The 1,039,317-nt window shown below is 39.0% G+C and overlaps 3 protein-coding genes and 1 long non-coding RNA gene across 6 annotated transcripts; 2 read left to right on the top strand and 2 right to left on the bottom strand.

Annotated features, from left to right (window-relative positions):
* Nucleotides 1-20,630: 20,630 nt before the first annotated feature.
* On the bottom strand, nucleotides 20,631-45,005 carry OPN4 (opsin 4). The gene is made up of 12 exons (XM_050899397.1): nucleotides 44,979-45,005; nucleotides 37,290-37,432; nucleotides 35,216-35,349; nucleotides 33,855-34,058; nucleotides 31,835-32,006; nucleotides 30,767-30,931; nucleotides 27,345-27,452; nucleotides 26,014-26,194; nucleotides 22,747-22,899; nucleotides 22,163-22,231; nucleotides 21,670-21,705; nucleotides 20,631-20,822 (listed from the first exon to the last, which is right to left on the bottom strand). Exons 1-12 carry the CDS (start codon nucleotides 45,003-45,005, stop codon nucleotides 20,631-20,633), a joined length of 1,584 nt encoding a protein of 527 aa, XP_050755354.1.
* Nucleotides 45,006-92,256: 47,251 nt separating this feature from the next.
* WAPL (WAPL cohesin release factor) lies at nucleotides 92,257-168,031 on the top strand. The gene is made up of 19 exons (XM_050899458.1): nucleotides 92,257-92,488; nucleotides 95,879-96,402; nucleotides 116,339-117,388; nucleotides 124,477-124,595; nucleotides 138,717-138,812; nucleotides 141,980-142,132; nucleotides 142,377-142,513; nucleotides 144,546-144,657; nucleotides 150,481-150,708; nucleotides 155,683-155,794; nucleotides 156,795-156,892; nucleotides 158,513-158,589; nucleotides 159,770-159,945; nucleotides 160,259-160,374; nucleotides 161,095-161,256; nucleotides 162,550-162,757; nucleotides 163,958-164,046; nucleotides 165,109-165,204; nucleotides 165,584-168,031. Exons 2-19 carry the CDS (start codon nucleotides 95,901-95,903, stop codon nucleotides 165,647-165,649), a joined length of 3,597 nt encoding a protein of 1,198 aa, XP_050755415.1. The 5' UTR covers nucleotides 92,257-92,488; nucleotides 95,879-95,900; the 3' UTR covers nucleotides 165,650-168,031.
* An 80,032-nt stretch (nucleotides 168,032-248,063) lies between these two features.
* On the top strand, nucleotides 248,064-804,823 carry GRID1 (glutamate ionotropic receptor delta type subunit 1). Of its 3 annotated transcripts, none has more exons than XM_050898995.1 (16): nucleotides 248,064-248,142; nucleotides 250,371-250,526; nucleotides 475,049-475,333; nucleotides 558,601-558,806; nucleotides 676,587-676,640; nucleotides 690,807-690,980; nucleotides 701,553-701,714; nucleotides 703,014-703,133; nucleotides 748,682-748,783; nucleotides 750,349-750,546; nucleotides 752,560-752,884; nucleotides 754,246-754,384; nucleotides 775,425-775,620; nucleotides 784,202-784,368; nucleotides 785,713-785,953; nucleotides 804,163-804,823. In XM_050898995.1, exons 1-16 carry the CDS (start codon nucleotides 248,064-248,066, stop codon nucleotides 804,589-804,591), a joined length of 3,033 nt encoding a protein of 1,010 aa, XP_050754952.1. In that variant the 3' UTR covers nucleotides 804,592-804,823. The 3 variants fall into 3 exon arrangements, with proteins under 3 accessions (XP_050754952.1, XP_050754954.1, XP_050754953.1); XM_050898997.1 differs by lacking the exons at nucleotides 248,064-248,142; nucleotides 250,371-250,526 and adding exons at nucleotides 368,197-368,267; nucleotides 786,207-786,298 and having other exon boundaries at nucleotides 804,163-804,217; XM_050898996.1 differs by lacking the exons at nucleotides 248,064-248,142; nucleotides 250,371-250,526 and adding an exon at nucleotides 368,197-368,267.
* Nucleotides 804,824-941,245: 136,422 nt separating this feature from the next.
* On the bottom strand, nucleotides 941,246-949,312 carry LOC127018016 (uncharacterized). Its single transcript, XR_007766679.1, has 3 exons — nucleotides 949,076-949,312; nucleotides 947,868-947,891; nucleotides 941,246-941,490 (listed from the first exon to the last, which is right to left on the bottom strand). It is a non-coding gene; the product is annotated as an uncharacterized LOC127018016 (long non-coding RNA).
* Between the last annotated feature and the right edge of the window lie 90,005 nt (nucleotides 949,313-1,039,317).

Genomic DNA, 1,039,317 nt, shown 5'->3' on the forward strand with positions numbered 1-1,039,317 from the left:
AGCCTTGAATTACTGTTACTGCAACAACAAGGCTGTATCATTTTTATCATTAAGCATTTCAGAAGTAGATTGCTTGAGAGTTTGACTTCTGATCTGCAATAGACTATGCATCTTTGGCATATAAAAAGACACATGCAAGGTCATGGTTTCAACAACTTTTTATGTTTTTCTTTAGGCAAGTGAAAGACTTGCCCTGCAAAGGAATAAACTATCATTTTTTCTTTGATAAAAAGATCTTCAACAAGTTGGACAGACATTCCTTTTAAAAAAAAAAAATCAGACAAAAATATTGGCTGCCCTTGTTTCAGTCTCCCTCAACTGAGGGACTGGCAGTATGAGAAGGCAGCATTGAGCTTTATGACAAAAATGTCCTTTTTGTCCCATGGATTACTGCACTGTCCCCAGTAAGATTATCTACACTCTTTCAGAAGATTGGAAAGGCAAGGAGAATGGATCGGGAGCATGTGAAGAAACTACTCACCTAGACGCATGCATGAAGAAAACCCAAGCTTTGATCCAGATGTCTGATATATGCAATCCTAGAGTTTTCCACAATTTTGAATTAACCCAATGTTAATTATATTCCACATGGAAAAAAGAGAAAACAACAGCTGTATTTGAGGACTGATCTTCATTGCAATCCACAGGACAAAATAGCACATATATATTGGCTAATCAGTGCTAGAGAATTTGAAACTGACACATTAGAGATGTAAAAGCTTTTTAGCTCTGAATTCCTACCTTGCCAATGTCTAATTGAATATAAGAGTAACTACCAAGAGCAAAGATTTTTCCAAGTTCAGCACAAGTTCAATATTGCTTCCAAAGCAAGACTATTCTACGATGCAAAACAGCTCATTGCCATCTTCTTTCCTTCACTGCTGAGCTCTGAATTAAGTTGAGCTAATCCTACTTGTACTTCCAGGTACAGCTTTGTTTCACCCGTTTAATCAAAATCCTTCAATTCTCACAGAACTTTGTATTTCTGAGTTCCTCTCAGTCCCTTTATCAAGTTGTCTTAAGTCCTGTATTTTGATCTTTCTTAAGAAGCTAAATTTTCTATCACACTTGGCTTCACCAAATTCGATACCTTTCTAGTAATGTGGTTTGTGGGTCCCAACAGAATATAGTATTGCTGGGGAGATATGCTAGAGCAATATAATGATGGAATATTATCTCCCTTCTCTGTAATACCATGCCCTCAGAAATGCAGCTCAAACTGTTTTCTGTTTGGCTGTTTGCTGCTGCCAGTATCACCTTACCGATTAACCGAATTTGCTGTTTACCCTCCCCTCTAGATCTTTCACCATGACTACTTTCACCATTACAAAAAATGACATTTCACACTTTTTTCCCTGCTAGGTGGCCTTTTTTTTCCTGCCACGATCTCTTTTCACTACCACAAAAGACTGGGTATACACCATAGTGTAGTCAGACTTGATCTTTAAAAGATTTGAAGATCTGGTAACTGTTAAACTGAAAACCATACCTGTGGAGAGACAAGCTACGCAGGGAAGGGAAAAGGAAAAGATACCTGTCCAGACTGTTTACAAAGACTTTTTTGCCCCTGTATTACAAAAAGACTTAAGTGTGTTACTAAGTTCTCACCTTACCAGCATTTCAGTCATTGTTTTTAAAGGCACCCACTACAGCATGTAATACTTAACACTTCTACAGCACCTACCTTGCCAAGATATCAAATTTCTTTTTTTAAGGTAAAGAACACCTAAACACCTGTTGTTGCTACCATGTCCTTTTTACTTATGTAGCCATAGTGCTTAGGTTACCAGCTTTAGGTCACAAAATGAGTCAACAGCAGCAACTGGATTAAAATGCAGGGCTCAGTTTCTAATATAGGTACTTGAACCAGAAAGAGAAGGTTGCAAAATGCATTGCCGTTCTGTCTTTACCATTCTTCCCCAACTCTGGGCTGAAACCAGGAAAGTTTATAGCAACCCTGTGACTACTGTAATTTGTGCCTTGCTGCAGGAGATCCTAATTGACTGGTTTGGCTTACAGGAAAAAACAGTGAAAGAGAAAAACCAAACAAACCCAAACACACACACAAAAATGGCTGAAGAGGCTATGTGCAGATCACTGTCAGCTCCACATAGACCAGGGACTGAGCTATGACATCAATGTTACAGGACCTCTACGGTGTTGGCTTGCCTCCAGAGAGCCTGAGGTTTGGCACAGCGCAATGAACGTACAAGGCTTAGAAAAGGGATCCTGTGCCGTCAGTGTAATTTGTCCATTGCACAGATTCCTCAAGGATCACTACACCACAGTGATGTAGCAGTGTGCCCTATGCATATGGCCAAGGATGCAAGATTTAATCTTAAATTGAGCCGACTCCCAAAAGCTAGATTTCACCCAAATGACTCACCTACTCATTTCTGCCTTCCCAGTGAAGGCTTTACTGGGTAACATTTTCCACTAGAGAAACTCTTTAAAACTGCAGGGAGACTTTTAAAGACAGCAAGTGGCTCCCACTCTATAGTCATCGCTTGCAAGCCACCTTTGGGTAGCACAGCGCCTGCGTTTTCCTGCCCGTTAGGCTTTCTGCTGACCTCTTAACCGCAGAGCACTTGCAGCCTGCTCTCTCTACGCAGACGCGGACCGTTGGAGGCTGCGGGACTCGGGCGGCCCTCGCCGCCCCCAGCCCCGCTCTGCGTGACAGAGCTCGTCCCCTCGCTCTGGCGCCGGCGCTCCTCCTTCCCTCAGCGCCGCGGCGCGACCCACCTTGCCCGCCTGCAGTATCTCGAGTAGCGCAACCGGTAACTCTAGGCCGACCGGGAGCCCACCGCTACCTCCGGCCACGCACCGCTTCACCGTGTCGCGCCGCAGGCGCGGTGGGTGGGTGGGTGGGTGAGCGGGTGAGCGTCGGCAGGCGTGGGACGGCCGCTCCGCCGCGGCCAAGCCCCCGAACGGACCGGCGGGCGGAGGCTCCCGCCCCCGCAGGAGCCGCAGCTGCCCTCAGCGGGCGGTGCTTGCGGTCACACGCACCCACAGACATTCCCCCCCCCCCCCCCCGCGCCAGGCCGCCACCGCGGCCCCGGGCGGGAGAGAGGGCCGAGAGGAGCGGGAGAGGCGGCAGCGCCACTGACGCCACCCGCTCCCGAGGCAAGGGAAGCGCTATTACCGCCAAGGCGGAGCTTTTAAAGCGCCCGCGGCCCTTCCGGGCACCTCCGCCGCGCGTGGGCGTGGCGTGTCCGGGGCGCCGGTGCCCACCGGGCGCCGCCAGCTGAGGGGAGGCCGCCAGTCAGCGGGGCGGCGGCTTCCCCGGGGCCGCCGCGAGTGGGCGCTGGGCGGGCGAGGAGGAGCGTGAGGGGATTTGCCGCCGCGGGCGGTTGCGGAGTGACCGTTAACTGAGAAACCGTTATCTGCGGTGCCCGAACACGTTTTTAAAAATCCGTTTTTGAACGGAGATCACCTCTTGGCCTTGGTGGCAGAGCAGGAAGGTGACACCAAGCTGTGGGGAACGGTTCGGCTGAGCGCCGGGGGAGCAGGTATCCAGGGGGGCCGGGAGTTACCCGGCTGGGTGCCCTCAGGGCCGCGGCGAGGGAAGAAATGGCGGCGGCGGCGGGGGGGGGGGGGAGACACACGGACACGACGGGGGACGGGGACGGACGACACGACCCGGAACGTTCTGGAAGGCGGCGCGGGAGGCGGGTGCTGCCCCGGCTTCCCGCCACTCCCCGCAAGGGGCACTGGGCTCCTCGTCTGCCAACGGTCTGCAGGGCCAGGCGGGAAACGGGTGTCCTGCCCGAGCTCGGCCAAAGCTCTTCAGCGTGTGCTTTAATGCTTTGCGACCTTGGAGCCTGCAGCCTTCGCCCGCCGTTTACTCACCGCCGGAACACGTGTGAAATCGGTGATTTCCCCTTAGGAAAAGTGGAAGCGAGTTTTTTTTTCCCCCAGTGGTTCACTGGTGTCGATAGGTAATGGTCGTTTTAACTGGGTGGAAAAGTTAAAACGCCAGCCCAAGAGGAGACAAAGGGTTTGGAAGACAATTTTCAAAAAATACGGAATGAACAACGTAATTGCCCGCCTGAATTGAAGATACTTAGCCTTGTGGTAACTTCGCATGGCTGCGGAGTTGTGTCAAGATCCAAGCGACCCAGTACATGCATCCCTCTCTTCAGCAGTGCTAAGCGTCGAAACACTCGAACCCGTGCGGTGCCCCGGCTGAGTCGCCTGGGGTTTGCACGGGAGGGAAAATACGCTGGGCTGGGGAAGCTCCCGGCCAAGGCGGGAGCGGCACTGAGCTCGGCTCCTCCACAAATCACGCCTGCCTTCACGGGGCGCAGGGAGAGGGCCGAGGAGAGTAGGGGCGGTGTGCTGGGGCCGTGCTTGCGGGTGCCCGGCGGGCGGTTCTCCCGCGGCGGGTGCGGCGGCCCCGTCAGCACCAGGGACAGGCGCCTCGCCCCGCAGCGCGCCTCGGCGGGCGGTGGCTGCGGCAGCCGGCGGGCGGTGGCTGCGGCAGCCGGCAGCCGCCGGCGCTCCGCGGGGCGCGCAGCTGCCAGCGCCCCGAGACCTGCGCGGAGCGCGAAGGCAGGGCCGCCTCCCCGTGCGCGGGGTCTCGAGTGGCAGCGGTTAACGAAACGTTTGGAATGAAAGAGTCCGAAAGTGCCTCACAGGTCGTGTACGGGAATAAATCCAGCAATGGCCTCGCTGAAATACGCAACAACCATTTTGAACACTTCTGCAGCGCAGCTCTAGCCTGCTTAAAAGAATTGCACTTGAGGTTTAGCATTTATCGTCTTATGGAACCTACGGTCTCTTTATTCCACATGTGCACTGTGCCCAAGTACTGACTGATGCACGCTAAGTGGGCTCTTTTGGTCCAGTACATAGGATGCACAGACCAGGCCAGGAAATCATGATCTAAATTATTTCCGTATTTATAGTTGGCCAAAGTTCATATTCATATGGATTGTGACTTAATGGTAGTTGCAAAAATATTCCACTGACAAGTCGGCTTACATGCCCAAAGGAAACGTTTTGCATCTTGTCAAATGCCTGAATACATTGCTCTTCACTGACCATTAAAGTTATCAATAATTACCACACGACAATGCAGTTTATATGAAAGGTTTGTCAGATCTAAGGCAATGTGCAAATAGAGCAGATCAGTTCTACCGTGAATTATAAAACCAAAATCCTTGCAACATTTTTTTTCCAAAAAAATATGACAAAACAGAAGATAATGGGATGGTTGCTGTGGAAGGAAAAAAAGCATACCATAGCGTTGTGCACAGTCAAATTTTATGGATCACTTACTTTTCAACAGCGTGTTAGATACCACTTTTTCCAAAATTCATTCATAGCTAAAATTATACATCTCATTAGGGAAAAAAGTGATTATGCTGACAGCAGTCTATTCAACTTGTCTTTTAATAAAGAAAGCAATCAGAAAATCGATTTTCAAATGGTTGTTTGTGGCTACTGATGCCTTGAACCATGGAAATACCAAAGTATTTTTTTAGAATTGCTTCTTATTACACAGTTATCAGAACTGTGAACCATTGCCTGTTAGATTAGTGTTGAGGCAGCAGTGAGATTGTATGATAAATGTAAGAAATGTACTCAAATCAATTTATTTAAACTTTGTGTATCTTTATTTACAAATGGTGATGCTAACCAACTCTGATGATGATAGATACTTCTGTATCTACCAATTAATGAAAAAAATGGATATTTGCAGGGGGTAACTGTGCAATGAGGTGTTTTTCAAGTAAGTGATTATTTGATCCTGAAGTTGGTATAACGAAATACCTAAATATCTTTTCCTCTTCTGCCAGAAAGCTTCAGAACTTCAAGAGATATTTCATTTTTCAGCTTTGAATAATACTTTTACCAGGATGTAAGCCTCCCTCTTGTGCAAGTTCATACCCTGTTTGCACCAAGGCTATTTGTTTCGCTTTAGGAAAATTAGATGGGAATAAATGAGGGCAGAATCTGATTTGACTTTGTGTGGCACATGGCTAGGCACTTCTGCGTGCTCTGTACTAGTTTCATCATACGCTGTATGCACGTGCATTTAAAACCCTCCTCAGACCCTCAGTAGTGTGTTCAAGGGGTAGGAATTTTGATTGTCAGAGGCTTTTTGCAGTGGGATCTGTGTTAATGAATATCAGGATGAAAATACATGCTTTGTTATCCTTGGAGTTAGCTGTAGCTCTTTGTCATCCTTTGAATTCCTCATCGACTCTGCTGTCTCTTAGAAGCCCTCTTTAAACCAAAAGCTGCAAAGTGACCACAAGTAGTTCTCCTGCAGATGAGCAAGCCTTGCAAAGTAGCATAATTGATGACTTAGGCTGGAAAACATGATCCAGATGGAGGGAAATTATCTTTATTTTATTATGAATAGGGTGATGACCTGTTAGATTATTCCATTCTACATGTGATAGAAAAAATAATATTTAGATTTAAAGGCTTATACCTGAACCTTTACAAGGCCTTTAGCAACCTGATTTTCTGCTCCCTGGTAAACACATCAGCAAGGATGACTGCAAATTGGCCCATAATCCTGTTCTGATAAGTGGCTGATCAGTTTTGCTTCAGAATTTGTTTCTGTTTGAAACAGGGTGGAATCCACTAGCTTGTGTGTTGCTCATTAAGTCACTCAAGGCCAGGGAATTTGAAAGTACGGGAGCTCTACCTGCTCAGCACTCTCTAAAAGAGCCTACAAACTTGTTCCCAGAAACTTGTGCCTGTCTTTTGGAGGGACAAAATCCTCTGTCCTCTTTTTCTAGCAAGCACTAGTCCCAGTATTAAACTTGCATTTTAAATAACGTTTCAAAAATATATTGCTGGCCTACCAATGGCCTTGGAATAGTTCTGTGAAACACCTTCAAGATCACCACTTAGTACGAAAAGCTGAAGAATGAGACTGCTCTGGCCAGGCCATCCTGTGCAAACAATCCTATTTGCTTTCTGGAAAGTAGCTTACTGGTAGATTTAGCTGTCCATTTTTCTCTGTGACTCACTCAGTGTGATTTGCTTTTGACCCATGACTTTCATTCCAGCCTGGGCAATTTCCTTTCTTGGGAAATTCGGATAGTTCTCTCAAGGGCTGATTCTGGGTTTTCCACAAGTCTTTCTCCAAGTCTTTTGTCCTTTCTTCTAATCACAATCTGATCTCCCCAACTGTTGCATTAGCTGTTCAGCCTCAGATCAGTCACAGAAAGATTGTTTTCCTCATGAATAAGCCCCTCATTTTTCATAAATTTCTGCAGTATGTTTTTTTAGGGTTATGAGGCATTTTAGTAAACTGTCTGCACAGTTTAGTTGCAGTAGCTGTAAACTGAAGGTACAACCATCATGGATGGAAACATGAAAGAATGATTACTGCCCAACAAGGCTGGCCTCCTCAGCTACTGAGGGGTTTCTCACCAATGATCGTGTTAGGAAAATTAGCATCTAAAGTAAATACACTACAGCACAAAATATGGACGTGCTTTCTCCTGGGATAATGCTTTTGACATCTGATCTCATTCCCTGCCCAGCTGAAGGGGTTAAGTTCTGAGTTCAGAAATAAACTAGTGATGAGTGTGGCTTTCTGGGAGCCTCTACTTGATTACAACCGATAACAAGATATTACCTTTGGTTCTGATGGGCTGTGTAGCTGTTATTTCTCTGTGGTGACTTTGATGTGACTGTTCAGACAGAAGTGCTAACTTTTAGAGGAGTGCAGATCTGGGGTGCCTTTGCACTGTCATTTACCCAAACTATAACAGCTCCAGTAAATGAGGCCTTCTATTTGTGATTGCTTATTGCTCAGCAGTTCTGACTTTCACTGTCCTTTGCACATGCCATTTAAGGGGGCAGGAGATTCAGTGGTCTGTTCCTTCTGTCATTAGCAAATGAATGAGCAATTTGCAAAACAATTTTCACAATTTTCACTTCCCTTCTGATAAAAGACTGGAAGGAGTTTCTTTAAAATTAGGACTATAGATATGTCCAATTAACAGTTTGATTCACATGGGGTTGTAGCTTAATTTCTGGCGTTGGCAAAAAAAGCTGCCAAAGGAATCTAATATTTTGGATTTTCAGAATGATTTTATTTTGCAGAAATTTTACAGAAAATCTTAGGAAAATGTAGCAAGCACAGCTTAGATGAGAATCATATTTTCAGAGTGACTCTACTTTGGTAATTTTACCCTTGTAAGACAGAGATTCGTCATTCCCATTTTCAGTCTTAGCAGTTTTGCAAAGTTCCTAATGTTGCCCGGATGCAAGAGCAAACAAACAAGCAAACAAAACAATCAAAGCTGTTACACAGAGTTCGATAAAACATTGTGAATTGCAACTCTAGAGTTTTGCTCAAACATAAAAAAGAAGGCTGTCCATGTGGTAACCTCCTTGGACTGTTCCTGTCATTTCCCTGAGCTACATTATTAGCATAACATTCCTAGTACAGGGTAAAAACAGAGTTATGGCAGTAGGTAATTCAAGATGGACTGTCAGCAGGATGAACCCCAGCAACGCAGCTTGACTCATAACCCAGGCTGCTTTCATACTTGGGGCCAATCCAGCCTCAAAATGTCAGTGTTGACTACAGAATATCCACAAATCTTGTGCTCTGATTTTAGACAGAACAAAAGCTGGAATTCTCTTTAAGTTTAAACTTGACGTATTTTCAGTTATTTTGTCCAAATAAATGTTGGCCTCTTAATTCTAGCTCACTGTTCAACTGTAAGTATTCAGTTGTAAATGCATGCTGTTTGTGTGAAGGGAAAGGTGAATCTCTTCCCACTTCTTTCACTCGATGTCTCTCTGCATCTCTCAGTTGAAGGCTGATTAATCCATCATTGCATCTTTCTTAAAACAGGCACTGCTAATCCTCTGAGTATGGAAAAAAGTTTACAGTTTGCAACCTTTATTCAAAACCTTCCTAATTTTGCCTTGCAGCACTCCAAGAGTGAACAATATGCCCATTTACAGATAAACTTGGGCACTGCAGTAAATTGAATTGTCAAGGTCACAGAGGGAGTTAATGCCATACTTTGGCTCAGAACTGATTATCTTTGATATTTACCACAAAGTAATGTCAGCTGAGTATCAGTCTTGTTCAGTTTGATTACTTGGTGCCTTGATCTGATGATTTGTTCAGTTGAGCCTATTGATTTATTGAAACAATTCTAATTGTAACGTCTGAAGACTAGGATAAACTTAGCTGAGAAAACTGTGAGCCAGTTGGCTCTTACAAATAAGGGCTTAATTCAAGCACCACTTTTCCTTGAGCACTAGAAAATTGTGTGAGCATTAAAATATACATTCCCAGCCTTTTAGAAGAGGTATTTACAAAGGAATATATGACCTCTAGGTTATCCAAATGAAGAAAGACTGCCCAGCTCACCTACTTTAACAAACCAGAATTAACAAATATTTTGCTCTGCTGCTGATACAGTCACTGCATCAAAGCAGTAAAGGAGGAGCAAAATGACCCACACTTTTCAGAGAAGTTTTCATTTAACTGTAAATAGAACATGTGAACTGGCTCAGCGGCTTTTCTCACAGTGGCCTACAAGTAATGCTTTGGCCACTTTGTAGTTGCAGGTAAAGATAATGATTTTAAAATAAACTTGGCAGCCACTGGAGAATGACTACTGATATATGTTTTTTTCAAAGGGTAGCATCTCGGTGCCCCACCTTTCAACATCCCACAGAATTTTTCCTGGCCCTTCAAGCGTGAAGTAAATTTGTTTAACACCATCACCTCAACAGATAACCTGGAGTAAGCTATTATTGTAGCAGTATGTCTGTTAAAAGGGAAATAGAACAAAGTAGACTGAAACCTAGCACAACAGTTTTCATTTAATACATTTATGCTAGCAATCTGTCTTGCCAGTTACATAAATCTACTCAAAAGAATATGTGCAAAAGCAAACATTTGCTACTCAACATCAGTTAGACTGTAGCGAAATGCTCCAACAAAATACAGTGACAGAACTGCTTCAGATGAGGACTTAGCTATTTAATAATGATTTAACCAAAGTCATCTCAATTTTCATTCACACATTCTTCCATTCCTTTCTTAGTGTTTTCGGTTGTGCTGGGAATAAGGGAGGAACTGAACTCACAGGAAGAAGAGCAGGGTGAGGGAGCGTGCTAGCTGACTTAGCTTGATTCTCCCAAGTGGTAATTTTTTTCCTATTTGAAAGGTGTGTAGGAAGATTGTTTCTCAGTTGAGAGGAAGAAAGATCAGGAATGTCTTGATGGTCAGATGCGAAATGTACAATGTGTGAGACAGGAACTGACAAATTGGCTATGTAATTTGCACTTGCACAATGTTTTCATGCAGTAAGCAGAATGAAGGACTGATAGAGAAAGGCACACCATGTCAAAAAATGTTCTTGACTACCTCCGTTCAATAACAATAAGTAAAATAAACAAATGCATTTAATATGTAGCTTTATTGGCAATTCTGATAATAGTTTGTTTAGGGTCAGCCAAGCTTTCCAACTGAGTTTCAGTGGCCTAGGGGAGGACAAGTGGATACAAATTCAGGATCCTATTGTATGAGTAACCTGATTCAGTTCCTCCATGTTTAAAGGAATGCATGAGTTGTTAACAAGAACAGAGCTCCCAGACAAGTCAACAGGAATGTCTTATTGCTTATTCCATTTATCTTATTTTGTTCCTCAGCCCTTTCCTTTACGTTTTGGGTATCAGTTGTAGAGGGACTGGAATGAAAGTTCCAATGAAATGTGTTCTCTGTGATGAGCTTTTTTCTTTTGATGAGATCTTTCAAATTGAGATCAGGTAAAATAGTAACAGTCAAATGATAACTGAAGTCAAACAATTCTGCTGGAACCAATGTTTCTTAAGTAGAAGCAAGCCACTAGCTTTTGGAGGGAGGAAGCAGAGAGAGACAAGTGCCTACAAGTTAGTCACATGTTGAAACAGAAGCATTATGGTGTCCTCTTGACTTGTCAAACCAACCGATATTTTGACTGTAATTTGCACTGAATACGTAATAGCTGGGACTGTTGCATTAGTACTTAGGCTGGGACTTCCAAAGAGTTTCAGTTGCTGAAGTTCAATTGAATATCCTTTGCACAAGCAGGATCCTTTTTCAAATCTCTGTCTCCAGTCCTGAGAGATCCAAAAGTGGAGAAGAAATACTAGTATTGTGAAAATCTTAAGCAAGTAATCACTAAGACACAAAGTGCTTAGTAGGGGATGTTGCTTTATTGCCATGGGACTTCTCGTTTTGTTTTGTTTTAACATTTTTAACTGACAAATTCAGAACTGATTTGAGATCTCTGTGAAGTGGTTTAACTGCCATGATTTTCTGTTCAGAGAATGCTCCTTAAATAGTGGATGAGAAATTACATCTTTCTGAAACCCAGTTTCCATCAGGATCCATCTCATGTGGCTGAATCATTATGCTGTAAGTCCTTACTGGTATCATGCCGTTCTTACCTGTATGGCTCTTCTGGTAAGGCATATGGCCCTGGCCGTCTTTTGGCAAAAGAAATGCACTGATCTTATCTAAACCCCAAATCCTAGGTTTCCCAGAAATGGCTTCCAATGATGTTGGACAGTCAGCTGTGTTATTTTGAAAACTCCTGCAGTAATTGTATTTTTAAAAGCTGGAATTCAGGCAGCTCACACTATTGCCGTGTTCATGACCTGCTCTAATAAGCAATTGCCTTTGTGCTGTGACCCAGTAAAAATGGAGCAGGTTCAGCTGTGATGGGGATTCTTTCTATTCCAGGAAACAGCACAATGAAGGAAAGCTGCAAGATGCAGCTCTCTAACGCATGCTGTGGCCTCCTTAGCCCTGTCTCTGAAATCACTATGGTCTGGCTCCTACACATAAGAAAAAATTAAGGAGGGTTGAGTCAGTGAAAGAAGCAAGGAGAAATCTGACACAAGATGGTAACTCTAAGTTCCTTTTCTGATAGCGGCCCACAATGGGGAAGAGAAGAGGCATGTTTCGTATGAAGTTATTGTGTTTTGAAACACTTCAGGATTCCCTAGCTTATTTACAGTCACTTTATTTTGATGCAGTGCTAATGGGTATCCTGAATTGTGTCTTCTTTATTGCTTCCTTTGCCTTTGGCCATCCTCTACTGTGACAATTTGGGGTAAAGCAAGAATTAAAGTGGGTGTGATTTATTGAAATGGAGTTTCACATGATGTTTCATGGAGCTTTCATGTTTTTAATTCCTTCAGTCAAAATAAATGGTCTCTGCAGTGCCCAAAGAGAACAGCTTTTACTGCATGAAACTTATTTCTCATCTGGCTGAACATAATGATCCAGGACCTGAAAGATTGGTGTGGTTTTTTCTTTTTCAGAGGAATGATTTTCAGAAGGAATCTATGCAGTGAATATGACCAACCACTGAGCTGCCTGATGCTACTACCTCAACTCTGTACTTCATCAAATTAAGTTCTCTTCTTACTTCACTGAGCAGCAGCAGAAAGTGAGTTTTAACCAGTGCATCTGGAAAACAGCACTTCGAATAAGATGTATCAATACACAGTAAGGGTTCTGCCATGTGCTTCTGTTACTCAGAGACTTCAGCTGAGGACAGCAGCATCAAAAGGATTCATATTTTTAAATAACAGTTGGAGGATTATTATAAACCCAGACTCCATCTGTTTATGTACTAAGGTGGAAGCATATATGATTTCTTTAAAAGCCAGGAGGGGACTGTGTTTACTTAATGCTGGCTTTGGCACCTGAGGGCATTGGGGACTGCTTGGAAAGGGGTACTAGAAGTGTGAACTAGTGAGAACTAGAAGAAGATGGTGATGCTGCTGGGAGGGCTTGAAAGCTGGACTGCTCCAGGACTGTCTCTGGGGTGAATGACAAGGAATGCTTGACTGCAGGATCTGCCTGAGAGAAGGGAGCTGAGACCTGGGCTTACGGGCACTCAAGAGACCAGGGTTACAAAGAGAAGTGAGGTGAGAAACAGCTGTTTCATGCCAGGTCCTTGGAAAGGGTAAGGCCTGCCCTCTGGCCCTGCGGATTAACTAGCAAAGAGTTGACTGGTCACTCATTAGTGGGAGTAGGGAAAATGAGAAGAATCTCTAGGAGATGTGGACTGAGCTGAGCAGGCTCTCTGCAGTCTGCACAACAGGATGAAGGTGAGCAATGGCATTGGGAAAGAACTTCTAAATTCAGATCTGAAACTTCTGGTTAAAAAAAGAGAAAAACAATTTTTCTTGGTTTGTTTTTAAACCTGTTTTTCTTATTTTCCTCTTTTTTTAAGTGAACTTGCATAGCATGTCTAATATAGACAAATAAGGGGAGAGGTATTACCCAAAACATTGAGGTATATTCTATTCTCTGGTTATGTCTTTACAAGTATGACCAGTCTAGTGTATATTAATACTGCTCAAAGTCTAATGGAGAACTGATTTCCTCGAAATCATGGCTCAGCACTGGGCAGTCACCTTAGAGAATCCAGTGCTCTGTGATGATACCCACATGCTCCAGGCACTAGAAATGCTTCTATAAGTTTTTAAGAATATATTCTTATTCTTTCCTTCATTCCTTCCTTTTGTGGCTGAGCCTCACTGTATTCTTCACACTTGTTGGAGTTCAAATTTTGATGAATTGCCCTACTTTAAATCCTTTGACATTAATGGGGCTCTTTTGTGCATGAAAGTAGAAGTTGGCCTTGAAAAGGGCAGCTCATGTCTGCAAAGGACAGAAGCAACTATCTGATGTTCAGAGCATGCTGCACTATGCAGTTTTCTCTGATTTTCATTCTAGGCAATATCCAGGGAAGGTTGTGAAAATCTTGTTGGTTTGATTTTGTAGTGCTTCATGCTGTTACTGTTGCCCTTGTTTCCTGGATGACATTGCTGGTCAATGACTCCCTTCCATTGACAATTTTTGCCCCACTAATAGAACAGAATACCCTAAAAATGATTCTACTATCTGTTTGACTTTGCTGACTTCAAGGGAGAAACCTTACCTATGAGGCCTCAGCCCTCTTTCAAGGATCCCTCTCTTAAATCAGCTCCTGTTAATTAGTTGTTTCTCCCCATAGATCTGTTTCAGCACCTTCTCCACAGATAGTTTTCCTTTTTGCTTATGTACCGTAGAGCAAAATTTGATCCAGTGATTTTTAATATTCAGCTTCCTCAAGGGAATACATTATTACGTATCGGGCTCTTTGATCAAAGAATGTACACAATTGCATGATACCTATTTTTATTAGTTACATTTTACCATTAAAATGCTTGATTCTACTTGACTCATGTTACAAAGTAAAATATACCTGTAAATGATAACTGAAGTCAGCATGGTGGGCGTCTGTAAATTATTTCTGTTGAGTAACTCCTGTTGAGAAAAAGAATTACTATGCATCCCTTATCCGCTTCAGTAACAATCTCTGAGTTCCATATGTAATAGTATAGTTTAGACTTTTTGATAACCATACAGTAAAGGAAGAAAATGTGAACAGTGGAAAAAAGAAATTATATTTCCAGTTGTGAATCTTGGAACAAACTGCAAAAGCTAGTTGAGAGTAGCCTCATGATGATGAAGAGCATATTATCTCTATTTTACAGGTAGAAATACTGAGATATGAGAAGATTAAATAATCTTCCCAAGGTCACCCAGAAAACATGGAAAAAAACAAATACAGAATCTTGAACTTCTGATTCCAACTTTTGTGCATTTTCTGAGGACTGTCCTTCCTCCTGCTTGTAAGGGTTTGCTGTACCAAAGTGCTTACTGCTTTCTACGTGAAATCACAGTAGGCCTAATAACAATACAGTTTGCAGCCCAGCTCATCTATCAGTATTAACCTTGGCTTTCAAAAATGTGAAACTTAGGAGATTTATTAATGTACAGTTCCATGGAGTTAGCAGCAAATACTAGACTGAAAAAATATTTTAAAAAGTCAGTAACTTTTAGTACTGAATTAACACACTCTTAACCACTTCATTTCAATTGTGTGTCCTGAGGAGTTGTGTAAATGTTTATGCACATGATTAACTTCAGGCATCTGAAAAACTTTATAAAAATCAATTATACCAATCCAAAGGGAGCATCTGGGCATATGTAATACATTGTTAAAGTACTGGGGCTTTTGAAGGAATTGCTGTTACATTAGAGGTACAGTCACTTTCTCTGTGACCCTTCAGGCACAGCACTGTGTGGAAGGGTATGGATTTTCCATTCTATTTTTCCAGTCAGTGGAAAACACGCAGCAATTGTAAGTACGCCCGTAAGTGTCCCACAGCCTATTCAGGAAATGTCCTTTATGAAAATTTGCATGGGAGAGCTTGTGCTATCCAATGATGTAGTCTCAGATTTTTATGTCTGTTTCTGAACCATCTTCTTGTACACTTGTGGAAGTTGCAGTGAAGTCTAAATGTTGAGGGAAATGAATAATGGCTTTGTTTTCACATTGTGGGTAAAACATGGTTCGCAAAAGTTCCCCTTAGCAACTTTTTTACATATGTGTCATTCATTTTTTTAGTGGCTGAAGCTAACTATTCATAACAAGGTAGAACGCTGAAGTTGGATGATAATACTGAGAGCAGATTCTTTGTGGGAAGAAAGAAACACGAATTCATATAATGCAACATATACTGCAACTGCGCTATCATAAAATTTCCCATTACTAATGTATGAGATAACTATCTCCAGGATAAACTGTATTATTAGAAAATCACATGTGACTCCATAAAAGAAAACGCCAAACAATAATAGGCTAAGAGGCACATGATGAGCTTTACTTTCAGGTTATGTCTGTGTTTGTGTGCTGAGACAGTTTAACCTGAGCTGCAGCTCATTCTGCTCTACAGCATACCTATGGCTTGACTCAAGCCTGATAAAGTTAAAAAGAGTGTTTCTACAAATTCGACTTATCTTTCAAGTTACAGTCATCATCAGGAGACCTACTTAGGCTGTTTTTGCTGTGAATTTCTGTGCTTCTGAGTCATAGATCTGATGGATTATGACTGAGTATGTATTGTAGCAGCCCAAATGAAAATGGGTCTTAAAAAGGTTCTCCCACGTAAAGTCTCCTTGGCAAGAGTTGGCTAAAATTTTCCTGAAAGTGATCAAAAAAATCTTTGGTACTAAATCTGCATCAATACTGCTGTTTGTGTAAGTTTAAAAAAAAACCCAAACCCCAGAAGAGCAGGGAGGAAAAGTTCACTGTAAAGAGGGATGAATCCCTTTCCATTCTTCCCAGCCACTGGTCCTACTCTTTACCCCCAGTTTCAGGTTAATCTTAACCTTGAGAGCCAATTTCATTGCCAAAAAGCGTTTGTAGGTAATATGCGAACCAACCACTGTGAGGCCAGCTTTGTAGTCTAATATCACAAGATCCTGACGTCTCTATACACAGTGAGGTGATATCAGTGTTTGGAAAATGTACTAGCATTTTCCTACACTGACGTGACTCTTGCAGCATTTGCTTTGCTCTGCAAGCCAGGTACATAGAATTGCTGAGCGGTGTCTCCAGCAGAATCCTGCTGCTTCCAGGACTGCTGTAACTAAAAGAAGTGTTTTCCTAAAAAAAAAAATCTTCTTACTACTGTTTGTGCTTTGTATTAGACTGTTAAGGCTAGATTTGCTCTAGAGAAACTTTTCTGGCTTTATTAAGCTTACACTGATGATCTACTCAGTCTGCTGTCCTTAGATGGGATGTAAATAGGACAACTTGTAAATCTTGACAACTGTGAACTTTGCACGAGTTTGAAAATGAGCATTTTAGGCTATAAATTTGATGGGGTAAGGAAGGTATAGTAATCTTTTTGTTCTTCATGAAACGTTTAATGTATGGGATTGTGACCCATGTCTAGGGTTGCTAGAAATAACAGTACTAATAATTTATTTCTTTGTTTTAAGACTGCTTTTTATAACATGGGACTCCTCACATTCCTATGATATTAACAACTGCAAGGCTACAAGCACAAGTGTTTGAGCTGAGATACCTGTTGCTCAGCCACTGAAATACCATTGTCTGATACTAACATTGCTGTGCAGGTAAGGGCCCTCTCTTAATGTGGAAAATATTTTCCCTGTGGAAATAGTGGTTTCAGAAGCAGAGACAGACAGATGCCCTGTCAGAGTTACTGAGATGGTAATTTCTTTCACTGAGGGATCAGAGGATGAGGGCTACATTGCAGCACTTCTTGGAATGGCCTAAGTAAAAAATGGCACCAGTCACCGTGAGGAAAATGGGAACACATGCGACTTACCCATGTTGTGCCCTAAAGAGCTGTAGAAACACCCAAAAAGCATTGGAGGTGCCTTTTTTTTTTCCTGAATGTCAAGCTTGCTGTTGGTTTTGCATATGACTTCAAGAAAAATACTCTTTGCTACTCTGTCTTACCTGAGAATCTGTGAAAATTTACTCAATGTCACATGCTATGATGACACTTTTTAGTCCAGTGGTAGATGCAAAACAGTTTCCGAAAGTATGGAAAATGAGGCTGGAACCTGCAAAACATAGGGACTAAGATCCCTGGCAGTATGGGAAAATTGGAAAGATTGGCAACTTGTGACTGCTGCCTTATCAGTACTTCAATCTTGACTTGCAACAGCCTTTTATTACACTGGCTCTTGGCACCTTCTTTGCAGGACCACCAACAGTGACCAATTGCTCAGCAGTTCTGCAGAATTGCTTGGATGATCAGACCAAACATTTTCATTTGTGACCCAAGTCTGAATTGGAGCTCGAGCCCATGGAGGTGAAGAGCTTGTCTGTTAACTCATAACACTGCTTGCTATTGCCTTTGCCAGCAGGCTGCTCTACGAACAGCTGCTGTAGTACAAAAGGCCAAAGGGAAGCGCCTCAGTTTTGCCCTAGTCCTTTCACACCTCCAAGTCACTGGAACATACCCCAGTGCATGGTAAACTATAGGCGGTCTCTCCAGTGCAGAACAGGCTGTACAGTTGACTTTAACTGAAACATGAATCATCTCAGTCCTAAATTATTTTAATCCAATCAGTCATCTGTGTTAAAGGGTGTAAAGAGACAGCAAAGCGGAAAGAATGGCTGCCAAGTAGAGGATACAGGACACAAATAAAGCTGCTAAGATGAGATGAAATATGAACTAATAATGATTTATTCCAAATGCCACTGGGGTTACAGTGTGAATCACGTGGAAAGATATTAAGGTGAAATGAATTCTGTAGGCTTTCCCCTGAATGATTTTTGTAGTCTCAGTAGAGGTGAAGGGAAGGCAAAGCTGTTAGTTACACAGGGAGTACACGCAAGAGTTTTGAAGTGCTCCTAAACAAATTCTCCCTAATTAATATATGCTTTTCAAGCCTCTTGTAAGTAGATGAGCACGAACAGCTGTAGTTCTTTTTATAGATACAAACTAATCTCTAGTACATGTTGGAGTTGAAGGATATAGAGAACAACGTGCTGTGGATTCGTAAGGACTTTCTAGCCATGGAAGTATTCTTTTTATACCCTCTAAAAGTGGAAGGGAATGCAGAGTGCAGGGTATAGTCTTCAAGAATACTACTTGGGAACAAAATCATGACAGGAGCAAAGGGTCTAGCTCTTAATGACACATACCATGCACTTCATATTAACACATGAAACAGCATGTGTGAGTTTTGACCTATTTTCTTGACAAGTTCAGCCTTTTGTGACCCGTATGAAATGAGCAGCATTCGCTAGCATTTCTTCCCAGTTTTCACTAGTGTGACTGGCCTTCATGACAAAGGATGGGAAGAATTACATGCTTCATGTTTTTAAATAATTTTAAAAGCCTAAACAATAAGTCATAATAAAATTCCTTAGACTTGATGAATATCTTTGAACATACTTGCTGTCTGAACACGATATGTTTTCTCTCTTCTTTCTCCTTATTGCTAGCTGTATATATTATCAGTTTAATATTGCCCTCTGCCTGGAGACAATATCCGGTTGTGGTAGGTGAAGGAGGAACTATAATAGCTCCTTTCCGTCTCTAATGCCTGCCATTTTATTTACATAAAAACATCCTGGATTTTGAACAGTTTGTTTCTTTTGGCAGTTTATTACCACCCTGAATGGCCTGTTTTTTCATGATCTAACATTTGGCTACTGCAGAAGTCATTATCAATCATCACCTCCATTTTTAGTTTTAATAACCTTCCTTTTAATAGACCTCAGTTTGAAGTAAGTTTCCAAAAGTTCGCTTCAAAACAATGTCCCAAATCTTCTGGAACCCACTGATTACTTTTTCCCCCTCAAAGGAATAAGCTGGTTACATTTTTATTGATTTTATGGCTTTTTCTGATGTGACATAAGGAAGAACTTGTTTACTTAGAACAAAATGACTTGCTGGGTTCCCTCCATTATTGCAACCAAAGGGAGAACTACTAGAGGGCCCATGGGGAAGAATTGTTTCAATAGCTCTTTGTGCCCTGTGCTTTTGAGCTCAGAAGGTATGTATCCCCACTGTGGACTGACCATACCTCATAATTCTTGTGATGTGGACTGCTATGGATTGCAAATGAATTTTGTCCATTTATTCTCATGTGCTAGAAGGAGCACCAGGGAAAAGCAGAAAATCACTATTTCATAGAACTCTTTTCCTTTCCTTTGGGGGGAAATAAGTACAATCTCATGGATTTAGTCACTGTGGAAAAAACCCTCAGCTATAAGAATGCTGCTGTTTAGAGAAGGGAAAAATTAAAATGCTAGAGTGGGGATGGTGTGGATTCCACACATCTCTAGAACAACTATTTTTGTTCTAGAACTAACTCTTTTCCTCCCAAGATTTACTTTAGAAAAACACATCTAAAGGTAAACCAACCACTTTGAAGTATTAGAAGGCAGATATATTGACTTACCCATAAAACATTTCAGTATAAACATTGCTTTGAATTCTGCATTCTTCTCATGAAACCTGCTAAAGGAAAGTGGGAAGGAGTTTCCTAATACTTTCCGATAGCTCTGGGGAGGTTAGCTAAGAGTGGGTTAAACTGGTCTCTTAAGTGACTTTTGGAAAAAGAAGCTAAGTGTGGAAAGGACCATAGCCTCATCCTCAGTGTTATTCCTTTCTCTTCCCCCAGAATCTCAGAAATTAAAATAAATATTTCAGGCTTCAAATTACTGCTCAAATGCATTGCTTTTCAATTGGATTGTAGAAGAAAATGAGGCAAAATGTGTCATTAATGAGAGAAGGGAGCACTGACTGTGTGATTAAGTTTTCATTTGGTTGAGGAACTTCACAATAATGAAGAAACCATCTTCAGGAAGTAATGTATGTTTTCCCCCAAATCTCTCAGCTTCAGCTCTGTAATAGCTTTGAAGTTAAACTACACTAAGTGAACAAAGGCCAGTTTTGAATCTCGTACTTCCCTTTCCTCTCAAGTTAATCCTAGGAGGCTTGTAGGTAAGATCCATGCAGTGGTGGAATATACCTGAGCGGAGTAAAATCCAAGTGAAAGAAATTGTTTCATGAGCTGCATAAAGAAGAAATAATAAAATTATGATGTGACTCAGATCAAGAATTGAACCACTGGAGAGAGCTCTGATGCTGAAAAGCTTACTCCTCTTGCTTTTATCCTTGCTTGTCTTGTGTTGTATCTTTGTAGGAGCATTTCAGAACAATGTAGGAAGGTATTCTGGATTCAGCTGGTCCATAGTTGTTCCAGAGGTATTGGCTAAGGTGACATTCTGGCTTGCACCACTCACTTAGGTGTTGGACTTCTTGTTCTGCTTGTGGCTGTTGATCTTAGGGTACAGGAAACCAGACTTGTATCCAGAAGGCAGCTCTACTCCTTGGACATTGCTGTATGTTATTGTAATGCTGGGTATCTGGGCTGCAGATGGTCCGTGGTGAGACTCTCCTTTTCTTTGTCCAATACCATTCAGGCTCTCACCTCTCTAAAGGATACAAGGATTTAAAAGAAATAGAAAACACAAACATCTACAAGGAGATCAGGTTGCATCATCTATGAAAAAGTGGCATATATTTAGATAAGCACTTTGCTGATCTCCACGACTAACTCAAAACCAAACTTAAAGGATGGAGGAAAAAGTAGATCTGAACACTTTTTAAATATTTCATTAATAACTTATGAGAAAAAAACTGTAAAGTTAATGTACTAAAGCACAGACTTTGCATTTGCTACTTAAGAGCTGGTCTACTTTGATGAAAGACCAGCCTAATGACAGCACATTTGACTATGAACAAAAGTGCTATGAATATGCTCAATCTATGAATTCAATCAAGTAAGGAGTCCCTCCATAAAGAGGGACTGTTGAGGTTCATTGGGGCAAGAGGTGATGTAAAATGTAGTGATAACAGCACAGATAGTTTGAAGGGGGAAGCAAACTAGAGAATGAAGTGAAAACGGGAATTGAGGGAAAGATTAATTAGCTTTTTTTGACAATAGCAATGTTAGCTGTCACTTGCACAGGACCAAAAAATGAGAGTGTTAGGACAAGGCTAGCAATAGCTCATAAGGATCACTGCTAACAATAACGAGATAATTTAAGATGTTTATATTACATTGGGGTTAATACTGCAAAGATAAAACTGGCTTGTTTTCACCTGTCAGGTCTTTTCTCTTATTTCCTTGTCTGTCAAGAATTAAAGCAAGTTGACTCACTTGTGGCAGATGTCAAAAAAATTTTATCAGTATGCTGTAGCTTTGTTACATGGAAGAAGAAATAGACACTAGCGCAACATCTTACTGAATAGGTGATATGGCATGCTTCAAAAACTTACCTTGATTTTCTCCAAGTTGCATTTTTTAGATGTTTGCTAACCCAAAACAGAAAACATTAAATAGTTAACAGTGTCACTGTGCAGCAGTACTTGCCACAAGACTATGGCTGTCTGAGAGGTACAGCCATCAGAATGGCTATCTCAGCTTACTGTGTATATTATTCATATAAAGATGGCACAAAATTAATGCTTTCATGCTCCACTAAGGAAATCACAGACCTCATCAGGGGACCTACTTAATTCAAGAAAATATTCAAGTTCCTTGAAGAAGTTGGACTTAAGGAGAACCCTGTAGTACATGTGTTCTCCTTCTGCTTAGTTTCAGCAATGATTTACCCTTTGTGGTCATGTTTTCTGTATTCTGCTGGGATTATCATGTGATTTTTGCATCTCAAAAAATAACTTAATTTGTGCTCGGAGACTGGGATTGTCATTAGTTTTTGTTCCCTCCATTAGTTAGACCCATGCCAAATATGAAAATATTAATTCTTACAGTAGGTGTAGCAGTGCACTCTGTGACATTCAGTTCCACCATGGATATGTCATCAGCATCTACAGCTGTCTGATAAATGAACACAGATAAGAAAGACAAAAATGACATATAGGTATGTCACAATATTTTACATACATGAAATGCAAAGTATAAGAAAAAGAAAAAAAGGGACAGCAGAGGACTGACTGAAAAGTAGTCATATGCTAAAGATAGCCTTGTTTTTTACCTCTCACTGTATGTGTTCATTTGATAGCAAATGGCTAGACAACAGAAAGATTGACCAAGTAATTTGGACAGTGAAGTACAAATATTACTGAATACACATTTAAAACCAAACACAGACAACATACCATTGAGATGCTTAGTTCACTAAAACAGCACCATTGCTTGTCAGAAATGCAACAAAGACAGCTGAATAATGAACCAGGGTGGAAATAAAAAGCCTCTAAGTCATTACTCATTGTGTTAACTCATAGGTTATCCCCATCTTCTTGGCAGGAACCTTCATGATTAATTACAGTAAAATGTGTAGATTTGTTAACCTACCAGTTGTCAGAGAATTTAGATATTACGCAGTCTATTACCTTCTCACAGATCCCAGAATCATGTCTCTTCAGTTTAGGTTTGGCTCTCATGTCACTAGTTTGAGTTGTGTCTTTACCCGTTTCATAGGAAATGTGTCTGCTAGCAAGTCTGGAGAACATACTGGGGGTATCAGTTTCTGTGTCAGTACAGCCCTAAAATGAATACAGCAAAAACAATCACTCTAGGTTCCTTAGACTTCCATCCAGTTTGCCCCATGAGAATCAGTTTTACCTAGACAGAAATTGTAAAAGAGACAGACATTGTGTAAAAGACATTTCACAAAAGTTAGGCCATGTATGACTTCATAAAATGTTTGCTTTTAAGAGGTACGAACAAAACTATCAAGTCTGTTGAGTCTAAAATTCGGCTTACTTTTTTTTTTCTCTCCACAGGATGCACTGCAAAATTTCAAATAAAATAGTGTTTCATTATAGTCTATTGTTGATGCACCTTGTAGCTCTGAGGAGACAGTGTTTCTGTAGTAGTACCCAATTAGGAAGCACAGGTGTTTGGAGGAATTAGGGCCAAAGTTTCCAAAGTGGCTTGGGTGGAAGCAGAAATAAATAGAAGGAAATGTCCAGGGACAGCAGAATCAGTGCTTTAGAAACATTTCGTTTCATGAAGGAGCCCTGATTTTATAAACTTTGTTCCAATTAATGGGAAAACAAAAAAATAAAAAGACAAAAAAAACCCAACCCACCAGAATTTCCTAGAAGTCAAAAATTCTGTTCCTTTTCCTCACTCTGTCAGCCTTTTCACTACAATGATGAAGAATCACAGAATTCCATAGGTCATAATAAAACAATGAAACAGCTAATGGGGTTGATGAGGAGCTCATGGCAAACCAGCCTATTTTCTGTTTGACAGTGTAATTTGCCTTAGAATGGGGGAACATAACAGTATGATATACTTCCTTAATTTTTTTCATGCAGCAAGGGTTTTTCGTAAGCAATATATGTGCCTTGGATGTAGCTTCCATCAGATGAGAGTATATAATTGCTTGAAAATACTCAAAGCAATTATTGATACGTTCAATATTTAATACTTTCAATTATTGATACTTTGATAAACTTTCCCCAGGGAAGAAAATAAAAATAAGAGGTGTAAAAAACCATGAAATTTGATGGAACTGGAGAAATCGGCCTGATGAGTCTGTTACTATTAAGAGAGAATCCCAATTGGTGACGCTATACCAGAATTTTAATATATAACAGAGGGATTGCTCTAAGGAGGATCAGGATCATTTTTTCTGTGTAACTGTGGGGAAGGGTAAGGGGATCACAGAAGAAGGGGAAGGAAAAATTAATTTAATTTGGAACAGTAACAATCAAGATTGTATTTTCAGAAGCAGCTTTCTAACTATTGGGGAAGCAATGATGAAGATGAGTCTACAGAGTGAAGAGTGTCCAGACTGAAATGTCTCTGTGGAAGATTTTTTAGAAGATCTTAACAAAATATCCAGGAGGACAATCTAAACATATGTTCTCCTGCTGAAGCACAAGAGGTTGGACTAGGCTATTTTCTGGATCCCAACATTTTAAAAAATGTATACTGTGCTTCCCATTCCATGCATAGAGTCTATTAGCACTAACAGCCCCATTTGGTTGAATTTTAGAATTGAAGCAACTTTCTGAGCATCTGTTCTGGAGCTTGGCTCCTTTTCATTGCAAAGAACCGACTGGAAATTGTTTCTTTAGGATTTTCCAAGGTGCAGAATATCTTTACATCCACAGGAGTACAAAACAATTGCATAAAGATAATTTGTCGGCTTACAGTTTGATGACCAGCCTTGACATAAAATACATGGCAGCATATGTACTGCCTTTTTGCATTGTGAGTGTATGTCTAGAAATCTTACAGCTTAATTGAGCCACATATGGTGCAAAAAAACCCCAAAATAAATTATCAGTGAGCATCAAAGCAATTTTGTTTGTTTGTTTTAAACTTGAGCCCTTCTTTCTGCTCTGTACTTCAGCTAAATAGATATTACTTACTAATAAATCGGAGTATTCCATGGTCAAATAGTTAAGGGAAACATATATTCTTGTCAGAAAATCTTGACTCTATCATTGTTCTGTACAAGATCTAGACTTACTCAAGGCTTATAGAAAATTCCAGACTGAAGCATGCCAATTGCTTGGAATTTTTTACTTCAGGTAATTTTCATTCTCCATTCCACTGTTTTACCTCGAGTATTAAGACTTGCTTTCCTAAGCAAAAAGAATTGTTGAATTTTTTGTATGGTTCCCCTTCCTCAGCGCTGGTAGCAGTACAAGAACACACAGTGTTACTGAAGGAGTCTGTTGGTCTTTTAAGAATCAGGATTCACAATCTACGAGATGCCATATAAAAGTGTTCCTTTTTTATTAGCCAGTTTTAAAACCTTCCACCTGAACGGTGGCTGCTAGCCAGAAGAATTTCATTTTGATTGGACTGAGAAGTCAAAAGAATATAGAGTGCAAAGAAATTGAAATGTCACTGTTAAAAACAACTGCCAGAATTCAGCGCTTGGCTGGATTAGATACAATTATTACCTTGACTATGAAAAAGAATCACGAAGAAAATTATGGCTTTTCATATATTTGGAAATTTCATTTAAAACAATTGCAATGAACTAACTAATATACTTAGTGACTTAGTAATGTAACTCTGGGTTGCAAGAGAGAGCCTAGGATGCCAAATATTTGCCCTGTTTTCAGCTGCTGTGCGAAACATTTGGTTTCACTTAGGCTGGCAGCAGCAAGCTGTTGAGGTCTTCTGTGAGAATGATTCTGTAATGGATTTCCAGATTTGTCTAAATCTGATGATTAATATGTTTCCAAATACATCCCACTTCACTTTCAGAAAGCATTTTCTGTTTCATTACAACCTTACTTTCACTAGAGAACTATTTAGTGATTAGCAGTTTCTTTTTTGTGTGTGTCCAGACTCCAAATCTGTGGTCAGACAAGTACATCCTAGAAGTATGATCAGACTTTCAAGGGTGCTCTGACTCTAAGCTTCCCTTACTTTCTAAAATCCCTGTTGTTCCATCTTTCCGCTCTTCCTTCAGTGTCGCCAACCATCAAGAGTACAAAGATCTACATTCTGCTTTTACACTTCAGCCTTCTGTCTTTTATTTCACTTTGTCCCTCTCCTTTCTCTGGAGCTCTTGTAATAAGCACCCTAATGCATTTCATCTAAAGAGTCTACCGCTTGGAAGGACTCTATATGAAGATGAATTACTTTGCAATTAAAAATGGGTGTATGGGAAGCGTCTCCCTTACTGATTCACTGTCAGAGAGAGAAGACAGTTGCCTTTTTCCTTTCTGCAGCCCACTTATCTCAGAAGACTGGCTGGTTACGGTCGCTCGTCTGGAGGAGGGATAACTGCTGAAAGACCGCGAGTCTTTAGGAGAAACTCTCAGCAGGGATCCAAGGCAAGGAACATATGTTGCAATGGCTGTTCTAATGGATGAGAGGTAGAACCAGTCAGATTTTTCCTGTTAGCACAAAAATTCAGTCATCATAAACAATGCATTTATTCAGAGAGATGAACTAATGCTGCATGGACTGGAAAATTACTGGGTACAAAAAGAGTTTTCCAGATATCCAATATCTCATATACAATCACCCTGCAAGATCACTTATTCACAGTGTTCTGCAGAACTCAAATTTATTGCTTGGCAGGGATAAGGGCATTAAAATGTAACTCTTCGAACTGGAGGGAGCTATTAAAATGATGTTTTGTCTGCTTTCAGCTTAATCAGGGCAAAAATAAAATTCTGTCCCTTTAAACTGAACCTCGCAGAAGTACCACATAATGAATTATTTTAATCTTCCCCTAAGCAGCTATTCTAGCTTCCTCTTATACATCTGTTTGCCAGCTATCTGTAGAGTTGTACAAAATGTGCACCTATATTACAGCATTTCTTTCCTCATGTGCAGCGTAAGGAAACTCTTTTGCCTAGCTTTCCTCTTCCTCCCAGCCTTCCCCACTTAGATGTTCATGCCCACCTCTTCTCTATCCAGTTCCCCAGCAGGTCTTTGTAAAGGGTGAAACAACAGCATATGGCTTTGCTGCTGTCCGTCAGATCTCACAGCCTGCATCTGAACTTGAGATGGTAATGACCCTAGATGTGTTACCACTCAGGAGAAATACTATCTGAAAAATGAAAGCTTGAAGAAAGGTGGGGAGGACACACAAAATAGGGAAGAGGTGGATTGACTTACTGAATTGCATCTCTCTCCGGCCTGGTTAATTTAACAAACTGGTATTTGCAACACTGACAAATGTCTGCATCTCTCATGAAGATAGTTAAAAAATTTATGGTGCTTTCCTTTGAGGTGGGAAGGTCTCTGTTTTATCATGTAATCTGTAAGTACAGATCAGTATCCATAAACATCTCTAACTCCCATCTGCATAGTAATTTGTTCCAAGTACAAATTCCACTGACATTTATATGGCCTTGAGAAGTTTTCTTGGGGAGGGCAAGGCTGTCTTGCAGAGGTAAAATGAGCAGGTGAAGCAGAGTTCAGGTACTAGTCCTAAAAGTGACGAAGTTAACTGTCTGATTTTCTTTGCTGTATTAAACATAGATTATAAGAGTGAACTTACCTGTATTTGGGGTGAGCGATGGCATAAATGATGGGGTTATGGATGACAGAAGCTTTGGCAATCACAGCTGGTATGGAGTTCATGAAGGGTGTTAGGACGTGGGAATACCTAGAGTAATGCAAATGCATTATATATTTAATATTGAGTTCTGTGTAGTCTATGCAGTTATACACTGACAAGACAATAAGTGCTCCAGAGAGAGTAAAAGGGGGAGTCCTGTACCCAAACAGTGAGATAACACATTTTACATCCTTTGCCTGTAAAGATCAACACCAGCCTGATTGCATTTCTGAGAAACATGATTTTCTTGGGGCTGCTCTTGCAGTACTTCACTACTATGACTCAGGATGGTGGTAATTGCCATGTTATTTACCCTAGGAACAAAGTCAGCCTTCAATAAGTGAATGTGCATTCATCAGAATATTTATCTGTTCCAAACTCAGCAGATATGCTTGCTGAGTAATATGTCACTAAATAGGTGTGCAGAATGAGGCATTATAGGGAAAGATAACTAATAAATCTATTTTCCTATTCAAACTTTATTTCTTGCCTGATCTGAAGTAAAAAGTGAAGGGGAAGTATTTTTCTGAACTGAACAGTGAAGGGAAAGTATTTTCAGGTATCATATGTTACGCTGATGTGTTACTGTGACCATGCATATATGCAGGTTATGTGACTCTAAAGGATACAAGAATTATGATTGATGTCTATCTGCCCTGCTGCTATCAGCCAGTTAATTGTTGAAGATAGCTTGAAGTAGCCCGGAAGGTCTTGGTCAGAAGAAAGTCAATAGAACAGCTCAGACCGAAATCACAATAACATTTCATAGGCAGTTTCTACCAGGCAAATTCTCCATAGACCTGCTTAGAGGCTATAAAGACCTCTTCCTGCATTGGTAGAAAGGGTTCTAAGTGAAATGGCCCAGTAAGTCAGTCTTTCCTCCCAAGGATAACATCCTTTCTTTATCACTGCTTTTCTTCCTGAGAAGACAGTCTAAGCTCCATCTTTCAATTAGCCTTGTATTCCTATAAACATTATGGGAAAAAACAGGTTTTCCTCTCAGTCCTCTCTCAGGAGAAGGTCTCTCATATGAGTGTTGCAAACAAACAACGGAGAGGATTGCTTAAGTAGGTGGCAGCTCATCTTCCTGGTGAAGAAATTTTTCATCATACTATGGGAATATTTATGCTCTGTGATGAGGTGGAAGTGGTTTGCTAATGGTAATACACGAATTATTTTGTCAGCTGCCTGAATGTTGAGATGCCATTTCACCTCTAATTTAAGGCTCTTCTCTGATAAGCATGTTCTCCATATACAATTTTCAACATGGTTTCTCCTAATCATACTTTTAAAGCATTGGTTAGAGGTGTAATTCTTCACGGATTCTGGAGAACACACAACAGTATGACCTTGCTGGAATGGAGTTTTTGACCCTGAGATGAGAGAGACTGCTTTGGTAAGACTGATGGGGAGTTCAGCTAACAGAAACAAACAGTGACAGCGGCTTTTGTTTAAGCTAACCATTCCCAGAAAATACAACCTGTAGAACAGCAATATTAGTGAGCATGACTGTGTGCTAGCTCAGTATTCCCCATCCGAAATATTTTCTAAAGGAATTAAGGTTCTTCCTTCATTTTGTGTATGTTGTTGCTCTGTCAGGTGAGTTGTCTTCAGTCCAAGACTATAGCCACAGACTCCATGTCTGCCTGTGACAGACATGTGGCAGGCAGTGATTTTATCTGAGTTCATTGTAATAGAAGTCCAGGGAAGGCCTCCAGGCTTGGTCTATTAATCTCTGAAAAATCCCAGAAGGATTGCCTAAAAGGCATAGGTCAGAAATGGAAAAAAAGCTGAATGAAGCTGTGTTGCTCACCAGATGTCTTCATGAGCAAAATTTGCAAATGCTCATTTGTCACATACTATAGAGTTATAAAATTGTTCATTTGTTCAGATTTCTGTCAGTGTGAGACATTGGCTAGAAGTCAAGTCAGCAGGCACTTGATCATCCTAAGGCAGAGGCTGAATCGTACAGGACAGCCTGACAGTTATGTATAGCTAAAATGGTTAGCTTAAAGCATCTCCTAATTTTTTTTTTTGAGGTATCTTGGAGCAAGTAGTGCTGCAAGGCAGCTGTGCTGCATTTCTTTGTCTTCTTGCTTTTACTCTGTCTCTAGCTGGTCACATATCAGCTGTGGTGGGTGCCCAGTACCTAAGTACCCCTGTGACGGGAAACGGGACACTGGGACACATCCTAAGGATTTGCATTTCTGAGTGAGAAACATGTTTACCTTCATGGAGAAAATGTTTGCTGCTGCTTGGAATTGCCCCTCTGGATACAAAGGGACAGAATCTTCTCTTAGCATTTTTTCTTCTTAACCGTAAGATTTTAGAAGTGCTATGTTTAGGAAGCTTCCTAAGCTATGTTTGAGAAGAGGCCCTGCAGTGGCCTCTTCCTTAGATGTGTAACAAAAATCACCCCTGCCTCCCAAAATGCTCCAGCATAAGTAAATTTATCCTGTGTGTCAATTTTAGGAAAACCTACTTTTTATTTCTGACTTGAAAAATACAAATAGAAGTGTTTTGTACTGTCGTAGGAGTCTTCCACTTGAGGATTTGCAGCTGACGACTTTCTAAAGCAGATAGTCACACCCATTTTATGAAGGCTAAGCTGAAGCGCAGGAAAATTCACGTTAACATGGGAGAGATATCCACATAGAGCCAAGGCATCCAGACTCCCAATCTGTTACTTGTACCTGGATTGTATCAACTATAGTCTGGTATCAAGCTATTTACAGATACTGTATTAATAGTATCATGCTTTTGTTGAAATTACTGTATAAAATGCTGACAATTAAATAGATGAAGAACATGTTTAGATGATTTATATTTTACGATCTTTTACATCCAGCATCAAAGAGCTCCCCAATGCAAGTATATACTAATTTTGAACTTGCTTATACATGTAAGGAATTTCAGCAGTTTGATGTAACACAAGAAAATGAATAGACTTTTGTAAGTAAAAGAAGTGGAGAAAGAAAAGAGAATCAAACCCTGGGTGTATCTTTTTGGGCCCCTTATTTAGCATTTTGGTGCTAAATAAAGTTCAGATAGTTCAAATATCCTGGCATAGAGAATCTGCATTCAGAAATCATCAGCACAGTAATGTTATGTTGCCAGTAATAACCTTCCTGTTTTATTTTTCTTTTTTCTTTTCTTTTACTTTTTTTTTTTTTAAGTCAAACTAAGAAAAAATCACAGTCAGCATGTGCCTCATTTGTTAAATGTCACTCCTAAATATGTGAATGTTTTGGATGCACTTCAGGCATTAAACTTGACAAGTAGCTTTGACTTTCATCTGTCTTTTACAATTTCACACCTTTTGCTTTCACTGAATATTCCTTTGCTGATGCATTCATAATTACCCAGCAAAAGCTACCAGAGCAACAACAGAGTATGGTGACCAGGAAATGACATAAAGCAAGATGACAATCAGTGCAATTTTGGCCATCTTCCACTCATTTTTCATCCTCTGATACTGTTTCTGGAACTCTTTATTTCCATGTTTACATCCAAATGTCTGAATAGACCTAGGGGAAATAAACATACAACAGCAAAAAAAGGAGGTAGGGAATTGAGCAAATAGCTTCATAAAATGGGGCAACAATTAGTCTTATGCTAGTTCATGCTAAAAGTGATGCACTTCTAATGTGTGTTAATGTACGTATGTGACCGGTCCTTCACAATTCAATGCACTTTTGTTCCACTAATCAATGGCAAAATTCACATGTGCTTCAGTGAGGAAAATAGTCCTGTACCAGAAAAATTTCCACATAAATCAGGTATTCAAGCCAATTGAACAACGCTATGTTAAATATAGTTAGAGAAGTCTTTGCTTCCCTAGGTCTGATTTTGCTACCTTACTCTCACTCTGTACTGCTGAGCTATGTGACTAGATATGCCGATATCTACAGGACAGGTATCTACAGATTACAAACATAGTGGCAGACACCGGCCTTTATTTTTACAACGATAGTTTTTGTTTCAGAGACCTGTGATTAAATGTTTTATCTTTTTTTCAACCTTTGTCAAACATGGAATTTGTAGTTCAATTCCATCTATTTTTCTGTGGAATAGTTGTTGATGCACTGTTGTTAGGTGTCTCTGATGTCCCTTTAGTATTTCTCTTGGTTGGATAATTTCTGTAGTCCTTTCTTATCCTTCAGATTTCTGTTGCTGCTACTCATACCCTTTTCTGCATCATTAGACAATATACTGAACAGCAGTGGCTGAAATTCAAGAATGGCCCTTCTAAGGATCATACTTCTTACCATGTTGACTATTGACAGAATTCTGGTTTGGTTTCCTGTCCCAGTCATGCATACAAATTAAAAGTGAAAAACGTCCCAATTTTCTTCTGTTAGTTTTTGTTTTAAGAAAATAAGCAGTCACTTAAACAGAAGGATAAAAACTTAAGACTGTTGGCTACTTACTTGTTGGCCTTCTTGATAGCCTCAAATATAAAGACATAGCTGTATATGATAGCAGTCAAAGGAATAAAAAAGACGAAGCAGAAAAGCAGCATCGTGTAGGCGCGGACTGATGGTGTGAAAGTCATGTAGTCCCAGGAACAGGAAGTCAGCAGACCCTCGGGAACATATGCACCTAGAAAGAAAGACAGGAGAAGGCATAAGCCATGACGTGATTCTTATTCTGAGTGCAGAAGTTAGAGAAAGATACTCAGAATAACATGGGATTTAGTCCTATTCTCTCAAAAGGGAAAAAGTTTAAAAGCATACACAATTCTTCGTTTGAAGCACCTCTTTTTATTTTCTTTTACTCTGTTGCCCTATTGTATTTATGTTTAGCAGTCTAAGGCTTCAGATCAGAAAACTGAATAATTTTGTTTCAGTTCCTGAATATTGTTTAAAGCTCAACATAGTCAAAGGGCATCTCTCCAAATACTTCAGTGGGTCTTGGATCAGACCCATATTGTTTTTAAATATCTCCATTTCCTGTCAAATTTCTGTCTTCCCAAGGAGTGAAATGAAACTGATTGCTATAGCTACCACTTTTTCAAGCTTGTGCAGATAAGACAAATTTACTGTGCAAAGGAGAAAGATTTATTGTGCAGATCAAATTAATTTTGTCGTGAAGTAAAGTTGAGTACAAGTAAAAAAAAATCACACATACATAATACTCTGCCTGAAATAAAACATAATCTCCTTAAAGGAACTGTGTCAAACTGTTAAGTAAAGAAATTGTCGACAGCAATGTCTTTTTACCTTTGTATTTAATTTTCACTGTTTACAGTGATATTTTCTGTTGAACTCTTAAAAATATTGCACCAGATGTGCTCAGATGCATCTAATTACCATATGAGAGTTACTACTATGTGTACTATTAGAATCTAATTACAAGATAACAACACCCTTCAAGCAATTATTCCACCTTCTCCAATTAAGAATCTAGAATCTAAGACTATATTATCATTTTGTTGTTCTAACAGCTCCTCATTCAACTAAAGGCTGCTTCTCCCAGTATTGCAGTTTGCCTGCTTAAACATACTTCATATTTATGGGGAACCAGAATGACAATAACAAGACAATAACAAAAATCTGCTGAAATTCTACTCAGTAACTGAGTTGGTTGCAGCATCCTTTGGGAAAATCAAACATTGCTATGTTCTCACCTCAGCTGAGCTGACACATTCTCTTCTGGAATTAGGGAGCACAATGATGGGCTGGGGTTTTGAATGATGAGTTCATTCTAACTTACTGACTGAAACTGGTGACTCATAGGAAACTAATGGTAGTGAGGCGGATGCAAATGAGGAAGAATAACAGAAACTCTCTTTGTTACAAGTTGCAAGGATCAAGATGCTGTATGTGTGTTCCAATTTGCAGGTGTAAAATTCACATTTACAAAAGCAAATTAGTTAGTTATTACTAAATGCCATCCTTATTGGAAGCCTTTGTGAAGATAGCAATGGCTGAATGGAGAATGTGACCAACACCTAGTGCAATCTGCCCATCTAGAACACAGTCAAGGCTTACTGAAGATGTACTTGCACAAAATGCTCAGACTGTCTAGATAGACACTATTATCTTACACAGCACCTTTGGGGAGGAAAAAAGTCATCAGAAAAACCACAAATAATACATTTATTTCACTTTTATGTTGTTGAATTTGGTTCATTGGAAGTAGGTATGGGATAATAGGCAGGCGCATCCTTCATAAATTTTGGCCTTGATTTTATCTACTGTTCTTTAATCAGTAAGTAATGAGCTTAAGGAAGAGTGCTGTTGTCATATAATATGCTGTAATACACACTGGATTTTTTTTTTCTTTTGATTAGAAATCTTCCGTTTCAATACGTATTTTATCAGTTTTCTTCAAATTAATTTAGTCAAGCCTAATATGCAAGCCATTAATTCAACCCTCTTCTATACCTGTAACTGGTCTTTAATCCAATGCTATGAGGGAAAAAAACTTTTATTCCATTTCACTTACTCCATCCAAAGAAGGGCGGGAGGCTCCAAGCCAAAGAGTACAGCCAGACTCCTACCAGGATTATTAAGGCCTTCTTCTTAGACATCACTCCAACAGAAGCCAGAGGTTTTGTGATGACAAAATATCTGTCCAAGGCAATCACCATCAAAGTGATCATAGATGTAATGCCAAAAAGAGCTCCGCAGAAGGCATACAGCTCACAGCCTTTCAATGAAGATGACAGAAGTAGCAGTGAAATTAATCTACCCATGCTAATTAATTTCTGGGAGAGTTCAAGTCTGTGTTTCTTGTGAACTAATGTCTTCTGGAATTTGTAAAGCAATGGAAATTCAGTTTTCCTGCAGTTGTAATGCTATTTCAAAGCTGCTGTCTGTCTTGCTAATTACATTATCCGTGGAGATAAACGTCAAAGATTTTGTTTGCTTGAATTGCTGGAGACAGTGATACTTAACATATTTTCACTCAATGATTTCTGATGTTTCTAGTGGGATCATTTCAGCAGTCCATTAATATCTTGTTTAACTCCAGTTTTACTGCAGCTCCCGTAGAAAAAGCTGTTTTGTTTAACAATGGGTTATAGCTATTTTGATATCATGGAACCATTTATATCTCAAGGTCAGCATAACTGAAGTAAATATGCAGACTATGAATATATTAATGAGTGATTTTAATTATTCAAACAACCTAATGATTAAAAGCAGGGGTTTGGTTTGGTTTGGTTTTTTATTTTAACATGTATACAATTGAACACTTCATGGAACTAAAAACAAATGTGCTTTTGGTCATCAGAGATCAAAATAGCAACATTACTTCCTTCTCTGTCAATACCTGTTCAAGAGGCAAAGACTAGTCTTCCTCTTACTACAGTTATAGAGGAAGAATGAAGGCACCTTCATTCCACATTTTCTTACTGCACAGGAAATGTTCAGTTAATATTTCTGTTGTGCAAACTCACTTTTGCCAGGCTTTCTCACCTCACTTTGCCAGGTGCAAGTTCCAGAGCAGGTTATTTAGAGGAGCTTTTAAGCTGGTGTGTTGAGGGGTGGTGCTTCTTTGTCATAGGACTCTGCCAGTAACTAAGTTATGAGATGATTGGGGAAGAATGCTGGCAAGAAGACTAGTCCTTACGTTGCCAATGTTGCCTTTATATCTATCTCGTGTATGTAATTTTCCTCTCCGTGCTGGGAATGTATTTATTGCACACAGACAGAAATGTTCAAAGAAACATTGCATCAACATTGAAACAATGTTGAGAATTGTTCTGAACATTGCAAGTGTACCTGAGGATAAGGAAGTAGTAGATTAACTGCCACTATGGTAAGAACATACTTAGTGATATCTGAGAAAGAATATATACAAACCTTTCTCACCAAAAATCCAGCGTTTGTGGAGGCTGTTGGTGAAAAAAACTGGAGACTGCGTAATGGACATCAGGAAGTCACTAACAGCTAGATTGACGATGAATATGTTGGCTGGAGTCTGAAGGCTCCTGCTCCTACAGAGATCAGAAGGAATGTTGCTAAACACTACTGCACTGTTAATTACGTTGTTAACTCTTTCCTGTGAGCCTTGGCAGCTTCACAAATACCAAGGCACACTACATAGCAAGCTACAGCAGAGTGCTTCTCATTTCCCTCGTGAGAGAACATAAGCAAGGCTCAGTTTTACACCCTTATACTCCTGTGCACTTCAGAGGATTGTTTTGATAAGCAGCTCAGTGACGGGGATAAATCATATTGTTCTTTAAATATTCTGACCCGGTGCATTGCATGTCCATGATTAACAGGAAATTAAAGTTGATGTACCCTATGGATTTCTGGATCTGGGTCATGTTAAGCAGGGAGAGGGGAGCGCATTTTCCATTGCTGATAAGATCAACAGTGACTTCCAAATACAGGGATTAAGCAAACTCACTATGTACCACATCAAGCATTTTGTTTTACATCAATTCTTCTCTGTGACACTCATTTCACTGGCCCAGACACTGACTTTAAAGAGAGCAATAGCCAGCCTTCAGTATATCCTGCCTGTATATGTTATTCATAGTATTATAGTACAGTGTTTTAAAGGGTACACATAAAAGCTCAACTGAGAGCTCCTCAGTTTGGGGCTCAGTATAACTTTTTAGCTCCTTTCTCAAATTTTCAGTCTTAGACACAGCTGAAAAATACCAGAATAAATGATGGATTCTTTGCACTGATCCAGAATCAATCACTAGGACTACTGTCCCCTATCTGTCAATTTAGGAGCAAGGAGATATTATTAGTAGATGCTTATGGGCCACTTGTATTTATTTGTTCAGTAGTCTGCAAAGTTACTGAACATATTTCTGTTTCAGGCAGCTGGCTGTCTTATAGTTTGCCATTACTTGAGACTGCTTTGTAGGCATCTGATGTGTTCTCCGAACTTCTGATATACTTGTTACTTCGCTGTCAGTATCCCTTTCTGTCTTCATAACATCTCCAAATGAAGACAAGCTGTGTCCTCCAGTGGAACTGCAACTGCCTCTGCCATGACTGGATTTCCTGTATGGGACCAGCCAAAGAGCTAAGCTAGCTCATGTACTTCATCCTCACATATCTGGTCTGCATGCCAACTCCTTTTCTGTTCTTAAGGCCATGTCACTCACACTAAAGTGTTGGTGTCTACTCTTAATGCACATACCGTTTAATGCGCCACATAAATATAGGCTTGAGACCCAGACTACTTTTGTCCATACTCCAGTGATTTAAGTTAACACAGCCAAATTATCATATAATTGCTATTATTTTGGTTTATTACATTAGTGCCTAAAGACCAATCATGAAGTAGAAGCTCACTGGCCTGGACATCATGCCAATGCTCTGCCCCAGTCTGACAAAACAGAAACAGGATGAGTGAACAGGAATGGTGAAAATATCACATTGTTGTCAGAAATCCAGTTTCCTTCAGATATAAAAGTTGGAATGTGGCTTTAGTTAAAAGGAAATAAGCCAAGTGTTAGAAAATGTGAAAACGAGACATGGCCAGTAAGGAACAGAGGGGGGAAAGAAACTGAGTAGTAAGCAGTAGGAGGAAGGAAGCATCTAAAATAGAGAAGATATGTGAGAGACACAGGTGCAAAACATCCCATCAGTCCAGTGCAGACACAGTTCAGCCAGCAGAAAAAAATTCACTGGAAGATTTCTACTTTGGCTGCTTTTCTATTGCTTGGCATATCTGGGTGATTCTTTGCAATTTTGCTAACAATTTTGCTATGGCTATGGTTAATGGGAGGAGGTCAGAGGGCAATGGCAGGTTGCCACTTTTTTCCCTACAGCAGTGTCTCTTCGTGCATTTTACTATGTCTGCGTAGTGGTCTGATAGTATGCCTGCTCTGCATTTGCAGAGCACAGTCAAGGTACTGTTAAAGTTCATAAATTTGAGTATTTAAAAAAACATCCAAAAGAAAGATACCTGCAGAAAGCATAGATGACCAGGAAATTACCCAGAGTTCCTGTGATCCCCACTATAAGAATGACTACTCCAATTGTATAATGGGCATGGTCTGGGACATCCACTGTAGGAAAGGCACCAGGAACATCTTGCACTGTCATCTTCTGTGGAGTAAACAAAAGGTCATAGGTATATTGTCAGACTTTACTGAATAAGCTGGCATGTACTTCTCTAGAAGAGGAAATGGTCAAGAATGCAAAAAGACAGCAAGCAAAAAAAGTCAGAATAAGCTAATTGCTTTCAAATTACATTTACTGTTGATCATCTTCAAGGGATAAATATGCCATCAGCAGTGCAAAGGTCAAAGGGCGGTTTATATGTTTACTGTTGATTTAAAATTTTGGTGAAGGAAAGCAATCTATTCTCTCCCAAAAGAAAGATAAGGATGTAGAGGAGAAAGAGAGAGACAGGAAGGGACCCTTTTCATTGCATCTGACATCAAGTAATGCAGTACTTAACAACAAGTAAGTTTTCTGTAGTTTTCATTTCAGGAAAGTTTCTGTACCTGTGAAGTAAGATTTCTGTTTTCCTCTGACATCACTGGCTAGACTTCCCTAACTAAGCAGAAGTGATCTTCTATGGATAAGCATGCATTTATTCCTTTAGTAGTATGGCTATTTCATTTCTCCCACTGAATAACACTGAATTGTGAGCTGCCCTCAAGACTTGGTTACCAAAAGCCTGGCAGCATTGAACAAGAGTCTTTTGGAAACTAAGTTAAGGATCAGAAAAACTGAAACACAAATCCTTTATACCTTATGCCTGGTTTCCATACCAGTTCTGTTTTCACTCTGCACTGAATGAAGGTATTTTGCTCTGTGTAAAGTATGTGATAAAGCACTTGATGAAAGCATTTGCGTCTTAATCAACTAATAACTCATAGCAAAATTCAGTAGCCAAGTCTGAAGACTACAGCATTTTAAATAATAATTTAAAACCATTTTTTAGTTAAGTATCAGGAGCCACAAACACATTTTAGGCCAAGTGACCCCAGATTAGTAATGATGCAAACAATAAGGCTGCACCCAGGAAGCAGGATGACCTGATAGAAACTGAAGAGGAGAGAACAGCTGTCCAAACCATCACTGTTCTGCTGCCTTTTGATATAAGGTCAGGCAAGGAGCCTTAAACACTCACCTTTGTGCAACTGCCTGTGTCCTAAACGTGTCTTGGCATCAGCTCCAACCAGCTAATGGAGTCACGAAAAATACCAAGCCCCATCCTCATTCATTTGCATGGACAGATCCTGTCTCTTCTTCATAGCCAGGCTTTTCTCGTCAAGGGTGGCACTCACTCTGGAATAGCATGCCATGAGCGCTGCTCATAGCTCAAGCCTGCAAGTTGCAGCTATGGCATTCCTCAGCTACTGAGCTACAAGAATCACACCAGGGTTGAGAAAAGCCCAGGAAATATTTTGAATTGTTTGTAGCCTGCCTACTGTGAATACTGTCAACTTGGCTGTGGCCTAGGATCCAGGACAAAGGAATTGCCTGTTCCAAGGTCTGTGCCTGTACCAAGCTCAGATAGTGCTATGAGGCTGGATATGTTCTTTCCAATCACAGGTACTGGCAGGTGGTGGTACAGTTGTCATATGCAGTCATTCCTTCCCAGGAAAGGGAAGGTTGCTGGTAGGAAAGGAGGAAAGTGCACAGAGGTAGGCATGAAGTTCTCCCTTTTATGCTACAGTTGTGTTAGTAGTTGGCATTCACTTAGAGCGCAACTCGGAAATGCCTTTGACAACACCCCAGTTATCAAAGGAAATGGGTATTTTCAGACAGTAGAGGCAAACATTACTTCTGAATACCTCTGTGAGATTGGGCTGAAGTTATTAGAGACAGTGTGTATTTAAAACCAATGTGCCAGTAGCAAGAGGTGAATCCCCAGAGTGTCTGGAGTTCTGGAAGAGATTGTCTTTGCTTGTGTGCTGAAGATCTGCCTGCAGCAATCCTCAACAACTAGCACGCGCTCCCTGGGTTTCTACATTAGTAGCAATGAAATGCTGGACAAATACTCTGATCTTAGAGAGAGAAAATGTAGCTCTGGCTGTTATTGTAATTGGAGCAAAATGTTAAGGTTGATACACTAACTGAATGACAGTATCACGGCATTTATTGTTCAGGTTCCTGCAGCAAAATGTAGGTTGGCGTCACATCATCAACATCAATGGGCATCTTGCCTAGGTAGAAATTGCTGTGCTTAACACACTGCCAGTAAAATAACAAAAAAAATCCCATACTAATAGCAAGTGGAGAGGGAGAGTTTGAGATAAAACTGTTTTAAATAAATGAGATCGGGTGTTCTTTGGTTCGTTTTGGTTTTTTTTTTTCCTCTCCTTAGCGTTGTGGCTAGAACATTTTTTAACTGCTGTTCTACAGAGAGTTAATGATGATTATTAATGGAATGGAGATTTCTGATGTTTTTCCCTGTAGCTATCCATTTAATCAGAACTGGATCAAGAGAACAGAAATGAAGCAACTAAAGGAGCTTGTTTTGGCTACAAAGAACAGATTAAAATGGCCTTAATTTGAATTAAATTTGTGGAGGACTAAGGACAAGGAAAAATTTAAAAGATAAATATAAATACACAGAGAAATCCCAAGAGAGGAAAGGTTATTTAAGGGACAGTAGAAGACTTTAAAATGATTTATTCAGGAATGAAACAAGTTCAGAGTCAATAAAAATGTCAAGTGTGAAAAAAATAAAGGAATAATATTTATACTGGAGCCGTGAGAGGACATAAATAATACTAAATATATGGTCAAAAAAAAGGTCTGTGGCAAAGAGGAATAAATTCACATTTTAGTGTGGACTTTCTGTAGGCCTGGGATTTTTACCACAGGGTCCAACTCTGGCTGTTCTCTAAGAGGAAAAAGTCAATTATTAAAAAAAGTAATTTCACTCTTTTTATTGGAAATATAGATCTGATTCAAAGCTTCTTTAAGTCAAAGAAAGGTACTAGTTGACCAACAAGGCATTAGATCAGGCCTAAGCACTTCAAATTCATTACGAAGTTGCATACGTACAGCTTCCTTACTAGAAGATGAAAACACGTGCCTGTATCAAGTTCAGCTCTAGATCTTCTATGGGAATTTTATGTCAAAAGAAAGGACAGGGAGAAAGAGATAGTGCTTGAGGAAATCAGGTCAGCAGGATCATCAAGAAATCAGACAATTCCCAAAGCTTTTCTCTATTCAGTTTCTCCAGCAGATTAGCGTTGTTTAGTCTCTGTCTTCTGTTATCACCCCACGGTATGAGTATTTGGTTGCCAGGGGAGAACAAAAATCCCACTGTTGCAATCCCCACTATAGCAATTGTTGTTTGAGAATACTCTGAACGACTATTTCAATTGCATTGATAATACATAGCATTGTTGCTTTGCATGTTTTTCTGTTCAGCCTTCTTTCTATAAACACCTCGTAATGAAGATAAGAAAAATGAACAGGCAAAACCAGCACTTCATTATTTCTCTTCCAAATGATGTGACAACACAGTTTGTTTAATGTAACATGGTTCAAAACATCACCAAATGCACAAAGAAACTGAACTGGAAGCTAAGAGGTTGGACATTTTCCAGAGGATGGACAATGGACTACAGCTTTCCTGAGTCAACAAGTAAAAGATGTTTGCACCTGAGGCTCTGGACCACTGGGTGCCAGTATACCCACAGACCACCTGTGCTGTGGGTGGCTTAGGTCAGTATTAATTCTGTAGGAAACAATTCATTGGGAAGCACCAACTTTCTGAGAGTCAGTCAATATAAATGTTGCGCGTTTCTCAAGCAAGCAAACAAAATGGTCACGGAAGCTGTGGAGGACATCAAGGTAGTAACTGTAACGTAACAAAATTTCTTCACAGTAAGTACGGAGGGTCAGTTGGAAAACATATCACTAGCCAAGGACGGCATTTTAGTCAACCTTAAAAGCAGGTTCCATAATATTGTTTGGGTGTATATGAAAACTAGCCTTTTGCTAGAACTGTAAAAGAATTTGGGTTTTTAATCTCCGGTAGGCATGTAATTTATTATTTATTATTTATTTACACTATAGTTTTGCAGAATCATGTGGATAATTTTGGTGTGGTAAGAAACTTGGGAAGTGCCACAGTGATTCAGACCAGCATTCCTGACAAAACACTAGCCTGCCTTTAGCCGTGACTGGGTGTTTCACAGAGCTGCGAAACGTGCATAATGAACAGTGATGTGGGAATTTCATTTTCAGTATAGAGTCTTAGCAGTTGGTTTGTACCCTAAAACAGGCTTATTATCCCTTTGAAAGGATAATCTTAGTGGAGGATACTTTTATCGTCCATATATATAAGTGTAATCCTTTTCTAAACCTTACTCTATATTTGCCTCAATAGAGTCAGTGGCAAGAAGTTATGAAGTTGCTCTATGTTAGTGTATTTCCTTCCAGCAGGTTTAAGGTTGTCCGTGTAGAAACACTAGAATAGAGGGAAACAGCTAGGTTTAATGCAGTCTGCCTTCTTAAAATGACCATTGTTCTCCCGAAAGGAATGCTTGTCTACTGCCTACAACAAAACAGCTAAAACTTGACTGAGACTTACAAACTTGAGATGCTTTTTGGGAGTTTGGAGAAAAGGAAATGTTTGATAGCTAAGTATGTCCAAATCCTTGTTCTGGCCTTGTCGGTGGAGGCTGCAGCACAACATGGAGCCTCGTGATTCTGTATTTATGGCCTGCTGCCACAGCTAGTTACAAGGGAGGCAGAATTCTTCCTGGAGGGCCGATTTGAGGAGCCAGCCTGCTTCTTCGGGAAGAGAGCAGCGCACAGTCCCTTCTGCTAAGACTTGGTGCAAGCAGAGAAGGGGTAAAAATGAATCAGCCACAGAGAACATCAGTGTAGGGCAGAACTTGTATTTCACCATGAAGTTTGTCAAGACCCTGCAAGACACTGGTCTGAAGAGAGTTAAAAGGATAAAGGAATTCCTTTGCAGTCCAGGACAAAATCACAATTCCTAAGTGATTTGCCCAGGTTAGAAAGAAGTCTAGACCAGATATAAAACACAGGAATATTTGATGCCTGCATCTATTCTGTCTTGGGAATCTGTTTATTATAGACATTTTCCTAAAGAGAAGGTTTTCTAAATAGTTATTTCATAACTGATTAAAAAAAACCCCAAGCCAACCAAACCAGCTCACCTCTGAATAACTTCTAGTAGAAGACATACCATTTTTGAAAGTCCAAACCCCCCACCAGCCATAGCATGAGAAAAATATTTGTTTATAAGTGAAAAAAGGACAACATGCAAAGAAAACAGTTCAACTATTATTGGGGAAAAAAATCTGTTCTTTTTCAGAGCAAGAAAAAAAATCATATCACATAATTACTGTTCACTTGGAGACGTTGATTACTGAACTCGTACTAAAGCTAACAGCGATGATGGTAGGAGCAAGGCCATGCATGTAAATACTTATACTGAATATAAATCATATTTTATATAGCCCACTCGTCACATTCTCCCAATAGCAAGAGTATAAAGCAAGGTTTAGTTTATATTTATAGGGAAAGAAGAAATCCTCATAAGGTCATTTGGGGATTTGAACATATTTCAGTGCTGGTTCTGACTGATTAATTGATTTATTTGTTTGTCTTATTTGAAAAGACCAGGACAAGGACATTTTTCAGCTACTTCTGCCTGGAGATCAGATGGATTATATCTAATTCGGTGTAAAACAAGACAAGGAAAGGGAAATAGGGACTGCTATGTTGTTGCTTTTATGAATTCATTTGGCTTCAAACTGTAGGCATTGGTTTTGCAGAATGAATGTTCTAATGGAATAGAGCCCAGTTCCAAAACATCGCAAGTTTTGGTGGTCCCCCATTGAGTTTGGCAATGTATCAGGTTTCTTTGTTCTTAATTTTCCTACAAATACAGGTAATGAAGCTGCTTATTTACACAGTATGACTTATACAACCAATGGTAGTGTTATGCCTTTTACATTACAACAAATCATATAGTTTAGAAAAATTATCAGAACAGAAATACTGTAATTTGCTAGGGTTTCTAGGTGCAATGTTTGTACTGCCTACCTACAAGAGGCCTCAAACAACTGATAGCACTTATTTTTCTTCACAGTTCCTTGCTCTGATTTCTGAGCTTGCCTCTGTAGGCCCTTGCTCTGTGATGACAGGCCGCACAAAGAGGAGTGTAATCCCACCCCAATTATGGTTTCAGCAGGGTGATGCCAACTGCTAAGCCCTCTTTCCAGTAGACACCAGGGCTTTCCATAGATGATGTTTGTCCTGTTGAGCAGTTTGGATAGCAGATTTTGTATCCTATGTTCTGGATTTAATCTCAACCACAAGCAGCACATATTGCTGTCAGTCCTGAAACTCTCTTAAACCAATCTTTGTGTCAAATTAAAATGCAAAAATTTGAAAGTCACTTGACCTAGGGAGAGGAAAGGGACAGCTAATTACCTCTTTCAGCAGAATAAGGAAAAAATCCATTTTTAATTTTCTGATGTAAATCACTCTGTCCCCAGAATCCTTTTCCATTTTGCTATGTGCTCTCCAGTCCTTCTCCCTCCCTGCTATGTTCTGCTATCCTCTTTCTTATGTTATCCATCTAATTTAGTTTGTAAACGCCTTGGCTCAGGACACTTCTCTGTTTATTTTTCTGTAATACACTGCACACATCCAGTTGTTTTTTTTTTTAAATAAATAGACTGCATTTTTCCTATGCAAATAATAAAATATTTACTGGTCCTTCATTATAGATTAGGATCAAACTGAAACACCCAATCCAACATTCTATATGCATAAAAACTTTTGGAATGTTTGAAACTTGCACACAGTCTTTAAGTGTCCACTGTGTTATGTGGGCCATGCCAAAATACCTGGTGTGACCACATCAAGATTTTAAGTTGAATTTCAGATTTTAAAAGCTTTAAAAATTAGCTTGAGTCATTTTTCTATTCTTTTAAACAGACTTTTATATAGACAGCAGGTGAACAAAACTTTGTAGTCCTAATAGTATACTGAGATACACAACCAGGAAGAGAACTTCTGAACTCCTTTGGTTCGGGCTTGTGGGGTGGGATGGAAAATATTGTCAGTGAGCCCAAAGAAATTCCATCCTGAAGTGTCATCACAACAGATTCTCACCTTCACACTTCTAAGGAAATTTTCTTTAGTATTTAGCAACTGAGAAAGAGCTTTGATAGGACTTACCTGGGATACCTTCTGAACAGCTCTCTTGGGTAACTGCAAATAACAACTCTTTAACATTTACATAAGCACTCCACTGCACTTACAGACTATTACAGAAATTCCATCTTGAATAATAACACAGGAGAGCATTGTGTTTGAACTGCTAAACAGCTGTTTAATGCACAAGAACATGTTGTTTTGATAGTTTGCAACATACTTGGTGTACTTTGCCATTAGACATTCCTCCCTGTCTTCTGCCCATGTAACTCTGCTGAAAAACACTGCTTCTACAGTCCTTTCTGCAGTAAATAAATAGTTAAAGGAATAAAAAGATTTTAAAGTTTTCATTATGTTGTTCATTATTGCATTACAGCATTAAATGTGTACATGCACCTTAAATGTCCATTTACAGTTCTATAAATGCCAGCTTTGCCAGCAGAACTACTTGCTACAGCTTTTAGTGACAGAAAACACTTACTGTTGGGGCTCTAAGAGGCAGGTCCATCAGTGTGTAGGCATTGGCTTCCGAGTCATTCCATGCATTGAAGGACTCCACAATTTTGGTGCCGTTGGGGTCCTCAGAGGGACAAGAGATCCCCCTTTGGATGGGCTGATTATTCAGGTGAACAAAATCTAAGCAAAAACAAAGAAAGAAAAGCTCTCCTCTGAATTTAAGTCAGCCAATTTACCTTTTTGTGTGTGTAAAGCAGATTGTTAGATTCTCTGGAATAATGTGAGATCCAGTGCAGAGTTTCTCACTAGAGCTGCAGATTGCTTCACTCCATCTTCAGCTTAGCAAAGGGCGGCAGTGACGGCTTCCATTTAAATACAGGAGACGGCAGGGTCTGCACATGCCCAGTTGGAAGCTTGTTCCATCCAGATTCCAGCTTCACTTTAACGACAGCATAAAACTGATGCTCACTTAAAAGTGCAGTTATCTTTTTTGGCTTTGACAGATTTATGTCTGAATTTTAATGCTATATCCACATTATCCCTGTATGAAGGCAAAGAAGTTAAAAGGTTGACTTCACTATCTGTCTTAAATATTAGACCTTACTGTTCATTTTCACTGTATTGGTGAATTAGTTTTTTGTAGTCTGCTTTTAAAGAAGATGTATGTGTACAGTTCTGCTGAAATTGTCTGAACTCAAATAGATTCTGATATTTAACAATGTGCTTGTGTGCACTTCTGTCTTGTAGAATTTAGGTCATGGGTATTTGTTGGTCCACTTCTAAAAATAAACCAAAAATAGGGATAAAACCCACTGACATCATCCTTTTCTGCTCTTCAGTTAAAAAAAAAAAAAGCACACAAATACCTTAGGCAGACAACAGCAAATAACCACTTGTTTCAAGAGTTGTCTGCTTTCTTTTTCCATTGTGTTTAGTTAGGACGTACACGAGCAGATTCTTAGTCACACAAATCTTCCTTTACATTGCACTGTGCAAAGAGGTATGAATTGCTGTATTCCCAGATGAAGGCCCATTACTGTGGTAAAGTGAAGTTTAATTGCAATAGAGAATTAGGCAGAGTGTGAAAAAGCTGTTCTAGCAGATACTGCAGCCTGAATATCACAGAGTTTAGGCCTTCCACCTACCGTCAAAATGACCCTAATGCAAGCTATTAGCTTCATTGCAGTTGGTAATAAAAATAGATGGTGTGAACTGTTTCTGGAAAGCCTTTGTGAGAAGGTTGTGATAGTGATGGTGGGAACTGTATTCCCTCAGCTCTGCACGGATTCCCCTTCTCACATACCTTTCCTTAAATTAGCACTTGCAGTACCTAACCTTAAATTGAGGGAAAAGAGATTGCATTTCTTTGCATGAACAGGAGCTGTGCCTCTGTATCAAAGTCAGTCACATATAGTGCTGCAGATTCCCTTTCCTTGATAGTCATTTAAGGAAGGTGGCGCTTACCTTGTGTCACCAGGCCACTGAACATTAACCAGAGGAGACGCTTCTTAGACTCTACAGGCTCTCAAACTGTGAGACCTTAAAAATAATTATTAGCAGATCTGTTGTGAAAGGCAGAGAGATTTCATCGAGTATCCCTGCCCTGCAGTGTTAGGTAGACACAACCAAGCCAGATTTAAACTAGCTGTGGCAGAACTGAGCCCAGAGGTGGCTCATCACCTGACAATTTTCAACTTTGTCACTGTCTGAGATTCTATGGTCATTTTCTAGGGTGTGCTCTTCCCTTCTTCTCTGTGTGTGACATCAGACACATAAATATTAGGGCAATGGTGGATGTGACATTAATGGTACGAACTTCAAAAGACACTGATGTGAACTCCAAATCCATCACTCTATGTTTCTGCATACACAGTGCTTGCATGCAGCACACTGTAGGTACGAGGCAGCAAACAATGGTGTTGGACATTTTGAGGGACAGGACCTTTTTGGAAGATAATTTTGCATTTTACTACTAAAAAGGCAGGAGATGTCGTTACAGAAAGCCACAATGAGAAACTCACAAAAGCTCATACTATCTTCAAATAAAGCTTATCAAGGGAGTAGTGCAGAAAGTACATTGTAATGATTGAAGTGCAGAGAAAGGAGGCAATGGAAGATCTCCCATTTGTGTAAACTTTATGTTCAAAGAAGTTGCGTACAGTTATATCCTGCTGTTATCAAACTGATAAGACATCAAGTTTGAGACATATAATCTTCAAGGACAGGCGTAAATACTAGATCAGAGGTGTTCTTTGACTCGGTATTCTAATTTTCTTTGCTCTAATCCTCTTAGTTTTCTGCTTTATGTCTTAGTTTTGCGCAATGCCAACACTCAATCTGTTTACATACAGCTTGTACATTAAGTTTTCCTTTTCCCTGGGTCACAGATTACATTTTTCTTCCTTCTTATTTGCTCTCATCTTAATAACAAGTCAATGCACTGAAAATATTTAATTTCCACTCAGCCTGGAAGCATCCAATTTTCAGCATTTTTAGGGGAGCCCATAATAGGTTTGGCAGAGTAATCGAATCATGGAATAAATGTAGTCTTCTTTAAAGTAGATCAGACATATCAGACATAGAAACTATGTCTTCTTGCTTCATTAGATTTGGCGTTGTTGTACATGCCTTTCCAGATAGATTAATTTGATTAGTTCAGCAGCTCCTGAGAGTATCTGATGAAAGAATATGCAGTATAAAGGAGAGAACGAAAGTTTTCCCAGTGAGAAGTGGATGCTAGTCCAAAGAGGGCTATTGATTTGTTATCTTTCCCTAGCCTCTGGGGCCTGCTTTTGTGAATGCTAAGCACTTGCAAGCTAGGTGAAATTATTTCTGAAAATTGGACCCTAACACTAAGATTCATGTCCAATGGAAATGTTCTCATATGATTGCAGTTGTCTGACCCTGTGTGATAGCCAGCTGCTAGAGGCAATTCAGCTGACCTATTTTACATGCGATGCCTCAGCTTCCATGGAAGGAGAGGAGTCATGTCCTAGAACTGCACAAGGTGTGAAAGTACGAGGCATCTCATTCCCTGTACCTAGGGCTTGGGAGGTCTGACAAAGACTTATAATAGCAAATCATTCATAAAACTTTTTTCTCTCAGATTTGCTTTTGGTTTATATGCAGCATTAAACCAGAGAGAACAATTCAAAGTATTTTACTGAGCGATAATTGGGGGTTTTTTATAGGTAAGGCTATTTCACTTAAAGTTATCAGAACGCTAGACTTATGGATCTGGAGGGAAATTTGCTCTCTGTCTCTCCCTTGTTTATTCTCCACCAAAAGCTTACCTCTGTTGTATCCCTGGGAAGCTTAATGGAGAAAATGTATCAGTTCATGACCCCCAGGTACTTTCTAAAGCCATCCGGCTCATCCTAAAGTTTTCAAACATTTCTGCCACAGTTTTGTGTGTGAAACATGCTGGAAGCCCACCTGGCTTATGGCCCAGGTCTGAATTGCCCTCCAGTCACTTCTAGAGAAAAGAAAATCTGCCCAGAATTCATCTCTCTCAATTCTGTCACATTGAAGGATGGTGAGAACATCCTTCCCAGTTTGAGAGTCCTGACTTTCACCTGCACGTCTTGCTACTGATAATTAACTTGTGTTCATAGCTTTTTACAAACTACAGGCAGAAATAGCAGAAAGACCATGGACCCTGGGGCCCTTCCATGAAACTGAGAAAATTGTTTAACAGGACAAGAGAAAGATAACGCATGGGTAAAATTTAATTAAAGTCCAAATGAGCATAGGAGTTCTTTCACAATGAGTGAAAGGGAACAGTGTCCTCTTCTTTGGCTGGGAGCTCTGTGTGGAATTAGGTTTTAGCTCACCTGCAGGAATAGAGAGTGCACTGAAAGAACAGGTAATCTGCTGCTTAGAAGATAAACAGATTGCTGTTGGGAAACGCCAGGAGAGTTAGAAGACCAGGGGTATAGTCAGCCAGGCATTAATGTCCCTGAGACATATTTACAAAAGCTCACCTGGGCTTCCTTAAATTTTCCAAAAGATCACCTAGGTTTCCAAGGCCAGCATGAGGAAAGAGGAAAAGACTACTCAGTAATGGGAAAGGTAAACTCCCACTCTTCTTTGAGTGCAGGTACAGCTCTGGGATTTGAGTTACCACAAATGAGGAATGCACAAAGCAAGAAGGTTGGGTGTTTCTAAGGCTTGCTAATAAGCTGTGTGATGTTTTTCCCATTACGATGGGGAGAATGATAGTGATAACCCCTGTAAAATGTCTTGGGGATAACAATGCTACCCTCAAAATGTCCTCTGCTTGCCCTCTAGACACACTAGGTCTTCCTGTAAGTGATGGGATAGAGGGAGGAATTATTGATTTTTCACTTGAAAAATCCTATCCATTTTCGGTATCTGCCTTTCAAAAGGCAATACTACACTATAAAATCTGAGTCCATAGCAGCCTTCCTTACACAGTCCCTCCGGTACAGAAGTTGTGAGACCTGGGTATCTGGTGTGGTATTGCTTGTCAGTGGCTGTAACATCTGAAAACACGTTTCTCTCAGAAGCGTTTTCAGAGGCTTACTTTTGTACTGGTACCTGCAACAAACTTATCTGCTTAGATATGCAGGTGAACACTGGTTGCTCATTATATACAGAAATCTGGTTTCAACCATCTGTATTCTTTTTGCTTTTTAACAGCTAAGATCTGTCAGGTGGGAACTCTCCCACTTCCTAGCTGTTCCCAGACAGCCTATTGCAATTTTGGCACCCCAAGTAACAAAGCAGGGAGGGAGTTGTGTAACATATATCTTCTTTGTGCTCTATTAATCAGAGAGATTAAATTTAGTTCTTCATGCCTGGAGTAACTTGGCAAGGGAACATGGAGTCAAGAACACCCTTTGTAAATAAAATTGTTAAACTGAGTACAAAGTTCTGTATGGCCTTTTATGGGAGCACACTCTTGGGACTACCCAAAAATCAATAGACAAAATAGAAAACAGTAAATCAAATCAACGTGTTTTTTGCTCAGCTGTAGAAGTGAATAATTCACCTCATAGGTACTTCTAATTTTATAGGGCAGCCAAGATCTACGGTGAACAACAAAAGCACAAACCACAGGGTGCAGCCAGCAAGCGTGTAACACTGTGGAGCTGTTTAGCCCCACAGCAGGAGAGGGAGAATCGCAGGGCTGGACTGAGTACAGAAGGGCCAGACCAGAAAGGATGGTTTAAAAAAGTCCATTCAAACACAAGTTTTTTCCTAAGACTTACCAAAAAAAAAAAAAAAAAAAAAGTACTTTCCAGTGACATGAAAAGATCAGTGATCTCTTCAACAGTATGAGTTTAGCTCTGTAACATGGCATTAGACTGCCACTCTATGGCAAGACACAATCCATTTCCAGCTTACTCTAGTGGCTTATGGCTTCAAGGCCAGGTAGCTTGAAAAGGTCAACCCACCTCTGTCCCTCTTGTCCTTCCTCACAGAGTCTGAAGACAAAGTAGTCACACAAAGAGCTCTCCAGACCAGCCAAGCTGGATTTGCAGTGCCTCCAAAAAAAGCTTCTTACCTTGTTTTCCGGGCTAAGCTCTCAGATTCATCCTTCCCTGTCACCTATGGCTTAACCTCTGTGCAAAGCCTACCCTTCTCCAGGGAACTCTGGTTAGCCAAACTCTTCTCAAATAATTTTGGCTGGAAGCTTCCCTACTTCCAGTTCCCGAATAAGAGCTCTCACCTTTCCAGCCCTTCTCACATGTGTGAAATAAAGCTGATTGTGCTGGTGCAGTTTAGTGCCTACTGTAGGCAGGGACAAATCATATTTTAAAAATGATAAATTACTGTATCATTGCAGAAAGAACAACCTCCCCATCTTTCAGGCAATAATTAGATACAAAACTAAAGGAAACTTCCCTTGCTGCTCTCTTGCCCATAATAAATCAGGTCTGTGCCACAGGCAGCTCAGTCTGCAGTGGGCTGAAACGTGGGGTCGGCACATGGTGGTCTCCAAGATGCCTTATCGTCTTTGCTGGAAGCAGGCATTATGAAAGATTTGCTTATGCAGAGATAGAGCAGAATAGTGTGTTTCCCAGCTAGGGTAGGACTCAGATAAAAAAAGGATTATTGGTAGAGAAGGGGTGAGGAATAAAATTGCGGAGAGATTCTATTTATCAAGCATTTTCCCGCAGTCAAGTACTGATTGCCATTAGAGGTGCACACAGTGGCCTGTGACACACAGCAGTGCCAGGTTTGGGTCAGCACTAATAGAGAGCTTGTACTGCTTACAGGAAGAACAATTGGTATCATTTATTTTTTGATTGTTTGTTTTTTAATCTCATCTGCTTATGCAGTACTTGCTTCTGAAATAGAAAGAACTCAGTGACTAGAGCCTATCATGGCGAGGGGCTGCAGAAATATTTTGATAGGTAAGATAGAGGACAGTAATGGAGACAGCCAGGTCTCTGATGATAAGACTAAGGGAAGAGGAACAATAAGAAGCAATTTGTACCCACACACAGCAATCAAAATGAAAACCCTGGGGTGTGAGAAATATTAGTTCGTGATAACTAGAAGGTAAACAAAGTGTGGTCTCATTTGATACTAAAGAATTATCATCTTTCTCCTTAGATAATAGCACTATTGTCTTCAAATGATCCGCAGAGAATACATATACTGCCCTGATGGTTATAGGACTGTTTTTCCTGGCACATACTGTCTTGTCTTACAACATCCCTGTGAAAGAAATCCTATCCTTTTTAGAAATACCATCAGTGATTCTGTAAAAAAAAAAAAAAAAAGACATGATTGTCAATTCACTGGTGGGAGAAAATTATGTTGCTGCACTAATAAGCAGACAGCTTTATCACTGACTGCAGCTTAAGTCTCAGCAGCTCACAGCTATTGCAGGTGCCCTGTGCTTTGTTGTTCTAGAGTGTGCTGTGCCCAGTGCTTTCAGGAATTTGGGCAGGATGAGGAGGGAGAAACAGACCACTCACTAACATCACTGAATTTTCAAAATCTTGCATTTGAATTGTTTCTGAAAACAGCCTGAAGAGTGAGTGCAAATTAAAAATACTAGAGGATATTTTAGCCAAGTCTGTAAGAGATTTCAGTGACAAGTGTCCTGCCCAAGACAAAACCGCTAGCAGCAGCTGAAGCAGAAGCAGGATTTGGCTCAGACTACAACACTGTTCAAGATTTGGGCAAGATTCTATCATGACCATTGAGAACAGAGATGTTATGAGGAGTTTCTCCTTGCTGCAACTTGAAACCTTTCACACAAAGTCCAAAATCAGACAGACCTAATGCTTAAGCCACGAGAGAATCCACTGCAGTTCTATAATCAGAGCTTCTCAATGTACAGCAATGTAAAGCCATATGCCCATTTCTTTATAAACTCTTCTGCTAGGGCTATCATCCAGCCTGTCATCACCTTGGACTCTGATTTCCCAAGTGTTCACAAGGCCTCTAAATGAACAGAGATTCTTCTTTGTTTAACTCTGCAGTGTTGCCTTTATTAATACCTACTCTGATAAATGCATCCTTTGGATCCTCACTGACTTCTGTTTCAGTTGCTATGACATCCTTTTTCTCCGACCTTAATTAATGGAATGTACAGGGCAATTATCACAAGGCTGCAGACAGGATGCAAGTGTGCCAATGCAGCAATATCCAGCTCAGTCTGAGCCCTTTTCATCTCGATCCTGTCCTCTCCCAGCCCATTGCTTTGACTGTTATTGCCATGCATCCCCTTCTTTGGCACCGATGCTTTTCTATTAAATCAGATCTGTACTGCTGGTCTTCACTTCCAAGGGCCTTGATGGATTATCTATCTCCAGCTTACCTATCATCTTTCAGGTAGCATTGGCTTGCCAGCTCTCACACCCTGTCAGCTGGTGATGCTCATTTCCATCATTCACTGAACACAGTTTCCAACATGCTTGTTTTCATGCAGTTCCTCATGCTGGTGGCAGTGGCAACAAGAGACATTGACAATAGCTAGGCTGCAGGCACACAAAGCCTGCTGGCCCTATTGTCAGCACTGACCTATATTGTCTTATTTTTACCTGCTACTTTCCTGCCAGCATGCCTCCATTTCTTGTCTCCCTATACTTTGATAACAAGCTCTTTGGAGCAGAGACTTTTTATTCTGTGCTGGTATAATGCTTTGACTTGCCTCATGTTTCTAGGCATGAGAGTAATGCAAACATGGTGGGCTTCTATTCTCTGGTAGTGTCATGAATTTCCTTAACAAATATACTCTGCTTAATTTTGTGGTGATTAATTGGTGAGGAGTTCAGTATGGTTACAGTAAAAAAAGTCAATTGAAGCTCAGGGTTTTGTTTTAATAAAAATGTGGACATCTGTTTGACGATTGTTTTCAGAGTTTAAAAAGCAAAAAAAGAAAGCCTTCTGAATAAACAAACATCTCAAAAGCAAACCTATATGAACTAAAGTGATAAAAAACACTGGCACTGATCCTCAGAAAGCCAAACGATTATTTCTCACTTTACTTTTGTAATGCTGCCTGCTCCCTACAGAACTGGCGTTCCTGTTCATGACTTGCAGATGATGTTGCAAATCATGAAAACATAGCTGGGTAGTAATTTTGCAGCACAGCAGACGAACATAGACAAACATGTCGCCTCTACTTACTGTAAGAATGTTTCACTGAAAGAATATCCTGAAATTCATATATGTGATTGGGAAAGCTGGGCACTGCATTCTTTCTGCTCTTTTAAGATGGTTACAAATATGCTTGAAACACCAAAACACATTAAAAACATGCATCCTTGAATATAGAGTTAATTTCTGGGCCTGATTCCCCAAAGCAGTTGAGCTATTTTGCACACCACCATACAGTTTCCTTGTACAAACGGAAACTTAAGAATGTCACCAGTAGGAAGTGACTGACCTCTCCCTGTATAATAAACAAGTGGATCCCATGATGAGGGACATCAGATTTAGACAGGCCTTATCTCACTTCTCAGTGAATGAGTCAGCTACTTCTTTTCCTAGTAATGAAATCAATGCGCTCTTTTCTAAGCAGAGTTTCAGTAATGGGACTTAAGACTGCAGAACACCTCGATAAAGAATGGACATTTAGAGGCATTTTTCCCTGACTACAAAAACATTTTCTTTGTGTGTTTTTACCCCTTTTTTTGCAGCTTTAGTAACAAAATGTCATTTACTAAAATTCTCATCCTCTCTTGCTCCCCCCCCAAAAACTCTACCCAGCCAAAAAGTTAAGCCTTTGCCCTTACTACACAAAGAATATTTTACTAAACAAATGCATTGCTGTTGTCTTTGACGTGAGAGGTGAAAATGCTACATTTTTTCAGTGTTTATTTATAGTAACTAATTGTTAGGGAGAAGAGGTAATTAGAAATACAGTCATTTCTGTCTTCACAAATTTAAGTGAAGATAAGTTCAAAAAATCCTAACCATGCAATCAGTACAAACTGTCGCTATTATATTCCTGACTATAGACATACTTAACAGTCTACTCAGTCTTTTTGTTTTCAAATTAATTGACTTGTGGTAGAGTTACTTTCTTGAATTTCTTTTAAAGTGAAAGAACAGGGCTGTTCATTTTGCAGTTCACAGAGAAACGTCCTTGTGCAGCAATCAGAACTAGTTACCATCATCAGATAACTGCCGTGATCTCAATGTGCTCTAGTGTCTTGCAGACAGCAAGTCAACAATGATCATGTTGGTTACTCCATAAAAACAACAGAAAAATAATCTCGTGGCAGCATTCTGAAGTTAGATACCAAAGAAACTCAAACCTATTTTCTGAGCATAAACATTTTGCATTTAAGGAACGGTGTACCTGTTAGGACTCAATTTTACAGTTCACCAAAACATACAATAAGCTTCCAGGTCTAATTGCCCTTACAGAATTAAGCAGTTTTGTAGTTTTATCATGGATCTACTCCTCAGATAGCATAAGTCAACATGGCTCTACTAAGTCGGCTCTTAACACTTGAGGATCTGGGCTCCCCATTACAAAGCAACTGCAAAGCTAGTATAAATTGCCCAAGGAAGATTCTGCCACAGAAGGAGTTTCCAAGCGCTGTACAGAAGCCAAAGCATGTTCCCTTCCTAGCAATGCTTGTTACCTGACAGACTCTAGTTTCTGGACAAGCCCTTCAGAGCTGCTTTACAGTGGGAAAACAATGGAGGTTTTTTTCCATTCACTCTGCTGATTTGAACACTACAGGACCTCATTCTCCAGAGGAACTTCTTGACGGTTTAACAAGTGACTTGGTTTTGCTGCAACTCCAGTTCAATACCTGTAGAGGAGAAAGAGTAGCATTTCTTTTCTTGGGGGGATGTTTTCAGATGGTCAAACAGTTAGGTGTTCAAACACTAAAGCAAACAAACAAAAATTGAACTAAGGATAAAGAAAAGCAAGATTTTAAGAATAGAATATGAGTGTTAGACTATGTCAGGGAACACCAAAGGCCAGCTGCTCTGCAGGGGCCAGGAAGATGATAATAAATCAGGAGGGCAGAAGCCTCAACAGCCAGGGCACCATCCCACAGCACGTGAGAGAGGTGAGCCACGCGCAAGGATGATAGCCAGGATCAGCTGAGAGTCTGGGCTATCAGGCAAGTCCATGCCAGCAAAGCAGGCCTGAGGCAAACCTGGGAGCAAAAGGCAGCAAGTCAGAGTCAGTGACTGTACCCAGGGCCAGATCAGTGAGGCCTATGGCTAGGCACAGGCATAGCTGCAATGAGCTCAAGCAGAGAGTGCGTGGCCAGGCCTAAGCTTAAATGCAGCCCCTGGCCCCATGGGTAGAGGTGGTTGATGGGGGTGTCAGGTGAGGCTGGTCAGGGCAGTTGAGACCTGTTAGTGCACTCAGGTCCCTGACAGACCCCGAGTCTCAAATTCTTATTAAATTCTGACTAGTGAATTCTTTCTGCTAAATGAAATTCTTAATAAATGAGCACATTTTCTCAAATACAGTCTTACTGCCTTGCACTGATGTCACCCTAAATACCTATTTACCATCTGGCCAGTTATTTAGGATCTTAAATTTGGATTTGGAATCTTCTGACATTTTGGAAGTTTAGAACAAGAGATCTCATGAGGGATTTTTTTTTATTATTTTAAATAATCTGTTGCTTTAGAGAAAGATGTTGGTATTTAGTAAGTACCTCTAAGAACAGAAGAGTACGAGTATGACCATTCTGAGTCAGTCCAAAGGTCTGTCTAACCCAACATCCAGTGGCTAAAAGCAGCATGCCAGGAAAGAGTGCAAGAATATGGTGAGATTTCCCTAGAATACTCTTTCAGCCTCCAACAGTATGCAGCTCAGCAAATCTGTGCATCTCAAACCATATTTCAGTGATCTACATCAAACATTGATGGGGCTTTTGTGGGTTTGTAAAAGGATTCTGAATGTAAGAAAGAATGTAGTTTCAAGTTGTCAACATAAAAGTCAGGGAAAAGAAAGGCTGCAGTCTGAACTGTGAAGTTATTTTGGTCCAAGCTAAATTACTCTTTAGCTTGAGCACAAGCACAGAAATCGGAACGCTAATGCAGCCTCTCTTGGAAAGCTTTGTATAATTTAAAACATAGTCGTACTACAAAACCAGTTTTCATCTCAGCTTAGCAACTCTCTTCATGATATGCAAGTGCCTTTCAAAAAAATTGCCAGAACAAACCAGCTGAGACACAAGCTCCCTTTCCCTCCTTTCTCCTAATGATTGGAAGAGAAATCATTCCTCTTAAAATGAATTTTTGGTTCGCAGATTTTAATGCAACACCTTTTTTTTTAAAAAACCCAAGATCCTAAATAGCCTTATTAAAAGCTCTGATTTTCAAGGTTTGATGATCAGAACTCTGAGATTCTCGTTCCAGAGAAGTGCCTGCAACTGAAGCACCCAGAATGACTAGCTGAAGATTTAGGAACATGTTTTTTGTGTAAGAATTAGGCTTTAAGAACTGAGAGGGTGACTAAAACCAGATAACTAACAGAGTAATGCAACATTAACATTCGCTATGTTGGGAATAGTTTCCAATCACTGCTATTTCTCAGGCTTTTCTTGTGGTACTTTGATGGTGCTTCTACTGAATTTCTTGCCTCTGCTCATTAGACATTACTGCAGTAAAAGGCTCTTCATGATTCACTGAGTGCAGAAAAATAATGGAGGGGAGACTTTAAAAAGAGCAACTATTTCGCATTCTCCAACCATTCCATTGGGGCCGAGTTCTTAATTTTTGGTAACCAGTAGAGTTATGAATATTTATTTTCCCAAACTGGAAGGTGCTTGCAACTTTTGCTTAATGATCAGTATTGAAAGGTCATATTAGAGATCATTCTATGAGAAATATTCACCCACATGGAGCTGGGTATTGTAGTCCTTTAATGATCATCTGTGCGTGTGCATTTTGGAGCACTGGTTCTGGAATTTCACCTATATACTTATTGTGAGGTCACTTGATGCACTTTTCTGAAAGCGCATACATAGGACTCAAAGATGCTGATGGTCTTTTGTGCAGGGTACTTATCTAAGTAAACTCTGAGGAATTATTTGCAATTTGTTTTTAGTTTTGAAAGCTGCTGCTTTTACCTGCCCCGCCAACTTGTTACCACACAGTAATTTGTGTGTGTCTGAAAACTATCTCATTTTTCCCATTATACCAGTTCATCTAATGAAAGATATTTACCTACAGAGCTTGCACAGCCTGTCTTCACACCATAACAGTTACAGCAAATACCAACAGAAATAATGGCATGTTTTCCTGACTTGACAGCATCCCTCCCCACAATTCATGAAACTACACCAGAAACACAAAACACAGGAGTACAATCATTAAAAACAAAGGGTGTGTCACGTGGAGAAACAAAGGAGAGGGGCAGCTGTAATCCAGCCCACAGATATAATTTGCAGCTGATTTTCCAGTGTCATAATGAATTGTTTCTCCATTGAACTTAGGCCAGCTTCTGTGGAAAGACATTAAAAACAATAGTAGGCAATGTGGGTGACAGGGAAAAGCACAAACCATTTGGCCCTCTATAAGAACAAAGGTTTGTGTTTCAACAAAAGAATTGGGAACTGGAAAGCAGGGCTTTAGGAGACTGGGGCAAAAATTTTGAAAGAGGAAAATTCCAGCTTTACTATGGAATGGCAGATACTCCATATCCCAGTGAATGTACATTTTGCTGTCTATCATCCGTTCTAGGTTTTACAAATACACAAGTACTTTGTTTCAGTTGAGTCTTACAAAAATTGTATCTGGAATTCAGCAACTGAGCTGGATTATTTAAGATTTCTACCATTTCTCTAGGAATAACATTTTTCAGTCACATGTAGCTAGCAACTTTTATGATGATGTATGAGGCAAGATGAAACTCAGCAGTTTCCCTTGATCATGCTGGCTCTGTATTGTTAAAAGGACTTCAAATATCAGTACTCCTGTTAGCAATTTACATTATGAAATGTAACGATGACTGTAGCATAAAAATGCTCTTTTAACAGAGTTTTTTATTTTTCCTAACTATAAATACGTTTGAAAAGTAAGTGTTGTAAAAGATTTTCCCTGTGACATACTAGTGACTGGGCAGGACTGAGTACCAAAAAAAGTCTGTAACTCATATTTCTAGCTGCTACTGGAAGTCAAAGGAACAAACACCTTTACCATATATCTGAATAAACATGCTATTTCCCCACAAGATTTCACCTGAATATTTGTGTTGAAAGTCACATTATTATAAACCTAAACTAACCTAATGCTTCTGAAGAACTAGATTTAAATTGAAGGCATTTGATTGTTTAGTGCAGCTGTTATTGAGATAAAGTCATTATCAGAACAAATACTGTACGATGAAAATCTTGTTTCAGACTTCGTGCTTTAATACGAAGAATGAGATAGACAGGACAAGAGGCAAAGGGCACAAATTTAAAACCAGTAATTTCCATCTGAACACAAGAAACACTTTTTTACTGTGAAGGTGGTCAAATGCTGGGACAGGTTGCCCAGAGAGGTTATGGCATCTCCATCATTAGAGATATTCAAAACCCAAATGGACACAGTCCTGAGCAACCTGCTGTAGCTGCCCTTGCTTGAGCAGGGGGGTGGACTAGGTGATCTAAAGAAGCACTGTCAAACCTCAGCTATCCTATGACTCTGACTGTAGGAAGGAAAGTTAATTCTTCCTTGTTGACTGGGATCTATTAGCCAGAACAGCAGCAGGAACATAGCAGGGGTCAAAAAGCCTGACATGGATAATATGAAAAAACCAGGTCCACACTCTGATGAGCTGAGAATGCAGCTTCAGGGAAAAAAATGTGTATCTTAGGAAGATGAAAGTCTGAAAAATCTCTCTGCTATCACAAAGAACCTAACCCAAAAGTGAATGCTGATGTGAGGAGTTAGCCATGTGGATATTCATTCACAGACTACAAACTCCTTTAATACTTTTGGAATAATATAACTCAGAATTTGATATGGTTTGGTTATAGCTTGTTGACTTTGTACACATGAGCAAATGGTAACTAAAGTATATTTTTCCCAGAATATTCCCATATACAAATACCTCCTTTGTTGAAATAAAAATATACTAAAAATCAAATTAAATCAATTGTTTTCTTTGCCCAGCCATTTGCAAGTTGTTCTCCTGTTCTGGTACTTGAGAAATCACAATGGAAGCACTTTTTTCCCTACACCTGTTAGTAAAATCCAGTTCTAAACTCATCAATTTTGTCTATCTGACAGCCATAAGATTTCACTAGTTAAAATAAACGCTCTTTGATAAAATATTCTGAGCTGAGTAGTGTCTTTATTGATGTTCTATAGTCAATAGCAATTCCTCTCCTCCTCTATAAAGAAATATATATGCATGTATTTTTATAGTTTTTATTATTAAGCAGTTCTACTAGAAATTTATTTGGTTGATGTTAGCAAAAATGTATGTGATTATTTTGGCTGTGGTGTGTTTTTATGGAACAAGAAGATTGTTGGCTGCCCAAGGAAACTCCTGTGATGCTAAGAAGATAGCCGTGAAACTTCTGTGTGCTTTCAGGGCATATGGGGCTCATTTACATGACTTATCAAAATAACCATGTCCGCTTTAACTGAAGCCTTTTGCCATTTGACACAAAGTGCAGATGTTCTTGGAAGCATGGGTGTCCCTCTTTAGCTGAAGACAAGACAATAATTATAGCATGATATTGATTTAAGATTTACTATTTTAAGACAAAAAGAGTAAAAGTATCCACATATTGGACTTGCATAGCAAGAGATGTAAAGATCAGTGTAATTATTCTTGTGACGATCTGTGTGCAGATCAGCACTTAAACTGTGTTCACTGTCAAACTGAACCTGAATTTCAGGCAGGTTTGTCCTCCTGCAGCGCCTGGGTTCCTGCAGGCGGGGACCACGTCAGCTTGGCAGTTTGGACTTCTCCGAACCAGGTCCGTACAACCCTGGCTGTGAAAGAAAGTGGTGATGACCTTCCCAGGCCTTTCATCCTTTCCTGAAATATTTCTTCTCTTCAGCATCTGATGCTTTTGTCTTGATTCAACAGGACAAAGAAGGAAAGTTCCCTCTTTGTCTTTTCTTTCTTCAGGAAAGAGTCACAGGTCTTCAATTACACAATAGTCCATCTGTTTAGAAACTTTTCTGCATTGGAGGGTTAAGGCAGAAACCTTTCTTCAAGCTAGACTGTAGTATCTAGAATTCTACCAAAGATTTTTGTTTACAACAGATGTTTGCTATGTTTTGCCAGAGGCTTGAACAGTTTACAGCTTTTCCTAAACATCGTTAGTACAAAAAGCAGATACAGAAAAGCTGACATTTCTTCTGTCCTTTTTCAACAAATTGGAGTAAAGAACATTATTTGTCAGCTATAATGTGAATTTCTCACTTCCCCTTTACTGACTTTCAGAAGCAAAATACTGTGTTGAAACTGAAGTGATCTCCAGGTAAAGTATCTTTTGAGAAAAATGGTGGTGCTCTAAATACAAATTTGGAATAATACTAGGTTTTCAACAGTGACTTGGGCAATTTCTCACCAAGCCTAGAGGATGGTTTATTTCTTTGCAATATGTTAAACAGTTTGTATTAAACAAAAGAGCAACAGGGAAAGTAATATATATTAGACAAGACAGTGCTTTCTCAATCTCTGAAGTTGTTGTGGTCAGATTTAAAGTTTTTTTTCCTCTGTCCTATTTTACTATTCTATTATTGTCAGCAAATTTGAAGTCTCCTGCAAATTAAATAATTAATGTCCTTTTGACATAACTGACCTCTGTATTGTAAGGAAGTATTGTCTGCCAAATACTACTTATTCAGTTTTAAGTTTGTCTGCAAGCTGTAAAGAGGCAAGCATTTGCCTAGCTCATAGGAAGCTTTCACATGGCTTCATTTTTGTCTGTCTTACTCCATGGAAGAGGAAATCTCCAGCTCAGACCAGCACAAATGCTAATATCTGATACTATGGAGCATACCCACTGGAAATTCTAGAAAAATCAGCTCTCAGGCCAAAAGAATCTGTATCCACATTAAGGATAAATGACACAAATGTTTGGACATCTCCTAGGGCTCCTGTAACAGCTTCCTGGCATTGTAAAAAGAATTATAATCACAAGGGATAAAATTCTTATGATTGACAGGAAGTTTTTATGCAGAGGTAATGTAGACCTTAGAAAAGTGGGAATTCATCTTAAACAGCCTCAGCCATTGAAAACTCAGTTGTCTCTTCTAAACTAGCTGTGTGCCCTCTTTAAGCACCTCCATCAAGTGTCTCATCCCATTCTGAGATAGTCTAAGATTAGCCAGAGCAAGCCCCCCTCTAGGGCTGCCTGTCTCCACACTACAGAGAGGGCATAGATGACTAGCAGAAACAAGGTGTAAAACTCTTGGTAAGGTTAGCTGAGTTGAATCCACCCTCAGGACATAGCTATAGGAGAAATATAGCACATGGGAAAAAATTTCATTATGCTGGGGTCTGGCTTTTTTTTTTTTTTGACACCTTTACTTTTTCTGTTCACTAGTACTAGTGGACCCAAGAAACAGGACTTTGAATCAGTCTTGAGCTTTCCATTATTATTTGGACTACTTTACATACCCCTTCAACAGGAGCCTCTATTACTTAAATGTTGTACATTCAATCCATACAGGAGACTGTGCTCTGTATATTGGAAGAGATTCCTTTTTAAGAAACAGTGTATTAGAATGCTACATTAAAAAACAAATCTCTCCTTAAATACCTAAAAACCTCAAAGTCTTCATGATGGGACAGTGCCAGCAAAAATAAATTGTAAGGGACTTACCACTGTAGTGATGGATAATGCAGGAAAATTACTGCATCTGTTCCTAAAGTAATCTTAAAGAATCTTCATGCCTGCAAGAAAAAGTAGTAAAAATCAGCAGTGCTGGAGCTAGTGAAATAATTTCCAAACAGTTCAAGTAAATAACAAGATTAATGCAAATACAGAGTCATTTCATTGTGTCATTTGAAAAAGTACCTTGCTTTCACTCCTCTGTTTTCATGTTTCTGTGATGACTTATTTCAGTTTTTGATCTATAGGAATGTGGCGTTACTGAGTCTAAAAACAAGAGCTTCTACTGCTGGAGCTAAAGAATGAGGTTGATTAACTTGCAGGCGTTAAGCCAGGCTAGATATTAGGGAGGGACAAAATGACCTGTCATAACTGGTAGTGCAGTTCTGACGTGGTGCATGTTATCAGTAGACAAATGTGCAACAAACCGATCATTTGTCATAGAAGCCCTTAAATCGCCATAGGTACTCCTGATTAACTGTATCTTTATATCTCCCATTCATGGTCAAAATCAGTCTATCTTTAGTAGGAGACAGGGGGGACAATTTCATATTTGAGTTTCCCAGAGGTCAGCAGAGGCAGTGGGGTACAGCTTTCCTGCTGTGGAAAAGGATGGTTCACCATGGGCTCTTCAAAAGAGCACCACAGCCCAGCATTTGAAATTTGAATTTGCCTGACTGTCTGACTTTCATTTATGGTGACACTCTGCCTCGTCATACAAGGGGACAAACCAGGTTTGAATGAGAACAGATCCTTGTATTTGGGCCATACTACAGAACCCCTCTGCTTGACCAGGGAGGACTACAATGAGACAGGGAGAAAAATCAGAAGTGATATTTCAAGTGGCGTTTCCTTTGTGGTTGCTAGGAGAGTGATAGAAAGAAATAGGATCTTTTGACTATTCCCTTTGGTTTGCTAATAAGTTGGTAGCTCAAAATCCTAAAGCTTAGGGCATATATTTTTCTACAGTTATTTACCTGGGAGAAAATAGATATTTTCCAAGTTAATATTGCTTATGTATTCATATTAATATAAATTAATAGCAACTGTATTTACCTTGAAATCAAAGGCTTGTTCTCATAGGTCTGGGGGATGGAGTTCAAAAGACTTTGCACTGATTATCCCTGACTTCTTGGTTTAGAATAGGCAAAGGAAAGCAAGAAAGAAGGAAAAAATATTCCTAAGGGAAAGTCCTTGTAGTATTTTAAGATTCTGTTGGAGTCCTGAGGTCCAAAATGTCTTGGGCAAGTGACAGTTGTATTTCTAACCATATACCTAGAAATATATTGCTTTGCAACCTTATAGCTCTGACAATACATGCTAAGTAGCTTGTATACTTAGAAAGTAGTTTTAGATGACAGTCTCCTCATGAGCTGCCACTTAGATGGGAACAGCGTGCCTAAATGTCCTCCTGTGTATTCTGAAATCTCTTGTAAGGTCCAGAAGCTGGGGAGATACCCAACAAGGGGAAAAAGTGAATGCTAACAGAAATCAGATAACAACTCTCCCCCTTCTGTTATGTAATGTACTATCATTAGGTGATGAGTGAAAAGAGAAGGTATTAGTGCCAAGGAAAGAATGGATTAGCATTGTATGAGGCAGGAGATTGACACTATTTAAATTCAGGAGACAACTTTACACTGACTGATTTATTTACCAAAAGATAGATACTAATCAGTTGATTTAAATTAATTTCAATCTTCTTCCTTCACAGTCATTACCAAGAAAACCTTTTTAACAACCTATTCCCACCTGAGGAACTTTCTGCTCCACTTCATACAGAGTGCTTGACTCTCAGTCTCCTTGCAGGAAAACAATGGCTATTAGGTGACAAGGTCTAACAGAAAAACACCACCCAGACATGTGAAACCAGGTACATTTAAAACTTCTATAACTCTTCTTTTACAACCACCTGCACTATCTTTTATATCAAAGTCCCAAGCCATGATTTACGTATGCATGTGATCTTTGTATCGCTCTGTCCCACATCTGATGGAGGTGGCACATTCTCATTTTTGAGAATTAACTTAGGTGACTAAATCTTACAGACATTTGATAACCTGGTATTGAGTAGGATTTCCGCAAAATACCATTTAAGTACCTAAAAAAACTGGCCTTGAAACATGGTGTAGATTATCAATGCTGACAACCTAATATGAAGTCTAATTATTATAGCTGTGCAACAAAAATAGTGAGGGACTTAAAAGTGCAGGTGATGAGTTAAATACTATATTAATGACCAAAATGTGTGTGGTCTATCAAAGACATAAGCTGTCAGACACCTGTAGAATAGCATGCAGAAAATAACCAAAGATATATAATCTGTACTGAACAGAGGTGCTGATGACTGAAGTGTATGTATTCAGCATATAAAGTAATTCGAAAGAGCAGAATAGGAGATAATAGCTGGAGGAACATGTACAATGTATAAGTTACTAGTTAAAAAGATAAAAGGAGCTTGAGTTTGTAGCCTTTGAATTCAAGAGATTGAAGAGCTGGATCTCGTTGTATGGAGCTTGGTCACAAACCCAGTGTGCACCGTACTGCCTTGAATGAAACATGAGAAGTCCAGCACTGAGTAAATCCACGTACCCAGGCACTGCAAAGAATCTAGAACCTGGATGTGGTGGGATGAGGAGCTGTCACAGTGACTGAGGAGCCTCCACAGTGCCAGCAGCAGACTGTGGTCCCTGGAGAGCAGTAGTAGCCAGGGACAGAGCAGCTTGTGGCCAGTAGCAGAGTCAGGCTCTGGAAGGAGCAATGAAAATGAAACACCACCCTGTTAACTTTGAAAAAACACTGCTGCACATGCATGAGTTTTCCATTTTTGTACTACCTTATACTTTCCAAAGTTGAGTGCAAATTCCTCTTACATAGAAGGTGGATGGAAAGCACCTAACCTTTAACCAAGCATTAGAAAAACATAGTAAAGGGGAGAACAGTACAGTGGCACAGGGGACAGACAAGAGCAGAGGAAGGGAAGGAGACATAGCAAGGAACTGACTAAAGCAAGCAGTACATACCATTCATGGAACAACAGTAACAAGAGGCGCCAGTCCTTTACGCTCAAGGAGCAGAAATAAATCTACTTACAGCATTAATCAGTAATGCTTGAAATCAATAATACGTAACAGACTAATGGATCTGAAAAGTCATTAGTGATGTGTAGGAAGCTTACTTCCTAGAAGTAGTCTGCATGAACATTAACATTAGAGCTAGTCAGAGAATGGATAATCTTGCCTGTGCAAAAACTGATATTATATCGTCAAGTGATGTGAAAAGCATAAATTCTGATTTTTTGCATGAAAAGAAATGTCAAAAAAAGTCTCTTGATAGGTCTCTTTCAATATTTTTGCATAAAGCTTCTAAACTAAAAATATGTTTATTTCAAAAATGTTGTGAAAGAATGCAGATATTCAGGTTTTTTTCAGAATGACATCAGTAAAATTACTGGAAAAATACCTAGTTGAACTGTCTTTTGCTAAGGGACAACTATTTAGAAATTCTTTAGTAAAGTTCTAACTAGCACCAGACGTTAATGATGTGGGAAATAATGAAATACAGTAACTATGCCATCTTGCTACCTTTCTCTTTAGCTAGATAAAAAGCCAAATAATTTTATCTACTGTATCTAGACAATAAAGGCTGTTCCATTACAGGAATATTTTGTTGCAGATTTTTTCTTATTGTTTAGACAGAAGGAAAAAAGCTGCAAGGGCTGTGATAAGACTAATAAGTCAAACCAAATGTATTTTTTATAAGGCATATCTACTGACACCAAATATGTTGATCTTGCTAATGGTTCTGGCATAACATTTATGTGAGAGGATTACAAATTTGCAAAGCGAGTCTGTCACAGCAATCATCTGTTCAAAGAAAGGGCTCCTCTGGAAGAGCAGCTGTACTTAGACAAGAATGGCCTTTGAATGTCCAAGGCAGATGAAAAAGGTCCCTTTACTCAGGCTTTACTCACCAAAAGACAGATACCCCAATTAATGAGTAGCATAGAAAGAATGGGAGGAGGTATCGTTCTCATTCCCACCACCCATGAAGGGGGAAAAATTTCCAAGATAGTTTTCTAGGAAAAAAAAATTTCTGAAATTCCGTATGAAATATTTTTAAAAGCAACCAGCAGACATTTGAGACCTCCAAAAGTTAACACAAATCCTGATCATATTACTTTCCTCCTCACTCTAAAGGAGATTTAGTAACTTCAGGCCCCACTACTACTTTGCTTTCCTTTGTTTTATCCCTTCAGTCCCTTTCTTTTCTTTCTGTTTGTGCCTAGAAGTTGCTGTTTCCTTGAAAGGCAGGTTAAAAACTGAGTGTGAGCTCTAACTGGAAATAACAAATGAGGTTAAATTCACTTCTAAAGCAAATTCTATTAATAAAACTGGTTTCTGAAAACTGAGCAAATTTCCAGAAGTGTTTAGAGATAAAAAGGTATAAAATAAGATTGCAGAAGGTCTGTAAGAACCAGTGTGATAACTTAATATAACTGGTATCACTTAACCTCTATCAAACCTGATAAGGACATGAAGCTTGTGGTAACTAAAACTAAAGCATATGCTAAGTCATATTGATTTTAATGGTGTTTATGTGTGTGGTAGATTAAGGCATGGTTAGCTTTAACAGGCCCTTTGTTGGTTAGGCAAGTAAATATTGATATGCCCATTTCACTGACTAACAGAGATCCTTGCTAAACAAGTGAATAATTTACAGCACTCAAACCCTAGAGGTCTGGCTGTAGTCCACTGAACTGGACTAAAGCATACCCTGGTAAAAGCAAAAACTCTCAGGTGAGTTCTCAGTCGTAAGAGCTCCGGCCACCCCCGAACACACGTGTTAAATCCCATAATGGTAGGCATTGGAGGGGGGTTGTGTTCTTTCAGGAGTTAGTATATGAAGAGAAGAATCACTTTATATAGTATTGTACATACCAATCTACCAGTTCAGAAGATGTCATCCTAAGGGTTGGAGTCCTGTTGAAAAGAAATTGTGAGTATAACTGGAAGAAATTAACAGAAGGATGGCCTCAAAAAATTACAGTCAGAATTATTTAAGTAGTGTTCTGTGAAAGCTTGAGAGTTCAAGCAACAGTTCATTCACCCAACTTATGCTGTTCTTGTTGCACTAGAAATATTGCCTTATGATGAAGTAATTTCTTGTCTCACCTTTTTCACCTTACTCAGTTCTTTCTCACCCCCACCCAACTTTCTGTTCATTTTCCTCCCACCCTTCATTTCTTCCTTCCTTTTTCCCCAAGTGGCATCTCTCATTCATTCCTTTCTCCATTTAGATATTTTTCAGTCTCTGTGGAAGAATAAATACTTAGTTTTGTAGGAAATTGGAAAAGCACAAAAGCAAGCTATTTTTCTTAACAGGGAAGTGGTGGACCATATCTGCAGCAAACTAATCTCTGGGAGTCTAAGTCATTGCTTGGAATAATTCAGAGTTTCATATCTTCCAGTCCCACTCTAATTTTGTGTTCAAGAGTTCTTTGCACATCCAGCTAGCTAACAAGTACACAAACTTTGTAACAAGACTTTTAAAAAGCTTTCACTGCAATATTTGGCACAGGCTTAGGGACTTTTTGTTAGGTAATGAAGGAAGCCTCCGTTGTAGAGGATGACATTACTTAATGATAAGATGAAAACAAGGAAACATGTTTTCCCCCACAGAGTAAAGGCATATTACTGCATGTTGCTGCATATAATGCACTAGTTGAATTACAATCATTTGGAAAAGCCTGCGCTTACTCTGAAAAACAAGCAACAGTTTAAAAAAGGTCCACGCCCAGTACTAGAAAAATATAACTATATAGAAGCTATTTCATAGATACAGCTATTTGTTAAATAGATATTGACCTGGTTATTTGTAAATTAGTCCTAAAATAGCATCATTCTGGTTTTAGAAACTAGATAAGGAGAACGGAGTTATTTTCTTTTAGTAAATAGCATTAAGTTAAGGGGAGCTTTGGTGGTGCTTAGTGAACTACTACAGAATCTGCTTTACAGTCTAATGCAGTCTACTGAACACTAAACAACGAAACTGGGTTTGTGCGCGTTGGTCCTTCATTTGGTTACATTGTTAAAGCAAATGCAATCACAGCAAGATTAACTACCTTCTGAGATAAGACACAAGGCTCAGCCAAAGGCAGCTGTTAAAGTTTCGTATCTGTTTCACAAGCAATTAACTGTTTTCAAATAAGCAGTATCTTTAAGGAAGAGGTGGGGGATAGCTTGTTCTGCATGAAATAAGAGGGCAAATTTTGATTTCTTTGAATACAGTTTCATTTGAACAGCTATTCATTTTTAATTTGAAAGTATTGACAAGGCACAATACCTTTACTCACAACCTATTTAATCACATGACAAAACTACAGTGCCTTGTCTCCATCTCTTCTGCAGCAGGATATCCAGTGTACATTTGTTACATTATAGAAATACCTTTTTTTAAGTGAAATGATAGCTCCAACTAAGAAAGACTTTCTGATATAGTACAGCAAAAAGTATTTTAGCAAAGAGCCCAAGTCTTTAGAAAGACTTCTTGACCACTTGTTCTTTTGTTCTGGATCTCATCCTCTGCAGTCACCTCTCTCCTTTCTTTGTTATCAGCTGTGATGAAAGACATACAAGAACCTTCTGTATCTATAGAAAATAAATGTTCTCCTGTTGGACCTGTCCTTTCCCTTAATGGAACCTGTGGAGGTCCATGTTTCTCAAACTTCTCTCCCTTGGTTCTACTTTGGAAGTAATGTTTGATATAATCTCAATTGTACACTTCTTTATCCCCCTACTATCACTTGGTCTGAGCAATTCTTAGTGCTTGAAAACCAAGTTACACCATGACTTATCTACCATTCATTAATACAATTAGATTATATTATCTGTTAGATTCTGATTAATCACTAAGTAGATCTCTAGGAAATTTAAGAGAAGCACATACTGTTTCTGTTACTTCAAGCCACTTGCTCTAGTGCAGCTGGAAATGGTTCAGTTATTATGAAACAATATCGTATGATCGCATATGTTTTTCCTAGCCAGCTTATCAGTTTGATTACAGCAAGAAGAAAAAAATAGCAGCAAAATAATTTTTTAATTGTTGGAGAAAAGATTGAATATTCTGACAGTACTGATCAGGAGAGCTGGGACATAAAATATCTGAAACATGAACCACCAGTGAGAAACACCGTCTCATAATCACTCACCCTTTAAGGAAGTTCCTCAGTTGGGAGTTGCAGCAAGATTCGTGACACCTTTATGGACAGTCTGGTTCAGCAGAGAAAGGCTGAGAACCATTGCTGTAATCTACAGTAAGTATCAACAATTGTTTCTATTCCTTCTCATAGTATACTACAATATTGTCCAATTTAAACTGTAAATTTTAATTAGCAAAGAGAGTGCCAGTTAGTCTGTTTCCCAAGGGTCCTGGGACACTGTCATGAGACTAGAGCTATAACAGGAGAGACCAATTCATGAAAAATTAAGTTTGAATATGAACAGGCTTTCCTAAACAGGACTTTATTGCAAGGGCTCTGACTTTAGCTCAAACAGAAGTAATTCTCAGTTGCATTTGCCAGAAGCAATTTTTAGATTTAATAAATCAACAGAGGATAACATACATCCGTGGTTCCTGCTCCATATTTGTCACTGAAGATTACAAGTTGAGAAGACTTGTACATACTTAGTGAGCCCCATTACCTTCATCTGAACCCTGAAAGTCAGGGCCAAGTGACTAACTCAGGGAGAGCTTGCTTCTTCCAGTCTTTGAAAGTCTAAGGATCACAGGGGATGCTGAGGATATTACTGTGGTGCATATAACAGGATGGATGAAAGTGTTTATTTACTCATCACTTAATAGTAGATACCCTTGTTTTAAGTTATTACAGAATTAATATTTTATATGTAGGAATAGGATTAACACCAATTTGAGTTTCATATAGGAATCAAGTGCAGTTCATACAGCAGTGATTTCTAATGTGAATAAGAGCTTCATAGATAGGAATGCTTTGCTAATGTATTATTAACAGAATTGAATGTGAGGCTTTAAATGAAAATGGAGTTAGTATTTTTAACAAAACTGACTGCAATAGTCTGAATTAGTCTTCAAAGGCCCCTAGAAAAATAGTGGAAGTGATAAGCAATCTCACAGGATCAAACTCATTTCACATATAGAACATTTTTAGGCATGAATCACCAGTAGAAATATTATTGAATTAAGCCTATTCATAAAAGTCTTATCAAATTAGTGCCATTCATTTACAAATGTAAGAGAACAGGAGAAGTACTTAACTCAAAGTATGATTTTCAGGAAGTGAAACTGGTGCAAAAAGCTTTGTGCCAGGAAACAGCAAGGGCCAGCAGCTCCCCAAGGGACTAGAAACTAGACATGGCAGCACAGCCAGAAGAACAGGGACCTCCACCAGCCAGGGCCCAGCCCTGCTATACCTGAGAAAAGCAAGCAGGACAGGCTGAGGGATAGCAACTAGGAGTCCAGATCCTGATGCATGCCCCTGAAGATGATGAGGCAGATCTGAAGTCAAGTTAAGAAGCCATATCAGGATCAGACTTACTAAGGATAATAAGAGCAAGACACCTCAGTGACCAGGTCTAAAGTCAAGCCAAGAAGCCAGAGCCAAGACCAGACAGACACAGACATAGCAGGGCTGGAGCTACAGACCAACAGCACACCTGCAGATAAGCTCAAGCAGGAAAAGAGTATCCGGGGCTGAGCTAAATAGAGCTCCTAGGCAGAAGGGGTGGGTGGAGGCAACAGGTGAGGCTGGTCAGGGGAATTAAGGCCTGTTAGTTCGCTCAAGGCTCTGACAGTTTGCAAGCACTCTTGCTTCCCCTGAGGGTAGCTGGTTTACTAATATCTACATAGCTATTCTTTTGCCTTTTCTTGCCAGACTTGCCAAGATAAAAAGTTAAAAAGAAAGCATCTCTTTCAAAATTGCAATTTGATCACACAAGCTTGAATTACATCCCCAAACATTCCTCATGTCACATTTAAGTTCATCATGGTTTCTCTTCAAGTTCCTGAAGTGAATGTGTGGTGGGTTGACCCTGGCTGGATGCCAGGTGCCCACCAAAGCCGCTCTATCACTCACCCTCCTCAACTGGACAGGGGAGAGAAAATATAATGAAAGGCTCATGGGTCAAGATAAGGACAGGGACATCACTCAGCAATTACTGTCATAGGCAAAACAGACTTGACTTGGGAAATTAGTTTAATTTGTTACCAATCAAATCAGAGTAGAGTAATGAGAAATAAAACCAAATCTTAAAAACACCTTCCCCCCACCCCTCCCTTCTTCCCGGGCTTAACTTTACTCCTGAATTCTCTACCTCCTCCCCCTCGAGCAGCACAGGGGGATGGGGAATGGGGGTTGCAGTCAGTTCATCACATTGTCTCTGCTGCTCCTTCCTCCTCAGGGGAAGGACTCCTCATACTCTTCCCCTGCTCTAGTGTGGGGTCCCTCCCACGGGAGACAGTCCTCCACGAACTTCTCCAACGTGAGTCCTTCCCACGGGCTGCAGTTCTTCACGAACTGCTCCAGCATGGGTCCCTTCCATGGGGTGCAGTCCTTCAGGAACAGACTGCTCCAGCCTGGGTCCCCTGCAGGGTCACAAGTCCTGCCAGCAAACCTGCTCCAGCGTGGGCTTCTCTCTCATGGGTCCACAGGTCCTGCCAGAAGCCTGCTCCAGCACGGGCTTCCCACGGGGTCACAGCCTCCTTCAGGCACATCCCCCTGTTCTGGCGTGGGGTCCTCCACGGGCTGCAGGTGGATATCTGCTCCACCGTGGACCTCCATGGGCTGCAGGGGGACAGCCTGCCTCACCATGGTCTTCACCAGGGGCTGCAGGGGAATCTCTGCTCTGGCGCCTGGAGCACCTCCTCCCCCTCCTTCTTCTCTGACCTTGGTGTCTGCAGAGTTGTTGCTCTCACATCTTCTCACTCCTCTCTCCAGCTGCAGTTGCTGCTGCGCAGTAACTTCTTCCCTTTCTTAACTGTGTTATCCCAGAGGTGCTACCACCGTCGCTGATGGACTCGGCCTTGGCCAGCAGCGGGTCCGTCTTGGAGCCGGCTGGCATTGGCTCTGTTGGACATAGGGGAAGCTTCTAGCAGCTTCTCATAGAAGCCACCCCTGTAGCCCCCCGCTACCAAAACCTTGCCATGCAAACCCAATACAGAATGATATTTTAAGTGATTTTCAGCTTCTCTTTTACTCTCTGTAAGATGGACTTTAACAAGCTGTCAGATCAAAGACATGAGGCTGTTCATGTTTCCACTCATTTTATCAACAGAGCAAGAGTACTGTGAATCAGGGAGAGAACAGAGGGCATTTCAACACCATACAATGAGCACCATGCAGAGACGCTAGTTGGGATTGTGGAAGCAGAATGGAGACATCAGTACAATGCTTCTTCCCACCTAATTACTCCTGCTGAGCATTGCTTTTCAGTAATGTTAACTATTCTAATCATAGTGCTGTGCTAACTTTGTTCTGTAACTTCTTTTGCTACTACTAGCTTTGCTGCACAGCACCATAGCACATGGTATAGGCACACTAAAAATAAAAAAATAAAAAAAAATAGATGGGGGTAATAGTCAAGAATCTGCACCACCTTGTGCTCTTGGATGTCCCTATGTTGGATACATAAAGATCCTTGATATGGGGAAGGTATATGTGTAGCATGTTCTGCAAGGCACTTTGGGATATTCTTTAAAATAGCAGTTGGAGGGAAAGAGAACTGGCCACATTGATTCAAGGCACATAGTGTGGGGCTTCTGCCATTTTCCAAACGGTAAACCCAATGGCTGCAAGTGAGCACAGGCAGGGAAAAATGTTTTGAGCTGTCACAAGGCTGTGAGGAATGTGATCACATGCTGTGCAGGCACAAGTCACGTGCAGAGCCAACTGTGCCAATAATCACTTGAAAATTAAATTGTAAGAGCAATGGGGACTGTGTAGTCCTGTGATACCTGTTTGAGACAGTACAATTCCTCCAAAATATCCTTAGTTTGTGCAAATACGGTGTTTGTGGAGCTGTGGATTCTCTGAAGAATTGTGTTGCTTTTTTTTTTTTTTGCTTAAGATAAATGAATTAAACGTGTCAGGGCCCTGAGTGACTAGGCCTTAACAACCCTAATCAACCTCATCTGGGACCCCCACCTACACCCTCTGCTCATGGGCCCAGGAGCTCTACTTAAACTCAGGTCTGAGCTTTCAGTATCTAAGCTCTGCTGTAGGAGTGCTGGTCTCTAGTTTAGTGGTAGTCTTATCTGGCTACTGATTGTGGTTGTGACCTACAGGATGCATTTTTAGCTTCACCTCAGGTTTGTCTTGTCTCTGTGGGGTCTGCTGAGTGCTTAATGAGCTGTGTCTGATCCTGGCTTTTCTCACTGGACCAGACCTGGTCTGTAGATCAATTTTCTGGTTTGACCTTAGATCAGCACTATGGCCACAACTTGCTGGATAACTTGGATACTTGATCAAACCTGGTTGCTCTCTCTGGGTCTGCCTTGCTCAGGTACTGTGGGTACTACCAGCCTTGTTACTGTGCCTGGCTTCTTGCCTATTAGGGAATAGCTGGTCCTTGCTGTGTCCTGACAAAATGAAGCTTAGTAGCTATAGAACTGATCTGTATGGCTTTCAGGCATCTTCAATGACTATATTTCTATTCAATGTAAACTTCTTAATGCTACTGTTAGCAATGCTTTACAGCTCACAGAAATCCCTCTGCTTGTTCTCCTCAACTGCCCTTCAGGCTGTCCTTACAGTTTGTCATTTATGTAATGTATTTTCATATTGCTTCCTAAAGGCATGGTTCTTCCTTCCTGTGAAATGAGCCAGTTCAGAGAACTGAAAACAAAGTGCAGCAGAAGTGAGTACAGAAAGCTGATGGAGGCTGAGCATGAGGGATGATACAGCTCTATTCTGGCTTCTTTAGATATGCCTATTAAATTACTTGTAGTCTTTTTCCTAGCTGTGCAGGAGTCAGAGGGTGGCTATGGCTGCTTTTATTACTCCTAAAAGCAATTACAGGGCAGTTGTTTTAGTCAAGATTTCTTTAGTTGGTGCTTGCAGTAGCCCCTGTTGTCAAATCCCAGGAGCAAAATAATGACAGGACAATCCGTATGGCACTGGATTACTATGTGAGCATTTTGACTTTGTTTGTCTTATCTTAAAAATGTGAGAAGGCAAAGGTTTGTTATGGAGCACCATGGGCCAAACTGCAACTCAAATGTGACACAACTCCTGATGTATCAGTCAGGTCCTACCACACTTTATGAGGGAGGCCTGCCAGGCCAGATGCTGTTCTCATAAAGCAGGCTACTGAGGAAAGGGAAGTAATAACATTCCCTTCTCCCTAGTGCAACATTTTTCACCACAGAATGAACTCTTTTTAGTGAGAAGCTGTAAAAGACTGCAAGGGTCAGCAGGTTTGCATTCTAGGAGTATCAAAAAAGGGGGTTTCTTCCCACCCCAAATCACACAGAATAAAGACAAAAAAGGCAGGAAGACAAAAGTAGTATCTTCATCTTGTAGTTCAAAAATGGAACATGAAGTGAGTAAGAGTTGTGTAAAGCCATTCAGGAAGTCCAGAGCAGAAATATAGACTGCCTGAGTCCCAGCTTTGTCTAGAAGACCTGTCTGTCCTTGCTTGCACAGAAGGCTATGTTCTTCTAGAAAGGAAAAAAGAAATTATTTTTGCCTCATGGCTACTACCAGAGGATGTTGGCTGTTCAGTAGCAGAGTCTGTATTTGTTGGTGTGAATTTGCTGAGGGGATGAAAAAACTGAAGGTAGAACTCTAGCTGCTGGTTATAACTGCCTGGTGGCCTGAGAGCAGTCCGATGTGGCAGCAGGTACAGCCTAGTCAGACGGGGACTGTGGCAGCAGAAGCTACCTCGGCAGCATAATTATGCAAAATAGACCAGATGCTGTTTACAGCATGTGAAAATTATTTATTAACATTCAGAGATACTAATGATAATATTCTTAGGTGTTGTTATAGGACATATTTAAAGTGATTTAGTCAACCCTGTCTGACTCTACCAGATACCCTAGAAAGGGCAAGAAAGGAAAATTATATACTCTTCTTTCCTTCTGGAGGTACAAGGATTTGTTTTCAGTTCAGGACTTGCATATCAAGTAAGTTTCTTTTGCATCAGTGTAGAGGGGGATCCTGCAATTAGGCAGGAAAATTACTTTTCCCCCCCTCACTTCTGCAGTTCTCACAGCCTTAACATTCTTCCACCTTCCTCCTCTTAGAGGCTGTCTGCGTTTCATTGTTAAATCACTTTTGCCCCACAAGGAACTACTTTTTTCACAATGTTCTGTATGCTATTTACATGGTAAGTAATTTGTCCTGGAACCATGGTCATAAGAATTAATGTTCAACCTAAATCATCAGTCTTTCTAGTATGTCAGGCTAGTGTATCTCAAAGGATACTGCTTTGCGCTTAGCCTTCATGCTGTTCTCTAGCTTCCTTAGAGCCTTTCTTCAACCCTTGCAACCTTTTAAAGGCAAGGGCCTCTGGGGCACCAGGGGCCCTTGGTGCTTCCCTTAGGGAGGCAGTACCACAGTCTGTAAATGATCTGTTCACCTGCACTCAGAAAGCTTTAAAGTCTTTTGCTTTGTGGGAAACACTTTTCCGGTCCTTTCTACCACAATGCCAACAGTCCTTGGCAGAGCAGGGCCCTGGCTTCTCTTCTCATGCTTTCAGGCTCCAATGCCCTGTGCATGGCGTCCAAACGTAGAGAGGCTGTGCAGACCCTAAATGGTGCATGGACATGACAGCCTTGTGAAGCTTTATGTGGAAATACTAGTTGAGGCAGGAGGCACTGTAGTGAGACAACTTTCAGGTCTTCCACTAGCATGCTCCATTGCACCAAATTAATGTATGTAGCTCTGTCATAACAGTATCAGAAGGAACAGTCCTGCACTGACAGAGAAAAAGATTATACATAGAGCTGTAACTTTTTATCTTGTAGAACTTTAGGTTACAGGTTGCCATGTTGATTTTTTTCCAAGGAAGGGTGACAAGAGTATAAAATAAAACCAATAAAATACCTGTTAAGGAATAACAAGTTGGGTATTAACTTTGGCTAATAGCTTTTATTTAAAGTGTGTAGGAAAACCTAAGCTAAAAGCATTTTATTTTGTCTTCATAGCTATTTTAACCTGAATTAAGATCATGTCTCTCTTTTTTTCCTAGTGTAGAAAAATCTCTATATTCATGTGTATCTTAAATGCTCTTTAATTACTGATGTATTGTGAGCTATCAAGTAAATGTTAAATATACATAGGCTTTTATATAAGGGCAGACCCTTGCAAACAGTGGAAGTGGTAATATTCCGGCATGTCGAGGCCTATTTACAGAGTAACTCTTAGGTACACTTGTCTAACAAACAGTTATTCAAACCTACTGAACAGAAGTAATTCCCACTGATCTTTGGAGCTGTTATGGTTTTATGTCAGGACCTACATGGACATTTTCCAAGCCACAAATTATATAACAGGAGAGGCTGGGAGCAAGCAGTGGTTTTAGATATTCAAAGTTATCATGGCACAATACACTGTTTATAAGGAGATGACTGTAAATGCAATTCTGTAGAAGAGGATTGACTGTGCTCCCTTTTGAAACATAATTAATTTAGTTAATGCCTCTCCTGAAAGAAATCAAATGTTTGTGGGAGTCTTTTGGAGGTGAAAGAGTTTTTTATTAACATAGAAACATATTGTTGTAAAATGCATATTTTTTTTTTAAAGTATAAAGTAATGTTTGACTAAGTTGCAGTTATCTGGTGATGAATACCTTCCCTGAGGGCTGTTGGTGGGAAGGTGTAAGCTTGATTTGAATTACTGGCTTGTATGAAGCCAAGCAATGTGGTGGTGGTGTGCACTGGGATAGTCTTTTGCTGCTGGAGACTTGCCTGTAAGGAAGGAGCAAAGCTCTTAGTCTAGTTCAGTTATTCACTTGGTTGTGCATGCTTCCCTTTAAAAGAACTGAACTCCAATGCCTTAGAAAAACCGAAACTGTTTCTACTGATTCAGCCAAAGAGCAAAGTTGTATCTAGCTGGATGGAGGCTACGTACAGTGATGGAGAAATAGGATAGTTGCATTATTGTGCCATCCTCTCTAGGTCCATCCATTCTTCTCTTAAACATGTCAGAGAAGCCAAGGTAGAAGATACAGGAGAAGCAGGAAAGGAAGGGAAGGAATGTGGTAAGGAGAGGTAGATGTGGATGTGAAATGCCAGAGGAACAGTGAGCAGATGAAATGGACTGAATGAAGAATGATGATGGGAAAGACTGCACACTTTCTTTTTGCCTAAGAGTAATGGAGAAGTGTCTGGTTTGCTAGTTTTCACTCCCTGTCTCCATGATGATTACAGCTATGACTGTGCAGAAGGACTGACTTTCTGCAAGATGCTGTATGACCTGTCTTCTATAGCTGCTACTTGGAAAAGATACATATGCTTGGCTGATCTGGGAGCCTGTAGACCATGTCTGTGCTTGCTGTATTTGATAACTGTTTGGTGCTCTTGAACCTGTGCAACTGCAGATGGACTTTGTCATGCAGCCTGAGGAATGTCTGTGCCAGCTGTACTCTGAAGCCTCAAGTGAGACCATCTAATGTCTCTGGCTATCCTACTCCAGCACATGTCCCTAGAGTCTCTGCTTGCTAGGTTCAAATTACATCTTCTCTAGCGAGTGACTGGCTATTAGACAGCCAGGTCTGACACACGGAAAAGTAGATCCCTTTTTGTTAAAGAACTGCATCTGCAGAATTTCCTCAAGTGGGCAAAATCAGGAGTATGTATTACACAGTTCTTTGCAGGGCTACATCACCTTTATGATGAAATCTTCAGAGTTTTGAAAAGACAAACTGTTGCATGTTAAAAGGTGAGCATAGGTGGCCAATCATCATGTGTTGCTCTGGACTTGCTGCTTTTACTGATTTTGTTTTTTTCCTGTCTCTGGTAGTCCTTTTGCTCTGTGTGAGAGCTGTGAGTTAACTGAGTGTCATGTTGTATTGAATTGTATTGTGTTGTGTGGTGTGTTGGCAAACTCTACAGTGGAGTGGGACCAATGGTGCCAATACAGCAGTTCCCAGTGAAGTTCTATTTGCATTCCTTGTAAAGTGCTACTGCTGCCTCTGCAGGATTCAATTTCCTTTCTATTTTTATATCATTTTCCAAGTCTGTAGTTAATATTAACTGACAGGGCCAGCTGAGAATCTTGGGATTTCCTATTACAGATAATTAAGGAAAATACTAATTCATGTACAGACAGATGCCTTGTGGTAAATTGCACTGCATGAATATCATTGCCTTCACTGCTAATTCTGTTTCCTACTGATTACTGAATCTGTCTTCTAGTATAAGGCGCTAGAGGCATGCAGCAGGTTTTCCAGCAAGCAGACATGTAAAGAAAGCTGCAGAGAAGCTCTTATTCTTATTTTTTTCTGAAGCGTTGCTTTTATGGGCCAGTTGTCCTAAATTGTTCTGTACCTAGAATATATGAGAGCTTGCATTTTATGCTTTCTTAATGGAGCTTGGAGAAGGACCTGGGAGCGGGACTTGCATTCCTCAAGGACTTTTCCAGGTCACCTTAGTTGTTGCCAAATTGGTTTATGGTTCCATATTAGGTTAGAATCGAGTTTCCTGTTCTGTTCAAAAGAGATATTGCCATCAGGGAGCAGCAAGAGTGGGCTGCTCTGCAAGGTAGGCAAGCCAGGAGCTGAGGATGACAGCAAGGCAGGCAGATGAAGCGGCCTCACCAATCCCACAAGACTTCTGCAGTAAGAGCAGAGGAGGGCCAGTGGCAGTAACCAGGGGTGGCCACAGTCATCGCTAGACAAGTCTATAGTGATGAGGCACGTCCAATGTCTAATGAGAAAGCTGAGTCAGGGTCCAGATCAGCAAGGCACATCACACATAGCAAGGCTTACCTACAACATAGCTCAGGATTAGAGGCTACACTTCAGACCTGCTCAGCCAGACCAATGTGAGGGTCTGAACTTGAATGCAGGCTTGAAGTGGAGGAAGCCCTGATGAGGCTTCTCACAGCTCTTGCACACAAGCCTGACCCAGTGTTGCAGCTGCGCTGTATCTGAGCTGGCCTTGAGCACGGGGCATTTGGAGGTAGGAGTGGCAGGTTGCAGAGCCTGTTGGTGCACTCATGCAGCAGTTGTAAACTACTACATGCTTGCCCTGTTCTTGAGCTATTTCCTAGACAGGAGGCAGGATATTGGGTTAGATGGATCTACAGTCTGATGTGGTGCAGCCATTGTTATGGTAACGTGTTAAACCTTTCTGGCCTCAGAATAATCTTAATTTGGACATAGAAGAACAGGACTTCAAAATTCAACTGAATGAACTGCCTCAGGTTGAACAGGTTTGAAGTAATACTTTTGTAAAATAGTATTTCCTTATTAGTTGTCAGCATAAACATATAAGCATGTATTTGAACAAGCAGGTAGCTGTGATCAGAAGTACAAAGCTGGCCTCTTTAACATCTTGTGGAATAGATCTGTTTCCTGGGAGACTAGCTGTTTATCTTGTCAGTGAAAAGATCTGATAGTTTAATCCCTGTTCTCTAGGAAGGAATGTGCTGGAGTCTCCTGACTCATAACTTACCAACAAGCAGAAGGGTAAATGTTGATTGTAACACATCAGAGTACAATGAAACATGAGCAGAGAGGAAGGAGATCTGTGCTAGCCTTTCACCTTCTCAAGTGTCTCCTGCAGAGGGATATGCAAGCAGCTTTACTGGAGTCACACCAGTTTCTTCTCATCTGCCCACACTGGGTACCAGCAGCAGGGATGCTATGGTAGGTCTGGCTTTTACAGTCCTCTACCTGGTGAAGAGCTAGTTTGGGTGTGCAGACTCAGGCCACAAACATCCTGCCTGCAGTACAGGTGTGGCCCCCAACTAAGTTGTAGAGTTGCTACTTTGTGGGGAAAAAAAGACTTTCCAGTCGTAAACAGATCAAACTTCACCTGGAATCAAGGAAACATGCAAGTATGGCCTGAAGGAGATTAGGGGTTACGCTTCAAACCTGCTTAACCAGAGGCAGTTCATTCAGTTGAATTTTGAAGTCCTGTTCTTTTATGTCCAAGTTACCAATTTGAGGGCACTTCAGATGAATCAAAGCTACTAGCAGGCATGCTTAACACTAACTTACTTGTGCTGTAGAGAAATACAGACTACATTCCTGGAGTTTAGCTGAAAGATGGGAAATCAGTACACATAAACAGGACATAAGTTTAATATAGCATGAATGTACTTGGCTGAAGTTATTGAGTGCCCTTTAAGACAAGGATATGGCAAAGCTCAGTACCTAGCTTTTGACAGACTCCATTACAACTGCTTGCTTTTCTAGCCCTGTTGTGCCTCTGCTTTTATCTAATTTAATAAATTCATATCTCAGCATGGTTAACCCTGATTATGGTCATTCTGATATCTATTAAATGAACTGCTTTTTACCAAGCTTTGTTTCGAAGACCCTTAAACAGCAAACACTAGGGTTTGCTATTAACTAGTAGCAGAACAAAGGCAATCCATGCACCTCCAAATTGCTATTAATTCTTTACCTTCTCTCCCTTGGAATACTGCAAAAACAATTTCTAACCACTCACACTTTTTCTATTGCTCTGAATAACCCAGTGAGTGCTGAGACTTGTACTTTCTATTCATGCACTGCAGCCATCTTAACCTACGGTGTTGGTGTTACAAGGAATGAGGTATACTGTGGGCTCTAATTTAAGCAGCTAATATTATAGACAGATGAAGTTAATATATTTTAATGTATAGGTATTAGTGCGTGTATATATAAGATGCCATTTTCAAAAAGCATATGGATCACTTGGCACTCACTTGAATATGTAGTTTATCATAGAATCATAAAATGGTCCTGGTGAGAAGGGATCTCAGGAGGCCTCTCATCCAACCTCCTGCTCAAAGCAGGGTCAGCTCTAAGGTCAGACCAATTGCTCAGGGCTTTATCCAGTTAGATCTTGAAAACCTTCAAGAATGGGAACTGCACAGCCTCTCTGGGCAACTTGTTCCCCTGCCTGCCTGAAAAAGTTTTTCTGTATCTGCAGTTGGAATTTCTCTTGTTATGACAACTAAATCCATATTGTAAAAAAAGTATGTTGGATTGTAGTTCAGCTGTTTAATTGGGAGTAATGTCAGATGCAGAACACAACGCTGAGAACCTATGTGGGCCATAGGTGAAGCGCAGAGACTGATGGCTGTAAAATCTATGCTCCAGTAGGGATACAGGGGCCCTACTCATGTGCTACTTAATAGCACATGGAGCTCGATGTCTGTAACTCAGCCAGAGTAGAGGCTGTTACAGAAGCAGTGCCATGACACCAAAAGTACCCCAAAGTAAAAGATGTGTTTGTAAAAGTTGTACTGACTGGGTCTTCCATACCTTGTTTTCCTAACAAGTTATACACATCTTCCTCCCCTGCAATCTAGGCATGATTCATGTCTGTGTCTGCTGCTGCTCATATCTTTGTAGAGCAGCAAAACCAGCATGAAATTGATGTGATCTTCTTTCATTGCTGCCCAAAAGGTTCTGAATAGCAGCCCTGGAACAGAGCAGGCTTGTTGACTTCATTCCGCAGCTGCATGACAAATCTGCCTCTAAGCCTGCAGCTTCAAGAAGACAGCGCAGCATCTGTTCACATAAAAGATAGCTTTTGGCTTGTCTTTTTTTTTTTGAAGAAATGAGAATTTTAAACTACTGGGTTTAAATGGAAACTTAGAAACAGGTGACTTGGGCTTCCCTCATTTGCCAAGAAAAGCTTCCCACTTATCTTTGACAAAGGACTGCATGGATTATCCTCAATTTCAATTAAATATTTTCACTTTGCATGTGGAGAAATTAACATCTATTTTACAAGAAGCTTTAATCCTAGTATAATAATTATATTCTATTATGTGAATCTCTGTTTAGTCAAGGTATGAATACAAAATTTCTTTGATTTTTATGGGCTGGTTCTTTCTATATGAATCTCTTTTTATATGCATTTGCTTGTCACCATGACAACTTCCTATCAGTTTGTCTGACGCTGTGCACTTCAGAGAAGTTACAGTTAACCCAGGGCCTGAATGCAGAGTACCAGGGAGTAACATATGAGCATCTGATTTCCATGGGCTCATGCATAGTTCTGCTCTGCTGAAGTCTGATGCATCCATGCATGTGAGTTTAAGAACAAAGAACTACATTCTTTCATGAGATCTTCAAGCTGCAACATACTGCAATTTCTCCAATATCTTTTCATTCTAATTATGTACACAGGTTTGCAAAGCCAATATTATGGACATGTTTGTAAAATCAATGTTTAACTATCACTTAACAGATTTATAGCCTGACTTATAAAAATGTCTCTACATTTCCTTTAGAAATTATTGTCTTTATAGTCTAGCTTAGAAGCTTTTATTATTGAGTACTGGGATCAGCACTTAATTGGCAAGTATTCTACCATAGAACTAAGCTGCCTTACACTTGTCTCTATGCTCCCCAGTAACCTAGAAAAATATTCCTGCCTGGGCAAACCTGGCTGATCTGCTCTGTCAGGAGCAATTTTTCAACTTAAACTTTGGCACTCAAAAGATCTGTGCATTCCTTGATCTGAGATGCCTGGGTTGATACTTTGTGAGCTGTGCTGACTTGTGTTGCTGGGTGGTGGTGGGTGCTCGTTGCCATGCTTCCTCACCACTCCATACAGCATTTTTGTTCTCTTGGGAGAGTTTGCACTGGAAACTGGCTGACTTTACCAAAACAGGCTTTTGGACAGGAAGCTTCAGTTCCTTGAAGGAAGGATTTGCAGGATGAAGAGTTGAAAAGTTTATTTGGGGCATGTGGCTTTGTTCAGCCATATCTGAAAGTGCCTCAACATTAGAGGTGAAACTGAGACAACTGTAAGCCTGCCAGAGGTGGTAAGGGCCAAGCTTCCTAATGAAATGTGAATGGCTGGACCTCTATCAGTGATGTTTATTGCCAACTGTTTGGCAAGACTGTGGTTTAAAAACCTTGCATATGTTACTTTCCTGTCAACCTCAGAAGAAAACCCTTGATCACAAATTGTCTTAAACAGAAATATTCATGCCCATACCCTGAACTAGCTTACATAATGGAGCCTAATGGTAGATGGAGAGATTAGTCTGCTGCACAGAGCAGTAGTGCTGCTTTTGCTTATTGCATTGACACTGCATGTTTCAGCTGGCAGCTGCTGTGTCTCTGAATGTACATCATGCATATTCCATCCATTTTCTGTGTGTAAAGCCTTGCATCATGTTTAGTTTTTGGAAGACTTGTAGTGGCTAACTTGACAGATGCTCAGGAATATTCTCTTTTCCTAAACAAAATATCTCAAGTATCTGAAAAGGAAATTGGTTACCCTTGGCTGCATTATCTGATCAGAAAGGCACGTAGAAATATGACAACTAGAAGTATTTCCACCATAGAAAGAGCTGCTTGTTCCAGTTTTTGCTAAAAGGCCACTGGAAATACCTTATTTGAATCACAGTCCTGGAGATGGGCTATTCCTTCTGTTTTGCCATTGAAATAAAGCCTTCCAGGAGGAGCTCTCTAGACCTCGTCATTATAAAATCTCACAGTAAGAGGATAAGAAAGTTGAGTTTTGTATTGCCTAACAGAAAAAGAAGGCACAAAACACTTAACAGAGGGAGGGGAAAAAATACTCCCAATTGTCTCTTAGGGAGTTTATTGGTGTTTGTTTATTCCTTTACAAGTGCTGGCTGAAGTTATGTTCAGAAATCTCTCTGACTTACAAGACTAATACAGCTGTGACAAACCAGTTCAGCACTACAAACAGCAGGGATTTGTCAGAAGCAAAACCATGATCTCAGCTGGTTGTGCTACTGATGAGATTTTAACTTTTGGAATCCATGCTAAAATGCATGCAATTGGAAGCAAATGAAGATGTATTAAATTATTTCCTTTTTGACTATAGTTATATTAATGAAATGACTAAGGAAATCGTTGGAGACATGTCCCAGTGTACTCTAAGCCAAAAGTCCACTGGACTATTTTAATGTACTGCTGCCAATAGCAAAATATATGACTTGACAATCTCTTTAAAGTGATAAAATGCAGTTCCAAGCAGTTAATAATTAGATAGTCAAAATCCTATTTTGAAAAATAAATACAAAATGTTTCATTAACTATAACACCCAATTGGAACATCGTTCTTAGCCTGAGCTGCCAAAAAAAATTTATTAGTGGTTTTAAGGGCAGGTGCATAAATTAATGCTTCTACATTTTCAAGAAATGTTTGGTAACTTCTTTATTTACCAGTAGGTGTCACTGGAGTCCAGCAGAGAGCTATTACTACTTTAAAACATCTTTTCTGCTTAATCAAACCTTTATTTCATAGGGAAACATTTGCTATTTGTACATGTTGACGTACATCCAATAAAAATGAAGAACTGCAATCAATGCTCTTTCAAATATGTTTTTTCCTGTCTCAGTTACTGATAACTGTTGGTGGATAATTCAATGGATTGAGAGAGAATTCTGAATTTTTTTTCTCTGCAGCATGCCTGAATCTGGTCCAAGCTGATAATGACCAAAGTGATTATTTGATGCAAAGGTGAAGCCAGTTAGCAGTGCCTGTATGATTACTCAGCCCTTGCCCAATCTTCTGTTTGGGTGGGGGGGTGGGAAGAAAATGGAAAATCAAGCCAAAAGACCGAAATCTTCAATTTTTCTGGCATCTGTGCTGAAAATTACGGAGAGTCTGGGAACTAAATGGGACAGGAAGGACCTGTCAGCCACAGAGCAGCTCTCTGCAAGACTGAGAAAGCATTTAGGGAGGAAAACTAGTGGAAGCTCCATTTTTGGTGCCTGTAGGTACCTGCCTCTGGAAATAAGCAGTACCATCTTCCTGATCTCAGTTGTGTTTTTCCTCCAGTCTTAAATGTAAATTATTTCCAAAGAATACAAAGAAACTATATAATCATGTGTCATTAGTTTTATGCACTCATACTTTATTATATGGATGTTTCTCTGAAGATCTGGATCTTGCTTCCTATACCTTGCATTAGAAGACACAGAACAAGACTGCTTAGGATTGAGCTGAAGTAGAGCATGGAATGATTTTTTTGTCTATTTTAATGAACTGTAGTTCTTGTCTGTTATGTGTTACCTTTGCTGATCACCTGTCTAGGTATTTGGGTTGAAACGCACTTTCAGGTATGCTCAGGTATTTGCTATCTGAAAGGCACAAAAAAGCAAGTAGACACCTGTGGTTACTACGTAATGTTCAAGCCACTTGATATCATACATCAAAAGATAAAAGGGGAGTTGGGTTTTGTTTTCCCCCAGGTATGATAAAAGGCTTATTCTTTATGAAAACCACCAGGGAGACATTTTGAGTTAGTTGAAGCAGTCTTAGTTTGAGCCTAAGCTCTTGCATCAATACATTCCTCCAATCTTTCAAATGTGTACCAAGAAATGACTGTGCTACACAGTAAACATCTCAAATTCAAGATTGCACATCCAGTAGAAAACTATAGCATAAGGAGGCTGCTGCAGGCCAATGTATTAGGATAATAATGTGCTTTTGGACGGTAAATGCACTGCCTGTTCTGTTGCCCTTACATGTGGCTAGATCCAGTAATGAGTCATTTGTTTGATAGGCTAAAGAACCAGTCAATACACGGGTTGTTTTTAGCCTTTTGTTATCTTCTTTAAATAAACTTCTGAAGTACTCTGCCACCACTCGTTAACGGGTTCTCTACTGCATGCTGTAGGATGATCTTTGACCGTTTCACAAAACATGGTTACGTTGTACGCAGTGAACCTTGTTAAATGCGGACAGGATTGCAGAACTGGCACAATATATGGCCCTGAATGTACCAGGGTCTTGTGCAACAAGCAGAAGACATTGCAGCTTTCTTCATGGTGCTGCATTGTAATTTGAATAAAGGTGAAAGCAATTTGTTCAGGGCTGTGTTCTGGCAGGAAACTAATGAAGTCACTAACTGATATTTTGTTGCCTGCTACCTTCCCATGAAGAAATCTTCATTTAATTTTTTTTTTTAGTTTTCATTTTATCAGCTTAATTTGCTAGGTAGTACATTAATTCTGCCATGATGTTCAGGGACACGTACATCCAGTCCTCTGTAGTCCCACAAGTTTTAATTCTCTGTGGACTTTCATTTCCAGTTGTAGTTTATGATGCTGTTCTCTGTATCATCGCACACAACCCTGAAAGGCTACGCATACCGGTCTCGGTGCAGTGGCTTAGTTGTTTGACTTGGTATTGCTATGATTTAACGTTTTGTAACTGCTGTAGAAGTGCCTAGTTACTGGCTAGGTTCTACTCTTTCTAAAAAGTAGAAACAAATACTTGGGAAATACAAAGTATTTGTATTTTCAAATGCAAAGTATTTGCAAACAAAAATCTTGTAAATAAAAACTCAGAAGGGAACCGAGTGATTATAGCATCTGCATATAAGAGCCACACACAAACATAATCAAAACTAAGAGGACAAAGGAACATCATGTGTAAGTGTTGGTCACGTACATGCCCTTTTTAGCTGGTGAAAGAAGCAAAATAAGCAACAGAAATGGCTGCTACCCTATTACTGGAGGAGGAATAGAATAGGACAATGACAGTCCCACCTATGAACTCTTTACAAGAACAATTTAAAACATCAGTTACTTCTTGTGTTCCCATGTTTTTCTTCCCCCAACAAGCACAATGTTGGTGCATTTTGGTAGCTTTCCTTAAGGGCTACTGCCATGAAGACAGACATAAATTCAATAATAATGTGAAACAATAAATTCTTAAACGAAGAATTAAAAAAAAAAAAAACTTCAGGGAGAGGATAAAGGTTGGTATTGAATCTGGTCCTCCTATAAGGCTGCAACAGATCTCAGACATTTGAGAGAGTCAGCCCCCTTTATTCCATAACAAAACAATGGAAACTTTACCTGACCAAAGAACCTAGGCTTTTAAAGTTAGGCTGCATCCTCACTGCAAATGAGGGTTTTTTTCCTGAAACACCTTGGCGTGTTGTAAAATCTTCATGGGAAACAGCACTGGTGGTTACTTTCTCAGCAGAGCTTGCTGAGATAAAATGCATGGCAGAATGAAGTTCTGACCTTGACAATTATAACAAGGTGAGAGCTACTTTGTGCTTTTCCCACTAGTATTTCACCACAGGTTTTTCCAGTAGACTTGCAGGCTGATCACCTAGGGAAAAAAACTGTACAGAACAACTGCTGAGAATTTAGCCGTAGGTGAATGACTACTGTTGGTTCATCGAGTAAAACTAGTCTTTCCAGAGGCTTTTACATTGCAGAGACGATGCTGCCTCTCACATGATTGCAACAGATGGGTGTGCAGGCCAGAGAGAAGGTGGAGTAGCACAACTTTTTCTGCTAGCTGCCTGGGTCTGATTCATTAGTGCCATGATCCAGGGAACTCTTTTTTTTTTTTTTTTTGTCACAGAGAACTGGCCCTTTGCTGCACTCCTATAAGTGTTCCTTTGTTCTGTCCAGTGGTGCTCGTTTTAACCTTTCAGTTACTAAATTTAAATGCCTTGTTTTGACCACCTCATACGAGGAGACAGCTACAATATGATGCAAATACTGAAAAATGTGATCCAAAACTGTATAAAGATCCCCTATTTGAATGCCTTTCAGTCTGTCTTCTCAGGGTTCAGCGTCAGAAATAAGCAGTACGCTATCCATTGGAAATACCTCACAAAGAAAAGCCATATTCTTGTCAGAAATCACACGTCCCTGTACACTGGGTTGCAGATCTCCCCACCCCTGTACGTTCTGCTTTACGGTCTGCTCTGATCCAGCCACTGCAGCTCTCAGTGCAACCCACCTGCTCTCGCCCACTCCAGTGCCGCTGGTGATGGTGTTGCTGAACTTCCTCCAGCACGCATTAGTAGCGATACTAATGTATAAATGACTATTTTCAGAGCCGTTTCAGAGAGGTTGACTAAATCATGGTAATTAGTTACTTAATGTGTCTCTTTACCCTCCCTTCATCTTTGCTATGCAAATAGCAAGGGGAAAGTTCTAGCCCCAGTGAAGCGAAATGGCAAAGCCCTGAGTGCTCTCACCCATGCGTGCTGTGTGACACTTGAAGGACAGGAACAGGAGGAGACTGACATTTTGCAAAGAAAAAGCAAAGCACACTGAAATGTTTAGCATTTTAAGTGGCACTAATTGGGACGTGAAAGCACTGCAGCAGCTGTGAGTGCAGCAAGAGCAGCAGGACATCCTCTTCTCCCCCATCCCTTCCCACCTGGACAAGAGGCAAGGAAGGAAGTACTATAGAAAGCTGGAGAGAACTTGGGAGGCAAACAGTGATTAGGCTGAGACGCAGAAGAACAGGGAAGAGGCAAAGGAGAAGATGCTGATGTGGACTGAGGGGCCACTGGCTTTCATGATTCTGAGGGCAGCAGTCTGGGCATGAGGAGTAATGGGGAGAGCCTTCTCGTGAGTTACAGTTTGCTTCTTGGGCAGTGCTTCGCGGGGAAGCAGGGCAATGGGTTATTGAGCTTATTCTCCTTTTGTGGGAAAAGGAGTGGAGCAAGGATGCATTATGCTGTTAATTCATGTACTTGATATGAAGGATACCTACTGCTATGGTCCTTCTAAAGTCTGTTTGTAGCCTCACTTTAAGCTGATATTACTGTCAAATGCTAGTTTTTGTCCATGAGGCAGCACTGAGAAACCTTCCTGACAGCTTCTGGAAGGATGTGACTGTCTTCATCTCCTCTCAGAGTATCTGCTGCATGGGAAACCTTCCATTTTCCTACTGCGTTGCCTCTGTTTTCTTTTGGAAGAAACTGAAACAGTTTAAAATGTTTTAAGGGCTGCCTCAAGACTGAATTATGCGAAAGGCTCCATACTAGGCTACAGCCCATTTTGAAAAGTCTGTGGTGTTCCTGCCACAGAGGTCTCAGCACAGAACCTCAAAAAGAGAACTGGGAGGGTTCTGGAGTGTATTAAGATGCCATGTATCCAAGTAACCGTCCTGTCCTTCTTAAATGTTCCTTCTACTGTTACACTTTTCTCTCTCTTATCTCCAGCTTTGATGTATTTGAGCTGTATTTTTCAGTGCTTTCTGACTTTATTATAAATAGCAAAGATGCTAGTTTCTCTTGCGGGGGGTAGTAATGGAATGCAATAGGAAGCTGTAGGACTCACTTTGGCTTTCCCAGAAAAGTTTTTAAGATGGAAAAGCTAATGTTGTAAGATGGCTGCTTACCTCCCACTGCTGTTCTCATGGAGGCAAATGCCAAACAGGAGTGTTTTGTGTGCTGCTTTTTGTGAAAGGTTTTGTGTGGTTGGGTTTTGTTTTGGTTTTTTTTGTGAAGGAAGATTGCAACTATCAATAACAGAATTCCACAAAAAGCATAAGATGCCTGTTGAATTCCACAATGTTTGTTTTCCGTCATCATCTAAGTAAAAGGTTTTATTAAACTTAACGGCTTCTGCTGATACCCAAGATAGGATAGGCAGCACATAAATTAGTTTAATTTATCCCGTTAGTCATGTGAAATTCCATCATGACCATGAATCTGCAGTGTTTTAGATTAGTCTGGATGGGGATTCTACTAAGACTGAAAATATTGTTGAAAATATGAAGCCAGCCCAGGGGGTACAGGGTGTATGAGAGCTTTCAAATGACATCCAATTACTATCACTGTACAGCAAAATTCTCTAAATTACTGTTTAAGTGACTTATGTGGCCCAGGCTTTATGTTAGAAACAGATTTAATTTCAACTCTTAACTTTATATCCAAATAGAAACTATTTCCAAATAATTTCTTGGTGTCACTTCCTTACTCTGGCCATATTCTTCACTTTTTCTGGTTCTCAGGACAAACTTTTTTTTTATCTTGTGAAGAACTCCACAGAGCCGCAACGTATTTTGAGCTTTCACAGTACTGTTTTTTCCTCTTTGTTTAACAAACAGATCAGTTAGTCACCAAATAAGACTTTTAGACTCATGCAATAGTATGCAAAACTCAAACTGGTTTAGCTATCCATTTTACTCTTGAAGTTTAAACAAGCTAATTAGTAGCTCTGATACAAGAATACTCACAGGAAAAAAAAATCTTCTCACTTTTTGTATTCAAATTACGTATTTTAAAATTTGTAACCTGTTTTCAGTAGCTCTTCAATAACTGAGTCAGGTGGTTAGATATAGAGAAACTTGTAAGCCTTCTTTGAAACGCAACACAAACCTCAGCTGTACTCAAATCAAGCTCGTACATCTCATCACAAGGGCCGGTCTATTTTATCTTCAGTTTCTCTAGCACCAGTTGTATGCTGGATTTAGAGAGCACATTCAGAGCGTGTTTGTTCTTCAGAAGCAATACCTAAAAGCTACCAACACATCAATAGGTACCAGGTAAAGGCCAAAAATCGTTTTACTTACAGGATCACTAAACAAAACCATAGTCTTGCATCTCTTTATTGAAAGCCAGTAATTTTGCATTGGGTAAAGTAAAGGTAACATTAAGAAAAGAGTAACGTTTCTTAACTAGAAGTATCGAGACAACTCTAACCTCTTCTGTGCAGGGAAATCAGCCTCTTTTTAGGTTTTTTTTTTTTAATTCACTCTGCATTTGGGACCTGTATTTTAAAACCTTTCCTCAAACAACAGATGGCTAGTATGATCACGTGTTGTGAAACCATTTTAGGTTCCAAGGTTGTAGAGGTTTTGTTGGTTTGCTTTTGCCTTTTTTTTTTCTTTTCTGAGCTCCTCACTCCTCTGAAAAATTACCAAACTACATCTGTGAGTATGACGTTCTTTTTTAATGCACTGCTTTTCTAGTAGCGTATCCTTAGTTTTCTATTCCACAAGTATTTTATGAAATACTGCTTACAGAATGTAAGGTAGTGGATTTGATGATTGTTTGATGCCTATATGTATTTGCTGCATGACAATCTCCATGGAATATATTTTCACTCTACACAGAGTGTATCATTGAAGTCTCAAAGGTGTGCATAAATATCATATATGTGGGTGGATGTAACTGCTTGGTATAAGCTAGCGCTTCTGGAGGTAGCAGCATGTGAAAGCCACTACTTCACAGTCTGCACTATGTTCGTTTCATGGGACTTCTCTGCAGAGCAAGTTTCCTCCCTGGAGCGGATGTAAAGGCTGGGGACCGTGCAACCACTGTGAGTACGAATAAAGTGCTGCCATGAGTGGAAGGGGCTCGTTTCCCCGGGTGAGGCTGCCTGCTGCTGCTTGGCGTAACAAACTTTTAATGGAGTCGACGTAGGGCTGGTTCAGTGCCCGCCGCGTTCCCAAACTCCCAAGGAGGGTTTTGACCTTAGCTCTGGCCGCCCCGGCTCCTTCCTGCCGCCAGGCCGGGCCGCAGCCCCGCCGGGCCGCCCCGCAGCGCGGGGCCGGGTCTGCCCCGAGAGACCCCGGGCCCCGCGGGGGACCCTCTCCTCGGGCCGGGGCCGGGCCGGGCCGCGCCGCCCGCGGCGGGCCCCGCTGTCGGCCCCGCTGCCCCCGCCTTCAGAACCTCAGCGGCGGCACGTTCCTCCCGGGGGCGCAGGCCCGAACGAAGGCCGCCGCGGGAAGGCGGCAGGTCCCGCCAGGCCTCGTCGTCCCGTCCTGGCCGCCTCAGGCCGCCCCCGAGCGGCTGAGCCCCCGCGGGCCCAACGCAGCGCGGGCCCGGCCGCTGGCTCCTTCGGGCCGCGCCGGGGCCTTGCGGAGCCCCGTGCCGGGAGGGGCGTCCCTCGCTCGCCCCCATCCCCCCGCCCGGCCCAGCCCGCGCCGGACTGCGAACTACAACTCCCAGCCGGCGCCGCGCGGGGCGGGCCGACGTCAGCGGGGCGGGCGCATGCGCGGCGGCGGCGCGGTCAGTTGAGTAAGGCGGGGTGCGATTGGCTGCGGGCGGTGGCCGGGCGTGGGACGCGCAGTGACGGAAGGAGCGGGGCAAATGGCGGAGAGATGGTCCCGGGCCCCGTCCCGAGAGCGGCGATAATCCCGGCGCGGAGGAAGCGGCGCCGGAGGAGGCGGCGCCGGGGGCCCTAACGCCCGCGCCACCCCGGGAGGGTGCCGCCACCGCCGCGGGAGGGGCGGAGGTGTCCCGTCGGCGAGCGCCTTTCGCAGGCGGCAGATCAGCGGCCAGAAACCGCGGCGAGAGCCACATCCGCGGCGCCGCCCGGAACGCGCCGGGCTCGCGCCCGGGACCCGCCCGCCCGCCCCTGTCGCCACGACCGACGCCGAGGTAGGTGCCGGGCGAGGCGGGGGGGGGGGGGGCGGCCGCCCGGCGCCCGAGGCCTGTGCGGGCCGCGGAGCAGGCCCGGCACCCCGGCGGGCAGGAGCCGCCGGCCGCTGCGCCCGGCGCTGTCCCGCTTCCGGGGCGGTGGCGGCGGCCGCTTGGCGGGGCGCGGGGGACAGCCGCGGCCGCCCCCGGCCTGCCGGGAAGTTTTCGGGGCGGGAGTCGCAGGACTTTGCTCGGGGGTGAAGTGCGGGCTGGGGCCGGGAGGGCGGGGGGGGGGGGGGGGGGTGTGGTGTGCGGCCTGCGAGGCCAGCGGCTGCCGGCGGGCTCTGCCGTTCGCCCCGGGCCGCGGGCTGCCCCGCGGCCCAGGGACTTGTGTAATGGGGGCTGGTTTTCCTGCGGGGCGGGGGGAGGGGGCCGGGGAGGAAGGGAAATGACATCAGAAATCGCCGGGCGTGCACGGTGGGGTGACCCGGTTCCGCTAGCACCCCCCTCCCCGCCCCCCCCGCCGCAGGGGGAGGGAGGAAAAAAGAAACTGTCACCGTGGGATTTCATCAGCTGCTTCTGCCTCCGTGCATTTAACCTATTTTTCTTTTCTTTGGTTATGTAAGAGGAACGGTGTAGAGAGGAGCAATGGGTAGGGATGCCTGATGGGCTTTTTGGGGAATTACCGTGGTTTTTATGTCTAGCTGGTCCACCGAGTTAGCTCTGGGAAATGCGGGACAATTGTGTTTCCGTTTTTTGCTTGTATTTACATTTCTTGCACTGCTCCAGATATTGCAGCGCAATGCAGGAGAGAGAGGCAGGGAGTGGAAACAGACTGAAATTGGCCAAGTTTTTTATTTCACAGTGAGTGAAAAGCAAGGGAGAATTGTAAGTAAGGAGTAAAAATCCTGTTCTGTTGATACTCTTATGTAAGGAGGTACATATGTATTTCCTTGTTTTTAGCCTCAGTTTAAGATACGAGTTTATAGCGTAGCATATTTATATTTTCCTGATACTCATCTTTTAACCTGTTTACATCATACTGTATATTTGTTTGAGTTTTGACATTTTGATTCCAAACTCCTTATGAGACTATCTTAATTTTTAAACTTACAAATAGGAAAATGTAGATTAAGGAGTTCTACTTTCTGAAAATGAAGTTCTCTTGACTACAGGAATCTTCTCTTCAAAACTGCAAGCCACAAGTCATAATTTAAATCTGCCGTTATTTTTGCAGATGCTAGAAATGTAGTGTTGGAAATACTTATTTGAGTCAGGGTTTAGGGGAGGAAAATGTGCTGGTGGCGAGTGAAATGATTTTATTTTTTTTCTGTAAGAGCTGTATAGAAACTGAGATGTTAATAAATATTTCAGTTTAGTTTCTATAGCTCTAAAAACTGGCCTTGCTGGTATAAAATATTTCGGTTACTGTTATAAGTGTTTTCAAGCATCAACAAAATAAAACTAGTAAGTTGAATTTGTTTTGCTGTTTGTTTTCTGAAGTATGTGGGGAAGTTTTAGTTTTGCTCTTGGATGGAAAATAGGAAATTAGAGCTATTTACAGCGGAGCAAAAAAAGAAAAAGCTTGGCAACGATGTGTTTGGAGCAGCACAGAGTTGGCTGATGACACTGTGGGGAAAAAGAGGATGGAGATGGGGTTAAAGAGTAACATCTACTAGGAGCAACCAGAAGCAGTCTGCAGAATGGTGTTTCACAGCAGAATTCTGGTCGGGAGATAAGCACATGCCTTTACCATCCGTCTGCTAAACTGCTGGGGAGTGTTTCCCAGAGTGGTTGTTCCTGCATCTCTTCTGCATTGCAATACCGTCTGGTAAACTTCTGAAGTTGAAATTTGATACTTTTAATTCACTTAAAATTTGCTCAAACAAAACACAGATGACCCGATGAATTGCTCACTTCATATGATAAGTGAAAGTTGGCCTGGTCTGATAAAGGGAGACTGTTATTAGTGAGACAGTCTTTGTAGAGCAAAGTGATAGAATGACATTTCTGGAAACCAGTCTGGCGATTTTGGCAGAAGCTAGTCTAGTGCTTCAGGTTGAGAAACTGAGTGTCGCGATGAAAATGAAAATATGGAAGAAAGACAGTATACCACATATTCAGGGGAATAATAATAAAAACAGTTGTCTTGAACAGATAGATCATGTGATAAGTTTATTAACGATGATTTTAAGCGCTATTTTCATATACTTTACTATATATGAAGGCAGCTGACACTTTGAAAGTTGGATTTCTTTGATTATGTAGCTTAAATAAGTGCCCCTCTTTTTAACAGACTTTTCTCTAGTATGGAGAGTAATTTCAGAGAGAAAGATGGACTTGATTGGATTCAGACTGACTATAAAGAATTCCAATTTCCTATTCATGTTTGGGCCAAAAAAAAAAGAGAGAGAAATACTGATTTACAAAACGGATATCATCATTTTGTTTTTATGTTGTCATTTGTCCAGTAGTTGAAGTATTTGTTTTGGGAAAAAGAAACAAAGTGGTCTGTCTTCCTTCTTGAGTTAAACAAAAGTAGGAATAGAACACATGCAGGGAACTGTTCAAATGTGTTCCTGTTTAATCTGTTCTTATTTAAACTTTATTCTTCTGAGAGAGCAAACTGTGAATTGGGCTACAGTAACAGCCAGTAAACAGTCATGGTTTATGCTGGCCTGCATAAGGTGTCCTCCACGTTCTTAGAAATGGATTGAGAAGTGTCTCTTTGTTCCTCTCCCTTGATCAATCAGATTTACTCATGGGCGATGGCTATGTACCGGTCTTGACCATGACTGTGCAGATGGCATAAACCACATCGTATTACCAAATAATATGCTTGCTAAGTAAGTCGGAGTGTGCGAGAAGAACATGGGGTGAAGTCATCGTTATTTGTGATTAATTAGTATTTAAAATATCTATAGCAACTTGAAATATTCTGACAGGTTTTTTTATTTAACTACAAAGAGTCTTTTTAAAGCCATACTGTGTTATTGGACTCTAGCAGAGAGCTGCATGTTCAGATGTGGTGAAAATATTGTTTAGTTTTCTGCTCATGTTTCATGAAAGCGGTGCCATCTATACTTGAAAATATAAAGTCAGAGCAAAGCAATACCAAAACCAGTGTATTCATAGCAGATTTTTCTTAAGGATCCATTGCGCCATTGTTTTATAAATGTGCAAGTAACTGAATTTCGAGTTAAGTTGGTAGATACATTACTTATTGCAGAAACTTCTGACATAATGACGTTCACATGTAAATGAGTTAGTCTGTAGAAAGAAGCAGATGATGTATCCGTTGCTCGTGTGAAACGGACATGCCTGGTGCTTGTAGGCCCAATAAAGGATGGAAGTACAATCATTTGTACCAAAAAGTTGGTGAATTTATGTTTCTTCTTTCTTTTCCAACAGAGAATATGAAACAGGAGCCAAAATGACATCCCGATTTGGAAAGACCTACAGCCGGAAAGGGGGAAACGGCAGTTCCAAGTTTGATGAAGTATTTTCCAACAAACGGACCACCCTTAGTACAAAATGGGGAGAAACCACCTTCATGGCCAAATTAGGACAGAAGAGGCCCAGTGTCAAACCAGATATTTCCGAAGTTCCTAAAAAACCCAAAGTTGAAGATGAGGTAACAGAGGATCCATTTGGATTTGACAGTGATGAAGAATCTCTTCCTGTGTCTTCAAAGAATGTGTCACAGGCTAAAAGCTCCTCTCAGCTGGAACCCGGTGAAGCTGCTCAGTCTGAGGACTTCACTCCTCTACTTGAAGCTAACAGCAGAATTAATCAGCCAGACAGCGGAGAAAACGTTGCATCCAGCAAGTGCGTATCTTTTGACAATACTGTTCCTCTCTTAAAAGAAAAGAGCACAAGCAAAAACGTGGAAGATGGAGAATGCAAAGGCAGCAGTGCTAAACTTGTGACTGCAGGTACGTTTACTCAACTGTCCAGATAGTTCTGTTATCCTCTGATTTTTACTAATCTACATTTAGACTTCGTGTTTTCAGGGGTTGGTTAAATGTTCTAATAAAATCGTGGGGCAATTAATTCTTAATTGTAAGAAATTGTAAAGGATACGCTATTTAGCTAAAAACACCCAGGAAGCATTCTGCGTTTTACACGTTGGTCTGAGATCCTTGGCACTGTAATCCTTATATCTGCAAATTGAGATACAGTGCTTTAGATTCAACGTACTAGGTTGAATTCTATTCCATCTTGAATAGAATGGAATAATAATCTTTCTTTTCTAAAATTTGTTCTGAGCTCAGTGCATTTGCGGTTTTTTAACATAGTATTTTGAAGAGTGATGATTTGGTAATAATAGAATGCTTTATTCTTAAGTTGCTGGCTTTAATTTAGTGCAGGTACATGGTTACTGGCATGCAGGTGCAGATACAGCTTACAACCTGCCTTATTTAATTATTTGGATGGAAAAAGTAGCTTGCTGAACTTTGGTTGCACAAAGGTATATATATTTTTTTTTTTTAATTAGCAAATCTTTATCAATGTGTACATAAAAAACTTCAGACCTATGAAACAGAATTCTGTCATACTTCTTTTAGGGGCTGTTTTAAGGCTCTGAAGTGTTTGTAAGATATCTTAATACTTTTGAGAGGGAATTCACAAACGCCATGGAGCTGAACATCACTAATTTTGTTCAAGTCATTCTTAGACAAGATCAGATGTTATTATATCTCATTAGAAGTTTTCATATAATGGGCTGATTAAACCGTAGCTTCTGAAATTGGGCAGAAGATCACATTCGATGAACCTTGATGAAGATGACACCTACTGACTTGCTCTGGGTTATCATAATCAACTTTAATGAGAAGAACTTATGTAAGTTTGAATTCTCAGATAGAGTTAACCCTAGGATCAGAAATTTGAGTGGAATTGTTTAGTTGTAATACAGTGGACAACAAGATACTGAATAGTGGAAGATATGCGTAGCTCTGTTATTTGCAAGATAATTTAATTAGTGATATAATACAAGAAAAACCAAGAAATGTTGATTTGAACCATAGTTTGACAGACACGTTGGTGGAACGTGTAGTTGTCTTTTGATCTTACTCTTATTTTTGCTGCTAAAATATTTCTCGTTTTCATACGGTTTTCTGCGGTTTATTTATCTGTAAGTACAATCCACCTTCAGTCTGGAAATACAATTTATGTCTTGCTAAGTTTGAATATGGTTTTCATAAGAGACTGAATAGATGCATCCCCCAGTATTTACAAGGAGAAGAAATAGTAATGAGTTTCCTTGGTTGTTAATGAGAGATTGTAGCAGAGCAGGTTTTACAGTGAAATGGTCTCCACGTAGAAAAGCTCTGTTAGAACAGTATTTTTCAGGTTGGAAAAGAAAATGTGAGAGCTGTGGGGAGAAAATGAGTTAGAGCTCTGAAAATTCGTAGTGCGTGAAAGGCCAAGAGGAACTGACTTCAGCAGTTTCGTTGGTGCTTCCTGGCTCCAGTATTGTAGAAAATAATAAAATACAGTATTTAGCGCAGAAAAACTTTTTAATTTGATGCTTATTTAAATTCTAGAACTCCTTGTTGGACAATACTATATATACCATAGATGCATACAGCTGTAAAAGGAAGGAAGCTGATGAATCTTGGTGGATAAGTCCATCAGTGGCTGTTGAGTGTGGTAGTGGTCTGGATGCAGAGGGGGAGGTTACTTAACAGTTTACTGAAGGAATTCTGTTCTTGCATGCTTTCCTGAAGTAGTTGTTACTCACTGCAGTTCAGCCAGAAGTAGTGAAGGACAAGGTGGATCTTGATCTGATGATACTGTTCTTTCAGAATCTATTACGTTTTGTTTACACCCAGTCAAATGAAGATAAAAACCCATTTCATAGCTTTCTTCAGAAATTAAATTCAACTGAGAATGGATCTTTGCAAAACATCCTAGGAGGGTCTTTAAATAAGGGTAAGGAAACAAAGACTGTAGTTCTGGTCATAGTGTTTATTTTGGACAGTTAGTGTAAATAAAACTTGTATGGTTTAAGCAGTTTTTATGCTTGTGTGTGGACTGATCCAAAATAAATAAAAATTGTCTCTGAGTACGTCACTCGGAACATTGAGCAATTAGAGATAGTGGTATAGTTAGCCAGTGTAAATGCAGGTACTTAAAAGGCTTGTTTGTTATGTTGACTATTATGTAAAGTTTGATGGTATGACGCTATCTTTCAGAACTGGAGAGAGTTGATTTTATTGATTTGGTGGTGGAGGTATGGGGGAAGAGGGAACCTGGTGGAGAAAAACTGAGTAACAATAAAAAGATTGTTTCTTGTTGTGTGGTCTCCTAAGGTATAGTGTATATACTTCTACTGCTTGTGTGTCCTCACCCTCCCCCTAATCATTTTGCCCTTCCTGGTGACTCCTGAACTCCACCAGGTTCAACCAGATTTGTTCAAAGGGCTTATAGATCCTTGAGACAGCAAGCTCTACTATTGCTGAAGAGGAAAGAAAGGAAAAAAAAAAAAAGGGCAAGCAGATAGAACAATATTAATATTCCCAGTGTGAGAGACACTGCAACGTGAGCTCAACCTTAACCCACATACAACAGTGTATCTCTAAGTATAGGAAACTAGGCTATTGGTACTGATGTTCATGAAAGTGCTTGTTGACTTGTTTTAAGTGCAATTTGCTAGTCCTTGTACTGATACTGACTAGACAGGGCATGAATTAAGATCTCCAGACTTCCTGCTAGCATGTGCCATTGTTGTATCTTAATTCTTAACCTAGGTGAAATAAGGTTAAGAATTAGAATCAGGTGAAAACTGTGGCTTAACATGGCTGTGGGCAAGCTGAGCACTACAGTTTAGCCTGCTAGTTCTGCTCCAAATTTATTATCCTGCCTCAATGTCCATTACTTTGGACATTAAAATGAAGGTGATGCAATGTCAGTTAATTTTAACTAATGTTTGGTATTAAAAAGAGTCCATTTTTGGGGTGGTTGTAATAGTTGTGCAACTGTGTAACACAGTTGAGGATCTGTATCTTTTAAAATGGTAAGATTTACTAGTCTTGTCGTCTTTTTTTTTTTTTTAATAGCCTTCAGCTAGTGCTTGTAACAATCTCATTTTAAAGGCTTTGAGAAGCTCTTAATGTGGAAAGCTTCTCATAATCTTACCCTAGTGTTGCTTGATCAAGACTTAGTACTGTCGGAAGAATGTTCATGAGTAATCCTGTACGTAACAGGTAATTTACAGATAGTAGGAGTTCAGGTAAATTAGAAATAGCAGAAGAATATTCAGTATTAATAGTAACTGTTAGGTCACTTTTGTTAAGGTAGGAGGACTTGGTAGCTAGGAAGTAAGTTGTGTCATTGGAAAAATATTATACTGGCAATTCATATCAAGCAAAAATGCAACAACTTAGTGATTAGAAGGTGAGCTTTTTTATGATAGTCTTATAGTAGGATAAGGTGAAAACCTGCAGAGCAATACTTACTCGGATTTCTGAAACACCTTGGTGGGGTTTTGTTTATTTGTTTTTTAAACTGTTAAGCTTACTCTGTAAGGCATAAACCCAAATAGTATTTCACACTAAATTCACCTGCACACAAGCTTTAATATAAAAACACTTACAGCCTTGCAGAGCAAATAGTGCGGTGCTAGTTTTAAAAAATTTTCTAATAACTTGGTTCTTAGAATATTTGTTAGCTCGTGTGTTGAAATTAACGTGGTACGCTTTTTCAGATGAAAATTAAAGTCAAAGCTTGATGAATTTTAGAAGATGGTATGGCATTTCATAATTATATTAGTGTATGAATACATTTCAAATTGGATAACTAGTTTCCCTACTCCGGCTATTTCAGTTTAGGGAAATACTACTTCTGGCGTTCTTGAGTGTGAGTTTGCGTTTTGACTCTGTATGTTGTGATCACCTGCTGTCTTTTGCTTGTGTGCCACAGTGCTGAGCTCTGTAACTCAAGCCTTTGGAGGGTCTAGTCCAAGATGTTGATGCTATTCATCAGAGAAGGCACTTGGGTTGAGAGATGTCTCAAGTGGCTGGATGATGTCTCTTATCTTTGCACACCTCGTATTCCTGTTTGTGGACTATGAACTAATACTACTTATTTACGTTAATTCTAAGTTAAAATATTAGGTATTTAATTATGCTTTTAACCGAGAAGTATTTTAATTGGGCATGGATTAAGTCTGATTTGTTTTAAAGCCTATGAGTTTATTTCTTGAAAATATATTTTGCTTGCTGTGGAGAAACAGAAAATAGAATGGCTTAAAATGTCTTTTCAGAATACAGGGCAGTGTAGGAATAGTATCCCTTTCTGCTGTGTTGTGATGCTAAGTACAGATTTTGTGGTTATTGTCTCAGCAGTGCCCTTTGAGGCTTTTTAAGATTAAAAGGACAAATTATTGCGTGTAAAGTGTTTGTGATACTTGCCTTTTTGTTTTTTTCTCCTAACTTTTAGAGTAATTATGAAAATAGCTATTCTGCATCTTGTCATTTGTTACTATGTACTGGTATTCAAACAAGTCTTTGTTCTGTAAGTAGTTTTGCTCTTCATGCTGTAAAGAAACATTTGCCTGTTGTCTGCTATTCAGTTCTTCTGTGTTTCTAGGTTGTTCTTAATGCCCTTGTTTTTCACCTGGGGCTCATGCACATATCGGTAGCAAATCAAAATGGCAAAAACAATCCTTCTTAGTAACTTGTGCTTATGGAATGCAGGAGTGAAGGGATACAACTGTGCTTAACTACTTCATGACCCAATATGCAGAATCTAGTTGTGTTCAGTTGCTTGAAAAGCATACTGAGTGAATAGAGTAATTTGCAGAAAATAGTTGCCCTGAAAAGAAGATAGTTCAAGTCATCAGGTCTGTTCCCGACAGACTATCCTGATAGTACCTTAGCGAATGTGTCTGCAAAGCCTCTGCATCCTGATTATGTGGGTGGGGGAGCCCTATCTTTAGAGTTAAGTTTCAACTTCTCAGATGCAAGTTTGTTACATAATGACATTTGACAACAAGATTTGCCAGGGTACTCCTTTCAAATTGTTTTAGAGCTTCTATTTTGTGTTTAATGGTGACATGGACATTTAAGATAATAGTTAGGTCTGAGTAATCTTATCTTTCTTCCTCTGCAGAGTTGTTGAGGGCAATTTATTTACCCCTTGAGGAAGACTTTCAGTTTAGTCAATTTCTGTCCAAAAATGGAGCAAAAAGTTGGGGGAAACTGAACGAAGTCTGAGCATTTGGCTGTCTTAGGAGACAGCTGGCAGCAACCATGATTAAAAAGAACTGCAGCTGTGTTCTGGCTGGCTCAAAGCATTACGAAACTGATAGCAGAGAAGGGGAAAGGTCTGCCAGAAAATATGTATGCCCATAGAATTTCAGTGTTAGGAGGTTTGTTTAGATGGTGGTAGTTATGCAGAATATATAGATAGCTGGGGTTTATCCACAAGTCCTCTCTTCTTCAATTGTTTTTGTTATGTTTCCCTCTTTTTAAGATATCCCTTCTCCCCTTACACACAGAATTTTCTTGCTGTGTCAGTAGTCCAAGTTCAAACTAGTGTTATAATTGTTCTCAATTTTTTTTGCTTTGGTATTACTCTGATACTTCTTTGACGATTTGGTGGTGGTTTTTTTCTTGGATTTTTTTCAAAAGTCTGAAATGACTGGAATTCTGTTTAAATTTCAGTGTTTATAGTGGTTTGCTAAAATAGCAATACAGGAAAAAGACCCCAGTATTTAGGAAGGAAGCTTCTGATTTCTGCAGCGTATTTTTCCTAATGACAGGGAAATGCATACTATGTATGTCCATGTACAGAGCACACGAAACTTTTTTCCCCTCAATCTGTAACTCCCCTTTCCCAAACAACAGTGAGATTCTCAATACCTTTTTGAGAATCCATACTTTTAAAATTCTTTCTTTATGGACATGTACAGTGAACAGTTAGTTTTTAAAAGGTCAAACTTTTGACTGCTTCTTAACTTCTTTCATGTTTAAAAAGTTGAAATAACTTTGCATTCAAAACAATTGGTCAGTGCTTGTAGAAGGAAAAAAACTGTTAACGTGCATACCTCTTAAGTGGGCCAAAGCATGCAGGAAGGCAGAAAACAGTTGTTAAGGAAGCCATTTCAGGTTCAAACTGCCGAGATCTTATTAACTGTAGGGAAAAAGTTTTTCAAGTTCAAACTTAACTCATATTTTCTTTTAAGAAGCTGCTACTGTATTCAGTAAAGGGTTTCAACATCTTTATGAGTAGTGTCTGAATTCAGACTGACTTAGCCTAAGGATACATTTGTTTTGACAGTTACTAGTGCTGCTATGTTATAATATGCTTTAATACTTTTTTCATAAGGGCTCACACTACAGAAGTCGGTGGAAACAAGCTTTTTTGGCATGTGCCAGCCCCTTGTGTTGCCCATGACACTTTGTCTTGTTTTCCCTGCAAGGGGGAAGTAGTTAGCTTCCTGGATCAGCTTTCTCCTGCTGCTCTGAGGAAGAGATGCCCTTCTGAGCTACCAGTGAGGAAGAATGTGTCTGTTTCATTGGACTTCCCATCAGAGGTGAACACATGATGCAGATAGTTCAGGCTCTGACAACTCTTGTATTACAGAGTGTAGCAGCTCTTCTGACCGTTGGATTTGATGTTGCACAATTTCTTGTCTCTTCAGGGCCATTTTATTTTTAGATTTCCGACCAAGTAGTCTTGCTTGCAGTGTTGTAGAGTTCTTCAAAGCTTAATTCTTTGCTGGAAGACAAAAAATAGTTTTCTTTCTGTAGGAAGGGGTTTTAGCATTGTTTACTAAAACTGCAATTTGTCCTTCATTTGAGAGAGTTGTGGACTTTGCATGCAAGTTGGGTGTGGGCATTGATAACGTGCTGTGTGGTATGTTGGGTTTTTGCATAATACCAGTGTCTGTAGAGTCACATTATAATTTATATTGTTATGAATGTGGACAGATACAGATGTGAGGCAATGTTAAAATAAAGTCACATTTGTCGTGTAAGTATATACTCACCAGAAGAAAAACAGACTTTAAATGAGGTTTTCAGAATGCTGTAGAAGAGTTTTAAACAATATTCGAAAGAAGAGTGAAGGAGGAATGATAGTTATTCCAGCTGTGAATGACAAGCTGTAAGACTGTAGGTGCAACTCGGACAAAAATACCTACCTGGGAAACCAAAAAGCAGCGAAGTGCAAGGGAATTTATAAGGCTTTAATTTGATAGAAATTGAGAGGCTGGATATAGCTGATGACAAGCAACCTAGGTTAATTTTTAGCTATATTTTAATTGGAGGAGGAAATACCTTTAGTAATGAAGGAGTAAATTAGTAATTTTGAGGTTTGGTGTTTTTCCCCCCGAATGTTTGCTGGGGAGGCAGTTGTGCTGAACACGGCACTATGCGTGGTTTGGCCAGGTACGTGGGTATAGATTGGTGTGAAGGTGGTAATGAGATATGCAGTGACTTAAGATACAATGAAAGATCAGTGATCAAGCAGAATATCTAATGATTGCTAGCTGAAGAAGTAGAAGAGGACGGGGAAAAAGCAGCTGGATTGTTACTTCAAAAACCAACATCTTCCCATACTGTTGAAAACTGTGCCTGAGATAAAGGCACGTGATTAGCTCTGTGAATATTTTCTGCACAAGAGGGAAAGTGGTCATGTCAGCCTGCACCCCTGTGAAAGGCTTCCATTTCCGTTGAAATACAAGGATTTAAAAAAAGCTATACACTGGCTGACAGGAGGTATCATTTTTGCACCAGCGTAAGGCAACCTTTCAGAATGCCTGCTAGTAGCATGTTTTCCCACTGGAAAAAAAGTCTGCGAGGAATTACTTCTTATAGCTTAAGCAGGGGTCCAAGTGAGGAGCAATAATGTGGTGGTTAGGGTTCAGCCTTTTACAGGGCTGAGCCAGAGCACGGTGGGGTGTTGTGCTAATGGCAGCAGCAGCAGCAGAACAGTTCATGTTCTGAAAATGTGAAAATCTGTCAGGTTCATGGAATGAAAATAATGGTTTATTAGAGATGCTGAACGCTGTGTTACCAAACTGAAAGGCTGCATCTGGGTTATTTGAAGGAAGAAAAGGTGTCTTCTATCTCACAAGCTGTATGTTTAGAAGAATAGCTACTCTGAGATGGAGATGTAATGTGATTGAGAATTTGTTTCGTACATAGTCTTAATAAATAAAAAATTCAAACTTTTCATGTAAATTGCCTTAGAATTTTGATATTCAGGGTGCTGGAAAGGAAACAAGAAAAGCAAACTATTCTTAAGGAAAATAGTTCTGTGATGGCAGTAAATTAAATCTCATCACTTTAGGTTTTTCTGTGGAATTCTTCTGCAAAAGAAGATGCCACTTAAAACATCTGCAAAGAGGCAAACAGTGTCTATCCAACCTGCATGCAAACTTGTTGGGAACTCATTTTGATTCAAAGAGAGTAAAGAACCAGAATTACTTAAGAATTTGTAATCATAGCTATGGATGTGGTGGTTCTATAATTTTAACTATTTTAGTGATTGTCAACCATGAAACTGGTCTTGAGAGTCTAATCTTCTGAGGCTCTTACACTTCTTATCCTCTGTTTATGCCTGCTAACAGGCACTGCTTTTCGAGATCCTACAGGCATCAATGGGTAATGACAGATCTAAGTAAATTTTGCCCATTTCTTAGAATTGTGTATTTTATATCCGTAAGCTTTTTTTTCTGTGTTTCCCAGCTGGTCAGTCATGGGCAGAAAATGGATCAAAGCAGTTTAGTCTGTAACCTTTTCTCCTTACCAACCAAAACATTTCATTTCTGATGTAGAGCAGAAGAGAGACACTGTAATGAAATTTGTTTTCTTATTTGGAGAAAAGCATGGCTTCTCTGCAGTTGCTGGTTTTCTGTCCAAACCAGAGAAGACACTGTGTGTATGTCTCGTTTGGGCTCTCTTCCCAGAAATGAGGAATGTGATACAAGCACCTGGTAAAGATTCGTCTTTTCCTTTAGCTTGGTCAGCTTCAAGTTGTAGAGTAAAGTGATGTAGCTTTATGCTTGGGAACATTGGTGATGGTGTAATGGAGCCGTAATAAATGTTTTTGAGTGTGCAGGAACATCAGGCAGAGCTGCAGCTCATAATGAGCTTAACAAACTGTTTCCTACATCCTGTGTCAGTGGTCTGTTCATGAGCTGTAGCCTGTTAATGTATGTGCCCTCAGCAGCTGGAGGGATCTGAAGGCCCTGGATACACCTTTCTTTTTTTCTTTCATCTTACTGCCGCCTTTTCCTTGGTGTTTGGTTTTCTTGTTTTTACATCTGGCTTGGTAGTCAGGTGTCTATTTGAAGAGAAGTAAAGAGGAATATAAAATTGGCATCATGCCACCTGCCTGCCCTTTTAAAGGTTTCACTGCTTCTAACTAACTTTAATGTTATCTATACATTCGCAATGAATTCTGTGAATTTGTGTGGCTAATACTAAAAGAAACCTAGTTTAAGTCTGTAGATTTGTTTCCTGTGTATAAAATCAATCATGCTCCTTTTGGTATTAAAATGAAGGCTTCTACTGCTAGTTACTTAGCAATGAAGGAGCATAAGGTCTCATGCTACAAAAGCTATAGAAGGCAATATGTCTTCTGTTTGTAGCTTGGAGCATGTTTTGGTTAGCATTCATCAAGAATTGCTAGAAATGAGAGAAAACTAACCTGTAGTTCAAGTTAATAGGGCTAACATTTAATACTGGCAAGTCTTCCATGAGTAAATAGAAGAAATAAGCATTTATGTTGCATATGTGATAATATGTTGACATCTTAGCATGTTTTCTTAGCATACCAAGGCTAATATTGACTGTCCTTTTGTTTTCTTCAATTTCCTAATAACATTTGTACTTGTTAACCAGTTTTGATCAAACTTTGAGTGGTAAGGAGAGATTTCAAAGATACAGTGCTATTTCATGTGTCATGAAAAACGGTGGAGTGAAAAACTGAGTAGAATTGATCCATCTGTTCCCTTACCTCTCTCTTGTCTGCATGCTGGTAAGGAAAATGTGATTATAACTGGGTCCCTAATCCATTTGAAAAGGCAGCAGCAAGCTGGCTAGCCAGCACATGTTGGTGCGCATGATCTGCAATGTGTGCTGTCTCCTGCCCAGTCAAACAGGTTGGTGTTGAGGAGGCTGTGGGTGGTGGCGGTTGAGTTGTGGGGCAACAAACTTTGTTTGTTCTGTGAGCCCCAAATCTGTTCAGGACAGAAATTTACCTTAAGAGACGTTGTTTTCACAGCCTAAGAGACTGCACTGTGCTCCAAGTAACTTAAAAATAGCAAATAAGACTCTGCAGCTCTATCACTGAATTGTTAACAAAAGCATATAGTGTTTGACTTTAGGCAATTAGTGTTAGACCGTTAATGATGATTTGATTTTTATGGAGCTGAAAATGATGTTTTCAGACTTAGAGCCCAGCAACTTAGTCTTGTAAGTTAAATGAAAATGAAATGACATTGAAATGGGGACTAGGCTGGAGGATATGTTTCTTGATGGTTGGTTTGGATTATGGTATTTTTTTTGCCAAGAAGAGCATTTGGTTTCTTAAAGGATTTTTTCCCTTCACTTTGTTTTGGATTCCATCTTGGTATATGCTGTACCCTAAGGATCAGGGTATGAAACTGGTAACTCTTGCAGCTTTGGTAGTTGATGGAGAGTGTGTTATCTTTTCTCCAAACTTCAGTGTTTCTTCTTCAAGTAAGAAGGCTCTGTCAAACTTTTAATCTCCTGTGAGAAATGATAAGAATTGTTTTTACAGCTTCCCCTTTCTGCTTTAACCTGCTTGCTGCTTTTAGGCCCTGTCTGGAGCAGGTTTTGACCAAGTTTGAATTAATGCAATGGTAAACACCATTGTGGTGAACCTTGAGCAGGAATGAGGGTGGTTCTTGTAATGTGTACCCAAATGCTAAAAGTGTAATGCTAGGTGATCAGTCAATCATATCAATATAGTTTCATTACTGTAAATATTCTAGTATGTCATCAGTGATGATATGAGAAAATACCAGTTTGAGCTGTCTAAAAAATTCTCTGAGGAATCTGTGAAGCTGTCCAGGCAAAAAGATAAGTAGCTCTAGTTTGACAAAACAGAGCAACTCTGGCAAGATGTATAACAAATCCTGGAAAAACACTTCAGGCTCCTGGGACCACTTGTGCAACCTCTTAAGCTCCTGTTCCCCCCACAGACATTTACTTTCTCCTCCCTTCTCCCCAGGTATTTTCAGGTAGTTTCTAGTATTCTCTACCTGTATCTCCTTTCAGAATCACCAGTAGGAAAACTTTGCATTAATTACTCATTGAACTGTTTCTCATACTAGGCATCTTTGCCTGGCCACTCTGGACTCTGCTGGCCTGTTGCAGCTATAGGTAATACAGCTAGTTTTTGCCTGTTCCTTTTCGTCTCTTGATGCTTATTTCTGGGTCCTGGGATCATGCTCACTTGTTTCACAGAAAGCTGCCTTGTACTTACAGATGATGTTGGTCAGTGGCTGTCACAGTGCTCTGTTGCTTGTACCAGTAACTTCCCCTTATGTGTACTTGTCATTACCAGAGGTCAGAAGTAATGAATGTGTTCCACACCACTCCAAGCAGTGGGGGACAGTCAAAGGTCAGGTTTAGAATTACTCCTATTTTTGCATTTTTAAAACCTTTGTGCATTTGTCTGTATGTTTCTTTGCCACTTTGTATACAATATAAAGTGACTGGAATCACTTAGCCAATTGTGGAGATAAATTGCCATGTGGTCTCTTTATTGGTTCTTCTGTCAATTTCTTTTTCTTATTTCATCATCAATACAGAATTGAAGTTTTTTGAGCCAGGTGAATAGAGATTCCTTAGAGTCCCCTTTTTATGTTCACTGCCTGCGCTAGAAGGCAGCTTGAATTAGTACCAGAGGTCCTGCTCGACTGGTCTAGTGTGGCTTTTCCTCTGGAAAAACTATTGGCCTTTACTTTTTTGTTCTTTAAGACAATATATAGCTAAAGATTGAAGGTAAGAAGCATATTGGAAGTTGTCTTTCTATCTTGAATTAGTACCTTACCTTGTTTTCTTTGTAACATTCAGTTTAAAACACTTATTTTATGGATGGCATACAAGTTAAAAAAAAAAAAAGGTGATTCTTTTCACTCTGGCAGTTTCTGAAAGCCTTACAATTTTTTTTAGGCCATTCACCATCTCAACAAGTCTGTAATTATATGGTATCTTTTATTATTACTGTGATCGAACAAAATGTTTTGTGGGTGGGGAGCTATTCCTTCCTTTTCTCATGTAGTACAATGAAGAAATAGTAATGCTTCTGAGGGCCATTTGGGAGCGCATTTTGAGGTAGACGTTAGTTTCTTAAGAAGAAAAACCTTTTAAAATAAGGGTGAGGTGTTATGGGTACTTAATGAAAAAATAAAGTTGAAATCTGAGACATCTTAATGTCAAAATTATCAGAGCTGTCCAGCTGAAGGATGTGGGTGTCTTATCTCTAAAGAAAATTCATTTCTCTTTAAAAAAAAAAAAGTCTTAAAAAAAAGATAGATTAACTCTAGAATTGCATTCTTCCATTTGTACATGATCTTAAAAATGAAAAGGCAAGAGGTAGTCCCACTGTGGCTACTCGTGGTAGCCACAAGGCATTTTCTGTTTTGTTGGATATAGAACAGCATTTCTTCCATCTCTAAGTGAGTGCTTATCTTAAATATGTATTTGTAAAAAGATATGAACAGAATGTTCTCTTTATATCCATCTAGTCTAAATGATATAATAAGTCTGGATGCACATTTGTTTAATGTTCAAACGTTTATTACTGAAAAAGCAAAGGTTTATTACTGAAAAAGTAGTGGGATTTTGAGAACTTGGTTACATTCCCACTGTTTGAATGTTTTCATATATCTAGAGGAGTATGAACTATTACCTTCTATAAATTGAATATCTTGCAGTGTTTGAACTTGAATTTGTGTCTCTAATGGTCATCTTACAAAGGTTACTTGGGACTATAATCATCATAAACAAATAGAGCTTTGTGAAGTTTGGTCCTGTGCATCTCTCTGTGTGTGAAAACATCTCAATGTGTTTGGTGGGAAAGAGTAGAAGTTTCACTCTTTTTTTTTTTTTTTTTAAATTCATCAGCAATACTTAGACATCTCTATCTTGCTAGTAACATAAACTAGAGCATAAAATAAAGCAAGAGGTATGTATAAATGTGTGGGTGTTTATCAGTTAACGTTTAATTTAGACCTGACAGTCATTTAGATTGGTTCTCTCATACTCTGGTAATTAAGTTCTAGAGATTTAAACAGAAAACAAATCATGATTGCTACAGAAGATTGTTATGGTTCTTAGAAATATTGTGCTAGTACCTGGGGAAAAAAAAAAAAAAAGACACTGGTGGATTATATAGTTACACGCTATTGCTGATCTGAAATTACTTGAGAGACTTATTCTGGTATTTGAGCCCCAAAAGAGACTAATTGCAGTTAAAATTGAGAGGAGAAATTACATGCCTCTTTTGAACTACAGAATATCTAATCATTCAAAATTAGTTCATTTTCTCATATTTTCTCTGTGCTTTCTGTATCTGTAAATAAAATTATATGTTACAAGTTTCCTACAGTCATGCTAGCTTCTGCTGTAATAGTTACTACAGATAAATATAGTAATTTTTAAAGTCAAGGTTATCGGAATTGCTGGTATTGTACACCTTTGGGCAATTAGCAAGTGATTTGCAGTAATTTCTGGTCTAGAAGCTTCAGTCTGACAGCTATTGACCCACTAGTGAGATGAAAACAGCGGCTTGACAAAGTATCCTCCGAGGAAGTATTCTTCTAAATGTCACTGCTTGGTTTTCCACTAATGCATTATCATGATACAGTTTTAAAGCCAAACTTTCTACCTGGTGTACAGTAAACGGTTTACTGGTTATGTTGTCCATCAGCCTTGCTTATTATTGGAGATGGAAAAACCTCCCTGCTGCAGTTACTAAGACTTATGAAATACTGGGTGGTTTTAGAATTTTGGTGTCTAGTAGGTGCAAAATGAAGGGGGAGATTAACTGCCACTTATTTGCTGTTTAAGAGTAACTTTGTATGCTGTTTTAAATTACTAGCTGAGAGTGAAAAATGAGATGTAACGTTTTGTTGATACTTGTGGAGTCTTTTCAGGGACAACTCAAAATTCTGAGTTGCTTATGCACGGACTTAAAATGATGCATAGCTTATACAAAGGCAACAGAAGTCCTACTGTGGTACTGAAGGAGCTGTCAATGAAGAGTGTTTGGCTTTTAAGATCATTTCTTGGAAGTGTAGTAAACCAAGCATCAATAAAGCTGTTTGACTGGGATAGGATGGATTTGTTATTTATTAGTCAGCTGAGCTGACTGGAGAAAGTGATTTCACTCGCATTTACAGATGAAGAGAAACAAGGAATTCAAGGCTGGAAGGACTAAATGTATGGTGCTACTGACTTAACCCAGTCTGATCAAATTTTACTAACATGCAGGTGTACTAATGCCGTGAAGTACCTGTGTGGTTTTGGTGTTTCTCTTAGAGGCGGTGGAGACTGGCATTGAGGAATTAATAGCTAGCTCAGTTTCCTCAGTTTTGTACTTGGGACTGTTGGGAACAAGCACAAGGAGAAGAGCAGGCAGGTTGGGTAAGTGTGAAATTGGAGATAAGAATAGGAGCCACTCTGGGAAGAAAAAAAGGAACAACCTCAGCGCAGCAAGTACAGAAAAGTTGAAATGGAGAAAATAGATGTGAAGAAGGATTGTTCTTGTCATGATGCATCTCTCAACTGATGCTTCAGTTTGTCCAAATGAGGCTGCTACAATAAGAGAGTAGAAGGGTTTGTTCCCTTAATAGGTCACAGATGACTAGATGGGACTGTGTTGCTTGCTCAGAGTCCTACAAATATGAGGCTAATCTTAGTGCAGTCTAAAACAATTTGTAGAATAGTTTTTCAGTGTATGTAACTACATCATAAAAATTAACTAAAATTAACTAAAATTCACTCTTAATGGAAATATTATCTGTTTGGCTTTATTATTACTTGGTGAAATATCTAATGCATGTTAGAAAAACTTTTAAATAAAAGCAGCACTGTATTTGATAGAAGTGTTATAAGGATTATCTTTCTTACAAGGACCTAGTAGATAATGGCTTTAGCTCTTGGTTACTGACAGAGTAACTTCATGGCAAGGGACTGAAAAAGTAAAGTGGTTTCAACTGCTAAACACTGCTTTAGAACTGATGAATGAACAGAAGAATTCAGGGAGTATGTTTTAGATGAAGTGATCTTAGGTGAAAGACTTAAATATGCACTCCCTGAATATCTTTGCTTTTTGTGTATTAAAAATCTGGAGTTTTAAGAGAACATATGTGAAAGTGTGTATTATAGGGTCGTCGTGATTTTTGTGATGTGCTAGTAGCAGAGTGAAAAAAAAACCCAACAAAAAACCAAAAACCCAAACAAAACCCCAAAACAAACAAACCAACAAAAAAACCCAAACCCCAGACTTTTTCAGAATAGTTGATTAACGTTTCTTTGGAGACAGATTCCTTGGTAGTTTTTTCCATCAATTTTTTGTCAGTGCTACTGATGTGTATGAGCTATATGTATTTTTATATATCTTTGGCCTCTTCAGTCTGTTTTCCAGGCTTGATGTGTTGATCATCTTTTCTGCTTGAGAGTACAGACTGTAGCTGAGATGATGATAATGATTCAAGCTAAGACAATGTGAAATTAAATTTCAGCTTTTTTCATCTCAAAACAGATTCCTGAATTATTTGACTCTTGGGTTATAATGTGCATACGCACGCATGTATTCTATTCCTTCCCTGGGAAGATGAGATTTGATTTGGTCCTGCTATGAAATGTGGCTATTTAAAATTCGAGACTTCCTTAGGATGGGAAAACCATTCCCTTTCCAGATATGCATACTGAAACTTCTTCCTAACAATTCAGTAAAATATTGTTTAGTAAGCCAAGACAGGCATATTTACAATATACTTATTTTAAATGTTGCTGAGACTTTATTAATTCAAGTAAATACGCACTCAGATATGGAGCAGTAGTGGTGAGGCTGCAAAATAGTGTATTTTAGTGAGAAAGTCTGAAAATTTTTTGAGTTTAATTTGCTGGTTTTCATGCCTAAGTATTATGGTAGTCTTCAGTTGCACAATAATATTAAACATATGGAGGGAAAAAGGAACATATTGTACACCGTCAAACTCTTTGATTACAGAAAGAATAATTTTGGTTGGCCTCTTAGATTACCACAAGCATGAGACTGAAATGGGAGTAACAAGTTTTCTTGTATAACATAGTGATACTGAAAAAGATGAAACAAGATTCCATCACTGAGATGGCTAGGACTGATGATCTCTGGGGAATTTAGTTTTGCGTTTGTGGTGGGTTGACCCGGGCTGGCTACCAGGTGCCCAAAGCCGCTCTATCACTCCCCTCCTCAACTGGACAGGGGAGAGAAAATATAACGAAAGGCTCATGGGTCGAGATAAGGACAGGGACATCACTCAGCAATTACTATCACGGGCAAAACAGACTCGACTTGGGGAAAAAATTAATTTAATTTATTACCAGTCAAATCAGAGTAGGATAATGACAAATAAAACCAAATCTTGAACACCTTCCCCCCACCCCTCCCTTCTTCCTGGGCTTAACTATACTCCCAATTTGCTCTACCTCCTCCCCCTCCAGCAGTGCAGGGGGATGGGGAATGGGGGTTGCAGTCAGTTCATCACACGTTGTTTCTGCCGCTCCTTCCTCCTCAGGGGGAGGACTCCTCATACTCTTCCCCTGCTCCAGCGTGGGGTCCCTCCCACAGGAGACAGTCCTCCATGAACTTCTCCAGCGTGAGTCCTTCCCACGGGCTGCAGTTCTTCACAAACTGCTCCAGCGTGGGTCCCTTCCATGGGGTGCAGTCCTTCAGGAACAGACTGCTCCAGCCTGGGTCCCCCGTGGGGTCACAAGCCCTGCCAGCAAACCTGCTCCAGCGTGGGCTCCTCTCTCTCCATGGGTCCACAGGTCCTGCCAGGAGCCTGCTCCAGCATGGGCTTCCCACGGGGTCACAGCCTCCTTCGGGCCTCCCCCTGCTCCAGCATGGGGTCCTCCATGGGCTGCAGGTGGATATCTGCTCCACCATGGACCTCCACGGGCTGCAGGGGGACAGCCTGCCTCACCATGGTCTTCACCACAGGCTGCAGGGGAATCTCTGCTCCGGCGCCTGGAGCACCTCCTCCACCTCCTTCTTCCCTGACCTTGGTGTCTGCAGAGTTGTTGCTCTCGCAATTACTACTGCCCCGTAACTTTTTTTTCCCTTTCTTAACTGTGTTATCCCAGAGGCGCTACCACAGTCGCTGATGGGCTCGGTCTTGGCCAGCGGCAGGTCCCTCTTGGAGCCGGCTGGCATTGGCTCTGTTGGACATAGGGGAAGCTTCTAGCAGCTTCTCACAGAAGCCACCCCTGTAGCCCCCCCACTACCTAAACCTTGCCACACAAACCCAATACAGCATTTTATATATGCTGTGAAGAGCTTTTTTTATTTCTAGCTGAGTATGTAAACTTCTGTGACAGACCTCAGCGGGACTCCCAGAAAACTTAGATGCAGTTTGTGACATATTACTTGTCCTATTGCCCTGAGGAATTTCAGCTAGGATTAAACCAATTTCCTGCAAAACTTGACTTGGTAGTCACTTCTTTTACTAGAATTTTCTGCTTGCACCTTAAAGTTCTTTTATAAGCCGTATGTGCAAGGATGGCATTTAGATGATGCTGTTTTAATCTGAAAACAAATGAACAGAAGTCCCTGGAACAGTACCAGTGCTCACTTTCCTCATCAGGAAGGTCGAAACCTTTTGGTCAGTGCTATGAAACTTCTGTGGCACTCGGGTAAGTGGTAGCTGATGAAGTTTAATGCAATCAGGACTAGTGCTAAAGGATGCTAAAGCCTTCATTTTATTGATGAGTTTAGGAAGCATTTGCTGCCTAATAGATTTGAACCTTAGGGGTTGCATTCTACCAGTGGAGCCTCTTTTATTACTTTAGCATTCTGCAGCTGTGTCTTCTAAGCATGTTCTCTTCTGGCATTTTTTTGTCTACTTGTCCCTGTCCTGGGTTGCTTCTGTTTTTCCAGTTTATCTCATCATGTGGTACTCTTCTATGCGTCAGGGTCTTCTGCATTCTTCTGCAGGGCTTCTTATCTTGCTTCTCCTGGCCCAGGCAGCCAGTACAGTGTGTGTTGATAGTAACAGTAGACACTTTTGGTTCCTGTGTTCGGTTATACTTGTCTCAGAAATTTCAAAGAAATTTCTGCTCATCTTGTTTCCGGGAAATAACACACTTGTATTTCTAGGTATCTTTGTGTGTGTGTGCGTGAGGTGCAACAACAGAGTATGGCAGATGCAGATGCAACCTACATGAAACTCTGGTACCAAGTCCACTGAGCTTTTGTTGGTATTCAGGGAAACCAAAGGGACTGGTTTTCCTACCAGTTTAGAGGACAAAAGGTGGAAGACTTAGTACTGTCTTTCCTGGCATTATTCTTGTGTGGATGCTGGTTGGCTGGCAAGAAAGCTTACAAAAACTGATTTATTACAGTGGACTTTGTTCTCTTTGACAGCATAAGATGCAAGTGTGGCTATGGGTTGGAGAAGTGCAAGACTAACTTTTGGCAGCAGCTCTTCTTCAGATCTGTAGGAGTTCATTGTAAAAACCTGCGTTTCAGAAGGGATTTAATTTAAAATTGTGATGAGAATTGCATTTTCTGTATTTCTTCTGGAAGTCAAATATTTTAATTTGAAGCAGCAAAATAAAATAACAGTTGCTGAAGTTGTGTGCCGTTCTGTTCAGGGTTGATCAAAACTTATGATGCGGTTTGTAACAGGGACTGTAGCATTTTTAGTACAGATATGTTAGTGGATTGCTTTCACTGGTTTTAGTAGCTGGACAGTTACTGTGTTAGGCAGTGAATTGTAGGATAATTTTCAGCAAATTCCCTTAACTTCATCGGTAGGTTCTGTGGCCCATGCTGATTTTCATTTCTACTGTGATGATGCCTCACTACTGTCTAGTTCTTAGACCAGGAATATCTGAAGGAGCAGCTGTAACTGGCTCATGCATCCCCTTTCCTGACTACAGTAGGCTACTATAATGCATCTTGTAATATTAAAAATGAATATGTGCAAACTTAGCTGATTCATACATGTTTTGTGTTTCTAATTATATTACCTGTTCTTTCCAAGTTCTATGCAAAAGCAAAAAGTACTTAAAGTAGGGCATCTGAAGCAAATCAGGCACTAAAATCTGTATCGCAAAATGTTCATTTGAAACACTAGCATAGTTGCAATAGCTTGATGTAAACAAGGATTGGGGGGGTATGTTTACATAAGAATAAAATACAACACTTAACGTATGTACAGGAAGGAAATTTTTTTCTTAGATAATTAGAAAATGCTTTATAATCGCTCTTTATCTCTATTCGCTGTAAGTCACTTGTGTATGAAACATTGAATAGTGATTGACTTCACTGAAAATTTCGCTGCAGACTTTCTCCTTTTTTGTGTAGGTTGTGTAGATAAGTGGTTGTATTTAGGGTTTACTACTGTTTTTTTCATGATGCATATGTTTTTAAAGTGACACTTATTTCAAGTTAGTGTGTATTTTTGCTAGAAATGGTGACAAGATTTTATTATAGCAAAAATTTTAAACTGGAAGGCTGAAAAAGTATAAACCAGGAGGATAAGGACCTCTTTAATGTTTTGTCATTGAACACTGAATATTTGCTGTTATATTGTGACTTTTCAAAGTTGCCCGCAAGGGTGATTATTTTTTTAATAATGCTTTTTAGTAATAAATTTATCTTTTCTTGTAGATAAAATACAGAATTTGAATGAAGATAATGAGAAGAACAGTCATTTCATCTATGAGAATGCTGAAGACAGTAACAAAACCAATGCTGAAACTACAGACACTTCTGGATACAACATTGAAGCCAAGGACTTGCCTGATTCTTGGGACTCCCACACTGGAAGAACAGCAGACTCTCCATCAGAAACATCTCAGACGAAGGGGCCATTAAGAACTCACTTGTATGAATGGGAGGATGAAACTGAAGACACCAGAACTGGAGAGTATGTATTAGATTTTGACAATGAACATCTCTCAGAGATGAAGAGCAAGGATGAGGAGTGTGATAAAGAAGATACTGAAAATCCAAAGGAAGCCATTAGTGAAGAACTTGTGCAAACTATTCCCAGGCCAAGCAACTGTAGGACATATTGTCGATCCAACAAAGCAAAACCGCAGGGCGCAACAAATTTTGACAAGCTAATGGATGGCACTAGTCAGTCTTTATCCAAAGCAAACAATGAGTCAAATAACGATGGTATGAACCCAGCAAGAAAAGTTTCTTTAAGTAGCGGGACCAGTTTTAGAGGGACAGTTGGACGGACTAGAGACTACACTGTTCTACATCCATCTTGCTTGTCAGTTTGTAATGTTACTATACAGGATACCATGGAACGAATCGATGAATTTACCACAGCAGCCCCTACTGACTTGGGAGAAGCTGGACGCTTGAGAAAAAAAGCAGACATTGCTACTACGAAAACTACAACCAGGTTTCGACCAAGCAATACCAAATCCAAAAAGGATGTCAAATTAGAGTTTTTTGGGTTTGATGATCAAGATGAGGGAGGGGGAGATGAAGGCGCCTCTAGAAGTTCTGGGAGTTCCAATTACAAAATCAAGTACTTTGGGTTTGATGACTTGAGTGAAAGCGAGGATGAAGATGAAGAGTGGCAGGTAGCGGAAAGGAAAGCTAACAAAAAACGAAGTAGAACTGCACCTTCTTCTTCGCTACAGTCAACCTCTGACGGCAATGAAAACTGTTCCCAGGATAGCCAGCTCAGTACTAATGCAGGTAAGCAGAACTCTTCTGGAATACATACTTAACATTTAAATTTAGTTGACCTTTATATTTTGTTCTTCTTGCAGTATACCTAGGAGCTGTTTGAACAGAACTACTGATTTGGAAATCTAAAAGTTAAATTTGCTTATTTCTGCTGTGGTCCTGTCTGGTTCATAGCTGTCTTGAAGTATGCTTTATACCCCTTGATCTCTTGCCAGAGGTAGAGTTTTTTCTTTTTGAACAGAAGATTCTTACCTTTTTGGTGTGTTGAGCATACAGTACCTATGCCTGGAAGGCAGATACCTTCCCACAGAAGCTCCCCATCAACCCAGAATTACAGAGCTGAGTGCAGAAATTTAAGTAGCTCTTAGAGATGTGGAATATCTTTTTCTTTTTTGTGCTTTTGAACGCGTTTGTAAACAGTTTGGACCTTTTTCAAGCTCCATCTTATCGGAGGATGCACAGCTTGAGGGAGAGGTGGTGGGGACCCATGGAGTGCCAGTCAGGTGGCTGGCTTTGGGTGTGCCTCTGCATATTGATGTATTTCTGCTTTTGCTTCCAGTTTTCAGATATCTCTGTCTTCTGCAGAGGTGGTACGTGTGTGTGTGTGTGTATGTATGTGTACGCACACACATGAATAACTGTCTGTCCTGGTTTTGGCTGGGACAGAGTTAACTCTCTTCTTAGTAGCTGGTACAGTGCTGTGTTTTGCATTTAGTGTGAGAATAATGTTGATAACACGCTGATGTTTTAGTTGTTGCTAAGTAGCGCTTATCCTAAGCCAAGGATTTTTCATTTCCCATGGTCTGCCAGCAAGCAGGTGTGCAAGAAGCTGGGAGGGAGCATGGCCAGGACAGCTGACCCCAACTAGCCAAAGGGGTATTCCATACCATGGAACGTCATGCCCAGTATATAAACAAGGGGCACTTGGCTGGGAGGGGCGGATTGCTGCTCAGGCATCAGTCAGCAGGTGGTGAGCAATTGCATTGTGCATCACCTGTCTTTTCTTGGGTGTTATTTCTTTTTGTTGTTATATTCCTTTTCATTACAATTATTATTATATTATTATTCTTAGTTAGTAGTGTATTTTATTTTACTTTATTTATTAAACTGTTCTCATCTCAACCCACGAGTTTTACCTTTTTTTCCTCCTCCCCGTCCCACTGGGAGGGGGGAGAGGGAAGCGGGTGCATGGTGTTTGGTTGCTGGCTGGGGTTAAACCACGACACTGTTCACGCAGAATTTCCTGAGCAAGTTCTGGTGTTTGAGTGCCTTTGAAAAATTAGACTTGCTTGGTGGTCGGTTGGGTCCTGCGTAATGACTTTGATCAAGGTTGACATGCGTTGCTGAAGAAGAAAAGGAGTAACTTTGGTGAGAGGTTTCTTTTAGCTTTTTCTTTTTGAAAAAGTCTGATGCCAAAGAATCATGCAAGTTGGAATAAGTATTTCAAAACACTGCCGCTGTTCTAGGGAACTTTTTGGTCCTCCATTTTGGAGCATGAAGCATGAGAAGTTTTTATCCGTTCACTGAAGTTATAACATTTTTATGACTTTGGCAAGATGTATTTCATTGTGATGGGGAGAGGGGAAGACTCAAGTCTAGCCTTGCAAATGTTGGAGAAGCTGTTTTTTCCTACAAATAGCTTCTGCTAATATAATCCAGAAATAAAATTTCATAGGAAAAAATGTTTGTTTCTCTGTTCAAATTATAGCGGTCTCTAAAACCAGAATTGTCTGCAAGCCTTTTACTCAAAGGTAAATGTAACTGCTAGGTTTTTTTGTAAATTCTTAAAGGGCCAAATTGATACAGATGTTATATAAGATTGTGTTTCCAAACAAAAAAACCCTTGACTTATTTTCATAAAATTTAATTATGATGAGACACTTGCATTCCAGCCTGTTTGGAAAATGGGTTTAACTTAGAGGGCCACTTATGAAACGCTCTATCTGAGTCCCTTTCTCTGACGAGTCTTTGTTCAGCCATTTATTCCAAGGAAAAAAATCGCTTATACAGTTAATGCAGCTGAGATGCTGACCCATCAAATAATCCTTTCAGCTGCTGTCCTCTGGAGTCTCAAAATATCTACAGTTTGCATTCAGCACTACGTGCACCAAGGAGGCCATTATACTCCGAGGTATCACAGATTATCTCTCTGAAATATTTTCCTAAGAGATTCGCATGGCACAGGAAGATGTAAATTTGTGTTTTGTTAGTTTCTTAATACACTTCTTCATTTCTCAGGTAAGAGCTACCTCTCAGTGCCTCTGCTGAGAGATGCTTCCCCTTTATTTTGCAACTCCTTTGCTCATTTGATTCCTGTTTTTTGCTGCTGTAGCCAGGTGAGATTTGACTCGCGTTTTTTCTTCTGAAAATTAAAAGGGTGATGTGAAGTTATTTCCCTAAGTTGCAGCATGTTCCCTCGTTCAATCCTGTAGTACAGATTATAAAAATAGGGAGTCTGATGTTGCCCTAAAATTTGTAGGACTCTTTGATATATTTCATGCTGTCTTCTCTCAGACCTTTGAAAATTTTGATCATAAGCATCATGATCACTCAGAACAGCCATATTAAGGTCATTAAATATAGTGATGCTGAGTCTCAGAATTTATCAAGGACTTCTGGATCTAAGCCTGAAGTTGTGGTAAAATATGTCACATTGCTGTGAGGTATTGTCTTTACATACTGGAAAAAAGTGACTTCTGTGTCCATGGAAAATGCCAGTTTTGAATCCAAGCCTCAGAAAAAGCTTTCAGAACATCTTGCACAAAAACACTTTTTCCTGAAGTTACAAACAGTACTGAGAGGTGCTAATGCTACCCGAGTTCTGCGCGTGCTGTTCTTTTTTGTACTAATGAATAAATCCCCAGATAAAAATCCAGTGTTCCTGTTCCAGGTTGACAGGTGAGATGCGAGATTGCCTCTCTGAATTCCAGCCCCGGAAATTCCTAAGACAGATTTTGACGTTCTGTGTGTAAAGAATGTTATATGGCATAGTCAGTTTTTCAACAGATTTGATGCTTTCTGATAGTCTTACAAAATGTTTGCCGTAATACTGATATGGTTACTTACCATAATCTAGGCCTATTTTTATGAAACATATTTTAGAATCTTGGTATAAAACATCATGCAAAGATTTTCTAACTGAACTGGAAATGGACTATTCCTTCCAGTCTAGTAGCCCACAGTTGAGGGAAAGTAAGTTTAATAATACATATTTAAATGTTTCTGCAAATGAAATTTAAGGAAGCACTAAAGACTAGATGGACAGTATTGTTAGTGCAGGAAAAAATGCAAAGTAGATAAATTCAATTTTAGTTAGACTGCCTTTTACTGAAGTGTCTTTGCTGCTGTTCACTTTCACGATAGGCTTGCCTGCTGAAATGGTTAAAAACCACCAAAGAACCCAAACAAAAGCCAAACAAATAAAAACCCAAACCACGAGATGCTCCAACTTTTAAATTCCTAGACACAGTTCACAGACTTTTCTTTTTAATGAAGGTACTTCATAACTTTATGAGCCTGAGATTTTTGGTGAAGCTTTGAGTACTAGTTAAAGTTGCCATTTTTTTTGCCATTGCAATCTAAAATTCTCTAATATTAGTCGGTGTAGAAGCCCAGTGAAGCAAAAGCCACTTGTACTCGTGAGCCTCCCAGCTGTAGTCTGCCAGAATGCCAGGGCCTAAAAGTAGTGATGAGACTTTACTAGATCCGAAACAGTACCTGTATCGTTTCACTAGCCAGAATACAGGATGACTCTAGTAAAGAGAAGCTTTTAATACCAGAGGAAAATGACTTAATTACTTGACTATATTAATCAATGGGGAGTTGTATCCAAGAGAAATATGAACTAATGACAAAGAAGAGTAAGGCTTAACCAAAAATAACTTTAAGCTTCAGTTTTGAACAGCAAACCAGTATCTTTGGGACGATGTTATACTTCTGGAAATAACTGTGCTATCAGTTTGATTCTGTCTTTTTCTAAAGATCCTGCCCTGGTTGTCAGTGGTTTGGGTGGTCACTAAGATTTCTAATATATTTAACTTCTGAACTTGTAGTCTCAGAATGCTTTATTTCCCACCTGTTCAACTGGGACACCTAGGACTATGTTAATGCTTGTTTTACTACATTTCATTTTGGCCAATGACAATAAAATTATTACAGAAAGTGACAGGCATAAAAAAAAAAAGGAAAAATGCTGACTAAAATTAAACATCTCCATATCTCTATGTAGATTGACATAAACAGGATAGAGCAGTTGCCCTGAAACCTTCTGCTAAAGGAAGGTATGAAGATCTATACTCTCTAACACGCTTATTTTTATTTGGTTCACCTCCTTCTTCACTATGTGTCTCATAAGCAGTATAATAATGATGAACTACAGTATTCTTGATTTAAATTATAGTAGCAGTTACCCTGTTATTGTAGTGTAAGTATTGCAGCTTAGCCTTTTGCTTTGTAAGTCAGTTCTGATATACAACTTAACCTTTGTGTCATGCATTCATTTCCCTTTCAGTGATCAAGATGAGACTCCTATAATCTTTTTGGATAATAAAATAGCTCTTGTATATCAGCATCTAGCATTCAGTTCATTTCTGGTGAGCAAACTTGCTTTTTTTTTTTTTCTTCCTTTGCATCTCCTCAAAAACTGAATCACCTTAATAGGGTAAATATTTGTAGCCAGTTAAGAGTACATCAAAGTCCTCAAAGGCAGAGTCCTGTTTGGACTTCAAAATCTTCTGCAGAATTACCCTCAGGCACTAAAACAAAACTGGGTTGTTTTTCCCCAGGAAATTTACTGTGGCGTTGCCTTCTAGTTGGTCTTTGAACATTATTCCAATTTTAGCCGAGACAGGCAAATTATCTCAAAGCTTATAAATACCTTGAAAATGGTTGGATAGAGGAGAAAAGGCCTTACATGCTCCCAATATTGAGAAAAAGGTCAATATGCTCATCTTTTCTGTGTGTGTGTGGGGGAACATCCATACAACAGAGAGGCAGTGGAAAACAAGCTTCACTAGTGTCACTGCTTAGCAAACTACTTGTGTCTTTGCCTGGCTCAGTTAATGTTAACAAAAGACTTCTCCCCCCACACCCTATTTAGTTTAGATTTGAAAATCTGGTAAGATATGTATGCAGAGTGCTTTTAGGATACCTAGAAGGCCTCAAAGAGCGTTGCTCAAATAAAAGCATTCCAAATAATCTTACAAAACTAATCATAAAAGTGTTTGATATGCCAGCAACATCAAAAAATGCAAAATTATCCTGTTGTAAGTAGGAGTTGAAACATTTTTATCAAGAAGTTTCTTTGAATTTAAAATTACCTAATTTAAATGGGGTAATTCAGGATCACATAGGAGTAGAATCCAAACAGAGAAACTTAGATGATTTTAAAATTGTGGCTTAGTTGATATATAGCACTATTAATCATTATTAACCACAATACCAGCTCCAAGTCTTAGCGCAAGGCACAAATTACTGTGCTGATTTGGTGGGTGAAAACACATCTTGCATTTCTGGAGTAACTTGCATGTTTGTAATTACTGGAGTCAAGTGAGTCACTTTTTAGCTTTTAATCTACAATAGGAGGGTCCAGTGCTGTTGGTTTGACTTTCTTTGGGAATTGCATTCAGGGCCTGGCTTCTTCAAAAGTATTTCAGGATTTGTAAGGATGTGTATCAAAGCAATTTGATTTGACTCCTTTAATTGGTAAGTTTCAGCAAAGGACTAAGTTGACTTTCACATAGATTTGGAAGTCGTTTTGCTTTGTTTAACTTAATGAGAATTGGTCTGTAATATTTTTTCCTCTGTTAGACTAATTTTATCAAAACATCTTTTAAAGTCGATTATTTTCAGAGGGATTGTTCATGTTGTGTTCTTAAGCTCTTGTGCTGACATCATACAACTAAACTGAAAACTGGTGGGCTGGGATGTGACAGGCTGGTTCCGGTAGGTGACTTGCAGTGGGCATCCTGCCTGCCCAGGTGCTGCCAAGCTCATGGAAATTTACTGCAATTTAAGAAACTTCTGAGTCTTATTTTAAGAATACTTATATCCCCCAGACGAGGTAAGTTTTATGTCCTTGAGAGTGCCGTTAGAAATTTGCGTGCCTGATTTGCTTTTGATTGCCTCCTTACCTAGGCACTTGGCTGGTCCTGTTTACTGAATGTGAGTGCACTTGGGATTAGAGTAACAGATCAAACCTGCTTTTATTTTTGCAGTGCAGTTTTCAAATACTGGCAGCTTCTCTGGAATAGGTTGGTTTTCTAAACTGTTCATCAGATGAAACAGTGCTTCTCTGTGCCTGTCTTTATTTCCGTCTTGAAGTTTATGGTAACTTCTGGTTTGTGCCAAGTAAAAAAACATAAGCTGGTCTCCAAAGGATGATGCTTCAAATACAACACAAGTTTAAAGGGGCGGGGGGGGGGGGGGGGAAGGACAAGAATTTAATTAGATCAGTGAATTGCAGATTTACAGTCCAGAACTGAGTACTGGAGCTACTGGTAAGGCAAGTATTGAATACATTGAAAGGCCATTTCAGTGGTTCCTTCTAGCTGACTCCTTTCTGAGCTGATGACCGTATTTTTTTTAATACTGTTTATAGCAGAAAATATAAATAGGCTGCCTTCATGAGAAGTGAAGTAGGATCAATTCTTTGGTCCTGTAATTGTAGTGGGAAGTATTCTTCTTCTAAATCTCTTATCTCACACTTTTGAAGAACTCCATCTACTGTTTAATTCATCTGCTAGTCAGAGTTGTAGCAGCAAGCCGTGAGTAAACACATAGAAAAGGTGACCTGTGATTCACAGGAGTATAAAATGGGAAATAATAACTTGAAGCTTACACAATGGGCAAGAGGTGCTATAATAATTGTGACCGTGTACCTTGTAGTGTATCTTCTATGTATTATGACAGTCCAGTCAGTAAACCTGAGCTCCATCCAGAACTGTGTTTGGCTTTAAAGCTGATTTTTCTGATGAAGATTGTTTGTTTATTGTATCATTTCAGAAGCTATACATGTGGAAATATCAGATGCAAGAAATGCTCTAGCAGTTCAACAGCTTTCAGTATGGTTGTTTCATGTCTATATTTACCTTTTACAGATCTTCTGGAGTTTTCGGAGGATGCATCTGGTGTGCCTGAAGGCAATAAGAAATCCACAAATAAACAAGGTGATAAATCTAAGGAAAACACCAGGAAGATTTTTAGTGGGCCAAAGCGGGTGAGTAATACTATTGAGACCAAGACAAAGTTCTTATTTTAATTAACTCTTCAGTATTGATTGTTTCTTCCTATATATGTAACAGGACTTCTGTCCCAGTTTATATCTGCACTTGAGATAATTTGTTGGCTTTTAAGATTATATCTGGAAAAGTAAAGCCTTCAAGTGCAAAATTTTTGTATCGATTACTGGGAATTTCACTTTTCAGGTGCAAGTCTGGGGTTGCACAATGGTAATGTGCAACCTAGATGCATTCCCTTCTAGATGATTGTTAAAGCAAAGCACCATTAAATGCGGTGTGGTTTTTTTTCTTTTTTTTCTTCGCTCTCCCAAGAAGTATCTATTGTATTATGGGATTGAACCTTTTTGAAAGCTTCAAATTTGGCATTGGTATAGTCTTTATAAGGACAAGTGCCTTTATAGCATGTGGAAAAGTGAGATTTTCTTTCAGTTAAAAAAAGAAAAGTAACCCCCAATCCCACCCCCGTATACCCAAACTGTGTAGTACTCAGTATGAATTTGCCCTTTCATACTGTGAATGGAGCTTATTCATTTTGTTGATGCTAGGTGTGGTTTATCGTACCTGTTATTGTAGGTTACTCAGTATTTTGAGGCTTTTAAATACGTGCATACAGCAAAAATTGTGTTTAGCTATTAGGTGAAAGTTTGCAATAGTGGGATCCATGTAATCTCCATTAAATGAAGTTTTTATGAGTTGATTGTCCAGGATACCCATTTCTAATGCTTAAGGCCTTTTCATATGCTTTTTGCATAACACGTCATGGTGTTATTGTCTGGTGAAGAGAGTAGCCATCTCACCATCGTTGCAATCCAGAATTGGTGTAATAAGAGAAAGAGGGAACTGGAGAGGGAAATGCACTTGTGTTTCTTCTTTCCCTTTCAGTTCCATAAGTTTTGCAAGACCTGGCAGTTGCATGTTATAGTAGAAAGTCTCTTTTAAATGTGTTCAGCAGTCTAACAGTTCTAAGAATTTTTCAAAAAATTATTTTCCTTGTTATTTTTCCTAAAGAATTCTAATAATTAAATCACACTAAAATTTCTCATAAAGGTAGCTAATTACTTGTGTTATATGATAGTTTCACTTGAAGTAATTTTTTAAGGGTTTTTTCGGTCTTCCAGAACCAGAAGATTCATTATCTCCCCAGCTGTGTTGATATATAATCATTTTCCATTTAAAAATGTGGATTTGTGGTTGGAGGAAGGAGGACAAATTTGTTTTACTTCTCAAAACATGCAAGGGAATATTTTCATTTGGGAGGACACATGACCAATAAGTACTGTCAGTTGTAATGCCCTTTTGAGAAGAAGTATCGCTTCTTGTTGCTTCATGACTTTGGACAGAATGGGGAGCTCTTGCCTCCAGAGTTTCAAGTCAGGCTATCAATAAGTGAGGAGGGTCTTTTCAGAACTGAAATAGTATTTCTTGAAGATCAGAGTTCCTCAGCTTCTGCTGATTAAATAATAATTTTTTAAAAATCAGCTTCCTCTCAGTGAACATGCTACAGTAGACGGAGAAACAGAAGTACAGGGAATGTAAACTTAACTGTACCTTTTTGCTGTATTTTTTAGCAGCATAAAACAGTTGTGGAGTGTTCTGGTAAATATGGAAATTTTTTTTCCTGTTTATTTATATGCTTCAGATACTATTCTATAATAGCATTTTATGTGTTTCTTGTTTAATTTTTGTACTCTAAATACTTGAGGGTTTATATGAAAACTGTTTTAATTAATTTTCAATGTCTATCATGAAATGATGTGGAAAAAACCCAGCAATATCATACTATATGAGAGAAAATGGTTTCAACTCTAGAAGATTCTCAGTTAGGAATAAACTTAATTCCAGTGAGAAAGGTGAGAATTAAACAGCCTTTTAACCCTGTAGTGATATAATGGACCTAGAAGCAGAAATTGCTGTAATTGCGGTTCAGATTTTAAACTTTAATGTTCTCTAATCATATGGCTGTTACATGAAGTTACTAAAAGAGCTTGTAAAGCTTGTTCTGATGGTAATTAGAGATGCTATAATTATCTTCCTAAACTATAGATGTAGGCTCTTAATCTGAGTTGCATCTTAAGGGAATTTTAATTCTGGGAATGAAAAAAATGAACTAAAAGTATTAACCTGACCGTAACTAAATGATCTAAAAAAAATAAAAAAATCTCTGGAACTTCTTCACTGTCTCATCACCTTTTTTTTTTTTTTTTCTTGTAGAAACTAGCAGATGTAGTATTAATTATTTTCTAGTAGGTGGTGATGTTAGAGGTATGGCACTTTGCATCGCACTGAGCTGTGGTGTTAAACTTCAGTAGATCCAGAAAGCTGAAGTATTTTTTCCAGTTCATAGTCAGCAGGACTCTCGCCCATGTTTGTGCTTTTGAAACCTGACCATTGTACTCTACTGTTAAAGTCCAGTTCTTGAAACTTTGAGCATATGTGTAATAAAAGATTACAGATATTATTGACTTAATGAATAACAGTGTTTTTAAAAACTGCTTTTAATGTAAGGAATCTCACTGAAATCAGTGACTATTCACACACATAATAATGAGCATAAAAGTTGCAGTAGCATGTACATTATGATAGGTATGTGAAGTCTCAACCAGAATTTTGCTGTTAAGTGAATTAAACCTCTTTATCCTGAGCCTGAGTTATAGGGGAAATATTATGTTCTGTAGCAACATTATTGTGTACTCACAGTACATAAATATTGGCATTACTTGACTTGCAAATTATGGGTGTGAAGCATACATGAGTAACATCTGCAAAAGTTTGTTTGCAGCTGTTTACAATTTTAATTCAACTGGTTCAGTAGCTCATGCTCTAGCACGTAAGTTTGGGAACTCTGTGGGGCTGTGATAAGCCCACCTGCTGGTCCCTTTGAACTTAGTTCCCCTTCTACAGATGAAACTAATTCTCAATTATCAGGCAAAAACCAGTAAGGTATACAAGAACTTTTTAGTTGCTATGGTCCAAATCTACTCAGACTAAAGGCTTGAAAATAGGGACCATAAAAATTCTTTCCTGAGATTTCTTGCTCCTGCCCCTCTCACCACAGATTTGGGCTAGAGTCAGCAAATGAGGAGAATCAGTTTTTGTAGGAAGACTCCAGAACAGTTCCCAATGGTCTTATGCAAACTATGTATGTCTCTAAATAGGAACCTGGGAAAAAAAAAAAAACCAAACCAAACCTTAGAAATGTAAGATAGAGACCTAGTCTATCCCCAAACTTAATCTTTTGATTGATCAGTCCTAGAAGTTGATGACTGTACCTGGTATCTTGTGCCAGAGCTATACTGTCAGTTCAGCATTTCTGTTGTCCAGCCTGTCATTAAGGACCATCAAATCGTCTGTACTGCAAACTTTCTGGGATGGCCCTCTGCTCTTAAACTCGAAATATATGATAGAATGACCTGCAGCTCTGTGCTGATGCTAGTTCTGCCTGTGGCCATAGGAAGCCAGCCTAGACAAGGTGAATACTGATTATCTTTGAATATTCCAAGGTAAGAATGTAAATAGAGTTGCAAATTGTGATTAAAAGGTATGGGAGCCTTTCAGCTTGAGGGGCCAGGGAGAGGGGGAAGACTATAATCCTTCTGTTAGTGCTCTTCAGCACTGCTAAGACATATGGGAAGACTTACTGTGTTGCATGAAGTGGGACAAAGGAGGTATAACAGAAAAAAACACTGACTCTTTCAAGTAGACATACCTAAAAGCAGTCTCAATGTTGTGTTTTTCAAAGTAGCATGAAATTTCAAGGTATTAGATGAGTGCTGTATTAGGATTTTTTTTTTCTGTGCCTTAGAATAGGTGAACTTTAGAAATGAGTCTTTTGGAATTAATTTCTTAGATGTTGATATTTTTTGCACTGAGTATATTTCATAAAGCTTCCATGCTAGTATCAACAGAATGCAATTTAGCACCTATAAAAGACTGACATTTTCTTGAGAGGATAAAACATGTACTTTTTATGATTGGTAACATGAGGAAGAAAGTACTCACCGCATGGACAGTCTACATTGGTGATTCATGGACTACTGTTCAAACTAAAAACTAACCTGAATGCTAGTTCATTGCTTAATGATTTCTGACTTCAGTTAAAATTTGTGTGTTTCCCTTAACTACTCACTTTTGCAATGAGAATTGAATGTTTATAAACAAATTTAAACTAGCTTCAATATTTTTTCTTATTCTCTTGTCTTGCTGTGCCTAGAGAAATTCCTCTGAACTCGCTTGTTGAGGTCTTAGCTCTAGAAAACCTGTCTGTTTTGTGACTCTATACATTTCCGCACATGTACACAGTGAATGGGAAGAAGAACATTACTTCAGTGTGCTCCCCCCTCCACCCCCCCCCTTGTTATGCACACATTGGATTGTACAGGACAAGGTATGGGAAAACCTCTTTGCCACTAACTTGATTATCATAGTGTTTTCTTTGGGCCACTCACTCAAATACTGGAACACGGAGTTCCCTGTGCAAAGCACTTTCCTTGTTTTTAAGAGTGGCGTTGCTTGAAAGTTATTCCACTAGTGTGGAATGCTTTTGTCAGGAAAAGCTGAGATCTTGTATTATGCATTAAAAAACATCAACAAGAAAAACCCTCCAAAACCAAGAAAACCCAACCTACTGTAAGGACTGGTTTTGCCTGAAAAAGACAAAAAAATAACTGACACAAGTATTTGATGAAGCTGCCTTTGCTCTCCTTTTGCTCCACCTGCTCACTCCTGTTCCCTTGCTCCTTCAGTTTCCCAAGGTTGTGTATTGGACTAAATTGAGGAACCTATCTGTGTTTAAAAAATAACCCACTAAAAGGAAACTTTTAACATAAATCTCCCTCTGGTTCACTGGGAGACTGTAAACAATTGTATCCACTCAGTTGAGGGAACTGAAGAGAGAGATTAAGTCGTCTTAACCTGGTTAAGTCAACATTGCAACTGAGAAATGCTCACTAAACACAGCCGGCGTTAGCAGGATTACATGCATTACTTTGATCAAGTGACATTAATAGAGTTAGTCATGACAGTAGTGTTGAATACATGAATGAAATTATTGCTGAATTCAGCCATGGCTTAGCTAACAGACTGCTTCTGAACTCTGTATCCAAGATAAAAACTTGATCCAGTCATAACCCTGTAACTGTTTATTACTTTTCATGTTTTATTCAAGTTTTATGAATAACTGCTGTGTTTTGTGCCCAACAAGGTACAGAAATGTGTGCAAGATTTCAAAGTGTGTTTTTTGGACATATCAATTGGAAGGATGTGTTAAATCACTACTGTGTGAAGAGCACTAATTTCCAGTTATGATGTGCTGAACCAGGAAAAAAAAAATACATGGTTTTTTTTTTTTTCTTCTGTGTGCCTTCAGTTTGATCTGCAACTAGTCCATAGTTCATTATTTAATTGCACCTTTCTTGTCCTGTAGGCAGGCTTTTTTCCATGATTAGGTTGTTTTCATTGAGTTGCCATATTCCTGTTACAAATTTTAGGCACTGTGAGAAACTGTCAATCCTTGAAAATAAAGCTTACATGTGATCCTGTTGTTCCTAATAGGATTTGCTGTAATACAAGTTTAAGGGTATAACCTATGAGATCTTTTGCAGGTTGATGTGAGCTTTTTCCACTGGTGCTTCATGCTGACTGGAAGAAGCTATAAATACCAGCTTGAAACAAATGCTGTGTCTAAGTTTACTTGAAGTCCAAGATGAAATACTTGTACCTGATCTTTGAAAGCGTTTTGAAATTAAAGAAGTACGAAACCATGCATGGCTCTTGGTTTGACTGAGTAATCTTACGGCTAATATGTCAATGACGTGTGCGTGGGAGGGGAAAGAAACTAGGCTGCCCTGTGATCTGTAGTTTTCCACTTAGCTTGTATTATACTTCACAGTAGATGTTTATCAAAGACATCCTGCAAGTAACATTTATTTTTGCTTGCCTGCAAATGAATCTCCATTTCTCCAAATTAAATTTTTAAAGATTTTTTTTTATTTTATTTTAGATTTAGTGTATGTGAAGATTAATCTATCTTAAGTGCGCAACCTCAGGTGGTTTTGGTTAATTATTTTTCCATAGCTTATTTTAAGTAAATAGTCTTGGAAAAGCAGCAGTGGAAGCATAATCCTAAAGTTTTGCTGTATCAGTCGTAGCCCTTTCCATACGTTTAATGGTAGGATCAGAGTACACTGGTCAGAACTAGTTTTAAAAAGAACTGCTTGTCTTTATTTTGCATAACCTTTAGGAAAAGAGTGTCCTACCAAAAGGATGAACAGTTATAACAAAGCATTTTTTCAGTGATATTAAACTGCTGATGCTACATGCATTGAGCTGCTATTTGCATCCTAATTTAGGATGTCAAAATTGCATTTTTTTTTTTTTTTAATAGGAAAGAGTATTAGATGACACTTGCTGTTTTGACTTTGTTGAGGAGTCGAGCTGAATTTTGACAATCAAAATATTCTGTGAAATCTCTGGCTTGTGTCAGTTTAGCGCTAAGCCAGCAGTCTGTTTCATCAGCAGTTGGACAAACAGTGGTGGTCAGATCTGACAACCTGTGACAGCATGTTGCTGCTTCTGCAGTACATTCCTTTCATTTACTGGTTGGTGCTTCTGGCAGATGGTCTGCCCGGTCCTGAACTGAAGTGGTTTTTGTGGGGTTTTTTGTCCAAAAACTATTTGTTGGAATGATGCACAAGAGACGAGCTGTTCTAAGTGCTAACCAATTATAAACAGCATGTGTATTTTAAGCAACTTTTATATTGCTGGAATAAAAATGAATTTTAAAAAAGATAAGGTAAGAATAAATCTGTTTCTTAAATAGTTGATTTGTTAAAAAACAAAGCTTCATATTGATAAGATTATTTCACTTAACCTTTGCAAAACCAGATTCTTTGGTAAGCATATTTATTTAATATTGGCTTCCTAGTGCTTACCATTTAGGGATTTTTTTTTTCTTCTATTATTAATGTATAATAGACCAAAACCAATTCTTAATTTTTAAGTTAGTAAACAGGATACTAATCAGGACTGGCAGGTTTTTAGATCAGTCACCTAATTTGAAGAGTGAAGTAGCCACTGTGATTTTCCTGAATTGAGTTGGGGCATAACACCTTGAAGCCATCTCACAGTGAAAGCAAATGCCAAGAGTTAGTCTGTTAACTTCAAGATAATCATTTGATGCTCATCAAAATTATTTTCTTCCCACTCCTTCATATTAAACCGTGGTGAAGAAGGGTGTGTTCCGGTAGATGCCGAGCTGAGATCCTTCTACCTGGCAAAACTGCTTCCTCATCTGTCCTCCATATGCAACTGTTAGGTAGAACTGTGGTAGCAACATTACTGGAACTGCGTTTCTTGTCCTATGCAGTGTCAAGAAAGATGTTATCAGTTGAGACGTAGCTTTGTTCTGAGAAAGGTAGGGATGCGAAGTGCAACATGAAGGTAACAGGCTAAGTCCTCATAGAGGCAAGAGGAACAAATGAAAAATAAGCATGGAAATCCTTCTCCCCTTGTGTGTACTTAGGCTTTTCAGGAAGTAGAGAAATCAAGTTGGATGGAAAATGTTTAATGTTGCAGTGGAAACTTTGTGTTTCATACTTCCAGCTCCTACTGGTATTAACTCTTAGGCAAGAAGCAAAGATGCATTAAAACATTTTTGAAACCAGATTCTCTCTTGCATCTTTGCATTCCTCCCCCCCACCAGTTGCGTAGTTCCCAGTAGTTAACTCAGTGTTTTAGTAATTAGGCAACGCAGGATGACTGTGTAGGATAAATGTTACATTGCACAAGGCCTCAGTCCTGTAGAAAGTTCTAAAACGGGAAAAACGCTCGAAGAGATTAAAATATACCAGTTTCATTTGCCAGTGGGAGCTTAATTTATATGCAGATGAATATGCAAAATTGTCTTCACAGCTCCCATGTACTATATGAGCGTGGTTGGTTCACTCAGCTCTGTCTGTGACTTTATGTACATTAGATAACAGTGCAATGCAACACAAGCACATCTTGAGAGTGAAACAGTTGGTGTTGAGGGCCCAGTGTCCCCATTATACACATCCAGAAGTTTTTACTTTGAATTAGCTTTATTCTGATCTGCTTTAGGGATTGCCCAATAACAGCTGGTGTGAGATAGGTGCTCTCTGGAAGAGCATCTTCAAGTTTGGTTTCATCGGAAAGGGATCAGGTAAGCGTACTCAGAGACTTGGTGATGCAAACCACAGTGTCCTAACTTGAGGACATCTGGGAGATTTATTTGAAAAATGTTTTACGGATCCAAATGGAAACGCTTATGTGGATGTGCACACATGCACACCCCAACCATGTGACCTCTGGAATTTCATTGCTATTGCAGTTTTATAAGGCTTTCCTGTTAGTAGATTGATACACTTTGAGTAGATTAGGATTAACAGGAGGGGGGTGTGCAGGGGTGTGGGGGGATGTGTGTGTCTCTGCCTTTATGTAGCAACAAAGAGGACAGGAATTTTGTCTAACAACTTTTACAAGGATGTGTTTGTGCCAGTACAGTTACTTGCAGGCAGATGCAGGTTTTCCTCTTCTCTTCTCTTGATTGAAGTGGTATGTTTTCAGTATTGTGGTGATATGTCTGAACTATTGTACCTTGTCCCTTTTAATTAGACTTAACATAGGTTTCAGGCCAAATTAGTAACCAAAACCATATGGCTTCTGCTTCTGAGCTGACCAGTTTTGAGTACACTCAGTGTAAGCAGCATACAGAACACCATTAGCTATTTCTGTTAAAGAATGAATCTCACATTTATCAAACTGTCCTGTTTTTTCAAGTTAAATTTTTGTTTCACATGGATGTTTGACCCATCATCTTGTTCTGCCCTGTAGGCCTCCTTTTGAGCTTTGAGGAAGGAAAAACTTTTTGCAGTTCTTCAGAAGTCTGATGCAAGAAAAGCTTCAGTGACATTTTTTCCTCCTGCTCATTGTGTTGTCTGCTGTTGATACTCTTCAACCTTGTCTGACTAACAACTTGTAGTTGTCTAGCTATGTGCATCCATAATGTTTTTTGTGTACTGCATTAAATGGTATAGCAGCTCACAATTAAGTGGTCCATGGCACCCAGAGGTGATTTATTGGCACTAATCTGCTACTGCGATCCAAACAACGGAGATTCAGTTCACATTTTGAACACTGAATAAGTGACTTGGTCTTGGTTTGCTTCTGTTTTGTAACTGCTGTTGGAAACTGCTATCTTATCTGGAGTCCAAATTAACTTTTTTTGTGTTATATACATATGGCTCAGCCTGTGCTGAATTCATATTCCATCTTCCTGTTTTGAAGCGTAATTTCTTTTTCTTTGCTTTGAATGGATGTTCATTCCTTTCCCTTTTCAAAAGAAACAGTCCATTATGAATAGTTCTGTGCTGCATAACATACTTGTTATCTTTTTCCTGTTCAAAGTGAGACATGCAGGACAGAGTAGTGCTCTTAATGATTATGAATACTGAGTGGTAAATAATCATATATTTTGGTTTATTGGGGTTTTTTGGAACTTACTTGTAGTTTTGACGAGCATCTGGCATACAGTCTTACTGAATGCCCTTCAGATATAAATAATGCATTTATCAGGATATCTGTTAAAAATGTTTTGGCGTTTTCTTTTGCTGTTGTCTTCTACCTTGGAAAGTGTTCTTGCCTGCAAATAGCTGCTGTCTGTCTTGTTTTGCTAGTATTTTCAGCATGACTCGTGTCCCTGGCTCTTATTTTCTGCTGTTCTTATATCTATGAATGGCAGGCAGTGCTGCATCAGTATGTGCAGAGTGCCAACTCTTGCAAATCTCAGCTTTGAGGCTTTCAGGGATGGGAGGCTAAGCAGGACCCATGGTTTATGCCGTTTGGAGATGGTCTTGTAAAACTGACAGCCCTGTGCATTTTGTAAAATCCTTGGCATTAGTTCTGGTTTTGCATCTCAGTTCACCCCCCAGAACCACATGCAGAGTCCCACAGTACGGTATGCTTTATACCCTCACTGGAATATTTGCACTGTTTCAGACATCTGTCTGTGTGTAAACAGCTGTCAGTTCTATACATATGAAAAAAGGAAACTCTTCTGCTATTCAGCAGAAGCTCTTACAGCTGATTAATATTGCAGAACTTATTTGCCTTAAGAACACAGAATTCAAAGGAGTGATGCACTTCCACTTGCATCTATTCTAAGTTAATCTTGAGAGGAAGCATTCTTAAAGAAAAGTCTGCATTATTTGAGTAATTGCAAAGTTGTCTTTAAGTCAGTTTCTTAAATTACTGCTGCTTAAATATCAGTGTTGCTTCTTCAGGGAAGCTTATCATCACAAGCACTTGAGTTACCTTAAAAAAAAAAAACAAAACACGGAAACCAACCAAACCAACCCCTTTGCTTTTATGATCAAGCCCTTCTGAAAAGTTTTTGTTCACTAGCATTCATTTGATCTTTGATACTTTTCCTGGCTTCAGTTATGTCACACAGTAACCTAAAGCAAGTCTTACACAGTGCTTACTGATTGATCAGTATTGGCGCAGTTTCTTTGCAGTTGTTTTGGAAATTCATCTTTGTTTTGTGTTGCAAGGGAAAACGTGAAGGTTGCTTTAAGAGGTGGTTGTAAAGGAGGGATGTATTTGCCATGTCCATGTCTGTGTGAGTTGTAAGAGAGGCTCCAAAGTCTGTGCGTAATGTGTTAAAACTGATTAGAACATATTACTTTGGAAAGCAGTGTTGGATTTTTGCAGGTGTGTTTGGTGGTTGAGCTGTGTGCAATCAGTGTGAGACAGGATACTGGATCAGACGGTAGGGATGCTGGGGAGCAAAGTCTACTGTCAAATAAAATATTACTGGGAAGACATGGAATCACAGGCAAAGTTACATTAATCTAAAAGTAGAAGATATTACAAGGGATAGTGGCTAAAACTAACCTTCCATAGGTATTTAAGGTTTTAAACAATTACCATTTTCAGTTACAGTTTAGGTTCTGTTACGAGAGAGGTATTAAATGAAGACGTCCTCATTTCTCAGAACAGGCATTTATTGGTGTCATTACTTGATTTCTTACATAAAATGCAGCTTTCTTCTATATTGCATTGGTAGTGCCTAAGCAAGCTGTGAAGTGCCTTGTGACAAAACACTTTGGGATGCCCTAGCTTTTGATTTAGTAAGAGATTAAGGAAAATAAGGGAAGAAAAGCCCATTTTTGACTGTTAAATAAAAAGGATGCCATCTTTGACTCGGGAAGCCTCTGAGCCCTGGGTGTTTAGAAGGAATTGTCTTTATCTGTTTGCCCTGTTGAACTCTTTCCTATGCATCAGCTGTTGCTCACTGCTGAAGAAAACACTAATGCTGTGTGGACCTTTTGATTATGCTGGCACAGCTGTTTGTATACTTTTTTCTTATTCCGTATTGACGCACTGAACTTGATCGTCTGTGCTTCCTTGCTGTATGCATGTGTGTGCAACAGAGGTGCTAAATTTTGAAGAGCCAAGACTGCAGACACTCCTATCGCATGGTCAGCAAGGGCCCATCCCAGCTGCTGCCTCACTGAGTGAGAAGAGCTTGAATGCCAGTGTGACTCTGCTCCTCCGGCGCCTGACAAGGGCTGTGTTTGGTTTGTCACGGAGTACAAGGCCTGAAGAAAAAGAAACATGCGGGTGGGGCACAGGCAGAGGCTTTAGGTACCGGGGCAGCACATATGGCATGCTCTTCCCTTGAACTTCATGAAAATGGGAGTCCTGCAGCACCGGCAGAGCCTGCCTTGGTCTGTGTCCCCCTTGTTTCTGCATCGAGCTAAGAGAACGGCATAAATCTAGGATCCTGTTGTGTGGGTTGCGTCTCCCTGCAGCATCTCCCCGCTGAGTGCACTGAGCCTGGTGCTGCTGCTGCAGAGACCTGAAAAGCTTCTGTGCAGCGTGTAGCTCCCAGACAGGAAATTCAGGAGTACTAACATATTAGTATCCTTTAAGCAGGGATAGAATAGTATTTGAGACTATAACTGAGATTTGGGACTATTAATAAAGAATATCCTATGTTAAAAGGACTTCCAGCAGCTGTAATGCAGTACACTGCTGTCAGAATTGTAGTAGTTAAGCTTCCCTGCAAGGTTAAGAAGAATTATGTATCAGCTGAAACTCATACTAAATATATGCTGTACTTCCATGCTGGTTACTTGATAGAGAGCGTTATTTCCTTGAATTATCCCGTACACCAGGATATGGCACCCAAAACTTACACCCTCTCTTCCCAATCTGAAGTATGCACTGAGATAATTTGTGGAACAGTTGTGAGTAATTCAAGGAAAAAAAGTGAGTATCTAGAAAATATTCAGTGGTTCTTTTCCATTGGAGATATTTGTGAAACATTGTATCTTTCATGATTAAAAAAGCATCTTTGTTACTAAGTTGTCCTTCCTTTGTTCATCACAAACCCTGAGTCACATGCTGGGTAAGAATTTGCTACTCAGAAATGTATAGGAGAAAAGAGAGTTAACATTTTAACCATTTTGTCAGCAGTTAATTTTTTTCAAATAAGGGTCTATAGGACACCATTTTCCTGTTTGTGGACAGAGATGTCCTCTCGTAATTGTAGCAGCATGAACTTAAAACTGGTTTCTGAGTTTAACTTTTTGAGCTTGGTGAGATTGTCAGGAAATTGGGCAAGATAGTGCTTCTATAACTTGGGAAAGTTAAAAATAGAAATTATCAAACACCTTATTTTGGTATTCCTACATGTGGTCATGGTGGCTACATGTGGCTGCTGAAGGACTTTGTATATCCATCACCTGAAAATGTATTGTTTAAAAGAGCTTCCTTAGAGAACAGATAAAACTGTTAAGATGATGGCCATTGTATACTTGTTGCTGAATGGTACACGGGCACTGCTTTAAAAAAATAATTAAAAAATCCAACTAAGTTAAGTTTCTTATGACCACATGAAAGCTCACTGTAGGAGGGAAAGAGGCTTTTCTTTTGTTTGGAAACTAAAATGATTTAGTGCTTGACAGGTCTTCTGGGCTCTGAAAACTCAATAGCTGAGACTTTCATTCTGCTAATATTCTTTGAAGTTTTGTTAGTCAGGGCTTTCTCTTCTTGTAAAGAATGGAAGGATGCAGCACAGTAGAGTTTTAACAGTAATACAGAAACTCTTGACTTACAAAATCTACTTTCTAGCTTGTGGCATGCCAAAACCTTGTTACACTTCATAGAATGGTATTCAATCCATAGCTGGTACTGCTAGCTTTGCTACACGTAGCCCCTCTCTGGGCTATACTTGAGCCAGTATCTGTTTTAAATAGTTGATACATTCTATTTTGACAGAAAATTATTTTTAATGCCCTTTTTTTTTAAATATATTTTTTCCACATTCAAAATGCTGTATAAGTGCATGTGAAGAGGTATGTAGATATACAGTTTACACGATATATGGCATGTTGGGAAATTTTGAAAATTGTAATGGTATATTAGTCTGGAATATTATTGTGCAATTAGATTGGTGAACTCAGACGCTAGAAATATAATTCTGTCTTTGCTTCCTCTAAGAATTATATTGTATTTCCCAAAAATTCAAGGACAGTAAATTTTGATGCATTTTGATTTGCCTTGACACATTTTTGAGCAGGAGGAAAAAAAAAGGCTTCTTAATTTATAAATATGGATTAAAGCATTTCATTTGAGTGTCTTCTATTCCTCCAGGCATCAAAGTCTATATCAATTTGACATTTTGATTCTAAACTAATCATATTTTCTACTGACATGGTGTTTGCTCACGTTTTTTTTCCCCATAGCTGTCTGTTTTTATCTATAGGAAGGTTGCAGACCTTTTGTCTTTGAATAAATTTAAACAGCAGAAAAACTGAAAAATTCCTGAAATACATACACATCGTGTTTTTTGCCATTTGAATGGGTCTGTATGTCTTTAAAACCATCAGATGCTTCAAAGTCATAGGTTTTCTGATACATATGATATTGAGAACTTGTGTTGCTGGGAATACAGAAGGGGGAAAAATGAAGCTCATTTTACTTGTTTGGCTACATTATTGCTATGGTAATTTTTGAAGTATATAGTGACTACTGGTAGATTTGCTTAAAAAATAACTTTTATTTTTATCTTTTAGTCTCCCACAAAAGCTGTATATAATGCTAGACACTGGAACCAGCCAGAATCAGAGGCTCTGCCAGCACCACCGGTTTTGAAAACTCCCAGTGTCCCAGTAAGTAGACTGTTGGGTGTTTTTCAGGTTTAGTAAATCTCCTTTTAAGATTCACTGATATTTTTTGAAACAGAAGTTCTTGATATCTGGTAATGTCACAGTAATTCAGAATGAAGTCCACTTTGTGATGTGAGCCATTGGGTATTTGATAAGAAAGAAATTGTCAGTGGAAATACTATAGAATAACATCTTCCATATCATTTCAATATACAGATACAAAAAAAATACTTCAATGGAGTTATGTTCCCTAATCTGCTGAAGTTAAGCTTTCTAACAATGGACTCCATTTTGTCTTCTGTGAGAACCCCTAGGATTAACTTGCTGATACCCACAGAAATCAGCAAGTTGCAGGTCAAAAAGGAAAAACTTAAAAAGAGATATTTCATTTCTTTTTCATTTCTAATGGAGTAAAGTATTGTGAATTGCTGACTGGAGTCTTTAGACACCATGAAAGAAAAAAAATTTTCTGTATACAGCCAAAAATGCTAATATGAACGTATCAAATAGAAGCATGTCTACAATAAGTAGACAAGAGGTGAAAACAGTTCTTAAAGTAAGTTGTTTGTTCAAAAATCATCGATTGTTCTGAGTCTTAAGGTAATTGTTTTTTAACTCTTTTGAGACCCTGAGAATCCAGGGTCTTGGGCTTATGTACGTGTAAAAGTAGTTACTGATCATGCTAAGAGAGTGTTGTACATTGTCAGTAAACTTCATTTCATTTGGTGCCTTGCTTACAATACTTGCCTAAGAACAGAAACTCAGAAAGCAGATATTTTTTCAGTGATAGGTCTTCAGCTTTTGTTGTTGCCACTAGTTTCAGGTTTTTTGGGTTTGGTTGTGGTTTTGTTTTTTTTTAATTCCACCTCTGTGTGTGTGTTGTTCTGATACTAGCTCCTCTTTGATTTGTGGTTGGTTTTGTTTGCATCCTCACGCTATTCGGAATAGCCTTTCTTCAATGTTAACTGCATTGCCTGGCAAATGCAGATGACTCGTTTTAAAATAACCATTACTACTAGTGTTTGAGAAGAGAGCAGAAATTTCAGTCCTGGGTTTCTCCTAAACCCCTTTCTCAATTTAAATCATGTGCATTTGAACTGAAGCTTTTGTTGCTTACTGAATCTTTGTATTGATACTGATTTTTGTGAAGTACTCTGATAGCTAACTTTAAGGCAGAGTATGTCTGAGTCTTCTCAGCCAGGCTTTGAATACGTCCTTTTCAGGCTAGGAAAACGTCTGGATCGTTCATATTCAAACAAGCCATTGTGTCTTCTGTCAAACTTCTGCTTTGTAACTGGAACCATCAAAATATTAATTCAGGAATATGGCAGAGGTTTGGCTGAACAAACCAGTTAGGGGAATTTGTTTGTATATGCTCCTCATGTTATGATGTACATCTGAAGTTACTTCAGTCACTTTTTTTAACCTTGATTTACGTGTGTATGATTAAGGTTTAAGAGTTACAAGATAAATGAGCCTTGATCCAAATGTTCAGCGGTAATCCCTGCGCAGATGATCCTGCCTCTTTAATTTCTGTAGAAATTTGTTACCTGAAGATCTGGATAAATTTGCCTTAGATTTACGGTGAGAAACCCGTAGCATGCAAACTGCATATGCCAAGTACTCTTATAGCCTCTCCAAGCTCCCTTGGAATTTGCTTTGAAGGGGAAGCCATTAACCAAGACTTGGATGAGATACTTCAGTGGATCTCCTGTGTTCACAGACTGATAAGATCAGAGTTCTCCAGTATGTGCTCTAAACCAGCTTTTCAGGGTGGTTTATTAGCATTTTGCCACTGGAGCCTACGTGAGCAAATACTGACGCGCTGCACAGTGATAGAGGCAGCATGCAAAGAATACTCCATTAGTATAGCAGGTTGTTTTGGCTTATATTTGAATTTTGACTGTCCATGTACAATGCACAAGAAGGCTTTCTTTCAAAATATCCCCTGGAGTGAGTAACAGTTAATGCATCCTCTATGCCTGCATATTAAATCTATTTTTTTCAGTCACACTTCAAAAAAATTATCATTTTTCTATGTGCAGAAGCTAAGTTTGAGGGTGAGTAAATGACCACTGGCATTGGCACTTGTACATTTAGAATTTGGCATTTTGAGGTCTTTTTCCTGTATGCCTTGTTTTCTGTAGTTTGTCTTCACATCTGAATTTGTGCCAAAGAAGTAATCTGAAGATAAGCTGACACTTAAACTTATAGTAGCCTCAAACTACAGAGGAGTAGGTTGAGGAGAAACCTGTAACACTTGCCTGAGATGGCTGGAAACTTGTCAGTGGTTATTCTAGACCTAACATAAGTTCTCTACTACCTGTTGTAAATTCAGAATAGGTTTTGCTGCATTTTGTGCTATAATATGTTGTTCCTAAAATATTAACAACACAAATACGAATAAGGCCAGCGTACAGAGAATACCATGAATTTACAAGAGCATACTCTACCTATTTGAGGCATGCACCATGCCTCTCTTCTCTGTGTGGCAATTTTTTATGGTTCTACAAAATTAATATTGGTAGTCTTCTACCTACAGGCAAAATACAGTTTGGAGTATCAGGTTGGAGAGGTCAGTTTTCCGATAGCTACAACCTGAGTACAGTAGTGCGGTAGCCTCCAGTAGTTAGAGACGAGAACAGTAGGCACAGAGTTTCTTCCGTTCAGGCTATGTTGAGACAGTGATTGCCCAATGCTGTGCTTGTATCCAGATCAGTGTGCTTAATGATAGCTCAGCATAGCAACCACCTTAGTCAATCCTGGAAGCTCCAGTGTAAGGGGGTAAGATACTTGTAAGTATCAACAAATAATTGTTTTTAAACACTGAACTTGGTTGGTTTACTTACCCTAAAGCTTAAGGAGCCAGTGTAAAGGATTCCATGCCCCCCCTTCTTTTTTTAGTGTCAGAATTCCACTGGAGCTTTGCTGACTACTGAGAACTGGTTTTTTTATTTAAAAATATAATTTCTGACATCTTAAATTATTTTTTTTTTTAAGAGTAGGTACATTATCACACAGCTTAGGTACATCTTGGTAGTGTAAGGCAAGGACTAAATAGCCCCAAAATGTGAGTTTGACAATTGCACACCTGTACTGTTTCCTGATGTATTTAGTGTATGTTTACATGCTCAAAACATCTGCCCATTTTAGCACTTTCTTATTAATAGGTAAGGCTATCTTCAAAGGAGGCAATTCATAAAGATGATGGAGTTTTTAAGGCTCCTGCACCACCTCCCAAAGTGATAAAAACTGTGACAATACCTACTCAGCCCTATCAAGAGATAGTAACTGCATTGAAATGTAGGAAAGAAGACAAAGAAGTAAGTATTCTTAACAAATTTTTAAGATAAAGAATTATTGGTAATCCTAAGTACCGAAGGAACAGTGTCAAAATGAAATTTGGCTTTCCTGTTAAAGATAATATTTTTATCTAAATATTTGAATGGCCTTCATTAACTTCTTAATGCTTGCACTCAAAACTGAATAGACTTTAAACTGTACTTGCTAAGGTTATAATCAATCCCAAGAGCAACTTACCTAGGTCAAAATATTTGTCTCTTCCAGTTATACACTGTTGTTCAGCATGTAAAGCACTTCAATGATGTAGTGGAATTTGGTGAAAATCAAGAGTTCACAGATGATATTGAGTACTTGCTAAGTGGATTGAAGAGCAATCAGCCCCTAAACACACGTTGCCTTAGGTAAGATATCTTAATATAAAACACTGAACTTATATTTAAAAGAGATAGTGAATTAAATATTCATCAGTGAAGTGACCATGCTTTAAAATGTTGCTTGGGTGGTTACCTGGCACTTCTGCTGTAAAGGATAAAAATTTGAAAATAATCATCAAGATGATATATTGTGAATAATCAAAAATAGTATGACTAGGAAGATGAAATAGAAAATTGTACAGTAAGAGACATCTTCAACACACTTGTTTTCCTTGCTATAAATTAAAAAAATATTTTCTGATAACTTTTCTTTGTTTAGCGCAATATTATGTGCGATGTCTATTCTGGTTTTTAATGCAAAATTCAATTCTAAAATAAAATCCCTAGGAGTGGAAAGTTTGCTGGCTATAATCTAGAACTAATGTAATATTGAGATACTGTTTAACCGCCTGTTCTTTATCTTCTGTTGAGAAATAACATAGCTAGCATCCACTGGAAGTATTGTGGCCTCAATATTAATTGGAAGTTTCCCTAAGTTGTATTGAACTACTCATTGCACTCTTAGTGTTCACATTACACATTATTGCCAAGTTACTATCAAAAACGTTAGTCTTGCTTTGAAAAAGTTTGTGACTTAATATTGGTGTCCATTCCCTGGGCATGAAAGTAATTAGAATGATGTTTTATAACCATGTAATAATCTTTTTTTTTTTTTTTTTAAAATACTTGTAAATTTTCCTCTCTGATTAGCAAAACTAAAATGGTAGAGAAGGAAAAAATTGAATCCACAGAGACAGGTGGTGAGGACACTTTACTTGAGATTTGACTGTGGATGAGAAAAAGCTTTATATGCTTTTAAGAGAGCTATTTTAAAAATTTATTCTTCATGTTCCTCAAAAACTAGCAATGGATATTGTTGCTGGCGTATAAATACAAGAAGTCTATTATCCAGTTTGTGTGTACATTATGATAAGAATAAATTAATACCATAATGACAGTTTAGGAGTGTTTTTCATATTGAGTGCACTTTAATTTGCTCGTATGGCAAGCTTCCTAAGATTTTAACTGACTTTTTTACTTTCCAAATTTATATCATGGAACGTAACTTGTATAAACACCATAAAAATTTTTTCTTTCAGTTAACAAATTAAAAGAAAAGTATTTTTCCAAAGGAAATCAATGTGTAAGGATAGGAATAAACGTAAAAGAATCAGAAACTGGTAGGTAAGCTCTAACTGGTGCTGTTGTGATTGGAGACAGAAAGACCATTTGTTCTTTAAACACCATACCGTATGAATCTTTTACAGTAAGATTCCTCAGTAGTCGTGGAAGACTTGATTGCAGAATCACTCCCACATTACTCCACATTTGAAAGCAATATATTTTTAATAGTCTGTATATTGCACTGTGCTAGAAATGGCAGACAGCTTGGTAATAAAACGAGGGGAAGACTTCCATTTTTAAAATAGAACTGTTAAGCTGATCACTGATTAGACTAATATATTTGTCAGATTTTTCCTGAAATCTATAATGTTTCCATCAACCATAAATGCAGCAATAAATACTAAAAATGTTTGGTTTTCTGTAAAAGTATTGTCAGGCATAAGCGGGACTAATCAGTCACTTAGATAACTTAGATAGCAATGGGAGCTCACATTTATAATTTCTGATAACGCCTTGATCCATAATAAGCTCTCCTGTGCCTCTAAATCAGAGCTTTGTGCTTAATCCATGAAGATTTTACTTTCAATTTAACTATTTGAAATTATTTCAACTTTTGTTTGAAAGAAGCAAGTTCAGGGTACCCTTTCAGATCCTGTTTTTAGCCAACCTTAAAATAAAGCAGACATAGTTTGGTGCTGGTAAGCAACTGTTGAATAAAATGCTGCTCTGTTCACCAATTACAAACTTGCCTTACACAAATTTTAGAAGAAACATCCCAACAGAGTTTGTCAGAGTCTGAGGTATATGGTCAGTCACGTTTTGTAGACTTGTTTATCTGCCGTTTTTGTAAATGTGTTCATTTTAGTTGTTCTAATCTAGAATTAATTTTCTCTAGTGTAATCAGCTTGGCGACAAAGTGCGCCATGCCCAGCTTCCGAATGCATCTGAGAGCACATGGGATGGTAGCCATGGTTTTCAAAACACTGGATGATTCCCAACACCATCAGGTATGGATACATTGTGTACTTCATTAAAGTTTGATGATACCTGTCTACTTTGTATGAATTTTGTGTACATGTAATTCAAGGTCAAGCATCCAGTGTAGTGTGCATCTGGGATCAGGGGCTCCGTTTTAGAAATCTGTAGTGAAATGAAAAGTAAGAGCACCTGCGTTCCAATGACAAATTCCCCTTCCACTGTTTATGTGCTTCTGGGTTTGGAAATTCTTTTAAAAAATCATTTAAGCTTTTTAAAAAAACCGACTGTGCTTTGGATTGCTGTTTTATATCTTTTCTTAAGCTTTTTTAAATATTTTTATCGTTGTATTTATAATTTCCTTCAAATAAAATACATTTGAAAGGAATCCTTTCTCCTTATGTTTAAAGATGGCTCTAAGTGCTCATCTCCAGACTTGCTTGTATGTGAATTACCACCTTTTCTGTAGCTGTTGTGGGGCGTTTTTCACGTCCTGTGCTTGTCTCCTTGAGCAGTGCTGTAATTGCAGTTGTAGGATGCCTTGAGTACGTGCAGTGTTCTGTGATAAATCTAGGAAAGGTAAATTTTAACTACTTATGGTAACATGACCCGAGAGTTAAAAACTGAAGGAGTTCAGGTTTTCCTTCTTATCAGCTTTACAAGTTCAATTCAGCTGTAATAGAACACGCTTCTTGCGGGTGATACTATTTTTCCAGCAGTTGGAAACCGTGCCTCTGTGGGGTATCCCTTGAGGTATTGTTACAAAAGCTGAACACAGGAAATGTTACTTGAAGTGGGTAGTAGATATGTATAACCAGTCAGGCTTATTGCTTTTATTTAATAGCTCTAGAAGAACAAGATACAATGCAGAAGGAAACTTTGCACCCACAGAAATAGACATTTAAGAGACTGTATTTGACGTCTTACTGTGGCTGGGGGAAAAAGCTGTAGAGCTTTAAGTAACTAATTTAGAATAATTGTTTATTTTCTGTCTCCCTCAAAAATTAGCAATGGCTAAGTGTAAAACATAGGAACCAGGTTCAGTGCATTCATTATTATGTGAGCTGTCAAAATGGTGTCAAGTGATACTAGAAATAAATAAAGTATAGTCACGCTATTTAGGACAGTTGCCACCACTGAGTTGCAGGAGATCTGCAGAGGACAGCTACAGTTCCTTGGAAAATGTACAAGCTTGCTCAGTGTATTTTTATCTGTCTTTTAACAGTTACCATTATTCCTTCATTTTCAAAAGAACTAGCACATACAGTTCAAAAGGAAATTGCATGCTATTATTAGTCTGCAGTAACAAAAAGCATTGATTATATTCACTATTTTCAGTATATTTGATGAAATGCTCCACTTTGTCAGGAAAAAAAATAATTGGTAGTTAATGTTTTAATATATACAGTGCATTCTTGGTACATGTTATACAGTATTATAAAATTACTGATCTATCAAACTACTATTAATAAATGCTAAAATATATGCTCTAACTACTGGCAGTATATGCTTCAACAGTGACCACCTCTGTATAAGCTTGCTGTCTTTATATACTACCCTTTCATTCACTAATTATTTCACTAAAATTTTAACTTGTTCGAAATGAATAGAAATTTCTCCACTAAATCTCAACGCAGAGTAGCTCAAGAATAATAAATCACACTAGGCTTTGCTTGCATGGCTCAAATGCATTTAAGATGAATAAGGACTGGGGGAAAAAAAATGCAATTATTTTGTTAATATTTTCTTTAAAGTATTTTGGAGATGGGAAAACTGCCACAATGACATTGCTAATGGAAACAAATATGAGGATATACTGCATTCATTGTACTGATACAGTGGAATAGACTGAGAAAGTAGGGGACTTTCGCATTTCCATAAAAATATAAAATAGCAGTTGCAGAGGTATTTTTTTAACCAGCAAGGAAAACAAAATAAGCAGTTATCTTACTGAGCTATGCCCCAAAATATTTACATGAAAGATACTTCTTCCACTGAACTTTTCTTGTAGATTTGTCTTTAAGCTACAGTTTCAGTTTTTAACTGACTTTGTCTCTTCAGCTATGCTCTAAAGGTTTTGGAGTATTATTAATTTTTAAAATAAAAACTATATTTTCATTATAGCTGTCAGTAGTTAAGCACAGAAATGTGGTTTTGTAATGTCTTCAGCATGTGAATAATTAAAAAAAAAAAGTGCATTAAATGTAGTGCTGAACCCTTGAAAATAACCATCTGTTCCCACAAGCTGGAGTATAAATAGAACAAGCAAGGGAAGACAAGGATGAAAGTGGGTGTAAATGGTCTGCCGTTTCTGGAGTATATGTTCAACTAGGATGTTTTCCTGAATTCTGCAGAAGTATGGAGTGCAACTCCATAGTTAGATATGCCATAAAATTTCTGTCTAGAGCAAATTCTATTTATTTTACTTTTTTCTCCTTTCCACATTTGTTTGGAAGCAAAATCTGTTTTAGGCATCTTGAGGAATAGAACAGGAAAAAAAAAAAGTCCACCCAAAACACCAGCTTCACTACTACAATCCATAAGGGTGGGATTTTGAGGGTTTGATTGGGTTCTTTGGTTGTTTTCTTTGGTTTTTGGGGGGATATTAATCAAAAATTAGTTGTACTAACAATTTTCCCCTCATTCTCAACTCAGAATTCTGTGTATGGTAGGGTATGAGAGAGCTTTCAGACAATGTGGTTAACTGTTTTTAACACATACAGAAGATCAGAGGAAAATGTAGAGTTGTTATATTCAAGATTAAACCAACTTGCCTATAGAGACTAAGAAAAATGAGTTTTAGAAAACCCGTATCACTGGCATGTAGCTGAAGCAGGTTTGTTCCACATTATAAGCACCATTCACATTTGAGGTCCTTACTTTTGCAACATCGCTATTTTCCTGTTGTACATCAGCATCTGGAGGCTTATTGGCCTGATGGCCTTCTGTATATATGCTGTTGCAGGAACCTAGTTCTTGTTACACATAGCTACTCCGCTCCTTTTTGCTTTTCTGGCAGTCCTCCTGCAGCCTGAAACCTTCTGTGTAATGTCTTAATCCCCTGCTGGGGTCCCTTCTGATCCCATTTAAGTATCTTAAAACCTGGGTGGAAGGTCTGAAGGGAAGTGTTGACAGAGCTTATGCGGAGGGAGAGACAGGCAAGGGCTTGGTACAGAGGCTTACAAAATGAGTGTGAGTGCCCTTAACAGACTTCGGAGTATCTGTAAAGCATTTCTGAGTAGTGATCTAAGAACAGTCTCTGACTTTTTGAAATGTCTAAATATTGGCAGCCCAGATTAAATTCAGCAGTTTCCCCTCTATTAACTGCTGCATAGTTTCTAGTTGATAGAAACTCCTTTGGGGGCTTAAGCATTGATGTTGCTTTATGAGGTCCCACATTGACTGAGCAACAGTTAGCGGAGTAACCTGTCGGTTCTCTGGAATGCATGTGCTCCTATGTCCTGTTTTAATAACTGCCGTTCTGGAGGAACAGAGTCTTCTTCCAGGAACCTGAAATTTCTTACGGATTAAACCAGTTGCAAGTAAATCCAGAGTAAACACTTTCTATAATTAAAATGATAAAATTGCAAGGTTTATTGGAGAAAGTTAATAGAAATTAAGGGAATACAATGTTGTCGTGGTTTGACCCCAGCCAGCAACTAAGCACCACGCAGCCGCTCCCCCCTCCCCCTTCCCAGTGGGATGGGGAGGAGGATTGGGAAAAAAAAGTAAGACTCGTGGGTTGCAATAAGAGCAGTTTAATAACTAAAGTAAAATAAAATATAATACTAACTAATAATAATAATAATTGTATTGAAAAGGAATGTTAAAAAAAAAGACACAAACCCCAAGAAAAGACAAGTGATGCACAAAGCAATTGCTCACCACCTGCTGACTGGTGCCGGAGCAGCGATCCGCCCCTCCCGGCCAACTCCCCCCTGTTTATATACTGGGCATGATGTTCTATGGCATGGAATACCCCTTTGGCTAGTAGGGGTCAGCTGTCCTGGCCATGCTCCCTCCCAGCTTCTTGCACACCTGCTTGCTGGCAGAGCATGGGAAACTGAAAAGTCCTTGGCTTAAGATAAGCGCTACTTAGCAACAACTAAAACCTCAGAGTGTTAGCAACATTATTCTCACACTAAATGCAAAACACAGCACTGTACCTGCTACTAAGAAGAGAGTTAACTCTGTCCCAGCCGAAACCAGGACAAATGTATACACTGTCTACATAGACAAGCTGCATAGATTGCTTTTTGCCTTACATCTGACAAGGCTGGAGTAGTGATAGTCACTGCTAAGATTTTTATTTATTTATTTATTTATTAAACAACCCTGTGTCTCGAGGTTGTATTCATGAAAGGAAATGTAGATTTGGAAACTCTTGCCTCTTTCCTTCAGTATTCCAAGTGCCTCTTTGGTAGTTAGTCAGATTAAAGTCTTTATTCACCTGAGGGTTTCCTTGACTCAGACAGGAATGAGTGTTAACATAGCTTTTGATAGACTGTCAGCTGCCTAATCCTGTTTTGGAAATGCCGATACTGCTTAGTATGACCAGGTATGATTATTACTTGCTTCTAAAATAAACAGAAGCAGCTAGTGATTGCTTTGGTGGTTGGCTGAACTCTAAACAAGATGTTAATCTGCTATGACACAGAAATTCTGCTCTTTCCTGTTGAGCTGTACGACATTCATGTCCCAGAATTAGTTTGTCTCCATTTTTAATTTACTTTATGCAGAAAAAATTGGAACAGATGCATGCAGCATACTGACTCTTGAGAGCTGAACTCAGTAAGACACACATACCCCACCCCCCCCAGCTCTTTTTTCCTCCAGATATCGTCAAAGGTTTCTGAAAGTATTGTGCCCAGCACAACTCAATTCTCCATGAACATTTCTCCTCTTCACTATAACTTGGAGCTCACCTGGATAGTTGAGTCTCTTGGTGCAAGTGCTGTACTTATCAGCACTAGGGACAGATAGCTTTGCTCTGATCTCTTCACTGTCATTTGTCCCTTCCTGACAGTCACCTTCTGCCCTTGCTTTTCTGGATCCTCATGAAGATGACATTTAATTCCTTCTTGAAGAAGGATTAAGTATTCTTTAGCCAGTAAGAGGTCCCTATACACCAATTCTGTGTAGGATAAGGATGGTCAAGATGATAACGTTAAGGACTGATGGGTACAGGGCAGGGGGGAAGCAGGTTTGTACTCTGGCAGCTTCCAAAAAAAACAGAATTCCCCTGGAAATTAAATGTGTTTATGCTGGAAAGGTTTGGGTAAACTACTGACTGACAGACCTGCTTGGCAGAATTGGAATGTATGTCACCAGGCTCTCTTTTTTTTTTTGGTTGGGTTTTTTTTGGGTTAGGTGGTTTTTTTTCCTCTTCATATGCAAACGCTGTCCCCATGATCTCTGTATTTTCTGGTGCTGTCACCAGCTTATCCCATCGAACCAGAATGTTCACCTACCTTGCCATGTACCCTGTGCTTTTTCACTTTGTTTCCCTGCCATCTGTCTCTTCTATAATACTGTGTTACTGGAGTTACTGTTTCTTATTCTGTCTGCAGCACTGAGTCCCTTAGAAGTAGAAAACCCTGCTTTTCTACTAGGGTTTTGTAAATGTATTAAGTGATTTATGTCTCAGTTGTATTGGTTAGGAGAATGCATTAGTAACTTGCTAGAAGGGATCTATGTACAACAGTAAGTACTCATGCAAGTGCTAGTGTAGATTGGGACTTGTCAGGCTTTTTCTTTCTTAAATCTTCAGCTTGTTTATTAAAAATTGTAAAAGGTCTGCCTAACAGGATTACTAAAAACTGGTTTTTTTTTTTTCTTTCCCCTCCCAACCCAAGAATTTGTCCCTTTGTACAGCAGCTCTAATGTACATCCTGAGTAGAGATCGTTTGAACATGGATTTAGACAGAGCTAGTCTAGATCTGATGATACGGCTTTTGGAATTGGAACAAGATGCTTCTTCTGCCAAGCTGCTGAATGAAAAAGACATGAATAAAATTAAGGAAAAAATTCGGAGACTGTGTGAAACTGTTCACAACAAACATCTTGATCTTGAAAACATCACGGTGGGTATCATGCTTTTATTTGAAAGCCTTGGCAGTAGTGGAATGCTTAATAAAATGGAACTTGTAAGCATCATCCTTAATCTCATATCTCCCAGCTAAGGAGTCATGACATCTTGTCTAACTCCTATGTGTATATGACTGCACTGCAAGTATTTTCTTCTTTAAATTTGAAATTTCCTTTCTAAAAGGCTGTTAATAGGATAAAGTTATGATGTTCTTCAGCTGTCTGATTCACCATTCACTCCTGCTAAGGGTAGATAGTTAAAGGTAGCAATTAAAAACAAGTAACACTTTAAATAACCATGTGTTTAAAGACCATGTTTAGATTATTTGACTCTGTTTCTTTGCCTAAATTTGATATATACGTTCACAAACAGTAGGGTTTTTTACATGGGAACAAGAGTATTGTGTGTTAAATTGAAAATGTGGTGCAGGTTATCCCGTTAAAAAAAAAAAAAAAAAAAAAAAATCTGTCTTACAGAAACTGATTTCTCTCTGCCCAAAGTGTGGTGGCAGATCTGTTGATTACCATAAATGTGGATGAATTTTTTTCCTTCCTTTCTCAAACATACTTGTTTTTTATGAGTGTATATTCAGCTGCAACAGTGTGAACTGTTTTGTTTTTTTTTTTTTTAATAAATTTGGCCATGGTATGATGCTAGCATCAAGCTAGCTTGAAAAATAAAGGGTACGTTGCAAGTCTTTTTAAAAGAGCGTATTTAAAGAATTGATGACAGATTGCCTAGATGAGTGGTCATAGATGGCAAAAATTAGTAATATGTTTTTGCTTTCACCATATTTCAGTGTAACAGATGTTAGTATGATCTTAATTTTTTAACATCTTGTGATACATTCTTTTAATGTTTTAAAGGTTCTTACTAGGTTTTTGCCATTTTTCATGTAATACTTATACCCAACAGGAGAAGCTTCTGATTTATTGTTTATGAAGTGAGCTTTTTAGAGCTTTATCTCTGCAAGTAATGTTTCAACTCCTGCCAGTAATCTGCAGTTAAAATTGAATTCCATCTTAGGTTGGATTAAAAGATGATATGCCTTGTTGAGCTGGCATTTTCTTTTGTAGTTTTTGTGACTCTCTTGTCGGTTTAGGAACAGTTTGGTTTAGTGTTTTTCCCGAAATTCTAGCTATGGAACAGATAGCTGAAATGGTATGAAAAGTCAGTATTATGTGGCAGTAGAAAGAGCTGAATTTTGGGGGAGGAAGATAATATTGATGATAATTCTTAACCTTGGTAATCAGTTTGTGGTGACAAAGGAGAATTGTTTCAGAGTTTCAGTTTTAGGCTTGTTTCCTACAAACCTATGAAACGTTCAGGTAGGGGGCTCGTATTAATTTTCTGGCCTTTGAAATCTGCAAAGGAAGACTGAATTTGAGGTTATTTTCTCTGCTTTCAGCTTACTTTCTGAATTCACATGATACAATCTGAAGATACCAATACAGAATGAAACTTGTTCTCTAGGTGGTGATCAGCTAGGAATTGGTATAATCAATGTCTTATTTCAGAGCTGTTTTGGCACCGCAGGCAGCTCACGTAGCTCGCAGTCTGTCAGTGCCAGGATATCTTTTGCACTATAAAATGTAAGACAGCTCCCTTCATTAAGCATGGAACAGCTGGTACAGGTTCCTCATTGCTAAAGCATCCAGCGGCACAGACCACTGTCTCCTGTTTGAGCTTTTCTCATATTCATAATCTGAGCTAGCTTGATGTTCTTTTATGAACTGTAATTCTGTTCTTGTGTTTTCTTAGGCATGGGTTTTAAAGGGAGAGGATGTATTAAAAGGGACTCTGTCTTCCAAGGAAGCTGTCCATGAGTAAAGAGTGATGTTATCACAGGCCATCAGTTTCAGCTGTTGTTGTTTGTTTTTTTTTTTCCTGAGGCATCTCTGTTTCTTAAAATTATGTTGAGCTGTTGTTGTAAATGTGTTGAATACTGTAGTACCTCACAGATGGAAACTGGTTCCCTCCCAGCTGCACCATCTAGAAGCAGAGACTATATAGTGTCTAAAGAATTTATGCAAGCCAAGTGAGATGATTAGGTTCTCTTCCAATTTATGATATTAGCAATGGTAAGTTGAGACAATAATAAACTTCATATGTAGAAGATAAAGTTGCTTTCACATAGATCTCTGTCATGAGATACAAGTAGTAATCTCTGTTTTGTACCAGATGACAGGCAGAAAATGCTAACAAAAATGCAAATCTTCTGGGGGTAAAGAAAAGATCTGTGCTTTTTCAGACTCAGACATATCCACTGAGAAACAGAAGGATTGCAGCAGATGTTTTGATAACTCCAGTTTGTGCCTAACCGGTTACACCTTTGTTTTTTTGAATCTTACACAGATCAAACGAAGATGATCAATACCGCCTGTCTCTTTCCACAGACAATGTTGTTTGTGTGGCTGTCTAGAGGTTAGATCGGACTAATTTTTGAGTACTCAAACAAGTATTCAAAGGGTTCCATTTTCTAGACTGCTATGAACATTAAAAATGGAAACCCAGAAATGGAAAAGGAGTTCTCTGTGGGTTGAATTTGTTCCAGTTTTTTTTGCTGGCTTAGAAGACGACAAAACCTGAAGAACTTAGTCATCATGTTAGCAAATGGCACTTGCCTGTCAGTCAGCATAGCCCTCTGTAGCTGATGCTTGCAGCTAGCTCCTCTCTGTTGCATCATAACGAAAACCTTCAGAAGTGACTTCTCTTTTCAGTTGGTGAAAGGGGTCATTCTGTTTTTCACTCTCAGCGTAAGGCTGAAAGCTTAAGGGAACCATGTTTTGAACCGTTGGTGTTAAAATTTCATAGTAATTGACATAAAAATTTGATAGAATGGATTACTTTCCTCAAAAGCCAAAAGGTTACAAGGTTTGATTCATTTTATTGGGGGGAAAAAAAAAAATTGAAAACTGTGGTGTTATGCCCAGTAGTATAAATATCAAATTATATTCTCCTGGAGTTTTTTGAAGTCTTATTGCCCTTCGGCAGAAAACTAAGCATCGTATTTTAAACATTGTGTGGCCTTTGAGCTTTCATGGTGAAGGTATTTAGGCAGTTAACTGAATCTTTTGGAGCTGTTAAGATCTCTAAGGAGAGTTTCTAATCAGCTTCTATCAGTCTGGTTTAGGTTATACATGATTTCAGATATCCATGTTACAATATTTTCAAACTCAGTCTATAAAAGTGAAAGGAATCATCTGAAGAGTACGGGAAAGCTTCAGAGAGCTAGGGGTCTGTCAAACTGCTGTCTTCAAGTTCTCTCCCCTCCTCCCTCACAACGCTTTCTCATTTGGTTGGCTTCAGAAGGGAAGTTCTCCATCCATTGCTGAAAATATCCTCATCTCCTTTAGCACTATGTTTTTAACTTACAATTTTTAAAAGTGTGAGGTTTTGGATCTTGTATCTCCCAGTGATGAGATGAGAACAGTCTGTAACCAAGTGTGTTTAGTTTCCCTCCCGGGAAGACTCGATGAGGGGCTGTTGGCAATTAAAGGTAGTTAGCTGTTTCCCGGGTGGTGAAACAGTTGCAGGAGTAATTGCAGCTTTGTCTTTGTTTCCTCTGTGGTGGGGGACTGAGATGCTGCTGACTGGAGGAGGAAGGACCTATTGTAGATTTGCTGCTGCTTGTGTTCTTTTGTCCCACAACACTTTCATGACCCAAGGACACTCCATTTACGTTGGAGAAATGCTGTTACTAACTGTATGCTCGTCAGTGACAGTGTGCTGCAGAGCTTGCTCCTAAAAAATGGAAATAACTGACTTTGGGTGGTAACTCTTCTTTATCAAGACTAATCTTCGACTTTCTTTTCCTCCTTGGAAATCAGTATTTTGAAAACAAGGAAAGCAACTGAAGATGGGGGGGGGGCTCATACAATTTATAACTTGGTTTTCCAAGACAATGAGGTGCTTACTCAAGCCTGATGAGTACTGTTATTCCCAGGAGGTGCTGAGGTTTGAACTGGTATCCTGGAACATGCTGCACAGCTCAGAATAAGCACAGCCCTCCTTGAAGCATTACAAATCAAATGTGTCAAGGAGGGAAGATAACTTGAGAGTGGTTGAATTCAGTTGGCTTTAATGAGATCTTATGGCTTTTTCTCTGACCTTTCATTGTTTTATTTATGTACCTTATATGACATTATTAAGCTTATAGTAGTCTAGATTTGCCTGTGCATTTTCCAGGTGTTACAGAAGTCTGTACTGGTCACTTTTGCGTAGGTGTAAATTTATATGTATGTATATGTTTTATTATCAACATTTGCCTTTTATTAGAGGCCTTTGGAAAAACAAGTTATAGACTTGACTTTATAAATGGTGTTAGTTTTGGTTAAAAACGTTGCAGGGTATTAACTAAGTTAATCACCTAAAATCTTATCAACTTCCATTTGCAGGGAGTAAACTTATCTTTGCTGTTGCTGAATTTTGATATGTATTCCTCTTCTTTTAAAAAAAATGAATCAGTAAATATAGTAAGATTTTCTACAGTGTTTTAGTTTAATTGCTATCTTCTGTGATGTTAAAATTAAAAACACAAAATACCTGCATTAGAATTGAATGTATTCTACAAGCAGCAGAGCCAATGTATCTGGGAGACAGAGAAGCAGTGTTCACTGTGGCTGTTCTTGGTTTTTTTCCCCTGCCTGGCTGATTTGTCCATTTCCTTCCTCCACTTGTTTCGTTTGATAACAAGAGAAACAGATGAAAGGAGGCTGCTTAGGTTTTCTAAGCTATTAATAAAATCAAGAGAAAGTTGAAAATGCAAAATACCTTTTTATCAGTACCCAGTCATTTTTTTAAGATATGCATATTTTTCAATCTGTTCTTGCTCCCTCTGGTGGTTCTTCTACTCAGAACCTATAACTTTGTTTTTATGGTTTTTATATGACGAGTATTTGTATGATTTGATATGTTTGCTACAGCTGCCTATGATGATTTCACTAATTCTGGAACCTAACTCTTTCAGACCGGGCATTTGGCAATGGAGACATTACTGTCTCTCACCTCAAAACGAGCTGGGGACTGGTTTAAAGAAGAACTGCGACTTCTAGGTGGTCTTGATCATATTGTAGATAAAGGTATATTGGAGATGCTGCTTTGACAGTGTGACAATTAGTGAATCTTACTAAGATGTTTGCTTTTTCTAATGTTCATTTTCTGGGGTTAGAAATAGAAACTATATGTTTTTCTCAGCAATGTTAAAAATAAAGTACACAGTTTGATACCAGGTCACTGGGAAATATTAGTGACTATAATCTGTTGCATGTGGGATTGAAAGTAGTTTTAAGGTTAAACAGAATGTGTATAATGTTGCATATAATGTGTGAGATTAAAAATGGCTTAAGCTTAGACAGAATACAGATTACTGTGTTACATATCTCTGTACAGCACACAAATACAGCACACTTATTCTAGAGTAAAATCTCCTTTACAGTCTTCTAGAATTATTTTCAGGCCTGATATTTTTTTCACTAAATATCCCAGAGGAAGTCAGCACTTCAAGAAGAAATGGTGCGGTTTTTGTTTCCTTATTTTTTTAAATATACGTCTTGGTTACGTTTTTTGGATCAGCATCTCACAGATAGGAAAAGGGACATTTCTAAAATGAATTCTTGAGCTGAATAAAGCTTGGTCTTAAGTAAGCAGAGGGATGGACAAAGGAAGGATTGAAGAGATGGAAAGCATTCAGCTTGCACACGGTTTCAGACTTGTAAAGTGTGGGGAGAGTGTGCGTGCTGTATCTTTTTTCTCTTCTACAAAACAGTGCGTTACAGTTAAGGAACATAGTCACGTGCTGTACAATCTCTTCATTGTCACTAGAAAATAAAATACACAGGTAATTTGTGGCAACAATCACAAACTTGTAAAGCAAAAATTGTAAGAGGGGTTTTTTTTATTTACTTGGAGAAATGAAAAATTTTGGAATGCTGATCATATCTTCGTGATTGTTTCCTAGTATTAGAGTTTTTTAAAGTGTAAAACAAGGTTGATAGCAACTCTCTGAGTAGCTAGTGAGTTTGTATACTTGGCTTTTGAAGACCTCTCACTGATAGTGGAAAACAACTTCTTTTTGTTTAGTTAAAGAATGTGTGGATCACCTAAGCAGTGATGAAAATGAAGAGAAATTGGTTGCTTCGTTATGGGGTGCAGAAAGGTGTTTACGGGTCTTAGAAAGCGTGAGTATGAGCAGATGCATTGCATTTCTGAAAACTGCTTTTTCTCAACCTGACCCCTTCAATTTTACATTCTTTGAATATATAGTTACATAATACTATGAAGTTGATTATTTTTTATAGAAGATACTAACTTTCTGATGTTTATCAGTGTTCCTGGAATGTTTGTTTGAAAATTTCTTTTACCATTCTGTGTGTATGTACAGTGTTGCAAGTTTATTTTTGGTAAGAATAACTGAATGTAACATGATGCTTTTTCTTAAGTTCCTACAAAAAGCTGCTGTTTATGGATGTTGTTTTTGAGGCATGAGTTTGACACTCTAGTGTGTGTCTCATAATAACGAATCATTATAGAAGCAGCATTTTCCTAGAAGCAATAAATCGATGTGTATTTTAAGAATTGCTACTTTCAAACATCAGCTGGCTAAGTGCTGAAAGAGAAAACTGCCCTGAAAGTCAAACTAGTCCTGTAATCAGTTGAGCGTGTATATTGAGATGGTAAATATTTGTTGATGAGAACTTTGAACAGAATTAAAATACATGGCACTTTTGTAGAGCTTAATTGACAGGAATTGTGAGCATATGCTTCTCTACAATGCCTTGTTTTTACTGAGTTTCATATTTGTTACTAGTGTTACTCTTTTTTTGTGTTGTGATACGGTAAGCAAGCAGAAGAGTGTTGTGATGTTTTAGCGATACATCTCCGCGCATCAGAAAGCGACATTTGGGTTCAGAGTACAGGTCAATGAATCTTAATGAACACCTTAAACCCAAGTTAGAGGGCAAATAGCTACAGCGGTGGCTTGTTTTCTTCACTAAAATAGAAGGAGAGACAGGAGATAGTATAAAAGCTAAAAACGGAGAAAGATGAACAATTGCTGAAGTACTAATTCAAGGGTGCCTGCTTAAAAATTAATGGCACCTAGCTCTTTACCTGCCTTCTGAACAGTGAGAGAAAAATTTTCAGATCCGATTTCTGCTTTTATATTTGATAGATGGAATTGCCAAGCAACAGTAGAAGAGCCTTGTTTAGTGGTAGAGTATTCAAATTTGAACTTAAGTGTGGTTTGTGTTGTAGTAAGATCCTTAGGAACTTGCGCGAGATGACAAAAATCAACACACCAAATCATGCAAATTTTAAGAGAAGAACTTTTACTGTTTCTGAAAATTGATCTGAATTTCAGTGAAGGGAATCAAGGAAAAACTTGATTTTTATGGTTGGATGCGTAATAAGCTCTCAGAAGTGGAGTTGATGTCAAGTCCTAAAACTAACATTACATATATGCTTGTATTTTGTGCTACATTTTTATATATATTTACGTACACATATATACATACACACTTGGGACACTGGGTTCTGCTGTGGCAGAATGTTCTGCCACACTGTTTCTGTAGTTACTGTGTCAGGGAAGATGGTTTTATCTTCAGTGCCACAATTTTGTGTGATTAATTACAAGGTGAAAACTCCAAGGAAATATTGGACAATGATAAGTGAAAGTTTGCACTGGATAATAACCAAGAAACGTGATACAGAATAAAGTGGAGTGGTAGTGGAAGGGAATGCTTCTCTTTCAAGGAAAAAAAAGTCCCATTTTTAATATTACTTTCTCCTCCTCTTTTTAGGTAACTGTGCATAATCCAGAAAATCAGAGCTATCTGATAGCATACAAAGACTCGCAACTCATAGTCTCCTCAGCTAAGTAAGTTGTAACAAAAAGACGTTTTTACAGAGCACTGCACATGATAGGGGGAAAAAAAAAAATTGTTATACCAGAAGATTCTAGGGGGCAAACCCCCACAATTTCTACTGTTGCTTTTCATTAAGTAATGCTAAAGTTAATTTAGGTGCTGCTGTTGGTTCTGTAGAAGCTGCAAACTGAATTCAGCTCCTTCTGTACCAAGTTAATATGAACACAGAAGAGGGCAGTTGGGAAGCTACACTTATTTATTGTGTTTTCATTATGCTTAAGTGTTTACTGAAATGAAGCATAACAGAATTGACAGTGTGACTAAGAATTAAAGTAGTGAAATTCTGTTCTTAGCTGTTCTCCCTGGCAAAGATGCTTGTACAAACACCTCTAACCCATTTATCAATCTGGGTGAGGTCTCAGTTGACTGGCAGAGATTGTATCCCTCTTGTACTGCTCTTCATAAGAGAACAAATTAAGCTGAAAACTTGACCCTGCAGACCTCATTGGAAACATAATTTCATGGTTGTAGGTTAGGTATTTTGAGTATTTCTTTAAATTAACAAAAACAAAAACCAAACCACAGTTTACTATTCTATTTAAGCCAATATATGTATCTTTGACATTTTTAGATTTGTTTGTAATTGAAATCAGTGTTGTTGGTTTAACATCAAACTAATGTCATGCAGTAGAATCATGCCTGTGGTCCAGTAGTGTTAACGAGGTTCAGATTTTACTGCTGGGAAGTCACGTGTCACTTATTTGTTTCTCACAGAATGGAAATAGCTCTGAGGACAGAACAAGAGAACATTTAGATAACGCTGTCAGAATAATGTTGTGCCTTCATGGTCAGAGGATATGAGAGGCTGGGTTTGTGGGGAAAGGAGATATCTTTTGTAAGACCATGTGATGAAGTTGGAAAGAAAAATTAACTTTTGCTCTTAAAATCTCAGGCTGATAAAGCTCGAAGCCACAAAGCTTTCCTGGTTTTTGTTTTCACAATTTCAGCTGAGCTCACAAAAGATTTTATAGGTGATAAGTTTATTATCTCTCCCTACAGACTGAGCATCTGGGCATCAGAAAAATTCTGCATAAGCTCTGTATTTGAGTTTTTTTCCTGGTGAAGCAAGTATAAAGGTGGAATGTCCTGTATGTTGTGGAGGTAATTTTGTTCTGCATCTTCTCCCTGCAGAGCACTGCAGCATTGTGAGGAGTTAATCCAGCGATATAATCGTGCTGAAGACAGTATCTGTTTACCAGACAATAAGCCTCTGCCTCACCAGAATGTAACTAACCATGTGGGTAAAGCAGTGGAGGACTGTATGAGGGCCATCATTGGCGTCTTGCTCAACCTGACAAATGATAACGGTAAAACAAACAAAATTCTGCATATTCTGTGTTAAAGCATCAAGTAAAACACTAATGTAAACCCTTTTCTTATACTGATTATGGGTTTTCCATGTACGGTGTAATAAAGCAGTTATGTATGGTAGATGCTTGCTTTACAGTAATCAGTAATTTATCTTTGCAAGTTGGATGAGTAGTTGCAAGTATTAAGTGTTAAGATGCGTGCTTTGGCTAAGAGTGTCCCATTTGTCTTTAGGGCCAAAAGGTTTTTAGCAATCTGCTTATGAAAATGAGTATTTTCGAAATTGAGCCTCTAAACTCCTTTTGTTTGCAGAATGGGGTAGTACAAAAACGGGTGAACAAGATGGTCTGATAGGCACAGCTATGAATTGTGTGCTTCAGGTTCCAAAGTTCCTACCTCAAGAACAGAGATTTGATATTCGGGTGCTGGTAAGCTATTGTATTTGTTACATTAACATAAAATGATTTGCCTCCTTCTTGTGCATTTAACTACTCTGGTTCCAAATGAAGGAGCAGCCTCTGCAGTTTTCATTGACCATATATATACTTAGTGAGGTACTTAAAGAAGCCTTCTGTAAGGATCTGGTGGTTTTGAGCTCTAACCGTTTTCCCTGTGTTTGGTGGGAAAAAGTGCACTGCTAGATGAACAAAGAGATTTAGCTAAAAAAGTCTGTGAATTATCTAATTTTCAAATGTCTTTTCAACTTTAGAAATACGGTGGATGTTATTGTTTGAGATAAAGACTTTGTCAAATTTACCTCAGCTTATGTAAAATGGGTCTGTGTGGCCTAAATAGCAACAGTGAAATTGCATATGTGAAGGGTCTTTTAAGAATATAAGCTGAAGGTTGGACACCTGAATCCCTAATCTATAAATGAAATCTCATCTTTAAAAATGTTTTCATGTTCAGAATTGGAAAAATGGAGATTCCTGCGTACAAGTTCTAGTATACAGGGATCTCAGTTTTGCCTCATATTTTTTTAAACCCTGATCTGTCTGTCTATCAAACTGTTTCATAAAGATGTGTGAGTAAGTTTTGTATCCTCAGAAAGATAAGGCCTAAGGAAGACTTTTATCTAGATAGATGTTTTTTGCTAAATTATCCTTTTGTAATGTGTGTAATCCTCTTTGACTCTCCAATTCTTGCAGGGGTTGGGTCTGTTGATCAATCTAGTAGAATACAGTGCTCGGAATAGGCACTGTCTTGTCAATATGGAAACATCATGTTCTTTTGACTCATTCTGTACTGGAGAAGGAGATGATAGCCTAAAGATAACTGGACAGATTGATGCTGTTCAGGCTTTAGTGCAGGTAAGAAATGTGTTTTTCCTGTAGTAGTTACCATTTCTCATTATCAAGACATGTCAAGGGGGAAGGGAGAATTCAGCAATGAAGATTTGTCAGAATTTTTTTCTGTTTAGTATTTTGAGTAATACAGCATAGTGGGGGAAGCGGGGTGCTGCTCACCATTTTGACTTTTTTAGTACTGTCCATTACAGAAACGGCTTTCCTGGTAAAAGACAATGGTATCGTTATTACAGACATCCAAAGGCTGCTCTCATGCTCCATAAAGCTTTCTTGTTCTTATACAGTTTATTTCTAGTTTTCTTGTTCCTAAATGGTTTAATTGTAGTTTTGTTTTAAACCAGCTGTAAAAATTGTAAGCTGCTCTTGTCTTACATACTTTGCTTCCATAGATTATTTTTTTCCAAGTACTGTCTTTCTGGGAGCTTGCAACTTTAAATTAAGAAGAAATTAAGTATCATGCTTTATAAGAGCAATAAAATATGGATGTAATGATTATGGATGTGAAACAGCATTCTTAAATGTTGTATTGACTAACTTGTTAAAAAAAAAAAGAAATCCACCAATAATTTTGGTGAATGAGTTCCACCATGCAAACTAAAATAAAAGAATTGAAAGGAAATTACAGCCTTTTTATTTCAATTGAGATAATTTTATGGACGCTTTTAGCAGTTCTTCTGTTTAACTATGTGAAATAACTCTCCAGCAGCAGACAAAAAATCAACAATAAAAATAATAATATTAAATATCTTAGTGTATACAGCTTGGCAAAGGAATATTTAAAACTGGCGGTTGTATGGTTTGGGAAATAATTCACAAGATGTAAGTGCACAATATGAGATTGCTGGTTCAGTCACATCCTTGATAAGTCGTTTTAAATTACTCTTTCAAATTTTTACTTTTTACATATCAAGGAAAAAGCTAAGAGAGCAAAGAGGGGATAGCTAGCATGAAAAGAAAATGACAATTGGTAGAGAACAAAAATGGACAGGAAAATACGGCAACTTTTAGTCTTCAAGCTGTGTCTCAAAGAAAACGATTAAACATTTACAATGCCCAAGAGGAGCCTGCCAACTGGTTCAACACTGGGGAGAGGGAGGCCTTTTCTGTAGAGCACAACGTTAGTGTTGGGATAAATTATATTTTCCGTTGAAGAAGAAAAGGCTATTGTTAAGAAAAGTATTGAAGACTAACTGTATTAAGGGGTGAATTGTGAAGGGGAAATAAACTTTCAAGTATTAATTCAGTGTGTTTAGGGTTTAATTTGTAATAGAAATTCTCTTGAAATTTTCCTGTTAGCTATTTCTTGAGCGTGAGCGAGCAGCACAGCTGGCTGAGAGCCAGACAGATGAATTGATTAAAGAAGCTCCTACTGCTCAGCATGATAAGAGTGGGGAATGGCAAGAGACAAGTGGGGAGATACAGTGGGTCTCCACAGAAAAGCCAGATAGTACTGAAGAGAAAGATAAGAAGGAAGAAGATGATGAAGAACTTGATCTTAATAAAGGTACGTTGTCTGGTTGTGATGAGCTCAGAAAAGGCAAAGAACTCTGTGATTGCATAAATTCCCACCTTGTCCTCTGCTTCCTATCTACATGCAGTCTCTTGGGCTGAGATTTCCTGAGCCTATCTCCCAGGTGAAACTGTTACAGATCACAAGTAGGAGCAGTTCAGAGCTGAAGCATGAGAAGTGGAAGAAGTTATGCTACTTCTTATTTTCTTAACAGTACCTGCTATCAGTTCCTTCAAAAAAACCGAACAAAAAACCCCAACCCAAACCTTTTTAGGGACATTCTGTGTAAGAAATATGCTGGAAGGGATGGCTTTTAGGCCTTTATTTTGTTCTTCTGAAAGAGTCCTTGAAAGTTACCTGCCTTAATTTTGTTTTCCAGAGTATCATGACCTATTCTTGTTACATGCTACTTTTAGGTTTGTTTGGTTTTTTTCCTCCCTGTTTGCATGTATGCTTCTTCTGTCCCCATCTTCTTTGTGTCTGAGGAGTTCTCACTCCATCAGTGGTATCTCAGGTACCTGGGTAATGCCTTGATGTGCGGCATCTGTGGTAGTTTGTTCCAGGAATTTGAGTCTCTCTAAGCTATGTAGTTTGTCTCTGGAAAATGTTATCAGGTCTGAAACGTTAGTCCTTCTTGTTTAATCTTCTAATAGTAGGTGCAATGTATTACTTCTAATAGTGTTTTAATCTTCTAATAGTAGGTGCGGTATATTGCTTTCTCCAACCTTGCTTTATATCCTTTCTCCTTTTTGTAGCTCCATCAACTGGAGTCTGCAGCTATTTGTGGTTTGCCCAAAAATTGCTGAGTCATTAGCAAAAAGTGCTGTATCTGTTATCATTAATACAATAAACCTCTTTTGGTGGAAGTCTTACTGGCTTATAGTATCACATGAAACACTTATATTTGTATTTTGGTGTGTTAAGCATACAGTTTGCACATCAAAATGGCAATTAATAAAATACAAGGTAATGAGTTGAAAGCAAGTGAACACCGTTTTTCTGTTCAAGAATGTGCTGCTGAGTTAGTAAGTACGGAGTTTGTCTGATTCTTGCCTCTGAAGTCTCAGTCCAAAAGCTCATTTTGTTCGAGAAAAAAGAATTCTGAAAAGTGATAATGAAAGATTGTATTTGAAACAGTAAGAGATACACCAGCTGCTTAGAGAATACAATACACTCAGTTGTCTCTCTTTACAGCTCTTCAGCATGCTGGGAAGCACATGGAAGACTGCATTGTGGCCTCATACACAGCATTGCTTCTAGGCTGTCTCTGCCAAGAGAGTCCAGTAAGGGAATAAGTCAATAACTTACTCTTAAGTCCAATACAATTTTTAGTGAAGTAATCATTTGCAGTATTGAAGTGGGTTTATTAAATTAGGGTTCGATGTGAGCTAGTACATCGATGAAGCTACGCTGATGTATATAGTATTGTGAAAAGTTGCCAGAAGTATTCCATCCAAAACAAATTTTGTGAACATCAGTGTGTTTATCAAAACCAGTTTGAATTAATATTTAACCTCTTCCGCCTCTCCCCTTTGCTGTTAGTCTTAGCCAACAAATGAACTTACTTCAGGAAGGCAAACGAAAATTGGCTCGCCTGTTCTATAATTATAAAAGCTTGCTTTATTTTTCAGTAGTTTCAATAAGCAAGTTAACATCAGACTTGTTTGTTCTTTTTTATCAGTCTGCTTTATTTTTTCCTCCATTGAAATTACGTGAAATTGTTTATGTCTGTATTAGTTGAAGATGATTGCCTCAGATTGGAAATACATAATAGAAGGCTGAAGTTAAAACTTAAAAATATAGAACTCTAACGGCTGGGAACTTCATAAATTCTCCTGTCAAATATATGCCCAAACGAAAATGAGGTTCAGAGCTGCCTTCAGGCTTGTCTAAATTTACCATGATGGCAGAAATGGTCTTTAACATGCTGTTCTGTACCTTTTGACTGATTAGCTTCCATACAATTTTAGTGTTTGGAGCGATACTGACAGTAAGTTCAATGATTCTCTACGCTTAACAATTATAAAGGGAGACTCTCTCCCTGTCAGGAGAGTAATCTGGTGGGGATTTTAGTTAGGTTCTGGGGAGGTCTGATGGTGGTAATGATCTTTAATGAAAAAACAAAACAAACAAAACAACAACAAAATTTTAGCAATTGTTTCCTAGAAACATAAACACCATAAACATGAGTATTGCTTGAGAGGCTTAAATCAGAGCGATGACAGCAAAAGCCATCTTAATAATGCTATGAATATACTTGTCCTATTGCATCTCACATGCAGAGTAATATAGTTCCGTGTCAGAAAAGTATTTCACAAATTAAAATAGATCGTTTTATTTCTTAGATCAATGTGACTACTGTGAGGGAGTACTTACCTGAAGGGGACTTCTCGATAATGACTGAAATGCTCAAAAAATTTCTCAGTTTTATGAATCTTACTGTAAGTAATACATATTTTAAATTGATGGATGTAGATATTTTTGTAATTGTGTTTTCTGTTAATAGCCCATACATTTTTAGCAGCTTTTTAACTTTTTTCAGTTTGTGTCTTTAGAAGAGCAGAGGATGACTTTCTGTTTTTAAATACTGAAAACCTTTTGTCTGTTGTCATTTTGGTAGTAAATGGAATGAAGCTACTTCCATTCCATTTGATTGTGACTGGTCAGGAAAATATTTTTGAATCCTCTGCCTGAACCTAATTGCTTTTGCTGATACATAATTCTAATACTAAAATTCTGAACTGAGCATAACTCTCAAGTATTTTAAAGAGGTATTACAAATGCTTGTTTGTTACTTCTGTTTTCTGTTACATTTTCCAGTGTGCTGTTGGAACAACAGGCCAGAAATCTATCTCTAGGGTGATTGAATACTTGGAACACTGCTAGATACTTAACTTCCGCTGCAGGCACTCTAATGCTGGAGCTACCCTTAGACAAAAGAAGAAGTCATGAAAGAAGTCCTTGAAGGATATACCAAGAGCATTCATCTGTGTCATTCGTGTTCGGATTTTTAAGGCTACCTGGTCTCTTAACCATGCATTCAGCATTTTCTAAAAGACAGTTACTACATCAATCTGCAACTATCAAAAATGAGGGGAAAAAGGTTCTGAGGAAAGTAAATAAAGAAACCATGCTGTTTATGATGCAGTGCAGTATTTAAATATTTTTTGGCAGGGTTTACCCTCCCTATCTTTTTTTCTTGCTTTGTTCGTGACAAGTTTCAAGGGGAAAAACTTGCTGCTGATAGTGCAACTGCTGTTTACTGTTGAGCCACTGTTTCATGCCAGCCAGGTGCAAAGGCAGCTTAGCTACTGAGGTATCAAACAAATGTTCTAATAAAGAAGTTCTGGACAGCAGCACCGCTCCTATTTGAGTTTAATTTGCTCTTGCTTTTTTATTACTAGATTATTCCAAAATCATAAAATATAAATTTTTAAATACTTTTGTGATTTTAACTACTGTCTATATTTAAAATTTGTTGGAATCCAAAGAGGCGAGGATTGGATAGTTTATTTTTTATACTGTTTTGATTGAAATTAGGTTGTTGAACTATCTCTCAGTTCTAAAACTATCACGGCCCATGTACTGTAAACTGATAGACCATAACACTTTGTAGTTCGGAGAAGCATGCAAACCCGTAAACACACAAAGCCATTTGAGGGTATGTTATCCACAAAAGAAATAGTAACTGTAAAAAGTTGTGCCCTGTTTAAAAAAAGAAAGGAAAAAAAAAATAAGATACTCAATCCCAGGGTAGTTTACACTTCTAATAAGCAAAAACTTTGAAATGCTGTTTTAATTTGTTTCAAGGAAGCACTCAAGATGTATTTTATAATGCTCAATACAAAGAATTTGGATGTTTTAGGGGGAAGAATTTTAAAGAAGCTAAAACACCAATGGGGATTAATGTTTCCAGCTGACATAATCTTTCTATTTCATTCTTCTGTAGTATGACAAAGTTTAAATGCATACAACACAAAGCCTTAAATTGCTGATATAGCTAAGATTTTGTTCAGTCTGAGGTCTAGTTCACAGCAAAGCATTGTGTTTGAAGACTTAAGTGGAACAAAGAATCCCAGAAAATACATGACTTTTTAAAAATATTTTTTTCTTGCACTCATTATTCAGACCAACAGAATTGGTAATTATTTTTATTAAGGTGGTCTTGAATATTTGCAGACTGTTCTGAGATCTGCTTCATCGACATTTTTAAATACCTGTATAGGTAGTTACATCATGTTATTCCATTGAATTTGTAAAACTTGAAGCCATAAAAATATTAGTTCTATGTATAATGAGGGGGAAATAACAGGAAATCTAACCTGCTTTTAGATCTTGTGTTATCTCCATGTATAAAGTTAAGAACTCGTGCTTTTGTATCAGTGCCAGCTGTAAATTTTTTACATACAGTGGCTGCCTTCTATGTCTTCCTATTTTTGATAATGCAGATTGTTGGGAATTCTGTAAGGAAGTAACTGATTAGTGGCAAAAATCCTATGTTGGTCATACTTTTTTGCGTTTTCTCTCATCACCTTCTAAAACTTAGTGTATCAGTGTAACTTAGAAAAGTTTTTGAGGTTGTATTCCCCTTTGTTTAAAAAAAAAAAAAATCAGTATTGAGAGAGAGAGAGAAGCGGTATGTAAATGATTAAGTCAGGAGGAAATTATTGAATATTTTGCCCATCTAGTTTTCTGATTTTAGAGATTTTCACTTATAATGGGATTTCAAATTGATTGTGTAGTTTTCTGTGGAGAGATGGCAAGAGAAAATAAAATACAGATGTGATGATGGGGGAAAGCAGGGACAACTACCTTTCTTTGTTACACTGGTAATTGTTTGGGAATTGATTTACCTCAGTGTTTAACAGTTTTTTTTAAATGTAACTAATTGTCAAGCACTGACATGCAGATTTTTTTTTTTTGAGGGTGGGGGGGAGAAATCACCCTGTGAACTGCAGTGCATTTTTGTGTGTTAGACCCTCAAATAACTCTGCATTAAAGGGTACTTGAGGCCAACTTGCAAATTAAAGTTTTAAAGTAACTTTTTTTCCATTGTAAATATTTGTGTAAATACTCTCAATTGGAAATTAGAACAGTAGAGTACTTTTCTGAATCCAATCCTATTTTTATTTTATACAGTATTTCTCAGCTGTGATCTTTGGAGCAAAAGCCAACGGCAGGAAAAATAGTTTGTACCAGTTTCATGAAGTATGTCTTTGGGTTTTTGTAAATAATTTTAACTCAAATAAAATTGCTACTTTCAATACATATCTTGTCTTTTAACATGCAATAAGACACTCCTCTGAGTGATTGCAGAAAGAAGGCAGTCTCAGGTAAATTGTTAAAAGGAAAAAAAAAAAAAAGGGAGGAGGAGAAAAATAATAGAGGAGCATCCTGAAGGTAGTGCTCTGTTTTTCACTGGTGTGTTGGGACAACAAAATTCAGTGCCTGGACCTGAGGCTGTGGTCAGTCAAACCAACTAAGCCTTGAAATTTTCTGATGTAGTCGATCTCGTGATGCATTGTGGAGTTCTCCACACAAGTTGCTATTGATCTTTTGGCCGAAGGGGCATGCAACAACTCTGAAGAGCTGTAGAGTAACAAAAATATGCTAAAGCATAGGGGAAATGAGGCAGTTCTTGCTATGGTGATACTTTCACATCATAGGGGATGTTAATGGCTGCTTTCTTCGGTGAAAAATGAGAAAATTACTGTAAGCATTGCTCTGTTTCTCTATTAATATGAATGATGCTTTAATTTCAGGATGGATTTTTTCCCATGGATTTTTTCTTAATTGATACAACTCGGTACAGGTACAATATGCAATAATTCATGAGCTGTAAAGCGAGTTGAATGTGATGTGTCATCTCATTGCCACTTTAACAAGCATCAGCATAATGTAACTTTATTTCTGTGCTGTAAAGGGATGTTACTGGAGTTTGAAATATGGAGCAGCATGTTATTAGTATGTGGGACTGTAGGAGGCAAATACAGCTTTGTGTAAGCAAATGTTTTCAAAACAAAAAAAAACATCCGGTAAAAGTATTTCCTCTTGGTTATTTTGTCAGTAGATGTGTAATGGAAGCATTATGTGTGGATGCTTTGAGATGACATCAGCATCTTCAGATTAATGGGACAGTTGTGAAGCTTCTATAGAAGATTTGGGAGTTGTAGCCTTTCACATAGATTATTTCACTTTCAGACTGTTTTGAAATGCATGATTTGCATAGTAACAAAGTGATCTGGCATGATGTGTACAGCACTGATTTATCAGAAGCTTAATGTAAAAGCAGGTAGTAGCGCTGGAGATGATTTCTCAAGCTGGCCTAATGGAGTTGTTCTTGTGCTGTCAGCAGATTGGGTCTCTCCGAGCAGAAGATTGGACAGTGATCACAAAGGTATAAAAGCTTCGTTCTTCCCCCTGAGCCAAGCATCTGTGCCAAGTGTGCAGCTGGAATAGTGCGGTTCTGCTAGGGAACTGAATAATCACTGCATGGCCACTTCTGGGTGGATGAGAAGATAGTGGGAATTCTCATACCAATTTTAGGGTGTTACATTTTTTAACTTTTTCTGTAACAGAGTATTCTAACAGAAGGTCTTGCTTTTAACCATGTTTTCAGGCTCAAGTACCTGACGGAATTGATAAAGATGTTTTTGGTGTCAGATGCACTAGCGAGTATTCGGTCTTCCCTCATTTTTCCTTTCTGGACATCAATAATTCCTCCTCTGAGTAAGCACAAGTCAAAGCATACTTGGGTTGCTGGGGCTATTACCAGGCAAGCCCACGTGGCTTTTTCAGTAAAGTTCTTTTTTCATTAATGTGGTACTCTTCGTGTTTAAAGGTCAAGGAAAACAAAAATGTGTATTTGGGTTCAAAGATGAAGAGGACTTGAGTAGCTGCCATTCTTCTGCATCAAGCCCTTCCTTATAGGATGGCTCGTGAATTGGGTTTTTGAAGATAATGAGGTTGGAATTTGCCCTGAATCCTTCTAGCCAAGTGTTTTCAAAACCAGGCCAATGTAATTCTTGGTGCTGCTGCTTCTCCTCCTCTGTGTAATATGTTAATTTCTCTTTGGGTAAAGAACACCACTGGATTCTTTCAGCTGTGTGGAACAGAAGCCATTCATACATATTCTTTTTTACCTGCCCTAAAAGGTCCCCTGTCTAAGGGACTGTAATTTATTAGGAAATTTGCAGCATCAGTAGGTGCAGATAGTCTTACTGTAAATAAAAGTGAAACCATCATAAATAAAACCATCATAAATAATGCAACTGCTTGAAGTCCTTATCCAAGGGTAGATTGATTTACTAATGCCACAAGGATCTTTATTCCAACTGTGAAAATTGAACTTAATTTGCAGCTATAGGTTAAGCCTCGGGTTGCCACGCTTAGTACGATCTGTCTGTTTGTGACAACAGGCACTCTGGTGATACAGAGAATGTTGCGAGGAGCCCTGGAAAAAGCAGTCCTCACTGGGAGGAAAGTGAACTACGCTGGAGACTACCTTAAATTTGACAGACAGACGTGTTCGTATCTTTCACCTCCTGTCTTCCAAACTGTATCTCTAAGTCTTCTAACCCCCAAGTTTTGCTACTACATGTTGAACTTCCATTTCATCAGCTTAGAGGAGTAAAGGTCAAAGAATTTCTTGAGATGTGTGGAAAACTAGATTACTAAATTATAAAAAGGGTTGTTCAACAGTAGTACCTATTTCCTTTTATGCCCACGGCATAGACTCAAAATTCTAGTCTGTCTTAGGAGGTCCAAAGTTATTTAGAGGAAGGTTCGTTGTTGGATAAATACTAATTTTAAAAAAGGTAAACTTTTGCAGAGTAAAATTAGGTGGTACGGAAAAGAGGACTCTCTTTGGAGTAAAGGAAAGAATAACAGGAATTTTATTTAGATTCACTGTTTAGTGTGGGAATTCTTTAAGTTTCCTGTATTATGACAGAAGATTTAGTTGTGTCTCTGCATTTAGTTTTTTAAAACTAGGGAGGAAGAGTGTTAACCTAGAGTGTGGAATGGATTAAATGATTTCCATTCCACCTGCAAAGCTGACCCTATGACTGTGCCCTAGAACAACAGTTCAGTGTTGGTCAGGTGAGTGAGTAATAACAGTTCGTGTGTGTGTGTTGCTCTTTTCCCTGAACTTTCTAGCTCTGTCACTTTACCCTCTTAAAGAGAATTAAATGTATTCTCACCGCTGAAAATAAGGAATAAAGACACTGAAAAGAGGATGTTCTACCAGGAGAAAGATTTGAGTCAAAGGTGCACCAAAGAGTTTATGTTTAATTGTGGAAATGAATGTTTACCACCTGGATAAATATTTCTGTTAAAGACCCAAACCAGACTTCTTCAACAGGTTCTTAACTTGCATTGTTTTCTCCTTCAGATTCACTGATGTTTAGTCAGTAGAAACCAAAACTTGAGAAAAGCTACAAGGGCTACAATTTGAAGGAAATAAAAAAAAAAAAAAAAAAAAAAAAACCAAAAAAACAAACAACCAACCCACAGATACTAGAAATAATTTTACTATTTTCCAGCCAGTAATTGACCAAAGAAAATGTATTTAGCCTGTTTGATGGGAGAAGGACTTGTGAATGTGGCTGTGATCTATGTCCTAGTGACAGTTGGTGCTGTTTGGTTTCCTTCTGCATTACAGTAGGCTACTTGGTGGAAAGCAAACCTTGATGAAAAATACGTGAGTATGTATGCGTGCGCGTGCACACACACACACATATATATCTCTGTATATATAGTTATTTTGTTTCTCTGCTGTTACCAGTACCTAATGCATGAAAATCAAGGTGAAGGGCATTACTGCAGAAATTTGAATGAGAAAGGAAAGAAAGGAGTTGCTTTTGCATCAAATGAGACCGTTCAGGAGCTATGCACACACCTCACTGCCTCTGGGAATGACGCCAAAGTTGTGGAACTTAGGGTTTTTTTCATGGATGTGGTGTTGGCCTCTTATTCCAAACATGTGGCTCTTGAAAGTGTTTCTGGGGCAAAAAGTTTTAAAATATCCAGCCTATGTTGTTTTCTGGTCTGCTGTTTAATTTATAGTCTCTGAATGGAATTTAAGTACAAACCATAAGGAAAACTTGCAGTAAGATGACTTGGTGTCACAGCTTTACTCCAAGGCACAAATTTAGGTTCAAAAGGTTGATATTCAGGTCAATGAGCCTCAAAAAATAGTTTAGTAATGTGTTATATAAACGGCTGTATAACATCTGATGTCGTTTTGCTGGCTCTCATTTTGAATTTTTGTCTTCATTCAACAAGGAATTTTAAGGCAAAGCTAGCTAATCCAAATTAAAACCGCCATTGTGTTTGTCTAGGTTAAAGTGCTATAATGAAATTATACTTTAGCAGCAGAAATGGAGCATTGTAAATTAAATAGAAGTGATGCAATTATTGTTTGTAGTCTCCTTTGCCCTAACTATTCTTAAAACCTGGCAATAAATTTTTAATAAGAAAAACTTAATCTTCCTAATGGAAAAATCCAATTGGAATTTGTGTGCTGAGTATATTCATGCATATCATACATCCAATTTTAAAATGGAGCTTCATCTTGCAAAACAACATTTTTTATTTGTCATACCTTAGATTACAAAGAGAATCTTATTGAGGATCTTGCAGGAACAAATTTGTAGCTATTTTATCCCAGGTAATAATAAAATTTCCTCCTTCCTTATTTGGTGTAGCTTATCGTGGTGCTTCAAGTATCATTTCAAATGTGAGACAAAACCGAGTGTCATGTAGGACTTGAAATGTCATTTATGTATTCCTGTAGAACATCGATTAAAATTGCTGGGACAAACCAGTACTCGAGAATGATTTGCTAGTCTATTACACAGCCAGTCTAAGACTGTAAATAAAAAAAATCATTCTGTTGAGAGAACTAAATCAATTTTTATGTTCCTCAAAATAAGACATAAATATATGGCTATCCTAGTGTTGTTGTACAGCGTTACGAGGTATATACAAAGATGAAATATACGACAACTGTAACTTTATGTAACACTTGTGATTAGCCTTCAGAAATTCTCAGAACTGGTTTGTGCTGTTTGATTAACATACATAATGTAGCTTCAGCTTTTTCAAATCTGCTGAAAATCACTTAGAATGTGCTTTGGTTTTTGAACTTTGCTAGCTGGAACCAAATGAAGTGGCTCTTTAACCACAGCTGTCTACACAGGCCTACCCTTCTATGTGAGGATTTTCACTGGACGCAGTTTTCAAAATGCTGAATTCAAAGCCTGAAGTTGTTAACCTTAGTCTGTTCTGCATTATGCTGATGTTCTTTAAAGCTGAGCTCAGTCTATATACCTTTTTCTGGGAGAAACCCTCAGCCAATGCTCAGTACATGCCTAGTTCTCAGCAAGACCAAAAGTTCTCCTACGTCAGTGTGAGCATGAGGTCAGACCTAGAGGAGGCTGGCTCGGGGAGGCCCATGTGGCCAAGCCTATGCACTTGAAGTCCATTGAGCAGGGGCACGGTGCCAAATACATCTAAAGAAGTTGGCATGTTTGTAGGGGTTTTGCTGAGGTCACTAGAAGTGGGCATCGCAGGCTCTGGCGCAGGAGCTCAAGCTGTTCACAAAGGAAAAGTGTAAGGTGAAGTGGGGGAGGGTACCTGCTTAGGCTGTTTCTGCTGAACACCAGGTTTTGCTGATACCAGAGCCCCACTGTGTGTTTCCTGGGCCCAACTTCAAAACCCACCTGGTTGCTGAGCCGTTGCTAGTCTCATTCCAGTGAGAGGAGCATGCAGCACCATTGGAATGTACTTTCTCTCCTGGGTCTAGCAAAAACCCCATGCATTAACGTGTTGGAAATGATACAACCAAAAGACCTGAAGGAGTTCTATGAACCCAGATTTCACTAACTACTGTCATACGCGAGATTCTACTTGGACTTCGTGAGTATGTGGCTTGACTTCCCAAACAGGAGTTGTACTCTTGGAGGGGTGGAGATCATCTCCCTTTCAAACAGGATTTTAGGCATATGTAAGACAAGGGTATCTGGAAGAGCAGGATTGTTCTGCACAGCCTTAGTCACTGTCTTAATTGATGATGTTTCCTTAACACCAGTAAATGTCAGATTATTTCAGGAGCGTGTGGAATTGTTGATGTCAAGGAGATTAAATAAGGTCTGAGATCTGCCCTGCTATGCATGTATGAGCAAAGGAGGTGAGTGCGTGTGCACTGGGCTCCAGAATGCCTCATTTCTGCCAGGAGCTCTCTAAAGGCACCTGGAGCCTTACGTGGGGGATGCAGCACAGGGAGAGCAGAGGAGTTCATTGCTACTCGGAAGCTGTCATACTGGTTTATGCTGTCCTAGTCACACTGGCTGGGAACTGCCCATGTTACAGCATAACAGGTACTGCGCTCTGGTCAGACTGCAGAAGTGTTCAAGGGAGATCTGAACATACAGATTGTTGGTAATAATGTGGGATCTGGGATGGGAATATGAGGTTTTATGAAAGGCAAGTGAAAATAAGGTGTTAAATTGTATCCTGAATAGGGTTAAATGGATTATGAAACATGAGAAAAGCCACCACAGCTGCTGGAGTTCACAGATGACTTTATGAAAGAGATTGTGCATCAATGTAGGAAGTCATTAGTTAGCTTCCTTGCAGCACTTCTACTTAAACACAAGATTTAGTAAAGAGACATCACTGCCAGTGTTCTGGCAGACACCCAATGCTCTAGTCTCTTACTGTTTGTCACTATTTGCAAAGGATTTGAAGACAGAGAGCACATTGATTAAAAATAGACTTCTTGGAAACTTAGTGGAGAGAAAAGTGTCAAGGAGGTGCCAGTGTCAAAGCATGAACTGTATAGGTATGAAAAGAGCTGATTATCAATGACTATCAGGCCCAACTGGTGTGGACCAAGAGCGCTAAAGCAACTCAACGAATGGCTGTGGTTTGTAACATGTCACTCACAGTTGGAACTAGAGGAAAGACTGTGACCACAAGCTTTCAAAAGAGCTTCAGAAATAGTCCTACTAACCACAGGCTCGCAAGTTTAACTTCATTCCAAAAGAAATTGCTAGAAGTTATGCGCTATAATAAAACATAGGCAGCTGATGAGGTACTTGGCTAAATACTGGGGGGAACCAGCTGCTGTAATATTAAGAGAAACCGTAAGTAAGGATTGCTCTTAAAACTCCCAAGGAGCTTATAAGTAAGCAGGCAGACGTGACACAGTTAATATGAAACCACGGAAGTGTTGGTTGAAAGGAACTCGGGAGATCATCTAGCCCAGACTAGGGCTTGAAGTGAGATGGGTGACCAAGCTAGTTCAGGTCAGCCCTGGCTTTGTCTAGCCAAGTCTTGAAAACCTCTAAGGATGGAGATTTCACAGCCTCTCTAAGTAATCCACACCAGTGCTGTACTACTCTCCTACTGGAAAAAAATAAGCTATACTTGTAAAATTTAAAAAATTTTTAAAAATCAGAAGTTTTCACTAAAGCCTCCTAGAGACCCTAAGCTACACATAGAGAGAAAAGTCCTCTATTGGACTGATAACCTTCATTCCAAGGGCTTAACAGAGAAGAGCTGAGCAGAAACAGCAATCCCATCCCTGCAGGAAAGGAGGACGCTGCTGAGTTAGCAATCAATGGATGTGGGCTGGGTGCCGCACTGTTGCATGGGTTCACGATTGACTTGACAAGAGGGGTGTGGTGGATGGGAAGGGTGATGGACTGCAGGTGTTTGGCAGTCTGCAGCTATTTGGTTATTCATGATAGTCAAATACAAAGCTGAATGCAAAGAGCTGCACAGGCTCTAATGAATGATGGCATGATGAAAAAAAGCCCAATGAAACTCGTCACTGATAAATGTAAAGTAATGCACATGAGGAAAAATAACTCTATACCTACATCATGTTAGACTACACATTAACTATTGCCAACAGAAAAAAAAAAAAGTCCTGACTATTCAATTTCAGCAGAGGGCAGAAAGACAATTGTAACATTAGGTGTTATTAGGAAACAAGTAGTAGTAAACAGGAACCATCTTCATTTCACAGGATGCATCCATGATGTTGCCTTGTTTTGAATACGGCATGGATTTTAGGAGAGAACAAGACAGGCAGACACAACCCCCAGCCTCTTTACCTTCCTTTCCTCTGCTTTTTACCCTGAATAACCAGCAATAGGGAATAGCCAGAAGAGGTTACATAGCCCAGAATTCTTCAGCTTGAAGAAGAAATAATGACTGGAGGTATACGACTGGGAACAAAAAACTCAAATATGAAGTGGAAAACATAAATAGGAAATGACTGTTTCTCCCAGAGCTCTCCTTTGTTCTTACAAGAGGGAGCCCAGTGCAATTACCAGATAACAGAATTTAAAATAAGCAAAAGGAAGTCCATTTTACAGAATTAAACTGTGGAACTCGCTGCCCCACTATACTGGGAACTGTTCACTCTGAATGTTTTGCTACTAAGCATTAGCCTTTGCATACCAGGCAGCTAAAATTCACAGCAATGCATGAGAGAGTAGTGGCAGGTCTCTCCAGCGTCTACAAGAACTGGTCTCTCCTTTCAAATTTTGCCTCAGTCCCCCCACTCATTACTGCGCCATTAGTCTGTGGCAGTGCATATGCTCTCCAGTGTGTACATGCAGCAGGAGCAGCTTTACTTGGAGCCTAATTCCTCAGTTACCCAGCAGCGCCTCAGTGTCGTGGTTTAACCCCAGCCAGCAGGTAAGCACTGCGCAGCTGCTCCCCCCTCACCCCTCCCAGTGGGATGGGGAGGAGGATTGGGGGGAAAAAAAGTAAAACTCATGGGTTGAGATAAGAGCAATTTAATAACTAAAGTAGAATAAAATATAATACTACCTAATTATAATAAAAATAATAATAATTGTAATGAAAAGGAATATTAAAAAAACACAAGAAGAGACAAGTGATGCACAATACAATTGCTTACCACCTGCTGACCGATCCGCCCCTCCCAGCCAACTGCCCCCTGTTTATATACTGGGCATGACATTCCATGGTATGGAATATCCCTTTGGCTCGTTGGGGTCAGCTGTCCTGGCCATGCTCCTTCACAGCTTCTTGTGCACCTGCTTGCTGGCAGAGCATGGGAAACTGAAAAATCTTGAACTTAGGATAAGCGCTACTTAGCAACAACTAAAACATCAGAGTGTTAGCAACATTATTCTCACACTAAATGCAAAACACAGCACTGTACCAGCTACTAAGAAGAGAGCTAACTCTGTCCCAGCTGAAACCAGGACACCCAGACACCACTATGCTTCAGGATTAGCTGGGCTTAGAGTCATGTCCCTGGCTGACAATCCTAGAGTGGCAGACTGGCCAGACCCTGGCCCCCCCGTGGGGCAGGGAGAGGGTTTCCACCCCCACCACCAAAGCACTCTCCTTCCTACAGAAGGATTTCCTTGCATCTGCTTGGATGGTAGCATGGGTCTATTCCCATTTCTTCCATACTTTTAGTAGGTATTTTCCAGAGCTTACTGTATACCCATTTATCTCCTTCCCACTTCTCTTGTAGCTCTAATTTCCCTTCACCTCCCTGCTTTCTTCCAGCCTCCACATGCCTACGAACTCCCCTATAAATAATTTGTATTCTTTTCAAAAATAGTTTGAGTCCCCTCTGAATAATCTGCCACACTCAGATTGCAATTCCAAAAATACTAAACAAATACCACAGCCAGACATGCCATGGCAGCAGATCTTGCTCACATTTTGACCCTGGGTAGAGTTCCAGCCTCTGATGGCTGGAGATGGCTTCAGTTCAGTTGTCATACGTATCCCCTTGAGCCGTTCAGGTCACATGAAACCAGACTGGCGAGACACCTCCTTAGCCAGCCTTTCTGCTGCTCACTGCTTGGCACATCACACATGCCTTTCAGGGGAGCTCAGCTCTTTCTTCAATGCTGTTCTCCCTGCGGCTTCCTCAGAGTGACAGGGAGGGAGCTGTGAGATGGATGTCCAGCCACGGAGATCAGTGAGGGGGCAGCCGGAGCTGCGGGCACGCTCCCACACACCCTATGAACTGCTGGTCTCAGGGCAGTCTGTATGCTGAGAACAGCAGTTTATATCCCCATAAAGTGGCAACACTGAGCTCAATCCCTGCATTGTCACACACCGCTTGTTCTGAGTCCGTCCAAGGATGCATGAGGGCTTTAGCACAGTTAGGAAAGTCAGCCTTTAAACAGGACTCCCTAAGCTTAATTGCATATGGAAGTGACGCAAATTCAGAGAGCAGCTCGCAGAAATATATACTGCTCTGGTGTAAGTCTAGCTCTGTGTTAATTATTAAGGAGTGGTATTTTTAGTCAGCATTTGCAATAGATTCCACATGTCTGAAACCTTGTTCCCATGAAAGTTCATTACAATGTCAAGTATTTAATTGATTTGAACCTTTATTTTAAAGGTGTTACTGCAATTAGTAGAAATGATTGTAAAAACCTCTTTGATTCTTCGACTGGGAAGGCTAAACAATCATGTGAGTTTTCGCCATGCTTTCTAACATCACAGAGTGCCAAGTTTGCCCAGGATATAAATATAAATCCACAGAAGGGGGGAGGCAGGAAGCGTTGGTTTACAAGAATATGGAGATTCTTTCAAAGAAATGTATAAATGTCTTAAGTTAAATTCAACAAATAATCTGCTCTTCTGCCAATAAGAAACGTATACTTTTTAAAACAAGGAAATGAAAAAAAAAAAAATTGCAACACTTGCAATCTTTCATATAAAAAAAAAATCCTTAAACTGTTGGCAGTTCTTAGTATCATTTGCCTAAATTCATAGACTAATTTACATGTAAGAGTACATTACCATGACAACTTTTAAATCTTGCTAAATTCTCTTCTCACTACCTAATTTTTTTTTTGCTGTACTTTCTTCAAGAAAATTGATCTGTAGTCTCGAACCTCCTCCACATGCAAGGACCTTCATCCTGCATCTCTAACTCTGAGTGCACTTGGAGTACTACTGCGAGAATGTAGAGTAGACTTAAAGCATGTTACCCTCAAGATCTTGTTTATGAAACAAATCATATATAGAAAGCCAAGAATTTATTGTTAGTATAATTGAAATCTTAAGTCTAATCTAAGAATCGTTATTAGTCCAGATCTAATTATTACAGAAAAAGAAAAAACACTTCTGTACAGAAAGAATTGCAATAATAATAAAAATAAGAATAGTTAAAACTGTTATACTCACACTTCCTAGCTTCTTCCCCCTTTCCTGGTATTACGTTCACCTTGCCGCTGCTTCTCAGGGTCCTCAGGTTAGTGGCTTCAGCCCGGTGGTAAGGGTGCTAAGGCTGGTCACCAGCACATGAGGTCTTTTGCTGGGAGGAATGCGATGTTGATGGCTGCATCTTTCTCGCTCCAGGATCCACTTGGGGTCTTTTTTATGTTTGCCAACAGGCTTTCACACCTCGCTGTTTCATCAGTGGTTTACAATTCCACATGCTACATTGTATATGCTAAATTTGGGTATCTCGTGTATGCTAGAAACTTGTTCTTTGTTCTGTTATCCATAAAAAGGTGGTTTTGTCTAACTCTAGGTCTGTATTTCTTTTTAATGGAAAACAATTGTTGATTTGTTTATAGCTGTGGGGTCTCCAGTGGCAAGCCTGTGCCTCATCTTTTGTCATCTTGTGCCTGTACTCCTCTCCACTGCATCCTGTGTCTTCACCTCTCAAGGCCTCTGCTATCATCCCAGGCCTGTATTTCTCCATACTACATCATTATGTTGGTTGTAAGTATCTTGTTCTGCACAGAACAACTACTTGTTACTCCTGTCTGTACACAACTATGGTGGTACCATGCAAGGATAAGCAAAAGTAAAAACAAATAATCTATAACTATGTGGTCAGAAGAAAAAAATGCTGTTACAGCTAAGCCAAGTTGAAAGAAAACTTGCAGGCAAGTCAGCAAATGTTCAGCCAAAGCAAGCCTGGCATGACTCAGTGCTGAGGCCTTGCAAACTCAGTGCAAAGCATGTGGCCTGTTGCTAACAGTGGCAATATCTGATACAGGGCTACAGGTTACAAGCAGGCAACTGTCGCATCAGCAGAATGTGGTCAGCAATGCAGTAAGTAATGCTGCTGTGTTACATTCCAGCTGCAGTTACAGCAGTGCCTGCCCTGCTGACAAAAATAAGGCTGTACAGGTGGAGAGCAGCAACATCTGGGATCTTAATTACTGCTCATACAATAAAAGAACCCAGCCTGGCATTATGGTCTCGCTCCAAGTTGGCTGGGCAGATGCTTGAGTGGAAAAATAGCTTACTGGTGAGATCAGCCTGTTCAATCCAGGGAAGTGAGAAGAGCAGCTCGTTATTAAAATAGAAGGCAAAATGAGGCAATTCCTCCACCTGTCAAATAACTGGGTAAGTCTTCTCAGAGTCTTTGCTCCATGTGCTTTGTTAGATTTGGTTACCTCTGTCCTATGAGAGTAAAAAGTTCTTGGCAGAGGAAACTCTGCTTTCACAAGTACCAAGTGAAATTTTAAAAATTTTTAATTTAAAAATTTTAAAAATTAATACTATGTAGAGAACATACTTTGTTTTTATAAAAATGTTGTTGAAACAGTCCAAGTTTCAGACAGATTTTAAATAATACTTTGCATATTTTCAGGAACAACACCTCGTTTTCACTGGAAGCACAATGAGGCTAGGTATCTCTCAGTAGCTACAAATCAACTTTTTCTCTGTAAACAGGGAAGGGAAGTGGTAGTCCCTGGTGTGCCTCCTGCCAGGAGGGTTTGAGGCATAGCTTGGTAGTTGGGAGATGGTGGTTTGTGCTCGGCCAGGGGCCTCTCAAGTGACTTCGACCAAGTATCCTTTGAAGTTCCCCACCCTGGGGCACTCCAGAAAATTCATCCAAGTTAATGAAAGGCAGGCTGCATCAGTTAAAACTTCATTAAATCTGCAGAAGGGATGCTAAGCCCATGCTTTAGTTTAATTCACAAATGGGATTGAGTAAAGCGTTTACCAGCTCTCCCTGACCCAAATCCCCAAAGGCTCACTGTGTTCGCCCACGAGTTGCGAGCTTAAACGTCTCTGCAATCCTGCTTCTAGGCCAGGCTGTAAAGCGAGGACGCACGTGTCTCCTTGTCGCAGGCGAAAGGTGTTCAGGTGGCAGCCTGCCTTTCACCGCTGCCTGCAGGCAGCCCGCGTACCCCTGCAAGCGCTGGCCTTGCGCCGTCCCCGCTGGCCTGCTCCCCGCGCTGGCTGAGCCCAGGCCCGCGGGCCCGGCCCCGCCGCTGGCACAGCGGCTCTCCGCCTTCCCCCAGCCGGGCGGAGCCGGCGACCGCAGGGGGGGACGGCATCCGTTCCCCTCAGCGCGGCGGCCATCTGCCGGGCCCCGCCGTGGGCGGTTTCCCCGCGCCGATGAGCGCCGGCTCCTGCCGCCCCGGGGCCGCGGCGTTGCTGCCGGGAGGCCGGAGCTGCTGCCGCCCGGCGGTGGCGGCGCTGCGCCGCGCTCGGCGGGGGCGGTTGGTTTCTGTGGCAGGTGGGGCGCGTGAGGCGCGCAGCGCTGACAGGAATCCCTCCCCTTCCCCCTCCCGCCGCGCCTCAGCCGCGAACGGCGCCTCAGGGAGAGATGAAAGGAAGCTGAATAACTCGTCAGGGAGAGATGGAAGGAAAAGGTTCGAATACATTCATTCAGTTTAGGCTAGTTTCTCGCTGCTGCTGCTGCTCCCCTGGATGCGACGCCAGGAGTTGGGGGGATGTTACGCCCTAGCCTGAGGTGCCACCCGAGCCCTGGGGGGTCCCCACCAGCTGCAGCCACCCCTCATCCCGAAACCCCTCCTGGATGGCTCCCCTCGGGGTTCCTCCGGCAGTCCAGGCTGCCACGTAAATGTGAAAATGGAGATGCGCCAAATGCCTCAGATGTCCATGGTGCCCCGAGGTGAGCGCCAAGCACCTGCAGGGTTTGAGGCTGTGGCCCCGGCATGGTGCCGAGGAATGGGGCCATGCCACCCAGAGAGGTTGAGGGCCAGCCCTGCACCACAACAACGTAGTGCCAAGTCCCGCCAACAGCCCTCAGGGCTATGCCCGCAGCCCTGCGTGGACCTGCTGCTCCCCAGCGGCAGCGGGGCAGCGGGAGCTGGAGGCTTCCAGAAAGTTCCTCAGGCGGGTGAGCAGGCAGGGCCCTCGCTGGCCCTGTGGCAGCACTGGTGCTTGCAGGTGCTGGCCAGTGGTTTCTTCCCCCTGGGTTTTGGGGAGAGGTGACAGCCCTATGCCAGCACACAAGGAGGAAGGGACTTCGCACTACCATGCTTGTGCACTCTGACAGGACGCATGGCCATTCCCCTGAGGAGGGCCTTGCAGTCAGCACTGCATGCCAGGCTCACCTTGTGGCCTGGAAGGCTTAAAAAAGTCCAGGTGTTTCACTGCTTTTAATTGCTTTTAGTAGCCACCAGAGGGTGACGTGCTGAAATTTTAACTTTGTAACTACAGAAGTGAGGCATTAAATTCTTTAAAGGTCAGAACTCACAATAAAATTCTGCAGGTAAAGAAGATGTTTTCTGTTGTGAGCTATCGATGAGCTAGCCACTCCTGCACTGCTCTCTTGGGCTGTGTTTGGGGCATACTAGCCACAACTAGTTGTGAATTTCCTGTGGAAACCTTTTTCCTCATGGAAAAATAGTGATCTGTTAAAGTTGAACCTGTGGGAAAATAATTGTGAATTCTGCATTTTCTGATGTGAAGAAAAAAAATTAATTAATTTTGAATATAGTTGGTGTATCCAGTTTCACTATATTTACAGGAATATATTTATTTAATTTAGTCTTCCATTTGGAAATTTACATTCTGCTTTTTCCTTAGAGGACCAGACAAAATGAGTAAAACACGTTTCTAAATGTTAACATCCACATTCTGAAGGTGTGTTGTATCTCCTCTGCCCCAGAGGGAGGCTGTGGTCCTCCATGCTGCTGTGTCATGCATCTCCCTTCAACCCTGCCTACTGAGCCATTATCTCCCCCGTGGCAGCAGCGTTCGATGCCACACAATTTACTTCTCCCCGCCGTGCACTACACAGTCCTGTCATCCCAGTCGCTGTCGTATATGCCAGCTCATGGTCTGCTTTCGTTCTATGCAAAGCCTGAGGCTGAAGCTTATGTGTATGCAGGAGTAGCCCGTGGTAGGACCAATATGACTGTGGAAAAGCTAGATATGGAAAGTTAAGCGTGAACAGTGCTGATGGTTTGCTATATGGTGGAAATTGCTGTAATTTATAGATGTATAGATGGTGCTGATGTGAAATAGATCAGATTTTGAGTGACCGATGTTGAAGACTCCTATTTCTGTAGAGATTAGAAAAGAACTTGTGTGGTTATTTTGGGCATAATTGGCTACCCATAGTAGACAGTTATGAAAGCTGCTTGGTGTCACACTTTACTTGGGAGCTTACCAACAAGTGGATCCATGCTTAATGACATGATCCATTCAGTTGCAGTTACTTCAATATCGAACACTGTTGTTCCTGTAGGTGTGGATTCTGTGTGAAAGGACATAAGCACCAAACTGCAAACTAAACATGAAATAGACCCTGGGCCCTAGGGATGCACCAAGGCTGAGGAAGGCACACTCTTCACCTTGATGAAAAGAAAACAATAAAATAACGGTTGAAATGTTATTATTTGGGCCTTTAAAAAAGATTCTTCATTGCTTGTGTGCAAATTAAATGATGGGGTAGTGAAAAAAACCCAATTAGTAAGTAGATATGACTAGTGATCAGCATGCCTATACCATTAAAGATCTTTGCATAAAACAGAAAATGGCCTAATTAACGCTGCAGGAACTAAGCAGGTGATGGCTGGAGCTTAAGCAATTAATAATTAAGAAGCAGGAGATAGAAGATACTACCTGAGAAGAAAACATGCTGTGTAATGTAGAAGTTACTGCTGAAGTGCATACATAGTGAAGATGTGACTTGGATACTTTGTTCCTGGGCAACATTTTGTCAAAATACCGCTGTGTTGCAGATTTAAGACTCCAACGGAATACAGATTAATAGAAAGGGATCACTCTTGCAACTGTATTCCTTACTCAGTTTTGGAAGCTTAGGAGGTTTTTGACTTCTTAAGGAGTTTTGCTGCCAAAAAAACTTTATAATTTCTATGGTTAGACAACAACTTAGATGGAATACCTACCTTGTTTTGTATTTTTTTTTTCCTGATCCTGTCCATTACACAGGAATGAAAAGGGCTGTAAGTGGTTCCTGGTTAAAATCCATGCATGCAGTTTCTATTTTAAAACTCAAGTGTATGTTTTTATGCTACAATACTGCTGACTTTGCTCTAGCTATACATAGTTCCTTGCACTCTCTCTAAGCCATTTTTAACTCCACTGTTCTGTTTTAAAGAAAACTGAATTGGAGAAGAAACATGCTTCTAATTCAGTCTCTTTTTTCAAACCTTAATGGAGATGGAAATAGAAGTTGCTCTTGAGGGAAAAGTAGTAGATGGACCAGAACTACTTAATATCAGAGTCATAATTCATGCTGCTCACGTCTTATCACAGAAGTACAACTTGTACTGTTCTTGAAATTTCAATGCTTTTTTTTTCCCCGTTTAAAACAGGGATTCGATCTCTTCATTTTGGAAAAAGAACTTGGTGTCTTCATTGACTTCACAGTACAAAGTCTTCAGGCAAAACCTGACTTCTGTAAGGACTATGAGGTAAATGTTAGCTTGATAGCAATAATTAAAAGCAGAGGTTTTGTTTCTGCTGAGTCACTTCTTATCTTATATGTTTCTAGGTAATTAAACAGTTTGTTACTAACTTTTTGTATATACTTACAAGTATAGGAAGGCTTGTGAGTAGGTTGCATTTGAGAAATTCAGTTGCAGTGGAGCCAAGTTCCTAATGATTGTATTTAATTGTTAGGATCATGAGCCCATCCCAGTTGCTGTGAACTTTAGATAGACCCTGCCCAGTGGCAGATCCTCAATAGCCTAGTGAATTCAGCAGGAGTTTCTCTTCTAGTGAAAATTATGAAGGTAAAAAAGGAGGAGGTCATCCTCTCGTGGATCCATGTATGCTAATTGTACTGCTTCCAATTGTTCATCATTGCTCCCCGGCTATACTTTCTTGCCTTCAGAGCTTGTTATCCATTGACAGCTGACTGAGCGGTCCCTGTACAACTCTAGTTCTGCTTCAGAAAAAAATATGCCAAATTCACTGTGACCTCAACAAGGCCAACAGCTGATTTTGTCAACTCTGCCCATCATAGCTAAGATGCTGGAGCTGCGCTCTTCCTGTTTTTAACTGACATCATTATGCTGTCAAAATGTTGTTGTGTAAACCAAGCTGCAGTGTGTTTGCAACATCAGTGCTAACATGGCTGGTCTAACACTTCCTTCTAATTACAGTTTGCATATTGGAATTCTTTAAGCTGAAGAGAATTAGTAGGGTAAGCAGAGTTGCTCCTGACCTTGGAGCTAAAGGACATGGCTTCACCTTCCACCCAGCTCCAGAGCTGTCTCAGAGGCTTTCTTCATGGTAGAAGAGCATATGTGAGCCTTGTTAGGATAGTGGCTGTCAGCCTGGATGGATGTGTATGTGGCTAGGAGGAGTGTGGTGGTGGTGGAGACAGTGGTTGGCAGAAGAATTGACACTATGTGCACCCCTGTAATAGAGGCAGTACAGTTTCTTAGCTGCTTTCTGACCCGGCTACAAAGATCCCGCAGAAAACTATAAAGGCCTCTAGAGCAGACTATATTAATGACTGTGTTCTGAAATCTATACTTCAGCACTTCCTGAAAATTTGATGCAGTACAATATATGAGGCAAATAATACTTCATCAGGCTTATAGCGGTCATCGAAGAGGTTCCTTGGGAGTGGTAGGGAAAGGAAGAGGTAAATACTTGCCCAGACAAGCTTTACAATTTCTTTTGTGACATGTAGTGCACAGCAGAAAGAGGAACCAGACGTTTTTCTGTGATAACCATAGATTCTGAAATGAGAAACAGCAGGCAGGAAAATTCAACCAATAAAAGATAGGAATATCTAGCCGCTGGAGCAAGCTTTTAAGCCTTTCAGTGCTGTGTCTTCTTAACTGAAGTGTTACCATGCATAGGTGTTGTTTAGGAGAGATGTAACTCAAACAATTTTTCACTTTGATGACCCGGACTGATGTTCTGCAACAGAGAACGCTGGAGTAGAGAGCACTGACTTTGATTCCTTTCTGCTTGGCTCAAAAATCTGCAAAAGCTTTACGTTGTTAAGTGACTCTCAAAATTGCAAGCATCTATTAGTATTAGGTTCCATAGCAGACTTGTTTCTCCCTTCCTAAGCCCCTCTGAATTTCCAGTGCATAATTTTTATAAATCCTTGGTCTAGATCTTTATCAAAAACTTAGTTGGAGAAGATGGTACATGACCATAAACTGCACCTCTAAATGCAGTTATTCTGTTGAAAACAAATGCCTCAGTCCTTCCACCCTGCCCCCCCAACCCAAAAAGGCAGTATCCAGCTTTTATGATTAGAATAAATGACAATGTCTGTCTTCAGAGCAAAGTCGCCGAGAAGTATCTGCAAACACATATTTCCTTTGGCATACATACAGTGTGGCCTAGAGTTCACAGAGCAGTGGTAGCTGCCTGCGCGCGTGTCCTCGAGGTTGGACAGCTCCTCGCCAGCTCACTTACCTTCTCACCTTCCCCGTACAGACCTGCTGCTGGGAAACTCAGGCAGATGTTCCCTAATGAGATCTATTGGAACAAGAGTAAGGGTCGTGCAGATGTATTTTTGTGTGTCTCTCCCTATCCTACCTTTCACCTCTTGTCTCTGAATTGCCAGCTCGAGAGCATAAAAACAAGTGATTGTTTTTATAGGGAAAACACGGTACAGAAATGATGCTAAATGAACAAGCTCATTCGTAACCTGTTTGTTTGGAGCAGACATTGCAAGACTAATTGGCAAAGAAGCATGAAGCAGAACTGGCTGGCAGGGAGCCCCATAATGCCCTGCACCATGCCCCTTTCTGCCTTGCTTGGAAGAAAACATGGTAACTCACATCCACAGCCTTGAAATTAATCCTGTTAGACACCCTTCTGAAAAAAACCCCGAGGCATACAGCTTTCCACTTTGATTAATCCAATGTGAATCTATTGTAAAGACACCCCCTCCTATTGTGGCTCACATTTCCACATGCTCTTAAATAGAAATGAGCTCAAGACTGTTGGGAGCTTCAACTGTTTCAGAAATCTAGGAAAATGGGAAGAGGTTGTGACAGCTTGGTCTACTTTGCTGATTCAATTAACAGACCATCCAAGGGATGGAAGAGTTACGAGAGATCGAAAAGCAGTTGTCACTGTCCTTGGTGTCCCCTGGTGGGTTTCAGGTTTTCAGAAGAACAAACCGTCCGCTCCTGGGGTGCAGGAAAGACTCTTTTGCATAACACCCCAGCTACTGTTTGTCCAGGCCTGTCCTCCTCTTCCTCAGACCCATCCTAAGGCAGGTGGGTATTCATGGGGATCTCTTCTCAAGTACAGATGTGTTATTACCACCCTTCAGGATGGACACCAGTCTTGCAGTGATTTACTTTTCTTCTCTGCATTAAAACAGAAAAGCAAAAGGTGAAGTGAAAAACTTCGGTGCCACTCAATGGACTGGGAAGAGTGGAGCTTTTTTTAGTGAACTTCCTGGTATTAACGGTTTTAGCTTGAGGAAATGATGTGTGTGCTATTGCACTATCTGTCTGCTCGATTCTTCTCTAATACCAATGAACCCCTTGATCGCATTGAGCTGAATTATCTCAAAGACAGAGTTTCTGTAAATGCCATGGAAGCTGGTGGCTGAATAAAGGGGAGAAATACCCCAATGGGTTCTCCCATGGAGGGCAATACTGACAGATTTCAGGTTGTCTGTGTTCTCTTTGGCATCAGCCAACTGTGCAGGCAGCACAGGCTTAGTCCTGCACTGGCTGTCCCTTCCTGTGAAGTTATCATAAAAAAAGATGGAGCTGCTGCTGCTGCTAAGAATGAGGACAGTGGTGGTGGCCTCAAGCCTGTAGGAAACAACATGTTGTTGATTCCACTATTCTTGTTTCTAAGGCAGCAATAACCTATTTTGGGCTACTTGATTTGAGAACTCACAGTACCTTTAAATCAGCCATGCTAACAACTTGTATGTTTTCACTGTCTAACTCTCCAACACTCAGCGCTTTTGTAAATTTTAGTTTGTTTTTTTCCCCAATTAATTTGTTTTGTCTGTTGCACATGGCTGTTGTATAAATAAGTCTTAGTGTTTTCAATTAAAAAAAAAAACGAGAATAATGTGAGTGAAACAAGCATCTTTGAAACACACTCCTAAGTTAGAGAAACCCCTGCAACAGGAGAAAATACTAAAGGGTAAAAGGAAAATAATCAGATTAGGAGGGGAAATGTTGCTTCAGTATTACCGCACTGAATATTAGTAGTGAGACTTGCAGAACCTATGTGTCATTGAAAAATAACACTTTTTTTAAAGGCAGAATTGTAGCAACCTCATAGACAAACTCCACATTTGCAAAGAAGTGAGAAGAAATTATTTCAGGTCAAGGAAAAGGATCACAGACCCTGCTACATCTGGGAGGTTTTCTGGCAGCAGAAAAATGGAGATTTTTTTACTTATGTATTCAGCAGAAGTGATAAGAAGTGGGTGTATCTGCTGGATTTCAATCCATCTTCATTAGCTCTGCTCCCATTACAGTCCCAGAAATGCAGGGCTTGGGAGGAGGCAGTGTTTGTGTTTCCTATTGCCCTCTACAGGGCAGGAAGTAAAACACCAGCTTAAGAATATGGAGATATGTTGTATTGAACATTAAGTAACAGCAATTTGCACACTATAAGGAAGAAAGCTGAAAAGATGTTAATAAGCATTATTTACTTCTGAAAAATACACTGCTGCCTTTCTACGGCTAAGCTGGAAAATTGCATATGTAAGTAACTTATTGATTACAACAGCTTTTAAATAACCACAAAACTCCACAGTGATCCGTGCTACTTTCTGTTACCACTGGATGCGTTGCAAACCCAGTGATACTCTGTGTTTTGTGAGGCTGGAACAGCCTTTGGGAGGCGCAGATTGCTAACATTCTACTCTCTCCCCTGGCCTGAAAACAGAGTTCTTTTCTTCATAACACCATTGCCATTTGAATCTACGCAATTTCTGGGAAATCAGCATATTCCTACCTGTCAAACAGTGCTTTTTAGTGTGAATTTAACCCCACTTCTGAAGAGCCAATAACATTTGAATGCATTCCAATTTCCATTGTAATTCATGCTTAGAAGTTTAGTCAGGCTGGAAATCTGCAGAATAGCTTGGGTCACATGAAAACAAACATTACAACCCTGAACAGGAGTCCCTTAAAATCAATGGGAGACTTTTTCTATTCACTTCCATAGATCTTGAGTTTGACCGTTATTTGCTGTCTCTTTGGACAAAAGGTTTCAGGCAACTACTTGCATGTTCACATTTGTGTAATGTTCAATATGTCTCTGCTAGGCAGTTATAAAGATGGGGCATGACTCAGCTCTGCCTCAGCATTCTTATAAACTGGATCTTTTTCCCTGTATAGGTAGGGCTGGTGTTACTTGGTATTACTTACACCAATTTCTGTTACAAGAGTATCTGTCTAGTGGTTTATAGCTCCAATAAAACATTTGGTCTGAAACTTTTCATACTAGTGATATTTTTTTCCTGGAACAAAGCCGTATATAGATATTTTTTTTTTTTGAGGGGGGGTAGTAATCTCTTATTTTGGAACAGAGACTTACTGTACAGTAGGAATGATGCTTTATATCAGGGGAAACTCTTTTACTCTGTACCCAACTGTGAATGAATTTTGAATTATCAAAACACTGGATTTTATACATGTCTCAGCAAAGACTGGCTAGAGCTTAACAGCTAAAATTTCTACCCACGTCAAGACTTAGTTTGTAAGGTAGCTAGTGAGCAATAAATTTACACCCCCCTCATTTTGTACTAATGTCCTGTGTAATCAAGCCCTGAATCTGCGGTAAATCATGATGCTTATGAAAAGAGAGGTCAGAAGATAAAAGTGTATTAAAAAGATAAACAAATGGGAAGCACTAAGCAGTATGATGAAATGTGACATGTCTGTTGGCACAGGACATTTTATTGCTAGATATTGCTATAACATCAGAAGACCATTGAAAATCAACACAGAAATCAGATGTGATTCCTAGCTATATGTTCTTTTATGTTTTGGACTTCAATAATATCTGGCCATTTTCTAAATGAAAATTGGTTGGTTGGTGGTTTTTGTAAGACAAGAGTTTTCCGTTCTCACATGGATGAGTAAGTACATTTGTGTGTGCTTGTTTTTAAATCTCTCTGGGCAACTTTGTAATACATTTTGTGTTTTGACAAAAGCTACTCTTGGCATACGGGAAAAAAGGAATACTACCCATCAAAATAACTGTATCTATCATGTTGCATCATTAAGAGAATAGGCTGATACAATGTGTCAGTCTTATACCAGACAGTTATGTAGATTAATTGCTGTTGACCTTCTATCACCTTCAGTGATCCATCCTTCTTTTAGAAAAATGGGTAGGTGCAATTTCTCTTTCAAGAAAGATTCATTGTCACGTAGACAAGGGGCATGGAAAATGTGAACCAGTCTGTTGCTGTTTATTCCCTGGCCAGTTTCAATCCTTAGGCCACTCCATATTGGCTTCATTATACCTGTTACTGCCAGATATTCACCACAGGATTTATCTTTCCATTGCAGTCTTCCTGAAACTGTGATAATGAGTTTATTTTACTACCTTAATGTCTTCAGAACACGCAAATTTAGAACTTGCAAGTATGTAATTCAGGATGATTTCAGAAGAGCAATTAAATTCACAATTGTATTTTGGAAGACAGGATCATTGTGTATCTTTTTCTTGTACTGTAATAAGTAAATCTGTGACACAAATCTTCATTTCCATGTCATAACTGTATTGAGAGTGACATTGGAGATACTGTTTAAATCAAATTAGTCTGTAATGCTGAAGTTCAAATCTTAGATGTCAGCTATGATGTTAGGCTCCTAGCATTACTTTGAGTATGCTGTGATAAATTAACCTGCAGGCTGAATTCCTGAATCTACCCCAATTTTGTCTTTTTTTTTGACTTTTAATGGTGGAACTGTCTATAGCTGCTAAACCATTATTTCTATGGAATAAGTGACTCTGCAAGTTCTGTTACATTTTGTTCCTTTTATTGACACACTAGTAACTGAAGCTAGCATATAGTGAGAGCCACACTCTGCTGCTGCTCTCATCTGCAATCAGGAAGAAAATAAGGTACCTTTAAACGCTTTTCTTTCTTTACCCCTCTTACAAGATGAAAGCAGATCAATAGAGAATTCTATAGCAAGCCAAGCTGGTTTTGTAGTCATAATGGCTACCAGTTGAATCAGGTAAAATTAATTCACTCCAATTGCTTATCTATTGTGGTTATTTTTAACAATTCTTCTTCACAAAATGTCTCTTCACATGAATACATTTTAAAGGAAGTCTCACAAAGCATTTGTAGCATAAAATGGGTTTCTTTGGCATGTGGGTGACAGCTGAATGCCATAATGAAACATTCAATAATTGCACACAACTGGGGAAACCCTGGTGGTCCCACTGGGATCAATTACAAAGTTCGGGTCATTTGCAGACGAGTGGCGGAGTAAGTAGTTAACTGGAATGTACACTAATAATAGGAGACCTCTGTCTCTTATAGGAGACTGAGGGCATATAGCGGGCCTTGTCCCACTTGAATAGTTCTTCCATTAAAATTACTGTATTACTGATTAGACTTCTCTAAGCTTATTTTCTCTTACATCAATATCCATTGTGTTTCCCTTGTCTTTTAATGACCTTACCATTGATCTGTTCTTTCTTTGATCATGGTTAGCTGACCAGGGGTGGGCCGGGGGGGGGGGGGGGGGGGGGGGGGGGGGGGGGGGGGGGGGGGGGGGGGGGGGGGGGCGGGGCAGTGTTCCATTGCAGTCACCTACTTGTTGGTTTTGCTTGCTGATAATTTCCTTACAGTCATTGTTACTAATTTCCATGGATTTATTTTAAGTTAGGAGATCAGAAACAGAGATGAATGTCAAATCTTTACCAGTAATTAGGGGGAAGATGGAAAAAAGAAAAAAGAAGTTGAGTTCATACGAGCTGTAAAAGGCAAAATACAAACTGTGACCCTAAATTAAGAAGTGATTTTATTTTTAAAAAGCTTACCAACACAAGTTGCCATTTCAGGCTTTGTATTATTTTTGATGCTGCCAGATGAATTTGTTTCCCAGACTACTCAGAGATGCCAAATCAGTTCTGTTTCGCCTACAGAAAATTTAGACTTTAAAAGAAAGCTACTAATGTGATCATCCAGTTAATCACTCCAAAGGGTAGGTAATGATGTAGGTATTCAGTGTGTATTCATGGTGATTCACTTTGTAATTATAGCCTCCTTAGGCTGAAGTACTGCAATACTTTTTTACCTGCAACCTTTTGTCATCTTTGCTTCTTTCACCTACTCTGCATACAATTTTTACTGGCATAGGGCATAATAATTCTTGAATAAAAAACCTCTTACAATATTTCTCTTGAAAACTAACTTACTTTAAGTTTGCATATTGTTCTATTGCCTAAAATATTACGGGAGAGGGTCAATGGGAGTTGTTTGCAATAGCTGAATTGCTTGCTGAGTCGTGATTTTCTAGGCTCAAATGACTGTTGCTTCAGCGGGTATATTTCTGTAACAGGTTTTTTTTATTTTAACCCTGTTGAGTTAACTTAGTAATTTGGACAGCTCATTCAATGTTTTTCTGATAAGTGACTTTCAAACATTCACAAATGTACAGACTGTGCTGGAGCATGTTGCTTTGCTGAAGAAAAACACAGTTATGTCTCAGGAGGGGGAAAAATTTTAATCCTCATAGACCCAGTCATGAGCCTGGATATGCCAGTCTAACTGAGTTCAGTGAGTCTGGGCTGAACTCTGTCAATCAATTTAATTTTTAAACTTGAGACACAAAGGAATGAAAAGCTTCATGTTCCACACTGGGCACGCTATGTGGATGATTCCCCTTGAGATCTCTCAGGTTTTCAACCCCACCACACCTGGTCACCATTTAGCCTTGTGCACTGATGTAACAGCCTTACTTGGTGAGCACTGTAACGTGGGAAAGCTGAAAGGTAAGTACAATGATTTGGCCTTTTTCAATCTTTTATGATTCACCTCACCTGCCTCCTCTGTATTACTATTCTGAAATGCTCAGTAGAGCTGAGGAATTCAATGTGTTCAGTGGGGTAAATTTGATCCAAAATACTGCCCCGCTGTGTGTCAGGGAATAAATTGAATGTGGCTAATACTCTATTCCAAACAGTTCAGCGTTTCCTCTGATTTATGAGTGGAGATTTAAAACTATCCAATGAAACATTTCTCCCACTCACTCTGGGCTTCTGCTGATCCTTCAGAGTCAGTTTCCTGAATTCTAATGTACTTACGTGTGAGCTGGGGCAGCACAAGATGCATAAACATTCTGTTGTGAGTGCTTATGATTACCTTACAGAAGACAATGAATTTTATGCGTATTCTCCAGGGTTCCTTAAAATGTGCTGATCAGCAAATATGCATGCCTGTAAGCCAGTTCAGTAGAACAATTGTGAAATAAAAACACAATAGAACACAAAGCAGACTTATTGTAGGACTGGGGGTTTAGAGTTTTCAAAAGCATCTAGAGAATTTTGGAAAACAAATCCCATTGAGAGTCAAAGGGACTTGTATGGTTAAATCCTTCAGCCATTTTGGAAAAACTTCTCCTAAATGAATAAATGTAGGGAAACTGTACAACAAATCAGTGTATTCACTCCCAAAGGAAGAAAACAAGTTCAGGAAATATATAGACTTCACATGACAGCAGGTAAAGCAACCTGAAAAATTGCAGATGATGGAAGAAAAAAAAAGACTCCCTAGTTCTTTTTTTATTTTTTTAAATATATTTTTTGCTGTTTGTTTTTTTTTAAGAATACCTATCCTAACCGATGGCTAATGGCTGGATTGACTCTAAGTGTAACTGCTGTGACTTCAGAGATTCAAATTTCACTCCTCATGTTTTAGGGAAACAGATTTGGGACTGGCTGGAGTATATAAATCTCCATTATCCTGCAGTGGATGTTGTCTCCTTCACTGCTGCCTTTCATTTAAAGACTATATAACACTGTGTTATATCCAGCATAACCATACAAATTGCTTACTTGGGAAGATGATGTTTGCAGAGGCTGTCAAGTAGAGTCTAACTCAGATCATGTGTAGTCTGATACATACGTACCTTAAATCCAAGTGTATAGCCAACCAAAAAAGCCCAGTGGAAGCCCAGTCAAATGACAGTTCGCTGTATGCACCAGGTATATTTGTCAAAAGTACTTTCTGCTGAGATGATGTTTCTGTTGCTGTGTTCAGTGCTGAAGAAATGGTATGCTCATCACTGAGTTCAAATGCTGATGGCAGTGTAGGTATGGATGTCCATCCTTTATATATTGTTACCACAGTGCTGGTAATTCTTCCCCAGTTCAGATGGGTAAACCAATGGAAGTATATTGTACATGTTCTTGGATTATTTTTAAAACAAAACAGCGATTTTTATTGTTTGTATTCCAAGAAAGGTCTGAAGAAAACCTGAGATTTAAACAGGTATCTTACCTTCTCTGTCCATGCTTTCTGAACCTGTACAATGTGATTGCTTCATATGTTCAAATTTTCTCTCAAATGCAAGGAGTTTAATTTATTTTTAAGTAAAGGGCAAGATTTCTAATGGATAAGGATGTAAGGGAAGAAAACTGTTAAAAAGATAAGAAATCAGGATAAACCTGTCATTCTCTCTGCATAGACTGGTGAAAGGAAATGTTTGGACCTATTTTTTGCCTTCTGCACAAACATTGTAGCTGTTGTGGTAAATAACCAGATGATGGTTAGTTTTGTTGGAAGCAAGTCCAGTCAAAATTACACTAAGAGTATATAGATCCCCAAGGTATAATTTTTTGCATGGGGTGTGATGTGGCAGCATAGGAGATCAAAAAACTGATTATCACGACAGCTAACTATTAGCAAAGTTTGAAGGATATTTTGTACTCTTCCCTCTTCCTCACTGGTGTTTGAATTATTTCTGCCATCTTTTGTTAGTAAGAGGGATTATTTTTTCTAGTGCTCTGATACATTCATAATTATTTAGATCTTTTAATAGAAAAATAAATAAGCACACAGCCCAATTAAATTAAACTATGCCCCCCAGCAGTCCCTGAATCCTAAATATCTACAGAGCCAGTTGAAGAAATACTGTGAAACAGAAGACGGCTTCTTCCACCCTTCCAGTCAATAAGCTAATAGAAGATATATCATACAGAACAGACCACTCATTTTAACAACAACAGCAACAGAATATTTTTTACAAATTAAAAATTTTTTATTCCTTACCTCCAGAATAAATAAAATCAATAGAATTGATTCCAAGATCAGTAACTCTAGCAGTGTACTGAATGGGGAGCTCTGACACTGTGCAGCCCTCCCATACTGACAAATAAAAGATGGTGACAGAGATGGAACAGGGTTACCTTGGTACCTTCCCAGGCATTTACTGCTGAGAAAGCTATCCACCCCCTCTTTTGAATTTTAAGACAGCATACCTGGCTGTAAAACATGAAATAAAATAGGGCAACTGCTGTCAGAACCCAGTAATAATGGGAAGAAAGGAATTTTTGAGAAAAAATGATGAAAGGAGAAGGGGAAGGCACTTTCAACTCTTGAAATGGGGAAATTGTAACAAGGCAGTGAAGCTCTTTAAGGCAAGTTGTAGTTACACCAGCCTGGAACTGGGATGTTCTGAGGCCTGGAGTTCGTAGAAGGTCTGTAGGAATTGCAGGCAACAAGAAAAATGGAGGGAAAAAAGCAGAGATGTAAATGCATTACCTCACCTATCTGAGAGAGGAAGCTGAGAAAAGATGAATGTTTTGAGTGAGGGAGAGAGACTACGACTGGGGAAGCATCTTTCAGTCTCTTTAGCTCAAAGGACTAATTTCACTTTGAGTGAGTGAATGAGGGACCAGAGAGAGGGCATGATGTTCTGATTTGAGAGATTGGTTACGAACTTTTAGAAAGTGAAAAGACAACAGGAACAGAAATAGTCAACTGGGAAAAGATAGTTTCTGTTTTGAAGGTCTATGAGCTTCCCGTGTGACTGGGAGAAACAATATAGTAGTTTCCATGCTAACTCAGAAGAGACGGAATTCATAGTTTGGGAAAAATGAAAACTGGTCAGTGATTAAAGCCACAGAACTGAGTCACTTGACTTTTACAGAAGTACCTCTGTATGTGCTCCACAATTTTTATTCTATCTGATTTTTCACTATGCAAGAAAAAAGTTTCTTTAGGACCTGCAGAAGTACAAGTCTGTACACTGAGACACTTATCAAGAGCAAGGAGATGAAAGGAAATGACTGATTTTGACATTACTGGGGACAGAGGAGCAAAATTCTGCATGTGCATGTGGCTGCCTAACTCCACTGTAGTACAAATTTAAAATACGGCTTTTCACTGAGGAGATGGACAGCTTTGAATTTGTGAGAGGGAAAGGCTTAAAAATGTGTTCTGGACAATTAATTTGGTGGCACTGTATCTTGAAATGAGCTGTTTATCCATGTGATAGAGACAGCAGAGGCATTAGCAGTACAAACTACCCTGTCTGCATCTACCAGTATGCCCTTATTACATTACTGTAGAAAGTGCGAACCTCTCTGGAGGCATGAGAGCAGTGAGTCTTCAGTCCACTCTGCCATTGGCAGCTTGTCTGAGACTGCCAGAAAGATGCTAACTAGTGCCAGCTGTTAGTCCTGAGAGGCTCTTCAGATCAGGCACCCTACAGCCAACATAAGGGAACTGCTTTATTTTCACAGTAGTAGTTCTCAATATATTTTCATTCATGCAGAGGGGATAAAACTCCATTAGTTATGCCAAGAAAAAAAGGTGCAAGGAGTTATTTATCTAAAATTCAAAGGGAATATTATCTGAATTACCATCTGATAATGTAGGCACATTATGTAGAATTAAAGATAAAGGCACATGCCTGTGTACATCAGACCTTTTACTTTCTAATCCTGCCCAATTGCTGCAGTCAGGATCATAGAGATTATTTTTGTGAGCTATTGCTCAGCAAAAGCAAAACAGATCAACCATAGTTTGTGGAATTAGATCAGCCTTGTCCTGAGGCATCAAGCACAAAATACAAAGCTCCTGGCAAAAATAGAGAGAAATATAACCAGCTTGTCCTCCTTAAATCTAAGTGAGGAAAGTGCATCTGGTGTAGCCATAAAATAAGAAGTGACTTGTTTTAAAAGGAAAAAAACCATCAATTTGTCATTCTGGAGCTACATTTTTTGCAGCGCAGAGTTGCTGTAGGGATCACAGCAGTCAGGGATAGAGAAGGACTATTAATTGAGTCCATTCCCCTGCACTCATGGACATAATCCCCTGGTGCAAATACATAGCTTATTAAGGTTGCAGTGTACTTACTATGGGAAACAGACCTCTAATAACATCATCCTTGGAGCTCTGGAGGAATAATGCTTCTTCTCTTTAGAAGTGTGCTGTGGATTGTTGTGCATCAATGCTATACATTGGTAAAAGGAGTAGACCACGGAAGTGAACACAGAGCAGTAAGAAAGGCTGTTTGAAAGAAACCATGAATGTTCAGGTTATCTGCAGACATTAAGTGCTTTTCAGATAGGTCAGTATTTGATGAGAAAACTGAGATACGCTGGCTTCAGACATGCTTAAATTATCCCAGCAGATCTTGAATTTCAGTTCCTATCCTAGTGCACTTCAGCCTAGAGAGGAAAGCTGTGTTGAATGCTGCAGAAAGTCTGAAGGACAAGTGTGAAAGAAGATAAAAAATTCTGGTGCTATTGGAATTTCCATCAAATAGCTAAATAAAAGACCAAAAGAATAGTTCTAGCAGCCCAGGCTGAATGCAGGGAAGAGACTTATAGAGCCAGGTAGCTTTATTGTATTTATTATGGAACATAATTCAGTAAAGACTTTTTTGAGTTCTCTGTCCTCCTCTCTTCTCTGTGGGACGTGGTTTTTGGTTGACAGCTTAGCTGCTAACAGCGGAGTTGGAAACACAGCCATGTCGTACAGATGTCTCTGGTTGTATCTGGCCCAGAATTTCCTTCCTCCTCCCCCTACTCCAAGCTTTGGCAGCTGCTATGACTGCCTCATCTATACTAGTAGTCACAATGGTAGGAGCACTAGGATACATAAAGTGATGGGTTTAACCCACTGTGTTTGTATATTGCAGTGCACATTGAGGACCTAAGCTCTGAAACCTGGAGACAGCATAATTGCATAAATATCTAACTTGCATCACAAGAGTGAGCTTGTGATACATGCCTTATTTGTAGCTCATCAACTGAGCTGATGTTTTTTATCACAAGAGATTCAGTTCATCACAATAAAATTAATTCATCCTTCACTTGCCTGCCAGATCCTCAGGGCTGCTTCACTTTTTTTCTATTGTAGGAGATGATGTCTTCACAAAGGCACAAGAAATGCAGCTGAGTATATTATTTTTGTTTACTACCTGTCGCTTTACAAGTTCAATGTAGCATAGAACAATACAGAAGAGAAGCCCTGAAATCGGAGCTCTTGGTTTTCCTAGGATTTTGGTTTAGGTTTCTGGAAACTGTAACTCACTCTGGGTTTCAGTTTGACTTGCTGCCAGGGTCCATAATCCAGGGAAGAAAGCCCTAGCCATCAGAAAACAGCTCCTGGTGAGGATGTTAAGTTGGTCATTCAAAAATCAAGGCACTTAATCACTAATGATTTTTTAAAATATCAGTCTTTGGTTTAAAGCCTGATGCTAATTGCTCATGCATGCATATACACACAGTGCTAGAAATCCAGGATCTGAAATAGTATCACTTCACAGCTTTGATGTTCACCTTTTAGAAAGTTACATTCATTTTTCCCCTTCCTAAAATAAATGTGAGAGGAAACATCAAATTAATCATAGATACAAAGGCTGCCTGTAGCGAGGTAGCTCATTAAGCTTCCTTTTCCCAAGCTCTGTGTTTCTTTCAGAATTTTAATCTCCATAGTTGGTTTTTTTTTTTGGTTGGAGTGTGTGTAGTATTCTGCAACAATGAAATGCTTTGCTGAGTCATTTATCAACCTTTGCCTTGAGGAAAATCTATACAATTATCTTTGTGCTTGTGTTACACTGAAGTTTTATAATCCAGGTGTCTGCAGGCTTCTGGAACTTGTGCAGTGGAAGATGCACATTAGAGAAAATACATCGTTGCTTCTGAAAGCCCATCCTTGGAAGTTACATAGTTACATCCCCTTACACAAAGAACACTTCATTTTTCCATTGCTGTTCTCTGGCTTATAGCACCACCTACAAGTTACTTTCAAATTGCAGATGCAGGCTGATGATCTTTGCATGTTTGTGTACCCTCTTCCATGACGTAGCTGCAATTGTCCACTCTTCCGTAGCCTCTTGAGAGCATCAGTGACTTCAGCCATAGCAATTTGCTCCTGTTAAGGATACTGTGGCTCAGTGATTTTGTCTGTGTCTTGGGAACCACTGAACTTCATCCAGTTCCGAAGGTCAGTACAAGTCCCTGCATCCCGTTTATTCCTCAGCTCTGGATTTTAATTAATGAGGGAAGAGGAGCAGCCATGGAAGGGAGTCTTTGTTGGCGCTAAGGATGGTCCATATGTCCAGACTTGGTAAACTAGTGTAAAAGGCAGTGATGGAAGATCAGGTCCAAAGACAGTTACAACAGGCAACCAAAAGCAAGCTTATTGTTCCTTCATCAAGTGGAGCTTCATGCTAAGCCATTGGGTTTTTTTACTTCCACTGCAAATTCTTGTCAATTTAACAAGTTTGATTACTTAGGGTTTGTGAGAGTGAAATTAGTTGCACTCTGACAGAGGGATAACTGAGCTGCACGCCCCAAATATCAGCAAATTATTGCAACGGCTGTAATGGCTTTGGTGGAGTTTTTTCTTCCCTGCCTTTCTCAGGGCACAATATTCCTCATGTACTTTCATGGCACTATGTGCAGTTCAGGAAATGTTTATCTGTAGCTCTGTTGTCAGTTAATCCCTCTCCCCAGTGTAGCTGACAAACTTTTACTCTGGTGGAAATTGTGGTGATACCCTTTATTCTTTCATGTCTGTTAAGAAAAGGATGTTGTTTGTACTCACAAAAATAAAAGGCACTTACCAATACGGATGCACTCTACAGCTATCCGAACAGCTCACACACTGCTATTGCAGCTGCTGTAACAATAGAAAATGAAGCCTGCATTCATACAGGTGGTTCTTGCTGTTGTTAAGCAGAAGAGGGAGGAGAATATTCTTTTCCATTTGAGGAAAATATTGTTTAAATTGAAAAACTTTCAGTATGCTCCTTAGTTAAACCTATGTTTACTAATTAATCCAATCTGAGAGTTAATTATGGCTTGTTTGATGTGTGTTCATCTAAAACTTCTTCCACAGTATCCATAATGCAATCCCATTCAAATTCTCACTGGTTTGATTTGGGTGACAAGGCTATGAGACAAAGAAAATACCTGGTGTAAATATTCCCAGACAAGCATAGGCAAAATAAAAAATAATAATAAAAAAGTGTTCCTAGCAAGAAAGCACATAATCTTTCAATGTAAAAGGAACCATTAATTTCCCAAGTGTATTACTATTAGCAGTGGGTAGCTTATCAAAAGGATTTTTCTGCCTGGGAGTAGTCCTACTTCATCACACAGACATGAACTTCCTGACAGAGTTACTGACTCCTGCTGGTAATCTTTGAAAAGCATATTGTTGAGCTGCAATTCTGCAGACACTTTTATTTTATTTCTCCTTCCCTCACTTCATTTTTTTTATTGCCAAATACTTCTGCATGAGGACGGGATTCAGTATTTGAGAATTCATAGGCTCCTGCTGCTTCTTCCCTGAGCGAAGTTATAATCAACTTGTGACATCAGAGGTGGCTGCTGTAGAGGTGGTTATGTCATAAGAATGTGGTTTCAGGTGGGAAGAATAAACAGCAGGAGCAGAAGAAATGTCAAGTAATTATACAGGCTTCATATTAGCTACCATAGTAATACAACCAAAAACCACACCTCCTAGTCTCAGCAAAGAGGCAAAATTGTTTCTAAACTGAGAATAGCTCAAAAGTTTTGCATATCACATCAGGTGCTCTTTTGGATTCTGTTAATTTGACAGCCAGATTACCAACTGGCAGACAAAAAAAGATTTGTTTTAGTAGTGTGTATTGCAGATTTTACTGAGCTTTTTATTATGCTACATATAAGGGAGAGGTAGATTTTTGCAACATAATAACAGATGACAACTCTAGTCCAATAATTTTAACAAAATCTGTTACCTGAGAAGAGTGCTTTAGATGTCTATGGGAACAGCTGTAATAATTACTTAGTTCTTTCTTTTAGCAGGATACCTTGGTGTCATGCAGAAAAGAGGGAAGGGCAAATGATAGCAGAATACCAGATGTGGAGGCTTTAATTACAAGGAAATCAAATGAGGGCTTTAATTCTGGGGTTTAAGATGCTGGCAAAGCTTTCTGCAGAGCCTCTGCTGAGTCAGTCATGTCAGGAGGAAGTCTTGTGCTGTCCTTGCACACATGATAGTTTGCTTGAACAGAACATGTTTTTCTGCCAAGACACTCTCCTTTCCTCCCCGCTCTCCTTATTCACTTCAAGAGCAGCAATGGAAGTAGTACTCTGAGGCCTCATTTAGGCCAGCATCTTCTACGTCCAATTAGCAAATATCCTGCATCACTGATTTTAAGAATTAATGTGACCATAGTCCTCTAACTAGTTACAACATATCGACTCCATCTTGAACAGTATTAATTTCCAGTTGTCAGGGAATAATATATGGAAATACTAACAAGAAAGATTTGCTTGTACTCTTCCCCAACTGCTCTTTAAATGAGGGCTCAGTGTTACAGGTTTTCTCCCACCTGATCCCATCTTATTGCTGATATTGATCTACTCATATTGCTTAAACTGAATTACTGCTTGTGCACCTTGCATGGACGTTGTGTTCCCAGCAGAGTTCTTGAGTTGGTTCCTTAGCCTGAGTTTGGGTACGTTGATCTGATCATAGCAGCTGGGAGCCTTCGTTTGCAGGTTAAGGAACTCCAATTAACCTGGATCCTGACACAGCTACCAAGCACCTCTGTCCCTTGAGGGACTGATGTACCCTGCTCCATGTCTCAGTTTTCCCTCTGTAAAATGAGGGTAGAATAAATCCACCTGTGAGGTGAGGAGGGCAAAGGTAATAAGTACTTCAGCAGATAGGAACAACATCCACTCTGATGGAGGAAGAAAATCTCCTTCCTTCATTTCCTTCATTCTCTGGGAAGAGTTAAGCTTGCAGGGAAGGTGGACTTTTGAATCTTGTCGGTCACTGACCTCATGTCTGTGTCACTTCACTGGCCTTTATACTAATTCCTATGAATCTTCTGATAAATCCATCCTTCCAGTTGGCTTTTTGTGTACTCTTCTAGAGAAACTATATGTACCAATTACAAATACCCTCTCCTGATATTTCCTTTTTTTAGTCTTAACGTAGCAAATGTTTAGCCCATTGGGAACTCAGCGAAATATCCAACTTTACCACGTGATACAATGGTCAGGATCAGACTATTGATCTTGATTTCACAGTCCCCCTAAGTACATTATGAGGACACTTACCCTTTTCTTTATGCAGCAGCATGTAGCTCTAGTGATGGATGTTTCACAGAATGCTATGTTCACATGCTATCTATTTAGTGATCCCACCTGCAGTACAAGGTCTTCAGTTCTATTGCTTTTATTCCTACCATTTCTTGTCTTTGCATATCATGATTAAGCATGGGATAGTCTTCCCTATTTAAATGTAGTAATAGTAATCTCATAAGCTTCTTGCAGTTAAGATAGGAGTTATTATCCTGCTAGAACAGATAAAATGTCCTGGGTATTGGGAGCAAGAAAAGTTGTACCATAACTTTATTTTATTCCTTAATAAGTAGAAGGTGAAATAGGATGATCTCAGAAAGGCTGAGTCCTCTCCAAGCTTATTGGACTACTGCATTTGAAATGGAGAATTATTTTATTTTTGTTTATTCTTGCTCTCCAATTTAATCCAAGCATTTGAAAAACTAGGGAGGTTTTTTTTTAAGTATTCAGTATCTTCACTTTGGATTTCAGGAAATAATTCCTACTGTGTATTTCTGGTTTATGCAAGTCATCTGTAAAAAGTATGAATAAATTATCCATTTGAGAGTCACCCTCCTGTACGTATCTGTGCCTTTTCCTTCCCTGTAGTTATGGGCTTTTTCATTTATTTGTGTTACCTTTTTTTCTCTGTACCCTCAATTGCTATAATTTCTCAACGTTGCTTAATAGTCGTACCTTTGTCTATCTGAGTGCATTACCCCTCTGACGGTGAGATCACCCACTAAGCTGACTCCATCCAAAAATTCCCAATAAGGTACAGATAAAAATTCCTAGTTTCAAATATACTTAAACAAAAAAACCTAAACAAACACACCTTTAGAGAGCCTATGAAAAGTCTTCGACTGCTTGCTTTCCTGCAGAGAGCAATGTGGCTCAAAAAATAATATAAATTTCACTATTTCTACTCTGCAGACCATGTGTGGGATGCACGCAAAATCTGAGAATCACCAAACGTATTCATAGCTCTCTGTGCACACAAAATCTGCAATCAAATTGGCTATCATCATGCCAACAGGTTCTCTTCTATGGTCATGGCTGACTCAAATGGATAGTAAATGCTGGCTTTGCAGCTGACTTCTCAATCACAAAAATACTGCTGTCCTTGCATCTAACTGTGCTCACATAATGCAGGCTCCCTCCTCCCAGAACTCAATTTCACTGCCACTGAACCAGTAATAAAACCTGAGCACTGACAGCATGAACAATTCGCATTCTTAAAGGTAAACTTGAAGCCTTATCACTTGGCTGCTGCTGCTGCAGATTGCGATAGGGACATGAGTGCTGGGTAGTGACAATTCAAGATGAGAGATTGCAACAAAGGGGGAAAGAAAAGTCTCTGCACTGATAATGAAACTACTTAATAGTTCTCACTTATACATAACTTTCAGCAAGTTACCTCCCAATCAAATTGTCATAATTAGATACATTTCCAAACTGCTCAAACATAAGAACTAACAATATTTTTCATTTTCACCTTATATTAGCTTGGATATTTTTGCCTAATGGGTATAAATGCTGTGAATTTGGCAAGAATGGGATGGGCAAGAATTCTAAATGATACTGTCTGAAAGGGTTCTGTTGAACTCTTCCAGCTGTTTTCTTTGCTTAGCAGGTCACAGGTGCTAAAACTTGAGTATTTGAGTGCGAGTTACCTTGCTTTCTAATGAGGTTGGCCTATCCTTTGCTCCATGATTTTTGTTCATGGTTTCTCCAGCCCTAGAGAATATATAATATTGATGCTGGGCTGCTGCTTAATCCTGTTCCTGCTTATGTTTCAGAACCGTTTGCAGCTCTGAGCTGTGCCACACATGAGCTGCATTAGAATTTAAAACTGAGGATTTTCTGCTTCTCTTGCCTGGGCAGGTCATCTGACAGGCAAGCCTGAACTCTACTGGGGGCTTCCCTTCTAGCCAATTCATTTGAGATGTTCATGTCTGTGGTATGAGTCAAAGCAAAGATGATGAACAGGGACATCCCCTTATTTCTGCAGGTGAGCGGTATTTTAGACATTTGGGATTGGGATGACAGAGTCATCCCCACTTTCTGGCCTCCTGAATGTTTGAATACTTTTATGGGGTGGACCAGCTGCTATATAAGCAATCGAGAACATATGTCAGCCCATGGCAAAGCAGAATTTCAGGATACAGCAGGTCTGGCCTCAACATAAGCAAAGGAAACATCTTAATTCAGGTTCTGGTACTGAATGGAGGTGAGGCATCTAATTTCTTTTTGGTATTCCCTAGAGGTCAACACCCTAAAACCTCCAAAATGTTTCTTTTGGTACCCACCTCCTGTGCAGTCACTGTAGAGTCATTTTGGAACTTGTGAATTCTAGTCAATCCAACGTTATCTAAAAGTTAATTTTTGTATTTTGTTGAATCTATGCTTAGTCTTTAACTTGTGAGGGAGAAGAAAAACAGAGAAGAGAGGTGTGAATGCAAGCCAACACAAGTAAATAATCCCTCCCTAGTACACTAGGAGTTCATAATGTAATTAGCTGGCAAGGTCCCCTCAAATTCTTACTGGTACAGGATTAAATATCCTGCCCAGTGACAGAGAAAGGAGATCACAGCTGTCTCCTAATAGTGCTGCCGCTCCCTATGAGACCTGCAGAGGGTAACTCTATCAAAGAAGGTAATTCAGAATTGCACTGTGTCTTCTAGATTTTACATTATGGAGCTCTTCATCATGAAGACCATTTATTCGCTGGCCAAGCAAGGATCAGGTGGATAAATGATTGGATATATGCTGCATATCCAGAGCTTAAAAATACCTCTGTGAAATTGGAAAAAGGCAGAGATACTCCTCATGAGGGAAGGGAGAGAGAGTGTTAATTGCATTTACATTCATCACTTCAGGAGCGTGAGTTGTTGATAAGGTGTTGATAGCTAAGATAACAAGCTGCATCCCCATGTAGCATCCCATTCCTACTTGTTGCCTTGCTTCCTAAAGCGTTTGTACAGTGCGTTCCTGAAGCAGGGTTTCTTTCTTGACCTGCTGTTTGTTTGTATGAAAAAGCTAAGGGCAAGTATAACATTAAAGCTGTTTCTTCCACTTTAATAAAATATCAAGTTTCTGTCAAGGGCAGTAGCATCATTAGCACAGGCTGTATCCTAGACTTGCTTTGCCATTGCTTGGGACGTCTGATGCCAGGATGTGCTCCATGTGGGATCCCTTAGAGCAGAGTTGCTATATTTGAGGCCCTCATGAGATATACCCAAAGGCTTCAGTCTTCCTTTGAAACATCTCAATATTGTCTTTGCTGTGAGGGGCTCCTGCTGCTGTTAATTAATGTGGGTTAAACCTTATTGTTTGCCAAGTAGAGACAGCAGTATGAAGAAGTCTTGCTGCAGGAATTACTAGATAATGCACTTTTGTTTATTGGTGCTGTTTGAGGGGAAAAGGACTTCTAACCTGTTCCCCTAAGAAGAGAAATAGCGTGCTAAGCTTGAAATTATGGAGGCTTATTTAGTATTCACCTTTAACCTATACTAACCCCTGGCACGGAGGGCCCTGATTCTTACTTTCGGGAATGTTTTACCTTGTAGAGGAAGTCCAGCATTGACCAAAGCTTCAGGTGCGTTTCAGTTACAATCTTTTGTTAATTGTACTCGGTCTGGGAGGATGGGACAGTTGGGATTGCTGTCCAGGGTTAAAAATCCAAAGCAGAATTTCTTAAACTGTTCCGGGGAAAATCTGTAATGGTTCCCCATCTTGGAATGGGACCCAGTATATGTAGGAACTCTGTGCTGCTTTAGTTAAATTCTTAAAAGGCTTGTTTACATTGATAAAGATATTTTTCAGGTAATAGCTGGCCAACTCATATCTGGAATATTGGGGCATCCATTTTCTCTCTCATTCTGTTTTTTGTGTCTCCTATATTAAAAAAGCACTATCTTATACCAACGTGAAATGAGCTTCTCACTGCATGGATTACAAGGTGCTAAAGAGTGAATGCATTGTCCGATTCTGCCCTTTTGAATGTTCTTTATGGTAGTCTTCAGGTTCATAATTACGTTACATTAAATAACTTCTTTTGTTTGTTTAAAATAATTATGCTTTCATGTACAGAGGGTGGCAGCAGAACAGACAATGAAAAAGAATAGACTTTTTTTTCATGTTTCTCTCTCTCTTTCATGGTGTATTTGTGTGCCTATCTGTACAAGCTTAATAATGCCTTAACCTAGTTTTTTGCATTCACTATGAAATAAGGTTCAAGGAGGCTCATGACAGCAATCTCTATTTTGAATCAGATGGGGAAGGGAAAACGCACCTTGAAAATACTGCTTTAGACAGTCAAATGCTAGGTTCTCTGGAGTTATGTGGACAAACCCTGTTTAGCTCTTCCCAATGTACATGAGTATTTCAGCAAATATAAGCATATGAAATAATCACTGACTATTTGAGACACCTGATCAGATTAAAATAACATCCAAGTTGCATTGTCACATTGTGAGCACAGTTGAAATGTTACCTGAGTGTGGTAGGGAGAAGAGTCCTGGAATACATGCTCAATTCAAAATTCTTTGGTGATATGTATTTCTTTACCTCAGGAGCAAGAGGTCTAGTTTTGAACTTTAGACATAGAGTGCACGAGGACCCTGAAGAAGATAAAAATGTAGCACTTTCATACCTGGCAGATCTGCTTTTGTGAGAGATGATAAATACAGATGTTTCAGTTCTGCAGTACAGACAGCAGGAACAAATAGCTGCCGGAGAGCAAAAAAGATTCTCCTTGGCTCTCTGCACAATCAAGGGGTCCGTTATCAGAAGCCCCATTGCCAAAGGATTGCCTGGAGAACAGTATGTACTGTGAAGAACTCCAGGAAGCCACATCTGCAGATAACCAATTATAATGAAGGAGTATATCTTAATTTTCGAGACCTCGGGTTGAATTTGCAGGGCCACAGCTAAGAAAAAATGCTTTTCTTTGCTTATAAACCAGACAAACCTGGTCAGTAAAACAGTGAGACAGAATAAATGTGTAATCTCACAATGTTTTATTGAGTCACTTTTCAGAGCAGAACACCACTTTGCATTCCCTTTTGACATTTATTTATCTCTGAGGGACTCAAAAAAATTAAGAAAATTAAAAAAAAAAAAGAGAAAAAAGTCTTGCGGAGCTCTCAGATGAGGTAATTTTCCACAAGATTGCAGAAACAAGAACAGAAACTGACCTCCGGGCATTCAAAAGCAGTAGTCAAAGCTGTTTTACTTAAGCAGTGGAGTTTATTAAAGTTAACTCTTGTATGGTTTTGTCACAGATCAGTTTTGTCAAAGTGGTAATGTGACACTTAGACCATTGAAAAACTGCTGCCAACAGAATGCAGCTCATTCTGAGCCTCATTTTCCTATCACATGATGGTTGAATTTGTATCCTAGGTGAATAATAACGTGCTCAAACCTCTGAAATTAATAAAATAGCTCCTAAGAGTATAATTCTTCTCCTTCAGTCTCCATGCAGATTATTGGGATATACTCACCAGCTGCTCTTGATGTGAGCAACTATATCCATATAACTTATTTTGCCTCTGCTCCTGAATGCAGACGATGATGATGAAAACCGCTTCTGAACAGCCCATATGTATGGAAGAAGTGTTGCTGAGTTAAGTCTTCAAATAAGTCCCAAATATGCCATGAATGTCTAAACTATTCTGTTGATTTCATGTTTTTTCTTGTCAAAGTCTCACTAAAAAAGTGCATCTGTGGAATAAGAAATTTGGGACAGCTTAGAAAAATATAAATTTGCAATAGTTCGTGGCCCCCTTCTTCCTTCCTCCCATCATTAAAAAGCGCTACCACTTAGAAAAAGTAATTTTATACTGAATATCAATGAACATAAAACACTGCCTGGCAAATAGCTCTCTAAACTTACAACATGCAAGAGACAGCTAGAAGGATACTATGCTGAATGCTGGTACAGACCTAGTCTCTCAGGAGGTTAATTTAATAAATACCTTAAAACTTTATTTTTTTAGTGAGGTTGAGATAATTGCTAATCAGGCTTTAAAATGTGCAATAATGAAAAAGTAAACTAGATTTTCTTTCCTTCCCCCTCCTTTTTGCTTGTGGGAGGAAAGAAATCTTCTTTATTTTAGAAGCTGCTAAAAATACCAATTCAGGATTTGTACCTGCAGACTCTGGGAAGTACATGTGAATGGTTAAATTTTCATACTCTTAAAGGCTGATTGACAGTAATTTTCTCAGCTCCTGAGCATAGGCTGAAACAGAAAACAGACTGAGCAGATGTTATGCAGTACTTTGTGTATATATTCTCAATTCTGAGACCCAAAGCGCTGATGAAAACCTCTTGAAGAGATGCACTGTCCTGAAGCAACTTTTATACGCAGGCCAAATGCCATCGCAATTAAGATGGCTAACTTAGTCACAGAATTACCTGGACTTGAGGTTGTCCTTGAACTGAGAGTACAAATCACTCTTAATTATTTGAGTGTTTTTCTGTTTGAATTATGGGGGATTGAGGTATGGGATAGGATCTGAGGAAAGAACAATGGCATTTTTGCATGTCATGTGAAGATTAATTATTTCCCCTCCTGGGTCTGAAGAGGAGTCTGAAATAACTGGTAGCACCACAAAAGACCATCACTGTTATGAATATTTACGAGAGGATCCATAGGCACCTAGACTGTCATACTTGAAATCCACTGTTATTTCCCACCCTCCAGCTGGAGCAAACACAATTTTTTTTCTGGATCCCTCTTTTAGCTGAGACATGATTTTTTTTTTTTTAAAATGAAAACCAAAAGTTATATTTATCATTATGAATTACACTCAGCAAAATTTTTTTGATTGTTTAAATAAAATTGAATCTCCTGTATGATTTCCTTCCAAGTTCAGAAGTCTTTGCTCTGAGGTTTTTTTTTTTTTCTCTTTTCTTTTTTCTCCTTCCTCTACAATCTTTAACATTTCCTGCACCTCATTTCAGTTTATCTCCTTGCCCAGATTATGAGCAACATTGGTTGGGAAACTGACTGGAAAGCATGTGAATATGGTGGCTGTGAGGTTTCTCCATCCTTCTGTTGAGGGCAGAGGCTTTAGAGGGTTTGGGATCACAGTATTGCTCCCACAGTACTGCTCCAGTCTTTGGCTCAGGTTGGTGTTCATCACTGTATCATCACTTTCTCAGGGAAGTGAGCCCTAAATTACCGAAGTGCTGACTACTGGTAGTGAGTTCTGTCCGACTGAGACTAATTATCCACTGTGCAGATGGGTACCAGATTTCAAAGTCTTAACTCCCAGCACAACAATTCTTATTTCTTCTTTCACCTAGGATGCCTTTTCTTCTGGGATGTTTCAGTGCAAGAAACAAAAGGCAGCTGGGAGAATCAAAGTATTTATGTGGACCCTAAGTGGGATTACCTGTGATTGGCCTGTCACCAAGGGGAATATTCCCAGGTGATAGACAAGCAACGGTGTCCCAGGTAGCATAGAACAATTCTGCTTCTCCTGGCCGCTTCTAGACCATCTTCTTCACCTTCATTCTCCACTTTTGGATTTGCAGAGGGATGAGAGTGAATAGGGTTTTTCTTGTTTTGTTTTCATTGTTTTGTTTTGTTTTTTTTTCCCCGCTCTCACTGGATTCCTAAACCCCTTCTGCATCCATACCCTGAATAACAGTGAAAATTAAGTCAAAACAGCCACTTGATCTTCTGCTGTTATGAACGGAAGTGTTTGAAAAAATTTCTTGTGTATGCATAGGATTTGTGCTCCACTTAAATTTCTTTTTGCCCCAAAAAAGGATAAAATTAAAGTTTGAAATTAAACTTCTCTGTTTTGCTAAATGGCAATTCAGCTTTTGCACTCACTGTCTAGTTAGTTAAGACCTTGGGAAATTATGCCATTCTCACTAATGGATTGTTTATTTTGAATAATTCGGAAAGGCACTCCGGCATTGTTGGAAATAAATGTTCTGCGTGGTGGTACATTTTGTGTAAAATACTTGACATTTTAAAATTTGCTTGGAAAGGTAAATGGATTAAAATGTTAATTTGTTGCAATGGGTTTCCATGATGAAAAATTCAAAAGGTGTCCTACTCACATTTTCAGGTCAGGAGAGAGTTTGACTTTTACAAGTCAAAATAAAAGGGATTTCTACATAATGCATGAATGATGTATAACTTCAAAGGGAACTTTGCTGGAGCAAAGTTGCAGTCTGTCCTTGCCTAACTTCTCTTTACTGCAGGGGGTAGGAGATAAGGGAATAGGCACTCTGGGTTGCTTGAAGGATTAGTAAAATAGTAGAGATACTTTCACTTCCACAGTAGATCATCAGTTTGAATCCAGCAGAACTCATCACTACTGACCAGCTGTTCAGTGGTCTTTTGGTGATTACTAGCCCTCTTTACCAAGAGGGTGATGACACTGCAGTGAACATCAACTTGAGGTTGAGACACAATGAAAAACTGAAGTCAGTTTACAAAACTTCTTGATCTGAAGACCTAGTAAGTTTGTGATATAAACTGTGGAGGGAAATATCTTTTTGGATCACCGGATTGAAGAGGCTGTTGAATTTCAGCAGCTATGTAGTACAGTCTTTGCAATAAACTGAGACTCCATTTTAGAATGAGTTAGGCTGGGTCTTTGCCCCCTCTGCTCCTGTTGGAAGGCTGCCCCAGGTTTCTGTAACGGCCTTCTCCTTTCCAGTCTGCTCTGGGCTGACTTTCGTGCTCTGGACCTAGGAGCATCTTTGTCCTGCAGGGCAGACCTGGGATGAGTGCACAACAGTTTGCCACGCTGTGTTTGAACAGAGCAGTCCAGTGTCGGCAGCAAATGCTGTGGTCACTGAAAGACATTGAACAGGCTATTGACCCTATGTGCATAAAAATAATCTATATGTGGTTCCAATACCTGAAGTTCTCTTCTGCTTTAGGAAAGCGGGGGAAAAAGTGCATGCTTGTTTGTTTGTTTGTTTTGTTTTTAAAAAGTTATGCCTTTGTAATAAGTGTGACCAAGTAATTAGTTTTGAATTGTTCAACCTCTGTTTAAATTCAAAATTAGAATCTGGACATGTCTCAAAAAACAAAACTAGCAAACAAAGAAAACCTTTAAGAAACCAGGAACCATTTAAGAAATCGTTTGATGGATCTTAAATTTTATTTTTCTGCTTTGACAGCTATTGTGTCAGTGATCATTCCAACTCTGTTTAAAAGAAATCCGGTTCTAAAGAATAGTTGTAAGATAGCTTCATGTTTCCCAGGGACTGGGAATCATGCATGTAATTTTTCAAATTAATGACAAGACTTGGATGGAGCATGTACTCTTAGAACAAAACTGTCTTGTTAAAAAGCACTGTGTTTAGACAGCTTGCAGCAACAGGAGATTAAATTGCTGGATTGGCCTTTTATATGGCTTGACTGATGAGAAAGCTATGCGGCAGTATTCATTGTTTATCAAATGCCACTCGGCCAGTGGCACTAACAAAACCAAATATTTATTTGATGCAAGATTAAAAAATGATATTGCAGAAATGTGTGACTAGTTTCAGTAAAGATTCCTATATCTCTGTAGAGGCAAAAAGTTAAGATGTGCTGAAACAGTAATGAGAGGCACTGTGCAATGTAACCAGGGAGACATCAGGCACTGCCTCCTTCATAGGAAAGAGGTTCTTGTTCGTGACCTCTTACTGAAGGGCATTGCAGGAATAACCTGCATGTGTTTATAAAAAAAAAGGCTTTCTCCAATTGTCTTCTCTTCTCCCTCTACTCCTTCCAAAAATAAACAACCCCAATCCTTGATGGATGTCCTTTTATTGTCACTCTTCAGATGTAGCTTTCTGTGTGCTGGGTTATACCTGTGCATTACAATTTATATCCACCTAGCTGCAGCACTTTTATCCACAAGTAGGAATGGGAGCTTATCCATACGATTATCTGGTTTAGGCATCATATATGTTGTTTTGATTAGGGCAGTGCTGTGGGCTATGTTATCAGAATGAGTGAGAACCTGAAAGGTGGATTATCACAATGTTAACCATTTAGCAAAAAAATAGTTGTCATATGGTGACACGTACATTGTGCACGTATTTGATATACTGTCTTTTCTCCCTGTCTGTAGAAGTGGATTTAGCAAACATTGGCTTTTTAGGATTTTTGTGTGTGTGCAGTAAGAACAGACTTGGGATCCCATTTCCCTGTAATTGCACACCAGGAATAATAAACAGGTGTTACCTGTTCATTTGCAGGGGATCCTCTGTGTGTTTGTTTTTTTGTTTTGTTTTTTTTTAACATGCTTATCTAAATATGGTGTTTGTAAAAATGAGTCTCATATTAGCTGTAGGTTAATGTAATGTGAAAGACATGCTGGGCAAACATCCTCTAGCTAGTCTGTCTGGAAACAGCTACGATCTGTGAAATGTTATCTTGGCTAGTTTACATCATTCCCCAGTGAGTCAGTTTGAATTCTGTTCTTTTATTGGATTATTATTTTTTGGAAGGTAATTGTCAGTGCATTTGTATTCATGAGGCCATGGACAGTAGGTAATTTAACACCTGCTATCTACAATCTCTGTCAGCAAATGGCCTTCTCCTAGTGGGATTTATAGTTACTTCATGTTTCAAAGGCGGAGAATTCAAATCCTATTTAGTTCGCTGTGCTGTGAGCAGAGTTATGGTATGTGCCTTCTTTCCCACCGCCTTTTAGTCTGGTTTTAAACTAACACTGCTTCTTTTATCCCAAAATGGAGAAAAGCTACAACTTGGAGGGGGTTAACAATTGTTTTATCCTGTCAAGGTCTTTTTCCTCTATAAAATAGGAAAAGGTGGGAGTGTGGGGAAGAAAACTAAGGAAAAGTTAACCCTAGTCCCACCTTATTTACTGTGAATATTTTGTAGGCTTATCGTCTTAGTTTCTGCATTGTGTTCTCCTATTGATTTTTGAGAAGGAAGAGTCTGCATAGGTGTGAGGTAAAACTGAGGTCTAAAGCTGTAATCCCCAGAGGTAAGGACTGTATATTTGTGTCTGCATAGTTACTGTTGGGAGGTTTGACTTAAGGTCCTTTGCATACCCCTTTAGCTCTGTTACAACTTACGGTTCTGGTTTCATTCAAAAAGTGTAGAGAAAGTGTAAAATGGGAGAGGAGAAGGAGATTTTAAGAGAGGCTGGTATATCTCTTATGCCTCTCATTTGAAATAAGGGAATGCAGTGTTTATGACTGATTTTTTTTTTTTTGCAGTACCTAGTCCGTAGAAAGACAGTATATGCTACTGTCGTGGCTTAACGCCAGTCAGCAGCCAAGCACCACACAGCCACTCCCTCACTCCCCGTTCCCTGCCCCCCTGCTCCCAGTGGGATGGGGAGGAGGACTGGGAAAGAAGGCAGAACTCGTGGGTTGAGATAAGAACAGTTTAATAACGAAAGTAAAATATAATATTAACAATAGTAATAATGAAATATAATAATAGTAATGAAAAGGAATATAACCAAAAAAAAGGGAGGGGGAGAAAGGAAAAAAACCCCAGTGATGCACAATGCAATTGCTCACCACCCGCTGACCGATGCCAGAGCCGTGAGCTGCCCCTCCTGGCCAACTCCCCCCTGTTTATATACTGGGCATGACGTTCCATGGTATGGAATATCCCTTTGGCTAGTTCAGGTCAGCTGCCCCGGCCATGCTCCCTCCCAGCTTCTTGCACACCTGCTTGCTGGCAGAGCATGGGAAACTGAAAAGTCCTTGGCTTAAGATAAGCGCTACTTAGCAACTACTAAAACATCAGTGTGTTATCAACATTATCCTCACTCTAAATCCAAACCGCAGCACTGTACCAGCTACTAAGAAGAAAATTAACTCTATCCCAGCTGAAACCAGGACAGCTACATCCACTCTGCTGCAAAAGCCCTGTGTTCGGGAGATCATTCATATCAGCAGTGGTTGATCTAATGTTAGCCAATAGGAATAAGCTAAACTCTACTACACCGTTTCAAAATGAGAAAACTGCCTTTTGATTAAAAAAGTAATCAGCATCACCTGATAGATAATAGACAATTATTGCCTTCTTACAGCAAAAGTCTGCATAGAAATGTTCATCCCAGCTGGCTGAGAGACTGTTAAACTAGATTGAGTATTCTCCGGTATCTTGGCCCACATGATCAGCAACCTATTGTTGATTTCAGTCTCTTGCTTAACCGGTTAAGAGTACTCAATGTTAAGATGAATTTTATCTCTTCAGAGAAGGGAAAAATGTTTTGGGGAGGAGGGGTACCTCTCTTCCCCCCCTTCCCCAGGAGGCTGTGATTATTTACAGTGCTTATCAGCTTTTCAAAGCTGTGTCGATGGAGTATGTTATAAAGCATATCCTTCTGATATCTCTCTCTTCTGACTATGCATCCTGTTTCCTTTTTCAATCTGTTGGACAGAGGGAACTCTCTCTGTGCTCTTTTTAGCATTAGAGTAAAAGCAACCTTTGCAATCTTACCCTAGATTTCTATCCACCTCCCTAGCCTGTGACTGGGCTGAGCTGAAGAATGGAAAGCCCGTGCTCCTGACTGCGTGTCCCCAGTTCAACAGGGACACATTTGAGATGCAAATGGCAGAGAGTATGCAAAATAGAGACTTCAAAGAGCCATACCAGAAACACTTTGGAAAGGCAGAGAAGGATGCTTTTTCAGATCAGGCTTTCTGCTTGAAAAGTACCGGAGAGAGTGGGAGTTTCTCAAAGAGCATGCTCAGTATGAGAGAGGTTGCTAGCTGCCTAAGGAGGAGCAGTCGTGCACAGTGCCTGGGTCAAACACTGACAGTACAGGAAGATTACTAGTGTTGGGGTGTTTCACACAGAAGCTGTAGATAACCTTGGAGGCTGGGGAGAACAGCTGCTTCTGCAGGAGAAAGCTTGTAGCCTCACAGATGCAGGAGGATGGAGCAGCTGAGGTGGTTGGACTGAGCTGTGGAGTCAGGTCGTGCATTGTTGGCAGGTCCAGTGGAAAAGAAGAGTTTAAAAGACCTCACAAAGAGCTGCATCTTGGAGAGATCATGCAGCCAGCCCATGACTACTCTATAAAAGCTCCATCTGGATGCTGGAGTACCCTATTCCTTTTAGCTGTGTTCCTTTGGTAAGGTAGGCCGTGTCAGGGAGCTAGTGTTACTTCTGTCCAGGTGAAGGCTGTCCCACAAACAGAAGGGGCATTGGTTTGGGGGCATGTCAGTCTGGCACCTCTGCAGTGTGCTAAAGCACACCCCCAAAAGGTAAAAACAAACCAACAAGCAAACCGCAAACAAACAGATTCTTGGATGATATATAAAATAGAGCTCCAGCTCTGCTTTACCTTTAGAGAAGCAAGTACAGTTGATGGCTGGTTAAGTAGGGGCTTTCTATTACCATCTGTTGAATCTTGCAATTTCTCTTCCCTCCTGCTATAGCATCTGTGAGTCTCAGTAGTAGAATTGTTGCTTGGAAACTCAATTGTCTTTTTGCATTTACTGGTAGAAGAGAGTGCTCAATTTCAGTAACTTGATTATCACGACTTCTGCATAGATCTAAAACTCCTTAGCAAAGGCAATTTCTTAAGTGGCAGGATAAATTCTGCAGGTATACAAGAAGTGTTTAATAGTGTTTTCAGCAGGGGTGGAGTTGTTCCAATGTGTACGTTTGTTGGTATCATAATTGAGGCATAGAATAAGTTGCATGGAAAAGAACTTATTGTATATGTGCCAGTATCGATGTGCCATTTCTACTTCTTTTTTTTTTTTCTGTGGAGTAGAAAACCACCTATGAGTATTCAGGTTGCCATCATCTGAGTGTGGGTAAATTTGGGTTTGTTTTTCTTAAATTTTTTTGTTTGTTAAAATTTAGTTCTGCAGTACCCTGACAATTTATTTTGTGTCTTCTGGAGAAGTCAAACTTCTAATACTTATCAACTTGCAGTAAGGATTCAGTCACAACATGTTTCTCTGGTGTTAGAAGACAACACAACAGTGTGTTGAATCTTTTTGTACAGATAGACTATTTGGAGTTAAGCTTGTCTGAAAGAAAAGAGTAAGTGTGTTTTGTGACTTGTATCTAATCTCTTGATTCAAGCTGCTTAGGAAACAGACACTCCCTCCTATTCCTTGAGATTCATATTCCTAAATTGAAAAACTGATGTCAGGAGGCTCACTCTATGATAGATTCACAAATAGTATGTTTGATGCTGACAACTGCTTTTTTTTCCCCCCCACCTTTAAATAGGTGTGTGCCTTGCTGAGTGTTTACCTTAAAGGATTCTATGGCACAAGAAGGATAGTGAGTTGAGGAGAGTTTAGGAAGCAGTCATAATATCAGGAAGCCTGACATGCACCCCCCTTTTTCATTTTCAGATTGGTCACTCTGACATTATCTCTTATATTTTGGGGGAACAGGTAGAGAGGAGAGATTCTGAATTGCTTCATAACACTCTTGGTCAAATTAATCTTCTGTCTTCTGTTTGAATCTGTTCTTTCTCCAGGGTCCTTGTTTCTCTATTCCCCCCCATCCTTCAGGAGCTTCTTAAAGGAGTATATTATGGATAGATATTCACAGCTTGGCAAGAAGATTTTTGTGGGGATTTTTGGTTTGACGGAACACTTCTTGAGTTTGGTTTCTTTCGGACTATTCATTTTGAGGGTTTGGTTTGAAGGGAGGGAGAAGGAAACAGTGATCATTGCCTTGTTTTCTGGCTTGGGTCCCCGTCCCCCCCCGCCCCATTGATGTAACATGAATTTCACAAACCGTGCAGAATCAATACTTAAACTGCACACTAATATGTTTTGGAGAACTACGGAGAAGATAGGTGGATGGAGAACATGGATTGACTCTGTCTTTGTTCATAGTGTGGTTTGAGAGAAAAATAACAGAGCTGCAGTTGCCATCTGCAGTTATGCTCAGGAATACCAGCATCTGAAGGGGGCTCTACCAATACAAAGAAAGCTTAAGAAGGCTTCTGTTTTTATTGCCATGTGAGTTTAACTATTGGATCCTATGTTGTGTGCTCTAAGGTCACAGCAAAGAGTTATTCTTCACTCAGTTTCCAGGAGGTATCACAAGGACTGAAAACTGAGCTAAACGCCAGAGTAGGCTATATGAAGTGTTAGATCAATACTTGAAATTGGCACATGTAATGACAGCTTTGAAACTGATGCGTATGTGAGCGTGATTGATAATTGCATTGAAAGCCTCTTAAGAGAAGCCTGGGGATTCATTTTGTTTAAAATGGAAGGAAAACAGTATCTATACAACACTATGTACTACACTTTATGGTAAGTGTTACAAATGAAGGCTTCAAAGAGTATTTAAGTGCTTTATGCTATTCATTATCCTTAAGAGTAGTATTAAAATCAACGTTCTAGATTACAGAGCTTGTGGGATGTGCTTTCGCTTAGGATGGAGAGGGATGGTAGCCTTTGTGGTTTGGCTAGTGCTTGGATTCTTTTTTTTTTTCCCCATCTGTGGGGGGATTTTCATTAGCAATTATATGCATCTGGACTTACGAAACATCTATTTAACATGACATGAACATAGGAATTCATACATTTGTGAGGTGTACTTCTTTTTAAAGGCTGGGTATGCACTAGCAAGTGTCACCACTTGATCAATATTTCCACATCACACCTCTTGTAAAGTTTAGTGGCTTCGACTTTATTCTGTGGACCATATAAGGGTCTGAAAGTATGGGATGAAACCAAGGTACTTAATTACCCCTGTTATTCTCGTGTAGTCAGAAGTCTAGGCTGTTTGCACTCCTGAGAAAGTGATTTGGCAGTGAACCGGGATTGTAAAGAGTAAAAGGAGAACAATGTGCTGCTTCAGTACTTTGCCATAAAGGGCTATTCTTCTTTTCTTGCAGAATATAACCACTGAAAAAGACTTATAGCTCCCCAGTTAGGGACAGCGCCTAGTTGGGGGCTAGGTTATTGTGTTCCATTTGCGGCTTGGATGTTTTCAGCCAAGAAGAGAGCAACCTCCTTTTTTATTTTCAGTATTTAGGGATCTTCAGTATTGGACCCTTAGGCTCTTTTACTGCCATCTGAAGTTATTTATTGTCAGGTAGGAGGTAGGACAACAGTTGTTCCTGCAGAAGGCTCTCACTAGACTTTGTTCTTAAAATTGACCTGCTAGAAAAGATTTTGTAAAGGACGTGTTCCCAAGTGCTTTTCTCTATGGAAACTGTTGTTCTAACTTCCCACTGATCACTTGGAAATTAATTCTTACAATTTAGTGTTGTGTTTGTTGTCTATAGATCTTCTGTTCTTTTAAAAATCACTGAAGTAGTAAGCTGAAAGTTTGCTTTGGCATAACATAAAAATGAAGATGACCTACTGTTTTCTGAAGCAGTTCTTCCTGGAGGCATTAATTCAGGTGTGGTTTTAACTACACCTGTTGTTTGGATCTGCTAATTCAGGTGTGGTTTTAATGACACCTGTTGTTTGGAACAGCTTAGCAGTCTGACTTCTTAATGTCTGAGCATGTAGCTAGGTTGAAATTGGCCTAAATGAGGTTAACTGGAAAGAAGAGAGCTGCTGTTGGCATGAAAGAGAGACTGCAGGGAGGTGAGTCAGCAGAGGTTTAATGTAAAACCATGACTTGCTGAGAAGTGCAAGCAGCAAACTGTGAAGTACATTAATTAAATGCTAGTAGTGAGCAAGTGGGCAAGACTACATGTAACAAGACAGGGAGTTGTGTAGGGTTTAAAAAAAAAATCTAAACAAAACCTTAGGAAATAAATTAGTTGCTTTTTTCATCTTTGTTCCCTTGCTTAGTTGTAATCAAGTTTAAAATAAAAAAATAATTAAACAAAAAAATCTTTCCCTCCAATCCAAAGGGCTTTTAGGCTCATCTGGAGTTTCCTAAATCTGAAGCAGCCCCACACTCCTGTTGTTGGCATAAGATGGGGAATGACAGTGCCACTGGCCAGGGCAGAAAGGTCACGCTTGGAAGCCTGGCTGAGACAGCGTAAGCACAGATGTAACTCTGTGCTAGTATTTTTAATGATACAAAATGGGAGCTCTTGCAAACATGATGTTTTCAGGATCTGTAAATATTTCCAGCTGGGGCCAACAGATACCAGACTCGAAATGTTGTGATGTTACAGGTTAACAAAAGGCTTTGAATGCCGTGTGGGGAGGATTGCATTATTTTTTCTACCTTTTTATACTGCACATTCATATCTGGAGAATGTGCAGTTAAGTCCTTGACCTTTCATATGAAGCCTTAAAAGATCCTGTGGCACTTTACATGGGAGTAATATGACTGCTGTGAGGGGGCTGGCGTTTGCTAATTGAATCTGAATTGGCTTACTCTGTGATGCACTTTTAAAAATTCTTTTACAAACTTCCTGGTAGCAGAGAACAGGCATTTTGTTCTTTTCTTTTTTTTCATGCTGCTAGTAGATTCTGGGGTAAGAACTCTTATTTTCTGTTTTCTGGAACAGAATCTGTGGCTGCTAGCACGATACAAGTATTTTAAAGATGGAACATGGAGAGGCACATGCTATACTCTTAGGATATTTTACTCTTCCTTCTTGCTGGCTTTATCTTGACATCTTTTGAAGGCAAAGTTCTCTGCCAGCAAGATTGCTTTAGCTTTGAAGGAAATCGTACTGTTTGAGAACTGGCTTAAAGTAGACCTCATTCTACCCAGCACAAAAATAACAGTATTCTACCCAGAATCAACTGAGTGTGGAAAAGAATTGCCCATATAAAACTCATATGAATGTCTCTAGGAAATACTTTCCTTCACTTTTCAAATAGCAGCAATGAATATATAACAGAGGATCTGCTGGAAGAGGTTCTGCATTTTACCTTTCTCTGCTGAAACATTTCTCCAGTTTGCTAAGGTTGTGGAATTCTTTAGGATTTACTTTTTTTAGTGGTGTCATATACAGTAAATTAACCACAGAACATACCAAAGAAGAATTTCCATTATCCTGGATCCAAATGTCACTTTCATACCACTCCAATTGTTTGAGGTTCTGTTTCTAGGGAGTAGAAAGAAAATCAGTTGCTTCAGAAAAAGTTGTTTCAAAGTATCCTAACTGGACAGAGATAAAGGCCTTCCATGCCTTTGCCAGCTTCTAGGGTAATTTTTTTAGGCACACCATGACTCACAATATTGAACTAAGAAAAGTTGTGGTTCCATATAGGCCTCAGTTTTCTATTTTCTTCAGTGAAGGTGATGATTAGGCTCCTTGTGGTCAGAACTGAAAAAGTAAAGGCCTTTTATAAGGGAAAAAATTCTTATCACATATCTCAAGAAATGGTCTCTCTTCTGTGTAATAACCACCAAGTATATATATTCTACAAAGGAACCCCACATGAAGAAGAAAGCTTTAGAACTAACCAGGTAATTCTGTTAACCTGGTGGAAATAGTCTGCTGTTTCTTGGGTCCAGGACATAGATTGGGCTTCATCCTGTTCCTTAGTTTTATCCTGTAGCTTGGGCTGCCTAAGTCAGTTTTCTGTATGTTAGAGGCAAATTCTGTGTATTTTCTTAGTATAAGGTACACAAGGCTTCCTATAAATTCAGGCTAGGAGTGGAGGTGCTCAGAAACATGACAAGAGGAAGTTTCTCAGGAAATTTGGTAGAAGTACTAAGGCTACTTCTTCCTAATGTAATCCTGGCCCAAGATTATATCTAAAACAGAGAGAGAACTTAACAAGACAGTATCTCTTCAAAGAATGGATGTAATTTCTCTAGTAAAATGAGCATTTTTAACAGCACCACCTGGTGACTCCCATAGCAATATTTCCTCGTTAAATCATAACTAATGAACCTGCCTCTTTGGGATAGGTGGCATAGCTAATTCTCAATCATATCAGTTTGTCTGTAGTTTTCTTGCTTGTGTATGACTGGTCGTTGATTTCTCTTTATTTGTGTAGGATGATCATAAATTCTTGCTAGTCTGAGACTTTCCACAAAGCCACTTGCTACTGTAAGCTTTTACAGCAATTAAAACCAGTTGTTAGCTAAAGATAGTTAACTCAAGGTAATTGTAATTGCAAAATGTTTGAGGAGCAAGAGATCACATCAGCCTTCACAAAAGGTAGAGATGACCAGTTACCTCTAAGGTAAAATTAACTACTATGTGCTAACTGGCAATTTATTAACTCTAGAGGTTAGATTTTATTTTGTTTTGTCCCATGCTTCCCCCTCCTTTCCACCGCCCCCCCCCCCCCCCCCCCCCCCCCCCCCCCCCCCCCCCCCCCCCCCCCCCCCCCCCCGTCCCCGACTTCTTTTGTGGAACAGCTCTAGCTGTTAGTTTTGATTATAATAACCTGTTCACAACAAAGTAGAAGCTGACTTGCTTAGTGCAAGCTCAGATATTAGATAGCTATCAGATGCTGCTTCTAATACAGATAGGATTCTAATAAAAATGACGGACACATTGCCTGAAATATTTTATTTCTTATTTTCATAAGCCTGAAATATTTTATCACATCCCTCATGGAGTCGCTTTATGAGCTTTGAGCTAATATCAGCTGCAGGTTGAAACAGGAGCATTAATAGCAAGTTGAACCTGGCATGCTGGCTGGTTATCTAGAATATCATTTTACTACAAGGACCCATAACCACAAAGAAGAAAGCTGAGGTTTCTTGGAAGTATTCTAGGGACAGCAATGAACGAAGAGTAAGGTTTCTTTTCTGCTTTTCCTGGTATGCTTTTCTTCTGTTGCCCTGAAGAGAGATGAAAAGGATATGTGCGACCTGGCTTGGCAGGGATGACCAGGCCCCAGTGAAGTCCCATCACTGGTCCCCACAAGGAGCAGCAGTGTGGGTGTAGATAAGCCAAGGGAGAAGCAGATCATTGACATTTCATTTATTCCTAATGAAGCAAGGGAATTACAGGGCAGCTGCATAAGAACTGCAAAATCTGCAGTTATGTTGCAGCAGCGGTTTCCCAAGACACTAATTGAAACAGGCAATACTTTGGACTCCACTGACTTAAAAGGCTGTAGTTCCCTGTACTTGTTCAGTGGAAATGACCATAATAAAGGTGATATGAAAACCACAACAAAACAGTTTTGCAGCTGCTTTAAAGATGATTTTGAACCTGTGGATCGAAACAGGGTAATCAGGGTAAACAGCCTCTGAGATCTAAGATTTAACATTCCCTTAAAGTAATCATGTGGTAGCCTGTACTAGAGGATCGATAGCATGTAAGAGATAAAAGACTTCCCTCTCTTTAGAAGATAGGCCTGCTCTTGGTTTTGCAGGACTGATTTAGTATTATACTGGAAGAAGAGATTAGAGGAGGTTATGCAAATGGCTTTGGCTTTACTTGCACTTAACTGAGATATGTTTAGGAAATCAGCACTAATAGTGCAATATACTAGTTGTGTGGCATGGGTATTTTGGGTTTTTTTGTTTGTTTGTTGTTTTTTTTTCTCCTTGCAAACATGGATATCAGCATAGGATTTTTTTTTTCAAATGGTAATTATATTTCTTTTTAAATTTTAATTTTATTTTTTTTAACCTTCAGAGGAGACACTTGTAGATGGCACTTAAGTTGTTCCTAACTCTAGCAAAGAATGATCAGCTTGAATTTCTACTGCCAAGTGGAGGGAATTGGTAACTGTGCATGACTAATTTCATGGTCAGCTTGTTGCTTAATTTCAGTTTCTTCTTGTCCTATTACCGTGGAAAGGATGAAAGTTAACACCTAAAATAGACAAAAAAGAAGGATTCAGAGCAAATGTGTCCTGCCTGTGCCCTTAACCCATGGAAGTCTTCTTGGGAGTCTTGTAAACGAAAAAATATTAATTGGGTATACAACAGCAACCAAAATTCTGGGGAGAAATACCTTTGGGCATACCTCTGACTGCTTACTCCTAAATTTCTTTGGACTCCTGGTTTGTGTTGCCATATTCCATTCTAATTCAGTTTTTAAACTATGTATGTTGAGCTGTGAGGTGTTATAGCGGGTACAGTGCTTGGACAGACATTCAATAATAAGTGCTTCTTGCTTCCAGTAGAAACAGGAGTGGACATACAAAACAGTAGTATAGATGAACAGATTTTCTTCAGGGATGTCTAGAAATGTGTGGGAATTTCCTCATTTCTGCTTACTACAAAAAGATGCAAATTGCTTTCCCTCCCTGTCGTGGTTTAACCCCAGCCGGCAACCAAGCACCACGCAGCCACTCATTCACTCCCCCCCCGGTGGGATGGGGGAGAGAATCGGAAGAGTAAAAGTGAGAAAACTCATGGGTTGAGATGAAGACAGTTCAATAGGTAAAGCAAAAGCCGCGCGCACAACCAAAGCGAAACAAGGAATTCATTCACCACTTCCCATGGGCAGGCAGGTGTTCAGCCATCTCCAGCAAAGCAGGGCTCCACCGTGTGTAATGGTTACTTGGGAAGACAAACGCCATCACTTCGAACGTCCTCCCTCTTCCTTCTTCTTCCCCCAGCTTTATATGCTGAGCATGACATCATATGGTATGGAATATCCCTTTGGTCAGCTGGGGTCAGCTGTCCCGGCTGTGTCCCCTCCCAGCTTCTTGTGCACCCCCAGCCTCCTCGCTGGTGGGGTGGGGTGAGAAGCAGCAAAGGCCTCGACTCTGTGTAAGCACTGCTCAGCAATAATGAAAACATCCCTGTGTTATTAACACTGTTTCCAGCACAAATCCAAAACATAGCCCCATACTAGCTACTCTGAAGAAAATTAACTCTATCCCAGCCAGAACCAGGACACTCCCCCAGACTGCATGCTGGATAATATCCTGAAAACTGAGTTTAAATGTAAAATTTCTGGAATCTCTTGCAATTTATTTTGACACAAAGTTGATGACACTAGCTAGAAAGAAACTTTTTCAGAACTTAGATTGTACAGTGAAGTTTCCCAGCAGCATTACTACGATGCAGCACACATGGCACTTGTTGCTGTTCTCTGGTAACCTTCCATGTAGATACAGCAGTCACTGGTGGAGCATTTTAGTCCTTGGCTATTCTGAAAGAGAGACAATGACTTTTGCAGACAGGGGATGGCACTGTTGCACTGTAGCTCCTCAGCCTTCCATCCAAAAATGTCTCTATTTATAAAAAGGGCTTGGTATTTACCAGGAAGGGAGCAGATGAACCAGATGCATTACTGCAAGATTTTCTTGAAATAGTTCTGCATAAAATAACAAATTTGTGTTACCGGGAATTTTATATTTTGATAAAACCCCAAAAGAAATGTGTTAGCATGCATCTAAATTGGATGTTAGCAGTAGACATAGTTTAAGGCACTCTTATTTATTTTAGATTTTAAATGAAACGCCTGTGTGAAGCTCTGAGAAATCATTAATAACACAATAAACTCTCAGCACCATGGCCTTAATCATTTCAACAAGAATTCAACCAGCGAGCACTTAAAGAAACTCCTTTCTACCTTTCTTTTATTCTGGAAAATGCAACTTACTTTCTCCGAAACCTTAATATATTGCTGTCTTCTGCAGTTCAGCCAGAAATTCCCCAGGGCAAGAGGCCAATTCTGAAGGATGCCCGGTCCACATGGGCAGGCACATGTGTGGTGAGTGTGGAGGCAGCATTCAGCTTGCTCGTCTTGGCTCACCACAGTCATAGGAATATGGCAGATGGACCAAAATTGTTTCTGTTAAAGGATGGGCTTTTGCCATGTAAGACAGTATAGATCTTGATCAGCACCTTCAACTTTAGCTGCTAGCTGAGTGCAATCAGAGCTGTTACTTGAGCACTGACATCAGCACATGACAGTGAGGTATCTAACTGCTTCAGTCATTCAATGATTCTCAGATGGAATCCTATCTGGGACGTGCTGTTAACAACCTCAGTCTTGAGGTGATGAAAGAATAGGTAACGATGGGAAAGTCTGCTTTCAAAATACAGATGGTAGGAAAAGCTGACCAGGCTGTTGCTGAAATGTGATGGCTGAAATTAACTCACTGATTCAGTCCCTTTTCTTGGAGGAGTACAGCTACCTCTGGCTGTCTTCCACTGGTCCACTGTGACTCCTTTAGTTATATCTGAAAGGCGTCTGTCTCATTTTCACTTGCATCTTTATTTCAGCAAGCATGGACACTAGTCCTGAGCTAAACTGTGCAAGTCAGATAAGGTAAAGCTGTAAAGCTGACTTGAGTCAGTACACAAAAAACACTGGTATTTGTGTTTCTTGCCTAGGCCCCTTGTCACCAACCAGCTACTTCAAACTGGTGGTGTGAAACCTCTAGTGGAAAAAAAAGGCCATGTCCATGACTGTCAGCAGAAACATCTGAAATGAAAAGAATGAAACCTCCCAAAAGAAAAGTTAAACTGCACCAAAGTCTTTATCTTTCTCTCTCTCCTTCCCCGCCCCCCCCCCCCCCCCCCCCCCCCCAAATTTTCCCCTCCCCTGAAAACACATGACTGAGTTAACCCAAACAATCTGTGTGATATGACTTCAAGTAGTTTTTTGGGTAGGGGAGAGGGAAAAGATACAGATAATTTTTGGTCAGACCATTTCATTTGGCACTGCACTTAAAAAAAAATAAAATTTGTTTCAACATGACATTTAGTTTCAAAAGTAAATAAAAAATGTTCACTATGCTTAGTTCTGGGATAAAACCATTTTTTATTCAACTTGAACTCACCTCTGCCCATCCTTCCTGCCAGCTGTGGGAAGAAATGAGAAAGTGAGCAGCTTTACTGCAACTTGATTTCTGACTTGAAGGGCAGGCCCTATTGCTGCCTGCTGAGGTGTGTAGGTGACTCAACTCTGAGGCCTTCCTACTCTAAGGAAGTCAATTTATTTTCTGGACAAGACAAAACAGATTAGAGATAACCTATATGCTTCTGTGACAGTATCAAAGGCAGCCAATCAAGCTAATAATGGCATTATTACAAGGCGTCTGATTCTCATCCATCACTAGAAAGAGATAATTAACTAAGAAGTCCTTTGGTTTATTCTAAGTCCATACCTAGGCTACAAGGGTCAAGTGCAAGGAAGGCATATGTATGCTAAGAGCGGTCTCACTGTCTGCCTTAAAAAGAGGAGATGAAATGGTGGTTAGTTATTTTACAACACTCTGGTGATGACTTCTGAAGTATTTTTCTTTCAAAACTATTCAACCTATCTTTCCTGAGTTGTTGATGATCATTGCTCACCAGCAGTTTGATAGTTGTCCTTAGGACTCCTTTAGAAAGAGATTACAGAGGTCTAGCGGAAAAGATAAACTGTTTTTTTTTTTTAATTTTTTTTTTTTTCTTCCCTCTAGCACTCCTTGAATTTTAGTGAGCCAGTAACTAGCTGGAACAGACTAAGGGCCAGCAGAGTAGCCAGGGAGCTGTCTCAGAAGATTTGTCATCTACCTACTGGCCATGCAGTGCCACAACAGTCATGTTCATGCGGTAGCCTGGAAAAAGCATGAATAGAAATACACTAAAAATGTCTCAGCTTTGTTTCATTTGAGGGCTTGCACAGTAAAGGTAGTATTCTTTCAGGTGCTGTTTTGGACAGAGGCCTTTTAATTCTGCATGTTGTTTTGGTTTGGTTTTTGAACTTAGAAGAATGTTCCTCAAAAAATATGTTAGAGCAAAGTGAATTTTTCACCTTTAAGCTTCACCTGATCATGCTATGTGTGTTTGTCTGTGTAGTTATGTGATGACTCCTCCCTGGGCATTAGGAATGGAAAAAGTGAACCTTTAAAGATAGAAGCACTATTGGAAAATTATTTCACTTGAGGTAAATTGCTGGTCACCAATGATGATGATTTAACTTGAAATAGGTAAAGCTAGACTGGAAAAATCATTAAAATTATATTGTAAACCTAATAAAACTGCAGTAATATAGGAATAAAGTGGAAGAATTTAGAGGACAAAACAGTTATCTGTATTTGTAATGCCAAACACTTTTTGATAGGTATTAACATAATTAAAAATAGAGGTATCGTTATTCCCGTTTCAGAAAGGGAAATGAATGCACAGATGCTGAATGATTTGTTCAAGTTTACTCACTGCATTCCTGTCAAGGCCAGGCCTCCTAACAATATTAGAACATAACATTACCTCAGGGAGTTAAGGAAGAGCTAAACTTTCCCACTTTTAGAAAATTATTATCTTAACCTAGAAATTCAAACTGACCATAAGTGTTAGAAAGCATTCTATGGAATGTCATGCACAACTCCAAGTGTTCTGCATGACGAGCAAGCCCAGGTACTTGATCATGGTGTTCCTCCTGCACTCCTTCTTTCTTTTTTTTTTTTTTTTTTTTTTTCCTCCTGACAACACTGAAATGTTCCTGGAACATCCTATCTGAGCCCCTACTGTCTTCAGCAAAGTTCTGCCTATTATTCATGATGAGGAATGTCCATGTGAAACTAATCTAGGATACGTGGCACTTATGCATTTAGTGCTGCTGAAACCGGGCTGTGAGTCAAAATGCTGATGACCTACCATGCACTGAAATGAGGCTGATGATGCGTAAAGTGGTGAAATGTTTATTTCAATACTTAGCTGATGATGATGCAGTATTTATTTTAAGACTATTGAACTGTGTAGTTGTAATAAGGTCTTGAAAGGCAGTTATGAAATGTCCTGATTGTATATCTGCCACACTAAAGATGAATCTGAACTCTGGCGGCAAATACTGCTGGATTCCAGTTGTTCAATATCTAAACTTGGTTCTGAATTGCTATAGCTTAGACATATACATCATTACATGGAGGCACGTATCTAATTACATAGAATATTCCATTACAAAGCATCCCAGTTTGGACTTCAAGATGTAAACTCTTGCAAAGCTCTGTTTGGACAGGGATTTTGGACATAGACCTCATAAAGTCACTGTTGGAAGGTTAACTCTGACTTATTTATTCCTTTACAGAGGGAGTATTCATACCAACAAGATTAGGTTGTGGATTTATGGATAAGTATTCAGAATTTTCTTTCCCAACATCCTTGTGTTAGTGTTGCCTCATCCATTTAAACTACAAGCCTGAAATCTTAATAATTTTTAATTTAATTTAATCTGGAAGTAAATTCCTTTAAATTACATAGCATTTCTATGCAGGAAAACAAAATAAAGGACACTTTCTTGGAAGGCATTAGGTTTTTAAGCTCTGCGTCTGCGACTATGAAACCTACGTTTTCATAGTTTCTCTAGGGCTCCACAGATCCCTTAGTGCAGAACTGATGTTTCCCTGGGGAATGCAAGGCTTCCCTGTGGGGCTTCCCTGGAGAAGTCCATTCTAGCTTTCTGCCTGGTAGGTAGTCCAGCACATGGGGTGGGTAAAGTCAAGCCTTTCTTTAAAGCATGTATTTGCTACACATGTCAGAAATCTAAGGATAGTTTTTTTAATGATGTTCATTGAATAACAGAGTTTAAACTGTACTTGCTAAAGAGTCTTAAAAAAGGCAAGTGAAAATCTACTGGCACTAAGTGCATAAGGAACAGAGCTGGTTTTGGATATGCTTTTTGGCTAGGAATAGTTATTTGAGACTATAACATATTTTTATTTTACTATTAGGAAACAATCTATCAGTTGCCCTCTTTTTTTTAATTAGGAAAGCTTTTGCGTTGTTTTCTGAAGTTTTGTTTTTTTTTTTTTTTTTTTTTTTTGCACCAGCTATATAATATGAAATTGGGGAATGAATTTAGAAATTCTCTGATGTGCTCCATGAACTGTTTCACAGTGGAGTCTAGTGTGGTCAAACACCGGTGGACCATAAGCCAACTTTCTGCGTCTAGATCCAAGAGCCACATAAAAGGTTCTCTGTGTTTCCTAGGATCTGTTTGACCACTGTTATGGAAATTGTGCTTCATAACCTCTTAAAGAATTTGTGTTGGTGCCTAAAGTACCTAACAGCATAAGGTATTTTACTTGTTAAATTATGTATCGTAAGTGAGAGATCTATTTCAAGGAACTGGTTGAGTGATCTTGTTTCCTTCTTCCATTCGGTGACTTGGTATGCCACGTTGTCTGAAGGTATCAACAGAAACAAATGTCTCCCTATGCAACTGTGATTTAAACTTGTGAAAATAAAGTGTGAGTGATGGCCACATTAGTACTGGTTTTCAGGAAGACTTTTTTTAAAAAACTGTTACAACTTGCAAATAAATGAGGGCTTTCTTTAAGCCACTTTACCATGATCGCTCATATTTTGAAAATAAGATATGCATTTTTCACTTCTTAGGATTGGAACTAAGTGCTTTAATTATCTTTTCATTCACCTTAGAGTGTTTGATCCACAGTTAATATTGCTTACACTAAAAGAAGGACTTGACTTGTACATTAAAGGTCATTGAATTATAGAGGCCCATAATGAAACAGTCTTTGGGGATGATTAAAGATGCCAAGCAATAGTGGCTGTCAGCGCTGCTTGGGCTGCTAGACCCCTGCATCCTTTCTGTTTAGAGCAACTGATCAAAGGGAAAATTTACAGCAAAGTCACGTTTTTCAAGCCGAGAGGTCTAAGGGATGGCAGGTTCCAAAGTGTAACGTGCAGGGGCTGAGGGAAAAGGATGTGTGGGAAGGAAGTGTGTTAACCAGATGGCTCCGCTTTACTGTTTTTGGGAGGCCTTGAAGGGAGTGAGGGAGAGATCAAGACAGCAAGTTTCTGCTTGAGCAGAGTTTCAGCCAAAGGGAGCTCTCTGTGTGCTCTTCACCTCACTGGTTCAACTCGACAAGGCTCAAAGTACACCCTGTAAATAAACTCCCTTTTACTTTACTTTTCATCTTTCCAAGCACGCTACTGTTGAATTGGACACTCTGTGTGGTACTAATGGGGATCTTCTTTCTTTCTGGAAATGCCTATTTGCCTTTCCATTTAGATCAATTAAAAAAAAATATCCAATTTTTATAACGGTTTAATTACAGGGCTCCTGTTCTTTAGAAGTTTCAGGCAATAGGAGCCACTCAGTATTTGGCTCATTGATGTCTGTGTGCCCCTTGGTGACCCTTAGAACAATTTAATTAAAATGACCCAAAATACCTCTAGAGACCTGTCTCTCCAGGCTAAGCATGGATAGTATTCTCCTCTGGGGCTCCATTTAGGGAACTCTGTCTTTTTAAAGATAAAGCTTATGGGGATTCTAGGCTACTGCAAAAGCACAAAGCAAAATATAGGAATGAAAAAATGTTGCATAAGCGGTAACATTGCTCTAACAAACATGCCATTAGTTACTACTAAAATTGTGGTAAATGATATAAGAGCAGCCTTTAATCTAACAAACAAGAGGAGGGGAAAAAGAGAAAGAGATATTATTAGCAAGCATAAGCTGAATTATGACTATATATTCTCCAAAGAGGTGAAAACAACATCTATTTGTGTTTCCACTTAAAGCAGATTTCAACATGAGGGTACATTGATTATTTATTTGTTGCATCTAGAGATAACCACCATTCATTTAAATGAGTTTGTTTAAGCTTTAAGTAGTGGCATTTAAGTAAATTACAGGCAATGTTTTTAAATTTCCGTTTTGGAATTATTTGTGCCATCTGAAAGCATTTTAGTTCCTCATCTCAGCTCTTCTTGATATTATTCATTGTTCCTTGGCTTGTTATTGCATCACATTTCATAAACTAAGTGAGGTTGCTATGATTCGTGCTGACATGGTTTACTGAATTTCCCTGATCTCCTGCTAAACTTGTCTGTCATTAGCTTAAGACTCTCTGAGTTTTGTAAGAATACCTCACTGACAGCAGATTGCCTGGAAAAACAATATGGTTTCCTTCATAAGGCATCTGTAGGACACAAATAGGAACTTTTCCATATCCACCCCAAAAGCCGCAGTCCATTTGCACTTAGTCTTGATCTTCTGACCAAATTCCAATATTTCCTGTAAACTGTGTCTCTGAGAGAAAGAAAAACACCAGTTTGCTTTTTGGGTGCATCACTGAAAAGATCGATATTAGAAGTTGTTTGGGTGCCCTTTCATGAAACAGGGGTTTTTTTATGTTATTTTTTTTGTTCTTGATGGCCTGCCTTAGACTGACTGAATCCAGACTATAAGCAGCACATGCTGCTCTTTGTGTATCAAAAATGCAAATGCAAAGTTATTGTCAAAACTTTTCAATTTCCCTCAAATATTTAGGTCAACCTGTCTTAACACTGAGAGCTGTGTTAACACAGCGACCTCATTTTTGGTAGAAATGCAGTGATTTCTACCATTTATCTAACCTCTGAGAGGGAAGTGAATCCTGTATTCTGGGATGGAAGGCATTATAATCCTGTTGGTTCAGACATCAGGCTGCTTTGTCATAGTGCTGTAGAGAAATAGCAAAGATGACAGCTCCTGTCCCAGGCAGCTGACGCTTCCAGTTATCTGACAGGCTATGATACAGGAACACAATGAAGAACTGTGGCAAGGCAGGGTTAGAAGACTGAGGCAACAACAGAGACTGCAGTCGAGGTGAAAGCAATTGAAAGTGGAAACAGAAATCATATGTTGATATCCCTAAGAAACTGCCAAAGTATAAATTGTCCCTGGCAGTGCTTAGCTATTTCTTCCTGTGTTTGCTTGCCCTACGAGCAGCTTAGTGTTTATGGTTCCTGTTGGAGTCAGTAGTCCTAATTAGACCTTTAGCCAGTGATATAACCCCCTCCAACTTTATCTGATATGAATACACAGTGACCCATTTCAAAAAAATCAATCACAATTTCATTAATTGCATTAAAACCAGTAGCTTATGCTCAAAGGTAAACTAAGCTCTGGATATTGGGCCATTTGATGACTTAATTAGGTATAGAAGTCAATGACAGTTAAACTTACCACAGCTGATATACACTCCAATATTAACCTTCATTATGAGTGCTTTATTTTCAAGGTTAATATGTAAGAAAAATGCATCCTTTAGGTACTGACAAATTTAACAGATATATCCGATTCTAACTCTCTGTGCTTTAAGAAAGATTTCTTTTTTAATGTCTGTGTTTTTGTTTTATTTTTTAGAGAAAAAGAGTAGTTGCCGTTTTGCCTATAATAGTTTTAGATCTCTGTGAACTCCTCTCATGGGACACCTCCTCTTGTGGATCAAAGAACAAAATCACTTCTCTCACATTTGTGGATCATTGCAATATATCATTTTGTGTGTGTTATGCTATTTGAATGACTGATCAAAATCAGTTACATGAAAGTGTAAATTGTTTTTTAAATAGACTAGAATAAGAAGATAGGAGATACGCTATTCACGATATATATCCAGCCTGCTTCTTGATGTTTAATGGCTCAAGTTCTCATAACCAAAGGCTTTAGTATTACATGTTGTAGTGTTATCAACACTGCTGAAACGCAGCTCCTGAAGTCAGAAATTCTATACATTAAAAAGAAACCAACAGATGGCATTTTATAAACCCCATGTTTCATTGTCCTATAAATAGAGATTACCAAATGCATAATGAGCATCCGGCAAGAATAATATTCCTTCTCTGTTAACAACTTTATTAATGATAAGGAAGCAACTAATACTTTTTTTTGCCTCTTGCTGTCAATTCTGTTCGTAATATACATGGTGTTATTATCGTAAGGCTATGCTCATCTGTGAATTAACATTTCAAGTTAGACACTGAGAACACAAGTGGTACCCACTTTTTTTTTGTCTTCTGCTAATCATATTCCTATAATGTGCATATACTGGCATTATGATTATATTGTAGTTTACAATAAGGATGAATTTCAAACAGTTGGAAATCAGGTTTTCTTTTTCTAGAAGGGAGGATGGTAACTGGCAATTAGGTTTAACATAAGTCTTAGTTGAAAGGAGGTGAAAGAAATTGATTTTAAAATAATAATAATGCCAGGTAGACAGAGATTTCCTATGGATGGTGTAACCAGCTGTGCAGGAGAAATGTCAAAAGATGGTTATGGGAGCATTTGGAATGTAGAAAAATCAGTCTAAAAGGGTGTTACATAAAACCTGTACATTTTATTATGATATTGCCTTAAGACTATTATCTTGTATCCTGTCATTATGAGATTCTTTCTGTTATAAAGTTACTCTACCTTCTCTCATATAACTCCCTTAATGTTATTTATTGTCTTTGGTAGAAGGAAAGGGATGTGCTGCTTTTAGTCATGTAAGAAGTAATGAACTAAACCATCTTGTTAAAAGAAAATAGATCAGCAAATCAAAAGTATGCTTTGGAACAGAGAAGGTATTAAAGAGAAAAGAATGCTTATTATTTGGTACACCTCTTTTCTTTGTGCATTCGAAGTCCTGTCAGCTTATTTAAGGCCTTGTTGATGCTACATCCATGTAAAGGTTTTGGTTTTGCATCAGCAGTTCCTAGTGATTCCTTGGCAAGGATTCATCTTTCGCCAAATAACAGGTCATCTGAGACTTCCTCAGCTCTCAAGAAGGAAGATGGTTCCTACCAGCATTTATTTTAGTTTGTGGCGTTCTGGGGTTGATTTTTACACATAGAGAGTGGTACTTATTTTGGATGTTGCTGTATTTTTATTCCAGAAAATACTTATTTTTGTAAGGAAAATTTCTTGCAAACATAGAAAGGGAAGCTTTGTTCTTTTGTGAATTATCTTGCACTGTTTCTCAGCAGACAATGTCATGAAAGGAATAAAACTGCCTCTTTGTCTCAAAGAGGAGTGAGACCAGTAGCCTGATAATAGTTTCATTAATAGCTATTTGTCTATTAGTCAGAATGCATAAGGAATGATTATGGAACTGGGACTTGGACCTGTGGCCATAAATGGCTATTTATGGGTGAAACTTGAGCTTCCACTAAGCCCGGGCTTAAAGCTCTCCCTGGGATGAGCCCACAGACTCAGTACTTGTGCAGTCAACCAGTTTGTTGCCCTTGTCTGTGAGGGTGATCATTAAATTGTAAACAAGGGATTGATTTTTATGTTCCGTTGTCTTTTTAGAGCAATGAGATACAGAAGGCTGGATTCTGTTCTAACTGATGCATCATTATCAAAGTACTAGAGGCAGTCACCCTTTTTGCAAGAGTATACTTGATAAACTTTTCACTGGTGGGACAATGAAAAAGAAATGGAGAGGTGAAAATGTGAGCTACTGCTAAGAAGTCAGCCTGGAGAAAGTTCATGCATTTCAAACTGGCCAAGATTTTCTGGCTATTGTGTGAGCTAGAGATCAAGAAATAAGGCATTAGAAGGGTGAGCTCTTAATTTTTATCATTTGTTTCTAAAGGGAGACCTCTGTATTTTAATTTCTGCATAGTTTTGTAAAAAGTGGGAAAGACTTGGGTGATTGCAGTGTATGTGTGTGTTTCAGTCACTTTCCTACCTCTTTTTCAAGAATTTAAAATATAAAAAAAGCAATCAAAAACTAAGTTCCATGACAATGGACATGCAGGTAGAGAAAAGAAGCCAAAATGAATAATCCTGCTGAGAGAAGGTTACACTGTAAGTTTATAAAACAGTCTTGTGAAGTTCTGTTGTGTATAGAACCACATATTGCGTTAGTGGGTGTGTGGAGAGATCACCTCAAAAAATTTCCTCAGAGGAAATGTAAACACTTCAGTGAATTAGTAGGTTTTGAGGACTAAGCAGTAAAGCTGAAAAGCTACTGTTAAAGGTCATCTTTTGGTTACTGTAAAAGAATAATGAACACTGTGCAGTAGTATATGATAACAATGAAGGATAAGTGGGAAGTGACATTGCTGTGAAGTCCAGTAAGCACAGCCGCACTGTTCAAGAACCAGGGGATACCACCCCAGTGTTAGGAAACTTCTCTTGGCTTGAGTTTCAGGTCAGACCTGTTGCTGGCCATTTGGCTTTGTTTCCTCATCTATATTTTATCGTCTCTTGAAATCTGAAACAGTATACTGAGCAGTTGCCTGTGCTCCTCACCAGCGTGGTTTAGGAGCTACATACAAGCTAGTGCTGGCTGTGGTCTTGTGTTGAAAGGGAGCTGGCTCTTCCTTTAAATCCTCTCTGTGCAGCATTAATCCAAAGCAATTCATTCTTTTTCCTGTGAGCTAGAAAGCTTATTCTTCTTGTGAGCTGTTGTGGTTATCTGTTGCTGTATTAATTTAGTGATCTGATCCTTTGAACCTATTGATTTAATTGTAACTGTTCACTCAATTTTGTTCATTGCATTATTCCATCTTTAATTAGTTTGGTAAAACTGTATAGTGAATCAGCTTAGTACAACTATGGTTATTTAAATGTTGTTTTTTTCTTGTTCAGCGTTGAAATGAAATCCATAAACGCATGAAACAGATTTATTCCACTACATTGCAACAAGATGAGCTCAAGGTTACAGAAACCAAAAGATGAGAAATTTGCTTGCCTCTTGGTTTTGTTTCCTCATCAGTGTTCAAGAGTCCCTTTTAGTCTCAGACAGTATCCTGAATCTGTTTCCCCTCTATAAGCAATATAAAGTTTGATTGTGTGCTAATGGAAAATCGTTTGAGCTGGTGTGTTGCTACCTTCATCAGTAGAAGGATGTTTTCATCCTGTGCACAGAAAATCACATGATTCACTCCTAACTGCAGATAGTGAGAACTTCTGCTCTGGCATTTAGAAGTCTGAATAGAAGAAATCATTCACTGTGTTTTTAAAATGCATGCTCTCAGGCCATATTGGCCAAAGCACAATAAAATATGGTGGCAACCACTGACGGAATTGAACAGATGGGCTACTGCCACTGAAAGTGGGAGAAGCTGTGGATTTGTGCCTGCGTACCTGGTTAGCAGGTGTCATACAGGGACCACTTTCACAACTTAACCTCGGTAGGGAGCAGGGCGGCTTGCACTTTCCATCTTTTTCACACTGTTAGGCAAATTTCTAGAGTTGTTCTCCATCTAGTGGCAGTTGGCCCTGTTGTTGGCCTGCACAACCAGGGTATGTATCCGCATAATGGAAACTTCTGATCCTGTGATTTTTACGAGTAATGATCTAGATCAATATAATATGAGTGCATGATCGGATGATGATCTGTGACTTTGAAGAACCTGATATAGATTTTATTTTTGCTCATGTTGTTTTGTAGTCAGGCAATGATGTGGGTGGGTGGGCAAAAAGAAAAGGAACGATGTCACTGATAGAGGGCTTCAGCTTCTGGGGCCAGAAATGCTGCTGCTGAAAACAATACTGAGCCCAGATTATAATGTGAAGTTACTCATCCCAGATTATTACACAAAATCCATGCACCCATATTCACTTTCACTTTGAACAGGGAAGATGAAAATTCTTTGTTACTGACATATATGAGGCACTGCCAAAAATTTGTTGAACTGGGTGTCTTGGGCATGCTGGTGTGAAAAGAAAAACACTTGGGGGAAAAAATGTCTGCCTGTTAAATCAAGTACTGCACCTCATCATTACATATGCTTGTCAGGTTTTAAGAAAACAAAGTTGTGAGGTTTGTTTTCTTAAATGGATGAGAGGATATAACTGTGAATTGATAAAATGTACCAAGAAGCATGGTTTTGCAGGGATATGTTTTGTTATAATTGTTCCTTACTATAATAGCATTCCTCTTCAATGTGGAATTAGAGGCAGGTAGAAGTTCACTAAAAGGTGTCTGTAATGTATTTATTAAGAGGTTTCTTTTATGTGTGTAATGCAAGGGTGGTTCATAGCTAGTTTGCAGTAAAAGGAACTTCTGAGCTTTCAAAAGAAATCCAAGTAGGTGGCAACAGAGCAGCAGGAGAAGATCGAGTGGCTGAAGCAAAACTGTCCAGCAGCTCTCCATGGTGTAACAGCGCTGAGAGCAATTACATTCTTCTGGGTGGGGTAAGGCTCTGAACAACGATGGCAGTGAAATGAGGGATCTGTAGAGAACTGACAATTTCACTGCGGTGATCCTAGACCAATCTGATTTTCTTCTCTTATTGTATGGAAATTTTGGTTTTGCCCCATGCTGAGGGCAGGGCAAGTCAGTCTGTTGTGTGGACTATTCCTAAATCAAATGCAGAAGGTTTTGAGGGTTCAGGAGGACTATGGCACTTGCTGCTGGTCCTCCTGTGCCCCCTCTGTAAGCCCTGTTAATTCAGTTGACATAGATGAAGGTGGTGGAGCAGCTATGGCTTTTATTCATTTCTTAGGACTTGTTTGACCTTAATTAAGGGGAAACCCATGAATGCAGGTTAGAAAGAGAGGCTTGGAGTAAACAATAGGGCTGAAGGGTGGCAAATGCTGCTGTGTCACCTATCTCTCCTAAATGCATTTTACTTGGTAACTTATAGGAACTACGTGGAGTGATTGAATAAGGGATGCATCTTCAGTTATTGTTTCTACTGGATTTCTTTGGACCCTGACTATAAATCTGCCCCTTGAGAGGGAAACCTGTCTTACTTAATAAGCCCGAGTCAGGTGGTGGAGTCAAAGCTCTCTGAACAAACCACTGAGGAAAGTAAAATGTAATTTATCCGTAATGGTAAGTCCATCAAAAGCGTAAGTGACTAATAACAACTGAGAGGTAATGCTCCAAACAAGGCTTAGAAACAGAATCTTGCTGTATTGTAACAAACACATGACATAAAGGTCACTCTGTACTTCACGTTTCTATATTCCTGATGTTTATAAGTCCTGAGAGTGAAACAAGGAGTTTGTGGTAAGAAGGGTAAAGACTGACTGTTCTTGGGTTTTTTCCACCTACTGTGTGAGGAAAAGGGTATTTAGGTACTTGGGTAATAGGTTTTGTGGATCTGCAGCTAGACCAGCACAGGTGAAGGCAGTGATGCACTCAACGGCCTTCCTGGCAAGAAGCAGCCAGAAGTGGAAAAGTATGGTCCTTGTGCGTTACTGCAAGAAACCCACTTTGCAAATTGGGATTAAGCTGGCAAAGCAGTAAGATAACTAGGAGATTTTTACCAACTTGGGAGCCATTGAAGATATGAGAACAAAAGCACAATCTGCATAGAGATCTTGGAGAGGTATTTAAAAGTTATTTTTGGAATGGAGTAAGCAGCACCCCAGGGAAACTGGTCAAATAATGATATGGTGGTGATAAATCCAGAGGACTGCTTGGGAGCATGAAAAATCTGTAATGATTTTATACCCTCAAGTATGTCATTTAAAATGTAGGTGCAAGGATATGCTTTGGGTTCAAGGTTGATTTTTTTTTTCTTCCCTTCCCCCTCCCCTCACCATGTATAATTTATTTAATGTAAAGTGTTCTTCCAAAAGTGGTTTGCTTACTTGCTTGTAGACTCTTACATGACTCAGAGCAGTATGTGAAGAATCTGCCTGTGTTTCCAGGGAGCAGAAATCCCTACCTAAGTATGCTCTAAAAGGTCAAATTCAATTTAATAAATTTATCTCTCAGGAAAACAGGCATCTTTTTCAGCTGGGGTGTGGGGGGGAAGGTTTTGCATTAAAAAAAAAATCTAAAGCATATTATAGTTGTGTAAGTGTGAAGTACTAAAAGCTCATATTACTGAAACCATACTGGTGTAAATCCTCAATATGTGTTGAAGTCAGTAGCATTACTCGTAATTCTATTATATAGTCTCTGTAAAGAAAGGAGAGCTGCTGGGAAATGCAATTCAAGTTTGGTCTTAAAGTACTTATCTAAGGGCTGTATCCTGCCAGCATTTTTAAAATAAGAGTTGTAATCAATGCCATTGCTTAAAAATCAATGTTGCCTGGCATAGTCATGTGTGATAATACAGCACTGCAGCAAACAAAGCTATTTCAGCTGCAGACTTGCATTCAGCTGGATAGTATATAGCTGTAGTATAATATATTGCTGTATAATGCAGCACAGTTTAGATTGGAAGCATGATAGAGTGTATTTAATGATATTATGAAGATATCGGAGAACTTGGGAGCCGTAGAAACCATTGGTCAGTGAAGTTTTACAAGGGTGCTGTGACAGGGACTGTGACTCATGGAGTGCCAGATGCTTAAAGTGGCGCCCATTTTTTATCCTCCCTGACCTTTGCATAAACCCTTTACCGCAATATCTGAGTTGTCAGAAGACCAGAAAAAATGTTTGGGCCTCTTTATATTCTTTCTTTCAGAACTGGTGAGTCAGGTGTGTAAAGTAATAGTTTTAAGTTCATTTCTAATAGGAATCAATAAAAAAGGTCATTGTTTCCAGTGCTTTCAGGTGTTGTGTAGCAGGAACTGAAGTGTTTTGGAGCTCTTAAACTAATTTGTATTTTTTCTGTGGCTTAAACATGTATACTATGGCAATAACAACCAAATGGTGCCATGTGGAATGCTATAAAGCCATGTGGTCCTGGGTTGCCTATTTCCACTGGCCACACTATAAAGACGTATCTGTGATATACACTTACGTTTTCAACTGAAGCTGTGTACGGATGAGGCACCACTAAGATGTGGCTTATGTGACTTAAACCATTGGAAAGGTTGTGAATGCCTAGGTGTGTTCATAGGCAGGAGTGTTCATGGAAGTAGCTACTTTTCAGGAAGCAGAATAAAATGCCCACAGAAAATCAACCTGATATGAACAAACTTCTTGACACAGGGAAACCTGGGTTAGAAAGCTACTACTCTGTTCATACGCACAAACACTCTCTGCAGCCTAGAAGTAGGAAGGAAGTGGTGTGCTCTTCTTTTTCTCTTCTCTCCCCCTTTCTCACCAGGCCATATGGAAATATTTCAAGGTGGTTTTTTTTTTCTCTCTTTTAAGAAAGAGGTGTATATTCTTCCCCCGCTCCTTCCCCAACACCTAGTCATCAGGACACCCCTTTTTCAGGCGGGAGACCTAGTTCAGGTGCCTACTCTAGCAGAACTGAAGAAGTGACTTGAATGTAACTAAGAGGTGAGTATAACCAGCTTGTAGTTCTGGGTGGGCTTGTTTCTAGAGCTTTTCCTATCTGTCTCAACATAAGGTGTCGTGTCTGTGTTCTCCCCCCCCCCCCCCCCCCCCCCCCCCCCCCCGGTTAAAAAAATTGAAAGAAAAAAAATCATTAGACAGCTGAAGTCCTGTCACTCAGGTCAGGAATGGAGCTTGGATACTCAACATTTGCATCCAGACTCAGCTACATGGAATGGGCTGGTCCCAAGGACGGCACGAAGCATTTTCTGTTTGAAATTATTTTAAATATGAGAAAACTGTTTCTAGTCTCTGTATTATTTACAAACTTGAAATTACTTAAAATTACCTGTTTGACCAGCCAAAAAGAAACGTACTGTGTTTCCCCTACCCCTCCTAGAGAAGTAGGACAGCTAACAGTGCAGTAACTGAGGAAAGGAACTTGATGTTCTTGTTCACCCTTAAATTGAGAACTGAATACAATGTTCATGCAACAGTCCACTCAATTAGTCATGAAATGAATCGGTGACTGTGGTGGGAATGGAGCCCAGGAATCATGGCCCCTCTGCTCCAATGGCTGGATTGCACTGCCTTTAAAAAAAGATCCCCTTTTTTGAGTAGGAAATTTAAGAAATACCATGACAGTTTACCATACTGGTTGGCTTGATTTTTTTTTTTTTCTTTTTTTTTTTTCCTTTCCTCTAAGAGACAAAAATACAATAAGCAAAGGCTTTGCTAGGAAAAATTTTGAAGTCAGGCATACCATGAGAGACAAGCTGATGTTTCTGTTCTAAAATCTTCATTTCATCCCTTCCTGGAAGCATGAGTATGAATTACAAACTCCATGACTGGCAACCTTTTCCTGAAGAGAACACAGATCCCTGGGAGAATATATTCTCTCCTGCTCTGTGTGTGTGACTGCCGTTAATGCTAATGGAGTCACTGAAAGGCAAATATGCCCTTGTTTGTACAAATAGCTGCAAAGTAGATGTTGCAAAACCATGCTGGGGAAAAAAAGAATACTCCATGACACAGCACTGCAAGTCAAAAGAGAGACCTTACCAGCTGGGAGAAGCGGCCCATTGTGAGACAGTCATTAAATATAATATGGTTTAGAACAGACTGTTGAGAAAGATCAGGTTTTCTTAAAGGTAAAATTACTTTCCACTTAGAGTACTTTCCATTATGAGGATTTTAAAGGACTCTGCACACACAAACTGCATCAGTATTTAGCGATGGCAAAGGACTGAGTTAGTGGAATTGAAAAGGTCCCTATTCTTTGCCTGAGATGCAGCAAAGGGCAGTGTTCAAGTTCCTGGCTTGTAGAAAAATCTTTCTGCTTACATCACTTCTCAGTGGAGTTTGCAGTGAAGTAGGAATAAAGAGAAGGTCAGTTACCGTGTCTTGGCTGGAGGGCAGAACTTTTCAAATGTAGGTGTTCAGACTTTTCTGGCTATCTGCTTCAGCATGCAGCAGCATCTACTTTACTGGTTTTGTTACTGTCTAGATGGGTAAAGTGAGAAGTAGCAAGAATATGACTTTTCCAGAGTCTTCAGCCAACTGAAGTGAACTGCAGGATACCTTCTAGTAACTTGCTTTTTCCTCTGGCTGACATACCCACCCTGCAGTTTCAATCAATTCTAACAAAGCAAGGGTATATTCTTATGGTCAAGTGTTGATAAGTTTATAACAGTGGGAGTACTGGGAAATGTGTTCACAATGAAGTATCTATACAACATAGGTGTCATTCTTGGCCTATTATTACCTGAGAAAGTGTGAGATCGGTCAGTATGTATTTATGGTGGCTACACAAGTAATGAGATCTGGAGGTTTTCTTCCTTTTTGGATTTGCCTGTCTCTTTGGGTTGCTGTGACGGCAGAGGACAGCTGTCCTAGCAATGTCTCATCACCTGTAATAGGCAGCTCATTGAACAGTTCATGAGACCAGACAGTGTGTACAATGTGGATCGTTCAATAAGAGGCGCACAAGATGTTTTGAATAACTTGTAACCAGTAGGATAACGGATGCAGTATCATTTCTACTCTGTCTGCCTTAACATCCAGGAGCAGGAGTTCCCCTCGAAAGGATTTTATCTGTTTGGTGAAGAATCTTGTAAATTCCTCCCCCCCCCCCCCCCCCCCCCCCCCCCCCTCCCCAGATGAGAGCCAGTGAAGTTAGTTCAGAGATTATCTTGATGTGGCTACTATTAAATTATGAATAATTGACAAACACTTTTACTTGGGGAGCTCGCATCCTTATGCATCTGTACTGTAACAAAGATGGCAACCATACCTACTTAGCTCCCATTTTTTTTTTAAAAAGGAAAGGATCCCTGCTCAGGAAAACAAGCTTACAGAGTTTAGCCTTTTCTAGTCAGTGTCCCGTGGATATAATGACAAGGAGCTTGCTTACCAGTGAAGGAGAAAGGGGTTTTCCTGTAACTATGAGTTACAGTCGCATCCCAAACATTAATGACAAAGGATTCTTTGGCCACCTGTGTGTTAGAGCTCTCCATAAAATACATATTGATGGTATCAAAATGTTGTGAATAAACAGATTCCTTTTGAGTTTCTTCTGAATCAACGTGTTTATTAAATACAAATGCCAAGATAGAGATTAAATTTACCAACACTCATACAGCTTGCCTTGGACTACATTAAGAGTGCATTTATACAACTACAAAAATGTGGGAAGCTGAAAAAGCCTATATAGGCCCTCATCTATTGTAAAGAAAACATCCGTTAAAGAAAAATAGGGCGTGAAAAGGCACAGTTGGAAGACAGTAGGGAGGTAAATATGAATCTTATCAAGATGCAACAGATACTGAACTGATGGAATTAAGCAAACATAAGTATGAATTAAATCAGATCTAGGCTGTGTGTACTCTGCTGAATTAAATCAGGTAAAAATGTGGAAATAATAGTGCTTGCCTTCTTTATGGCGTCTTAAAAGTCATGTCAATCCAAATAAAATGTTGACTGTAGCAAAGTTTCAGATTGTTAGTAGGCACACAACAAATTAATCAAGAATGTCAACCGTCCTGCAAAGAACTCTATAATTCAGCAGCCTCTTCTTGCAGAGAGACTCTAGTCCATTTACTCCTGGAAGATTATCATACTATGCTATCAACCATGAAAAGAGAAAAGAAGGTTTCAATAAGCTAAAGGAAGCTTCAATAAAGCAACTGAAACCTCGGGCTGTCACCACAGGAGAATGACAATCAAATGACTTTTTAAACATAAACATCCACAAAGTTAGGAATGTATAGTAGGTTTGAGTTTTTGCATTACTATTTCCAAAGAGAAGCAGAGCTGTTAAATTTCTTATTCTAAAATGCAATGAAATTTAATATTTTTGTGTGTGTGTTAACTGTAGACATCTTGGCTATTGGGGAAGGAGGGAAAGTGTTACCATGGTGTGTATTAGAATCTTTTTGATTATTTTTTTGTTTTCATTCTTCCAAGTCCATAGACTGAGCAGCTAACAATTGGAGATATTTGCTGCATCTTTATACCTGTGTAACGGATATAGAGAAGGAGTTCCATTCACTTTCAGAGGGAATAATAATCATTGCTACATGTACACACATAGGTATATACACATATATTTTAGGGGCTAGCTCTTACCTTAGCTAGGTGTAAATGCATGGGCCATTATGGATTTGCGCTGTCAGGGGGACTAGAGAATCACCACCACCACCCTTCGCCTGCTAGAGATAAAGACTCTTGAGAAAACGCTAGGGGTAGCTTTGGAGAAGATTATTTCCCCTGTCTAAACTACCCAGACTGTGAGCCTTTTTTCTCTTCTTCCCCTTCCCAAACAAGAATCATAATTTCCCTCCAATGCTTCTCACACTGTTTTAAGCACCTAACATTGTCCCAATTCTTATGTGGGAAAGCCTCAGCTTAGCTATAGTAAATGAGTGGAAGTGAGGAGAAGACAGGAGAAATGCTGAATCTTAAAGCACTCCATTCATTCTGAGCATAGGCTACGATATGATAAAAGTCTCAATGTTCTGGTCTTGCGGAGCTCCTGCTTATGAAGCAGCTTTGTAAATGCTCAGTAAACATGAGGGGATTTCCAGATCCAGGCATATCCTGCAGGCATGGTTCTGGTGATGTCTTTCAAAATGTGCCTCGTTCTTGTTGTGGCAGCACAGAGGGACAGAGCGCTGGGTGCAAGGCTCTGAGCGTGGCACTACACAAGCCTTTCAGTTTACCTTTCTAGGATATTCTGTTTCTAATTGCAATGTAGTTTTTGGAGCCTTACTCAAGCCATTCTCTTGTGGTAGCAAAACCCATTCGGTACAGGTTTCATACCATGTTTGTTCTGACAACAGAAATAAGCACAGCAATAGCTCATGTTAGGTTAGCTTAAAATCACCACAGTGGTTTGCAAAGGTAATAGAGCTTTTAGAGATGTGCATAGAATTGCATCTGTTGCCACGGAGTTGCACTTTGAATAGTGACTGTCATTTGAGTTGGGTATTTACCTTGCATGTTTGTAATGAGATGTCATTCTTCCACTGGTACTGTAAATCCAGTGGTACCTTATGTAATAATGTGTAATGAGTTATCCCCTACACAATGATGATGGAATATCATGGTGACTTATAACGTTCTTAATATGCAAAATGTTGGCAAATGGATTAGCCTTTTAGTGCTGACTGCTGCATCTAAACAATGTATACCGACCGCAAAATGTCAGTGCTCTTCCGATTGCAAACGATGAATGGCAGAATTGAAATGAGCTCTCTCATTTATACTGGGCTTAGAAATGCAACATTGATAGCTTTTTTGGAAGGAGGGAAATAATAGGGGAAGTAGTAAGTGTTATGAATAACATAATCCAAGCCAAAGTTTAAAAAAAAAAAAAAAAAAACAAAAAAAGTGGAGGGGGAAGAGAAAGAAAAGGTAATGGAGATAATGGAGATAATGCAGCCTGACTTAAACCAAGTTTAAAACCAGACACAATGAAGTTTTGATGCTGCAACTCTCCATCTTGCAGAGATGCTACTGAAGTTGCAGTTCTTCTCTTTGGTGTGGTGGATCCATTTAGGTCTCATTGTACTTTGCATGTTACAAATCAGGTTTTATGGCATTTGAGATTTCTTCTAGGCATTTTCCTTGTTTGTTGTTGTCCTCTGGCTGTGATAAATAGCCTTCTGCCCTTTTTTGGGGCCTGTTTCAGGTGGTCTGTTTTATAGTACTCTGGGCTCCTCTTCTTTTTTTTCCCCCCCTCTTGGCTGGGACTGGATCCTTTTCTGCATGCAGAGTGTTTGCTCATGGATTTCACAGGAAATTTTGTAACTTGTCCAATTCACTGGGTTTAGATTTTTAATATTTTATATTACGCTTTTACTATTATTAAAATAGCAGCCAGTGGCATCCCAGCTGAAGTCAAGACCTCACTGTACAAACTTAAGTAAGAGGCAAGCCTGCTCCCAAGTGCTTGGATTGTAACAGACTGGTGTTTGGATGCCTGCATAAATCACAGGGTTAATAGCTGCATATTTCTACAGGTTTCAGGCTAGGATGCCAAAGCACTTTTCAAATACAAATAAATTTAACCTCCTTTCCTCTATGGAAGGAGGTTTGTTCTGTGGTAACACTTCCCCCCTCTCTAATTCCCACACATGTACTTGTTACCGACATATATATGACTGTGGTCAATATAGGTGCTTAACTTTTTAAAGAGCCTGTGTAAGTCACTAAGTGCATATTGATTTGAAGCAAATGTAAATTAGAATTAATTTTGACTTGCTAACGTAGTCAAATAAGGAACATTTCTATTGATCTTTGTCCCAGAAGCCAATTATCTGGATTAAGTGTTTTTATTATATAAAATACAGCATATAGTATATATCATTCCGCATTGATCAGTGTGAAATTGCATATTTAAGACAAGGACTGTAAGTAAGAGTAGTTAACAAGTGATTTATTTTTAAAAAGTATATCCTGTTTTATTTACTCCCCGCTTTTCCGTGTTCAGAAGCTGTGCTTGTAACTGTCACTGAATAGGAAGGAGGCTGTTGACGCATGTGGATCAACAGGGATTCTTGTTCATATCATTTCCATTTCGGCTTCCTTCCTTTTCACTCTGCTCCATCTATACTGTGTTCCCTCCCCCTTCTGCCTCCCCAGCCATTGTAAATCTTATCTATATTTCCTGCTCCTTAGCATTAAGCAGTTTTTGCCATACTGTGCTCTGCATGAAAAAACGTTTTCTATATTAAATAAATACATTGCAGCAATCTCTCATGCAAGCAAGCAATGCTACGTATCTGGAGAATTTGGTAGCGCCTGTACAGGTGATGGTTACAAAAAGTGTGCTGAATTTACGTGACAGTGCTGGTGTAAGGACAGGGGGAAACGGAGCGTCCGCTCCTCTGTGGACAGGCTCCCGGGGTTAAGGAGGCGGTGATCCTTCCCCGCCGAGTCTCCGAGCTCTGGCGTTACCTCCCCGGGAGCAGGATGCGGCCGCAGCGCTCTGTTACTGGACTTGCGCTTGCAAGACGGCGACCTCCAGGAATCGCTCTGCCTCCTGCTATCCAAATGCTGACATTATCTATATGCATCGCTATAGCGGGCCGTGCCTCAGCCCCACAGCAACTTAATAATCTTGGTAACATCCTGCTCTCAACTCATTTTCTTGGCAGCAGTTTTAATTACGTTTCGGGCTCCTGAATGAATTTGTTTTCTCTGGATCCTTGGCATATTGAGACGCTTGTCACGTTTGGGTGCCTGCAATCACTGATGCGTTTGTTTTAGGGGATGAATTAGTCTTCTGAGCCTGAGCATGTCCAATTTATGAATTAGATTTCATTGAAAGCTAGAACAAAACAAAACAAGAAACGGTTTTGCTGTACCACTTTTCTCCTCCACCCCCTCGCCCCCAGCGCGGGGGTAAAAATCTCGCATTTCCATTTCGGTCGTCAAACGCGGATCGTGTCCCGGGCCCGAGCGTGTGGAAGGAGGAAGGGGCATCCCCCCCACCTCGGCGCGGTGCCCCCGCGCCGCCCCCGGTAGCCGAAGTTGGGCGAGCGGCAGCGGGCGCAGCCCCGCGCCCTTACCTCCGGGGGCGTCCCGCCGCGCCGCGTAGTGCCGAGCCGCGCCGCGCCGGCCTCGCCCCGGGCCGGGCGGGGGCTGCGGGAGGCCGCGCAATGCAGGGCGCTGGGCACCCTCCGGGCAGGGGCTGCAGCCCCACGGAAGAGCCTGCGCCCGGCAACCGAGGAGCTGCCGAGCCGCCTCGCCTCGCTCCCTCCTCTGCTCCCAGCGCTTGGAGCATCGGCCCCCTACCCCTTTCCCACTGGGAGATATACATACATTATATGTATATATAAAAGATATATATATATAATTCTGGATATATCTAAATATGTTTAATTGCAATTAATTTCCCTGTTCTTGCACAGCCATCCCGCTTCCTCGCGGAGCTGCAAACTCCCCTCCGTGCCGCCTGCCCGGGCGCCCCACTGCCCGCGCCCCGCCGCCGCGCCGTGCCCCGGCGGCACCGAGCGCCGAGGCTCCGCAGTCACGTGGCGCTGGGGGCGGGCGGCGGCGGCGGGGGGGCCGCTCCGCAGTTCGCGGTCTGCCGGCGCCCCGGCACACACCGAGCGCTGGAGGCTCCGCCGCGCCGCCTGCCAACCCGGGATCTACCTCCGTGGTTTTTTAGCCCCGGCTTTTTTTTTTTCCTCTCCCCATCGCCCGTTTTCCTCAATCTTGGAAAATTCTTGGGGTGCTGGGGGAATTTGGGATTTTTTTCTAAGGAGGGGTTTCTGGGCATCTCCCCCCCCGCGCCCGCTGCCTTGCTCCACCTGCCCTTGCGCCTTTTTTCTTCTTTTCCCCTGTCTGTCTCTCCACCAAACCCGGGCTGATGTGCTGTGCGAGAGGCTGGAAATGGAAGTGTTGATGCTCTGGCTTTTCCCCTGGATATTTCAGTGCGTTTCGGTGCGGGCGGACTCCATCATCCACATTGGTAAGAGAGGGAGCGGGAGGGTTGGAGAGGGACGCGGTAGATAAATAAATGAAGGGAGCGTCTCGTTTAACCGCGGTAATGTCACTGCCAGCGGTTGAACCCAACTCCGCGGAGAGACAGGAGAAGGGAAGGGAGAAAGGCAGCTGAATCCCCCCCCCGATTGCAAAGTTAGGGGCGAAATGCCTGCTGTGCGCCGGGCCGGGAGCGGGTGCGGGGCGAGGGAGCCGCCGGGGCCTCCGCTGCGGTCTCCCATGTGGCTGGGGAGCCTGTGCTTGGATCTGTTTGCGTGGAAAGGCTTTCTCCCCCCCTCCGCCGCCTCCTCGCCGCCGAAAACAAACAAACACCCCCCAACACCCGAGCAGGAGAGAGGCATAATCTAAACGTGCTCGTAGGGAAAACTTTCGGGGAGATAATTCCCTGGTTTCCATCCCCTGTCGTAGCAGGTGTCAGCCGAGCCGGAACGCGGGGGGGGGGGGGGGGGGGGGGGGGGAGGAACTTGGCTGGGAAAGGGTTAGAAAGGCGAGATTTGCGGCGGCTGTGCGTGTATGTGTGTGTGTGTGTCTATGCGCGCAACTGTTGTGGTTTGAATAAGATCTCATTAAAACCCCTGGGCAGCAAGAAGGCTGGATCAGCAGTGGGAGGAAGAGAGGGATGAATAAGAGGCAAAGGAAAGGCTGATGTGAACTTTTATGGCTTCTGGGAGCAAGGCATGGTGATGTCCGCGGGAAGCCTGGCAAGCAAAAGCGAGGCTCTGCAGTCACCTTTTGGCTGGTGTTGAAAGGTACCAGCAGGAACGAAAATGAGGATGTTCAGGGGCGGAGAGGGGGGAGAGAATCACTTGTGGAGGTTGATAGAGGAGGAGACGGGAGTACGGCCGGGAAATGAAAAGCCGTAATTCCCACCAGCCTTTTGGGGAGGATGGGAGATCAAAAAAAGGAGGGGGCTGGGGCGGGAGCGATCCTGGCGAGGGGAGGCTCCATGGACACGGGAGGAAAGTCTCTTGTCGACCCGGGGCGGGGAAGAGGAGAGGGGGACCAGCCCTGTAACAAGTTTCCCGGCAGGGGCGGCCCCGGGGCCGGCGGAGGAGGCTCCGGTCGGCGCCGCTCGCCTCCGGAGCCTGTGGGCGCAGCCAAGGCAGACAGCATTGCGGAGCCATTAAGGAGACGGGGTCAGCCCTGATCGCGGCGGGGGACTCCGGCCCAGAGGCGCTCCCCAGGGCAGGGCAGGGCAGACCCCGGCGGCACCGGGGCCAGCCCCGCGGGGAGGCAGGGAGGCGGTGGGGCCGCCTTGGGGAAGCGCCCTGGCCGGGGGCGGGGGTGGCTGGGCGAAACAGCCTCCGCGGCTCTCCCTCTCGGCCCCGCTTCTCCTGCGGGTGGACAGTGTCACCTCGGCTTACTCCCCGCACGAACTTCAGCCCGAGTGGTGTTTGCTAACTAACTCTCCGCAGAAATAGCGGTCCGGTGGGCAGGAGAGGAGGGCGGCTGTGTGCAGAGCTGTGATTTCACACGGGCAGTGCACGGAGGCTCCAGCCACAGGCACGCACAGGGTGAATCAGCAGGACTTTTCCAGGCTGGGGGATAACGTTTTTTTTGCTTGTTTTGTTGCCAGCACTAAAAGATCTCCCACCGCTGCGTCGAGCAGGGCAGTAAGCCTGGTGTGGGCACACACACGCTCCGTAGAGAGGGGATCTTATGTAAGACGCATCGCCAGATGTTTTCACGTTAACTGCATAAACAGGACAGTGAAATTAAAGCTTCCAGGTTACTGGACACAAATCCTGGCTTCACGTTCGTGTGTGCATGTGAGCCTCAATAAAACCGCTGCCCGAAAGGCAGCATCCTAGGGAGCGGCGAAGCAGTGAGCAAAAAGTTGGTCAAATTCCCCAGCCTGCTCCCTTTCCCGTCACTGGCGAAGCGAGTCCCTCGCCCCGGCGTGGCTCGCGTTCAGGGCTCCCTAAATGCTGGTGGAGCAGAAGTGGCCAGGAGGAGGGTTGCGCTTCCCCGTGCCCGGGACGAGGCCGCGCAGCCGGCAGCGGCCGCCCACGCGTGGGTCCCGGCCCCACAGGCGCCCGGTGCCCCCGGAGCTGCCCCGCCTGGCACCGTGCGAGCCGTCTCGAGCTTTGCACGGCCCAGAGGGGAGCGGGGGTTCAGGGGCGGCGAGCGGGCGGGCCGAGCCGGTGAGGAACGGGGTCGAGCCCTCCTCACCCTCTGCCGCCTTCCTCCCCTCAGGTGCCATTTTCGAAGGCAATGCTGCCAAGGACGACGAGGTGTTCAAGCAGGCGGTGTCGGATCTGAACCTCAATGACGACATCCTCCAGAGCGAGAAAATCACTTACTCCATCAAGCTCATAGAGGCCAACAACCCCTTCCATGCGGTGCAGGAAGGTGAGCGCCCCGGGGCGGCACCCACGGCGGGGGCGGGCTGGGCGCCGGGACGGGGCTGAGAGAGGACGGCCCTCTGGCCCGGCCCGGCCCGGCCCGGCCCGGCCCGGCCCGTAGGCGGGGAGGAGGTTTCAGCGCCGCTGACAGCCCGGACCTGTCCTGGCGCTCGTCTGGAAACTTTTCTTCGGTCGGGGGTTGGCGCTGTCTTACAAGGAAAGGGGAGGGACGGCGCGGTGCGGCGGCTGCGGCGCCGTGCCCGGCCCAGCCGTGCCCAGCCGCGCTGCGCAGGGCAGCGCAGGCTGGGGGTGGCAGCCGCGGGAGAGCCGGCGGGGCAGGGGGGCTCCAGGTCGCTCCTGGATCCGCAAACGCCTCCTCTCTACGCCTCTGCGGAGGGAAGGCCGGGCCCCACCGCCGCCCCCGTCCCCCCCAGCAGGGCCCACGCGTGGACGCGGCGGGGCAGGACAGACAAGGGGGTCCCGCCCGGAGGGGGGTTTCGTGCGGCGCCGAGGGGCCGGGCAGGAGGACTCGACGCTTGCTGGAACGGCTGCCGGAGGTGGCGGGACATAAGCCGGCACCTCTACTTGCGCATCTGCCCCCGCGCCCCCCAAGGGGAAGCAAAGCTGGGGCGGCCGGCGGCGACAGCGCGGCCCTCCGTGGGAGTGGAGCTCCCTCCCGGGTGGCTAGGGAGAGGGGAAGGTAGCCGAGTCGCAGGCTGAAAACCTTCCCAGAGTTTACAAGATCTGACAAGTAGCTCCGTAGGTAAATCATTTCAATTAGATTTTTGCAAAGGGAAACGTTTAAATTAATCAGCTTGCCTTTACAAATAAGACTTTAAAAAGATATTATTTGTGATTTAATGAAGCCAAGGTTAATTATGGCCTAGGTTATTTCAGAAGCTGTGTTTTTCAGTAGTAATTATTGTAGAAACAGAGAGCTATTTATATACCCAGACTAGAATATTTAAAAAAATGATTCATCACCAGCCTTACCCTTAGTTTTACAGAGCACAGAGTGAATCCTTCCCTTTATGAAAATTTGCATTAATCCATATGTATTTATGTCTAAGTTGTGTACATGCAAATTATGGCCACAAAATTACACCAAATGTTAATTTTCATGAACTCTGAACAATTTCTTCCGCTATATTTTTTCCTCAGAGTAGGTGCTAGTAAATATCATGCACATTCAGGAGAAACAGCAATATATACATTTTCAAGGGCCTGATCCCATTAACAATAGGATTCCTCCTCCTGCTCTGAAAGCTTAGCAAGGAGCTATGAAAAAAATCTTTATGAAAATGAGAAAAAGGGGGCTTTAAAACAAAACTCCACCCACGTAGTCAGACACCAGAGGAAAATAAAAATCTCTAAATAATGGTGGGTTGATTTATTGGCAAAGATTAACTCTGAACAATTGGATCTTCTTACATTTGCAAAAGTTCAGTGCCCTATATTGGAGCTTATTCATATTCATAGAAGTGACAGTAGTTGGCTGGCTGAACAATTGCTTTCAACATCTCTTCTCGGAAGTAAAACTTTATGAAACTATGCTGAATGCCCTGGGATCTGAGCTGACAGACTTGTGGACAGAGTCCCTTTGCTCAGTTTTGTTGAAAGCAGAAAAGCATGACCAACTGGAGGATTCTTCTTGATGTAGTGGATTTTTTTTTTTTTTTTAATTGGTTTATTTGCTAACCTTTAAGAATAGTATTGCATTTATGAAGACTACTATGAAAATGAAATTTCTCTGTTGAAAATCCATGCTGAAGCCACAGAAAAGACTCTGGTCAGATTTTTAATCTTTTTGATACAGAGTCTTTGTGCTGCTTGAATATATGTAAATAAAGATGTTTCCTCCTATCCCTTCCAAGATGCTCTTTCAGGGCTCATGTGCCCATTGCAATTAGAGTTGCTCTTTGATGAACTGATCCCACGCTGTAGAATTAAGGAAGTGGTTGACGAATGTTCACAATTCCAAAGAGAACTTGTTCTCTGTCACTGCTTCATTAAGGCATGTCAATGTGTCTTCTTTTGGGAGGACTATGAAATGATCCTATCTGTGAGTAAAACCTTGCCACAGTGGGAGAGCTAAGAGAAGAGCATCAGACTTTGCTCAATTTCCTGGCTTGCTTTGTTGGTTCAGGTCAGGTCTTTTTTTATTTAAGATTTAATTTCCTATTTTTGAAACTGTTACACAACATGCTGACAGAATGATCCACAGGACGTACAAGTTGCCGGGCTATTCTTACCGAGCAGTGTCTCTCTGCCCAGTGTTACTTGGTGTCATTCTGACTATTCAAAATCTCATTGTATCTTGCTGTACGGATGTCCTGCTCATTTTGGTAGAATATTGCGTATAGTAGTCAAAATAACCTCGAGCAAATCCGCTGCCCATACTGCTCGCAGAATCTTGCTGCTGCTACATGAAATACCCTGACATCCACATTATTCTTCTGCAGTGTCTTTCTAAGCAGTGCCATGGAAATCAATGTTGCAAGCATTGGTTTCATAGCGATAGAACTTTTTATAGTAAAAACCAATCTGGAGTAAAAATAGACCATTGTGATACTACCACCAGAATAGTTCAGGCAATCAAACCAACGACAAATATTGGTTTTAGTTGAAGCGTCTTTTGCACGGTCTTGTGAGATGACATTGTAAATTATTCCTTAAGTCCTTTTTTAAAAGAGTGCTGCAAGCAGGGACCTTCATTTCAATGATACTGTGCTGGTAAAATTATGGAAAGTCATCCCTCCAAGTAACAAGGTCTATTACACAGTAACAAGACTTTAATTACTGATGGAGATAGTTTTTAACATGTGTTTGACCTGGCATTTATTGTGCAGTTGGAGAACTTCTGCATGGGTACGAAGCACGGAAGAGTAGTAACTGTAGGGTTTTCTCAGTAGGAGCAGTGCGTTTGCAGAACTAAAGGCCAAACAGAAGATACCTTGCCTTTCATAAATGGAGTGGTTTTCAGTGCTGGAAGGTGCTGAGATGTGTCGTAAGATTTTGGAAAAAAGCTTTAGGGACTTTGTTTTCGAGAGAGAAGGGCACTATTGTGATAGTTTCTGGTGACTGAAATAGGTAAATAAAATTCAGAGATCCTTTTTCTTCAAAAACTTGATGGACACTCATGTTAATGGTTGTGTTGAGTGCCACAGAACAGTAATTAACAAAAAGTGTAAATTGTGTTCCGTCTCTGTCTTTCATTTTAATATATGTTGCAGAAACAAGATCCTATTGTGCTGGTAAGTAAAGAAATTGTTTTGGCCCCATCAAACTCATATTCTATACCAAAGTGTGGCAAGTGGGTGGAAGGAACTCCAGTGGCAAGGGATGTAACGATAAAGAATACACAGACCCTGGTGTGCGCATAAAATAGGACTTCGTTGTCTGTTTGCACTTGCAAGCAGTCGTTGCATTTTGTAGAATATTCCTTTATGTATGTGGCAACTACTTGAGGGAAAAATTGTTTTTTTCACTGACTGTCATGGGAAAAAATATACATGGGGAATCACTGTTCTTTTCATATGATTTTAAGGAAATGAGCTCAAATCACAAACATGATGTTAAATTATATCCTTGCTTCCAAAAGAGCTATGTGCTCAGTTTCTACTAAGTGATTGAGATGTGAGATAATAAGTGCTTGTTTGTGTGCGGTGTGTTTTTAAGCTAGTACTGTGGTAACCTTTTTGTGATTCAAGGATTCAAATAAGCTCAAAGGTATGAGAAACACTTCAAAGCTTTCAGTTCAAATTGGGATTTTTTAGCCTGCCATTGGTGTTGAAAAGGGACTGTGTGTATGACATATGGGTGGCAAACAAGTCTCCAGCTGGGCTTGAAAACGTGATGGCATGTTTAAACTAAAAAACAAACAAAACTAACGTGTAAGTTTTTAAAATGTTCCTTTTGGAGGGGGAATAGTTAGCTGCAGGTCAAAACTGGGGCATAGGAAAGCTAATACTCAACTTTTGTAGTGCTCTTTGGAGGAGGGATCCAAAGGAGATCGTTACTCAGAAACTGTGAAACTTTAAAACCCTGTTTCTCAGAGGATGATGCTTGCACATCTATGGAGCTTTCCTGGAGCTGAAACTTGCTGTTCTCTCTGCATAGCAATTTCAAAAGAATTGTTTCTAATTTGAGCAGCCTTGTATGTGTGCTTGTTGATGTTAAAATGCTGTCAGCTCTGGAAACCAGAACAAATTTGGAAAATCAGAATGTGATTTGAAAGCAAGAATGGTGTTCCATAAATGGATTTATTGTCAGTCCCATGTATGCTGCTGTGGTTTCAGAGCAACTCAGGGCTGCTGATTTTTTGGATGTCTGTGTTGTATACCACTGAGTGAATCTGATCTCTTATCATAGTCTGTAGGACTTGGTAATGATACATACTTGGCACAGAATAGAGTAGACAGAATAGACCATTTCAGTTGGAAGGGACCTACAACGATCATCTAGTCCAGCTGCCTGACCAATTCAGGGCTGACCAAAAGTTAAAGCATGTTGTTACGGTCATTGTCCAAATGCCTCTTAAATACTGATAGACCTGGGGCATCGATCACCTCTCTAGGAAGCCTGTTCCAGTGTTTGACCACCCTCTCGGTGAAGAAATGCTTCCTAATGTCCAGTCTAAACCTCCCCTGGCGCAGTTTTGAACCATTCCCACACGTCCTATCACTGGATACCAGGGAGAAGAGATCAGCACATAGTTCTTGAACTATCTTGGCTCAGCACATGTATTTCAAGTTACTACCACAGTTGTTTTGTAACAGTTTTGTTTGTTGAGAAGGTATAAACTGATCAATGTGTAGATACCTAAGATATCTAGACCTGGAGAATGGGACTCAGCAGCTCCATTGCTATTCTTACATTTATTTATCTGGCTAAAATCCCAAGCAGATCTATGCTTGTCATATGTGCATTGCCTAGTGGTAGGGAACTGCAGAGGAGCAGAGTGACTGCATGACTGTGTGTGTGCATGTGTCTTGGGATATTTGCACATAGCTCTTTTTGCAAACCTGGGACTCTATTTCAAGGTAGTGCAAGTGTCCCTGACTAGAAACCCACAGGTGGGCCAGAAGCTGCGTCCTGGTTTTGGTGAAATACAGACTTCAGGCTTTGGTTAAAGGACTGTTTTCTCTGTTGGGAGAATTTAAACTTAGGTGGCTATTAAATATAGAAGAGGAAGACCTAACAACAACCATGAAAAGACACCCCTGGGTCATGGTGATAACCCTCCCCTTGCCATTGGGTAAGCCCAGATCCAGCACCATATAAAGCTACGTCAAATAGGTGTTTGTGTAAATGCAGAGTAAGACATCTTGTTTTGTTAAGCTATGGTTTCACATGTCCCAGAAGTGAAGGCTGTTGTTTTTAGAGTTAGGAAGTTTTAATGTCAGAATGGAAGAGTAGAGAGAAAGGAAAGGGAAGCATAACAAATACAAACAAAAAATGAGATGAAAATTCATAAAATATTGCATATACAAATGATTAGTTTTTTAAAAAACAAAGCTTTATTGATTTGACTGCATTGGATTGGGGAATTTGGTGCCTAGCTAGAAATTGTAGGCAGTACCTAGATTTTTAATGTAAAACATTTAAAAAAAAAAAAAATTCTCATCTGCCAGAATTGCAAAGGATTGGTTTATATCAATATACTGTCAATTAATATTTCTCCAATGGTTTCTCTCGAGTCTTTCATTGTCACATAACTTTACCTTTATCTGCACTTCTTCCGTGGCTTGCTTGAACACAGATTTCACACTCTTTTCATCAGGGTACGGGGTCTTGTTTGGAAGTTTTTGACAGGTGAACTCTGAGCTCTCCAGAAAGAACATGTTGCTATGTACATTTTTTCTAGGTTTAATCCAAGCTTTCAACACTTTTTAAAAAACAGCAGCCAGAAAGATTGTAGGTAGGAGTTCCCTCCCATGGTCAGAGAGGCCTTGCTGTGCAACTACACATTTTTTCTACTAGTTTACTGCAGTTAAAAGCTGTTGCTCAGTGGGGCGAATGGGCTTAACAGTTTTACCTCCTTGTGCCCTCTGAGACCAGACCAAGGCTTGATAAGGACTGCCACAATGAAGATATCTGTGACACTGTCATCTCATTGTGCTTGTGTTTTTATGCGCTGTAGTTGCATGGCTCAGTGTGTTATAAACCAGAGTGTTTTGCAGAGCTAAAGAAAACAGCAAATTAAAATGCCCATCTCCTTCCATTCTTGTGGTTTTGTTATGCTGAAAGCAGGGACCTGCAGATGTCTTCAGTAGGAAGGAAAGGAGTCAATAGCCCTTAAGGAGTCAATTTCGTGCTGAGGATGAAGGCAGGCTACAGACTGTGGGCAAATATCCAAATACACCTTTGTTTTGTTGTTTCATTCCACTTGCGATTTGTTACTTTGTAGCCACAGCTATTCAGGTTCTGGTCACAGTTTAACTGCAGGTGCAAAATATTTTGTACTTTTGGGAGGCAGTCCCACTCAAACACATCCTTGCTACAGCTTGGGGTTTTTTTTCAGGGTGTACTGGGCTTAGTTCCACCCCAGCCGTGTTCTCTGCTTTTGCAGAGGCTCCCATCGTTTCAGGCTGGGGCTGAGCTGCCTGGGGAGTGAGCTCCAGACAGTGCCATGCATCAGGGTGCAGCAGGCAGTGAGGAGTCAGGGGAAGAAAGAGATGCTGCTGTGGACTCACAGCTTAGTATCCCAAGGTAGTAAGGTTTTTTTCGTGGAAACACCGACAGCGTGGATGGGACCTGTTTGGAGCAGAGAGTCCTGCCCCAGCTCGGCGGTCAGCGGAGGCTGGTGATGGGGAGGTGGCATGGTCAGCCTGCCACAGGAGGTGTCTCAGCCCCTGCTTGCTGTGGGATGATAGGGAACCCCTTGTTATTTTCATGTTTTGCAGTTAAAAGGTTTTTATTTTGTCTGAAAGATTTTTTTTTCACTACCTCCATCTGCATAACAGGTTAAGCTCATTTCTTCTCTCTCTTCGAATATGCAGACTTGCTAATACCTTTATTTCCATGCTGGGTGTGGGTCACCCGTCTGTTTTAAGGGTCTCACACACAAGAGGAGCTGCAGGTTAGGCTACAACTCTTTTTTTGGTACCTAATGGTCTTTCCCACTGATGCTGCTGCCAATCCTGCTCATTTATCAAGGAGCTGCAGTTGGATTTCTTATTCTAGGATTTCATTATAGAAAATATGCTACATCATTAACTAGCATGCTAGAAATTATCCCAAAAGATCAGAAATAAGCAGTGTTCATAAAAATATTAGTGATTGTGTTTCAGGGTTAAAGATTTTCTGTCTGTTTCTCTTTTTAATTTTTTTTTTTTCTTGAAGAAAATAGTTTTCTGAGTGCTTTGTTTGTCTGTGGCAGCTTTTCTCAGTCATTACTGTGGAGGACGATCTGTAAATGTGAAATGAGTATACAAAACCACATCAGCCTGATCTAGTTAAAATAATGGCTAAAGAAAATGATCCTAAATTGTGAAATACAATCTGTATATATGCATATACATATACATGCATGACCATATACCCCGTACAAATAATTTAAGTGCTAGACTTACTGTAATGTGTCCAGCAGGGAATATGCCTTGAGCTTTTCTGCGTTCAGAATCTTCTAGCTACAGATGATTAGAGGATTGACTATCTAAGTATTACATTTTAAATTATACCTTCATACTTGCAGAATGAGATGAATTCAATATTTTGATGTGATTTATCATGCTATGGTTGAGCCACACAGTGAAAGGAGTTAAAACCACACATTCTTTGAACAGAGGGGATATCATCGTGTTTATTAAAACTCTTTATGGCTTACCATAGTTATTTACTGGAAGGAAAACAAAACAAAGCCTCAAAGCCTAGTTATACAACTACAATAGTGCCTCACTGTAAGACTACAGCACACTAAGACTGTGTCTGAAATAGTTACTTCGGATTTAACTTTTTGCCATTTCAGAGGAACCATAGTCAAACTCCTCTTAATTTTTTAGGCAAAGATCAAAAATTTTTTCATACTTTTATTCATAATAAATTCCCTCTGAGGGGAATTCCTGCTGTGTCTTTATATGTCTCCATCATCTCATGCTTAGAGGTGGTTTTTCAATTTGCCCCTCAGAAAAGATTTACTTAGAATGCATTGTTGGAATCATACTGCTGTGTGAGTCTTATATGAAATTAAACTTTTTTTTTTTTAGCAGATGTCTTTGTTTATCTGAAAGTGCCCTCTAGAATGAAAATGGCCCACACAGCTATTGCTTTTCTGGCAAGAGATTTTTCCATAATTTACAGATATTTGAGTTGATGATTTTGAAAAATGGCTTACAAATGAAATTTTTCATTTTGACTTTTTTTTTTTTTTGATGTAATAGAACTTGCAGTGATTTTTCTTACATACAGAAGTGCTGTGTGGTTCTTTCAATTTGGAAACCTGTTGAAAGAGGCCAGGTTTCAGACCAAGGAATGCAACATTTTACGCACGGGGCACATACAAGTTATGCAGACTACCTTACACAAAAATGTGTCAGCTCTGAAGTTGAAATCTAGGTGCCATCCTGAGAATCCTTTCCATTTCACTCTTCACTGAGGAAAGGGAGCAGCTAATGCTGATCCTTAGTGTAACTCTTTGGTTATTAGGATTCTTGTCCATGAGAAAATTGAAGTGAGACCATTAAATAGCATGCAACATTTTGAGAACCTCATTTTATATCATATGTAGATCTGTAATCATTTCAAAGGCAGATAATAATGATATGCTAATATGCCAAGATTTCTTTCATTTATGTAACTTTAAGGCAATAAATATCTGAAATGAGAAATATGTTGAAAGGGTTTCTTTTATGTTTTTCCTAATAGCTTGCATTTAATTATAATTTGGAGACCTGATTGCTGTGCTTGAAACTGTGTTCAGGTTTGTGAGTTTGGAATGCTTTTTATAGCCTGAAAGGTTTGTCTTATCAGAAAGAGGCTGTCTGTACTAGCCCCGCTTTTGTGAAGTTCCATTCCTTTGAGCCTGTTGTGGCATCTTGGTGCCCGTCTATTTTTTTTTTTCCTTTTGCCTATTACATTATACAGTCAGATATGCGGTAAGAATTAATACTAGAAAGCACTAACAGCCAGTGCTTAACGGTAAAAAGAACCAAGAGGCATTAATTTCAAGTGGTGTTTGGCTGCATTAAAACACACAGTAGGGTTTCTACTGCTTGACCTTACTGAGAACCATTCCCTTAGCAACCTTTCATAGAGGGAGTAAAAGGACAGTAAGAAAACAATCATCCCCCCCCCCCCATATTCAACAGAATAATATCTAAGAAATTACTTTCTCTCTTAAAAAATACAACAAGCTCAAACCAAAAAACTCCCAGTGGGTCCAAGCTCTCATTATGTATCCTGTTTCTCAGTTCAGTCATTTAATCCTCTGCTTTTTAACTTCCTTATCTGAGTCTTTGAGATTTTAACTAGTAGCATTGCTGATGGAATACTTTCAATATCCTCAAAATCTCATTGACAATCTGGTTTGTTCTTGTTTAGAAAGTGAATAAAAGGATTTTCCGTATAAGCAAATGTTTGTAAAGTTAATGAGAATTGTCTTTGTCAGTGGGTAAATGACTCTATACCATTACTTGATATTTAGGAAATACCAATTATTGGCTGCTTGGTAGTACTCTCAGTGGAGAAACTGTGTAATGATCTAGAGCAGCATTTCCATAGCCCTTTGTTTTCTTAACCTCTCTGCTCCTGGATAAAGGTGAAACTTGAGATGGTGGACAGAGGAGTTGGTTTATGGGAGACAGAGCCTCTCAGTGTCTTTTCTTGCATTTGCAAACCCTTGACTTAATTTTACATTTACTTAAAAAATGCTTTAGAGCTCCAAAGAAAACTCTGGTATAAACTGAGCATTGTCTTGTGTGGAATATTAGCTGCATTTTAATCTAAAGGACTGATGTTTTGTTCATTTCCTATCCTACCTGAGGATATTTTTGGAATGAGAACAGTTATCTGAGAGGCTCAGAGAAAAGGAACTTAGGATGTGATGTCTGCAAGGGTCAAAACACAGAGGGCTAGGATATCGAAGTGCACAAAAAAATAAAAGGGAACAACCCAATTATCTGCTTTAAGTTTATTTTTACTGAAACTTTATTTTTCTTTTCTTTCAGCTTGCTTTTGTCCTCAAGTACTTCAGTTACTGTAGAAGTAACAGTGTTTTTGGTATAGGTAGGAATTAGTGACCCAAACAGATCCAGAGAAAGCTTGCGCTTCCTCTGGTCTGAGTGAGATGCTTGCATAGTATGGGTCTGGATTTTTAAAGAGGCTGGAGAAGAGCAGGGGTGCCACAGCGTTAGCGAGTAATCAGTCTGCAAATAATCAGCCTGTGGCAGGCATTTCCCTTCCTGAGGGAAGAAAAGGCATTTCCAAAGTGTGCTCACAGGACAAGATGGGGAAAGATATGGTCTAGCAGAAGTTGAGGTTGACTGAACCTCTGCTTGCAGAAAGTCACTTGTCCAGGGCAGCTTGAAATGAGTGTGCCTGTATCTGGATTAAAGCATTGTATAGTCCGCATGAAAAGTAATTTCACGTTTCAGCCCTACCTAGCTTTTTCTTTTCTGTAAAAAAACCCCAACAAATTGTAAGGGAGCTGATGGGCTGTGTGTGGTAACTCTTAGGGAACACTTGGGAGGAAGGTCTTGCAGCAAGGCTTCTAGACAAGCAGTATCCTCAGCCATGAGTCAGCGCACCCATTAAATGTGTTGCAGTGCTTTGGCAGCCAGTGGGGTCTTGCCTTGCCTCTGGATGGGTGCTCACAGAGTCAGCTGCACAGGCAAGCAGAAGTGCTGTTGTCAAGCGTGATTAGAGACAGCCTGCTTGAAGCAGGTGGCTGGAGTAATCTTTCCCGCCCTTCTCTGCCCGTGGCAGTGGCACTGGTGTGGCAAGATTGCTTCACAAATGGGTTTCTAAAGGCTTAATGCCTTGTCATGTGTTGAGGGCAGTTTACATTTTTGTGACCATGGTGTGTCCTCTTTGCTTTTACACTGTTGCTTAAAAATAAAACATAATATCAGCTAAAACTCAGAGTCAAGGGGCAATGCAATGACTAGTGATGCCTGATTCTTTTTGAATCAAATCTGCAATCCTGGTTCTCAAAAGGTAGTTTGCTGTCTTTCATTAGATTTTTTTTCAGTAACCTGATATTTATGACAGGAAGGGCTTCTTTCTGTTATCCAGTTGGTTTGTTCTTAGTGTCCTATTGCCAAGTTGGGGACCGTACAGTTGTAGCTGGTATCTTTATGCCTGGGGTTCTTCACCAAAACACCAGTTTCTCAAAGGCATCTAGCTAGCAAAACATATACTTTCCTGTCTGTGGTTGTCCTTTTCAGACCCACCTCCCCACTTCCAGCCATGCCCTATTTTATATGGACAGCAGATTCATCATTCTACTTCCCAGTGAGGTTTGTAAATGTAAATTATTTCTCTGCATTCTGATGTATTTTGCCTGCCTTCTCTTGTTTGGTAGCATGGTGCTCCCCCCGTACTTCCCTCTTCCCTGCCGCTGCTCAGTGCCATAGATTTTATGAACATGCTTTTTGTGATTTGCTGGATTATTCTATTTCCACTGTATTTTAATCATCACAATGACAACATCTGTTGGCAGCAATACACAGATGTTTTTTCAGAGCATATTCTAAGGTTTGTAAATGGTTACTATATCTGCATGAAAAAACTAAGGTTTTGTCTTTTCCATTTACACTAAAAGAAGTGGAACTGCATTAAGGAAATGAAATGTGTGTCTCTGGGAGACTTACCGCCTTTCAGTGACCGCCAGGAGAAACCTTTAAGTTTCACACAGCTTCCTCTATGTTACCTGCTGCAGTGAGCCTGAGGTTTGTATTACAGAATTAAGTCTCTCATCCTGCTTTCACTGATATGATGGGTAATCTTCCTCTCTTTTTTATTTTATTTTATATTTTAACCTTTAAAGCTGTGTATCTCTGACATTATAAGGAAATTGAGAACACACATGGACAAGAAGCCAGAGGTGCTCCTCGAGAGCATCACAGTAGCTCTAAAGAATGGCAAAATATCAGGAATGTAGAAAAGAAAGTACAACAGTGGTCAGTTATATTTGCTATAGGGCATTCTGGCAACGCTGGCAGTTAAATGCATTCAGACTAAAATGGTAATTTGGTCAAAACATACCTCATAAAATGTCCATGAACTAGAAGTCAGGTTATGTATTGTCATAATTTTGATGCCTTTTAATTTTCTTTCTTGTGCTAATTATCTTCAGAGAGACGTTGTCCTTTAGGCAGCTCAACATGCAGAAAAGCGCCTGATGAATGTGCAAGAAATAAAGTTTGTTGGTCAGGGATGGGAGTTCATGTCCTGCACTCACGGTGGCAATGGGGCTCTAAACTGGATTTTGGTAATCCTGCTAATTGGTCTTTTATTGTTGCTGGCCTGTAGGGAGGCTATTTGTAAACTGGAGTCTTGTCTCGTCCTGAGAAGCTATGGGTGGTTGTGTTGAGTCAGTGGAAGTGGCTAAAGGATGGTATAAGAGGAAGGCTTGGAGCAGGATGTGTGTGATGTTTTTGGCTCTGAAATTTATTTTCCCAGAAAAATAAATGAATAAGCTGTTATGTGGGGTAATTAATAGGGAAATAAATTATTTTGGATCTCTCATGTTTGTAAAAAGAGAAAATGTGCTTTAAAATGTTGATGTTCTTTTGGGCTTGCGGGGGAGAAAATCTTACAGTCTGTAACTTCTGACAGACTTATAACGTATAAAGTTGGGTTTATTTTATTTTTTTCAGAAATAGCACTGCTAGTTGCCCAAGGGTGTAGTTTACCTCTGTACAAAACCTGTGCATGGAGTGTAAGTTAACTGTAAAATTCGTACACTGTAAAATGCAGCGCATGAGACCAGAGAACTACTGTACAAGGCCCTAGAGAAAAATATGTATCATACATACACACGACACTTTACCTAGTTAAATTCAAGTTAAACTCAGTTACAAGATGATCAAGGGACAGGCAGAAAAAGGTGTGAACCTGCATCACTCAATTCACTTCCTGGGACAATTTGGTGAACTAATAAGGTAAGATTGTTCTCTCTGAGGTTGAAGAAGAAATAGGAGTTTCTTTGAATGCAGAAGAGCATAGTGACAGCCGGAAAGGCCCTGTTGGCTCCAGTGCCCCTGGAAAGTGCCTTAAGGCAAAATGAAGGCTTGTGTCAATTTGCTGTTTAAATCTGTTCCCAACTACTTTGTCGGTGAGGTGTATTGGACTTAGGAAATACAAATAAATACATGGATTTAGAGAGTTCTGTCTTTTAAAAATATGTCTCCATCTCTTCAGGGTTGCTTTGAATGTATGATTTGCAAATAGCTTGTCAGATTATCAGATTAACTGGAAAATAGTCATAGGTCCTAGGGCCTTTGGAAAATGCAGTTTGAAGCTGAGAATTTTAAGTGGGATCTTCAAGATTTATCATGTTATTACAATGTTAATAGACAGCTTGAGAATTGATAGAAAAATTTATGATACCGTTGACAAAATGCAAACCAGCTGGGGAAGCTGGTCTAAAGCTCAAATAAGCATGCATGAGGGAAAATGAAATCTCTCCTGAAAAAAGGTCTGTATGTATGCGAACTTTGCAATTCTTTTATTTTTTTTAATATTTCTAGTGATGTTATATTGATGTTTAAAAAAAAAAAAAACAACCCACATCAAATTATTTTAGCTTTTGACCAGAAAGTTTTCTAACAGATATGACAAAATCATTATCTGCATGAAACCATAGAGACAGACAAATGCAGATGTACTTTGGTCTTGATCTCATAAATCTAATTTTAAGAAGTCCTTTGAGTTTCTTAATGAGAGGTTGTTAGTATGAAGTGTGTCTGTGTTCTTTCCAAAAGATTACCAGCTACCTTTTTTCCCAGGGTATCCATATTTGCAAATAATGGCTCGCATGGGAAAAGTGTGGCCATCAATGTAATAGTGTGTTCACAGTGCTTTAAAAAAGTGTGCCTGCAATGCATTCATCTGGAATAATATTGAGATTTAAGCTGAAGATGGGAAATATTTGCTGACAGGACTGGCCTCAAGGCATTCTTTTTCCTTCCTAAATGCTGATAAAATTCTTGAAATGTTCTAAAGTATATTGAAGGTTGTCTCAAGATGGATATATTGGCTTAAAAAAGGATTATTCCATTCTCCCCATAATTATATTCTCTTTTTGATGAGATTTTACAGGAAACTTATTTTATCTCTTTTTCTATAGAGAAATATTAATATAGGAAGTAAACTTGTTGAGAGTATTAGTTATCTTGATACAGAGAAAGGTCAACTGATTTTCTGGATGCTGGTCCTGGATAAAGTTTTAAATTGTGGAAGTTTCACTCTAACTCTGGTTGCTGGTGAATGAGAATTACCAGGTGAAGAGAAATGAGAGTCCCAATGCAGTTTCGCATGTGCTTGCCAAGTTCTGATCTATATAGCACGGTAAGGAAGACAAAACTTTATGTTTATACAACTTTTATGTTGCATTTGCTTAAACCAGAAATGGGTTAAACTAGATGTGGACTTGTGAAGGAGTTTTTCTCCCTGGTGAGATAAGTGGGGACCTGCTACTTATTTCATTTTTACTTTCTGTGCTGTGTGGGTTGTGATCCATTTCTCGGGATTTTCTGAATTACTGGACATAACACATTTCTTGATATTGTTGGGGCCAGCATAACGGCCTGAATTTCCTCTGCTCTCCTCTTGAGTTGCATTGTGTTTCTGGCCTTTGGCCTCTTACTGTAGACTTTGGGATGGCAGTAGGCCAGTTGTTTTCAAGCTTTTTTATTTTTTATATCTCTATAAAAGTTCCTGAGAGGGGTGATAATTTAAATCTACTGACAACAGACTTGATTTTCTCTTTTTTCCTTTTTTTTTTTTTTTTAATTGCCTATATTGATCTGTGAACCACAGGTTGAAACCAGTGGTAGAACATTTAGGAAATAATGCTTGATGTTCACAGGACTGATGTGTTCTTGACCCCTTGACTGTATTTTCCTGTGATTGCAGAGAATTGGAGTCAGTGATCCAGATCATCCTTCCAGCTTTGTCCCCCAGACGCGGAGCATAAGTATAGAATCATAGAATTATTTAGGTTGGAAAAGACCCTTAAGATCACCGAGTCCAACCATAAAATGACAGTGTGCTCACTGTCATTGGCCTCATGCTTATGTTTATTTTCCTTAAAATGGTCTGTTAAATCTTTATTTGAAGTACTGAGGGTTTGTCCTATCATTAGCCAACTACAAAGACTAGAAAAATTGACTGATGTTGCTGAACGACAAGCCATTATCTAAGTGCTGACAAGCAGATGAACAACCACCTTGAATTTGCTAGTCTTGGTTGTTTTCTGTAGGGAAATACAATGTGAAGGAGGAGAACCCTAGGTCTTTGGAGGTATAAGACTCAGAGATATAAAATGAATGTGGGAACTTGGGACGTCTGACAACCATAAGCTCAGATATTGGCCTGTTTGCCAAGCATGACTGTGCCACTGTCATAATGCAGACTAGAAATCTTTAATAGCTGTACTTCAGTGCTTGCAAACTAGTGAGTGATTATTTAATCCTCTGTTTATACCATTCATCAAGGCAGTCTGGGCTGACAAGGCCTGGAAAATTCTCAAGGGTTTTGCTGCTGTTAATGCCGGGGCACTACAATGGGACCTCTCTTGTACAACAATGTTGCCGAGTACTTCTAATATCATATCGGCACTGAGTCACGGAATCATAGGAGTTGCATGTTCCTACCCATGTGCCTCATTTGAACTGGTTGCAGCAAATTTCTTGGAAGTTCTTCCTTCTGTAGATTGCATGTGAACTTTTGAAGTTGATTATGTTGTTGTCATTAATAGCACACAGTAGCTATTTGATGATTTTGTAAAAACTCAGACCATTTACTTAAAAAATAGAAAGGATTATTTCTGTGAGGATTTTGAGGAACTTAGCTTTTTTTCAGAAATATGAATAAATCTCTCCAGGAAATCAGTGTATGTGGTAATGTTTTTCTGCTCTAATTGATTAAATTTATTAAATACTTCTGTAGCCTTCTTCAGTTCATAGAAGCTTAGTATGAGGACCACAACCTGCTTGCTTTCTGTTCATAGAGATCTGAAAACATAACCTTATAACCATCAATAACCATGTGAACTTTTGCCTGGCTTGATACTCAGACACATTACAGCTGAGGTTCTAGACCACATGTAACCCCGTGGCAAATCTTTGATTTTAAATAGTGCAAATCACAGTTATTTTTTACAAGCAGGCTGAGAATTTGTGCATAGAATAGCTTTCCAGGCCCACATGCATTTAGACCTGACCTGTGACCAAAACAGTGTAAGTACTGTGAACATGAACCAGATCCAGTCCTAGGGATACCTATAGGTACAGGATGCAAGCTTTGCACCTGCACCTCTACCTTGCCACGTGTAGTAGAGCTTGGCATACACGTGAGAATCTGCTTTGGGATGCATTTCTTTTCTTCTTTCCTTCCAAGTTAGCTTGGCTCTTCAGCCTCAGTGAGTGGGCATCTTATACAACAAAGCAATTAAATTGGTACATTGCTTATGCTTATTGCAGTTGCTTGAAATCTTTTGCAGGTATTTCTGAAATATGATACTTGATTCTTCCCCAGTGTTACGGTTTAACCCCAGCCAGCAACTAAACACCACGCAGCTGCTTCCCTCTCCCCCTCCCAGTGGGACGGGGAGGAGGGGGGAAAAAAAAGGTAAAACTCGTGGGTTAAGAAGAGTTTAATAACTAAAGTAAAATAAGATACACTACTAACTAATAATAATATAATAATAATAATTGTAATGAAAAGGAATATAACAACAAAAAAGAAATAACACCCAAGAAAAGACAAGTGATGCACAATGCAATTGCTCAGCACCCACTGACTGATGCCCCAGCAGCAATCCCCGCCTCCTGGCCAACTCCCCCCTGTTTATATACTGGGTATGACATTCTATGGTATGGAATATCCCTTTGGCTAGTTGGGGTCAGCTGCCCCAGCCATGCTTCCTCCCAGCTTCTTGCACACCTGCTTGCTGGCAGAGCATGGGAAACTGAGAAATCCTTGAGTTAGGATAAGCACTACTTAGCAACAACTAAAACATCAGTGTGTTATCAATATTATTCTCACACTAAATGCAAAACACAGCACTATACCAGCTACTAAAAAGAAAATTAACTCTATCCCAGCCGAAACCAGTACACCCAGGCAGATCCTGCACATGGGAGGAACTTCTCACATGCATGGGCTCAAAGGCAGGATGGCTCAAGGCACATGCAAAGCAGGCAGCTCTGGGGCAAGTGACTGTAAGCGTAGCATCAGCTTTAGTTCTAGTGATGAATTTGGCTGCTCTGTGAGGCTTACCAGCATTGCTGCTGCCCCATGAGAAGGGCTGGGATTTGGGAAAGGCAGCTGTTGCTGGGGGCAGGGAAGGAGCACCACTCTTCATACTTTCCATTGTCTCCCAACTGACATCAGTAATAATAGGATCCGCTCACCTGAGTGCACCACTGGGACTTTACCTGTGGTTTGTCCCTTCATATTTATTTCCTATGGTAGAAGCAGCCCGAACTTGGCCAGAAACAACGTCTTATCCTTGTGGCATCAAAATTCAATTCTGCCTAAACTGCTGAGATTATGTGAGCTGTCTCTGCTTAACAGTCCATATGATTGATACATAGTCTGCTTTGCCTGTGTAGGAACTGAGTCCATATTTCCAAAATGCACAGCCAATGGAAAAATAATTTCAAAGGCAGAGCTGCATCATGAACGAAGTTGAAGGAATATTGAGTGTTCTCAAAGTTACACCCCTTTAGCTCAGACACAGGCGATCATCTCACAGGTGATGGCATGCTTAGCTGGCTAGAGAAAGACAGCCAGGACTGTGTCACTGGAGTGACTGCTTCTAGCTAAGTTGTAAGTCACAGCAGACTTGACTGATCTGTGAAGACTTGAAGTCTTTACAGTCTTTCTAAGAGAAAGAACTGCAGTGTGATATATGCTATTCAATAGAGGCACAAAAATAAAGTCTATACTGGAGGAAGTTATTTGTTGAAAATTATTCAGTCGCCTCTAGAAAGAAACAGGCAATAAATCTGCTTGACTGTCTTCATTAAACCCAAAAGCATCTGTTGCAACACTTGTTATGGTAACTGAAGTAGGTATTAAGTCTGACTGTAAAAGTTATAGAAAACATAGCTTTAAAAATTCATTGCCTGTTTTACTAGTGATTGGTAAATAATTCCTAAAAAGAGGCTTTAAAGTGTCTGATCTGCGGAGTTCAGAGTTCTCAAAGTCTTGATTTGAGTTTGAGAGTATCTAGCTCTTTCAAGGAGAGTCTGTTTGCAGATTTACAATCAGTATCAGCTGTTTTTCTAAGCTCATAGCCAACTATTACACAGAAGTGAGCAAGAGCTAGCCAAGTATGCACGATGGGAGAATGAAAACAGAAAATTCCCTACAAGGTTCTTCCAGGCCCTAGTGCCAGCCATGCAGATGGAGCTTGGTATCCCTTCTTAGGAATATCCTTGAACTATAACAAGAGAAAGGGTCTATTTACTCCAAAACGCCACACTGCATTTACTAATTTACCATAGCTTCAGAAAGTGAATCTAGAAACAGATATGGCAAGAGATATGGCAGAGCTGTAGCTGCTGTTACTGGATAGTACAAAACATACAGAAGATAAGAGTTCTGAGCCTATAATTTTTTAATACACAAAAATGGCTACATGTAGCACAGAATGCATTCCATAGTGGATTAGAGATCCATCATTTGTTTTTAAGCACTTTCAGCAGCAAAATGTGAGAATGGTTTTTTGAAAAGACATGTAGGCATCTTTGCTCCTTTATCATCCCTCTGAGAAAATGTAAAACAGAAAATGCAAAAAAAATTAAACTCCTGTTTTTTAAAAATTCATTCCATGAAATTTGAAAGAGCAGTTGGAAAAATCCTTTATTTCATCTTTGTTTTTTTGAAAGATGAATAGAATGCAGTTTTTCTGTTGCAGACTTCTTACTAAAAAAAATATTCCTGCCTCAGAATGTGTAATTTTTGGTGACAGTGATGTTTTCTGTTACCTCTACCCACTCTCCCAAATAAAATCCAAGGAAACCCTTGCTGTCAGTGCAGATTCTTCTTGTGGTAAGCAATATTTTTGGTCTGAAAAGTAAGCAGCTAATCAGGCTTGGGCAGTGGCAGTCTATAGACAGAACCACTGCTTTTTTTTACCCTCCATAGTTCCCTTTGTTTCATATTTTGAAAATATTTGGGAGAAACCCCTAACTAAAATAATCTCCAAGGAACTGTTTATTCTTTTAGTGTAACTGGATATCTGACAACAAAACGTCATTACATTTTAGAAGACTTAAAAACAAATGGAAAATATGTGACTTTTTAGGTAAAAGCTTTAGTGGGCTTTGCCTTCCCTATAGACAATGGTTGCTGGGTGCAGGGCTGGATGAGGCACACCCGGTGCTGTCCCACCACTGCAGAACTGCCTTACACCTGGCTGGTGTCCCTGCTTCGGTGCAGGCACTCCTTGTGGGAAGGAGGCAGGAGAAGAGCGGTGCGGCTGGGTCTGCTGCCTGGGCAGCCGGCCGGGGGCTCCTGAGGCTTGCAGACAGGCAGTCTTCAGAGGTCTCTGGTCTGACTCTGGGGGCCAGTCACAAAAAGTACCTAACAAACTGTCTTTGGGACTTTTTTGTCTAATGAAGGAGCAGGATATTTTGGGTTGCTCACGATTGATCGTCTGGTCTCTTTCTTGAGAATTGTTACTGAAGTCTGTGTATGTGGGCAAAATTTCCTTCTAACTTCAGCAAGGAAGGTACAAGCTGAGGCAAGGAAAGTCCCAAAAGCTGGAACTTGAACCAATCAATTGGCCTGTATTTCTCCCACTTCTGTGAAATTCATATATATATGTATGTGTGTGTATATTTTTATATAAAAAAGAGCTGCTCACCATTAGGCAGATTATGTACGTATTAGGGAACACTTCCTTTTCTTTCTGGGAGCCTTTTTCTGTGTTCCTAGCTGTTGTAAGCAATACACAGGGAAGGATGTTATTTTGTTATGACAGAGTCACTGTTCTTAGCACTAGTCTTTATTTTCTACTGTCTCTTATGAGATTTAAACCTGTTGTTTTCATGCAATTTTCTTTTTTTCAGTAAGAGTTTCCGAAAAGATATGTCTTGTTTTATGCTAAAACTGTCCTTCGTAGGAATTTCTTCACGAAATCCTTGCAGTTAGGACAGGCTGATTGCAGACCCTACAGGGCATTGAACAGTAGTTTCTTGACCACTCTGGTATCTCACCTGCAGGCCCAACTCCTGCCAGTCTGGTCTTGTGCTTTAGATGACCCTGCCGTCAGCTCCCAAGGCACAAGGTCCCTGCAGCACTTGCTGACACATAACCTTGTGTTTGCATTTGCACTGGAACTCTTCAATCAGGTACTTAAATGACCATCTCAGTGTCCTTATTTCTCACAGAATATTGAACCCTCCATTTAATATCTCCTTTCATGAGGAAGGACTCTACAGAAGCTTTAACACTACTTGAATCCCATTAAGAATTGCTGTGATGCCTAACAATGTATGTCTTGTAACTTGCTATAAAGACAGTTCCTGATGATTTGGTGCAACAGAAAGAAGGCATATTTCCATTGAAAGTACTTTTCTTCTTGCCATTTGTTCAGCCAAATTCTTCAGAAATAGCTATGGTGCTTGGGTTTACCTTTGCAAGCCTGAGTTTTTTGTTACTGAACATTTCCTGTTCAGAAATGACTAATTAGCCAGAGGCTCAGAATAAAATAAGGAGGTGTCAAATATGGTAAGGATATCTAGGGAGGTTGCTGTGTACCTGCACTGTGTGTTTGATTAGGGAACACTTTTAAAGCATGGGAAACAGAGAGGCTGTCATTCTTACGTCTAATGGGAGGCTTCAGAGATGGAGCTGTTAGCTGCTCTAGAGATGGCACTGTGGATTTCTCTTTCGAAGCAGTCTTGAGAGATAATACTCCTCACCCAGATCCCTGGTGACATGAAGGGCTCAGGAGTGTGTGTCTGACTTACAGCCCCTCAAAGCCTTCTTATCGAGGAGAAATCTTCCCAGAAGTCTCCATAAAGACACTTGAAAAGAACAGGAGATCACTGCTTGCACAGGGCCATAAGAACTCATAAAAAGGAAAAGCTTTGCAGAGTAGAGAATTTTTCTTTTTCTTCATATACCCCCTAATGACTGAAATCGGTAAAAACCCCCAAACTATAGCCTATCGCACAGCAAAGGAGGAGGACTTGGGTTAGACAAAGTTTTTAGCTTGATATAAACCTTCTTTGTGTTTTGTATAATAGCTGTGTGTCACTGTAAAGGACTCTAAAAGGGCTTTTGTCAAGAGGGATTTAGATGAACACTGAAAGGCAAGGTGATACTGGTACTGACTTGTTTCACATGTAGTCTTTGTCATTTTAGCAATGTCAAAGTTTCTTATAGCCTGGATGTTTCAAAGAGGCAGATAGGTACATGTAAATGCATTGATTGTTCAGGATGATTATAAGCTTCAGGCTTGTCAAGCAGAGTTTAAAAATCTCAGTCTTTATTCAAAGTAGGAAAAAAAGGCCGTCACTTTCCAGTAAATCTGTATTTTCTTAAACTGAAATATTTTAGCTATTCTAGACCATTTTATTGTCTATCGCTGTATAGATACTGATATGGTTGCTCTGTAATAATATAATCTTTCTGCTCTTCCTACTTGTGAGGAACATTGTGAGAATTAATTAACAAGTCCTGATAAGAATATTCAGCACACTTTTAAGTATTTTATTCAGAGATATCTTGCCTTCACTACAAGAACTTGAAATGCTTTTATTTTCTCCATTTGCATTAGAATAAAAGATCAGGAAACAGCATTGCAGCGTTTGACCTGAGGGATATGTTTTCAGATAGTGGGGGCGGGGTGGCTGGCTGCACTACTACGTGAGAGAGTCGTTGGAATTGCTGTTTTGATTGCTTTTCGATGAGTTTGCACCAAAAGTTTTCTGAGCTTAGCTGTCCCTTCACTACTGGTGTCAGACTTTGAATCTGAAAGAGAAGTTAATAGCAGGTCTTGTGAGTGACCAAATTAAATAGAAAACTGGTGAGGTCCTGTCAAAGCTTCAACCACTTGGCTGCACAGTGGTACCTATTTTGAGAATGTTTTCAACTTTGTCTGAGGTTTTATGCAGAGCAATCAGTAATACTTAATTAGTTGATTAATCACAAAAAATAGCAGGATTTCAGTGCATGTGGATCACTTTTACTTAAAATAACTCTCAGCTTTCCTATTAACTGTCCTTGGTTTTACCATTTTTTCCCTGGCTTTTCCTCAGTTCCCTGTGATCAGCTACAATGTTTAGAAGGTCTTTCTTCATTGAAAAACTTACTAAGTGCCAGAGGAGGCAGGGTCTTGCATGGAAGGGATTTATATGATATTGCTAAAGGTCTGTTGTTTTGTAAATCTTGAGAGTGGCGGTATTCTGCCATTTGATGAAAACTCCCTGGCCAAGTCCATCAAGCCTTTCAATTCTTTTCTATCACCTTTCCCAGTCCTTCCTGTTGTCCCTTTGTTTTACATTTGTCCTCAGAAAGCTATGTCAAGGCATGGTTTGGCCCTTGGTATCTGCCTGTAATTTTCTAAAGGAAAATAAATGAAGACTGCACCATTTCTGTTTACCTTTTAGACTGATCTTCATTTGCTACATATCTTTGATAGCTGCCAGAATGCATTTCCAGCTTCCTCGAAGGTTGAGTTTATCTCCCTTCAGATCTCATTATGTTCTGCAACTTTACTGCCCTAGGAAGCAAATATATATGTATCTTCATCATGTTATTGTTTTTTCCTTTACAAACATAATCTCTTCTATTTTCTCTCTTTTCTGATTGTGTGGATAACAGCAGTTTTCCAGAACACTTACTTTGTATTCTGTAAATCACTGTACCGCAACAAGTTCCCTTTTTGGAAGTATTGATGTCTCTTTGGCCCCTCTTAGTCTTGTCATCACACATTCCTGCATCATGAAGTGCTTTCTTCAGGCTCATCTATTTCCTTGCCCACCACTCCAGACTTCACTAATTTTTTTCTCATCTGTCCCTTTCCTTTTCCTTGTCTGCCTTTACTTTTGGACCTCCCTTCTCTTCTATTTCTTCTACCAGTGCAGCCAATGCTGCCACAGTCATCAAATGTTTGTGATGTAGGATGTCTGTTGCATTAGTACTTTCAGAAAGCTTATGTAAAAAGAAAAAGGAAGCAAAATGACACGTTGCTTAGAGGTGTGGGATGCCAAAGTGCAAGGGGTCCTTGTGCCAGAAGAAAATCCATGTGTTCCTCACTCAGGAGAAATCCGAGGACCTCACCAGAGTGAAAACACTTCCCCTACACCTTTCTATTTTGCCCATGTTCCTCAGACTGGAGGTACCTAAACGTGGTTATGCGGCAAGTCAAAGCAGGAGTCATTTAAACTGACTTGGACTGTCCAGATCTCAAAAGCATCGCATGTACATCTTTCCTACAGCAGTCATGCTTTCAGATTTTATATACCCTGGAATGCATATTTACTCCCTCTCTATCTAGGCTGTATTTCCTATTTACAGTGGAAGAACTGATACATCTCATCCTTCAAGATTTTTTTTTTTCCTCTCTGTGCATCAGCACAGCTGGAACTCTAAAGGATACACTTCAAATGAGTGCTGAATTCTTAGATTGTTTGCAGCAACAAACACTACAGTCACAAAAAGACTTCCATTATAGTGTCTAGCTTGGCTCTTGCCTCCCACCAGCGCCATGGATTCCCCTTTCATTTCTACTATTCATCTTTAAACAGCATATGTTATCTGCAGACACAACGGAGAGACGAGCTCTTCAGAAATGTATGCAATAATAACCCATTCTGCATGCTATTCAGCATGAGGTGGTAAGTACTTTGGAATCTGTCCTTCTGCAGGAAAATAGCAGCGTTTCAAGTGAACTTTATTTTGGAGAAGTAAGGTAGGGCTGCGCCCGTTTTCCAAAAAAGTAAGGAAAGTACTTCATGTTAACCGTCTTTGTGGATTTTATAAGTAAACATGAAATGCTCAGTTATTCTCCTGGATTGAGATTACTTGAATCTAGTATGTTGAATCAGAAAGAACGATGAATATTTGTGTTTATCTGGGCTGTACAGTGGTGAATATCAAACCAGCAGAGTGCTGTCCGTTCAAAATCTGTCAGTCTCCAGTTTGCTCATGAGCATGGCTCTTGAGCGGGATAGGGAGATACGGGATTTTGGTCTTCCTGAGATGAGTTCCCCTCTCTGAACAAGTGTGGGGATTTCACGTACTGTAGGAAGTACATTTTGGGCACAACGATCAGTAAGTGAAAGGAAACTTCTGTGTATGTTGGTAGGGAAAGCAGGAAAGCTTTAGTTTCACTTTTTGTTCCCTCCATTTATCTGTGCACATTTTGTTAAGTAGGATGAGTTTCCTTAGATGGGAGACCAAAATAGGCACAAATGCTTTCTTGTTAACTGTGTATTTGGTAGTTGCTGTTGATGAATTAACTATGAAATTTGGACGTTCACAGTAGGCTGTGGTTCAACTTGCCTAACCAAAAAGCTTTGGTTCTCTGTATGCGTGAGACAAGTTTCCAGCTTTATGTATTCCAGTGACTTCAAGACAGCTAATTTGGAGTCTTTGTTAGTCAAAATGCATGTTAAAGGAATTGTGCATCTGCAGACTAATGTTCTCAGTTTGGTTGAGGCTCTGGAGTCAATGTTTGTTGCCATTAAATGAGGGTTGTTTGCAAGGTCTGGAAAATAACAAGTCCAGACCCATGCAGTCATTGTCATGTAGCTGCATTATGATATGTGAAATTTATACTGTGGTTTCCAGTTTTCTGAAGATTTGTGTTGTTTCTGCAGGGAACAGTTTATACTATCCGGTAGATATAAAAGACCTGTGGGAAATTAGAGTCAAGGGGAGAGGCTTTGTTCCCCCCTCCTCTGGTTTGATTCTCCCTAGTTTTCTGTCTGAGAGGGAAAAATGTGTCCTACATTGCCATTACTATACAATAATTCCTGCTGTTAAACTGTGCAAGTTCGGTGTGACACAGTAAGTATCAGGAGGGTTATAATCTATATCGTACTCTCCCTGAGTGTGCTTCTTTGTATGTCTTTCTTGTTTGTTTTTGTTTTATAAATTTTTAGTGTCTTCTGTTTCTAGTCTGTCTTTCTAGCAAAAAGAATTTATTCTTATGCTTTTTGAGGAAGGTAGAGATAGGATGGACATAATGAAAGTTCGTTTTCAAATACTTTTAATAGACAGTGATCTCTATCCTTTTTTACAATTTAACTGAAATTTAAAGTTTCTGAAATAATATTAAAAAAATCTTCATGGCGCTAGTAGTAAGCAAGATAATCAAATAGACATCTCCTTTAACCCATGCCATTCTATTTGGTACGTCCTTTGGGTTTCCATCAGAGGTTCAAGATCTGGGACTCGGGGACAAAATAGAATGACAGCTTCTGACATTATGTCTTTTGGAAATATGGGCCTTAAATGACTGTCCATTCACTGTTTTTTTTGTAGGGTGTACAGAAGATCCAAAGTGCTGAACTTGCCTCTTCAATTTAATTTTCTTCCATTGTTACAATTAGAAATACAGAAATGCATAAGAATTCTGCATAATGTCAGAGTACATGGCTATGGAAAAACAGCTTGTGATATTCATGTGAACTTTTAATTAGATCCTGGTAGATTTCGTACTTGCCAAAAACTGGAGTTTTTTGGGGGGAAGGAGAAAATAGAAAATAGACAAATTGAAGGTGAAATGCAAGAAATTGTTCACAGAAAGAAATGGAATTGAAAAGGTATTGCAACATTTCTTGCAGTGTCTTCACATAAAATATTTTGACTTTTTGCTTTTGGAAATGATGTAGTTCAGGGATGAACCCTAACAGTTTTTTATGTAAAGCCGTGACTGGGAAGTTTCTATGCCTTTTGCCAACTTTCTTATACCTCCAGATACTACCAACAAATCTATCCCAATTTTTGGCTCTAAAAATTCCCTAAATTAAAAGGAAATATTGTTGAAAGAATAAAAATGCCAAATATGCCTTGCATTAAACATTAGGTCTTTAAGAAAAAAAAATCTGCTTCAAAGAAACATTCTTTTTTTCCCAGTGTTTTGGTCCTGTAGTGGATTTTTTTGTTGTTGTTGTTGTTGTTAAACCTAGCTCCAGCTATAATTCTAAAAGCTGTAACTGGTAAATAATCATGGGTAAATGAAATATCTCAGCATATTTCTGTACATGCGGACAGCCTGGCATTCTAATGTTCCCTTCAGGGAGGGAATACGTTGTGAGAAATCAAGTCTGCAAATTATCTATCGTAAAAATGCATTATTTCTGGCAAAGCTACAAATGGGGTGCCTGTGTTGATGCATGCCCACAGTGTCATTAACCATGTTCCTTAATAACTATTAATTAGTTTCACTGGAACTCTGGTAGTCCAGATTAATTGCAGTGGGAGGGCAAGGGGAAATAAAACATTCCTTTATTTCACTGCTGCTAAGAGTTGACTGCATTTATTGATAGGAGGCTGCCTTTGGTCATTCTATAACTGTTTGAGTGATGTTAGTTTCCTTGGAACTTTTTACCTGTCATGACTGAAATAACACCTACTAACAGTATCCAAAATTATGATTGGGAAGAAGAGCACTCTCCTCTTCCTTTGCATGCCAGTATGCAGCTTCCAGGACTGCACACAGATAGTCTGCGGTTAGCGTTATGGGATTTTCCTTCATCCAAGTATTTTTTATCCAGTACCCTTTATTGCAAACTCTGCAAACAAAATGAGGACAGAAAAGCAATGTGGTATTGGCCAGTGCCCCGATGAACACAAAACAGGAATTGCGACAGGACAAGTGATAAGAATCTCTTCCTTTGCTCTTTGAACAAGTTTATCTTCCCATGAATCATGAGGGAGCTCCCATTACACATCAATCTGCTCGAGGACAACTGTTTTGGTAGACAATTGAATCTATTTTATTAGTTTTAAGAACTAGGAACTTGTGATTTTTTTATAATTCTTCAATAACTGCATCACAGGATCAGTTCTGTTGACCCAACTCAAAGAAGTACACCAGAGGGATTAGCCATAATTATTGTTTATATGCAGCTTTGGTTGGGAAATTTCAATATTTTCTCAAACTTCATCTATTTCCAGTTATCACCAAGCACTCTCTCCATACAGGAATTAGCCATATTAAAAGTTAAGCCATATTTTAAAGTTATTGCTGAAGAGCACTTCTTTTTCTCTCATTTCAGAGCATTTCATTCTTTTTAACCATTCCTGAATGGTTATTTCTAGTATCTTTGTTCTCCAAATTTCTTCGAGTGCTGTTAAAACCAGTACAGAAGGCTTACCTGTTGTTCTGCTGTCACTGATGTGTCCGATATAAATGATGTGAGTGACTTGAAGAGGATATCACAGCATCTCAGGAGAAGAGAAGGACTTGCCTGTGACTCCTTACTTGTCTACTGTATTTTCCAAATACATTTTTTTTATTTTATATTGTAGTAGAACTTTGGATAAAATACAGTTTAAGCTCTTTTACTTCCACTCCCTATGAACCTCTCACATCCTTTCTCTGAATAAGCATTTCCATGACCGTTGGCTCTTCATCAAACACTCCATTGTTGATACACTGATGTGTTTTGAAACAGACATTTATTAATTACTGATTGTCCTCTTAATTCTAGTTCTGTTTTTCTCTGATACAGTAGCATTAATTTGCAAGAACACAGCAGTCATAGCTTGTTTCTTGAGAAAAGCAATTTTATTTATTCATTTTGCAATGTTAAAGTGCTTGCAGTAGTTTTAATTCTAACTTCCACATCACCATGAATGTATTGGAAATGCATTTTAAAGTTTGATGGTTTGTGTTGCTTACAGGTTTTTGGTGTTTTTTAAATTAATTTTAATGTGGAAGGGATAGAGCAGAACTGGTTGATATGGTCATCTTGTAGTTTATGCAGTAATACTGGAACAGAGTTACAAATATAGGTCTAAAACTGGCAGGTACATTGGTTTAAATAAAGAAAGAAGTTACCATTTAATCTTAGACTGCCTCAGATAAGAAAGAAACACTGTCTCATTCAGGTTGCTTTCTAATTAGGAAGCAGGTTGGTTAGACTTTGAGTGAATTGCAGGCTTCCAGCTGTAGCAAAGTGCTCCAAAGCTTTTAATCTAGTGATTTCTAATCCAGGTTTTTATATCACTTAGAATCCATGTGTTTGAAGAATTTTTGAGCTGTTATTAAGGAGGCTAAATAAATTAAACTTGGAGAAATCCAGAGGGAACTGGAGCTCCAGAATTACAACAGTCTGTTTTTAATGGCATTTGCTGTTTGCCTTTAGAAATTCTTGCTGTTTTCTGTGGTGTTTTGTTCTCTGCAGATTTTGTGTATTGACTGATCTTTTCAGAGGCAACCTGCTAGGAAGTGGAAAACTGCCAATTTTTTTTTATGTATTGACTGAGATCTTTGGAGGTGGTTCAGAGTGGAAGCGGAGGAGGGAAGAGGATGTAGAGTGTGTTAATAAAATCAACTGCGCTTATATTCCTTCAGAATATGTCGTCCCCATACAGGAAGAATTAAAGGATACCAACTGTCTGTGACAGAGTGGTATGTTACTTCATAAAGGCAATGGGTTTATTCATTGTGTCTTGGGATACTGATACTACTGATAGTTTAAGTAAACGTGAAGCCTTCTGTATAAGTAGCTAGAAAATTATCAACTGTGGTCATCATTAGAAAGTTGGCTGTCCTTGGCAGCAGCACAGTAGTATTTTTAATGTTTCTGTATTTAATTTGAAGGATGCTGAACTTGTTTTCTACTGTCCGTATAGGGATAAAAATAAATATAAGAATATTTATCGCTTCATGCTGTGTTTCTTCTAGTTATATCAAAAAATAGTTAAAACCCCCATTTTTTGTTCTAATGCAAAGCACTGATAGTACCTACTTTTCCTTGTCATGAAATAAGACAGGTAATACTGTATTCTTATAAAGTGGATTAAAATTTTTATTCTTTTCAAATGGACTACTTTTGTGAGCAACAGAGCTCACTGTACTGTGAGACTTAGGTTGCAACCTTCATTTATGTGACTTGATATTTCTAGACTTTATTTAATGGTAGACTGATGAAATTTCAGCCCAATATGCAATAGAACTAGGTGTTGACATTTTGGTTTTATTATAATAATTTTGGTCTTGTTCTTTCTCACTTTGAGTTTTTATTTATTTTTTCCCTTGTATCTGAAAGAGTGGTGTAGTCATTCTTTTAATATCAATCTATACATGTAACATGCAGGGTCAGTCCAGTCTTGCAGCTAAATTTCGTAAGCCAATGAGGAGTGAATGGTCTTTGTTGGGACTACACTCTCTCTGTCTGTCTGTGTGGATGTGAAGCCAACTTAAAATTGATCTTATTTCTGAATAGTCGCTCTTTGTGATTTAAAAAATCAGACTTGAAAACATTTATTTGGTGAAGAAGATATAAAGATATCTGTTCAATTCATGTATTCACATTGCCTAATACTTATGTGAAGTTAAATAAACCAAAAAGAAAAACTCAAGCCTCAATTTTCCATTATTTACAAGGAAGAGCTATTACAGTGTCTTAATAGCAGATTGTCTCTACATACAAGATTTAGAACCATTCTACTGCACCTTTTAGCTCAGATAGGATAAGACCTATTTTGTTCTCATTAGATTTGTAATCCCAGAATTACTTTCAGCACAGATTGCTTAATGGAACAAAATTATGCCTACATTAGATAATATAGTAGATTTTTATAAAATTGAAGATGTGAATATGACCAAACTTGAATATATATCACTCAGAGCCTTTTAAATTATCAATTAACTCTTGGCTTCAGTAATATAAAACGGATATTAAAATGCAGTTTAGTGATTAATCCTTGAGCTTTTCTCTGTTCTTATACAAGGGCTTTTTAGTAAAGTTGCAGTCCTAATTCTTTGTACAAAACCATCATACATCTGTTGCTCAAACCAGGCAGGATAATGAAATTCCAAATAGATAAATTTCTTCAGCCTTATGATAGACATTTAAACGTTTTTGATTGTAAGGCGTGGGTATTATACAGTGTTAATATTTACCATCTTATTTTATGAGGTACTCATTATGATATTGCAATTTCTTTAAGTACCGATAGACACTTGGAAACTGGAGAGGTGAACCCAATCCCAGATGTGTTATCCAACTACAAGGATGTTTCAGAGGACAGTTTTCTACATACAGATTTGTGGTTCTCAGTTTGTGTCTGTGTCACTACGTTTTACTGCTGTAGGTCAGTATTAAAAAGGAGAAAGAGGCAAAGATGAAAATTCTCTTCTACCATGGAAATATAATTGTGTGGTGGCCTTGTCTGGTTCTATGTGTTATTCTGTGCAACTATTATGAAGGGAGATACATTATAGTATGCTAACGTGGAAGAGACCTAGTTTTTGCTCCAACGGCACATAATGTCTCTAGGATGTCATTTAATCCCAACTGTTCCCAGCCTGTAATTCTGTTGTAGCCATGATTGGTGGAAAAAAAGCTACTTGGCATACGGTGGTCTTACTGGGCAGCAAAAATATACGACCTATTGAAAGAACAGCTTGCAGGTGTATTGCTGTAGGAAAACAGAATTGCTTCATGGCAGAAAAAAAGCAGAAATAATGTATGTCTATTTGGGTTATGCTTCAGTGTGGTGCATGAAACCGTGCTTCTTTGTCACTTGGAGGCTGAGTCTCATTGAGAGAACAGATGAAGTTCAATATGTGCTGGCTTTTAACCAAATTTTAAAATACGATAGAAAGTTGTAATTTTAACATTTTATTATACTTAATGTTGCAGGAAAACTTAGTCTTTGTAATCTCACTAGTTCACTGATATATGTTGTGTAGCTGACATTAAGTTTATCTTGAGGCATACCAATAAAGTCTACAGAGGTCCTAACGAACATTTAACCTGATCCTCAGAGCCATGTGTAAACTATAGTTTAAAACCGATGTTAAAGTAATGGGTTTTTTTTTTGCTGATTGACTTGATATAGATTTTCTTATTCTAGGAAGTGAGTTTTTTTATCTTATCTAGGATATTACTGGGAGATGCAATATGGATTTGGTGATGAGATTCATTAATATCTTGCTATCTACTATTAGATTTAGTGTTGCTTATATGTTAGAAGACCACTGAAACAATACTCTTATGTTTAGTTGTGTTGTGAGTATGTACGAGTCCAAAGGTGTCATTTTGCAGTGTTTCCTCCACACTGGGATCATTTGTGCTGTGTTACATGTTCTTGTTGAAGGTAAGTGGTATTCAAAGAAGAGTTTGTCTTTTCTCCAAAATTATATGGGTATAGTGATTTTTAAAATGGGAAACAAAATCTTGGGATCTTTCCCATTTTGAAATCTTTGTGTGAAATATTTGACATCTTCCTTGAATTATTTGCATTGGTGAAAAGCCTGTGTCACAACTGAAGGATGCAGCCAGATAAGGAACGAGAATGAGAGTTGTTGGCACTGTTCCGATTCTTGGAGGTCTGTGGTATCACTCTTTTTAGGCTTGTCATAGGCCAAACTGTTTTGTCTGGCACTGTTTAGATATGTCCAAACCACTTTTCAGAATGCCGTATCTGGAGAATAGTTAACCTTCGCTCTTTTATATGGTTCACAGGAGTAAGCCTGCTGGAAGATCCTCACATGAATGTAACGTAAAGCTTTATGACTGGAGCTCTACTGTGATTACCTTTAGAAAAGAGGAATTATAAGCCTCTAAGTTCTACTGAATTCCCTTGTTAACAGTGCCCATATAGTACAAAGCTTATTATACCTAAGGGAAAATTAATATAAATGATATTGTAGTGTGCCATTAACAGGAGGGTGACAGTTTTACTTGCACTATTAGTTTCAGGTTAAAATCCTGGAGAGCAAAATATTTCATGTGCACTTGACTATAATTAACCCTTTATGTCTTTCCCCTGTAGTCATGTCATTTAACAAAGCTTCGTTTGCAGTGGCTCAGTAACACAGCATGTGCTCCTACACATGCAAAGACCACTTCAGTGATTCCCTTCTGCTAGAGGCTGGTTATACCGTAGGGCAACTTGCAGGATTAATTAGTCACTCTGAGTTTCTTACTGCTGTTGCAAATTTTAAACACTAAGACAGTAGGCAGTTCTGCATTCCCAGAGTCTGTTACTATCTTCTGTTTTGAATTCTGTTTTTCTGTAAATACTTACTGCTGGTTGCTTGGTTTTTTCAGTATAACATGGGCACATATAGGACAGTAAATGCTGTTTTTCAGGAGAAAGGAGAATGCTAGTAAAGTTGGATGAAACTGAATGTTAGTCATGTTGTAGTTGGCACAGAGTTTGTGCACTGTTTATGTCCTATATCCACAGCACTTAGCTGTAGCATCAAACTGTGTCTTGTACTGGTCTAACGTCGAGAAGGAGGGTATGCCCCTTTGTCCTTCAGTTGACTTGGGTGCTTCATCCCTTGCCTAGTACTGGTGATGGGCCACAGAAAGGTAACCCTGCATAGATGGTTCTGTCGACACCAGTGCTTAAGAGGCGTGTGGCTGGATACTTTGCTGAGTTTCCAGCAGGCTATTTTTTGGACACTGTAAAACAAAGATCCTGGTTGGGTCTAACATGTTGCTCACTTGTTACCATTAGCCAGGAGAGTTTGAAATCTAGAATAGTAACTATTCTCACTGGATTTATGGCAAAGAGATGTGACTCAGCACCTTACAGCTTATGTTGTTGGAAGTGAAATTGCTTGAATAAGCTTTTAACTGCAGATCAATTGCTTAGCTCAAATGATGACTACCTGCATGGTGACTGTTATACTATTAACAAATGTGTTGTAAGTCTCAGTGCATTGTAAAATGTACTAGACACTTTGTAAGTTAAAGTCAGTCAGCGTTAAGAAAGCTAAGATTATTGAATTGGAAGAGGGGAACAAAGAAAAATAAGTGAATCGGATAAGAAACAAGTTTTACTGTTCTTTCCAACTTACTTCATAGAAGCATAAAAGGCATGATCGTATTACCATGCGCAGTGGTAAAATACTTCCCTGAATGCTCCGTTTGCATGTTTTTCTTGCATGTTGTGTACCATCCAGTAGGTTAGATATGTAAGTAAATTTGTTTTCTTTAAAATTTGCATTTGCTATAAACTTGTGCATCCATATTTGCTGAAGTGGATCTGTAGTAGACATTGATTAATGGAACAGTAGACTGCAAGAGCAACACACAAATCACAATGATGTTTTGAGAAATTTATTTCTATATTGTTTTCCAGTGTTGGAAACTTGCACAAGTCACATGCATTTGAACTGGAAAGTAAAAATATTACTGCATGATTGGATTAAAAAAAGTAAGGAACAGAATATAGTAAGAATAATTCAAATTATTTCTATTTAAGATTTTTTTTTTTATTGTTTAAGAAACCGTATCCACTATGAAAACTAGTTGCATTTACATGTGTGTTTTCCTATTGATTTTAATATTAGTTTGGAGAGAACTCTACTTCATTTTGAAATTAAGGGAAATGGCTGAAATAAATAAATATTCACAAATCAGAGGTATCATTGAGGGAGCTGGTAAAGTATAGCTGTACACTGGAACCATATTTACTTGTCAGCTGTTCAGATTCTCCTGGTCAGCAGGGTCTAGACAAAATCTAAAACTATTTTGTGACTAGTCTGTCTAGACCAAATGAGATACTAACCCTCCCTTCTGCAGCAGCAGTAGTACAATAAATGTGAGTGGGATATTCCAGGACTTGTAATCTTTTTTCAATCTAAAAGATTAAATCTTGTGTGGAGAATGGTGTACTTTATTTAAAGAGCAATTACTACAGCCTCTGCCATCTACTTTAGTCAAAAGAAATAATTGATTCCTTTTCTCCTGGTGTGAATCTAGCTATTCAGAATGATATTTTTGGAATTTTCATAATACAAATTCTGAATTGCCTCATCGTTAAGCTTAAAAGATAACTGCACCTCAGCTGTCTAAGAAAGGTCACAGAGACTTGGATCACAAATTTCTTTTCATCTCTCTTCCTCAGTCATTTTACAAAACCATATCCTGCCCAATAGAGTACTAAGTAAGACAGCTGCAGCAGGCGTCCTTGCCGCAATGAGAGACATGACCATGTTTCAAAATTCAGGTTTTCAGTCATCTCCACCCTGAAGGGTGATTACATCTCATAAACATTGAAGACTTGTAAACACTATGTACCAATGACTTATTCGGGCCTTGTATGTGAAAAGCCTAATCTCTTCTTGCTTGTGCGGTATTTATCCATGAGAATAGATTTACCTCTTTTAAAAAAATTTGCTGGTGCTGTATGACCTCTGAATTGGAATAAACATTTAAAAGAAAAAATCAGGGCAAAACAAACTTGTGAAATAGATGTTCTTTTTGTATGCTGCGAATTGCTGCATGGTTGATGATGTTGTAAGGAGGTAGTGATGCGAGATGGGAGTTCCCTGTTTTGCTGGTGATGTGTTCTTGTGCATTGCATAACTGTATTTTCATTGTGTTTGTGCTCCTATTTTAAGTAATGTGATGGTCACTTTTCTTAAGTTCTATGATAAAAATTAGGTAGATGCTCTTAGAATAAATTTTAAAGGCAGATAGGATGAAATTAAAATTAGAATGAATGTCTTGTAAGTTTGTACTGGAAAGGAGTGATGAAAATATAATTCTCTCTCTCTGGGTGGTCACTTTAAATACAGAGGTGTAGAGGAGTTTGTAACAGAACCAGATTCCTGTTAAGTTCAGATTAACATTTCTGCACAGTTTCAATGCCACAAATACTTTTTTCTTCTCCAATATTTAATACAAAATATTTACATTTAGTTTTTTGTTTGGTTTTAATAAAGGAAGTTATAGTTAATGTACAATTGAATAAACAGCCTTTCCCATTTTGCTGCCACTTCCATTTGTGTAACTTTTTAATTGTTAATATACTGTCTGTACTTTTTTCTCAAGAGCAGCAGTTCTTAGTTTTCTTTTTGTAATTCTACTTCTGCTGCTAGCATCACTGTCTGTAAAACTTGACTATAAGTACCTGTAATCACCTGCCATGAAACAGAAAAAATCTTTAAAACTGGAAATCAAATTTGGCTCATAAATTGCTCATATGAGTCACAAGCCTAGTGATGCGTCTGGTGCTCTCTGGATTTCTCAGAGAGAAGTGAGAAATGTTTCTACCGCTGCAGCTTACTGATCCTGCAGTCTCTGTCTCTCTGCTTCTGTTGCCACAGTGGGAGGAATGTTTTAGGTAAAGCCTTGGCTGACCAAACCTGTGTTAGGAGGTGGGTGTTCTCTTTTGAGTGAGTTTCTCTTTTTCTTTTGGTCGTTTTCTGATAAGTTATTGGAGGTTAGTTTACCTTCAGAAAGGTCCACAATGTGTATTGCCACATCAGTAAAAAGCCACAAATTCTACTACATACATAGTCAAAACTACTGACTTTGGTGAAGTGTGTTGAATAATTTGAAGAAAATAAGCATTTCTTGCAAAGTAAAGGATACACATCTGATCAGGTGATTTTCTTCTAAACTTAGCTGGAAATCTAAAATGCCAGCTTCTGGCTGCAGTCTGTTGACACAGCAGGTTAGGAAGGTTCTTAACCCTGTTCATGCACAAACTTAGGTGGGAATGCTTTCATTAAGACTTGCAAGATTATAATAGGAAAATCTTTCTATTTCTCATAGATGAAAAAGAGTATAACAGTATTTTGCAAGATAAGATTTACAACATAATTTACTCAGATGATGAAAGCATGAAACTGAAGGGTTAGTTTGGTCACCATCCAAGAAATACAGTATGTTGGAAGAATCCAAGTGGTGTGGTATGTTCATGAAACATGTAAAAGGGTTTTTGTACTCTTCTGGTTAACAAGCATGACAGGTGCAGTATGTCCTAATTGCTCAGAATTACACTATTTGAATTTCTCTTTCTTGTTTTATTACTATCAGATGTCAAGCCTCTAAATGCATTCATACGTCTAGTGATAATAAAACACGAAAATGTCTGTGTTGGAGTTTTACTCTGATCAAAGCCAATATGATGCACATACATGTAAAAAACAAAGACAGCCAAGTACTCTCTGTTGATTTGTGAATTGGATGCATTATGCAATCTAACAGTTCTGGAAATAAGCATTGCATATATGCCAAACATGTTTATTTTTTCTGACATGGTATTTACTGTGAAAGTTTAAAACATTTATTCCTTTCCCTTTTTTCCAACTTTTTTGGGGGGAATCATCTAAAAATAAATTATTGCAGGGCTTATTTTTGCTTTTACAGACACTGAATGATTAGATGCATTTAAGTGATTGATACAGTTTTAATTTCTGCTGAGCTTCTAAGAGTTTTTCATCAGCACTGTCCATTTTCTTCTGAATGAGGGGGTATCTGGATTACAGAAGAATTATCAAACCCTGTTATAAAAAGGTCTCACAATATTAGGTGCTGTAATGAAAAGCAGACAGTATTTTACTGGCATCTGATTGTTCAGTTACAATAATAGTTTTCATGTCTGCTGCAGTACAGTGCCAAGACTTGTAGAAGATATGCATTGAAAGTGTTTTTTTGATAGACTAAATAAACTCTCAGAATCCATGCTCCATAAACCTGGATTCCATTAAATGAAATGTTCCGTTTATTCAAGACTAATTACTTTCTTTATGCTCTGGAGAGTCTGAAAACAAAACAAAACAAAAAGGTAGGATTTCTGATGTTCACTGACATGGGAGTGGAGGGAGTCCCTTTAAATGAACTCAAAGTTCTTCCGAACAGCACATTGTTAATGATCAAAACTATGTAAGATTAAGCCTGCAAAAGATTGGCTTTATGTAATAAAAAGGTGTCAAGCTACTTAGCTGGAGCTAAGAGAATTAAATTAATTAAAGGCAGCGAAATCAGGTCTCCAGTGAGTACAATCATCCACTGATCAATATAGCATGTTAGAAAGTACCAGGGAAGGATCTGTTCAGAATGCTAATGACGTGCAGCCCGCTAGAAACAACAACTACCAGCTGGGGAGCTGGTTCATGCTTCCTCATGCGCCTGGTGCATCTCATGGCCACACAGCCAAGGGGCTGAGCCTCTTCTAACTGCTACTAAACTGTGTGGAGGGACTAGCACAATGGTGGTGATAAGAAGTGGGTTGTTAGTCCTGAGTTCATGTTTGCAGTAAGGCCCTTTTCCAAGTGGGAAAATACCTTTGTCTAAATGAGACTTGGAGAATTTTGTCTGTACGGCCTCAGTCAGATGTAAGGTGCAATTGCCTTGAGTGGTCAGCTGTTGCTGTCAGCCCAAGGAACCAAGGCTTATACCAGGTCTTCTATAGTTTTACATTTAATTTATAAAAGCTTTCAGGAATAATTTACTAAAAAAACTTTCTTGACCACCTAGTCTAAGACTATCTGAAGCCTGATTGCTAGTCTGTGTGTGATAGGGAGGTATGTGTGACAGTTGAATTTTGCAGCTGGAGATTTTCTGTGGTTTTCATACAGTGCAGTAGAATCTGATTATTAAACTGATTATGTAAAATGCTGCTGCTACTGAGCAGCCCCTTGCAGTGACAATTGTGAAAGAAATACCCCAATTTATGAAGTGAATCAGAACCCTTGAAAGGGACAAGGATTTGGTCTTAAGGGACCAACTAAGGGAATGATTGTATAGGAAGTTCTTGCCTGAAAAAGATCTGTCATAGCCATGAGTCTTGTACCAAGGCTGTCAGTCATATTACAAAAGTCTAAAATTAGAGAGAACAATGTTAATAGTGAAAGTTAATAAGACAATAAGAGTTATGTATTTTTTTATTGTTTATGCGGTGAACAGGCTTAGAGGCTTCGGTATCATCAGAAAGCTTTATATGCCAATTAGCTGCTCAATTATAATGATTTTAAGTAAATTAACAAATAAGACGGCAATGGAAGTGACAATACACCTGAAAGTTCCAGCAGAGATAAGCAACAGGAGGATTTTGTATTTGGCATTTTTGTGTTGGAGTAACTGGCAGGTTGTTTGTTATTTCTGCCCAAGGTAGGTGGGAGGGGGAACAAGATTTTTTTGCCTGGGTGATGACTGCTCTGGTTCTTAAAGAGCCCGAGGTTCACATCAGAGCATGCCTGTTCAATTGTTCTGAACAAATAGGAATTAAAGATTTATCATCACTGTACTTTTATTGTTCTTGTAGCTAGAGATGAGCACAATAGTCTCTCTTACTTTTAGATCAGTCGACTGTACAGAATGGTGCTTGTTTTAAATTGTTCAAGTTCAGGGACTCTTCAGAAGTGTGTAGGTACTTGCTCTCTAAATATTTCAACATTTCTCGTTTTGTACTTACATGTGAAGTAATTTTTAAAAAACTTGCCAGTGTCTTGCAGGGTGCAATAAGAAAAACGATAGTGAAGAATTACTAGAAGTATTATTTAAATGCAAGTCTGGGAGGCAGAAACTTGTGACATTTAATCCCAGTACTAAAACTAATTCTTCTGTGGCATTTACTTCTCCTAAGATTCTCCTAATCTTATTATTACAAAATTATTTTTATTACTAACTGTCAGGCACTTATCTTCAGGCTTTAGCAGTTAATCCCCATGCCTCATTGGACCCATTGTACAGACGGGGGTGCTAGTTTTCTGCATTCCACCATGAACATGCTATGATTGTTACGACTCGGATTCAGGAAAAACCCCAAAGTCTTCAGTCCATTGTGTTTATGACTTGAGCTATACACATGCACACATTAACTTTAACTGTATGCACGTGTTTTGTCCTGGGTAAGGATAAGTTGGGAGGAGAATGGAAGGGGCTGAATCCAACTTACTTTAAGTTTAATGCCAACCGAATGCTAGTTCTAATATGTCCTTACAGTAATCAACAAAGGGTTATCCCAGATTTATTCTTTTAAAACTATCTGTGAGGTTAAATGACCAATTGGTTCAAGAGACTGGCTGCCTTTATCAGACTGTTCCTTAGGAATGGACTGTTGAGATAAATGCTGTTAATTAAATACAAATCCTTTTCTCGATTGTGCAGAAACAGCCTCGCTACTGGTCCCTCTCCTAATCTTGTTATAACAGTCCCCTGATAGGTCTCATTAGATTGTCTTGTTAGCTGATACAGAGTCTATTTTGCAGCAGAACAGACAGAAAAGTTAATCTTAGTCAGTTGTATTGTGTCTCAACCGCTAAAGGTTTTTTTCCCTCTTTATTCACTTTTGTTTACTCGCATCATCCAGTTCCTTTTGTTCTGTTGCCCAAAACAATAGACGTGTGTGAAACCAGTAATTTATTTACTTTGATTAGTTTTTATTTAATCTGTCACGGTTTATTGAATTTAATTACTTTTAAATCATTAAGTTAAACCTAACAACATGAAGGGGGAGAGAAAAGCCCTGAGTGTCTTGTACAGTGTGAATGGGACATGCCATGAGCTAGTTCCTGATTTGCTGTACTAAAGGAACTTCTTTGGACATAGAGCTTTAATCAAGGATACCCTCTATTTTGTCAGCAGAATTTATGGAAATATTGTCACCTATAATTGCACGTGTGGGATCTTCTCAGTTTCTTTCTCTGTGACTTTCTTGGAAAGTCAGCTGCAGAGCTGACTCTTAGTTGCTTGAGAGATCCAGAAGACCAAGGCCTCTTGAAAAATGACTCTTTGTAAGAATGAACACTTGTATAAAGTAATCTCAGTATTTGGAGTTGTCCATGATTGTGCTAACTGAGTTCACTGGATGGCCTGTGGAAGGTGAATTTAAGTAGAAGTAGCACATTTTGTATGGCAGTGTTGTTAACAGGAGACTTACGAGTTCCTAACGATCAAGAACTCAAGATTAATTGCTCTGGTACCTATCAAATTCTTTAGACTTGTTGCTGAACTGTTGCTTATATAGCGCTATTCGTGAGTGATATTTCTTTAAGGAGGTGCGGCTGGCCACCGAGACTTTAAATTAGCAGATATGGTGAGGTGCAAAATAGAAAAGAAACCAGTAAAACTACTGGAAGAGCCACGGTGTTGACTGAATGCAGTCATCTGGCATTGCTTGGTTCATTTTTCCTCCTTTTTCTTACAATGATACACCATGTGAACTATCTGTATATGGGCTAGGTTTTCCTATATTTTATATCATGATTTAAAAATATTTTTTTTGTTTCAGAATGAGATCTATAGCAAGAGGGGAAAAAAGTGTTTTGTTGTCTATTTTTCAGATAGTTTATGTTTCTTTATCCTGTTTTCTTGAAGAAAACTTGGAGGGAAATGGTATACAGAATAGCCTTATTAGAGTTTAATAATATACTAAAGCTAATGATTTGATTTCTTTTTTTTTTTTTTAGGTCCTTGATTGTTGAGATTGAGGCCTTACTGCAAATACTCACCTTCACTTTTTGTGAAGGATATCTGGTGTATTGTCTGCTTACTGTCTCACTGGAGACCAATAGTTTGAGTTTTGAATTTGCAGAATGATTCCATCACCCTTCAGATAATAAGGACCTCATATTCTCCTGTTTCTCAAAAATCATGATAGCAAAGGTACCTGCCACTTCAGAGCTCTTTTCTCTCTGGTACTAACTCTCTGCTTTTCCTTCTTCCAATGTATCCCTTTGCTTTTGAGCCTTAACTTGGTTAAAAATTCTGAGGAGTCAGAGTCTGGGGATTTTCCTCTTCCTTCTCAGAAATCTTTTGAGAAAGTGAATGTATCCTAAGAAGCTGATGTCAAGCTAAATTGATCTTCTCCACAAAAGACAGATACCAATGTGGAGTGCAGCATCAGGTGCACAACCCATCTGTTCTGGCTTCCACATCTCCTTCCTTTTTCAAATGTAATTTTATTCTCCTGTCTTTCATGCTCCATATTATGTACATGACAAATCCCCAGCTAGAACTGGCTCTCCGGGGTGGAATATAGATGGAAAAAACAATGGCATTCTTTAGGCAACACTGCATGTTCACATTTATTATTCATTCTTGCATGGACACAGTTTTCTTCCATTTGGAGCTGCTGCTCTAAGCTTTCTACTACAGCATTTGTAAATACATACATGAGACTGGCTCACTGTTCAAAGAGGGAAGGATGAGAATATCCTTGGAGAACAGTGTTGGGAGTCTTTGCCAAGTAGCTGTATGTTTTAAGGAGCAAAGGATGATTGCTTGGCAGATGAAAAGTGGGTGGGCTGATTCAAGTGTGGGTGCTGGCATGAAAGAAGAAACAAAACTGAGAATAAGTACAGGAAACAAGTGTGCAGGTAGGAGGGACAAGGGAGCTGTTTACACAGCAACCTAATAGCCTTTTCATCTCCGGCATAACAGAGTCACAGTGATCTTGGTGACTTTCGCTTAACTGGTCAACAGCCGCAAGTTTACTGCCCAAGCCTGTTTAAAATTCAAAATGTGTATGGATTTGATGAAACTTGTGGCATGTTAAAAGCCATATCTGGCTACACGGGAGCAAGTTGTGGCTTTTAGCATGAAGTATCATGTACAGTTTATTTTTGAATGAAGAGTGTTCATACAAGTTTTTTGTGGGTGTGACTAAGTGGTCAACTGTTCTTATTTCTGTTAAATCTGAGTTCAGACCAGGCCTAAATATCAGCTGGCTTCTAGAATGTGGTTAGGTTTTGATCTTCTAACACTTTTGGTTTTTTCCTGGATAAAGCTTTTTTTTTTTTTTTGTTCAGGCTTTGTGCATGGGTAAAAGGAATGGTAAATTCTTTCTTGGGACAAATACATTGGCTCTTTTTAGCATATCCAGTTTTCAGAGACCCAAATGCAGCAATATATTGTGCAAACAACCACCTGAGGAAATGTGCTTCAACAATAAAGAGAGCTGGTAAAGCTGCTTTTTGAGTGTAGTGTAATAAGAACAAAAGGCATGACTGATTACTTATTTTTTGTCCTGAAAGATGAAAAGTCTGTGGGTCTTCAAAGACATCAGGATACAGTTGAACAACAGCCATTCCAGGTTCTGCCTTGTATAGTGTGGGGCTTGTAGTATGAAAATGACTCCCATTTCCTTGGTGAGCGGAGTCCTGTGGACATTCTGGCTATGGGCATGTGATGAATTATTCTGTGGGAAATAACAAATGTTTTCCTCAAACTCATATTGGATTTTTAACATGCATCTGCTACTTTACCAACAGCCTCCCACATACTGCCACAAAATCATAACTTGCACATTTTGGTCTTAAAAGCAAATGTTTCCTATAGGCCTTGACTTCTACCTCAGAGTCCCCAAGGATGGTTATAAAATGTTTGCATAATTAATTTTTTTATGGGATACAGCTTTTGTTTATTTAAATGATACTGAATGTAATAATATCCAGGTGTCTTAAACTCCTACCAATGGTAACAATGGAGAATTCACAAGTATTATTGGCTGAATCCTGCAGAAAAGACTGTCACTTGCAGGAATACAGTGAGCAGCCCCTGCTGCTACTGAAACCACTTGCATGAAGACTGAGCATCTGACCACCTGTGGATCCTGAGAGCTGGAGAGTGTTTGGCATCTCTTGTAGACACAGGCAGGCAAAAATCCTTCATCTCACCTTGCAAAAGTTCAGTCATTAAATCAAATGGTACTTTCACAGTTAGCTAAGCCCCCATAAAACGCAAGTGACTAAGCTTTTAAAAACCGGTTCTTTCGGTTTTTAAGGTTAGGAACAGAATAGAGCCATGGGTTTAGGAATTGATAGACACCCCATATTTTAAACAAGAAACACTTGAAAATCGATCCCCCCTTCGCTTGCCTAATTAAGTGCTGAGTTCTGCACCTCACCCTGTCATTATAACTGACAATGTCAACAATGGAAGAAAAGACAAAAACTGTTTATGCTTTCTAGTCATTGCCAAAGAGACATTAAAGAGAAAACCCAAATTTCTTTTGCAAGCTTATGATCACAGTGGTAAAGTACTAAATGATGCAATGCAGAGCCAGTGCCTTCCAGTGACTTCTAGACCAGATTCTCATGTCTGAGTCTGACCTAACCCCATCTGAATACAATGGAGTGACTCCTAATATCCTCTAATTTTGTGGGACTTTTTTGTGTGATTTACCTTAGAAGTATTATTGCCAATTACAAGGAGAGTAGCTTTAAGCTCTCAGTGTCTGTTGTGTGAAGCCGGACAACTACATTGGTTTCCACAGTTATCCAGAATCTAAATGATTATAGCAAAGGTAGCAGTCTGGCTGTACAATGAACAGTGCAGTAAAAGAGGTTAAAGTATAACGGCTAAAGGAGAAATGTGTTGGTTCTTCAGCTATCAGTGATGAATAAGTCCAGGGACTTACACTGCCTAGTTAATAAAAATGTTTCCATTTGGGGAAGGAGAGGGATTCATATTCTAAATGCTTTTAATCTAAGGGCTGATAAGTTGTCTGATCTGGTCCTATTCTTGCAAGCATTTTAAAAAGTAAAATAAAAACATGTGCTAAATAACATGAAATTCCAAAGAGGGGTAGGAAGAGATATTTACATTATCAGTCAGTTTTTTTGCTTTGTTTATCAGTTTCTTTTTTTTGTTGTTGAGTTTATTACTCCGTGGATCTGTTTAATTTTTTTTTTTTGTGATTTTATTTTTTTCTTGGTTGTTTTTCTGTAAATTTTAATTTATAGTGTTGCATTTACATAATGAGCATAATTACATCTAATTATATGTCATGTCCCCACTGTAACTTGTAATTATGGAATTATGATGTATAATGACATCCATGTTAAATTTGGTGGAGGAAAATATAAAGGAAGACCATAGCAAATTAATTTAAAAAAATTATATCGAAATACCCACTACCCCCCCCCCCCCCCCCCCCCCCCAACAGAAATAATTGAATTCAACCAGTTGAATCTTTACTACTTGGACAAGTTCTGATTTCACTAGTATTCACTCTTTTTTTTTTTTCTGGGAAAATTTTGTTCAGTTTCTTTTTCAGATAGCTTTTTACTTTCTCAGATTCAGAGACTAAATTTTAGGATTTTTCCATGGCCAATAGTTACACAATGTTTTGTCTAAGCATTTCACTTATGAAGTGCAATTAGATTAAACCAGAGAATTAAAAAGCTGCAAACTGTGTGAGGAGTACAGAAATAGATACAGATTAAAGGAGAAGATCTTTTGTATCTTAAAATCTTCTACATTTTAAGGAGAAGTAGGGCTTTAGCAGTAGTAAATATTTAATCAACAAACTCAAACTTCTCTTAAAAACCAGAAATTACTGCCTTCATTACCCAATTGGAAGAAAGCTGTAATCAAAGGCACAGACAGTAATTTTAGAAGTTGATTTTAGTGTTGTGAATGCATCATTAATTTTATAACTCAGAACCCACTAAAAGATTAATATATTTCTAGTCCTGCTATAGATGGGATAGCAGCTAGATACGTAGACGTGTAGCAGCTGTGGGCCTTGACAGAGATGTTTGAATATACTTCTTTGTTTCTAGGCACTGTGTGATTTTCATCTCAAGAAGGTGAAGGACAGAACTAAATGACTGAGTTACTTTGTGCTGAAGGCTGAATGTCTAGCTGAAATGAACGTCTCTTAGTGTGTTAGACTCTCAGGCATCGCGTGGGGTACTGAAGTACTTCTGTAGCAGCAGAGGCCTTTGGAAAGGCCAACATACAAAACTTTTCACTCATCTGTCTATGGAGAATCTAGAACGTACGTTGCTTTGGGTGATGTTGCAGGACTTCAAATAAGCTTAGTAAGGAAACTCTGGAAATTCTGGTTAGCAGTCTATGAAGAGGAATGAGGTAGCCTTTTCCAGTTCATCTTGGGCATGCTCTGAATACTTAATGGATGATCACTTAATTATTCTAGTGCATCATATTTATATTGTTCTAATTGATTTATGCTTGGTACAAATGGGAAGGGATGCAGGCCTTTTTATAATAGAAAATATTCAAAGCAGGCTTTCCTGAGGTCTTGAGAACAAAGTGCAGTAGACAATAGATGGGAAAATCCTGACTTTTGGCACATTAGGGTGAAAATCCCAAAAGGTTCTAACTGTCCTGTATTGGTAGCTAATCCTTTCAGAAAGCAACGACAGTTGCTTGCAGTCTTCTAAAGGAAGCTGATCTGGCCCAATTCCACCTTCAAACAACTCCTCTTCTATTGCTTCCTGAGAGCCTCTTTTGCCTCATCAGTGCAAGGTCAACGTTTGACCTTGCAATGAGTTATCTTGTGACAGATAATTCTGTTCACAGTGCATTCTTTCTGCAGTACAGCCTTGTCAATAGCCTCCTCTCTGAAAAAATGCTTCCCGGGATTCATTTTGCAATCGCCACCCTGTTTATAAATGGGCTTTTTCAGGCAGATGATGGCTGAGCTGAATTCCACCACAGTCAAACCACATCACTTGTAACATGAAAGGGACTTTCCTCGATAGGCTGGATTTCTGGACTTGTTTATTAAAACACAAGAATTAAATGCTGTACTCCACTTCCCCTCACAATTTCTTTATGCCCTTCCCCTCTTCTCCATTTCAGTCATTCACAGTAGCAGACTCCATTACGTAACTGCCAGCAGCACATATTTTCCAACCGTACAGATGAAATGAAACCACTGAGCATAGCTGAACCAGAGGCATGATTAAATATGTTATAAACTACCAAGAATAGGAGGAACATGCCATGAAGGCATCATCTATCACAATGTATGTGGGGGGAAGGAATCTGTCAACTTGTTCTATGTTAATACCATGATAAATTGGTACTTACTTACACTTGTGTATGTGTATAGCTGTTTAGTCTCAATTTCTTTGTAAATAGATGGGAGAACAGCTAAATACCTGTGAAGACCTCTCAAGCTATTGCTCTGAAGTTAGCAAATTCTTGGCTCAATGTAGCTTTCTTGCAAATGAAGTCTGAAAGCTGTTTATATTTGACTGAAATACCATAATGGAGAACAAATGAATGACACATTTAATTACATCTGTGGAATTAAATAAAACACACTGCTAGAACATATGCGTAAGGGTTGCAGCAGAGAGTTTTATTTTCTGAGAAATTAATTGGTTTATTTATTATTCATAAAATAAAATCACACAAAATGGTATTTGATGTATCTAGGCTCTTTGTCTTTAGCATATTTTCATTTTCTCTGAAACAAGATTTGTTAAAAGAGCTTTTGTCTGTTGATGTTTTCAGGAGATACTTTCTGAGCAGCCTTTAGATATTTGATAGTGGAGCTTAGTTTTCCACTTCTTAAGTTTTTGTTAAAAAAAAAAAGAGTATATTTTAATATAATGTGTGTGTGTGTATGCTATTTAGCAAAAAGTTATTTCATAAAATGGGGCAAAATATTCGTGCAAGAAATGGAAAAATTGATCATAGTTTGCTGTAACTGGTACGTGATCTAATTGAGTGGTGCACAGGATAGGTAGGGATCTGCCACCGAGTACATATATGCACAGTTAAAACCTCTCTTTTGGAGTATCCCTGTACTTGTCCATTATAAGCATGGGATCTGGGATTGGTTTCCTTACCTTCAGTTCAAAACACTGAGCAGGAGTATGATAGGAAAGGCAAAGCAGCAAGACAGCAATTTATTGTTTGTGATGTTTTGTCTATGCAGTGACCCATGCAGAAACCCTGAGCCTAAGGAGTCAGAGCAGTTGGGTCTGCCCAGGTTCTCTTGGAAGCAAGTGGGTGAGGGGTAGAAGATGACATCCCTCTCCTAGGGGACATACGGGATTTCCTCTTGCTAGCTCTTAGTTCCTGTACTCCCTGTGGCGATACACTGTTTCCCAGAACTGAGCGTCTGTAGTGTTTCATTGCAGATGACTTTTGTTCAGTCATCCAGGTGTTAGGCAGCAGTATAAAGCTACCTAGTTTATATTCAGTGATGAATATGTGGGCACCAGGCTATATTGTTGATATATGTTACTTGAATCTAGGTGGGCTGCTAATTGAGAAACAGTAAGTAAAACATGGTGAAGTTCTAGTCAGAAAAGAGCTAAAGGTAATGCTGGGAAAAAAGCAGGCAGAAAGGCAAACATCACTGCTTCTGTGAATACTGAGAAGGGAAGAAGGAAAGTCCCTTTGGACGAAGAGAAAAAAGGATGAGGTTGCACCCAGATGTGTTACTTTTCGAAGCTAGCTGCATGAAGAGCTCAAGCTGTGGCTGAGAGCCACTCAGAAGCAAGCAGACCTGAAAAGAACTGTGAAAGATGTAGCAGAGTAGAGGAAAAGCCTTAAGGCAATTGTAAAATACTACATTGTCATTCTCACTGAACCCTGGTCTCCCCGAGATGATGCAGTGTGGACCTTCTGCTTCCCTATCACAGTAGGAGTGGGAACTGTGGTCTCGGAAAGTCACGAGGAAGCATCAGTGTTGACTGCAGGAATACAAATAACGTTTTCCGTTCCTTTAGTTTCAAAGCTGTATACCTGAGGAAGGAGGAAGCAGAGGAGGAAAACACCAAGGCTGATTCCTTTCTCCTGTCTTCTTCCCCTCTCTTCCTGTAATCCACTGTATCCTAGCAGCCAGACTGCAGGCAAAACAAGCAGAGTCACAGCTCCAGAGGGAGCCGTAAAATAAAGCCATTTAAATACCAGGGATGTGTTCTGGTTAGTAATGCTTAGTTAGGTGGTAGAAACAATATCAGTAGGTAAGCTGTCGATGATTTGATGTTAGCTGCCACTGCCAATGGTTGAATTTATCCATGTTGCCTGTTTTAGGACAATGCATCCCAGCCGTAGTCTGCAGGTGGAAAAGCAAAGAAATGTTTTTAAACCTGTGTTATCCATTCCATTGTGAACTCCCAAATAATGTTAATAAAGCTCATTATTTTATACTTCTCATTATTAAAGCTGAATTTGCCATATAGTATTTTTTCATTTATAACAAAACAAGGCTTTTCTGTAAATGCTTAGCATGATGAAGTTTTTCTCAGATGGCTACAAAAAATATTTGACACGTCAAGCTCAACATGGTGCTGATACTATCTAGGAGAAAATCCAAAGTGCATTGAAGTCAATGATGGAGTTTTCAATATGCTCACTGACTGCTAGGACCTGACAGATATATTTTCTTCGGCTGATTTTCAGAAATAGTTAATTAATGTCATTAATGCAATTTGATGTTACCCATGTTGCCTTTGAATGAAAGCTGTTCTGAAATTTGACAGGAGTGAAATACCGTGAATTAGTTACATGAACACCAGGAACCAATAAAAATGGAATGTCCAGTACACAGTTCATGTGGTTGATCAAAAGGCAATTAAAAAATCTATGGTCAGACATGAAACTGAAAATGCAAGTTGAAATAGGAGGAATGGACAGAAAATCAGTGAGACCAGATGGGAATTTTTCATGCATCTCTGTGAATTTAAATGAGGTATGAATGCCTTTCATAAGAATAAAATCTTATGATTTCTCCATCACTTGCACAAAAATTGACAATTTAAACGTTAGATCTAGAGCAAGGGAATGTTGTCGTCATACCTATCCTCCATATGACCACAGTTACCTGTTCCATTTTTAATGACAATATTCTGCAAAAAGGGTGGCTTATTCTCTCTGGGTATTTTGTCAGAGAATAATTATTTATGTGGAAACAAACTAGGGAACATTTTCAATTCTTTAAGTAAAAGTCACTAAGTACATATGATCCATTTTATAAATCAATTTTCTTTCATTCTAGGTTTCCTGTACTCTAGACAATTGCTTTTTTTGTCATGATGGCTCCGTGTGACTTAAGGCTAACAAATCTTTCAAAATGACAGGGTGCACTTGGTGCTCTGAAGACATAAAATGGGTTCTGTCTATCAGGGTCTTTAGAGAATTATATATATGGTGGAAGTCATGTCAGAATTTATCTCGGTCAAAGCTAATATTAAAATCACTGTCAGTTTCCAGGCACCTCTACTATATCAGAAAGTGTTGCAATTGGTTAGCATAGTCATGTTTACTGATGTCAACTTTTGATGGATTGTGTGAGTAAACTGAGGAAGAAAAATATTTAATATCTATTGTACCAGACATCCACATTTCAGTGAACTATGAAAAAGTACCTATGGGTAAAGTGTGTTATCTCTTAAAGCGTTGCTAGTCACAGCACTGTATATGAAATATAAATGTTCTTTTTGCACTGTAATGCTTGCAGTGAATTTCCCTGGAGGAAAAAATAAGTGTATAACCATAAACCAGAAAATAGTTTTCTTGTTTGATAGATGTATCAAGTTCCATCCGATAATGAAGACAAGAGTGGATGTGAATAGCAAACTTTCCTGATCCACAGATGTTCCAGCATAAATTTGATGTAGCCACAGTTGTCAGAGAAGTCACCTCATGTGTCACCTCATTTAACCTGTGTGGAATGAGGCCCCCTGAATTCAGTTCCAGTGCTGACTCGTACACTGATAAGGGTAAGAATCAAAGAAGGTAGGGAAAAACAGGTGCTTGAAGGAAGCTTACAAGAGGCAGAATAAGAATCAGAGGTCTGTTTCATTGGTTGCAAGAGATCAGTTCAGACTAGAAAATGAAAACGTGGAAGCTGCTTCTCATTATTAAAGAGAATGAATGAGTTTCACTTTCCAGTGTGCACGAAAAAGCAGTTTCGACGTGAGAATCTCATACACATACACAAGTATCACTCTGGTAGCTCATGCATCCATGTAATACCTGGATTTACATTTCTTTCTTTATGCAATTCTTACTTATGTCAACTGGCTAAATCTGTTACGTGCCAGCAAGGAAGAAACTTATTTATATTATCATATATAGTATATTGTTTTGGAGAGCCGCCTTTTTTTTGTATACATTAAAATGAATTAAAGTCATATAGAAGTTAGAATCCACATTCACAACAATTACATTCTCAACGTCAATTACATCCATCAACACTGAAGTAGGTTCAATTACAGAAGAAACATATCTCCAGCAATACCTGAAGCCCATTTTAGAAAATGTGTATAGGAGTAGGATGTTGCATTTGGCAGCTGTGTTTGATTTCAACATAGGAGATAACTAAAGGGACATTAATGCAGTAAGAATGTGTTTTTACTGTGAAAAAGTTTCACTGCATTCATCCCCGCTGACTTTATAGGGGTGCCCATAGAGCACTGGCAGAAGGAAAGTTTCAGGCTGTTGTGACTGTTGGATGTTAAACTGTTTGGTTTTCAACAAACAGGAGTCTTTGAAACTCAGGACCTATCAGAGCTGGAAATGGCACAGTGAATCTCCTGCATCCATTTTAAAAACAGAGAACAGCCTTCACTGTGGTGAAGAGTGGCAAGGGGTTTGTACCAATGAGATACTCCAAAATACGTACCTCTGGTAACAACACAGGAGCACAGGCCCACATCTAGGTATAGTCATACTTCAGAAAGATTTTGAGAAATAGTAAACAATACAGACTTAAAGAATTTCTTCTACATTGAGAGTTGTTTTGAACAAAACTGGCAGAGTGACAGACACATGAACAGCAGTGTTGCACTTTGTGGAAAGGATATGTGAGGTTTCTGAGAATACTTTCTGTACTGAAGTTGAGTGCTTGTGTAAGTGAGGGACATGAATTCAAGTACTCCATGAGCTGGTTTTGCACTTTTTTCCCAGCACATCCCCAGCAGTCCAGTCCTAGGCTTTTTAGGTGCAGAAGCTGCACCTTTGTTCAAAAGGAAACAGGGGAGGGTTTATTCCCTTCTACTTTTACAGAAACTTTTACTTCCTCTTTCTTTCTCTCTTCTTTTTCTTCTTATTGGGAAAATGAGTAAGAGTCTCAGAAAAGCCCACCAGAGATGTTCCTACCCAAACTTATGTTCAAGAGAGCCCTGTCTAGACATTTGTAATCCTACATACTTTCCTGCAACGATTTTGTGCTCGTGATAGTTCTTTTCAGTTTCAAGATGCAGTTTCTTAATGTTTCTAAGCTCTTTCTAGCTTCTGTGTTTGAAATATAAAATGAGTTTGTAACTTTACAACTAGTATCAGCTGGCAGAGGTGAGAGCGTTAAAGGGGTAGGTTTCCTCACTCCCAGGTTGCTCTATTTCCTCCACAATACAGAACTGTTGTTGGCTCCACATGTGGCTTCCTGACGTGCTCTTGTTGTGGTCATGTTCATGACCCTTCCTTTGCTAGGAAGAGGAAGACAAATTGTATTTTTCATTAAATTATATTCAGAGATTTGGCTCTTTTAAAAATCTGCATATGGGTTAGTTGGCTGATTTAAGATCTTACTACCTACTTTTTTAAAAGGGATTTTGTCACTTACAGAGAGCAGAATTAGAGCTTAAAATGTATTAATTCTAAAATAATTTAAAGATACTTATTTGCTTTTTAGGGGACATTTTAATATACCTTTTTGTACTGCATTTTTGAGTTGGCTGTCTTTAAGTTGTCTTTAATGTTTTAACACTTCTGCTATAAAAGCCATCATAATCCAATTTGTATAATGAGTTAATTGCTAATTGCTAGTAATTGTTAGTAAAAAAAAAAAAGTCTGGTGATTACCCTGTAGTAAGAACTCTTAACAAAGAGCAGAATTCCTGTTCTTGTTTAGCTCCGTCATTCACTTGTTCATCTTGGAAAGCACAGCCCTCTCTTTCATGGGAGAAGTCTCCTCTCTTTTTGATGGGAAGGTATGTCAACATGATCTGTCATGAAGAGAGACACATTCCAGGAGAGTACGTGCCTCCAGAGGGAGTTCTGTGGTTTTGCTGTTTTATAAATGTAAGTTCTCAGATGTTGAAATGTATATTACCTTACATTAGTGTGAAATTGATCTGGTCTTAGCATGGGTCAGGAAGAAAAATAAATGAGCACAGAAATACATTATCAGTGAACTTGGCAGTCTTAAATGGTAAACAATAGAGCTGTAACTATTTTATTTTGATTATATTCACTAACAGTGTAATTATCACTTTAATTGATATGTATGAACAGGTGCTTACACTGAAAGCAGTTTCAAACTGGAATGTGTTATGCTTGAAAAGTAGCCTGGGTGATTGTTCTCATTAGCCAAACAGATGGCTGGACGTTTGCTTGCCATTTTATGGAAGGAGAATTATAATCTGACAATATTTTACATAGTGTGAAGTATTTATAAATCAATAAAAGATGAATTTTATGCTCAGTATTAGTGTAAACGCAACTCACGTGCTGGGGAATGGCATCTCCATTATAAATATCAAGCTACTGTTCTAATTAACTCTTTTGGAGGGTCTACTTTCAAGTGTAATGAGGCTAGAGCATTGACATGCTCAGGAGCTTGTGGAAGCAGACCTTATGTTAAATGATGGATTTTAGTGCCCTTCTCTGGACACCATGCATCTATCTGTTTCATTCCCATCTATTGCCTAGTTTTTAAAACTTTAGGGCTTCTTAGGAGCCTTGCTATGCACGTCTGAATGCTAATTGGGCACACTCTAAATGTTGGCTTGTATATTTTAGCCTTGTTGAAAATGACGTTGTGTGGGGACTCCCAAATTTTTAATCTAAATTTACTTTTAGATTTGAGAATCCTCTTCCATTATCCTCTGTATAGTGTAGGGTAGTTCTTCGTAATCAGTGGAATAGTTGTGATGGATATATTGTGCTCCCTTGTCTGGATAGTAATGTGGTTTTGATAGTGTTTGCTCCAGTATAATTTGAACTTCCTCTCAATTGTTTACTGTACTTGGCCCTGCAAAAATGTCTGATTTTGAAAACTTCTATTTTATGCCAAAATGAGTGGTTGTGTGGGCCTTTTTCTCCAAAAATTGAGAGGGAAGATATACTCGGTAAACAACAAGTGGAGGCAATCACTTCTAATTTTGGAGTGACAGAACAGAAACGTCTGCATTGTCTTTCCATATTCCCATGAGTTACGTAGACACTGGGCTAATAAATGTTCTTTGGTGTACACCTTTTCTTGATTCTGGATTCAAAAGTCCTTTTCCAGTGAGACTCACTGAACCTTGTAAAGTCTCCTGAGAAGTCTGGCTTCCAACCAAAACCAATCAACACCTAAAATAATAAATCCCAGAAATCTGCATCAGAGACTTCTTAACAGAGTTTGCTTGGGACTTTTTATTTTTACAGTTACAAGGTATTTTCCGTATAGCTGGTTTGGTGGTGGCCAAGCACCTGTTAAGTCTTTTAGGTATCATCTCCCATGAAATTCTGCACCAGAATGAATCTTCTTTACTTGGCACTGTAATACTTTCCAGAATGTTGACTGCAATATCTGAAAGAGAAACAGATGACCAGCTTGAGGGGTCAGCAATAGCTCTTCACAAACTTAAGACTTCTTGATGATTGCATTGCTTTAATATAATGTTCCTGTTAATAAATGTCAAAGAAAAAAGAATTATGATACTGTAGCATAAATAGAAAACTTAGGAAAAAAATTCATATTACACAAAATATTCTAAAGTGCTGGTAACAATTTTTTTTTACATTTAAATGCCATAAAAGCTCACATATTAAATTTCCAGTTACAGCTTCAAACCTGGAAACAGATTTGGGGAAGGTAGGATGGCTTTTGCTTAGCACTGGCACCGAAACCAAGCTGTAGCTACCTGTCCTTTTTACCTCCCCCTTCTTTTCATGCCTTCCTAGCCACATGATGAGCTTTTTTATTTTAGACTTTATTTCAGCCTTGAGATCCAGATGACCCTGCAGCCACACAAACAGCCATGCTGGCACAAAGACTTAGAGTGTCATGGACTAGGTGGAATGTTTGGGACTAGAGGAAAGCAGGACTTCTCTTGGTAACAGCAATTGCTTTTGCTGCCCTAAAATGCTTTTGCTGCCTTAAAATATTTAAACTCCTGCCGTACCTGGAGTCCTTTGTGTACCAGGCTTGGTACTGCCCCAGCTGGGGAGCCCTTCTCTGCAACACACGCTACCTGATCAGAGGAACTGCAGCATGCTGTCCCTGTTGCACCAGGTGGTACTCTGTTAAATAAGCAGCTGTGAAAATCAGATGGTATTGAGTTGAATAAAAATTATTTTTAGCACTTCCTTGTTTTCCCTCCTGTATGGAGTAATGTCCCAAGCGTACAGGTTCCAATGATTATCCATAGCTGCACTTGTACAGGGTATATTTTGGCTAAGCATTTGAAGCTAAGATGTAGAATCCTTCACTCCAGACAGACTGTAATGCACGATGCATCTAAAATAAGTTGTCTCCTCCTTGGTCCTATGGGGCCAAGTGATAAGGCTAACCTTATCATGCTAACCACTGAAGACATTTTTGGTGCTGAACAGCATTCCTCTTCGTTTGTTAGTGTCAGGGCCTTCAGAACAGTAAATAACATCAACAGATTTTCTCATGTTCTAGCCATATTGTTCTGCAATCCAAAGACAAGGCAAAAGACAAAGCTAAAAAAGAGTTGTTTCAGTCAAAATATGATGAACAGCACACTTTTCTGAAACTCAGTTACAAATCATTCTGTCAACAAACTGAAATCACTTGGCCTTCCAAAGGGGGTGGTCACCATGGTAACAAAATATACCAGATACTTCATTTTCCCCAAACCTTTATTCATGTCATAAATGGAGTGGGAGCTCATCCTTCTTTTACTGAGGGAACAGGAGAAATATTTTCATCGGTGCTTGTTATCTGCTGAAAGATCCTCACAAACTTGCACATTACTGGGAAATGTTTGCTCGGGCAGGTGTTCCTGCAGAGCGTCTGTATGTGCAGAGAGACTCACTTGAGTACGAGTCGAGACCCAACTCGGTAAAGCATTGAAATGGTCCATAATGGCCGATGAATTGCCTGGGGAGGTGAGAGGAGGAGAGAGGGAGAAGGGAATGTTTGGTACTACTTGTATACAAGTGCTGGAAGATAAAAGCAAACTTTCTCCAAAGCTAGTTATCTTTATTTCCCATGGTGAATTTATCATATTTCAAGGGCCCAGAGCTCATAAACACACACCTGGCTCTTGAGTTGCAATTTGCATATTGAAGCTTCTTGTTGTGAGGCTGCTGTACTGGAACAGGCAAAGTTGTTTTACTATTATTGTAGATGCAGTCAGTTCTTTCTTAATTTAATTTTATAAGCAACTCCACATATTTTGTCTGCAGCTCTGGTAGGCCATCTGGAGCAGTCTTGTTTTCCTTCTTTTACCTTTATTAGTTCCACACTGAATAGGAGCCCTTAACTTCATAGTTCAATTATCCTAGAGAATATAAGGAACTAGAATGAGTCATTTCAAACTGAAAATGGATCTTGAACAAAGCTCCACATCCAGGACCATACCTGAGGAAAAAGAACAGGTTTAAGCACTGATTTTGCTTGAAATACTTCAGCAGAGTCTTTTGTTGGAGTAGGGCACAAAGCTGGAGTAAAAATTGATGAAAAATTCAGTTGTCTCTTTTTCTTTCTTCCATTTCTCCCCCATTTCGTCTCTGTTACTGCTTTACAGAAAGACTTCTTTTCTCAAAGCTATTTTGTAAAGCTGTTCTTTGCTTGGCCCCAAGCAAAAGCTGGAAACAGTCCCTGATGGAGTTATTTTTTCATACTATATATATGTATTTTTGGGAACTATTGTAATGCCAGAAGACTTTGATTAAGAGAACAAGTTTTCTAAAAGCATCCAGTTGACCTTCCCTCTGACTTCACCTTTCACTAGCTGTTGCCTTTAAGGAGAGAGTCTATTGTTTAGGCTCAGAAATTTGATAAACAACTATTTTAATTGCCAAATTCAGAGATGGTTTTGAAAAGCAGCACTGTTTCAAAGTTAGTTTTGGAGGTTTTTTTCCTAAATCCATCCTATGTACAATGTTTTGACTGAAACCAATAGATTTACTACAAAAACAAACATGAGGTCCTCTTCTATAATGTAATCTTCATTACAGATCCTGTCTTTTATTTTTCATAGTGAGATGTAATGGGTTTTTCTTTCTTTCTGTTCTTTTTGTTCTTTTTTAATGTGATTCTATGATGAAACATTGATCTTGAGGTTTCTTGTTTGCAGTCCTTAATTACAATTTAGACTTTAAATTGAGAGTATGGTATTTCAGATTAAAAATGAAAATAAGAATGTAGATACATAATCACCTGCAAATTGACTTCTGTTTTAAGAAGAGAAACTAAATGCTAACCAGGGGAAATTTTCATCAATCCAAAGAAAAACATTGGCATAGTAAACTTGATCACTTAAAGAGGAAGTTCAGATAATTCCATTCCAATATTCAGCTGAACCTCAAAACTCAAAAGTTCTGAATGTATTAGGAGGGTAGATGTCCCAGCTCTTGTCTATCATTACTGTGCTTTGCCCTCCCTGGTGACAGATTGCTACTATCACTTAGGAAGCTGCTCATTTGAGATGCTGCTAAGGGCATGTGGGATGCTTTCAACTATATGCTTGATTCCTGTAGTCTGTTTTGCATAATCAACAAGTAGGCCTGGATGACAATATTCAAAAGTATAAAAAAGACTCATTGTTGGCCATATAAGTCAATGAGAATGAGAACAGCTTTCATATCCTTAATCTTTAAACTTTTCAGAGTGCACTGGAATAATTCCTGCGTGTATATATGTACCCATATCTAGTGAAGACATTGTTTAGGACTATCTACTGGATTAATTTAACTTACTTTCTGTTTCTAGAGAGTATCAATCCAGATACAGCATCCTCAAACGGATTCATTATTCGAGTAACCAAGTAAAGTTCCTGATGAACTTTGTTGTTTTCTTTTCATATTCTGAAATTGTGCTGTCACGATTATGTTCATTTGAAAATGTGCTTTCTGCTAATGAGATAATATTTCTAGTGGAATTGCTGTTTTAATTTATTAAGATCCCAACTATTTGCTTACTTCCATATGTCATTCTAGTTAAAAGTAGACGGTATAAATTCTTTGTGGAAAACATACAATGAAATTGGAATGTGTTTAAAAAAGTTGTATTGGGTTTGCGTGGCAAGGTTTTGGTAGCGGGGGGCTACAGGGGTGGCTTCTGTGAGAAGCTGCTAGAAGCTTCCCCTATGTCCGATAGAGCCAATGCCAGCCGGCTCCAAGAGGGGCCCGCTGCTGGCCAAGGCTGAGTCCATCAGTGATGGTGGTAGCACCTCTGGGATAACACATTTAAGGAGGAGAAAAAGTTACTGTACAGCAGCAATTGCAGCTGGAGAGAAGAATGAGAAGATGTGAGAGCAACAACTCTGCAGACACCAAGGTCAGTGAAGAAGGAGGTGGAGGAGGTGCTCCAGGCGCCAGGGCAGAGATTCCCCTGCAGCCTGTGGGGAAGACCATGGTGAGGCAGGCTGTCCTCCTGCAGCCCATGGAGGTCCACGGTGGAGCAGATATCCACCTGCAGCCCATGGAGGACCCCACGCCGGAGCAGGTGGATGCACCCAAAGGAGGCTGTGACCCCGTGGGAAGCCCGTGCTGGAGCAGGCTCCTGGCAGGACCTGTGGCCCTGTGAAGAGAGGAGCCCACGCTGGAGCAGGTTTGCTGGCAGGAGTTGTGACCCCGTGGGGGACCCAGGCTGGAGCAGTCTGTTCCTGAAGGACTGCGCCCCATGGAAGGGACCCATGCTGGAGCAGTTCATGAAGAACTGCAGCCCATGGGAAGGACTCACGTTGGAGAAGTCTGTGGAGGACTGTCTCCCGTGGGAGGGAGCCCATGCTGGAGCAGAGGAAGAGTGTGAGGAGTCCTTCCCCTGCAGAGGAAGGAGCGGCAGAAACAACATGTGACGAACTGATGGAAGCCCCCATTCCCCGTCCCCCTGCGCTGCTGGAGGGGGAGGAGGTAGAGAAAACTGGGACTATAGTTAAGCCCGGGAAGAAGGGAGGGGTGGAGAGGAAGGTGTTTTTAAGATTTGGTTTTATTTCTCATTATCCTACTCTGATTTGACTGGTAATAAATTAAACTAATTTCCCAAGTCAAGTCTGTTTTGCCTATGACAGTAATTGGTGAGTGATCTCCCTGTCCTTATCTCGACCCATGAGCCTTTCATTATATTTTCTCTCCCTTGTCCAGTTGAGGAGGGGAGTGACAGAGCGGCTTTGGTGGGCACCTGGCATCCAGCCAGGGTCAACCCACCACACATTCACTTCAGGAACTTGAAGAGAAACCATGATGAACTTAAATGTGACATGAGGAATGTTTGGGGATGTAATTCAAGCTTGTGTGATCAAATTGCAATTTTGAAAGAGATGCTTTCTTTTTAACTTTTTACCTTGGCAAGTCTGGCAAGAAAAGGCAAAAGAATAGCTATGTAGATATTAGTAAGCTACTCTCAGGGGAATCCAGCCAGGGTCAACCCCCCACAAAAGTTTAGGAAAATATTTTCCTTACTCTATTATTGCTAGCAGGTGATTGTATTTAATGTGTATGACAGTGAGACTGTGATATGTAGTATAGTGTAGTGACGTGTGCACAACACAAAGTAGTATGGCAGAACTTTAAACTCTCTGTGGTGCAAATGTTATCAGTATGTCATAGTTCCCCTGCTCCTTTACATGATAAGTATGTATTAAGGCTTTTACTCAAGCTGGGAAAAGAGTCGATCAAATGTCATCTCAGACTATAATGTCTGGTCGTGTACAATAAATTTTGAACTATGTAACTCCTGAAGTTTAGAAATAGTTGATGGAAACCTTAATTTACATCAAAGAAATCTTTAATACCTGTAAAATTACTGGTCATATAGACTGGTTAGGTCTACTGGTGTGAAAGAATGGCACACATGATATGAAGCATTTGATTGAAGAGATTTCAGTTTAACACACCTTTTGGGGGGGGGATACTTAATGCATGATTATAATATATATAATCAGGAAAATTTTGGCTTTTTAAACACAGGTTGATTTAGGTACTGGGCAAGGGTGGTGTGGGATCTTTCCTGACTGGCTTAGGGAAATAGCTTTAAACAAAGATCAGAGGAGAACATAAGCAAAATACCAGCAACCTGGACAAGTGTATAAAGATTAAAAGCCATAATCCCACAGTGCAAGGAGAAAAACTTTTCATTTTGATAATTTACAAAAGATGATGAAATCAAGAATCTGGTGAGATGGTTTTTAATGAATGATTTTACAGTGACACAGAATACAAGATTTGGTAGACTGTGAAGTTTAAATAATGAGGCATTATGGGGGGTAAAAAATTGGTGGATACTCAGCAAAATCTTGGAATTCATCAGGCTGATTAACAGACAAGTATTTGTTTATTGATTTATTGTTGATAGGGACAGTAAGAAAATGGAAATTATTTAAACAGCCTTCAATCTGATCTAGAAAAATCCAGTGCTGAGGAAGTTAGGTTGGGTGAGAACTGCTAAAGGGACAGAGAAAAAATGGTTTTAAGAAGGCAGACGTATAAAACTTTAAGATCTCCTGGGGGACAGTCTAAGGAAAACAAAGTAAGGTGACGGGCTTTCAAATAGATGACATTAACAGCATAATTCAAAATTATCCATGTGCGGAAGAAGAACAGCAGAGGAAAATTATTAAAGACTAACTTGGCTAAATCATGAACTCCCCATTGGCTTTATGTAGAAAAGACAATTAGTTAGTTTACCAAGAACAGCTATAAAAGAGTAACACTGATTTATAGAGAGGTACTTAGAAAACCAAGGCTGAAAATTAGACACATTTAGCAAGAAACATTAAGGATGACAAGAAATACTTCTATAATTGCTTTAGCAGCAAAAGGAAAATCTTCGGTCCTCTTTATAAACAGAAGAGAGATTTCTCAGGAGATGGTGTTAAGAAGGCCAGTATTCTTAATGTCTTTTGAAAGAGATCAAATATAAACAAGAGGGTAGGAAAATTAATGGTAACAATAAAAGGAAGAGATATCTCCCAGCTTGTGAAAGAACTTTGCATTTAGCACTTTGATAGTTAAAATGTTTTCACATCAGCCCAGTACAACTTCAAGATATGATGTTTAAAAGCTCCTTGAATGAACCTCAGAACCGGCAGTAGCTTTCCTTTGGGAGTTTGTGGAGGGTGGCTAAAGTTGAAAGAAGACACAGGTTTGTCCATCTTTAAAAGAGGCCAAGGAGGAGAAGGAGAAAAGAATTATTAACTTGTACAGTTCGGTTCCTACATACATTTCTGAAACACGCAAGCTATTTGTAAACACTTGCACTTTGCGGAGAAGGTAAGTGGCTGCCAATCAGGTCAAACAAGTCTGGTTTTCTTCTATGCTAGGAAGATAAGGTATTGTACTCAGAGGAGAAGGAGTGGGTGCTCTCTATCTTGGATTTATTAAAACTTTTGCCACAGTCTTATATGCTGCATTTACTTATAAGCTAGAGAAATGGTCTTGGGAGAGATCCTAAGGGGTAACTGCAAAGATCAGAAAATTAAAATGAAGAATTATTCAATGAATACTGCATGTGCATATTGGTTAATTTGTCCTACCTTCAACATCTGTATTTTTCCTGAAGGAGGAAACCAACACAAATATATTTGTATACATTTCTGATGACATTGCTTACTAGTTCCCTCCCTCCCCTTTCATCTTTGCGATTGCAGAATTTGAGTAGAACACCTCTAGAGTCACAAGGTTACACTGCATCCTGGGCATACTCCTTCTGATTTCAGGTTTCTGGTCAAAGTGTTGTAATGAGTAAAAGAGTGGTGTTCCAAAGAAAATCTGTGTAAGGCATGCCCAAACAGAACTATGATCATGCGTGGATATTTGTGAAATGCAAGCTTCATTGGTAACTTAAACGTTTACCTTTTGCATCCCGGAATTTTGACTTGTCAAATTTATAGTCATTTGCACTGTAGTCACTCGAAATTACCATTTTTATGTTACAGTTATTTTATAAATTTATTCAGTATTTTAACAGAACTTGAATGTTTTTCTTTACGTTGGAAAAAATTGTGGTTGGATTGGTTACTTGGATGGATGATGTTTCTCATCCCAAAGCTTTTGAACAATCTTTATGGTAAAGTTAGTGATAAAAAACAACTCCACGTAGGAAATGAGTTTTAAATATAAATTCTTTATTTTTTATACAGTTGCATCATATAAAGATGTCAGTACTAACCCGTTACGTGAAATAATGGCAAATGTTTTGAAATAACAATTAAGAATTTTTTTTGGCAAATTTATAAAGTTAATCTTGCTGAACTTTAGAAACAAACAGACTTACTCCAAATCAGAATGAAAAGAGAAAGTTGCCTTTGCACAATTAAATGGTACCTCTCTGGTAGAATGCCTTATTCAGTGTTGGTGTGTACATTAGATATATACCTACATGTAACTTTCATCTTTCAGTATTTACTTCATTTTTTATGATTACTTTTTTTTTGAGATAATTTTACACTTGGATAGCTCTCACTAGCTTAACCTTCCTGTCAAGTGTTAAGAATACAAAAATATGTCTTCAGCACTTCACAGGAAGTTTTTTGTGATTAGAAAGGTGCTATATTCTTCCTTGCGTTTTGCCATCCCTTCTCCTCCTCCATCACTTTGTCAGGACTCTTGTTTAGCAGCTCTTGCCTGGCTTCTAATTGTGGCTTACTGAAGCAAACACATAACCTTGTGTTTCTTTCCTCTGTGGTTTCATATCTTACTGGGAATCATGCACCATTCATTAAGCTACCCATCCCTCAAAAAATCTGTAATTTGCCACGAAACATTATCTTTTGTATCACTCTTCAGATACACTTGGTCCTTTCTCTTCTGTCAAGAATCTGTCTTTATCTTTTGATCTGTTGGTTAAAATAGTTGACAGCAACCAAGCAATGAACACACCTATTTACAAAGACGTCCCAGAAAGCCTTTTGTTCTGTTTGTGTCGCTGTGTTTGCCATATAACATAGGACTGGGAAACAGATTTGTCAACAGCCTTGAGGAATTTCTTACTTTCAGCTCAATAAAAGAGGTAATAAATATTAACCCATGGGTCTGTGTTTTTTGGGTGTGTGTTTGTTTGTTTGGTTGGTTGTTTTTTTAAACACTTTAAAATAGAGTCCTTAAAATAAAGGTTAGTTTTCTTTTAACAGTCGGAAGAAATTATTGATTTGACAGAATCAAAAGGACCGCTGACTCTGAAGTAAAGGTCACCGTTTTACTTTAAGAAGTTACCAAGAGTAATGCAGCAAGAAATAGAGGTCTCAAAATGGGCCTTGTAAAATCTGACGAGAAATGAGAACTTGATAGGGTGAAATACTTGTGACTGATTTATAATGCTTTTGTTTTCTTTCTGCTCTCCATCTTCCATGAAAATATAAAGAAATGATCTTGAAGCACTTAAAAATTACTTTTCTGTGAAATGAGTGCAAAGCTATGTTATGCCTATGCTTCATGTGTGGATGAGACAGGACACTAGTGAATTTTTCATGGTTAAAGTGGGTATAACAACTGCAATTGAGAGCAAATGTTTGCTGACTGATAATACAGGCTAGAGGAGGTGTGACACCCTACATATACTTTATATGCAATGCTATTTTAAAAAACCAAAACTTACCAATGAAGTCCATCAAATTCTCTATCATCAGCCCTAATATCTCTATTTCAGCAGCCTTGGAGGTTCAGAGAGAAAAAGCTTGTAAGGGAGATAAATATCCTTTTGTCTTTCTATTTAATTCTATTCTGATTGCATTATAAACTTAGGTCATAGTCAGACTTGTGTTGTGTAGAAAATACTAGGTGACATGAGCATGAATGTTCTCAACAGGATACTTGACCTATGAGGCCATGGAAAGATCCATGTAGCCTGTACCTTTCTCTTTCCTCAGGATTTTCATAATTACTCAGGGAAGGGAGGAGAATTGTTCAAAAAGTCTCTTCTCTACTCCATTTCCTAAGGTCTCAGGGTGCCTTGTGGTGTGGAAGCATCACGTGTGTTTTGTGGCCAAAAGACAGGTGTCTCGCCTTTTGAGACCAAAAAGGCAACTTTGTCACAAGGTAGGCAAGTGTACTGTCACATGTTGAGCACTAGGTAAAGATGAATGGGAGTCCCAGGCGATCCTTTGTCAATGAGGATACGGTATGGGGAAGACATTCCCATCTAAAATATGAGTGATTTTTAGACTCAATAATGCTTAAACCCAGCTGAGGCTGCTAGTGGTAGTACATCCTCTAGAGTCCATCCTCTAGAAGCTTCTGCTGGCTGATGCTGCATTTCAGGCCATGCAAGCCCAGATCACAGGTCCTTTTTGGGAAAATGAGGAAACAACTGTACAGAATAAAACCTGCTGCCTTTTTAATGTTATTTTTAATGGTAATTTTTGTAAAATTCAGCAGTCAGAACTAAAACACTGCCAGATTTATGGTTTGGTGACATTCATTTAGATGGTTGTGCCAGGTTATTTTGTTAAACTTTTAAATTACGTGATTGCATCCTAATTTTTCCATAGGACCCATACTCCCTTCTATGCACAGTGGGATATGTGGAAGGTTGGTTGACAGCAGCATTTGAACTTAGTTACTTCTATTTTAAGAAACAGAAAAATAAAGTACAAGTATTTTAGACATTACTTTAACTGCTAGTCAATGTTAACTTTTTAATAATGACAATACATGCAGTAGTTAGACACCACTAAATTAAACTGCATAAGTGTGTAGAACTAGGTATTTAATTTGAATTTAATAGTATAGTAATCACTTGCAAAATAAATCAGTTAGGAAAGTATATATTATAGATATATATTAACCATTGCATGAGAAGTAAAAGTCTTATAACTGTTTAATGTGTTTAATATTTATGTATCATTAACATACTGTGATTAACACGCTATTAAATCCTAAAGGATAACAAATTGAATTCGTTAAGCTGCACTCCCTTTCTTCCCCTTCATTACTGCAGCCCTACACTATAGCTGGTTAGCATTCATTATTTATACAATGAGTGTTGCTAGCCTTTTTTCTCATATCAGCATCTCTGTGCTGTTTCCCTCCATGTGGCCTTGTTCTTCACTCCATATACATGCTTAGGCTGCAAAAAGCAGTTTTGCAAATGCCTGTTAAGTGTTGTGTGCACGTGCAAACTCTTACCTGCTAACTGAGTACTAAATGTATGCATTGCACGTTTACAGTTTTATATTGGACTTTCCAGTAAATTGGAGTTACTGACTTCACAGGTTGGAGCAGGATTGCTAATTGGGATATATCCCCTTAGAGAGTGAGTAGTTGAAAGTACAGTAGGGGATAAAAAGGAGAAAGAAAGGTGGGGATTAACCAATAAGGCTGTATTTGTTAGATCAATAGGATCTCAGAGTCTTTTTACTCTTCAAGAGGTAAGAGCCTGCTGACAGAAGCTAATTGGCTTTATCTTATTTCAGTAAAAGGTAACATACCCTGTCTGTACTGATTCAGGAGCTATGGGGAGGCTGGGAGCCCAAAGAGGCTTTCTCGACTGGCTCTGTCAGGCTGAGGCACAGCTATATGAGCACCGTGACCCTGCTGAAGTGACAGGTAGAGCAGGAGACATGCCGGTCATGTCTTCTCTGACACCTCCAGGTCAGCATGGGGACTCTGCTCCGTTGTGCTTCCCGCTTGTGCTTCCCACTAATACCCTGGAAGTGGCAGCGGCAGATGAACGGGGCACCTTTGAGAACAGTGATGACAGTAACAGCAACCCTGAGGTATAGGCCATGAGCTTTGCTGGTGGGCTGCGGTCCCGGCTGCCCGCAGGGTACTGCGTGACTTAGGGGGCTGTGAAAGTGGCCGGCTTAGATTGTTCTAACGCACGTGAAAATCTAGACCATCAGATAGTGTGGTGAGAGCCTTCCCCCGTGCTGTGTGACTGCTTTGCTCTGAATACAGTGGCTTATTTGTAGTCAGACCCCAGGTTGGAAAATGTAATTAGGAGGATAGGAAGACAGTGATGACTGATGCCTGAAGAAATTGCCTGCTCCAGATGGCAATCTGGGAGCTGAGCGGAAATGTAGAGATGAAGCTTTCATTTACTGTAAAGAAGGAAACTAGAGAGTGAGGAAGAGGTTAGTGAGAGCTTCCTCACAGGTAGAGCGAGAGTTGTGGCTAGTTGTTCTTGGGTGCCCGTGGCTCTTCTGTCGCTGTGTCCCAGGGATGGATGCTGTGATGGGGCATTGTATATCACCCCACCTGGGACTCTACTTAGGACCTGTGTTGCAATGTATAATATACCAGGATAGCATGCAGTCTTGTCCCTTCCATTATTGCCACCTTTGCAGAGTTTTGATGTTTGGTTTGTTTTTCCTGCCCCCTATTATCCCTGAAACATGAATAGATAATTTTGTTTCTCTAACTACTGTCAGCAGTGGGTGATCTACAATTTTATTTCCTCTCTGCCTTTCATTCTGTCATCATCCAGCTACAAGAAATCTATATCCTTTGTCTCTCTTTTTCTTTGCATTACTTCATGAAAATAAATAGATTATAGCAGATTTGCAAAATTACATAGTATACATATTTAACTTATCTGTATTTGGGATGACCAGCCAATAAAATGGGCTAGTGATAATGTTCTACAGTAGTCATACTACTGTTAAAAGTGTAGTTGAGTTCAGAATTACATTTGTAATGTTAGATTATCACATTTGTCTTATTACCAAAGAGGCTACTTACCTGTTCTTGCGTTATAGTAAAACAAATATTAATTGGTGTGCTTTGCATTAGTGCTGAAGAGAAGAAAGTTCTTTCCATTCTTCTGTCAAGGCAAGATAGCTTCTGGCCTGCTATCTTGTCAAATTACCTTAGTTTTCACCATGTACAGGAACATTCATTTATCCTATTTTGTGGGGCACCCAAAAATGGTTATTCTAGGGGGGTAGGAAGAGTAATCCTCATTGTTAATACTATAGTGTAAAAGATACAACAAGCATTTAACTTCCCATTATACATTTGGCAGGTAAATTTTTTGTTGTTGTTAAGGTGGTGTTTCTAACCCGTTTTGTCTAATTGAAGAAATGGTGATATCATACTAACTCATATTTAAAAATTGATAAAACAAGGCATGACCCCTTAGGGTGAAACACAAACTTTGAGCTATGGCTAAAATCAAGTACCTAATTTTTTAGTTTAATTTCACCACCAACAAAGTTTTTATGTTCTTTTAAAACAGGGCACTCTGACGTGAAAAATAAACTACACAAACAGGCTTTTATTAACTCAGCGTAGGGTTGGCTTTGCTCTTGTCTCGTTGATTTCTGAAACTGTTGGCCATCAGTTTGTCTTATCCTAGGACATTTTTCTGATTTATAGGAGTGAATGTTTTCTTTGTCTCTTAGAATCAGAAACTTGTATATGCCGGATTATTACTGCCAACAGAATTAATGTGGTTAAGATGTGGAACTTACTTTTCATTTCTTTGGAGAGAAAGATAGATCTTCAGCATGTTTTATAGTATATTGCAGGTTTTATAGTAAAACAATAACAGAAGAAGAACTGCAACCAGAAAAGGCATATGGCATAATGAATAAAGTTGACTCAAATGTGACTTACCTTCTTGCCAGAATCTTAGGTCATTCCTCTTAGTAGATAGGTGAGAGCAATATTTACACAGGCGGAGGAATGACATCTGTTTTATAGATGCTGGAATAAATATGACACAGAGGATTAAGACAGTCTTTGCCCAAGGTCATGAAATAGTTTAGTCAAAAAAGTTGTGAGTAAATATGATATCTACTACTCATACGTTGAAATGTGACAAACCATTCCCTATTTTTTTTACATTCATTATTATTAGGCCTTTCTCCTGTCACTTCAAATCCTTTCTCTATCCTTACACTCTTTTCCCTTCAGGCTATTTCTCTTATGACAGTTTTATGTCTACTTTATTCCATATATATTTGTTACTGTGGTGTCTGAATATCACATATATGGATAAATACAGTTGGTCTAGAAAAACACAAAAAGAAAAACAATTCCCATCTTTTTGAAATTCTATGAGTTTAATAAAGTTAATTAAGATTAATTTTGAAAAGAAAATAAATTATTAATATTCTTTAAGAAAACCAAAATATACCCAAGAATTCTTTACTGTCACTTTTAAAAATTTGTGTAATAAACTATAAGTAAAAATATTAAAATTAACCTTCCCATTTAGAAAGTAGAAATTGATTCTTCCATAAAACCTTCAGATTTTAAGAGCTCAGCAATCTCAGATGAAAAAAATACTGGAGAATTTGCAATAGGTAAACTATCATTCTCCTTGCCTCTTCCATCAGGCTGTGTTGCTGTCCTGGTTTCAGCTAGGACAGAGTTAATTTTCGTCCTAGTAGCTGGTACAGTGCTGTGGTTTGGATTTAGTAGGAAAATAATGTTGATAACACACTGGTGTTCTTAGTTGTAGCTAAGTAGTGTTTATACTAAGTCAAGGATTTTTCAGCTTCTCATGCCCAGCCAGCAAGAAGGCTGGAGGGGCACAAGAAGCTGGGAGGGGACACAGCCAGGACAGCTGACCCAAACTGGCCAAAGGGATATTCCATACCATATGACATCATGCCCAGTATATAAACTGGGGGAGCTGGCTGGGAGGGGCGGATTGTGGCTCGGGAACTGACTGGGCATTGGTCAACGAGTGGTGAGCAATTGCATTGTGCACCACTTGCTTTGTATAGTTTAATTCTTTTAGTATTACTATTGTCATATTATTATTACCATTATCATTGTTTTTCATTCCTTTCTGTCCTATTAAGCTGTCTTTATCTCAACTCACGAGGTTTTTTTCCTGATTCTCTCCCCCATCCCAGGGGTGGGGGGGCAGTGAGCGAGCGGCTGCGTGGTGCTTAGCTGCCGGCTGGGGTTAAACCACGACAGTTGCCATGCTAATTTATAGCAATAGTACCAAAACGTGGAAGAAAGAAACCTGTCCTTCAGGAGGTTAAAGGTTGTTGAACCCTTGATATATAACCAGTAGTAACAGGCTCCTGCAAAGTGGGCTGCTGTTCCTGCTGTATCACTGTCCTTTTTTTTTTTTCCTTTTACTTTCTTGAATAAATTATAATCTTTGACAGTCTGAGAGAAATAAATTTCTCTTGTTTTGTACTCTGTTATAAAGTGTTTTGTTGTATCAATTTCTCCTTTGTTACGCTGGCTGCACCGACAGTCCTATTTTTACTTTGTGACTTGTCTCTACCTGCATTTTATTATTGTTGACTGGGTATTTTTGGGAAATCTGTTGAAGTCTTTGTATTTGTCCTTGTACTGGGATAGTTTTCTGGGACAAGATCACTGTTTGCATATGACATACAATTTTTGCTCAGCAGCATCTTTTGATGGCATGGCCATGCAGAGACCATGTTGACTTTTACGCTTTTCAAAGGTTGTACATTGTTGTATTTTCAAGTTAGATTTGCAAAGCAGAAAATTAAAATCTTTGTTAATACACTGTCTGATGTGTCTTTGTGTTTTGTTTTTTTTTTAATTCAGAAATTTGGTAAACAACTGTGTTCTTTTTCTTTAATGAAATAAAGATTTATTTTTCTAATTGTGATACCAGTTTTGTGCTATTTTATCCATGTGGAAAAAGTCTTTCAGACTTGGCAATTTTTATTTCTTTAATGATTAATCTACAAACTGAAGTTTAATTCTCTCAGGAATGACCTTGAAATTTAAGTTCACATGTTTACATTTAAAACAATATACAAATTGAGTTTTCAATTTGTACTGCATGCCTGTACTGCATTTTGTCATGTCTCAAGTGCCTGTAACACCTTCCAAATGAGATGATCCTTGTTACACCTTCAGCATCGAGAAGGTTTACTAGGTTTGGAGTTTTTTTTGTTTTTAACTCGTTTGTAATTTCAGAAGCAGATGCTTTTAGTAAAGTATGTCAGTTGGGTCAGCGTCTTCACTTTCTGTATGCTTTTCTGTAATTTGTTCTGCAGTACTTAATTCCAAATCAATGTAACAAGGTGCTCTAGGGGAACCAACTAAGACCCTTCCAGGGCAAGCACTCAAGGACGAGCTGCAGAGGATACAGTGTATGTTCCTAAAGAGGTCAAAGCACTGCTGATACGCTGAGGAGCGCTCAGCTTACCAATGTTTTCCTTTGGAGATTTACAAGCTGAAAAGAAATTAAAAGGAAGGAGTGGATGTTGCTGAAAGGTAGTGATTGGTAGTTAGTCCCTTAAGAAACTGCAACATGATGGTTATATGGGTCTAATTTTCCCTTTTGTGCACACACAAAACTCCCACTTCCATTAATGAGAATTACATGCAAGTGTCAAGGGAAGAACAAACCCTGTCTGTAAACCATTGGAGTGAGCCTCATTATTTCTACACAGGAGTGGAGAAGGTGCGACTAACTCTCTGCTTTACTGGGGACAGTTTTACTAAACTAAAAATCACCATTGGCAATACATAAGTCAATTTTATAGCAAAATGTTAGAAGCTCTTATACAGGTTTAGCCGTCTCCTCGCCATTAAATTCCTAGCCAAATGTAAGGGAACAAATTGTCTCCCAGATCTTGGAAGAAGGAAGGTACTTTTCTTTCCAAAGCATTCTCCTTCATATCCCCTCAGTCAAGGTAGTGATCGCATATTGCAGTGATTACCTTCTATCTCATCTTGTGTGGGCAGTAAGCTGTATGCCACTTCCATGCTGAAATACCAACACATTCGTCAGCTCTGTTGTATCATTAGAACAGCTGTGTGGCAGTGACAAAATCACATAGTTTGTGCTGTAAACCCATATAATCAAAGGAGAAGTTGGGAGGTTTGACGCAAAACCAAGTATTTTAAGCCTTTTCCAGCAAAACGCATTACATTCTTTACACACTGTAGGGAGAGTTCTAGTGATCTTATGGTGACAAAACACCTGCGAGCTTGGAGGTGAAAGCGGGAATTTAGCAAGACCGGCAAGGTTATAGTGTTGCTTGATGTACTGGTTTCTTGTGACACTGAGTGGCTTCTCACAGCTTGATAACTACAAAGCAGTGAGAGGAGTATGCATTTTCGCAAAGGGTGCCTCTCTTTTCATGGTATTTTTTTGAAAGTAGATGAGGAGGGGAAATGTAAGGGAGGAAAAAATATTTTGGTTGTATTTGCTGATAGATCCAAATGATTAGCAACCTAATGATGTTGATGTCTTAGTCGCAGCTCCTGTGGGTAGCAATAGTGTGTGGGAGGTGAGCTTATAGCAACAGAAATCAGCAAAAGTGCCTGTTTGCTGCTTTATTGATTAGAAGAAAAGTTCAATAGTACTGCTGTGTTACAGCTGGGTAAGTTGCATTCTAGTGTGCTTCTTTTGGTGAAGTCAAGGAACATACTTATGCTCTGAAAAGTAATTTAGTGTTTATGAGAGATGCAGGAGTTGGGTGGCAGCATAATTTATGGTCTTCTTTTAATCTGTTTTCAGAAAGTTATTACTCCTTCCATCTTTTGTTAAGTTTCTTTGTAGTTAGAAGCTCTCAAAGATGTACGTGTATTTGGGACCCAAAACATCAGAAGTCATAGTAGAATCTTGAATAAGTGTGTCTACAACTACTAATTTGAGAAGCATTTGTATTGAAGCAACAATATTTCTTCCTTTTATTCCCTTCTGCACTTGAAATCTTGCTTGGCAGTAATTGCCTCCGAAGAGAATAGCCATATTTTTCTATAAAATACCTGAAGAGCTAAAAAATACCAAGGACAGTACACCTCTTTCCCCTTTCTCAGCTGCTTGCCTTTGGCTTAAATTACAGGGATTAGTTTAACATTGTACTTAAAATTGTATTTGCGGAGAAAATGGGAGTCCTGTAAACAAAATGACTGTGAAATGTACTCCTTCCAGTTTTCTTTCTCCGTACCTCTCCTGCCATGTCGAGTAGCCTTAAGCTTTGAACTGTGGCAGTGGAAAATGTTGTAACAAAGACATTTTGCTCCATAATATACTGCCTATCTTTGCAGTTAACATGAAAGCTCTCCAAGGCATGACATGAAAATTTTTCTGTTGATTGATTGCTTTTTGATGTATTGTACATTTATGTAACTTAGAAAATAACGAAGTGGGGATGATAGTTGTGAAGACTGACAGGACTGCTACTCTGTGGTTCACTCATGAGGGATGCGTTACTAGAAGTTGGTTTTGGTATAATGTTGTTGTATGGTATCTGCCACAACTGCAGAATCACTAAGTTCTTCCAAAAAACAAGGCGTTTAGTTTTCAGTGAATCAATAAATACTCAGGCAAATGTAACAGGTGATGTGCCTTCGACAAAACATTGGTTGTTAGGTTATAGTTTCTAGCTCCCTCGCTCTCTTAGTCATTAAGCACAGTAGTTTTGCCCAGTGATGCTGTGCTGGGCCAGTTCTGTTCTGCGATGGGAGACCTTTAGGGACTTACTTCTGTGCTGGAGGGCAGTCTAATGATTATGCACCATTACTTGTACTTGTATTGTTCCAGTTCAACTTTTCTCTGGCGGTGCTCTTTTCTGGGTAGTAAAGAAAATAAATACTACAGCTACTTTATGGTATTAAAAATCTCATAACACATAGTGAGAACACTGGTGGTTGCCACTTACTTTTAGTGGAATTTCCTCATTTACAGGGCTATTTCATCATCTTTCAGTGTTTTCATTATAAGGAATGAGTTAGAATACAACTATCTGAGTTTTGTTTTAATGATTATGATAGCCTCCTCATTTTCTGTCCTAGAATTGCTGTAACTAAATAGCATATCTGCATCTGAGAACTGGCTGAGAATCAGAGGCTAGTGATGTGATTGCCAGTCTTTACATGTCAGTGGTGTGACAGCTTTTTGAGGTGCTGGTGCCCATGTATTGTTCGCAGTTAAGTATAGATGCTGGCTAATTCTTGTGCTATGGAGAAAAATCTTACATTCAGCTAAAAAACCTGAACTTGTTAAATTCTCTGCTGTTATAATTTCCCCACTGGCCTGAGAGACAAGAGTTTTGAAGGTCACAAGCCTGTTCCTCAGTTATTTTGCAACATGGGTTTATAGGCAGCTGGTTGTATTTCAGTGTCACTTTTCGCTAAAAATCCACAGAGAAAGGAAAATAATAGAATAAAGTAATTGTTCTGTCAAGGCTAATAATCTTCATTGAAATCTAATCTGTTTAGTGGCTATTTTTCAGTTTTTTAAAAGGCTATTAGAAATCAGATTATCAATAGTGTGTTATACAAGTCTTTTATTAATGCTGTCAGTTCATCTTTTCACATAAAACTACATAGCAGTCTGACTATTTCTACATCTTTTCACTGACTAGTGCTATTTTTCAATGGAAAGGCAAATAGTTTGCAGAAATTGCAGTTCCATGCATTGCCCTGAAATCACTGTTTTTAGGTTGATTCTTTATTTGGTCTGATTAATATGTGATTTGATGGTGGGAATTTTGAAATGCTTTGTTACCCTAATTTTGATTTACTTATTCTGAAAGAAGAAACCATGCAGTCAACCTTGAGACAATATAACATAAGATGAAATCTATATTATGTTCATCCCAACCAAACTAATCTTTGGAAGCGTTCATCTGATTCCTTTTGTCACACTTGACCCTCCTTGATATGGCTGATACACGGAAAGTCCCAGAGAGAAAATCTTAATAAAGCTATACAAGCAGATGAGTTTGCAGTGTGAAAGGAACGATCAGAATGTCAAATTCTGAACAAATTCCTTTATTTCAAGAATACTGAAGAACATGGCTCACAGTAGTTGAACAGTCCCAGAGCTGTACGCAGTAAACAGTCAACATATGGATGGCAGATTAACCTAGTCTTGTTTTGATTTTTTGTGTTGTATAGCAAGTATTTTGGAAAGGAAAACAGAGCCAGACTCTATTTTCCGTTTCTGTTAACACCTGAAAGTGTTCAAAGACACAGTTGGTTAGGACTGGCTTGTCAGAATCTGCCCATCAATTTTCTACCACTTTGTGTTTATATGTAGTTTTTGTGGGTTACTTTCAAGTTCAAGAGACCTTTGTGTCCTCATGGAGCAAAAATCTGTACAATAGAATTGGCTTGAACTGAGAAGAACTTGTGATTTTTACTGAGTTTTTCTATGGCTATATAGATCACTTTCTAGCTTCCTGCCTAGCTTGGGAAATCTGTACAACAGTGGTTGATGTTTACCCAGTCAGTAGCTGAGACTTGTCATGTTATTTAAGTAATGTTGGCTCACTCTGTCTTTGGAACCATTCACCTTATGCCTGGGATGAAAGAATAAGCAGTTATGATAGAATATAGTAAAATTCTAGTAAAATCATAGGCTTTCTTTAATTGAAAGTTTAGCTCACCTAATGTATGCAGCCAAGTGGTATATGTTTAGATCAGTAGTGGCGTTGTATGTTATCTAGCCAGTGCCTTTATTGTTATTTGAATGGCAATCAAATTTCTCAGTTACCCTTGGGAACACCACCTCCTCCTCTTCTGAAAACCCTCACCATTCCTGCAAGTAACTAACAGTCTAGATTTGATACAGCAACAAATGTGTAATACCCAGGCCTAGGCCAGTCACAAAAACAGTATTGTAAGAATTTGACTTGATAAGGTACCTGATTTTAAATAAAGAAGTGCATGTACTTTAACTACCTAAAGAACTAATAAAATATTAACACAAAAATAATTGCACTTAGTTCTCTTTGTTGTTGTATAGTTATTGCTATTGAGAGATACTCACCAGTTCTTCGGATATTGTGCTCTTCCTTCTTTTTCACTTCCCTCCTGAATATGAAGTGTGCAGTTTCTGCAGCTTCATGTAGGTCATCTGTTGCAATAGAGAGATTAAACAATTGTTGGAATTTATGGAAAAATTTAGCAACACAAGCACGACATTCCTCTAAGCTGTATTTGTACTTAAGAGATAGCTTTCCTGGCTACAGTTTTTTTCGAAGCCTCCTGGAAGTACACAGGTTGTCAGGACACCAGGGACTTTCACTTATAAGTCCTCATTTAGGTATATCTGATTCCAGATATTTTTGTTGGCACCGTCTCTTTATAAAACCAAAAAAATATAAAAAGAAGATACAAGACTTTTCACAGGGACTTTCAGGGGAAGTTCCTATTCCAGTTTATTGCTTCTTCAGTTGAAGATTGTGATAAAAGTTGAAGAAAGAGGTTTGTTTTGGAGGAAAATAAAAATATGATTAAATAGATGTTTTGTTTGAATGTGAATTCCCTCCTTTAAATTCAAATAAAAATGGGATTTCAGTCTCTAAAACAAGTTTGGATCATCCAATAATTTTTAACTTATTATTCTATTTTGTAAATATAGAACTCAGAGAATATATTGTGGTCAAATAGATGCGCACGCTCTGCAGAGATACTCTAGCAGCATGACAGTGCAAGGCTGTACAGATGCTTGATTAACATTTAACATCCTTTCTGCTAAGTGTTTTTTTCAATAATTGAGGGTTTTATCATCACTTCTGCAGCTCTCTGTGTTTATCAAACTCTCCTCAGGTTCCTCCTCAGTTCTAATGTCTCACTCTCCCATTCTCTTCCAGCTCTGGGCTCTTTCCTGACACACTCTCTTCCTTTCTCAATAAGCTGTTATTCAAAACACATACCTATTTCCACTAGTGTGTGGCTCCCTCTGTCCAGGACAATGGCATCTTATGTGTCTGTACAGTGCCATCTGTGTAATTGCACTCAATAATAAGATAGCATCTTCCCTCCAACGATATGTCCTACACCTGAAAAATATGATAAGTGAATATTTGACCTTATCTCCTAGTGCAGGGATCAGAAGTGTTAAGATCTATTTACTGGTTTTGTGGCCACCTGTAAAAGATTTCTGCTCATTTAGATATGATTAATGTACTTTTGACCTATTAGGGCATCAAGAGCTGCAGAGCTAATTAATTAGGAAATTATTTTTGTATGCATACAGGTGCACTCATTTAAATGTCACTGACTTAATTTAATAACACTGTGAGTTTGGACACACTGCCAGTTTGATAGTTGTTTGTTTCTTCTTTAATTTATACTTAGTAAGATTCTTTGCTTTTTTTTTTTGAATCTCTGAAGAGTTCAGATGATAAATAATTTTCTTCCCATATGAAAAGGATGTGGTGTTTTTAAGTTGGTGATTAGATGTTTTAAAGTAGTAACAGTTGTTTAGAAAAAAATTCAGTTTCAGTATTTGGACAAGAAGAAGAGAAAAAGAACTGCATCTTTCTCAGGACCAGTGCTTTATAGAGAAAAAGTTTGCTTTTTAGAATGTCTTAATAAAGACTGAATAGGTGTTGGTAGGTGAGTTAACATTTCTTGGAAGCATCTATATAATTATTCATATATATATTTTCAAGGAATTTTTTTTCCCTATTTTTTGGGGGAAGCCATTCATTGTACTGATGGGAAAATAATACTGCAGTGTGTTACATATCTAGACAAGTAATCTAGAACCTGATCTTGAGGCAAAGTATTCCCTGCCATTCATTCCCTGTCCCAGCACAGTTCCCCAGGCCAGGCTTAGTCAGAACAATTGCCTGGCAAACTGCATAAAATAATGATCGTTGGAATGAATCCCATTGAGTGTGCTGCAGGGCTCAAGGACTGGGAGGTTGTGTTTTATTCCTGTCCTGAAGAAATCAAACCTTACTCATTGGAAGGAAAGAAAAATGACTTCTTGTCTGTGTGCATAAGACTGGCGTTACAAAATCTAAAACAGTTCTGAGATAAAATTTTAAGACAAAAATACAGTTAGTGTTCTTCATGTGTATATTTTGTTGATTTATCGATATTGTTGGTAGCTTTCTTAGAAGTCAGTTCTGGAGGGTTCAGGGCTTTTAAATTGTTCAGAGGATTAATGCAATGCTCTTAATATCTGAACTAAACACAGTTCAGTTAAGCCATTAATTTGCACAGAAAGAAAAAGTGCTTCTCCTTCCAATCAAATTGCACTGAGCTGAATTTCTAGTTGTCTTTCTTAGCAAAAGATTTTATTGCCTAACCTCTTCACAGAGAGCACAATCTCTATTACACTGCGATCTTCACTGTCTTAAGTTCCAAAGCTTACACACTGTAAGAAGTATCAGCCGGTGCAATGACACTTATTCATCTGAGGGAACAGTCTTTGACATTATCAGGGAAGAAAATCTGGGGTGTGGAGGGAAGAAAATCTTGCCAAAGACCTTTCTCACATTAACACAAAACTGAGCTTTTTCAAAAAATATTTTAACAATACCGTACAAGAATCAAAGCACCTTTTTTCCCATCCTGAAAGGTATTTAAAATGCAAAACAGGATAAAACGTGTTCAGTTTTGTAGTTCAAATGTACTACCTTTACAATGTCTTCCTGAAAGAAAGTTTCTCAATTTCTTCAGTATCTGCTTGGTCAAATCTGTATCTGAAATATCTACTGAAACTAGCTAGAAGCTATTCAATTAAGGCACAAATCCTGTCTCATACAGAGCCTGGGTGTCTGAGAGGTGCTAATGCAACTCCAATGGGCCTGGCAGGAGAATGGCTGAAACGGGAAGATTCCTGCCTTGTTCTGAACTGCAAAATGTCATTACAGCTCCTTCCCTCAGTATCAACTTAGGATTCACAGCTTAAATATCTGCAACACCACGAATGCTCTTCCTTCTAACCATCAGGGAAGAGCTACCTAGTGAAGTCACTAACCCAAAACTATTCCCAGATGGACAACTTAGTCTAAATTCCATTGGCATTTTCTACTATCATAGTGCTTGTCAAGCTTGGAACCACCTTGTTTCTTCACAATGATCCTTAGACTCTCTTAGCACAACCATTTTTTCAGGTTTCTCCTTTCCAATGTTACTCAAGTTGGGAATTACATTTCCCTGATTCATTGATTGTTCTCTTTTCCCAGCTGTCATTTTTTTGCACTTATTTCATGTCTCTGTTTATTTTTTAAAAAATATTTTCCTACCTTCCTCACTCCTGTTTATTGCACGTTCCCATTTACCAATGAATGTCCTTAACCTTTTTTTCATCCAGTCTTATATCAGAAGTTAAGTGACAAGTTCTAAAACAAGTTCTTTTATTTTCCCACATGCTTTTCTCCTTACAACTACTTAATTTTTTTACATATTTTAAAATGTTTTTCATCAATGTTTTTCATTAATTTTGAACACAAACAAGAAAAGTCCTCCTCTCTAAGAATGTATTTATGTAAGTGAGTAGCTAAGCTCAGAGTCAAAATGCTTCCTGAACGAGGTCCTTTAATAAAAAGCAAAACTCTAGGAGACAATCTATCAAGTTATTGCTGTCAAATTACACATATGTTTTGCATTCTTTTTATCTTAGTATATATCAGGTATTGCATGATACTGTCTTTATGACCACCTGTTACTCATCAATCTCCGTTTTATTATACTCTCAGCTGAAACTTTTCGTTAGTACTTGTTCAGTTATTTTAACTACAATGACAATACAGATTACCTTTATTTCATATTCTGAATATTTACTCAACATTTTTTTCTGCATTTTCTATTTATATAATATTTTTTCATTACTTAGAATAATAGCAGGAGTCACAAAGACATGAAATTTCTTTTCTATGTTCTGCAAAACCCTAGCATGTATATCCATTCAATTTATAAACGCTAATATTTTCCAAGAACTTCTTATCAGCTCTTCATCAATGACTATTTCTAGACTATTTGCCATACGGCTAAACTGCCATTTTTTTGTTATATCAGGTAATGGAAGGATATAAGATTATATGTGTAGTTATTTACTATGAAGTTACACACAATTTAGTATGATTAAGCTCTGATGAACTTAAGGAATGAAAAATGAGTTTGCGGAATATTTGGTTAAGTGACTTCATAGCTGCTGATGACTATAATTCAACATTCATAGTAAGAGAAAATAGTATCCATGAAGCTTTTGCTTTCCCACTTCCTTGCATTTTAGATTTACATGTAACATGTAAATGTAACATGTCATCTTTATTTTTTTTCCTTCCAACAGTGACTTTGTGCTGTTGAAATAAACAGGAGTTTCATCTGTGAAAACAGGCAGGACCTTAATGGGCTCACCGACTATCAACTTCATGTTTTGATACAGTTTGTTTCAGCCTAGTCTTCATGTTGCTGCCAGGGTATGGTGTCCAAAGCCTCCTCCTTTACTTTGGTAGTTTTTTCAATGTTGTCCAGGAGGCTATGAGGTTGGGATGTCAATTTTGTACTGAGTGAGGCATGCTGCTCTTAATCTCAGATGAGGTAACGAAAAGGGTTGATTTGGTTAAGTGCTCCTAATGGAGTTTCTCTCCGAGAGGTTTCTGTTTTTCATTATCCTATGTTCTCATAGTAAATAATAAGAATTTCTTAAATTATATAGAAAAACCTCAGATCATCTGGAATGACTTAAGAAAGTTTAGGGAGGAAAAAAAGCGTTGTGAAAAAGTTTACTGTGTATAGTCTGAGAGCTAGTTTCATATTATCATTTGAAATATAAATGCCATTTGAAGACAGAACTGAGCAAAGTGCAATTCAAAAGAAAAAAAAGAGCATGAGAGTTTTGCATAGTGGAATAGGCTTTCAGTGGTGGTAACAGCCCCATTGCTTCTGTTGTTTTAAAATTGGAGGGGACACAACTGCCAAGTTTGTTACAAGAATTGGCTTACGTTGGCTTTGTAATACATTGCCCACTCTGAAACATGTTTTCGGTCTGCTGTAATTTTTAATGTGGTTTTATAAGGATGTGACTCACTTAAGATGATAAGCGCTTAATAAATCTAATCTAATAAATCTATCTGTGGTTGCTGGTAGTCAGACTTGATGCTTTACAGTTCTATCATGTCAGACAGAGGGCAAAGCATGAAAATTTTGGTACTCAAATAAGTGATGTGTGCTTCCTAAAAACTGTTCTCTTCTAAATTACTTATTAATTGAGTGTCTGCTCACTTTTGGAATATCTTGACTAATGTAACAAATAAAAGTCTCTGTTGCTGAGCTCTGGAGAATGCCGGGTTATATTTTTGCCCTTACCTCTCCTGGGTTATTCAAGGTTTTGGAGGAGGGTGCATCAATTATTATTGATCAAAAGGTTCTTCCAGGAAAACAAAGTGAAAGTTACCTTCATATGAGTAATAAATGAAAGCTCAAGAATTGTCTCTTGATACACTTAAACATATACTGCCCTATCACAAATGTTTTCCTTCACTGCTGAATTTTTTGATAACTCTAAGGCAACTCTCATCTGATGTTACCTGGAGTCCTCAAATTTCCTTTACCCTTTTCAGGCTGGCTTAGGTCTCCCTCCTCCTTAAATGTTAAATGCTATTTAGGTTCTCATGGTGTTATTGATTTCTTCTGGTTAATGGACTAATGCCAGGTGTCTATATTGATTATTTAAACCTGTTAGCAATCTGCAATATTATTGACCGTTCAGGAGCATTTGGGTATTTTTAGGACCTCATGTGAATATTTGGGCTCATGCTTAAGTAGATCCATTCCTTTTTTTTATCAAGGAAGAATTCCTGAGTATGGTATTAGGCATATTTACTACGCATAGGGAGCTTTGTGGTCTCAAGTGCCACAGGCATACGCTATCTGAGCTTCTTGCTCAGATCCATTCGTGTTTGAAATCACTAGGGGCAACCATGGAATATTTTGGATTGCATTGCCATAAGGAAGTAGATTATGTGCTCCTCTTCACTCTCTCAATGTCATGAGACTTGAAAGAGACTGTTTGTCATCCAGTGTGTGCTACAACTTTTACCTAATCATCCAGAGTTTTACAGTGAAGAAATAAATGTAATTGGTGCTATGTACTTCAAGAACTTCTAAAAGTTTAAACCAAAACTGTTTCCGGTAGTGATAGTTCTAAAGCAATGGACTACCACATGTTGTATTTTATGTAAGAAAATTTGTTCAGAAGTCAGCTGGATAAATAGCTTTTTAAAGCTGTTTTCATGTTCGAAACATTATCTCTAAACATTGCGTTGCTGACTTCAGTATTTGAAAGTAAAGGTCTGTCTCCCAAGAACTGTCTTTTGCTGATGGTCATCCTTAACCAGTTACAGTGGAACACTCTTTTTTTCCTTTATGTCAGGAATTCAGTGCTACAGGAAAGTAACTGAGTTGTTTCAAAAGAAGTAAATGTCAAAGTTTACTTTCTATAATGCAATGGTGTCTAAATTCCCCATGGTTCAAATTGGGCCACTTGAGCCATTGGTGATGACAGTTACTGAAAGAGAACACACACAGTATTTTTTTGTGGTGTTGGGGCTATAAATGCTTGTTCTGTGATTTCTGAAAAGCTCCAGGGTTGGAGTTAGATTTCTCCCCTGATGTGCTTCTTGTGACATGCCTTCATAACGATGCATCCTTAAAGGAAAGGTTATGACCTTCTAACCATTGGGTAGTCTGATAACTGCTTCCTTTTCTTCAAAAGTCCATCAGTGAATTTGTTGCTTAGGTGCCAGCGACATTGGCTAGAGTCAGTTGCTGCATGGGCAAGTTTCAGAGGATACTCAGTGCAAGCTTCCCCTCAAAATTTTGCTCATATGTCTCACTCAGGCTTGCCTGCAATGCTGGCAGCTGTTCTGCATACGATCAAGTCTTCAGCAGAAACTGTGAATGGTGTCACATCAGGCGATGATATTGTGAAATGCTGTCCCTTCTTTCAGTTGTTTGAGAGTGTGGATTTGTTCCCCAGGGAGTGAAAAGTCCTCGGTATCTTACTGCACCAACTGAGATACCAAATGAGTCCATGTAGTTGTACAGTGAAACTCTACTAGTCTATTTTAGAAGAGACATGTAGTTTATTGAAAGCCTCACCTCTGGCTAGTCTACCACTCTTTCTTTTGGAGCATTCAAAACAAATTAGAAATAACTTCAAAAGGGTAAATGCTAATGATGAGTCACTTTAATTCAATACCCTCTGCTGTCAGAAAATTACAAAAGTGGTTTAGTTCTTTGCATAGGCAGGGTGCTTTCATTGTCAGTCATGAGGCTGTGTCCAAGGGCAAGTTCTGTGAACATTTATAGAAAGATTTCATAGGCATTTCATGCCTACCACAACTCATTTTAATTATCTTGTTTTAAAGAAATAGTTTAGCTTGCAATAAATGCCATGCCGTGTGTGAATACAAATGTTTTATAATTTAGTTCTTAAAATGTAGTACGGAATACAGATAAGACGCAATAGACTGAGGGCTTGAGAAGCCCAATTCCTGTTCTAAAATAACTTCACGTTTTCTGTTCTCCCCTTCTCCTTGTCCCCTTCTTCTGCCTCAAAAAAACAAACAAAAGAGACCACCACCTTTATTTGGAAGAGGAGAACTGACTTCACCTGCCATAGAACGGAAAGAGATTCAAAGTCTGGGGGAGATACCAGTCGATGTTATTATTACCTTTTTGTTGTATTACGAATAATACCAATGTGATATTGCTAAAAGCCACATACCAATATGCAGATACGCTGTTAGCATGCAGTAAACTCTGTAGAGCTGACCAGATTCTCTGGTGTGTTTGCTTTATTGAAGAGGTGTTTCATTATACGGTGCATTTTTATTTTATTTATTTAAAAGAAATCCTAACCACTAATTATTGTAAGCCATTTAATACATACCATGTGTTTAACACAGGCTGTGACTCTCCCTTGCTTTTGTGAGCTCTGTGCTAATGCAATGCTATTTCTGACTCTGGTTGACATGCAGCTCTATAAATTGAGATAATTTGTTTTGCCTATTGAGACACTAAGTTGTCTGAGCTAGGACTGTCTCCTACTATAAACAGTACTTAAAATGAGGTGACTGTAACCTCAGCTAGTGTTTTTCAGTACTGTTGCATACTAATGCATGTAATATACACCAGCTGCCAAAAATGAAGGATTCTCTTTTGCTTTAAGGTCCCATGCTGCCTAGTTTTCTCTCCTCTGTCTTTGTATATTCCCAAGGTATTTGTGATTTCATCTCCTTTCTTCACATGATTTTGAAAGTTCAGACCTAATACATTCAGTAGTAAAAAGCCCAAGGCACCAGTGTTGCATAGGCAATCAAATATTCATGCTCTTTTCAAATATTTATTTGTATAGTGTTAATAAATTAGAAGACAGGAACGTGACCTTTTCCTCCCTGTGAGTGAGGGCAGCTATCTGACATAGCAGCAACTATAACAGGTCTTAAAAGTGTAATTACATGGATCTAACACTTAGTTGTCTGTTATTAATTTCTTTCTTGGTGGTCATTCTAGTAGAGGGCTCTGAGATATTCAAATAAGACTTCCACATATCAAGGTTTCTCTTATGTGTGAGGATTTTAATAGTTTGAGTTTTAGGTGAGCTTCTAAATTTTTGACAATGCACTGCAAGTTTTAAAATGCAGGAATTACATTTTTATATTTCCATGTGTATTTTCATCTTGGATCTCGTCAAAAGATACTTTTTCATGTTTAAATCTGTACTGTTAAGATGCTGTTGTTGCATACTTGATTTGTGAAGGCAGAGATTGATTTGATAATTTAGGGTTGCTTGTAGGATTGTAAGAAGAAATCCAGCAACTCATGGGCATATGCAGCTGTGTTGTAAAGTTTGGATGTGTAATATTTATCCTGGCTCACAGAGCAACAGGAGAATTTTCTTTTTGAATCTGTAAAGTAAGTATTGCCAGCTGGAGCTATTTAGGTGAGTACAGACCTCAGGGACTTAAGTTGGAGATTCATTCATGAGGGAAAAGCAGGATGCTGGGGTTGAAATCTGTCATGGTCAGAGATATTTAATAAGTCTATACTTTGTGCTGAATATAAAGCACAACAAGGTTAGTTCTGGTTCTCCATGGAATATTTGTATGTTATCATAGTTCAAATACTACTTGCAAACAGATTATTCCAAAAGCAATTGAAGTTGATGGAAAGACACTCTATTTCAAACTGTTTTGCAAAGAACTTCAGTAAATTAAAAGTATCTGTGAACAAAATCATAATAAACAGGTTAGTGTAATGGAAAAAAGCAAATACCCTCCCCCCCCCAACCCCCCACTGAGTCTTCCTAGTTACCCAAAGAGTTCGTTACATAAGCAATTTCTAGTACTTGTAAGTTTAATGAAATGTGGCTGTAGAAATTAACTCAATTCCTGGACTCAGATTGTTTCTTTATTTCTTAAGCTTGTTATGCTCAGTTGTTTCTTGTATTTATGTTCCTCTTCCAAATAAGAAAAGTGGGAATTTGAATCTGATTCTCCTAGGAGCTGGGGCTGTGCATATGAATGTCTTCCTTAGGATACAGTATAACCTTCAGGACCTTCATTTGTTTTCAGATTATTATTTTTTATTTCATCAAGGGCTTCAGTTTAATGGGGCCTTATTGGATATTCTGGAAATTACATGGAGAATGTATTCCAAAGAAAGGAGCATGTATTCAGTGATCTTTCAGGGCTTTTTCTAAACCTAGTAAGTGTATACAGCCATAAATCGTAATTGTTCTAACAATGTATTCATTATTTAGATGTCGAATCTAAAAAAGCTATATTCACCCAAAAAGTTAAAATATTTGGAGTTTTGTGAGTTGTTGGGAGGACAAAATTAGAGCTATACAGGGACTAAGTTCTGTTTTCTCTTCTTTTTTGAACTCCTTTTCTCTGCAAAACTGAAATAGGGACATACAAGGGGCAGAAAATGGGGTATACAAGCAATATTTCCTTCCTTCTTACCCCTCCCTATTGATTTTGGGGAGAACTTTATCAGATGTCAAGTTTTTGGAGTACCCTCTCAAATTTTGCAGAGATGGTTTAGATGTACCAGCACCCTGGAGTGCCAAGTGAGACAGGTGGAGACTGATGAGCATTCTTCCACTGAAAGTTTTGGTGGCATTGCTACTTTCTTGTAAAAGATTCTGATTCAGTTAAATTAGCTTTTTCTCAGCAAAAAGTTTTCAGTTTTGGTCAGTTCCCTTTCCTCATCTCTTCATTTGCCTGGTTTGTTTTCTGAGCACCAGTGTATTAGGCAAGTGAGTTTTCAAAGCAGCTTTTCACAATTGACTTATGCTTTCATTTTTCATTTGAATACTCCTTAGTATGGCTGAAACTTCAGGGTTATGTCAAGGCTCGTTCAGAAGCATAGCAGTGTTGGTGAACAAACCTTGGGGCAACCCTGCCAAATATGATTTGCGTTGCTGCAGTCTCTGTAAGTTTACAAAGTATTATTGTTTTGACAGTGTCTTAGAGGATAGATTTTTGTTATAAGGATTATGACCAGGTAGTCCCAATTTACCTCCAGATGGTCATATGTCTGCCCTCCATATTAACTTTTTATTGACAACTACATTTTCCTATGTGCCTTCAGGTAAAGCATAAATGTCTGTGTGATGGAAGCGCAGTCTAACTTGTCAGAGGAACTATTTGTAGAGCAATATGCAACTCAGAGTAAGGTCATCAAAATCCTTTTAAAAATTATTTAAGATATATTCAGCACTTTAAATCTATCAAATGTATCTAACAAATAATTTGCCTTTTGAAAGTTGATAGTATATTCATGTTGTTTGAACATACATAAAAATCTTTGGATATCAGTTTTCCAGGCATCCTTGAAAAGGATTTAGTGTAGCTTGATAGGAAAAAATTCTTGGGCGTGTGGGGTTTTTACTTGTTTGTTTGTTATTGTTTTTTTAAACAGTATTTTATTGTCTCATAACAATACTATGGCTTTTTTTCCCCCTTCCCTGAAGTGTGTTATTGGTGTCTTATAAAATGAAGCATTGTATGCATACTAGAAAAATGCAAATTTATGCAGAGTCACAGTGCTTTAAAAATGAAAACTAACAACAGGTTTTCCTGAGTAGAGAGAATTCCCCATTCCTTCAGGATTGCTCAGGGGTGCTATTTTCCCATGTTCATGGCAAAAAATCAGACTTGCTAGCTGAATGGTGAGATCTTACCAACAAACACATTTTTTACATAGCAGTGAAGATCACCTTTCTGTGTGTCAGCTACCAGCAGTTTCATGGGTCGTTACTCTTTGTCTGTCCCTCATCCCATGTTGTGAACATTGCTTTTAAAAAAAAAAAAAAAAAGAAGAGATAAATGTTGCATCTTCAATAAAAGATGGGTTTTAATGTGGTTTGGTGTGTATTTCTTCTCCTGATTGGAACAGGCACCTGCTCTGTGTATGTGGTGTTGTCCTGGAAAAGAGGTAAGCTTTCAGTACAGCTCTGGTGGTAGTGCTGCTTTTCTGCTCAGACTCCAAACACTAGTCTCTTCCCTAGAGGCAAAGTGACCAGCAGTGTGCCTCCAGAGAGAGTCCTGCTTTCAGACAGAGAGAGCCTGCTCTCTGAACACAGCAGTGGATCTGTTGTCATTTTACATACTTTCATACCTAAAGTAGTAGCTGACCTACTTTTTGGCTTTGATTTAAATCTATTCCTTTCCCCAACAACTCTTTTTCTTTTATCAGTAGTTACTATAAGTTCATCTGGCAAATCACTGCAGATGTAATCCCAACTCTTTCTCTTTCTTTGGATTGCATCTGTGTTGTACTGAATCTGGTAATTTGCACTGAAATCTAAGCTTTATCTTCAGATATTGTATTTTTTACTTTCCTTGCTCCTGCAGAATTGTTGACACGGAACAAACAAACAAAAAGAACTAAAATTAATAGAATGTATGAGAAAAGACTAAAGCTTTTAGAAAGACTAAGTACAATTTAAGTTTATAGTGTTGATGTCTTGTGTACATCCTCTAGAATGACATCCTTTTTTTTATCTAGAATATGCTAAGATTATAAAATAAGTTTAGAGAAAATGTAAGGTTCTGCAGGCAAATTCATGTTCCACTTTCAAGATGATTGTCTAAACCTTTATTCCTTTTTCCTCAATGATTCTTTTTTGAGAGACAAGCCCACCCCTGAACATACTGGGTCTCAGTGATGAGATACAAACCTGGGAAAAGGAAGATTCGGATGAAAAGGTGGATCTGATTTGTGTGTGTGTGTGTGGGTGTATGTCCTGAGAAGACGGAGGAGGATGTTGAGCTTCCTATGACCCAGCAAAGTGCTATAATCATTAAGTTTTTTGGAGAAAAGGCATCTCTGTTTCTCGATGTCTCATAAACCTTCCAAACCACCAAAATATTTTTCAAGCCAAAGGTATTGGGTGAGTTTCCCAATTTCACTTCCCCCCCCCCCCCCCCCCGAAAGTTATTCTGAAACAAATCAAAACCAGGAAATATCTCTTCCAACCTCCTAAATTTAATGTGTGTCATTCACAGACATGTACATATGTACATATACAAAACTATGTAGTTTCAGAAAACAAATAAATTCTGATGAACAGTTTATAGCCACTAAATTGCAAATATGTTATTTCCTAGTATTTTTGTTTTTGAATAGGGAAGGTTTTTTCATTGTTATATTTGTTACTAAATTTTATAAGCAAATTTTACAAACTTAACGTGGTAGAAATGCTGTTCTGTCATAGAAAGAAAACACAGTCTCTCTTTGTATACTTACTTGATTCAAATACCAAATCTATTTGTGCCTGAGAATCTTATATTTAAACTTGAGTTTTACGTTAATAAATGAAATTTTGCTATATATATTAATATACAGTAATGAAAATAATTCAGTATCTTGTCACCACTGAGCAATTCTTAGGAATTTCATTGTCATTTAATTTTCTTTAATGATAATCTACCTAAAAAAATAGTTAACGATAGTTATAGTAGTAGCAGAAGCTTAGCTGCACTCAGTCCATGCTTATTTATTGTTGAAAAATAGATTGTATGATGATGATGATAAGAAAAGAAATAGATACAGGATTGACAAATTAGCTTGGGTTGTGTTTCTGATCTTACTTAAAGAATGGAGAATTAACTCTCCCAGTTTGCCAGAGTACATGTGCAGTGCGAGGAGTGATGTGCTTTCTTTTATGCAGGGCTCCTTTAGACTGAGCACATTCCCATGCCTTCATATCAGCTGCATTGCAGTGATCTTGCCTAGCACCACAGAACAAACTGTGTGCAAGGCTTAAATATCACATCCTTAGACGTGGAAGAGACTACTGAAATGTTGCAAATTGCAGACACAGCAAAGAGACTTTGATTTATAGGCTTGTTCTTTCAGCAGAGAGACATGAATGCTTCATTTGACTGAGTTCTGTTTCAGGGTATGCAAATTGTGAGGGAGATACGTGGTTTAAGAGATGAGGCATTGAAGTTTTTAATCTCCAGGTCTCCATTTCAGATTCTGCATGAGTCAGAATGATTGTGAAACCTTGCTACAAGATTGCTGTTTGGCCAGCAGTCCAGTTTCCTGTGTGTTTTTTATCCGTGTTACTGGCTTGTCTCTAGTAATTAACATGTGGATTAGCAATTTGAGCAATGACAAAAGCCAGTGTAAATATGAAATCTACTTTTTCAAACATAAAGATACCTTTCTAAGTTGACAGCAGTGCAAAATTGGCACTGCAGGAAGGTTGTGCTTCTGCTGTCTTCTGAGCACAAGAGTTTATTATCCGGAGTTGTTAGGCTGGAATCTTCTATTAGTTTCTTGCAATAAACAGTGAAATCTTGACTATGTGAAGTTGGATGTATTTATGTTAAAGTCTGTTAGTTTCTATTTTCTTCAGTAATTTAAAACGGTTTGTCTTGACCCACTGCATTGCTCAAAGGGATACGTGTCCGTGTTCTACTTCTCCTCATAGCTGAAGAATATGTGAATTGACTTACAGCAAAGCCTACATAAAAAACCCCTTTCATAGTGAGAACGGGTCAACTCTGAATGCTCTGGCTCCCTCTGAAGTGACCATGTTTGGTTTTGTGTGTAGAAAAGATTAAAAGAAAGATGTTTCAGAAAGTGAGATGCTTTCTTGCTAAAGATGTCCCTTTAGAAGTTTCCGTCATGGTAATGTCAAGTGTGGAAACGCAGCAAGTCCAGGCTGTACCAGATGGAACACTTTGCTAATTGGCTAATTCTGCTTTAGTGCCTGGCCACCACTTGGCACCATGGCACAGAGAATTTTACATAGATCCAGCAGGGAAGCTTCTGCTTTTTATTATCCTGAAATAAGGAAATGGCTTTGATGAAATGAACCTTTTTAGTGAGATTTTCTTAAATTTTAGCGTGTTCTAAGATCCCCCTCTTTAACCCTGCATGCGTATCACCTTTTTGAAGTTGAAATTAAAACTGGGTCTTTGTTTTTTTCAGTAGGATCTAGTAGTCTTAAGATTGTGGCTAGTAATTCTGAAAGTGAAAAACTGCATTTCAGTAAATGTGTTAATAATAGACTGCTTATGGCCTGTCATAACTACTGACTAATGGATCTGTGGACAGGATGAGTGCACTCAATTCTACTAATTCAATAGAGTAAGTACCTTTCTGGATAGCGGGACAAATTTATTCTTGGAATTACTCCATACACTTAAATGCACTTACAGCTGAGCTGAATTTGCCCCCTAAGGTCCTATTTGGAGAACAATATTCATCATTTGTTCAATTACGATCACAAAGTACAGAGGCTTCTTTTTATTTTTATTATTGTATTTAAAGACACTGAGAAGTTCATAGTAACGTAGTAATTCCAAGTTCTGCAGATCCTACAATGGGAACTAGATAGCGGGAAAGAAGGGAGTATCCACCTTCTGCAGATGCAAAGTTGCAGCACACAATTTATGATAGAGATGAGAGTTACTTAACTAGTTCTTTCCTTAACTTGTCCATTCCTTCTGAGCTTTGGGAATGTATGTTTTCATTATTTAAAATGAAGACACAGGCTTCCCAAAGGCTTTGTTAGGGAAGTCTTGGGACTGGGAATGAACAACTTGAGAAGACAAATTTCCTGTAAGAGTAGTGTACTTCTCAGCTACTCAGTATACTTATGGTAGGCTCATAACCCTGTCTGTTATATTATACTTCAATGAGTACTGCTAGAAAATAAAAATCATTAGAGAATTGAAAATGGAAGTGTATAGGAACGCGGGCCAGGTTAGCTTTGTCCATAACATGGAGCTTGGGATTTGGATTAGATGAATCCTATTTCAGTGCTGTTTACAGCACTGCAGTCAACGGTCACAGAATCATAGAATAGTTTGGGTTGGAAGGGACCTTTAAAGGTCACCTGGTCCAACCTCCCCTGCAATGAACGGGGATGTCTTCAATTAGATCAGGTTGCTCAGAGCCACGTCCAGCCTGACCTTGAATGTTTCCAGGGATGGGACACCTACCACCTCTCTGGGCAACCTGTTCCAGTGTTTCACCACCCTTATTGTAAAAAATGTCTTCTTTATATCTAGCCTAAATCTACCCTCTTTCAGTTTAAAACCATTAGCCCTTGTCCTATCACAACATGCCCTATTAAAAAGTCTGTCCCCATCTTTCTTCTAAGTCCCCTTTAAGTACTGAAAGGCCACAGTAAGTTGTCCCCGGAGCCTACTCTTCTCCAGGCTGAACAACCCCAACTCTCTCAGCCTTTCCTCATAGGAGAGGTGTTCCATCCCTCTGATCATTTTTGTGGCCCTCCTCTGGACTCGCTCCAACAGGTCCAATGTCTTTCCTGTACTGAGGACTCCAGAGCTGGATGCTGTACTCCAGGGGGAACTCACCAGAGAAGAGTAGAGGGGGAGAATCACCTCCCTCAACCTGCTGGCCATGCTTCTTATGCAGCCCAGGATACGGTTGGCTTTCTGGGCTGTGAGCGCGTATTGCTGGCTCATGTCCAGCTTTTCATCCACCAGTACCCCACAATACCTTTTTCTTCTGTACTTTAGCAATGACCAACGAGATACTGCAGATCTCTCTCCAGCAAGATTTGCTATGAGGAGAGCTAAAGGAGGCTTTAAAAAAACCTCAGAGAACCTTTAGCATGCCCAAGTATGTAGTATGTTGGGGATAATTTTAAAAGGAATAGCATCAAACATCAAATATTCATACACTTTTTGTAGACAAACCTTTATTACATTTCGCATTAGGTGCTTTTTTTCCTCTCAGGCATGTCAGTTGCCATACTAGTAGATGATTCCACCTACAGTGTATTTACATTTTCTAAAGGCATTCCCATTCTCAGTTTTTTGCAAATATTTTTGTGTTTTGATGGTGGTGGGAGGAAGCAAAGAACCTCTAGTCATGTGGTGAAGTCAGTTTAAAGATTTAAATAGCAAATTCATATCAGGAATGAGATACTTAAAGCAACCTTTCAATAAGAATTATTTTCCGCAGGAAGATATATTTGTGTTTGCATAGGCATGTATATGCACACATTTATGCATCATTTATATTAGGAAGCATAAAAAAAGGCATACATCAACTATTAAGAGCTGGCTTTGGCTTGCGTGTCCAGAAATTTCAAAGTGCTCCATATCGTCATGTTAGCCTAGCCAAACACTATCTCTGGATATTGTTGTCTGATCACTGGCTGAGAGTGTTATTCATTCTCTGGCACTTGGGAATGCTCTTTGGGAATCTTCTTGCCAAAGTGGGCAGTCGTGATAGTAACTTTATGGGGACCATAAAGCTCATTGGAAATAGGTCATCAAGCATGTATTAAGATAACATGCCTAGTACTTTTGCCTAGTACAAACTGGGTTCTAATCAGCTGTCTAGGAGGTAAACAAAGTTCATTTTCCCATCCCAGTCTGCCAATTTATCAGTTTTTCTAGTGGACAGTTGTGCTTATGTTATCTGGAAACATTTAATTTTTAATTAATTTTGTTTTGTCAGGTGACAAAATGGCATCTTGTCTTCTCTCCATGCCACTAGCACTTCGTGAATCAATTTAAATGAATTTAGAGAAGCCTCTTCAGCCTAGAAAAGAGGCAGCTGCAGCAGAATAAGATAGAAGTCTATAAAATCTTGACTGACATGGAGAGGGATCAACTGCGCACTGTTTCTTCTAATGCAAGCACTAGGGTTCACCAGGTGAAACTAGTAGGTGGCAAGTTTGAAACATATGAAAGAATGTGGCTGTTCTTGCTACAGATTGCTGTGGAGGTAAAATTTTACATCGATACAGGGAAGTCCGGAAAAGTTAATGAGAGAGAAATGCACTGAGAGTAATTAAATGCGTAGAAACTATATCCAGGTCCCTAGTCTGAAAACTGTTGGCTTCCTGAGCCGTGAGTATTAGGTTGAAGTAAGGAACAAGTTTACCCTCTTCTTATTCTCTTCTGTAGGAATCCTTTCGTGACCCCTGGCGTAGAGAAAGTGCAGATAGTTGAGAGAGTATGGGTAAGGGTAGCAGAAAATGTATCATTTCTACCTGGAAGAATGATCAGCTTGTTCATGGCCAAACTGGTGATGAAAAGAACAGATTTATTGACCATATGATTTGGAAGCTATTTATAAACTTTAGCCAGTCAAGATTTTAAAAAATTTCTGAGATAACAGTGAAGTAAAAAAAAAAAACCCCAGACAAACAGTTGTCTGCAACCTGTAATCTCTTTTTCTGTTCTGCAGCTCTTGGGCATAATATACCCATGTTTTCACGCATTCCTTTTTCAGGAAAAATATAAGATACAAAGCATGCTTTTGCCAATCAATAATTAAATGCTTTGCTATCTATACCTTCTATATCTGTTTCTGTAGGAAAAAGCAATGGTAGATTGAATTAGCTGAAAACCACCACAAAGCAAATGATGTTCTAAATCATTTAGGCCAAAGTATTATCAGACTGGAAAAGGATTTTGGTTTAGTGGTGTTGGTGAGACAGTGAACATTTGAGCGTTTCAGAAGAGAGCTTTAGAATAGATTGAGTGTTGGAATATGAATTAGGATGCGTATTTGGCTAATCCTATGGAATTATAAGCATATATTTCAATAGCTGAAATACATAACGATGCTCAGGAAGAGTGCAGTAGAGAACATCGTTCTGTCTATTTTTGGTTTATATCTTGGTTTTAAGTATTATTTCAACATGAAGGAAAGCACGAATACAAACAGACAATTTACACTCATGTTTCTTCCAATCCTAGTAAATAGAGCTGAGATTCCAGTGTAGCACTTGGAAGCCTCTCTGAATGATGTTCTGACAGAGCCTGCCACCCATACAACTGCTTCTGCTTATGTTGCCTAATTTGCAGAAATGTGTTATCCCGTTCACATTTTTTTTTTAATTTGTCCTGTCTTTTGTAACTTAAGGAGTCTTAAGAGACATCTGGAGGTCTTTTCCATGCTCAAGAAAGAATGAGGAAGGACTCCACTCCAAGAAATTAAATTGCTGGTGCAGAAAGTAATCGAACACCACAAGGTGCTGCACAGAGCCTGAAGAAGTAGTACAAACCAAACATGCCCTGAATAGGACCCTGTCAAAGTGCTTGTCTACTGTAAGGTTGTGAAAGAATCAAATACCAGGGGGAAGAAAGCTTTGGAGTAGCTGTTTATCACACATGCTTCTTGCTCCTATTTAGAGATGCTTGCAGCTACTTTCTGTTCAAGTCATACAAGATGCATAAAGAGAAGCAGATTGCTTACAGGCTGGTAACATAATGCTTTTTTTAGCACAGAGAGTATTGTATTAGCTCCCTTTTAATGCTGTGCATGTCAGTACCTTGCCCAGCTAATACTGCCAACGTGTTTTCCCTCGAAAGCTTTAAACAATATGAAAAAGCACTTTAGGAAAGCTTGTAAAATTCAGTCAATTTGTCACAATGTTTTATAGTTTTATCACCTTAGTCAGTGGAGGCTTGAGTGCTGCATATCAAAACAAGTAACAAGCGGGAACCATCGCTGCTTTTACATGTTCTAAACAGTATCTGACATACAAACACCATGTTAAAGGGCTGCCTAAAATTGACCATGGTAGTAGATTCATCAAAGACTACATGGCAGATAGGCCACCTGGACAGCAAAGTAAGTATCCGGAGGTGATTGCTCTTATTTTTCCTTGTTTTTGATAACCAAGATTATTATTGCTTAGGTGAGTCTCTCTAACTTCTTTTAAAGGTAAGTAAAACAAAAAGTGTGATGGATTCCTTTAAATGCATGCACAAACAAATAAGGTGAGATAATGTAGCACTAAGCAAATTATTTGTGGTAACTCTTAGAAGTAAAATAGATAACATGAAAATGTTGTAAAACTGGTATCTTCTTTTTAATGCTAACTGTTTGGCAGACAGGCTCCTGTAGCTAAGAAGGACGTGGAATATGGAATTGCTGATTATAAGAGCTTCTAGGATTTTTTTAAAGATGAGTGTGGTTTGTATGTATTTATATGAAAGCAGTATCACTTTGATAGCCTAACATAAAGCTACAGACATGAATCAAGTGCCGTAGTAATTCTCATCTAGAAGAAACAGTATTGAGGGGACACTGTCTGGTTGTTTTTTTCCTATTCTGAATCCGCATTTTCAAGGAGTATTTGGTTTTATCTGGGTCCTAAATGAGCTGGCCCTCCTCATGCTCCAGAGTCCCATAAGACCCTAGTGGGAAGCGGCTCTTACTGAAAGTCACAAAGATAAAAAGGAAGGTGTTATTTTGTGACTTGGTTTGGATGAAATAGCAAGACGAAGCAATGCCCAAGGGAAACCCTGAGTGTGTCGCAGAGCCATCCAGGGATAGGCTGCAAAATTCAGTATCTTATTTTTGAAACCATCATGCTTCTTATCCTTTGTCTTAGCTGTTCAGAAAACACCCCAAATAACTTTTCCTTTATTTTTCCCCAATAATACTAATTTTAAAGTAATGTATTGCATCAGATGGTCACAGTAAGTTGTACTCAAATTTTGCTGCTGTTACGGAGCAGCTAGTCTCCTACAGCTGTCTTCCTGTATTCTGACATCCTCTTGCTGTACTTGTCCCAGCAGACCTGAGTTTTCATTTCTTTCTGTCTTTCTTTGTTTTCATACAGACAACTGTTCCAAGATATTCTGCAAAAGAGGAATGTGCAGACCTTCCTTTACTTTGACACAGTGACATGTCAGTCTTGGTGTTCAGGCAGTGCCTGGGTTGCACTTGCTCTGCAACTTGTGTTCCACTTGCTGTTACAGCACTTGGTCCTCTCCCCTGTCTGTTTTTAGTGAGAAAGCAACACGTCTGTATTTTCACCATTCTCTAATCCTTTGCAGTTTCACTCAGAAACTGAAATTCTATTTCAAGGCATGAAATGTCTCCATATACGGTAAAACAGTGTATACGGGGGTTCATGGCCACAGAGCAGTCTGTTCCCCAATCAGCTGCCCTATGGGGGTATGCCACATAAGCTGTATGCAATATGGTTGTCAATCAGTAATTGATTTAGTGATAGCCTTTTTTATAAATGACAGTACATTTGCTTTTGTTGGTTTTGTTCCAGTTTTGTTAATAACCTTAGCTAGAAGTCAAAGTGGCATTCAGCACAGAAATGAGAAGTCCTGAAGATGAAACAACTACAGAAATTTAAAATGTATTGCAGAGGTGGCAGGTCTGCTTCACTTCAAATATGGCTTGTACTTTATTCTGAATTTATTGTCTGTGTAGCAACTGTAATGAAGAGAAGAAAACAGAATGGAGTGATAATGGTTATCAGGGTTTTAAATTTTTTTTTTCCCGTCTGATTATTGATGGTGTTTACAACATAAAAATTAACAGCTCTAAAAAGAAATAATTGATAGACACTGTCAGTATAATGATATTGTTGTTGGAAGCTTGGTGTGGAATAAGTACAACTTGAAATGAATCTGGAATTGGAGATGAACGTGTCAATGGGAGGAAAAAAATTGTAACTGAATGTGATTTACTAAGTTAAATATTTATTAGCATTATATTCCACATGCAAAATAAAAATGCAAAGATACCAAATCTGAACACTTGCAACATTTCAGCATATTTGAAGTGTAATGATTACTGTAGTTATTTAGCGTAATGACTAAAATAGTTGCACAAAGTACTTTATGTATAGCAACATTTGTAATTAGGTACTTGAACATTTGTTATTTCAGACAGGAATGTCCTGTACAGCTAACCCATGTGAAATGAATTCTCCAATTAATGAATTTACATGTCATGCTTGTCTCTATGAAACATAAAAAGAATTTTCTTTTTCTTGGCAATTTTTGTTACTATTAATTTTGTTTTTAAGGACACAGTATAACATAAATCTCCTTTGCCATATTTAATTCTTAAACTCAGCGACTGTATCCTCAGTGAACAAATACCACAGTTATTTTGCAGTTGGAACTCCCCAAATATTATTATTTCATGGGGATTACTTGATATACTTATGGTCATGCAGATGCTTTTTATTCTTGTAGCTCTTCTGCTCTTTCCCCTTCCTTCCTCCCTCCAAAAGAAGAAAGCCCCAACAATACCTAGCATAAAAAATGGGGGTATGAAATATTCCTCCAAATGAATCAAGTTCATTCTTTGCAAATTAAATATTATCAACTCCCTGAGTAAGTTTTCTCTTTCTTTTAGCAATGTTAAATTAATGTCAGTTAGCAAATTAGGGATGATTGTGCCTGGTGCACAAGGCACAATATGATGAAGACTATTCAAATGCATCAGTCTAGAGGCTGGTAAAGGTGTTCACAGAACATAAAAGCTTTGTCTAAAACCTTGATTTAAGGTTGAAGAAAACTCCTCTGCCACCATTTTGAGTACCAATACATAGGAAGTGAATTAAATATTTAGATAACATAAAGATTCTCATGACCTCTACTGAAGTAGTTTCTAACTCCATGGAGGGGCTGAAGTTTTTTTATGCAAAGTTCCTCTCAGTCCAAATTTCTGCCACTGTCCATGCATGGGACATTGTGTCGGAGAATGGGAAACTTGTGGTCAAATGCTAGTTCCTCTGCTTCGTTTGGATCAGAGTGCTGAACTCAGGTTTCCTACTTCCCAAGGGCTGTTGTGATCACTGATCCGTTGAGTGAAAAGGGATCATTCCTCGCCTCCTTTCTTCTTTTCCATGTGACCTGGCTGAGATACTCTGTAGATTTAGTTCATACCTGTACCCTTTACAAGCCCCATAGCTTTTGTGATTTACATTTGTGGATACTCAAGCTCCTCTTGCATGGTCTGAGGAGGCTGGGTGCTGATCACAGGCCTCTGGGTTCCTCCTGGTGAAGGGACAAGTTTCACACTGATGGCTCTGTCCCTGAGGGGAGATATCTTCATTTTAACAGGAAGGCTTGGTTCACCCTTGGTACAATAGAATATCTGATTTGAAAACTGTATACTGTGGGTGATAATGTCTTGCTGATTTAAATGTAGTTTACTACTTTGTATCTGTTCAGATGAGGGTGACTGCCAAGGAAGGACACCACTATTTCAAGCTTTCCTTTCAAGCTCCAAAACACCTCAAGAGAAATGGAAAGTTGTGAAATTCAGTGCAGGCAGTACCACCTAAGCTCCCATTTCCAAATCATTTTGCCAAAAGTGAAGGGATGAAGAATGTGTCACGTGGGAGATAAAAAGTAACTGTGATTCTGGGATCTGATCTGTTGGACTGGCTGCTGGGTTAAGTCAGTGAAACACTGATAGTGTTCTATTTTTTAATAGATTAGGTTTAGTAGATTAGTAGATTTTTAGTAATAATGATAACAATGCATCAGTGTCTTTTATGGCAGTTTGTATGCCTTTATTTAAGGGCGGTAGTGACCCAAGCCAAATTAGGAAAGAAAATAGTATCTGGGTAAGTTCGAGTTTTAATTATTTACTACTATGAAAACAAATCATTCATGCCCATTAGCACTGATATTAGGTTACAAAGAGGTGTGTTTGACCTTCTGTGTTCTTAACTGTCAAATACTGTTAAATACTAATATATGCTTCTGTTTCCAAAGATGCTTCAGTCCTTTGTAAGAAATTCTTGTTGCTCTTACTTTTCTGAAGAAGCAGAAGAGGTAGTTTTGTACAGCAGTTCACACTTTGCTGGGAAGCAGGGAAACAGAAGCTGTTCAAGTCCTGTATGTCTTATGCTCAAGCAGCTGAAGTGTTTCTATAGCCCCTTAAAAACGTGAGTAAAAGAATTGCTTTTGATCAGAAAATACCAATTTGTTGAAATGGTACCATCAGGAATAGATACCCAGGCCCATAACAGAATTTCTTGAGAAGGAGACTGATTCTGATTTCAGACAAATGGATAGCCTGCTAGTTGTGTGTAACCATCGAAGGAACTTAGGGCTAGTTTGTTTGCTGTTTTACTGAACATGGGATTTGAAGTCAGGCTATTTCTGGTCGAATATTTAACTGTTTGGCATTGAACAGTTACACAAAGGCTTGGCATCCCTTGGGCAGGGCACTTGCTGGGATAGGAGACCCTGCTGTTCTAAATCACTCAGGATAAAGCTAATATGTAGATAGGATTTGAATGCTGTTGTCACCAGGCTACTGGCTGATCTCTGCATACCTCTTTCTCTCTTGTAGTTGCTGAAAGTTTTCCCCCCAAAGAACAAAATTCCAAAAATACTTGGAATATAGGACATAGATTTCTTATCCTATCTTATTAATGTGTGAAAGGCTAAAGGCCTATGGATATTTCTTCATGACGATCTCACATCTCTCACATCTGAACCTTTCAATGACACACCAAAGGCAGTGTCATGGTAAGGGGAATATGGCAAAGATTTTTGCCTGGCCTGTATGTGCCCCTTTTTGTCAATTCCAAGGCCTGATTGTCAATTCAGAAGAATTTAAAGCCGTTCTTTTTTTTAAGCTATATCTTAACAGCCTATTTTAAAGGCTACATTTTGGAGAAGCAACACTATATCCATAATGTAATGTTTTAGTAGGCATTTAAGATGTAAAGTGTGAACTCTGTGAAATATTCTTTTAGCTTACAGAATGAATAAAAAAAATTAATATTTCAAATCCATTCCCTTTTGTTTTCCATGTTTTTCCTGTGAGCTTTCTAATGTGCCTGAATGTTAATCTAGAACATACACTCTGATTTCTAAGAAAATACATTTTATTAAAAATTATTTCACATTTCTAAGAAGTGTGATTTTCTTTTAGAGCACAGCTTATCACAGCATGATCACTTTTGAAACATTATAATGCTACACCAATGTGGTGCCTGGTAACATGACTAATTCAACACAGTCTGATGTGTAATTAATGTAATACTTCACAATATGAACGCTTTTTATAAGAAATAAAAATGCAAGTGCAATTTTGGAAGATAATTAACAAGTAAAATAACCTGAAAAGGATGTCATTTAACTGTCATTAACTGTTTACTCTGGAGCAAACAATGGCTGTTCAAGACTTGGTAATGTATATCTCACATACTTGCAGACTATCCAGTTGGTGCTGTGGGTAAAGGTAAAGAAGGAATTGATGGCAAAACTGAAAAAAAGGATGATAAATTTCTTTAGTTTGGAGAAGACAATTGGGCATTGCTTGAAGATAGCAAAAGAAAAGATGATTTGCTGGAATTTGTTATTTATAGCTAAGCATCTCCAATATGCTGAGATTTATTTGGAATGTCAGGTGAATAGAAAACTCTTTATGCTTTTACCCAGTCCTTGGGATTTGGCACATGATTTTCAAAACTATCTTGTAAAAAGTAAAAAAAAAAAATACTTGAAATTAGAGTTTTATACAGGGGAAAAAAGGAGTCCGTGTTCAGAATACAGTGTCTTGTTAGCTAGCGGCCTTCCAGTACTTAAAGGGGGCCTACAGGAAAGATGGGGAGGGTCTCTTTATCAGGGAGTATAGTGATAGGACGAGGGGTAATGGTTTTAAACTGAAAGAGGGTAGATTTAGATTGGATATTAGGAAGAAATTCTTTACTGTGAGGGTGGTGAGGTACTGGAACAGGTTGCCCAGAGAAGCTGTGGATGCCCCCTCCCTGGAAGTGTTCAAGGCCAGGCTGGATGGGGCTTTGAGCAACCTGATCTAGTGGAAGGTGCCCCTGCCCATGGCAGGGGGGGTTGAAACTAGGTGATTTTTAAGGTCCCTTCCACCTCAAACCATTCTATGATTCTATGATTCTACATATTGTTAATTATGCTCCATCTTCTGGTAAAAGGGATTATGTCAGTTCTCAACAATAGCAAATTTGGCACTTCACTTAAAAAGTTCCCAAACCTAAAAAAATCCTCTGAATTTCAACTTTCCCAAAGATGAAGGTCAAAGCAGTCCCAGAGAAAAGCTGGGAGTGGTGAGGAGAGTTTGGGGAAAGCCATTATGTACAGTTCCTGGAAATGACAAAAACTCTGGTCAGATTGGATATTTACTTCTACCTTGTATTCGTTATATATGATGTGAAACATGAATGAGACTTGGAAAGGCCTCCGGAAGGGAAAATGCCCACAGTCTTTCTCAAGCCCTGCAGGCCTTGCCTGGAAAAAGCTGTCCAGCTCCTTGCAGCATTACTAATCTAGTGAACTCTGCGTCTCTGGGACTAATGTGGGAAGACAAGAATCAGGACTGGGCACCATACTAATACCATACTAACACTGTACTCTTCACTTCAGGCTTGAGAGCTGTTTTTATCCTAAACGTTGACATACAAATGTTCTTCTCAGTCATTGCCTAGTACCATAAAGCAGCCACTTTCAAGGCAGACTTTCGTTCTCATGGTTTACTTCCATGTCTGAAGAGTGCACTTCAAATATTGGTAAACGTGAGTATCACATGCAGATTTGAATAGCTGGTATGTCACATGACAGATCAAACTGTGTTTAGAAACAGAATACCTACCAAGTAAAGGTAACTTCCATACATCTAGCAGTGCAAAGAAGCACTTAAATAAGACTTACCTTCTAATAGTGCCAGGAGACTGCTTTTAAGCGCTCAAGGGAATTCAGAGAAAAGGTAGTCTTCTCTATTTTAAACTCAAGCTGTTTCAAAAAAAGCATCCTAAGTGTTTGAGAACATTGGGTAATCCCTAGAACTGCAGAAATGGTAGCAAATTTAAAAATGGAGTATACCTACCAGGTGGTCATGCTAATATAGCAAAACAAGGCCTGTGATGGGAGGGGTATTCTGGCTATGGTTGTCTCAAAGATTATGCCCAGCTAATTAGCTCGGCTAATTTAGCAATTAGTTATTCATACTTATCAAAAGTGCTGGGCTCTGGAGCCAACATAGGATTATACTGGCTCTGCAAGTTCATCAAAAGACATGTAAACTGGTCAAGAAAAAAATGCAAACATGTTTCTGCATTTGTGTTTGTGTGTGTGTCCCCCTAAATGTGTGCTGGGAAGCAGGGATTCTTCTCCCTTTCGCAAGGACTCCTGTCTTGTTTCTGTTTGGCAGTCAAGCAGCTACAGTCATTTGCAAACAAATTTCTCCTCTGCTACAGGCCTTAGGTCAACAAAGCCCAGAGTTCAGCTGAAATTAGTAAGGCTTAAAGATACAACTAAACGAAACGTTCCCCTGAGTGTTTTGCTGACTATGGTGCATTTTAATCCTTTGCAGTGTCTATATGCCACATTCCTGTTTTATACGCTATACACTGGTATCTTCTTTTGTTTCTCTGAGTGTACCTGTGTCCCTGCAAGGGTCCTGCTGTGCTGCCCTTACTCGTATTGCCCTGCTCCATGGGAGAACGGAGCTCGAAATATGGTGGGCTCTTGTTACAGGTGCCAAAGCAGGTTATTTTACTCTGCAGCTGGCTGAATACACAAGTGTTTCGGCAAGCCAGGAGTGCACGGCCATGTAATAGCACTTGGCTGGACAACAACTGTATAAATAGTAACATAAAAGAAGGATTCATAGTCTGAGCCTCTTAGAGGCTGTGTAGTCCTGCATCTCACCAAGGGTTCTCCTTGCCATCCAGCCCCAGGTGCTTTCCAGCTGAAGAAATCCATATGGTTGTTGTCTGCTTTTTGTTCTGTGAATAAATTAACCATCACAATTACTTATATACTTATTCTGGCATCTTCAATACATGAACATACAGGGTGAGATTTTGTGTATGCGTACATAGTCAGAAGAAAAATAGCTCTAAAGTGAGAGAGATGTTATTTTGGTGAAACATCTGTCTTTCTATATTAGCATTTATACTGAATAATAAACCTTAGAAAATCATTTAACTACCTTTAATTCTATATTTTCATAGTTAGCAAAGGAAGCAACATCTGATTTTTGCTTTATACCATTCATCCCTCCTGTGTCTTGTGTAGAATTTAAATGCACCTCATTACTGCTCTCAGTTATTTTCTAGAACGTCTTCATTTAATTCCCATCCATTCTCCCCTGTGGCCTCCAAAGAAAAGAAAATAGGTGGGGCAGACAAATTGGAAAGTAGGAAAATACTCTGTGTCAGCTTTTCTGATTGTGTTAGGTGCACTGCAGAAAAAAAAAATCTACTTCATTATCTCCTCGTTCAAGTGGAATACTAAGCAATATCAAGAACTGAAAGAACAGGATTTGACAAATACAGGATGTTACTGACAGTTCACTTTTTTAAAGTGATCATTCTTTTTTAATAACAACTTGCAGTTAACCATTGTTTTAAATGCTTTTTAAATGGTTAAGTCTTTAAGAGTGCTATGTTACTACTTAAGCCCTTGAAAAGGAGACATCACTGAACTGTCCTTTTACCTTCTTCAACACCCCCTCAAAAAAAAAAAAAAGAAAGTGTTAAAATATATTTTCAGGATCAGATAGAGCAAAAAAAGTCTTTCTCATGTAACTTGTTCATTTAGAGAACAATCATAAGAAGTTCTGTTATTCTAACAGCTCTTCTTCCTTATGCTATATTTTCCTTTCTGGACCAAGTTTTTCATATGTTTGTATTCATTAGTACGTGGTATGTAGAGAATGCAGTAGTATTAAAACAAGTTACATAGGATGGATTAGGCAACCTCAAAAACAAAAGACAGTGCAGATATCATCAGGAATATTTTCTGCTTAAGATAGTTTTTTACCCTATGAAGAACTTTTACTCTCACTCTGGCCGAAAATCAGTAGAAATCTCCATCTCTAGAAAAAGTAATGTATACCACCTCACTTCTTTTTGATATGTTCTGAGCTAAATGTGAACTCAAGAGCTCTATCTTTCCCATTTATATCTTCTGTTTTCTTCAGCAAGGTGATAATAGGAGTAGCCTTGGTTGGATCAGGAGATTTAGGCAGGTGACAATCCACCTTCTTAGACATGTTCTAATTGTAAATTTAGTCTCATGTTTTCAGTACACAGGGATGCAGATTTTTGACAACTCACTTTTCCCTTTAAGGCACGTTACTGAGAAGCAACGTTTTCAGAGAGCTTAGTACCCAGCATCTGATACTGTGACAACTGAGGTCAGATCATTAGTGTTGAAATACTCCTCTGGGCTTTTTTTTTCCTGAAAAACTGCCTTCTTTATCCAGTATTGGGAAAGAAGACTTGAACCCAATTTTGAAAATGTTGATCACACTGTTTCTGTAACCTGGTATCATGTGGCGGTTAAACGGAGCACCTGTAAATTTTCTGTGGGGCAATGGTATGTAATTGAATTTCCTAGGATAGTATTTTTGTGTGATAGACAGTGACTGTCTCTAAATGGTTTCTCTAGCCAGCAGACAGAGCAAAAGCCATGCAGTTATAGATACTTTAATATTAGAAGTCATCTTGATGCTCAGAATTAAAGCATGTGTCTTTTTGCATGCAAGTTTACATTCCTTCCCTGCTGGCACACCTATGATGGCCATCAGGAGGTGGCTGTGGTGTTTGGTCTTGCTGTTCCTTTATGGATCATTGCTCAGCTGTAGAAGATCTATGTGCTCCAGGACAACCTTAGAAAGGGAAAAAAAGATTTGAGTGGTGCTGTTGCTGGGTTTGTGCATCTGCCTGTGCCTGCTTTCCACTTAACAGAGTGGGCAGGCAGCTGTTGACGCCCCAACTCAGGATCCTCTGTTAGGGACCCTCTAGGGACATGCAGCCTTGGCTCCAGAGCTCATGTGCCCTCAATAGTGCCACAGGGACTGAGCTGGAGCTACTGCTTCTCGTTTGTGGATGGGAATTAAGACAAAACCCCATGTTTCATCAGTAAAGGTGCCAGCTGGTTCAGGAAAACATGAAGTAGTATTTTTAGTCTTTAATGTGGCTGATTACTTTTTTGGAGGGAGGGAGGGAGGGAGGGAGGGGGTTAGGAGAAAGAGAAGAGATTGAAGCTCTCCTGCTGTTTTATCTGTTCAATTACACTTCACACTGCTTTGTGTTCTTCACCAAAGAAGGAGTTATTAAAAAGCAGTCAGTAGAGTGTCAGGGTGGTCCATTTGCCACATATGTGACTAGAAAGGAGTATAAAATCCATATTTAAATCCAGTTCTTATTGCTCTACGTATGATGATGACAATGATGTAAGTTACTTTATTACATAATGCTCCTGTTTATGGGCTGAGATCCCATTCTGCCCATTCTTTAAAAATTGCCTAAAATTTATATCCTTCTGCATTTTGTCTAGTACAAGTTGCAGCCATGAAGGTAAAACTCTTCAGGTCTCTTCCTGAACTCTTGAAGAGCTCTCTCTATAAGATCACTCTTGAAAAAACAAACATTTCTTTCTTAGGAAATATTCCTCCCTGTATCTGCCCTAGGAGAAAAGATGTCTACCTCCTCTTTCTCAAGGTGTACTTTGCCACAGTAAGAGGTGTTTACTTTCTCTACTTTAATACTAGCTTCACATGGCTTAATCCTTACTAATGACTGCAGCTTGGCTCTGTGCCATGAATCCACCTATGTCTATAGACTTCAAAAAAACCCAAACTGGGAAGAATATTGGAAATCTAGCCAGAAAAAGCCTCTTTAACTTCTTTGGCAGAGTGCCTGGAAAGTAAGAGAGAACACAGAATCAAAATAAATTACAGGATTCAGAAGCACATTAAATTAGCCCTAAGAAATTGCTTTCTCCTTGTATTAGTGACTAGTGATAATTTGAAACTGGTCACTTTGCTATTTTAAAAGAAATGGAAATAGAAATGTAAGAACAGAAAGCTTGAGTAATAGGGCCAATGGTTACATTTTAAAGTGGTAACTTAAATTGAAATGTTTTGGTTAAGAGGAGACACCTTAGCAAAGAGTTAATTTTAAAAGGAGTAAGAGGAATCATAGGATAATTTAGTCTTCAAGGAATTTCTGGAGGTCGTCTTGTCAATCCCCTTCCTCAGAGCAGGGCCAGTGGAGATAAGATTCCTCAAGACATTGTCAAATTAAGTTTTGAGTATTTCCAAGGCTGCAGATTCCACAACCCATGTGAGTTTTAGAGGGTGAGGTGCACATTTCTCAGCACAGATCAGAGAGAGAAGAGTTTTGAACCACAGGTTGCTCACACTCTTTGTAGGTGCCTTCCTCACACGTTTTTGACAGGAGTATGTTTTGGTTTTGTTTTGTTTTTCCCCCAGTTAATAAATAGTATAGGTCTGTCTCTATGAAGACAGAGAAGTTCAAACTGCAGATGTTCACTGTTTAAATCAATATTGTTTGGCCATTATTCAAATGGTCCTACCATGCTATTTGTCTTCTCTGAGGATTAGGAATCCCCCCAAAGACATTATGTAGGTTCAATATAAAGCAAACACTAATAGTCAGTGTATGTGAATTGACTCGGCCATGCAAACCTGATCAGGTTATTTGGCTGCTGTGCTCATCAACTTCAAAAATAATTACAGCTAGGAGTTTGAAGCTTGCCTAGTACAAGCACGTAGAGCTGTTATAGAGCTCTTATGGCTGCAAAGATCTTTCCACTAGGTTAGACTGCAACTTCACTTTTTTTTTTTCAAAAAGTTGACCATATCTATAAAGTAGGAAAAATAATTCAGGAAGGACAATAATTACTGTAGTTTTCTCCTCGGCTCAGTGGGAAAAAAGACTGTATTAACAATAAAAAATCATTTACGGAGTGTGCAGCACAAAGAAGATCTCCTCATTTCCTGTAGGTGAAGATAATCCTTTATTTATTGTGCAAATGTATAATCCCAAAGGTAAGGATTTGCTGCAGAAAGTGAAATATTCACCTCAAAGCAATAAGTGAAAGGACCGTTACTCCTCACAGTTTTTAGACAATCATTAGTCTTGGAGTAATTTATAACTACCAGAATCAACTTCTTTCTGTTTGTGCTTTGCTTATCAGTAAATGCTTAAATGAAGAGCATTCCTAAGGATGTACCATAAAAAAAGGCTTTATAAATGTAAGATTAAACTTTTATTCCATTGGAACTTGGTAAAGTCCAAGGGGAACAGATTTGAAAAGGACATTCTTTGGTTCTTGTCTGCCATCCTGAGTATCTGAATTATTATTTATTTATTTAGTTAGTTATTCATTTATTTGTTGTGTCCTATACATATTTGTCGTGGTTTAACTCCAGCCAGCAGGTAAGCACCATGCAGCCGCTCCCCCCTCCCGCCTCCCAGTGGGATGGGGAGGAGGATCAGAAAAAAAAGTAAAACTCATGGGTTGAGATAAGAGCAGTTTAATAACTAAAGTAAAATAAAATATAATACTAATGATCATAAAAATATAATAATAATAATATTGTAATGAAAAGGAATATAACAAAAAAAGAGAGAAATAAAACCCAAGAAAAGACAAGTGATGCACAATGCAATTGCTCACCATGCACTGACTGATGCCCCAGCAGCGATCTGCCCCTCCCGGCCAGCTGCCCCCTGTTTATATACTGGGCATGACATTCTATGGTATGGAATATCCCTGTAGCTAGTTGGGGTCAGCTGCCCCGGCCATGCTCCCTCCCAGCTTCTTGCACACCTGCTTGCTGGCAGAGCATGGGAAACTGAAAAATCCTTGAGTTAGGATAAGCGCTACTTAGCAACAACTAAAACATCAGAGTGTTATCAACATCATTCTCACACTAAATCCAAAACACGGCACTGTACCAGCTACTAAAAAGAAAATTAACTCTATCCCAGCCGAAACTAGGACAATATTTCACTGGCTGTGACTATCAGAGGTGTCCTTCAGGATTTGTTTTCCAATATCTATCTCCTTGTCTTCCTTGATGGCTTTATTGTAAGGGAAAGAAGACGCAGTGTGTTTTCCAGGAGTTGTCTGGATCAGCATCCTGTTGTCTTAGAAGTTGGAGATGTACTGTGTAATGAATGCAGTGACACAGTGGAAGAGACAGATGAGTGGAGGTTATAATTTTTTTTGAGCAGAAAGGAATAGTGTAGACATCCCTGTTAGTACTAGGGGAGAGAAATGAGTCTCCAGAGAGTAATTCACAGGAAGTCTTCGGAAAAGAAAGGTGGCACATTCCCCTGTGGTTCATAGGAAGCAAAAAGATCATAATCAGTACTCTGTCACATCAGAGAGGACAAGTAAATGACGAGACCTTACTTCAGGAAGGTCACAGGCTGAGGGATCCCTAGTTATTTATCAAAGATATCACTGTGGTGCAACTATGAATTAGAATTATCGTAGTTATTATAAGACAGTTGTTCTACCCTATAGTTTTTTTCTATAATGCATGTTATAATTTATTTTGTTTTGCTTTTTGGGGTTTGTTTTGCATAGAACTTTGCTTGCAATTTCTGCAGCTTGCTAGCCTTTGTATCTAAGAAGTATTAGCATATGCCAATGTAACCCACAAATAAGTAACTTGAGGGAATAAAGGATTTTAAGGTTTTTTATATGAAAAATAAATAAGAGATTATTTGCAAAGAGAGATCCAATATAAGTTTAATTGAATATATTTACATTTAGAATCTAAGAGATTAATAACTGTAAATTTAAGAATTTAGTGTGCAGTGGTGAGCTGTCTTTCAATGAGAATAACGTGTTGGAGAGATTTCTGGAAAAAGAAAGTCTAGAAGTATGTTTTCTAGTATTTCTCTGGAATGACCACAATGCTTCCTGAGTTTTTATGATCTTTTGTTATAGTTTGCCTCAGAACAAACTTCTGAGGCAGAAAAGTGCCATCCTTAGCAGAAAAGTGCTATCCTTATTTTAATGCTGGGGAACTGAAACACAAGATAGACCGTGGCTTTCCTAAGGTGCAGGAAGATGTGTGAAGCAGAGCAGAAAGTGGCAACTCAGTTTCCCACGTCCCAAGCTGGAATGCTAACTCCCAAATATGTCTGCATCGGAGATTGCAATAGAATCTGGTTGGTTGGGTTTAAACAAGCTGGCTTAAACACTGGTAACAATTTCTATGGCAGAATGAACTTCTGTGCAGTTCAGGTTGTTATGCCTCTCATCTCTGTAGGTTATATCCAAGACTACTGAGCTTTATGAAAATTTGGTTTCATATTCCTAGTCTGGCTAATGTAAAGGCAGTTTTAGGGTCTACCCACTACACTAAAATGTGTTGTATAAACACAACCTATTGTATAAACGTACTGCATTCTGTGGAGCGAGAAAGCATGCTTTTGTAGTTTAAGTCTTCTTAACTTACTGAGTTAAGTCCAGGGACTTGATAGTTTAACCAGAATCTCCCAGTTCTGCCACAGATACATGGATGTGAATGTTGGTCAGGATACTTATTCACTGTGCCCTGTAGTTCTCCTTCTGTAAACTGGAGGCAATGTTTCCTTGCCTCTGGACAGTGCCACAAGAACAAATTCATGTCTGTTAAATGCCAGGAGCCAGGGTAAGACAGTTATAAAAATACACATCTAAATACCTTGGACCATTGAGGCTTTGCAGCTTTGTAACAGCCCAGACTGCTTTATTGCTGTTAAATAGAAAATGAATATTGTACAATGTCTACATCCTGTCAAAGTCTAGAAATGCAATTCTGGGAGAGACTAGGGAAGGATGAAAGTTTGATATTTCTCTTGTTTATTGTTTTGAAACAGAAAAATAAATTTGTTATTATTGATTTAAAAGTAATCTCAATTACTGACTTCTAGAGTAAGGTTGCAGCCTGCTCCATGCCTGTCACTGATGTGATTTTGCAGGGGTCAAGAATAGTGTTGTCAAATAAATGTATTGATGAATTTTCTACCTTTCATTGAATCTTTATTATACTTTGTTACCTAAAATGCTTTGTTTCTTCTGCTGCCATAAAAGGAGCCACAAAAGTTTTGAGTGAACATAATGCCATCTTAATGTAATCACCTGAATGTGGGTTGGCCAGAAGGCTGTATGCATGCACAGACACACATACACACAAATACACAAATACAAAAGTGTCCAAGGAACAGAGTTTTAATCAAGGGGTACTCTGCAGCCAGGAGTTAAGGTTATGTGACATTTAGTGCCTCTCTGACTTGGAATAACTTAAAATTGGAACAATTTTGGAACACCCATCTCCCTAACTCCGTTAGCTAAAGGGCCCAGGAAACAGGATTTGCAGACCACCTTGTTTTAGAACAGAGTAAACAATCATTTTAAAGGATTAGAGAATGGACAGATTTTCTTCCCCTTAAGTGTTGTTATGGATAATCTTTCTGGAGTCCAAAAACACTATAGAAGTGATGGAAAAAATGATCTGTGACTGGATGGCTGAAGTGATTGATGAGAATATAGGATATTTCATGTTTCTGTCATTTTTTTAATCCAGAGCAGGTAAAATGGTTATGCTCTGACAGTTACTGAGCAGTCTGTGCAAAATAAAGCAGTTCACATTTTACAAAATCTAAAACCTTTGTGAAGTTTAGATTATGTTTTAGAGCTACTTAGTAATACAAATATTTACTGTAACACCAATGAGGGAGGGGAATTCTTAAGGCCAGACTTCTAGAATTAAAAAATATTAGTCTGAAATTGGAAAGGAACCACTAGTATACCTTATGAAAAAATACTTACACAATTTCTAACAACAAAGACTTAATAAAATAAAGAACTTGGAGAAGAGTTAAAAATAAGACAGACCTTCTGATGTTGTATGAGGAAGTATTTTCTCGCTCTCCCAAGAGATTGAGTTAGTTCATTCAGGAAGCTTTTTCGTGGTTCATCAACAGATCTGTGACACTCGTTTTGTTATCAGCTTTGTGTTTTTCTAAGCTCCACTGAGAAGAATGTTACATCTGAAAGCTCATCATCTTTCATTACAATTTTTGTGCATTATCCTATGTAAGACATTCATTAGCACATAATGCAAGATGCAAATTAATCTAATAAACTAGCCCATCACAGAGCACAAAAATAACAGATCTCTGTCTTATAAGCCTTATGTTTGTAAAGTCTGCCAGCATAGGCACTCGGATCAGACTTCTGTGCTGAGAGTTGTCATGGATTTCCAAATATTTTTATAATTAAACAGAGTCAGCAGTAAAGTTTTGGTCATGGTTTGTTTGCTTTATTATTTTTCCTTAATTACTGAGGTCAGAGTAAAAAAAACTTGTGAGTAGATGTGCTATGTTTTGCCCTAGAGGTATTTGAAATTGCCTGCTCTTTGCCTTTTCCATATGTTTCCTTCCTGACCAAGAGTACTATGGAGGTGTAGTTTAGGATGCTTCCTCAGAAATTCACCTTGCGGTGATTTGGGTTTTTCTTCCCCCTTGTCTGGTATTGAGGAACTTTAAATCTTGGACTCTTACTGACTGATGAAAGCATATTTTGCATATCTACATCTCTTGCCTTGATGTCAATGTTTGAAAGCAAGAAAAAACTCTATTAGCTTAATAGGTTTGAGCATGAAAAATGCCCCAAAACAGATATCTGAACTGGAGTTGAAAGCCTTCTAATTACCCGGGCAAGAGCAGAAATTATGCTTCATGAATCATTCAGAACAAGCATGGTTATAATCTGCTTCTTGATTATACTTTTCAGTTGATATACTGGAAACACCCTCCTTGCTCAGTTCATTTTGTTGGTGATGAGTTTCTGTCTGCCAGAACCAGAGCTGAGCTGCTCCTTCCTTCCTGGCTCTGAAAGGTTCATCTTTACTGGTTTGATTCTTTAACCACGGCAAATCTGCAGTTTTTTAATGGAAAGGAAACATGTCATCTTAGATGTTAAAGTGATGCACGATTATATCACTATCGATTTTCAGTGAGAAAAATCTTTAATTTAGCATATTTATATTTATATGAAGTGAATCTGAACTTTTGCTGTACTTAATTTGGTGATGGCCTAATAACACATTTCAATACAATCTGGTAATCCAGGCTGAAGTACAGGACAGTAGAAGATTTTTCTTTGTGATTTAGCTGGCAGCGAACACTAATCTTTGTGGTTGTTATCAGAGAAAGACATCTGAATCTATAGCAGTATTTGTCTTTTCCTGGCACTGAATTCCTGCTTTCTGTGTGTGTCAGAGTTTTGTTTATCATTTCCGGTTGTTCTAGGCTCCTAACATTCATCTTCATTTCTGCGGTTTTTTCCCTCCCTCTGTGACTCACAGCAATAACTTATTTTCCTCTTAGGTTGGTAAACAACATACTGATGTGTATTCTGAATCTGATGTAGGACATTTCTGTTAGATCAGCAGCAGTGACTCAGCTTTCTTTAGCCAGCAAGTGGCCAGCTGCTGAGTCACTTTGGCAAATGTCTGTTTTATGGTGAACGGTGGTGAATCTGACAGTATTTAAGGAACTCCTGAATAAAATTACTGTTCGTTTTGAACGCTTTAAAGGCTGATACAGGCACAACTGGACGGAGAAAAAGTATGTTTAAGGAGTGACCTTGATCATTTAAAAGAGTACATTCTGTGATATAAAAGAAATTTGGTTGCTATTCCATTGTGAGAAGATACCTAATAAACTGAATTAATTCTTGGCATAGCTGCTGAAAAGGTAAATCAGTAATAAAATTATCTTGCTTTGCTTTATTACTGTACTTCATATATTTATATGAAAAGTTACAGAGAAATTCCTCACTTGTTTTGCATGTGTGCATATTTTCTTGATTTGTGGTATAGAATGCTATTTTAGACTACATAAAAACATCCTTTACTAATAAACCTGGACTGCTAATTACTGCAATGTTATCTCCCCCCCCTTCCTCCTCCTTTCTTTGTCTAGTGACTAAATAATGATGAATCCAAGTCATCAATCATCACTAGCATAAACTTGTTATAGTATCATTTTATATTTCTACTCTGCTGTTTCTGCTGATATGCTTTAGATGAAGGCCTTAATAACAACAGAAATTAAAATAAGGGGAATCACAGTGACTTCTAGAGACAGATGGTGTTAATTGATTTCATTTTTCCCCTTCACTTGCTTTGTTAAACAGGAAGACGATAATCCTTCCTTACTAGAACAGAATTTTGCTTGTCAGGGGTTAAAGTCATGTATGTCTTAAGATAGTGAATAAGATAATGCTGTAAGTGTACAACCTTAATACATGAAGATTGGCAGGAGTAATCAGATAAGTAAGAAAGTGCTTTTTATGAATTTACAATTTCCACTTGCTTTTCGCTTTTTTTTTTTTTTTACTGCAGGGCCCTATGGTATTATCAGCTTAAAGTGATTTAGTTATAGTTAGTCAGATTTTGTGGTAAAGGTAACCTGCTAGGGATGACAAACAAATTTAAATAGAGGAAGGACTATTTTTTTCATTAAAAATTAGGGGTTTTTATTAAACAAGAATTGGATGTTATGTTTGGATTCAGAATACAAGAACTGGTAGAGTCAATGTAACTGAACTAAGTCAAAGTTGTGCCATGATCTAGACTTTTTCCTAATTCTTTTTTTCTTCTTTATTAAACAAAATAAACATTTCCTGAAAGAAAAATGTAAATTTATATTTGGATATGTTTCTAAATCTGTGGCTAGATTATTTGGTCTGCTATACCAAGTATTTGATCTTTCTTTCGTTGCAAATAAGTATTGGAAAGGAAGTGCCATCTAACGTATATGATGTTGGATATGCAGCAAACAGTCTTTACTGGCATCTGTTCCTTCTGGAAAAGCTTTTTGTTTAAAGGGAGGAAGGTCATCTGATCTCATCCTTTAGAGAATGTGTTGGAAAACACCTTAGGAAAACTTTGGTATATCACACCATTTCTGAAGCCTTGTACCCTTTCTGAATTACTGTTCATTCCTGAAAGATTTGCAGAACACTTCACAGACTTTTGCCATTCACACTTCACACATGTTTACCCTTCTGGTTAACTGAGTAACTGCTTTCTTCATTTTCATACCTCTACAATGACACCCTTACTGGACAAAATTGAAAAGAAATGAAAAAGTGGAAAAAAATTTAAAAAGCTGAAAGTGATGAAGCATGTCTCTCTGAGTGAGTAAGTGCAGCAAGAATCACCTAATAAACTGCAAAATAGCTCCAGAGCAGTGGAAGTGTCAAGGAACATCTTATGATGTCCTTTTCTAAAGTATGTATCTATGGAATCCCAACAACAGAAAGCTATCATAGGGTATACGAAGTATTCTGTTGCAATGAGATACTGTGAGGTAAGTATAGCAGTGGCCTGGCAAATCACAGAAATCTCCAGTCTTTAGATTTAGATTTTCAGAACTACCTGTAACTTTTCTGACTACACATTTTATTTATTCTTAATCTCATAAAAGTGAATGGATATGTAAAATAAAAACAGCATTGCTTGACTGAGAACTAGTGAATACATATATTTTGGGGAAGTTAAAAAACAGCGACTGATTCTGTTTAAAATAGTTATGTGGATAGTCTACCATTTATTTACTGGTTTCCTTCCACCTTTCTGTTTGTTTGTCTCAAACAGTTGTTTCATCTTGTCTTTCTTGTATTTTACTGGCTGTTACACCTTGTGAATTATCTTTTCCAGGAATTGCCATTTATTTTATGTCTGTACAGGGCCTAGCACAAAAAGGACCCAACCTTGTCAAATCTCTGGTTGCAAACAGTAATATTAATAATTAAAAATGGCACAGGAAAATTGGATTGAGACTAGAGTTTTTATGAAACATAATATTGAATGTAATAAAAGAGAGTCTTTAACATTGTCCTGGTTTTGGCTGGGACAGAGTTAACTCTCTTCTTAGTAGCTGGTACAGTGCTGTGTTTTGGATTTAGTGTGAGAATGATGTTGATGACACTCTGATGTTTTAGTTGTTGCTAAGTAGCGCTTTTCTTAAGTTAAGGACTTTTCAGTTTCCCGTGCTCTGCCAGCAAGCAGGTGTGCAAGAAGCTGGGAGGACAGCTCCCCCCAGTTTATACACTGAGCTTGCCATCCTATGGTATGGAATATCCCTTTGGCTAGTTTGGGTCAGCTGTTCTGGCCATGCTCCCTCCCAGCTAGGGAGAAGGAATTACTAGGAAGAAAATTAACTCTATCCCAGCTGAAACCAGGACAAACATATAAATGGGTTTGAGAAGATACAGAGTAATCAAATTCAACTGCATTTTTTTAGTACTTTTCATGTCATGTCTCCGAAGGTGCTTTAGAGCACAATAATCATGATTAACTCTGGATTTAATCAGTGAACTAGTGCAGTGATGCACAAAGTGGGACAATGAGTTAGAAAAGCTTGATATTGGTGAGGACCCTAGTGACCATGTTGTAATTCATGAAGAGATGTCAGTGAAATCCATAAAATCTGGGTGTGGTAGAGTACATGGGTAATCAATTCCGTATTTCAGAGAAACAGTTGGAACAAAAGTTCACAAATGTTTCTTTGATAACATAATAATCTGAGGGTGAGAGGTTTGGGATGCGTGCTTTGTTTTAGGATGATACTGACAAATCATAAGAGGAATTTATACCACATTTTCCAATTTGCTTCAGTTTTGCTTTCATAAATATTTGTAAGTGCAAATATCTCTCAAATGTGAACTCTGTGAATCGCAAGTACTGGTTTCTTGGCAACCACATCAGGACTTTGCTATTTGCAGCTAGAAAGGAGGGTGCATTTTCAAACAGGCTGCGAATTTAGAGGTTTTGATGGCATTGATGGTAATGGGGGTTTATGGCTTGTGTTTTAATTTTTTTTAATCTTGCATTCTCAGTCCTCAGACCCCTAAGTGCAATACACCATCAATGTGATGAGTACCAAAGTAATCTTGAATTACCTAGGTAGTGAAAACCTGGGCACTTTTTCCTGATTATTTGAAGACAATTTTTGAAATACAAACCTTCCTTTTAAGGATGTTTCATCACCAGGTGTATTAAATAAACCACTTGGGTAGTGTGTTTCAGATGGATAATGATGGAAACTCACTTTCCATGTTACTGAGAGATTATGATGATAGGAGCTGAGGAGACAGTGTTCCTGCGTACACGCCTTGGGAGAGGGGGAAGAGGTTGTTCAGGTATGGAAGGGAAGAGCCTGGGAGGGGTAAAGGGTATTTGATGCAGTGGTATGACCCAACAAATTTCACATATAGTTTTTCTGTTCTTTCTACCTCCCTCCTTCATCTCACTGCCTCAAATCTAGGGAAAGTATTCACTATCTTGGATCTCTGTAGAGCACAGAGAAACTGATGGCTGTCAGGCAGAGTAGGCAAAAATCCAGTTGCTAGGGTCCAGATGCCTGATATGCAAGCAGTACAATTTCAAGTCTTAAATATATTTTTCTCTGCCGTTCTATATGGTTTACATAAATTGGTATTAAAAAGTAATAGTGTGGATGAAGCATTCCTTTTAAGTCTTTTATTATGGTGAACAATTAGAATGATTTATGTTAAGATTTTATTGCTTTCCGAGCAAATGAAATCTGTGGTTATGAGAATTTGTTCTGATTTTGTAAGATATTGATTCTACTGTAGTTCAGGTGACGAAAAGAGAAAGGTCAGTGAAAGGAGAAAAATGAGATATTTTCATTCTCTTTGTGGATGTTGGCGCAGGCTCTAGAATGCATGTTCTGAATGTATGTTGGATCAAGGTTTTAGACCGTGGGCTCTTAAGATTAGAGAGGTTTTAAATTATACCATGAGGGATTTACACTCTACTTAGGATAAATGTTGTCTAGTACTAATAAAAGAGCATAATTGTCATGACTGCATCAAAGTTTATTATAAAGCTTCTCGTTTTGTGGCACTGCAATCTAAATGCCCCGGCATATTTAACAAATGTAAATGAATTGACCTTCCCATACCTTTTCTATGACAAGGTGACCCGCTTAGTGGATGAGGGAAAGGCTGTGGATGTTATCTACCTAGACTTTAGTAAAGCCTTTGACGCCGTTTCCCACAACATTGTCCTGGACAAACTAGCTGCTCATGGCTTGGACGGGTGTATGCTTTGCTGGGTAAAAAACTGGCTGGATGGCCGAGCCCAAAGAGTGGTGGTAAATGGAGTTAAATCCAGTTGGCGGCCGATCACAGGTGGTGTTCCCCAGGGCTCAGTATCGGGGCCAGTTCTGTTTAATATCTTTATCAATGATCTGGACGAGGGGATCGAGTGCACCCTCAGTAAGTTTGCAGACGACACCAGGTTGGGCAGGAGTGTTGATCTGTTTGAGGGAAGGAAGGCTCTACAGAGGGATCTGGACAGGCTGGATCGATGGGTCAAGGCCAATTGTATGAGGTTCAACAAGGCTAAGTGCCGGGTCTTGCACTTGGGTCACAACAACCCCATGCAACGCTACAGGCTTGGGGAAGAGTGGCTGGAAAGCTGCCCAGCGGAAAAGGACCTGGGGGTGTTGGTCAATAGCCGGCTGAATATGAGCTGGCAGTGTACCCAGGTGGCCAAGAAGGCCAATAGCATCCTGGCTTGTATCAGAAATAGTGTGGCCAGCAGGACTAGGGAAGCAATGGACCCCCTGTACTCGGCGCTGGTGAGGCTGCACCTCGAATACTGTGTTCAGTTTTGGGCCCTCCACTACAAGAAAGACATTGAGGTGCTGGAGCGTGTCCAAAGAAGGACAACGAAGCTGGTGAAGGGTCTAGAGCACAAGTCTTATGAAGAGCAGCTGAGGGAACTGCGGTTGTTTAGCCTGGAGAAAAGGTGGCTCAGGGGAGACCTTATTGCTCTCTACAACTACTTGAAAGGACGTTGTAGCAAGGTTGTGTCGGTCTCTTCTCCCAAGTAACTAGTGATAGGACAAGAGGAAATGGCCTCAAGTTGCACTAGGGAAGATTTAGATTGGATATTAGGAAAAATTTCTTCACCGAAAAGGTTGTCAAGCATTGGAACAGGCTGCCCAGGGAAGTGGTTCAGTCACCGTCCCTGGAGGTATTTAAAAGACGTGTACATGTGACACTTAGGGACATGGTTTAGTGGAGGACTTGGCAGTGCTAGATTAACGGTTGGACTTGATGATCTTAAAGGTCTTTTCGAACCTAAATGATTCCATGATTCTATAAGAGAGCAGATAATTTTCTTATAGATAAGGAGCTCACAACAGAAGTTTCTAAAGGAGTTACCAGGCTTATTGTGGAGTCACAGCTAAGAACTAGGTTTCGTTCTTAATTGCCCTGACCAACCTTTCCTCACTCTACCCACCTTTGCTCTCCTTTAGCCCTTTCTTTGGAGTTAAGCCCCTTCGAAGCATGTCTGTTATTTTGATGGCAGTGGTTGGTCCTTTTGTCTTTGTCTTTGTCTTTTTTTTTTTAATCTTGACACATTTTTTTCTTCTGTGAAATGGAGAAAGCAGTGCTTATATATCCTTCAAGGGGTTTAGTAGTGTTGGCTGGTTCAAAGATGCGGAACTTCTTGAGCCAAGGAACTGAGACTTTACTTATATATCCACACAGGGAAGAAGAAATTAATACCCGCTTCATACCTGGAACTTCTAATGTCTCCCTGGACTACCGATGGATGCAGCCAATGCATCATGTCTTTCTCAAGCTCACTCTGCATGAAGTCAACATCTACCCATATATTTATTATTTATCAAATGAAATATTTATTATTTTACTTGCTATTATTTTCAGAATCTCTTGACACAATTATTGAATTATGTATGCTTACGGGTATGTTAGTTTGTGCAGAGGTGAAGATGGTACAGTATAGGTTTCAATTTTTAGAGTTAAGTAAAATCTAGCTACACATGAAGAAGAACATATCCAGATGAGGTATCTATCATGCTAAAGCAAATGCTGTTACTTTTTACTACTTCCACCTGGAAAAGGGGACATGTTTTTGAGATTAAATCCAGCATCTTAAATGAATTTTTTATATTATGTGCATGTAGCAGGATTCATTTTCTCCATCATCTAATGGATCGTGTTTATTGGATCTGACAAACTCAAGAAACTGAGCTTTCAGATGTGGAGGGCAAACAACTGCCTGCGTTTGTTTGGCGTCATCGATTTATCGAGACTTTCATCTTGTGCAGACGATTATAGGCTGAGTTTCCATCCCTTCGTGAAAAGTTCCATTATCTTTCTTAAATCTTTAAAAACTAGCATTAAGGAAAAAATGATGTTTAGGAAAACCACCAGAAATATTTTATAGAAATTTTATAGAGATGCTATAGAGTAAATGGGTGGTTATTACCTTTCTGTTCATTATTTTGATTCAGTGGAGAAGGAGAATACTACTTCTTGAAGGAAAAAATAGTCTTGATCCTGCTTTTAGCAAGGTCAGTAGCAAAACTTCTGCAGGTCTGCCTCTCTTAAAGATATGGATACTCAGCTGTTTGGGCTAAAGAAAGATATTTTCTTCTGTTGAGAAGAGATTTTTGCATCTGCAGCAGTTCTTCTGGGTGAACTGTTTGTCTGGTAGTGAAAAGACTGATTGCTCCCATCACTGTGGGACAGAAACCTGCTGCTCTTCTCCTGACCCTCTCCTTTCTGAACACGGTGGAATATCGCAGCTCCCCAGCAGGAAAACTGACCTCGTTGCATTGAAATCAACGGGGAGAGTTACCAACGACTTCAATAGTAGCAGGGTCAAGCCCAGAGTTAGACAATCCTTTTTGCAGGTACCTTGAATCCACCACTGTTCTGTTATATGGTTTCTGTCAGCTTTACACATGCCATAGATATGCAGGGCAGTTATGGAGTGCATTGAGGGGCCAGCAGATGACTGTAGGCGGAGAGCAGAGCGGTGGGCAGGTGGGGGCTTGATGAGCAGCAAGGAGGGGCAGCTGTGAGGGAGCCTTTGAGAGGGAATTTGTGACACCTGGGTGGGGGTGGCTTTGCTGGGAGCAGGAAATGGGGTGTGCTCCGGAGAGGTGGTGGTCTGCTGGAGGTTTGCCTTTGAACAACAGCTCTTGGATAGGATTTCTGTGTTTTAGAAGTTGATGATATAGCTCATCTATACAGGTAACAAATAAGGCTTACTTATTTGCTTTATTCTGGGTCGCTTTTGCTTATTGTGAGCATATATGTTTGGAAACCTGGTTTATATTTGTGAGCTAGGCAAGGCATAAATCCTTTCCAGGACTACCCTAGAGTGAGAAGATGAATGTGTAGAAAGTATTTGGAGTGGAAAAAGTCAAGCATAAATTAGAAGACTGACAAAAATCTACCCATGTTTCAGACCTAGAAACCTCTTTGGGCAGGGAGCTATTGGATTGCTGCTTATCTGGTATTCAGGTATGTTAGGTGTCTGGGAGTCATGGACAGATAACTGTTGTGCCTGCACAAGGCAAATCTATTGCATGTTGAGTGATTATATACAGTATTTTAAGATCTATTTCATTAGACTTGCATATTGATTGATTTAGTGTATCTTGGCTTTTGCATTGGCTCTTCATTGTTAGTAAACTAGAATGAGATGAAGATTTTTGTGTGTTAGGTTACAGAGTTCAAATGGACAGTACAGATTTCATTTGCTTCACACAGACAGTGAAGCATGTCTACCAGGAATTACTTTGGATTTGCTTGCCTATTTTTATGCTGGGTGGCAGATATTGCAGGCTGTACTCTACAGATTGATTCTCTCCTGCTTGTTTTATGAAATCCTTTTCACCTGTGAAAAGTGGGTGTAAAAGGCAAGCAGCAAAGTCTTACTCTTAATGGTGCTATGCACGTAAGAAACAATACAAGTTGCAAGACAATACATTGGTATGCACGGTTCTCTTCTTGTAACAATATCCCCTTTAGAAAACTAGAGGACATACAGTGAGGCGGGTGATTGGAAAAACTTGACCATGCAGTTGCTAGGCTCTAGTATTGGGAAACTATGACCAAATTTCTTCAAGCAGCAGCTGAATCCTATTGTGGTTTACAATTAGGTACATCTCTCTTGCATTTTAACAGACACTTAGTTTTTATTCTTCCTCTCCTAGATACTCTATTCATACAAATTACAGGAGTTTGAAATGAAACAAGGTGTATGCTCTGGGGCCTTAATTGCTTAATTGCTGTTAGTAAGCAGAAGTTTTTTGCATGAACTTATTGCAAAGGCTGCTGAGTAACTGTTCTGTGGTATAGTTTGCTGTTGTTTGGAGGGACTATTTCACTTTTTGTGAATGCTAATGGCACATTTTGAACTACAAGGATTTATTTCAGAGGCTGCAAAAACTGTGAGACATCTATCAGCTGGAAGGGAGCTCAGTGTTCTTAAACTACCAGTGTGTAAATGAACTTAGATTGTATTCTTTGAGCTCTGTGAAGTGCTGTAGTGTGCACGTTTCCAGCTGTGAAGGATTACTGTTGATCCCACTAGCTCATCTAGAGACAGGTTTTTATTTTAGCTCACACTTCGAATGACTGATTCATGTCTCGATGGTATACATACATAAATGTAATCCATTGATTACTTTATTTCCTACTACTCATAGGCACTGCTTATACATTGCTTTGTCAACCGTAAATTTTCATCGCTGTCATCACTGAAAGCTCTTGTCTGGAGTGCCGCTAATAATGAGAAAGCTTATACCATTGTTAACTGTCTCTGGTGTGGTCGAATGGGTTGCTTTAGCTCTCAAAAATACATCTTTCCTGAAGGGTGGAAGGAGTGACGTGTGCAATTGTCAGGGCTGGCTACTCTAGTGACCTGCAACGAAGTATTGCTTTTTCCATTAGACAAGTTTACTGGCATTGAAATCCAACCCTAAATAGCTCTGGGAGGGGAAAAAGGGGAAATAATTAAATGAAATGGTGAATGGTCTGCAGGCTGCCCTTGGGAACTCCAGCCAAGCCTTCAGCTCCTGATAAACTGAACCTGTTCCTGCTTCAGACCCAGAGGAGAAATTGAGGTAGCTCTTCTAGCCTAAAACGAGGAGAAACAAACTTAATTAGTTGAAAACCACTCTGAGCCAGGGGTTTCTTCTTACTGCTTCAAGTAAGAATGTGGAGAGAATGTGTTTATTCAACTGTTATAAGGTATGTTAGAGACTTCTGCTTTCTCTCTTCACTCTTGAATTCTATGACTTACATCTTCATTGGCAGACATATGCAAAATTTCAAGGTTAAGCATCAGGTTTCACTGAGGCATACCACAGTCCAGCTAGGGCAGTATATTAACAGTGTATTATTGGATATACTCCAGCACAAGAGGTTAGAGCTACCAGAAGCTGTGTCCTGTCCAGAAGTTGGGGTATGACATGCTTGGATGCTTGTATAAACAAGTATTTTGTTTTTCCTACATGCTATGTCAAATAATTTTAAAATTAATTATTTTTTAAAATTAAAATTCAAAGTTAAATCATATTTTTAATGGAAATTCATCAGACTTTTTCTTCTGACACTGAAAAAGGCAGTCAAAAGTTAAATTCAGTGATGAGCTGTATTCTGAACTCACAGATATCTAAAAATATGATTGATTTCAACTATGGAGGTATGATTTTTCAAAGTTTTCTTGTAACTGCATTATGCATGAGAGAAAAATAAAGACGACCTCCCTTCCTTGAAAAAACAAAACCATGAAATTCCAAAGAATGTAGAAACACATTCTGAAATCTAAATGTTTTAACTGAAAAAATAATTGTTGTATATAGAAGCTCTTGCTGATTTTTTTGAAGATGTATCCATAAGTCTTAGTATGTTTAAGTCTCAGCATACTGAGACTAAAATTACTAAGTATACTTACACCTTGTAGCTTGTTTTAGCCTTTTAGCTAAAAAAAAAAAATTGTTTGTTTTTTTTAATCCAGTTCAGATTGGTTAGTGACTTTTTGTAGAGAACTTAGAAGCAGAGGTCTACACATGGAAGCTGATGTTTATGAGGCAAAGACTGATAGCAATTTACCTCATAAGAAGTCTAAGCTCTTGACATAATAGCCTTTTGCAAGTTAATCTCCGAGTGATTTTATGTTTTAGAAGGTGAGAAATGGATCATGCATTGAAGAGCCAGGTGTAGTGTGTGTAGGGACTGTAAAAGCAGCACCTGTGTTTTACCTGCCTTTGGACCAGCTGGGACTGAGCCTATCCTTTGTACTTCTCAGCACAGGTGAGAGCTGTGAGAATCCTTTGTTTCATGTACAAATGAAGATGGAGATACCATGCACACTTTCTCAGGTGACCTTCACAAAAAACCTGAAATCATAACTGGGACTTAAGTGTGTGAGTGTGTACATGTGAGCTTGAATCAGTAGGTTAATTTTGAAACTCGTCCCTGCCCCAGTTACCACCTTTTGGTTTGTGTCATGAAGCAATTTCAGACTGCACAAACTAGGCCTGTTCAGATTAAATTAAGCTGGAAGATGCTCTCCAGGAGCGCGCCTAAAGCTGATAAGGGGCAGTTAGCCCACAGCACTGGATCAGTATTAGTCCCAAGTAAAACCCTGTAATCCTATTCTGTGAGCACTTGGTTATCAGCACCAGCTGGTTCACTGCTTACAGTGTGAGATCTCCTCACATTGTGTTAAGTTACTTGCTAATATAGATAAAGCATGGGAATTAATTTATTTTTATTTTTTTGTGCAGTTGAAGAGGGTCATTTGGGACTGCAGTTGAGGGATGGAGAAGTGCAAAGTATCTATTGAGAAGAACTGAAAGCATTAGACGTGCTTCTCATTTGAATAAAACTATTTATACTTGGATTTTTATTATTTTAATGAGGATAAATGAAAATCTCACCTTTCTCACTGTTCACAAAGGACAAGGGATGATTATGACAGCACCGCTCCATCAGACAGTAGTCAGTGAAACAAGTAGGGTGCTTTCCTGAGATATGGGAGAAACATCTTTTAATCCCTCCTTTGATGGGACTTAGACATCTCTCAACTCTTCCAGGAGCAAGGTAAATGCCAGCTTTGTAAGTGGTTACAGGAGGGTTTATTTTGCTTTCAGTATTTCCCATGGAGGAGTTCCACTTTGCATACAGCATGTTTGCTAGACTAAGAAACTGAGGGAGAGTGACTCAAGACCCTGTAATCAGCCCCCAGGTCCCAGTCCCTGCTCCAGTCTTACGGTGCAAAATGGGGCAGCTTTAACGATTTGCATTGCATGTGTCATGTTCTTAATAATGAAGATTAATCTAATTGAGTGCCAGTTTCAGGACTGTGTTTATAAGAATATTTAAAGAAAGTGATAGCTTGAATTCCACAAGATTAAACAAATGCAGACTGGGGGGGGAGGGCCAGGCCCAAACTCAGTAATTAAGGTTGTGTGAATGTATCACTTTCATCTTCCCTTCTACTGTTCCAATTTTATTCTTCGTCACACTTTATTGATTCTTTTTAATCTGCCCCCTGGGTGATATATTTTTTTCTGTGAGCTTGTCGAGCCATTAGGACTGTGGGGGATAGTGTGCTGTTTCTCCTTTCCTGCCACTATTTATCCACAAGGATGAATTGTAGTTTTTGTATGTTGTTTCTGGTTTGAGAGCATGCCAAACCTTTTTATGGTTTGACATACCTGCTGTCCTTTCACTGTGGGGCTGGACTATACCTTTTGCAATGCCAAAAAGCTATTTTCCCCTAGGGGAAACGGGAATCCAGCATACTGGAAAAATCACATACGTCCCTGCTATTACCATTTTTTGTAGGTCTTTTTTAAGAGCTTTCATATCTTCAAGTAACATGAAAACTGTGAAGGGACTAGTAGATGAAAGTAATGCCAATCAAAATGTAAAACTATGTATCCTCACTAGAAGTTACAATTATGATTTTCATGAATGATGCATTTTTGATGCAGAACTCAATATTGTTTTGTCTCATAACATAGGATGTTACCAATAATTAAGGAAGTAGAATATGGAGTAGTGATTCCTGGGCAAAGTAACTCAATCTCAGCTCCTTTCTTTAAAAGAGTTCCTTTTGATTTTTTTTTTTTTTCTGATTAGCATTTTTTCTTCAATGAGATGACTGGGTAACTCAAAGTGTTTTCAGGCTTATGTTTTTTCAGAACTGAAATAATTCTGAATAGCCAAAAGGGGGAATAGTATGCCTTGTTTTGCCCTTTATATGTGCATATAATCAGAGACATTTGTGTTTATACATACACACACTTATATAAATAGATGTGAAGTTTAAGACAATTTTGATGAGAACTTGTAGCATACACAACATAGTATATGTTTCTGCTTTATAATTACACTATGCTCTATGCTAACTACTAGCTAAGAGAAACCTTTCATATTACATTTACCATTTTATCTTGTTTTCCAAAGGAAATTTGTTTGTGCTTGCGTGTGTATTTCCTCTTTCCTTGTAGTTTCTAGTCTTGTGTAATTTCAGCTGAACTTGGCAGGAGGGTGTTGTGGTTTAACCCCAGCTGGCAACTAAGCACCATGCAGCCGTTCGCTCACTCCCCCCGCCCAGTGGGATGGGGGGAGAGAATCGGGAAAAAAACCCAAAACCCAATAACAACCCACCCCATACCTGTGGGTTGAGACAAAGACAGTTTAATAGGACAGAAAGGAAGGAAAATAATGATAATAATAAAATGACAATAATAATACTAAAATAATTAGAATATACAAAGCAAGTGATGCACAATGCAATTGCTCACCACTTGCCAACCGATGCCCAGTCAGTTCCCAAGCAGCGATCTGCCCTTCCTGGCCAACTCCCCCCAGTTTATATACTGGGCGTGATGTCATATGGTAGGGAATATTCCTTTGGCCAGTTTGGACCAGCTGTCCCAGCTGTGTCCTCTCCCAACTTCTTGTGTCCCTCCAGCCTTCCTGCTGGCTGGGCATGAGAAGCTGAAAAATCCTTCACTTAGTATAAACACACTGATGTTTTTAGTTGTTGCTACCGACATTATTCTCATACTAAATCTAAAACACACCACTGTACCAGCTACTAGGAAGAAAATTAACTCTATCCCTGCCAAAACCAGGACAGAGGGCAAAATCAAAGAAGAGATGGCTGGTTTGGGGAGATCCTATTAGTATTCCCTGCTGTGAAGAAGCTCCCACACCTGGAGGAGGTGCTTCCTTGTTTTTACCACAACAGAAATTCTAGACAGGTGGACAGTCTTGTATGCTTCTTGGCCATAGAAGCCATTGTATTTGCTGAAACAGTTCATGCTTTAGATTCTGAAATCAGCTACTGTCAGACACAAATCCATGAGAAATGATATTTGACTAGTTCTGCTGCTTAAAGAACTATTTGTTATACTTTTTTCCCCCTCCCTGTGAAACCACTATAGAACAGCGAAGACTTACACTTGCTTTCAGAAAAGTAAATTTTAGAAAGTGTGTTCTGTTGAAGCAGTAAGTGGACTGCAACATCTGATTTGTACAGACAGCATATATTTAGTTAACTAAGCTTTTTGGTTGATCATCTTGGTAAATTATTTAATTTCAGAATAATTGAACATTACTTGAGGCAATAAAAGCAAATGTGCTAAAAGTTGCTTTACTTAAAAGTTTTTCTAGGATACTTCAAAGTTGTGTGTTGCTGATACCAACTTTTTACAGCTATTCTGTGTTTGAACTGTGTGACAGTTTGTCATGGAAATAGATGGAGGGGGTAGAAGCCTTTTGTGGTATTTGATGTTGAATGACATTAGTTAAACTATAAACAAAACAGTTTTGTTCTTTGGAAGGGGAATGTAGCTGGAGAAATAGTCTGCATTTATAATAGAGATGATTTACTACTATTTTGTAGTGGACTGGGTTGAAAAGAATGAAGTTCTTAACTTTTTGGAAGCCACTCAAGGAATAAGCATTTCTGTAGTACCAATGTATTATTCAAGCTAGAGAAAGGCTAACCTTCTCATAAAGCAGTAGGAGAGATACTGAGCTTATCATTTCATGGAACAATGTATGAGGCAGATTACAAATGTTTCAGAGTGCTAGAGAGTCTTGGATGCTGAATTGTTTGATAAAGTACTCGTGAGTTTAACAGCGCCTTGAATGTAAAACATCCAGCTATTATATGCTGTGAACTGGCATGTTCTAAGTACCTGCAAGCTGTATTTAGAGTTAGTGCTTTATGTGCAACACATTAAGTCTTGGATACAATATTGGAAGCTGAGTTGTAATGTTCTGTGTAACTCCTGTGTTCTTGGGGAGTGAATATTGAGAAATAGATAATTACAGTTTTTCACCTATGATAAGTCTCTGACAGTAATTGTGGAAAGAAGCCAACCAAATACTAAAATATGCTGTATAATCTGGTCTGAAGGAGCCAAGGGTTTTTTTGGGTACTACCAGAATTGTGTGTTTGTAGTTGTGATCCCTCAGCAGTTGCCATGGAAGATCCTGACTTTGCAAAGAGTTAAGCACTTAGACTACAGTTCTGAAAAGTGTTTATCATGCTTCAGACAGAACATGCTGATATCTGACTAAGCGTGCAATTATATACAGTTATAGTACTGTCTTTTGATAAGGCCGTGAATAACCTGTAATATGATTGTCATCTTTGTTCAAGGAATATAACTAATGCAAATTTAATTGGGCCTTTTGGGTAATGAATTTACAGGCTTATGTGCTTAAAACTTATTTCTGTTCTTTAAACTGAATGAGAGATGTTTTGGTAGATTGAAGACCTGATGCACAATGCCCTCCAGGATAGTCCATGTGGTATTTGTCCAGTCACTGAGCAGGCATGCAAGTTATGACCTTGTGTGAAGTCAGCAGGAGCCTCACGTCTCTGAGCTTAACGTTTGCCTAGCTATCCTTTTGAAGCTTTCCGAAGGAAAGGAGCCACAAGTAGAAGGATGGTAAAGGAGCATGGGAAAATGAGCAAGTAATACTGGGGTTTTGCATCCAAAAAAGCAATTCTGAACTTTGCTCCAAACTTGACTTAAAAGTTAGCCCTATCTTCCTCTCCCTTTTCTCTCTTGATTCTGTGGGTTATACAAACTGAGGAGGGAAAAGCTACATCCTTTTTTTGAGTCAAAAGCTATAAAGATTGGCTTGAGGTAGCTTTGCCAGACTAATGTGTTACCTTGGTTGACCTATGGATTCATGAAACTGAGACAGAGAAGACTTGCTTGGAAAAAAAAATCTTGAATTTCTAAATATAATTGTCACTGTTATCTGTTCTATGTCTGCTCTTTACCACCCATTTTCCATGTGAGTGGAGAGCAGTGCTTGACTACCTTGCAAATATTTGGGCTTTTGTTGCTTACCTGGGTATGCCATGACCTTTGTATGCTTTGGTTTTGTTTTTTTTTTAACAGTGGTTATGTTACATATTTTTATTAGAGATTTGACTTGTTTTACTTTTTTTCTTAAAAATATCTCTTTAAACTGGAAATATTTTCTTCAATAGCTTGTGTTATAGTGACTGCTTTTCTAGCAATGAGTTTGCTTGTATGAAAGTTGGTCCAGCTTCTTGCTCTTGCAATTGTCACAAAACTCCGTTTGTGTATGTGTTATTGGCCTATCTTTGGTATAAAGAATGCAGTTGCATTTAGAATGTGCTGGTTTTGACTGGGATAGAGTGAATGTTCTTCAGAGTAGCTAGTATAGGGCTATGTTTTGGATTTGTGCTGGAAACAGTGTTGATAACGCAGGGATGTTTTCATTATTGCTGAGCAGTGCTTACACAGAGTCGAGGCCTTTGCTGCTTCTCACCCCACCCCACCAGCGAGGAGGCTGGGGGTGCACAAGAAGCTGGGAGGGGACACAGCCGGGACAGCTGACCCCAGCTGACCAAAGGGATATTCCATACCATATGATGTCATGCTCAGCATATAAAGCTGGAGGAAGAAGAAGGAAGGGGGCGATGTTCAGAGTGATGGTGTTTGTCTTCCCAAGTAACCATTACACATGGTGGAGCCCTGCTTTGCTGGAGATGGCTGAACACCTGCCTGCCGATGGGAAGTGGTGAATGAATTCCTTGTTTTGCTTTGGTTGTGCACGCGGCTTTTGCTTTACCTATTGAACTGTCTTCATCTCAACCCATGAGTTTTCTCACTTTTACTCTTCTGATTCTCTCCCCCATCCCACTGGGGTGGGGAGTGAGCGAGTGGCTGTGTGGTGCTTAGTTGCCTGCTGGGGTTAAACCACGACGACATAGAGTATAGTTCTCTTCAAATGCTGAGTCTATTTTCTCTTGTTGGGAAAAATCTATCCTTTAAAACTACTGTGCTTGATTACGGATGTATGACATGGGTTAAGCTATTCAATTTAATTTGAAAATATAGCTTCTGAAAATTGTCTGCAACTTACTGAAAAATGGTTCTTAAGTTCTTTGTTTGAAAGATAAATGTAAGTGTAAGTTACTACAGCTTTTTTTCCTTAAGGTAATAATTACAGTAAGTGCTATTTCCCCTATCTAAAACCAAGACACTTCTAGTATCTTTACACTTGTTGAACTGTTCTTTTAAAAGATAGAGATGAATGCTGTAAAAGATAGAGGTGAATGCTACCTTAGTAAAACAAGGTAGCTAAGATTTTTAAAACCAAGGAAGTTAATAAGATAAAAACATAATTTTCAAATACAAAGATTCGTTCTTCAAGATAAAGTATCTTAAACTGATCTGGAGACTACATGTTATTAATAGTAAAATATTTATTAAAAAATTGTAAAGCCCTCAGGAAAATGTATGATTAAGTCAAAGATCCTAATCTATCAGTGTAGCTTAGAGCTGGTTTGATCAAAGTTGAATCTCAGTAGTGGTACTTTATCTTATTAAGCTGCATAAAGTGTATTTATTTGAAGCACAGTAGTTCTTCATTGATATTTGTCCTCTCTCCCCCATAAATAACCTTAGCCACTTAGTTCAAGTATTTTAAATACCAAAGCAAGAGGAGAATAAGAGAGAAACCATTCTAAATATTGGAACAAAGATATTTTGGGTTTGTGTGTGGGTTTTTTCTATTACTAAGTACGAATTTTCTTCTTGCCTTGTTAGTTTTTATTGCATTAACTTTTGCTTTCTGTAAAAAGGTCTTGATTAACCAAAGGGAAAATCATAACCTGTGAAGCAGATATAGGTGTAATCTCAAAGCGTAGAGCTGGATATAAAGGTGACAGATATAATAAGGGTGCTTTTCTATGGGTTTGTGCTCAGAGCAGTTAAATGTGATCACTCACCCCTCCCAGACACGTCAGAGTAGCTTCTAGAGATGGAAGTTGGTGAGATTCTGCTAACTGTCAGAGCTTGAGATCATTTAGCACCTCACAAGATCAGGCATCAGATGGTAACAACCTTTGTGTGGTGTTGACTTGGACAAAATTCAAACTAGTGACCTATAGCAAAAAAAAAAAATTGCTTTTTTTGTAGAATTTGTACTGCCAGGGTTTTCTCTTTAAAGCTTGGCAATCCTGCTGTCACTATTTGGTTTTGCACTACAGGCACAGCATTGATCTTCCCCTTGTGTGTGGGATGCAGGAAGGGAACAAGGGATGCAAGATTTGTGGCTGTGCTCTCCGGGACAACATCACTGTCTCTTTTTGGACAAGAAAACTAAAGCTTGAGATGACTAGAGATTACGTGCAATTCAAATCAGTCAAGTCTTTGCTAGTTTGAAAAGATCTTGTATTTTTCAGAAGTCTTCATCTGTGTAAATTGGTAAGGATTCCTGATCATTAATGGAGATTATATGGTGAAGGAGAATAAATTTTCATTTGACAGGCTTTCATATGACAAATTGCAAAAGATTGTCACTCTGGGTGGTGGGGGAAAATGAGCGGGAGTGAAAGAGGAAGGAGTCTGGATGGATGTGAAGTCCTACGGTTCTCACCACTGGGTGCACTTACAATGTCATTCTTATCTAAGATAAAAAAGATACTAAAGAAAAAAGGACTCTTCTCTGTTGTGCATTCTGAAAATACCCATAGGAGGTTCTAGTTGACTCTCAGTAAAATAGGAAAAGGATTTAAGATAATTTAGACAAGTGAGTTTCAGTTCAGTTGTTACAAGATTTTTACTCCTTGCTTGTTAGGGGACTGGAGGGCTATGTGGAATTCACAAGTCTCTCTTCAATTTTCTTTTCCAAGAAGAAAACTGTTTCTGTGCTAGCAAGTTCTTGGCCTTAACTCACAACTGCTGATTATCCCAGTCAACTCTGCTGTCCTGCGCCTTTGGCTGAACATCTGAGGGATCAGTTGTCCAGCTGTGGGCAGGCCTCCCCAGCCTGTGTACGGAAGATGACACTGACCCCAAGTAACTATCTCAGAAATTCTTTGGCTGTTTGTGGTGTTGGTCTTTCCACCTAGAACTGGGGTTGTGGGATGGATTGTACTCTCAGCACATCACTATGATACAAGACAGGGTTGTTGCTTTTCTTTTTTTTTTTTTCTTTTTTTCTTTTTAGTTAGAACAAGAGTTAGCCACATATAAGTAAAGTAGTTTCTATTGAAAGGAGTCGTCTTCTGACATCATGGGAAAACGGAGTGCAAGGGTAGTGATCTAAAGGACTATACAACAGGACTGTATCTTGATATTATGCTCAGAAAAATGCAGAATTTTGTTTTTTTTTTCTTCTGCTATGATTTAAACAATAGTGGTCTCACTTGGTTTTCATTGCAAGCTTGTTCCTGAATGATAGTCTTCATCAGATTTCCACCCAAAACTCCCCTTGGCTTTTGGTGATCTAATCTATTCCTGCAGTGAATCAGCCAGTTATGACTGATTTAGATTTAAAAAATTCAGGGGATTGGTTGGATAAAAAGCTGAGCTCCCCATTTCCAAACGTATTGTTACCTCATATAGAGAACATTGGTTCAAAGATGGCCTTTGCAGCACACTTTTCATCGGTACGCACCCATACCAGTTACTCAAATGTGACACAAAAGCTCTTCCTGTAATAAAGAATTCATTTTTTTGATGGATTTTTTTGCCTTTTGGAAATAGGCTCTCTGTTCTCACATCCATGCTGGTGATGGTTCAGAACAGGACTATGCTTTATTTTCACCTCATAGAGAACACTGAAGAATATGGAGCTGATGAAAGTACCAGTACCTGTATCAGTTATTCTGTTCATTGATGTGACAAAGCTGCATGCCCAGTTGCAAGCACAGGGAGACAGATGAGCCAAAAAGGTTAATTACTTCTCATTTTCTTACCCTTATGTTTATTTCAAATGCTCATCTCTTTCAGTGTCTGAAGGTGGCCAATTAATCTTATGTACTTTTGTTTCTACCAAAAGAATGGTTGTGGTGCGTCTTGCTGTTCTTTATAAAGGTGTAAAAAGTTCTGTACTGAGGAAGAATGCCAAAAAGAATAGAAAACCATTTTGCTTTCAGAAGCCTTTTTGAGTGGCTGTTTAAAGCTAAAACTTGTAGTGAACTTGACATGAAAGTTCTTCCATCAGGAAGATTGTGGGTTATGCTTGGACAGAACCATGGTCTCTGCCTTTCTTCAAAGTAGTCATTTCATTCCCTGCAAGTTGTATTCAGAGGTAAGGCTTTCAAATAGAAACCCAACACCAGGGAGCCAAAGCACCTCCCTTAGTACAGTGTCTGTTCTTCCCAGCTTCTCCGTTGTTAAACGATTTGCATCGCAGTGGATTTGTCACTGCATGCTCTGACTTTTCCCTAGCTGGATGAAACAGGTGATGGAGCTCTGCCTGCTATTGCACTATTTATTTTCATAGCTCCATAAAAATAGGATAAATCAGTGTGAGTTTCTCCTGTGGTGCCCTTAAATCTAAAGCAAGACACATGTTTGTGTTTTATGCTTATTGCTCTCTCTTGTATTTTCTGTCATCTCAAAATATTTTCTTTGAGAAGCTATGGGGATACAAAAAATTGTCTAACAGCAATTCTTTCTGAATTCTGCAGTCTGTTAACTATTATTTCATGTCTGCTACATCAGAAACAAAAATAACTTATTAAAACAAATGTAAGAAAATATATTTTTTTTAAATTCTTCATCCTCCAGATTTTTTTTTTTACAAATTCCCTGCCGCAGTGTAGTGTTAGAGTTGCTCAATATTCAGTTTCACTGTCTGAAAGTTGCCTCTTGGCTGGCAAAAAATCAGTAATATATCAGGAAATTTATGTTGAAAGGATGTCAGCATGAAGTCACCATGCAGAAAGTAGAATCAGAAGACCAGGAAGTTTAATTATTAGAAATGGTGTCTGGCAGATAAAGGAAAAGTACTTTAGAGATGGACCTAAAGATTCGTGCAAAGGGATCTCTCTCTGATCTTAATCGTAAAACAATCAGATTTTAAAATACTTTAAGAATTCCTCTTTTTTTTCTTTAAAGGAGACTTTCTGTTTTTCTATCTTTTTCTTTGCAGTTAAGAAGTATTATTCAGAGCACCAATCATGCCTCTTTTGGGACGTCTCCATGTCCTGAAAGGCGTAAAGGCTAAAAAGCATAGCTGTAACAATACTTCACAGTGCTGTGCCAGTGATGTGGTGTTGAAAAGAAAAAAGCAAGAGAGGTAAAATAGTAAAATGAGTTTTTGATGCAGCTGCATTGCCTTTAACAGATAATCTAAGCAGTCGTCTCAATGTAGCTTACAGTTTACATTAAATTCATTGAAGGGAACTCCCCGACTAGCTGCTTACTCACAGAAAGTGTTTTTGGTCAACTATTACAAAGACATCTTTGGAAACCAGAAGTTTTGTGAAGCTTGGAGTGATTCTAGTGAAGCCTCCCTGGATTCAAAGACCTATTCCTAAATCTGTCGATTGACATTGTGTTGTTTACTTTCTTACTGGGAAGGAGTGATTTCAGGTGATGGAATGCTGAATTGCTAACATGCAAGTACCTGGGAAAATTGGCTTAATCTTGTTTGAATAAGATGAAAGGCTATATCTTCAAACTTGAGAAACGTACTGTATGGCTACTCACCTCACAAGATGGAGGATAGGCTTTGCAGGTTTTTTTATGTTTATCCTGGAGGAAGGATGTGGTGATAGTGTGACTGTATTGGGCACAGGTGGTTTTCAGTAGTTCTCAAATAAGCAGTGTGCTGGTAGGTGAGGGGCTCTGGAAAGGTTTTTGTGAAATATGTATGGTCTAAAAAGCTATTTATTTTCAAGCATGATATGACCTGGAAAAAAAAAGCAGAATTTTTCCAAATACAATTTTGCTAGGCTTTGCTTCTTGCCTCACTTCTGGAAAGCATTTGTTCGTCTCATGCTGTGATGCCGTATACCATGTAACAAGACAGTTGGAGAAGAGGCTGTTTACTCCATTCTTTTACGATATTTGGTTTGATATGTATTTCTCCTTTGTTATTGCATGGGTATAGTGCACAGACAGTTTAATCTGTTAAAACCTTCCATTAATAAATACCATTTATTGGCGTTACAATATTACGGTAGTGAGAAGTGGTTGGGGTAGTTTAGCAAGTAGAATACCAGACATGGGCTCAGGAGATCTCTTCAGCTTTGTCCTTGCTGCTTTCACTCTCCAGGGTATGTCCAGTTTGTTTTGCCATTGCTCAGTTTCTTCGTCTTCAGAGCAGGGTTGTTAATACTGTTTTAAACTGCTTCAAGATCTGTTTGTATACTCTCATACAATGAGATTTTTTTTTCCCCCCCTCTTAAAGTTGCAGTTCAATGGCTCTTTCTATGTTGTTTTATTAAAAAAAGGCTGGAGTTGTTACAGTTTTTTTGATTGCTTTCCCTTTCCAGCCGGGTCATTTCCCTGGACCTGAATTTGATCCATGGTCTAGAATAAACTTGAATAAGCAATGCTAAGAATTAATGATTTCTCTACTTATCAAGTTGTGATGAATGTCCTTCCTTACAAGGCTTGAAAAATACTTAATTTTAAAAATTAAAATTAAAAAATACCTAAACTTAAAAATAATTCTCCTTGGATATTTTTGTGCTTGTTCTGCAACAGAGGTTAAGATTTGAAAAGCAAGACTTCTCATACCCTTTCTTCCTGCAGACCTGGTTCTTGAAGTACAGAACTGGTCTTTACTGGACAGGATTTAGATTGGATGTAATGAAGCTGATGGCTAGTGGTGAAAGATTTCTGTACAAAATAGCAAAAGAAGTGGCAAGAGCATTCATGTGATAAGGGTATCATCAGCCTCACTGGCAAAGGAGATCGCTAGCCAAATGAATGAAGAATGGGAACTGCGTCAGATCTTACAAATGAAGTTTATGAAAAAGAGGAATGATAATCTATTAAAGCCTCCTAAAGCTGAAAATATACACATTTCCATTTTAAGCCTGTTACAATTGTGTATAAGTTAGCACGTAGAAGTCAGTACGTATTTATTGTATAGCTCTTCAACTCCAGTACTTCTTAAATTGCTGTTTAACACACAATAATTATCGTATTCAGTTTTAATTAAATGTAAAGTCATGCATATTGGAAACACAATTTACACATTTTTCAGAGTGTAACGATTACAAAGTTATTTTTCTGGGCATTTCAAATGTTAGTTATGAAAGTAAGATTCAGTATAATTGTTTTGCTTTTTATAAGAACTCATTCTAGTCTAGCTTTCTTGACCCAGCACTCCTCTCTGTCTTCCCTACCGTACAGTAAGATTTGTAAGTCTGAAAAACCAAGACTGAATTGTTAAGTTCTGCTACTCTGAAACCCTGCCAGCCTGTACTCAGTAATCCCAGAAGAATTAAGAAAAAAGAGGATGGACTGTGTCACATTCATTCACATCATCTTAGCTTGTCATCAGGTCAGAGGCTGAAGGGGACAATTGCATAACTGCTAAGACAGAGAGACAGGCACCGTCATTAAGGAACTGTGAATCAAACAGCCTGCTCAAGTATGTATGTGTGCAGCCCTTGGAACGATGCTAATCACCAAGATCTCTGTATGCTGAAGGTCTTAAATTGTGGAATCTGTGCACATTGAAGTCACCGTGATGCTACATTAAATTTTTTTTTCCAAATTCTACTTTAATCGAGTCAGAAGGGAAATTCTTAAATATAGACATTGATGTGAAACTCTTCAGCAGCACTGTATAGGTTGAAAATGTGCTCTGCAGTGAGGAAACTGAAAAAATGTCACTCCTGTTGGAGATCCTCTTATCGTGTCTCCTTTACTCCATGAAGCATGTCCCCAAACCTGTGCACTCTTAGCTACTTAGCTACTGTACACTTTGCTTCCCAAGACCTGAGCCTGCATCCTCATCTGTAAGAGCACAGCTTGGTACCTGGATGATTTTGAAGCGGGGGAAGGTGGAAGGAGAGTTTGGTCTTGCGCATTAGGAGGTTTCATGTACCTTCTGGCCATGCTGATGTGCAGATGAGAAGCCACTCGATGCAATTGTGCAAGCTTTGTGGTCAAGGTAGATTGGCTGTGGTCTCATAATGGAGTAGCAGGAGGGCTGGACTGGGAGCTCTAGGGACAAAGATGCCCCACAAACCTCAGACTGCTTGTTGTCAGGGTTGGCCTTGCTTGTTGCATTGGTTCACAAGCTCTCAGGTGTCTAAATGAATCAGTTAGAAGAAACAAAACTGTGGAGGCCCTTGGGAGAAAGGGAAGGGATTCTCATTGCAACTCTGAACTCTAATTATTTGCATCTATACTACTGTGAACTTCCAGATGGCATGTTGCTCTGTTTTTTTTCCAGTGCAATGCACCCTTTGGAGAATTTTCCTGAGGAATAATGAAACATGTTTGAATCTGCATTCCATCCTAGTACCATGCAAATGGCTTGTAAGCAAGACTCCCTTGTCTGGCAAAAAGCATCTGTGAATTAAGAGCAACTTCGGTTAGGAGTCCACTTGCCAAATTAACTTAGTTTCGTTTAGCAGCACCAACAGATTTTATTTAGCAGGCAGTCTGTTCCACATTTGAGTGATCTGCTGACATCATGTGCTTCCTTTCTCTAAATCATCCAGGATGAAAACTGGGATTTTATCATGCATTGAACACATACATACATTTACTCTTTCTAACCTGCTAATGCAAGATGGAACTCACCTATTTTAGCTAAACCAGCTCTTGACATGCATACACACAAGTGCTCATTATAAATACTTTCTTTGAAGAGTCCAAGACATAGAACATATACCAGCATTCATATTTACAAACCTTCAGGCTCTTGTTCCATAATAGATAACATTTTGCAATAAGTCTCCTGCTATTTCAAATATTTTCAGTTGTGATTTCCTTGTTTAAGCTTCCTTTCCCACCTTTCTTCTTGCTTTAGTTTTTCTTCCTTCAATCTTTCTGGATGCTGTTTATGCTTATTTCCCCATATAAAGACATAATCTGCCCTGCATGATATCAAAACTGGTGGTGAAGCTGTAGCTAATTGTGCTCTTATAAACAGGATATTTAATTTTTTTTATGGAAAAGGAGCAGCTAGAACATAAATTCTTTAGTAACGAATAGCCTGTTTTCATCTGTTGTATATTAAAAGAAAATGCAAAAGTATGGGAAATAGTGGCAGCTCTTATCTGCAGGCAATATCTTCATTGATTGCTTTTTGGTTTATGATTAGAAACAAGCAGGCTCTGTAAGAATTTTCATCCCAGGAAAAATACATGTACAACATCTGCACTCCGTAGGTGTAACCCTTAATCTCCAGGTACGGCTGGTTGCTATCACACTGTAGTAGAGTTGGTTCCCCAGCCAAAAAGTGCTCTCTGAACAGAGGCAGTTAAGATTGGTATAGTTGTGCTGTCTCTAACTTTCTCTGATGCGCTTTCCTGTCTGCTTACAGTAGTTGCAGTGATATTTGATTGAAAAATTGAAAGAATAATTTATTTCATGCCAACGTAGTTTTTAGTTTCCTTTACTGGAGTTGGTTCCCTGCTTTAAGAGGGCTCAGAGACCAATATGTTTGTTTCATAACAGTACTTGAAGAAGACCATTCACCTTTTTCTGAGAGAGGATTTCCAACCTGTGTAGCACCTGGGCAATGGAATTACAAAACTGGAATTATTGTCTGACTAGCAAAGGGATAAGTCCAATTTAAAATAGGGGATTTGTGCTTGTCCAGCTGTGCATCTACTTTAGGACTACCAGTTACTCTGTCAAGTAACAGGCTTCTTAATGATTCGAGACAGACATTTTCATGGTAGGAATTGCACTTTAACTGTCCTATTTTTCAGTAAGTACAAACAGCTTACCATTTATGTCTTTATTTCCACAATGCAGATAACTTCCATTTAAAACAAACAAAACCCCGTCACTTTTCAAGGTGAGGTCTTGTCACAAAGGTGAAAACCCCTCTGTTGGTGTGAAGTTACTTTGAATGATACTGGAATAGAATTGTAAGAATATAAGAATTCTTACTTTCACTCCCAGTCCCCTTGAATTTTAACAGACATACAATGCCCTTGAAAATCAGCCCAGCCCCAGTACTTTAGGACCACCTCTTGGGTGATCTAACTTATGAGCATTAGCTTTTGCTCTAGTATGTTGCTTAAATTGTGTACATTATAATGCGGGAATTATAGGTGAAAGGTTGAAGTTCAGTTCTGTTTTCATTTGGGACCAAATAAAAATTCCAGAGAGCTTTCTCCTTTCCTGTGCTGGGAAGGAGCAGAAAAAGTGTACTGTATGAGCAGCAGGTGAGAGTGTGAAACACCCTCATTACTGTTGAGATGGCCATAGTCTCTCAGTGGGGATATATAATAAAATTCTTGTATGTAGGACATGTTGGGTACCCAAAGATTCATTTTTTCTGAAAGTGTCTGCTGAGAAATATATGTGGAAGTAGGAAAAAAGACCAAACGCTGTTCTGTCTCATCTTCCTCTGTTTTGTGCAGGAAGGCTGAATAACCGTACCTTTGGGAAAGGGGTAATGTTTCCACAGCTCAACTTTTGAGTTACTGGGTCAGCCTGTGGTGCATTGGGGATGTGGCTTTACGTATTTATCACACCCATGTTTGTCCTGTAGTTCTGATCTCCCTTAGGGAAGGGCTAGCAAAGTCCTTCTAGCTTGGGAAGTTGAAACTGTGTAGTAGCTGTTGCTTCGTACATAGAAGTAGACTAGAAAGGAAGGGATGAATATCTTCTCTGTACCTATTTCCCATCTCCTGCTCTCCCTTTCTCCCTCCTTCCCACTCCCCAGCCCCCCCCCTTTTTTTTTTTACAGAAGCAGTTGAACTCTGGCCTCATGCCAGTGGGTACTGAATAAAATGAAAAGCCTCAAATGTGTTTGCAAATATACTGGTGAAGATTGGCTGATGCTTTGCTCTCTGTGTGATTTATATTGGCGCTCATGAGGTTTGATCTGGTTAGGTGGCTTAGTCTTATTTTATGCATTTTTGTCTGTGGGTTTTGTGACCAACTGGTGAACATTAAATTAAAGGAAATCTTATAACCAGCAATGTAAACTATGTATATTTTTCAAAGTTATAATTGAAATGGAGGATGAACGATTAGAAATAATATCTGCTACCAAAAAGTTTGTCGTACTAGTTCCTTTTGCACTAAGATATGGTAGAAGTGCAAGAAGTTGGAAGACTCTCTTGCCCAGCCTCGACTGACCAACTGTAGTAAGACACAGCATTGAGTGCCTCTAGGTGTGGCCATCTGTTTCTTTCAATCCCAGCTAGGCACAGCAACGGTTCATATCCTCGCTGGTGGAATCAGGAGCAGTGAAGGTTTCTCCCTGATTATCAGCAGTCATAGCAGTATACTGTAAAAAAGACCTTTTTTTGACCCGCTAATATATGGTGACTGTGTTTTTCTGTGTGTAACTTTTGCACAAAATGGTGTGCCACTGTTGGGGATAAACATTTCTGGTTTTGAGACACTTCGTGGCAATGAGTAAATCTTGCAGTTTTCATTTTATAGAGATCGTAGAAACCAGACTTGCAGGTGTGTTTCCAGACTTCAGAAACAAGCCAACAAGTACACTACAGTGTCTGCATTCCATAGACTTTCTGCTTTGTCTATGAAGCACCAAGGACACCTGTGGCATTGCATGCAGAACAAATGTGGCATAGAAAGCACTTTGTAAATGAAATTACACGCCTCTTCCAGTTGCTTGTACTGAGGAAGAATATGGGATAGCTAACTAGGAAAGAAAAATTGTTCCTTGTTTGATTCGTATGCCATCCCAAGCAGGGTTCTGCATATGAACAAGCAATGCTGCATAATTACAAGATAAAATGCATGAAAACTTTGAAAATATATAATGCTGTTCTTTATTGAATCAAAGTACGAGCAATTTTTTTTAATAGGCATGTTACTTTTGCTATCACTCATATAGAACGCTTCCATTTTTGTTAAGTTTTATGCATAGTCCATGGAAGAAATCTACTTAAAAACTGCCTGCAGTTATCAATACTCATCCATTTTATTTTGGCTGTGGTAACTAATGCTTTTGCTTACTTGCATACACAGCACTTAAGGAAAGGCCACAGTTCTTAATCAAGATTCTAAGTCTTATTTCAATATACATAATTCGGTAATTATTAAAATTATTTCCTTCCTGCCTCATCTATTTGTTACTGTAATTCACACTTAATAAATTGAGAGGTTGAGAGCTGTTGGCAGAAAGTCGGTGTTTACATGTGTTAATTTACTGATTTATTATTGGTGTTCTGTGAATTGCAATAGTTGTTTCTGCCCCTTCTATCATGGATTTATAACCAAAATATAAAAATTAATACCTAGTTACAGACATAGATATTCAAGAAATCAATGAGATGATACAGCATAAACCGTAGTATTAGGTTACCAACCATCTGACTGGATAAGCCAACCAGAATTAAAGAAAAGTATTGTGGGAGAGGCTGTTGAAGTAGTAAGCCAAGTCCTCACAAATCATATTATTTGGCATGAGAAGAGGTGGATATTTTTAATGCCTCATTTATTGTTTGAACCTTCAGCTTCTGGTTTCATTGGCCATGGGAGAGGGAGAATGTATCGGTGTCAAACCTCAAACGCTATACAATTCTTCTCCCCCCCTTTTAATTTCAAACTGAAGCATCCTCATTGAGCTTAGTGTGGGTGAGGTTTTCTTCTGCTTTTTGCTCTAGGAGGCAGGGTGCTGCTGGAATAACTGTGTGCTGAATGCATGGATCATAAAATATAGACAGACTATGTCCCTTTTAAAACTGAGAGTAGCCTTCTGTGATGTGTGTAGCTCACATGAGTTTTTTCCATTACTGTTGCTATGCTCAGCTATACCTGCAACAAAATAGCAGAGTTGAGACTAGCATGAATGCCTTGCCTACATGAATAGAAAAAATTGTCCTGTGTAAAATTAAAAAAAAAACAAAACCCACCCCCTGACATCTCCCCTCCTCCCCCCATACTCTAAATAGCAAGCCAACCCCGCTCAGGTTTGACTTGGAAGTAATTTAGCTCCATCTGGCTTTGAAGGTCATGTGAATCAGTCTCAGTGTTGGAACAGGTTGAATCCTTTACTTTGGAAACTAATACTTAAAAATACTTAAAAAGAAAATCAAATGCTGCACCATAGTTGTTATCCTGTGTTGTAATTAGTGTGATGAACCTTTTGAGAATTGCATATTCCACCCAACATTTGGTACTGTGGTAATTATTTTGGAGGCTTTTTTTAAACATTGAGAGGTCAACAGTTAGAAGTCCTAGGGTCCTGCTTGTGAGTCCAGAACTGTAACACTTCCAGTAGTTGTGTGGCCCTAAAGCAGGCTGCAACTCTGGGATAGAAAAAGAATTGTGTTAATCAGGTGGTGTGAGGAGGTAAATCTTTCAAACTGCTTAGAGTAATTTGAAATTAAGATCCAGATGTTGTACACAAATTCCCCAATCCTTCTGATTATGAGGTGCAAACAACTTAAACAGTTTCCTGTGAAAATATTTTTTTTTCAATATTGGGTCTTGCTCAAACTATGTAGGCTTGGAGTTTCTAACGTATATAGCAGAAATGAGATTACCCAAACCACTTAAAAATACACAGGTTTAATTACAAATTTTTGCAAAGATAAAAAGGGGACATTTGTAGCTTATCTTAACTTCTGTTTATTTTCCCATAGTATATAGTAGTATAGGACAGTATTGCTGATGTATATACGCGATCAGGTGCTGCATTAAACAACTCAGGAACTTCCATGGTGTTACTCCTAGCACAAGGTGGTGGACCCAGTTATAAATTGAGTGGAGAAAATCTGCAAAAACCCAAAATATATCAAAACCTTTGGATCCAGATGAAGCCAAGAGAGGTAGGAGTAGAACTGACTGTTATGATCTGTCTTGCCAAATCTTTTCTTTTAAGAAGAGTTGATGGGTTGATGAGATTATTGTAGGGTAGAACATGGAACAGTGTTCACTTAAAAAGGTTTGAACGGTTTTCCTGTGCTTGCTTAGAAAGACCCTTGGGCTTCTGGATTATGCTGTTAGGTGCTGGGCTGGCCAAGGGGTGCAAAGGTTTCCTAATTTCCATCTTGGAACATACTATTTTCCAAACAGTAAAGGGGAGAATACTCATATCTCTTTTAGCAACCATCACACAGTAAAGGACCTGTTCTGACACTTGCAGTTTTAAAGCTTGAAAGAATATATAAGATAAATTAAAACCACAATTTAAAATAACAAAAGGAGCTATTCAGAAAACTAGTAATGAACTCAAGGGGGTGGAAAAAAGTATAAAGGCCATGGTAAGACTGTAGAAATAGTTAAAATAAGAAAAGGATGCTATGGAACAGTGAGTCATTTTGCTAAGCGCAGCAGTCTAATGTCCGGTTTCCCTAAGGTCATATTATTTTCAAAGGCGTACAGCTGCTGTGTAGAAACGATCTGCAGGAAAGCAACGTGGTGACAAATTTCAATGTACTAGACATTTCCTCAAACTATGAAACTCTTGCATGTGTTTGTGTTTATGATAATGGCAGCTTGAAAATGCTACCTGCCACTGTTAAAATTTCTGTTAGCATTTCAGTTGTGTTCTCTGAAGCTAGCTAAAGGTTAGGGAGAAGAAACTAATTTGTCCCGTTAATTAGCAGCACAAGAATAATAGCCAAAATTTCTTTGTGGTCTGAACCTTAGGATTATTTATAAAACCTGCAGAATTAGTCAAAACTCAGGAGGATATCCTCCTAGGCATAATATTCCCATAGGATTGCCTTAAAATACATTGCTTAGGGTTAGGTGCTCAGATTGTCTTGACTAGTTGACATTTGATTGTGGGCTGTTTTTGGAGGGTGGGCAGGGACAGTGATGTTTATATTGTAAAGTTTTTTGTTTAAATAATGCAAAGTAAAGGTCTTTTTATGTCCACATTTTCAAAACAGGACTGCAAAACTGAGTTTTTGAGCATCTATATTTTAAAATGAGTCTTTTTGGTAAAAGAAAGAATAAAAGCAGTTTGGTTACCATAGAGATCCAGTCCATTGTGCTCAGTTTGTTCCATACCCTGAGGTGTGTGGAGCTTATGACTGGACTACTCTTGCAAAGCAGCAGGTTTTGGTTCCCTTCATGCTTGCTGTCCTCAAAATGCAGCAGCAATCCAATTGTTTTGAGATGGAGCTTTCCTTTTTCCCTTTCTCCCCTCGGTCCCCAGTGTTTATCCATTATGCCCGGGGACTATTGTTTCCCCCAAGAAAACTCCCAGCTCAGGTTAAAGAAATAAGGTGAACTGCTACTGTGGCAATATGCGAAGACGTTAGAATGCAGAAAAGGGACGTAGTGTTGAAATGCGAGTGAGTGCAGTATGGAGGCTTGTTTGGCTCTTACAAACAAGACACAGAAAGGGGAGAGTGATCATAATACAAGCAAAAGTTGTGGCATCATCTTGTGTTTTCTCCCTTTGTCATGCTGTTTAACAACCAGTATCATGTCAGTGCCTTAACTAATGGCAATTTTAAGATCAGCTCTGGGAAATGTGTTTGTTTGCCTGAAGAAAACGACAATGTGTATCTGCTGTTTGGTATAGAGAGCAATCATTTGCTGCTTTAGGGCTGTGACTCACTGAGAACATTATTGGGTGCTTTGTAGGTATGGAATAAGAAGCTGGTTTCCATGAAACGTGTAATGACATGAGTCTAGTCTTTGAATACTCATGCTCTGGAAGAGTTAATCCAAAACCTTGTGAAGTAAATGCAGAGACCCTAGTGGCTTCTCAGGACTTTGCATCAAGCTGTTGAGCTGAGGAGCCTCTATGCTTTTCTACGGACAGTCCTACATGAGATGGTGCATGAGGACTTGTTTCTTGTCTTAGTTCCACAATCGCTCTCTGCGTTGTTTAAAAACCAAACCAACAACAACAAAAACCACCTTACCAAGCAAACCCCAGAGAACGCATTCTCTAGTTACGTCCATTTTTACACTAACCAGTGAGGTTTAATAAGGCAAGAAGAATACGGTTTCATCCAGTTCTAGTGTTGATGATAGATGCTGAAGAGCACATCAGAGAAAAACATGAGCAAAATTTGGCATGGTAAGACAGATACTTACCTGGAAAGCTTTTTAGAATGACAGATTTACACCGTATTGTGTGGGGTGTCTTGGACCTCTCTTGAATAGACCTGTTGCAAGCCCATCAGTATTTGTTCCAAAAAATATTTACTGAAGAGTTACCAAAAAATTTTCATTTCTTTGATAGTTTGCTTTAATTGCCTTTCTGTAGTTCATTCTAGTTTCAGGTTAATTGTATACCATTTGATGACAATGTGCTGTGTCTATCAAATGCAAATTCTCCAAAGTCTTCAAGCAGCATTTCATCTTAATGAAAAGGCCATTTGGAAGGGAGAAATGTGGTTTAAAAGCAGAATAGGAAAACATGTCTTTTCTCAGTCAGCTCTTGCAGTGGCTTAGGAAGGTAAGATCTCTTTCTTATGGTAGTTTCTGAGAAAGTATACTTTGGCAACGTGTTATGAACCTGGACCATTTCTATTACAGATGAGAAGTGCCCTTCTTCTTATAGCCGAGTATCTTGTTGGCCAGAGATGTGAATATAGGGGTGGGGGGATGGAAGTAGCAGAGTAAGCAGAATGGAAGCTCATGTGAGTGCTCTGAATAATCCATGGGGACCAAGTAATTATGTATGACTTCTAATGAGATGAAGATGTTGATGTAGGTAATAGGATTTTTCTGAAGCAAGAAGAAAACTGATGCTCAACAGACTAAGAAAATGTAATGTGGAACTGTAGTTCAGTGCTAGCTTTTTTAAAAACATACAGTGCCAAGTTGCAAACATTTAAGACTTATTCACGTCAAGGAAAAATAGTATCAACTGAAAGGGTGGTGATTTCCAATTTGTCTGTGGGAAATGACCTTGCTGCATGCTTTCCCCTCTCAAAAGGGAAAAAAATCCCTTTTATTCTACAGGGTTCTTCATCCTGTGTTGTTCATTTGACATTGGCCAGGAAGCAGATAGGATTTGAATATTGGCTCAGCCTGGACATAGGGACAACTATTTTTTAATTACCCAAATGGAAGGGAAAAGTTTGTATCTCATAAGCAATCCTCAAAGACTAGAGCACCATAAAGTGTACTCACTTAACAAAGTGTGTCTATAGTATTAAGCACATTAGAATGAATGCCAGTGAATGACTTATAAAATGTAACCAATTATGAAAGTCTTGGGGCATATCTAAACAGTGTTTGTTTTAAATTTCAGAAACAAACATCAAATAAAAACCAGTGAAAATGGATTTATATAGTTAGTCTTTTGTGCTCTCAGATGGAAAGTAATTTCCTCTTTTGAAGGAAATCTTGTACCATAAGCAGCATATTCAGTGAATACCAATGATATTTAATTGGTAAACCTGTTCAGGAAGAGATTTTATTTTCTTTTTTTTAGTGAAAAATTCTTTTATAAGAACATTAGGTCTAATGCCCTTTTTTTCTTTCTAGCTGAAACCGTGGAGTCTGTTAGCAGGAATGCTAGCATCAGAATGCAGATTTTTCTGAAAGAGAACCTTTGGCAAATGATTGAGCTGTGACAGGGAGACTTTTCAAATGCCAAATGGGAATTAGGTGCCCAGTTCTCACCGACTTTCAGCAACTAACTGCTGTTTGTTCTTTTGTTAATCTCTCTTTTTCATCCGAAGTAATTGGCTTCTGCTTGTGTATCTTTATCTCCTTCTGTGAGGCATGTGTGAGGAGGAATGTGTTGTAGGGAGATTCGGACTGTTCATCAAAAAGAGCATCATCTGTGTGCTGGCAGTTAGTTGCATGTGACAGCATGCTGAATGTGGATTGCAGACCTGCAGAGTGGGAGAGGATGAGAGCAGGATTCACCTTCTGGTGACCTCCTTATGCCAGCAACCAAAATGAATTGCTCAAATATGTAATAACCAGGTAGAGGCTGGATTCAATGGATTCACTGCAAGCTATGTATTGACTGCCAAAGCATGGCTGCTCTGGCTGATAACCTCAGACTCTGTCCTGCTCCTGGTACCTGCAAGCTTCTTGACTTAGATCCGAGATAAGAGGTCTCAATTTTGTTGCTCTTTCAAAACTTAAAACAGCTGTTTGCTGCTTCAGAATGGAGGGAAAAAACCTCCCAAACTAAGAAACACGCCCCCCCCCTTCCCCCCCCGAACCACAAAGATCTCTTAAGAGCCTTTGAGTTTGAATGGGGGAATGTTAGTGCAGTTACTTGAAGTTAGAATCTTTTGTATTGAAGTTTCAAAAAGACTAAAGTGTGTGTAAAGCCTTTTTAGTGCATTTGTTACAAAACTCCAGCATAATGCTAAGCAAATTGCCTAAAACAGACTTTCTATAGGTTGCTCATTCTACCTGGGTTGTCATGATGTCTTAGTTTGATTTGCAAAACTCCTGATCATTAACACGTGTCAGAACCATGGCTGGGAGCTGAGCTAGGCTCTGCAATAGATAATACTGAGGACCTGTGTCTGGGCTGATTTTACTGATTTTGGAACTGGGTAATCAACGTTTTGTATGTTTGTATGTACACCATCACATGTGTAGAACGGGTGCAATGAGTGAAATGTTTTTATAGCATTTGGATGCTTAATAAAATTAACACCATAGAAAAACCTGGTAGGAAGTGAACATTTGTGTTTACAGCTAAAACTGAAAAATAAGATGTAGGCATAGACGCTATTTTTCTTTGTTATTCAGTCTGTTTAAGTGAGTTCCATTTTTTTTTTCAGTGCCTTGGTTGGCATGGGAAGGCTTATGGGGGGAAGTAGGATCATATAATTAACAATTGTATAACAATGCAAACAAGGCTGAACCAATTCTGGTTAGGCAATCTGTGCTGTGTAACTAAGTTTTTATTGTAGGGGTGTTTGTGGAGGTGTGTGCAATTCTACTGCAAAGCAAATAACAGTGAGTAGTTTATAAACATTAATTAAGCCATGTGGTGTTTTTATAAGTGAATATTGTTCAATAGCTAGGAATCAATTACACTTTTTTCCAAAGGACATTCAGTGACAGTAAGTCAGTACACAGAGAAAATACCTCAGTTCTTGACTCAAAGCCATAACTGCAAGACAATAGTTCTAAATAGTAACTAAGTAGTCTTCTGCTATTTTAGGCGAGGAACGTTGCATTAAGTTTCCCTGTAATTCCTAGGTAATGTGTTTTGAGCACTGTATTATATATTTTTATACAGTATAATTGTACAATCAACTTAAACATATTGAAATATATTTAAATATATACATTAAACTATACAAGTTATGTAATAATTCGTATGATTTAAAATTTTGTATAACTTTATAGCACTTGTATAACCTCAAAATACTTCGTTTTAAAACTGCAATTTTAACTTAACATCATTGATGATAAAGAACAGGATAGGGTGCCCATAGCCCTATAGGAATACCACAGTATGTTAAATGAATCCATTTACCAACTGGCTGGTTCTGTCATGCGGGATTCTTACTTCTATCAAGCACGATTAAAGACTATGAGAGGTATTTATGTGTTTTTAAAAAAAAAAAAAAAACCAAACAAAAAAAAAACCAAAACAAAACCAACAACCAACCAAAAAAAAACCAACCCCAACCACATAGTGTTTTAGGTCTACGCTGGGCTTTTAGAAAGTTGAAAATTCTATGTAAAAGTCTCTCCTTTACAAAAATGTATTGATATACAGAATGTATGATTGTTGCACTGGGTTTTTTTTTATTATTATTACCTAACTTTAGCAATTCTGAAAATGGAGGAAGAAATCACTTTGGGTTGACAAAACATGAAAATATTTATTTACTGATTTTAAACAACAGAAAAAGTATTTGGGGTTGAATGAAACATTTTGTTTGGCCTAAATAAGTTTCATTATATTGATGTATTCAATATGTGTCAACAGATGTAATGCACTGTAAATGGAGCTTTTATTGCTTTAAAATCAGTGAGATGTAGGGCTAAAAATCAATGAAAGGGCTGAAAAAAAATCAATGTAAAGGGCTAAAAATCAATGAAAAATTGAAATGTTTTGTTAGAAAATATCAACAAAACTTTGTCTTAAAAATTGTGCAGACAATTTGATTTTATGAAGGCAAATCTGTTAAAACTTCTTTCATCACCATATTACCAAATCCTGGTGTTACTCTTATGTTCTTTTGGTTTTCTGAGTTGAGAGGAAAACTTGGACTGAAAGATTTCACCCAGCCTCAGCTTTGTATCCTCTTGAAGTGTAAGCAGCTATTGTGAAATAAAATGCTGTTCTGAGTCTTAAAAGTTCCAGAGAATCTACTTTTGCCTTTTGTTAAAGTGGTCTCAGGGTTGATAGGCCCTTGGCAGCTACGTAAGTGTGCCAGCCTTTCCCCTTTAGCTGCTTGTATTTGATTTTACTGTTTGGAAATGAAAGTTATTTTCAGATTGCACCTTACTCTACTTCACAGCTCTATCCACTGTTTGGCTGACTTGGCTGCCTTAGCTTTAGAGAGGCTGAGAGTGAGATATCGGAATGATAAGCAGGTTAGGGCCGACCTGCAGCACGGGGAGGGCTCTGTGGGAAAGCGGCTCAGAGCCTGTCTGGGAGCTTGGCACAAAACACCCTGCTACTTGCTCGTGTTTTGGAACTGTCACTTGACTCTCTTCTTCAGAAAATAAAAAACTCCTATAGATACTGATCTCCTAAGATACTGTACAGTCTAACAAGTTATGTACTATGCCCAGGAAATAACTGGCTCAAAGTATATCGGTGTGTTTGGAGGCACTGAAAAACTGACTAGGGATAAAATGTCCAATATTGCCAAGAGGGTAGCTACAACTTAGAAAAAAGGTAAAACATGCACTAGACCTATAGTACTTGGCTTCATTGCACAAAAGAGACTTTCAAGCCTTTAAGTTTCTTGTCTAAGGGCTCTGTTTGGTATCTGATATGCTGTAGTGGCTGAATGTCAACTCCTACAAAAGTGGCATAAATACTGTAAGAATAAAGCTCACTCTGCTAAGATCTAGGACAGGAAGCTCCTGCTGTGCAAAAGCCACAATAAGGAAAGTCTGCTGCTAGTGATGAGAAAGCTGAAGAGGAACCCACTTAACTCAGATTGAGGAATTACTGCTCTGCTGAACTGGATCCACACAAAAGTGTTTGTACCTGTAAATTACTTGAAAGTTCTTAAATTTCTGAGGGGAAAAACCCCCTTTAGTGTGGGCTTGGTATTGGGAATAGGATGTACTTCTCTGGGACTTTCAGACCTCTCCTGTAGCATCAATCTAACCTATTCTGATGATTTTTGTTGTGATTTAATGCCTTTCTTGCACCACAGTTGTCTGCCATTCCCTCTAGGGACCCTCACCTCTGAGGCAAACACAACAAAGTATATACTGACTTGTGATGGGCTTTAGGCATTATGAAAGTTTAGCTAGAAAAAAAATAAGGACAAAGAACTGCTTCGAGGTTCTATTCCTTGGTAGATGATCTTCAGTTTCAAAACTTTGGTTAATCGGTATTTGGGTGGTGGGGGGAGAAGGCGGGGGAGGAAGAAGAGATTATCTTGGCATGGGAAACCATTTAAAACTGGAAGTGAATGGCTGTAAAAGCTCAAGAACTGTTTGCTGTTCTCTGGACCACTTGTAATGCAGGGCCCTGATCCTAAAGCCACTTATGCCAGTGAGTAATATTTACTCTAGTTTGGGGGAGGGCATAGGTAAAGTTTATGCAAGTAAAGGTTTTGCAGGTCTGGATCCATACTGTGGCCCAAGCCTGCTCAAAACTCCCCCTTTAAAACTATTTGCATGTTTTACTGGAACAAAAATTGGTAAAGTAGAAATCCTAAGTAGGAACTCAGTCACCAAACTTTACATTAATTTCCCCTCTGTTACTTCCAAAAACAGTTGGACCATGGGACGGTGTGGTGAAACATTCCTGCATTTCCCACCATTATGGGATCCTGCTGACAGACGAGGATAGTCTCTGGGTGCACTGAGACCTGCCACTGCTCTGCTCCTGGGCTTCCGATGCCAGCTCAGTCAGCTGCGCGTGGGTGGCATTGCTGATGGGTTATTGGCTTATGGCTAAGAGTGACTCTGTGGCCAGTATCCCAAGGTCCCTGCCCTAATCTAAGCCTTATAATATCATATTAACAGATAAATATGACTCCTGACCTATTTATTTTCAGAACAATTTGGGAAGTGCTGTGCGTTACGTGATGTACAAATCTAAGATTTAGAGGATTACTAGAGAACATTAAATTGTTGTGGCTGGATCACATTCAGTCTAAGAATAAAGATTTTTTTTTTTTCTGAAAGTTGATACATAATGTAATTTTATTCTTAGTCATCACAAGCTTCCTGTTTTTTTAATATTTGGCTTCTTTGCAGAAGCCAATAAGCTACTGACAGTTTCTATCAGCTTAAAAATCACAAAGATCCAAGGGTTCATGAAAATCTAATTCCTACTAAAGACAAAGACTTTTGTTCCCTATCTGGTGAGCATTTTCAGATCCTGTATCACTTGGATGAAGAGGGGTGCATGGGGAATAGCTTCTCACTGTGGCACAGTTCCTTCCACTATGCTTTCAGTAGGCCACTGGAGAAGTGGGCATGTACCCGTTATATTAATGCAAGTAGCAGCTGGAGGCCTAGTTATGCTGAGACTTTAACTCTGAGTAACTACTGAGCTTAATCATGTTAGCAAAGTAAACATTTCCCCAGCATAGATGGCATCTGTGTCTTTAAAGTAAGTAAGGTTTAATGCATGGTGGATAACAAAGCTATCCAAATAATGCCTCCCTTTCTAGGTCAGTGCTTTCCTTTAAAGTGCACTTCTGTTCCAAAAGACAATCAGTACAAATGGTCTGTTGGGCTCTGTATTACATTAGTGTCATGTTTTCACTTATTATATATGTTATAGTGTTACATATGATATTGTATCTGTAAAAGCTGTGCTACAAAAGTTGTCAGGCTTCAGATAACTAAGTGTCCTCTTCCCTCAGGAGATATCACTAACTTTAGAAAACAGGATATAATAGAAGTAAAGATGGGGAAAAAAGGTGAGAACTGGATGTATTAGATCAGTAAACATTCTGAATTTACTCAGTAAAAGTGGACCGCATAGAAAGAAAAGTACATAAAAGAAGGAATGACCTTTGTTAGCTCATCCTTACAGTTGTCAGCATAAAAGGGGATCTGGAGGAGATGTGAATCAGGAGAGCGGAGCAGAGGGGTATGTTGAGGGTACGCTGTAGCTGAAGAGTGAAACTGGGAACAAGAAGTGAAGTTTTTTATGGGAGAAACGGGTGCTTTGTGGAGTCTGATATGCCAAATCTGAAGTCCCTGAATATTTGATCATGTTTAACTATGGATCTGGATGAAAGAGAGAAAATGTACTTAAATATACAGAGAAGCCAAGGAAGTTAAGGCTAAAACCCAAACTTTCTCTTGTGTGGAGAAAAGAGAATTAGTAGAGGGACTTAAATTAGTGAAAGAATCAAGTCAAGGAAATGCAGCTCTTAGCAGCTGTATTTTGTTGGGAGTGTGTCCTTGTGTCTTGGGTGCACAAAATGAGAAGGTTTTGCTAGTCAAATCTGTGTGATGAGGGCCTGGATGAGAGTTTTAACTGTCAGAGTTGAAAGAAAAGGTCACTTCCTAGACACTGTGGTCTTTGTCCTTTTAGTTTTGCTCTTAGGGAAAGCTCTAAATGAGGTAGTACAGGATGAATATGTGGCCCATGAAGGGTTTACAGTGGAGAACAAACTGTATTAAATTGAAATATGCATAAAAACTAAATTAGACTAGCTTATAAAGTGAAGTTGAAGCCAATTATGGAAATTAAGCATGATGTAATAGTTAATGAAACCAGTGTAGCAAGCACAGTGAATCTATGCTGATTGCCAAGAACATCTTGCTTTTACAGTACTTATGTAACCATCAGGAAAGGCCTCAGAGTATTTTTAATAACAATAAGCCTTTTTAATAACATTTCTTTTCACTTTTTTGGCTTTTTTCCTCTGTGACATTTTGTGCTGCAGGTGGGGGGGGAGTAAAAAAAAAAATTTTTGTTTGTAATTTTCACAAGCAATATTCCAGGTTATACATGTATTTTTATTGCCTTTGTGAGCTTCTGTGAATTGCATGTGTGTACTTCATTAACAAGGAAAATTCCAGCTCCTGAGGACTTTTATTGCCCTTACAAGCTTAATGGAAGATTTGTGTGGTTGTCTGCCTTGATTTGCTTCTGTTTTCAGCAGTTCAAGTTTAATTTCATTAGAGGAAAGAAATACCCAAGAAAACACAAAGCAATGTAATATTGTGTTGGTTCTGTGATAGTAGCTGTTCCTCAAACTTTTGTGCTCTTAAAAAATGGCATAACGTGGATCTGAGCATTACAGAACTTGATTTGTCATTTCTCAGAATTTCTCAGCTGTATTCCCTCAATAGAAAACCAGATTTCACTTCACAAATCCTTGTCTGACTAAAGTCATAATAAAATGAGCCTAATGGACAGGAGTCTCCATTTTAAAATTGAGATTTGTTCTAGTATAGGCTGATAATAGAAGTTTACCTGCTACAGATTGCCTTTTCTTCAACATCAAACAGGTTTTAAATTTATTCTGTGATTTACAGATACATAGTAAAAGTTAAACTTATGACTAACATGCCGGACTGGAAGCTGAGAGATCGTCTCTTCATGAGCTTCTTAAAAGATCTTGGGTAATTTAGGTTACACATACCTCAGTTTCCTATGTACAAGATAAATGTTAAAAACAGAGAGGTTAGAAGGTTTAAAAATGTGTTCTGAATTGTCAAAGCCAACTCCTTGTAGAAATACCAGCATTTGACAAAATTTTAGCTGAAAGGAGCAACAGTAGAGTAGGACGTACTTGGGTATGGGAAACTAAGGCGCTGGGTTCTGCTCTGCCTAAACCTTCAACCTAAACCTTATTACTGGCATCAGAAGGGTGCTTTACTGTGGTTTTGAATCACAACTAAATGATATAGTGTGACGCTTATTTTTCATAATACCCACAACATTCATGCTTTTTCATGTTTAGCTTTTTTAAACGTGTAACAAAGATCCTCTGTTTGCTTTTGTCTATATCTGGAGACTGTTATTGTGGTTACCCCTTCTGCTTCCCTGATTTGGGAAGGCTAAAGGAGAACATACTCATTCTTTCTTACATCATGTAATCTGGCTTCTCTTCCCACAGCCGACTATACCGACGACTGGTTCATCCTGTATTTTTCTGAATTAGCCCAATTTTGATGGGTGCTACTGGCTGGAAAACAGGTCATCAGAACTAAACAGCTGGGTGGAGCAAGGGACTTTCCAGATAGCAGAGAGAGTATATTTAAATAGTCCATTCAGCTGTAGTGCTTGTTTGCCTTAACAGGGCACCATGTACTCAACAGTACTGTTAGTCCCATGAGAGAATCTCTATATCATCTGGAATTAAAGAAACAGGCTGTTAGCCTTCACCTGAGAAGTTTGATTCAAAGCTCATATCAGTGAGTTTTCAGTGAATTTCTGAGAAATGCAAGGTGGATTAAGTAAAAATTTTTGTGTCTGAGCCACTCTTGTTTATTTGCAAAACATCGTTTCTTAGTTGGAAAGCAACCTGAAATGTTGAAAACATAACAGAAGGAAAACATGGCCCTTAGAGTTGGTTGTCTTGACATCCATTCTCCTGGGCATCTGTACTTGCTCAGTACATGTATTACTTCAAGTTGTGGAGGAGAATGTCCAAAGAGCGTTGTTAAGAGTTTTGCATCGTTAAACAGGACATAATCTAAACTTGTGTTAATATTGTGCAATAAAGAGAACCTGTTACTAAGTACTTAAAAGTTCTCCTCTCTGAGTTATGCACATAGTAGCAAGATACATCAAGTAGCATTTTTATCATACTAAGACAAATATATTGAGATAGAATCAAACCCTGCTTTTGGATTACTAGTATTTAAGTGAAGCAGTGTAGGTACAAAATAATCAGAAGCTGAAAATTGGTGGATAAGGCTATGCTTCAAAGAAGTCCAAGCTTTTAAAAGTGAAGTCATACTCAGTCAAAGCTTCACTCTTCCTGGAATTATATGGTAGGTTTTTGATAATGGTACTACTGTGTTTGTGATTCTAGGCTAGCTTTAATTTTTAAAAGTGAATTAGATAATTTTCTTTTTTCTCCTCCTTCTGCTTAGGGAGTTGCCAAAGCAAGTTTGAGTTATTTTGCAAATAATTTCTGAGCTTGAGAGCACTGACTCTATTAGACATGAAATATTGGAAACAATGCAACACTTACTGCATTGTATGTGTATTTTTCCCTTGTCATCTATTCTACCTCATAACTCAAAAATCCCAAACAAAGGATAAAAAAAGAGAAAGCATAAAAGGAAAGGGGAATAAGACAAGAATAGGAAAGGAAGAAGAAAGCTGATTCAAATTTTTCTTTCAGAAAAATTGATTACAAATGAGAGACAAACCGGCTTCTAAAACACTGAATATCACTCTTTCCTGTATTGACCAAACACAATAGTATTTTGTATCTGCACAGAATCATCACATACAAAAAACTTGATGTTTCTTGTTTCTATAGCTACAGTAAATGTAATTACTAAAGAGTATCTCTTGCAGATTCCATTGTAACTTCAGGTAACTAATGACACTTTTTAAAACTGTCTGTGGCAAAATGCTCATGTTGAATTTAAAACAAGTAATACCATGCTCATTTTGAATTTAACACAAGTAATACCATTTTCTATCTTAGTTAAGTACTTTGTCATAAGACTTACCTTTGCAGAGCCTGGGGTTCTGTCTATAAGCATATTACAAATATTATTGCTACTGATTTTCTGGAAGGAAGATAAAGTACTGTGTGCATCCAGAGAAGCTTCTCTTCCATTTTTACTCTTTGCTACGTACCACTGCAAATTCAGCATGAAATCACTGCAGAGATAATTCATACTATTCTCCAATTTCTTGCATTAAACCAGAGGCACCTCAGAGAGCATAACATTATCTCTGGGAATACAAACTATGTAAATATAGACTTGCGACGCAGGGTTATGTTAGATTGTGTAATTTTCTTAACAACAGAAAAGAAACCAGGTAAAGAACGTTTATTTTTCTTTTGTCCATGAGAACCAGTTTTCAGCTAACTGCCTCATAATTATTCTGTGGGAGGAAGGAGACTTTTTTCTTTTTTAGGAGAGGTTCTTGATGAAAAAATAATAAATTCAGTGAAGCACAATTCAGGCTGAACAAACTTTTAAATTGTGGAATATGAGACATTTAAGGGATGCGCATATGAGGGAAGTTTGTTCTGAACCCATGAAGGGCACGGTAGCAGAAAATATGTATCCGAGTTTACCTTAGAAATGTGAAAATTAGCCTGGACAATTGTATAACCTCAGTTGTTTGCTCATAAGAGCTCTAGTATATTTTGACTCCACTAAAATCAAGGAACTCACTTTTATCCTTTGTTCATGACTAGACACAGGCTCAAACTATCATCAGGTCAGAGATTTTCAAGGTAACTGGTAAATTAAGATTTCAATTTACTGGGCTGAAATAAACACTAGAAGCAAAATTAACGTGTTTAAGGATGTTCTTTTTATTTGACCTAAACTTCTTGACTTTTTCATCTCTTACACTGTGCAACATGTTGAATCTGAAAATAATATACACAAAAAGCATTAAAAAAACTATTGTTAATCCATAGAAAGTTTTCTGGGATACCAAAAGCTCTGAGAGAGAGTAAAAAGTCTGCACAGGCTGCCATTTTGTCCCTCCAGAAGAACCAGCTGACTTTAGTGTCCTGCTTTCTTGCATGCATGAAATGCTTTCCCAAATGTTTGTTTTGTGTGTGTATATAGATATATAAAAATATTAAAACCCCCTTTATGTGTAGCTATATGTGTATATATATTTGAAGGTATATATACATTTGGTGCTCATACATTAAATCAGAAGAAAATATTATTTTTATTCTAGTACAGACTTGTCCTTGTTGACTCTCTTGACTGGACTTATAGTCTTGATTTTCAGTAAGTCGGTTAATGGAGTTTCTCTTAGAACTTACTCTACTTACAAAGACACAAGTTTATTGGCTTGGTAGTTGAAATTTTATTCCACTACCATTATTGTCCATGGCAGTATTTATACTTGTCAGATATTTGCCATTGTTGTTCTATTTGTCATTTGACAGATTTGGAAAAATCATGTGTGAAATTGAGTCTAACTGGGCCAGTATGGAGCATGTTCTAAACTATTTAAAATGAGTGGAGTGACATGACAATGGCAATGAATTGCATGGCCTGACCTTGGCCAGCTTTCCTAGCTGGGTGTTAAAGTGTATTGTGGCCAACAGTCACAATACATGGATCAGATACCTTGTAAAGCTGGAAGACAGGAGAGTTTCACAGGCAGAACCTGACAGTGGTTCATCCAGACTTTCAGGATAGAGTTACTAGTGAATGTGGCTTAGCTGTTCCCTGTCAGTCTGCTTTTTTCCATATCTGACAGCTGGCTAACACGAAAGCAGCTATACTAGGAAAGTCCTGATGCTGATTCGGTGATTTGCCCCAGCATAAATAAGAGCTAGTGCTTGACCATCTCTCACATCGCATGGTAAGAAAAAACAAGGAAATTACAGGGTTGAAGCATTCAGTGGGCAGGGGTTGCTTGCATTTTGCCTGCAGTTCTTTGGGCATCAAAAGACATAGAACCAAGTTGACAGATTGTTAATTCCTGTTCTTACATATAGCACCCGTTATAAAAATAGAAAAGGAAGGAGGAGGTTTGGGCTTATTCCAGGCAGGATCCCAGTTCCCTCCATTTGGTACATGGGTGGTGTTTCCCCTTCTGGCACTCAAGGATTTGATTGTTTACACAGGTTTGCTTAGCGAGTGCACAGTTTAAAAATTATTTGACACACGCACATAGAAATTTATACTTTCTGTATGAATACGTGGCATAGACAAGAAAGAGCATGTTCCTTTTGACAGTGCAACAGTTGGGTATGATGGAAACATCATGGCATCCTGCCCCATGCTCAGCCTTTCTCCAGCAGCCCTTTAGTGTGTGGCACCCTCCCGGCCAGCTTGTGTTTGCTGGGGTGAGCAGGGAGGTGGATGTGGCTGATGCGGTGGCTGGGAGAGGGACCCTGAGAGCCAGAGGAGAAGGATGAAGTTATTCTTCAGGATTGGCAATTATTACTGCTTGCTGTAGGTACTTGGTGTTTGAGGGATTGAAAGCCTACTGGGGGTAAATAAAAGGAAGACAAAGCCAAGTGGGTAACAAGTGTCTCATTGGCTCACTTAGCTGTGTGTATGCATTTATTTTACATGCTAGCAATAGTGATTTGTGCATGCATGTCATCTATATTGCACATGATGCAGTAGCTGTACTAGCTGTGGTTTTATTGTTGATTACAATGTAGCTAGTTTAGAAAAACCTTAGAAATGCAGAACAGTGAGCTAAAAATATTTGGATATTAATTGTATGCTTAGGACGTTCTTTGTTTTAAGTTCATCGGGACACTCAATATTGCCCTTAATGTTGATAAAACCTGAAGTGCAGACAGATCTTCATTGAATACTTAAAGTGTACTATTTGAGTCTTATATTGTTTTAATGCCAGTTCTTTTAAATGAAATAAAATGTGGAGAGAGAGAAAAGCTGAATTTCTCTTATATTCACATAGTTAATCTTACAGTTGCTTAGCTTGTGTTTATTTATTTGCAACAAATTCTGACAAAAGCAAACACCCAGTTCAAATTTTCAAGTTCAATATTGAGATGTAAAGCAGGAAGTGAGTGCAATATAAGAGTTGTAATTGAGACAAGTCTTTAAAGCCTGCATAAAGTCAAATGTTATTAACAGTACCACAGTCTTACATAACAGATTGTAAAATCTTTGGGTGTCACCTGTGCTGCTGTTTTAAACTTAGCTGGTTGTCCTGTGTAGTCATCCTGTTCTGTTATGTGAATTGTAGACTGAGTGAAAGAAAAGAAAGGTATTACAATATTTCATGACAGCTTCTTCAATGATTTCAAAAGAATCAGGTTAGCACTTTCAGTTGTCTTTTTCCTCAATTCACGTTACTCCTTGGCAACACTAATAAAGAAGAATATAAAGGGTGGATTGAAGGATGAAATGACAATCGTACAGAAACTTAGAACAACCTTTTCTCCCTTCTCAGTCCAGTGAGAGCTAATGTTGTGCTCATATCATTTTGCATTACATGGATGTGGTAATTGGGTTAAGTAATAGTGGAGGTTTTTATCAGCATAGGGAAGCAGAGAATATAGTCTTAAGTTTTTCTGGGTCTTCCTATTTCCAGGGATGAACATGTCACCTTTTGCAATTTGAATTCTGTTTCAACAAAGTTGGACCAGACACACTTGTTCATTCTTGTACCCGCTACGCTTTTCTTCCTATTTTAACTTTGCTGCCAGCCATGCATTTCCTGGCCGCTGGGTGCTTTCCATACTTCTCTCTTCTATCTTCCTGATTTCTTTCTGTATCTCTGCCTTTCTGTCCCCCACTTACTGCCACTAATTAGCACTCTTCTGGAAGTTATATTGATAGAGATCCGTAAAACTGATCTGTGTTGATTGTGCAGCCAACAAACAATGGCAGAGCCAGGGCTGTTCCCAAGCACTGGTGTCAGCATTGCTTGGCAATGTTGTAGCAGCCAAGAACTGGCTGGTTGCAGTGGAATATTTTTCTCTTCAGTTTTTCAGAACTGAAAAATATTTCTGTGCAACCTGAAAAAGCCTGGGTTTGATTTTTTTTTTTGGTTTTTGTTGTGTTCTTAATAAAGTTGAATCAGTAGAACTTTAAGACTGATCAGAGCAATGCAATATAATTAGATTGCAATTACAGGATCTGGTTTAACTTCTGGAAAATAACCTTTCAACTGACAAACCACCCTTGAAATAATGCTGTTTGACTCCATCAAATAAAAGGATAAATCTTGGGCAAATGCATCATGGCAAAGTTCTTTCAGATTTCTGAGACAGGCAAAAGACCGTTTTATAGGAGGGTGTCATTTTTGTGTTGTAGGAATGACAAATGACAACCAGTGATTAGGAAATGCTTTTGTAGAGTTATTAGAGAGGCATTTAATAAGCAAGAAAAGTAGTTTAGAAAATGCCAGTGTACACTGAGGGTATGGTTTTAGAAGGGATGGCAGCGTTTTCTGTGACCAATAACCTGTCTAGTGTTGAGAATTCATTTGAAATGCAAAGTACAGGACAGGTCAAATAAACTGGCCATAGCCTATCTGGAAAAAATGTGTGGCTTATTAGAAAATGTAAAATGATAAAAGAAAACTTACATTTTTATCAAACTAGTTCATACATTTCTTTGACTGGAATGAGTATTGGGCTGTGTCGTGGAGGCAGTTTGGTCCAGCTGAGTAGGACCGGCTTCCAAATCATAGCCATTTCCTGAGCTGGCTGCTCAATAATGCTTCCCACCAAGCTGTGCTCCCTGTTATTGCTGGCCCTTCTCCTGCGAGCTGCACTTCCCGTACTTAATTAGATGAGAAAAAGGATAAGCTGTTCTTCTCTTTCTTCCTTCAGGCTCATGTCTGGAGGGTCCTGATTCCAGTGCTCAGTAGCACAGCTCACTGACCTGGCTGCTAACCTGAGAGCCCACCTTCAGTGAGAGGATCTGCTTTGCCTTCTCAGCTTGAGAAAGAGAGTAAATTCCAACTAAAATTGCTCCTGTGTTAATATCAAAACCAGTGTGACTGTGGTTTTGGGGAAAGAGAAAGCGGGAAGTTCCCAATGCATTTGTCATTTTGGGTATCTTCATACCTTTGATTTAAAATCTTCCTTTCCTGCTCTGAGTTAGGTCAATACGTGGAAAAAGATATCATCTTCTCTAATTAATGGTGAAGTGAGTCCTGGCAAATACAGTCATCCACGTACTAAGCAGCCAGAAACGGTTCAAATGTTCCAATACCGGGTGACATCAAGCTTGTCTGGAAAAGCTACCTCTAACAGGAGCTAAGCTGGATCAGCTGAGTTCTTGGCTTCTCTAAAATCATGTGCAAAGGGTACTAATTAGTACCATCTCAGCAGGCCTACATTTGAGAATCATTCGGTAATAACATTTGCAGCAGTCTTGTCAGTAAGGATTAAGGTTCAGAGACAGAGGTTGTAAGGATGTGATATTTAAATGGGTCAGCTGCATTTGGTGCCTTCCACCCCACACAGCTGGGAGATGGGGAGAGAAAGCAAAACTGTACACTTGCTGTGGCTGCTGTTTTTCTCTGATTAAGATAAGGCCTTTGCTGCATCTGCTAAAAGCGTTCACCTTGTCATTAGAATGAATCTGTTGGGATTACCAGTATTTAAATGCAAGGAGGGTAGCAAAAGAAAAGTTTAGGAGTTAGAATTTCTCTGAAGTGACCTAGGTGTGCCATTTTCCCTACTACTGTGAGTGACCCCACACTCTTCTAGAGCTGTGGGACACGTTCTTTGCTGCTGGGAAGTAACATGGGAGCCCTGAGGCTGCCTTCTTTCTACCCCCCCCCCCTTCTCCCCTCCCACTAATCCACCTTCACTACTATCTATATGTAGTTTTGCCTTTCAGATTATAACAGAATAATCTCAAATTAAAAGGATATTAACATGCACACACACAAGCAATTAGAAACAGTAGATAATTACTCATCTTTGTTTAGAAAAACACATATGTAAGGATTGCTTACCTTTCTAAGGAGAATGCAGTGAATAGCTTATTGCAAGCAGTGAGAATAGGACCACGTCTTTTTACACATTCCTTTTGAATTTAGCAAAATATTGGGGGAGAGTGGGAGGGGATCAACCTAATTTGTTACAGTATTTGAAACCTTTAGCTGTTCCCAGGTGGTTACAATCAGTCCTCAGAAAAGCTGTTGTTGCAGGATTCAGACAAAGTTCTGTCATTCCGGTGTCAGAAAGGTCAGATGCTAGAATTTGGAAAAATTATTCACTTCAGATGCCAAATGCAGATTATCTAAAAAAAGCCATATGCCAGTTTGTTATGGTGATGTGCACATGCTTGAGCTAGTATGTTGCTTTTGATGCCAAATGTCTCTCTCAATGAGACAAGTAGAAGCAGAGTGTCGATACAGCAAGTATAATCCATTCTAATATTAGAACGTGGGGTCAGATCCTGCGAGCTGGCCTGCCCTGACAGCCCTGCAGTTGCAACCGCAGCTGAGGGTGCTCAGGACCTCGAAGCTCCCTGCAAACAGCGTTCACTGTTTTTAATTATTTTCTTTGTTTTTCTAAGAAGTATGAGTAAAGGACAACTAATCCCCTCAAAATATAGCTGCAGTGGAAAATATCATCTAGTGGAAGTGGAAAAGTACCGTATTATATTTTTATTTATCTGTTAATGTACTTCTAGCTTGATGGACAACTCTATCCGTAGTCATCTTGTCTAGAAACTGAGTTTGCAAGTGACAAAAGTAATACCATAAAAAAGAAACAAAACCCTAGCTTTAATTTATGGCCTTCTCTGGATTTGAATGCAAAGGTCAAGGACTTCTGAAAGTGATATTGTATGCGGAAGGACCAGTGGCTAAGAGTTGGGGGATAGGTGGGTAGGTAGGTGAGAAGTGTTACTTCTCGGGCTCTTGCTTTGTTATTAGGAAGGGAGTTTTTCAGAAGCATAAGTGGCAGGTGGATATCTGTATCCCACCACAATCCCTTAGGAAAACCGTGCCCCAGAGCTCTGTCTTGACTTCGAAATGGCAAACTGGGTAAGACTGATAGGAAGTGAACTGTTCAGAGCTGATTGCTGCCACCTTTAGGCCAGCTGGAAATCGTCTCCCCATGGTGTTATGCATGTCCTCCAAATTATCAGCTACAAATATAATTCCAAATTCCCCTAACCTCTAGAGATTTGGAGCATTGATCTAGTCCAAAACTAACCTTCATTGCAGGCCCGTGTATTGAACTTGAACTAACCTTAAAAACAATATTGTACCTATGCCACAATAAGTATTTGTAATACAATTTGCAGCATGCAGTTGTAAAGAACATGAGTGCTCGTTTTAGTCTAATATTAAAATCTACTGTCTCTTGCCTTTGTTTTATTTCGGTTGATATTAACTTCTAATAAATACATCAGTGTTGGTGTTTAATTCAGTATTGTATTTGCTTAATACTCACATGTTAAAACAAGAAAAATCACAGAGAATCTTTTCTTTGCAACTCCTTTCTACTTAGCACTTCCCACCTGTCAAATCTGTTTATTTGAATGCTTTTGATATTTTGGTCTGTTTTAAAAGCATTACAGGAGGATAAAGATAGTTCTGTAGTTCATTACAAGAGGACAGTTCTGAACATAATTGAAAAATAAAGGTATATTGCCAAAAATGTGTGTTGCTGTGTCTCTGACTATGGTACTTATAGGAAACCCATCACCATAGTAACTAAGTCTCTGCTAAATAATTACCAACAGATTTGTTCTTTTCCTCTTCTTCTAACTTGTATAATATGTCTAGCCTTGACTATAATTTTAAATATAAGAATTGTGTATATGTACATGTTTGCACACTGCATATGGAAAATAAGCCAAAGAACTCACCATGTATGATCCTAATTTTTGCAGAAGAGACTTCTGGAGTCTAGGTGTCTGTGGCTGTTGTTTTTCTCACAAATGAAAGAACAGTGCAGAACAGTTTTAATAAAGGCAGTTTTAGTGTTCCAGTAAGACGTAGCTGTCATGGAAAGCCAGACATCAGGAAAAAGCAAGCGTTTTCCACAGAGCCAAAGCAATTTCTTGAAAGATATTAGATTTGTATTTAATAAGCAGCTACTTCAAATAGCGGAGTGGAATTCCCTGCCTTGGCTGTTCCTCCCACTCAATCAAAAGCACTCAGGCAGTCCCTTACTCGGCAGCATATCAGTGGTGTTACATTTCACCTGCCACTTTTTTTTGTTCACTATATTGTGCAAAACAAATGTACAAACTTGGTTTGGAGGATTTGGTGTCCTGCAGGCTATAATCTGTGTGAACGATGAGCAGAGAAGCCAGCTGCAGACCAACGGGTTTCAGCATCTTCATTCACTTTTTCAGTTGCTGATGACCATTTCTCTGAACTCTTCTCCTCATGCAGTCACTTCCACATTTGCTTCAGGAGCATTCTGGAGAATGCTGGAGTGTTTCACAAAATGTGGCCTGCTTCTCCATTGTTTAATTCCCCAGAAATGCTGTTTCGTGGGCATGTTCTGTTTGTAACCCTGTTCTTTTGGGAGGAATCTGCTAGCATTTCATTCTACTCTTAGTAGTGAGAACTTCTCAGGGTTTCCTCTGCATAATAGAGTCTTAGTTCTTAAAATGTGCTCAACTTGATGAGTCTGATGAGATCTAGTGAAGTAGCCATACCTCGAACACGGTCTTGCAAAGCATTGCATTTGGGTCAAATAATGACACAGTGAAGTCTTTGTGCTTCTGGCTGAGCTCAGTTTCATCTTGTTGGGAGATCAAATGGGTTTGTTTGCTCTAGCAGCTAATGCAGCTTGGTGCTTCAAAGAGCTGGCAACTGAATGATCTCTGACTTCTAAGGTTTTCTTTGTCAGAGAGTCGTTGCTCATACTAAAGAGGCCATGAACCATTTAGGACCAGAATTCTGAAGCCAGTAAACTAATTCGTCTGTGTACCTGTACTCACAACAATTAATTGAGGTGAGGCACAGATAAACCTAAGTTTGTAAGTTGATTGTTCACCTTCAGTTATTTGCATTAAAACACACCTCTTTCTCTCCTGGTGAGGAATAGTGTCCAGATATCTGACCAAGGAAAACAATCACTTTTTTTGGGGGGGGGTGGGGGACAGGGGAGGGAGACAAAAAAAAAAAGTGCTAAGTTTGTTATTGACTTTTTCTTGTGAAACTCTGGCATGACTCATAACAGGCTGTGGGATTAGAGACTGGTATTGTAGAGGTTGGGGTTTTTTTTGTTTTTTAATGCTATTGCGTGAGTTGGAGCTAGTCTATAGCACATTAAATATTCATCTGTTTGAGGTACAGGGATGAGGTCTCTAAAGACACTAGTTGCACTATATGGTCTCGAGCAGAGTGTGGGTTACCCTAGAAACAGTAATAGTAGCAAGACTAGTAGCACAGAGGACCCTGTCATGCGGTATTTTGAAATTACCACAAGTAACAGCAGTAACTTTGGAGCTGTATTATACACAGCTTTCAACACTATAACAGCCATTTGTTGCAGTAAACCATGTATTTAAAATTGGATTTTTCTAAATATACTCTTTATATTTGTGTAATTGTTCAAACATACGTATGGAATGGGTTAGGAGATGAAAAAGACAGTTCAGAGCAGTTTTTCTGTTTCTGTGTATCATATAGGAGCCATGTACAGACATACAGTTTAAAAATTGAACGCAATCAATGAGATGGACCTAATTAAACAAACTCAAATTGTTTTCCAAGGAATCAAACTTGCAATTCTCAATACTACCACTCCTTTGAAATCTATAAACTTAAATATGTTGCTGAACTGGATGTGGAACATCTCTGCAAATGAGAAGGTAGATCCACCGAATGTGTTATGAAATATGTTAAACTTTGGTTCAGCAGAGCACAAAATGTACATATATAGATTTCATTAGCTCAACCCATGTAACTTATAGCTGTGATAAGTACTATCTCAATCAGTTCTCTAACAATAATCTTCTAAAAGGCAGTATGTTCAGATTCCAAATATCTTTATTGGTAAAATAAGTGAAAAGAGTTTTTCCACTTCTGCAGATGATTCATTTTGGGAAATGCCCTTGAAGAAATCTCCATGTATTGTAGCTAAGGACATGCATGTTAAGTCTAATCTGCAGTTTTAAGTTCTGCTGGAGATGCAGATTTATGATCAAGGTTAGACTAAACCATGGCAATATTGTCTTGGTTAGTATAACAGCAAAATATCTAAGTGAATTTTAAGCTACAGAAAGTACAATTTCTTGTTCACAGCATCTATCCCATTTAATCTGTATCAGGGAAGTCATGGATATAACGTCTCAATCATTATTGCTCTTAACAGACAATTACTCTTCTACTGACTCATGTCCCCTGACATACGGTTTGTTGCTTTTCAAGCCACTTCCAGACTGTTAAATAGCCACACGTCCCATTTGAAGTAAGTGTGTGGATTTTCAATTGTAGCTTGTATTTATGCATTTGACTTTTTTGTCAATGCCTCCCATTACTTATTTTGGCTTGCATATCCTAGTTTCTTTCCTCTTAATGTCTATCAGCGACTCCCTAAAAATGTGAATGGATTTAATTTTTTAAAATTATTACTGATCCGAATTGGTTTGGGGGATATGATTATTACAATAAACCAATTTGCTATTGCATACTGAGAAATACCGAGCTATATTACCAAGAATTAAATCTTACCCAACAACAGTTCTGCATGTTAGTGATCACTAAATAGCAGTAAGAAGTTTGACAAAATAATTTTTCCAGTTTCATCTTAGATGTTTTGTTTTAGTATGTTTAGTTGGTCTTTTAATTCTATGTAATATCATTTGGGTACTTGGAAACTTGCATAAAATTATTGGATATAATCCTGTCTATCATAACTGAACTGAGAGAGATTTTAATTTACATATGCTTCACAATTTCAGATTTCAACATCATTTCCATTTATGTTCCACCAAAAGAGAGAAAATTAGTGCAGAGTCTAGATTTCTTTCAACTTATTCTCTGACCTCTGTGCAGTGTAAAACATGAGGTACACAAGGATTAACTAGGTCTGGTTTGTTTTGAAAATGGAATTATGATAAATGACAGTCTGTGTTGGGGAACCCCGCTGACTAGGAAAACCTAATCTATCTGGATTTTGGCAATAAATTGTGTAACAATCAGTGAGAGTGAACAGCTATTGAGAAATGTGCTTTTTAATAAAAATATGTAGTCTTTATATTGCATAATATCTAACAAGGGAAGCCTAAGAATTTAGTGGGGATGAAAGCAGCAACATAGTACAGCATTTTCTCTGAAGAGTCTGTAGAATTAAATCAAGTGATTATTTCTTTTTCGTAAATTGAGGCACTTTATCCTGAAGAGTGTTTTTTTTCCTGGCAATTGCTGAATTCTGTGGAAAAGTTGTTCTACTCTAATGGTCCTGGGCAACCCACTGTCACTGACCCTGCTTGAGCGGGGCAGGGGTGGACTTAGTGATCTCACCTTCCAGCCTCAGCCATTCTGTCACTCTCTGGAATTAAATGGACTTTGCCCTAAGAGCTAACTTGACAGGATTGGATTTTTCCCATAACGTTTTCCTTTTACAGTTCAAAGAGGTCAATTGAACTGTCTTCTGCTTAGGGTGGCCATGAGATTTCACAGAGTCAAATTTGTCCTTTGATTGACAACATGAATTGAATAGAGATGACTGTTGTTTGCTTCTGCACTTTGAATTAGCATTACAGGAGTCCTCGCTCCTTGAGAGGAGGTACCAGGGCACTCTGAAATGAATGGCACAACTTCTTTAATGCTGATTTTCATCATGCTTAGAAAATAAAACTGCACATAAAAAAAAAAATTCATGTAGTCAGCTGAATTCAGTAATTTGTCTATATGATTTAAGGTTTCCAGAAAATGCTTTCTGTGGTGACTAAATCAGTCTGCACAAAGTGAAGATTTCTAGCAGATTTTTGAAGAGAATATTGCAGCAATATAACTCAAAAAACTTGTAAAAATGTTTTTTCCTTAATTATGAGGATCTTTACACTTTCAAAATTGAGATGGCTTTACCATTGAGTGCCATAAGGGACCTTTAATTGATATTTTCAGATTGTTTAACAGCCTTTTATTGTAACAGTCTTTATTATCATAAGGAATTGATCAACATTTTAAAAAATGGGGCCTTTGTAAGCTTATAGTGAATTTTAAAATTTCCCTGTGTTCATGTGGAAATGATAGGATTCATTATGTCTTAAATTTTATTACTTATCACCTGACTGAAATACATATCTCTATCAGGGTGATCTTTGTGCCTATTCTCTACCAGCTATTCACTGCAAACCTGCTAAAATGTATCTTGATTTAAATTATGGGAGAGGTAAATGTCACGGCAGAACACAGTATACTACATTTGTCGCCATTTGAAGCTGATTCTAAATTCAAGTTTCTGACTTCCTTTACGTGCTTATTAAGCCCATAAATTTCAGTCATTTATCTGAACCTCTTATTATGAGTGTTCAGTTATTCCTGCTCCCTCTTCACCTTTTGTATAAATTCTCTGTATACACCACGAGCTTTCCTGTGTCCATATTATTGTTATTTTCAACAGCTACAGGACAAACATCGTGTTTTCTCTTCTTGAAATAGCTAACATGAAAAAGATTCAGAAACTAGTGTCATGGGTATTTCCAAGGGCATAACAGTGCTAACGTAACAAAGAACAAATAATAAAATCCACCACAGAGGGATTTCAAGTCTATAAAACAAATAACTTCTATGAATATGATAATAGACTGATTGGGTACAGAAGTGATTTGCATTGGTACAGCTACAGGTCTTTAAAAAAATGTAGCTGAATATCGATTTGAATATTTTCATGATCTGAAAATATCACTGTCAACTTCTATTCAGAAATTCTTATGGAGGAATTGCAAGAAAGCTGTGCTCATACATATAGGTTAGAAATAAAGACATATCTGAATATAAACATCTGAAAGGTGGAAAGTAAATTACTATTTTTCATTTTAATATTTGAAAATTCTAGCAGGAGAGATATGCCACAGGATGTGCCTTTCATTAAAAGCTTGTGTTGAGCCTTGTACAATTTTTACTTTAAAATACGGATGGATGTAAAGCATGAACACTTTGAATTGTTAGCTTTTACTGTGCTGTCGCGTGAACCAGCTGAACAAGCAGCCTGCAGGGCGCTGGAAGGTCAGAGCCTCGGGATGGCTTCTCACGTACTGGGATGAAATATACTGATGCTTGGCCCCTTCCTTGGCCGCGCTCTCCCTTTCCAGTAAGTGACTGCGTGCGTAGGTAGATGTCTTGGATATCACTCTGGTAGAGTGGGATGTTCTTGCTACTGCAGCAAGAATTGTTAGAGTGTTGGAGCCCTGATCTCCTGCAGGTTGGAGGCCAGCAGCGCTAGTTGCCCCAGTTCGTGATGAAACATGAGGACATAAAGCTTCAAACCCGCTGTAACAGTATGTGTGTGTATTTGTTATACATATTTTAAAACATGAGTGTAATTCTTTTTACCACTGTGCAATTGTTACTGGTTTATGCTTACGTAAATGAGAGCAGATTATGGCCTCCTTGCTGCTTATGTGGCTGTAGCTAGATCAGGTTATGTGCCTACAGTGTACATCCGTAGAGTTGGGCACTTTTTCTGCGTGTGCAGTCACTTGGTAAAGGCATGTGATGGGTGTGTATATATTATATTAAATTTATGAAATGAGATTTCAAACTGATTAAAGCAGGTACAAAATAATTAAACTTGTTTTTCAGGGGTGGATTCAATCCATAATAGAACAAATAAAACAAAACCAATGAAGAAATATTAATAAGAATAATCTTCCAAAGGGAAAAAAACAAAAGCTTTGAAGTCAGCCTGAATCACACCTGCTGTAACACAAATACTTAGAGAAAATAATTATTCTTCAGTTCTAGTTCATTTTGCAGCTTAAAAACAAGCCTGTATCCTAAAGATATGGGTTCAAATTTTGGTTGCATTGCTTGTAGAGTGTTAAACTAGTTACTTAATTTATATTTTACAGCTTTTAATCAGTAAAATACTTCGACAGTATGCTTTTCTCTTACTCTGCGTGTCATGTCTAAAACTTACTGTACTTGTCTAACAGAACTCCCACCGTTGTCTTGACCTTGTTTGATTTTTAGGTACAGCTGCCTTGCAGCTACTACTAATCTACTAATTCAAACATATTTCAGGCTAACTGAATTCTTACTTCCCAAGAATTAGCCCATTATGAAACTCAACTACTTCAACAAAAATATATTCCTATAATATGCAACAAATCAGCAACAGAATTGCTGAATTCTATAACACCTCATTCACACCTCAAAGAATTTAAATGCTGACTTAAGGAATTTAAGTGCTGAATTTAAATGAGATCTTCTAGCATCATGTATTTTGAAACTTGTAGATAAAGGATCAGTTTAATAGAATCGTGGCTCCTTTTGTCTGTACTCTAACAGAACGTAGATACAGATCATGGTATCTATTCAATGTGATATACCTGTACAAAACCACAAAGGACAAAGACAGAAAAAACACCTTTGAGGGACTAGATCAGCTGTACAGTACACAACCATGAGCAAAATCAGATGCAGAAGGTAACTGAGAAGGTCAAGTACTACACCATTTCAGGAGTGTGATATCAATCTAAATTAGCTAGAAGGTGCCTTTATTTTATGAATGTTGTGTATGTGTCTGATTTGACTGTTGTACTATTTTCTGTGCGGATTCAGGGAGCTTCTGGCAAAAAAAGGCATAAGAGGAGTCTAAAAACATACTAGCAAGTACTTTATTGCCTTTGTATTGCGATGTCACTTTACTGACACGAGTGTGCTTTTTACAATGCTTTTGCCTCTGATGCTAAAACTGTATTTGATGTCCAAGGTTTTACAGGTCTTCTGGGGAAAAAAATAGTATGGTAGAGTAAACTTAAGTCTCTGAATTTAGAAGACAGTGGTTTACAGAATTAGTAGTGACCCTAATCCCACACTTGGGGGGTTACACACTTGGGGTTAGTCTGCCTGACTTGATCTAAGCATGGGACAAATCTGCTGGGCATGTCATGGTATTGTTTTCTTTGAATGAGGTATTTGATATAGAATCTGCCCACTGGTTGCAACTGCTGATACGTAGTGGCCTATAAATCTAAAACCTCTTTGCCTTGTTAAGAGTCATAGTTGGCTGCAGACCAGTGATCAAATGCCTGAGCAGGCGAGGAGTACAGGCTGCTAGCGAAGAAAGAAGACGTTGCCGTCTGTGGCTGTGCAAGCCTAACAGAGCGGCTAAAGAGAGCTTGGCGATGTAGCTGATGAATATAGAGACAAAGTAAACCTGGTTCTCCCAGGGCAGTTTCTCAGTGGGGTATAGGACAGGAGTGATAAGCAGGGGAAGCAACTCCTCTTTTTAAGAAAACTGGTTGAGGAACCGAATCTTTTTAGACCATCATTGGTAGCTCAGATACTTAGAGGGCTGAGGAAAATTTGATTTAGCTTCATTAAAAGTTCATGGTGGCAAGGGAAAACATTGAAACAGCTTCTTTTCCAAGCTATCATGGAGAAAATCCCTGAAGACTGCCTTCTTGAATGTAATCATCTGATTAGGCTGGTGCAAAGAGGGCGAGTGCCATAAAGGTACTCCTTGTTTTTGTGAGAATTATGTGGATTGAGATTCCTTTTTCGTGAATCAGCTATTTAGCTCCAGCTCCAGCATGGTCTGGCAGAGCAAATGACACAAGATAGTGTCTATCACAGATATATTAGTTGTGCCTCACCGCCAACAGTGGGTGAATTTGGGAATGTTCCCAGGACTTACTCAGAAGATTTCTGAAAAAATGTCAGCTCCCACACGGTGAGTGTATTTGCCTCTAGATGTGAACAACGAAGGTGCCAGTGTTACTGTGTGCTGGGAAGCAGTGTAAAATGAACTACCCCATGGAACGCAGCATTAAGGACAGGGAAGCTATAATGAGTGCAATTATCTGTCGGGTAGCCACAGGTGCCAGCCTGGCTCATGTGGCGCTTGCTGCCAGGCTCAGCATTTTCTCTTTCTAGTTTACAGGTTCTAACCTGGTAAGCACTACATGGGACAATGGTGGGGTTGGTTGTGTACACTTTTAGATCCCCAAAGCGTCCCAAAGCTCTGTCCAAAATGAAAAGCTAAATAGTAGCAGTGCACTGGTCATAGCAAATCCCAGCAGCTATTAGACAGTTAGCAATAGCTAAAGCTATGGCTAGTGGTATCATTTTATTGAGAGAGGCTGTGTTGGCCAGTACATAATGATTAATTCCCTCTATGCATTTTGAAAAGAATCCTAGGGTCCTTAATTTCTCTTTAAAAGTCACTAGAGATAAGCAAAAGAGACCTTGTTTTAAGTACTTTCCTGAAAGCCAGTACTTCTATCAGCACAGCAGAAGCTGTGCAACTTCCCCATGCTGTGTAGTGCACCAGCAGGAGTACTTTAAGTGCAGGTTTTTGTGAGGATTTCCACATATGATTCCATTCTAGTTCAGCCAGACTGCTGACACCTCTGAGCTGATGTTGTTGATGAAGTGCTTAATGCATTCTGTATCCACACTGCCGGTGCTGCTGGATTCCTAATCTTGAAGAAATGTGAGTAAAAGGAAACTGCCTTGAAAGATGCTTTTTCTCTGACAAACTTCTTTGTAGCGTGCGTATAGTTTTTTGGAATAACAGTACTTGCAGGCTTCACTTACACACAGTTCATTCTGCCAATTCAGTGCTCAGAATACGATACTGAAAGGATGTTCAGTTTGCATTAGCAACAGCAAAACTGCCAAAATATTTATATAAGAGAAATGACAGCGTACTGTGGGGTTTTAAACCCTGTTTTTGCACAAAGAAAGATTAAGGCAGAGATGTTACGTGTGTTCAGAATACAAAGGGTTGAATATTTGCTGAATGACCAGACTGTGCTTTTGGAAAATGCCATATCTGATGCGGGGGGTGGTGTGTGTGTGTGTGAACGCACGTGCTTGTTAGGTATTTGCTTAGAGGTTTTAAGAAGGTTGTGGTTTTGGAGGAGGGGGTTGAGGCATCTAAATCGGTAAAGTTGCATTGCTTTGAATGGAGGTATGTTGTTTTATATTGAAGATACTTTGCTAGGAACTTTGCATGGGCCTGATAACAGCTGGGTTACTTCTGAAAGCAAAGATTGAAAACAATTGGGCAGAGTGCTTTTGAATGACACATCATCAAGAAACTACCATGGTTTGACACTATTATTAATGTCTACTATCTTCTTGGGCCTTTCATGATGAAAAAATTCTCACTATTAACTCTTCCCAATGTGTCATTAAATCTCCTTGAAAACTGGTTAAACAGGCAGTATTTCAAGAAAATGGCTTGTGATTTAGTTATTACTGATTATCAGTTTTTTAGTAGTGTGTATAAGCATGTTACTCTGAGTAGGTAATGTGCAGCTTGAAGAGACCCTGACACCTTGGGTCAGTGTCAATATTGGAAAAGAATTTTTCTTCAGACAGCAGTAGGTGTCAGACCCTGATTTTAGGTGTAAAAACTGGAAAGAAGATGTATCACTGGAAGGTGATTTTGTGCTCAAATATTGAGGCTTACGTTCTGAAAATACACGTTAGGATTCTGAAGCTCTGGTCTATTTAGGAGCTGTGCTTTTCATCTAGATCAATGTATTCTGAGAAACAGTGCCTAAGTGCTTTTTCATTTTACAAGAAAAAATCTTTTAATGAAAATCCTCTTAGTAACAACTATATAGCAAATAACAGCTGTTCACATTTACTGTTAAACTCTGTCTACAAAAGAGAACTTGCAATCCAGAGGCAGTAACAACAGAGGTCCTTTACCTGAATAAGAAAACGAAGCTTCCAACCTACTAATGCTCTTTGCCCCACTCAGTGGGTACTTGTTATCTCAGTGGTGACTGAAATTTATGGTAAAGATAGCCTATTTTTCTTTATTGTGAGCCATACCTTGTTTGAGCTCTACTGTGTGCTTTGCTTGTTTTCATGCAGCACAACTCCAAGAATAAAATGGTACCCCACTACAGCACGCTTGGCAGCTTGTAGTGGGCTTGAGAGAGTCGCTTAAAATACAGTTTAAACAGGAAATGGTTGTGTAAAGTGAGAAATAACCTTAATTGTCAAAAGGATTTAGGGAACCATCTTCTTGCTTGTAACTACAGTCCTATGTCATACATTGCAGAAACTTGCTAACTCAATTTAGAAGAGGAATTAGAAAGTGAATTTGCAATTTTTTTATGCCTTTTTTTTTAAGCTGCAAACAAATACTTTCTGCTTTTGAGAAAAGAAGAAATGTGCTGGGGGTGGGTGGGAGGGATATAGGTTAGTCAAGCCAAGTCAGTTTTGAGCCTTAGAGCAGAAGCCAGACTATGAGCTCAGTGTAATTGTTACTTGCAGAGAAGAGTGATTTCCACATGTGCAAATGCTTCTTAATGTGATGTGAAGAAAATAGTTTCATTTTACTTGTTGATTTAACGTTGTTAGACTTGTCGCTTTGTCATTGCTCATACATTTTTAGCAGCCAGAGACTTCAGTTTTCAGTCCAGGGAAAAAGCAAATGGAGGATTTGGGAGGATGTACACCAACATAGTTTGCTCTGGTGACTCTTCAGGCAAATTTTAGACTCTGCTACCCCTCCGCTTTTGTAAAAAGCAGAGCCCAATTCCTTGCTCTAATTAGCCCTACGGTGTATTTTCAAAAGAATTACTGAAAAAGAAAAGGTAAGGTTTTAATATCACTGAATTCTAGTGGATGTCAAAGACAGACAAGTCCTTGGTACTAGGTTCTCCACTCTGGATAGTCCCTGGAAAGAGGCAGAGCATAGGAAGGGAGAATGTAAGGAGCTAGGTTTGGATGTGCAGGAAAAATAAAAGGATGGCATCTAAAACTAGGAGGGTAATTTTTACTTTGAAGATGAAGTGATATGAGCTTTCTGGAGCAAGGGGAGCTGTGCTGCAGTGTTCTGAACTCCTTTCTGCAGTTCTGAAAGCATAGCAATGTAACAAGATAATTTTTAAGGCAATTTCAGTAGTGGAGACAAGAAGGAATTAAAGCCTAGATAAGGCTTCTAGCAGAAGCCTTTTGGCAACTAGTAGATGAATTTTGGCAACTTTTCCACTGCTGCTCTTTCAGTAGTAATGGTTACTTATGCTCAGCACCTCTCTTTGCTGGGAATGGCAAATGATTGCTTCTACATCTGGTGTCTCTGACAGATCAGGCCAGCTGGCAGGGAAATACCTCTTCATGGATTGAATGACCCTGTCCCCTTGGAGACTGAATGTGGATGCTGCATCCGCTGACCAAGGGAACAAGGGGCATTCTGTGACTCAAGTTTGCATTTCTCCTGGCTGGAGCAGTGGGAAGGCTCACCACACTATTGCACACCACTGCTTTGCCAAGAGTGGTCTTGTAAAATCCTTTCTTTTAAAGTCTGATGAGCTTGGAGTGTTGCAGAATGGGGGAATATAGGTAGTAAAAGGTTATGTCCCTGGGCCTTGACTGTACTTATATCAAAGGATACTTTTAAAGTTGTTGATAATCTGTCAGGCATCATGGTGAGATGCAGAGTAAACCAGAATCTCTTTGATTTCTTCACTGGTAAGGTTATCTGTATGCATGCCAGTCTTTTTTTCTGTTCTTAGCCTTGGGCTTTATACAGCTATTGATTTTTTTTTTTTTTTTTTTTTTTTTTTTTTTTGCTGGTTGTTACAACATTAATGCTTATTCAGGTAAAGATATTTGTTATTTTCCCAAGACAGCCTCACAATTCATTAAGAATGTGATGGGTTCCTGTGTGCTAGTAATGATTGCTTTAATTCCAGCAAACAGGATGCCTTACAAACAGCAGGTTACATATTCACAGCTAGTTCCGTGGTCCATTACAGCAATTCCTTTTCTTCTTCACTGCAGCTAGCATTAGTATTCAAAAGCTGAAAGCATGCTGATGGAAAGCTACCTAAATATTTATGGACTATTGCTAGGGTCAGAGTAACAAGGGCAGCAAATGAAATTAAAGATTTACACCATGAAACAAACTGAATTATCAATCACTCTTTGCCAAGTTGCTTATGCTGTTTAAAGAAGAGATTTTCTAAGAAGATTCTTTTAAAATGAATTTCAGCATGAAATTTTGATCTGTAGTTTCACTTCAATGTCTGCATTATTTCTTCCAACAAGATGAGCGTGTGGAGGAGAAGTTGCACAACTAACAAAGCTGGCTGTTGCATAGCTTGATTTCATAAGAACAGCACTCCACATCTTTTAACTGAGTATATCGAAGTCTTTACCAAACTTTAGGGTCATAAATACCCCTGTGTGGGGCAAGTAATGTGAGGGGAGAAAATGAGATGCAGCAACCTCAGAAAATTCGTATGCCAAGTCAGACTTAAGAATAGAAACCGGGAGTTGGGCAGACTGCATTTAAACTTTGCAGTCAAACCTCAGGCCAGACAAGGAAGCTAGCTGTGCTGAGCAGTGAGCAAGCTGAGATTGTTTTATGTTTTTCTGGAGGGGTATAAGAACCTGGATAACTCGGTATCTGCATTAAATGAGAAATGACACTCTTCTGTTTCGTGGAAGCATGACAGAACATATATTTGAAATGGAAATTGCCTTGCTTATTCAAATGAAAACCTCTGAGCACAGAAGCTCTGCTTTCATTATTTTGATTAGAAGCTAAGTATTTTGCAATAGCAAGCAGATAAGAAAAAAGCCAAATTGGAGGGGAAGAAAACTTTTTTTCCTTCAAAACATGACTTTTTTTTGGTTGCTTTGGGACATGTGTAAATTCATAAAACCAAAGTAAAACATGAATTTTTTTTGTTGTTGTTCTGAGGTAAATTTAAGTGGTTATCTAGCAAGGCCTCCATAAGGTGATAGCACAATGTGAATAAATACATACATCACCTAGAGAAAATGAACTGAACTGTAAGTGGCTTTAACAAGCAGCATGTCAGCTTTTTATTTTGGATTTTAGCTAGGGATTACATAAAACAAAGCCCCAGGAACTGACTTAGCATTAATGCATTTTCTAGTTTTCTCTCAACTTAGTGTTAAGTATTTAAACAGAATAAGGTGGGGTATTTTATTTCAGTAGAATAATGATAAATAATTTTTAAAAAATTACATTTGTGTAAAAAGTGCATGCACATGTGTCGGATATCCTTTGGTTTGGCTAGGAAAATTCTAAGGTAGTTTTGAACCTGTAAGAACACACGTATAATCTTCTGGTTAAATATTGAAATAGCAATTATTTGCTCTAAGTGGTGCATGTGTGTACCAATGTCAGTACGGTTGTGTTGTCTGGAATCAACATTTGCAAAATGCAAATGAAACCGGTCTCTTCTGATGACTCACTATAGAGCGGAGCTGTGTTGATAATCACCCAAAAGGGATTTTGGATATGCTTGGAGAAGATATATGCTTGTTTCTACTACTGGAGTGCCTGAAAACATTTGCAAATATTTTTGTTTGCTGGTAATTTGTGGTTCTTTTGCTTTCCAGGGAAATAAGACCCCAATGGAGGTGAAAAAAAAAAGAAACCTAAGAAAGGCACAAAGTGATTTTCATTCTTATCATATGAGGCCAAAGAATTCACAGATAGAATCTGAAATTTATTGTCTCTAGATGAGGGTGCTGTTGTTGTGTCTGCTGTCCTGTTGCCCTCCTGTCCCCTGCCCTGAGGAGCAAAGTATCTGCAATTTTACTGAAATCCACACCAGCTTTAGACTCAGCATTGCCCAAAATCACATCAGTGATGAGGGCTCTAATTCAGAAAAGTAACTTTGCGTATTTTCCAGTATTGCTAACTGCGCTGTGATTTAAACTGTAATATTTTGCTTAGAATCACAGCAATTTAGAGCCTGGATATATCAATCACAGTACATCAACTGGGCCACAAAACAAAGAAATTAATGTCTTCAGAGATTCAATTTTTGCTGATTCGTAGCCTGAAAAGAATCTTGACCTGAAGAATAGTTCGTTAGAGAAAGCTCTGAAGTCATTAGAGAAAGCTCTGACACTTAGGCACTCCTGTCTCCTTATTCTGGCTCATTAATATTGGGCTGATGTTATGTATGCTGTATGGCCAGTGTGGAAATTCCAAGAACTTCACCAGCTTCAGAGCATCCCCCCCCGTATTTAGCATTCATAGACACGCCTGTCTAAACATAGAGTCATTCTTCTGTATTTTACTTAAACTGTATAATCTTTTCCCCGGTGAGAAGGAAGGCGCACACAGCCACAGATGCCTGAGTGAAATATTCCTTTCTGCCGTGTGAAAAAACTCTGAAAACTCCCTATCAGTTCAGAATTTTAGATGAAGATATTTACCACTAAGGATCATTAATAATAAATGTTCATGATTTTTTTATTAAAGGTTGAACTTGTAATATATGGTTTCCTCAACTTTTGAACCCTGTGCAATATCTAATTGAAAATGTCTTTGTTTCTCCCACCCAACATGAAAGACATCTAACATTTCACAGCTATTTATTTTGGTTAGAGGAATTAGTTTATTTTCCCTGTGAAATAGATACTTCCTCCAGAGCTTGTCTTTCCCTCACTCTCCATTTACCAGCTACAGTACTGCATGTCTCTCTTAGCCGAGGAGATGCTGACAGCACCAGTGAAATGCTTCAGTGCAAAGAACGAGTTACACAGCAGCTTTAACCAGGTCTGAAGAAAGGCTGCAGGGAGTCATACGCTGAATTACCTCGTGGCACCGACCACCTTAAAGGATGTAAAGGCACAGTGCAGGAAGATGAGGTTTTATGCATTCAGATACTTCATGCAGGACCCTAAATACAGAACTTTGGTTTAAAAAATAATTTGGGGGAAAAAAATAATTCCTGATGATGACAGGGGAGTTAGGTATGTTGTAGCTCTACAGCACAGAACACTGATTCTGAGTAACAGTGTCTAGAAAGATGCACGTGGATGTGGAGTGGATTTTCCTTGCTTCATTTTTTAATACGAAGAGTAAATGCACACTAGAATACAGTGCTTCAGATATTTTAAAATGTATGCGTACCCTCTGTTTGCCTATCTGTTTTCCATGGTGTGGGCTGTAGGATGAGCTGTACCTTTCACACTTTTGTCAGTCGTTTTGGACAAACTCTTTTTGTATGAAAGACTCCTAAGGATTTTTCCTGCTGTTGTACAGAGTTCCTAGGTCTCAGAAATCACTTTTGAAGTTGAAGGGGACTCTTCAACGGTGGATTCTCAGTACTGTGCGTAGTGTGTTACACACACTCTGATATTTGAATTAGCTGTTATCAGAAGAAATATTTTCCTAAGATGTACATAACAAATCTTGCCTACGTGGCAGCTGTATCTATATATGATTTTTTTTTTTTAAGCAGCCTTGGAAGAATTCTGGTTGGTTCCATGTACGATAAACTAAATATAATTTTGGTTCCATTCCCATCCTCAGGTTTCGTTTATTGTGAAAACTTGTCTGACTTCCCTGAGCTGGTAGATTTGAGGTGGAGAGAAAATGAAGATATATTGAATATCTTGATATGATACTTGGAAGTACACAATTTTTCTCTGCCAGCACGATTTTGGTTTCTATATTGTGTCTATATTTTTTATTAGCTTCCCGGTAAGAGAGGTAGTCAGTCACCAGGCAAAATGGTTTTACATGGAAGTGCAATTCTTACATGGTGTTGTCTACTAAGGATAGTTTTAAACAATAGATGAACAAAGTGTTTTCTGCTCTGTGCACCATGTAGGATAGCTCCCATAGTTTCCCAGGGCTGGTGGGGGCTTTCCCATGGGGGACTGCAGTGTGGACAAGGCCTGAGAGTACGGATTTTTTTTCCCTGGAGTTGAAGACAATGAAATGTGTGTAAGACTAGCCTAGCTAATCAAGCTGTCTCGTGTTTGCCAGTAAATGCAGCCTACCAATCAGGAAGACAACAGCAGAGATGGATGGCTTCCTGTCTGCCGACAGGGAGCCTGGCTGTAGGCGACATCTCCAATAACTCCTCAGGAGTTGCCCCTCGGAGTGGCGTTTGGGAAGCTCAGCCCTACAAGGTGCACAGTTGCCCTGGTCTCTGCACTACATTACTGCCATGGTTGATTTCCATACTGGCTTATTGAAAGAGAAGCAGCTAGAGGCATCATCTCCTGGGGATGTGATTTGCATTCCGTGTTTAATTAAAGCATGACAGTTTATGCCAGAGGATGTTAAAATGTGAAATGGAATGCTCTTTGCCAAATATTGGGATTTTGTAGAGACTTGGAAACTCATTAGTAGAGAATTTTATTCATAATAAGCGTGCAGCCTGTTTTGCAGGGCCCGTTGAGTTTGGCCTTGTTTTCTTTAGGGTTTCTCCCTCACCGAGTTGTTATTTCAGCCTCACATAATGCTGATGGAAATACCCTGCTCAGTGACAAAACTATTTGAGAAACAGGGCACTAAGCAAAATGTTTGTCTACTAAGGAGCTGCTCCAGGGGACTGTTAATGAGATAGAGAACCTCCTCCACACTAGGTCATAGACTTCAATTTGATCACATCAGTCGAATTTTAACCACCTGATAAGCTGTTAGGTGGCCTGTAAGAAATGTGGTAGGTATTTTATACTGCTTGTTAGTTTTTTACAGGACACCTGTACAAACCTTGTGACCCTGACAACTTGATTGGTAGTCTCAGAAGTCAAGTATTAAATAGGAATAATCATGTGGTTAACTGTGCATAAATACTTTGTACAGTAGGTCAACACTTCATAACAAGACACAAATGTTTATCACCTCACTTTGAATTAGATCACAAACTTATCACTTTGAAATCAGCTATTAGTAAATGAATTCACTCAAAGTATTTGTCAGTTTTGATTAAGCATGAAAAGTAATATTATTTTTACAAATGCTTAAACTGTCAGGCCACCTGAAATTTAAACAACTTGGTTTTTTGTACAAAGGTTTACCAGGAGTCTGATAGAATTTACTCTTCTCAATTATGAGGCGAGGTCACCAAGATGGGAGTCACTTTGCCCTTTTTCCTGATTGTGTTGTAAGAAATGGCTAACCGCACTTCAGCAGTGTACTGTAGAGCTTCTCTTTGGAGACAGGCGTGGTTGGTCAGTCAGCCCTGTCCATGAGTTATTAATGTGTAGATTCAGATGTGTTAGAATTATTCAAAATCCTATTCTTTCATAAAAAATTGAGCTGTAAACCATGGTAAGAAGTAACATTTTCATGTGCATGGATTGAACCTTTTTAAAAATACTTTCTTGATATTGTCAGATAGCCTCCACAAAGTCAGAGAAGACAACAGAATTCGCTATTGAGGATGAGGGAGCTGGCAATGAGGGTTGGAGATTGGGAAACTATTAGTGAAGTGTTTGTGTGATAGACTTCTCATGATTACCCACAGACATCCAATACATTACTTGATTTGCAAGGGTTTGGTTTTTTGCAGATAACCCTGGGTTGTGCGTGTGATTATGTTAATACTGCTCTCTGCTGCCTACCTAATGATGCTGAAAGACTTACCTTGGAACCAGAGAATGGAAACAAGTCCCCACTCTGCAGACTGTTTGGATTAGGCTAATTTATGCTAGAGTCCATGCAATCCTAGGCAAGACATGAAATGCTGGAAGTTAGAGCAGCCTGGACCATATTAAGCTCCTGTTAGGTTTCAGATAATTAGCAGTGGATTCCACTGTGAGATTTGTTCTTGAGTTGTTGAGCCGAGGAAGTTTGAGTTAACTATTCCTAGTACGTCTTATGATCTTGCTTTACTTTGTATCTATTTACAGTTTGTAATTTTCAGTCTTTTTCAGTTTAATGTTAAATTGTACCTATTTGATGAAGCTTGTTTTGCTGTACAAGGAATAAGGTTTCCTAAAGGTGCCCCTCAAGGTGACATTTTTCTGGAGCACTGGGAGAAGCTAGATTGGACCTGCTTAAGGAACAAAGGGGAAGGCCACAGAGGGAAAGGCTGCTGATGTTAACTTGTTCTCTTGTACTTTTTCCATGGCTATTAAAACAGAAGAATTGTACTTGTGCAGTAAATGATGCATTTTGAGTGAATTTTTTTCAGTTCTGACACGTCTCCCTGATGTTTTGGTAGCACGTCCATTCAGGTCTAAGTGTCGGCTGTGGTATTCATCTTCCTCTGGAAGAAGAAAGTGGTTGTGCACTTCATGAGGATTTGTAACTCTGGGCTTCGGTAACTTTCTCCTATATGTGTAGCTTTTATTTGGAGACGGTGATTTCAGAAGGCCTTGGGAAATAATAGATACAGCAAAGGGCTAGGTTTTTCTTCGTTATCACTCCTTGTAGTGAGGGCTCATTCCTTCCTTGTCCTTTTAATTCATAGACAGTCTCCTACCAAGTCTCAGCAGAGCACGGGTGAAGCCCTTGCTCCACTCCCTCTGGCTGTGCTGCTGCCTGGCAGTTTCTGTTCTGCAGCCAGTGCCACTGCAGGATTTTTCTAAACTGAAGCAGGGACTGCAAAAGCATGTAGTAAAAAAACTAATTTCTAATCACTTATTTCATACAAAAGAGCCACAATAGCGTTTAATAGATGCTTTAACAGAAAGTTGAGATGTCCTATCATGAAGTTTATTCTACTCCTAAATACAGATGATTAATGTTAAGTTTAACTTTGAATTGTTTTTTTTTTTTTTGATCTAAAGCCTGAAATGGGGGGCGTTACAGTTTTACCAATGATAAATAGTAAATATTCATGCTTTTAAATGAATTTCAGATTGTACCAAGGTCATTTCCTTTGTAATTAATAACACTGATATAGCTGATTTCTTATTTCATTCCTGTGCTAGAATTGTCATGCAGTAAATTATATACTGGACTGTGATTTCCTGTTGATGCTGAAATATCGTAATGTAATGGCCTACTATACTCATTCATGGACGTCCAGAAATAAATCAAAGGAAACCGTCTGTTAAAATGCATTTTCAGCATAATTGTTAACACTTTATATGAACTACTCTTTGTGTTATTTCTTGTAATCAAAAGATATGAAAGATGTGGATTTAATCAGTTTCTGTGGGAGAGGCTTATTAAAATGATCTTCAGGGATTAAAGCAGCAGAGCAGAAGAGATTATAGTTGTGTTAGTAAAACATCATTTAAAAAAATTTCATATTTTTATCAAACATATAGTGTAATCTATGGACACATGATGACAAAACAAACAGCATCTAGAGAATATCCTTTGCAGTGCTCTATACCTATGATAACACTTTATTTTTTGTGTTGCATCTGGTTATATTACATATTACTATGTTATATCACAGCCTATTAAGTAACCTAAAGCCCCAACAATGAGAAAGGGGGTGGGGGACTGAGCAGAAGTGTCTGTAATCTGACAGAAATATGACTGAAAGAATTCAGCAGCTCAAATATTTTTGTGTGTAACTGCAAATGGTCAGAAAACCAGGCAGATTTAGCAGCCTTTGCAGCTGCAGTACTAGAAATTTTCAATGAGAGAGCAGAATTGCAAATGAGATATTTAGAAAATTGTTGTATGGGCTTTTTAATAGACAATACTCATAGCATGTATTCAACCAAATTTGAATATAGAAAATAAAATTAAATTCAGATTGTAGTTAGTATTTTTCTGAAATTATGTTTTGAAACCATAAATTCTGTACTACAGCTTTTTTTTTCAGAATCAGTGGAATATCTGTTGTTCTAAATTGCCTTTTTTTAACTACTGTAGTCTTGTACTTCTGATTCATCATTTAAAATCTGGGTGCCATTTTTATTTATACAGTTAAGTGTGTCAAATACTCCTCACAAAAATAATTGTGGAGTCTGACCCTGTAAACGTGAACTGCCACCATATGTACTCTGTATCTCCATTGAATAAGTGTTACTGCCATAAGCCAGATTGATGGAATTAGAGCTTTGACCTGGCCAAGGACAGTTGATGATCCCAAAGATTGGTGTGTATGGTTATAGGATATATGTTTGCTGCTTTATTGTGCCATTTAGGTGATAGTAATCCAGTGTGAATTAATACTGAACAGACAGCCCTGTGTATTAATTGTTGTATTAAAAAATAGTGTTTGTGTGTCTGCTGGGTTGGCTGCTTCCAAGATGTTCTTATTTACAATGCTACTACCTTCACTGACAAACTTTTCATAAACATTGCAAGTAACTTACAAAGCTTTTTCTTTAAATCTTTTATCAAATCTGTATTCTAGCTAGCAACTCATTCACGTCTGTAAGAGATGTTGAATTCTATTGATAGTACCTAAAAAGGTCAAAACGGTATACCAGCTTGCTCCAGAGACTTGCTGTGTGACTTGAGGTCCAGAGCAATCTAATTAAAATACCATGAGACAGGCTCTGAAAATCTTTTAGGCTTCTTTCCTTAACTGGAAATCCACATGGCTGTTTTGTTGTTATCAGAGCTAAGATTGAGTTTAGTCATTTTCTTTGTGGTCTATTACGCTTCAGTCTGTGTGAAGGAAGCCAGAAGGCTTCAGTGAGTCATGAAGCAACTTATGCTACCTGAATAGCTATTTCTGATTCTAGCTCAAGGGTCATTTATTGCATAGACTGTAGACTCCTCTGTGTAAAGGAACATCATTGGAGTATATGGAGAGAGTACCTGCATGCCTGAGAGTGTTTGGGAAACTGGTAGGAAGCTGTTACTTGGCCTCTTGGTCACTTGAAGTAGTGTACTTAATTCTGATGGATCTCTGGCTCAAATACGGTTCATATGGTCATGAGTGAATAAAATCTCTAAAGAGAGCCTAAAATGCTACTTTGCATTGAGGCTTTTCTCAGAAATGCCCAGTTTGCTATAGCTAGGAAGCAGTATGAAAGTTAAATTCTGCAATGAAGTAATAAAAATAAGAAGAGCTTTCACATAAAATAAGTGCCCATTGAGAAGTATTTTATTTTCATTTCAGTTATGGAGAAAGTTGTGCCCACAAACTTCCAGCATACCTTGTTCTTCAAATCAGCAGCCAGGAAATACAGGGTGCAGGTGGGAAGGTGTGGATTAAAACTTCTTGCTATGGAATATTTGTGAATGTTATGGTCAGTAGTCTAAATGGGGAGGATTAAGACATAAGCACCAGAAACAAAAAACAGTGTTTGTATGTGCAGAGCTCTGTTAGCTTTGGTAGTTGGTTTTATCATGATAAGGTTGAATTTGGCCGAGGTGAAGGACACTCATCTTAAATGTGTAGTGACTGTAATGTTATGGGTGGATTAGAGTACCCTGAAATCTGGATAGCACCTTGAACGCTTTTCAAAACTGTACAGTGCCTTTCTGCCTGCAAAAGAGTGGTAGAAGATAAATGCTGTTTTTGTAAAAATTCATTGTGGGAATGTTTGTATTTTGATTGAAAAAAAGTTTTCATTTTTGTTCTGATAATAGCTAATTCTTTTTATTAATGTTACACTGTTTTGTTTATTTTTATTACAACGTGAGTTTTCTTGAAACTGATTTAGCTAATATTTTATGTTTGAGATTTTGATTTACTATTTTACACTACCATTATGTAATGCTATAAAATGAATATGACTCAGCAGCCTTAGAGTTTCAGTCTTTTGTTCTGATTTAGAAAAAATGATCTGAAACGTCAGGATTTCCTATAGAATGAAAAATGTATTTTCAGTCTTGTTATTTCCAATTTGCTTTTAACTGTAAAACAGGGGAAGATCTTTTAACATATGGTGGAAGAGGAACAGAATTCCAGTGGAAGACTACCTGTCTTGAATTTGTCAAAGGTTTAACTTGAACTCTTATTGAAGTCTTGGGTGATTGCTAGTTGTTTGAGCTGTGTTTCTCTGAGAAAAAGCAAAATTTCAGATTACTCAATGTGAAGGTAGAGCAGAATCACCTTTTTGAGGAGAGGAAAAAGGTGAGGATCTGGCCAACTTGAGTGAGTTAGGGAACAAATATTAGAGGAGAGAGTGGGTGAAAAAAAAGATGACCAAAAACCCAGGTTGCAGAGGTGAAGACAGAAGAGGATGATAGGAAGATAAGTGGGAAAGTTTTTGGTGGGAAGGTTTGCCCAGCATGCAGTGGAAGGAGCTGGTGCTTGGTTTTAACTGCCTTAGCAGGTATGCTGGTACCAGTCTCCCATGTGTGTGCCTGGTCCTGAGCAAGGCTTAGGTGTAGATAAATCTCTCCATTATCTGTACACAGAGCCCTCTGCAAAGGGGAATGCCCCCATACTCACCCAAGTAGCTGAGCAATGCCTTCCTCTGCGCTGGGGGAAAGTGGCAGTGGTGAGTGCATCGCTTAGAGTTGTTGGGAGGGTGTCAGAGGCATGAGGGTCTGTGCTGGGTGTGGGGAGCTGCCCATGGCATGGACGTGGTGCTGTTGGGCTGTGCCTGGGCTGGAGAGGGCCATGGGATGGCAACTGAAGAGCTCTGCTGTGGGAAACTAGGTGCGATAATTCAGACATCTGAACAGGGTCTGTAACACTACAGTCAGTAGGAAAGCTAGCATTAAGAGACAACTGATTGTGTCATTTCTGCTTCTGGAACAGAAAACGTGCCAGCTTCTTAATTTCTTACTGTTTATAGTCTCATTAATTTTTGTCTCAAGGCTGTGTAGTATTTTATTGCCTGCTTTTGCCGATACTTGTTATAAACACCTACTGAAGCTTCATAGTGAAGTAGTCTCACTGTTGGCATTGCAGACTAGACTTCTCAATTCAGATTTGCCATAAAATGCAGTTTGTGAGATAATTATATTAGAGAGAACTGCACTCTGCAAAATGCTTTAAAAGCTGGAGTATAATTAATTATAAAGTGACCTCTTAAAGAGAGTAGATTTATTTCTTTAGCATGAATTAATTTCCTGATATGGATTTTGGATAGCCATCAAAACAGAATTGAATCTGTTGGTGTCTGTGTCACTAATACCACATCTAGCAGTATTTACCAACTTTGATGCAATGGGAACTCTTTTGTGGGAGAAAGGGCTGCTTGGAGCTTTCCAGCCCTTAACTTCCTTTCTGAGTGTCACAGTAGTGCTGATAACTACTGACATGTCTACGATAATTTGCTAGAAACTGTAATGTGAGATCAACAGCTCCATTCACAGAAGTGGCCGTGTGCCACAGGTGTCAGCTGGTTCAGTCCAACTTGTACGAAACTCTGATAAAGATCGAGATGTTGGAGGTTTGTACTTCTTTGCTACTGCGCTACGGGGGCCGTAGCACTGATCAGCATCCTGTTATTTTTGTCTTTTTAACTATCTGTGCTGTATCTCTGCAGGAAATGCAAGTCCTTCAATGGATAAGCCTTGTTTTTCCTTTGTTTATTTTTTAAAAATACATCTTTTTTTATATAAGCTAGTTAGACAACAATTCGTTTTGGATATACTCTCTATTTCTCTCTGTAGCTGCTGATGGTTCTGACTTAAGCTATATTCAGCTTGCCCCCTGTTGAGTACTGAACCTCTCAAAAGTGCTTGGTAATAGCCAGCTGCTGTGGATCACCCTGTGCAGAGGCTGATGCTGGATATACTGATGGGTTAGAAACTCTGATGTGAGGCTGAACAGATCTCTTTCTGATTCATGGGTCTGAGTGATGACTGCAGCCACAAGGTGAGCAGAGCGGGGGGTGGGGTGGGGAAGAGAGGAAATATCTCACTGGAATTAAACCTCTTTGGAAATGTAGAAAACAACTGAAAGAGATTTAGAAAGCACTTTATTTTTCATCTGAAGCAACAGGTGTCTTGTGCAGCAAGCTGGTAGAACAACAGCTTTAATGAGAGAGTAGGAGCAGGTTTTGAAACTTCATATTTTTAATAGGTTTAGGTTAACTGAGGCAAAGAAAGCTAATGAGCAAAATCTGCAAAGTAAGACATAAGAATTAAAGACAAAAACTGGTCTAAAAATTTGAGTTCTGAGGTTCTGTAACAATGCGCCCTCAAGAAGAAACTGGGTTGTGGTTCAAATGTGCAACATTATAGTACTGGGTTTGTGGAAAACCCAGAATTAATGTTTGATAATGTGTTAAAATTTAGCCAACCAGAAGCAGCTACCCAGTCCAGAATGAAGGACGGGCAGTGAGCTGATCCCAGGGATAGAATAGAAGATTGTAAACACTTAAAGAAAACTTGAAGCAGAAAGGCATTTAGAGCTGAAAGTCAGGTCAAGTATCAGCCTGGCATTTGGAGAAAGAGGAAAAATTACAGTGTGTAACATGAATTTGCAAGGACCAATAAATATGTCCAGATGACAAGGTGGTGATCTTAAAAGTACTCCTTTTAGAAGCCAAGGATGAAAGGATACAATAGGAAAAAAGTGGGACATTTATGAAGTAAATGGGACTTCTGCTGACTTTAGGGTAAATGTATCAGTGCAGTACCAGGAAAAACAGTATTATCTAAAGAAAAAAGCATATGGGTGAAAATGAGGCTTAACAGCAGTCATTTCATCCTTCCTGTAGAAATAAAGACAGTATCTATGTAAGAAATAAGAACAGTAGTGATTTTTTGTTGTACTGGGGGAGGAATATCCTTTACTGGAAGAGGAAAGAGAATCCACTCATTAGGCCACTCTTATAATTGGCTTGAACTCAATCCCCGTTATCCTTAATTTAACAGGATGACAGAAAACAAGTGTGGTAGGAAATAATAAGAGGCATCCTAAGATGAGTACGTTTAGAACCGATCATAGAGCTACAGTAATTAAACATCAGTGGTCACCCTCTGCTGACTTGTTCAGCAGGAGAAATGAAAACGAGAACACTTCCCACAAGGTGGAAACTAATGACAGAGACGCTGTGCATTACGACACCTAAAGAGACAGACAAGAAAGGCAGAAAAACACTTCAGTGTTATTTAGGGTCCCAAGTGCTGCTACTACTTAGGAAAACAGTTTGCATTTTTTCCCAGATTAGAAACAAGGTTTGGAAACTGCCAAATTATCACAAGGTATAACTGTGTGGCCATGTGTCATTTCAGTGTTGGGCAGCAATGTGAGGTTACCCCATGTGGAGCATTGCTTAAAACAAAATTAAACAAAAAAACCCCTAATTGAAAGAGTTCCCAAACCTTGCATGTGTCTGGATCCACCTTATGCTATAGACTCCTCTCATTTCTTTCATCATCTGCGGGGAATTGTTTCTTGTGGTTTTGTGTGGTTTTTTTTTTTTTTTCTTTTGCTCTGCTTGCAATGATAACTGTGGCATTGCACATCAGGCACATGAGCATGTGTTTGTGGGAGAATACGCCCTGAAGGAACACAAGTCCATCCACTGAGCCCTGGCACAGCGATGCCCTCGTTCTCTTTCTGTGGTTTGGTCAGGACGTGCTTCTGCTTTTTACCATCTATCAGCGTTGCGTATATTTTGTTTCCTCTTTCTCTTCATGTTTATATCACTACTTCAATTCCCATGCACAGAATTGGATGTTGTTGCATGGTCTATCTACGCTTGGGGAATTTTTTTGCATTAGCACAGTGAATTTTCAAGTTATTCCTGTGGATAACGGCTTTCTGTTAGCTCCATCACCCCAGATGCCATATGCATAATACAAACATTGTACTATAAAGTGGTGTTACAGAGTGGAACAGGAAAGATATCAGAAATGTTAAAATCAGAATTGATGCTATTGGTATAACACCTATGCTGAAATCAGAGCTGAGCTGACAAAGGAAAATATCCAAGTGACATTGTTTGCAACACAATGAATAAATACAGAACCCAAAGAAGGGATGGGGGAACAGTGGTGATGACTCAGCAGCTATTGTACCCTATTAAGGTGCGGAGCTGCTATCTGAGGGGAGGATTTTCTTGCAGTCTTTCTTCCAAGACGTTGGTACCAATTAAATTGGGGGTTGGGGTTGTGCGGATCATTTTTTCCCCTTTAGAAGGTCAGTAATTTTAGTGCCATCTATGACACTTGGGATAGGATTTACTCCCTAGAACCTTACTCCTTTGAAGTCTGGGTTAGTGTGGTGAGTAATAGTGTTTTAATAGTCTATAACACATTGAGTAACTGACTATAAGTGAAATCTCATTAGAATTCAAGTATCTGGTCCTAAAATGGCTTGATGTTGTAGCAGTAAGGGCTGGGAAGCAGTTCTGAGTAAGACACTTCCAGGAACAAGGGCTGGGTAGCTAAGGACTTTCAAGGACATTAGTGGATAATGCAAGAGTATTTATGGAGCACTGAACCAAATTATACCTGACTTTGTGGCATAGCTATCCTTCAGCTTCTGTATATGTAAAATAAATGTCTAAACAGAGTGTTTGTATTTACTGACTAGTCTGATTTTGGCAGGCTGCTTTATTTCTATGCTGATCATGTTTGCTACATCTTGTGTGGTTTGTCTGAACAAGAGACATAAACTAAAACTTTGAAATTTTTTTTGTAGTTCATTTTCTAGTGACTTGAGGATTAAAGGAGGTATCAAAAAAAAGAGAGTAAAAAACAGAATTTTTTTTGACAGTAGAGAGCTAAAGCCTTTTAAAATAATAATTGCTTTGAGTTTACATTTAATAGGGATTCTCACCATGATTTAAACTGTATTCATTGTAAGTCCCTTAATTGTGATATTGCTAATTCTTGCTGAATACAGCCAGTGCGTCATTTGTAAATGTTTTTTTCATGACTGGCAGTATGTTTACAAAGATTTTCTGCTCCTAGGTTTACCTTTCTATTCATCCCTGATACCAATGCCAAGTATATGAAATACATTTTGTTGTTTTCTTTCTTAATCTTTTGTACTTCAACAGCTTAAAGGTATTGTCAGTGAGTGTTTTAAAAGCAGAAGAAATAGAATTATATCCTTGAGACAGATCGGAGTGTTTCTAGTTTGAAAAGTGGTTTTGTATGTTTATTTTGGAGCAGTCAGTTAAAGCCCCTTTTGAATGCCAGGAGCAAGCTACCTCGCACTGCACCCTGGCGCGTGAGCGGCACAGAGGGTAACATGTACTGTGTTGGCACTGTCAAAGAAAATCACTAGCAGTGATGTCAAATTTAGCCGATCACTGTGTGGACTAAGGAAGCCTGACATCATGATTTGGAGCCTGCCACCTGTGCTCAAGTGGAATAGTATCTGATTGCATGAACGCCTGCACTGAGCGGAGTGTGCTGTCTAGGAAGCCATAATCAGAGCGAGGAAGAGCAGCAGCACTTGCTGCATGAGAGCGTTATTGCGTGGGGCTCTGTCCCAGCCACGCAGCCAAGGGTGCAAGAAAGAGTGGCTCGCTTCTTTCTGCATCGGTGTGGTAGCGGCTCTTCAGAGAGGGCAAATGACTCCCACCTAGCAGCATGGCAGGAGAAATTGTCACTGAAGGATCCACGGCAGTAAAAGCAAAAGAAAATGCTATAGCAGGTTATCATCTTGGTCTGGTTGTGTTGTGGCTGAGCAAGGCTCACTGTCTATGGTTTAGGAGGAATCTATATTAAAGGCCAACAAGCATATTAGTGCTGTTTTCTGTGTGGGGTTTTTTTTTTTTTGGTAATTGTAATTCTGCTGCAGGGAGCAGCTGATGCATCACGATGTACTTTGCATGTCTTAGCATGAACTTGTGATTCTCACAAGGGAGATGTGTCCCAGTGGTGGGTCTGAGGTGATTCTCTCGCTAAGGACACCTGAATATAGAGATCACAAAGTAAGCAGCTAGAGCAGAGTGGGACAGAGAACCCAGAGTGCTCTAGAGGAACAGAGGGAAGTGTACTCTCATAGATCATTTTGCTTTTTAATTTTTATTAAAAAGCATAGCATGAAGAGCCAGTAATCTGTACCCTGCAATCTACCCATCCACCCCACCTGGGGATCTGCCTCACACTTAGTGGGACTTGAAGCCCAATTTGGTCTGCTCATGTAGAAAGGTGGTTGCTTTCAGGAAGCAATTAGCTTTGGCTTGTATTCTTTATGCAATGGTCTATACTGGTGTAATTGAGGAGTAGGGGGTGTATTGATGAAAGTCCTACATAGCAGCAGCCGGTCTGTGCCTTTGTCCAGTGGTTGTAGCCTGTTGCTTTCACAGTGCAAAATACATGCTGAAAAATAAACATGTATATCTCTGTATTTGAATCAAAGAAGGAGCCTCCAGGTGCAAGCTGAGTGAGGGTAATTCCCTAGCCATCATAACATGCATTTCAGAGCCAAGAATGAAAGAGGCCAGCAGATGAGAACTGCCATCCAGAATTTGTGTCTTGCTTCCACTGTTTTCACAGCTTGACCTCAGAAGCAGCCATGATGTCTGGCTCTGGGAGGAAAAAAAGGTAGCTGGTGTGTGTATGTTCATTAAAGGACACATTTGTTGTCTAGAATTAACAGGATGCAGAGCCAAATGCGTATTGAAGTTGATTGCATACAGCTCTGTGATTTGGATTTTGGAGCTATATACAATTGTACAAATTGCATCAAAGGCATCTTAATCACCCTAGATTTATTTGTGTGTATGCTGAATCATAATGAAAGGTCAGTTATCTTACGTGGGAGATGAGATTTAAACGAGTTTAGCCTGTGCTTACACAGTGAAGTTTGCTCCACCTCTGGGACCACACAACTATTTCTTTTCGCTTTGCATGTACAGTGGTTCTGCATTTTGCAAGTACAGTGTGATGAATATGTTTTGGCTAGAAAAAGTGAAAGTTAAAAGTATGGCGTGAAAAGCATATCAAACTTGATTACCTTTCTGATAGAATTACGAATCTGCTGAATGAAGGGAATGCAGTAAACGTAATATATTTGGACTTTAGTAAAGCATTTGATACTCTGTTTCATGAAATCTTACTTGAAAAATTGATTCAAATTGACTGTGATGGAGATGCTGCCATATGATCTAAGAGTTGGCAGGGCAACTGTAAACAAAGAATAATGTTAAATGGATGAGGCTGGAGCTTTGGGAAAAGCCTAACCAGGGAATAATGCTATATGTATTCTAATATTTAATATCTTTGTTAATAGCACAGAAAATGAAGAATATTTAAACCAAATTCTGTGGAGGTACTGAACAGTGATAGCTCCAATACAGAGCAAAATAGTTTAATAACACAAAGGAGCATTGAGAGTTATTAGAAATGTGGAAAAATAGGAAGAGAAGATGGACATTGAAAAGAATGATCTGAATCATGGCTGAAGGGAAGAATAATGCATAACAGAAAATTCAGAAAAAGCTCATTTTTCCTCTTCTAATTAACTCAAATTAATTGAAAATTGAAAAAAGCTTTTTTGGGGGGCTTCTCTGTGTTAGGCACACAGTCAGTCAATTCTCTTAAAAAAACAACCCTCCAAACCCACCAAAAACCTAAAAACTACCCCCCCGAAACCCCAAATAAAAGACCAAACCAAAACAACCTTCTCCTCCTCACTCGACCAGTACTTGAATTGAAATGTACTCATTGCATGTACTGAATTGCTAAATGCAGAAATTGATGGCTACCTGGAAGCTTAAGTATACATTCCTCTTGTGGCTGGTCCTGAAAGTGAGCCTCTTATTTAGGATATCCTTGCTGAATGCTTGGCTTTTGTTGAATTGATGGCCATTTCATTGCAAATCACATGCTATTCAGGTAGTGAAATATTAAAAAAACAAACAAAAAACAAACAAACAAAAAAACCAACAAAAAACCCAAAACCAAACAACTCCCAAAACCCTACAAAACCAAAACCTTTAAAAAAACCTTTGAAGAAACAAAATAATTACCTCCTTAATGCCACTGCTGGTGCTACCTTGTGGTATTACTGATAAAATATATATATGTATATCCAAATCTACAACAATTTTATTTTCTTCAAGATATATCAGAAGCATCTTGACATTTCTCTTGAGAAAACAGAAAAGGATGCTTTTCAAAAACAGCCTTTTCTATTTTCTCTTCTGTTATTAATGAGCTCAGTAGTTGCTGAAACATCTGTATGAGAGAGGCTGCACTTGAATGTTATGCATTTCAGTACTACAATTGTTAGTAGTACAGATCTTTTCCAGGAAAACGCTCCCATTCTCAATTGTACTCCCATGTGTGAGGAAAGTGGTAGTCAGCACCACTGAAATACGCTGCCTAGGAGAGGTGTAGTTATACTCTCCAAAGTGTTTGCCCAAGAGCTCTTACAAGATTTTATCACTTAGCAGACTACTGTTTGGAAGAGCCCTATCCATCAAAGTGTGACTTCAAAGACTAAAATGTTATTAGTAAAACTTCTTTTTTAAATCCCCTAAACCAGATTGTCACTATGAAGCCTGTCAGTGAAAAAAAAAAAAACCCCATAGAAACTGTTATTAAAACCAACCCCCCCACCCCCCCAAAAAAACCCCCAACCCTCAACACACCCAAAGGGAAGGAGGAATGAATTCAGCCTTCTAATCTCTTTATTAATGTGTGTTTTGATGTTCCCATTTAATAAAGAGAACTTTCCTTTCAATACAAGGACCCTGTGGTAGCCCACCCCTAAATCACTACCTAGCCCTGGCATTGGCCAGTGGTGAAATGTCTCCTCTCCAAAAAAGTTTTCGGAAGGACTGCTAGTTGTCTGAGAGAACTGTGTTGTGGAGCTGAAGCGGCAGTGGATGCCACAGAAAGTCCCCAGGGCTCTGTGTTTGGGACCCTGCAGTGCTGCTCTCAAGGGCAGATGAGCGAGTTTGTCAGCCTGGCCCTGTGGCACCCAGGAGTACAAACTACACAGAGAGGTTTCAGCCAGCACAGATGTAGCAGGCTGCTGTATAGTTAGCTATGAGGCATAAAAGTGCAAGGACTACTGTTCACTTGGAATTTTTTTTAATGTTATGGTTGAATAACACTGATAAATATACAGTCAGTTAGAAACAGAAGTAATAAAATAACAAAAACAATAGGAAAAAAGCCACCCATGCCTTCTTCAACATACAATTAAATATTTAAGCTTTCTGTCTGAATAAATGCATCTTGGGATTAACACTTTTTCTACATAAGATGTTCAACAAAGTGGATAGGAATAAAATGCAGTATGTGAAGTCTTCGTCTGGCAGTGTACATGTAATCAAATTAAAAAATGGCAAGGTTACTGTGTATTAATTCTCTTCGTATTTAATGAAGTTGACCTTTTCCTGTGTTGTATCCTAATTAGTATATGCGGACCTGCTGAATTGTAACTATAGATTCTAGGAAACATGCAACCTTACCTCTAAGCTTTTGGAGATCCTTGATCATCCTATAGATTAGAATTTCTATTCACATTGGTTCTGAACTGTGGACAAAGTGAGTTTGGCTTTTCTCTCACTCATGTAGTTGCCCTCTGACTAATTGTCGTGGTTTAACCCCAGTCAGCAACTAAGCACCACGCAGCCGCTTCCCCCTCCCCCTCCCAGTGGGGTGAGGAGGAGGAAAGCAAAGAAAAAAAAACTCGTGGGTTGAGATAAGAACAGTTTAATAACTAAAGTAAAATATAATACTAACAATAGTAATAATGAAATATAATAATAATAGTAATGAAAAGGAATGCAACAAAAGAAGGGGGGGGGGGGGGAGAAAAAAACCAGTGATGCACAATGCAATTGCTCACCACCCGCTGACCGATGCTCAGTTAGTTCCCGAACCGCGATCCGCGCCTCCCGGCCAGCTCCCCCCTGTTTATATACTGGGCATGACGTTCCATGGTATGGAATACCTCTTTGGCTAGTTCAGGTCAGCTGCCCCGGCCATGCTCCCTCCCAGCTTCTTGCACACCTGCTTGCTGGCAGAGCATGGGAAACTGAAAAGTCCTTGGCTTAAGGTAAGCGCTACTTAGCAACAGCTAAAACATCAGCGTGTTATCAACATCATTCTCACACTAAATCCAAAACACAGCACTGTACCAGCTACTAAAAAGAAAGTTAACTCTGTCCCAGCCGAAACCAGGACACTAATGGATGCTGGTGTTACCAAAAGATGAAGTTAATCAGTATTTGAAGTCTGGATATGCATAAATCTGGATGTAGAGTGGTAAAATAGTGACTTATGTTTTCAGTAATTCAGATGCCTACCTGTACATAACACCCTGCTTAGGATTTTTATCTTGGGAGAGTACCAACCAACTGCAGCTTCATTCGACATGGATAATTTTTAATATACCAGTAAAGTAGGGGAGGTATCGTTAAGAAGTAAAATGATAACAGATTGGTTAAAAATGTGAGAGTTTGCTATAGTCTTATGTTCTCTGCTCACCTAAATGGAGCAGCATCTTTGACATCAGTGAGTTAGTTGTGTGCCTAATAACAGGTTCTCCATAGTTCAGTATGAATGACATCAACAAGATTAAAAGAATAACTAGGATTTGATAAAAGAAATTTAATAGCTTTAACACTTACTAAGAATTAGTTAACTTTTATCTATATATTTCTTATTATTGACTATTATCATTCTACATTACACATGAAATTTCAACACCAACAGGTAAATTACATGGGAAATTTCTGCAAATATGCTAACTAAAGATTTGGAACTTGGCCTGATATTTAGCTATACCTTAGTGGTGTTGTAAAGAACATTTCTGTTCTGTGATCATATTAAGTGATGTGAGCTCATGTTTCTAGGAATGTAGGATCTGTATCATACTTGCATAACATAGGAGTGTATTTTTGAGGAGTTGTGATTTAGTAAACAATATAGGTCATTACTTTCTGTGACTTCTAAATATAAGCTCTTAGAGATTCATAGCAGCTATGAGAGCAGAATATTGACTAACAATAGTAGTACCACTGTTACTGTAAACAGTCTTAAAATAAAGCCCACGCAACTGAGCCACACTGTATAAAGGATATGGGCAAGTTGCTATGTTCAGTAAAGAACTACAAGACTGATTTGACATCTGTTTCTCTTGTTCTAAGAAATTAAAAAAGGTTCGCTTAGTTCAGAAAACAAAAGTTTGACGATCGTTCTGTTATGACTTTGAGACAATATTTCTGGTAGTAAAGAGCTCCATACTCTTGTAGAAAAAGCCTTTACAAAATGGAGAACCTGAAGTTAGGAAAAGTTGAGGTTGGAACAAAAGAGACTTTCTGAAATAGTAAGAGGGATAAAATGTTGGATCAGTGAAGCCGAGCATGTGGTGAATCCTAGAAGCTCTAGACTTGACGTGAGAGTCATTTGATAACATTTCATAACAATATGATGCAGCGGCTCAAACTAGATGGCTATAATGATATACTTTTGGCCTTAAAAAATATGAATCTTTATATTTATTGCAGTCATTTCTAGCCAGTGAAATGATGCCAGGTTTTTAAAGGAGGAAGTATTATTATTGTTTTTATATTATTATTGTCTCTATTAGATTTTACCAAGTGATCAGTGACAGCTGCATATTGACATGGTGGTAAATTTAATGTAGCTTATTTTGGGATATATAAATATTACTGAGCTCAAGATTCCTATTGTGGAGCCTGGAAGGGAATACCATGATCTCCTTGTCATAATATCATCAAAGTCTTGCTAGCCATCTCCTCTGACCACTTGCATATAACAGCCAGAGATTCATGCCCCCCACCTAAGTGTAACTTTTTTTAATTTTTAGATCAGGTATTGGATATTTTAAAGACTGAGAACAATGGCATGTGCCCTTCCCCCAGATCTGCTCGAATTTTTGACTGTTATCATGGCTAAAAGTTGCATCTTTGGTTGGAAAAGAGGTGGGCAGAACATCGAACTGTGCCATCACTGTGGAGACTGCAGGAAGCGGGGACGTGACTGTGCCACCTCTGCACTGATAAACAGCCCTGTCTAGCCCTTGGGTTGCATGTGGTGGTCCAGGGTAACCGCTTCTGCCTAGAGTGTTCCTCTGGGGACGTTTGCAAGCTGCAGTGAGCTGGGAGTTTCTCCAGAGGCTTTTGGTGCACCTGCCCTTAAGACTGTCACTTTCAGACTTTGTGTGGAAAAATCTCATTTTAAAAATGTGCAGATGACCTCCTGCCTGAATATCAGCTGCTTTTTATGGTGCCTCTAATTGCACTCCTAAAGCTACAAGTTTCCAAAAGAGGTTGAGTGCTGGAAATGTTGCTCTAAATTTTTATTTGCACAGGTATGCATTTATGGATTTCACTGCTTTTGCTTTGATAACTAGATGATTTCTGCTCTGCTATAGGCAGTGGTGTCTTGCAGCTGAAATTACTGGGAATCAAGAAGCAGTGATTCCACAAGATTTTACATCCTCATTTTACTTTTTTGGTTTAAAATATGCTGGTGTGTCCAGCAGCAGAACAATAATGACTTTTTTAAGGGGAAAAAAAACCCCAAACACCCCCCCCCCAGCTTTATCATAAATATTTTAAAGTAGTAATTTTAAATATATAATTTATAAGTGTTCTTAAATATTGCTCACGATGTGTAATCATAAAAAACCATTTAAAAATATATTTAAAATATTATTCATGCAAAACATATTCCAAATATTACAAACTTTTGAATACTGAAATGAAAGATTTTCCAAGCCAAATTAGTTTAATCTGGTTTTCAAAGTGTTTCTTATAATTTCATTCTAACTTATTCTTTTTCTATTCTTGTTCATTGTAGGCCGCTTAACAGTGCACTCATCTTAAAATGGTTGCTGTCACTTCCATGTTATTTCCCTGATCTAGAAAAAATAGTTGCACCACTAATTTTTAGTCCATTGGCCACAGGCTCTTGGGGGGCCCTGGGTGACTGCTAAGCCTTTCAGAAAAGGTGGCAAAATGAGCCAGTGACACTTGCTGTGCTGCCGTTTGACACTTCCAGTGTCCCGTCCCTCCACTGGAAAACCTTCTTGCAAAGATGGAAAACCGCTAACTTAGGATTAACGTGATAAACACTTAAAAATGAATGATTTTATGAATAAACCTTCTAAACATTGATGTGAGACAGATTGCTACAAATGTCCAAAGACACACACACAGTTAAAAATGTAACGGGGTCAGTTTTCTTGAATGAGGCACCACGCAGCTGTGAATGACTGCATTTTATTGCACAGCATCTGGAAGCTGCGTGAAGCCCTGTGGCCTTTGGGCGTCACCTATACAGTTTTCATCCCTCCTTGGGTAGGAGCCATCATTCAGCCTGTCTCTATCTACCGCTCCTCCAGGTAGTACTTTTTCATACAGTTGCATCTGTAACCCTGTAGGCAAGTATCACCTGTGAGCAACAGAGCTATAAAGCCTGACTAACTTTTCAGCCTGTTAAGATGTCTCTGACAAATGAAGCTCCTGAAAGACAAAGGCTGTTTTCTTTCTGCTTGCCATCTTTTCCTTTTTGAAGTAGCGTTGAAGTAAGCGCAGGGATATCATCGGTTGTTTGTGATATCAATCAGGCTGACCCCTGATGGGCAACACATGAGTTGAACCGAGTGCTCTTGAGATACTATTTCAATAAGGAAAAACAAACATACATACAGAGCACGTTGCTCAGAGAGACAATTTGGCTTTCCTGAACTTGGAATGTGGAGCAATTCAGGCTTCTGAAACAAATGAAGAGGTATTTAAAAAAACAAAGTATTTTAAACTCCTCAAAACAAGGGCAATATGTGGTTAAAGTTAAAAGGTTGGCTGGAGATAAGTATCTGACAGGCCTCCAGCTATGTTTGTTAGAGTATGAATTTTTGTACTGCTTGGAAAGTGTGTAAGATCTACAAAATAGATGTAGGGAAGTGTAAGAAGTTAATGTTATGGACAAAACCTGAAATTTTATGTTCTTGAACATAAAACACTTTTTCCATTGTCTGTTTACAGCTCAAGACATGCTTCTGATAGTATCCACTCTGAGGATTAATTTAACTTCTTGGCATTTTTTGAATTAGGGAGTATATAAAGGCTGTTTAATAGGAATGCTTCAATTGATGAGTAGAAATTGAAGACAAGATTACATACAGCCCGTTCTTTAGGTCCTGCTAGGATTGTGCATCTTCCTGATGCTAAAACCAGCCGCTGTAGTGGCTTGCTTCTGCAGTGTCATTTTTCACTTATTTGAAACAACATGAAGTGTCCCACTATTCTTTTCTCTCCTTTAAATTAACTGTGGATAATGGAGGATTTATGCTGCAAGTACAGATTATAAAATAGGTTAAGGAAATATTTTCTAAGGTGGTTAGGACTAAGATAAGCTTTCTTGGTTTCCTGTGCCTTATAAAATGAGTATTACTTTTGCCAGTGTGTAGTTCTCCTTGAGCGCTCAAGTTCATTAGTTCCTGTTCGTGGTTGTGCCATTCCTTTCCACTGTTTGTTGCAGCATTGCCGCGTGTGTTGCTGGAGCAAGTCTTAAGGAGAAGAGAGCTAATGTAAAGAGAAATCACTCTCCATTTGTGCAAATAATTTGCAGTGGCAAGTTTGTAAAATTTAATAAAGTAGCAAACCAGGATGATAGATGCTAGGAGGATGGAATCACCAACTGGAAAACGCAAAAGTTATTGCGGCAGATGAGCAGGTCAGTATAAAGGAACTGGTGATGTAGCAGTGTTCAGTTGGGTGCAAATGAAAAAACACCCAGACAATTAGAAAACACATTTAGAAAAACTGGCAGGGAAATAACTTCTGGTGCCTCATAATATGCTGTTTGCTTTCACTGAGACAGGTAAAGATGTTCACAATGTTTTCTGAAAAACATAAATTTAAATGTAGCACAGAAATATTTTTTAAAGGAACACAGTCATATTTATTTGCAGTTACTAGAGTTTGAAAGAATTTCATTGTCCTGCATTTCTAAAGAATATATTTTATCTTGCCATGTTCCTAACAAATGCATTCACGCCTGCTCTCTGGTGTATCTGTCAAGTGTTTGTTAATAGGCGTGTTCATCCTGTTGTCATGTGTGCTACTGTTATCTTCCTGGGTTTGGATGGATGTATTAGACACATGTGAAGATAACAAAAAACAGTTCTGCAGCCTGGATGCAGAAGCCTCCAGTCAGAGCATGGATGTGCGCACGCCCATGTTCTGACATGCGGTGTGCTGGCCAAGAGGTCTGTAAGACAACATTCACCCACCTTTTTTCTTGCAATGCCCTGAAAGGGCCTGAAGCTCAATGCTACATGCTACTCATGCGCTACATGCAGTGACTTCTAGTGATCTTGGGGTACTCTGGATCAGGCTGTAAATTAGTCTTGCACTAGGCTTCATAATAGCTGCCAAAGCAACTTACTTACCTCTTTGAGCTGAGGTGCTGTTTCTGTTTGAGCAGTCTGAGAGCAGTGACAGGCTCCTGGCTACGTGAACAACTACCTGCAACACGTGTTGTGTGGTGGGAAAAGCATTTGATGGCAACCTGCCTATTAGCTGGTGAGGACATCCCTGTGTTTGACTTCTTTTTGGACACTGGCCAAACACCAAATGTGCAAATGTGTGTCCTCCTGCTTTTAGACTGAAAAGCAGGAAGGAGTTCCCTCTGTGCGCTTTTATGAATAATCATCGTTTTTGGGGGAACGGACATAGGGATGGGTAGATGCATATAGTTCGGTTGTTATTTTGATCTAGTATGACACATTTCCCCCCCCTGCCCCGGGCATTGTATTTTCTTAGCATTGTGGGGCTGTCAAGAAACATTTCCTGCTGCAATATGCTTTGTGCGTGTTTCTGCACAGAATATATATGCGTTTGTGTACACAGTAGTAAATTCTAAAACTGTTATTACCATTCAGGAAAGAGATCTTGCATCTATTGTGGGTATTTCTCAGAAAACACTAGTTGATTGCTTGGTGGCAGTAAAAAAAGACAAATAAATCTGAGGGATTCTTAGGAAGAGAATGGAGAACAAAACCTCATTTTTCAAGTGTAGTTCTGCATCTCAAATTCTGAGTGCAGATATGATGATCTTGTCTCTTAAAGGTCATGGTAAGACTGATAAAATCTAGAAGAAGGACAAGAAGAATACTTAAAGGTGTGGAGCTGCCTGTAAGGGAGGAGAAACACAATAGATTAGGATTGCTGCACAAAAAGATATGATAATAGTAGTATATAAAAATATGGATAGTACAGAAATATGAGTAGGGAATGAGAATTACCTGCATTTTGTAACATGGGAACTAAGGGGTGTCCAACAAAAATAGGAGAAGATTTAAAATGAACAAAAGGAAGTACTTTTCCATGGAAAGCACAATTAAATTGCAGAGCTCATTACCACACAGTATTAAGGAAGTCAAATCATAAAGGACTTAAAATTAATCAATTCTTATCAGAACAGTTCTTTTGTAGGCTACTAAAAAAGTGGATTGGAAGCCATCTCTAACTCAGGTAAATTCTGTTAAGCTGCTGGAACCACTGTCAGTATACAGACAGGAGGGTCACACAATACATGCTCTGCTTCATAGCGCCTTTCTGTAAGTATCAGCTGCTGCGTGTTGCTTATTTACAAAGGGGAAAAAAAAAAGAGGAAGGTAGTATTGGGCGAGGTGGCTCCTTATTCCCTTTTGGCATAGTCATTTCTGTGTTCACTGAGTGTGGTTCTTCTGTGGTGCATGGCTTTTAGTTTTTAGTCATCGTAAGACCTAAGGAGCGGGTATTATTTTATTTTTCTAACTTAAAAAGTAGTATAAAAGTGGTGCCATTTAGATGTCACGTTCTAAACTACTGTCCAATACATACAGTTTTTCTTTTAAATCTTTGCTGTAGAGTTTCAGGCTAGGAAAGTGGAAGGTTTCCTATGATGTGAACTGACTTTTCTTGTACCTCTGCTCAGAAACAGAGTTTTCACAGCAATGGCAGGATACCTAACAAACAGAAAAGTGATTGTCAACACTGCAAAAAATATTTACTGGATAGTCTCAATTTTCTACCTAGTGATACCAGCAAAGTCGTATACATGAGGCATATTTACTATGAGTGGCACACTACGCCTGCTTCCTCATTTCTACGTTATAGCCAGATATTTTAAACATAATATCAAAAATTAGGTATTGTTACCTGTCGCTACTGTTTCAAGAAAGCATCTCAGGATACTGGTTTTCCCTGTTTTAACCAAAGTTGAACGTAATCAATTGAATGTTAATGTTTGTTTAGGTTTAAGTTATTCTAAATGTTTTTCTGAATGATTGCATACATTTCTAGAACCTGTGTTTTCATTCAGGTTCTTCTACAAGAAGAAGAAAGTACTTTTCACTCAAGTATCTGAGTGGTCCACACATTATCTGAAGTGGTCCAAATTGTTAAGCCATAAAGAAGTGGGTACATTTATTAGCCTTTTTTTTCTTTTGCTGTTCTGTTTAAATCTGGGACTTGTCCATTTTGGTGAAGCCAAGTTTTGAACTGTGACCAAATATTTCAGTTATGGGAAGCTGAGAGAGGAAGACAGGCAGCAAGGGTGGGGAAGGATGGTTTTTTTTTTTTTTTGTTTTCCTTTCTTTAAAAAAAAGAAAATTCAGGCCATCATTTACCTGTGTAGGAGATTAAAGGTAAAAGAAGATTTGAAATGTGATGACTCCTTCCTAACTCAAACACCATTATTTTCTCGGTGATTTCAGGAGCGTTTGAATTTCAAATTTAGTGTTCTCAAGTTTTGAAGTAGGGACTTCTGACCGCAAGAAGCTGAAGCAGTCAGCAATAGTTATTTAGGCATACTCATAAGAAACCAGGTGGTAATAGAAGCTGTGGTTCACTGAGGAATATAACGTTTATATGTATTTTCCAAATTTGTCTTAAACCATAGGTCTGTCCCAAGCAAAAGACTGCAAAGCCTCTTGTCCGCTTGGCTACTTACTGTGCATACATTAAAGGACTCCCTGATATTTCTTCCATGTCAAAAAGGGAGTAGCAGGGTTGTTTGGAGTTAGTTTAGTTTCTTTGTAATTGTTGAAAGTGCCACTGTTCCTCCTGGATGTTCATAGCTGGATTGTGGCTGACTGCATAGCCCACAAATAGCCAGTGAATTACTAAAGGTCACAGGAGAGCATTATGCAAGTCAGTTGACTTTAAAATGTACATGTACACACACACATATATAAAACTATTTTAATATAAAGTCCTGGTTTTATTCCAGTCCATTGTCGCTTATTCCAGCTCTGACTAGTAGGCCTGTCTTGACTGCTGTAAGATAAATTAGGTCTGAATTTCTATTCTGTGTTCTCAGAGGTTCTGAAATGGAGCGGACATTATGACAGTCCAGCAAAGATAATGCAAACAGAAGAGTGCTTTGTCAGGGGTAAGCGAATACTTTTGTGCAAGGTATAATTGGTAGATCAAACAGAGCAAAATCAGCACTGCAAAATCTGAGGTGCTCCTCTTCAAAGGCAGGAACTCTTGATGCTGCGGCAAGCCTCTATTTCCATTATTTGCTTGTTGTTTTATCCGATAGTCTATGTGAGCCCAGTGATTTTAATTGATAGTTACTGAGGCAGTAAAATGAAAACTCTGACCATGATTCTGCTCTTCTGTTCAGAAAAACAACTTTGATTTTTTTTTTTTAATCTCCTCAAAGTTCATTCTTAAAAGTGCAGTTTAAGTAGTTAGTGTTCTTCAGTAATGTATTGGGGTAAAATACTAAGGTATGTGACATGCATATATCTCCACACGCTTTACTGAACTACAACAAATATTCTGAATGGAAAATTCAGTATAGTCATGATCCAAGTGAAATATAAGAGAAAACTTCCTCTAAAACCAGTAGCAGCACTGTAAAAGTTCATGATGGTATAATAAATCATTCACCATGTTAAAAGCGTTATCTGTATGTCCTGAAATTGCATTTCCTTTTAAAATGTCTTATGAGGGTAAAAAGAAATGAGTCGTAAGGATTCTGATGTTGGCAATAAGTAGTACATGGTAATTTCTTGCATCTCAGCCATGAGAAGGAACCCTCATTTCCAGTTTAAGTGGTAAATCCCATATGTGACATGCATAAAGAGAGATTTTATGCTGGGGGGAATAACATCCCCTTCCATCTCAGCTGAATAATGGGGTGAAAACCTTGTTGAAAAATTCTGTACAGAATTTTGTACAGATTTGTGAAATATTTCTAAGGCATTTTTAGCCCATGCTTTCAGCCCATGAATTCCAGAGCAAGCGTAACAGCAAACTAGATCCAATTCAATACTGAATCATTCCTTTTTTGGTGATATCATTTTCCCAGGAAATTATGTAGGCTTCTAGGGTGGATTCTGTCTCTGCTGAATCTTGGATACAACCATATTTTGCAAGATTTATTGATGGAGGAAACCAATGCAGTATAACTGCTGCATTGACTCCACATCAGAAACATGTAGACTTAAGCAGAACGTTAGACCTCCTGCCCTACTTTGCGTTTGTGAGCTATGTGCCACTTATGACCTTGCCTGCACTGCTCAGTGCACTTGTAGCACAGAAAAACCCAAGTGACTTCAAAATGACCTAGCTCGCATACCAGAAACTGATGCAGCTGTAAGCTGCACGGTGCAGACACAGTGTAAAGGCCTTTTATAGGTTTATATTGGTTCTGCTTTTCACGTCTTTCCAGAGATGGCAAGACTTGGTGCTACTAAATCTTCAAAAAAGTAGAAGTAGCTTTATAATCAGCTCGTTATTCTTTTGGTTTTGTTTGTCATCTTTTCAAGGAACCGGAATGAGATGTTTAGCTGCAACACAGTAAATGCAATTTCGTTAAAATAGGACTGCTGCAATGCCTTTCAGATCTTGCGAGAGAGCTTGTGGCTTTTGCTGAAGCACAATTTCCCAAAGCAACACCCAATTAAACACATGGTTATAAAACAATGTGAACTTCCCCAGAGGGAGGAGAAACATTGCCTCTAAGGTAGAGATATTTTTTCAGAATGTTCAGACAAATATTATTATAGGTCAATGGGTTAGCATATGGAAAAATCATGCTCTGGCAAATGCTCTCAGAAGAAGCCAGCAGCAAATCTAAGCAGCTCTGGAGAAAGGGAGAATGGAGGTGAGAAGCCATCCTAATTAGAGAGTGGTCTATGAAAGTATGTGAAACACGAATGATCAGCACAGCAAAAACCTAATGCTGAGATCCCCACAAGTTCTATACTATAAATAGTGTTTAATATTCTCCTCTCCAATCTGGAATTGGGAAGAACAATTACGTATGGGTGACACACATTCAGACTAGAGAAGGCAGGAGCTTCAGTGACTCCTAACAAGAGTAAGCGAATGGGTAGCATAATGGCAGGTGAACTTCACTGCTGAGACTTGCGAAGTTGTGCTCATGGAAAAATAATGAATTTCACAGCTGTACTGCAGCTTATGGGAAAAAAGGGCCCAAGTGTCACTGGAGAGAGGTCAATGTAAGCATGTTAGGAATGTCATGTTTTTCCTCTTTCGTTTCTGGTGACCGTGTTTTGTGAAGGTATATGCGACACAGACTTACGTATTCAGAGAGCAGTGAAAGCTGATTAAAGATGTGGAAAAGAGCAGAATCTTGGAGCTGTTATGCAAAAAAAGAGGATTCATAACTGAAGGAGGGAAAATGGTGATGGAAAGAGAAAGCAAGTGGGATTTTGTTATTTTAACTCCATAGGAGGCAGAGTCAAGTCTTAACAATGGCAAGAATTTTCTGAACTCATGAAGTTAACATATTGAATGCTTAGGATCTTAGTAGGATTTTCTTATTTTTTAATTTTTTTTAAGGATTAGACTCTATACAGATAATTAGAAAATGCACAACTATATTTGATAGGATTAAGAAATTATAAAGAATTTAAATCCTAATGCTTCAGCACAAAAGCCAATGAATATGACAATATTCTGAAGAATATTCTCTTATGGGAGTTTGGTTTCATATATGTCTGCAAAAGATTTTGCAAGCTTTAGTAAGACTCAGGCGATGTTGGTGACAGATATGGAAAAGACACTGGCCTAGACAAACCTAGCTAGCTAATATGATAGATTCAATATTGTATTTAACTTCAGTGAAGGTATTGCTTACACAAGGAGTGCAAAATTGAACCCTGACAGAGGAACAATTAGAGGATAACAAAAGTTCACAAAAGGTCCCCAAAAGTTTTGCCTCAAAAGAAACTTCGTCCTTAACCTATCTTTCAGTAGAACTGTGACAGATGACTGCAAAAATATATCGTATCATATTTTGTAATAGAAGAGAGCAGATCCTGGACTGCACAAGAAATACGTAGACAGTTATTTACATTAAAAATAGTTTATAGGAATTCAGATTTCTGGTCATTTGCTTTTTATAGCATCTGCACTGTTTTGCTTTCGGTAGCCAAAAATAATATTACGTGTGATCCTGCTGTGCAGGGCCTGAAATGTCATGATGAGTATGGATTTCTCTTCATGCTGTATTAACCACTCAAACAGAATGCAATTGCATGCTTCATGCAAGTACTCCAGGAAAACACAAAGAAAAGAAATAAACAGAAATGACTACGCAAAGGAAATTAGACATTGCTATCATTCATTTGTCTGTATAAACTGTCCACGTGACTCCTTCCTTTCTGTCTGTGTGCAGAGATCAGAAATAGTTTCCCAGCTAAATCCAATTGACCCTGTAGGTAATAAAAGTTTAGTCTGTCCTGATTTGTGTAAGTGGCTTAAAGCGCTGTGCTTATTGTGGCACTTACTGCACTATAAACAAACATTGATTGGCATTCTTGGTGAAGTAGCCTGTCATTTTTGGATAGGGTTTCTGAGCGATGGAGACTGGGAATTGTGTTTGACAGATTCAGGCACCATTTTAGCTGGCACGTACCCAAAGTGTAGAAGGGAGCCAGGCAATGCTTTATGCTGGAGGCTTTGTATAACTTGCCCTTGAGATCTCAGACTCTTCATCGTGAAGAGCTGAAGCAAGAGGTTGCAGGTGATGCTCACCCCAAACGGAGTTTATAGAGGCCAATCAGTTGCCAAAATTTTTTAGCTTGCAGACCCTTGAGAAAAGTGACTGTCTTGTGGGCTGAAGTAGCACATGGGCTGGATGAAGTGTCAGGTGTGGGGACTGGTTATTTAACTGCAGCTGAGACCCACAGGATCTGGCTGCTCAGGCATGATGTGAAGTGTGGGTCGGTAACCAGAGGGCTCAGCCTGTGTCCTGCCTGAGTCATGAAGTGGGCAGGGAGGAATGGGAAAGCTTGGTGGTGATAAGAGAGGGACCAAAAGTCTTCTGGCCTGGTGAACTCACCTAGCAACTTGGCAAGGATTGTCAGAGCCTGTGATGGCCCCTGGCTGACACGCCGAGAACCTGCACCCCTGTCCGTGGCACCCCAGAGAGACAGTCAACCTGAACATCAGCCCACGAAGAATATAAAGTGCTCTGTGAGAAGTGCACCTGTTCTAGGATTTACGGCAGAGTTTAGCCTACTGTACAGGCACATTAAAAATTGGCCCGCAAGGAATTTACCTCTTACTGCATCAACAGATGGTATATGCATATGTTAGATAGAAAAAGCACTGTATGTGCACTTGTGAGTTAGTGTTGTTCCAAATACACCTATGAGAAAGCTTGTAGGTGAGTGCAAGAGAGGCGTTTAGCAATACTGATTTGCTCTGGAAAGATGGGAAGCGTGTTGTGGATGTATCCGTATACAGTTGTCATTGCAAATCATCATCATGTTTGCACGAACTCTTTTCCTTGAGGGCTTCAGATAGAACATGAGCCACTGAACCACTGTTACTCATTGTTTGTGCTGTCCAGCAGTGATCATGGGAGTGGGCTGCTGGGATCGACAGGTACCAAAGAGATTTCAGCTGTAGCATAACACTGATCAGCTAAAAGTGCAACTTCCAGCTGGTGCAGTATACTTCAGCTGAGTCCTGCTGGTTTTCAGTTTCAGAATCAAAACAAAATTATGCATTTATGTTGTCTTTTTGCAAGTATTGAGGTTGTAAAATAAATAAAGAGAAAAGGCATTACCTGGATTGAAATTTCAAGGTTAGATTTAAAATAACAATTGTTTAATCTTTGTTTAAAGAAAAGTTTCATCTGTTCTTCATATGAAACCTTGTGGTTGATCTTTTGCTTTGTGGAGCTTTATATTTAAATGACCTCAGCAAGGGTCAGTGGGCAAGAAACTTGTCTCTTCAAAATACTTACTCTTTTTTTGGATCATATTTGCTTTCCAGTGCATTAGCACATTGTGGGGCACAAAAAGAGTATTTAGCCTCTTATCTCATGTGGGGCTCTGTGCACCCCAGGTGTCTGTTGTCACTAGAAGTCTGTGTTGGCTCCTGGGGCTTGGTGCAGTCCAGCTGGCTGGACTCTGGGCATCTGGTCCTGAATGTTAAAAAGAGTGTATTCACATGATGTGAAAGTTGTCTTCCAATTAACGCAAAACAGAGACAAGGCTAGCTGAGAGCATTGGTAGAAAACACTGCCTTTCTTGTCTTATGCGTTTCTATATGTTCTAAAATCAGTCTATAAATTGCATGTTACCTATATGAATAGCTCATCAGTTGTCCATGTATCTGAAGTATTATTCTAATAATATGTTAATGAGTCTTCTTCATTCAGAGTGCATCTTTTCAGGGAAAAGATGGATATAATGCAAGTTGCATGTGATTTTCTGTATCTCACGTGACCTGGTTGGTCAGTTGGAAATCTTCAGACTTATTGAGCATAAGATATTTTTTTCTGAGAGCCTAATTCAGCTGTTACCAAATTCCTACTATGCTGCCAACCTGAGCAGAAATATATGACCAACAGATGTTGAAAAATGTTTTGCTCAAAGTATGATCTAGCTGTCATTCTCAAGAGGGAGCTAATGAAGACTCTGTATTAGAACTCTACACATTCTTTTATCTAATTTGTACAATCTTTCTGTTTTGCAGTCTTTCTGACAGTTTAGCTGATATATTTGGTCATTGCTCGCAAAAACCTTTTCATCCAGTTTTGATGTTCAAAGAAGCTTAACTCCTAAGAGTTACCTGAAAAGTTGTGGTCAATGCAGTTACTCAAGTGTATAGTTAATCTGGAAAAAAAATGGTAGGCACGCCTCCCTTTTAGAAACCCTTTTTCTTCCCCACTTAAACAAGTGCACCACAACGCAGTCTCCTGCATGCACAGAAGTCCAAGGAGGTTGGGAAAATCTTAAGTGATAAAAGAAAATGTTGCATTTCATTACATTGCACAGAAATGTTTCTTAGACTGGAAGGGAGGAAAAATGGTTTTCCCTAGCTCTCCAGGTTCCCTGTCATGAAGTAGGTTTAAAAGTACTTGACAGTCACTCTCCTGCCGGCAGGATCCAGTCATGCAGCTGACTTGTAGCATCTTGCTATGCTTTGTTGTAGCCACCAAGCCAAAGAAGAGAGGAAGCAATATGTCCTTACAGAGGATGTTGGCCTTGGTCTCCAGAGTGTCCAGGCTGCCTGGTATGTGGCAGCCACCCTGCGCTAGGAGAGGGCTGTGAGGAAGGAGCATGTTATATATGCCTCCATTACACCTAGATGTAACATGTAAAGCGTACAAGAAGGAGCTAAATTTCCCCCAAACTTTAAGCTTGCTTCAGGCCAGGGCTTCATTAACACCTTCCATTGGTACTGTGGCCAAGGATAATGTATTATGCCTTGGGCTGTACAGCTGAGGAACCCTGTTATCAGTGGAAAAAAACCACTTTTCTCTTGTAGAACTGAGAAATATTTGTCAGTATAAATATATATATATAAAATAAGCCTGATGTCCATGGAATTTTAGAGTAATAAATGTGCAAGGTCATTGTCTGCCAGACAGTCTCAAGATGTAGGTTTGGACTGTATCAAAATATTCTTATCATGTAAAGATGGAGAGTCTCTCTGAGAAAAATCCTCCCTGAGAAATCAGCTGACATGTCTTATCTAGGAGGTAGTTTTCCTGGTTGCACAAAATAGTTTCAGCCTGGTGAGGGAATAAATTCCATTTGATTTCAAAGAAGTTGCTTATTCAGAGGAATCAGGTCCAAAATACAAGTGGTTTGTAGTACTGTATGTATAATAAATACTGTAGAAAATGCTCAAGATCCCTATAGAACTCAGGCGATGTGGGAGGGGTGAGTAACTATATGAGTAAAGTATGTTTTAGCACAACAGTGCACTTGCATTGCTGAAGAACCTGTCTATCAAGATTTTAGGAACTTTCTAAGCCAAGATACTAGATAGACCTAGCTAAAAGCTCAATTGTCCTGGTCCTAACTTTAAAATGTAATTTGAGAGAAGATAAGTGAGCTGTGACAAAGGTTGAAAGCGACAACAATAATAGAAGACATTTAGATAGGCTGCTAATGTGCAAGCCAGTCTTGGTGATTCAGATCTGTGACGAGAAGAGTCTGAAACTACCATTTCTGGTATGAGAGAGAGAAAGAGTTTTCTGGCTGCCTTAACCAATGTAAACCCTTAACATACCTGAGAAGAGAAAAAAGAAAGGGGAAAAACAAAGCATAGCTCTTTCCTGGGGATGAGTTCTGTAGTGATGAATGATTTACCTCATGGGGGAAAATGCATCTGCTGTGCTATTAAGTTCATATGAAAAATGTTGTGTGAATCATTTTATTTTGAAACTTCCTTCAGAATTAGCTTATTTACAATGCGTGATTTCTTTCCAAGATCGTGAACTCTATACAATGATATACAGCAGCTGAAAGTCCACTTTAAAAATGAGTATTCTCTCTTCCTTTTGTTTCTTATTTTTGACAGAATTTTTTAGTGATAATATAAAAGTAGCAATGGAAAGATCCACAAACCACCTGTGATTGTGAAAGGCCCTTAAAGCAAGGATTGGTTACTGTTTATGAAAAGATCAGTTTATGAAGACCAAACTCAAATTAAGGCAGGAAGCTAAGTTCTTAGTGGGGACTTCAGTCAGCTGATAACTAAAGGCTTCTTCATGGAATTGACTATATTATAAAATCATCATGAAAGATTATAAAAGCAAGGTCTTTCACCACTCCTTTTAAGGAAGGAGAGATAAAAGGTTACATATGGGAAGAGACTCTATGGTCCAGGCAAGAAACAGAGGGAAAGAAAGGGGGACAGATGAGTCTTCAGTCCAAACACATCACGTAAACCTGGAAGAGTCATCCAGATGAGGCTAATGTGTTCAGGAGACTGGAAATGGGGTGTTAGTATTTTTACACTATTTCTTGTGTTAGCAATTACTTCAAAAGCTATGGTATGTATTTTGACAGTTAGAGATCCTTGAATGAAAAATTATAGCCTAGTCTAGCGCTCATGAAATTGGATCTTTGGGAAAGGGTTATTTTAAGTAAATTGGGAAGCTTGGAGAGCTAATAGTAACTATTGAGTCTGTAGAACCAGGCTACAATATTTGAGCTCTCAGAAACTGCACCTTCATGATGTGTCTCTAACCTCAGAAGGCAATGCCTCACTTCTGGAGAGATATGGGAAAATTTAAAAGCCCACCATGTCAGTTGTGTAGGTTATTAGAAATCAGGCAAGTGAGATTCTAGAGGGGAAAGTACCATCAGGCCTGAGTATTGATTCCGCCCAGCCCCCCACCTTACAGTCAGGTTACTTTATGAAAACCATTCTGTGATTATGAGAAAAGAATAAAAGGTATAAAGAACGTGACGATTTAGCTGGTGTATGTAGCATATGTTCTGGATGGGACAGTGATTTTTATAAAGATGATGTACAATAAAAGAAAAAAATCAGAGCGAGTATAACAATGATACAAAGATAACTGAAAAAAAACCTTAGCCCCACAGGAAATATAGTTATTGTTATATAGTCAATATGACCAGGCTCTAAAGGTGATGTTGTGTTGTCTATGGTGCCCTGCTGTAACTTGATTTTTAGCATTCCTAGAATTTGAGTGTTTCTCTCTCAGTAAAATTCCCTAATGCTTGGGACAGTGTGGGATTTGCAAGAAGGCTGTAGCTGCTGTGGCTTTCTAATATTTGGCTTCTGAATTTCTTTACTTGGCTTATGACTTGAGCATGTGACTCTAATACATATCCTCAGAAAAATCTGTATGACCCAATAATGAATGCACACTTAGAGATGTTGTAAAAGCCTTTAGTGAGAAGTTGGTGACCTATGAATAAACAAACAAAAATCCTCATTTGTAGTGAGGGTGTGTAGAAATTCACTTTTCTAATAAGTCATTTATTATTTTGTAACTGGTAAAAAGAGAATTGATATTTGAAAGCAGGATCCTTCTCTGACCTACTCTTTCTGCTTCTATATTTGAGGTGCATCTTTTCCGTTTCTTAAACCAATCCCTCTGTGTGCCCAGGTTGGAATTTGGCGCTAGCTTCTTTGCTGTGAGGTTTATCTTGTCAGTTCAAGCATTTTCCTTGCATCTGTGTTTAACTCTCCACACAAGCAATGGTTACTGGTGTGGTGTTACAATGCTCTGTAGAAACAGATTCAGGAAGATGCGATATTGGAATTCCTTACCGAGCATTATTTGTCCTGTGACATGTGATAATGTCTTAGTAATGATTTATTCCTTAGGATTGGTTCCTCTGACCGCAGCACACTAGTAGCTCCCTCGTTCTTCCATAGGATTAATTCAAATCCTGTGGTAGGAGAACAGGAACAAAATTCTTTTGGTTTTAGCCTTGTGACTAAGAAAGTTACCTGGAGGTTTTACATAACGAGATTTTATGAACACAAACATAACAGCCAGTTAAGCTTTATTAGTAACATAGCCTAAGTAGCACCTAATTAGAAGTGTAGTAACATATTTATGTATAGATAATGTCATGGGGCTCAAGTTTTCCTCTATTATCCACTTTGACAATTCTCTGTTATGCAGTTACTGAAATCAGATGAAGTTGAAGGAATTATATAACAGCTGAGAGCCTTTAAGTGAAAAAAAATCTTTCAGTGGAAGGTGAGGCATTTTAATAGCAGATACTTTGTATGTGGTTTCTTTTGGATTAGTCAGTTTAGGCTTGCTTACTGATGAAATACTTGTTTTTTAAATCTCTCTTCCATTGTACAGTCTGTAGTCTTTTTTACAATTTAATTTAATGATTAGTTTCATATATATGACTTGATATCTTATTTGCCTCAAATTATTCAATAAAATGCATAAGTATTGCAATTAATTGCAGGTCTTTGAAAATATGATGCTTTAGAATAATTTAGTAGTGGCATCAATTGTCTTATTGTTAATAAAACATTTTAATTGTTAGCACAGTATTTTATCCATAGAAACCTGATTACAAGAAGTACTCTGTGTAATTGTAATGAAGGTGAAGAAGGAAGAAATATGGAGGACAAAGCTCGAAGTGAAGGTCAGATGGGCTAATTAGTGATGGACACCATTTAAGGCAGAATAGGAGACTAGTGGAATAAAATATTAATACGTATTTATTTTTATTAAATGAAATACTGTATAAAGCTGATTATTTTCTGTATGGATTTAATACACCTCTTTCTCACTTCTGGGTCCCTTCAGCAAGTAATTTTAAGACTTTTATATAAAAAAAGTAAAATTTGCTCCGAATAGCTCACTGAAACTTGATTTACATTAACAGATTGCTTCACAGCTATGATTTGGGTGCTTTTAAAAAACAATAATTCTGTGAGTTCCTGGAACCCAGTCACTAGCTGAACAATGGAGAAGTAAAAATCTTGTATCAAAAAAAAAAAAAAAAAAGAAAAGCAGTCACTGCAGCACTCCAGTCCTGAGAAAGATCCCATAGCATCTCTGTGGGATCGTAGCCCTGCGACTGCGCCCACTCTTGCTGATTTCTCAAAGGAGTGTAAAAGGATTCCCCATCACGCTGTCCTCTTGCCCCTCCTGTATTTGTGTGCACACACTTGGCACGGGCCCCTTTCTGTCCTGTTTTGCTTTTTCAAGGTCTCTCTTGTGCATGTCAGCCTGTGACCTTGCTCATCAAACTGATTCCCCACTTCCTCACTTGATTGTTGGCTGTCATTTCCCTTCCCCATTGCTCCTAGTTCAAAGCTCCTTTCACCTGTTTGGCCAGCCTGGTGGCAAAGATGCTTTCACACTACTGATTAGATAGGTCCTGTCTCTTCCCAGAAGTCCTTCATCTTGAAAGAGGGTTCCATGGTTGTAAAAGCCTTGTTGTTGACACTAGCTGCGCAACCAGGCATTAAAACCGCAGGCTCTGTCTACTCCTCTGCAAGCCATTTCTCTTCACCAGCAAGACTGAGGAGCATAACACTGGTATTCTCCTGCTCTTGGCCGTTGCTCTCTGAGCCATGTAGTCATGCTTGATATGCTCCAGGTCTCCCTGGCACTATCATGGGTGGCCAAGTGGAAGAGCAGCAAGGGCATACCTGTGTGTGGCCTTTGTGTGCTGGGCAGATGTGTGCAATAGAAGGAGAGGGAGGGAGACCTTCAGAAACTCTGTATTGCTGTTTGATCAGAACATGAAAAGAAAATGTATCCAGCAAAGAGAGAGGCTTGACCACGTCTGAATGACTCTTGATTTGCCTTTCAGTGTGACTTTTCTTTGAATTTTCCACCTTTGCAGTAGATGTAGATGAAAAGGCACTCATCTCTATCAAACCTGTCCTTGGATACCTCCAGGATACCTTGTTAGTTTTCAAATTGGTGTCTTCCCTAGAGTGACTTTCATGTCTAGAGAAACCTTAGGTGCAAGGTGTAATTAGGCCAATTTTTAAACAATTTTGAATAATGTGAGATTAAAGAAATATTCTGCAGCTGTACTGGTATGAGGTAAGTCTGCTTATCCGCAGTGTAATATCTGTTTATCCACAGAGACGGAGGTTGAGATGGTTAAAACAGAAAAAAGAAAGTGAAAAAAGAAATTAAAAAAAAAAAAGTGCAGTCCAAAATAGGAGCAACATTCAAGAGGTCAGGTCTCATTTAAGCACGAAAAGAAGAGGCCTGGTCTTCAAGCAGCCTCTGGGTAAGAGGTCCATAAATGTTGAAACTTTTTGAAAATCTGTCCTAAGGTTCACAGTGGGAACTCTCAGGTGTTAAACACGTTTGAACAACTGGCTAATTTCATGTATTCAGATGAGAACTCTTAAAAACTTGTGGGTTTTTATGTTTTTCCCTGATTTGACTCATGCAGAGCTGAAGGGGAGAGAGAAATTCAGAGTAATACTCCAATAATTTAGAGTAGCTTTATTAGGTGTTTAAAAAGTTGTGTGGTATCTGAAGTTACTCTAGGGCAACTGCTAAAAGGAAAACTGGAGAATGCAGATTTGCAGTATTTTAACGCCACCCATTTTGTAGCACTGGATGGTCATGGGGATTTCAGATCTGTAAGCAAAGTGGGGTTTATGTAAGGAATACTGGTGCTGAGTGAGGACAGGATCTTTTTCTTAGTATTGAGCAAAAATAATTTTGGCATTCATTATGTGTTTCATGGGTGAGGAAAGAAGAAAGTGTTCCTTTTAAAGTTGATTTTAGAAAATGAAATAGCAGCTTTAGACTGTTGCTAGGCTTGGGATATTTGCATAATCCTTGAATGCAATTGTAAGTATGTGATACATTGCAGAGATCTTCCAATAGATCAACGCCTAAAACTTGTCAATAAATATATGCTATAAATATGTACTGAGTCATAGCTAGATTCATAAACACTACAAGTCTCTCAGCAGTTGGCATAAATAAATGAATGTTTTTTGGATAAGTTGGCTCTTTTACCATGGGCGTGCTTCCCCGGCTACGTGAATTGATTTCTGGTATCTCCTCTGCCTTACATAATATTGCTGTCCACTTTGCTGGTAGAAGTAACAGCTGTTGGAGGGGGGAAATCATAGACAGGACAATAAGGATAAGGTTTAGGGCTGTGCATTTCTTGAGCTGGTTGTTGGAGTATGGAACTTGCTGTCCATGCATGAGGCAACGGCAGCTTTTGTGAATTTACCTTGAGTCTTGTAACATTTAGCTTCTCATAATGCAGCAGCTCTGATAGTATTATATATACCCCAGAGGCTCCCTTCTCAGTCTCCTGCTTAAAGTTTAGGTCAGAGGATTTGAAATGCTGCTTTGGAATTATGTTTGTAGTTGTTTGAATTTGTTGTTTCCAAGTAGGCATTTTACTGAGGCACAATGGCAGACTGGTTATGGGAAAGAGATCATGTGTCAGTGTTTTGGTTTGCTTAAAATTTCTAGATGAGTAGGGGTGTGCAGTGAGTGGCACGTGCTCCTGGTGTGCTGGGGAAACAACAGAATAGAGAAATCTTTTGTAGTTAGTTCAGAAGCAGTGTCGTAATGCTTAGACTGATGTTCATCCCTCCTGCTTTCGGCATAAAGCATGATACAACGGAGAACAATTTAAGGGGGGGAGCCCCCCCGGATTGAAGTTTCTATTGGCACTTTTTGTGCGTATGTATCATTGCTGCTAATTAGACAGGCAAGCAGGGCTAACATGTTCCTTGCTTGTCAATACTGCTCAGAATCTAAATCAGTTTCTCAGTACCAAAGAACTGGGAGGTTTTATCAGCTTGTCTAGAGTTGCTGCGTTTGACTGCTTTTTGTAAATGGCAGGAGAGTGTTTTCCTTTTGTGTGTGCCGGAACTGAGCCTGAGCCACGCTGAGGTTAAAATAATACTCAGCGTGTACATGTAAAATAGTCCCAAAGGAGGGGGCAAAGTCAGGCATCCTTGCAGAATGGTAATGAAGGTGTGAAAAAATACTTCTATATCATTATGATTTGTAATGAAAGGCAGATGAAAGAAGCAGAGGGTGAGAAAGCGCAGTTTATTCTGCATTGAAGGGCAAAAAACCCCATAATTATTGAAAAACTTGCTAAGAATGGAAATCAAATATGCAGTATTCAGAAAAGCAGTTGTTTATGTCCCTTGAATAATTGAGGTGGTTTGCAGTTAATTCTACCTCAGAATTAGTGTTGAAGGGAGAAAAGGAAAAAAAAAGTCAAAGCTGGTTCTGTTCCACCTAGTGCCTTAAAATATTATTGATGCCATTGTGATTAATGTGTAGCTGTGTAAAACCATACTCTATTCAAAATGACCAGAAATGCTTATTCACATTTTTATATATCATGCCAAGCTATGATTCTGGGAGAAAACCATTACTAAATGGAATTATATTTTGTTGAGAAAACAGAAGTACAGTTATTCTGGAGAATTGCTGTACTGTCAAGGTACTATATAGCTGCTTTAAGGATTTTTTTACTATTAATTCAGAAAAACTAGAAAATGTTTAAATTCTGTCATGTTTCACATCCTTAACCAATCACATTGCTAAATAGTTGTCTGAATTTTTTTTAAATGTTTTTTTAATACATACATTTTGTGGTCTTTCCTGATTCGGTCTTCCAAATCCACCCAACTGCAAAGCTAATAGCAGAACTCAGCTGTAAAGCAGATTATTAGCTATAAAGCTGTGTCTGCTCTCAGAGATTCTTACCTTCTTTGGAGGAGCTAGAGAGCGGTATCAGATCTGTCTTTTGTAAAAACAAGGCCACCTCTTACTTGTCACTAGCGCTCTCAATTAATGCATTTTTATCAGTGGAGTATGCCTTGTACTGATTTCATGGTGGTAGCTTTTCCATGCAAAATGTAGCGTGTTCAATGAAGATTAACCCAAAAACCTTACTTGGAAAACAACTGGTGTATTTGTTGACCACTTGATGGCATCACTCAGTTGTATGGAAACTAAACTGCTTTGCCAGTAGAGCAGTTTTACTTGTGTGCTTGGTGTGAGAGGACTTTCATGTTTTATTTTAGACTATTGAAGACTGAAGAGAGCTATTAGTACACTCCCATAAACTAAATGAAAACCACAACTCTAGTTTGGAGAACTGTTTTCCTTCTCTATGGTATATTACTTACCATTTTGAAATAATTTCTTTATCTGCATAAACGCAAAGAGAAGAGTGGACTAGATTGCTCCTCTTCCTGCTCCTGGTTAACTTTTCAAGGATGGCAGCTAGTGGTTTACTGGGTTGATACTGACGCAAAGAAAGTTGTCATGCACTGAAATGTCATTTTGGTTTGCTTTTCCAGGGAAATCGCTTTAAACCTCCAGTTGTTGCAGTCAATATGCATTCTAGGGAAAGGATTTATGCAGTTTTGTGTGTTCACTATAGGTCCTAAAAAATAGAAGTGTTTTGCAGCCTTCATACCAAAACTAGGTGATCTATCTGTGTGTGTGCAAGCTAACAATGACAGTTTACTGAAAATGCTGAACCGCGGGGGTAATGGAGGAAACAAGACACAGTGACAATTATATAGAGGTAAAGGACAGTTCTGGTAATGTCAGGGGAGCTCTGACAGTTTGTACATGCTGAGAATTGGCCCACAAGACATCAGGTAGTAAAGCATATAGTTGAAAGCAAGTTGAAGATCTAAATACTGCTTCTCCTATGCAGTCAGTGTCAATGAGCAGTAACGAGGTGCCCCGTTAGCGCTGTGAGTAGTGACGTGAAGGAGATGGAGCCAGCTTCTGACCCCAGAAAGAGGTAAACAGGGAGTGTGGGCAAAGCAGCACAAGGAAGGCGATATTGCCAGTGTGTCTCTGTTCTGTGAGTAATGGTTAGCATGTTTCTGGAGGAAAAAACCTAGGAAAAATACTTATAAAAACCCATTCCTCTTTTTTTCCTTCCCCTATTCCTCCTCCTTGTTCAGCTTAGGCTGCTGAATGCTGGAAAAACAATAAAAAGGCAGCCCAAGAATGGGGGGGATCTTCAACACGTTTTCTGAAATTTTTTTGGTAAACATTTCAAAATCTCATGCTTTCATTAGCTTTTGAGGTGTTTTTAGATGTTGCTTTGTCAGAGATATTCTGATATACTGATTACATGTACACTTAAATATGCACACTAATATACTTACGTACTGGTTTTCTTGAATGTATGTACTAGTTTTCTGGAATCTTTTCCTCATAACTGATGACCTACTGAAATAATCATCATTATCTTAGAAAATGTAATGTAATGCATATCTAGTTTTTGGATCACAAAGTGCTTTAAGCTGGCCTGCTGAGAATTTTACCTAAGTTGGAGACTGAAGTGTCCATCTATAGGACTTTACCCATACAATTTAGGATAAGTTTTTCTAAAAGAAAAAAAGAAAGTGTTTATCAACTAACTTGCCGGTCTTATTTCAGTTGCTAAGATTCAGTTGCTAAGAAAAAAACACCTAAGATTCCCTTATCTTGTGTTTTCTAAAAAAAAAAAGAGAGAGAGATAATGAAGGATGGAGAAAGAATGCAGAAACAGGCTAAATGGTAATTATTCATTTTTTTCAATATCTTATCTAGGGTAATGGTTTTGGCTGGTAGTTATTAGGAGACTAAGTAGCAAAAAAAATCTCATGGAGGGCTCACAGTGACAATTACACTGCTGGCAAATAGTATGTTTCCTCCATAGTTGCACTAAAAGGAAAAATGCGAGCCTGCCACAGGTCAGCAATGAGCTTCTCTAATTTTCATGGAGTTAGTGGTAGTCTGTACCTTGCTGGCAGTGTCTCGTCCATGCATAGATGCTAATGATCCTGCTACAGGTTGGCTTATACGTTTTGTAGCTTTGGTGCTGTAAGTCTGTGATTTTAGGGACCATGACCCCAGGTTTTATTGCTGTTGCCAATCACTTGTTAAGGACCTTACATCATACATACTTACACAAGAGAAAGTATCAGCATCTTGTCCAGAGATGCTCTGGCAATATGGCGTGTGTGTCAGATTTTGAAGCTCTTCCTGAGCTTGCGAGCTGGTGGGAGAAGGCGCGCTTGGCTTTTTGGAACTGGAGAGAGCCCTGCACTGATTTATGGTGAATTCTTCCCAAGGTGGGTTTCATGGCTTCAGAAAAAGGACACATAAAGGGAGGTTTGTTTGATGTGAGACTCTAGAAAACAGGGGTTTTAGGAGGCAAACATTAGAGCTTGCTTTGCCTTTGTTGGGTACATGGTTCCATTGTTTTAAATTTATATCGTGTTTCTGTGAAGTCCAGCAAGAATGTTATCTATCTGACAAACTCAGGCATGTTTTGTCCTCTTTGGTTCTCAGGCTGGTTATTTATTTATTTTTATTTATTGCAAGAGACTCTGCAGTATTCGTCAGTGGTTGCATTTGTATTTTGAATGCCAGGCTAGTCACAAATGCTCTCCAAGGCCCTTCTCACAATGCATTATTATACATGGAGAATACTTTCAGGATTTGACATTCTCATCTCTGGTGGAAGACTTGGCATCACATTTGGGCTCTGAATGCTAGCATGCGGGGGGGAACACAATTGACATCAGCAGCTATGGTGAGGCTATGTCAGACTTTCCTGTGGCTTTCAAAATAATCGCATCGAGGACTGTGGGATCTAAGAATGTCTGTATGCTGGTCCCAGATACAGAAGAAGAGCTGTTTAAATGAAAGGGAGGAAATATTTATTGTTCTCATACGTTATGTCCAAAAACCGTACACACTTCAGTTGGTGTAGTTAGGGGTTTTGGTTGGTTTGACTTTTGCATCAAACCACAGTGGACTAATTGCAAATTTGCTTTCTTGTTTTAAGATGCATTTTGTTTTCATTGAAGGTTTGTGTAATGGAGTAAGAAATATTCATCTTCGCTACATATAAGGTGATACGGCAATAAGTGCTACATAAAAGATTTTCGCTGTCTACGTTTGTTATCTTTTCTCTGTATTAACAGTTACTCTGTGACAAGTAACTATAGCTTTGTGGAGGGTTTTCATAATAAAAATAATAAATTTTTAGTTATTTGAAGAAACATAGTATAAGTACAGAACATATAGGTAAGTAAAAGCCTACAGAAATGGAACAAAGAGAAATATATTTATTGCTGAGTATCCAAAGGAAGGACAACTGCATAGCATGACATTAGGTGCCAGCGATGTAAATTCATTATAAATTGTCTTTCTCAGTTAATGAAAGAAGCTGAAGAGCAAGCAAACATCATAAAATGTAAAGTAAGGAAAAAAGATTCTTCGGGAAACCCCATTTAGTGAAACATCAGGCTGAGTGAGTGCTTAGATGACTAATTTTGATGTTGTCCTTAATTCACCAATAGTAGGAGTGAATCTTTCTATAGATCAATATTTTTAACAGAAGCGTTTTCAATGATATTAATAAGACTATTCTATAATTTTGTCTGTCTGATGGACTGGTTTTGCACAAAAGCATTTAAATTTTAAAGGCCTTTTGAGGCCTAAAGAGAATTCAAATGTAGATAGCTAATAGTCTTTTGTCATTTCTCTGCGTGACTGAATCAGCTGTAGGTTTGTGTCCCAACTTCATAGAAGTTTCTCATGTACTACAGCAGAAACGTTTGGGTTTTGTTTAGGTATGCGTGAAAATGCTCATTTCTCTGGTTTGTGTTCTTTTGGTTTTAGCTGAAGGAATTGTATCATCATCCTCTTGATTTTGAAATATTACTTGGTGGGCTGCAGTTTTTTCCCTTGTATTGTCATCCTTTCTATCCCATGTCAGTGCTCCAGACAAACCTCGCAGAAGCACTTTTTCCATTTAATTTAAGAATACCTCTATGGATGCATTTCCCGCAGACCTTACATCTTGATTAAAGATACATCTTATCAGCTTTCTGAACTGATATATTTTTATCTCCTAACTCTTCTCTGTTCTAGTGTTTCACCCAAAACTTTTGTTATATGTATCTGTTTATATATAAATTGGCTAAATGAACCAAATTGCTGATTAAATTTTGTACACATGAATAATACAATAGCTAGTTCCTTGTATCTTTATTTGTATATCACACACAATAGTCTGCATCTGCTTGCTAGGCGAGTTGGTAGATTTGCTAACTACGCACTTTCAGCATAATAAATTATAGGCCTTGATAATCTCATGGAATATTAGGATTTAGGTTCCCAAAACAGATCTTTTTCTTTCCAATTCCCCCACGGAATTTGCTATGTTCTCTGGAATTCGATGTTTTAATGATAAAATGATTTTTTCCCTACTGATTTTCAAAGATAAACAATGTGAAAAATTAGTTTTCTGCCAGATTGACTGAGACAACAGTACTAAGGCAAGCATGAAGTCCCTCATCTCATCTCAGCAGGATGGTAGCTTTGAAGCCTAATTACAAACACTTAAGTGCCAACTTTGTTAATCATTTCATTGCGGAGTACTACACCAGAAATATATCAGGTATATGCAGTGTGGCTGGATTTCCATTCTCTTGCCAGAGCTGAAGTTCTCTTCCTTAATTTGAAAATCTTTCCAAGCAAAAAGGCAGCAACCTCTCAATTTTCAAACAGTGAAGTTTTTTAAAATGCAAGCTATTTGTGATTAGGATGATTCTCCATTTGCAATGCAGTAAAGAGTTCCTAAGGGTTAGTCAGACTGAAAAAGAAGAAATAGTTTCAAGTAAAAATAAAAAACAATTCAGAGAGGATTTATCAAATATGATCAGATGGTGTCCAAAGTGGGTAGGACCAGCTATAGTGATACACAGAAGTGAGAGACAGAAAGGCTTTGAAGTTTGAAGAGGCAGTGTGAATGCTAGTAGGTGGATATATTGTTAGATCCAAAATTACAGTGGCAGCTGGTCTATCGATAATTGTGGAAACAAAGGGACAAGTTTCTACCCTTTTCTGAATAGTAGGAAACCACTGAAAGGGAGACTGAAAGATGGTCATATTGTCATGTTGCCAGGAGCAAGATAACAGTTTTTCTTGGAGTATTTTGATTCCCTGCAGTTTGGAGAGAGAGAGGGATTTAATTACAGAGAGATCTGAGCTAAAGCTCTTAACGCAAATATTCCTATGAAGATGGTGCCAAATGAGGACTTTGCCATCTGCACCTGTCTTCAGAAACAGGATGGCAATACATGAGGCAATGGTAGAAAAGCAAGACCTTAAGCATGATTGCAGCAAAGCAGAATTCTTGCATCATCTCATGTGCAATGAGGAGTCACACTGAGTAAAACGGTCATATGGATAAGGTGCAGTCTGAAAAACAATAGCTGCTCTTCCAGGCTTCAGTGTGGTCTTAATGGGATATGACTGGAGTTAGATGTGGGTCACAGAATGAGAGAAAAGTTTAGTATGTATTGCTGTGAAGTAAGAGTCAAGTTAGACAAATGGATGTTAAAAGATGCCCAAAATATATTAACTGGTGTTACTTCTGCCAAAATCATCACAGAGATGACGTGGAGAAGCTAAATGGAAAAAAACAAGGCAGTGGATGGAGAAGAGAGCAACAGTGCCTTGTGAAAGTCTATAATGGAAATAACAGTTCAAGATGTAAAATGTCAAGCAGATGTGGAAAGGGGAGTTTCTCAAAACAGACTTCAAAAGAACACGTTAGGAGAGAGACTTCACTGAAACAACTGGATTCATCAATAATTTGAGAAACTTCAACGAAATCCAAGTATAAGCTTGAGAGATGGTCTGTTGATGGAGGCCAACATTGATGAACAACTACCATGACATAATTTAATCTGCTCAAATAGATGAATGCAAATTTATTCTTTTGGTATGGTGATGTTCATGTTTTCATCACGTTAACATGCAGATTTCTTACTGTATGGTTTGTAGGATGTTGGTATCTTCTTAAAATGAATCCTGATGGTAATGAAGGCATTCAGTACAGTAAACTAATAACTATTGCTATTCATATAGCAGTGAAATCTGGAGGCAGGATTGCTAGAACATTGTGTCTTTTTATCTGTGGAACAAATACTTTAAAAGCATTATTTCTTCAAACTTATCTACTTAAACATATCTACAGGATAAATAAATATGAAAGGATCTTAGTTATAACAATATGAAATTGTTATAACTAAAACTATAGCAATTAAAGATCACTAAAGATCTCAAAGTGGTTTGATTCCCCTTTCCCTTATGTTAGTAGGTTGACATGAACCAGGGCGCTTCAAATCTCTGTATTTCAGCTTCAAGGAAATCAAGATGGGGGTTATGAAATTAATGTGCAAAAATTGCAGGTTCTTTTGAGTTCTTATGAAGCTACAACTGACATACAGAATTAGTGATTTACTCAGTCACAGTCAGGGATGCTTGATTGTTGCTGAAAATCCATAGCTAGTATGAAGTAAAACAGAAAATTACACATTTTTTTTTTTTTCCTCATGTCAAAGTTTTGTATGCAAGAAAGTACAGGCATGTGGGGGGAACTCCTAAAAAAAAAAAAAAAAACAACTCACCAGAGTTTTTTCTGGGATCGTATAATCCTTGCACATTCTCTTGCTAAGGAATTTCAAGATGTCTTAAGAGTTAATGAGCTTTTTAATGAATTGGAGTCTGTTATGTAGTTGTTCCCCGTTGTGTTACTCATGTAGAAAGTAATACTTTTCTTTTTTATGTGCTAAAAGCTTATTCTCACCCTTCAGTGTAGTAAGTGTGGAGAGGTTGAACTTCTTGGAATTCATTGTATTTTTACATAGTGAAAGTCTTCTATTAGAAATATGACACATTCTGTAATTTGACTAAAGAAAGGAATTCAGAAAAGATGAAACCTTTTTTCCTTAGTCATTCAAGTTTTTTATTGCCTGCTATACTATCTCAAAACAGAGAGGCAAGAGGAGATAACACTTACTGTGTAGCATATGCTTTCAGGCAGAACATAATCAATTGACAAAATATCAGAATGTAGAAGCGTATTGACTAATTCTTCATTTTAACCCATTGACACAAACTACAAAACACTGGGAAAATGCCTCAGCCAAAACAGTCTTTGCTGAGATATTCCAGCTGTGTTTGGTGGGCTGTGCTGGGAGATAAGGGGGCCTGTTTGCTGTGATCTGTCGTATCTCTGGTCTTTTTGCTACTAATAAGCGAGCAGCTTTTGATTAGTGTCAACTGCTGAATGAAGTTATCTCTTGTTATACAACTGGTGATCAGCTCCTATATTCCACAAATAAGTGACTCTCTGAATGTAGCCTCCCATCAGAACGGGCTTTGTTTTTTCTCTCCTTCTGTCTGCTTTGCAAGTAAATTGTTCCTTCTACAGACCCATGTGGCTTGCTTCTCTCACCCTCGGTGACAGCAAAGCTCACTGGTTGGTGATCTCCGCAGGGGTTTATAGCTCAGCTCTGCTGTTCTCTCCCTCTGTTCCCACTTCTCTGTTCCCTCCCCTACTGTGACTAGATAAATTACCTGTATGACATGTTCAGCTTTCTCTGGCAAGAAGCCTGGGAAATCAAATCTGTTCCCGAACCTGGGTCTCCCATTTGGCAAATGTAATACCTCCCTGCTGTTAAATCAGGTCAGCTCTCAGGAAAAACAAAGAACAATTTCATATAACTATAATCAACACAGAGTAGATTTAGATAATGCAGCTGACATATGTTTATTGTAAAGACCATCAAGGAAATAATTTTAAAAACACTTCATCTTTCTCTGTTGCGTTAGGATACATGTTGAATGTTCTGTGCATAGAGAAGATCAAACACTTTCTTTCTGTTATCCCATATCAAAGTGAAATATATTTATTTTCTCTCTGGTCTAAGAAGATACTTGGTGAAATGGTTCATTAGTTGCATTAGAAACAGTTTTATGTATTTAATAACTGTAGCTTTATGTAATTAATATTAAGTGATAATTAACTGTTAATTACTATTAATTATCGTAACCTGTCCAGTCCCTTTGACTTTTTGGCCTCTGAAAGTGGACATATACTTAAAAGTGTCTAGAAGAGGAGGAAAAATAAATCCTTTTAATACATTGTGTTCATTTTTCTACCTTTCCACTCAGTCTGTTTCCAATGGAGATCAGAGGCAGCGGGTCAGTACCGGGGTGGCGGCATGTCTCTCCTGCGTTACTAGACCCAACACATGCCCCGGCAGTCCCGCAGCACATGCCATGCATGGGCAGCCTGCTCTCTTGCATGCTGAGGCAGTCGCCTTGTACGGGGGAAGCACCAGCATGGGCAGCCTCCCCTCTCCAGCTGGAAGCTGAATTTCCTGCTCAGCTACTCTGCGTGTCCCAGAGGGGCTCTGAATTACACCCCAGAGGCTCTTTCGTTTGTCCACTGTTAGCAAGCTCACGTAGACTGCAGCAGGACTGTGGAGCATCTCCAGTCACCTCCTGCCTGGCTTTGTTACGGTGGGCCTTTGTCCTGGGAAAGCAGAATGGCTGGTTTCCTTTGGGCAGGCTGTGCTCATGCAGGTGGTTGCTCAGGGACTGAAACGGCTACTGAAACCCTGAGCTCACCCCCAGCCCCCTTCAAAGTAGGAGAGGAGTAGGAAGTGCCAAGTTCCCCTGGGGGACCCTCAGGGCTGGTGCAGTGCTCATAACACGAGCGCTCGCTGTGCTGAGCTCCCAGGGGCCAACTTTGCTGCCGCTTATTCAAGAGGGTTAGTAGGAACAGGCATCAACAGCTGCCTTATAGTCTTAAACAGTGTTACCACCACCACTGACTAAATAGCTGCTGAGTTATAGCTGGGGGCCTTGGCTGGAAACATTTTCCAACCCCAGCTGAATATCATGTTGTCTTACCTGGAGGAGTCCTGGGAAGAACGAGCAGTTTGAGAGGCTACTGGATGTCCTGAGCCGCAGAGCAAGGCTGCTCAAGGCTGCCTAACCTGCGTGGCCTGTGTTTCAAACTCACCTAACGCTTCATTCTCAGAAGCTGATGGGCTCAAATGTATATGCTGTGGTCTTGGTACTTGCCTTTCCAGATCTTTTTAAAGACAGCTACAGTGTTATTAATAATTGTTTAGTCATTCATGAGCTGCCTTTGTTCTAGTGAGTGCCTTTGTTGTTTCTTTGTTGCTCTGAGACACACAGTGAATGTTTTTTCATCGATTTAAAAATCCTTCAAAACTCTGTTGTATAAGGCAAATCCTTGAAACTGAGATTGCTCTTAATTGTCTGATGTCTTCAATGTGCACAACAAAGATTAAGAGGTAAAAGCAGTGAAGTGGATTTTAAAAGATGGGAGTTCAGTTCCTGTTTCCACCAGGAATGACCTTAAGCAAGGCCTATAATCTCTATCTGTATCAGCTCCTGTCTGAAGAAATGACAGTAGTAATGTTATCTGTCCTCAACTTTGTCTTATCAGTACAGATTGCAGATACTGTCTCCTACTGTAAAGGTACAGGACCTAACTCTGAAAGGCTTCAGCTGATACTGTAATATAAATCATTTCAGCTGTGTGTTAACAGCAAGGGTAAAGCCTGTCTTCTTCCCTTCTTAGCATCTGGGTTGGTCAAAGGAATTGTTGAGCTTGTTCTAACCCTGCTTTATTTCTTGTCTTCTCCAGCCTGTGACCTGATGACCCTGGGGATCTTAGCCTTAGTGACGTCCACTGGTTGTGCCTCGGCCAATGCCCTGCAGTCCCTGACGGATGCCATGCACATCCCACACCTTTTTGTACAGCGTAACACGGGAGGCTCCCCACGCACAGCCTGCCACCTGAACCCCAGCCTGGAGGAGGAGGAGTACACGCTGGCTGCCCGACCGCCGGTCCGCCTCAATGATGTTATGCTGAAACTGGTCACTGAGCTGCGGTGGCAGAAATTCATAGTATTTTATGACAGTGATTATGGTAAGTGGAGGATTTCAGACACTATTAAATTGATTTCTTTTTAACTGGGAGATGGAGAGGAAAATATAAAGGGAGGGATGGAATATAACTTGCTGGGTTCTTCATTGACAAAGGGGAAAGTGTTTCAAGTGGACGCAGGTCTTTGGTTTGAAGGAAAGGTTGCTGTGAAAACTAGTTCTCAGACAAGCAGCAAAGTTGCTTAGCAACGCCTACCAAGACAGCAGAAGTTTGGATCATCTCACACTTTTTCAGTAAAATATTAATAAAGTGTTGACATTGATTGGCAGGGGTCATGTAGCTGTGCCAGGAAGTTCAACACGGCCTCTACCCGTTCCCAGAAAGCACTTTCTATCAAAGCTGAGTACTGTTCTCTTTAAAAATTAATTTTCACAATAACTATTACCATTTCTTTTTTCACATGCTTCCTCACACTATTCTCCATTTGGACTAAATTTCACAGTGGTATACTTCCTGGCATTAAACCAAAAGGTAGAGTTAACATTTTCACTACATCTAATACATTTCCTTCAGCAAAATTTTTACTTTGGGCTGAAACTTGAGGAAAAGGAGTCTCTGCCCAAGCAAATTTAGTACCTTATGATGAGTATAAAGAATCAATGAGAAAATAAATCTGTCATTGTGCCAAGCTCTCGGAGTGAAAGGGAACTGTGCACATAATTCCGCGCCCCACACCCCCAGCCCCAGCTCAACTGATACAAACACTGTTCCATATGTTTAACTCACAGTATTTTCAGCACTCTCATCTTAGGATATAGGATCTGTAATGGATGTAGGATCTGTAATGTGGAAAATAAAATTTCTACGGTATGTTTTAAAACCCTGCAAACACTTTTGGTTTAAAATGTGATGTGTAAGCTTTTGGTATGGTGACTTACTATGAACAGAATACAAAGAAAGGAAATTAAGGTTAAACTGCAGTTGGAAAAATAATCTTATGTGTATCTGTGCATACAGTTTAGATTTTATACATAGTCTTACACAACTGCAAAATAGATCTTTATTTGAGTTCTCCCTATATAATGACAGATGTTCAATGGTGAATCAGAGAAATAACATGTCTGGTTTTGAAGTTGGGCTACTCCTGGTTTAAAAAGAAAACAAAAATGCTATGCAAAGGGTGCTAAGTTTGAATGAGTTCTGAAAGTCTTGGGTGCAGCTTTCTGTTCTCAGTTGTTAGAAATGTCACTTGCTGTTCCTTCAACAGGCAGATTGAAGATGATGAGGGTGAATTAAGTGGGAAATCAACTGAGGCTGTACCATCCTTTTAATTATATCAAAATATTTTAAGCATGAGAAGGCTGCCATGATACTTGTAGAGTTAATCTGTAGGCTCAAATATCTAGCAACCCAGCAAATAAACTGCCATGTAATTACTGTCCTATATAACGCTTGACCAGTGAATGCTTAAAAAATTCTTAAAAGGATGTCTTACAAACATCTTTTTACAGTTACTGTTGTTTCTCTCCTGCTGATTGGTAGCTTTAACCTTCCGAAACTGCTTAAGCTGGGGATCTTTCAACTCCTGGGAATCCTAGCCCTGGTAACACCCCAGATGCTCTATGTACAAACTGCTATCACCCATTTTCCCTGGTAGCAAACCTGGTTACTGAACTATGGTATCGCTTATTCCAGTAGTACATCTGTGCTTCTTTGCCTTTTTCTGCAAAGGGTTAACATCTCAGTACCAAATCCTGAAACCCTTAATTCACATACTCTGTAAATTCAGTTATGATCAAATTTATCTTTTCCATTTACCACAGACCAACCTTCAGTCTGTACCAGTAAGACAGACACTAAAAGGGGATGGAAAATTGCCAGCATTCTGCTCCTTCCAGTGGAGAACATGTTGCGTACTGCAGCTGCCCATGCGCTGTTTCCTCTCCTCTTCCTCACGGATGCGACAACAATATTATACTAATTTCACTAGAAGGACTTCTTTTCATAAGAATTTGGTGGTTGGAGTTTCCATAAAGAAGCCAGCTGAACCTTGCCAGCTCTGGGCAGGCATCAGTGAATAGGGGATAAATAACCTAGTTCCCAGAATATTGCACGCTGAGCTCAAGAACAGCAACCTGGCTCCCAGGGCATGCCCATTGCCTTCATTAGTTAGCTTCAGCAGAGCCGTGCTTACGCATCTTCAGCAACACTTCCCCGTTCAATGTGCAGGAGTTGACTGCTGGCCACGAGGAGGGAGGTCACTTGAAGAACATGTTTATGATTACGGAGAGTTTCCAGCACTGGGCTTTTGTGGTTTACTGTAATAAATGGTCCTTCTCTACTTGCTCTCTGGAAGTTATGCTATTCCCTTGAGTAATGTTTTAATTTGTCCATCTGCTGGTCTCTCAAAACCAGCCAATCCCTTGGTGTCCTCCTAGAAAACTGTCAGGTTTTCTAAAGATAAAATAACATTGCACAATTTAAAGAAGTCCCATGTTTATAGTAATGCTGTGCTATACTGGAGCTGGAAATTATAACAGACTTGGCAATTAGAAATATAGAGTAGTCACTGAACAGCCTAACAAGCCCCTTCATATTGTTGTGCTTATGATAAAATATGCATTGTTTTACACTGAAGCTACAGATGGAAATCTGTGTGCACAACTTCAGTGAAAGAAATATGGTCCTTTCCAGTAAAATGCCTTAAATTCTGTAACAAGAAATGGAGAGATTTCACAGGAAAGATGTGGAAGTTTTAAAGAAAAAGCTTGCTAAATTGAAATAGTAGAAGCAGGGTACAAACTACGGCATTCCACCTAACATGAAACCAGCTTGTATCTTTTGTCACTTGTGGTGAAGAAATGGATAATAGCAAGAAATGGGTAATAGCTTGGTTCTGGAGGAGTGACCTTTCAAAGACCTCGGACTTGATAGTTGCAGCATTCAAACTCTTCTTGATGATACACTGTTCTCCTATTGAGCAGTACCGATGGGGGAAAGGTCAGTTGATAGTTATCCATACAGTTCTCCTGTATTTGTATAAGAAAATGTAAGGGTTCATATACATACTGCATCTTCATGATGCAGTCCTTGTTTTTCCACTTCTCTCATTTACAGTTTGTGCATAATTTCAGAAGGTGCATGGAAATCTACTCCCTATTGATCACAATGGGAGCTTTCTGCCGATGAGACTGCTAAGAAAATGATGGCTAGGCACTATGACAATTCCACTAAGTCATAGCTAAGATAAGACAAGTCTCCCCTCTTGATGTGTTGTAGAGCTGTTGGAGCTCAAGGCCAGAAAGAGACAGCCTGAGCCCTCTCTCTGTCCCTGCTGTTCTTTGCCATGTCATCCTGAGAAGGCTTTCTAGCCCCTGTATGCTTCCCTTTCCCATCTGTGAAATGGAAAGAAAAACCTTCCTCCCAGTGTGACTGAACTGGTGTTTGAAGTTTCTTTAGAAATTCTTAAGGCAACAGAATTAAGTGGCACATTCAGCAATAAGGCAATTCCAGTAAGAGCTCAAGGGACCAGGGTCATATTAAATGCATCATTTTAGTTTAAATGTCTTTATGAAAATCCCATGCTAAATCATGGTATTTGACATTAATTTTCTGGGGAAAAAATGAATTGACCCTAAGTTTGTCAATGGCTGTCAGATGGTGCTCTGTGGAACTAGGTCTACCCACCTGTTAAAGAACCTGTAGCAAAAATCAGATCTGTTGTGTCATCCTAAAAAGCTTCAGCTGCGCTGATGTGTTTTGAAGTGTTTTTTCCTCTACAGGAGCATCTTTTGTGCCTCTATGTACATTGCATCAGTGTGTAAAGGCCTGCTGGGAAGTTTAATGTTTCATTTTGCCGACCTCCTGGATGTAGAAGCATCAGTAATCAAATTTTCTGACACAAAAATTGGTAGCGTGGCAAGTTTCATAAAGAATCTTACCAAGCTCTAAAATGACTGCAGGTTAAAAGCAGTGGGTGCTGCCCACAGTAAGATGAGGCTGGATAATAAACAGTTGAAAGTGTGCTTCTAGGGCAAGCAAATAAACAGATGTATGGTTAGAGGAAGGATTTGAGACGGATTTTGGAAGCTGGATGTGAAAATGAAAACAATGAGGAATACCAAGTCATATTTCTGAAGAGAAATATGAGTAATAGCTATGTTTTCACTAGATGAATGTTAGTGTTGAAAAACACTTTGTCTCTGTAGTTATATCAAGTCTCTCTGCTTTCCTACATACATGTGTACATACCCATATTACAAAATGTAAAACAAAACAGGTTTTTTATGACTCTGTTCTGTCAGTGAAAATGGTATTAGACCTGTGAAAGGGAGCTGTAATATTTTATTCTTAATTTTTGGTGTCAATAAGTAAGTGTGGTACAGAAGTTTTAAAGAAGAAACTTTTGAAGAATTTTGGACTGTTCAAATCTGCGGAGAATTGTTCCTGCAGGGGGGAAAAACCTCAAACCCACAGTTTATTAATTTATAAATTATTTTCAAAATTTTTTTTTTAAATTAGAGGTTTTTTCATTGTGATAATTGATGCCACGTTAATTTTGAATGCTTCCTGATGAATCTTGCTATGTAGAAAGAACTTGGTTTTCAATGTGATGAGTTTCATGGGAAGTTTTGTTTCCTGCAGCAATTACACAGCAGTTTTATTTGAGTCCTACCTGTCAAGGGCCTCACTCTTGATTGGAAGTTACAGGAATTATGCTATCAATAGTTTTACAACTAGCTATTGATCCTGGAATGGACTCTCCTTTGTAAAGGTCCCTTTGTGCAGGCCACTACTCTTGCAATTATTTAATTTGCAAAGGAATATAGTAATGAAAATTGAGAAATGCATGCTTTTACACAATCCATATGTAACGCTGCAAATCAGTTGTGATGTGAAGCATTGGCTGTCACAACAAAAGCAAAGTAGAACATTTGCACATAAGCTACTTTCATCTTACCTGCTTTACTTCGTCTTCAAGATTTCTTCTATTCTTGTCAGTACAACACAAGTTATCTTCTGCTTTCTGCATCATTATTTCAGCTGTCAGACAACCACTTCTGCATCACTAGGACTGCCATATTTCTCTACAGGCTTTTCCAGTGAGCATGCCTTGTTTAATGCAAATATAGGGAATCTGGTGCTTGAGAAGTATTGAACCAACTGCACATGTGTTGGTATGTCCCCGTTCAGCAAATCTGGCACTACCAGAAAGTGTTAGACTTTTTCTGCATGTGCTGTGTGGTTGAGTTTGCATGTGTTATTAAAAATACCTGGTTTTTTCAGTTGATTGGAGCATCCCAGCTGGAACTGTTGCAGAGAAGCTTGAAGTGGGATTGCTGTGTTTGAATAGTAAAATGTGTAGAATTTAAGCAGCCAGTCAGAGAAACATAACTTCTTTATGGTCATCAATCTGCAACAGCAATGACTTAGGAAGGGAATCCTTGGACATCTCTGTCATTGGTGCTGCTGTGTAAGATGATAAAGGAAGGAACAGACTGGGCCTAGGCACCTTTTCATCCAACAAGGAACAGAATCCTCTGAGCATTTATTCTGCACAAATTCTGCACCACCTAGTTATTCATGCATAACCAGGGATACTGGATGTCTAGACTGTAGACAAATATAAAACCTTCAATTTCTACCTGGAAAAAATGGCGACTTTCCTGTGAAAAGAGTTTGTCTCATAACATAATGTATAATCATCATTGCTGCTGCAGAGAATGCAAGGAAAGAAAGAATTCGGCCAAGTTCTCCAAGTCCCACGGGGAGTTTGTGATGCCATGAGGGTAGAGGGAAAAAAATTGACCTTTTGACTTTTACTTTGAATTTGATCTGGAAGCTATTGAAGAAATGGCATTGTATGTTCCCGTATTTATCCTCGAATCACTTTTCTGACTGTAGCAGCACTTAAAGTAATTGGCCGACTGAAATTAAGCATGGATTTTTGTCATTTTTGATAGCATTTTTTTATTTAGTAATGCATCACAGTATATAACACTAAATGTAATTAAAGAAAGTCAATTTCACTTCAAATTATTACTTATAAATTAATTTTAGTACTTTGGTTTTTAAGGTATATGAGCAAGCGTGCTAACAGCAGAAGTAAGACTTCCCCCTCTCTAACCCCACCATAATTCCTAGCAGGGTATGGGAGCAGTGGACAGAGGTTATTTCCCGTAAAAGCTATTCACTAAATACTTTCAGGGCAATGCCTGATATGATATACAAGTGATCTTAAAGTTACGGTAAAGCCTTTATTCTGAATGAGCGCTATCATAGCCTACCTGGAAGTTCAATGGTAGTAGAAGCGAGTCAGAGATCTTTGGACAAACAGTTTGGGCAGTTTCAGGCAACTTGTCTTACTCATAAATTCAAGGCAAGTTAAGGAAACAATTTTGACCTTTCAAATAGTTTGAAAAATGTTTTGCAAAGAGGGGATGCAAGTTCTTTTGAAAAATTCAAAATGCTGCAGAGTGACACTTTCAAAAGAGAAGGCTTGCACTCTTTATTCAAAATAGTTATTTTTAAAATCAGTTTGTATTTTAAAAGACTTCAGAAGTATATATCTGGGGCGATGCTCATGAAAAAATTAAATGAAAGGCTTTATTAGAAGCAGTTTTCCACCAGTTTTTCAACTCAGTCATCTGGTCAAAAGTGATTATTAATCTAGTCCTGAAAGCACTCATTGTGCATTCTTTACTGTCTCTTTTTCAACTCATTGTAACGTTTTAGTGAACAGTCTCCAGGCTCAACTTTGCAGAAACTAGTGGCTATTGGTGACTCTGTTTTTTCCCCCTTTATACTCTGAAACAGAGAAATGTTTCATAATACAGCACACACTGTCTAAAGAAAGTGCAAAGTTCAGCAGCCTGGAACCGGAGGGTGCAAATTAATTCATTTTAAACAGAGAGGTCTTTGAAAATTGTAGATGTCATCTGCAGAAGGTCCTAAGTTCTTGGACTTTCTTTCCCTGACTGATGGTAGTTTGAATCTCTTGACTTTTCAAGCCATGGCATAAGGCTAAACTGTTTGTTCAGGCGTGTGAAAATGACAAGGAGAAACGTAGGGATGATTTGTGTGCTTGAGCAGGGAATCTGAGGAACTAATTCCAGAAGGGAGTCTCTTTAGTTCACATTTGTTAGAGTGTGAATGTTTATACATCCATTTAGAAATTGTCTGATACATGCATAGCTGGAAATGGAACAGCAGAAGGACAGAAGTCTGTCCTGGAGGATGTATGTAGGGCTTCAGGCAGTAACACCATCATTCTGAGAAAATGTATTCAGATATCTCAATATGCAATGGACTTTGGTGAATAAGTTCCCAGTCTCTGTCTTTCATGGAAAGTGGTAGGGGAGAGGGAGAGAATTCATATATATGTATATATACACACGCACATATATATATTTATGTATGGATTTCAAGGAAAGTGGTAAAGGAGTGTGTGTATATTTACATACACATGTGTATATGCTTGTGTGTAAATGTATACATGAGTTCATATATGGAATCAAGGAAACATATTTACTCTGCTCCCTTCCTGCCTTTGCCCAGTCCTTCCTAGTAATCTTTCTGATGCTACTGTGGGCAGGACTTCCTTGGCTTCCTTCCTAGATGGAAATGGTTTCCTTTTTGTTTTACCCAATTAAGTGTTGGCGTGGCTTCCCATCACTGCTTTGTCTTCCTTATTGAGACAGAAATCCCATTCCTTCTCACACTTTGTGCATTTACACACTGTGTTTCATTTGTTTATTTTTCTTACGGCTAAGCTTTTTTGTGGGTTTGCTGGCTTTCTTCAGCACCCTTTCCATAGGCTGGGGCTAGTGCTGTGGCCAGGACTATTCCTTTTCTCTGCTGATCAATGATAAACAGTGAATGAATGTACTCTGAAGGATTCTTTTTGTTTCTCCTCTGCTTGTAAAGTATGATGACTGAGTACATTAGAGAAGAGATAACATTATTAGTCAATGTCTTCATAGAAGGAATTAATCTTGAGGACCAAAATGAATGTAAAACTCCTGAAATCTTTTTAGAGGAAAACTATGGTAGGGAATGTAATTTTTATAGAGCCCTGAGGGTCAAAATGGTTTTGTACATGTTGTGTGGCTATCAACTAATATGTGCTATTTCCACTCCTGCAGAGTATTCATGTGCTTGTGATATATTGATATATTTGTAAAGTGGTAGACTACTGCATTTGTGTATATATAATGTAGCAAAATTATTAGACAGAACCAGTCTTTTGTTCAACATCCGGGAACTGGAAAGATCTGATCCATGCAATCCAAGATTGCATTTAAATGTAAAGCCACAAATGTCTTTTTTTTTTTTCTCCTTTTTTTTCTGAAAAGACAAGTTAATTCTGTAAATAGTCTGTACTGCAGTGATCTTTGTGGAACATGAAATAAGTATCATTCATACTGTGAATTAAAACAAACACAAGGGCCATTCTCCTAGCCCTCATAGAAATGAAAGGTAATCTTTTATTTTGTAACAGAAAGCAGGAAAGCAAGATACTTTTCTTTAGCTGAAAAAAAAGGGGCAATGATCAAGAAGGGTAAGCAAAGCTTGATTGATTTTCAGGTGGAGGTGAATGCAAACAAAGATAAGTTATGTAGTCTGCCTAGGAGGTTATTAAATCAGGAAATGGTAGAAAATGAAGAAATGTGAGTTCCTGTCAGTGAAACACTCTTGGGGTTCATACTGTACAAGTTTCTATCTCCATATTCCCTCTGTTCAGGAAGCAGTCGATGTGAAACTGCGGAGACTCCCTCAACCATGCGGATCTGAAAGCACTTGGAGTTGTCTGGGCTCAGAGCAGAACCCCAAGTTGTACACTTAGTCAATAATGTATTCATCTGTGTTATACACTACCTTTATGACTTTACGTTAAACTGTCTACTTAGTGAGGATTTTTATCACAGCATCTGAGTAATTTACAGTTTAATGCATCATTCTACAAGATAAGGTAGCTGTGCTTGTTCCATTGTATAAAAATTGCAGAGACATGGGGAGCGTTGGACCGCTAAAATATTTGTGTGACTGTAAACTGGACATCTTACTTTGATTTCAGTAAGGTTCTGAAACTTCTTTTTAATGTCTAACTAGCTGTCCACAGCTATGCAAGGTTCCCTTCCAGGCCAGAGGCGTGCAAAGGTGGTAGAGTTTTGCTCCTCCTTGAATTGTGCTGTGCAGGCCTTTTGTGCCTTCTGCATTTAAGTTCTGGTGTATTTAATGTTTAGAGCTGTTGCTTTGGGAGTTATTTTAAGAATTACTTCAATCATTTTAAAAGCAAATGCATCATTAGACTGTGAAGAATTAAATAGAAAGTGGAGGAAAAAAGGCTTCACAGTTTGGATTATTCAGAGTCAGAGTCCATTAGGAATGTAATCTGGATGTCTGAGTTCCATTGGAGAGTGATTTAATATTCATCATGTTATTATAGCATTTGTTTAAATGGAAATAATGCATTATTTTTTGTGTACAAATTGAGTAAATAGGATTAGTCTCATTAGTGGGGAACATCGAGTCCTACAGAGATCCTTTTTAATACTGGATATTTTGTTTTCATATCTCTCGCTTCAGTAATCAAGACCCAAATAGGCTGTTTCTAACAAAAACATATGGGAGAATTGTGGAGGCCTTCAAGAAAGAGACGAAAATTAAGTGGGGACATCCCTCACAATAATTTCATTGATGATTCCCTGCGATGGGAGAGCTCTGAATGGAAACATAGCTACTGTAACACTATTTGGAGGCAGTAGTTCAGTTTATCAATTTGAAAGGCCTTACAGGGTCAGGAACTACTGGCGGTCCCCATTTCCCAGCAGCCTATCTCATCTATCAGTAAGAATTGAACCTTTGGCTGGATAAATCTTCAGCTGTCACATAGCAGACATGGAAGGGAACTCAGGATAGTAATTCAGCGCTGGTATATATTATGGCTGGCTTGAATTTCATTTCCAATGTGATTGTGATTTCCTCTGGTCTGCTTCTGGCCACCATTTGCTTATATCATCAGCAAAATATCTTCTTCGCAAAGCACCCGTGTGGAGTGAGGAAAATGGAGAAACTATGCCATGGAATAATGGTTGTTATGTTTGTACCAAAAGCCCAAGAAATATTCAGTCCCTGAAATACAAAATGCCTTCCTTACATAGTGGACCATAACCCAGAGATCTCATTTGTCCTAATGCAACTCCTCAGTGATTTTGAAAGTCATTTTGCTTTGGCCCACTGATATTAATATTTGACATTGCCATTAACAGGAATTAAGATATAACTTGTCTTCTAAAGGCCATGTTATATCATCAAGGGAACTTTGTTAAGAAAGGAATAATCCATTAACTAGAACCAACACTTTTCTGTAATCACCTTTATCCTTCAAATGACAGAATCTTTACAGGAAGGAACTGTCTTTCTTCCATTTATTTTTGTCAGTAGTAATATGAGTCCCCCCTGCTGTGGAAGAATAATTAAAGGTCAAATTCTGGCATTGTATTCATAAGTCAGCGCAGCCTGAGCACCAACACCTAACTGGATACCCCACCAGGCACTTGTGGTGTAATAGAAATCCTGTTGGCTGAAGGAACAGCAGTGTGCTTTAATTTTGAGTGAAGATCTTCCCTGTTGCTCTGCATTAAGGATGCTGTGTTATGATTACCTTGTATGGAAGTATATATGAGCTCACAGAATTTTATTAAAAAAAAAAAAAGAAAGAAAATAGTTTGGACTGCAGATATCTGACTCCAAATGACAGTTCTGGTGCCCAAAGTGCACTCCCCTTTAGCAAGCAATATTTGGTGATATACTCTGTCTCTGCTGTACAAAGTAGTATCTGTGGGAGTCTTTGTGGTAGTTTATATCTTTTATTCTCTCCTATCTTGTGCAGCCACATAAGTCTGGGTGAGCTGTAATTAAGTGAAACAATATATTACGGTATTAAAACAGGAGTAACAAGGGCAGCCTTGCAGTGGGAAGGGTGGGAGGCAAACAAAGAGGGACACTTTAAATGTTGGATTATTGGCCAATTAGAGGGGTTGACTGAGTACTGATGACAGATGTATTTAAGTTTTCTTTCTTTCAAATCCTGTTTACACCATTAGAAAGGAACAAAATTCCAAATCACGGTAGCAGAAGCGGTTAGAATCCCAGAGACAAGTGAGTTTGGCAAGTGCAGCCACCCTCTCAGTAACCGCGGGCTGGCTGCAGGGAGACGTAACATTGGTGTGATGGCAGTAATGTCACTAGGGGATGGAAGTGTTTTTTGGTGGAATCTCAGACCGTCCTCTTCCTGTTTGGATTACTATAATTTAGCCAGTTCACTTTGGATCTGGTCTAGTAACTTCTGCTGTGCAACAGTAACATACAGAAAATTAGCTGATTAGCAATAATAGGAATCTTGAATGTTTTTTGGTTATGTCAGAGAACAATAAGACATTTAAGGCCTCTTCAGACAGTTGCATCAGAAAAATCATTTGATGGTTTATAACATGATATGATTGAAAAAATTCTTATTAGACTTAAGTGGCAAGATAGAAAACTACAAAGTTAGCAGTGAGATTTGTCTGCTTCCCTTTATGGGCTTAGCTCATGTAATGAAGGTGATAGAAGAGCTTAATTTCACTAACTCAGCAACTTCATTGCAGTACATTTAAAAAAAATACAGTGTAAAATAACTAAAAGCTTTGTTTTTGAGGGGAAGGAGAGAGGGAAGTTTGTCTTGTAGACTGAGATATATTTTCTTGTTTAAGTTAAAGAATCTGGATTGGGTTGGTTTAAAGAATAAAGATGAAAACTTTATTACCTTCTTTTTCTCTAATTATGCAAGAACTGATGTACCAGTGTAACTTTAAATGAGTGAATAGTCTCCTTGAAATCCAGATATAAATGAGTAATCAAAGGAAGGGAATTGGAGAATTTATAGCCTACCTAAAATACTCAGAATGACTCCTGAGTTCAAATCCTGCTGCAGAAAGGTCTGCCTGATGTGAGGAAACACCTGCATGAGGCACTTTTAAGCAACAGAGCCTGATACTATCCATGCTAGGAGGCCCATGAAACAGTATCTGCTCCTATCCTGCAAAACGCATGCATGTGCCAAGTGCTCTATCTTTGGACTGAATAGAGGGACTGTAAGGGCTAAATATAGCCTCAAATTGAAACACATATAACTGTTTGTAGAATGGACTGTCTACATGTATGCAAGAACTGAATTGTTCAGTTTGTGTTGAACTTTACTTGGTTCCTGAAAAAATACGGCATCTGTGATTACACTCTGTATGTGTGAGATCGTCTGTCAGTCTGCTCGTGTTCTGAATAATGTTGATCTTGTTGACCAATTTCAAGTCAATCTAATATGGCAGAGGCCTCAAGCCTTCTCTATACATTTTGAAAAAATAGGTGGTCAATACAAGAGAGAGCTCCAAATTCCTGCTGTGAAAAAAGTTGCACTGTGAACTCAATTACAAACTATTATCATAAAATCATAGAATGGTTTGGGTTGGAAGGGACCTTAAAGATCATCTATTTCCAACCCCCCTGCCATGGGCAGGGACACCTTCCACTAGATCAGGTTGCTCAAAGCCCCATCCAGCCTGGCCTTGAACACTTCCAGGGAGGGGGCATTCACAACTTCTCTGGGCAACCTGTTCCTGTGCCTCACTACCCTCACAGTGAAGAATTTCTTCCTAATATCCAATCTAAATCCACCCTCTTTCAGTTTAAAACCGTTACCCCTCGTCCTATCGCTACACTCCCTGATAAAGAGACCCTCCCCATCTTTCCTGTAGGCCCCCTTTAGGTACTGGAAGGCCGCTATAAGATCTCCCCGGAGCCCTCTCTTCTCCAGCAAAGAATCAACCCAGCAGCAGGTGCTCGCTTAGGTTCAATATTAGGGAATCCCAAAAGAAAACGGTCTAATAGAAGATTCAAGGGTACTAAAAGCCTTAATTAGACATTGTTAAACATGAGGTAATCCAAACATCAGACACAAAGTCACAGGACTCATGACTGCCATTGCTCAGGAAAGGGTTTGTTTCTAATGTTCCAGTGTTTAATCCCTTTTGTGTGTTAATTAACCTACTGTGTTTCATCTTCCTCAGTTGATGTCAGGAATACTCATTGTTATTTTTATATTGTATAATGGATTGGGATGGAGTAAACCACCTCTAAAAGAGTTCTAAAAACCTCAGTCTACAGCAGTCACTATGCTGTCTTATGATCTGCCAAAAAAATATTTGAATTTAGTCACGGCTAATGCAAGATCTACTTTTCTCTTCCTCGCTTTTTTTAATTCCTCTGAAGGTGGCCTTTTCCTTTGTTTGGGACTTCATGGAATTTATTCTTCTGTGCACTGTGGCCATTAATCACTTTTATAGTAAAACCAGACAAATTTGAGACCCTTCTGCTGCAGAAGGGCTGGCAGTGCCACCTGAGGGAAAGGAAAATCCTTACAAAACTAATAATCATCTGGGGCAGGGGGAGTATTTGAGAAGCTTTGACCCTTTGCAGGAGAGGAGTGCATTTTCATTGCAGGTTTTTAGTATTAATGTAGGAAGAAAGATTACCCTTGCTATCTAGCAAAACAATAGCTAATTAGATCTTTGTTTCTTAATAATGATGAAAGCTTAAGTGTTAGAACATCAGGAGAACCATCTGGGGATTCTGAATGATTATTTAGAAAACAAAAAGCCTAGTCAAATTTCCTCTTATTTGTGGTCACTGCTGTTTTTCAAGTATTGCTCCAGCAGAATCTATAGGGACATTTTTTTGTCATGGATTTATTAGAAAATTAGGAGGTGAGTATACCTATGGCTTTTGTGCGTAAATGTGAGTGATTTTGGAGATGTTTAGGTCAATGCATTCCTGAATGTTCTTATTTATGTTACCCACCTAAAAGAAAAAAAAAATCCCTTGGTTTAAATGCTGCTATGAGCAATTGATATTGATTTGAGCATTCCCTTTAACAAAACATGCTAACAAAAATCAGCAGCTAAATGGTTTCTTTGCCTTGATGATTTAAAGACTGGAAATTGGCAAGCAAAAGGAGACCTGTGGGGATATATGCAAATAGTATTTGTTTTCCCATATGTCTTGGGTGGGAGGATGGATGCTTTTTATTTAGCTAATTCTTTATGTGCTAAAGAGATGTTTTGTTAGGGGAAAATATCCTTTTTTTATTTTTTATTTTAAGGAAAAAGGAAAGACTCAGATGATGATCTGAAAGAAAGATTTTAAACATTTAGTGTTTATTGCTGTTAATTACTGCGGTAATCACACATGGCAATGTGTGATGTTAATTCCTAGTTTATTTATTTGAAATATATAAACGCATCCACAAGCAAGTTTTTCAGTAGAAAACCTTGTGTACGACATAGCCATGTTGTCAGACACCAGAATCTCCCTATAGCCTGTCGTCTTGTGGGGTGTCTTACAGAACTTGACCTGTTGATATGAAATGTCATATGTTTAAAAGAAAATGAAGCCAAAATATTCCTTAAACTTAAAGACCACAGAAATTGGCAAGATGCTTCCTCCCTATGCTTTGAACTTTATTTAATTCCCAAGGAGAATTTTTTTTGGGTCCAATGGCAGGGAGATGACCAAGTTTCATTGGCATTTAATGTTATCTAACTGGTTGGTCCAGTGACTATTTTGCCTTTTGAGTAGGTTTTTACTAAGACCTTTTTAAAAAAAATGTGGCAAAACTTAATTTTACTGGAATTTAAGGGAATCTTCCATATATCAGTTTAATATCTCAGGAGACTGCAGGTCCTCATGGAGGAGGATTTATATGTACTCCTACCAACCATGTCTGCATGTACGTATCCTCATCAATCATGTTAATCCTGACCCCAATCAGTGAATCAGACTTTAATGCACCTTGTTCTTATCAGAGTAGTTTGTACTCGGCCTTCATCATTTAGGTTTACATGCATGGCCCATAACCTTCCAGTTATTACAATGGATTGCAGCAGCCCTAAATTTAATACTAAGATCAAGCAATGTTCACATCCCTCTTGCTGTGACTTTTCCACAGCTTTTCTCTCGCTCTCAGATGTTCAAAATGTTCAGGTCTCAGGTAGTGTGCGTGTGTAGTTTTAGATTTGTTTGCTTTTTAAAAGTCATAAATATTTATCACAAAGGAAATTGATGACTATGGTGAGGACTGAGCTGAAGTCCAGCCCCTAATGTTTCTTATTTAAAACGATAGTAACAGAAGTCAACCTAAAATCTAGTTGTTCATACATTTCAAACAAACCTCTTGTGAATCCTTAGTTTTAGAGAAAAGGTGGTATGGCCCTACTTTATCATCAGTTTTGAAAAGAAACTCTGATTATTACTTCATAATAGGGGTTGTGTTCGTTAGCATTCCTGTTGGAGAAGGCTCTTCCTTCTCTCTTTGACACTTTGACCTTAAGACAAGGGATGTGCTTAATAAGGCAAGGGATTATTGAACCAATGGTTGTTTTTTTCCAAAGTACAAGCTTCAGGAGGGGCCTCACTGCACTCGCAGGCAGTTTTGTTCCCCTTATTTTAAGGGTGAGGAAGTTAGATCAGTATTTATTAAGTTTGAAGTGGCTTCTGTGTTCATTTGTGGTTCATCTGACAGCCATGCACTTTGCAGTTAGTGTGTCTATTTAAGGTACAGTCTTTGTCTCTCTACTTGTTTCACGCAGCAATGGGGAAATGGAGCCGCCCCTATTAGAAGTAATTGGTAAGAAGCCATAACTACTGTCACACTATGCAGTGAGGCTTATATCTCACTTCAGTTGCTGAGGCTGCATGTCAGAGCCTTCAAAATGATCTGCCTTTCTCCCTTTGTGATCACACATTGGTTCAGAGGCTTCACTGGAATGTAAATCTCGTGGACTGTGTTACGGTTCTGTCCTCCTTCCGCTTGTGAGCTTTCCCTCCTGACAAGAAAAGCTGCGGAGTCGTCTGGATAACATTAATCAGAGGGCTAATCAGGAGCTGGTTGTATTCCTTTCCCTGAGTCTTCACAATTAGGGACATGCCTCTTTGATAGCGGCTGCTTGTACTGTGACACAGCAGCTATCAAAGCAGAGCCAGCTTTTTGAGAAAGTGCTGTTTATTTTGCATGTCTGTCCTTACGGCTAGCCACCTGTTGCTGAGACTAATTGGTAACGTTTGAGGATCAGTAAGAGATAGGAGAAAAATGGGATAAACCCATATGCACGCAACACCCATGAACATATGTGCTTAGGCTATTTCAAAGGGTGCATTTTTGTGTTTGTATTCATGTCCTCATGCTGCATATAAGTGTGTAATACATATATGCATTACTTATATGCACACACATATACAAAGCAATATACCTACAAATGTGTATGCATCTGTGTAAACAAAGAGCAAAGGCAGTTTGTGCTTATCTTGATGAATGTCAGTTACCTGGAGTCTGTAATTAGCAATTCAGCTTTAAATACAGAAGTAGCATAGAAAAAACTTGTGGGAATAGGAGTTTGGTTTCATATCATTTAGACACATTAAAAAAGGTGAATATTCTGGGAAAAAATATGCAAATTTCTTTTTTTTGCAAATCAACACCTAGCTTTCTAAGTTCCCAAATAAGTCAGTGTTATAAAGTTGGAGGGTAGGGACTAATGCATGACATTCAGGCTTTATAGGAACGTATCTTCATTGAAACTGTGCACAATTTCTTGTGCTAGTTCCTTTATGTACACCCAGGACAAATGTTAGTTATGTATGCCATCTTTGCAAGTATACATGGAAAAAAAAACAACACAAAAACCCAGATGGGTTGAAGTGAGATGAAGTAGTGCCTGTTTTTGTTCGAGCTATATTGCTTTTCAAGTTATAGCTTTGTTTCCGTGTAGCCCTGGTAGCTTTCTTTACCATTCTGGTTTCCAGATTAAATTTGTTGTGTTTGGTCCGTCCTGGAGAGTGAGTGATTTTGGCAAGGTCAGGCCATGTAGGTAATGTGGTGTTGATTTGTGAACATAAAGTATCTGGCAAACCCAGAGGAGTTTGTGTGTTTAAGTACTGTGAGCTGACTACCTCCTAGGATTTTCTTCTATTCTTGCTTTTTCCCCTCTGTCTCTCTGGTATATCAAATGCAAAATCTATGATTTCCATCATACAACATAGTGTATGCCAAGGACTTGGTTATGAGGGGCTTCCCAAGGTAAGACAGCCCTGATAATGCTGTCTTCACCATACAGGGATGTATGAAGTTTCTTCTCCCTGATTTCTCCTAGTTCAGTCAACACTCTGTTATTAATGCATGATATAAAATCGGTAGCGCAAGGAAGTTCATGTTACCTTAGTTAGCATTCATGCTTAGACTTTGCTGAGAGCTTCTGAGAACTTAATCTGATAGATGTGGTATTTGAAGTTAGCTCCATGCTTATTATAATTAAAGTCAGACAAGCTGATAAATATCAGAAATGGTTGGCTGTAAATCCTGATGATAGTCAAGGTAAAATATGTTGTAACCTACATGATACTGAAGTAAAATTAACTGAAGGACTTGTCTCAAGGTCAAATTCAACTTCTTTTCAGAGATTAACATATGTCCTATGTTAAATTGAAAGATAAAAATTAAATGTGATGTTAAGATGTTTGAAAGTTTGTGAGGTAGTAGAATATTTTAATGTGTGTTCAATCACACTTTGAAGGACTTCCACCTGAGTGTCTGTGTGTTAGAAGAATGAGTGCTCGGGAGACTATGAAGAGACATTGCCTTGCTGTGCTGGTCTTCCCCTTTAAAGAGTTTTGTTTACTGTTGGGAAGTTTAAAATAAAAAGATAATAAAGCCCCCTACAATTTTCTTTCTGTAACACGTAGTGTTTCATATCACTATTAAGGCAGTTCACAAAAGGTATACAGTCCAGCAGAGACATAATAAGTGTAATACAGCAGAATGAAGATGACTAAGCTAGTTCCCACTCCACAAGACATTTTGATAATTGAGAACTTGTTTCTGCTATCCAGTGTGCATTAAAAGGGCAATAATTACAGAATCTCAGTCCTATCATGCCATATTAATTTTGAGTTCCCACTGTATTGGTCTCTGTTTCATTGTACTCAGACACTTATATGGCAGACATTACGACTGGAAGGTAATTCTACTTCAGATAATACTCTTTTTCTCTAATGTCCTTGTATACTAATGATTGGAAGTTTAATATGTTTACACTGAGAGGTTTCCTGCATAAAAGTGATTATGTTTTCTTTTGAGAGTGGGACTTGTTTAGATAACAAATGTTTAATTAATCTTCCTATTTTCTTCTCATGATTGAAGATTTTTTTAATGGAAGACATCTATTAGGGAAAGGGGGAAGAAGGACAGCAGGAGAGCTGGGTTTTTATTTTTTGGGGTTTTGTTATTAAGAGTGTATCAGGGTAGGAATTGTTTCATAACGCTCTGAAGGATAATTTGTGTATTAGAATCTTTTGAACAACATTATGCCTGGACAGTGGGGGATGCATCTGTCCCTTGGGAGTGAAAGGGTGGTGCCACCGCTGACAGCGCTCAGCTTTGTGCTGCAATGCTGGAGAAAGGCTTTGGCATCAGGAGGGGTTTGGTTTTGTGCGGTATCAGAAGGCTCCAGAAGGAATGCTGGCAAACCCAAATGGTAGAAACCAGGTCATGGAAAAATGACTCTAGATCATGGTAAAAAAGGTACCTTTCCCACACCTCACCTCTCCTCTCCTCTGTCACAGATCATTATGAATTACATGGATTCCAATGCAAATTGACCACACAAACAGATACGGTCTGTTTCCAGTTTTACAGTGGTAGCCATGAAGATGACCTGGATTTTGGTATTTGCATGGGACAGTTCTCTGCATCCACTAATGGTTTCTTGCAAGTGAGGGCTGATGAAAAAACAGCCACAATGTATTTCAGAATAATTGAGATCTCGGTCATTTCTAGGCTGCGAAATGTTCTAAAAACTGTTAATATTTTTCTCTCGGGGAAGTGAGAAATAGTTTTTGCTAGTATTTCCTGTCCACCAGAAGTAGAGACGCTAGGATCTTCAGATATTAGCAAGGAGCTGAAACTCCAGAAATGCTGGTTTTGTTGTGACAAGACAGACCTGCTGCCAATAAACATTTGGGTCAGTTGGGCCTGTTTAGTCCATGGAAAAAAAGAATTTAATACCCTGATCATGAGTTCAAAATATAAAACTGCTTTTATTTTACTTAATTTTTATTTTCTTTTGGGACATTTTAAATTAGTTTTGTCGGTGTACACAATAAAGTGCTTCAATATATATATTTTTTTGTCTTCAATATATGTATTTTTCATCTTTAGAGGTAAATATTATTCTTCTTGCATATGTGTCTTTCTGGAAAACATTTAGGAGAAAAAGGCCAAATTAATTTGAGATGCAGATGCTTTTCTGGATTTTGATCTTCCCAGAACAGCAGTAATGACCAGTGATGTTTTGAAGGCAGGCATCTCACTATCTCCAGAGCTTTTCTGTATTTTTAAATACATTAAATAAATTGAAAAGTAAATGGAAAATGTTTATTTTTATCTCTGGAATTATTTTCCCCTTGTTTTCTGTTTATTGACAAGCAGGCACTTTGTATTTCATTACTGCACAGCTTCAATCAGCACACTGATCTTTATATTAAACAGGTACTTAGTGCAAACTTTACCAACATTTGACATCTTTTTCCTTGCTTGTTTCCTTTCAACCCTTGTATTTATTGAAGAGTCCTTTCAGTACATCAAACCCTACAGTCTTATTATGTTTTGCAAGTTCTAAGGTACTAATAAAATGGAAATCTCCAGCCTCAGACACACAACACTGTTGATGAGCTTTTTAGGGGACTTAATTCAGCTAGACTGCTAGATCAAGAGCTCATTGCTGACTTTATTCTTTTTACGTGCAAATTGCTCTTCAAATTGTTATACATAAGTATAACATGAAGTATTCATGAAAGATGATGTTAAACCTAAGCACTCTTCCCTTTCTACAGATTTGTCAATGTATTTCTGCCCAGTTTGCAATATTTGCTACATTAAAAAAAAAAAAAGAAAATGTGTTTTCCTTGCGTGATTTCAAGTTTTTGTCTCCAGTTTGGACATCTCAGTTTAAGTTGTCTGAATCGGTATTTAGCATTGACTTAAAAATTAGCAAAAAGCATTGACTATAAAGGATTATTTACTTTATCCTTTGTGTTTTTCCGATTTTTAAAAAACACTTTAAAATTGCTTTTGTTCAAAAATGCTCCCGGTTTTTCCATACCTTTATAGAACCAAGTCTTTTAATTTTTCAGTTTTTCAATGAGGTGTAAATCCTGTTGAAGTTAGGTAGCCACAGAGACATCCTTTAAAAATGTGTTCGAGGAATGCTTGATTATTTATGTGTACATGCACATGTGTGTGAATGTATTTATAAGTAACATGATTTAACATGTATGTTAAACTCATTCTCATAATTTTTATATTTATCAGAAACTATAGGTCTTTGTATGCTATTAGGAAAAGCTTGGATGGGACCTGCTTTTTCCATAGTGGTTATGTTTGTTTGGTTTATGGAAACCAATAATTACAGTGGTAAAAGGAGATTCAAAAGTATTCTGAAGTGTTGGGAGGTATTTATTATCCATATCCTCAACACAGAATCCAAAGTTTTGGACTGAGTCTTTCAACCCATGTGCTTATGCCTATAATAGAGCACATTATTGAGGCTAGCAGTCATCTGCCCGTCAGTCTCTGTTGTTAACCTGTTGTCGATGAGATCATTCAGCAATGGATTCCTTGACGGTTCTTAAATTATGGTGTAAAGAGACATAACGTATTGCCAGAGGGAGAATGAAAGATCACCTAATATTTTCTCTGTCTAGAGGGTCACTTCTAGAGGGTCAGTATGTTACTGCATTTGCTTTTGAAATCAATGTGTGTTTCAGTGTATCATCTGCCACATCATTTCAGATCACATTTGCGGGGTTGTTTTTCACCATGTTCTGCTTCAAGCTGACAGTATGTAGCATTATGGGACTTACCATGACCTGGCATAACAGAAATTCAAATTCAGTTAGAGAGAGCCTGCTGTAGTCTTTATGGGGCGATTCAACAGGCCAATGAGCTACTGGTTTCGCAGGCTGTTTTGTTCACAAAGTAAACTCTAAGTTGGGCTGAAAAATGGATGCTTTTGTTTCTGGTTGCATCCTCTACAATAATTTACCAAGATATGAAAATACAGTTATGTTAGTGTCAGGTACCTGTTGGATTTGAAAATGGTTGGAAACTGTCTCCACTTGCTTCTGCAAAAGTAATCAAGTATAATCACCAAAGACTCAGTATTGGAATATGAAACTGCAATAATGCCTAATTCTTTTAATACGTTCATCCCAGTATTAAAAACAAACACCCCCCCACCCCCAACATAGTAAGCACAGAGAAAGTATTACAGTAAGTACAGCAGGGTGTTGAAAAGAGCGGGCCAAAGAGCTGCCTGTGGATGTTGCCTGCACTATGAAATAGAACTACTATTGCCATATCAATAGGGCTGTCTTCTTTAAAGTCCACAGTTCCTTAAAACTCTTTAGAACTGAACTCTGTGCTAAATTGCTAGTTAGCAGAGGGATGCATTTGATGAAAAAAAGAAAATAGGTAACAAATAATGTGAGAACTTAGTCTGTAGAATATGACATCATAAGAATCCATGTAAATGGACTATTTCTTGGCTGTGCCACCTGTTGTGTCATCTTCTAAAAGTTACCTATCTTACCTATCTCCTTTTGAGCATTGGCATTCACTGTCAAAGCTAGTCTGCCAGTCCTATGAAAACTGAATCAAAGCAGAGTTGAGATTTCTAGTAATAATGCAGTACAAATACTTGTAATAGTTCTGTGGACCTCTATGTGTGTTGTAATTTCTGCACTGAGGTCGTGAGGTGCTTTGAGCCATGCTATCTGAGAGAAGCCACAGGAAATCCCAAGCTTTCACTCCGTTTGTATCTATATATTCATTTTCAAATGAGACTCTGGACCTGAGTACTGAGAATGACATGCTGAATTGACGTCGATATTGTGATGTGATATTGTTTTGGGGTGATATGACACCAATAGCAGCCTTTGATTTTCATGCCTACACATCAGTAGATTTTGAGAGAAGACATGCAGGAAGACTTATGGTTATGAAATGAATGGCAGTCATTTTTTGTGAAGAATATTTTGACTGACTTTCCTCTACAAAATGTGTGGTTTCTTACGTACAATCTGAGGGAACATGGAATCACTGAAACATCTTGGCCTTTCAGAGAAGAGTCCAAAGTGAGGGGTAGAAAGGGGGAAAGCTCCTCTAATTAGTGTAAAGGTATAATGAAAGGAAATATAAAAAAATAAGCTTGCCCCTCTTGCCCACTCATTTGTTAGGATGCAGGAGACAATAGACTAAACTTGGGGTTTTGTACAAAGTTTTTGGACAGCCCGTAGTCAAAAATTATTTCATTGGAAAATGTGTGTTTTAACATGGTAATTACTAGTCACTTGCTGAGACTGATTATACTGTAAAGGAGCAGTCTAAAGGCCCAAGGGGAAATATATGAATCGGAAGGAAAAAGTTGTCAGCCACCCATGTAGTCACCAGAAATAGAGAAAATTTTTACACAATAACAGGTACTATTGTGGGGTGAGGAGCCAGAAGCCAAGGAACTGTCAGCTTGAAAGGCAGCAGGAAAGCATGCTGTGAGGAGCTACTCCTGACAAATTGGTCTTTGTCTCCATCTTAATAAAACCATAGGTCAGTTGAAGACCCCCTCAGAAATGAAAATGAGTATTAAAATTGGTTGATGCTTGAAGGTTTTTAAATTTTATTTTTTTTTTTAAGACCCACCCGAAGAACTAGTTTGAATTGGTAAGTTAGTAGTAATACAGTTTTTTGAATGGCTGGGAAAGGCTCTGTGTTTCTAGAAATACAGATTGGAGTAGGATTTGGTTGTACCACAGCTTTTGAAGGCATACCTAATTTTTTATGTGATTAGTTCAGATACCAACAACAACAAGAAGCTTATGAGGTCTAAGTGCCCTGCTTCTTAAGTGCAGTTTTCTCATGCTGATCTGTCGGTCACAGCATTATCAGTGTTTGAGTTCATCACTGAAAGCTGCTTTACATATGTCTATGAAAGCTGCAGGCCCACCTTTAACTGCAGTGCAGACAAACTAAGATATAACCACTACAGACCTAGCTACTTGTTGTCATTCACTATCACATAGCATTCCTGTAAGGGGAAAGTAGATTGGCTAAGTTTGTTCTAGCCAGTTTCCAGCTGCCAGAATTGCTTTCTGTCAGTTTAGATCATCTCAGCAGCTTTAATTGTGTGAGGAAGAAACTTCCCAAAAGTGTTCTCACTAACTTTAGGAGTTCCAAACAACACCCAGAAAATGCTTGAAATGTAAGAGGGATAAGTTAGTCCTGTGTGTGGCTTGAGTATTTATTTATGAATGCAAAGTTCAAGGCACAGATGTTTCTCATGCTACAAGATATTTTCCAGAATAAAACTTTAGACCTCAAAGCTGCTAAGTAGATGTAAGGTGGTCTCTAATGGAGAAGTTTGGGAAGAGACAGTTAAGCAGTGCCATGATCATCTCCTCAATGAATGAACTTCAGCTCTCCATGATTTATAAATTAAAGAATCAAGCCTTAAAGGTTTCAGTGGGAAACATTATTCCTGAAGTTAATGTGTGGGATGTTTTTCTTAATGCTTGATAGATGAGTTTTATTCCAGTTGGCATCATTAATTGAGTAAAATAAACCATTTATTTCAATTCTCAGAAAACCCAGTTCAGAACTAGAATTTAAATTAGTGTTTTAGTGTGAGATTGTGGAACTCTTTATCCGTTTGTGTGGGCTCTAGGGGCAGATACATTCTCCCTCAGGCCTGATCTGTAGATGATGAGAGCCCCTTGCTGCCTTGTTAGGCATTACTGAGTTTTTAGCCAAAGCTGGAAGAGTTTGTTAGTTCTTCAAGCCTTGGGTTAAATCCCACAGTATGTGAAGGAAGCAGCTGTTTGCCTAAGTCACTTAAAGAAATGATAGAAAAAAAGACTCAATATATACATGGTTATGTGTATATAATTAAAAAAAATGGCTTGAGGTTGAGTATGGTAGTTTTGACTAGCCATCAGCTAAGAAGAGTAATACAACTAATTCAATTCTGCTTTCATATGTGTTAGATCAAATTAATTTCAAACAGCAGCAGAACTGCCAGGATAGAAAGGAACTATTTTCTCTTTTTCAGGACTCTCATTGCTCATTTTTTTAAACTTTAGTTCTTAAACTTGGCAGGTTGAGGAGAATGGCTTATGTTGTGGCGAGCTTCAGGCATTATTGGAACAGTGAAGAACTTACAGATGTTGTGTCACTAGAATCAGTAAGGAAGAAACATCATCTGCTTTCTGTGACTATGGGGGTTAGATATGCTCCAATACAGTAAGAGTCCAGTCTTGGAACCTGTGTTCTTGAATATGTGGAGTGTGTGCCTTAATAGTCACTTAAAAATACTTTCAAAGACAAAGAAGTGGAGGGAGTCAAAGAATCAAATGTTAGGGGAAAGGTGTTTGTGATTCAAGGACGCACCACCAGTGTGGAGATTAATGCTCAGGAAAGAACATTGGCACATTTTTGCCTTACTGTTTTAAGCTTCTTTTCTCTCTCTGACCTGGAGGAAGAGAAAGGTACTGCCTTTCCTTTTGGTGTCTCCGTAAGAAACTGTAAGAGTAGGAGAAAGACAACAGTATGCCTTGCTCACCAGCCTAAGCTTGAGGTGTCTCTGTGGTTTGGTTCTTTGCTTCAGCTTGCTTGTCTGTTCAGTTTCCATCCGATGTTTTTTGGGTGCTCCTTCATGCTGGGTGTATTGAATGTGCAGAAACTCACATTGGTCTTTTTGAGTGCAGAAGAGCACAGGAGCACTTCTTATCAGAAGAAAAAAAGATGATCCTGGACCATTCTTTGTCACACTGGTTTGAAGAATGTAGAAAGTCTGAATCAGCCTAGGGTTTTTTTTTTTGTTTGTACAAGGCAGGGATGAGAGCCCATTTTAATATAACATATGTTTGGCTGGTGAAGACTTGCAAGCATTGAAGTCCTGTAAAGTTTTCTGGTTTTACTTTTCAGAAAAACTGTGAATAAAACATAGGTTTAACCACGTCCTCTCCGGCAAACCTGGGCATGCCACAAGCCCTGTGTACCTTCACTTATGAAGACCTCAAAGCCTGACTTTCTACATCACCTATGTTCTGTGTTTTCCTTTTAACTGTCACATTAAAAAGATTATTGGTCACATTTATTGCACACTTCTATCCACAGGGGCTCAGATCTGTATTTTCAACTTCAAAGGTTAAGTGCCAGATTTTACAGTTGGGATAACTTGGACAGAATGCTAATCAGCAGCTCTAGAAGCTCTGTGAAGGGCTTGTTATAGTCTACTTGAGGACTTTTCATTGTGAATAGCTTTCTCATGAAAAGATTAATTACCAGAAAGGCATTTTCTCCTTTGTTACAATCACCTCCCACTTCCTAGTGAGACTACAGACAATTTCAAAGTTACTTTCTTTGTAGCATATGTCATAGAAATATGGACACTGAATTGGGCTTCCGAGTGAGACATCCACAACCTGGAGTGAATTGTGCTCTAATATCCATAAAAGTTCTTGGTATTTAAAGGAATCCTTCCAGCCAAAGATCTCATAACTGTTTATGTGCATGGATTAATATGGCTGTGACTTTCACCCCTGAAAGAGTGAGCCTTGTCCAAACAGAAAAGCAGTAGTGGAACTTGGGACATCATATTTCCCACCACGTTCTTTTCTCCTTGCAATTCTTCCTCCTCTCTGTTTTCCAAAGTCTGCTTAGATGTAGCTTGTGCTAACTGCCTGTTTTGGTTCATATGCCATGTGAATCTATGTGATATCTAAATTTCCATCAAAACCGCTATTTTATTTGTCCACTCTGTTCATATAATGGGAGCACCTTTCTATATTCAGCCAGCCAGGGTTGCTTCTCAGGTGAATGTGGCAATGTAACTTTTGTGAGGATGGAAATACCTATTGCTGACCTGCATTAATTTTCCCTTAAATCATAAGGTCAGTTTCCTGAGCTTGTCAGACATGGTAAACCTATTTTCTTTCTGATCTTTCTCTCCATTCATAAATTATTTCTCTCTCTAGCTACAGAGTATTTTTCTTAAAAAAAAAAAAAAAAAAAAAAAAAAAATCTTTAAGATCAATCCTTTCTGACAATCTTTCTCATTCTCTGTATAGAAGACTATTCTTATTCTTCTATTATTTAAAAATATAGGATGCATTACTAGAGTAATTCCCAGTATAATCATTGATAACCCTTGAAGCCACTGGCGATCTAATCAAGACACAACAAGAAAGTCAAACCATGAAGAGACTGGACAACACGCAAAGTAACTTTCAGCGCATTGCATGAAGAAATAACGAAGGGTAATTTACACACATACACTAAAAGCTATGGAGACTCCTTAGTATGACTAGGACAGCCCCCCCCCACCCCCCGCCCCCGACTGGATATTTCATTGCCTTCAGCAAAACTCTCTGTAACGGTTAACCAGTTTAAGAAGCAGCTGAAAAGACTGTGAGTTTTCTGTTATATTTGTGTGTTTAAAAAGTGACTGGTGGGTATCAGAGATAATCCTTGAAATGTCCTTGAGAAGATTAACATTGACTTTCCACTGAATGGATAATTATCTTACAGTATCGCATCTGAATTCATATAGAGTGGGTGGGCTTTTAGGTGTATGTGACAAAGAGCTAATGTAATAGCTTCAGGCAGAATGCTTTGTAATTGAATGCAAGAGAGTTCAAATGTACTGCAGACCATTAATATGTGTCTAACTTCTCTGCTACCTCTCCTGGGTAATGAGGTGGAAATTAAGAAAGATCATTCTGAAAAGTCAGTTGCTAAAGACGTTGTTTATTGAAGACTTTGCTTCAGCTGTTGCTTGTTTTTGTTTTTGGTTTTTTTTGTTGTTGTTTTAGTTTGGTTTTTGTTTGTATGATGGAGATGTGTAAACTTCTGATAGCGGCTTCTTTCTCTCTTTCTTATCTCTTTCCCCATCTGTTCTTCCTTTCTTTGCTTGTTTACATCATTTAAATGTGATTGGTTCTTTATTTGTAGAGAGATGCCTTAGATATCAATGGACTTGAGGAGCCATCTCTGAGAGAAAGGCTTACAAGAGACTGTGCAGGTAGAAGATCAAATCCCAATTAGATTACTGTAAAATGAAACATGTCTTGCAGATAGACTCGCATACCTGACTTCTTCACATTACTGTCATGCTTCTGCTCACAAGGAGAGAAGCACAGTGTTTTGATCCAAGTGCACTGAGAGAAAGAGGCAGGATCTGTGAAGCAGGGCACGATGTGTACAGCAGCTGGCTCAATTTATACCAAAGATGATGGGGAATTTTTTCAGTGGCTTCCTTCATACTGTCCTGCAAATTGATGGAAAAATTAATGTACTTTGACTTTCCAAGCAAAACAAGCTCTCACACAGTTCTGCTTCTCAGGAGTATCAAAGCAGATATTTGGAGCCTTTACAATATCCTGTTGCTTTTAATTCTAGTTGGGAATGCAGTGTTGGTACTGTAATGGGGTTCTCCATCTCTGACCTCCCACTACAGGGGATACTTTATGGGAAGGAGCGGTGCTGGAGTTGTGAGCAAAGAAAACCTCCACTGATTTGGTGTATAAAGAATCCCATACAGAAAGCGAGGAGAGGTTTCTCTGGACAGTCATGACAGGTGCTAGCACTGTGGTTTGTTTTCTCCCACAAATTATTATTCTTCTCTTCTAAGCACAGCTCTAGCAAAGAATCAGGTCTGTTCTCTCCTGGCAAGAGGATATACAGCTAGCGAACAAACTGATTCTACTTTGCTACCGCCAGAAAGCAAAACTCCTACTAACTTAAATTAAAAAAAACTAACCCCAGAAAAACAACAACAAAAACCACTTATAGCGGTATCTTATAGTGCTCCTTTACTCCTTTGTCTCCTAAGGCCCCATGATGCTGTTCCACTGTTTTTCTTCTGAAGAAAATGACTTTGTCTCACTTTTTATTATGACTTTTCTTTAGAAACAAAAGGGAGACAGGCAGTAAATAGCCTATTTGCCGATGACAACCTGATCTCATGTTCTGCCATAAACGTGCTTAATTGATGCAATACTGATGAATTCAGCATCTTGGTCTCTTTCCCTTTAGGAACTTTTGTCACAAAGAGTTAGATAAGGTTTCCCACTATCTATAATAATATCAAGGTACTTAATTTCAGCTATTTTTTTAATTTTTAACTTTAGCTTGGCTAGTTAGCGCTCTGCTAGTTTTTAGCCCATATACAAAGGCAGTATCTTCCATTGCCTGACAAAGAGATAAAGCAATAGTACATATTTTTAAAGCTTATCACATTAAGGTATTCTTAATCTAGATTTAAAAATTATTAGTTTAATAACTCCTAGTCTTCAAGCGAGAACAGAACTGCTACCTCAAAATCCCATAAAGCACTCCAAAAAGAAAATCTGTAGCCCTGTAAAATTTGGAAACAAATGAAAAAAATACATTTTTCTTTGCTATTGTTTAAATATAAAGACCAAATTGAAGGAGTAATATTGGAAGACAAATTAAGCAGCACAGCAGAGGTGTTGTGCAAAGAAAGAAAGGTCTTGTCAATAAAGGACTGTGCAGTGAATAAGTGCTTCCTTTTTGGCGCATAGCTCAGGAAGTCCAAAAAGAGCATGATAGAGAAGTTTGCAAACATATACGAAGATCAGCTTTCATGGGAATGGGATTAATCTTTAAGAATTCTTTAAGTTCTTAAAAAAAAAAAAAAAATTAAAAAAGGTTTTATTTTTATCATAAAATGTAGTAATTCAATCTTACCAGAATATAACCTATCTATTTCTTTGGTGTTTGTGGTGTTTAGCTTGGAAATTAACTTTGAATTTAGTATGCTGTTTCAGCAGTTAAAGCATTCTACTTACTTTTAGTGACGTGGATGGTAAATGTCTATTGGCCCTGAGTTTTAAGGTGATGGAAAAGAGCAAATAATTTTCTTTCTTTTTACAAGATTTAACCTAGTGTCTTAGTGTATAAAACTGCCATTATGCAAGTTTGCTCTTTGTGCTTTTTGCAATGGTTTAACTAGCTGTATTTTACATTTTTACAAACTTACGTGGTGGGGTTGATGGAGAAGAGTGTCTCTCTGACTGCATATAAAGGCAGTTTATGGAAATTTTTTTCCTACATTTTTTTAAAGCCACGTGTTAATCTAACTATTGCCCCCAAATGAGGTCATAGTAGTCAGGGTGCAAAATTTACAGAAAGCACCAAGTCAAGTAACTAGAGCAGAAAGCAATATCCAGGTTTGTCAGTGTCTAGTTTAAAAAAATTCTTTGCCAACCACAGCTTCAGAGCCAAAAGACAGCAGTTTGCATTCTGTCTTGCAAGATATATTGCCACAAATAGAAAAACAGGCTTGAGTGTCATTGGCATAACAGTGATGCAATTACAGTGACAAATTAGACACGCAAAATCACTGAGATGTGCCAAGGAGTTTTAGTTATCTATTTTTTATGCCTGTAATTTTTTGTTTTAGCCATGGCGATTACTAACATTAGATTACAATATAATATAATTTGGAGGATATTGCACATGTTTGCGAAATGTGTTAACAGTGAATCCGGTGTTTATGGAAGGTAGGAACTAGTGCTTGAACTTGAAGTCTTTTTCCATGTATGTTAGCGCCATCCTGTCTCATATTTTAGCCTTAGGATTCTTTGAAAATCAACAAGCAGAGTACTTTTGTTACATAGAAACATAGGGCAGACGAAACCCACCCCGTTCCTTTCCGCTTCTGATGTAGATTAGAATTTGCATCAATTTCCTTGGGGATGCCTACAGTCTTGAGCTACTAAAGCAGCCTCGTCTGGAGCACTGCTTTCAAGCGGACTGGATCGGCCCCCGAGTCACTGAACTTTCTGTAGCAGCGGGGTCTTTTGGTCTATAGATGTTGAGGAAACTGTAGATCATCTGTCATAATCCCACATTTTGATTATTTGAATATAGGTGGGTAATTACGGGCCAGGAGACAGAACACATGTACTGGCAAACCTGCATTCTCTATTCATAGCTACCTCCAGGAATTAGCACAGGTTGCTGCTAGCCATTCATTTATCTCTCTAGGCTTAGCTGTCATGAGGACTCCCTCCTTCACTCTTTTCAACACCTTCCTCCTCCTTCATGACTTCTGCTTAGAAAAGATACTTTAACACAAACCTTGAAGGGTGGCATGTACAAGTGGATATAACATCCTTTCATGGATGGATTTGCAGAACTGGGACTGAAAATATTTGTAGAGCTTTTTCCCTCTCCTCTTGCACTGTGATTAACCACAATTTAAGAGAAATCTTGCATGTCACACTTATTTCTCTCTTTGATTAGGAAAGAAACTAACTAGAATAGGTGTTTTGTAAGGCTGTGTTGATAAAAGACTTCAGGTTAAAAATATTTGGCTGGGCAGGAACTAAAAGTAATTTAATAAAGCAATGGTTTGGGGGTTTATTTTTGGGTCCTCTATTGGCCTGTTGCTGACATTTCTCTGTCTTATTGTGCTTTAGCTTTTCCTGCTTTAGCTTTTCTGCCTGAAGATTGGGAATTTATTTTTCTGTTAAGTATTTTGGGGTCTTTTGAGTAAGAGCTTGGTGTCAATGTTTGGGAAATAAAAGTCTTTTGTAATAAGTTAATCTGCATTTCATGTTCGAGATCTCTGTTGCTTTCGTGTTGTTTATTTAAAAAGAAAATGAATATACAAACTGAAAAAAGATCAAGTACTTCAGTACCCAGCTCCTGCCTTTTCTGACTTCCTCATCTGAAAGAATTTCAGTTTTTCAGTATGAGTGTTTTGCTTAAGTGTGGAAATAATACCTTGCTTTGTTTGTTTGTTTGAATGCACATGATTTAGATACTTGGTCTTTAGTGACAGCAGCAGCTTGAAATCCAAATCATTTGCCACCTATATTGTGATTGACTACAACAAAGTCTTTCACTCCACCAAGACTGAATTCTTGTCCAGAATGCACAATTCATTTATGAATGTAGAACTCCAGACGAATCATTTATAAAGTAAAAAAACTAAAGGCAAACAAACAAAATCAACCTCACCCCCCAATTCTCCTCCCCAAATATTACTCTAAACCTAGTATTTTTGTGGCTGTCAGGGAAGAGGTTGAGTAAATATATTCAGGATTTCTTCATGCTAAACTGCCATCATCAGATGGTATAGATAAAGTAGACGTTCACTTTCTAAGGTATCAAACTTTTCTCAGATGTTTATAACTTCTTTAGATTATGGATGATATTCTCTCTAAAAACTAATGAGGTTAAAGATGAAACAATATCAATTTAAGTGGATCAGGTGATTTTCTTCTACATAAACATACTTCTGAAGTGCTTCACGCTTCCCCCCGTTATTCAATTAAAGAAAGATAAAAAAAACTATGTGTGCTTAAAATATAAATATGGGCGTACATGTGTAGATGTATCAAGACCAAAAGACATATCCTTGTGGGTTCCATCTTTTAACAAATTGGAACAACAATATCAAGCCTTGGTCAGCTCAGCAGAGAACATGTGAAGCTGGAAATTAGAGATGATGTTCAGCATACCAAAATTTCAGCGTCTTCCATTGTACTCTTAAAGATGTTGCATGTATTAAGTGTATCACGTTAGCTCTTAATATTTTCAGCTTGATCTTGCAATTCATGAAGTGCACTCAACCTTTTGCTGACTATGTGATGTCCTCAGTATCTATTATGCATACAGGATGGGCTTTTAAATATAATACTGTTTATTTCTTGGCCAATGAACTGTGTTTTGAAGAAAGTCTTAGAAAAGCCATATTCCTCTTCCCCTCCCCCCCCCCCCCCCCCCCCCCCCCCTTTTTTTTGTGTGTGTGTGTGAAAGCAGCACACCTCCTTCAAGGACTGAGACTAAAATCTTAGGGTGAAGTTACCATATTACTAGTAGTACTTGTTGGACCTTTAATCATTTTGTCAGTATTCATTTTTTATGAGTCTGCTTTGCTCCATTTCCTGCAATTCCTTGGTGTATGTTTACTTAACATCTTTTTTTCTGTGTCTTCAAATGAACGATTTTCTCTGGCAATATAAGAAGAATGATAGGTACTGATAGATTTAAAGGAGTATCTTAGCAGTGAAAAGAGAAGCGGAAAGAACAGGATGCTCAGGTAGCTGTGACTACAAACACTACGGGGAGTGACTTTAAAGGCAATATATTGGCATTGAAATCAGCATCAGATTTGTTTGCAACTTTACTCCAATGATGCAAATTAAATTCACAACTGCCTTCAGCTCGGTCAATGCAGCAGAGAGCAGACCTACCCCAAACAGAGTACAAAATGCCCTAGGCTTGAATCTTTTGCCTCAGGGCCAAAGCGAGTATTTGCGATGCAATCTGGCATGGTGAGTTTTTGACATGCTCAGATGCTAACTGATCTGGTGAGCTTTTCACCAAATACATTTCAATGTCTAGTTTTAACTGATGTTGTGGCTGCTGCAATGATATGACCTTATTCAGAGCACTCACTTGCATAATCAGTCTCTTCAATAATGAGGCGTTCATGTGGGGAGGAACATTATTTATTAGTTAGTTTATGTGTGGAAATACAAGAAAATAGTTAGAAAATGTTAAATGTTCTTTCTAACATCCCTGCTTTCTATTTCAGTCTGCTCCCACTAACCCTTATGGCAAAGTCTAGCTTCTGACTTGCCAAACACTAGTTGGTATTATTTGGAACTGTCTGGACAGTCAGAGGTTTCGGGCAGCTGTTGAGACCTGAGTGATAGCAGAAGTCAGCTGGCTACAGCCTGCCTTGAGACAATCACCTATCTTCTGAGTACTCAGTTCCTAAATTCCAATTCTAGCTGATGACACAGTCTTGGAAAACTTCGAGCTGCTTTCTTGACAATTCCCACCTGCATGATGGGACTGAGCCTAAAGAGCTCTTGTACACAACAGTGCTGTGAGTACACAGGTATGACTTCTGCAAGGGACTTTGAATTTGCTGATAAGGCAGTTTCTAAACATCTGTTTCATGTTGCATGTCTTTCCAAATATATAGTTTATTGAGATAACATTTTTCTTGTATGCTACTCTTATCATTATGGTAAATTGTTTAGAAAATGATTGTATTTCAATTGGGTGCTACTTGCCTCACCATCATTTGTGCTGTAGTAGCATAATGTCTTTGAGAGACAGTGCGTTGATATTGGGTTTTTGCTTTACTGGACATACTTTACTAGACTCCAGATAATATTTTCTTTAAATTCTTTTGCTAAGTCTTTCAACAACTTAAGAAAGATATTTAAAAAACTTCTATCGCACTGTGGCCATAGTATTTAATGAAGGAAAGTACATTTTGCGAATAAGAAGACTCAAGTGTTAAAATGTTGTTTTGTTGCTTAGTGCCTAATTTTCAACATGCTGATGTTGGGCTGAGGAGCTCCAAATACAAATGGCAATGGTAACATGTGGAATAACAACATCCATGGCTGTCTTGGGAGTTCTGTGTGTTGAAATGAACTCAAACGATGCTGTTGTCTCTTTAAAATGTAAGAATATTGTTGTGTACTAACTGCTTTATTCTAAGACTTTGTCCTATGTCTTATGTTTGATTAACTGGGTGTTGTACGTTTAACTAAATGTGCAATTCTTTGAATCTCAGTTGCATATTCAGTGTTTGTATATTTCTATATTCCTGCCAGTACATCTTTTTTCTAGCTTTGTTTCGTCTCCTTACTTTATTAAAGGAAACATCATACAAGGAATCTCAGTGTCAAAAAGGGAGAAAAATTAACATTAGGGTTCTTACAATAGCTGTAATGTAACTTCACAAGAGATATATATTCAGGCATAAATTTAAACTCACATAAACTGTGAAACATGAAATGTTCTGGGGCAACTTTCAATGCCGGTAATAAATATTTTATTGCTATTTTGTGTTCTTGAAGTCTCTGCCACTGAGTTCTGTCATAAATTTTCTGTCATGAAAACTGTTATCTTGTGTGCAATGGACTTTCGAGCAAAATAGCTGTGTAATTGCAAACTTGGACTGGAAAAATCCACTGTCATAAGAATACCTGCTAATTTTGAGAATACAGAAGGTCTGAATCTTTCTTCTGGGAACTTGTGTTTGATTGGAGTTGTTGGTACTCTCTACAGAAGAAGGAATATTCTTGAACTTTAAGAAGTGACTAATTGTAAATAGGAAATGCTTAGAAAGTTTATGCCACACCCTGTTTTTGAAAGTTACCAGGCACTATTTAATAAACTATGGAATATCTTTTCAAAGGTGCAGGGTGTCATGGAAAGTTTCATCCTAAATTTAAAAAAAAAAAATTTTTTTTTTTAGGTAAAAAATAGAGATAATTATATTTATTCAGGGTCTTGGAAAGCAAATAATATTGGAGAGTACATATCTATATGAAAATGAGAATTATGCACTTAAAAATTCCTAATATGGTTACACATTTGTTTTGAAGCTTGAAAACAGTGAGAATTTCTTTGTTACCCTTTTTGAGATATGTTATATCGTTCTTCAAGTTTTACCCTTCCTGTCCTGTAACCTCTGCTCACTTCCTTCCTTATCTGAGCCTTTTACAAATTCATGTATTTTAAGGCCAGAGAGGATTATCTTATTTGATCTATTTTGAATATCACTTACGCAGTGGACAGATTGAGTTACAACGTATTGCTTGGAGAGCTATTCCCTTGAGCAAAGGATCTCAGATGAAGGAGAATCTGCCATTTGCATCAAGTAGATGGTTTTCATGGTGCCACCAGTCTGATTCTCACTTCCTTTTTCTGTCTTGCCTTTTTAGACTTTACACTTGGTCCTCTCTTGAGGAGAAGGAAAAAAACCCCACAAACCCAAACCAAAACAAGGAAGTCGTCTTTCTCACTTATTCCTTTCCTTCTGCCTTTTTCTGTTAACCCCTCTACACATCTTTCATCCTTACTTGGTGATGAATACATCTTTTAGCTTTCTTGTTCCAATGAGGAGGAGGAATTGATAGATATTCCTCCTTCTTTGACCTTTCCTTTCTGATCTGCTCTTGTTCTCTGATGTTTGGGTCCATGTGTGTTGGCCAAGGCAGGGCAGCTGCATGTCTTTTGAGGTTTCCAGGAAGGCATTGTTGAAAATAGTGTTTTCATTGAATCATTTCTGTGTTCATCTGTTTTGATCTGAATCTAGGAGCACTGCACAAGGAGAAACAGGCTACTGTATGGCAGGAACTTGTAGCTAAAATGAAATGAAAGTGGCTTTGGCAGGAACGTTATCGTAAAACTCATCACAATGTGACAGGCTTCAAAAAATTAGTTTGGAAATGTTCTACAAGAACTGCTAATGGTGGTTCTTCTACTACATATAAAAGCAAATGAATTATGCAAAGGTCACAAAAGAACATTTTTGGTTCTTAGGCTTATTGCTGACATTATTGCTGAAAATCCAGACAGTTGTCTTCATCTTGGTCTTTGGAATTTGTATGCTATTACGAATCATTCTGTTCAGATGCTCTTGTCTTGTGTTATGCACTGTTCCTTTCATGGTGCTTGTATGATGACATAAATTCTTTTATGAAACTAATGAAAAGTCCTTTCCTGCGTTGCACAAACTAGACTGAGATGTGATCACACACACAAAGATTTATTAGCAGGGTCTGTAGCTGATGTCATACCTTTATTGCAATGATGAAGATTACTTTTGGGGAAAAATAAGAACAAAAGAAATGTGTCAGGAAAGGGTGTTGGATGGCTGAATTCATATTTGTAAATGTTTAGCAATCTTCCAATAAAGGTGCACTAGAAGGGGACCCAAGTATAAAATATATATGTAAATACTGAGCTAGTGTAGGACCTAGCACCCCAAAATTAAGTGACTTGTGCTGCATGGGAAAAATCTGGTGAGATATTTCTCCTGTCCTTTCTTGTATGTTCTTTAACATTTTTATTTCTCCTTCTGTCTGCTCTCTTTCTGTTACTGGTTTGGTTTTTTTTTTTCTGTCCTGATTTCACTTTTCTCTTTTCCTGCATCAGGTCAAACATAGCAGCTGCTAAGGAATTGCAGCAAAAGTGACAGTTGTGTACACAAGTGCTGTACTGTACACATTGCTCCAGCTAGTCTGCAGCTGGCGGCTTATATAAAATGCTTCTTTCTCTCAATATTGCTACTTCCACTGATATTCCTCCCTTCTGACCTTCCAAAGCGCTACATGTGGAAGGCTGATCATCAAGAGATCTGGTGGTTGTATGTGTGTGGCCTTTTGAGAAAAGGCTGCAGCTTTGCTGCTCGAGAACAAAAGTACAATCCAGAATATCAGTTTTCGAGTTCGGCAGGGATAATGAAGTTGCTTTGTTCACAAAAAGTATTTTTTTTTCCCAAGGTGTGTTGCTGTAGACAGACCTGTAAAATGCACACTGCAATGCCACGGTTACAGACTCATTTTAGCCGACTGCTGCGTCAGATCTGCTGTGTTAGAGTTTTCCTGTGAGAGCATTCCACTTTGTAGCAGCAATGTTCCTAGTATTTGGCAAATGGTATTTTATGTCCTGATGCTTCCTTCAAATTATCTAGTTTCAACTTTGAAAGTCTTCCTAGCTTGCTAAGAGGAGTAGTATTTGAGAAACGATACTGTTCCAGTCTGCATGCTGGAAAATATGAGCAGAGTTGAAAATGCGTGGGCTAAATTGTGAGCACCTCTATGAAATATGATTGTCATGCAGACGCCTGATAACTGTCAGTGTTGATCTCCTGGGCTGCTTATGTACTGATTTAGCTGAGACCAAGGTAAGCGTTGCACTCATAACTTATGTTGCTGTGCACTGAACTGCACAGAATGAAGGAACTATGCTTTTGAAAGGATAAATGGCTATTACTTTTTCCTAAATATCTTATCATTTACGTCTGCACAAGGTAAAGTATGAGTCAAGAATAGTTTGGTTGGATATCAAGCATTCTCCTGCTATGTCTGTATACAGCTTTTTAGAAAGTGTTTGTTTGCTTCAATTATCAAAAGGACTGAATGGGGACTAGATTACAGTCTTTCACCTGTAGCTTCAAATACAGACTATGCACTTATGCAGGTACCAGGACTTTCTTGATGCTTTAGTAATTAATTAGTTCAGAGTAATTTCATATCTCAGGGTGGTAGAAAAGCTAAGCAAACATTTGTTTAGAAGCAAATACAAAAGAAACTGAATTTATTGGGGGGGGGGGGGAGCTTTTTCTTTTCTTCCTCCTGTTTGAGAATCATCTGATTTGTCAGTTGACGCTTTCAGTGAACACCCTAAAAACGCTCTGATCCTTTCTGTTAAGAATAAGAGTCAGAGAAACGCTAGTTTGTCTACTATAAAATGTTTCTTTAAAACCTAGGTTAATAAATAGCATGAATAGAAAGTGTAGAAGTTTTGTCTTGAAAGCATTTTGCTGCAGAGCCAACATAGCAGGAGGTAACTCCCTGATTTTTTTCAAGAACCAGGAGCAAACACTGAGAGTGAAGTATTTCAGTCTCTTTTAATATGCGATTACATATAATCAAAGTACCAAAGGAAGAAATACAAAACTAGCTTTGACCGTGTTTTGATTCAGCATAAAACTTTTGTTTGAAGTAACACTGAAGGGATCACTGCCCAAAGATTACTGGAAGGAAACTGAAGCCCAAGGTCCCCTGTTAAAGTGCAGAAACTGGGGTGTGTCTTGTGCTGAGCATCACTGCCCAGCCTATTGCACTAATTGCGTTAGTCCCTTTAAGTGATCTGCTAGTGGCCAGAGTCACAGAAAAGAAGCCAGCTGCACCTTCCCTAGAATAGCATCACTATTTCTGGCACGGCCGGCTGAAGCCCAGGGCACAAATTTAACTGGTGATTGGCTCTGAGCCCAGAGCTTACACAATGTGTTACAATCGCCAATCTCCTCCTGAAGTTTTCTCTGATCTTCACGTTTTCTTACTTTAAAGGAAGACACAGTCTCGTCCTCCTGTCTGTTCATATTTTTCACTCTTTCTTTTCTGTATCACGATCAAGAGGATAGAGCATTTGGATCTCTGAGGTCCATCCAAACAGAGAGAAGATAGGAGTTCAAAGCATATGGGATGTTTTATCCCAAGAAAGATGACATTACTTACAGGTCCACTGGACCAAAAAATACTACTTCAGATTTTCTTCTGGTAATAGTAAATATATTACAAAGGAATTAGGTAAAGAAAGGAGCTTGGACAGCAAGAGAATAAATTAACTGATTTTAAATTAAGTGGAAAGACAAAAATTGGCCTATATCTGAAGCTCCTTGTTTCAAAAGGTGAAATTCTGAGAAAGTAAAGGAGATAACTCTCAAATGCCACTGAACTGAACAGTTCAAGAACTTGAACTTGGAGGAAGTATGACAATTCTTTAAAACAGCAACATCCCCCTCCCCATTAACCTGGATGAATGATCACCTCAAAGAACATTGGGAACAAGCAAAGAAGGAAAAGATTATGAGTGAAGTATGTTACATCTTAGAGGCCAAGCATTTTAGAGCTAAATGAGAATTGGCAAATTCAAACTGAGTTAATTCTTATAAACAAAAGGTTCTCTGGCCAAATAAACAAAAAGAAAACAATGAGAAATGTGAAAAAAAAAAAAAAAGATGATCTAGCTAGGCTTGCAAAGCTCAGTAAATACGTTTGTGTTTGGATTTCAGTAAGATTGATGAATATTGATCACTGGCAAAATTAGAATGGCTAATCAAAGGGAGGCTAAGGCAAAGGACAGCAGCACAAATAAAGCCGAAATACAGTCTGAAGAGTGTGGTATGGTTGTACAGGAGAGACCTACTAACCTCTCAGCTGGAGTTTGTAAAGAACTGGCTTACAATAATACAGAAATACATTTCCAATGATTGTACCCACTTAGTGGTATTACTGTGTGATTGATGAGTAGCAACCATAATAGTATATTTAAGAATTGTACTTTAGAAGTTCATGTGGTGAAGGGGCAGAGGAGAGAGAGAATAGTAATCCAGAGAACAACAGACTTTGTAAGTCTACCTTGGATAGAGAGTAAGCATTTAGAGGAGGGAGAGAGGCGTTTTGGTTTTATTTTTTAAACGGGTAAAGATACATAAAAAAGAAAATGGGATGAAAACAGATGAAGTTTCTAAAGGCAAAGTATGCTAAACTAATGTGATATCTTTCCTTGGTAAGCCCACTAATTGCTTAGGTACAATAAATGCAGTGGTTCTTATATGTCTGAGTTTTAGCAAAGTTTTCCATGCAATGCCATGTGGAAAACTGTTGATTTCAATGGAGGTTGATAAAAGAATGCCAGCAATGGCTAAAGAGGAAGGGGTAACCTGTTGTGCTGAAAGTGGCATGGCTAGGTCAGAAGGATAGTATGAGCTAAGGATTCATTTTGGAACCAATCTTATTTTCATTACTGGCTTTGTTCTGAGAGGTAGCATAGTAGTGTGCTTTTATAAATGCAGAATTACATGGGTTAGTGGGTATCTGAACAGGCCCTAAATGTTTAGAGTGCCTAACGGGGGCGTCTTTACACTCTTCCTAGTGTTTGCGTGTTCTGCTGCTGTGACAGTTCACAATGTGGCAAAGTGTCGTGCCAACATGCTGTCAGTGAACTAAGTCTCTTGAGCTCACTTTGCAATACCCACTCCTTCTGCCTCAAAAACCAGGCTGAGGCACCCGCTCAGCCCCTGAACCAGGCAACTGGCCTCCTTGCAGGGCCTTCTGAGCTTCCTCCTGCTCTGAGTCACTGGTAATTTACTGTGATCTTTGCCATTGTTTTCTACAGAAGAGCTGAATGGGGGCCAGGGTGGCGAATGTGGAACTGACATTTCTAACGAAAGTGCATGGGAGGATCCTGATGAACTTTTCTTCATCACGTGTTTTTTGAGATGTCTAGAAATAGGCCTTCCATTGTTTCCTGTGTTGGGATGTACGTATTATAGAGTAAGGAAGTAAGTACTCAAATATATTTTGAAAACAGGGCTATTAATGTCTAATCTTCCTTAAAGGGCTATGTAACAGCCGGCATGCTGATGACAATGGAAAGATAAAAATAAACCTGGCTTCATTAAAAAAAAAAATAATGCTGACTTACTTTCTTTTGAGGGGTTGTATCTAACAAGTAAGTTTTTCTTTTCCACATGGGAGGGTTGTTGCAGGTATTTCTTGCACAAAACCTGACAGCTATTATTAGTGTAAAAGAGTGCTTTTATGTGGTAGAGTTCATAAAGAATATAGATTGATGACATCTTTCAGGAAGTTTATAATCAAAAGTGTAATCCCCACCCACGGGATTTTTCCTTCTCTATTCTGCTGATAAGCTTCTGTCTTGAAGATGTTATCATGGGAGATTTAGATGACTGCTCTGTGCTTTATAAGTAGAGGAATGGACAGCAAGGCATTATTGCAATAAATTTTAATACATTTTAAAAAGTGGTTATTTGGGATGGAGTGTTGAGGATTCAGTAAAATTCAGGTTGTTATCATCAAAGGGATTGTTTTGGTCTTTTCAAAGTCCCCTGTCTTTTCAGCAGTGTATTGTCAAGTTCTGTGAATTCAAGAGTATTGTGCTGTTTGGTTTCTTCTCTTCCCATCCCAGCTCCAGGAGTTATGACAAAATGTGATTATTGTAACTCTTATTTGCTTATTTGTTTATTTAACATGACTGTCTCCTGTGCCTGATTTTAGGAAGGGGAAAAAAATTAATGCTGGGAAATCTAACTGTGATATAAGCTAAAGGTAAAAATAATTTTGCATATGTTTCCTAGCTATCTGCATTTTTAAAGTAAGCATTACTGGTTTTGGTGTCCTTATTTTTGGATGGTTGAGCCTAGCAATCCTGATTTTACAAAGTCATAAAGCTTAAAAGGATAGTATTGATATTAGGAAACATAATAAGAAAAAATACCCCAGGGATCTCCCATGCCTGTGAGCAACCACAGGGTGATGTGAAATCACAGGTGTGAGGTGATGTAACCATGTCTCAGTGCCCTCTGTTCCGTGAGGAGGTAGGAGAGCAAGCCACAGGCACTTTGTTGCATCCATGGTTAGAAGCCATAAGGCAGGGCCATGTCAGAGAACCAATGAATCTGATAGCTATGCAATGTTTCTGTAGGTCTCTATATTTTTATTAGGTATATGCTTTGGAAGAATGTTCCCCAATGTGAATATTGACCGCAACATTTCTGCTTGTCAGTACCCAATTTACTCCTTAGGTTCTGCAAAACCCACTGGACAGTTCTGCTGTCTCATCCTTTCGAGAAGCTCTGAAACATGAGTGGTGTTGCTGGCCACGTCAAAAATGCATTCATAGATGTATGGGAAAGAGGAGGAGCAGATGGCAGGACTCACATAGGCTTTACTTAGACCATAGTTTAGTCTAATGCTATTAGCTCCTACTTTCTTGATGAAATATAAAAAACCCAGTGTTTCCTTGCAGCTGCTGGTGCTAATCATTTGTTTATGGGTCATGCTAGCCCAGCCTGTAGATAGTAACCTGTAGATAATGTTAGTGATGCATCTTGCTGCTAAGCAGGTATTCACACCTTGGCTAAGCAAGTACACATTACAGTCCAGGCTCCTTTCAGCAGGCATCAAAATGGATTAGAGCTCAGATGCTGACTGTTGGGGGCAGGGGGCAACAAACCCCGTGATCGCTATCTGCCTTTGCAGACTCCTCCAAGAAAGTCAGCTGCACTGGAAACCGCTACTTATTAAGGCTCATATGTATTTCATTTGTAATACTCAGTGGAAATGCACGATTAATGCGTCCCTCCCTTCTGAGTTCCTATGGAGAGGTTCAGCAATGATTACTCACCATTACATCAAAGTGATTTTAACAGTTCCACGATTGTTCAGCTGTTAACGTTAATTTTACAATTCTGTTCATAATCTGCACAATTGATGCCATTGATTGGCACTGAAACTGAGTTATCTGAATATGAGATGTGGAATAGACTTAGCAATACCTGAAATTATTCAGGTAGCAGTCAGCTCTGAGGGATAAATATGACATGATTGTGTAGACAATTTTGAAGTGGTAAACTTGGGATAAATTGTTGTCAGAACAGTCTGGACTGTGGCTACCTCACTGGTGATCTTTGAAGCAGATATTAAAAAGTTGAAACAAGTGATGTATCTATTTTCTTTGGGATTTTTTCCTCCAGTTTTTACAGTAGAGAAAGAAATTGTAACAATTGTGTTAGTGAAGATTATACAGAGAGACAATTCAGATGTTAATTTGTATAGAAAAATTTGTTGTAATATGATTTAAGTCTATGAAGCACAAAAATTTTATGGAAAGCCACAGACAGCCTTTTTATTTCCTCTCTATATAGAGCAGGATAGTCTAATCTAAGATGTTCTTTTATGTTGAAGATATGGAAAGGTCATGGCAAGGATGTTGTGGTGTAGTTTTTAATATTTTTCTACATCAATCTACTTATGACACCACCATTTTTAAAAATTCTCTTTGCTGGATTATGACTCTCTTTTCCTATATGGAAGACTAATGCTACAGAAATTGCTCCTTTATTTCTCTTTGTGGAATAGTTGTAATGTGGGTTACAATGTAGCCAGAGTTGATTTTTAGCTTCAGGGGACTTGGGTGGTAAAACCTGAGTGGAGCCGAGCACCCTGTTAGTATAAGCAAGCATGAGCGGTTTGTGGGAACGCGCCATAATCTCCACCCGTGTTTTCAGTCCACATGTTGCAGCCCATGGTAATATCCCCAAAAGCACACCTAAGCCACCATGGCAGAGAGGGAAATGTGTGCCACATGTAAGACCAGATTAGGTGGGCCTGTGATGAAAATACAATATTTAACTATACACTGGTGCAATCTCAAGCAGGCATTTCAAGTGATAACAGCCTTGTGAATGCCCAGAGGCAGATGAAAGCCTGCTACACCTACTGCGACCATTTGATTTCTTGGTTGCCTGGGTTCTGAGAGTCTGCAGAGATTTCATAAAGTAATAGTAAAACCGCTGAATTCATTAAGAATAGGAAGAGAGTTCTCCTTATGTATCAATGAAATTAAATTCAGAAAAGAGTGTTTAAAAAGTGATAATAGATTTAAACAGTCCCATAATCTGGTAGGAGGCACAGAGCATGACACAATTGCACAGCAAGACCACTGACATTTTTGTTGTATGTTCAGATCATTTCTGTACTTACTGTAATTGGGTTTCCTTCATGCTTCATTTGCTTTAAAGAACTATATATTTTTGGAAGTGAACACTAATTGTTGCCCTGAAATTTCGTGGAGCAGACATCCCTGGTCAGAGTGGACTATGGACTGCTTTCCCCAGATGTGTCCTTTCTTATTTCTTGAATGTTGTGCTTCTAACACGCTTCACAGCACTCACAGGTTTCGTTTAGAAAGCCAGCCTAATACAAAGGAGGTAGGTGGCTATATTTTTCTTGCAAGCTCGCTTTTTTTTAATTGCCTGGCTAAAAACCCTAGCTAGCCTGTTTCTGTACATTACGTATTCTTCCTCTCTGCTTAATTAAGTATCTCTTGATTGAAAAAGCAGTTGCTCCAACTGAACACCCTGTACAACCCCTCTGTCTTCTCCAGGAAGGACTGACATCATTCACAAAGCTCCAGTTAAGCTTATAACAGAGCCAATGAAGCGGATAAATAAGGTTCCAGCCTTAACTTCCAGTGGTTTTTGAATATTTTTAAAGCCTGAGTAGAAACCTCTTGAGAGGATGGAGTCAACATGGCATAACAGTTGCTGTATCAGAAATACAAAGCTGAAAGCTCCCTATATTTTCACCAATTTTCCAGGCACAAAATGTTCCCTTCCTGCTTATGTCCAGAAGTGTTCCTGTCTTCACAGAACTGGGTATTTTGGGACCATGTCAACTTATGCTTGTTTTGGGATCCCAAACCAAAGCTTTCTGAAAGGCTTAGCCTCACTGTTGCCTTGCCCTCAATGCTAGCCAGTGCTGCGACTTCAGGCGCTGCAGTGTTCCCCATCACCCGAAGGAATGGGGCATACCTGTGACTGCGGGGTTGTGGCTAGTGTCCTGCCCTGGGAAGGAGGAAACTGAAGGGGTTTTTATACTTGTAACCACTTTTCCCTTTTCTCAAAGTAGAGCTTTGCCTCCTAATGGGTTAAAATTACTGTTTGTGCTTTGTCTCTTCGGATCGATGTATCTTGTCTACTTCTCGCTGCAGTGGAACAGCTTTGGCAGAAGGGATGGGGAGGGGTTGACCTAAAGCAATAAAAATGAAGCTTGTCAGAGGTGCAAGCAGGCTGAGAAGACTGTTAGTTGCTTGCCCCCCTGCTGAGATGTGTAGGTGTCTCAGTGACTGTACAGTGAAGTAGACAAATCTATTATTACTGTAATGCATTGGTCACTGCCCTTTGCAGAAAGCATACAAAAAATAGGACTTGTGCTCAAGAATCTAATTACTTAAAGGCCTAATCTGATACCTGTTGAGGGCAATAAGAAGTTTCCAGGTAAATACAATGGATAGTTCTTCACACCCAGCAGTGTACACCAGCTCTATGCTGTTTGGCAGCCAAGGGAGGAGGGAGCGTGTGGCTGCTTCAGCACTGTGCGTTAATGAGGTGATTATAGGAACGGGATTGGGCAGGTATTAAGTTTAGACGCATACAAAAAATGATACAGCTTTTAGATTGTCTGACTGATGGTAATGCAGACTTCAGTTTCTTCCAGCAATTGTCTCTGTACAAATTACATAAATGTGCGCAACCTCTGCCTGAGCACTGCAGAGCACTGGGAGGTGGGTGGTGTCGTGGCTGAGCCGCTGCTGGTACCCTCCTTTGCAGCCCGTGTCCTGGATGGAAATGAGGTGTGCTGCATGCAGTTAGCTGTTCACCAAAGAGCGGGCACTGTTTACCATGTTAATAATTTATTATTTCCATGGCAACTAGCAACCAGTGTCACTTTCAGAATATTTCCCCAGTATAAACTTTGTGTTTTGTATACCACTTGAATCAGACTAAGGGAAAGAAACTTGTCTGTTAAAGAAATATAGTTAGATTCTTATTAGACTGTGATATATCATGTTGAAAACAGTGACAGATTTTCTTCATTCTGTGCATAGATTACTGGTTCAATTATTTTATCTGACAATGACATTTATACTGTAAAGGTCAGCAAAAAAAGAAATCGATGCATTTTAAAGGACAAAAATCAGTGGTAAAAAAAACCCACTGAATTGAAAATCATGGTTTAAGAAGCAGGTATTGCTATTAGTGCATTTGCTGAGAAGTTTCTACCAGTTTTTAAGGGCAGAGCTCTTTTCATTAGAAGGAAAGGAATTTCTCTAGTGAAGTGTATGGAGAGAAAATCCAGTTACATTGACTTTGAAGACAAATGGATGGAGCAGGGTTGTGAATTTTAAACATCACATGTAAAATTGCATTTTGATGTGCTGTCATTATTAATATCTTAGTCTGCATGATTTGATTTGTGATGATTTGTTTACATATATTCAGAATGTATACATTTTGAACTGCAAATTGGGGGGAATTTGTTAATGACATGGATTTTTCTTTAAGTACTCACTTTCTCGTGCTAAAATGCAGTGGTAGTAATTAAACTGTGTTGCTGGCATATAAGTGCAAAATGGATGGAAAGTTAGTTGTCTGGTGAACAGCTGTCTGTTCAGACATTGTCATGAAAAGTCAGAAAGAGTTGTGTTGTCTAGGATTTGGAAAATACAAGTTAATGTGAATTACTAGCACATTGCCTTTTGAGTGTAGGTAGGGCAGTGTGCCTTCTACATCCATTAACATTTTGAGTTAAAATCTGCTGGGCTATTTACATAGTGGCTAATACCTTCCAAATCCTGGTTTAGAGAAACCAGTACGTGGTATTACAGGAAATTAATCTTTTGTCCCAGAAATAAGCTTATCTGAAAAAATGAGGCAGTCTTCATGCTATTTCAGCTGCAGTTGCCCTGCCAGTGTCCCCTGCAGGTCTTTCGTAAAACGTTGACATCATTGTCAATTGAACATCTTTAATCTATCCCAAATTTGCTTAAAATTCATCACAAATTTATGTGCAAGTCACCCCAAGAGAACTAGAAGCCTGGGATGCTGGAATTTTTAAGGTCAGAATTAGAGTATATTGGCAATATTAGAATCATAGAATCATTTAGGTTTGAAAAGACCTTTAAGATCATCGAGTCCAACTGTGAGGAGGACCTCTCTTCAATATGCTGCCCTTGAGACAGTTCTGCCACTGCCACCCAGGATGACTCTGAGTTTAGCCTGGAAGCAATTCATCCTGTACTATCCACAGATTTTCTGAGCTGACACATGACTTTTCTTGTGGAATGAATATTGAGAATTATGTATTTCTTTGTCTTTTGAAATAATTTTCAGAACAAGTTTAGCTGATTAGATTAGAAAAATGACCCAGCTGAAAATAGTAAAACACGAATAATGCCGAATTCTCAGCATATTTTAATTACTCTAAAAGTATCTGCTCAGACTGTCAAAAAGCTTGGGGGAGAAGTACTTCTTTTTTGTCTATGATCTCTTTTCTCTCTGACAAGCAGGATTAAACCACCAGGCTCAGGGCTAGGCATTGTTATTTTTTTCATATATTTACTGCCCTCATTGTGTGCAGATATGCAGATGAAGATGTTACAGTTACCTTTCTGTCAGAAATGAGTGCTACAGAGGTACCAGAAGGAAGTAAACAGAACAACAGTTGTTCTCTTCAAGTCAGGTTTGAATCATTAAGAAAGTATTCATCAAAGTGTGCAAATGAGAAATGACTCTGCTGGCAGAAAAAAACAAGAACTTAATTTTTGGTTCCAAGAGGTTGTTTTCAATAAAATAAAAAGATTAGCAAAGGACTGCAGCTAGTGATGGATTAAGTTCTGAATGTTCAGACTCTGGGGATTCAGAAGGTGTGCATAGCTTCAAGAAAATTTAGCATTCCTTTTTCTGTCTTTTAGTTTGGTCATTGTCCAGTCTAGAATATGTGCCTTTCCTCTCTTTCACTGAACAAGAGCACGTTCTTCCTTTAAGAAGAAATAGGCCTTTAGGTCTATGTTATGTAGTGAGAAAATGAGAGGAAAGATGGGTCTGTATAGGTGAAAAATGCATGATATGTGGTAGTTACCCTACTTGGACTTGTTTTCCAACTTTTTTCCTTTGCCTTCCAATACTTTTTCTGCTGTTAAAGAGCAGAGAATCTTAGAATGGCAACTTTGCTGTACTTCCCTGTGTCATGGGAGAAATATCTTCTGCTTTGAAATCTAATGAAACCCTGAAAGTTTGAACATTTGAGAAACTTGGTCTTTCCCAGTGAGGAAGCAAGTGGGGATGGGCTCTTTGTAACTTACAAATTTTACATACAGTTGGTTCATTTTGAGACAAAAAAAAGTCAATTCATATTTTCCCAATAACTTATTTTCTGAGTATACTTAGAAAAATATTCTGTTATTCTGAAAGTAATTGGAGAACACTAACTATACCTTACTTTCCATTATTAATTGACAGTAGGTTTTCTCCGTCACCATCTTAATTCTGATTTCCACATACCCTTTAATTAGAGAGTACTTCAAGTGCATGATTAATACCACTGTTTAATCAAGCTGTGATGCGTAGAGTGGAGTTTTGCCATTTGTGGCTCTGTGAACTGAGGTTCTGTTGAACTCAGAATTCTTAATTTGTTGTGACATTTGACACAAATAATGTGTCTTGAACTGGAGGTATGATCTATAAGTGGCAATCTGGATATAGTTTCATTTCAGGATGTGTTCCTTGTAATTCATTTCTCATTAAGTCACTGAGAGTACCTCTGTCTGCCTTTGTGCAAGTGGTTGTAGTTTCTAAAGGGTGATTTTGGCATGAGAGCACATTAAAAGTATTCACAATATGAAGACAAGTTCACAGTTGCAAAAATAATTACTGGCCCAATTTTTTGTGATTTTTCTTTCTGCCTTTTGTTATGGAAGGAATTATTGAGGTGTTTTTCCTGTCCCAGAACTAAAATCTAGTATTCTAGATCCAAATATTGAATAGTTTCAGATCTGCATTAAAAAGTGCTGTTTTCTACCTGTTGCTGAAACTTGGTGAAATACTGGGTAAGAAGTTGCACTTTGCATAGTGATCCCATTGCTACTCACATCGTAACATGACAAAGAAATTGCAACAAGTCCCTCTCCACCTGTCCCATGTGAAAAACCATTTCTATACTATGTTAAAAAACGTATTCATATGTGCTACCCCTCTCTAGAGGGCTCACAACTAGGGTACTTTTACAGTGTTTGTACTTCTACTTACCTGAATCACGAATTTCCTCCTGGTGATTAAGAAGCTTATCAGTACTTTTGAATTTTTAATAATAAATTTGAGTATGAATTTTCAAATATATTAAAGATTTACAGTAGCTTCACTTGATTATTTAACAGTCCCGATGTTTGTACCAAGTAAAAAGAAAAGATACACTGGTGTGATTGTACCAAAAGCATCTTCCACGTTCGAATGGGTGGTTGTGGGAAATCATGTCATGTCTTTAGTCTTATAGGAAAAATTTACCCTCTGAGAAATGAATTAGTTTTTTGGCAATTCTTAGTTACCATGTTCATGTAATCATATTGGGGTGATTTTTCCTGACTTTAGAAGATGTCAAGGGTATTATGAGTGTTTGGCATTAATATTTTATCACTCTGGCTGTGAGCAAAGAAACGTACACAAAGTAAGCTCTTTACTCTTGTTGCATACATGTAAATCCATTTAACATTAGCAAGTAGTGCATGTACTTTGGTAGAAAGGAATAATACATGATTTTGCATAACCTGTGAAAATATGGAGGTAGTGACTCCGTACCTAAAAATAGCTGGTTAGTGCTATTGTTAGACGCCTGGTGCATCTACAATTGGCCATCTACATTATCTTCCATTAGGCCACTATAGAAGAGGTAGGGGTCACTTGCAGGCCCTGTGTTGTATCTCAAATGTCATGAGACGCTTATTTGCAGATGTTTGAATTGCCTCTAATGTGTTTGACAACCAAAAGCTTCAGTTAAACATGGGTAACAGATGAGGATATTTAATTAGGTTTTATTTTACTGTTTTTTTGTGGACATTTATTTTAAAGACTACAGAAAATACTGAATGAGATGCACAAGTTAAAAGGTCCAAGTAACAACCCTATTTGGTTCTTAAATGAGATACAAAGGTATTATTTCTTTGTTCTTTGAGGGGCTCTGGATTTTTCCAGAACATTTAAATGAATGTCTAAGTATCTTCAGAACATGGTTTAAATTGTGAGCTCTGAGCAAGTCCAAGTTTTTTGTCTTTACTCCTGCTAAAATTGGTGGTTATGCTTCAAAGAAGACGTAAGCCATGAGTTTTTCTGTACCTCTTCTGGTGACAGCTGTGCAAGGGAAGCTAGCTATTCTGTGGTAATATTAAAGAAAGGTGTGGGGAGAAGGGCTAATCCTGACATTGTGTACAATAGAACTTGATTTAATGAGAGAGACTAATGGTCGTAGCCATAAGTGAGTTATTTTAAAAATACAACTACTGATACTTTTGTTTTCACTCTCAGCCATTGCATGACAGTGTCCCCTGTAAACTCTAAGTCTCACATCAAAAGCTTTTGTGAAAGATCTTATACTGTAGTGATCAAGGTACCTAGCCTAAAAATAACTGTCAAATTTATCAAAAATGGTAGTTCCATGAAAGTAGGTTACATCATACATGTTTTAAACTAATTTAAGTGTCTGGATCAATTTTCGATATAAGACAAGACTTTAGTTTGACTTTGTTACTAAGTTGGATCCCATGCAAACACAGTATAAATTATTGTATGATTTGAGAGGAAAGAACACAGAGTATATTGTATCCATCTCAGGCAGCATAATCTGGTGCTAACCTCTCTCCATGGAACTTTTTATAGCTACTTACGCTATACACCTTTGGAAGGGAGGGGAGAGTGTGGAGTTTGTGTAGGTCCGGCCAGTGCATTGGGGCATGCAGAACAGTTTGAGGCCATAAGTGAAAGCAAATTATGCCAATTGTCAAATTAACTTTCACCGTGGAAATTTAACTGCCTTGATCATGAAGAGGAGCAGCAGAATATAAGAGGATTCTTTAAAACAAGGGACAAACACTAAATATTTTCAGCTACAAAATGTTAAATAACAAGTGGTTTATTACAGCCATTTAAGTTAGAAAATGGCAAAGATGTCAGACACCACATTACCTTTTTTTTTTTGCTTTTTTTTTTTCTTCAGGAAAATGCTATATCCTTGCACTGATCTGTTTTCTGTTCAGAATCTCTAGTGCATAGAGCTGCTGGCTGGTTCACTACCTTGTTCAGTCTCAGGGAAAGAAATACAGAGAAAACACCCTTCCAAGTCCTACTTGGTCATCATGCCAAAAAGGAAAGACGTGTTTGGAAATAGCAATTCACACTAGAAAGGAATACAAAATTGGACATTGGTTTTTGAAACTTTTCCAACTTAATGATACTGCTACAAAGTCAGTCATTTTATAGATCACTTGCGCACCATAATTCATTTAAATCAAGATGTTGTCCAGCTACGAGAAACAAAAGAATTAATCTTGACCATCAACTGTTGTGTATTCACTGGCGTGATTTTGAACGAGGCCGAACAGGTATCTTGTAAAAACCTGGAGGGGAATAAAAGCCAGGCAAAATGTTTAGCCCCAGGCAAGGACATTTTATTGCAAGATTTTTACAATACAGCCCAATAAACTTTTATTTCGAATTCTTATTGTGAACAAGATTATAAGGTATTAAACAAAGAAAGAAGAGATAACACACCCAAGTACTGCTTTTTTAATAACCACAAAAGAAGGAGAAAATGTAGAGGTAAAAAAAAAATATGCTATTAGAGGCACATTAAAAAAACCCAAAGAAACTAATTTTTTTTATCACGTGTTAAGTAAAAATGAGTGTGAGACATACTCTATTTTGGTTTTAATTAGAAATGTGATTATGGTCAGTATTATTTCATGCCTCTTTTTATAGTGAAGGTAGACTGTGTTTGAGCTTTCTGCTGTTATCATTACATTTGTGGTAATGTCACATGTATAAAATGGACATGAGTATAAATAATTGCACTGGAAAGTGACATTATGCTTGCCCAGATGGCAAGATAGGGATTATTTTGCTCTTTGCAGGATTTGCATTCCCCTAAGTGAAGAGACATTAAAAGCAAAGGCCTTTGGAGATAGTTCTTTACTGCATGTGTTAGAGGAAGGCTTAGTGGTACATTGACCACCGTAAAGCAAGTTGGTGCGTGAGTATCATGTACACTATTTACAGTGCAATTTAGTCTTCACTCAAAGCTCTTTTTCCTTCATGTTTTAAACTTAAGTTTTCTGAGCAGATTGTAGGGACTGGTTGACTTGGTGAAGAGCTATAAGCCAAAACCCACCCACTGTTTTCCAGAGCTCTGGGGTGTCTTCAAACGGCTTGGCAGTTTCTGGTGAAAGGGAGCGTTAGGTTAGCTGAGATCTGTGCCTCCTCTTTGCCTTTGAGGCTGAATGGATCAGAGAGGAAGAAGATATAAATTACTCTTATAGGCCGCCCATGGATGCTTCCAAAGTCAGATATCACATAAAGAAATAGTGCACTGCTTTGTGCCATGCCCTGTTCGTTATTGAAATGCATTTTTAAAAATGTTCTTGAACCTGTTAAACCAGATGTCCAATTTTGACACCTCTAAAGAGCGGAGCCGTGGATATTCCTTGGGTATTTGAGTCTGACCACAATTTGCATGGCTCCATCTCTGTTATATTGCTAGGAACTTCTGTGACTGAAAAGCTGGAATTCTGAATCATAGGGTAAGAGTGTGGAAAGTGGAAGTCCTACCTCAACAAGCCACTACCACCTGTTCCCTTTGGAACACAGCAGGTATGTGCTGCCGTATCTAAACAGGGAAGAAAGTGTGCTGTGGAACAAGGCTAGTCTGTTAAAATTGTGTTTAGTTTTATGTGCATATTTTTATGATCACTGCAGAGATCTTCATGCTGTGAGTCCTGTCACTGTCTCAGCGCTTGCTGTTTCCTCAACGGTGTGAAGTCTGATCTAGTCAACTCTCTAGCTCTGACATCTGTCTTGTTTGCCTGTAAGGCACCATGCACACCTGGGGTATGATCCGAGTAATAAATAATGGTAATAACTATGATTAGAAGCAGTTATTATGAAATCACAAAACCACTGAATATAGCAGAAGCTTCCATTTAAGCATTTGCATACACAGGTACAGACGTGTGTGTGCAAACACAGATAATCTAATTGATATATACTTGGTAGGATGTGGAGAGGAACACATTGGTTTGAATAAAGAAAAACAAAACTTATGACCAGTTGTCCTGGTTTCAGCTAGGACAGAGTTAATTTTCTTCCTAGTAGCTGGTATAGTGCTGTGTTTTGGATTTAGTAGGAAAATAATGTTGATAACACGCTGATGTAGTTGTTGCTAAGTAGTGTTTATACTAAGTCAAGGATTTTTCAGCTTCTCATGCCCAGCCAGCAAGAAGGTTGGAGGGGCACAAGAAGCTGGGAGGGGACGCTGCCAGGACAGCTGACCCAAACTGGCCAAAGGGATATTCCATACCATATGACATCATGCCCAGTATATAAACTGGGGGAGCTGGCTGGGAGGGGCGGATTGTGGCTCGGGAACTGACTGGGCATCGGTCAACGAGTGGTGAGCAATTGCATTGTGCACCACTTGCTTTGTATAGTTTAATTCTTTTAGTATTGCTATTGTCATATTATTATTATTACCATTATCATTGTTTTTCATTCCTTTCTGTCCTATTAAACTGTCTTTATCTCAACTCACGAGGTTTTTTTCCCGATTCTCTCCCCCATCCCAGGGGTGGGGGGGAGTGAGCGAGCGGCTGCGTGGTGCTTAGCTGCCGGCTGGGGTTAAACCACGACACCAGTATTGTTTGTTTAAGCTCTCCAAATACCAGTTTTGCAAAATTTAACTTGTGTGTTGTTCACACATGCTAAATACTTATATACTGCTTTCCTAAATACTAAAACATGGAATCATAAAGATCTAATTTGATGTAGAATGTATGCATCTATCAAGAAAGATGTTGTTTCATATTGTGAGATTGTTCCAAACATAGAAGGTGATTTTATTTGTTTGTTCATCTGTTTCCTTAGTTGTGGGTCAAGGTCTCACAACTAGACCAAAATTCTTACCATTCGTTTGACTTCGAAGCAATTAAACTAAACAAACAGTAACACGTAGAGATCTAGTCCATGATGCAGTGCTGTGCAAGTAATGCAATAAAATCTTTTTATATTTTGCTTGTGTCTAAGAAGTTGAAACCCTTTTCAATTTACTTTCAGCACTGTTTGGTGTTAATATTAAAAATACCTGAGGGTCTGTAAATACATACAGTTGCATTTGAATTTTTGCTGCTGCTGATTTCTAAGTGATTCTTTGATTATTTTTTTTTCCTTTTCTCGTTTTCATTGGTTTCAGTTGTTTACATTCAACTTTATTAATAGATACTGACTGTTTTACTGTACTATGAAAACCTTGGGTTAAGCATTTACTCTATCTTGGATTCATACAAACAGTGTACAGGAATCTTCTGATAATTAGGCAAGTTTAGAACAGCTTATACAATTGTTTATAACAGTTTTTACAACTGAGGTGGACTGCTGACTCTGCTAACTCTGACTCCTTTAAACAACTGGTATGAACTAGAAAATTCCATAGTCTTCAAATGCCCAAGTATCTGATCTGAGTACTTATGTTATTTTTAGAAATAAGATACAGACTCTTAGATGTATGAATGCTTTTTAAATTTTCACTTGCAGCACTAAACACACTTCTTGTCCTTACATGGCAGTGATTAACAGCAACATTTAAAGTACGTGACACAGGTTTGGTTATACATGTGTGAGTTTTGCTTTTAGTAAAAATACTCATACTGGAAATTAACCTGGAACTAAGTATATGTTTGACTCTTAACTGAGCTGAATAAATGAACTCTGTACTTACCGACAAAATGATCCTTGTGGGTCAAACCTGAGGCATGGAGATCAGCATAGTAGCAGCTTATGTTAGAGCTTTTTATGCTGTATTTATTCAGGGAGTAAGTGGAAATCTTTAAATGCTGTTGTCTTGGTTTTTCCTAGCTGAGATTTGAGGAGCACTGATCGAAGTCATGACTTTAAAACAGTCACTTGAAACTCAGTAGTTTCCTCTAATCTTGGATTGCAGTGTAGCACAATGCAACAGTCGCACTTTGTCGCAGTGGGTTAATGTGAAACTCAGAATCAAGATCAAGACTAAGTGGCTTGAAGCATTAAAATGGGTTGAAATGTGAAAGAAAATAATTCCTTTGACCCTTTTCCAAAGTTTTGTGCTGATATAATGAGTGGCTGCTGTTATATATTCCTCACCTGGAGTCATAGATATCACTTAGTGGCATCATTGGTAAGAGTTAAAATAATGACTGTGTCCAAATACAGGAGTGTAACTACAGGGGAGGGAATCAGCAGCAGCAGAAGATTGCAGCTTGCCTCTTAAATCAGATAAAATTGTTGTGCAAATGTCCTTTGCAATATTAATAATTTAAGAGCCAAACTGTGGTTAAATGCTTGGGGAATGCTAGAGCCCTTAAATATTATTTTAGGTTAAATTGTTTGTTATTTATGTTTCCCTTGAACTGTCAGGAGTCTCTAATATATGTATGCTGGTTTGTTTCCCAGCCTGCCAAGCAGAAGAGGCATTTTGATAAACTCAGTGCAGCTTTGGTCCTTTGAACTGGAGGAGAACGCTGTGTAATGGAGTTGATGGGTTTTGTCTTCCAAGGGGAGAGTTTTGGCTGCTTCACGCTGCAGCCCTTCAGACTAGACAGTCAAATGCCATTTCCTGTTAAACACCCAGTCAATCACAACCTGCCCGGCCTCCGAGCTGGAGAGCTGCGTCTGGTAATGGAGACTCCCATTTTGTGCAGCACAAAAAGCATTTTTCAATTTTTGTTTTAGTCCAAGTGCACACTGAAAAACCACTGCATTGTGTGCTTGGGAAAGCGAGTGACTTGTGTAACCTTGTAGACAAGATGCTTTGTATACAGTTGTTCAAGACTTTTTATACAAGACAACATATACACATGATCTTGTCAAAACACAGGAGCTTTTCCTCTGATTGCTTGAAGTGTATTCTGTAGAGGGCTGTCTGTTAACTTCAAAGGAGAATTGGCACACTTGCATAAAAAGAGATCAGGGCAGAGCTTACAAAACTGTGTATATCATTTGTAGCTGTCAAACGGTACGTGCTTGTCTCTTCCTTCTGTTTGAAGTCAGCATTGTTCTTACATCTTGCACTGTCCAAAATGTAAATGCTGTCAAACAATTACAAATTTAATCTAATATATATAGATGAAATTAGTAGGTAGCCCACTGGTATTTAAACCTACAAAATTAAACATGACTAGCACTGTGGAAGTTTGGAGCTAGATAGGGGCTTCATGTCTGGTTTTGATACCGTCTATCATGCTGATCGTGCTAACACAACCAGTTTCTTTCCTTGAGAAGCAAGTTCATCTTACACTGAGATAATAGTACCTATTTTAGTTCTCTATTTTGGTTTGAGAGTCTCGATGGGCTGTGGGACACAGGTGCGTTGGGACGTGAGTGAGAGTGGGAATATAAGCTGGAGCAGGACCAGGAGGCAGGGTGGGGAGCTAGGAAGCTCCAGGGGGGAGGGGTCAAGGCAAGGACAGGGCTCACTAAAGAGAGCAGAGGCTGTGTTGGTGGGGGCTGGAGACGGCTTCAGAAACTCAAGTCCACGAGGTAAAATGGTGTTTGTCTCCATGGTTCAGTCTTTATCCACAGATTTCTATGCTGGTTCATCACTGATGAGGAACCACTTGACCTTTCTTTTTGTAGCACACCTCCCTGCCCCAAGAGAGGAAGATATGAGCACTTATGAGACAACTGCAAAATTTCAAGTACGTTTTTTGGTGCTCTGGTGTATCTGTCCTCTGTCTCCCTCTGAGAGATAATCTTCATGGTTCTCTATCCATGTTTCTGTCTGTCTTAGTTGGTTCAGAGGTTGACCCCGAAGCCTCTGACCTAAACTGTTTGATGTGAAAGACTTGCTGCAAGAAACTTCTCCCCCCTGCCCCTTCCAATCTGGGAAGATCCGCCACAAGGCATGTTCCTTCTAGAGTTGAGGGAACTAGAAAATAAAATTCCTTTTTTTTTTTTTCCCCTTTCACAGCGCATTTTGCTAGTTTCTTTCTTCTGTTAGCTCTCCATGCTACAAGTCCCATTACATGTTATTGAGGCTAGTGCTTACCCACAGGCATAATTAGTTTGTATACAATAGACCAGAACAAATCGTTGTATTTAAGCAAGCTAGTAAACTGGAAAGGTTGTTTTGTGTCTGGAGCCAAGCTCCTCAAATCAAGTTTATTTCCAACAGCAAATACTATGCAAATACCTTCTATAATTTCTTTTTTTAAGATTCACAGCTTCTCTCTTACCCGGAGTGGGTCCTCAGCTGCAAGGTTGCATTATGGACTTGTGTGTTTGTTTTCTGCTGTTGCATTTGGAAGAGAACTATCTGGAAGAAAGTGTTAGGCAGAGTTTAGAAGTAGAGGTCAGACTGACCTTTCCCTCTATCTGAGAGCTATCCTTGTTCCAATGTACTGTTAGAGCAGTAATTGAATGGATCTCACAGTGAATAATAGGAAATGAATCACGCTTGTTTAATTTTTTTTTAAACACTCCACCAGCCTAAAAAGAAATTAATCTGGCAGAAGTTGCATGTATTGCCTTTTTTCCTTTCTCCTGGGTTTCTGCCTTCCCTGATTGCCATGACAGGGCATAAAAATAATAAAGATGAAGGAATACTTCTGAGCTTCTGCTCTGCATGTTGCACATCGGAAGCATGGCAGTCCCGCACAGGGAAGCAGAGTGCATCATGTCAGGAGTGTGTGCGTGCAGTCACGTGCGTAGATGTGCTGGGACAGGTGACTACATAACACTGTCTCCCTGTTCTTGAAATGATATTGCCCATTCCAAAGGCACTGCAAAGTAATTTGGTACTGTAGATAGTGCAAAACTGGTATTTTTCTATTAGGTCTGACCTGATTTTAGAGAAAGAGACGGGAAGAAAGAGAAGATTGATTTAGTCTCTGTGTGTCTGCCATATGCTGAGGGAGCATTAGTCTGCACCTACGAGGTGGCAGAGGTTGAAGGATGTGGAGCCTGAGCTGGTGGAATGATGGGGAGGAAAGGATGGAGGCTGTAAAACAATTTCTTTAGGAAGCCCATGCAACATGTTGCACTGAAGGGTTAATATAATTTTATCTGTGTTACTGTTGTTTATTGAATCCTTTAGGATGGTCATATTTATCTTTATGACCATGTACTTTAGAGTGGGTGTTTCTAGAATTATTGACAAATTGTTACATGCTTAAGGGTTGTTTTGCAGCCAGCAGTAAGAGCTGACGTGGTCTGACATGTGATGTTAGCCCCGAATTTTCAAACCTCTGCCTACATTTTTGAATGTACAGGTCTCATTAAAATCAATGGAAACCGTAGAGCTAAGTGTTTGCAAGCTAGTATTGAAATCTTCAGGATTATATGTTTTAGCCAGCAAAAGGAGTTTGTTCCTTGTATGCTGGACCAGCATGCTTGAAATAAACAAAATAGGAAGGAATTATCAAATAGAGTTTGCACTGGATACCATGGTGACAAGGATGGCATAAATGCTTCAGTTCAAATCATTAGCTAGTTGCAGAGTTCCTGGACTGTGCAAGGCTTTTCCATATAAATAAAGCTTTTAAGGAGAAATGGTTTAAAAAACAACTGTTAAGGGGCCTTATTAAAAAGGCTCACATCAATGGTGAGCTCTGAATATTAACCCATACATTTGTTCTTAAATAATTAAATGTATAAATGAAACATGGAGCCAAGTGTGTCAGTAGCAACCTTCCTGGACTTAGGATTGCCAATAGATTCATATTTGATTCTGCAAGAAGGGAGTTCATTACTTCTTGAGGTTGAGGTCATTGTGGACTGTGGCTCCCTACAGAGCAACCCGAGAAACAGAGCAGCTCGGTGTTAGTTATACCTACACTGATTATACCGCTGTTAGGGGAAAGATTTCCTTCCAGTAGTTTGTTGACATAGGGCCATTTTCAGGAACAATGAGGTGAGCCAAAGTCAGTAAGGTAAAAAACAGACAATAGTTAGGTCTTTCAAGTGGTCCAGTTCACCCTTTATTTTTCCTGTTCCATCTAAAATAGGAAAGACAATGAAAGAATCATGGCATCTGACTTAGGGGACGTTAAAGGTCTTGAGTTTTTTTTTTTTCCTTATCAGAGAGATCTCTTTTTGATACTGTACAGCATAGTTTTCAAAAAGAGGACTTTATTTTTCATATTGCTGTGTTATCTTTCAAAGTGGGTATGTGTAAGCTTTGAAAAGCTAGGATCTCACAGAATCACTTCATTTGGTGGTTTTAAGGAAGTTTTGATTAGTTAAATAAGCTTTGTGCCACCTTCACGCAAACTTCACTGAGTCTTAAAATTGGATGCACTCTTGAGTGCATCGTTACTGGGTTTACACCTTGCTGAGGGCAGGTCTGAACACCGTGGTGCAAAACCATTGCGAGCTTTGCACTGCCAAGAATGGCAAAAGCTAAGGGGGGTGCACTGGGCTATTTCTGGGGTCCAAGACAGTTCAGGTGTCTTTCTATTCCGTGCTACATGTAGGAAGGGAAATGGTACCCATTGATAACAGCTGAAATCTTACTCATTATGCATTAGGTGTGGCAGTAGCTTTTGTTCATCTCAAATCTCTGCTGAGTTCCCAGACATTTAGTAACTGTTATCAGACTTCCTTTTGAACTTTTTAAAATAACATAAAAATGTGGGGAGAGAAAGTGTGTGTGTGCATAGATATAAATAGATGAAATACTTGAGAACGTATTAATTTTCTCTTTTCATGTGCGCCTGTGTCCGTAATTAATGACGGCATTTCTCATAGACTTCATGGCGGATGCTGGCTTTTTCATAAGCAAGGCTCATGTCAGAAAAGTGTTGTGGCCTGATAGGATAAAACTCTAGTTGAAGTTCCTGAAAGTGCAGCAAAAGATACAGGTGGGTAGATGTTAGGAACTCGCAAGTTGGTGGATAAAATTGATGTTTTTGGTGAAGCATGCTCAGGGTAACATGTAATCTGTAAATGAGTAGAGTGGAAAATGGGGAGGGAACAGCGTGAGGAAGGACACTGCTCTGAGCTTGAACTAGTAGACTTTCAGTGCTGCTGAAACTTTTCTTACAGGGGTGATACAGTCAGAACAATCTATTAGGAAGATAACCAGCATTTTTTGTGAACTGGAAAAAGTGCAGTGGCTGTTAGGAAAGCTCGAAAGAGTACATATTCAATGTCAAAAATAAGAGACTATATCACAGTGTTAACAGGATGGAAAGGAAACAGCAGACAGTAAAAGTGTTATGAAGAAAGGAGCAACAGCTTTTTGACTGACCCAGTGTATAGATATTAAAGTATCTGGGAAAGAGAATGAAACTCTGCTTCTGCAGTTCAGCCAGGGAAGGGGGATGAAGGAAAGACCGCATGGGAAAGATACTGGAGGACAGGTTAGCATTAAGTCAGGTCAGAAATGTTAAGGCTTCTCTGCAGTAAAATGCCTTATTAGAACATGCCAATTTGCTTAAAGTAATTTTATGAGCATGTATCACTTTGGATAACAAATTTTCTTACAGTCATATTCTAGTCAAAATGACAAGCACAATTTTTCGAGGACAGCCCTTCCCAAGATGATGGGAGGTCCAGGCTCAAGTCGTTGTTTTGTTGGATTCCCTGAACTCCTATTAATATTAATGCTTATTGTGTGCAGTAGTTGGAGACAGACTTGAAATGGCATTTAGCCTTCTCATTATGTTTAACTGTGTATTTTCTCTGTGCTCAAATGTCTCATTTTGCATTAGAAAAGGAAGAGGTAAGATGACCTTTATGCAGAGAGAGGGTTTGCAATTCCTTTCTACCTTAAAATATAGTAGTGCTCCTCACTGATATTTATACTTGGAATTTGAAGAAAGAAAATGTAGAACAACTAGGCTGGCACCGTAATTATTACTGATCTATAGTTTATGAAGGAAAGCAGCAAAGCTGAAATTGGAATTTTAGAACTCTGTTAAGGACTTTGACACCTTACTCTGCCTAGTGAGCTACTGCCAAATAAACATGCAATTGAATCTTTTTTTATTCTAGATGACAAGATTTGAAATGAAATAATCATATTTCACTCCTAACTGAATTTTAGTGCTACTTTGGAAGGGAAGGATTAATTTTAAATGTTTTCCTGGATATTCATTTCTTTTAAACTGGAAATTGCTATAATCAAAATGAAAACTCTTGACAGTGAATTTAAATGTTAGTCTTGTGTTTCTCACCATAACTTTGTTTGATAGACATCTACAGTTTACCAGAGAAAAGCCATTCTAATTCCTCACAGGAAATGAAAGCAATTTCTGTATTAAAATTCCAGCCTGTATGGTGAATGAAGGCTAGACTACATACTACTTTGCTCTGAAATGGTGCTTCATGATTTGTTTCTCACAATTTATTGCATGGAGGTATAAGACTTCAGATAGATTGCATGAACTATATAAGCAGCCTGTGAAGAAGATTTATTCCAAATATTCAATTTAGATTTATTTTTTGAAACTGCAAGTATAAATTCATCCATCCTGGTAAAGTCTTTCAATAAGGTATTTGACTAAAGCAACTTGTCTTTGGTAGCTGTCCAATAAGAAGTAAAAGGTTGATGATTTCTTACAGCAACTAAGACTGTCAGAACGCTTTCTGGTAGCAAGATACATGGTTGTAGATATACAAATGCTGATAAAAAAAATCTCTGTCTGGAATAGCTTAGCAAATCATCTAATGTGTTGTTACACACACTTCTGGATTTTTTTTTTTTTTTTTTTTTTTTGGTCATCCATAGTGAGATTTTCTTTTAGGACAGGCTTTTTTTAGACTAAAACTGTATTATAGACCTGATGTGGATGATTTTTAACCGAATTCTTGTTTGTAAGTATGAGTAGCCTGGAGTGGATCTTTCTTACAAGTTGAAAAATGGACAAATATCTTGGTTCCCGTATAAATTCCATCCGCAGAACCCTCACTTTCCGAGGCTTCTGCAAGACAGCCTGTAATTATGTTCTGGTAACTGGTCATTTTTTCTACCTAACTCTTTCACAGCTTAAACTTGTTCCAAGGTCATTTACTTCCTCTGACAGTGGCATATAACATCTCTTTTGAGTAAGTTTTAATTTCCAATGTGTAAATAATCACTCTCTCCCATGCACCTTAGGCAATGTAGCTTTGCTTCAACTGAATGTCTGTGGTGGTTTTCTACCTTTTTTAGTTTGTTTGCTTTAATTAGTTGTTGTATAAGGTTTTAGTAGACCTGTGTATTCACTCTCAGGTTTTTGTTTGCCATTTACTAACACCGCTCTATCATGTATAATCTGAAATGCATGTCCTGAACATGACAGTACCATTCCCACCATTTGCTCTCACATGATTGATTCTAACCATTGAATCATAGCTTTGATTTATTGTAAGTCGGTAGTGATTGTGGGTGATGGATCATGGTGGTCATGATATTTCAGAAGTAAAGTTCAAATTATATTTGAAAAGAATTTTCCCCTCCTTTGAAGCATCACATTTGTAATCTTCCCATAGAGTTTATGGCAGCAGATGATTACAGTGATTGATTCTTCCAGGACCCTATTAGACTAGTTTTATTTTGCCAGTATAGCTTTTTAATTAGTGGTTTTTTAAAAATTATCAGCAAGAATTGATTTTTAAAAAGAATCACTGGTAATATTTTTAATAAGTCACTCACTATAGATACTAAATTCCTTCATGCTGACAGTAAACAATGTAAGGGAATAGATTTTGTCACAGAGTGCAAACAGTTTTAATCTATCCAGTCCCTGGATATTAAAGATTTTGATATTGTTTGATTTTAACTTAATAACTGAAATCTAGCTAGTATTTGGCTTTAAAATTGAGTTGATGGTGCTATTTTGATTGTCTCTTAGTACTGTGGGGTTGCAAACCTATCCCTGGGTAAAATTCTGGGGCTGTTCTAAGACAGGCCAGGGAGTGAAACAGCAACAAACTTTGCCAGAAGGGAAATGCAGCGGATGACTTGTACAGCTGTAAGAGTCTGGCTGGGATGGAGCTAGCTTTCTTCATAGCAACCCGTACAGTGCTTTACGGTAGCTTATGGTAACACTTGCTGGTGTTCCAGATTAGATCTGAAATAAGGAACTTTCTGTAAGGGAAAAATACTTTTTTCACTCAATTTTAGAACATCTCCGAGTACAGCACAGCATGTTGCCCTAGCCCAAGAATAGCATAGATACAGCTGAAATGTTTTGTATAATGCATCGTCATACAAAAGGAGAAACATATCCAACTTTTAAATGGGCTATGTGGAGATACAGTTGGTAGACGAGGCAGAGAAGACAAAACTATGTATGTGTATGCCTTTTCCCTTACGTGGTTGTCTTCTGTTATAGAAGACTGCAGCAATATCCTAAAACATATTGAGATTTTTGCTCTTCTGTGCCTCCTCTCTTCTGAATCCCAGAGAAAGAGGGTCAATGTCTGTCCCCCTGCCAGAGCTACTTACATAAACTTTGAGTACTCCTTTCGATATCTAAAAGTGAATATCCATGTAGCATCTCTTTCAGATCTTTAATAGTATCAGGTAGGTCTGGTATTTCTAGGCCTGACTAATAAGCATCATCTCAAGTCTCCATCCAGTAACGTGGGAAAATAAAACCAAAATGTTTAGGTCATGTCTGCTAATGACCGTTCCTCACTCCTAAATGAAGAGCCGAACAACTTTATAAAAACTTCTCCCCCCCACCGCCCCGTGCTTCCATGTGCGAATCTCCTTGCTAACTGCTGCTTTTTCTTAGGTCTTGCCCACCAAGCAGCAGCTTCCAGTGAAGCTGTTTGCACTTACAAATACCCATTCTGGCCTGGGGAGCGAGGGGAAGAGAGCAGGAGAGACAAGCAAACATGCTAAAGCTATCCATCGCTTGGATTAAGTAGGTCTCAGATGTTTGGATCTTAATGAAGATAGAATGCAAGGGGTTTCTGAGCCTTTCGATGTGTTTCTTAATGATCTGTTTAAAGTAAGAGAGTATTGCTTCTGTTAATGTAGAAGCTGGATAATTTACCCACTTTAAAGCATTTTGTCCTTGCAATACCCATGTGAAAAAATGCTCTTAATGATTTAGATGGGGAACGGAGGTACAGACATCCAGAATTAGATTATTATTTTCTTTTAGAAAAGTGTTAAAAGTATCTAGTTGCTTAGCAATTTTATTGGGGAGTAGACTAGAAAGTTCTGAAATTGTCATGAGGCATTTCTTTGCAACATCAGACCTCTAAGTATGTCAATGAATATGATCCTGTGAGACTTGCCAAAAGCCAGAGCTTGAATACCTTAAGTATTGGAGGGATCTAAGATCTCCTATAGTTTACTTCTAATGTGACTCTGAAGAGTAAATAATTTTACTCTAATTTTTTCTTTCCTCACTTGTCCTTTCTGTTTGGATTTGTAATTCCTCAGAGAAGGAATCCTCTCTCATGAAGTGCTGACAGACCCTATTGCTGGGTGGATGACACAAGTTAGGCCTCGTGTGCCTATTCCACGACAAAGTAAATGCAGGATGATTTGATAACGAAAAAACAGGAAGAGCGTTGGCAAGATACTTATTCAAATGTGCCTTAGATATTAAGAAATTTTTTTAGATAAAATTAAATGTTAGATTGTTGAAAAGATTAATTTTTTTCCCAGTAATAGTTGGGAATTATACATCTAAAATCATAGTTACAGATATCATTACTTTGTATCTTTTAGGTGTTTTTTAAAGTCGAAATGGGGTCTGGATGTCTTCCCTCTTGTTTTCTGGATCATGTTCTTCAGGACCTATGGTTTTTATTATGAATATAATAAACACAAGCCCACTTACATTGGTAATAAAGATATGGAATTTAACTTTCTAATGCTACAGTTATTAAAACTGATTAAAATTAATCACTGCCAATGATATAAATGACATTTTAATACAGGTTATATTTTTGCATTGCCAGGTGTGCTGTAGCTAGTGGCCAAAATATTGAACTCTCTCTACCTGTACCCTACCTGTATGTGATGAACAGACTCAGTGTTCTTATAATTTAAATCATGTGTTTATTCATTTGAGTAGCTCAGTACTTTCAAAGTTTTTAACCTAGAATTATTTTCTCTCTTTCACTATAGCCCAAGCACTTGGTAAAGGTTAATATCAGAACTTGAATATTTATATGCATGACAATACAATTCCTTAGATGAGTAATAAAAATGTGTGTATTCATCCAGTGTATGAGATTTAATAAGCATTATCATGATCAAAATCTGCTAGTACCAAAAGACTCCTTGCCAGTGCTTTCTTAATATTATTGCCTTTCCAAAATAGTTGGATGATATTTGCTGGAATGACCACCTGCAGAGAAGGGCATGTCAGCCTGACGAGCACAGACTGATGAACACAGTTGGCTACAGATTATTCAGGATCAAAGCAGCAGGAAACCATGAAAAAAAAAATAATCTGCTCCTGTATGGAGAGCTGGCATTTTTCTCTATATAAACTAAACATCCCACCTCTATCCAAACGGACTGTTTTTGCCCATTTCTTTTTCCGTCTGGAATGGTAGACCAAGCTGTCTTTTCTGATCTTAGTCTCTGTCAGGCAAATGGAGGGGAAGAGGAGGGGAATATTGTGCTAAGAACTTGCACACACTGAGCCTTAGAGTCCACATGAGAGGTAGGGGGTACCATGCCACTCAGGTGTGATGGGGGAATTTGGAGGTGTGCTATGGTATGTCACCTTCCTAACTCTGCAGCAGTGTATAAAAATAAAATACACTGTTAAACTAAAAAAACCTCTTTAGAATGAATTCCTTCTTGTAGGGAATAATCCTGGCCAGATCATAATGAGTTTTTAACCCTTTTTATGAGTTTGATGTTGCTTAAGTGGCACAACGAACCTTCAGGAGCTGACTGTTCACTTTCTGAATTACAGCCAAGTCCTACCCTAAAAAGTAGTGGTTCTCCAGTCCTGGCGAAGCCTTTGCAGAACAAAACACCCTGGTTCCTCTCCTTCCCCTCTCTTGTAGATCTCTTGCCCTCTCCTCCATCATGCTATCCCCTGCTGCAGCAGCTCTGGGAGGTGTGGGAGAAGTAACGCTCGTGTGGAGTTGACAGGAACTGCAGAGAGGCATCTTTGGAGACAGGAAAGGATCCTGGCATCACGGTTACTGAAATGTATGTTACAGTGTCACCTGTAGCAAGGGAATTTTTGGGGTAAGCCGGTCTGCAAGAGTGAGAACATACGAATTAGGAAGGGCTTTTGGGACTCTCCAGCTCCCTGCCTGGCCAAGTCCCTTACAGGGCAGTGGCCACCATGGCTGACTTGCAGTGCTTGGGAGAGCTCTGCCTGCTGTTTTACTGAATTCCTAAGGGGACCACACTTTGTTTTAGAGTGGAGGGCAGAGTCTTTTGGGGGCGGAAGGGGAGAAGGTGATAGACCATTAATGATTCAATAGGAGGAATGACTGAAAGGTGAGTATGGGGTGAAAGTGAGGGTGCTCTGGTGTCGAGGTGAGTAAATGGTGACAGTCAAGTCCAGAGAGTTGCACAAAAGAAAGAAGTGACGTTAAAATTTGATAACTGCGCCATGAAGAATGATAAATTCTAATTTTATTAAGTTTCCATTAGTTATATGCACATATTGAAAGCAAAAGTACAAATTTATGACTTTCCATGTAGTGTAATTCATAAAAATTGTATCAGATAAATTTAATGAACCTGCAGGGTAAGGTAATTTTAATTTTCAGTCTAACATGACTTTCAGCTGCTTTTAGTAGAGGCTAAAAAGAAATTGGGCAACTTTAAGAGGAGCTTGACCATTTTGTTTGTAACAATAATCAGATTATATGAAATCTATTAATTAGAGAAGTAATAATAGAGACCCAAATTAGTTGAAGTGCAGGCTGCAACAGAAACAGGCACTGGACGTCTGATGAGTCTGAGACGTCAGACATCTGAGTGTTTATATAGACCTTTGGAAAGTCTTTAAGAAGGAGAAAGTAGTTGTATCTGTCTAAAGACAGAATGATGTTCAACCTTGGCTTTTAAATCTCCATAGTATAACTTGTCCTTTTAACTCTCCAGTCCTATTGTTTATGTAGAAAACTGCAACAAATGGCTGCTTATCTTTAAAGGCTATATTTGAAGCTTATTTTCATCTTTCCACTGACAATGTCACACTAAAATTGTAAACACAATTATAAATAAAAAAAAGAAAATTTAAACTCTTGTCTTACAAAAAAAATCTACAAAATATGAACACCCATTTAGGTTTTTTTATTTTTTATTTTATTTATATATATAAAAAAATCCTGTTCAGTTGGCTGAAGGGAATTGTAAATCAAAGACTATTGCAATGGCAATAAGGGATAAGTTGGATAAAAAAATAAAAAAGGAAGAAAAGAAACTAAGATATGAAACATCAAAGACAGTGTCAGATAAACATCACAAATTCATTTGCATTAGTGAATTAGAAAATCAGAAACAAGGAAAAGTTTTTAAACAGTTATTCTGTAAACTTATTTTCATTGTAATATGTGTAAAATGCAAATTTTGACGATTATGTAAATTTTTTTAGTATGATTTATGCAATTCAAACCGTGTAATACAGTTTTTGTGGGATATTGTGTGAATACTAATGTAAATTTTTTTTAAAATGTTTTTAGCCTGGAGTTTTTGGAGTATCTGAGTTTTTCTACTGGTTATTTTAAAAAATATATTATTTTAAATATTAGAAAAAGCAGATTTCAGAGTGAGAAATTAAGACAATAAGTCTGTACTTAATTTTAGAAAACTTAGTTTTCTTTCCTTGGGATAGATCCTTTCTGGAGTCATGGTATTGCCTAATCATACAGACTGTGATAGAGGCAACTGATTGTTCCATTTGCTTTCTTCTCAGTTTTGGGTTATTCAGCATATATCCTTTCTTTTTTTGGCTTCCGTGGTCAAGCTGTATGAACCCCTCATGCAGATGAGATGGAAATTTCCATGAAACTGTCTGTGTACTTCCCCATACTCATGCAGTCACCTCCTCACAATGATGCAGCACTGCTGAGAATGTACTTGGTTTTCTGCTCAGGTTTATTTTCAGGTTTATGCTGTTGCTTTGTTACCTTTGCAAATATTTTTTCAAACTTCACAAATGCTCATTAAATTCAAAGAGTCAAAGATTTAAGGCCAGAATATTTTGGCTCATTGTTTAACACAAGCCATAGAATATCACATTTTTATTTTCAAATTAAGCTTATGAGTTGTTTCAGCTATTGCATATCTTTTAGAAAACCCTCTCATGGGGACTTTGTAAACATTTAATCTGAACTACCACATCCTAAGGGAACTTGCTCTAAGAAGTTCAGTTGTTTTCACTAGTTTAAGAGATAAGTTTTATTTGTTTTCTGATTGTTTTGGTTTAGATTCTGGCTAGCAGACCTTCCTCTGCTGTTTTTCTGCTCACTGAAAGAGTTGTCTATCAGAAGTTTATCCTTGTTTAAATTTTCATTAGACTTAACCTTTTCTATAGACAAAGTAGATCGAAGCTCTCAGTCTCTCACTATAAAGCACGCTTCCCAGACTCAATAATTTCTGTAGATCGGTCCTGGTTTTTTAACACATCCTTTGCAGAGTGGACACTGGAACTGCGCAGCAGTGTTGACGTAGCTGCTTTCCTTATGCCATTGGCTGAAGCGATGCCACATCTCTGAGCCTGCTTGATATTTCCTGCTTACGCTGCCACTGAAGGAATGAACTCCTCAGGAGTGCACGAGTCTCTCGCTCCATCAGAATTAATGTAATGCAGTAAAGATCGGCCAAAATAGTAACCACTGAAATCCTTTTCAATTTGAAGTTTTCAAACGTGATTTAGAAATAATACTTTACCTTTAATTAATTTATTGATTTTAAAATGATGATTTACCGGAAGCGTCCTCCATAGCAACATCTTTTCTTTTCCCAGATGTTCTTTTGGAACACTAGGAAAACAGGATATCTGAGCATAAGAAAGCAGTGGCATTCACAGAGGATGAGCGTTGCACTCTGTTTAGTGTCCTCTCTTTGGGAGCGAATACATGATTCACAGATACAGCAGACAGGCACAGTGAGAAGGGGACCTCTGGCCTTGTGCGGGACGGGAGAGAGGAGGAGGAGGAGCTGGCATCCATGTGGAAACAGGGAGATGGCAGCACAGAGTGCAGAGTTTTCTGAAGGTGTAATTTAACAGGTTTTATGAATAAGATCATCCATGTTGGTGGGTGCTTGTCCTGGATAACTGCACATTGTCTGAAATCTTGCACAGTGTAGCTGATGCTTGATTTCTGAGTAAAAGTTTAAAGCAATATGTATCTTTGCCTCTGAAAGAAGGAATCCAACTGATTGAATACAGAACAGACATTATCACAGAGGGGTTATCTCCTTCACGTAATGACTGTTACTCTTGAGATACTGTGATGTTTTGGCTGTTCATTTGGACTGTTTTCAATCGGTTTTGGTTTGGTTGGTTTCTTTCTTCAGAACCAGGTCAAAAATGTAAATGAAGTAACAGGCTTGAGGATACACTTCAGTTTGTATTGGTTTTTTCCTTTCTATTCTTTAGTAGTTGCTAAAAGAATTTGTCTCAATATTCCCATGGCACTCTTCAGTGTCCAGTTCTTTCATTTTCACAGTCAACCTTGCTATCTCTCTTCACATCTCTTTAGCCCATGGGACTATGCACTTCACTAAATCCACTACAAATTTCGGCTGATTCATTCTCTTCTCTTCTAAGTAGGTTTTTTACTCACTGTCTCTTCAAATTGTCATCAGCATACTGCAAAGTTCAAAAAGTCCTTTTTTTTTTTTTTTTCCCTGGTATGTTTATCCTCAATTAACTAGTCTGTATTCATTCTAATATTCCTCTTTTGGCCTCTGCACTTAAATTATACCATTGTTGCTCAAGGGAAATATTATTATTGCTTGTTATTTATTGCTACAGTAATGGAGTCCTATTACCACTCCCTGCCTCTCATACTACAGAGACTTAAACAAATACTCATGTTTTTGGTAGGACTTTTCCTAGTTGGGGCTGGGAAAGAGTACTTACTTACATGTAGGTAAACCTCTCAACATTGTAGAGTCAATAAATCAATCATTGACCACTTCAGATGGAAATGAATGCTCTATAAGAAGAGAGTAGGGACTTTATTCCACTCTTTAAAAGTCAATTTAAATTGTATGTTTCGATCAGTGAAATATAAAACAGAAAAATTAAGATTATATACATTCATGTATGTATATATGATCCCATTGTACTTTTATGAAATAAAAGATGTGGGAGTTACCATATTGGAGGGGAATGTGAGTATGTAAATCAGATACATGAGCAGAAAGAACAGGAAAAAGTTGTTTGGGTTTTTTTTTTTTTTCTGTTTTTTGGGGTTTTTTTTGTTTTTTTTTAACTTGGAAGACTTGGTAATAGGGGGTGAAAGAAAGCGTAAATCAGGATACTATTATAATATAACCAAAAACTGCAGAAACTGATATTTTTAGTATTAGACTCTTTCTATATAAAAAATGAGGAAAAAAAATCCTACCGTATAAACAATGTAATCAGTGACCTCCTAACTCTCAAGAGCCTAACTTCCATCTCTCTCTTTTTCTGGTGTTAAAGCACGTTTTGCTAGTCATTCATTCCACTCTTTTGAGCAAAAGAGCTGTGTTCATATAAACACTGAATACTTGTTTCCAGGGGGGAAAAAATTACTCTTTTTCATGCAAACAGTAGATAGTGTAATAGAACTGGGATGTGAGGTTTCAAATACTGTCACTAGATACGCACAGCAGTGGTTCTGGGGACATGTCAAAAGAAATGAAGTGTGAAACTTTATCTGCAGCCTCTTGCCAGAAGGTTTAGAAATAAGGGTGTTTCCAGCAGTTTACATGGCTGTCTCATTCCCTGAAGTTTACAGCTATATTGTCTGTGCTGCTGTAGCAGTCATTGTAGCTATATGTCAGGAGATGCATCTAGGTAAATATTAAGGGTGAGAAGGAAGAAGTGCAGATGAAATCTGTTAATGTACTCAGTGACCAAGAGCAACTTCATGATAGTGAGAGGAATGATTATATGAGTGAATGAAGACATTTGAAGAAATACCTGAACTGTAATGAACCTCATTTCTGCTAAAATGAGGAGATAGAGATGATAAAATAACAAAGAATTCTAAGCTGAAGAAAATCACTCAGTGTTATTTTGCCTTCCAAAGATTTCCAGCTGGCGTTCTTAAGCAGTCTTTCAGAGATCTGGGTCACATTCTCCTGACAAGAAGGCTCTCACTCCCCCCCCAAGTTATTAATTATATTAACCAAATATATTTCGGACACAGAAGTGCTTGAACATACTATGTAGCATCAAAGCACTATGATTATCATGATGATTAAACTTAAACCTTAAGACAACTAAAAGAGGCATTAGCTATACTCAGTGCATGAATGAGCCAGTAGAATAAGAAATGTTAGTCTTTATCTGGTCATTTTATGATTAATTACAGTACATGGAAGTTATCGCAAAGCTATAAAGAGGCAGAGCTTGATGTGTTGTGTCCCAGGAATAAAAACCTGGGATTGATTCTACCTGGAGTGAGGAGCAGAATAAAAGATAAAAATAAAAACTTTGTATGTTAATCTGAAAACCTGCAGTTGATTCATCTGGAGTTCAAATAGACTTTCCATGCCTTTATACTAAAAACATCACATGGTTAAATTGTTCTCATGAACTCAGCAGATTTAGTTTTTTCTCAGGAATTGGAATATGTAAAAGTAATGTGAATTTACTAGTTACATTTTTAATCTTTTATATTTTCCTTTCACTGCATTGTAGTAATGTAATCTTTTCTTAAGGAGAGGGTTCTGTTTTCCCCTCGCCAGCTATTCCACAAGAATAGAAAAATGAGAAATCAGTAATTAGGTTAAAATCTTGTCTTTACCTGATTGATGGATTTTTAGATGCCTAGCAGTGACATATTATCCTATCCTTTCTGGCACAACATCTTGTCCTCTTCCAAGCCATTGCTTTAAAGTAACTGAAATTAACACAGTGTCTGCTCCTGTGAACTATGTTAAGGTGTGCAGATTTGCCAGCACACACCAAAGATACCAGTACCTGCATGATGCTGCTCAGCCAGAGATGTTCTTCACAGCCTTTTCTAATGATACAATTTTTCCCGGTGACATTCAGAATTGCCTAATTCCTTTCCAGTAAATTAGAAGGCATTAGCTAAGGAATTAAGTTAATTAGGGGGGAAAAAATAGACCTCTTCATTCAAGTGTTAACCTTAGGGTATACTGGACTTCCTAACTGGCCTTCATATTAATGGCTGTAATCAATAGATAAAAGCTTGTCAGATTTTGGGGGAGTTGCACTGAAGCTTTGTCTCTGAGTCCCACAACCAAATTTCAATTTAAATTTACTGAGGCATATAGCTCTCTTGTTTCATTTACTCATAAATATATGTAATGGAGATGCTATAGTAACCCCCAATTTTATAAATATGCAAATAAAACCACCTAGTGTCACCAAAGTAAACTGAGAACCCGAATAAGTCTTGCTTTTGAATGTGAAGTTTTGTTTCCCTTGTCCAAGCACTTGGGTATCTCTGAGTGTAGATTTCAAAATAACTTTCTAGTTAGTTGCAACTGGAATTTTTTTTAAGATTTACTCTGCTGGCAAACTGGGGATGGTTTTGACTAGTAAACAAAGGACTCTCTTACTGTATTTGACTGCTTTTATTCAAATAAAGGTATTTTAATTAAATTTGTGTGGCACACACTAATGGAGTCAGAAAAGTCTATGTAGCATTATGCTCCAATTTTCCCATTATCCTTTTCTATAGCTGAGTTTTTAATGAGGAAACACTATTTTCCTAAACCTGTAAATATTTCTCTCTGCTGTTGCTCTATAGAGATATAGTAAAGAGAAGAAGAAAAGCTATTGTTACAGATGGTTGTTAATTTTCAAATGGAGTGCTTCAGTGAAACCTGGGTAATTGTTCTTGTGTCTGGGCACACATGAAACAAATCATAGGCATGCTTGTCAAGAGCAAATTTACTGTGCCTTCACAAAGGCCACGTATTCAGTCATGGGCACAAGCTGTTAAAATATCAGGGTTGTAGTTTGGAGAGGAGGGTTGCACAGGAGGATTGGTTAAAAAGGTGGGAAGCTTTTTGCTTGGTTTTTTTTTGTGTTTTAAGAAAGAAGGGCTTCACATCCAGGAAGGTGGAAGTGCGTTCTATGCGTTCAAAGTGTTTATTTTTATTATCATCATAGGAATAAATCACAGTGTGTAATAACTATATGAACACTTACTCATATGTTGAGAAATCACAGTGTGTAGTAGCTATGTGAACACTTATTCGTATGTTGTTGAGAGATTTCGTGCGTGGGAGAAGACTTGGCATTGGGTTTCCTCACATAAAGCTAAATACACATTTGAATGTTTGTAGGACTAAGGCTTAAAACATCTCATTTTTCAGTCTGTTAAAATGTGTTACTTTTGTTTACAATATGATGAATGGAGAATCTTTTGGCACTAATCTTGGTACAGCGTACCACCTCAGTGTTACCAGTTGTGTTTTCAGTAATCATTACTTATTATGTTCCAAAAGCATGGAGCTAACAGAGGGATGCCTGAGGAGGTTTTAGCTGATGACAAAGTATAAGCGGATTCATGTTTTTATTCTCTAGCATGTTGGTTTTGGTTTTTTTTTCCTCTGGGATCAGAGTCATGTTGTTAGAGGATGGAGTTACTCGTATTTGCTATCATACTAAAAGTAGTTGTCATAATGCAAATTAATAATTGCAATTGATTTTTTTCCTGTTTGTTTGTTATTGGCATATTTCTACAAGAGGGACTAATTGACGGTCATTATATGTGACATGAACTTAGTTTTTGTTTTCAACTCCCTCCTGCTCCTGCCAAGAGATTTGTTATCTCAGTAGGGATCCTTCTCATCTTGTTTTTAACAGAAAACACTGGAGAACAGAGGAGTCTATAATTGATTTTTGTATCCTTTTGCATTTTTGTGCAGAGTTTTATTGCAAAAATGGGCTTTAAAAAAAAGTAGGAACTTAAAGAAGGATACATAATTTTTTGAATTTTCCGAATTCAGTGTCTATATGAAAATGCACTTTGCGAGTCAAACAGCTAGCCAAGAAGATTAAACTTCTGATACCACCATCCTCATTACAGCCTGATGGACATCATTTAACTAAAATAAAGATTGGGCAGGGGGTCCTTCTTCCTGGGTTCTGAGCTAAACATATGCACACCGTTGTCCTTAGCTTGCCAGCAGGTGACCGAATATTGGCCAAGAAATTCAGGATGGTCTTGCCAGGGCAGGTGAGCTCTGTGCAGCTCAGTGCCATCCTCAGGCTCCACGTGAGCTGGTGTCCGTATGGTGCATGTGGTGTGATGACACAGAGTCCTACTGATAACTGCAGCCTGGTGCTGACTCATTCAGCCAGCTGTACTATTGATGATACGGCTCAAGACAAGGTACGAATTCAGTGCCCCTGTGCCACCTTGTACTGAATGCTCTGAAAAACGAGCAATGGAGTGAAACTATGGCATCTGCCAAAGTGACATCTAGATTTCTCATTGTAGAAGATTGGAGATAGTACAAAACTAACATCAGTTAGGACTTGGTTGTCCAAAATCTGAGACTGGTTGAGAAACAGTAACCTTAAAGAGAATTCCTGTTTCCTCAGTGAAGACTCCATCCCCAGACGCTGCCAACAACATGAGAGCTGGCAGCTCTGACAGCCTTTCTGCTACTTGTGTGCCCGGGGCACCTGACTTTTACTTGAACCTACAGAAATACTCCAATGAGAGAAAGTTTCTTCAATAGAGAGTTGAATTATTATTTGCTGACATGTAGTTAATAGGTACAACAGCAACTAGCTCCTGTAATGTGTATTTATAGCGTATACTTTATTATACTGTACAGGTGTTTACAAAGTACATTGAGATCCTTAGCTGAAAGGTGTTGTATAAATGCAAACAATAATTATTGTTAGAAGTATAAAAGAATAAAGTCTTCCTGCCAGTAGCCTTTCCTCAAGGGGGAATTTAGTTTCTTTCTCTGCAGTAATTTTATTGCAGTTTCTCTTGAGATCGGAACGTGCAGTATTTAAAGTTGATTTAAGCAAGAGGGAGACTCACTCTGCAATCCACTAAAACCAAAGAGATGTGCTTCTACTTTCTCTTTGCTGGGCGTTTAGCTATACACACATACAGAATGAATCTCTCAGATTCTCAGGTGACTTCTGGTTTTCTCTGGATGAGAAAGAGATACCTTTTGCCTCTCTATTTAGGCATTCTCTTTGCATATTTGGTATGTTTCAGGATGCGCTTATTTGCGTTTGCTTATCCCTGGTTTAGGGCTACCGGTCTTATTTACGAAGGATGTACTTCACGTGTCAAAGTACAATAACTAAACTTACAATACAGTAACAGCTTCTTAACAGTAACAACTGCATTTCTGTTAAAGCAGACAGTCTTACAGTCCCAACATCCTAAATAGACACTATTGATTCGGATGTTCATGTAAAATAATATGGCCTCAGGAAGGTGCATCTCAGCCCTCCAAAAGATGAAAGATATATTTTCCTAATGTACTGGTGGATGGATGTTTAGAATTCCTTGTACTCAGCCATAGTAAATATTAAGCTCAGAAATTTAATGCAATAATTAAAATTAATTTAGGTGAAAGAAGTATTTTCTTTAAACCTAGGATATGTCAGCAAAAGCATAGTTTCTGTCAATACATCTATTTTTGTCTCATAAGAAGACACAGCAATAACACTGCATAGTGCCTTTAAAAGTATTTTAACATATTAACAGTAGTAGTGGGATGAGAAGCTATTACAGCTCATTTGAGTGGTTTACCATTGGGCAAACAGTTGGCAATTACTGTACTTGGAAGAATTAAATGAATTATTTGAATGGAAATGCTAGTTCTTCAGAGAATTCCCTCTTTACATCAATTGTAGCATATGTCCACATTTTTTCCAACAGTAACGAATTTCCTGAGGTGTTTTCCCTTGTGCTTTTGAATTCTAAGTGTTAAAGTCAAGCAGGAGAGACCTGTAGTTGACCTTTCATGCTAAATGCGAAAGGGCTGTTGTAGCCTTTAAAAGGCTTTTGTGCTTCTGGGTCTCCTGGGAAGATCCAGTTACCTTCAGACTGGTTCAGCTGTTTCAGGTATGAAGCATCAGTTGTGCAGAGTAACTTTTAAATATTTTTAATAGCGACGTCTGCCTTCTATAAGTTGAATCTGAAAACATCTGTTTGTGCATGCAACACATCTGGCTTTATGGTGCGTTCTGTCCCTTTCCCATCTGTTCAGGAGTGAAAATCGCCAATACTTACGATTTGTCTCTATTCAAAGTCCTTTTCGTATTTAAAAGCCTGATAACAAAATTGATGCAGGCAGTATAGCTGCCCAATAAAAAATTTCTGCAGCTGTTGTACAGGCTTCAGCCTTTGATATCACAAGGGGTTCTGAGTACAGCTTTGGATTTAATTAATCCTGATGCTTGTATCAAAACACGTGTAGTAAGATTTTCAGTTTCTACGGAGAGGTGGTCAAATGTCAGCCTGAGGTATAGATTTAAATGGCAAATCAATGTTCTCTGTATTTTTCAAAGATTAAATTTCTGATAGCCTGCTTTATTCTTTCCAGAGATCTCTCATTTGTTGCTTTTCTCTCATATCTTTGAGAAGGGGCTATGCAGCTTCTAGGTCTGGCATCATGCAGTGCCCGGTTGGTCAGGCAGTGCAGGTGCTGGCGCGTTGCTTTGTGTTTGATCGATGTCAGTAGAACTATCCAGGAGAGAAAGGTGTAAAAATGGGAAAGGGGAGAGTCCAGTGGGATCCTGAAAATTCCCAGGTTAATATGCTGAAGGTGAACTGATCTGGATGCTCATAGTTTACATGGGCTTAAAGGGAAACTGTGCTGTTCTATGGAGGAGAAAGCCGTTGAGGGTTACAATGCAGGAGTACACCCGTGTAGTGCACAGAAATACATAGAAACCCCACCTGCCTGAGGAATTCCCTGCCCTGCAAACTGTGAATTGTTGGGAGAATGTTGAAGGGAAGTATTGCCCATGATTGCTCCTGTTTTACACTCTGTTTATCAGAGGCAGGTTATGGAGCTCAGCAGAACTTCTCGTCTGGTCTCATCTGGTACAGCTGTTCTTATATAAGTTGAATAATAAAAAAATCCCATTTAATTCATGGATTTGTTGTAGTAGCTATTATATGTACTTGCTATAATAACTAGTGCCTAGTTACTGACTTCCTTCATTTCTTTAAAAAAAAAAAGAAAAGAAAATGGGATATAATTGTAGAGGTGTTACTGTGAACTCTGGTGTATCTAAAAGCATGCAAGAAGGCAAAGATTTTTTTAACAAAGTTTTTGAAGTGAAACCTCATTAGGAATGAGGTGACTAAATCACAGACATTGTTTTGAAATTGTGAGTTCTAATGTTTGTAGAAAAATTATCTGGTTGATAACAATTATCTCAGCACTGATTGTGGGAATATGGCAGGCAGAGACACATGAGGAAATGTGGTAGGTGGAGAGAGATGTTACATGCTTGGAGACAGATTGTAAGAATAGAGAAAAAATTATAAAAGTAAAAAATATAACTGACTAATATCATTTCACATTTGCACTGGGATCCAATAAGCATATACATTCTAATAGTAATGTAGTCATATCTATTGTAACAGAGTTTGTTATTATACTTTCTGGTCTAATCACTCTATTTGAACGGTTAAAATCATATTGTATTTCATGTTGAAAATTTCAGTGCTTGCGCAGAGTCTAATTCTTCTAGATAATTTGGTCAAAATAATTGCCTTTTGGAAGCATAAATAGTAATCTTCACTTTATTGTTTGAAGGAAGAGAATTTTGTTATTCATCAACTTAAGAATAAGAGCTACTTCTGAAGTATGTCCACTTTCAGTTTTTTAAAATACTAGAGTATACTCAAATCCTTCAAGTAGGTTATTATCTGTAGCAAGGACCCAAAGACGGTCTTCAAAATCATTCATTCAGAAAGCTTACAATGCAACAAGAGTCTAATCATCAGGATGTGTATGTCTGTTTCTTACACCAGTCTTATCATCCCTTATTTTTTATGTAAACAATTTGCAGCTGCAAAAATGAGGGACAACAGCCATTGTAAAAGAAAATGAATGAAACCTATGAAACTGAAGTGGTTTAGGAAACTTGTTTCAGAGTGTTTATAGGTTATCTTCCAAATTAGTGAATCCTAGAATGTGTATTTTATTTGTCTTAAGAAATGAAATAATACATGGGAAGTATTCTGTCCAATTTGCAGTCAAGAGAGACAAACCTACAATAAAGCAGAGTACTTTGTATTAAAGGTAAGAAATAGTCATTTTTGTCTTCTCTTGGAGCTTAAGTATAAGGAAAAACGCCTTGATACTGTTCCTAAAATGTTGGAAAAGGTGAATATATTTTTTACAAGTGTATCAATAGTAAAATAATGAAACTATCCAAGTCTCCTTAACAGTCTTCTCACTACTTTAAATGTATCGCCAAAATAACACCCAAATAAAACCAACACTGAAAAAAAAGTGTGAAGTTCAGAGCCTACAATCAGCAAATGAGAAAACTCAAAAGCTCAGCGTTTCCTGCCTGACCTCATTGTTTTTCACACTTATTTACTTTTCCCTTTTACAAATGTACAAGTGAAAGGATTGGTGTAGGTCATTTGAAAATAGAGCTTGGTGACAATACTTCAGCCCTCCCAGAATTTACTTGGTGATGGATAAGAATGAAAGGGTGTGAAATTATTTCTTGGTGCTTCTTTAGCCTTGCCTTCAGCTCCAGCTTGGTTCTTCAATTTGCTTCCAGCTGTTTTCTACCCAAAGTAAAATGTTTCCTGCCCATGTGCTGCCTCTATTTCTGTCAAGTGGGGTTAGGAACTGGTGTTGAAAAAACAATATAATGCTCTCTACCTCCTGGAAATTCCTTTCTACAATGAGCCGTCCTTAAAAGCCAGCTGTGCCCAACCACAGAGCTGTTTCACACAAAAATAATAGCTTAAAGCTGCTTGTGTCAAGGCCAAGAATCAGATCCTGTAAATTTATGAAAGATGAACGCTATGGTAGACTCTGGAAACTTTTTTTATGTAAAGAAGATTATAGATAATACAATAAAAATTAATTACTTCGTAGATGACAGTAAGCTTTACATATAGGTAGCTAATGCCACATTTAGTACTATTGTTTTATGTTTGCGTTCCAGTCAACCAGCGCAGCGACCAGCCTAACCTCCAGCAGGAAATGATACGTTCCATTATTCCTTATAGTACAATAAAGCTCTTTATTTATGGCAAGCATTAGTTTTGTAGTCACAGTGACAGAATTCATATCTTAGCAGTGCATCAAGGCTTTCTTTCCCTCCTTGTAACTGTTATCCCTGAAATTGTCTCGTTCTTCTGTTGTCAGACCTGAACATATGGTATATCTGTCAGAGTTAGGAAGAAGGCTCTTGGCCACAGAGACTCTTTCTCCAGCCAGATGTAACAGAAGAGACACAAAGTTCATAGGAAATTTGCTTTTCTTATGAAGCTCTAGTGAGTTAGTTCCAATTCCAATCTGTTAATTTCACATGATTGTGGCTGACACTAGGGTATTGTAAACATATCCAATTATTAAGTGGTTTTACAGATCACTTTTACAAGAAATGCTCACTTGAGTGCATTTTGTATAGTGTCATTTTCCTTCTGGAGTGCAGATGTTGCATCATCTTCAAGAAACTGATGTTCTCTAAAGAGAGAATTTCAAATATTGTCTCTGAAATTCTGCATGTTGAGCATGCACAAATCAGGTGGGCAATTAGATAATTAAAACAGTACTATGTGATTTTTATGGTTGAATGTAGGCTACACCCTTGTCGTGGTTTAACCCCAGATGGCAACTAAGCACCACACAGCTCCTCGCTCACTCCCCTGCAGCAGGATGGGGGAAAGAATCGGGGGGGAAGTAAAACTCATGCGTTGAGATAAAGACAGTTTAATAGGACAGAAAAGGAAGAAAATAATAATAATGGTAATAATAATAAAAGAATTAGAATATACAAAACAAGTGATGCACAATGCAGTTTCTTCCCACTCACCGACCGATGCCCCGTTAGTTCCCAAGCAGCAGCCCCCGGCCAGCTTTCCCCCCATTTTATATACTGGGCATGATGTCATATGGTATGGAATATTCCTTTGGCCACTTTGGGTCAGCTGTCCTGGCGGTGTCCCCTCCCAGCTTCTTGTGCCCCTCCAGCCTTCTTGCTGGCTGGGCATGAGGAGCTGAAAAGTCCTTGACTTAGTATAAACCCTACATAGCAACAACTAAAACATCAGTGTGTTATCAACATTATTTTCACGCTAAATCCAAAACACAGCACTGTATCAGCTACTAGGAAGAAAATTAACTCTATGCCAGCTGAAACCAGGACAACTCTGAGCAAAACTAACTGGAAGACTGAAGGCAGAGATAGCTGTAGGTTGTGTAGTTATAGCAAATTCGTCTTTCATTTGTCAGATGTTCTAGACAGAAATGATTGAGTGTGATTGAGTTTGGACTGCTATACTTTTCCTATAAAGTATGAAATAAATGGGCACAAGGAATTATTTTATTAGTAATAGTTCAGGATAACTCTCTAATGTTAGAATCTGAACTTTTTAATAAAAAGTCACTGTTAAGACTAAAAGAGACAGAAAGCACATGTATTTTAACAGACAAAAGCATTTATAGAATCCTTTATTTTTATTAAATTCTATGTGAATTTTATAGGACTCCTTTTAGCGTTGAAGAAAATGAAGAATTAACTGTCCTAAATTATGAGAAGTGGAAAGAAATTCATAACTGTTTCTGTGACTATTTCTGCTTGAGCTGCCATGGAACAAAGCTCAATTTTTCTTTTATGTTGCATGGATTTGTGATCTGCTTAAATGGAGGGGAAAAAAAATGAGGTCATCAAACTCACTTTCTTATGTGATATGTCAGATAAAATAAAACTGAGCGTAATTCATTATGATTTATAAACAGATGCTCCTGCATATGTGCGTGTGTTTGTATATTTATGTACTGATACATTTTAAGAAATGACTGCCCTCTTGGTAATGACTGAAAATAATTATTTGTGAAAAAAGATCCCATTATGTAGGCATCTAAAATTATTAGTCACCTTTGAAAACACTGCTCTTCAGTTCCCACTTCCACCTCTGAATTCCCACCAAGCCTTCTCCTCCTCCCCAGCATCATGTAGGAACAGGCATGTCAGCGTTCAGGAAGATACAGTCCTGCAGTTCTTTCTAATTGCCAACACTGAATAAATTCACATTCGCTCATATCTGTGAAAAAACGACAGATTGTGCTTGTACATTTGAGCTTGGACAGTCTCTTCCATCTCAAATCTTGCTTTGTTCTCAAGCTGGAGAAAGTCTGAATCCTTTCCATTTTTCAAACTGGGAAATAGCCTGTTTTTCTTGGAGGAAAAATTTGTAAGGGAATACAAAATGTTCTTCCAAGTCCAAATAGCCTTACCGTGTGCATCAAGTATTTTGTGCTGGTCTACAACAATATTTCTAACCAGTAGTTCAGCAGGTCAGCTGGAAACACAAGGCAAAAAACCCTAGAGCAATATCAGCACAGTTAATCTTTTGTGAACAGCTTTCCTTTTTTCAGTGATAACTTTAGATGCTTGCACAAAAAGACAAGTCGTTACTAAACTATAAAAAAGGGAATTTTCTTACTGCTTGTCAAGTACTGCAGTAATTTTGAAGGACTAAATATCATTAAAAGAAAAATCTGTTTCATGTATCACAGATCCATAAAGTGAGCATAGGTATAGTAATGAATGCTAGTTTACTGAATTTAAATTAGCAAAATCCAAACTTAGCTTGACAACTTTAATAAAATACTTTAACCTGTAAACAATCGTTGTTTGTCACTGTCATTATTTCAGCACACCTGCAATATTTAGCAGTTATACAAGTGCTAAAGTCTTCTGGCGTTTTCCAGAAATGTTTGCATAACAATAAACCCCTTCCTTTCCTCAGTGATTTGGGATTTTAGACAGTAAGCTAGTCTAGCAGGTATTTGACAGTGTGATAAAACTGCTATAGACTTGCCTAAGTCACCAGCAAAACCCTCATTGAGTGCACCTTTCCTGATGATGGGGTTCGCTGGAGTGATGATCGTATCAACTAAACCCAGGCTAAAAAGGCAGTAGAGAGCCTGCTGCGGTTGGCACATCCCTAGCTTAATTTCTATTCCTTCCTGATGTTTCTCTGTAATTCAGCTGTGTTCTGAAACTGAATTAATCACATTAACAAGTATTCCCATGTTTGGATAGAAGTACGAAGTTACTCAAGGTAACTTTCAGTGCTTTTGTTTTCGATCTAATGTTTGCTAGTTACCTTGTTGACCCTAATATATTGCACTTGTACATGAGCTAAATTCTTTAACTGGTGTATCCTTGCAAGATGTTGCTTGTACCAGGTTTCATACAATATTTTAGGGGGAGAAAAAAGAAGTTCACATGTATATTCTATGGCTGTGCAGCACCAAGATTGGTGGTGGTCTAAGAGCCCACTCAGATGGGGCACCAAGGAATGCTACTGACTTCAGTCAGACTGGTTTTCAGTCCTCCGACTTTAGCAGTGTTTGTGGTATTGAGACTTAGAATTTCATCAGAAGATGGTTACTTTCAGGATGTAAAAAAAAAAAAAAACCACCAGCTGTTACAATCTAGTTTACAGATATAATTAGAGTTATAGTAAAGTTTTCTGAAGAGCGGGTTTTATTATGGGAACAATAAATGTACTGTAACGGCATTCGGCTTCACTCGTGAGCTGAAATTTCATGATAAAAGTGTGAGAAATGAGTGTGAGAAAAGAGGGTTAAATATTTTCTTATTCAAGACACGTTATACATGTTTCACATAAAATTAAGGGCTCCTAATGACATGGTACAGCTGTGATCAGGTCACTGTTAATTTTGAGAGCAACCTGGTTCAATATAAGCTTTGACCTTTTTCTTGCTCTAAATTTCACTATAAAAAGAAAACTCAGACATTTATATAGAAAAATGTTGAGAGTCATGAAGACAGAGTACAGTTTGAACAAGCAGATTTGAGCATGAACATAATACGAAATGTGTGTTCTTTCATGTTAATGTCCTAACAAATGTGGTTAGGAAAATATATTTTTTTGGTCAGCCTGAAGTTGAGGGACAGAGCTCAAAGGAACAGGTTTTGAAGGGGCTTGTTTGCATGATTTCCCCTACTGAAAGCCAATTTTTTTACACTGTAATATATCCTAATATTTTGAGGCTTTGTGTTCTGTTTCATAGGTTTACAGGTTAATGGTAAAGCTCTGGTTAGGTAGGTTATGTATAGGAGAGGAAGAGAAAAAAAGGGGTCAAAAGGAGGGCTGTGTATATTCTGGATATAGTAATTTTTTCTTGCAAAAAACAGGCATGATCTTATGTAAGGCAGGTTGTGCTAGAAGTAGAGAAGTTTAGTGGTGCGTGATTTATCCCTCTGCTTATTCTTCTGTTCCTGGATTTCTGTATTTGAACTGTGATATTATTGGGGTGGGACTGTATTTTTGTTTGTGCAGTGTTAAGCCCTGTGGCCTTGAGCTTCTGGGGAGGTATGCACAGCCACCCAAATACATGAACTGGCTCTTCCTAAGAGTCATTCAGAGATCTCCAGGGAACAGTAATTGATGGAGTTTCCCTGTTGGCATTGGCTATGAAAGGGAGCTCTGGAAGATGGCTGTGTGGGATGCTCTTTTTCTGACAGCACTGCAGGAAAAAACGTAAAAAAAGTCTTTTTCCACCTAAGTAGTGATGCTTGCCTAATTGGCGAAGGTTGATGCAGTGGTTTTTTTTTTCTTTTCTTTTTTTTTCCCCCCCCTCCTGTGTTACAGATATACGCGGACTGCAGGGATTTCTCGATCAGGCCTCAAGACTGGGACTTGATGTATCATTACAAAAAGTGGACAGGAACATCAGCAGAGTCTTTGCCAACCTTTTCACTACCATGAAAACAGAAGAGCTGAACCGCTATCGGGACACATTGCGAAGGGCTATCTTACTCCTAAGCCCACGGGGAGCCCAGACTTTTATTAATGAGGTTAGTGCACAGTTGTTTTTATCATCAACATTTCAGGAACAGATATGATGACTTATGTGATACCTTGCCACGTTTTCTGAAGTGGTAGATTTTGAGATTGCTGGTTGGTAAATGTCAAATAAGGTTGTCAGACTAGTGCCAGAGAGTTGAAATATCAGGTACTCCATATAATGCATACTTTGTGGTGAATGCAAATGGGACAGCATGGGCCAGATGGGCACTTTGAATTTAATATACAGCTCTATGGGGCAACTCTTTTTTTTCTGATTGTCTTCCATACCGATTCTTTTGACCTGCATTTCAACCACTGTCGACAAGTGACCAGAAAATCTACTATAGTCTATTAGAAATGAAACATAGTGTGCCTCAGAGAGTCTTCTGTACTGTAGAAATCTCCAAATTCATGTTAAAAGGGCACATTATTGATGTTTGAAAGCTGAATCACAGAATTTTTTATCAAGTATGAAGTAGGAATTATATGTTTGTGTTTTTTTCTTAAAGTTTTCTTGAAATGAATGAGGCTAATTAGGACAGGGAGGTAGCTGTTGGGCAAACTTGTAATTAATGTTGTGCTGTAGGCTAATTTTTGGCATTAATGAGTTTTATCCAGCTTTTTTAATATTAAATAATGAATTATTTTACAGTGCTTTATATGTCAGAGTTGAGAATGAGAGTTGGATCCTCAGTATAAGTTTATGTTGTATTCATGAGCTAAGAATTTGGCAAAGAAGGTAGGGGGTTTTATTCATTTTTTTAACTAACCAGGGATAAGACTGAACCAAGAAATTAAAATGTGGATGAGACCTGTTTCCAATTACCAGTTTTGCTGCTTCAAAGCCTGCTAAATTAAAAAAAAAATCAACTTAAATTAGCTTATTAAGGTTTTTTATCATGTCGACATAAGTAAGTTCTCCACATTTATGTTCATTGGTGATTTTTAAATTCATAGGGTAAATTTTATCATAAATAAATGCGGCAAATGGGTAGCTTGGGAGAGACTAAGCACAGGGACAAATTTTACTCGTGTTTGTGCATACACAGGGATTTTCAGTAGAGGAATGAGGGAGTACTTGCCCTCAAGTGTTAGTAAGCTATATACAGCTCAGTCAGTGGTTTCATTTGCTTCATAGTACGCCTCCAGCAAAAATACACATTGCTTAGTTTTCCAGTGAGTCCTAACAAAGTATCCAAACCAGGTATTAAAAAGAAATCAACACGTGTGTTTTATTCAGACCCAAGCTGAGTAGAAAGTCTGGCCCCCTTCAGTGCACAAGGCTCCAGAAATGTTCGTAAGAGTTACGTGCGTGTACTGTCAGGACCCTGCAGGTCTCTTGAGTGTAGGGGCTAATGTATTAAACTGTTTTACTACTCACTTCACCTTAAAGCAGTGTGTATTATAGGCATTAAGGCTAATGATCTTGATATATTTCCAGATCCCTGCAGGAGTTTAACTGTGGGGAGAAATGAAAAGTAATTTATTTGGCAATCTTCCTACATTGAATCTTGATTGATTCAGAAAAGCTTTATAAAAGAAAATTTAAATCTTAGAAAGGAACTCTCAAAAGGCTTGAGATGTGAGGTGCACGGTGTAGGGAAGAATCCTTTGCTAGCAGAGGCTGGGCTTACATTTCGTGGAGAGTTACGATAACTGCGATTCCTCAATATCTCAGTCAATAAGTGCAACTAATTATCTACAGCACGATTTCAGACAGTCTAGAACAACAACTTTCAGTTTAAATGAAATACGTATTCTCACATAACTTACAGAAATACAGCATTCACAACATGTAGCAGTAAGTGCCTTCAGTGGGTTTACGTATTTCCACAGTTAGTAAATATTTCATGCTATAGGTACTATATAGCTATATACAGACTAGCATTGTCACCAGTCGGCTCTGCACCTTGGAAGTTGTTTGAGGTTTTGAAACAATTTCCCTTTTCAGTTTTGGGAAAAAAATCTAGGTCTCTAAAAAAATGTAAGTAGTAATCTGAGAAGAAAATTCAAAGACTTTATTTTTAAATTTTGGGTATATTTATTTTCATCTTTTCTATTTTAGCTCAAGTTTCAAATAAGAACTTAAGAACAAAGAGAAGAAATTGGATTAAAAGCTTTATTTCCATAAATTTCTGGAAATGGAAAATTCCATGTGAAAAAGAGGTTCCTTATTAAGATTTTCAGTTTTGCTGAGTTGATATTTTGTAGCAGGGGAAAAAAGTCTGAAAAAAACTCAACTAGATCTTATTAAAGTCTATTGGCTGATAACATATCTTCATAAAAACCAGGTGTTGCACACAAACCCTACTGTGGAATGCAGAACAAAAAATAAGAGACAGTGTCTAGATTATGAACCCTGATATAAATGGTTTTAACAAATTTTTCATGACACAAGTCATAGACATCAGCCATTGGAAGCTGGTACAAGATTTGTTTTGCCTGTTTCAATACTGCAAGCGATACATTTTTCCTGCTAAAAATATGGATCCACATTTCAGCCTTGCTTATCATCTCTTCGGTGGGCTAGAGAGATCTCATCTGACTTTGGATACACTGAGTTAGGAGTGAAACTCAACTTCATCTCATACGTGAAAAACTTTCTAAATCCTAGAAGAACTCAATTTTAGGATTATTTCTTTAATTTTTATTTAGGCATCATTTTCACTTTAGTGGCTTATCATCCTCAAAGTCTGGTTGTGTCATATCAAACTTACTGCAGCAGAAATTACTGACATTTCATAAGTTTTCAAGGTTTATTATTCTGCAATAAAACTGCTTTGACTGTAAGAATAGAGAGAGGGAGAGAGGAAAAAAAATCTTTTCAATGGTATATGTATAAACATGGAATCAGCCTTTATTCAGAAAACAGAAGGTAAATGTATTTATAAAATGTTAGTTACCCTAGGTTTTGCATTAAAGGGTCACTTTGGGATTAAAGCAAACCTAATCTAAAGAAAGTATGTCCCTCCTTAATCATTTTGAGAAAAATGGTCCCTTCTCCACCTGCAAAAATCCCTGATACATTTGGCCTGGTGCCATTGTTCAGTTTGTGTGTAAAACCAGTCTCAACTGTAACAGGTATGCATGTAACAGCAAAAATGATTTTATATTTTAAAGACTGTGTAATCTCCTTGCAAGGCAATATATAGAAAGAAAAGAAGAAATACTAGTAATTCAGAAATGGGAAGGAGATTTATTACTTTCAGCTATTCTGTTAGTCTCTTTGGCCCAGACACAGGATCTGAGACTCAAAAGGCTCCCTCTTTGCCACAGCCACATTTCACTTGCCTCTTCCACTCACCAATGGATATGTTTTTCTGGTTGCAAGTAGAGGTATATTTGTATGGATTGCTTTTATCATTAAGGGCTCTACACTACATAGTTACATGAATACATGGAAAATGGTTCAAAGAGAGGTGACAAAAATCGTAAAAGGATAGGAGAGCATGACCTATGAAGACAGATCTCAGGAACGTGCTATATACAGCCTGCCTAAGGGACTATAACTGACAAATACTTGAGAAGAAACATGAGAGGAGGAGGAGGAATTATTTAAGGTGATGATGGGTGGTCTAACAGTAAGTAAAGACTGGAAGCTAAACAGGGAATGCTTTCTAACAGGGAGGTCAATTAGACCATGTGAGCGCTTGTCAAGAGAAGTCAGCGAGGCATCGTTCTTCAGGGTGTTCAAGAGTTCACTAGATAAAACCCTTTGGTAACTTAGTCTAGCAGTTTCCTTAACTAGTTTGAAGGATGTTCTAGATGACCCAGGGGTCCTTCTGAAGACATATCAGGAAATATGTGTTGTGTGAATAAATTCAGACTTTGCACATTTTGTGTACAATGTATTTGAAGAGGAGGAAGAGATCTTGTAGTTTAGTGTTTCTCAAGTTTCCTATTGCAGATGTGCAGTAACTGTTAGCTGTGGAGAGTTTGGTTTTTTCTTCTTCACAAACCACATATGGTTTGTTTGGGATATGTATTTTAATGAGATTTTTCTTTAAAACCGTAGGTGATATCAGTTGCTTTATAGACTTCAATCATCCCACTTTGCAGTATTATTACCTTTACTTTTGAAAACCAGGAAAATGGAGGCTGTAACACAGTTGCATGTAGTTATTGATTTGAAAAGAGAAGGAATCCTTGGCTTTACAAAATGTTTAACTCAGTGTTACTTGTTTTTTGGCAGCTTCACTGAAGTGCAAAATGTTTCTGTTGAGGTGCATCTTTGAAAACGATATCATAACCTGTGAGTCTATCTTGCCTGTAAGCTACTAAGCTTACTGCAATAAGGTTGCTAGTATATATGCATATCATTTCAGCATACCAGCTGAAAGCAGAACACTTTGCATGCCTAATATAATAAACAAGTTATAAAAAAAAATTAATAATAAAAGAGAGCAGATTAATTGCGTTAAAATTAATGCTAAAACCCTGTATCATTGCAGCAGGGTTATCTGAATCACTCCAATTCCAATTTGAGCTGAAGCTATAAACTTCCAGAATAATACTAGGTTTGTTAAACAGTTGTAATTTATCTCTGCCCTGTTTATGTAGTCACCTCTGTGTCCTCACTGGAAAGCAAAGACTACTCTCTATTTCTCTTTTGCCATAGTTTAAGTCAAATGTTCTGACCGGTTCTTTAAAAAAAAAAAAAAAAAAAAAAAAAAAGATAATTTGCTTTTGGTTTAGGCTTTTGGGATCATTTCACACTGATTTGTGGCCTTCCTTCATTCCTGGTCATTGAGGATGCTGAGTACCTTACTCCCAGAACACTCCCAGTTGGCACTTGTTTGTGAACAATCCTCCAGACTTCTCTTTTTCCCTTCTGTAGTTGGTGACATGCTATTACTTGACTGGAGCCGCAGGTATTATTTATGGCGTCTTGAACAGTCTGCACCCACAAGCAATTGTATGAAATGGTTTTTCACAGGAAGCAGAGACCTTTAGTTTTCAGAATTTAACAGGGAAAAAGTTTAACACTAATTTTCTGGCACTTGGCATTTCATATTGACATATATCTCTTTTTTTTATTTATGTTGCAAATGTTCAGCATATTAGTCCATATCTGTTTTATACACAGTATATAAACATCTTGAAATATCGGTGAATACTTTTGGGAAAAAATATTATGCCTCTTCTGGTTTTAGAAGGCAATTTCTTTGTTTAAAGAGGTGGTAGTGATTTGTGACTGCTGGTAACAGAACTGTAGAAATAATACATTCTTCTTTCAATAGTTCAAGTTAAATTATACCCGCCTTATTTTTTCTAAATCCTCCTCTGGTTTTCTACTTCTTCCTCCGAGCTAAAATCTTGTCTGCTATTGTTGACATTTGCAATACAGTCAGACTCTTTGTGCTTAAAGAGAATAATAATTATAATTAAAAGCCAAGCAAACCTCATTAAACTGCTAAAACCTAAGTGAAAACAAAGCCTCCCATTTTGGGATAAATTGGCTTAGAAGCAGGTTTCTTTCCATTGGGCCAAAAAACCTCCAAAACACAAACCCTCCTACATTTTTTTTTCACTATGATTAATCCAAGCTATGGGATCACAGTGAGAATATGTTTGGAACAATCATTTACATATGTTGTTATAGATTTGTAGGCATTGTGAAGAGGAAAAAAAAATAATTACAATTTGATGAATAAATGACTTTATGAATTGCTTACATAGCTTCATGTAAATGACATTCCTTTTACTACTGCAGGTATATTTAAGCGACAATAATTTTAGAAATCTTTTTTTTGACTCCACTAGTAAGGTTGCATCAGATTTTGAATCTGATGTTGAAATCATGAGAAACATGAGGCTTGCATCCAATTTTGTACATCTCTAACTGATAGCAGTTTTGTGAGGCTTTGTGGGTCAATTGAGAAAAAAATTACGGAAATTGAATACATTGGCAAGAGTTACACGAAGTCCTTATGAGCCTAGAAACTGCTTTACTAGCAGTCTTACTAAATCCCTCAGTGTCAGTAATAATATGTCTGGTCTGAAGGAACTAGATTTTTCAGCTCATATTTTGAATCTGATGACTGGGCATGTATGCAAAGGAAATAATTTATTTTAAAATGTCATTAAATCTGTATTTACAGGAACTGGGCATTCCGCTTGCTCCAAATGCTTAATCCTCAGTGTACTTTTGGGTCCTTGTTTCATTGCAGGTGTTCAGTTGCTAAAACATGACTCCATTCCTAAAAATTTTGCTGCTGTCCACAAGTAAGGATGTCAGGTCTAAAGAAAACTGTGCCAAATATCTGGCTGTGTATTGGGTTTGTGTGGCAAGGTTTTGGTAGTGGGGGGCTACAGAGGTGGCTTCTGTGAGAAGCTGCTAGAAGCTTCCCCTATGTCCGATAGAGCCAATGCCAGCCGGATCTAGGTAATGTCATAGGGTAAAACTGAGATATTACAAGGAACACAGGCCCAGCATCTGCCTTGGAGTGAGGAGGCACAATCATGTTACACGCACATATAGGAGTCATAATCAAGGGTAAGAGCAGAGAGTAAGTAAAAGGGTAAACAAACATCTCCTAGTGCTCAAAATCAGGCTTGCAGAGGAAAACACTCTCTAAAGACTAAAAAGGTAGCCTGGGAATACACACTAGAAGGTGGGTTCACCTGTAAAGTGTACACTGTATGTCTTGAACAAAAGCCTCACGTTTTGTCTGATAGGAAGGTGTATTGGGTTTGCATGGCAAGGTTTTGGTAGTGGTGGGGCTACAGGAGTGACTTCTGTGAGAAGATGCTAGAAGCTTCCCCTATGTCCGATAGAGCCAATGCCAGCCAGCTCCAAGAGGGACCTGCCGCTGGCCAAGGCCGAGCCCATCAGCGATGGTGGTAGTGCCTCTGGGATAACATATTTAAGGGAAAAAAAAACCCTGCGCAATTGCAGCCGGAGAGAGGAGCGAGAATATGTGAGAGCAACAACTCTGCAGACACCAAGGTCAGTGAAGAAGGAGGTGGAGGAGGTGCTCCAGGTGCCAGAGCAGAGATTCCCCTGCAGCCCGTGGTGAAGACCATGGTGAGGCAGGCTGTCCCCCTGCAGCCCATGGAGGTCCACGGTGGAGCAGATATCCACCTGCAGCCCCTGGAGGACTCCACGCCGGAGCAGGTGGGTGCACCCAAAGGAGGCTGTGACCCCATGGGAAGCCCGTGCTGGAGCAGGCTCCTGGCAGGACCTGTGGCCCCGTGGAGAGAGGAGCCCACGCTGGAGCAGGTTTGCTGGCAGGACTTGTGACCCCGCAGGGGACCCAGGCTGGAGCAGTCTGCTCCTGAAGGACTGCACCCCATGGAAGGGACCCATGGTGGAGCAGTTCATGAAGAACTGCAGCCTGTGGGAAGGACTCACGTTGGAGAAGTCTGTGGAGGACTGTCTCCCGTGGGAGGGACCCCACGCTGGAGCAGAGGAAGAGTGTGAGGAGTCCTCCCCCTGAGGAGGAAGGAGTGGCAGAAACAATGTGTGACGAACTGATGGAAACCCCCATTCCCCGTCCCCCTGCGCTGCTGGAGGGGGAGGAGGTAGAGAAAATCAAGAGTATAGTTAAGGCCGGGAAGAAGGGAGCGGTGGGGGGAAGGTGTTTTTAAGATTTGGTTTTATTTGTCATTATTCTACTCTGATTTGATGGGGAAAAAATTAATTTATTACCAAAGTCCAGTCTGTTTTGCCCATGATGGTAATTGCTGAGTGATGTCCCTGTCCTTATCTCGACCCATGAGCCTTTTGTTATATTTTCTCTCCCCTGTCCAGTTGAGGAGGGGAGTGATAGAGCGGCTTGGTGGGCACCTGGCATCCAGCCAGGGTCAACGCACCACAGGCTGACAAAATTGTTGAAATATTTTAAATTAACTTTTAATTGTCTTGTAAGCTTCATTAATTTTCTTTTTTTTGTTATTTTTCATTCATTAACTTTCTTTTTCATTCTCTTTGTTAATTTTCTCATCTATTATATTTTTATCTTTCCTCAATCTCACTGTTAAATATGGAAGCTGAACAGCATGGTGCAAGGTAAGCCTGTTTCACATGGGAGGGCCCTGAAAAAGCTGACATGTCTGTACAGTGGAAGGCGATGGGATGCGGAGACTGACATTCGTGTCCTGGAAGCAGGAGCTGGTGTTACTGTAGTGCCGTGTCAGGGTTTACGGGTTTCTCCTTCCAGGGTAGCCCCACGTTAACACAATCAGTTCCAGAAGTAGCTCTCTGCACAGATTTAACCTCAAGACTGAGGGATTCTAGTTGTCAGGAGGGGCTGTATTTATGGGGGGTTTTTTTGAAGGAAGGGGAGCTATTAATGACTTGGAAACACAAAGTGTTGTATTGGACCACATGCAGTTCACCTTCTTTAGTACTGTCTTTAAGAGCACCCAGGGTTGGCTTTTGCAAGAGCTGAGACAGGACAACTTTCTAGTAAGCACTAAAAAACCAAGACTACCAAAACCTACCCCCAACTCCACCTACTCCTTCATGGCTGTTTTTTCCAAATTATTTTACTTCAGATTGTTCAACTGACTCCTGGAATACTGTGCAATCTAAAGATAAAGATTATATATATATGTATATATTTTTAATGTAGTGGAAAGTTAAATACTCTGACATATCTGTGGTCATTATAATACATAAATATATGCAAAATGTTTCTCTAAAATACTGCAAATCTGCAGATGACTTTATCATTCCCAGCAAGGATAATTTTCTGCAATTTAGGTATAATTTACCAGAAAGCAGAGATTACTAATTAATTATGGATGATTAATTTTAAAATACGCTCCTGCATTTGCATTTCATCACTATCCCAGTGTTTGCCTATTGTAAGACACTAGCAGAAGCAGTACAGGTACATGAGAAAATGTGTTTGCCTTATGAAAATCAGAAAAAAGTAACGGCCATACAAAAGCTATTTTCCGTCTTCCAGTTTTACTTTTTCGTATAAATTCAGTGAATTGTTCAGCTTACTGTGCTAGGGCAGCTTGACTTGAAGATTACAAAATACATACTGCAATTATTGTATATTTAATTTTTGAACCTTGAACACCAGTGTGTACACACCATAGCTACACGTTGACTTTTTCCATGGACGCATCTGCAAGTGTCTCTAAGCACAAAGACTGACTTGGAGTACAGGGCTCTGCACAGTCAGTCAATGATCTCTCCCCTAAAATGCACTTCTAGACCTGGTGTTCTGGATTAAGGAAGTCACTGACTCATTTCATTAGTTGTTTCAGAGATTATAGAAGGTGGCAATTTATCCTTAGAAAGGATGCGTAATAATTGCTAATAATAATTTGCACCTGCTTTGCATCTTTTCACAGAAGGTTTTTAATCACTTTTAGGAGGCGAAAAAAAATGATATTTACCCAAGACTTATTTTTGGTTTCATATTAATTTGCAAAATGATTTAAGCCTTCACTAATTGCTTGCAGCATACCGCGTAGTACTGTCTGTGTGTGAGATAAAAGCTTGGGCAAGATTTACCTTGGTTTGAGAAGATTAATCCCAAGCAAGGTGTCCTAGGACTGATGCTCTGTTTCTCTTAAAGTTATTTCTATGTTGGGCAGGCAGTTCACAGTGTAGCTGCAAGGGTTAGCATTGTTGATGCAGTACTGCCCAGTGTGTAAGTGTCGTGGTTTAACCCCAGCTGACAACTAAGCACCACGTAGCTGCTCGCTCACTCCTCCCCCCACCCTGCCCCTGGTGGGATGGGGAGGAGAATCAGGAAAAAAGTAAAACTCGTGGGTTGAGATAAGAACAGCTTAATAACTGAAATAAAATAAAATATTATAATAATAATAATTGTAATGAAAAGGGAGATAACAAAAAGAGAGAGAAATAAAAGCCAAGAGGAACAAGTAATGCACAATGCAATTGCTCACCACCCACTGACTGATGCCCAGCCAGCCCCCAAGCAGTGATCCACCCTTCCTGGTCGACTCCCCCCAGTTTATATACTGGGCATGACATTCTATGGTATGGAATATCCCTTTGGCTAGTTGGGGTCAGCTGTCCTGGCCATGCTCCCTCCCAGCTTCTTGCGCACCTGCTTGCTGGCCAAGCATGGGAAACTGAAAAGTCCTTGGCTTAGGATAAGCGCTACTTAACACACTGATGTTTTAGTTGTTGCTATCAGCATTATTCTCACACTAAATCCAGAACACAGCACTGTACCAGCTACTAAGAAGAAAATTAACTCTATCGCAGCTGAAACCAGGACAGTAGGAGACAACACTGAATGTTATGCCCATTTCATCACAGTTCACAGTGTAGAGCTCCTAAAAAAATCCAAAATAGACGCTCATGGGAGCTCTCTGGAAATATAAGGGAAGAAATATTTGGGAACCTTGTTCATCAAGGACAAGCAGTTAGATCTGATTAAATTAAGCTTATAACTTGAGACAGTGTGGTAACTGTGCAATAAGATTGTCTTTTCCTCAGGCAAAGAGTGTTCTGTGTCAAACAAATAGAGCAGTATATCATCAGCATAAAGCATGATGTGTCAGTTCCTTCATTTACCTTTGTACCTTGGAGGGTGGCAAATACCTTAAAAACTAGCAAGGGTTTAAGAGTAGTTTTGAAAAGAGAGCCTAGTTCTATGCTAATAATTATTTTATCTACTGTTAGTACTGCTGGTGATATTATAACTAATATGCTTGTTATATTTGAGTGTTGTCATATGAATTGGGATGTTGTTTTACTAGGTGCTGTATGAATATGTGTCCCCCAAGAATTTACAGTGTGCAAGAGGTGACAGATATAAATATCTGGGGAGTAAAAGGGATTGATGATGAATATTGTTCAATGACAGAAATAGCGTCTTCATACCAGGATCTTAGAAATTAGCATTTTGAAAAAAAAGATATAAGGGATTTTAAGATATTTGTGGGAATTTTTTATAAATAGGAGTAGGTGAAGAAGGTTGACACCAAGGCCAAAATCTTGATGATGAATTAGAGGTAACCTGGAAGATTGGAATAAAAAGTACATGGTGTTGGAAATGAAGATAGTTAGCATATCTTTGATGTGACAGATAACAAGGGAGCTATAGAAGCAATGTGAAAAGATGGGTGAAATGATCAAAGCAAGGGATTAGAGATCCTCTTTGTAGCAGAAGTTTCAGCGAAATATGAGAGGAGCTTTCAATTCTTAAGGTCAGAAAGATGAACTTTGTAGTAATCAATATGTAATGTCATCAGAGCTGGGAAAAGACTTTTAGCATTACAGATGGGTAAAAAGAACTGTTTATTAGAAAGGTTATGTTTAACGAATCTGCGAGATTTTGGGCTTATCCCGGAGGAGAGGCTTCGAAAGAAGTAAGAGTCAAAGATGACACTTGGATTGTAGTCCAAATTGGCAGGTCTGATGTTCTGGCTGTCCATTTTGACTGAGAGAAAGGATTTCCTTTCCCTGAAGGGAGAGGGTTGAGAAATCTCATTATCCACATGAAGCTTATGAGGGTATCCAGAAAGCAGGCTAACAATTTAGACTGAACAGAATATGAAAAATGTGTCACAGAGAAGTAGATCAAGACTCATCAGCATGTGAATAGCAGTGGATTTTTCACTGGTTTGCTCACTGGATGAAGTTAGTGTAAAGAGAGGAGATTACAGAGTGAATGGGTGTGGGACCCTCCTCGGGAACTTGAAGAATATCGCAGAAAGTATCCCCTGGAGAGGCTGTGCTGAAGGAGTGGTATAGGAGGAAACCCAGGAGAGAAGTGTTGGGAAGAGGAGGTTTAGCAAGAAGAAATGTGATCAGCTGTATTAAAAACATCTGGCAAGTCAAAGAGAAGACAGTAACAATTTTAGAGTTTGGCTAAGAAAAGTGAATGTTAGTAGGAACAGTTTCAGTTAAGTGCAGAAGGTAGAAACCAGAATGAAGAGAACTTAGACGGAGACCAGAAAAGAAGGTTCAAGGCAGTGCATGTGAACCACGTGTTGAGGGGTGTGCAGGTGAAGGGGGAGGGAGAATGGGGTGATAGGTATAGAGCCATGAAGGGTGTGAGAAAGGAGGGGTCTAAAATACTTCCTGGCCTCAGGGAAAAGAAACGGGGTAAGAAGAAACTACTTTAAAGGTATATAGGGAGATCTTCTAACTCTTACAATGGCAGCTGTGTGGAAGACGTCGTCAAAGGTACCAGGGACTGGAAGGCATTGCACATATGGAGTGAAGAGACAGGCTGGTGGCAGTGGCAGCACTTTGTTGTGGGCTGGGGCTCTACATCATCTTTTCGAATGGGCAGTGTGTGCTCTCCAGAGCAACAAATTAGGAGTTGGCCCTGTTTGTCTTTGCAGTTCTTATCAGATATGCAGTTTGCTTGGTGTGCTATCCTCCAGCCTTTGGAAAGCGGTATATATCAGTAAGCAGTAGAGATTTTACTCCCTGTTTTTGTTGTTGTTTGTTTGTTTGTTTGTTTGTTTGTTTTAAAGAAACAAACAACAATGTGCAGAATGACTTCATATTAGTGTTATTGAGAAAGGAGACAGTTTCCCAGGTTTTTGGATCATTTCCTTTGCAGTGTGAGTGCTAAGGGAATAAAAGCAGCTCTGACAGCATCCTTTGTGGGGCAGGACATAAACTCTGTGTCGTAAGGAAAATTTCTGATAGTTTTAGTTTTCAGAAATGTATTTTTACTGGAAAAGTCTTCATGCTGAAATTTTCATAGAAGGAAATATAATCAGGCTTCTGTACGTGGTTTTGCCATTGTTTTTGTTCACTGCTTGTTCTGGGTTTTGTTAAGATACATTTTCATAACTTTTTTTCAAGGATGATTTTTCAAGGTTGATCTCTCTCTGTTGAGCCAGGTATCTAGTGATTATCCCTACAGTACATAAAAAGTGGAGGTAAAGGACTATTAGTCCCCTTTTTTCCAGCTGGGTCATAGGGGTACAGAAAAAGTAGGCAATTTACTGAGTTCACCTGAAATGGGGACTGAACTTTTAAATGTCAAACCAAGAACTTGCCCAAAAGGTCATCCTTTCATTTGATACTGCCAGGTATGTCTTTGCCACTATTGACCCCTAGTTGTTTCATTTGACAGAACTGATAGTCCTTTTGCTCCAGTGATCCTTTTGTCAGACATGCAGCTTTTAACCCATACACGCTGTGTCAAATATTAAAACTCTCTTCAAATAGTGCATGTTGGCTTTAGTTTCAGATAAATAATGCAGCTTGCACATACAGTCCTACAGAGCATTTAAAGAGCTGCTCAGGTAACTTTAAAAATCTGTATTTTATTTATTGAATTGAGCCCTTTCATTGTAATGGAGTTATAGTTTGCTATAGACCATGACTGTGAATGAGATCAATTTGTTTGGCATTGACCCATCCATTCAACTTGAAGCAATCAGATTTAAAAGCTTTGCACTTTATTAATGTGTGTGCAAATAGCAATTGGATTCCAAGGACACTCTTTAGGAAAGCACCTTGAGTGATTGGACTTGATCTATAATTCATATTTTGCTTCCAACTTTCCAAAGGAAAAAACTTGTTAAAATTATTTTCAGATAATATTGAAAAGGGAAAAAACCCAAGCCTTGAAGTATGACAATGACTTTGTGTGTTTAATGAAAGTATATTGACTTGAAAATATTACAAGTTCCCCAACAAGTTTTCCCATAGAATTATTAAAGAGTATAGAGAATATTTTGAGATGTACATCAGCATGTTAAAAAAAGAAAAACTACAAAACAAACCAAAAAACCCCACCCCAAAACATAACACCACAGTGTTCATTTTCTAAACAGTACTATCATTCAAGAAATTTTAAAAATCAATTTCATTTCTCAATGCATCTTGATTTAAAGTCAGAACAATCTAGCAAATACAGTACTTCAGCCTGGATACAGTTATGAATACTTAATAAAAGTATGCAGTTCAAGTCAGACTCATCCCTGATAGCTTGCACAACCAAGAGGCACCCTAACACTGGAAATGCCACCATGTAAATAAGATGGTTACATCATCCAGGCCAAACAAGCGGTGGAAGTGTCCCATTTGGAAAATGTGTGGCATGCAGGAATGCTAAAAAAAAAAAAATATCGAAGAGACAAAATTGTGATAAAGAGAGGACCTTAGGGTCTTGGTGTCAAGCCCTCTTTAATCTTTGGGAATGTAAGGCTGGGATTCTCACTGCCTACTTCCTTCATTGAGAGCCGAAAGTGTGAAACATTGATGCAAACCACACAAGTGAGCTCCAGGTAGTTGTCATGCGTGTAGGATCCTGTGCGGCAGGGCACCTCCTCTGTCAGCAGCTGAAACATCCTTTATCTTCCTTTGGGAAGAATTTAATGTAATGTATTAATCGGTATAGAATAGAGCTTTGCTTTTTTTTTTTTTTTTTTTTTTTAAATTTCTGTAAAGAACTTAATAAAATAGTTTGCATAGGATTCTTCAGAAAGGTTCACACAGCCCAAACTGCTGGAGAACCAAGTGAATCTCAGGTTCCTGGTTTGGATACTCATAACTTCAGTTTATATTTACATCTTCAACTTTTTCTCTCTTTCTCACTATGTTTGAATATGTTTTATACTTTTTAAAATGTATGTCTGGATTTCAATAGGGATACTATTTTCTGTGGTTAGGGATTACAAGCTTTTTTAAAAGAAATGTCTGTCCAAAGATCTAATTTTTACCCAAGTAGTTTTTATTATAGATATCTACATAAAAATAATTAATAGTTAATTACTTCATAAAGCTAACTAATAGCAATTATATTTAATGCCAAACATGTTTGAGTAAAATATGTATGCTTATTTAATATACATAATATATAAAAATATGTAGGTATTGTATGTATTATATATACACACACACAACTTGCATATTATGCCATACTCAGGTCAGTCACTTAAGGAGGAGTTTGCATGTGCGGAAATATGAAAGAACAGAGAGTAAATGTTTGTGTTCTGTGCGGCTGGAAAAGGAAAATAAAGATACTGGAGCAGAAATGAACCAAAGAGTGCAAGTTCCTCAGAGTTGTTCTGTTCCAGCTCATTGAGAACATTCACATTTCTGATGTGCTCAACTGATATTTGCAAATAGTGTCAACATCTTTCAGCGTAAACTAGGTGGAGAATTGTATCTTTAAAAGCCTGTTGGAATTGGTTATTATTTCATGCAGGGGACTTGCAATGCTGACCAAATGGAACAGAAACAGTGTAGAAAACCTGCCTCACTCAGGCTCATTGGCACTGAATTTTCTGTGAACGGTGAAGACACAGAGAGTAAAATGAAAAAAGGTCAAAGCCTGGATACGAGAGTGAGCAGGGAAAAGCCGCCCCAGTGCTGGCATCCTCGCAAAGCACAGAGGCCTCTTGGGGAATGTGAGGAGTGCTTCAGTGTGAGTGATAGTCAGCCAGGCGTTGGTCCCAAAACACTCCATAGTTTAATGGTAACTTGTGTAGAAGCTGTTATTTGTGATTTCTAAATGGAATTTGTGGAATGTTGCAATCCCAGTTGAAAAGGAAAACAAACCTGAATGAAATGGCTGAGCGGAAGTGTCAAAGCATCAACAAATTTGTGAATAACCTGAGGCTGAAGAGTCTGTTTTGCCATTTCGAGGCTCCTCCTCCTGGTGTCTGCAGAAGAAAGGCCCAGTTGGCTACATGTATTTAGTGGTTAATAAGAATGTGAAAGGGAGTCACAAGCTCTATAGTCTTTTAAGTAGAAAAGCTATGAGCCTGTTTATATCAGCCTGGCTATACTGGACAGCTTGCATGGCTGATAATATGCCTTATATGCCAGGAGTGTAAGTCACATTGATGTTCCCACAACATAGTGTACATAATCTTTATCTCTGTTCTGGTTTTCTTCTACTTTGAAAAATGAAATTCAGCTTTTCTAGCCAGAGAACTTATGTCTTTCTCTTGTTCTCTTTATTTCACTCCCCTTTCAAATGTTTCCCTTTGTGATAAATTTAACTCACGACTTGTGATAAATAGATTAAGAGTTTAAGAGACCCTAACAGTAAATAATAGTGGTGCTGATGTTAAAATGAGCTACATAGGCACTTAATGAGATATGTTTGCACTGTTGCAATTGCTAATCTAAAATTAGAATTAAGAGTACATATAAATCTTTACAGGGAAGTAATGACCCAGTTAAACAATTGCCGTATCAAGGTGCTTTGCTTATGTATAAAGCTGAAGTCAATTCTTTTCACCTTGACCAAAAATTTATCAAAAAAAAAAAAAATCTCTCCCCAAATTACTGAAGCTTTCATGTTGACTGCTGTAATTAAAAGTGAATACTGAGGTCCCATCTGTTTTACTGCATCACTGGAGCTATGAACACTGTCAGTGGCCGTGGGTGAACAGTTAAATCAAGAGGCTAGTGGGCTGCTCTAGAACATAATGGCACCCCCCAATTTCCCACTCAGCTCATTGATATTGATTTGCAAATGAATCTGCCTGTTTGTTTATTGGAATCGCCATTACTTCAGCAAAGTGTTCCAGCCAAGATGCAGTAGCTTTCCAAGGGCTCTGGATTTCATTGTTTATCACTGTCACTTGCTTGTGGAAGGATCAGGAAAACTAGCAATGGGGACTTGTAATAACAAAAAAACCCCAACCGACCAACAAACGAACAAACAGTGTGAGTTAGAAAAGTACTTTGGTACTGAAGTTTTTAAAACAACTAAATGAAGCTTAAAGAATAAGAATGCAACAATGTTTCAACTGTGTTTTAATAATGTAGTGTAGGAAATCATGACATGTATGCCACTGCTTTTGCTAATGCTCATTATTTACTTGTTAATACAAGCAGTCCTAAAACAGATGCTTAACTTCTACATCAAGACTAGGGAGATGGAGACTCTATTTGCAGTGGATATAATTATATGGATATTTCAGGGATAACTCCTTCCTATCACAGAAAAAATGTGAGGATAAAATCCAGTAACACTCACAAGACACCAGACAGCAAAGTAATGAGAACAAGACAAGCTAAGTAGATGGACAGTTTAGATGACTGGGCAAGTTGGCTGTTTGTTGGAAGAGAGTCATGTCAGTATCTTGGGTTTGAACTATCCATATAATGAGTGTTTGAGAATACTTTGAAAACCTTTTTTGTTAATCAACAAATTCTTCAGTTATCAAGCATGACCAATTTCCATACAGTGTGTTAACATCAGGAGGACAACTAATGATTCTGAAGCACTGCCCTTCTCCTGAACCTACCTATTTATTGTTGTGCACATTTTCCCTCAACCTTGTGCTATTTTCCCTTGGTCCTGCACAAGAATGAAGAAAAGGGAATAGGGTTTGTCCTTTAAAAAGCTGGGCAAACTAACATCATCTGTATGTGAGACGAGAGAGAGAGAATGGAATAGTGGAGTGCTGCATTTCTCTTGCCCTCATTCAAGTAGTGACATTTCCGCTCATCAGCTGAATCTTCTAAAGAATGTCAAAATGTTATTGAAGAAAGCCCCATGCAAACTCCCTCTAGCTCTTTGTTGCTTTTGACAAGAGTACATGAAGTCCTCTTATATGCAAGAGAACTATATCAAAATGGCTGGGTTTGTGCATTTCCTGTTGCTATTTATTGGCAGGATGGCTTCTGGAAAGGTTAAAGTAGAGTCTATTCATCTAGAATTCTGGCAGCAAAGGTAGCCAGAGATTTGGTGCCAGTCCCCTCATTTGAGTTTGACCTTGCTTTCCTATTGGTGCTCCCTGCATACACTGCCTCTGTAAAACTCCGCTGTTCCAACATTAGAAATATTTTTGGTGAGAATCCTGGGTTCAGCTGAGTTTGCGTGAGAGCTCAGCCACCTCTGCCATTCTGCACTTAACCTTTTGAGATTATATAAGGTTGGAGGAGAAATACATGATTTCTTTTCCTCGCTGGTGGTAAGGTCCTAGAGTGGGTGATGTTCCAGGCCAGAATTAAGTTTTTATTTTCAAATACATTGAGTTTGTAGGTTATTTAAAGAATAATCTCTTGCACTTTCTTGACTACAAGCAATGCTAGCTTCTGAGAAAGATTAAATGTTTCCACTTCGTTTTCACTAATCGGTCTCAAAAGCCATTTATTGTGAATATACAACAGAGTAACACAAACTATCACTATTTCACAGTAATTGTCTAACAGGCAAAACCAATTGCAGATTTTCTGTGAAAATCTGGAAAACTTTCAGTTGTTATTTCTCTGATTTTTGAGTCATGTCATAATAACATAAACCCAAATGAATACATGTGTTTGAATTAAGAAATTTATATAAGGATATTTTACACTTTTGACACAATGTAACTTAATCTATTGATTTGAGACAATGAGCAATGTTAGATTCCCCCCTCATATTGTAACTATGCAATATACAATGAAATCATGTCATATATTGTTATAGGGACAATACTTCTTTTAATTTTATTGTTTCATACTGAATGATCACAGACTTCAGATCCATTTTGCATAGAAAAAGCTTTTAAATGTCAATGTGGGTCAGCCAGATTACCACCGAGTACTTTTCCACTGTCTGCTGTAATATTCTTTGCCTTCATTTAAGCAGCTCTTATAAAAGGTATGAATTCTTGCTTTCACTTGATTACTTCAAATAATTTGCTTCCACAGCTGATCCTTGGGTAGGACGTGTTATTGACCAATACAAGCTCAAGGCTCTGACACATTGACGCTGGTGGAAATGGCTTTTGGAAAGAAAATTTTGGTTGATAGGTTGGGTTGTTCATAGCAACGTTCTGTTAGAGCCATGTTCTGGTATTTCCATCTTGTGTATTGCAGTAGTGGTATGTGTGTGCGTGTATATATATGTTAAGGCAAATAATTATTTGAAATCATTATTATTTCATTCTCTTGAATGAAAATGGTGACCTGGTGGTGGCTAGACAATGGGCAATTGCTTCTACTGCCTGTTTGCTGAATTGCCAGCCATTTTCTCCACAGGTATTTTAAGTCTGGAGGTGCCTGTGCCCTCTGTTCATCCCTTAGTTTCCTATGTTAGTGCTCAGACTACAGGTCCTTCTCTTGAACACCTTTGCCTGAGTGCAGGAACCCACAGGGTATCTGTTCCCAAGACCACATTCAATCTCCCCAGATTCATAATGCAGTGTAAGCAATTCCTATCCCTAATCCCAACAAAAGTGAGTTTTCCATTTTACAGTTAATTTTTTTAAAGGTGTGGTTTGATGGATGAAAATGAATATGGGCACCTGTTTAAAACCAAAACCAAACAGAAAACCACCTATTTTCCCTCTTTTAAATAAGCAACGCGAGAGGTTTCCAAACCTTGTGATAAAATTGATACTTTCCTGTAGCATTGTGTCCCTGCTCAGAGTTTCTAGCAGTGCATGCATGTTCAGAAAAGCAGGCTCCACCATAGCATGTCACCAGGCTCCTAGTGTTAAGTGCCCCAGTTAGGCTAAACAAGATGTAGAATGGCAGTGAATTTCTCAGTGTACCTGTGGAAAGTGGTGTCATGGTTTAACCCCAGCCAGCAACTAAGCACCATGCAGCCGCTTCCCCCTTCCCCCTCCCAGTGGGATGGGGAGGAGAAAAAAAAAAAGGTAAAACTTGTGGGTTGAGATAAGAACGGTTTAATAACTGAAGTAAAATAAAATATAATACTAACTAATAATAATAATATAATAATTGTAATGAAAAGGAATATAACAAAAAAAAAAAAGAGAAATAAAATCCAAGAAATGAGAAGTGATGCACAACGCAATTGCTCACCACCGGCTGACCGATGCCCCAGCAGCAATCTGCCCCTCCTGGCCAACTCCCCCCAGTTTATATACTGGGCATGACATTCTATGGTATGGAATACCCCTTTGGCTAGTTTGGGTCAGCTGCCCCGGCCATGCTCCCTCCCAGCTTCTTGCACACCTGCTTGCTGGCAGAGCATGGGAAACTGAAAAGTCCTTGGCTTAGGATAAGCGCTACTTAGCAACAACTAAAACCTCAGAGTGTTATCAACATCATTCTCACACTAAATCCAAAACACAGCACTGTACCAGCTACTAAGAAGAAAATTAACTCTATCCCAGCTGAAACCAGGACAAGTGGAAATTGCTACTTTTCCACCTGGTCTTCATTAGGCTTTTGAAGTGCTCTCCATCACTCTCTTTTCTGAGTGCATTGCTGTTATTTGATGGAAAAACAAGACCTCTATAGATTGGGGTACAGGTGAGGGCTGTCTTCGTCTTTTCCTTCTCAAATTAGAAGAAAGTGTAGTCAAAAGGATCTCTTAGACATCTATGTAAAGAGCCTTCAGGTTGTGTATTTATTGCATTTTTCTTCAAAACAAGAGCAGCTTTTTTTCTGAGAGCAAGAAAGGAGCTGTTTTTCCTCTTATTCTCCTGACACATTTCCAGACCATTTGGGAGCAAATACTTGAAAACATCTGACTGTGCATCAAAGATAAAATCAGACCTCATGGGATGGTAGCAAAAGAGAAAGTATAGAGTGAAGATGAGAATTCAGAATGTGCTGCTGAGGGTGCTTGGTGGTGCTTAAAGAGTAAGTTGAAAGCAGGCTGAGGAGCATCAAGAAAGGCTGCAGGGTCACAAGATTTTGTTAGAATTAGGGGAGATGCTTTTTGGGGTCAAGAAACACTGTCTGCAGATTCATAAAGCTAATATTCACTTTATATCTCATCTCTGTTGAGGAGGCCAGCAGGATTAAATGGAAGGCTAACTGCCTAAACAAGGATGAATTTCACCCTCAAGATGTCAGAGCTCAATAGAAGTCCTAAAATGTTGAGACTGAAAATTGAATGATAATTGTTTTGTGTAGAAGACAGTAACACTAGTACAGATAAAGGAATATTTGGTAACACGCATTGATGTCTAAGAACAAGTGTGTCGTGGAGGGAGAGGGTTCAACAAACATCTTGAATTTTCCTAGCCTCTGCTTGCACTATTGTTCTGCTATTTTATATATATATATATGTTTGTTTGGTTTTTTTTTAACCTAAAGCATTGAGAAGGCGTACTTATGAAAAGGAAATGCTAAGTTTGGAGAGAGCATGCAGGCACTTGTATTTGGTTTTTGGGAGTCTTTTGGCTTGCCTTGCAAGAATCCTGTTTGTATTTAATTTAAATATTTATGAACAAATAATGAATTTTAAATGGAATTTAGTGAGAAGGGTTTGAGTTAGCTGCTAGTTCTGCCAGTAAATAGTAAATTCCCTTTAAGATTACCAAGTGACATATGATATAAGCTATTAAAAATACTACCAATAGAAATCTAGTTCATTAGCTATGTTGCTAAGGTAACAAATTAGTTTCCTCAACTTCATAAGCAAGTTCTATATACACGTATATAGAACTGAACGTGTATTTTTGTATATTGGCTATAACTGGATATAATGAATGTAATGTATATTGACTTCATTGTAGTTAAATACTATGAGTATAGGTATATAGTATGAATTTGTATGCATAGACTATAATATTTATATATTTTGAACGTATAATTACAGCTAGACTCATAAATTAGGTGTTGGACATGTAACTACCTTCTTCGTATCCAAATACTTTACTGTGCGTTTAGGCAGTTTATCAGTGTTGTTAGAAAGTTGTACAAACAGCCATGTATACAATTTTTAATGCCATTTAAAAGACAGCCTCTGTGTTTGTGTTTCGGATAAAAAGCCTACTGTCAGCAAATAAGCCACATTTCCAGACATCTTCAATGCATGGCATCTTGCATGTCAAACTGAAAAGGCAGAAGCCTACCTTAATATTTGCCAAAATCTGGGATTGCAAGGGGTAAGGTGGAAGAGGGGAGTACTGGCTAAGAAAGGTAATGGCTTTACTGCATGGTTTACCTGGGTGTATGTCTGTTATTACATGTCTGTGGTGGTTCTAGATTTCTTTGGTCTTTGTCTAGGGACCTCGTTATTTGTTTTCTTTATTTAATTTTCTTTGCATTATCCAACCTGAGACTTCCCAAGCCCCTCTGTCCCTGCTTGCACTTCTATGTAACCGCATATTTTTAAGAAAATCTTTTACTTTAGAGTTTTGATAGAGAAATCAATAAATGCAGCCAGTAAAGTGTTCTATCTAATAAAATATATGAGTTTTGGTAATGGCACTATTTTATTTTATTTTTTTCTGAAATTTGGATTCTGCTTTACCTTGTTTAGTCTACAGTTATACCCTCTCTGAAGTGATCCCAATGTTCATCGTCATTTCCCTGACTGTGCAGTTCTCAATAGTTCTTACTTTGGAATAATACATTAACAGAGTATAACAGAGAATTCCATGTTTCATTTGTCTGACTGGATCTCAAAATTGGTTGGATGATCCTTATTTATAGGATCAAAAATGGTTTTAGCCATGCAAATGCTTAGACAATAGAAAAATATTAGGAGCTCTACTTAATGGCATGCCTCTCATAGAAAATTGATAATAAGTATTTAAGTTGATATTACTTTATGATTGACTTAAGTCATACTTAGGATCAGATCATATTTTCTGCCATTAGATGTCAAAAAAACCAAACAGCCAACACAAAGTTGTCATATCTGTGTTGAGCTACCTATAGAATGTGTGCAGAGAGTGCTAGAGACATTTGACAGACTTTATTTTACTGTTTTATCACAGAGTGTTTTTTCTTAATGAGAAAGTTGATAGCTAGATTATACTAAACTAAACTAATCTTTGATTTAACCTTATGGCTTGTTATTTCAACTTCTTCCATGACTCGTTAGTTGTCCTGCCTGCCTACAGTATATCGGCTAGGTCTCGGGAGAAGCAGATTGATAGAAAATACTTAGATGCACGGTCATTTACAGATACAGCTGTCTCACATGCATGCAATTTTGAACATTAGTGTCTTTCAGACCTTTCTATCACTTCCTTGATTTGTAACAGTGCTATCATTATTTCATATTCTTTCAACAATACCGTGCAATTCAGATGTTTTATCTGTTCGTGAGTGAATGTCACAGGCTTTGCACTGTTTTTACTGTTGCTTCTGAGAAATCAGGGAGCTGGACTGTTGATTTAAGTCAAGAGGACTGACTGGTTTACAACCAGCATCCCTATTGGAACTATCAACTAGCAATGGGTTTGTTTTGTAATGCAAAGACGTGGTTATTGTGTAAGAGAAATAAGGTGAAATGGGGACCTGTAGTAATAAAGCAGAAGACTATAATTCGGTTACTTCAGTTTGACTACCTTGTTGTGTTGAATTGGTTTTTAGTGTATTCTAGCACAAGCCTTGGTCATATATCAGTTAGCAGATTGGTTAGAGCTGACTCCGTGGCATTTGAAATCAACTCAGTTTGTCAATTAGAGATAAATGCCATTGGAATAAAATTCAAGAAAAGCTTAGAGGAGGGGAAATTCAGACACAGGATGACACCAGGACCTTGTATAACAGAGCAACATCACAAAAACCTTCTTTCTGTCATGTATAGAAAAGAAATAATGGTTATGAAGGTGTGTATGGGTGGACTCCTAGCACTTATTCTGGAGTAGCATATGTGCTTAAGTAACGCTATTAAATTCTGTGATAAACAAAGTTTTTCCTGTGCTGATACCAAGGCATCCAGGACTGTAGGTTCTAAAAATGTATGTCCAGAAAGGGTCCAAGGCAATTCCCAGTGCCACGTTACTCTTTCAGGCTGACTGCAGGCTCAGGGGAGTGCTGTATTGTCTCTTACCCTCGGGTCACGTACTGAAAACTTGTTTTTTGTCACAACTGGTAGAGCTAAAGATTTGCTTCAACTGTAACACAGAGTTGGATTCCCTTTGACCTCCAGACCCTGGATATTTCAAGACTTAGGGGTTTCTGCCTCTATTAGGCCATAGGAAATTCTGCTCCTCCAATCTCAGGTCTGTATCTTCACATCTACGTCAGCTCAAATCTGAGACAGACTCCACACCTTTTGCGATGTCAGACTGCATTCATTCCCAGGGCTAAGTTTTCATTCCTACAAAAGGAGGTCACATTAGAGGCCATGAAAGTCCTTCTCTTAACTCTTTCCTTCTCATGACTGCTCCCAGGCTTCCTTGCTGGTGGTCTCGGTTCCCTCAGAAAGCAAATTCCCAGCAGCGGTGTGGTGGGGGCAGTGTCCCTTCCATAACAGTGAACAAACAAGATAATTACTTTTTAGCAGCATGCTGGTTTTAGGCAAACACTTGCCAGACTGCTGCAAATAAATTGGTATTGACCAAAACTAATTACCTCCTGAGAGATGTTCAGTGTGGCAGGCTGCTCGTATACCTGAGATCACCCTTGCATTCCCTGGAGAGCATACAACAATTCCTAAGACCCAAGAAATGAATCATTATGATCTCAGCCATCCCTTCCTGATGGCCTCAGATGTCCTGGGGTGGGTGAATTGACATTTTTGGCTCTGAAGTCATTGCAGTGTAGCAATGGCCTGTCCACACCAGGTCCTGGAGATGTGTAATAAGAAATTAAGCTCTGTAAATGCCCAGCACCACATGGGCTGAAGGAAACCATGACAGCTTTGGAGCAGGTAAACCTACGTGCTAAAGTTGCTGATACTCTTTGAGAGAGGACCCATAACAGAAGATTTGCAATCAGTGCCAAAATATTTATTATCATTAATTTTCTTAATTCTACATATATTTTATGTTCATTTCAGTGTCAGTTATTTTGAAAGCTTGTTGAATTCTTGATCTCAGTGATTTCTGTAATAAAATTTTAGTTAATGTCACGTGAGAAAAATGTTCCTTTACTGTGCTATGAGGCAGACAAAATAACAACTCAAAGGCTGTTCTCTAGACCGTTTGTTGCTCAGTGTATTTTTATTACATCCCTTTTTATTCATCATCTTGCTAAATATAATTTCATCATTTAAATTCTTCTTACTACTAATTTTCCTTGGCCTTTGAGAATTCTAATCACCTTGAGTTCTTCAACTTCTTTTACCTAATATAGAAGTACCGTGGCTGTCTGTGTTGTCCTGCAAACTGACACCATTGGTGAGCTCTAGGAAAGCCATTTCTTTTTTAAATATACCAAGAAATTGAACAAAAGAAGCAGAAAGTATGTATGCAGCTTATCTAATCATAAAGTGATGAAGCAAAGTGGGCAACAATACAAAAGAATATCACTGGATGCGAATTATCAGATGGAAAGTGGTGTAGCACAGAAATGACCTCAGATCAACTTAAGCTGTCATCTGATTTGAACTGGGAACAGAATGCATTAACCAACCAAAGACAAATTCAAACTTTTATTAAATACTGTGACTCTGTTTTAAATAACTCTGTAAAGACTGATGGGTTCATTCAGATGTACTATTTGTCTTTGGGGCTTCTATCAATGAATCAATGTCCTTTATTTGACTGGCTGACACGTATTTAATTTGGTGTAATATATGATACATGGAAAATGCCTTTCAGTTTGAAACATTAATGACTGATAGTTACCATCATTCAAGTTCTGCCTGTTACAATTCAGTTTTTTTCTCTACTCATCAAGTTTACTAATAATGATTAAAGATTTTCTTAGTTACATTGTCTTTGACAGCATTGATGATTAAAGACACAGGCAACTTGTAGTATGGAAGAGTTCACTTCTGTCCATCATTGATCTTCCTTTCCATATTATGTGCCAGTTAGACCTAAGTGGAAGTATAGAAGAGCAAGGTTATTCGGCACATTTGAATGAGTTATTGATGAGTAGACATCAGTTAACCTAATAAAATATATATTTTAAAACTGGTAATCAAAGGAATGATATTTCATGCTTATGAGAAGATTGGCATTACGTTGGAAATTAGATACTTGCAATTAAGACGAATAATGTATTACATTATACTATATAATACAATGGTAGTACATGGGTTTCAAATAATTAAAACTTACACTTCATTTGCAGTTTAAAACTTTGTTGTGAATTCTCTGTCTTGTTACATGGAAATCCCACCTTCTTATATTTTTTGGGGGGAAGAAATGCTACTGTTCCTTAAAGACCTGAAACATAAAATCAGTACATAAGAAAAAACCCAAAACATTGAACATGGTACACACAAGTGATCTGGAGTTTTATTTCAGTGCTGCATACCCTTGGTAAGTGTTTCCTGACTTAGATGATAGGCACATGACTAGACTGAGCTGTCTTGGTTCCAGTTCCCGGTTCTGTCACTCTCTTGCTGGCTGACCTTGGACCTTGGCAAGCTATTTCTGTGCTGCGTGCCTTAGTTTCCACATAGTAAGAATAAGCTTAATGATACTGACCTCCTCCTTAAAACATATTGAAGATCAAACATATTCTTATGAACAAGCATAAGCAACGGTCGGTCTTTGCACCTCTATTTAAAAGGAGACTATACCTATTCATCCACACATGAGAAGAGTTTTCTGGTCGGTCACCGATACAGAAATCAGTGATTTCTGTTCCAGGCTGTGACAGAAGGTGTAACTTCAGGAAATTACTTGGTCTTGCTTCTGTTTCTTCTATTCCCATCTGTTAAATAGGGATCATCACTTTCTTTTTAAAGTGGTTTTGAACCTATAGGAAAAAAAAGGCTATACAAGAGATATAATTTACTAGTGCTATGTTTTAAATTTTGTGCCCTAAATGGCCTAAATATACCAATATTTGGGGAGGTTTCGTTAAGGGTTTCAGTTGTAAAGGAATAATTGGATACAAATATTAATTCTTAATGTGTAAATGAACTTCAGTTGTACACCATTTTTCCCCTATTTTTTTGCCACTTTGTAATGATAAGTTTCAAAATCCTCCATCACAGTTCTAATCCATCACTAATACTTCTAGTTCAGTAGTTTCAGAGTGAGAAGTGTGGCTTTCCGTTTAATGATTTCTGTTTGGTTTCATGTCTTAAAAACCTATCTTATCTTTGTAAATATGCTTTCTGGCAATATCTTATAATAAATAGGAATAATTTCAGAATTATTTAAGTAATAATGTACTTAATGCATTTGGATATCTTTCATATTTTCTTACAGATACTTGAACACTATTTTTGCATGTGATTGATGAGTGATATATGTAAATTAAAAATACTTTTTAATGTGTTATATTCTTAAATGTAGTATTTTCATATTAAATATACATAATGCACATATTAAACATTCTATAGGATATAATGTATTTAAATAATGTGTAGTGGTCCATATATTTACTTATTAAATTATATAAAAAAATACATTTAAAAGAGCCCTAACCATGCAGACTTTAGATTCTTGTGATGGAAACAAGTAAAGATTAGCAAGCACAGCTATGCATTACTACTTTAGGCATACATTTGTGGTAATTATTCTGCAATCTTTGTTCCTTCTATTTAAATTGACTGTAATTTAACAAAGTGAGCTCTTAAGTCATAGTACAAGGACATGGCTGCATTCTGTGAGTGACTGTATTTATCAGATCAGCATATCTTCTGGCTGAGGATGTAGAAACATTCTCTTTGCCTTGAGTAGATCTTCAAGCTTGAATTCAGAAATTCACTCTGACCTCTTCCTAGGAATCCACCAGATCTTACTAAATTATAAAGTAGAATATATGATGTCATCTTCATTTTCTGTCATTATTATCTGGTTCCTTGATCGTGTGTGTGTGTGTGTGTCTGGGTCTATCATGTAAGGCTGAATACATATCCATCTGTTTTCAGAGTATTCGTCTCTTGAGTAGCTAAGTGCTAGGCTACTCCTTGCATTAACTGTTGACTTGCATGCTTCAGCTGCAGTTCTGACCTTGACTATGTAATACTTCATATGATATGTAGCTATTTCAGCTGTTTTTTAAACCCATGGAATCATGCCTGACTTAATGCTTGCTCCTTGCAATGTGACTGTTTCAATACAGTTAGGAATATGTTAATTTCTGGTATTCTACAACATGTGAAAAAGTACAAGTAAAATATGAGCTGCATAGCTTATGTGGATCTTTTTTCCAGGTTTTGCCTAGGGATAAGAGTAGAAATTAATTGAGGTGCAACGATATGTGTTTACTTGACGTGCAATGAAGTAGCCCTAACCCTAAATTATTCTTTAGTTTTCTTTTATCTGCAGTCCTGCACACAGTTTGTCACAGCACTGTATGCTCAGGTAGAAGAGCGCTGCTCTAGCGGCAAACATGACCTTTACATGGAAGAGGCAAAATGGCTCATCAAAATAAGACAGAACAGAAAAATGAATCTGAAGTATTTGTAATTAAAAAAGAAGGTATTTTGTAGACTAGAAAGAAAAGTTTTACTACAACTGAGAAGAAAAGCTGCAGATAGTGATAAAATTGGTGTAAAATAAATGACTGAGTTCAAAAATGGGTTTTCAGAAAAATAACAACAATAATGTAAATTCCCTGCTGGGTCAGACCAACATTCCCAGCATTCTAGCTCTCACGGTGGCAGGAGGAGATGTTAGTTAGGGACAGTAGGCAAGCCTGGCCACCCTCTGCTGCCCATCATCCCCCCAGCATCCACAGGTATTGGATTAGGAATATTAAAGAGAATAGGCAGGGATATTTTGTTTTTGACCTGTTATTTATTCATTTGAACCTCTTGGAAATGTGTGCCTCCACAGGAGCCTGTAGCAACAAATTCTAGTTCATGACCCAAGATGTAAAGTTCCTATGGGCAAGAAAGCATATGTTAAAAACATATGGGTATATGATCTTAGCTGTCTGATCCTGGTGGCATAGCACCTAGCAGAACCACCTCAGTCAGTTTTTTTGGACACAAATAAAAAGGAAATATTAAAGGGGGTGCCAATCCGCAGGGACAAAGTTGTTTGGGTTTTGGGAATAAGTGGATTCAGAAAATGAAGAATAAAGTCCCTGCACAAGTTAATGATGCAGCGGTAGAATGGATTTCAGCAAAAGGTTTCTGCCAAACATTGAATAAGGGCATGTTCAGCTGTGGAGATTTGTCCTGATTTTGGCTGGGATAGAGTTAATTTTCTTCTTAGTAGCTGGTACAGTGCTGTGTTTTGGATTTAGTGTGAGAATAATGTTGATAACACGCTGATGTTTTAGTTGTTGCTAAGTAGCGCTTATCCTAAGTTCAGGATTTCTCAGTTTCCCATGCTCTGCCAGCAAGCAGGTGTGCAAGAAGCTGGGAGGGAGCATGGCCAGGACAGCTGACCCGAACTAGCCAAAGGGGTGTTCCATACCATGGAACCTCATGCCCAGTATATAACTGGGGGAGTTGGCCGGGAGAGGCAGATCGCTGCTGGGGCATCGGTCAGCGGGTGGTGAGCAATTGCATTGTGCATCACTTGTCTTTTCTTGGGCTTTATTTCTCTTTTTTTTTTTTTGTTATATTCCTTTTCATTACAATTATTATTATTTACTATATTTTTTAATTATTGTTATTATTACATTTTCTTTTACTTATTAAACTGTTCTTATCTCAACCCACGAGTTTTACTTCTTTTTTTCGATTCTCCTCCCCATCCCACTGGGAATGGGGAGCAGTGAGTGAGCAGCTGCGTGGTGCTTAGTTGCTGGCTGGGGTTAAACCATGACAAGATTCAATGAGTTTGCCTGTATTTTGGAACAAACCTCACTATGTGCTTTGTGAAGACCAAGTCACATGCTCCTGTCTGTGCTCAGCTACAGCTTTTAAAAGTCTGTGACTAACTCAAGATGATGAAAGATAGAGAGACTGCTGGGTAAAGGAAGGGTTTGGCTTTTGGGATTTTGCTATCTGTAGGAAGATTTTGAAATGCCAACTTTTTTGATGAATGGAGCTGCAACTTATCATCCCCATCTAAGATAGTTAACGAAACTCTTTGAGAAAATAGTGCCCCCCCTTGATCATTGATTACACGACCAATCTCAAAACAACTATTTTATTGATTTATAGGAAGAGAGCAGATTGCCCAGAATTAGTCTTAGATTTCACTCAGCTTTGTATGTTGGTTTAAAAGACAGTTCTTAAGAAGAAGAGGTTCACAGCATGCACCTCTTCTGTCATGTTGCAAAAGTAAATAATCCTTATTGTAAAGCTCAGCCTTCTGCCATGAGTAAACTGTAGGGCATTCCTGCTTTAATCCTTAATTTGTCATTACTATCCTTTTCATGGTGGTCTTTCTGTGTAGTTTAATTCTTTGCTGCTATCATTTTTTTAGTTGTTGACACTTTTGAGGCATGTAATTTCTGTAAAATGGGATGATGCATGTCAGCTAATTAGGCTAGCAATACCCTCATGAATTAAAAAGGAGAACAAAGGGAGTGTAGCTGGAGACTCCTTCCATTGCTATTAACAGGCTTTGAGGAAAACAGATGTTCATTTGAAGATTTTAGAAGAAAAACACAAATGTTTTGAATTCAGCTTTAAAGTGGGAATAATACTTGACCAAATTAATAAAGAACAAATTTATCTTCTGAAATAAAGGCAATAATTTCATTATATTTAAGTGCATCTCCCTACACAAGTAAAGCATTTAGATAATTTGTTCTAATTGCCATTCCTTCTTATACCCAATGCCTAGAATTAAGAAATGTGGATTTTTTTTCAAATATGTTTCCTTATGAATTCATGCTTTCTCCAGCAAACTCTTGAAATAAGAACAATGAAACCAACAGTGGTTGATAACCTTCTCACTTTTTGCAGATAAAGACATTTCAGGATTAGGACCTTACTGCTCCCAGCTGTGTTTCAGCTATAACTGCTTGTCTGCCAATGTTTAACTCATTGGTCTGTAAAATGCTTTTTAGATACCTGAAGTAGGACTGGCTGTATGGAAAAGAAAAACTTCCATCTATCTATCTTCTGTCTAAATAATGGACAAAAGATTTACGCTATTGGGCTATTTCTAAGTGCTGCTCTGTAGTAAAGATGAGGTATGGAGGTACGATTATATGCTGTAGTAATTAAATGAAGTTAAGTGCTTTCTCCTATTCTACTTGTTACTTCTGTGTAAAATTCTTCTGAAAATATATCACGTTGATGGTATCCAGTGCAGAGACTGTCTAGAGCCCTTCTTCTTTCCAAATGTACAAGCCTGTTCATCATTTTAGCTTTTTGTAGAATAAATGCAGTTGTAAAGGGACTGATCATTCACTGAAGTACCGGGATGGATTAGTTTATTGTAAGGACACAATAATGGGGTTCTCCATCAATAAGTGGCATTGTTTGGGAGTTTATCTGCTGCAGCAATGAAACAAAAAAGCACATTATTTTTCAGACCGTAAACCTCCTTATTACTGTTTCTACGTTTCAGTGGCAGGCTCTGCACTGAACAGTGTGAAAAGGACCACTTGGGCTTTTTTTGCATCCGAACTCTCATGAAAAATTGTAAACCTCTTTGCTCAGATATAGGGGAGAATGCAATACTCAAAATGCAGTTGTTATGTCGTGTAGTCTTGTCAAGGCATTTCAAATCTGGATTTGTAACACTGATGCGGTGTTGTATGGGTTCAGTTCAGCTAGCTATAAATGGGCTGCCTGGGGTGCAGGTAGTTGTCTAGTCAGCACTGGTTTTAGCACTGGTTTCAGCTGGGCCTGCAAAAATGATCAGCCAAGTTTTAGGTGGGGGGGGTGTATAAAAAAAAAAAGTATCACAGAATATCATGTATGTACATAAAAAAATACACATATGTATGGTGATATTTTAGGTGATGATGTTCAATGCTTCTTCCTTGATTAGCTCTTCTTTTGGAAGAACATTTGATGTCAGCAGCCTCACAATGACCATGTTCTAGTTTTCCAAACAAAGCTTTCTTCCTTGGTGATATGTTTCTGTTCCAGAACAGAAGTTTTAGTCTGTCTGGAAGGATGCGAGGATAAATGCTGTTCAAAAGCCACAGGAACTCATGGGCAGACACAGGCCTGTTTCTCAAACTGCCATTATTAGCTTTATTCCCTCTGTTCCAGGAAAATTAGGGGAGCGCAGTGAGTTGCCCAAGGCCATTCACTTGATCAGTGGCAGAGTCAAAGAATCAGCTGTCAGCTGTTTCATCTCAGTCCAATGCAGTAACTGCTAGATTGCCTTGCCTTGCCTTGTCAAAGAAACCCTTGCTAATTATATTAGAGCTCTTGGCAGACCTCAAGGATTTGACAACAAGGATTTGTTGACTCTTTCCTAGAAGTGGTTACCATGGCTTTCAGTGGGTTTGTTTCTTTTCCTGACAGGTCGTGAAAGCTGCTAGTAAGGTATTATTCTGCAGGCACCAATGTGTGTTCTTTCAAGTCCTGTTGTTGATGCTGATAAATGAATAATCATCTCTGTTATAACTATCTTCTGAAAAACTATCCTGTTCCCAGGAGACTCTTGTCAATGGATTTCTACGTTTTCCTGCTGGAAAGTAAACAAAACATACAGGAGGGAGTGAAAGATATGGAAATCTAGAAAACATTAAATACTTCAGTCATTTCAGATCATGTAAGATTGAAGTTTTTGCGCTGGGGAAAACTCCAGTAGTTAAATACTGTGCTTTCCTGCAGGCTCTGCACAGGCATAGAAACTTTTATGGTATTTAACTGTGACAGGGCACTGTCTTACCGTGCAATGTATGTGTGGGTGTTTTCATTACGGAAACTCACTCACTTGTTTATGTTAGTTTTTGGCTTTATTGCAAGGCTTAAGGTTTCATGGAGTTTGCTCAAAGACTGAAAGGAATAAATGGGGAAAATAGTAAATATAGTTCAGTCTTTGCAATGTAAAATTGCCACGGGGATTCAGTTGAATGCCCTTTACTCCAGCAAAATATAATGTGTGGGTCCTTGCTTTTAACATCAATTATTTGTTTGATGCACACTGAGCTTTTGAGAGACTGTCTTTGATGTTCAGTGGTAGCTGTGTCTAGTGTGACCCTTGAGGCTTCTTCATGGCCAGAGAAAAAGTCGGTTGTGAAAACATGGACAAAATCCCATTTAAGCTCATTATGTTTCTATTGAATTTTATGTTGTCCTTCTGCATATGGTCATTTGTCTTACAAGAACAACAACACAAGAAAGCTGAACGTATTTGCATTTCTTTCTTCCTTTTGTGAACTCCTGACTCTTTCACCTTGGTTTTGTCTCCTCTTTACACTCAGCTACCCAGCAGCAGCTTTATGGGGCTTCATCAACTGATATTAATAAACTGTCTTGAAAGGTTTGGGGACATCACAGATTTTAAGAATTGATTTTGTATCATTGAAGTAAATTTGCATTTTGCATTGACCTCAGTAGATGAATATTCCTAGCTGAAGACAGCAATGTTTGTGACATGGCATAAAGCCCTACATGAGGAAATGGAAACTAATTTCCATCCATCTGCCTTGCTATTAGATTAATATTTTTAAATGAAGCTATAAATTAAACATTTACCAGTATTAAAGTTTTCTGGGTAATAAATCTGTGTCGAAGCGTGTTGAACAATGCTGACGCTGGTGCTATATGTTGTACAAACACAGCATTACAAATAGTTACAATTTCAGCCTTGTAATGAGGTAGCGACAGGCAGCAAAAGCCCTCCCTCCTCGCCCCTCCAATACTCATTCTATTTCAATATGTCCTTGTAAAAATTATTTTCTCATGATAAAGACCAAAATGCAAACTTCCAAAGCTCAGTGTGAGTGGCTATCCTTTTAATTCCAAAGGATACGTAGTTTTAGTGAACGTACATGTAATTGCTTCCCATCCTTTCAGACAATAGTGGGGGAAATAAAATTAGCTGCAAATAACACATCCAGAGAAGCTGAATGGAAAACAAAGATAATAAGCAGTTTCATGGCATTTAATTTATATCATGGATTTGTAGCAGAAAAGCAGAAACCAGCCAGTGGACAACAGGGTATTAATTCCCTTTTATATTTTAAGGTTGACAGCCCTATCTCACAGCATTCACGAGCTGCATTTTGGAATGTTGAAAATAGAAAATAAACTTCACTTCAGATCTGGACATCTTTAGGAGCTCAGACAGTACCTGATTGAGTCTGTCAGGAGCAAGACATTGGACGAACAGCTGTCAAGCTCACTTAAAACCTCTTTGCATTTTCTTCGACTTGGTGGTTCAGTTGAGTTTACTGTTATTTTCAAGCTTTTATTTGTAGTGCCTATCACTGCAAAGGTTGGGTTACAGGAGAGTTTAACTAAAGATATTTTTAATGGCCAATTTATTATCCTCAGGTTTGAAATGATATATATTTTTAAATGCACATTCCATCTTTATAGATTCTTTTCTTCCTCCTAAGTTGAGCTGAGGTTGTGGTGATGTAGCAAAACTGTTTTGATGCCACAGCTGCATCAGTCACAAGCAGTGATGTGGAAACTGACTGGCTCCATTGTTCAGGGTGTACTTCAATAACGAATTAGTCTGTAGCCAGTCCTACAGACTGTGAATTTGGATATTATTAGGATGGAACTTCACCAGGGAGAACTCAGGTACTGTTAGGTAGCCGTATTCAACAGATGTCAATGGGACTGAAAGGAGACCTGCTGCACTGGCATGTCTGGTATATTAGATGAGATTTTCCATGTGGCATTTCCTACTCATGTTAAGACTTCAGACATAGATATGTTGGCTAAGTTCCAGCGAGGAACCCTTCAGCCCTAGCACTATTCCTTCTAGCATTACTTTAAGTTTTTTGTCAGACTTCTCTCTTCAGCAATTGTTCAGTTATATGAAGGTCTCCTGGAATACAAAAGCTCCAGAGAATATTAATTCCTCTGTCACAGGAATGAGTTGTTAAACTGATCTTTGTAAATACTCCTGTCCTAGAGAGGAGGGCTGTCGTCGTGTCCTGTGGTGCTGCAGCAGCCAGTTATGCCTGGGCTGGCTCATGCGTTCACTAGTGAAGACTGAAGTACAGTGTGGATATATTGGAGCAAGGGAGGTAGCCTGAATATTGTGTGGCATGGCATAGCTGAGACACCTGAAAGGGCGATATGGACTATATGTCCTCATAAAAGGAGGGTTTCACATCCAAGGCAAAGCTCTCTGCTCCCGTGTCCTCAACATTTTTAACCTGACACTTGAAAAATGTCGGCTCAGGAGTCCATGCAGTCCCTTCACTAAGCAAGCTCAGGTCATGGGGATGGATATCCAGCGAGGTCTGGGAGGGGGCTGCAGAACAAACAGCATACCCGTCAGGGAATAGTGAAGACCCCCAAGGAAACACTGTTTTCCTTGATTGTCTGGAATTGTTTTCATCTTCCCTTGTGAGATAAGGGAATGTACAAGTTTTTGATAGAGTAGCAGATTGCATGTGGTCTACACAGATGACATTTTTACCTTGGGAAATAGCAGTAGAAATATGTGGCTAATGGCATGAACCAATTTTAAATACAGTCTGAACAATGAATTGAAACAAACACACACACCCCTGTAAAACAAAAAGCAAATGTGAAAGGGGGATGCATAATAAACTCAGCAAAAATTCAGAGGAAGATGAGGCCACCTGTAAAATACCAACCCAAGAGACAAAGAAGAAGAGGCTCATTGCGATTGTGAACTGTCTAGAGAAATTTGGCTAATCTACCTCCTTAATCCATCTAGTCTGAGCCCAGTGCAGGGCACAAATGTAAGATGGACATGAGATGAATCTCAACAAAGGATTTGAAAATCTGAAGGATTTAAAGACACCCCTGTTACCTTTCCTCATTTGGGTCAGATAGTTTAGACATCTTTATTCAGGTGCAGAGAGTATCTGCAGTGAGGATATATTTGACTTGGATACCCTCCAGTGTACACAGAGTTCTGTAACAGAATTATCTCTACGTACAATAAATATCTTCATATATATTTTAAGGTTTTCCATCCTCAGTTTGGGAACTAGGAGTGGGATAAGAACTCTACTAGAGGACTGATTTTTAGTGAGAAAGACAAAATGTACATGCATTAAAAAGGCAATAAATACTTCCAGAGCAACACACTGTATGTAGGTTTGGGATGTCTTCAGGTAGAGGTAAGTACAGAGCTTAGTAACTGTTGGCTTTTATTGAAAGTGAGTCTCTTTGATAAATGTTTTCCTATTGCTTTTTCTGAACAGCTCATGCCATGGTTATTACAATCATAGTGGGGTGAAAAGGTTACATGTATTTGGTTATGCAACAAATTTTGCATACACTGAACTGTATTTGAGTGCGTGAAAAAGCGTGTGTGTGTTTACATTTATATTTGAAGCTTACCTAGGACATAACCTTGTTGCAAAACAAAACATTCCTAAAATGACATTTTTTTTCTTCATATTAATTGGAAAGAAACTGTGTATAACATGATGCCAGATGCTCGGTACCATCACAAATCACTCCAGAAGAAAAAAAATACAGGCATAATTATCTAAGGAAATAATGAAGCTAGAAGTTTCAGGGAGTAATTTGTCAGGTAAATGAATCTCAACATGAACTGTATGAGCACAGGATGACACCTTATTTGTCAGAAAGCTGTTACCTATTGAGGAGGACAACTGCTTCATTGCTCTGTTTTTCTTTGCTTCTCTTCCTGGCTTTCCCTTATGCTCTTCCTTACCCAAAACACCCATCTTGAAGCAGACAGTAAATCTCCGAACACCCAAAGTGACAGGTATGAAAAACTCTGGGGCTCGGTGAAATAAATACTGATAAAGAAGGAAGCTCAGACCCTTATAGCGTTACAAAGACTCTGCTTATAACTGTTGAAGAGGATAACGTGGCCAAAGCATATTGCTTCTATTTTCTTATTCTTGCTGAAATATTACTTATTAGTAGATTTTTAAAAATGCCAAACCTCACCTATGAACAGTTCTTTGCAGCTTTATTTCAGGTTCAACACGCAGTTGACCAGCCTGAAACAGTCAGATACAGAATCAGTTCAGACTGAATCAAAACTTTTTTCCTTTTTTTTTTTTTTTAAAGAAAAAGATCATTCCAAATAAATAATTGTGTTTTGCTCAAAATAAAATGTTTTCATCTAAGGTAATTACACGCTTCTCTTTAACATTTTAAACAGTAAAAACCCCATGCTTTTTAAAATACTAAACAATCAAAAGGAAGTTAGACTATGGGATGATAGTGTGTGACTTGTCAGTCTAGAAATTTGAACTTGTTGACCTCGTTAACCCCAGCCAGCAGCTAAGCACCACGCTGCCACTCCCTCACTGCTCCCCACTCCCAGTGAGATGGGGAGGAGAATCGGGGGGAAAAAAGCTAAAACTTGTGGGTTGAGATAAGAACGGTTTAATAACTAAAGTAAAATATAATACTAAGAATAATAATAATGAGACATAATAATAATAAGTGTAATGAAAAGGAATATAACAACAAAAAAGAAATAAAACTCAAGAAAAAAAACAGTGATGCACAATGCAATTGCTCACCACCCGCTGACCAAAGCCTGAGCAGTGATCCGCCCCTCCTGGCCAACTCCCCCCTGTTTATATACTGGGCATGACATTCCATGGTATGGAATATCCCTTTGGCTAGTTGGGTCAGCTGCCCCGGCCATGCTCCCTCCCAGCTTCTTGCACACCTGCTTGCTGGCAGAGCATGGGAAACTGAGAAATCCTGAACTTAGGATAAGCGCTACTTAGCAACAACTAAAACATCAGTGTGTTATCAATATTATTCTCACACTAAATCCAAAACACAGCACTGTACCAGCTACTAAGAAGAAAATTAACTCTATCCCAGCCAAAACCAGGACAGCTTGTTTTAGCCAGATTTGATGTGGAAGTAGAAACCGCAGAGTTGTTACTTTCCAACATATCTTCTGGGAGGGAGAAAGGAGGGAGAGGGGCCTAGCAGTGTTGCTAGACCTGACCCTTCACTTCCAAAGTTAAAGCCAGAACAAAAGTATAACTTAAAAAATATTATTTGCCTTTTAGAATAAATGAACAAATCAATCCAGTGATGAGGCTATAGAAACATAATGCAGTTCCTCTAAATAGAGCACTGAATAAGATTAATCAAAATCTTCATTCTCAATTAATCAAATTATGTTGGCTTAAAAATGTAAATTGTTCATTTGTGACAACCTCCTGGTTTCCAGGGATTCAGACTCTGGGAATAACATCAACATGTCAGTTAAGCAGCTCAGAAACAGACTTATTCGAGTTTTAAGTGACTTCCTGTTATTATTTACCTCTTATGTAAGTTGTTATGTAAATAGAAAAAGGTTATTTTAATATACACATGAAGTATGCCGTTCATGTCCGTGCACGCATGCGCACACACATGCAAGCCATGTTCTTTGGTCCAGCTTCCTTGAACACTGGTTTCAGCAAGTGCTGTCGAAGGGTGTTGCTGCTTATAAGATCTTGCTAGTTTTTTTCACACGGTTATGCTGTGGCTTCTTAGTGTCTAATTTCACGCTGTGGTATCTCAATCAATTTCTTTCAAGCGAAGCAAAGGTTGCCCGTGTTGAGTTCCTTATTGTGGACACTGCTGCTGCTCTGCTTGTAAACAGCAATCACATTTTCCCCTGATTTCCCTAATAATAGAATGAATGTGTGCATATGTACATGCTTTTTCAAGGAGAACAATGTGGATCTGAAATAAAAGAGGCTGGGATAAGTATTTAGATCTGGGGATCCAAATATTTTGTAATGAAAAAGGATATATACACCATTTCTCAATTTTCCCAAACCTCAGAAGTCATTGGAGCAAGTCTTAGGAAAGAGTGGCAGGCGTGAATGTAGTGGAGCAGGAATGGTGTGTGGAGAGAGGGGTACAGCACTGGTTCTTTTGGAGATTGACAAGAATAGAAGATTTTTGCAAAACAAAAAATGTAATTTTGGGAAATAAGAGTATAATGGAAGGTATTTTGTATTATATGATACCCATTACTGGAAACAGTGTTTCCAATTTTTCTTTTTGATTTCCATAAATACGTTTGTTGAGATCAAATGGCAGTATTAAACAACAACTAGAGCAAAATGATGCACGCAGTTGTATTTATAGGGTGTTTATTACCTATTAAATAAATATACTATTGATGGTAAGATAGTCTAAATCACTAACGCCACGAGTCATAATGTGGTTGTAACTTCTTTTGATAGCCTGTAGACAGTCGTCACCAAGAAGAATGAAAGGTAGTAGTGACCAAACCTCACAGCATTAACAGAAATAACAAACTAAATATTTGGATAAGATTGTTCCTTAAAAAAAATGTGAGTCAGGGAAGAATCAGAATTGGGAAAAGAGAATAAAAGTTTTCAGAATGTTGTTAATTAGTAGGACTTGGAGCTCTAGTAGAACGAGGATGGGAAGGAGAACAGAATCCACTTTGCTTAAAAAGAAAAAAAAGGGATAAAGCTGTTGCGAAAGAAAAAAAGTTGGGATGAACTCACCGGTGGATCCAAATATTGTGAAAATTAAAAGGATTTATTTTCTTTTGAGGTTCACTCAAAACAGTTTCCATTACATTATAAAATCATGTTGCTAATTGTTTCTCCCACAATGCATGACAGCCAAATAGACTTTTAAATACACTTTCCAATTACTGCCACAAACCCCTTTTTATTGTGTTAGTACAATGAAACAGTTTTTACTGCAGCTTGCTATGGTGTAGCAAATAATGTATACTGCATTTTCTGCTTCACTGTAATCTAGGTTATTTACTGAAATAATGTTTTGTATAAGCTGAGAACCTGCCTTCACGTAAGTCGGTGACTTTTGGAGGCACAGTCCTGCAGCGGCTGTAGGATGTTACCAGCAAAGCCAATATAGCTGTGATCACTTGAGGTTAAGGGGGAAAAGGATTAGCACATCTTTATGTACTCTCTTTCTGCTCTCCCCTCCTGTGAAGGCATGAGTGTTTCTGGCACAATGTAGGTCTGACTGTAAGCCATTACAGCTGCGGTCCTTGAACTAGCTCTCTTTTATAATGGGAAAGCTCTACTTCAATGTTTTGGGAAATTGCTGGCCTGGCATTCCTGGGGGAGCTCCCCACAGCGCGTTGGGTTAGTGCTGCAGGGAGCAACGAGGGAGCAGGGACCCACCGGGGCAAGCACAGTCAAGAGACATAAACTAATCTCTGTTTCAGATCTTTCTTAATTTATTATTGTGACAATATGATGAAGACCGCAAAAATGGAAGAAAGAAATGAATGATAGTATAGTAAAATAATTAAGCCTCATTTGTTTGTGTATTCCCAGGAGGAGAGCACGAAGCTACTGGTCAACAGTGAAATCTGATCATTGCTTTGTTCAAAAATAAAGAAATCTAATATTTTCTTTGTCTTCTGCTGAGTTCAGGACAGCCCAGGAATTGGTGTTTATGGAGGATATAGATTAGATTTTGCTTTAGCTTCTGCTTTACTCTTCTGTTGGTTAGGGAGGGCAAGAGCAGCTGTCAGTTCAGACTTCCTATCTGATTTTATCATTGGTTTATTGCAAAGGCATCTGACACTTAGCACTGGGTATTCTTTTGCAGTTTTTATTGTATACTGCAAGAAATGATTCAAATACAGGATTAATTGAGATGCAGAGCACTTTTGAGTGGGCACCTTGAGTGTTGGAGAGGCTCATGTGTTGGCGTACAAAAGCAACTGGAGTCTCTTCTGTGCTTACCAAGAAAGGTGGGAAGGAAAAATGACCATCCTGAGATTGAAAAGGCATGTGAGCACAGAAAATATGAAATGCCCAAGGTGATACAGGATGCTCTAAACTGTTCTAAAAGCATCCAAAGCTGGTTCCTCGTACGTATAGACCCTCCTCCTTCATATTATATTAGCAAGCACTATTTTTATCTGATAAAAATATAATCCAATGGAATAATGTGCAAGATGTCATGCAAGGGATATCTGTTGTTGCCTAGTACATGCTAACATCTGTTTATCCCATATGGAAAGCTTTAGAGCAGTCTATATAGAAACAATTCTGCTAACTGAACATATTTTGTTTCTCCTGACTCATTATTTATTTTAAGAACTCCTGTTTGGTATAGCAGTTCACTCTTTCTCAAGAGCTTCTTCCCTTATTATAGTTAATATTTGTCTATATTTTACTTTCATTTGTGAGCTATTCTTGTTCCTACAAAAATTTAACTGTGACGTACTGGAGAATGGCAGCTTCAGGTGAGAAGCAGACAATAGAAATAGTTGAGCATCTGATCATGAATGGCTAATAGCATGGGGCCATTCCAGGGGGTGGTTCGGAGGCAGACCATGCAGGGAATGTAAGAGCTGTTGTGGAAACAGATTTGTTTGCTCTATATCACCTATCTCAGCACCGTGCTTGGCTGTGATGGCAATAAGCATGTTATAAAACTTGGTCAGTGCTGCTAGACCTTGCTTATGAGAAATTTTCACCCTGAACAAGGTCTTATGTTTAAAGCAATGGAGTAATAGAAGGATAATAGCGCAGAGAGGATTTCATTCCAAGCCTGACCGTGTTTTGTGTTAGACGTTTGTCTATATAAAGAGTAAACAGATAAAAAAAGCCTACCAAAACTGCCAGAAAACAGGCGAGGAGTCCCCAGCAGGTCCCTGACCTGCAACGCTCTGTTCAGGCACGTGACACCCCATTTGCTGTGTCTCGAACCATCTGCTGTGGCACGTTTGGCTGCCTGCTGCAAGCCTCGGTCGAGGGCCCCGCAGCCGATGGCAGCAGCTACTTATTCTGCAGGCGCAGGGTTGTACGAGGCCAGGGCTCCTCGCAGGCTGGGTCGACTGTGCCCAGGGTGCCCTGAGGACAAGCGGGTTCTGCCACCTGCGAGGACCCTGCTCTTGCTGTCACTGCTCTGCTGCTGAGAAGGGTGGTTCATGTTTATGGAGAGGCATTGCCTCTTTCACTCAATCCCGGATTTTTTTTTTCTTTGTATCTCCACATTGACACGTGATGCCCTTTAGCCCTCCTGTAGTAATTTTCCATGCACACATCCAGCTGAATGCTCGTCTTTATCATACACAGATGCTTTTCCAAGCTCCTTTTCCATACATTTTCTTTGTGTGCAGGAGCAAATGCTGTAATAAGAAATTCTATGACTCCATTGAATGTCTGGTACCTCCATTTAAAAAATAATAACAAAATATATTTTCCTTTGGAAAGCCAACTTTTGTCAGCCATTGCCTCTCAGTTATAGCACACAGCTTCTACTTATGTATAGATGATCCCCTTGTAATCTCTGATCATTTTGCATAAGCATTAGAAAATGCTGACCTCGACGTGGTGACTGCTGTATTTATAAATGGAAAAAAGATTGCTTTAATAAAAGGTTTGAAAGGATTTTTTGTGGAGTATTAGTCTCCAAAAAACCCACCCTGCCAACCCTCCATAAAAATGCAAACAATGTTCTTTCAAGCCTTGTTAATGAATAAATTAATTTGCATGATTAAAAAGCATACTTGGAATAAAATATATAAAATATAAAACATTCCAGGTGAAAGTTAGGTGTTCTATAATGAAGAGACAATTGAAACTTTCACCAGTTTACTTTGTTTATATTTTAATTAAGTTGCTCCCTAATAGAATATCCTTTTTGTAAGAATAATTTCAGATGTAAACAATTGTATCTCAAACCTTTAGCTGAGTAATTATGTACATTTTAATTTTAGCTCTGGGGAAGTTTTAGGCCTGCTCTTTGGCAAATACTTTCTTTGCTAATTGGCTGCCTGCAAATATTATTATGTCAACCACAAAATAATAGAAAACTAAAGAAAACAAGAAATGCCAGCCCTTCTGAAAAAGAATTTTTTTTAATTGAGGTGAACTTGCATCAATTCTATGCGATATAAATGGGATTTACTTTTGTATGAGTCATAGGTGGGAAGATACTGCAAAGAATGAATAGGAGAGCTGTAGTTTGGTGTGACCTGAGCAGAGGAATGAACTCGAGGAGGACATTTGTAGCAGAGGTGCACGCTAGAGGGTGCTAATATTTAGCATTGTTACTATCATTTGTATTCTTTTGTTATTAGGAAATAATCAGGGGGCTCTAAACAGTTTCCTACACAACGTGGGACCAAACTTTGAGACTTCTGCCCAGTGTTTGCTATGTTGTTCTCATAGGATGTTTACTCTTTGGACTTCAGTGTAGTTTTTCAAGTAGTGTTTATCGAATATTTGTGACATTTGTTCAAGGCCTTTCCCTTTATCAGAGTGATAGACTTTGCTTGGATTTCAGTAAAATTTGAATCAGCCATCAATAATTTTAGTAGATTACTTGTGTATTTCTAATATTTATCCCCCCAACTTCTCTGTTGAACTTTGATTTTAGTAAGGTTTGTGCCTTCTAGCTTTTATTGCCCACCCTACGAAAAGAATCATTTAGAAAAGCTGAGGGTTAAAATGCATTTGCCTCAGTGCTAAGAGTATGGAGGTAACGGCACAGGATTTCCTCTTTGCTCACTGCCTGTCTCTGCATCTGCTCTTTCTTTTCTGATTCTTTTCTTTCATAATTTCATCTATGAGCTTGCTCACCTAGTTTGACGCTTTATCTCAAGACCTAATTTATTTGTCTTTAACTGCTACCTTTGAAGGCTGCACTGATAAATTCTATAGTATCAGAGGACTTTTTATAGCAACAAGCAATGTCCTTCACCGTAACAATAGTTCTGCTTTAGTTCACGCCATAGGTGAAGACAGAAGACGTGGAACAAATGAACATGTGTTCACATGCAGACCTACATTTGGGGGATTTGACTGGTGCTGGTCTGGCCTGGGGGATGGAGCCCATCATGGGCGGCACAGCAAAGGGGACAGACCCTGCCTGGTGCATAGTGTGTGGGGGTGACTAAAGCGTGGGAGGGGGTGCACAGAGCCCTTGTGGAGGAAGAGAAGAGATGGTTCTCACAGGCAAGGTTTGGGAGAGAAAGAAGATGGGGATACGTACAGAAACCCCTTGAGTGATAGTTAGGGATCATTAGGTGATGGGGGAGGGAGGACCCCAACCTCACATAGGATCCTAGAAAATTGGGAGGAAAGAGACACAGCAGGTCCTGCTGAGGGATCTTTAAAGAAACCTTTTTTTTTGAAGGAAGGTTGGCTGATAGTGGTGGGAAGTGAAGGGTCAGTGCAGGACCTGTGATTACAGGGAGCAGGGAAAGGAGAAATAGAGATCACACAGTCTGGGCGCTCTCTCTATGGGATGCTGGAGGGTGCTCCTGCCAGAGAAGGAGCAGGCAGATGCTACGGGGACAGTGGGGTGGGATGTATGACACGTGCCAGATCTGGTCTGCGACACAGAGCATGGCCTCATTTGTTCTTTATTGTGTTTTCCCCACCTCTGTCTCGCTTCACGCCTCCCTCCATATTTCCCAATACTTGCTCTGTCCCGTGAGGTTCACCTTGCGCATTTGGCTGTTGGTGGGTTGCCGACCTCTGCTGTCTCTAGAGGAACCCTTGCTCTTGTACCTCTTTGTAAATCGTGCACGCTCATCACAGGGCAGCACAGCAGAGACCGGCCCGGAAGCTCAGCGCTGAACAGTCTCTCTGATAACGCTGCAGGTGGGTGAGGTAGCTGCAGTTTTTTTCTTCTTTCCATTTGGCCTCAGTCACTTGCTGTCTAATTGCTGAGCACCCTGTGTAGTGAACCGTACAATTGGCCTTTTCAGTGATCTTGTAATTCAGTTACTGAATCATACTGACCCTCCTTTTTATCCTTTTCCTGAGGTACTTATAACTTGTTACACTGTGCCTGAGATAGCAAAAGTTATAAAATAACTTGAACTTCAAAGATTATGAGAAATTTCAATTCTCAATGATTTTCTTGTGTTGTTTGCAAAAATAAGGCTCATCTATGATTCCACTTTCTTCTACTCCATCACGATAGTATTGCATATGAACTGAAAGGTAGACCAAACCTGTTTACTAGTCTCCTGTTTTAACACAGAGCTGAACTTTAAAACGTGCTATGTATGTGAAGATGTAAGAAAGCGTATTATACAGGGAAGTGGTATAGCAAAGCAGCACCTGTCAGCATTTAGCTTGCAGATGTATGTGCCAGCTTTTGGTGTTGGGCGCCATGCAATGCGAGATCCATAAGCTCAGCAGCGTAGGTGCTAAACCCAGAAGTGCCAGATGAAACGCTTGGTTTCAGAACAACACTGCTTTTAGTCAGGGTGTTGCCTAAATATACGACTTCTCCTCATTGTAGGTGCTACACATAAATGTTTTTCTCCCCCATATCAAACCTTGGGATTGTTCATTCACAATTCCCCTCCTCTGTCTCAGTGCCTGTCGCTAATGAATTTCATGGGCTATTGAAAAGCTCTGTCCATTTGGAAGTCTTTTCCACCTAATTACAAGGACAAATAATATAGTGCTTAAAAATCCATCTATTTTACTCAATCCAGCAGTCAAAAAGTTAGAGCTTGTCTCAATAAAGAACATTTGGAGTGTACTTAAAACTACACTTAAGCTGTTCTCAGTCACCTGTTGCCACCGACCTTCAGCTTCTAATGGGAGCAGATTCTTTGTTAATTTTTTTCTGCATCAACTTGCTCCTCTGCATAACCGTTGTAAAAATACTTCTAACCTGCTTCTTTTGATGTGTTTGCCCTGTTAGAAGATAAAGTGCAACTTTGTGCTGTAGTGACTAGAGGGGTATGTATTATAAAAATACACAGTATTGTCAGCCTTTCACTTAAAACATAGGTTTTTAGTTGCACGGAAGCAAGGTAGATTAAAATAAAGACTTGGGAGTTTTCTGGTGAATTGTGGAACATCACATAGATACTCCTGTGTTTCAGAAGATCGCAGAAAATAAGCATCTTTGGGGTGAGAGAGAGGGAGGAATCCTCTGAAACCAGAAGACTGCTTCAACTAACTTAACAGATATTTTGTAACTGAAAAATTGTATCCTTGGTACAGTTTTGTTAACAATGTGTAGTAAACAACTAGGAGTCCAAAATGTTCCCTGATTCATTAACTTACGATTATTGTTTTCCTTCTAACTGTGGTTTCCCCTATCATTTGTATTTCCTTCTTCAGTCCCATTAGTAGCCTGTGATTAAATTGATTGTACTCTTCTTTCTTGAGCTCTGACAACAAAAAAATTCTCTCACCAAAGTATTCAGCAGTGCAAGTTTGGGCACTTCATTATTTTGTTTCTAATAGTTTTTTTTTTTTTAAAGAAAACAGAAGAACTTCAAATATGTTAAAATGAATGTACTCAAAAATGAAGTGCATAACATTATTGTACTAATGGTATCTACTGTGGGTTGGACTCTGCAGGAGAAAAATGAGAGGAAGTCGCTTACAATTGCACATCAGATGATGCTCTCTACCCTTTTACCACAGCATCCATCCTTTCTCCCATAGGCATCTGCTATTCCCACCTACACAGTGTTTTCCCTTTTGGAGGGCAGGCACAGCAGTCTGTTCTGGCCTAGAAGACACATGACTCCGATGTGTTTCTAGTTCAAGTGCCAGGAGCTGCACGTACTTATTGCTCCTAAGCAATGCCATGATGTTCCTTAGCTGCCTTAATCATCTCTACATGGCCTCTTTCTCTATGTAAAGACATCCTCTAAAGATGATGCTGAGCAGTAATCCTTTTCCCTTCCTTATTTAATGTGGTCTCTTCCTTCTCCTGTTAACCACAGAGCTTTCTCTGATACATTTGCAGACCCTTTTGGAATAAACGTGTGTGCTCCAGTCCACGCTGCAAGCACTGCTGTTATCACAGGCTGGAGGGTATCTGTTATAGGATGCAAGGAAAGGGTTTGTTGGTGTTAGCTGTAAACTGTGAGGTTTAGAAGCATGCTTTTTGTAGCTTACAATGATAACTCAAGATTCAAGACTGTCAAGATAATTCAAGAATCTCTCTAGGGTTAAGGAGTCAGAGTATCTCCCGCTGTCATTAAGGCCTAAGAGCACAAATGAGCAGAGAGGGGTGGTAATAGTATCTATTTGCCCTTCTGATTTCTGGACATAAAAGCAGAAGCCAAGGTGATACGAACTTTTTCAGTGCATTTCCAGGCTGCTGGTGACTTCAAAGGGGTGGCACAGTGGGCGGGGAGGAGCTGCAGACCATACTGGGGATGCAGGTTAGGTTGGGTAGTTGCTAGAAGTTAACTGTTGTGATAGCTACTACCTGTGCTGGGGTTTGCAGGCTGATGAAAAGGTACTTTGAAGGAAACTGAATTGCATAAAGATGAAGCAATGGTCTTCATGGACCTCTCTGGCTTTGAATTTTTCATTTTCTTCATTCTTGTACCTCCTTTGAGAGTTTTTTAGGGCAGAATTGAAGGGTTTTCTGTCTCAAGTTCTGCTGTCATCCTGTGGAATGTGTTGATCCCCATAAAAACATCTGGAGGCATCTGTTTGGCAGTCATGTGCTCTTGTAGCAACACCTGAAGAGCAGAGGGAACAGTGAAGTGTGGGTCCTGGTTCACATGAGGACATGAAAATGGCTGTGCTAGAGCACACCAGAAGCTTACAATGATGAGCTGCTCTCCAGTTGCTGGCAGCAAATGAGAGGAATAATCTCATAGCAGGTGAGGTGCTCGTCCCTGAACACAAAAACACAAGTTTTGGTTTATATGAGGAGGTTTGCAAGCATGGAGAGTCCATAACAATCATACCTGACGGTTTCACTAGTTCCCTCCCTGGGTCTGATACAGTGTAGCAAAAGAAATGAGGTGTTTTACCACTATACTTACAGAAAACTGTGGGTGATGTTGGATATGACCTACTGTCCCTCCAGTTATTTTGCTGACAGATACATATAAAAAACTTTTTCTTTATAAAATATTCTCTAAAATATAATGAAAAAAAAATAGAACGCTTTGAAGGCATAAAATAGTGTTTTATTTCCAAGGTTTATCCTATGAATCACTCCCTTGATTTACACCATAATAATCTGATTTATACCCATTTATTGTTTACTTTTGTTCATATATAATCTGATGTCTGATCCTGTTTATCTTCTTTTAGGGCTAAGAGAGGATAATAAAGTTGTGATGCAAAACAACACATGCTTAATTCTTCAAAGGCACCATTTTTCAAGTATTGCAATGAATATAATAGATTAAACTAACGCAATAAATTATGTGAGCCAAAATAGTTGTAATTCTTCACTTTTCATTTAATCATAACAATTGCAATATTCTTAGTTTATTTAATACTTTCCATTAAAACGGAGATTTTCCCCATGAAGCCATACTGGACTGTTCAGAAAGGAACCACTAATAATACTCCTTAAGTGATCAATTAATAATGTTCACACTCTAAGCCTTTTAAAATCAGTTATTCCACACACTACTTCTGGGAGATGTGTGAGTAAATACATTAAGTCTATATAATTATTATGAAATGGCATTAATTGGAGCTGAATAAATGAAAAAAAAAAAGTTCAATTTTCTAGTATTTTTTTTAATTTGTAAAAGCTGAAATTTAAAAACATACTGTGTGTCAGCAAATAAAAAAATATAATCCAACAAAACATTTCCTTCAATCCCAGCTATGATTTTCAAACTGGATTTTAAGCAAACTTTTTTCTTTTTGGTTTCATGCAGTTCTGAAGTCATTACAAATGAGGTAAAATAGCAGATCACCAGTCTACCAATCAAGGGACAGTAATGTGGATTCAAGTGGGCATGCTGGTATGGAGGCGTATTAAGTTACTCTATGTAAAGAGCTACCTAGACATGCCAATATTCACTTGAAAATATTTTCTGTCTTATTTTTATGAATTTGATTTTTTTTTTAAATGGTATTCTCCTGTATAAATTATAAAAAGTTTTTATGATCTGCCTGAACAAGTAATAGGGTTCTGCCAAAATAATTTTCATCTGTTAAAATCTTCATGTGAGTAAAACAGCCAAGAAAATGAAAAGAGAGGCTCACATCTCAGTTCACAGAAAGATTTCCTGCTGTACTGCATGAAGTATTGCGTATCAAACCAATCCTTAGGTTTGATCTAGCTTACACCAACCTGTCAACACAAACGGTCTTGACTGATGCAGACCTGATACAAGGTGCTGAGGATCATTTGCTTGGCAAATTACAATGTCCTGACTGACTTCTGAAAGAAGAATCAAATTAATATCTAATCATTATAATCCAAATATATGTTTTCTGTGTATTTTCACAATTTAGTTGGAAATGCTTCATCCTAGGAATTGTATTCCCAGTTGTGCACATACCAAATATTTTCTGAGTGCCATCTTTCTACCTTTAGATTTCCTCATTTTCTTTAAACTGGACAACCTGGTTGACCAAATCTTTGGCAGAACATTGGAAGAAGATTATAATTGCCTGCATGTAATTCATGGCACAAGGAATGTCTGACTTCTTGCACTATATTGCTGTCAAGATTTTTTGTGGTTTTTTGTGTTTTGAGGTTTTGGGGTTTTTTTTTAAGAGCAACAGTTGAGAAGAAAGGAGGATTGTGGCAGGATGTAGAAAGGAGCTAAATTGTGTAAGAAGTAAGAGTGGTTAATGAGGTAGCAGGACATAAGAGGAACCCACGACATGTCCAGGGTCCTGGCTGTGACTTAGGAAACCCCTTTTTCTTTATAGTCACTTTGGCTCCATGCAGCAGAAGGCACTCTCTTACTCCAAAAATCAGAGCTATGGGAACAAGCCCTTTTCTTGTCTTCCCTAATCACTGGTTGCAGAAGCACCTCCTTTAAATAAAACAAATAAAAAAAAAAATTAAAAAATCAGTCTTGGAAAGAATCTTTATGGAACTAAGAGAGTTGTAGTTTATCTTTAGAGGGGGCAGGCAGCGGGTACAGTTGCTCTCCACAGTGTCAAGACAGCTGTTATGTGTTTGAAGACAAATTGTTTTTTCCCTTTGCCACTTCTAATGTGTATATTTGCACACATCGCTGACCAGGTGACTTCAAGTTGGAAACAAACTCCTTTTTATCTTTCTGTAGAGGAAGGAAATTTGAGGCTATACAACAAATTGGTTTTATAGGAGATTTTTGGATAAAGTTAAGTGAAGTTAGAGATGGAACTGATTTTTAATAGAGTAGAGCCCTTGGAATAGGATATTCCAGCCTACCTCTCCTGTGACTTGAACAATTGACCTCTAAGAGTCTTCACACGACTGATATCAAATCAGCCGATGCACCTCACTTTGCTCCTTGTGGCCAAGTCCCTTTAAAGTCCCTTTAGTTATGGAGAAGCATCCTTCTTCAATGATAGGTTCAGTAGAAAGCCCGAGTGATGAATTGTCAGTCCTATTGAATTGTCTTCCCGCTCCGAGAAGAGGCTGTGCTTTATCATTGTGGAATAATACTGAGAGGGAAGTAAAAAGGAAAGGAGGGGAGGGAAAAGTGAGAGAAGACATTTTGTATTAGTGTTATCATCGCTACTATAAAATCACTGATGGTATTGAGGATTCTTCCATTCACACTGCCTTTACAAATACTACATTCACTTTAAGTGGTGTGAGTGTTCCCTCGCTGAGCCTTTATGCGCTGAGTTTCTGCCCAGAGCACATCTTATGATTGTTATAAGTCCTTAAGAAAAAAGTTTCTGCAAGAAATGCTGTCAGAGATTTAACTAGAACATCATGAATAAAGTTGCGAAGGAAAGTGTGCTAAATAGAAAGTCAATACTATGAAGCTTGTGTCATGTGGAGTAATTCCTCCAATATTCCCTCAGTAATAAAACAATTAAAAATCAGTGCCTCATTTAAAAAAAAAAAAAAAGGCATGTGGTCTGCTGGACAGCTGGAAGACAAAGGTGTGTTGGCGCTAATTATATTCCTCTCAGCGCCCATAATCCATATTGTTCATAAGCTTTAGCAACAGCCACATCCTGCTTAGGATTCAGTTCACATTCCTCTGCCACATTCTGCAGCCATCGCATTATCTGCAGAGGCAGGAGTGACTACAAATAGTACCAGAATGGAGCAGCCCAACAACTGACCTGGGAGATGACAGCTGTCTGCTGAAATGATTAAAAGAAAAAAAGTGCTCACAGCCCCTCAAACATCTCCCCAACAAATATACATATTTGACAGGTTTCTACCCCCTTCCGCGGGAAATCATCATCGCAAATCAAGAATAGAGGGAAGCGGGGGGAGACGGTCTGTCGCATCATTTGTATTTCTGTTCTTGCACTCTTTGGAACAAAGGATAAGTGAATGTGCTCCTTATGTTCCAAAAGTGTAACAAGTAATTATTTGCTATATAGGGATGGCATAAAAGGAGGCTTTATCCAGATTCATTCACATAAAAGCAGTTGACAATTGCTAACTCTTTTTCATGATTAACACGGGATCACTTGTGTTGTAATTATTAATGCTGTGTCTGATTTGCTGATTTCCACTTTATTGATTTTATTTTGATTGGAGTAAGACTGATTGCCACCTTGGAAAACAAAGTTGTCCTTGAATGACACTATTTAAGTATTACATTCCCCTAAACATTCATTAAGCCTCATGCTTTAATTAAACCTAAGTATTACTGGTAAGTGTTGGAGATCCTAAAACAGAAGAAGCAGAAACTGGACATACCTGAGGGCCTTTTCCCTCTCACTAGAAAATGTCTAAATCGCTGTGGAAGAAAGAAGCCAGTAAGGGTTTTGAGGTTTTTTGAGAGATCAATTACATTAAAATGTGACTTTTTTTCCCTGCGCGTTTGTTCTTGATGGTTCATAAAACACTTCTTACTTCTTAGAGGGAAAAATTGTTTTATGTATGTATACACGTCTGTTGCTTTTGTGTTCTTTTACTGACTCTATGAAAGCTTTGGGGCAAAGGAGGAAGCCAGTCTGATAGGCTCCTGTGCTGGATTCATAAGGTCTAGGCTCTGTTTCTATTATTTACCTGCTGCATGATGTCGGACAAATAATCTTTGTTCTTGTATTTCCTCTCCTGCCGATTTTGCTGACGTCTTAGTTTCTTTTTAATGAGAACCTTGCTGAGTTTGATTAAGCTTATATCTCATTGTTTTCTTCCTTGCTGTTGTCACAGGCCACTGTATTTGTTTTGTGTGACATCTTCTATTAACTTTTCTAATGGTTTTGGCATGTCCCACATACCTCTGTCAATCACCACGTTGCCACTTCGCACTCATCAGTGAAGATCCACTTCTCTTGACTCTGCCACACTGCTGTCATCCAATATTCAGCTCGTGTGAAGAAAGAGCTAAAAATATCTCCTTTTTTGTGTGTAGAACTTTTTATCTGTAGATCTAGAATTGTTTAACAGTTCACATCTCCGTTTCCCAGTGTCATTACAGCAGTGCAGAGAACACAGACTGACTTCCCAGGGTCACACAGCCAAGTTAAGGGCAGAATAAAATGCTAGAAGCAATCATATGGCTTGTCCTGCTTGTGAAAAAGCCTGTGTACAGGCAGGTACCTTGATGTTTTACATAGCTCATGTTCCCTAGGATGAACAAGACTATCTAATAAGAATGCATTTACTTCTGTCTTTGCATTTGTATCATAATTGAAAAGTATTTTGCTAATATTTTCTGCCTGACACATCTGTGCCTATTTAGGAATTTATCCCTTCTACAGCAAAATAGCTGTTGTTGAGTCAGCAGTTTCCTAATACGATGTAATAATAAAGAATGTAAGAGATTTTGGCAAAAGAATTTGCTTAGTGTATGCTGTTTTATGATTAGAGGTGGCACCTGGGCTTTCAGGTAAAGTACTTGAAGAATTTAGATAATAAAATACTGTGTTTTGTGCACTTTTGCATCCTAAAAGGTGACATACACGTGTTAGAAATAGAATAGAGATCTCAAACAACTACGGATTTGCTTTGGTCCAGTGAACTCTGGAAAAAATAAGGAGATTCTGTCTGTTGCCCTTTATGACTTATCATTGCTCGCTCAGGTGAGCAGACTCAAATGCTGCACTTTTGGTGTTTAATTTACCAACATTGCTATCTGTAGAAAATGCAACAACATACATAATGAGACAGCCATAATCGGAATTTGCTAGGTTTATTAACGCCTTATCAGGACTTTGGAAGGCTCAGCACATATGCACTCTTCATTTGCATTATCTCACTTCATAAAATTTGAAAACAGCCTAAGCTAAGGTGTTCTCCATGGCTCATTAGCTCCTCAGAGCTTTGACAGAGGGGCATTGGTCAGATAAATCAACGACATGTAACGTTAAAAAAATTTGAGGTTTACTTTTTAATTGCATGACTGCGTTCAGGGATGGATGCAAAAGCAGTGTCATGGCTGCAAAGGCAATCCATGTTTATAGAATTATCCCTGGGTAATGGTAATTACTGTGCGGAGGCTAAAGGACTATATTTTTTCCAGTGAAGTCAAGCTATGAAGAAACAAAATGCCATGTATTACTTTGTAGTAATAATTGAGACTGAATGATACGTTAACCACTGTTTGAAATCTGGTTCTTAAAAGATTACAGCAGATATAGCCTGGTGTAACTGAAAACTGTTATGGTGGTAACAGTTAAATACCATGTAATTTATGACAATTTCTATTGATAGAAGAATTCTGGTACATACAGAAAAGAGAAAAGACCAAATGAGTTAAGGCCATGAGATAGCATTGTCTTATATTACCTTCTTGGACTATGTTAGATGAGTGTGTTTCTAATGGAAATACTCACATCCCAGAAAGTGAGTATGGCCTTTGGATATCACAGGCTGTGGATTTTTACCTACTTATATTTGGGGTGAGTGGGAAGAGTGGATTTGGGTTTGGATCTCTTAGAACTGAACCGTTCTAATGTTCTGTTTTCAGATTAAAACCCAACCCAGACTGGGCCTGCTCTCTCATGCTGACATACCTACGTTTCTGGGAAATTTAATTTCTCTATTACATTTAAGTCATTTTGGACATATCATCTAGGCAACCTCTCTACCTTGACCTGGCAGCAAGTCATGGTGTGTGCCTACTGTAGAGTGGAAGGCACTGTAGATGGCCCCAAGTGGCTTGTTGGGACAGTTCCAGGCTGGAAGCATTGCAATTGCACCCTGCAGGTGGGATTATTCTTGTGTTACTGAGCCGGGGTCTCTGACTGTGTTAGCTTGGAGCTCCCCGCTCTGCTGTCTACTGTGCAGCATGGGCTTGCCCTTGATTCCCTTTTTGCAAGGTAGGATTCTCACTCAATATTGAAACACATCGCAGAAACTTCCCAATGATTTTCAACTATTACAAAAAATCAATTAAATCAATTTGCCCTAATACAAGGGTTCCTTATTTTAATTGTTCCTTCTAGTGCCTGCCCTTATCTAGCAGTCACTGGCCAGAGCTGCTGGCAGTTTTAGTATTACAGAGTGCCCCCTGCTTCCCCCCAGCCACTGCTGGCTGCTCTGCAATCTAAGTTCAACTTTCTTAAGAAAATTGATCAGTCCAATACTGGTTTTGTCAAACAAGGTTCATTATTCAGGGCAGTGGGGTACAGGTCTGGGTACTATGGTTAGCCGGTGCGCAGTGCTGTCCCACCCTTTAGCTGCCCAAATCCAAAGAAACCAATTTGCGACTTCTTTAATTTCTACAGTTTTGTACTGTGTATTAATGCAAATTACCCATTCTTCAGGTGCTTTTTATTTGGGTAATTACTTTCTCCATGTCCTAAGCACACATAGAGGAACAGCACTGCTTCATTCATGCTATCATTGAATATCATCTTTGGATATTGTCCCATCTGCACATCCTTCTCTCCACAGGTGTTTTTTTCAGATATTTGTTAGTCTTTTATGGATTGCAGATATCCAACTTCTAATTTGTCATCTAGCTCTCATCTTTCACACTCTGAAACTATCCTATACTTCTGTTACACAGCTACAGTAATTACATTAAGTATTTTCAGGCCTGCTTTAAGTTATGTGCTCTTGGCCCTTCTTCAGGACTTGCAAGGCCCCTTTTGCCTTCTGTAAAGTTTTCTTCTTTCCCGTATCATTCCCCAGGAGTCAGGTTTTCCTTCTGTGGTGAGTTGACCCTGGCTGGATGCCAGGTGCCCACCAAAGCCGCTCTATCACTCCCCTCCTCAACTGGACAGGGGAGAGAAAATACACCAAAAGGCTCGTGGGTCGAGATAAGGACAGGGAGAGATCACTCAGCAATTACTGTCATGGGCAAAACAGACTTGACTTGGGGAAATTAGTTTAATTTATTACCAATCAAATCAGAGTAGGATAATGAGAAATAAAACCAAATCTTAAAACACCTTCCCCCCCCCCCCCCCCCCCCCCCGCTTCTTCCCAGGCTTAACTATACTCCTGATTTTCTCTATCTCTTCCCCCCCAGTGGCAGAGGGGGATGGGGAATGAAGGTTGCGGTCAGTTCATCACACATTGTCTCTGCTGCTCCTTCCTCCTCAGGGGGAGGACTCCTCACACTCTTCCCCTGCTCCAGCATGGGGTCCCTCCCACGGGGGTCAGCCCTCCATGAGTTTCTCCAGTATGAGTCCTTCCCATGGACTGCAGTTCTTCATGAACTGCTCCAGCGTGGGTCCCCCATGGGTCCGCAGGTCCTGCCAGGAGCCTGCTCCAGCCTCCTTCGGGCACAACCACCTGCTCCAGCGTGGGGTCCTCCAGGGGCTGCAGGTGGATATCTGCTCCACCGTGGACCTCCATGGGCTGCAGGGGGACAGCCTGCCTCACCATGGTCTTCACCACGGGCTGCAGGGGAATCTCTGCCCTGGCGCCTGGAGCACCTCCTCCCCCTCCTTCTTCACTGACCTTGGTGTCTGCAGAGTTGTTGCTCTCACATATTCTCGCTCCTCTCTCCGGCTGCAATTGCGCAGGGTTTTTTTTTTCCCCTTAAATATGTTATCCCAGAGGCACTATCACCATCACTGATGGGCTCGGCCTTGGCCAGCGGCGGGTCCGTCTTGGAGCCAGCTGGCATTGGCTCTATCGGACATAGGGGAAGCTTCTAGCATCTTCTCACAGAAGTCACTCCTGTAGCCCCCCCCACTACCAAAACCTTGCCATGCAAACCTAATACACCTTCCTATCAGACAAAACGTGAGGCTTTTGTTCAAGACATACAGTGTACACTTTACAGGTGAACCCACCTTCTAGTGTGTATTCCCAGGCTACCTTTTTAGTCTTTAGAGAGTGTTTTCCTCTGCAAGCCTGATTTTGAGCACTAGGAGATGTTTGTTTACCCTTTTACTTACTCTCTGCTCTTACCCTTGATTATGACTCCTATATGTGCGTATAACATGATTGTGCCTCCTCACTCCAAGGCAGATGCTGGGCCTGTGTTCCTTGTAATATCTCAGTTTTAACCTATGACGTTACCTAGATCCTGTAAGAACTGCCACTGAGATTTTTTGGAGGCTTGACAATAGCTTCAGCTGTGCATTAAACCTGAAACTAAGAACAGCTATTTACCTGATTTGAATGCAATGCTGACAGCTTAGCATATCTGTGGCCAGTCTTGAGAGAGGAATGTCAATACAAATGATTTTGTATTATCAAACCAGTGGGCAGGGATTAAGTCAGTAATACTGAAGTATTGATATTAACTACAGTCATTGATAGTTAAATCATAATTACTGTCTGCCTTCCAGTCTTGTAGCTTTTTATTTCAAAGTATGATAGTTTTCCAAAATCATGTTTTGAGAGTAAAGGGAAACTTGACATTAAATTTAATAAACTGCATTGACTTTGCAGGAGAAAATACAGTTCAGCCTCAATAGGTCTGCACAGCTCCGTGGCTGCCACTGCGCTGGGTGACACAGAACACATTTCATGCTTCACAGAGCACCTGATGGAGAAAGAGGAGCCAGAGCAGAAGTAGACACCTTTGTCCACATCTTAAAATATAATAGACTTAATCTTTTTTCAGACGTGTTGCTTCAGATCTGAAATTGGATCCTTCCTAATTAGGTAACCCGAATTCCATGTATGCCTTTTGGTTGTAATTTCTGGCCCTTTAGTACTGTATTAAGAGTATCTTGATCTTCTTTGGCCTGCGTGTAATGGTTGTATTGACTTAGCTGTTCAGCCTGTCACCCACCATAATCCCAAGGTCCCTTTCAGGAGAGGTACTACCCAGCCAGTCCTGGCCTGTACCATTGTATGAAGAACTTTACACTTCCCTTTGCCTTGCTCTGCCAGGCATCATGTCAGGTTCTCCCTTTACTTTGGTGCCACCTGCAAATCTGCTGAGGATGCTGCTGTGTCATCATCCGGGTTGATGATGAAGATAATGCAAAAAGAGTCCTGGCACTGACCTCTAGGATACTTCGCCCACTACAAGCTACAGTCAACAACCAGCGGTGAACTGTTGATTGCTGCCTTCTGAACCTGGTGGTTCAGCACATTTCCAGCCTAGCAAACTGCCTGTTCATCCAGGCCATACTTCTCCACCTGCCAAATGAGCCTGCTGTGAGAGACAGTCCCAGAGACCTGGTGGAGATAAGAGTTTTCGTTCTCATAAGTTCTGCTGTTTCAGTATATGTTTAGTTTCAAAATAGGGCGAACTTGACCTTTTTAAAGAATTTTTAGAACATCAGAGTGCCATTGCAGAAATATTAATTTTTCATGAAGTTGAAATATTATAATGAAGGACAATACAAAAAACATCTCTACCTGATATTTTTAGATGGATAGTCTGAATAATATGAGAAAGCGTGAGGCAAGGGAACCTGCTAGTTTTTAACTAACCATTAAAGTTGAAACATTTCACTACAATAGCATCTTCTGATGGAAAATAATTTTAGCAAGGACTGACCAGTTTAATACCTGTATAATCCAACACAACTAAATGCATTTATTTTCCTACGAGTTAATACTTTAGTCTTAAGTTTTATTTAAGGGATTGGACAATTTCATGCTTTTAAAAATTTTTTAACTATCTTTTCAAAATGTTCTGTCAATCAGAAAATGTTGTCAGTTGAAATGATTGCTGAAGAAAAATCTACATTTCTTCCCCAGCACTAGAAGGATGTGAACTAAAGAAATGAAATTACCTTGTATTGTTTAGATTGAATTTTACTAATCAGAACTCCAGTATATAACATACATAGTTTGAATAATACCTTCTATTTAGGTAACATTTCTAGAAGGTTTCAAGGATGTTTGACAGGCTTGACTGAACAAGAGTAAATCAAACGGATAAATCAACTTAATCATCATTTATATAATGGAACAACTTATTTTGGAATTTGCTAGGGATGGAATAGCTTCCACTTGTGGAAACTGATGGATATTTCTTTGTGATAGCTGGAGGAGACTAGCTTTGTCGAGTAGCTCTTGATGAACTCTCACCAGATCTGGCGTGCAACTTCAGCATTGTGTCAGAGGGAAGACACAACCTACAGCCTGCCACCAAATACCCAAAAAGTTGTGTCCATTCCATCATACTTGTGTAGTATAATGAAACTGATTTCAACTAGACTGTGCAGTTGAGGATACAACCTCTCTCATTATGGATGGCTTTGAGCCTAGCTTGTTCATCATTCTATAACCTTTTGGGAATTCCCGGGTTTGGGTATTTGGTGCGTTCTCTTTTTCACTCTCCCGTTACCATTAAATTAATGACAAATAATTCTGACAAGAAAAGAACGGAAGAAAAGAGTCTCTTCTTCCATTCTTTCTTCTCTTTCATCTGAAATAAAAACAAAATTTTCCATGCTTCAATGACTGTAAGTGACTGAATGGATTTTCTGCAAACTTTTGAAACAAATTTTATCTGTAAGCAACCTAAGTAACCAAGCAAAAAGTTATACAGCATAAATTCTATCTGGGGACTACAATACTATAATAAGCTTTCAGACATAGGCTTTTCTGATGAAAATTACTTTCCAACAATTAGTCTAATGCTATGATCAGCTTTGAGAAGTTCAGTAAAATTAGAAGGTTTTGGCTGGGTTTTTTGGGTTTTCTTTAACATGGTTACTTAACACTTTGATCTTTAAAATAACCTTTTGTTTATTACTGCTTTTAAACGTTTGTATGTATATTTATGTCTTACAAAAAAGAAAAGAGCATTTAGCTTGTTAATAATACAAATTCAGGTGTTCATCACGTGCATTTAACACCATTCAGAAAATGTAAAAAGGCTGGCATCCTGTGAAGATAGTTCAGGAAAAAAAAATACAGGGGTGGGAAGATTCTGTGATATTCTCAGCTTTGAGTGCTTTCCTCTGCCTTTCCCCATACTGAGTTTAAGTGCTTTCAAAGACATGCTTCTCTGTTGTGCCTTCATCCATTTCTGCACAGCCTGTAAAGAAGCTGAGCCAGTGGTTGAATGTAGTGCTGCCTTTCACAAATAATGATTGATCCAACCTTCCTTTTCGTAACTCTAAAGATTACGTAATGGCACCACTTAACATGCTACTTATGTAAAATTATGGTGCCAAAGATCAAGTCAGCACATAACAGGTTGATAGTTAATGGGATTGTCTGCATAGAGCACCAGTGGCTATTAAAAAAGTAAATATTTTGCATGTGAAATAATTCTACATTAATATAGAAGACATCCCTTTTTCTTGCTACATTAGGTGTTTGCATTGGGCTTGTAGAATTATTTGTATTCACTTACACATACTGCAGACTGCTGAATTTGAAATGCAATTTAGAGTTTTTTGCCCTGAGACTTACCACAGCATTTGTGTTTGGTAGATAGAAGAAAAGGTAATAGGGAAAGATTTTGAAGAGTGAGAGCTAGTAGACTATAAAATAAAAAGTGAAGTCTATTAGGCTGAAAAATAAATTATGGAAGTCATGCCAGCAAGACTGGAAATACCTGTAGTCACAGGCAAAGGGAGAATTAAGAAACCTACACAGTCTTTTCTATAAAATTTGCATAATTTTTTTAAGTTTTGAATGTTTGAAGATGGAGAGGGTTGATTCGAGATGGTTAAAAAAATTTAAATGGCAACAATTTGTAATTAATATGTGTTAGTCAATTTATTAATTGTAATTTACTTTGTAACAATGGAAATGTTGGAAAACTGGTGAGACTAAGAACGGTGTTTAGAAATATAATGAAACTGCTCACTAAGAGTATTAATTAACCACCAGACTGTATGCACTGCCCTTTAGCAGCAAGTCTTTTAAAATTCATTCTTCAAAAGAAGTAATTGCATCGTTTCTCAGGGCTGCTGCAATACTGCAGCAAAGGGCCAAAATCATTAATCATCATAATGCAGCATAAGTGATTTCAAGCTTGTGTTTTTATGATCTGTTCTCAGCTCACTGAATATGAACCTTCCACTTCACTTATTCCTGTATGTTTGTAAATTAACGTATCTGCGTGTTGATTTAGATTTGCTAACTTTAATGTGCCTAGGTACACTGATAGTAGTTATCCATTTTCTAGAGCTCTCTACATTTCAATGAGTTTATCTGCACCCGGGAAATTCTTTATTTGATAAATCAATTTTGCGTGTTTCTGCTCCAATAGAAAATGTTCCTGTGTATTTTACAAAGATAAATTGGTGTTGAGAATAAATAGCTGCAGTCAATCACTTGTTCTGAAGTTGAAAGATTTGGATTCCAAATCTAAGTTAATGTGACTGTAGGTTATCTGAAGTGTGGCTGATCGTACAGCCAGAGCATTACTCAGAGCTCTAATACTCAGTTCAAATTTAGGAACGTTTGTGGCTAATTTGTTTTCAGACAAATGTTTGCGTTGTTTTTCCAGAAACAGAAAATGAAGTTCCAAATACCCTAAAAGAAGCTTGTGTAAAGACAGTAGACTTTTTTACAATAACTTGTTTACGATTATTCATATCTAAAACTGTATTAAAAAAGTTAATTAGGCAACCTGTTGTATTTTTCATCTAAGCACATGAGCAAATGCAATTTGAGTGCTGTACAGACTTCCTCCCTGCAATGTGAATACGAAAGCCTGAAATGCAGTTGCAGTGTATTTTTACCGTTATGGCTTTCTCTAATGTCTTCTTTTCTTTCTTCACATCTGCTGCTCAACTTTCAATATTGATTAAATGGCAACACTCCCTTTGCTGTAATCAAATTATTCAGTAAGTCCTGCTAAAATGAATAAAAATTAATTAAAATAAAAAGCTAAAAGAGTTTTGTTATAAAAATGAATAAATGAATAATCAAATAGCTAATGGCATGGGTTTGTGTGAACACTATTTATCAGTGCATAAGTGTGGAACAGAACTTCCAAAATTGCAGTTTGGTATTTTATATGTATCTATAAATAAGTGTGAATAAGAATATTCTATGCAACTCCTCAAAGAAATGCAGAGATTATATTATTTCTTTGTATAATTTTTATCCTCATGGATAGCTAGTGAATCTAAGCAGATAGTAATCGCTGGTTAAGGAAGCATCATCTTTTACAAAGGGAACTGAAGAAGTTAAATCATTTTCCCAGTGTTTTATATGGATTCTGTTGTACTGATGGAATTAAGCAAATTTATTACTGTCTTTAGATGTAAAAAATGGATTTCACTCTTCAAGGCTAAATACAGAAGCATTTTTCTCTCTTTATATACTTGAACTATATTTGTGCTGGTGAATTGATCTTTAATAGTGCAATCTTTTCTTTTCCCCCCAGCTAGCTTTGTTCCGTTACCTCATTTTGTTGCATATACAAAGGTATTTCGTGCTAGGATCTTAATGTAATGTTTAAATGTAAGCACATGCAGAGCTATGATGAGGTCAGAGAGCTATTCCCATAGGATGAAAACAAGCAAGGGAGAAATTAAACTGTATGGCAAAAAAACCTTTGTGGTAGAGATATATTAGGTTGTGAAACAATCATTGTAGGGAAATATTAGAAACCCATTCACCTGAGACTTTTATAACTAGAATTGACAAAACACTAGAAAATGGTCTGTAGAGGGAAAGTTGTGCAGTGCAGAGAGCTAGATGAAATAGGATAATGGAGCTTTTCAATCGTGAAATTCAATGATTTTGGGATAGTGAGACAAATCACATTTGTGGTATATACTTCAGGTTTCCATGTGTTATCATCACATATCTAAAAATTGACCCATTTAGACACTGAGTATCTAACTTGCTTTTCTTGTTCTCCCTTGATAGCTAGCTTGGAAGAAATAGTTTGGATAATGGTAGCCTACTCCATTTACTACACATGATGGTGTATTAAAGAAAGGTTTGCGAAAAGTATCCTTGAAACAATCCTGGTATTGACAGACTTCGGGGGGTTATTGTCCTTTCTTTGTTTGTACTTTTACTTTTTACAGTACTGTTAAACTGCCTGTTGCAGTTCTCTTTCTTGAAGTCTGGTTTTATGTCCAAGTGTGAAAACCTGTTCATTTTCGATAGCTGGAATGCCTCAACCTTAATGAACTACAGAGCTTTGTAGTCGTATTTTCCTTACAAGTTCAAGTTACACCATTAGATTGCTGATGTTCCCTAACAATCTTTTGTCAGCAGAATTTCCTATAATTATTTCATCTGTAGAAAATCGTAAGATCACGGCCATTGATAAAAAAGAAATGCTTACTCATGCAGTGACTTTTAAAAATTATTCAGATTATTTCTGTGGTGTTTGGGGTGGTTTTTTTTGTTTTTGTTTGTTTGTTTTTCAAAAAAAGAAGAAATTGTCATTGTTCAGAAACTCACAATTTAATCTCTCTTAAGAGCCTCTGCCGTAGTGATCAAAAGTCATTGCTATCTGCATGAATTTGATGGGTTTGCTGCTAAATTTACACAAAAGTTTTAGGAAACAGTTCTAGAAGTTGTGAAGTTTCGTTAAGATAAGACTTGAGATATAAATGCTATTAAGGCACTTAAAGCAAACTTGACATGCAATATAAATGTCATTTGTCTTTAAAAGCCTTTAAAATGAATGTCCTGAAAGAAGTTCTGTTTAGTTGTGCTTTAGTCTTTAAGGTCACTTGAATGAAAACCTAATTTAGAACATTTGTGTGCTGACCCTATTTTAGTACAAAAGCCATGGAATTTTGCCTTGAGCTAAAAATTACAAAAAAGGACTTATTTGACTATTTGCTCTACTTATATTTTCTTTTGATCCCTACAGACTTTTCTTGTGCAGAACTTTCATTTGCTGCATTTGGTTTTATCTAGTTGAGATACGGAATCAAGTTCTGATGCTATAAATCCAGAAATAATAGTAAAGCCCAAGCTAAGGTTATTCTGGTGATACTCGGATAACTTAGTAAACTTAGGACCTTAAAGTTCTTCCCAGTTTAAAGTCAATGGGATTTCAACTGGTAGTGGTGTTGGTTAAATCAGAACCAGATGGACTGTGGCTAAATTCCCAATATGTTACTCTGAAACATACACCTTCATATTGGAAAAGCAGATTATTTTCAGAATCAAACATATTTTATGTCTTGGATTAAAAACTAAATCAGGGCTAAAGTCTGGATTTGCATTCCTATCTGGTGATAGAAATCTCCTGCGATGCTGGGAGACTTTTTCTGCTGAAGATCATGGAAATTGCATCTGAATGTGGTCTGGGAAAAAATATTTTTCTACTGTGGTTGTGCAGTGGAGCAGGATTGGATTTAATATTTGGGAACGCTTTTCCAAACCAAGAGAGATTTTGAAGAAAACTCACTTTGGCATGTTAACAAGTCTATGTTAAAACTTCCCAAAGAGGATGTAACCAAGAATAATCTGTTAAGTCAAGGCGGTTTTCCCTATCCCATCCATGCTTTGGAGAATTTTCACTTCTTATTAGCTAATAGAATTTAAATGAGGACTTGAAGTTCACTGTAGATCAATAATTTACACGAACAAAAATTCCCAAGAAGACCCAACTTCTATGACAGAGTTCAGTCAAAAGTTTCCAAAGAACATCAATGCTGATAATTTTCGACATTGGAAAGGGAAAACAGTGTTTTGGTAACTGAACTGTTATTTACTCTTTCCTGACACTATTATATCTGTGCTTTGTACGAATCAGCATGAGCTGCTGCTACCTCTGCATCAACCTTTGTGTGCTCAAATCTCTCCTTACTGTTCTGTAGTAATTTTCATTCTTTGTCTGCATCAGAAATTTTGTCCAGTGTGATTCTGAGGTAACAACAACAACAACAAAGTCCTGAATTGTATTGTCCATCCTGTCTGTATTGTTTACTTTAAGAGTGCTTGTCATAGGAAAATATTCTCTCAAAGCAAAATATTGTAGGTACAGTTTCTCAAATGGCACTGCATAATACTGTGAATTACTTCATCAACTAGTGACTAATTGTAAAATGTAGTTTGTTACATGCATTCAGGTAGAAAGAGTAGGTATAAAAATATTATTTCATTTCCTGCATGTTGTGCTGAACTAATTGCGCCTTGTGAGCATCATGGTTAATGGGAAATGATTTGTAAAAGGACCACACTCTTGTTGTCAGAACAGTGGTTCACGTGTAGGTGTGCGTATGTGCACATACAAGTAGTGACAATTTGTAATTTCATATTGATCTTTTCACTATCAGAAACTCTAAATCTTACAGTTATGATGCAGAATTGACGGCTTTGAAAGTTAGGCTGTCAGATATAAATGTTTCAGATGTTGCCCTTGTTTCAATCACGCCCAGAACATTTTTCCAGAAATCATTCTGCTGCAGGAGATTTTGAAATTGCAAGAATTTTCTCCTGTTAAAATGCTTGCACAGTTGCATTGGAGTGATGATAATTACTTGACTCTACCAAATTAGTGAAACAGAAGATGCCTTTTGGATTCCTATATGGTTTATTGTCTTCACTATTTGTCTTAAAGCACATTGATGAATAATGTAGTTGATATTAAACTGGAGGAAGCTGAAAACTTTGAGACTTATTTAATCTCCGTTTATTTATCTCTCTTAGTTATGTAAATGTCTGCCAGATATCAAGTACCTTTTGAGAACGAGCACCCTGTTGATAAAAATTTGAGTATTTGTGGATTTGGACAGCAGAACTAATACTGCACTGGCAGCTTTTTGCATCTGTTCACAACTTTTGAAAGCAGCAGTTTAAAATGTGCCATCTGTAATCACCAACTGCTTAAAAACAGGATAACGAATGTTTGCTATTAGCTATTAACGTGGATCAAGACATTTAAAAGATCTTGTGAGCCAAGCTATGTGACATTTCTTCATGTAATACTCTACTCCTGTTGACTGGGAATGAGCTGTAGGTATGAACTGCATCACCAGTCCCATGTGTTGAGTCCTCTCTCTCCTACAGTATAAATACAGTAACATATAATCTTTTCTTTGTCTTGAATGATCTGAGACCCTGCTGGATTAATTAATGCTCATTCTCCCATTTTTTGTCACCTCCCTCTGCGTTTCTTGCTGGGATGGTTATTCTCCTGATGGCGTTACCCAAGGCAGTTGTGCATTCGCTGCCTGTTTGACCTCTTGTCTGATCGCTGAGTAGCAACTCTGTCTTTGAACGTATTCTCCTTTTGGTGGCGTTAAATTGCTGTGGTACCTGTACAGGTGGGAAGCAGGCCAAAACAATTTCTCCATAATAGCAAATAAGGCTAATAATGTAAAAAATGTGGTCCTTAGCTGGAAGTTTCTCTAGAGGCTTAAATTTCCATCTTCTGTAATCAAGGAAGATCTCCTGAGTTTTCTGGTGACAGAGGTTTGTGAACATCAGTTTTGCTAGATGTCAGACCTTATCAGCTAAAGGTATGTTTAGGTCTCCAAGTCAGCTTTGTGATTTTAGCACTAAGTATTTAATTTTTGCAGTATAAACAAATTTAAAAAATCAGCAACTTCCCACTGGGGTATACAGTAGCTTTCTCCAATAAACTCTTTTAATTGCCTGCATTTTAGTGAAAGGACGTTCTGTGATGGAGATTTTAAAAATTAACAAACTGTTGAATGATTGGTGCAGTTACATCAGTGGTAGGAAATTATCATTTTGGCTTAACAGAGGCAGGTCACCTTTTAAATTCCACTGCCACGTATAAGACTGTATCTTCAAAAATTTCATTTATATGCAAGTATTTTGGAATGTGATACATACATGGCCTGTCTGTGGCAAAATATATGCGAATCTTGTCGTTAATGTGGATATTTTTTTCATAACTTTAATTGCTACAGGAATTCAGAGTAGGTTAGGGAAGAAATAAGTTAAAAGCTGAAGAAGGGCATGACAGGCAGGTTAAAATAGAAGGAATTTATTAGGAATGTCTTTAAGGAGATCAGTATTTACATAGTTTCTGTTATAAATCTAAAAAAATCACTCACATGCAGGAAAATTTGACTTGCATGTGAAGATTTATATCACATAAATACTAAGGCTTAAAAATAAATGTATAAAATTTGTTTTTGTTAGAAGGAAACGTTTACAGCTATTTGGCTGACGCATGATTTTACAGTGTAGGTACGGGAGGTACCTTTTTCTCTAGGTTAATGCCAATTATATAAAACACATTAGTGTATCTAAATAGACTGCCTTGATTGAACTTTAAAGTGCAGCACAATAATGCCTGCAGCATGGCAGTCAGTAATAGATGCAGTGTATGTATGTAAGTAAAAATGGATTTATACACCAAGACATAAACAAAGGGAAAAATTATGGTATAAAGAAATCAGGGAAATTTTAAAGATAATTTTGAAAGGAACTCCAGGGTAATGATACGAGGCTTTAAAATGACTAGGAGAAGCCTGGAAAAACAGTTTTGAAAGCCAGTAAATTTCCTGGACTTTTCACTGAGAGTCTGAGCAGCATAATGCAGTGCTGTGATTGTCTGTCTCTTGATTTTGTAACCCTTTTTTTGGTTTAGGATTTTTTTTTGGGGGGGGTGAGGTGGATTATTAATAACAGAAAAGTCCTGGAGAAAATCAACACTGTTGTAAATATCTAGTGGAGGGTGGTTTGCAGTGACTGCTGAGGGAACATGCATCAGATGAGAAAGTATATATTAAAAATCCGGCATGTTCCACCTGGCTATTTTTAACACACTGCAGAAAATGTGACTGATTCCCCTATCTGCTCACACTTTTCTCTTTGAGCACTAGCTGTCATATTCCTGTCACATGCACCACATTTTTCAATAGGTTGTCTCTTTTTCACCCTATGCCTCCTCTTATTACTCCATTATGAAGATTATAAATATATGAAATTGATCTCAAAATAGAACTACCCAGTCCTATTAATTTTGCTGACTAAGAGGGGCAGGTAAAGATTTTTACTTTCACGTTGTAATTTTGAATTCGATCCCATATTTGTTGTTGGGGTTCTTTTTAGTTTTGGTTGTTTGAGGTTTTTTGTTTGTTTGTTTTGGGGTTTTTTTGGGGGTGGGGTTTAGTATGAGACTAGTTCTTACTCAGAACACTTTCTGGTGAAAAATATTGACAAGCACAGAAATAAATTGAGTTAAACTTGTCTTTGCCTTTTCATTATGCAGAAAATATTTCCATTTTTCTAGACTAACTCAGAGACCTAGTCTTTAGCTGAGGGACGGTGTTTTGGTTTGTTTGTGATGTTTGGTTTTTTCACAGAAGTGTTTTGGCAAATCATTTATGCAATAGGCATTTGGACAAGTAACAACCATTGTTATAAATAGAAGTTATGTGGATTCTGTTTATTATTGGTTGTAGAAAACAGAAAATGTTTGCTTATGTTATGAGTAATAAGTTCAAATGCCCATTGGATAGCTTCTTGTATTTAGACAAAAACATCTTTAATAGCTTCATTCATCATCATATGTGGAATGACAATAATATCTGTGCTTTTTCAATTCCATCTCAATATTTACAAAGCTTGAAGCAGTTTTTTTTTCCAGACTGATTTTTTGAAATAAATGGTAGCAAGAGAAGAACTGTTTGTCCTTAGGTAAACTTGGCTCTTTTCACTATACTAATTAGCTGGTATTGATTAGTACAGCATACTGAAAATACATAATGTGTCAAAATCTGAGCAAGTCTCATTTATCTGTACAAACACTGCTATTTCTTTAATTTTTGTCAAGATTTAGTTTCACTTGAGAAACGTTATTTTCTGGCTTTAGTTATGATAGTCTATATCTGCAAATATTTTTAAAGCAGGTGATACAAACTCATTAATGTTGATGAAATGGACTTTTCTGTTGGCTTTAACAAGATTTAGTTTAGGCACAGAATATACTGAAAATACTGAAAAATATCTCGTTATACCAAGATACTGAACTAGGTTGTGACCTGATTGTGTTTTTAAAATATAAATGGAATGAAGAACCACCGCAGTAGAGATGCGAATTCCAAGTCAATGACCATCTCCTCATCCAAGAACGCAGGGCTGCGGTTAGAGATGGGCAATGGCTGCACGCCAGCCTGCGTCAGGCAGAGCAGCCCCTTTATGGCTATTAATATACAGGCCACTTAGAGCTACTCTTAGAATTAGAATTAATTAGATTAAAATTAGATTTTATCTTTAGATGACTAATAATACCATAATAATAATAATAATAATAATAAAATCTCTGCAGTGTTTCATTTGTCTTCCAGTGTTTTCCATTATTCACTAGTAGAGAGTTAAAAGCTTTGTTCACTAAAAAGAGCACTTACTTGGTAACTTCTTTGTATTGAATGAAAGTTTTACAGTCAAAAAGAATTTACAGTAGTAGTGTTCTGAGTTGATTATTGACCATTGCTGTTCACTGGAGAAGGCAGGTTCCATAGAAAATAACCTGTACAATGCTTGTGTTGTTATGAAATACTTTTAAAATAAGCATAATCTATAAAAGAATACAGAGCATGAGAATTATTGTGTGGTCAGCAATTCTTAAAAATTATTTGAAGGGAAGATATTATACATCCACCAACTGAAGTAAGCAGGGACTCCTATTAGTTTAATGTGTATCAGCAACTCAGAAATATTTACTCATTTTAGAAAATCTGACTTGAAACCAATCATATTCTGGCGGGTAATGTTACTTGAATGAGAATAAGGTATTACGTACTTTTATTTCCTTTCAATTCAAATTCAATTAGACATTGATGCTTTAAAGCAATCAAGATTGAAGTAAACATCCAGTGAAATTAATATGGTCACGTTTAAGTGAAATCACTGTTTTGATTTCAAATCTATCAAATGAAAAAACTGCAAGTTCAAAAACATTCATGGTGAAGTCAAAGAAAAGGGGGAATGCTGTCAATAATGGGACCTCTGAGAAAAGAAGTCCGGATGGGGAGTGTGATTGCTTGCACTGACTGGATTTTAAAATGTATGGGAGAAGGACAATCTTTCCTTTTGTGGCCTTATTTGCTCCCATGTCAATAAAGTTGTGATTGCAGTGCTTGTGTTCAGGGGGTAGCGATTTAAACAAACAAGAAAAACAAAATGAAAACAATCATATTGAGGTTTGTCACCGTTCTCCCTCACATCTGTAACACTTTTTGTGGAGGTAACTCCCACCTCCACACAGATGCATTGGAAGGATCCTCTTTATCTGGGTACTCTTCAGGGAAATACTTGTGGGGAGTGGGCTTCTGTGGTGCCCTCTGTGGACCCAGTTTCTCCAGGCATGGTAGAGCTGAAGGCTGAGATTTCTTAAGTTGACTACAGCACTTCAGTATCCCTTTCGTTTTGATAGAACTAAGTGTTTGAGTTACTTGGGCAGCTTTGACATCTTCGGCTAAAAAGTTCAGAATATTGAGCCTTCTGTTCTCCTGGCTCCTGCATGGTTAAAACCCAAATGGCACACAGCACCATGGCACCAAAGAGAGTTGTCTCATTTCTGGTTCCAGATACTTCCCAGTCTGGGCTTTGAGCATATACTGGAGATGTAATTGAGACCGACTTGGACCATCCTGGATCAGTTCTCAGGTGTGGGCAGCAGAAGACATATGTACTCTTCCTTCCTTACCCACCCACAGTCATGCCCTACCCATTTTTCAGATTTGGGTGATGGCAGGGTGTTTTGAAGAGCTGGCTGAGGCAGAGTGAGCAAGCTGGTCACCGGCCTTAAGCTGTCAATGTGTCTGCACTTCATGATCACCACAGTGCGCCAGGAGTAAGGCCAGGTGTGCCCTACCTTGAAGAGCCTTTGCAAGAGGGACACAGTGAGGAAGTGGTGGGGTCTGCAATGTGGACGGCAGTAGAACTGTGTTGGCCTTGGTGGGAGCAGTCTAATGGGGTAGTTTGTAGGTGACTGAGGAGGTTGGGAAGATCATGACTTCCCCTATTATTTTTTTTTTTCTAAAGATTTAAGACTTAGAAAGATTCAATATGATAGTCTGGAGATTCTTAGGATAACAGCGACTCTTAAAACACATTATTTTTCCCAGAGCTGCATATTTTCTTACAATCAACTTGCTGATTGGAGAGACATGCCTATCATCACATATTTGTGTCAGAACCTGAAAGAGAAGTATCTTTTGGCAAAGTTATAAATGGAAAACAAGAATAAAATTATTATTTTCTGAGGATGCAAAACCAGAGAGTAAATGTTTCATTTCAGTATGTGTGGCAGACAGATTAAAAATATTCATGTCTTGAACTCAGGTACTCATCAGAAAGAATTGTCTTTTTAGTTGCTCATTTAGTTCTTGCTGTAAATGATAGACTCAGATCCTGTGATATATTTCAACAAATGCTTTAGTTACGTATATGTTTTCACATTGTGCGGTAAGTGTTATTGTTAATTGACTATCGCCTCAAAATCTTGATTGATTCTCCTTACTCCTTGATTTAAAACCATTTTAATGAGTATTTTACAACATTTTGAATTTTTTGGAAATAACTAAGTTCAACACAACTCCAGTGAAAAATCTATCTAATTATTGCATGGTAGAAAAAAGGGGAATATGGTCAAGGGACTTAAGAAGATGCGGATCTAGGGTGTATTTCTCTATAGCAAGCAGAAACTCCTGAGGGCACCTGGTTTCTGTGAGTGGATTTCAAGAGGAGAAGGTCATCAGTCCTGGTCAGACATGGTTTTGCCAACAGAGAGATTTGTGTGGATGAAAGCTCTGGTGTTGCTGATGCAGAGACAGGAGTTGAGAAAAATGGGCTTGAGAGTTCAGGGGGAAAAGAAGACCCTGATGAACAGAGTTGGGGTTATTTCTATGACATTAAGATAAAAATGTCTTTCTCTTTTGAATTGTTTCTTCATATTTCTCTGAAGATGCCACTACCAACACCATCTCTTTATTGCTCAAGTTCATTTGTTGAATAAAATTCTGTTATTTAACAGCTCTGTACTAGACAACTTTTATTAGGGATTATCAAGTGAGGTTCAGCTTTTAAGAGAGAGACTGATTTATCCCTTTTCTTTTAGAAATCCTATAGTTTGATGGCAATGTTAACTTTTCATTGTGCACGTTGTTTTCTGGTACATCTTTATTCTTAGCTCTAGGAGAATGAATGCATAAATAAAAATCCACTGTTCCTCTGCTGCTCTGCTGCCATTTAAATCCCTATTTATCTCACTCTAGGATGCCAGAGAGGAAATTTAATGTTGAGTATTGGTTCAATAAATGTCAGGGAGGGCAGGCAGTTTATATCCTCTTTTGCAATAAACATTTAGTTCTCCTGACAAAGACAGCATCAGAATATTGGGAGGGAAAAGCTGGTCTAGTGGCCTCTGCTTCTTTCAGCAGCTGAAAATGCGGAGTGGTAATGGTGACCACGCACACAAAGCTGAATCTCCAGAAGTGGTTGATATGCTGTCAGGGATTCAAATGCTTTTCTAATAAAAGTAAGCATTTCTTGTTTAGGAAATTGAACTACATGAGACTTGGTCTTGCAAAATGTCAGTGCCATTTTCCTCTCATCTGTACATATTGTGTAGGTTTACATTTTCATGAATGTAGTCTCTTTGCACATAATATTTTTTGTATGCTTTGTTTGCATTACAATAAAAGACAACTACATCTCTTACCCATCAGCTTAATGAACGGCATGAGACTTATTGAGCTAAATTTGCTAGTATTATAATCCAGGGTGTGCGTTAGCTAGGAAAAGACAAAAGTACAGATTTAGAATATAACATCATGCAAGTTATCTAAGCGTTGTTACCATGTCAGGTGAGTTAAGATGACAGGTTAAAGAACTTACTATGCAATTATTTGTTTTACGCGTAGTTAATATGTCCTGTGCGTTTTACAGTGAGGAAATTAAGGCACAAATGGAAATGAAGGAAATTTTTCTGAAATTAAATGTTTATCAGTTAGAGGTACTGAAGTTAAATCTCTTGAGTACGAGGTAATTGCCATACCTATCAAGATGGTCCTTCCCTTCTGCATTCATCAGGAGACTTTGGAGTAATTTCCAAGGGAGCTTCACTAAGGTGATGAAGTGGTGCCATGAACAGACATAAAGACATCTGAACAAAACTAGGTTAAGATTTAAAGTTAAGTCTGTATGCCTGTAAGCCTTCCTTGATACGCTGGACAAACTTTGGTGAGATGCAGTATTCAAGGATTGCTTATTTGGTATAAAATGCATAATGGTTTGCAAAGGCTTACAGCATTGAAAAAGTCATACATTGAAAAAGGTAAGTTTTGCGATGATTGGAAAAATGTAACAGTAACAGGTTTATAATGTTTTTTAGAATCAACCATTATGTTACATACATAATAAATATAAAATACATAATATATAATAATACATACATATACATTGTATATGTATTGTATGCACATAATTTCCTATGCATACATATCATATAGGGATACATTATTTTATGGTTTTTGCCAATACCAGAGATCCTCACCAACGAGCTTTTTAAATACATGCAATTAAAAATTCTCCTCAGTCTTCAAATCTGATATTTCTCATCTTCACATATCCCCATGACTCTGATATATTTAAGAGTCCATTTCTTTCTGAGCTTTTCTTATGACCTTTCTGCTTTTGCTTTAAGCTTGTGTTTAAAAACAGGAGAAAAAAACCCTCAAAATGAAGCCTGCAATTTGAATAAAGAATAGAATTAGAAATACACTTCAGAGATAGATTTTCATCCCTAAGAGTGGCGAGTCCTTTATGCTAAAGCTCTTCTGTTTTAAGGTGTGTTTCAGCTACTTGTTAATCAAACTAAAACCGACTTAGCCAAGTAAGAATTTCAGTCTTTTTGTCCTTGATAAAATGCACAAGTGTAAGCAGATGGCTAACATGACTAAAACCATTGACAAAACATAACTTTCAGCCTAGAAGAACAACAGCAGAGAAAATCTATAAAACCTGTCTCTTTAAACTTCTCCCAGGCACTTAGCTTCAGGCTGGGTGAAATCCCCGACCATCAGTTTATTTTTTTGACCTTGGCGAATACCAAAGCACTGGAGAGGTGAGGACTGGGGTATGTAGGGCTGGGATGTCTCAACCAGCTTGTTCCAGTATTTAAAAAGAGGAAAAAAAATATTGAGACCAAGTGGCTAGATAGATAACAGGTCAGCGGGAAGAGATCTGATGTTCATAGTGTGTCACAAGCTGAAACGTGCAATTGCAAGAGCAGCGGGTGTTAGGCTGGGAATTACGGACAGCAGTATCACTTTGCAAGACTTGGTGAGCAACTCTTCTGTGCTGCTCAGCACCAGTGACACCTCAGCTGGGGCACTGCAGTACCCCACTGCCTGGGCATGGCCTCGAGGGGAGCAGCGAGAGCGGGCTCATCCAGAGCACACCACCCTCAAAGGAAAGACTGATTCAATAGGATTTATCAGCCTTGATATAGGAAGTCTGGAGGAGTAGGAGGACTATGGTATAGCATCTGAGCACATGCATGCCTCTTGCAAAGAAAAGATGCTAGAGAAAAGGCAGAGGAATGGTGTGACCATGCATTGACACAAAGCCAAGTATGGCCACGACGTTGGCTGGAGAGTCCCTCTTGGGCTATGTTAAGCCAGGTCTGATGGTGAGTGCCTGGCAGACTTATGCAGGCAAACAACTGCTTTCTGGACCTGGATTTAGCTGGGGCAGGAATGGCACGTCAAAATTGTCCTGAACAGATGCAGAATTTCAGAGCACAGGGAAGTATGAAAGCTGCAGAGTGCGGCTGCTGAGCGTCCCGGGCTGCTGCATGGCTGGAGTCAGGCAGCAGCAGGACTGTGCCTGCAGACTGTGGTGTCTGTCTTCTGTCTCTGCAGTGCTCTGTATTCATCAGGTGTTCTTGAATCCAGCCCCAAGCTTTCAGCCAAGAGCGGCCGTATCCTAGAAGTAATGATCCTGTTAAATAACTATCATGCAAGCACGTCATTCAGGCTGTCAAGAACACAGAGGCCAAGCATGATAATTTCTTCTCCCCTTCCTCTTTGCCAATTAAAGACCTTGTTACATCTTTCTGATAGTTTAATCATTGATAATTGTGGCCGTGAATCTTGACGATATACAAATCAGGGATGCCATCTGTTGATCAGTGCTGCAAACTCCCCAGGCTCAGCGCTGAGTGGTAAGCTGTTGCTAGGTGTGCTTGCTTTATTTCCCTTGCACATGTGAGTAGTCACAGAGGGAATCTGATTCAGAGACTTGGAATGAGACGTCCTCTCCTCACTCTCGCAATGAGTTTATTTCAAGCAGCAGAAGGACAAGTTTCCTTACAGACACCCACTGCAGGACAACCAGGTGATCAGGCCCAGTCAGCATGGGTTTATGAAAGGCAGGTCGTGCTTGACTAACTTGATCTCCTTCTATGACAAGGTGACCTGCTGAGTGGATGAGGGAAAGGCTGTGGATGTTATCTACCTAGATTTTAGTAAAGCCTTTGACACCGTTTCCCACAGCGTTTTCCTGGAGAAACTGGCTGCTCATGGCTTGGACGGGTGTATGCTTTGCTGGGTAAAAAACTGGCTGGATGGCCGAGCCCAAAGAGTGGTGGTAAATGGAGTTAAATCCAGTTGGCGGCCGATCACAGGTGGTGTTCCCCAGGGCTCAGTATCGGGGCCAGTTCTGTTTAATATCTTTATCAATGATCTGGACGAGGGGATCGAGTGCACCCTCAGTAAGTTTGCAGACGACACCAGGTTGGGCAGGAGTGTTGATCTGTTTGAGGGAAGGAAGGCTTTACAGAGGGATCTGGACAGGCTGGATCGATGGGCCGAGGCCAATAGTATGAGGTTCAGTAAGGCTAAGTGCCGGGTCCTGCACTTGGGTCACAACAACCCCATGCAATGCTACAGGCTTGGGGAAGAGTGGCTGGAAAGCTGGCCGGCAGAAAAGGACCTGGGGGTGTTGGTCAACAGCTGGCTGAATATGAGCCGGCAGTGTGCCCAGGTGGCCAATAGCATCCTGGCTTGTATCAGAAATAGTGTGGCCAGCAGGACTAGGGAAATGATGGACCCCCTGTACTCGGCGCTGGTGAGGCTGCACCTCGAATACTGTGTTCAGTTTTGGGCCCTCCACTACAAGAAAGACATTGAGGTGCTGGAGCGTGTCCAAAGAAGGACAACGAAGCTGGTGAAGGGTCTAGAGCACAAGTCTTATGAAGAGCAGCTGAGGGAACTGCGGTTGTTGAGCCTGGAGAAAAGGTGGCTGAGGGGAGACCTTATCGCTCTCTACAACTACCTGAAAGGAGGTTGTAGTGAGGTGGGTGTCGTTCTCTTCTCCCAAGTAACTAGTGATAAGACAAGAGGAAATGGCCTCAAGTTGCGCTAGGGAAGATTTAGATTGGATATTAGGAAAAATTTCTTCACCGAAAGGGTTGTCAAGCATTGGAACAGGCTGCCCAGGGAAGTGGTTCAGTCACCGTCCCTGGAGGTATTTAAAAGACGTGTACATGTGACACTTAGGGACATGGTTTAGTGGAGGACTTGGCAGTGCTAGGTTAACGGTTGGACTTGATGATCTTAAAGGTCTTTTCCAACCTAAACGATTCTGTGATTCTATGATTTTACCATAGTCTGAAGAAAAATACGCATGTGAAATTACTGTCTGTTCTTCACTCCTGTAACTAATACAGCTGAAGGTGCTCCCTCTGACTGTCCAGACAGGGTCCTGCTGGAGCACACCAGGCTGTTTCCCCCTCTCCTGCCCAGCCCAGCACACCAGTATCCTTGCAAAGGGAGGTAGATGCCTTAATTAAAAATTTAATATCTGCTATTCTGAGTCAGACCAGTGGCCCATTTAGGCTTCTTTGTAAAAGCAGCCAGTAACAGATGCTTAACAGCAAAGGCAGTGGACATGTGAAGAGGTGGTCTCTCAGCACCCGATGTTTCGCGGTTCCAATAATCTTGGAGCCAGGAGCTGCATGAGAGGTGGAGGTAACCTTTGTGAATGTGCCTCCTCCTTTCTTGAAGGCAGATCTTCTTTTGATTTCTACTCATTTTTTGGAGGTGAGTTACATACTTTAATGTGCTTTGTGTGGAGAAGTGCTTTTTTTAAAACTAAAATCTGATAATATCATTTGGCTCTGTCTAGTTCTTGAATTGTGAATAATCATTTCCTATTCACCTTTTCCAGGCTATTTAAAATTTTAGAGCTGCTATTCTACATCCTCTCAGTCATATATTTTTCCAGCTGAAAAACTGTAGCCTATTTAGTCTCTTCTCATGTGGAGGAGTCATTTGACTGACATGGCCAACTTGTTTCAACTTTCTTCACTGAAAAGCCATTGTACTGGAACCATTTTAGGTCATTAAGGAGCTAAGAAAGAATCATGTTTTATTTGAAATTACTTAAAATATTGTACTGCACTACCAAAAAGGTTGCAAAAATGGTATAAAATCCTGAAATGCTGCTTTCCCTCTGCCTCGCCCCCTCCCCTCCCCCCCCCAAAACCCAAACCCAAAGAAAGACCTATGGATAGTAATTCAAAAGGAAGTCTTACGTATAGTAATTCACTGTGAGGATGTCTGTTCCATTAGATCTGTTCCTTCCAGGACAGATTCATATAACACGTATTGACATTTAGCAGAAGTTGTTGCTGCAGGTTGAAGCAGAATAGAACACCCCAATTTCATAATAAATTGTTTATGGCTGAAGCAAAGTTAATGTCTTCTATAATCTACCAGAATAGGACCACTAAAATATCAATTATCTTAACATCATATAATAGGCAATTGATGTTTTAGTGGTCTTATTCTGGTCCAATCCCAGGGTCAGAGAAGGGTTGACTTTGAAGTCAGCTCTGAACTTGAAAGCTGGATAAGCTTTCTCATGGCATCGGCACACTGGTAATTTGACTGCCTTTTATTTTGGGTTGTATTTGCTATTTTTTCTGATTTTGATGTTTAAAAAAGAAGGGGTTTTTTGTTCTTGCTTGAATAATAACATTTTTACAGTCTGTGTTTTCTTTTAAGTGCATTTATATACATCAGTGCCCAAAGGGCTGCTTTAGATTTAATTCTTAACTTTTTTTAAACTTTAATATATGTTTCTTATTTTAATACTTAGACTCCTCACCACCGTTAGTTCAAATTTTGAAAGAAGCAACACAGTCGTCATATGTCTGATCTTATAGAGGCCTTCGGGATTTATTGTATTAGTCTTCTCAACAAAGACCTTTCAGGTGGATTCATTTCTGCTCTGCCTTTACTGTCTACATTGGGGAGAATTTTTGTCTGACTTTTAAAAATTAGTAACCCCGTTGCTCCCGTTTTCTGCATTGTCTTCTGGTATTAAAGTGAAGAAAAGAAAACCCAGCTGTACTGTTTTTCCTGAGCTAAAGAGCCAAAAGGTTTTACCCTGCCTTTCTGTTACAATGCACTCTTACTAGGTCTGGCTCAAAGTATCTGCTATGCTCTGTTATGGCTAATGATTACTGCAGAAGTTGGTTCCTTGTGTCTACAGCAGAATTTGCTTTGAAGCTTTCAGAGCTACAAAACTGCTGTGTACACTAGCATGCATTTTTTTTATTTGGTGCGTCCTCTTTTATGACCTCCTTGACAATTCATTTCTCTTGTGCATGCATGAGGCTGGTGAGATACCTTGTCAAATAGTTTCCTGTCTGTGCTGAGAACTGAGAGGAAGGAATTTAGTTTATTAACTAGCACCTTTTGTTTTTTTAGAAGCTGGATTTTCACAGCATCTCACATGGGAAAAGGTCCTCAGACTTACATTTACTACAGTAGACAGAGGGTCCAAAGTGCAGATTCTGCTGATGAAAGATGGGGGATTCATTCTGTGAGGACTGATTTGTCCTTTGCTACTGTTTTTCAGTTAAAATAAATGCAGTTCTGTTACAGTGTAGAATATGACCAACTATAATATTTATATTGTTCATCAGAAAAATACTAAATTGAACATGGTTTCTGATTAATAATTTTTATGATCTGGTCTCACATAGCTCCTAAATAAGGATTTCTATGCAGAATGGCTGTTATTCATGTTCCTTTGGAAGCTGAAATTCTACTGATATTAAATGCACATGGTTAACAATGGCTTATAAAGATGCCAGAACCCTGGCATCAAAAGAACCAGCTGTATTTGAAACTTATACTAAATGCTGCTTATGAGCTTATATAACCTACTTTTTCTTTTTCTCCTATTTTGATAAATTGGCTTTGCTGTCAGTTAGATTAAGTGAAAACTTAGACAAGGGAGTTTCTTGAATTCATTAACTTAATAAATAAGTATTTTTTAAAGAATTAAAGTTAGTTTATGGAACAGAAGTCACCTGCAAAACAACAGATGCAAATGACAAAGCATCAGAGTTTTTAGTGGTTTTTCATATGTGCTGGGATAGTGAATCTCTCTAAGATATGTCCAGACTGATGAGACAGATGTTACAGCTATTTTGCCCTGAACATTGATACCAGAAAGATTATTTCCCCCTCAGTATACAATAAATAAACAGTAAATTCATGAAATTGGACTTAAGATGATGTAAAAGTTGGACTCAATAAGCATCTTAAAGTTTGGCTCTTTATCTAGATCTCTTTGGTTTGTTTTTCTTGGAGGAATACCAGTATTTTCCTTTGACTGAAATGGAGCGTTAAAGTCCATCACTCTGGCATTGTTCCACTTTTAGCCTTCTACCTAAACTTAGCTGTTTACCCAAAAAAGGTATATTGCTTTTCAAAAGGTAGTTTCATTCTGCCTCTTACAGATTATATCTTATCTTTTATCAATTGACTTTTTCACTCCTAATTTGTACCATGAATGGTAGTGTGCTGGCATACTTCTGATACTGCAGTGATAGTCAGTTGTTTAATATTTAAGTCTGTATAACGCAAAATAGACAAAGTTTATAGACTTTCATTATACAACATTTACACAGAATATTCAGCTAAGCACAATACTAGGTGCTTGAATTTATTATTTTTAATGATATGGAGGTAAGATAGGGCCTGCTACCATTACAGTGCCAAAGTATAAGCAGGCTTCAGTTCATTCAATGGGACATTATTCCCCAGATAGTTGTGTTTCTGTAACTGCAGGATATGCTTTTTGCTAATAAAACTGGAGACAATCATAATAACTAATAACATGTCAACATGTGACCGCTGGTGTATGCTTTGGATAGCTCAAACTTTTTGAAAAAACAAAGGTGAATAGAAATGTTCTGTGCTTTTTTTGCTTAATTTTAAATTGAAACACTTTGTTTTAAAACAAATCAATATCCTTGAATTCTTTGCAATCCAGCATAACATTAGAAAAAACCAAATAGAACATAAACATGCCTAATGTGATTCATTTTCTTTGTCAGATACAAGAGCAAGATACAAGCTAAACTAACTGTAGTTCATAGAATGGCATTTATTTCTTCACAGTGTGACTTTTAAATGCCACTATTCTTTTAAATTCAGTTGAAATCAAAGAATTAGATTTACTTTTTCCATTATTATTTTTGCATTAGGCTATGAGAATTTACAGCTTGTTTATTCTCTTTGTCCCCTCAATTCCTCAGTCTCTGAATTACATTAGAGCTGTTCAGATTGTAGAACGTTCCAGGCAGACACAGTTGCCTTTGTATGCCACGTACAATGTATTTTCTGTATTCCTCCTTATTCTTGCTGTAATTACCAGAAAAATTTCCATGAAATGGGATTTTATTTTACAAGAATTTACCCACTTGTGCTACTAAATCCCATTATAGTGAGAGCATAAATGAACATTGTCAAGGGGATAAGTAGCAGGAGGAGATGAAATCTTATGAAAAAAGCATTCCATTTAAAATGAACCTAAAAATATGTCCGACAGCTTTGTAAATTGTCTGCACAGGTGAAATATTGTACCCTTAGGTCTAAAAAGTTTTCCATTTCCTTCAGGAGTCTTCACAACAAGGAGGTTTTTTTCTCTTTTATTAACACACTTTATGAGGAAACAAAATGTTCAGAAAATAGTTATTGCAATATTAGAAAGAACCCATTAATTCTTATCTTTATTTGTTCAGTATGTAATTTCCACATAAAATTATTTTATTAAAATTGATATGAGCTCCAGGAGAGCATATTTCTACCTCACCTTACTTTTAAGGTTGCAAGTCATCATTCTATTGCGACTCTGTAGGATAAAAAATGGAAAAAAGGAAATTCGCTGGCTAATTAACATGTGAAAATGTGTGAACTTTTTATGTCCCTTTGTGATTTGCATCTTTGTCTTTTAGCATTGTCCATACAGAACTCTAAATTCTGTCTATCACATTTATTCTCCTATATTGGGCTACCACTGTGAGGATATTCTTCTGCCAACATAACACTGACAGTTTTTGGCTGATTGATAGATATCCTCTTGGTTAACTTGAAACCACATTTCTACATAACGGCTATGCAGTCAGTGGATAAGAACCGTTTATACAGAATCTCAGAATGCCTTTACATACTCTTTTAGAAAACCCATTGTTGCCAAGACTTGAGAGAAAAATGACATTTATATGACATTAGCGCCTGCTTAGTCTTTGGGTATAGTGCGGTTTTAAAAGTGACTTAAATAGTGATAGAGGATGTGTTGTTCTTGTTCACTTAAATAAAAACTTGCAGCTTGTTAGAAATCAACAATGGGAATATTTTACTGAGCCAGTGCGTTGCTGCCTGGTATTATTTCTATTTATTACATTTAGTATTGTATTCTGGTCTTCCCTTCCTCATTTTTACCTTTGTAAATCTTACTTTTAAGGGTCCAAAAATGTTTGGAAGTTTTTCCAGAAAGCTATAAAGCAGTAGACATAAACAAATGCTGAGGTCAGAGATTCTACTCTTTGATGTATTGGCTATCTTACAATTAAAGTTGGCTATTACAATTAATTACAGTGTTCCAATTAAGATCACTTGTTGCCATGGTTACCTCGTTGCTCTAATCTGCTAGCATCCACTGTGTTGCTTGTTGAAGGCTGTCAGCTGCCTTGCTGAGAACTAACTCCATATTGCTCAGAGTGACAGAGAAGTTGTCCTGGGGTGTTATTTTGCAAAAATCACAGCTACTTAAACAGCATGGGGAAAGTATTATTTATACGTTTGAAACAGGAGATCTTTCACAGTGGAAGAGGCTTAGAAAGAAACAGCATATCATGTATTACTGCTGAAGAATTCTATATTCTCTGCTTAAAGTATCTGTCCATTAAAATAATTCTGTGCACCTCCCTTGCCACAGGGTCTAAGCTCCTCACAACTTTTTATGTCCTTAACTTCACTGCCTGACAGAGATTTCTGCCTCTTCAATGAGGAAGTAGGGGACAGAGATAGCAAATGACTCAGGCGAAATGAATCACTTAGAGCACATCTGTACTTTATGGATTTGGGCTGCCTTTTCAATCCCAGACCAGCATTTCTTCCCAGCACAAAGAGGCTTGTGGTCACTATAAACAGGATTTTCACAGGACTGCCATATGCTACGGACTTCTTCTGGCACTGAAGTGCTCAGCATATTCAGAACTGAGTACATTTATAAAATCATTAATACAGTCGGAGACTCTTATCATGCTACTTATGTTCCATCTGAGAAGTGGTAGAGAGAAAAATTGCTATTTCTATTTTTAGAGCACTTTCAGTGAGCTTACACTAAAAAGGTCACCTATGTATTCCTGTGGTGCCTTTTGCCATGGAATAGGGTCTCTAGGCACTACCATGAAAACAAATAGTATTTCCTAATTATAACAGAAACCAAGGATTGTTGGAGGTGGAGTATGAGTCATAAGTCTCCAAAGTAAAGTAGATGTTATTTAACATTTACTTTACAAAAGCACTTAGAAACATTTACAAGATTGGGCTCTTCACTAGACTAGACACTTTGCAGAATTTGAGTGAATGACTGTCCTATTTCACTTTAATAAACTCAATGAGAAAAAAATCAAAGCAGTTTATGCCCTCTGCACAATATAGGTCCATTATATTTCCATTTATCAAGGACATATTTGCAGCCTATTTGTAGCCATTTTCTTTCCTGAATGTGTTTTAACAGCATTAGAGTGTTTTTTAGTGATACCTGTGATGATGTATGGTATGTGGTGAAGCTGACATGTTTGTCCATGTTTCAGATGCTGTGCTAACAGGGGCATCAGCCAGGCAGCTTTTTAATAATCTCTCTTCTCATCTGTAGCTGCAATATTAGCAGGTAGTGTTGAAGAATGATTCCCATTCTAACAGGAACTAGCTGCTTCTTCAATTTACTCTTAAAACCACTAGATCCCTGCAGTGCCATTTTTTTTCTCTCTGTGTTTTTTAATTTGCTAGGCTTATGCTTGTTGTTTGTGTTTGTAACATGATGGTGTTCAATCTGGACTCATGTCTCACTATCCTGAAATTACTCTGAGTTGTTTAATCATAAAAGAATCTCAGATTAGTACCGGGGTGGGGTGGGGAAAGAATTAGTAGGTGGTGGTGTTGATTTTTTTCTCCAGAGATACAATTCGCACCAGTTTGTTGCATGATGCTGTTCCTGACTGTGGATTTCTCGGCATCTCCATTTCAAATGCTGTTCTTTAGAGTCAAGTATAAAAGTATCATCTTTCTCAGACACATGTTTTTTTCTTGCCTCACTCTCTTTGCAGTCCAGAAAGGTGTGTATAACTAGAAACATTCCAGACTTCCTGTACGCATATAGGTGATGTGCAGATAAAATAATCCACTTTCAAAAAAAGCTTCTTTTTATTTTTTTTTCCTGATCAGAGAAATCAGAATTGTCTTACTGTGAGTTGGATCTATTGTTAGGGTGAGATCAGGAGATGATCTGTCATTTTTGTTTGGTGACATGATGTTTCTCACAGTGATGAGCACGAAATGAAACCTCTTCTGACAGGAGAGGAAATGTTTCTTTATCAGCAGCTTTATCACTATTGATAACGCAGTGCTGTAATCTCTCCAGAGTGAAAAAGAATATGTATTCTTCAGTTTTTTTATTTGTTCTGTTCATGCGGGACTCAGTAGTTATCACATTTGTGATTGGTGTAAGTCACACCCTCACTGTGTAGTTAAGTTGAATTATATCCATCCAGATGAGAGCAGCAGCACAACGAAATGACTCTTGCTCTTCTAAGAGTGACTGACTTTATACTCAAAGCATTATCTAATTTGGGCTGTGACCTGTACGAAAATTTGGCTGGAGTTAAAAGTCATCTTCTGGAAAAGTGATGTGAAGCAAATTCTGGTACTTAAGACTTTTCCTTACAAAAGGCTGTTGCTGTGTCCCCTCAGGAGGAATGGCTTCTAGCTACTCAGAACTCACATAAAGTGCTTTTCATAGGGTTTGGAGGAAAGTAGACAACTTCAGTGTCTGTTTAGTCTTATCACAAATAGAGCCTTACAGGTCTGCATGAACATTCTGCTTGGGACAAAAATCTCTTGGTATGTGTATATGTGTGTCTTGGGGGAGAGGGGGTTCACTGATCTGCATTCATGTATCTGTATTTGCTCATGCCTGCTAAGACAAGTAGTTCATCCCATACTGTGTGCAAAATAATGTACTTGACGTTTACACAGAGGTTTTCAACAAAACAGCTCAAAGCTTTGAATTCAAAGATTTCAAGCATCAAAAAAAATTTCAAGAGCAACCTACTGGGAATTAGCAGCACTGTGTGCAACACTAGAGATGGAGGACAATATACTGATGTCAACTTTTTCATCAAGCTGTGTCATTAAATTAAAGCCAAAACTCTTTGTCAGGGTCTTTTTTTGAAGAATGTCATGCTGGAAAAATAATCAAACAAGTTATTTTAACATTTGCTAAATAAAGCCTCTTATTTAAAATTTGTTGTTAACTTTTAGAAAAATAATACTTTTACAAAGCTTAAGAAATGGGGGAAAAAAAGTTGAAATCAAATTTTCATGTCAGATAGGAAAGTAACTTAAGGCTCTAGGATATACATAGTATCAAGGGAGGTAATTAAGGTGATGAGGGTGTAGGAATACAATGTAGTCCCAACAAAAGCTTTGCCTCCAATGTCTATAACTTTCTCTTTATTTTTTTATCTTCCAGTAGCCCTCTGATAAGTAAATTATTATTCATTTCTTTGGTCATATACACTTGGGAAATAGCTAGTTCCTTGTGATTTAAAAGTAATGCCTGGCACATATATTTTGTAAACAGATCGTGTATATATAAAATGTATGTAACTACACAATTGTTTTACAGTTAAAAAAATATTTTGTCATTTTCTGATCTGGTGGTTAAGCAGAACTAAACGAAAACTACAAATTCAAGTCTATGCAGTTTGATGCATGTGATGCACAGTAAAAAAGCTCTCCTAACACACCCTCTTAAAAAATCACTCAATGAATAATGCTGAATCCCTTCATTAATTTTATATTTGCTGCAGTAAAGTAGTAAAGCTTTAAGACATATCATTCAACCATGTGAAGGATAATTTCAGATAAATATAACTTTTTGAACTTTTGGTGGAAAATATGGGTAGTAAAATTTTGCTGGCAGTTATATATCAGTGGGAATCTTTGCTTGCAAGAATTTGGTAAGGATCTTGACAACCAATAGAGAGCCTCCAGCAGTAAAAGCAGTAATTTTTGAACTTTCAGCTTAGTAAAGCTTAGCTTCAAGTTAAAGAACACATCTCCTCTTTCTGCTGGTGTCCTGCATGACCTATATAGGACAAGTTATCCTTTTTAAATATACCTGATGTTTATAAGCATAAGAGAGCATCCTAAGACCCAATAGAGTGGAAAGAATTTTTGCCTTGCTCTTTTATTATATCCTTATGCTTTTTCTTCTACTTGTTTTCTCTTACTTTTGACAGCTATTGTCTTGGCTATCATACCTTTGAGCAAAGAAATCTGAAATACATTCAGAACCTCCTAAATACTACTAGGCATTGTTTTTATGTGATGCGGATGCTTTTAGTCCACATAGACATGAAATGTACCTCTGCCTGTTCTGAGATTAGTAAAGCCTGGGCAGGAAAGGAAAACTTCCAATATTGCTGAAGTGTTTGAGTTTCCTCTATTATAGGAATGATGCTAGGAATCCACCACCTGAAGGAAAAAATATCAAAGTAAATAATTTTTGTAATATACATTAAAAAGTCATGGCTTCATGTCATGAAGTTTTCTAAATTCTTTTGAGTCTTATGTTTCAGGTGCAATAAAAATGTTAAATATTAATTTCAAATCTGTATATGTTAATAGGTACCACAAAATCCTTCTCTCTGTCAGTGAGGAGAGGGCTTTTTGTTTATTGCTAGACAAAATGTGATATTTTTTTCTTTAGAAGGTCTAAATTTTAAAAGGTTTGGTTTTGTTTCTTACACGTTTGAGACAGAATGTGTAGTAAATCTTGGGAAGGGAAATGTTTCACAGCAGTTTAAAGCCTCGTTTGAAGAAACAAATTAAGAGATCTGGTCATTTTTGTAGTGTGGATGTTCTTGAAGTCCTCAGGTTACAAACAAGGTGGTATTGGATAGTGAAATTTGATCCCTGGAAATTATTAAAACATGAGCACGAGTGGAATATAAGGCAAAACTGTCAAAGAGTAAATATTTACTTGCTATTACTTATTAACAGTTATTCTAGGGTTCTTAAATGAAACCCAGCAGGTGAGAACATCTTATGTGGAGTTTAAAAATTGTGTATTATATTATACTTTCATTAAGGAGTTGTATAGGAGTAAAGATCTATGGCAGTAATAAGGAGAAAGTTCTGGTAAGCTTATCTCCAAAAGAAGCATTGACTTTTACTACAAAAGCCAACAGTAGTGAAACCTATTCTTTCTTTTCTCCAGGATCATTGATGATATGTTATTACAGTTTTCAGTCATAAATATGGGTCAAAAAACTGTATTTTTTTTATCTTGCAGTTTTTTTTTCTCCTTGAAGTTCTTACAGCCTAATGAGGTATCAGCACTGGAAATTCAAATCTGGCAAAAGATACTAAAAAAACAAACACATAAACAAGGAGAAGATGAAAAAGAGGACATTTAAAATAGCTAAATTTTGGTTTAACTCTTTTGAAACCTTTAGCAAAATCTTTTTTGTAAAGAAAAGAAAATTAACAGTAATTTGTACCAAAGTGAATCACTGGAATACCAGTGCAAAAAGAACAAGGACACAGGGGTGAAATCCTGACCCAGTTCAAGTTTTTTATGGAGGATTTACTGGCCCTCTTTTTCCTATTGTGGCCTGGCCAGGTCTTGCCATCTAGTTCTTATGTCTTCAGTTATCTCATTTTTAGTTTTCAGCCTCTTGAATGAGAATTGATATGGTTATGCAGCTTATGTTAAGTCCAAAAGTTTCGCTATAGAAGATTTCTATCAATTATCACCCACTCCAAAGTTTCAAGGGTTGAATGCTATATATGAAACTCAATACAAGGTATTTTTCAAATGCTCTTCTCACAGTATCTAATGAAACTATATATTAAGCCTTGAAATATCCACACTGCTGCAGTGTCACATCTGACTCAGTAAGCCTCCTGATCTCCCCGTTGTGAGACTCTCTGTGTGCTTTGGTGGAGTAATACAAGATACGGCCAAACCCAGTGGTGAAAGAATTCACAATGTATACAGCATATTGAATAAAGATGCTGAGCCCAGTAACACTGGCATCAATTAAAAGCACCTTCAGAGACAAGACTTCATGCTAATACACTCAGGAAAGTTACTTCTCAGTAGCATTTTGATCAGTGCCCTAAAAAATGACACTTCTATCAGAGGTTCTCAGCTGTGGCAAATCACACATAACTTGTAGTTCTTCTGGGGCTAAAAGGTTGTGCCAAAAATCCCTTAAGTTTACTGACAGAATTTCAACAAAAACCTCTTGGGAGTTACCAGAAGCTGCTCCAGTGCACTACAATGAAGAAGTATAAAACATATTTATTATGATATCTCCCCTCTTTCCTAATGCAGTTAGTACTCCAATATTATGCTGTGGCTAAGTTCAACACAAACAGAGACAGGAAAGGAATAGAAGGGATTTATCTCACTTTCCAAAGCCCTGTTGTAAGCTGTTTGGTGGACTTTTATAGTGATTTTAATTTATGCCTTAGTTGTAGCTAATTCAAAGATAGAACTGTACTGAAGCACTACCTCCAGCCATTTTCCAGTCTGCCCCTCTGCATGTAACACAAGCATTATTGGTCATTTCAGAATAAAATAGTACTTCAGAGAAAAGAAAATATTTTGGCATTTTCTAAATGCAGTGTTTTGACTTCTCTCTCATTTCAAAAGAACATTTTGTTAAAAGGAGAAAAGAAGCTACGTTTTAGGACACAAACACGTTTTGGTTTGAACGACTTTTGTCAGTTGACGTAAAATTGAATTTCTCATTATTTTAAAAACGTTTTTGTCAGAAAAACTATTCTTAAGAAAAGACTGTTTCAATTAAGTTGAAACTGTGTTTTATGTATTTTTTAAACTTGTCTGCCAAACCAAAAAAAGCCGTTATTAATTGAGCTCTTACCAAAAGTATTTAAACACAGGAAATTATAGCAGCATATAAGGTGCCTTGCGAGTAGGTATATAAGGCATATACGTTCATGTATAAAGAACAGAAAAAATCACAAAAAGTGTGTTTTTATGAAAGTACAAAGCATTTTAATGTGGTACATAAGGAAAACATTTTATGTTCCTAATCATATATAACACAACTCCCCTCTGTCTTCCTCAGCAAAATCTTTTCTGAAAAGAAAGGTGTTCTTTAACTTGTATGAAGGAAGAATTCTGCTATTAAATTATACTAGGAATAAATCGGGTAGCTTTTTTATTTTACAATTACTCTTGAAATAGAAAAGAGTTTTGGTAAAAAACCAAACTCCTGAGTTTTCATATGAGAGATTTATTACTCATTAAAATTTCCTATATAACAGTATCCTGGAGTAGAAGCATCAATATATTCAAATGGTGTATTAACCTGTATAGTTTTTATTTTATGGACCTATTACATGAAAAAAAGGATTGTATTAAAGATATGTCAGGAGTCATGGTCAAAGTTGCTCTCTTTCTTAAAGTTGTAGTATACAGGTTATGAAATCCTCAAATATCTGCTTTCTTGCTGGCAGAAAGAGATACTGCAAGCAAGCTGTTAATGGTATGAGAGAAATTGCACTGTCATATAGCATCTTTAATCCAGTTTTGCAAGATGATATTTTCTTTTGAGGCTTACGTGGCATTGTATTACCAGGTAGACTTTAAATGTTAATAACACCATTATCTATGTATATGATTCACTTTTATTTGTTTTGTAATAGGATAAAAAAAATAACACTCTTATCCAAATAGACTTTTGGAAGCATCTATTTTGAAATCCTTCTGCCGTTGCAGAGATGATCAAGGAAAGGAGGGAAACAGCAGAAAGGTTATAATGTGGAAGGGAAGGACATGCTGATCTTGAGGGACAAAAAAAAAGAAAAAAGTTTCACAGTTCCCTTCGTACTATTTCTTGTGTTGCCCCTTTTAGTGGAATTTTAATGTTGGAGCCTTTTTTTCCCTAACATTACAATCTTTGTTCCTTAGTTTTGATTAATATATATTTTGCTTTATTTACAACAATATTATTTCTTTTCTAGAAAAGACTTGCATTTTTTATAGCTGTTTAATTTTATATTCTTAAGTGGATACATTTTAAGTCAGCAAGTATGGAGCCTTTGAATTATACAATATGGCACTTTTAAATTCAAGTCTACTTAATAAGCAGTTTATGTTTTAAAATGTTTATAATTCATGTTTTCAGATTATATGTATTTTTGCATTTTCTGCTGTACTAACACATAAATATGTAAAATCAGGAATTTCAATCAAAGTGTGAATTCTAGTTCAGGAAAGTACCTAAGCGTGTATTTAGCTGAAAATGCACAGAGAGACGTTTTCAGAAACTGGACTGAGAGACAACTAACTCAGAATTAATCATGGTTAATTAAGAGCTTTGCTGGATCAAGGGCATGGCTGGCAGTTCTGGTGTGGTTCAGGCAGGCAGGAATGCATTTCTTCTGTATGCTTTATAGTGCAGACAGTCGCAAGAAATGGGTTACACTGAGATTTCCATTGTATGACTCATATCACAGTTGTTTCTTGATAGTGTGATTCACACCCATGAAAACATTGTGTAATGAAAAGCTGTCCACTTTGTGAAATTGCAAAGTGGACAGCTTTTTTGTGGTGGCTTTTTTTTCTTTTTTATTGTATCTTCACTTGTTGAAGTGAACCAACTTTCAGTATTTGAAGCTTACTCACAGCTTTTTCTACTGTGCATTACAGAAGTACACAAATATCTGTTCTAAATGGTCTTCACATTTTGTTGCTAATTTTAAGAGACCATTTGGCCCCTTCGTTACAAGTCCCTCTAGAAAGTCTTTGGTGTTTGACTTCTGCTTCCCTTCTGTTAACACTGCTCCCTTGATCTTTACTGGGTGTGTAACCTAGGGGCTGGGATGCAGAGCCAGAGGTCCTGCCATTAAAAGTGGAAGAAGGGAAAAGAGCCATAATGGAAAGAGTTTGGGAGAACTATGCTTATTGCTTCTACTGCCATCAGAAAAGCTGGAAGGGAGATTGTCAGCTGCTGTTTCTGAGAGCAGCATATTCCCTCCAAGTCCCTCTGTTGCCCCTCCGTGACTACAGTGACCATGAAAGGTGGGTTTGACATAGGCAAAGCAGGCTTTGGCATCCCTGCCACTTCGCTGCTGTGGGCAATCTGCTGTTTTCCTCAACAGTGCTCATGGATGTGGCTGAGGAGCTGAACTCCCTGCACCACTCCACTAGTTAGTTGTTGGACTGGTCATGGCTTGCCGACTTGCCAACCTTGGCTGGAGCATCTCAGAGCTATAATAAACAATGACTAGACAAACAAGGAAAATCTATAGTAATGTAGCCTTCTCTAAGCTTATCATCTAGGTTTCTTCTGTAATCAAAAGAAAGACACCTTCAAAGGGTGATTCATTAGACCTGTCTTGAACAGGATAAATTGCTCTGGAGCTGTATATCTATTTCTATTGACTTGGCCTTCTAGTGAGCTGTTTGGATTAGGCACCTAATTTTACATACCTAAAGTTAGCTGAGATAAGTCTCTTAGAAGTGTACAAGAAGGAACAACTTTAATGTTTCTGATGCTGGAAAAAATTATTGTTGAAAATAAAGTGTTGCTCATTACCATATTTAGCTTTATTACCTAAGTGAAAAGTTATTAAGTGGTGCTGAGCGCAGTACAGATCTCTGTAAGGGACTGTGACTTAGCCACCTAATGACATGGGATATTCAGGTTGACAGTAATGATAATTTCATGGAAATTGCTTATAAAAAGCAAAGTATTGGAATCATAGTATCTTAGACACTAAACAGGACTGCATGAAATGCGTCAAAAAGCTAATTACGCTTCAGGAAAATATCCTTGGTTTTAGAAGAGGTTTAATATTATGAGTCATTAGTGATATTTTCCTGACTAATCTTTTGAAAAGTCCCCCCTTGCTGTTCAAGTGAAAGGACATTATTTTCTGCGAACTAAAGAACTGGGCAGTTAAGACCAAAAGGCATTTACACTGCCATTCAAGCTGAATGCCATTTGTTTTTTAAAGCAAATGTTTATGGTCCAGAAATTGGCACTTTGAAATAAATACTTTTAAGGCCTTTTGGGGAGGAGTGGTGAAAAAGTTAAGAAAAGGAAATAAAACAAAACAAAAAGAAACTTAAAAAGCCCCAAACCACTCCATTAGTAGATATAACTATTATTCTTCCTATGTCCCACACTGACTGTCTCTGACCTTGGAAACATACTCCATCTCCCCTGTCTTTGCCTGTTTCCTGGACTCCACTGTTACTGCTGTGAATTTCCGTAACACAGTGCAGAAGTGTAGAACCTTTTCAGGATGCCCACAAAACTCTATGTCTATCAAGAAATTGGTGATCTCACTTCACAAAGGGACAGCACAAGAGTTTGGAAGCTGTGTCACCCAGTAGCATGAACTTCTGTCCTGTCTCAAAGACTTTAACTTGTTTTCCAAAATACTCCGCCAACAACAGTAGAGTTTGGTACTCCTAGTACCATGACGTTAATGAGACAGGACCTCCAGCAACACTACGGCAATAGAACTAGAAGGTTATTCTGTTTCGGACATTGCCTTTTACTTCCTCAGCATTGACTGGACAGAGTGGAATAACTGGGAGAGAGAGTGTCTGAAGTCATTTAAATGTACATTGTGCCTTTTGAAATCAATGAGCTTGGTCCAGCTGCATTTGTGAACTGAAATGATGCCAAGTACCACAGCACTGAGATACAGTGCTGGAGGTTCACAGAAAATGCTGTACAAAGATTATTATAGACTGGATTTCATTTTTGTCTGTAAAACAGATAATCCACAGGTCCCATCTAGTCCTGTCAAGAAGCCTTCATACCCAGACTCTACTTAGCTTTTCCTTGTATATGACTTACAAATATGTTAAAATGTAGCCATTTTTCCTCAGGAACTGACTTTATATAATTTCAGACAGCTAAAATCTCATATTACTAGACATGTGATAAATGATCCATATTGACCTAGACTGAATTTGATCCAGAGTCAGATGTGAGGAGATCCATACGTTACAGGAATTCTATACACTATTTTCCGAAGCCTATTTTCACAAGTGAAATTAAGTCACATTTTGTCAAAATATTAAAGGTATAAAGTATATTCATGTAATTTATTTGTTCTTCCTTTTTTAGCCAAAGGAAAATTGTATTCTGTGAGACACATTAACTTCTTCGAAGGATTTTTTGCTAAAAATCCTTCCAGAGGTTTTTTTTGTTGACGATAAATACAGAGATTTGGAGATGAGCAAGAATTCACACTTAGAGGAACGTTTTTATATAAAAATCTTAATGTTATACTACAGAGAACCACTTTCTGCTCTAGTAAAATAATAAATGCTCACCTTTTATTGTTTATGGGATAACACTGATAATTTCAATTTTCTTATGTCAAACTCAAGATGCTCTGCCCCCCCTTTCCTTTGATAATGTGAGTGACATGCTGTTATATTCCTCAACAGTTAGCACCTTTTTTCTTCTCTCTCTCTACAGTCTCTAAATGAGGTAAGAGTCTATGCTGCAGAAACAGCTTTTCAGGTTTTTTTTTGTTTATCTTTCCCTACACCTTCTTAAAGAGAAAGAAGAAAGTCTGCTTTTGCCACACCAATTAACAGAAAGTAATAGAGCTCTAAAATGTTAAACAGAGCACTTTATACAACACTATTATACAGAAACATCAGAGTGTTGCTGTTCATTCCTGCCACTACTACAGGCTTCCAAATATTAACCTACAGTGTTTATGTGTTTAGTTGCAAATTTGTTATAATGGTGTAATGGAGTAAAAGCCAAAATCAAGGATATTCAAATAACAAAGAGGAACTGAAGAATCTTTAGAGAATACTGAAAAAATAAACAAAAGACTTAATAATACTAGAATGTAATTTGGGACATATTTTTCTCTCTTGAAGGCATAATGTTCACTGTAAATTCTGTGTTGCTCCCCACTAAAGCTTTCAGAGAGTAAGAAAATACATATATGCACAAACACGTTAATATGTATATGTAAACAGATAATATCTATATTCATTTATACTTCTGAGCAATCAAGCACCGAGTTTTCCATGGTCTTGCAATTGCAATAATGCATCAGTTTTAGAGCACTAAGCATACAGGTGGTAAATATTAAAACTCTTGTAAGGTATAAACATTCATAGACCTATTCAAAAGGTGCTCAGCCACAGACCACCACGTCTGAGTGCTTACCTGAACAGTCACATAATTTTTGTCTACTTCCAGATGATGTATCCAAACAGAAAAGTGTTATAGATTATCAGCGCTACTTTTTTTTTTGCTTTTTTTTGCAGATCTTTTCCAAAATAAAGCTGCTACTGATCCTACTGAGTTCTGCCATTATATGCTGTATCAAAACTTCCTGCCTATCCTGTCACTTTTAGATATCAAACATTACCTTTGTGTACGTACTTAATTGTGGGATAACTCGATTTTTCTTTAAAGCACATTGGCAAATGCTGGAGGGAATGTGAGATTTGGATCAACTCTGGAGTCAGTCAAGTGTGAATTGGCTATGGATATATGCTGCGAAGTCTGCAGGGGAATACAAAAGGGCTGTTTTCATTGCCTGCCATGAGTAAATTCTCAGGGAATTTGTGCATTCCTATTGGCAAAGAACGACTTGTTCAGATTGTATTTCAATATGTATCAGTCCACCTCCAGAAGATTTTTCAGGTGTTCTTGATTTTTCTCTGAAGCCCTTTTTTTTCAGTAATCCTTATGAGCAACCTTTTCACAAGAATGGTATTTTAGCACTGGATTGGAGTACATACATTTGAATGTGTTGGATTTTTAAAAGATCCTTTATTACACATATCAGCTTTCATCCTTCTGAAAGTCTCTTTGCACATATATAGCTTTAAATGAATGCTCTTAAAGGAGCTGCTATTGGAACATCCAGAGCAGAAAGCACCAAAATCCTACTGAAAAAAAGACTGCAAATTCACTTCTGAATACAAACTTTGTAGCTGAGGAAGCTCACAAGAAGAGTTCATTCTGAAAGTCTGCTCCATAATTTAGCCTCCTTTCAAAATGAGGTTATAGCAGTTGGGTAAATGCTGAGGAGAATTTTGGAAGGGGGGAAGGAAGGGGTAAAGAAACAATACTTCCAGCCCTTAACAGGTTTTTTCACCTGTCGTTACTAATTGTTGCAAATGTGATGGGTTGAGTGGGTTGCTTTGTTAAAAGTGAGATATTTTATGAAACAATGGATTTGACCAAGTTGTTTTTAGGAATGTGCTTTAGGTGCAGGATGGAAGTTCTAATCTGAGAAATGTAGAGCAACTCTCTCTTTCAGGTCAAAGCTGGTAGTTCTCAGAACTATGGTGAAAGACGGAGTTGTCTTTCTGTTGGTTATTCTGAGGGGCTGGAGATATATCCTTCATGAAAACAAGTTAGAGAAATTTCATTTTCTTTCAATATGAAATGGAAACAAATTCTGAAGCATATTTTTGTGAGGAATTGTTGTTTTACACCAATTCTACCAGTATTGTGATGCTTTTCATCCTTAGTTTGTGTCTAGATCGTCTTGACTGGTTTAGGCAGCATTTACACACAGCCTCTGTATGTCCAAGGTTGTAGGCTTCAGAGGCAGACCTTATCTATGCTTGCCACTTAGAAGTGCATACCCCGACACTCACTTCCCTTGTGCAGGATCTGAAGTTAACATCAGCTTCCTTGTATAGCTAAGTCATAGTCTCAGAGTTTTACCAAGGTCCAGACTCACTGGTATTCAGGAAGTGCCTCCTGAATTTTGCAAGAAAATTTAAACCAGTTACCCCTCAAAATTGTAAATGGATTTCTAAATACATTACACTTTACCCTTTAGAAATCATATGCAACTGCCTGCAGATGATCCGTGTCCACAAGCAGCTGAGCTTCATGTATTTTCATGATCCTCTTTTCTTCAGTCCAGTCTTGCTTTTATTGTAGTGAGCATGCTGCTCAGAAAGGACCTTGGTTCTTCTATGGCTTTCCAGTCTCCTGTGTCTCGTGACTCTTCTGACCAACCTTCAGACGCTATAAGATGATCAGTTTCTGTCAGTGATGGATGATGCCCACATTGTGCCGAGGTACAATTATATGGAGAATTTATAAGGCAAATAATAATGAGTTATATATTTTTAGCTTTTATACATACAAATTTCCAGACTGCTTCAGTTGCTAAAGCCAAAGATTTTTTTAAATGGTGAGTTTGATTTAAGGTTTCTGTATTTGCATTTAAAATGAAAAATTTGTACCCCAAAACATGCATCGGTATCTTGTGTACTTTTCTGGGTTTTGCCCTGATAGTTTTTGAGCCTTTAGAAACAATAAATTTTACACACACAGCAGCTTTATGATCTAAGGAAGCATTAATATCCTCTTTTATTGTGGGCAACCAAGTATTTGGATATTGAATCACCTGCTCAAGGTTAAAAATGAAATCTGGGAAGGTCAAGGAGTTTAAAATAGTATGTATTAATCTCAGGACAGTTGCTTATTTTTATAAGGATATATTCTGCTTAAATAGACAGACATTCATAGTAAAAATACTTCAAGTTACCTCCTTTATAGTCCTGATTTTTTTTTTTTTTTGTAGAAGAGAGAGATGAATTCTGTCACACTATGTATAGAAGGCAAATTGGAGAGTACTAGTTAGATTCCTTTTTTTTCTGATGAATGCACTGTGCTTTGGAATGGAGCTTCAATTTGCAATTAGTATTTTTAAGCACATTTTTGAATATGCAAATTTACTTTTTCTCAAAAGTATAATAGTCCAACTGAATTCCCTCCCTGTAAACTGCAGCCTTCACATGCCACCCAGGGTGTCAGAGACATGGATTGCTCTGGTGAGCGTAAACCCATGTTTTTTTCTAAGTACAAATGGCAAGATGTATCTTAGCAAATGCTGCTTTAAGAGTATGCTGCAACTGGTGTGAATCCAGTAACACCCTTATGCTAGACAGGCAAATGCTAAGGGTTGTGTGGGTTGAAGTATTTCTAACTAACTATGTCTGAGTTTGCCTCGATACTTTGTAATTTCACAACATGTAATACCACAAGGTATGAAAAGATAATCTAGCTTTTTTGATTATTGCAGGCTGTCTAACTTATTCCACACTTCTTCTTATCAGAATTAGCATAATGATAGGGCAAGGGGAGTTAACCATTCACTAATCCATCCACTGTTTGTTCTCCTAAATCTATATAAAATCTCTATTAAAAGATCAAATATTGTATAGTACTAAGTTGAATTAGTCACTGAGTTGAATTACTTGAAGAATTCGTATCAGTAATTTCTTTCTCTGACTCTTACCAGTAAGCTTGTTCAAGAAAAAAAAAAAAAACACCCACACCAAAAAAAAAAAACCCCAAATATAGAAATTCTTAAATATTTAATTATTGGTTGACCAGTCATGGATAAATTATTTTATTACCTGAGATGAACATCAGGATTCATGGTATATAACTCTCTACATCACCCCTTAATCTTTTTATATTTTAGAACTATTAGTACTTTGGATTTTCCTGTGCTTTTTGAGATTTGTTAAAAATTAAAATTACTGGTTTGAACTACCATCAGTTAACTCTTTTAAGATTCTGTTCTGTCTTTTGTTATTTATTCATAATACTGAAATATTTTTCATTATATGTATTTTCTGAGCAGCTGTCTTCTAGTAGATGAAGATTCTTCATTTTTACCTATTAGGATTCCTGAGGAAAGATTACTTTGAACACTTTGCCAAACCAACAAATCCTGTTCAGCTTTAGTGGGGTAATGTGTATACACTGTATTTGAGTTACAGAAGATTTAGATGCAGTGCTAGAAAAGAAATGAAATAGTAGTTTTGAAAATCAGTTTTTGAAAGGATAAATTTGTAATATCAAGTAGACCGAGGAGATTTTCAGTTTATTTGAGCAAGCAAATGAATACAGGGGGAGAGAGAGAATTCTTTGAATTATCCTAGATATGAATCATTCGGTATCTTGTAAAGACTTTTCTTCATGTATCTCACTGTGTCTGTCTGTCAATCAGAGTCAGTTTGCTTAAGGACCTGAAAGAGGCTTGAGTTTTCATTGTGTTTGCAAGGGAGTATGACTGCCTTTCCGCCGTATCGGTTGTCCTATGTAATTTGCATGTGTATTGAATAGACGTCTTCTGTGACAAAACCAACAGATTGTTTTATTGGTTTAGATTGTATACATTCTTTAGCAGAAGTGTGCAAGTAAGGATAAATACAGAAGTAACCATGTTTAATGCTCAGACCTGTTACACCTGCTAATAACACCTTGGGTAGTAGCCCAGACCTTGCATAAGGATCTCCAGGTCTGGTAGGAAGTAAACCTGGTTTCCGTGAGATAATTCAATGAACTATTAACAATCTCTTGGGAAAAAAAAGATCCATTCAGTGTTAGTAATTGGTCCAGATTTTCGCTAACAATGGAAAACAAATTAGTTTCCAACTTTAGTAATTGTAAAGGCAAGACTTGTGTAGTGATAGGTTGACCTTAGCTGGAGATAACCTGAAACTCTGGGCAAAACAGGAAAGGCTCTACTTGAAGCAGAAGTGTTGCCACAGTCTCTTGTCGCCACCTTAGGTTTTTTGAAGGAAAAAGATTTATCCTGTTCTCCCAACCACTGTTTGGAAGGAGGGAAAAACAAAACAGAAAGAGGAAAAGCTACTGCATGTGACAATGCACCAGAAATCTCAGATCGTCTTAATCTGGTTTTGGGGAGAGGGTGATGAGAAATGTCAAAGGATACTCTCAATTTGTTGCTTGAATATCACCACCATATGTGTGCAATGAGAGTATGTGAATACATGAATACTTGTGTGGTAGCCTTTGTCCTTCTATAGCGCCCAGACATATTGAAGGATTATTGTGTTAACTGCTGCATTGGAAACCGTTCTTTCCCCCAAGGGATCTAAGAAGGCTTGACAAATTAATGTAAAAATACAGAATGTATGAGGGAGAATAAAACAAATATTAGAGCTAGTTAGAAGATAATTAGACACATTTAATGCTTCAAATAAAGAATTTTATTTAAAAAAACCAAAACAGTCCCAGCTGTTGTGGCTCTTGCACATCTCTCCCTCTCTACTTCCTCTCCCTCTTGGTTTTTTAGGGCAGAGGTGGGGAAGGGATGCTAAAGCAAAATTTAGGAAAGTGATATTTTTCCTTCATGAAAGGAAATACAAGAATGTGGGGGACTTGAGTTACAATTTCAACTTTTATAGAATTTTGTATCTAAACAATATATTTGGAGAAAAATGGGAGCTATATTTTGCCATTTAAGATAAAACCCTATTTATTTCAATTCTGATGTGCACTGATACATACATTTGCAAAGGACGAGTAAGCAACATAAATGTCAACCTCCCTGTTACTGGTTTTCTGCTGGCAGTTTGTCATGGGTATCATGCTAGAAGTGTTAGAAGGGATTTGAAGGATGATGAGATCTTGGTTTTACCTTTACAAAATATGTGTGTCATACATTTATATGCAAATGAGAAAATTCTGCTGTGTGACAAAAGGAGAAAATTGTGTTGCTGCTTTCTGTTTTGAAGAGGTGTTTGATGATTTATCATATCTACTGCAGTATATTGTTTCAGCTAATACCATACCTACTTAAAAAGGTATAAAGTCCTTTCAAATTTCTTTACAATGCTTGTGGTCAGCCTTGCATGAAAAGGCCATTTGTGCTTCCCATATTAAAGCTTGTGCTTTCATGTAGTTCTGAGAATTTCCTATTACTGTAAATTAATTTCACTTCATTAAGTGGTTGGGTCACAGGCAAAAGAATAATAGCAGTCAGAGACACAGGAGATTACTAGTTTGAATAATCGTAAAATGGCACCCACCTGCTTTCTCTCTAATATTGGGAAGAAGCTTCTGGCTGTCAAAGCCATTTCATTAATTAAAAAAACCTATGAATGTGAACTTTAAAGTTAGACAAGATAAAATTATTATCTACACGAACAATATTTTACAGTGTGGAACAATGGATTCTAGTCCCTATGGGAGACAGTGACACGATGGTAAAGATTCAGTTTTCTGTGTTACTTTGCTGTTATTTCAGGTCACTTGTGATTATTCAAAGTCATCCACTCAGCAGTCGTACATTATGCATATAGGGCTCAGTTGTGAAGAGGTGACTCCAGAGCATGGAGAGTTTATTATTTAGATATTAATTTGTCCTCTCATGTAAATTATTATTTCTTCTGCCAAGATATTCATTAAAGCTGTTGCAGTAGTCTTCTCCCAGAGGAAAAAATGATAAGGTCTAATGAAAATGTTTTAATGAAAACAGATAACTGGTGTTTATTTCATATTCTTTCTTCTAAGTCTGGCCCAATGCTTATTGAAAACAACTGAAGAGAGTCCTACTAATTTCAGTAGATTTCTGATCAAAGCACTAATCTCTAAAGAAAGGTAAGGGGAGTCATTTATCCAGGATCCACCTCCCCTTATACTGAAAAGAAAGAATGAAGCAGCATAAAAGGCCCTGAAAAGCATCCTCAGTGCAGGTGTTTCAGAGGGCTGTAAAACTACCCTTTGAGGATCAAACTGGAAACTACATGGTCAGAGAGACTGCATATAGGGTATTGCAGCTGCAGGGAGCTGCAAACAAATTAGCCAGGCCCCCAGAGATATTTGATTTGTGGTGGATAGTCCTCCAGCATTTTCTCTGAAGCCTTACACAGGGCTTAACAATGGCGTGGAGGAGCATTCCTGCTGCTTTCTTCTTAGCCATCCCCACTGCCACCTCTCTGCTTAAACAAAGGTGAAAATTTCAATTATTGCTCTTTCTGCACCAAAGGCGGCTCCTGATATCAAGTCTGTCTCCTCAGCTTGGAGGTATATGTGGCATAAAGAATTTCAGAGTCACAGGCCTGCCTGGGAGAGAGAGGGAAGGCATATTTCTATGACGGGTCTTCTAGAAGCACTTTGGTGGTGGCAACACATTATCAGCTCCGTCAGAGGGTGCAGGTTGGGGAAAAGCTGACAGGGCTTGCCTTGCTCTGAAAGTACTGCATGGCATTGACTGTGTGCCTTTGATACATTCAGATGTGTCCTGGTTTCGGCTGGGATAGAGTTAACTCTCTTCTTAGCAGCTGGTACAGTGCTGTGTTTTGGATTTAGTGTGAGAATAATGTTGATAACACGCTGAGGTTTTAGTTGTTGCTAAGTAGCGCTTATCTTAAGTCAAGGATTTTCAGTTTCCCATGCTCTGCCAGCAAGCAGGTGTGCAAGAAGCTGGGAGGAAGCATGGCCAGGACAGCTGACCCCAACGAGCCAAAGGGTATTCCATACCATGGAAAGTCACGCCCAGTATATAAACAGGGGGAGTTGGCCGGGAGGGGCGGATCGCTGCTGGGGCATTGGTCAGTGGGTGGTGAGCAATTATGCATCACTGGGTTTTTTTTCCTTTTTTTTTATCCCTCTTCTTTTTTTGTTATATTCATTTTCATTACTACTATTATTATTATTATTATATTTCATTATTATTATTGTCAGTGTTATATTTTACTTTAGTTATTAAACTGTTCTTTTCTCAACCCACGAGTTTTACCTGCTTTCCCGATTCTCCTCCCCATCCCACTGGGAGTAGGGGGGGAGTGAGGGAGTGGCTGCGTGGTGCTTAGCTGCTGGCTGGGGTTAAACCATGACAAGATGGAAGGAGTGGTGATGCTTCGTTCTGAATTTCTCTTTGTACCCATGCTTATCATTAGATTACTCAATGAGAAAATCTTGTTGTAAAGATTGATCAGTAATTTATCATTGTTTCTATCTTACCCATACATGATATATATCATGTAACTAAGGGTGGCATAATTACTTAGATAAAGGATAATTCTGCAAACATTTACGTATGTAAACTCAAAAGGGGGATTTGTATGAGCCCAATTAGTCATACATTTTAAATCCTACTTATTTAAGAAGTATGGTACTGAAAATTTACACCCACTTTTGAGTTGCTGTCACTTTACTTAAAACATTGAAGGAACTTTGATTTTTGCACCAGACAGATGTTTCTACCATCTTTTTTTCCAGGGCTCCTCATTTTCTGTGGTAGTAGTTCAGACAGTGATAAAAACAAGACATCTCAGTTTATTTCAGTTATTACCACAATTATTCATCTGAGAGAGGTTTTGAGCCTTCCCTGGCAATAGGATGGAATAGCAAAGCTTAGGATTGTATATACTGGTTTCCCTAGCTGCACAGGCATGTAACTCAAGAGCAGGACTTGAGAAGCAATCAGTATATTGAGCAATTAATCATCAGTTATTAAATGAAAGAGAAAGTTCAAGTTTGGTAAATTAATAATGCTCGGTAGTCACAGAGAAGGATTCAGGTCCTTGTGAAGCCTGGGAAAGCTGTATGATATCCTAGTTGTTTTTAAACTACATAAATAAAATTGTTTAAAATCCATCCTGGGATTATGCTTTTTGGTTGCTCTTAATCCATCATGGGTTGTAGTAGTGGAATGTCAAACGAGAACAGTGTAAGAATGCCAGATAGTTGTTTTGGTTGTTTTTTGTTGTTTTGGGTTTTTTGAGCAAGTATAATTTTTCTGATGAATTTATGGCACTTGGCTTGGATGGCAGCTGTACCCTGTGGTAGAGGGTATTTGGAAGAGTATGTATGCACATATGCATAGCTTTTACACAAATAAGATTATGTATCTGTAGTTACGCTAAATGAGAATTGATAATTGCAATGGCTATTTATTCCTGTTTACTGAGGCCAAGAAAAAATGTCCTCCCCATTTTATAACTAGAAGGGCAGATGGGGTAGAAAATAATTTTGCTTGGCTTTTGAAAGCTGGTGAAGACTTGTTTTGCACGTTTGTTTCTCACAGAACAATTTCAGGTGGTGCAAGGTCACATCCCTGAAGTACAGAGAGGGTGAGAGCTGGTGAATCCTGTCATTGGCTCCATCCCAAGTATAGAGGCAGAGCTCTCTGAGCAAGAAGGCTCAAGTATGAGGAGAAAAGGTGTTGGAGTAACCAAAACTGAGTAAAAAAAGCTTGGGTTGGAAATTAAAGTCTTTTTGAATATACCTTATTAAGCCTAATATACCTTATTTAGCCAACACCCCGAAAACAAGAGAGATACGTGCTCAAAATACCAGGTTCTGTCTTTCGTTTTAAAAAGAGTAGGAAAACCATTGGTGTAGGGTTTTTGCACAGCTGCTGTAGGCTCTTCAGTCTGCCCGGGGAGGCAAGAGGAAAAAGGTGGTACAGAGAGAGAGGAAGAGTTTTATGTTTGTAGAGTTTTATCTACAGATGGGGGCAAACGGCTCCATCTGTCTCCGGGTTTGGAATGGAGGAAGTAGCTGGCGAGGGTTTCAGAACACAGACTGTCGGGTACTTGTAATTAATTTGGGAAACAAATCTTTCTCTGAAATAGGGAGTATGGAGTAGCTAAGGGAAAGCAAAATAATAGCATAGGAGTGTGCTGCAGTCTTCTCACTTGACTGATAGTTTTTCTGTTTCAGCCGTGCAGCACAGATAGGTGAGTAATGTCTTGTGCTTGTTGAAAGGGGCAGGAAGAAGTCAGCTGACAGAGACAGCCAAGACATAGATTTTAGAGAGAATTGCTGAATGGACTTAATGAAAAGAAACAGGGAACAGTGGGAGGTTAGGGAAGGTGATGTTTGAGCATGGTATGTAGGCTGCTATGAGAGGCAATTTGCACAGAGCTCAGCCATGTGGTATCTCATCTGACACAGCTAACCGAAGTGGTGAAAGGTGCTCTCAAAAGCAAGGCAATAGTAAATCTGGTGGGGGAAATGGCTTCTTGCCACTCGTCCCAGAAGTGTTGCCCTGGGTAGGAAAGACATCTTTCTCCCAGAAGCCAAGAAGTGATGACAGAAAAAAGTACATATTCAAACTGTTTCAAAAGGACTGCCTTCCACTGTTTTCTTAGTCCTAAAGCCACAGAAGGGAGTGAATACATGACATATAGGCAGAAGAGAAACAAACTGTGTGGCCTAATGATTTATATTGATTTCCAGTAAGTGTATAATTTGACCAATAAATCCTACTTAGATATAGCCAAATTTAAAAATCAATGGCCAAAACATATGCAAACAATTTTTACTTATTAGTATAGCTACTAATACAATTCTGCTGTTCTAGATGATGCAGGTCCCTGAACAGTTGCAACAGTGGTTTGCCTACCTATGTCTGTCTTAGATTTACAGCATTTTGTGCGTGTATATATATGTGTGTATCTATCTAAATGCACATCTATAATATGGAGTTAGTTATTCCTATAGATAAAACTTGAGAAAATTTGCTGATATTTTTCCAGGAATTTTATGATAAATCCAGGAGTCAGTTTTTCTGGGTCCCCACTCCAATGGGGTGAGAACACAACTTTGTCTAAAATATCCTTTACGCTTGGAGCTGGATGTTTTGGATGTTACTGCTGGCCTGATTTCCTTCTGTCCATTTTCCTTTTTCTGTTTGTTTCATGTGCCCGTCCCCAGACATCTGTGTGGGTAGACATATATGTGGGATTATATCCACACAAATGCACACATACACAAACACACGTGTGTATCTACCCAGGGAAGGGCAGGATGATTCTGGATTGTGGCTGCACAATTTTGGCTATGAGCTTCAGATTCGTGAAGGAAAAATACTTCTGCCACCTTCTGGCATTCAACTGAAAACAATCAAACCACAGGCTTAGGAGTAGCTGCAGGCATGATGCAATAGGATATAATTTGCAAGTGCAAACTTGCAGTGATATTCTTGTAAGTTAAGGTTTTGTTTTCAGTTTGAATGCTGTAATGGAGAATGCCATAAAAGGCACAGATTTATGTGCATAGCCAAGAGCACACATCTTTAAAGTACTCTTCAAGCGGAGGTACCAAATGGGACGATGGTAAGAATGCGTTTCTGATGAGGGCCTCTGGGACGCTGACAGAGTATCTCCAAGTGTGTGTTGTCTTTTCCCTCTTCTGGAGCAGAAAGCAGCAGGTTCAGCACATCCTTTGCTGTGAAGAACCCTTCTGATGCTACTGAAGACAAGAAAGGATCCAAAGAATGTCTCTTAATATAATGTAAATTTATCAGTTTTAGAGGATTTGAAACAGTATTTGAAAGACAGAAGACTCCTGAGTATGAAATCTTGTCCCCCTTGACTTGAATGGAGCTAATATTCATCCCATATTACGTTATTAATTCTCGAATCATAGGGTTTCCATGGAACGCCATAATTTTTTTTATCCAAGTTCTTCAGAGCTGAAGTAATCAGTCTTCTTTTCTCAGCCCTAAATTGAGAATATAGCAATTCAGCTACCTAAATAGACTTTGAAAAATTAGTTCCTTTCCTTTGACAGTCAAGCTTTAGTAAATAATAAAGATTATGGTAGACAATCCTTATCACAATGGTAAAGGATTACTGCTTTTGTACTTATTGCTTTAAAAAATTAGAACACCTTAATCTTTTAAGAACAATTTGGGTTTGGAAAAACAAATTGCATTGAAGCTGACAAGATGCTCGCCAAGTTCCAGGAGATGCAATTTGGAACGTCTGAGATATTAAACCCTGAATGCCTTCCTTAGTTCCTAATAGAAACAGGGACTCAATATTAACTCTTACAGCTCTGCTGTAGTCCATAAAGTGCATATTTTTGTGTCTTTCTCATAAAACCCAGGAGGATGCTGCCGCCGGGTTTCTGCACTGTCTCAGGGGTACAAGATGAGAAATGAACTCCTGGCTTACTTGCTCCTGTCCCCTGAGAACAGAGACTACCATAATACATAAATATATATTCCATAATCACTGATCATGCACTCTCTTGAAATCAAACTGTGTGTATTTTGGCCTGCCACTACCGTTGTGAGATGAATTCAGAATTTCAACATAATACTTAGAAACCTTTGTATTCTCAGCCAGAACGTGTCTATGATCCTACTTGTATCCATATGTCTTTGTGCTAGCATGGCCACGTGAGTTTAGCAGTTCGGGTGCTTTGTTTTTTATCCTCCTGAGGTACTTAAAAGAGTACTTGAAATACAGCAAGCATATTGTCTTATGGTTCTGCTACTAAACTATCCGAACTTAAACTCTACTTTCAACCTGCTAGTGACTACAGGAGTCTCTCTCTGTTGGTATTCATACTTTCTTACTCTATTGACAACATTTCAGCTGATGTATCTTAGGGTCTAATTGTTCATGGGTGCACAAATTGCTAGATCACAGATGATAAACCTCTAATAAGCCTCTGGTGTTTTTCAAACTGATGAAGTTTCAAATAATAGCAATTTTTTGTTGTTGTTCTCTGAGTGCATGACCTTATTTTCCATAGTAGTGAGTTTCACTTTAATTATGTTATCTGGTTTCAGAAGTCGTCATCTTTTTAAATGCTCTCTAAATACCTCTGTATTTATCATACTTCCTAGTTTTCTAACATAATTCCTTCAATAGTATTTGTCAGGATTTTTACTGATAATATTAAATAATCAACTAAAGCTCTCAGGTTCAAAAGGAGTAACTGCTGAGAAAATAGGATAACTGAAAAGCTCAAAATCTAAGGATGGGCAGAGGAAATTTGGAATTTCTTTAAGGTCCTCTATTATGAAGCTAGGAGCTTTGTCTGTACTTAGCTTCGTTTAACTCATGATTGCACTATCTGACAAGATCAATTATTATATTTTTTTTCTCCCTCTGGCTTTAAGATTTTAAAATTTTTTAAATGCACACCACCCCTGCAGAACTCTTTAATAGGTAAGTGTTATTCTTCTATATTCAACTTTGACTGTAGGGCCACTATCCCAGGAAGTCTTTCTTCCCTTTATTATACTTCCTCCACATTACACAGATTCAGTCTGTTTTACCATGATGGCCCTGTTTATTTCTTTGTTGCCTGTTATCTTGCTATAAATATCATTCAATTTCTGACTATAATGTCATCATATTTGTATTTTTCTTATTGCTATTTTTACATCTTGCACTGCCCTCTGTTTGGACGTGGCTGTTAGTATATCCTCATTAACATATTTTTATAGTCTCACAAATTAAAAGTAGTTTTAGAGACTGTGAGCCCTGTGTGCTCTTTAATATTTAATTTTCTTCTAGTAGTTTCAGACTTAGTCCCTCAAGGCTAGCACTGAAAGTCTTATCTGAAAGAATCACCTAAGAAATGTTCATTTTAATGAGAATACTTTTCAGTGGTTACATTTACTGACCGCTTTTTTTTTTACCGCAAGCCTTTTTTCTGTCTGTTCCTCTTCATTAGCTGTATCCTACTTTAATTTGCACTGTGCACCTATCTCACCTATGTATAAATATTACTTTACCCAGCAGTAACTTTACAATGACACCTGACCTAAGTGAAGAAAGATTTTTTTCTTTCTTTCTTTCTTATTTCTTTTCTGCCTCAAGGCCATGTTTCTTGTCCTAGCTTGCTGACCTCTTCCTTCTGTGCTCTCTGATGACAGGGCAGTCAATTTGTCCCTCATGCAATTCAGCAGTTCCTGGGATTGTGTGAATCTCCAATCTTCTCAATTTTATTTTTCGTTCATCTGATTTGAGGTTACTTCCTACCTCCCCTGTCCCCTTTCCCCTCTTCTTCATTTATGTTTTTTAATCTTCTGTATGTTGTCCTCATCACCCATAGGTCTCAGCCCTTGAATTTTATCTTCCTCTGTGCTTGTGGGGTTCATCTGGTCTCTTCTTTTTCTTGTCTGTTTGCTCTATGCAGCATTTCTGTTTCTCTGTGCAGCTATCTTGCCCTGTTACCAACTCTTTTTCTTGGCACATTTAATCACTCCCCGTCTTGTCTTTGTGCTCACATGCTCCAGGTCTTTCTGTTTGCAGGTATTTACAACTCACATCATGTCAAATTAATATTTTCTCTTCTTTCCTGTGTGTTCTCTTCAAAAAATTCTGCATTTCTCCCACGTCTCCAGATACATCTTTAGTTCTTCTCTTCCAGGCTTTTTATCAGGCGATAGCGTTATGTTCCCATCAGGTAACCACTTAAGGTTGTGTCTTTATTCATTTTTTTCAGCTAGTAACATTTATTGTCACATTCTTTTGAGTGTCCTGTAAAAACAGATGTAACCCTGATATAAAAATACAGTCCATTCTGATGACATGTTTTTTTCCTCCTCTCTTTATCATTACATTTAACTCTCTCAAACTTCCCATTTTGACACCTTCTGCTTATTGACTTTCCAAGACGCTGTCTTTTTAAAATTTTCCCTAGGTAAAATATTTTTTTTTTTTTTTTAAAGCTTTGCAGTTAAACTGCTTGTCAGCCATAGCCAAAGATACCTGCAATATGCTCTCAAATACATGGCCTTTGTCTTACTCAAAAATTCAGTGTGCCTAAGTAGATTCTGCAAACTGGGAAATTTGACCACACCACAGAATTTATGAACAAAGATGTCATCAACTAATAGACTTGGTTTCTGTTTCCATCTCCCATAGATTTTCCCTCAAGAAGGACGAATTTCATGCCAAATTCCCTGTTCAGCACTATTTGTTGTATTGTTACACAACATGTTGCTTTCACTTTATCTTCAGAAAAAGAAATTAACATTTGTTGGATGCTTTCATATATTAGTCTGAAATCTGAATCCATTTTCATGGGATATACATTGAAACAATTTTTGTTTTCTAGTCATAGTTTGTCACAAACACAATTGTTAAATTAAAAACTGTGTTCATCCCATAATATTTGGGGACTGTTGGGTTTTTTTCCCCTCAGCTGGACATAAAAGGCTTAAAACATAGAATCATTCTGCATAAACAATATACCATATAGTGTACTTTTTTTGTCAGTGAGGTGTAGGCTACTTTAATTAGACATAATGGAAGTTTCCCTTGTGAATCCTTTCATACCTGCATGGATGGAATGATAGAAATCAGTGGTAAGGATAGTATAACACAAGTCAAACAGGCTCAGATTTTAAAATTAAAAACCTGTTGGTTTCACTTTTTTTTTTCCTCTGGATTTACATGGAAGCTCAGGTACATGGAAATTCTAACACAATCTGTGTTTTTTCTAAATTCTACCTCAGAAACAATGGGAAGAAAATTACAGTAGTTAAAATGCTAAAAATGATTTGTTTCAAGAACAGAATCAAGGTATAATCTGTAATGAATGCTGGTTTCCCTGGAGTTGGAAGATAAGCTGTTGCTCCAGACAATGTAGAAAGGTTCATTCTCAAAAACCCATTTGTCTATAACTTTGCGACCACTATGTGAGCTTGTGTTAGTTAGATGAAGTGGAAATTGTTTCAAAGGATGAAATACGTGTTTTTAAATTAATAACTTTGCCATACTCTTCTGACTAACTGTATGCAAGCATTTAGGAAAAGTAAGTATGTTTTCCAGTCATATCTGCTCATGCCCCATTACTGTAATATATATTTTTAATATCATTCTTGCTGCCAAAGATAAAGCTGATAAAGACTGGCAGTAATGAGATAACCACAGGGGCTCCAGTGCATCTCTGCAAGCTTTGAGAAAGTGCGGGTGCAAAACTTCATGGGTTTTGACCCAAATGATGAATATTTGAACACCTGCTTGGAAGAAAAATCTGTGAACAAAAAGTAAACTTATTTGTGCCTGCTTCCCATTGGTGTGTGCTGTGTATGTACGCGGTGCTAGGTGACTGCTGCCTTTGCTCACCTTTGTTTAGCCTGTAAGGCTTTGCATAAAGTCATTAAGATGGTGGACATACAAAGGGGGTTAGCTTTTCCATTACCACCATTACAGCTCCCCAAGGGTTTATTTCCTCCTAGAGCAGCCTGAAAGAGTTATCACTTGGCAAGTACACAGAAGCCAAGTATCTTCAGGCAGTATAAAGAAAAGCAAATATTCTTTCCTCTTGGCAAAGCTGATCAGGAAGAGTCTTCTGGTTTGAGATGGTTAAGGTGATCTTTAAGGTGTTCTTTACTGCTCACACAGCCTGTGGCATTGTTTGTGCATGTAAAATGCACTATGACTGACAAGAAGGTACTCAGACCTGTAATGATTTTGCTTTATTTATGTATTTATTTTGCAATTTAAAATAAGCATGCTGTAGGAAGAAAAGGACTGGTTTGAAAGTGATTATGTTTGAGGCTGAGGCAAGACTAATGTCGTCTTCTTTCCTTTAAAACCAGACAGGATTTTTAAGGAATTTAAGAGAAGATATTGCATGTATGTGAACAGATGAAAAGATGGATAATGGACAGGGTAACCTTTGATGTGGATATACCTTTCCAAGTTCATAGAGTTTAAAAACCCATAACCCATGTAAAATAACAATCTTGCAGTGTGATTCGCAATTTTGTGCCAGAGGCAATGAATCAGTATTAAAACCCTAAGTTCATGAAAATCAAAGTGGTCTCTTCACCCTATAGCTGGTTCTTTCAGTTCAGAGTTTATGTGATACACGATTCTCGGAGCTTCAACTATCATGTTGTCAAGACAAAGCATATTTCTTTTGAAAGAGGAAATTAGGAACGTATAAGTTGTGTTTTCTCCATTGGGTGTTGCGTGCATGTTAGAAAGCTAAGAAGTTTGCATCTTTCTTTAATGATATGGTTACCATCTGCTGTTTATACCTACAAAAACATCAAACTCCGGTAAACTCTGTGCAAACTTGATAAAGTTATACTGAACTTCCAGTGCAAGCTGAAGTTGGAGCTTAAGCTATTGTTTCTGAGTAGAGCTGAGAAAGCACAGGGTATGAGACTGGTGGTATATACTGAAATGTGTTATACCCTGACTGTGGAATGGCTGCTCATTATGAGAACAGAAAGCAGTCATCCATGCTGAAAATAGGTTTATTTACCCAGGGTCTATGCCTGAAAAGGCATTTTCAACCTTCATATCTATGTTAGGTCAATCCCATGTAGGCATTCCAAACAAACACAAAACTTAAACTACTAAATTTTTTCAGTGGCAAATTCTTCTTTTAATGGGAGGCAGGAGGAGAACCAAAGCAAACCAATGAAAAAACCCCCAAGCTCCAAATGCTGTCCAGTTCTGATGAATTTTAGTTTGTTGTCTGGAGTTTGGCTCTTTCAGGAGTACAGTTCTTAACAAAGCGTTACAAAATTGTCTCTAAAAAGCTGAGACTTTTTAATAGAATATAGATGTACAAACCTGTTATCTTCAAACAGAAATTCAGTGTCTAAGTAAGCAAAATTTAGTTATTCTTCTCAAAGATTTCATTGGATCTTTAAAGTCAACTCAGCGTGTGGCTTTGGTAAAATTTTAAGTACAAGATTTCTGAGAGGTTATGTTCTTTAGTTAACATTAGATTTATGTCTTTACGGAAATGTTGCTTTCTGACAGCTGTGCAATTATCCGGTGTCACCACTGTGCCACATAGTTAAATGGTCAACAGTTACCATGTTTATGAATAGTATGTGACATTTGAGCTTTGAAAAGTAAATTCTTACTGAATGCTTTTGGAAGAGTTCCATATACAGTACTTTTATGCATCATTCAGTGGAATATGCATTAAATGGCATGGCAACAGAGATTGAATATAATAAGCATTACCTATAAAATGGGAATAAGATTAAACAGAAATACCAAGGCATTACATTGAAATGATTAAGGCTAAAACAATAGGCAATGTCATGTAGATTACAGTAGTTACTCAAGAACATTACAGCTGTGTAGCCAGGAGAAGGTGCAGTGTATAGTTCTTCTTCTCTCACTCTTCCTTATAATTTTCTTCATCTCCAGAGTTTCTCTTGATTAACGTTAAACTTTTATGTAGGTTTTCTTTAGTGTAGGTTTTTTTTCTGATCACCAATGACCTAACAGGCAACTAGTGCAGTACAAACTTTAAATATATTATTAGTGTATTTCAGTCTGGTTTATTATCAAATCTTATTGAGCAAAATGTCATGTACACTTTCTAATTAGCATTCTTCAACTGTAGGGGTGTGTGCCAAAAGCTGGTGAAGGTTTGGGTCATATTTACTCCTGTTTGTGTGAAATGTCTTATTAGCAACTGAAAATGGAACTCAGTTGTGGATGGTATTTGGGAATTTGCTCTGGGATGTATTTTTCTTTTTTTTCCCCCCTCTTTTTCTGTTTTTCCTCTTTTTCTTTTTTTTCCCTCTTTTTCTTCCCCCCCCCTCCCTTTTTCTTTTTCTTCCCTCTTTTTGTCCTTTATTAGGTTGAGTTATTTAGCTTGTGGAGGAACTGAGACAGAGGTCAAGAAAAGACCATCTCATATCATGTGGACAGAGACCATAAATGAAATATTACAGAGTTTGTGGGGAACAAGAACACTGGATAGCTATCCCAGACTAATGACCAGACATCTGAGTAGAAGTGTATAGACACCTATATGACCGATTTGGCCTATCTTTTGTGGAAGATTCAAGCTGAATATGCCAAGTTTATAGGCTTATACTACTGGAAGAGCCCAGAATGGTTAAAATACCATCCAGTCTCATGATAGACTTTCAATAATTACTTGTGTTTCATCAGTACCGCTGAGGGAAGAATGATTTTTCTTAGCAATGCAGTTCTGCAGAAGAGTAACAAGGAAATACTAGGCTTCACGTTTTAATGTAACAGTGCATGATAACTTGAAAAAACGTCCCCACTGAGTGAGGATGTTTATATGTTTATAGAGTGTAGACCAAGAATGAAGTAATACGCACAGTGAATTATCAAGAAATGTGGATGTTAAAAGCACGTTATGCTTGTGGTTCATTAATCACTTGTACAAAGCTAATACGTACCAAGATTTGGAGTTGACAGCTTCTGTTGTAAGTGTAGGGAAATTAACTGTACCATTGACATGAGGTAGTGATCACTGAAAGACAGACACTCAGTGAGCCTGCAAAGTGTTTTTTAAAAAGTGTGTACATGTGCATTTCTAGGAAGATGTTCAGGAAAAGGAAGAATATAGAATTTCTGCCAAAACTTTTTTTACTAAAAGTACAAATTCTTCATGGAGAATGATATTCAGTAAGAAAGGGTCAGATTCAGGGTGGATTTTCTGATCTGAAAAAGTATGTCATGGAACCTCTTTAAATTCCCATTTTACCATTTAGAGAAGGAAGAATTTCGTATTTCACTTTGAAATGACATTTAGAAATTTTAATTAACCTGTTTAAATGAGAAAAGTAAACTTACAGTCCTGATTCAGTTTACTGCAACTGAGTTTTTCTCTTCAAGATTCTTAGTCCAAAATGTCTTAGTTTTATGACTTGTCTTTTAGAGTTGGGATGTCGTACTGTGGCCTGGAAAATTTTATTTTAATCCCTGTACTAATGGTACCATTACCAATCAAGCTTTAGAAACAATATCTGTTTGGAGTATTCTTTAGTACACTATAAGTATTATAAGGAGATTTTTAAAAATTATTTTTATAAATACTTTATTGTGGCTAGTAATGCTTATTTTATTTATTTATTTTTAATTTATTAAACATTATAGGATTTAGGCTCCTCTGGAGATACTGAGCCAAGAGGTATTTATTTAAAATGCAAAGGAAAGAAAGGTTCTAATGAAGTGTAAGAATCTCAGTAACTGCTACAGAGAAATTGTTTTTCTGTGAAGTTCTATTACCTATGCAAGTCACTCCTGGATGTGAACTGCACTATTTTAATTGAAGAAGTTTCTAAATATAAATCTGGTATCTAGGGGATATAGACTGAACCCATCTGCTCTACCAGAATTGACTTTTTCATATCTCCTATCTTAACTCATTTGTATCCAAGACATACACAAAGCTTCTCAGATAAACAGGTGCACTTTGATACTATCCAATTAATTACTGTCAGATGTATTGCATTGAAAACTCAGTCTGTATCTCTTCTTTGGGATCTAAACCAGTTCCCTGATTCCTAGGATGTTTTCTTGGACATTTAAATCAAGAACAAAGCCATTTTTAAAAATATAAGTCCATCTCCTGCAATGAAAGTCAGCAGCTGGAGCTAGGTTTGGCTTAGGCTTACAAAATGCTATAAAGAAGGTGGTGACCTCCCCCCCCCGCCCCTTGCTGTTTTACTATAATAGATTTCAACATAGTTCTGAAGAATTTTTGTTATTTTTTGTGAGGGGAAGAAAAGACAGTAGTTAAACAATTTCTCCAAGGATGTGAAGGAAAAAAAAAAAAACGGCTGCTTTTGGAAGCAGGTCACTGGCTACCACCTTGCTTGGGACAATAAGAGCTGGAAACAATTTTCTTTCAAAACCTGTCCAGTGGCAAAGGTAAAGTGAGCAGGTAAAGAATTGTAAGGGCTGAGACTGATCCCTTATGAAAGATTTGCAAAGAGCTGAGATTTAGACATTATTTCCCCAAGCCCTTCTTTACTTATACCTTCATTTTGAATAATTAAAAAAAAAAAAAGGAAAAAAGAAAAAAAGAGGTTTATCTGTCATTGTCATGCTGGTTGCTTTCATGTTTAGAAATATGAAAGATGACAAATGACCTCAGAATAACCAGAGACTTGTGATATTTGCCTGTGATGAAGGCGTATCTATTTTTTTTTACTTATCTCATAGTAATAAAGCTGACCTTGAGTATTTCCTAACCTCATCGCCCACCGTCCTGGTCTCTAAAAAGAACTCGGGTCTCCTGCAGGCTCTTTCTTCAGACGCTCTCTGGCTAGCTCGCTCTGTGCCTGGTTTTCTGCTGTAAGCGTCCCGGGGGCTGGCGGTTGGTTGGCAGGGGTGTGCAGTGGGGTTGCAAGCTGGAAGACAGCGGCATAGGAGGAGCTTTGTAACGAGGCCTGGTTCCTGGAGCTGTGGTCTCGAGATGGTCGGGTGTATCTGCCGGTGCCTCCACGGAGCACACACTGCGTTGCAGGTGTATCTGCTCTCTGCTGCCAGCTGTAATTAGTCATCAGTTGGCAAGAACTTTGGTTTTGTGTTCTTTCCATATCTCTAAGGTCACTCTTTCCAAATTATTTTCTAACTGTGAACACCCTAGTTTACCCTCTCTTTCATTTTTTTTCTGGAAAGCTATGATGCTCTTTATCCTCACTATTAAGGTAAAGGATGTGCAAGTAATACCCTTTACTACTTTGATATCCCTCCTAGCAAAACACTCTGGTGCTTCTTTTATATCATGGATTTCAGGGTGGCAGCCCTTGTTTCCAAAAATGTAGACACAACAGGACCATCTGCGTTTGCCATCTGCAAGACATTTCCTTCTAGGATCCCGGGGTTGGTTATGGGGCTTCCAGACATTCCTACTGCCTGTCCCCCTGGGTACGCAGTAAGGAGACAATAGGTTTGTAACTATAACACAGATGCATGTAAGCCTAAACTCTTCAGCACATCCTGCTGTCACTGCAACACAGTCTGCCCATGGCTGAACATCCACCAACATCCCTCTAAGTTGTGTCCGGCCACTCATCCCTACATTCCTTTCTACACAGCCTGCTTTTTGCTGTTAATACCAAGGTATTTGACCCTGGCAAAGCAGCCAGGTATTGTGGAAAAGAGCCTTCCCTATTACTAGTCAGCCATTATATGCTTGGAAATGTTTTCAGTTTCAGATTTTTTGAGAAGATCAGGAAAGGATTGTTTCTGTTCTGTTTTGGGGTTTTTTTTTTGTTTTTTGGGTTTTGTTTTTTGGTTGTTTTTTTTTTTTTCTGCAGAATTGCTTTATTTCTGAACATAGCAGTATTTATTACTTACTTTCCTAACTTCTTTTAATCCTGCAACTGCCATTAGATAAAATAATGAACCGAGTTACTTATTCATAAAGGCAATGTAAATATTTGTTCTCTGCTGTATTTCAATAAAATAATGTTGTCATGGATTATTGGCAGTAAATTATTTTAAGTTATACATTTAAAAGTAAACAAAGCCATATACATGAAAATATCTTTGATCATTTTTCATGAAGCCTCTTATTCTTTTCTTTTATCATTGTTGGTATGAGAACTGAAATCTTAATGCTTGTATTTTGATTTTCAGTGTCTCCCTATTTCATTTCTATTGCAAATGCTTTCTACTGAGAAATTATAAACAGTTTTCTACATTCACTGGTCCCCTTCCCCTCTTCCCAGTCTGGCCCGATTCTGATAATATCATTTATATGTTGTCATTAATAGTGGCCCACTGAGTGAATTATAATTGTCTTGTTTGGGTTCTGCATTTTAACATTTGGCTGTTGAAATGTAGCTGGGGAGCAAGAAGGGCATACAGTCTCAAAAACCACTCTTTTTTCCAAATTTGTAGAAGCTATTTGCTAGTCTAAGAGAAAATAAAGGAAAGATGGATGCTCTTTAATTTCCAGTGTGCTGTTTATCTCAAAAGCAGATTTTCTATTTGATAGAAATGTTGTGAGCCATTACTCCCAAGTGTCAACTAGACCCTATGTACATATAGAGTATATAAAGAACTAGGATATTTTGCACCTATATTAATAATTTTTCCACAAAAAATCCCCATAACATATTTTAGTACATGAATCCTGCCCCAATAGATGGCAGAGCTTTTCCTCAGCCACAGTGATCACACAGACTCCTAGCCTACTTTCTTTAATATGGGGTGCATGTATGAAATAGGCTGTAATAGAGCCTTCAGGATGTGTCATAGAAATTTTTTTTCATTTTGAACGGATGGAGGGACAAGCTTAAAGAAATGGCAAGATCTTGAACAGCTTGAATAATTGAAAACTAACTAAAAATGGGTGACCATAATCTCCCAAGTGCTGATATTTTTTCCTCTTTAAAGAAAAAGAAACTCCATAAGTTACAAACATGTAATTTCTTTCTTATTCTGAGAATTCTGAATAAATTTTCTTATGATATCACAGCTCTCCAGGACCTTGCTCTTCACACTGCTTAACTTCTATCAGCCTCCAGCAATACACCTCCAATACACCAGTGCTATCAGGAGGTTCAAACCTTTGAGATGTGTCTTTCAATAGCTCCTTTTAGGATTCTTTAAGACAGCAAGTCTGTAAATATGGTGCAAAATCTGAAGCACAAAATGCGAGAAGTTTCTGCTTCCTCTCAGCATGTCTGGGTTTAGAATAATGCTTCATGCTACGTGTTGCAGCTCTAAACAGAAGATATTTATAGATATTTAAACTTGCCTACCTATGGTTATGTTTCTAATACATTTCAGGCTTTTAGAGTGCAGAGCCATTGACTTCTGTAGGACGTGCTGAATGGTCTAGCACTCTGATGCACCTCATTTTAAAAACTTTGGCCCAGATATGTGAACCCAGAAGAATGAGTTACAATAATTCATTTTAAATTCCCTGGCTCTTGCGGCTCCCCAGACTTAGCATTTATTCATACAAATTGCTCACTGTTGCAGATAAATCACAAAATGCAGCCAATGCAATAACTCTGCACCTGAGCATTATTTAGTTCTGCTTTGCTAATGTTGGCAGCACTTTGCTTTTCCTCTATATGTTGCAGCACCTGGCTATTTTGGCTTTGTCTGAATACGTTAGAAGGGTGAACAGGGAGAAAATCTACAAGTTTTTGCCCTCACTTTCATTGCTGCTAGCTTTCCTAATAGCTGCGATTCCTCAATTAGGTGGTCAGTTTAATTTTCCTGCCAGCTTAAAAGAAATTCAAGGGAGACAATTTTTCACTGCATGCCTAGGAGAGGATTACCTTGTCAGACGTGTTGTCTCTAGCAGTTCTCATCTGCTTTGACACCAGGGATAGTTAATTTCCCGTAATACTGTTTGTGATGACGATCAGAAATACTGTGCCCTGTCTGTGTTGATTTTTCTCTTACGACTTCTTTGCGGTTTCTCTTTTGGGATTTTTGTCTCTTTAAAGGAGTTCTTCACCTTGTGGACATGAGAAATAGATTTGAGGTATGTATGTTGCCCACAATTTTCTCTTAGGTTTGTGTAGACTGCACAAATGAGTAAAGTTTTAAAACACAGTTACTTAGGCAAGTAATTGATACTTTTTTTTTTTTTTAACACAGTATAAACTAAGAGTAATGTTAAAAATGTTGGCTTTGGCTACTTAGCCAGTTTTTGGTTTGTTTTTTTTGCTAGGATCAGGTAACAGTACTCCCTTTGCCTATATTAAGGATGGATATCTTGTCATTTCACTGCAGCCTTGTAAGTTGTGGGTGTTTATTCTAAGCCAGTCATCTGTAGTCAGTGTCATGAAAGAAGGTGATTCATCCCATCTGATGCTAAATATCTGAGAGGCTTATTATGCAAATGTGTTCTGGGGAGGAAGGTGGTTGATGATGTTCCTGCCCAGCCCAGTGCCGCAGTCTACAGAGCCTCTCCGTACAAGTGCAATTGTTTTTGAGGCCACACGCAATGAACGGGGTGCGGAAATTATCCAGGTTAAAAAACAGTAACTGGAAGTATTTTGTTCATCTGTGTTTGTTTTTTTAACCAGGTTCATTTCAGTGATTCATAGGGCCATTTTTAACACAGCGATAAGAATGTCTGTTCAATAAATGGGGTCATATTGGCACAGAAGAAAGAAGTGGTTGAAGGCAGGGACATTCAAAACTTTGTGTAATTAACTGCCTCCTGAAATACATGTGAGTGCTGGGACTGTCCTGTTTTATTAGGTGAGATGAATCCACAACAGTTGTTTAACCGTGTGTTAAGCAGGACATTAGCAATATCATTATCACTGTAGTGTACACCTCTTGATGCTTAATATTGCTTTATTAGACTATAAAGTATCTTGAAGTGAGCTTATCTGTGTCAGACAAAGGGGGTAGCTAGAAACTTCTATGTATATTGCCAAATCCTTCCACTGAGGTCCTCAGTACTAGCAGTGCTGTTTGTGCTAGCAGTCTTTCCCAGTTTTAGTGTCTTAGTGAACCATGAGGGTTATATGTGTATGGATAAATATGCTGTTTGATGAGACGGGCTGTTTCTTTATAATATGTAGTGATTATTCAAGTCCACACCAGGAAGCCAGAAACAGTGTCCATGCAAATCATAACTTTCTCTGGTGTCTTATGTAAATATGAAGAGAGGATGACTCATACGAACTTCACTTGAGTGTCTCAGAGTGGTGTTTTTCATTAAATAGGTTAGCTAACAGTTAAACTATCAGAGTTGTAATGAGGCAGAGGCAGCACATTTTGGGAGGCATATTGAAAAGAAACCCAGCCTACTAGGATGCATTAGATATATCATACAGAAGTTAAAATTCATGAACTGCATGTTTTGTGTGCAGTTGTTCATCATAGGATCCCTTATCATGTTGATGTATCGCCCTGCTCCAATATGCTTTTGTGGTACATCTAGGAAATATCTTCATAGGACAGGGTACTTTGGTTTAGATACTGAAGTCAGAGGAATGCGACTACCACCGATAAGATACCAGTCCATGAAGCAGCAGTGGAAGAGATGAAAAGAACTATACTGAAACAATGCCAATAGCAGTGAAAACAATCAAAATGAGCTTTATAGTACATTTTTATGTAAGTTCTTTCTGGAATATGTTTCACATGTTTTATTTATTTTTATTATTATATTTCTTTTTATTTTTGTAGGCTGTGGAAACCAACCTTGCATCAAAGGATAGTCACTGGGTCTATGTCAATGAGGTAAGAAAGTCAAAAGAGACAACATAGCTTAGTACATTCACTCATCACCATCTTTTGTTTCACATGTTTTGACACACCAAACTGAGCACACACTTAGCATTTTTGCTTTTTGAATGGTACAAGATGCAAACTCTGTGGTGTCGTTGCTTGTCTGTCTCAGTTGAATTGGCATAGGTTGAATACCAAAGGTCAAAATAAAGCTTCCAATATACCTCATAGCGGCTGGGAGACATTATTTTTACCTTCATGTTGACCCTACTTCATTAGCTATTTAGGAAGCAGAGAATATCTCAAAAGAACTCTCAAATACATGCATCTGTATCTGCCAGAATCTCACCCTTCACTGCTATGAAAGCCTGCACTCGGATACCAGGAAAGAGCGCTGAGGCTAGCTGCAGGCTTAGCTCGTTTGAATATGTATTTACATGATACCCAGGTTTTCTCTAGTGCAGAATTGTTTTGGTGTTTTGGCCAAGATCCAGGATAGCATAGATTTAAAATGTGATATTTCCTCTCTGCAGCAAATGGTATCCTGTCCTGCTACTATGATTATTTATTTTACCTTAGTACCACAATGCCCTAATGGGAATCAGTGCAGACTCATATTTAAAAAGCAAAAAAGAGATGTTGTACCATATATAATAATTTATAAATCACTGATTGTTCAGGATAAACGGCACTATTTTATATATTTCTGGTTTTAATAATGGTTTGTTAAAAGATAGTAAAATATCTATGTTAAAAAGAACCATGTTCACTGTTTTATTTTTATATTATAAATGCATAGCCTCTAATTTAATAACCAATTCCTTTGTTAATTTCTCACTCCTTTCTTTGCACCTAGCTAATAATCTTGGATAGGCTACTTTTAATAGTAACTATAAATTGTATTGTGTGGCATGAGAGAGGCTCTGTAATTAAATAGGGGTTAGGGAAAGCGAGTGCAATCTCTGCTTATAAAGGCTTTATAAATTCTTTCTAGTCCTTGTTACATTTAAGTACCTCCTGATTTGTCAGCTGCAGTAATGACCCACTACAAAATATCAGCAAGATGCCCAGAGAGTCAGTGTTTATATTCACATAAAGATAATACAGTGCATATTTCCCTAAACATTTATAGAGAGGGAGTGTCTGTGAATTTGTTATTGCTGCTGTTATTGTTCAGATGTTAAAACTCACTTCATGAAGCCTGAATCTGTAACATCACAAATAAAAACCTTCAGCACTCATGCACAAACATGTGCATACATACACATACACAAACACATCACACAGGGTATCAATTCTGCTTTTATTTTGGGAACTTTTATTTTTTTTCTTGTATGGCTAGAGACTCAGTAGGGAAGATATGATAGCAAAATGTAAATCTAAAGTATAACTTTTTAGTGAAAAATATTAGTGCACATACTTATAAAGATCTCAAAATGCAATTAAATTCAAACAGACAATTACAGAAACTTTTCAAATTCATGAAACTTTGGAGAACTCTTTGCAGGCAAAAAGAGGAAGAAATGTCTTGATTAACCTTTTTTTAAAGAAAAGTGTTGGTCTGTGTGCTTAAAGCTACTGTGAAGAGAAGATAATGTTAAGCATCCACATGGATGTATCTGTAGAAAGATGGAGGTTCCTTAGGGCTTGCGTCTTATTTAATAGTGTCCATACCCCCATGCTAGCAAGAGGACAGACTGATCATGCTTTCCGTGTATGTGTTTCCAGTTAGTATCTGTGAGAACTGCACGGGTACTTGATGGAAAATATATTATTCCTTGACTGGATGTTGATTGCTGCTGTGATTTGCAGAATGTAATTAACTTTTAATTCCCAACAGTCAAATCAGCTCTTTTTGATGTAATTCCATATAAGTAGCAAGCAGATGTAGTCCATTCTGTAAATGGACCAAATACTTAGCCAAATGGACCAAATACCTTTTTTTCTTCCAGGCAGATTGAGAATCCCACACTTTTCTGTTCACCCTATGATCTGTGTGACCTAATGATCCCATTGCAAGGAAAGAGAGGTATAGGGCTAACTGACCTGAAGGGGCAGTAGTAGGAAAAGAACACAGTGAGAATTATTTCCATTGAGGTTCCTTGTGTGAAGAATGTTGGATTGTAAACAGGCTCTTTAGGCCTCTCCTACTTCAGGGAACAATTTAAGGGCCTAGTACAGCTTAAACTACCGAGGTCTACTGATCTTGAGCACCCTCTTACAATCTGCACTGTCTCCCACCTCTCGGCAAGCCGATGAGGATCTGAACCTTGGACTTATCTTGCTATAGTAAGAATGACTATATAGGACGGTATTATCTCAATAAGAGATTTTATTATCATATTAATTGAATTAAGTCTACTTTACTCTCTCTGTATTGACAATCCGATAAACATTTGGATTTGGTTTTTTTCTTTCCTTGTGCTTCTGTCCCATATGGCAGGATAGGAGTTAAGTTTTGGAGTTCGAACATATTTTATCACTTTAATTTTGTTAGGTAAGCAACACCACCAAGCTTGTGATGAGCTAACTTAAAACTATACGGCTGGTAAGCTTATTACACAGCAAATGAACAAATGTGGAATATGAGAGTTGGTCTCAAATTACAGAGCTGTACTGTTAAGATCCTGCATTTGCTAGTTTCCAATAACCCGAGTCTCTGTGCTGAGGTATCTGTTCAGTTTGGATGCCATTGGTGGTGCAAAAGGACTCAGTCATCTTTAAAAAAAGGCTAGTGAATTGGGAGTTGGATTCTTTTTATGGGGTTGGAAGGCTGAAACATTACATGGCAAGTCTTTCAGGATAAGAGAATACACAGGGATGGATCTTTACAGGCAATATGCCCTCATACTCCTCTTTGAAGCCAAAGTCATGAAAACCTTACTGTTTTAAAAATATATATTTGTAAGTATGTCTACTTTTCTAATTGCAGACATTTTATGTTTCAAACTTGCAGAGCTGTCAAAATTAGTGGAGATTTGAGGAGAAAAAAGAAATGTATTTCTAACCACCCTTCCCCTTTTAGATTTATATTTCATCATCTTCACTTTTATTCATCTAGAAATACTAAATCCTTCCTTGCATTCGTTTAGGTAGCAATTCTACCTGAATTCTGGGTTAAATATGCCAAGAATCTTTTTAAAAGCAAGAATATTTGTGATTTCTGTATAAATCCTTGCAAAAGCAAACAACTCTTCAGAACAATGACTAGTCCATGCTTAGCTTTGTCTCCAGAATAGTCCAAAACATTTTATTACCATTGACTGTGTTGGGAGTTGCCAATGACCAGCAATTTTGACCCTAAAGAAGATCTGTTAGAACATATCTGGTGTTCTGCTTGTACCTTTGCTGTTTACGCCTTTAAGTGTTGAAGAAGTGACCTACCAGCTTTGATAGATGTGTGCTATTTCTTTTTGTGGCATGACTGGCACAGTTGTAGATGCTCCCTTTTTTTGGGTGTTTATTTCCTGTCTTTTTTCCTGTTTTTCTTTCTTATTTTTATTTTCTTTTACATTTCTTTCTATTTGGTGCCTGACATCAAGCATCTCTCTCAGTTCCTCCTGACATTTTTCATTCTCCCCTTCTCTTTTTCTGCCTGTTCAGAGAAAATGCTGTGCATTGCCCAGGGCACATGTCTGTGGGAGAGGCACAAGAGCAATACTTGAAACTGAATTTGTATGTGGTTGTACTAGGAGCAGTGCTCTAGGAGCCTGTGTCTGCTTTTTTATTAGCAGCAGCAGTAGGTCTGGGGGTATAAATAGCACTAGAAACCATGTTTCCCTTTTTGTGGGACATTTCATGGCTTTGAAATTTTCTCCATTCCAAGGCGAGAGAAAAGATAAAAGACATTTTTCTGCAAAACTGGAATTCAGACCAAAAAAAAATTCAAATTAAACACAGTATTTTATTCTCTCATATCAATACATTTAATTCTAATTCCAAGTTTCTAAACATTCATTATTTTTACATGTAAATCAGTAAAGTACACAAAGCAATCAACTACTCTTCATGGAAATGGAATGGGTACTGAATTTGGCTGATAACTCAAATGAGTTGTTTCATCATTATCACATCCTTCCTTTAATTTCTTTTTCAACAAACTTTCATCACTATTCAGAAGTTTAATCGAAAGTTGTAAGACATGGTAGGAAAAAGCACAAGGCTACTGGTTGAGATAGGAGATAATTTTTTGTGAAGGACAGGTAGGGATGAAGAGAGGACAATGTAACATTGCATATCCAAACCATACGTACTTGCTCTGAAGCTAAGGAGAAGTGAGGGTCAAACTTGTTGAATAGCTGCGTGGAAATACACAAAATACATACACTGAGGAAGACTTTTTTTGAAAGTGCATTTTTGACAGAAATGCCCCAAAGACAAGAAATTGAAATAATGGAGGATTTTCATTTCCCTGGCAGTTGAAAAAGTGATGTTGGGACACAGACAAGGCTTCACAATTTCCTGTGATTGACAACGTTATCCCTACATGTTTAAAAAGTTAAGGCAGCCGTCAGTCCAGGTTTCATTATGGCTAAAGAAGAATGGCCTAAGGAAGACAGAAGATAATTGGTGTGAAAGTGATCGTGAGATGGTAGCATGCACTGTTTGAAGAAGAGGAAGAAGTGAGAAAAGGAGAATAGGGATAATGGACATCAATAAAAAGACTGTCCAACTTCACAAGTTTAGGGAACTAGTAGTGCTTTTGGAAAGATAATATGATGAGTAAAGGATGGCAAAAGAACTGTGGAGTTCTGTGAAGATGAAGGCATAATAACGTATCATTATGGTTCCAATAGGTTATCTTTACACATCTTGAAATCAGAGAGGAATTCTAAAGAAAAAGTGGTAGGAAAAAAGGGCTAAGGAGGAGTGTAAAGGTGTAATGAAGTAAATGATTATAAAATGAGGCTGAGGTGCAAAATGACTCATACCAGGGGTCATAAAAAGCAACAAGAAAAGTTTAGATATAGCAGAAGATAAAGGAAAGTGTAAGGTAATTACTTAATAGAACAATGAGGTCTTAATGTTTTTACTGACTTACTTGATGCTGCCTTTATAGAAACTATTAATCGTAACCAGACTGTTAAAAACATATTGTAGTAGTTCCAGTTTATTTAGGTAAATGTGAGGCACTCCACCAGACGAGATTCAATATAAAGAAGTGCCAAGTACTTTGGGTGTGGCTACAAAACAAGGTATAGCTGGTGAGCGTCTGCAGGAGCAACTTAGAATCCTTGTGGATAACAAACAGAATATCAATCAGTACTGTTGTGGTCTTGCAAAACAAGCAAATCTAGTCCTCAGATATGTTACTGGAAACATCCTTTGTAAGGTAAGGGAGGCAATTATTTTGCTCTGCTTGACATCAACTTGGCCTTGTTGGAACAGTATTGCAAGTTTTGGGCAAGACACTTTAAAACAGAACAAGAGAATGCAGAACAATTTTGAAAATCCAGAGGAGAGCACCTAGTATGATGAAAGCTTAGTAAAATATGACCCATGGGGAAAGGTTGAAAGAATTAGGTTTCTCTCCTATGAAACTCAGAAGATGGAGCAAGGGTATAGCAGTAGAACGGATATAATTAAAAGAAGAATATGATCACATGTTCACTCTGGAAAGATAAAGGAAATGCAATTTAATACTCTGCAGAAAAAATTAGATTGAGTATTGGGAAATGGTTTATGATCTAAGTATGATAATGAGTAGGAACAACTTCCTTGGTTACTTTCTTCCATCTCATCATCTCTCTGTCTTCACATCTGGTTCTGCTATTGTTTTTTATTCTTCATTTTTCAGTATCCTACTCACATTATGCAAGTCTGTTAAATATTTTCAGATCTCAGTTTGGAAAGACAAATACAACTGTATTATTGAACACCACTGGGTATTTTCTGACCTGCACCTTCTGTTCCAGGTCTTTCCACATACCTTTTCTCAATATGGGTATGGCAGTGGCAGTTTATACAAATAGTCACTGCATATACTTCTGATCGAATCATTCAATACTTTTGCTGACATACATGAAATTTATGGAAACTGTGACTCATATTTGATTTCCAGTCAGTGTGGAACTCCATCCTTCTCTGTCTACCACTGAGCAAGCTAAAGTGATTGCATTTGATTAGATTCTGTCAGCCAAATCCACCCTTGGGGTAGCCCCAGTGATTTGACTTAGCCAGGGGTGAACCTAGCATCATATTTCTTGGTATCAGTCATTTGAAATGGAGGAGTATATTGTAATTATATGTAGTTTTGATAGAAAGATGCCTAGTAATGATTACTGGTACTTTCAGTGCTTTAAAAATAGATTTAATTATAGGGTGTAAAAAATAAGTCTGAAAACTAAAGGTTAGAGCTTCCACTTGACCACAGTTTTCATCTGTTGCTTTTCCATTGAATTGATTCTCATTGATTCAGATTAACCGTCATCAGATCAGACACAAAGAGGTCTTTGTTATTAACACAAAATAACTTCTTATTACGCTGATTTTTTAGTCTTAGAATTACCGCATCCTGTACCATATGGAATAACAAATGTTGAAATTCAAACAATATTCATTTCTAAATTCTTAAACTGGAACAATGGGAATAGTGGGGAGAACTAGTGGAAATTTCATTACGTTAGTTCCTTACTGTCTAAACGACCATGTACTCTGTAGGAAAGGAATGTACTATGGGGGGAAAAAAGTCCTCCTTATAGGTCAAGTACCAGCCCATGTGGGTATTTGTCATGGCACGACACTTAAAGAAGGGAGTAGTTCTTTCTAAAAGAGCAAAACTTTGTTATTTTGCAAAGTAACAGTGTCATGCATTCTGCCATTGCATTTTTCTGTGAACTACTGTAAAGTTTCCAGAATTAAGCTTTATAAAGGAGGGAGGGATCATACTCTTGTTTGTCCTGGTAGATGGACTAGCACAGTTCCCAATGTTTGTGTGTGTTCACGGGGACTGAACAGTGGGTGACTGTATTTCTGTATTGCACAGTTCAACATACATTTTAATGCTATGCAGAGTAGCTTGACTCTAAGGTCGAATAGGGGCTCATTTCTTTATCACTAAGAAAAGCTTGTGCTGTTATTTGTCCCGTTCAAAAACAAACAAAAAACCAAACAAATCAACCAAACAACCTATGCTGCAACACTGCAGGGTGGATAGCAGAAAGGTAAGTTGTATTTGTAATGGCTTTTGCAAAATCAAAGATGCTTTTTTATTGATAGAATGTAGTAAGCCAGCTGATCTTTTTGTACTAACCTGAGCTTAGTAACTAGGGCTTTTAAAAAATCATCAATAGATTTATTTGGTTCTTATGTACAGTGCTAACCATAAATACATAAAAAAACGTCAGGGACCAGTTTGTTGTTGGTGAAAAACTGTTTTCAGTAAGAAATCTGAAATAAATAGCATGAAGCTATAGAAACAGAGTATTATACGTATTCCAAATCCATAGGAAAGCAAAGTATTCAGTAGTTAGACAGCTGAAATTCTTCTAAGCTTTAATTGAAAAATACAACTAAACTCTAATTAACATCCAGAAAAGCATGCTTTTGGATATTTTCTCTTCTCAATCCACAGAAAAGATCCTGGTTTGGAAAACTTGGAAGCAGTACGCACAGAGAAACTACTATGGCAATTGCAGCTGTAAAGTATTTGGTTAAATTCTTCCCAACTATGATGATATTTGTTAGAAGAAGCCCTCATAGTTGAGAAGAAGGAGAAGGGAGAAGTGAAGTAGGAAGAAAAGGTCTTCTAATTTCTGCAGGAGAAGTAATAAAAAGATTTGGAAATACAGCAAGAGGACACATTTCATCAGTGGCGAGAAGCCTTAGACAGAAAGTTAGAGTGCTAAGGGACTTGGGGAACTCTGAGCCATGCTGAGATGATGTTATCCACATCCCTTGAATGGAAATCAAAAATTTTACACAGCAGTTGACCTTATTCTTCCTTTTTGTACAGATGACACTTTCCAAATGATGCTGGTGGTGCTGCCAGCAGATGAATTTCTAGATCTTCAACTGATTAATAAAACTTTCCCAAACTCAAGCTAGGTGATCAGTCAGAACAAAGTGCAGAAAAAGATTACTGATGCTTTTTCCTTTCCCCTTTCAGAGCATTCACTCAAAACATGTTTCTGTTAATCCTTTTCTGGACTCTAGCTCAATAGTCTTATTTCTGCTGTTTTCATAGATCTCTCTTTACCAGTTTCACTGTTTGTAGGAGGCAGTTTGTTATATGAGGGACGAGAAAGTGTCCCATCATCTCTCTGCTGGTGTGATGTATTTCTTACTTTCCATTTCTATCCTGCAGCTCCATTGCTTCTGCCAATAGTTGTTTTCTTTCCTTTCATCACGTCAGACATTCCCAGTACATCCGTAGTTGCTCATCCTCTTGATTTGAGAATCAAATGACTTCTCAACTATCATCTGGGCACTTCTTTCTTATTTTCCTCTATAAAATATTTTTCAAAAGTTGAGAAAAATGAGAAGGAAATAGAATAGTAATTATCAGATAAAGTCTATCTCAGCAAACTACTTTTTCCCCAAGGGTAGCGGCTAGGAAGGTGTTAGATAATGCATGATGAACAGTGTTTTCCTAGCACAGGGCTTGTAGAGTAATCTTGGGGAAACTGATGACTTTGGAAGAAAGATCTCTTATGAATGCAATGTTTGTTCTTCACTTTTGTTTGGAAAATCTTTTTCATTTTTTCTAGAAATTCCTATGTTATATGCACTTTGGGTGATCAACAGTTAGACCCATGAGCCTGTGCAAATTGTTATGGTTTCATTTTTACTTGGGTAGAACAGGACTGTCTGATAGACTGGAATTCTGCTCAGTCTTTCTCTGCATATAGAAGTGCCAAAAGATTTTTTTTTTTTTTAAAAGCATCAATCTGTGTAATGATGCTTGTGTTTACTCTGATAACAAGAAGTTAATAAATCTTTTACACTTCCTCGTGACTTATTTTTTCTTGAAAAAAGCAGACTTTTTAATGATAGTTTACAAATGCAAGTAGGGCAAACATTCTAAGATCTTTTCAAATTATAAAAAAATGCACAGACTAAAGAAAGTAAAAAAATTGAATACAAGGAACACACTGTGGAAAATTTCTTAAGATTTAGCAGACGATACATTTCAATGCAAAACTTAACAATTTACAGTTAAAATTTATTCCAATTTTATTCCAGGTACTCTATGTTTACTACTTGCCCAAAGAAATCTTGCTTCTCTCCTTTTCGCTGCTATCTTTGACACTGCAGAATTTGTATTTATTTATTTATTTTCACAAAAATGTATCATTTTCTTATATATGCTTAAAAGGTATACGTATACAAGAAACTGTACTGCATGTGTACCTGCATCCTGCTCAAAGAAATTTGGAGAGTTGAGAATTGACCTAATTCTAATGCTGTTGAATTGCACAGAAACAGACTTAGCTAAAAGCAAGGTTAGACGAGCTTTGATGAGTTGCTTTATCACTGAAATCCATATTAAAATCAATGGTGATTTTTTTGTTTTGTCCAGCTTTTGATAACTATCATTTTGTGTGCTTTTCATTTTTTTTTTTCCTGAGATAATTACTTTGTAGTATGGAATAATATTTTGTTAAATCAGAGGATCTTTTTTTGTATAGGCACTCGCTACGATCCGAGAAAGACTTCTGGACACCCAGTGCAGGCTCCTTATATTTAGAAACACAGCTAATGCAGTTAAATTATAAATACATCCCCGCAGAGATTTTTAGGAGCATCAGGTAAAAGGAAGAGAAGTGAGGTAGTGTTGGATGTGTGGGAGGACAATGAGGATGGGAGTTGGACAGGTGGTCATGCAGACTTCCATTAGAATGTTTTCCATGCTATGAAAAATGGATTGTGCCCTTGCCTTAAAGGATTAACTTTTATAAATATACGTGTGTGTGTCTGTTCATGCGGGATGCAGAGAAGCCGGCATAATGTTAAAGTTGAGTAAATCTATCTATAGGGTAAGCTGTTGTGAATGTTTTAAAAAACAGCTAATTGAAGGACGTTTTCTGGATTTTCAACAAGTGAACAAGTGTCCCTTTATAGATGTACATAGTGCATTGAGGGGAATTAGAATAACCCAACAAACAGTATCGATCCTAATGCAAAAATTCCACATAAATCTGTAGCTTGTCTCCATGAGCATCCTTGTCCTCATTGCCATTCAGTTTAATCCTCCAGTTTTCTCAGCGATGTGCTTTCTGGAAATCTGTTTTGGTTCTTTAAATTATTAATGTCATTAAAATTTATAATTTTCTGTCATTACCTCTAGGAAAATAGAGATTGTAATGTGAAACATAATTGTCTCATTTTGCAATTTGTGTTATGATAGTTGAGCACAACTAGAGCAGATTTAAATATTCCCCTGAGCAATATGGCTAGGTGTTACAAACTAACTGAAGTTCTTTGTGTGCAGATAAATAAATAGATAAATGAATTCCCCAAATGACCGATATTTGTATGCAAATAAATAGATAAATGAACGCCACAGATTCTTGAAGAGTAAACTTTGCGACTAATATGCCACATGAACAGGAAATACAGTGTTTAAAGGTTAATATCCTTTCAGTGTTGAGTCGGGTGGTGAGAACTACTACTAGCCTGGGTGAATAGTCAGTCTTACACTTATGTCTGCCTACCAAAATAATTAAGTGCTCCCTGAAATATTGGGAATAGCCAAGTTCTTTCCTTTAGTAAAGGAAAAATCCAGGATAAGAGCACTTAGGTAAGAGAATATCTTTTATACCTGGGTAAAGTGCTCTCCCTCCATCCTCATTCAAGAAATTCAGTATTTACAGGCCTGAGTGCAAACTGTTATTAAAGGTGTTAAGCAATAGAGAGTTAGGCTCTTTAACCTTCCTTAAAGCATATCCCTGAAACAAAAACAGAAGCCACCACCTATATTAAGTAAAGATTTACCCCAAGTTGCAGTACCAACGTCATGGAATCATGAAAGCCAAAAAGTGGGCATGTGATATTGAATTTTGCAAGAAGCTCTTGCCTGGCCAAACCAGCTGATAAGCTCTACTTAGAATACAGCATTCATGCATGGTATGAATGGTAATTACTGTGTGCTGTCTTGTGCTGTGCAATGATCCAAGAACAAGCCTGGAAATTTGGGATATATTTTGGGGGAAAAAAAAAAAAAAACCACCCTCTAGGACCAAATTAAATTATTTGCTTAGCTGTCAGTTTCACAGTGTAGAGAAAATTTTCATATCATGCACAGGAAAGAAACCACGTTACTTTTAAGCAAATAACTAGATGAATAGACTTTAATTGTAAGATCAGTGTGAAATATTTTTTCCCCTGTGACTCCAAGGCTTAGAACTATTTTTTGGATATATGTTGTTATTCTGATGGGTGTAAAAGTAAGAGCCAACTTCACGTACACTTGTTTTTCCCTTTTTGGCTTGTTTTTTTTCTTTTTTTTTTTCCTGTATTTATCATGGTCGGAACGCAGATGACCTTTCTGCGTGTGACATTTAAGATTTCACGTGCTGCTAAGCCAGGACCGTAAGCTTTCTGGAATGTGTCTGCAGGGCCTGCCTGTGCCAGGCAAGAGGAAGGGGTGCAGTCCCCTGGCCAGGGAAGCCGCAGCCGGGCTGCTCCAGTGTGGGATGGTAGTGACCGGCTCCCCTCTGCAGTTCAGGCACTCAGCCACACTTTCTTCCTCCTGGACCCACCTGAGGTGCCCTGCAATGCTGCCTGTGGCTGTACCACCCTGTGAACTGGCATGGAAAGGCCCATAGTTACCTTTAGCTTTTAGAGCACCAGCTCAAAAATGCAGACATAGACCTTTTGCTCCCAGCTCCTCCAACAACAACTTTTTTTTCTGTGCTTTTACATTTCTAAAAAGGAACCCATTTTCTAAAAGGAACGGATCATTTGCTGGTATGAATGTCCATCAGCTGAAAAAAATACAGGAGCTTTGTTCCCCTTGGCATTATGTACTGAACTGAGGCGTTGAAGGATTTAGCTACTGTCAGCTGTCCACACAGAAAAAGGTGGCACTTTCAGAGTCAGATTTTGCCCAATTTAGGTTCTGAATTTCCCTCCAGAGGCTTCCGTTTTAGTTCTTTGGCTGTACAGTAACTAGACTTTTACATTCAGGACTCACTTGGTGCCTATAGCGAAGTGGGAAGAACCTGGGTTAATGTGGCTAACATAATTGATCTCCTCCACTACCTTATTTCTGGAAATCCCATGGAGGAAGCAGTTCTGGTCTGCTACATATAGGCTTACATGTCTCAGGTCAAGCATTTTGACACAGGTTATGAGACGTCTTTGAAAGGCTGTGCATCACTTGGGGAGGACACAAAATGTGTGTGGTGTGAGGTGAACTGAAGGTTTGGATAGTTTGTGATCTTTTTTTTTTTTCTCCAGCCACTCAGTCTGAGTTTGCCTGCCCAGGGATGCAGCCTAGGGGGTTATGAGTTAAAGCTATCCCATAAAATTGTCTCTCCCTCAGACTGCGACTTAGACATGCTGTGTGGCTTTAACGCCCCTCAGCCTCACAGAAGAGAAATCCAAGGCAGCAGTCTGGAGGGATCTGTAGAGCTTGTGGGTCTCCTTCGATGTCTCCCTGTAAGGCTACAAGTGCTGCCCAGCATTTTCTATTAAGCCTCAAAATCTTTGGCTTCTATAAGAATATATTTATTTTCTGATTTTCTGTTTTCATGCCACACCAGTTGGTCTGTCGTTAATGCAATGAATTTCACCTTCTGCAAAGTTAAAAATTCATGTTCCTAAAAAATGATGGGAAATTGGCAAAGAAGAACTAAATTGAGCCAAAGCTACACTACTAGTCAACCGTAACAAGTAATTATAATAACCCCATGGTCATTTCACTCACAGCTTGACAGAGAAAATGGCAAGAAAACAAAATATTTTTTTTCTTGAATGTTAAAAGTACAGGGCCAGGTTCACTTCTGCTGATGACACATCACAAGGTGTGGGCCCTGTTGACCGAGTAAGTACAACAACATGAATTATTTGCAGCCCCCTACCCTGCAAGGGGCTGAGAGCAGCCCTGTGCGGGCTGGGCAATGGGTTGGCCCAGCTGTGCAGCCGGTGCAGCCAGTGTGTGCTGGGGATGGGCTGATGTGACTTGCAGGTGCTGCTGGTGGCAGTGGGAAGGAGGTGGGAGGTAAAGCTGCTCCCTGCGGAGGAGGCACCTGGGGGAACGAATGCAGTCAGCAGTGCCACTGCCTGTCCTTCCTCACAGTGAACTCCTGGAAGGAAATGACCATCGCAAGCTGTACCGCTGTTATGATTTCAGGGTCAGCTAAGCCCATGATTTTCAAACTATTTATCTTGGGGTAAAAAAAAAAAGGGTTTGGTTTTGTGGCTTTTTTAAAATACAAAATACGTAAAGTGTGTAGTTGAGTTGGTTTCAGTTGCAATATAAGGGCAGTAGATGTAGGCTCTGTCCCAGGATGGATTAGAAGGCCGGGACGTGCGAAGGTCTGCAAAGAAGCTTTAGACAGTGTGAGGCCTGGAAAGAAGAGCAGCCTGTCCTTGAGATCTCCTTCTATCTTATCCCAAATTACTCTGTGTGCAGAAACTTGCATTCCTAAATGTGTCAATCCCTTCCATGAAGTTTCTCCTATTTTTTATTCCTAATACAGATAATCTCAAAAGACTTCCTTGAGTCATTATCGGGATTAGTCTGCAGAAATGATCTACTGTTCTTATGGGAAAAGTACTTTCTTGTAACATTGTTTTCCGGTGTAAGAAATATTCTCATATTTCCTAAAGACGGTTACGTTTTCCATTTGTTGTTTTGTTCTGAGGATGTAGTGAGGTTCTATTCTGTTAAATCAAAACTCTTTCCATATAAATTTGGTTTGAAGGCTCTTGATTTTTACTTAGAAACCTATTGAGACCATCTTGGTGATTTTCTATGAGGAACGACCTCTGCAGTATTGCCAAGATAGATGGTACTGTGTTAAGCTGTTTTCTTTTGTTTCAGATGATGCGTAAAAAAATGCCATTGTTGTTATTAAACACAAGATAGGAACATTTGGCCTAGACTAAGCATGTGTGTCTGTAACTTTTTTCTTCTATTGTCTTTTTAAAAACATTTATCCAATACTGAAAGGAATATACAAAATGTCTGCACAAATATATGTTTTTAAAAGACTTTGTCTCCTTTCACAGGAAATCACTGATAATGAAATATTAGAGTTGGTACATAGTGCTCTGGGGAGGATGACAGTTATCCGGCAAATTTTCCCTCTCTCAAGGGACAACAATCAGAGATGCATGAGGAACAATCACCGAATATCATCACTGCTGTGCGATCCACAAGAAGGCTATCTTCAGATGCTGCAGGTCAGTAGCTGTGCCCAGCAGAAAAGTCCATCTCAGGAATTTGACACGAGATAATTTTCTGTGACTGTATTTCCTCAGAGGAAGAAGAAAATGAGTACAGATAAATCTGAGCATGTAACCTTTGGTCAACTTTTTCCTGACTTATTTATTTTATTTCCCAGGACTGAGTGCTTTAGATGTGATGTTATGTCCATGAAGTACGAGCAAGCGGTTGCACTAACTCAGAGTTGATTTTGCATATTTTATTCTCTTAAGAATCTTTTTCTATTTGAAGAAAGAAAAATCTGTGTTATCATAGTCTTGTGGTGTTACTGCTTGCTTATTATATTTAAGCCTATTAGACATCTCTTGTGAAAGAGTTAATCTGGGAGGATAACAGAACTCTGATAGGTATTGGGCTGTGGAGCATTTCATATTTAGTTAAATGGACTGTATCCAGCTGATATATTCAATCTCTCCCGTTTCAATAGTCTCAGAAGTCTCTAGCAGCTGATAATTGTCTGAGCGTGTGAAATATGCACTACTAGTTCAAGTTCCAGATTTTGGTAACAGATTTGACTCTGGTGTAAGCAACATCTTGAGATTTCTTGGCAATTTATCCCAGATATCAGAATTTTTCTTACAGTAATTTAAATACAATTTTAGGTGCTATTTCTAAGGGTAGTGCAATAATTTACAAACACAGGTCTTGGACTTTCAATGGGACTCCATGTGTTTCTGGTTTACTTTAGACACAGTTAAGAATCTCATTTGTATCACTGTTGAAGCTGTTGGATAAAACTGAAAACTTTAGTGAGACCGAGAATATAAGCTTGATTAGAACCTTTTTATGGCAAATTTAGTCTTAACCTGAGATGGACTGAGTGAGGACACAGTGATTGATCCTGTGAGTTGGCAAGTGTGGGTATTCTGTGTTAAGAGTAAGTCTGGAAAGGGCTTGGTTAGGCTGTGGGGAAGGGGCTGTTGGCAGTCTGGGTTGCTGCAGCCTGGTCAGGAAGGCAGCGTGGAGTGAGGGGTCCTTCCAGAGGGAACTCATGTGCTGGCTTGGAAGAGCTTCTGAAGAGCAAGGTGTGAGGCTTATGGGAAACCAGAAGAGATAGGGAGATTCTCAGGAAGAGAAGTGGGTAGGTCAGGATTTTCCATGGAACATGGATGGGGATGTTTGTTTTACTTATTTGTGCCCTACTAAAAAGTTGTAGCTGCAGAGACTGAAATCCTCTGAAGGAGGGGTATGGACGTTTCCTCCCTGAAGAGAACCTCTGCTAACTCGGGTTCTGTCATAGTGGTGGCAAAGTTTGGGAAATGTCAACCACATGCACTGTAGTTCTGAGCACTGGTCTATTCTTTCTGCACAGGGGAAAGTCTATGTCTATCTTGGTTTAGAAAGAAAAGACACTTTTGATCTTTGTTAGTAACGCTGAGGTATGCTGTAATGAGAACAAAGGCTACTCATTTCAGAGTATCAAAGCAATTTCCAGTATGTTGAAAAAAATTATTTGTCCTGCACCAACAAATCACTCATTGAGGAACAATCTTACGTTACAGCAGGATTTTGAGTATCGCTGGCTATGCTGGTTTATGCATAATCTAATTCAGAGACTCATCTGAAGGGCTCTGACAGACCTCTCTGAGCAAGTTCTTATTTGCTAAAACAGTAACTGATTTGCTAGCATGAACAGCCTCGTGCCCTATTACTAAATTTCACTGACAAGGACCCTTTAGGAAGGACCCTCTTTCTGCTGATTCCCAAATGTGGGTTTCGAGAAACAACACATTCTGAGTTTCTATTTTCCAGAAATGTTATACCACCTTAGAAACTGTCTTTAAGAGAATGGAACAGTAATGTTATGCTTTGCCCATTAGTTCCTTCTCTACGAACTTAGAAACAAGAAAGAGATATCAAGAAGTGCAGAGGTATAAAGTTCACCTTTTGGAAGTTGATTCTATAACTGTCATGTCTAGCCACACTGGAATGAAATATCATGAAATGTGAAGGGCACATGTGAGATCTCTCAAATTAGCTTCCCCAGTATATATTGTGTTGTCTTTAAGTTTCTACAGATTGCATATAGGATGCTTTTAGCATGTGCAGTTACATCTGAAGCATTCCGTAGCTGCCTTTTTTCATAGGCTTTGCCAAAACATCTTACGTAACACCTTGTGGGCAAACAGCTCATATTAATTTCCAAGTATGATTGACATGTTATTAACGGTCCTGCAATTCAGGTACTTCCAATCTTCTGTTTCCTTTTTCTTGCTTAAAAAATAGTTTTGACCTTTTGCTGTACAGAAGTACATCACTAAATTACCCCTGTTGCCAGAGGCTGCAGTAGCTCCCAGCTCCATGTCAGGCTGCATGAATCCACCAGAGGCAGTGACCGCCTGCCAGCACTGAGTCCTTGCGTTGCTTTGAAGTAGTTTGATTAACACCACAGTTTGGAAGTCCCTGGCTCATTCTCCCTTGGGCAATCTCACATTAATAATTCTTTGTTGTCAAGGTAATTTAGCAGCTATTGTTGGTTAATTATTTATTTAATGACTTTGAAGAAGAATAAGCTAATCTCTGTCAGTCTCTAGCTGTAAGATTTTTATAGGGGAGAATTTAAGGTTTTGAACAAGCTGGTAAAGAAAGAAACATTTACGTCACGGATTATTAACTTTGTTCTGGCTAAATTAATGAAAATCTTTTTGGAACGATTTTGTTCTCAGTGTCTTTAATACCATATCCTGGAAAGTTGTTTTTCAGTGGGTGATCATCCCAGTTTGGCATTCTGACAAGGCTTTTAAAGATCGGGCTGTTCTGCAAGCTCATCCAAAACCTCATCTGTTCTGAATGCTTTGTGGAAATCCAATCTTATTCCATCAACCCCCTTGTCAAAATTTTGCTCGTGCCCTTATTTCTTGCACGTATAATATACCCAGCTGGGTTTCTGCTTCAACTGGAGAAAAACCTTTGTAAATTTCCTGTCTTGGTCATTTTATTTGACTTCAGAGGACTAAATTTACCTCTTTCTTATTCTTCATATATGATTTTTCTGTGTCTGTCTCTCTTATTTTTTTGTAAGTGGAAAAGAGACAGTTTAGAACTTGCTATCTTCCACTGGCGATGAATATCCTGTGGTTTGGGCCATCAGTGTTGTCAGTATTGCCTCATCGGGAGAGAGAATACTGAAGCACTTCAGGATTTATAGTTAAATCTTGTTAATCCTAGATAGACCTAGTATGTATGGCATTTGAATGGTGTTTAGTGGGATTACCGCTATTAAACTGTTTCAATTATTTCAGGCATAGTCTTACAGAGTCAATTTGAAGAAATTTTAATGCATAACCTGCTTCTTTCCAAAATCTTCCCCTTTAAATATTAATTTTGAAGCCTGTCTACAAACTTGATTTTTGATTAAGATCTTTTTTCTTTCATCAGGTTATTCAAGATATGTTCATAAACTCAAAATCAATTTTTTTCTGTTTATGTTTTTGAAGAAAAATTTCTCTTTAGAAATGTAATTCCCATTACAGTTTGTTTCTTCCCATATTTACCATTTATACAGTTAATAAGTTCAATCTATGTGAGATTCTATTCATACTAAAACATATTACAAGGACACAGTGTATCTGAAATCATTTAGCATGCTCCAAAATATATAGTAAGATTAAAAAGGCAAAAAGAAAACCCCAGCAAACTGTGTCACAAAATTAATGAGGTTATTCCTCACAGGATTCAGAGTCTAACCTCTCTACTGAAAAACTATTACAGGCATTGCTTTGACGTATTTGAAGAGAAGATGTTGAGAAATGTGGGAGGGTATTCATTGAAACATCTACTCTTCTCCCTGTGTAAAAATTTCATCCTTCAAAGACTTGACCATCAAATACCTTTGTAGGCATCTCTTAGCAGTTGCTCCTACAGAGCTGCATTTTTATTTATGAACTGTCTTCTCTTCAGGAATGACTGCAATTTAACTACTGTAAGTGGAATTATTTTTTGGAGATGTGTTTGGCTGCCTAAACTTAAGGGCCTGATCCTGCAGTTTTGTCTAACTAAATAGCCTTACTCTCATTTGACCTATTTACACTGCTGTTATTACACAGCTGTTAAGTGCTACTGGGGGCAGTAAATATTGATTAAGCCCTATTAAAGCATTCACTTTCTCCCATAAAGGATTGATGAGCCACATTTTTCTTTTCCTTTCATTACAAACCTATATTTGCATGTCTCTTTAGCAAAGTTTAATTTGGACTTTTGGCCAGATGTTCAGTCACGGTGAAACTGTTTCTGAGTACCACATGAATGAAAAGTACCCTTGAACTGACTTTACCGCCTATTGCATGACATAATCTCTACCTGAAGCCCGATGGCATGTGTTTTATACAAGGTGCATTAGTAGAAGAATTGGTTAAAAAACCCCAACCAACCGTGGATGTCCTCTGACCATGTGGGATTTTGTGAGCACTCTGGAGGCTAGAACCTCAGCTATGTTCTGGAGTGAGCTTTTCCTCTCTGCTCAGACTACCTCTTTTGACTGCTGGAGTTCTCTATTTGCATAATTATTTCATTGAATTTTTGTTCAGTGCACTATCTGTGAGTGGACAACAGTGCTAGAAGAAAGGGTCAGTACCTCCATTTTTCATTTTTTATTGCCTCTCAAACCTAATTTGCATCCATATTTATTTATAAATGAGGTAGGGTAAAATGATAATATTATACTCTGTTTTGCAATTCCAGTATTACCTCTTGTCCTCCTGTCTGACTCTTAGTTCTGTTCAGTTTTCTTTATCAAATGTCTCCTGTTAGACTTTCCCTGGACAGTTAGTGTTAACTGTGCCAAATTCTTGAGACGTTTAGTGAGCGAAGCCAATGCCTGCAGCTAACAAGCTTGAGCATTACAGGGTAAGCCAGGCCTTGTATTATTGTTAACATGTTGTTATAAAACATACTGAATAAGAAAACACTCATAATTATGATAAATACTCATAATAAATAGCTGAAGGACAGTGAGCATTCAGAGAATAGAAACTGTAGGTAGGGAAAGGTGGTGCGAGACGTATAACTCAGTGAAAAGGGAAAAAAATTAAAAAGGAAAGAAAAGCTGCTTATCAATAAAAAAAAGATTCTGAGAGTGCAGTCTTCCAAAGAAATCTTTGGAAGCCTCATTGTTTGAGATACTTAAAACTAGAATGGGCAAAGCACTAAATAATACACTAGTTAGATTCCTTACTGTCAGAAGGCTTGAATAAATAGACAATTGAGGTCTGTTTTTCTGTCGTTTTAGGAAAATTTTATTCAGGCTTTCATTTGCCTCAGTGATAATAAATAGCACTTTGGAAGTTTGAAGCTGACATTTGAGTCTTTAATGAACATTAGTTTTTTGACTCTGGTTTTCTCATGAATGCCAGACTGCTGGCTGTGATTTTGTTCTCCATGAGCAGCGAAGCATGTATTTAAAACATAGGCATTCACACAAAGTCTCACAATGGGCTCTGCAAACTAATTTAAGAAAATGAAATAGGTCAAATTTTCAGTCTCTCCACTCTAACAATATCCTTGTAAGCGTGCTGTTATACCATAAGTAAACCATCGATCTTCACTGCTCCTAGTAAGATGCATCCTGTCGTTAGACACACAAGTACGTAACTGCGTTTGGCAGTACTTGAACTTTGAAAGCTGAAACACAGTTTTAGGGCACGCTGGTGTGTGCATACGCAAGCACAATGATATCACTCCCCAGGCAGCAAGCGTTTCTGCTGCTGGCAGGCTGCGCTCGGTCTGAGCTCCTTTTCCATCTGGTTCATCCTTGGAGCTGACTGCTGTGGCCACTCACAGGGTGATTTTGGCAGCAGCAGGGTACAGATGCCCAGCTTGGGAATGAGTTTTTGAAGCAGTGGCATCTGGGTGTCAGCTTGTCTTCCCAGCTGGTCTCTTCAGTGGTCTTGTCTGGCTAGACTTCTGGCTCTGCTGGCAACTCAGAAGTTGGGGTCAGTCTTTGTGGCTTGCTGGCCTTCCCAGAAGAGCACTTGTCTATGATTAGTGCCTCTGAAGGAGCTAAAAGCTATCATATATAACTTTAAAAGTAAAAGCACTCTGGAAAATCTCATGAAATTCACATAAAAACCTCTATAAAATGATATTTAATAATGTGATAGGGAGAGATTTCCATTCTCACTGAAAATTTCTGCTCTGCTCTACTAGTATATGGTGGATTTTTTCTTCATTGCAAAATAAAGTCTGGAATAATTTTCAGAAGATATACCAGAACATGCTTAAAATTAAACATGTACAGGGCGTACTTTTTACTTGAAACAGACACCATCATTCTTATAGCAGATAGATCAAAAAGCATTTCAGTCACAATACCTCCAGCTCTTACAGCTCTCAGCAATGAAGTGAAAGAGGAGCTCAAAATTACTCTTTCTTCCTCCAAACAGGACAGAAATGAAACTCTTTGTTCTAATCTAGGAATTTTTGTTATATGAAGGGGAATCCCTGCAATGTCCTTCCCTCCTCTGTTCCCCCTGTGAATATATAAATAGGGGAAATAAAAAATGCTCCCGAGCTTGGAAAACCCAAAGTAGCCAAGTACCTTGCCTTGTTTTTTCTTCTCTCTTGCTTTTCTACCAATTCTGAATGCTACCTGAAGACTAATTTTTAAATTTACTATTTTCTCATGCCTCTGACAGCACTGGTGGAAACAGAGTATAGCCGATCCCTCAGGTATCTCCCAAATTCCCTTTTAGTGGTCATGTTTGTATTCAGAGGGAGTTTGATAGTTAGCTGAAAATTAAAATAAGCGTATACAGGCTTTGTCCACTGAACCCTTTTTCTTTTCACAGCACCGCTATTCTGGACGTTACAGAAAACTTGTGTTGCCAATACAGTCTAGTACGTATGCAGAGATTTTGCTGTATTAAAATGAATATAATAGAAAATAAAGGAAATTATTATAGCCCTGGATTTACTGTGAGATCAGGCCAGAACTTGTGTGTCTTGTTTTAAGTAACTTTTTTCTACAAGAAAATACATACATAATAATGAATTCAGGTAGAAAGTGAATATTATTTTGAGAAGAGGAGCATATTTGAGGTGTTTAAGTATTCTTATTTTTCTACCTCAGAAAGGAATTAGGAAAAAAGAAGATAATATACCTCACAGTAATTTAATAATATATCTTACTGTAGGTATTGAAGGAAACATCTGTTCAGCTACACTCACACTACACAGGCATCAGATTAGACCTGGTTCTGTAATTCTGTTTTCTAGCATAAAGCTAGTTCCCATTTGGGATTAGGCAAAGACTTCCAGTCCATACTGCTGTGGATGTTCAGGAGATGGGCTTTGCTCTGCACACTGTGAAGGATCAAAAGGACATTATTTTCTAAGTTACCAGGATATTTTTGGTTGTTCTTGATTATTTTTTGCACTTCAAAGAAGTGACTCATGACCTAGAGGACTACCAAAACAACATTATCATGTGAACATCCTGCCTTCTCTTGTTTTAAATAAACACGCTGTCTACACATTGAATTTTGATCACTGTGCAAAACCAGATGCTTTGAGTCATGCTTTATAAGTTTTAAAGCGTTCTGCCCTTAATAGGGTAGACTTCTATATTTTGTGTTAATTTATGTCTTAACTAGCAGACTGAACAAATAAAATATTAAAAAAAAAAAATTGGTTTTCTTAATATTACAAATCCAGCCTCGGTTGTAGAGGTTTTGCTGCTGTTTTTTTCCTAGCTTGCATATTTTCTATTCCAAAAAAGAAGTGTTGCTTGTGTGAAAAAAATTCAACTTACTCTTTCATAGGATATTGACTCTTCAGCGAGTAGGGTGTAAAATGTAGTAATGTATGCATGTCATTTTTACTGGAGTAAATATTCAGAGCATGATTATATGAAAAAAGGAATTTTGCTGATTAAAAAGTACCATATACTCATTTTTTTGGACGAGGCTTTCAGTAGAAGAGAACTGGAATGGCAAAATACCAGTGGATAAGTGTGTACAACAAGACGTGCAGAATATTCTTTCCATGGCAAAAAGTAACTTGCTGTGTTCTCTGCAACATTTTCTTCTGCCTTGATACATCTCTCCAGATGTATAACAGAAGGATGTAAGTAGTGGGAACCTCCTCTTGTGCAGACCTTTTCTTGCTGTCACTCAGTTTATATCATACTTTCAAAAGAAAATAATGAAACAACAGTGATACAAAATCTGTTCTAGGTCTAACTGAACTATGAGGATTAGGTTGGTAAACACAAGATTGTTTTGTTTTGCTCTGCCGCGTAAGGTAATTTGAGTTGGATGCATGGTCATGTAGGCTAAGATCTTCAAAAGCAGTTCTCTCAAGCTTTCAGTCCATTATACATGCAGAACCATGGCAGCTTCTCTTAAGAGCATAAAAAGTAGAAAGAGAAGGAAAGCAGTGTACGCAAGTACATCTTATATTTTGCCCTATAGCTCTCTGCTAGCAAACCAAGCAAACTGTTTTTGGGAATGAGGCTGCAGTTTTCCAGAACTGAAAAAGAACAGTGCCAAACCGAGAAAATGCAAAGCATTTCTGATTTGTGGCGGTTCCAAGGCAACAGACAATGAGTTGTCAGTTAAAAGTGAGGGTGTAAAATCAAATTCAGTGGGGAGCAAAGAGGATCATGATGGCACATAAGAAATGGCATTTTTCCTTATGCTTGTAAAATCTACTTCTAAGCAAGTGGGTTTTGTGGTGTGTGGTTTGGGGTGGTTTATTTTGTGGGTTTGGGGTTTTGTTTCGATTTTTTTTTTTGTGGAGAGTAGCTTAACACACAAGAGGAAAAGTGTCCTGTTGAATAATAAGGATTTGCTTGGTTGCTTTATTTGAAAGTTTTTGGAAAATATCTGCAGAGTAGGGAAACAAATGCAACTGAGCAGAAGAGACTTAGTTGCTGGGACTCATTAACTCTTTAACTACTTACTTTTCTTAAAAAGAGGAAATCTGGAAAGTAGCTGCTTTGGAAACTCTTTCAGAAGGAAAAGGATTAACTGGATAAAATAGCAAATATAGGGAATGTGGACTGTTTATTCAGGAAGGCTGGAAAGAAAAGAAGGGAAAGAAGGTGGCAATGCCAGATGGGAGAGATTCTCAGTGATAGTATCTCATAGGTTTTGCATTATTTTCACATTAAGATTCCTTTTTATGTTTAGTCACTTAAATAAGTGGATATCCCCAACCTCTTTTTTGTGTATTTTCTTCCTATTTTGATTCTTTAAAAACGAATTTTTGTTTGTATATCTTTTGTGAAGATTTACTTACACTAGAAGATTTTTCAAAGTGCCTAGGTTCTCAATTTATGTCAAACTCCAGATTATGGAACATGAAACATTTTGTTTATGACAATTAGGATCTTAAGATATCAGAAGTTTACGTGGAGCCAGTGATGCAACAGTAATATCTGTTTAAGCTTTCACAGCTGAGTGACATTTTTATAGGAAGTATGCAACTCATTAACTTCCATAGATAGCCCTTTCTTGGTCTCTAGGCACCATTTTCCATGGTGAATTAGAGAAATCCAAAAGATAAATGGCAAATTCGTGGATCACTATGAGTAAAGCCTTCAGCTAGGAGAATATCTTTTTAACAATAATTTTAAAAAGCTGTATCTGGCAACTGATACTAACTGGAGATTTGAGTTTAGTGAAGAGTAAATCAATACCCCTGAATCTGTGCATAGGTTTGAAGAAGAGTGCATGTAAACTCTGGAAACAGGTGGAGAGTATCTAATTATTTTTTTAAAATCACTTCTCTCAGCCAACTTCCACTGCTAAAGTTTTACCACTTGCAGTGGATACCACTGCATGTCAAAGATCTGATGTTGTATTGCTGGCCGTGTCTTGGTTTGAAAAATGAAATACATAGTTGAGCATTACTAATGTGGTGTTCTTACTAGAGCCTTTGTTGTCAATTATTGTTCTCTTTATCTCTCATGTAAATTGAAGAATAAGGAGCCTAAAATCAATAGCTCCAGAGAAAGTAGAATAGTAACCAGTCTCCTGTATATTTGGTGGAGAGAGATGATAAGACCAATATAATACTATCATTTCTCCTCCCTCTGTTCTAAACTGTTGCATTAGTATTATATTTTGCCATGCCAGAAATTACCAAGGAGATTGCTCAAAAGAACAAAAAGAACAAGAACTTAACTCCATTCTATCTTTTTCTCCTTGCTGAAAGGACCGACAAAGTAGCAATCCTTGTCTTTCATTGATAGATAGCTGTACTCCTCCTATAGCTTGAGTTTATATTTGAACTGCAATCTCTTACGTCTTTACAGCACTGCATTGCAGTGGTGTAGGTAATGCACCGGCAATGCAAGTGTGCCAGAGTCCCTTGGCCAGAAGAGTCCAGGTGCCAAGCAGGAAAGAAGGTGGGAGTGAGCACTGGTGTTTGTCTGAATTGCCTTGACTGTTGAACACGTCAGACATACCCAGCTTTTTGTTTTTACTTATGTCTTCTTTTGTTTTGCTTTGTTTGTTTGCTGGTTTTTGCAGTTTCTTTGAAAGTATGCTCAAATAAACAAAGAGGCTTATTCTTATTATTGTTTGCAGGTTTCCAACCTGTACCTGTATGACAGTGTGCTCATGCTGGCCAATGCTTTCCACAGAAAACTGGAGGACAGGAAATGGCACAGCATGGCAAGTCTGAACTGCATGAGGAAATCCACCAAACCTTGGAATGGAGGACGATCCATGCTAGAGACTATTAAGAAGGTGAGAGCAGACAAACCACAGTTGTGCAGGCAATTGAAAGAGTTGCTTCGCTTCTACTTGAGATTAGCTTTTGAAGAGGTTTTTGACCTCTATTCAACTTTTCTTTGATTTATTACAAGCAAGTGATTTACAACTAGCAGGAATGATCTACAGCTATTAAACAAGCAAATGATTTATTACAAACAAATTACACACACTGCAGTGTTGCTCCAGTGGCGTGTGTTCTACTTCTGTTGTTCTCATAGCTACCTTCTCTGGAGGTAGTGTGATTAGGAACAGACATACAAATTGATATGTGCATGCATCATAATAATTTCCCCAAGAGAAGAACTTAAGGAGCTTGAGGGGCCAACCAACAATAAGGTTTAAGACTTATGTTCCATTTACTACAACTCAACTAGCTTCGTAAGTTAGCTGAGCATTGGTAAGTATCTATTTGTGTACTGTAGCCCAGAGCAAAAAGGATCTGATTTAGCTAAGTTGTCACTAACAGTTACGCTGTCTTGCAGCAATGTTGAATTACTCATGTGGCTTTGCAGATGCATGGTATATTCTTGTATGAAAGTTACTTGATCACAAATACTAGTGGAAAAAATACTCTTTTTTTACTATACTATAGCAATTATTCAGAAAAAAAACCCTGTTTCCCCATATATATCGATGAAATGGTTTTCCTCTAGTAAAATGATGCAATTTGATCTTGTTTTATGTTATGCTTTGACCAATCCTGATGACACCATCCTTTGTTGCTAAATTAATTCAAACTTTAGTGTCATTTCAAGTTTCTTTGCTGCAAACCCAAAATCAAACTCTGTGATACTTTCACAGAGAGGTTTTAATAACACTTTAAATTTTATCTTTCCTTCATGCCTCTCTTGGGAGCACAGCAGGCATACCTTTCTTTTGGACTTGGAGTTCGTGCCTTTGTATTCAATCCCAGAACTGAACCTGCTGCCCTCAGTTACACTGAAAGGGCTGTTGTCTCATGGTCCACCAAGGTCCTTCTCCTTTTCTTTGGGGTTTGTCTCTGTGAATGATGACAATCTGATGGCTTTTTTCCACAATATACAGTGGATGTGTTAGTGCTAAAGTAATTTTCTCAAAAAAAAAAAAAAAAAAAAAAAAAAAAAAAAGTCTTTTGTCTTGGCACTATGTTTGAGCTATTGAAGAACATGTAATTGCCACATTGAAGTTCGCTATAAACATTTTCAAAGGAGATTTGGCATACCTTTAATGAAGATGAGTGTTTATAAAGGCAAATTTGTTCTATTCTAAAATTTCTGAAACTTATTTCCATAGGGCCATATAACTGGGCTTACTGGTGTTATGGAGTTCAGAGAAGATGGCGCCAACCCCTACGTTCAATTTGAAATACTGGGCACTAGCTACAGCGAAACGTTTGGCAAAGATGTGCGGAGGGTAAAGATATGCTGCTTCTTTCTCTCGTTTGTTTTCCTCTAAATACTATACATTCTACTTTACAGGAGAAAATGTTATTCTTTAAGAATGAATTAGTGCTACACTGCAGAAGAAATTTACTATTAGAGAAATATTTTCTAATATCTTACACACTTAAATCTTGAAAACTATGAAAACTATTTTTATATTGGTAGGCAGGAGTCCTGCAAGTTGTTTCCACATATGCAGTAATGATGCAGTGCCATAACAATACTGTGACCATAATAGTGAAGACTGCACAATTCTGCTTATGTATTTTATTGTTAATTAAGATATAATTGATATAACTGGCACTTGTCTTACTAAGGAAGCTGAGAATATAAATTACCTAAACAGACAAAGATGTTTCAAAGTATAGCTGGTGCAAGAATTTGAGATAAAGAAATAAAAAAACCTCTAGAGACGATAATTTCCAAAATGGATGATGCTATATCGTGTAAAGTAAAGGATGACCTATCAATGGTAGCTGGTGGAACAAGAATTGATGGGGATTAGAAGGCAGTTAGAGTGGTTCCATGGGAGTACTAACGTAAATTTTCATGGGCTTGAGAAAGCTACCTTGAACATGTTCATGCATAGTGGATGCTCTGAAAATACCTGAAACTCTCTGTTGAGCAGTGAGGTTCTGATTGGAACCCAAGCTACAAAAAGTGCCTAAACTGGTCAACTGGTGGAAATACAGACATTACCACTGTATGGTCAATGGGTCCTACATTAAGCAGAGCCGAACAAAGAGGATTCTATGAAGAATTAAAATTTATGACATTTTCTGTTTTCATTCGACCATTGGTTTCTGTGTTTTGTTTTGATTCACCTGAATTACATGAGTCTAAATGGAAAAACAAGCAAAGAACTTGTGTTTACGTTATCATCTTAAACAGCTAAACCTGAGATTCTTTCAGAGTCTAATTTGGCATGAGGATTCTCACATGGAGCCAAAGGCTTGAAATGTCTATTAGAAATTCAACACAAGGAAGAGAAGTATTTGAAATTCATAAAGCTCCCCAAAAATGTCTCTGAAGACTTCAAATTGGCTAGGCACCCTCCTGTATTGTAATGGCCAGAAAAGGCTATTTCTCAGCCCACTTTCATGTCTAGAAGATTTCTACTGCAAATAAGGAAGTCTAAGTTCCACACACTACCTGAGTGATGAAAAACTATCTTAATTTTGGAAACAGTGTTGCCTATATAATAAAACAGAGTTGGCTTAGGAGGTCTAGGAAGCAATTCTGGTCCATAAACAGAAGTATGCACCTCACTTTATGAACAAGTATGCTAAGCAGAAGTATCTGGTGTCATGTGAGATGCTGTGGACTATCCTACTCTGTTTCCAGCTGCCACTACAGAAAAGCATGAGTGTCCTGTCAGTGCTGTGTTATCCCTAGCAGATGGATGCCATGGGGCGTTTGAGTTTGGTTCCATTTTGTTACAGAATTCCCAAGTGACTTTGAGTAAGTCACGTAATCACTTCATGCTTTGATTTACCTTTCAGTAGAATTGGCATGATTACCACTCAGAACAGGTTTGAGGCCTTAAAGGGAAATTATGATGTGTGTGCACACATTATTACTTTTACTAATGTACATTTCAAATATGGTAACACATATACAAAAGATCTCACTTCAGTATGTGTAGCACACTGACCAAATTGAGATACAGTCCAGATGTGTGGAGATAGTTAAAATATCACTCAAAAGGGACCACAAGGCAAAGAAATAGGTAAAATGACTGAATGGGAAAATGACTAAAATGGCTAAACTGATATACCACTGATCACTTTTGATCCCTAATGTGCTACTTTGGGATTAGGTGGTTAATATAGGAAGGCTTAACTTTTTGGATGTTAAATGCAGAGCGTTATACAGTTCCCAAAATGAAAGGGAGTATAATTTTAAATGGGAAAAAGCTACTGGCTGTGGAATACTACTCTGAGCTAAAATGAAGTTCTGAACATGATCCTTTTAGCCTAATATATAGAGAGAGTAAAAAGTCAGCAATATGTTAGAGAAGCCTATAGAAGAACTTGGAAGAGATGATATTTCTTAGAGCAACATTACCATGGAACTACTGGTATTCAATTATTTAGACAGCCTGACTTTTTATTATTGCAGCAAAAATATGTTACAGCTCAGAAGTACTTTTAAAAGCTCAGAAAGTCATGCTTGTCTCGTTTATATTACTTGAGTGAAAGATCAATTCTGATTTATTGTCAGTTGTTTCCATATCGGCCTTTCCTTAGATTTAGCTGTGAAGGAACACATTTTTGGTGAAAAACAGAGGGTTCTTTCTGCATGGTTTTCTTTTCCTCTGTATGGAGAGCATCTGTATCTATCCATCCCTGCCCTGACCCTACAAAAAACTTTTGTACTTAGGATCTGTGACAGGGTAGGGCAAAAGAGGATAGCATTGAGTATCACTCCTTACATGGAATCCAGTCAAAAGCTAACGGACTTTTAATACTCAACATCCATTAGAAAGTTTCTTGGGGATCATTTCCACCAGAAAGACTCCTAGGAGGATGTCCAAGATAGTAACCCAAATCTGGCAGGAATTTTCAGAGCCTTTCTGCAGAGACATCTTCACTCTTCCCAGTTGCCCTGAGATCTGGTCTTTCTGCAGACAATTGTTCCTTCCACTAGCTGTGATTGAGTTATGAATGCAAGTAAATATAAGTATTTGCTCGCTTAGTATACCTTCTCCTTTATTCCACAAGTCTAACATCATATTTTTGTGGTAAAGGCTGATAGTGGCTTTTGTGTATTTTGTGTGTGTGTTTTCTTTTTCCTTTGTCTGGGCATACTTTAGTGAAAGGGAAACTTCAGAAAATGCTCTAATTTCTTTGATTTAAACATAAAAGAACAGGGTATGTCCCTTAAGGTATACCACCTTGCTTTACAAAAGGCTCAGGTGATTGCCTTCTATTCACTGTGTGCATGTGGAGGCTGTGAGAAAGCATGGTGTATTCATGCTTAAAAAAGAGATCCGTGTGGTGATTTATCAGGGCATTTGAAAGTTGAAGAATAAGATTGTCAGAGAAACTGAAAAGGCTTAAATGCCTAGTGCTTGATGATTGCCAGTATGTTTTATGTTCCTAATGCCTGTAAACACCTTTAAAAATAGCAACCTGAGTATCTGTATATTTAAAAAAAAAAAAAGAACTGGATATAAAGAGATAAAGGAACTGTAAAAAGTATAAAACACAACAGAATCAACCAAAAAGAAAAAGGTAAGAAGCTTTAATAGCTGATGCCACACTAATGTTTTAAATTGAATGAAGTTTGAGTGAAAGAAAGAATGGAAGAAACACAGAGGAAGTATAACTTGTAAAAACAAGAAAAGGTGGTATAAAGTGTGCTGGTGAAGCATATGGAGCAGAAGGAATGAGACTAATAGCCTATTATGTTCAAAACCCTTTGAGACTTTTGGGATTTGCATTTGTAGCAGATAAAAAACCCTTTCTTCTCATTTCACCTCTTATGTCCACCTCCCATGCTAAGGGTGTATGCATCAAATTCAGCACTAGCCTTAATTGCTGTAATTGCTGGGTTACTCACCACTGAATGGTCTTCCTCTGAATTTAGAGTTACCAACATGCTTCTTTTTTTTCTCTTTTAAATTCTTATTTACTAGTCCTTTATAAATTTATTTTTTACCTATATGGATGCATAAAGCCTCTCTTGTATGTTTACATTTTTACATCTTCTACCTTAAGCTTCCTGAGCCTTTGGTTCATTCCTTGCACTGGCAGTTGCTGAGGGTGATGGTTATGTCATTTTGCTTCATTGGCTCACTGTTCCAATCTGCAGCATGGAGTTGAGGGTGCTTGCCTGCTTTGTACAAAGTTTTGAAGTCTGATAGAAAAAAAGGACTCTAGCAAAAACATTTAGCTGTTAACATTAAGAAATTGAATGAATCATAGTATTAAAAACTGTATATTCTTAATTATATGAGAGACTATCCCTTCAGAGCTTGTTTGGAATTGCCAATGGAGAACTATGTCCCACTTCCACAGTACAAGGGACATGAAGTGGGAAAGGAGGTCAGGACTACATTAATTCCCTCCTTATTGACCATCTATATTATTAGTTCTTATTAATGAAAGCCTTGCTGTAACTTTCAGAACATCTGAGCTGGTTCATATTTCCTATGTTTCTGCACTTGGGTGGATTCCGCACAACATAATAGTTTAATGATCCAGCTGTGAGAGCAAAAATAAGGGAGTCAGGACTCCAGGGAGGTAGTCCTAGCAACTCGCTAACTCAAAGTAAGCTCTTGAGGTGTAAATCTATTTGTTCTGGTTTGACCATGTATGCAGAGGATACCATAACAACTAACCACCCTTGTAGGGATGTGATTAGGCTTAGTTAGATAACGCCTTTTTATCTTCATCTTCATCCTTGGCAGGAAGATCTTCTGTAAGTGTGAAATGATGTTGTTATTTAGTTTATTTTATGACAGGGATCATATTTTTTTATAAAGCAATCTGCAATTCTTTCCCAAGCTGGCTGTAACAAAGGCAGAATTAACGGTTTACACACATGCTGTGTTTCATAAGAAACATTCTGTTCAAAATGATAACGTTTACCATTGGTTATTCATTTCTGTCAGTTGATATGTTTCAATTTTTTTAAATTGGATTTTCTTGAAATATCATCTGCTTCATAAACACTCATACTTGTTTCCTCCAGCACTTCTGAGGCAGATTGCAGAAGTCACTGTAAGTAGTTTTGTGATATGTTTCATAGTTGTTGAAACCCCATTTTTGAAGTCTGATACAGTGCTCTAATTGGGATTGTTACTTTTAGACAGAATTTCATTGTTATCATGACGAGAAATCCTATGCTTCTTATTAATTGCAAAAAGGAACTGTATTTTTAGGGGTCTGCAGTATTAAGTGCTTTCATCTGCAGGAATATTGCCAAGTCACATTATATGCTGCTAAAAGATATATACCGAAGAGAATTATCTTAGGTGGTTACTACTGTAATTGAATCAGTTTTACTCTTATGGAAAAATGCATAACTAAAGTGCCTGAGTTTAGTGGTAAAACAGATGCCTGCCTCCTGTTTGAGCACTTCATAAACATGCACTGGGTATAGTAATTCGGTTTAATCTGTGTTGCCAAGGTATCTTTCAGCTGAAATGTAAGACTGAAGTCTTGGCTACTTGTGATCACTAAAGATCCCCTGTTACCTTGCAAAGGGAAGGACTAATAGTCCTCTCATTCTGGGTAAAACACAATTTCCACATATTTACATTTGATTTAACTTTCTCTTTCTGTTTGAGTTGATTGAGTGTCATGGTAGAATAATTTGGAAAAAGAGTATTGTGATTCACCCTATAAATACATTGTGTCAAACTGAAGAAAAATCTGGAGTATTTTACTCAAAATAGTAAAACTCTTTCTTTTTTTAGTTGTAATTTTCTGTACAAGATGGACATGAGGAGTAAAAATAAATCCATTCCTTGCAAATTCTCTAAGTTGAATTATTCATGGTGAAAAATACAGCCGAACATATAGGAAATGGCTATGATCAATTTTTAAACTATAGAAGAATGCTAGAGAAGAAACATGATGAACCTGAGTGTTTTTTCCGAAATGAAGTGAGGTCCCTGTTTGCCCAAGTTCTGTGAATTGTTTTTTTTTTTTCTTGTAATTGAAATATTATGTTCCATATGCTTTCATTGTAAAATTATAGCTGAATTATTACATTCACTAACTGAAAAGTAAGTAAGCAAGTTTAGAAATGCATTTTTTGTTGTAAATATGTGATACATAGTTCTTTTTAAGTTTTTTTTATTTTATGTTTTTGGAAAACATTGCCAATGGGACCCATGCTTTTGCGTAAACTGTTACTTGTATTTGCAAACACAAAATGCTGTATGTATTTGCAAATTATACCAGTGTCAACCCGGAGTAAAAGGGATGTCTTGCAAATTTCAGTTGGAATTCCTCCAAGCATAAGATCATGCTGGTCTTCTCCTTTGGAAGGCTGTTCAGCTGTTTATTTGACATTTTCACAACATGAGGCTTGAGGCTAGATTTTAAAAAGCAGCAGTATCTGAGTTATGAGTGGGGCCAGGATACCTACAGCAATTAGGACGCTGCTGAAGTTTCCACAGCCCACATGCACCACTGCCTGTATGTTTAGAAATTCTGTTTAATTCATGTCACATACTATGTCATACTTACTAGATTATAATGAATCTTGGGTATAACATTCTCCTTTTGCACATGCACCGCATGCACCATTGCAACACATATGCAATACTGCATAAAATTGGGATGTTAGGGATGTTAAAATCAGCCTTCTAAAAACAGTTACATCTTTAATTATGGAGTTTTCATCAAAGCTCCTATAATTTATTGATGGATCCTAGGAGAGTATTCAGAATGGGATGAAGAGAAAGCCCCTTTCTGTAGCTCAGCTCATGAAGAATTCTGTGCTCAAGTGTGCACACTATGAAGAAAAATGTATTTCCATAGGGAAACAGGGCAAGATTTTCTGAGCTTAACACCAAAGAAAATAGAAAGTATTTGAAAAAAATCTTCACAAATACTTTTTACCATTTTGGCAATCCAAAGACAGAGATTATTTGCTATTCTCTTTTGCACAACATTGATCTTGAACAAAGGCAATAAGTCCGCTACTCCAGAAAAGAGGGACAGTCTTTCTTTTTTTATTTCCTGCCCTAAGAAATATCTTTGAATCATGTTTGTTGTTTAAAAATCACACCAAAATCAGAAGAACTTTCTGTTGAGTGTCAGACTAGCTTTTTTAGCATAATGTCTGTTTAGCAAAATCACTTTGAAAGATATTAATGATAACGCCAAAATACAAGCTCAATTATTTTAACTAACATATCAAATAGATGTCATCTTGGCTTTCGTAAGTACATAAACTAAGGAGTTCTAACATCTCTTCATTTGTAGCATGATTTCAGTGCTGAGGACAGTTGCAAGGACTGTATGTTGAGGGCGACCATGCGCAGTTTCCTTTCTGTAGTGTTTGAAATGCATTTAATTCTTCTAATTATTTTTGTTGTCTTATATCATGTAGGTGCCAAGCATAGTTTATGAAGTAATTTATTTCAGCAGTAATTTTAAAATCCAGGATAACTATGTCGTCTTCATCTGTATATTGCTCCGATATATTCAATATGTCAAAAAGTGGATGTTTAAGTACAGGTAGTTAAGCTATTTGGTCATGCTACATCATAGTTCTGTTAAGAAAAATGACAAAATTTTATGGCTTCTGTTTAGTGCTATTAAAATAAACAACAGAAATAGAAGTTATTTAAAATTCCCTTTCTATTTTTGCTTTTATTTCTTCCATTTCATGCCAGATTATAGTACTGTATACCAGTAAACATTTTCACATGCAGGTTTTCAAAAGACAAGTTTAATGGCAAGATATCTTTGGTCAGCCCAAATATGTGACATGAGGAACTTCTGTGTCACAAAGTGCCACAAACAATCTGACTTGCTTTGGCTTCGTTCCTTAATTTCATTATACTTAAAAAAAGAATAACCTTAGTTCCTCAGCTTACTCTTTTGGAAAGATACATGCCAAAGGGCATCAGAGTTCTGATTAAACCTCTTTGTCCGTATTGGCTAATTCACTGAAATAACAGTAGTTGGCAGAGATTGCCTGCTGGTGTTCCAGTTCCTGGCAGAACTACCTTTAAATTGAGGACTTTCTGTTTTCAGACCACACATAAAACACTCAGTTTTGTCTTAAAATAGGTACAATATATAATCAATGTGAGCCTGTGGAAAGTATTCTAAAATATGCCTGGTCCAGTACCACAATATCTCTTGCTATAGGAGTGAATGAATATATACTTGGGTAAAATATACAGATTCACAAAATAAAACTTGTTTTCCATTTTGAGACAACACCCTTCTGCTGGAATGGCGACAGTACCAGGCATAGATAATAACTCTCAAAATGGAATATTCTTTCTGAGCATGACATCTATGTGACAGGCTATCAGATTATAGTATGTCTGTATTTTTAATATCTCAGTGAGTGTGATGTACAAATATGTAATAGAGCTCCCCCACAATATGATTTCTAACACGACACATTTTTAAGTTGTATGTTAGCAACAAAATATATTTCTTTACGCAATATATAGTAATATATACATATATTTTAAGTATTTTCCAGCATAAAAGAGGTACATGAGCAGAACACAATCATTAAAAATATTGACACTATTTAAAAAGTCAATCGTTGATATGTTGCCATAGGCTGAAATAGCTATTAAATGCAGCAACACATTTGAATTCCACTTATACCTGAGGGGCAGAAAGACCCCCAACATAACAAACCCCTTGAATACTGAAGCTTGCCAAAATCCACTTTTGATGGAGATTATTGGGAACGATTTCCAGAGGTTGAATCTGTCAGATGAAGCACCCTGTTTGCCCTAGGAAGCCATGCCCTAGCTATTTTAAGTGAAAAATATAATTGCCACGAGACTGAATGGAAAATGGGATAAAGGTGATTTCCTAGGTGACTGGATTCCAGGTCATGCAGAGCTTAAAAAAATGTTAATAACCTGAAATGACACCTGGATCTGAAATGGTGAGCAGAGTATCACAAAGAAGAGGTGTATTTTGCTGACAGTGACCAGACATGCAGCTTTTACTTCATGAAGACAGGGCAGGCTCAGAAAGCATCCTGTTAGTACAGTGTAAACCAGACAAAAGTGTCACGTAGAAGAGCTGAAGTCTGGTATCTTAAGTGGCCAAATCACCTTTGCAGTCAAAATTCTCTTATGAACAATTATATACCTGTCCTGAAATTAAATTGCAAGTTGCAAAAGCATCTGATTGCATGCCTTAAGCCCACTGGGTTTTTATAAATAGAATTGTACAGAGCATAAAACATGCAGGATGCCAGTAGAGTATTCTGCCTATGAATTTAAGATGCCATGAAGAACTCAGTGATGTAACTCTCTTTCCATATTCATTATTAACTTTTGTACTGTGCTTTGAGATCATTGGATGAAGGATGCTATCTATGATCATGTAGTTCTTCAAATGCATGACGTAAATCTCTTTGAAACAGAGTACTTCTTTAATGTAGTAAAACAGCTCCAGCCTGCCAACATCTACTTCACTCGCAACAATATCTTTTCTATGAAAAGGTAAGTTGCAGAGTCCCATAATGTTTATTGATGAGGTCTGAAGAACTTGCAGGTATTGGGCTTTGTTTGAAAGCAGATGTAATGAAAAGTAAAAAAAAAAAAGAGTAATCCAGGGACTCTCTGTTATAGTGGAGGAGTTAAGCAGAAATATGCTGCTGCTCATTATTGACCAAAGCAGGTAGCCAGATACAGGGTTTCTTTTAGGAGAAGAAACAGCATAAAAATAGTGAAATCTGACATCAGTTATTTGTTTTAAAATTGCTTGCCAAGGCCAGTTTCCCTGAATATCATAACTAACGAGAAGAGGGTTTGCTTGCTTATAGCAGTAAATTCCTCTCAATTGGAATACCACCAAAAGGTCCGTCCCTAGTGCTTTGCTCAGGACAGCGCTTGCACTTGTTCCCACTGTGTCTGAAGTTTCTGCGCCATCTTGCCTGGTCCTGCTGTTTCTCCCACCATCACAAAACTTTGGGAAAACAAGTGGGGAGGCAAATCCTTTCTCCTACATGTGCTGTTTTCTGGGGTAACGTGTCTGTGGTGAAAGTGGTGATGACTGTTCTGTGTTATGTAGTTAACTACCAGACTGGTGATTTTACCAGCCTGTCAAATGCATCATTGGTTTCAGCAGGTTGACCGCTATATCTCCCTGCATTGTTCATCGTAAAGTCTCAAATTCTTAAAATTTTATCCATGGATAAAATTTGGTTACAATGCCATGAGAGAAGTGGGTATGTTTTAAAATAGTTGAGATGATACCATCTAGGGATGGTATCTGGCTGACATCAGTTGTTGGGCATTTGTTTTGTTTTGTTTTGTTTTTAAGTAAGGACTGTTATCTAAATATACATAAGGTTGACAGAATGCAAAAATAAGTATTCTTTTACAAAGCAGGCTAAAGCTTTCAAAATACAGTGCTTGGGCAGATAGGCGGCTGAAGGTACCAAAGCATTTAGTCCCTGGAGCCTTACCAGAAAGTAGTCCTAGACAAGTACAAGAATTGGCAATTGCTTACATAGAGAAAAAAAAGCTAATATCCAGTAACTAGGAGCATGGGTGATATTTAATAGTATGAGAACATTTCAGTTCAAGAAGTTCTAGCACCATCTATAATTTTCTTAAAGCTTTATGTGTAATTTATTCTGCCATAAGATTAATAATACAGTAAGGCGTAAGTTAGTAGATGCTTTGCAAGATTGCTGTCTGAGCTGTATTGAATCTAAACTGAGCGCTCTCTCATTCTCTCTACTCTCCTTCAAGATGCCATTCAATACCAATCTACAAGGCCACTGTAGCTGTTTACACTTCAGTAGCACCCGGAGGCTATGGTTTTGTTATACCGAGAGCTGCCCAGGTAGTTAACTATATTATTATTGTGTAATACATAAACCATGTGGTTGTGTGTTCAGAAACCTGCTATTGTAGTTTTGCCATCCTGACAGAAAAATGCTATCAAAATGTAAGTTTTGAGAACATTCAGTATTGGGACTTCTCCAGGGTGTTCGCTAAGATAGGGTTGAACAGTTTTGTGGATCAGGTGTAAGGTATGTTTTTCAGGCTAGGTATAACAAACACTGCTGCTCATGGTTCAAACTTGAGGAGGGAGCAGCTCACTTCTGGAGTTGAATCTGAAGTTTTGTCTGCTTTTTTCTTTCCTCTCTCCTAAGCTTTAAAATAAATAATTGGGAGTGAAGTATTTCTTGGCAGGTTTTCTGAACTTGCTCAGTGATATTACAAGGAAATTTCACTAGAAATTTTAAAGAGAAATAAGTGTTGTTACTCCATGTTTTTATTAGGGCAAGTGAGGGCAAAAGAGAGCACAAAATATTTACTTTATGAGCATGAGGGAAATCCACTGAGATTTTGTTACTATTTATCATTATCTCTGATTGGTTCCTGAGTGTTCAGAGGAGGCCTTTTCCTCGACAGACTCACTGAAAGGACATTCAGCATCTAGAGCTTTTTTTTCATTTGAGCACAAATAGGAACACAGTAACCAGTGAAGCAGAAAACACAGATTTGCTGGCTGAGCTGGCTTAAAATGAAAGAGCGAATCGGAATCTAAGGTACAGCCCATGGAGTCTGCTACTCTAGTGTAGCTCTCATTACAGGACGTTTCAGTGGCTTTCTTAATTAAAACAAAATGTCCGATCTTCTCTGGATCTCAGGATGAATCCATTATGTCAGGGGCTTGCTCTCTGAGTTTGTTTCTCTTCCTCTCATGCATACCCCAGTTTCATCCCCAGCTACATGGTCCTTACTTCTGTATTGCACCCTGCACCCTGGAAGCTTCTCTGTGTCAAGGGTGGTCATTTGCCTCCACGGAAGCCACGATCTCCCCTATTTCTGCAAGCAATTCAGTGTGACCCTGTGTGCAGTCTGGCTCTGAAAGATCGGTACCTTCCTCTGTGCTGCCTAACCACAACTTTTTAATAGAACACAACATATAGTCGTACAGTGAACTGAGAGATTAAATAGATGCCATCCATTCCACAAATCAATATGACGGAGTAGAATTCAAGTCAATATTGGTTTCCTCTCTGTTTCTATTTTGAATCTCGATGGAGGGTTTAGGCAGACAGATGAATTGTTCCAAGATCTATAACTATGTTATTTTAACTATGGCTTGATTTAATAAAAAAGTAAGGAAAAAATGTAAAGAAATGCCTACTGTTAAATCTCAGAAGAAAGGGAGAAGTTTTCATACATTTTTTCATTATTTATGCAATATATTTCTGTATATTTTGCCTATGAGTGGTTTTACAAGGCTTCTGTACATTACCAATTCTACTGTCAGTCATGACTTACCACCCTCATAACACTTTCTCCAAGATGACTCCTGTTGAATCTTTTTAATTATCCGTATACCATGATCTTTCTCTATTTCTTCCACTCCCAAGATGCAGTGCAAAACCATCATTTATTGTAGCCAGTAGAGAAGAACAAATGGAAAATATGGATTGGATTGCCTTTCATTAATATATTCAGCTTTTCGTGGAGTGAGATTTCATAAGGAAAGGAGTTCAGATTAGACTGGAGAGGCATTTTTCAGAATTAATCAAAATTTTAAGGCATTAAGTAGTTTTGGCTTTAGAACAATTATTGCAATTACATTAGTTTTTCAGTATAATTTATTATGATTTTTCAGGTTCAGAAGAGAGAGCTTACCACAGTGCTAGTGCTCTGTTTTAACAAGCACGCTGCAGGCAAAATATCTCTGTAGCAATGTCATTTGTGCTTCAGGGTGGTATGTTACCGAACCAGCCATGGGGGCAGGGACACTCAGCATCCCAGCAAATCACACAGTTTCCCCATTGCTGACTTGGTGTGATCATTCAGGTGAATTTGTTGAGTATAACATAGCTCAATATTGGACAGTCTGATGAGGATATGAGAGTAATTATTGTCTGACAGCTGAGTCATCTGTGAAAAGTCAAAGCCACCATCACTAAAACCTTTGTGTCTGCCACATTCTGCTTTGGAAAATAAATAACCTTCATCTTAAGGGAAGCTTTCTAGTTGGAAAGGGTCAATATCGGTGGAAAGAATGAGGTTGGACATTCCCCTCTCTGTGTCTCTGACATATGTGAAGCACGTTAAGTTGAAGTCTGCTGGTACTGCCTAGCATAAAGCAGCAATCTTCTGTTTCTTATTTGCATTAATTGCATGCTTATGATGTTGTCTAATTGTTTTTTGTCTTGTTCAAGAAACAATGCATTGCCTGCAAATTTTGTTCATTCTATATGTTCTTTATAGCACAGGTTGCCTGTAAAATGTCATAGGAGTTCACTGCATTTATAGGTTGAGCTACAGCTGCCCTTATAATACTTTATCCTAACAAAACCAGGAAACAAATTTCCTTGCTTAAAATACATCGGTTGCCCTTACTATATATATTCTCTGGCTTCAGTTGAGGAGAACAAGTACAGCCTGTTTCTTGACCATTTACAGCTCTTCAGAGAGGATCTCCACCTGTCCGCTGCTCCTGCCGCCTGCCAGATTATCTTTCTCTGTTCTCACAGATTTTGAGCAAAATGTACTTTAAGAACCTGTACTAGTTTTGCTGGTGTTTCTGTACAGGAGGATTTATGGTAGGTGGTTTGAGTATTGATACTGGATTTTGAAGATAAGTTGCCCTGTTTTTTCACCCTTTATGAAGCAAAGAAAAAGAGTCAGTGGGATCTCCTGGAGAGACAGGAGGAATTGGAGCAGCAAGGATCTCTTCAGCTCCCTTCCCTCCTGTGTCTCCCAGCGCAGCCTGCCCACATTAATAATCCTCATTGCTCCATGGTAGTTAGTCAGGCTGCAGCAAAGATTAAATATCCTTCCCTGTAGCTGCATTAACTTTCTAGATGTAGGTGGTATGAAATAGGTACATCAATGTACCTACTGCCTCTCTGGTTTTAATTATTTCAGAAATCCTGTCTGTTCTGAATTCATAATAACTATGAGTATTTCCAAGACTTGGAAGTTCAGGATCAGACCAGCAGCAAGGCTCTGTAGAGGCAGACTTTCCTGCTGAAGTGAGGTGTTATAATTCTGATTTTTGAGACACCGCTCTAGGATATCTCACTTCTCTAGCTCTGGCTTGCTTCAGTAGGTATTGCATGGTCCAGTCCAGAAAGACAATATATGGATTAATGCTGCTCCAGATCAATGAGTAAAGGGAGTGATTGTTTTCTTTCCTCCTCCTTCACCATTAGAAATTAACACACCTTAAACCCAAAGCCATTCGTGTGTTTGTGTACAGCCATGATCCTGCCCACTGTCACTGCTTCAAATCCTGCGGTGTTCCCCATGCTTCCTATCACCAAAAATAAGCATAAGCAACGGCTTCCAGGATAGAAATTGGGATGTCTGTTAGTTTGATCTATCTTCGTTCCAGAATTTCTTTATTTCCATGGGCATCTCAAAATGCCTAATGACAAATTAAATGGGGCATAGACCCAGGCAGCAGAACAATGCCCTGTGGGGGAGTGCACCGAGAGCACAGGCAGCTAATTTGAGTAATCCCAGAAACCTGGGGATGCAATGATTAATAAGGAAGGGACATCCAGCTGGCCTGTAACTTAAGCAAGCTGACAAAGTCTGTTGAATTAAATACTGGTTTGATTGACAGCATCTCTACTGAAATCCACATCAGGACTGGTTCTATTGCCTTCCTGATGTATATTTATTCTGAAGTATGCCTGGTCTTGGGTATCTCAGACATTTTATGTCTCAATATGCTCAATTGCAAATCTAGATGTTCTCCTTCTGTTTGTTGCTGTAAACCATTTACATAAAAATGCTGAGTCTTTAAATTGTGGGAAAGATTATAAAATATGCAAACTCATATATATGCATATATAGATTTCACTGTATCTTAATTTCCTCTGTGGCATATTAGAATCTGCTTTTTTGTCAATCACTTAAAAAAAACCACAAGTCAACAAAAAGCATTTTTTCTGGGGGCATTCTGAGGGTTTTATATGGACACATTTAAAGATGGAAAAAGCATAGCAGTAAGATTCATTATCTTACTTTGGTGTGCTGACTAATGCTGTCAAAAATGCGGCTTTTGAGAAACAAAACATGCCCAGTGGAAATACAGGGATGTGAGAAAAACAGAAAGAATTTATGGATAAACAATAATAAACCTGACAGATGATATCAGTACTTCCTTTGGCTGATTACAACCTAGAAATACAATTATGCTTTCCAGACTGTACATTAGGACTTACATTAATATAGCTGTGAGGAAGAGTCTTTCCTTATTTTCTCTACATAATATTTTGAAGACAGTCATGCAATCTCCCTTCTAGTGCTCTGGGCTAGCCCCAGCTGCCTGGTCGGAGCACAGGCGGTGCTCAACTCTCGCCCTTCCTCTCAGCAGAGGATCTGAGCTCTGGCGCCCATCAAGGTAACACACCTGCATGACTCCTGGTCTGGTCACCACACAGGGAGAGCAGCCTCAAGTCTGCTCAAAGGATGGACAGACATGCTGGAAAATACTATAAAGGTGGTGACATCTGGGATGCTTCAGTTTCCTCTAGTACGGGAAACTGGAAGCTACTGTATCACTTATCAGCTGAGGAGCATTCGATAGATATTTTTGGGCAATGCCAAAAAACTTGTAACAGGTTTTCTGGTAACAGTTCAGAAAGAGATAGAGAGAGGGCAGATTTGGATATAAAGAAAATACAAGCTAGTTTAGCGCATTAAGAAATATTTCTTATTTAAATCAGATGTAATTTTTTTCAAAATAATAGAAGTTTTTCATAGACTAAGAGACAGTTCACGTTCTAGGTCAACTTTTCTCTCCGTTTTTCAGAAAGATAAGAAATATTTTTGCTGTCAGTTTCTACATTTTGATTTTCTGTTTCATGCATTAATTCCATGTAGGAATTTTTTCGGTATGTATGTATATACATACATTAGCTGCTCTCATGTAAAAGATGAGGAACTCAGTCTTGAAAGCCTGACTAAATGTTACCCCGGTTTCACAGATAATAAGCAATTACTCCTTCCACTGCAGCTGGCAGGCAGTGAGTACAACCAGTGCAAGTAGGGGTTCTGTTTGCAGAAAGGGACCCCATGTAAGGTAATCTAGCTAAACATGCAAAACATATAGTGGTCCTCTATCTTGTTTTTCTCTGCCTGTTGCCTTTCTTTGCAGCCATTCTAAACACCTTTGATTTGGCTGTGTGTCATTACCAGGCATATATACGCCTCAGTTGAGACATTATTAAAGGCATGTATTTTCTATTCATGAATGTGTCTCTGATTTTAATTTACAAAGGTCTACTTTATTAAAATTTACTCTCATTTGGCATTTCTTTTAATTATCTGAAAAGGAATGCTCAAACTTTTTTTTTCTTCCTTTTTTATTTTTCCTTTGTAAAGACTAAAATATTGATTTCTAGCTAGCTGGATTTTGTTGTCTTTCTTGCTGCTGCTACTGTTTTGTCTTTGTAGAAATACTGTTTCCCTAACTTTACTGTCTTATGAAGACCTTTGTACATCTGCAGATCTTTATTTTTCCTTTAGAGGAAATGAGGCTCTCTTGGTAATGGGTTTTGAATGGGTTTTTAAATTCTCTGATGGTCAAAGAAAATCACTTAATTTGCAATGAAAAGAAGAATATCTAATGATAAGGGTGTGTTGGGTTTGTGTGGTGGGGTTTTGCTAGTGGGGGCGGGGGGGGGGGGGCTACAGGGGTGGCTTCTGTGAGAAGCTGCTAGAAGCTTTCCTGGCTCCACGTCGTACCCGCTGCTGGCCAAGGCCAAGCCATCGGCAACGGTGGTAGCGCCTCTGTGATAACATGTTTAAGAAGGGGAAAGACTGCTGAAAAACCTGCAGTGGAAAGAGGAGTGGGATGTGAGAGAAACCACCATGCAGACACCAAGGTCAGTGAAGAAGGAAAGGGAGGAGGTGTGCCAGAGCAGAGATTCCCCTGCAGCCTGTGATGAAGACCTTGGTGAGGCAGGCTGTCCCCCTGCAGCCCATGGAGGTTAACGATGGAGCAGAGATTCCCCTGCAGCCCGTGGAGGACACCATGCTGGTGGCTGGGCCCGGAGAAGGCCATGACTCCGTGGGAAAGCCCACGCTGGAGCAGTTCGTGGAGGACTGCAGCCCGTGGGAAAGGCTTGCATTGGAGAAGCTCGTGGAGGGCTGACCCCCATGGGAGGGACCCCATGCTGGAGCAGGGGAAGAGTGTGAGGAGTCCTCCCCGAGGAAGAAGGATTGGCAGAGACACTGTGGGACGAACTGACCGCAACCCCCATTCCCACCCCATTGTGCTGCTGGCAGAGGAGGAGTGAGTGAGCACCTGTGCGGTGCTTTGTTGCCGAGTGGGCCTAAACCATGACAACAAGCATTTTAAACACAGTTTTTTTCAAAACTATTATGTTCTGTTGGTCACAGCACATGTGATAGGACTCCACAATACTACTTACAACCAGTCACAACTTTCCTGAAAGGATACACATTGAAGGTTGTTAGCACAGATATCCTGAACAGCAGGAAAACAGTCTTACTTGGCCAGTAAAGTTATTGCCTGTGTGCAGTATTGTGATGCTGCATAAACAGCAGCATCAACGTTAGCGAGATAGGGTGTTCTTCAAGGTTCAAACGCAATTACGCAGGCTGTGACCCAGCCATGGGTAGCTATCAGCTATCTTACCTAGTGAGGACACTGCCAGTGATTGACTGACTGATGGCTGCAGAAAAGCAATAAACAGTTATGTCAAATTGTTCAAACAGGATTCATTAATAATACAATCAGGTTCATTTTCTGAACCAGCCTTGTGTATAGAGTGAATATGAATTTCCTTCCTGAAGACCAAGATGGAGAACAAAGTGCATAGTCACAGTGATCTCAGGTGTGCTTCAGGACCCAAACCCAAACCACTCCCACTGCCTCCAAATGGCAATAGGTGTTTGGCATTACTGCACTCTGTATCAATTTATCACTTAAAAAAAAAAACCAAAACTTTTACTGTTTTGTAGTCATGTGCTTTAAAAAAAAAAAAAATCCAGTTCTTTGCGATTACAGAAGATATGATCTGCCTGAACATCTCCCAGCTAGACAGTTTCTACCTCTCTTAATGTGCGTGTTTGGAAGATAGTGACAAATATTTTAACTTATTTAATTTAAATTATTAATTAAATATAGGGGACCAGGATACAAGTGCATAGAAACTGCCTTATTTATCAAAATGCTTCTAACCAGTGTCAGCAGTGCATATTGGTTTTGTATGCCTGTTTTAAGGGATATATCTGGAGAATACGGGGTGGGGTGGAAAGGACATCTAAGAAGAGCAGCTGCCTGGCTTCTTGTGAAAATCAGGTGCCTTTGAGGTGACCAAAGTCAAATGAATGAAGTCCAAATGAATTTGGATCTGATCACAGCATGACTGACCCTGTGGGTCTGTCTCTTGTGCCCAGCCTGGTGTGTGCCACTGGAGGATGACGCCAGGTTGCTGCCTTGTTAAAATATTGGACCTGTCCCAAGGCGAGGGCTCACGCTGCTGTGCTGTGTGCACATACCCTCTAAGGCATGACATTATCCTTTCTGCACTGTTCCTTTCCTATCCTAGCCTATGTTTCCTTCACATGTATAATATTGGCCATAATCTTTTGCTTAACTTGCTTGTATTACAGTGCAAATTAGCCCATTTGTGCCTAGCTAGTTTCTCCTTGAAGTTTATTTTCAGCTGTGTTGTTTCTCTGTGTTTGAAGCAGATTCTTAGCTATGTTAGTTAATGCATGATGTGAATTGACTTCTATTGAGATAAATATAAGCTGCTAGTATCCATCCCCCTGAAAACTCCCTTGACTTTCTCCCCTTCTCTGACTGTTGTGTACTTTGAAATTATTTACCTGGCATGTCTTAAACTGTTGACATTATGAAACAGTTGTTACATTTCACCACAGAAATGACTGAACACGTGTGCAAAAAGATTAAGGGCCCTTTAGGATGAAAATCGCTATACCACAATCATTATTCTGACTGTTGAAATTCTAAACTGCATGTGGTTCTTTTTTCTTCTAAACAAGAAAAAATAAAAACCATTAAAACATTCAGACATGTTATAAACTTCAGAAGTGTTTTTTTGAAACAGAATAGCAGACATCGACCTCAATAAGGTTTTAAACAATCTTTCATCTTCAGGACTTTGTTACATTATGCCCTCAGGAACCTATTCTTATTATAATTATGATCCAGAGGAAATATTCTCGAACAGTAACACTTTTCTATGGTAATAGCACAGTAGATGTTATACTGAATTGATGATTGTTTAAAAGCTTTTTGCCATTATGAGGTAGAATGGTCCAACATCTTTGAAACAAGATACTAACTTTGAGTTGAATCAAGAACTGTAATAAAGAAGAAATATGTTCTTAGAAAATGCGTTGAAAATTAGTAGGTTGAAGATGAAAAGACTGAAATTATTAATAAGAGTTTTTCTTGCATTGCACAAGAATAGCTGCCGTTTGTGCTGTTGGAAGTTTTGTGGTTAAAATTAAAGGATCTGTGTTCTCTCATCGCTGTTCTCCTGTCACCTGCTATGTTAATGACAGTGAAAGGGTATCATGGGGTCAGTTTCATAACCAGTAAATGCATAGGGTTTTGTTAATGTTCAGGGTAGTTTGATGGATATTATCAACACCACAGCCATAATAATTATTCTATGTTCTAGAATTTATATTGGAGCCCAGAACAGTGGCATTTCCAAATTTGGGGGGATAAGAGTTATGTGTTAGTTATGTATGTGAGAGTATGAGTTATGTGGTTACTTACTGCTGTATGCGACTACTGTGGGTTTGAGTATTTGTCAGTACATCTGTAGTCTTCTCTCTCATCTAGAAAAGAGTCAAGGCAGCTGAAGGTATGTTCCATGCCATCAAGCTAGCTTTGATAGATGGTATTTGTGTCCTTCTTTTATTTTACTGTTTCTGTACTTTGAAGTTCCCTTTTGGGCAAGAAACTAGGATCAAAATGTATGGAAATCAAGTTTTTTGTCACGTTTTTCAGCAAGTATTGAAAAACCTGGCAGAACACTCTTACCTTATTCACTCTGTAGACTAATTTTAAAAGTGGTTTGGATAATTCTGTTAGTGTTTAATCTGGTTAGTATCCTGTTTGATATCAGAAGTGTCTCTTTTGGGGTTTTCATGTATTTCTGACTAAAATGAGGAAAACCCCACAAGCCAAATCTATAAGCCCCAAACCTCTTCTGGCTTTTGCTTGCTTTGTTTGGTTTTTTTGTGTGTGTGTTTGTTTTTCTCCACTGTCAGAGAGGAACAAAGTGTATGAGTCTCCTCTTTGGTTTTTTACCATGAGGATAATAAACAATTTAATAACTTATTTATAGACATATAGAATATCCATGAGTTCATTTTTGAGGCCAAAGTTAGATGTCTAATAGACATGCTATCATTTTAATAGATGCTACAGGCCTAAGTGCTTATCTTCAGTCCTTGTAGTACAAGAATCCAAAGTGCGGTAGTCATAGTGATCTCTTCTGGCCTTAAAATCAAGTCTAATACCTCCAAAATCTGGTAATGGAACTGCCTTTCACAGTTGGTCTCCGTCATGGGGAAAAAACAGTGTTTTGGATTTCAGTTGCCTCTGATTTACCTTGCTTGGGATTCTTATTTTTCATCTAAGAGTCAAGTTCAAACCTAGCAATACAGGGAAATATCTGTTAATATCCAAATGCATCTATTTATCTGATATTTTTTACCTTACTAAAAAAAAGCCTTTCAAAAATAGGTATTCTTTGTACTAGTGCGAGACTGAAAACCCACAGTGGATGAACTTCTGAAGAAGAGTACTTGGCTCAAAAATATACTTGGACCTTGGGTTTAGTAGGAGTGTTTACATTTTTGTTTTTGGTTCAGAATTTTGGAATCATATTCATTTCACTTTTTTCCTTTTCATTGTGACAGAACAATCTGAAACAAAATAGTGACAGTGCCTAATACCTGTACATAAATAGTGAAAACAAAATGTGAGTTTGCCAAGACTTCTTATCCCTCAGACTTTGATATATGTCTCTAATTCCACTTTTTAGAATGTATATGTAATATTGAAATGCAAGAAGCGAAAAGCTGCTCCATAACCTTGGTGGTGTTTTATATCCCCTTTCAAAATTTTGCATTGTTTTATGTATTTTGGGCTACAGTAATTTTTTGATGTGCTATATCTGCCCTGAATATCTTGCTTTCTAAGAATACACACAGAGGCCAGGTCATAATATGCCTGGTGATACGTGATTTATCTGTAACTGTTCAAAAAGTAAACTTATTTGACTACAGGAGCACAACAGAAGTTGTATTTAAATATGGAGTACATACCCTGATAAATTAACTTGGGGAATAATGAGAGCAGTGTGGAGGAAGATACAGAAGTGACTGTAAAGGGGAGAACAGAGTTGGGAATAACTTAAAGTTAGAAAACAAAGGATAAGTGGCAAATAATTGTATTTTCATATCAAAATGCGGCCATTGTTTGTTAATTGAAGCAGTGGCTAAAAAAAAATAAATAAATCTGGAGAAGAAAAAAAGAAAAAGATGCCAGCCATAGCTGTAATAATTACTGGACTATCACTTTGATAGACAGGTCTAAAATTAAAGTTTCTCTCATTTATTTAGGTTGTAACAGAATGTTTGTCCCATGTCTGTTATAAGAGATTAGGAGACATTATTGACTGTCTTTCCACAAGAAGACTGATAGCAACAATCGCCTGCAAGGGGAAGTTAGACTCCTTTAAACCAGATGATTAACCTTGTCATATTTCTACTGGTATAGCGGATAACACTGTCAGATGTGTTTGAAGCTCTTTCTGTATTCGACATGTTTTAATTAATTGAGAAGAGAAAAGAGATCAGTGTAGAATGGAAGGGAAAGAAGACCACTAACATGTTCTTATTTTATTGTGAGCCTACAGTATGTCTTGAGCAATATACGCAGCTGAGTAAATACTACATTTAAGATTACATTTGTAAAAATTCTTTTTCCTTTCATTTATAAACCTTTGGAAAACCTCTAGTTCTGTAAAGTTAAACATAGTTTTATTTTGTACTATAGTTCCAACGTGTAGTTTTCCTATAAATGGAATGGCATGTTGACCACTTCATTACATTAAAACAATTTAAGGCTTCTACTGTACTTTAGGAGGTGTAAAAAGACTGGTTTGCCATTCACTTGTATTAGTGGTAAGTTAAGAATGACCAAATGAAGCCAATAAAAAGTTGGCAAAAATAAAAAGCTGTAAACAAGATAATTAATCTCTAAGATACCACTTTCACAGAGATTTCTCTATGATAGTCTGGTGGTACAGTCTGTGACGTGGATGTCCACAATAGTGTAGTACAGAAAGCAATAATTTAAGAGAAAGTGTACTAGAGTGTATGTTCCTGAAATGTTCCTGTTAACACAGACAGAAAATCACTAGGAGCACTTAGCAAAGTTATCACTGGTAAAGAGTCAGCTGGAACCTCAGTTGACATATAGTCATATAAGTGCATTTAAGTCAAGGGATCTTGATCAGATTTTGCTAATTAAGGATCTTGCTTAGAATATTTTTCCAATAGGATTATAACATCTATATGCTCTGCAGTCTGTGTAATAACAGTTCACCTAGCCGTATCCAACCTAGCTTTAAATTAGCTAATTTAGGTATTGCTAGTTTTATTTCCACAGCACCATGGAATTCATACATAGACTGCAAAACTCATTTATGTTTATGCTAAAAACCTAGCAAAACTCATTTATGTTTATGCTAAAAACCTTGCAGGTACAGTCATGTGGACACAGTAAAAGCAATGCAAATTATTGTAAACAGGACTGCTATATTAACTGCTTATATTCATGCAATTTTATGTTACTTTAGGCTTTATGCTAATAAATGGGGGCTAAGTAGAAGAATATCAGTGCTCTACTAAAATATTTCATTGTCTTAACCACATTATGTTCCCTCTGAAAAACTTGTCATCGTTTCTTAACAAGTGATTTCTCATATCTGGATCCATCCTGTCTTGAAATGTTCATTGATGTAAAAAATTCAAACACTGCTGATATACTGTAACATTTTTGATGTGCTTGAGCAGAACATCTGAATGGAGTATATGTCTGCTAGATAGGTTACATATGCCTGATTCTGATCTGAAATCAAGAATGAACTGGAATTACATTAGCGTAAAATAGACTAGTTGGCTGTCCTGCTCCTTGTCTCAAAAAGGACTTAATTCTATACCAAACGAGAACCCAACTGAGTCTGAAAACCAGCCTTCTAGCCCTTACTTAAATAAGTGGCTGGATCTGTTGAATTAGTTCCTCTGGGGTTCTTGAATATGGATTTCAGGATCAGAATCTTTATCTGACGTGTCCAGGTGTAAAAGATGATTAATGGTTTGTTGAATAATGGATGCTCTTGCAGCCTATCTTGAAAGGGACATTTTTGAAATGTTTCTGTTTCCTTGCACTTTATCTCGCCATTTGCATATAACAAAGTGAACCTTGAGAGGGTGGGAAGTGCTGCTGGAGGCGAGGGCAGCCGCAGGGATGGTGCACCTGTACAACTATGTAGCCTTTACCATGTTATGGAGTGGTGGGACTTGTCTGTCTTACAGCTCTCGTGGTAAATTCAAGACTGTGGGGGCTTTGAAGAATAGAAGATTCTGATCTGGCATTATTTTAGGCCTCTCGTGTTCACATTTTACCTTAATCATGGTCACAGTTAGAAAGTATAGAAAGCAGTGGCATACCAAATTCAAAGTGTGGGCTTTTTTTTTTTTTTTTTTTTTTCAAATAATTTTATATTGCTCACAAGATTCTGACTACCCAAAACCAGGTTTATTTTGTGTTGCTTGTTCTTGTCAGATTTCTCTGAGCACCAGAGGAATTATCTAGACAGCTCATGAGAAAGGCTAATAATCATATTTATTTGTTATGATGTTTTAAATTTCAAGGAAGGGATCCTGACGCAACAAGGCCTTTAACCTGAGTCTAATCCTGTCCTGGTTTCAGCTGGGATAGAGTTAATTTTCTTCTTAGTAGCTGGTACAGTGCTGTGTTTTGGATTTAGTGTGAGGATAATGTTGATAACACGCTGATGTTTTAGTTGTTGCTAAGTAGCGCTTATCTTCAGCCAAGGACTTTTCAGTTTCCCATGCTCTGCCAGCAAGCAGGTGTGCAAGAAGCTGGGAGGGAGCATGGCCAGGACAGCTGACCCCAACTAGCCAAAGGGGTATTCCATACCATAGAAAGTCAATGCCCAGTATATAAACTGGGGGCAGTTGGCCAGGAGGGGCAGATCACTGCTCAGGCATTGGTCAGCGGGTGGTGAGCAATTGCGTTGTGCATCACTGGTTTTTTTTTTTCCTTTTTTTCTCTTCTTTTTTTTAGTTATATTCCTTTTCATTACTATTATTATTATATTTCACTATTATTATTATTATTATTGTTAGTATTATATTTTACTTTAGTTATTAAACTGTTCTTTTCTCAACCCACGAGTTTTACCTTCTTTCCTGATTCTCCTCCCCATCCCACTGGGAGTGGGGGGGGAGCGAGGGAGTGGCTGTGTGGCGCTTGGCTGCTGGCTGGGGTTAAACCATGACAAATCCAAAATTCAGAGTGACTGTTGGCATGTTTAAATTCTTTGCCAAATTGAGGCTAAAACTTTGCCCATTGTTAACATACACAGTTCTTGTTGACTGCAGTGAGAGCTTCATGCTTATGTCCAAGGGCAGGTTGGCTGGTAATGCATAAATTCCAGCCCATAGAAGAAATCTGGAGTGAATGTGATGACTGTGTCAATGTACAATGTTGTAATTATCTTGCAAGCTCCCTTTATCACATATTGGCATCTCCTGAAATGAAAAGATAATACTGTTTGTGTATGAACATGAGAGAATTTACTGCACTTCTTTATTGTACCATGGATTAAATTATAATGTCAGTGCTAATGTTATAGTTAATAAGTTAGACATATTCAAAACTAACATCTCCAAATTCTAAGAAATTAAGGAAAGACAGAAAATGAACAGAAGTAGCATAACCATAACGTATCTGCTGTTTTCCTTTGTATATTTATTCTGCAATAATAAACTGAGATTGTATAATGTAAATCATAAGCACACATGCAGATGTTAATGCTTGATATTTTATCATTTGGACTTCTGCTTACTCTGCTATAGAGAAATGTTTATGTTAAAATACAGTGTCTTTATCACGTAATTTGAGGTTAGTCACACTATGGTATCTGCAGAATGGTGGAAGGAAGACTTGAAGAGGTTTTTATTAGATAGCTCATCAGAGACACAACTAATAATATTTTGCCATGACATCAGAGGGTGTTCTGGGAGGAACAAACAAATGTTCCTCTCTTTCTAAAGGATGCTATTTGGCTAATATGCCGATCAGCCTGTCAGGTGCATTAGCAGTAAGTTATGCTTCTGGTGACTGCAATCAAGGAAAATAAGCTGCATGTCCCTGCTTACCTGCCATCTCTTCTGTGCTGTGGCATTCTTTCTACTCAGTCCTTAGTGCCTCTCCTTTTCTCTCCCTCTGTCTACCTTCCTCCCACCTCCTGGCCTTCTTGCTTATGTTTTTCCTGGGCATTCCCTCCTCCTCATCTCAACCCTCTGTCCCACTGCTCTTTTAGATTTAAATGGTGTCCATACAAACATGCATATTTTCTTTTTTATGTCCATCAGCTATGTAGTATCATCAGGTGTATCAAGTCCCCGCAGACCTCCTGTCACCTTTCTTTTCTGGATGCTTTTGTTTTAAAAGCTATGTTATTTTCCATTGTTGTTTCTGTAGTAAACTGGTATTAAGATTGTCAGTATCCTTTTCAAAGACATTGTTTTTTCTTATTTTTAATCCTCCCCCCCCCCCCCCCCCCCCCCCCCCCCCCCCCACCTGGGAGGTTTGTCTTGTAGCTCAGTTCTCTTGACGAACAATGTTTGATCCCCACTTCTGGGAAGTGACCCAAGTCTAGTGATCTGCACTGTCTTAGAAGAAACCCTCTATGGTGTTGGTTTATAGATCAAAATATAGTTGAAATTTTACACAGTGATTGATTTGAATATGAAGAATATTCAAAATGAATATTTTAATGTGAGGCTTTAAAATTATCATGGAAAGTCAACAGGGAACCTGCAGGAGGAAGCCACATAGTGTGCAACTGAGATTTAACCTGAAGAGTAGATGGCTTTTGTACCAGCTGAAGTTTTCACATCTTTTCATTCTCTGTGTTTAGTCTTGTGTATGAGATCTTTTTCTAATGTATGAATTGCTGTGGCCAGACCTTTATCGAGGGGAAAGTTGATAAACAAGATAGTATTACTATTTAGGTTCAGCAAGAAGTCAGATAAGACCCCACAGATTTTGCAACTAAGTTAGCTACTAGTAGGCACTTCTGCTTCCTCCTATAATTTTGCTCATTTCCCTCTCTTCTTTATCGTATACTTTACCTTTGAGAAGAGGGTAAGCTGAACTCTGAACAAAAATCTTGTTTTGCATGCCAAACTCAAAACTTTCTTTTTCTCCCAGTAAATGTATTTGATACCTCTTATGTTTTCCAACAAATATTTCCCTTCATAGCTCTATGCAGAAAGAAATACAGGAAGATAATTTTTGATCAACTTGATTGCTTTAAGCAAAATTATATGGGCTTTTTAATTTGTCCAGGTGTGAGTACATTTCACTTTAACATTGTCAGTCTCTTTTCCTTTAGCTATAAAGGCTAGAGATTTTCTTTTTAAAATTAGAAATATGATGGCCTTATAATCATACGACTCTAGCACCTGGAGACTTCAAAGCTTTTAATCAGACTTGCTGGCAACATTACAGTTAATGTTCACAAACTAATTCATAAACCAGCTAACCTTATACATGATGCATGAGCAGAATGACTGCCAGTGCTTGGCACCAAATCTATAGTCTTCTGTTTTATTTTGCTAAATTACTTCGGCCAATAAAAAAGAATTTATATGCTTTCTGAGCAAATTCATGTTCTACCTATTAGATGGCAGACGTGAAATATGCAGATTTTCTCAGACTTTGCCCAAAATGTGTTCTGCCATGACTTTTGATTCGGTTTCAATATCACATATTATTGAGTGCTGATCATCCTAACAGTGAAATTTCCCTGGAATCTCACCTCCAGAAGCTCAGTGGCCAGCATCCTCGATTGCACAGATGAACCTTGCTGACATTAAAAAGAATTGAGCTTTGATAGTTCAGAGAACCTAATTAATCATGTAGCCTGAATGAAAGCTTTTTAACATAGTATTTAGAAGAATCACACCAATAAAAATCAGCTGTAGTGATAGCTGGTTGGCAGTTTTTCATAGGAATGATTTTCTGGTGGATAAATTTACACGGAAAAGCATTTATTTTGGTAAAAACCTATTAAATTGAAATTTAGAATTTTTTAACTGGCCTGAAGGGTTTAATTTTGACAAGATAATAAGAAAAACTCACAGTATTGAACTGTTTTAATATCTTCCATCTTGTATCATGGGCCAGGTTCTCTTATATATTTCCTGTACATGGTGATCCTGAGGGACTGGAGTGCGTTGTAGGAATTTATTCAGTGAGATATATAATATGCTGTAGCAACTGATCCACAGGAAGAAATTCAGAACTAGGATTGCAGTGAATAGAAAACAGGGAAATGTGTTTTAATACTGGAACGGATGAGATCTGCAAAGGATTTTTCCAAGGATTCCACTTTGTCAAAATATTTTACTTGAATTGAAAATGTCTAAACAAAATGTTTTGACACTGCCCAACTTAGATTTCTCTCTGTGGAAAAGCTCAGATCTACATCCCATTTCAGGAGGAAATCAAACTGCCTGGTTTCGCCTATGATAGCAGTTCCAGTTTTTTCTCAAGTCTAATTGTCATGCCTCCTTCAAATAAATACATAAATCAGTGTGATGTTTCAGATGAGAGGAATTCTTGGGCTGCTTCTGGAAAGGCAAGCATTCTCCTAGAGGAAGGATGATACTTAAATAGTGGAATGGGTTCTGAAAGGGTTCTACAGCATCCGTGTTTTGGGAAGGAGGCAGAAGGAGAAGGCATCAAAGTGGATCTTGTTAAGCATTCATGTTGGGTTTCTTTCCCATTCGAGTGGTCCCGTGCAACACAGGTAAATCGTTAGGCCAGGATTGTTCTAATTCAGGAGCATTTTACTAGTGAACTGCTATAACAAAGGAAGGCTATATTAAAGTGTGCATTTGGGATTTTGGTTATTATAAATTACATCTTTTGAAATCTCATTTAGAACCAGGAACTAAAATTATGTTGGAAGGCTCAGAGGATTAATTCTTCCTGAACAATAGACTGTCACTGATCACTCTGTAAAATAATTATGCCAAATTTAATTATAATACAAGCACATTGTATGATAGTCATAGTGTGCCCAAAAGAGAGTTTGAAAAGGTGCCTCCCAAGCATATGGACTAGCTCTGGGAGCACAGTGGCAAATTACGCATGTTGTAATTGAGTACAACTTAATATCAGGCTTTCTTAATTAAAGGTTTGGGGTTGTGTGGGGTGGATTCTGGCTGGCACACTTTGCTTTTCAATATCATCAGCATAATGGAACAAACGAACTCTTCCCTCCTCATTTTATAGATTCTGCCAAAAGGCCTTATGACTTCCAGTAGCATTAATGTATTTAAATCAATTCCAGTATCACTGTAGTGGTAAAACCAGGAGTAAACAAATTGTTACAGGGATGGAAAAATAACTGTCCCTCCTTCTGATACTTCAGCTGCAAGAACTGCACTATCATACGTTGCTGATCTTTCAGTATAATCCACTCATGCAAACCTAAGTCTCCTACTTCACCGTTTCAGTCTTCTCTCCTCAGTTTTCCATCCATCTTCATGTTGGATTTGGACTAGTTATGGAAATACCATTGACCCTTTAACTATAAAATCAAGCACTGATCCTGTTTACAGTTCCACCCCTGTGGCAGGCTGGAGCCTAAGGCACTCGCTAAACTGAGGGAGCCACCAGGATCACAGCCTTAACAGAGCCAGTGCAAATTTAGAGTAGCATTAAGATGCTTGGCCAGAACCTTTTCTCGGGGAAAAAAAAAAGTTGTGCGAGTCATACATAAACAAATGAAATGACTGCCAGTGCTTGGGGAAGCAGTTCCACAGCTGGAATGACATGGTGCAGTAAGCCTCAGCTGAAGTTTTGTGCTTATGTTATGTTAGGGCAAGTATCTTGGGAGAAAGCTAACGAGATCTAGAGTATGGGTGTCAGGAGTAATGAAGCAGGAATGCTGGCAGTGAGAGGTAGATGCCTTTGGTTTGTATTGCAACATAAGGTGTTTACTATAAAGCAACAAAAAAGGTTAGGACCACAGGTCAGAACTAGCAAAAGGAGTGCAGATCTGCCGAGTTTCCTGGGTTTGTACTCACAGCAGGCTTCAATTTGGCTTTACATCTCAATGGAAAAAGTTAAAAATAGAAAAGCTCTGAAGAGCAGGAAAGCCAGTCTAATCTAATATGCCTTCTTTTTTTCCTTCTTTTACATTATTTCTTTCACATGCAACTGTTTTGTTACATAGGAAATCTGGTCAAAATATGAGTCTGTTGTTAGTCTTTCTCAATCTAGCACAGAGGCTACTAACACTCTGAGTTGCAGGTGCTTCCATATAGCATAACTTCTAGTTATGCAGCGGATGGTGCCAGCACATGCTCTGCGCTTTGCTTCCCCCGTTCCTCCCTGTCCCAAAATGCCTTTGTTAAAAATTGTTGTTCAATAGAACTAGTGAATGTATTTAAACAAAAAAGTAGAGAAAGACGTTTTCTCTGTTTTCCTCCAATGTAGAACATTTTGTTTTCCAGGTCGTCTTTGCAGCAGTATTATATTTTCAGGGAAAGTGTACAAAAAAGGTGTTAAAAAAAAAAAAAATCTAAAACCATGTGTGCATTTTGGTTATTTTGCTTGACAATGTGATATAAATATTCACCTGGAATGTGTTAATAGCCAGCCTTCTGTAGTAATTTACACTATCATTGAAATGGTTATCAGAACTTAAGCCGTATCTGCCGTAGAAGGGAAGAGTGTCAGTTTGTTTTATTGAAGAATATTGAATGTGAAATCTTGCATGAGCTGTAACGTCAGCAGTTTTCACAGCATCCACTAGGTGACATTTAATGAGTTTGTGAAGAAATCTGTGTTGATACGGTGGGCTGTCAGGAGGATAGGAATGACGTGCTGGTGACTGCCATTGTTTGATGTGATTGCTGGTCTTCTAGTCTTGTGAGATTCCTTAACCAAAAGTTTGTGACATATTCATACGCAGTCCATTATACAAATGAGCCCTAGTTCTCTTTGAATTTCTGTGTATGCATGCAGCCTCTGTAATGTTGCCAGTCTAATGCAGACTGAAGTTCTGATGAAAGTCATTGACATCAGGTTTATTCATACTAACAGCAAACTCCTGCTTGTTGACAGGTCCAATATCCTTTCCCCTAACTGATATGGTACCACTTCAAGACCAGGAGACTTGGTATAAGTAGATAGAAGTGTCCCAAAAGAACAAGTAACTAGGTTAAAAACCTATGAAAACTAGTTAAGAATATTGAGGAATTTTTTTTTTTCATTTCTGTAAGTTTCTTTAAATTGTAGCTCTCTATAGTGACTGTGACATCTAGTACTGAAAGGCAATTTAAACTTAGCCACATTCTTATGAGGGATAACTGCACAGGCTTCTTTATACATACATATATACATATATATCTGTCTACTTATATCATGTATGTCATACATATATTTTTAATGCCAGCTGCGTGTTCCCTAAAGGACAGACGAAGAAATGGCATTTTTATGACAGCCCTAGGTGAATGTAGGGAGGGATATATTTTTAAAGGAGAACATTTTAGCTAATTCAGCTATGATCTTAGATGATTAAGTCTATGTTACTTGGCAGGGTGAAGGCAAAGTCCTTCACTGGAGGAGCTGTCTCTCATCAGGATCTGCCTTTTGAAGGACCACCTGAAGAGCTGCATCTTGTCACTCTTGGGATGCAGGGCCTGTGACCTGGGTACCCAATCCATCCAGCTAGCCAGGCTTTTCAATAGGTTTTGGATGAGAAACAGTCAAATCTTTTTCCCTTCTGGACTCTCAAAGTGAGTGAGTGAGTGCTTGTGCTGGTACCAGACTGACAGCCCCCAGTGTAGGAACCCTCCTTCTGCCTCTGAGCAATGAACAGACGCAGCTTTCACGGTCTGAGCTGCCAATTCTGGAAGGACCTCAGCTGTCGGAGTTTCTTCTCCATCCTTGACTGTGTCCATTTTGTATGCCCATCTGAGCACAGGTTGTCGACTAACTGTGACTTTGGGAGTGCTAATTAGCAGCATTTTAGTAGGATCACCTGGGCTGATGTGATGATCGTATTTGTCACCTATTCATTCATCCCTCCCTGTAGTTCCTACAGTTTGAAATCCGTCATGGAGCTAGTTATTAATCTGTTTAATGCAGGTCCCTCTAGTTCAGTAACGGGCAAGTTTTCACCCAAGTATCACGAGCTGCTAAGTTGATGGACAGCCAGCAGATTGTAGGGCCTTTCAACCATCAGTGCTTGTCCTAAGCCTGCTCCAAAGCAGCTGGGAATATTGCATCATGGAGATGTGGACAACAACCCATAATTATTAACCTGCTGTTAATTTTGTTTCCTTTAATTAATTAGATTTGTGAGCAAAGTCTGTAGCCTCCAGACATTCTGGGACCTGCAAGGCAAGTCTGTGAGTTACAAAAAAAATCCATGTTGGCTGGAACTTTTTGAGAGGCCTGATGCGCTGTATGCAGACAGAAGAACAGTCTACAGAAATGCTGAAAGTTCAGCAATTGCTACAAATTCCCCTTAGCTTTGTGAAGAGTTGCAGGCAGCCAAATACCAACAAACGATTTATTTTACTCTGAGCCTAGTGAGAGCAGGGAGATTGTTGCTAACTCATAGCTTTCTACTTCCTGTATGCCACCTTTTGCTTATGCAAGGGAAGGGTTTTAGGAAGAGTTCCCAACTAACACAATGGAGGGTGTTATCATTGTTTCTACTAAACGAAAGTTTCTTTTTCCAAGAAACATTAAATAATTCTACATCTTACTGTGCATATAGTAGGTAAGCATTTATTTTCCATTTTCTAAGTATATCTTGTCTAAATATATTCAATTTCTGCTGGCAGGTGACATTTGCTTTCCACTTTCCTTGTTCAGCTGTGTCTGCATTTTAATGCTGAAATGCAGTGTTGAAGATTTTTAAGGCAACCCTTCTAAGATAATTTTAAAATAAAGGTTTAATACTGTATCAGAAAGTTGGCTTTCCAAAGGCAGTTTTCCAATTTTCCATGGGCTGATTTTTGGCCAGTCTCTATTATTTGGATAGGGTTGGGGTTTTGTGTGACTTTTAGTCTTTTTCCCTCTGAAAAATATATGGAAGAACTAGAAGAGATACAGAGGAGGAAAAAGGGTGATTGGAGATATCAGATTGCTTCTATATGAACAGACTATAGAGACCATAATACTTTACCTCAGGAAGCAGACAAAAGAGAGGAGTGTGGCTAGGTGTTTATGAAACAAAGAGATGAAAAGACGAAATGGGAACAATTATTCATTTTTTTCTCATAACAGAAACCTAGAGGATACTTAATAAAATGAACAGGTAGCCAGCTTACAACTAATAAAAGAAAGTACATTTTCAGAGACTGTATGCTTATATTTTGGAATTCATTGCCACGGAATGTGTGGAAGAGAGAAGTTTAAATGGACTCAGAAGACCTTAGGAAAATGAATGCCTGATGGGTCCACTGAGGAAATAGTCTTTATATTGCATTTAGGAGATATTTCTCACACTTAGAATTTCATGAGAGGGAATACTGATTTTTTCTTTAAATGTATAAACGGCTGGATAACAATCACCATAGCAACGAAAAGAATATCAGGTTAAAGCAGTAAGGAAGGGATTTAATGAATGTAACGTGTGTGGTTTTTTCCTCCTTGGATATGTTTGTGGTAATTCTTTGCCATATTTCTGCATCCATATTTCTCTGAGGGCATTGCCCATTTTAGCCCTAATGCTGCATACAAATACTCTGCTGTTTATTGTTGAAAGAATACCTACCCCGCAGTGACAAAGAGCCATTTACACTGTAGGAAGAAATCTTGTAATATTTTAAGCTAGGGTGGTCTGCAAATGAGATCTGACCGGTGGGCCGTTCCCAGAGAGCTGCTGCCTTTCCCCCAGAGGAGGCTCTACTCCTTACCTGTGGCCCTCCATGGGCCTAAAGAGTTTGTCTCCTCCCACTGAGATGTTTGGACCACGCACAAATCATGTCTTGTTTTCTAATTCGAGCAAGTTTGATCTGTCTAAAAGCTTTTCGTGACACTTTGGGAACATCAAAGCATCAGGTGCAATATTACATCAGCTTTGCAGTAATTACATAAACTTACTAAATTATTGAATCCTTCCAAACATGATGTAGGGCTCTCTTATAAAGCTTCTTGGAGATCAGTGTTTATTTTTAAAGCTATGGTAAGGAATCTGAGCGGTGAGCCTTTAAGCATTACACATAGTACAAGCTGTATTTCTTACCTGCTTTCATTTCTTACCTTTGACTACTTTGCTGAAGTTACCACATCCTTTCTAGTGATGGAGTTTTGCTGGTACATGTTAGTTTGTGGAGCTGGGGAAAAGTATTTATTACTGTAATCTTTCTTATATACCCTATGTGCACTGTCTGTCACTGCATAAAATTGCTCAGAAGTTCTGAACATCCAGTATTTTTTTAAAAAGCTAAAAAGTCTCCCCAATGTTGATTTGAAGTGGGAAAAAACAAAGGAGGGCAAAAACTTTGTAAGCAAAAGGTTTGTAAACAGTAACATGGAAAAGTATTTTCCATGCTTACCACGGTTTCTTTATGAAGAATAATCAAAGATTAGCTGAGTGTATTGTTATATTCCTTGTGAATACTTAGCAACTGGTATACAGTTTATATAAATGATAATATCTATGGATATAATGTTTGTATATTCTCTGCTAATTGGCTTTCTGAGCAAGCTGATTTTATTTGCCTTACAAAACCTGCTCTATGTACGTAACAAAGCCAAAGGGATAAATATATTTTTGAAAGCTGTCTCAATAGAGCTTGTTGTTAATTAAAACCATTAAATGTATATCATTACAAAGAAGAAAATTCAATTTTCCTTAATACTGTCTATAGTTCTTCTGTTTCTTGGAGAGGTAATTATCCATTACCAAACATCAAGTTATAGTTTTTTTACTCAGTTTTCTTTGTTGTTGAGGAGAAAAATGTCTGCAAATTGTTGAAGCCATTTTGTGTCACATTCTATGAGAAGCAAGGATAAAGATGAAGTCATGTTGTAAAGATCAAAATAAGGGAAAGTTCAGTAAAAACTGAACTTTTAAATTTATTACAGGAATTTTCAGTGTTCCACAGATATGGGTCTAGATTCCAGTGTTGATAACCAGAGCTGGTCAAAATTCACTAAAAACCTTCAGCAGGGAAACTTTGGCATTTAGGGTTGTTACCTATGTCAACAGAGAGTATTAACTTCTCTTGACAGCAGTTCTGATAAAATATTGTTTTTCAAAATGTTCATTTTAAAGTACCAACATTTCATCTAAGACACTGACCTCTTTGTGTTAAGGTTTTAAATTTGTTTTATAAATTACATTTATAAATCCACACCTTTTGAATTAAAATGTGAATTAGGATATCTTTTCCTCTAGAACACTGTCCTTGTTGTTGTATCAAGGCTGCCACTAAAATATCGTAAGGTAATTAGATAATAGCAATGGTAGGAAAACGAAATTAAATAACATATGTATACAAATTTAATGGAGAATGTAAGAAGATACTGAATCTCAAAGCTTTGCAAATGAAAATTTTAGTAAGAATTTTATTTTTTAAATAATTTTCTACAAAAAAATACTCTTGAAGTTGTGGAGCTTTTCAGAAGTATCTGAGGTTTGATGGAAGAGCATTTTTCAATACAGGATTGAGAGCTAGCTCGACAGGTGATACCAAAGAGTGGGCTGAACTTCGCTTTCATTTCAAGATGACTCAGCGCCATCAACCAGAATCAGAAAGTGAATTCATGATGGCCAAGCTTCAGAAGATCTGCTGCTGGTGAAATCTCACCATGGTCTCTTTCTCACATGACCACAGAATGGGCCAGGCTATGAAAAGTTCAGTTGTTGGAACTGCAGATATACATACGGTTTTCTTGAACGTGTAGTGAGAAGTCAAAAGCATTCAGCTCAGATAATATCCAAGAAATCCAGTAATGAATTGCAAAAAAGAGCAGATGTTTTAGCATAGCCAATTGTAGCATGCTGATTGATTCGTAAGTGCAGAGCTCTCGTGTAGAACAACTAGAAAAGATACCAGGTCCTGACAGTTGTCCAGCTGCACAGTCCTCCCTTGCTTTCCCTCCCCAGTAAAATTCTCAGAACATCATTGCAGGAAGGTATGTGGTTACGACACTGCACAGAGCAGGACAAGAACCTACATAAAATCAACATGAATTTGTATTTGTTGTTAGATCCAACTTTTCAATGATTTTTTTGTTTACAAAACAGTCTGCTGAGTTCACTATTGCATAGATAACAAGGGTAGTTCTGCTCTCAAAAGCTAGTAATTTCCCACCAAAAAGCATTTGGAAGCTTTGAAAAGAATTTGTTCTCTGTGTGAAATGGATTTGTTTCCATTTTACCCACACATAATGAGTAATGGCAGGGGGAATTGGTTCAATTTTGTCCACAAGCAGCTACTCTTGAACTACCTGACTTTCAGTATTTAACAGCAGCGTTCAGAGTATCCTTCGAGTCCAGCACCTGCCATCTCTCACTGGGCAGCAATTTTGTTCGTTTTTAAAACTGCAGAAGAAAGATGAGGGGCTTGTTTGTCTTCCAAATAGGTAACCCAGTGGCAAGGCGCTCATGCTGTAGGGTTTTTCAGCCAGTCACTTGTGACATCTGTTGTGGACTTTATATTTGGATTGGTCTAACTTTTATGATTACTTATCAGTTTTAATTTTATGCTTAGAGGCCTGGTTGTTCATATCAACTGGTAATTTACAACGCCCCTGGGAAGTGCCTGATTCAGCAGTATCTTAGGTACTCACAGTTAGTTTAGTCAACCCTTAGAAGAATTGTGATGCTGCACGTACGTCTTTTGCTATAGCAACACTGCCATCTGATTCAACAACAGCATTGCTACGTTAGAGCATGTTGTTCATATCTTAAAGCCCTGAAAAGTGGCAAAACTGCAGATGGACGGGGTGGAAGTTATCTGCCTGCTTTACAAGAGAAAAGCCTGTGAGATCCTAGAAGAAAATAGCTCAAATTTATTTTTAACACCTTTTTTGCCGCATTTTGATTTTGTGTTAGGTAAATGAAATGCAAAAATTTGGGGACAGAGTAATACTTGTCTGCACTTTATAGAGAAACCATCAGAGGATAATATTCTTGTTCATATTGTTTTCATTACTCTTATGATTGCTTCATTTAATACTACATCTTTTCCAGTGCCTGTGTTGCTGCACTAATAACATCAGCATGTTGCAGTCACTGCTCCTTCAAAGACTAGTATTAATTGAAGCAATTTATTCTACCAGAGCTGAAGATGGCCTATTTATACTTTTATATAATGAATATTAACAGGTTACATTTATCTTGTCATGTCCTGTCAGCTCCTTTTTCTGCTTCATGCGGATTTGCTGCCCCGTACACGCTTTGCTCAGGCTTGGCACAGTAGAACATAGGTGTTTCTCTGTGTTGCATAAGAGATCAGAGATGCTCACCAGCTATCACAATATGGAAAGAGAAGCAATCCTGATTTGGTGTCATTGCTCCTTCATTGACTTGCTGGCAAAATAATGTCTCATTCTGCCAATTAATGGAGCAATATCTTATTTCAGCAAAAAGATAATATTCATAATTTATATCCTTCAACATAATGTTAAATGTGATGTATATGCAACATAAAATATAACGTATATGGTGCTGATCCATTCCCAAGGGGTATGAGAAGTCTTATACTGTGTCAATAAAAGCTGTAGGGTTACAGAGAACTACTACTTCAATTCTGCATGTAACTCCTCAGTACTGCAGAAAGCCACTGTATACACAAATGCATGTACAAGAATATCTTAGCTTCCTTAATATTAGTAGCATAAGGCATAATGTGTCTAATCTTCATTTATGTTGTAGAGCTCTACTATATCTAAAATAGTTGGCTTTTATTAATATGGCCATTACATTTAATTGAACTGATCTTTGGCTAATGAAAAACATAAAGGAAACCACTTCTTCTCACATGAAAATATTTGGTATTCTCTGCAATGAAGAACTGTAAAAATAGTGGAGTAAGATACTGCTGAGTTATGCTAGTTAAGGTCAAAATTGTTAATTGCAGTGAACAGCAGAATTTGTAGAGCAAGAGCTGAATAAATACACAGGCTTCTAGAGAATGAAGAATATTAATGCCGAAATACCTCTACCAAAGCCTCTGTTTGGAGTCCTCTGTCCTAAACTACCCCCACAGTTCTGGGTTAGGTGGTGTAGTTTTTCCCCTCTAGGTTTTCCCTATCTATTATGTAGAAATTATTGTAAATTACATGGAGAGAGATGCTCTATATCCTAGACTCTAATTACTCTCTGGATGATAGTGGTTTAATACTGTAATTGATCTTACATGGCAAAAACATGTTTCTGATACTAATTTGCATTTTGTTTTAATGTAATTTTTATCACTTTTCATTGGGTTTGAGCCCTTTGAATTATTTTGAAATTTTCATTCCAATTTGTATACATTTTCTTCTTGTTACTATGCAGCTTCTTGCCCAAGTACATTTTGTTTGCACAATTGGAGATTTGTTTTTCTAAATCTTAAATAAGAATTTCATGGGACTGTCTATGTGATAGTGACTCAGTTAATGCTACTCTTCTCTCTTAATTGTGAGCCAGTTCCCTTACATGATTTGAAGGGCATTATGCTACTTCAAGGGCAGTCTTCATGTGGCATCTTAATCCTAGACTTTTGCCATTTATCTCGCTGGCTTCTCTGAAGAGCAGTGGTGTATATCTGTTTCCTTAGATATGTCAGTTCAGGTCAATTGCTCTTTCCTACTCAAATCCCTCCTTCAGTGTTCTTGAACTTTCTTTATTTTCTATTCTAGGTCTATGCTCAATTAACTTTATATAAGTGTAACTCTCAGGATTCAATGGTATTATGTAGGTTTGCCAAGTTAAAGCACAATTGCAAGTGATTGTAGGCTGGGACCTTAAATTGCTCCTGTGCACTTTCTACATAGTTTCTCCCTCGCTGAGTTCTAGGAATGGCTTCATTTCAGCAGTGAGGAATGGATTTTTCTATTGGAGATAAAAATATCTGAGGTTTTCAAGTATTCAGGAATTATGCCATTCATCGTAAAGACTAAACCAATACCTTTGACCTTTGTGAATGATAACATGCCCCCATACTAGCCTTAAAGATGGTGATTAATCCATTCACCTGAGATGTGGCAAACTGATGAGGTCATAGGCTAAACCTTATACTCTGGGACTTGAATGAAGTTGTTCCACATATGAGAAAAGTATTCTAATCATCTTTGGCTGGGATCTAGCATTATGTGAAACACCGGTTCAGATCTGATATCTCTGGTGAATTCAGGAACCACCAGGCTGTCAGGCTGTTCTTTGATTTCCTTCATATATGCTCCTCCTCATATCCTGGATGTGCCCAATCTTTCCTGTGAAAAATTGTTTTGTTTAGAAATACCCAGAAAAGCTCTGCCCTTTTATCTATTTCTCATTTCACAGTCTGCATTGAGAATGAATAAATGTTTCTAGGAGATGTTTTGTATTTCATGTGAAAGGGTCTCTGTGGATTATTAGAAGTCAGCAGCAGTAGTTCTGTTGTCTGATTATCTAGTTTCATTTCTAATTTTCCCATTTCTTAGTCATCATCTTATTCACAGTTGCATCTTTTACTTTTCTTGTACAAACTGACGACTCCACCCTACTAGTAGTTGTCCTGTTCTCCCTTGATTTTCTTCCAGCATACCTAAATCTTGTTCAGACAGATGCTAAACACAGTATTAAGACTGTATATCCTTCTAGGCTGTGTTGCGACTGCTTTCTGTGCAGCCTACGCCATGAGACATGTGGAGTCCAAAACCACACTGGTACTGTTGCAGCCGTACTGTATTACAAGCTCATCATCCATTTGCAGCTCGCTTTCACCCTGTCCAACTTGTTAACATTAATTTCTGTGTTTGTTTCTTCAATTGAAGTATCTCTCTTTCTCATTTTTCCTCTTCATAAGTGTTCACTTCTAGTTATGCAAGATGCATATTATTATTTCATGTCTGGGTTCTTACCACTCCCATTTATTTTTCTCACTGTTCTAGTCTGACATATTTGCGTGCTTCCCAGTTTTGAGATATCTTTGCATCTTAGACATTTTAATTTTAGTAATTTGCTATTTCCTGTTCCAAATCATTAAAAAAGCTATTAAGTAAATAAGATCTTAATATTGACTTGCTCTAAGCTACCTCAAAACTTCTCATCTTGATACATCATTCTTCGTTGTTGCTTAGAAGTTAGTCTATAAATCATGTGATATTGTCCTTACGCAGGAAACAAATTCAAATTGTCCTAGGTGAGGTTTCACAAGACCCTGTATGAAACCAAAGTAAAATTCAGATACAAGTATATTGTCATCTTCATTTCAGTTACTTATTAATTCTGCAGTACTATTGAAAAAGCAGTCAAGTTTGTCCAGAATGATTTGTTCATTATAAGGTCTTGCTGCCTAATGCTCATCTTCCTGTGATCCTCTAGAGATGTTTTATTATCATTTATATAGCACCATAAATTTGCAAAACACTAAAATTAGAATAAGCTGCATTCTTCTCCCTGAAGAACTCACATTCTTAAAGGCCCATTAAAGCATCAACAGTCACACCAACGTGCTTCGCTGTCCTGCGCAGAAAACCAGGGTCCTGTTGGACAAACAACAGTGGCATGGTAGCCCCAGAGGAGGCAGCCCTTCCCTAGTCCTCCATTTTTTCTTACTTTATATTGGCTAGTCATTGCCTTTGAAGAGCTTATTGTCTCAGGAGATGGATGATGCTGTTTGCTGAAGTATCGGGAATGGGAGAGAGCAGCTTTCCATGATCTCCCTGCCCTTCTCTGAACTTTTACTGTGCAGATGCAATCCTTGTGTGGCCCCTTAATGGCAAACTGAGCATTTTGAGCATTGAACAGGATGTGATAAAATTTTCACCCAAAAGACTGAGAGTTTCTGTACCATTTAAGACTTGGTTCACAATCCTCTGATTCATAGTTTTAGTATGTTTTGGAGTTCTTGGTGGCTCTATGGCTATGGGTGCATAGGTATTCCAATCCCACTGTGGATGTTCAGAAGCAAGCTACATCTTTAATACAAAAAATGCAGAATATCAGAATAGAATAAACATCTGGACGTAGATGACTTGCAGGTATTTCACTGCAAACAAGATTGAGTTATGCTGGACCACAGAATATAGCTTAAATCAGTTCAGCTAGTGATCTTGTCTAGTATCTTATCCCTAATAATGACTATAAGCTTATGCTTTAGAGTAGAAATGTTAGAATATTCCTAATAATTATGTAGCTGTTACACAAATAAGTTGTATCAGTGTTTGGATTTGCTTGCAAGTACGAGAATTGATACCTTTATATTTTCCTAATCCTGTTTTATGTAACTATGGATTACACAAATACACAGTCCAAAATGTTTTTTAAATTTTTTCTTAATTATGATCCCATATTTCAAATGAAAAGGTTTTGGTACTATCAAGGCAACTCCAGTCATAAAAATGGAAACGATGTTTCAGGGAATCCTGTCAGTTCCTTATGAACAACACATAATCCAATGTCTGAGTCCTACTAATACCTTGTTGTGAATGATATTGAATGACAGCAAATTCTCTAGATTACTGATATACTGAATTTAAAAAAGAATCGTGGACTTCAATGTAAATATTTGTTTTACTTACTATTTAAATGGAATTCCTTTTATTCCTTAGAACTGCAACAGAGGAGTGTCCAATTTGCTCCATTTATTTAATGGGCCACTGCCTTATTTCATATTTGTCTCCTGTAAACATTAATTTTCTTGTTTACATTTTGTTTGTTTCAGGTTTTTTTTTATTATCATGTTCACTTAAAATCTGCTTTTATAATGTTAAATGTTTCAGTAAGTGTTTAGCCATATTGCAAGACTGGCAAAGGGAGTGAGGCCCCAACATGCAAAATATACTTACATGGTACAAGGACATCATATTTGATATACACTATGTTGACTTCAAGTTTGAGAAACAAGTTGTCATTGAAGTGAAATCCATTTCAGTTCAACTTCAATCTAAAAGCATTATCAGATTGTGAGTGGCATAGATTAATTTATTTAACTCCATGCACAGAACAGCTTTCATATTCACAGAAAATGTGCTCTGGGTTGATACAGGTGTCTCTGTCTCATGGCATGAGAACTGCCTGCCTTGCACTCTTTTCAATTTCCTCTCTGTTAGAAGTTTTTGAGGTTTCAAGGCAGGGGTTCCCAAATTTAATTTCTTTGGATAGTGCAACCTTAGCTCCAAAGGAGTCACCAGATAAACGTTTTCAGGTTTTGGTAAGATAGAAGATGCATGCTCTGGATTGATTGTAGCCCTTTCAAACATTACTGTACGTCTGCTGAAAATTATCTTGCTCTATTTCTTATGGGAATCCCATTTTCCCTGAAAAGCAGATCACGTTTAGGATGGCGTCATACTTAAAATGATGTTAGACAGCAGTGACATGCGTTATTTGGACAGTAACTACTGCATCATAAACTAAAATAGTGTAGATGATCTTACTGTTGTGATAGAAACATTAAATATTCACTTTTTATGCTAATGTCAGTTTTCATCTGTATTTACTAGTAGTTTGGGATAATTTTCATCTCCATTTGTTTGGGCCTGAGACAGACGTTTGCCATAGTCCAGTGGTGTGAGTGTTCACAGTGGAGTTAGGAAAACTAAATTCAAGTTCCTGATTCAAGGCATATGTAATTATTGTGTAATAGAGTAGCATGAACATGCAGACTTTGCAGACAAACAGATGTGTAACAAATAACTGAGTTTGTCATCAGTTTAATCTCCTAAAGGAAGTGGCATGCAGGCTCTCAACCTAATTGATCAACTTCACAGGAGGTAGTAAATCTTGCAAATCAGTGTTTAATGCATGCAGCCTTGGTTTATTTGAGCAGAACGATTGTCTGCATCATTGTGCTGATGAGGGTCTTCACACTTCTGTGGAGTTGTTTCTGATATTCACTGGTGTGAGTTTACCATGACATCTCAATATCATTTCCCCTGGGGAACTAATTGCTCAAGTAAGTGTTGGGCAGCCAGCAGCTGCATCATTAACAAAGTCATGAAACTCCTTTGTAGAATTTGACTTCTAATTTATCGATGGGAAACTCAGGAACCCTAAAGTTACATTGACATCAAGTTTTCTTTGGAGGTCCTGACAGACATCAGTACCCTTCAGGACAAAGTCCTGAACAGCAGGTTCAAGAGGCATACTTTGGATGACATCCTTTATCATTTGACATTCCTAGGTTGTCTAGCCATGTAATTGTTTTGCTTGTGTGTTAAGTATGTGTGTTTGGAGCTTTACATTGCTTGTGGAGGTTGAAAACAATGTTAAAATCGTGACTTTCTCTCTCCAAGCTTTTCCTTGCAGTTCTGGTTGAAAATGCAGTAAATATTGATAAAGATCAGAAGCATGTCTTGCGTCAGAATTTTCCAACACATTACCTGTTTGTCTGAATTTCACATTTGTTTCCTCTGGTTTGTCTTTATTGGATGATTGGGCTTCTAATGTATGGCTAGAACTATAGGATTCCCAGCAATATGGCTATTTCAGAAAGAGAAGCTAGGAAGAAGGTTTAAGTTGAAAAGCTTTAATAAAGTAGCTGTTTTCAAAACTTGAACTCCCATAACCGAGTAACTTGAGAATCAAAAAAACCCCACCCAGACTGCCATTAAATACATGTTTCAGAGGGCATTGATTTTTGAAATACATCCTACAAGTGCTGATTCTGCAAGCAGTTGTTTGTCATAATCAGATCTAAAAGCCCTTTATCTCCTATCAGATGATGGCTGTGCTATAACCTTTGGCTTCAGACTACTGGTAGGAACATGGTACATATTTCTACAAAGAATGAAACTCTAACGGCCTTATCAAATAACAGCAGTACTCATTGTATTGAACATTGCTGGAAATTAGTTTCTCAGGCACTGATCTTGACAGGTCAGCTGTCACAAATTGATAGACGTATCTGTAAATACATCGGTCCTAAAAACAAAATTCTGTCTACAAGAAGTGGAAGTTAAAATTGGCACACTTCTGAACAAATGAAATGTTCTGAAGCACAAGGATGCACAGGAAAAATCCCTTCTGGAAATGGTTTTCCTTATGTTCCATTTATCAACTTTATTCGCATAGTTTGCTTTTTAGAGACTGAAAAGTTTGTGCCTCCATAGAGAACACTATGGAGATCTGTGCTGAAGTGAAATATGCTCCTCCTCCTTGCACTTACCCCTACTGCATAAAAGAGGAATCTTTGTCTTGCTCCTTTTGAATAAAAGGAATAAATTTATGGTTTTGCACTGGCACGTCTCCAGTTCCTTTGTGGAATTCTTAGAGTTAATGCAGAATGTGAAATGTAGGGTATTCGAAAAGTCTAAGGCCTTGATATAAAATCAGATAGAGTTTTTGAAAGGAAGAGGAGTGGGAGAAGGAATTGAAATGTCAGTCCACCAGTGGTGAAGTAATAAATGAATGTGTTACATTTTCCATTTTTTAATAAATATTTAATCATCATCTGTAGATTGTGCAAGCCATTTTGGCCAAAACCTTCCATGTATCTTTATCACATACTTACTGCATAGGACAGCTGAAGAAGGCTTAGACAGTGTACTTTCTTTACAGATCTGAAACACATTATATACCACACACACCTATACTGATCTTTGAAATCTGTTGAACCACATTGATTTATGTCAGATGAAAAATTCCTCGATTTGGTTTGGCAATAGCAAAAGCTAAGAAACACCTGGACATATTTCAGAGCAAGCATCTAAATTCGAATTTAAAAGATACAATGGCCATAGGTATCTACCTGTATTGCTGCAGACACTTTTATGTGCAGAAGCTAATCTGTCACTCCAAACTGGCATCACAGGGGGAGAGTTTTCAATCTGAGATACTTTACCTTTCAGGAGTGTCATTAGAAAGCTGAATATTATTCAGTCATTCTCCTTCTCCATCCTCCAGGTCATCTGGATAAAAGGAGGTGTAGCTTAATTCTTTCCTCTCCTGTGTCTCAGCTTTGAAGATTTAGTGACTACAGAATAATTATCATCCGTTGTGACAGTTATGATGGCTGAATATTCACTGAATGTCCCGTTCTTTTCTAGTTCCCTGTTTATCAGTGTAGTGCAACAAAACAAAAATAAAACTATACAGATCTCTCCCATCACATTTTATTTGTTGGTTTGATTTTTGAGGCTTTAGGATAAAACTGAAGTCATAGAAATAAATCATGTAGGACATCTAGCCATAGGCATTTTCAGTGAAATAAGTTCTTTCCAAGAAGGTTTTGACTTGTTACATGAAAATTAGCTTCTGGCAGGAAGAAGCCACATTTCACAGATCTTGGACTATGTTTAATTTCTACAGGGCATGCCTTCAGCTAACAACACTGCTTCCATGTATGTGAGCATAGTATTGGTGTTTAGGAGTAGAGCTGAAAAAAAAAGGAAACAGTTTCTACTTGATACTATTTATGACTCTTCTGAACAAAATGACACCATGGATTCTGTTTGAAGGCAAAAGGAGTGTCTGACTGCTGCTGCTGCTGAAGAGCACATTTAGTTTGAATAATACAAAGGTCACTTAAGATTGACTTTTCTATTGAACCTATTCTATTGAATTCTACTGCATTTCTCTTCAGAAAATGCAGTAAAATCGATTTTTAAAGCAATACATTTAATTGAAAAATAAAATATTTAGATGTAATGTTCCAGGGAGATATCCTGAAAACATGCATCCAGGTACATCTAGCAGATGCATGGAGTACTGGTAGATATGAGATATTTGATCACCAGGAGCCTGGGAACTTGAGAGGCTGTCATTGTTTTACTGATGAGGTAGAAGTAGGGCAAGAACAGAGAAAATAGGACTTAAGATAGGATCTGAAGAAAGTCCGAGAGAGAAAAGGAGACAGTTTGACACCATAGAATCTGTGTCAAGAATTTATGACTATCAGTGAGCGAGAACATTGTGCAGCAGGAAGAAAGGTCAGTCTTTGATAAGCAGTAGGGAATGATTTGAAAAGTAGGAGGGGATCTGAGCAGAGAGGGAAATATGGGATAGTGAGACCACAGATAATCCTGAAGACTGTCAGGCAATATAAATTTACTGTAGAGAAATGTCATATCAGAGTGATCTAAGTGAAATAATATGACAAATACTACAGATAATAGAGCAGTTATGGTAACAGGCATTGATGAACATACATTCAGGCAAGGTACTTGTTTATGTCTGTCCTCTGAATCTCACTAATTCTGATTCTGCATTAACCGCCCCCCCATATCTCTCATCCTCTCTATATCAGTTCTGGATTCGGTCAAGCTACTGTTAAATGTTTATGTAAATACTGAAAGATTTCTGCCTAACAGTCCTTCAGACTCACTGTACTTTCTCTTCTAGTTGGCAACGTGGGACTCTGAGAAAGGACTGAACGGTAGCCTACAAGAACGACGTCTGGGCAATGACTTACAAGGATTGACACTCAAAGTAGTGACTGTCTTGGTACGATCCTATTTGAGTTCAGGAAACAAAATGCTCAAAATAAAAAGGATCTGACTGAGTATTTTGGGCACTTCCCGCAGTATTTTTCCCTATCATTTTCAGTTCTGTATTTTTGGATGATCAGTTACATAAGCAAGGAAGATAGATGATGGTCTTTTATTATTTTATGTGAAGCTGTGCACTGTTAGGGATACAGAGCATTTGTTTGTTTGCTTATGCTGGTTTTCTGCATTGTAATTCCTACTGGGCATGGAACCAGCACAGGGCCTGAGTGCACAGGGTTGTATTCCAGATACCGTACTCTAACTCGGATATGCAGTTCTCAGCATTTCATGGATTTTAAGATCAGATGGGCCAATTACGATAATCTAATCTTGGCTTTTGTACACTGCAGGCTGTAAAATTTAATCAAGTGTTTCCTCCATCAAGCTCATAAATTCCCATTGAGATAAACTATATATTTTAGAAAGGCGTAGTCTTTCCAAAAAATCATTACGCTTTTGGGACTACTGTCTGTTAGTATCCAGAGTGGTAGCAGAGCTCCTGTCAGCTAAGTGCTAAATTAGGGGCAAATTAGGGCTTGAATGCATTCCTGCCTAAAATATTGTAGTTTGCAGATTGCAGAATGTGGTGTCTTTTTGTGGTTTTTATTTTTCTTTTTCTGAATCATGGTACAAATAAGAAGTACCACATAAGATCTTTAAGGCACTCCCCTCAGCTCCCAGTTTTCTTTCCTCTGCCTGGTGACAGGCAAGGTTATGCTGTAGCTTACGTGGAAGGTGAGCAGATCCTTTCCACAAGAATGTCAGTACCGGGTTGCAAAGGTGGCCAACTGCAGTGGCTGTGCCACCGGCAGCCCTGGCATTCCCCCGCAGGACAGCAGGATGCCCATGCCCGACAGAAAATATACCACAAAATGCTGCATTTCCTTGGTCCCAAAACATACTTTAATTTAAAATACTCCAGGAACCAGTACCCATGACAGTTATTCTTTGAATTTTCAAAATTTTAAATATTCACAAAATGCAGCGCTTTTAGCTCTTGTTTCAGTATGTCTCCTGGATAAAAGATTAATCATTGTCTGTAAACGACGGCTTTCTAAATCTGATATGGTCTGAGATAGATGGACAGTAGTAATGTTCCTATCTAGGACTCACGTGCTTAACTTATCTATATTTTAGACAGCTAGTTAGGACACTAAGGTAGGTGTCTGTGCCCTCATTAGAGTCAGTGAGAAGAGGCGGGTACTTCAGAGAGGAATTCATTCTGTGGGCAGCAGGAAGCTGCTAGAAGGGGTTGAATTGTCTTCTGGAGTCTTTGCCTCTTCTCAAGAACTGTGGAAAACCCAAGGCCATGGACAGGACTCAGGTGCTGAGGCAGTGGTGTCTGATTGGGATGCCTCATAGTATCCCACGTGGCCTACAGTTTTTGCCTCAGAAGGTTATGAGTGTCTCAAAATCTGTGCCAAGTTGTCCAGAATTAACTCAGAAAACATCCTTTTGCTAAGAGAAGCAAACTAAAAAAACTTGTTTCAAGTATCAGTTAAGATATTGTTTTGTTCTCAGGAAGAACCTTTTGTGATGGTGGCAGAGAACATACTTGGGCAACCAAAACGATATAAAGGATTTTCCATTGATGTCCTGGATGCACTTGCCAAGAATCTGGGCTTCAAGTATGAGATATATCAAGCTCCTGATGGCAAATATGGACAGCAGCTCCAAAACAGCTCCTGGAATGGCATGATTGGAGAACTCATTAACAAGGTACACAGAGAAAAAGCTGCATTAAAAAAAAAAAAAAAAAAAAAGACGACTCTGCCGAGTAGGGTGTCAAAGCTTTGTAGGGAGGTTGTTTAAATTCTTCCCTTTCTCCATTCCAATTACAAGAGAATGAATTAGGATCAAAGCACCAGTGCAGAATGCTTCTGAGATATGGGTGGTTTGAGTGTGGTGTAAACTGTGCAATTTAAGACCCTGTATACAGGATAGGAACTAGAGAGCCTGTTGTTCTATTTACTCCCAACTGTTCTCAACATAAATTATATCACTGTAAATCTGTGTGTTTACATAGCTGTAAGAATAAGAAGAGAGGGCATGTATGTGTGTGTGAGTGAATGACTATAGAAAATAGAGAAAAAATATTGTATTCTTCTTAAAATATTAATTGCTATTATTTTAATTTTTGTCACTGTGTCTTTGCTACTTGTTGGTAGGTGTGACTTTATTTGGGTCACTTTGTGGCAATGTGTTTGACAATGATCAACTGTTTGACTCCAAAACAGGAAAAGTGTCCCTAGTAATATACTATAAAGAAGTGTTTTGAAGGACCAGAATTTAAACTGATCTCAAGATTATTCATTCATTTAAAACAGAGAGGACCAGATTTCTTTTCTTAATTACAGTCTTGCAAATCAGGAGTAAGTTAATTGAACTCCAGTGAAGTAAATGGGGAAAGTTTGTAGCTTAGAATCTCACAGAAAATGAAATTAGAGTGTATTTTGTTCATGTTCTTGCTATCTGACATGGGACAAATGTTAATCAAGAAGGAGAATCAAAAGAATTAATATTCCATGTTGCTGCCCTTTGTAGAAAAGGTTACTCTTCTGCAGTGGAGTTATTACTGAAAGTGAAAGCTTTCTCATTATCTAGTAAGTAGGCGGCTCAGTATCTGGTGAGTAGATGTTTAGGAAGAAATAGAAGCAATTAAAGCAATAGCAAACGTGTGTATGACAATGGGATATTCTTGGTTGCTGCTAGGAAATAGAAAGAATTTTGTACGTATTTTGCATTGACATAAGCTGTTTGAATTTCATTGATTTGAAAATGTGGTAAGAAATCCTGTTAAATTTCTTTGGAAATTGCTTTCTTTGAAGAAACAAAGTATATTATGGTATTTTTAAAATGGTATTTCTGCTACTAGCTTTTCCACTGACTCCAAAGGATTTCAAACCAGACCTCCCTCACCTAACATTTTCTTTACTGTCCCAACAAAATGTAGAGATAGGAAACAAAAAGTACATTCTATCTTTTGAAGAGAACTGTTTTTATTAAGATGGAAAATTATTCAAAATCTAATTGCAGCTCTTCAAAAACTTTGGGAATCCTGTTTTATCTTTCATTGAGTTTGCATGCTCTTTAAGGACCCTCTGCATGTAAAACCTTCTCACTTTAAATGTTGAGGTCAAAGCAGTTTCAGGAGCTAAGCTGCCTTTGGTGCATTCTTCCCGTTACTAGTTTTTGCAATCGCTTTATTCGTTGTAAAAAAAACAAAATCTTCCCCCCAGTTGTCATATGAAATCCCTTCATGAATATGGGAAGTTGGCAACTCTGCAGGGAGAACAACAAACACTAGCTCTTCGCACCTTGCTATCAAATACACAAGCTAAATAAATGGTGTTTCTTTCTTATTGCTTGCAATGCACCAGGTTAATACGGTTTGGAGTTTTAGGCATCCTTTGGAAAACAAGTGAGGGATAAAGATTAAATAAGTTGCACTCATTCCAGAGAGGAGTCAGGGTGACGCTTTTTGTTCTAGAATACGTTGACACATTATGTTTCACTACTCTGCTTTAGACCAGTGCACTTAACTAATGTTCAGATGATGCAACTGATTCTGGTTTTATTTTTAGACAATTTATTTAAATTTGTCTAAATGTGTTAAGTTATAGAAAGAAATGCATGGAGTCACTTGGTTCTTAAAAAGTTTCTCCTTAAGGCTCACGTTGGCCAAATTCATGGTGAAAGGAAGAGATCTGATCTGTTGCATTTGTCTCGCAGAGAGCAGACCTAGCCATCTCAGCCATCACTATAACACCAGAACGAGAGAGTGTTGTGGACTTCAGCAAGCGGTACATGGACTATTCTGTGGGGATCTTAATCAAAAAGCCTGAAGAGAAAATCAACATCTTCTCTCTCTTTGCACCTTTTGACTTTGCGGTGTGGGCTTGCATTGCTGCAGCCATCCCTATAGTTGGTGTCTTGATATTTGTCTTGAACCGGATCCAGGCAGTCAGGGCGCAGAACGCTTCCCAGCCGAGCCCTTCTGCTTCCTCCACCCTCCACAGTGCCATCTGGGTCGTGTACGGCGCCTTTGTTCAGCAAGGTACTTACTGTCTTATAAACACCACTGACGGATGTTCAGAAATGTTCTGCCTTGGGTAAAGCAGGTCAGGACATGTCAGTCTTGGCCAGAACAGTCTAAAGATGAAAGAGAAGGCTTGTACGGAGAGGTAATACGTTTTATTAGCCCAGCTGATGAAAAGTGGGAAAAGGTAGGTAAGTTGGGGGCGGGGGGGGGGGGGGGGGGTATGTTCTGCTGTTCTGTCTCTCAGTAAGTCCAGAAAAAACACTCCTAGCAGGCTTTTCCACTTTGGGAAAATCATCACGCTGTAAATAAACTACAGAGCTGCTTGGTGCAGAATTACAACACTTCTCCAACTCTGAAACTAGCGCCTTTTCTAATTATTTAAATTTAATTTTAGAAATTTATATGGTTTTGAACTAATATGAGACAGGTTATCTTTTGGTGCTTTGAACTTGAATAGGAAAATGATTTGTAGGCTTGTAACCAACTTTACACTCAGGAATCTCTAGGCATAGGACTAATCCTATTGAATTCAGCAGGATTGCTACCATTAACAAAGCTACTTTTGTAAATAATTGTTTGCAAAATCTGCCCACATAGTTTTTGTCCCATATCTATAATGTTAGTACAATTCTTGGAAGGCAGGTTTTGTTGAATGCTAACATATGGGTATGTTGTTAACTTTTTCCACATTTTTTTCATTGTGATTGCAAGCTTATAAAGCTTCAGCTGGAAAATCCTTACTGTTGCTATGAAACTTGGTCCCTCATCTCATTAAGGTGGCATCCCTGATGGGTTTAAGTACAGTGAGATACAATCAGCGCATACGCTGAAGTGACTAGCATCAGCTATATGGTAAGGTTTGGTCTCCAACAATGTTCAAGGATAACTGTGCTTGAAGCCCGCTAGAAAGAAATCTTCACGTTGTTTGAAATGTTGTAAAGAGTGACAAGTAATGACACTAATGCTTCAGTCTTTGCAGATTTAAATACAGCACAGATAGCACAGAAACCATTGGACAGTTTTGTGTTTTTTTCCCAAACCTAAAATGATCACTTAGTCGTGCTTCACCATTAAACTTCCTTTATTTAGAATATTTTTCATGTTCCGTAGATTTGATCCTCAATAATTCCGAAGGGAAATATTTTGAAAGATGATTTTCTAGAACAGTATCCAGGGCAAGAAGTTGACTGGAGAAAATGTTTGTAAATTATCAGTCTTAACGGAAGCAGTGTTTTTCTCACAGTGAAAGGGTGGTCTGGAGGGCAAGCAGAAATGCAGAGGGGTAGCTCCAACAAAGTTTAACATAAGAGGGCACACAGAAGGTGATGGTAAATGGAAGCTGCTGAGAGACCCTTATTTTCTCTGTTTATTTGTAGGGGGTGAATCTACTGTCAATTCGGTGGCTATGCGCATTGTAATGGGAAGCTGGTGGCTCTTCACCCTTATCGTGTGCTCTTCCTACACAGCGAACTTAGCAGCATTTCTCACGGTATCAAGGATGGATAATCCCATAAGGTAAGAGCTTCTTCTTAACATGAAGCTGGAAACCTGGATTTCACAGAAAGGTATTATCCATTTGAGCACTCATTCTTGCAAGAAGGAGATAACTCTCTAATAAAATACTCTGCTTATTTGCAGTGGCTGCTTTTCTCTTCTCCCTCCCTCTTCACCTTCACTCCAACAACCCCCAAGCAGTTTTGACAGGTGCATGGAGGAGACAATAGCGCTTTAATTGTGTATTTTTCCAGAAGAGAGGTCTTTCATGTTTATATGTATTTTGCTTAACTAGAGTTCTCACTGCTTCAGCTGTCTTTATTTCTTTGTTGAACATCAGCGGGAACTGCCACCTCTAGGGAACTATATAACATTTCACTTCTCACCTTCAATGTGTAATTTTATGTTCTCAATATTTTGATATACACTGTTGTTTATACTATTATTTGCATGTAAGGTAATATAGGCGGTCTTTTAAAATATAAATGGCCAAATATAAATGGCCAGATTCAGTGGCATTATTTGCAGAAACAGCTTCTTCTCAAGGAGGAAAAGATAACCGAACCTGACTCCAGGATAATAGATGTAATATAGCAGTTGTTTTATTAAATTTATATATAATTGTCTACAGTTGTGTTGGCAATATTGTGATGATAAATTACAGCTTCTGTAGCAAACCAAATTTATCTTGCACCTTTGACTTCTTTCCCCTGCTGTTTGCCTACTAATCCATACCCAATGAGAATATTTTCAATAAACCAGGCCTCTGAGCAGCTCCAGAGAGCTGCTGGTTGTTTGGTGGCAATTTGTGTGTGTGTGTGTGTGTGTGTAATTTGTTTTTCTTCAGAAAATTTAAAGGCTAAAGAATGTTTTCATTTCTTCTCTCAAAACACGGACAAAATTTCCACCTTCACACTGGCATGGAGTACTGGGAGGGCCATTGATCTTCCGCAGTCAGTGCTGACAGGATTAGAGCCTGATATCTCATGTTTGATCTAATGGCGATGCAGCGGAGAGGTGGCCAGAGGACAGGCAGTGCAACACAGGCTCTCCTCCTAGAAAATGCTGAGCCAAGGATTCTAGGTGCTAGAGAGTGACAGTTACTCTGTCGGTCTCATTTGGGGTTGCACTGGGAAAACTGGGACTGTAACGTTTGTGCTTGGCTCCTGAAACAGCAGCACTGGCACTTAAAAAAGCTGCTTTTGCCTTCTCGGTGGTATCTGCACAGAAGCACATAAATAAGGGCATTTCTCATAAACACGAGTTTAACAGTATTTCCAATTTTTAACTTGCCATTGCATACTTGCAGGTGATGTAACACTTCGTATGGATATAGTGTTACAATAATAATAAAACTAGCCCAAAACCATAACAAGCTTTGGTTTTAAATTAATTTTCTGTTAGTTTAGCCAAAATAAATGGGTTTCAACAGTAATAGAAATAAGAACTGCAAGTAATTTCTGGAAATTGCATGACAAACTAAATAGAATAAAACTACCACAGAGTATCTGTGAGGCCTGACTGTAATGGGAATAAGGTTAAGCTCAATGCATAAATGGCTCTTGAAGCCAAGACATAAATAGTTCTCCAGAAAGCTTGAATAATGATCTCCTCAAAAATTTCTGAAAGTTCTAGTTCCTTCATGGCAGAAGAAGTTGTCCGTTTGGTCTACTGAGCACCTTCCAAAACTCAGCAAAGTTCAGAGGAGGACAAAAGTTGGGGTGAAATGCAGTGAGGAATCTGCAAAAAAAGACACAGGTTTAAGAGCAGAACTGTGAATTACTAGACGCAGCCTTTGAGGCTGAGCTATTACAACATTTACAAGGGGTTTTGATTCCCCTTCTTATTAAAATGAAAGGACATTGCAAGAAACTTGAGGAGGAGAGAAGTTATTTGGGTAAAGGAACTGCTCGGTGTTGTTTTGGGACTTTAGAGCCCAGACGCCTTTGTACTGTTAGAAATGGCAGCTGAAGAATTATAATTAAATGCCTTTCTACACCTAATGGTAGCTGCCACTTTCCAGGTTCCTGATACTGCATCCCCTTGTACAAGGTGAGGATACAGAAGGAAAAAAGCACTCTACTGTGATCTGCAAACACCAGCAGAGTAATTCAGGTGCCAAAACATAAATGTCTAAAGTAATTTAAGCTGCCATAAGGTTCACTGCCTGTGCTCCAGCTACTTGGCTGTAAGGGCAGGGGTCTCCATTAGGTGTTGTCAGCCACAACGTGGTTTATTCATATTGCCTGGGGTGTCTAAAGTGGTCCCGGATGCTTTGCCTTAGGCACCCAAATAATTCCCGAGGTAATCTGAAATGGTAGCTGTCAGAAAGCTCTTTGATTTTATCACTGGTTGGCATAACGGAGACAGTTAAGGGACTTGCTTGTCTTGGCTTGCCTATGGCTATTTTACAAAGTTTGCAGAATCTCCCTGAGATCCTGCTGCTCTGAGAGAGAGAGAGATCTGGACTAACCCCTCTCATCAAAAACTGCTAGTGCCTTAGGAGAGAGGAGACAGGGTAAAGAAATAGGTTCTCCGGAAACTCTGTTGAGCCTTCATCCATTTCTAAGCTATGATGAAGGTATTTTCATAGGAGAAACATCTTATAAAATGTTGTGTCAGATTTAGAACAAATATTTTTCCTGAGAAAGTAAATTACTGCCTTACATGAATGCATCATGGCCTGGTGTCTCGGCTCCCAGTACTACTTAGCTTCAGCATCATATGATGTGGAGTGGCTATTTTTGCCTTTCTAAATCTGCCTCTCAACTTGCCCACACTATATCTTTCGTGGACGCAGAAAGGAATACTTATGTGAAATCCATTTTTCCCAGCCAAAAAGGCACAATGAGTTATAGCTGAAAATTTGCTCACCAGCTGAGAACTACCAAATCCATCTGTGTATACTTCCATTGTTGAGATACCAGCCCCCCATCCTCTCAGTAAATGTGTGCTGTTATCTCTCCCTCCATAGAGAAGTTGTCTGGTGTTCAGTACTGCTGCTGCTAAATTGCCAGCAGGAGAGAAAATAGTATTATGGTGCTGCAGTAGCAGCAACATAGTTAAGATTTTCATCACAAGACTGATTTTCTTCCCAAGCCCCCTCCAAAATGCCTAATAAAAGTGGTTTCAGCATCAAATTTGGCATGTGTGGTCTGTGACTAGCAGAATAGGAGTACGTTTGATTGAATAACTAGGTGTCAATCAACCCAGTGATCATTACCTCCACAATTTCACTGCAAAAGAAGTGTGTCATAGAAATCATAAATGATATTTATTAGAAGGGGCTTGGTGAGACATTCACTGAAGCAAAGTTGAACTGTTGGCAGGCAGATTTTTAGAATTAGCACATGAGATGAAAGCCTGCTGATGAGGGAATAATTTTTTTTAAAATCTGGTATTGGCAAATCTCACAAGGCTTTTCCACCCTGCCATGAGTTTCAGGGACTGCCTGTGGCTCACAGAAAGGTGAAATACCCAGAGTAGGAGGCACAGCAGAAAGCAGCTTTGATATGCTGCCTGTATTTCCTGACAGAGGCTTCCAAATCCCAAATGGGTTCCCAAGTGCTGCCCTGTCCAGGTGCCCAGATCCCACGTAAGAAATGTGCCTATCTTGGAAGAACAAAAATCCTTCTCCTTGGATTTTCCCAAACCCTCAAGGGCTTCATCACAAGCATGGTAATGGGGAGAGGCACTGGCTTTCTGATCTGGCACAGCTGCACGTGCTGCCTTGCACCTCTCTTGTCCTGTGTGCCCATCACTCATCCCAGTGTGACAGGGCAGTGGGGACGGTCAGAATGTGCAGTTTGAGACCCACGTCAAAACCTCTGGCCCTTCAGGAGACTGAGGATAGCAGAAAATAGTGTGAAACTTCCTCGGCTGTCCTCCATTTTCCAGTTGCTAGCAGCTGGTACTTCTGCACCCCTTTGCTCTTTTAATACTGCTTCTCTGAGCCCTCTGTCTAAATTACCTCTTGTGCTCTTCTCACCTTTGCTCTGCCCCAACCTCACAAGGGAACAAAGGCAACGTAGTGGTTACCTCAGGATTTCTGCATTCGTGGAGATTCACAGGCAGGACAGTGAACCATCAAGCAGATTTCCCAACCGCACATGAGCAGAGGAGCGAGATGTTACCCAGTTCCACAAGAGAAGGCATTTTTTGCGAATGTGCTGCTGGCAACCACTTTGGAGCTCAGGCTAGGAAGCCATGATCCATGTTCTAACTTTGTATATGAGCAATTCTTAAGTTTTGTTTTTAAATAGAAATCTAGGTAATGTTTAGAGCCTGTGCTAATCCTCGACAAACTTGTTTAAACCCAAATGATTTGCATTTATTATTCTAATATTTGCCTTCAAAACTGTATGCAGCTAAGTCTTCTAATGGGTCAGTCTGCCAAGTAAGGGCTGAATTATTACATGCGAATTTGTTCTTTCTTTTGTCTCATTACATTTTCAAACAGCCCTTGGATCTGCTGTCTGACCTTCCATTTGTAATTATGAGTTTAATTAGCAGTGACTTACCTTCCAGCTTCATTTCTTGTTAACAAGCAGACTACATGCAGTTCAGTAGCTGCACAGATATTCTGAAACTCAGGTTTAGGAGAGCTTGTCTGACAAGAGGTTAAGAATCATGCAGGAAAAACAGGACATAAAACAGTAGGCTATTTGCAAATTCAAAAGAGTTTAAATTTAAGATTTTATCAAATTGATCCTTAACATTTGCACATGCTATGGATGTTTTGAAAGGCATCTGTATATATGCATTCATGGACTGCATACAAATGCATGTTATATCTGCTTTTAACTTCGCAGCTGTTGTTTCATGATTTGGGATTTCCTTATTTGCATTTTAATCCCCAAATTTCATGTGTTTTGGTGACAAATTAAGATTTACTGCAGCTTAGTTGGGGTAATAGTCTGGCACTTGGAAGACTTGAGTGCAAACTCTTTTCCTACCACAAACTTTGTTTGATCTTGGCAAGCTTAGCATCCTCTCTGTCTCAGTTCCCTTTCTGTATAACAGAGTAACAATTTTTTCATATCTTATATGGCATGTTGTCAGTTTAGGTGCTTTAAAGATGATGGCCAGAAATGACCGTATTATAAAAGCTCTGCAGGTATCAAAAAAGATAGATTTTCTGGGTTGCACACAAAACAGAAACAGTCTCAAAATATTTTAAAAGAAAATGAGGAAAGTATTTTGAAGATGCCAGCTAGAGGGAAATGAACAAAGGTTTCATCTGCTGTAGTTAAGTGGATTTGATAGGGTTGGTAGCAAGATCCTCGCAGGAATCCCTCTGTATTTACAGTGGTTTTGCCTTGAAATTACTTGTGTTTGAAAACAGCCTTTCTGTTCTTAATATCATACATGGCTTTCTAAATATTTCATTGGATTTTCTTTTGCTATGTTTAATTTGTACTATGTTTTGCAGTGTCTGTGCAGCACCTCAGGCACATTGACAGGAGGCATGTATGAATGAGCATGATAAAAAATAATTATCATGATTATTATTTAAGGCCTGTGAGCAAAAGCTTCAATCATTAAATAACTAGACTAAATTCATCCATAAAAATGAAGGCTAAAAAAGAGTGTAAGAAAGAGGCAAGTGAATGAGCAAGGACAAAAACTCAAAACTTTTTTTCTTTCCAGAACATTCCCTGTTTAGACCACATGGAAGAAATTTCATGGGAGACGGTCTGCAGCCTGTGCAGCAGGGCAGCAGCGCTCAAGGGCAGAGCTTGCCAGCCATTTGCCTTCAGGCACTGTTCGGGACAAGACACGGCGGTGTTGCCAGTGCTAGAACCCCCACTGTCTATCTTTGCATTTCACTTTCATTGATGGTGTTGCCCAGTGGGTGCTTCTGGGAAACCCAGAGCTTCACAAAGTCTGGAGCCTTTTAAAAAGCTCTCTGAATGTTGGCATATGCCGTTCAACCATGGTTTAAAATGGATCCTAATTGCTCCTGTAATTGAGCAAGCAGGCAAGCATATAAGTGCAAATATTTCCCAAGGACATTTTTCTGGGAAAAATGAAAATGCACAGCTGAAAATCAAGCTTGCATTCCATCTCTCCAGTTGCCATTATAAAAATGTGGCATATACTGGAGATCTATGGCAAACCAAGAGATTTGTGATTCTACACCCTCTTCAACTCTACTTTTACGACACCTATATTATAGCATCTCGTCATTTGCTCTTGTTACTGGGAAGTTCTGTGACTTAAGTGGGTTGAGGCATTAACATTCAGATGCACACACAGTTTAGGGAAGAAAACAATTTGGATATGACGTTAGCAAAATCTACCATCTGTGCAGGTAATAAAATGATTTTTTATTATTTTTTTCTTTTGCTTTGGAAGGGTGAAAATCTAGCAAGAGCAGCAACCCTCATGCCAGCCCATCAAAATGTACAAGGATTGGTTCAAATCTGAGATTTGACATGCAGTCTCTTCGTCTCAGCTCAGACTGAGTTGCCTTTTAAGTCAGATTTTCTCATATTAATATAGGTTATTCACTGGCTGTCCGTAGAGTAGAGTAGCTGTATGCTTTCTGCATACATTAAATCTCATTGGTCCCTGACTTCAACCTTCTTTGTTGTAGTATGTGGTTTCTTCTTATTACAAAGATAGTACCTGCGGCTTATTTTGTTGGGTTTTATTTTCTATTTGACTCCTAAAGGATAAACAATACAAAATGCAGTAATAGAAGATTTTTGCCCAATAGGATATTTATATTTCTATTGTTTTTCTCTAAAGAAGCTGATTTAATGTCTTATATGAACTGATAATAAAATCTAATATAACAGGATATTAAAAAGACAAAATAATGATTACTATAGCAATTCAAACAGAAATGGCCTTGAAGCTTCAGATATTTCCTAACTGTAAAGACTACCTCAACCCATCAATTTTTAAGGACAAAAACAGGAATAAGAAGAAAAACTTCATGGTGAATTCTGTTGTGGAAATAGATTCTGGGTGAGGAACAACCATTAAACCAGGCTGGCCAGTGTGCTCAAGTATTTGAGTTTCACTCCTGCAAAAGTAATAATATTTTTTTCCACTATATCAGGTAGATATTTGTCTGACCTACAATGCAAAATTACGTAACTGCTTTTTGCATGTTAATATACTATTCCATGTGTTTGCCTGCTGGCTATATTTGCTATTCTTTTGGACAGACAGATACTGCTACATGCCCCTATGGTATATATCTTTGACAGAAGAGTATTTAAACAAAGACTCTCAAAGTGGGAAGCCAGGTAGAACCTGAAAATATATAAGTATCTTCAGAACACTTGCTAGTGGAACAGCTGCCTGGAAAAAACAAAACCCCTGTAAAATTACTTGTATTTTATACCATTTATCTGTGCTGGTCAGAGTCATTAGTGTAACAGTGGGCCCTATTATGAAAGTCATGCAGGTTGTTCTATTATGGGGTAACATAGTGCATATTTCTGCATAGGTTTCCAAATCATCCAGAGTTGGAAGGTCTCTGAAAGCATTCCTGCAGCCAGAACAAGCAAGTAAATTGCACTCGCAAAACTACCAATAATTAGTAAGCACTTTATCACAGTAAGTTAATTCCTGTGAAACAATGAGATGAAGTTGAAAGTAGGTGCATCTACTTGTAAGAAGGGAAAGTTGTACCTGTTTTCTTACTTGCTGTCAGCTCAGACAGGACATACATGAGCTTCCAACTCTGCCAATCTGTTGCATATTTTGGGAAATGTTTAATTTGCTCATGTAAAAAAAGGTCTTCTCAGCTTGCGCTATTCCTCACCGACATCTCCACGTGAGCAGCGGTTCTGTCATTCTCGTGCCATGGTCGTTCAGCACCAGAATTTTTTCACCTACCTGGCAGCAAAAGTAATTTTCCCACCTTCTGTTCGTTATCGTATATTCAATGTCAGCAGGCTGACTGTGAGTATAAGGAACATGCACCTATTTGTTTATTCCTTTAGATTATTTTGGATGGAGGGAGGAGAGGAGAAAGAAGGGGAGTTTCCAGCAGGGGCAGAAGAAGGATGCGTGCCCAGCCATCCTCCCGGAGTAGTGGTTGGTTGGTTAACACTGACCAGCGTCACTGTGCTATGGCCAGTCCTGTATTCCACTTAGATGATCCGTCTTTCACATTGCAAGGTTTGAATTAATAGCCTGCAATAAAAATTAAGTAATGATCGTACCTCCTATAGCCTAAAAGTTCAATTCTTACAATCAATTCAAAAGCTGATCTCTTGGAGCAAAGTTCAGCAGCCGTTCTTTCAGAGACTAAAGATTGAGCATGCATATGCTGTAGGTTGTGAGGTTAAGAGTTTCAGTTTTGGTGAGCTCAGTGTACAGTCATCTGTTTCACGTTGTGCTGATGAAATCAGTCATAAATTAAGAAATCAAACTTTGTATGGGATAGCTGGGGTACAGGCAAGTGTCTTTTTGCCAGCTCTGCTGTGGACATAGGAACTTCAGTCGAGGCATGACACAAACAGCTTTGTGCAGTAACATCTTAAATCATGTAAGCTACATTCATTGGTGTTGTGAGGAGGATTTATTTTTGATTCTCTGATTTTTTTTTTCTCCCATGCATTTGTACGATTCCCATGGATTTGTAGTATGTACGCATACTTAGTCAAAGGGTTGCACTACTCTTACGATCACCTGAAAAAAAATGCTTTTGGTTTTCTAGGTCCTGAAAGAGCTCTTGCTGACATTATAACGGCTTCTTATAATTTCTTCTTATAGTTCCTCACGTTAAGATAGTTTGCATCTGTGTCTTTGATATGGTCTCTTTCAGGAATTGCCAGCCCTTCTGTAGTCCTTTTTCCTTTAAATCAACTTCCCAAGAGACTTTCTCCTCCAGTTCCTGAAGTCTGCCGAGGTCTGGTCTTTTGAAATTCATTATTTTTATGCTGTTACTCTTGCTTTTTTTTTTCCCCCTCAGGATAGTGAGCTCCATTGTCTTGCAAACACTTTTAATCTGGTTACTTTTCTCTTTGACGTTTTCATTCAAATCTAAAATAGCCATTCCCCTTATAAATGTCTCCATGATAGAAGATCATTCTTTCTCACACCTTAAACAATATATAGGATGGTATTTCATCTACTGAAAGAAAAGTTGTTCCAATACATTCTAAAATGTTTATAGACCATCTTGCCATGAAGTGGAAAACTTTAAACTTGCCATTTAAGGAAAAGGTTTTAAAAATAGAATATCCTTATAAGGAGATTTAGGAACTATTCCTGATGATGTAAAAAAAAAACAAACCCCAAACAGCAAAATACACTTTCAATAGATGCAGGTTATGGGTGTTTAGGGGAGAAAGGAGCTGGGGGTTCTTAGTTTCCCTGGAAACTAAGAGGCTACTGTTTATTACCATGAGTGCTTTCCTATTAGTTCTTAGTTCCTGTGTTGCAAAAGATTTTCTAGAGGGAAAGAAAACTTTTCTGGAAATAGTACTGTGTTGCTAAGGGAAGAATTGCATATGTTCTTTCCACTTCCTGGGCTCATCTGCCTTACTGAGCAATGTTCTCTTCTTCTGCACACATGCCCCCATATAATATAATACAGGAGCATTTCCAGACTCATCTGGAGATGAGGGAGAGAATGGTGTTGCCTTAGAAAAGCTATTTTGATACAGCTGCCAAAGTTCCATTCAAAGAAATGTAATCACGTGCACTAAAGTTGTTTGCCTTCTAAACCATTAAAACCAGCCTCGGAGAATAAGCCACTGATTTAATTTAATTGATTTATCAATAGTCATATCTATCTAAAAAAGAATAGAAAACCATCAGTCAAAATGGAGTGGATGTTAACTACTATGTTTCTTTCATATGGCAGTAATGCAATTTCCAAGCTCATATTTCAAGGTATGTAATTAGGCTACCCAATAAACTAATTAATCTCAATATAAGGAACAGCTAGTTGGTTTTTATGCAGGGCTGTCAGTGTTTCTAGTATGACGTTCAGTGTTCAGGGTGAGGAAAGAGAGGCAAAAGGGTAAGGTCTCTTTTTCTATTTACCTCATTGTACGTCAGGACGAGGTGGGAAGTACACCATATACCAAGTGCTTGCAATCTAGGTCCTCTGAGAAACAGGCAAGTGGGCCTCCAGACTTTAAAATATGCATATGTCATGCATGCACTGTAGACATCAATAATAACTGATGAATGCTATATGTGCTTTCACTATTAATGAAGAGCCCTATGTTTTGATTTCCCAGGAGTACCCAGCACATGTTCTAGCAATCAAGATGCCTCTTCAGAGCCCTTCTGTCTTCTTCTCTTCTTTCTGTCAACATCGATAGCTTCTGCTTTAGTCCCTGTGGTAAGGGAAGGGTGTGAAGCCGTTTTCCAGCATCACTTTGTACCTCTGACAAATCTGAGCCACGTGAATTCCTCCAGCCCCTCCACCCCGGCTATGAGACTGCTGACACTGGTGCAGGCAGCAGCCCAGACCTTTCCGCACCAAGATCCTCATTCTCACAGCAGGCAACAGCTCCTGATAAATCAAAACTTAATAAAGAGTTGAGTAGGACCTTATCCCACACTGGGATTTCATGGACTTTAATGGAACTACTCACAGTATAATGATGTCCTACAGCCATGGTATAAAGTACCACTCACCCTGAGTAAGGACTTTATAAGCCAGCACCAAGATGCCAAGCTTATCCGTTCCCCACTCTATTTAATTAAAAAGCTACTTTTTGTCATCTGAGTGCAAAACAGAATGGCAGTGGTATCAGTACTTATAACACCAGTTGAGAAGGAAGAAAGCCATTTCTTCCCTCTCGATCTTAATCATTAATCTTCATTAGGATTTTTAGCTTCTGAATGTGAGTGGTAGAAGACATCAGCATAGCAAACAATTTAAAGTGCATCTGCATAAATAATAGAGGTAGTTTGTTATTTTCATTATAGGTAAAAGCGTGTGTCAGTCGCCAGATGTGTTTGATTCAGACAATATGATTTTCATGCCAACTTTATGATATGTTTGATTTAGGTGAAGTGACTAAAACCTGCTGTTGGGACTGAGTTGCTTTTAAACACCAGCTGCAGTTTTTATTTTAATTAATAATTTAAGGAGTAGAATACCTTGCTTTAATTAACAAGTTAACCCTTCAAGCTACCCAGAGAAAGGTCACAATGGCAAAGTGGTTTAAAAGTAAAGCAAGAAAATATTCAAAGGTAGTTCAAATGACGTATTTCTTTCCCCCAAACATGCTACAGGCTCTTGAGATGTTTTCACCTTTTCTTCTTTGCATTTTAATTTCCTTCTCACTGTTGAATGGAATATAGAGTGTGGGTGAAGGACCCAGGCTAACTCAGATTTTTTAGCAGGACTTATTTTTCTGGATTTGCAGAATGAGCAGCAACTGCTCATAGCTGCTCTGAATCCCTTTCCAGGCTTTTAACTGAATCTGCGAACATCTTACAGATACGCTGTTGTGCCAAAACTTTCCTTGATCCATTCTGAAAATCTGCCCACTCATGTAGTAGTTTAAATGTGGATCTGAGCATACAAATTAAAGCTCCAGCTTTTGAAAACCTGGTCCTGCATCTTAAAAAACCCTCTAATGTGGTTACTCTGAATGTCTCTTTGTCAGTCTGCTACTTTCCATTGTTAAATTGCAAACATGGTGGCCAAACTGGGTAATTTCTCAAGGCTATTAATTTGTTAGTAATATGGAAAAATGGGGTGGTGAAGAGGAGTCCTGTAAATGCCCCTTGTAAATATAAAGGAAAGACTGCCTTCTGACTTCAGTCCCTCAATTAGACATCAGATAAACTCATATGCGACCATAAATGCCCAGCCATGAGAGAAACTTCATCCAGAGATCACAAACTATGGGGCGCCAGTGGATCCAGGTTTGAGATGCAAATCCTCGGAAACTAGCTTCCATTGCTACCACTATTAATGGAGTTATTTGTTATACTTTGGTTTGTTTCTGAAAACATTTTCAAGCAAAGTAATCATAACTTCTACTGTAAGGACCATCATGGTTTCTTTACGATATGATAACAATGCAGAAAATATAGGACATCCAGAAAGAAAAGATTTATTACAAATAAGCAACCAAACAAAACCCCTAGTTAACGGAAAAATCAGCAATCTGAGTGACTTATGCTCTTATTGCCTGGAGGAGGTTTGGAGAAGAGGAGGGTTGGAAGTATAGTTAGAAACATTGGACTGGCAATCAGGAGATGTTTAGCTTATTTCTAGCTGTTTAACAGATTTCTTTATGTGCGGTGCTGGAGCAGAGCCAGTGTCAGCTCTAGGCAAAATAAACTTCTACGATCCAGTGACAAGTCACACTCGTGCAGATCACTGCAGATGACTGGAGTTGCCAACGTGGTCCTGAGGGCATCGTTTAGAAATAGCAATGGATAGGAATAACCAGAGGTCTAATTTTGTTTACAGAAAAACCTGTTTTACTGATGATGATGAGAATCCAGTTTGATTTTTTGATTCACATTTGAGTCTCACAGCCAGAAAAACTATTAAGTCTTTTTTTGAAAATGGGCATGTTTCCTAAATAAACCACTGGAAGATATTAAGAAGTTCTGTGAGCAAAGGGACACAGCCTAATTGTATGGATTTTTGTCCTACATTCCCCACACTTTGACTTGAGCAAAAATGCCGCAGATTGTTCCAAGATCAGTAAAGCAAAAGTGAGATTTCAAGTGATGGTAATAGAGCATATTTCTGCTGCATCTCAGACTCTTAGAAAGTACACAAAGCCTACAAATGTTTTGCCAATACGATGTGTGTAGCTAGTAATTAATTACTATTAAAATCATAAACATAACAGTGTATCATTTATTAATAGCTCGACTGTCTTCGCATTTCAGTGGGTATACATACCGTTTGTTCCCTTCTTTTAAAACTTAATCATGCAGTAGCTCTGCAGGAACAGAGTCCCAGTGAAAACACTCAATCTGCAGTGAAATCGTTGCTGTATCAGGAGTTTAGAAGACAATTTAGTTTAGTTTTCTTGTGTTTCCCTTTGCATGTAGGAACTGAGGCTAGTGGAAGTCGTTTCAAAGAAATGAAGTCATTGTGGAGGCTGTACAAGTTCTGTGCTTCTAGTACTTTATGTACATATTATTTGGCTGGTTTTTTTGCCTTTTACTGTTTATACTTTTGTCTCCTATCCTGGAAACCCTTGAGCATGTGCTTTTGTGTGCATGAATAGTTTCACTGATCTCAGCAGTACTGGTCTACCTGTTAGGCATGCTAGGTACCCTAAAAAAGAAATTTCTTTGGGGCAGCAGGAGAGAGAGGGTCCTGATCCTACATTGGAAGGGTGACAGAACTGTTGCCATCACATGTGGCACACAGGGCATGTAGCAAACCCCCTCCTCCTGTGGCAGAAATAAAGCCGGCTTTAGCTTCCTTCCCCCAGTAAATCCATAACTGAATGTTATATTTTGCTTTTGGTTGCACCTAACATAGGGCAGTGAGTCCCAGTCCAGACAAGGGCTCATAGATGCCACCACACTGGCAGCAATGACCATTATCATGATGAAAACAGCTGCTGCAGTGCCATTATCTGCTGAGGAGTTCAATCACTGTTTAACTATAGTAAAAGTATGTAGTTGACATGGCAACGTGTTCTGCGACACATGCCAGTTGATTGTTTTTTCCACCGGAGGAAAGTCCCTGCTTCTTTGAAATCCTGTGTAGCAGCTGTTCCTGCACCACTGATGATGACAAGCGCGTACACAGCCATAACTGCCTGCACTGTTTGTCTCCTTCCGTGATTTGCAAATGTTTAGTCCTGGTGTGAAGGGCTGCAACTCCATTGGTTCAGCGCAGTTTAATCTGTCAATGCTTATGGCTTCCCTTGTAGAAACTCCCACGAGGATTTTTCTCATAAAGCTTTTGTTTAGAGTAAAGTGGATGGTATTTTTCATGGACAGCTGATGAAATGAGTTTTATATGAACTATAGAATGATATATTTGCTGGTGAAGGACTTGATCCTGCAAAGTGTATACTAAGCATGCAAGTACTGCTGCCGATCTCTACTGGACTACCTCTGTCAGTAAAGTTAAGATTTTGCTTAGTGTATTTGCTGAAGAAACCCGTTGCTCTGCACATCACTGCGCTGAGACAGAATTAAGACCATTTAAAGTGACTTGATTTGCAGTGAAATGGAACAATGCAGAATTTGATCATGTCACTATAGAGAAGTTGGCAATGTAATGATTGATTTAAGAGCTCAGCTTGATTATTCATAATTTCAAAGAAAGTCAGAGATGCACAAATTAAAACCATGGACCTAATTCTTCTGAAGTCTAAGGTTATTAGATGTGGAGATAAACTTGCTTTCATTTTAATGTTCTCTGTACTAAGGCTACTGCCATTCTAACAAAACTTGGAACAGTTTTATTGGCCTCACTAAGAATAATCTTGAAAGTAGCCCATCCTTTAGTTTATGTATCTTACATCCAGTTTAACACACAGTAGTAACATTCCTATATGGACCTGGAACAAATGTTGGAAATTTATAAAAATATGTCATAATACTTTTTTTTTTAATGGATATTTACTTTTTAGGCTTACAGGTGCTAAAGATAGCTCAATTCTAATGTTATCTCATCATTCAGCTAATATATCTCTCTTTCCAGTATAATTGATGGCTTATTAAGTATTGGTTGCACTAATGTTTAGGGGCACTAACTGCTATTCTTTCTTCCATTTTGAAGTGGGCTTGTGCTTTTGTAACTTGGATTCAGTAAGACAGTGAAACTTTTCACGTAAGTCTCTGAGTCAACGAGACTCTCATCCCCTAGTGGCAATTTATATCCATAACAGATGGATTTTAATGGTTTTTTTTCTTGGTCTTCAACCAGTTAAACTATTCAACTTGGGTAGACTAGCTCTAGACAATGTCTTTATGTGGAAGTTTGAACTCAGTTTCAGATGTCTTAAGACATGCTCTACCCACTCATAAATTTTACTTAAAACTGGACATCCAAAGTCCAAAGATTGTTCATCTGTGAATAACAGACTAAGGCTCAAATCCTTTGCATTGCTGCTTCACAAATGGATATAAAAAAAACAGGACTCAGGTTAGCACTCAGGTTCTGAATGGAAGGATCTTCTGCTTATGTAGAAATTATCTGTACCACCACACTACCACCCACAACCTTGATTCAGCTTTGTAGACTATTTTCTCACTGGAGACATGTACAAATGAGAAGCTGATCCTGCAAAGCTTGCTCGCCTTCCAAGTCCATCTCTCAGTGGGTGGACTGATGTGGTTACCAACAATAAACACCATTTTCTCATTTGTCTTGGCAAATACATCCATGGAGGGTGTAGTTCTGAGCAATTTTATGTCTCAAAATGTGAATGCTTTTCTGCAGTTCACAGTGGGCAGAATTCTCTTTCAACTCATTGCTTTCCACTGGTGATAACTCTATCAAATAAATCTCTTTTCAGATAGGATTCTATATTCTAGGTTTCAGCTCATAGGTATTTCTTGGGCTTATACTGGTGGTATAAGATTGTCAAATCAATTCAGCTACTTTTATTTTTACTTAGAAGTTTAGTGGGTTTACTTTTTTTCCCAATGCGTAAAACATGTATTTCCCTCTTATATATCCTGTTGAGAAAACAGTTATCGTTAGGGACTGCACTTATATTTAATTCTATAGAAGTCATGAATTCCTAGCTTTGGAAAAAAAAAGTTTAAAAGAAAATAAAGTAGCTTCAAGGTATTCAAAAATAGAAACTTAGGACTTGTACCGTATGTTTTACATATGTATTTCTAAGGCTTCATTTAGGCAGAGCAGCTTAAAAATTCTCATCATCTCTGGGACGCTTCATCTTGATGGCAACCATCACCTAAAATATTATGCTGCATTGAGCAAAAATCTCAGGGTACTGGCTTCCTCAGGTAAAAGAAGAACATAGTTTTCTCTGCCAAATATGGAAAAAGCAGTAAATTTATTTTACTGTCTGTATATGACTTAGGGTTTAATATTAATTAATAAAATTAATTAGTTTTAGTTGAGAGGAATTATATCTTATTGTTTGACAAAACATACATAGTGCTGTGAAGGGAGAGGTTATTCTGAAGTGTACTTACAACGCAGAAGAATGAGGGTAGAGTGCTGATCACTACTTCTATGTCTAACCTTAAGCTTTATTATTCCTAACAGTCTATGTGCAGATGAACGAACAGGAGGTAAGCATGAAAAATCTTGCATAATTTTTAAATAATACTGTGGATTCAGAAACACTGAACTATTATTTTTCCATAAGTAATAGCAGACTGGAAAAATCCCATTTTACAGCGTCAGAACATGGGCAGTTGTGAAAGCTAAGGAGGAACTACCTCTAAATCAAGGAGCTGTCAGGATTTTCCCATTATGGCTTTTCTAAGGCCAAAGTCAAGATAAAATGCTACGTTTATTACTCTGATGTAAAAGACCATTACTGGATGACATTGTGGTGCCAGCCAATTGGCCTGTTTACAGTAACAGACTTTACACACGAGTCCAGATGTGCAGCTTGCTGCAAACTTTTAAAAAAAATGAACAGTAGGGATGAGGAAAAACTCAATAAGCAAGTATTTTTTGCTCTTTTTCCTTGCTCCTTTGTTTAAAAGACCTTCTTTTAATAAAAAAAAAGTTACTATGAAAAAAAGAAAAAAAACCCTTTTTTTAATTTAGAAATGACAGAAGCCTCTTTCCTTTTTTTTTTTTTTTAAATACTTTGATCACATCTGGTGATCCTGATGACTCCAGTTGAGTTAATTGATCAGCAGTTACCTCAGAGCACCTAGTGACAGGTTTAGTCTGTCACTTAGACAAGATTTGTTTATATTATTCATCCAGAAAGTCTTGGGTTTATAGCAGTTCCACAGTAAAATAACCTATACTAGCAGCATATTTTTAGTCTATATGTCTACAGCTACACGAGTCTTTTACTAGTAAGAAAACATCTCCAAAAAGTGTAACTTAACCAGTATTGTTATTCTGGTAATTATTTCTAGTGGTCTAATTATAAATGCTAGTACAGCTATTGCCCGACTGTTTATTCTGCAGCATATGGTTTATGTCAATAGGTTTCTGAAAAATAAAACAAGCAGAGAGTCCAGTTTTCAGTTGACTCTACATGAAGTAATTGCAACTGCATTGGAAATTATGTATCAATTATTGCATTTATCTAGCAGGCATAACTACACGCGTTAAATATTTTGGCTGGTAATACAGTTTTAAAAGACACCATTTTTGTTTAGATTGACCACAGATACATTTACTTAAATCAATTGGTTTACATGTACTTGTCTATTATAGCAATCACACAGTGGATGTATTTATCTACAAATTGAAGTTTGACTCCTATAACTGTAAGTGAGGAACATTGGCTTTTTCTGCTTTACTAGCTTTATCTTTAATCACGCTTACAGAGAGCCCTTAATGGGTTGTGAGATCCAATAATTGAGGTGGTAAGGTTAATGGGGCATCTTGTTATGCTACACATTTTTGTTGCAAATAATTTTGTATCTTAAATGCATGAAATCTTTGCCATAGGAAAGTGAGACAAGAATTTGAGTTGCTAAAGAAGGTGAGTCCAGCTAATGGTTGGTTGAAAACATAAAGCTTAAGAACAATGAAAGCAGCTGCCTTTAGAGAATGACACAACTGTAAGATACAACCAGTATCTGAAATGTAGCAGTGAATGATTTTGTCTAGCAATGGCAGATCTGAGGGAGTTAAAATAACAGTGTTTAAAAACTGCACGTCATTATCTTAATTCACCATGTAAAGGCCAGGAGATACTAATCTCCATTCAGTATCTTTTATGTATGCGATCGCACCCACAATGCCCAGATCTTTTGATCACCTCTCTGGCCATGGAGATGCTGAGCATCGCATCCGCTTTCAGTGTAGAAATACAGTACAGAGACATTTTTTATACAGCGTAAGAACTGTGGTCTAGACCATTCCCTGTCAGGATAATTTCTGAGACAGGTTTTTGGCTAAGTAGTCCATTTGGTAAAGGCATAAGGTTATCTTCTCACTCAAACAGTCAACATCCTTCTGAATTTATGCTACAGGACCGCTCACAAGTTTGGTTACCTCCTGTGCCCCTCACTGTATCCTTTGGCGACCATCTGTCTTTCTCACAGGATAATTCCAATGGTGGTGCAGTACGGAGAATTCCTGTGTCAGTGGCTGTTCTTATAATACATCAAACGGGGCACTGTGAGAAAGGCACACGTAATCCTTAGGACACGCCATACTCCACATTATCTCTTCTAAGGAAATGCTGCCAACTAAAGGGGCAGTAGCTGCCTTACTCACCACACCCAGGCAAAGGCTGTGCTTTCCTCCCTGCCACCAGTACTGATTATCTGATTATTGCAAAGCACTTGATTTAAACCCCGAATTTGCTCACTGTGCCCCATGATGTTTAGAGAATTGAAGAAACTGTACGGCTCGAAAAGCAACATGTACTGTGCTTTTGTACAGTACTGATTGTCAATAAAATGTAATTTAGATAAAACAAAAGTACTGATTGTCAATAAAGTACAATTTAGCTAAAACAAAAGGCATACTTCTGATAAAAAGGTTCCACAGCAGTAGAGGCAGTAGAAGTGATCCAGAAAATACTGACATTATTAAAACTGCAGGTTTAATTATTTTTTTTTAATATCTAAACTGTTGTGTTCAAACTTTCAAACAGAATGGCAGCATGAGCAGTAGGCATTTGTAAAGTTATCAGCTGAAAGCTGTGTTAAAGAACATTAGCTAAACATGTTTCTGCTACTATGCTTCTACCAAACATGCACTCCTACACGCGCCGAAATCTGTACGCCAAACCTGGTGTGAAAAAGGTTGCCACAGAAACCCTCCTGTGTGTATTGTGCACTTTTCTTTGCCATTTGCACATAGAATAGACAGAAATGTGTCTTTTAACAGCCAGATCATCCATCCCCAGGATGTAAGCAATTCCATGGGATATGACGAAACTTATTTTAAAAAATAAAGACGGAACTAAATGTAGCATGTAATAATTTAGATTGAGACTGGAGGAAAAATGGTCCTGTTCAATGAAATGTACAGGAAACATTTAGGAGACCAGAATATAACTTTTGGGATTGTTAAACAAAGAGAGAAATAAAACTGACACGAATTATCTCATTTTTCATTAGAATTTTGAATTTCCAGCAACCTCCAGGGTGTTCATTTTGTACTTTACCAAAGTGCCATATACAGAGCTAGAGAAATAACAAGAGGTTTGGGGTTTGATGTGACTCTCAGAGTTAGCCCAAATCCACAAGTGTTCAATGTATATAGAGAAAAACTGTTCACACAGTCTTACTTAAAGCTGCTTAACAGCTTAAAATGATAAAAAGTCCTTAACACAATTTAAGAACTTAAACTGTTCGAAGCAGCTTGTGAGTTTGAAGAGTTTTGGCGGGGGTGGGAGAGGCAACCCTGCTGAGCTGCAGCCCTGGGGACAGAGCTGGCAGGCTCCCACACGGTGTGTCCTGCCAAAGGGGCCCTTTTGGAGCCAAACTTGGGAGCCCTGGAGGTGACGTAATGGAGAAGATGGAAGAGTTTTCTACGTGTTTTTATATAGTATTCTGTGTATGCCCGGATTGTTTTGATTTAAATAGCGTTGCAGGGAATCTTATGGGGATGTGAGCTGTAAGCAGTGGCATCCCCCCAGTGAAACAGGGAAGAGGGTGGCAGAAAAACATTGTCTATGACAAGTCTTCAGCTGTGGAAAACAGCTTCAGCTCGTGGGCCAAGGGAAGGCTCCTCAGGACCATTGTGAAGAAATCTTCTGCAAGAGCTGCAAGGAAAATGTTTTGCTTTTGTGGCTCCAGGAGTTGGAGGCAGGTGGGAGGTGGCATGAGTGGGCCTTTCAGATGTTTTGAGGAGGATTTTTTTTTCCTGAAAGATTGTTTTTGGGAAAAAGAAAGGGGAGGGGAGGAGGCAGGGAGGGTTGCTTTAGTTTGACTGATCTCGAACAGCACTAGTCAGTTGGTCATATCAGAAGCATGTCGTTGTTATTATGTGAAATTATACATCTATAAAACATAAAATAAACCATTATTTATGAGATCCGGTTTGGTCCCTGCTGCCGCATGTTGTGGTCACTGGTTGAATGTGTGTTTGTGTGTGTGTGTGCTCAGATGAAAAACATGGTGGCACTGCACAGAAGCAATACTTGAGGACAAAGGAAGGAAGCACAGGAATGGAAATGAATGTCTGAAGGTGGAAAACAGCTAGGATGCTTCTTCTGATGGCAGTGATGCCACCTTAAATGTTTTGAAACTTGGCCTGGTTTTCATTGATGCAGGCAGTGATTTACACCTTTCTGTGCAGAAAAGACTGTAAAACAGGAGTGAATTACATTCTGTACAATTTGAAAATAAATGGTGCATTCACAGCCACTAACGTTGAGGCCCATTTACACTTCCAGAGTGGTATGATGAGTAAATGAAAGTTACGCCTGTGTGTGAATGAAAAATGCCTGTTTTACCAGAGGCTGTGAAAAGAGAGCGAGCAAGACAGACTTAGTGGAAATTGGAAGCAAGATTTTTATTTGTTTGTTTAAAACAGTCGTATTGATTTGGAGTCAGATGGAGCATTGGTGTAACTGCAAACTAATTCCACTGAATTCTGCAAGGTATTTCTGGTGATGCTGATGGAGCTGGAAGTTTATATTTATAATCTGAGTTTTTCCTGTGCTCAAGTAAGTCTTTATTGCACTACATTCTTATGCAAACTTGGCATCATAATATTTAACATGAACGTTATCTGTCCAAAAAAAATCTTTACTGGGGTAAAAAAGAGCTCGGGTATAGTTAAATTCATATGATCTCAATACAATTAAATTACTCCTTGGTTTTCTTTTATGATGAGGAAAGAGATATGCAAATGTTACTCAGTGAGGGTAAGTGCTTTCTGACTAATGACAGACATAGAAAGAAACCATTTAATGAACAAAATCTTGGTAATGTACTATGTAATACTAATATCTCAAATCTTGGTAATGTACTATGTAATACTAATATCTCAATATCGCTTGAATTTCAGAACATTTCAGGATCTGTCCAAACAAATGGATATATCTTATGGTACAGTCAGGGATTCAGCAGTGTACGAATACTTTAAAGCAAAAGGGACCAACCCTTTGGAGCAGGATAACACATTTGCTGAACTGTGGAGGACTATCAGTAAGAATAATGGAGCAGATAATTGTGTATCGAACCCTTCTGAAGGCATCAGGAAGGTAAGACTGGATCACAGGGGTTTTAATTTAATTTTTGTGCTGTATCAATGTTGTTTGCATGGAGTCAATAATGTTAAGTCACAGGAAAGCAGCTACATAGTCATTAAAAAAAAAAAAATGCCTGTCTAAAGTTCCTTTAGTAACTCGATGGCAGATAAGAATCATATTTTGGGGTCATGGTTTTGAATTAAAGTATCTTAGCTCTGCCTAAGTCTTCAGTATATAACTCCTTCTTTGGATCTGGCCATAAGGTTTCTCAGTTTCTTGGGAGCATAGATAATATCATTTTGAATGTCATTCCTTACATTATCCAGGTACTGACTCGTCCTTTGCTCATTTGAGTGTTTTTTTTTCCGAGTTGCTGGATTGAACTTATTGGAAACATGAGTAAGAATCAAGAGATTCACTGAACGTATACCCATTTCTCTTAGAACAGAAATTTAATGCAAGATTTTCTTTGTTTATTCCAAACTTTAAAAAATGCATACTCTTTCACATGTCACCGTGCTTTCACCTAACTTCTATTTCTCTCAGATATGACTACACATTTTTTTGGTGAAACTGAGCATTGATGTGGGATTCAAGGACTGATATATAACAGCTTGGGATCCTACATCCTTGTGCTGAGTCCTGTGATAAACAGCCCTTGTTCAGATCATGCAAATACAAACGTCCACGCTTTCTGACTCTTAGTCTGCCTCTCTTCTCTGCTTCCCATCTTGTAGCTCAGCAAAACCAGATAGTAAATAACATCAAACTACATGTGTCCAGGAGTACGTTACGGCAGAATGGATGCAGACGTGGTGAAAGTTTAATGTGCTGCTTCTTTCGTGAAAAGTGTCCTCTTTATTTGTGAATTGATTTTTTTCATAAAACAAGCTAACAGCTGTTATTAACGTAGTGATTGTTTGATCAGAGTTACTCTGTTGTCAGTAAAACACTGATTCTGAATAAATATATTACTAGTTTTTTATGCTTTTGTAAATGGGAAATAATAAAATGGTTGGGACTTGGGTTTCTCTTTTTTTTTTTCATCTTTGAAACCTTTTCTGGACAATCAGACGGAAAGCATCCAAAATTTACTGGGTTTTACAGTGCCATAAGGGGGGTGAACACAGTAACACAGGCCATCCCATTTCCCAAATCAAAGTCCTTTAACATAAGATTCCCAACTGTTTGTGTCACTTTGGGACAAAATCCTTATACAAACACTCTTGTGTCTTCACAGCACAGGAGTATTTAGTCAATAGTTTTGGTTCACCCTGCCTTTTCTCCCATCTCCCAGCTCAGCTTTCCTAAAGCCCTTGGCTCAAATAGCCTTTCTTCCTTGGTACAAGGTAGAGCTCTGGCAATAGCAAAATCTGCAGTGTGTTGATTTTTTTTTTATCTGCTCAGCACTTTATGAAAATGAGGCCTCTATTTTGAGAGACTTTGTTAGCATTTAAAGGAGGTAGAAATAGAGACATTAAGTACTTTTCTATGTACCCTAGCATTAAAACCAACAATAAAACAGTTTACCTTAGAAAAACACACAGTATTTTACTTTTTTTTTCTTTTTTACCATTCTTATGTCAGTGGATGCTCTTTAGCCATGAGATTGTAAATACTCTTATTCTGTAAGCCTACTGCATGTTGCCATTTATGATAGCTAGATTTGCCTAAGCCAGAAATGTAACTGTAGATTGGTAGGCTGTTTAGAATACCAATTATATCGTCTGTACGGAGCTGGCAGCTCCATCCTATCTATGTGATAATAACTTTTCATATTAAGTTTGATTTCAATATTGTAGGTTGATTTTTATATAAGTTGATCAGTTCATTCAATTAACTTCAACAATAACCAAATTAACTTCAGTCCCCAAAGCTGACCAAGGCTGCTATTTGATTAGACACCTACATAAATTGGGCTTAATATTTAACAACATTGTCTACTAAACTGTTGTGTTTATAGTTTAAATGTCACTCTTCCTAGCTCACTGAGCTCTCTGAATAAACAGACAAATTTTCCATGTCAAATAGTATGGCTAGAAATTCTGTTTTTTCTAAAGGAGAATTGATGTCAGCCAAGGAAATGGGACTTCCCATCCGTAAACACATACTGCTGCATGAAAGAGATGTAAATGTGCCTTAAAAATGTATTTTATAGGAAATGGGAAATCTAAATATCTCTAGCATAAAAAGATCCCTAAAACATTTTTCTGAATGAGGACTTGCCCGACACAATGCAAAAAAAATCACTACTACCCTTTCTCCCCTCCTACCCCTTTCCATTTTCTTCAGACAGCATGACAGTTCAGCTGCAGTTACAAACAGAGCAATGCCGCTTCAATGCAGAACAGGAGAGTGCTGCTTATTTATGGTACAGGCAGGTATTTCAGATGTTTGTCTCTATTCCATTTACCTTTCTCCATTTCCCAGAGATTTTCCTGCTCCCTTTGACTGCCTAAAACCAAAAGGATAATAGTGGAAGAAAGTCCTGAAAGCTTTTGTGGCGTTTGGTTGCCATGGCAGAGGTCTTTTTTCAGACACAGCACAGTCCCTGTAGCCACAGTGACCATCTCCCATTGCCAAGGCACAGCTTTGCAACACTGGTAGAGCCATGGAAAGAGCATTAATGCACTGCAAAGTCGCGTAAGCGACAGAAGGACGTTTCAGAGCTGGGGGGGCAAGTTGCTTTTGTCGTACTCCCAAGGCAGTTGAAAGTGGTCACTGCAGATGGAAAATGTCCTCTTATTCATAAATGTCTCTCCATAGCGTAAGAGGAGGTTACCAGACAAATCACCAGTCCATACAAAACGCTGTTTTGCCACTTGAGTTTTCTGGTATTATAACAGATGAGGATTGATTAATGCTGTCGTATGGCAAGTTTCTTTCTGGGTAAGCTACAGCCAGGATCCCCAAGAAGCATGCAGTGGGGAGCTCCTGCTGTCTTATCCCAGGTGGACATTGGTACTGGAATCACACACATTTCTAAGCCATTTGTAAATCTCAGCAAACTGTTTGCATAAGACCCAGTGGCAATCAGTTCTTCAGGGTAATTATTAATTACTACAACGTACGTAAAAACCTGTGGTTTTTTTCATTGTGGGTAGCCATTTTTGCTTTGAAAGAATGAAGTAATATGATCCTTATGTAATCCCATATATATCTTATATGTATATATATACACATAGGAGAATTAAGCTGTTATTGTTGTATTTTTTAAAAGCCTTGCTTTGGTGGAGACTGTTCCCCTGTCCAATCAATTTGGTGCCAAAATTTCTCTTGGATCCTTTCTTTTCTTCCTGTGTATCACTTTTGATGAAAAGTCATCAAAACCAAGTACAGCACAAAATGTGAATATATCATTGATTTAGGCAATGGCACAGTAAGAGTTTATTCCTTCCCTTTTTTGCTTCCTTCAAAAAGTTTCTCTCCCTTAATGAACACTAAACATTAAATCAGAGTGTTTCTTGTTGAACAGTCACCTCTCTTCATTTTTGAGAGTAAACGTAATTTAAAAGTTCAATGAATGAGATTTTTTAACTATTTTTTCCAATAATTTATTGTCCACAATGAATTTTATATTGTGAATTGTGGTTGCTCATCCATATGTTTTCATGGGTCCTCATAAATCTCTCCATTTCTTGACCCATCAGCCTTTGGAGTAAAAGCAAATGCTTCCTTAAAGCCCGAATATATTACATCCTTTAGTGGCTCCTTAATTATATTAATTTTTAAATCATTTGAACAGGATTAAATGGCATGTTTTCTTTTTATTAGAACTGTGTTGCTTCTCTTAAAGCACTTTTTTATAGATAATAAATGTTATCCAAGCATGTTTTTGAACTACTCCACTAATGCCATTGTAAAGGTCACTTTTTGATATTTCTGTGGTACCAGCCATATAATGGGATCAGCTACAGTGACACTCTGTTCTGGCAGTAAATTAATGATGAATGTTGCATTATTCTGACACTTTCGTCTTTAGTACAGTAGCTTCTTCGTAAGTTTCAGATAAATCACAGACATATCAGTGATTAATCTGAAATTCATCTTTTTTCAAGTTGTTATTATTTCTTACCATGCTTTCTTTGAAAAACCATCATTTTACCATCAGTAAGCCAAGATCCTTTGAACAATATTCTTCCATCTCCCTCCATGTCGAAGAGTGACATTATGAGGTTGCTTACTGCTTTTCTGAAGTATCACTATTCTCTTTGTGGTCCTTCTTATATCTAGGAAGCAATCTTCCTTGGCCTTTTAGTTTTTTTATTATTGTGAAGAAGAAATATTTTTAATATGAGTTTTGCCTAGAAGTTCTTTTTTTCTAAAATCTGTTTTCTTAAACCTCTTCAACCAAAGATGAATCTGGTGTCTTTGGTGTAAACCATCACAGTAGTTCCACCTGGGTGGAATAAATGAGTGCCGCTTTGGCTGAATTTCTGTTAAAGAGGTTTTTGAAAGTTTAACCGAGCTATTTTTGTTTCGTTCTGCAATATGCCTGCATGCTGCAAGTCACAATAAGGCCATAGCAAAGGAGCAAAATATGAAAGCCAATTAAAAGTCTAAAGTATAAATTTTAGCTTATTATTCTGTGTTTCATTTCAGTCATTCTTTATTCAAGCTATCTTACCTATTCTCAGCTGGTATTTGCCACATTCCTTTTTACCGTCTCTCTCTATATTATCTTTGCAATGATCTCTGATCACTAGAACATTTTTATTCTATTTTGGGCCCTAAAAACATACAATGCAGGCTTTAGATGGCTGAGCTGGGAATGCAAGAGCCTGAGGATATGGATCTTTGCTGTACTGTGATCAGGACTCAGTTGCGTGGGTAGGTACATCTGTGTCATATGCAACTGGGGAGCCTTGATACGTTCCCTGCTCATACACCCCGTAGGTCAGTGCCAGGTGTTTCCAGTAATTCTTAGTCTTCCTACCTCCAGTACCCCGCTGGCCTGGAAGCTAAGGGGTACGCACATGTACACGCATGCAGTCCTTCACATGACAAAAATGAAAAGGTTAAACTACTTTTAAAAAGTTTTGGTTTGATTTTTGGTTGAAAGTAAGTGTCAATTTGATTTTATTTGGTTTTTACTGCTTGCCTAGTGAAGACATAAAAAGTAAACATATCTCAAACACAGATGTATGTGTGTGGTTGTGTGTCTTGTACATACATTTTTCAAAGTTTGTCAATTTTTCTTTTAATTGAACAAATGATACTGCATAGCTGTCACAACAGGTATTAACAGAGATGTGAAGGATGCTGAATTTAGACAGCAACTAAACATTTGGTCATAAGGAAGCTTTCGATGCAATGAGCACACTAATAGTATGAGGTCTCCACTCTTCAGAGAAGAAAATTATGCAAGTGGAAGAAGTTTTGGAAGAGACAAGTCTTCCCTTAGGAAAAAGGGATCTTTGGAGATTCTCGTTTTGGCAATCAGAGAGGCGAAACAGTCTTACATCCAGTATTTCTGGGAGTTCAGAAGTATGCATAACTAAGAGTTTAAAACTCAGATTCCTGTTTATGCTAAAATGATCAGGCTGTCAGAGAAATAAAGCTCTACAGATGTGATGGCACTGGATAGAATGATTTATGTCATAAAAAATATAAAATTGATATGAAGAGACCTGGTAGACTCTGTTTATTGACCACTTACAGTTGTAAGACATAACTTAGAATAGCAATGTTGCAAATGCAAGAGAAGTAGACCTTTTCAAAAGATCTGCTGTCCAACATTGAAAGTCAGCGTACAAAGCTGTTCTATATAAAATAACATACAGAAAACAGGCTTGAAAAGTAGAATCAATAATGTGATTTTTCTCTAGACACTGCCTTATAATTGAAATCGAATATTTGAGGAAGACTGTGTTCCTCAAGTATTACTAAGAAAAATATGAGGAATGTATGAAGCGTTGCCAGTGTTGTTCTTTTCTAAATTGTAAATTTGAAAAGATGATTTACAGAGCAATTCTGAAACAACTAAAAGATACAGCTCTTTAAAACAAACAAATACACACACAAAAAAAATGACCAGAAAAATGCAAGACACATTTTAGCACAGTGATTTAGGCCAAATCTTTTCTGGGTCTCCTCTTTCTGTACATCCATCTGGCAACTTTTTGTTCTCTAATAACACGCATTTTGAATAAATTCTGTGTGCAGTAACAAGCGCTGTTGTCTTTGGTCCCATGAGCACATATTTTTAATACACTTGAACTTGGAGAGTTTTCTATCATAGGTAGCAAAAGCCTATGTACTAGTTACCATAGAACACAGCCTGCCTGAGATGTGCAAAAATAGGGCTTTTGATGGCCCTTCCCTGCCAGGAACACCAGTGGGACTGATGCCCATTGCCTGTTGTCCCTAACTAGGTAGGAGGCCTATCAGCACCATCGTAGATGTGAAAGCGCAGAACGTGAATCGTTAAAGCCCATCACAGGAAGGGCAGAGGGCAAGATGCAGAGATTTGCTGCTAACAACCCAGTTAGTTATGGGTACATAATCAGTCAGAAAATACCTTTGAAAAGCACATTTTAGGCTTCCACGAATGTAGGTTGCTGGCTGAATATAGGCTAGATGCCTTGAGGAATCACTCCCTTGCCATCCTTAATTTTTTACGCGTCCTTGTGTTGATAGGTTATGAAGCCTTTTCTGGCTGTCACATACAGTAAAGAGTGATTTGTTTGTTCTTTCTTCCTTTGCCCCCCCATTACCAGTTTAGGTAGACAGCCAGGTATAGTATTACGATGCAGATGTGGAAGTCTTGCTCTGGTCTGGTTTCATACAGTGACATTGAAGTGAGAGATGGTTTTACGAACATGCTAGTTTAATAAGTTGTGTCAGCTAAATCGATGTATGATTTTAACAGTAGAGTCCTGTGGCTCCTATTTGAATAACTCCTGTAAGGTCCATACTGTAGTTTAGATTTTAATGATGTTTTGTACTAGTATAGCAATAGTTGTCTGAGGCTATATGCATTAATTACTGTTACTCTGAACTGACCCAGGGAGGTGGCAAAGGAGAAAGTGGGGACAAGCCCACAATGGTGGCATGCCCTTAACAAAAGATTATTTTCAAAGTGGTCAGTACAGGCTCATTTAAATCTTACCAAAGAGGAAGAATATAACATTTTTACTCTGGTTTAACTCAGAAGCAAATGAATTTGGGGATCTTTGATTGCCTTGATACAGATTAAAAGGGAAGGGGGGGAAAGAGGTGGATTGTGGCAAGTAGCTTACAGAAAATCCAGACAACATATTTTTAATCTTTGTTTCCCTGGATTCTACCCACTAGAGGATAACTCACCCATTTGATTTACTGTCATGTTTAAACAACTGTCAGGGACTTCAGAAAGCTATGGCTTCTATCAAAGCATGGTGAAGTAAAATTAGCTTAATTGCTCAACTGAGGAATCCAATATAATAAAATAACTAAGGGAGTCTTAGAGGCTTACAGGTGAATTCAAAACTGAGCTTACACAAAAATGGAAAACATGCGGAAGGATGAGCTAATTCTGTGTCAAAGCTGCAGCCATGTGCTAGGGGAGCTTGGTGATTCAGTTCCCATGAAGAAATATATGCAGGACTTCAGCTCCCTGCCTTGCTTTGTTCTGACCTAAAGATCTGAAACCACCTGAAGTTTTTTAAAAAAAAAAAAAAAAAAAAAAAAAAAAGTCCTGGAAGTCTACATTTGTGACTACTCATTTATTTGCATTAGATGTTCCATCCCATCTGTTCCGTTGTGCTCTGTATGTTCACTAGAGACTTAAAAACATACTACTTAAATATATTAGGAAACCAATGATTACTTTAACCAAACAAAATGATGACTTTTTTCTTTACTGAATCCCTATCCAGAGATGTTTCTTACATCTTATGTTAAGTAAGGTGATTTACATTCATTGTATGCACTGCGTGCAGGCATTGGTTTGAATCCCAATTAAGGCTGACATTTAAGGACATCTGCGTGGGTGTGTGCTAAAATAAAACAGTATTTGTCCCAAAACTGAGATAATAGGAGATGCTGGTGACTCTTCTTACCTGTGAAAAAAAGAGGGAACTCTTTAAGCTCAGAGCATGCCTTTTGTTACAGGACTAACACAGCTCTCAGAAGGGGCTTTATTTACATGTTTATATGAGGAAAGCTGCGAAGTTACCCTTTTGGTGACTGTGATGACTAGGAAGTACCACTTAGTGCTCATACTGTCACCATCTAGTTACATGAATGTATGGAACCGGTCACGCTCCATGTCTCCTACAAAACATACCTTTCATCAGCTAAGGCAATAGCTTTCATTTATAATTAATAACCTGTTATGTAAGCCTTGCCTACACTTACAGCTGGCTATGTTATCCTATGTATTCCTATTAAAAATGGAAGACATTTTAGCAAGGTTTGAAGTAGATGAGGTACTGCTGGGAGGGAAGAGCATTAGAAATGTACTAAGATGTCGGAGGTCTACAGATAAACTGTGACCTAATGAAATACCACCATGGAGTAATGACAAGCTCAGGGTTTGTTTGCTTGGGTTTTGTCCTACCTAGAAATGTAGTTTAGTTTAGATTGTGTTGTGTTAATGCTGTATTTACAGGCAAAGAAAGGAAACTATGCTTTCCTGTGGGATGTGACGGTGGTGGAATACGCCGCACTGACGGATGACGAATGCTCTGTGACAGTCATTGGAAACAGCATCAGCAGCAAAGGATACGGGATAGCACTCCAGCATGGAAGCCCCTACAGAGATCTTTTCTCCCAGAGGTAAACTGAAACAAAGCTCGTTTTGTAGGAATCCTCTCTACAACCAGCAACCATTTGTGGTTCACATTAATTTTGGCAATTATTGAATAAAGGACAGTGAATAAGTGATAGTAGAGAGGTTATGAGTTCAGGCCTCCACAAAGCTGCTACTTCTGCTCCATGTGCATCTGCTTAGGGAGGAAGAGACTGGAGGTGGTGTGTGGCCTCACACCTCCAGGCAGCACTGCCTCTGGCAGAAAAAGGACTGATGTCCTCAGAGCTTTGTATGAGCTAGGGGAGAGATTGAAGAGAGATCTTTGATTCACGCTACCTTTTGCAGGCTATGAAGCAATGTGTTGCTCCCTACAGTAAGCAAGTAATAATGCCCTGGTTTATCCTTTAGGGTGGAGAGACAGGTCAAAGACTCACAATGGTACAGGAAAACAAGGATTGTTGAGTATTGCATGGGATTCCCAAGACTATGAGACTATAAGACTATGCCATTTAGTGATCTCTGAGCTATCAGCTAGGAATATCTTTTTCATGTGAATGTGTACACTGAAATGAAGACATGCAGTTGTGCAGGCGTGTGTGGCCTTAGCAGAAGGTGAGCGGGTGCTCCGCTCCAGGCGGGGAGCTGAAGCAAGATTTCCTCGTCTCACTCCGTCTTTATAAAAAGGAGTAAAACTCCAGCTGCATAAACAGAGACAAAGCTGCCTCAAGAGAAAAGATTGTTAGTAAACAGCCAAAACAGTTATCAAACCAAATCCAAAATGAATCATTCATGGAGCGAAGGGACACTTCACAAGAGGCAAAACAATGATTAATTAGCAACTGTTAACACAGTAATTCAGGCATGAAGTAACAGCATTGAAGTAAAATCCTTTTTGAATAAACTACATTTGCTGAAGTAAATGAGTTGGTTGCTGCTTAAACAGATTTGTATTGCGGCGCACAAATAGTAGCATGTTTAGTCTCACATGATTTTGAAATTATTGTGGGAGAGCAGCAGTGGAGTGGGTTGACCATTTTGCTAGTGGGACCAGCTGTTGCAGCTGAATGTAGCCAGACCAGCCATGACTAACTGGAATATGTTGACTTCCCTTGGAAATGCTTCTTGCATTGCTGTGGAATTTTTGACAGTCTCTTCTTTTTCTAAAGTTACCCAGTGGAGTTTACCTGCTGCTGTGAGTAGAAAGAAATCCTGGTATAACAGAGTTTCAGATGAAGAATACTACACGGTGGCGGTGGGATGGAGTTTTGAATTGTGGGATGGTAGATTTACGAGTTATGTGACATATGGAAAAGACCAAAAAACTGTGAAAAAGTATCATTGAAAATACTTGTCTCTTGAAATTTCTGCAGGATTCTAGAGTTGCAAGAAAGCGGAGATTTGGATGTTCTTAAACAGAAATGGTGGCCACGGATGGGACGTTGTGACCTGAATAGCCATACCAACGCACAGACAGATGGGAAGGCACTCAAGCTTCACAGTTTTGCAGGCGTTTTCTGCATTTTAGCAATAGGCCTTCTTCTTGCATGCTTGGTGGCAGCATTGGAGTTGTGGTGGAACAGCAACCGTTGTCATCAAGAAACACCGAAAGAGGTCCATAACTTTTATTCTTATCACAATTAAAAGTAGAACACACAAAAGAAAGAGAGAGCGAGTGGAAGTTGTGGGATTTTAGGCGCTCTCATACAATAAATTTGATTTATTTTGATTCGCCATACTAAGCTTCGCATATAACTTTTTGGGTGGTTGTTTCTAAACAAATAAAAAAAGCAAAACGTGTCTTTTGTGCACATGGAAGGTGCCAAACTGACAGCCCTGGAGACTAAAGTCCTCTATTTATTTATAGAGCAGATACAGCATGGGCAGCAGCAGTGCAAACTTCCCCACATTGCCCCACCAATGTGCCTCAACCCTGACCTGGAGAGACCACCTTTAGGGGTAAGAGAGTAGTTCAGAAACATGCCCTTGGCCTCTCTGCTGTGAGTGACGGGGAGGCCAGTCACGGGCACCTAGTTGTGCCATCTGTGGTAATGTTTTCTCTGATCTGAGACCCCATCCATCGGCTGTGAGAACCATGTCCATCCTCCGCAGGCTGTGCAGCTGCCAGTCAGCTGGTAGCTGTTTTCCTTCATGGCTGACCTAGGCTGAGTTCGAAGAGGTACACGAGCAATTAAAAACAAACCAGTTAGTTATTAATTGAATAAGCCATATTGCCATGACACTGTTTAAAAGCTTCCTTTCTTTTGAAATCAGTTTTATTTCTAAAAGTAGGAGCCTCTGAGTAAACCGACCTTCATATGACATATTTTACCTAGGAAAATACATCTGAGAATTCCTTAGTTTTGAAGTTTTCATGCACAGCAGCGAGTAATAGTTAGCAATGCTATGATACAGTAATCAGTCCGTACTCAGATCTGTCTTGCATGAAGCTTGTATTCGTTTACACAGATTAAATGTTTAACAAACTAACCTCTTGCAATTTTGGAGACACTGAGGCATTTGTAGGTGCTTTCATCTTGGAACAGATGTTTGTTACAAGCAAATAATAGCAGTGAGCTGCACTACAGCTGGAAAACAGTACATAGCCCATCAATTCCAATCTATGTTTCTCAAGTTGCCAGGAGTACTACACTAATTGACATACCTATCACCTGTAAGCAATTTTGGCAAATGAGATCTGATGATATATGTTGCAGTCTGTAATGTTGTGAAATATTTATCAGTAAGATTCCATTCTTCTGAGTTCCTGCTTCTCCCATTCGAATTCATCCATCAAGTGCTCGGTGATAAACATCTGTACCGTGTTTGTGGGACAAAGCTGCAAAGTCACTTGCCTGTGGCTGCACAACATACAACAGTGAAAGGGAAATTTTGGTAAAAGGAAGCATGTCTCTGCTTTGCACAATGCAGCACTCCAAAAGCAGGCACAGGGAGAGCACGAGTAGGTACTCTTGCTTATAAAGAAGCTTTCATATGAACAGAAGTGCATATTTAATTGCTCTTTGGTTAAATACTGTAGCATTTTGCCCTGCTGCCTTGTAGAAGTCACTCCTGCTGTAACCCCCAAGGCCCTACCCAACGTTAGCATTGCTAAGGCCTAAACCCTAGCAGTAGATGGGTCGCTGCCCGCTGTGAAAGCCTGGCAGGGCAAGGGACAGGGTCATTGTCTGAAGTGTCCTCATGCTGCGCGTGCACAAGCATTCATCTTAATATACCCTGCAGTGCGTTCCTCTCTCTACGCTCAGGGACTCGCCTTTGCGCATCTTTGTAGAGTAAGATAAGAATATGCCCCAAAGGCAGTTTCATATAGGTAAGGTGAAATAATTCACTCTTACTGCAAGGAGTTTTAAATACTCGGTTTCCACCTCTGAAAAAGGATCTGTCTTCCTGAGTTTAAATTTTTTTTTTTTTTGCCTATCCCCTTCATTTCTCTTTTTATAACTGTAAGAAGGATTATTACAGATCCCTGCCTACCCCATCCCATCTTTTCTCCCCTTCGTGTCCCTCTCCTCCTCCTCCCCTTTCCCTCCAATGCGTTCTTGATTAGGGTTGCTCTGTACATCTTCTTTTGCAGTTTCTGTGACAAACAATAGATACTTTCAAGCTTCCATTTTTTAAAGCATACTAAAGTTACCCACATGGTAAAGCTGTACTTGACCTGTGTCTGGGGCTGAGTCTGCCCTTAGAGCGCAGCCAGTCTGGGTTAAGGGAGGCAAATTAAATGCAGGCACAGCACACACAAATAGGCTCAGAAAAGGTCAGTGATGTGGGTGCTGCCGAGAGAGGGAAGAGAGTCAGTGGGAGCCCTGGCACAAGTAGGTGATAAGGTTGAACGAGAAAGTGCGTGTTCCCGAGGAGAGGGCACGGGGATGAGGGCTCACAGGCCAAGCCAGCCAGGTCAAAAGCGTAAGGAGGCTATGTGAGGCAGGTGGGATGGAACATAATGACGGGTCCCTGAAAAGGACAGCTGGGTGCAATGAAAGGCAGGCGGCTAGAAGCACCTTTGGATCAGGTCAGAGCAGCCAGAGGGAAGGGCGGCTGCCGCCCAGCACCATGGACAGGCAGGGTCTTCAGGGATCCTCTTCTTAAACGTGACACAGCCATGTTGTCGTTACGATCTGAACTCTTATTTTCACTGGGACCCCCTGCAGATCGGCTCGTGTAACACATTAACCGTAACCTGAGCTCAAAACGCACACCCAAAGCCGGCCCAGCCCCGCAGGCAGCAGCCCCGGGCCGTGTCCCCGGCCGGGCGTCGCGGCCCGCCGCCTCACCGGCTCCCGCCCCTCTCCCCGGGCCGGGCAGCGCGCGGGCCCGCGGGCAGCGCGCCGCGCGCCTCATTCTGATTGGCCCGGGCGGCCGGGACCCCTGTGAAGCAGAAGCGGGTACGTGACCAGGTGGCCCGCGGCTAATGGCCGCCCGCCCACCAGGGGGCTGCGCGGGGGGATGGGAGTAGGGGGCTCCGGTCACCGTGACCACAACATCCACTCCGATCAATTAGCAGACGAATGTAGCAGATATTTCTTTGGAGATTAGTTATTAAAATAGAGATATTTTATTTATGTACTACTAGTGAGGAGGGATTGAAGTGGGATTGCTGATGGCTACTGTAATTAAGATAGGAAACCAAGTTTCAGAAGAGCTGATGTAGATTGGTTGAAGATTTTCCACGTATTTAGGAGAACCAAGTTTCAAGACTTTGGAAGGGACAGGATCCAGGGATGAGGGGAGCATTGAGTCCTGGGGACTCCTCTGCTTGAGTCAGGAACAGCGGCTGAGCATTGCTTAGGGGACCAAAAGCAAAAAGAGGATTTGATCTCCAGGGGGAGTGCATTCGGGATATTTCATTTCTGTCACTGTGTATTATCCAGCGTTTCTACAGCAATAGCCATAATAACAGAGCTACAGCATGCACAGCATATACAGAACATTAAAATCTGCCTCTTAGCTGCATCTGATACTCCAGCCAAGTCGTTAGTTCAGTAACAGCTGCAAACTTAAGTCATGCTGCTGGTTTTCTGCTGTTGGGAAGGCTTTGTCAAAACATGAGTGTTGTGATATCACCTAAAAATTGTGAGAACTGGATTGTCTCCCAGCCATTTTCTTCTGTGAAGTGAAGCAGAGCTTGTGGGGGGTCACAGAAGGGGCTGATTTTCCTGCAGCCTAAGATTAGACTTTGGTGTCGCCTCATGCAGAAGTGATCCCGTGAGACGAAGGACAAGGAGGCCGTGTTTGGCTTCTGTGACCCTTACCCTGTTAGGAGCTTTATAAATCCAGTGTAGAAAATTACAGTGGATTCAGGATTGAATGAGGAGTTGTCATAACTTGCGGAGCCCTTGTGTAACATTCTCTCTTTGGCTTGACCCACTTGGTAGGCTGTATCATGCCAACAATTGCTAACTCAAAAACCAGAGGTGTTGGGAAGATGGATGGACGACTGCTCTGGCAGAATTATGACAGGGTTGGGCGGCCATGCAGTTTGCTGGAGAGAGAGAGAGAGGATTTTTTGAGAGACTCTCATTTTGTATGTCAAGGGTCTGTGAAGTCTGTGGTTTGAAGAATGTGCACAGCCTTCATTAGCATTGGAGAAATGTTTTCAGCTGACATTAAGGTGTTGATGTTTGCCAGTTCGTTGTCTTTTCCTCTTCCACTTTGTATTCTTTTGGCTTTTGTGGAGGTTAGCCTGAGCCAATACATTGAGGTGTTCAAGGACTCGGATGTCTGTGTGGTATAAATTACAACTCTTAATTACAATGAGCGTGAAAAAGGTAGTGTTAGCTATGTAACCAGGAGGAACAGGAAGCCTGTCTCTTGAAACCTGACAGCATAACTTGGACTTTGACATCAATCCGATCTACATTTGTAGAGACTTTATAGGAAGATTTATGTCAGACTAGTTCCAATTGGAATATTTTTTACATTGTTCACATGTGAAGAAAATCTGCCCCACAATTAAAAAAAATAGTATTGTTTCTACCCACTAAGTCCGTTTATTAAGATAAACTGCCAGGAAAGATGGACTTCCTTTACTTTCCCAAAACCACAGTCGCCATTGGTTCACAATTCTATCATGCAAGGAAAAGTGAAATTTCTTGCTAGAAGAGTGAAGGCTGGGTTGATTTTCAGGATGTTGATACAAGATATTTTTATTCTGTTTGAAGCAGATTTGTAAAAATGTTTCTAATGAGTTCTGCTGTAAAAATCTTAGTGTTATCCCTTTTAATTCCTCATTTAATCCTTATTCGATCAGATTAACAAAAGAAAGATTAGCTCTAACATCAGGAAAAGTATAGCTGCAACACCGTGCCGCATTCTTCTATTAGGGCTCAAGTTTGTAATCAAAGTTGGAAAGATATCTAGTAATGTTTAAATGCCCTTATTTTCTAAATCAGGAAAAGTTACATCTGGTCATCTTTTTAAATCAAATTTTCTAGAATTTATAATCATCCTCTCCTTATTGTTGTTAATACCCAGCCATCCTATACCCACAGTGAAATTTAGCCAGCTGAGACATCTATCTCTATGTGTTAAAATCTTGAATTTACATAGCTGCTACTCAGCCTGCGATACTGATAACCTAATTTTTTGACTTTGATAAGCTTCAGAAATTTAGGGAGTTGTAAAATAAAAAATGAAAATTAATATTTATTCTGGAATCTCTGTTCAGTCACTCTATGTCCCTTTTGAATAACTGAGGAATCCAATAAAGTTATTGAAACCTGGTACCATAGAAATGTCGAGCTTTCAATAATTATCTCTGGATTTCTATATCTTTGGGTATGAGTCATATGCATTTATTTCATGTTATCAGTAAGCTATAACATAATTTGGACCATTTAACTGCCAAGGGCTTTGCCACATCATCAGATTGTTGGTTGGTATCTCTTATTCCATTTGACAGACTGAAAGACAGTTTTCAAATCTTCATTGTCATTATGATCAAGTGTAGCTGCTTACTGCAATGGAATCCCCAGCATCCTCTGTGCTTTATCAGCTGTGTCTTATTGCGATGTACTATTCCCCTTGAAGATTATTACTTCTAAGATCTCTTCAGAACTATTAAGAAAGCACTCCTAGTCATCCACATACTGTACTCCAAAACAATGAAAACTTAGAAGCAAAGATAAAATACCGTGTTATTCATGGAAAGAAAGTTGAATTCCCGTATTTTTCATTGTGCGCAAGATGAATTCACTAAAATTGACAGGCAACCCCACATCAAAGAAAATTAGTCACTTATACAGGATGATTTTTTTGCTGGGAACTGATACTTGTTGCATCTTTCATAAAAGGTGATGCTGATTCACTTATTGTTAATATAGCTCTTGAAAGGCAATGGTAGAATGATCTCAAGAAATTCTTGGTTTGATTCTTTCATAGCTCAGATAATATATATTATAAATCAGAAATTTATTTTCTCCAAACCAGCTGTGCTACTTCTAGCAATGTGTTTCAGAAACTGTACCCAGTGTGTTTGCGATTTGGTAGTGCATGAAGATTTTGGGTTTTTACTGGTTAAGGAATAGCATAATTTTCCACCTCCTGAGTTGCTACTAGTCATTGCCTCATAACTTGTGTCAAATTTATAATTCATTAACAATCACAGTCTTCACAGCTTAGTTTGTGATTTCTTAACTTTCTCATGCTTCTGCAAAATCATTTTATTCAACAGCCTCTTTTCACTTTTCTGTTCTCACTTTTTATTTTTAAATGATTAAAAGGGGGCAGCAATTCAGGTACTGTCCAGAGTGGGAACAGACTTGTGTACTAGTAACAGCATCTTACCATTCCTGTTTCCTGCTACTCCCAGCTTAACAATGTTTTAAATGTTATTGCATCTCAAAAAGTCTAGACTCTGCAATACTTTCTAGCTCTATAGGATAGTGGGAGGTAGCAAAATTACTCTAAAAATTATCACAAATATCTTGGCAGTATGCAGGATGAAAGAAAGAAAACCTGTATCTCTGGCCAGGGCAGCCTTGTATGATCTGCCTTAAGTTCCCTTGTTTCCATGTTCGACGATATGCAAATTCCAGCCTACCTCAAAAATCCGTATTTCCAGCTTTAGCAGTCATGAAAGTTACCCACTAGGACTCTCCTCTGGTATTAGAAGACTATGAAACCCAGTGTACCTTAGAAGTGGAAATATGAGCTAGCAGATACGAGTTCAATGGATCAAAATTTGTCACTGCTAGGAGTTGTGGTTTGCACCGTATTCATCTCACTTCAGTTCTCCAACTAGATATTATTCCATGGCAGTTGAGGCTTCCGTACCTTCAGCATGGTGTCAGCAGTGTTGGTTTTGATTATTAAAGAGTCTTATGCTTTCACCATTATTTTCACTTTCCTTGTCTTTGTCACTTCATTTACCTTGTCTCCTTTGTGGTGTTATCTTTTTATCTGACGATTTGATTTCCCCCAGGATGGTTCCTTTTGAGAGTGAAAGGAAACATGAGATCATCAAACTGATATTTTATTTTCCCTTCATTGCATGTCCTCTATATTTTATCTTGGTTTTATTTTAAATTATTTTTTTCTGTATTTTTATGACATGTCTGAAATCTTTGTACATTTTTTGCTCAGTTGCATATAAATGATCATTTGTTTGTACCACTGTATTGTATTCTACTTTTCTAAGAATAAATAAAGTTTTTTGGGGAAAATAAATCATGCAAACACTGGCAAAATAATGCATTTTGATGCCATCTAGAAATTCAGTTTCAAACTAGCTTTGAATATAATAAGCTGAGAAACTTCATTTACCTAGCATCTTTAAATCAGCAAAGCGATGTTAGGAATCAGTCATCCCAGAATGCAAAGTTTAATGTTGTTTGATGATGAAGTATAAGCTGGAAGAATCATTTAAAGAAAAAAAAAAGAGGAGGATGTAATATATAAATTGCCTGGCACAGAAACTGATAATAGCTGGAAGGGCATCTGAACTAACTCAGTGGTGGCTTTTTACATGAGTGAAGAAACAAGATTTTCTCCTTAGAGGACCCTAGCAGTGAAGTAGATATTCTGTAATATCTGGTCACAGACAGCGTGCTCATCCAGAATCCAATGAAATCAGTCAACTCTTGCTATTGATCACCATAGATTTAGGTCAAGGCTAGAATGGATTTAAAAGTGACATGTCATCCCCGTGATTAATGACACCGGGCCCAGGCTTCTGCTACCCAAAGCAGTGTTGAAGCATTCAGGTTTGGTTCCAGCATGTTTCCCTAGCTGCAAGGAAGGGATTTTTGTGTTTGGTTTAATTTTTCCCTCAGTCATATAAGAAGACCCTGCTAATGGGATTCTTAGGGATGTAATCTGGATTTACTCTGCATGAACCTTGGGGAGGGGGGGGAGGCGAATATTGAACAGAAATAAGCTTAAAAAATGAATGTTGCCATGCAGGGAAGTCAGAAGGAAACAACCTATTTAAAGTTCCAGTTTGGTAATGAATTTAAGTACTTGCTTAAGTTGCATTACATCACCTATCCCAGAGAACTTCTGTGGCTACTCATGTGCTTGGCATGAGCTTATGTATTTTACTGAATTGGAGCCTTAATGTGTCAGATTCTTTTAGATTCTTCACACAATGTTTACAGAGCTAATGTTTGTATATTTTCTCTCAGCCTGCAGTGGTTTTTTAAAGTTGACTTTTTGAGGGGGGGTTGAATGTTCAGTAATAACGAAATCAGTAAAAGTTTAAAATAAAAAGCATAAAATGTGACTGTTTTCTCAGTATTTTTTTTACATTTTTGTGGTTTGTAAAATGCCTTAGGCCTTGATCCAACTAAGCACTTAAACATGTATGTAAAATTAAATAAGAGTTTGATCCTGATCTCACCCAGATCACCAGAACACTTCCATTCGTTTTAGTGGTGTAGGATCAAACTTGAGTTGCTTTGAAACCAACATGTATAAAGCATAAACTGGAAGTTATATGTGCTTTGAAGTGATTTGCTGAAGATTGAACTTACCGTACAATAATATTAACAAGCAATTTATAAATCTATTTATCCATTGAATTTAAATAATTTTATAATACCAGAAATAATCTGTGCTCAATATTAGCAAAATATTAAGGAATGACAGGTACTAATATTGTGTGAAGTAAGTATTTAAAAAAAACCCAAAACCAACCTTGATGGTTTGGTTATGATTTTCCATAAGTTCAGAACCATATTTATAAGCACATATATAGAAAAGACCTACTCGGACTTACTCAACAAGTACTATTTCTTCAGAAGTATTCAGTATCCAAGAGTTCTCTTTTGGGAAACTGGTGGCCAGATTTTTATTATACTGAGTGCTATTTTAAAGGTTTGGCTGGCCATGTCTTTTCTCATGTCGAAATAGGAGCTTGGGCAGTTTCCAAAACATAGCCCTGAATGGGGGTACAGAAACCTTTTCAAAAATCAGTTTTTAATTAAAACATTTGTGGCTAATAGTCAGGAGTAAGAGTTTTCTAAGGCTTTCACGTAGCTGGAGTGGAGAGGCTTTGAAAGGCAACTGTCGCTGGTCATCAAACAGATTGTAGAAGCAACTCCTTGTGTCTCCTGTGCCAACTCTCTCTTGTACTCCTGGCATAATAGGAAAAAATGGGAACTTTTGAGATTTGGATTTGACTAGGCTGGAATGGTGAAGAAGGATGATGATAGAGCAATCTGTTATGCCTGACGCTCCAGTAGAGTAAATCAGACTGTTAGAGGGTAGCATTGCTTTGCTTTGGGCTCAGTAGAGTGAAAAATTACATCCCTTATGGACTAGATAATAATTTAGGATTTAAAAGCTGTGTAAAGCAATGTAAAGAATCCATTAATTTTTAGTGAGTTTTGGTACAGAACCTTCATGAATTTAATCTTTACTTCATAAAAGAATAATCTGTTACCTCACAGGGTCATTTTAGATGTAGTTGAATTCTGAAAACACCACCCTCTTCAGGGCCATCCTCTTTGGTTGCAGTGGCTAGAATTTGCCATTTCAAATCAGAATTATAAGAAGCAATAAGTATATGTTTGCTAAAAAGAGTGAAATATTGATTACATTATTAGCCTCACTATCTTGATCCTTTTTTTTCTCCCCACATCTTCCTTTCCCTTTCTATCTGGAGATGGCCAATGATGTGAGGTTGGGCCTCAGAAGCATGGTGAGAATTTATAATAAACGTACAGATAATTGGTTTGTTGTTGAAAATGCCTGCACAGATGAATCCTTGCTAGTTTCCTCCTCTTCTTTACCTCTCCCTGGAAATCCCCTTGAACCTAACCTTTGTGTTGTTGGAAATGCCTGTAGCTACAATATATGCAGTGTGTGCACAGTGAAGGTTTCTCCATGTGCAAGTTCTCCTTTCTCCTAAAAGAGTTCCTTTGCAGAGACATTGGCATGCTCATCAACCAGCACTCATTCAGTACTGCATTTTGCTGCTTCTGTTGAAAAATGTTTCTTTGCATTCTCTTACTGTCCTGTTTATTTTTAACCTCGTGAAAACTGTGGAAACCTGTGTATAATGTGAACCAGTCATTTGTTTTCTTTGTAGTTGAGTTACCAGCTTCTAATGCTTGTGAACCAAGGTTGGTAAGGATTTTAAAGCTTGAATACCTCAGCATGAGGCTGAATGTCCCCTTTCCTGTTGAGTAACAAATGAGGATGCAATCACAGCCTCTCTTATCTTGTGGGTTTGAGTCTGCTGTTGGTTGTGAGGACTAGCCAGTGTTTCTCTGTGATTGCACTTAGTTAAAGGATTGTGATGACTGTGGGAGCAGATCACTGCAGAGACTGTGGGGCTACCTGCTGTCACCTAAGGTGCGATGCTTGTCCCATTGGTACTGTGTCCTGCATGTTTATTCACACAGTGCTATAGCAGTTGAAGAGAAAAAAGAAAACAAAGACAGATATTTAGCTGGTTTAAATTCGTGTGCATCATCAGCTTCAGCGGCCAGGTGGCTTATTGTCCGGTGCATTTCTGGACAAGGCTCACAGGCACAAACCATGGGACAGTTACAGCCATCTTAAGAATTAGATCCCTGGCTAGATGTGATTTCAAGTTAGATAAATCCCACGTGGGTAAGGGGGGCAACGTGAGTGTGGGAAGATACGGACTGCTTCATGAAGCTCCTTGGTACTTCTAGCAATTCTGTAGCAAGTCACTGTTACTTGATTGGTCTCTAGGTTTTTGGTAGTAGTTTCTTACTTTCACCAATTATAGATATTTTCTGGCTGTGAGTAGGTGGGAATAAACTTTGGCAATGTATTTGAAACAATTTTCTATCACATTAACATCATCTTTGCAGTATTCTGTTCCTTTTCACTTTTTTCCAGGTTTACTTAGAAGGGAAAAGAATATTACTCTCTCTTCATAAAGGAATTTCTGCTCTCTGGTGAAGGAGAGCATCTCCTAGTGAATAAGGTGGCCTCTTGTACATAATTTTTTATGAAGTTTTGTTTCTTTGAAGATGATTACACATTGAATGAAATTATAATATATTGCAAACCTCTTTCATTTCTTTTATCCTTTCAATTGGATAACAGTCCTCAACTGGACCTCAACTGATGTCAGTCTCAATGCATTCTTCTAACAGCTGTTTTATGGATGATAGCTTAGTTAATTGCTAATTTAAAATACATGGTATAGTTTCCACTTACAAGAGCAGAAGCCTGATTGCAGAGTTGGGCCTATTTATAAAAGTAGTTTTTCAAGTAGACTCTTGAGGTGCATCTGTACTTATTTCTAATAAGATACTGTTATGATCAAACCAGCATCTAGCAGAGTACACTCAGAAACCACTCAGCAAATTTTATGTAACATTAAGTGCTATTTGACTAGGTCAGTTGCCTGTGTTAAATAATGACAGCAAACATACATCATCGCTGCATCTGTTTACACGTCTGTCTGCATTTCACTGCATTGTCGACTGTGGAATCTCTAGAATAATGAGTGTGGCAAACTGAGTCGTATTAAAAAGGAGTTATTTGTATTAATATAACACCATACTGTGTTGTCATTGTTTTGCAGCACATCTATTACATATATCATCATTGCTTTTTCTTCTCAAGCAAGCCAATTATGTCCAGTTTTGCCACTCTGTCAGAGCCTCCTGGAATAAATTAAAATTACAGCTTTATATATGCAGTAGCTGTAGCTGAAAGTAATGATAATGACCCTGGGTGAATACAGAATTTCAAAATAATCTTAAACAAACATACATATGCAGAGCTGCTACTTCTTCATTTCTCCTTAACAAGCTAAATGTTTGAGTCCATGATGTCTGAAACCCCACGGACAGAAGCTAGTAGCTGGGTGGAGCTGTGGGTTTTGACGCTGAGCTAAGAAGAGAATAGCCTGTGGGTACCTGAGCATGGAAACTTCGCTGTTTCAGTTTTATTTCTCTGCTTTGTTTTTCAGTTATGCAGTATGTCTGTCTGTGCATGGAAGTGCCTCAGAGACTTCCTTTCTGCCTAGCTGGGGACATATGTGCTTTCCATCATCTGTGTCTCATGACCGCTGATACTTGTATTTTTTAACATATGTGTATGGGTTAAGAGGTGTTGCGTAGGGATGGTAGAGGGACTGGCATGTAACCTGGTCAAGGTCAGAAGAGGAAATGTCTGTCTGAGGCTGGGGCTTGACTCAAATTTTGAACCCCAGTGTCCTAATCACAAAAATGCCGTGTTTTTTTAAATACTTCTTTCAGAGAATGAAAATGTGATATTAACATTTATGTCTTGGTTTCATTCTCTCACCGAAAGATAATCCTTCATATTGTCACCCCAGACAGAAACAAACAAACACACAAAACAGAAATGCGCCATGATTGATGATTAAGACTATATTACTTTAAAAGCATTATTTTCTGCATATCTCCTCAGGCGTATTAAGAACTGCATTAACAGACTTTTAATACTTGGCACAGTTATCAGCATCTGACCGGGAGGTATTGACGCATTCATGATAGTCCCTTGGTGTATGTGCCTGTCTGCCCATATTGGCTACGTTTCTGAATTTTTAGTGCTTGATACTTAGGGGCAGGACCATCAGTCTTTTTCTTCTCCTCTAGTCTAGTGTGGTTTTATTTGCATGTGTAGGATGCAGATGCAATTTATCACAGTTTTGGCATAGTTTTAGCATCAAATTTCTGCAGATATTCAGCCTTCCTTTTTGGGCATTTGTCTCCCTTTTTGGCCTTACTGAAACTGCTTCATCAGCTTGTAACTTTTTTATCTCTTCGAGTGACTTCTCTTGAACTTTGTGATAAGATCAGAGAAATCACGAGTAAGAACAAGAGGCCACATTAGTGTCTTTAACAAAAATATTTTTCTCAAAAATCTTCCCTTTGGAAAATCCCAACCGTTGCAAGCCTGGCAGCCGAACAGTATTACCTTTGAATTAATGGAGTTGAGAGTGATGTAGGCAATTTCTTGAAAACATCAGCCGGTAGCTCCTTTCCAAAACTCAGTGAGACGTCTCTCAAATTTGATAATGTTAACTGACTCCAAACCTCCCAAGTAGTTTCATATTCTTTCAATCTGACTGCCCACACGCTGTTACTAGAGCCCACTGTCAAAAGTCACAGAAAATAAGCTAGAAAAAAATACTGATTACTCTCTAAATCATCCTGTCTGCATTTATATCTTGCCATAATTTCTCTCCGCATGATAAGGCCAAACTTGGTTAGTCCTGAAAGGGAGTCATAGTTTCTTGCAGGTGCAGTGATGCAGGGTTAGTCGTTCCCAGATAATTCCTGTGAGCATCTTTCAAATCCACGCCAACGATTGCCACGGTGTGCTCCTGCTGTAAGTCATAGGCCATTGAACCTGTCACTCATGATCAAGTGCTTGGGACATATCAGAAACATACCCTTCATTCGCCCTTCCAGAACTCAAACTCATTGGGGAAGAATGACATTTAAACTGGTATTTATGAATAAGAGAATTTCCTGACCGGAAGCAATGTTTGGTTAGCTGTTTTCCTTAAGCTTGAGGAGGATAAGCTTGTGTTTATAATTCGTTTTCCTTACACGTGATATTTTTTCTTCCCTTCACTGATTAATTTCTTCAACTGATCTATTTGGAGTACAATATTAATATTGAAAATAGAATTATGAAGGTAGCAAAGGAAAAATATTTTATCTTCTTGTGGCAACACAAGCTTATACGTTTATCCAAGGTAGCTATATATGAAAAGTGAAGTTGAATTGGCATGAAACATCTGAGATGTGACATATTTATAGTATTAACTAAGTTTTGCATATTAAGTACAAAAAAGAAAGAGAAGAATCTTTTGGTAACGTGTCTGTCACAGATACTGAAGTATTAAGTTTGGAGCTCATTCGCTCAGCTCTTGAAGAGACCTAACCGGAGCTAAGTGGAGCTGAAGCCAGAAACCTTTGTGAAAAGCAGCAGTAAGGCTTCCCCCAAGGGGCTCTCCTTTGGGTAAGGGAAGTCTCTGTGCTAGAAAACCGGCACGCCAGCTCTGCTATGGCTCTTGTTCTTTCCATCCAGCTGCCAGGTCTGGTGCCTCTGCCATTCCCTAGCTCCAAGCCTCAATTTATTAATTTGTAGTAATTTATTAATTTTAATTCCTTTATTTTATCATAGAGAAATGCAAAAATAAAGAACAGTTACAGCATCAGAAAGCTTGAAAATCTTTTGCGATGCTACGTTACCGTTTCAGAACTAAGGTAACAAAGCCTCAGGAAATGAAAAAAAGTAGAACCTAAGTACTTAAAGATTATAACAAATGGCTCATATTTAATGAGAATTATAGAACTAAAAATAAAGGAGAACATTGAGCTGACGAGGGAGCAAAACATCGTAACTTTTAAGATTTGTTTTTCTGGCTTTATTACCGTTTAACCCTTTTTCCATTTACCTTGTTACTTTTCAGTTACATATACTTTGTTACTGAATTTTCCAGGAGAACAGTAAAGGAAAAGAAAGATGAGGTTTACAGAATTTACAAATTCTGAAAGCTTGGCTTGTCAAATAAAGCTATCCCAAAACCTTCGGTTCTGGAAATCTTGGAATTCAAGGCAGTCTTCTAGTATGTAATGACAAACTAATCTTTTTAAGGGTTTCTAATTTTTATGTTAGGGTTTTTTAAAGCATTTAAAAAATCATTCATTCAGCATTAAAATAGTTTCATACAAAGCTTGACATTTAGTTATTTAGCTGCTCTTCAACTAATAAGACAAAGAAAAGGAAAGAACCTTTAAAAATGTGTTTTTATTATTCCTCAGAGACAGAGTTGTTTTTCTTAACCTTTACAAACATTTTATTTTAACAACAAAAAGAAGGAATAATGTGAACTTCTGGGCTCTTGGCAGCCTTCAAAAAGTTTTCTCTGATCTTAATAAGGCCAGAAAGTTGTCCTTAATGGACAGCTGAAGAAAGAATTAGAAGTAGGCAAATGAAATCCCCACCCCTACCTCTTAAAAAAATCCCAAGCATTTACTTCTCTACTTACTTCATAAAGCGTTCTGTTGTAGATAAAATGTGATGTCTGTGTGCAGGAATTATGTTTTTCTTGATAATGAAAACTTTAGCACAGTGAAACATAAGTTTATATCGTGAAACATAAGCAACTGCAAATCCACCATTTTCTGAGGAATGCTGTCCCGGGGCTGGACTGTGCATAGTAGAAGAAAAGAGGGCAATCCTGTTAGGCCAGCGGAGGGAAACATTCCAAACAACGTGGTCCTTAATAATCCCTCTGGTCTGGTCCAGGAGATGTCTGCTAAGAGCATCCCATCTGTGGCTCTTCATGTTTACATCTTAAAAGAGCTAAGCTAAATATATGACCAGGATTAATTAATCCTTTTAATTTTATGACCTTTTGTGCACAGATGCTCCAAATGAAGAGCACACTTCATTCACAAATGTATTTTTCCTCTGCAAACAGTTAATGACTGCATATTGCAAATATTGAAACTCTACCTTTCCCTCTGGCTTGGCTAGTTATCCCAGTCACATTATATTTGTTCCTGTAGCAAAGCAGGATGGAATGCACTGAGGATGTGCTTGCAATCAAAAAATACAAATACAAATAAAATGTTGATGTATATTTTCACTTGAAATGATCTGAAGAAGGCATTAGTATTTGGCAAAAGCTCAGAAAAATGCAAATGAGTCATGAATATTTCTCCAAAGTCTTATTTAGGAAAATTTGTTCTAGTATTTGCTCAGTTCTAACCTGAGTTCTCTACTTTTTTTCTTGTTTGTAGTAGGGGCTTAGCAAGAATATGGGTCGCAGACAACTAGAATGACAACCTAGGAGTCTAAATCAAAGCTAGCAGCATTTTTGAGAAAAGAAGTAGTACAGAGTACCTTAAGAAGCATTATATAATGGGCTTCTGGGAGTTAGCTTTCTTAGACATGGATATCATCATACGTGGTGGTAGCTGAAGTTTGTGGATAAGCAGAACTTTGCAGCAAGCTTTCATTGGCAGACAGCTGAGGAAAACACAGCAGTACGCAGCCGGACATCTGTGCAAAAGGAACCCGCCCATGGAGGTCGAGCCCTTACTCCCAATGGGGGATAATATAAGAACACTCCTCACACTTGCCCCCAGTGCACAATTTTACTTCAAGAAATAGAAAGAAATAAAATTATGAATTAAATCCATGTGATCCTCTGGCCATTGTACCACAAATCCTTAATTTACCTAGCTACAGAGTTTATGAAAGAGCCTGTGTGTTATCAGCATTGTCTAACTTAATGAAGAGCCTGGCTCTTGGCAAGAAGGCTATTGGCAAGAAGGACTTAACACAGTGCAGGGGTTATCTGATCAAGTATTGTGTGGTCCCTTTCTGTCACAAAAGTTTATTTTTTTATTTATTGTCCATTGATTTTCTCTAATGTGATTAGAAGATTTGGTAGAAAAAGCAGTATTTAAAAAAAAAACAAACAGTTTGTTTCTTTGGTGAGGAAGATGATATCCCCTGGGTTTCTGGGAACTTCACTGAGATTTTGGTGGTTTTGTGATGTAAATGAAATAGGAATTTGTTTTCTACTGATGAGCAGAGGAGGTGCAATGTGCAGCTCAGCCCGGTAGTTGCTGAACGATTGTACTCCAGTTGAAATCGATATGGATTTAGCCTAAGCTAAGGACACAGGTTTGGGTTCATCATCATGTTACACTAGTTCATTTCCAAATCCATGCAGAAATCAGCAAATCCAACAGTTCTTGAGTAATGTAGAAGTGTTAAATCACAAGGTTAGAATCAAATCTGTAGTTGACATTGACTGGAATCAAGGGCTTTGGAGCTGACTTGTCAATTTACAGGTGAAAGCAAAGTTGCATAGCAGTGAATATCACTGGAATAATATTGTAATTCTCTGTGCTCCACCTGAACACCAGTGGCAAAAGATCATGAGGAGTGGGTGGCAGTGGCACCTTATACTTCTCTGTTCCCAGAGCCTAGTTTTTGGCATGAATCAGAGCATCTGTAAGACTGCTGGTGTTGGGTTTAACCAACATTTAAGCGCACGTTGGTCTGTGGGCAATCAGGGATTACTGGAATACAAAAGTTTCAGGTCGTCCTACTTCTTAGGCTGGAATCTTGCTGGCTGCCTAGTGTAATTAACAGGTTTCTGTCAGACCAGGGAATTTCTCCAGTTCCAGGATTGTTGGGCTTTTATAGATGCTTTGCTGCTAGTCTGCTGTATGTTACACTTGCATCAAGTAACTACAACTGCAGATCATAGCTGTGCTTTATGAAATACAGAGAAATGATATAATACCTTTTTATTGGCAATGCAATGCTAGCTATTAAAATTCAGTCATACAGCATCCCAGGTGGTTGACTTTACCCTGCCAGTTTTGTTGCTTTCCAATTTGAGCATCCTGAATACTGCGCTGAGGTGATAAACAGCCCATTGTAGGTCTTTCCTGCTTCAGATTTTAAAGACAACGTCTTTTGCCGTATTTCCTCATGGAAGCTAAAATATGTTGAGTAAGTGGTCCCGAAAGTCCTTTGAAGAGACCACTCCGGGAACCTTAGGCAACACATTCTCAGAAGATGGTGATGAATTTTCTAAAGACCAGCGTTACTTTCCCAAGCTCTGACCACAGATAGACTTTTACCAGATGACCTGTAAAGGTGACAGACAGCTTATAGTTGGTCACACAACTGTTCAAGACACAAATGAGTGGTCCCCTCCCCAGGACTCCCAGAGTAGGTCTCTCTTAGTGCTGTTCCAGTAGGTCTATAGTCTGTGCCACATAGGTGACCCAGGGCTTCCTGCTGGGAAGGGAAGACTTCACCCCCACAACCCCTGGCCAGTAGATTTTGGCACATGAAACAACTGCCCTGGAGTCTGCTAGGCTGTGCACAGTGTTTTACTGACATGTTCCTTAGAAAATGCGCTGCAGCTAGATGAGACGGTGGTGAGCTGTCTTGTGGTTACAAGGTGGCGAGCTGCTCGTGGAATTTGGAGTCCCAACTCACTTGTTTGCCTGCCATATGCTTTTTTTCTGGGCTTGTGCAAGGTTAGCTAAGGGCCTGTGGGATGTGCTGGTCCCTGGTGCCAGCTCCTGTTAGCTGAACCAGAGCCATCGGTTTACCTCCAAGTAGGATGGGATTGACAACATCAGGGGCTTTTGCAAGCTGAGATTGAGCTGGTGTTTTCTTCAACATGTGTTTCTCAGCCAGAGATTTTGGGCAGGCCTCAAGGTTTTGCATAGGCACAGATGAAATCGAAGTGATGTAGTGAGTGAACAGCAACTCCTGTCACACAGAGGAAGTGGAGGGGGGCCGGACGGGATTGGAGATTGTGTTTGGACTGATTGTTCTGGTTTCTTCCTCATTAGGACAAAGAAGTGAACCTGGAGCAGGTCCATAGACGCATGAACAGTTTAATTGACGAAGACATAGCCCACAAGCAAATCTCTCCAGCGTCCATTGAAATCTCAGCCTTGGAGATTGGTGGCATGCAGCCAGCTCAGACCCTGGAGCCGGTACGCGAATACCAGAACACGCAACTTTCTGTCACCACCTTTTTACCAGAACAGACAACTCATGGTGCCAGCAGGACACTCACAGCTGCCTCCGGCAGCAACCTGCCGCTGCCCCTGAGCAGCTCAGCCACCATGCCCTCCATACAGTGTAAACACAGGTCGCCAAATGGAGGACTATTTCGTCAGAGTCCCGTGAAAACCCCGATCCCAATGTCATTTCAGTCTGTGCCAGGGGGAGTCATTCCAGAAGCGATGGAGCCCTCGCATGGAACATCCATATGACGAAAACAAACAGTAAAACAACCAGCAGAGCTTTTTAATACAAAATTTAAAAGAAACAAAAAAAACAAAACAAACTCTTACATTTTTCTTGTATATACCTGTAAAAAATGAAAGAATGAAGTGGGGTAAAAGTGTATTTTGAATATTCCCAATTTTCGAAGTCAGTAAAAAACAAAACAAAAAAACAAACAAAAATGTATGAATGACTTTGTAAATTTTGTTCTATATGAATAAAAAGGCAAACTACTTGTGATCGTTCTCAAGTGCCAAAGAAGACCAGTTACTGGGACTGAGGGCCGTACTTTTTTTTTTCTGTGGATTTCAACACTTATTCCCTTACTGTTCTTTTTTTTTTTTTAAGAGCAAAAAAATTATCTGTTTCTTGCTAGAAAAGTTCACCATGCTCAGATCTCTCCTTTCGCCAGAACCCTAGTTTATAGTCAGGATGGCAATTCACTCAGAGAATTTAACAGCTGGTATTAGCATAGCAGTAACAAATATTTTAAACGTGAATTATAACTAAAATCCAACAAACAAACAAAGAAGAGAACTTTTTCCTTCTAACAAGGATTTAAACTTCCACACAGTTTCTAAGTTTAAGCACAGGATTATTGAATTGTGTTTTTACATGTCTGCTGCGCTGTGTGGCTCTTTTTATTTAACCTTCTGTGTTTTGTTATATATATAATAGATATTATATATAATATATATGGCATATATATTATATATATTTATTATATATAAATGCTTTGATAAACAACAGGTTTTAGGTTAAGGGGAAAGCTTTTAAGAAAAACTGATCAGCTCTTTTTTGTCTGGTGTATACGACTGAAAATGGGGAGGAACCAATGGCTGAAAGGAGTGAGACAAGGAAGAGCTTGAACAGGCAGGAGATAATGGCGTTGCAGTGACTGCAGCCTCTGGTGCCGTCTCTTTCTTTAAGATTCCAAGGAATTTGCTGCATAATGGATGCAACGCTCTCTGTTGAAGTCATATCCCTGAATGACAAGGCTAAGCTCATGACTATAAGCACAGCTCTGCTTTTTTTCCATTGATTTTGTAAAGAGAAACATTTTAATGGCCATGTCTATAATCTTGGTAGAAATGGCTGTAAAATGCCTTTTTTTTGTCTGTGAAACATAATCAGAGGACAAAGACAGAGCAACACGTATAGCGAATTTAATGTCTCGTTCTGCAAATATTACCAGTGCAATTTCATATGACAAAAAAATCAAAACCAAACCAAACCACATTGTTTCCTTCCCAAATAGTAGTTCGAATGCCCAAGATAACAGATCCCTGCCCCCCGCCCCGCCCACTGTTGCTAATGGACCATCACTATCTTTCAGAATTGGGACAATTTAGTGTCTTCTCAAATGTATCTGTATAGCTAGGTTGTAATTTCCCTTTGTAGCTGGATTTCTTCACTTTATTAGAACACTGCTATTTGGAAAAGGCTGTAGATCTCGGTGCAGCAAAATCACTGCCTACATAAAGGTGAAAAATTATGTTTGAACAGAGGTAAAAATGCATTCGCATCCCAAGAAAATCAGCAGGCAATCTGGGTCAGGTTTTTGGGTAAATAAACATTCCATTGACGGCTCCTAATTTGATTTGCATAATTACACAACAGGTATATTTATGGGATGATAAAAGTCCCCACATTTTTACATTTGTAGTTTAAGCAGTAGGGAAGAAAAGTCAAACTGTGATACAAAAACAGGCTAATGGAAGAGCATACTCAGCATACTACTTTTTAAATGAGGAATATTGATGGTGAGCCTACAGAAGGAGTACTTTTGCAGGGATTAATTTGTCTCTGTTGTCAAGCTGGTTCCTCGTGAAGACAGTGCGATTTTGCAGCTTGGCACAAGTTGCACTATTTGCTTCAAACTAATTAAAAATGAATAATGCTCTAGTCAGCTGACTAGATTTATCCTATTTAGAGACTTGGCCCACACAAGCTTGGGATTTTTTTCTTTCTTCTCTCATCATACTTTTTCTTATCATTATCTTAAACCTAGGGCCACAGGAAAAAATAGACATTTCTTCCCCTGATTTTTTCCCACCTTCCATGAATACACTAACTAGTTATGGCAGAAAGAGCTGCACAAAAAGACTATGCACACCTAGGTATCTATAAAGATGCTTAGGAGAAAGCGTGCAACTATTTGCATTGGAAAAATCCCTCATTTTTATTACCAGTTGAAGATTTTAGCAGCTGCAGAGGAACATGCTCCAGAAGAGGTGCAAGGAGATGCTTGTATAGCTACAAGAGTGCAATCTGCAAGCTAGGGCTTGGCTGGAGCGGGTACTCCCTCCCTGGCGGTACCAGAGCGAGGAGGCCGTTGCCCCTCGTCCTGAGCACACGTGGGCGAGCAGCTTGCTCAGCCACCTCGGCAGCACGAGGCAATCGCCCGGCCACATCCTCCCTTCCGGATGGTGAAAAGCCGTGGTGAGCTGCTGGTGCATGGCAGCATAGCCGCTGCTGCTGGCTCTGCACCAACGTTGTAGCAAACAAGCTTGTCAGAGGTTGTCTGAGCTGCTCCCTTGCCGTTTCCCCACAAAGCATGCTATTTATTTGCTGCAGCAGAGCTCAGAGCAGGGGATTGAAACCCTCCTTTACTGAGGCATCATTGTTTTCACAAAACATATTAGATCTTTTTTGTATTATAGTCTAAACCACTGTGCTGAATAATTTAAACTGAACTGCATTTGTGGAATAAATTGTGAATACAGTATATTTTGGGGATTAACTTTAACATTCTCCATATTCAGTGTTCTCCTCCTGGCTTAGTCTTGCCACATGCTGTAAAGTTTGGAAGTGTGGTTTAACTTATAAACAATGTTGGATCTCACTGATTCTTATGCATGGAATATGACTTGGCTGTTTGAATGGTCTGCAGGATTACATCTAAGATGATCAGGATCTTGAAGAATCAAACCACGCAGTCCTCTTTCAGAAAAGTATTTAAGCATGTATGTAAGCCCTATAGAAAGCAGCTGCTTTATGCACAGGTTGAAGTACTTTGCTGATTAACGATGGAGTTAAAATGCACGTCTCAAATTAAATATATGGCTAATTTTAAGCAGGTGAGTGAGCTCACCAAACTCCCTGGGACTATTCAGTTGCTTAAAGTTAACCGTCTTGAATGCTTTGCTGCACCAGGGTCTATACTGTAAAAGTAGGAATCCACAATGGATCTGTCACTGTCTAGTGATTATTTGTTTATATAAATGTTAGCAAGTCATAGCTTGAGCCTGTCAACCATGGCAGGAAGCTGTTAAATCTTTCATGTGATAGTGGTTTGGTTTTAGATTATTTAAGCAAATCACTAGGTTCTCCTTGAACATAAACAATGTTTCTTTCCCCATAACTTTCAGTTTTCAAAGTAAATGCAGAATGTATGTTTTCCATATTCTGTCTCCTGTTTTATATTTATATCTTCATTTTGACAGATCAAAGCATTCACTTTGTATGTAATATGCATTCACCACACACATGCATATATATATACATGCGCAGTTACTCACAGAAGAAGTGAGAAATATAATTTCTATGTGATGTAAATGAGCATAAGCTCAAGCTCTCACAGAGCTGTGCTTATTTACACCACCTGCAGATTTGACACTTCACTTTTAATATCTGGCAAATTGAAGTAGAAAAACTGCAGAAATTCCTGAAAACTTTGAAGACCAAACTGTGCCCTTGATTTTCAAATGGAATTTCCCCCGAGTATGCTTAAAAAAGGAATTATGTATGATCCCAAATATTCCAGCTGCTCCAGGATGTTTACATTGCAAAGGTGGTTGTACATGAAATGGAAATCGAGTGCCTATACCTTCCTTTTATTGTGCTCTTTTGCTGATGAACTTTCGCGAAAGTGACATCTGTGGCACAGCACTTGTAGTGCGTCTTGTTCCATCAATCCATTAGTTTAGAAATGACTTTATTTTCATACAAAAATGTGACTCCGTTTCTTCTATTTGCTTGCAATCCACGGGCAATCTGCTTGCAATCTGAAGAATGCATTGCTCTTATTTCTTAGTATGTCATGTTTTCCTATTGCAATGGAAAAAAGAGTAATTGTGCTTTTTAATTTCAGAGTTAAAACTTGATAGAACGTTTTTATGCTGAGTTACAACTACACGTGTGCAATTTGTCTTGCAAAGTGAAATTCCCAATATCTGCCTTGCTTTGATAACCATTGCTGCACTGTAGATGAAGTCTCAGCAAAACAACTCACTTTCTCTTAGTCTGCTGATAGAATAAAACACTTAAACCTGGGTTCTCACCTGTGTAAATCAGCATCCCTCCAGTGAAAGGGTCAAGCATATTGAGTTTCAGTAGGTGAAGATTTGGCTCTTAATATTGGGCTTGAGAGCACTGCTTCCCATAAACTTGTATTCAACAATAGCTCTGAAAAGGAAAATGTTTTGAGAGTCTCAAAAATGAACCTAAAAGAGGAACATTTATTACTATTTTGAGCACTTAACATGGATTTGAGTTTAAACTGTATGCTGAAATAGCTTAGAGAACAAATTTCTTAAAATCTCTTCAAATGTAGGTATACCTCTCCTCTAAGAAAGGTTAAAAGCTGTTGGCTTGGTGGCAAGTGGAGCATTCCTTTCAGAGGAAATCATGTTACTGGGGCAGTACAGCAACCACAGCGCTCAGACCTTTTTATTTTATTTTATTTTGCTTTACTGACTTGAACTTACGTTGTGAGCAGCTAAAGAATGACATAGATATAAACACATTTGGGGGACCCTGTTGGAAATTTCCCAAAGAATCCACAACCTTTGGCAACCCTGGGAAAGGCAAGGAGAAAGTTAGAAGAAAACTCTGAAGAGAAGCAAAACTAAAGGTAAAAATGAACATGTGGTGAAGGGGGAGAGAGAAAAGGGTGGTTACAACTCATATGTCTAGCAAAGCTCTATTACTTGTATGAGAAGCCTAGATTCCATCATACAAGCAGTCACCTCAGTTAATTATTATTTTTCTTAATTTTTAGGAAACAAATAAAACCAGCATTTGTTCTACCAGAAACAGTTGTTCTATTATTTAAGAGTTGGAATTATTTGTTTGTGATGCCAGTTTTTTGGCTTGATTCTCCCTCAGCTGGGGAAAATCAGCTTCAGTCAGTGATTTGCACCTACACCAGCAGTAGGCTGCTTGCTGGATGACACTCCTGATGGCTGTTTAGGTCTGCAGCTGGGAAAAATCAGCCTCACTCAGCTACCCGTAAACCTCCAACTTCTCTGGTTTGGGGTAAGGGTCAAGGCTGAGCAGTAGGAGCTGTGTATGTCTCTGGATTCCTGGATAAGGATGCTGCGTTGCTAGTGTTTGTATCGGAGGGAAGCAGCACAGAAACTTGGCTTCTCCAAACTTGCAAGGTAACTAATAACAGAAGCAAGTAACGTGTAAGGTTTCAGTCTCTTACTGAGTTTTATTTTCTCCTAAGTTTACTGTTAGGCTTATTAGAGGGATTTTTAATTTTTTTTTTTAAACTGCACAATTACAGGGTACTACTTAAATTACTTTCTTTTTTCCTCATTTAATTGATATCAGATAGCTTGCTTAGAAATGAATTAATGCTGGTAGTAACTTCATGTAATGTTGTAATGGAGCATCACCATGAGACAGTTGTTTTGTCTTTTTTTTAATTCCTTTTCTTGTAAGTCTCATTGGAAGATGTCTCACCTCTCAGTAACTGTTCAGTTCTTTTGTTGCAGTTATAAAGCTCTCTAGTTCTGAGTGTGTCAAGGTTTCTATCTGGTTTGGTCTCTATATAACGTAAGGGGGGGAAATAAGTTCTCACAATCATTCATAGACGCAGACATAGAAAGTAGCAGCGTAGGGAAAAAACTTGAACAAAAAAGAAAAAAATGTTTGCACATCTTGCCAGAGCTTCAGCTGCTTGGATGACTGGCTGGGACAGAAAAGGATTTCTGAATAATATATTGCATGTGACTGTACTGTAGAAATCATTTGGAGTGTTTCTAGGTGGGAAACCACAAATCACAGCTCAACGTGCCCCCAAGTTGCTTTTAAGATAAAGAATGTTTTTTTAAATTATTATTAATTGTTTTGTTATAATGTCATAACTGAAGCTGTATGTGAAGGATATGGAACCAGAGGTTTTAAACCAGCTTTAGTTAATTATCAGACTGCTTTTAGACTCTGATTCTAAGAAGTCAGTCATTAAAGGAAATATCTTTGAGATTTTCTATATTTCAATACTTTTCTTAATTTCTTTTCCTCTTGTAAAATATATGTATTTGTTTTCTGATGGAATTATTTTTGAAGTGGTTAAGTATAGCACAAAGGAGCCCAGCACTTCAGGTGAGAATTGCAGCTAAAAGAACAAAAGAGCATACAACCATGACAACGAATTGTGAAGAAGAGAGATCCCAGATTTATGTATTTTTTCTATATATCAGCAGAAAAAACTTGACTTCTGTTTAATGTACTTTTTATATGATTTATATTGAATCAATCCCATCAAATTAAATACTTACCAGAAGCAAAATATTCCAGCCCACCGAAGTGCTGAAATGCATATTTGCGAATAAATCTAAGCAGACACTGGAAATGTTTCCCTGTCTTATATAGAAAGCATCATTTTAATCTGCTGAAGTGGGTATATTTATCCATTAAAGGTCTAAAGGACATAACTCAAGCATTTGTAGTGCTGTCCTGTGCCCGGGGCTCGTGACGTGGTGTAGCATCCCACAGCCATCAGCAGCCACACCAGCAGCACAGAGAAATGGAGATGAGATTAGGTTTGGGAACTACTTCTTCATCCTCAGACAGAGAATTCTCACCCATAAATGAATCTGGGGTGACAGTAGGTGAAAATCTTTATCTGCAGTTGCAGACCCTTTTTCATCTTGGTACATTAGTAAGGATCCTAGAGGACTGAGCTCGGCTCTGCTTGCTGCCCATTGCCCCCAGCAGAAGGGACAGGCATGTCCTGCTCTGGGCGAAGGAGAGGGGTGTGTTCATGTGTGCTGTGTTGTGGGTTTTGCCCATCTGTCAGGGTGGGCTTTTCAGTGTTGGCTATCTTGCTGCTGCTGGGGCGGATAACGTGTGACAGGAGAAACTCCCCTGAGAAGTGTTGGGTATAGGCAGGTATAGCATATACAAGCTGTAGAAAATGAGTAGTTCCTGCATTTCAGCTGCCATTTAAGAGCTGGCCAGGAAAATATATTGCAATATTTTTCTTGATTCTAAAGCCAGCTTGAATTACGGTGAGAACCAATTTTTGGGAGGGTGCTTTGGTCATGAAAGCTTTCAGCTTCCAGTATAGCAACCACTAACGTGGCAGTAGAGCCCCTGGCTCAGCATGCACCCTGCAGGGACCCTGAGACAATGGCAAAGTGAGTGTGGAGGGAGGCATTTGGCAGCGTTTGCTGTGAGCTTCCCGGAGAGCTCACGCCTGCTGCGGTGGTGGTGGAGGAGCACAGGAGAACCCCAGAGCAGCAGCGGGAGGGGGAGCTGCTGGGGAAGGGGCATGTGGGGCAACCTCAGAGAGCAGGGGTAGTAGCTGGGGGCACCCGAAGGTCTCCGGAGAGGAGTACTGACGGTGTAGGCAAGGTGCTGGGGTGGGAATTATCCCTCAGCAAGGGTTGGTGAGGCTTGGAAATAAAATGGGGAAAATGCTGTATCAGAGTATGAATACCTACCGGGTATGAACCATGGACGTGGAGGTTGCTGGATGCCACTGTCATTATTTACATAAAGGTTTCCTAAAATCTGCGTGATGCTAAATGAGGAAACTTGGGTTAGACTGATCCTGGCACATGGAGAGAACAAATAGCGATCGTATTGGGCTGTGCGTTGCTCTTTTAAGTCCATGCTGTTTGATTTCCCCTCCTGTTCTGTGTCTGTAGATTGACTCGCTCATCTCTTCTGGGCTATGATTAGTTGTGCAACGTTTACCCAAGTCTTTGACAGGGGGAATGTGCTTTTACAACACAAGAACAGTTTCCTCTTGCACATTTGCATTCCTGGCTTTGTCTTGTCACTCATGTCAAAATGTCAAGCAGAGAAACATATGCTTTCAAATGGAGTTTCTGCAAACCATTTGGATCAATAAGGACTGCCTGTCTGCATATTTGTAACATCTGCCACAGAGGAATATGAAGCTCTATCAATTCAGTGGCTTAGTAAACCATATTTTACTCCAGACTGTAGCTTGTTTACGTTCAGTGACAGGAAAAAATCGGTGCTCTGGGCACTGCAGAGGTCTGTTGTAACACAAGTCCTGCTTTTTGGAAAGTAGATGTCTCGTCTTTTGCATGCAGCAAATACATGCCATCCTGACAGGCCAGGGTATTAATCCATAGACGTGTCACTCTGAGATCCTGACAGCTCAATGCAGCTGCTGATCATCCCTGGTCTGCTCCGAAGGCCGGTGCAGGCAATAACTTCGATTATTCTGAGACAGCCCCTGAAAAACTGCCAGGGTGTCGGGAGGAGAAACCACCTGCGTGTGGACAGCAAGAGGGGTTTGGTGTGGCATGGGAGGGAGTGTCTGGCCACAGTCCATGGGTGCAATGAAGGCAAAAGCTTCCCCGTGCTCTGCCTGGTGGGATTTGGAGGATGAGGTACACCTTAAGGGCTGAAATGTCACAGCCAGAAAATAGTGGTAGAAGGTAGTGATAGAAGAGAGATCTTGACAACAGAGAGAGACAGTACCGGAGCGTGGGGCAGGTTAACAGCTTCCTTGGCCCCAGAGCAAAGCTCCTGAAGTGGTCTAGGTATGTTGCCGTGAGAAACCATGAGGTTGCAAAAGAAGCATCCTACAGTGCCAGCTTGGATATTAAGCGGTTGGGCAAGTCCCAGACCTTTAGTTATAAAGCCTGCTTAGTTCCACAGTATTAAGTGCTGTGAATAGTGTATTAAACCTTTTATTAAGAACTCAAACAGCAGACAGTGAAAGCATGCAAAATGTAAAGTGTTAAATTAGACCATCAATTTAATTATTCTTTATCACTTAATCCCTTACCTGTGTGGCTTGTTAAAGGGAAACCCTTCTCTGCCGTTGGGGGAGGAATTGCAGAAGATGCAGCGGTCCTCCGGGAGAGAGGGAGGGGAATTGGGGAAAGCCCTCGCGCAGGGGCGGAGGCAGCCTCTGTTTGCAAGAGGCAGACTTGGGCTTCAGCAGGGCTAACGCATGAGCAGAGAGTGAGAGGAGATGGCCACGATGGAGGAGACAAACTTGGTCAGCAGTGCACTGACCCTGGCTTTCCGTTCAGTGTGGGTGGAGCGAGGTACAAGGCGCGGTGCCAGCAGCCAGAAATTACACCGCTCCTGAACTGAGATCTTGGGCTTTAGTTTTACCTGAAGGTGGGGCATGGAAAGTAGTTCTGCTACAATGCTCGGCTGTGTCAGCAGCACCCGTCGGGGTACGCTGGTGCCTTGAGTGGTGCTGCTGCAGGTTGGCAGGAACAGGCTCAACACCAACCACTTCAGGGCTGGTAGTGGGTTTACTTCAGCGGTTGTGACTTTGTCCTTCTGGCTTGACCTTAAACTGTTATAAGCAAGCATCAAGAAGAGAAGATAGATTTAAAAAAAAAAAAAAATTATATTTCAATAAAGCCTAAGGGAAAATTCTAGCTTTTTCCTCACCGATAAAGTGCTTATTTTCTCAAAGACAAAAGCTTCTGTATATGTGGGATTTGATGAGCAGATAAGATAACAATGTATTAAGAAAAAAAAAATCAAAAAAAAGTCCTGCTCTGAAGTTTCTGATGCTTCTGGAGGTTTTTTTGCATTGGAATATATTGTTCAAAATTTTCTTGAGTTGAATTTTGATCAAAGCTTACATTGGAACTGAGAGTCTGTAATTCATCTAGTTGGGAAATGCATAGGATTTTGTGTTTAAATTAGCTGGTCAGTATTACGCAAATACCAGCAAAAGTCAAAATTGACTACTTGGTGAGTTGCAAATTAAAAGTATTCATAGTTATTAAAGAAACATTAAAATTTCATTTTGCTTTTGTTTTTAAAAGAAGTAATTAATTGGAAATAATTAGCATTAAATTACTCACCTGGCTTTAGTTATGATGGGTTTATTAAGTCATTATTGAGAGATTGAATGGTGGCACATGTTGATTATGTTTAGATGTCACTTGTCTTTGTTTTTTTTCAAGCACTAGAAAGAAATAGCTCAAGTCTTCTGACAGCCAAAAAAAAAAGGTAAAAATTGATGCTATGATTGAGTCTAAGACATTTAAAGTCTCCAAACTATTAAATTTCAGTGGGACTTATAAACTTAACTCCACAGAACCCCTTTGATAGTCTCTGATCAAAGTAGAAGTCGGCTCACCATTATTTTGTGCATGTCGTGTCAGATGTATGGATTGAGGTTTCAAAGCTGTTTCACTATTTTGGATGATTAATTCAAACCCATATCCTAATAGTTGTGGAAGGTGGTTTTTTTACTTTGATCAGTTTTGAATCTTTCATTATTTTGAATATGTTTCCATCTTAATAATTGAAAAACTTCAGACAACACGTTTTGCATTCTTCTGCCAGGAGAAGAGAATACTGAGGACTTTAAATCGCGCTTATTAACCAAGACACCCAAAGCACCTGCCATTTTGTTCTGTCTCTGGGCAGAGCCTCATACTGTGGAGTCTTTGGTCATGTGCTCAGATTCTCTCTGTTGTGGTCCTACAGATAATATAGAAACAGATGTGTATTTGTGGAATTCTGATAATGTAAGAGGTTTCAGGTTCATCAAATCTTCAAATACTTCATGTTTACTTATGCTGGCCTTCTATTAGATATCATGTATAACCCACCTTTGTGGTCATATAGGCTTTAAGTCCTATGCAAAGATCCAACTGTTCAAAAATAAAAACAATACAGGAGTCTTTCAGCACTATAAACAGATGTTACTTCACTCCTTATGTTGTATAGAGAAAGAAAGTACATTTCAAGGACTATTAATGCGGAGACCATTAAATAAACTGCAAGTAAATATTGCTTATATTCTATTAATTCTAACATAGTTTGTATTTTTCAGTCTTCTTTGGTTAATTTAATTTGATAATTCATGCAGCAGCTGCTATCATATATATATTTTTAAAAAGAGATTATATTTCTTAGCATGTAAACACAAAGGCAATGTTACCTCTTGCGATGGGAGTAGGAAGGAATATTTATTTTTATCTGTATTTGCTGTATTTCAGCTCCCATTCAAAGTGCAATAATTTTAAAAGCACAAAGAATTATCTTGTGTAAGTGAATCAATCTGGCTGAAAAACTGAAAGCATTCTTGAGGAATTGGGCACAAAATAGAGTCCTTCTGCCTGCCTGAAAACCTTGAAATTAAAATGTTATTCTCTTTAGGTAGATTTTTATTTTTGCTCTAAAGTGGGATTGAAATGTCTTTTTTTGTTCTTGGAGGGGAAGAGACAAAATGTGCAATGTTTCTCTGGCTTTCCTTTGCATGTTTATTTATCAAACACTTAGATAAATTATACATGTTTCTTTTCCAAGTTAAGTAAAGGTGGCCTGTCCACCTGTGTCAAGATCAGAGATTTGTGTCTTTTAGCAGGATAGATGACGTATCGTGATTCCGAGCCTCTTGTTGTCCCTACATACTATCAGACACAGTGGAAGGATGACACCATTCTAAACCAACTAACTCCAAGTTAACAAACTCCAGTCATTTCAAGTTTAATCCCACTTCCACCGATTCCTCATGGTCTCTGATGGCACTAGTGACCACTACATCACGCAAGTCCATAGGACTTGTTTGTGTGGCAACCGATACAAACGTTACCTGCGTCAGCCAACCCATTTTGCCAACCTAAATGTGAGGGGTCACCTAAGCCAGACAGCACTGCCCTCAAAAGGCTGTCAGGCTAAGCCCAACTATACCCGTGGGCGCAGGCTCTGTGCATCGATTATCGACCGATGTCGGAATTTGTTTCACCTTGATAAATACTATCGAGTGGTCGGTGAAGCCAGTCGATAGGGAGGAAGTAGCTATACTCCATCACACTGAGGCAGAGGTCGTCTTGGTTACCCCGAAGGCATCCAGTGGGACCACAAGGAGGTGAGACCTCTGCAGCTCTGCCCAGTTAGTAACTGATCCAGTCTTAAGAGTCATAGTTACTCCTGCCTTTAAGGTTGCTGTGATATTTGTGGCATACGTAGGTTTTCGGGGGAAGGGGGTGTTTGTATGGGTTGGGGTTTGTTGTTGTTTGTTTGTGGGTTGTGTGGGTTTTTTTGTGTTGAGATGAAGAATAATGTCTCAAAGAAAATGGTCCTAAGGTCTCCACCTTAACACCAGGGAATTATTTGCTATCTAGCAGAATCTTGTATATCTAGCTGTTATCTTCGTGGCTAAATCATAATCTGTTCTTCTAACTCAGACTTCCCAGAGAACCAAAAATTTTGATCTATTGCTGTGGCTGGCGTAAATAAGGATAATTTTCTATGAAATGTGATCTATCACATAGTGCCTAATTATGTCACCTCAAGGCTTGACCCCCTTCACTGTGACAGGCACAGTTACCGATTTTCTCAGATTTCCAAACCAGAATAAAAAAACCCATCTAGTTACAATTGAAGGAAAAGAAAAGCAGTGGGAAAGAGAAGCATTCAACTTGTCCCAATGTGATGGTGTACTGTATTCCTACACATCAGGCATGACTCCTTACTGAGGTTGCAGGTGGATAATGACTTATTTGTAAGCAAGGTTTGCTGGAGCTGGAGGTCCGTCTTATTGCCGCAGGAAGATGAGATTTTTAAATAGTCTTTTTCTTTTGTCATTCCCATGTGCTTCAACAGTCCCAACTGCAGATATCCAGGAGAGCTTGTCAGCGCTTTCTAACTGCTCCTTGCTCGTCCTTTTGGGACTTGCCTGCATGAAAACCCTTTTCCTTCCTGAAGGAGTGGTCCACTCTGCGTTTGACGTGGCTCGCATAAATGATACTTCCTCCACTGGACTTGCCTATTTTTTTCATGGAGTAACTTGGGAACTTTGGAATAGCTATCTTCTTGCTGGCTGATATATGCTTGTGCAGCTGAGGGAGAGGAAAAACGAAGAGAGGGAAAAAAATCAGCAGACAATGAAAAGTAAAATCCTTTTAAAATCTGAATTCCTATGTTTGGGAATAATTCTGTTTAGCTAGTAAAGATTTGCAACTTTGTCCGTTGAATACAATATATTAACAGTTTTACGTTAAAATAATCGCCAATGTGAGCAAGAAGATTTCTTAACTTGACCAGTATTTATCCTTGAGGTAGGTTTTGTTACCTGCTGTACCGGCTGCTTTTCTGTATTTCCTGGTGCCTCTCGCCGGAGCCTCTCCAGCAGCAGAGCACAGACTTGCCCCCATGTGTTGCACGGGATCAGTGCTGGATGAAGTGGTAAGCTAAGTTGTCAGGCTTCAAGACATAGCAATTGCTGCTTTATTTTCTTTTTTCCCTCTTAGTAAGTTATCTTCTCAGCCATCACATAGTGCTCTTTATTTTGAACACCACCACTGGCAAACTGAGTCCAGGGCTGGAAACTTGGGGGTGTCCTGCAGACACAGAAGAGATCGCAATTGTGTTGGGGCATCCAAAATTGATCCCATCTGTGAATGCTTCAGTATTCAGCCTGTTACAGTGGATGGGCAGTCAGCTCCTGTCAACTTTTGAGAAGGATGGTTTGAAACTTCATCTACCATCCATAACCTAACTCCTCTAATCTTGATATGTAATTTCTTCTGCTTTTTAGATTTTAATGTAGGCAATTATAAGATGTGAATGAAGTGACAGGTCGGGTACAAGTCTATGTGTTAGCAAGTACATGTGCAGCATAACTCAGTCTTGTTTGCACGTGTGGATTTGTTTTATACTGGGTAGCTCAATTTGCATGTGTGAAATGCCTAAGTTTTAATTGTGTGACCTTTTTAATTGTTTGGCTTTTACATGTAAATTGGTTCTATGTCAGCCAAATACTACCTTAGTTAGAAAACAAAATATGCAACCTGGCACCTAATGGTTCCATTAGCTTGTTTAAATAGTCTGCAGATTTGAAGTCGGGCCAGATTGTTTATTCAGAGTGTATTTTTAATTGGATTATTGGTACATAATAATTGATATATCATGGATCCATTATTAAAATATAGATGTGTTTGAAGGTGTTCTGACACATCCCAGTGGAGTATAATTGAAATATTTACTCCTATACAGCAGTATAGGCCTTTCTTCTTTTAATGCTAAATAATAAAAACCAAATGGTTTGATGGTATATTTGATATATACCTCCCTTTGTCAAAAAGAGATTCATGTTTTTCTCATATTTGAGATGTATCTTTGAGCTTTTTTTATGTATAAAGAAAGCTATTGTTTTCCTCTAAACCTTCAGAATGAATATCCTCATTTTTGAAGTAGGAAACTGAAATAAGGACTTTTTTGGTCAGAAAGCTAGGAAATATTTTTTTCTTGGAGTGCACTTCCTTTGAAAACTGACCAATTGTTTCCACTTTTTTTAATCTTTTAGTCAGATGTAAAGAGATAAGTTGCTAAAAGATAAATCCATTCTTAATCTGAGAAAAGATCTCTTGCTATCTCTTAACAACAGAGGTGCCCTAAAAAGCACTTTTGAGGAACAGCTTCAAATGATTTTTTGAAAATGCACCTTTATTATGTCAACTGGATCATCCATTGTGACCTTTTCAAAAGGAGAATAGATTTAAGAAGCATGGGTTTCCCCTTCTGAAAAGGCACAGTAGTTAGTGTGGGTTTTTTTGTCTGCCACCTCCCCCCTTTTTCTTGTATAAACCCTGCTGCATGGGCTGTACGTGGTAATTTGGGAGGAGGGGACTAGAAAAAGAGCAAGACCTGAGCATTGCCCTGCTCAGCTATGGCTTCCCCAGCAGCTTGCAGCGGGGCTGCCACCTCAGAGACCCCTCGGGTGCCCGCAGAGCTGTGCGGCTGAGAGTGTGTGGAAGGTCTGAGCTGCTGGCTCCGCTCTTGCCCCAGCAGAGCCCTGTCCCGTGGGAGCTGCACCGGCTCGTGTTCACTGCTGTTGTGATGTTATGCGCTCCTGGACGCGCCTGTCTCTGGTTGGCTCAGGGACGCGTAACTCGCGGGTCTGAAGTCTATGCAGAAAGCTGCTGGTGAAGGATAAATGCATAACAAACAAAAATTGTTTGTTACTTACTCGATCCAGCTGTACATCACTGAGTCCATCACTTTACTCTCAGCCTTTTCCTGGCTGTAGACATCTCCCACCCCATAAAGCTTCTGCCCGTGCTCAGTTACCATCCTTTGAACCAACTGTGTTAGTGGATCCTTTGGAGGTTTCTGGTCCAAAGGACTTGCTAGCTCAGACCCAAGCTGGCCTCTCTGAGAGGCAGCTTCTTTCTCAAATCGTTTTCTCTGTGTTCTTGTCTGGAAGGATGTAATCATGCCCTGTCACTCAGAGCTGCTCTGTATTTTGGAGAGAGTAATGACATTTCACCATACTTCTTGAGTGATGTGCTGAATATTTTCTTTTTTCAGTAAAGTTCATGATAAAGCTAAAACTGTTTTAAGCAGGCATTGGTTTCCAGTAACTGTTACTTGCCCAGCCAGAATGAGACGGATTTGTGGTGGTGGTGTCAGTGTTTTTTGCAAGCAACTGTATAAAGGTGTCAGCCTAGTTAAAGCCCTTACAGCAGACTTTGCTAGCTCTTCTCCCAAAGAGATGAGATGAATGCGTGCTAAGGACTGGAATCTGAGGGAACAGCAGTATTGCGTGCTCTCCCCAGTGCAGTATTTAAACCCCAAACCAAAGTCTGAAAGTTTGGGTTGCACAACGTTGAGCTAAAGATCAGCCTATATAACTGGGGAGAACATGGATTTGTTCTGCATGACTCCACTGACTGTTATGTTGATGTTTATCTCTATGCTTTTAAAAAGAAAAGGGGGGGGGGGGGGGGGGCAGGAATGTGCTGTTTTACTGCTAGATGGAGGTCCCCCTCAGGAGTGTGCAAGGGTAGTGATCCTTCTGTGTCCCTGTGAGTTTCCAGCTGGCATCTGAACCACACCTCACTTTGCATTGCTGAGTCAAGAATGACCAAGGGTACCGAGGCAGAGAAAATGGCATGCAGCCCATCTGTCCCTCGCTGGTTGTCTTGTGGAAGGAATCTTTGTCAGGTGGTGTTGAAAATTTGAGAAGGCTAGAAAGTGTTTTTGTTGTCCTTTTAGGCTGCTTAGATTTGAAGCTTCTTCCCCTTCCTACCTTGCATATCTTGCAATCTTTTTAGCTGTTGACACCAACTATGTGTCTAGATCCTTTCAACATTTTCTTTGTTAATTTGAAATCTTAAATTATTTGAGGGTTTAGGGTAAACCCTTTGTTTCCAGTTCCTAGGCAAAATGTTTTTATTTGTACAAGTATCTAATCAGAGGAATGAAGCCTCTTTTCTTTAATGACACCTATTGCTGAAGACTCACTGCCTTTGCCTGCGAAGCAGTGTTTCTGATGGAAGGAATACAAAACATTTTCAGTCAAATATAATGACAAGTTCATTCCAGAATATCAGAAATTATCCTCTGCAGTATTGCCTCCTTGCTTACCAAAGTCGCCAATTCTTCTAGTTTGAGGCATGTCTAAAACACCTACCCTGCTGTAAAGGTTAATTATGGAGGAGTTGGAGCTGGGGACCATCTCCTGCTCTGAATGAAAAACCCAAATGCCACCTCCATACCTTGTTAACTCCTGTAACCTCCCTGTCCTGGCCAGGATAAAGAGTCATTGCCCTAGCTGTCACTTGGTTTGACTCGGGTTTCCTTCAGCTAAAAATAGTTCATAGCTGTTGCCTTCTCTATCCCAGTGCAGCGCTCTCAAAGTCTGTACGTTGAGCACCCACAGATGCAAACTACTCGGTTGCGTCTGAAAGCAAGAAACCCTTTCCCTGTTTGAGATGACAGGTCGATTGCTGTTGCTGTGGTTCTTGCAATCACAATAATCATTATGGGTGTCACAATTGGAATATGGCAAAGGTGAACCTTCTGGTCGCTACTAAGTCACCATGGAAGCTGACTGTTAATGGAGAAAGATAAAGATACATGTATTTAAAAAAAATATTTTCAGAGTGATCTTGCTGAACAGATTTCCATGTTGGCTGTGAAATCCGGGCTTTTATAGGGTTCAGAGCCACAATCAGGGTACTTCCACAGCGTGGGAACTGTAAGAAAATACAGCTATCCCTAGCATACAGATAGCCAGTACAGTATTATGAGTTATCATGGTTCTTAAACATAAAAAAACCAATTTCTGTGTAGAAGGAGCAAAAAAGCCCTAGAGGATTGTACAAATAGAGGTTTCGGCTCTTACCTCAGAAGGTGAAAGAATGAAAACGTACCTGAGGCAGCTTTTGTTCACATATGGTGTGGATTCACTTAGTCTTTTATCTGTAGTAGTGCCAATGGTCAATTTGAATCCTAGGTCATTTAAGAGCAGGCAAAGCCGCTGCAGCAACATCTCAAATTCAACTTGGTATTTCTGGACAGAACTGTCTTTTTGCAAGAAACTTTTTTCCTGGAGAAAGGGAGCAATTAATACGTAATACTCTGCTTGTATTCCCCGATACTAGTATTCTTATTATAACATTGCATGAGCATTTTAGGATTAAAAAAAAAAAAAAAAAATCACACCAGGATAATGCAGAAGAACAGATACAGTCAGTAGTGAGAGTAAAGCCACCAGCATGTTTTAGAAATGCAGGGATAAAAGACAGGATGTTTTTCTTTCCTGGAGAAAAATTTACCGACTCTCTGCCTTTATCAATCACTTATTTCCTCTGGAAGAAAAGAGACTCCCAACAATCTCTCTGGAAGCCCCTATGCCTGTTCTTCATCCAGGATTTACAGTCCTTGCTAGATTCCCAGCACCAGTGTGCTGCTTCTTAAATGAATCTTAAAGGGCTCATTTCCTTAGTTATATTCCCATTTTATTTAATTACACTTCCTGAAGAGAAGCCATTCTATTTTATGTTTAACACTGCTGTCTGCATGGGAAGTGAGAGGTAGATAGAGCTGGTAAAAATCTGTTGCAATTAAGCTTTTTGTGACAGTAATGAAGCTGTGACCATACCACCATGATATCTGGAAAATACATTTCTCCAACATTGTTTTATTTGTTTTTGTTCTTTGAAGACTTCAAGCAAAGCATTTTATTAAAAAAAATTTTAAATATTTTTTGAAAGTAAAGCTTTTTTTTTTTAAGGTTTTAGTTGCTGCAAAATTTCCTCTGGTTCCAACTCCTTTGTCTGAAAAGCTCGAAATGACTTCAGTGTAGCTGAAATAAATCTTTCTGTGAATCCAAAAGGGAATTTAGTGTTTGCTCCAAGAGAGACTGTTTTTAACCTTTTATTGCAAGTAAGCAGGCCGGTTAAAGGGAAGATAGCGGATCTCTGAGATGCATCACCTCCAGGTTTCCAAGATTGAGACCCCTCTGTCTGAATCGGTGAGCGAAAGCAGAAGTTTTTCCTGGTATTTCTGAAATGCCCATTATGACTTTTGCAACTGTTCTTTCCTCTTTCTCTAAGGTGGTAGCGTAGCCCTCTCCATGCAAGTTAGGAGTATTACTGCTTCCCTGGTTTCTGAAGTGTGTCTCAGCTGGGATACAAAGCCAAGCTTAGTGCAACAAACCTGTTAAACTTTCATCTCTTTAGCCAGGTCAAAAGATTGATATATAGACCGTTACTATGTGTTGCTGCTGTTATACATAGAAGTGGCTAAAAACTAGAGGTAAAAAGATGAAATTGGTTGCATAGCTGTAGCAGTTGATATCAAAGAGTATATCAAGACAAAAGAAGTGACAAAACCGTGGTCTTTACCGGTCTGATAGCTTTTCTGCAGCCTCCCCACCAGCGCATGCTCTTGCTTAATCTCAGCCCTAACAGATATTGATCAACAAAATTACTTTTCAAGGTCATCGCTTTAAACAGAGCCTTGCACCGGAGATAAGGAGCACCCGCTTCACAGGCGGAGCGATGCCCAAGATAGCCTGTGAGGAGTGCTCCTCCAGCAGCCGTGGAGGCTGTGACCTGCCTTGACAATGCTGGAGGCTCCTGAGGGTTGTTCAGATCACCCAAATGCTGTCTGAGAGCAGTGCGACCCTATGGCTTTGTTAATTTGAGCTGCATGGAGTAACCCAAGCTTTATTTTAATTTAAAGGGACCATTTTGACCTTTTTGTGTTATTTTTTGTCTGTGTTTATTTTTAATGTGAGATTCGGAGTGTGGGATTTTTACTGTACATGAACTACTTGATCTTTCAATTCGTAGTCAAAAGATTTTTATTTTTAAAGTTTTACAAGTTTAGTGAAGAATCTTTAAAATGAATGGTGCCTATGCGAAGTTTGTCTGGGGATAAGCTGAGCGAGTTTAATCACTACTAGAAGACTTCCCCTCCAATTAAAATGGGGGGCAAATCTAATTTTCTTAGAATGCAAAGTACTGGGAAAATTATTACTAAAGATGTTAGCTTGTTCTTGTATTGAGAGTTAACAACGGAACTGAAAAAAAAAAAGAAACTTTGAAATATTTTCTGTCCAGTAAATATTACTTCCTTCCAAATGATAAAATCCCTTCTTCATCACTGAGGACAGCTGAACTACGTGGGAACAGATACTGGAGTGATTTTTGGCTACAATAGATTAAAAAGCTTCTTCCTAGTAAATAATGGATACTTGAATAATGGTAGCAAAGACCTCAGAATTTAGTTACTATAGGTTAAGGTTTGGGAGTCACCCAAGCACACTACTTTGGGATGCTGTAAAATTTGGAGCCTAAACTATTTTCTGTTTTCCCTGGAAAACCACAGTGATGTCACCAACCTTTGCACCAAAAACATTCTGAAATGAGTCCCAGCTACTTAAGTTCTCTTCTGTTGGGTGAGCTGGATGTATAATTAAAATCTCAGGTTAATTATTAAAAAGGAAAAGGATTAGGAAGTCACCCGATGGATAGCATCTTTTGTAAACTCTGATTGCTTTATTTTGCAGTGAGGGACCAACTGCCCAATAAATGGCAGGGAGATCCTTCAGTGTTACAATGTTATTTTTGGTGCAAAAGGATGGCAAAAAATGAAGGTGTACCAAGTTCAGCCTCTTTCAGAAACTGTCCTATTAGATTTTTGGGTTGGATTTGGGCTTAATGCGCAAGTAGTGTGTTAAGCCATTTGACAGCCCTATCTCTGGACAGTAACCTGTTTTCTGGGGTAAGCTGGTGCATCTCCAGTGATGCTGTAATTTGTATTCACCTATACTGGATGTTGGTGTCTGCAATAGCAAATGGAGTTCTTGGGGCCTCCCCAGCATGCCTAAACCAGTTTATTTTCCTTCTGTATGCCTGCCCTGTGAACATCAGGGCTAGAGCTGGCAGGCTTGAGTAGATTTTATAAGCACACCTCCACTTATGTGTGACAGAAAATCAGCCGACACATAATCAATTTATTTCTCTGGTGCAAAGAAATAATAGGTTGCAACTGGCTACCATTTTCTAATGATCTCTGTGCATTGAAAGAGTCATCAGCTTTGTTCCGTGTAATTGCATTCTTTAAATGTGGCTATTTGTGGTAGATTATAGCTTGCAACTACAAACGCATTTGAGTAGACAGCAGATGAAGTCCATTGGTTCTCCTTTTAGCCTTACCCAAGGAGCTTCCTTGGTTTTAGTGCGGTGACAGCTGGCTTACCTCCACGAGAGGAAGTAAAAGCAATGTCTGAGGTGCACTTCAATTCCACAAAAAATATCCAGTTGTCTTGGCCTGATTCTTCTATTTCTTGAGTTATATATCAATATAACTACAGAAACTTCAGTTTCCACTGTTGTGAAATACTCCTTAGAAAACTGCAGAATTAGCAAGGAACTTGATGCAAAATATTGAAGCATCCTTTCGTTATGGACTGCATATTTTATACAAAATTTAAAATAAAACACACACCAAAAAAAAGACAGAGCTCCTGTACTAGTATAGAGAGTTGGGGAAGGTCTTTATCTTCACTATAGGCTGTATCATTCTGAAGTCAATACTGATCCTATTTTCAGTGCGTCAGGTAACTTATGAACTCAAAGAGCAGAAGTTGCCATTTTTAACCTTTAGTTCTTATGTAGTAACATAGGCTAGTTACCTATTTTTTCCAATTTATTATAAGACTTGAGTGGTAATTCAGCCTTCATGCTAGCTTAATCTTCAGCTCAGTGACTACCAATTGCTAACAGAAACACACTGACACTGCTTTAGCAATTATGATCTCAAGGTCAAACAGAAATGAGAAGTGACCTCTCTTGTTTCAAGGTGCCCAGGCCTGAGACATGCAGGACTCATTTCCAAATGCTGATCTTGCTTCACTGAAAAAGAGCAATACCCTTCAAACTTTCCCAAAATCTTAATGACCGTCCATCTCTTCTGCTCTACCTCTCCAATACTTGCTTAACCTGTATTTTCATTTGGATTCTTTTAGTATACTAATAACTCTCACCTGTGTGTCAGAAAACATGCTAGGTGGATGCCTCTGGACGGAGAACGTGGGACTGTCTCATACTGAGCTCACTGGTGAACCTCTCCCCCAAAAGTAACCAGCACAGTCTTTATTTTGACCTGTGCATGTGACTGTCTGCGTGTACACACATGTTATATTTAAAACATGGTGAACACAGTTATTATTTATGTAAATGAAAGAAGGTTTTTCACTATAAAGGAGCTCTTTAAAAAAAACAAACAAACATGTATAAGTGTTGGGCTAGTTAATGTGCAGTGTCATGTTAACTAGCAGTTATGTTTCCTGACCCAGTAACAGTGCTGCATAAATGTGAGCTCCAGAACACGTTCCCACTGGCATCCCTGTGCAGCAAGAGTCAATTGATACACCTAACTTGAAACCATGTCTTGTGTAGAGGAAAGAGGAATTGGGCATCTATCACCTCTCGCAGGAAAAGGATCCTCTCTTCTCCTCACTGACAAGTAGAGGCGATGGCAAATGAAATCCCCCTTTATTTATTTTCACATGCCCGGGGTGTTGACTCCCTGAAAGCAGGCATCTCTCCACACATTCTGTGCCTCGTTCTCAGATTAACAATGACCTTGGCTCACAGCCAGGAGACTTGTCTTTACTCAGAAAGGGAGGCTAATTTTCTACAGCTCTAAAGCAGTGCTCCACTGAAAATCATCCCTATTTTTTGTGCAGGAGAACTAGTATCTCTGAAGGGGAGGCTACTTGAGAATCCAGAGGAAACTATAGTAGTGTCATCAAAAAGGAGAAACTCAAGGACTGTACCTAAGAACTTTCAAATGTCAGACCCTTACAGGGGCAGGGGGAGAAACCTAAGGAATGTGCTTCTCTGAGGCCGTGCTCAGTAACACATTGTGTGTGGTCCTAGCACTCATGAATCACAAATCCTGTCTCTTGAAACCACAAGCCCTGGCTTCATTTCTTACCTTCAGTTTGCTGCCAACATATATGAACATAGATAGCAAATGCAGTTTGGTTTTTACATGATTGTGCTAATAAGTTGCATGAAAGAAGATACCACTTGCAACATGTATAGGCAATTTGGAACTTTTACAGTGAAATACCACTAGCAGATGGCAGAGGAATATTATGAGTTGCACAAAGTCCAGGTGTAATAGCTAAGCAACTGCTTCGTATACTTCTTGCCCTTTGGAGAGAGGACTTGTGCAGGGGGGAGAACAACAGCTCACGTTAGTGTTGGAGCTAATTTGGCTGACTTCCCCATCCAGCTCCTTCCCTTCTTTTTTACCCTGTTGCGGGTACCTTTATTTTTACCTCTCCCGGATCCTCGTGGCTGTTCAGAAGTACTCCCTCCATGCTGAAATGCTGTTGGAGGAACACCGTGTAGTCCTGGCTGGAGCTGTGCTGACATGGGTGGCTGTGGCGCTCGGGGCTGTACCCTGTCCACCCACCCCTCCCTGTGCAGTAGCATCTGTGCTTGTGCAAGAGAACTTCTCTCAGTAGTTCCTACTCTCTAAAATTTGATCTATCTCAGTTGAAGTTATAGCAAGAAAAAAGCAAGTGAAATAATTTCTATTTCTGCCACTTGATTTCCTAATCCTCCCTAATTCCCAGTGTGCTGAAGTGCCTGGATCTGTATTTCATGTTTGATCGGAGGGACATAGGTGCTTTTGAGGAACTTGACTTTAGTCCATTGTTAATAATTATTCAGTGGGCAGCGACACAGTGGGCTCTCTGTCTGGGTCCTGTCCATCTGCCAAGCCTGCTGTCATGGGTGCTGCTGTGGTCGTTTTTGGGAGGCAGACATTAGCCTGAGGTGAAAAAATTAAATTTTTGCGGGTCAAACCAAAAGGTCCTTGAGGGGGATTTCAGGGCTGTCCATCTGATGTGTTGGAAGGACAGCAGAGGAGCAGGAAATGAGATAAAATAAGTGTTGCGGGAAACCTTATTTGCAAACTTTCTTGTGTCAGTCCAATGCTGCTCAGCTCAGCCCAGTCCAGCCACGGCTGCGTGCCCCCATCCTGGCAGTGCTCCTCAAGGGGGCTGTGCCCATGCCCTTCCCACCCCTTTCGTCACTGTGCAGGTAACCAGCTTTCAAGCCAGTGGATGTTTGGGAAGCCTCTTTTATTTGTGCAGCTTCTGGTGCTTGTGCATGAATTAGCCTCTTCAACCACAATCGCGTGTCCCTGCCAGGACAGCTTGCTTGCCCACCTCCATGCCTGCAGTCTTCCAGCACCCTGAAGGAGGGTGGCAGGTATGAGGAGGGATGGCAGGAGTTTAGAGCCTCAAGCAAATTTGCCGTACCAGTGTGAGCAGCACTGGGAAAACAGAGAAAGTGGAGGGGAAAAAGGGAACACTTAAGCAGAAGGAAAGTCGTTCCCTCTGCCATGGGCTTGGAGGTAGCCCCGCTGCCTGCAGGATGAGCAGGCAGCAAAGAGGAGGAAGGTGTCACCTCGGCCCTGCTGTGGCCAGCTACAACTCACTGCTATAGCACTGGTAGCAACTTCTGTTATGTGGCCTTTCCTGGTCAAAAAAGAGGGGTTTGGAACAACTAAAGTCAATTAGAAGTGAATGCAGAAGTGACAGAGAGAGCAGGTACCTGCAGCAATTGGGAAGTGGGGAAGGAGGGAAGGAAACGGAGGTGTCTGAAGTGGCTTATCTCCTCAAAGCCTCATTGTTATCCCATCTCTCTTTGCCCTTCCTCTATTTTTTCCTCTTCTCTAATCGTAGTTGTTTTCCTTGGGCATTGGTCCTTTTGTTGAAGGTAGGTTGTCCAGTCAGGAACAAAGGCCTTAATATCAGGCTTTATGGGACCAGTTGCACAACTGGTATGCTGGACATCACCTGCTAGAAGGAGTATCTACTCCAGAAGCTTCTAAAAACACCATGAATATTATGTCATCTACCAGTTTTGAATGTGGTGCTGTGTCAGGAGCTTTGTGTATGACTACATGGATATTCCTTGTGGGTTGTCATTCAGCAATAGTCTTGTAATAGTGAAGTATGGTAGAAGTTTGGTGATTTAGAAGAAAATTGAGGCTTGGCATGTTTTTTAAAAACTTTATAGGAAAAAACCCCAACTTTTTATGGTTTCACTGAGAAAACAAAATGTATATGGACAGCCAGCATCTTGGAAAATCTACAGCAAACCTTACAGAGGGAATTCAGTGAAGTCTTTTCTCTGAAAATATCCATGGTGAATCATGTTATGTGGCTATCAGATTTGACACCATTCCTTTCTAGTAAGTGGCTAAAGAAATAAAATTAACCTAGGTTTTAAAATCCAAAATTATTAGGGGGGGAAAAAATCCTCAAAAAAAACCTACACCAAAAAGGTACATACAGCAGAAATAAATTTTAAAAATGAAGCCATCTGTTTCCATGCAAGTTGTCCTGTAACATTGCAGTACTAAATCCTTGGTGAAAAGCTTGTACTCATCCTTAGTGCAGGAAAGGAAGACTGGAGACACTTCTAGTCCATGTTAAACATTGCTATTTCTTTACATACTGTTAAATGTTGACCATAAATACTGCATATAGCTTCTAATTATTCATGTTTCTCATCAGCTTTGAAATTAGTGAAACTGTTCTTGTATATAATTAAGGAAGAAAGGCTACTGTGTCCCGGGAAGGTACCTCACAGTGCCACTGTCTGCCTTTTCTAGCAAAAGCATGAAGTAAGTAGCAGCCCCTGACAGACAGGAGCATATCAAGATAGATTACCAAACATTTACAAAATAGATCAAGCAGAACAAGATCTTTGTTTGAGAAATGTTATATTAATGCTTCACTAGACAGACCTCAGTACTGTAGAACATTAACAAATGAGGCATTATTTGTTAAATAAAGGGTGGGTGGGTGCGGATGTGTGTGTCTATATATTATAGAAGAGCATTTATTTTATATTATTTTACAGAAGATAAACCCCTCTAGCTTTCAGAACAGGGGACTTTTTCTAATTGACTACAATCACTTGCTACAGAGATACCCAAAGTCCCCCCAAATACTGTATGAGACGCTTAACTGGGTTATGTGCTAATATTGCAATGGATTGGAACAAAAATTACCAAGTTCTCCAGGTAAAAAAAAAAAACAAAACAACACAAACCCAAATCTTCTTAGTTCGAAACTAACCTCCAGTGCTGATAGCTGCCTCTGGTGTTTCCTGCCCACCCTAGTGAGGGATGCTCCTGTGGTTTGGGGCATGAAGCAGTCAATTGCCAAGCGGTGGCGCAGGGCTCTCCAACCCACAGTGTCTTCCAGATAGCACAAACTAGATGCAGAAGACTTCTGTAAGTCTTTCCTAAGTGATCAGGCCTCCAGTGTTTTGGAGGGCTAACAGGAATAACTTAACATGTTCAAGGGCTCACTTGAAAGAGATTCACATGCTGAAATCAGTTTATCAGCTGCAGCACTGAGCTGGGCCCGGCAGTGACTGACCTTGTGATGCTATTCACAGGTGCACGCCAATTCCAATATTTTCCTTTTGGCAAGGAGGAGGAAGGAGCAGATATCAAACCCCTTTTTATATACATCTTTGACATTTCACAGTGAGTGCATTTGTTCATCAAGTGTACGTGATTTATGGGTACCGTGCATTCGTGATGTGCTGCTCTTGCTCTGTAAGAGGGATTTCCTGTAACATTGGCAGCAGCAGAGAAGACTGTGGCTAATCCTGGTAATCCCTCTGACTTGTTTATGCTGTACATATTTATCTGTTGTAAATGTATGTTTGATAGGCCAGGAGTTCAACAAAAGTGAATTTGTGCCTAACCTTGTAATACCATAGCTGCTGCCAAATTAGTTCTCAGGAGCAAAGGTCTCTGCAACCTTAAATACTGCTGAGAGTGCTGCTTACGCAGCCCTGCTAACACTTAAATAAACCTTCTCCGTGCAAACAACTGTTCCTTACTGAATTCAGGGTAGATAATTTGTGGTTATGTGTTGGCAGCAAAGCTTAGGAGGTGGTGTGCACCTTGGGACGGTGGCCTGGTGTTATGTACAGCTTCAGCTCAGCCTATATCCCAGGCTGGCAGCAAACTCTATATTATCTAAGTTGGCTCAGGCCACCTTGATACCTATTACAGCGATTTACAGCAAACTTGTGCTTCACAGAACTGAGCAGGGTTTTATCAAAGACTTTGTGAGTTCCTGTTAGCCACAATAAGGGTATTATTGCTGCTAGTCCCATTATCGTCAGATGAATTACTAATGTGTCATTCACCGCGCTGCGGCGCATGCCTGCAGCTGCAAATGGGACAGAGCTGGCTGGCGGCATCTGAAAGCCTCTGCAGGAGGCAGATAAATGGCAGAAGTTTAGAGCTGGACTTGGCTTAGAAACAAACTTCCACTGAACCAAAAGAAATATACGGACTTTTCAACACTTGTTTGACTTCGCTGGAATTAAAACTAGGCACGTGAATGTTCAGAGGCCTGAGGGAGGTCTCCAGAAATAGCACAGAAATTTAGACCATCCCAAGGACAGGGATGCCATCTTACTAGCAGGTGCCTTTTTGGCAAACAGGTTGGGGTTTAAGTCATGTTTCCACTCAGCTGCATGCCCTGATTTTTTTTTTTTTTTTTTTTTTTGGGAGGGTAGGGGGGTAAGCACTGGTCTTCATTTAGAAATGCTGTCCTGAGAAATACTTTATTCTCCAACTGATATTTTCTCATAGAAAGCTTCTGCTTCAATAAATCCTCAGTTTGAAAAGGGAAAGAACAGCAACTTCTTTTTTTTTTTTTTTTTTTAATTGAAGGTTTCTGACCTGCTGTATTTCAGAGGATGTGCTACTGCAAAGGCTCGGATATCGCAGAAGTAAAGCTCCCGCTCTTACTTCTCAGCAGAGATCCTAAATCCTTTAGCACTTGAGAGCCGAATCAAAGCTCAATTCAAGTGAGAGTCTGAGGCTTTTGCTACTGTGGGATGTGATGTTTCCAAGGCACCTCACTGTACGTAGGGAAGCCATGGGTAAGCTGTGATGGCTAGAATTAAAGACCTGCTCCAAAGCCCAGTGACTTCAATGGGTCCCCCATTAGCCCTTATGGTATGCTTTTCTCTTGGTGGGGAATTGGCAAGAGGGTCGTAAATGAACCTGGCTCAGCCTCAGGGAGCTGCTTTGGATTTAGTTCATGCATGGATGACTGCTTTCACTCTTCCAGCACGCTTTCTCCTCTCATAATGTGTATAGGATGATGAAAATCTGGGTGCCACGTTTATGAAAAGGTGATGTGGGAAGATCTCTTGTGGACAGGTTGGTAAGTCAAGCCCCGTGCCTGATCTGTTCGGTGAGCTGCAGATCCTCTTATTTGTTACCTGCAGCCCCATGGGAGAGGAGGGTTTATTTACAAGTTACAATGAAATTAAAGCTGGAGAAAGAAGTTGGCTAAAAAGACTGCAACAAGGATGGTCATCAAGCTTGGAGGAGCAGGAGGGTTGCAGTGTAACCAGCCAGTGTGTAGTGGTGTTAGTTGTTAAGGGATTAAGCACCTTTCGGTAGGTTGATGCAGAAAGGTGACGAGCATCTGAAACCTCTTGCGGGGCTGGAGCTGCTCCACAGCTCCTGGGTTTGGCTGCAGCGTGTGCTTGGTTTATCTGCACAATCAGCACCTGTCTGACTCTGCTGCTTTGTTATTTCCTTGCGAAGTGCAGTAATGCAACATAAGCCTTAAGCTTCACTAAATTCCCTGTGCTCTCACAGGAGGTATGGTGAAGGCACAGTCTGCATACACACTGAATTGCTGTGTGGAAAAAAAACACCTGCTGAAATGCAAGCGTCAGAAAGATATATGGTTACTTAGGCTTTTGGTTAACTCTTCTGTAGTGTTCAGTAATAATAAAAAGATGGTGCTTTGGGGCTGGGGTAGGTGTGTGTCTTTTCTACCAGAGGGAGGGAAAAAAAATAATAAAATCCTCATGCATTGGTAGCTGGTTCAGGTGAGGAAATAGTCAACATGGCACTAATTTGCCACTGGAGCAGAAACGTCAGGAAGGATTGTGAAAATGTACTGATGGTAGCAATTATATTGATAACCTACCATTCCCAGAAGCAGAGGAATCAATCTTGCACTGACAGGACTCTGACAAATTTCTATGAAAATCAGAAAGGAATCAGTATTCATTGTGTGATAGAAATAGCTGTGAGGACTTTCTTGTTTTTCATAGTTTTCCTCTTTATTTTTTTTCTTATTCCTCCAAACAGCATGGTTGAAAACACTGTAAATGAGAGAAGTAAGAGAAACATTAAAAAACAAGTGTCATTAGATATGTAGAGTGGCCGCCTGACTAACCTGGCTTTCTTTATACTTAGCTGTATGTAGTACTTTAATAGCTTTGACATTTAGGAAGAATGCTCTCTGTGAGTCCCTTTTCTGTGCTGAGGAGTGTCAGGGGTTACATTACTGATACTGAATTTTAGGCTTTTTTTTTATCTGACAGCTCTGCATCAGAGCATTAGAAACAATTTACCTTTTGTCCTGCCATTAGTTAACTAGATGAGTTCGTTGCTCTGTTAAAGGGACATGCTCCTACAACTTCACCTCCCTGGCTGATCCTTTACTCACAGCTGTGTGCCAGGTAATAATTTTATTTGGTAGTGAATGAAAAGTTTTGACACTCCACAAACTTGTCTTACCTCCCCTTCTTTTCAGCGACGCTACAAAAACTTATACCAGCTCATGATCTTCTCAAACTCTGGTTTCCAGTCCTTTGGTGTGTCACCAGCCATACACTTTGCACTGCATTTCATTTTGGTTTTCACACTGTAGTGGATTTTATTTTAGTTCTAACACGTATGGAAAGGGAGCGTTTGGACCTCGAGAGCTTTCCATTTTGAAATACAAGTGAATTTGATTGGGAAGCTGAAATAAAAACAAAGTGTTTTGAACGCACTGCATTTTTTTCTTCAGATTTTCAATTTGCTCCTTTGAGATGTTTCTTTTTTAACCCAGTTTGGAGTGGGGAGGACTGTAGAAATGTTCTGACACCTGTGAGCTGAAATGGGTTATGCAAGCTTACAGCGATGGGAATAAAGTTGACTGTCCCATCTGCATTCTGTTGCTGCCTTGTTACTCACTATGCTGAGAACAAAGCATAATATTTGGCAAAAAAAGGTAAAGTTAACGTGAAGCCATCTGAATCCTACCAGATTAGAAAGGACTGCAAAAGATATGAAGGAGATGGTTGAAAGTCCATGAGCTGAAACCAAATCGTGTACCATTAATTGAGAATGTGCCCCTTTCAGCAGTATGTGCAAGAAAACTAGAGGCTTTGGAATATATTAGATTTGGAGCATTAAGTTTAACTAGAAATTGCTAAATGAAACGTTTAATAAAATCTCAGTAAGAAAAGAAAGAACACTTTGCTCCTCGAAGCCATATCTCCTAGGAAATGTATATGAACCCAACTGTCTGGGCAAACCATTGACCGTGTATTGCAAATTTGTGTGATGGAGATACGTAATGTGAATCTGAACCGCTAGAGAGCCAAACCTGCAAAGGTCCAGAAAGGACCAATTTATTCTTGCTGTGAATAATAACCAGGACAAAGTCGCGTACTGTGCAAAATGCTATATTTCTGCAAAGAGCAGCAAGTGCTAGGGGGCAAGAGGAAAGTTTGCTTTTTCGTAATGAGGAAATAATGTAAATGTATGTAATCGTAAAGGCCTACAAAGGTGTTTGAGGAACACCAAGGCACTGACACTACCTGCTCCCTCTCTCGCTGTGCCCTTATGAGATGGTATTTAAAAGGGCAGTGAAAGGCCCAGACTGAGCTCTTGCAGGTGTCTCTCAGAGCCTGCAAGCCCAAGGACCAGGAGGTGTCCTTGGGCTGGGGCTGGAGCAGGGGGATGCAGGTAGGACGAAAGTGCTCTGGCATCCCGGGAGCATCTGTGGTTCAGAGGGTGCCTGTAATGGGTACAGTAGCTTGATGTATGGTTGCAAGAACACTTTTTCCAGGAGCAAGGTTCGTTAAGATAACTCTAATGTCCAGTATCTACTGCCCTCTCAAATTCTTCCTCCTATATCTTTCTAACGGTTGAAATTTTTAAATAATCTCAACACGGGGAAGTGATAGTGTACTGCTGTGAATGTAGCGCCAAGAAATATGGATAGCAAAACCCCCTTTGTTCTACAGTAAATGGATTTAAGGGACATGTACTTGCCATAATTAGAATATTGCAACAGGCTTTGCAAGTCTTAATTAGCACTACCAGATTAGCAACTCAAGGAAAACTGTAATGCCAGCACCTAACAAGCTTCTTGAGTCAAAGGAAGCTAATCCCGAATTACTTACAAATGACTCCCACACTGTGAACATAAAGCAGGGGAAGTGACTCCTAAAAAAAACAACTATAAAAGCAATTCTTCCATTGGAAATGGGATGAAATTAGTTTAGTTTGCCATGCAGAAGCTTGTGCATCAGAATTGCTCCTTGGGGTCACAGGCTGGCCTGGCTCTGAAAGGTTTTGAACTGAACTGGTTCCATTGTCAAAATGAATCCCATAATGCAAAACAATTTTTGAAATGAGAAGGTTTTTGTTTTGGATCTCGGATTAGCATGAGCAGCCTGGCTTGGAAATTTTCAGGAGTCTAAAATGCCCAAGTCATGTAAATCAAGTTCATTTACAGCATTTCATTTCTAGTTTCTTTAATTCTAAATTAACCTATCTTCTGAAACAGAAAAGATGTTCTCCTTCATCAAAAGGAACTGTGTTTAGCAGTGTCATAATATCTCAGTCTTTCAACTTTGATATTTTTTAAAAGAGAACTTGCTGTAAATGACTCCTTCCATGAGTAGCTGAGCTCTAACAAAGCGTCATTTTCTGGTGGAGAAATGTCTCTCTGTAAAATTCCCAAGAGTTTTCACAGCAAATGATGCTCCATAGGAACTAATGTGTTGTGGTTTGGCATCCCAGTGCATTTTTAATGCTTTCAGCGAAGCAAAATGTGTGTTGAACCAGTCATGCCTGGAATATTCTGTGTCATGTGAATGTTCCTGTTGTGTATAACCATAACTTTTGGGTTTTTTCTTGTTGTAGATATTCCAACATGCTTTGGCACTCTTTATTGTTGAGTGCGTGCCAAAACGTAACTCTTTGTAACTTTAAGTTTAGAAGATGGGGTTTTTCTGTCTTTCTTCCAAGGCAGGCCAATGTTGCTGTCCATAGCAGCAAAGCTTATCTGGCAGCTGACAGTGACTGGATATAGCACTGGAAACAACAGCAGCACAGTTAGTTTATTTGCTAGAAAAGATGGGCTAGAGCCCATCACCAGCTGGGCTCTAAACTTAAGGACTACTGACTGGCCAAGCAGGTTGCAAACCCTTTTTATGGAAGTCTTTGTATCTGGCAGAAAAATGACAAATATGCTTTCAGTGTCTGCATGAGATGCACATATTTCAGCACACAGAACATCTTCACATAGTGAAATGGGCCTCTGGATTTCCTCAGAGCAGTGGGATTCTTAGCATTCTTTCAAGCTTTGTTCTTTTGTGCACCTCTCTTGTCCGAATATTGCTGCTCCTCTTTTTTTAACCAGGGCTGTTTAAATTCCGGGAAAGTAGCCCTTATATTTGGCAGCACCAGCTCCTGACATAGGCAGCCAACTGAGTATAGTATATGTGAAGAACATCTTTTATTCTATGTCCATATAAAAACCTAGCATTAGATTTTTTTGAGACTAATAATTTATTCTGCTACCAAAAAAATCCTTCATTTATTTTACTCTTTCCTAAATACAGACAGTAAAGTTCACTGATGCCCATGCTCATCAAATTGTTAAATGAGTTTGTCCATTAAATATACTGAGTCTTATTTTCGAAGACGGATGTTGCATTATACTCTTTAGGCTTATTACAGTATCTCTTAAAAGTAAGTTTGGCCTTCCTTGACTTCTAAAGCAGAGATAAGTAATCAAAATAATGTTGAAAAAACATAGTTTTTTCTTTATTTTCGTTTTGGTTTTGTTTGTGTTTTGTTTATTTTTTTTTTTTTTTTAACTTGGCTTGTATATCTCGTTTTTGTGCGCAGAAGCTCTGAAATTCTTGATTGAAGAGTAGAAGGTTGTCAAATACAGAGATATTGCTCTGGTTTGAGGCCAAGGATAAAGCATCTTTTATCTTTCTTTTGCTTTTGCGAACTCTTGCTATTTGGTTACAAATGATGTTTGACTTCGGTTAACTTTCCATCAAAGAGAATTTTTTGGTTTGTGCTGACAGCTTTGTGCTGTTGCTGAAGCACTATTTTAGCACTGTACAGACAGCATTTGAACTCTGGTAAACCAAAAAAAGAGAAAATTTGGAACCCACTGTCTAATCCAACCTCCTGCAGATTCAAATCTGAGTTACAAACTTCACTCCACTCAAACTGAAATTTCTCCAGGCTTTCATGTTAGACCTTGGCTCCCTCTTAAATAAAGAACCCTCCTCTAGTTTTGCTAGAGCATCTCCATTTAACTTTTGGAGCACAAGTATGAAAGCCACTTGATAAACACTTCCCCGTCTGTTGACACTGACCACTTCTGCACTTGCGCAGTGTGGGTAGGGTAGTAGCACCCTTTGAGGAGCCACAGCATGTGGTCTCTCAAGCGTTAATCCTGAAGCAGACGTAGAGCAATTCTCCATGTTTTGTGCATTTTTGTTATAGCCTTATGATGAAATCTTCCTGCCCGGATTTGGACTAAATGTTCTTAAATATCTCTTGTTTCTGTTTCAAGAAACGGTCATTTACTCTTCTTTCTGAAATGGCTTTTGGAAAAGTCAACCATATGCCTCATTGCTTATAAGAATAATAAATACCTCTGGGCTTTGGCAAATCCTTAGCTAAATGACTCCAGGGTCAATTTTCTCTAATAGACTTAGTCACTTGGTGCATGCTGATTTCTGAAGGAAAAAGAACAAAGGTGATGTATATTGAAGAGCGACTTTGTAGTGGCTTTCGTGAGAGTGAAATGTCTCGCCATAAATCCAGAGAAGGGGCTCTGAGCCCTGTTTGACCTGCCTTTGCCTGACCCTGAACCCCAAAGGGTTCCTGGAAGTATGGCAGATGGTGGTGAATTAAATGCAAATGGGCACTAACCAGATTGCTCCCTTTCGGTGTGCAGGAACCAAGTGCCCACCACAGGCTGTTACCAATTCTGTCATGTTTTTAGCCTGGGTGTCAAGGCAAATCAGAGCAAGCTCACCACAGTGCCTCACCTGTACCTGAGAGCAGGGTCTGAGCTCGGTGTTACCCTTCCCTGTCCCCCTTCTGCCTCAGGAGGTCACCGAGCCTTGCACTTACCCTTTGGCCAAGGCAACGTGTGTTTCAGCTGTCTGTATCTTTGTTATTCCTGCTTTTCTCGACCTGATTAACCCGATTAAGCCTTGCAGTTTTACTTGCACTTGCAACTTCCCTTTGAAAGGGAAGAACAAAAGCAAAATGCTTGCTATTTTGGCTGATGAGCTGATCATAAGGAGAGCAGTGACAAATGGCTGTGTTTACTGGGAAAGCTTTCGTTCTTTGTGTTTGATGGTGCTGTCAGAGGTTTTGTCAAGAACAACTTAAGAGTTTCAAAGGTGCTTGTGGCACTGATGGTCAGCAATTGTCAAATAAAATGGAATGGCAGCAAGCGAGGCAGCGCTTCAAAGTCATCTTTCCCGGCACAGAGAGATGAGACTCCAGTTGAGGTGCTCCAGAGGTCCTTCAGCTCTGACCTCCTAAGATAATTAGTGAGAAACGATTCAGGATCTTTCCTTTGTGTTCAAACTTTTGTTTCTCTGTCTGAAGGGATACTTTTAGTGGACAGAAACCTAAAACAGGCAGAAGCATTGGGACTTGAAGGAGGGTTTCTGAATGTCTATGCAGGGACTGGAAACATTTCCTTGATGTTTTTCTTTTTGAAGAAGCACTCCAGAGGCAACAGCTCCTGCAGAGGTCGGTGACAGTGGGTCAGTGCTTTTGATGCCTGAGTGTCATTAGACCTAGTCCAAAATCCCCCGGTGCAACAGGGGTATGTCAGTGCATGCAGATTCATTGGGATATAATTGTCCTAGGGAGACTATTTTGATTGATGAGAGGCTGACAGAGTCCTCTCTGGCCTCTTGCTAGTTTGCTTTGCTGTGTAAGACCCCAAGATAATGAAGAGAGAACGCCTCAGAGGCACCAGCTCCAAGGCTTCCCAGTCAGCTGGCTGTCTGGGTCTTCTCACTCCATTGGTGGGTTGAGGGGGAGACAAAAATCTAAAAACTCTGAAAACCAGCATGTCTGGGGCTCTGGGCTCCTGGACTACTGGAGGTTCCCAACATTTCCAAACTGGAATAAAGCAAAATGCTGAAACTCCCCAACTCTCTGGGAATTATCATTCTCTGCACAGCTCCCAGATATATTTAGAAAATTAATTTCAGGCTCTTCTGGTTTCAGCTTTTTCCTCTTTCTTCTTTAAAAGGCCCCAGAGCTGAATTAACTTCCAGGATCTTCAGCATGAATTCAGCCCCTACTGCGCTGTAATCGCCAGATGAGCACGTGTGAAATGAACCCATGGTCTCGCAGGGGTCTTCTCACAACAATAGCCATTGTCTTACCTGATGCAGATTGGCTTTTTCGGCTGGAGTCTCATTAGAGTGCTATGAATAACGAATGAGTCCGGGAGATGAATTGTCCTTTCCTCTCTGTTACAGGATAAGGCCAGGTAGGAACCGAATGTCTTCAATAGGGCAGCAAGGCCTGCTCTCTAGATAAATAAATTATTTCAGCTTTGAGAGTTGTCAAACCAGAACTTAGGACCAGCGCAGAATTCAAATAGACCCTTTGCATAGGTGCAGGTGTGAAATAAACTGAGGAGGGGATGGTGCCAAGCACTGCAAAAAGCACAAGGAAGCTTGCAAGTTCTCATGCTATGGTCTGTGCCGAGCAAAGCGTTTCTTCCTCTTCCCCTTCCTCCCATCTCTGACCTGGGGTTGACTGTGTCATATCTCATAATGGTATTGTAAAGGAGGAATTGCTCAATCATGGAATGATATGGGAGAATTCTAAAATAAATAATAAATTATAGCACCAGATATAATATCTGGGAACTTGTTTGTTTTAATGAAGGACAGTATCTTATTTCCCTGATGAACTTCCCTGGTGTTTCTGAATTTATCCCTGGTAGGGCCAGTTGCATTAGAAATAAGAGGTATATTCTACTTCTGCCTTCCAGTAGCATGTCATATGTAAGTGAAGAGCACTTTCCTGAGGACTTTTTAGAGGGAAGACACTGACATGATGGCTTTAGATGGGGTAAAAAAATATGTGGGTTTATTTTGTTGGCATTGAACTGTGGTGCCTTGAATAGTCTCCGAGTTGCCTATGTACCTCCACTGGCTACACAGGAAATTTAGGTACCTAGTTTTGAAACTACACACAGGACGTTGCCTCTGACACAGTGAAGAGTCCCTGAGCTACGCTATAGCAGTATTGGTGTGATATATGACGGACTGATTTTGGTCGCTCTTTTCTGTTAAGGTACTGCTGTCATAGAGGTGTAGAATGGATTTGTGGTTATTTTCTATTATTAAAGATAGGTCATGTGCTACCTTATTTGTATCTCAGCCATCCCTAATTGCAGATGGGCAGAAGCAAAGAACTGCAGTGTCTAGGGAGAGGGAAGAGATGACATTGCTTTGGTGAACCTCCTGCTCAGGTCAACAGGGAGAACTTTTTCCTCTCTCTGTCTCTCTCTTTCTTCTTCTTCTTCTTCTTTTTTTTTTTTTTTTTTTTTTTGTGATGCTGTTGTGGAGTCTGGGTGAGTTTCGACTTGTAAATCCTTCACCAGCCTTAAAAATTATGGAGAAGGCTGAGGAGATAAGGAGAAGGTTTAAACAATGCTTTGAACTGTAAGTGGAAGCTACCAGAGCTAATAAAAATGAAGATGAATATAAATGTTTGTGGGCTGGTGGTGCAGGGGTATCAGGGAAGCAAGGTAAGGAAAAGTGAAGAAAAAAATGACAGCAGCTACCCAGTCTGTATAGAAATACCCTAAATCTAAATAAAAGTATAGAAATGGTAATAAGTTTCTTTAACTATTTAAAAAATTTAGAGAAAACAGGAAAATTCAAGGGTTAAAGCTAGAATACAAAGATTCCTCAAATAAAAGGCTGAGCCTTTTATAAGTCAAAAAACCCACTGTATACTCAAAAGACATGCTCATAAAAGGATGCACAGCAAACCTAGGCATACCGTACAAAATAAGCACTCAAGCACCACTGACCATGGTAATAATTGAAGCAGTGTGGTTCAAAGGAAACAGAGAGCTAGGGAAGCCAAAGCTCAGCTTGAACGGCTAAAATAAAGGGAAAAAAATCAATGTATAGGAAAGTACAAGGCAAAATAAGGAAGATTATATTTACCGAACTTGACAAAGAGCATGTTAGTAACTGGTGCGGTGCAATGTGGTGCTCTGGCAGAGCTCCCAATCTGTTCCCAGTGAGCTGGCACCGACCAGCACAGGGATGGTAGCTCAGGGCTGGGCAGCGGTGCCAGGGCGAAGCAAAGTCCCTTTGCGTGGGCTGCATCCAGCACAGACGTGGTTCAAGAACTTAAAATTGCCCTAAAGGATAAACAGGAATATTTCTGTGAGAATGGCAGCTGGAGAGTTTAATCCCAGGGTAAACAGAATTTTGCTGTGATTGCGAGCAACATGGAGAACTGACCAATTGACCTAGGAAACCGCTTGCGTTGGGTGTGACCCGATACTTGCAACGTCGACTGAGGTGGGATCAATCAGAGTCCCTGCTCGTTCAGGATCTAGGCAAATAAATAAATATTTGCCTTGAGAGCTGGAAAACATGCTCTCCTTTCCTGACTCTGCTTCAAAGTTAATAGGGGCAAATGGCTCCAGATGTCTGCGCTGGAAGGAGCTTTGATGTTCCTGTATCCATTTTAGGAAAGCAAGGCATCACATTGGCAGGTAATATCAACAGTGAAGGTTCTCAGCCTCTTAGGCTACATCTTGTAGAGGATGTTACTCATGTCTTGGCTAATAGATGAGCGTTTCTCAGACATCGTAATGCTGGGGGGCACCTGCAGCAGAGGAACAAAATTTTTCCTCATTATTGTGTGTATGGCAAGGCACAGACAGTGTGGCCTGGGCAGAGGTGTAAAGGAAGATTTCTTTCTTTCTTGTTTGAACAGGCTGTTATTTCCTGATTGCATTTAATTTTTGTAAGGTTTTGAAACTCGTTGTGGGCTGTATTTCCTTCTTCTTGACAAGAAGCCCCAGGCTATGTTATTCCTTGTGATGCATACATTGCTCATCAAGACTATGACAGTATGTTTTGATCACCTGCTTTGCTCACAGTTATTTTGTGCTCCCTTGCAGAAGCGGCAGGGTGAGCTGGGGTATGGGGGACTGTTTTTAACCCAGAGCATCTGGGCATATTCAGGGCCTGCATGAGGGAAGAAAAGGAAGGACCACGGGGATGGGAGGCACGCTGCGCAGAGCCGGGTGGTTTAACTTTTACTGCAGATCATTGCAATGAGGAGGAGAGGGCATGCCAGGACATTGGCTTCAGCGGTGATAGCAGGACTTTATTAGGGTCCAAAGTGCACTGTACCGTGTCTAGTGATTCAGAAAGTTATTGAACAAATAAAACCAAGTAGTGAATCTGCCTGAAAAGACAAAGCAGGTGGGAGGACAGCTGGTCAAGCTTTTTTTTTTTCCCTCTCTCTTCTATGGTCTACCTTACTTTGAGTTGTATGTATGTCAGGAGTTAATTACTTTAGCTTTTTTGCAAAGCTTAGCAAAAGATGTTTATAATCATATCCATTTCACACTTTCAGCCAGCTCAGGGCCATGGTAAATACATACATTACTAAAAGCAGTCACTCTTTCCAGATGCCCAAAAAGTTTATTTGGAACTAACTGTAATATTATATGTAGCTATGACAATGCTCAATAGTGCTTGACCACTAGAAATGTAGAGTAAGTTGGGAATGAGAAATGAAAGAAGAAACATGCCAAGCAGTAATACCAAGCAGAACAATATGTGAAGAAATCAGTATTTCCCACTTGTGCAGCTCCCACATAGGGAAGGAATGTCAGTGATTTTTCTCAGTTATTGTGAAAAGCATAAAAATAATAGTTGTTGTAGTAAGGAAAGTATTTAAAAGAAATCATGGGGAATTTGCGGTGATGGAAAAAAGCAGGCTTCAGGTTGCTCATTTCAGCTCCATAGGTGATCTGTAGCTAGAATACATTGGAAAAGAGGCTGCCATGCTACTTGTTCATCTTGTAGGTCCCTGGCTCAGTCTCCAACTGAGTCCAAGCTCATTTCTTTCTTACGATTACATGATCAAAGCATGAACCATTTTAGCAAGTTGAACGTAGTGATAAGAGAACATTTGCCACCACAGAGATTAGGTACACTGCATTCCCAGTGAATTTCAAGGATGTTAGTACCAGGGACTGTACATCAGTTAAAAATCAAGGGTTTTCTGGACTTTGCTAAATTATACACATTTCCTCCTGGATTTCAGTCATAAATTAGTAGAATATGGAATCTGTATAGTTAAGAACTTCTAAGAAAGCACTCAGCACAAAAGTATTCTTTTAAAAGGAATAATAGAACAGCCTTGTAGAAATTGCTGGCAGAGCTTCAGTACAATGGGTGGTCACAGGCATTAGCAGATGAGCTGTAATCAGAAGATGGCAAATAATCCAATGATTTTTGCAAGCGAGTACATCTCAGAACATGCATATAAGACAGACAGTAATATGCTTTTCCATGATGCCTGGCTGAGATCCTTTACGTTATGGAAAGCTGAAAGGAATATGGGCATTTAGCATTCCAGATCACCTTTGGAAATCTCTGCTTTTGTTAAAATACAGCAGGAGGGTATGCAATCAGAATAAGTCACCTCATTCATAGCTTGTTAATCACACAGTGAAAATATTTGAAGATAGATGTGTGAATGCAACCTGGGGGCAGAGGAAGAATTGCCCAAGAGAAATGTGGCAAGAACAAATATTGAACTTCCATAGCTTGTTCTCTTTTGCATTTCTGTCTGAGACACATGTGAGTTCAAGAAGTTTGAAACTTGTCTAGTCACACCTTTCTTTACTCCAGATGCAGAAATTCTGGAAGATGCTCATTGGGTCATGTAAGTTGTGAGGAAAAAATATGCCCAGGTGCAGATTTCTCAGTTTGCTTAGAGAATCAAGAAAACAGGGACATGAGATTCATAGAAAGCATTTTGTCCCTGCCATGCTGCTTTTGGCTTTTGCAGATTCCTGAGTATATAGGAACCATCTGCAAAGACTGTAATAAGTAGTATACCATTTTTGCAGTATAAACTCTTTCTTGTTAGATTAGAAATAAGTTATCCAACATCCTGCTTTAGCCACCTTTGCAACATGAAAGGCATATGAAAGTGTCTACTTTCTCAGAATAATTGCACAAACTATTCAGGCTGTACTTAGAGTTTAAAAAAAAAAAAGTTAAAAGCACTTGTAATGGAAACTAGTTTATTTTTTTCCTCTGCTCCAGGAAGGGTTGTTTGAAAGCACAGCAATCTTGCACCGACATTCTTGGCAGAGATAGGGGTGGCTAAAGAAATCAAGTTTTTATGTCCTGAACTATTACTGAAGTTACACTGATAGTCTGTAAGAGTGAATGGTTCTTCTAAGAGTCCTATTAATAAAAAAACAGTGTTTAACTTTATTTACATAACACCTTACTACTTTTATGTCAAACAGGAGTGTGGGGAAAGGGATGCTCTGAGCAGGAGAAGGGAGAGAAGAAAGCCTGTTGCGCTTAATGACAGCTCTTTACCTACTCTTGCAGGCGTCTCTTGTGATGTGCTTCCCAAGACCCTGGCTAGGAGCAGAGCTACTGCACGCATCACTGCGGTCTGCTCTTAAAGTAACCACAGAACTGGTGGCAGGGATAAAGGTGCCATTAATTTTCCTTTAAATAGGGGTATGTCTTTTTGTACCTTTTGCATGGAAGCAAAATATGCAGACTCTTATTGGCTTTGTCAAGTACAGAAATGCAATGTTGATCTTATGCTCTTGCCCAGGGTTGTTTATGCACAGTGACAGGCTTCAGTAGTCCCAGTGTCGGGCTATTTTCTGCCAAAATGAAGGCAATCTGATCTGCATGCACACAATGAAGCCAAATTAGGTCCACTGTGCTTTTCTGCATCCATTTTGGATGTAACCCATGGTAATCGCTTTTTTTTTTGTCAACCATGTACCAGTATCAAACTTCTGGAAAAGAGCTATCGGTATAAAAACAACCACATCCATGTAATTGCAGAAGATGCACAGGTTACTAGTGTATCCCCAAAGTAATAAATGGGATAATTAAGGAGGGCAGCCACAAAAAGAAGCTGTAAGGAAGGACTTGTCTCTGGGAATGTGTTTCCGAGGCTCTCTGCAGGCTTGGAGGGCTCTGGCTGGCTGCCATTTCCCCTCCTCTGCTGTTTGGTTAAATGCTAACACCACCCAAGAGGGTGTTTGGGTTGTTTCTGCAAAGAGTGGGCTCCTAATGCATGGGAAAGCAGTCGTGCTGAGACCCAGCCTCAACCCAGGGAGTGGAAGTGCTCCTGGTGGGAGTTTCTGGCAGATGTCCCCTTGCCTGGGTCTGACCTTTCTGCTCTCAACACTGCAGTGTCACAGTTGTGTTATTGTGACATCATCTAGAAATTAAAGATGAATTGTGCCAAGACTTGCAAAAATATGTGGTAAGAAACAGCCTCCTGAAGAACTTGATTCTAAATAAGAAAAACTGGTGAAGAGTAAGAAAAGCCACGGAGGGACAAAGCCTTGCAAAAGGTCTCACAGCAGGGTCAGTGGCAGAGCTGGCAATTAGAGTTGGTCAGAAAAGTCAATCTTTTTCCCAGTGAATGTTCTCCTTGAAGGCAAAAAGTGAAATTACAAGAGCTTTGAAGGAGCTTGCTGGAAGCTAAAGAGCCTGACTCTTTGCCTCCTTGGCTCTCTGTGGTCTCTCGACTGTTGGAGAGGTATCCAAACCTTGATTAGGAACAAAACATCCCAGTCTGTTGCTTAAAAGTGTAGCAAAAAGCATATGGCAGGAACACTTAGAGCATCGCTATTTATCAAGCAAATCTCTTCACAGATGTCAAGAGTACTCATGAATACTCAACGTATTGACCGCTGTGTTTAGTAAATTGTATATGTTAGCTGGCTAAATGCATATTTTATTATAGATGAGGAAGTATTTTCTGTCGTCTTGCTGGGAACTGACTGGCTGTAAGGCGAGAGAGATTCCATTTCTAGGGGTTTCTGTTGAAGATCATCAATGCAACTGTGAGTTAGCGCTACCCAGAAATGTAAGAACTAAGCTAACAACATACAGTGACACAAGAGCCAAGGAATTCTCTACCTGGCATTCATTAATTGAAGAGTTAGAAGAAGAAAAGTACTCTAGAGTGGCGGAGAAAGGAAATGCAGTAAAATCCAGGAAATGTGCCTCCATATTAGGTGAGCAGATTTCACCCACCTGAGCTACATCGGCCCGGAACTTTTGGCCCGGGACTCTTCCCATAGCTGTGACTGCCTAAGGACCTTGCTAACTGTGCTTAAATCCTGAGGCTGGGAGAATCCCACTGCTGTGCAGACTGCTCTCCCACTCTAAGGCAATCCGCTATTTCCAGCGTTTCTGCCACCTTACCCCAGCTGAATTTACCCCCGCTGAAATCATCTGACCTGCAGGAAGGCTCGTGTGTGAGTTCTTGCCTTAGCTCTCCCCTTTCAGCAGCCTTGCTGCAGCCACCCACCGCTGCTTCGTTACAGCAGACCTCGTCCAACTGCCCACCCCACTTGCAGCCGACCCAGTAGCCAGCGCTTCTTGCCAGTGTATTGCTGCCAGTTCCTGACACGCAGCCCACAGAAGCACCTCTCGCGGCCCTGCCTGCTGCTATGCTTCAGCTGGCTTAGGAGTCAGCTTAAATCCCCACTACAAACATAAGGTGCTCCCGGATGGAGTTTGTAACTTATTCTCAGTTTCCCAAAGCTGCCGCAATAGATGCATTCCCTTCTGCGCAGGGACTCTGTCCTTCAGAGTTTTTAGGAGGCACTGTTCTCTGCTGTGTCACCAAAGGCATTAACTGACTTTCCCAGGTTGTCCTAGGCTAATGTCTGCCTATGTTAAACAATGCTTTAACTTTATTTTGCTCAGGCATATAGAAACATAACCCTGTAAAAAAAAGTACAGTACTTCTATCAAATGCGTATTTCAGCTTTTTCTCTTCTTCTTTTATCTTCCTTTTTGTCTGTTGAGAAGGCCATTAAGAATCAATAGTTCTGCTTTAAATTTAAGCTTTTAAAAGTGTCTAGTTTTGTTGATACAGTGTTTGATAACAGATATTTCTGCTAAGGAAGTCAATGAAAATATTCTTCAGGATGATGTTTCAGGCACATCTTTCAAGCATTATGTCATACCTTTTGCTAGGCTATAAAATGATTTTGAATTGAAACTATATTCTGAGTGGCAAAAAGGTTTTTGGTTTTGTTTTTTTTTTTTGCTTGCTTTTTGTCTTGAACACACTTTTCTGCAAAGTCTGTTCACCACTCGGGTAACTCCATAAAACTGTATGACCACTTTTCAAGAAGTTTGTAAGTTTCTATTGGAGAGCAGAAGAGCTTATCTGCTATCCTTGGTTTTTGGAAGACCAAGCAGTAACTTACCTCTTCACTGAGGAAGAAGTCCCTGGGAATTTTTATTTTCCTTCTGGTGCTCATCCTTGTTTCTCAGAGTGTTTTATGGACAGCTGTTCTCAGCCATCTGTTGCACAGTCTGGGGTGCTGCTTGAGCACATATGGATTAAGATATGGTAGTCAGGATTCAATGGTTTGAGTGCGAGTCTGGTGCTGAGCTCACAAGAACTGCCTCCAGCTGAGCCGTAAGTGCATGGCTGGTGGTTCAGAGCTGGGAGCGAACCATCGATGGATGCAGCTTTGGATGCAGCAGTCCTATGTCTGCTTTCCACAAGCTATCAAAGATAATGTGCCTTACCTGGACTAAGTCAATGGCCTTTCTAGACTTGAGGCAAACACTTGATTTAACCGAGATTTCTTTCTACCGCATGTACGCATATACGCTCTGTCACAAAAGAACTGCCTTGTGGTAGCGTGACCAGAGTGTTGCTAGGCATAGATTTCTAGGCAGAGATTTGCATTCGGTTTGGAGGAATGAATAGACTGCCCGAGATTTAGAGCAGCAGCAAGCAGAGGCTAGCTGCTTGTCTCAAGAAACGCCTGGCAGAGCTGCTGCCTACCATGCCTGTCTCAGCCAGCTCTCTCTGCCCCAGGGGCTGGAAAAACCTTCATGTGGTCTAAAACTGCTGCCCTAGATAGGGAATGTATCACGTGTGTTTTCAGTACTTGCCTCCTTTTCAGTCTCCTCTACGATGACTTGCATTTTCCTGAGTTGCTTATGCTTTGGCAAGGGTTGCGGAGATCTCTGAAGAAGGACTGTCTTTCCTAAAACACTCCTGTTGCTTAGGACTGACCACAGACTATGATCACGAGCTGGGTCAGGTTAATCTGGCTGAGCTCTTCTCAGTATATTGCCTTAATAGCAAGGAAGTGGTTCTCCTTTCTCATTAGATCTTTTATTTTTGTTACTTAAGTTCTTGTACCTCAGGAGCTTGCCCTGATGAGCAAAGCAGTGGCTGCCACTGCTGACAGACAGGACTTTCTTGGATTTTAGAAAAGTTCAGGGAAGTGCTAAAGCTATGAAGAATTATTTCAAAATCAATGAGTCAGGCAGAATAATTGGCATAAGTACAGTCAGTGTTTACAGCCACATTTATATGCAGAAGTTATTTTGTGTCACTGTGGTATAAATAACAATGGCATAACTAAAATGTTAACGTTCTTTCTGTGTTCTCCAACTCATTTTCCATCTTGATGGCTACGCTTCAGATCAGGGCAAGTAAAGCCGTAAGGGAAAAACAGACAACAGCCTTTTAAGACTAAGAAACGCAATGCAAATGTCTGGGGTGCAGACTACAACGTAGTTTAGCTTTGAACTTGGAGCCCAGGGTAAATTAGCTGGCACTGAGCTTCCTACTTCGGTGTCTTGATTACTGCCTGGGTTTGCACCAGATCTGTTAGATGAGGCTGGGCATTTCTAAACTACACTGCAGATAGGATGGCTCACTTTGCTACCCTTCCGCATCTGAATGGGAACACAAATAGCAGCAGGAAATGATGGAGCTGCAGTACAAAGTCAGCACACAAAAGAAGAAAATTGCGTGTCCTTTCAGTTTCTTACTTCTGCGCACCCCCATTTAAACAACACTGGTTCAGCCTTGGGAACTTGAATGTGTCATATAGCCAGGCTAATTACTGCACCTTTTGAGTTCTAATGGAAAGGTGTGATGTTCAAGCCCGTGGTCCAAGAATGCTTGGGGACTTTATTACTTAGCTTACAGTAAGATCCTGAGTTACTGGATGAGCTGTGTTTTATTGTGACTATTGAAGAGGCTATTAAAACTAGACAGAAAGAAACAGCCCTCTTCAGTCTGGCTATGATTTCTTTACATTACCTTTGCAAATTGCCAGGCCTAGGGGTAGCTGGAGGCCAGTCTGACCCTCTGCAGGCATTAGAGCAGCCTCAGGGCTGCCCTGCGTCCTGCCTGGTGCAGTCAGCTCTGCCCCGCTGCTGCCGGGGACCACCGGAGCACGGTGGTACCTGGCCTCCACTCAGGTGCTAGTCCAGCCTAGTTTCTTCCTATCCTGAGAGAGTGGCTGCTTGCATTTCTTTTTTCTGTGTTATTGAAGTGAATGGGCTCAGGACTCAGAGGGCAGGACGCCATTCCAAATATCAATAGAGTTTTGGAGATAATGCCTAATATTTAGGATGTCCAGATATTCTTAAGCCACATCATATGGTTCCTGTAGAATCTGCTTTTTCAAGTTTACTTTGTTGTGTTTGGTTTTTCTTTTTTACTTAGGTTGGTGGTGTGCACTTTAAAAAAAAACAAAACAAAACAAAAACCCTTTTTTTTGTTTTTCCCAGCTAGTGTAAATGTTCTTTTCCCCAGTTCTCTAATTCTCTACTGTTCTTCCCTTCCCACTAACAATTTTTGTACCTCCTGCTTTAACTTCTGTTAAAACCCTGCAACTCAGACATATTTCACGTTGCTTTCCTTCCTCCCGTTTCCCAAGGAGTTTAGATACTTGCATCTAAATCGTAGATTATGAGACCTTGCTGTGACAGATGCTTGAAGGAACCCTCTTCCCAGATCTTTCCGGCTTTTGCGGTCCGGCACCATCAGGGCTCTGCTCTGTTCTCTTGTTGTGCAGTTCCCTATTGTTTCACTTCAGCTGGAAATAAAAAAAAATATCCCTAAAGCAGTCAGCCAACTTGCTTGTGAAGTGGAGTGTGGCCATCTCAAGTGACAAGTGATGGAGATCAAGAGGCAAAGCATGGGATAAGAGATGGCAGGTTGGAAGAAAAAGCCCAGGATTAGAGATCACGTTTTCAGAAGAGTCTGCGGGAATAGCCATTATGAAAATAATGGAAATTACTCCATGTGCTCACAGCTTGGATGCTGTGTTGCCGGGGCATGTTAATCCCGAACTGCCTCCTATTGCTAATGTAAAGGACACACCTTGGATTTAAATGATGCTCAGCCAAGGTTCACCAAAGCATATAAATGATTGACTAGTAGGGTTCAATCCATGCCAATATGCCACAGATTACAGCCAGATTAGTTCTTCATAGCAAACTAGATCCTACTGTAAAACTTGCCATCCTCATGTGTACCTGCTGTCCAGTGCTGTGAACTGAACATTTCCTGCTCCGTATCGAGGGAGGATGTTATCGGCTGGCTCTTTAGCCAGCAGCCCAGTTTTTCTAGGGCTTAATTGCCTTGGCTGCTGGGCCAGGCTGTCCGACTGTCAGCCTGGGCAGAGGGAGTGCTTTACCAGGTCTTTTATTTATTTAGCTGTTGGATACATCATGCTTTTATTACCTGTCACATCTTGCCCCTTCTTGCTTTATGAGGAGCCCATTCTGCAGCAGGACCCCGGGCTCTCTGGCAGGAAGATGGAGGTTTCGCTCCACACAGCAGTCAGGAGAACAGTAGGAGCATGGCGCATGTTTGGCATTTCTTTCTTTTCCCCTAGTGCCTGCATACATTATATCTTGAAAATCGCTGGGCAAGAGCACAAGAGCCCGGTTAAGAATCTCGGTGATTTGAAAGGTAGTAAGGCAAAACACGAGTACTGAGAGCTTAAGTAAATTGCACCTGTAAACTTCTTGAGGAAGAATTGCGCTGGGGACACAGAATTAACAATCAGCAAGGAGTGCCAATGCCTACACCTGCAATCTTTGATTCGTGGATATTTTGACACCAGTGGCAAATCTCTTCAGAAATCAACATAGGCAAGCAAAAGATATTTCAGTATTGCAACTGATAATTGAAAAAAAAAAAAGCAAAACCAAAAACAAACCACGAGGAAATATCTTTACGTATCTGGCAAGTATGTCAAAATGTGGTCCAAATTGCAGACCCAGCATCAGCAGAAGCCACGTCATTGACTGGAGTGCTACTCTCACTAGAAAGAAAATTATGGACAAATTAACTGCTGACACGTACTCTGCAGAGTCACCGACCTAGCAGAGTCTGAATTGAAAATGTTACCATGTTAAAAAGGTGTTTGATGACTAATTTTACATGTGTGTAAGTGGCTGTGTATGGAGCAAACTGGTGGCGAAGTTGGCAGCCAGCATTAGACTCCGTGGGTTGGTTTCATCTCTGCCTGCCTGCAAGTGCCCGAAGGGTGGGTGGAAAGCTATTGAGAGAGACTCTGTTGCTGTGGGAAAGAAAGCACTTCCAGAGCTCAAATTGTTTACTTCAAACTAGTCTATTTTGGGTGCTGATTAAGTTCTTTTTTTTTCTTCAGGAAGAAATAAAAGTATGTAGACAACCCATTCAGATAGAGAAACCTATATTTAGACAAATGAATAGCACCCTGTGTGCCCGCAGCTCCCCTGGAAACAATGCCAGCTCCTCAGGATTTGAGCCTTTGTCTGATGTTTCAGCAAGGAAAAAATACCTGCAAAAGCATTTAACTCTGAGAAGAATGCTGGAAAAATTCATGTATCAAGAAACATCCTCACTATCACAGTTTGGCTAACTAGAAGCGGACTGTTTTCTAATTATCTTTTTTTTTTTTTTTTTTAAAGTGTGTGTGTGTGTACACACTCATTCTCTTTGCCCTTCTTCCCCCGTTGTTGTCCTATAGTTGTGGGGTAAATTAAAATTGAGCAGGGATCGATAGCTTCTTCATTGACACTCTCCTGACTCAGCTTCTTGGGACTTGATTTCTTTAAGTATCTTCAGAAAGTTTGTATTTTTCTGATAAAGCCAGCTTAACCATAACGTATCCTTCTTTTCCTTTTGGAATTTTCCCTCCCTTAGAAACCTGTAATGATCAATATTCAGAATAGACCATATTTGATCCTGGATTGTTGATAAACCTACGATTTCTAACTATGTGACCATCCAGAATTGTACCTAGAAGTTTTTCACCTTTGGGAAAGGGGAAACTATAATTCTCCAGTGGGACAGCACTTTCTTCAAGCTCTGCTGGGTCATGAGTTCTGAGAAAGTAAAACCTACAGCAGTAAGTTTGAGAGATGTTTTAAATTTTCTATACCTCTGAGCACAGTACAGCATGGCTTATTTTAATTAAAATCTGGTTTGCAGTTGGAAGGATAGAAGAAATGGTCCCCATAAAATTTTTTTAAGACTCTGTAAAAAGTGTCTTTTATAGAGTTTTTTCCTTCCTGTAAAATAAGTCGCATATGTAGAATATATGGCAATCTTGTATAAAAAGGTTTTATTGGCACTTGTTGTAATGACTTTCATAACTTATTCATGAGTTCACTGCTCATGAGTAATTTGGTCATCCAAAATACAGGCCAATAAAACTTTTATCTCATACCACACTGTCATGTCTTCTACACTTTGGGTGGGTAGATAAGCAGAGGCATACCAGAAACATGTTATAGATCCTTTAAGGGAAGAATTAAAATAGAATATAAGTTCAGCTGTGAGAAAAAGTGATTTAGATGAAGAAAACCTGATAAAACCCACCAAGACCAAAGCAAATGTGTTCTGGTTTTGACCTGAAAAAACTCATACTGCTTTTTAAAGTGTCTAGGGTTATACGTACTTATGGATCAGAAGCTGGTGCTCCTGACGTTTGCTGCTTGTTCTTGCAAGTCTCCTTTCTGCCTTTCTTTTTGGTTTTTTAGCCAAGTGAGTGGCAGTGGGACAGTTGTTCTTGTATAACTAGAGCTGTATTACACTGGACTTTTTTATGGCCTCTGAAGGTGCTTAGGAGGGAACACTTTCATGCAGTTGGAGCATAGATCTGATGCAAATCCAGAATCAGGCTGTCTGCACACAGAGAAAGCAATCTCTTATAAATCTAGTTTGACACGATTCCCTATTTTTAGCTCTGTGGTACAGTATCATATGACTAAGTGCCCCAAGGGTATCCGCTGCTCCCACAAAAGAGGAGGACTCCCACGTCCAGAAGGCAGGCTCATATTTGTTATGCTAGTCAAGAAATATAATGAACTCCTGACTAACATGACATTTTATAACCAAGAGAGCTTTTAGGTACCTGAGCTTGGAGATAACATACTGATTACCACTTATTTCATTTTGCTACCACTTTAAATCAGTGGCATGAAATTTATCATCTTTGAGCCTGTTTTTCTGTCAGACTACTTATGCTATATATGTCCCTTTCTTGCAGTATATGACGATCTATGCTTATAAACCCTTCTCCAACTTTTTTTTTAAACAGCACATACTGTGCGTATTCTCCTACTCAGAGCAGGGTGGATGGCTCTCCCCTGCCTGCCAGCCCCTACGCGTTTCTTAGGCAGAGGCTGTTCCTTCTGACGTGGGGAGCACGACCGTGCGCCTGGTGCATTTGTAATAAGATATTGACCCTTGAGCAGCTTGGCAGAGAGCTGGCCCTTTCTCATAAAAATGCAGTACGGGGGAGCACGATACTTGCTGACTGCCATAAGTAAGGCTGCTAAAGGGTGCGAAGGGGAAGGGCTTGCTTTGGTGGAAGTGGCATAAAGAGGGCTGGTTGTAGAGGTACTTTTGCATGGTGGGAAGATCTTCCTTCCCAGTTAAATAAAGGAAACTTTTTTTCAGCCTGAGTAAAGGGGAGAGAATTCTTGCTTGACGAGCTGAATGGCACTGCCTCTTTTATTTGCTATTAAGCAAAACCTGACCTGAAGCAGTTTTCTTGGAATACTGGTATTCACCATCCTGGGTACACTGGAAACAAGGCCAGGCTGTAGAGGGAATAAAAAGAGGGTGTGGTGAGGGGATGGAAATGTGTAACTGTAAGGACCTAATGCAGTAAGTGAGACTGGTTTACAGATTTTCTGGTAATTATGATAAGAGGGTAGCTTTAGGGTCACCTAGCCCGACAAGACTTCAGTTCTTGATTGAAGACAAGCTTTGTGGTGAATATGCCCTCGATTAACAAAAATATTAAGGATATTTGCCAACTGAAATACTTTAATGCTACTTTAATAACCCAGGAGCGTCACAGAAAATGCCTGGCTCAATAAAGCAGGCGCCTAAGCCTTTGCAAGGCTCTCCCAGTCTTCAGACTGGCAGTTCCAACTCGTAACACAGTGTTGTCCACCAAGTCCCAAGTGCACATGTAATAGTTGGAGAGGTTTGTAAGTTAGGTCTGTTTTCTGGGTATTCTAGGTATTGAAAATTGTCTGGTATTTACCATCCTGTTAAATTGGGCTTATTTTATTCAAACAATTTTTCAGCAAAGGAGACCTTGTCACCTATGGTTCCTTGAATTATTATACAAATATGCGCACACATCTACTGTTCCTATTCCTTTTTTTTTTCCCACAGATCTATCATTAACCTTTGTCATTTACAGTGGCTCTAGCAGAAACTGTGTACATCATGTCCCAATTTTACTGCAATCTGAAACATGAGATAAAATTGTATACTAGACAGTCTGCATATGTATACACACCACCACATCCTATGAGTTAAAACAGAGATGTAGATTTTAATGTTAACTATTTCTTAAGATAGGATTTTAAGGGACTGTTTAATTTGTTATTCACTTTTGATCCTCTCTGCTAAGGAAATGTGTGTATGCCTCATGCATGTAGTTACAGCTAGTGCCACTGCACTTAACAAGGTAGGAGGTCCCATCAATTATATTTTTCAATGCATCCACACGAATGCCGCAGCACTCATACTTTTACACCCCACTGCTAGCACAGGAAGTAGATTGTCAGTCCTCCAACTATACAAGTGTTATTTGCAGGTTAAAATGACTATAAATTAATTATGTCTTTCTGGAAGATGGAGGGAGTGGATGAAAATGCCTAGATCACATAACTTGTGACAGCTCTCTGCTGTCTGCAAGAAGGGTTATTAATTTTCACCTCCTTGCCTTTCCTCCCTACCTCTTCTAAAGGTCAGTAATGAGGGTACTACTTAAAACAGCAAAGTGGCTGTCCTGTTCATTTTGTTGCATATGTGGGTATTTTTGCTTTGATTCTTCTGAGTATTTTAGATTTTTATAAGTGGTGGAGGGAAATATCATTTGAATGATGGTTTTGTAATTTGTGGCTCTCTGGGAATGAAGGATGGGGGAGGTGAGTTTCCCTGGAATCTCCTGGTGGTGTCCTAGGCAGAGATCATACACAGGTTTACCCCAAAGCAAACCTCATCCTTCGTTTCCCACCACTTTGCCCTCCTTACTGGCAACAAAACACTTCTCTAAAGAATATAAAGACTAGATCCACAGGGGGAAGATGCCTTGTCTAATGGCTTCTCTAGGTGACAAAGCCTAACACATAAATGAACCATAATTTGTTCTTCTGCACCTAACTCTGGACTGCTTTAAATTGTGTTGGTGTCCATGGTTCTCTTAGCAAAACTCCCTCGTTATTTACAGTTTTGCTTCAAGGAATGCCTAGAAAAACCCTACAGGCTAAGCAGTTGGAGCCTAAGAACTATCAGGATCTATAAACCCCACAAAACTACTTCAGCTTCAGATCCTGCTCTGAGATCCCAAACCATGTTTACAGGACCAGATCCTGTACGAAATGAAGAACTTCTGTGCAGTGGCTCACACAAGCCATGAGAGACCTTCACAGAGAGCCCTCCTCTGTCGGAGGCAGTCTGGGCTGCTGCTTCCCGCCCATGTGTAAACTCTCTTACCATTCAGCTCTGTGAAAATCTGCACCAAAGCCTTCCCATATTTGTCTGTTGAAGCTGTTTTATTTTGTGTGATGGTAGTGAATATTACGTAGGTTGGGCATATAAAAGTGTGAACATCACCGCATAGACTAGTACGTTTGTCAGGGCATTCAATGAGTAGTTCCTCTGCTGGTGGGATATATAGGGTAGGACATTTCAGGATCCACAAACACTAAATGCTCGGTGAAATTCGGTATTATTAAATTGTTTTTCCAAAAATAACCCTGTTGGCTGAGGAATGCCTAGTCCTTTCTGAAAATCAGGCCTAGCTCGCTACCTAAGTCATTGTTGAAAAGGAGTACTTGCTATTTTAAAACACAACTTCATGAAAAAGATGCACTTAGACATATTAAGATACTGGAAAAAAAACTAGATAATTTATATTGTTATTAAGCATACTTCAGTGGTGTAAGGAGACTAGTTCTTTCAGTGTTTGATATAAACCATATTTGTTTATTATCAATCACATCTGTGAAGAGAACAGTGTCCTTCTCCTTTATACACATGGCTATGTTTGGCTGTAGCCTGCACACCGTGAATCATGAATGTGGTAGTAATAAAGTTTATTATCAACAACTCATTATGGAATTGAAGTTTCTCTTCCAGAAATACTGCAAGTTTATGCATATTCTTCAGCTGTTACAAATGTTTCTCAGCTGGTGTATAAATCATTGATAAAAGTGACGACTGGAAAATGTAGAACTTTCTATAAAAACTTCAGCTGAAAATATTTTTTGTTTTCAGCTGCAAATCAAAACCTGACATATTCCAGTTGCAACTGAAAAAATATTTTAACTCTGAATTACCACTGTGTTTCCTCTGGGGAGATGATTTAGGTGTTTTGTTTGTCTGTGCCATTCTCGGGTTCTATCTTCAGTGATGCATTGTGATTTTTCTCTTGTGATGGGACTTAGTGGAATGTGGTGCTAGATGTGCGAATGTAATTTAATGGCAGATAAAGAAGAGAAAGGAGGAAAAGACACGTTAATTTTCTGTGAAGTATTGATTTTTTTTTTCAGATTGAGATATTTTGCTATTTGTTATTCTGATAAGAAAGTGAACTTTAGCAAAGCAAGCAACAACTTATCGTTTAAAAAAAGTGCTTAGTTAAAAACTCAATATAAAAAAAATGTTGACCTATCGTAGCAAACAAGAACACTAAGCTGTAAAACTACTGTCACTATGCAGATCACGTCTTTTGGTCATAATACATATGTATGAGAAAATTATCCTGTGAGAGGCATATAGTGAAGAAATCTTGATTGCTTTCTGGTGTTATTTATATATTTAAATCAGATAGAATTTTAAAATTAGTATATGCAGAAAACAAAGGGGATATTTAGGACATACTAAAATGTTACGATAATGCCCTTAATGCTAATAATTACTGTGCTGCAAATCTGATACAACTCAATAAAAGTCACTTAATTTACACCAGTGTGAAAAAGATGAGAAACAAAACATTTTCTTTTTTTTTTTTAACACTTTTGATACAGTGAAGAGATCATCTCTTAAATCTAATTGGCTTGGATGGAAATGTTGTTACAGCAGGCTGAAAAAAAGATCTTTGATCCACTGTCAATCTGTATCGTTGGCTCTGATGTGTTGAATAGAGAGAAGTGATTCAGTGCTGACTCTTTCCACTTAATGGAAAGAAAACCTATGAGTGCGATGGGTGTTAGAGGGGGATCCGAAATGGGCCCTGTGTCTCCAGGCCAAGAGTCCTTCTCTGAAAAGCAAGTTGTGCAAAAATGGAGATAAATGGAGAGAATGCCTGCTTTGCCAGACTCTGAGAGGAATTCCTTTATTGTCCCTATTTATCATAGAACGGTAGCTACAATGATGTAATCTTATTTTTTTCAGTCTATATTTGATATTGCTACTTGTTTAACTCTTTTATGCTACACTTTCTCCTCTTACATGAATTTAGTAATTTCAGGAGGGTTTTTTTGGAAATCTTTAATCATAATTAAGTGAATAGATTTATACGTAGCACTTGTAATCATGTTCAAGCGGATGCAAGAAGGGCTTAGAAAGGACTTTCAAAGTGCCAATTAACTGTAGGATATAGACGCTGGATGATTACTTATGCATTGCCGAATAAGTCTGCAACACTATAAAATCAATTTTGCTTCATGTTGTTCATAAAACAATTAATATAAACAATCTGACTTTAAAACTATAAAATCAATTTTGGCTCATGTTGTTTCATAAAGCAATTAATACAAACGATCTGACTTCAAATGTCTGCTGTCATATAAGCTGCTGGATCATTAGCCTTAAAAATGCCAACAAGTCTCTGACAATTTAAACTGAATTGCCAGGCGAGGTACCACAAGAGGTGATGTTTTAGCTATTGATGTTTTTATAGGCTAATGAAAGGACATAGCAAAAATGACAGTCACAGTCAAAGTGCGCTCCATCGCTTCTGCTCCACCTGCCGCTGCCGAGTTGGGGCCGGTCCCCTCCGCGGAGGGCGATGCCTCTGCCGCGCTGCAGGCACCCGCACGGCTCCCGGCTCAAAGCTGAAGTTTTGCCCAAGAGTCTCTGCCTTGGGCTCTGTAGCTTGAAGCCCTCCTTGGAGATTTAGCTCATAATTTCTTATTTCTGCACAACCTAGACACTGTTCAAATAATTTCTTTAGGCCGTGTTAGCAGAGGTAATATTTGAGGAAAGAAAGTATCTTTGCTTTAAGAGAGTTAAATGGACACAAATCAGGAAAACGAATTCAGAAGAATTTGTGGGCGCAGAATAGAAATGCTTACAGAAGGCTAAGACGGTGGTAAACAAAAAGAATGAAATATTTAATTTCAGACAGATCTAATTTTGTCTTTCTCAGCCATAGCGGTGACCCATTAACAGACACTTTCTGTAGGAGGGTAACATGTAGGATATACATCTAAGACTGTAAATGGAAAATTCATGAAGGCAGAGGGCTGAGTGAAACTTTTTGCATGAAACTTTTCAGCAAAATATGCAAATTGGACAACAGTAAAATGTTTTGCTAATATGTGTTGACTTCAGTAATCTTTTTTTTTTTCAACTTCTGAAAGATTCAAAAATCTAGTTTCAGCACTTAAAAGAACGTATTGACTTACGGGTTATATATGACTATATTAGAAAATATTTTTAATAATATTTTAAAATATGTGAAGTAAAAGAATAATAGAATAGAAAAAATATGATATTTTATTTTTTGCAACTATAAATTTGGCACAAATATAAAAAATAATTTTTTCACTGTGGCCTAGTTTGTGTCACATTTGGTAGGCGCCTACAGACTCTGCCAAATTATATTTGTTACTCTAGGAACCAATGTAACAGTGATAATTAAGCATACAAATGGAAAAATAAAGTCTCCATGGAATATACTGAAAGGAGAACAGTACCATGCCTGATCTTGTGTAGTGCATGTTGATACCACTTCATAAAAATCTGATCAAGAGTAAAAATCATCGGTAAGTGGGTATATGTCCTAAGCGTGGTATTTAAGTGCTGCAAATGTCACCACTGGTTCTGCTGATCAGCAGAGGAGCGAGGATGGCACAGGATGGCAGGAGTGGTTAGAAAGTGTTTTGGCTGCTAACTTTGCCTAAAGCAATTACATTAATGTTGGTTTTCTAAGCATTTCGCATGGTGTCAGTAAGTCTGTGCTTACTGCCTTGCAGCTGATCAGGGGTACCCGGGAGCCTCCGTCTTTCTGACAGATTCTTCATTCTTTTATTTCCCCTGGAGGGGGAAAAAAAGCAATAAAGCAGAACTGCCTCCGAAAGCATGGGACGCACTCCAAAGGCTTTTTAGGCACGATGACAGATGTGGCAATGTGTTCTCACAGCCCGTGGAAAATCCTCAGACGCTGCCGTGGGCTTGCCGAGGCTGCTTTTGCTAGCTCTGGACGAGGAAATGGCGAGGTTGCTGGCTGGAAAGCTGGAGAAAAGGAGAAGGGGAAAAAACCTCCCCAAACTAGAGCGTGCTTTGTCAGGCGGGGCTGAACAACTGGCAGGTCAGTACCGCTCTTGCCAAAGGATTGGACTTTAAAGGTGAATTTTAATGAAACTTAAGTGCTTAAACAGCTTTTAAAAAACTGTGCCCAAGTGCAGATGCAGGTGGAGCAGGTGGTTTCAGGTGCATTTTCAGCAGAGACGTGAGGAGAGCTGGGAGCACGGCTGCTGGCGCCGGTGGCTGGGGGGTTGGTCCAGGACCCCGGAGAGCTGGGGAGCCCTGTCCTGCACAAACCCCGTTACTGCCGCCTTGTAAGAAAGGTCTGCACAGAAAGCTTTATTTTTCTGGCGATGCAGGTCAGCAGGTTGGCTGATCATAACCATAGGCAATACAGATTTGCTGCTTTCTTGTATTTAGGGAAATACATATATTTCTACTTACATTAGCTGATCTACATCTGGTTTGGGGATTCATAGCATGATCTCCCATTGACTGCTGTTCTGGGTATATTTATAGTACAAATTTCCCAGTTAAATATAAATTAATTATCATTTATATTACAATATTATCCTTGGGCCCCCAAGGCTGCTAGTTCTGCACAAATTTATACTGTAAAAAATGCTTCATTATCAAAGAGGTTACTATTATGATATATAAATCTGTAAGACAAAGAATGTCTAAAGAGGCATTATCATCTCCATTATTTTCTCATCCTTGTTTCAGATAGGAAACCTGAAATAGATTAAAGTATTTTTTCCCATAGGTCTCAGAATTTCATACAGAAGACTGGGAATTCGGCCAAAAATGTCTCAGATTTCAGACCGTGTCCATAAACAATCAGTTATACCAATCGTCCACATAGGCATTGATATTGAATGTATGTAAATATGTATAAATAATAATAAAGCAGTATAGTAACTGATTCTAGAGTAAACAGATAAGTGTTTTAATCTGGAAGTCTAGAATCTAAAATATGCTTTCTGCCATTTCACAATTATTAAAGTTCAAGTTCAAAGTTCAAGTTATGTTTCCTGGGTGGAGATCTGTGTTAATGAATATGTGCTACCTGAAGCTAAAACCTGAGCCTTGCAGAAATAGATTACATTCCTAAATTTAGCAGTGTCTTTCAAACTCTTGATGTATGTGCACAGTATATAGACTTACCTGAAAGCATTTGCAATAATATCAGCCGGTGATGTTAAAAACTTTGTTTTCAGATGCTGCTCTCAGTTTTACTAATTATTATTAAATGCATTGGAGATAATTTTTGTTTTGTCCTGGCTTTGGGACAGCCTACTCTCTTGATGGGGGACTGCAGTCCTGCTGCAGGGGAACCAGGGAGAAGGGACATCCCTGTCCCGAGCGTTTCACGCCATGCGGCGGGTGAGCGGGCTCCCCATCTCACCCCATGAGGCGGGTCCCTGCCGCAGGGCTCAGCTGTCGCCAGCGGGCTTTGGGCTGTGGCATCCTTGGGGCGTAGCGGGAGGCACTTTGCCTCCCCGGACCGCTTGGGTCATGACTGGCTCTAGAAAGCTGCGCAGGACGGGGATGGGAAGCTCCAGTTATCTGAGGATATTCAGTTAAAGATAAACAATATTTTTCCTACGTACTTTCAGTAGCCACAGAAAATCTTACAAGCCCTAGGGTTTCAGTCTAATCAGAACAATATCTGTAAAGAAGAATGAGGACAGCCTGTACTATGGAAATCTTGGATCTCAGTCTGTTTTAAATACCACAAATCAGTGTCTTGTTTATAGCTGAGCTGATCAAACTTTACCCATCCATTTTAATAGATCCTCAGTAATATTTTCACTGAAATCAGTATGAGTAATATACGTCAGGTATGACTCAGGTGGAGACGTGCGTGTTTCTGTGGGAAGAAGCAAGCAAACTTCTGGCTTAAAAATTTTCTTAAAGCAATTTCAAATGTGGACTGTTTATTTTGGTGGGAGGGCAAGGCTGATGAAGACCTGTTCCAAATTTCAGTTAATGAATTCCTGATTGAAGAGAATTTTGGCATGATGCAAAATGAGAGATGCAGTAAGGCACTCTGTTGTATTTTCTGGCATACTGGCAACATTTCATTTCAAATTATGCAACCTATTTTGCTCATATACAGTAGTTATCTTTTTATTTTGGGGTTTTCCTTGAGTAACATACAAAGGAAATTATTATTACTATTGAAGTCTCTGTTAACAGAAGAGAAGTTAGAATTTGCAGGGAAATAAATTATACTAACCAATGGTCACATTCCTGTGGTCTGAGAGAAATCTCTCAAGTCCCCAATACCAGATACAAAATAGCTGAGGTTATATATCCTACAGACCTGCCAAACAGAAACACTTGTTTTGGCTAATTTTCCCAAATAAAGCTCTAAATCTGGAGGGCCTTAACATAATCCATCTGAGGAGTGAGTTTTAGTTTCTAACTGTTAATGAGAAAAAGGGGAACCACCAGGAAGGCAATCAGTGGTGTTAAAAGTCACACTTACTGAAAACTGAGTATCTGAAGTCCTCAGAGTGTTCCTAACTCTAACCTGCTGGTGTTGGTGAACTAGTGACATGAATGTCCTCCGCAGTGCTGAAATTCCACTATAGCTCTCTACATTTGCTGGACTGCAGACAACCAGCAGCTGCTTTACAGGAGGTCTCTTGTGCTGCTTTCCAGCCCTTTAGAAAGAACTGCCATCCTCAGTGTTAGAGACTCGATTAGGGCTAATTTTAGGAGTTTGATGAACCATGGTTTTCTTTTCATTTGCTCATAGGGGTTGTAAATTGCTAATGATCTGCAGCAGAAATTAATTATTGCTAATTATTCCCTTTCAGCCACAGCTCAAATCTTTTAGCACAGTGTGTGGATGCAGGTTAAATGAAGTCCAAATCTCATTCCCTTTTCTGTCCTTGAAGTAAACAGCAGATCCTGCTCACTCTTTGCATCCAGATTGGCTCACGTAGGAATGCACGGGGCGGGGGGGACAGAGGGGGATGCTCGTCATGTTTTCAGAGGCAGAGAGGATGTCTGTACTTAAAGCCTAAAATGGGATTAAGGCCTTTCTTTTGTCACAGGTTCACTCTTTCCTCTGGGGCTTTAAGTAGGACAAGGTGAGACTGATATCTCTTCCAAATAAATATATTGAGGGAGATTCTATTTATGAGGAGAACAGTGCATCTGACTTCATGTAAATGAAGGTCACGATAATACTCCACGTATACTATGCAGAATGATGCTATTTTCTATGCAGTCTGCATATAAACAGTTATGCTGTTATTGCAAAGTATAACTTGCAAAATTTAAAAGATGGAAATTAGTTATAGAAAGTGACTCCAGGATAACTGATGTTGAACTAGTAAGGCAAACTAAATGAAATGTCACCTGGTCCGTAGTTACCTTGCCTAAAATGGACATGTGGTTTTGATCAACACAGGGGGTGCACTGAAGCCGTGTATTCCCACTGCCTCTGTCAGCTCAGTCTGGAGATGGATAGGGAAATCTGAAAACACCTACCAGCAAACCACAGTATTTTCAGGGCACAAAGAGAAGTCAAGGTATGAGGTTTTTTCCCACCCTGTCACAAAGTTATTGCCACTTGGTGTTGTAGTGAACCATCTTTAATGAGGCTAGCGTGTGCTTGCTGGCAGAGTGATGCTCTCCTGTGTCTAACCTTGGAAACATGTCAGCTCTAAAGGCACTTACAAAAGTTTACTGGCAGAAAAGCAAGTGCCTCAATTTCTGTGTTTCATCACATGCATAATTGCCTGAATATTCAGCTACATAGTTGTATGTAATGGCAGAGCCCTCTCAGCAGCGAATGTGGCGCTTTCTGGGGCAGGCCAACACAACATGCTTTCTTCATACAAAGCAGCCTCCAGCTGCTCTCCTTTCACTTAATAGCCCAGTGCTTAAAGGACTCCTGGAGTTTGCAAAGGTGTTTTGAATCTTATCTCTCTCTGACTCAGAGCTGTGATTTCAGCTAAATTAAGGTAATGATCTTTGAGATGGGAAGAGTTCAGGTGGTTTTCTTAGTCTGTGGTAAAAGCAGTGTGTGATTCAGTGAGTATTTCTGCAGAGGAAAGCCGGGGCCACCAAAAGCCCTGTTTTTAGGTGCTGTCATTTTGAGATAAAGTCCCCTTGGTGAATGTAGCCTCCTGTTGACTTTAAACCATCAAATGCAAAGCTGCTTCTGCTTCTTTCACCTGTACCTGGTAAGTCCTCACACAACTCATTTGATGTCAGTTGTTTGCTGGTGGGAATTGTGATAATCTTGTCTTCTATTGCATTTGAAGTTGTGCGTTAAAAATCATCTCTACAGCAAATCTCATCAGAGGGATATTGGGGAGAGCAACGGGCTTTCCACTGCCCTGTATCGCAGGAGGGTATGATCGATCAGGCTGGTGACAATTAGCTATATGCTGAGACTTCTCCTCCGCTCCCTCTGGCACCTGCCACTCCTCCATAAGAAACCCGAATGATGGCCCTCCTACTGAGGTGTGCTAAAAAGAGTCGCTGTACATAACTATGTACCTTGAGAGCTCATCTGCAGTCTTTATTACAACAATTACTAAGGATCATTTGACTGTAAATGCTGGCTCTCTCTTGCTATGAATCAATCAGTCATTAACCTTAGCAGTATCGATGTGTTCTCCCTATGCATTTCAAGCAGATTAATAAATCTGAGAAATTAATAAATAAGGGAAGAGTTAAGAGCCCATTCTGCATGCTGCGATGTATTCCTGTGTTACTGGATCTGGATAAACACAGTGACACTTCATTGTACTGTGAGAGATTTACGAAGGAACTACAGTGTGGAAAAGAAGGGGAAAGAGAGGCTTGTGCTGAGATGTGCTGATAAAGAAGCAAAGCTAGACAGAGAAATGGGAGCAATGTGCATACATGTGTGCATCTGAAAATCAGGCATCTGACGATAAGCTGACACGTGCTAGGTAGGAATCGCTTTCAATTTCTTCTGTCATGTCACTGTGATTCTTGATGACTTTGAATCATTCTGGGAACAATCAACATCAGTATGTTGAAGGGAAAGGAGGAAAAGAGAGAAGAAAAAAAAAAAGCACATGCATGAAAGTAGCTCTTTTTGATGTGTCTTTTTAGATGGCCATAGTTAAGAGCATATGCTTGTGTCTTTCCAAAGTATAGTCCTGTGTATTATGAGGTACTTGACTATTTTAAGACACTCTTTAATAATAAAAACACCAGGAAACAACTGAGTCATTCAGAAATCCAATTTCTGACAGTGTATAAAATGACTTGGAGGTTTCCTCTCCCTGCCTTCTCCCCCTCCCCCAAAAAAACCCCTTGACTGTGTGTGTCTCTCTCTCTCTCTCTCTTTTTTTTTTTTTTTTTTTTTTTTATTCTTCTTGGCCAGCAGTCCCCAACCAGTGGTACTGGCCAACATGATGCCTGTGAGGCTCTTAAATATGTGCTAGAACAATATTCCTGTGAACAGTCCAAGTTGAGGAAATATGATGTTACATGCAGAGCTGTCATTGCTCAAGATTTCTGCTTGCAACAAGGATGGGTTGGGGCTCTCTGCTTCCGGGCATCGCAGCCTAGCTGGCGGGTGCGGTGAGGATGACGTGCAGTCCCTGGGAGCAGGGGCAGAACTGGCCGTTGCAGGTCAGTGCCACTCGCCAGCTGACTCTCACAGCAATGCTGGCACCTCGTCAGGCAGCAGAGTCCTGTAATGGCAGCCAGAAATTTGGGAGGACTGAGAGCAGCCTGCTTTTCGTTACCTGACGACTCCTGGGTAAATAAGGAAACAGATGTGACAAGCGCAGCAGACAACACTGGGCTCCTCCACTCTGGGTTCTGCAGCTGGCTGTAGGAGCAGCCAAACTTTCCAGCTTCAGTCGGCAGAGAACAGGCACCAGCTTTGTAGCTGTCTAAAACAGGAGGTCTGGAAAATAATGTCCTTCCTAGGAAACATGAAGCACTTCACTGGGCCTCCTGCTGAAGTGGTGGGACCTGAGTCTGCAAGTCCCCAACCTGGAGCAGCCTTTGTGAATGAAGTACCTCCACTGAGTAGCTGCGGAGAGAGGCGCCCAGATGGCGTCTGGAAAACCTGCCTGTTTCAGTGCCCGTGCACCAAGCATCCTGGAGCTTGACAAGTCACCAGAGGGCTCGGCAGCTTCATCTTTTATAATTCCTAACATATGTACAACTTCAGCTATACACTATTAATTTAAGCCATTAGTGAGAGCTGGATCTGGGCCTTTGCGGAGCTGAACGGCCTATATTTTGTGTTTTAGGAATGAAACATATTCTGCTTCTTCTGGATGGGGGTTACAAGGGACTAATCTACCTTTGGGTGTATTTTCTCAGCCAACTTTAAGCAGGTCTGCTGCTGGGTGAGGTACCCCACATCCTCATGACTCTGAGTGCGTGTGGGTCTTGGGGACACTCAGTAGCCCACTCAGGAGTCAGCAGTTTGCAGGCACAAGCCCTCTGAAAAATTTCAGATAGGGAGTTATTTCCAAGTAGACAGGTCTAAAGCTCATTGCTTTGTCTCCTTTATCTTTATTCACCTTTTTAAACGTGTTCATTCAGGTCCCAGGCAAGACCTTGTTAATGACCTCCTGTTAGCTTCTCTTTCATGAATATCTTTGTGCAAAGTTTTGCACATTCAGCTTCATAAAAACATGGCCTTTAAAATCAGTAACCAGAGTCCGGAAGCTTTAAACAATCTTCATGTATACTAAAGAATTTCAGTTCACTTTTAAAGTTCTCAAATAATATTTTATATTCTAAATTAATGTATAAATAATTTTTAAAGTATATCCTCCTGAGTTTTAGACCTTCCAGCCAGTTTTATTTTACCGTCTCAGACTATATAAATGTATATATATTAGATGTATTTATAGAATAAGTAGCTATTACAGCTGAGTATTTAAGTCAAAATGAGTAATTTATACAGATTTTCTACTTTAGACTTCATTAGAAAATCATAATTTTCTTTATCAATTCAGTGTCTTATTACTTTTATGTAACTATACAGATTGATTTGGAAAAAAAAAGAAAAGAAAATCCCTCTGAGTATCTCAATGTTTAATCAATCTATACTGATTAGTTGTGTTTGGTCAGATGTGTAATATGACATTGTTATTCTGCTGTGACTGGATGAATGCACAGATAATCATGATATGAATCATTACATTTGCAAATCAAAATCCATTTTCTACCAGTTCACTTCCCATGAGCATTTTTTATAAAGATGGATTGCTGAAAGGCAATATTTTTGAATACGTTGGTCATTTTAAAGTGTCTCCCTTGAGCAGCTTTAGAAATTATTTGCACCTGACTTTAAATGGGGCAAAGGAGCTAGGGCTCTGAATAGGATTCCTAGAGGTGTTACTCATCTGAGTCATTGGAGTCAAAGGTGATTAAGTTGGAGGAGGGGGCCAACCTGGCCTGCCCCATCCCATCCACTCCTACAGCCTGGGGACTGACCCACCCTGGAGAGGCTCCCCAAAAAGCGTGGGGGAGACTGGAGGCATCGCTGATGGTGGGTCTGTGATGCGCGCCGTGGCCGCGGAGGCTGACCCTGTACGTGCCATGGAGCAGCAGGTCCGGGGAAGTGGCTGCTCCCTTCTGGCTCCTGAGACACGGCACCTCGAATGGCTCACCCCTTGGTGCAATGCATGGCTAATGGGGAGCTCACGGGTGCGCTTCAGAAGTGCTCTCCCAGTCCGGACTAGAACACTTGTGCTGCCGTGTTTTTGTAGCAAATGTTTATGCTTCTGTCAGCGGAGGCACAGTTTAATGAGTGATTTCCTACTGAATTCCTCATGGAGGGGAACGCGGGGAGCGAATATTCCTATTTCATCAGTGTTTTCTGCCTGAACTGTCTTCGATCTAGAGGCCTTTTGTCATATGTTTTTGGGGATGCATTTTCCCCTGTCAGCTTACCTTGGTGAATAGCCAAGCTTACAGCCTGAGCAAGCTAATCTTGAACAAGTTTGCACATGGATGAGAAGATGCAGGAATCAGAGAGGTAGATGCTCTTGTAGTTACTGCAGCTCACGAGGATCAGGCCCATTTCAGATGCTGTCTCTGGTTTCTTCTGTTACACTGGGCACATTGGGGATTAGTGCTTTCCTTCTCTCAGCCTGCCTGGTCTGTCTGTCTAGGTTGTCAGATGTGCACAGCAATAGGAATTAGGTAGAGCATCTGATGCAACTGAGACCCAATATCACAAGGTGTCATTAGACGCTGTAGTTATGCATGAAATGGCAAAAACAAAGTACCAGAGCAGGTTAATGCAGAGAGGAAGACACACACATAAATTGTAGTGCTGATAGCCTGTGCTGATAAAGATGAATATCTCATAGACCTCCTCAAAAGCAGAGACAAATCCTAGCTCTTGTAAATTATTTGCAATGATGACAGAATCTTATTGCTGTCTTTAAAAAAAAAAAAAAAAAAAAAAAAGAGAGAGAGAGAGAATTTCCCAGATAATGTTGAGGTTTCCTAGTGCCCGGAGGAAAGAGATGAGAAAGTGTTTGGCTGTGAGTACACACAGCGGTGAAATCGTCACCTCGTAGTACATCCCGAAGAACTACTTCAGGAAACCAAGCACTTGAATTAATACTACAGAAGTGGGATAAGGCTTTTGAAGATCTCATAGGCAGTTAGATGCCTTAACTTCCTATGGATTTAACCCAAGTGAAGTACTTGCAGGTTTAAAACAAAAATCCTGCTCTGATCAGGGAGCCAGAAAGATAGTGCACGATAGCGTGCTCTCGGCAGCCCAAGCACATACTCTGCAGAAACCAAACGGTGAGCGTGGGAGAGAGTTTCTCTGGACAGAGAAAGTCCTGGCTGAGGATAGACTGGCACGAAGGAGTTCAAGGCACTGATTAGAAGGTTCTTATTCTGCCTTTCATGGAGAACAGCAAAGGGAAAAAATAATTTAAAAACCTCAAGAACTAGAAGAAGCAAATTAAATTACTGTACGAAAAGAATAATCGCTGGTAAAGTGTGAAGTGTTGATCTTATGTAGTTTTTGCACATTGTAGAGATTCTTAAAGGCAGTAAGCATTTTAATTAAATATGACAGCTTGACAAAAGGAGCAGCTAGGTGTGAAATGCATATACTGCTGGAGGGAGGCTTTCTGCACAACAGTGACCTGAAATCGGGAAGTCGCTGACTGTGACCTTCGCTGTGCTTTGTGGAGCAGCCAGAGCTGCAGGCGGGGTTGTCAACTGTGCAGTCCCCAAAACTGACACACCACATTCGTTACTGCATGAGTCAGGCATGGTGAGAGTACCGCCACTGCCGCTTGCTGCTACTCATGCTTGCTGTGCACGAGTAGAGAAAAGAGCTGACCCTTCCCCTTGACATGGAAGCTTGGTTTCTTGTTGGTGCAATGGACCTTGCCTGAAAAAATGCTGAGAAACTGCATTTTTCCAATCTTCTTTCTGTTGGGGAAAAAAAAAAACAACTTAGTTGTAGAATTCTGGCACTTAATCTTATTATTATCAGAGAGCAGCCATGACTGTAGCCTGTAACTAAGTTCTTTCTACTATTACATGGCTTTTCCATTAAATACTCCCTCCACTGTAAGGCTTCCTAGCTCAGTAATGCTTTGCTGCATTTAAGGCATCTCTATTATTAATTAATTTGCTATTCACTGTAATAAACCCCTTCACAATGAATTTATTTAGCACAGTGTGGATATTTCAAGTCTTCTGATTATGCTTCCTTGACCATTTCAGTTGCAGGATTTCCCTGCTGTCAGGACGCAGTACCCTCTGACATCCTGATGGAGCAGATCCTGACCTGTACTCTATCAACAGCAGCTGCCTATAAGAAGGCTTGAAACCCACTCCAGAAATGGAACTGAAAATGCTTAAACGTTTTCAGTCCCATTTCAGATTTTGGAAGGCTTGGAGATTTCAGGATTTTCAGATGAGGGCCAAGTCTCTGCTTTGAGAACAGCCATGTGGAGGAGGACTTAGGGGTACTGGTGGATGAAAAGCTGGACATGAGCCAGCAGCGTGCGCTCACAGCCCAGAAAGCCAACCGTATCCTGGGCTGCATCAAAAGAAGTATGGCCAGCAGGTTGAGGGAGGTGATTCTCCCCCTCTACTCCATTCTGGTGAGACCCCATGCAGAGTATTGCCTTCAGCTGTGGAGTCCTCAGTACAGGAAGGACATTGGACCTGTTGGAGCGAGTCCAGAGGAGGGCCACAAAAATGATCAGAGGGATGGAACACCTCTCCTATGAGGAAAGGCTGAGAGAGTTGGGGTTGTTCAGCCTGGAGAAGAGTAGGCTCCGGGGACAACTTACTGTGGCCTTTCAGTACTTAAAGGGGACTTAAAAGAAAGATGGGGACAGACTTTTTAATAGGGCATGTTGTGATAGGACAAGGGCTAATGGTTTTAAGCTAAAAGAGGGTAGATTCAGACTAGATATAAAGAAGACATTTATTACAATAAGGATGGTGAAACACTGGAAGAGGTTGCCCAGAGACGTGGTAGATGTTCCATCCTGGAAACATTCAAGGTCAGGTTGGATGGGGCTCTGAGCAACCTGATCTAGTTGAAGATGTCCCTGCTCATTGCAGGGGGAGTTGAACTAGATGTCCCCTAAAGGTCCCTTCTAACCCAAACTATTCTATGATTCTATGATTTTGTGTGACTCTTGGGAAGCTGCAAAAACCACAGCCAGGCAGACCTTGGCAGAGCTGAGCGTACTCTGCCTCATGAAACCGCTGTGTTATCCTGGGTTCAGATCCTAAGAGCCACTGATGTAACTTTCACGAGCAGTACTGCTGACATGAAGTCTACTTCTATGATGTATTACATTGTAGAAATGTTTTCTTCCATGTAATTTATGAAGTAAAACTGGTTTTAGATTCAGAAAAAAATCTGGATTGCTCAAGAGTAGTAGGTTGTGCATTAACTTGTAGCTCAGCTTGGTCACTACTGTGAAAACTATTTTAGGTAAGAAGATATATTCAGAGGGGAATGCATGTTCATTAACATCCTGAAAGGGAATGAGAGAGAAATTCTGTACAAGTCTTGCCATTTAACTGGAAAGACTACAAAATCTATTTCTAGATGAAACCTAGCAGTAAAGGTTAGACTGGAAAGAAACCTGATCACCTTTTTCAGTTTAGAAGGGTATTTTAAAGCAATGGCTGAGCCAGAATTTGTATCACTTGCAAACTGTTTCATACTGCTTGAGATGGTAATTTTTTTACCTATTTCTAATAGAACTGTTTTCTGTCAATAAAGAAAGTTAGATTTTTTTTTTCCCCCAAGATTCAAAGAGTGAGAATGTGTTGAATTCAAGAAAACTGTGATGAGGAAAGTTTTTTGTTGTGTTTTGTTTTTTTTTTTTTAAATTTCCCATTTCATTTTAGTGAGCCCAAACTGGCTTGTACCATCTCTTCATTGGTCTAATTAATTCTGGATTTTTTGATACCTACAGCATATTTGCTTCCTTTTCTATGTCTTCCTGAGCCACAATTTACCTTCCCAAACTACCTCATCTTCCAATGCTCTGAAGTTAAATCATTAAATAAAGATCATAAAGAATAAAAGTAACTCCCTTGATTCCCTCATTAACAGTGTCCTCTGGCTTCCCCAAATCACTTTCGGTGCACGAAATGAGAGGAAGCGAGACAGCACTACAGCTCGCTCTTTCCCCAAGCTCTGAGGAAGGGTATGGGGAAGGATACCCATGTCTTGCCTCTCCATACAAGCCCTTTTTTTGGACCTTCACCTTGTAGCTCTACAGGAAGGATGGACACGCACGTAAAAAACCACGGCACGTAGTTAGAAGCAGCCCAAGAGTGATGATTAGTGTCCCCTGCACAGTGCATCCTCTGCAAGCACAGCAGCAACTTCTTACTTGTTGCTGCTGCTCTGGGCCCTGGAAGCCAGCCAGGAAAATATCATCTTGAAGTGATTTGCAAACCCTGGTAGAGTGCTACTTAGAGAAAAACTGTTAGCTCTAATCCTGATCTTGCATGAAGCTTCTGTGAGTAGCTTGGTATGAGCAAGATATTTTCAGGAGGCTGAGCAGAGTCAGACTAATTTTCAAGGCCAAGGAGGGAAAAATAACAGATCTGTATGCTCTTGATGAGTGAACCCAACTTTGTGTGATTTGAATTTGAGTTCTTTCTTGGTGAGGCTAGAAGTGGTGTTCTTTTAAAATATCAGTTACAGATCGTATGGAAACTCTCAGGGGAAAGATGGGTCTCAGAGCCCACCTCCATCCTCGGCCCCTGAACTCTGAGGAGTGTATGTGTGTCGCAGCATACCTCCTCCTGATCTTCATCTCCTGATCTTGACTGCAAGCTCTGAACGCCCTTCTTTAGGGAAATTCCAGCTGGGGACAGCTTCTGGTTTGTCCCTAGGGTGATAAACTTGTATGAAAGCTGAAACCACCTTGGGGAGTACCAGAGAGGAATTGGGAGGCCTGATCACCCCCTTTCTTCCCGTCTTCTGATCTCTGTAAACTCAGGGATTTGGGTGGTTCTGCACCTTTACAGTTCTAATCTCAATTTATCCTTAAGCCACGTAATTCACACTGGACTAGAGGAAAATATTTTTCTAAAATATTGAGCTATCCATGGAGGGGGTTGTTTTGCTTTTGCTGGCAGAAGCATTTTTTGAAGTTAACTTGCGATGATTGATTTTATTTATTTTTTTCTTTTTTTAATGATAGCTAATTAACAGATGTTTGTCAGTGGAGCTGTTTCTACACACATTTGTCTGAATAGAGCCCTCCCAACTCTTCAAGCAAACCTGGACAGTTTAACAATAATTATATTTAGGGAAAAAAGCCTCATCTGCCGCACAAAGGTTAAGTACTGGGGAATCTGATCCCCTCCTACCGCTGCTTCAGCGACATTTCCTCTCCCAGCGCTGCAGGCCAGTGCCCGCTTTGTGTGCCTTGCATCCTTCACCTTCCCACGTCATCCCACCCCAGCTGCTCTCCTGCGAATCCTTTCCCCTAGCAGCCGAGCCTGGCGTTATTTGCTGCCGAGTGAGCCTCGCTGCAGCGTCCTCTCTACGCACAGAGGTAAGTTGGAGGATTTATCTGTGTAGTTTCTCTGTGTCCCATTGTTCTTCCCACGTACAGCAGAATAATTACATCCTAGCACAAAAAATGAACGGAATCAGAGCTTTTGTCCTTATCTCTTCCTGCCTCCCTGTTTGTTCTCTTCCTATTCAGTCGTGTTTGAAACAGAGTTTTCCCTTAAACATTTCAAAAACCTCCTCATCTTCTCCCCTCATTTTTAATCTTTTTGTTAAATGTTATTTTAAAAAGAATCCCCGCAAATTGATTTTTTTTCCTTAGAAAGACCTCCAGACAGAGGAGGTCCATTTTGAAGAAAGGAGAAAAGAAACCCTCAGGTGTTTGAAATTTCTGTTCAGATCTGGTTTTGGTGCCTGCAATGCTCTCCCAAGAGTCAGGGCAACATTTACCCCTGAGGTAGCAGTTAAAGATGGAAACTTTAAGTGGAATTAAACTTAGTTCCCAGGGAAAGTCTGACTCTCTTCTTTGACTAATTCCCCATATTATTGGACAAGTCATTTTGCAAACCCCATTATTCTGGATTGTTTTTTACACTGGTTGTATGGCTTTTTGCTAAAGTCACCACAGTATTGCTCATTCAACATTCATTAGGATTTTTTTTCTCTGTAAGAAACATTCCTTTCTCACTGTCAAACATCTAGTCATCGCAGTGAGTGAGTAGAGGAATTTTTTACTGAGTCCTGTGCAAAGCAGTATGCAAGCCCCTCTCCAAAAAAGCACCTTTCCAGCAGATGATCTGAAACACTTCTGATATCTCAGTCACTTTATAAACAGGAAAATAAGAGTCAATTATTCACTCAGAAGAAACCTGGGATTGTCTTGAGGCTCATGGCGGTATGTGTAAAAAAAATGGCATTGACACAGGTTCTGGAGGAGGTAGCACTAAATGAGGGACAGATTTAAGTTGATAATTTGAGTGACACAAACAAAATAAGGCATAAAGCATATTCTCTGTGTGCTGTGCTTTGGTCATTTACCTCTCAGTGATCCTATTAGTAATGTTCTTGTTAAGGAGTACTAGAAAATCTGGTAGATTCTGCTGGGATTAGCCCAGCTGGAGTCATCGAATGTTGTGCACTGTATACTCTAGGGCAGAGGCAGCCCATACCCAATGTGCATTTTGTTTAGTTCCCAAAGAAGGCCCAAGGTATTTGAGATTTAAAGTCCACAGATGTCAGAGGCTGGGGGGGGGGGGAGAAAAAAAAAAAGAAAGAAAAAGTCCCCCCTCCCATAGATAGTAAAATCCTACCAAGGACTTTGTGTGACAGCACTAAATAAGTGCACATGCTCATGCATAAGCAAACGGGGGCTGTTGGGAACATGATGCAGATCTCAGTGTCTACACTGCTATAGTGCTTAGTGCATGGATTCAGACAGCTCCCTTTTCATTTATTTCAGCTGCTGTCCAGGCAATGGCATAGTTTGTAACACTGATTTTTTCCCCCACAGACTTCAGAATAATTTTCAAAGTCTTTCCATCATTTCTGGTCTATCATTGCTCCTCACCCCTTAATGTATTCCTTCTTTAGGCTTAGTCTAAAATGCTGAGGACAGAGTTTTTATGAAGAACACTGCAGTTCTGAGTTTTGTTTTGTTTCTTTTCATCACTGCACTTCTTTAAATTGTATATGTACTAAATAGAAATGTCATCTTCTAGTAGGCTTTGAGCAGAGATACAGCTTTAGTGCAGTATACTTAGGCTTGCTTTCAGTTGAGTGGGTTAAATAAAAAGCAATCAGCATTTTTATCTGACTGCTGCTCCAAACCGAAAGCAAGCCTTTCAGGGGCTTCAGAGTTGTTTGGTGAAAACTGAGAGGTGTTCTGTGTTCTTGGGTTCTGCGAACATCTCAATTTTCTGAAATAGAAATATCAAAAGAACATGTCTCTCCTTACATGAATTCTGACCTGTCTAAAATCAGCAGCCTGAGATTCAGCTACTGGACAGCTTGTGATACAATCTGTATCCATACACGCAGCCCTCTGCTTTGCAGAGAAAAGGAGGCTGGGTGAGCTTGATAACTATCCCAAGTTTTAGATGTTTATCTGGAAAGAAGCCTTTGAAATTCATCAGCTGCTATTTAGGATATGATACAGACTCCTGCTCTGTAAAATATGATGCCACACATTCAGACTTAAAAGCTTTCTTAAAAATCAAATGCCAGAAACTTAGAAACTCCAGAAGGAAAAAAAGGAAACCTGGGTGGAAGTATCTTTTACATCTTTAATTGCATCCCCTGCAAAGATCTATTCCTATAATAGAGGGCATATGATAATTAGCATAAAGAGGCAAACCACAAGTGAAAAGTCAATGGAGTTATGTTAAAGAGGGATATAAGTTTTCTTTATACTCAGTTGGAAAGTCCTTTTTTGAAGCATTTATTGCAGAGCTGTAAAAAATAATCCATAAAGGAAAGCAATTTTGCCAGGAAAATGATGTCTTAAAAGCTGTTTTCCACTTTACAGTGCATTGCTTGTCTTTTGTCATGATAAAAATGTTCAGCATGTTTCGGGGTCCATACTTATTTATCCCTTCTTCTACTCAGGAAATGTCAATAATCCTTAGAATGAGATGGAAATGTCGGCAGTGCCATTCTTAGTAGGGATTACACATTTCAATAAGTAATAATTTTTGGTATTTCATCGTAGAGACAAACTGGTATCTGAACCCCTGCAAACAACTTGAGGCAGGTTTTTACAGTCACCAATGCCAAAATTCACACACAAAAAACCCTTTCTCAATTTTTGACCACTAATTATAATTAAAGCTAGTCTTTATCTTTTTTCCAAACAGATGGGGAAAATCAAGATGTTAAGTAGCTTCATTTTCACCACAGGGCTCTTTCAAAGGCTTTAAACTTCTGGATGGCAGCCAGATTTTCAGTTGGGTTTTTCTCCTTGTGTTTAGTCCCTACAGCTCTAAAGGCACGAGAAAGGAGTTACACGCAACTCCCTTTAGCATGCCCTGCTTGCTTTCTCTGCTGCTTAGTTAGCAAACTTTACTCAAAGTAGGTTAATGTTTCTGATGCACAGCAGGCTCCAAAACCAAAGCTTGATTTTTACTTTTTTTTTTTTAAAGCTGTCAACACTCATTCATTCAAGGATCTATTCTATCTCTCTGTTTACCTACAACAGGACATTTTAAAATTAAAGTCTGAAAGACCTAGGCACTATTTTTAGAATTCAGAGAATTTTAATTTGTAGAGAGAGCTGGAGCATGAAATCACACTTCCTTAATTTGCTCAGTGCCAACACCACACTTTTCTCGGTACGGAATAAAAGGAAGTGACACCCTTCATGCCCTTGGACCTCCGCACCACTAAAGGCTCTGTCCCTGCAAAATCAAAGGGTGCGCTTACCCAGGGGAAGCAAGTCACTGATCGGTTGTTGATAAAGCCCCACCTCGGCCAACAGGCGCTTAACCCCACCGATAGTGTGGGAAGTCTGTTGATAACAAATTCATAGGGCCAGAGACTGACAAAGAGTTTTCTAGAATAGGCAAGAAGAAATTTGAAAAGTACGGGGTTGGAGAAGAGTGACAGAAAAAGGAAATGTGCATTTTAGGAGGAGAAGGGCAGGGACAGAAGTTACAGGGTCATGATGCTCTTAGACTGCGAGCCTAGGTGCCGTGGTCAGATAAATAGCAATGCATTAGTTTTAAAACGCTGCTCTGAAATGTCACCTTCATCTCCATTGATCTCTATTACCAAACAGGTCCTTCACTGTCACTTGTGACAAAAGGCATTAGTCAATGAAAAGCTCTAAATAAACTTGAGGAAGACAAGCAAGCTCTTCTCTCTTAGCTGCACACAATAACATTATAAAAAAGCCTGAGAAAGTAGGGCATTGAAAAAAAGCATCTAGTACTGAAACTAAAAATTGAAATATTCTATTCTAAACCTGTCAGGCTTATCAAAAGTATTTGGTGGTGGGGCTGTTTTTTTCTCCTCTAGAAAGGATGATTTTGTCTGGATGAGGAAATAGCCTAGTGAAACATTTTTAACAGATTTACTTTAATCCCCACATTACACCGGGGTAACCGGTACCCACAAATCTACTGCAAGGCTGAAATTTAACCAAGATGTGCCAAGGCTAAAGTTACATTTGAACCACTGAACCATCTTCAATGAAACACTGAGAAAAAATTGGTAGCTGCAAGACAGCGACCGTACAGGCTACTTTAGCAGCCTTTTCAGACCACACGGCCTCTATCGCCTCTTAAGAAAAACACTCAAGCACCGCATGCTCTGGCATCTCTCCTGCTGCATGACACGATAGTCACCTAGTATGTAACCAGAATGATGTGTTCCTCTGTATACTTATGGCCACACTCTGGAGGACATTTTAGGATAGGCAGCTCTCTGGCATATGCCTCAAAATGTATGTGCTTTCCCATTTCAAACGCAGGCATGCATCCATCACTCGTATAACAGACAAAACTTGCATTTTGAGTGAGACCAGGTCAAAGGCTTACTCACAAATCACACTCTGGAGCTCTGAGCTTGGGAAATGTATCATTAGTGTTTAAGCATAGCAGCTGATGGCGGGGAGAGGGCCTTGTTTAGATTTACCTCATGGGTGTTTGCAAGGTTAATGCTCCATTTTCCTGTCCCAATACTCTACTCTGATATTTGTTCTCTGAGCAACAGGCTTTGTCTTCGTGCACAAGATATGCGGTGTTGCTACTTGTACTTGGTGTTCATTCCAAAAAACATCCATCGTGGTATATGAGCAGTTTTCACTGTCTGCCTGCAGTCAGCCTCTCCCAGGCTATGTTTCTCCAGCCACGTTAGCTGTGGAGCATTACCTGCCTGCCATTGTGCAGACCACGCCGTCATTTTGAGAGCACACAAAGAGAAAACTTGGTTTTAACAGAAGAGTTTCCTACTGAGGAGTAAAACAGGGGGGTTAGGTAATGATTTGGAACGCTGGTTGCAGGAATTCCTATGATCAGTTTGGACAGGCACAGCCACATAAGAAAAAAAAAAACAGTTTTGGAGACATTCTTGTCATCGCTCCTTGTCTGTGTGATGAGCTGAGAGCAGTGGCACTGCTGTAACCACTAACATATCCATAAACTGCCACCGCGTCTGTTTGTCAGAGCTTGGGTATTTCAGAAGCTGTCACCAAAGAGGAGTCTCCAGGGAAATGATGTTTCTCTGTTCTTCCCTTAAATCTTAAACGGAAGGCAGACAAAGGTGGCTGTAAATCCCCCTGATGGTTGCCCAGTCAGAGGGGCATCTCCATGGCAGTGAAGGCTGAGGCACAGTTTGAAGCAATCCCTTCTGTAACACAGCCCCAAGACTGCTTTTCTCTGCTGACATATCCTTCATAGCAGAAGAAAAGAAATGGAGGCAAGAAGAAGACGTTATGAGGGAGGGTGCACATGTACTGGCTCCACATCACCCAGTACGATGCAAAGGGAAAGCTCTGGGCTCCCTGCGGGCCACCGCAAGCCCCTGCCCTACAGCTTTTCATAGTTATTTCCTGTGCTCTGACACTCTCCAGCATAAATGTTGAACTACAGCTTCTGGTCCTTGTTTTCCATAAATATTGCAGTGGAGAATTAGCTGAATTTAATTACAGTTATCATGAAATAGCAAGCATTAATTGGATGCCAGTTGCAGCTGTATTTTGCTCTTTTGAAAGCAAGAAACTATTTCAAAACTATTTCATTAAAAGCAGAAAACTATTTTAAAAACAAAGCAAAAAGCATTCTATTTATAGAGTGGCATTATCCCAGTGCACACAAACACCTCAAAATAATAATAAAAAGGCCCTCTTAATGGGATGCTGTTGTAGTAAGAACCTCTTACGGGAACAAAATCTAGAGAAACATTTAGCTGGACTGTGCACTGGATCTAAAAGGGACAGAGGGAGAACAACATAAAATGTATCAGTTTTCTCATCTCTTCTATTTAGGCTGCTGACGTACTTTCTGTAGAGATGCCCATCTAATTAGAGAATCATAAAGTTCTTTAAATGTGCATAAATTGCTCTAATTCACACATCAATTCCTCCTTTGCACTGCAAGAAACACGTTGGTGTAATGAGGATCAAGCCCTTTATAGATACAAAGCAGTTTGCTTTTGAGATCTTCTGCTCATTAGCTTGCTGTTTTCCCTCCTCCTCGTGCAACGTGGGATCCATCTGGGATCAGATGTAAAAGCGCAGAAGTGCTGTGGGAGGTTCCCACCTGCAGACCCCTGAGGACAGCAGGCAGGACAATGTGTCTCAAGGGTCTTTTAGGGGAATGTCTGCAGACAATCGCTCTCAGCATGGTTTGTTGCCCTGCCAGAGCTCCAGGGTTCTGCACCAGTTGGATTCTCCTGTAAGGTTTTTGTATGCATAAAACTACAAATGTATATAACCATTGAAGGAGTTCTGATTTAGGCACTCAAAATTAAGACACCGCAAACTACACAGCACGTGGAAAATCAGTTATTCATTGTTACTCACATGAATTATGACTTAGATCCTGTTTTTACCTTTCTAGAAGCTGACGATCTCATCTTTTACAAACACCCCCTCTAAGCTGAAGATACAGTTGTTATGATACAACTATTGCTACTTATGATTAGACTACGCACCAGACAGTGCAGCAATTTTATAAGGCTGTGTAACATCAGTTATATGCAATCACCTGGATAACTATGTCACAGGTAGTGGGGAATACGTTTACTGTACAGCTATACATCATCATAACTGGGAATAGTAAGAGCACCTCACTCATAGTACAAACACCATCAAGCACATAAACCCCCAAGACTTCTTGTCATACATACGCATGAAACAGTCTCATAGGTCCACTTGTCCGTAGGCTGATGGGATGGACCATGGGACTTGCAGAAGCATTTTAACAACTAGTTTATTTTCCTCAAAGCTGAAGTATACTATAAAATGTGTCAAGGCAGGGTTGCAGTGCTTTACGGACATGCAATTTGGGGCATGAGGCCAAGGTAACATACAGCTTTGCAGAGCTCTGAAGTTGTAAAACAGTTTACATGGATTGGTTTTTTAACACTGGTACTTTTAACTCTCCTCCTGCCTTTGAAACTACTTCTGCTGCTTTCTAGGGCTTCTCAGGAAAAGCACCTAAGTTGTAACATATTTCATAAGTGCAGAGATATTAAAATGTGAAGCAACAAGTTGCTTCCTATCCCAGATGAAGAAACTTCCTGTGATTCTTCGCTACAGTGACACAGAAAGAGAAAAACTTATCATCAATGTCAGGCAAATAACTTGGAGCAATGTAAGCAATATAAACTCCCTTCTCCCGCTCCCCGCCCCCAAGTTAAAAGTTAAAGTTAAAATCATCCATTAGGAGATCATCTAATACATTTATTCCTCCAGGCCATGCACTTGCATTAATGGTTTTCCGTTTCTAGCTCCTGACACACTGCAGTGAGCACTTTGTACTGGTTATTTCCTCCCTTTTTTGACAAATGAGCCCACCTCTTAAAGACAAGTTTGAGACACAGTCCTGTCCTCTCAAAATCCAGTTGTTAGTTTCTATACATACTTCCTAAAGAATGCTACACACCACAGATGCTTGCCCAGGACACACATGGGTTTGGCAAGTAACAGAAAGCACGTGCAACAAAACATACACAAATTTACAGACAACACACCCCTTGGCACCACGGTGCCTGCATTGAGTTGCTTTTCGTAGGGAAAGGAAAGGGGACATTAAATATTTCTGACTTCAAAGGAAAGAAGAAAAGGGTATATATGTAAACACACTGACTGCCTCCTCCACGCTGCGTCCCCTTTCTCTTTGCCACAAACAGCCCCATGCCTGCCTTCATCCCTGTCATGACAGAGTCTTGATCCAGAGCCCAGGTCCAAAGTCTTTAAAGCCTGAAAAGTTTAGGCAAGTGTAATGGTGAGGGGGAGATGCTAAACAAGAACTACCCAAAAATACACCTGCCTTCTGATACAAGTCTCACTGCCTCCTGTTTTTCTTGGATGACTCCCCATGCAAATTCTCACAAGTAAAGCCTTATTTAACAGTAAGATAAATCACAATTGTCACTGCAGAAAAACAAAATGGCTGATTATTTTTAATCTGAAGAGTGGCAGCTTTCAACTCTGCAGTGATCTGAAACCACCATATACTCAAATAAGTTTCAAAGCAGCTGCCAAATTAAAGCACTACCAGTGTAGACTGGATTTGAGTAAATATTTACTATCTTGCATCCAATTACTCCTCTCTCTCTACACTAAGCTTTACCATCTGTGTCCAGAAGTACTGGCTTTTGTGGTCTGTTTACTTGACATCCTCCGCACTTAATTCTACAGTAAGAAGGTCAATTCAGATAATGCATAATGCAATTACATATAAAACACGATCTCAGTAACTTCTGTACATAAATGAAATGAAAATATATTAATAACCTACCACACATTCTGCCCAGTTGTCTCGCACGATGTCATGGCAATGCGTTTAGTACAGACCAAGCAAAGAAAGACAGATTGCTTTCCCAGAATTCGCTCAGTTAATGGAGAAAAATCCACCCTGATCTAAGCTAGCTCCAGCAGTTTCTCAGAAATATTAATGTCTCAAGCTCTCATGCCTTTAATCAAGTAAAATATACTGTATTTCAATGGAAAACAAATTCTCCATTTCTCCTCTTCTGGCATTTGGTGCAGCTGATAGCTACAGTACTGGTTTCAAGCAGAGCATGCTGAGCTAATTATATTTCTTCTAAACACTGTTGATTTCTTGATTGCTAATGTGGTATTTGAGAGTCAGTGATTCTTAAATGTCAGCTTAAGAATCCATCTTTACCAGTCTGAATCCCCTAAATACAGGTCTTGTTTTACCAATATTCCCAGTAAAGAATTACTCTCTCTACTGCTTGTCTGGCAAGTGAGACAAATAACAATTTCCAAAGGCTGTATTTTTTTCTGCACCACATTTAATTGGTGGGAGCACGGAGACACAGAAACATTTTCATTAATGCTTCATTATTAATCAGTGAAAGATGGATGCAGCACTTGAGGGAACCACTCAATGGTGAATTCCCTAAACAATTTACTGTAGCTTCCTTCAAAGAAGCAGCTCTTTGAAAAGATGGACAGCCCTATTAGTGCGAACGTTGCAATAGCACAATAACAATGAGCTCCCCTTTTAATGTGCTCTTTATCAAAAGGGAAAAAATCCCAATAACTGGATAACTCTAAACTGTTTGGTAAACAAATGCAAATGGGTTTTTTTTGTCTTAATTTTGCTAAGGTTCTGTGGGCACAGTATTCATACAATTTTGGGGTGATGAGTCACGTAAATATTACCTTCATATTTTTAGTAAGTTTCCACTTATTCTTCTTTTTACTTGCTATAATACTTTATCTTTTATTTCTTTTTACACATTACAATATTGCAACACAATAGTAATTAAGCCTGGATTTCAATTTAGATAGAGACATCTCTGGACATCCTGCAGTGAGGGTCTACCATCATGAATCCCCCTCGGAGGAGGAAAGCCTCATTGACTGCTGTTCAGAAAAACAGTGGCTCTTATTCCTAGACTTGCTCTAGGCATGCTGCTGAGCCGCGTGCAAGGTCTCGAGCAACAATAGCAGGGACTGCGAGGTGCAGAGCCACATTTGTATGGGAAAAGGGGAGGGAGTGAAAATGGGTCCCTGATTGCTGGCATGAAGGTACATGAAAAAAGTTTTGAAAAGAAATCTGGATACGTAAATTGTTTTCCAGTCCTTGCTATAAATCTGCCTATTTGGGAGTCTGTAAGGATTGGTCGTGGGAACAGTGTGTGAATTTGGTTGCTCTTGTAAGCAGAACTCTTGATTTTTAGAAACTTTTCAGAAAATACCTTGATTATATACAGAAATCTTTTCTCACTGTGAGGAAAGAGCCTCTGTGCTACTACCAGCAGTAATGCAGAGACTTAGGTAACATGGCATCCTTTTTTACTGCCTTAGTTGCATTGGCACCTCTAGGCAATAACAGACTGATGGGATGTGATGGATGGAGCTGTCATAAAACAGTAAACCATGGGGGTGTTACTCCTTGTGGTCCTGATGTATGCCAAATCCCCCTGCTCCGCCTGTCAGTTAACCAGCTAGCAGTGTAGCTTCACAGTCTGGGATACAGTCACAGTCTACTGGGGCCAGAAAGGCTGAGCTCTGCCTTTTTGCAGGAGGTCATGGCCTGGGTTAGGGTTCTCCTGTCATCATGAGTGAAGGTGATGGCCAAAGCAGCTCTTCAGTATCTGGTGCACATTACTGGACACTGAAGACAGAAGAATCTGCCCTTCAGTCTCAGTTTATCTCCATGCAGCTTCCTGAAACCATTAGCTTGTCTCCTGGTTGAGCTAAATCTCTCAAACACTGCTGTCCTCCTGATTTGCTTCATGCTGCATCTCCTTCTGTTGTGGATCTCTGGTTGGGTGCTATCTATCTGACTTGCTTTATTTCTTCTCAACTGATGCTTGTAAGCTTTTTGGTTTCTTTGGGAGCATTCGTTCACACCGAGATATGACATGGGGGAAGTAACCCATTATCCTATTGCTCAATCAAGTAATGGTCAGGCATGAAATGCCAACATCTGCAGATTTGTAACCATTTTTACCCCTTTGGATGAAAATAATTGGGAGTGGAGAAACTAAGGAACACAGTTAAATTGAAAATATGGCACAGTATATTCTCATCCAACATGGAAGAACATTGACTGAATGAAAAGAAAATAGCACATCTTTTTGCTTAGTTTTCTCTCTCATAGGATTTACTTTCTCAGCAATGCAAATCAAATCAGATACATCCATGAGATAATTTACTGCTTTCAGCTCAAATTGGAAGGGCAGCAGGTAAGAACTGGTGTATTTATTTTTTGTTTAACTCTCAGGAGCAAGTCACAAACCTGAGACCTATCATGATTGACATAGTAAGTCATTGATAATTACATGGAAACCCCTTTTATTGAAACATCTGTGTTAAAATGTGCATGCTAAACAGAATTTTAATAGACTATGACTCTAACTGCCTAAGCTTTAATTTGGTAGCAGAGAAACTTCAAGCATTTTCAGCATTATTTCAAAAACACTTTAAACAGATTCCATTATAGGGCAAGAGTTTTTGGAGAGAGACATTATTTTGCTTTGGCATCAAAGCAAATGTTTGATAAAACACTTATTATGACATAAAGTGTATGCATAGTTTCAAGCTGTAATGTCTATGATTTCTCTTCAATTTCAGCCTTTCCCTCCAGTTCCCTCTTCAGTTTTCTGCCAGGTCACCAGCTCTTTCCTTTCACTCTAGTTCCTCTACTATATTCTATTCTTTTCCACTGGCTGAAGAGGGATCAAGCCTCTGTGTTGTTATTTTGATGCTTCACCAGGCATCACCCTTCCAGGTTTCTTAGTCAGCAAAGTCCCAGCCTGCAGACCTTGGGTCTTCTCCCAGTCCTGTATCCCAAGAAGTCCTGGTATCTTGGACTATGCTGACATTAGCAAATGAGTACAGCCCAAAGGAGCAGTTCTGCAGCAGACAGCAGTTGGTGTGCTGCTGGTGCCTGACATCCACCCTGTACGCATTTTAGGAGATTTTGCTTTGGGCAAGTTCTAGTCTGGTCCTGTGGTCACCAGCTGGAGCACACCTTGCAGTTTAACTTCATCTGAAAGGAGCCCAGTTTGGATGTCCTGAGACTGCCTGCTGATGGAAACTAAAATGCAGGGATTTGCCAAGGTAGAAGAGCAGTCTGAACTAAAACGCTAACATAGGTGCCCCCTCACTCTTTCCTGACTTTGCATTTCAATCTCTGTCCTTTCCATTATCCCTTCATCTGGTCAAGGTGGGGCTTTTTCTGTCTCCCAGGTCCTGTTTATTTGTGCTTAATGAATGTCTCCCTTCCTGACATGAACTTTCCTGGCTCACCCTTCCTTCTCCCCACTGCCTGAATTCCCACAGGAAGAGGAGGAGATGCTCTTCCAGCTTGGCACTTGCTAGGAAAGTCCCATAGACCAAACCCTGGAGCACCTGACAGCATATAGATAATCTCTTCCCATGAAGAAGTCTAAGCACAGGACTGTATTTCTATTCCTTCTTCAAAATCATGAAGGATATCAACTCTCTCAATAAAGTAGTTATTAAAAAAAAATAGTTGTGAGAAATAATACTCTTTCCTTAATCTTAAATTTAGCCTGATTTTTTTTTTTAATTTAGCCTAAATAAGGAAAATTTCATCTTGAACTCTACAAGTTCAGCCATAGTATGAGCCCTGAATGTACAATCCTATGATAGGAAATAGCAGACATCCCTAAATTTAGATATCACTACTCTTTTTCTTGTGATACTGCACCCTATGAATTCTCCACATGGCATAGATCTAGAGCTGCAGTTGACCATGTTTTTATTAATGTTTATGCAGCAATATAAATATGTATTTTTTTTTTTTCCCAGCAAGTCAACACACACAACCTTCTCTCTGTTGTAAATCTGTCAAAAGTCCTCAGGAGACCTAGACTCACAAGGCTCCAAGTCTAAGGTGATTATAGCAAAAGCTTCTTCATGAAAATAACTTGAATGACTAACTTTACTGATGTCTGTGGAATTACTTGTATAAAGGAGAATATTAGAATGGTTTCATACATTGGTAATTGATGTAGGTGTCTATATGAAGTACCTTTATCTATTAACTTCCCGTTCTTGTTTTCTTTTTCTCTTTCTGTTTTTTCCCCCTAAAGGAATACATAGTTTTCCAAGGCTATAAACCTAGGATATTTTTTTCTTCTCGCACTTTGAAACAAATGCATGATGAAATGTTGCCTCTGCTAGTGTTTGCCCACTAGAGTAAATCTTCCCATGAAGGCATCCTTCTAGCCAGGATCCAAATGGATCTTTTACATGTATAAAATCTCAAGCATCCCATAATATCTATTTATTTTTTACATATTAGATGTAAACAGCAACAGATGGAGAGTGTAATAGCTACATGAAAATAGGGAAAAAGGTATAAAACGTTTACACATGACAAGAAGAGTCAAGGATCTTTGGAAATTGTGTCTTGTGTGAAAGTTACAGCATCATCATTCTTTCTGGGTGACAGTCATATTTGGTTATTTTGCTTTTCAGAACAACTGTTGAAATCTTTTGATGCATGCTATATAACAATTTTGTTCGTATTTCTTTGACTTTAGTTTCCTGGCCATATACCATACATTTGTGAAACAAAGCTCTCAAACCTTGAAAGGAAATTTCTTCCTTTTCTTTTGATTCTACTTGTGGGAATGGAAGATTTATATGCATTGAAGAAACATAATCTGAAACAGCCATTAAATAAAATTCACAAAGTGGCATCACTATTGAAAACCTGTAGATATTATATTTAATGGACTAGCCCATATCCAAAGAAAATGAAGGGACAAATAATAAGCAAACACTTTTAGATGGAATCTACTTCTAAATAATACCTTTGACATGAAGAAGAGTTTTCTCAATCATCGCTTTCATACAGAGATGCAACCATGAGGCAGTGGTACAAACCCACAAGTTAAAATAGCCTCTAGCTCTCTGTGTATAACAGAAACCAATTAGAAATATTAAAACTTATCAGGCCTATATTAGCCATGAGACAATGACAGTCAAGATAGTCATAGCCAAGAAAAATCAAACACCATCTTCTTATTAATAAGATTTTCTTTAAAACTGCATTGATTTTCTGTAGTTACATTATTTTCTCTGTGGCCAAACAGGAAATTGAAAATAGAAAGACAGACTTGATCCTTGTCTCAAGGAGTCTCCAGTTGCGGGTGCTAGGTCTTACAGTGGCTTATACACAGAACTAAAACATCAGGTTGAATTGCTTGCTGTGTAAATGAGTTATTCCTCCCTGAGTGAAATCTCTGGGACAGGAAGGATGCACTGGATGCACCTAGCAGCCTATGGATTGCTAATCCATTGTGCTGTGCACGTGTGGGTAGCGGGTCATGCGGGAGGATGGGGAAGTCCAATGTGTACCTCAAGGGGATTTGATTTTGGGTGAGAATAGCCAATGAATTAAATTGTGTGACGTTAATTGCTATATAACACCATATATCATCACTTCTATGGTGGTTGTATACCATATCAAGGGTATTACAGTGAAATCACCCAGATTAATGAAGAATGAACTCTGATGCAACCGAGCAAAGTGCAGCGATGATACAACCGGACAAACACAGCGGTGATGGAACCAGAACTGGCTTCAGCATGCAACAATCCAACACCACACACCATCTCTCTTGCCCTGAAGGACTGTTATGACAGATGGAGCCCAAAGTCATGGACTAAATGAACTCAACGGACATTTTATAGGGACGGCCCATAGATTAAGGGAATGATATCTGTGTGTATACGTCAAGAGACAGGAAAGGTGGTGGTGCTTAATTGGGATGTATTGGAAATGTGGGACCTGGATTGAGATAATTTTCTTCCTAGTAGCTGGTACAGTGCTGTATTTTGGATTTAGTGTGAGAATAATGTTGATAACACGCTGATGTTTTAGTTGTTGCTAAGTAGCACTTATCCTAAGTCAAGGATTTTTCAGTTTCACATGCTCCACCAGTGAGGAGGTGCCCAAGAAGCTGGGAGGGAGCATGGCCAGGACAGCTGACCCGAACTAGCCAAAGGGATATTCCATACCATAGAATGTCATTCATGCCCAGTATATAACTGGGGGGAGTTGGCCAGGAGGGGCAGATGATCGCTGCTTGGGGACTGGCTGGGCATTGGTCAGTGGCTGGTAAGCAATTGCATTGTGCATCACTTGTCTTTCTTGGGTTTTATGTCTCTCTCTTTTTGTTATCTTCCTTTTCATTATTATTAATATTATTATATTTTATTTCAATTATTAAACTGTTCTCCTCCCCATCGCACCGGGGGCGGGGGGGGGGGGAGGGGGAGGAGTGAGCAAGCGGCTTAGATGCTGGTTGGAGTTAAACCATGACACAGGGGGCACGCGCAGCCCAGCAGTGCAGCAGCTCCCCTGCCCACGGCCACCACCCGAGAGCAGGAGAGAGGAAGGTGTGCCTCATGCCATCTCTCCTATTGCAGATGAACTGCCACCTTTACCCCATTCTAATGCTCTCCAGGCTGAGTTACCTGTTCCTGTGTCCCGTCCCCTGCTCTCACGTTGCCAGTTTCAGCATCTCAGACACCAAATGGTCTGTGGAAAGAAAGCTCCAAGTCTGATCCACTGCTGCTTGTGCACTGGCTTGCGAAAACATTTCATTTTATCTTGTCTGGTGGTAGGGGCCATGCTTGCCATAGCCAGGTTCATCTGAAATCAAAATCTTTCAGAGTTACCTAATGCCTCAGTGCTGCTTCTTTGTTCAACAAAGCCTTAAAAAAAAAAAAAAAAATTATTGCTCTATATGCTTATCCATTATAAATGTTGTCCCTTAGTAATTCTGCAGGACAAAATCAGTTGTGCCTAGGTAATTTACTCTAGTGAAGTTTTCATTGAAAACTATTAGGAATGTGTGAAATGGGTATGGAAAGATGCAGTGGCCCAAGCTGCTCATTCCCTTGGCATCCCTGTTGGGCCCAGGCTGTCTGCCTCTCAGCAGATGTTTTCCTCTGCATGCTCATGAAGTATAAAATCAAGCAGGACTTGGGTCTAAAGTACCTTTATTAGTGTTAAATTGGATCATTTAAACTGTTAGCCTAACATACTTAATTTGGCATTTGTGTTTTCCTAAGAGCATGGGTTTGGTTTAATTTGTTTCATTTCATCCTGTACCCACCTATCTGTAATTTTACTATCAATTTCTATACTTTTATGGTGACTTAGATAAATATTACTAAATTATAGAGATTTTATAAAAGCCAAACAGGTAATGCCATTAACCTCAGCCAGTCAAAATAATCCTATTAATTTCCAGTCAAATTGCCACATGATGAATGTGCAGTCAAACTCACAAAAATTAACCGTTTCACTGCAGATCAGTAAATCATGTACTGAATATTTTTCTTCATCCATTGCTATAACAGCATGTCACCACAGAGCTGTCAACAGTCAGCGGATAGCGATACAAGTATGGTCAGGTCTGAGTTCCACCTTGAGGACACTGCTGGCCTTTGGCACCAGGAACTACCTGCATAAATACACAGTGTCACATTTGTACTGCTTGGCTCTGGCCATAGCAATGGCTTCTCCAAAGACCTCAAAGGCCAAGGAAATATGAATTTAATTTTTTCTGTGGTTTTATTTGCCTCAGTGGAGAAATGTTTTTCTACACTTTGCATCATTTCTGTTCTGAAAAATACAAGACTTAGATTGATCAAGCTATACCTGCTCTTCTCAAGACTCTAGTAAAGCTATTGGATTAGGAAATTGAATCAGTACAAAGAATTTCCATATGGAGATTTCTATTAATAGCTTTGCATTTTTATTAAAGCGGGATAGCTCTTAAAGCCTCAGAAATATTGATGAGCTGAAGAGCTGAAAGAGAAGTTGGTTGATGGGCAATTTCTGTTTTGTAGGGGTTTTCTAGGGGCTTGCTTCATTCTCTGGCTGAGTTCTGGCTGATTAATCCTGGATCATGGGAGCTGCACTGTACGATGGCTGGATCCAACTGGCGCCTGTCAGAGCCTCTGAAAGATACAGTCCCATGCAAATTTGGCAAGTTTTGTTTCTTTAAGGCTCTCTTAGGGCTTAACATTTCTTAGCATAATTGGGAAGAATTACAGCTGATATTCATAATGGAGCAATTGTCACTCCAAGCCCCAAAATCCTTGGATGATAGCTCAATGAATCAAGTGACCTTCATCTCTGGATGAAAAATGTGAAATAATTAGCCTGAAGAGAAGTATGTCTGAAAGATGTTCCAAGTGCTCCAAATTCCCAACCTGGGCAACTAGTGCCTCTTTTTACCAGGAGCCCATTCCTGGGTAGTTCACAATTTTTGTTTGTGAAAAGCTCTCAGATCTAGGTCTGGACCTCAGTGTGGGCTTCTCACATCCTTCCCCCCATCACAGTGAACTCTCCTCTCCTCCTCACCCCAGGGCACACTCCTGCAGAAGCAGCTGGTGTGGAGGGGGTGAGAGGCTGAGATTTCAGGCAGCTGTTCCTGCTCTCTTCAGCTTTTTTTCACTCTGTTCCTAGCAATAAGCAGTTCAGCCCTGAGTTTTATCAATCATCAGGACTGTCTACATCTCCAGCATCTCTGAAGAAACACAGGAGGGGGGAAAATACCTGGCAAAATAAATATATTGGGGAAGGTAACAAGAGAATTGCCAGCAAGAAAACAAATGTACAAGGGACAAGATCGAGGAAGAGGAATGAAAGCATGAGAGAGGATAAAACCAGACATAAAGAATAAAGAAAAAAAAGACGAGGGGGAAAAACAGAGAAAAGGAGAAATGGAAGCACAGGCTAGGGAGAGGTATGAGCCACCCAGGAATTTTTTATTACACTACGAAGGGACTTCAGCAGAGAAAAAAACATGGGAAATACTGACTCAGGACTCTCTTCTCCCCTAAGCTGTTTGTGAAACAGATTATCAATGCCCAGATTATTTCTTACAATCTTTCCTAGCAAGAATATATATTTCTTTTGTCTGTATTATACCTCTATTTTATATGTCTTTATATTATTATTCTTGTGGTAAGTACTGTTAGTTGAAGACACTGCTATGTTTTCCTTATGAATGTGATTTTTGTCTCCCTCTGATTCCTATTAAATATGCCAAAGTGTAGCTACTATTACTAGTGGAGAAATGTGGCACTTGGTTAACTGTTAGCAGTAAAGCAGCAAAATCTGCTTGAGAGTTGTGCATATAGAATGAACACACAAGGCCTCTAAAATATCTCCCTAGGATGGTAGTTACAAGGAATAAAGCATAGTTTCAATATATTTAAGTAGACAAGGATAGCACAGTACTTTCAAGGTGCAATACTATCCATTTAAAGTTTACCAACCAGCCTGTTAAATAAATCCTTTTTTTTAGTACCCAGAGCTAAATGTACAAAACTCTGCAAAACCCTTCTCTTTTCACAACCTATAAATCACGTGCAATATCTCTGCATTATATAGGTTCCATCGTGCCCGCAATCATGTTATTGGAGCCTAGCCTCACCATAATCATTATCCAGCATCCGTCTTATCTTTCACTGTGCTGGAAAAAACCCGCACACTTAAGTTCAGAAATGATTTTATCCATAGAGAAATGAGTAGCTCCAAGAAATGTCACTGTTCCCAGCCATTCTTCTTGCACGTAACCTACACAGTTCTTCTTTTTCTGGGGGGTATAAAATACTTGTTTTCCTTACAGCAGATATGAGTCAAAAATAAATCTAAATGTGCTGTGTCGGTTCAGCAGGGAAAACCCTGGCACTCACGTACTCACTGAGGTCACCTTTTGTCTCCATCCTCTGCTGATTCATTTTGGAGATGTCATAGCACCCTGGCTGAGCCCGCGCCTTCGGCTGCTGGGCTGGTGTGCCTGACTGCTGAGGCAGGGAGCTCTCCGGGCTGCCCAGCGGCGGCAAGACCTGCCGAGAGCATCCCCTCAGTGCACTTTTCTAAAGGTTTGTCCTCAGCCTGTATGACTCCGGGCAGCTGGCCATATGGGAATCCACATTCCCATCTGACAATGCGGTCCGATGTTGTCTGTATTTCACCGAATTTATCATCTCCCTGTTGCCCCAATTTCCAAACAGCTGCTTTCACTCTCTAATTCTGCATCGTGGCCCTAAACTGAGTTTCCAGTTTTCTTTCCTCTATTCCTCCAGAGGCCATGCAGTCTTTCCAAAATCTCTATTTGTTTTTGAGGATATATTTCCACTTAGAGTTACCTATATTTTGCTATTTCTGTTGATATATTTATGGCATATGGCAAATGAAAGGGGGAAGTACATGTTAAATCTGTTACTATCTTATCTAGACTCTAGAGATACATATTCTGTTGAACCCCTGCCAAAAATTACAAGGTATATAAACATGGCCGAATAAGGAACTGAGGGACCTCTAAAACTGAGAAATAGATTTATTCATAACATGCAAAGGTGATGGGGAGGAGACACAAAAAGGTTCTTAAGGTGCTAAGCTGTCAACTGGCAAAAATCCCCATCGTTTCACTACCTTCTGCTTTGCATAGAGGTTCAGAATCTTACCTTTGGATTTATTTCAAGAATGTTGTAAGCATTTTGGTTTACTTATTTTTCTGCTTCAGTTAATTTAACCTTAATAAACTTTATGGCTATTGCAAGTTCCTAGTTTTATACATAGAATGTGTGTACTTTACTCCTCACAGATTTATGAGTATTTTGAAACTTACATATTTAAACAAGAGAATAAAATCTGTCTGTTATCTGTCTAATGGCATAGGAACTGTCAGTGGCTTAATTAAATCTTAGGGCTCCCGATGATACAACTGTGGAAAAGCGTAAGGGCCTGACTTCTTGTAGGAGCTCTCAGCAAACGAGAGCCGACTCAGGGGAAGTGCACAGAATCAGAACAGGATAGCATAAGACTGTCTCTCACCAGAGCTAGGACGGAGCTCATTTATTGCCTGCTTTGTGTACTGTTGGTTTTGCTTTTGCTATAGCTTTCAGGGTCCCTGCCTGAATTCAGGCTTCCCATTGCTCCAAGCCCCAAGCAAACCTCCAGGCATACGTGCCTAATCTAAAGAGACAAGGTTGTGAAGAATTGCTATTACACCCAAGTTGGAAATACAAGGCAAGAGAAAGTAAATCTGTTGTTTAAGGTATTATTTGGCTCTTAGTTTTACCTGAGGTGATATATGAAGTCTAGGGCAGAGAAGGGAGATGAACCTTAACCTTCCTTTCAAGTGCATTTAACCATAAAACTGTCATTTGTCATAGCATGCATGATGAATGCACAAATACAACCACTTTCCACATTGCTCCTCGTGGAGGATTTTACAGTCATGACACTGTACAGGGATCAACTGGCTTGATTTAGTTCCCTACATCTGCTGTACAGCCTCCTCAACACCGTGAGGAATCAGCCCTCAAGGCTGACATGCCTCTTCTGAGACATCGTAAAAATGCACATATTTGTGTTTGGAAAGCTTTGTGGTGGGAGGATGCCAGGGCCAGTGAGATAGATAAAGATTTTTAAACCATTTTGTGAAAGCTGCTTCTGGGAAGTCTTTCTTTGCAGTACTCAAAAGCTCTCTTAAGAAGTTACACAATCAACACTGGCTGAAATTAAGAAATTAAATTAAAGCATATGCTATATTAAAAAAGCAAAACCCCAAACCAAAACAGTTGCCTAAAGAGGGAGTTGTGCTTCTAAGTTTTGTGTGTTTCAGATAGACTGGATACAACTCATACCAAATGTCTCAAAAGAGTTGGAGCCTCACGGGATCAGTAGACTTTAATGAGTAACTATGTCATATTATTCCTGTAAACGTACATCCTTCTTGCCTTTATCCCAACACTAATGTGACATTCTGAGCTTCCTGGAGTCAATTAAAAAATTTCCACTAATTTCAGTGGGCCAATAGCTGAGTTCCTGACACATATCCTCACTTGTCTTACATGTCCAGTATTTAGATGGAGGATGCTCCACAGTGGGCTCCTTCCAGGATCCTGCCCGTGCTGTGCAATTGAGCCCATGCAGCATCCCTCCTCGCTGCTGACTGCACTTGCTCTGAAACGAGGAGCGAGCCGCGTCACTCATCCTGTGCCTGCACCAGCTGGCCTCAGGCGCTGGGGCATGGGGAGGTGGAGAGACCTGATGGCTGAGGAGCACTGCCAGAAGAAAGCAGCTGTAGATGAGTCAGATCTTGAATTAGCAGCTCTGTAAAGAGTTTGCTTTACCCCATAAATATAGACACAGTCACCCAAAGGGTCACTGGTGATCGCTGTCCTTATGACTGTGAGTGATGTGATATGATGTATGCAATGCTAATATTTTTGCAGCATTAAAAATAAGGATGGAAATCCACTTTTTTTTTTTTTTCAAGAGCATAGATAGGAACCAAGAGCGCTCGGTTAAATTGTTAAAACTTTCCAAGAAACCGTAATTAAAGGAGCAAACATCCAGTCTACTCTTCACTTGAGATTGGTACCACGTAGGCATTTTGGATTTAATTGTGTTGGTCCATTTAGTTCTAGTCAACTATTTCTTATATGTTCAATGGCATTTTCTTTCAGATGCTGTAGTTTAACACTCTGCCACTTCACATTATGTGGTATTCAAACCTTTTTACATTATCTTATTGTAACTTCAAAAAAGGCAAATTATTCAGTACGTCAAAGGAAATAGCTTCCATCCACTGCAACCTTGGGCTGAAAGCAAAAGTTTGTAATCTGTCTTCAACTTTATTAAAAAACATAAGGCATCAGCATTCATGTAGCTCAAATACATTTCCTTACATGGTGACATACCTTGTCCAATACTGTAGAATGAACTTGATATGAATTTCTATTCAGTGCACTCAGCATACTGAATACTATTTAATTCTCCAATGCTGTGTGATTGAACACACTGATCATGGAAGCAGAATACTTGCTCAGCCTTGCACAGCCTTGCACTGCTTTCCTTGCTCTCTCTTGGGTTTTTGTTGTTTTTTTTTTTCCTTCCCACGTCTGAGGATTGAGCACTGCCTTCCCATGACCAAGAAGAATTTAATTCTCAGGCCCTGTGCTTGGCACCCGGATTGCACAGCCCTGCCTTGGGAATAGCTCAGCAAATGTCTCATCCTATGCAGCAGCCACCCCTCTCTCTGTACATACATGCTTACACACATATATATGTATAGATAGAAAAGTAGAAAACCTGATAGTTTTAATCCATCCAAGATTTCTGGTTTGGGCTGTCCTCAAGGGACTTCTGTGGCAGTAACGTGAGGGCTCTTGTGTCACTGCTTAGTCCGGGGTCTCAGTGGCACCCGTGACTTGGTGACAGCCAAGTCACGTCTATTGGCTCTCAGGGGTATCATCTGACTTGTTATTCTTGACATCATTAAGTTTTCGATATGAAGTACATAGGGCTAGAAATCTAGGATGCCTGTGCCTAGAGACTTAGAACAGATATTCAAGAATTAGGAAAAACAAATGATTTTATGTAATTGGGATAGAAGCTAGTATCAAGGTTAACATGGGAAATAGTGTTTTCTGTTCAAGCACAAAGCTCTTATTTCTCAAATGAATCCAAGCTATCGGCTTTTCTGCAGAAAATCTCCAACTATGTACATCTGTTTCTAAGACAGTATCTGCGCCTGGTAGCATAGGTTTTAACAGATATAGCTGGCCTAGAGGAACGTGGGAAATGGACAATTTACGGGGTGTCAATGCCTGTGTATCTTTCAGGTGCTGTGATCAGAAAGTTGTTTTATATTGCAGAGGATAAAATTTCTGCATTCTCTGTCACGTCTCCTACAGATTAAAGGAAAGATAACCTGTCCAATCATTATTATACGCTCAAAAGCATAGATGGAAAAATCCATGCGTATCAGTTCTGTAAGTCTCAAGGAAATTTGCAGAGGAAACAAATGACCCACAGCAAAAATGGATAATACATTACAAAATTGGTACCTGGGAGCCATGTGGCTAAACTAGCAGTAAAAATGACCCATTCTTTTCAACATGAAATTAGTTCTCTGCTGAAGTATAGAAAAGAGATTTTTAGGCTGTTTTACCACCTGCTCCTCATCCCTGGGATCTGTGTATTCAGTTTTGATTTATGAGGGAAAGTGGAGGGGATCAGATGAATTTTAAATGGCATATATCAAGATCATAGTGGTTTGGTCTTCTCTTCCAGGCTATATTTTTTTTTTAATCCTATTTTCATACAATAGCAAAATTTTAACTGCTTGCAAAGCCAGAGGATTTTCAGTTACTTCCAATGTTTTATCACTGCTCCTCTGTCAAGCAACTCTTTTGCTAAAGAGTAAAAGTGAGCTATTTGATATGCGGTGAGGCTAGCCAACAGATAATTTGACCACAGGTCAGATCAACTGTTACAGTACCTTTTTTCTTATTTATGTCAATAACTTGTATGTATGTGTACATATGAGCATATAGGTGTATTTAATACTCTCAGGAAATGTCAATCTAACGCCCCTATCATCAGACACGCTGTGCAGCAGTGGTGTAATTTTGCTATTGCTCTTCAATATGTGAAACAGAGTGTGCTGGACATGTTATAAGGCCATTCCAAAAATAAAAATAAATATTCTGGCAAGTTAAAAAAAGAAAAATTGTCTCACCCTCATGAAAAGCCAGGAACCTAGGTGTGCAATTTGCCCTCAAAACTTCTATCAAATGTCTAAATACCTCACAGAATCGGGCTTCTGTTAGCCTGAAGCGAGACAGTATAATTAAAAAGGACAACTAACTTGCCTGTTAATAATCCTTACCTGTATTGCTAGCTCTTCTTTAATTTAACCCTGGTAAAATTTTGCTTCTGTTTCACCTTATGGAAAAAAGCCATCTTGGTCCTACAAAAGTAAGACAGAGTTGACAATTAATTATACAAGTCACTGCAGTGGGGTCAGTGAATTGCGTGCTTCAGTCACTGTGGACCAAGGGGATCAAAGTCTATTTGACAGTGCCCACCAGGAGACAAAAGTAGGAGGGGTCTGGAGTCAAGGCGTTGCAAGTGGGGTCCAGTCTCTCCATACAGGGGAAAAAAAGTGCAGAGTTATGTGTACTGTGAGTATACTTTCCTCTTTATAGCTGAGAAATTACATGTACAGTTTTTAAAGAGAGTCCTTACTCGTTCTGGACCCGAGCATGTACTACTGCTGGTTAAGAAGGATAAAAATGGAGATGAAAAAGGCAAGAGAAATCAATAGAAAACCCTGTTTCTATGGATGTAATTAAATTAGCTGACATCAAGTTATACAACTGATATTTTTAGACAATATCTGGGAAATTTGGATATAATTAATATCAGGAATCAATCAGTGGTAAACACTACTGGTCTTTGGAGATAAAATTAGGTGCAGCTTCTTTACAGAAAACTTTGGGAAAAAATTACTATTGAAAATTCTGCTGAAATATTTTCTTTCTTCTATAACTTTTTCTCTCTTTCTGTTTACTACTAAACCTTTCTTATTCCATGCTCTTGATTAAAAGTTTATCTTTTCAATTTTTAACTCAAATTGTATGTCAGGGGTAAATATAATTTTTTAGGACTTGTGAATACAGATGTCTAATGAATTGGAAGAACAGAGACTTTATATAGACTTAATTTTAAATATGGTATCACTGTGTGTTTTTCCAAAAACCCATTTTTCTCACAGTAATGCTGTTTTTCATGTTTCTCATTAAAAACATCCTGACGGCTAAAAATTTCTCTCCCAATCAAGAGGTCAGGAAACTGAGAGAGCAAGAATGAAGAGCTCCTGCCCTGAAGATGCCTCTGTAGGTACTAAAAATATAGCAGTCCTCTGGGGTATTTTGTGACAAATATCTGGTTTTGAACTTTCTTATTGAAAGTTCTTGTGTAACTCCAAAATAAATGTTATTTGAAACTGTAAAAAAAATTCTATTTTTAAAAGACTTTGTTTTGACTTTTCATCTTTCCATATCAAGAGAATGTCAACTGCATGACAGAAATGCAAGTCCAGGGTGGAGAAATATATAAAAATTATAGAAATGTCTTCTCTGAAGAATATTGCCTTTTGTGTTAATCTTTTCTTGTTTTGTGAGAGTTGTGATATAGACAAAGTGTTTAAGACACTCCCTTTGCTGGTGAGTAATTATATCACGGACTTTTATATTTAAAAAGGGAAAAGCCTTAAAATCATCCAATTCTAAAATTCTATGAGTTTAGAATTCTACCTATCTTTGATTCTTTAAATAAATCATGTCAGTCTTCTCTCTTTTTAATTTTTTAGTATATGTGAGATCTAAATATATATGCTATTCGTTCAGTCTCTCTAAAATAAATGTATGATATTTTTTGCATATATCTTAAAGCAAAATTATTATGGAGACTGACCTTTGCACTGTTCCTCATATACATCTGAGTCTGAAATTATTGTCATTTAATTACTGTGGAGAGAGATGTTTTACTTGAAAAATGGCTAAATATCAGAATGTTAAACTATGTTCAAAAAGAATAAATTCTATTTAGTGTGTTTGTTTAGACAGTTATGCTTCTGGATGAATTCTTAGCATGGGTAGGGGGTTTACCAAGGTGTGAGTTACTGCCCAAGAAGTGTGGATTTTGATCTTGTAGTTCTGGATGTGCTCCAAATATTAATGTGTTTGATCAGAGGAATGAGCTATTACTTATGGGGGAGAGATAAGTGCAGAGAAGTTTCCGGACTAATGAAATATAATCATCTATTTCATGAGTGTATAATTCCTGAATATCATCTGAGAGAAAAAATGAGTTTATACAAACAAACAGCGATTTGGATTTTCACAATTATAGCAAAGGACTCCTTTATAGTCTTTTCACCAGCAGCTGGGTTTAGTCCTGGCACAGCCCTGGTTGTTGGCTTGCAAAGATCTTGCCCTTGTGGCGTTTGTTCCACACTTCAATATTTTTTGTGGATGGTCCTGGTCCCACAGACCCTGTGGTGGTTCTGGGTTTCTGCTGTTCTGGAGGATCCAGTGTGCACTTTTCCCCGTGTACTACTATTAGCTACAGAAACAGAGCAGTACGTGCAGTTGATGCCCTCGGTTTGACTCAGTGCTTCTCATTCACGCAAACAGCCTCTTCCAGCTTCCTCAGACTGACACAGGAGTTAGCTAAATAAGACCAAAGTCCCATAGATCCATTTCAGGAGCTGAATCAAATCTAATTTACTCTTTTATTGATCTATATTGGCTATAGTTATCCTTAAAAGTCAGGTCCCTATTTTGGATATAAAAACCTCATCCTTCTTAGTTTTTCCATCTTTGCTTCTGCTTCTTTATCACCATTTATCTTTATTAATTTCTATGGCATTATGTCCAGAACAGTGCACAACAGAGGAACACATCCAGTCTGTGATGATGGAGTGAATACAATCACGCAGGGATGCATAAATATAGGAATTTACAAAATAATTTGTCACTCAGCATTTCTCACTTTTAATGTAATATTTTTGAAGATATTCTTTTAAATCTTTATTCTAGACTTCAGAAACATAGTGTTTTCTCTAATAAGGTGAATGTAACTTCTTTTTTTTACATGATACAATGTACAAGATCCATACTATATATATACTTGTCAGTGCAGTGGGTTTTTTTGTTTGGTTGGGTTTGGTTTTTTCATTTTGGGGTTTTTTTTAATGCAAACTATATTGGATGTCGAAATATTCACCAGAATGAGAAGAATGATACTGTGCACAGAAAGTTATAGTTCTACAAGCAGGATGTTTGCTCTGCCCTGTTGCCATTAACATTATGATGTGCTTTAAGCGCTAATGAATGAGAACTGGAATTTCTAATTGTGATGAGACTTTCATAAAACAATACGTAAATAGTGAATATTACAGGAAAAAACAACTGAGAGACAATGTTACATTGCACGTGAAGACTCCTAAAGGGACAGGTTACTATTACTATTGGGCACATTATTTAGTTCTCATCATCTATCCAGCCACCTATTTTCTTTTTCTCAAATGAAAGAAAACTACCTCCTTCAAAATATAAAGAAAAGACTTCTAGGGGACCATGAATGTGTAAATGCAAAAGAGAGAAAAGACCCAGCATTTTGCATAGCATGGGTAACTATTCACAGATATGTTTTCTTGAATAAAGGAAATAATATGATTGGATGAATTCATTTGAGGATGGTCTTCAGTGATCCCTCTAAGTGTTTTAATTAGGGCCTAAATTCAGATTCACGCTATGTAACTACACAAGAAATAAATTATATCCCCTTAAATCTTTGTGCACACTACCTGGGTTAGGGCTTGTTGCAGTTAGCGTACGCAGGGTGGCATGGAGGTACTTTCAATGTATAGAGGTAGAGAAAGGGAAGGGAATTTGGAGGAATATGACAAAGTCATGGTGCTACTTAACTACCAACTCAGTATACCTGGGAGACTTTAAATTTATTACTCATAAAACATGTAGGAAACTACCAAGCTGCTGTAGGAAATCAGGACCAGGAGGGTGAAAGCAAGGGATTTGCACACTTCTGTGCATCTCTGTACTACTCCTGTCCTAATGCTGTTTATGTGATTAAAAAGCAGCTAAATGTACCTTCTGTGCTGCCCTGTACTGAAGGCTGGGCCTCAGCCAGCTCTGGCTGACGATCAGGGTAGAGTAAAGCCCTTAAAAGAGCTGACAAGCTAGGAGGTTAATCTGCAGTTCTTGAATGAAAATTGTGTCTTCTAAGTGTCTGGTACTGAAGTCCTGCAAAAGACCTGTTAGGACTTCTCACTTTTTAATCTCTCTTCTGTCTTTTTTCCTTAGGAGATTTTTTTTTTTAAATGGAGTGACATTTTCCTCAGTCTTTTTGGATCTTGCATTAGTCGTGAGCATGGTCTGCAGCAGAACTGGAAGTATGATTGCATTCCCTATTTTATCCAGACCATCCATTGAACAAATCTGCACCAAACTTGATAACATCAGGATAAAGAAACACAGTTTAGCAGAAACATCCACATGATAATTTTAAATAGAAATCCAGGATGGTCAAATAGAATTGAAATTGAATTTTAGAGTATCCAGAAATTAGATGCCTGATTTTTTACTATTAATAGATCTATCAGACTTTCAAACATTCAAATTAAGCACCAGTGCTAATTGATAGCTGCATGCTGAAGGAATAAGAATTTATTCCAGCTCCTCAACTAGAGACATTAGCAGTCTTTGACAGAAACAGGAAAAGTTTTATTTTTAAGGGTAGGATTGTAAAGGAAGGTGGTGTACACCTAGCGCAGAGGCACCAGTCCTGTGTAGGGCTGACAGTAAGCTGGGACAAAGGTTCAAGCAAGAACTCAGGGACAGATTGGGCTGGATTCTTGGGGATTAAGACTAAGGCAGAAGCAGGAGATGGGGTTATGGTTTAGACAGCGAATAGCTAAGTGAACTACCAGGGTAAGCAAATAGGCTTGATGCTAGGGCTAAGAGGGAAGAGTTATCCACAGCACTCGAGCTAAAGCAGCATCACTACTTTACTACAGCACATGGTGCCAGATCTTGAGCTGGCATACAGGAGTGCAATAACTAACCCGCCGGCACAGCACAGCCGTGCCGTTTACATCTGTGCTGTCTCGTTACACTTGGAACTTCTAATCAACAACCAAAGGTCCCAAAAGACAAATAACATCACTACAATCTACATCAGCTAGCAGATACCCTGAATAACTCTCTTTGCTGCAGCTGAGAAGATAGAAGAATGGATTTCAAGAGCATTTATTGGACATATTCATGCTTTCTTCTCCTGGGGTAGTGATATGTTTAGAGAAATTCAGCAGATTGTATTTACACACTGAAAGGGCTTTTTGATACAAAGCAGTCATGGTAGTATGAACTAAGCATTCCATTTTTTTTCAGGCAGTTTAAGCTGAAAGTCAAATATTTAAGACACAGAATGTTTTGTTTTTAATTGTGCTACCCAATTAGATGTTTCCACTATCATAATACATTGGCTAACAAAACCACATATGAAGAAACGTACAGAAATCGGAATGAATTACCACCTGTATTCACTGAGGCGATACCTGCCATAAATGCTGCAGTGCTGTAAAGGTATTATTTGTCATTTTGGGGAAATTAAGTCTCAAGAGCAGAAGCTCAAAGCTCATCTTGTGTTGGTATCTGCCTGCTGGAAGTTATTGAGAAAAAAAAGGGGAAAAAAAAAATCCTTTTATTCGTGAAGGATCCAAGAAATTGAAAGAGTTAGTGGCTGGGTCTACAGTCCTTGGGGTCACTGGGACATTTTCTGTTGATGTGAGTGAGCTGGAGTCAGGCCCTGAGTGACTTACACAAGATACCAAATGGGCCCACTACTGCCCAAAATCCATTCTTGCGCTACTTCTTCCCCTTTGCTGGCAGGGTAAAGGGACGGTTCATTTCTAACCAACTTGCCCTACTTCACAGCCTGCTCTCAACCATCTCTGGAAGCCCTGCTTCCCTTAGTTTGCTGCCGTGTGCTGCAAATCTAATGATTTACAACATTAAAAATTACAACCTCCATGTATTACGTTGCTGATGCCATTATATTAGTCTAATCACTGATATACATTTTACTGAAAGCTGACAAAAATAGTGGGTTATTGAGGTTCCATTTTAGCTTTGGCTATGGATGATTTAATGTAGAAAGAAATCAGGTTAGAGAAAGCTCTGAATATGTATTTTCTAGGGGGAACAAAAAAAGTTTTTTCTCGCCTCCTCTCACTGCCTCTCAGTTATCGAGAGAGAAAGAAATGATGAAAATGACACATGAGCTGCTGTAAAGCCTAAAAATAAGACAGCTTTTATTTTATATTTGGAAAGGGAGATTAGTTTGTTCTATGGCTATTTTTCTTTTCATTGTTTTTATCTTTAAACAAGGCGGCATTTAAAGTAGACATTCACCATGCCAAAAAAAGCAAATAAATTTATTGCATATTATTGCTGGGGAGGTGGATAATGGGAAAAAAAGAGAAAAGAGGGGGAGAGGGAGGAAAGTGGGGGCACTTACTTACAGGAAAATGCATTTGTGTGGGTTGGGTTTAGCAGTTTGAGACAGGGAAGTAGTTAGTCAAATCTCTTCACCTTTACACCCAGAAAGGAAGAATAGCCTTTCTCTTAAAAGGAATCACCTATGAGTAATTGAAGCTAGTATTAGGTAGGTAGGACTGAGGATGCTGCTGGCAGGAGGGTAAATGTGGAAGTGTTAATTGTGGCCAGACCAAATGTGTAACCTTCCAGTTCAGCAAAAGTAAAGGTCCTAAGGTAAAAGGTCCTAAAAACAGAGGACAACTGAATGCTAAGGGATTTTATTTTTTTTCTAAACTATCTCTATAAAATTAGTCCTGCTCCTTACAAAGAGTTTTGACATTGGTCTCAGACACAAACTGCAGAAATAAAAAAATAAAAGCCACCGAGTTCATGCTTTGAAGTTCACTAGGATTAGCCACACAAGAGCAAATTCCAGGAAGAGAAGGTAATCAAAATGCAGGCAAGCGATTAGATCTGCATATTAAGTATGAAAATACACAGTGCTGGGTTGCATATTAAGCTAGTGCAGTAACCTTGTGCTTCCGGAGCCGCTCGGTGAGGTTACTGTGCAAAGCAGCTCAGAGGACTCACCTCCCGAGGGGCATATTACTTTCCTTTGGCTATAGTCATCGATACGGTGCTGTAAATGTACTTTGTGCTTGATCACGATGAGCAAGCGGGCTGGGGACAGCGGGCAGCAGCGAGCCCTGCCCACGCTGGGGAAAGCCCAGCCAGGCGTGGTGGGCATCGGACAGGGCTGCGGGAGCCGCGTGGGGCGAGCAGCCGCCCCGGGGCTGCTGTCGGCCAGCCCGGGGTGGATGCGAGACGTCTGAGCGACGGGGCGTGGGGAGGTTTGCAGGGCAGCTGCCTACACCGTGCTTGACTCACGACTCTGCTCTGAGTCTCTCACTTTCCGAATCATTAAATTCTCTTTGGAAAAAGAGCAGCAGCCTGGGGAATTTTTTTATTGTTATTATTGTAGTGGGATTTTACTGCAGTAGAAGGAGCCTATTCTAATTTTGGAAACCAATGCTACTGGAACAAACTGCATTTTATCTGTAATTATTATTATTATTAGCTTTTTTCCTTCTCTCTTTAAAATTGAGGACTGGGATTTTCAAACGCTCGCGCGGCTGCATTGAGCTCTCCCTGCTCTCTGCTGTTCCTCACTGGCAGCGACCACACAACTGGGAAAAGGTCTGGCCAGCCAGGCATCCAGCCAGGCATCTTGCTGATCATCATTGCCAGCATAGTTCATGAGTTTCTAAGGTTAGGGTTACGTTACTCGTAAAGTTTTAGCATAGAGCTGCTACCCTGTGCCCAGCTCCTGTCCCTGATAGCCTGTCTGTGCACACTCAGTAACAGCCAAATGTTAATACCCGCCCCCCCATTAAAGGCCTAGACACATTTGCTCACCCACGATCCTAAATGCTTCTGTGGTTAGGACCCAAGAAAAAAGAAAAAAAAAAAAAGCTAGCTGCCCATCCTGTTTTGAGAATGGCTTGAGTGTCCAGTGGATCCCCAGGCAAGCCATGAACTCCCAGCTTGTTGGCCGAGTAATTGCTTTCTGAAATCCATTGGCCAGCTTCACGTGGAGGATAATTGGATGCTTCCAAGGGAGATTTATCCTCACCTCCTCAAGAAAGATCATTGGCTTTTAGTGAGAAATATGACCAGTACACAAGTCTGAGATAATTTGACAGTTTATGTGACATGGCACATACAAAATAAAATAAATGCCACTCTGTCTTCCTGTCCTTCCTGTCCAAGTTCTTAATTTCTCTGTGTACCTCTAATCCTTCCATTTATAAAAGTTTCTCGAAGATGAGGTACTCACTCATTCAAAGCTTTTTTCTTTTTCTTTTTTTTTTTTAAAGCTTGATGTTGTAGGAGGGAAAGAAAATAATAAGAAAAGGGTGGGAAGAATGATCACCTCTAAGGCAAGCAGCTTACTATTTCAGGAGCCAGGCAAAATCATTTTGGATGAGCATCAAACATACAACACAGCCAAATTGTTTTATTTTTATCTTTTTTCCCCTCTAAAATAGCATGTTTGACAAAGCTGTCCCTTTAAATCTACTCTTAACTTTCTCACTTCACCAAGTTTGAATTTGCTGTATTTTTCAGCCCTGTGTGGCGGTGTGGGTGTCAGAAATATGTAGGTGATGTCATTTTTCATTCCCTAACCCAGGGTTTAATTGACACCATCATTCCACACCCCTCCTCCCACCCTTCTTCCACCTCTTCAGTTTAAACCTTGTTCTCCCTGGCCTTTTGGGTCAACACACTTCAAAAATGTGTTACCTTCATCATTTAAAGTCTTCTCTAAGAAAGGGAAGCTTCATGACTCCTTTTCATTTTTTTATCCCAGTTGATATGCAGATGAAACATACGTCCAATATGGTTTTACTTTAGTAACCCTATCCAGTGATAATCTCTTTGGCACACAAAATGAAGAGATGACACTGTATCAGTGGTGGAGAGCAGACTGGCCATCAGTATACTTTGAATTATGAAGATTTGTTGCCTTGATTTTATTATTCTTTTAATAAACAAAACATATGTCTTATCAATTATCTCTTCTGCATAAAATTTGGTGTTGGAATATCATTTTTTTAATGTAGCTATATTAAATAAATCATGGCAATAAGCCCTTGGGTAAGGTATTTTGTCATACCTTTAATCTACTCAGCAAAGATTCCAGGGTAAACAGTAGAAGTCTTGCCTTTTTTTCCCCCAGTGGGATATATCATTACTCGAGGAAATGCAAGTTTAGAAAAGAGGTGGTTGGGAGACATATAAAAGGAAAAGGCAAGAATTATTTGCATTGACAGAGAAAAGGGCTCAGTAGTCTGGCTCCTCTCTTCTTCAAAGGATCTTCCTGCTCCTAGTATCCTAGGGGCTCCTCTGAAAAAGGAAAACAAAAGCCCTAAGACCAGCAGTGATACATCGACTGCACCATAGACAAGTGTCCTTGGGACTGTACTGAGAACCAAAACTCAACCTGTGAGGCAAAGCTCTTCCTCTGTCTTGTCTTCACCCAAGTGAATGGGGACGTGTGATGTATTCAGCTCTCATTTCTTGTCCCCAGCTTCATCTGACTCATAAATGTAGACACAAACAAAACCACCTACTCATTTCAATGAAGCTAGGACTGTTGTGCTGGCTGGGAGGTAACAGGTAACGTCTAAACCACTGGAGTAACTCAGGACCATAAGCCAGCCCTTCTGAAAGCTGGGCTTTCAGACTTCTGAAATTGTTAGGCAAAGCCACAGCCTAGCCTGTAGTCCTTTAGCTTAGTTAGTATCTCCCTCATTATGGTTACATTACAGATAGTTGTCTGTGATTACTTACTGAGTCAATTAATGAGATAAAGTAAAAACGCAAGTGAGAGCATATTGGGCAATTGAAAGGTTGAAAGGCTATATTGAAACTCATCTGGTCATAATTAAGATTAACTGTACAATTTCATCTGGTCAAACACAATTACTTGCAACTAAATGTATCTCAGCGTAGCTGATTGACACATATACTATATAGCCATTGCAAGCAAGGGACAAGATTTAGGTGACTTGCAGGAAAAAGTAAAAAGCATGCTTCCAGGAATGGGGGGAAAGAAAAAAAAGGAAAGAAAAAAAAAGTATTGCTGCCAATTAACTTCACACAGTTTAATATCCATTGTTTTTAAAAGGTATTTCTCATCCTAGAGCAAGGTTTTCTTTTACTTTCTTCTAGACTGTCTCTTCTGTCAGGTTAAATGCAGGTATAATACCTAGTTACAGTGATTATGGTTTTGTCCTTTATTGTGATCAGCTAATGCTATGAATGGAAAGAGTTACGGAAAAGAGGAAGGAAAATGGTGTTTTTAGTGTGTGCATGACAGGAATCAGTAGAAGTGACGGATGGTATATGCAGGAGTTGGTGATTTGCCAGTGCTAAACCAATGTTGAAGCTGATTAGTTTTTATCTAGAAGTGGTACCTACGTGTCCTGCTGCACAAGACAAGTCTTCTCTAAAAGAAAAAAAAATCTCTTTGAAATGTGATTTGAATAATGTTTGTAACCACTACTACTTCCACCATCTTCTCTCTCCATCTACTGAACTATTGTTCCAGTAAGCGTTGTGGTTGTGCAGCCATGTGTTTGTGGGTGTCAGGCACAAAGAAACTTGAAGCCTTGCTCCAGAATTCATCAGAAGGAGTTGGAGAGAGGAAATTCTTAACTGGAAATTGCTTTTCACTGAATTTTTCCTTGCCAGGAAAGGCTGACTTCCCACAGACACCATACTTCACCATGGGCTCTGCAAGAATGCCAGTTTTACTGAAAATTCAATCTCTTTACTACAAGAGAAGCCCAGCTGAGCTGCCATCCATAGCAGCACTCAACTAACCCAATGCAAATACTGTGTGATTCATCGATTATTGTCAAATGAACTTTCGCTTCTAACTTTGAAAAAAATTAGACAGAGATGAAACTCACTGTAAGGGCAGCTGAGCAGATTCAGTTATAATGATGAGAAAAAGGAATAATTACAACTCTAAGTTGTACTGAGAAACAGCTGGGCCTATGCTGCTTTTTTCTTAAATATTATTTAGACTCCTGCAATTTTGTTTACAGCATATCTCAACATAAGGTGCCATATGGCAGTAGATGAGTGGGTGCTAATAAGAGCACATATGAGACAACTGTGTCTCTGGGTACCCCTTTCCCAGTCACCCCAGGAGCACTCCAAGTTGAGGCTTTAGCCTGGAGACAACTGAAGTTTGCTGTAGACTTTTTCTGATATCAACCCAGGTGTTTGGGTGGCCATCTGGCACATGAATAAATTAATGAACATTAAGACTATTCCAAGCCTGTGTCTTTCAGGAATATGTATCACCAGAATGCTTTGTGATACTGTTAATTACTACAGAGGACTTGCAGGCTTTGAATCTCAGATTGTCACTGCAGGTGATGGTGCAGGTCTAACTGCACTCAGTTCCTCATCCACATATGAGCCACGCAGCCGATGTGTAGCAATGAGACGGATTCCGTCTGGAGCTGCCCCCTGGAAAGCTAGCTGAGCATGGGGAAAGGCTGGGGCACTCTGTCCCCATCCCTCCCTGCAGTACAGGAACAGTTGGGCTGTGACTGCCAGCACTGGCCTTTGCTTTTGTTTCATTTCCCAGTCTTATGCCTCTTGCTTTTCGGCCATGCCCCACGCCTTAGTTGGGGACTGTGCTAAAGGCACAGCCCTTTTTTTTTCTCTATTCCTCAGAGCCTTCCAGGTGCATTGCCCAGGTATCGCACACACGTGTATCTGCAATACTCCACATATCAGTCTGAGAAAGACGATCTCTGTGGCCTCTGCTGTTGCCATGACTTGAAAGCATCATTTAATAATCTTGATGCAGCTGGAAGCTGTACTGGGTATATTACGCACACACACACACACACACACGCACACAGTTTCATAATTTTCAAGGAAGTAAGAGTCTAAAATGGAGATAAATCAATATCCAATGGAATGGATATTGATTCCTTTCCTCATCTTTGAAATGAATCCCTTCTCTTCAGTAACCAGCTATGGAGGGGAAGCCATTGTTCATCTCAAACAAACAAGGCTCAATAAATCTTAATCCTGCTGAAAGATAATTCTGAGAGGAGCCCGGAGATACTACTGTTCAGCATTCCTGCAACCAAACATGACAGTGCCTTTCTTTTTTACTCTTAGGTCTACTGCTTGGGCTATATTTTTACTGTAAAATTGTTTAAATGTGGGACTAAATTCTCATTTTAATAGCAAAACTGTTTTCATACTCTTCCATTTGTTCTACATATTCAGGGGAATTCCACATTTCTTTCATTGAACATCTAAGTTCAACCTATCGCAGCACCTAATTTATGTCATTCTTGTCAAGGCTGACACTGAGTGTAAGAGCTTCCAGCAGAATACCTCCATGAGGCTGGACCAGAGGTCCATACGGGCTGGTACAGTTGCATACCACAAAGTACAGGACAAGCATATGGGTACTCGTTCTTAATAGTCTCCCCTCCTCTGACCATTTTCAGGTCAGAGGACTGCCTGAGTCAGTTTGTGCATGCAGAAACCCTCAAAGGATCTGCCTTCTGTTAGTCCTGTCTCATCTCTGACCCCTGCAGACTTCTTGAGACTGCTGAGAACAGACGCAAACTGTTTAAGAACGTAACTTGGTATTAAATGCAAACCAAAGCAAAAAAGCAAAGACAATGGAAAGTATATTCGAAATTTTAAGTTAGGTGGATCTCATTAAACTCAGGAAAAAAGCCCAGATGAAACACAGAAGGATTTGTCTCTTTGTGCTTACCTAACCTCCTGTAGGGTACTCTTCTGTCTCAGCTGGGGTGAGAAGACAACTGCTGTCAGATATAGCTGCACATCCATGGCTTCAGTCAGTGACAGCCACCAGAGCCCTGGCAGCCCAGAGAGCCTCCGCACCGGCGTGCTGAGAGAGGAAGCGTCAGGGTCTGCATAGCTGCAGTTGCTACAGCCTTATAGAGGGCACTGGGACCAGTGTTTCTCCAGTGCTGGTGGTGTGTGACCCTGCAAAGCAGCAGTGCAGCACATCAACAGATCAGCTACACAGACATTGAAATAACAAGCCCACTTCCATGTTTCAGCTCAGCCCCGATGACCCAAGTCCTCAGCCTTATTCATGTATCTGAGTTGCTGAAGACCTAGGCCTGTCTCAGGAATTCGAGGATCTGCAATCTGACTGCAACCAGGTGCTTAAAGCCAGAAAATGTGTCAGTAACTTCCAGACTTGGGCCCCTATTCTAAGTTCATGCTAGAAATATTTCCTGTGAATATTTTACAGCCCTTTTAAAATGTATTCATTTTGCATGAATACCTTTTATATTTGCTTCCCATGAATGTTTACGCAGATGGCTTTTGCTGTGCAAAATCTGCATGGAAAGGTATTTTAAATCGCTCTCTGGGCTGCTCACACTGACACTACCTTCACACGCTCCCCATCAGTGAGCAGAAATGGCACGAGGTGCCTTTTGGGATCAGCTGCTGCTCGCTGTCAGGCTGGGAGCCTTGTCAGGTAGCAGTGGCTTCTCCTCAAATGCACATTAAGTCTGTTCTGAATACCTCCACATCCCCAGGCAGACAGCATCCGAGTCTCCCTTTCTGGCAAGTGCATCAGCTGATACAACAGCAAAGAAATGGCATTCAAACCAATTGCAATTGGACGTATCTCGGGTTTTGTGGTCGGGTGTATTAGGAGCTGCCTAAAAAAGGCTTTTATTTGAAGCTTTCTTTTGTACCTGCTGTAAGGCATTTGCAATGTGAGACCATTTACATTATATATCAGATTGACACAGGGAAAAATCTGTGGCCAGTAATCCACAATAATTTTTTTCCTGCTGCTACTCAGCCTTTGTTATTCTGGCAATGTACTTCCTAGTGGGCAATTATGGAATGACCTATGCGTGAAGAAATTACTTTCTATCCAAGGTAATTATCAATCAGTATACCCATAGAGCATGATGACATCTCTCTTCTTCTGTATACACCTTCTTATTTTTATGTATATATATGATTTGTATATTTTATAAATACCTAAGAATAATTAATGTGTTCTGTGTTTATATGCTTATTTTAAATATATGTATTTTAGACATATAGTTCAACATCTGTAGTCTATAAAAATATATTTACTCATATAATTTAAAGTTATATAGAGATTACATAATTGTATCTAATATACCTAGAGATTTTCTTCTTATCCACCTAAACTTCCTTTCTTTTATTTCCTCGTAAGTGTTACCTGTGACTCGATGTGGCCAAAAAGAATTTGTGGTTAACATAGTAAGTCTGTGTTTGACTATATTTTTAGTTTTTTATATATATACACCTACGTATAATATTATAATATAATATAGTGTAATGTAATCTATGGTATAATATAATACATTAGAATATAATATGTAATATGTCATATAACAACATATAAAATATATAACTTACATAGAACACAACTTATAGAACATATAATGTGCAACATGTGACATGTAACACATAACATGTAATATAATGTATAATGTATGGTGTATAATGTATAGTCAGTGTAAGCTTTACAATTGCTGTCGCCTACCATAATTAAATCATGCTTTGCTTTTAAAAATCTCATTAAAGAATAACTCTCTGAGCACAAGTATGCCATTAATTACTTTGTTTAACATGAGCTTGTTCTGTCTGATTTATCTCATCTGTGGTAAACAGGTACTGTCATTTCACAGTCTCTCCCTATGAAAGTTTTTCTATGACACCAATCATTTTATCTCCTTTCTCTGAAGACCTGTTTCTGCCATTTATATTTTTGAGATGCAGCCAGCAGAACACACTACTCAAGATAAAGGAGTACTGATTTATAAAATGGCATTCTGCTACTTTTTCTATTAATCCGTATTCCTTTTTTAGGTGTGTTGATGTTCTGGTTGCCATCCGACCGCTCTTGTACATTGAGCAAAGTTGTTTATGACTACAGGTCCCCTTCCTCAGTGAACACAGTTAATTCAGACTCCAAATGGGAGACAGCTGCTTAAGTGTTTCCTGACTGGTGTTGCTTAATACAAAGCGCTGAATATCAGATTGCCCCGTACACTGGGGTTGAATTTTTTTTTTTCCCCCTAGTGTTTATTTCAGTCTGCTTAAGTGGTGACTGATTTGAAATAATGATTTTTTAAAATCTGCATATTTCACAATTTTTGTGTGGTTTACTGTTTTCTAACTTGATCAAGTAACAGTAGCTTTACTAAAAGACTCCTGTCTCTCTCTCTGTGGGTTCCCTATCAGGGTTTACGGGGAAGAAATGCTCTTCCACGCTACAATGCCAGCTTGTTCCTCCACTCCAAAGAGGTGCTGAGACTGCTAGGGCCTCTGATGCAGGAGGGATGGACCCCGCATGTCTCTGGCACGGAGGCACTGAGAGGTTTCTCTCAGTAGCTCCCAGGTAGAGGTCAAGAGAGACCACAGCACTTGAATTTTGTGTTAATGGCTCACAGAAGGCCAAGGAAGCAATGGCAATAGCTCCAAAACTGTATTTGCTAACCAGAACGGCAAAATGAAACAAATACTTCTTAGTGAAGTTAATATTGCAATAACTTTGTCACATACCATATTGCTTCGAGAAACGGACCTCAGGGTTTGTCCCCCCGCAATGGGTGCCAGAAAACACCTCTCTGTGTTCAGCAGTGCCAGGGACAGGCTTTATCCATCCAATTTCTGCTCATAAACTGACGGACTGACATAGTGTTTTCATAAAGGAAAGCTGCTCATATGGTTAAGTTGTCCACTTTAGTCTCACAACATCTCACTTTGGCTGCATGATTCAAAGAGGCATCCCTCTGTGTTGTGGGGGATATATCTCTGCAAATGAGGTGTTATGTATATCTAAGTCTATAGTCTGTGAAGGGAAAAGAAATTCAAGTAGTGGTTGAAAAAGAAAAAAAAGGAAAAAAATTCAATCAAGCAAGGCCATTATAGACTCAATCATAGTGATGCATGGCAGGAAAGTTGCATGTGGTTTGAATCTAAGCGCTCTTGCAAAAAGTAACACACTAGGGCCTTGATTCTGACACCGCTTTTAGTTTCCATGATTTTTACGCAGAGCAAATGTTTTGACATTCAGTGCTGAATAGAAGCTAAGCTACACTTTCAAATCAGGGTAAGTATCCTAAATGACCCACCGCTTCCTTACACAGAGCAACCCTAGGTTTAGATCACCTGCTAGGGAACACCGCTGGGTAAAAATAAACTGCATTGCAGACTTTTTGTTGTTGTTCATTTTAGAGAGGTTTTTTTTGTGGCGTGGTTTTTTGTTTTTGTTTTTTTTTTTCTTTTTGCAGAGCACACATTACTGTCAGTTGGAATACTAATGGACATCAACATAAACATCATCTCCAGGGCTGTTCAATGAAACTATCTAAGGCTGATTGTCTTGAAATTAGCCTGACTCATATCTGAAAATTGCCAGTGATTAGCTGATTATGGTTTGAATTGAACTCAGATTGCTACAAAAAGCTACAAAAAGTCATCCTCAGATATATTCTAGTAAATGATGCCTTGGATGCTTCAGTTGCTGCCAGCACTTGCATTAGGGATGAAGGTCTCATCACATTGATGGCAGTCATTTTAAAATATATATTCTGCCTGAGGAGAATCTGTCTCCTGGGGAGAATTCTGTCTTTTTACTTTTTAACCTACTCACTAGGTGAAAAAAAAAACTGAGACGTCACAAACAGCAGAGCAGATTAAAATATCCTCCCTATGAGAGAAACTTGTTCCCCTCTGTAAATACAATTATTATAATTACAGAGTGGTTCAATCCTAGTGTCTAGGAATCATCCCTTCTATACTGATAGTATGTGACATTTAAAATAATTTCAAATAAATCAAAGGCCCAGTGCTAACAATGTCAATAGATGTCAAGTCTATTTAAAAAAAAAAAAAAAAAGCGCATTATTTTGTCATAAAGTTCTGTGAACACTTCTGTTTGATTAAGTCCTGTGGATTTAAGGACTTTGATACAAACAACAGAAGACCTTATTAATTCCCCTGTCCAAAACTACAAAGACTTACATTTGTCACATGTGTGTCTGTATTTCTTAGAGGTGAAATACACTTCAGCTTCATGAAAATAAGCAAGTCCTTCATTTCAAAACTGGTTACTTTTGAGCTATGTCTCCCCATGGTTGACAGTCTGCTCTGCTCTCAAGTGCCTAATTTTTTTTTTCACCCCAGAGAAAAGTCCCTTACAGTCTTTAAATGTGAAAATGTATTTGAGCTCCAGCCCTTCTTGCATTACCAAGCATATTGCACAGGGAGATATTCAAACGGTATCTGCAAGTCAGGAGTCATACTTTATTCACATAAAAGTGGGCAACAGGATACTGCCATGCCATTTCTTACAGGTATTTGATTTAGAATACTCATAATAGGTACTTATTTCTTTTTGGTGCATATTTGTCTTCCCACAACAAAAAATATTGTTACTTGGTATCTCTGGTGTTGTGAGAAGATGCTAATGAGAGTCCTGCGCTGGAACCACTCATTTGGGACGTAAGGTTTGGTGTAGGGATTAGGAAAATGACAAAGACACTGTCAGACACATTAGTAGTAGAAGCCATTATGGGGCAAACAGATGAACACTAATTGCCAGGACTAGGTGGCAATCACAGACCAGTAGGACATCTCGTTGGAAGGGACCCCAGGAGGCCCCCCTGCTCCAAACCCTGCTCTGTGCCAGGCAGCAATGATGATAGACAAGGTTGTTCAGCGGTTGTCACCCATCGCAGGAACCCAAGGACCAGGTGTCTGCACATCTGACTGCCATGTGCAATACACAGCTTAACACTGTCCTGGAAATAGAAACTGGAAAATGGCAGGCTTCATGTCAATCTGAATTTTTACCATTTCCAGGCAAGATCCTGAAGAACAGGGTCAGTGTGACATGTGAGTGTCAGTTTTCACAGTAGAGATGAGGGCTACAGGGGAGGTTTCAGGGACCAGTGCAGGTATACACTGTCATAAATGACTGGAAAAGTGGCTTAACGGGGAGGGGATGACATCTGCTCATGATAGTAAATATGGTTCTTAAAGGAGGGGGGCACATGTTCAGGACCACAGAAAGAACTGCTGAGACTGACTCTTAAATTATTAAAAGAAAATTATTTTTAAGAGATAAAAAAATAACAGAGGAAATTCAGTGACAGAAATGAGCATGGGAAACCCTTCCCACCCCCCTGCAGCTTTTCATATGAAATGATTGTTTCTGTACTGTCTCCAACTACCAAAAATTGCCATACCTACTAGCTAGCATTAAAGCAGCATCAGCACAGTGCTAACAGTCAAACAACAACAAGAAAAAAGGAAATCTGACATCAGGAATCTTAGGCCAGGTACAGAGCACAAAGAAAGGCCACCTTTAGGCATTATATAAATCTCTGTTTTGCCTACATCATGATTACTGCTTGTGGTGCTGCCTTCCTCCCTCTTCTCCATCTCATAAAAGGGTATAAAGAAACTAAAGGTGGTAGTAAGGATGATTGGGTATCAATCAGCTTCTCCTGGAAGGACTAAGTAAACAAGACCACTCCAAAGTGTAATGTGGCCAAGTAAGGCTTTGTAGAGGACGACAAAATCTGGGCAACAAGCGAGAGTGTGTGTCAGGAATAGTCATAGTTATCTCTAATACAATGATTAGGAACAATGGAAGGAAATAAGCAGATGGCTGCTAGTTTCAAAACAAACAAAAGGAAGTGTTTCTTCTCTCAGTATGAATTTACACTGAGAAAAAGCTTTGCTTTAGGATGTTAAATGGCTGCAGAGAATCAAAAGCAAACAAGACACAGCCATGGAGGAAAAAAAGCCAGTGAGGACAAAGAAATTAAAAGATGGCACGTGTGGCTCAGAAGTTAGCTGCCATATAAATTCTTGATGTGTGGCAAAGTACTCTGGGGACATCAGTCTGCACTTGCCTTGTTCCTAAGATCATACCCAGGTGTCTACTGGAGATATGATAAGGGGCATGTTGACCTAATGCAGCCTGGCCAGTCTCATGTTCTCCTTCAGACCCTCACCATGGCATAAACAGAAAATGAAAGGGCTCAAAAATATTCAGGTTGCTAAAACTATTAACTTCTGCTTGGATGGAATCAGTGTTTGATGATATAAAATTTGAGAAAAAATATGTGATGTCTGTGCTGTTAAAAGCACAAGGTGAACCTCTTGAAAGAAATATTTTATAAATGCGTTCATGCTATTTAACACCTAAAACGGAATTCTGACCTTAGTTATGTAGTATATATTCCTTGTCTGTCTGCTTGCAAACTAACTACAGTGAGTAATTATTTAGGCTTTATGAATAATTTAAATGACCATTAGAATCTCTCCCGTTACATTAAAGAAAATGGGACTGTCCTCTAGTCTTCATATTTAAGAAATAATTTTAAAAATCTTTACACTTTCTCTACATGCCCTCAAAAGTTTCAAAGTCCATGCAAAAAACAAAAGAAGAAAACATATAGCTGGAATTTAAACATCTGTCTTTTAAAAAAACCCAAACATTTGTTGTGCTAATTAACACCTAAACAAAAGGTTTGCAACAAAGATGAATGACATTCTCAAGCCTGTTTGTTCAGCACCATGATGGGAATAAACTGATATTTTATTTTATTACTTCTTCATTTCAAATTAAAGTTCTTGAGTACAGGGTAGCCTTAGTGTCCTAGGACTTTGAAATGGTCTACACAAAGAAACCTACAATTAGAATAACAGATAGATGCATAGAATTCACACCTAGCTCCATAAAATTCAAAGAAATAATGCAATACTAATTTGACTCTCTTCCCCTAGTGACTTTCCTTCACTATCTTATTAAACAGTAGAAAAGTGAAAGATAGAGACTGAGAAACCTCAGGTAACCTGGAAAAAATATTAATTTTTATGATGACTCAAATGACCTGCTATTTTTCTCCCTGATTGAAGTCTGACTCCTTTTTTCACCAAAAAGGGAGATGTTGCCATGAGCAGGACTGATGCTTCATGTCAAGGGCCTGGGGAAAGTCTGCAGCGGGTGCTCAAGAGCCCCATCTCCTGCACCTGGTGGGTCTATTGAAACTCCATAAAAACCACTCCAGAGCATTTCTCCGTGTGCCCACAGCACCAGCAGCTAGGCCATTTGTCCTGGACTCACCCACGAGGTGGGAAGAGCTATAGCCCTTGAAAGGGGGTTAATACCCCATTTTGTGCGTGTTTGTGTGCATGGGGTGCTCATGTGTGGGTGCAGGAGGACAACCTGGGCTCTCAGAGGCTTTAGCTGGCTCCAGAAACTCGGCTGCCCAGCCACAACACTGCAAACAAGTCTCCATGGAAGTGCCTTGCCCAGGCAGTACTGGCATGCTGAACTGGCCCTCGCAGTAGTGGTGATAGTGCTAAGAAAAGAGTAAAGAGTTGAGATCCCCCCAATACTAGCATCCAACTCCAGTTCTGTCAGTACCAATCATGATACATTAACAACTAAGCCAGGATGGCAGCCATTTAGCAAGCTTAAATATTTAATTTAAGAACAATAGCAGGTCATTTAAATAATTAAATTCAAAGGAACACTCAGACGACTCACAACACCATAACGACTTCATTTTGTTTGACATCAATGTGTACATTAACTACATTAACTAACAACTGCAGGTGCTCAAGTCACTTCCCCCCACACCTATGCACACACAAATACACCCAGACGAAAGAGCTGTGCAGTGCTGTATCCTTTGCTTTGGCCAGAGTTGGAGAGAAAAGAAAGAAAAAGAAAAAAAAAGAAGCAGGCTACTGCTGTTGCTGTGCCGGCTCCTCTTGGAGGACCATCCCTTGTCTTGGCCCTGGGATACCTCAGCTGGCTGGAGAAGTGGATGCGACAATTATTGCTATAAGTCACCATAAGTCTGTACGTAAAGGCAAAGGGAGTACAGCCTCGGGCAGTGCCTGCTGAAGTGGGCAAAACAGCCCTTGGCACTGCTGCCTGTGTGGCTCCTCATGCTGCAGTGCCGAAAGCGAGGATGGCTGCTCCGCCAACAGCTTCTTGGCAACCGGTGTAAAAGTGTCTAGGAAACATGATGAGCTCAGGGGCTACCAGTATGTATGAGTGCGCCAACTCTCAAAAAAAGGTTATTTTATTTTTAAAATCCAAACTAAAATAATTAGTAACCAAAATCTTTACTGAGTTTTAGACTCAAATGGATTTGATATGAACACTGTTGATGTCAGCTAAAAAGTATTATATAAGCATAAACTAATGATATATGTTAACTATTTCAATGTGCCTAATTACTATTTCTAAAATAACTACTTGGTCATAGGTAAATAATGTTTAGGAACATGTCCCCTTAGCTATGAAGTAAAACACACACACACCAGACTACATTGGCTGTGCAGAATTTTGTATCTCTGGTGTGAGACTTGGACGTGGACGTGGAGCTGAAATGTTAGCTACTTGCAGGTTGGAAGGCAATCTTTTGTGCACTCATTTGAAATATTGGCTTTTAGATCAAATGGCAGCATGAAACAGCTGTGGACTGCAAGTATCCTACCAGCAACTAATGACAAGCTAAGCTAAAAGCTAATGAAACACCGAAGAGGAGTCCGATGATGCCAGTAGCAAAGCAGCCTGCTGCACGGTAAGATGTCAGTCTGTTCACATCACCTACAACTGCTAGCCCATTCAGGCACAAGGACCAGCTTAGCCACTGCCGTTGTGTCCTGCTGACTTTCCCAGACATCACTGGAAAGACCCCTGTCTGGGCAATCCCTCATCTACTGAGTCACCGACCTACTGGGTGCCACCCTTGCTACATGTGGGAGATAATTGGGGATCCTGCTGTGTTACAGCTTCATGGCACCTCAAGAGGTTGCTGCCTCAGTGGCCACCTTCACCCATCTCCAATGTTTGCCACTCCCACAATGCATCCTGCAGGGTGGCCCTTTAATTGCTATAAATGGGTAATGAGTCACTAGGAAATTTCACACTCGGAGGTACAGTGGGTAAGGACCAAGCATGAGACCTGTTCAGCTCTTTATGTTGCAGAGACAGTAAATTTCAGTGAGGCCCGGAGGCACATTATACCCTTGTCAGTTGTCACAGCGAAGTCTAACAGTGAGGCAAAGCCCTAACCTCCACAGCTAAGTTATCTAACGCATAAAAAGAGATATTGTACTTTTAATAAAATCCTACATTAAATATAACATACTTACATAAACTTAATTCTATATGCTAAATATATTAATTTTCCTTAGTCAAAACAGTGTTGTTGACAGTCCCACTCCTGCTTACCTCATTTGCATCTGTTTGATTAGGGAAATAGACCTCCAGCATCTCTTCTGTTTTTCATATTTCTCATCTTCATGTAATGCTGCCTGAATTCACAGGCGGCCTCCCTGGGACTCCACGTTCCTCTCAGATGTCTGTCAAGGCATGGCAGTTTTAATACCTAGTGGAGGCTGTCGGGGAAACTTGCCGACTCAGTGCACCACCTGGTATCATGACTCCTCACAAAGCCCTTGTGCTCCCTTTTCCATCCAGTACAATCTGATTTTCTGCTCCTGGACAGATGCAGCCTGCAAGTCAATGGGAAAGTGAAGGAGACTGCCTATTTCCCTGCCACTATTGACAGCTCGTAAACACTGCACCTTGAGCAGCAGGCCTGTCCCCAGATGCTTGGCAAAGCCACCTTTAGGATTATTTCTGTTCTCTTCCCATCAGAAAAACCTCTTTATCCTATCAACCTATTAGCAATTGGATATTTTACTTTACGTTCAATTATGTTCCCAGAGAAAGAACAAGTTATGAAAGTGCCTTTTGGACTAACATCAAATGTATTTCTTGATGAATTGCAACCTGGTAAACTACTTGGAAGCTTTTGAAACGTAAAGTCTATTAAGCCTTTCAATAAAATAATGCTGTAACGTACTGTACTTTTTTTCTCCAAGGACGGCAAATATAATAGAACAATACCTGCTACTGACTGGAGCTTGTATTTGTCAGTGGGTGTTTGTGTTTTCAATCCTGGTTTTTGTGGGATCTCAAAACCCCAATTAAGTAATGACGGACCATCACTGTGACAAATCCTGCTCAAGCAGTCCCCATCAGCCACAAGAGTAAGTAGAGTCCACGTGCCATTGAAGGGGCGATCACTAAATACAGCCTGGTGGCCTTGGTTTTAAACAAGGCTCACCAAACTCTGCAGTCCACATCTAAATAACTAATAGCGAACAGTTGTCTCTTTAAACTAAGCTGAGCAAATGGACCTATTTTCTGGGATCCCTCGGGCAAAGGCACTCATCCTGCAGGACAGTCCTTAATGTAGGTCAGCTCACATCTTCCAGAAACCAGCCACAGCCCTGGCTTAAACCCTGAACTGGAAATACTTGTTAAAGTTAAAATATCGTTTGCTATCAGCCTTAAATATAGATGACTAAGTATCTTTAAGCCTAGTTTAGGTGGAGAATGTGACCTTAGCAAGACTAAATGGCTATCAAAAAATTATGAGCAATTTTCTGCAGTAGATGGAGAAATTAAATTTTGCCGTTTTCCAGCTTCTGTTGTGAATACAACCTTAACATTAACCCTGATGTAGAGAGAAACCAGGCAAGGGACTATAACCTCAGCTCTAACAATTTCTCCCTAAAGGATAATGGCAAATGCCCTTAACCTTACTTAACAAGGTCTTTGCACATAGTTAGAAGATTTTTTCCAAAGCACCTACAAAATTAACCGTATCCTAACTTTGGCTTCTCCAGCATGAACAAAAAGAATCCCCCAAAACATCATTTCTGAGATTCCCTGCAGAGCCTGCGACTTGCCCAGAGGATGCTGCAACAGCTAGGGAGGGACCTAAAAATGCAAAAAGCTGTCCAACTCTTTGCAACGTATTTCTGAAACTGTTTTCCTAAAAGACCTATTTTTTATGGCGAAAGAACACAGAAATACATTTGAAATCTATTTTCTCATTTACTGTGTTCTGAGATGGGTTGGAACGGGATGTGTTAAAACATTATTTTTTTTAAAGCACATTGAATTAAAACTGCATTAACACAGAAACTGATAGGCTCCTCTTAGTAGGGGCATTACCCACTTAGTTGTAGAGCTCCCCTATGTTCTCCATGGACAGTATTAACGAGGTCAGTTCTGCCCTTCAGAGAAACTCGAATCAAGACAAACTTCAGTCATAACCTTTTCTCCCAGACTCGGCTGCTTTCAGGATTGTGTGCCAAGGATTAATCTTTTCAGATAGCATTCCCATTTTCCCCGGATGTATTGCTGGACTAATGAATTTTCTGCAATAATGAGCTGGGTAAAGAACACTTCAACTGTGTCACTAAAACTGCTGTTTTTTAAGAAGGTGGAGTTTCCAAGCACCATATGCGCGAAGCTTAGAAACCAACAGCAATAATCATCCTTATGCATAGGAAGCTAAATGAGGAATTTGTTGTTCAGTAAATCAAAACTTTCTTCTGAACAGGTTAAATCCTTTGAGATTTACATTTGAAACATACCCTCTGTGCAGTGGCTCAAAACGCCAGTGACCATAAGTAAAAAAAAAGCATCATGCAGGCAGGGTTATAGGTCATGGAAGAAGTTCCGTCAACACATTATTACAGAAAGGAAAAAAATCAATTATATAAATTTGGGTAAACCTCAAACAATAAAAGAGAAAAGGTCATAACAAAATCAAACAATTTTGCAAATAATTATGCAACAATATCCCCATGAAAATGGTGTTCTGAAAGCAGTTTCTTTGTGGTCAACATTAATGTCATCTAATAGCATTTTAATTTTTATTCTGCTTGCATACTCTAACAGTCAAGTAAAAATGGTAGAAAATCAAAGCGTGTTTAAAATTGCTGGGTTTTTTTGTGTGTGTGTGTATAATCATTGATTTTTCTCCTCAAAGTACTGTGCTTCATTTACCATGAACTAGAGAGGATACACATCTATCTATAGACCCTAAGTAGAATCAAGAGGTTAAATCACTAAAAGACCCTTTCTTTGAAGTGGCTGAGTTGTGATCCCCTGGAGACTCCAGACAGATGGTTTTTTGCTCACACAGAGAAGCACAGAATGTCATGATGTCATTTTTGCAACACTTGATCTAAAGTGTCCTAGATCAACAAGACAGTTATGGGAGGATTAAGCAAACAACCAAACAAAACCTCCAAAAATACTACAAGTCATATGCTAAGCCAGGACAAACCAATTAAGAGCTTTTGAAAGCAATTTCAGCTTACACCAATAAAACTTGAGGAGTCCACAAGATCAGAGACAGCAAGGGAAGCTTTAAAGGAGGTCACCATTATCTTTTTTGATGACCAGGGAGAAAAAAAGGGGAGGAGTATTCGGCCAAGGTGTACAAGGAAACAGATGAAAGTACAGATATAGCCAAAATTTACTTGCATAAGCTTTCTACTCATCAGTCTTTCAAATGATGCTCTGAAGCACCTCCAGAGCTGTACAGAAATTCTTAAATCAATTGTAAAGTAATATCAAACAAAAAAAGGGGAAGATCCTTGAAAAGATGCAACTCTGAAACAGTAGACACCTTTTCACCTGTTTGCCATTTACTTGCTTTCTTCAAAAGAAGATTTTTACAAAGAAGAAACTTCTTGGTGAAATTCAGCTATTTACTGAAACCTCAAGGCAACAAAGAGCCAGTACAAATAAACTCTAGAGAGAATTTCCTACTTAACATGTAAGAAGCAGAAATCAATATAGCTGGGTTAGACAGCAGAGCTTCAGAATAACTCTTTCATTAAGTGGGGAAGAAAAGCCTTTCTGACTGCACTTCTGTATTTAGGGTATTGTATTACTGCATTTTTGGGTCCACTAATAAAAAATTATATATAACCCTACATATGGTGTGGGAGATAGGAAAGAAGGAAGTGGCAGATAAAAGTATCATCTCAGAAGTTTATGGAAGTGGATAGAGAACTGGCATTAAAGGCTATTTTCTTGTTATAGTACCTTTTATTATTTATAATTATTGATTTTTTGTTGCCGTATTTACTGATATTGATGCTCTGCTCTCTCATGCACTAAGTTTTCTCCTGGTTTCACTAGCAACTGGAGAAATGTGTCCAGGTAAACACACGCTGATTAGGTTTTGCTAGCATCTAAAACAGAGCTTCAGCTGAGTTAATTTAAAATTGTGAGTATAGCCACACCAACCAGGGTTTGCTTGTGCTTTCAACTTCTGCATAAACACTTGTTCATGAGGTCTGTGCATATTATGCTCAAGCCCGCGACGTAATTTAACTGCTCAGTTAAAATGATAACCATACCCAGGAACATAATCATGTCTTAGCTTATGCCTGAGTATGATGGAAATATTGAAATAGGTATGGTTAAATTCAGCCATTGATGCAATACCAGTTTGCAATAGTGCAGATGATACATACTGACTATAATGGGCATAATCTCAAATGCACTATATGTGTAATAAAATAGTTTGAAAAGTGACAGAAATCTGAATAACAGGAGAAACACCTCCCAGAGACCTCCAACTTTTTTCCTAGCAAGAAAACCAGACCAGAATGAAGATCCAGCAGATATCCCCTATCTTATGTATGGCATCATGACATACACAGACCTTTTATTGTTAAAAACATTTTTAGCTTAAAGTTATTTTACAATAAAGTAATATTTTAAAGGTACTGATCACATTTGTGTAAAAATAAATGTAGCATTAGATATTTTGTAATGAGCAGCCAGGATATCCCCCAAGTTTACAACTGTTGCAGCCATACTCGAAAAACACTCTCGTTTAAATCAAACACCACATTTTTTTGATACAAACTCACTTTGTCAATATTGAGGCTTAAATCAATATGAGTAATAGAAAGGCATTGTTATCATACACTACAGGAGTGATGTGGAAGTTTTATGCAAGAATTTTACATCAGCTGTTAATTACCAGTTTTGTCAATATAGACATGAAATTCTCTTACAGTTAGTGTTTTAGAGAAGTGGCATGTGAAATACTACAAAAAATATACAAAGTATTTGCTGCCAGCTAGTTGTACTGTAAGAGTACACTACAGAATACATTTTTTTAAAGAGATTGTATAGAAAGGCAGAATTAAAAAAAAAAGACAATGTGTTCTCCTTGTTTTATCTGCTGCCTCCAGATCAACTTAGGCTTTGCAAAGAGGAGGAGAGAAAACAGTGGTCTCTCCAGAGCCACAGAACATGCTAGGGCTCAGGAAGCCTCCTGCAGCATGGGTCATCCCACCTGCAAAACACCTAAAAGGAGGAGAGGATCTTGCCACCATGGAGGTTACACTTACAGCCAGCTGCAAAGACATGGTGGAAATGGAGAAGCTTTTCTAAAGGCTTTGGACTAGGCGTATGTTGGAAAGTCCCCCAAATGTGCCAGAGTTTAATAAACAGTAGAAGAATAGCTCTTGACTCTGCAGTTAGAATTCTTCACGTGCTGGTCAGAAGAGGACTTGTTTTCAGGCTTTCTGTTTAGTTCATCTCAGCCATCAACCCAATTTAGAGAGTGGCATTTTCTAATTTGTTCTATGATCTTACCAAAACCATAGCTCTAAAGATTAGAAAGTGCTGGGAGAAGGGCCCATCACAGTCTTAGTCTTCAATTGAGTTTGAATTTCTTTAGTGTGGACCGCTGACAATTATAAATTATTTTGTAGGAACTGATCATTAAAAGAGAACACTTAAAAAACAATTTAGTTTAGAGGTTAAAGTGTGACTGGTTTTTTTAATTTGATTGGTAGTCTTCAAAGAGGCAACATTTTAATTTAAGGGTCAACTTGTTCTGAAAGTCTAACCAATCATGTAATCTAGATAAGTCTCAGTCTAAATAGGATAAAGATGGCCATGCATAATTAAAATATTCAAAGGCACCTTTGTCAGTTCACTGCAAGCTTTTGGGATGCCTTGAACCATACTAAAGGAACACTCATTGAAGCAAATAGTTTAAGAGATCTATCATATTAGTATGGGTAGTGAATCCTACTTTATACTAAGAACTGATTTTAATATAATCATTCCTATGTGATGAGAATTTGTAAAATAGATTAGCAAGGTTTGATTATCTCTACTTGAGAAAACTTGAAATGTTCCATGTTAAATTTGCAAGTTTAACTCTATTAGTTTCTTATAACTCTTCTGCTTTTACTTCCCATAGCTCCTTCTCTACTAATGTCACTTAATAAAGCATAACAGTTCACATAGTTCCGCCTTTAACTAAACACCAAGAAATCTAGTATGCTAGTGAAGAATGTCTTGTAAGTTAATTTTTATTTGCTTGTCATTACAAAGTCTTCTTAGGTATTTTGCACATAAGTACCCTACTGTAATGCAAATTTCTTTTTTTTTCTTGTTATTTCTTAGAAAGTAAGAGTTGTCTTGAAAAAAAATGAGCATAGAAATTATAATCTTGAGTTTTGAACGTCCAAAAAAACCTTTATTTACCTCTTCACACCTATAAGTTCTTGCTGACAACACACCTATCAACTGATACCAAAGGGATCATATACTTTGTCTGCCCCTCTGTTTTTAAGTAACTTTTGAGTCTATTGACCTGTTTCATATGCAGTGTGCCTCATTTGCATAGGAAGTGAAGCAACAACAGTTTCTTACTCTTTTCAGAAACTAAGTAAGAAACTTCATCCCAGCCCCCTGGCTGGAAGTGGAAAAATAAACATATGCAGTGGACACTTGCTGGCTGCACAATTACAGCAATTTGAATCAGACCTCTTGACCAATTAATCTAAGTCCTGGAGCCTCAAAAACTAACCCCAAATCCACCTTTCTCTCACAAACACAGCAGCAAAAGAGAAGTAGTTTACCAGTCCTGGAACAAATGACTGGTGTGACACAGGACACAGAGCAGGCCCCGTCTGATGCTGTGAAAGGAGACTGATGATCTAAGAGGGAAGGAAGGTCTATCTTCAAGTAGTAAAACACAAGATAATACCAGAATGAAGTCACAGCTAGCAAGGCAGTAACCTAGAGATTACCTGAAGTCTTCCCTGTAATTCCCTGCTTTTTCTTTCCAGGCAAAGAAGAGGAGGATAATCTTTACAGGAGACATGTTACGTTTGTGATTAGTTACACAAGTTTGAGATTAGTGATCACACATAGTGATTAGTTACATAAGTGATTAGCTTATTTTGGAGGCCTACTAAGGTAAATTACCAACACTTAGCCCCCGACCCCCCAGGGTGATTCTTGGGCATCCTCCATGCAAACAGAAAACTTTCAGATCTTTCATGAGGCAGCGCAGAAATAAAGCAAGGTTTCCATAAATCAGAATAGTGTTCTATATTTGCACATAATGCTCGCAAACAACCCAGGACCAGACACTTACACTTGAATTCAAACGAAACACTGACCACCTCAGTTCTTTGCTACCCTCTTTCTGATAGTCTGGCTCTGTAGCTTCAGAAGAATGAGAGGTCATGTTAGACCTGAAAACTCAGGGAGTGCAGGCAGGCTAAACATGGCCCATATGAAATATTGACCAGAGAGCTGCTCAAGCCTAATCTTGTGTTTAACTAATGGATTTAATTTGTGTGAACATGATCTTATATGGAAGCCGGATTCATATGGTGAGGTGGTAGTTCTCATTAGGCCAACTCATATCATTTGGAAGCACAGAAAAAGTTACACAGGTCCTTCTTCAGGTCTGAAAGCTCTTTTCAAGGTAAGTCGAGGCTGAAACCAGGCTCTGACTCCAAACTGATTGTGCTTTATATGGCTCTCTGCCAATGTTGTGATTTGATGGTAAGCCTAATTAAGATAGATCTGGTCCATTGTAGATTTAAGGTACCCGATGCAAATTAAATACTGTAATAATATCGACTCCTTTCACTAGTGGTCATTTTGGGGACTTCCATACTCTGGGCATACAGTTGACAGCAAAATCTGTTACGGTGAAGGGTTCATATTAATAATTAAGGTCATTGATATAAAAATAACTACAGTTGTATAACCGAGCTCTTTATGTTAGTAAGATTTATAGTGAGAATTATTAACTCTAACAGCTCTTTTATCTAAAGCAATGATGTCCATGAAATAGGATGACCTTTTATCTATTACCTGTTGGGTTTACAGCATCTATGAGTTCCAGACTGATGAGTTTCAGACTCAGGCCAATTTTCATTACATGTTCTATTTATACCACACTTCTTTTTTTCCTGGATGATTGTTTTCTCAGGAAGAGGGAAAAAAAAAAAAACAAAACAAACCCCAAACCCTGACATGTTTATGCCATGCAAATTTGATCAGCTAACTACAGTGGTTATCAAATGCACAGTGACTCTGAGCCCTTGGACGGAGGAGATGAAGCACTGAACCTAGCAACCCAACAGGTTAACAGTGGTAAATATTGCATTATTTGTCATAACACATTCATTTAACACATGATGAGATAAGGCTCCTGTGATTGCAACTAAAGATGTCACAGGGATGTTTGTAGGCTTTGAAAAGACTGAAATTCATAAAACAACTGTAGTTTATTAAGATTACAGCCAGGGGAAACGGCCTAAGCAAGCACCGAAAACTTTCAAAACACTTCCTGACTTTCAAGGAATCTTCCTCTCTGTGTGGATCTCACTGCCTAGGCTGCCACATGGCAGTCTTCATCAAAACAAAGACCATCTCTTATTTTGGACCTTAAAGAAACAGCTGGAGTTTCAAAATGCTCAGCACCAGGCAGATCCAACTGATACTACAATCGTATGGCAATCTGACTGAAGGATGCTGAACCAGATGAATGGCAAATAATGAGAAAGGGTTATTTTAAAATACATGATGAGGTGGCTGCTAGAGCATACAGAGAAACTGTAACCACTTTGCCATGTTCTCCCCTCAGAATATTGCTCCAGTGCTTTCAAACCTGCTCTCACAACACCTCTGAAAGTCCAAATGAATTATAGAGTACATCAGTCATACTGTGGTTGAATGGTTTTAAATAAAATTGACTATTAAAATGATCCAGTCCCTCTATTTCTTCTAGAACATCTTTATTTCCCCTCTGAGATCCACAAATCACACCTCCCCCTGCTTTACTCTCTCAGGCTCTCTACTGAAGTACAAAATCTTTAATTGGAGTATTATTTGATCCTTTATAGCCCCAAAGTTAACTTTTGCTGACTGGTCTCTTAAAATACTTCAAATGACAGAAACATTGCTAGATGTCTCCATGAAATAATTAATAGTGCTGAAATTTGCACCATCATCATTAAACCTTGGGAGTAACAGCCAGCTAAGATAACAAGCCTTTTGTATTTTTTGTAGATTAATGACTTTATACTTTCTGTGGGAGAAGATATATCAGCCTGAATCCCTCTGCAGGTGGAGGAGTAGCCTCATGATAAGTACAACTAGAATTTCTTTGCTTTCTTCATAACACTCTGTTAAATAGTGAAAAATAAAGAAGAAAAAAATCCAACAAAACAAACCAAAAAATTCCAAGGGAAAAAAAAAAGTCAAATATTTCTAGAGAATTTGAGCAAAATACATACAGCAGCATCTGTTTCCCTACAAATCAGGGTTGAAATGGACATTGTGCCAGCTCTGACAGAGGGAGGCTCCAAACCAACTTATGTCAGTGGTGATCAAAAGCAATCCTATTTCATAGCTGTATCGTATCTTTGACATGATAAATTAGTAAGCTCATCCTATCTGTATCAAAGAGATGTTCAAGCTACAAATCCATAACAGGAAAGACTGAAGACGGAGCTGAACAGTGAAAGATGCTACCCATGTTAATCACTAATAACTGTGTGGGAAGAACATGTGGTTATTAAAACCAAATAGACTTTAAAAAAAAAAGAAAAAAGAAGCAAAGCTTAAAATTGCAGCAATGTAAAGCACAGCACGGATGTTAATCATACACACATGCCTAAGCACACGTCTCCAATAAATCTTCAGCAGGTGTAGAACAACTCCTACATAGTGTTTCACACAGTGGGAGAGGTTCTGAATTCCAGAAGCTGGGCTTCATGGCAAACCCTGCTGAAGATAGTAGATGATACCTACAACATTAGGGCCACAGCCTACTGCCCTTGGAAGAGGGTGAAAGCTTTGAAGACAAGACCATTGATTTATGTCAATGAGAGGAACACCCATTTTTCCTTGGGTACTTGGTATGGGTTATGATCTAATGCAGCCAACTAACAACATTAGTCAAAGAAGAAATTTGGGAATTTTTAGATCATCCCTACTTGGCCACCTGCTCTGAATAAAACACCTCCTTACACAGTTTCTCTTCATTTTTCTTTTTTTTTTTTTTTTTTTTAATAATACTCCTGTCAGGAAAACTGTTTATCATATACTCTACAACAAAAGCATCTGGTAATTCTAACCTGGAAGATTAGCATTAATATTATTATTATTTTCAGGTACAACACCCCAGTGTGGATATAGCCTAGTGTTTCACACACACCTGTATTTAGTCTATTGTGACTTTATTTAAGTGCTTAAATAAATGGCTTCATATTCAAAAGTTCTGATTACCTAGCGGTAGCTCATGCTGGCTTTTGACTGACTTTTAACTTTGTGAGGGCCTTCATTTCCACAATATTTCTTTTCTTTCTAAGCAGCAAATACTAATTTTTACCATCCACACTAGTGGTTATGATTTTATGCACTGATGATAGCCTGCTTTGTTTTAAACCATACCACTGCTCTGTTAAGTATAAAACCATAGAGCTTTTTGGATTACTGATTACTTCTCCTAAAGGGCATCACAGCCTCAAAGATTTCTCTCTTCCTAGGAGATGAGTAGCATCTGCATAATTTGTATTTCATGACAACACAACAGCTCACACGCTGAATTACTAGTGTTATACTCTGATGCGTGTCAGCAATGGCAGTGCAGTGCTGGCTGGTTATTTAACAAAACTAAATTAATTTGTAGCTGTCAGTCATGTTTGCCAGATTTGCTTAGATTCTGAAATTTATTGACAAACTATAATAACTGACATTTAAGTTGTCTGTTCTTGTAGAAGCAAACATGAAGCATGGACCTAAAATACGACATTTAGTTCTAATCCCTGTTGCAAATAGAGAAGAGATATCATTTGCTACTTCTGTCATTCTTCTATTTAAAAAGGATATTCTCAAATGGTCCAGCATCCTTTTAAAGTAGCATTTGAAGATCTTAAATTTAGCTCTTCCTGAAATATTTATATCTATTTGTCAAATTCCTTGAATGCAGTTGGTTTTATTCTGGCAGACAAGTGCAAAAGGGTACGTTCATCCCCTTCTGTACCTATACTACTGGCTCATTCAAATCATAATTAGCAGGCAGTTTGATGGTGAGGGGATTGAGGGCACCTGGCTGCATCGTGTTTGCTACTGCCACATGGGAATGGGACTTTCAGTTTCTTGTGTGCCACTTTCCCTCTCTGCATGACTGTCCTGATGCTCGCACATTCACAGTGTCGGGGAGGAAAGAGGCAAAACCTCCAGCTTCCTCCACTCCCCCGGCAAGGTGTTGGAGGGCAGAGAGCACATGCCTTGAGACAGCTTTGTGCCACGGTACAGAGTCTATCATAACATGGCCCTGATGATACATCAAGGGCAACTGTATTATTAAATGCTGACAGTAATGCTATAAGCATATTATACGGCAAACCTTTAACAGAAAAAAACCACAAATTGCAAACCTTTTTTCTTCCTCTTGATGCCAAATGCTCCCCATAAGAGGAAGCCAGCTTGATGAGCTGGCCACTGTCTTGTGTGCAAACCTCAGGTCCTCGCCTGACTTTAGAAATGTCACGACCAGAAAAGAACAGTGTGTTCCTTTGCTATTTTAAAATAAATGCTTCACTGCAAAACAGACCAATAATCCATGTTAGAAGTCTGTCCTTCCATACAGACTCTACTATAAATCACCATACTTGAACATATATAATAGGCAGTATTACCAGTTTGAAGGGTTTGGCATTGAGGTTTGGCTCAGACACAGACTCAGAAACTCATTTGCCTAACTGAACTTGAACACCTGAACAACGTAATCTCTCATGGCTGTGACAGCAAATGAAAATATTCACAGGAATTGAATGTTCTTCCTGAATTTTGGATATTTGGCTTTTATCAGAACCTCAGACTGTGCACACAAAACAAAGGGAAAGAGTCAGACTAAATTGTCCAGGAAAAAAAACCCCTGAAATTAGAACTGCGAGATGGGGGGAGGCTGATGTCTGACCTGCACAATGCCACCCCTCCACCTGTCTGGATAGCTTTTTTGATGGCTCGCCCTTTCAATCCCTCTGATTGTAACCGCCAGCCTGTAAAATCAGTCCTTTGTGTAGACCGCTTTTAGCTGAGTATTGTAAAGAGTCTCCACTTCAAATAAGGGGTTAAATCCTCTTTCTGTTACATGAGAATGTTTTTCTTCAAGGGGTTTGATTGGCCTGGTGCTCACACATTCACTCCGTGGAGAAGGACTGGGGTAGTGATTGCAAAAATCACACCCAGCACAGCTCTGTTAAATCTACTATTGTGTCAGAACACAAAGAACAAAACTAGCTCCTGGTTGCCTTAAAACCTAGAAGTAATATTTTCTTTTTTTTAATAGTGGACACATTTTTGAAAAGCAACAACATCTGATGCTTTAAGTCCTTCACTGGTCCCCTAATGATGACCGACCGGAACATTAGAGCATCCTTGGCTTCCCTTCAGGCCTTTTAACTACTCCAGCTGGTCACTAACTGCTCTGTAAAAAGACCTCTGTGTGACACATTTGTACACAATATGGATCCTGCAGGTTCTCTATCCCCACGGCACTAGTTAGGCAAGTGTTCCCTTCGTGTATTGGCTATGCCTTGCCTTTCAGGCATGTATATATATATATTTCCCTTTTTGCCAGCTTCTCTGACTTCTATTTTTAATATTCAGTTAACTTTGTAGAAAGTAATTATATTCGGCTCATTCTACACCAGCTGGTATTTACTTCATCCTCCATCAGGCATCAACAAAGCATGGGGCTGCAAGACAGAAATATTACTCTGGCAAGCATAAATATTTCATTTTTCACACCACAAATGCGTTGATGATTTATTAATTAGCCTAAAGGCCTGCTGCTTCTGCATAGCTGAGTAGCAAAATAACTCAGCTACGACGACTGAGAAAGTCTGTGGCTCACATCCCACTGGAAAGCTTTGACCAGCAGCATGTCTGAAGGCTAAAAAACATTTCCAGTGGGCTTGGCCATTACAACCTTTAGACCAGCTTTGGAGAAACGCCTTGTTGAATTTCAAGCAGTAGCAGCTCGGATGCGGGCCTCGTGCCGGTTCTGCAGAGGGAACCTGTCTGGCTGCTGTCAAACACATTCTCAGCAGAACTGATACTCTATAGCAGCCATAACACTCAAGCAAGCCAATAAAAGCAGGAAACTGAGCAACACTGTATTATTATTCCTTGGTGTTCATAATTTCAGATCCAGGCTGGCAACCATATCTGGCTTTTTGCTTTAACAAAAAAAAAATATCCTGAAACTCTTCTTTAAAAATTCAAAGGATCATTCTTATGTCTTAAATATTACTTTCAGAACAGGCCGAGACAGTGTCTACTTAATTTTATTTAAAAATGCAATAATTTAGAAGTTGATTTTAGCAATCTCTTAATTTTAAATGAAAAGCAGAGAAAGGAAAGATGACGATATCAAAATAACTTACATCAGTTTTAAAATATGATGAAACACCATTTCAATTCTGGAAAACATGCCAGTGTTCCCATTTTGATTCTGCTTGCCTTCATTTTTAATTATATTAAAATATAAAATATAATGATTATATTATAATCACTATAATGATTAATTCTCTTTATTCATGGGTAAAAATCTGAACTGGACTGCTGGATTCGAGTGGGCAGTGGTTCAAACCAGTGGCCAGTTATGAGTGGCATCCTTAGGTGTCAATACTGGGGCTGATGTATCTCCATCAGGGACCAAAATAACTGGAAAAAATGCACCCTCAGCAAATTTGCGGTGACACCACATTGCAGTGCACAGAGAATCTATTGGAGGGTGGGGCTACTGTTCAGGAAACATGGCAGGCTGCAAGGATGGACCCAGGGGAGCCTCAAGGAGCTCAGCAAAGGCAAATGCAAGCCCTACACCCTCATCCTGGGCAGCTTTAGCAAGAGGGTAGCTAGCAGGTTGGGAATTAATTATTTCCCTCCACTGGGCACTTGCAAGGCCACAGCGCACGCACAGTGTCCCAAATGCTGTCCCTCACTAGGGGAGAGATATTGATACCCCCATGGAGGAGGCTGGAGCACACAACTTACAGGAGGGGCAGAGGGAGCTGGGCTTGCTCAGCCTCAAGACAAGAAGGAAAAAGGGTGACCTGCTGCGGTCTTCAACCACCTAGAGGGGGGTCCAAAGAAGACGGAGCCAGACCCTTCTCAGAGGTGGGCAGTGAAAGGATGAAGAAAAGTTCATAAATCACAGCAAGAGAAATTAGAGCTGGGTATAAGATGAGGGGAAAAAAACCCAAACAAAACACCATGAAAAGGTTAAGCACTGCAACAGTTGTCCAAAGAGGCTGTGGAGTCTCCATCATTGGAGGTCTTCAGTGCTCAGCTGGACAAGTCCCTCAGTGAGCTGATTGCTCTTTGAAGCTAGCCCTGCTTTGAGCAGTAGGTTGGACTATTTAATCCTCCCAGTGGTCCCTTCTAACCTAAATTATTCAATGATTTCATGATTCAAAGAACTTAGCGGTAATTGCTATTTATATAGCCTACTTAATAATGGATGTTATTTGATGTTTATATCATAATGTTTTGACCCTATTCCAAAAAGATATCTGTTTTCTTTCCCTGCAAGGAAATATCTTTTACACTCTGGAAAATGATCTGACGTGACCAAAATGGCAGCAGTTCTACATACATTAGGGGAGCATTTTAGTGCAAGGTTCTCAAAACATAGCCTTTTGTCCTATCTGGATTGAAAATGTGAAAACATATTTTAAAGTATCAGAAGTTTCCATGGAGTTAAATTCTGCCTGGCAGTTGCAGTGCACGCACACACATCACTTTAACTCCTGTTAAAATAAAGCCTGTGCTTTTGGCTATCTTCCCTTCCTGCCTGTTATCAAGACTTTTTAGCAGGACGTTTTGAAAAAGAAATATCAAGATTGGTCTCATTAGCAATTTCCCTTTAGTTTTGTTATTTACCTTTTGCATGTAACCAGACCACCCAGTCGAGACTTGGTAGGTGGTGTAAAAGCGTGCAGCAAAGAGCAATCGCTGCGCAAGAGATGTGGTGTATGACATGCCAGGTACATGGTGGAAGGGTTGGAAAGGGATAAGGAGAGGTACCAAAAACATCAGAGCTGGGAATACAGTCTATGTTCTGGGTCTCAGTAGAGTGCTATCTGGTAGAAAAAAGCTGATATGGGGAAAACAAAATCATTAAAAAGTCTCTTGCTGACAACAGTCTGCCTGAGGTTAAAGATAGAACGAACTCAGTGTTAGACTTCTTCCCAAGAGTTATTTTTAAGGTTACTCCTGCTTGCTGGATAAACATCATGAGCTGACACAAGGGAAAAAATAAGGGAGACACTGATGTCTGCTTCATTCGTATACTGGTGGCAGGAGACAGTTCGCGGCCAGGACAGTGGGAAGCAGCAGCATTTTAACCTCTGGCGAGTGATGGTGCCCACCACCTGCCTGGCCTCCCTGCCAGGGAGAGGTGCCAGTCACTGTGGCACCCCGTCTGGCAGCGGGGCTGGGGCTGGCGGAGCTGGGAATCAGCTCAGCACAAGCACCAGGCAGCCAGAAAAGGGCTGGGCATTTAAACCTCAAAAAACAGTGGTGACTGGATTCAGCAAATGTGAAAAAAACAGACATAAACTCCTCCTTTTGGAGGATTTCCTAAGTGGATTATGCCTTGCAGGGGAATTACCACTGCCAGAAAATTCAAGGTCCACCAAGACTTGCCTGGATACTCAACATTTTCTCTAAAATGTTCATAACAGACTCGCCCAGCTCTGACCAGGTGGGTGGTTCATTACAGAGCATGCCCAACCGAGCATCAGGGGAGCCGGGGGCCTGCGCTTCAGTTTCATTAATTTGCGAGAACAGTATCTTTATATTAAGACCATGCTCATTTCTCACTTTTATACCCCACATTTTGAGGTAAAAAAAAAAAAAAAAGGTTTTGGCCAACTTAAACATATTTTGCTTCAGCATAGCATTAACAGTAAGGCTCTTCTAAAAGGACCCCTGACAACTGTGTTTTAACATAGCAAGAATTGAGTTACACCTGGACCCATTTCTCTCGACACTTTCTAGCACCTCCTGTCAAATGCTACTTTATATATTTATATTATTTCACTTTATTGCACATTAATAATGTATGTGTTATCCACATTAATATTTAGTGAATAAATGGAGCTTTACTAAATTTTTTATTTGTATTACAATGAATGTACATGTTAATATACCTGTGATTGCAAATGCTTTTTAGATGGACAGTTGTCCATTAGCTTCTTAAACAAGCGGTAGCACTGCCTCATTAACTTACACAGGAAGACATTGAAGGTTCAATTCCCAAGACTGAAATTTTGATTTTCTTTTTTTTTTTTTTTCATAATCCTGGCAGTTCTGTGCACAATAAAGATACAGAATAGAAGTTGTTATTGTAAGGAAAGAGGTAATGCAAAGTTTCCTGTTTTTTTTTTCTCTCTGAAAAATTCCAGACTTTTCATTTCAAGTTGCTGCACAAAAATGTCTGAGATCTCACACATTTAAGACATCATCTCGTTTTCTGCCAATTTTATACTTACAAGCCAGAAGGAAACCAGCATAAGACATAGGTTTGTTTGTTTATTTTTAACTAAAAACGTCAATAAAATATGATAACCTATATCTGAGAAATCTGCCTCTCTGCTGCACACATTCAATATTTTACTCGCTTCTTCTAGGCAAATCCCTTGTCCCATGATGCATTTTCAAATGGTAGGTATCATGGGAATTATCTCATGAGCACCTTTGGCATTCCTGTCAACACTTTGGTTGCCCTATGCCCTCAAAAAACTTTGCATAAGTCAAGAATTCGAAGTTATTAATTGCCAGTGTGCCAACTTTTTGGGCTGCCTTGAGCATATGTCACTTATTACAATATATAATGCATAGCAGCTGTGAAATGGAGCACCATAGCAACAAGGGCATGTAGGAGAGGGCTATTAAACCAGAGAGGTAGGTGTGACAGAAGGCCTGGGGTTTGTCAATAATTCATACTTTATGGCAAGAGGAAATTGATAAAAGGCATTTAAAAAGAGGTAAATCTATTTCTGCGATCACATAATACATCCCTCATGAAGATGTGAACTAACACCTCTAATAAAAGGTAAAGGACACACAATTCAGCAGCTGATCTCTTTGATCACCATTTCTTTGCTGTTCCACGCAAATCAAAATGAAATACTGTCCTTGAAGGCAAGACACGATAAGTAACTTCCCAGAAAAAGAAGGGACAACAGCCAACATGATAGGGACAAAAACGTTCAGCACTCTTGGTCTGACTCTGCCTTGCTGTTGCAACGCCACCCTCGTAATTTGTGCAAGCCCTTGGCCTCGCAGGAGCCAGGCTGAGGAGCCTCCGAGTACAACAGGGATGGAAAGTATTGGGGGGAGATCAGGGACTGAACAGAACAGCAGACTTGAATTTGGTTAAATTCTATAATGACATCAGAAATCTTTCCCAAAGATCAGACTGTGTAGGGACAAAGCCAAAAACAAAGACCAGATATGGGTAGTGTGTACATCCAGGTCTTAAACGTCAAAGCAGCCGAAAAGCATTACTTCCCTGCAAAGTATGATTTATAAGGGACATAACTTTGACGTGCTTGAGTTTTTATTGCAGCAGTTGTCTGTTCATAATATTTCATTAACACACCGCTAGAAATAGTGTGAATTAGCTCTTCTCGCCTATTCCAACCTGATCTGGAAAAGCGCCTTTTGAAAATTGTGGTTTGGGCTGATTTGTGTCTCTGTTGTTAACAAAGAGAAACGTATTTCTCAATGGGCGTAACACAAGGTATACCAACCAAAAAGTATATAATGGATGGACAGTAAAGTGATGATATATGGAAATGTCTCCCATGTACTGCACATAAGGAAACAATAGCCACAGGGCCAGAAGTAGAATGCTCCCAGTGTGGCACTCCCAGGGCAGATGACAGGAGCAGACAGTTACAAGGGGAAGGAAATGATAGCTGTGTCCTGCCACAAGCAGTCAACAGTGACTGAAACCTTTGCCTCTGACACGGCATGACCTCAGCCACATTGCTCTGCAGCTGGATGGAGGAAAAAAAGGGTTTTATGGAAGGAGGAAAGGCCTTGAGGCACATTCCCTGTGTTGCAGGTACTTGTTGAAGTTATAGGAAGTGTGGCTGATGCTTTTCTACCCAGAGAGATAAAAATTTCCAAGTCCTCCTCTATCTTAAAAGGAGAAAAAACAGTCCCCGGGATACTGATGTCATCAGCATTCGGGACAAACATGCTTGTTCTCCTCATCAGCTTTTGTGGGAGCAAAAGCACCTAACATTTTGCTAACATACAGTACTTGAGCTTATGGTGGCTGAAAGATTTGCTGTCTTGCAGAAATGAATTTATCACGAGTAGTGCTGCTAGAAATAACGGAAATATTTGGGTGGACAAATACTATCATGGCAAGAAGACGGCTTAGTTTAATAGTAAATAATGAAAAATAGTGAAAAAAAGTTAAAATATTGAAAGAAATGAAAAATTCATGGTTAAGTGCCAGGAGAATTTTGTAGACAAAATATAGTGATAAAAGCTCCTCTTATGGACACCAGATTCATAGCTCTTCATTAGAATGTTAAAAGGAAAGTTGAGGCAAGGAAAAAAATAAGAAAAAGAAAATTAAGCAAGGACTGATTTAATTAAGAACTTGGGAATAAATGCCTTGGTTAAAATGCATTTCCATTCTTGTTTAGAGTAATGTAGTTATCCAGCAAAATCTAAAACTTTTTCTGAGGTGATGTTGCCAGTGGTGGCCTTTAGAAGATTTTGAAAAATAATTTAAGACAGACAGGGAAAGGAAAAGTCAACCTAAAATTAGATTATTTGCTCAAGTGTATCCAAATGAGATAATGACGTAAAAACCTACATATGTTCATCTTTCAATGCACCACTAACCAAAACATGCAAGACTTGCAACATAAAACTCAGCAGGTGAACAACTGGTGTAAAACAAAGGAATCTTCCTCAAATGTATCACTCTAACTCTGTTAGCTGGAAATCCCTTTTGCTTTGGTATTTGTTCTTCTTTAAAATCTTCAGTGCATCCTCTGAATAATTTTGCCAGTGGTAAAACCTGAGACTTTTATAATAAACTACTACTACTAAAAAAATTAAATTCTTCTAATCTACTGTTCTAATGTAGAATTAAAATCTTTGAGGTCTTTATTATAATCTACATGCTCAAACAGCTCAGATATCTTTAATCTCAGTGCTGTCTCCCAGCTGACACTGGAGCAGCACAACTATGACTGTGTGCTAAGAAAAGGACCAAAACTCACCCTGAAATGCAATCAGATGGGTTAAATAATTCTTTATCCACTGCTTAGGTGCAGTATCTGGCAAAAAGAACTTTCACCCTCCAAAATTAATACTGCTGCATGGAAAACCCCCTAAATCAAGAATGTTTTGTGCCCTTGCATGGGGGTTAAATATATAGAGATATATTTCCAAACGTCATAAAAGCTTCTAGAAAGCAGCTCTTGAAGCATTCTATTATTTCAAGTTATTAATGATTTCAAGCAATATTTCTTGAGAAGCTGAGAAATAGTCAATTTGACGTCTGTAAGAGACAAAACCATGTACCTTTTGCAAAGTGCCGATCTGGCTGTAGGCTATAGACCTGCAGATAGGGGCTTTGCACAGGTTCCCTGGGATTATTTCTGAGATACAGCTCACGTGCTACACAGGACACTCAAGGATACACCCAATTGCAAATCCTCACGTGACTACTGAACCCACTTCCTTGCTATACATACACAGGAAAAAAGCAAGGGTTTTTGATGTATAGGAACCACACAATGTTGCTACATCAATACTTTTGTCTTAAACTGACTTTAGTGACTGAACATGCCCATATTTCCTGGCTCTCAAAGATCAGGAATTTCCTGGGAATGTTATAGAAATAGGGCATTAGAGAAAGAGAGGTGGCAGTTTAAAGAACCCTGATGATGATCAATGCAGCTATCTATTTTCTGGAGCTGAATGCTACCAAATATTCAGTGTGGGGAAAAGGGGAAAGGATTTATGGAAAAAAAGCAGAGAAATCTTTTCAGTATATGTGGAGTCAGCAAAAAGCTTCACCTATAACTGATTTTAAAAATGAATTGACCCAAGTGACAGAAGTCCAGAAGAAAGTAGTTTCATTAGTTGTGCTTGTTCAGTAGTTCCCTTTAGGACCAAGGGAGACCTGTTCCTCTGCAATTACACATGGTCTCAACTAGCATGAAGGTGAATGGATAGTGCATTAGCCTGCAGCACCATTAAGCTTGTATAAGCACATCGAAGGACACGGCTTTAACATAGAAAGCCTTTGTAGGCTTGCTTTTAAAGTTTTGCATGAAGTTACATTTAGATAAATGTTCCTTTTGCATTTGCTGAGTTTGAGCAATGAACATCTCTTCTCCCTTGATCCCATGCCCTATTCCCCTTTCCAGCAGCCATAAAGACTGGAAGTGTATCCATTAATGATTTCTTCAAAATCGGTCAAATGCATTTTCACAGAAAGCTCCCACCAGCTTTTTGCATAATCCTACCGTGTCATCCTTATGCAATCTGAAAGATATAGTAGCAAAATCCCTAAGTGGAAGAGATTGATACTGATAATACTGAGACTGCTACAAATAGTGCTGCACTATGAAAGTTAACAAGTTCATGACTAGCTTTCTGGGAAAGATGTGCACTAGCCAGCCTTACTGGGCTGCATATGAAAGTCATGCAGACTTTCAGAAGTAGCATGCTATAACGCTGCATGTCGCTGAAAAGCTAGCTGTTGTCTCAAGTATCTTATTATTGCCTTGCTTTGTTCTTCTGAAGATCTTCTTAATGGCAAATACACTTTTCTTTTTCCTAACACAATGGCCAAGAAGTTCTACTGACAATGGTTTGGAGAAAGCATAAAGTGGCAGACGCTCCTTAGAGGAGTAATCCATGTTTCATTCTTAGTTTTTTATTGTTTTAAAAGCTGCAGAAAATTACATTGAAAGACTTTCCTTAAGAATCAAGAGAGCTTATTATATTATGTTCTGACAGAATGGAAGTCTAGAGTACAATTGTCTCCTCCTTTGCAGTTTTTGTTTCAAAATAAATGTATTTTCTTCCATTTCTCCTTCTGTATGCATTTATTGTATTTTTTTCCATAGTATTTCACGTTCAGTAAGACCACTAACTTACTAGCTGTTCTTTGTGGTCCCTTTTTATTCATCACTCATGAACAAGTTTACAGTTAGATTATACATTTTTACCTTTTTATGGGAACAAATGTCAGTAAAACCACATTTGATACAATGTTTACATCCAAATATAAATAAGCATCAACAACTGGTCATGAATTTCCCAAGCCCTACAACAAGAAAATAAAATGCTGCATTATGTTACCTAGTTAGGTCTATAGTGTGAAGTAGACTGAGCCAGATGTCTGAACTGATACACTGGGGTAGTAAGTTGAAAAAAAACTAGGGTATTATGAGCTTTGCTTCATCCCACAGTAATGCCCTGCCTTTGGAGAGGCCAACCATTCCTTAGCAACCTTACCATTTCCTGCAAAGCCAAAGGTCACCAGTTTGACCATGAACATAACCCTTCCTTGTCATAGATAGTCACAGAGTTCTTGGGAGAGCTGAAATACTCTGTCCATGAAGGAGAGCTGCAGACACATTTGGCTCAGACCTTCAGTGACTGAATGACTCTGCAGACAATAAAATGTCTCTTATCCAGCAAGCCAAGAGGAATTACCATTTGCGCTAGCTAAAAAGCCAGCTCTAGAAAATAAGAATCCCAATCTCCTGGTTGTTTCTTAGTAACCTTTGATCTCAAACTACATTCATGCCATCTATTGAATATGAATAGAGTATAATAACTTCCAGAAGCAGCTATAGCAATAAGCCAAATTCTGCCTGATAATCTTTGTTATCCACAGAATTACTGAAACTGTTTCCTTGTTAATCATCCAAATGCTGGTGCTGGGGAAGACTGAATTCTCAGTTATGTCTTTCACAGCAGCAAATGCTCATTTTTCCAATAGTTTTTTTATACACATCTTTTTCCTCCCACTAGAAAATTCCACAGCAGAGAGTTTAAAAACATAAACCTTAAAGTTTTCGCTGAATGTAATAGAATCATTGATGCTTTTTTGTCTTTTTTTTTTCCTTTTTTTTTACCTTTGGCAATCTCACTTTTGAAAAGGACAACTGAAACATGGTAACTTTCCAAAAGCTAAAAAACTTTCTTTGTCCAAGTTTCTTTTTTTGCTACAAAAATGGAGAAGGGTTAGAAAAGCTGCAGAGTAGCAACAGAGGAGGAAAAAGGGTAAGCAGATAAAAATAACCAATGAGGAAGAATAGATATCACTTACTGTACACAATGTCAAAATAGAAAATGTGTTTGTGCCTGTACCTTCCCAGGGTTTGCTGGGAGAAAAAACATTAAATATTGAAGGACCTCAAGATATAATTTATTTCAAATATCATGTTGAGAAAGCCACAAAAAAATGGGACAAAACACCCAAAGAATAAACACAAGAATTTTTTAATTCAGATACCTCAAAATTGTAACAGCGTCAAGTATCTGAGGGGGAAGGTGAGTGGGGAAGAGAAGTGTTATCGCTTCTTGAACGAGCTTGGGGTAGGTCTGTTATTCCCAGCTGCCGAGGTGAAGGTGGCTGGCTTGTCTTCTCTTCCAAAGGTAGGGCAGGCGATGAGCATGGCTCTGCCGGTCTGTAAATTAATACGCAGCACTGCCTTGGACACCACTTCAAGCACCACCTGGCAAATAACCTAAATGTTAGTCCCACAAGCCCTTTGGCTTGCAGTCAGGGGCTGTGAAAACACAGGTTTGGCAGACAGGGCCTGGCAGCCCCAAGGCAGGTACCAGGCGACGAGTCGAGCCACGGGGCCTTGTCACGTACAGCAGCCACAGCTCGTGCAAGGCAGAGCCAGCCCATACTGGCCTTGCCCCAAAGGCAGGGAAGTGACTACGCCACAAGCAATGCTACATACCCCACAGATATTGGTTTAAGAAGCAGCAGAGGAAAAGGAGAATCCCTGAGGATGCCCAGAGGGAAAAAGCACAGAACAAACTACCCATACAGCCAAGTTTATGAAAGCAGCTTATTTTGAGGTTTAGCTTTTGCTGTTGTGCACAGAGCTACCAGCAACTTGGGTACGAGAGCAGATGATACTGAATTATTTGAGCTCTTGCCTGTATCATGCATGGGCTCTGAGCGCTCTGCCGATGGCTGGCTGGAGACACAGCTCATTGCCATTGATCCTGCAGCACTGAGAGGTGAGCAAATCCTATTTTTGACACCCTTCGGGGTGCCCTATTCTCCATTTCCCCAGCCCTCACTGCTCTAGTAGGCAAGATTTAAACCCATGAATTCAAAAGAGAAACGAACAACATTTTCTAGCAGTAGCAGAAGGGTGATGAAACCATCTTTTCAGTGCAGTCGATCCTTCACAGGTCCATTAACTTTATCGAAGAGAAAACCCAGCTGTTTAAAATAACAGCACAACAGCTTTTCTGTCTGTTCTGCTCCAACAGCAGTGCAAATCCCCCTCGATGCCTCCCCTTGCAGAACTCTGGCTGCAAGATGCTCCTAGGGTAATGAGTTGTAGACTGGGAATTTGGAAATACTATTCTATTCTTTGGGGGGGGGAAGAAGTGGGATATTGTAAGGACAGACAAAAGTAATGGTACATTGACATAAGGGAATAGACCATTTTTACAAAGTTTATCTGCAGTGGATTATAATTTTCAAATGTAAAAGCCATTCAGTGAGAGAAGAAATCAAATAGAAATATACTGAAGAACATATTCCCTGATCTGTTCTCAAGAGAAGGCAAGAAAGTATATTAGAGCCGGTTGAACAATTTGTAATGAATAATGTAGCTGACGAATTCTATCTTTGTTCTGTTTGTGTGTATTGTCAGTGAACACTGGGTTTCTCAACTGTTTGTTCATTATTCAGAAAACATTTGCCAAACAATTCCTGTGCATAATCAGTTCTCAAACACAAAATATGCTCTCAGTGTGACTACACACAATTTAGGAAAGATACTTGGGCAATGCAGGTATGTTTCCTGGTGTGCACAAGTTGCTCAAAGCAAAGCTCGCATAGTAAATTACCATGATTTGTCCCAAGCTGTCATTCAGTGAATAAGGTGGCTGAGACCTGCCTGCTGAGGAGGGCAAACGAAGAAGTACAGCTTGGAGGGAGCCTGGCACCAGCCAGTCAGGCCATGAGCTCTCAGGCCCCAAGCCACTGCTCACAAATGCAGGGAGACTTCTCATGGCTTTGCAGTTAAGCTCACAGTTAAAAAAAAAATTTACTGGCTTGAACTCAACATACCCACAGCTCTGCACAGCTTTTCTCTAAGAATATAAGATAAAGTACCTCCTATAGCCACCACTCTGCTATTTTTCATGATTTGCTCCCCCTTTCTGACCCTCAGTGAGTAAATTAGAGTTCTCTCCCCACTATTGCATTTCAAGTCCAAGCACATTACAGAGCTAACAGGTTTACAGACACTTCCTGAGCTGGAACCTCTTCATTCTTATATTGACTCCAGTTAGTCTCCAAGTAACTTGCAGCCCACAACACATTAGTGCTCAGACCCTAATGCACTGGGCAATCACCCCCATTCCTACAGCCAAGGAAGATGGGGGACAGGGGTTAGGTGCAAGGGTATCTATTTTGAGGACACAGGAATGTGGCTGCAGTGTAGTGAGAAGAGATATGGTGCAAGGAGGCTGGATTTCCTACACAGGTAATCCTGCCACCTTCTCCAAGAAGGTGTGATCTGGTCTCCAACCACCAAGTTTCTATCAGTTTGTTCAGTCATTTGGACCAAATCTTCAGTTTACCATTGCTTTAGATCACCTCTGAAACATGACCTAGGGCTCTATTTGTGCCATGGTTTAAGAGAGATGAACAAGAATGGACAGTAAAAAATTATGGAAGTAAACCCCTATTTTCAGATTTTTTCAGTGTCTACTGTTAAGTCTGAAGAGAGGACAGACTGAACCTGTAAGAGCAGCACATCAATTATTTTCTTTTGCTTTTGTTATGGAGAATGGTTGGAGGGAAAACAGACCTGGCATCACCCTCCATCAGCAGATTTAGCACTTGCTGGAATAGATGAGAGCACCATAAACTCTGATCCTGTTAGAATGAAAGAATGTTCCTCTGCTTAGAGAAGAAAAGACAAATCTCCCTGGATGTGGCTCTTTTAAGAGACATCACAGGCTTCAGAGATAAATCTACCATGCTGAATAGCAGCATCATGTTGTCAGAGCCCCAGTGGTGGGGAAGGTCAAGAACAGCTAATAAGGGTATAGTACTTCCCCTTTTTATTACTAACATTTAGGAATACAAACCCTTAATCCTATTGCTAAACTCATCAAGAGATAAGTCAAAGGGTAGCACAAAGGTACTACAACAGTAGAGGAGGGGTTCATTCTGTTCCCAATCCAAGTCTGCACCAAGCTTTGAGAATGTATAAACTGCTTTTGTGCTAGACCAACTTGTTTCGCTAGAGAAAAGTCATCAAGTTGGGTGACTTAATTCAGTTTGCAAAAAAAAAAAAAAAGGATGATTTTGCATTTAGAAGACAAAGCGTTGTTGGATGAAAATAGAGGTAGATGACACCACCAAACTGTTTTAGTAAAGCTGCTGGGATGCGTGGGAAAATTGGCTCAAATGCGTGTTTCATTCAGTCCCTGATTTATTGCTGTTAGTCTTCATTTCTTCAGCAACTCAAAATACACTGAAGTAGAAATAATGTTTAAGAAGAGTTGTTCCACTCTTTACCATAGCAGGCTTCCACAAGACATGGACATTACCTTAAGTCAATTATTTTTGCTTCTTTCTCTTGTCTTTGGCTGTGCTGGCCTGCTCTGCTCAGTCAATGAAAGCTGTTATACAGCTGACAGGAACTTTCCTAGTTGAAAAATATGCTGAGTGCCAACTGAAACTTGCTGAGTGTTATTTCATCAAGCAGCCACTGTGCCTCTTTACAGTATAAGTGATAGACTGAGGCATGAGGCCTCTGAGAGGCCCACAGTTGCCTTGGCCTTGAACTTTGTTTGCCTGCTCTTAAAGCATCTTGCCCTAAGTACCAACTATTATTCAAGAAGCCTTTTGAAATTAACTCTGTCTTTTCTGGGTTGTGGAAGTGTGCTTTTTTTTGTGTGTGGAATGGTAGCACCTTGCTTAATACAGTAAGAAAACATAATTAATCATCAGCAATCCACTCTCCTGTAAACTCTAAGATTTGAAGCATGAAGCACACAGTGGTGACCCATTCAAGGTACACAGAGAGAAATAGTAAAGTTGGATAGACATTTGATACAAGTTAGGCTCTCAAAACCCGCTCCAGGGAAATACCTCAGACCTCTTTGCTTTTGAAAATTTTCCTTGGGGATATAACCTGTCAAGTAATTTGCAGAGTAAAGCCACCCCTATGCCTTCATCATTCAGAAACTATTTAAATTAAGTATATGTAACTTTCCACTGAAGGTTCAGGGTAGCCAAACAGATCAAAGCTGGATATGAAACAGGATTGTTACCAGTTGTTAGACTCTGCTTTTCTATCTGGTCACCCCCACCCCCACTGCCTCAGTCCTTCACATGTAAATGCCACCTGTGCCCTGCTGATTGAAATTAATACTTTATGTCCATAAATTCCTTCCAGCTTTATGACTGATCTGTAGATTTTACTGAACTAAGCTACTTGCACATCTGATGGGTTTTGTCTACACTTACAGGAATTGCAGCCACATTTCCCAGTCTCTATTTGTCCAAATTTGGCTCAGACAGAACCACCTCTCTGTACAAGCTTAAAAAAGTGGAGTTCCTATGCCCTAAGGTTACAATTCTGTCAAAGTTCACATCCTTGACATAACTTTCTAAGGCTACAAAACATTCGAGAGACTGACAACTCCAGACTACATTTATTTTAGGAGAACAACTCACAAAAAAGTTACAAAGGTTGCGTTTAGGCATCTAGTTTATATTCTAAACTTGATTTACCCCTGAATGGTCCTTCGTAAGCCATTTATGTTTCTCATTTAAAATAGAGCAGCTCCAAATTCTTCTGTTATCTAAGCATGTCAGAAATGAAAATTAGATTGTTTTTTGCATTTCTTTTATCATACTAGCTCGACTCCATGCTACACATGAAAGCTTGGTCTCTGCTTTCTTCTAGCCAGGAGCATTTAATCCTCTTAATGGGTGACTCACCCATCTTACTTAGTCTGGTCAGATAGGAAATCATCTGCGCAGCCAAAGAATTACAAGTATGGAACAACACTGCATGAAATTACCTCAAGGATTTCCATATGGATCTTGCTGTCTACAAGACTATCCTACCTAATAAGCCCAGGGGATTCAGATAACATATTTACAAACCCTACTTTCATTGATTTTTTTACTCTTTTCCTCTCCTCATTAAACAAGACAGATACCCAATTTAAAGTCACTAGTTAACAGCTAAAAGCAACTTTTATAGGTTTTGTAGCAAGTAGGAGTGACAAAAACACCTCTTCTATCACTTCCTGTAGGTCAATAAAATATAACATGATGAACCATCTGCTGCTTGTATAATGGGTAAAGGCTGGAATAACACATCAGAATTAATCTAGCCTTTTCAGGGTTGTCTTCATCAGTTTTAAATGTAACCCTCCCACTGGCTACATGGGAGAACTTCTGACTTAGCTCTGGGATAGCTGAAGGTACTCTCTGCACTAACAATCTTCTCTGCTTCCATTCCCACTACAACCAGCTTGCCAGGCAGTGAAAATATAAATTAAATTACCAAAAGCACCTTTATATATTTCTCACAAGTCCCCAGAATAAACTGGTAGTTTAACAACACAGCCAAAGAGGTAAAAACAGTGAAGATATAATCATAGAATGATTTGGGTTGGAAGGGACCTTAAAGATCACCTAGTTCCAACCCCCTTGCCATCTAGATCAGGTTGCTCAAAGCCCCATCCAACCTGACCTTGAACATTTCCAGGGATGGGGGCATCCACCACCTCTCTGCGTAACCTGTTCCAGTGCCTCAACACCCTCACAGTGAAGAACTTCTTCCTTATGTCTAATCTAAATCTACTCTTTCAGTTTAAAGCCGTTACCCCTCGTCCTATCACTACATGCCCTTGTAAAAAGTCCCTTATTAAGAGTCAAATCTTGCATTTGGGATGTTCACATCTGGGAGGAAATATCAGAGAATAACAAGTCAGGGTACTTATATGCTACACAGAGCCAGATGGGACATGGATGATGGGCTGTTGTGAGCAACAGGCAGGGGCTGAAGGCCCCTCATGCTGAGCTGTAGGAAGCTGCATGGCCTTGGCAGGGGTACATGTGCCAAGGTGCATGTTGTGGAGCAGGTAAGGGACATCCCAGCCTCCTACTTGGCTCCAAGAGTGTTGAGCAGCAGTGCAGGAGGGTCAGTTGGACACAGGAAATAATACAGAGGCTAACATCCATCCCAGACATGCACTTAACCTGGTAAATCTGGAAACAGCCCAGCACCTTGCTGTGAAATTCACCACCTTTCCAGAACCTGTCCTGGCCCAACTCAGGGAAAACTCCCACGAGCTGCTATATATGATTATTCCTTGCCTCTTCTCATGTCATCAGGCTCTGCAAAGAATGCAAGGTCTATAGAGAAGACTGATGGGATTTTCCATGATGCTTTGTAACACTGATCTATGCCTTTCAGCTGGTGCAAAAGCAGAAACACAGGAGATTAAACTCCTACTGTTTTTACCTTCTGAAGAATAAGGGAGGGGTTTAAAAATAAAGAGCTGCGATGTAAAAGGATGTATTTAACTGTCCTAGCTTACTCAGCAGTTAAAATTACATTTAATTAAGAAAACAATAATCTTCTTGTAATAACATTAACTTTAAACCAACCAAATCCATGAAATGTCTTCAGCTTAATTTCTAAATACTATTAAATAATTACTGTATCTCTTCAATAGCAATTTAAGCAGAAAATTTAGTCTCTTGAGGCATGTTGGACAAAGGCTTAAACATTAGCATCAATATCTCCTTGTTATTTCCACAGTTATCTTTCTTAATACTAATCACTAAATACAGTTTAGATGTGGTACTTTCTCTAAGTCTTACCTTGTTTTGAGTTTCTCACTTCAGCTGAAATTCAAAGAAAACAAAAAGCATTAATCCAACAAGACAAACAAAAATAACATAACTTCTCCCATCAACAACTGACAAATCAACAAACCAACTACACTGAAAAGAAAGGGAAATCCCTGCATATGTAAATGTTGTAAGTCACAGGGCATTCAGTTTTTTGCTTTATTTCATCCTGTGTACAGTAATGGCACACTTTAGCTGGAGGCAGCCTGTTAAACATTCAGTTAAAATGTGGCTTGCTAAAAGGAGAGATACTCAGACTTTTCTCTTTCAGAGATATTTCTCATGGTAATTCTGTATTTACTTCCTCATATTGATATATAAACCTAAAGTAAAAATACTTTAAATATTCTATGTGTTCATATTTTTTAAACATAAAACAGAGGGACTACTAAATTTCTCAGTGTTTCCATGACAAGTTACTGTCTGAGGTCTTCTAGGGCTGCTTGGAACTGAAACTGAGGAGAATTTTTAGATGTTTCAGAACTTTACAAACTGTCAAAATGTTAAGTGATTAATGTAGCTTTTTTTAACTCTTCATCTCAGAAAACAGAGATTAAAGCGTGGATTTAAGAACAGGAAGGTTTGTACAATAAATTACGGCCCAGATTGGTAAATAGCAAATCATTCAAAATCCATCTGAATGATCTTCAAAACACCAATACAACACGGCTCAGTTTCTGAATCAAATTTGCCTAAGCTCATATGGGGTGATCTCATGCTCATGTAAATTAATAAAGCTGTGGCAGTGACAAGCCTTTCTCAGCCACAGTCCTAAAGGAGCTGTGAAGTCCTTTACACCTCTAAATGTAAAGTGCCATGCACATCTGGCAACAGTCCCCTTTCAGGGAAGAAAGAAGTTTCCACATTAACATAAGATTGTGGCCCTTACAAAAAGCAGATCTGATCTATCACGCAGAATCAAGGCAATGATACCAATCAAAACTGACATGAACCCTGGGCTTAGAGCATGCTCTGAACATGACTGCGACTTAAGACTATTTTCTGTATGCCAAGGGAAGGATGTCTTCTTCCTTGCCTTTTTTTCTGCATGTATCACTTTAATGTTAGACCCTGTCTTTAAGCTATTTAATCCATCCAGCTAAGGGACATTGATCTTGTGTCTCACACTGACCTCCACATTTTGGAAGAAAGCATGTCTCTATATCATCTGTGCTCACCTGCAATTATATACTTCCCACTCTATTGCACTTCAGGGCATCCTTCTATCTTGTGCGGGATTGTCACACATTTCTCCCCAGCCTACTGTGCCCTGTGGCATTACCCCACCTTTCCGTCCCAGGGGGCTGCAGGGTGTCAGGAGGGCTCTGCCCTCAGAGCAGGGACAGGTTTTTCAGAGAGCACAGCAACAACAGCTACTGCTTCTTCTGTGCAGAGATCACTGTGGATGGAGAGCCCCCTGCCAGGGACAAAATGGTCCCTGTCAGCCACTGAGATTCAGATTCTGTGCAGCATTCTTCCTTTGCAAAAGAAGGTGGTTTTTTCCTAGGCGGTTGGCAGGTTTGTCCCTCTCAGGAGCCTTCTTTCAGCTGAATCCAGGCCTTCCCATCATTTTGACTGGTCTTAGGAGAGAACCAGTATTTAAGCTGACAAAATGTTGGCTGTCAGACACCTAGAGGGAACCATATCACTGTTGACATAACAAAAATTGACTCATTTTGAATAATTAACTTGTAAACCAATTTTTTTGCTAGGAAAGACCTCTTCCTTTTCAGGACTTTCATCCTATTGTATGAAACATGGGTGGGGGCCCCTCCCCTTTCCCCAGAAGACCAACCTCCTTGACTGGAAATGACCTCCCAGTCTAGACAGTTGTACTGCTGCGCTCCAAACAGAAGGGTTAGGTGGTAGGATCCTGGGATGTCCACCCGTGGGTGCTCTGCACTGAGGCTGAGCTGCCATGCTTTATTCCTGTGGCTAAAAATAGTTGATTATTCTTCAAGGATGTGATATGTTGTCCACAAATAATTGCATGTTTTTCCTAGAAGTATGTGGAAAGAGTGGTTCAAAGCACAAAGCGCCGTTGTGTACTAAGGTTTAAAATACTCAAATCCCAACAGCATCTTAGCTGACTACCCAAACCAACATTAAAAGCTTCTTCCCAGCTCACAGTTTGGTCTTTAGACAGGTTTTCTGAATATTTAGTAGCAATAGATATTATATATCCTAGTAATGGAGATATGTGACTATCAATCAGAAGCAATGTGTAATCCAAAGATTTCTGTTACTGAAGTGAAACGTCGAGGAGATGAACATCTCAGGGCATCCCAGACCTAGTGCATGTATCAGCCTCAGAAGAGTCTAAAGTTTCCTACAGCTCAGGCAATCATCCATATACCTGGAAACATGTGTACCTACCACGTCTGCAAAAACTGGGCTGAGATCATATGCAGAACATATCACCTTCATCCGGACAGTGCAGGAACTAAACGTATTTCATTCAAAGTTGCAAGAAACAGGGAAGACCATCATCACATGGTATTTCTTTCCAAATATTGCTATTAAGTGTAAACTCTTTGTTTTACCAGTTATTTTTGCAGAATCCTGTTCTGCTTTCACCTTTGTCACCAATGCTGTTTTACCCCAGTTGGCTGAAATGTTCCTTTACATCCTACTGCTTCTCATTTGCATTTTAGACCAGGTTAGCTTTTTTCCCCTCACTCAGTTGAAACACTGATCATGTATATCCACGCCTAAGCCACATAATTCAGGATTAATCATTCCACTCTGCTAAATGTCATTGACTTCTGCTCATTTCTTCTTCAACTTTTTTTTTTACTTAAGGGCTAAGTAAATGGTAATAGCGAAAGATAGCTTTATCCTATACATAAAGGGCACCTTCCTTTTTGAACCCTGAGGACAATCTTATACCAAAGTATTCCTATGTAATTGAAGCAAAAGTACCAATTAAGATATATTTTATTTCTTACTTCAATAGTTACTTTCCATCCTCCGTTATCTATTTCTTATTTTTATAGCCTTGCAAAGCAAAATAATCCAACTTGCTTTTCTAAAAAAACCCAAATCCTCACAAAACAGCAAGAAACCATCTGAACTCTCCCTCGGCAAAGTTTGTGCTTTACAGAACTGGCAGGTGCACGCAAGGAATGTGACACAAAGTGCAGTTTGTGTAATGTGCCAGAGACCGAGGCTTGACAGCCAACTGCTGCCTCCGTCATTGGCGTCACTGCCTTTTCTTCTCATACTCACAGGCAACTTTGACACTCATCTGCAGTGCCCTGACCTACTCTGCAGTTCACATTTTGCACACCTGTGATGTTTGTGAAGCAAAGGCATAGTAACAAGCAGTAGAGGCAGGGTTTCTGATCATGGTATGCCAACCACTGCTTTGAAGTGAGTTGTTTCAGGCTTAATAACTGGTCTTTGGCTCATAGGCACTTTTCTGAAAAACTTAAGCAGCAAAGTAAACCTGACTCAGCTGGCTCTAGCCCTAGTGCCGAGCCAGGGCAGGGAATATGAATGACAGCAATAACCTGTGTTGAGGGAGAGGGGCAGAAAGGGGCTGATCTGAAAACATGATGGCTGAGTGACATGGCAATGACTGTGCTGGTGCTCAGGCCTGTGGGGAACCGCACGATACTCTTTGTGATTGTCTAACACAGTCAAAGCAAAATAAATTAAATAGGAGTTTTCTCTTTGTAGCAAGATCTGCAGGGCCATGTCTCAAATGATACACAAATTTTCCCAGGAAGGACTTGGGTGGGGACAGCAAGTAGCAACTCTTACAAGGCCAGGTTTCTGACTGAGGGATGCACCTTGCTAGCTGGCTCCTCCGAGAAGCTATTTTGTGGCCATTGCTTTTCTCTGCCCAGGCTATTGACATTTGCTGAATTTTTGTGCTGAAGAGTACTAATAATCTGTCCTATGAAACTCAGAAGTTTTCTTTTCAGAAATGTGATCTTTGTGGATATACAAGCAGGATTGCATTTGCCTGTATGTAAATTTCTAGGTAAGTTTTGTTTAAAAACTTCTGCTTGCTTGGACTTATGACTACTTCTGTCTCACAGTGTCTTAAAGAAATAAAGCTTAAATATTTTCACCATTTTCCTTGAGCTGCTCAACCCTAATCCAAACTACTAAGCTATCTGCTACAAAAAAGCACTGGCTGCAGATATTGCAGTACACAAAAGTCAAGGAGTTTGCTCACATGCATGCAAGCAGAGCACTCTTGAGTAGGACAGACATTTCAGAGCCATACTGCTACCCCAGTTCTGGGAGCAGGCTAAAGTGTTTACAAGGGTTTTAGCATGAGTTGGCAACCTAACCCTGGGAAATACTATGCACTATCAGAACATTATCTCATGGGTTCAATGGAAACAGAGGACACTCAGACCTCCTCGGAGCCACTTACCAAGTCAAAGATCAAATTTAGTATTTTTCATATGTGCTTTGAAGAAGAAATATGAAAGTATTTCAGAAGACTAGTTTGTTCACAGAAAAAACCCTCACATGCATTTGCCTGAATTGATTTGTGAGTCTACAACAACTGGTCAAGCAATTTCAACAGATCAAAACAGCAGGGAAACAGAAAAAAATCAAGACAACAGCTTGGAAACAGAGTCTTTCCATTTCTCATGCGGAAATAAGAATTTTGTTTTGAAATTCATACAAATTTACTTCTGAACAGAATCTCCTGCTCCCTACAGAAAGTAAAATACTTACTTTGGGATTAAAATAAATATGCTAGTTATTTGTAGTGATTTTCTTTTTTCTCTTCCAAAAAAAAAATTAAAACAAACAGAAATATCATTCCCATTTGACCCAAATTATTTTTCATGTCTGAGCCACCACCCATGTGAAAAACTGACAAAAAGAACCCAACCCTACCACCCTCAAATGCTTATTTACATCCACATATTTCATAGGCCAAAAGGGAAATTACCTTTTCTGCTTCAGTCTAGGAAAAATAAGCTTCCTTGCAACAGAGCACAGGTATGAGTCCCAAACCAGCAGACTTGAGAGGCCAGCAGCTGAGGTGGTTATATACCTCCTGCCCTGCCAGCTTTTTTCCTTATTAGGGTTGATTGTGCTTTTGCAGCTGAACCTGGTTAAGGAGTGGTGCAGACCTGCGACGTCCAGGTCTGAGGGCAGTTTCTGTGCTCCCTGTCTCCCGTTCCCTTGTAGCTGTTGTCATGCTGGTGAACGGTGCAATAGATTTAAATGTTCTCCCATGTTTGATACCAGGTTATGAACATTGCTCTTTCAGAGCAAGGCAAGCAGTGCTATGCTTTATGCTCCTTTTGAGTCTAACCTGCCATCCTTCTCTTACACATAGATATGGAAGGCCTCCTGAAAATGAGACAGAAGCTCATAAAAATAGATCACTTGTAGATCTGCTTTAGCACTCTTACTGCAATATGAAATTATACTTCTGCCTTGGTTTGTGATTTCAAAAGCAATGCAGTTACTTTTCCTTGGGAAGTACAAAACCCTGAGACAACGGGGTCTCTTAAAAAATTAATGTCTTTTTTGTGTACTTCTTTTTTTCTTTTCCCACAATTAGTAATTATTTTAACATGTGATTCTGTTCAGAGTCTGACACTCCTGTAAAGTTGATGAGTCTGTGTTGAAAACACCAAAATAAAAGCAACAAGAAAGAAAAATGAAGAAACCTCATATTACTTGACTTCCCCACCTACAGCGCTGTGTGCCTATGAATCCACTGATATTTTGCTTGTTTCTATTTAATATGCAACTTCTGCATTTTAGATAACACAAAAAAAATTGGTGATTTATTTTGTTTGGGGTTTTTTTGTATATGCTTCTGATTTTTTTTAACTGGGGAATGTGACATTTTTGGACATATGAAGAATGGAAAATGCTTCAGCATTGAAAACAAAATGGGAACAATTTTAAAGCTGATAATTTCCATAAAACATTTAGATACATTTCAAATCTAAATGAACTGCTGATGAGTGAGCTTTTTTTGTGTTACGTGATCGCAGAATCCTGAAATCCTTGTTCAACCATGACTCTCTCTGAAATTCAGGAAAAATTTGTCTGAGTCAAGACAGCAGGACTCAGACCCAGGGATTTTTCTGCAAGGCCCTAGGGCCAAATTCATACTTGATTTAAATCAGGCCAGCAGAACTGAAGTCAATAAAATGCCACTGATTTATATCAGCTCTTATTTATTGCTATAGCACGCATGCTTACTTCTATGCCCCCATTGTAATCATTCTCCACCATTCATTAGGTGCATATATAAAAGCTGTCACAAAGCACTAGCTAACTGACTGCTCTTTGTAAAACTCCAAATGTCAGATTTCCCTCATTTGCAAAACAAGATCTTGATCTTACTAATGCTGGTGGAAATAAGGATTCCTACAACTCAGCCCCACGCTGCTCCATTGGGAAAAATGAGATAAAAATCAAGACTGGAAGACAGAGAAGATTTCAGCTACTGTGAGCATTGCGTTGCTTTGAGGTGTGACATGCAGGGAGTTTTAGGGTTGGCTCTTTCTGGGTTATCTTACTCTGGTAACTTCAGTTCTATTTAATAATGTGAAACCTCCTAGTGTCATTTCTAGGCAGATTCCCTGTCATTTCCTACTGAGTTGCTTTAACTTTTTCCTTTTGTTGTTTTTCCACAGAGATGCTCAAAACTCATTTGCATCAAAATGCCCTATCCATTATTTATGCGGTGACAAATCACTACACTGTTCAAGACAGAATGGGGAGATGCCTGGGCTGTGTCCAAATGAGTGCTTTGCTGCAGACCAATGGGGCAGCTGTGAAGTGGATCCCCTGACTGTCCTTTGGTTCAGTTCTCAGAGCGATTTGGTGCCCCCAGAGCAGATTCCTATTGGGAGAAACCCAAGTGAGGGCTCCATCCCACAAGCCGTGAGGTCCAAGAGGCCTCGCTGCCTCCCTATGGCTCTCTCAGTATATGCCTAATACTTCTTCCTTCTATAAAGCTTCAAACCACAAATCCTAGAGGCATTTATCCCCAAGGACTAGATTATATCTCATCTGGAGTAAATCCCCCAAGACATATATAACATAGGTATATAACAATTCTGCATGAATTGTTTCAGTCAACCAGCCCACTCCTCTTAAACTGAATTGCTGCTAATATAGATGTAACCACTCTCCTGTGAACTTTTAGGTTCCTTCTCCAGAACCTCCAGTGAAACTCAGACTTAATTCATAATGTCCCTGGTAATGTCATAAAACAACAACAAAAAATCACTCTTGATCTACAAACCCAGTGTAGGAATTTCTGCCCAACTAGGCTACTGTCTTCTTTCATTATCTTAGTGGTTTGTAACAGTACAAAGATATAATTTTAATACGTTGATCATTTATCTTTTGCTCTGGCTTCTGCTAATTTTGAAGGAACAAGAAATTGTAAAAGTATAGTGTTATGATTCTAGTCTTACTTCCCTTTTTTGTTTTCTTTCTTTTCCTTTAAGAGATACTACTGAAGCTTCATTCAAAATGGGAAGATCTTGTCTTGTATCCCACTGCTGCACAAAGAATTGCTCTCAACTATGCACCATATGCTCCGCCATTTAATTTCTTAGGCATTTACTACTTTAAATAAACAGATCACAATCTGAAAAGTAAATCTAGAACACTTTCAACCTGAAAATAGTCTTATTTACTTGATAGAGTCATCTTTCACATGGGCTGAAGCACAAAACCTTTGGTCTAAGTTCATGAAGTACTGATCGTCTTCCGAAAATTGCTTTTTGTTCCGTGCCAGCCTGCTTTTACATGAGTAGATCACATTGAAAGATGGACAGATTGTAAATAAAGGAGTCAATATGACTGTGAGATAGATGACTATTCTGGTGACTAAGTGCTGTAAATCATGGGAGGACAATGGAAGCCTGAGCTTAGAGAGGTTTTTCCCCTTTTTTGTCCAACTAGTTGTAGTTGAATCAAAACTACAATCCTCTAGGTGCATTTCAGTATGTGGGGCTTGATTCTTATGAAGTAAGTCAGCATAAGGATGACATAATCCAGCAGTTTGTCCAGTAGCAATTACCCGCCAGAATTTTGGACCTGATTGAAATTCTATTGACGTTAACTTGATTTCATTGACTTTATCATTGATTTCAACTTGACTTGAATTAAGGCATTCATTACTGCCTTGAGATATAATTGAGTCAAGTTGCTGTGTATAGATATTTTAAAGGTTACGAAACTTAAAAGAATGCCATCTGAGCACAACAGAGCTGGGTTGCTCTTGGTTCTTATTCAGATACATATTTAATCTTTTTAAAAAACTTCACCAATCTGCTTGCCTTATTTATGTCTTGAGGCAAGGAATATAATGTATTAAGATCAGTTGATTTAAATTTGTTGATTTCTTTGAATGTCCATATCTGTAATGCAGTAGTGTAAATATATGCACATACAGCTATGTTCTCCATCATATATATTAAATTGTCTATTTTTTTTTTATTCTGTATCTCTTGTAAATGTCAAAACTTTACAGCTGTTACAGTCAACTTAGATGCAAAAACTTGTGGCTGGAATTTTGTAGTTCAGTAATGTTTGCCTGAAATTGAAAGAAAGACATGTAATCTTAATTTAAAGATCAAATCCCTGAACTCCCTGTCCCAGTGACTTTGTATGTTGTGAGACTGCTTCTATTAATGTTTTTCCCCAATAAATGATCTAGATAAAGAAAGTAAGACTAAAATGTGGAAGCTTAAATGAGGCCACTCATTCAACTGTCTAAATAGGCTTTATATTTTCAATGATAGTAAATCCATATTTACCAACCCGTACACCTATTTTCTAAGACACTTCACATGCATAGTTCTCACTAAAGCAAACAGAACATGTTGCTGCACATCATTTAAGAGACAGTGTCAAATGAATTTCTCTGTACAAGTTCCTATACTAATCTAGTAATCATTCCTCAAGGCTTTCTAGCTCTGCTGCCATATGGTTATCTGCAGGGAAGAACACTAGGGTTGAATTTGGTAGTCAGTATTTGATTCGTTCACAGGAGAATCCTTCACTGAAACAGATAAGCATCTATAGTCAATAGTCATGATGGCACTGTTACGTTTCCCTTACTGCATGGAGTTGACATCTTTGCCAAGTCACTCACTGTGATGGGACTTCCTTCATTAAAAAAGCCAGTTTAGCTATAACTCATTTCTTCACAGTTTGTGTTGCATTTTTATTCTTCTCAAATGACTTCTGTGTCATCACCTCCTCTAATCACCTTAGCTCTGTTAGATCCGTCTTGAATTCCTTAAAATCCTTCTTAGAATTCATAATGCAAATCAACGTGTATGGCTGGGAAATGACTCTACTACTCTCATCCTTGCAATGCATGGCAGAAATTATGTTTGTCATTCTAAACAGCCTGTGTAATCTTGAATACTTAATGTAGTAAGTCCTGAAAAGGCATGCGGACAATGGCTTGCACTTGAACAGAGGGAATTAAAAGGAACAATGCTACTGCAGAAGAGAGTCAGTCCACAGAAGAGGAGACAGATGTATCAAAGGAAGGGACCAATACATCAATGTATTTATGAGCATTTGTCTGGGATAAGGAATGTCAGCTGTGAAAAAAGCGACTGCTCCTGAAAAGCCACAACAGGTGGGCTGCCTACACAGATCAAATTCACTGAAAACAGGGGGGAAAAAGTCACTGGATGTCACTTCTTCTCTGCAGAAATCCAGCTGAGGGAGTACGGTGCTCCATCTGGCAGAAAAGGAGTCAGACCTGCAGAGGAGGAGTTTTGACTGTGTTCACTTGGGAGAAGCTGAGACATACATCTAAATATGAAAAGCCTTTCATGAGAAAGATGAAATCTAATTTCTTGCTTCTCTTTCCCATTTATTTTTTCCTTCTTTTTCTCATGGGGGTGATTTTCTTCATCATTCCTGGCTGGTCTGAAAGCAGTGAAATTATCTAGAGCCTTCCAACTTTATCCCTAAGGGTCATGCCATCTCAAAAGGCATTTTATTATCATGATATGTAACTTTATTTTGTCATTTGTTTAGCTCTAATTTTGATATGCATCTTATTTATTTTTTTTAATTCTCTCTTCTTAAATTTTCTTGCACATGCTTGAGGTGACCTAAATGCTTCCCATTTGTCATTTCTTTATTTCTGCTCTGCAGCAGAATAAGAATTTAAGAACATCACATTCTCTCTAAGATGTCCTGCTCATTTTTTTTCTTTGAAGTATTCTGAGTGTGCCCTTTCCTTTGTCATATGCAGTGCTTTCTTGCAGCAACTTTTAACAATTGTGATTGATTTCTTGGCTTTCCTTTTAACCACGGTCCAAAACTTATTTAGTTTTCCAGCTGCCACCATCCTTCAGTTTCTGTATCTTGACATTTTCTCTAGGAATTTGCTAAATGATTCTCAAGAATCCACATTTTGAAAATTCTTCTCAATGTATCTTTATATACTGTGTTTTGTCTATATGTAACAATAAAGCATTGAGACAGTAAACTTAATTCAGAATTCTCCATAAATATTAAATAAATTTAAATACTTCTGCCTTTCATATTGCTAGAGACAAATGCAATTACCATAAAACCAGGAAGCATATACTTGGCTTCACTTGAAATAATACTGCAAAGTATCTCATGTCTTCATTCAGGTGATCAGCTTTTCTTCTTAAGGATAACCTAGGGAACATGGAGGCACTGATCACCAAACTTTATGGTGTCACTGAGAGCATGTTACAACTATATAATACCTTCTTTTTCTCACAATACTATTATCAGCATGATATTGAGGATTTAAGGCAGTTATGTAGACATTTACGGAATTTTTAAATGCCTTTGGCTGTAAGGAGGTGGGACTGGTAGATATGCCATTCATCTAGAGGGAGACATGAAAAACACTATCTCAGCAAGGCCCATTGCCTCTGATTGTAGTCAGAAATTAAAATCCTGAAGGATTTAACAGCATCCCTTTGCATTATAGTCTTCCATGTGAGTGTGCCAATTTACTGTAGAAGTCCAATATCAGAGGAAACCAGAAATAAAAAGCATTACCCAAGACAGTTATGTGCCCAGTCAGTATTGCGTTTCAGTGGTGAACACAAAGGAGGAGCATATGTGAATTGTTTCTTATTCTTCTATTTCAGGCAGGGCAAAGCAGCCAGCATATCCAGTTTTTCCAACATCAAGGATGTTAGTCTTAGAAACAACTGTGATATCACATGAAAATTACAAAGCAGTTGAGAAGCTGGTGGCAAAGGAGTCACACAGCTTCCTCATTTGCAGTTTATGTGCCTGATAGGAACAATCTCAGGGCACCTCCCACAGATGGGTGAAGTGGGAGTTGCCCCACAGCCACGGGAATGTTCATGTTTTTTCTTTTTTACAAAAAGAAAAAGAGAATGTCATAAAAATCAAATGTTCTTAAAACAGCAAGGTTTATCTCATGATGAAATCTTAATCCTCTTTCTGAATCATTTTGCTGCAGTTTATTTGCATTTTGTGATATTTCACGCAAAACAAGATATTGATTTATTTTAATGCACAACTGAAAAAGGGCAAGCAGAGGAGATGGGGACAAAGAGAAGAAATTAATTATATGAGATGGTGTTATAGATCTGCAAAGCATGGTTGGGTTAAGTACAATGCCCAGGTGCTGCTGATCCTTCATACACTGGATTATAAAACTCCAGAGTTCAATGAAGGTTTTGGATAAGAATAACAGAGGAAGTGTTAGTTCCTGCCAGTAGTGAGAATGGACTAAGGGAGCAGAATCTTTTCAGTGAAAAGCATCAGCTCCAGAAGAGATAATGAAGTGTGGTATTGGTTGACCAAAGGAATACAACTGGTACTTTGCCTGGTGCTCAGTTTGATTGAAAACTATAGAGGTGGGTGCGTTTAACCAGGTGAGAACTCTTATGTATGAGGTTATGACTTTAAAAGATAGAGTGAAGGAGTTAACTGCTGTTGGCAGGGGTATCTGATGCGTGTACAAATGGATCAATGTGCTTTCTTGTCTCTCTCCAATACCATATAAACCTCAATAGCAGTTGGACGAATCAGCAGGAGAGAAGACCTGAAAAATCAGTTTTTCATTCACCTAGGACCTCCAGAACTTTAGTTCTTCTTTTTGCCTTTAGTGTTATTCCATGTAGCCTATTTGAAAATTAATTGTCAGTAAAATTCAATCCTTTTGGAAGTTTGAGCTTGATTTCAAAGCAAAAATGCTCATTTAAAACAAACATTTGCACATTCACTTTTCAGCAATCAGTTGAATCTAAACGTGTGTAAACCCATCACCCGCAAACTGAGCTGAAACTTTCATTGTGTGTACACATAGGAAGAAGCTCCTCACTGAAGACACATTTGAAGGCATCTATATTTGAATAATAATGCAAACTCCCTAATCCATCAAATCGTTTAAGCCAGTTCTCCTCAGCCTTAAACTGGTGGGATCTTGGACCAAACTACTTACACAAAACCACCAGGTTATACTTGTGCCTATTTTAAAACTGAGAAAAACAGAATTCAGAGAGATTAAATAATTTGCTCAGGGAAACAAAACTGGTCAGCTACCGAGCTATGAAGAAACCCATTTTGCCTAGTCTCCACAAAACAAGATGACTGTGTTAGCTTTGTTCATATAAACTAACTTAAAACACAGAGCTTTGGCCATAAACAGCTTTGTACATACAGGAAATGCAGTCGGTAGGAATACATCAGGAACAGTAGACATAAAGGCTGCCAACAGCTAGCTGTGGTTTATGTTTTTCTCCCTCAGTCAGGAAAAAGGCCAGATCTCTAGAAAAATGGGGCTTTGTGTATCAATATATACAATTTTCTGAGAGAATATGGACAGGTAATATTAATTTCTTACACCTCTTCGTCTATAACATTTTCCTATCTGGGGTACTATTTCTATTTATAAAAGTTACGAAATCAAATAAGACAATAAAAAGCAGACTGTGTAATGAAGAGTCAGTCACCCAAGTGTTGATCCCAAACATAATACAGGTATGAAAACAGCACTTAATCAGTGCCAGTTTGCCAACACTTAAATAAACATGTGTAGTCATAAAACTGTATTGCCATCTTTTCTTGGATGATAAAAAAAAAATGCCTAAAAAAGCCAGTTAGGTTGTTGATGGTTCATTTATAGAAAAAAGGCAAAGGAAAGAGTTGAGAAATCCTTTTTAGACTGTTCTGTCCTTGATATCTACGTGGGGCAAACTCACTGGCAGACTAGGGGAAAAGAAAGTCTATGAAACATTCTTCTCCCATAAAAGTTTGAGAAATTAAAACATGTGTGTCTATTGAAGCCTATAGTTAGGTTTTCTAACTATGTAAAAGCTATTATTCATCAGCTTCCTTTATGTTATGAAATTAGAAGTTTATTTAAACTGATTTTTTTAGAATGTTTTGGCTTTGAACACCCACTATCTGATGGGGGAAAAAAAAAAATCCTAAAAGGTCTTGAGAATCCTTTCCACAATTTCTCTCTTTCTTATTTTCCAAAAGAAGCAGTTACATGGGTCCTTCTCTCTTCTTTCTGCCACCCAGCATCTCTGATCTCTGTGAGCAGAGGCAGGAAAGAAGGGAAAGAAGACCACTGCACCTTTCTCCACCCCTTGCTACTCCAGTCCTGAGAAGAGGTAGATGCTCTCTGCTGATACAACAGCCCGTTCCTTCCTCTCCTCAGAGGGGAAAAAGATATGAGACCTTTCTGGAGAGGAAAAAGAAAACTAATTCTGCTGCGGGAAAGCTGCAAAAATATAAACCGTAAACATGAATTCCTAGGAAAAGGATAGAATCCAAATTAGGATCTTTAATTGTAGGGACTGTTGGACAAATCTGGATTTAAAGCAATCAGGGGAAATGAAGGGGCTCCAGGTGACTCTGTCAACAGAGCTATTAATAAATGATGGGTTTCTCAGATATGATACACAGAAACAAGAAGCTGCCTGCTGCTCATCTGCACACTGCTGAGAGCAAAGCATATTTGCACAGACCATTTCTGGCACTTGGAAGGGGAAAATCTAGCGTTTGTGCTGAAAAATGAAATGCTTTGTTTCCAGATCAGCTGCTGATAGCACTCTGTTCCTAGCAGTAAGAAAAAGAGGTTTTAAATATTGACAATATTTCTTACGTTCTGCATGAGGAGTTGGTGGACACACTCCTTTCTCTCCCTTTATCCTTTCCTACCTTGGCTTTTGCTTTTCTTCACGATGTTTCTTTCCATTTAAAAAGCAGGGAAAATTACTATTACCTCAGTTGAAGCAATAGTTATATCCAGTACCTTCCCTGATTTGGTTCACGTTTGCAAATTGTCTATTCAGTTTTATCTCCTTGCTTTCATAATTCTCCGTTTTGTTTAATCTGCAGTACACAGGAGACTGGTAGGATTACAGGAAGAAAACGAGCTGCATAATGCAACATGAGGAAGGTGTGGCAAAAGGGGACTTACTGGTAAATTGATCCAAATGGATTATTTTTAAGTCATCTTTTCTAAAACTCTATTTTAATGGAATTAGGCAGATGTCTGATAAATATTTGATTTCACCAACCTTTTAGAGACCCTTGCTTGCCTACGATATCTCTGTGTTGTAAAGGATACTGCAGATATGATATTTGTTTTATTTCAGGGTAAATTCCGTAGGAAAGTAGAGTATTTTAAAGCTGTGCAAAAGATGTCAAGAAATGCGAAAATACTGACATTATGGCTTTATAAATATCCTCTTCCTTTTTTTTTCTTTTTATTCATCATTGGAGCCTACAGTTACAATATCTAAGGAAGTGCAACGCTTTCTCTTATATTTGAGATTGATGTATTTTATCAGATTTTATATCTTTCTTTTAAATCTACAGTACTCTCATTGACATAATTGTTCAGTATATTTTATTTGACTTTGATTTCTTGGATGAGGTCTTGACTCTGGTGAAGACAGCGGCAAAACTACGATCCCTTAGGTTTCCATCTTTCTAAGTACTACTTCAATAATCTCGCCACTGATTTTACTCATACTTTTTTTTCTCAGCTTTCCTCATGCTTTGCATACAGCTACGAGATGAAGCGCTCTGTCCCGCTGGAAAATTCTCCGTGAATGCAGTTTGCTGAGGTACACAAGGCAATGCTTCTGACAACGCAGGTTGGCGAGGCCCCGATGTTGATGTTGCTTTCATTAATTCTGGCATTTCTTTAGATTCAAATGTTTATTTCTGCAACATGAAAATTTTCCTAAGGTTGCCATTGATTTACATTTAAAAACGAGGAAAACTGTTTTAAAAGGATTTGAAGAAGGCTACCTAATTCCACCCATTACTAAACGAAGATAACACATCCATGCCAATCAAACAGAGCTCAGCCCTGGGGCCGTTTTACACTGCGGTCCAGTCCAGGTAAGTGTTTCACAAAGTGCTTAGCATTAAGCATGTCTAGTCTCACTGGGCTGGGGCTACCCAACAGAAACACAAACTGACTGCAATTATTTCTGTGTTAAGAGTTAAGTGCTCACTCGAAGTTTTGGTGGATTTGGCCCCAGGGTTTACAACCAGGTAGGGGTCTTGCACCCATCTCACACAAAGAAAAGAATCCAGGCAGCTCAGAGGAACATTTTTGTTTCTCTCTTTTACTCTTCTCTGAATTCATTTTATACTGTTTGGCTAAACAATATGAGACTTGTGGGGATAGGAGGAGAAGTGTTTCACAGAGAATGGTAAGATTATTATGCAAAAGCAGAGACAAAATAAGTCTATTTATTTATTTAAATTTTACAGTGTTCCACTTTTTTACACAAGAGTGAGCTCAAGAGGCTAAACAAGTGGCTCATCCTAGAACAATGGCCTTAATTTACTTCACAAATGAGACACAGGAGCCCCGGAGGCAGAGAGGAAACATGAGAGAGGCTGAGGGGAGGTTTCGGTGTAATTAGTTCTGCTTAATGTACTTTCAAATTTAGTGTGGGGTTCAGCTCTTGCAGTTCACCTTAAAAAGGTAATGGGGCCCTTTTTAAGCTGCCAGAAAAGATTTGGCTCAGGTACTGAGGGGCCTCCAGTGCAAATTTACTTGTATCATTAGAAAAGCCATTTCCTTTTACGTGTGAGCCTAATGAAAGTACACTTAATTTGTAATTTTGTATAATTATACATCTTGATGAGACAGATGAATGTGAATTCAGTATCAGCTAGTGAGTTCATCATTCCTTGTATCATCCATTTCTCAATTATCTCTAATGGTTGTCTTCAAGAGATTTATATCTTGTCATTTTCCTGCTAACCCACGTAACATATCCCAGCAGAATTGTACCAGTGATTTGTCCTAAGGAGACCAATTTCAGTGTCCTGAATCAAGTTTCTGAAGGTTAAGCTTCTAAAATACTTCCAGACTATCTTCAGATACTTCCAATGTAGATAAGATCTCCTTCCAGCTCATGGCATTCCCATTGTTTGCTTTCCACTTCCAGAAGAACAGCCAGATACTCCAGCACTGATGTCTTCTCATTTCAAATTTCCATCCCCTTCCTTCCTTCCTTCGAAAACTTGCTCAGGTACATGTTAGACCTTAATCATACAACCAGTTATTTCTACCTACAATTCTTTTTTATACATTAGTACAATTTCCTATATGTCCTGTGGAGTTTTCCAGTTCTCTGCTTTCTTTTTTTTCTTTCCTCTCATGTCCTCACAGATAGTTCAATGGCAAAGTGACCTCCACCCTGGACTCTGGGCTGTATATAACAGGGGCCTTTTGGGTCTCTCATTGCTCCTCTTATTCATAGTAATCTTTTCCTCACAGTCACGTTTTTCTGGGTTTTTTTAAACTGCTTAACTTACTCCCAGGAGCAATGCTTACAAGAGAACTATAAAGCCTAAAAGTAAAAGCAAACATGAGGTACCTCAGGGAGGGCCTGCATGCTTTTCAGAATTTATTGGTGGTTCTTCAGGGAGCTACATGTATCTGAAAAAAATATGTTCTAGACAAAGACCAGTGGTTCCTCTTCCATGAATCTCTCATTAAGAAAGAGGCCATCTGAATCATTCAGCTACAAATAAAAAAAAAAAAAATCCCATGTTTCTAGTCTCCCTTTTACCCTTTTTGTGGTCATCTCCACATATTCAGGGCAAGGATTCATTTCCATTTTGAAGTATGGAAAAAGTAAGCTCACATATTATGGTGGTTTTTCTGTGCTCATTCATCTTGCTGACTTTCATCTTGAAAGCTTTCAGGATTAACTGAGAACATTTTTTTTTTTTTCCCCCGTACTAAGGTGATGGAGGCAGCAGCCTTAGTAGAAACAAATCCTCTTCCATCAGAAGGAGAAGTGTTCATAATGCAGCTCTGTTTATCATCCTACAAAATAAGAAATATTGCAGCTGCTCTGTCTGCCACTTTGAAATGTTCAGAACCATTTATGCTTTGTCATTACAACACCTACCATTATTTGCTTGACCAGGAAAGTATTTCAGTGCTCTCATGTTAAAAATTTTGGTTATGAGTAATGTTAATTTTGCAGTGTATGACATAACTGAGTTCCCTTAAACATCCATAAATTGTCAGGCACTCCAGGTACCTATCAGCATCCTATCTGATTATGGAAATGCTTGTAGGTAATATCCCCCCCCCCCCCGATTTAATAAACATAGTTTTATGAAATACATGAATAAGCAATGTTTAGAGATATGCAGATTTGAACAGGTTGGAAAGACATTAAATAAATGTAAGGCAGATTCCATCTTACAGGGCAGATTCCATCTTACAGTGCAAGAAAAGATACAGATGACTTTCTATCACCCACTGATCAATCCTTATTGTGTCACAAATGCTAAAGTAATTTTGTTCAGTTTTATGAGCAATAAGCTGGTTGCTCAAAACTACAAAAGGCTGGGCAAAGATAAGGAGAGGACAGTGCCTTTTCCAGAACAGAACTACTTGATAGAACTGGCCTTGCCCTGTCTTTCTCAGAGAAACTATGATTGATGTTAGAATAACCCTAGACCGAAAGCCACAGTATCACTCTACACTTCCAGCAGCTGCTAGGAAATAAGGTTTCCTATTCTACTTAAGAATGAGGCAGAAATGATAGTTTTCAGGCTCATAGGATAATAAGATTCCCCAAGGGCTCTCATAACTTAGCTTTATTGCTAAATGCGGTTCATGTGTGGATGGTATTTAGAGGAAACTCCTCTGTGAAGAAATTGTGAGCCCTTCAGTGCCTGACTGCCGCATACTGACCTGGGTGAGATCTTGGCCTTGCCAACGAATATGAACTGGCAAGTGGGTAAACGCCTGTCATCATGCTCTCACCTGTCACAGCAGCTTGGTTTAGATGACTTCTAGCTTCAGATGTCTTCATTTAAAAAAGCTTGTAGTACCACAAAGACAGAAATGAAGCATAATTTGGAGAGATAGAAGTGGCAAGGGAAAGAGCATTGCTTAAAAAGAAATATGTATGGTTACATAAATGAAGAATTACCAGAAAAAAAATTTACAGGCAAAGAGTATGAATTTTGATGAAGTTTTCATTACAAGGTAGAATATGGATTTCAATATAGTTTTTGTAAAAATGTATTTACCGCAGTGTTTCTTAGCTTAGTAGTAATTTTTGGATATACCTGGCTGAAAATTGACCCTGGGAACCATTTTCAAAGAGAAAAACTTAGGGTCGGGTCCTTGGCTACTACAGTTCCACAATTCTACTTTGGACAACCGAGTCCAACTCACTCCCTCCAGCACAGGATCTGCTCCTCTCCTCTGTTACAATCCTGATGACTAAATAGAAGCGGAGATGGAAAAAATTCTCAAAGAATTGTGGAAAGAGGTGGTGTAATTCTTGAGAATTGCTCAGGCAATAACAGCAGTACACAAAACTAGATTTGGGAGCTGGATAAACACACAGCTTCTAAGTGATGTCTCACTCCTGCAGTAAAAATGCTACATATTTGAAGAAACATGGAATGAGAAGTGATTTTTCTTAAACAGAGAAGTACTACTCAAGTTATAAGAAGATCAGCAAAACAAAGAGATTCCATGAATCACAGTTTCCTCTGTTTTCATCTTTTCCTTTTTCCATTTATAGAATGAAAATATCAAGCATGCAGATAGCTTACCCATGTAATGTTTCATTTCATAGGTTTTCTGAGAGAAGGCAATAGAGGAAAAATATAATAATCCCATCTTGCCTGTCATATCATAACCATATTGTAACCTGAAAGATTTAGAAAGGGGAGTAAAAACCTGAAATGTTTAGAAGATTGCAATGCATGGATGTGTATGTACAAAAGAAATCCTTGGCTAAGAAGTGATGTTTCTCACTTTTCTTTGCTAAAATGTGGTGCAGACAAGGGGATTTCTATGGAAAGCAGCAGCAATAATCTCCGTCCCTCCAACTGCCACAAGGTTTTACAGCCATTTACATAGTAGGAATTTCTTCTGGATTTGCTGACCTCCCCACAGAGCTCATCATATGGATTTTGGTAATTTTACATAGCTTTGTTTTAGGCTTATACGCTGTGTTCTTGACAGTATTGGCACACAGTAGTGGCTTAAAATATAATAAGGTGTTAGTTTTTGCTTGTTTCCATCCCTGCTGCAGTTGTTGGTGTGCATAATTATTGTATTCCTTTCTCTCTCCCCCTTTCCTTTTTAAGCCCATTGTTCCAACTTCTGGCAATGGAGGAAATGCCCGGGAAGCCAGCGTCGCCTCCATTTTGCTGTTGCACTGCTCTGTTTCCACAAGCTGCTTATTCCATCTCTCTGCTGCCCAGGGAAGATGGCCAGGAGCAGGAGGGATGCAGGAACCACAGAAAATAGCCCTGGAGAGGAGGCACTTTCTTAGCTCTTTTGGCCCCATTTTGTGGACAAGTCTCACTGCTTCCAGTGGCTCGGGCTTCATGCCGTCCTGTAACCTCATATCTCAAAGTTTACACCTTGCTCAAGTAAAGGCTGGGAAGATCATCTGAGCTGCCTTTAACTTCATTTCTTTAGTCAAGGATTTAGGGAGGAAAAGAAAACCACCAATTGTTTGCATCAGCAGACTCAGTTATAAATCCCATTGTGACATTATACCCCTCTTTGCCTTGAAACACGCTTCTATTACTTATTCTTTTTTCTTCCTTATTTATTTAGTGCTTGGGTTTTTCTCTTTCAGTATGTTAACAGAAAGTGAAAAAACATTTGAAAACACAGTATAAAAAAGATCAGATATGAAAGTCATGTCTGGCATGAGATATGACATCATCACTATCCTGAAGTCAGCTTAAGTCTGTCTTTCTCTTAAAACAGTGGGCTCTGGAGAAAGCCCTCAAGCCCCACGTTACTTTTAACTTTTTTAATCCCCACTTGCTTTAGTGCTGATCTGACAAACTGTTCTGCTAGTGCTGAACTCACTATTATTGAATGATTGATTGGCAGACTTCTCCCTTCTGAGAAAGTGTGGCTGCTGCTGAGCCTGTGCTCCTTCAACTGAAAAAGGACCGATGAATTTAGAGATGCTTTGCTTTCCAAAGAGCCTCTTTATTATCCTCCAACTCTTCTGACACTTCAGAAATACAAAGTCAAGTTTCCCCTCTGCCTTTTCCCTATTTGAAATGATTGTTTTGTTGCATTTTGGCTGATTGTAGTTCAAAAGTAGTACCAACTCTGTTAAAAGAAAGATAGTTATTAATCTACATCCTTTGGCACTGGTGTACCAGAGCACAAAAGTTCACCAAGTGGCAAAGGCTGGGATGGGAATGCGAGTGAAGCTGGGCTGAAGATAGATCTTTTACACCTCAAATCCTCAATGAAGCCTTGGCAGTGGAACAAAAGGAAAGTGTGAGTTTATCCCAACCTGAAAGAAAGGCTTTGTTTACAACAACTGGATCTGGATTGATCTTTGTTGTGGACTTGGGCTAAAACCTTCTTCTGCTTTCATCTCTTTTCTTCCACATTGCTATTGGCATAAACTGTAATGACCCCACAGACATGAGATAGGAAGATCACCTATGGCACTGGGAAGATCTACTTCCTTTCTTCTGGAAAAACTACTGAAATGGATGCTTGAGATCAGCGAATCCATAGATACTTGCTTCCAGTCCATTTCCACGAAGAGCCCCCACGCAAATGACAGCTGCTGTATTTGTGCCAGAATGATTAATAGATTTAGCAGTGAAGCACATGTGAAGAGACAGCACCTGAGCTTTTCTGAATTCAATCTAATGCAGACTGTTCTTTATAAACTAGAACATTTAGCCTCTGTGTACCCCCTCCAGAAGCAAAGTATGCTAAAAGAAGTTCTTTAGTGATGAGAACAATGACTTATGACTAGCACCTTTCATTTCAGAAGCTAGCAGCTACTATTTAAAAACACTTTAAGTAAATATATATTACACTCATATGTATTCCAATTTTACTAACACAGAGCTATTGTCACAGTGGTTAGTTCATCCATTATTTACATTAATAACAATAACAAATATTATTCTTCAGCTTCAGCATAGCCTACATTTAAATATTTTGAAAAGTTTGGCAAGTATTAACCCTCACACAACTCTGTAAGTCTGGAAGGTGTTATCATCCTCCATGTGAAGAATATGAATGCCAAATATATTAAGTAATTTCTTCCAAAGCTTCTCATTGAGATATCTGATACTTTCTAGCTTATTGTCCTTTCTCTTAACCATTACATTTTATTGATTTTCAAGAAGCACCTAAAAACTAAAGGTAGAAAATAAAACCCAAGACTGTTTATGTGTGTGTCCTGGTTTTGGCTGGGATAGAGTTAATTTTCTTCTTAGTAGCTGGTACAGTGCTGTGTTTTGGATTTAGTGTGAGAATAATGTTGCTAACACTCTGATGTTTTAGTTGTTGCTAAGTAGCGCTTATCCTAAGTTCAGGATTTTCAGTTTCCCATGCTCTGCCAGCAAGCAGGTGTACAAGAAGCTGGGAGAGAGCATGGCCAGGACAGCTGACCCCAACTAGCCAAAGGGGTATTCCATACCATAGAACGTCATGCTCAGTATATAAACGGTGGGAGCTGGCCAGGAGGGGCAGATTGCTGCTGGGGCATTGGTCAGCGGGTGGTGACCGATTGCATTGTGCATCACTCGTCTTTTCTTGTGTCTAATTTCTCTCCTTTTGTTACGTTCCTTTTCACTACAATTATTTTTATTGTTATTATTATATTTTATTTTAGTTATTAAACTGTTCTTAACCCATGAGTTTTACTTTTTTTTCCTGATTCTCCTCCCCATCCCACTGGGAGGGGGGAGGAGCAAGCAAGTGGCTGTTCGGTGCTTAGTTGCTGGCTGGGGTTAAACCACGACAGTGTGGCAGAATAAAAGGAAAATCTAAGTGAGATGGACTACAACCAAACTGGAGCTTGGCAAGTAAAAGAGGATTGGTGCTCTTCTGTCCCATGGTAATATTTTTATCTTCAAATGTCTTTATCAGATACAGCACTGAGAAACAACAGTGTGTGTAGGCAGGCTAATTAGTTCGTTAGCAAGGTTAATCATTGCATCAGTATGGTACCCTAGCCTCCTGCTGTTATCCACCCAAGAAAACTAGCTGATTCAGTTAGATGTGGATTTTTTTATATTAGGATACAGCTTTCGCCTTTTACCTTATACTTGAGAAGTCATATTTTAGATACCATTGGTGAAGAAGGGAAAAGAATGTACCATGTTGATTTATGTATTTAGCACTGTCAATGGTCTTTTCTGGAATCAGGAAGAGAGATCAGAACTGAAAGAAAATTTCAAAAAATGGTTTATGCTGGCATGGTTTTGATAACTGAAAAACCCCCACCATTTTTCTTTCAAATTTTTCCTTGAAACAATGTGGCTGGACATCTCCTTTTGCACTGACTCCAATTGTTCTCTGTTCACTTTCTGAATATATTTTTGGTTGCAAGTTGTCAAACCAGGCCTTTTCTGCTTCTTTCCTCACATTTAATGGAAACACACAATTCTTTTCAGTTTTATTCTCCCCTGGCTTTAGTTCTCTGCCATCTTTGCACAGGTACTTCACCCCCTGACACCCCAAGCAGACCTGTGACAGGCTGAATGAACTGCAGTCCCCTGCAATGAAGCCCATCAGTGTTATCAGACTGTAAATCTAATTTTTTTGCTTTCTTTTTTTCTTTTGTTTTTAAATCTTTTTCAAGAGAATGGCTGGATTCCCACCTAGCACATTTCCATGTTGAGCTCTGAGGTCCTAGACTCCTTTACAGTCTGCTGAGAAAAAAGCACACAGGCCCAAGAAACATGATTGAAATGTTCAACCACACCAAAGATTTTGATACAAATATTTGCAAAAGACCAGAGCTAGAAGATTGAAAGAGAATAGGATATAACAGAAATGCCATAACTTTGAAACTGTTTTTCAATAAAATAAAACTATGGTTGAACTTCATGTTGGAATGCCAAGGTGCTGTGATAAATGGAGGACTCAATTCTGTTTCACCTGCAGGAAAGGGAAACAAATTCTTTGCGATGCACTTTATTAAAATGCTGATTTTGACTTTTTGCCTATGACAGGGCAATCTGTAAAAGAAAGTAATAAGGCAGTGAAGCTTTGAATTTTAATACTTCTTTTCCTCCTCTTCCTTCCCATCTTGGTTTTTTCCCCTCCCTTGCCTAGCATAGGATTGGATGACTATGACTCAAGCACATACAAAATTAAAAGGCTTACCCTTGCCTGCTTCCTTATTTACCCATCTAACTATATACATAAAAATCTCAATAGTCCCAAGAAGAGCTTATCTGAGAGTACCAATGGTGTGGCTATGTAACTCTTTTCCAGAAAATTGACTTAAGTTGATGCTCTTAGGTCATTGTATAGGAAATCCAATTTGAAATTGGTTTCAAATTAAACTCATACCACTTGGTGTAATTTCCTGATGCCTATTTCTTCTTAGTGGCTCATGCTTTCTATTACAGGTATAACATCCTGCAGAAGTGTTATCTAGTGGATTTAGAGCAAAATGAATTAAGAAATATCTCCCACATTGTGTATTCACCAGGTTATTTAAACTGAAAGAATTGATTTTTTCCAGTCAAGTGTCATGCTAAAAGCAGATCTAGGAAGACAGCTGGTGTAAAAAGAACAACCGAACAAACCAACAAAAAAACAACCATGAAGGCTCTGGGCAGAAAAGACTTCATTGATATTAATAATGTTCAATTTTAAGATCGCTGTACTGGGACTTCAGCACAGGAATGGAGTCTTGTGGCAGAAGTAAACAAAGCAAAAGCTTGTGAAAGAGGAGCATCCCGGGATCTTACAGTCTTGGCTTAGCCAATAACTTGGTGTGCGACCTTGGATAAATCACTTGTCTGATTACATCTCATGAAATCAGCTGGAAAACAAGTATAAAGGCTGGCCTCTCTGACAAGCTGCTTTGAACAAACTGAAATGTGCTTCTATGACATCCCTTACTGACATGCATTTCTTTAGATAGAGGATTGCCTAATGGGTACGTTGGGGGGGGAAGGGGAAGAATAACCAAACATGACAGATGCAAAATGTACCTATATTCATTTACTGCCTAAAAGGTTAGAGTTCCTACTCATTTAAGGTTAACGGCAGTACACAGGATAAGACAGCAAAAGATTGGTAGCAAAGTAGATGGTTTTCCAACTTACTTTCTTCAAATCTTACCAAAACCAATCAGATCTGAGTGGTTGGTAAAAGGTTCAAAATTCATTTGAATTTTATCCCAACCTGCTCCTCCATGCCAAATGTTATAGTCTGTACGTGGATCAAAACATATCTCAGATGGACAAAACTAGTGAATATGAATTCTCTAGCACATGAAGCCTTACCCACTGTATTACCCAATTCAACACAATCCTAACCCAATGCACACACATCACTGACCTTGCAGTGATTCATCACCCTTATTATGAATGAAATACTAGTTTTTGAGAAGAGTTGCGAAGCTGGAAGAAAAGGAACAGACAAAGCTGACGCTATGGCTGACTAGCTGCTAAAAGGTGTTTCAGAAAACTTGAAAGAAAAAATGTACCATTTATGTAGGTGAGTGTATATATATAAGAGTTAAAAAGTCCACAATATACACTATGTTCCTGGTGACTCCTTAAACATTGGTGCTTTACTTTGTTAAGCTCTGCTTCTCAGAGCAAGCGTATGTGTGCAACTTCGCAGTTGCTAAGGTAACAATCATTTGGGGGAAACAGCAGAGTAAACTAGACTTACAAAACCTACATAAAATTGACATTAAATGGCAATGGCTTCCCTAGTCTTACCATAACTCCCTGTATGTTCATGAATATACATATCTAACACAAATGTTTGCATTTCCCAGGACTTACCTAATTATGTTTCTGTTTTGAAGCTGAATCGCAGTGCCACTTGCATTTGTTTAAAAAAGAAAAACATGGGTTAATAAAGGAAATGCACTTTTGTCAAAAACCATCACCAGTTAGTGCTTTAACACACAAAATATTTACACCCATCCCCTACTATTGTTTCTTCCCCAAAGGGACATTCCCCAGCACAGCTTCAGGGGCTGCTGAGGGACCTGTCACCTGCTGGTCCCACCCTTAAGCCTGTCCATGCTCTGGGGCCCAAGATGCACTAAGAGCCATGACAGTCATCTCTTCCTCCCCCAGCTCTTTTCATCATACCCAACACATAACACTGTCATAACTAGCTTGGATTTTCTTATGCTGTCTTCTTTTTGTAACCCCATGAGTTTCTCTAGCAGTGTGAGCCCCAGACAATTTGAGTGTAAGTGGATACTAGCATCCATGATATCTGAGATAAGGCACACGGATTCATACTGCACCCCACATTGCCTTCCAAGCTTTAGTTCTATGAAAAAAATATAGGCTGATTTAACTAACGAAGATATTGTGAAGCTGCTTTGGTTAGTAATAGGCTATATAAGGATGCTTCTTTTATTTTAAGTAAAATTTTAACTATTTTAACAAAACAGAATTGAAAAATGAAGAAAGTCATGCCTGTGACTTTTTTGCTTAGGGGCCTGTCATCTGCCCTCTGGGAGCCATCTGACTCTTCCTGTAGATCTTACATAGCAAGTCCTACCAGCCTTGGAGGATGCTTCACTGGTATCAGGAAATCATTCATTCACCTAGGAAATCTTTTCTTTATATAAGGCATCTGCATCACTTTTTTAGTACGTGTGAGACATGTAGTGTTCTTAGATGATGATGACTGACAGCTGAACATCTTTATTAAATCTATGAGTAAAACAGCGAGTGTTTAAAAAAAAAAAAGGTGAGAGAGGAAAAGGGAGTCTCCTCTGCAGGAGTTGCTAACACTTTCTAACAGGCAACAACTCATCACAGTCAAAGCATTTGGGGTGACTGATCATCATTGGCTTCTTAAAGGCTCAGTCATCATTTTCTGATAGGAAAGTAGAAAACAAGGGTGGTCACAGCCACATAACAAATCCAAATCAGATAGAAGAACAGATGTCGGCAGTATACAAAACAAGAAAACAACAAAGCACTCCAAAACTGAACAAAACTCTCTATCCACCCTTTAAAAGTAAACATGTACAAAGGCCTAGATTCCTCTAACGAGAGTCACTTAAGCATTCAGTTTTGTGTCAATAATCAAGGAAAAGATAGGAATAAAAACCAGAGTGAATCCTCTAGCAAAGACCCACCAGCCAGATAAGTAATCCAAGGTGTCCAAGGTGCTGAGACAACTCAACAAGATGCCTCAAGATAAGCATGATAAATTGAAGTCACAGTGTTCACTGAGTGCTCTCAGCAGCCCTCAGACTTCAAGCTGAAATCTGGTCATAATTTCCACACTAGTGAAAGGTCACTTGCATTGCTGTATATGTTTCATTTTTAGGAAAAACAGAGGGAAAATGCAAGTCTTCAGGCTAAATACTTCCTAGGTGTAAGACTGTACTTGCCCATAATAATAAGGATTACATTAGTTCAGATATATTTTCTAAATGTCTTTGAACCTGTTTGTCTACCTGCAGGGTAGCAAAAAAAAAAAAAAAAAAAAAGAACAAGGCAACTTTCAGGATAGAAAGATGGTCACAGCTAAATAAAGCCTCTCAGAATCCAACTTGTACCCTGAATATCCTAGGGGAATCAAGTTGTGTCTAGTGTTGTCTATCTTGATTCCCTGACTGCCTGTCTGTGACTCTCAAATAGTAATTTCTAAAATGTTAGCCCCGCTGGCAGGCTCTGGCTAAGGTTTTCAGGGAGCCGAGCAAGCAGCTCCGCTCTGTTTTCACCAAAGAGTTGTGCCCTGTGGCACGTGCCCAGCGAACGGGAGGAGATCACAGCGGGGAGGGAAAGGGGGCACCCACTCCATTCGAGGAAGGAGACAGCAAAACTCCACTTTCTTTAGTCTTTCCTCCCTCTGGCAATCAGAGCAGCAGCGACGTGGTTTCTGGAGAGAGAGGCATTAACAGTCCCAGTTAGCAGGCACCCAGCAGGTCGCCAGAGGGAAGAGGTAGTTTGGAGACGGAACTGGGAAAGATCCCTCCTGCTCTTTTTGTCCAAGTTCATGGTTTTTATCCTCACAGACTAGAAAGGTTTGGCTTCTCCTTGTGTTGACATGAATGTGAACGAGGCACGTGCCTCATGAAAACATGAGGACCCGATGGTCCGATGCACAAAAAAAGCTTTCTTCTTAAATTGGCATTTCCTCTGCTGAGAGGTCTTTTTGTCTTTACTAGCTAGCGTGCTCAGTGTCCTCTGCAAGGCTTTTCCTATTAAGGAGAGAAAGTGCAGAGTACTGCATGAAACACTTGATTTCACACTTCACAGTGGCTCTCTCCCTGGGAATTTACAGCTGCTCCTCATGACAGGCACCAGGCAAAAAAGTGCATGTGTGTGTGCGCACGGGGCAAAATATTCCAGTCTGTGATACGTTGATGAGTTTATAACTGCATAGTAAATCTCAGAGAAGACAAAAGCTGCCATTCATTACTCCTATTTTGTCTATAATTTTCTTTATTACATTTTAATACCATTCCTGTCTATAAAAAGAAAAATTATGGGGACCATTCAATTATTTTCTTACTATCAGCAGAAAGGGAAATCTAGGACACAAGCCAGCGCTCCAGAAGGATTTCACTGTATGAATTAACATGCGTGCAAAAGAAGAAAAAACACCTAGTTAAAAGTAAGTGATATTAAACGAAAGTCAGCTGACACCAAAATCTGCTAGATAGATCTGTGTTACAAGACCAACTTAATAGCCCAAGAAAACTGATGGCAGCAGACAGACGTTGCGGCAAGCCTGGGACACAAAGTCCTCATGGTACTTTCCTGTTTTGGTCCAGGATATGCCCAGGCAGTTCCTCACCCTTTTAATAATCTCTGAGTCACCATAATCAAATCCAAGTATCTCATTATAACATCACTTGGAGAAGGCCAGTGTGCCCAAAACCACCTTCAGATGTGAATTTCTTTAAGCTAAATCAACGTGTTTCAGTGAAGCATGTGCTAGGAGTCTCAGGCAGGTCTTTCAAAACTTGCCTACCTCAGATAATTTTTTCAAACGTAGAGCTACTATTTTGGAATAGCTTGGATATGGCAATAAATAGTGGAAAGAAGATTCTTATGGCATGAGAGTGATTTTCATTGTAATCTAAACATGTGCCAAATTTTATTTTTAGGACAAATGGGGGAGTGGCAAGAAGAGAGAGTCACACAGTACAACAGTAATTTAGTATAATTTACATAACTAACAGAACTTTTCCTGAGGTTTTACAGCGGCATCTTACAAGAGACATCTACTAGCTGTATTCTGATTTACTTGAAATCTCTCTATTGACTTAAATGGAATTTTTCTTCCGTGAGACAAGCAGAAATGGGTGTTCTTCTGAAGGAAAAGATACATTTGTCTCTTAGCCAGGAATAAGTAACGCGAATGCTTGCACATCCAGAGAGTCAGGGGAAGCAAATGGTTAGCTGTACTGAAGGTCCTCAGAGTTGCTGGGGATCCTTTCAGCAGAACTGGTTTTTACGCCAACATTCAGCAGCTCGTCCTCTATTTGATGGTGGAAAAATGGACCCTTATGATACCTCTGGTAGGGGCACAAGGTGTGGAAAGAAATGGACCCTGTGCTAAATTGGACCTGAACCTCTGGCAAGCAAGTCTGACCTTCCTGAAATTATTGAATTCACTAATGGGATCCTTCTCTGTGAGGAAGGAGATAAATATCCAGACCATTTATCACGATCACATTATTAAACATTTAAAAGTGACATTAAAGGGGATGATACTCAGACTAATGTGCATACCAGAACTGGCAGCCCAAACGCATATTAGCAGTCCAAATTGCTAAGCCCTGAATCTAGAGGTGCTAATCACAGTGTGCTGGGCTGGGTGTCTGGTGAAAATGAACATCATTTGCCTGAGGCCTTGGTGCTGTAGACTGTTCAACACTACAGTAAAAGCAGTCAAACAGAAAAAGCAAACCAATATTCAGGACAGCTCTGCGCAAAAGCTCAGATCCTTGACACAATCACTTTGTTGTGGTATCATCCTTATTTTTAGCATATTTTGATAGAAGAGGCTTTTTCTTTTTGTCTCAGCCTGATGACAGATAATTAAATAAACATTTCCCTGGATCCCGATACATATTTTATATGATGAACTGGTTCAAAGAAAAAACCTGTTTGAGCTGCGGTGGGTAGATGGGTGGGGGGGGTGGAAGCCCTTACATAAATAATCACATCATTTTATGAATCATCACTTAGTGTTTTTCATCAACTCCTCACCTCTCTCTGACATTGCTTCTCTAGAAGTCCGTTCTGTTTGCTTTGTTAAATTGACATATGAACAAATCAATCTGTCTGCTACTCTGAGCAGCTAAGCCCTATGCATCTGTGTTCCTAAAAGCTGATGAAAAAAGAAGAGAGGATAAATTCCTTCTGGACTGCATGGAGAAGATTTCTTCCTTTTTTCTGGCAATTCAGTTAAACCCTGAAGGGCCATTTATTAGGTTTTGATGTTGGATTTTGGAACAGAAAGGCTACTAATTGGAAGCACTGAATGCTGTACGATCACTTATGTGCCTTGACCTCAAAAAGGAAATCAAACGTATCCTTAGAAATAAATACAAGAAGACAAATTCATTGCACCTCTGAGGATAACCACCCACGTATTCTGTGGAGCTCTGCTGGGTAACTTAAAGGACAGCAGGAGGCTGAAGGAGAACTGGAGCCTTTCTCACCCCTTCATGACCTGAACCCTAAAGAAGGGAGTGAATGTGACAGCCTGTATAGCAGGAACAAGCAGGAAGATGTTCTTTCTAATTGTCTTCCCGTTTGCTTATCTTCATGAAGGACCAGAACAGCCCCTGCCTAATTGACTACCTCTAACGCTGTGGCTACTACATAAAAAAAGCAGGAAAGAAAATGTTATTCCAAGTAATGACCCAATTGCAGATATGTCACTTTTGTACTACATCCCAGAGAAACACCAGTTTTAACATTTGATGTGGCTGGCCATAGAGAACACAGCAGGGACTTCCTGACGAGGATAGCAGCTACTGAGGGTGGATTACCCTTTCCTGGACACCAGTGGCTTTTCTCCTGTGCAGAAAATCTTGATTCCTGTTCTATCGTTTTTAATAATTTTTAGTGTATATTAATTATCAATACCACAGCAGGTAGCAGAGGAAAATTTGTGTGACAAAAATGGCAAAAATGCAATGGATTTCAATGATGAGGTAAATGATTCTTTCAAAGACTCAAAGATTTTAAGCATAGGATAAACCTCAGTCAGTTTGTTCTGGAAAATTTAGGCCACCAAGCTTCACACAGTGACTTCTGTAATGAGCCTAATAATTTAAAGATAAACTAAAGCATCTATTTTAGAGAAAGTCCAATCTTACAGCTGAGAGAAAATTTACTGCATCACTTGGAAAGTTCTGCAATTACAATTATCCTCATTATAAAAATGTGTTCCTCCTCATTATTTTAGGTGCTGTTGTTGAAAGCTTAATGGTTCACATTCATTTATATGGGAAAAAATAAACAGTTTATTATGAAGTATGGAACTACGGTATAATGTTCTCAAAAATTAGTTCAATTTTAATGAGGCTGCAGAAAAAGTAAGTTATGTTTTCATTTTTGTTCTGGCTAGGAGCTGAAATGCAGCTGTAAGGGCTGTTCCAACCCAAGCAGACAGGCATAGCTGAATTCTCTCACAAAACCCTGCCCTCTCAGGAGACGATGATCAAATTTTCATTAAGACCTTTGAATCTTTCTGTTGAAATCCTTAGGCTATAGGCAGATCCAAAACAACCTACTTTTAAACCAAGGTATTTAACCTTGGGGGGCTCATTTGATATGAAACACAGCTGCTTTTCATTTTTTAAGTTGATCAAAAACTACACATTTGAAATCCACCTTGGGCTTTTGAGTTCACGTAGAGAAGCACTTGGAAATGCAAGTATAGCTCCATATTCTTTTCCCACAAGATGGTGGTGGGAAAAGTATATAACATTCAGGACAGCCCCTGAATGTTCACACAATTTCCATTCAGTTTTCACATGAGCCTTTGTAAACTGCCAATATTTACCCGGAGAAAACAATTTTCCACAATGCCAAAAATGAAAATGGAACTGTAACTTACAATTGAAACAAAGCAAAATGGTTTTCATGACACTGGATTAAAAAAAATAAAAAAAGAGATTGAGGCTAAGCCAACATTTCGTTTCAGTGCTTCACTTCATATAAATAAATCTGTGCCAGAGGAATAAGATAGCTTAGCATCACTGGAAGCTGAACAGATGCTCATTTCTTTATGATTCTCAGCCCATCTCTGGGGTACTTAGATTCCAAATTGATACTAAAAACTGGTACTGATAACTCCTCCTTGCCACTTTGAACTGCACCATGGACGAAATCTGCTTTGACCTTCATGATCCCCGTATACTACTAGTGAAAATAAACAAACCAGAGCATATCTGTTTTTCTTACACTGAAAGAGAACAAGAGGAGCTATTAAAAGATGGAGCCTCCTCTTGTCTGTACATATATAGACACATAGACACACACACACACTCATACGCCAGCCCTCATAGATTTTCTGGTATCCTGAGTCTTCACTATAAGCCACACCAGCTCAGAGAAGACACAGGCACGCTTCCATTGCACGTGTGACATGCAGATTTGTTAATTGTGTAATCCATCTAAGCAGCAAGATGGAAAGATGTAACAAGTTCTAGCCATACCTATGTTATTCCCCTAGGGAGAATCCTTTCTTCAATTATATTATCCCCTTCCCAAGGCTGCTCTGTAGTTGGAGTAAAGTTTTTTTGATTAATATGTGAAAATATATTCTTCCAGTTTTCTTAGATCATTAGTAATTGCTGCTTTGTGGCATATACTTCCAATTGAGATTTTCACAGGGACAATTAAACTTCAGCATCATTCCCTCTGTTCCAAGTTGCTGAAATAACCATCTATTCAAGATCTGCAGTATAAGGAAAATGTCACAAATACTTTGGAGCTCTTAGCAGAGCAGGGCACTGGCTTATAAATATATTTCTATGCTCCTGGATTTTTTCAAACAGTCCCTTGTAGTTCTGGGAAGAAAAGTGGGACAGATGTTTAAGAGTAGCAGAGAATCTGCAAATCCTACAATTTATGCTTTTAAGACGAGCGTGTCATATGTATAAGATTTATTCTGAATTCTTGCAGCTGACCTTGGGTACCTTTTCCTTACAAACTGCCCATAATATGAGGTACTGATCAAGGTAAATCAAGAGTCAACATTTACTCAGGTTTCAAACCAAAAAGGACAAAGCATCAAATTGCCCTTGAACAGGTAGCAACTTGGGGCACATAGCAGTGCTGCCCTGAGCATTACTATGACTTAAAAAACCCCCCAAACCTAAAACCAGAAACATTTGTATCAAATTTAGCTTCATTACCATTTGCACCAATATTTTTCCTCATTTTCATTTGTCATATAAAGTACAATCAAGCAGTGAGCTTGCAATAGACTGGGTTCAGTCATCAAAAAAAAAAAAGGATGTCATTTATGGTTTTTCTTCTTTCCCTGTTCTGGGACATGTAGGGATTCCTCTCAGTATTCCCTTTCCTCCAAAAATGCTGAGTCAAGAAATCAAATCATACTCAAGATTAATTCTTCATAGACAGAGGTGAAAACTACATGCTGCAAATTGAAATCTAGTGCATAATATATCCATCATATAACATGGACAAACAGGTTCAAAGTTTGAAATGTTTTGTTATAGTGGAAACTGAGGCTCCATTTAAAGGTTCTACTTCAGGATTCAAGGAAAAATATTGGATTTTCTTCTGTTGTATTTTGACAAAATTCAAGTTCTGTATATATTAAATAGTGTTCCTAATTTGAAGACAGCAACTCACTTGCAGAACAATCTTTAGGTTCTGAAGATTTCCTTAAAGCATTTGACGTAAGTTATACCTCAGCAAAGGTCAGCTCTCGCTTTAAGACTATTGAGAAGGTTAATTTGACCAGATGAATTCAGACTTCACTCTGAAACTCAGTTGACATTTTTAGATGAAAAGTGAGTGATGGTAGTAAGGAAAAAAATCAGCCTGAGCTGCTTCTGTTCAGTCACCAGGGGAATCAGAAAATTTTCTATCGTACAGAAGAGTCAACATTAGAACCTTAAACTTCTCAATTATTACTTCCATATGGAAGTTGGATTTTGGAGCTCAACAGCTTCAAAGAAGTTTTTTCACACTGTAGCAATAGTAATTTATACATTTCTGCCATGCCCATCATCTTGGCACCTCACAAAAGTTAATTTTTGATGTTACACTCCCCATCCTGCTGTAGCTTCAGCAGCCAGTCAGGAGCAAGAGGGAAGGACGGGACAGGGAGAGTGTGTCTTTCCAGGCTAAGGCAGGAACCCAGCTAACTGCGGAACGGAGCTGCTGGGCTCCAGTGCAACGAAGAGGACTCAAAGAGTGGGTAACAGTCCTTGCTCACTGCACTGACGGGGACAAATGAAGGACAGAGAAACAAGGATCTACAATTTTAAGGACTGCAGTTAGAATAGAAAATCAATGTTGGAAATAATCTATATTTGGAGGAAACAAGAGGCATATATATCTGTGTGTACACGTGCACACACATATATGTGTATAACTTATAAATATATATACACACATACCCAGCATACATACATGTAAAGGAACTCAACTGAAAATTCCTGAGAAATGCTTGCTTTTTTACAGGACAAATATGAATGTTTAAGTTGCCTTTTTCACCTACTGCGCGCAATCCACTTTTGTAGCGCCGAGTAATTTTTAAGCAGGCACACTGCCACTTTAGCAGATGGGTAGGAGTGCAGCCATGCCAGCGAACCAGCCTGTCCCTGAAGTCTGAGACTCCCTCGCCAGCTCCCCATCCCAAAATGCTTCAGCAGCATTCATTGTTTCGCTTCCGTGGCTAGCAGGGACGTGTCACTGCCTGAATTTGGAGCATGGATTAACTTTTAAAAATCCCCAATCAGCAGAATAAAATATCTATTCTGGGAAGTAAATCCACCAGTGTTTGGATTTTCTGTGAGAGTAAAACAGGAGAATAAGCTACATGCAGTGTTACGTGCTACCCTTGCTCTGCCAGGAAGCTCACACCTTCGTTAGGAAGCAGCAGGAATTTTGGAGTTAGGGAAAGGGGCACAGTGCAGGACTGACCCAACTGCTGCTTTTCCAGCCGCCCTCGGGGCTCGGCCGAGGTGTCCCAAAGCCTCTGGGATCTCACCCAGGACTCGGCAACCTCCGGAGTGGCAGGGTGAGAACAGGAGTTTGCTATCCCTGCCTTGAGCGAGGCAGGACTCTGCTCCGCTATCATGACCTCTATCAGTGTGTCTCTGGTCACAGACATTTATCCATGGGAAGCTCCTGAAGTTTTCCTTGGCTTTTTCTACAGAGAAGCAGTATGACGTTTCACTATATACTTTTTTGTCAGCATTGCCTTACTATGAGACAGGCAGAGTTTACATAAGTCCTCCTTCATATAAAAACAAGATACAAAACATGTCTCCAAATTCATTATTACTTAATTCTTTCCAACTAGCCAAAAGCAGTACCAATAGCTGCAGGTGCAAAGACTGAAATGACAGAGATCACACAACTGCCACAGGGGTTTTTTTGTCTTTCTGATAATGCTGTATCAAAGCACAATAGTTAAAGAATCTGTTGTAAATTACTCCCACTGCTTTCACTTCTATTTACGGCATAGTTTTCTATTGGGTAAATCCTCGCCTGCAAGGGGGTAACAAAGCCACAGGTAAGCTGTTTGAGCTGAAAACCAGCTGTATTTTGTAAAGCGCTGATGTATAAGGCTTTGGAAGTGTTCACCTTAACAAGAGCAACAAGAAAATAGTCAGGACAATGCAAGCACTCTACAAATAAAGCAATTTAATTAATATTGATTTAACACTGAATGTCCCTTGCAAAGTATGGGCATTTAACACTTCTTTACTGTCAAAGATGCATATGCTGCAAAATGTTTATATACATGTGTATGCATGCATACACATTCAAATATACATAAAAATACATATACATACATTTGTAGTCTTATATTAATATGCTAATAAATTTAGAAACATGATTTGGATCTGGATATGTCATAATTTACCCATAAGTGGGCTAGCTGGACAAGAGCAGCTAACAATTTTCCTTCAATCATGGCTGTAATTAAGTAGGAAGAAAACTGAAGTGGCTGCAGATTCATGCTAGAAGACTGACATGATGTCAGGTTTCATAAGTAATAAGATGTGGAAAATGTCGAATTATTGCTGAGGGAGAAAATGTCAAGGATGCACTTAAAATTAGACTTCTCATGTAAGAGTCCCAGTGAACAAGAAGATGCAGAAGAAATATTATGAGCAATGTCCAGGTGCTGGCCTTCAGGACAGAGTGATGTCTCAGACTCAAGCGCACAGATCTGTTTCACTTCTTCATTGACACCTGGAAAATATTTCCGTTCTGTGTCTTTTCCTAGGTATTTCCACAAAGAACTCAGGTTCTTTATCAGGGTTAAACCTGGATAAGATATACCTTCCTCAAAATACTTTCCTTCAGCTTTTCAGCTGGTTTGGCCTGAATTGGTATAGCTCTAATGGAGTCAGTGGAACTACACTCTTTTACTCCAGCTGAGGATTTGTCCCTCTTTTGTGTTTTGGTTTTTTTTTTTTTTTTTAAAGCCTTTCAGAAGAACTTTTGAATATGAAAGTGCATCATTTACTAAACTAACACATTCTGAAATTACATGTCATGCCAAGAAACACTTAATGGCTCACAGGACTGGCATGCCCCAGATTAGGAAAGTCTTCAATAAGGTAGGGCATACTGCAGTCAACCCCCTCAATCCTCTGTGATCAAAGTACTTGAAAGCGAGTAGACAGCTTTTATCAGTAAATGCTTGGTTTTAAATCATAACAGCTATTCAGGTTTCCTTGTCCTTGTTTGTAAATTGCCTACTTTTTTTCCCAAATGTTCCAGACATCTACCAAGGGAAAAACTCTAAAACTTTATGGCGCATCTGAGTGGATGATTAATCAATCTTTGAACTTACAACTTGAGAGCTGCACAGCCACAGAAGCTAGCTGTTAGGAAGCATTAAAAGTATGCAGCTACCCATCATTCAGTACACATTTCTTCTTTCCCTCCTCCCCAGTCCCTGTTAGAACTTCTGTTGCCATATTGCTAGTAAATTCTTTACATAAAATAATGCTATGTCTATGTTTGAGAGCTATATCATCTATTGAACAGTCTTTAAAAAATCTCCATGGGCACTTGTTTTCAAAACTGGGATTTTTCACCTTTTTTACAATGCTGTAGCTAGCTGAATTTCTGAAGTGGAAGTCACAGTTTTCTGACAAAAGGCTAATATCAGTAAACAGAGAACGAGGATTTCCCTGAGCTCTAGAGGGACAATCACTACATATTTTACTCTGCCTTGTCAAGTACATTTTATGTTTGTGTGACTGTTACTGCACACTTTTTCTGTAGAGTAGAAGAGGAGGAAGGACCTCAGTGAGGTCCCAAGAATCCCACAATAGGTGAGATTCAGGTGTTTTATGTCTGGAAAGCTCTGCACGTGTACTGTTTGTACCCTGAATTTCAAGAACCACAACCCATCCTTTTTAAAATTACACTCAACATTTTAATTTTGTGATGTTTATTCTTCTTAAGACTAGATATATTAGCATTGTATCTGAACATAAGCGGTGACACTGGTGATATAAGACTAACTCCTCTCTGAATGTTGAGTAATTTGGAATTATATTTTGGGAGGCTTTATAACAGAAAGAACAGAAAGAATAGCTGGCTTAGAGAAAGGGCTATATAATGAAGAGTAAGGCACTCCTAAGTATTTTGTTGCAAGTCAGATGTGTCTTTGTTACAGCTGAATCTTCAATGTCCTTAGAGAGAGAAAAACTTCAGGATGCTTGTGTAATCTCAGAATATTCCATCCTAGACAAGATTAACATCAGTTGGGCATTAAACATGACTATATCTGCATTGAAATGGCTGGTATTTGCACTTAAAATCCATGTTTTATTATGATTTCAATATTCTATAATAATTTTCTTAATGTAGATTTCAGTGTTTCAAACTTCAGTGCAGCCTCATCTATTTTTCATTTAGGATAAAACAGTTTATAACTACATCTTCTTCTTCCCTACCTAATACAATTTGAAGAAGATATTTATTAGCAGTTAAAAATATTATTTCATTTTTTACATCAACCGAAGATTGAATTATCTATATCAATGTAAATTTTTCTAGAGAAAGCAGGTGTATTGGTGTGATACTCAGTAGGAGATAATTTGATTTTTATTAGAAGAATGCCTGGCTAACAGAGGGTCACTTTTACTTTTAAATGTATTTTATTACTTACTTTCCAAAGATATAGAAAAGCAAAAAAAAACCCCACCTGGTAACATGGTAAAAATTATATATATCATGCAATTAATTTTTTCCCTAGTACAAAAATAGGAAATTCAAAAGAAGAATCCACAAAGAAAATTAACTTCACACCAGATCCCTGGGTGAAGTCTCTTTTTTCAGAATAGCAATTCAGCTGTTCCTTACCTTTAGCACTGGGTAAAATCTCATTGCAGTTAGCATTAAATACCTGTTTGTATTTACAGTTTCCTGTATTAAAATGGGTTTAATGTGCTGCTGAAGTGGTCCTTAAAGCTCTGACCAGCCATGAGTAGCTACTTATGAGCCTTCATTGAAGCAAGTTGTGTGCTGCTGTATCAAATCATCAATAAGCCTATGAATGGAGCTGCTGCATGGTGGAAAGCATGAAGGAGGGCAGCAGGGAGCAGAGAGACTATTGCAGCATCAGAAGGATGTGAAACACTCATACCATAAAACTGCAGGTTTAAAATGGAGCCATTTTACCAAGAGAGATGAGAGGACAGAGTCTCCCCACACCTGCAGCCTCTGTCTATCTGATGTAATTAGCAGGAGCAAGAGAAGTCTTGCTGTTGCTCCCTGGGAAATACACCTTCTCTACATGTAGTTGAATTGTCTCTGACCTTTTTTTAGGCCTTTAGGTAACAAGTTGAGCAAGTAATGTTTTGCAGCCTATGCTTTGATCTTTCGGACAGATGATTTTGGTTAGACTAAGAAAGTCATCTTACTGCAGTCTTCAACTTACATCATGTGAAAAATACATCACCATCTGAAATACATATTACATACATACAAAAGCTGAAGGAAATTCAGGTTCATCAGAAGAAATAATGATATGAGTGATGTTTAACTGGACATCTATGTGTCACTGGTTAAACAGCACATCATATGCTATAGGCTTACTTTGTCTTGCTGTAACATTAGGGCTTGTGAGTCTGTGAACCAGATGTCCTGAGAGAGTCAGTCTAATAAGTTTGATAAGACAAAGTAGGAAGGCTATTTTAGATTTTCTAGAATTCTGCATTATATTTATTTTTCAATAGTTTGGACTAAAAAGCCTTAAAGTGTACACATTCCCACCAACACACATAATTTGACTCCAGATCTTTTTAGCTTTAGTTAGACTGGATGCTTGCATCCTATTTCTAACTTTTGAGTTCTTAATCTTCTACTGTCTCTTTATTGTACTGTAGTCAATTCTTTTCTGCTTTGGAATATATGACTGATCTGTGTGAGGTTTTTTCCTTTCCCTGGAATTATTGGCTTCATTTATCCCTATCATGTCCACTACCTCTCCTGTTATGAGGTCTGACATTAAGAGATTGTGGTAACTGAAAAATATAGCAGGAAAGCAAAAAGAAAGAAAGAAAAAAAAATCTGCTTTCACTGTAGTTTCACTTAGAGTTTTCACTGTAAGGTAAAAACCAGATATTTCTAAGTATATCTGGCAATGCTTCTTGTGCTGTGAGTGTTACATTTTGTTGCATATCTTTGGATTGTCAGGAACTGCTGCTGTTTTCCTCCTAGGTTCCTGTGGCCTTAATGGACCTAATCCACATTAAGATGATGAGACACTAAGCCAAGGAGATACACTGAAAGCCAATGAGCAGCTTTGACTATTTGACCTTCTTACCATCTTGCAGACCACTGAGTACTTTTTCCTTATCTCATTACAGATTCTTTCTTATTAACAATCTCCTTAACTCTCCATGTTTCATATGCTCGTAGTGCTACGGATTTTAAAGAAATCACAAGATCCCACAATTTACTGATGAAATTATTTACATGTCAAGGATGCCAGCCAAACTGCTGGAGAGGGCACCACTCAACATCTACTCAATCCTTTTGAGAGGATACGAGAAAAATACAGGTTGTGAATAGAGCTTTACTGGAGTGCCTTGTAGAGATTAATTTCACTAGAAAAAGATTACAGCAGCTGTTAGCATTGCTTTCTAACAACAATCCTTTTTGCTGTAAGATTTGAGGATTTTATTTCTCCCCTCGCTTGGACGAAAATACTCAGGAACGGTTTTCTTGGGCTGCGTACCAGCCCTTGCATACTTAAAACAGGGCTAACCTCACCTGTCGAAAAGTTAAATGTCTAGTCTAAGGTAACTGCCTGCTGTCACACTTCCTGAGGGCATGCAACTCACTTGTCTTAGGTACTAAGCTGTCACTATAGCCACCTCCCTTGTGCCACTGACCACATGAATAACTGCGGCAAAGGGTGACACTTGCACTTGCTTTGGGTGAGGTCACTTAGGTGCTGGACTTTCATACAGCTAAAGGTGGACATGCATTTCCCAACTGCTGATCACCACTGGTATATGTATAACCTGGTAATGGTACCCAGCATTGGAATTTTTGGTGCTTATCTGCAATATAAATAACTAATAATTGAAATTAACAAATATGATCAATCACGGTAGTGGTAGTGATCCCGCTTACAGTAGAGGTGGCCAGTGCACAGTGCCACCATGGACTATAGAGCACAAAGCTTCAAGAAATCCTTGGAAAACTTCAGTCTTGCTGCCACAACCAGAGATTAGGATTATACTCTGATCCTTCTATTGTCCTTTCACTGGCCAGCACACTTTCCTGGGCTCTTTTTGGAAATTTATTATCAAAGATTTTTTTCCTTTTTTCTCTCTCTTAAATGTTCCAGTCACCAAGAGCAGAGTACAGAACATGAGCGGCTGCTTCGCTGATCAAAGCAAGCCAAAATACCTTAGATCAGAATTTGATCCATGGGTGTAGGTAGGTAAAATATGGAGTGGTGTCAGCAGCTTAAAAGGAATGATAATTAGAGAGTGTTTGAACCTCCAGGTGGCAATGATATGTGTTTACTTATTTCTTTTCAGCACAGCACTTTTGTCTAACAAGAAGAGAGATTTACAAGGCCCAGTATCTGGAGAGAGAAGTGTGGTTGTCAAGGTAAGAAAAAAGAGAAGCAGGGACCTTTTGATAATAGTGTATCTAAAGAAACCATTTTAATTTCAACTTTTCACTGTATTTTATCAATATTACAGAAATAGCACTCATGGAGATATAAAGCCCTGAAATTATAAATCCATCTTTATGTCATGATGTTGTCTGAGATTCACTCAGGCTTTTCCCAAGACATTGTATTAATCTCCAGTGTTCCCTGATTGATGTGCATCTTTGAAGTCCATCTCTTCTCAAACAGCTTCCCAGTAATTGTATCCTTCTGATTTGCTACAGATTCTTCCATGCCAGCTGCTCCTGCTCAAACCCTTCATGGATCTGTTACAAGGAGATGGAATTGTTGTGCATGCTAATCTTGCATTATTGTCAACAACAAATCCATCATAAGCTGAGCTGGTAGAATATTATTCAGAAAATATGTTCCTTGATTAATTTCTCTATTTTGCATTTCCCTAATGCAAATTGTCTTCTGCTGTGCTTAACAAAAGAGCTCTTTAATAGATCCAAGACTGGACCAAACCTTAGCACGTTCATCTCATTCAGATTTCAATGCAGTTAAATCATTTTGAGCTCACTCTGAATATAGTTCATTGTTGAGTAAATATTTATTAAATAGACTACTTGGATGCAGCAGTGAAATTCAGCAAGTAATGACATTTCTAAAAACTTTTTGCTGCTAACCAATTAGCTCATCTATCATCACAAATGTCCCATGCGGAACAAGAACCACGCGGGAGACATCAGAGATTTCTTCTGTTCTCTGTGAGCCATAAACGTTCTTCCACATCCTAGAACATGGAAAGAACATGAATGCAACTCTGCATGTCGATGTTTACGGATATGAATTTGTCTACTAGGAGTGAAACACAAACAGACCCAAATCAAAATTTCCTAAGATTTTCTTCCACTATCTGAAATCTACTTCCTATTGTGAAATTTAATTTTAATACAGGCAAAATCTCATGCAGACAGAACTGTTTATTTCTAGGTTATGTATACTGGTCCAGTGTTTCTTAGCTTCTGCTATCTTAAACTTCAGTGAAGCCCCAATTTACAACAGTATCTTAATCCGAATGAGCAGCATTTCCAGAGAAACAGTGCTAAAAGGAATATTTTCATTTGCTCACAGAAAACTAGTTTTCATCCAGAAATAATTTAGTTTGGCTTGCCACCTTTCTGCTCAGCTTTCCTCCCTGTATGCCACAGATCCAGTCATATGAAAAAAATAGATTCAGATATATTGATTTTCCTTCTGAATGCTGTCTGTCATCAGACAGGTGTGGGAATCTCCTACAGAGGCAAATGATTGAGTTTACTGGCAACTTCATGCTGTAGTTTTATTTTCTGCTTTTATTTTTATTTTATTTTCTTACAAGCCATGCCAGCTTAACCCGAAGGTGAGCAGAAAAGCTAGTGAAATGTAAAATATGAAGGTAACTAATTTGGCCTCTGACCAGGCACATAACCTTTGCTGTCTCTACGCTGGTTTGTGTTACACTACCTACTTGTGCCTTCCAGTCCCAGAAATCCTCTTGAAACTGAAAGGACCGCTAGTATAAGCGAGCTACTCTCCAGCATGAGGAAGAGGAGAACAACCTGTCCTTAGAGGAGGAAGGGCTTATTAACAGCACTGGGTTGTTATTCTGTCTGCATCACTTTGAAACAGGTAGAAAGGAAATTACACATTCAACATGCATCTAACCAAGGGTCATATTGCCAGTAGCTTTTCCAAAAAGTGTTACTGATCAAATAAAGCTGATCTATGAGCCTCACAGCTCAGAGAGTTTTACAATGCAGTCAGCATTTTCTCCTTTGTTCCCTTGATTGAGCAGTCATAGATTTAAAACTGAGAGATTTAACCACACAGCATAAGAAGGAACACAAAACATATGATTTAGGTATCCAGAGCAGAGCTATACATCCTGTTGCAAACCATGGAAGTCAAAAGGCAAAGACTTTCAGGGTCATATCCCATGTAATCTACAGGAGTGTGGGAGAAGGCAGTGATTACCAGCAATGAATGCTCTCAGGCAAAGGGTCTGGGTACCACAATAAAACCCTACCCACGCCAACAGCTTCCTGACAACCACCGAGATACCGGGCAGCTGTGCTGCTTCCCTTGCCACGGTCAGTACATGATAATGCTGGTGAAACACTGACATGAATTAACCACAGCGCCAAACGGATCGATCTAATCCTGTTGTTAATCAGATGTGACTTGAGGTGGAGCAAATTTGTGGCACTGATGCTAAAGGTTGGCCCAGAGGGTTTAAAGTGATAATTCCACATCCCAGTGGTGCTCAGGAAGCCAAGTTCTGAAACAGATGCTAACAATAAAGTAACAATTTCTTTTTGCCTTAGCAGAAATTAATCTAATTTCAAGTGCCTATAGTTGTAGTCTCTGCTGAAGACTGACAGATTAGAATGGATTGGAACCAGCCAGGAAAGTTCTTTGTAATTCATAACAGGGTAGACACAGTGATCTGGATTTAAAAATAAAAATCAATCTGAACCCTTGCTTGGAAATGAAAGGGAAACCATTCTGAGTATTGAATCAATTAGACTGGCAGCTTTTAACTGCCAGTTTTTGAGATTTAAATTGAATATTCCAACTCAAGTCACAAGTGAAAATGAGTGCAGGGGCTTTAATTACTAAGTGTTCTCCTCACTGGAAGTGTGATCCACAGAAGGGAGGCCCATGACTGCAGTCGTCTTTGGTGCTTCATATCAGCACTGAATTGTCCTGGTGGACACCTGGGGAGCCAGGAATGAGAAGTTCAAGCCAGGATGATCAAATATGGACACTGTATCTCAAAGGCACAGCCACAGTACTGTCTCCACTGCTAGGCTGATATAAATTTTTCCTCTTCTCTTTTTTTCTTTTTTTTTTTAAATCTATGTCTAGTTCTGTGTTTGTGTTGTTTGGGTTTTTTTTTTTTCTTTTTAGCTGTGTTTCATCTTGAAGAGCACTCAATCCCTCAAACTAAGATTAAAAAAAAAAATGCCCTGTGAAGATATTGGAGACTCTCCTTCTCCCACTCAGATCAATAAAGCTAATTTTTGCTTTTTTATCAGTCTCTATTTATCTACTTGCAAGCTGTCATATGTTACAGTCTCTCTGTGTGACTTACTGCGCATGCCCTTTCCCTGCCACACTGCTCATAAACCCATCCGTGCCTCTTTCTGCTCCAAGAATTCATTAGATGCCAAACACATGAAGTGCAGATCACTGGCAGTTTCCTAGGGAAACACAAATCAGAGAGTGCCCCTGTGCTTTAACAGTTCAATGTCTTTCTGTGTCCAGCATTTGGAAATATGTGACAGCTGGGGACAAACTCCTGCCCATTGGAGCAATGCTGCTGAGGGGATGCCCAGCCCAGAAGCTCCGTACGGAAGAAGATTATTCTGCATCTTCATGTAGAGACACGGCTTCGGTGTCATGTTTGCTTCGTCACAGTGCCTTCCGAGGTGGAATTTGAATGAAGATTTATAACAGTTTTGCTGTGTAGTGGCTGGCCTAGAAAGCTGATACAATCCTGTTTCTCCTAGTAGATGGATTCTCACATAGGCCTGTGAGTTTGGGTTCAAAAGCTGCAATTATTCTCCTGCGTTTATAGTGGACTATAACTGTGAGGAATGCTGTCATGTTAGTATCACACCTCCCTTTGGACTGAGTAAAAAAACTCTGAAAAAGCAAAGCTCGCATTTTAGAAGGTATGTCTGGATCCCATGTAAAAACATTGGGGCTTAAAATGGACCAGATTAATTCCTGGAGACATATGCAGAGGATGAACTTGATCTAATAAGCTCCCCTGAGAAGATCGAGCACAGCTGAAGAATCTGCTGCCCTGGGAGGGTGGCAGGAAGGATGGGTCCTTGCTGTCAGAGATGAAAGCTGTGAGATGGTAGCCAGATGCAGAAACTGGTACGTTGAACAGAAACAGGCAAGGGCCATAGGTTGACTACAAATGCCAGAAACCATGAATCAGGTTTTGCTGCTCAAGAGGCAGTTCCCTCTACTGTTATGAAGAAACAGTGGCTATCATAGTGAAGAAATTGATATTCTTGTCATTAAGATAATTAGCCACAATGCTTCCTCCACATCCTCTGCTTTCCATGGAAGTCTCCTGCCCGAGGACTGTGATATCTGGCGAGATCTATGGATTAATATAGACAGCAACAGGCACTAAGCTGTGCCTTCAATCAATTCAGGATCCTGGGGCTGAAAAATATTTATGCAACAGCTGGAGACTGGGAGCACTACTTCTTCCCCTCACTGTGCAGAAAATTTAAGAGACATTGACTACCAAAAAATCTTTGAAGACAAATATTTACCATAGAGCTGTTACCTCTTTTCTAACATCACAGCCAGCATAAAAAAATCTGTCAATGGTTTAGACATACTGCAATCTCTATTTATGTAGTTAGCTAAGATAGTAATCTTAGCAGGGTAAGGAACACTTCTCCTAAACGAGGAAGGGCTAAGCAGATTAAGACTTTTCAATTTGGAGTAGAGATAAGTGAGGAAGAAGTGATAGAGATCTATAAAATCAATGGAGCAATGGAAAAGCGCACAGAGGACAATTATTCATTTTTCTTCTAATGCAAGGATTAAGGGGAATTAAATGAAATCAACAGATGACAGATTTTAGAAAGCATAAGGAAAAAAAAAAAACACACAAAATGCAATTAAAACTGTGGAGCTCATTACCACAGGATGCTGGAGATGTTAAAAGTTTATGTGAGTTCAAAAAGTAACTGCAAAACGTACTGGAAGAAAAAGCCACTGAGATTTCTCTCCATGCAGGTACTACACGTGTCTCAAGATTTAAGCTGCAATTCACAGGAGGTTCGGAGAACATACCTTGGAAATATCACTCTGTCTTAGATGTTCACTGCTTTCTACTGTAGGAGGTAAGATATCTTGCCTTGATATACTTTCAGGCTGGCCTCGTGCAATGATCTTATGTCATTATTAATAGATTTGCAGCCACAGAAAGCTGCAAAACTGAGACAAGACCATGGATACTGAGCTGTAACCAAAGCCGCTGTGACTATTGTTGCCTATGTGATTAAAGCTTGCACAGGAACACCTATCTCTGCTAAATACATGTTTCTAGTGAAGAGCCACAGCAATGTTCTGGTTATCAGCTTGGACATCTCCCATTTTTCTATTTGTAAAGAACTAAAAGAACTGATTTCATTTTAGCTTTTATAATTCTTCAACAAAGCGATCTGAAGATGGAAAATGAACTTCAGTGACTCGAATAGTAGAAAAGGAGGTAGAAAATGGCACATGACTTTGACTTGAGTGAGACAGAGACAGCGCTGAAGAATTAAAATACTTAGTAAAGAATTGCCCCTACCAGGGTTAAAGCTGCTACATATCTCAGTGCAAGTTCACAGGAGAGTCTGCTAGAGCTGGGCCACAGGAAAGCTCACATGGATGCCATGCAGAAACCTGATAGATAGTTATACTAGAATGCAGTCAACTTGAGCAGATCCAATATTTAGAAAGGCAAATACAGGCTTAATGTGATTTGATTGTTCAACAAATTACAGTGGGATGGAAAAGGTTATGCCCTTTTCAGTCTGCTTTTGCTCAGCTTCCAATGTTCTCAGGTTTTCTGCCTTTGACATATATTTTGACAAAGAACTTTGAAAATTAGAACCAGAATCAGTTTAAATCTAATACAACAGAAATTTTCACCTTCCAGTAATACTCTCTTTGCAGGAAAAGTGGGCATAACTCAGAAATATGACAGTTATGGCATATCAGAACTGTCTGAGTCTTCCCTCCTTCTACTTGTTTTTCCCTTGGTGTATTTTTACTCCTGATTTACACCAGTACACCTGAAAAGATAATGAAGCGTGTTTTTAGGATTGATAATTCACAAGGCAGGGCCTGCAGAGAAAGTGCTTATACGTGTGTGTTTGACGTGATTTCCAGGGTGGCTGCGGCAGCATGTACAATAGCATGGTAATCTTTTTGCCACCTCTGTTAGACAGAAACCTGTTGCCATACTTAACTGGATGTGCCCAATTTCTTTTAATAAGAAGCAAAAGACATTTAGGTGCTTATTTTATTTTGATTAACAAAATTGCCAGGAGGTTCATGCCAAAACATGCATGGCAGCAGTTTTAGCCATCAGTCTGGTCTCCCAGTAAACATCCAGTAATAAATCTAAAATAAAAAAGAAAGGGGTGGGGGGTGGGGGGGTGGATCAGGACCTGGATTATTGATGAGTAATTAAATAAAGATTAAAGATGTATTAACCTAGAGTCCAGTCATGGAAATTTAGCTGTCAGATGATGTGGGGGCTGGCTGTTTTGAGGAATCTGATGAATGCAGGCTCATGGGAAGCTGTCACAATGATGAAACAAGCCCAGCCTGGGCTAATAGATTTATCTATTTCTACCTGGCAGAATAGGATCTGGGGTTATCCTGCTGATCAGCGGGTATCTGCAGAAAGCTCATCACACAAAGAGTGTCATTGGGATCGAAGGGGAATATTTTTTGGAGCTAGATACCCGGAGACATCGTCACTTGAAGAAAAGCAGAGAGGGAAGATTGCATGTTGGGGTATAACTTGTAACAGGTTGTCAAACCATCTGCACAGAAGTAGCTAAAATAGCTGATGTGCTGCTGTTGCCTGTTCATGAAGAATTCCCACAGGAGATTCCTTCCCTTGCCATTTCCCTGGAGAGCTAACAGTGCTGTAGATCTAGTGCTGCATATTTTTGTCTGAATGTGTAGACATTTTGATAAAGGAGAGGCTGAAATAATCAGTACTTCCAAAACCTCCAGCTGAAATGCTGGAGGAGTCAGTCGACTTTTCTAATTTGCTAAAGATAGGTGCTAATAGAGCTCACTTGGAAAGCTGGAGACAGTATCATTAAGCAGTTGACTGCAATAAAAGACAAGACGATAGCACATGTGATATCTCTATTATACGTGTGTGAAACTAAGCCCTCTTCTGGCAATTGTACTGGAACTTGGGGTCGTTCCTGAATGCAAACACAAATCAACTTCACTTTTATTGCTCGAGAGCAGAGTGGTCAGTGCTGAAGAAAGGTGCTGAAGGCACATCCATGGCATCTATATGTTATGTCTCCCACATCTGCCGAGAGAAAGAAAATACGGAAACTCTCAGCTGACTCCATAAATGTGCATGAACCCGTGCAGTGGAGAAAATGTCTGCCAGTGAGCAGCTTATTCCTATGCCACATCCACACCCAGCCCTCATGGTGAGGATTGTCAGTAATGTCTTGACATTGACTTGGCTTGAGCCAGTCTCAAACATCTCATTTTACGCAGTCCAGAGGACCGACTATGTTTGTATGAGATATCTGTCAAAGTCACACTGTTCAAATCCTAACAAAAGTTGCCAAAACCCTTAAATTTTGCTTTCTTTTATTTTTCATCATTCTATGAGTTCTGGAGAACAAAACAAACTTTTTGTTTCTCTCCCTATCAGTTTTGAATTGCTCCTTGCATGACAGTAGCTGCCATCAGCATCAAAACAATAGCCAACACAGCTCAAACACAGTCAGCATCTTTTTTGACTTTTAATGTTAAAAAATTAACAACCTGGAAGCTGCTTAAAAAAAAATTTAAAAAAAACTAAGCCCACTCAAAAGTCAGTATTTTCAAACACAGATTTTGCATGTATGAAAGGGAAAAGTCTGACAAAAAGATCAGTTTTGCTAAAAAAAGGTTTTTAAATCAATGTTTTAGTGTAGAAAACGAACGACCATGATGCTATTAGGAAAAAAAGCACCAGAAAAAAGCAATTCCCCTTTCCAAGAGATTTCAACATAAATAAGCAAAATATATAGTGTGCAATCAAATAATATCATTCCTATTTTTCAAACCAGAAAGTTCAAACTAAAGTACAGCTAAAGGGAAATTGTTATGTACACATAATACCGAAGAAGTCTATAACAAAGCAAATTTTATGCAAAATCCCTAAATATGACTCACTTTTTCTTTCTGTAGTGTATTTATGGTCATGCTGTCCAGTCAAGAAATAAAATGTGCAACCAATAAATGGAAGTCATTTGATTCAGATATCAACGGCAACAGAGGTCAAGGGCAGGATTTTCAGAAGATGCTATGTAAACAGAACTGATATTTTTAATGGGAAAAAGAACGTACAAGCAATTTGGAAAATCCAATTTATCTGCAGTGGCCACTGGATTTGTATTACTATTAGAACACAATGTTGTGATCCATGAGCCTTTCATTCGATGACAAACGATAAGAGGTTCTTTACAGTTGGACCTCTGGGATTGTATACACTAATGGCACCTGACATATAGACATGCAGCTGCTGCCCTCAGTGGGAAAAGATGGTTAGAAAACAAAGGCACAAAAAAAAAAAATTGTGGTGTCAAGGAACAACTCCTCATTCAACTCTTGATCTCTGTCAGTGATGGTCTGCAAAGACAGTGAAACTAGATACTTCCTCAAGTACTTCAGACAAGTACTTGGACAGATCATCAACTTCTTGTCCTCAAATTTGCTTCTCAATTAGAGTGCAAAATGCCAGTGATTTATTAAGTGCACAAACTATAAACAGTTTTAGAAACAATACTGTATTTCCATCTTTCTCCTCTGAGCACATAATGATACATGTTCTTCCATATGCTTTTCTGTGCTGCAATACACCCTCACTTATAAAAGTGGCTTGTAGTGGATGGGACATTTAATGAAATCTCATTTGTCCCTTTGCTAGTGTCCTTCAGAGAAAAATTTAGGATCTTATTGCTCATGTGGGATCTGAGCCAAAACTTCTTATTAAATTCTGTGGGTGTTGGATCAAGAGGCTCTAAAAAGTAATAGGAATAAATGGGATCTCCTGGCTAACCTTTCATTTTTCTTTTTAAATAATATTTCATATGCTTTGCCATTTTATGTACACACCTCTGGCTTTGGACCAAATCCTAGCTAGCGTAAATCAGCCTCACACCACCCAATACATGCAGCAGAGCTACGCAAGCTAACAGCAAGCCTGGAACTGGCCCACTGCAAATAAGTTATAGATTTACCTGCTTGTGTATCACATTACTAGTTCCTGTTATTGCTTTGTAAAGTGCTTTGGGAAATTAAGGGAGTAGTAGGAGCTACATTAAATTAGATTCCAGTCTAATATAATCTGATGTGTTTTTCACAGTAAAAGGACTTCTACTTTTGAAATGCTGTGCAATAATTTTGTATAAAGTATTCTAAGTAAGGTACTTCAGATGGCTCTATGCTACCCTGTTCAGAATCATATGGGAAAATCTATTGCTGGCATATTGTTTTTCTCTCCTCCTAATTATCATTAATGCTAATTAATAAGTGTATGTTAGTTCAATCTCATTGTTACTCCATAATGTGTAGTTAAAAATTACGATAATGAATTCCAACTTCTCCAGCTGAATGTAATAAAACAGTGATTAATATTGCCCAGGGCTGGGATGGAATACGAGTCAGGTAATCTAAAATAGTTGTAAGTGAAAAGTTTGGTATCCATCAGTTACTGAAGCTGACACAGTAAATGTAAAGTGATGAGCAATGTGGTGAAGCAAGTAGGTCGCTGCTCTCTGCTCAAATCACAAGTACTGTGGCCACCGTGACTTCGTCAGAATTGCTTGGCTGAGTATAAACTGGTTGTGTCCTCGTTTTCCTCTTGTGCAATTCTTACGTCTCCATTACTCTTGAAATCTGCCCACGTATAATGCATACTTCTGTATGGAATGAAAAAAGCAAACCTCCCACTTTGTTAAATAAAAATTATTTTTCCATGGGCCTAGGTAGGATGTGCATAGTTAACAAAACAGAATAGAAACTTAACATAGTTCAGAGACATCCAATATCATGTCAATACGCTTACAATCAAAAAATTTCCGGCCCTATCCGAGATGCAAGTACCTGTCATAGATGTCATCCACCCTCTCATGACAGTATCACAGAAAAGGTTCATAGGCAATGACGCATGGATGGACGCATGAAATGACCTTGGTGAGGAACCAGGAGGCAGGTGTCCATGTGAGACTATGATAGCCACTGGTTCTGAGGAACTGTGACAGATGGGCCAAAAGCACATCGCTGAGCCCTCTTCTAGTGTCAGATTTTCCAGAACAAATCTGAAGCTTGTTTGCCAGAGGACATGCAACAGGCTGAACACTCAAGAGTGTACAATGCTTTTATAAAAATGCACATTTTCTGTTATCTCATATCTCCAGTACTGCCACAATATTTTCTGTAGGAACAGAAGGAGGTACAAAAGTGGGAGCTCTTGATCTTGCTCTGAAAATATTCCATACAAATTCATGCTCCAAAATTGTTACTTTACATAATCCAATTATACAAACATGTTACTCCAGTCACATGCTGCTGTGACTGCTGCAATCAAAGGATTATATAGATGGAGAACAGGTATAAACGAGATGAATCCCACCCTGACTAGCTGCCCTCTCACACTGCATTGTACACCTCCATCTCCTTTCAGGTTCCATAAACCAAGAAATTTTAGGTAAGAGTAACAGAAGAGATGCACAGAAACCCACCCTTTACTGCAAAATTAGTTTTATAGCTGTAGATAGATCTTTAAAATGAAAACGTACATGGAATTTAATCTCTCCATTTCAAACACTGAAAATTAAACTCCTCTATGATTTTAAGAAAGCCAACATACACCCCCCCAAAACCAAGAAATGACTGTTAAAACCAAAGTACATGAAGACATGGTAACAGGATGGCCTTAATACTATAAGAGGAGATCTGACTGAGGCCCTCTGTTTTTCCATCCCTCATTTCCCCAAGTATAAAATGAGAAAACCTCTTTAACAACAATTTTACTGTAACAAAAAATATTTTATAGATGCTCAGGTGACACGGGGTTGTAACACGAAGAAGTGCAAAGTATGAAGTATCTACAGTGTGTGTAGATGTCTGTGTGTATATGTGAAAATATCACAAAGCTGATAAACACTGCCCTATGCATTTCTGTTTCTTTGAAAATGAAAATTTCCTTCTCTCTCTCTCCCTCTCCATACCTGTTTACACAAAATGAAAAAAGTTACAGCTGTCTTGCTGTTGCATTCCCCAACAGTGTTGTTCATCTGGATAATAAAGAGGTGAACTTCAGTGAGGGGGTAGGTATTCTTATCACCCGACAGCTCCTAAAACCATGCTTCTCTTTATTTTGCAGCACTCCCTGAACCAGCTGAACAAAGGCAGTGCAGATTTCATCCACTCTGTCCCATCACAATCTCGAGGGAAATCGGGGAAACAGATACAAAGCTCAATTCAAAGATAGCATTCCATTTATCTGTCCTCTTTTTTTTTTTTTTAACCCTAAACACTGAAAATTTATAAAACTGTTTTGCTTACAAGTCCCTCAGAGGCAATACGCAAAAAATGCTTGTGTGCTACAGCACAGAAACATTGAACTTGCTGAGAGAATCGCATTGCTCCGTAACCAGTGGGGTACCTGAGGCCTGTTTACTTACGGATTTTACTTCTGTGTCACCACACTCTTACTTGTATCACCTATGAGACTTCATCCAGGAAGGAACAAGTGACACATGCAAACTCGCTGCCCAAAGCCCATGCGCTCTCAGGTCAAATGAGGCACAGAAAAGGGTCTCCCTTCTTGCCTGGAGAAGGCAGCTAGTATTTTAGCATTATCTACTTTCTAGAACAAGCAAACAAATGACAATCGAAAAATAGGTTATTGTTTTTTCTAACTGGTAGGATATATACATAGAACACTTTGCTTTATATAAAAGCAAATAAACCATCACCCCTCCGCTCTCATTTTGGCAATGGTGGGTATTTGCAGTGAACCGGAAAGTGGTTGGAGCAGGAGAGGTGTTACTTGAATTTTAGAGCGCTGTATTTGCTAACTAAGTAAAAAAGTAGGAGAAGTTTCACATGTTATCTCAGAACATGTGAAAGTAAATTGATGCAAATAGGGGGAAAGAGGACTATCACATTGTGCAATCATAAGGCAAACTCAACAGTGACAACTGAAGGGACAAGTTTATGAAAAAATCATAGTTTTCTACCACGGGATTTATGATTTATTTATACTGAAAAACTGCAGAGCATAGAAGTTTGGGGTTTTTTTTCTTTTTTTCTAAAAAAAATATAAGAATTCTTCAATTGTTTTGGCATAAATTGCCTTCTGTTCGTTTTAAAGAGTGAAAAGAATATACTTTTTCCTTTCACTCACAGAAAGAATCCCTTCCTATCCATTGACATATGATACACAAAGGAATAGAAGGCTTATAAGGGTAAGAAGTGTTTATCCAAAATACTTGTTTAAAAAAGCAGACCAGCGTGCCTCTAAATGGTCTTAACAACACACCCATAATGCTCTATGAAAAAGCATAACCACACAGAACGAGTTGCTGTCCTGCCTTAGGTCTGCACAGGCTTCCAGAAACCAAACAGCTCTGAAGTCTGCTATCTGAGCAGCCTCGCCACTGCCCATGCACATCGTATCCAAAGCTGGCACCCTACCACACCATAACAAAAAGGGAGAGGAAATCGTGTGTGCACTATGTGGTATGAGTGGCAACTTTGAAAACTCCTTGGGATCATGCAATAGGCACATGCAAAGAAGAGCGGCTTGTTCAGTACTCTGACTCACAAACTGCCCTCAAAATAGACATGCGGCTGGTCCCTGAGCATCGGGAAGGTATAACAACTTTTCCAAAACTCTATTCCACTGAAATCTCTTCTCAGGAGAGAATAAATAGAGACTGAAGTAATTCTGGGCAATGGATTTTCAGTCTTTAAGCTTTTATTATCTAAACCTGAAGAGACTACAAGGGAAAGCAAGAACTTGGCCTTAGAGAGTGCTCTCATCAAGAATTCCTGTTAGAATGTCAAAGGAAAAGAATTTATTTTCTTTTCTTTGTTGTCATAGGATGGATACTGATGCTCTGAGGAGATATTGCGTGGATGAACAATGAGGTTAAAGATATTTAGGAATATTATATCAAGACTGTTACAGGAGCCAAAGAGAAAAAACTTCATTGATAGAGGAGAAATGGAAGATTTACATGCTTTTAAGTAAAGGCACATCAAAGGTCACTATATTTGGTCACCACTTTATGCAGCTACCTATCACAGCATGCTTTCCCATCAAATGCAGGTACAGACACAAAGCAGGCTCTGTCATAGTTGCCCTGGGTAAGGTCAGTCACTGACCCTAAATGATTTGCCACAAATTACTATATTATTTGTTTACCTCCAAGTAAAAGCAATTTGCAACAGTGTGACATTTATCCTCACATTTGAATACATTAAAAAAAAAAGAGGCAGAAGACTTTTGTTTTTACTGAATAATATCTCACCCCAGTTGAGTTTAACACAATGCAAGCCAATAGCCAGTGCTAAAGAAAATTGAAATGTGATTTGAAAAAAATTCCAGAAATAGTATCTGCAGTATATCCTCCAGTCAAGGGGAGTTGCTTCATCATCCAAATGGCACATGGAAAATACAGATTTGATCTATGTAAGAATGACTGTAAAGAGTGCTCAACAGAAGGTCAGAAAAAATTTCAACAATAAATATTTGCACTCACTCACTATATCTTTCTGAGGTGTCCAGTAACAAAGTCTGTACAAGTTTATCTGGTGATCTTTCTTGAGCTTGATTTCTTGAGCATAAGAATAACTGGAAGACGCAGTCTAGGAGCACTTCTGGATGCCCTCTACCCTCAGACAGTCCACAGGATCAGATTAGACCTAATCTGAACTGCAGCTCCCTGAGATGCCCATCGTGTGGACATCAAGTCTTCAGCACCAATTGATTTACATTATGAATCCACTCATATTGGTCCACACTACTTGCCAACGTAGACATACCTGTAGATACACAAAACCATCCAGGTACATCTGACCCGCAAATATCACTGGATTTAAGGAAACATTACTTCCCAGTTAAAGACAAGTTAAAAGTTGCTCTTGACAGAGTAACAGGGAAGAGATTTTGCAAGAGAAAGCTCCAACCGCTGTGCTCCAATTTTGCTAACACTGGATGTTCTGGTGCTAAAAATTTAATTTGACCATATATGTTCACTATCATGTCTTAATTATATTTAGGAGGCAATGATTCAGTAACCTACTCAAATAGATTTACCTCCTGCCTACAAGGCTCAATTCTTAATAATATAAATAGAAAAAAGCTGAACTGCATTTCACTTGAATATTTTGACTTGCACTTTGGTGTGTGGGAAGGTTTTAACCAAGCAGCTGCTAATGTAGTAAATAATGAAAACAAAAGTGAGAAGTTAATTATGGCTTGGCAATTAAATAAATACACCATAAAAAAGAAAACAGAAAAGCAGGGAAAGGCTTTAAAGAGTAAAGAGTTATCTTAAAAACACACAAAAGATACTAGAAGCTAAAAGTCTGCATCAGAATATGGGTCCAAAGTCTTGAAGTTTACCCTGGCCTGAAAGGAAGGACTTTTTATACGGGAATTCAGTGCTACTCAATGGAATATGCCCTGTGGAACATAATGTCTGTTTATTAGTTTTATACCAGATTAATTTCTATGCTTTTAATAAGAAATATTTATTTAATTAGTACATGTTACTGGTTACAAATGAGAAATTAATGTACTATAAAGTGTAATAAAATAGGATATCTAGTTAAAGACTTCAAAAAACAATAGAATATGGGATGCTGAGGATGAAAAAGAAACCACTAGGAACTGGAATAACCTCAAGTAATAAAGAAACTATTTTGTTAACCTTGTGAATCAGTTCACATCTTGTGGAAACCATAGAAATAATAAACATTTTTTTTCCCAAAAAAGCTTTCAGTAAAGTGTCAGTTCAATGTGTGATACATAACCTAGGGGGAAAAAAAAAAAAAGAAGAAAATGCAGAACTTCAATAGAGTATGAGTTAAGATGGATCTCACTCATCACATCTTCAGCAGAAGATAATGAAGGAAAGGACCAGCTTCAGTAGAACCTCCTGCTATTACTTCAGATAGCTTTTCCCTATTTGTGTATCACTGAGTTTTGCTTGTAGTGTTAAGAAAAAGAAACAGCAAGTTGCTTAAACAAAAGTTTTGTGGTGGGGAAGGGAAAGAAGTTGGTTACACTGCTAAAATATCTACGCATTTCATGTACAGTGAAGCTGAGTACACATAAGGTTAAGGCTGTTGAGGGAGAACTCATCCTAACTTATTGATGTGCCCTGAGTTACAGCCAACAATTTTTATCTGATTTTCCAACAGAAAATGAGCGGTCAGGCAGCATTCGCATGGGTATACATCTTCCTTCAGAGGCTTTGTCTACATAGGAGTGAGAAGCACTGCTTGCTGCTCAGGTACCCAAGCCACGTTGCAATATTCACCTCCTATTCCTCATCAGCATTTTGAGCGGATTGCCAGCTGACCGTCAGCTTTGCTCCTGCTATGAATATGACTGACAAACATGGAAAGAAGGAGCATACATGTCAGTATTTCAAAGGTCTACCTTCTCAGAGCAGATAGCACACACTGACAGGCAACCACAGAGTGTTGTTACCTTTCAGGCGATGCATGGATAAGCGAATGGTGCGCCTAAGCTAGGGTACTCTTACAATAATTTTGTAAAATGGCAATAAGGCAGCATTTCTGATTTGTGTTTGTAAAGACCATAGCCCGGAGGGGTACTAGTTCATGGCCCTCTAGAATCAATGAAAAAACACAAGTACTTCCACTTTGCAGCTCGGAAGGACCACTGAACACTTAGGCAAGATTAAAACACCTTTCTTAGGGTTTTTAAATCTATTTTTTAAAATACAGAAAATGCTTTTACTATTATCTGCATTTCATTTAGCCTTGTTTTTCAATAATAATGAAAAGAGTGTTTAAGGCTGTAAACCCATTACTTCAGAGTAAGACTAGGACAGTAAATCAGTACAAATAGATGCCACAGAAAGAAGAGAAACACATCAGGATACAAACACAGTCCCTTTTTAAACCCTCAAATCTTGTCATTTTCTGAAAGGAGAAAAACAAACAAGCATATGCAAATTAATTTTATTTGAAAAGCCTTCATATGTTTCTTTGTGAAGGTGAACCTCAGAGTCCAAATCACTTGTTTCAGGGACGCCCTCTCTAAATTGCTTTCCTCTCTGCTCCACCAAACATTGTATTATTTCAGTTACAGATGTAACAAGGTATAGATGTCAGGGGGAGAGAAAGTAAAGCTTATGATTGTTGTGCATGTATTGCTTTTCACTGAATAATAATTAAAGGAATTATTAGAACATTTGATCAAGCTGCAGTTCTGAGAGAGCCGGTGATGGAGGGTGGTAGGTTTGGCATTTTCCCAATGGAGTTGCTGGGAGGGCTCTGGGGGCTGCGTGGCATCCCTCATTGCCATGTAGTCCCTGGTAGTGCAAGAAGCCTCCCTCTAATTTTGCAAATTAGCAAACTGTGCAAAATACAGTCATGATTTCCAGCAACAGGGACAGATCAAAAGGGAAACTGTTGTAAAACCTCTGATTCAGAAAAAGAGAAACATTGAAGTCATGAAGGACAACATGGTTATTTGCCATGTAACAAGTTTGGATTGATCTGAAACACTTCAGACCCTGGTTTAATGCTTTGAGTGAAGAAGCTAGACAGCATTTTCAGTATTGCTAGAGCAGACCATAAACTGAGAAAAAGGAGTTAAATGTTCAGCTGTGAATAGTGCCCTCTTTTTGCAGGTCACGCATGTAAAACAAAAGATTTGCACAAGTCCGTGTAGCACAGGCAGCATCTTTGGCAGGATATTTCACGCACTCGCAGTTCTCTGTCTTTTGTGTCCTCCATCCCCTCCCGGGAGTGTGCACAAGCAATACATTTTGAGACTGCTAATCTTTGCTTTTATCCCTATCTGTCCCTAAATCTTTCATTTTCATTTTTGTCTTTCAATGTAGATGAACTGCAGGAAACAAGGACGACAGCCAATAACCAGCTATGGGCACAGACCACGGGTGCACGGTATGTTGAAGAGAATAGGTTCAAGAGCAACTATGGAGGTCCTAAGAGAGCACGTGGTCTGATGTTTGGGGCAGCAAATCAAAAGTTATTGTGTCTTGCTTCAGCACGTGTTTTTGTGACTGCCTCACTTTAGAAGATACGTACGCTGAGAAGAGGAGGTACAACAGTATCAGACAAATGAGCGAAACTGAAACTAAAAACATCCCCTATATCATGGGTTAGCAGAAACCCAAGATGCACAGAGGTACATCAGCCATGGCTCCAAGAAAGGGGAGATGCTTTTTGTATGGTCATTATGAAATTGTGAAGAACTGAAGACTGTAGATCTTCATACTGATGCTGCTTTTTAGATGCACAGGCAGCTCTAGGAAATGCAAGATAGATAGAAAGAATTTCTTTTGCTACATTTGAATTACTTTTGTTCAAAAATATAAATCTCTGAAGAAAGTCAAAGGCTGTTCCTGTGCTACTGCCTGAAGGAAGATGGTGAAGAGTTCATTGAAACTCCTACCAGGAAGCAGGTGGGATGTAAGGCAGCACCACTGGGTAGGCAGCAATAGGAAGCCACGCTCTGTGCCAGGCCAACACAGCTTTGAACAGGGTTTTGGCTGTGCCACAAGCTTGATGCAGCAGTTTGATTGTTCCAGCTGCAGCAAGGGAATCAGGGGAAGGTGCTTTGACAAACAAGTATCTTTAATTAATCTAGTTAGCAGAGAAATATCTACACTAAATGTCTCCCTGTCTTGTTGGCCATACTCCTAACACACCACAGCAGAGGCAAGATGGCAAATGCACTGCACGCAGCTCCTGGGGAAACACATTATAGTATTTGGAGATGTGTTTTCAAGCATTGTCGCTGAAATTCCTGGAGGTGTTTGGGCTCCAGTCAGCCAGTGAAGACTCACAGTCTTCTCTCCTTACTGGCAGGAGCATTACCTGGCCCTACAACCTTAAACACTGGTTGGGCAAAACTTTGTGCATTCCTTCCTTCCCTCTCCAGTGAAGCTTCAGCAGCAAGTGTCCCTTTACAGATAAAGGGGTTATAGACTTGAGACTGGATCACACTGTCCTTGAAACCAACCATCAGTCTAAGAGGTAGCAGAATTTCCTCCTGCAGTGAGCTGAGTAGTTTCTAATCAGCTAAATCATATCTTCCTGTCTTCTTCGGAAAGTTTTAAGTGAGAGGTATGCTACCTCCTCCTCTGTGCGTTTACTCCCAAGGCAAATCCCCCTGCACTCGAAATTACTTCCAACTTGAATTTTGTTTCAGCTTACAGTCCCTGAAGTTTGAAATACTGGTTTTACCACCTGATGTGCATTAGTCAATTTAAAATGCAATTACTGTTCTTGGTCATAAAGACAGACCCCTATTGAGGGTTCAAAATGTCAATAAAGAGTGCTGATCGTACTGATTTGTCATTGACCTTCTGGGATTTCCATTGTTGCAAACTAAGTCCTGAAGAAGTTTCTGCAATATGTATAAATGAGCCTTTAATCCACCTTCTTTATTTCTCACTCTCTTGTGTTGGCAGGGTGCTTGGTGCCCTGTGGGAAATGCAAGGAAACAAATATCTAACTCTCCTTATAAGATCTTGTAACCAAAGAGAGAATGTAGCTCAGATGCAAAACATATTGATCTAGACATAAACTCTTCTAAGAGGATCTGCAATCTGCAATTTCTATCTTCAATTCTTTCTGCAGGATTGTTCTCTTGTGATGGTGCTCCTTTTAACCAAACCACCTAGCCTCTCTCCCCTTTGACTTACTCTATTTAAGAGCTTTTTCCCTTAAGACTGTTTTTCTGTGCCAACGGTTTTTTGTGATTTTCTCTGTAGAGATCATTATCTAAAAAATGAAGCTCCCTATAATGTCTGTCACAAGAAATTCCTCAAAGAAACCAAGTAACTGCATAGTACCTGAGACTCTCTATGGCAGGTTTTCCTATGGTATTCCTCCTTCCAAATGCCACAAATTGAAGCTTTCGTATTCCTTTGCATACTAAAAGGTAGCGTCTGCTTCAAGGCTGGATACAATACACCTTCACTGCTGAGCTTTCCCAAAGTCTGCTAAATAGCAATGTATTTTTACTGTAGCTAGCCCAATGTAGTGCCTTGCAAAAGGTACTAAAAGATTGGGAATGAGGAGGAGGGCTTAGGTTAACAGCATCAAGGCCAAAAAGTTACTCTCAGTGAATAGCAACATGTCCGTCTCCAGACCTCTGGCAACAGCAATAGCGGGATATTGAGCCTCAGACCATAAAAGAAGATTTGAAGATTGCCTTAACGGCAGCATCTCAAACTGTCCAGTGCTGCGGGGACTTGGCAAACCTTTCACGGAGCCTGGTCATCTCTAGGCAACACCCTGAGGAAACTTGCCTGCTTTACCACTTCTGTGGACCTTATGTGAAACTGCAATTTGCTTGGCTTAGCCTGATGCTTGGACAGGCACGCTGCCTTTGACTTGTTTGTTACTGACCTATTTTATTGCCCAGGTGCAGAATTCAGGTGGTGAACCACACAAAAATCAACCCTTTTCTTCCCAAAACCAACATTCAAAACTGATTTCCACATAGGCCCAGCTGTCCCCTTTCTGAAAAGGACACCAAGTAGAAGCCTAACACAAAATCCACAGGAGTCATAATTACTGCTGTCTCCTTTTTTTGCTGGTTTAATGGGATCACGGTGAGCAAACGTTACGTGTTGGTCAACAGTAAGTGGAATGACCACAGGCGTGAAGTGCAATCGCACCCCGTAATTCCCAGGGAAGGCATATGATTCATTTGTAACTGGTCACTCTTTTCAATTACAGGGTACTTTTCCCAGGAAGCTGTTTTCTCACTGATCTTTCAGCTGCAATGTGCCCTCCGTTGCCCTGAGACATTCAGATACTCTAATAAGCTGACCTTTGTGAAAATAGCAATTACTGCCTGTTGGGCTGAAGAAAGCCTCGGACACAAGAAGAGATGTAGGCCCCCAGACCAGTAAACATTTACTTAATATACTATGTCATCTTCCATCAGCCTCTGTCATGTGACCTTTAAAGTTCATAATTGATTCATATTAACGTACTATAAAAGATAACTTCTAATTTGTGTTATCATTATACTGTTGCTGAGTTACCACTTTCTGTTGCATATGTTGTTGCCTGTGCCAACTTGTTAGGTAAGATCTTTTTTAGAGTTTGCTGAAACTTAAGAAAATAAAAAAGGTGTTCTGCTTCTGAAGAGTTTTGTGATTACTGCAACTGCATACATGCACCTGCTTCTTGAATAATTCATGTGTCTTCCCAGTACTAAGATCTGAAAGGGAAATATTGCAATAAAAAGGAGGATATGGGCAAAGTCTAAAGCCAATAGACAAAGGGAACATGGTCCTGGGGTCAATGTATTGTCATTTTGTGACATGTCTGAGGTAGACACAGACTGGATGGATAACTAGAGACAGGTCAGGGGCCTGAGCTCTGCCAGGCCAGGGCTCAAATGAAGCTGCACAGCACATCAGGTCAGTATTTCTTATGGATGTATTTTAGCCCGTGGCACTAATCACAATAATGGCGTCATAACTGTCTCCTGAGGGGAAGCAGATACTCTGCTGTGAGCTGGATCTGAACCACTTGTGCAAATTGGAGGAAAAGGACCCTGGACTTTGAGATGGACACCACAGCCATTCCAGAAAGTGTAACTGAGATAATGTAAAGGGAACTGTGCAAAACAGATTACTCTTCCTCGAAGTTACAAGGAAGGGAGGCCTAGGTAACATCCTAAAATACCTCTTTGATGCCACTGTGCAGCACATTGAATTGGATTATAAAATTGCCATTTAACTCCCAGAGATTTGATAAACGTAACATTATCACTACATTGACTGATGAGCAGCTTACTTAATTTGCTGAACTTGGACTGTGTTCACAAATCTCAGAAGCAAAAAGTTTCCACAGCACTTGCATAAATTATGACTGACTCATCACAATATTATTACTCACTCCACTGTGTGGTAAATTCATTCTTTTTCTCTGTTCTCCCACAAAAGGGTGCATAGATAGCAACATCTACCACAGTAGCTTTAGAGAAAACTGAAAACCTTTCCTAGTCATTTTATTGTTTCTTTTTTATTTTTTTTGCCAAGTACCTAATCCTATAAACAAAACCAAAACCCACCCCACAGTATTTGTTACAGCTGTGAGCTTGTTATCAGGGTGCTAGGATACTTCAGGCAACTTTAGGTTTTAAGAATTGCCCAAGATAATATTTATCATGTCATCAGGAAATGAATGCTAAATCCTCTTAGGCTGTCGAGAAAATAGACGCTACTTTTAAAGTGTGCTCTCCTTCATCCTCTCACTCTTATCTTTCTAGGTACCACAAACTGACTTGGCAGGGCTGGAGTGTACTGATGTACAGAAGGAAGTTATGTTTCTGGATTTCTCCAGTGCAGCACAGGTGCAGTCTCTTCAGCATGGAGATCACTTTCATAATGGCTGGAAAACAAGTTTTCATTACATTTTTCTTCTCAGATTTCTTTGCCAGATTTCACCACTGTTGCAGATCAGGTCATCTTTGGATTGAGAACAGGTTTCTTCCCAAGTGTTATTTAATCCTCAAAACTGTCGATCATTTTTATGAGGGTGTGTTGGGTTTGTGTGGTGGGAGAGGGGCTACAGGGGTGGCTCCTGTGAGAAGCTGCTAGAAGCTTCCCCAGCTCCAGCTCAGACCCGCCGCTGGGCAAGGCCGAGCCCATCAGCGATGTTGGTAGTGCCTCTGTGATAGCATATTTAAGAAGGGGAAAGACTGCTGAAAAACCTGCAGCGGGGAGAGGAGTGGGATGTGAGAGAAACAACCACGCAGACACCGAGGTCAGTGAAGAAGGAGAGGGAGGAGGTGTGCCAGAGCAGAGATTCCCCTGCAGCCTGTGATGAAGACCTTGGTGAGGCAGGCTGTCCCCCTGCAGCCCATGGAGGGTTAACGATGGAGCAGAGATTCCCCTGCAGCCTGCGGAGGACACCACGCCGGAGCAGGCAGCTGGGCCCGGAGAAGGCCGTGACTCTGGGAGAGCCCACACTGGAGCAATTCGTGAAGAACTGCAGCCCGTGGGAAGGACTCGCGTTGGAGAAGTTCATGGAGGACTGTCTCCCGTGGGAGGGACCCCACGCTGGAGCAGGGGAAGAGTGTGAGGAGTCCTCCCCCTGAGGAGAAAGGAGCGGCAGAGACAATGTGGGACGAGCTGACCGCAACCCCCGTTCCCGCCCTCCTGCGCCGCTGAGGGGGGAGGAGGTAGAGGAATCGGGAGCAGAGCTGAGCCCGGGAAGAAGGGAGGGGTGGGGGGAAGGTGTGTTTTTAAGATGTGGTTCTATTTCTCATCATCCTACTCCGATTTGGTTGTTAACAAATTAAATTGGTTTATTTCCCCCCAAAATCGAGTCTGTTTTGCCTGTGATCATAAGTGGTGAGTGGTGCTTCTCTGTCCTTGTCTCGACCCATGAGTTTTTTGTTGTATTTTCTCCTCCCCATGCCGGCGGGGGGAGGAATGAGCGAGCGGCTGCGTGGTGCTTTGTTGCCGGCTGGGCTTAAGCCACGACAGAGGGTCAGTCAGAAATCCCGTAGGTTTTGAAACCTGTTAAAGATTATAGAAGGCTGGGTTGGAATGTGATCTTTAAGAACTTATCTATTTTATTGCTTCCAAGGGGCTTGTTAGCTTCCTACTGAAACACAGTTCGGTAATTGCATAGTGAATATGAATGAGAAGGTAGCTTTTTATTAGTACTAAAAGATCAGGTTGATTGACATTAGGGATCCTCTTTATATAATTTCATTGACAAAAGCATATGCTGGAAGGTGTCTCTATTTTCCAATAATACATTTCTATACATAATAAAACAACTCACTACACAGTATTAAGCTATCAACGTTACTGATCACTTGGAATATGCGTCTATTCTAATTCCTCCTACCAGCCACATCAAAAAGGTATTAACCCAATTTTTTTTAATTTTTCTTAAAAACTACTTAAACTTCCTAATACGAAAAATTACTTATTATTTTGTCTATGGTTCTAAGGTTCTCTGAATTAAACATTCCACAGTAAGGCACTCCTGAGAGGAGCCTTCATGGTCTTTTAGGCAAACACATTTCATTAATTCCTATTACATCCCTTCGCATTGCTTATAGAATTCCACAGTATCCCCTCCTGCTTTCACAAGGAGGTTTCATATTTACACCATACTACTGAGAACCGAGCACAGCTCAGCCTGAGGTGTGCAGCACCTCATGCACTCACAAAAGAGATTGCTATCATGAGAGAAGGGGGTCCATAACAGACTGAATTGAAGGTATGTAATTTCAAAACGTTGTTAGGTGTTGATCTAACCCTCCCTAAGAGAGCTTTCAGTGATAAAATTTTTACCATTTCCTCCAGACAATCATTTCCAGAATATAACTGTTCTTTCCATACATTCTTTTCCCATATACAGAAGCTTTTTACATATTTGTAATGTTATGTCTTCCCTTCTCCATCTCTTCAGTCTTCTTTACAGTCTTCTCTTACCCTTCACTACTTTATTTTCACTCTTTTCAGTTTTTCTTGTATCTCATGTTTTCTAAATCCCAACCTCTTCTATTGGTGTCCCTGAATTCTCTGTATTGGTTATTTTCTCTGTATCAAATATTGTATCAGTCACGTATGACTGAAAGGACTGGCTGAGTCCAGAGAGAATAGATGTTTTGCAAAGTATTTCTTTGTAAGTTTTACCAAAGATTGGACCTCTAGAAATATACCTTAGGCTTTTTGGGACAATATTGAAAAAGGAAAGCAGAAGCCATCTGATCTGTCATCGAGAACTAAATTAAGGAAAACATGCCTCCAAAGCTTGGTCCGAAGCTTCACAATCTTAATTATTCTTTGATGCTTCAAATTTCAGATGCCTGGGTCAGTCATACAGTCAGGTGGCCAGCAGAACTGAATACCTGCAGTTCTCAAGATCAAAATGAAACCAGAGGATAAAGTAGGAGCCCCCGATAGAAACCTCACAGGCAAGTACTGAATCCTTCAGCAGAATCTCACTTACAGAAGAGTACAGTAACTCAGTGTGTAACTACTTGCTTCATTTGCTTCCTATGGCCAGAGATTAACCACAAGATAAGCTAATACAAGGTACTCCATGCAAAGGAAAAATAATGTTCTGCTTTGCATAAAACTACATTATATCATGGGAACTACTAGAGAGATAATAAGAGTTGCACAAAGGCAAAAGACTTATTTAAGCAAAAAAGGCTGAAGCCTGAAGTAGTCCAATGGTCACAGAACTTTTCCTATGTTCCTTAACAAATTAAATGCTTAGATTAAAAAAAAAAAGACAGTATTGATGGCCTGAAGTCTACACTGTTTGCAAATTCATTTCCAACATGTGTCTTTTTAATTTAGTAAATTTAGTTTCCAAGATAAAAGTAAAGCTTTGATTAAGGAATAGTTTTTCTTCCAATGACACACGTTTTTTTAAAGCGATGCTTAAGAATGCATGAAAAAAAGAGTTCTGGGATTTAAATCTCTGAAATAGAGAAGTCGTGAAGTACAATTGTGATGTTTCTAATTGGATTTTTTAAAGAATGCAACAGTTTCATGAAAATTACTCTAAAAACTATCACATTTAATTTTTTTATAAAATGGGTGGGACTTGAACATAGCTATTGCATTAAAAGCTCTCTTTGGGATTTCTTTGACTGCATTGCTTTTGAACACAACAGTCACATAGCTCAGTCAGTAAAAAGATATGAGTAACTAGCTAGTTGTAGGAATATTAGCACTCATGGCAGGCAACCTTCCCAAAGCTGAATTTAGACTAAGGTTTTGATTCAGAAGAAAAACTATCATCCCTCTTGCTCACCTCCTGTTTAAATGCAACACTGTTCGAGGGGGATACATTAACATCTAGGGGTCTTTGCTGATTTGTAAAGTAGATATGTGAAACCATGCACAGCCTAAACCAAGATACTATAATACATCCCAGAGCCTTTTAAGTAGTTCTCATTCACTACAGGGTTACTTATTTGCGAGTCCTTCCCCTTTCTTTGCCACTGAACCTCTCAAACATCCAGAGCAGAACACGCAACCTCAGAGCACCCTGTCAGCTAAGCACCCTGACAAAGCAGGGGATGAGGAGCAAAATCTCCGTCCTACTGCTCCTGGCTGTGCTATTGATGTACTGCTCTATGAGCAGATGGCAGTCCCTCAGCGAATTGCCAGGTTAAAAAAAGAAAAAAAATAATCTGAACAGGAGACTGATTCTTTTCTGTACAGGGAGTTATCTGACAGAGTTCTTATTTCCAGGAGAAAACAAAAGACTGTTTTTAGTTGAATCATGTCTTTTTTTGTTTTAATTGATTATGTCAGATAAGGTGCTTTTTACATCATGGCTTTTTTTTTTTTTCTTTTCTCCAAAACCTGAGTTGTAGTTGCACTTTCTTCAGAATGACAGAACTGGCGCTGTGACATGTTTATGTGCGAAGTCTAAACCTCAGAGAAATAGTTGAAATTAATCATGAAAAATCTCAGAAATAGATGTCCAGTAGGTCAAAAAAAAAAAAAAAAGGCAGAATTAAAGGAATTGATGTGAAATAGGGAAAGTGAGATGGAACTGGTAGAAATGTCATAACAGTTCCTTATAACAGCTGGTAGGATGATTGCTTCCCTGTCTGACTTGTAAAAATCAAGAGAAAAAAGGAGAGTAAAAGAGAAAAGGTGAGGTGAAAATAAGAAAAGTAAGAAAAAAGGTAAGAGAGCAGGAAGCAAGCATGGATAATCAAGGAGGGATAAAAATGATGCCTAAGATCATTAGCTGATACTCTTCTGGGGAAAGAAACGGACATGGACTTACTTAAACTTTATGGAAGCTTTTCTCTCTGCTATTTAATCACTGGCGTAGTAGAACAATGGTAGTCATAAAAGCGATAGTTAGAGATACAAGACAGATTTATTGGAAGTCCCTCTTACTTCTATCCACTTTCTTTCATTTCCAAGTAAATCATGAGTTGTTAATGGAAGCATTTCTGGAGAAAGATAAATTTTTGCCCTTTTTCCCAATGATCACTGTAAGAATTACCACACATTTAAACAAAAGACTCCTCAATCCGCAATCACTCGCAGAAGTAAAACCCAGCTGGATAAAAAGACCAGAAAGGACAAGTAACTGATGGCTGGTCTCAAATCACAAATCTGAGTTTTCTAACATGTTGGCAAATCACTTCTTTCTGTTACTCCCCCTGTCCTGGTAAAGCCCAAGATGAGCCACTATTTCTGTCCCTTACATAGGAAATGCATCATTCTCACTCATGCGCTTATGAATATGTTATAAGTTGTGACTAAATGTAATTATGTAAATGATAGTCATTTGTTTGGTATATAGATTAATGTTCTGCTTCATTGGGGTCCCAATATGGAGCAGCAGAAGTTTGAGCTTTGCAGCTGTGCCTCTGTGTGGTGCTGCCTCTCATCTAAAAATTAAAATGAAGATGAAATTTGTGTTTTACTTAGTGTGAACAAAACAAACCATCCCTGTGTTACTTAATACATTATCTATTACTTTCTATAGGTAGCAGAATCAATCACCTTTCCTAGTGGTGGTAAACTCCTGGGGAATAATTTCATACACCTCCAGCACTATAATACAACATCAAAGTGGTAATTAGAATCCCAATAATGGTTTTGCTTTTTGTAGTGATACTTTTTAAAGCTAAGCTTCCTTTCTCAAACTGGGACCTTTCAGGAGTCAAGAAAAATAAAGTTCTACTACACTGAGAAGATTTGGCTAACAAATATTGATGGAAAATGGGTTTCCCATCCTGTGAAATTTTTTGGTAGTTAACAGGTTTTTCCCATTTTGCATCAGGATTAATCTGAGAGCTTTTAAGGGTGGGAGGAGTGTCTAACAAAGAAAACCTCTTCCAAAAACTAAATACTTGGATGCTCCATAAACTTGCATGCACACGTGTTTCCTTTTAAGCCAAGTCACACTAGCAATTCTGTGTATTGCTGGCTAGTTCTCCTCCCTCTCTAGAAAGTTACCTGGAAAGGTTTTTCAGAACCAGGCTACAATACTGCTGTCAGGCTGACTGGTTCCATAGGAAGTCCCAGATCTGACTAGTTCTCAAAGTTAGGTACCCTCTTTCTCTTGTTTAAACCAGTAACATTATATGCAGACTAAACACAGCTTCATGTTGTTGCAATAACAGTTCCAGTCCTCATAATACAGTTATCCCAAAGTGTTTATATTCAATTTTCTAATTATGTCTTTTGAATTATGCATGTCTCTACCTAATGTAGAAGATGCAATGTAAGTAGCTTCAGGGAAGAAGGGTAAAAAAAAAATCCAGCAGACTTAAAGAGTCTTCTAAAGGTAGCAGCTAGTTTGTTAAAAGTGAGCCCAAAAGATATGCAATTCTCCTGCAAAAGTTCCTTTTACTGACAATATCAATCCTTAGACTTGCTGTATAATCAGTATGGCATAACAATGGAGGCAGGAATAGACCACCTACACACTCTAATACTCTATTAGTAAAAATTCAATATATTCAGAAAAAGGAAAATTGTCTCTCGGGACTCTTGCATCTAGTAACAATGAAAAAAACTCTGCTGTTCTGCACAGCGCACGTTCAGGTTCATGGTGTCACCCAAACCCCTTTGTACAGAATTTTAGCCCTTCATTACTTAATCAGCTTTCTATTAATTACACATATAAGAAAACTACTAGCATTTTTCTATTACTCTTTAAACTGTATATCACAGTTCTCCAACCATGGTTACAGAAGGACTAGTTAATAGATGATGTTGGGATCTCAGATCTCTGGCGGTGCCTGGGGAGCACTTGGTGACGCAGAATTGAACATGAGATGAGTTTGGATCCCCTCTTGGATCTTCTTGGGACATGAACCTGTGTTTCCAGCTACTCAAGAGTAGCTCTGGAGCAACCCTCACTGTATGGGCATTGTTATGAAATTGTGTAGGAGTTCCAAGACAGCAACCCATGTCTGTCTCTGAGAACTGGACACTGATTTCTTATACTGACTTTCTCAGGTCATCTATATCTCATTCTAAAAACAAAAATTTCTGTCTACACAATAGAAAACAGAAAAGTAATTTTGTAGATTGTGACCGATGTGCCTTGCTGGCTCCTCATATAGCTCTAGGTAATGTAGTAATACTTTCACACCTTAGAAATAGTCCTGCTTGTAAATTACTCGGAGCTTCTTAGATGAAACGAGGATCTTAACCTGGAAAACAGTATCTTTGATAGTATGTTGAGCTCACAGCTATTAGCCTTTCAAGTCTTACCCCTTTGAAGGAATATGTCCAGGGTATTTGGAATCTAAAAAAGCCACCCACAGCAGGAAGAAATTAGTTAAACATTTTTAACATATTCCTGATTGACTCATGAGGATTAAGATGCATTATTTCATTACATACATACACAGTGAAAATTACAGGAAGGCAATTCATACAGCATGCGCTTCTTTTATAATTGATCAGAAAACGTTCTTTATCCCCATTTTAATTTTCCCCTACTTCCATGCACAGAATGATAATCAGTGTACAGAAAGTCTGTCTCAGCCAACCCAGATCCATTTCTCACAGTACTTTCACGTCACAGAGAAGCATAATTGTGTAGCCACAGCGACAGTGACAGCAGACCTGACCCACTAGGGTGCTCCATGAGTGCAACCAACTCAAGTATTCATAAAGCTACTAATTTATGGCAAGTACTTGTCTCCCATCAGGGTTTTTCCCTTTGACTGCATGCAGATTCCAAGCGTAGCACGTCTTCTTGCAATGCAGAACTGTAAGAAATTAATATTTCAGGAAGTGAAAATAAGAAGAGGGAACAATGCCATGGCTTTCCATACTTTTCCTAAAGGAAATATTTTTCTAAGTTATTATTAATCATATGTGTAACTAATTATGGTTGAATAGTTATTTTGTTAAACAGCAATATATCACTGTTTATTGATTTTTCATCAAATTTCAGATTTGTGGAATTATGCTATTCAAAAATATTTAGTTGTTAATATTATTCTTTGTAAACACTGTTAAATGTCAAAGAATTTTAAGCTGTTATACAATAATGTAATTTTTAATATGTTTGTCATTTTTCATTTCGTTACAAAGAAAATGTGTGTTTGATTTTTTTATCAAGTGAAACAAAACAGTGACAAGTGACAGAATAAAACCTAGAGCACTAACTAAAGAGTTCTTGTGGTAATAAAAGCATTTTTTTGTCAGAAGATTCCAGTTAAAACTCCATTTCAAAACCGTTGTATTCTAAGGGTTGGCCTGAGGTCACTGATTCCAATCCTTTCCAGGTTATGAATTAGGGAAGGTGCAATAGATTTTGTAGACAAGAGGTAATCTGTAGTGTGATCAACTAATGTTCAGACTACAAATTTTAATATATAAATTAACAACATCTTTAAAAAAGGAAAAAAGAAAAGGAAGAAAAAATATAAGTAGCAGCATTTGGCAGCATGAGAGAATGCTAAATATAAAGTGGTCATGCACTACAAGCATTGCACAAGCCAAGCTATAAGATTGCAAGCCAGGTCTCTGCACGTTGTCTTGCCAATAAGTCTCAGCCCTCTCTGGAAGGCAAATCGTACTGATGTTAATTCAGTCCTTGGCTGTTCAGCTAAAACTACTGATTTCCCTCCCCCCCATCATAAAGCAAATTCTTGTCAGTACTTTGGATCTACAAGGTCTAAGACCTATTCTCAAGATCAAAAGTCAATGATGCATCTAGAGGAGGCACCTAAGAAGTTCTGGTGACCTGAGATATAATTGACTGCTTTGGCTTTATGTCAGGCTTGGAACCTGGTTCTTAGAAGCTCAGGAGTCAGTTTGGAGAATAAGGCCTTCCTCACAGGGAAAGAAAAGCGTCTTTTTAAATTCTGCTAAGCTGACTTTAAGCTGCAAGTATGAAGATATTTGTGACAGGGACACCAGCTTGGTTTAGTTACTAAGGTAAATCAATGTCAGTGTGAAGAGGCTGCAAAGAAATGCTAAGCTGGTAAATGACTTTAGGTCACCAGTAAAGTGAGGAGTCTGAATGATCACTCACTGCTGGAGGGCCCATAAGCTTCCCATGGAGTCTATTAGCACTTCAGTTGTCCAAGCAAAACTGGTGCTTCCCTCTGTAGAGGCTCCCAGTTCCCCTAATTCCCTTAAGGCTTGGCTTTGCCTCTTTACCAAACTCACCATGCCAGCTAGAGAACTGTGCTTTAAACGACTCTGGCAAAAGGCAGCTGGAAATGGTTATTTTACTGTAGAGAGGTTCATGTTATGCATTGCTGATCAGACTGAATGAAGCAGACCTCTGTTAGGCACTTTGGCTCTATTACTGGGAGTATAACAGAGGAAAGCACTCCAAATGGAAACAAACAAACAAAAAACCCTCAGAACAGTTAACAGCTCTGCCAAAGTTGGGGGGGTGGGAGGGTGGGGGAAGACAACAAACCCTTCAACAATGAGAACAGTGACTAGAGAAAGTTAAAGACCTCTAACAGGATCTGAAGAGCAGACTTAATGGCAGTGAAAAGGAACGTGTACATTAAAGGATTTGACTTCTCACAGTATTTGGGAGCCTAACATAACATTGTACTGGCATACTTTGAGGACTACTGACTCTGTGAAGATAAAGGAGACAAGTTGTTTGGGTTCCCCCCCCCCCCCCCCAATCATATGGTTGATTTAGTAAAGATTAAACAAAAAGCTGGGAAGGACTTTTGAAGTTCAGAAACCATCTTATGAATTTGGGAGCCCACACAATTCCCCAATAAGAAACTTGTCTGCACTTTTAGACTGAGACAGAACATTATTTTCATCCATGAGCACAGGACTCAGAATTAAGTCTTTATGAAGAGATTGCAGTTTGCCAGGAAGTCACCTACAAAGCTCAAAGTCAGGATCTGCAGCAATGGGAATAGCTTGTGTTCTGAATAACACCACCAGCCAAGACACTTAATGAAAATAATGCCACGGAGGATGCTAAGGGAAACGATGGTTGAAAGTACTTGTGACATCAGATGAGAGAGTTCTGCCGTTGCTACCTCACACAACATGTCTCAGAAGGGAGGCACATGCAGGTGATGAGCTGAAAGTTAGAGAAAATCCCAGCTAGGAAGAAAAAAAATAAAAAAAATTTCACACAAAACTTAGACAAGTGAGCCCTGAGAAATGACAGAAATGAAACCAACAGACTCACCTTCTGACAAGAGCATTGTTGCCTAAAGGCTCATCTGTCCTGGATCTCAGAACACATGTACCTGGACATTACTGAAAACTGTTCTTAGTAGGGTACTTATTGATATTTGAAACTACAGGTAGTATGTTCAGGTTGGTTGCCACTAATATTATCCTTAGCTTGGAGAGAAAGTATTAGAGTTTGAAAAAATAAAAAAATGACACGAAGCAGTTAACTCAGTTGCTGTGTCATACAATGGCTCAGATACGCAACGTGGACTAGTTAGAAGCAGACACTGAGGGAAGCAAACTTCTGTGGCTTTGGGTAATTACAGAGCTACAACTGAGACAACAAATGATTTTCTAACAGGAGAATGGAGAATCTGAAATAAATATGAGTATGAAATAAGTATGTTAGGTACAGGGAAAAGACAAAATCAGCCTGTAACACTCAAAGTCAGAATTGCAGTCCACTCCTGTGCGTGCTACAGGTTCCTTCATTTCCATGCCCAAACCACTTAGCTGTTTAGAGAGCACACAGGCTGGAAAATTTTGTAGGCCCTAGCTTGAAAATAGGGACTTCTCTGTTCAGAGGTGTTTTAGTAGGTGATGATCCCTCTCTTCAAAGGCCAGGCAAGGAAAAAGACAGTAAAAGTCTGACGTGTCACAGCAGGTTAGCTCATTATGAACAAAAATGGAAGCAAGTGATCACAGTGTAGAGAGATTCTAAGTCTACAGGTTAAACATGCTTCAACAGCTGGGGTCTTATCTCTCTCCACTGGGTATAGCTGCCACCTCTCAGCCCCTCTCCTTGTTTGACTGTGGCACTTGCAGCACAGCCAGCCACCATTAGCCACTTCCCCATTAACTTCTCAACAGTTCCCTTCTCCTTTAAACCTTGTTTTTGAACCTCTCAGCATGAGCTGGCCAAGCACAAGGGAAGAAGCACTCAGAAGTCCTTCTCTCCCTGCAGCCAGCCTCAGAGAAGAGGACTCTTGTCTCTAAAGGTTGCCTCTGTTCCCCTTTACACTCAGCTGCTTCTGCCAACACCCCCCCTCTCTGGTACGGCTTATGTGGAAAGCCCTTCTATTTACTTGTTTATTTATGGGGTGGGGGAGTTGATTTCAGTATATGTAAATGAAAGCCTGCAGGAGAGTAGGAGGAGGTAGATCTTTCAAATTAAGTTTGCCCATGGTGCAGCTACTAAGTTTTCATTTTATCTATCAGGCTATCAATAAATATTCATAAGTGTATTAACTGAAGCCCTAAGATCTTAGAAATATCTAAATTCTCATAATTCAAGATTCTTATCTACTCGTCACCCCGTACAGTATTTGCTTTCCTAGATGTCACTACTTAAAAACTTTATTACATGCCCCCCAAAATATCAGACAAATATTGATATATACAACCACCTTTTGAACAGAATTTTTTCTCCTTTTAAAAAAAACTGTATTTTCTTACTCTTTCCAATAGTAGCATCTTCGCTTTTCTGATTACTATGGTCTCTTCATTATTGTTATTTTTATTTACTATTCATTTTACCAAATTTGCCCTGCAAACTTATACTGACTTGAAATCATTGCAGAACTGCTTTCCAGGAGTTTACAAGTGACTGGGAAGGACACTCAATGCACAAAGCCTGCTAGCAGTGAAGTGCAGATGTTTTAGTCATTCCCTGGGCCACGAATCGTCTCCCTCCCATGGAAGCCAGCATTGCTGTCTGTGGGTGAGGATTAGCTTTTCGAAAAATAGCAGGGTGGGAACTCACAGGATTCTTAAGCACGGTTGGTGAGCTGATGCCAGACTACTGAACATAATAAGGCTGATCTAAAGTCGAGACAGAAAAACAAGGATCTGATTACATTAATTTGAAGTTATCACGGTGGGCATAAGTACAGTACATTCACTCCTGACACACAGGCAGGTAGGAGATGTCATTACTAATGAAGCTGCATATTAATCTTATGTAGAAGTATCACAAGGCTTTCACTCCTTGGGCAAGACTGTGCAGGGAGCATTGCTGCTTGTGCCTGGGCACACGGCTATTAGTGGCATCTGAGGATCACACGGTGGCAGTTGCAATTGCATGGTGTCTTCTCTCTGCACAGTGGGTGGTTGTTAATGGTTTCTTGGGATCACAGCAAGTGCTCTCTTCACTGGCCGTTTCAGCACCTCAGGCCAGTATTTTCATCATGAGGTGTAGCTGCACTAATAGGAGCAATCCTCAGGTGTCTGACATGTCACTTAGATAGATGCTTATTCCCTAACTTCTCATGAACTCAACTGCTTGGTTACTGAACTCCAGCTATACCAGCTTCCCAGCCCTGTTACGAAGTTTCTTTTCAAAGATTTCAGAGTTATGGCATTTTATTATAACAAGATCTCTACTGCCTTCCTCCAACCAACTTTCATTTTGCCATGATTGGTAATGCTGGGAATCAGGAGAGATGCTTGCAGATATTACTGATTTCAGCATCACGCTCAAGATGTCAAGATGCATGGGTGAAATTCTGACCGCACAGGTGAGGTTTGAATGCTCTGCAAAACCAAGGGAAGATTTTGAACATCTCTTCTGGCCTTGTTCAGGACCTGCTTTACTGGGCCATGGGATTATTTTTCTGTTAGCCCATGGAAGGATCAGCTGAAAACCCCTTAAATTTTTCAGGGGCACATGCAGATCCACTAGCCATAATGAAAACGGTACTACCTCTGGTGAATATTACCTTGGCCTGAACTCCTTACAGGAAATCTTGCCTGCATTGCTGCTTTCAGGCCAATTATATAAATATCAATTTCTTTTGCTATTTCTGATAACATCTTTATACAGAACAGTTATTGTATTTCATTCACTTGTTCCTTTGAGTCTTCCACGTTTTATCTTTTGTTCTTGTTTGGTTTATTTCAGTCTCTCTGAAACAGTGCAGGAACTGATCCGCTACTGGAAATTCTTTTCAGGACAATATTACACCTTAGGCTTCACCTTTGTGGCATCAAGATCAAACACAGGAATCTCAGCAATGTAAAAGCTGTTGCTATGTTGAGAACAATTTTGTGAGTTTTGTGATATATTTTAACTATACAGCCATACAATGCACACTCCCCCTGCAACACCCTGACACATTTCTGACATCCAATGACAAGAGCTAAGGACAGCAGAGCTGACATCTGCACTCATGAGCCAAATACCAGAGTTTTCTTGCAAGAATACTCCAGCCACTGCTTCTGAAGGACTGATTTTTAGCATTTTGTTTTCTAACCTTAGTTTTCTTGAGAAAGTCTTCTCTATGTCCCAGTTACTCCTTAAAGATACTCCCACCTCCTTCTCCCCAATGTGTTACAGAAGCACTAAGCTTTTACTTACCTAGAGTAATATCAACGGTGTCTAATAATTCCTAACCTGATTTCCAAAGGTCAGAAAGAACAGGGAGAAAGAACTGTTGTTTCAAATTGCTTTATTCTTAGTTTGTTCCAATCCAGTCCAATTACTCTTCTTTCCAGGATGTAACACAAGTAGTTTGTTTTCTCAGCACTGATTTCATTTTTCTGTAGTTCATTTTAACATTCAAGTTCCCTTCATCTGCAGCCATGCAATTAGTTTTGTCTTGTGCGTCTTTCAGATCCTGCCATATGCAAAAATGATGTGGTATGATTTCTGGAATATCTCTTGTGCTGAAGAGACAGCAGAAGATGTTCTCTTGAAATGTCATCTTCCAAATGGAGTTTTGAAAGCAATAAATTCTTTTCCTTTTTTGTCCAATTGAACCAAATGAAATAGTAGACTCTCAATTATCTAACCAAGCCCGGAATAAATATACATATATTTATACTTTTGTAAAGAGCTTCCATTTGTTTGGATAAATTTTGTCATTTCAGTATCTTCACTTTTGAGGATTTTCACAGGTCTGGGTCACATCTATCTTTTCTTTCTTAAAATAACCACACATCACCTCACAAAAATTCCTTCATTTCATTATGCTCCTTCACTTTAGGCCTTATTCTTAACAAGAGTCAGTTTTGTGGGCATTTGCAATGCCCAAGTAGACTACCCTAAACATACACATATCTAGAAAAATCACATCTCTTTTTTTTTCCCCACTGCCTTTTTTGTGATGCATGTGCCACATAGCACCTAGCTGGTAACATTTTCTCTTGTGCTTATCAGTGCAGTTCCCTGCTATGCAGAGGAAACAGCTTTTCAGCCACATCTCAAACAGATATTTGTGCTACAGGCTGAACTTTCCCTATCTTTCATCTCTGGGATGCAGTTTACTTTTGTCTTGACATCAGCTGAGAACTTTATAGATCAGTTAGAAAAACATCATTCCTTTTTTCCCGTCATTTTACTCTGTAGTCAAAAAACAACTCTTCCTCCATAGCTGCTTGAGCTTGCCTGAACAACACGCTTTTCCTGCTCCCCTAGAAGCAGTGGTTTGCACTGAAGTTTGACTGGTTTCCCATTTGCAGGTCACTCCTCCTGCTGCCTGTGCCACAGGTCATGCCTCCTGTGAAAGGGTGATGATAGGTCCTTCCTGGAAGCTTTGTGCAGGTCATGGTCAGCTGTTGATGCATACGTGTGATTCTTGGTTGTACTTTGGGTTGTTCAGATATGTCTGAACTGGTTCTAATGAGAACTTATTTACATCTCTTCTGTTCCTATATCTATTCTGTTCCCCTCCCCCCCATTCTTCAGCAGTTCTGATGACTTTTTCCTAACGTTAAATTGCCCATTAACATCCCGTCCCTCAGTATACCAATTCTACCTGCAAAAGACATTTTTCATGGCTATACACTTACTGGTTGTCTCAGATATTCCCTGACTGCTTTCACAGGAAAGTTTATTTTCTATGAAGCTGTTATTCTTCAGAAAAAAATAAGCTCAAGTAATCAACAACCTATCTGGATTTCTCCTGTCTGTTCACATGAGACTGCCACAAAGCACCCATGTTCTGTTCTACCCTTTTCCTCCCTTCCAGTAAGTTTTAGAAACTAAGAAGATTTCTTTGAGACCCTACCCACCTGCCTCAGGATGGGGCCAGTTAGTGCCCTTCTGCATAGCTCTGTTCTCTGCAGTGCTTTTGGTTAAAAATCCACAGGCTACACTTCTTTGCCTTATTTACATGAATGCCACAGTCTATTTTTCCTTCTCGTACTACACTATTTTGATTTAGATACCTGTCAGCAATAGCGATTAACAGAAGATAAGATGATCTAAGCTGGGTTTTATTACAACCTTCCTAAACACTTCTGTCTCATCTGTGCTGCTCACTCCATACTTAGAGAGTGACCAAGCTGTTAAACCTGTATAACTCTTAAAGCAGCAATATACCTGTACAGGGACTAAGCCACACCTGAGTAATGTGCTATTGACTTTATGTCGTTGTGATGGTTTATTAGATCATCTGCAGTCACTACTGTTTGGCATCTTCTAATGTGAGCTTCTGACGAGAAACCAGCTTGGGGATGCAGGGAGATGATTTTTTGTGTTACACAGATTTTTTTTTGCTAAATTACAGGTGAAGCACTTCTGCTGTATTTAAAAAATAAAAATTAGAAGGTGTGCTTACACATGCAAATGAAAGAGAGACACGAACAATGATTCTGTAGTTGGTACAGAACAACTTGTTTACACTTCTTCAGGGATCGCAGTAGGTGAATATTCCCATATATACTGATCACTCTTAGTGTTTAATGGATGCGCAAGGTCAAAGAACACAATGCCTTGATAAAATATTATAGGATTAAAAAGAAAAGGTTGGGACATCATTTAGAGAATTTGAATTTATGGGAAACAACCATGCAAAATATTAAAGTGAGCAGTATCTCTTAAAATTGATAAGCACCTGCTGGGATATTGCTATGACATAATAAATCGCTTTATCAAAAAATATTCCACATAAAATCATCCAAATATATTTTATTGCTGACAATATCAAGGAGCACTTGCTAAGCTGTTGCTGTTTAACTTAGGTACCTAAACTACCAGTCTAGACTCTCTGTGTTATCAGGGATGTTTGCCAAGTGGTGATTCAGAACACCTCAGATAAAAGCTGTCTTTTTTCACTGACTAACCAGAAAGTCTTTGAGTTATACTCTGCAAATATCCATCTTTAACCACCTTCATGATGACTGATACTATTAAACTACTGGTGGATTCATCACTGACATGTCTAACAAACTTAATTTCTCACCTTTTTTCCCCCCCAACAGAGCGCACCTGCCTATAAAAGCCCAGTTACAGGTAATCACATGAAAATATTTTGTTTTGAATCTCTTCATCATAGATGTTCCAAAACAGAAATATTGTCTCACATTAAGGCTCTGAACTGTAATGTAAACAGGTTGATTTGAGAAAGCCTCACTTTTTCAGAAGTAGTGATTTTGGTTGCATTTGAGCTAGTGTGGCTTATATGCACAGGAAGTAGGGAGCTGGCTGAGGCGCAATCTTCCATCACATCAAGTAACATATTTCCATCTTTTCAGCATTTTTTAGGCTTTTACTGTAAATCTGAGGGACTAGTAGCTAACATAGGAAAACTGCAGCTCACAAGGAGTATGCAAGAATCATCAGAGCTTCTTGACTGAAGGCCTGTTGGGAGGACCTGTCCTGGCCTTCAGAATGGCTAACACAGCCCTCAACCTGATATGCGGGAAAGTAGGAAATTTTCTGCAGTAAAACTTTGGAGAAAAAGATGGCAGAAGAAGAAGCAGTGTGTGCTTGTGATGGAAAGCACTAAAAATGGGTGAAAAACAAGTTCTGAACAGACAATTGAAATGTGGCATACTTTATAGGCCGTAGGATCACAACTAGGACTAAACATTCACACTCATTATCCAGAGACGCTACAAAGATTCAAAAAGTGAGGCAAATGGAGTGGTAAAGTTACATATGTAATTGATTGTTGGAAGAACAGTGAAAGGAAGTTCATGGAGATAATATGCCTGAGAAACAGGAACATCAGCAGAAGGTGCCATGTTCAAAAAACAACATATTGGATTGTATGTCCAGAAGAGATTTAGAAAAAACCCACAAAGCGCATGACAAGTAACTAAATTATAAACAATGCATGAAACAAAGGATAGAAAAAACTTGTTATATTCTTCAAATAAAAGTAATAACTAGGATAAATTTTCCCTGGTACTGTCAGTGGTGCTTCCTAGACAGTTGACTTACTCCTGGACAACATGCTTCTGTGATGTTGTCACTGGGACTCCCTGCTTGCAACTTGGCTAAATCCATGATTTTTCCAGCTTTAACTGGATCTTTACAAAAGAGTTTCAAATCTCTTTGTTCCTCCTTCTTGCCACTTTATAGGTTTTTTAGAATCCCCCCTTCTACCTGGGTCAACTGCCTCAGAACTTTCTCTCATGGATGGTATACCATGAATGAGCTTTCAAAGCAAGGAGAATGGAGCTGGCTTGTTGTTTGCTACTAAAAAGTCAAGTTCACAGGGAGGTAGATTGTTTTTTAAAGCAAATATAACCTCAAACTTTCAATATCTACAGGTCTGACTAGAGAAGTATAGTACAACTGCCTGAAGAATTGTCATTGCCAGGACTCCAGGGAGCATCTAACACATCAAATGTGTCACTTCTTATCTGATTCATTTACTAGCAGAGTTAGCTTTGTCTTGCACCTTCCAAATCTACTCCAGATTACTCATCTATTCTCAAAGCCAAGGAGTCTTAGTGCTACTAAATCAGACAGAACATGGAAGTTATTGTAGCAACTACACTTTGCTTGAAGGACAGTTTGAGCAACATATTGGCCATAATGCTACAGCCCAAACTTTCTCTGGCCATCTCATTTTGTGGGAGAAGGCAAAACTAAGATAGCAGAAATCTACCCTAATACCACCATTAAGATCTTTTCTCCCAAGGGGGGTTTCTTCACCTCATGGACCAACCCATCACCCAGGAGTGCTGGGAGGTGGCTGGTATAGATGTTCCTAAGAGCCATTTTGGAGAGGCAACAGGGAGTGCTGGGCATTACTCCTTAGAAAAAGAAAAGGGAGATAGATCCAAAATTTGTATTTCCAGATCTGAATAGCTACCTAGTAGTGTTTTATGATCTGGCAATATTAACTTCATAGCAACATAAAGACAGCTGACAAGCAAAATTGCTCATTACAGCTGACTTCAAAGCTTTTTCAGTGAAATTAAAGTTTTGTGAAGTGTGAGTTAGTATGACATGTTAAATTAAGACACTTATAATGCACCAGTATTGCTGACTGTGGCCTGGACCTGCTTGTTTGCAGAAACAAAGGAGTCTGGTTGCATTGCGCCTTGAGGGCCCCTGGTGCACAGTTGTCTGTTTTCCAGTGTCATCCTGCACCAGTCAAGCATATCCTTCTACAGCCCTCTTTGCAGGTGATGTCAAAGCGTTTTGTGCTGTACAAGTGTTTTACATCAAGCTACTCTCTGGGTTGGCTGGATTTCCATTAGCCCCATCCTCCTGAGAGCGCAGCATGGCCTCAGTCACATTACAGCTGAGTCTGCCATAAAAGCCTTCCACCCAGCCAAAGGGAACTCAGAAAAAGCTGATACTGCTCTTTAAATACTAAAGAGATGTTGCCTAACAAAGAACAGAGAAGGGGGGAGGGGATGTGAGCTGCTAAACCTACGTCCCTGCCCACACCTCAAGCAGCCAGATGTATGAGAAACCATCCCATTTGTGCTATGCTAGGCACAAAAAAGGTCTAGGAGGAAGAAAGAGCAGGTGTACATGAAGCATTTTTAGCTTTTACATCAAAATATGGCTCAGTGTCCTTAAAAAGTTGATTGTTTGAAAAAAAAACCTGATTTTGCTACAAAATTTCACTTTGACATCAGTGGGTGTTTGCATGCTAACATACATGCATTTGTATATTGACATCTCCCAGCCCATTACAGCACACAATTCTCTTAAAGCTTGTTCATCAAGCATTTTAGCAACCAACCCTTACACCAAAACACACAAAACAAACCATGCTTATTCCTATTTTCATAGAAATCTTCCTTCTTTTAAACTTAAAACATTGAACAAGGCATATTTAGCCTTTATACAAGGGACCATACTGGACAAAAAAGTTATCAGCAGTGTAGCCTAGGCAGTTAACCAACAGTGTATTTCTTGGATTGTGCTTAAGGAAGGCCAAGTGCCAGAACAGGAAAACATTATAATTGAGAAATTCAAAGAACTTTCACTTGTAGACAGTTATTTCATTATTTCATAACTGGTAATATGTAGCATGTAATTATTGCCATATGTAAAATGCTGCATTAAACATTAATTTATGTCTTTGTAGATCATGTGAAGAAGCATTCTATGTGCCTTGAAAGAGTACACAAGAAAACACAGTTAATTATCCCATTTTTCAAAAATGAGTAAAAATTGGGAAGATGTAGTCCACATGAATTAATACATCACTATCAGCCAGGGGCAAAACCAGATTGAATTTGCTTAATTAGGTCCAGATCCAGTGAAGTATATACATATCTCTAAGCCAGTGAAGGAGCCTGTGGACAGCAAATAACTTAAAATAACTATGTTGAAAGAGAGTATAAAGCTAAATCTAGCATGGGTTTCAGCGTCAACATGTGATTTCTCATATGCTCAGGATTATCTGCATGCTCAAACATTTTGCACAATCGTCGTTTTGTCTCGTCAGAGAATTGCCTAGTAGGAAATTCTTGAAAACTGTCTTGAAGCTGATTAACACCCCATTTCTTTCCTCCTCATTTCTCAGTCAGCTTTACAGAAACAAGTTTCCCTGTAAAGGGAGAAGACAGCTATCAGGACTGCAGCCTGCTGGAAACATGTATGAAATTATGGATTTAGGAACATTTAAAATCTGACAAAAATATGGTTCAAAGTGTTCACATTATAGTTCAAAAACACTGGGCAAGGAAAAAACTGCTTGCCACTGGGCAAAGCAGAAACAGCATATGTTATCAACTTGTGGGTGACACATGGGTTTTAGAGATACTTCCTATCTGCACAGCAAGACATTCCTTTTTTGGTATTTTCTTGAGATAAGACACCCGTCTGTCAGATCATTACAGCAATGATAGAGAAAATATTTGCCAGTACCTATTATTTGACATATTGTGGATATAAAGCAATTCTTGACCAGAGGGAATTCCCCAAATGTAGTAAAACAGGATACAGCTCAGCTAAGGGGCAAAGTCCATAACAGGTATTGTGCTAAGCTGCGAAGAAACTCACTCAAGACAGCCCAAGTCATGCAGAGGGACAAAGCCACAAGAGGAATATGACAGAGGAGGGAGCTGACAGGCCAGACACCCATATTGATCTAGACACATATGACAAATTGTGCTGGACCTGCAACAAAATAATCATTAACTTCCAACTGCCAGTCTAACCTAAAAAACACACTTTTACCTAAGCAAAATGTTTCACCTAAATTGACTTCTCAAGAAATTCCAATAATATGGTATAAGAATTAATTCTAGAGATATTTCAGAGTAAAAGAATGAGATTCTAGGATAAGCAGTATAAATAAAGAGCAAAGTAATCTCAGATATTTGTCAAAACTTTAAGCCAAATTTAAAAGGTTAATATTTTCAGAGATGTCTAAACCTTAAGTCTCTCCTGAGTCCAGAAATAGAAATGTTATGTTGCTCCTGGAAGCCAAAAGTTTGAGGCCACCATGTGTTTAGATAACTCATGTTAACAACTGAGACGGAGGGGAAATAGCCATGCTGAATTTTGACTCATTTGAAGTTTGCAACTGTTTTGCACTACAGTGTACTTTAATATGCATCTAATTATTTTCCGATTCTCTGGCCTTGAGGAATAAATAGATCCTAGCTAATAAAGGTTGAATATCCCTGATCCAAATAATAGCTTGTGATAAAATTATGGATGCACAAAGGACAACTTTGATTTTTTTTTTTCCCAGATATTTGCTCAGTTACTTTAATTTTCTTAAAAAGGTGAATGCATCTTTAAAGAGAAAGTGAACATACTGAGCTAGCTTATGGTGCAGTAGCTATGACAACAGAATTTGAAACAAGTGTGGAAAAAGCTAGACCTGAATCTTCATTTCATTTAATTATTTTTTCAGTCTACTCCTCACATTGACTACTTTGCATTTTACTCTGAAATTCTACAGAAATTATGATTTCTTTTTAACACCAGATGCATAGTATCTTATGTAGCAGATTCTATAGATGTTATTTAAGTTGGAAAGGAAAATACTTAGAGAATTAGTGGACATCTTCTAATGTCTTCAGATGAATTCCAGAGTGCCTTCTGGGGAATATGCTTTACCCAAAGGTGCTGGGCTCAATGCAGATGGGCATGTGTGAGAGATCCGATTTCATGAAGGAATGATCCCATTGGATCAACTATTAGCAAACTGTATCATATTGTCTATTAGAGGTGAATTTTTCAAAATCAAGACAGTAGAGGAGGTAGAGTTAAAAGTCAGATTTTCAGTTGATTCAGTAACTGGGCTGGAGCAAGAAAGAAGAGACTTCAGTTCTAGCATCTCGTCCTTTTTTCTTTCAGTCCTTCCCATCTCCCTTGGACCAATCTTTTACAGATGATATCCACAATCATGGATACTATCAGCTTCACTAGACAGACAATCTGGCTCGCTGTTCATGTCTCCGTTCCCGTTCCTCTATATTCTTCCTAGCAAAAGGAAGAGAGAGCAATTTTTTTCCCCCTCCATCAAGCACAGCAGTTCAGAGATCAAGAATACTTTTTTAAAAAAAAGGAAAAGAGAAACTTGGACCATTACCACTAACATCTCTTCTTACTCCATAAATGTTCCATCTGCCCCCTCTGTTTTCTTTGAACAGGTCCAAGGCTTCACAGGAAAGCTAAACCACTTTACAGCCATGACTATACAGAAGAGGAGTTGCTTTAACCTCTTTGGAAGTGACCCACATCACCTGTGCTCCCCAAAGCTTGAACTACAGCCACCCATAAGCTCCCATAGCTGACCAGGCTAGGGATGTTATGCAGCACCTTCCCCCACTGGCACAGCTCAGCTTCTCTGGGGCCAGGGTCCCCTGAGCTCAGTGTGGTGGATTGGAGGGCACCATTGCGGAAGTTGGCACTATGAGGCATGCAGGCATAAAATACAGAAATAGATGATCATCGTGCTACTAGTTGCTTATTAATTCCCTTAAGAACTGATTGTTGAGTAATCAATCCTCATAATTCTCCCAGAAAGCCAAAAATGCATAAGGAGTGCATAAAACATAAGTAATTCTTTCTCTTAAAGTCTGATACCCTCAATTTTTTTTTCAGTTAGCTCCCTCTGGTTTCTCAATAAGGTGCCTCTTGCTGCAATGAATGAAGAAAGACTGGTTGAACAAGGACTGTAAGTAAGCAACCTTAGTCTGCATTCTTTTTTACTGGTGCATCGCTTTTTAGACTTAGCTGCCTGCCTGCTAGAAATTTGTACTGGGACCATCTCGTATGTAGGTAACTACAGACATATTCACAAGAGGAGGCTCAGGCCTTGCTCATCAGGCATCTCCACCCATTGCAGAACATGGGCTGCCCCATATTCAAATACACTACTCTCATTTCCTTGTTTGTTCTCCTTTGAAACTACAGCCCTGTCTCACACTCTTGTAGATTCTCCCTGCATTTCTAATATCTTCAGTCTAACTGAATTGTTGCAGTGTCCCATCTACCATTTGCAAAACTTTCAACAATTTTGAGATACTTACGGATTTCATCCACGGCTTGCAAGCAGCTGAAGACCGCCATCACAAGTCCTCAGTCAGAAGAAGAGATTCAGGTTTTACTGACTGCAGCAAATGAAACAGATATTTGTGTAACCACTAAGAAAGAAGAGATGTAAAGAAGTGCAAGGAGCAAAGCCTGAAACCAAGCATAGCCCCAGCTTACCCAGGCACCATTTTCATTTCATATAGGGGCACTCTGCCTCGAGAAGACTGTATTTAAAGAGAGCCTACTTGCTGGCACAGCTGCCACCTTTTATCCTAACTTCCCACCTTGGGAGTGAAGCAGCAGCATTAATTCTTCAGGGGTCAGGGAGGGTGTGGCGTGGTGCGGCGCTCAGAGTACTCCTTGTTTCTGAGAACTTCTTGACATTTCACTTGGAAATGCTCCCATCATATTATTCAATCTCTGCTCTCCTGGCAGCAAAGCTCTTTCTCTTCCGTCCTCGCCAGAATCAGGATGAAAGAGTCTTGCTATACATTTTGTTCTTTCCATATGTATTCCAAGTAACACCTGTTAATAGCATCTTTGTTTCTGCATCCACTACACTCAGCACATAAAGCATTCATTTTGTTTCTGATGATGAGTCTTGTGAAGTGCATGCACAGGTAATTTCAAATTCTTCCTCTTTAAAGCAGATACAATTTTTTAAAAACCTTTTTCCATTGACTCCAGTGGGCACTGAATGCTAGGGAAGTAAAACAGAGCCACGTTTTGTACTAGAGTTGGTATGGCCATTCCATTCTTCCTCTCTCCTGCCATGCAGGAGCATTGAGAACTCTGTTTCAGTCTCTCATGTGGCAAATTTGAAAGGTATTTTTTTTTTTTTGCAATTGTGGAATGAGTCACGGGTACTTGAAGTTCAATAAATCCCCAGAGGCAGCCAGCTTGGTTTATTTTCAGCTCTGGTGGCCCACAGAGGCAAAAAAATTTTTTTTTTTTTTGAGACATAGAAATGGGATTTTTTCCTTATTATATGTAAACAATCCCCCTAACATAGGGGAGGGAAAAAGTTAATATCAAAAGGGAATGTTTACTAAAATGTCGGCTTCTCGCTGCTGCGGGAGGATTATTAGCATCACTGAATTTCTTCTCTGTTCAAACAATCTATTGCCAAATTTCTCAGAGAAGCATTTTTGTGGTTGCTGCCCCTTGACAGCAAGTGTCTGGGCAGTTTATCTTTTGTGTGAGGACAGTGTTGCAAAGAGAAAAAAACAAAGTGCTGAGTTTCCTGGTGAGGGGGGTGGCAGAAGAACTCCCCTTTCCAGATACGGCCATTGAGTTAGAGGTCTTCAGCAGAAGCATGAGATTAATTGCTTCCTTTCTAGGAATCAGTCTGATATAGCCTGGAGAAATATCTTCTTAGAAAGAGAGGCATTTTTACATTTACTTGTGCATTTCATACATTGCTCTATTACATACAAACATAGATACAGTGGCCTGGCAGTATTAAAGGAGGAAAGTGAGGATGATGTGCTGGTCATGTACAGTGACATCTAGCAATGAAGGGACACAGAAATGACACACTCAAATGGTGCACAATGAGTATAAACGGGTTCATATTATGTCTTAAGTATTGCAGAAGGCTCCATGTAATGTAGCACTGGGAAAATTTTTTAGTTCATTTAAGTTTTATTGCACTACATTTTTTTCTACTTACTTCTTGAATTCATAAAGCTCAAAACAAATTCTGACTTTCAGTATAGAGATCTCGCATTCAGGCTGCAGAAGCGAATTTAGCACTCGATGCAAAAATAGTGCTGTTTTAAAAAAGGATACTTTTAAAATTTATTCTTCGAGGAGAAACTGAAAAAGAATACCTAATTAAAGTGTTTTAAAAAAAAGAGGAAAACGTGTGAGACAACATTTATTTAAAACTTTAAAAACCTAATCTCTTCCGTGGGTTTCATTTTATTTCCATACTATGAAAACATATCCTTCTCTTGTTTCTCCCAGCTTTTTCTAGGGCAGATACTTAAGTAAAAATACATTTTTATAAAGCCATCTGTATATTTGCTCAACCTATTTTTTAATCCATGTTCCTTTACAATGTTTGATGAAAAACTACTGACCATTTTGCTGAGAGAAAATTGTTCAGTTAAAGTTCCGTATTTAATTGCTGAATATTAGAAACACTGCTGTGCACTCTAGCCAGAAGGATGGCTTCCTTATTTCCAACTCCTCTTCTATTTCTACCCATTGTTGTACTGGTTGCCTTCCAAGTGGGGTTTTAAACCTCCTGGTGTGACAAAAAGAAAGAAAAGAAAAGGTCTGGTGACTTTCTAAGAGTCTTTTCTTTTAAGGATATGCAGGTACTTTGGACAGTCCCAGACTTCCTTTCTAGGAACATCTGCCTTCCTTGGATACTCCCTTGCATGACCAGTTTGTGATAATACAGAAGGTCCCACACACAGATCCACATTCCCTCCACCAGTCATCAGATGACTGCCATTTTCTAGGGGTTTTGGTGTTTTTTTTCACTGAGTCCCTTGGCCACTGTCGACATGTCATTTTGTTTCTCTGTGCCTTAGTCACTTAGAAGAGGTGTTGAAAACCCTTTTGTATAGAATGCAGTTTACAGGGGTATCCTTTTCTTTTCCTGTATATTTATATAGCACATAGCATGAACCTTTTTTTGGTTTGATACTTGAGACTGTATACTCAGTAAGTTGTGAACTGTGAAATAATCGTGAAGGTGTGAAAGAAGTTGTGATTTATACCACTGCACTTCAGTCTTCAGACCACCTGTGCTTTCCTGTAAAAAAGTCAGAAAAGACCTAACATGGGATAGTCAAAGTTTTCTCATCTCAGAACTGTTTTATTTTCTGAAAACCAACACACTAACTGTTCAAAATGGCCATAGAGAGCACCATCAGTCCTGGTTTGCACTTTTCAGAGTGCTGTAGACACAAGCTTCAGGTAACTTCTAGTGAATGAAGAGGCTACATACACAAGGCGGGGAAAGAAAGATGGCTTTAAGAACACCCATCTGCTTTGTGCTGGCTTTACACTGCATCGTACACCCGATGAGTACTAAACATAACAGAAACATTTTAAGTCTTGGCAGAAAAACATGCTACTCTTCCTAAGAACAGTTGGGTCATTAGTGGTCATTCAGTCAGACAGGCCGAGGCTGTCTCAAAGCTATTAGTTAGATGGTGAGAGGTTAGTTGTGAGAAAATGTTGTACTCGAGGATCACACTGAGCAATTACTTGGCTCAGCTGTGTGCAGAAAGACAGCCCTCGCTGCAGGGCTGATAGACTGGTGGAAGCCAAAAGGGAAATCAGCACTTCATAAAAGTTAATGACCAAGGATATACTTCTTATGAGTCCTGACAATAGCAGGATTCAAATGCAAAGCACAATACTATTTCCTCTTCCATTGCTCCCTCCCTTTTGGACCAGTCTCCCTCTCTTTTTTATTGTTGTTTCTGTTGGTTTTTAATACATGCATGTGTGAGAAAGCCCTGAATAAGACACCCTCTATCTTTTTCTTCCACTTCACTATCAGATCTGACTCAGCTAGGCCATCCTTTTTCTTTTCTACTTTCCCAGAGGTAGTATCTCGAGCGAGATTAAACATCCTCTTCCAGATGGCCCATTTTTGGTAAGAAAGTTCACGCATGCAGCCGAGCATTGGCAAATCTTAAATCAGCATCCTGCACAGAGGGGAGCACTGGCATTCTGAGTACTAGGCATTTTGACTACTACTATCATATTGTCTATACTGACATTTATTCCAAACAAAGATATTTCTCATGAATGCTAAACACTGTAAGTGTGATTGCCATCTCCCAAAGGTTACAGTGTTATGTTTCATAATTTTATGAGTATTTTATTACTATTATTATAGTTCAAAATTATTAATAAATACTATTTAAGAACAATCATTAAATACATAATAGAAAAGAGATTGTTATCTTTTTCTAAATACATAATAGAAAAGAGATTGTTATCTTTTTCTACTGGCTGGAAACGAGAAAATACAGTAATATCCAATGCAGCTTTCAGACCTGCAGCACTTAAGTATGTAGGTATCTATGCTGAGGACTCAAGACCAACTGTGACACACTAAGTAACAGATTAACAATAACAAATTGTCATGGTTTAACCCCAGCCAGCAGCTAAGAACCACGCAGCCACTCACCCCTGTACCAGCTACTAAGAAGAAAATTAACTCTATCGCAGCTGAAACCAGGACACAAATGTAAATAAAACATCTGAATTTCTTAAAAAAAAAACCAAAACAAAACAACCTTCTCATAATCATTATTAATTTTCTTTCCTTTTCAGGTGCATATATGTCTTTCTATTCTGCCTGGCATATTTTAATGCTTTTCTATTCTGCAACCAGCTCTGCAAATAATACTCATAATTAAGCATTTTTTCAGTTCAGGTAAGTGGGCAAGGCATGTGAGATAAGTTACAGTGTTTGTTATCAAACACAAGGTCGGAAACACAGATTGAGCATTAGAGAGGAGGGCTTAACACTGATGACGGTGCGCCCTGAAAGAAGTGCCCATGCCAGCTTCACAACTAGAAGCACGATGGTTGTGTCTACACAACACAGCCCTGAACTCAGTAAGTCTTCTTGCTGGTTTAAAAAATTAGGATTTTATTCCAAACTCTGTGTGATTCACTCTCTGACCACAGGCAAAACATTTCCTCTCTGTTTTTCATTTTCCTAGTTGTTAAGCATGCCTTTATGTTTCTCATTTTTGAGGCGTTTTGAGCCTTATGGGGGAAAAAATTTCATGGAAACGTTAATACTGAATTTTGATGATTAGGATGAGTGGCATAGGGCAGGAAGAGACCCAAGGAAAAATTCACTTGTAAGTATGGTGCCATAAAGCGGGCTCTGGGATACATAAGCAAGAGACAAATCTGAAAATGGAATAATTCCAATAGAGCTTGTAAGATATAGAATAAATATGAATATACTTTAACTATTCTGCCTTATCAAAACTGCATTTATATTGGAATAAAAAATTATTGTATTGCTAAAGGAACAGTCATAACTGTGAAGAAAAAATGTTGAATTATTATGGCAGACCACACAGCAACAGAGCATTTATGGCTCTGCTCAGGGCAGACTGCTCAGTCAGGATTTTACTTACATGTATTATCATGTAAACCTCCTGTGCCACATGCAGTTCTGCAGAGTTCAGGTGGTGAAAGAGCAAAAGGGGGATAACTTTACTTATTGCTGTGGAAACCTATTTGTCATCCATGTCTGGAATTATTGTCTTTTTACTCGAGAAAAGTTTCCATTAACTCCCCAACATCTTCCCTTCACCCTAATGTTCCTTCCTTCACACATGCATGCACACCATTTTTATTGGAAGATGGGCTTTCATGAATTGTACTACCAAGGTTGTTACTACCTATTGCCATCATTGTGCAGCACCAGATTATCAGGTCAAAATAAATTATAATAGCACGGCACTGTCCCAAAAGTCAAACGTGTGAATAGTAACCCTTTTGTCTGACTACTTCTGGAATAATGCATAAGCTCAGTGGATTGCAAATTAAATATTTCATGACAGTTATATGATTAACTCATGAGATTTTTGAGGTTTTATGGGCAACATGATCAGGTCTATCTTTGTCCTTGTCAAGTGGATGTATCCTTTTCGTCTCCATCTAAGGTTTATTTTGCCACAGGTTCTGCAGTAGGAGAACAAATCCCAGTCTTGACCAGGAAAGGGAAAGAAGGGAAAGGACTATCTAAAGTTTGCTGAGATCTTGAGCTGTTACTCTGCCTCCAAATTTACATTCTTCCATGGTGATACCAAGGGAAAGTACAGCATCAGTGCTGCAAACCTAGCTTGGAGACAGCTTTTGAAATATCAGAAATTTTTCTGCGGGTGCAGATGATATTGAACATATGGTGTTTGAAAGAGTGGCTAACATTGCAAAAGCCTTTGGAATCATCTGATGTTTTATTTTGTGTTTCCCCACCCTCAGTTTTTCAGTCTGTCATATTTTCCTAGTAGCAATATAGTGACCCATTTATGGCAACAACTGCACATTCAACTTGTTACTAGTGATGTTATTTATCATAGTGAAAAGGAAAGATTCACGAATGCAAAGATGAGCCTCAATGTGAGAAAAAAACCAGTATTTATAGTTCATTGTATGGCTGGATTATCTTTCCATAACATGCAAAGGTTACTTGATAGGCACAAGTTGACTGTAGGTGTTCATTGTATGTATGCAGCTTAAGCAAAAGCCTTTTCTTGTCTATGAGTACAGGGTTCTAGATATTTCAGGCAGAGAGCACAACATTTTCTATCATTGATGTGAAATGTCATTCTGAACTGGGAAATGCCATGAAGCATGAAGTGATGAATTACCATGATTTTTGCCAGGCTTAATAATGCACAGTGGCTTCACATTACACTATTTTAACTTGTGCCTGTGTTATTAATTTGGTTAGGAAATGTCTAAAAAGTAAAGCTTTAAAAAATAGTGTTGGCCTGTTTCCCTCTCTCTTAAATTTTGTGCAGGTTTTCTCAACCTTACATTTAAGTGAAAACTCTTCTTTCTTAACTCATGCATTATGGACTTCCTAACTCTCTCCATGCATCATCTGCCTCACACTGAGGGATTGTAGTTGAGACAATTGCATCATACCACAAGTTTGATTTTCTGCTATTTGTTCTATAAACCTCTCTGTTTAAAATTAACATCCTGATC

The sequence above is a fragment of the Gymnogyps californianus genome, chromosome 6, assembly GCF_018139145.2.
Source record: "Gymnogyps californianus isolate 813 chromosome 6, ASM1813914v2, whole genome shotgun sequence".
NCBI lineage: Eukaryota > Metazoa > Chordata > Aves > Accipitriformes > Cathartidae > Gymnogyps > Gymnogyps californianus.

Excerpts from the sequence above, each read along its gene's own strand:
- GRID1 (XM_050898995.1), top strand. The coding sequence starts at position 248,064 with ATGGAAGTGTTGATGCTCTGGCTTTTCCCCTGGATATTTCAGTGCGTT. Across the intron at positions 690,981-701,552 it reads GCTATCTTCAGATGCTGCAG|GTTTCCAACCTGTACCTGTA; the intron begins GTCAGTAGCTGT and ends TATTGTTTGCAG. Across the intron at positions 703,134-748,681 it reads TTGGCAAAGATGTGCGGAGG|TTGGCAACGTGGGACTCTGA; the intron begins GTAAAGATATGC and ends TTTCTCTTCTAG.
- OPN4 (XM_050899397.1), bottom strand. The coding sequence starts at position 45,005 with ATGGACCTGCCTCTTAGAGCCCCAACA. Across the intron at positions 35,350-37,289 it reads GTCATCTATGCTTTCTGCAG|GAGCAGGAGCCTTCAGACTC; the intron begins GTATCTTTCTTT and ends TGATCTCTGTAG. Across the intron at positions 32,007-33,854 it reads CCCGCCCTTCTTTGGATGGA|GTGCATATGTTCCCGAGGGT; the intron begins GTAAGTGAAATG and ends CTTTCTTTCTAG.
- WAPL (XM_050899458.1), top strand. The coding sequence starts at position 95,901 with ATGACATCCCGATTTGGAAAGACCTACAGCCGGAAAGGGGGAAACGGC. Across the intron at positions 144,658-150,480 it reads ATGATTCCCAACACCATCAG|AATTTGTCCCTTTGTACAGC; the intron begins GTATGGATACAT and ends TCCCAACCCAAG. Across the intron at positions 150,709-155,682 it reads TTGATCTTGAAAACATCACG|ACCGGGCATTTGGCAATGGA; the intron begins GTGGGTATCATG and ends TAACTCTTTCAG.